Below are 1,153,433 nucleotides of genomic sequence, written 5' to 3'. Positions count from 1 at the left end.
GATCTGTGAAACTATAGACCAGTGAGCCTGGCTTCTAAAAATCAAAATCATAGAACATATAGAAAGACATGGTTTAATGGAACACAGCCAGCATGGATTTACCCAAGGGAAGTCTTGCCTCATAAATCTGCCACATATTTTTGAAGGGATTAATAAACATGTGGATAAAGGTGAACTGGTTGATGTAGTGTATTTGGATTTTCAGAAGGCATTTGACAAATCCCTCATGAGAAGTTTTTAAGAAAACTAAAAAGTCATGGGATAGGAGGCGATGACCTTTCATGGAATGCAAACTGATTAAAAGACAGGAAACAGAGAGTAGGATTAAATGGTCAGTTTTATCAATAGGAAAAGGTAAACAGTGGTGTGCCTCAGGGATCTGATTTGGACTGATGTTTTTCAATATATTTATAAATGATCTGGAAAGGGATATGATGAGTGAGGTGATTAAAATTGAAAACGACACAATATTCAGAGTACATAAATCACATGCAGATTATGATAAATTACAGGAGGACATTATGAGACTGGAAGATTGGGCATCCAAATGGCAGTTAAAATTTAAGGGGACAAGTGCAAGGTGTTGCATATAGGGAAAAATAACCCTTGCTGTAGTTACATGGTGTCAAGTTCCATATTAGAAGCTACCACCTAGGAAAAAGATCTAGGCATCATAGTGGATAATACATTGACAACTTCAACTCAGTGTGCTGCGGTGATCAAAAAAGCAAACAGAATGTTAGGAATTATTAGGAAGGAAATGGTGAATAAAATGGAAAATGTCATAATGCCTCTGTATTGCTCCATGGTGAGACCACACCTAGAGTACTGTATGCAACTGTTGCGCTCACTGCTCTCAGGCCCCAACCGCGAGCAGCCTCACTCACCTCCCAGGGCGGGCTTGATGCCACCAATACTGCCTGCCAGCTGGAAGCCGGCTCCGCTCTCTTTGTGGCAGGAGCCATCACTGCTGACATCCGCTTCGCAGCAGGAGTGCCGCTGCTTCCATATTTGTGGCAGGAACCGCCGCTGCTGCCACCTTCTTCGCGGCCCGAGTGCTACCGGCATTTCCTTCCTTCTTCACAGCTCAAGCCGCCGCTGCTGATGATCTTTGTGGCCCTGGGCTGCCAGCCATGCCGCTGATGCCTTCAGCCATCTTCACAGCAGGGACACCGTCGATACTGCCACGCCTGTCCTGATGCTGGCTTCTCCTTAAGCGTGCTCCTCTCCTGTGAATTTAAAGGGTCCATGGTGGGAAAAACCCTGTGGCCTTTACTGATGATGTCACTGCCTCGTCCTGTCTTCAGTCCTGTAAAAGGGCTCTCTGCCAGTTCCTCGGGGCCTTCACAATGAGTGTTCATGGTCGTCCATGGTGTGTCTTCCTTCAAGGTCTTCCATGGTCATCTCTCTGTTTTGATGGCCTTCATGTTCCTCGTTGGATGTTCCTGATCCTCTTGTTCCTGTTCCAAGATCTGGTTCCATTTTCCTGGTCTCCTTGTTCCTCATTGGAGCTCCTTCATGTTGCTTGTTCCATGTTCCTGGTCTCTCGTTGATTCCTTGTCCAAGTCTTCTGAATCTTGCCTCATCTAATTCTTCAATCAAGTTCCTGATGTCCCAGTCTTTGTTCCAAGGTCAGCCTTCGGGATCCTCCCTCATCCTTCCTCCAGGTGTGCCCACGTCCTGGTCCATGACCAGCCCGCAGGGGGCTGGGCAGGGGGCTTCCTGCACAGGGCCTGTTTCCAAGTCCATCTTCACTGGATCAAGTCCTCGGAGTCCATCCTTGTTTTTAGCATTCCACGTTTCAAGTTCCAAGTCAAGTCTCAAGTTCCTAGTCTTGTTCCTAGTTCTGGGCTTGTGGAGCTTGTCCAGCCAGCGGATCTCCTTGTTCCTCGCTCCAAGCCTTGTTCCTCGTTCGAAGCCTTGTTCGTCATTCCAAGTGATGTCCTGTCTCCTATCCTTATCCGAGTCTCAGTCCTGAGCCTGCCACACTCCCTGCATGGTCTGTGACCAACCTATGGCAGGTTGTATAGGCACGCAGCAGGACAGTGTGGTCTGTGACCTGCCCACAGGGGCTGTGTAGGGTGCACTGTGGTACAGTGTTCAGTTCAGAGTTAACAGTCTGATTAGCAATCTCTTGTTATTTAGGAGAGTTGTGGTGTATCCTTGCACCGGTGGCAGATGATCACGCCCCAGGGGAAGATCCCGAGAGGGACCACCGGTCAGGCTCAGAGTATGGAGACAGACACACATTAGTTCTTTTATTAGACAATATACTGAACCACCAGAGGTGGCAGTAGTGAGCTGGAAAAGCCCGGCTGGGCTGTAGTCCCTCAGATACTGGAACAGTGATCCCTGGAGGCTAGCTGTAGAGAAACTGAAATATAGTGAGTAGGCAGGGTATGCAGAGTTTATGTACTGAACCAGATGGTAACACTCACACAATGTCTCATAGAAGCCCAGGAGCTGGAATCAGCGGCAGATTCCAAGAAGACCAGCCCGGGGACTTGCCGCCCAGGCCGGCCCAGGACACATCACATGGTCTGCCAAGCGCAGCTCCGTCACAGCCGCGCATGGCAGACCATGTGACTAGAGCGACAGGCCCATCAGGGGATGTCCGATCCCCCGATAGGCAAATCCGCCCCTGGCTGGAATGTATAGGCCCTCAAGGAGCGAGTATCTGGTTCCAGGGAAAGCTCTGAGAGAGCGATGGTAACTCACTGATGTAGTTGGCAGTGATGACTTCCAGGTAGAAGAGAGTACCGAGAAAATCTGGGAACGAGGGCCCTCGAGGAGCGAGTACCGGTTCCAGACTGTCACCTGAAAAACAAAGGAGAGAGCGAGGCCCCCGAGGAGCGGGTACCCCTAGAGTCCGAGGAGGCAGAGTAGCTTAAGTAGAGTAACTCTTGCTAACTCAAAGTGTTAGCAAATTCTAAGACCTTATATATCCGTCGCGGGTAATGTCATCTTCGGGGGACACCCCCAAGGTTCGCGCCATCGCTGGTACTTCAGTCGGACCACGCACGCACCCCTAGGCCTCCAGGAAACATGGCGGTTTGCAGCGTCTAGCCGGTCCGGGGATGCCGGAGGACTTCGGCAGACAACACCGCGGCAGCCAATTCCAGCAGACGAAGAGGGAGGCGCCAAGAGGTAAGGAGAGTGGAGAGAGGGCGTCGTGCACTGACGGACACAACATACAGTGCCCCGGGAAGCTAAACTCTTTCCTGAACCTGAGCCTTCATCCAAATTCCAAGTCTCCAGAATCTATGTCCCAAGTTCCAAGAGTCTTCGTCCCGAGTTCCAAGTCTTCATCCAAGTTTTGTCATGTCCTCTCCTCAGCCTTCGCCTGTCCTGACACACAAGCCATTCCCAAGCGGCAGATCCAAAAGGGCTATCGAGTAGCCGGAGGGCTACTCCAGAGAACAGCATTGCATTGTTGGGTCCCACTCTGCACATGCAGGTTCAGCAGAGGCCTGAGTTTGCCTTGTTCCTAGTTCCAAGCTACGTTCCAAGTTCCAAGCCCAGCCCGTACCTGAATACACTTGACTTCCACGGTGTCTACCTTGGAGCCTCGCCCTGACGTTGCACCATGGTTCATGGGCTCACTTTCTCTTAAGCAAGTGACTGCATTCCCCACACTCGCAATAGCAATTCTGGTTGCCGTATCTCAAGAAAGATATAGTTGCACTGGAGAAGGTACAGAGAAGGGTGACCCAAATGATAAAGGGGATGGAACAGCTCCCCTATGAGGAAAGGCTGAAGAGGTTAGGGCTGTTCAGCTTGAAGAAGAGACAGCTGAGAGGGGATATGATAGAGGTCTATAAAATCATGAGTGGACTAGAATGGGTAAATGTAAATTAGTTATTTACTCTTTCGGATAATAGAAGGACAAGGGGGCATTCCATGAAGTTAGCATGTGGCACATTTAAAACTAATCGGAGAATATTCTTTTTCACTCAACGCACAATGAAGCTCTGGAATTTGTTGCCAGAGAATGTGGTTAGGGCAGTTAGTATAGCTGGTTTAAAAAAGGTTTGGATACATTTTTGGAGGAGAAGTCCATTAACTGCTATTAATCAAGTTGACTTAGGGAATAGCCACTGCTATTACTGGCCTCAGTAGAATGGATCTACTTAGTATTAGGCTACTTGCAAGGTACTTGTAACCGGGATGGCCACTTTTGGAAACAGGATGCCTGGCTTGATGGAACCTTGTTCTGGCCTAGTATGGCAACTTCTTATGTTCTTATGTTCTCCTAAAAACTCACCTGTTGGGATCCTCATGCTCTACAACTGGTTCAATATGAAAGTAGGCACATTATACTTATCGGGGCATTCTGGCCTCATTTTCCCTACTGTAAGTTTGTCCCTCCCACTTCCACGACCCCAACTGCCTTCTCTTGGGGGTTTTCTCTAATTTCCTACAATGGGAATTTATTTTATTTTTTCTATACCTTTTTTCAGTTGTTTCTATCTTTTATTCCTGCTAGTCTCTATCTATCTATCCCAGTCCCCAAACTCCCTCCTAACACAATGAGAGCCTTTCACCCAACTTACCCATCAGGAGCTGCTCTGAAATAGCAAAGCTGGCTCAGAAGCCTAGGACAGACCCAGTGAATAGTCAAGGCTGGGGAGTTTTAGCACTGATCAGCAATTTATAACAGGAGCTGACTTTTAAGTCATGCTTGCAATTTGCTGCTTGTATTTTGCCCTCCTCTGAATTAGTTCTAGATTACTTAAATGTTGACCTTCTACTCCTCACAGATTGAAAGAAGGATTTGGTTTTGTTTTTTAAATCATGTACATCTTCTGTTACAAAACTACTGTGAAATACTAACTGAAAGAAGAATACAGCAGAGAGCATCTGCTGGCTTTTTTTTTTTTGTAATACAATTTTTATTGAGTGATCCTCAGACACAATATGAAACTTTGCCGATAACAGACAAGCAAACATAATACAGCAAACGATATTGATGACACAAATCACAGAACCATGAGGAAACACTCCTCAATTTCCCCCTTCCAGATATCTATAACTGTGTCTAAGACATCTCTAGAGCCCCCTAGAGAATACTCATGTCACCAACAAACTAGGAGAGGCTGCACTCTGATACCTCCCCAGTCTGACATATTGAACAACTATAGCGGGCTAGCTCTGCTTAAACAAGAAGGAACAGGAGTCCAGTATGCTTATCCCCAAACCCTCACCCTCTCCAAACCTCCCCATCCCGCTCCCCCCCACCCCCCCCCCCCCCCCCCCCCCCCCCTTCCCCTACCCAAGGCCTGGCTGACAAACCAGTTGAGACATCCATGTATACTAGAGTCCAATCATAACATTGAAGGCATGGGTCTATCACTAACCCAAAAAACAAAAAAAGAACAAACAAACATCAGGCATTGAGGATCAAGCTGCGAGCCCGATGTGGCAAAGTCTGCACATATACCTCCCAGGTCTCCAAGAAAAGTCTTCGGTGCGTTGGCGACAACTTAGAAGTAAAACTGTCCATATACATCATTCGATGAAAATGATTACGCCAAGTCCAATACGATGGTGCAGATATCTCCAACCAATTAAGTAGAATAACTTTTTTCCCCACCAGCCAGGCCTTTTTAATCAGAGTTCTCAATCCCGCTTTTCTTATAACCGACTGCGGAATGCAATCAAAAAGAATCAGCTGCGGGGTAACTTGAAAACGTATTTTCAGGAGGCGTTGTAAGTAATTTACAATTTTCTGCCAGAACTGTTGAACAAGGGGACAAGCCCAGAATGCGTGAGACAAAGTGCCAATTGCAAGGTGACAACGAGGGCATGTCGAATCTGTTATGAGCCGCGCTCTCCACGCAACCTGTGGAGAGACAAAGGCCCTCCGCAGAAACTTGTATTGCATTTCCCGGTAATACATATTTTCACTGGACCTTTTTAAATTCCCCATACATGCAGAGAAGATTGCCACTGTAACCGTGAATACTCCATCTTTGGTCCAACGCTCTACTGAAGTCTCATAGGTACGCTGTGACATACCTCGTTGAAGAGCCCTATAATATGTCGAGAGAGATAATGGCCGCTCCCTTCCCAACTGAAAAAAGGATTCTAACGCCGCTAAATGTGTGGAAGTCTGAGTACCAATCTGCAATGATAATATGTAATGTCGGATTTGTAGATACCCAAAGAACTGGACCCGGGTCAAACCATATATACGTTGTACTGTGGGGAACGGCATTAGTATCCCTTCCGGGTTCACCAAGTGCCCCAAATGAGTGATACCCTTCGAGGCCCATCCCCGCAGACTAACATCTTGGGATCCTGGTAAAAACTCTGGGTTGCCCTGAACTGGGAGAAGGTAAGGGTTACATCGAGGCAGTCCCAACTTCTTTGTAAGGTATTGCCAGGATTTTCGAAACGGGACAACCAGTGGATTCCGAGAGATTGCAGATGGTAGCTCCTTCCCCGGCCCCATCAGTACATAGGTCAACGCGAAGGGGGCCACCAATGTGGATTCAGCCACCAAGTCAATACAAAAGGGGATTCCCAATATCCATTCCCTAACAATCCGGAGGTTGGCCGCCACACAATAAGACTGAAGGTCGGGAACTCCCATTCCCCCTGCTCCCCAACGCAACATAAGCCAGGACAATGGTATGCGCGCCTTTTTCCCCTGCCAAAGAAATGCCCGCATCATCTGTTGAAGGGCGGCCAAATCGTTACGTTTTAGAATAAGAGGTAGGTTCTGCAACACATACAACCATTTAGGTAGTATGATCATCTTAAACAAATTAACTCGCCCCCCTACGGAAAGAGGGAGGCTTTTCCAAAGTTTGAGCTTATCTCTCGTGAGTCTCAGTAATTTTTGGATGTTTAAGTCGTATAACTTAAGTAAATCTAAGGCTATATCAATCCCCAAATATTTTATTACACCGTTCGCCCAGTGCAGTGGGAAAGGGCCCTCCCACTGCTCCTGTATAGACATCGGGAATCCCATGGCCTCTGATTTCTCCCAATTAATGCGAAAACCCGAAATACCACCATAGTCCCTAACCACCTCCAAAAGGGCCGGCAAGGAGTCTCTTGGATTAGTAAGGAATACCAAGAGATCGTCCGCAAACGCGGCATATTTGAAAATCTCCTTTTCCCCCGGCGCCTGAAATAACACCCCTCGGATCGCTCGGAACGTTTGAATAGCCAGTAATAGAGGCTCCAGGGTCAAGAGAAAAAGGAGAGGGGATAAGGGACAGCCCTGTCGGGTACCCCGAAAGACCTGGAATTCAGGGGAAAATTGACCATTCACCATTAACGAGGCAACCGGGCCCGAGTATAGGAGTTGCAAGGCTTGATAGAAAAAACCTCCAAATCCCATGTCTCTCAATAGGGCAAACATAAACCCCCATTCCACCCGGTCGAAAGCCTTCTCTGCATCTAGACTAGCAATGAGGAAGGGAATATTGTGTCTGGTGCAGAGATCCATAGCAATTGTTAGCTTCCGGATATTAGTCAAGGCATAGCGTTTTTTCACAAAGCCTACTTGGCCCGGTTGAATCATCTGTGGCAAAACGGCACTCAATCTATCTGCCATAATTTTCGCCAACAGTTTATGGTCCACATCTAATAAAGAGATAGGGCGATAGGAAGCAGGGTGCAGGGTATCCTTCCCAGGCTTGGGAATTAGAGTGATGTGGGCCCTATTCCCATGCACCGGAAAACTTCCCTTCGAGATTAGTGCTGTAAAAACTAATGGCAACAAGGGGGAGAGGGGCTCTGAAAGACACCTATAAAAGTCTGCACTATATCCATCCGGCCCTGGGGCCTTAAACCTTGGGGAACTCCGAATAACCTGTCGAACCTCATCCTCCGTAATGGGTCAGTTAAGCCCCTCTTGCTGAGCCTGGGTCAGGATAGGGAGGTTTAACGCGGCACTAAATGAGTCCCATTGACTTGAGTCCCAGCCCTCAGCCCGATACAACGCCGCATAATAATCCCGAAAAACTTTTAGGATTTTAGGGGTTTCATGAACTATGTGGCCTTGTGGCGTACGAAGAGCCGTGATATGCCGGGACCCTCTATTAGACTTAACTAAGTTGGCCAGAAGCTTCCCAGATTTGTTACCATATCTATAGAGCCTATGTTGGTGATATAGAATGCTGTGTTTAGCCCTCTGGTGTAGCAGCGAGTTCAAAGCTGATTGAATGGTTCTATAATCACTCTTGGTTACCGATGTGCAAGAACGATTTAGTGCCCCTTTAGCCTGTTGCAATTTCTTTGTCAGGGTCAATAATTGATTATTTAGCACTTTTTTCCGATGTGATATATACGAGATAATATCTCCCCTAAGGACAGCTTTAGCAGTGTTCCAGAACAGTACTGGATCACTGCTATGTTGGGCATTTAGGGTTGCAAAATCTGTCCATCGTTCCAATAAAAAGGTTTGAAACGCTGTGTCCTCTGCCAGATAATAAGGGAAGCGCCAGCCCCTACAGTCACTCACTTGAGGGAGCACTGCCAGATCCACCCAAATTGGGCCATGGTCTGAGACAATAATGTCTCCAATTCCTACTCCTGAAATTTTGGAGAAGGAATGTGTGCTGACTAACCAATAGTCGATACGGGATTGTGTGGAATGAGCTCTGGAGACGTGTAAAGTCCCGCTCAAAAGGGTTTAGAGCTCGCCATGCATCAACCAGGTGCAAACTGTTCAAGGAGCTGTATCCAACCCTTGACCCCGTCTGCCACAGAGTGGCAGAGCTATCTAATTCGGGGTCCTGTAAAGAATTGTAATCTCCCCCCACTACCAGGAATTTGTCCATATATGAAAGTAACATTTTATGTATATTCTGAAAGAAAGGCATTTGCTGAGAATTCGGGGCATACAGGTTGCACAACACCACAGGCATCTGATTAATTGTTACTTCTAAAATAAGAAAGCGACCCTGAGGATCTTTATGTTCAGAAAGAACTTGTAGCGGGAGATTTTTGCGCACCAGGATAGCTACCCCCGCTGACCTCGTGGTGGCGGAGGCATAATACACCGAACCCACCCAAGACTGACATAATTTCAGGTGCTCCACATCTGTAAGATGGGTTTCCTGCAAGAATGCTATGTCCGCAGCCTGTCTCTTCAAGGCCTGTAATACCTTCGACCGTTTGACAGGTGTATTAATACCACATACATTCCAGGATATCAATTTGAGATTACGCATAGCCATTTACCCCATATCACGCCATAGAAAAGTAATTTGAACAATGAGAATTTCCCAACTCCAAGGGAATGATGACCACCCCAGCTCTGGCCATCTCCCTGTGAATGTGATTTCCCCACGCCACATGCCACCAAAATGTTTGAAATCTGTATCATGCCAGCACCTTGTATCTTTCCCTGACCCTCCTCCCCGCTCCATTCCTCCCCCCTTCCCCTTCCCCCCCCCCCCCCCCCTTCCCCTAACTAGACTCCCCAGAAGTCTCATCTACTAATTCCCCACCTAAGAGATCCTGTTAAGACACTCGGGCTCCTCTGCCCCCTCCCCCCTTTCTTCACCCCCCATCCAGCTTGCAGCAACATAACAAGGGATGGGACTCCATAGAAATAGCATAACATAAAAGTTGAACAAATAACAGCTTTTGTTCCCCCCTATAAACAATTTCACAATACAATATTGAAACACCTATAGTATACCAATATCCCATTGCAGCACAAAGTGGAGATCTGTTCACACCGCTCCAGCATGTGCCAGAAACTTGGAAAAAGAGAGAAAAAAAACAGTGAACAGACTTAACTGTCAAATATTAAGTAAGCAAAGGGTGCAGGTCCCCCTGCCCCCATAAGCAATAGATTAGGCAATGCATGCCATGCCGGTAGAAACTTCTCAGCTTAATCTGGCTGCTGCCTGTCCTGTACATTTATCCAGTATCCGACCCAGGGCTGCGTCCGCCCGGTTTCTCCAGCCCCACGATCCAGGGTTCCAATGTAAGCTTTTAAGTCAGCGACCTCACTAAACCATCTGGGTCCTCCAGGTGTACTTACACGGACCTTCGCTGGGTATACTACCACAGCTCTCTGACCCAGAAAACAACTGTGTACACAATGGGGAGAAAGCCCTGCGCTGTGCAGATAGGGCCCCTGAAAAGTCTTGGAAGATCAGAATCTTCTTTCCCTCATACAACAACGCTTTCCCCCGACGGCTGGCCTGCAGGATCGCTACTTTGTGAGCATAATTTAACAGTTTTATTATTACTACTCGTGGTTTTTCTTGCTGAGCCCTTTTCTGCCCCAACCGGTGAGCTCTTTCTATTCTCAGGGGACCGTGCTCAGTGCCCAGAGACAGTTCGCGAATCAACCAGTTTTCTATTTTTTGGGGCAAATCTCGATCCGCAATTTCCTCTGGGAGGCCTACCAGACGTAGATTGGACCTCCTGGACCTGTTTTCAAGGTCTTCAATACGCGCTGTGTGTGTCGGGTGATCTCCGCACGTAGCTCGCTACCTCTGACCGCATGGCCTGGGCGCCATCTTCGCCGTCCGAAACCCGTTGCTCTAGGGCTGAGAATCGCGCTTCATAGCCAGCAAGCGCTGCGGTCACCTCGCCGAGTTGGGACGAAAGTTTTTTAAACTCTGGCTCCAGTGCCTCTACTACCGCGGTGCGAAGATCTGCCCAGCTCGCTGGTGCCGGTAGGTCCGCCATGCTGTGTTCCTCCTCAGAGGCCGAGTCAGTAGGCCTGACTTTTTCTTTTGCCGAATCCTTGTCCCTGCGCGCCGTGCGGGTCGACATCTGGCTACCGTTCCGCTCACCAATAATAGCCGCTGGGATATTGAGAGACTTCCACGCAAAAATGAACAGCAAATAGGGCCGGATGGGGTTAGATTAGAAATCAGGGAGCCCGAGAGGGTCGGCTACATCCGCTCCCTCTCACGTGTCACGTGATCTCCTTCATCTGCTGGCTTTATACTACCTGTGAAAAGAGACAGACATGCAATGCTGGAAAATGCACTGCAGTAAGATGCAGCCCATCTCTCCCAAGACCTAGACACACAGAAAAATAGTGAAACTGCTGTCCCTACCCTCAGGGAGCCTGAACTCCCAGGCAAAATCCGGACCCATATCTTTAAAAGTCACGTCAAAGGGCATTAATGAGGGTATGTACCCTTGGGGAAAATGGATGTGCCTGACATCCTTCTGGGTAGAGATAGAATCATTCAGTCAGAATCAGGCACAGAACTTGTCAAGGATCACCTCCTGTGAATTACCTGCGTCATCCAGAGAAATGGTCTACTGACAGAGATACAATGCAGAGACATCAATTAGTAGCAATACAATTAAGGACAGAATTACAAGCTTATTTGCTGTGAGTCAAGCACATTCATGATATGTTTGCTATGCAAAGGATAAGAATTATTGCAAAGTGCGCATTACAAGGTGCCTGGTGGTGTTAAAGATGTTTGGCTATTGCAAGCAAGATACCATAATAGCAGAATCTCAAGATATCCCTCCAGCTCCTTAACTCACTTTCCCTCGGTCACAGAGAGTTTAGCTCATGAAAGCTAATTGCAAAGGTCCCAAGTTAGTCCAGTAAAAAAAATTTCTGCGTTATCCTTTATTTCAGTGGAAAGGAAGTTCGGACCAAGGCTGCATGGTGTGAAGCTGAAAGGGGGGAGATTTTTCTTCATAAAGAAGGAGGTGGATTTATGGGAACTGCCACCCACTGAAAGTGATGGTTGGCAAAATCAGTACCCGAATTGTAGAAAGCCTGGAATAAGCACAGAGAATTAGCAGAAAGTGATTGATTAGCATCTGCAGTACTGCAACAAGTGTGGAACTCGGACAGATTAGATGGGGCTTAGATGCCATCATTTTCTATGCTAAATCAGTTCTGATCCATGCAAAGGCAAGACTGGACTAGGGGTTTGCAGCTGGTAACAATGCAGGCAGGTAATCCTCGCCTGTGTGAAATAGTGTTGCTAGGTGCCACTCAGATCTCTCTCTCATTATGATCAAAACCCAGCACTGAACCAGCAGTTATTGCTAATCACCCTAGGATCCCCTCCCTCCCTTACAGTTTTGTAACTCAATGACTAATATGCTGGCACTCAGTCAACTATTATGTATCACAATAATAAGTTTACTGTAACAACATGATTTACGGTAAACAGACATCACAGCTTTCTTGTAGTATAAATAAAGCCATTATCATTCTTTAGTGAAAACAAAAATGTGACCCTGAAGAAATGTACTTTATACTTCTCTCTAAAAAAAAAATAAAAAAAAAAAATAAAAAGATCAGTTCCTGGTTGGAATTTCCAGTCAGCTGCCTATCCCAGGCCGTGCACATTTATACGCACTGCTCCACAGTGCACTGCCACACACACTTCCTTCTAAAAAAAAAAAAATAAAGTAAAAGCAGGATTTGTACAGTTAGAGACCTACCAAAAATATTAATTTCCAACTACTGTTTCAGAAGATAAGTCAGAGGTTGCCTGCTGGTCCAGGTATCGAAGAGCAGTCAGCTCACAAGGGAAGCCCCTCTCATGCCTGGGTCAGGGAGCATGGGATAGCAAAAGCAGGAAAAACACAGAGGCTGACATTCTGTCCAGGCCCAGACCCTATGTGCACAGAGCCAAGAGATAACATGGGATCTCTGCCCCATAGTACAACCCCTTCCCCAGACCCCTTTTTCTTTGTTCCAATATGGTTTTATCTGGGCCCTGAGAAATTTGAGCCTCAGCAGGAAATCTGCCACGGAAATTCCCAGGGCTAAGATGGAACCATGAGGAAAGCAGGAGGTAGGGCAGACCCATCGTATAAAACCCAGCTCAGCTCTCCTTCCTAGCCATTTCACTGCTCCTTGAGCAGTAAATGCTTCAGCACTTCGCATTCAGTCCTTAAAATGCTACTCTTTGGAGATCACGTGCTGCGTGACCCTGGAGCTCCAGGTGCCACCCCCCCCCCCCCCTAATATTAGCTATTTGTAATGCTTTGAAGCTTGATTTGTGATTCAGATTTTACTTTTACTTGTTGAAGTGGTTTATGGACAGATCTGCAAAAAAAGGAAATGGTGAAATGACCATTAAATTGCAGAAACAGGAAAAAGAAAAAGCAAACCAGCTGATAATGGACTTTGATAATGGGTGAGATTCTAAAATGCATTTTATGGAATGTAGATGGTCTGGGATCCCATATTAGAAGGAAGAAGATCTTTCAAACACTGCAAAAGCACAAGGTGTCAATAGCCTGCATTCAAGTAACTCACTTGGCAGATAACGAGAGCAAAAACTTGAAAAGAGAATGGGTAGATGGCTGCTATTACTCCCAAGCCCAGGGTAAAAAAAAAAAAGCAGGTATCGCAATATTAATTCATAAATGAGTTTCAAGAATTAAAGGAATTTGTGGATCCAAAAGAACAATAAATATTGGTGATCAATAAAATTAGTGGAAAGGAAGTTAATATAATCTATATGCACCAAATGAATTTGTGCACTCTACAGATATAGTTAACCTCTTAATGGTAAATAAGAAGGGCCATCTAATATTGGCTGGTGACTGCAATTGTGTACATGAACCATCGCTAAATCAACTGTAGCACGAGGACCAAGTTTGGGAACTGGTAAAGGAATTGCATATCTTGGCACTTCTCTACAATTAATAGATGTCTGGAGAGTCTTAAATACTAATGTCAAAGATTTCACACATGTATCCAGAGCTCATAAGACTATGTCCAGAATTGATTGCATTTTATCTTCTCATACATTATTTCCTAAAATTCTGAAGGCTGTGATAGGACCTGCTGAAATTTCTGACCACTCTTTAATATGGATTGATTTCAGGATCAGTGATGGGGGAGGAACCCTAAGATATTGAGGTTCCCAGTTTTTCAGATTATAAACATTTTCATCCCTATTTATAATCTAAATGGAAAGATTTGAAAAATGTAACACAACATAAAGAAACTCCAGCTTTATTTTGGGAAACTAGTAAGGCAGTGAAGCAGGGGGAAATAGCATACATTATTAGAAAAAATAAAAGACTACACAAAAATATTTTGCAATTAGAGGAGCAACTAAAAAAAGGAAAGCAAAAATTGGTGAGCCGAGCAAGCTTAGCAAACAGATTAATATCTTGCAGTTTTATGTGCATTAAACACATGCTTACATCAGAAAGCGCAAGGGAATATACTTTATTCTTCTCATAAACGATTTTGCCATAGCAATAATACTGGTAAACCTTTGGCAAACTTAGAGCTAGATTAATCATTTTGCTATAAATTCCATGAGAATAGTGCCCATGATAAAAAAAAGGGGGGGTGTTAGGGTAATTTCCCAGATTCTGCAATATGTGCTATTTTAGTGCTTTGCAATTTTACCACAACCTGTGCTAAATTTCTCACACCTGTGATATTTTCATGGAGAAAGAGAGAGAGAAAGAGAGAGAGAGAGAGAGACTATAAGGCTGTCATATAAGTAAACTATTTATACCACTGTAAGAGGGGAAACTAGTAACTAGGGGTGAGGTTTTGGTGGAGGTCTAGCTTTTGGGGGGAAGTTTTACATGCACAGTCAAAGATACGAACAGCACAGTAGACATCAGTGAAGATTTTATGAGATTTAGAGTGATGACAGGTACACAAAGATGAGATTTACACATTGTACTCTCGACCTAGCTTGATAGCAGCTAGGTAGAGAGACCTCACCCCAAGTTACTAGTTTCCCCTCTTACAGTAATATAAATAGTTTACTTTAGAACATTAGAACATGCCATACTGGGTCAGAACAGTACGGCCCAGCATCCTGTTTCCAACAGTGGCCAATCCAGGCCATAAGAACCTGGCAAGTACCCAAAAACTAAATCTATTCCATGTTACTGTTGCTAGTAATAGCAGTGGCTACTAAATCAACTTAATTAATACCAGGTAATGGACTTCTCCTCCAAGAACTTATCCAATCCTTTTTTAAACACAGCTACACTAACTGCACTAACTACATCCTCTGGCAACAAATTCCAGAGTTTAATTGTGCGTTGAGTGAAAAAGAACTTTCTCTGATTAGTTTTAAATGTGCCACATGCTAACTTCATGGAGTGCCCCCTAGTCTTTCTATTATCCGAAAGAGTAAATAACCGATTCACATTTACCCGTTCTAGACCTCGCATGATTTTAAACCCCTCTATCATATCCCCCTCAGCCATCTCTTCTCCAAGCTGAAAAGTCCTAACCTCTTTAGTCTTTCCTCATAGGGGAGCTGTTCCATCCCCTTTATCATTTTAGTTGACCTTCTCTGTACCTTCTCCATCGCAACTATATCTTTTTTGAGATGAGGTGACCAGAATTATAAGCAGTATTCAAGGTGCGGTCTCACTATGGAGCGATGCAGAGGCATTATGACATTTTCCGTTTTATTCACTATTCCCTTCCTAATAATTCCCAACATTCTGTTTGCTGTTTTGATTGCCACAGCACACTGAGCTGACGATTTTAAAGTATTATCCACTATGACACCTAGATCTCTTTCTTGGGTGGTAGCTCCTATGGAACCTAACATTGTGTAACTATAGCATGGGTTATTTTTCCCTATGTGCATCACCTTGCACTTATCCACATTAAATTTCATCTGCCATTTCAATGCCCAATTTTCTAATCTCACAAGGTCTTCCTTATAAGAGAGCATTTCAAAGAGTCTCTCTCTCTCTCTCTTAACATGATATTTATTGCAAATCCTGTTTCAGACATAATGCCAGGAAAAAAGGTGTAGTTATTTTCATAAACTCTGCCTAAACTCCTCCTTTTTGACTAAATTTAAAAAATTTGCATACGTATCTCACGATGCTTTATTTATTGCACAGATTATGGCTTATTGTGGGCGTTAGGGCCCTAACACCCATGATAATGCCATAATGCAATTTGATGAATGACCTTCTTAGTATGAGTTTGGCGAGGTAAAATGTTGTTACACCTCACCGCCCGCACGGCCCGGCTCTGCCACTCTTCTGGATCCCTGATCACGTCTTCAGCGAGTCACTCTTCACCCCTGCGCCAGCCAGCCGCTCGTAACTCCCCAGGTCCTGGCCTAAGCAGGCCCTGTGTCTGCTTGGCTTCAGGGTTCCCCTTAGAAGGAGTGGGTGGTGAAACCACCCCCAATCAAAAGACAGTGCAAAGACACAGTTTTCTTCAAAACAGTTTATAAGGCAATTCAAATGTTCTTTGCCTTTACTTCTTCACCCCCCCTCCACCCGTTCTTGGGAACTCAGTGCCTGAACCTCCAGTTCAGTATCCAGGCACTCCCACTCCCTAACCGCTGGTGCTTGACCAGGGTTACTATTAAGTCAAAAACCCTCTTTTAAGCATTTAAACACAACATGCTCTTTAAAGCCCTTCATCCCAACCTTCCTTTAAGGTACCACTTGTAACCCTCTCCCTTCCTGGCTACTCGGTATCCATGGCTGAGCTGGAGGATTCCTCTCCCCCAGAACCTACCTCCAGCACTTCCTCCTCCTGCCCTGAGGAGCTAGCCTTTTCTGGCCATTGCCACCATGCCGGCAAGCCCCCTTCCTCCAACTCCATCAATTCAGCTGTGTCTGTCTCGTTATCCTTTAACTCTGACACCTGTTCCCCTCTTTGCTCTACCCACGGGTCAGGTGGTGGTTCTAAGAACCTGGGAGTTGTAGTTTTCACTGTCTTCTGCAACATCCTCTGCTGTCTGTCTCTGGTATTATCTGACTTCATCCTATGGTGCCGGGGCTGCTCCTGACCTTGGCAGTGCTGCACTGTATCACAATGTGTATTGAGAAATTAAGAGATACTCAAGAAAAATTAGCCTTTAATAGCAGACATATGTGAGATATTGAAAAATGTTATGAAAAATTATACACTGAAGATCAAGTGGGGGGATTTTGAAGAAAAACATTTTCTTACAGGGTTCCCTTTGCCCAGTATCACAGATGATCAATTACTACTTTGTTTAATAGGCCAATACAATTGCAGGAGATAATAAACATCATTAAATCTAGTAAAGTGCAAAGACTCCGGGCCAGATGGCTAAATGCTGATTATTACAAAATTTTATTACATCATATCCGGCCCATTTAGAGAAATTATTTTACAATTACTCTAAAGGAGGGAAATTTTTCCTCCTGTCCAACATTCCCTTCTTTTAGGATTTAGCAGTGTTTGGGTGGATTCTGGGTACTGTGGCAGATGACCACACCCACGGGAGGGGCCCCGTGGGGAGCCACAGTACTGGGCTAGACTCAGACACACAAACACAGAAATTAGATCTTGTATTGTACAGCTTGATGGATACCACCAGAGGTGGCAGTAGTGAGGTAGTCTGGATGTAGCAGTCTTGGGACCCTTGGCAGAGGGGACCCTTCTCACCCCGTTGGTATAAGGAGGATATTCCAGTGTTGGTTTCCCAGCAAGGCAATGCTGTAGATGAGAACAGACTGAGAGTTAGATTACTCACTAGATGGTAGCTGTAGGTAGGCGATTCCACCCAGGCTGAAGTAGATGGTACTGGCACCGAGCGGGAGAGCAGGCCCTTGAGGAGCGAGTACCTGATCCCTGTAAGACACCTGAAATAAGCAGAGGGCCCCCGAGGAGCAGGTACCCAGGTTAGTCAATACCCTGAAGGCAGAGAGAGGAGCTTCCAGTCGAAAAACTGGGACGCTCAATTTTGCCGGCATCCGGTTTCCGAGCCCGTGGCTGTCAGCGGACTCAAGAACCGACGCCGGCAAAATTGAGGTCGCTGTCAAAACCCGCTGACAGAGCCGCCGCTCCGGGCCAAAAGCAGGCGCTAGGGACGCGCTAGTGTCACCTAGCGCCTCCTTTTTGCAACGTTTTCTACCCGCCGGACCTAATTTAAATACTGAACTTTACTGAAACGCCCGGCAATTAGCTAGCACACAATACAGGCTATATATCCGGATGGCGTGACATCACTTGAGGGGGACACCCCTGAAGTTCGCACCAATGCTGGAATTAAAGATGTGGGTAGCACGTGCGCACCCTAGTAGGGTCTTGGGAGGAACATGGCGGGAGGCAGCACCATAGCCGTTCCGGGGACGCCGGAGAGGGCAGGCGGGCAGATGTGGCGTAGCCATTTTCCCAAGGTAAGGCAGGAGGAGCCGTGAACAAGGTGAGGCAAATGGGGTGAAGCCGTCTAAGACCGGACGCAACACCTTCCTCTTATAGGCCGATCTTGTAAATTTTAACCTAAAAATCTTCACCAAAATAATGGCAGATCCGTTAGATTCAGTCCTGCCAAGCATCATATCACCAAGCCAAGTTGGTTTTGTGAATGGAAGATCCGCGGGCACATAAGTGCAAAAATTAATCACAACAATGGCATCATGTATCAACTAAGGGGTTCCTATTTTAGTAGTAGGATTTGACTTGGAAAAGGTCTTTCACTGGGTCTCCTGGAAATACTTATTTTCAGTGTTAAGAAGATTCGGTTTCTCTTTAAATTATTTTCAATCTTTTCTAATCTTTTCAACTGACTGATAGACCACATTGTTTTATCAATTTTCACTGCAATATAGAAAGATTAACTGAGTTTAAATGTGATCAAAATCGGGACATTCTGATTGGATGCTTGCTGGTTTGAACTGATTAGTTGCCTTCCCCTACAATATTTTTAAAAATTATTTAGTCTAGCCTGACCACATTTCTTTAAAAAAAGTAGATAAAAAAAGAAAAAAACATCAGCTGAGATTTGCAGTGTTTCATTCATGGGAAGCTGCTACTATGCGGTGTTATCCCTATGGAGGATGTTTCTTGAAGGTATGTAAAAAGGTTCATAGGGGAATAAATCAGAATTTAATTTTAGGATAATTCAGTAAAGTTTTGAGCTATAATGCCATGTTTTTATTGTCTTTTCAATCATATGCAAAGGGAGCAGCGCAGCGGAAAATTCTGATCTTCCCTGAAGTGGATTAACGACTTTGGAAGCTAAAGGGTAGATTTTCAAACTTACGCGTGCATGTCTATGGGCGCGTGCTACCTGGCATGCACACATGGATGCATGATTTTATAACATACAAAATACCAGGTCAATGCTCGCAAGGGGGGTAGAGTTAAGTAATACATGCAGTGACGCATCGGGCCTTCCCCAATTCCTTCCCAGTCCACATCAATTAAGGAGCGGACTGGGAGGGAACTTCCCAACCCCCTAGCTTAACCTCCCTTCCCCTTCCCCTATCCTGCCCTCCCCCTTTCCCTATCCTAATTGAGCCCTAATTTTTATATTTATACCTGTTGCTCCTGCCAAGGAGTAGGAGCAAGTTGCGCACACCGGCAGGGTGCCGGCCCCGCAATCCCCCGGACCACCCCATTTTCAAGCCCCGGGACTTACACGTGTCCCGGGGTTTACACGCGTGGCCGAGCCATTTGAAAATTGGCCAGCGCGCGTAAGGCCCGGCCACGCACATAAACCCAAGGATTTACGCATGGCAAGATTGAAAATCTACACCAAGGCTGGTCTTCAAATGAGATATGTATAACAGTGCCATATTTTTGCATTTTTAGAAAGAAATTCCTTAATTTTCACCAGGATGTTTAAAATTTAAAAAATGAAAAATTGAGTGTGATATGATTAGAGGTATTTCTGATGATGCACATATACAGAGCAACAATATAGGTGCCATACATGAAATTTTCCAGAACATATGAAAACTGCCTTTTCATCAGTTGGCTCTATCATTACCAAAAAGCTGGGGGGGCTGTAAATACTTAAACAAAAACTGCTGTAATCCTCTATACCACATTTTTAAGGTGTCTCATCATATCTTTGTTGCTGTTTTAGTAAACTGAGAGATTATTGGAGATAGTGCCAATGTTTCCAAAATAGATTGCCATTTTTACTTTATTCTTTGTATTAGTAGGACCTGCAAAACATTTCATTTGAATGGCTGGGGGAAGCCGCTCTGTCTTGTCTAAGAAAGAGTAGTGTAGGTTCAAGCTATGACCTTGGATATTAATGCTAAATGTATTTTTTATGCATTTCTGATGCATTTCATGTTGTATATTTGAGATCACGTGATACACTGACGAGTGAGGATGTGATCTCTCGTCGTGGAGCCTAATACCTCGCTATCTCACCCCCACCCCGTGGCTTGCACCTCCGTTTCTTACATCTCCGGGCCAGTGATTGATTCCCTTACCAGCGTACTGCAATCGCTGCGCTCGATGGCAGCCCGGGCGGGGAAAAAAGCGAAAGATAGGGAGAAGGAGCATGACAAGGCCTGGCAGCCTGATATCCCCCCCCCCACCCCCCCCCCCCCCCCCGGATGACGTGGCGAGTATGGCGGACGTGGGCACATCCTCGCAAAATTATCTGACAGAGCTGACCGCGGCGGTCTTGGCAGCGATCACTTCCGAATTAACAAAAAAATCTCAGAGCAAACTTCAAGAGCTGAATTCGGGCATGGCGGCGATCGACCGCCGATTCTCTGAAGTAGAAGCGCGGGTTTCTGAAAACCAGATGGCCTCCGGGTAGCTCAAACTGACATTGCAGGGTTCAAGACCGCCCTTGAAAAACAGGCCATGAAGATCGACGACCTGGAGAATCACTCGCAGCGAGCTAATATAAGGTTGGTGGGGTTACCGGAGAGCCTCATGGAGCCTACCCTCCCTGACTTCCTCGAGGGCTGGCTCCCCACGGTGCTGACCCTGACGGGAATCGCAGGCCCCCCTCAGGGTGGAAAGAGCCCATCGTCTTGGCCCCAAGCGTGCAGACAATGCGAAGCCCCGGGTGGTGATCGCGAAGGTCTTGAACTACGCCTATAAAGTGGCTATTCTACGCGCACTCCGGCAAGGGCCCAAACCTACCTATGAAAACAGGCCTGTTTTAATCTTTCAAGATTTTTCTGCGACGGTCTCGCAGCAGCGCCAGGTGTTGGCCCCTTACTGCGCCCAGTTGTATGAGAGGGGCATTCACGCGGTTCTGGTTTATCCCGCGAAGATGCGGGTTCAGACCGCGGATGGCACCCGCTGGTTCACCGACACTACGGCGGCCCAACAGTACCTTCAGACACACCCTGCCCCCAGTGATACAGGCACCTGAAACTCTCTATGCCGCAGATGGGAATCGGGATTGCTGACCAGCACTGCCTTCTATGATTCGGGGAGCCCTCCTAGTTACCTCAGGAGGGTATTTCGGTTTTGGTTTGTCATGTGGACCTTCCATGTGGTTTTTCTTAATGCTTCAAACTGCTCTGGTTCACACATTTTGGACTTTCTCTATGGCAATGGGACCCCGACGTCTGGTATGTAGGCTTAAGGTATTTTTTGAGAGAAGAGTGCGGGCCGGGTAGGCCTCTGCCAAATACACTGGTGAAGATATTTTTGCAGTCATTTAACTAGTAACTCTGAGGGGGCGGTTGACCTCCCAACATGCAGCTCAATTAGCTCAGCTTGTGTTGGTTTTTTGTTTGTTTTTTTTTACAAGTTGGACTGTTTTTTATTTTTTTCCCTGTTTCTTTTGTTTTTCACAAATGCTGAGTGCACATGGTTATCTTATTAAGGCTTCAAGTTTTGGCCAGCTGTGTTCTTTCTGATACCTTCTGTTATATGTCAGCCCAGCGCAGGGAAGGAGAAAGAAGGCAACGAGGGGAAAAGGAAGGGGAGAGGGAGAAGGAAAGAAAAAAAAAAGTAAAATATACAAATGATTCCTTCTCTTTCTCCATTTTCAGTAATGTGGGGGGTGGGGTGGGGGGCGAGGGCTGGGCTATGTATCGTAGTGATCTCCACCTGTTATCCTAGGATGGCAGGTGCTGGGGAGTGGTTAAGGTGGGAGCTGGGAGTGGGGGAGATGGGAGGGGGGAGGGGGGATGTCAGGTTGGGGAAAGGGGGAGAGATCCCATTTTGAGTTTTCTGTTCCTATGCAGTGTTCCGTTGTGTTATCCCGCTTTGTCACACTGGGATGGGGGGGTCCAGCTGGGAGACCCCCTCCCTTGTGAAAAGTCATTCTTTGTTTTTGTACCATCATGGCATATGCTCCCTAATGAGTAGTTGAAATGCTTATCTTTTCTCTTGGAACGTTGGAGGAATCAATTCCCCGATTAAACGATATAAGATTCTGCAGGCCTTAAACAAGAAATCCGCTGATATTGCTTTCCTACAGGAAACCCATCTCTCCGATTTGGAGCATGGGAACCTGGGTCAGCGCTGGGTCGGCTCCATCTATTTCTCTTCTGCCAGCACTAAATCGGCTGGGGTGGCCATTCTGATTCAAAAATCATTTCCCATAAAGATTTTGAAAGAATTTAAAGACCCGAAAGGTAGATATATAATCTTGGTGGCTGAATACAATCAGGCGCCCCTTATTCTGTGCAATATTTATGCCCCGAATGTGTACCAAGCTTCCTTTTTTCAAAGGCTACACAACTTGCTTCTTCCTTTCATTGATGACATGGTGATTGTGGGGGGAGACCTTAATTGCAGTAAAGGATCCCACATGTGATTGGTCCTCCTCGGCTAAGGTGCAGGGAAGCCAAGCAAGGGTATTTATCTCTTAGAGACCACCCTCCATCTCACGGATGCCTGGCGCACGCTACACTCACTTGAGCGGGAGTTCACACATACCTCCAGGGCCCATGCGACTCATGCTCAGCTTGATTATTTCCTCATAAGCACTAACAGTTTTTTCAAGATATTAGCTGCTGGGATTGATGATGTGGTGATTTCGGGACCATGCACCCATTTGCTAGAGTTGTCTAACCCCTTATTGAAAATACTCTTTCAGTGGAAATACCCATATTTTCTGGCGGAAGATGAAGCCTTCAAAAAATCTTTGAGAGAAAGGTGGGCTACCTTTGACCTATTCAATGCACAACATAGGGATGACCCTGTCCTGTTTTTGAATGCAGCCAAGGTAGTACTTAGGGGGGATATACTGTCCTATGTGGCCCATAGGAGGAAATCCTTGGATAAGCAACTCCTCACTCTGGGTGCCCAACTTCAGAGAGCCAAGTGAGACTTATTACGCTGCCATTCCACTCAGCATAGGGAACGATTTATGACGCTGCAAACAGCTATCAATGCTTTGATTCATCAGCGCACCAAGAAAAGCCTTCTGTATATAAGTTTAAATTGTTTCACTTGGGCAAAAATCTGGTAAATTGCTAGCCCGTTTAATTAAATCAGCCCGTGGGCCCTGCCATATTCACGTTAAGAACGAGCAGCAGCAGTTGGTTACAAATACCGAAGGTATCATGCGTGCCTTTCAGGTTTACTATTCTAAGCTTTACCAAACTGAGGGATGGGATGCTTCCCAATGGGAGGCTTTCGGGAATAAGTTTCAGCTCCCCTCGTTGTCGCTGGAGTTTAGTCACTATTTAAATGAGCCCATTTCCGAAGAGGAAGTAACCCCGGGTTATACACACTATGCACAAATTAAAAGCGCCAGGCCCTGATGGTTTCAGCTTGGAATTTTACAAATGTCTGGTGGGGGCCACTTTCCACACTCCTCCCCTCAGTTTATAATTCCTTAATTAGTCAAGGGATGTTACCTACAGGGGGGAATCAGGCCTATGTGACTATTCTTCCCAAACCCAGAAAAGATCCATTACTGCCAGCCTCGTACCATCCCATCTCATTGCTCAATGTTGATCATAAAATATTAGCCAAGATCCTGGCTGACCGCTTAGGCAATTCTTACCTTTTCTGATCCAACCAGGCCAAGTAGGCTTTGTTAAACACAGGTATGCTATCCGGAACATCCGGCAGGTAGCCATAGCTATGGCTGTGTGCAATCGGATAGAAGATCCCTATTTGGTGGTCAGTCTGGACGCAGAGAAGGCTTTCAACAGAGTGGAATGGGGTTATATGTTTCATGTTTTACAGTTAATGGGGTTCAGTGGTCTCTTTTATCAAGCTATTGAACTTTTATATAGCAACCGCGATGCTCGCATAAGAATAAATGGGGGGCTGAACGATTCCTTTGTGGTAGAACGAGGGACTCGATAAGGCTGCCCTTTTTCCCCGTTATTCTTTTTATTGACCTTGGAACCCCTTTTGTTAGCCATTTAAGCCACTAGCGCCATTCGGGGCATTCAATTTCACTGGGGAGAGCAAAAAGAGATTTTCAAATACGCGGCTTTTGCAGATAATGTGCTGCTGTTTCTCACATCCCCCATCGGTCATTGCAAGCCCTTCTCGCTCTTTTTCAAGTTTATGAGGTGCTCTCAGGTTTGTGCATTAATTGGGATAAGTCTGAGGCGCTAGCCTTCCCAGACACACTCCGAGAGCAATGGGGGGAGCCCTTCCCCTTGCAATGGGCCCGCAACTCTATTAAATATTTGGGAATTTACCTCACAACTGATGTGAAGGACATTTATACTCTTAATATTCCCCCCCTGCTACAAGCTACCCAGACCAAATTGAGACTTTGGCGGGATCTTCCGCTTTCTGTGAGCGGCCGGATCAACCTGTTTAATATGGTGATTTTGCCCAAGTGGCTTTACAGCTTTCAAAACTTCCCGCTGCTGTTAAACTCCCGGGACCTCGCCCGCATTGATAAACTATTGCGCCTGTTTATTTGGAAAGGAAAGAAAGCCAGAATGCCGTTGAAATGGCTAAAGTTTCCATGGGCCAAGGGGGGCATGGGGATACCAGCACTTCATCTTTATGGGATGGCTGCCAATCTTCGTTTGATCAGACGATGGATTCTGGGGAAGTCTCCCTTCATTAACATTTTGGCAGAAAACACTTTGACTTCTCCCGTGGCCCTGAGCTATGCTCTTATGAGCCCAAGGACGAGGGTCCCCCCCCCCCCCCCCCACTAGCGAGCCACCCACTTATTCGGCCACTCTGGAAAACATGGGCCCATCTTACCACCTTGTTGGGGATTCTGGGGATATGTTCCTATTTACTTCCCATCAGGGGGAATTTGGATTTTTCCCCTGGATCCACCTCTGTCTGTTTTCAGATTTGGCGACGAAAAGGTATTGTGTATCTGGGACATGTATTGGATGCTGCTGGCTCCATCCTCCCATTTGTTGAATTGCAGGAGATCTATGGGCTATTGGGGACTCACGTGTTTGGATATTTGCAGCTTCACCACTATATTAAGTTGTTGGGTACCCCCGCCAAACAGTTGGCTGCGTTTAAGGCCCTAGATGAGTTTTTTCAATTTGACCATTCAAAGGCGCCCACTCTGTCAATGTACTACCAAAGGTTGGCACGGGGTCTCCCCACAGACTCCTACCAAGTGGCAGTGGAATGCTGGAATAAGGATGGGGCCATTATATTGACCCGACCCATTTTTTCCTTTAGTATATGCTGTGTGATTCCGATCACTGGGCATATGTATTTTCAAGAAATGCATCTTAAATTTCTGTGTCGGGCATATATCTCACCCCATATTGCCTATCGTGCTGGTCTGGCCCCCACGGCCACCTGCCTACGTTGCCGGGGATCAGTGGGGAATATGTCACATGTTTTTTGGGTTTGCCCCCTCATCCAGAGTTATTGGCAGCGGATTGTGAGATATATGACCTCCCTGGCTGGAGTGCAGCTACCAAGGTCTCCGTATCTATGTTTGTTTCATTGTATTACCCATCACTCGGTGCCTGAAGAGGGCCGGCGCATTCTGCTTAAAAAAGCAGGCCTGGTGGGCAAAAAAGTCATCCTGCTGCACTGGCAAGATGCGGAGTCACCTTCATTTTGGGCGTGAAGGTCACATTTTCATCAGTTAATGCAAATGGAACATCTGCTATCCAGAAACTCACCGAAACACAGGCATACCTTCCTGCGGACGTGGGAACCTTATCTACAATCTCTATCGCACAGAGCCAGGAGTACGATACTCAATGGTTGAGGACATTTGACTTGGGGATAACCTGATGGGATTTCGAGACTGATCTCTCAGGGTGGGGGGGCGGGAGGGGGGTGGAATTTGCAGGGAATGGCACAGCGGCCACTGATATGATTTTTGATATGTATGCGGAGCCTGGAGGGGCACAGAAACAATGCACCTCGGGCTCCGGCTCTTACAATTGGCAGTTGTGCCATGGGGAGGTTGGGAATAGTGATGTTTTATTATGAAAACGAAGTGATAGCATGGTTGATTTCTTGGGTTTACTTGCCTTGCCTGCACCTTTTTGTTTCAGTTTCTATGTTTCAATGTATTGAGGATACTTTTGTGCAGTTCACTTTACGCATCACTTAATAAAATATTTTGAACATTCATGTTGTATATTTTATTTTTTATGTGTTTTTTATGATATATTGCTATTTATTGTATTTCCGTGTTTTGTTAACCACTTGGGTTGGACTATGTCTAAGGGAGACAGTATACAAATATAAAACAACATAACATACAAGTGAACATTAGTACATAAATGTTGAGATAGGAAGTTTATCAAAGAGGTTCTGAATTGATTTAAGACTTTTATCAGTGTCTGGCTTTGTTACAACTGATCGGCCAAATACGGCCATAGTACTTTGCTTATTAGGGGTTGTCACACCAGCCTTTTTGAAAGTTACACCACTGCAGTTTAGGGTTATAAATGTTTCTGCATGCAAGTTATCCCAGGTTATCTCATTTTTACCTCAGGCAACCCCAGGATAGTATGTCTTGACAACTTTGAACTACACTATACAGGATAGATAGGACAATGAGGAATGGGTTATCCCTCTATCTTACTAAATACAGGTATCATCAGTATTTTTAAACCTTAGAAGAGAGGGGAGACAGGGGAGATATGATAGAGACATTAATTTACCTAAAAGATAATAATACACAAAATGCAAACCTGTTTCAAGGGAAAAGATGTTCTACAACAAGGGGACATGATATGAAGGTCTGAGGGGGTAGATTGAAGAGCAACATCAGGAAATATTTTTTCATAGAAAGGATTGTGAAAGCACGGAGCTTCCTCCTGGACTGGATATTAGTTAGGTTTGTGATTAGGTTTGGGTGCTGAAGGGAACTAACTAGGGATCTTTTCTGCTCTTCCACTTAAGATAGTAGAATACAAAGGAGAAAGACAATAAGACTGTACTGATATGGAGAAATCATATAGATGGTTACACTCTGTGGCAGGCAGCTGGAATGTATCCTAAGCAGTGTGGACAGGATAACTGGGCAGACTGGAAGGGCTGGATACTCTTTTTGGGCTGTCATTTACTATATTCCTATGTTACTCCATGGCCTGAAACACAGAGCAAAATTAAAGAAACATTTTATAAAACTGAACAGCTATACCACAGAGACATGCTCATACCAAAACCAAATATCAATGGGCTGGGATGAGATTGGCTCTACCTGCTGGGATGAGCCCTGCAGGTTTTCACCGCCTGCAAGCAGACCCAGACAAAGCAGAGCTTCACCGACACCTATACCAGCCCTCGTTCCCCTTGGATGGAGCCTTTGGGTGTTAGGATCAGAAGGACTTAGGCAAAGATCTCTGGAGATAGGTAGGGTCATGGTCCAAGGGAAGGCTATGGTCAGAGGTAGGCAGATTAGAAATAGCAAGATACCAGGCAAGAGTCGAACCAGGTATTCATCTGAAGGGGAGGAAGAGGGATGGATAGGGCTGAGGTAGGCTGGGCAAGTAAGGCAGGAGCAGGCTGGGCAAACAAAAACAGAAAGCAACATGCACTATAAGACATAGCTGGACCTGTTGCTGAGGCAGGGTGCAATGGGAGGAGGGGGGCTGCCCTTATATAGGATGCAGATTGGTGATGTCATCAGTATGAGCCGGCAGGGAGATATCCCATTTTTAACCACTGAAAGCATCCAATATGAATCATAATAGCCAAGAAGTATGCTGAGCAGTATACTGACAGGCCAAAACACTGATACAGCTAAAGAAAAGATGGGAACTTTAAACCAAAACTGAAAGATACTTATCAAGATCTGCCTGTTTGTAAGCTCCTATGTAAATAAATCCAAGGCAAAGGGACAATGCAGCAACTTGTTACGACTGTCCCTGCCCAATGTCTCCACTCCGCCCTCCTTACCTCTCTGGCGACTCCTCCCGCAGTTGATGGATGTTTGGCTGCCATGGCGTCTGCCTGCCGGCGTCCCCGGCGTCCCCGGTCCGGCTTGGGCACTGCCTCCCGCCATGCTGTCCAGCTGCCTTAGGGCATGCGCACCGCATGGCCCTGCTTCAAATACTTTCTTTGGCGTGAACCTCAGGGGCATCCCCCTGTGATGATGTCACGCATCCCGGATACAAAAAGCCTTCACTACTGCTAGCTAATCGAGTTAGCAAAGGTATTCGTACAGGAACTCCTTACGGATCGGATTCGCTCTCCGTACCTAGCTACTCTGCCTTTCCATTATTTGGACTTTCTCTATTTGGGGTATCCTCTCCTCGGGGGCCTCTCTCTTCTCTTTCAGGTCGCTGTCTGGAACCGGTACTCGCTCCTCGAGGGCCCATGTTCCCGGACTCGCTGCCTGGACTTCACTTCTCTCTGGACGATACCGCTGCCTATACCATCAATTAGTTAGCATCTACTTCTCTCAGAGCTGTTCCCTGGAACGAGGTACTCGCTCCTCGAGGACCTGCCTCTATTCCAGCTCCTGTGTTTCCACCAAGAGAAACTGCTGTGTGAGTACTCAACCAACGAGGCTCTATTCCAGAACAGCCATTGTGGGATCACTGTTCCAGAGCCCTGAGGGACTACAAGCCCAGCCAGGCTTCATCTCTGCTCACTACTGCCACCTCTGGTGGCTCCTCAATACTGTTAATAAAGATCTATCTGTGTTGTGTGTCCTAAGCTGAGCCTGACCTGTGGCCCCTCATGGGACTTCCCCCCGTGGGCGTGGTCAGCAGCCACAGTGTCCAAAAGTCCACCCAAAACCTTACAAACAATAATACAACTTAAGCTCATAAGCAGAAATCACAGACCAGCCAAGAGAAGTCCAGAGGTCAGAGGGACCCCCACCCTTGGACAAAGGGAGAGCATTCTGAAACAGAGAAAATGCTGATGTTGTCATACAGCTTGGCATACAGCCTTGGTCCAGATTAGGCAGGACCCCCCCCCCCGTCCCCAAAGAAAAGGGGAGGGGGAAAGACCTACAATGCGGCAAAGACCCTCCACCCACTACATGATTATGCACAAGTTTATGCATATTTATCAGCTGGAAAGTATAAGATGGGGCAAATGAGAAGAAAGGGAGCAGATCCGAAGCAGCACAGCACACCCTGCTATCGAGGTAGGAGAAAACTAGATGTGGCCAGGAGACCGGAGAGAGGAGATGCCCTGCCTAGGGTTGGATGGTGGCATGGAGTCTGAGGCAGTGAGGAGCCGAGAGCTACCCGACAGCTCTGCCAGTATCAACCCGGACCCGGTGTATAATTTTTACAAAATGTTTTTTACATATAGGTGACCCTCTATATACCACCTTGGCACTGTTGATAACAACAATTCTATATACCAATTTCTTCTTTCTAAAAAAATTTTTTAGAGAGCAGGAGATGGTTTCATATATTTTATAACACCATCCAGGTGTCAATGTTATTTCTTTTAATCATTAACACACCTTCCGCCTCCAATAGTTTATTTAAATTTTTATGTTAAATGCCAAGCTGGGTTACAGAGCGTAAACCCTTTATTTTTAATCACTGTTTATGTTCCATTGTTTAAAAAAAATTTTTTACTGTGTCTAGCACTTTTTTATTTTAATAAGCCGTCCCGGGACCAACTGCAAAGTACTTAGCTTTCTAGCGAATGTCTTTTTTTCTCCCGACTCGCGCAAGTTTCGACATTTGCAAGTTGCTGTCTTCCTCAGGGTATATTTGTTCCTTAATGAATGATTTTCTTTGTAAAACTGGTATCCAATTTCTCCGGTGCTCAATAGAGCCTCCGCTCCTCTCTACCATTCCCGGCGGCGTCTGTCTTATTTCCGGTTTCCTGTTCGATTTTTAATCCCACCTCTTGGATACTAAGTCGACCTATCAACTGTTTCTAAATCAGAGAAAACCAATCCAATTGGTCATTTAGTCCTGTTGGTTGTTCTGTATGGAGCTTAAAAATCCATGACTGTTCTCGATGGTTTAACACTGATTGCCCCCCACCATTGTCCACTACATTATCAATAATGGTCCACTTCAATTGTTCATATGTGTGCTGTTTATCAATACAATGTTGAACAATTGGGGCTGTGATAGTTGCATTGTTAATTCTAGACCGGTGTTCCGCTATTCTCAATTTGACTGCTCTCTTTGTGCGTCCCACATACACCTTCGGACAGTCACAAACTAATACATATATCACTGCCTTCGTTGTGCAATCCGTGTTTGATTTCCTATATATTTTATACCCAGTCACCGGATCCGTCCAAGTGTCCCCCTCTATGGTATTTTCACACACTGTGCATTTACCGCACTTTTTGTGATAACATTCTGTTTTATTCACATTCCTCTTTAAACGTGAATGGATCACTTGGTCTTTAATGTTTCTCCCTCTACTTGTTGTAATGAGGGGTATGTCTTGTAATCCACTATGCAATGCTACTATGTGCCAATTTTTCTTGATGGATTCGGCAATAATCGTGGTGGAGGTACTTTGTGGTAGTACACATACCATCCTCTTCTGTTCTTTAGCAGGTTTGTATTGCAATAGAGAATCTCTATCGCTGTATCGAGCTCTCTTATAAGCCTTCCGGATGACTTTTTTTGGGTAACCTCTCTCCATAAATTTTTTGCTGAGGATCTCCGCCTGCTTTTTAAATTCTTCCATGGTAGCACAAATACGGCGAATACGAAAAAATTGAGACACGGGTAATCCCCGTTTAAATCCCATTGGGTGATAACTCTCGTATCGTAACAAGTTATTTCTGTCAGTTAATTTTCTATTAACTGTAGTGTGAATAATTTCACACTACAGTTTGTGCTACTTGTGTGTGTAAATTTCAAATTTTCATCCTGTGCATTAATCCATTGCACGAATGTGCTTAATTGTTGCTCTGTTCCACGCCATATAAAAAATATGTCGTCTATAAACCTGCACCAGTTGTTAATCAACTTCCACCACTCCGATGTATATATCTTGGTGTGCTCAAAATTGGCAACATATAGATTGGCTACTGCCGGTGCTAAAGATGACCCCATGGGTATTCCGTGCTCTTGGTGATACGTTTTGTCTTTAAAGACAAAATAATTGTTAAACAACACCAATTCAGTGAGTTGTAATAGAAAATGAGTAGGTATTCTATTACTTATATCATTATCCATTATCTCCCTTTTCACTACTTCAAATGCTGCCTGTTGGGGTATTTGTGTATACAAAGACTGTATGTCCATAGTAACTAATAAAGTGGTATCTTTTGTTACTTCCACATTTTTCAGTATATTCAAAAAATGTATCGTATCTTTTACATATGAGGGTTTGCTCTGTACCAACTGTTGTAGATGTTTATCCACAAACACTTTGGGGGGTTCCAAAATTGTTCCATTCAAAGACACAATTGGTCTATACGGGGGGTTTTTTATGTCTTTATGAACCTTTGGAACTGCATAGATCAATGGAATTCTTGGTTCCTGTTGTATCAAATACGTCTTTTCTTTAGTTGTCAAATAGCTGGCTTGATCTACAATCTCTTCCATGTGTTTTTTCAACAATAAGGTTGGATCTTCCTCCAATACCTTATAATATTTTATTTCAGCCAAATGATCTAAAACAGCCTGCTCATAAGATTGACGATCTATTAATACAATTGCTCCCCCCTTGTCAGCAGGTTTAATTACTAACTCTTCCATATCCCCCAATGTCTTCAATGCTTGCCTTCGCTCTTTTGTAATATTCTGTGGCACCCATTTTTTCCGTTACTCACAAGTTGCGGGGACTTTCCCACCATGGTCTCTTTAAAAGGCTCGACATCGGGAGGGCACGTGCCTAAGGGAAGCATTAGGAAGCAGGAGCTGGCAGCGTCCTGTGCATGGCACCTGGCAGACTCCCGCTGGGGAAGAGCTGGTGGCGTCCTGCCATACCAGAGAGAGCAGCAGCTGGCCCGACCTTGGAGATGAGAATGGCGGCTCGTGCACTGAATGTAACAGTATCCCCTCCTTAAGCCCCCCCACCGAGGCTTTGGGATTTCTTGGGTACCGCTGATGGAAGTCTTTTAGGAGGTTAGGATCCGATATGTTGGATGATGGCTCCCATGAATTTTCCCCTGGCCATAGTTCTTCTAGGAGATCAGGTACTCAATGTTCCTGCCTCTCCGGCAGAAGTCCAAAACTTCTTGGACTTCATATACCATGTCTTCTTCTGAAACAATCTCCTGGAGTTCGGACGGCACTCTGGGGGGCCAGGACAGAAGGAACTTACAAACCACCTCCTCGACGTCTTCTTAAACAGGCTGCTCAATAGTACAATCAATTATCGCACTATTAATCCTGTCCATTTAGAGACTTTCTTTTGGACAAATCAGAGTGATTTGTGATGTCAGCTGAGGCTAAGTGAGTTATAAATCAAGATATGCTTGGGCAATGCTCTAATACTAATATTTCCCCCCCCCCCCCCTTGCTTTCTTTTTTATTGTCTCCCTTATTATGAAGACTTGCGATATATTATAATGTTTATTTCCTTTGCTATCATGTATTGTTTTTCATTAGAATTAATTTTTTCTTTGGTTTTAAATACATGTACATGATTTAAAATCTAATAAAAATAAAGTAAAAAAAAAAAAAAGTTCCCACTATTAGTTGTGTGAAAATGAATAAGGTAGTAGGTACCTTTCAATTCCTGGGCTTCATGTAATGGTTAATGTAGCAATGGTTACATGGAATGGACTTGGTTTTTGGGTACTTGCCAGGTTCTTGTGGCCTGGATTGGCCACTGTTGGAAACAGGATGCTGGGCTTGATGGACCCTTGGTCTGACCCAGTATGGCATTGTCTTATGTTCTTTTGTTCTTATGTATGGAGTCTGAAAGTAACTCCTATCATATAATTTCTTTCATTGCCTGACTAATCTTTAGAGATGGCAGCAGCAATCAGAAGTGTTGCCCCATTTCTGCAGCTGGCCTTCCAGAAGCATTACAAGGACACCCAGAAGATAAACATGTGGGTCTTTTTCCTCACCAAGAGCTTTTTAAAACGTTTTTACTCTTTTGACTTTAGACATTCCAAAACATGGCGGCTCTACTTGCTGAGTTCTATAGTTACAACATTGTATTTATTGTGTACACATAGGGGTACTGAGCTAATGTGAGATAAGCATACATAAATAGTGTTTGTATGTAAACTGATACATTTTCTGATGGGGGGTTTGCTTTGGGTTTTTTGTTTTTTTTTAGGAAAATGAAGGCACAGATCCTCCTCTGCATGCTCCAAATATTTTTTTTACCAATGACAATCTTCTTCTTTTTTTTTTTTGCCAAATATCTCATGAATATCTTTTGCCATGACAGTTATTTTCCACTAATCACTCTCAAGAAGACAAAAGAGTTTAAGAGAATTGAATCCAGTGGAATTAATTTATCCTCTTTTCAGATATAATGCCATTCAAGCTATATTTTTGATGTTTACTCTCAAGGAAAGAAGTTTCCCCATTAATGAATCACAAAAACACCTACCCCAGCCTCATAATTAGTGAGAATAACACATTTATTTAAAGGTGTCCAAATGCATTTTCTATATGGAAGTGGAGCCAAGGTGAGGTTTGTGTTGGTGCTAGGGTGACCACTGATGCATCCCCAGAATAGAGGACATCCCCTTGGTAAAAGCCATAGCAAACATTGGCATATTGAAAAGACTGATCTTCATCAACCTCCCTCTCCTCACTGGCAGTCAGATCAGTGGCAGAAACAATAGGCTAGCATCATGGGGGCACAATAATCATGCCCTCTGAGAATCTGCAGCTGCTTCTCCTCCTCTCCTACGCTTTCTGATTACAAAAGAAGTGTGCACCATGGGGGGAAGATCAGCCAAGGGGACAGAGACCAAAACTCACCATGTGGCCTATCACTACTCTGCCCATAGTACTGTGTCCCAAGAATCTGAGAGGAACCTAAAAGAGAGTAAGAGGAGAGAGATATGAACCTAGGAGGAGATGATAGAAATTAATCCAAGGAGGAAGGCAGCCAGGGAGGATAACATAGGAAATACGCTAAGGGAAAGAAGAGGAAAGAGAAAAAGGAATCCAAGGCAAGGGAAGTTGAAGAAGGCCCTGGCACATAGAAAGAATGAGGATGAGGGGAAATAGATAAAAACTGAATGTTACAGCTCCAGCTGCTGTGCAGGCTCCCCTCCACCAGGGGACCCCAGCAAGTTCTGCTCAGGACTGTTTCTACCAGTGTGTCCCTGGTCTCATACCTCAGGGGACCTCTAAGAGCACACTCTCCAGGTTGACCAAGATCCTACTCCCTGCCTGCACCACATCCAGACTCCAGCCCTACTTAACCCTGTCTGTCCCTTGCCTCAATACTTTTGCATCTAATCTCCTTTGGCTTCCTGCCTTAGCCACTTTTACCTTGCGGCCTTCTCAGGTCTAGCCTTGCTTTGCCTCGTGGCTTCCGGACCTTCTGATCCCAACTTTGCCTTGTTTTTTCTCGTGGCCTCCAGGCCTTCTGATCCCAGCTCTGCCTTTCCTTGTCTAGTGGCCCTCTGGGCCCCTCTGACCCTCTCCCTTGCCTTATGGCCATTCGGTCTTCTGTTCCCAGCCTTGCAGCCTAAAGGCCTTCCTGTGCTTACCTTGTTCTGTGGCCTACCTAGGCCTCCCTGTCTTGCCCCTTGGAGCTAACCTGTATTGCTGCCTTCGGGCTTTCATGTTAAATGTTCTGTGTTGTCCTTGTCTTGCCCTGTCTTGTCTTGTTCTTGTCTGTCCCAGTCCCAGCCTGTGTTCCACTGTTCTTAAATTCCACTCTTACCAGCATTCTGTTCCTGAGTTCCAGTCTTTCCTGTACTTTGTTCCAGAATTCCAGCCTTATCTCCAAACCATTCCAGTCCAAGCCCTGGTTCCAGCATTATCTGCACTCTGCTCCAGTCCAAGCTTTGACTCCAGTCTTACCTGCACTCCATTCCAGCCAAGTCCTGTTCCAGCCAATCCCTGCTCCAGCCTCGCCCACCAACCTACACCACTCTGGAGGTGGTGTCTCCCATGCTCTGCCTGAACCAGAGCCACAACATTGAAGATGGAGAAGAATTTAAGGATGACGGGTGATGTAGAGGTACCTGAGAAAAATGTTTCTCACTATTGGACTACTCTATTCGGGGTACCCGCTCCTCGGGGGCCTCTCTCTCTTCTCTTTCAGGTCATTATCTGGAACCGGTACTCACTCCTCGAGGGCCCATGTACCTGGACTAGCTACCTGGACTTCTCTTCTGCCTGGAAGACACCGTTGCCTATACCATCAGTGAGTTACCATCTACTTCTCTCAGAGCTGTTCCCTGGAACCAGGTACTCGCTCCTCGAGGGCCTGCCTTTACTTCAGCTCCTGTGCTCCATACCGAGAGACCGCTGTGTGAGTACTATACCAACGAGGCTCTATTCCTGAACCCTGCATATATTGCTTGTGCTCACGATTTCAGTTTCTCTCCACTACAGCACAGCCATTGAGGGATCGCTGTTCCAGAGCCTGAGGGACTACAAGCCCAGCCGGGCTACATTTCTACTCATTACTGCCACCTCTGGTGGTTCCTCAATCCTGTTTAATAAAAGATCTAACTGTGTGTGTGTCCTAAAGCTGAGCCTGACCTGTGGCCCCTCACGGGACTTCCCCCTGTGGGCGTGGTCAGCAGCCTCAGAGTCCAGGGTTCCACCCAAATCCTTACAAACAATAACAGCCATGTTGGAAGCATGCGTTTCCAGTATAGCTGCTTGATGATGGCAGAAGCACCGGACTCAGGTCACAGTAGGCTGCTACCATGATCCTGGCTTAAAATTGAAGGAGAATAAAGTACAGGGAGGGTAAGAAGGTAAGAGCTGGGGGGGAGGGAGAGGTGGGGGGCCTGGGAGCTTACAAAATGTTTTAAATTTTGACAGGATCTGGGAGCAGGAGAGGAGGGGAAGAGACCGGGACTGGCCTCACTGCATACATTTTGGAAGCTATTAGATGCAGGGTGAGCTGGGGAGGGGGCTCCAGCCTTGGCCCAGCAGCAGGGCTGAGCTTTTGAACCTTGAGTTAGGAGGAGAGAAGGGGGACATGTTAGGCCAGTATTTATTTATTTATTTATTTTTGGTTTTTATATACCGGAAGTTCCTGTATACAATGCATATCACTCCGGTTCACATTTAACAGAGATAACTATCGCCGGGAAGGCGGTTTACAAGGAACATATCGTATATAATAAACGGATAATCTAAAATAAAGTACAATCAATTATGAAACAACTAAGATCAACTTAGAACACAACTTGGAACATATAACTGAAGTAATATAAGCAATATGGACATTACATTATTGTTGTAAGACAAGGGTGGTTGTTGTTCTTCTTGCTTTAGCTCTCTGGGAAAGCTTGACGGAAGAGCCAAGTCTTGAGTTTCACTTTAAAAGTAGTGTGGCATGGTTCAAGGCGGAGGTCCGGTGGTAGGGAGTTCCAGAGGGACGGGCCCGCTGTGGATAGAGCACGTTTCCTCAGGGTAGATTTTGCAGGTTGGGTGGTCATTCTGTTCTGGTATGCCCATCTGGTTGGTTTTTTAGAAGAGTGTAGTTGAAGCTGGAAGGTTAAGTTGAGGGGAGAGATGTTGTGTATGGCCTTATGAATCATCATGCAGGTTTTGAACTGAATCCTGTATTTGATGGGAAGCCAATGGAGATGCTGGAGGATCGGGGTGATATGGTCCCTTTTTTTGGCATTGGTAAGGATCCTTGCAGTGGCATTCAGTACCATCTGGAGTGGTTTGGTGGTGTATGCGGGAAGGCCCTGCAGGAGTGAATTGCAGTAATCTAATTTGATAAATCTAAGTAGACCAATATAGATTGATTTAGATTAGATTAATAGATTGATTAGATTAGATTAATAGATAGATAGATAGATAGATAGATAGATTATTTAAGCCTCATTTTCTTTTGAATATAGCTTGTTAAGATTAAAGTTATCTGGGATAAGTTTAGACCTGCTCTCGGGCATGTCTAGATTTAGGCAAATAAATTATCCAGTTAACTGGACTACTGCAATACTATGTTGGGTAGGGTTGACTGAAAGATCTATTCATAGGTTGTAAGTGGTCCAGAATATGGTTTTTGGTTGTTTGAGGAAGGTAAGTGCAGGCCCTCTGCCACATCAGTTACATTGGCTCCCAGTGAGAGTTAGCAAATTAAGTTTACTATTATGATGCTGATTTTCAAGGCAATGAAAGGTAGGGGGAGCAGGTTACTTGAGCCCGATGCTGAATAGGTATATTCCACCCAGAAAGCTCAGGTTGGAAAAATAAAATTTGTTACAAGTGCCTTCATGGACAGAAGTAGGTAAGTTGAGGAATCGCAGGAGAATGCTCTCTGTGATTGGGGTGAAATTATGGAATTCTGCTCCTAAGGAGGTTTATCAAGGAAATGATTACTTGGTTCTCAGGAAGAAAGTGAAAACATGGCTTTTTAAGTAAGGAGGAAAAATTGGAAAACGAAAGAGGTGGGAAGTGTAGGCAATAATGGGCTTCAGGACTGCAGTTCTATTTTGGGATGGTTGAATTAAAAATGAATTGTTACAGGGAAGTTTTACATTTTAAATTGTATTTATGCATTTGAAATGATGTAGTTTCAATTGTTTTTGTTGTGAACCACCTTGTTCAGCTTTGTAAGCAAGGTTTGTGCCATATATAAATAATACATGAAATGAAACTCCTAATACTGGAGTTAACCAGATAAATTATTTGCCTAACTCTGCCTCACCCCAGTAGGCAACCAACATGACTCTTTCTTAGTTGGATAAATCATAGCTGGATAAAGACTTTTCTTTAGATAAGAAAAGTGAATATTCAAAACTATTCATTTAGATGGATAGCTCACAAGCTATTTGTCTAACTGGTGAACACTGACCTCCAGAATGCTAACCCTGATGTCTACATGAGATAGACAAATGGACTGAGTAGCCATTGAGTCTTCCTTATCTGAGGATTGTATACCATATCATTTTGTATTATAACTGATGACTAAACTATGTATTTTGTATGTCATTCTATGTCATTTGTTATGGTTATTGATGTTTGGGTGGATCTTTGGACACTGTGGCAGTTGACCACGCCCAAGGGGGGCAGTCCCGTGAGGGACCCCAGTGTCAGGGTAGACTCTGGACACACAAACACAGATTTGAATCTTTTATTAAACAGTTTTGGAAGCCACCAGAGGTGGTAGTAGTGAGTAGTGGATGTTGAGCCCGGCTGGGCAGGTCTCACACAGAACGCTGGAACAGCGAGTCCTCTGCTAGGCAGTGCTGTAGTGGAAAGAGAATGAGAGATATGAGTACACAATAAGAAGCATTCAGAGTCCCAGGTAGAATTAGGTGAAGCTCCGAGACAGGGAGAGCAGGCCCTCAAGGAGCAAGTACCTAATCCCTTAGAGCTGAGAGACTCAGTTGAATTGTGCTCACGTAGCAGTAACAGAGATTCCACTAGACAAGCGGTCTGGCACCGGAACAGAGGGCAGGCCCTTGAGGAGCGAGTACCTGGTTCCAGTGAAGCAGTACTGTGGAATAGATGGTAATTGTACTCACAGATGGAAACTGTTAGTGAAGTCTTCCAAGTAGAAAGGTTTGACGATGCAGGCAGCGACTCATGGAACATGGGCCGCTCCGGGGACCCCGGAGAGGACGGCAAACAGACGCCGCGGCAGCCAGTAGTCCGAGGTGAGCGGGAGGAGCCGCAAGTAGTGAGAGGTAGGCGGGCTGAAGCCGTCGAAGACTGACGGTTGCAACAGTACCCACTTCAAAGGGCGGACTCCAACTCTTGTACCAGATCTTGGTTTTTTAGGATGCATCTGGTGAAACTGAAGAAGCATCTCTTTATCCAGGATATTAGCCATCGGCTCCCAAGAATTTTCTTCGGGGCCGTAACCTTCCCAAGACAGAAGGTATTCCCAAGTTTTGCCACGTCTTCTTACATCTAGAATAGCTTCAACCTTATATTCAAGGTTATCTTCTGTGTTGATGGAAGTTGATTCAGGAGACTTGGATGAGAACTCACTGAGAATGAGTGGTTTCAGTAGTAAAACGTGGAATGTGTTATGGATTTTCACTTCCAGACAGTAGCTTCAGACTGTAAGTAATGTTGCCAAGACATCGGAGGATTGGAAACGGTCCAATGTAGCGAGGAGCAAATCGAGTGGAGGGTAACTTTAGTCTCAGATGCTTAGTTGATAGCCAGACTTTGTCACCAGGTTGAAACACAGGCGCTTTAGAATGGTGAGTGTCATAGGACCTCTTTGCTTGATCACCTACTTTAATTAGCATATCTTTAGTCTGAGTCCATAATTGATGGATATCATCAGCAGTGGATTGAGCTGCTGGGGATGACACTGAGAGCTTCAGTGGAAGTGGCGGTGAAGGTAAACATCCATATACCACTTCAAATGGAGTTCATCCTGTGGATGATGCTGGATGTGAATTAACGGTGAATTCAGCCCATGGTAACAGCTCGGCCCAGTTATTCTGACGGCAACTCACATAGGCCCGAATGAACTGTTTTAGGGTCCAATTCATCCTTTCAGTTTGGCCATTAGATTGTGGATGATAAGCAGATGTATAATCCAGAGAGATGTCAAATAGCTTGCACAAAGCCTTCCAGAATTTTGCCATGAATTGAGATCTTCTATCTGAGACTATGTGCTTTGGTAGGTCATGAAGGCAAAAGATGTGTGCGATGAAGAGCTTCGCAAGCTCCAAGGCTGAGGATAAGCCAGGCAGCTCCACGAAATGAGCCATATTGCTGAAACGGTCAACCTTCACCCAGATAGTATTCATTCCTCCAGAAAGAGGTAGATCAACTACAAAGTCAGTAGCGATGTCAGTCCATGGCTGTTCTGGAACTGGCAGTGGTTGTAGCAATCCCCAAGGCTGACCAGAAGTAGGCTTATGTTTGGCACAGTTGAGCATGATGCTACATAGGAGTAAATATCTTCCTTGATAGTAGGCCACCAATAGTACTTCTGTAATTTCAGCAGGCTACCGCGTTGACCAGGATGGCCAGCCAATTTGGAATCATGAGCCCAGTATAGAAGTTTCTTTCTGAGGTTCTTAGGCACAATTGTTTTACCGGCAGGCACAGAATGGGTAGCCGCCAAGATGACTTTCTTCGGGTTGATGATGTGCTGAGGTTCTTCAGGAACATCTTCAGAGAGGAAAGAGCGTGACAGGGCAACAGCTCTGGTATTCTTCTCTCCGGGGCAATATTTGAGCACAAAGTCAAAGCGATTAAAAAACAAGGACCATCTGGCTTGTCTGTGGTTAAGACATTGCGCATGACGGAGATACTCTAGATTCTTGTGGTCCGAGAATACGGTAATTTGATGTTAGGCGCCTTTGAGCCAAGGCCGCCATTCCTCAAATGCCAGTTTAATAGCCAGGAGTTCTTCATCTCCGATCCCATAGTTCTTCGCTGCAGGAAAAAAGTGTCGCGAGAAAACGGAGCAGGGATGTAAGGCTTTAGAATCTCCAGTTTGGCTTAACACGGCCCCTACTCCAACATCTGAAGTGTCAAACTCCACGAAGAAGGGTTTATTGGGGTCCTGGTAACACAGACATGGCTCAGTTGAAAAGGCATTCTTTAATTTCTCGAACGCGGAAATGGCCTCTGCAGAGCATTTAGAAGCATTGGCCCCTTTCCGTGTCATTGCAGTTAAGGGCACTTTCAAAGAAGAATAGTTCTTTATAAAGCTTCTATAGTAATTTGTGAACCTCAAAAATCATCTCAGGGCCTTCAGACTGGTAGGTTGAGACCAATTTTTGATACTCTCTAATTTATGGGGATCCATCTGGAAGCCTTGTATCGAGACAATATAGCCAAGAAAAGGCACAGGCTCTTTATGAAATTCGCAAGTTGACAATTTGGCGTAGAGGCAATGTTCTCGAAGTCTCAGTAATACTTATTTGACATCTGCTAGATGAGTAGACATATCCTGTGAGAATATCAAGATGTCATCTAGGTAAACAACGACACTTTTGTACAGAAGGTCCCGCAGAATGTCATTCATCATGTTCTGAAACACAGCGGGAGTGTTGCACAGGCCGAAGGGCATTATCAAATATTCGAAATGGCCATCTTGAATGTTGAAAGCTGTTTTCCACTTGTCGCCATCGCGGATGCGAACCAAGTTATAGGCTCCCTTTAGGTCAAGTTTTGAGAATATCTTGGCTCCTTGAAGTCAATCAAACAGCTCTGAGATCAAAGGTAAGGGGTATCGGTCTTTAATCGTGATCTCGTTCAGACCTCGATAGTCGATACAAGGACACAGAGTGCCGTCCTTCTTCCCCATGAAGAAGAAGTCTGTGCCCGCAGGAGACTTAGACGGTGCAATGAAACCTTTTTGCAGGTTTTCCTCAAAGTACTTGGACATGGCCTTGTTCTCTACCACTGACAGCGGGTAGACACGTCCCTTAGGAGGTTCAGCATTAGGTTTCAATCTTCTTGTGCAGTCATAAGATCTATGTGGCGGAAGGATGTCAGCAGCTTCTTTGGAAAAAACATCATGAAATGATGCATACTGAGGCGGCAGTCCTGGCATCACTGGCGTTGTAGGCATGCAGAGAATAGGAGAGACCTCCTTTAGGCATTTGCCATGACATTCTGGGCCCCAACGGGAGAGTTCCAACGTAGCCCAGTTGAATTGCGGCATGTGCAGCTGCAACCAGGGTAACCCCAGAACGATAGGGTGCATGGCCTTCTCTAACACAAAGAAGGAAATTGACTCTGTATGGATGGCTCCGGTGCAGAGGGATACCAGTTCGGTACAATAGGTAACATCACCCGGTAACGGCTCTCCATGTATTGATGATAAGAGTAGTGGAGTCTTCAAAGTGGTGAGGGGAATCCTCAAATGTTCCACTAATCGTCGTAGAATAAAATTACCTCCTGCCCCTGAGTCCATGAGGGCAAGGGTCTGGAATTCCAGATCAGAGAGACAGGGAGAGAGAGCGGAGGAGAGGACGCAGTAAGGCCTAAGAAAAGTCCTCCCGCAGGACTTAGACCCATCCATTTTCCGGACATATGGGGCATCTCAGCCCAGGGTTCATATTCTTACTTAAACATAACAACAAAAACATCAGATACAATCATGTAATAAAACAAATATCAATGTATTCTTTTATGAATACTCTTTCCAAAATCGCAGAGTATAACATAACTACAATTAAACAGCAATAATCATAAGAACATGCAAAAACAATATATTCAAATTCTGGTGTTCCCTCAATAACAGCAAAATAAATTCCCTCCACTGCCAAACACTTTGTAAAATAACACAAAATCCCTACAAAAATAAATAAATAAATAAAGCACTAGAACCTTGCCATATCATACCATACCAGTAACTGTCACAATTCAAACAGCAGCAACCTTATTTATGAAAAGCCAGCAAGGCAAGCATTACACCAGACCCTAGGACAGTAATACATCACCTACTGGGCAAACAAGAAGCTGGACTGCTACAAATCCCTATAAAGAAACTACACATTAGCCAAAATATATACCTCTGTCACACATCCACAACAAAGAAAGACCCCTACCTAATACAGAATAAGAGACTACAAATTAGAAATGGAAGCATGAAGATAAGACTAAAATGGAAAGTCCTATAAATTAGTTTCTGTGAACAGTAGAATAATGAAGAAAGAAGAAAAATATAAATTTATGATATGCACATTCCCAAAGATAGTATATTCCAATCAATGAAAGTAAATTTTTTTTTACCTTTGTTGTCTAATCTTATTTTTTCTAATCAGTTTATTTATTGTTTATTTATTTAACCTTTTTATATACCAAAACTTTCGTTATTTATTTATTTATTTATTTATTTAAGGTTTTTATATACCGGCAATCATGAGCACATATCTTGCTGGTTTACATGAAACGGGAGTGCATTAAATACATCAACTAGAACTGTGGTGATCGAAGGAGCAGTTACAAATAACAAGGGTAGCAGAACTTGGATAAGAAGGAAGAGATAGGAAAGAATAAACGATTAAACGGTATATAAATAAATTAAATGCTATGTATAGATGGCATGATTAATGGCTGAATATTTTGAAGTCCTTGGTTTGAGTCCGTGACTTGTGACATTAGATTGTGTCTGGGAAAGCTTGTTACTTCAAGCCAGTTTACATGCTTCTTATAATACATAGGAAATAAAACAATCTGTAAACAATTAAAACAATTGGTTGGTGCCCAAATTGACACTTATTAAACATTACCCAAACTAAACATATTCAAAGAACGGAATAACACTCTATCAAATACATGTTACAATAATATTCATCTCAATAAACCATTTACCTATAACAAATTTCAAACATTGTCATAGACTAATTTCATGGTTAAAATATACTTAAAATAAAACAAATTAAAATAATCATAAAATAATGCAAACATAAAATTAGTAAGTAAGTGAATGGGGAGAGGAATTATACTGTAAAATTTAGCCAATTTGTGCATAAGCCTGTTGAAACAACAAAGTCTTCAAGGCTTTTTTGAATGCACTTACATTAGTCTCCAGTCTAATATCTAGAGGGAGAGCATTCCAGTGAGCTGGTCCTGCCAAGGAAAGAGCTCTTTCTCTGACTGTTTACTGACTATTTACTTAACAATTTTTATATACCTCAGTCTACAATTGCAGTTGGTCCCATTCTCTTTTTTCCCCTTGTCTGTCTTTTCCTAATTCCTTTTTCAGAGGTTCTTTTATTATTTCTATTTCTTCTCTCTCCTCCTGTCTTCTTTCCTTCCTCCCTGATACAGAGACACTCAGGTTCTCTTTCACATACACAGGCTCTCTCTTACCCAGGCTCCCATTCTCGCATGCTCTTTCTCACACTCGCACAGACTCCCACTCCCATACACTCTCTCTTACCCAGGCTCCCACTCCCAATCACACACAGGCTCTCAGTCTTACTCACATGTAAGTTTCCACTCCCACATGCTTTCTCTGTCATACACACACGGGGTTTAGACTCCCATGCTCTCTCACATACACACACAAATACACAGGAATCTCATTCCCCTGCTCTTTTTCATACATACGTGTACACATACACACAGGCTTCTCACTCCCATGTTTTTTCATACATATACATACACACACACATACACACTTCTCACTCCCATGCTCTTTCTCATACATACACACACACATATACATACACAGGCTTTTCACTCCTATGCTGTCTCTCATACATACACACAGTGCCTCTCCCTTTCATGTTACGCCCCTCACTTCTGATCCAAAGCGACTCCAGCAGCATGTTGTTCCAAGGACCCAGGATAGAACTTCCTGTAACTGGACTCCTCTTAATAGGTCCCCTAGCCAGGACTTTCTGTAGCACTGACTGATCACATCACATCCTCCATGAGTATATAAGTATGTCCTTTGCAAGCAGCCAGCGCCTTATCAACAGGTCCCCTGGCATTCTTGTGTCCCAGTGTGTGGTGTTAGTTGTCTTTGTACTTTGTCTGTTTCTGTCTTGTTTCCTTGTCTCCTTGGTTGCCTTGTACCTTGCCCACCCGGTCCTGGTTTCCTGACCCTGCCTGTGCACTCCTTTTTTGTCTCATTAGTCCTGGTTATCTTGTTTGTCTTGTCTGCTCTGTTCATCTTGAATTGATTCCCTGGATTCTGACCTCGGCCTGGCTCCTGACCTTTCCTATCTGCTGCCTGCCCTGACCTCTGGCTTGGTATCTGTTCTGCTGTCTGCTGCCTGCCACACACCGTGCTTGGATTGGACACTCAATCTGGATAGCCCCAGGGAGCCATCTAAGTCCTGCCAGCCGCCAGAACCCAAGGGCTCAACCTGCAGTGGAGATGGCTGGTATAGGCAAAGCTCCAGTTGGTCCTGCCTATGGGCTTCTCTGCAGGCTGCCAGTGTGGGCCTAGCAGGTTTGCTCGTTAGGCTGCATCAACCACACTGCAGTCACAAAGGTCCACTTTCTCCGTCAGCATTACACCTATATCCTGGCCTCCTTGCTGCAATGTCTCTTCTTGGGCCTCTGTATTGGTCCTGTAACTGGGCCTCTCTTCTCTGGTCACGCAGGATGAGCTCTGTGGTGATCCTGTAACTGGGCCTCTCTTCTCAGGCACTACGCAACTCTGATTGCGATTGGGTGGACCTGAGCACAAAGTGGGTGGACCATGGCCCATCTATGCCTATCATGTAAAAATAAGCCACCAAAGGTTACCCATATGATATACTCAAAAAAAGGGGGGGGAAACCAAATCAAGTTCCAAATCAAGAACTTAGATCTAGCTAACAGACATTTTTGATGGTTGCATCTACCCAGGAGACACATCTAGCCTGGATGAGAGCTAGGGTTTTTCAATGATAATGTCAAAGTGTAAACGGTCTATCTATGGCTCCAGAAGAAAGTAAAAACATGTATAACCCCCTACTTTTGTGTTAGGGCTGAATTGGTGCAGGGGACACATGCAGTCCTGGGACTAAGTCCCAGTTCTCGGACACCAATCCTTTCAACCCCAGGGCATGGATTCTCTCGATGGCAGGGGGAGAAGGTTTAACCTCCTAGGCCCAAAGTATGCAGGGGAACGGGGCCCACTTTCAGTCTCTTCACTCTCTAACAGTTAGTACTCATTAGCTCACAGGGATGGAGCCTTCCTTCAGGATAAAAAAAAAAAAAGGCAGGACATTGGAGGTGGTGTTCAAATAAAATTTACTGTAACCAAAAATAAACTTTACAGTCCAATTCATAAAAAGCAGTCTATTCATTTTCCATAAATAACACACAAAATAAATCACAGCGCCTACTGATGTTCTCTGAGCCAGTAATCCCTATGGAATAGGGACTCACACTCCTGGGTGACTAAAAGTGGACTCCTGGCAAAAAGATCAGATCTTGATCTCTCTGATAGTCCCCAAACTCTGGACCTTGAAAGGCAAAACTCTCAAACTTCCCAAAATTGCAACAAAACTGTATCGCCCAAAAAACGTCTTTTGTCCAGGTGGATGCAGAAGCCACACCACTTCCGCTGGGCATAGGGCAAGCAATGCACTCAGACTCTCTTTCCCTCAGGCAGGGGGGGTTTCCCTCCTGAAACTGGGAGCAAGTTCGAACTCAGCATCAAGAAACAACTCTTTCTTCCAAAACGTCAACCTCTCCAACAAAAACCTCCTTTCCCTTTTCTTCTCCAGGCCAAGGAGCCAAGCCAGGGATCACTGCCAAAACATTGCTAACTTCTACTCAACTCCAACACCCTCTCTAAACCCTTTGCTTTCTGCAAATGCCCAGCCACAATATATAGGGCCAAGTTGACCAATCCCAGCTTTGGGAGACGGACATTTTTAGGGAAGGTCTATACATCTGCAAGTAAAAAAGGGAAAAAAACCACTGGTAAGGGATCGGAGTATCCCTTCCACGTGGCTATTCTCAAAGATGTGATTTATTTATTTAAAACATTTTTATACCAATATTCTGTATTTGATCATTTCGGTTTACAATAAAAATGTAAAAATAAGAAAATACAATCAGAATAAAAACAAGAAAATATAAAAACTAAGAAAATACAATCAAGATTTGGTGTATATGTTTGCTTTGGGTCGATCCTTTAGGAAGTCTGAGCAGGGGACCAGTTGAGATGGGGAATCCTGCCTTGGGAGTCCTTATCCTCACTTTTTATTTCTCACCATTATCTGCTGCTCTGGGAGGACTTCCTGTCATGCAGTGTTGTGATGGATGCAGTTGAGGGCTGGTACAGAAATAGGTGCTGCCTTGAAATAATGGACCGGACCCAAGCTTGGTTGGCAATTGAGGGTTTGGTCATTCTTCTAATATGTATTGCCTGTCCTTTGTTTTGTGTCTTGTTTTTTTCTATTTGAAGTGGCTGAAAGGATCAAATAAAATAAAATGAATAAATATGAATAAATGATATGAATTGTTTGGCTTTGTACACCACTTAGGATAGCTGGTTCTCAGCTGTAATGGTGGTTGGATAATAAGTATATTTAAATGAAATCAAATTAAAATACAGTATGAGATCTTAGGTGAATATTTACCAGACTGATAGGGAACTTGGCAGCAAATAGAGCCTATGAAACCACATCTGACATCCACTACAATATGCTCCTATCATGGCATGCTGTGCAGTGCTGTTTGAAGCAGGACCCCACTGCCTAATGCTACTGAATAACTGATGAAAAGATGAGAATAAATTTTCCTGTGCATTTCTGCTCCCCTAGTACTTTTCCCAAGCAATTAAGTAGGAAAGTCTGTTTTCAGCAACTGCTGTGCAAAGTGTATGCATCCCCACCCCCACCAGCACCACTGCCTTGGGAGAACCCAAACTCATTAGATCTTAGAAACTAAACAGGATTGGATCTGCTTAGTACCTCAAAGAGGGACTTCCAGGGAAGACCAAGTGTGGTGAGCTGCAAAAGGCTACAGCAAGTACTATCCTTATCCTGCCAAGCATGTCATGATCTTCATGGTGGGGCTATAACTGGCCAGGTCTTAAAAGGCCTTACCACCACCGATCTGTCTGGCAGGTAACCTCTCAGCATTGCTTGGATGGTTGATGCTGCTCAGGTTAGAACAGCACAGTTTGAAATGCTGATGACCTAGCCCACTAGAGCCAGCAGCAGAAGAACAGAAAGTTTGCTTTTTAAGCTATAAAAAAATACTACTACAAGGTGACAAATGAGGCTTATACGTTATATAAAGCAAACAATGGAAATACATAGCGTAAGATTCCTTTTTGATCAAAAAACTTTACCAGCCCTGGTTCATTTAGGCTCACAGTGGCCAGTTTCAGGAAGTCTGCAGGTTCAAATGCGGTCTGCTCTAATGATTTACTATGTATATGACATTGTCTGTTAAAACCATTGACTGCTACAGCAGCAATAGTTCAAAAGCCGGTCAAGAGCTGACAAAATGATATCAAACTTCCTTTTTCTGGCGTGTCTTGGAATAATTTCCAAAAATAAACACAGCCTGCCCCTGCTATCCTCATCCTGTAAGAAATGCTATTGACACATCAAAAGAGGATGTCTACCCCTTGGGCAATCACTTTCAATTATAAGATTTGATTATAGTCATTATTATAGACTAGAACTATAAATTCACCCAAAGGTACTCGGCTAAAGGAGTCATTGCATTTTCAGCTGTGGTTCAGTGCCTCTATTTCCTTCCCCTCCGATACAGAGCATATCGCATTTCTATATACCTAATGATAAATATTAAGTGTGGTGATGAATAAGCGACAATAACAAAGAGAAAGTAAGAAGATAGATACTGTACATCTGCTGAACTTTCAACTCAAGGGCCTGATCTCATTGGTCTAAGTCAAGCCAAATGTCCACAAACAGGAAAACCTAGAGTCCTATTGATTGACAGCGCTCATTAAATTTTAAACTAATGTTCTGTGCCCAGTAGGAAGTTATTCCCAAACCCTCTAATGCACTTCATCTCAAGACTGCCCTTCTTAATTTGCAATTGAACAAAAAAAAAAAAAAAAGAAAACATTAAACACCCATATTCAGCCTATGCTTACCCCATGCTTTTTTCAACACATGGGATGAGCACAGCGAATCCTTATCTGCAAAAAGCTGAAAAGTAGAAGAATTAGCAGTTGGGTCTGTCTGTCTGGGCACAAGTGGACCTTCCCATGCATGATAAAGTTCAATGTATAGGCTTCTAAGTCTCTAAGCGCTGAGACGTTCATTTGAGGGTTAATAATAAATTTGCACAAATAAGGGTGCAATAGGTCCAATCAGTCAACTTTACAAAAATATACAGTGGCTTACAAAAAGTGTTCACATCCTTGTATATTTTTTCACATTTTGCCTGTCAATCAGTAATTATCATCCAAGGAAAGGTAGTGGGATTGCAAAGGGACAGCCAAGAAACTACTTACATATTTATCTGTGCATGAGCATCAACAGCAATCATTACAAATTTGGATTTTTGTTCCGCTGGAGTTGTTTTCTTCTGTGTTTTACACATGGACTGGGTTTAATGTGTGGGCATGCTCAAAAAATAGACAGCAAATTTTGGCTAGGAACTCTATTATACAGAAAACGGTGACACAGACTTTAGGAAAACTAAAGGGGCATGTATAAAGTTTTTGTGATAGTATAAAAGCTTATGTGGGTGTACCCTATCCATTAGTGCAGCACTACTGTAAGAATGCAAATATAACGATCTCCACAATAGTTAACTAGACATTGCAAGTCTTCATAAATGCATCACTAGCAGGTAGCTGGGGTTCATCATAGGAAAAATGTATAACTAACATTGTACAAATCCTTTTCCTTTGCCAGTACCCTGAGTGAATTCTGTGGGAAAAAAATTACAATTCTGCACACAATGAGGCTAATTTTAAAACGAGTGTGCATGCGCCCATACACGTGCATATCGGCATGAGTGCTGGAATTTTAAATCATGCATGCACTTGCACGAGTATGATTTAAAATGCTCCTAATTTTGAGAGGTTACTCAAGCAAGCCTACTTCATGTATCTTCCATAGGACTTTGTTGGCTTTAGCGTGCACATGTAGGCAGATTTTAAAACATGCTCGCGCGAGGGACGCTCCCAGGTTTTCCAATTAGTCCACCAGTTTGCCCAGTCAATACTGAGGTCTTCAAGACCCCTCTAGTTCTTCATCCTGCACGCCCCCCAGTTGATCTGGACCCCTCATCCTGTCCTGTAAACCCTAAAATGTGAGATCTACAGGCTTGCTCCTCATCAGGAGCAGCAGTAAAGTTACACAGTTAACAGGCTGATGCGCACTGCGATCTTCGGTTTTAAAATGTTGGCCTGCCCCCGAATGCCCATGCCCTGCTCCTTTTCTACCTCCTTCTTTTTGATATGCACACGGGTATATAAGCACGTAAATCATGGATTTTAAAATCCGCCTTGCTTGCACACAGCCAACATGCTCACATATGTGGGTATTTTTGAGTGTGCACTGCTTTTAAAATCATCCTCAAAATTTTTCAAATTTGCAGATGTTATTTGTTTAAATAACATAATATAATCACTTTCTTTGAGTGATAATTAATTTATAAAGCAACACAAAGCAAGTTATTACTCAACCCCTCACCTTTGACCTCCCCACAACTCTATCTTTCCCCCTAGCCTTCTCTCTTTCTGCCCCGAGGCTCAAACCTGCCCCCCCTCCCTCCATTTCAGGCTGTAACCCCTCTCCCCCTCAGTTATTTTGCTCTCCGTACCCCACAGTTGGAGCGGTGATGCTACTTCAGTGCTGGAAGTTATGGCAGGGAATTCAGGAGGCAGTTGGGGAAGACACGGGCTGTCTGACACAGCACTAGTATTTAATGCAATACCACTACAAAATACAAGTACACATGCAGCACAAACATAATAGATGCACACTATAAGTCACACACAGAGAAAACATAAAAATGCAGTCACAAATAAAAACATAAAACACCAAATTATCAGGTGAGTACTGTAAAATAATATCCCAAGAGTAGGGTTTCTACTAAATTCACAATGAATTTTGCAGCTTTCAAACTTAGAATATGTACAGGACCCTCCATATATCAAGACCCTGGTTTGCCTTTGCAAACTTTGTCAATAACATTGTCCTTTTAACAGACTGTTTAGCAAAGTCAATACATTTCTCTACTCTTTGGTAATGAAAAAGCAAATGTTTGTTGTAGTAAATGTACTTCCTCAAATTCTATACATAGTACTTTGTTTGTTTAATCTCAACAGTCATCAGCAGGAGAAATCTGGAGTCGAAGTTTCCATTAGTGCTTTGATATCTTGTTCTTTCTGCCTTTTTTATTAATCTCTACACTATACTTGTACGAAAAAAAGATAACATCCAAGTGTAAACATACATGCACCAATCCAAGTTTTATGAGCCACATATCGTGGACCATGAAGCCCTTGGCTAGTACATTATCTCACAATCATTCAAATGGATCATAATCACAGACTGCATTATTTGGATCTCAGTCTCAAGCATAGATTAATAAAGGCCCGTTTCGCAATGTCTTAAAGTGCGGGTATCAGATTCAAAGGATGAACCAAGTGTCAAACCCGGGCTTCTAACCTGCTCTTTGGGAATACAAGGATATCATCCATCGCTGGGTGCACGCACACAATCCCACTCCAGCATGTTTTCCTGTCCTATCCATTGCAATTTTGGTTTTCAGTTCCTCTTAGCTTAAACTCACTCTCCGCCATCCCAAGCAGATGCCAGCCACTCCCAGGCTGTTGTCTCTGCTCTTTGGTGGGAAATAAAATAACCCACATGGATTGCATTTTCAGCTTTACGTGTGTTATTTCCCAAACGTGTATGGGCACCTTAGTACCTGCAGCAAGTTTCAAAAGCAAAAGTGCAGATATACTTCCTCTGACAATTAGTGCAAAGTCCACAAGTAAAAAGTATCTATTGATTTATTACCCATGAAGACAGTTTGAAAATTGTCTCCGATTTCTATAATATAAAAAGGATTTTAAATAAAGTGTCCCAAGTATGTTTACATTTCATTACATCACAGAATGAGCTCTTCCATTTCTCTTTTAATCAGTCTCACTGTCCCTCAAAGTTTCTACATCTTTCTCAAACAAAGATCTTAACTTGTTCCCATGCTTATTACCAGTGTGGGTTACTTCAGCGGAGACATCTGATCCAGGGACATTGACACAGAGCACAGACTGCTGCATTTCTATCTCATAGAAATCTCAGGAAATTCTGCACCTTCTCAAGCTCACTCAAAAAAAACTCTGGCTCTTTCCTACAACTGATCAGTCATAGCCTGAACTAAACCACATGGAGTCATACCAATATTTTAGTTAGGACTTCTGATTCTAGGGATTTATAAAATGCAAATTTAAGGATTTATTTTTCAGGCAATTAGGGGTTTTTGGTGGCTATGAAAAAAAGGTGTTTATCTGCATTTTTCACAGCACAAATTAAACATTTTGGCACATTTTTAAGTGGATAAATCAATTTATCTTAAACATTTTATGTACTGTGTTCTGCAGTGTGTGTATGTGGATAAAATGGGAGTAACAGGGTGTGTGTGTGTTTGTGACTAGTGGACAAAGCCATGGGGCCTGATGAGGTTCATCCCAGGATACTGAGGGAGCGCAGAGATGTGCTGGCGGATCCGCTGCGTGACCTATTCAATGGATTCCTAGAAACGGGAGTGGTGCCAAGTGATTGGAGAAGAGAGGTGGTGGTCCCGCTTCACAAGCGGGACACCACCGCTTGTGAAGAGGAGTAGAGAGGAGGCCGGAAACTACAGAGCGGTTAGCCTCACCTCAGTGATGGGAAAAGTAATGGAGTCGCTGCTGAAAGAAAGAATAGTGAACTATCTACAGTCAGAAGAATTGCTGGACCAGAGGCAGCATGGATTCACCAGGGGAAGGTCCTGTCAGACAAATTTGATTGACTTTTTTGATTTGGTGACTAGGGAATTGGATCGAGGAAGAGCGCTCGATGTCATCTACTTGGATTTCAGCAAAGTTTTTGATACAGTCCCGCACAGGAAGCTTGTGAATAAAATGAGAAGCTTAGGAGTGAGTGCCAAGGTGGTGGCCTGGATTGCAAACTGGTTGACAGACAGAAGACAATATGTGATAGTAAATGGAACTTACTCTGAAGAGAGAGCGGTGTTAAATGGAGTGCCGCAAGGATCGATGTTGGGACCGGTCCTGTTCAATATCTTTGTGAGCGACATTGCGGATGGGATAGAAGGTAAGGTTTGTCTTTTTGCGGATGATACTAAGATCTGCAACAGAGTGGACATGCTGCAAGGAGTGGAGAGAATGAGACGGGATTTAAGGAAACTGGAAGAGTGGTCGAAGATATGGCAGCTGAGATTCAATGCCAAGAAGTGCAGAGTCATGCATATGGGGTGTGGAAATCCGAAAGAACCGTATTTGATGGGGGGTGAAGGGCTGATGTGCACGGAGCAGGAGAGAGACCTTGGGGTGATAGTGTCTAACGATCTGAAGTCGGTGAAACATTGTGACAAGGCAATAGCTAAAGCCAGAAGAATGCTGGGCTGCAAAGAGAGAGATATCAAGTAAGAGAAAGGAAGTGATGATCCCCTTGTATAGGGCCTTGGTGAGGCCTCACCTGGAATACTGTGTTCAGTTCTGGAGACCGTATATCCAAAGGGACAGAGACAGGATGGAGGCGGTCCAGAGAAAGGCGACCAAAAAGGTGGATGGTCTTCATTAAATGACTTATGAGGAGAGACTGAAGAACCTAAATATGTTTACCCTGGAGGAGAGAAAGAGCAGGGGTGATATGATACAGACTTTCAGATACTTGAAATGTTTTAAAGATCCATGGTCAACAACAAACCTTTTCCGTTAGAAAAAAATCAGTAGAACTAGGGGTCACGATTTGAAACTCCAGGGAGGAAGACTCAGAACCAATGTCAGTAAGTATTTCTTCATGGAGAGGGTGGTGGATGCCTGGAATTCCCTTCCGGAGGAAGTGGTGAAGACTAAAACCGTGAAAGATTTCAAAAAGGCATGGGATAAACACTGTGGATCTATAAAGGCTAGAGGATGGGAATGAAGAGAGGAGCCATGGGGGTGGCTTGCTGGAATGGTGGCTACTACCTGGTGATTACTACCCTTACTCAATAAGCCTTCACACGGTTAATGCAACTCCAACATTGCTCTCTGCTTCAACGGCAAGGGGAAATGTGGAAAAAAGGTTTTGCATTCAGACAACAACCAACAAGGACTGAACTACACAGTGAGTAAACAAATAAGCGTGGGGGTAGCTTGCTTATTGCAGCGGTTACTACCCTAAACCAATTAAGCCTGATACTTCACTTTGAATGCATAAACAGCGTTGTTCTCTGCTTCAACGGCAGGGGGAAATGTGGAAAAGAGGATTTACATTCCAGCAACATCCAACAAGGCATTGATATGTACAGTCTGGTTAAACAATCATCGGAGTAACTTGCTTCATGCAGCAGTTACTACCCTTAACCATTAAGCCTTATGCTTCATCTTGGATGTAACTCCAAAATTACTCTCTGCATCAATGGCAGGGGGTGGCAGGAAACTCGAATCAAACAATTACCAACAAGGGCCCTGAACTTGGAGGTCAGTGAAACAGATAAGTATGGGAAAGTAAGTGTGGGAGCTTGCTGGGCAGACTGGATGGGCCGTTTGGTCTTTTTCTGCTGTCATTTCTATCTTTCTATGTTTCTATAGATGGGGATGGAGGTAAGGATGGGAGGTGGTAGACAGTGGCAGGGTATGTGTCCTGCCCTTGGAGTTCATTCTCTAGTTTGAATTCCTAGACAGACAGCTAAACCTTGCCTTCCCAACTTCCAAATATCAGAGACTCAATTTTTAATGCCAAACAATTTTTATTAGATTGAAAATAAACAGTTTCAACACTCACAGTGACTTCCAAGGTGAAAGAATAGCTGTACAGACAGCAGCTTACTAGCTGTTATGAGTTCTGGAGCTCACCAATAAAATGCACTGCAGCTTATGGTAGAAGTTGTAGCTACTAGCAATTAAGGCAAAATAGCTGTGTACGAGAAATAGATGTTGACAGTAAGGTGAAAGGATGATGGCTTTCTAGGAGCTTGAAGAGGATGAAGGACAGCTGTTAATTGTTACGCATGCCATCCACGGCAGACCCGTGGCACGGCCCCCTCACCTCTCTACAGTGATACCATCTCTTGGATCCTCCTTGCTGGTGGCGGTAGGCCGTTAGCTCTGTCCTCGGCCCTCGCCCGGTGCCTCTGGCCTATCTGCAGTCTCTGGCATTCGTGGTCCAGTCACCATGTCCATTGCTTCTCGTCAGGCCTCTCGGCGTGGCTTGCAGAGAGACGTTGCTACTCGGCGCCATGCCCCTCCCTAGGCGAGCGCGCACGCATCGCCAACGTTTAAGTAGGAACTGAGGCGGGAACCTAGCCACGGCCCCAGATGATAACATCAGTGGAGCATCAGTATTTAAGCGCAGGCTCCACTCCCTAGCTATGCCTTTGCAACAGGTCTTCTCGCTGGTCAAGTACTCGTTGCCATTCTAGAGATTCACCTCACTCCTGTGTTCCTGTTCCTCATAGGGATGTGAATCGTTTTTTGATGATTTAAAATATCGTCCGATATATTTTAAATCGTCAAAAATCGTTAGAAGCGTGATACAATAGGAATTCCCCCGATTTATCGTCAAAAATCGTAAATCGGGGGAAGGGGGAGGGCGGAAAAACTGGCACACTAAAACAACCCTAAAACCCACCCCAACCCTTTAAAATAAATCCCCCACCCTCCTGAACCCCCCCAAAATGCCTTAAATTACCTCCGGTGTGATCTTTTACTCTCGGGCCTGCGGTGCGTTGTAGAAATGGCGCCGGCGCTACCTTTGCCCTGTCATATGACAGGTCAAAGGTAGCGCCGGTGCCATTTTGTTTTTTGTCCCCCGACGTCAGGAGCGTAGGAGATCGCTCCCGGACCCCCGCTGGACCCCCAGGGACTTTTGGCCAGCTTGGGGGGGCTTCCTGACCCCCACAAGACTTGCCAAAAGTCCAGCGGGGGTCCGGGAGCGACCTCCTGCACTCAAATCGTTTTGCCGTACAAAATGACACTGGCCGTACGGCAACACGATTCGACTGCAGGAGGTCGTTCCGGACACCCGCTGGACTTTTGGCAAGTCTTGTGGGGGTCAGGAGGCCCCCCCAAGCTGGCCAAAAGTCCCTGGGGGTCCAGCGGGGGTCCGGGAATGACCTCCTGCAGTCAAATCGTGTTGCCGTACGGCCGGCGCCATTTTGCGCAAAATGGCGCCAGCCGTACGGCAAAACGATTCGCGTGCAGGAGGTCGCTCCCGGACCCCCGCTGGACTTTTGGCAAGTCTTGTGGGGGTCAGGAGGCCCCCCCAAGCTGGCCAAAAGTCCCTGGGGGTCTAGCGGGGGTCCGGGAGCAATCTCCTACGCTCCTGACGTCGGGGGACAAAAAACAAAATGGCGCCGGCGCTACCTTTGCCCTGTCATATGACAGGGCAAAGGTAGCGCCGGCGCCATTTCTACAACGCACCGCAGGCCCGAGAGTAAAAGATCACACCGGGACCCCCGCTCTGGACCCCAGGTAATTTAAGGCATTTTGGGGGGATTCGGGAGGGTGGGGGATTTATTTTAAAGGGTCGGGGTGGGTTTTAGGGATGTTTTAGTGTGCCGGTTTTCCCGCCCTCCCCAGATTTACGATTTACACGATATTTACAAAAACAAAACCGCGACGATCCGATTCCCTCCCCCCCCCAGCCGAAATCGATCGTTAAGACGATCGATCACACGATTCACATCTCTAGTTCCTCGTGATCCTGGTTCCTGTCTCCTTGTACCTTCGTTCCTGTCTTACTCCATCCCTTGGATTGCCTACAAGGACTTTGACTGCTTCACCTGACCACGCCATTGACTCTTTCCAAGCCCGGACACCTGCTTCACCTGACCACGCCATTGACTCTCTCCAAGCCCAGTCCTCTGCTTCGCCTGACTACGCCATTGACCCTCTCCAGATCCAGACTTCTACTTCACCTGACTACGCAGTTGCTTATCTCCAGACCCAGACCTCTGCTTTGCCTGACCGCTGTTGCCTATCTCCAGACCCAGACCTCTGCATCGCTTGACTACGCTTGACTATCTCCGTGATCAGACCTTAGCCTTGCTTGCCGCCAGCCCTGACTCAAGCTTGTTCCTCGACACCTCTCCAGCTTACTTCCTGGACTTGGTCTATTCAGGCTTCAGCCTGCTCTTGCTCGGGCGGCCCCTGTCTGCCTCCGTTCCTTTGGTGCCCAAGTCTCCAGGATACTACCTTGTCCAGTGTAAGACTGTACTATCTCTCACCTGCTGCCTCTGGGCAGAACCCTATCTCTATATTGACTACATACAGAGGCCCACCTAAATCCAGCCAGCCCCGGCACCCAAAGGAGGAGATTGACAACAGATTGATAACTCCTCCCTCTCCTGGAGGAGATTTATAACAGGAAGGGAGCTCCCGAGCAGCCAGCAAATCTTTTAACTGCGAGGAGAGACCATCCTATTGCATCCGACCGCTCTGCCTTACCTCTTTTTCTCCTCTTTCACTCTCCTTGGGCAAGATGGCTGCCTCTGGAGCCGAGGGTCTCGGTGTTTCCAAACGAGCATGGGCATCCCAGTCTGCCATGCTCACTCCCGTGGCCTCCAAGGGTGCGAGCGCGCACCTCTCTGACGCTCAAATACACGTCATGGCGGGAACCTCGGGGGCAGCCCCACCACATGACGTCAGTACCTCCGGGTATAACTAGCCTCCGCTTCCGCTACCACCTTGAGTTAGCAAGGACTTCGGTTTAGCTACTCTGACAGCTCTAAGCTGCACGTTTAGACGCTGCTATCTTTCCAAGGGCCTCGCTCCAGCAGAAGCTCTAGACACTTGTTCCTCGGGGGTCTCTCGCTTCCAACTTCCCATCGGGGTCCTCACTAACTAAAGACAACCGCTCCTTGGGGGTCTTTCTCTCTCTCTACCTTTCAGGGTATCGGACTATCGGGTACTCGCTGCTCGAGGGCCTACCAGCCATCATATCCTGCACCACGAACCTTCGGGCCCAGCTTTCTACCATCAGGAAGATGCCTTCATTCCGTGAGTACCTCTACGATTCGGTGCTCCAGCTCCACCCACCAGCCGCGGCATTACCCTTACTGCGGGCTCCCGCCTATCGTGGCCATCTGGGTGAGACTACACTACTGAGCCTGTTGAAAGTACTGGCACATTGTGGATCAGTGCCTTGCCTTCTTGCTTCACCATCTACCTACAGCAGTACAATAAAGACTCTATCCCTACTATGTCTGCTATCTGAGTTCAGCCTATCGCAGTGGTTCCCCACAGGGCCCCTCCCCGTGGGCGGTGTCATCTCCAATGTGACCAAGGGTCCACAATGCTACAAAACAACACATCCAAGTAGATAGCTTGAAGGCAGTCCTCCTGCCAAGCGAGCTCAGTAGCCAAAGTCCAAAACTCTATTGTATTATCAAAAATACTTTGTTGTCCTTGATGAAGATGTAGTAGACTGGTGCTTGCTACAGCAAGCTGCCCTGGATCATCAAAGGTCCATTTGAATATAGCCACAAATCGAGCCAGTTCTCTTAGCAAGGAATCCGAGCGTTCTCACAGGGGGGACAGGCCAGGGCCTTCCCTTCGAGGCGAGTCAAGATAAATGTGACTTTAGTCAGATCATCCTGGAAGACAGAAAGCTGTAGAGCAAATTGCATATAGCACTAGTTTATAAACCCTTTGCAGAACTTGGAGTCACCAATGAAACGTGGAGGTGCTGGAAGTGCCAGTAAGGCACGTGGTGCCGACAGGGGTAGCTGTAGAGGAGGAGAAGCCAAGGTAGAAGCTGAATCCTGGTTCAAAGCATTGAACCGGGTATGAAGACGCCCAATGGAGGCAGCCAGAGTCTCCAAGAACTGCTGCTGTTCTTGCACCTTGGAAGCCAAGTCAGCAATGACCTGGGAGGCACCCGGCTCCACCAAATCCATGGCCTTTGCAACCTGTTGCATAGGGGGTGGATCCTTGGGCTGAGGTGAGATTGGCGCAACCCATAGGCAAGGGCCCACGGGTCCCCACCATCAGCAGGCGGAGTGGGCTGAAGCTGGATGCCACTGGAGCTTCACCTATACCAGCCCACATTCCCCTAGGGTTGAGCCTTCGGGTGCCAGGGCCAGCAGGACTTAGGCAGGCCTCTAGGTTAGGTATCAGTAGTAGCTGGTTCAGCCCAGAGACAGCAGCCAGTAGGAGGCGTGATCCTATCCCGAACAGGATGCGAAACGGAAACCCAAGCACTAGGGAACAGGAGGATAGTGAAGGTGCCTGAACACAGGAAGGCCGAAGCCTTAATAGTCAGTGTCCAGAGGATAGGGACAGAGACATCTCTGTCAAACTTGAGTGGAAGCGGGCGGCACTTGGAAGGTGTAGCAAGCAACATGGAACTCTGGACACAAGGGAGTCTGAGGCAAAGTCGTGCGTAGCAAAGTTCAAGGCACGGGGAAGGCAGACGGGGTCAGGTGTAGCAATGGTCAAGGCATGGAGAAAGCAGGCATGGTCAGGCGTAGCAATGGTCGGGCTTGGAGAAGGCAGGTGTGGTCAGGCGTAGGAGAGGTCAGGCTTGGAGAAGGCAGGTAGGCCAGTCAAGCGAAGCAGTGGTCAGGCTTGGAGAAGGCAGGTAGGCGAAGTCAAGTGAAGCAGTGGTCAGGCTTGGAGAAGGCTGGTAGGAGAAGTCAGGCGAAGCAGTGGTCGAATCCAGGAAGTCAATCAGACACAAGACAAGATGAACAATGGAACAGGAACCAGGAACCGGGAACTTGGAGAATCAGGAATATGAACAAACAGGTATTGTAGCAATGAATACTCGGAAACCAGGAACAGGAGACCAAGGAGACCTGTTGCAAAGGCAATGGTGAGGAGCACGGCCTAAGTATTTATGTGCTGAAGGATCTGACGTCAGCATCCAGGTCTGCGGCCAGGTTCCTGCCGTAGGCCCTTTAAATCATTCACTGATGCGCGCGCCTAGGGAGGGGTGCGGCGCTGCTGGAGGCATCTCTCCGCGAAGACCACCAAGAGGCCCGAGGAGTAGAGGCATTCTGGCTGGAGGTCCCGGGAAGAGGAGCTGGGCCGGAAGTGCTGGCGGGAGTCCGAGGTTGAGACCGGCGGCCCACTGCCACCAGCGACGAGGAGCTGAAGACTGAAGCTTGTGCAGAGAGGTGAGAGGGCCGCACCACGGGGCTGCTGCGGGTGGCGAGCGTAACATGATGTCAAGGCTGTTGGAAATCAAGGCATAGTCAAGATCAGGCAACGGTTCAGATCAGAGACAGAAGATCAAACCAGAGGGAATGAAAGCTGGATAGGAACACAGCATAGCAGGACAGGAGAGGCAAGGCAGGACTAGAACACTGCAATTAATACTTCAAGCAGGAACATGGTAGGGGACCTATTGCTGAGGCATTGGATATGAGCACTTAATCCACAACAGAGATTCCACACCAAGTGAACACTTCAACACTATAGTGGTGAGTATCCCTGCTTGTCACGCAGGAGAGGGATTAATTCAAAACTTTCCTAAGCTAAGTACAGCACATTTATTTCTGACGGTTTGCATGAACATTCAGTAGTATGTTTGTACAGAGAGAAGAAGATGGAAATAAATTAATAATAACTAATGGATTAAAAAGTGATATCCACTGAAATTTAATTCCTAAAGATTTTTTTAAAAAAGAACATAATTTGTTAAAATAAAATAAAAAATGGAGGTTGGAGGATGTGTTTATGATTAAAGAGTTAAAGGCACCAAGGGGGTTGCCGTATACATTGTATGAAACCATTCCCATCTCCTACAAAAAATTTTTATTAAATTAAAAAATTCAATAAAAATCGAATTGATTTTCAGTGAACATCCAATTTAAATATTACCACCAAGTATTTGTTGTAGTATTGGATATGAGCAGGCATGGCACTTAAGTACCCCGAGCAGGTAACAACATAAGGGGGAGGCACCGCAGGGATTTCCAGCCGAGACCCGTTAAATCTAGCAAAAGTGTGTGTTACACGTTCCGTCTGCAGCAGACCCATGGCGTGGCCCCCTCACCTTCTCACACAGACTCCAGCTCCTGGTTCCTCTTCACTAGCAGCGGTGAGCTGCCAGCTCCGACCTCGGGCTGTCCCCTATGCCTCTGGTTCTTCCTTGGTCCCCAGTACTGCAGCTCAAGATGCCATTGCTCGTCGGGCCTCTCCACATGGTCCGCAGAGAGACACCACTACCTGCACTGCGCCTCTCCCTAGGCACGCACACGCACATCTCTGATCCTTATGAAGGGCCCGCGGCGGGAACCTGGCCGCGGCCCCGGATGATGACGTCAAACTCTTCAGTGTATTTAAGCTCAGGCCTTGCTCCATAGTGTTGCCTTTGCAACAGGTCTCTTCGCTATCTGAGTACTCGTTGCTGCTAGAGAATCCTCTCTAATCTACAATCCTGACCTCCATTGTTCCCGGTTCCTGTCTTCTTCGTTCCTGCTCTGTCTATGTATTGGACTGACTCTACAGATATCGACTCTGCTTTGTTTGACTAAGCTTCAGCCTATCTCCAGACCCAGACCTCCGCTATGCCTGACTACTGCTATTGACTTCTCCGTGATCAGACCATTGCTTTGATTGACTAACGCTATTGACTTTCTCCGAGATCTGAACTCAGCATTGCTTGCCACGACCTCCGCTTTGCTGCCAGCCCTGATCCAAGCCTGTCATTGATGCCTCCTTTCGCCTGCTCCCTGAACGTGGACTTATTAGGCTCTGGCCTATCTTTGCTCGAGCGCCCTCAGCTAATCTCAGTTCCATTGGCGCCCAAGTTCCAGTACCGAACCCAGTTCAGGATAGGACTATGCCACCTAGAGGCTGCTGTCTCTGGGCTGAACCAATCTATCTTGTTAACCAACCTCAAGGCCCACCTAAGTCCTGCCAGCTCCGGCACCCAAAGGCTCAACCCACGGAGAACGAGGGCTGGTATAGGTGAAGCTCCAGCAGCCTCTACCTTCAGCTCACTCCACCTGCCGATGGTGGGGATTCATAGGTCCTCACCTATGGGTTGCATCAACCCCACCTTGGCCCAAAGGACCACCTCCAACGCAACAGTGTGCACATGCATTCCTAGGAATGCACACGGCAGGGCCTGGAAGACCTGGGGACAAGCAGTAATGTGGGGCTCCAGGGCTGTGTGACTGGGACACTGAGCAGGGTAGGAGAATGTAAGGAGACACCGACTGCGATGTGGCTGCTGCAGCTAGAGGAACAATACAGAGATATAAAGCTAGGCCAGCTAGCTGTAAAACATGCACTGGAGCAGGGCTAGACTGGCTTCAGAAACTGCAGTAGTTTTCGAAGAGACCCAAGTAGAGACAGATTTAATCAAGAGGGGTTCAAAGAGAACAGCTGTGGAAAATGCTCAAGCTACCTTTCTTGGAGTTAATTCAGATCTCGTTATAGACTGGCTGGAAGCAGTTGGTTGGGCAGGAATCACGAAGGCTGAACCAACAATACCAGAATAGGTAGGACTCACAAGCACAGAGCTGGAAGCAGCTGACAAATCAGGGGCCCCCAAAGCTGGACTGGAAACTGCTAACAGTGACAGAGAGATATGTGCAGCAGCAAAACTGGATTCTGAAGCCGGATTCAAATTTGCAGGTATTGCTTTCTTAATAGCCTGACTAGCCTTGACTGAGGCTGGAATAACCATAGGTTTAGCAGAAGTTAGAGCAGAAACAGATTTAGGTGGCAAGGCTTTCAAACTGATTATAGTGGAGATAGAAATACTGGGCAGGACGTCTACAAAAGATTTTGTAACATACGGATCCTTCTTTAAAATACGGAAGATCTGTACGGTGTTCATCATCATCATAGATAATCAAAAGGATGTTCCTTCTGTGGTTAATTTCTATCACGTTGTCAAAGACACCATACACAATCATATTTCACCGTGTGTGGAAAAGCCCTCAGATTACTGGTTTTAATCAAAGAGTAGTGGTCCGTGCACTCTTGGTCAGGTGATAGGTCAAAGGCCAGTAAGGTATAACCTTGGTAAAACTCGATACAATCAATCAAGAGAGCACTGTCTTTTAAATGTTTACCCATCACTTGAACCAGCTGCATGTATTCTCTGACACAACAGCCATTATCGAAATCCGGTTGGAGAGGTTTCCCAGGGACTTGCTCACCATCCACATACAGTACAGCAAAGTTAATATCGTAATGTTTAAAATTGAAGGGGTTTTTAGAATAATTACCACTGAAAGAGTCATTATCCACAAAGCCCAATACGATAATTTTGGGTAGCTGTCCCAAAAAGAGGTTTTCCTGGTTAGTCACACGGGCGCCAGCCGGTATGCTAAAGACTTTCAGACCGACACGGTCCACGGCGTACTTGACATTAGCTCTCAGCAGTGGTTCTGCATGCCCCAAGTGCACTCCCGGGGACACTTTCACTCTCCTTACAAAGAGGGCTGCAGATTTATGAGCAGCTTTTCTTGAAAAAACAGATCGCTATGTAAATGTCCCAGAAGCTCTACTTTATGGCTAACTGCTGTATAAAAAGCTTTCTGTAAAACCGGTATTACGGGACCCCACGTCGCTCACTTCATGGTTTCCGGCTGTGTCTTTATAAAACAGACGGCTTGTAAACTGTGTTTTGAGAGGGCCTTCACCATAATTGAGAAGCAGTTCTATGAGGGCTCTGTAAGGGTAACAGTTGTTGCTCTGACTAATAAGTCTGTCTCCGAGAGTAACATCCAGCTGGCTAAAAATAGAGGCTATTGGATAGTTCACGAGAGCTACTTTGGCCCCTGCATCAAGATCGGACCCATCTTCTTTCACAATTTTACAGGTCAGGTACAGCAATGTGTTGTTCAAATCCAGGTAATCCTCGCCATGTCCGGCTATATAAAAATCTAAAGGGGCTGTTTCTGACAAGGCAGATAATGGCGGAATCTCCACATAAACACTTTTTTCTATGCTGGTTTGTGTGGGGGCCAGTTGAAACAGATCCAATTCTGATTTCAAGCATTCTTCAGACCCCTGATGTACAAAAGCCATTGTTTTTTAGAATATATCTTGCTTCTTGGTGGAGAGGTTTCTCTTCTTACCCTTGCGGTTAGTCTTTTGAGACTTGACACGTTTGGTCTCCTTTGTTTTAAAAGGTTCAGGAGGCCCCTGTTGATTGGTTCTCTTTCTTTTAACAGCTCTTCTAATAACCACTAATCCTGACCCCTCCTGCTCTGTGTTATTGTTCATTTTATGCAAAACCGCCGTTGTGACACACCCCATAACATCTTTGGCGATGTTTTTTGCTGCACTTTTCACATGATGTTTAACAATCTCAAAACCCCTTCTCAAAAGAGGTATTGCTTTTCTAAAGAGACTATGAAATACACCGCCTATCCCTGCCCCATACATGACCGAAGCGCCGTAATACCCTGAAAGGCCGTGACCAGCCTGTGCTGCATAGTAATTTCTGTATGCACCAGGGTCCCTATAGTCTTTAACCACAACCATTTTAAAAAATAGTTTTCCAGGGTCGCAGGTGTAGCTTAAGGATCACTTTCCCATAGCGAAATGAGACGTGTTGGTTCTGGTCTGTCTTTATTTCAAATGTTATGGTGTCTATGTGCTGCTTGTTCACAGGAACATAATGCGGTTTATCATAAGTGAAGGTGATAAACTCGTCCTTACCAGCTTTAGCGGGAACACAGCGAAGTAGCTGCACAAAAAGGTCTCCCACCAGCTGATGCTCTACAATATCTGTGTACAGGTATAGGGTATTAAACCCTCCTGTGATATCTGTTGGAAATAGCGAGCGCTTCATATTCGCTTTAGCTTCTAGCCCCAAAATGGTCGCTAAGTCACCCCCTGCGGAAATTACTGCATTGTCCTCTGACTTTAATTTAATTCTTCGGATATTGGGGTCATAAATGATTCATGGTGGCATGGGCTTGAGGAGACTGTTCATGTCGTGGTTCATTTGGTCTGCCAGGTTTTGAATGGTTGCATAATACCCTCTTCGTACAACAAAGTGCTGCTCCGTGCTTCCTTCACCCATGGTAACAACATACTTATGGTCTTCTTTAATATTATCCCATGTGTTCGGGTACTGTATTTCCACCAGCCCCACTTCCCACGGACCCTGTAGGTCCAAAGGCCTAGCTAATTGTGTGGTAAAATTAGAGCTGGTGTTTTGTGGAAATATTCTCACAGAAGCGTTACTAGGCAGTGTTATGTAAAACCCTCCTTCATTCTTTTTTTTCCCTTTTTATGATACAAGGCCTTTTCAAATCAAATGTCTTGAATTTCTGATGCTTTTATCCAACTGTTAAATTTTTCAGGCCAGCTCACCATTTCACGAAGCACTGCTTGTTCTTACCTCTCCCTTTTACCTTTAGAACCTTATCAACATGGTATATTCTGTCCTGTTGAGGGGTGACTTTCTGTAATTCTTCAGGATAAAAAGAACCTTGAATGGCTTCCTCACCATAATCTTGTATCTTGTACACTGTTTTCTGACCCCTGTTTAAGACGTCAGTTACTATAAATATCTCATCTGTCCATGTTTGTTCATAACCTTTTTCAAATTTCCCTTTAGTTTTTAACAATCTAACATGATCCCCCTTTTTAAAAAAAAGGCTTAGCAGGTTCATGTTTGTTGTTATTGCCATAGATTACTTTCCAGAACCGCAGAGAGTTTGAGGCTGATACATCGATGGGGCGGGCCTGTATTGTTCTGTGAAAACTGCAGTTATAACTGTTCACAAAATGCCTGAAGCACGTCTTCATATTGAAAAGTGTTGCGCATTGTAAAGTATCGCCACATTTTGGATTTTAAAGTCTTGTTAAATCTCTCCACAACTGCTGTCTTAACATCATTATTGGTCACAAAATGATGAATGCCTCTGTATTTTAACAAACTCTTCACAGAGCTATTTAAAAACTCTTTACCTCTATCTATTTGTATTTTGTTAGGAACACGGCCTTCTTTAAATATATTTTCAAATGCCTCGGCCACTTCACGACCTGTTTTTGTTTTTAGGCTCACAGCCCATGCATATTTTGACAAAACATCTATCACCGTCAAAATGTATTTGTAGCCTCTATTATAACCAGACAAGGTGATCAGGTCAACCAGATCTGCTTGCCATTGCATATCCACATCAGACACTATGGTTTTATTTCTTTTAAAATGTGTCCTAGCAGGTTTGTGTAGCGAATAAGCATCTTGCTCTGTAAGCCAATCAATCACCTGTTTCTTGGTCACAGCCGGAGTACATGTTTTAACAGTCTGAAAAAGAGGCTTTATATCAGCAAAGCTACCTACAGCGCCTGGGTCATAATAAATTTTCTTTAAAATTCGTTGGTGCATGCTTGTTTTATATGGCTGTAAACATAGAGGTCTGTTTTTTAAAAGAAATATCTTTGCGGACCCACACCCAACACCCTGCTATTATCCTCTGCTCAGATTTCACTCTGCCAGGATAGGGGTGGGTGGGGGTTGGGGCATTCGTATCTACAGTGAGGGGAGGAGGGAAGGGGGGAGATTCTCTCTGTCTCTGTGTACAGAATGAGAGAAAACTTCCTGCCACCTCACCGCTAGTAAGTTTTAAAACAGAGGGGCTGTTGTGATGTCATACCTGTGAAATCATATGTAGTGTGGCTTGGGGTGGGGTGTGGGCAGGGCCACCAGTAACATCATAGGGGGATAGTTTGGGGACGGGGCATGGGAGGGGCCTCTCCATTCACTTCTATTGGGGAGGAGCATGGGCATGGTCTGGGCGGAGCTAGGGGCAGGGGCAAGGGTGGGAGGGGTGTGCCAGGGGCAGTATGGGCAGGGTTGATGGCAAGAGGGGCATGGCAATGCCCCCATTCACTTCTATGGGGAGTGGGTGGGGAATGGGTGGGGCTTAGACTGGAAGTGAGCGCTGATTGGCTGCTGTCAATCAGTTTGATTGATCGTGTACCCATAGACTACTGAGGCTATCACCATGTGAACACTACTGAGTACTTTATGTCCTTCATAAAGTTCACAAAGTGGTCCCTGGTCTCTGGTTTCCTTTCCAGAGTCCAATGAGAGTCATGAGAGGGCCTGCTTTTTGTTGTTGAGAAGTTGATGTCTAGATGTTTTGAATGGGAGGGAAGCCATCCAACTGTTTGATTCATTTTTTAAAGAATTATTTGTCCATTAACTTCAGGAACTCCTCATTCTCTATTTGTCTTCAACCCTCATAATTTGGAATACTGCATTTCCTAGATGGTCCTTCCAATCATTTGGTATGAGGGTTTCAATGAGAATGATGGTTTCATCACACTTTATGGACAGATACCTCTCTGACAGAGAAATGGTTTAGACATGGCTTGAACAAGGAAGTGTGCCTGTCCTCTAGTGCATTAGTGGTGAAGATGTTGACACCGCAGTTTATGCCTTTTGTCAATACAAACAGCTCCTACTATCACCCATCCTAGGTTGAGACGATGAGCATAGGGGGCACTGTGTGGACCATTGTGCAGCTAACAAACATTGTATAGCTCTAGGACATCTGTGCCAAGAAAAAGCAGAATTTGAGCTTCAGGTTACAAAGGTGGGAGACATTTAGCTATAGGTCTTAGATGGGGATGATGTCACGCTACATCTGGCATAGGAATTTTTCGCCTATTATTCGATAACTCATTGCATTCCATGAATGTGGAAAGTGGTAATCTGATGCTGCCATCTATGGCTTCTCTCACAAATCCCTTTGCTCTTTTCCCTGTTCTCTCTACTTCTCCTGAATATGTTTTCACGATGATACTAAGTAGGAGGAAACATAGAAAAGCATTTTTTTTTGTTTTTAAGTTGAGCCCTTGATGTATGGTAAGACTTTATGCCTACTCCAGGGAAGGTATAAAATGTTATGGGTTAAAAAGTGTACCTTGGGTATTTTTTGCATTGCAGGGTAATAGCTAATAGCCTCATCTACATGGCACTATTAGATACACCTTTATTTGGACACGCATTTTGGATGCACTGATACCCTTATTGGATGAGCATCCAAAATGCATGTCCAATTGCTCATTAAGCTGGGCGACCTTTATTGCAATGGCCTGAAAGAGTGTTGCATTCAGAAAATCAGAGCTTGTTATGTATACCAACTATTAAAGATTATAGACATCAACAAATTAGGGCCAGGGCATTCTCTTATTTAGCACCAACTGCATGGAATGCTCATACTCCAAATTTAAGGAAAGAGACTAATGAAAAAACGTTCAGGAAATGCATTAAGGCATTGCATTTCCAAGAGGCATTTGGAAGTGGTTGAGTGATGTTGTAGTTTTTGCAGTTTTATATGTATGTTTGATAGTCTGTGATTTTGTGGTTTTATAGTACTGTTATTTTATAATTTTATGTATGTGACTAGTGTAAACCATTCTGAACACATTATTTGTATGGGCGTTTGCAGTCTACAAGATTTTTAAATAAACAAATACCATAGCTAGGCAGGTACAAAATTAGATTATAAGCCCTGTGGGGATAGGGAAATAACTATAGTACCAGAATGTAATCCGCTTTGATGTATACTTTGAAGTGCAGAAAAGCTGAACACAAAAAAATCTCAATCTAAATCTAAATCTTGGAGCAGACCTGTCATGGCACTTGCCACAGGCTTCAGTGCATTTGGGTGTGACTTCAGGTATCACTGTCTCTGATACACTGTTCTCCCTACTATGCTTCAAAATGGAAGAAGGAGCATTCTGGGAGTTTATGTATGTAGCATCTGAGTGGAAGTCTGTGATATATCAGTCACTGCTATACTCTGCACACTTAGGGGCGGATTTTAAAAGGCGCGCGAATAGCCTACTTTTGTTTGCGCTCCAGGCGCAAACAAAAGTACGCTGGATTTTAGTAGATACGCGCGGAGCCGCGCGTATCTGCTAAAAACCTGGATCGGCGCGCGCAAGGCTATCGATTTTGTATAGCCGGCGCGCGCCGAGCCGCGCAGCCTACCCCCGTTCCCTCCAAGGCCGCTCCGAAATCGGAGCGGCCTTGGAGGGAATCCTCTAACGCCCTCCCCTCACCTTCCCCTCCCTTCCTCTACCTAACCCACCCCCCCGGCCCTGTCTACACCCCCCCTTACCTTTCTCCGGGGATTTACACCTCCCGGAGGGAGAAGTAAATCCCCGTGCGCGAGCGGGCCTCCTGCGCGCCGGGCCGCGACCTGGGGGCGGGTATGGAGGGCGTGGCCATGCCCCCGGACCGCCCCGGGCCGTAGCCACGCCCCCGTACCCGCCCCCAAAACGCTGCCGACACGCCCCCGAAACGCCGCGACGACCGGGCCCGCCCCCGACACGCCCCCCTCGGAGAACCCCGGGACTTACGCGACTCCCGGGGCTCTGCGCGCGCCGGGAGGCCTATGTAAAATAGGCTTCCCGGCGCGCAGGGCCCTGCTCGCGTAAATCTGCCCAAAACCGGGCGGATTTACGCGAGCAGGGCTCTGAAAATCCGCCCCTTAATGACTGCCTTATAGTCTTTAGACATGTGGATTATTGAAGAGCAGCATCTGTAGCAGATTCCATACTCTTTAAGCATGATTTTGTGCTCAGTTAGTGTCTATTCCCTAAGGGGCGGATTTTCAGAGCCCTGCTCGCGTAAATCCGCCCAAAACCGGGCGGATTTACGCGAGCAGGGCCCTGCGCGCCGGGAAGCCTATTTTACATAGGCCTCCCGGCGCGCGCAGAGCCCCGGGACTCGCGTAAGTCCCGGGGTTCTCCGAGGGGGGCGTGTCGGGGGCGGGCCCGGTCGTCGCGGCGTTTCGGGGGCGTGTCAGCAGCGTTTTGGGGGCGGCTACGGGGGTGGCTACGGCCCGGGGCGGTCCGGGGGCGTGGCCGCGCCCTCCGTACCCGCCCCCAGGTCGCGGCCCGGCGCGCAGGAGGCCCGCTGGCGCACGGGGATTTACGCCTCCCTCTGGGAAGCGTAAATCCCCCGACAAAGGTAAGGGGGGGGTTTAGACAGGGCCGGGCGGGTGGGTTAGGTAGGGGAAGGGAGGGGAAGGTGAGGGGAGGGCAAAGGAAAGTTCCCTCCGAGGCCGCTCCGATTTCGGAGCGGCCTCGGAGGGAACGGGGGTAGGCTGCGCGGCTCGGCGCGTGCCGGCTATACAAAATCCATAGCCTTGCGCGCGCCGATCCAGGTTTTTAGCAGATATGCGCGGCTCCGCGCGTATCTACTAAAATCCAGCGTACTTTTGTTTGCGCCTGGAGCGCAAACAAAAGTAGGCTATTCGCGCGCCTTTTAAAATCCGCCCCTAAAAGCACAGCATTTCTTTAGAGGGTGAGGTTTGTTGTGTATAGCGCATTGTCTGTCTGGGTCTTCTACCCACTTGTTTGTTGTGGAGAGGGAAGCTGGAGGTACAGACGTAGTGGGTGACACCTTTGTTTTGTGTACAGATATGGGTTTTTCCATGTCATCACATCTTTTAGTTGATCTTCCATCTCAAGGATGGTTTGCACTGGTGATATCTGAGATGTCATCTGGTGTGCCAAACTTGAAACTTGGATCATTTCTTGTCACTGATTGATCCAGAATAAACCTGGAGAAAACTGTAAATGGAGGAAAGGCAACATTATTCTATACTTTATATCTAGAGTCTAGGGAAACCCATGTTTCCTGCAGGCTGTGCAGCAGTTTTTGCACAATTGGCTTCAATCTACGAGAAGTGTCTAGGAAACTGAGGCCTCACAGATATGGATCAGCTTTGGCCACTTCCACTTCTAAGAGCAAATCTCCAAGTTCTTGGAGTTTCTGATTTGTTTCTGTTTGATATTCTTGGGAAGATCTCAATTCTTAGGAGAAGAGCATCTTCGATTACTTCAGGACTGCCATAGTACTGTTCAATTCTTCTCCACATCGTCACTATGCCTGCTGAAGGATTGTCTATGTGCCCTGACCTTAACCTCTTCACACATTCTGAGGACTCACTCCCCAACCATTTCACTGACAAGTCCATTTCTTTGCTTATAGTGACATTCAGATCTTTGATGATCCTTTTGGATGTAGACCTTCATGACCTGTAATTCTCAGGATGGTCATTAATCTTCATGAGCCTTGAGTTGATAAGCTCATGGTAGGCCATGTACTTGGCCAGATCTGATCTGTCTGATACATCTGTTTTCAGATGATGAAGTGCTTGCGGGATGCTGTTGTGTGGCATGTCATTGGATTTCTTTCTCACTTCATCAGTTCTAGACACTGACGTAGTGTGAGATTGATCATGTGCATACGGTTCCTGTGGAGGTCGTGTTGCATATGTTCTTGCAAATTACACACTCTAGCGTTGCTTTGGTTCCAATCCATATAGTGTACTAAGGTGTGGGCCTGAAGCAGGATGTCTCTTTGCACATATGTACCTGGATCATGAGCCGGTTTTAGTACATCTGTTAGCGTGCGAGCGTGTGGATCTCTGTGGTGGTGATTAACATCCTTGGTAGAGTGTTCATTGAGCTGGTCTCTGTTAGTGCAGATTCTACTTCATGGATAGGTTGAGTCATCTCAATATGTGTTATTTCCTTTGGCTGTGGGTGTGAGAATGAATCACCATGCTCAGAGACAAATGTTAAAGACATAGTTTATGGCTCGCTGAACAGGGTCCTCTGGAAAAAAGAACTGATCAATCTGGATCTCTCTGCTTTCTTGTGCCACAGCAGCTTCAAGGCTCTTAGCTTGGTCTTCTGCAGTAGCAGCTTTCCTCTCTTGATGCAGCATTTCTAGTTCAGCATCTAGTTCGACTTTCCTGCGCATGGCTGCTGCTGCTGCGGGAACAATGGCGGCTTTCTGCTCTTCTGTCTCCAGCTCAGCTTTCTTGCATGCAGCTGTAGTGGCGGATTTCTGTTCCTCTGCCTCCAACTTCTCTCTCTTGTGTGTAGCAGCTTCAGTGGTGGTAGAAGCTGCTGTACATTCTTCTTCCTTGTTCTGTCTTTAGCTAACTTTACAGTGGCCTCTTGTTTACTGAAGGAAGCATGTGCTCATATAGCTTGTGCTTCAGTGCCTGCCCTGACAGAGACCACACTTACTGAGGACAGATTTGAGCAGACTGATTTCAGTAACTTTGAAGACCTAGCAGAGTGTTTGGAAGGGCTGGAATGCTGGGATACGGTTTCTTTCAAGTTCTCAGTTTTTTTGCTGTGCTTGAGTAATAATGCTTTTCACTAGATTGTCAAGTTCTAGATCAATGTCTTCACACAGATCTCTTTCGTCAATACTCTCTTAAGCATTCATTCTTTTAGGAAATGCAAGGTATCTGTTTATCTGCATTTGATAACATTTATAACTGCACTTGACTTGGTTTATAGCTTGTTGAATCTCTTCTATACTGGAAGCGCAAACAAGTTTATGTGTATCAAACTGGGACTCTTCCCACCTTCTGTTTATCTTCTTTTGGTAACCAGCCTTTTCAAATTTATAGCTCTCAAATGCTTTATTTGTAAACATATGTTTTCGCTTACAGGCAGTAGTTGTGACAACTGACAGGGCAGACTTATTTGCATTTTCACTGAGCATGTTACCTATTGGACCAGATCTTCCATGCCTTGAGACAACAGTAAACTGTATCAGTATCAAATTACAGCTCTGAGCACTTCAGCACTCTTCATTAAGGCTACTGATGTGATCACTGATGCTCCCAGGCTAAGTAATGGACTTGCAAAGCAGACAGATTTTTGGGGGAGACAAGATAAACAGGACCAGAACACGGAAGGGTAAGGCAGGAACAGGGTGAAAACAAAGAGGCAGGAATGAGGTAATAGGCACTCAGTGAGGGCAGGGCAAACTGGAACAGGAGAGCTAGTCAAGGCAGAGCAGAAGCAAGGCTAGGCAACACAGGACAAGCAGGAATACAGTATGGCAAGGTTGGAGCAAAGAGAGACAAGATAGGAACAGGGTAAAACATGTAGGTAGGAACAATAATATACCTGGACTTGACCAACATTACTCAAATAATGATTTATTTATGAAATTGTAACCGAACTTTATTGGCACCTGTTAGAATGTACGATATCCTACATTTACTTACCTTAGTCTATGTGCCTATTTGTAAACCGTTGCGATGGTATATAACTTAGCGAGGGTATAGAAAAGTTTTTAAATAAAGAAATAAATAAAGTATGTATACTACAAGGGAAGAGTACAACAGGAACAGAGTTAAAAAGGCAAGACAGACAGGCTAACAGACCAGGGGAAGGCCTGGACTGACAGAGACAAGACAGGGGACAGAGAGAAAGGCAGAGTATTACCCAAGCAAGCTAGGTCACTGGGAGACCAAGACCCACTGGAACAGAAGGGCTGAAGGGTGGCCCACAGGAACACAACAGGGAACAAGGGAAACACATAAATAGGAACAAGACAGAATAATACAAGAAGGCTAAACCAAGCCATACTGGGGACACGGACAAGGCAGAACCACATAGAAGGGCTAGACCACTGGAAGCCCTAGATCCAAGGCAAGAAGGGCCACCAGGAGACCCACAGGGAAGAGAGGGTCCACTGGGAGGCCCACAAGGATCAGAAAGACTAACACACAACAAGATCAGAACTAAATAAGACAAGAAGGCCTGAGCAGGCTATAATGGAACAAGTACAAGGCAAGATAACACAAGAGCCAGGAACAGGGCACGGTATATACAAACACAGGAAATAAACAAAGAGGCCTAAACAGGCCACACAGCAAGGCAAGGTGAGAAGGCTACTAAGGCCACACCGGAAACAAGGCAAGGCAAGAAGGCCACAAGGGACACGCAGAAAGAAGGAGAGAAGGCCACTAAGGCCACACAGGAAACAAGCAAGGCAAGAAGGCCACAAGGGCCACAAAGAAACAAAGCAAGGCAAGAAGGCCACAAAGGCCACACAGCAACAAGGCAAGGTTGGTCAAAGCAAGGAGCAGAAGTGACTTGATGATGAGGCCCCGAGTAATCTGTGAAAGAGGTTCTTATAGGACTGGAGTTGCTGAGTCATATAGCCTTTAAAGCTGTGGATAGAGCAAGGCAGAGCGTGGCCCAGTAAGAGCCCCTGCTGGTGGGTGTGTATATGCCTAGCAATCAGAAATTATTTATTTATTTTTAATTTTTATATACCGAAATTCCTGTATGAGATACAAATCAATCCAGTTTACAAAGAACGGAAAAAAATTGCCCTGGTCTTACATACCCGACCAAGGCTTTTTACATGGAACAGTAAACAGTGAGTCTCCGCTATACAGAATAACGAGATAAACAGTGAATCAGAATATAAACAAATTGATAATAAATACAAATTAAAACAGTTAATAATTAATAATAATAATTACAAGTAACAGTGGCTTGCCAGATGGAATAACATGAAACATTGGCTTACCAGAGGATAAGCATGAAACAGATGGAGGGAGGGGGGCAGAAGGGGTTAAACTGAGAGCATTAAATGGGCAGAATTACTAGTTAGAGGTCTCAAGGTGCGAAAGAAGGGGCGAGGAAGGTGAGAGGGAAGGATCTCGTCAATAGAAATGGAGTTAAGAAGCTTAAGATTAAGGTATCAGGTCATGACAACTTAATTACATTATGTAATAGGGAACGCTTGTCTAAATAGCCAGGTTTTTAGCTTTTTTTTAAACTCTGGTAGGCTAGGTTCGAGGCGTAGGTCTGGGGGGAGAGCATTCCATTGGTGAGGTCCTGCGGTTGAAAGTGCTCTCTTCCTTAATAATGTTTTTGCAGGGGGGGCATACAATGTGTCTTTGTAAGCGCTTCTGATGGGTCTTGAAGATGTGTGGGGTCGAAGTTGTGTCCTTAACGTGATGGGCGCGATGTTCTGTATCGCTTTATGAATAATAGTGAGCGCTTTGAATAAAATCCTGTGTTTGACGGGTAGCCAGTGTAGGCTGCGGAGAATGGGCGTGATATGGTCTCTTTTACTGGTGTTTGTAAGGATTCTGGCGGCGGCATTCTGAACCATCTGTAGGGGTTTGATGCTGTTGGTGGGGAGTCCGATAGGATAGAATTGCAGTAGTCGAGTTTTGATAAGATGATAGCTTGTAAAACTAGGCGAAAGTCATTAAAGTGAAGGAGCGGTTTTAACTTTTTTAGGACTTGTAATTTGTAGAAGCAGTCCTTAGTGGTGGTATTTATAAATTTTTTTAAGTTTAGTTGATTGTCCAGCCATGTTCCTAGATCCCTGACGTCAATTGTTATGTTACAGCACTAAACTTTCAAAAGGGAAATTTTGATAAAATGAGAAAAATAGTTTTAAAAAATTGAAAGGTGTAGCTACAAAGGTAAAAAATGTGCAATAGGTGTGGATATTGTTTAAAAATCCCATCTTAGAAGCACAGTCCACAGGCTGTATAGAAAAAGGAATATCTAGTAAGAAAAGGAAAGTGATAATCCCCTTGTACAGGTCCTTGGTGAGACCTCACCTGGTGTACTGTGCTCAGTTCTGGAGACCGTATCTCAAAGGAGATAGAGACAGGATAGAGGCGGACCAGAGAAGGGCGACCAAAATGGTGGGTGGTCTCCATCAAATGACTTGAAGGAGAGATTGAAGAATCTGAATATGTATGCCCTGGAGGAGAGGAGGAGCAGGGGTGATATGATACGGAGCTTCAGATACTTGAAAGGTTTTAATGATCCATGATCGTCAACAACCCTTTCCTATTGGAAACAATTTAGTAGAACTAGGGGTCATGATTTGAAACTCCAGGGAGGAAGACTTAGAACCAATGTCAGGAAATATTTCTTAACAGAGAGGGTGGTGGATGCCTGGAATGCCCTTCTGGAGGAAGTGGTGAAGACTTAAACAGTGAAGGATTTCAAAGGGGGTATGGGATAAACACTGTGGATCCCTAAAGGCTAGAGGATGGGAATAAATAAAAAAGCTTGGGGGTAATATGCACGGAGATGCAGTTACTACCCTTAACAGAAATATGGGGGTAATCTGCATGGAGCGGCAGTTACTACCTTGGGAAGCTTGCTGGGCAGACTAGATGGACCATTTTGGTCTTTTTCTGCCGTCATTACTATGTTACTATGTATTGCTCGCATTAAGAAAGGTAGAAGGAAGGTCAAATGATTGCCAGCATGACTAAAAAGTGAGGTGAAAGAGGTTATTTTAGCCAAAAGATATTCATTCAAAAATTGGAAGAAGGATTCATCAAAACAAAATAGGATTAAGCATAAGCATTGGCATGTTAAATATAAGACATTGATAAGACAGGCTAAGAGAGAATTTGAAAAGAAATTGCCGTAGAGGCAAAAACTCACAATAAAAACTTTAAAAAATATATCTGAAGCAGAAAGCCTACGAGGGAGTCAGTTGGACCATTAGATGATCGACGGGTTAAAGGGGCACTTAGGGAAGATTAGGCTATCGTGGAAAGATTAAACAATTTCTTTGCTTCGGTGTTTACTGAAGAGGATGTTGGGGAGATACCCGTTCCGGAGATGGTTTTCAAGAGTGATGATTCAGATGAACTGAACCAAATAATGGTAAACCTGGAAGATGTGGTAGGCCAGATTGACAAACTGAAGAGTAGTAAATCACTGGAACAGATGGCTTACACCCCATGGTTGTGAGAGAACTAAAAAATGAAATTTCAGATCTATTTCAATTAAATTGTAACCTGTCATTAAAATCATCCATTGAACCTGAAGATTGGAAGATGACTAATGTAATCCCGATATTTTAAAAAGGACCTTTGCCCTTACCATGCGACAGGGGCTATCGGTGCCATTGGCCGGCCCCTGTTACATGGTAGGAGCAATGGATGGCCCGCACCATTTTTAAGATGGTGCCGGCCATCCATTGCTCCTACCATGTGACAGAGGCCAGCCAATGGCATCGATAGCTCCTGTCACATGGTAAGCGCAAAGGGCCACGGCGCCATTTTGTTTACTGGCAGCTGACGGCCCGAGAGTGAGAGATCGCTCCCTGGACCACCACTGGACCACCAATGGACTTTGGGCAAGTTTTGGGGGGTCGGGAGGGTGGGGGATTGTAAACAATGTAAAAATAGAAATAGCAGACACAGTACGGAACCTGGGGGTGATAGTAGACAGGGAACAATTTTAAACAACATAAATCATTAAAAGTAAGAGAGGGTTATTCAAAATTAATGTTACTAAAAAATCTGAAACTATTACTACCATTCTCAAATTTTAGAACAATATTACAATCACTAATATTTACAAGTACGGACTACTGCAACTCTCTCCTACTTGGTCTACCTAAATCAGTTATCAGACCACTGCAGATATACAGAATACAGCAGCCAGAATATTAACAGGCACTAAAAGAAGAGATCACCCCAGAACTGGCCGATCTGCACTGGCTTCCAGTTGAACATATAATTCAGTACAAAATTCTTTGCACTATTCATAAAATACTATGTGAGGAAAATGTAGAATGGCTAAATACAACAATCCGAATTCATGCTCCTCAAAGAAATTTCCGATCCGCAAATAAAGCCCTCTTACCAATACCTTCGTTGAAATCTGCACGGCTTACACAAGTAAAAGACAGAGCAATATCATTAGCAGGCCCGACATTGTGGAATTTGATGCCACAGGAATTAAGAGTACTTACAGAGCACAAACGCTTTAAAACAGATCTCAAAACCTGGTTGTTTAAACAGGCATTTGCCCCAGAGAACAAAGACACACAGAGCTCACCTACAAGTTTTATACTTTTACCTTAGTTACTTGTTTTTATTTTTTTACTAGTTTTACTTTTTGTAATTGTACTTTCTCTTAAAGATTTTATTTCATATTATGGGTATATAAGATTTAATACTTTTTATTATTGAACTAATTAAGGATTTTAGGGACTATCAATGTGATGTTCTTAACGTTTTGATTATTGTGATAAGTGTATTATCATTATTTTGTAAAATCGTATTTTAAGTTCGATGTTACTGGCACTTTATCAACATTTTTATTTCTTTTACACCGCTGTTATATTATGTGCCTTTTTGTAAACTGTTGTGAAGGAATTGCTCTAAACGACGGTATAGATAATTCACTAAATACATAAATAAATAAATCATCAAAATGGCACCAATGGCCCTTTGCCCTTACCATGTGACAGGGGCTATCGATGCCATTGGTTGGCCCCTGTCACATGGTAGGAGCAATGGATGGCCCGCGCCTTTTTTTAAGTAAGTCTTGGGGGGGGTCTGGCAAGTCTGGGGGGTTCGGGAAGGTGGGGGATTGCAATTAATTAAATTTGAAGGGTTGGGGGTTTTTTTTAAATCTGAAGGGTTGGGGTGGGTTTCGGGCATCATTTCAGGGGGGCAGATGAAATAAAATCAGCCCGAACCACAGGAAAACAAAATTTCCCACGGCGGGCCGTTAATGAAGGCTGAACCAAAAGGTTCGGCCGAATCACATCTCTAGTTTTCATAGTGGAAAAAGGTAAACAGTAGAGTGTCTCAGGTATCTATACTTGGACCAGTGCTTTTTAATATATTTATAAATGATCTGAAAAGGGGTACGATGAGTGAGGAGATCAAATTTGCAGATAACACAAAATTATGCAGAGTAGTTAAATCTCAAGAGGATTGTGATGAATTGTGGGAGGACCATATGAGACTGGAAGATTGGGCTTCCAAATGGAAGATGAACTTTAACGTGGACAAGTGCAAAGTGATGCATATAGGGAAAAATAACCCTTGCTGTAGTTACACAATGTTAGGTTCTATCTTAGGAGTTACCACCCAGGAAAGAGATCTAGGTATCATAGTGAATAAAACATTGAAATCGTCGGCTCAGTGTGCTGTGGCAATCAAAAAAGCAAACAATGATAGGAATTATTAAGAAGGGAATGGCAAATAAAACCATGGATGTCATAATGTCTCTGTATCGCTCCATGGTGAGACCGCATCTTAAATACTGTGTGCAATTCTGGTCACCGCATCTCAAAACAGATATAGTTGCACTAGAGAAAGTGCAGAGAAGGGCGATCAAAATAAGTGGCATGGAATGGCTGCCGTATGAGATAAGGCTAAGGAAGTTAGGGCTGTTCAGTTTGAAGAAGAGATGACTGAGGGGAATATGATAGTTAATGTAAATCTGTTATTTAGTCTCTCAGATAATAGAAGGACAGGGTACACTCCATGAAGTTAGCAAGTAGCTCATTTAAAACAAATCAAAGAAATTCTTTTTCACTCAGCGCATAGTTAAGCTCTGGAATTCATTGCCAGAGGATGTGGTTACAGCAGTTAGTGTAACTGGGTTTAAAAAAGATTTGGATAATTTCCTAGAGGAAAAAGCCATAAACTGCTATTAATTAATACGCAATAGTAGTTTATTTAATGTTTGGGAACTTGCCAGGTACTTGTGACTTGGATTGGCCACTGTTGGGAACAGGATACTGGGCGGGATAGACTCTTGGTCTGACCCAGTCTGGCAATTCTTATGTTCTTATGTAGACTTATAACTCCCTTAATTCTTCAACACCCTTTCACTGCCCTTTCCTAGGAGTTCCCTCTCTAGTTTCAATTCCTAGATAATCAGCTAAACCTTGTTTTCCCAACATCCAAACATCAGAGACTCAGTTCTTAATGCCAAACAATGTTTATTAGAATGAAGAGAAGCAATGTCAACACTCACAGTGACTTGCAAGGTGAGAAGAGGAGATGTACAGACAGCAGCCTGCTAGCTGTTATGAGTTCTGGAGCTCAGCAATCAGATGAAGACCACTGCAGCTTGTGGTAGAAGTCGTGGCTACTTGCAATTAAGGCAGACTATCAGATTAATGGAAATAGATGTCAACAGTAAGGTGAAAGGTTGATGGCTTTCTAGGAGCTTGAAGATGATGAAGGACAGCTGTTATCTATCTAGTAAGAGCCTGCTTCGAACTGAAACCACAGTAGGAAGTTACACAATACCAGATTGGTTTGAGTCAAACCAATAGGAAGAGGAGAGAGAACACAGATAGAGAGAGAGTGACAGCAACAGGAACAGATCCAATCAGATTCTAGCAACATTCAAACAATATCCAGTAAGAAAAAGGAACTCTACAATATTCAAAGAATTTGAACTAACAACATCACAAAATGTCACCAAGTGACAGCATAATAAGAAAACATACATACATATACATTTAAATATACTGCGAAGACAAAACAGTGTGTGTGTGTGGCTGGAAGTGGTAGCAGAATGTGTGTGAGTGTGGCTGGAAGGGATGGCAGGATGTGTGGCTTCAAGGTTGGGTTAGGGATGTGTGTGAGTGTCTGAGTGGTCCCTCCCCACTTCACGTCCCCGCGTTACTCCTCTCCATTGCACTCCGTTCTCCCTTCCACTCCCCTGTCTCCTCCTCTTCCCTTCTGATTGCTGCTCCCCGTGCGTGCCGCTGGTGCTCCTCAGGACAGCAGGCCTTGGGCTCCCTTTAGGCCCGATGCTCTCATAGCACCCACTTTCTTGCACCGGCAGGGTTAAGGCTCCCTGCCGCTCCGCTCCTGTGATGTTATCTGGCCGCTGCTCACAGCAGTTAGATGACATCATCGGAGCACCTTGAGGTAAGCCTATTTTCAGGTTATTTCGGTTAAAACCCCCCAAAAAAAATGTTTGCCCATCAGGGGTATTTTTTCAGGGTTTTTTCAATTTTAACTGACAATTAGATGTCCTAATTATAGTTTGCCAAAGGGCAACATGTACAATTCATGCAATTTTTTTAAAACCTTAAGATGTGTAATCTTTGTAGCATCATTATCAACGGGGGGGGGCTTTTTTTCTTCCTACCTGAAAGAAACTTAGGAGAGAAGAATGGAATGGAGTATCCCCCACTCCCCGGTCAAATTTCACCCATTCCTTGAGGATACTTGGTGCACTCCTGCCTCCATCATGTGCTTGAGCCACACCAGCCCTAAAAAAAAAAAGAAGATTTAGCCCTACAGCAGCTGAGCAACAGGATCAGCCCTTGTCCTGCATGTCAGTAAATCTGTTTACTGTGTGACTCATAGGTCCAAAAACAGATTACATTGCACATGTGTTTGCTTGTCTCGCCCTTGTATTCTTGGTCTGAACTGCTACTTTGTCCTTACTCCATATGTGTAAGATGCATTCTTGCTTGAGGAATACGTTTAGTAGTCCAGAGAGTTGGCTTTTGCAAACATTTGCAGCCACCATAAACAGTGAGCTAAGCTAACAAGGCACTTCCTTTTCTTTACTTTTCTGTTACTGTAGTCACAGTGCAGTGTACTCATTTGCCCTCTGCTCTGACAATTTTCTGCACGAGGATGCCAAGTGAACTCGGTTGGGTTTTTCTTAAAAGTCAACAAATACTCTATATAGGAGGTAGGTCTGGTTTGTAATATATTCAGAATTCAACAGGAAATCAGTAAGCTGATGCATAAGTATATGGAGATTCATATTCAGCACAATTTGTCCTGCTAAGTTCAGACTTAGCAGGACCAACAATGGCGTTTGAATATCTGACCATGCTTGACAGCAGTTATCTTTTAAAAAGTTAGCTGGATGAGTCAGGTGACAGAAGCAGCTATGCAGCTAATTTAGGCCTGGATGTATGCACTAAATATCGCATGTGATAGAAAAAGGGGCATGTTAGAGAGGGAGAGAGAGAGAGAGCCTAGCCATAATGTGAAGATTTGATGACCCTCGGAGTGAGGAAACTCACTCAAAGATGAGATTTGTTCAATGTTCTCTCAACCTCACAAGAGAGCACTGTTCTGTTCGTACGTCTCACTTTGAATATCAAAGTGGCCCCCTAACTCCTACACTAATACCTAAATCTCACCTCGAGTTACTAGGTGGGCCTCCCATAGAGATATACCTATCTAGTGTTGGGGCATTATGGCTAGTCTCTCTCTCTCTCTCTCTCTCTCTCTCTCTCTCTCTCTCTCTCTCTCTCTCTCTCTCTCTCACTGTTGCGGCTCCAGTCGGTTGCACACCTCACAACCAGACCCTTACCTCCTCTTCCCCGCGGGACACCACCAGAGCCACCAGATCCACTGGGCCCATCACAGCAAGACACCGTCAGACACTGCTGACCCTGCCCCCTGGACTCGTGCACACACACGGAGGGCTCCTCTTTTAAAAGTTGCCGTTCGTCTGCCTGCCTGATCCTGCTCGTCTGTTCCTGTTCACCTGCCTGCCTGCCCGATCCTGCTCGTCTGTTCCTGTTCGTCTGCCTGCCCGATCCAGCCCACCTGTCCTACCTCCCTGCCTGTCTGCCTGCCTGTTTCAGCCGCCTGCCCTGAACCTGGTCTGTTTGCTCGTCTACGCCTTCAGCCGCCTGCCCAGAATCTGGTCTGTCTACCTGTCTACGTCATCTGCCGCCCTCCTAAGTCCCAGCGGCCCGGGTCCCTACAGGCTCCTCCTGGGGGGACCGCGGGCTTCCAGGGCGAAGCCTCCTAAGTCCCAGCGGCCCGGGTCCCTACAGGCTCCTCCTGGGGGGACCGCGGGCTTCCAGGGCGAAGCCTCCATAGGATCTCCGGGAGAGGCTACAGACTTCCAGGGCTAGAGCTAACCTCCTGCAGCAGCGGTATCGCCTACCGACCTACATCATCTAGCGGGGATCTACGTCAGTACCTCTCCACTGTTCGGACCAAGGATCCACCTCCTGACTCCCAACACTCACATTTGAAAACATATCACACTACTGAAAAAGGTGTAGCTAAAATCAGCATTAAAGCCATGCAATAGGGCTTTGCAAAACAGTAAGCCCACCCCTAACTCCTCCTCTTTTTCGGATTTGCATCGCACCATACATTATGGTGCTATCGCATGCGTTAAAGGTGCTTAATGCATGCGAAAATACCTTATAGCATTTTGATAAATGACCCTAATAGCCAGATAAATGTCAATAGTGTAATCCGGCTAATAGCTGGATTACTTTAGGACTGCATCAAAGCAGTCCTAAAGTAGGCTAGAAATACTTGTCTGGTTAACTTTGAAATAAGCATGGTTGCTCAGCAGCAGGAGGTGATGTTTATGTTGAAGGGGGATAAATGAGCCCACATAATGGGATTTTCAAAAGTATGCAATGCTGTTTTACCTTTCTTTCCTTCCCCCCACAGCATGCAAATAGCAAGTGCAAACTATGAGTGTCCTTTAGATGCATGTACTTTATTCACCAGCTTGATTTCAAAGAGAAGCTACCTGGGTATTTTCCTTTTGAAAAGTAGTTATAAATACAAGCGGTAAAAGTAATCACGTACTTTGCAGCCACACAAGCCACCAAAAATTAACCCCCCCCCCCCCCCCTATTAGCAGCATCTCACTCCCAACAAATTCCATTAAAAAAACTCTCCTTGGGCTTCTCCCTTCTGTTGCAGAGGATGTGGTGAAGGGGAAGCAGTGTTGCAGGTCTGGAGGTCTTGGTCCAAGCATCTTGTCTTTGGACCAGGACAAACTAAAGGAAATCACAGACAGGGAGCACCCATAAGTCTTATGACTTTTCTTGCTGGGCCTCCTGGTAGAGAATTATTATTATTATTTATTAGTCACCTGGTGCCAGGCTCTAGGCGGCATATAGATTATACATTCATAATGTGAATTTAAAAACAAACAAACTAAAATAACCGTAGACATCAGATGAATTCCAGCAACAAATTAAAACTGCATAACATTCCTTAATCCTTATGAATATGCTTGTTGAAAGAGGTATGACTTTAACATAGCCTTAAATGTTTTCACACAAGTAATAAGGCGTAAATTAACTGACAGGGAATTCCAAAATATTTGTGAGTCACCGAAAAAGCCTTGTCCCAGGTCTCAGTCAGATGTGCCATGTGCATTGTTAGAATAACAAGAACACTTCTCTGAAAAGAGCGCAATGCTGGAGAAGTGTTATACAGATGAAGCATTGCATTTGCAATGGTAGGGAATCAAGAGTCACAAGTTTATGGACTAAAACTGCCATTTGTTTTTTTCTATGTGAAATATATTTTATTGAGTAATAACCAAACAAGGTATGTATGAACGAAAGCAGCATATAAACAGAGAGAAAAAAAGGAAACACTCAAGAATGTACAAAATGCTGAGTGGAAAATCTATCACTCCTTTCAGAATAAACAATCAGTTAAAAAATTGCCATTTTATATTTCATCCGATAAGCTACATGCAATCAGTGCAGATCAGCTAATACCAGAGAAGTATGATCACAAATACCAGGGAAATATGGAAATCAGGTGAGCAATGGCACTTTGGAGAACATGAAGTTCTTTTCTGCTTTTTTTCAAATTTAAGAATACTTTATTGATATGCTATGTAAGTACAATATGTCAAAAAACATAAATAGTAACATTCTATGCAAAAGTTAAAAATGCAGGGGCGGATTTTCAAAGGGTTGCGCGTGTAAGTTATGCACGTAACCCCGAGAATCCGCTCCTGCACGCGCCGAGCCTAGTTTGCATAGTCCCGGCGACGCGCACAAGTTGACTTAGAAAATAGCCACTGCTATTACTAGCAATGGTAACATGGAATAGACTTAGTTTTTGGGTACTTGCCAGGTACTTGTAGCCTGGATTGGCCACTGTTGGAAACAGGATGCTGGGCTTGATGGACCCTTGGTCTGACCCAGTATGGCATGTTTTTATGTATACCCTGGAAGAGTGGAGGTGCAGGGGAGATATAATACAGACCTTCAGATACCTGAAAGGTTTTAATGATGCACAATTGACAATCCTTTGCTGTTGGAAAGAAATCAGTAGAACTAGGGGGTCACAAAATGAAATTCCAGGGAGGAAGATTCAGAATCAATATCAGGAAATATTTCTTCATGGAGATGGTGGTGTATACCTGGAATGCCCTTCCGGAGGAGGTGGTGAAGATAAAAACAGTGAAAGAATTCAAAGGGGAATGGGATAAAGGCTAGAGGATAGAGGATAGAAATGAAGAAAAGTGTGCTTGGGGGTAACTTGTCTTCATACTGTTGATGCAACTCCATTATTGCTGTCTGCCTCAACGGCAGGGGGAAAAGAGGGAAAGGGTAATTAGATTTAGGCAGCAACCAACAAAGACCCCAACTTTTATGGTCTGGAGAAACAAGCATGGGGATAACTTGCTGATGCAGCTGTTACTAACCTTAACCAATAAGTCTGATGTTTTGATGCCACTCCAACATTGCTCTCTGCTTCAATTGCAAGAGGTAATAGGGAATTGGATTCAGATAGCAACCAACAAGGGTCCTGGCTTTTACGGTTTGGGAAACTGATAAGTATGGGGGGTAACCTGCACAAAACAGCAGATACTACCATAAGCTTACTGGGCAGACCGGATGGTCTGGACCAAATGGTTCTTTTCTGTCGTCATTTCTATGTTTCTATGTTAAACAGAGATTTGCCAAAGAGGCAATGAATGGTGTAGTAATATCTCTAATTGACTTCAAAAGTTGAACACACATACTGTCCTCTAAATAATCTTTTTTTACTTATCTAAATCAATGGATTGGGAATCAACAGGAGAAAAAAAACAATGCACATTTTTTACTGTATGTCATCTGCTAAATCTAATATTGAAAATAAATCATCCTGATGTAAACGTGTGAGATCTAACTGGCATCTCTCCAGAAATGTTTCTTCCAGACATCTGGCAAGAAAATGAAGGGAATGTAAAGCATTGTGGTCAAGGAAAATCTCACTCACTGCCTTTCATTACCTTATTTTAAAGGTGAGAGTTATAGGGGAGCTTGAACTGGAGAGGGTAGTGGCAAACAAATTGCATAGGCCAAGTTTTGAAAGTAAAACGGGATGCCTTGTGCTTATGGCAGATTTCTTTCTCTGTCCTTCTTGAGCATGAAGTGGAATGCTTCAGTACTGCTTGGGCAGAGTTTTCTACTTTGGTTGTCTCCATGGCAATTATTACAAAAAAAACAGTATCTTTGACAGGTGTCTGGAGGACTAGCTGAGACCTGTTTAGAGATATGATCAAATACTATCACAGTAAATAATTAGCCAGACTCTCCAGCAGTTTTTATGAGGCTATTAGTAGCCTAATTACCATGGTGGTGTTGACATGTTCAAAGAAAAACAGATGGATTCTCATATCCGGCTGTGCTCCTGCATAGGGATCATGGACTAGGTGCATTGCCGACTGAATTTACATCCAGTCTGCCAAAGACTATGTGACCCTTACCCAAAACCACCATGCAAAAGTATTCTATAAATTATTATCATTTTCACCCCCATTCTGGCCTTACTCCTGTTTTGGGAGGAATTAGAAAAATATCTGCTAAATTCCTACAGGATTGGGTAACTCACAGCACAGACTTAATATCATATAGTGACAATGAAAACTGCTTGGTATTTCTAAATATGCTCTAATTTTTTTAAATCCTGGAAATTAATCAACATTAGTTTTCAAGGTAGATTGAAGCTGTGGTACCAATAACCTTGGAGTGCAAATTGCACAGCTGTAGCAGCTGATCCAGGAAGGCTTGGGGAATAAAACGTTTTTGTGTTGTTGGGTTTTTTGGCCCACCAGTTTCCTCGTGTTCCTTTGGGCCTCCAGCTCAATTGGGAAGAGCTTCTGTTGGGCTGTGAGGCCATGAACCTTCATTTTCAACTACACAGGGATTTTTCCTTGTTTTATATCCCTTCCAAATGTACTTGGTTCAGCCATTACATCAACAGTCCTCAGCCAACTAGACCTAGCTAACATGAAGCCTACATTTGGCCACTAGGTGTTGTCCTTGAGCAATGACTGAGGCTCCCCTTCTCCCAGGGGCTAGAATGAACCACTGTCTCTGCAGCATTTCCAGCACTGGATAAGACTGCATGACATCGTGCAGAGATAACACACACACACGGTTTTGCATTTTTCAAAACCACGCATGTCGTTTTAGCGGAAAGCAACAGGTGCAGATTTCTGCGGGTACTTTTTTCCTTGGACAAATTTTCCATTTTCTTTCCCTGCTCTCATTAGAAAAATACACCTGTGTGTTTTTTGGGCTGTAAGGTCAATATCTTTTTTGGACTGATGCTGTTTTCGAGAGACCTGTGATCTGAGGGTATGCCACTTCTAGGGGGCGAGAGAAGAAAACGTCTTGTCACTCATGAAGTGGTACTACATAATCGATCACAGGGATGAGGGTTTTGAAAATGACTATGGGGGGGGGGGGGTCAGGAGTGGGTGGAATGGGGCTTCATCTGAGATTTGTTTATGGTTGTATGTGGTTAGTGCATGGGGTATGCATGTGAATGAAATTCAGGATGTGTGCCTTGATGCAGTGAATAGACCAATGCGGATCTTGCACTCTCATTTACTTTTGAAAATTGAAATTATTACTAAATTTGGATCCTTAAAGTCACCAGTATTTGGGGGGGGGAGGGGGGGTCTTGAAAGACCCCTCCACTATACAAGTTATGAAGCTGCAATTGGTAAGAGGAATGTATGGCTACGGCTGGTGTAAGTATATGTTCTCTTAACATCAATGGAATGCACTCCCTGATTAAAAGAAAAGAAGTCTTGATGGAACTTAAGGAAAGGAAAGTGCAGGTGGCATTTTTTTTACAGGATACACACTTGGAGGATGAGAAGCACATTAAACTCAAGAGAGAATGGGTGGGTCATTTCTGTTTCTCCTCATATTCCTCTAGTCAAAGAGGGGTGGAAATTTTATTTCACATGAATGTTCCCTTTGAATTAGAAAAGATGTCTGACAATGAGGGACATTATGCTACCTTAGCTGGTATTCTTTTTGGTGTCAAGGTGGTCCTATTTAGTATATAGGCGCCCAATAAATACTCTCACAAATTCTTTTCCCTGTTAATTTCTAAATTGCTTGGCTGGAAAGAGTATGTTCTCATGGTTGGAGGGGACTTTAATATCACTAACAATCCCCTGGTGGATTGTCAACCTGCTAAAACTCCCCATAAAAATCAGAATGATATAGGTGTTGGGTTTCTCTTTTATACATGGTTGGCACTTCCTCCATATGGAGGACAAAGAATTATCTTTTTACTCACATGTACATAATGTTTATACAAAAACTGATCATATTTTAATAACTGAGCAATGGTATAGCAGAGTGTGTTCCTGTAATACGTATGAGGTACCCTTTTCAGATCAATCTTTAATTATCTCATCATTATCATTTGTTGGTCAAGGGGGTCATAGACCTACTTGGAAAATGTCTGCTTTGCTATATCATGACAAGGAGTTTGCAGAACTTTTGCGAATGCAGTGAGCTGATTACAAGCCAATAATAATACTCCGGATGTTAATGCACTTGTATTTTGGAATGCTGTGACAGCTGTTTTGAGAGGCCAAATCATTGCATATCAAAGTAGATAAAGGAAAGAACATTTAAAAAAGCAGTTGGAGCTTACAAAAAAAATTGAAAATCTGAAAAGTGTGCATGTGTAGCAATTGACAAATGATCTTAAACAACAATTGGTAGAGGCTCTCAGGGAACTTGATATCATGCTTGAGGCTAAAGCAAGAAACAAACTACTTTATTTCCATTACAAGTTGTTTCAGTGGGAAAATAATTCTGGTAAATTTCCGGCCAACTTGATATGATCATCTTGATCCAAATGTTTTGTATCACATGTATTTTATCAAAATAGAGAACATAAGGGCACTAAAATATTCTAGCGGTGTTTGAACGATTTTTTCACAACTTATATGCTAAAGGGGACATCTCTTTAGAAAATCAACAACACTTTTTTCAAGAGGTGGAGTTCCCATTGCTCTCGCTGGAAAACAAATTGAGCTTAGAAGCTCCTATACATGAACTTGAGCTATGGGGAGTTATTAAAAAATTAAAACTGGGGACATCACCTGATCCAGATGGTTTTGGGCCAGAGTTCTACAAAATCTTAGGTGATTGCATTATCCCAGTCTTGAAGGCCATGTTTAAAGAAGCTCAGGAACAGGAACAGGGACATCTGGATATGGGGCAAATCCTAGCAATGGCGGTTTTAATTCCAAAATCTGGTAAAGATCCAGAGAGTCATGAATCATATAAGCCCATATCTATCTTTGTTGAATCAGGATGCTAAGATTCTATCAGCAGTATTGGCTCAGATGATTAACCAAGTGATGTCATCTTTGGTCTAGGAAGATCAGACTGTGTTTATCAATGGGAGACTTTCTTCCACTAACTTGCTAAAGGCATTTACTGTACTTTCTCATAGTAAACAATTATATGTGGGGATAGCCTGTTGGTCAATCTTAACACTGAAAAGGCATGCGACAAGGTTGAGTGGTCTTTTATATGGTGAACATAAGAAATTTCTATACTGGGTCAGACCAAGGGCCCATCAAGCACAGCATCCTGTTTCCAACAGTGGCCAATCTGGGCTACAAGTACCTGGCAAGTACCCCAAAAACTAAGTATACCCCATGATACTGAAGCTAGTAATAGCAGTGGCTATTTTCTAAGTCAGCTTGATTAATAACAGGTAATGGACTTCTCCTCCAAGAACTTATCCAAAACTTTCTTAAACCCAGCTACATTAACTGCACTAACCACATCCCTTGGCAACAAATTCCAGAGTTTAATTGTGCATTGAGTGAAAAATAATTTTCTCCGATTAGTTTTAAATGTGCTACATGCTAACTTCATGGAGTGCCCCCTAGTCCTTCTATTATCTGAAAGAGTAAATAACCGATTCACATCTGCCCCTTCTAGACCTCTCATGATTTTAAATACCTCTATAATATCCCCCCTTTATAAAATGGGTTCAAGTACTCTAATATTGCCCTCTGGCACAAATAATGATTAAAGGTGCAGTCTCTCAGGCCTTTCCTCTTGAGTGGGGAATGAGGCAAGGCTGTCCCTTGTCACCCTTGTTGTACATCTTAGTGATTGAACCTTTGGCTATTAAATTGCATAATATGGCTATTTTTAGGGATATTCCATTTAGACAAAAACTGATAAAGTTGAATATGTTTGCTGATGATATGCTGCTTTTTATAGAAAATCCCTCACACAGTGTTTTTTACCTCCCTGATTATATTAATCTTTATGGCACATTTTCAGGGCTGAAGATCAATTATGATAAATCGGTGGCTTTTCCTTTAGATGTGATGCTTAAGAATAGGTGGAGAGGAGAGTTTCTGTTGAAATGGAGTCCTGAGGCTATGAAGAATTTGGGTATCTGGCTATCAAATACTGCTGCAGATATGTATCAGCATAATATCATGGAAGTGCTATATAAAGCTTAAAAATCTCTAGTTAAATGGAAAATGCTCCCTCTAACTTTGTTAGGGCGGAGTGCAGTGATTAAAATGGTCATACTGCCTAGGATACTTTATTACCTACAAATGATGTCTATATGGGTGAGATGTGAAGAGACCCAAATGTATCATTCAATATCTAATTTTTTATGGTGCAGCAAACCTGCTCGAATTAAACTGAATACGTTGATGTAGGACAAAAAAACAGAGGTTTGGATATTCCGGACCTCAGTGTATATAATATAGCAGTTTTGCTGAGCTAAAGGACTGAGGACTGGGTCTCGCAACATGACAAGTATTACAGGGAAGATTTAATGGCAGAAGGTGTGCAACCCTACAAAACGGTGAACCTCATTCATTATTCTAGTGTATCTATCCGAGCTATGTACCTTGGCATGTCCTGGGTCTCAGTCTTTGCTAAGGCATGGTGGAGAGAAAGGAGTCATAGATCATGGGATTTCTCCCCTTTTTTATTTTTTTACTGGGAATAAGGATTTACAATTGAATTTGAATTGTCTATTTTTCAATTATGGGAACGTAAAGGCTTGTTTTGTACTGAACAATTAGTGGATCTAGAGGCTCATTACTTTTTTCAGCAAATACAAGAGCAGTGGGAACTGCCTGCTAATCATTTATTTGCTTACTTATAAATTAGACATTACCTTGTGAAAATTGGAGGGAATACTATAGAAAATGTTGCTTTCTGATGAGGATGAGACTTTTTGAGACTACAAAAAAATTGGGTTTCTACTCTTAAATTGGTAGAGCAATAAACTGCTTACATGGGATATTAGGTGGAGGTTGATGACCTTGTTTGGGATTTTTTCTAAAGTTTACCAGCAGTACTTGTTATCTGCAAACTTGAGGGAAATACAATTTAAATGTTTACGTCATATATATATATATATTGCCAGAACTAGGGGAGTTTTGGTGCAGTTATGGGAGTCTGATATATGTTTTAAGTGTAATTTGCTACCTGGGGATTTCTGTCATATATTCACAGAATGTCATAAGTTACAGGTCTTTTGGAAAAAATGTATTTATTTATTTATCTATTTATTTATCTATTTATTTATTTAAGAACTTTTAATATACCGACATTCGTAGAACACATCATGCCGGTTTACAAAAATGTTTGCATCTTGCTAGAAAAAGGTTAGGGGGTGCTGTTTCATGGAGTGGTATAGTTTTGTATCTCTATCTATTTGGTAAGGAGCTCAAACTGCTTAGTGGAAGACAAAAATTCTTAGCCACTTCGCTCACAATGGCAAAGAAAGAGGAATTGGCTTGCTGGCATAAGGAAAATCTACCTTCTTTTGAAGTATGGAAAGCGGCAATGAAGCACCATGCCTCCTGTGAACTGTTGAGACATAAGAACATGTCTGACAAAAAAAAAAAGTCTTATGGCAACTAAGAGTATATTTTGAGTTGTGAGAATCTGTATTAAAAGCGAATTAGGTCAGCAATTAAACCTATCTGTTGAGAAGCGTAGTGGAATGTTGTGTGTGGTATATTTGGGGTTTTTTTATGTGGAGTGAATGGGTATGAGTGGGATAAGTTAAGGGAGAAAAAAAAACTATTGGCTGAATGGTATAACTATATTTCTCTTCAGAACTTATTGGACGTCTGCTCAATATTCAAGGTTGTAACTTGTTTTGCCAGTATATGTACTGTTGTATTGCTATTCACTAATAAAAATGATATACAAAAAAAAAAAAAGAAGTTATCGCAACCTACCATGACTCCACTTTTCTCCAGAACCAATATGATTGCTGGAGCCTTGCACTATGATCCTTATTCAATAAAGATTTTTCCATAGGCATAGGGGGAGGAAATATCCTTTTAGTAAAAGGCCCTACATTTGTACATAAGAACATAAGAACATAAGAACATGCCATACTGGGTCAGACCAAGGGTCCATCAAGTCCAGTATCCTATTTCCAATCCAAGTCACAAGTACTTGCCAAGTACCCAAACATTAAGTAGATCTTAAGTACCCAAACATTAAGTGATTTATAACAGTTTATGGACTTCTCCTCTAGGACCTTATCTAAACCTTTTTTTAAACTATGCGCTGAGTGAAAAAGAATTTTCTTTGATTTGTTTTAAATGAGCTACTTGCTAACTTCATGGAGTGCCCCCCTACTCCTTCTATTATCTGGAAGAGTAAATAACTGATTTACATTAACTTGTTCAAGTCCTTTCATGATTTTGCAGACCTCTATCATATTTTTTTTTATATACTGACATTTGATCTCAATTGAGATATCACACTGGTTTACATTCAGGTACTGTAGGTATTTCTCTATCCCCAGAGGGCTTACAATCTAAGCTTTTGTACCTAAGTCAATGTAGGGTAAAGCAACTTGCCCAAGGTCACAAGGAGCGACAGCAGGGCTTGAACCTTGGTTTTCTGGTTCATAGTCCACTGCTCTAACCACTAGGCTATTCCTCCTCCCTTGTATCATATCCACCCTCAGTCATCTCTTCTCCAAACTGAACAGTCCTAACTTCCTTAGCCTTTCCTCATAGGGCACAACAAATAAAAGGATTAAAATAAATCCCATATCAAATAAAAGCAGCTCCTTTGAAGAGAGAAATATCTTAGAAATAAGAAAATAAAACAATGTATTGAAAAATACTGGTATATATGCATTTCTATAATTCTCCCTGCTCCCTAACCATCCCCTGGGATCAAGAACAGTGGGCAAAGAGGAAGTGATGTCACTCCTCATGAAAGCTGCTTGAAATCTTGCTTCCTAAAACGGCGGGCTAAATTGCTCTAAATCGAAACCTTAGAGCCTAAAATTCTAACCAGCTGAAATAAGATTTAAAAGTTCAATAGATGTCGACAAAACGGAAAACTGTGGATTTCCGAACTTATTCTTACTCGAAAACCGATAGCGGCCCAGAGACAGACATTGACAAAATGGTTACAGACGAAATGACTGAAGCCTCGGGAGACTCAATCATTGAGCCACTTTGCTTGGGACCTGACTTGCCAACAAGATCTGAACTACAAGAATGCTTTGGAGAGTTAAGTGATATTAAAGCCTACAAGCAGGAGGTTTCAACTTTAATTACAGAAATACGAAAGGAGATGGCGGAGTTGGGTCGCAGGGCCGACGAGTCTGATATACGCCTAGATATGCAAGTGGAAGCATGGCAATCCTTTCAGAAAGAACTTTCTGAATTACAACAGGGCTTCGTATCGCTCTCAGATAAATTTGAAGATTTAGAAAACCAAAGTCGTAGACGCAACCTGCGATTTCGGGGCACACCCGAAACTGAAGAATTTACTGACTGCAACTCGGTGGTGGAGAAGATCTGTAGGCACATCCTCGGGAGGAGGACAATTCAACGGAACAGCCTGAATGGTGCATAACCCAAGAGAGAGCACATAGATCATTGTGACCAAAAGTTGCTAACATACCCAGAGATATAGTGGTCTGTTTCCACTCATTTGCTCAAAAGGAGAAAATTCTTGTTGCCTCTAGGAAACATTGGTCATGGAGTTGGAAAGACAACGATACAGCAGTTTACGCTGACTTATCTGCTGCGACACTTCAGAAGAGGCAAGACTTTAAGAGCATTACCACTGCTTTAAGCACTGAAAACGTACGTTATAGGTGGCTCTTCCCCTTCGGTCTCTGGTTCTCCATGTGAGGCACCTCATACCAGATCAAATCAGTTGACAAAGCCACTGGGATCTTAAAGGAGGCAGGTATAGAGTTGCAGTGACCCAGCTTTCAACTAAGGCCACGACCACCATTCGGGAGGAGCCGCCCCCTGGCAATGTGTCATGAAGGGAGGCCTGAGGCTACAATGAAACCCAGAGGGAACAGCAAAAGCGCCCGAGACCATTTGAACTGGAAGGACCTGTTCTGTCTTTGATATAACGTATAAGCTCTTTATGCTTAGCACATATTTCTCGACATTTGAAGGTTTATCTAGCTGGTTTTGCTAACATTTTGTTGATGTCACTAGCTGGCTCGAAGACAGTTTTGCTAATGTTTTACTGTAACAATTTAATATAAAAAGAATATGCCCGAATAAGGGGGTTAGATATTCTGCACTATTACTTCCTCCATTGGATCTTAGAGAAATGTGGTTAATTTCTCCTAATGTTAGGGAAGGATTGAGGGGGGAGGGTACATTAATAAATCACTGAGTTATAATTTGCAATTTTTGCTCTTTGGGGTTTATGACTGGGTGTTTAATAATGTGGTGGGAAATGTTATGGATGCTAAACATAGTTTTTTCATTGGAAACTCAGGAAAATTGCCCCAGAGAGATGCTGAGCCCTTATGCATATTTACCAGGATTCTCGTAAGAGACTTTTTTCTTTATTGTATGAACAGATGGCTGAGTTTAAGTTTCTCTCATTGAATGTAAAGGGCCTTAATTCTCTTCGGAAGAGAAGGTTGCTCTATAAAGAAATAGACAGAATGCAGGCTGAAGTGTTTCTACAAGAAACACACTTAATGAAAAGATATGAGGGTCTGATGCGATCTGATAAGTTCCCGCACCAGTTCTGAGCCCCCTGCACTCAAGTAGCCAAATATGCTGGAGTGGGAATTCTATTGCATAAAGATTTCCATTGTGAGTTTGATGCTTCCCATCCGGATCCACGTGGTCGTTATCTGGTATTAATTTTGAAAGTGAGGGGAGAGACTTTTACTTTTCTCAACATGTACAGTCCACCTCTCAGAAGGAGTCCTTCTATGAGACATTTCATTTAACACCACAGACCAAAATAGAAGGGAACCTGGCTATAGGGGGAGATTTCAATTTGACTATTAACCCCCTAATTGATAATTCTTTAGGGCATAGCTCAGACCCTAGATTAGCAAGGGAGGCTCTTAAAAGACTAATGGTAAAAGAGGCTGTGATGGATGTTTGGAGATCCAGATATCCTAAATTGTGTAACTATACATTTTCCCCAATCCTCATAATAGTTATTCCCACATTGACATGTTTATGATTAGCAATGGGGCTTTTAAATTATGTAACGGCCACAAATATAGAGCCACTATTGTGGTCAGACCATGCTCTAGTGTGGTTTGCACTTACATTCCAGAACTACGACAGAGCCCAACGGTTCTGGAAGCTTAATGATTCATTGCTAGAGGACAAAACATTTACCAATCAAGTAGGCGAAGAGATCAGGGAATATCTTAGTCTGAACAATACCTGGGAAATTAACCCTATTGTAGTTTGAGACTGTCTAAAGGTGGTTATTCGAGGGAAACTGATAGCTAGGGCATCTTATCTAAAGAAAATTCAGGAACGAGATCACTCCAGTCTTTTAGCTCAAATTAAAAAGTTAAAAACGTTGCATAAAGCTTCATGCTCCCTCAAAATACTCTGACAATTGCTTGATGCTCGTAATCAGGTAGCAAACCTATAAGCAGCAGTGATAGCACACCAACTTGAAATAGCCCAACATAAATTTTTCAAAGGGAGTAATAAAGCTGGGAAACTTTTGGCAAACACCTTAAAGAAAAGACAGGCCCAAACCACTGTGGCCAAAATCAAGGACCAAGATAGTTCCATTCTAACAGATAATAAGTCTATCCATGAGCGATTCCTACAGTTTTATTCAATTCTATACAGTGCGGCCACAGATATTAATATCAAGAAGATAGATAGGTATCTGGGCGATGTAAACATGCCTGTACTGTCTGCATCACAACAAACTCTTTTGGATAAAGATATATCCAATGTAGAAATCTTAGCTGCAATAAAATCTCTCAAACCTGGCAAATCCTCTGGACTGGATGGCTTCATCTCTAGATTTTATCAGATTTTTGCCCCGCAGCTAATCCCCATACTGGGTAAATTTTTCAACTCCCTCCATATGGGTGTTCCTTACTTCCATTTGCAAACACTGCAGGCATAACGGTGTTGGCCAAACCGGGGAGGGATCCATCGGTGTGCGGATCTTATCACCTATCTTTGCTTAACATAGACTTAAAATTGCTAGCTAAGATATTAGCGACTAGATTGAATGGTTTTATTGCACAGATTGTTCACCCAGTTCAGGCATGCTTTATACCGGGCCGTATGGCAGCAGATAATATCCACAAGATCATGGACATTGGACTCACCTACAACAAGGCACCTCTAACTTCGACTCATTGTGCAGGAACGCCAATAGAACTATCAGATTGCTATTTAAAATATATATAATGTTAAATAAGGTGCCCTCCTCGAAAGCTTCTCATATAAAGGCTTGGGAAGAGGACCTGCATAAGGTTTTCTCTCAAAATGAATGGGAAGAGATTTACAGTTATATGGGCAGGGGGTCTTATCTCAGCATCCCTTAAAGAAAATAGCTTTAAAGTTCTATACCGTTGGCATCTATACCCTCTCAGAATGCATAAGATATCTCCCGCATACCCTAATACATGCTGGAGAGGTTGCTCTGAGATCGGTTCCCTCTTCCACATATAGTGGGAGTATGCATCTATAAAGATTTTATGGAAGGCCATAAATGATTGGCTTGGAGAGATACTACACACACCCATTCATGCATTACCTCAACATGCCTTGCTGAGTGTCTCTCTTATTAAGGGAGCTGACATGTAAATAGTCTAGCCAGATATATATTCACTGCCACTAGAAGTGAAATCACACAGAAATACCTACTCTTTTAGATGTCCAGCAAAAGGTTAGGTAAATATACATGCTTTCTGAGATATCTGCTTATAAAAACAAATCCCTACATAGGTTTGATAAAGTCTGGATGGTTTATAAGGATTGGAAGATGAGTACACTAAGGGCTGATAACTAGATCGCCTAGGTGACCTTTTGTGTTAGAAAATTATTTGCTTATATTTGGCTACATCATTTTGTTTGGATTCCCCATAATTATGAAGAGCAAGGGGCGGGGGAAGGGTTAAGGGTAGGAGAGGCATGTTTTTTTTTTTTAAAACTTAGCATTCTGATTATTATGTTAATAATATTCATGTACCTATGTGTTGAAAGGGTAACTGGTTAGCATTGAATGTTGTTATTAGTTTATGATGAAAAGAAGAGTTTACCCTTGTAGTAATATTCATTATGGTGAATGATTTACATGGCTGAGATTATTTTATTGGTACATGCATGTGAAATGTGTAAGAAAAATTTTAATTACAAAAAAAAAAAAAAGAACAGTAGGAAAAATGCAGGCTGAAATGGTCAATGAGAAAGTAGGGAGAAGAAACCCACAAATCCTGAGTGCTCAGGAACCTAAAGTTTTCTTTCTTATTTTCTATAATCTTTTCTCTTAATGTAAGAAGTTCTCGACTTAAGGTGATTTGAATTATGATTCTGCTTTACATTTTTAAATTGACACCTATTATCCAACTTACAACATTTGATTCAACATTAAGATGTCTGAGCATCTTCAGCAGGCACACATTGGTGTGCTGATGACAGAAAGCTTCACAAGGTGACATCAGTGGGAAGAGTGCCAGGGAATTCCTTTGCTCAGAACAGTGTCACTGCAATATCTTGTAGGCATGCCTTGGCACTTTCTACTTCAGACAATGCCATCAAGCTAGGGTGAGAGAACATTGTAGAAATCTCATCTTTGTGAGACTTTCCTCACTCCAAATGATGTCATATCTTCTTCACTGAGGTGTACTGTGCTGTTTGTACATCTCACTCTGCATGTCAACCTGGCCCCAAAATCCTAAACCACCACCAAAACCTCATCACGAGTTATTAACTGGCCCTCCTATAGTGATATAAATAGTTGACTACTATGAAGGCCTACCTAGAGGTGCTCTCTCTCTCTCTATACCTACCCCACTTCACTCCACTCCCTCTCCCCTCTCCCTCCCCAAGCCCAGAAATGCCCAAAATGAAATTTGCAATCTTTATCACAAATTGCATTATGGCTGTTTTGGGCATATCGCACAGCTCAACGCTAGGAAAAAAGGTGTAGTTATTTCCAATGTTAAAAATGTGTGATAGTGTAATGCACACTATCACACAGTGCGATAATGCCCCTCATTTTCATTAATCCCGCACAAACCCCTCCCTGATCCTGCCCCTTTCAAAAATTTGCATTCGCACCATGCGGTTACACGATTACCATGTGCGATGTGCCGTTATCACGTGCGTCAACACTATAACGCATTTTGATGAGTAACCCTGTAAGTTTGTCTTTAATTGGTAGTATAGATGCCAAATTAGATGTTTCACATTTCAGCCTGATGGGTGTATCTTCAGATAAGAAGAAAATTGAAGAATGGTGAAGATACAGTCCCTTGGAGCATTAATAATTCTAGAATTGTGTGTTTTATGTGGCTTTGATTATGTGTTGTAAGACTGCTGAGGGTGTACAAGTTTCACAATTTCTGAGAGCAAGATGGCCAGTTCTGCAAGCCAGTGAAGGTGAGAGCTGGCAGGATGTTTCAGGTTTGTATGGTTGTATGAATGAGTGTGTGATGATTTGTTTTTATAATGAGCAATACTGATAGTGGATATGGGAGACTATTTTATATCACCTTTTATTGTTGGGAGAGATGGGCAGTCGAGGCTGGGCACCTTCTTGTTTTTCTTATGGTGGCTAACTTGAGGATAGTATCCCTTAATGTAGATGGCATTCGCTTCCCCAATAAAAAGAAGATATTGAATCTATTTAAGAAAGCTAAATCCCATATAGCTTTTCTGTTACGGGCCCAGGCTGTGCCCCGGTCCCTCCACCTACCTCGGGGCCGGCCCGGCCCACACGAACTCCTCTTCGGCCGTCTAGGCCCGACCAGGCTCCTGCCGCGGCTCTCCCTTCGCAAGGGAGACGCCTCCGACCCGACACGCTTGGCCCCGCCCCCTAGGCGCACGCTGCAGGGGCTTGAACTTTAAAGGGGCCAGTGTGGGAGAAGGGAAAAGACGCCCTCGGATGATGTCAGACGCTACAGGGTATTTAAACCCTGCAGCTTGGCCTAAACCTCGCCTTGCTATGAGGTTCACTCTCATTTGAGTCTCTAGTTGCGTTTCCTGGTTCCTGTTTGTCTTCGGCTTCTGACTCCTGACCCTGCTTCGTCCATCGACTCCGGCTTCAGCTTCCATCTCTGGTTTGTCTTCGGCTTCTGACTTCTGGCTCCTGACCTTGCTTCGTCCATTGACTCCAGCTTCAGCTTCCGCTCCTGGTTTGTCTTTGGCAACTGACTTCTGGCTTCCGACCTTGGTTCATCCCTGGACTCCAGCTTCAACCCTCTTCTCTTCTTCAGGTATCCTGCGTTTCACTCGCCTGGAGGTTTTCGCCTGTCCCAGCGGCTCGGATCCTCAGGTGCTCCTCCCGGGGGAACCGCAGGCTTCTGAGAGTGAAGTCTCTCCTGATCCTCGACCGCAGAGGATCACACCTAAGTCCAAGAGGCCCGGATCCCCACGGGCTCCTCCTGAGGGGATCTCTGGCTACCAGTGGTGAAGCCTTCTCAGGAATACCTCTCCTCCGCCGCCTCCCGGCTGCGACCTCCACTGTGGGCAGCCTGCAGTGCAACACCATCTGTCTCAGCCGGCCCAAGGGTCCACCGCCCTAACATTTTCTACAGGAAACACACTTAAATGACAGGAACATAAGAAACTCAACCATGACTGGGTGGATCAGTGTCATTATGCCTCCTATTCTAGAAGACAGTGTGGTGTTGCTGTCTTAATACATAAAAATTGCCCCTTTACTTTGGAAAGGAAAACAGTGGATAAAAAAGGATATTTTTAATTCTCATAGGTTCTATCGCCAACTTTAAACTGATTTTATGCAATATATATGCTCCCACTGTCTTTCTTTACTCAAACTTTCTTTTCTAAAATTGTTGTACAATTTGGACAATTTCTATACTATCAATTGACAGTAAGTGGAGATTTTAATTTACTCATCTGCCCCAAATTAGATTTTAAACCAATCTGTACCAAATGCCTGCAGAGAACAACTGAAGGCACACATTTTTTAATGGAAGAATTGCAATTGCTGGAAGTGAGGCGTAAATTGAAATTTCACTTACTATTCCAAAGTTCATAATTCAAATTCATGAATAGATTATTTCTTAATTTCCTCAACTTTGTTTCCTAAATTATGCTTAGCATCTATTGACACATATACTCCTATTATATGAGAAATTCCTATTTGATCCTCCATACCCTCTTCTTTTCAATGGCACCTTCACTCAGCTTTGTAGTATGATAAAGAATTTCATGATTTCTTAATCATAAGTGGAAGGAATACATAGAATTCAATAACATCAATAATATATCCAAAGAGATTTTCTGGAATGCTGGGAAAGCAGTGCTTCATGGCCACATTATCGCATTCATTGCACATAAAAATAAGATAAGAGATAAAGTGATATTATGCCTTCATGAAAATTTGAAATCTCTGAATATACAACATATTCAAACATTACAGTCTGATATCATGCAAAAAATTAGTGGGATTAGGAAATCTGTGAATCAATTATTATACCAAAGAGAGATACAACGCATAATGCAATTTAAAAGTATCATGTTTAGTCAAGGAAACAAAGCAGGTAAACTATTAACATGTATGGGCAAAAATATTAAACCTAAACACTATGGGGTAGATTTTCAGAGGGTTACGCGCGTACGTTACGCGTGTAAATCCCGATAACCTACCCCAAACCCCCCCTGCGCGCGCCGAGCCTATCTTGCATAGGCTTCCGGCACGCGCAAAGCTCCGGGACATGCGTAAGTCCTGGGGCTTTCCGGGGGGGGGCGTGTCGGGGGGCGTGTCGCGGCTGGCGCGTCATCCAGGGGCAGGGCCCGTGGGCATGGTTCTGGCCCAGGGGCATTCCGGGGGCATGGCCGCGGCCTCCGGACCAGCCCCCAGACTGGAACATGGCACGCCAGCAGCCAGCCCGGAGCGCGCAAGTTACGCCTGCCTCGAGCAGGAGTAACTTTCACGACAAAGGTAGGGGGGGGTGTAGATAGGGCCGGGGGGATGGGTTAGGTAGGGGAAGGTGGGGGGGAGGCCGAAGGAAAGTTCCCTCCCAGCCTCAGAGGGAACGGAGGCAGGCTGCGCGGCTCGGCGCGCGCAGGCTGCCAATTTTGGGCAGCCTTGCCGCGCCGACCCCAGATTTTACTGGCTACGCTCATATCTATTGAAATCCCGTGTACTCTTGTTCGCGCCTGGTGCGCAAACAAAAGTACGCGTGTGCGCAACTTTATAAAATCTAGCCCTATATAACATCTTTAACAGATAAGCAGGTAATTTGCATACTTTCACTGAAGGTGTTAACTGAAATCATGTTGGAACATTTCCAGTCTCTATTCTGGGAATCCTGGTGGGGAGGAGGAATGAGATCAATTTTTCAATGATCTTAGTTTGCCTCGTATTTCCAAATTACAAGAACAAATGCTGGGTAAATCTATCTCCATTTCTGAAATTCCTTCTACCATAAATGTATTACCATTAGACAAAGCACCGGAAGTAGATGGTTAGGGGCTGAATTTTATAAAATTTTGTAAGAAGAGATTGCAGACCCACTACTTCAAAGGTATAATCATTGCAGGCTGGTAGTTTCCCATCTAACATGTATCATGCACAGATAATAGTTTTCCCAAAGCCTGGTAAAGATTTAAACATACCAGGTTTGTATAGGTCAATATCATTGATAAATGTTGATCTTAAAATTTTAACCTCCATTTTAGTCAAATATCTCAACCCAATAGTGCCAGTTTTGATAGCAGATGATCAAACTGGGTTCATCAAAGAAAGTCATGGGGTGATGAATGTTCGCAAACTATTGGAAATTATTGGCTCTGGGGAATCCTGTAATCCACAAAGACTTATCATTAGTTTACTTTAGACACTGAAAAATCCTTTGACAGTGTTCAGTGGCCCTATATGTTTTGACTTTTGCAGAAATATGGTATCCCGGATTCTTTTGTCAAGTGGGTGCCCTTAGGGGTAGATTTTAAAACCTACTCGCAGGTGTACATTATTTATTTATTTATTTATTTAGAGCTTTACTATACTGGCATTCATGATACAATCACATCATGCTCGTTTACAGTTAACAAGGGGTGTAAAACGGCTTGAACATTTAACAAGTGAAGAGGAGCAAAAAAGTTACAATAAAACAAGGCTGCTAGAACTGGGGGAAGAAGAAGACAAAGCTAGAGTAACTTAACAGTAAGATGAGCAATTATTTACATAGTGCTGAGGGTCTCTCAATAGTTGTTGTGGTGCTTCAGTTAGGTTCGGGAAAGGCTTGTTTAAACAACCAAGTCTTAAGCCTTTTTCTAAATGTTAGTAAGCATGGTTCCTGTCTGAGATCAGGGGGAATGGCATTCCATATAGATGGTCCCGCTGTAGAGAAGGCCTGGTCTCTGAATGCTAGATGATGTGTAGATTTAGTTTGGGGGACATGCAGTGATCCTCTGTAAGCTTCACTGATGGGTCTGGATGAGGTATGTGGTTTGAGCGGGATTTGAAGATTAAGAGGGGCTTGGTTATGGATGGATTTGTGGATGATGGTGATGGACTTGTAAAGAATTCTGAAATGTATTGGCAGCCAGTGTTTGTCAGGATTCTGGCTGTCGCGTTTTGGAGCATCTGAAGAGGTTTGATGGAGGAAGGGAGACCTAGCAAGATAGAGTTACAATAGTCTATCTTGGAGAAAATTACGGCTTGGAGGACAATTCTGAAGTCTTGAAAGTGAAGGAGTGGTTTAATTCTTTTCAGTACCTGCAGTTTGTAAAAGCAGTCCTTGGTAGTGTGGTTGATGAAAGATTTTAAGTTGAGGGCGGTTGTCAATTAATACTCCTAGGTCTCTTACTTGGGTGATGAATACATGTGTGTGCGCTACCCGGCACTCGCACATAGATGCCCGATTTTATAACATGCACGCGCAGGTGCATGCATGTTATAAAATCGGGGGTTGGTGCGCACAAGGGGATGCACATTAGTGCAACTTGCATGCGCCGACGCCCGCAGCCTTCCCCCATTCCCTCCCAGGCTGCTCCAATTTAGGATCAGCCTGGGAGGGAACTTCCCTTCCCCCTAATCTAACCTTTCTACCCCTTCCCCTAACCCCCCCAAAAACATTATCTTACCTTTTGCGCTTGCTTGAAGCAGACGCAGGTTGTGCGCGCTGGCACCCTGCCGGCACGCGATCCCTTTCCAGAAGCCTTGGGTCTTAGACGCATCCCGGGGCTATAGGCCCGGCGCGCATAGGGCTTTGAAAATCTGGCCCATATTGTATACTTTGCCCAAAGCAAATTTATTGTTTAATGGTGAATTATCAAAACCAATTTTTCTTAAATGGTGGTACATGTCAAGGTTGCCCTTTATCACCACTGCTATATATTCTAACAGTGGAACCTCTTGCTCATAAAATAAGAATGATTCCACAGATACAGGGTTTATTCTAGGAATTAGAGAATACAAGATATGTTTGTTTGCAGATGACAAGCTTCTATTTCTCCGAAACACCACATGCTCTCTTGTCAAGTGTTTTATTTTTAATTAAACAATTTGGCACATTTACTGGACTAAAAATCAATTTTACCAAATCAGAAGCAATGCCTATTTTGAATTCTACCAAATATAATTGGCAGGGGGGTTTCCCTTTAGGTTAGGCAGTGGGCCAATTCAAATATTTATGTGTGTGGATACCTCGAGATTCATCTAGGCTTTATGATCTTAACATCACTAAATTAATTCAATCCATGAAAGAACAGTTGTGGGTTTGGAAAGATTTACCCATTTCACTGGCCGGTGTGCATTTTTCAAAATGTCTCTTTTACCCAAATGACTTTACCAACTTCAGAAGCTTCCTGTTTGGATAAAAGCAAATGATATTGTTCATCTACGCTCATTGGTTACACATTTTATTTGGCATGGTAAACATCCAAAATTAGTTATTTCAAGTTGATGAGATCTAAAAAATTGGGGGGTCTAAAACTTTCCCCACTTCTGATTTTACAGTGTTGCATGCCAACTGCGATATAGGTGGGAATGGTGTAAGCAGCAAAACAAATGTGAGGTCCCACATTTAATTGGGGTATTGTTTCTCCCTGCTTAACGGTGAATGTGCTACACACAACTGATAAATTACTACCATAGAAGATTAGAAAGCATGTTTTAATTAGACCTGTGATTTTGGCATGGAGATTTATGTGTAAGTGGAAAGAAGATAATCCCTACGCCACAAACCTTATAGAATTAGTAAGGAATCCTAAATCCCTCCCAAGCATGCAAAATTCAACCTTTAAAATGTGGAGGCAGAAAGGCCTGATTGCCATTGACAATTTTTATTGCAAAAAAACAAGGTAATATTCTTTCCTTTGAACAACTGTGCCCTCAACATGGTTTAACAGCACGTCAGGTCAGGCATTATTTGCCAACTATACAGTCACAGGCGCCTAAGTTGTTTGCACAAGACTCATTTGTGGCAATTGTTAAACAAATTAAAAAATGTAACAATATATTATCTTTTTGGTACAATCTGCATTTCCAAAATGAAATTTCATCTATGTTCTCTTATTTAGCAAACTCTTGGACAGCAGATTGAGGTATTAATATTACAGAGAAGAAACTGGTTAAGTGCTTTGAAATAGCATTTAAAACACCGGTTAATGCTAAGCTCCAAAAATTACAGTTTTAAGATACTACATAGAACATATATAGATACAACTAGAACATATAAAATGAAAATCTTAGATTCTGATGTTTGTGTTAAATGCAGCATACATAGAGGTACATATATCATAAACTTGTCCTCTATCATCGCTGTTCATGTTTTAGGAAGTTGTGCTTAATTTTATTGAAAAAGTTATTCATCATAAACCACATTTTTGTGAGGAATTTCTATTATTAGATTATTTAAAATGGTTCCCTGATGCTTCTAAACATCATTAAAAATGTAAATGCATTCTAGTTCTGTTGGCAAAAGCATGCATTGTATCTGATTGGATTCATCCACAAAGTCCCTCAAACTGGATGTGGTATCAAAAACTTGCAGATTGGATGCAGGTTGAAAGATTGGACACGCTCTTCCTGAACAGGGCAAAGCATGTAACCTATTTAAATCTGTGAATGGCTACTTTTGATTTATTACCTGTTTTGCTACAAAATTCTTTGACGATGGGGGGGATTTTCCTCAAATTGGTGAATACCTTATAAATCCTGTAGGTGTTCTTTTTTTCCTATTAATTTTATGATGCCCCATATCACCAAGATGATTGCTACAGCTATTAAGATGTAGTAGTTGATATTGCTTGGATTATGATATAGTGTCTATGATGTGTGAATGGATGTATGAATGTGTATGAAAGTGATGTCTAGTTGTCTAAGCCAAGGTTTCAATATATAAAATAAACATATGAGTATATTGTACAATGGAATGACTCCATGGTTTTTCATATTTGATGTTCTGCATTACACAATGTTAATTTGTGGATTTTGGATTGTTGATGATTGATCTTCATATTTTATTTTTGTACCAATATGCTATTGTATAATCCCTATGGGGCGGATTTTAAATGCCCTGCGCGCGTAAATCTGGCCGGATTTACGCGCACAGGGCCCTTGCGCGCCGGCGCGCCTATTTTGCATAGGCCACCGGCGCACGCAGAGCCCCGGGACGCGCATAAGTCCCGGGGCTTTCTAAAAGGGGCGTGTCGGGGGCATGTCTAAAATGACGCGGCGTTTGGGGGGAGTGACGCGGCGTTGCGGGGGCGGGCCAGGGGGCGTGGCGCTGGCCCGGGGGCGTGGTCGAGGCCTCTGGACCAGCCCCTGGGTTGGGTGATGGCGCGCCAGCAGCCTGCTGGCGCGCGCAGATTTACGTCTCCTTTTAGCAGGCGTAAATCATGCAACAAAGGTAAGGGGGGGGTTTAGATAGGGCCGGGGGGATGGGTTAGGTAGGGGAAGGAAGGGGAAGGTGGTGGGAGGGCGAAGGAAAGTTCCCTCCGAGGCCGCTCCGAAATCGGAGCGGCCTCGGAGGGAACAGGCAGCGCACGCTGGGCTCGGCGCATGCAGGTTGCACAAATGTGCACCCCCTTGCGCGCGCCGACCCCGGATTTTATAAGATAGGCGCGGCTACACGCGTATCTTATAAAATCCAGCTTACTTTTATTCGCGCCTGGTGCGCGAACAAAAGTACGTGCTCGCGTATGTTTTTAAGATCTACCCCTATGTGAATAAAGTATTTTTAAAAATTTCTCTATGCCTTTTACAGCTAAATGTTGCTAAATTCTGGGTTATTTTGGTGAATATAGAGTATTGGGCCCTGGTGGTGAAACCAATCCCTCATTTATGACATTGTTGTTATTGGACAATTGGTTTTGATTTACAACGTTTTGACTTAAGACACCGTTTTCAGGAACTAATTGTGTCTTAAGTCTGAGAACTTCCTGCAATATTATTTATTTATTTAATGACAGTTGTGTATCGCTGTACTGTTTAAATATTTCCCAAAGTGATCTGAGCAATGCTAACCATCCAAACAGCTTCTTCTGAAATGGATGATCTGGCAGCAGGTTTCTGACAATGAGGGCAGATACACGCGTGGCCCTGGGCCTTTGAAAACACCTGCAGTGTGTGTGTGGCCAGGCACGTGCACATCTTCCGGTATACGCACATATAGGCCTTTTAAAATCGGGCTACAAATCCATAACTGTGTGATCCTGTGTTTAATACTACATATGCACCAAGCTAGAAGTTTTTAGTAACCTACATAAGCACATTAATGTTAAAATCAAACTGCCTAATTTGTTCCTAACAATCAGGTTTAATTTACACACCTAATTTATTATTTTACATTGTTACTGTACTATGATGGCACACGAGTAATTTGTAATCTATACCACCCATATTTCCCTTTATCGTGCCCTTCTGTAAACCATTGTGATGGTATTTAACTTAACGACGGCATAGAAAATTTTTTAAATAAATAAAATAAATATGTATCTATGCAGCATTTATTTCTAGTGCAATAGGCTCTATAGCCTTTGTAAACAAGAGTGGAAACAAAGACCAAACCTAATATACATTTTTTGCTTGGCTGCACATTTTACTTAGTGAATCACGTGGGAAATACTAATAGGGCCATCAACATGCATTTGCTGAATAAGGGGTAAAGCTAACGCGTCGAAAATGCGCATCCAAACACGGGTTAACAGTGTGCTCTGCCGGAGCGCACTGTACTGTATCAGCCTGCTAGTGAATTGAGGGTGAAGATGGAAGATCAGCTTATGTTGGTTGTGTCCAACATTAGTTACCATGCTTCGGAAGGACAGTTTGGTATTGCTCCTTTGTATGCAAATCATTAGACCTCAACTTCAACATCTGTAATCGGACTATTGTGGTGTTCCAAACTCGCTTCAAATGTTAATTTAAATGTGGTGTGATGTTGCCAAGCTCTTTATTAACTACAATTGAGCATGTTCCGAGAGAGCTAAATTTTTCTGAGCAAAAAGAATAATTGAGTGCTAGACTAAGGCCACTGATACTACTTCACTTTAACTATACTCTCTTTTATTTTTTTACAGTGTCCTTTTGTGTAACTGCTTGCTGAGTGTACCTGAGTAAGGTCCATTATGAGTAGGGGAGGGGGTTTGGGGATATAGATGGGGAAGGGGAAAAGTTATTGGAATGATGTTTCATTCTGTTATTTATCTTATACTCGCTATAAACTTTATAAATAAAGATTGAAAAAAAAATAAAAAGTTTACTTAATTGTTTCTTTTAAGGGGTGGAAGATATCAGTCATTTAGTCTGGTAACTCTTTGCATATTGTACTTTTCTTTGGATATGAAGTGTGCAGAGTTTATCACTTCAGGTTGATTGCAACTATGTTATTTGCTAAACTCAATAAACAAATTTGATTAAAAGATGTTTACTTAAAGTTTGGAAAGTAAGATCCTGGCCAACATGATGAAAATCAAAAAGAGAAACATAAAAATATGATGATAGAAAAAAAACATATGGCCCATCTAGTCTGTCCATCCAACCAATGAATTTAACATTAAGATTATATGGACTGAGTTATGAATGTCTTGAACTGACCAATGAATGTATAGACCCATGTTGTGCAGTATTCCTCTTTCAAGTATCGAACTGAATCATGAATGTATTGATCTGACCCCATGAATGTATAGACCCATATTATGAATGTCTCATCAAACTATTGAAAAGCCATGATCTATGAATGCCTCTTGTGAACCGTTGTGGACTTTATTAGGAATGAAGGTATATAAAATGCTTAAATAAATAAATTGATAATTCCCATCATCTCCTTAGAGATCCCCTATATTTATCCCATGCTTTCTTGAATTCAGATGGTGTTAATGTCTCCCCTACCTCTACTGGGAGGCTATTCCATGTATCCCCCACCCTCTCTGTAAAGAAATATTTCCTAAGGTTACTCCTGAGTCCCCATTTCAACCTCATTGCATGACCCCTCGTTCTAGAGCCTCTTTTCTGTTGAAAGAGGCTCACCTCCTGGGCATGGAAACCTTTAAGATATTTGAATGCTTCCATCATATTTCCTCTATCTCACCTTTCCTCCAGGGTGTACATGTTTAGATCTTTAAGTCTATCCCCGTATGCTTCAGAACAAAGACCATTTTAGTAGTCCCCCTCTAAATTGACTCCATCCTGTTTATATCCTTTTGAAAATGCGATCCCAAAACTCTGCACAGTATTACAAGTGAGGTCTCACCAAGGACCTATATCGGGGCAGTATCACCTCCCTTTTTCTACTGTCCATTCCTCTCCCTATATAGCCAAACATCATTCTTGCTTTTACCATCGCTTTATCCACCTGTTTGGCCACCTTAAGATCATCAGATAGAATTACCCCCAGATCCCACTCTTCCTTTATATTCTTCTGAGCACAATCTCCAGTACTGTACCTTTCCCTTGGGTATTTACACCCTAAGGGGCGGATTTTCAGACTCCGCGAATAGGCCTACTTTTGTTTGCGCTCCAGGCGCAAACAAAAGTACGCTGGATTTTAGTAGATACGCGCGGAGCCGCGCGTATCTGCTAAAAACCTGGATCGGCGCGCGCAAGGCTATCGATTTTGTATAGCCGGCGCGCGCCGAGCCACGCAGCCTACCCCCGTTCCCTCCAAGGCCGCTCCGAAATCAGAGCGGCCTTGGAGGGAATCCTCTAACGCCCTCCCCTCACCTTCCCCTCCCTTCCTCTACCTAACCCACCCGCCCAGCCCTGTCTAAAACCCCCCCCCCTTACCTTTCTCCGGGGATTTACGCCTCCCGGAGGGAGAAGTAAATCCCCGCGCGCGAGCGGGCCTCCTGCGCGCCGGGCCGCGACCTGGGGGCGGGTACGGAGGGCACGGCCACGCCCCCGGACCGCCCCGGGCCGTAGCCACGCCCCGTACCCGCCCCCCAAAACGCTGCCGACACGCCCCCGAAACGCCACGATGGCCGGGCCCGCCCCCGACACGCCCCCGACACGCCCCCCTCGGAGAACCCCGGGACTTACGCGAGTCCCGGGGCTCTGCGCGCGCTGGTAGGCCTATGTAAAATAGGCTCACCGGCGCGCAGGGCCCTGCTCGCCTAAATCCGCCCGGTTTTGGGCGGATTTAGGCGAGCAGGGCTCTGAAAATCCGCCCCTAAATGCATTACTCTGCACTTTTTAGCATTAAATCTTAACTGCTAGATCTTAGACCATTCCTCAAGCTTTGCTAGATCCCTGCTCATGTTTTCCACACCTTCCTGGCTGTCCACCCTGTAACAGATTTTGGTATCATCAGCAAAAATACATACCTTCCTCAACAATTCTTCAGTTATGTCACTCACAAAAATGTTGGAAAGTACCAATCCAAGGACCAATCCCTGAGGCATACCACTAGTAAAATCTCCCTCCTCAGTGAAAACTCCATTTACTTTTATCTCAGTCAGTAATTCTAGGTTCCATACCAAGGGCACTCAATTTATTTATAAGTCTTCTGTGTGGAACCATGTCAAAGGCCTTGCTGAAGTGCTCTCTGTTGTATGCCCAAGCCATGGCAGCGCCGCTACTGGGCCCACCCACCTCTGGTGCCCGGCTTCTGGACCTGGCCCTTCCTCACTGGTGGCGGTGGGCAGCCGCCACCAGTTCTGCACCCCTGCTGCCTCCTCGGGCGCTCCCAGTTGCTCCGTGGACCCCTCCAGCTCCCGGCGGGTCTCCCCACATGTGCCGCGGGGAGACACTGCCATCCAGTGTCCTGCTTCCTCCTAGGCGTGCGCGTCCCATCAGCCTTTAAAGGGGCCACAGCAGGAAACTAACCCACGGCCCCAGATGATGATATCATCGGGTCCCGCTATTTAAGGCAGGGCCCGCTACTCACTCCTTGCCTTGGCAAGAGGTCTCCACGCTAGTTGTGTGCTCTGTTCCTGTTCCTGACTTCGTTCCTGGTTCCTACCTAGCCTCTGCTTTGGAGTGATTACTGGCTTTGACCCTTACTTCGTTGGACCACGCTCAGGACTGATTTCTGGTTTTGACCCTTGCTCTGCTCTATCTTGCCTAGCGCTGCCACCTGCCCTGACTTCAGCCTGTTCATGACCTTGCCTCTGGTATCTCTTCGGACTTGGCCTTGTTTGGCTTCAGCCTTCTACTGCCCGGGCGTCACCTATCCCTGCACTCTGGTCCGTCTTTGCCACCCGGGCTTCTGGACTCCTGCCTCATCCGGACCTGTCTAAGTCCCTCTGATACCTCTGCTGGTCCCTGGCTGCCTACTTCAAACATCCACTGGGATTCATCTGATGGAGGCCTGCCTAAGACCAGCCGGCCCCAGCACCCAAGGGCTCAGCCTGTGGGGTACAAGGGCCGGTATTGGCGAAGCTTCAGTCGGTCTCCATCTCCCGGTCTACTCCACCTCCCGACAGTGGGGACCCGTGGGGCTTGTCCTAAGGGTAGCATCAACCCCACCTAGGGCCAAGGATCCACCACCAGTTCAATATTCTCCCTTGATCCAACTCTCTGATCACTCAATCAAAGAAATTGATCAGATTAGTCTAACAATATTTACCTCTGGTAAAACCATGCTGCCTCGGATCTTGCAATCCTTTGGATTCCAAAACTTGTACTATCCTCTGGTATTTAACTTAACGATGGTATAGAAAATTTTTTAAATAAATAAATAAAAATCCTCTGTTTTAGCAGCAATTCCTTTAGTTTGCTTACCACAGAGATCAAACTAACCACTCTATGGTTCCCAGCCTCCTCCTTACTTCCATTCTTATGAACAGGAACTACATCCACCCTTTTCCAGTCCTCCAGGACTATTTCAGACTCTAAAGAAGCATTGAAAAGGTCAGCCAGCAGAGCTCCAGGACATCTCTAAGTTCCCTTAATACCCTTGGATGTATCCCATCTGACACCATTGCCTTATCTACTTTAAGTTTAGTTAGCACCTCAATGACACACTTTCCTGAAAACTGATAGAGGTTTACCTCACTTCCAATCTTATTTGTGTTTGTTTTATGTGCTCCAGGCCCTTCCAAAGTGAACACCAAACAGAAATATTTGTTAAGTAATTTTGCCTTTTCCTCATCGTCTCTACATATTTCTCCTCTTCACCTTTGAATCTCACAATGCTACTTTTGCACTTCCTTCTATCACTAATATATCTAAAAAACAGTCCTGTCCCCCCGTTTAACCGATTTTGCTATTTTTCTTCTATTTGAACCTTTGTATTCCTGACTACTTTCCCAGTTTCTCTTAATTTTTCCAGATATTGTTGCCTGTCTTCTTCTTTCTCTGATCTATTGTAGTTCATGAATGCTAAGCTTTTCTCCCTTATCTTTCAGCTACTTCTTTAGAAAACCATAATGGTCTCTTTTCCTCTTCCCTTTATTTACATTCCTAGCAAAAATATTACTTGCCCTTATGATATCTCCTTTTATTTTAGCCCACTTCCCTTCTTCTTCCTCTAGATTTTACCATTGAGGTAACTCCTTGAGGTACTCCCCCATTTTAAGAAAATCAGAATAACAAACACAAGAGTCTCTTTATCCATGATGCATCTTCAAGTTGTTCTTCCTATTGCAGAGGGCTTCCCAAACCTTTCCTAGGGACCCCACAGCCAGTCAGGTTTTCAGGATATCTACAATAAATATGCTTGAGATAAATTTGCATATATGGAGGGTTCATTATATGCAAATTTATCTCATGCATATTCATTATGGATATCCTGAAAACCGAATAGCTATGGGGTCCCCAGGACAGGTTTGGGAAGCCCTGCTATAGCAACTGAACCAGTGATTAACTCAAAAAATATATTCCCTCTGGAGGGAAGGGTAGTCCTCTGAAACAACCAGCATTAACCAGGTGCTGGTGAAAATGGAAAATTATTTTTGTAGAAAAACAGATAACTGCAAAACTTTTCTCAAAAAGCATCAATTATTCCTAGGTCATCTCCTCTTCTGAATTCTGTGTTAAGTTCGTGGACCCTTGGGCCGATCGGAGCCTGAAGAGGAGCTGCTGTAGGTGTTTGCAGCAGCGACCCCGACCGGGCGGCGGAGAGGAGAGACTAGTGGCTGGCCGAAGGTGGAACTCTGGGAGCCCTATGCGACCAAGAGCTCTGGCGAGGGCAGAGGTGATGAAAGCGCTGGCACTGTGTCGAGGAAACCTTCGCCCTGGAAGCCGATCCTCCCCCGAGAGGAGCTCGTAGGAGTTCGGCCGCTGGGACTTAGGAGATTCACCCTGGAAGCCGGAGTCCCCCCAGGAGGAGCCCGTAGGGACCCGGCCGCTGGGACTTAGGAGGGCCCGCGGGGGCCTGGTCAGCTGTGGTCCAAGGTTGAGTGCCGAAGGGTCGTTGCTCGCCAGTCCAGAGTCAGGAACCAAAGGATCGCTGTCAGCCAGTCCGAGGTCAGGAGCCAGAGAATCAACGCAAGCCAGTCCGGGGTCAGAAGCCAGGGGGTCAACGAAAGCCGGTCCGGGGTCAGAAGCCAGAAGATACCAAATACCAGTCCGGGGTCAGGAGCCAAGAAGATACGTCAGCCAATCCGAGTCCGAAGCCCAAAGGAGACAAGACAGTCCAAACGCAGCAACAGAAGGCAGGAACAAGCCTGGGAACCTTGTTGCAAGGCCAAGACTAGGCCCAGCTGCAGGGTTTAAGTACCCTGCAGCGTCTGACATCACCAGGAGGCGTCCCCGAATATTCCCGCGCTGGTCCCTTTAAATATAGACCCGGGACGCGCGCGCGCGTCTAAGGGGCGGGGCTTATCGCCGCGAGACGCCGGCTGCTCCGGCGCGGCAAGGAGGCAGCAGGGGAAGCGTCTGCAGGCCCGGGCGAGGTGGGGAGACGCCGGGCCCGCGGCGGCCGAGGTCCCCGGAGGCCCGGGGCGCGCGGGGCCCGAGCGGAGCGCCGACGAGGTAGGGGAAGATTCCGGGGGCAGCCCGGAATCGCAACAGTACCCCCCCTCCTACGCCCCCTCCCGGGGGGCCGCGGCCTGTCAGGATGTGCCAAGTGAAATTGACGAAGGAGATCCTTATCCAGGATGTGGGCGGAGGGCTCCCACGAGTTCTCCTCAGGGCCATAACCCTCCCACGACAGGAGGTATTCCCACCGACGCCGGCGGAAGCGGACATCCAGCACCTCCTTAACCGTGTACGTGGCCCCAGGATCAGCAGTGACCGCCGCAGGCCTCGGCGGCAGAGGATGAAAGCGGGAGAGGACCACTGGCTTCAGGAGGGAGACATGGAAGACGTCATGTATGCGAAGGGTAGAGGGGAGGCGTAGACGGTAGGAAACCGCGCCAATACGTTCAGCCACCTGGAAGGGACCTATATAGCGAGGGGCTAGCCGCATGGACGGGAGCCGGAGCTGAATGTTCCTAGTACTGAGCCATACTCTGGAACCGGGCAGAAACACAGGAGCAGGTCGCCGGGACTGGTCTGCATAGGCCTTGAAGCGTGCGGCAGTGCGGCGGAGCCTCTCTTGCGTGGAGAGCCAAAGCTGCTGAATCTGACTGGCCGTCAGCTGCGCCGCTGGTGATGGCGTAGAACAGGGTAGTGGTAGTGGTGGCTTGGGAACCCTTCCATACACGATCTTGAAGGGAGACTGTTGCGTGGCGGAGTGTCGATGACGGTTGTACGAGAACTCCGCCCAGGGAAGGAGAGCAGCCCAGTTGTCCTGCTGGTCTTTTACAAAGGCTCGAAGGAACGCTTTCAGGGTTCGGTTTGTGCGTTCCACCTACCGTTGCCCTGGGGATGGAACGCCGTGGTCAAATCTAGTTGAACCCCAAATTTCTGACAGAGCGCCCGCCAGTACTTCGCCGTAAATTGGGGTCCACGGTCCGAGGCGATGTGTAACGGTAAACCATGCAGGCGGAAGATGTGTCGGACAAATAGCTCTGTTAACTCCGGGGCTGTGGGTAACTTGGTTAGAGGCACAAAATGGGCCATCTTCGAAAAGCGGTCAATGGTGACCCAAACTACCGTCTTCCCCTGGGACGGCGGCAGCTCAACCACAAAGTCCGTGGAGATATGGGTCCAGGGTTCCGTAGGAATCGGGAGGGGTTGAAGGAGACCCCAGGGACGGCCTGGTAACGGTTTTTGCTGAGCGCACGTGGGGCACGACTGGACGTACAGGCGGACGTCCTCCTTTACTCTTGGCCACCAATAGAACTCGGTCAGGAGTTCCAGGGTCCGAGCGATTCCAGGATGGCCTGCTGTCAAGGAGTCGTGTGCCCAAGCTAGTACCTTTTTCCTCGAGCGGAGAGGAACCACCGTGCTGCCCACGGGTGCTAGACCGGTGGCAGCCAACTGGACCTTTGCAGGATCTAGGATATACTGAGGGGGCTCAGTTGAGTCTTCTATTTCTGTAGTTCGTGAGAGGGCATCCGCCCTAATATTCTTGGCCGCCGGTCGGTACCGAAGAGAGAAATCGAACCGGCTAAAAAAGAGTGACCAGCGTGCCTGTCTGGGGTTGAGCCTTTGTGCTTGGGATAAGTACGCCAGGTTCTTGTGGTCGGTATACACCACGATTGGGTGTTGAGCCCCCTCCAACCACTGGCGCCACTCCTCGAAGGCCAGCTTAATGGCCAGTAGTTCTTTGTCCCCAATACCATAGTTCCTTTCTGCAGGCGAGAATTTCCGGGAGAAAAAAGAACATGGCCGGGCTTTTCCCTCTCTGGAAATCTGGGAGAGGACAGCCCCCACGGCCACACTGGAGGCATCCACTTCTACCACGAACGGGCGTGTGGGGTCTGGATGTCGGAGACAAGTGTCCTGAAGAAAGGCTTCCTTTAGGGCTTGAAAGGCCTGTATGGCGGTTGGATTCCAGTCTCGGGCATCCGCGCCCTTGCGTGTGAGGGCCATAAGGGGGGCCACCAAGGAGGAATACTGCGGGATGAAGTGGCGGTAAAAGTTAGCGAAACCTAAGAAGCGCTGGAGCGCCTTTACTCCTACGGGCTGGGACCAGTTCCGGATCGCTGCTACTTTATCAGGGTCCATGCGGAAGCCAGACGAGGAGATGATGTACCCTAGGAAGGGCAAGGATTCCTTCTCAAACTGGCATTTCTCCAGCTTAGCGTACAGCCGGTTCTCCCGTAATCTTAGCAGCACCTGGCGTACGTGTTGGCGATGTTCTTCCAGGTTTTGGGAGAAAATCAGGACATCGTCCAGGTAGACAATTACGGAGGTGTATAACAGATCGCGCAACACCTCATTCATTAGATTCTGAAACACGGCCGGGGCGTTGCAGAGGCCAAATGGCATGACGAGATACTCGTAATGGCCGTCCCTGGTGTTAAAGGCGGTCTTCCACTCGTCTCCCGGTCGAATCCGTACGAGATTGTACGCCCCTCTAAGGTCCAATTTGGTAAAGATGCGGGCCCCCTGCAAGCGATCCAGGAGCTCTGGAATGAGGGGCAACGGGTAGCGGTCTCGTCGGGTGATCTGATTTAAGCCCCGGTAGTCTATACAGGGCCGGAGAGACCCATCCTTTTTTGCTACAAAGAAGAAGCCGGCCCCGGCCGGGGACTTCGATGGTCGTATGAATCCTCGGTCTAGGTTCTCCTTGATGTACGCTGACATGGCCTTGGTTTCAGGCAAGGACAGGGGATAAACTCTCCCACGAGGAGGTGTGGTACCTGGCAGCAGATCAATTGCGCAGTCAAAAGGACGATGTTCCGGTAACAATTCCGCCTTTTCCTTAGAGAAGACGTCTTTGAAGACCTGGTACGGCGATGGTACCGTCAGCGGAGCGGTAAGAAGTGGAAGCGTCTGAAGCGGACAAGCAGGGAGGCAACTGTGGAAGCAGGCGGGTCCCCAGGACGAGATCTGAAGCGTGTGCCAGTCGATTACCGGCGAATGTTTTCTTAGCCAGGGCAGTCCGAGGATGAGCGGGTGAATGGATCTCTCTAAGATGAGGAATGAGATCTCCTCCGTATGGAGGAGGCCGACCTGTAGCCGGAGGGGACTCGTGCGAGTGGTAATGACCCCCGGAAGGGGAACCCCTTGGATTGATGATACTCGCAACGGGGGTTCCTGAGGCACGACTTTAAGGTGAAATTGTTGCACCAGGTCCCGGAGAATAAAGTTCCCTCCAGAGCCAGAGTCTAGTAGAGCCAGGGTGTCGAGCCCTCCTCCCGGGAGAGAGAGTTTAGCGGGAACTGTGAATGGGGAGTCTGGAGAGATACTGCCTAGAGTCACCTCCCCCCTTGGCTCTAGGTTCTGGCGTTTCCCGGACGCTCAGTGCAACGAGCCAGAAAATGCCCCTTACCACCGCAGTAGAGGCAAAGTCCCTGTGAACGTCGATATCTTCGTTCCTCGGCCGAAAGTGGACCCCGTCCCAACTGCATGGGTTCTTCGGGCGGAGGGGCAGCCGCCGTGGACGGTGAGGCCCGAATCCGAGGAGGCGTGGTTCGACGGGCGGACGACCCCTGGGTGAACCTTCGTTCTCGGAACCGACGCTGAATACGCCGGTCCACGCGTCCAGCCAACTCGATGAGTTCCTGTAAATCGTCCGGAAGGTCCCGGGCCGCAAGTTCATCCTGGAGCCGAGGAGAGAGACCCTCCAGGAAAATCCCCTGCAAACTATCTTCGCCCCAGGCCAACTCGGTGGCCAGAGTCTGGAATTCCATCGCAAATTCTTCTAGGGGGCGATTACCCTGCTTCAACTGAAGAAGCTCTGAGGCAGCGGTGGAGGCCCGGGATGGCTCGTCAAAAATCCTCCGAAATGCTTTGACAAACTGCACGAGACTATTCAAGCGGGAGTCTTGGCGCTCCCACAGGGAGGAAGCCCAAGTCAAAGGTTTCCCATCCAGAAGGGAAATGATGTAGGTCGTTTTTGCCCGATCCGTGGTGAATTGCGCCGGTAGGAGGTCAAAACGAATGTAACACTGATTAAGGAATCCCCGACACGCCTTCGGATTCCCCGAGTACCTCGGGGGTGCTGGCATCTGTACCGGAACGGGGAAAGCCGGGTTGGCCTGAGACGTGGAGGCTGCGGGGTGAGCTGCGGAGGCCCCATCCACGCGATCCGCCAGTCGTTGTACGGCAGACATCAATGTATCCAGGCAGGACTGCTGTTGCTGCAGTTTCTGGGCTATGCCCGGAATGGCCTTTAGACCGGCAAGGTCCGCCGGGTCCATGGCCTTGCAATCTCTTAAGTTCGTGGACCCTTGGGCCGATCGGAGCCTGAAGAGGAGCTGCTGTAGGTGTTTGCAGCAGCGACCCCGACCGGGCGGCGGAGAGGAGAGACTAGTGGCTGGCCGAAGGTGGAACTCTGGGAGCCCTATGCGACCAAGAGCTCTGGCGAGGGCAGAGGTGATGAAAGCGCTGGCACTGTGTCGAGGAAACCTTCGCCCTGGAAGCCGATCCTCCCCCGAGAGGAGCTCGTAGGAGTTCGGCCGCTGGGACTTAGGAGATTCACCCTGGAAGCCGGAGTCCCCCCAGGAGGAGCCCGTAGAGACCCGGCCGCTGGGACTTAGGAGGGCCCCGCGGGGGCCTGGTCAGCTGTGGTCCAAGGTTGAGTGCCGAAGGGTCGTTGCTCGCCAGTCCAGAGTCAGGAACCAAAGGATCGCTGTCAGCCAGTCCGAGGTCAGGAGCCAGAGAATCAACGCAAGCCAGTCCGGGGTCAGAAGCCAGGGGGTCAACGAAAGCCGGTCCGGGGTCAGAAGCCAGAAGATACCAAATACCAGTCTGGGGTCAGGAGCCAAGAAGATACGTCAGCCAATCCGAGTCCGAAGCCCAAAGGAGACAAGACAGTCCAAACGCAGCAACAGAAGGCAGGAACAAGCCTGGGAACCTTGTTGCAAGGCCAAGACTAGGCCCAGCTGCAGGGTTTAAGTACCCTGCAGCGTCTGACATCACCAGGAGGCGTCCCCGAATATTCCCGCGCTGGTCCCTTTAAATATAGACCCGGGACGCGCGCGCGCACGTCTAAGGGGCGGGGCTTATCGCCGCGAGACGCCGGCTGCTCCGGCGCGGCAAGGAGGCAGCAGGGGAAGCGTCTGCAGGCCCGGGCGAGGTGGGGAGACGCCGGGCCCGCGGCGGCCGAGGTCCCCGGAGGCCCAGGGCGCGCGGGGCCCGAGCGGAGCGCCGACGAGGTAGGGGAAGATTCCGGGGGCAGCCCGGAATCGCAACATTCTGGGTCCAAAGGCAAGTAAAACCTCAAGATACAGCTCTTCAAGAGTGGGGGATATGCCCTTCTTTCAGCAACTGATCCAAAGTCCAAAATTAGCCAAAATTCTGCAATCCTCAAATTCTTCCAAAATTGTTCTCTTCAAAATGCCTCACTCTTCAATTCCCCAGCAACTTCTGGGTCAGTCCACTGAGAAGCAGCAAAGACCCTCTGGTCAGTCCTCTTAGCAAGAGGCAAAGCCCCTCCAACTTGGTCAGTCCACCAGGGAGTGGAAAGTAGGGATGTGAATCGTTTTTGAACGATTAAAATTATCATCAGATAATTTTAAAATCGTCCTAAATCATCAGAGTGCACGATACAATACAAATGCCCCCGATTTATCGTCATAAATCATCCTAAATCGTTAAATAGGGCACGGGAATTATTTGGGGGAGGGCGGGAAAACCGGCACACCAAAACAACCCCTAAACCCACCCCGACCCTTTAAAACCAATTCCTTACCCTCCCCCACCCTCCCGAACCCCCCCAAAATGTTAAATTACCTGGTGGTCCAATGGGAGGGGGGTCCCGGCGTGATCTCCCGCTCTCGGGCCATCGGCGCAATTTTGGCTGCCACTAATTAAAATGGTGCCGATGGCCCGATAAAAAAAAACCCCACCCGACCCTTTAAATTGACCCCCCCAAAACCTTTTAACATTACCTGGTGGTCCAGGGGGGCCTCGGGGGACGATTTCCCGTTCCCAGGCATCAGCTGCGCTAAAAAAAAATGGCGCCGATGCCCCTTTGCCCTTACCATGTGACAGGGTATCCGTGCCATTGGCCAGCTCCTGTCACATGGTAGGATCACTGGATGGCCGGCGCCATCTTTAAAGATTGTCAAATGGTAAGGGCAAAGGGGCATCGGCGCCATTTTATTTTAGCGCAGCTGATGCCTGGGAACGGGAAATCGTCCCCCGAGGCCCCCCTGGACCACCAGGTAATGTTAAAAGGTTTTGGGGGGGTCGATTTAAAGGGTCGGGTGGGGGTTTTTTTTAGCGATGAGGGCCTCCCTAAAAAAAACAATTAGCGATGTGAATTGGAATCGGAAACGATTCCAATTCACATATCTTAATGATCAGATTTTCCCCCCCCAGCTGAATCTGATCGTTAAGACGATCTGGCACACGATTCACATCTCTAGCGGAAAGACCTCTTGATCAATCTTAACGGAAGGGCAGAAAGAAAGACCATCACTTTGCAGTATCTCATAATTATTTTGACTCTGAGCATGCTTAAGGGGCAGTTTATACCCTGGAGACACATCCACAAAACGATGGGGTAAAAACAAGGCGAGGACCCCAAAAATGCAAAACCCTTAGATGCTGAAACAGGGCAAAACTTTGTGGCAGGCAAGGCCTGCTGCATAGGGAATTGTTATTTACCATTTCAAGCAACACTGGGACTAGGGGTCACTCCATTAAAGTAGCCACTGGCAAATTTAAAACAATTCATAGGAAGTATTATATCACTCAGTGCCCAATCAAGGTATGGAATCTGTTGCTGGAGGACATGGTCAAGGCAATTAACATAGTTGGGTTCAAAAGATGAATGAACAAGTTCATAACCAGTTATTAGCCAGGTAGACATGGGAAAGCCGGCACTTATCCTTCGGAGTGAAATATAAGAAATAGATAAACTGTTGGGGATCTGATGGGTACTTGTGACCCTGACTGGCCACTGTTGGATACAGAATCTTAGGCTCGCAGGACCTTGATCTGTTAGCATTTCATTGTCTCTTCATTTTGGCCAAGCAGACAGTACCCCCACCGCTGTACTTTTTTCCATCACACAGGGAATTTCTATCCATAGAGATTCCACAGTGAATTGTAAACAGGATTTTTCTCCTTTTTGACATAATGCTATCATTAACATATAGTGCTACACTTCTACCTATTTAATCTGGCCTATCATTTCAAAATAATTTGTACCCTGGTATTATTACAGGGTACATTGGTTATCCTCCTTTCACCAGGGTTCTGAGATGCCTATTATGTCTACAGCTTCATTCCATGTCCTACATTTCTCTCTCCAATCTTATTTTTTTAGACAGTCATTTGCATACAGACAATTCAAAATATAGGCTTAATAGCTTGCAGCAAGACATTAAAAAAGGCACTTAAAACTTACCTATTTAAAATTGCGTTTAAAGATAGAAATAAGAACATTACAATTTTTAGCTATTTTTTATTCTAATATTTTTACTATTGTATTTAACTTTTATCTCGTTTATTTTATTGCTTTATTTTTTTTTACTTCCTCCTGTCTTTATGATTTCATGTTTTATATGATTTCTGATTTGTATGTCAATTTGTACTCCACTATGAACTATAGAATATGAGGAATATAAAAGTTTTAAAATACAATAAAAAATATTTATTTAGTTATTCACTGTCTGTCTAGTAGTTGAAATGGGTAGTTTGGAATCATCTCTGTCTGCTCTTTATTTAAATGCACAAGACTACTTCCGTCTTTATCATAACCTATTAGGATATTCTAACTTCCCCATTCTGCACTTCTAAGCCACTGTTGATTTTCCACCATGACCTAGTTTCAAAACTACAATATCGCCTAATGGGTGAAAGCGCCGGTTACATAAAAAACCTTTCACTGTTAAGAATTGTCTTCCAGGACTAAGACTGGAAGTAATGGGCCTACTATTCAATATTAGAACTAACTACACCAGTCAGAACAGTTTAAGTTTGATTTTTCTCTGCAAAATATTGAAAAGACATTGTTTGAAGACTATACACTTGATGGTAAAGCATGGTGCTTGAGCCGCTGTTTGTATCTAGTTGTTATTGAACTAATCTTAGGGTAGATAAGTCCTTGGGAACAAACAGCTTGTAGGATGTCTTGATTCACGTGCAGAGCTTTGAATCACAATGTATCCACCAATATTTATTTGTTTTTAAGTATTTGTTATTTTACCTTTTCATAAAGGTAGGACCAAGGCAGATTGTATGAAGTAATAAGGCACTGAGTACATTATTGGTGGATCAGTGCAGATATGTTATATAGCTATAAGGTAGATAGCAAGTAAACAGATAAGAAGTGGAATACATTAGATAGGAATAAAGTAAGTAGGCGCATTAGGTATAAATTATTCATGAAGTATATAGTTAAGAAATAAGTTAAACATCAGTTGGATTGAGGTAGCCTGTAATTTGGTGAACCTTGTAGGATTCATGGTCAGAGAGACTTCTGGTGGGCAGGTTCAACAGGGAGAGCCTCTGCTTTGGAGTCGAATAGAAGGCATGACTAAACAGCCAAGCTTTGATTTTTTTTTTTTTTTTTGGAAGATGAGGTCAAAAGTTTTCAAGCGTAGCAGAGCAGCTGAATGTGTAAAGTCTAGCTACCATGCTCTGTGAAAGCTGGAAACGTCCAGGGTTGTACCGGGTGATGCCATAGAATAGACTCGAGAGTTACAGCAGGGCGCGGAGTTGCAGCTTCCTTCACCACCCCCTCAATCCTCATGGAAAGAGCCCTCGTAGAACCCACTCAGGGACCCCTGGAAGCCGCCAGACAACATGTGATTTCCAAAACAAACTGACATCGGTCTTGCAAAAACATGTGTTGAGAAAACGGGATGTATCGATTCATGGCTGAAATGTGGAAATAGCCTCCCAAAATGTGTTGCTTCACTCTGTAACTTGGCTATGTGGTAAATCTGACTGAGGGCACAGGGAGAAGGTGTTTATAAATAGTGTGGCACTGGGCTGCAAGCACAAGAGACGCAGAAGGGAATAAAAGTGAAAATTTATGCTCAGCTGTGGTTGCCCAAGTCTGTCATGTTTGTTGCTGTTTACATGGTTCCTTCTTAATGACTGTGGTTATTGTGGTTGGACATGGGCAAAAATAAAGATATTTTTAGCTTTGGTTCTGTACAAAGAGAGGCTTATCAGATTGTACCATTGTCTGTGTATACTGCAGTTTCTGTCTTTGTGTGTGGTTTTCTCCCTTATAACTTTGAAACGGATGGAACTAGCTCCACCAAACTTGGTGGGCAGCCTTGCCCTTGGGGTGGAGAGCATTAGATTTCCGCACTTTTGAAAGTTGGAGAGTACTGTTGGGGGGCAGAGGAGAGGTAGAAAGTTTGGAATTTTGTCACAGAAATGTGCTAGGACTAGAACTGAGGCTAAATAGATTGTTGTTCCTTGTATCACTGTAAAGAAATAGCTATTAATTTTAAGAATTTATTACAGAATGTTTACCAGGAGAGTCAGTCACCTGACCTGCAACACATGTAGTCCCTTCAAATAGCTCTGCAGTGCTGCCCACTAGGAGGCACTGCACATTATAGAAGTGCACTGATAGACTGGGGAGATAGCAAATACTGACCAGAAGCATTTCCATAAAGCCCTCTTTCCTGCAGCTCATCTAAAAAAAGATATAGTTGCGATGGAGAAGGTACAGAGAAGGGCAACCAAAATGATAAAAGGAATGGAACAATTCCCCTATGAGGAAAGGCTGAGGAGGTTGGGTCTGTTCAGCTTGGAGAAGAGACGGCTGAGGGGGGATATGATAGAGGTCTTTAAGATCATGAGAGGTCTTGAACGAGTAGATATGAATCAGTTATTTACACTTTTGGCTAATAGAAGGACTAGGGGGCTCTCCATGAAGTCAGCAAGTAGCACATTTAAGACTAATCAGAGAAAATTCTTTTTCACTCAACGCACAATTAAGCTCTGGAATTTGTTGCCAGAGGAAATAGTTAATGAAGTTAATGTAGCTCGGTTCAAAAAAGGTTTGGATAAGTTCTTGGAGGGGAAGTCCATTAATGGCTATTAATCAAGTCAGACTTAGGGAATAGCCACTGCTATTAATTGCATCAGTAGCATGGGATCTTCTTGTGTTTGGGTAATTGCCAGGTTCTTGTAGCCTGGTTTGGCCCCTGTTGGAAACAGGGTGCTGGGCTTGATGGACCCTTGGTCTGACCCAGCAGGGCAATTTCTTATGTTCTTATGGAGAATATCTCTGGAGGGACCTCCTCCTCCTCACCCCATTAAAATATTTTGTGTAGCAATTTCTGTGGAAAGTTGGAGTTCTTAGATATTGTTCATATAGCCAATGTGTGCTAGAAAGCAGAATTATACTTAGCAATTCCCTGTGCTAAATTGTGTTTGCTCTCTCTCTTTTTTTTTCCAGCTTGAACAGGGGCCTGCAGTCATCATAAACTTAGTCTGGGGATAATGTAAGGACCAAAAGGCTCTGGCTGGTCTTGAACCAGTAGATGACTGAGATGGGAGAGTTCTACCCACAAGCCACTGTGTGGCTCTGATAAAGTGAAGCCGAGCAATCTGGAAGGGACACACAGGAGGTGTGAGGAAAGACATTGCATCCCTGTTCCTGAGGAGCCAGACTGATCTTCATGGATAATGAAAAGGATTGCTGGGAACACTGGTTTGTTCCCAGAAATTTGAGGGCTGTTGAGCTACGAATGGATGAGCCTGGTGAGAGAGCTGTGAACTCTTGATAGTTTAAGTGATTTGTCCATGTATTTGGACTGATGCTCTGGAAGATTTGAGCCTGGACAGAACCTGATACGAGTACTTCAAACAGGACACTGAAACTGAAACCTTAGAGCCTGATTTTCAAATGCTCTTAATGTGTGGTAAATGGCTTTTGAAAATTGCTACAATATTATGTTAAATTTAAATGCATAACTCCTTTGAAAATTCACCTGAAAGTACAGGTACCCCACTTTATGCACATAAGAGGCTCTTGGAAAATAGCCCTGGCCTGTATGGATGTAAAACTATGTGTGGATCATGATTTCACACGTACTTTTATGTACAAACTAAATAAATGTTATGCGAGTAGGGGGGTGGAGTCGGGATGGGATTGGGACTTACATGTATACTTTCTAAAAGTATGCATGTAAATCCACATGAACAAAATTACGCCTGCTTGAGAGTGTGTGTAACCCTGAGCGTGGAGTCCACACCTGTGAATTTTCAATGCAAATTTATGCGCATAAATCCACTTTGAAAATGCTGGCTAAAGTTTGCAGGTAAAAGCGCCCACAGACTTTAGTCTGTGCGGGTTGTTTGAAAATGGCCCTCTTTGTGTTTAGACCTGCAGTCTGTAAGATGGTATGAGAGACTCCTGAGGAAACAAAAAAATTCATGGGAGAGGCGTCAAAGTCATATTGTGGATTGGGAACTGGTTAAAAGGCAGGAAGCAGAAGGTAGGACTAAATGCTGAGTTTTCCAAGCGGAGAAAGGTCATTAGTGGTCTGTACTGGGACCTGCGCAGTTTAACATATTCATAAATGATCTGCAAAAAGGGACAACGAGTGAGGTGATCAGATTTTCAGATGACACGAAATCAGTCAAAGTGGTCAAAACTCAAGCTGACTGTGAAGAATTATGGAAAGATTATGGAAGTCATATTATGGAACTGGGGAACTGGGAATCTAAATGAGAGATGAAATTTAACATGGATGAATGCAAAATGATGCAGACGGGGACAAAAATCCAAACTGTGGGTACACGCAGTGCTGGGTTCTGTACTGGGAGATACCACTCAACAAATGGACCTTGGAGTCGTTGTGGACAGTACATTGAAATCCTCAGCTCAGAGTGTAGCAGCAGCAGCCAAATGAAAAGCAAACTGACTGCTAGCAATTATTCAGAAGGGAATTAAACAGGGAATATCATGATTTACTGCTACATTCATCGAGTACTGTGTGTGGTTCTGGTGGCCGCATCTCAAAACACGATATAGAAGAGCTAGAAAAGGCACAAAGAAGATTGACAAAAATTTAATTGAGGAGATGGAGCGACTTCCTTATGAAGAAAGCCTTAACATTTTGGGCTCTTTAGCTTGGAGAAGAGGCGACTGAAAGGAGACATGATAAATGTTTACAGAATCAAGAGTGATAAGGACCAAGTTGATAAGGAATGATTATTTACTCCTTCCTATAATACTAGGACTAGGGGGCACTCCATGAGATTAACAAGTAGTAGATTTTAAACAAATTCTAGAAAGTATTTTTTTCAGCCAGCGCATATTTAGACTACGCAATTTGCTGCCAGAAAATTGATCAAGGCTAGTAACATAGCTGAGACAAAGGTCTGGATACGTTTCTAGAGGAGAGGTCCATTAACCATTATTTAGCAGGATAACCTTATGTATCGCCTCCTCCCACTTCTGGGAGTGAGCAGCATGAAATTAGCTTTCTTCTGTGGGATCTGACGGGTATTTCCAAGTGACCTGGAGTGGCCACTCTCAGAGACAGGATGCCGAGCTTGATGGACCAATCTCTGAGACATTATTGGCATATCTTATAGCTCCCATTCTTTACAAAGCCAAGCTTGAACTCTACAAACATAAGGCTTACAGTTGTAGGGGCTCCAGACCCAACCAATACCAAGGAGGCAACTGGCCCAGTTGGATATCAGCAAGGAGTCTATGTGGATGTGCTGCTGACCCAGTGTTGAAGGAGGGCCTTGAGGGGTACAATGGCCAGAAGGATAATTATATTGTGTTATCTATGACAGCCCCCCACCCCCGAGTATATTCTTTTGCATGTGTCTCATTTTCTGGCATGGTGCCCTCTGCAGGTTGTCTGTGTCCATTTAGTGTGCTGGTGTTACAGGTGTTATTTTTGTGATTTTTTTTCTTGTGTGCATCACATTCCATCTTTGCTGTCTTTACAAACTTATGTCACATGATCCGCTCCAATTATGTATTTGTTCTGTCTACATTTGTAATTAATTTGGATTACCCAATATTTGTTTTATTATATCTTAGGCATGTCTTTTTGTTGACCAGTGAGAATTTACCCATGTAAGCAGGCTTTTGAAAATTGCTACAATACAGACTATTGAATTGTCCATAGGTTTTATTCACATTAATTGCATATCAGGATATATATTTTTAAACAAATAAAATTATGCGTGACCGTTTCCATCCCTTTCTTTAGCACCATTTCCTCTTGTCCTTTAACATCATTTGTTCAGAGCAGACAGACCACACATCTCATTCTTCAAAGAGCTTGACTCCTCCAGTTCAGGTTTTACACCAGCAGCTCAAGGGCTACATCTAGCCCATGGTAGGCTTGTGTTCAGCCCACAGTAACAACATGGACTGGAAGGGGTGCTGCAGCTGTAGGCTAGATGGAAGCTTCTGCTGGAACTTGGAAGGGACCCTTCTCCCCTTCTGCCACACATATATACACACCTCAGCCAAACTCCATGGGTACACCTCCCCACCATCTGCTCCTTTTATCCCTTTCAGAAATACTAGTTTTCCAGTGGGAGGAAAGTTAGAGGAGTGTTCAGAGCGCCTTTAACTCCAGGAGGGCGTTCACCTCTCAACAGAGGGATCCAGCAGCTTCAACCATGGAGTCTCCATCAAGGGCTATTTCTTTTGTGAAATTTTTGTAGTAAATCTTTTATTTTTTTTGTATAATTATACTATATGGTGACCTTTAATTGTCTTTGAGGTTATGTATGGGGTACACCAAATAAGACTGTGCACAAATTATTCAGAGCGTCATGTGTGTCTTGAAGTGCATGTGAGAGTGTGTTATGTATATACTATCAGTAGGACTAGTGTTAGAGTGTATAGAACAGTCTGTGGTTATAACAAAGTGCTTAGGATGCTTTGAATAATCATGTGTGTCTTGATATGCATAAGGTTTAGGGATTTCTTTGAGGCATACTAATTGCAAGGCTGTGTTTGATCATGATTGCAAAGTGGGTGTGTGCAAGAGCCTGCATGTGTGCATATAAAAGTGAATTTTCAAAAGTTGCATGCATAAAACTTAGCAGTTCTGCATGTAAAATAGCATATATGCTATTTTAGAAACCTCACAGGTTGATTTTAAAAGCATTGCCTGTGCAAAAGTGTCCACAAACATGCATATGTGGGCCGCATGCAAACACAGGTTTTAAAAAGCCACAAATTATGCATAAATGTACCCATGTGCGCGTGAGGAGTAAGGAGGTGGAAAAGGGGCGGAGCATGACCATTCCGGGGTGAGGGTCAATACTTACATGCCCGAAAACTTTAGCACGCGTATGCAAGATATCCACGAAACTTTACTGCTGCTCCTGATGGGGAGCAAGTCTGTAGACCTCGAGTTTTAGGACTTACAGAAGAGGGTGAACTGGGTGGCATGCAGGATGAAGAACCGGAAAAACTGGTGGACTAATTGAAAAAATGGGAAAGTGGCTCGTGCAAGAATGTTTTAAAATCCACATATATACGCGCGTAAAAGCTGAGAAAGTCTTATGGAAGACATGCCCGTAAGCTGTGCTCAAGTAACCTCTTAAAATTAGGAGAATACTTATGCACATTTCGTATATTTCAAAACATATGCGCCCAACTGCATGCACGGCTAAAGATTCCAGTGAATCTTCTCTTGCGTGTCAATACGTGAGTGTATGGCAGATGTGTGCTCGTTTTAAATTACCATTGTTACGCATAAATCAGGGTCCATAAGTAAATTTGTTCAAGTAGAAAATGGGCGGGCCAGGAGCAGTCTGGGGCTGGGCCAACATTTACATTAGTTGCTATTTTATAAACAATTAATGCATGCAAATTTGTCAGTTAACTCCTGCTCAAAATCTGGAGAAAGTGATCGTAATCATCTTAAAAGTGAAATAGTAACCGGGTGGAGGTCTGCGTAAAATGGGAAGACTTCAGGCTGAAGAGTCCTGAGTGTTTCAATGACTTACGGATGGACTGGGCAAACTGGCTGACTAATTGTTAAAACTGGTAATTTCAGTGCCCACGCAATGTTAGAAAATCTCCCGACTTACTCATGTAAAAGCCAACATATGGGGGGTAAATATGTTTAATTTATGCATGTTAAATCTACTCGTCGATCACGTTAAAATCAGATGTAAAAATCCATAGGTATACTAGTTGCACACACTTATCTAGCTAAATTCTGACATATCCAGCTAAGCAGCGGCATTTTTGTACTTATCCAGATAAATTCTGAATTATCCGGCTAAGTAGCAGCACTTATCTAGACAAGTTCCAATTTATCCAGCCAAACAGCAGCAAAGCTGCTACTTAGCCAGATAAGTCTTAAAACACTACTTAGCCAGCCAAGTCAGATAGCTAGATAAGTCTAAAAAGTGCTACTTATACAGCTATCTGATTTTCCAGATAAGTAAAGCTTTGAAGACTTTACTGCTACTTAGGTAGATACCTCAGAATTTATTCAGATAAGTAGAAAAAAAGTATTTGCACAATCTTTTCATGCACATACATGTTCCTGGGTACATTTATGCATATTTATGTTTAACAATTTTTATTGCTTTTCAAACATAACATGTAAATTAATATAACAAGCTGGGCACCGGGTTCCTTCAGTGCCCAACATTGGGGAGCAAAACAAGTGTTGCGGTCTCCACCGCTTCCCCTCTGTCTGCTGTGCTTGGTGCTCACCTCCAATGGGGGGAACGCCGCTCCCGCGGCTCCGCTAGGCCTTCAGGGCGTCCGCCATTGCCAGATCATCTCGCTGCTGCCACGCGCGCGCGCAAGGACGCACACATTATGGATGCACGGCCGCCGGAAGTCTGGCCCCGCCTGGGTTAACAACGCCACGCCCCAAGCTTGATTTAACCAGCGTTCGCCTGCCTTCTCATTGGCTTGCAACGAGGGTCGCTACTGTTGGTAGTTCTTAGTTGCGCTTCTTCTGTTCTGCATTCCGGTTGACCTCAGCTAGTTCCCGACTCCGCTTCTGCCTGCCGCCCACCATTGACCTCAGCTTGTTCCCGACTCCGCTTCTGCCTGCCGCCCGCCATTGACTTCAGCTTGTTCCCGACTCCGCTTCTGCCTGCCGCCCGCCATTGACCTCAGCTTGTTCCCGACTCCGCTCCTGCCTGCCGCCCGCCATTGACCTCAGCTTGTGCCCGACTCCGCTCCTGCCTGCCGCCCGCCATTGACCTCAGCTTGTTCCCGACTCCGCTTCTGCCTGCCGCCCGCCATTGACCTCAGCTTGTTCCTGACTCCGCTTCTGCCTGCCGCCCGCCATTGACCTCAGCTTGTTCCTGACTCCGCTTCTGCCTGCCGCCCGCCATTGACCTCAGCTTGTGCCCGACTCCGCTCCTGCTTGCCGCCAGCCTCCGACCTTTGCCTGTTCCTGAGACTGCTTCTACTGGCTGCCAGCCTGACTTGGGTTCGTCTCTGTTCCTACTCACCACCCGTTCCAGCTCTATTGCACGCTACAGACTCCAGTCCTGCCTTCAACTGGTCACAGTCCACTATACGCTACAGACTCTGTTCCTGTTATCTATCTGCTCCGCTCCACGGCATACTACAGACCCCGGGCCTGCTCGCAGACTGCTTCTTTTCAGCAAGCTAGAGACTCTATCTGACCGCCCTGCTCTCGCCGGGCCTTCCTGCTCCCTGTTTACTGGACTCTGTGGTTTACTCCTTGCCCAGGCCTTCTTTCTATAGAGACTGTTACTGTGCTCCTAAGTCCCAAGGTTCTAGGACCCTACGGGCTCCTCCTGGGGGGTTCCTGGTTCCCGGGTGAAGACCTTTGCCTGTGGCTCCGCCTCCCGACCTACTCTGCCTTCAGGGTAGTTCGTCTCAAGGGTTCACACCAGGACTGCAGCTTCCCAGACTGCAACAGTTTGCAAGGCCATGGACTCGGCGGAGTCTCCCAGTCTGCAGGCTATCCCTGGGATGGCGCAGCGCCTTCAGCAGCAGCAACATCGTATTGATACTCTCGCTGCCACTGTGGACCAATTGGTCTCTCGTCTAGAAGCTTCTACTCGTCAAGGGCCTTCTGTACCAGTCACTGTTCCTAATACACAGTTGCCAGCTCCTAGCAGGTACGCTGGGGACAGTAAGTCCTGCCGTGGGTTCTTGAACCAGTGTCAAGTACGGTTCACTCTGTTACTATCCCAGTTTCCCACAGAAGCAGCTAAAGTGGCCTATATTTTTTCTTTGTTGGATGGCAAGGTGCTTGAATGGGCTTCACCCTTGTGGGAGCTCTCCGTTCCTCTGCTACAGAATCTTCAGGAATTCCTTCTTCAGTTTCGCCTGGCCTTTGATGATCCTGCACGCCAGTCCACGGCGGCTTCAGAACTCCTGCACCTCCGACAGGGCACGCGTCCGGTAGCGGAGTACATTATCAACTTTCGAACCCTGGCCATGGAACTGGCTTGGCAGGATGATTGCTTAAAAGGGATCTTTCTTGAAGGCTTGGCTGGTCGGATTAAAGATGAACTGGCAGGACGGGAGATTCCTGAGGAGTTGAATGACTTAATGGACATTGCGGGCAAGGTTGACCGCCGTCTTCAACAGCGGGACAGGGAGACTCGGTCGGCTAATAGGAGTCAGCCGCGCCTACACGTCTCCTCCAGGTCTCCTCTGCAAAGGGCTTCCCCTGCTGCCAGCTCTGCTTCTGAACCTATGCAGCTGGGCAGGTCGCCACTTACTCCGGAAGAGAGGAGCCGTCGGCGCTCCTTAGGCCTCTGCCTATATTGTGGAGGTAAAGGACATTTCCTGTCATCGTGCCTAGGTTATACCGAGGAGCTACACCTAGGCGCTACCGGATCTGCTCCTCTCTGCACTCTTCCTGTAACCCTCAAATACCCCGGTGGGGAGATCCAGATTCGGGCCTTTGTCGATTCTGGGGCTGAGGGGAACTTTATTGTGGCCGAGCTGGTGACACAACTAGGCCTGCCTACGGAACCGAGGAATCCTCCTCTATGCATCTCTTCGATCCGAGGGACCTTGCTGCCTGGAGTTATCTCTCGCTCCACGAGACCAGTGACTTTGCAAACAGGTCTATTTCACTCCGAGGAGATTTCTCTACTCATCCTGGAACGAGCCGTGCATCCACTGGTGCTGGGACTTCCGTGGCTTCGTCAGCACTCTCCCGTCATCAGATGGGATGACTTCCAGCTGGTCAGCTGGGGTTCTGCCTGCTTTGACCGATGTTTACATCTTCCTCGTCCTCCCAACTCTCTGCATCTCTGTTCCTCGCACCTCCTGCCAGAGGCCTACCAAAGTTTCCAAGATGTCTTCTCCAAGGAAATGGCGGAGATCCTTCCAGAACACAGACCATTTGACTGTCCCATTGATTTGGTTCCCGGTACCACACCGCCTCGTGGGCGTGTATATCCTCTCTCATTGCCAGAGACTAAGGCAATGTCCCAGTACATCTCCGAGAACCTAGCCAAGGGATTTATTCGTCCATCCCGGTCACCGGCAGGTGCTGGATTCTTTTTCGTGGGTAAAAAGGATGGTTCGCTACGACCGTGTATTGACTATCGCGGTCTCAACGCCATTACCAAGCGGGACCGCTATCCACTCCCGCTTATCCCGGAACTTCTGGATCGTCTCCAAGGGGCTCGCATGTTTACTAAGTTGGACCTCAGAGGGGCCTATAACCTCGGCCGTATCCGCCCAGGGGACGAGTGGAAGACGGCATTCAACACATGTGATGGGCATTACGAGTACCTCGTGATGCCCTTTGGGCTTTGTAATGCCCCCGCCGTCTTCCAGCACCTCATGAACGAGGTGCTTCGAGAGATGCTCCATTCCCACGTAATAGTCTACTTGGATGATGTCCTCATATATTCCAAAGACATAGACTCTCACCGCCAGCATGTTTGCCAGGTTCTCCAGGCCCTCCGGGCCAATCATCTATATGCCAAGCTTGAGAAATGCGTTTTTGAAGCCGAATCTCTACCTTTCCTGGGATATATTATCTCAGCAGCTGGCTTTTGTATGGACCCAGAAAAGGTAGCCGCCATCACAAAATGGCCCCAGTCCACGGGTCTCAAAGCCCTCCAGCGCTTCCTGGGCTTTGCAAACTTTTATCGACATTTTATCCCACGTTACTCTCACCGTGTGGCTCCTCTTACAGCCTTGACCCGTAAAGGAGCAGATGTTAAACACTGGCCGGATGATGCAGTTGCAGCTTTCTCTGATCTCAAGGAGGCCTTCCTCTCAGATGTTTGTCTCCGACACCCGGACCCCTCACGACCGTTCATCGTGGAGGTTGATGCCTCCAGTATCGCAGTGGGAGCGGTCCTCAGCCAGCACTCAGATGCTGGACAACTCCTTCCTTGCTCGTACTTCTCCCGGAAGTTCTCAGCCGCTGAAAGTAATTATTCCATTGGAGATAAGGAGTTGCTGGCGATAAAACTCGCCTTCGAAGAATGGAGACAGTGGCTCAAAGGCTCCTTACACACCACCACTGTTTACACGGATCATAAAAATTTAGAATTTCTGACCCAGGCTCAACGACTGAACCCCCGCCAAGCCCGTTGGGCCTTGTTCTTCAGTCGATTTGACTTTGTTGTACAATACCGTCCTGCTGCTAAAAATCTCCGGGCAGACGCCCTGTCTCGCACCTCTTGTACCGAAGAAGACATTGAGCCACCTCAATTCATCTTGGACCCCGCTAAGGTTCGTCTCTCTGCGATGACCATCCTCTCACAAGACCGGACGGTGCTCTCGCGCCGGGACCGCTTGACTGCATTACGTTGGGCCCACGACTCCTTGATCGGAGGACACGCTGGACGAGAAAGGACCCTGGAGCTTGTTAACCGGTATTACTGGTGGCCCAACATCCGGCGGGATGTCACCTCTTATGTAGCTTCTTGCCCAACCTGTGCTCGCCAGAAACCCAATTCTGGCTCCCCATGTGGTCTCCTGCACCCGCTTCCGGTTCCCACTGAACCATGGACCCATATAGCTACAGACTTCATAGTTGACTTGCCTCCATCCAAGGGACATACGGTCGTCTGGGTCACGGTTGACCGTTTCTCAAAAATGGTCCATCTTGTTCCTCTGCCTAAGCTTCCCTCTGCACCCGAGTTGGCCCACCTGTTCGCCCAACATGTGTTCAGGCTTCATGGCCTCCCTCAGGATATCATCTCGGACAGAGGTTCGCAGTTTGTGGCCCGCTACTGGAGAACCCTCTGTAAATGCTTCCGGGTAAAGCTCAGTTTCTCCACAGCCTTTCATCCTCAAACCAACGGACAGACCGAGAGGATGAATAGGACCCTAAAAGCATACCTCCGGGCCTTCATTAATGAGAGGCAAGACAATTGGTCAGAGCTCTTGCCCTGGGCCGAATTCGCATATAACAACCAGGTCCATGCTGCCACGGGCAAGTCTCCTTTCCATCTGGTATATGGTAAGCCGTTATGACCACCGCTCCCGCTAGAGGCTCCCAGTGCCTCACCTGCTGTTCAAGTAACGGCCCAGCAACTCCAGACTTTGTGGCACATGACACGAAAACAACTTCTCCGTGCGGCCGCGAGGGCTAAGCAGACGGCTGATCATCATCGCCGACCAGCTCCCACATTCCAGCCGGGGGATAGAGTCTGGCTAAGTACAAAGAATCTGCACCTTCGACTTCCCTCTCGAAGATTTGCCCCGAAGTACTGTGGTCAGTTTCGAGTCGCTGAACGAGTGGGATTGGTATCATATCGGCTTCGGCTACCCTCTTCTTTCAGAGTACACAACGTGTTTCACGCCTCACTGCTCAAGCCTGTGGCCCTCTCCCGGTATCACCGTACGCCTCCGGATCCTGCGGCCCCAACCATTGACGATGATCCGACATACCAAGTACGGGACGTCCTGGACATTCGATTTCACAACCGCAGATGGGAGTATCTACTGGCCTGGGAGGGTTGTGGTGATGAAGATAACACCTGGGAGCCTAGCCGTAATATTCTGGACAAAGATCTCTTTCATCAGTTCCACCGGGACCATCCAGAAAAACCGGGTCCGCTCAAAAGGGGCCGTAAAGGGGGGGTACTGTTGCGGTCTCCACCGCTTCCCCTCTGTCTGCTGTGCTTGGTGCTCACCTCCAATGGGGGGAACGCTACTCCCGCGGCTCCGCTAGGCCTTCAGGGCGTCCGCCATTGCCAGATCATCTCGTTGCTGCCGCGCGCGCAAGGATGCGCATTATGGACGCACGGCCGCCGGAAGTCTGGCCCCGCCTGGGTTAACAACGCCACGCCCCAAGCCTGATTTAACCAGCGTTCGCCTGCCTTCTCATTGCCTTGCAACGAGGGTCGCTACTGTTGGTAGTTCTTAGTTGCGCTTCTTCTGTTCTGCATTCCGGTTGACCTCAGCTTGTTCCTGACTCCGCTTCTGCCTGCCGCCCGCCATTGACCTCAGCTTGTGCCCGACTCCGCTCCTGCTTGCCGCCAGCCTCCGACCTTTGCCTGTTCCTGAGACTGCTTCTACTGGCTGCCAGCCTGACTCGGGTTCATCTCCGTTCCTACTCACCACCCGTTCCAGCTCTATTGCACGCTAGACTCCAGTCCTGCCTTCAACTGGTCACAGTCCACTATACGCTACAGACTCTGTTCCTGTTATCTATCTGCTCCGCTCCACGGCATACTACAGACCCCGGGCCTGCTCGCAGACTGCTTCTTTTCAGCAAGCTAGAGACTCTATCTGACCGCCCCGCTCTTGCCGGGCCTTCCTGCTCCCTGTTTACTGGACTCTGTGGTTTACTCCTTGCCCAGGCCTTCTTTCTATAGAGACTGTTACTGTGCTCCTAAGTCCCAAGGTTCTAGGACCCTACGGGCTCCTCCTGGGGGGTTCCAGGTTCCCGGGTGAAGACCTTTGCCTGTGGCTCCGCCTCCCGACCTACTCTGCCTTCAGGGTAGTTCGTCTCAAGGGTTCACACCAGGACTGCAGCTTCCCAGACTGCAACAACAAGATCACAAATTAAATATTCCAAACAGCAATCGATCACCCACCCCCACTCCCCCACCCCCCCAGACCTAAGGAAATCATACTGTGATGGGGCATAATTCACATCCATTTGAAGTCCATGGAGAGAAGAGAGTGCACATCAGTCATTTAAGATCCAACTACGTGCTCTATGTGGTAAAGCCTGAATGTTAGGGTCCCAAATCTGCAGAAACTTGCGGCAGTGTCTAGGAGATGTGCAAGCCGTCAGCTGTTCCATCTGCATCAGACGGTGTAAGTGATTTCTCCAGGCCCAGAAGGAGGGCACCGTCGCCTCTCTCCAGTGAAGGAGTATCAATTTCTTTCCTACAAAACAAGCTTGCATAAACAGCATACAAGGTCCCATTTCCAGAATACGTAAAAAGGGATAAATTCAAAGAGTAGCAAAAGGGGAGAGGCTTGCAATGAAATACCCAGCAAACCAGCCAAATAAGATACAATGCGCCTCCAGAACTGTTGAATAAAAGAACAGCTCCAAAACAAGTGAGAGAGAGTGCCCGTTGCCCGATTACACTTCCCAAATGTTGCCACTGGCACCAAGGTAGAATGAAATGCCACCTGTGAAGAAACACAAGCTCTCCAGAGAAATTTGTATTGCATTTCTCGATAATAAGATCATGAGAGGTCTTGAGCGAGAAGATGTGACTCGGTTATTTTCACTTTCAAATAATAGAAGGTCTAGGGGGCATTCCATGAAGTTAGCAAATAGCACATTTAAGACTAATCGGATAAAATTCTTTTTCACTCAATGCACATATGGACCCAGAGAAGATCGCCGCCATCAAGAATTGGCCTCAGCCTGTGGGAGTCAAAGCACTTCAGCGGTTTCCTCGGTTTTGCCAATTTCTACCGGCAATTTATCCCACACTATTCCCAGATGGTGGCCCAGCTGACGGCCCTCACCAGAAAGGGGGCCGTCGCTAGGAACTGCCCGGCAACGGCCCTACGAGCCTTTCAGGAACTGAAGATCGCTTTCCTCCAGGACACATGTCTCCGGCACCCAGACCCTCTACGCCAGTTCATCGTGGAGGTTGATGCCTCCGACATGGCCGTCGGGGCCGTCCTAAGCCAATTGTCCAATGGAGGTAAATTCCTGCCATGCTCCTACTTTTCACGTAAATTCTCGCCCGCAGAGAGGAACTACAGCATAGGGGATAAAGAGTTGCTGGCCATCAAACTAGCATTCGAAGAATGGTGCCAGTGGCTGGAAGGGGCCCAGCACCCAGTGATCAGGTATATGGACCACAAGAACTTAGAATGCCTATGCCACGCCCAGCGCCTTAACCCCCAGCAAGCCCAGTGGTCTCTCTTCTTTAGCTGCTTCGACTTCCTTCTCCGCTACCGGCCCACAGACAAGAACATCCGGGCGGACACCCTTTCCCGCACAACTGAGACTGAGGACACCTCTAATCCACCACAGTACATCCTTGACCCGGCCAAAGTGCTCCTCGTGGCCTCCAACGTAATCCCGATGGGGAAGACAGTGGTGCCACTCTGACTTTGAAAAAAGGTCCTCTCTTGGGCCCACGACTCCCTGACCGCTGGTCACCCGAGAGTAGCTAGAACCCAGGAGTTACTCTCTGAGTTCTACTGGTGGCCTCAGTTTAAGAAGGACGTCAGTCTCTACGTCAGCTCCTGCCCGACCTGGGCCCAACAGAAGACTCCCACCGGCTGTCCCTGGGGTCTTCTTCAGCCTCTGCCTGTCCCCACTGAACCGTGGACCCACTTATCCACAGATTTTATCGTAGATTTACCCGCTTCAGAAGGGAAAACAGTGATCTGGGTTACGATAGACAGGTTCTCTAAGATGGCTCACTTTGTGACCCTCGCTAAACTGCCCTCAGCACCTGAACTGGCGAACCTGTTTACTCATATCTTTCGCCTTCTTAGGCTCCCTCTACACATCGCCTCAGACAGGGGCTCCCAATTCACGGCGAAGTATTGGAAGGCGCTCTGTAAAAAGTTTGGGGTCCACCTAGACTTCACGACCGCCTTCCATCCCCAAGCTAACGGCCAAGTGGAACACACGAACTGGATATTGAAGACGTTCCTCCGGTCCTTCGTAGGAGACCTGCAAAATGATTGAGTGGCCCTACTCCCGTGGGCGGAGTTCTCTTACAACCACCACAAGCATTCCACCACCAGTAAATCTCCCTTTTACACTGTATATGGGAGACGTCTTCGGCCTCCTTTGCCATTGCCTTTGGAAGTGCCGTCTCTAGCCGTACAGATCACAGCCCGACAGTTGCGCCAGGTCTGGAAATCCACTCGGGAGAGACTTCTGCGCACTGCACTTATTGCGAAAAAATTTGCGGACCGCCTGCGACAACCAGCTCCAGTGTTTCTTCCCAGGGAGAAGGTGTGGCTAAGCACCAAACACCTCCGCTTGTGGCTTCCTTCAATGCGTCTGGCTCCAAAGTACATTAGCCCGTTCGCTATCAAGGAAAGGGTAGGGGCAGTTTCCTACTGCCTCCGTCTCTCGCCTACGCTCAGGGTACACAACGTCTTCCACGTTTCCCTGTTGAAGCCATTGGTTCTCTCTCCCTTCCATAGGAAGTCGCCTGCACTCCTGAGGCACAAGAAGATGATGTCTATCAGGTCAAAGAAGTACTGGATGTGCGGTTTTGCCTCAGATGCTGGGAGTACCTCCTCTCGTGGGAAGGCTATGGACCCGAAGAGAATTCCTGGGAGCCAGCCGCTAATATCTTGGACAAGGGCCTTCTTCATCAGTTCCATGTGGAAATTCAGGCTAAGCCCAGACCCCACGGGAAGGGGGCGTAGGAGGGGGGGTACTGTTACGGGACCAAGCCGTGTCCCGGTCCCTCCTCCTACCTCGGGGCCGGTCCCTGTGACCGTGTAGGCCCGATCAGCCTCCTGCTGCGGCTCTCACTGCGCGAGGGAGATGCCGCCAAACCAACATGCTTGGCCCCACCCCCTAGGCACGCGTGTGCCCGGGGGCTAAAGCTTTAAAGGGGCCAGCGTGGGAAATCTTGGTGGATGCCCTCGGATGACGTCAGACGCTGCAGGGTATTTAAACCCTGCAGCTGGGCCTAAACCTCGCCTTGCAACGAGGTTCACTCAGTCCCCTGAGTTGCTAGTTGCTGCTTTAGATCTTGGATCATCTCTTCTACTTCTGGCTTCCGACCCGGCTTCGTCCTTTGACTTCGTCTTCGCTTCTGCCCCTGGTTTTGGTTTGGACTTCTGACTTCTAGCTTCTGACCTGGCTCCGTCCAACGACTCTGTTTCCAGCTTCCGCCCCTGGCTTTGGCTTCAGACCTCTGACTTCTGGCTTCTGACCCGGCTTCGTTCTTGGACTCCGACTTCTGCCTCCTCCACCTCCTCAGGTATCCAGTTCTTGCTGGCCCAGGGGATTCTCCTAAGTCCCAGCGGCTCGGGCTCTCACGGGCTCCTCCCGGGGGAGCCATGGGCTTCCGAGGGTGAAGACTCTTCCAGCCTCCTGGGTCCTGCCGTCCTCATCAACCATCTCTTTGGCCGCTTCCTGGATCCTTGGTCACATAGGGTCCCACCTACGTCCAAGAGGTCTGGGTCCCTACAGGCTTCTCCTGGGGGGACCTCGGACTTCCAGTGGTGAAGTGTTCTCCGGAGAGACTCTTCAGCACCACCTCCCGGCTGTGACGCTCGCTGTGGATCCCCACAGTGCAACATCTGCAGTCTCAGCCGGCCCAAGGGTCCACGACCATAACAATTTTTTGGCTGCACACCTCTAACCTATAGATGCCAGGACTCATCCCTCCAGCTCAGGAAACAAACACTGGTAGGCCATTCACCATACACTCCTCCAGGATATGCCGCAGCGGTTATACCACCAGGCAGGCAGAATCGCAGGTACAAGGAAGAAAACAACGCCCCCTTCAGTGCCACTCTTTAAACTGGGGAGGGCACCCGAGGGCCTCATTGCTGGTGACCAGCGAACTAGTTCCAGTCAAACTCCAACCAGCTCGACAACATCCAAGGAGCCACTGTAGATGTTACCAGCAGCAGGCTGCCCTCTTAAAAAAAAAAACAAACAAAAAAACATAAAAAAGGTTTAGGAACCAAATTTGAGAAACATCTTTTAAAGAAGTTCACACAGCCCTATTTACAGCTCTCTTCAAGGGCTCAAATGAGGCTTCCATAAGGTCCTTCAATACTAGGTTCAGATCTTATGAAGGTACCAGTGGCCTTAATGATGGGCAATTGTGCTTTGCTCCCCTAATGAAGCACATTACATTGGGATGTGATGCTAGGGAACTTCCTCTGACCTCTCCCCTATAACATCATATGGTGGCTGCATATAATCTCAGTGAATTTAGCACTAAATTTTGTCTAGTCCATGTTGGAGAAATTGCAGAATTGTGGCTAACTGTGCTTTAAATAATGATACGCTCTTCTGTCTACACCACGTTTCACAGATTCTCCATATCCTGTCGTAAGCCAGGGAAGTGGACTTCTTCCTTGCTGTAAGCAAGATCATTTACCTGCTCTGAATATCCTCATTTGCACAAGAGCCAAGCATTAAGAAAAAATGATGCAGGATTCTCCATTGTTATCAGACCTTGGTGCATTAACCCCCCTGTTCTGGGTAAACCTTAGCAGTTCTCCCTTCTTGAGCCTGACCAGGTCTGCTTACCACAGTCACCTCACCCAGTCTGGGGTCATTAAAATGACTTTGCCAGGATGACCTGCAATCCTGCTACTCTTCCTACCATTGGCCATAGTAGGAACTAATATAGGAAACCACATCTGTGTCAAAGTGTCTAGCCCACTGGACTCTACTTCCTGTCTTCGGCTGATGAATTCCTTTGCTTTGGTGTTCTTATGAGTCACCATTAGATCCTAATGGGTACAGCATCATCTGTCCACTATTTGGTTGAAGGCCTCCCTGGCTAGTTCTCATTCTTCTGAGTCTAGCGTCTGACAACTCAAAAAATCTGCCTGCACGTTTTCAGGTCGCACTATGTGCACTGCCAAGAGATCCTAGACATATGTTTCTACCCATTCATTAACAACTTCACTTATTTGGCTATCTGAGGGCTCCTGACACCTCCTTTTCTATTCATATAGGCTACTGTTGTGGCATTATCAGAAAATATCTTGACTGCCTTCCCCCCTATCATTGGGAGAAACCTTATCAGTGGTAATCTGATGGCTTTGGTCTCCAGGTGATTTATCAGCCACTCCATCTCCATCAGGCCCATAGTCCCTGTGCTACCTTGTCTCTTGCAATGCATGCCCCATCCTGTCCTGCTTTCATCCTTCATTACCATGACCCAATCCAGGGGTTCCAAGCTGAACCCTACATCCAATTTGATTTTGTCTAACTTCCATGCCAGGCTCCTCCTGGCTTGTTGTGTGATGAGAAGAGTGGCCTTGAATCCTTGACTCTATGATGGCCATCTCAACAGGAGGGTCTTGTCTAAGGGGTGCATATGAGCCCTCACCCCTTCTGTAAGGGGTGCATATGGAACCATCTCTCTGACACTGCTATAGATCTCCTCACCTGCAAATATGACCAGGCACAAGGAGCCATTAATGCCAGCATTCTCCTCACCTTTGTCTGAAGTTTGCTGATTCTCTCAATTGTCATGAATACTCTCCCTGTCCTTGCTCAAATATACCAATTATTAGGAGAGGGCTGTAGATGGCTTTTTTCCTTGTTCACCACCTAGCCTAAGCCTTTCAGCACCTGTAAGACTCTCTGAGTTGCCTGGCAATTTTCCTGGAAGGACTCGGCCCTGATCAACAAATCCTCCAGGTATAGGTGCACCTGAATACCTTCCCTGTGGAGAAAGACTACCACTACCATCATCACCTTTGTGAACATTCGTGGTGCTGTGGCTAGCCTATATGGTTAAACCTTGAACTGGCAATGCTTTCCTAACACTGCAAAATGCAGAAACCTCTATGTACTTCTTGTTGGGGATGTGGAGATATGCCTTGGATAGATCCAGAGATGACAGGAACTCTCCTTTTCTTACTGCTGCAATCACTGACTTCAATGTTTCCTTGCAGAAATGTGCCACCCTTGGTGACTAGTTGACTATCTTCAGATCGAAAATGGATCAAAATGTTCCCTCTTTCTTTGGGACAAAAAAATAAATGGACTATCTGCCTTTTTCTATTTCCAGTGCCAGGACTGGTATCATGGATTCCAATTGGAGTAAGCAATTTATTGTTGTTTGAATGGCCTCCTTAATTTCTTGGGATCTGCACAGGGACATGATAAAGCTGTCTGAAATTGCTCGACTCAAAGGTATATTCTTACCAAATGATCTCCAAGACCCATTGGTCTTTTTTAATAGGGGCCCATTCATACATAGAAACATAGAAAATGACAGCAGAAAAGGACCAAATGGTCTATCCAATTTGCCCAACAAGCTTATGGTAGTATCTGCTGTGCCATACAGGTCACCCCCTACTTAGTTTTCCAAACCGTCATAGTCAGGGCCCTTGTTGGTTGCTGTCTGAGTTCAATTCCCTGTTACCTCTTGCCATTGAAGCAGAGAGCAATGTTGAAGTTGCATCAAAAGTAATCAGGGTCCTTGTTGGTTGCTGTCTGAGTCCAATTCCTCATAGTACTGTCACAAGTGTCACCCTACTGGCAGGAGAGAGGTGTGACTCCCTGAATGGACATTGCGAACCCCTGGATCCCATAGGACCCAGAGATCTGATCTTCTTTCTCAAAATGGCTGTCCCCTATTGAATGGTTTTAACTTATGGCTACTCTGGAGCCTGCCTAACTTGTACTGCCTGATATCCCTTAGGCAATTTCTGGAAAAGCTTCCTCTGGCAGTGCCCCAAGACCTATCTTTTGGGAGCCTCTGGGTTTTGATTCCCCTTAGTATTTTACCAGCTTTTACAACTCTTCCTAAATCAGCAGGTACTGTTTGAAAGGCAACTTATGGAATTAGGCTTTGGAGGCTGAGTCTGCTGACCTATTTCTTAGCCACAACAGGCATCTGATTATAACAGCCATAGCCATCTGTTTGGGAGAAGTCCTAATAAAATCATATAAGATATCTTCTAGGAAAGCTACCCCTGATTCTAGGCGGGCAACTTCCCTACTACTGGCCTGAGATCCTTCTATTTCTGTCTCCACCTGGGGTCTTAGTGATCTCACCATGTAGCCTCCACAGTCACCTGTAACAACAGGTTGGCCAACCAGAATACCTTCTTCAGCAAGAACTCTACTTTATTTTATTTATTTATTTATTTTATTTAAAATTTTTATATACCGGCATTCATGTTGCAAACACATCATGCCGGTTTACATATAACAGGGGTGTACAGTAAACAATTCAATAACCTATTTGTGTAGAAGGAAGCAGTTACAAATAACAAGGTAATAGAACTGGGAGGAGAGAAGAAAAGAAAGAGAATAACATTAGGTATAGGTATTTACATTAGTAATAACATTTTTACATGTGGAAGTGGTAGAATCTGGCTGAATAGAATTAATCGGTGTCCGGGAAAGCTTTTTTAAACAGCCAGGTCTTAAGTCTCTTCCTGAAGGTTGGGAGGCTGGGCTCCTGTCTAAGGTCCGGTGGGATGGAGTTCCATAGAAGGGGGCCGGCTGTTGAAAAGGCCCGATCTCTCAAGGTAATGTGTTTGGTAGTTTTGGCTGGGGGCACTTGAAGAGATCCTCTGAGTGTGTCTCTTGTTGGTCTGGAGGAGTTATAAATTTGGAATGGGACTTGTAAGTCGAGTGGGGTGTGTTGATGGATGGTTTTGTATATTATGGAAAGAGATTTGTAGAGGATTCTAAAGTGAACAGGCAACCAGTGGAGATCTTTTAGGATTGGAGATATATGGTCCCTCCTCCTGGAGTTTGTCAGTAATCTTGCCGCAGCGTTTTGTAACATCTGGAGGGGTCTAGTATAGGAGGAAGGTAGGCCCAGAAGGATAGAGTTACAGTAATCGATCTTAGAAAAAATGATAGCTTGTAGAATGGTTCTGAAGTCCTGAGTGTGGAAGAGTGGTCTAATTCTTTTCAGAACTTGGAGTTTGTGGAAACAGTCCTTGGTGGTTCTGTTGATGTAAGCTTTAAGGTTCATCCGGTTATCAATTAATACTCCTAGATCTCTCACCTGTGTAGTAGTTGGGATAGTTGGAGGATTAGAGATGGCATTATTATCTGGGGAGATGAGAAGCAGTTCTGTTTTAGAGGAGTTTAAAACTAGGTTTAGGTTAGCCAGGAGATGTTTAATTTCGAAGAGACAGTTTTCCCAGTGAACCAATGTTTTTGTGTAAGATTCTTTAATGGGTATCACGATCTGGATGTCGTCGGCGTAGAGGAAATGTTTGAGGTTAAGGTTGGAGAGGAGTTGGCAGATAGGTAAAAGATAAATGTTAAAGAGTGTAGGTGACAGTGAGGAGCCCTGGGGGACACCTATGGATGCGTCCATTCGTGAAGATTCTTTGTTCTGTATCTTAACCTTGAAGCCTCTGTTGGAGAGAAAAGATTTAAACCATGAGAGAGCTGTGCCTGAGATACCTATAGAAGCCAGAATGGAAGTGAGAATGGAATGATTGACCGTATCAAAGGCGGCTGATAGGTCCAGTAGAATTAAGAGGAAGGATTGGCCTTTGTCAAGGCCCATTAATATGAAGTCAGACATGGAGATGAGGAGGGATTCTGTGTTCAGTGACTTGCGAAATCCGTATTGTGATTGGAATAGGATTTTGTTTTCTTCTATGTATTCGGAGAGTTGAGTATTGACAACTTTTTCTAGAATCTTGGCTATGAATGGGAGATTGGCGATAGGACGGAAGTTGTTGGGGTCTTTAGGATCCAAGTTGGGTTTCTTGAGTAGAGGTTTGATGGAGGCCAATTTGAGGTCGTCAGGATATAGTCCTTGGGAGAGTGAGCAGTTTATGATGTCCGACAAGGTTTTAGCGATGGAGTCAGGGATGGCCAGGAGCAGTTTGGTGGGGATAGTATCCAAAGGATGGGAGGAAGGTTTCATTCTTCTTATAAGAGTTTGTATCTCTAAGATAGAGATGGGTTCAAGTGTTTCCAGACCAATGTTGTTGAGGGATGATTGTTGAAGAGACTGGTAAAGAGCAGGGTCGGTGGGATTAGAAGGCAGATGAGTTAGAAGGCTGTTGACTTTGTTGTGAAAATGAAGAGCAAGTTCTTCAGCTTTGGGTTGTGCTAGGTCGTTGGGAATCTCCTGTGGGATGATTTGGGTGAGATTGGAGACATAGGCGAAGAGGGCTTTTGCGTCGAAGATTAAGTGGTGAATCTTGGATGCATAGTAGTCCCTTTTGGATTTAGAGGTAGTTGACTTGTATTGATGGAGGGTGGCTTTGTAGATGGATCGTGTATTGGTGCTTGGGGATTTGCGCCAGTCGCTCTCTTTCTGTCTTAGATTTTGTTTTAGCTTTCTTAGTTCTTCCGTGAACCATGGTTGTCTTTTGGAGGCGTTTGGGAGTGATTTTTTGGTTGCTAGCGGACATAGCTTGTCGGCTATGGAATCTGTGATGGCTTTCCAAGAGCGGAGAGCTGTGTTCGGGTTTGAGAGATCAATGGATGGAAGTTGAGAGGCTAGGTGGGAGCTGAGGTCTTCTGTAGAGCAGGATCTTCTGTATGGGAAAGATGGTGAGGGCCCTTTGGAGGTGGAGGGTTTGTTCAATGAGAATGCGGTTGAGATAAGTGAGTGATCAGACCAAGGGACCTTCTTGCTTTTGAGGCGTGAAGAATGTTTGATGCCTGGGTTAATAAAGATAAGATCCAGCGTGTGGCCTGCTTTGTGTGTGGGTTTGGTAACTAGTTGTTTGAAACCCAGGGCTGAGAGGGCAGAGAGAAAGGATTCACAGCTGGATGATGGGGATAGGATTGTCCACATGCAGATTAAAATCTCCTAGGATAATTGCTGGAGCGTCCAGTTTGATGAGGGTTGTGATTTCCTCTACTAAGGGGGAGGGGTCTGTCTCAAGGAGGCCCGGAGGGGCGTAGACGAGTAGGATTTGTAGTTGTTCCGAGGTGAAGAGACCCATTTCTAGTTTAGAGTCTGAGTTGTATGGGTGCTGGATGAACCCGAGGTCTTTTTTTGATGCAAATAGGAGTCCTCCTCCTCTTTTTTTCAGTCGGGGGATGGAGAAGATGTCGTAGTTTGATGTGGGAAGTTGGTTTATAATTGCTGTGTCCGTGGGTTTGAGCCATGTTTCTGTTATAGCACATATATCTGGTTTGGTATCAAGGAGATAGTCGTTGAGGATTAGAGATTTCTTGGACAGAGATTGTGCATTGAATAGTGAAAGTGAGAATACAGTGAGGCCTAAGAGTTGGGTGATGGGTGTTATCAAAATTGGGGTGAATGATTTAAGGTTTCGGTGTAGCGCCTGTCGTTTGTGTTGTAGTATGAATGATCTGTTCGGTTTTCCTATTGCTGACAGGCTGTGTTGTAAAATAGGTATTGGGAAGGTGGGGAACATTTTAGCGTGTAGTGCTTGTGTTGTAGTGGTGCTGCGTTAGTGCTGTTGATGGACCGAGGGGCGAAGGCAGTCTTTGTGAGTCTTTTGTTTTAATGTAGAGTGCTGAGAGGTAGTTGTTTTGCTGTTGCTTGAGTGTTGTTTGCTCAGGATGGTTGCTTGTTCAGGATGGTTGCTTGCTGAATGCTTGCAGGATGGTTGTTAGCTGAATGCTTGCAGGATGGTTGTTAGCTGAATGCTTGCAGGATGGTTGCTTGCTGAATGCTTGCAGGATGTTTGTTTGTTTGCTGAGCACTTGTTGAATGCTTGCAGGATGGATGCTTGTTGAGAGCTTGCTGAGATGACACTGGCTGGGTGCAGTATGGTGCTTGTTGGGAGAGAGCTGGAAGAACGTGAAGCAGGATGGATGCTGGCTTACTTATGAGGGTTCACATTGGTTTCAATATAACCAATTAGGTTACTTGCTGTTAGGAGGATAATGGATGAACCAGCTATTATCATAGTCATGTGAGACGTTGGTGGACACCATCAAACATTTAGAGGAAGGATCCCTCACTATGGGAAGGGACTTTTTGTTTAGCCTGGTGTTGCTTGGGCTGGTCCTCCGGGGGTTTCACTGTTCATTCCGAGGACGCCGTGCGGTGGTACTGCTTAGAGATGTCCGAGGGTGCAGGGTGCCACATCTATGTCCTTCTGGGCTGTCTGCAGGGGCTGCTCGAAGGGGCGCTCAAAGGGGCAGGCCCCTTTGTCGCGCTCCTTCGGCGCGTGACGCTTGACCAGGTTAGATTTTTATAGATGACTCTTTTTTGTGTCGCTCAAAAGTGATGTCATCAATATGGGTCTTAGCATCCAGCACAGAGATTTAAAAGCGGAGTCGTTAGAAGCAGGGCAGTCTTCCAGCTGGGGGAGGGGTCAACAGCCACGAGGTGGAGGAGGAGGAGGGGGTCCAATGGAGGGCTGGGTGCAGGAAACAGCTCAATCCAAGCCCTGGATCCTGGCTTGCAGAGCAGAGAAGAAAAGAAAGGCAAGTACCTGTACGGAGATTTAAAAGCACATTCGTTAGAAGCAGGGCAGTCTTCCAGCTGGGGGAGGGGTCAACAGCCACGAGGTGGAGGAGGAGGAGGGGGTCCAATGGAGGGCTGGGTGCAGGAAACAGCTCAATCCAAGCCCTGGATCCTGGCTTGCAGAGCAGAGAAGAAAAGAAAGGCAAGTACCTGTACGGAGATTTAAAAGCACATTCGTTAGAAGCAGGGCAGTCTTCCAGCTGGGGGAGGGGTCAACAGCCACGAGGTGGAGGAGGAGGAGGGGGTCCAATGGAGGGCTGGGTGCAGGAAACAGCTCAATCCAAGCCCTGGATCCTGGCTTGCAGAGCAGAGAAGAAAAGAAAGGCAAGTACCTGTACGGAGATTTAAAAGCACATTCGTTAGAAGCAGGGCAGTCTTCCAGCTGGGGGAGGGGTCAACAGCCACGAGGTGGAGGAGGAGGAGGGGGTCCAATGGAGGGCTGGGTGCAGGAAACAGCTCAATCCAAGCCCTGGATCCTGGCTTGCAGAGCAGAGAAGAAAAGAAAGGCAAGTACCTGTACGGAGATTTAAAAGCACATTCGTTAGAAGCAGGGCAGTCTTCCAGCTGGGGGAGGGGTCAACAGCCACGAGGTGGAGGAGGAGGAGGGGGTCCAATGGAGGGCTGGGTGCAGGAAACAGCTCAATCCAAGCCCTGGATCCTGGCTTGCAGAGCAGAGAAGAAAAGAAGGCAAGTACCTGTACGGAGATTTAAAAGCACATTCGTTAGAAGCAGGGCAGTCTTCCAGCTGGGGGAGGGGTCAACAGCCACGAGGTGGAGGAGGAGGAGGGGGTCCAATGGAGGGCTGGGTGCAGGAAACAGCTCAATCCAAGCCCTGGATCCTGGCTTGCAGAGCAGAGAAGAAAAGAAAGGCAAGTACCTGTACGGAGATTTAAAAGCACATTCGTTAGAAGCAGGGCAGTCTTCCAGCTGGGGGAGGGGTCAACAGCCACGAGGTGGAGGAGGAGGAGGGGGCCCAATGGAGGGCTGGGTGCAGGAAACAGCTCAATCCAAGCCCTGGATCCTGGCTTGCAGAGCAGAGAAGAAAAGAAAGGCAAGTACCTGTACGGAGATTTAAAAGCACATTCGTTAGAAGCAGGGCAGTCTTCCAGCTGGGGGAGGGGTCAACAGCCACGAGGTGGAGGAGGAGGAGGGGGTCCAATGGAGGGCTGGGTGCAGGAAACAGCTCAATCCTCTGTCCTGGGGGTCCTTCAATGCTGAACCTCCTTCTACTAGGATGATAGTTTTTCATGTGATGGTTGCCACCATGGTATCCACTTCAGGCATTTGGAACAAACCTTCCTTTTCATCCCACTGCACCAGTACAGTCCTTAAAGCTAATCCAGGTTATCCCACTCGGCCCTAAACATATCCTGGATAGCTGGGTGTACTGGGAACACTCTTGCCTCCTTCTTTATGCCTGCTAGTATTCTCTGGGACCCCCTTCCTTTAGTTGATCCCCAGTTAGCCTCAAGGATTGTGTAACCCTTAAAATGAGGGCTCCTAGCTCCTCCTTCCTGAACATCTAACAGCTGGATCTTCTCCCACTGATGAAATCTGTTCCCCTTCTCCTCCTCCTCCTCCCAGGAATCTCACTGCACTGCCCTTTCCTCCCTGTGGTCCCCCTTGAATGGATAGAGAAGGCAATGACCCAGCTGGGGGAGTGTCCAGCCTGAGCTTCTTCAACAGTGGGTCCTTGTTCTTTGATAGCAATATGTTGAAGAAACCTCCTGCCTTTTCCTCTGATTTCCTTCTCCTGCCTGCCTTCATCTCGCAATATGCCTGGTGCATGATGTACATAATAGCACAAACTCGGGCGACAACTCCAACCCCCCTAGTCCCTCTAGGAATCTGGGGCTCCTGCTCTTTCTGAGATCAGTGTGAGAAAACTCCAACGCAGTGAAAGAGTGACAAGACCATGGTGCAGCTGTGTTCCCCGAAATGAAAAGTGCCAGGAACATAGCTGCTGTGTTCATGTGTGGCTCCAACACTGCTGTCTGGTAGGCCTTCTCCTCGACTGCCTATCTCTTCTCTGGTTTCCCCCTGGGGCTCTGTGCAGAGTCAGGTTCTGTGCAGAAATAAATATATTTGAATCTGAGGGCTCTGGGAAGTGAATAAAGGTACATATGTGTCGAGTCAGTACAAGGGTATTATGCATCCTAGGCAGCTATCAGTCTTGCACCCCTTCCACTTACTTACTGGCTGCAGAGCTTGTGCTCCTCAGTTGCCAGCAGAGACACCATTGACAGGAGAAGTAGCAATCATAGAGAATTCATTAATACCTTCCACTTTAGCCATGAACTGGCTCACTGAGCATTATTTACCTATACACAATATATTACTCAATAAGGAACAGTAGCTTGGGATCTATTTAATGTTTGGGTAAGATAAGAACATAAGAAATGCCATACTGGGTCAGACCAAGGGTCCATCAAGCCCAGTATCCTGTTTCCTACAGTGGCCAATCCAAGTCTCATGTACCTGGCAAGTACCCAAACATTAGATAGATCAAAAGCTACTATTGCTTATTAATTACCGTAATAGCAGTTTATAGATTTAACCTCTAGGAACTTATCCAAACCTTTTTTAAACCCAGTAACAATAACTGCTGAAACCACATCCCCTGGCAATGAATTCCAGAGCTTAACTATGCACTGAGTGAAAAAGAATTTTCTTCGATTTGTTTTAAATAAGCTACTTGCTAACTTCATGGAGTATCCCCTGGTCCTTCTATTATCTGAGAGAGTAAGTTGCCTCCTCGTTCATCTTTCTTAAGAACTTCCAGCATCATACATTTTAGATTTTTCAAACAGATGCCCCTTCTCTACACAATGTTGTACAAGTGGTGCTTCCAATTTCACACATCTCAAAGCACTTTTGTGCTCAATGAGACGGATCTTCAATTTCCTCATTGTTTTTCCCATGTACAATAGTTCACACGAACACCAGATGACATAAACAAGAACACTTGTTGTGCAGGAAGTTCTTGTAACGGGAACATAATTTTTCAACTTGGCTATTGATATTTGGACATTTGAATGAGCAACAACGCCTCTTGTAGGGCCAGGGGCGGGTCCTAGCTCCACGGCACACCCTGATTGAAGGAACTACTTAAAGAAGTTCCTACCTGCACTTCCTTGCCTTGGCAATCAGGTCGGCACTGCATGGTGTGCTAGATTGTCACTGTGTCCTAAGTCTTGTTCCAGTCTTGTTCCAGGATCCTACAGTTCCACCTTTGTTCCTGCATCCTACTGTTCCAGGGTCCCTCTGTTCCTGCGTCTGCTGTTTGTCTAACAGGTAGTACCCTTGGACTGTCTCTCTGGTACTGACCTCGGACTGTTCCTTGACCTTTCTGTCTGCTGCCTGCATCCTGACCTCTGCTTGCCTTGTGACCTCGTCTGATCTCCGGAACCTGACCTCTGCCTCGTTGACTACTCCTCGGACTGACCCTCTGATTCTGACCTCTGCCTGATTGACCATTTCTCCTGATTCTGGATCTGTCCCTTGCTTTGTCATCGCCTATGCTGTTCTGGTCCTCCTTGCTCCATCTGACCTACAGTCTCAAGTCCGACTGCACTCCCTTGCTGTCCGTGGTTACACCTGTCTACTACCTCTCCAGGAGACCCTGCAAGGCCCACCTAAGTCCAAGCGACCCGGGTTCATACGGGCTCCACCCAGGGGGACCATGGGTTTCCAGTGGTGAAGCTCATCCAAGCCTCTGTCTCCTCCAGTGCTCTGCCCCCTGGGGGCAGGTGCTTCCTGGTCCCTACCAGGGAGCCGTTCTCCACTGCTCCAGGACAAGGGTCCACCCCTGAGCACAACACAGTATCCTGTTTCCAACAGTGGCCAATCCAAGTCACAAGTATCTGACAAATACCCAAACATTAAATAAATCTCAAACTACTATTGCTTATTAATTAATAGCAGTTTATGGCTTTTTCCTCTAGGAACTTATCCAAACTTTTTTTAAACCCAGTTATACTAACTGCTGTAACCACATCCTCTGGCAATGAATTCCAGAGCTTAACTATGCACTGATTGAAAAATAATTTTCTTTGATTTGGTTTAAATGAGCTACTTACTAACTTCATGGAGTGCCCCCTAGTCCTTCTATTATCTGAGAGAGTAAATAACCGATTTACATTAACTTGTTCAAGTCCTTTCATGATTTTGTAGACCTCTATCATATCCCCCCTCAGTCATCTCTTCTCCAAATTGAACAGCCCAAACTTCTTTAGCCTTTCCTCATAGGGCAGCCGTTCTATGCCCCTTATCATTTTTGTCGCCCTTCTCTGCACTTTCTCCAGTGCAAAAATATTTTTTTTGGAATGCGGCAACCAGAATTGCAAACAGTATTCAAGATGCGTACTCACCATGGAGCGATACAGAGGCATTATGACATTCGCTGTTTTATTCTCCAGTCCCTTCTGATAATTCCTAACATTCTGTTTGTTTTTTTGATCGTCACAGCACACTGAGCCGATGATTTCAATATAGTCAACAATTTCAAGGGAGGCAAGGACATAGCAGAGAGATTAAATGAATTGTTTGCTTTTGTCTTTACTATGGACGATGTAAGGCAGATACACATGCCAGAAGTGATATTTAAAGGTGATGATTTGGAGGAACTGAAACAAATCTCAGTGAACCTGGAAAATGAAGTAGGGCAAACTGACAAACTTAAAGAATAGCAAATCACCTGGACCAGATGGTATACATCATAAAGTGCTGAAAGAACTAAAAAATGAAATTACAGATCTATTAGTAATCTGTAAACTATCATTAAAATCAGTTATAGTAACTATAGATTGGAGGGTGGTCAAATCATGTGTGTTTTTAAAAGGGTTCGGGGGGGTTCCAAGAGCTACACACTGGTGAACCTGAAATCAGAGCTGGTAAAAATAGTCAAAACTATTATAAAGAACAAAATTACTGACCATATAGCTAGTCGTAGTTTAATGGGACAAAGCCAACATAGATTTAGCCAAGGAAAGTCTTGCCTCACCAATCTGCTACATTTTTGAAGGCACGAATAAACATGTGGATAAAGGTAAACCAGTATCTGGATTTTCAGAATGCATTGGACAAAGCACCTCATAAAAAAATCTTGAGTAAATTAAAAGTCATGTGATAGGAGGCAATGATCTATTGTAGATTGAGAACTGGTTAAAAGACAGAAAACAGAAGTAAGGATAACTGGTCAATTTTCTCAATGGAGAAAGGAGAATAATGGCGTGCCCCAGGGAACTCCTGGGAATACTGCTTTTTAACATATTTATACATAACCTAGAGATGGAAACAATGAGTGAGGTGATCAAATTTGTTAAGGATACAAAATTATTCAAAATTGTTAATTCAAAAAGTATTGTGAGAAATTGCAAGAAGACCTTGTGAGACTTGGAGACTGGCCATCCAAATGAGATTTAATATTGACATGTGCAAAGTGATACACATAGGGAAGCACAACCCAAATTATAGCTCTACAATGCAAGACTCCACATTGGGAATCAACCCCCAGGAAAAGGATCTAGGTGTCATTGTGGATAACATATTGAAATCCTCTTCTCAGTGTGTGGTGGCGGCCAAGAAAGCACATGGGGCCGATGTAATAAAACCCACGGCAAAACAGGCACTAGTTATGAGTGCGAGTTTTGATCACCACGTGTGGCTGAGGATACTGGTTCCGCGGGATGTAAATACAAAATTATGCAAATGATTTGCATGCAGAAATTTGCGCACATATGGAAAAATGCACGTACCTAAGTGCGGTAAAGGCCTATGTAATAAGTGGCCGCTTCTGCACTCAAAACCCAAGCCAATAATCCACGCATAAAATCGAGTGAGTGAACGGGTCTCCCTATTAAGTGAAAGTATGACCCTGGAAAGTATTTTTAATGTTTCAAATGACTGTGCTACAGAAAACATGGAAAATGTTTTCATGGATGCTAATTCACATTGACATGGCAGTGAGATAGGTGCCCAGTTGGGCACCAATCTGGATGCTTGGTTGCCAACATAGGCACTCAGCCGGGAGTGAATATGGATGCTCTGGCACCCAGAAAGACACCTATCAAATGTTGCCGCTCAGGCGCTGAGCTAGGCGCTTAGTTGGTCACTATACGATCGGGTACCCAGAAAGGTGCCTAGCTAATCTTGCCACTCAGATGCTGAACTCAGTGCTAACTTAGTTGTGAATCTATATGATTGGACACCCAAGAAAGGTGCCTAGCTAATTACCAATCTTGCAGCTCAGGCGCTGAACTAGGCACTCAGCTGGTCACAAATCTGGTCACTCAGAAGTTGAGAAAAGCACCTAGGGAAGCACCTACCCTAAGCTGGCCATTTCAACGCCCAGAAAAGCGCCTAGCTAAGCTGGCCACTCGGACACCAAGATAGGCACTCAGCTAGGTGGTTTTCAGGATGCTTGGATGCCAAAATAGCCCCCCGAGTCGGCGCTGACACCTAACTCATGTCCTGACCATGGCGGTAAAAACCCCGCCTTAAAAAACCCACACTAGCATTAGCACATCTCCCTGCATTGCCTATGATTAGCTAATCGCCTCCTTTGCATGCTGTTAGCATGCATTTGTGCAGGAAATTCCACAGATCTGTAAGCACGTTTCTACATGCTTTTTTTCCTTGCGCACAAAACCCTTATTACATCCCTGTATAGGGCTTTGCACAGGAAAAATGCACATACAAGTGCACACAAATCCGTGATGGCTTCAGCGCACCTTATAATCGTCCCCCATAGAATGCTAGGAATTATTAGGAAAGGAATGGAGAATAAAACAAAGAATATCATAATGACTCTGTATCACTCCATGGTACAACCTTGAGCATTGTGTGCAATTTTGGTCACCATAACTCAACAAAGCTATAACAGAATTAGAAACGATACAGAAAAGGGTGTCCAAAATGATAAAAGGAATGGAATGTGTCCCCTATGAGGGAACATAAGAACATAAGAAATTGCCATGCTGGGTCAGACCAAGGGTCCATCAAGCCCAGCATCCTGTTTCCAACAGAGGCCAAACCAGGCCACAAGAACCTGGCAATTATCCAAACACTAAGAAGATCCCATGCTACTGATGCAATTAATAGCAGTGGCTATTCCCTAAGTAAACTTGATTAATAGCCATTAATGGACTTCTCCTCCAAGAACTTATCCAAACCTTTTTTGAACCCAGCTACACTAACCGCACTAACCCATCCTCTGGCAACAAATTCCAGAGCTTTATTGTTCGTTGAGTGAAAAAGAATTTTCTCCGATTAGTCTTAAATGTGCTACTTGCTAACTCATGGAATGCCCCCTAGTCCTTCTATTATTCGAAAGTGTAAATAACCGATTCACATCTACTCGTTCAAGACCTCTCATGATCTTAAAGACCTCTATCATATCACCCCTCAGCCGTCTCTTCTCCAAGCTGAACAGCCCTAACTTCTTCAGCCTTTCCTCATAGGGGAGCTGTTCCATCCCCTTTATCATTTTGGTTGCCCTTCTCTGTACCTTCTACATCGCAACTATATCTTTTTTGAGATGCGGCGACCAGAATTGTACACAGTATTCAAGGTGTGGTCTCAACATGGAGCCATTCCCTTCTAATAATTCCTAACATTCTGTTTGCTTTTTTGACTGCTGCAGCACACTGAGCCGACGATTTTAAAGTATTATCCACTATGATGCCTAGATCTTTTTCCTGGGTGGTAGCTCCTAATATGGAATCTAACATCATGTAACTACAGCAAGGGTTATTTTTCCCTATATGCAACACCTTGCACTTGTCCACATTAAATTTCATCTGCCATTTGGATGCCAAATCTTCCAGTCTTGCAAGGGCCTCCTGTAATAAATCACAAGCAGAATGTGATACAACTACTTTGAATAATTTTGTATCATCTGCAAATTTGATAACCTCGCTCATCGTATTCCTTTCCAGATCATTTATATATATATATTGAAAAGCACCGGTCCAAGTACAGATCCCTGAGGCACTCCACTGTTTACCCTTTTCCACTGAGAAAATTGACCATTTAATCCTACTCTCTGTTTCCTCTCTTTTAACCAGTTTGTAATCCACGAAAGGACATCGCCTCCTATCCCATGACTTTTTAGTTTTCATAGAAGCCTCTCATGAGGGACTTTGTCAAATGCCTTCTGAAAATCCAAATACACTATATCTACCGGTTCACCCTTATCCACATGTTTATTAACCCCTTCAAAAAATATGAAGCAGGTTTGTTAGGCAAGACTTCCCTTGGGTAAATCCGTATTGACTGTGTTCCATTAAATCATGTCTTTCTATATGCTCTACGATTTTGATCTTGAGAATAGTTTCCACTATTTTTCCCAGCACTGAAGTTAGCTCACTGGTCTATAGTTACCCGGATAGCCTCTGGAGCCTTTTTTAAATATTGGGGTTACATTGGCCACCCTCCAGTCTTCAGGTACAATGGATGATTTTAATGATAGGTTACAAATTTTAACTAATAGATCAGAAATTTCATTTTTTAGTTCCTTCAGTACCCTAGGATGCATACCATCCGGTCCAGGTGATTTGCTACTCTTTCATCTGGCCTACTACATCTTCCAGGTTCACAGTGATTTCATTCAGTTCGTCTGACTCATCACCCCTGAAAACCATCTCCAGAACTGGTATCTCCCCAACATCCTCATTAGTAAACACGGAAGCAAAGACTTCATTTAGTCTTTCTTCCCTAAGAGCCCCTTTAACCCCTCGGTCATCTAATGGTCCAACTGACTCCCTCACAGGTTTCTTGCTTTGGATATATTTTTAAAAGTTTTTATTATGAGTTTTTGTCTCTATGGCCAACTTCATTTCAAATTCTCTCTTCGCCTGTCTTATCAATGTTTTACACTTAACTTGACAATGCTTATGTTTTATCCTATTTTCTTCAGATGGATCCTTCTTCCAATTTTTGAAGGATTTTTTTTGGCTAAAATAGCCTCTTTCACCTCACCTTTTAACCATGACGGTAATCGTTTTGCCTTCTTTCCACCTTTAATGCGTGCAATACATATGAACTGCGCCTCTAGGATTGTATTTTTAAACAATGTCCAAGCCTGTTGAACACTTTTAACCTTTGCAGCTGCACCTTTCAGTTTTTTTCTAACTATTTTCCTCATTTTATCAAAGTTTCCCTTTTGAAAGTTTAGTTTTAGAGCTGCAGATTTACTTATTGTTCCCCTTCCAGTTATTAGTTTAAATTTGATCATGTTATGATCACTGTTGCCAAGTGGCCCCACCACCGTTACCTCTCTCAACAAACCCTGCATTCCACTAAGAATTAGATCTAAAATAGCTCCCTCTCTTATTGGTTCCTGAACCAATTGCTCCATGAAGCAATCATTTATTACATCCAGGAACTTTATGTCTCTAGCAAGTCCTGATGTTACATTTACCCAGTCAATATTGGGGTAATTGAAATCTAACTCAAAAAAGGAGAGTCAAAAGGTCAACCACAAAAACCAAATATACACACAAGTTTGCTTTACAGGTAGCTTTATTTCATTTTGTGCAAAATTTAAAATTAAAACATTTTTTTTTAATTTCAACCACCATCAATAGATTAATCCATTATTTCAAATCCTTCCACCTGGGTACCACCAGGGCCCAAAGATCCGGCTATAAAAGTGTTTTATCAATTGGTGTCAAAAGATATTTCTTCTTTGTCTCCTTCCACTACAAAACCCCCTTTTTTCAATTTGTCACGTCGAGAAAAAATGGCTCTTCAAGAATTACAGTCTACCAGAGACCTGATTATCAAGCAGGCAGACAAAGAGGGCAAAATTGTTCTGCAAGATCGAATTGCTTATGAGACAGAAATACATAGACAACTAAATGACACTCGTTTTTACAGACATCTGGATTCAGATCCAACCACAGACATACAACAAAGGATTAGTCATCTAGTTAAAGATGCTGCTAAATCGGGGTTTCTAACGGTGAAAGAAGTCAACTTTTTGATTAAGACTCATTCACGGATGCCAGTCTTCTATACATTACCTAAGATACATAAGGATATAAATCATCCTCCCGGACGCCCGATTGTATCTAGTTGCAGGTCTCTTTTAGAACCACTTTCTCGTTTCATTGATTGCTTTTTAGCACCCTTTATCCCGCAGATGTCATCCTTTGTCAAAGGCTCATCTGATATGATTGTCTTTTTGGAAAATTTACAGATTGACACGACTAATTTAAGAATGGCTACCCTGGATGTTGAAGCCCTATACACTTCTATTCCCCAGGATGAAGCAGCACAGATTCCTTACACTTATTTTGAAAGACGCCAGAGGCCACATCGGATTCCCAGTGAATTTCTTTTTCAATTATTACAAATAGCTCTCAAGAATAATTTTTTTGCATTTAACCAAGTTTTTTACCAACAGATTTGTGGGACGGCTATGGGGGCCACCATGGCCCCAGACCTAGCTAATCTTTACATGAATTCGTTTGAAGAACAGTGGCTCACCTGTCGTCCTTTCAAAGATCATCTTGTAGTTTGGAAACGGTATATTGATGATGTCTTTATTTTATGGAGAGGTGACGAGGATATTTTTGATTCCTTTTTGGCTTGGTTGAATTCATGCAATCCCCATCTCAAATTTACTGCAAATTTACAACGTGAATCCATTGCTTTTTTGGACATAAGAATTATGATGCTTGATGGAAGTTTTGTAGTACCCTTATTTCGAAAATCAGTAAGTTCTAATACCTACTTACATTTTTCTAGTGCACATCCTAGAAATTTTAAATTGAATCTACCTGTAAGTCAATTCATCAGACTACATCATTTATGCACAACTGTGGCTGATTATGAAATTCAGTCTCAACTCCTCCGCGACCGTTTTTTGACTCGTGGATACCCACGATCAAGTATAAGAAAAGCTTATCTACGAGCTAAATTTTCTCAGCGTGAGTGGTTTTTTCTACCACGTCCCATGGATGATACATCTCGGCATACCTGTGTCCTTCCCTTTTCTTCTGATGTGCCCATGATCTGCCGGTCAATTTTAAAATATTGGCATGTGTTACAGACACACAATATTTTTAAGATGCCTCCACGTATCACATATTCTCGTGCTTCCAATTTAAAAATTTTTTTAGTGAGGTCTGATTGTTCATTTTTTTCAGCATCAGACACCCCATTGATTGAATCACACCATCCATGTAATAATTGTTCTGTTTGTTCTTCATCAATGTCTATCAAAGAACATTTCAACACCAAGTCTGGTTATAAAATCTTTTTGAAATATAATACCTCATGTACTTCTACTATGGTTGTCTACTTGATCTTATGCCCATGTGAACTTATGTATATTGGAAAGACAAAATGGCTGTTGAAAACAAGGATGATCGAACATCGTTCCAATATAAAGCATGCTCGGATGGATGAACCTTTGGTGGCTCATTGCATTGAAAATAAACATCTCTTTGATGATTTACAATTTTGTGCCATTGATCATTTATCGCCGCACTGGCGCGATGGTGATTGGGAAAGACTGCTATTACAGTCAGAGCAACGGTGGATCTATAGACTGGACACGGTTGCACCTGCCAGTCTAAATACAGAACTGGATTTACATGTTTTCCTGGGTTGAACATTTTCTGAGATATTCTTTTCATTTTTCAGAAAGGCGACTTTCATGCTATGTTCCGCATTTGATGACGTCAAGTGGGAGTTGCGAATTTAAAGAGATGCGAGCCTCGGCTTCAGTTCCTCCTTCATTTCCACGCTGTGATGTTTGAGACATATGGTCCTCTTTAAATGGTAGCCTTTGCGAACTTCAAAGATAAGTATCTTTTCATCTTCTCATTTAGAGCATTTTTTAAAGTCTCTTTTGTGTCATTTATAGGATAAAGACTCTGTGTCTTTTTTTAAGCGAAACACTGGCCGTGTTGGGCCGTATCATACTTGGATTTAAAGAGTCTATTCCTTAACACTTGCTTTGGATGGAGGACTATTTTTTAAGAAGATACAAAAAAATACATATAAAAAATGTTTTTGAATGCATTAAAGTATGATGAAGGTGAATGATTAGAAGACTGGTTAGTGTCTTGTTTGAAGTCACACAACGTCAGGCTTGCTGACACCTTCTTAGGCTAATAATATATCATTTTGGGTTCCACATTTTTGTGTGTATATTTGGGTAATTGAAATCTCCCATTATTATTGCACTACCAAATTGGTTAGCTTCCCTGATTTCTCTTAGCATTTCATCATCTGTCTGACCATTTTGTCCAGGTGGACGGTAGTATACTCCTCTCACTATACTCTTACCCAACACACATGAGATTTCTACCCATATAGATTCTACTGAGCATTTAGTCTCTTGTATGATCTTAATCCTGTTGGATTCTATACCCTCCTGGACATAAAGTGCCACACCCCCGCAAGTTGATCCTCCCTATCATTGCGATATAATTTGTACCCTGATATAGCACTGTCCCATTGGTTATCCTCCTTCCACCAAGTTTCTGTGATGCCAATTATGTCAATCTCATCATTTGCTGCTATACACTCTAACTCTCCCATCTTACATCTTAGACTTCTGGCATTGGCATACAGACATTTGAAAGTGTGTTTTTTGTTTGTTTTAACAACCTGCTTTTCAGTTCTTTGGGATAATTCGGAAATCATTAGCTTTGGTGATTTTTTTCATATAGGCATATGGGCTATGTTTGCTTTTAATGGAACCTCTCTGTTGGGATGCCCTAACTCTCCTGTTTCATTAGTATCCTTCAAGGATACATTTCTCCGAACCATGCACTGCTGAGTGACTGTCAGCTTTCCCCCTTGTTCTAGTTTAAAAGCTGCTCTATCTCCTTTTTTAAAGTTAGTGCCAGCAGCTTGGTTCAGGTAAGGTGGAGCCCATCCTTTCGGAAAAGTCTCCCCTTTCCCCAAATGTTTCCCCAGTTCTTAAAAAGCTGAATCCCTCTTCCCTGCACCATCGTCTCATCCATGCATTGAAACTCTGGAGCTCTGCCTGCCTCTGGGGACCTGCACATGGAACAGGAAGCATTTCAGAGAATGCTACCCTGGAGGTTCTGGATTTCAGCTTCCTACCTAAAATCCTAAATTTGGCTTCCAGAACCTCTCTCCCACATTTTCCTATGTCGTTGGTGCCCACATGTACCACGACAGCCGACTCCTCCCCAGCACTGTCTATAATCCTATCTAGGAAGGCTAAAGAAGATGGGGCTCTTCATCTTGGAGACGAGCTGGATGAGGGAGATATGATAGAGGCCTATAAAATAATGAGTGGAGTGAAAAAGGTAAATGTGAATCATAAGAACATAAGAAATTGCCATGCTGGGTCAGACCAATGGTTCATCAAGCCCAGCATCCTGTTTCCAACAGAGGCCAAACTAGGCCAGAAGAACCTGGCAAGTACCCAAACATCAAAAAGATACCATGCTACTGATGCAATTAATTATTCACTAACCAACCTCTTTCCCTTTGTAAAAATATTCTCCAACACCCACTGTACAAGGGAAACCCTTGCTTGGTGGTTTTGTGCGGTGGCTATGTTTGAGGACAACCACTTTGTAGTTGTCCCTTTTTATAGCCCTGTGTATTGCTCTTTATTATTCACTTTGTGCATCCATTTTTCTCATCGCCCTCTGTCCTATTCACCCGGTAAATTCCAAGGCCTAGGCTCCATTGGGGGAATGACCCTAGGCTCGACTTCTCCGGTTCCCCCGCTCACACTGCCTGTGACCCTCTCTCTGGGAGAATGCGAATTCTCCACGCTAGCCTTGGTGGACTCTGGGGCTAGAGGAAACTTTATCATGCGGGACATTGTGGAACAGTTGTCATCCCTACTCGTCTGTGCCCTAGACCCTTGCCCCCTCTTCCATCCGCTGAGATCCTCTTCCAGGTAGGATTACACACATTACGATCCCTCTAGAGTGCCGCATCAAATCTAGTTACTCGGAATATCTCGCTCTTTATGTAATTCCGAAGGCCATCCACCCTGTTGTTCTCGGTATATCTTGGCTCCAGCAGCATAACCCCCAGTTCGACTGGGCTTCCTTCCAGTTGACTGAATGGGGATCCACTTGCCAAAAATCCTGTCTGAAAGGGAATTCCTGCTTCCCTTGCTGCTTTAACACCCCGCTCTTGGAAGGACTGCCTCCTCAGAACAGCCAATTCGCCGATGTTTTTTCTAAGAAGGCTGCTGACACTCTGCCACAGCACAGAACTTCGACTGCACCATCAACTTGATCCCCAATTCTACACCTCCTCATGGGAGGGTGTACCTGCTATCTATCCCGGAGACCTGAGCCATGTCGGATTATATCCAAGAGAACCTCCAGAAGGGGTTTATCAGACAGTTCACCTCTCCAGCCGGGGCTGGTTTCTTCATCGACGGGAAAAAGGACGGGACCTTGCGCCCTTGTATTGACTTCCATGGTCTGAATGCCATCACCATCAAGGACCGGTACCCACTTCCGCTGATATCCGAACTCTTTGACCGTCTTCAAGAGGCTAGGGTATTTTCCAAGCTGGATCTCCGAGGGGCCTATAACCTGATCTGAATACAACATGGCAATGAATGGAAGATGACCTTTAACATACGGGATGGCCATCATCAATATCTAGTCATGCCGTTCGGCCTTACCAATGCACCCGCAGTCTTTCAGAACCTAATGAATGAGGTATTCCGGGACCTCATTTATGAGTGTATGGTTGTCTCCCTCGACGATATTCTGATTTATTCCAGCAATTTGAGTACCCATCGCCAACATGTCTCTCAGGTCCTCCAATGTTTGAGGGAGCATCATCTGTATGCGAAACTGGAAAAATGCATTTTTTAAAAGGAGTCCCTGCCCTTCCTTGAGTACAATATTTCCAGTCAAGGCTTCCAGATGGATCTGGCTAAGTTAAGGTGTATTCAAGAATGGCCTCAACCTAGCGGGCTGCGAGCTCTTCAACACTTCCTCGGCTTTGCAAATTATTATCGCGGCTTCATCCAAGATTTCTCCAAACTAGCTGCACCCCTCACGGCTCTGACCCGCAAGGGATCTAATGTTAAGACATGGCCCGTTGAAGCAGAAGTGGCCTTCCATTCCCTCAAGAGGTCCTTCCTGCAGAAACCTTGCCTCAGGCACCCAGACCCTTGACTTCCGTTCACTGTGTAGGTGGATGCCTCCTCCGAGGGAGTAGGTGGTGTTCTTAGTCAACACAATTCGGTGGGGAGGGGGACTACACCCCTGTTCCTTCTTTTCAAAGAAATTCTCCCCGGTGGAGCGAAACTATTCTATTGGGGTCAAGGAGCTACTAGCCATCAAGCTTGCGTTTGAAGAATGGCGTCAGTGGCTGGAGGGGGCCCAGCACCATATTTCTGTGTACACGGACCATAAGAATCTTGTAACCTGCAACAAGCTCAACAACTGAACCCCCACCAAGTTCGGTGGGCCCTCTTTTTCACCCGTTTCAATTTCGAACTCCATTACCGACCCGCCAGTAAAAACATAAGAGCAGATGCTCTCTCCCTTTCCTTCTCCTCTGAAGATCAAGAGGAATCTGTTCAAACCATTCTAGACCCAGCCTGCATCATCCTCTCAGTCACCAAGAGGCACCTCCGGGCAAGACAGTAGTCCCTAAGAGACTCCGCAGCAAGGTTTTAGTCTGGGCACATGACTCCCATTTCGTCGGCCATCCTGGTCGGGCAAGAACTCAGAACCTTCTTCAACAATTCTACTGGTGGCCAGAGATTGGCAAGGATATCCATGTATATGTCGACTCTTGCCCCACCTGTGCCCAACAAAAAACCCCGTTGGGGAAACCCTGGGGCTTACTGAAACCATTACCGGCTCCCACGGAACCTTGGACCCACATCTCCATGGATTTCATAGTGGACCTCCCTGCCTCTGAGGACTACACAGTGATCTGGGCGGTGGTCAACTGCTTTTCTAAAATGGCGCACTTCACGCCCTTACCCTGTCTTCCAGCTGCTCCTCAACTGGCCCAGTTATTCACACAACACATTTTCCGTCTCCACGGCTTGCCACAGCATATCGACTCTGACCGAGGCTCCCAGTTTACTGCCAAATACTGGCAGTATCTCTGCAAAACATTTAGTATCTCCTTAGACTTTACTACCGTCTACCACCCGCAAGTCAACGGTCAGGCTGAGAGAACTAACCACACCTTGAAGCAATTTCTGAGATCGTACGTCAACACTCGTCAAGACAACTGGGCCTTTCTCTTTCCCTGGGCTGAGTTTTCGCATAACTCTTATTTCTATACTGCTACAGGGGCGTCCCCCTTTCAAATTGTTTATTGAAAACAACCCATCCCTCCCCTGCCCCTTCCACTGTCCGTTCCATTACCTGCAGTACAATTGACAGCGGCAAAACTCAAGGGTCTATGGATTCACACTCAGCAGATGCTTCGGGAGGCGACTCAGTCAGCTAAAAGATTTGAGGATTTTCATCGACGACCGGCTCCCCAATTTTGACAGGGAGAAAGGGTGTGACTTAACACCTGGTACATCCATCTAAGGGTACCATCCATGCGCCTGGCTCCACGCTATATTGGTCCCTTCACAATACTCCAGCAACTTGGTCCTGTGACTTATCAACTCTGCTTGCCTACCTCCCTGAAGATACATAATTCTTTCCATGTCTCCATGCTAAAACCGCTGGTTCTCTCCTGGTCTTCTCGTAAAATTCCTGAAGTCCCACAGTTGACTGCCAAAGATGAGACCACATATCAAGTTTGAGAGGTTCTTGACGTGAGAAGACGGGGGTCGCAAATGGGAATACCTCCTAGCCTGGGGGGGGGGGGGGGGTTCGGCCCTGAAGAAAACTCATGGGAACCCTCACTAATATTCTCGACAAGGATCTTATTAAATGATTCCATACTGACCATCCCGGGAAGCCCAGACTTTCAAGGGGGAGGCCTAAAGGGGGGGGGAACTATTTAGGCCGCCGGTCACGGCTTCCCGTGCCCGGTTGCCCCCTCCTACCGGCACAGCGTGGCATCCACCCACTCCAGGTTGCCTGCAGCAGCGGCCAGCCACTCTCAGGGCACTTCTTCACGCTCCCCTCTCCCAGTGCGCCGGCAGGTCCATTTGCCCAAGCCTCTCCAACGTACTGCCATTCCCGGCACAGGCCCTACCTCCTCTGGGCCTTCCTAGGCGTGCGTGCGTTCCTGTCCAGAATTTAAAGGGACCACGGCAGGAAATTGCTGTGGCCCCTCCTCTTTGCCCTGCCCAGCCTTTTTCTACTTAAGGCAAGGTCTGGCTCTCCGACCTTGCCTTGGCTTCTGCTTAGGTCATGTTTCCTGTTCCTCTGCGGAGGATCGTGCCATAGTCTGTGTTCCTGTTCATCGACCTTCCGGATTACGACCCTCGCTTCACTTCCCGACTACGAGATCTGCCGCCTGCCCTGACTTTCGCCTGGAAACCCGACTACGAGATCTTCCACCTGCCCTGACTTATACCTGGAAACCCGATTACGAGATCTGCCGCCTGCCCTGACTTACGCTTGGAAATCCAACTATGAGATCTGCCGCCTGCCCTGACTTATGAATGGAAACCCAACTACGAGATCTGCCGCCTGACCTGCCCTATGCCTGGCCTTCTTAGACGAGTGCTGCTGCCTGTCCAGCTCCTGGACTCTTTCCTGAATTTCTTCCAGCCTCGTTTCCACATAAGTCCAGCCGGCCCCAGTACCCAAGGGCTCAACCTGAAGGGAACGAGGGCTGGTAGTGATGAAGCTCCAGCGGGGTCTCTGCTCCAGCCCGGCCCCACCTTCCAACGGTGGAGACCTGTGGAGGTTTCCTCCACAGGTTGTGTCAACTCCACCTCAGGAAGGGGTCCATCTGCCTAGCCGCAACAGGCACATTCCCAGTTTTCCCAATTAGTCCACCAGACCCATCTGATTCTGCATGCCACCCAATTGACCCGTACCCCTCACCCTGTCCTATAAGCCCTAAAACGCAAGATCTACAGACTTGCTCCTCATCAAGAGCAACAGTAAAGTTACGCAGATATCTAGCGTACATGCACTGTAGTTTTTGGTTTTAAAAAAATAGAGTTACGTACGTGTTGGCTTTGACCCCAGTTCACCCAGGTCCTGCCCATGTCCTGCCTTTTCTGCTCCCTTATTTCTCACGCGTGCACAGGTACATATGCATGTAATTTGTGGCTTGTTAAAATCCACGTTGCCCATTTGTGGGCTTAAATATGCGTGTATGTGAGCATTTTTGTGTGAGCAATGTTTTTAAAATCTACCTGTTAGGTTCTTAAGTTCTTGTGAGAAATCTTCCTTAAACTACTCTCTTGAAGGAACATCCCCCTTCAATATCTTTTCTGTATATGAACCAGCTGTTGACATTCCTTCTAAAACTTCCCTCCCCTCTGCTTCATAGAATTATGCAGCTTGAAAGGAATGGAATAAACTGAAATGACTGTCTTTTAGAGTTTAATGGGTTTAGCTTGCAGTCAAAAAGGCAAGAACACTTTTTCATTATTTGTTTAAGATTGTAAATTTGAAAACTTCAATAAAAACAAAGAGAAAATTTCAAATTCTAAATCATAGCATGTCAATGAAAGTGTTTTAATGCCAATGAACTGTTCACCATGCATTCTAATGTGTGTGTCCATTACTAAATTGCATTCAGTCTAATCCAAGGCCAGAGCAGTACCTAGTCTACCATCCATGGTGCTATTAATGAAGATGATATAGAGATCCCAAATCTGGTCAAATTTATACCCTTGGTGACAGAAAATGGGACCAGCTAGTTTCCAATGTATTATCCAAAAAATGAACTAACTGTATAAAGTAGCAAGTCATACAGGCATTAATATTTAAAAACCAATCTTTATTTTGCTATGGTCATGAATTTAGAAAACGATTTTTAATATAGAGACAGAAACCTCAGAACTGGTAAACCTTGTTGTTTTTTACAATGGTTTTTTGAAACCAGTAAACTCAATCATAGGTTTCTATGTGTCTCTCTTTTTTATATTTTTCATAAAAATGGTTTCACTTGTAATTTTCATTAATTTTAATTAGCGTTGTTTTCTCAATATTTAGTGAAACTTGGTATATTATGTTTGGAGTGAACTTCCCATATAGTTGAACTAATTTGTACTACAGTTGTTAACACGGCAAAATTTTTTTCTTTTGCTTCCTGATTTCTAGCATAATCGGCTTGTGTGCCACTGGTTAACTTCAATGTATATTTTTTATAACCAAACGCTTGAAACAAGTGTGTGCTTAGAATCGCCGCCAACGTCAACGTTTCGCATGTTGCTTCTTCAGGGCGGATTGATACTGTCTGTGGCTTATAAGCCTGCGTGTTATAAGCCACAGACAGTATCAATCCGCCCTGAAGAAGCAACATGCGAAACATTGACGTTGGCGGCGATTCTAAGCACACACTTGTTTCAAGCGTTTAAAGAAACCGCAACAAGTTTGAAAGATAAGTGCAATACTGTGGCGGGGATTAGAAGCACAGACTTGTCTAAAACATACAAGATTGTAACAAGTCTTTAAATCCAGTGCTACATTGTTCAAGGCAAAGTAACAAGTCTTTAAATTCAGTGTTACATCGTTTAAGGCAAAGAATTATAAGAGTCATTTTGCCTTTCCAATTTCGGGCTTTATACTCAAGCCGATAAGGACATTGCTTTTAAGAATTCATGTCGTGAGCAAGTAGAGAAACTTCCCAGTTGAGAAACTCAGGTTATAAAAAATATACATTGAAGTTAACCAGTGGCACACAAGCCGATTATGCTAGAAATCAGCAAGCAAAAGAAAAAAATTTTGCCGTGTTAACAACTGTAGTACAAATTAGTTCAACTATATGGGAAGTTCACTCCAAACATAATATACCAAGTTTCACTAAATATTGAGAAAACAACGCTAATTAAGATTAATGAAAATTACAAGTGAAACCATTTTTATGAAAAATATAAAAAAGAGAGACACATAGAAACCTATGATTGAGTTTACTGGTTTCAAAAAACCATTGTAAAAAACAACAAGGTTTACCAGTTCTGAGGTTTCTGTCTCTATATTAAAAATCATCTTCTAAATTCATGACCATAGCAAAATAAAGATTGGTTTTTAAATATTTTTATTTTTATTTATTTATTTAAGGTTTTTTTATACCGGCATTCATGAACTCGTTCACATCATGTCGGTTTACAGATAACAGGGGTGCGAATAATACAACCAAACATAAATAACGTGATGAATAACGTGATGATATTAATGATGATATTAATGATGATATTAATTAATACAACCAAACATAAATAACGTGATGAATAACGTGATGATATTAATGCCTGTATGACTTGCTACAAATTTATACCCTTACCATCTGGCTTTATGTATGACCTTTTGCATGTGTGAGACAGATATAACATCAGAGATCAATTCTTTCCTAAAGGAAAGATGAATTTCCTTATTTTGAAGGCAATTTTTCTTTAAGCCAATAAGTAAATCTAATAAGAATGAGTTATATAAGATTCGCTTCAAGTCCTAAGTATATACCAACAGACAGATTAGAGAGGATGCCCCGATCACCCTATCAACAGTATCATTAATCACACCCATCACATCCTGCCAAAATTTGCCAATGTTTTCACAATCCCCAGGCCATATGAAATAAAATACCAGAAACTCGTATTGTGAACTCTCTGGGGCAGGGAAATATCCTACTATATCTGAAATGTAATTTACCTTGAGCTTATGTTTGGAAAGGAGAGAAAACGTGCTTAAAATCCAGAGAGCCAACCACATTCATTGCACAGAAGTCACTCCAAGAAGCCCATCTCAAACAAACTGTGGGAGAATTTATAGCATAGTAATCTCAGAGGGGAGCTTATGGCTATTGTCTGTGTATCTGAAATAGTCTTTTTCGATAGTTCCTCTGATATTTGTGGGATATCCACATGTCATTTTGCCCTGATGTCCAGCAGAGGTTGTGACTTCATCATAAAATATGATTATCAGCTTTGTGCTATTCTGTTTAATAGAAGAGTGGAGCAGCCTGATTTTAGACTCTGATTTCCAAAAACAGGTACGACAACATGTCAAATCTATAGACATTTGGAAAAAAAAAAAATTAACAAGTGAGCCAGATTCCTCTTTAAGTTCCTGGAAACTTTTAACTTCCTCTTCCTTATACAACAGACTGGCACTAACAATGTTGCTCTGACAACAAACTTTTGAGAGTTTCATTTTAATTAAAAATAGATAAAAATTTTCAATGAGGAAGAAAATTGTAATGTAATTTGTAGAGAATTTAAGAAATCATAGGTTCAGCTAAATAAACACTCGTCTCCTTTTCTCCATCCTGAAAGCATTTCCCCCTAAACAGTACTATGGCCTAATCAGAACTCTAAACTTAATGACCCTAAGGCAAGGTTGGACATTTCTAATCACCACCCTGAGGTGCCACGGACAGAACACACAGCAATGTTGTTCACAGACTAGGAATAATGATTTATTGCCACTCGGAAAAACAGTCCTATCCCATAACTCACTCGGAAATCAAAGAAGCAAATATAATAAAATATATGAGTAAAGCAGTCCAAACACTCTTGCTAAACATTAAACCTTCGTTACCATGGCTGCAGAGTCCACAACCATCCCTTTTATTTAGGGAGCCAGCTTCCCTGTTTTATGTTTCAAAATATTTAACCATTTTCTTTCACATTTCTGCTCCTAAATGTTTCTTTTTAATACCTTAACCTGATTCTCATCCCATAAACACAGTGCTGCACTAACCAGTTTTTTCTGAGATTGGGCCTTCTGCACCCCGGGGTTGCCGAGTCTGCATGCATGCTATGGGGACAGTGCTTACAGCCCCTTTGGGGGGGAGGGGTGGAAGGGATTCATGATCCTGGTGACTGGATTTAGAGCCCATGTTTCAGGGTTCCAGAAGGAGCTTAATCTCAGATCATCACTCCAATGATCAGGCTATGAACAGGAGGAGGGCAGGCAGCCTATTAAAAAAAGGGTAAAGATCCCCAGCTAGTTGTGAATGAAGGCTCATGGCATCAGATTCCAGCCCTCTTCACCAAGAGCCACCCGACGTTTCAGAAGTGTGTAATATCTATCCAGACCTGCCACAAGCTTGCTCTGTAACTGCATCATCACCGATGGGCCTGAGGAGGAAGATAAGAAGTGACCATCTCCACAAGTTATTGCTATGTTCAAAAATGTAAATGTTTTCTGTAACAGACATAGAATTGGCCATTTTTCTTAATTTTAATGTACCCGACAGTGCGATATTGCTTGCTATTACAAAATTATCACTATTTCTACAATAAATTGTTTAAACTTTAGATAAAATTTTCCTGACCTGACCTGAGGTCTGTTACTGTCCCATCACAAGGTTAAAGAAACTTGTCTAGGATTATTTGGGTTGTGAATACCCAACCCCCACCTATAAATGCTGCAAACATGTTAGAGAGGCATAACCCTGGCACATTGCAAAATCTGACATCCCCCCCCCCCCCAATTAGACACCACACCATTTATTATTATTCCATTTCAAACTTTTATTAACCCACGTATATTAACAACCAAAATTAGGTAATGAGGCAACATTAACTCGTTAATTCTAGCCTTAACACTAAACCTTCTACCAATGGCAAAATTAGGCCACAGCTTTGAATATTTAGCGTAATGCTGAGGAGTCTTTACTGTGTAACCATATTGTTATCTTTATCGCCATTATTCGCTTTGTAGCCCCAGCATCAAACTATGCCAGGCAAGATGTCTGGGACATGGAACAGCTGCACTATGCTGCACCCACCATTTATTTATCACATCCCTACTCTGGCCGCACTCCTAGCCTGGGTCCTTTATTCTTATTTATTTTCTCACATCTTCTCCTGTCTACTGTTAATTTTGGTCTGGGTATTCGGGGCTATTTGAATCAAGCAAAAACTAATGCCCATTACCAGCTCAAGTGCCCACAATCTAATGGCACCTGAGCGCCCCTCCATTTTATCGTCTTCTTTTTTGGTTGGTGAGTTACTAACATTGGAGGGGGCCAGTGATCCCTCCCCCCCCCCCACACACACACCTTAAGTTATTGACCTAAGACCATTTTGATGGTCAACTACATTTCAGATTGAAAATGTCCACTGACTCTTGCATCCACACAGCATGTCCCAATTCAATTTCAAAGCCACTTCTGCAGAAGCTAGTAAAGATGTGAACATACTACCTCACTGTATTGCTCTGGTCCCAATACTGTATGAGAAAGAGCCATTTCCAGTCTCCTGTGTTAGCTCCTAATGCATACTGGGCCGGATTTTCAGAGCCCTGCTCGCGTAAATCCGCCCAAAACCGGGCGGATTTACGCGAGCAGGGCCCTGCGCGCCGGGAAGCCTATTTTACATAGGCCTCCCGGCGCGCGCAGAGCCCCGGGACTCGCGTAAGTCCTGGGGTTCTCCGTAGGGGCCTGTCGGGGGCATGTCGGGGGGCGGGCCCGGTCGTCGCGGCGTTTCGGGGGCGTGTCGGCAGCGTTTTGGGGGCGTGTCGGCAGCGTTTTGGGGGCCGTAGCCATGCCCTGGGGGCGTGGCTGCGGCCCGGGGCAGTCCGGGGGCGTGGCCATGCCCTCCGTACCCGCCCCCAGGTCGCGGCCCGGCGCGCAGGAGGCCCGCTCACGCGCGGGGATTTACTTCTCCCTCCGGGAGGCGTAAATCCCCGGAGAAAGGTAAGGGTGGGGTGTAGACAGGGCCGGGGGGGTGGGTTAGGTAGAGGAAGGGAGGGGAAGGTGAGGGGAGGGCGTTAGAGGATTCCCTCCAAGGCCGCTCCGATTTCGGAGCGGCCTTGGAGGGAACGGGGGTAGGCTGCGCGGCTCGGCGCGCGCCGGCTATACAAAATCGATAGCCTTGCGCGCGCCGATCCAGGTTTTTAGCAGATACGCGCGGCTCCGCGCGTATCTACTAAAATCCAGCGTACTTTTGTTTGCGCCTGGAGCGCAAACAAAAGTAGGCTATTCGCGCGCCTTTTAAAATCCGCCCCACTATGAGCTTTCCCAATTTTTAATATTCCTGAATATCACAAAACTGAGAGGGGCTGAATCAATATAATGCACTCAGCCTAGCACACAGCTTGATGTGCTGTTGGATACGCGTTTTGGATGATCTAGAAAAAATCCCGATGCAGTAATGGGATTAGCACGTGCAAAATACATACCCAAAGAAGCACGTAGCTAATAACGCTTACCACATGTAAATGCCATGTAGATGAGGCTATTAGCTATTACCCCCGATGCAAAAAATTACCTTGCGTCCAACGCGCATTTTTTTAAATTCTTTATTTATGAGATTTTGAAATACAAACAAAAAAAGTTTTTTTTACAGAAATCCGTGGATTAACACTATCATTCTTAATAAACATAATATGTTAACCACTTCCCAGAAAAAATATTGTAAAAATCAGGGGAAGTAGATGAAATTTAAAGAGAGAATCATTAGGAAAAAAAATTTACAAGAGTAAGGCTATAGCACAATTACCCAACATTTCTTTTTACATGCTTAACGGAGAAGATGTAGCCGGTTTCTTAGACTCCAGAAACACTTTTAACTGCTCAGGTGAGAAGAATATAAAACACTCATCCCCTAATTAGACATTTACAGGGAAATCTGAGTGTAAAGGAAAAACCTAATGCAATAGTATCTTGGTGGAGGGTTAAAAACCCTCTATGTCGTGCTTGAGTAGTTGAGGCTAAATCCAAGTATATCTTAATAGGAGACTCTAGGTAATTAATCGGATATTTCCTGAAATAACTTTTCATCACTTGATTTATGTCAGCAGTGGTAATAAAGGAAATTAACAATGTTCCTCTGTCTATGACTTCCATTGCGGAATTTTCTAGAAAATTAGATAAATCATTTTGAACATTTATAGCTATTCTAGAGGATGTAGATTTAGGAAGGAAAAAGCAGGTATTTATTGAAGGTAAATTGTCCAAAGTAAAACCCCAAACCTCCTGGAAACATTTCTTCAGTGTGGACTAGGGAATCTCTTCAACCACTATGGGAAATTTGAGAAATTGTAAGTTGAGATGTCTAGCATTATTTTCTAGACATTCTATATGTCTTGCCAAAACGTCTCTGTCTTTGACTGTTGCAACTTTAAATTCTTGAGTTCCCTTTTCTTTTTCTTCTATTCCGGAAATTTTGGCTGACAATGAATTAACCTGCGATTGAATTTCCACTGATGTTTGTTGGCATTTGAAAACAGAGTGATCTAGTTTTGTATTTAAAGTATTTAATGTTGCCACAAACCCGGCCACAAGGTCCCACAAAGCACCTGAAGTCACCACCTCGGGGTGAGCCGGGATCTTGAAAGGCTCAGTGCCGCTAGAAACCCCCGATGTAGTCAGCAGGTTCCCCACAATAGGGTTTTCACTCGGCACCCCAGCCTCTAACCCGGTACCTGATGAACCCACATTGGTCAACTCCACCGGGGAGACCGCCATAGATGTAGCTAGATCCAGCGTTGCCGCGGTCAGCGTTGTTCCCTCTGCGTTTGACCTGTAAATGAAGTCGTTGCCCGACGCTCCGGATGTGATCAGCACGCTTGCCCTTTGTGACAGTGGTTGTCTGAGTTTTGGGCTCAGAGACGCCTCCCTCTGCTGGCATGGACAACTCTCTCAAATCGCCCCGCACATCAGGCTCCTCAGTTCTCGGGGTATATGCTGGTGAGGCCATAAAACGAGTGATTTCTAGCTGCTGTATGGGAGATGGGAGAGGAGCAGAAGGATACACCCGCACCTTTCCTTTTCTCTTAGGAGCCACTTCAATGAAGGAAACACAATTTTCCGAGAGCAGGCTGGAGCCAATCGCACTCACGACCTCAATGTGCCGCCACAACGTGCACTTTTTAACAAGGAAAATTTTAGGCCTGACCTGGAGCAAGCATAAAGTCTTATCATACATCAAGAGCTCAGCTTAAGAACAAAAAATACTGCTTTTCTGTGGTTCCTCACGATACTAAGTAGGAGGAATCGCAGAAAGCAGCACAATGCAAAATTAAAAAGGCTTGCTTGAAAAAAAAAAAATTTGAGTGCACATATACACCTACAATATACACACTCCAGGCCATGTATATTATATGTGTGTATATTGTGCCAGTCAATTAGCTGCTATGGGATAAAATGGATGCTTGTATTGAGTGTCCATTTTCCTACCCTGCACACAGCCATCTCCTGGGTGCCCAATACCAAGGACGTGCTAGGGATGTACAATTTCCCCTAGCGCGTCCTTTTTAACACAGCAGTTCATTAGCATATTGTATCGTGCACCCAAGAGAAGTGGATGGGGACATGTTAGGAAATAGGCGTTCAATACGAGCACCTGTTTTTAGCACGTTTATATTACATCAGCCTCAGAATTGCTTAATCTCAACCCTTTTGTTTTCACAAGTGCTGACTTCCTGCTAGTCCAGCTTTTCTGATAGAAAACAATAGCTAGCACTATAAATGAAACCATCCTTGAATTAATCTGTTAACTCATTGAAAGACTGTTGGAATAATAAATTAAATTAATCTCCTCCAGAAAATTGTTGAAGTACACATTTTCTTACATTGCTCTTTAAGTTATAATTTAACATCAAAGTAACCTCTACAAGTTTAGTAAAATTTAATTTAACTAATATGTTCTTGTACAGTATGCTCCTGCCATTTAAGTTAATTCCTTGAAGGATACAACTTGTAGGCAAGTTTAGTAAAAATTAAATATATCTTATTCTAACTATATAAATTCTGCATGAGGACACTCATATAATGTTAAGATAGTTATATATCTGTCTATATACCCATATATATATATTTATAACCTCTCTCCCTCTTCCCAACTCCCTAACTACAAACCGCCTGGTGCTTGGTATAATCAGATTCTTACAGCAACCCCTAACTAGTGAATTTGCTACTAGTAAATTATTTTATAGAAAGGTACAGTTTGTTATTGCTGGGGAGCTCATCCATCTGCCTATATTCCTATATCTAAAATAGCTTTTTATACAATGCACTATAGATTACCTGCTTTACTGCTCCTGACGAATGGCCAACACACAGACCATACTTAATTTCTCTGCTCCTGCAGTCCATCTGATCTCTGGGCCGGGGGGGGGGGGCCCTTTGAGCTACCACCCAGAAGATTTCAATCACTAGGTTGCAACCCTGCTGCATCCTGCATCTCTCTCATCCTCCTCCTCCATTATGCTGCCTAGTGAATCTGTTGTGAATGCGCAAATATAACTGTAGGGAGATATCCCATGTTTTACCACTGAAAGTACCAAATATGAATCATAATAGCCAAAGAATTATGCAGACCAGTCTACCAACAGGCCAAAAACACTGTCACAGCTAAAGAAAAGAAACTTTTGCCAGATGAGAACTTTAAACAAGCACGGAAGGATATTTATCAAGATCTGCCTGTTTGTAAGAGCATGTGTAAATAAAACTTAGGCAGAGGGACAATGCAGCCACTTAAGCAGGAGTCACGGACTGTCCAAGGAAACTCCAAAGGTCAGAAGGACCCCCACCCTTGGATAAAGGGGGAGCACTCTGAAATGGAGCCAATGCTGACGCTGGCATACAGCTTGGCATATGTGGCAGGACCCCCCCCCCACCAAAGAAATGGGGAGGGGGGAAAAACCTGCAATCTGGCAAAGACCCTCCACCCACCACATGATTATGCATGAGCTTATGCATATTTATCATCTGGAAAGTATAAGACAGAGGGCAAATAAGGAAAAGTGAGGGAGCAGACCCGAAGCAATCCAGCACCCACTGCTATCGAGGAGGGAGAAGACTAGGGGTGACCAGGAGACCAGAGAGAGGAGATGCCCTGCTGGGGTCAGATGGACACGCAGTCTGAGGCAGTGAGGAGCAGAGAGTAGCCCGCCAGCTCTGCCAGTACCAGACCCAGAATCAAGCCTCTTTCTCTGCCCACATTCTCCTGACCTCCAGCCAGAGACTGCTTTAGATATGAACAGAGGGATATCGCCTGAAGTTGGGACTAGGGGTAAGTAAGTTAGCCAGAAGTATTTATATATTAAGCAGGCTAAGGTTTATGGCATGTTTGAAACCACCCATGGCACAGAAGTTCCTTTAGGGTAAACTGATCCTTAGTGGCCAGGATTTAGAGACAGGAATTGTTGTTATCTTCTAAATGCTAAATCCTTCCAAATCTGATAAATAAAAGTCTAATTCTGAGGAGAACACATTGTCTTTTTCCTGAACTTAGGATAGTGAAGTGAAGTATTCTGTAGCAGACACTTTTTAACTTACTTACAGTCTGGAGGTTCCACTGAGATAAGAAACGCCATGCCCATCCTCAGAGATGATGTCAGATGTGCAATTAAATTTAATAGAATTAGAAGATGAAGTGCTAGTGAAGATTTCACAGGTTTTCACTAAGAAAGAAGATGTGTAATTCCAGATCTTTAAGGTACGTGAGAATTTAAAAGAAACATACCTACCAATAGGAAATGTTACAAATTTCTACCTGACCACATTGCAATTTTTTATTAGTGAATCTAAATTAACCCTTAATACATTATCTGAATATGCTACCACTTTGCACTTATGAAGAGAATTACTGCAAAAAGATAACTCCCATTTACAGGCACTAGATCAAGTGTTAGAAAAAGATATTAGTCAGCTAAGGATAGAAATTGATATTATTGAAAAATGCTCGCTGCAAGAAAGGGATCGTAAATTAATGGCAGCACAGAATCAAGAACTAACAATGAAAATACAAGCCTTAGAAAAACAAATCACTAAAGTTCAGTCCACAGACCCTCGTTTAGATAAATTACCTGCATACCTAGAAAAAATCCAGGAACTGTAGAAAAAGATCAGAGAGCAAGATGAGGGGGATTCAAGCAAAGTTGCAGATCAGGTTCAGGAATTAGAGTTAGCTATTAAAGCTCAGCAAGAAGGGTCAGAAAAAAAGATTAAATCATTGAAAAACCAACTAACAGACCTACAACTGAAATTAGCTGTGACTTATAGCCAAAATATTGATTTAAAAAAGTGGAACAAGAAGTTCACTCAGTTGGAATTTTCAGGTCTCTGAAAGAGAACGAAGAATCCGAGGGCTTGAACTACAAAGCCTGTCTCTTCGGGAGACACACCTTCCTGAAACTAAATTAATAAAAGCTGAAAACAAAACACTAACTTAACAACTTGCAGAGGTTCAAATGCTTGTTAGATTACAGGAAGATAAGCAGCTCTCTGCAGATAAGCAAAGTAAGCAAAATACAGCTCAGCTTTGCCAGCTACATGAAGCAAATTTAAATTTAGAAAAGGAGAAACAGGAATTGTTACTTAATTTAAATGAATCCAGGTATCAGCTCCAGCTGTCCTAAAGTATGATCTAGTTACTGAAAGAAAGAACAGCAGAAGATCCCAATACCATCCAAGAGCCCCTGATCCCACACCTCCCCCTAAGGATCAGTGGGGGTGGAAAGAGGAATGCACAACACAGAGCCACAGACAGCCTTTTTCCCAAGTCAGGGAGAAATTATCAGAACCACAGGAAAAGCTTAAGGCATGGGACAAAGCAGAGGGGTTAGCTTCTAAATATAGCCGTAATCTCTTGCCAGTACAAAGGCAAGAGACACACACATTTGCCTCCCCCTATACAGCCTGGGATGGGAAGAGGGAGCTGCCTCTCATATCCTCCCAGAAGTGGGGCTGGAATCAGAAGCCAATACGCTGACCAGCTAACCAGCAGCCAACACTAGGGGGAGATTCAAACCTCACTAAACAAATTAAGCTCTTCTGGTCACTAATCGCTTATTTTTGGGAAAATTCTGGCCCAGATATTTTGCAGAACTTAACAAGGTTGCATGAATTGTTTTCAGGTAGTAAGTGCCCATTCTGAAAAAGACCAGGTGGCCCTACTCCCATGGAGTTTCAGTGAAGCAGCTAGACCAACGGTTCTCAACCAGTGTGTCACCAAGCACCAGGAGGTGTGTTGCGGCTCCCGGTGTTCCACTACCCCACTTATGCTTGCCTTCTCCCTAGGGGTGGGGCTGAAGAATGGAGAGATGCTGCACGCCACCGCTGGAGGCCAGGCCGGCGGGGCCGAAGAATGAAGAGAGGCGGCTGAAGAGTGGAGAGACCTGCGCACCGCTGCCGGCGGGGCCGAAGAATGAAGAGATGCTGTGCGCAGCTGCCGGCGGCTGAAGAGTGGAGAGACCTGCACGCCGCCGCCAGCAGGGCCGAAGAATGAAGAGATGCTGTGCGCCGCTGCCGGCGGCTGAAGAGTGGAGAGACCTGCGCACTGCTGCCGGCGGGGCCGAAGAACAAAGAGACGCTGTGCGCTGCTACCGGCGGCTGAAGAGTGGAGAGAGGGAGGTGACTGGGGAGTGTATGAGTGACAGAGACTGATCAGGGAGGTGACTGGTGTGTGTGTGTGTGAGACAAAGACTGGTCAGGGAGTTGACTGGTGTGTGTGTGTGTGAGGAAGAGATACTAGTTAGGGAAGTTACTAGTCTGTGTGAGACAGAGACTGGTTGTGAGTGGTTGTGGGCCTTAAGGAAGAGGACTGTGAGGACAGAGCTTCAGCAGCCACTGCTGCTTCTGGTGAGTGCTATTGGCCTGGAAGGGAAAGGAGTAGGAGAGTTGCTGGAGAGGGTAAGTAAAACAGCTTTTTAAGTTCATTTTTCTTGATTGACTGCCATTTTAATTATTGGGTATTATGTGATGTGTCTGCTGTTTTGAAATATTTTATTGATATTTAGACAATTTTTAATAATTTTTATGAGCTTTTAATTGTTGGATGTTATTCTGTTCATCAGCTGTTTTGTAACATTTATTAGTATAGTTTTACAATTATTTCTAATGGGTATCTATAGCAGCTTGGCTTGCTCTGTTTTCCCAATAGGAGGTGTATTAGTGTTTAGGGCCTGGTTAAATATTTGTAGTGGTAAATTACTGTCTTTTCATAAGGAGGGGTATTGTGCTTGCCAGTAAAGAGAGTTTGTTTTGCTTTTACTGAGATGTCATCAGATCCAGAATATCTTTTTTTGTATGGTGAGCTGTACGGATAATGCCCTAGTTCTGCTCTGCACCCATTTCTGGGGGTCGACGAAGTTCCTGAGGATGCAGAATGTATATTTACATTTTGATCCATGACGGTCACATGTTCAGTGTGTCACGCACGTGAGAACCATCTGTCAAGTGTGTCCCGGCCGAAAAAAGGTTGAGAACCACTGAGCTAGACAATACATAGCTAGCATCCCCACTGAGGTAAAAGAGTCCTTAGACACATTTGAGTTTGCCCTCAAAGAGCACTTTGGGACTTGTGCTAACAACATTTTAGTGTGGCAGGCCACCTACAATCTAAGATGTGGCCCTGAAGAAAGTCCCCGAGCTTTTAGCTACCACTTAAAGCAGACTTTCTTTTATGGGGAGCCCTGTGCCACCGAAGCAGACAAGATTGCACTCTGAAACCTCTTTTTTGAGGCTCTTCCCCCTACTTTGCAAACTCCCGATTATCTCCACAGGAAGGTGCCCTTAAGTTTCCTTGTAGAGGAAGAAGAAAAGTTATATGTCATTTGTCACAAAAGAAAGTCTGCCCCTAGGGAGCAAAAGACAGATAAGAAGAAGGAGAGGAACCAAGTGTCCACCATGAGTCAAAGTCCAGAGATACGCTTTGAAACTAATTCCCTATCTTCTTATCCTAAGTCTGTCAGGCCCTAGATTCGTCCTTCCCAGGAGCAATCTGGTAGCCCAGCAGCTAATCGAGAAAAAGGCACAAGAGATTCACAGCCACCCAAAAGGAGTTGTAACTGGGGGTGGCAGCAAAAATACAACCAGAGACCTTCTGTGGAGAACCAGCTGGCCGAGCTGACAGCCGTCATCCAAAAGTTCATTGACCAAAACTACACTGTGCCTGCTATGCCTGAGAAAGCTCCCCAGAAAAAAGAGAAAAAGTCTGAGGAATCTAAGATTGGCACCGGGCCTAGCACACCAAAAGAGGGCTCCAGGACCTCCAGGTCCTCCCCTAGCATGCAATGACTAACTGATCCTGTTTTTCCTCCCCAGGTTTCTATCATAAGTACCTGGGAGCCTTCCCTTTTCGAACTCAGAGATGCCCATACCTCTACAGTACCAGATGACATTCAGCCGCAGAAGAGTCCTGCGCCCCTTCTGGATGTGGGCTTTGTCAGGAAGCATAAGTATTTCCTAGGGAAATTGAAGCCTCAGGGATTCTGCTACAAGAAAGTGTAGGGGTAGCCTAGTAGTTAGAATAGTGGGTTATGAACCATGAGAGTCCCACTGTAGGTCCTTGTGACATTGGGCAAGTCACTTTACCCTCCATTGCCTCAGGTACAAACTTAATCTGCTTTGAAGTACTTAAAAAAAGTGTGAAAAGCGGAATATAAAAATCTAAATAAATAAATGATTGCCATTAGAATACAAGATGTGTTCAACTGGGAGGGGCTCCTAGATATGGGTTCAGAGGTTTGACAAGAGTAGTCCTGTGCAAAGTGAACCTAGGGGCCTATGGAGGAATGCCTGAGGAAGTCAGAGGTAAGAGATAGCTCACCCTTCAGATAGGGAGGATGAAAGTGAAGCACCCAGTTCTAATCACCAAGACCCCTGGTGAGGAATTCCTAATTGGGAATGAACGCCTCATGAGACTGTCCCCCATCCTTGATTATGTAAATGAGGTCAGGTACCCTCTCCCATATGGAAGAGTGGCTCAAAGGGGGAAGGAGGCCCATAGTTCCTGCTCCATAGAGCTGAAAGAGACTAGTCTCAGAATAAATTTCCAGAGATCAGCAGGTCCCTCCCTAATAGTACCTTAGTACACACATCCCAAAGAAGGGAAGATGATAACGACAATGTTATCCTCTTGAAAAAGGAGGCCATACTCAACATTGTCCTAGATACTGACCGGATGGAGATTTGCCTCAACCAAAACCCACCTTCAGCTGACCAGAGTTGAGCAGACTCAGGAGGTAAGTCCACCGGTAACCAAAAATGCACACCTGGTACATCCCAGGAAGCTGACCGACATACATCGGAGTGGAGATGCCATTTCCGTGTATGTCCAGCTAGCAGACATACAAAACATACAGGCATCCCTGATGCTCAGTAGTGAGGACTCCTTCATCAGTGAGTCCCTCTTCCACAAGTTGAAAGGTAAAATAGAACTGAATGCAGTAAAACACAATAACACTTTGGTAGAGATACCCGGACGTGAAACTAAATTGCAAGTGGAAGCATGTAACTTAGAGCTGAAGTTAGGTAGCAAAACCGTCAAACACAACTTCTCTATAATTAGAGGTTTAGATTCACTGATGTACTTGGGTTCAAAATGTCTCATCAGACTGGGAGCCTATGTCGACCTAGTGAATGATGTTGTCTGGAGCAGACTGGAAAGTGATCCAGTAAGTAGCCCAGACATTCCCAAATCACTTCGGTCTGGCCAGACAGTCCAACAGGTATGAGAAGTGATGAACACTGAGAAAGCCCACATCCCTAACAGTGTACAAAATTATCCCCTCAAAATCAGAATAGCCAAAGGTCAACAAATGTTAGACAAGAACACTAGATTTTTAGAATCGGGGTTGTCTATGGGAGCCACACCTTGTATGGATGTGTCGGACACAGTACTGAGCCTGTTAGTGATGAATACCAGCCCAAGCTGAATTGCACTGAGAGATGAAGAACCCCTAGGTTCCCTGATTGATGAATTCTTCTCTGACTTACAGATAAACCTGCCAGTCATAGGAAAAATAACTGGGAACACTGAGGTGAACTCTGGAGAAGATCCCCCTGAACATTTGCAAAACACTTTTGCCTTTGCCCAAAAGAATTTGGAGACAAATGTCAGAGGTAGAAAAGCCTATTATGATTTAAGAGCTTCCTCTAAAGAGTATAAAATTGGAGACACGGTCTTTTACCGTAATTACAGTAAAAACAAAGCCAAAGAAAGCTAATTTTTGCCTAACTGGAAAGGACCTTTTGTAATTGTGAATAAAGTTTCACCAATCGTGTATCTTATTCGAATCAAGCCAAATCCGGATGGTGAAGATGTCCCTTAAATGGGTCCACATTAATCAGCTCAGACCTTGTCACCCTCGTAAATTTGTGGATCAAAATGCTGTGTCCGGTGACACTGACATTAACAATAAAGCAGAAGAGTAGTTCTCTACTGTGGTCGCCTGAGGGCGATCATCCTAGTGCTGCTGATGACAGGAGCAGAAGCTGCCACGCTGGTTGAGCCTGGTCCCTCCTCTGGCATCGTGATGCGAGACACCCCTGGCTTTCTCATCACACAGTCCCAGATTGTCACCCAGAAAGTCTTTGTGTCACTGGACCCCCCAACATGGGATCCAGAAACATTTTAACCTCACTAGCATGCATTTGCCTGCAAGTAAAGCTCAGTTCACATATCATCTGAAATATGCTACCCAGAACGTTCAGAACATTCTTAGCCAATTGGACAAAATTATGATCCAGCCCGTTAGAAAAGACTTAGACTGACCCAAAAGGTTTATTGGACTAATTGCTGGATCCATTATCTTTTCTGTCCTGGGTTACCTCTTTGGTGCACCCATGTCCATTGCAAATGAAGTTTCTGTAAAAAATTTGCAGAACACTGTTAAAGATTTACAGGACAATATGAAAAAGTATCTCTAAACAGATACGACACCAACAAGAACAGTTAACTTCTCAAGGTAAAGCACTAAGTAACACTGTTACCTTGGTTAACCTACATTCTCAAGCAATTGAGCATAACCGAGAGGACATTACCACCATTAAAACCGTGCTGAGCGTGGACTACACTTTTCTCCAGCCCATTCAAGCAATCACCAATGATTTGTTTAGAGAGCTGGACAACAGCATGAGTAACTTAATGAAAGGACAGATTCCAACCTATTTAGTCTCTCCAGATGTCATTACAGATGCTTTTGCTAAAATTACCAGAAGTAACATAGAGCCTATCCAGGTCCAGATTGCTTATCATATGGGTAATGCTATACCTCTGTATATGAATACCAAATTAATCAGGGGAATAATACAATATATGTATAATATGATGTGTGTTTCCACAATATCTTTTTATTTTTTTCACATCTTTTTATTATACTTCTTATAAAACACTTATAAAATATTCACAAAATATTTTGAATCAATTATAATGCACCACAACACACAACACAAAGCCCATCACATTCCCCACATCATGTTAATAACATACATACATACATTCCATACCACATACTATTCATACACCACCATTCCATTTAAAACTTCCATATTGAATCAACAGGGAATATTACATTAAAAAAGATTAAGGAAAAACTCTTTCCAACCTAAATATGCTCTCAAACACTACAATAAGCTGTTTTTCTATACTCCCATATATTCTCAATACCAAATGGAATCCGTTTTGGCTATACTCTAGGGATGTGAATCGTGTCCTCGATCGTCTTAACGATCGATTTCGGCTGGGAGGGGGAGGGAATCGTATTGTTGCCGTTTGGGGGGGTAAAATATCGTGAAAAATCGTGAAAAATCGTTAAAAAATCGAAAAATCGAAAAACCGGCACATTAAAACCCCCTAAAACCCACCCCCGACCCTTTAAATTAAATCCCCCACCCCCAAATAACTTAAATAACCTGCGGGTCCAGCGGCGGTCCGGAACGGCAGCGGTCCGGAACGGGCTCCTGCTCCTGCATCTTGTCGTCTTCGGCCGGCGCCATTTTCCAAAATGGCGCCGAAAAATGGCGGCGGCCATAGACGAAAAAGATTGGACGGCAGGAGGTCCTTCCGGACCCCCGCTGGACTTTTGGCAAGTCTCGTGGGGGTCAGGAGGCCCCCCACAATCTGGCCAAAAGTTCCTGGAGGTCCAGCGGGGGTCAGGGAGCGATTTCCCGCCGCGAATCGTTTTCGTACGGAAAATGGCGCCGGCAGGAGATCGACTGCAGGAGGTCGTTCAGCGAGGCGCCGGAACCCTCGCTGAACGACCTCCTGCAGTCGATCTCCTGCCGGCGCCATTTTCCGTACGAAAACGATTCGCGGCGGGAAATCGCTCCCTGACCCCCGCTGGACCTCCAGGAACTTTTGGCCAGCTTGTGGGGGCCCTCCTGACCCCCACGAGACTTGCCAAAAGTCCAGCGGGGGTCCGGAAGGACCTCCTGCCGTCCAATCTTTTTCGTCTATGGCCGCCGCCATTTTTCGGCGCCATTTTGGAAAATGGCGCCGGCCGAAGACGACAAGATGCAGGAGCCCATTCCGGACCGCTGCCGTTCCGGACCGCCGCTGGACCCGCAGGTTATTTAAGTTATTTGGGGGGGGGTTCGGGAGGGTGGGGGATTTAATTTAAAGGGTCGGGGGTGGGTTTTAGGGGGTTTTAGTGTGCCGGCTCACGATTCTAACGATTTATAACGATAAATCGTTAAAATCTGTATTGTATTGTGTTCCATAACGGTTTAAGACGATATTAAAATTATCGGACGATAATTTTAATCGTCCTAAAACGATTCACATCCCTACTATACTCCCATGTTCTCAGATACCAAAAGAGTCCGTTTTAACTATACTCCCGATGAGGACCCTCGTTTCACCCAGGTGGGCTTCTTCAGGGGAACAATTTCAAAACTACTCCTTCGACAGATGTCTTCATGGATACAAGATAAGTTACTTCATAACTCTTCTTCCAACAATGTCCATAATTCGAAAATGCTTCCCGCACATCATAAAGAGAAGAAAGCCAAACTTCCTGTATAATGCTCTTCAAAGCTTCTCAATCGAAGTTCAACAAATCTACAAAATATAGAAAAAAAGACAGACCTATATGAGAACATGTGCGATTCAGCCTGGATTATTTGCAGATGGTTGATGGCCATCACCGGCATCAGGCCTTCCTCACAATCACAATGTTTCAGGCGAGCGGTGGCATCGGGGACACCATGTGGACTAGATGCAATAGCCACTGCTATTACTAGTACAGTAGCATGGAATAGACTTAGTTTTTGGGTACATGCCAGGTTCTTATGGCCTGGATTGGCCACTGTTGGAAACAGGATGCTGGGCTTGATGGACCCTTGGTCTGACCCAGTATGGCATGTTCTTATGTTCTTAATAGTTCATCATCATCTCACAATGCCCACGGAGCTACGGAACATTGGTCGGGTAATCCATGACATGGCATGGCATGGCAACAGGTGTTAGACTCCAGCCCCTTCCCAGACTCCTCAGCGCAGACGTTCACCATGCGGCAGGGAGCTACCATCGGATGCTCTGACATGTGAGATACTAGGACCCAGCGAAGAGACGCTTAGGGCATGCATGTGCATCAGTGTGCACGATTCAGCACAGTTTGGCAAGAGAGTCGGGTACCCACCCCGAAAATAATGACACATGCTCAAGAATACTTAGCCTGCCTGGACTTGGATTCATTGTCTCAGCAAGAAGGTCTTCTGGTTCTTGCTTCTCCTGGTTCCATTCTTCTGTCTTGCTCAAGCCTTCCAGCCTGGTTCCCGGCTTCAGCCTGGTTCCTGTCTTCGGCATCAGCCTGGTTCCTGCTTTCAACTTCTGCCTGGGGGGGCACTCCATGAAGTTAGCATGGGGCACATTTAAAACTAATCGGAGAAAGTTCTTTTTTACTCAATGCACAATTAAACTCTGGAATTTGTTGCCAGAGGATGTGGTTAGTGCAGTTTGTACAGCTGTGTTTAAAAAAGGATTGGATAAGTTCTTGGAGGAGAAGTCCATTACCTGCTATTAAGTTCACTTAGAGAATAGCCACTGCCATTAGCAATGGTAACATGGAATAGACTTAGTTTTTGGGTACTTGCCAGGTTCTTATGGCCTGGATTGGCCACTGTTGGAAACAGGATGCTGGGCTTGATGGACCCTTGGCCTGACCCAGTATGGCATGTTCTTATGTTCTTATTCTGTCTTCGCCTGTGGCTCCGATGCAGTCTTCAGCTCCGTTTCAGTCTCAGCCTTATCTTAAGTCATCAGCCTTGTCTCAAGTCGTCAGACTCATCCTTGCCTGGCTTCAGCCACAGCCTGGTCTTTGTATCGACATTTGGACTCAGTCATAGTCTGCACCCATGCCAAGACTCACTCACTCACCGCTGGTGTGAGTCTCAGGACGCTACCTGCAAGGCTGTGTCACAGCAAGAAGGGCACATGCATACGCAGTTCCTTACAGTTTGGTGAAGCCATGAGCTTGATAAACATCCCCGAGACAGCCAACTCTGCCTTGATCACCCAGATGCAGGAGCAAAAATCAGAACTGATTGGTCTCCTGCACCAGTTCATACAACAGGCCCAGCAGCAACTCAATCAAGTAAAAGACTTATTACGGACCTTGCCATAGCATTTAGACATAATACAAGTTCAACATTCAACTTCAATCTCAGTTCCAGTTCTGGCGAACCCTACACCGGCACCTATCTGGACTGGTGAGTCCTTGATTCAACTACTGCCACCTCCAAGGTTTGGGGATGATCCTAAAGCATGCAGAGGATTCTTTAACGTGTGCAAAATGCAATTTGAATTACAGCCAGCTCAGATCTTGTCAAGATCACTTATATATTTTCCCTGTTGGACAGTCCAGCTCTTGCTTGGGCCTCTCCCTTGTGGGAACAAGATTGGACAATTTCATTCAGCAATTCCGTCTGATCTTTGATCAGCCTGGGCATATCACGTCCGCTGCCACAGAGCTCCTTCATATTAGTCAGGGCAATTGTTCTGTTGCTGAATATGCAGTAGAATTCCATACCTTAACTTCTGAACTCGGGGTGAAGATAGCCAAATCGCCATATTTTTGGCTGGGATTATCTGAGAGAATCAAAGATGAACTTACAGCATGGGACCTTCCTCCATCCCTCGAAGTACTCCTTGCCTTGGCTATTCATATTGACCTGAGATTCCAGGAACAGGCTTGTGAAAAGAAGAACTCTCAGCAGACCCTGCTTATGGTTCCCAGACCTCCAAATCTTTCGCAACCCATCCTGGAACCACCAAAGATGGCTGCCCTCAAAGAACCCATGCAATTAGGCAATACCCGACTTTTGCTTGATGAGAAACAAAGACGAAGATCGCAAAATCTTTACCTCTACTGTGCACATAAAATCATTTTGTCCATCAGTTTTCCTTGAGACTGAAAAACTCTGTAAAGAGAAGTCTCGTCTGGAAGGCAGCCTTGCACATCCTGCTTCCTCTCTGCTACTAATGGTTCCGGTGTGTCTTACCTATGGAAAGCTCTCAGTTCAGAACGAAGCTTTAGTAGATTCTGGAGCCAGGGACAACTTTATTAAAAAATCACTGCTACATCAATGTAGTTGCCCTACTACCAGCTTTGCTTAACCATTCCCTGTGTCATTTCATCCATCTATGGAGAATCCCTTCCTGGTCATGTGACTACAGCTTCCTCACCCATCATGATGCAGGGTTTCTGTCTCTTCTACTGTGGGTACCTGTTTACGAAATAACTCCCACTTAGCACAGGATAAGGCATCTGCAACCGCTGGGATATGGTGTGCTTGAACAGTGGTATTGAATGCATAAGATAACAAGCACCACCTCTCTTAGCAGTTTGGCTATACATGGCCACCTAGCATATTAATGATTCAGCACATGCACCACCGCCTGATTGCCACACCAAAATATGATCTGCTTGTTCTGCAGCTTACTCTTCCAAAGCACTAATGCCATCAGTACGGGGAATAATCTGAGGAACGCAACATTTCGTGTCAATCCAGCCTCCACTCATTTGTCTGGCCAAGTGGACCATGTACCTTGGCAATAAATTCTGAAACCCCATTCTCTCGAGGCATCAGAGTATATGTCCAGATCCCGACTGGAAAGTGGGAGCTCTTGCCATACTGATAGATCATTGAAGTTGGCCAGGAAGGATACCAAAATGGCGATGTCTTGGCAATATCCTAACAAAGTTATGAGGCCTGTGTACACTCGAAATTGCTGCAGCCAGTCTCCTCAGGAAAATCCTCCCCATCAGAATCACTCTGCAGGTGAAATTCAAGCTGCCCATGATGGATTGTAATCTATGGAGTGTAAGCTTTTTGACACTCAAGGCTTGCTTTAACATGTCCTGCAACTTAGCTACTTTGTCCTCCAGCAATCGGGATATCATCTTTTCTGGGTCAAGCTCAATGCCCAAAAAACGGATACAGATGGAAGGACCCTCGGTCTTTTCATGTGCCAGAGGAACACCAAAGTCGGTGGTCATAGACTGGAAATCATGAAGAATACGTTTAGGATAGGAGGTCATCCAAGTAATGTATGATATTGTCCAGACCAGATCGTTGTGCAGTTGCTCAGTGCAGGAAGGAACTAAAAAGTTTGAAGTAGGCACAAGGCACCGAACACCCCATTGGCATAGATTTGTTGAAATAAAATTGATCCCAGAACTGAAAACCCAATACTGGGAAACTATCTAAGAAAACTGGCAGCAATCAGAATGCAGATTTGATGTCTATCTTAGCCATCAAGGCGTCCTGTCTGCATCTCCTCAGCAAGGCTATGGTGCTATCAAAAGATGCATATTGTTTCATGCATTCTTCTGGAGGTAAATAATCATTTACAGATGCTCCCTTGGGGTATGATAGGCTTTGCATGAGCCTGAATTTACCAGTGGTGACAAGATCATCTCAGTAAAGGGGGGAGTATTAAAAGGCTCCGCTATCCACCCCATAGTCAACTTGCCAACCAGTTTTTGCTGCACAATGTCTGCATGTCATACAGAGGATGGGGCATTGCTTGGTGTAGCAACCCCAGATGCCCCTGGAATGGAATGTGGAAACCTTCTTGGATATCACGCGTGAGGTGAAGGGCCTCACTGCGCTTAGGATAATGATCCAGCTAAGGAGACATTGATGCCAGAATTATAGCGGACAGGGCCTTGTTGAAGCCGTGATACTCAATAGGCCTTCATGAAACTCCCTTCTACTATCTTCTTGGTGCACTTGTTCGCTGGGTGTGAAGAAAAGAAGATTGAACATTCATTCTTGAATCTGCAATCCTGGAAGTTGCATGAGGATTTGTTGTACCGCCAGCACACATTATTTGGCAATTGAAGGGGTGCAGGGGCCTGCGCTGGCGCTGTGAAGAATTTCCGGAAGGACCAATTGCATGCACTTGGATTGCTTGCTTTGTTAGTCATTTGTTTTAGCCACAAGCTGACATCGTGTCCCCAGAACATGAATCATTTATCATAATTTAGCCATGCTCAACCATAATCCTTGTAAGCTTCAAGGATGGTGTCCACGTAGCTCAACATGGGACCGTACTGAGATGGTCATCTTGTCCTAAAATCGTCATCATCCTTAAGAATGACTGTACCCAGTTAAATACCGTATTTTCCGGCGTATAAGACGACTTTTTAACCCAATAAAATCTTCTCAAAAGTCGGGGGTCGTCTTATACGCCGGGTATCGTCTTATAGGGCACACCTGCTCTCTTACCAGTTTCTCTCAATCACACACACATGCTCTCAATCAAATGCATTCTCTCACTTACACACAGGCTGGCTGTCTCTCTCTCTCTCTCACTTCCACTTCCACCCCCCCCCCCCCCCCGAGCACAAATAGTAGCTGCAGCAGCTTCCTCCTCCAGCCCCCGCAGGCCAAGAAAGAAGAAACCCATCGGCCGCGGGAGGCTCATGCTGCTGTCTCCTTTCCCGATTACCAGCTCTTTCGACTGCTCGGGGCCGTTCCTGCTATCGCCGCTGCAATTTTTTCATTCGGCACGGCTTTCTCCTTCCCGCGCACCGCACTGCCGTTGCCGCTGGGCTATCAGCACGTTCAAGCCCAGCGGGAACGGCAGCGGTGCAAAAAAAAAAAAAAAAACCTGTGGCATCCGCGGCTGCCCTTTTCTTCTTCCCGCCCCCCCCCCCCCCTTTGAACCGGAACAGGAAGTGATGCGCGGGAAGAAAGAGCCGTGCCGCATGAAAAAAATTGCAGCGGCGACAGCAGGAACGGCCCCGAGCAGTCAAAGGAGCTGGTAATCGGGAAAGGAGACAGCAGCATGAGCCTCCCGCGGCCGATGGGTTTCTTCTTTCTTGGCCTGCGGGGGCTGGAGGAGGAAGCTGCTGCAGCTACTATTTGTGCTCGGGGGGGGGGAGTGGAAGTGAGAGAGAGAGAGAGAGAGAGAGAGAAGCAGCCAGCCTGTGTGTAAGTGAGAGAATGCATTTGATTGAGAGCATGTGTGTGATTGAGAGAAACTGGTCAGCGAGCTCGTGTGTGAGAGACAATGAAAGTGACTGCTCAGAGAGATGACTGATGTGTATGTGAGTGTGAGAGAGAGAAAAAGCATGGAAGTGAGAAATCTGGGTATGTGAGAAAGCATGGGAGTAAGAAGCCTGATTATGTGAGAGAGAGCATGGGAGCGGGAGGGCTGGCTGTGTGTGTGTGTGTGCGCGTGCATGAGAGAGAGACTGGTTGATAAGGTGACGGTGTGTGTGAGAGAAAGAGACTGGTGTGTGTGAATGTGAGAGAAAGAATGTGATTCAGGGAATGAGAAGCCTGTGCACGTGGAGAGTGAGCATGGAAATGAGAGAGAGACTGGTGTGTGTGTGTGAGACAGAGAAAGTGATTATGAGAGTGAGAAGCCCGTATATGTACGGTAAGCAGACACGGGAGTGGGAAGCCTGTGTGTGTGTATGGCATGAGAGAAACTGTTCAGGAAGGTGTCTGGTGTGTGTGTCAAAGACTGTTTGGGAAATGATTGGTGTGTGAGAGACAGAAACTGGTCATGGGGGCATGACTGGTATGGTGTGTGTGTGTGAGAGACATGGGCCCTAAGGAAGCGGAAGAGGAATAGGAGAGCTGCTGGAGGGGGTAAGGAAAGGTGGCTTTTTAAGTTTATTTTTCTTGATTGACTGCCATTTTAATTATTTAATATTATGTGATGTGTCTGCTTTTTTGAAATATTTTATTGGTGTTTGGAGAATGTTTAATAGTTTTTATGAGTTTTTAATTGTTGGATGTTATTCTGTTCATAGCTGTTTTGAAACATTTATTCTGCTTATTAGTATAGTTTTACAATTATTTATGTGTGGGGATCTATAGCTGCTTGCTAGTTCTGTTTTCCTAATAAGAGGTATATTGGTTTTTAGGGCCTGATATACGGTATTTGTAGTGTTGCCTTTTCATAGATAGGGTTGCTCCTGTTTGAGTGTAAAATTATTTTTTTTCTTAAAAATATGTATAAAAAAGGGGGGGGGGGGGGTCGTCTTATACGCCCAGTCGTCTTATACGCCGGAACATACGGTATGTTTCTTGGGACTTTCTTGTCTGTAGCATATGCAACATCTGTGTCCTTTGATCACTGGCGCAGACACTCCCTCCCATGCAGGATGTGTCACCACCCATTCCCACTGTTAACTTATTCACTGCTGTGACAGTGCTAGTTGCGGCAGTGCTCATCCCTTAAGTAGTGACCCTGACGGGTGAATTTTGCATCTCCGTGTGCATGTGCCTCAGAAGGTAAGGGTGAAGTGACTACCTCCGACGTCTCCCTGATAATGTTGCGCGATTTGAGTAGCACCGTGGCGGTGCATGTCAAGGTCTCGCCGATACAACTGTTGATGTGTGCGGCTGTTACATTAGATGGGAGTTGTGGTCCCTGTGGTTGCATGAGCCAGCACCTTCTTGGGTATGGGGGAACATGGTACATGCCTGGGAAATTAGAGTGAAAAGGAATACCCTACTGAGATCCATTCTCTTATTCGACATTGTTGCCTCAAGTGTTAAATTTAACTTTAATATGAGAAATTTGCCAGTTCATAATATAAGAATATGTGAAGCTTATCAGTGAATATCATACAGCAGATTGAGCCATACAGTGTAGAATGGAGTTCCAATGGGACCATTTCAGGTGGGTTTAGGAGGGAAGGGAAAGGGAGAGAGATTTGTAAGAAAACAATCACTGTCATATTTGCAATATTTGGCCTGTGTTGGTAGACGGATATGTTTCATGTATATGTTCTATGGCCATAGATTGTATGTTTAAACTTTAACAAAGAATTTATGAGAAAAAAAAAGGACCTTCCCCAATTAGCTTCCTGGTGGCCTAACACCTGTTTGTTATGGTCAGACATTTTCCTGCGCCCCAAATGGGCAGATCTGAAGCTCTGTAGGAAAGGTCGAAAAAAGGCCGCCAGATTGGCATGTGGACTCAAAGGTTGGGTAGACGGCACATTATGCACAGTTGGGCAGATGTTTAATGTGATGGCATGTATCGGCCTAACAGAATACACCTGTCTGATATTGCATATGTCATCTTCAACAGTCCTTGGAGGGTCTGTTTTGGAGTGCCAACCCCTGAGGAGGTTTAGCAGGGGACACAAGGCAAAGAAACCACTGCAACAGATTATTGACTCTGGTGGTATTACCCCTAGTTCAAGACACCCTAGTTGCCAGGTTTCAGTGTTATTCGGTTGAGTGCACTGGCGGTCTCTAGTTGCCGGGTTTCAGTGTTATTCGGTTGAGTGCACTGGTCTCCAATTTGGAAATCAGTTGAACCAGTCCTAGTTAACCAAGTTAATCAAGTTATTAAAGCACACATATATCCACAATTGCTTTCCGATGAGAATACTGAAGAGGTAAGCTTCCTGCACGGGTATATGTAGGCTGATGTCAGCTTGAAATCTGACTCCGTCTCCCATCTGCTATCAGGAGTACACTATACCCATTGGTCCTGAGCCCATCTGCTACACGCTAGGAAACACACAGATGCGCGCCTTGGTCGGCTTTCTAAAATTCGAAGTTACATGCACAAGTCTTAGCCCTGCCCCAGAACACTCAATCCCCGCCCCTTTATTCTTGACGTGCGCATGAGTATTGTATGCGAGTACTTCGCGGATTCTTAAAACTTGTGTTGCTCGCGCGTGGGCCACATACACATGTATGTGGACAATTTTGCGCGTGAGCAACGCTTTTAAAATCTACCTCTAAGTGTCTAGCTAGACTGAACAAGAAGGCAAGAGACACAGAGATACACACAGTAAAAGCAAAGGAGAGTGAGGGGACAAAGCGACAGTGTTAAAGGACTCAGACAAACTTGAGGAACACCGAGGAAGAAAGGAACATATACAAAAGAAATTCTTGCCTTTATCCGCTGCAAGGAAATACACCGGAACACCTGTGAAGTGGAGCATAAGAAAAGAATCATACACTTTTAAACCAACATCTGCTTTATATTCATATTATTTCAATTGGAACAAACTTTCCTATCAGAGATAAAGATATATATATACATATACTTATCTGATGAGTGTTTTAGCAGGTACCGGTACCAGACAGGGAATAAGAATCCTAGGAGGAAAAGAGATAGAGGAAAACATTATCAACTGGACAAACTGGTGGACTACGTAACTGGAAAAACTTGTAAAACAGTACTTTCTGCTTTGTATGATATTTTCAAAAGTTCACAAGAATTTAATTGCTGATGTACACTATTTGCTTAGGGGTAGATTTTTAAATTTATGCGCGAGCATAGATTTGTTCGCGCAACCTGGCGCGAACAAATCTACGCCCGATTTTATAACGTGTGTGTGCTGCCGCGCGCATGTTATAAAATCCAGGGTCGGCGCGCGCAGGGGGGTGCACAATTGTGCAACCTGCGCGCGCTGAGCCGAGCAGCCTGCCTCCGTTCCCTCCAAGGCTGTTCTGAAATCGGAGTGGCCTCGGAGGGAACTTTCCTTCCACCTCCCCCCACCTTCCCCTCCCTTCCCCTATCTAACCCACCCCCCCAGCCCTACCTAAATCCCCCCCTACCTTTGTTGTACAAGTTACGCCTGCCCGAGGCAGGTGTAACTTGTGACGCCGGCTCGCCATCCCTCGGCAAGGCCGCTGTGCCGGAGGACTCAGGACCGCCCCCGGCCCTCCCCTGAACTGTCACCACGTCCCGGACCCGCCCCCTGACCCCAGACTGCCGCCACGCCCCAGACAGGCCCCCTTTCCGCCCCTTTTACGAAGCAACAGGACTTGCACGCGTCCCGGGGCTTGCACACGCCGCCGAGCCTATGCAAGATAGGCTCAGCACGCGCAGGGGCGGAACCGCTATTTCTCTAACATCCTCATTAGTAAACATGGAAGCAAAGAATTAATTTAGCTTTCCATGATGGCCTTATCTTCCCTAAGAGCCCCTTTAACCTCTCAACCATCTAACATTTGAACCAACTACCTCACAGGTTTTCTGCTTCAGATATATTTTTTTAAGTTTCTATTATGAGTTTTTGCTCTCCGGCCAACTTCATTTCAAAATCTTTCTTAGCCTGTCTTATCAACTTAATGAACAAAATTGTTAAATAAACTGTTTTCTTTAATTTAATGTTGAATTTATCTGAGCATTATACGTTTAATGACCCTGTCTTCGCTCTCTACCCTTGAGAGACTAAACATAAGAATATAAGAAATTGCCATACTGGGTCAGACTGAGGGTCCATCAAGCCTACCATCCTGTTTCCAACAGTGGCCAATCCAGGTTAAAAGTACCTGGCAAGTAACCAAACATTAAATACATCTCATGCTACTGAAAAGCAAGAGGTAAAGAGGTAAAGCCAGTAAAAGCAGTGGCTATTCCCTAAGTTAACTTGATTCATAGCAGTTTATGGACTTCTCCTTCAGTAACTTATCCAAACCTTTTTCAAACCCAGCTACACTAACTGCCCTAAACATATTCTCTGGCAACAAATTCCAGAGGTTAATTGTGCATTAAGTGAAAAACAATTTTCTCTGAATGATTTTAAATATGCTACTTGCTAACTTCATGGAGTGCCCCTTAGTTCTTCTATTATCTGGATGAGTAAATAACAGATTCATATGGAGGGGTGGGAATTGGGTGGGGAGTAAATGTTTAAAAATTTGTTAGGATGTCAGAAATTTAGATATGTGATTTTCTGCATTCATGTATTGTATTAGTTTCTGATATCCTCAATAAAAATGTTTTGGAAAATAACTGATTCACATTCACATGTTCAAATCCGCTCATGATTTTATAGAGCTCTATCATATCCCCCCTCAGCCGTCTCTTCTCCAAGCTGAACAGCCTTATCCTTTTTAGCCTTTCCTCATAGAGGAGCTGTTCCATCCCCTTTATCATTTTGGTCGCCCTTCTCTGTACCTTCATCATCGCAACTATATCTTTCTTGAGATGTGGCAACCAGAACTGCATACAGTACTCCAGGTGTGGTCTCACCATGGAGTGATCCAGAGGAATTATGACATTCTCCATTTTATTCACCATTCCCTTCCTAATAATTCCTAACATTCTGTTTGCTTTTCTGACTGCTGCAGCACACTAAACCAATCATTTCAATGTATTATCCATTATGACGCCTAGATCTTTTTCCTGGATGGTAACTCCTAATATGGAACCTAACATCATGTAACTACAGCATGGGTTATTTTTCCCTATATGCTTCACCATGCACTTCTCCACATTAAATTTCATCTGCCATTTGGATGCCCAATTTTCCAGTCTTTCAAGATCCTCCTGCAATTTCTCACAATCTGCATGTGATTTAACTACTCTGAATAATTTTGTATCATCTGCAAATTTGATCACCTCACTCATTGTTCCCATTTCCAGATCATTTATAAATATATTAAAAAGCACAGGTCCAAGTATATATCCCTGAGGCACTCCACTGTTTACATTTTTCCACTGAGAAAACAGACCATTTAATCCTACTTTCTATTTCCTGTCTCTTAACCAGTTTGCAATGCACGAAAGGACATCGCCTCCTATCACAGGACTTTTTAGTTTTCTAAGAAGCCTCTCATGAGGGACTTGTCAAATGATTTCTGAAAATCTAAATATACTACATCTCCAGTTCACCTTTATCCACATATTTATTAACCCCTTCAAAAAAATGTAGCAAATTTTTGAGGCAAGACTTCCCTTGGATAAATCCATGCTGGCTGTGTTCTATTAAACCATGTCTTTCTAAAAGTTCTGTGATTTTGTTCTTTAGAATAGTTTCCAGTATTTTCCTGGCACTTAAATCAGATTCACTAGTCTATAGTTTCCTAGATCAACACTGGAGCCCTTTTTAACTATCTGTGTTACATTAGCCACCCTCCAGTCTTCAGGTACAATGGATGATTTTAATGATAGGTTACACATTTTTTTTAGTAGATCTGAAATTTCATTTTTTAATTTCTTCAGAGCCCTGTGGTATATACTATCCAATCCAGGTGATTTGCTACTCTTTAGTTTGTCAAGCTGGCCTACTATGTCTTTATTTATTTATTTTAAAGTATTTATATACCGCCTTTACAAATGAGATTTAATCAAAATGGTTTACAAAGATATTAAAAATAAAATGATATACATAAACAAAATAGAAATATAATATTTAAAAAACTGTATAATATCTAAAAAATAATAATAAAAATAAAGAATAACTACAACAAATTTAAAAAATATAATTAAATCAAAATCAAGTGCCATCGGTACCTTCCAGGTTCACCATGATTTGATTCGGTTCATCCTAATTATCACCCTTGAAAACCATCTCGGGAACTGCTATTTCTCTAACATCCTCTTTAGTAAACATGGAAGCAAAGAATTAATTTAGCTTTCCATGATGGCTTTATCTTCCTTAAGAGCCCCTTTAACCTCTCAACCATCTAACATTTGAACCAACTACCTCACAGGTTTTCTGCTTCAGATATATTTTTTAAAGTTTTTATTATGAGTTTTTGCTCTCCGGCCAACTTCATTTCAAAATCTTTCTTAGCCTATCTTATCAATGTTTTACATTTAACTTGACAATGCTTATGCTTTTTCCCATTTTCTTCAGATGGATCCTTCTTCCAGTTTTTAAAGGAAGATCTTTTGGCTAAAATAGCCTCTTTCACCTCACCTTTTAACTATACCAGCAATCATTTGGCCTTCCACCTTTCTTAATGCATGGAATACATCTGTACTGCGCTTCTAAGATGATATTTTTTAACAATGTCCATGCCTGCTGTACACTTGTAACCTTTGCAGCTGCATCTTTCCGTTTCTTCCTAACTATTTTTCTCAAAGTTTCCCTTTTGAAAGTTTAGTGCTAGAGCCATCGATTTACTTATTGTCCCCCTTCCAGTCACTAATTCAAATTTGATCATTATGATCACTATTGCCAAGCGGCCCCACCACTGTTATCTCTTTCACCAAATCCTGATCTAAAATAGTTTCCTCTCTCATCAGTTCCTGAACCAATTGCCCCATAAAGCTTCATTTATTCCATCCAGGAACTTTATCTCTCTAACAAGTCCTGATGTTACGTTTATCCAGTCAATATTAGGGTAATTGTAATCTTTCAATACTACTGTTCTGCTAAATTGGTTAGCTTCCCTGATTTCTCTTAACATTTTATCGTCCAACTCACCATTTTGTCCAGTGGACGGTAGTATACTCCTAACACTATACTCTTATCCAACACACATGGGATTTCTACCCATAAAGTTTCTACTGAGCATTTAATCTCTTGTACAATCTTTATCCTATTGGACTCTATGCCCTCTTGGACATAAAGCGCCACCCCCTCCCCACCAAGTTGATTCTCCCTATCATTGCAATAAGAACATAAGAACATGCCATACTGGGTCAGACCAAGGATCCATCAAGCCAGCATCCTGTTTCCAACAGTGGCCAATCCAGGCCATAAGAACCTGGCAAGTACCCTGGTATACCCTGGTATAGCACTGTCCCATTGGTTATCCTCCTTCCATCAGCTCTCTGAAATGCCAATTATCTCTCTCATCATTCACTCTAACTCTCCCATCTTACGTCTTAGACTTCTGGCATTGGCATACAGACATTTCAAAGTATGTTTTTTTGTTTGTATTAACAACTTGCTTTTCAGTTGATAGGGATAATTCAGAATTCTTTAGCTCAGTTGATTCTTTACTTATAGGCACATGGACTGCTTTTGCTTTTATTGGAACCTCTCTGTTGGGATGCCCTAACTCTCCTGCTTCATTAGTATCCTTTGAAGATACCTCTCTCTGAACCATGCATTGCTGAGTGGCTGTCAGTTTTCCCCCTTGTTCTAGTTTAAAAGCTGCTCCACTCTTAACCAGAGTCCAACCAGCAGCCTGGTTGGACTCTGGTTAAGGTGGAGTTCCTTACAGAACTGAATCCTTCTTCCCTGCACAATCGTTTCATCCACACATTGAGACTCTGGAGCTCTGCCTGCCTCTGGGGACCTGCACATGTAACAGGAAGTATTTCAGAGAAATCCTGGAGGTTCTGGATTTCAGCTTTCTACCTAAAATCCTAAATTTGGCTTCCAGAACCTCCCTTCCACATTTTTCTATGTATGCCCACCCACTGGTTGGATGGATCTCAGTCTCCTTCGTTCCTATTACTGAAAGACCCAAAAGGAAGGAGGGCAAATGTTCCTCTGATAGCCCCTCTTTTGTGGATCTAGTGGCTCTCAGAGTAACATCAGAAACCCCATATTCTAACAGCCACCTTAGCGGGAGAGCCACTGCCAAAAAAGTAGTGGGATACAGAAACACATGCAACCTATTCACAGTTCTCTGTTCCTGCAGGCCACTTAACCTCTGGGCCAATGGGTAGTGCTCTGTGCCATCACTCTGCCACTTTTTATCACTATGCTGTGTCCCCGCTGCATCCTGCATCTCTCTCTGGTCCCCCGCCATTCCGCTGCATCGTGAACTTATCCAATCCTTTAAAAAAGGATTGGATAAGTTCTTGGAGGAGAAGTCCATTACCTGCTATTAAGTTCACTTAGGGGTAGATTTTAAAAAGCATTTACTCGAGCAAAACTGATTTTTGCTCGAGTAAATACACTTTACTCAAGTAAGTGGGCTTTTCAAAATTGCTACAATATATGCCATTGAATTGTCCATAGGATTTACTCAAGTAAGTGCACTTTACTCGAGTAAATAGCTTTTGAAAATTGCTACGATAGTATGTCACATTTACATGCGTAACTCCTTTGAAAATGACCCCCTTAGAGAATAGCCACTGCCATTAGCAATGGTAACATGGAATAGACTTTTTTTGGGTACTTGCCAGGTTCTTATGGCCTGGATTGGCCACTGTTGGAAACAGGATGCTGGGCTTGATGGACCCTTGGTATGACCCAGTATGGCATTTTCTTATGTTCTCATTTGAATCTAATGTGTGTGTTTGCGCGCGCAAACACACTTGACATAGTCACATTCTCTGTTCTTGCAGTCCATTTGATTTCTGAGCTGATGGGGGTCCTCTACGGCGTCTATGCCACCTTATTTATAACCATGCTACTCCTCGTCTGTCTCTCTCAGGTTCCTTGTCGCTCCTCATCTGCCCGCATCTCCTTCTGGTTGCTCTGCATCTGAATCTCTCCCGTGTCTGTAGCTGCTTCTCTGTCTGCATCTCTGTGTGATCCCACGCTGCTCTGTGTCTGTCTAGATCTCTCTCAGGTCCCTTGTCACTCCTCCTCTGTCTGTATCTCCATCTGAATCTCTCTCCTTGTCCCTGCCACTCCTGTCTGTCTGTCTGCATCTCTATATTGTCCCTCAATACTCTATTAGTCTGGATCTTTCTCAGGTCCTTCGCCATCCTGTGCCACTCCTTCTGATCACTCTCTCCCCCCTCCGGTCCCACGCTGCTCAGAGACTCTGCTTCTTCTTTATTCCCATCACAGACTTTACCGCTCCACAGGCTCTAATGCCATGTAGTGAAACTGTTAGGGGGCAACTGAAAACACACTCTGTCCAGTTTATACTGCGCTGCTGTAGTTCCATACATTCATGTGCTACATATACAATCACCTTCCTCCAGGTACTTTCAGTTTGTTTCTTAATGAGGATTACTATATAGGCCACTCCATGCACCTGATATCTAGCTGCAATGCATCTGCTGCATTGTGGACCAACCTCCTCTCTTTATTTTCTTGTTTTGAATCAGGGTGGCACCCTGTCCTTGGGATCTCCATATTGTTACTGTACTGGGATTGCTCCTCCTGTTCACATCAGCTGTCCCCGTCCTTCTGCCCTGTCACTGCATGGCTGGCCTCCCCTTGCCTGCTCTCTTTCATCCCCTTTTCACATCTGCCTCCATACCTGCCCTGAACAACTGGCTTTTGCCATGCAAATTCTCCATTCCCCATCTCCATTCTGTACCTGTTCCTTCTGAATCTTTTCCACTACAAGGGTCCCAATGGTTAGAAGTTGCGACCCTTCCTAACTACACTGCGAACTGGGGAGGGGGGGCGGTAGATGCTGAATAAATTGTTCTGGCCACCCAGACGGTATAACGAGACTGCCGAGACTTAAGACAGCAAAACTATTTGGGGAAAGGAGAAAACTGGAACCTTCGTTGACTGCTACCTTTTAAATGAGCAACCCCCTAAAATAAACTAAAATAAAAGATGTTGCACTGAAACAACTACAGCATCTTTTTTGGTTGGTGCTATAAAAAGCATGATAACTCTCAAAGACTCCAATTTCCTTCCAGACCCAGCTAGCTACTGGCACTCTACAGGACAGTTTCCCTCATCTGCACGGTCCCTGAAACAGGATATTTAAGAAAAGCAGCGAGCACCCGAACGTGCTTGCGCGTACAGTACTGGCACGGTCGCTGCGGCTGTGTTGCGAGGGAGCTTGTGCTGCAGTATTTACGGTAAGGTAGACAGGCACTGTCCACCCCCTGTGTTTGTGTGTCAGGTGATCTGCCCGGGACTGAACGCTAGCTGGCTGGAGAAAATGCAAAATGTCACGTTGGGAATCCGTCGGGAGCCTTCACTCACTCTTTCTACCTAATTTTGGACTCAAATCCTGTTTCTGGAATTACAGGGCGACGATGAGGCGCTAAATTAAGGCGCCGATTTGCAGCGATCTAAATATAGACCCGCGTTCTGCCTAATTTGATTATCTGCTGCCGCACATCCCTAGGGCGAGCTTGGATTTCTCGGCAGGGCTGTTTCCGCTCCGGCGCGCGCGGGATCCTGCTCCCCCGCCCCGCCACCCCCACCACCCCCCTCCTCACCCTTCCCCTCGGCGTGCATTTTAACTATGGGACTGTGCTACAGCCTGCGGCCGCGGCTCTTCGGTGACCCCAGCGGCTCCCTCTCCAACGCCACCCCCTCGGACTCGGAGCAGCAGCTGCCCGAGCTGACCGTGCCGCTGCGGGCGGGGGATCTGCGCCAGCAGCAGCAGCAGCAGCAGCACCACCACCATCAGCCGCAGCCCGGGGGCCCGCTCCGGCGAGGAGGAGGCGGCAGCGGCGGGGAGGGAGCGGATGGGCTGCGGCTGCTGCAGAACGGCGGCGGCAAGGGAGCGGAGGGCGACAAGCAGCTGCAGCTGCTGCACAAGCACGGCCGCCAGAAACCGCCGCCGCCCTCCCCTCCGCCGCCGCCGCCCAAGAACTGGGACAAGCTGCGGGTGGAAGAGCGGGAGGCCGAGCGGGAGGCCAAGAAAGTCAGCAAGAGCATCGACCGGGCGCTGAAGGAGCAGAAGCGCGAGTACAAGCAGACCCACCGGCTGCTCTTACTGGGTACGTGACGTCCGCCGCTGCGGCTGCTCGCCCTGCCCTTCCTTTGCCCGGTGCTGGTGTTTGACTTGTTCTCGTTATTATCGTGTAACGTTTTATGTGGAAGGTGCTGGCGCCCTTGCATGTATGCGCGCCGCCGGCCGGCTGCGGCGAGACCTGGCTGCTGCTGCTGCGGGGGTGGTGGGGGCGCTGCGCTCGCGCGGGTGGTCCGGGAGCCGCCGACGGAGGAGGGTGAAGAAGGCGGGCTCCTGCCAGCAGCAGAGCCGGAGGCGGGAACTGCCGGTGACTACCTGAGGCACGCCAGGAATTTGGAAGAAGGGTGTAAATGATGTGGGGAGGAGAGCCCACCCCAGTTTTGGTCTGGGCCCGTATCCTCTGCCCCTTTGGGGGGAGGGGGCTGGGTTTGTTTTATGGAGTCGGGAGATTGTTGGGGGGGGGGGGTAGGTTGAGAGAGAGGAAGAAAAGCTCTCCGGGGGTTCAAGCAGTAATTGATAATTTAGCAGCACGGGCCTCCGCGGGGATACCTGTGGCAGCTCATTAAGGCTGCTCATTTGTGCTGGGAAAACGCAGCCCGGGCTGTCGTGCGGTAAGGCAGAGAGCTGGGCGGCTTTAATTTCTTATTATGATTTCTACAGCCTTCTCTAGCGCCATAAGGCGGCTTCCGGCCGGCTCGGTGCTGGCAGTTTGCGACCCTGCCTTGTATAATCGCACTCTGTACAGACTAAGCCTTTGTTCCCTTGCTGTAAAAAAAACAAACAAACCCCAAAACAAAAACCCGAAACGAACAAAAAATAGAGACGTGCATACAATGACGACGCAGCAGCTGGGGGTCCTGGCAGTGCCCTTATTACTTGAGATCTAAAAATAAACCCCAGGCTTTTTTTTTTTTTTATTGTTGTCTGAAAGTTTAGAACAGAGCGCAGCAGTGCTTCTAATAGCTGGGAAATGGGAAAAAATCCAACCTCGTGCGCCTATGACAGCGCGCGCCTGCATGAAATCTACAGAGCTGTCTCTTTCTGTTCCTTTTCTTTTTTTGGAGATAACCTCTCATCACTGACTCTGATTTCTTAGAAATCAGAATGAATGGTGAAAATGGATTCTTCCTGGTCAGATCTCTGCTTTAGCGTGAGAGAATCCCCCCCCGCCCGCTGCTGGGCACGTTTTGGTTGCCAGCAAGATGGCACAGGAGAGGTGCTGGCTTCAGACATTCCCTAAGGGGCAGATCCCAAACTTTGTGGATCCACATTGGACCACTACTAAGAAATGCATACTTGCACCAAACATGCAGATAGGTTCTGTTTTTCCTTCACCTGGTGTAAATGTATTAAGTGTTACAGTTTATAATCTGTGTGTTCTGAAGAGAGGTACTATAACTATATATATTTTTTTTTTTTTACGATTTAGTTATTTTTTTAAACAGCTTCATTTACACCTGAAAGCTACTAACGGTCATCTTTCCCAGCTGAATTAAGCAGCAGTTTCAGTAGTGTAAATCAAGATATACATTTGTGCATTGTTTTGAGCAGGTGCTCTTCACTTATGGAATGCAGTCTTATTTTCTGTAGCTTAAAGTGGATCCTCAATTATTTTTTCCCCCTTCCTAATACGAATTACATTGTGAATTAAGATTATGAAAGAGTTAGAAAAAAATCTTTAATTGCATGTGGTTTTATTTTGTTTATGTTTCCATATAACTGCCCACCCCCCAGTGGGGGGGGGGGAGGCCAGTTTAGTTAGGACCGTCAGTGTGCAAACAACCAACCAGCTGAACAACTTGGGCACATAATTGGATAGGTAATTTTTTTTCTCATCCTTGGATATTTATGCCATCTTGAAAGTGTGTTCTGCTCTGCCCTGCTCTGCCCTGTCAGGATTTAGTCCTGTTCATAATTTTTGGCACACCATTGAGTTTCACGGGACAGAGGCTTGCATGCACACTGTTTAAAGTTGCTGATGGGCTGCAGTATAATACACAGTTCTGCTGTCGTATTGGAGAATGTCTTTTTTAAAAAGAAAAAAAAGCTTGTTTGCTTTTTCTTTTACATTAATCTATATTATGAATGTGCATAGGAATTACCTATTAATCCAATAAGAGTAACTCTTTTTAATTAGATTTTATGGTGATTTTGATAAAAGTATATTTTTATGCTATCTTAACTCTGAGTTGTACTTGTCTTTTTTTTTGTTTCGTTCTGTATTTATTTTTTTGGAGGAGAGGATGAGTACATATGTCATTATTTTGAGCTGCTTTTTCTGCTTGTCAGTTTCCTATTAGCTGAACTCTGCTATTGCTTGCTACCTGAGCACTTTTACAATTCCATGACAATCAAACTTTCCTCTTGACCCTTGATAGCCATTTCTGATCCTTAAGACAGGGTTGTTTTTAGGTCTATCTCGAATAGTCATGGGACAATTGTAAATAATGATCATGGTTTAAATACTAATTTATTGGATAATTTTAATAAGGAGATGCCTATAAAACATTTTGGGAAGTCTGTACTCTAATATTTACCCCATGCTGCATTCTAGTGTTGCCCTTTGAATATTTTTGCATCCTCCCCTCCTCACCAATAGTGAATTTGAATTTTTAGCTCACCTTTCCAATTAATGCTGGAGGTGGTTTGCTGCATTGTTAGTATTCAGATACAAAAAGATAACTGACTAAGGGACTTGTTTACTGAAAGGTTTCTCCTACTTTGTCTATAGGAAAAATGCTTAATAAATAGGACTCTTGAGTGAGTACCTGAAGCAATAGGTGATATTTTTTGTGACCTTGGGCATATCTGTCCGTGGGTCAAGTGGGATATGCGTGAATTCATTTTCCTGGTTCTTGAACCTCTAGGCAACTTCATTACCTCTTCTAAATCAGCAGTTTTGTATTGGAACTTGTTTTATTTTTCTGCAAATCTTTTTAGAATTGCATTAGAAAATAACATTTTATAGTAAATTGCAGTGCAGTTTTAGTAAGTTGTGATTTATTTTAAAGGACTAACCAAAAAGGTGTAGTAGTTGGTAGTATAGGAGCTTTGCAGACCACATGGGTTACTTCTTTAGATGCAGCATAGAATCTGTATGACAGTCTTGAAAGCGTCAGTATTTGGGAGAAAAACATAAAACTTGACACATGGCACTGGCCTGGGCCTCATGGGAGTAGTCAACAACACTGACTGGGACTGCCCCTTGCCTCCCCAGAAAAGGGGCTACAAAGGGAGGGAGGGGGGGAGTGACAAACAATAAAAAGAGCACAAAAAAATCAAATATTAGATTAAAAAAATACAAAAACACTGAAATGAAAACAGGAACAAAAAAACGAAAATAAGAAAACAAAATCCCCAAAATAGGTGGAATAAAATCATCTGCAAAATCTCCTTTCTCCAACAAACAAAAAAAATAGCAAAAAAAGTGAAAAGGAAAATACTTTTTTTGCCCTGGCTTTTCAAAAATTTGGCTGGTCACTTTCTTAAATATTTCTCTGCCCCCCCCCTCCCCCTCCATGTACTATTACAACAACAAAAAATGTCACAACCTACTAAGACCCCAGTATTTTCCAGGACTGATACAGTTTTCAGAACCGCATTCTAATTAATGCCATAATTTTATGGCTAAATATGCAGTGTGGTTGCCACAATCTAGAGAGCGAGGCCCCCAGGCCCACACTGACAGCTGGCGGAAGTGCCCCGGGACGGGACTGGTTAGGAGCCTAACCTATACCCATCCCTTTCCCTGCAGGTTGAGCCCTTGGGTTTCGGGGACCCTCAGGACTTAGGTGATGGTCCCACAGGGCAAGGAATGAGTGTCTGGGGTTGAGCTGAGAGAAATATCAGGGACAAGCCGGAGGTCAGCACAGGCAGCAAGCAACGTAAACTCTTCGGCCTGCCACTGACCAGGCAGTAGTCAGTGGCAGGCCGAAGAGTGGTCCAAGTCCAGGCAGAGGTTAATTCCAGAAAGTCCAAGGCTATGGCAGGAGAAACAGTAAAAGGCAGGGCAGGCTGGATGAGGCAAACTGGATACAGGAATGCAGGGCAATGCACTTTGCTAGGCAGGGAACCCATTGCTGAGGCACTGGCTAGGAGTGCGACTGGGGTTTAAATACCTTGAGTGCTGCAAATGGCTCTGCTTTTTTGGATTTCCACAAAGAATGTGCATGAACTCTATTTGCATGCGTTCGATCAAAGAACCAACAGAATTTTGCATAGTATTTTTGTTTTAGAAACCTGACCTGTTCGGGCTTTGTATGACTTAGACCTGTACCTGATTTTGTTTTATTCCTATCTGCTTTCCTACCCATTTCTGGGTGTCCAAGGTTAGGCAATCGCATCATGTCATGGTTCATGTCATTTTTTTTTTTAGTTTTTACTTTCTTGACAAAATACTGCACAGGATTTTCTTCTGCAGCCCACAGTACTTGATCTTCTCTAGTAGTCCCCTACCCAGGTATCAACCACAGCTGATCCTGCTTACCGTCTGAGTTGGTGCTCATTGAACAAAGACCCTTTAATCTAGTTTAGCTGTGATGAGAAATTCTATGTGCAGCCGAGTTGATGAGATCTTTTGTGATTATTTATTTAAATTGTTTCCTTTCTGATTTTTTTGTTTTGTTTTGTATTTTGATATATTTTGCTTGGCTCTGTTTTCCAAGGAGACTCTCACAGAAACGTTTGTTCCTTCTTCTTTCCTCTATTTTTCAGGCTCCTGCCTTATATGTGACTTTGTTTTTTTTTTTTTTGTATTCAGCCTTTTTCTCCAGATTTGGCTTATTGTAGTAGCTTTCTTGTTTAGAAATCAGAGAGGGGGGGGGGGCCACATAATTGGTTGGTTGTCCTGAAGCTAGCCAGAAGGGAGATGAGGGGGCCTGAGGGGGTGGGTAGGTGGGTGAAGAGCAGATTCAAAGGCACGTTGGGGGAAAAGGACAACAGGACAGCCATTAAGAAAAGGTAACAGCAGGGGTCCTAAGGTCACCCTGAAGGGGGCAGGGGAGGGCATGTAAATTCAGTAACAGCCAAGGAGTGAGCCTGCAGCAGTAATGGCTGGAGAATGAGCGGGAAATCAACTTGGACAGGATGCCAAGCGGGCTCCAGAAAGAATGCGTGCAGTACTCTAAACTGCCTCTCACTTCCATACAGAATCCAAAAAGCGAGAAAAGTAAGGGAAGCACCGTTGTATCTGCCTGATACATAGAAACAGAATGTAGCCTCTGCAGTAAACGGTCAACCCAGGCCCTACCGGTCACGACATTCCTTCCTCCGGCTTCCGGTTTCTTCAGTTCTATCAGGCTTCTCTGACCTTCTGGTTTTGCAGCCTGCTATTTACGCCTCCTTTGCTGCCTTCAGCGAGATTCGGGTCCCCTTCACCTTGCTTGCTCCCAGGCCCCCCCCCCCCCCCCCCCCCCTTCCATCCTGCAGGCTCTCCATCCCAATGTCCTCTGACTCATGACTTTGGGCCTCTGTCGCCATGCCTTCCTCCCCGTGGCCTCAAGTTTGTTGGCTTCTCCTCTGCCATCTCCGTGTGACTGCCCTCCATGGTGGCCATTTTCTGTCTTCCAGCGGTGGCCATCTTGTCAGAGCTCTGGCCATGTTGGGTTTTCTGTAGTGGTGGTCATCTAGTGATCGGCTCCCGTGCAGCAACATCTAAACACCCTCTTCCTCGTGGACTATGGTTGCTGCCTGCTTGTTGCTAGGGTCATAGAGGTTTTTGGATCAATGTCCCCGCCACTCCCCCCCCCCCCCCCCCCCGCAACCCCCATGTCTTCTGCTCTCCTTCTTCTTTCTCCTCCAAGTGTACCCCTTTCGGTTGTTTCAGCCCCAGCAGCTTAAGAAGCACCAGACCCCCAATGCAGCAGAAAACTATGCCACTATAGCAGCGGACAGTCAAGAGTTGTGTTAAAAAAAAAAAAAAAAGCCAAACCATCTTCCAGAAAAAAGCATGGGAAGGGGAAGTCTGCAGGGATACCTTTCGTATGGGAATGTACATACCTGACCAACAGATTCAGGCAATAGCAGTGCACCCAACTCCTCCAGTTCTTCGTCTATCTACCGCGACCTACGATTACAGCAGGTCACAACATCTCCAACTGGCAGCAGGTACAGTCACTCATCGATAGCAAGCACTTATGCAGTGACAACCGATCAGGAGGACATGTTGCGATTACTCACTGGACAAATAAAAGCTGCCGCAGCTGTTCAGAACAGAATGGGTGCTACAGCTGCTATCTGGACTGCAGCAAAATGACACTGCCCTATCCAGTGACAGCTTGCAGCGTCTGCGGGAGATTGCCTGAGATTCATGTCTCACAGCCTACAGCGGCCATGACTATTCTGACATGCTTGCAAGCACTGCACGAACCCATGCAGTGCACGTGCAAGAGCTCTGCGCTGCATTGCGCCTAAATCCTGATGATGACACTCACGCTTTGATGTTTATGCTGAGCAAGTTAATGAAGATGTGGAAGGAGCAGCAGGCTCCCACCGCAGTCGGTAAACCAAGCAGGTTTGTGGGCATTAGCGGTGACACCACAGCAAGTAGGTCAGGTAATGTCTGGATTGCAGACATGCATTGTCAAAAGATACTAACAAAGCTACTCTGATCTTAACTGGAGATAAAGCCAGGGAAGCGAAGGGTGAGGGGCAGGGCTACAGACATGGTGGTAACAGTGCTTAATGACAAGGGGGCGCCTACATGTAATGACAAGGCTGCACAAATGCTTAATGCTACAGAGTAGGGATGTACTGTTGGCTCTCTGACAGTGCATATCTTGGAGGCATTAAAGTAGAAAAATACACCATAATGAGTATGTTGACATTTTTGAGTTGTTGTGAAAGCATGGGGAGTTAGTGGAGACAAAATGCCACAAGGCATGCAAGTTAGTTCAAAAGGACAAACCTATAGTTGTTAAGAGTATCGTAAATTGGTTTACTGCTTTCAGGAATCTTTCCAGCATTATTGGGGGGAGAAAAAAACACCAGAGAAATGTTGTCCTGTGTTAAAGTATCAGGATGTGATTTGCGGGGCATACTGCACATGTGAGGGTACAGCGTGGCTTGAATATGATTTTATTTATTTATTTGTTTGTTTTTCTATACCGATGTTCATCGAACATATCACACCGGTTACCGTTCAGGAGATGCATAGCAAGCAGGACATTTGGAATGGAATAGGAAGGACATTTGTGGTGGTTCAAAATTTCTTCTTAAAGACAAACAAGAGGCAGTTCCTGGGTTGTCTGTCAATGCCTTACCAGCCCAGTGTGTTTTATTGCATTAATCAGGCAAGGACGATGACTGCTTTTTCACCCTCACCCTAAAGCCTTCCCAAGTCAGAAAGCCAGTGAAAGGGGGGGAGGGAAGCAAACCTTCAGAGCAGGCTCTTTAACAGTGACTACTGCAGATATGGTATTACATGCAAATTTAAATATGCATGCTTTATCTGCGGGGGGTGGGACACCCACGGAGTAATTTGCACGGGCAACAGCAGTAACGGCCAAGAGAATTCTGTTTTTGTTCAGGGCTCACGTTCCAATCCACTTACCAAATTAAAACAACTACTAGCAAATTATCAGTCTGATCTAGTACAGTGGCTTTAGTGTGGGCTCCTTGAGTGCTTTCATATCCCCTGTTAAGGGTCCAAATGACTCCACTGTGGCACATAATCTTGGAGCAGAAAAAGTCATCGGTGAGGTTATGTCGCCCACAGTCAGTAAGGCATGTACATCGGGCAGGGCTATAGGACCATTTGATGAGATACCTCTTCCTTACTTAAGGGTTTCCCTTTTGGGGGAGTGGTGCCCAAAAAAGAACCAGGAGAATTCAGGAAGGTCCATTGCCTGTAGTTCCTGGAGGGTGGCACTCGTTAATGATTTTCTGGACCCCGATCTCAGCTCTGTTCCGGGTGTATCCTTTGAACCACCCCTTAGACGTTACAAAGACCTGGGGGGGGGGGGATGGGCATGGCTGGTGAAGACCCACACAGAGTCTGCTTTTCGGCCGCTTCTCATTCACCCTAATAGTTTTTCATTTGTTGAGCTTTCAGTTTCAGGGGCAGTGCTATTTTGATAAGTCTCCCGCTTCCAACTGCCCATTTCTCCTGCTCTTATTTTGAGAAATTCAGCAATTTTGGGCAGTGGAACAGGACATTGGCAAAGGAAAAATCATACACTTTTTGGACAACTTAATTTATGGGTTCTCGAGACACAACAGTATGGGTTAGATTTAAAAAAAAAACAAAACCGCTGCTATTTTATAACACGCGTACATTGGTGCATGCGTGTTATAAAATACAATGACCGTGCGCATATGCGCGGCGAATTTTAACATCCACGCTCACATGTGCGGGCAGGTGGCTTACTCCAGCCGGGGGGGGGGATTTTAAAAGACTATGTGTGGTGATGCGACTAGGGCTTCCCCACTTCCAATTAAGGAGCGGACTGGGAGGGAACTTCCCCCTTTCCCTACCTCCTTTTTTTTTTTTTTTTTTTTTTTGTTTTCGGAACTTCATCTGAATAGATGAAGTTAGTGCCACCTGCTGGCCGGCTGATGGCGCGCGCTTCCCTGGGACAGGACCTAATGGCCGCTGTCCCGGCTGGCCTCCATCTCGCCCCGTTCAGATCCCGCCCCCTGGCCCACCCCTTTGATTGAGCCCGGCACATCTGCGCGTATCGGGAGATACATGCGTGGCCAGGCCGTCTTTAAAATGCGCTCAGCGTGCGCAAGGCCCAGCCATGCACGTATCTACCAATTTTTTGTGTGCTGGGCTTTTTTTTTTTTTACCTTTATTTATTCATTTTACAATTTTACATAAAGTTATCCTTTCATTAATAAGATATAATCCTATTACTGTAGATAAACTATATCAATTAACGAAATAATTAAGTATTGAGCTTAATCAAGAAAAAATACAGTATTTATAATATCTGAAAGGAATAAAACTTAACCAAATTAAATAGAAAAACCTGAGAAGGTGATCAACGTTATACAGGAGTAATAACATAATTTCAATAAGGAATGGGCATTAACATAGTATTCACAGTGATACTTTTTAAATCAGACCTTCCTCCTATTAGCCTTGGGTAGTTGGTATGGCAGACTTATGGGCCTCAACAAACTCACGCAGTTGATCAACTTGAAAGAAAACAAATATCTCTTCTCCTTTTTTTATAATACAACGCGAAGGATACCTTAACGAAAAGGAAAATCCTAAAGAAATTACACTCTGCCGTAGAGATAAAAATTCTTTTCTATGATATTGCGTAATTGGTGCCATATCAGGATATATTTTTATCTCTTGGTCACAAAAATTTACAGGAAACTTCCTAAAATAATTTTTCATTACTAGTGTTACATCATGAGTAGAGATAAGATACTAAGAGAACTTTTCGCTCTGTCACCTCAAAATTTGATGATTCAAGAAAACTCGTTAGACTAGATGGAATTTCTACATTCACATTATCGTTTCTCGCCATTGCCCTATTTGAAAGAAATCTACATGAATTTATTGAAGGCATGTTTTGATCATTGAAACCCAGGCATATGGACAAGAACCTTTTCAAAGTTGTATATGGAGTTTCTCCCATTATTTTGGGGAATTGTAAAATCCTTAAATTTAGTTGTCTTAAACCATTTTCTAATATCTCAAAACGTTTAGAGGTAGAAAGTTGCTCTTTAATTATCACAGAATTCACCGTAGTATTAGTTTGTACTCTCTTCTCAATTTCTAATAGTTTGTTTGTTAAAGTTGCTTCCTGTTCCTGAAGTCCCAAAATCTTCCCTTGAATATTATAATTAAGGGAGTCCACCTTTTTTTCAAGCCGGTTTATAGAGGACCTTTGGTCGGCTATAAGATCCCAAATAGCTTCAAGGGTTATCATCTCTGGCCTTGATATCCCCGGTGTCGACTCACCCTGAGTTGCCAAGCTCCCGTTGTTCTCTTCGGCCTCCAAGACCTGGACTTCCCCCGCCGGCGTGGTATCTGTCGAGGAAAAGGGCCTCTCTCCACCAGATTCTTGATCTACCTGCTGATGAGCCGGCACATCAAGCTTCTTTGCTCCGGGGTCTCCCCCCTCAATCTCGGCGCTCCGGCCACGTCATCCAGATGCGCCAGAGCAGATTCCTCGAGTTGGTCACGTTGCACCGGAGGCGCGCGAAGGTCTGGGCTGAGGGACGCCTCCTCCAGCGACGCAACTTGCTCTCCTGCCGCAGTGCTCGCAATGGGTTCCTCTGTTCCCTCCGAATTCACCGCTTGGGTCAGGAAACGGACTATATCTAGCTGACTGGGACCTGTAAGGGTTCTGAGGGGAAAACCCTCACCTTTCCCTTCCTCTTAGAAGAGTGTGCTGGGCTTTTTAAAATTTGGGCATTTGTGAATAGGCGCTAAAGGCCTTTATCCGAAAAAACCTGAAGGTCTGGCACAGGTTCTTTCATTTCTAGGGATAAAGATTGACATTTTCTAAGAATGGAGATCTGCCTCCCAAAGAACAAATTAGAAGCAATGTATGTGGCCATTAACAGCACTGTGTCACATAAAAGAAGCTGCTGTCTTTCTCAGATCACCATAATAACTTTGCGTTGTAAAATCATGCCAGTAGTAGGCCTTTTAACAGGAGGCTAGTTCAGGCTACCGCAGGAATTAAGGAAGATCCACCATTTCAACTGGGTTAATCGGAGGCTTGAAAAATGATTTGCAAGTATGGGAGACATTTTTATCTATGTGTAATGGGGAAAACTATGTGGAGAGATCCAACAGTATCCAGCACTGAATTGCAGCTTTTCACAGACACAGCCAGTAGAAAGGGATTTGGGGTGTATGCTGACAATTGGATTGCTGAACCGTGGCCTGAAGAATGGCGGGGATCAGATATTCAGTGGGACTTTACCTTCCTTGTTTCTAATTGTAATAGCTATCCACATGTGGGAACAGCAGTTTCATAACAAAAGGTGGTTTTCTTGTCAGACGACCTCTCTGTGCTGCGAGCTATAAATTCCTTCAGTGTACACTATATACGGGCCTTGCGGCTCCTGCAGGAATTTGTGTTAGTCTGCTTGTGAATTGACCTAGTTTTCAAAGCAAAACATGTTCCAGGTACCAACGATGGCATTGCCAATGCACGGTCGCGTTGTCTGTGGCCTCGTTTTAGCATTCTGGCGCCTGACGCGGAACACCCGGATCCCGCCTTGGATTTGGGAAGTGGGTTTCCAGGAGTGGCAGCACTACTGAGAACATCCCTTGTGGATAGCACATGGACGGGCCACCTAAAGCAATGGAAACTGTTTCATGATTTCTGCTCCCCTACATCAGTTAACAGACAGGATTACAGAATTTTTAATGCACCTCGAAGAAAATGGTGTCGCTAGATCTCAAATGGAATTGCATCTGTCAGGAATAGGATTTTTTTGCTAAACTCTGGGGAAATAATTGCATTAATGTGTTCTTACTTAAAAAATGAAGTCTGCCTCAAACAGGAGCCCACTGGGGGGAATAGAAGAAAGTCTCTAACCCACTATTTTGAAGGCTCTAGTGGAAATGCTACCATTGTTCTTATTGGATGCCTTTGAAGTTTAAAATTTGGGTGGCCACATTTTCACTTATGTGTTTTTGGTGCCTTTAGAATTAGCAAATTAATCCCCATTATTAAAGCAGCGAATGGCAATTCAGGCCTGGTGGTGGCCAATATCTGGGTTGGTCCCGATTTATAGTACATTGTTGATAATATATTGAAATCTGCTCAGCGTGCAGCAGCAGCCAAGAAAGCAGTAGAATGCTAGGAATTATTAGGAAAGGAATGGAGAATAAAACAGATTATTATAATGTCTCTGTATCACTCCATGGTGTATGACCTCTTCTTGAGTATTTTGCGTACTTCTGGTCACCACATCTCAAAAAAGATATAGTAGAATTAGAAAAGGTGCAGAGAAGGGCAACCAAAATAGCAGGGATGGAATGATCTCCCTATGAGGAAAGGCTAAAGAGGTTAGGACTCTTCAGCTTGGAGAAGAGACGGCTGAGAGGGGACATGATAGAAGTCTTTATAAAATGAGTGGAATTGAACAAGTAAACTAATAAGTTTACTCTTCAAAAAGTGCAAAGACTAGGGGGCACACAATGGAAGTTAAAGGGTAATAATAATTATTATTATTAGTTATCTGTGAACCGATACGATGTGCAAACGGTTGTCTGTATATAAAAGTTTCTAAATAAATAAATAATACATTTAAAACTAAGAAAATATTTTTTTTTCTCATCACATAATTAAGCTCTGGAATTTGTTGTCAGAGGATGTGGTGAAAGCTGTTAGTATAGCTGCATTTAAAAACAGTTTGGATAAGTTCCTGGAGGAAAAGTTCATAAACCATTATTAAAGTGTAGATATCTACTGCTTATTCTTGAAATAAGCAGCTTGAATCTATCTACCCCTTGGGATCCTGTCAGGTACCTATGACCTGGATTGGCCACTGTTGGAGATAGGATACTGGGCTTGATGGACCCTTGGTCTGACCCAGTATGGCAAGCTTTATGTTCTTACGTAGGTATTGATTCAGAGGACAAAAACCAACCAGCATGTTGTAGCCAAGTGGATCCATTTACATCCAGCCAATGTTATGTATGATATGCCCTGTTCAGGCAGCCAGGGAGTACTTAACATGGCAGGCCCCAAGGTGTGGCCCCTTCCCCAACATTTAAATGGGTCAGTACTATCTAGACTTCAGTTTTAGACCTTTTCACAAAATTCTCTAACATCTATTAGAGAAGATCCTACTACCTTTTTAGAATTGGGGCTGCATCATTCGCTAACAGTTTAGGGTTAAATGAGATGCAAATCAAGGAAACAGATGAAGTTTTAGGAGGTATACCTCATTATACAAAATGTGGAATGTTAATGCTAACTATGTTCTTTCACTATAGATGCAGTCCCAACATCTGCAAAGGTTTTATGGATTCTGGGTTCCTCATTCATATACTAGGCTCATGTTAGAGCTAAATCTAAAAGCATGGAGAACAGATGGGATTAACTCATAACAAAACCATGGCTTTCAGGTTAGGTTTAAGGGGAAAGAAATGGGACCAATTTATACTCAAGATCCTGTAGCATGCTAGAAGTTTACTACAGCCAGACATTTTGATCATTCGTTTGGGTAGTAACTAATTGGGCCAAGTCAAAAGTATTGATTTTATCATTGCCATTAAAAGAGACCTCATTTTTTATCAAGTCACTGTGGTCGGCCACAGTTTTGGTCTGGTCCCACATTTATTCCTTGGCGGATATGGAAAGGTGCAATGTTCATCAAAGAAGTGCAAAAGAGCAGGAAGAAGCTGAATAAAGAAGCGTGTTCATTCGTCAAGGCACTGGGAGGTCACAAGATTACCTATTGAGGAGATTGCGTTAAGTGCTCAGGTCTGTATAGGTCAGATGGTATCCACTTAATGAACATGGACATGTTGAACCTTTTTGCTGCAAACAGCCAGAGAAATGCTAATGGAATAAGGGAATTTTGGGGGGGGGGGGAAGGCAGGACTAGTAAAGGTTTACTGGTCCCTCCTAAGGTGGGACCTCACTGGCATAAAAGGGAAATATGCTGGTTCTGGAGGTAGTACTTAGGTGCCAGTGAGCAAAGGGGTGTCTGGGGCCATTGGTTGGCAGATTACAATAACTTTCTGAGACCATAGCAAGGGTGATTTGGGGAAGATAATAAAAGGACACGTGGTCCCCAGACAGGGCTGGCGGAAGCACTAGGCAATCTAGGCCTGGACCTAGGGAGCCAACCATTAGAGGGCGTGAGTCACATGGGGCCACGATCATTGGGCCATGGGCAGCGCCCAATCTGTTTGTGGCCCATAACACTGAGAATAAGGTAGGAGTCGGGGGGCCACAACTGTGGGGGGAGATGGGGCGGGCGCAAGGCAGAAAGTACCTAGGGCGCCTAATCCCCTCATACTGGCCCTGTCTTCAGACCATGGTAGGAATGGTCTAGGGAGGCTTAAAAGGAGACCTGGTTATTTGTTTACCCAAGCTTGGCAGAGGTGACTTGGGGCAGGCTGCAAGGGCGGCCATTGAAAAGTGAGGCAGTGGTGCACACAGTGTGGAGTGGCTGTTGCCGTAGGCCCGGCCCAGCTGCATGCACAGAGTGAAACGTGGCTGGCTTACCAAGTTTCATGGATCAGAGATGAAGGGCAGTCATCTTCCTAGGTTATTGGTTAGTAATTGGGTTTGGGTTAACTGTTTTATTAGTAGTCACCATAGCTCCCATAGGCCAGTTACGGGTGGTGGTGAGGCCAGTGGTTCTGTTAGGTAACTGTTGTACTTGATGGTGTTTACATGTGTGTATCTGTCTTTATTTATTTATCGAGTTTTATATACCGTCATTCAGTTTCACCATCATAACGATTTACAAAAATACAAAGGTTACAAGGTTAAGGAGGATAGCAAGGGTTTCAAAAAGGTTAAAATCTTGTTAACATAGGGATATCATATAGAAGTTAGTTGTTCAGTTTTTACATTTCAATTCTTTGTTATAATACATCGTTGTGTTGAGTTTCATTTTTCTTCAGGTTAGATTGGAGGGGGTTGGCGTTGTGGTGATCATTGGGTGAGTTGGTATGCTTTGGTGAACATCCATGTTTTTAGATCTTTTTTTGAAGGTTTTTAGGTTTTCTTGAGTTCTGAGTTCGGTTGGGAGGGAGTTCCAGAGTTTTGGGCTACCTAGGGAGATTGCTCTCTTTTGGGTTGAGGTGAGTTGTTTGGAACGAGTAGGTTGTGTCTTTAGGAGTCCTTTATTTGCTGATCTGATGTTTCTGTTTGGGGTATGTAGTCTTATGGAGGAGCTTAGCCAATTTTCATGTTTTTCATATATAATTTTATGTAGAATGGTGTTGAAGAGAGGCAATGGCTGTTTATATCCATTCAATAAAGGTTCTATTTATTTATTTATTTATTTATTTATTTATTTATTTATGGGTTTTTATATACCGCGGCTCGTTAGTAAACATCACCTCTGTTTACAATGAACATAAATTAGCAACAAGCTTTACAATCCAACATAATTAAATAGAGATACATCGCTGATAACATTAAATTATAATATAATTCAAATAAACTAAATTGACAGGGGGCGTAAAGAGCCGGAGTATCAAATTAATGGTACATTATTAACAGTACAGATCTTACAAGGTCAGAATTAGATGATAGCTAAATAACAATATTAATAATATTGCAAGTAAATATGTCGCCAAAGTGTGTTTAGTGTTATTAAATAATAGATAGATTGGAATGGGAAGATAAAATTATATAAAAGTCATATTATATATTTTTACAGAAGGGACAGGATCAATTATTAAAATGTTTTGAATGTGTCATTTAAGGAAGGGGCAGGAATGGAGGGGTGGTGGTTGTGGAAAGACAGCTACCAAAGTTGTGGATTGCCTCACGTAAGTTCTTCTGACTTTTTTCTTTCACCCTCTCCCACTTCCTCCGGAATGTTCAAGTCCTCTTGTCTCCCCGACTGCTCTCATGTCATTCTGTTCCTTAGGCAGGCTTCTTGTCAAAATCCATGCTGTAATTGAACTGTTTTATACCTACAAGTGTCTCTTGGTTTCTGCCCTTCCGTATTAGTTAGCCTCTGTCCTCTGCTGTGCGTTTGCATGTTCTCTCCATGCACAGTTCCTGGAATGCTCTGCAGGTCCCATTCTAGGGGGGACCGCGCACTATCAATTGCTGGCCCCAAACATTGGAATGCTCTACCCACTAATCTCTGCCTAGAACCCTGCCCCCTCAAATTCAGGAAAATGCTCAAGACCTGGCTCTTCCACCAGGCTTACCCTGACTAGACTCATGCAATTCACCATATCACCATTTTGCCTCACCAGCTTATCATCAATCTCTGCCCACTAGTTACCTGTGATCATGCTATGTTATTATGTTAACATGTTACCTTTCTAGTTGATTCTTTCAGGCTCTCATATACAGCCTACGCTAACTGCAACACTGTTGTTGCTTAAGTTCCACTTGTTGTCCCACCTCACCCGCTCCCTGTTCTTTGTATTTACCATCTGAAGTTTTAATGTAAACCGACATGATGTACCTACTAATGTCGGTATAGAAAAACTGTTAAATAAAATACTAAACCAGTGCTATCTTCCTTTTGCCACCTTCTATCTCTTTGCATATTTTTATTGGGATCTCTTACCACCAGATGTCTATAAGGCCGCCTCCCTAGAAACGTTTTGGTCCAGATGCAATATAGTTTTGTGGTTTTTTTTGTTTATTTTTAATGGGTTACTCAAATGGCTAATTTGTTTCCTTTATCTGAACTTATTTTACATTTGACTCTTTATCATCTTAAATTTGTCAGGTGCCTGAGGTAGAGTGCCATGTGAATCAAATATGTATTTGTAGGTACAATATTGTGCATGGAGTAGTGTGGTGGTGTTAATCACTTCTACATATATAAAATGGAATATAAGATGTGCCATGCTGGGTCCAACGAACTTGGCATTCTGTCTCTTGACAATAGCCAATCAGGATCTCCAGGACGTATCTGGTAAAGGTTAACACACAACTTTTTTTTTTTTTTTTTATATTGAATTTGATTCGGATTTAATTACCTACAGTAGGTAGGTCTCTGCCCTAGTGTAGGATACTTTTCTGTATGATGGTGTTTCATGTATTTTAAGTTAGATATCACCTACAACTTGTGAGTAGAATTTTTCATGAAAGCTTAACTTGAATAAAATATAAATGTGATCTGTATAAGAAAATGATTAGCTTCTGAGATTTACAAGTGTGGGAAGATTGTTCAAATATACAAGTTAAAATGGATCTGTCCTGTAGTAACCAGGACTCAGAATGTCTCAGTGGGGTTGAGATGAAGCTGAAAGATCTAATCACTTTCCAGGGTCTTGGACTTTTTTCTGTAAATGTTTTCTCTAGAGAGTACAGTTTGTGTGTTTTATGCATGCAATAACAAATAATTAATGGATGTTAACTTTATAATAATGTTGACCTGGAAAATTTAATTTTCAGGGATTTAACGAAAGCTCTAGTGTGAGAGCAGAGGTTTATAATCCATCCAGAGTATTAATTAAAATAGGAGAGGTTATTGTTACTCAGATTTGAATAATTTTGTATGATGGACATGTGGAATTAGGTAGGTAGGTAGGTAGGTGCCAGTGACAGTGGGTCTCAGATGAAGGTGGACTTGGCCATGCTTGACGGCATATGTATCCATCCATTCATTCATTCACTCATTGCATCTTTGTGCAAAAATAAACAAAACAGACTTACATTACCTATTCTTAGTGAATCTTAGTGTAGGAAATGTATTAGCAAGCTTCAACAGATGCCTGGTAGAAATAGAGGCCAGTTTTTGATGGCGTTTAGTGGAGGGGAAAGGGGTGACTTGCCTGTCTTTCCCAGGGATTTTGAGGGTGACTAATGTTTTTAATATAATATGAAGTGGTGAAAAGGTGTGTGTAATGAGCTGTTTTTAAATTTTAAACCCTATGCTTCAAATCTGTTACGTAGACCTCTTTCATTTGATTTTACTGTGTAATTCTCCCAGGCCTAGAATGAACATTATCAGTGGCAATGCATAGATTTTCCCAGACCTGTACTGGGATGAAACTGGTGGCAGGAAGGTCTGCTACCTATTATGGCTGACCCAGAGTATTGAGGCATGTAGTTTTAAACTGTACATCTTTCATTGGTGAGAGAATAATTTGTCCTGTTCATTACAGTTCTGCTGTTTTGACTTGACTTGTACTCCATTTTATTTTATTTTTTTTGTCACTGTGCTAACTTACATCTGCTTTTAATGACAGCACAGACTTTTGACATTGCTAGATCTTATCCATTAAAGTTTACTGCTATCAAGTGATGTCATCAAGTTTGTGATAGTTTCCTCTGTATACTTACTATAAAAGAGAGAGGCCTGGTTGGTTTGTCAGACTTTTGTGTAAAAAAAAATAAAAAATTATTATTTGACTAGGATATATTACACTGAAAAGTAATGGGTAACCTGAGAGCATTATTCTAGAGAAATTGACTTTGCATGGTCAGCACAATAATATTTTCTAATACAGTACCTGAAAGAGGCTTTTCTGCTCAGGGTGAGAGGGGACAAAGTGTTGATTTACTTTCTATTACTGGTAAACTTTCTATTAAATTATTAAAAAAAAAAGAAGAAAAAATGGTTAGAAATTGCTAGCATATCATAGAGTCAAAACAAGAGAGGCTATGTCTGGCCAAGTTTGATCCTTGAAACAAGTCTTCCACTCGCTAGATTGGCTGAGAATGTTGCAGCGACAACATTCACAGCCCTCAGAGTGTTTTTTGGGTGAATGTGGGGAGAATTATGGTTATTGCCCAATGAGGATACCTAGTTACTGAATTCAGTGGCCATGACTGCAGCACTACCACTGAGCCAGCAGAAACGGCACTAACCATACTAGATCTCAGTTTTCTTGACGCTCGTGGCATGTTGGTGGTGCAAAATTCTATGTGTTGCTCCTAGACAGCAGTTGTTTTTTTTTCTCCTGATGTAGTATACTTTTTTTTTTTTTTTTTAATTTGACCAATATAAGAATCTATAAGTGATGCTGATAATGCACTTGTCCTTTCCAGACCATGCAGATCCTTTCTTTATATGTCAACTGTAGCCCTAGCGGAGGCGGGGTCTGAATGAGCTGGGAGCTGAAAGGATAAGGAGGAAGCTGCTGCCCCACCACCAAAAAAAAAATAAAAAATGCAGTTATTCAAGGACAAGTACTATAACAAAGTAAAAGAGCTGTTGGCCAGTTGTATAATAGTCCTGCCTGACTGAACAGTAAGGGTGTTTTTGTTCAAATTAAAAAAAAAACAACAAAAAAAACCCCCAGACAGTTCTCCAACAATTTTACCTTAATTATGGGGATCCTACTGCAGCTTAAGATGCACATTTTGGGTTTACAGCTGTCCATGCTGTCTTTGTCCCCTACTTCCCACGAGGCTGGCAGGATAAGCCAGCATCATTACTAGCTGGTACAAATATGGGTTCCAGTAGTAACAGAATCCTTATATGCAAGGGGAGATTGTTGGAGAATCACTTGGGTCTAAACAGGGCAGGGGAATCTTTTTAAAATCTTTAAAAAGATTTAAAATCTTTTTAAAAAAAGGAAAGGAAAGCCTTCCCAGACTACAGCTGAACTTTAACTCACCTTGAATCGAAAAGCAGATCTTAACATTACTTGGTAAACGATAACTTTCAAACACCATAACTTTACAATCACCATTAACTGGCAAATTTGTTATCTATGTTAAGTTCCTATTGTCTTTGCTCTGCCACAAGTTTTGTTTTCCCCATCGCCTCTTCATTGCTCCAAGTTTTTGTGTTATCCCTGTTTTATTGTAACTGCAACTATTTCTCTCAGCACTTGTTAATGTTCTTATTTATTTATATCTCCTGTTGCACCCCTAGTTAATTGTAAACCGGCATGATGCGATTCCTATCGCGAATGCCGGTATAGAAAAACTTAAAATAAATAAATAAAAATGAAGAACAGCATTGTCAATCATGAGCCTTCTGGATGCTACATTAACCATCCCCAGGGTTTGGGGGGGGGGGGTTTCTCCACCAAGAGTTCATGAGTCAGGTAGCCCCTACCTGGGGTGGAAACATTTTAAATACCAGTTGCTTGAAATTTTGGCCAACACGTGCCTGCCAGGTGGTTAGAAAAGCAAACTAAGAATCCCCAAAGCCAGAGTTCAAATTCCACTTCTTCCACAGATGCTCCTGGTGGCCTTAGTCAAGTTGTGTTACTCTACATTATCTTGGGTACAAACTTAGATCATAAGCCCTCTGGGGCAAAGAAGTACTTACTGGACCCGAATGTAACTCACCTTAGAAAAGTGAGTAATTAAATCTAAAATCCAAATCCACTGTCCCAGGGCTGAGAGAAGCAGTCATAAGAACGTAATATATGCTATACTGGGTCAGACCAAGGTTCCATCAAGTTCCACCCTACTCCATCACCTAACTGTGAAACTCTCCTCACTGCTCTCACAGCGCTAGGCTTCACTCAAATAGTTAATAAACCCACCCACAAAGCCGGCCACACGTTAGACCTGATCTTCGTTAACGCTGCAATCAAGTCAGTTTCTACACCTAATTGCACAAAGGTCCCGTGGTCAGATCACTATCTCATAACTACTTCATTCTCTATAAAAGATACCAACCCGGCTTGCATTCCTTTGCCCTCCTTCAAATACAGGAAAACTTGCTCCCCCGAAGACCTTAATAATCACCTATCTCCACTACTCCACCAACTGGACCTTACTGATCCGAACGCAGCACTTCGATCATGGAACACAATCACCGAAACTATAGCCAACAAGCTATGCCCGCTTATTACAAAAAAACCACACCAGAATTCCTCCAAAAGACAGCCATGGTTCTCAGCAGAATTAAGAAAGCTCAAACTCCAACTAAGACAAAATGAGGCTAAATGGCGCAAAAACCCAGGAACCATCACCCTTTCAATCTACAAATCATCTCTGCATCAATACAAATCAAGCACCCTAAGATCCAAGAGGGACTACTACGCCTCGAAGACACACGACCTTATTTTCGATGCCAAAGCCCTCTTCAGCTATGTAGCCAACCTCACACAAGTAAACCAACCTGAGATTACACATGACCAAGCTCAATCAAAAGCAGAAGAACTAGCTCTTTTCTTCAACAACAAAATCAATACTCTCCTATCGCAGCTCCCCACGAACCCCACTGTTCCATTAACTACTCCTCAACCCTCAAGCAACTACACTCGGTTAGAAGAACTTGACACAATTTCATCCGCTGAGATCCAAGGAATTCTTAGGAAAATGAAACCATCCTCTCATCCCTCGGATCACATCCCAACCAAACTACTACTAGCAATTCCAGAATCTATCTCCAAATCCCTGGCAGACATCATAAATTGCTCCCTCACACAAGGACTCTACCCGGACAACCTCAAACTTGCCTCACTCAAACCCCTTCTCAAAAAACCAAATCTCGACCCAAACGATCCTAACAATTTCAGACCGATAGCTAACCTCCCATTCATAGCCAAGATAATGGAAAAATTGGTAAACTCACAACTCTCAAACCACATTGAAGACAACAACCTTCTATTTCCATCACAATACGGATTCCGTAAAACCTTAAGCACGGAAGCCCTCCTCATCTCTATGACTGACCACATCATCCTAGGATTAGACAAAGGACAAGCCTTCCTTCTGATACTACTCGACCTCTCGTCTGCATTTGATACGGTCAATCACTCCCTTCTCATCAACCAATTATCAGCCATAGGTATTTCAGGCACTGCCCTATCATGGTTCAGAACCTTCCTCAGCAACAGAGGTTATAAGGTCAAGATTCATAATAAAGAATCCTCTCTACACCCCGCAGCCGTAGGAGTCCCTCAGGGCTCATCCCTGTCTCCTACCTTGTTTAACATTTATCTGTTACCCTTATGTAAACTTCTCACTGACCTCAATCTCAAACATTTTCTCTACGCTGACGATATTCAGATTCTGATCCCCATCGAAGAATCGCTCGCAAAAACAATGTTGCACTGGGAATCCTGCCTCCAAAACATCAAACAACTTCTTACAAGTCTCAACCTGATACTAAATTCATCAAAAACGGAACTTCTACTCATCACTCCAGAAAACAGCTCCATCACATACTCATCCTACCGTACCAAGCACTACACAAGTGAGAGATCTAGGAGTTCAAATTGACAATCACCTAAATCTGAAAGCTAACATCAACAAAACCACCAGAGACTGCTTTTACAAGCTCCAAGTGCTGAAAAGAATACGACCTCTCTTCCACACACATGACTTCAGAACGATCCTACAATCAATCATTTTCGCAAAGCTGGACTATTGCAACACCATCATGCTTGGTCTCCCTTCATCACACACCAAACCATTACAAATGGTACAAAATGCCTCCGCCCGTATACTCACCAACACCAGGAGAAGAGAACACATAACACCTATCTTGATGGACCTCCATTGGCTGCCCATCCACTTCAGAATAATCTACAAGGCCATTCTCACCATTTTCAAAAACATCCATCAATTAGCCCCAATCGATCTCCATATTCCCCTCCGATTACACCATTCCACAAGACCGACAAGAGATGCTTACAAAGGATCACTTCAAGTACCTCCAGCCAAGACTACCAGACACATCACGCTTAGAGATCGGGCATTCTCCACAGCCGGTCCAACATTATGGAACTCCATTCCCCCGGATCTTAGAATGGAACCCAACATCTCAACATTCAAGATAAGACTCAAAACGTGGCTGTTCACGCAGGCCTTTCCTAACTCCAACCCCATCTAATCTCCCTTCACACAACAAGCTCCGCTAGTATTAGCGTTAATAGCCACCTTTCAAAATGTTATTTATACTTATATTTTACTATCTAATCTTCATTTCCCTTCTCATTCCAAGTTATTGTTTTCCCTTGTTTTATGTAACTGCTTTTCTGCACTTTTGTTAAATGGTAAAGTTTCACCCCTGTTTCTTGTGAACCAGCATGATGGGACCACCGTCTTGAATGTTGGTATATAAAAAACTTAAATAAATAAAATAAAAAAATAAGTCCAGAATCCTGTCTCCAACAGTGGCAATTTTGGTCAAAAATACCTGGCAAGTACTCAAAATTTAAATAATTCCCATACTACTAATGGCAACAAACAGTGGCTATTCCCTATTGATTAATAGCAGTTTATGGACTTCTCCAGGAACTTTTATAAACCTTTTTTAAACCTAGCTACACTAGCTGCCTTAACCACATCCTCTGGCAATACATTCCAGAGCTTAATTGTGCATTGATTGAAATAATTTTCTCCAATTTGTTTTAAATGTGCTATTTGCTAACTTCATAGTATGTCGCCTAGTCCTTGTATTATCTGAAAGAGTAAATAATCATTTCACATTTACCTGTTCAAGTCCTTTCATGATTTTGTAGACCTCTTATATCCCCCCTCAGCCGTCTCTTCTCCAGGATGAACAGCTCTAAACTCTTTAGCCTTTCCTCATAGGGGAGCTGTTCCATGCCCTTTATCATTTTGGTCTCCATTCTCTGTACTTTCTCCAGAGATGCGGCAACCAGAATGGCACATAGTATTCAAGATGTGGTCTAACCATTGAGTGATAGAGGCATTATGACATCCTTTGTTTTATTTGCCATTCCCTTCCTAATAATTCCTAACATTGTTTGCTTTTTTGAGCGCCATAACTCACTGAACTATTTCAATGTAATATCAACTGTGACGCCCAGATCTTTTTCCTGGGTGGTAACTCCTAAAATGGAACTTAATAACTCATGCTGTAGCTACAGGATGTTTTTCCCTATCTGCATTACCTTGCACTTATCCCCATTACATTTTTTCTGCCATATGGATGCCCAATCGTTTAGTCTTATAATATATAAATCCTGAGACACATAAGGAGTGGGTTGAAAAGCTCAGAGAGACCTCATAGTTCGGTGCTCAAAGGCTAAGCTAATGTAAGCTTTTAGTAGCACACGTTTTTCTTTTTAATCATAGGTCTCAATGGGCTATTTGTAGAGGGCACTTCCCGATGTGAAGCTGCCCCAATGTACTTAAAGTCTCTATATGTACTTCAAAATCGGGTAATGCCACCACTAAAAGCTATGCCCGAAAAAATTACTTAACTTGCAAATTTATGTCCGTCGACAAGCCTTGAAGTGATGATGGCAAAATGGTGTAATCCGACGTTATTCCGACACGACGTGTTTCAGAGGGAACCTCCTTCTTCAGGGGGTCGGGTACCACTATTGCCGGCTTTATCGCTGTCCAGAGGTACTTCACATTGCTGCGGATAAGTGCATACATGATCCCACTTAAATTAAGATGATGGCATGGAGATAAGAAGGCCAAGCGATTGACTACGTTTCAGCATCGTTGGAAGTTAGTAATACGTGGGGACCAGGTATTTATTTCAGCATAAAATCCATGTTGGTTTTTCATCATACACTGTATACTGTTTCATTTACAGAGCCGCATCGAGACGCCTTTGGCGCCGCCATATAAATAACAACTTTTGCACTTTTGCACTTATAAGTTGATATCAACGACTTCCTGTTCTTTGTGGATTCTTTATTTTGGGCAAACATTTAGTCTTGCAGGGTGGTCCTGCAATTTATCACAATCTGCTTGTGATTTAACTACTCTGAACAATTTTGTATCATCTGCAAATTTGATCTCCTCATTTGTCGTACCTCCTTCCAGATCATTTATAAATATATTAAAAAGCACTGGTCACAGTACAGATCCCTGAGGCACTCCACTGTTTACCTTTTTCCACTGTGAAAATGGACCATTTAATCTTACTTTCTGTTGTCTTTTAATCAGTTTGTAATCCAAAAAAGGACATTGCCTCCTTTTCCATGACTTTTTTAGTTTTCTTAGAAGCCTCTCATGAGGGACTTTGTCAAACGCCTACTGAAAATCCAAATACACCAAATCTACTGGTTTACCTTTATCCATATGCTTATTTACCCCTTCAAAAAAACATTGCAGATTTTTGAGGTAAGGCTTCCCTTGGGTAAATCTATGCTGGCTGTGTCCCATTAGATCACATCTGTCTGTGTTGTGTGATTTTAATCTTTATAATAGTTTCCATGATTTTTCCTGAAGTCTTTATAGTTTTCCAGATCACCTCTGGACTCCTCTTTATATATCGGGCTTACATTGTCTACCTTCCAGTATTCAGATACAGTGGATGATTTTAATGAAAGGTTACAAATTACTTGAAGTAGGTCTGAAATCTAATTTTTGAGTTTTCAGAACCCTGGGATGTATACCATCTGGTCTAGGTGATTTGCTACTCTTCAGTTTGTCAATCCTGACATACTACATCTTCCAGGAAAAGATTTGTTGAATGTGCATCATTTAAAACCTTTCAGGTATCTGAAGGTCTGTATCATATCTCAGATACCTGAAATATTTTAATGATGCACATTCGAAAAACCTTTTCTGTTGGAAAGAAATCAGTAGAACTAGGGAACATGAAATAAAACTCCAGGGAGAACAACTCGGAATCAACGTCAGGAAATATTTCTTCATGAAAAAGGGTGGTGGATTGCCCTTCCGGAGGAGATGGTAAAGACAAAAACAGTGAGAGAATTCAAAGGGGTATGGAATAAATGCTCTGGATCCCTAAAGGCTAGAGGATGGAAATGAAAAAAAGAAAGCATGGGGTAACTTGCTGTTGTGCTGGTTACTACCCTTAACCAATAAGCCTTCATACTGTTGATGCAACTCCATCATGGCTCTTTGCTTCAAAGGCAGTGGGGAAAGGGGAATTGGATTCGAACAGCAACCAATTTTACATTGTGGGGAAACAAGTATGGGGGTAACTTGCTTTTGCGGCGATTACTACGGTCACACTGATTCCTTTGCAGGCTTCCTGCTTTGGATATATTTTAAAAAATGTTTGAGTTTTTCCTCTACGGCCAACTTCTTTTCAAATTCTCTTTTAGCCTGTCTTATCAGATATTTTATGTTTAACTTGCCAATGCTTATGTTTTTCTCTAATTTCTTCAGATGGATCCTTTTTCCAGTTTTTTGAAGGGAGATCTTTTAGCTAAAATAGCCTTTTTTACCTTACTGGCAATCATTTGGCTTCCTTCTACCTTTCTTAATGCCTGGAATAGATCTAGACTGCACTTATAAGATTGTTTAAAAAAATACTATGTTCACGCTTGTTGTACATTCTTAACCTTTTGCAGCTGAACCATTCAGTTTTTTTTCTCATTTTATCAAAGTTTAATGCTAGAGCCGTGGATTTACTTATTGTTCCCCTGCCAGTCATTAATTAAAATTCGATCATTATGATCACTATTGTCAAGTGGCTCCACCACCATTACTTCTCTCACCAAATTCTGCACTCTACTAAGAAGTAGATCTAAAATAGCTCCCTCTCTTGTTGGTTCCTGAACCAATTGCTCCATAAAACTGTCATTTATTCCAGCCAGGAACTTTATCTTTCTAGCATTTCCTGATTTTTACATTTACCCAGTCAATATTGTGGAAATTGGTAATGCAATAATAGATTTCAATTTAGTTAGCTTCCTTAATTTCTGTTAGCATTTCGTTATCCATCTCATCATTTTGGCATCGTGGATGGTAGGAGTATATGATCGCTATACTCTTTCCCCGAAACACATAGGATTTGTCCCTATAAAGATTCTATTGTGTATTTAGTCTCTTGTAGGATCCTTATCCTGCTGACTCTATGCCATCCTGAACATAAAGCGCTCTTCCCTCTCATGATATAATTTGTACCCTGGAATAGCACTGGCCCATCAGTTATCCTCCTTCCACCATGTCTCTGAGATGCCATTTATGTCTGTCTCATCATTCTCTGCTATACACTCTAACTTTCCCATTTTACTTCTTGGACTTCTGGCATTGGCGTACAGACATTTCAAAGTGTGCCTTTTGTTTGTATTAACAGCCTGCTTTTCAGTTGACAGGGATCATTTGGAATCTTTTAGCTCAGGTGATTCTTTATTTATAGGCACATGGACTACTTTTTGCTTTTATGGGAACCTCTTCTTTGGGATGCTCTAACTCTCCTGCTCCTCCTTCAAAGATACCACCCTCTGAATCATGTGCTGCTGAGTGACTGTCAGCTTTTCCCTTAGAACAGTTTTTAAACTAGATCAATCTCCTTTTTTCCCCCCCCAAACTGTTTTTTTCCTTAGGGATTTAAAAAACATTAACACAATCAAACCAGACAACGGTAAGAGTATACAGAAAAGTATCTATGAAAGAACCCCCTCCAACCAGTCATCCTTTCCCTTTTCCCCCCTTCTTCCCCTCCCAATACTCATTGTACATGGTCATGGCGCTTAATAAACAGTTCAAAAAAAAGAACTCCAAAATGGGATAGGTTTAAGATTAGAGTGCAAACAACATTCTCTGTCATTGGAGATATACACTCTAAAAAAGCAGGCCAGATCCTGAGCATATTAGCTCTTTTCTTAGGAGAGCTAGTTCAGGCCGAAAGCTATTCATGTGAGCCTAGATGTGTCATTTTTCTAAACCAGTGCTCTCTATCAGGCCCTTGAGGCCCCACCCAACCCGCAAGGATCACTTTCTCTTACCCACCAATCCAGCGTTCATAATAAATGCCAGAGTTTCAGCTCCCAAGCCAGTGTTCAGCAAAATCAAAGGTTAGGGTCAGACAGTAAATTTGCCTTTAAGACAATTGTGCACTGTCTGCTAACGCCCTCACAAAATGCTGAAATTACTGGACAATCCCGAAAGCAGTGATAATAGGTACCTACAGCTTCAGGGCATTTTGAACACAACATGGACCTGCCCATCTTAGCTTGAAATGCTCTCAAGGGGGTGATATATATCTGCCACAAAAATGTTATTGGGTTTCTCACAAAAGTACATTGTCCGCAATATCATTTATGCTTATAAATGGATTCTTGAAATCAGCGAAAGAAAGGCGAAAAGCAGGCCAGTCCATCCATTTCCTATATAAACTCGAAAGAGAATCTACCCTATCCAAAGATATCAACATCCTAGAAAATAGGGCTATTGAGGGACATTTGTTTTTTTTCCTAGTAATAACATCTTCTGTAATTTTTTGGAGGAAGTAGTCTCTTGGAAGGTAGGGAGCCTACTTTGGACAAAATGACATAACTGCAGATAAGCAAAAAAAATCAAGTCTTAGAGAGAAGATTGGTGGTGTAGGTTTTGAATACTAAAAAGAAGACCCGCTGCTGACTCAAAAAGCTGATAGATGTGAGTACACTGCCGGTACCACCTTTTTTTTTTTTTTTTTTTTTTTTTTTTTTTTGTAACTTATTTTTATTGAGTTTTACAGGTAGAGAACCAAAGGGTACAGATTACACACCATGAGACACCATAAGAAATTGCAGATGACATAAAGTAACAAAGCATACATGATGTAGAAGAAAAATCAGCAGTGTACACCTTGGCAATCCTATTAAACAATCTCTACATTATAAACCATATTAACACACTAACAAATCCCAACCATTCCCTAATGTCCCACCCCCCTTTTTTCATTCCTTCCCCCCCCCCCCTTTTAGACCAGTGTGAGTGTGGTGTCAGAGTACTGAGACAGCATAGCAAACCCCTACAAGAGAGAGTCAGCTACAGACAGCTACATACTGGATTGTGAGTCATCCCTATCTATGGTACAGAAGGCTCGCATAACCACTCCCACATTTGGGTTTTAATCAGGGTAGTATGTTGGGTCGTAGATAAAGCTCCAACGGTTTCCAAATATTACTCATACATTTCTGTTTGTGTTCAGCAGCCTCTTGGGCACAGGTATATTCTAAAGTGAACAACTTGATCAAGGACCGAAACCAGATGTCATGTGTGGGAGACTCGGCAGAAATCCAGCAGGCTAAGATGGCCTTTTTACCAGTTAGACTGACTCTGCGAATGAGCTGTAGTTCATATTTCCCCAAACCCACAAATGGAGTCTGAATGACCCCAAATAACCAGAGTATGGGATCAAATGGGAGATCCAAGGCAAGTAACGAGCTGCACGTGTCAATCAGTTCCCTCCAAAACAAGGAGATGGCACTACACTCCCAGAAGTGATGTGTATACGTGCCCTTTTTTGCATTACACTTGGGGCAGTTAGCGGAGGCCGTGATATGGGCTAGGAAAGCCCTGTCCGTCGCCATATAGTACCGTCTCAGAAATTTGAATTGGATCTCCCTATACAGTACACTCTCAGACCACTCTGTAATCACTTCAAAGCAGGATAAAAACTCCTGACTAGTTAAAGTAAAATCAGGCCACTTCAGCCATTGTTGCCAAGTACCAACTACAGCATCGGACTGAAGATGCAGCAGTAATGCTTGATTCAATGCTGCTATCGTGGATTTCTGCGTCTTATGGATGGAGAGTACCTTTTGAACAACCCGAAACTGCGGGTTAATTAGTGAGGACATCTTATGCGTATAACAAAAATCTCTCAATTGCCTGTAAGCAAAATGATCTTGGGGTACTAGGTCAAATAACTGTTGTAGTTCTGAGAAGGAATAAAACTGGCTCCCATCAGGTGAATAGCACTGGTATAACCAGGTTAAGCCCCTTTCTTTCCATCTATGGAAGACGGATACAGTCATCGCTGGTGGGAATAATGGGTTACCACAGATAGTTAACAGAGGAGTAAGTGCTGAAGAAAACTTTGCCTGAGCACACAGGTATGCCCAGGCCTTCCGGCTGGCCCCAATCAATGGTTGCGTGAGAAGCCCCGCTGGCAGCTGGGTTCTAGGAATCTGAAGCAGGGGATTTAAGGATTGTTGATTCCACCAAGAACAAAGGAGTGCAAGGGGAGTGTAATGAGACGTATTACCCAGAATATCTTTCACGTGTCTGAGAGTACAAGCCAAATTGTATCTGCGTAGGTTGGGACAGCCCAGACCCCCTTTTTTTGGAGGTTGTGTTAGGGTTATTAGCGATAGGCGGGCTTTACGTCCATTCCAAATGAATTTCCGAAAAAGGGCGTTTGCCCCCCTGCAATCCCTCCCCGTCAGCCAAATTGGGGTCATTTGTAGAATATAAAGCCACCGGGGGAGGATCATCATTTTAATTAATTGGATTCTACCAGAGATAGATAAGGGCAGACCTTGCCACTTCTTCAATAATAAAGACGTTCTCTCTAAGAGGGGCTCCACGTTCAATCTATGAAATTCACGCACTTCGGATGGTATCTGGATGCCTAGATATTTCATTGCAGTGGTCACCCATTTGAGAGGAAAAAGACCTTGCCACTGAGATTTCACTCTACCCCCCACATCTAAAGCCTCTGATTTATCCTTGTTAATACGTAGTCCTGCGAATTCCCCATATTGTTCCAGGATACCTAGCAGGGGGTTTAAAGACCGCTGGGGGTCGGTGAGATAAATTAAAATATCGTCAGCAAAGGCGGCAATGGAGAATATGTGATGGCCTGTGCCATAGCCCTGTATGGCTGGCGAGCTCGCTATTTTCCTGAGTAGAGGGTCAATAGCTAAAATGTACAAGAGGGGGGAAAGGGGACAACCCTGCCGCACTCCCCTACGGATAAGTACCTCTCCCGATTTACAACCATTGGCCGTTATGTGTGATTTAGGTTGTGCGTATAACATATGTAGATACGCCAGAAAATTCCCCTCGAAGCCATAGCGTCCTAAGACAGAGAATAGGTATGGCCAAGATACTCGGTCAAAAGCTTTTTCCGAGTCTAGGCCAATCACTAAAGCTGGGGAAGCTTGTGAAAGGGAAGAGCTCATAGCGGATAACAATTTGAGAATATGTGTACAGGCTGGTCTATTTTTAACAAATCCCACCTGATGTACCGAAATTAGTTGCGGGAGTATCACGTTTAGTCTGGTGGCTAAAAGTTTGGCAAGGAGTTTTAAATCACAATTCAGTAGTGATATAGGACGATAAGAGGCTGGGTATAACGGGTCCTTGCCCGGTTTGGGGAGAACAGTAATATATGCCGTATTAAAGAGTGGTGGGAACGCCCCTTTAGTGACCGCATCGTTGAAAAAATCAGTCAAGTGATTGGCAATGCTATGTTGCAATATCTTATAAAAGTCGAACGAAAAGCCATCTGGACCTGGTGCCTTCCCCAGTTTGCTAGTGGAAATAGCAGCCAGGACCTCCAAGGGTAGGATAGGTCTATTGAGGAACGATAGCTGAGTTTTAGTAAGCGTAGGTAGCGTAAGATTTGCAAAAAACGCCTCCTCTTCTATCCTTCCCCCTCCTATGTCATCTGTGTATAGTTGTTCATAGAACTTACGGAACACCTCACAGATCTCCTTTCTTGAAGAGACCGTAGTCCCTGTCATGGTACACATGCTGGGTATGAAGGTCTTTCCCCTATGGGCCCGTACTAAATTAGCTAGGTGTTTCCCCGCCTTATTACCATATCGGAAAAAATTCCGATCGGCAACTTGAAAAGCCCGTTGTGCCCTCTGGTGTAAAACACCGTTCAGATCCCGCAAGACCGCAAAATACTCCCGTTGGGAGCTGGGGGAAGGGCAGGAAATAAATTTCTGTTTTAGTGTACCCAATTTGGCTTCTAGTTCCAAAATGTTTTTATTAAGCTTCCTCTTTCTAGCTGCTACAAAGGAGATGATTTCACCTCTGAGAACGGCTTTAGCCGTTTCCCAAAACAATTGCGGGTTTGAGGTATGCTGGTGATTGAGATTAGCAAAGTCCTCCCATTTGGTTTGCAAAAACACTTTGAAAGACAAATCAGAACGTAGGAAACCAGGGAATCTCCACAGCCTGTCCCCATTAGCCCTATCATGGAAATGTATGTCTACCCAAATCAGCGCATGATCAGACACCCCCTGCGGCCCAATCGCGGCTTCAGAGATCAGATGTAGCCCGTCCCTTGGTGTCAAAATATAATCAATACGGGATAGAGAGGTATGCACCCTAGAGATGTGTGTAAAATCTTTCTCTGTGGGATGTAGCGTCCGCCATGTATCCAGGAGTGAAAACTCAGAACATAAAAATGGGACCCCCTTTCCACCCCTATTTGGGAGTAATGAGCCTGCAGGCGTCTTATCCATGCTGGGATCCGCAGGTAAGTTAAAATCCCCTGCTACAATTAAGTAACCCTTGGTATGCTCGACTAATTGTTCCAATACAAAAATGAAAAAAGAGTGAGAGTAGGCATTAGGCGCATAGAGGTTACAGATAGAGACCTCTTGTCCATTTAGATGACCAGACACCAAAAGAAATCTACCCTCCTCATCTCGTACTGTGTTAGAGGCAATGAAAGAGACAGTTTTGTTTACTAAAATGGCTACCCCACCTTTTTTCCCCTTTGCCTGATTGTAATAACAGTCTCCCACCCAATCTCTTTTGAGTTTACCACTCTCGATTGCAGAAAGATGGGTTTCCTGCAAACAGGCTATAGTTGGTTTATGGGATTTAAGCTGTTTGAGGATTTTATATCTTTTAACCGGCGATCCTAGGCCATTTACATTCCAAGAGATAACTCGTGTACTATCAGCCATCAGAAAAAGGAGTACAAAACATAATGAAAGTTAAAAGTTGTGACATGAAGACCAGTAATCTGACTCTCCATTCTTGTCTTAAGAGAGACAAAATGAATTCCCCACAAACCCCTTTCCATATGAGAAGCACCCAGTAAAGAACCATACCCAAACTCATGCCCCCACATTTACTCCTACCCTGTCTCATACCACTACAGTGAAATTCGCACGTTCTAGTAGTCCCGGAGTATCCCAAGTAGTCAACACTCACACCTTCCCCTTCCCTCCTTCCCTCCCCATTACTCCCACTATACTACCCCACCCCACAAACCCTAACTGCAACCAAAACCAAACATTACCAAACTCGATAGGCTCTGCCCCGACCCCCACTGTTAGGATCGAAGCCAGCCTCCCAGTTAACTCCCCGTAAAAAGGGGAAGAGATCACGTCAGCATGTGCTCAAGTGCCCCGCTCCTGCTCCCCTCCCCAGAAACATGAGAAGAGAAAGAACCAGCAGATCTCACTGAAAAGAAAAGCATGGTTGTCCTGCAGCAATGTGAAACAACAGTACATGTGTACGGGCTGCTCCGTGTTGCTGATGTAAAGTCTTGGGGCTCTTTCCTCCTAGCAAACGACCAAGAATAAGCCCCATAGGCGATGACATTGCCCGCTGATTGTCCAGTCCTTCTCAGGGAACCCAAGATCCCTACGATAGTCGCAGTTACTCTGCAGCGGGAAGAAGCTTGCCGTCTAAAACATAGGTATCACAGCAAAATATTTAGCCCCTCTGGGCAAACCGAAAGAAAAAGTACCTGGTGTTCAGTATATCAAAACTTTGTAGCTGCAGGGTGTCAGACAATCACCGCCGAAAACGGGTGCCTCCAGCAGATCGAAAGAGACTCGCCTCCTCGTGGCCAAAATGGCCGCCAATCTTTGCCAATCAGATATTAAGCGCCGTCTTCATAAACTTCTGAGCATCTTCCGGAGATTCAAAAAAGGAAATTTGATTGTCGTGCCAGACTTTCAGTCGGGCTGGAAACTGCAAGGCAAAGCGAATTTGCTTTTCGAAGAGTGTCGTACAGATAGGGGAGAAACTCCGTCGCAGCCCAGAGACCCTTGCAGAATAGTCCTGGAACAGTCGAATTTTCCGTCCATCATGCATCAAATCCGTGACTTTTCGGTAGGCTTGAAGGAGAATTTGCTTATGGGCAAAGTTCAATACCTTAAAAATAACCATCCTCGGTCTAGTTTCCCCCTCCTTTCGCTGGCCTAAGCGATGCGCTCTTTCCACCCGAAAGGTATTAAGCAGCTCCGGCACATGCAAAGCTTCCGGCAGCCAGCTCTCCAAAAAGGTTCCCAGGCTACTTTCAGCCAGGGATTCAGATAAGCCCATCACCCGAATGTTGGATCTTCGGGCACGATTCTCTAGATCTTCCAATTTAGTGGCGTGCGCATCCACCAATTTTTCCAGGGCCATGATTTTGCCCGTGAGCGCTAAAGTATCATCCTCAACAAGGTTAACCCTGCCCTCCAATCTGTCCAACCGCGGGTTTAATTCATCAAGTATCGCTTTCACATCCGCGATCTGTGTAGAAATTGCGCCCAACTTAGAATCTAGAGCTTCCATAAGGATAGCCTTGAAGTTTTCAGTCAGATCTGGATCAGGGCCTTTCTGCCCCGCGGACATGGGAGCTGCCGCCATCTTAGGATCCCCAGCACTTGCCTTATCTTTTTCTCTTCTCCCTGACCTGATCGGCATTACCGTAGGCGAGCGGTTCATGTAGGTGGTAATCGACATGTAAGAGATCAGCGCTGAATATTGTGCGGTTTAGGGAGGGTTTTCGTGCCGTATAACTAGCAGATTAATAGAAAAACGGAACGAGGCACCCGGAGCTCTCCTGCACACGTCCACCCTCGCTCACCACATCACGTGATCTCCGGTACCACCTTTTAAAAGTCCGATTCCCTCATACCAGGCTGGAAGATTCCATTATCAACGCTAGTTATGAGGGATGTCAACTGGCATGTGTGGTGATCCAATCTACACATCTGTAGCCAAGTTTTCCGGCAGGTACTAAAAAGCAAGTGAGAATGTAAGTGGGAAGGGACAGATTTGGTCTCAAGCTGGAGCAGAAAGTTTAAAGAAGGAACTGCATACCAATCTAGAAGATGCTCATATGGTGTAAACTGAGAAGTAGCGAACAACACATCTCCCAGATAGCATAGATTGCAGGCCAAATTGTATAGAAGTAAGTTTGGACAACCTAAGCCACCCCCATCCAGAGGCTGCATCGGCAGTCATGGGTATCCTGGCCTTTTTCTCACGCCATAGAAAAAGTCTGAGAGCGTGATTGAATGCCTTTAGGTATTGTTTGGATAGCAAAAGAGGTACCATCTGAAGAACGTAAAGCCACTTGGGTAGAATAACCATTTTGAGAAGGTGTATCCATTAAACATAAAGGTAAGATTCTCCACCGCTCAAGAGAGTCAGTCATGCCAATGAGAAGGGGGTTGTATGTTTGTCTTGTAAATGGTATCCGTAGCAATTGGTATTTTTATGCCTAGATATTTCATTTCTTTTGTTACTCATTTCAGAGGGAAAGTACCTGGCCCCTGGTGCCTAACATTATTACTAACATCAATGGCTTCTGATTTGTCTTTATTAATCTTTAGGCCTGCGAACTGCCCAAACTGAGTCCAAAGTTTGAGCAGCACCAGTGAAGATTGGATAGGCTGGGTTAGAAAAATGAGTACATTGTCTGCAAGTGCTGCAGTTTTAAACCCCCGAGTGGATCCTTCAAAACCCTTAATAGCTGGGTCTTGCTCAATTTTTCATAAGTGAGGATAGAAAATAGAGCAGAGGCGAGAGAGGACACTCCTGATGTACTCCTCATTGTAGCATAATATCTCCTGACAAAGACCTATTAAGGATGATGTGAGAGACTGGGCTATCATAAAGCAAAGAGATATACCAAAGAAAATCCCGCCAAAAACCATAACTGTGGAGAACTGAAAAGAGATAAAGCCAGGAAACCTGGTTGAACACCTTCTCTGAATCGAACCCAATAGCTAAAGCAGGGTTCCCCGAGATTGACAAAGTTTCATGGCTGTAAGGAGTTTGATAATGAGAGTTGGCCTGCCTTCCTTTAATGAAGCCAACTTGCTTAGCAGAGATTAACAAGGGTAAAAGAAGGTTTAAGCTTATCCGCAAGAACGTTTGCTAGAATTTTCAAATCGCAATTCAATAGAGAAATTGGGCGTAGGAAGAAGTAAATCCTTACCCGGTTTCGGTTACACGATGATGTAATCTTTATTAAAGTCCCCTGGAAAAAAATCTTTTACAGCCCATTTAAATAAAAATTGGTTAATGGTACAAGCAGCTGCGATTGTAAAATCTTATAAAAATTGTATAAAAAAAACCATCCGGTCCTGGGGATTTACCCAATTTGACAGAGTTGATAGCCTGCAAGAACTCATAAGTTTGAATCAGCTGATTAAGAAACTCCAGCTGAGAGTCCGAATGTTTTTTGGAGTGGAAGATTATCAAAAAAGGTCTCTTCCTTGTCAGGCTCTGTCAGAGGATCTGCCTTATCCAATGACTCATAAAATATCTTAAAGATCTCACAAATATCTGATTTTTGAGATACCAGATTCCCGTGATGACCCGTCATACTGTTTACAAAAGACTTTTCTTTAGCAGTGCATACTAAATTAGCCATGAGCTTCCTGGCTTTGTTTCCAAATTAAAAAAAATTATGATCTGCTACCTGCATTGAGCGCTGAGCCCGTGTCTGAAGTAGAGCATTAAGCCTACTTAGAATAATATAGTAAACAACCCTATGCCTGTCAGAGGGGTCTCGTGCCAGATCTTCCTTAGCCATCTTTAATTGAGCTTCCAATTGTAATATTTTCCCATTCAGATGTTTGTTTCTAGAAATTAAATAAGAGAGAATTTCCCCCCTAAGTACCACCTTGCCAATTTCCCAAAATTATTGAGGAGTGGCAACTTTTGTGGTTTGCAAAAGCCAGCCACTTATCTCTAAGGAATTTTTGAAAATCTGCATCGTCTTTTCAGTAGTTGGGGGGGGAATTGCTGAATACTTTCCCTCGAGCCACTGTTCCCAGAAGAAACAACTATTGAGACTGGCGAGTGAACACATGAACCCACCTACTCCCTTTTGAGCTTCCCACTCTCTATAGCCGATAAATACATTTCTTTTAAGCAAGCAATAGATGCATGTGACCTTTTCTAATGTTGTAGAACCTTTTTCCTCTTAATGGGAGAGCCTAAACTGTTAACATTCCATGAAATTAATTTATTCATGTTACCCCCACAACTGTAGATTACCCAAAGCCACTTATATATCTCATGGGTGCAATAGAAGGCCCCCAGCCCAGCCTCCCACTGCCCAGAAAGAGAACCCAGATATATCAGATACATGGGCCACTAAAGAAGAAAACAGAGCACCATGCATCCTCCCAAATCTCATCCCACCTCTGTCCCCCCAGGCCCTTTCCCCACAGGTACAGCACCAAAGAAGCAGACAAAGTAATCCCCAAAATCCTTTCCTTTCCAACCCCTGCACCCCAGTCTAGATTTCTCTCCTCACAAAACGAGGGAAAGGAGTCATGTTTAGATGTGGACGGGTGCCACACACTCAAAATAGGCTTTTGGGGGCAGGCAATCCCTTGTCTACACAAAAAGAACAGAAAAACAAATGCCCCACCAGTGCCTCTAAATTTAATGAAATTGTAAAGGAAAAAAAAGAAAGAAAAGTCCCCAATCCATGGACATCTTTAGAAAGACTGAAAACCCACTCCGGTTGGGCCAGTGCATATCCAGAAACTTCGAAGAAGTAACTCCAAGTAAGGGTCTGATGCAATTCATACCAGCAGAGATCTCCTGAACATAAATCCCCATCTTCTGGCTTGCAGCTCCCAGGACTCAGCACGGGTATATGACTTAGAAGGAGCATCAGAAGGAGAGTCCGGGGCAAGCTGGTCCTTTACCAGCTGATCAGGACATAACATCCAGTGTTGTATCAAAGAAGCTGTGAAAATAGATTCCAAACTTAAACTGAGTATTATACCTCATTTAGGTAGGGCATCCGAAATTTTTGTGCTGTCGCTGATGCATCGAAAAACTTTGATTGCCCCTCATGCCAGACTTTGTCAGGCTGGATACTGCAGCGAAAATGTAGCCTGTTTATTGAATAGTGAGGAGCAAATCGGCAAGAAACGATTGGAGCGCTGACACACGGGTCGAATAATCCTGAAAAATGCAGATTTGCTGGGAGTTGTAAAGCACTTCTGATTTCTTGCCATATGCATGCCATTATCGCTTGCTTGTGAGCAAAATTCAAAATCTTTGCAATAACCCGTTACCTTGTGACCGAATCCTTTCTGGTCCCAATGCGATGAGCTTGTTCTATACATAGCTGGGAGCCAAGACATCAGAAAATCTCCCAAGTTTCTGTCCTTGATGGACTCTGGAAACCCCAAGAAGCGCAGATCGAGTTTTTTGACGCTCTCGGTCAGAGTTTTCTCCTGTGCCACCATCTTTGCCAAAACTGCCAATGAATTGTCCTCCAGGTCTAGTTTGGTAAATGCAGCTTTTCACTCCAACAACTGAAAAGAGATCCCCGCCAACTTCTCATCTAATACTGCTGCTTTAATTTCAGCGACTGTGACAGCTGGTTGCCCTGTTTCACTTTGTGTCTTGCTCCCTGCCTCTATTTTAGCCTCTGGGCCCCAAGCTTTTTCTTTCGCTTTTTTCCCACTCTTGGTGGCCATCGACTAAAGGATCGTTGCATAAAATGCACGATTGAAATGTACTCTAACCCGATCTAGTGAAAAACTGGTGGAGGTTTGATTTGTAATAGCTGAAATTTTTTTTTTTTTTTTTTAATGGATGGTGAGTGTGGCACCTGGAGCCCCTAGGGAAACATCCAACCTGGCTCACCACATCACGTGAGTCGTGTCCCCCCCCCCCCCCCCCTCCCCCAAATCTCCTTTAGAACATAAGAACATGCCATACAGGGTCAGACCAAGAGTCCATCAAGCCCAGCATCCTGTTTCCAACAGAGGCCAATCCAGGCCATAAGAACCTGGCAAGTACCCAAAAACTAAGTCTATCCCATGTTACCATTGCTAGCAATAGCAGTGGCTATTTTCTAAGTCAACTTGATTAATTGCAGGTGATGGACTTCTACAAGAACTTATCCAAACCTTTTTTAAACCCAGCTACACTAACTGCACTAACCACATCCCCTGTCAACAAATTCCAGAGTTTAATTGTGCATTGAGTGAAAAATAATTTTCTCAGATTAGTTTTAAATGTTAGTATGAACAGCCTGGTTCCACCCTGGTGAAGGTAGAGCCGGTCCCTTCAGAAAGACTCCTCCTTCCTTAAAAGATTCCCCAGTTCCTTACAAAACTGAATCCCTCTTCCTTGTACCATTGTCTCATCCATGCATTGCCTCCGGAGCCCTACTTGCCTCTTGGGACCTGCTTGCGGAACAGGGAGAATTTCAGAGAATGCTATCCAGGAGGTTCTGGATTTCAGCTTTCTATCTAAGATCCTAACTTTGGCTTCCAGAACCTCCTTCCCATATTTTCCTATGTCGTTGGTGCCCACATGTACCACCCCAGCACTGTTTAAAATCTTATCTAGGTGATGTGTAAGGTCTGTCACCTTCATACCAGGCACACATGTTACCAAGCGATCCTCGCAGCCACCCAGATATCTACATTCATAATAATCTAATCGCCAACTATGACGGTCGACTTAACCCTTCCAACCTGGGCAGTAGCCCCGGAAGATGCATCCTTGGTGTGAGAGGACAATGTATCGCCTCTAGAGCAGGTCCTTGCTACAGGATCACCTAATGCTGCACTAGGTTGATGCTGGGGAAGGTCCGAAAAAGCAGATCGGGAACCAGTACAACGTAGCCAAGGCAAACAGAACAAAAGCAAGACCATATACCTTGGAAAGAAGCCTTTTATTTAAATTATCAGATAAAACTCCCGACTTCGACAGAGTTTCGCCCAAATGGCTGCATCAGGGGCTCAATTCCTCTTTTTCTTTTGTGTTTATTGTTACACAGTTTATCTTGTGTGTAACAATACGTCAAAGATGAGCAGTCTTTGACGCATTGTTACACATAAGATAAACTGTGTAACAATAATAATAATCAGGTAAAAAAAAATCATACATTTGTCATTCAATGCAGAAGACTGGAAGGCCCCCCTCTTGCTGCTGGATTGCTGCCTTCATCTTAATTTTGTTGAGTTCTTAGTTTAGGTTGCTAAGGGAGTATGCATGTGTAAATAAGAGTCCTTTTAAATGTATTGGTATAGTCACTATTATTCAGGTAGAAACCTTCAGTGGGATAATTAAACTTTTGATAAGACCAGGGGCAAGCCTGTCTTTTAGATAAAAAGGATGATTGATTTTTCAATGTGAAAGTGTCTCCTGCAATCTAAATGCAAGGACGAGCTTGGGGTGGGAGGAAGGGAAAGACAAACATACACAAACTATAAGCTTTTTCCTACCTTTTGGCTAGTTTTTTTTTATTTTTATTTTTTTTAACAAACACACACTAAAGAATAAACCCCAATAGTTTACTTCTCCCCAAAACTTTTTAAATTCTAAAATTTCCTAAATCAATACTTACCAATCCGGTTCAGCCACCAGCAAAACGATCCTCTCCTCTCTGTGCTCCCACCGGATAGATCAAGAGCTGTAAGAAAGAGGAGAGGGTGGGAGGGAAGGAGGAAGGATTCAGCCTTTTTCACATGAAGATTCACTTTGCAATTTTTTCTCATTTAGGGAGCTACAGTGAGAAATTTTTGCCAAGATACTCATTAATTTACATCACCAAAAATGTGCAGTTTTATTAATAAGCTTACTTTTTTTTGTTAACATATGGAACACCATTTCGGTGTTTTCAATGAGATAACATAGGGGTGAGCAAAACTTTCAAACCATGGACTCCTTTCCAGTCATACGGTTGGTTAGGGTATCCTGTAATCCTGGCCTGGTATCACTCTTGCCAACCAATCAGCTCTTGAACCAGTTTCCAAGTACTAGGCACCTACACTGCCAGCCAGTAGCTCAGAGTCCTAGTTTAGCTTCTCTTCTAGCTGCTGTAAGAAGCAAATACAGAGATAGAGGCCACACCCACCCACATGTGTACAGTGATATAGCAAGGGTCTCCAGCCCCTGTGATGGGGCATCACATTTGTGATGCCCCATCCCCCTTTACCACCACCGCCGCCATCCTCCTTTAGAAATGCTTAAGGTCACAGAAGCAGCAGACATTTCAAATAACCTCTTCTCACCTTCTGTCTGCATGTGGCTGAAAAAATATACAGAAAGAGGCCCACGGGTGCCTGCCTTCCACTGCTACCACCAGCCCAAAAACATGATCTGACCAGGGACAAATCAGACAAGCATCAGAGCCTGAGAATTATTCTTATTAACCTTTCTGTATCCTGTTGTTTTAATTACTGTTAGCACTTATTTTTTTTTCTTTCTTTCTCCCATTTTAACAACTTTATGAAAGGAGGAGAGGAGGAAAAAAAGGGAGGAGGTCAGGGTTAGAAATATATTTAGAAAATTTAGTTACTAGGGAAATATTTTTCCTTAATTTTTTTTTCTCACTTCTTGTGATATTTTGCTCTTATTTTTTTTTAGTTTATTTATATTTGTATTCTTTTCCTTTCTTATTTTAGTTTTCTGAATTTTATTTATACATTATAACAAACTTCAGTGTGATTTAGAAATGTAAAACAATTTAACACAACAAATGCACAAAACATAAAACAAAACAAATTATACTATAATAAACTCAAATTACAAAAATTAAAATCAGAACGGTATAGGAATCTCTTGCTGGTCAGTCTCTCAAAAGATGCCAAAAAGTAAGCTCATCAATATGCCACAGACAAAAAGCCAGGCCAAAGGATCCTCAATAGTTATAAGCTCTAGAGGCATAGCATTCCAGAGTTTGGGTGCGAGCAGCATGTCTGTGCATGCACCACACATAGCAATGCTCATCTAGAGCAGAGGGACAGGCCACTGTAGCTGATGCAGAAGATGGCTCAGGCAGTGCAGGGCCAGGGCCAGTGTAATCAGCATTACAGCAGTGTGTGTATGTGTGTGTGGCAGGAGAGGGTGCTTGTGGGAGACAGCAGTGGAAAGGCTTCTGGGGTTTCACAGACCCTCCACCAATGGCAAGAAGATGAGGCCAGAGGGGGGAAAGGGGGGAGCAGGGGGTGGGCATGAGTTTGAGGTTAGATGGGAGGGAATAGGAGAAGAGGGTGTGAGTTAGAAGAAGGAACATAGAGGTGGAAAGGGGAGCTTGTGTGTGACCCACATAGCATTCCATCCCCCACATGCACCCACCACCCCTCTCCTACACTACTGCCTCGGGGGAAAGTGTAAGCACACAACCCAACCTCAGCATACCCAATACCACCTGCACACCCACCTCTATCCCTCCTTACACATACACACACCCTACCACAATCATCCCTCTCCACATCACTGTCTCCTACACACACAGGGGGGAGGGGAGCGTGCAAAGGGGAATGAGTACACATTCATCCCAATACCAAGTCTCTGTCCCTCAGCATACATTCCCCCCCCTCCCCCACCACTTGTTTACTCCACTGCCACCCCCACATACATAGGGAGAAGGGAGCGGTACAAAGTGAATGTCCCATCACCTCTGCACCGCATGTTCCCCTCACCTACCCCCCCTCCTCTCCCACTTGAAGGCCTATTGACCCACACCACCAGGCCTTCCCCCCTGAACTCCCACCCCCACCCCCCACAGGGCAAATACGTGGCACTCGCACATGCTGGTTTTGGAGTCATAAAATGCACTCTTTGAAGTTGCATGCAAGCAACTTTAAACTCCTCATTTTTGGAGGTTTCCTTAAAATTCAGGCACACTCAGTCTAAGGGGGGGGGGGGAGGAGAGGGCAGGGTCAGGAATTTTATAGCTTTCTCCTCAGTCAGTCGCCCCCATCCAGTCATTCCTTGCATTTTCCACATAAGCAGGAACATGGAATCCTGAACAGAGAGCTAACTAGGGGTTGTATCCCTGCTTGCGCCGCTCGCCAACCCCACTAATGAGCTCTCTATATAGATTTAACTATATATAGAGAGAGATATCTATGTCATTTTAAAGACTAAACTTACTTAGGATAACCGATAAGAACCTCTTTGCAGAAGTGAATCCTAGATAATACTGCACAAATTGTCTTCTAGTCCTTAGGAAGGAGAAAGGGCCATATCTGCTAGATACATTGTAGATGGAAATAATCAGTCTTATTAATTCTGGTTATATGAGCCTACATAGAAAGACTAGTCAAGCTATATTCTAAGATATTTTACTAAATGACAAACTGTGGCCATTTAAGTGGATGGAAAACTCGGGGTCAGGATCTATAAGTCCCAATCACCATATTTTAAATTTTTTTTTTTTTTAGCTGCCAAATTTTAGGCACTCAAGTGACTTGGCTTCCAGGATTTTTTGAATTGTGGAGGGGGTAGAAGGAGGTAATAGGAAGGTGGGGATGGAGGGGGGGGGGGGTAGGGTAGTGGGAGGACATAGGGAAGTAGGAAGAGGTAGAACAAGGGGGAAGTGCTAGGGGGAGAGTGCAGGAGGAAAATACTGCACCCCTACCTTTCAAGGGCCCTCTAGCTCCAATCTCTGCAGTTCCCCAAATGCTCAGTGATCACCAATATACCCTTTTCTGTAAGAAGCTCGCATACAAAAGAAATAGGACACCCCCAACTTAACCCACTTTCCCCCCAAAAGCTTTCTTAGGCCAGATGCCAATCGGTGAATCCTTGACCTTGGCCTCTTTTTTTTGTTTTTTTGTTGTTTGTTCTGCCTCTAATGGGAGGGGCAGGCTTGCAGTGATTACTGCTTTTCCTTCAGCATTGGGGGGGGGGGGGCGGTGGTGCTTTGCCATGATTGTACTCTCGTCTACTCCCTAGGTGGGGAGGGGGGCAGCCTGCTTTGCCTCCGGTTGGGGGGGGGGGGGGTTGCATTTTGCCATGATTGCTGCTCTTCATCTTGCCTCCTTCCTTGCTGTGATCATGCACTCTTGCCAGGGGGGGGAGAGGTGTGCTTGCTGCATTTAGCCCTGCTCTTAAAAATTCCTTCACTTGTATATGGAAACTTGCGAGTTGTTTCTGCTAATCTTGTGCATTGAGAGAACCAACCTATGACTTAAAAAAAAAAAATGCTTGTGCATGCTGACATCTAATTGTTCTTTTTCACTGGCTGATCAGCCACAGCAGAAACATTTGGCAGGCCATATTCTGGCTTGCAAACCATAGGATGAACAGATCTGTTGTAGATGGCCTCAATTCAACCACCCCAACCTATAGCAAAAGTACCACATTTTCCCTCTTATCTGTGACCCTGCAAATCACTAACGAAATTTCAAAAGTAAAAAAAAAAAAAAGTGATATCCCTCTCCCCACAGGCAAATAATGCTACAAAAAATTTGATCCCAAAGTTACACAGACAGACCTGCTGTATAAACTTATTAGCCTCTCTGTTCTATTGAACCAAGACTGTACAGAGTAAACGATCCAAAACTCTCCAAAAGGAAGGTGAAATAAACAAAACAGAGCAATAAAGTAAAACAAAAAAAAAATCATATCAGGAGACTGTGTTTTCCCCCCTCTAGTTTGAAAAGGTTTAGTTGTATGACTTCCCCCCCCTCCCCCAAATATTTTTCCACTCTTTGCCCTAACACCTTGAGTAGACAATAGACTTGTTCTTTATATTGCCACGATAGCTGCTCTTGATGAGATCGTGTGATGCCTTTAGTTCACCACCTTTGCCGAAACTGCTCTGTATATAGTATACAGAACTCCTTCCAAACTTGGGAACAAGAAGTCTTGTGTTGTTTTGCCAAGAATTAAAAAAAAATAAAATAAAAACAAACAAACCCAGCAACAAACGCAATGTGATGTATAATATCAAAACGAAATGTAGTCTGGAAGGTCTTACCAATTAGGGGTGATTATCAGAGACAGAATATAAGAAAACCTGTTAGGTATTTGTTCAGCTAAAAATATTAAGGGTGTGGGTTTACTGATTATTTTTAAAACTCGGTAGTCTTATCAGTCTCAAAACAGGGTATGGATTTAATTCACCAACCAGAAAGCCATTGTTTTTACATGATCACTTTTTAATTATTTTTTTCCATTTGCACCTATAATTTTGTGAAGAGGGTGCATTTTTATTGGTTGATAAACCAAACATAACCTGTAGGGGGGTAACTTTGTAATGGCCCACATAAGAGAGGCAGCAAATGTGCGCAGAAGCCGAATTTCAGAACGAATCTAGGCGTGTGTTTTCTATGAAAATCATCCCTCCGAATCTACCTGCACCCAGTTGCACCTGCTAGTTTCTGCACAGGAGGTTTTTGTGAAAAATGACATGCATGCTTTTGAAAATCCTAAAGCATGTACAGTTGTCCAAAGTAACCCTCCCTCCAGAAAATGGCTCTGCTCAGCCGAGTAAAGTTAAGCTCATATAGGAGAGAGGTGTGCCATTTTTACCGGCAATACAGGCCATTCGTTTGCGTAAAGCACTGAAAAATACCTTATTTCTTATCCTACTGCTAGACCAGTCTTCACTATTGGCTATTCTCATTCCATTTCCGGTGGAGACAGAGACCACACTTCCTCAAACTTATGTGTGCCGTAGATTGAATCCAGTAGTTCTCTGGCTCCAGCAGTGGTGGATCGACATTCAATGTCTCCCGACCTTAGTAGCCCGGCGCTTGGAACTACAGAACTTTCTCCTGTGGCATTGGTAGTCTTCTCCTTGAGTCCTTCAGGCAATGCTCCCAGTTCCTACGGGGCTTCTGGTGCAGGGGCTCTTGTAGGGGGTTCTCCCCTCCCTGCAGGTAGCCCAGGAACCTTGGCAGCCCTCCTACTCCTCTGCGCTCCCCCCCTCCCGGGGGGAGGGGGCAGGAGAGAGCAATAGCGAAGCACAGGAGCAGGAAGAAATGACCCGGCATCACGGGGATTAGCACAGCACTGACAGGACTGTTTGAAAGCAAGAAAAGGTAAGCATTAGTGGCGGTCATGTTGGAGGACATATTAAGCAGGAATGTGCTACAAGAGCTCACGTGAGGTAAATTTAAAAAAAAAAAAATAGTATTGCCTGTGTAAATCACAGCTCTTTGGCAAAATGCTTACAGGCAGAAGGTGCTTGGAATGTGGGTCTAAAAGGATTACCACTGTTGCCGGATCTCTCTGTCCCATCTGTGATGCAAATCCTGGGAAGCAGGACCCAGTAGCTCAGACTCCCTCCCCTCTAAAGGAGCAAATAAAATTATCAAATCTCCAGGGGGAGAGGTTGTGTAAAAAAAAAAAAAAAAAGTCTGATTATTGAGGCAGAAGATAGCCTTCTGAGAGATCTGATAGGTCCAAGCTCTCCTCCCAGAACATCCCCTGGGATATAAGGCAGCCTCCCAAGGCTGTGGGAAAAATTTCAGGCCTCTCGCATGGAAGTTTTTCCACAGAGTTTGGCCTCTTGATACACTGTTAAACACTTGTCGCCAAGGGGGTACAGATAGTGGTCATCTCTTATTTTAGAAGCCCAATAAAAGGCAAGCATATAGCAATGCACACAGATATGAAGTGCTCCTGGAAAGGAGTAAAGCGCATTAGCCACTCTTTCACCCCCTGGTTCCTTTATGGGATCTTAATTTAGTCCTTAGAGCACTAACACAACCAACTTTTGAGCCCTTGAGGTGGGCCTCTATTTAGGACCTGTCTCTTAAGGCTGCATTTCTAGTGGCAGTGTGTTCAGCAAGGCGAATCTCCGTACTTCGGGCTTTTTCTTGTAGAGATCCTTTCATGGTTTATCTCAGCATGTTGCCATGCCTGTTCCCTCCTTCCTACCACAAGTAGTATCTGTGTTTCATTTGAATCAGACTTTTACCTTACCAGTATTTGGAAAAGACGGGTCAGGAAAGGAAGGTTCGGAACTACACTACCTGATTGTCTGGTGAACTTTAAGATACCTGAAGAATACAAATACCTTTAGAAAGTCGGACAGACTCTTCATTCTGTTTGCTGGCCCATGGAAGGGAGAAGCAGCCTCCAAAGCAACTATAATAAGGTGGATCAAAGAAGCCTACCTGTTCTGCCAGGGCTATGGGCACGCCTGGGCAGAAGTGTCGAAACGTCTCCCTGGAGGACATTTGCAGGGCTGCCACTTGGTCATCTTTGCACTCTTTTACAAGGCACTATAGACTAGACATGTTAGCTAATGCGAACGTGTCTTTCGGAGCCCGGGTATTGAAAGCAGCACTCGCAGTCTCCCACCCATCAGATGAAGAGCATTGTTATGTCCCAATAGTGAAGTCTGGGGTAGTAGTAAGAACATAAGAAATTGCCATGCTGGGTCAGACCAAGAGTCCATCAAGCCCAGCATCCTGTTTCCAACAAAGGCCGAACCTGGCAATTACCCAAACACTAAGACGATCCCATGCTACTGATGCAATTAATAGCCGTGGCTATTCCTTAAGTAAACTTGATTAATAGCCGTTAATGGACTTCTCCTCCAAGAACTTATCCAAACCTTTTTTGAACCCAGCTACACTAACCACATCCTCTGGCAACAAATTTCAGAGCTTAATTGTGCGTTGAGTGAAATAATTTTCTCCGATTAGTCTTAAATGTGCTACTTGATAACTTCATGGAATGCCCCCTAGTCCTTCTATTATTCAAAAGTGTAAATAACCAATTCACATCTACTCGTTCAAGACCTCTCATGATCTTAAAGACCTCTATCATATCCCCCTTAGCCATCTCTCTTCTCCAAGCTGAACAGTCCTAACCTCTTCAGCCTTTCCTCATAGGGGAGCTGTTCTATTCCCTTTATCATTTTGGTTGCCTTTCTCTATACCTTCTTCATCGCAACTATATCTTTTTTTTGAGATGCAGCGACCAGAATTGTACACAGTATTCAAGGTACAGTCTCACCATGGAGCAATATAGAGGCATTATGACATTTTCCGTTTTATTAACCATTCCCTTCCTAATAATTCCTAACATTCTGCTTGCTTGTTTGACTGCCGCAGCACACCGAACAGACGATTTTAAAGTATTATCCACTATGATGCCTAGATCTTTTTCCTAGGTGGTAGCTCCTAATATGGAACCTAATATCGTGTAACTACTCAAGGGTTATTTTTCCCTATATGCAACACCTTGTACTTGTCCACATTAAATTTCATCTGCCATTTGGATGCCCAATCTTCCAGTCTTGCAAGGTCCTCCTGTAATGTATCACAATCCGCTTGTGATTTAACTACTCTGAATAATTTTGTATCGTCTGCAAATTTGATAACCTCACTCATCGTATTCCTTTCCAGATCATTTATATATATTGAAAAGCATCAGTGCAAGTACAGATCCCTGAGGCACTCCACTGTTTACCCTTTTCCACTGAGAAAATTGACCATTTAATCCTACTCTGTTTCCTGTCTTTTAACCGTTTGTAATCCACGAAAGAACATCGCCTCCTATCCCATGACTTTTTAGTTTTCTTAGAAGCCTCTCATGAGGATAACGACTACTGCTAGACCAGTCTAGTTCCCATCTGACAGGCCAAGCAGGATAGGTAGGACCAAAAGCTGCTTTATTTCTTTTTGTCTTTCTTTAAAAAAAAAAAATAATAATAATTTGTGGGTGTTTTATCATAACTCTAGTTAAACTCGTCCAGGAGAAATCATGAGTCAGTTTGGGGAGTTGAGTAAGGCCTCTCCTCTCACGTCAATTTGTTTATTTCTTTGTTCTGAGCCTGCAGTCTCCAAAGCAGGCAGGGATCAGCTCTGGCATTAGGCTACTGGATTCCATCTACAGCCACACCCCTCTTGTAGTGGACCTGAAGGCACACGCAAATTTGAGGAGGTGTCGTCTCTGTCTCCACTGAAAACAGAAAGAGAATACCCAATAGAGAAGACTGTTCTAGCAGTTGTCGAGGAAAGAAAATTATCAGGCAAGAATAATTTTACATTCTAGTTACAAGAGAATATTTTTTTATACTGTGTATTTGGGACATTATTATTATTTTATTTCCTTTGCTACCTAGGAAGACACACCATAACCAGGGACTGAAAAATTGCCTCTCTCAGAAATATAAAAACCCTCAGATTATAACGCAAGCAGCTGTCACAGTTCTCTGAAATTTTTGTAGCTGCTACTGTCTTGTTTTTTTTTTGGGTTTTTTTTTAAGCCATCTTCAGCTTTGATCAGAACTAAAAAATGCAAAACTGCAGAAGAAAAGAAATGTTGCATTATCAGGAAGGAAGAGGAAGAATGCCAAATGCTTACAACTTCTTTAGTATCCCTTTGCAGCTATTTTAAATATTTCAGTTAATTTTTTTTTTTAATTAATTTTATTGTAACCCCTGTTTTACTGACTAGTAGGGCTTAGGGGCTCACTTGCTTCATGCTGTGACCTATGCACCCAGGTTCTTTCCTAATGGGAGGGGAGGAGTGGCAAGCTAGCTTTTCAAGGCCCATAGGCTGTTTTGGAAGTCGTCCTCTACCTTCCGGTAAAAAAATAATCACACTGCACAGAGTCAGTTATTGTCCAAAAATCCCCTAACTTTACTAGGATACTTGGTGCAGACAAATCTTATTGCGGTGAATTCACTTGGATCAGCGACATCCATATGAAAAATAAAGTCCAGAAACAGTCTTTACCCCGCTAGGGGTTTCTTCCTCCACTACCTACTGTTTATAAAGCACTCTTTTTGGAGATGGGAGCCTTCCTGGGTTCCCCTTTTTTTTTGGTGGTACCTGTCCTTTGGTGCTCAGATCTCGGCGGTCCAGTAACTGTAGTGGAACACGCTCCTCCTGAATGGAGGAGCTTCTGCTAATTCTTCTAAAGAGCAGCTCTGAAAGTCTGGCAGTTCATGCTCTGATCCCAACTGGAAATCCATCCTGCAAACCTTAAGGTAACTCTCTTCAGTGAAGAGCAAGCAGTATGGGACTAACTCCTCTTTCTTTCTTCTTCACCTCCGATGGGTCGCTCAAACTCAAGATCCTCCTTAGACCCCCAAGAAATCTTCTTTCCCCTACCAGTCCCAATAGCCTGCTCTGTCTCTTCTCTTCCCCCCCCCCCCCCTTTCATCCCCAGCAAACTTCTCTCTCGTCCCACTGGCCACCTCCACCCTACCGACTGCATTGGACAGGCTCCGGAAATGGTTTCTCATCTTCCACTCTCCTGGGGGCATCAACCGCGTAATCACTTTCGGGTTCTGACTTAATTAAAAAAAAATAAAATATTGAGTGGCACTCTAGCTTCTGTGGAGCAGATAGGAGTCCTCTCTATATCCATATTATGGCAAAAGAAGAGCTATGTAAGCAAAACCGTATCCATCTCTCTTCCATGTTTTAAAACAGAGAGAGAGAGAGGAGGAAGAGACACATATGGACCCTTCCCCAATGGAGCAGCTTTCTAGTGATTTTTTTTTTTTTTTTTTTAAATTAACGGACTTGCTTATATCACAGGAGCCATCAGCTTTTATCTGGATGTGGTTATCTATAGCAGCGCTTCTCAACCGGTGTGTCGCGACACACTAGTGTGTCGTCAAACACCGCCAGGTGTGTCGCGTCTCCCGGTGTCCCACTGCCCCATTGTACTTTCCTTCTCCCTTTTTCCAGCCCCCGCGGTCCAATTGAAAGCTTCCTTTCTTCCTACCCCCACTGCCCAATGGGAAGCCTCCTTCATTTTGCCTTCCCCCGCGCAGGCCAATCGGAAGCCTCCTCCCTGCCACCTGCCAGTGGTAGTAGGAAGAAGGGAGGAAGCCTTTGATTGGCCGGTGAGGCAGGCATGGCACTGTCCGGGAGTGGGGTGGGAGGAATAGCAGTGTAGGACCCCGACGAAGCAAGGCCGCTACGGGAGCCCATCCCCGTAACGGTGAAGAGAAAACCCGACCCCAACGGTGCAAGGCCGCTACGGGAGCCCAGCCCCGTAGCGGTGAAGAGGAAACCCAACCCCGACGGTGCAAGGCCGCTACGGGAGCCCAGCCCCGTAGCGGTGAAGAGAAAACCCAACCCCGACGGTGCAAGGCCGCTACGGGAGCCCAGCCCCGTAGCGGTGAAGAGAAAACCCAACCCCGACGGTGCAAGGCCGCTACGGGAGCCCAGCCCCGTAGCGGTGAAGAGAAACCCAACCCCGACGGTGCAAGGCCGCTACGGGAGCCCAGCCCCGTAGCGGTGAAGAGGAAAACCCGACCCCTAGCGACGAAGAGGAAACCCGACCTCTGACTGAGGCGCCCATCCCCGTGGCGCCGAAAAAAGAAGGCCCGCCGGATTAAAGCCACGGCGGAACCGGAGCCTATCCCTGCAATGAAGGAAGAAGTTATTTTTGGTGAGAGCTGGTGTGTCTGTGTGTGAATGGGGGCCTGGGTGAGAGCTTGTGTCTCTGGGTGTGAATGGGTGCCTGGGTGAGAGCTTGTGTCTATGGGTGTGATTGGATGCCTGGGTGAGAGCTTGTGTCTGAGGGTGTGAATGAATGCCTGGGTGAGAGCTTGTGTCTGAGGGTGTGAATGGGTGCCTGGGTGAGAGCTTGTGTCTATGGGTGTGATTGGATGCCTGGGTGAGAGCTTGTGTCTGAGGGTGTGAATGAATGCCTGGGTGAGAGCTTGTGTCTGTGGGTGTGAATGGGTGCCTGGGTGAGAGCTTGTGTCTGTGGGTGTGAATGGGTGCCTGGGTGAGAGCTTGTGTCTGAGGGTGTGAATGGGTGCCTGGGTGAGAGCTTGTGTCTATGGGTGTGAATGAATGCCTGGGTGAGAGCTTGTGTCTGTGGGTGTGAATGGATGCCTGGGTGAAAGCTTGTGTCTGTGGGTGTGAATGGATGTCTGGGTGAAAGCTTGTGTCTGTGGGTGTGAATGGATGTCTGGGTGAGAGCTTGTGTCTGTGGGTGTGAATGGATGTCTGGGTGAAAGCTTGTGTCTGTGGGTGTGAATGGATGTCTGGGTGAGAGCTTGTGTCTGAGGGTGTGAATGGGTGCCTGGGGGAGAGCTTGTGTCGGAGGGTGTGAATGGGTACTTGGGGGAGAGCTTGTGTCTGTGGGTGTGAATGGGTACCTGGGTGAGAGCTTGTGTCATTGGGTGTGAATGGGTGCTTGGGTGAGAGCTTGTGTGTAGGGGTGTGAATGGAAGCCTGGGTGAGAGCTGGTGTGAATGGGTGTAAGAGCTTTTGTGTGTGATTGAGAGCTTGTATATAAGAGAACATGAGTGTGATTGAGAGAGCGAGACTGGTCAGGGAGGTGATGTGTTTCTGTGTGAGAGAGAGAAACTGGTCAGGAAGATGACTGGTGTGAAAGAGACCGAGACTGGTCGTGGGGTCTATTTGGGGGTGTGTGTGTGTGTGACTGGTTGTGGGTGCTAAGGAAGAAGATTGAGGACAGAGCTTCAGCAGCCCTTGCTGCTTCTGGTTAGTGCTATTGGCCTGGAAGGGAAAGGAGTAGGAGAGTTGCTGGAGAAGGTAAGTAAAGGTGGCTTTTTAAATTTATTTTTCTTGATTGACTGCCATTTTAATTATTGGGTATTATGCGATGTCTGCTGTTTTGAAATATTTTATTGATATTTGGACATGTTTTAATAATTTTTATGAGTATTTAATTGAATATTATTCTGTTCAGCAGCTGCTTTGTAACATTTTTGTTATAACTTTACAATGATTTCTGTGTGGGGCTCTGTAGCAGCTTGGCTTATTCTGTTTTCCCAATAGGAAATGTTTTAGTGTTTAGGGCCTGGTTTAATAGTTGTATTTCTTAGATAGGGTTGTTACTGTTTGCATGTGTTCCGTAATACAGGTGTAACTTTGTGCAGGTTAGTTTGTGTGCATTATTGCAAATCCTGAGTCTGTTAGGTGCTATATTTCTCTTTCCATTTCTCCAGGTTCGCACTGTATGCAGAGTGGCTTTTTTGGTTTTCCGTTCCAGTTTCTGTCTCCATATTTATAATTTGTGTTTTTTCTGTACTTGGTGAAGGTCAGTTCTGGGTGTGTGACCAAAGTGAGGTGTTTTACTAGCATGTAGGCATTTGTATCAATCTTATTTGATGTGTTTTCTCAATAGGATATGCATTAGTGGTAAATTACTGTCTTTTCATAAGGAAGGCTATTGTGCCTGGTAGTAAAGGGAGTTTGTTTTGCTTTTACTGAGATGTCATCAGAACCAGAATATCTTTTTTTGTATGGTGAGTTGTACGGGTTATGCCCTAGATCTGCTCTGCACTCATTGCTGAGGGTTGAGGGGAGTCCTGTGGATGCAGAGTGCATGTTTACACTTAGCCCCGTGATGGTCACATGTTCAGTGTGTCACGCATATGAGAACCATTTGTCAGGTGTGTCCCGGCCAAAAAAAAGGTTGAGAACCACTGATCTATAGAACTATAGATATAATAAGAGACATGCATGTACAGATTGCGGTCCAGCTGCTACTGGTTTTGTTCCTCCAGTTGTTACTCATGAGTTTCTCCCGCCATCTCCATGGCTCCTCTGGTACTAGAGGATAAAGTCTAAATTGCATGCACATCTTATCTACAGCTTATTTTGTCAGTAACATTTCCTTGGGCTTCAGTCACAGTTGTGCATAGAGAAGTCTCTTCTTTAAGCCCCTTTGCCTCTCCTCCTGTTGCCCTCTCCTTCACTCTTTCCAGTCTCCGGTATCTCTTAAGATAGGCAGGGACTCCTCTCCCTCTCCCTCTCGCTCTCTCGTTCTGCGGCATGACCAGACCTCCAGCTTCCTCATATGGTAAGGTGAAGCACACTCCGGGTCTCATGCTGTGACTATGAAAGGAAGAGGCATAGATGACCACTCAGGCTACACGTGTGCTCGGAAAGGAGTTTCTACACACTTGCAGCCAATATCTGTGTCTTTCATGTCTGTGAGGTGCTGAGAGCAGAGCCCAAGCATCGATTTGGTCTTGAACATCAGGTAGTGAAGACTTTTTTTTTTTTTTAACTGTATCAGGTCTAAAGGCACACTAATGTACCATGGCACACTGGTTGGGAAGCGCTGCTGTCAAGAAAGCCTAAAAACAATCAGCTTTCACAGATGAAAGATGACATCTCTGAGAAGAGCAAGGTGGCAGTCCTTTGGGGGAATATATTTTTTTTTAATTTTTTCCCCCCAGGTCAAGTGATCAGGATACTAAAAAGGGAACTTCAAAACTGTGCAAGATTTAAAATGATCAAACACTTTGAAACGCAGAGGACCCGGACCTTCTCCTCTTGTTGCTGTAAATCTTTTCTCAAGTTTCTTTCTACTCCTCGCCCCCTACCCACCATGAACACAGAGGCATCCTCTGGCTTTGTTTTTAAGCAGTAAATAGTTCTAAATACCATCACGCACCACTGTAATTCACCTTTTAATGTACATTTACAGATGTGGGCAACATCAACCTGAGCGCATTCTGCAGTGACCTGATGAAGAAAGAGCTCTCTGAAGCTAATCACAAATGTTAAGTTAAGCCTTCTACAAAAAGATGACTTACAACAGGTCTACTTTTTTGTTTTTTTCTTAATTTTCTTTTTTTTTAAATTTGCACTCTCAGCTTGTCCTCTCTCAGCTAGTAGAAATAAACTTTTGTTTGGTTGTACACAAGTCTGCATTTATGGGACGCTTTTCGAAGGTCATTGCTTGGATACAAAGTCACCTGGTACTATGAAGTGTCACGAAAGGCAAAATATAAATAAAACATATTATTCCTTTTAGTCCCAGCCTTTTAGCACCAGTTCTCAAGGGGAAAGTATGAGTATGCTTCCCCTTTTGCAAATTGCCCCAGCAAAATGTAGCTGTAGAGATTTGTGCTTGTCTTGGTTGCAAGTACTTCTGCCACCCCCCACCTTTCAAAACAATGTCTACAGATGTGAAAATGCAATCTGCACGTGTTTTGTTCACTTGGGTAAAAGTATGAATGCTGTTGATCCCTCTGCGTGGACTTTTTACCTAGGTAAGGGATGGGCAATGTTCAAACAGCCGGTTCCCTCTGGCAAATACGTATTTCCCTGGGTAACTGACTTCTGAAAATTACTCTCTGGAGGTTTATTTTTAAACGACCTCAGTCTAAATTCCATGGCAAGCAACCATGGGAAGGTGCACCAGTTTTCAAAGTGGATTTAATGCAGATTAAGTCTGCTGTTTAAAAATTATCCCAAATTACACCTGTACAGAAAATATGGGTGGAAAATGTATGCCCCTAGATCTGAAAATGCAAAAGTCTGCATGTTAAGTGCAAAGTCTGCTTCTCAGAAACTCATCTGCTCAATTCGGATAAATTTGCACACGAATGGGCGGAAATTCATCCACCTCTCCAGCAGAAGGTTCTGAGACTTAACCATCTTTGTGCCCTGATTGCAGAAGAATGAAACGTGGGAGGCTGCGTACTGGCTGGCTGGCGCTTCTTCTGGATGAAACATAGACCACGTGGGGCAGATCTGGTTTCCAGCCACTTCTGCTAAAATGTCTCTCTCCTCCCTATCCCCCACTACTTCCTGGCGAGGGATTATAAAGCACTATGATGTACCTAGCATTTTTATTGTGTATTTATATCTTGTCTGATTGCTTGTCTTAAGACTAGTGATTTTGTGGCAGGATAGCAAATTTCCTGACACATTGCATATTTTCTTGAAGCCTTTCATTTTCATTTTTCTTCTAGCATACAGAATATGTTGATGGAACCAGACTCTTGTAGAAGTGAAAAACTGTAGGCTTGCAAAGGTTATTTAAGGGGCACATGACATGTCCCAAATTCTTTTTTTAGTCTGTCTGACAGAAACAGAGTAAAGTTAAAAAAAAAAAAAAAAAAAGTTAGTGATTTAACTTTTTTTTTTTTCCCCCCATGGAATAATTTAATAGATTTGATTTAGTTCTAGCTAGTCAGAAATATATAAAATTATCCTAATAAAAATTATTGCCTACAACTTTATCGTACCTTTTGATTTTTACACATCCAAATGCACTAATGTAGCAATAGCAATACTTTATTGGTGTCACCGTGGTAAATGTTAAAAGGAATGGAACCTGCATGGAGAATGCTACCTTTTTTTTTTTTTTTTTATTTGGCTACTAGATGTTAACGGTCATGAGCTTGAGGAGTTTCTGAGGCTCCATCCCCCCACCCCCAGGGCAATACAGAAAGGACCTTTTACTGTCCAAGAAATATGTGATGCACAGTTGCACAATAAACAGGCTGATGCAATATCAGTGCACGTTAAAGGGGCGCTCATGATTGAGCGCCCACTCCCTTATCGCTCGCCGATCCACCTCCACGGGGCGCCAAATGCAAATGGGCTGCTGCAGTAACAAGGAGGTATGGGGGGAAAATGTGCACCCCCTAGCGCCTCCTCGACAGCGGGCACACAGGAGAGGTGGCCTTCAGCCGGTTAGGAAAAGGGATGCTCGGTTGTAAAGCGTCCCTTTTTCCTAACCTGTGCACAGCCATAGGTTTGGAAAATGGACGTTCATTAATTGAGCATCCCTTTTCCTAATCTGACTGCCGGCATCCTTTTTTGGGGGGGGGGGGGGCATTCTAATTTTTTAGCTCCTCCGACTTAATATCGCCACGATATTAAGTCGGAGGAAGTACAGAAAAGCAGTATTTTCTGCTTTTCTGTACACTTTTTGGGCTTCTCCAAAATTAATCCCGGCTCGGGGCAGGTGTTAATGTTGGCGAGTAAAAATGTATGCATCGGGCGCACTTTTTTTGTTTTTTGCATCGGGGGGGGGGGGGAAATGGATAATAGCCTTATCAAGGTACATTTGCATGTGATGAGCGCTATTCCTACACATGTGATTGGACGCATCTTTTGGATGCGTTAATCACTGTTGTGCATCGGGGGTTTTGCAATCGCAGGTTGATCCGTGGGCTGCAGCCAGCGCACGGCATTGCATTGGCCAGAAAGTGAGAGAAATGATAATGATGTGATTGATCACTTCAGCATTTAGCTGGTAATTCCATTTTCTCATGTATGTTTTTGCAATATTAGAGCAGTGCTCCACTCCTGCTACAGTGTGCACATTTGTTCCCCACCCCAGTGGAGAATGCGTTCACGGGTGTACGGTATGGCTGATGAGTTTTTTATTTTTTAAGTTGTAAGGTTTTTTTTTTTTTGTTTTGCTTTGTTTTGTTTTTTTTATTTTAATTGCATTTGATAGAACGTTGAATCAAATAAAAACAATGCTTACTACAAAGCAAGGAGACTGGTGCAGTAGAGGCTAATTGTCATAATTGGCTTTTGCCAAAATATTTTTAATTTTTTAGGAGAGGAAAAAACTATGCAGGAATATATATATTTTTTTTTTCCCAGGCAAAGCTGAAATGTGGCCGTGTGAAGGAAAGCATTTGTGAAACATGCCGTGGCTCTAATGATGGGATGGAAAGGAAATTCAAGGCACAAAAGAAAGTTTGTCCCTTTTAGTTGTGAGAGGGCTTTGGGTGTTGGGCTCTGCATGAAATATTTCTTATAAAAAGGGCCGAAGGAGGAAATAACGTCACTCCCTTGTACTCCCGTAATTTAGCAGCGTCAGCCTGGGTAAGCAGCTCACCTTTCCCTTGCACAACGTATGTGGGATAAGGAAAATAACTACATCCTCCCCTCAGTTATCTTAATTTTGAATTTCAAATGAATATAAATATCTAGCAGCAGATTGTAAGGGAGGACACGGTCCATGTTTCCGGTTGGGAAGACTGAAACCATTATTAGAACCACACGATTACAGAACAGTTCTTCAAAAGCTTTATTATTTGCCAATATTGATTATTGCAACGCTTTGTTATTAGGATTACCACAATCTGCCATTAGACCTTTACAGGGACTTCAAAATGCCGCGGCCAGAATTCTGACCCGAAAAAAGAAGTGCGATCACATCGCGCCTATGCTAATTTCACTACGTTGGCTACCGATTACTTATCGAATACAGTATAAAACAGCTTGCATAATACACAGTATAATTTATGGTGAGAGAACAGAATGGCTGAATACAGCAATACGGCTGCACCTTCCGCAAAAAAATTTGAGTTCGGCCAATAAAGGACTTTTAACAATCCCTACAATTAAAATCTGCACGTCTCGGCCAAGTAAGGGAGAGAGCACTGTCAATAGCAGGACCAAAACTGTGGAATTACTCTTCCATTCTAACTACGGCTGCAACAGGATAAAAAGAAGTTTAAGACAGAACTTAAAACCTGGCTATTCAATTCTGCATACATGGAACATGAGAAATAGGCATGCATACAGACATAATATCTACTGCTTTCAGCTCCTGTCTTATTGTTTGCTAATGTTATTTATATGCTCTTATTACTTTTAAAGTATTTAATTTTCTTATGTTTATGAATAGCAATCTTAGCTTTTTATCCTTTTAATTCTGCTTTAACAGCTAATGTGCATTTTTGTACTTTCTTAATACTTTTATTATTTTAGCTGATAATACTATTTTATGGTATGATTGTAATTTCTTTGCTTTTATTAAAGTGTTAACCGTTGTGAAGGCTATGCCGAGACGACGGTATAAATAACAATAAAAACCATAAACCAAAGAACTGCTCTGATATCCTCAAGCTCCATATAAAGGCATGTCTGCTGTGAGAGAGGATAAATATTTATTAATGCATCACAATGAAACCCCCACCATTTCTCTCTTGCCGTGTAAACTTCCAGTGGTTTGAGAGAGAGTGCTAGGACTGATGTATGCATGGGTGGAGGCACGCTGCATCCAACATAAGTACTGCATCGTCCCAGAAATCGCAGCGGCATCAACAAATCGGGGCGCGGGGGCTGGCAGACTGCAAAGGAGGGGATGGTCCACGGACCAGTGCATATGAGAGGGGGGAGAGACTGCACGGGTCAGACATGGGGGTGGGATGGGTGAGAGTGCTGGGTGCAAGCATAATTCTTGCTTGTTGAAGTTTCAGCAGGCGTCGGCCAGTATTATTCAAGGTGTCATATACTTTGAGGGTGGTAGTGCCTGGTGTTCCCGGACTGTGTGCCTTTTCAAGGAATATGGAACTACAGTTTGGTGACTGCTGAGATGGAGTTGCTGGGGGGGAGGGGGGGGGATGTGTTCGGGGACTGTTCTTCTTTCAGCACCATTTTAAATGTATTTTTATTTAAGGGTACCCAAACAGTGTTGTATTCTTGAAAGACACTTCAAGAACAGAAGAATTGTTTTTGTTCCCTGAACACATTACTCTTGCCCTATACTTAGTGGGGTGGTTTCCAGAAGTCTCTGGAAGCTTCTGGCAGAGAATGGGCTTGCCCGGTATCTCGGTGGCTGCTTGGTGCACTGCCGCTGCCTGGAGAGCAAGATCCGTTCCCCAAGCCTGGCTTCTCCTCCTGCAGCCGGCGAGGGCTGGGCAATGCTGTGGTGGCTTTCACATGGCTTTGCAACCATGACCCACTACTGTCCAGGCCGAAGGTTGCAGGCATTCACAGCAGGGTTTGAGAGGGAGCTGTCTCTGTGACTGAGCACACCAAGATGGGAAGGGAGAAGATTAAAAAAACAAACAAACAAATAAATAAATAAATAAATAAAGGTGGGAGAGCAGAACCCAGCTAAACTGAGAGTGAAGGCTTATGCCACCATATCCTCAAGAATTGATTCTGGAAGCCCAAAGGAGGAGAAGGAAACAGTTGGACAAAACCTTAAAAAAAAAAAAAAAAAAAAAAGCTGCAAAAAGGCGCTAGTGAGGTTTAATTCGGAGCGGTGCATCGTTGAAAACTGCAGTGTTGGGTGGGCGATGGTCTTGAAACAGCATTCCATCTGGGACCACTGTTTGTGGAAGTACAGTACTTGGCCTGTAGGTTGCTGCTTGCACAGTTCCACGCCTCAGCATGCTGAAACAGGACCTTTTTTTGTGCCTTTTTGCCTACTAGCTTCCTGCTGTTGCTCCGCATTAGACATCTGGCTTGGTGAGTCCTCTGGGGGTGCAGGTGCCCCTCATGAATCAAAGCTGGCTTTCCCATGGTGGGGGTGGGGGTGGGGGGGAGCGGGAGGGAGGGCTGTTGATGAGCCAGTCCCCTACGGCTTGTTTTTTTAAGATTAAAAAGAAAAGAACATGTGAAAATGACTCTTCAAAACTTGGGCTGTTGCTGCTTCAAATGCTGCATTTTGAATAGCACCTTCCTGCATGCTCCGTTTTTCCTTACACGCTTCATTAAAGTGTGCAAGATTTATTTTTTTTCCAATATTTCTGTATTCCTTCCCTTTTGATGGGTCTTTCTTCCTTCTCCCATTCCCCGCTGCAGTTTTTGTTTTTAGAATAGACATTGCGGGGGGGGGGGAGGGGGTGTCAAACAACAATTACTGTAATAGGGAGGAGAACATTTAAGAAAGTATGAGGATTTTATGCTTGTATTTCTTTAAAAAAAAAAACCTTTAGGGGTGGGAGTGATGTATTAATTAGGAATAACCTTTAGTTTTTTCTTTTAGGCTTCAAACATTTTAATACTGCAACCGCTAAGAACTTTTTCTCTACTTAATGGGTAAAGGCAAGAAAAGCCAAAGAGCAGGAGCAATAAATAGAATATTTGAAAACATTTTGTTACCGAATCATTTTTTGGCACTTTTATTAAACGCTTACTTGGTTTAGATACTTTATATGTGCCTTTCTGTAAACCGTTGTGATGGTAAATAACTTAACGACGGTATATAAAATATTTTAAATAAATAAAAGGAGAGAGACCCTGAACTAGATTTGTCTATTTAAGGTTGTTAACTGAAGTTAGGAGTGTTTTGTGTTTTTTTTTCTTTCACAAAACGTTTTATTATGTGGCTGACTTGTGGCACATGACTAGAGTTGTCCAGATGTTTAGAGTATAGACACATTTAATGAAATTCTTTAAAAGGAAACCTGTGTTTTTTTTTTCCCTAACATGTAGATCTCACTGACATCCCACTCTTCCAGCAAACATAACTCAAGTCAAAGTCTCAGTTCATGTAGCCGGATGCTTTTAAGTGGATAAAAAAAAAAGCATTTGATTTGCCCCCTGTGTGTGTTGGCTTTTCAGAAAGCAATTTCACCAGCTATCTAATGTGAAAACAAGAAGCTCAGCGCAGAGCTAATGGAGTTAAGCCCTTTTTTTCTGGGATATGTGCACATCCTGGGTGTAGACATGGATGGGAAAAGAAAACCCAAATCCCCCACCCCTCGTGGTATCCTCTGTGGACCCTCCTGACGTGCACCTGCAAGCCATCTGGAGCCTCATCTGTCAACAGGCACCACATGAAAAACACAAATGCAAACCATTCGGGCTGGCATTCATAGAAGTTACAGAATTTTGCCCAACTCGTAATTAGCATACTCTTAAAGTTAGTGGTTGCAGAACTGTTCAGGTAAAAATATATTTAAAATCGGTAATCATATCCTGCCTATGTAAAATATATACCTGAAGAGGTGCATCGTTGAAACGCCAGACACCGTGTGTGGGTGTTCCCTGGGCAACTGATGTGCTAGAGTGACTTGCAGAAAACAAATTATTTGGAGTTTGAAGAAAAAAAAAAAAAAAAAGTCCCCCATTTAGGTCTTTCCACCCAACCTTCCTAATCTTTCTGTCCCAGAATGCTTGGGATTTTCTGTCAGGGACGTTGCTCTGGTTTTGCAGTTCTTTACTGCATTCTGAAAATATTGGCCCTTTATTCAATAAAGATTTTTTTATTATTATTTTTTTTTTTGTAATGCTTATTGTGGGCAAGAATCTGGAAATGGGAACAGTAGCCCGGAGTGATGAGTGAACGCTGTCTTTATTCCAGCTGATCTAGTTTTCATTGTAACCTGCAGCGTGAATGCCTGATGTAAGGAATAGCTGGACACAGCTGCTCATATTTTGTCTTATTTTGGTAAAGTTTTCATACAGCTTTTCTGGTATAAACACTGGGGCGGCCGGCCCATCTAGAGGACATCTGCAAACGTTGGTGTAGATGTTGCCTCTCTGGAGATGCCTGGATTTCCTTCTGGTTGGCAAGATGGCTAAATTAAGCATCCAATGACGGAGCGAACATTCCTTTTCTGAATGTAAAATTGTTCTTCCTTGAAAGAGAATGTTGTCTGAAGCGAGGTTTTATTGTCTTATTTTTTTTTAAATCCATCCCTATTAATAGCACTGCAATGGAATTAATTATAAACATCGATGCAGTGTTAACTGAGCTACAGTTTGGAACAATTGCACTATTTAAATCTTGTTAACATTGCCTTTCTCTAAACAATAAGGAGGGCAGAAAACATGACACGTTTGGATGAAGGGTGTTGGGTTTCAGAGAGGTTGGCAGAACAAGATTAGACAATGTTCTGTTAAGTGTGCTGGTGGAATGGTGCTTTTTCTAACAAAAGCGCCAAAGTCAGAAAGGTTGAGATCAGGGCTATGCAGTGAGCCAGAATCCTGCGTGGTTTTTGCTTGGTCATTGTATTCACATCATCAGCCAATAAGTAGGTGAGTTGAGATCAGGGCTATGCAGTGAGCCAGAATCCTGCGTGGTTTTTGCTTGGTCATTGTATTCACATCATCAGCCAATAAGTAGGTGAGTTGAGATCAGGGCTATGCAGTGAGCCAGAATCCTGCGTGGTTTTTGCTTGGTCATTGTATTCACATCATCAGCCAATAAGTAGGTGAGTTGAGATCAGGGCTATGCAGTGAGCCAGAATCCTGCGTGGTTTTTGCTTGGTCATTGTATTCACATCATCAGCCAATAAGTAGGTGAGTTGAGATCAGGGCTATGCAGTGAGCCAGAATCCTGCGTGGTTTTTGCTTGGTCATTGTATTCACATCATCAGCCAAATAAGTAGGTGAAATGCAGGTTAGAATATTTTCCCTGAGGAGTTCGACATGGTGTTGGAATTAGGCCTAGGGAGCTGAGTTCTGATGCCAGGTGGAAACTGAGTGAGTCTGGAACGGTTTCACCTGCTGACACCATGAGCAGATGGAAAGGGGAAACCCCCGCCTTTATCCCTCCCCCCGAGGTATAATGTAGCCCTCTGCTTTCTGAGATGAGGACAGTATCTGAAGTCAAGAAAGCATGGGATAAACGTAGGATTTCTCTGAGAGTAGGGGGAATGTGTGTGGCTGGGCTGTCTAGACAGGCTGTATATTCTTTTTCTGCTGTCATGTTTTCTGATTTTTGACCCATGCAAGAGGAGGTGTTCTGTCTTTGCAGCATATTTGAAAATATGTATATATGTTTCCTTGTTATCCTGTAACTCTATCATCTTATGGATATTGCACATTTTGGGGTTTCTACTTGTTGTAGAGCTCTGTCTTTTGAATGATTCTGATCTTATTGTATCTTTCCTGCTTTCCTTTGTTTTTCTGTCTGCTTTCTCTTGCCTGTTCTCATTGGTCCCTTGCCACTAGGAATTCCTGGGACGATTTGCTTCCTGTGATTTTTCTTCAGTTGGAACTGGGCTCTCTGCAGGATAGCAGCTCCTCCTGACACATGTTTCAAGCTACACAGAAGCATTGCTTTTCACTAATCACAAACTACAGCTTCTGTCTCAGTTCCAGTTGTTTTCCTTCGGACTGCTGAGCTTCCAGACAGAGCTTTTCACAGCTGTGACAGTCTCTGTGCGGCTACTCTTGATGACTTCTCATTTTGTGATTGTTGAACTGTTCATCATTGCAGTGATGTTTGGTATTCAAGGACTGCGTTTTTCTCTGCTATTTGAAGCAAGGAACAAGGTTTAACGGACTGTCTAGGCACTCAAGCTAACAGGTCGAGAGCTGAGGACAGTACAGGAGGTGTTCTTCTGGTTGCGGGGCTTGTCGATGAAAAATGCCACCTCTGGCATTTCTAAAATCTGAGTCTGGAGCTGCGAGCCATTTCCTTGCACCACTAGCCTGTTGCGAGTATTATCTGCTGTGGAAGTTGAGCTGTATGCTGCTTACACTGCAGGGGTGATTTTTGTCAGGGTCTATACCTTCTGCTGACACCCAACCCGAGCCCCCTTGCAGTGGTTAGTTGATTGTCGAATGAAGGGGCTCAGAATACATCCTGAGTTCTGGGTGGGTCAGGAACTGTCAGGTGGATAGATGAAAACCCAGTAAATCAACATGTGGTTAGTCAAACTGGTAGTGACATTGGAGACTGTAATATAGCAGGGCTTCCCAAACCTGTCCTGGGGACCCCACAGCCAGTTGGGATTTCAAGATATCCACAGTGAATAAGCATGAGAAACATTTGCATATACTGAGACTCTATTGTAATCAAATGTATCTCATGCATATTCATTCTGGATATCCTGAAAACCCGACTGGCTGTGGGGTCCCCAGGAGAGGTTTGGGAAGCCCTGGCTTAAAGGTGGTTCTTCATTACAATCAAGGTGGACACTTAGAGGAAATCGCTAGAGCATTATGGGAAGGGAGTAGGCCAGCTGAAAGGTGCTGGAGCTGCAGGCCTTCAGCATGGTCTTGATTAGAGACAAGCTGTATAATTGCAAGATGGAAATTCTGGAATATTGGAATAGGTGGCTCAGTCTGCGCTTTGTAAATTTTCCCAAGTCTCTCTTTTGGTGCCTGCAGCTGATCTGCTGATATGGTGCTTTCGGTAGGTGTTACAAGCAATAAAAAAGCTTTTATTGCTTGAGGTCTAGAAAATCATGAAAGGATTTGAACAGGAATAGGAGGTCTGTTCACGGCATGGAAAATGGGAGCACAGAGAGAAAGCGAGGAGTTATCCATGTGCAGTGAGGAGCGGAGGGAGAAGGAGCTGGGGCAGGCAGCCAGTGTGCCTTATCCTAAGACAGCCGAGAATGGAGAGACCAGACCTACTCTACACGCAACAACAGAGGTAAGACTGGGACTGAAGCCCAAGGAAATGTTACTGAAGGATGTGCTGAAGATATGCATAATCTACAAGTGCCATTTATACCAGAGGAGCCATGGAGATGGTGGGAGAAATTCACGGTCATCAACTGGAGGAGCAAAACCAGCAGCAGCTGGTCTGCATGCTGTATATGTGTGTCTGTAGCTACATCTATAGTTTTATAAGATAACCACATCTGCTTAAAACTGGTGGAGTGGGGGAGCCTCCTGTTGCGACATGGGCACCTCAGTTAATTAAAAAAAAAAAATAAATCACTAGAAAGCTGCTCCTCTGTGAGGAGACCATGTGTTAAAATTTGGAAGAGAGATCAAGGTTTTCAGTACTTTCCTAGTGCCTTTTTTTGTCCATATGCGACCTGTTTGTGTCCTACTTAATAAAATATTCTCGACTTTTTTTCTCTCTATTTTAAAGGTTCTTGAATTGTCAAATGTTAAATCCTCATAAATAAAATAATATTTGTCCTTCTTTCAATGCTTTATCCACTCTTCAGATTGCAAGTTGCAACAGGGGCTTGACTACTGTAATTCTCTTTATATAGGTCTCCCAGATAACACACTTCACTCACTTCAACTGATCCAAAACGCAGCAGCACGTATCTTAACAAACTCTTCCATAAAAAATCACATCACTCTGATACTTCAATCATTACATTGGCTACCAATTAAATACAGAATACAATTCAAGATCCTGTCCATTATACACTCTCTCATCTACACTCCTAATTCAGTTACCTTATGTTCCATTCTCCGGATTTACAAACCCACCAGACATCTAAGATCACTGGACAAAAACCTCTTAGACATCCCATCACCACGACAGGCCCATCTTGACATCACCAGAAAAAGATCATTCTCTGTCATTGGACCAATCTTATGGAACGCATTACCAGACTCTTTAAGATCCATATCCAACTCCAAACACTTCAAAAAATCTCTAAAAACACATTTATTTCAATCTGCTTTCCATATATCACACACTAAATAACATAACTACTTCTCCATCACACAGGGCACAACATTATTATATATTGATTTATTTTTTATGTAAACTATTCATTGTTTTAGATTTTTATTTTTATTATATATTTTTGTAATTTTGAGCTTTTATAATTTGATAATCTTTATGTTCTTTTAAATTTAAATCTTTATTTACATTTGTTTTATTTAGTTATGTAAACAGTTTTGATTAAACACGGTTTGTAAAGACGGTATACAAACACTTTTAAATAAAATAAAATAAATAAACAGGAATGGTTCTGTAGGACATCTGATGGTTAAGGCTTCCATCAGGAATACTGCTCGTGAACTGGGATTGTGACTGCCCGCTGCCTCCACTTGCCCCTCGAGAGTGGTGCAGGGCGCCGCCCTGGAGGCCAGAGCTGACAAGAATATGGTGCTGTTGTGCTGTGCAGGCTCAAGCCCCTGCGGCAGCCCAGTGCCCGCCCTCCCCCCTCCCCCCCCCCCCCCCCCCCTGCACGCAGTAGCACAGAGCAGTACCACACACAGAGATGCTGATCAGCTGGGAGAGGGGGAAGCAGCAGTGAAATGGGAGTGTGCGGTGTGCAAGTCTCTTTCTTTCTTTCTTTTTTTTCTCCTTATAATTTTCACAGGTTGTGGAATCCAGTATTTCTGTTCACCTTCATGCCAGCCGTGCATGTCACTGAGTTCACTTGCTGTTGATAACGCCTACGCGCAACTTGCTTGCGTTCACGAGGATAGTCCAACTGCTAGTAACACTGCATAGCGTTGCCTTCATTTGTGCAAGTCAGGAGGATAACCTGTGTATGGTGCACCTTAGTAAAAAAAAAATGCATTGCTCAGTTAAACAGCGTAAAAACCATAACTTGTCTTTTTAAACCTGGTGAGAAACTTTTCGGCAAGTTTTTTTTAGTTCCTTTTCTAGGATTTTGTGATGCGTTCTTGTAGTTTTCAATCAATCTGTGATCGTCTCATGGGGAGGTAACGGGGGCTGCCATGGTACTCTCTCCAGCTCTGGATTTCATGTGTTGAGATTTGTGACGCACTGTACGTTTCACGGTGCTTAGAACTGAGTAAGCCAAACATGTATTATAGAGGAAGCAGAGGTGTTAAAGTAACTGGTATATGTCACTAGTAATTTGTAATCTGATGACTTCAAATTTTGCCAAAAATGCTCCCCTTGCAGAAGGCTATTACTAACCTATACCCAATACAATTCCTTTTTTAGTTACAAAAATAATGCAGTTTTGTTAACATTTTGGGAACATTTAAACCTTTTTTGTGCAAAAGAAAAAGATGTGTGCGTATAGGACAAGGAGTAACAAGCACAAAAAAAAAAGGCCTGAATTAGCACAGGTTTGAAACTTATAAGCAGTAGCACTAATCAAGGCTTTAACCTTGCACATCTGTCACACATTCATAGTTCAGTCATCTTAAATATTTTTAAGATACGTCTCATGTGAGAGTACATTTCACGTTCACGCACCTCATGTTTGGCTCAGAAAAGCTGCATATTTTGGCTTCAAGCTCTTAAAAATGTAAATGTAAATATCAATGGGAGAATGGGTTGGTAGAGGGTGTGATTGTCTGGGGATGGGTGGATGACAGAAGCCTTTTTTTTTTTTTTTTTTTTAAACTAGCTAAAAAGTTGACTTGCGGATTGAGGATAAAATCACTAAAATATAGCAAAACAGATATCACAGATCCTGCCACAATCCTTATCCTCTTCCAATATAATTTCAGAGCTTATCCAATTCGAAATCATAAACAAGAGTCAGACTTGTATAGAATGAGGGATCGTAGCAGGATCTCTGGCATCGTGCGATTCTTGCTATATTTTAGTGATTGTAGCCTCAATCCCTAAATCGACTCCCACCTACTTAGAGGGGGGGGGGGGGGGGGAGTGCTTCTCCCTTAGCCTCCATCCTCATCACCTCCCTACAGATTTGTCTAGAGATCCCCTAGGGATGGTCCCTAGACGGCCCTTGTTTATTACATGAGAAATGTTTTTTTTCTAGGGGATGGGAGTGAGAGCGGGGTGTGCCATGGGCTAGCACCCCTGTGGAATTGACTGGAGTGGTCATTTCCTGTCTGATCAAAGGCAAGCAGTTAGCAGTCTTAAGTATTAAAAAGTGTTTGGTTTTGGGGTTTTTTCCCCCTTTGATTCCCTGCTTTTTGGTGGGCTAGGCCTCACGACCTAGGGGTTAGGAAGGAGGCAGTCAACCTCTGGTCCACAACCTGCCTGGAGAGCTTGCCTCAGTTTTTAAGTGTGTTGAGGATTTTCGGTCCTTTTTTCTTTTTTGGGGTGTGGTTTTTGTCTTTTTTTTTTTTTTTTTTTTGTTTTTTTTAACCACCTAGGTCTCCTGTTCTTTCTAGAGGAGGGGAAACCCCCCTGCCTCTGGGAAGAATTAGGATGAAAGAAATGTGTGTTTTTTTTCTTTTTAATCTCATTCATGGTGGATGAACAATTTACTTTTTTTTTTTTTTTTTGTGAAGATTTTTATTTTTTTGTTTCGGGAGAGACTTTCTACTGCTCTTCCTGTCCCAAGAGTTAGGGAAAAGAAAAGAGTATATTTTTCACTGCTGCTGGACCTTTCTACCTAAAAATCCCAAGTTACCATCTGAAGAGGAGAACTGGGAGCAAGTTCTTGTTTTTGTTTATCTGGAGGCCCCCCCTGGAGTGCCTGCCCTCGGAGAAAAGGAAATGATTGGGAATCTGGAGAATCTGAAGTACACCTGGACCTCCGGTTTTGTAGGGAAAGAAATTCCAGTTTATCTAGGAGACCCTGGCCTACCTGGGATACTTCCCTTTCCTGGAGAGAGAGACCACACCCCAGTACTACTTTCACGGATCGAGGTGCGGTTTTAGAATAACTTTTGGGTTATAGATGCAACCAGAATCAAGTGTGTATAGTGTCAGTTAATGCTACTGCAGATCTTACACAGTAATTCAGTTGGAACACCCAAGATTAAATTCTTGTGCTACTTCATCTCCTTTTTATATGTTTTGTGTTAAAGCAATCTTAAGATTAGTTTGTAATAGGTTGCTTTCTAGACGAAGAAATCAACAAACTGCAACTGATAACTTTTTCCAAAAGTGGTGTTAACGGCCCCGGATGGAAATGACAGCGTTAAAACAGAAGTTCAGCTGAGCTAAGGAATAAGGTGGAGGGTGGGGCCCAGCAGCTCTATCACCCGATGCTTTTAGTGAGGTCAAGAGCACAGAAGGGACTCCAAAGTGTGTGTCCTCCAGTTCCTCCCGCATCTGTCATCCTGCTGCCAGGTGTGCATGTGGCCTTTTCGGACAGCTCGGTCGATGCCACTTCCACCGTCTGTGGATTTTCTTTCTGATTCTGTTGCATCCTGGGGAGTGTTGAGGGGAGGGCAGATGGTGGTAGGAAAGAGGGCTGGTGGTTTGATTTTGTGTGTGTGTGTGGCACTGTGTGCAGTCAGAATGGCCAAAGAATAGACGCAGGCTAGGCTCTGGTTGATTTATGCATGATGAACCTTTATTAATTCAGAACAGAAAACAAATCGTGTAACTCTCCTCAGCTTATAAACAAAAGTAGCAATGTCTCAACTTAGTCCTTCAGGCTGGGTTTCCTAAGGTTCCTCCTGAATCCGTGGGGCCTCCTGTTCCCTCTTGGGCCTGGCTAAATATACCGCTTCCCAGGATCCTCCTCCCTGACCAGGATCTTCTGTTGTCTGTGCTTAAGGTGGTCTGGACCAGGTCTCTGGATCCAGTCCTTTAAGGTACTCTGAGGCTTTCTGGAGTATACCCCCTTTACAATGTGCTTGAGTTTTCTGTGATGATTATTCCTGCTCAGTCTTGGTTGGGCAGGCTGCTTCCTGGGAAGATACCAACACTAAATGTACTGAATCCTGTAACAGGGCGAGGGGAGGGAATTCACTGGAAACGAAATGCTGCCAGAAACGCTGTTCTCAGCAGGCTGCCTTATCTGCTGCAGCTGGGAATTTCCAAGGCTTTGTGGCTAACTTGCCAGTTCAGGAGCGACTCAGTGATTTGTGTACATACAGCTCTTTAGTTAAGCGTATCTGTTGCAAACTGTTGACTTGCTTCTCCTTACTTACCTGCAAGTCAGTACTTGTTTTGTTATTTTCAGACCATTCCTCCTTGCCCTTGGAAACAGATTTGAGGGGGGAAAAAGGGAAGTATGCGCACACGCACACACATACACATTTGATTGATTTGTGGTAAAACATGTGAAAAAAAAATCCACAAGTTTGAAATTTGTGAGCAGTAGCATCAACTTTGGGTTAATTCAGCTGCCAAGGCTGCTGCCCCCAATTTCAGGCTCGGTCTAATCCAGCCTTGTGTTTGCATGGAGGCAGTGCCTGTGCGTTTCCTCTTCTGGTAACACCGGGAGAGCGCCCCAGGGCCTGTCCTCGGTTGGTCGGTTCGGTTTGCTGTGGAGAGCATCTGTACCGACAGCGTCTCTACTGTGCGGACAAAAGACTCATTTTCGGCTTCTCGGAAGAGGTTTTCCATGTAAATAGAGTAGGGTGGAGTGGTTTCCATTTACTTCACTTGGATATGTGGCATTAAAGGTCAGTAAGTTGTGGGCGATTAGTTTTGGTTTTCTTTTTATATCGGCCTGACTTATTACATTTTGTGACAGGCTTTCAAGAGCTGCGCTGCCTTCATCAGTTAAAAGCCGAATGGGGGGGGGGGGGGGTTAATGGGAAGAACGAGGTTGCCTGAAAATAAAAGTAAACCGCAGGGTTGCATTTCAGTGGCGGTGTAAAGGAAAAGCGCGGGAGGTGGGAAGGGAGGAAGATGGGATGAGGACACGTTTTTGACAGACGGAGAGACATGGGCTAGTACTGGCCTTCTAACAACTTTCTTTAGAGACGTCTGATCATTTTAATTTCAGATGTCTTGTGTTCTTGGATACTTCTGACGGCTCCCCTCCGTTGGTATCCTGATCTTAACCTTTTATCTCTGCCAGCCATCTCTGCCACAAACCCTGAGAACTCCCTGCTTAGCATGGCCAAGGCAGCTGTAAGCCAGAATTCCGACCAGCCTTGCTCTGAACCCCCCCTGAACACGCGTCCACGTGAACAACACTCTGGAAAGAGAGTGCGGGCTTCAACAGCCATGTGAACCTTTGCCATATAACACTACTGCGTAACCTTTTTTTTAAGTGTTTTGCAAGTGCTAAAAGACAGTCATCTAGCACAATTTTAGGTATGGAAAGTTTTTTGGTTTTTTTTAGTTTTAGAAACTCGTGTTGTTAGGTTTTTACAGTCAGCATGCTGTGCAGTGCTTGGTGTATTATTTATTTATTTAACATTTTTTTATACCGGGATTCATGTAAAATTTTACATATCGTCGCGGTTTACATTGTAACTGAAAAACAGGCATGTGAGAATGCAATTACATAGAACAGGGCATAAAACTTGGATCAGCATACATGGGGAAAAACTTGGAACATAATAAAGGGTGTATCCATCTGTGCATGCATTGGGCATACTGTGGGATCCAGCAAGAGGTGGTCTCGATTGCGGCCTGGTAGGAGAAGGCGGAGCTTACCGGCCCGGTGGAACTCATCCCGCTAGACCGAAGCCTGCATCATGCCGCTGAGGTAGCCTGGTGGAGTCCATCCTGCCGGGCTGAAGACCGCTCCTTCGATTGGTGAACCCTTCCACCTGTCAGCTAGAAGGAAGAGGAGAGCGGCGATGCCTTGGGCTGTGTCCTCCTCGCCCTGCAGTATGATATCTTGCGCAGTTCAAAGTGCTCGTCAGACGCCGGGTGGCAGAGGAAGAGGATGTGATTTTAGGTACCACCACCACCACCACTCTCCTCCTGCTGGCCCAGATCAGCAGTGGTGAGAGAGAGAGACAGACCGTCAAGGAGTGGAGAGATGTGAGGACAATCCGGGAGGGTGGGGGGTGATGAAGATGAGGAACAGCTGGAGGGGAGGGTGAAAGGGTTCCTGAGGCTCAGCTGGAAGAGGCTGTAAGGGAGGGCCTGAGGGTGGTGAGAGGAAGAATGATTAGAGCATATGCGTGTGAGGGGGATTGACTTGGGGTTAAGAGGAGGATTTACTGTGAGGAACAGCTAGAGGACACGTGTGATGTGTGAGACAGGGATTGTCGGGTGCTGGTGGGATCGGGGGAGAGAGATCATGTAAAGAATGATTTTGGAAAATTTGTGAACTCCCATTGGAGTACACTTTTCCAGTCGTAACCTTAACCCTGTCATTTTCCTTTTTTTTATAATGTCTGGACATTTAGTTGCTGACAAAATAAAAACATTTTTTTCCCTTCTTTTCTTGCAGCAAACTGCTTATGGGTCCTGCCAGTCTGTGATATGTAGTTTTATCTCAGATACAGAGCTGTTCTCATCAAACTTGCTACCAAGTCTTTTCAGCAATTCTCCTCTCCCCCCCCAATACTAAGACAGTATAACCTGTAAACGTATTGTGTAGTCAGCAGTAGTATTGTGCAGCTACCACAAAGGGTTTTGAATTACATTTTTTTCTGAGCGAAAATAAAATTTGCATTAGTTTTACAGTGAATCAAGAATATCTCTATCCATTACTTTTCGTTATCTCATTTTTGAGCTATTCTTGTTGTTTCATGTCAACAAAAGATGAGCCATGTTCTAGGGGTAACCAAATCCCTGGTATAAGCATATGAGCTGATTTATACTGCCAGATTAGGTTGTGTTTATAAACTGACGGGGGTGCTGGCCTGGGAGCATGGGTATGAAAATTCGACAGTCTGATTGGTCGCGATTCTTGGCATTGGGTGGGCAGGAATAGTCTGTCACTGTAGACAAAGAAAACGTGCGGAATAACAGTTTTGGGATGTACAACAGCGTCGGACAGTTCCTGTTCGTTACTGACTAATTGGGAATCTGGGCACTGGTTTCATCTCTGCCCCTGAAGAGCTGATGTACAATGCTCCTCTTTAGTCACCATTTCTGCTTAATTGGCCGGGCCATTATCATGCAGCACAGGGCATACTTTTTTTTTTTTTTTTTCTTCTTCTGTAAAAACAAACCTATGCTTTTAAAAGCTAAACAGAGGATCAGGTTTTGTTTTTGAAACTCTCAAACTAAATGAACGTAGTCGAGAGCACTAACCTTGGGATACAGTATGCTGATGGAGTTCCTTAAGGGGTTTTGCAAAATGTGAGTTTGAAGTGTACCGGCTGTCGCCACAGTGCATACATTTCACTTGTGAAAGGACGCCACGTTCCTTCGTGTTCTTGCCAAGCGAAGCTTTTAATTAAGGGCCAACTCCAGCCAAGAGGAGTAACTGGGCCTTGTTCAAGCCATTAAGTGCTTTGGTGGTCTCTTAAGGGAGGTGGGGGGGGGGGGGGAGTGAGATAATGGGAAATAGTGCAGGAGGTACTAGCAGGCATCATGTATGGTTTGTTTCTCAAATCGCCCTTCTACAGTAATTAAGCAGCTGCATGCAGGTATCTTCTATATTGGAAGACCAAAGTTGCTGTCGTCCTGCAGTGCTTCAAACAGTTGGATTTTCATGATCGCTATAGTAGGTTTGGAAGAAGTAGATTTGAATACTGTTAGTTTGCATGTGCCCCTGGAAATCCTGTCTTCCAGTTGATGATCTCTGGGCTGGTGATTTTTGTTCCACCCTAACTTTAAAGAAAACCTGGGTTCTACAAAGTGACAAGTGTGCGTCTGTGTGACCCTATCCTGGGATTAAAGGCATGAAAATTCAGTCCTTTTTTGGCTAAGATCGTATGAGGTCTGAGTGTGAACTGAGGATGGTCCATTCTTAGCCTTTTTGGGATAAGTACAGAGGACACCAAATTGCAAAGAAGTAAAGGGAAACACCCAGAGATCAGCTGGGATCTAGGTTTAGGAGGCAGATTGTCTGGGCCTTATGATGCTTTATCCATTCTCATGTTCTGTGTGTTTTGGCTGAGGTTGAGAACCTGTACAGTTTGGGGGAAGGGGGGTTATGCTTTGATATTTGGTTCTCACTGAGGACATGATTACCATGCGACCACTGCCAGAGCCAGGAAGATTAACGCTCCTGTTGAATATAAAAATTCTGCCAGTCTGAGCTGCATCTTTTTCTTTTAATGCGTTTAGTGTGGCAATTCGTTTCAGTCTCACAAACTTGAAATCTAAATTGGTTTCATGTTAATAAACTAATCTCCTAATTTTCAAGTGTCTTATTTAGCCTCCCACCACCCACGCCATTAAACATTAAGCACTTCTGTGTTTAACTGTGTTTTCACTATTTTAGGCCTATCAAGCCAAATAGGTTATTCTGTGATGAGAATTTCAGAAGGAATATGGTGGCTGGTGAGGACCACTAGGTCCCTTTACTCTGCTCAGTTTATTTCCTGGTGCAATGCCTGTAAACCTCAGTTGATTTATAGCTTTCCCCTGACTTCTTAAAATGAGGGATCCTGTGTGCTCCCAGGCTTTCTGGGACTCTGTTAACTATTTTTGCTTCCATCACGTTCCCCTGGAAGGTCGTTCCATGCATTAACTGCATTTGCCTGGGTCGTACCAGCACGAAGGAGAGCAGTAGCAGTGCCACCAGAAGAAAAAGGAGTCCTGCTGGCTGCGTGGGCCTGAAGGAGGAGGCTGTTGAGCGTGAAGAAAATGAGTGAATGTGTATAAGTGAGAATAAATGAGTTTGGGTCTGTGAATGAGAGAGAGAGCATGGAAGTGTGTTGTGAACATCTGAGTGTGTGTGTGTGTAAATCACAGTGAGAGGAGAAAGAGAGGGTTTTTTTTTTTGTGTGCAACACCTCTCCACCCCACAAATCCGCAACAGTCTTGGGGTGCTTGAAGGTCAGAGGTTCCCCGGTATGTGCACAGAGGAGGAGAGAGGCAGGTGAGTGGGAGACACAGAGTCTGGATTGAGGCATGGGGCTGAAAGGAGGAGAGAGTAAAGAAACACAAAAAGGATGAAAAATAGACTAAAAAAACCCCAGAAAATCTTTGAGAATTTTTTTCCTCTTTACTCAACTTTTTTTTTTTTTTTATTTGTGCTCAAGTTTTCAAAGTGCGTTTTTCAGCCCTGAATTGAAATCTTGTAAAAATACAGTAGAAGTGTATTCTTGAGCATTTTGTGATTGACTGCAGCAGACCTCATGCTCAGAGAAATGCCAAATACTGAAGTCTAACACTGACAGTGTTGCTCTTCTGAATTATTTGGCCTACAAGACCCTGCTTCTAGCTCTTCTCAGTAAATGTGATGCAGCTGGCACCCGAATTGTCTTAAACAGGTCAGTTAACTTGTATGCTTGACTGTTCCTTTGGTAGTAAGTCTATGAAAAGAGGAAAATACCAAGACCAGAACTAAACAGCCTCAGAAGAACAAATGATCCCATTAATGCAGACCAGCAGGTAGCAAGTGTATCTGTAAGAACTAGAAAATCCCTTTACTTTGTTATAAGGTTTATCCTAAATGCAGGAACTGTTGACTGGAATTAAAAAAAAAAAAAAGTAAATATTTCCAGTTATTTTTCTAGTGCAGCCAAGATCTGTAGGTTAACCTAACGATAGTGCTGAGTGCTTTCATGCGAGAGACTGGGGCTCCATGCCCGGACCTGGAACCTGCTCATTGGGGCTGGGTATGCGGTGGAGGCAGTGATCACAGGCTCTCTGGAAGTGGGGGCGGCGATCCAAGCCATTTTGCACGGCACTGTCACCTTGGTATTTGGTGTGCACGTGTGCCCGATCCGGCACCTTAGCTCCAGTTCAGGGGGTTCCAGCGAGGGCAGCAATCAGGTCGGGTTTCCTGCACAACCAAGCCATGCAAATGAGCTTTGTTCTTTGACCCATTATGTATGCAAATACATCTGCTAAATATTCATTATGGATGTGCTGAAAAACAAAACTCTCTCACTGAGAAATCTTTTCTTTGGTTGAGGCAGGGGCTGATTTTTACTGGAAGCCCAAAAGAAGGAAGCTGCTGGGTCAGGAAAACAACACCTGTGCAACGTATTATTCTAGTAAAAGCGCATAGAGAAATTTGTAGTGTTCGTGCATGCTAAGCTCCATCTTGTGACCAAAATAATAAGTAAAGGAAATCTGCGGGGGGGGGGGGGGGGAGAAGCATTAATGATTTGATTAAAATTAAGGTGCAGCTGTGTGTGTGTGTGTTTTTTTTTTCCCTTGGTTATTTCAAGCATGACTCAAAGTGCGTCGTTCGTGTACAAGTCGCTCCCATCAGCTGAAGACTTGGAAAGCACTGCATGATGGATCAGGTGAAAACCAAGATGTGCCGCATCGTAGGAGGGTTACTGCAGAAACTGCAAGCCGCGGCCAGGTGATGTCATCGGAGCAGGGTGATGGGAAGTCCAAGCCCTGCTGGTGCAAAAAAACCCAAAAAACCCCAAACCTCAAATAGAGGCGTCGTGAGGACATTGTGCCAATAGGGGAATCTGAGGACTGTGGGAGCAGCAGGGCCAGAAGGTGAGCCTAAGCCCTGCTGCCCCAAGGCAGGACAGGCTGGCAAGGAGCTGAAGCTTTGCCGGCAGAAGAAGAAGAAGCAGGCAGGAGGAGCCGGCCGCCAGGGAGTCTAACGCCCTGCTGGCCAGAGTGGGAGTGCGAGCAGCGTGAGTGGGGCAGGGGGAGGGGATGGAGAAGAGTAATGGGGAGAGTGAATCCATGGCGAAGGGAGGGGGTTATGCCTACACACAGCCCTCCACTAACACCAAAGCTACAGGCATACCCCTGCCACCCTCGTCAGTCTGCACCCTCACCTGCATCCCCCTCCAGTCACATACACACATCTTATCATCCCCACTCTAGCCGCATACACCGCATAGCACAGTATGTAAAAGTTTTTTAAGATAAATTGACTTGTACCTTATTAAATTGAATCCACCAAAAAGTGCAAAAAATTAAGTTGTCATGAAAACACCAATAAACACCTATGTTTGATATTCCTCCAAAATCTAATTGCCTGAAAAACCAGCCCCTAGAATCAGAAGCCCTATTTATAAGAACTGGAAAGTAAGAATGATAAGGCCTGGAACAGCCTGCCAGTGGACGTGGTGGAGGGCAGGACCATAACAGAATTTGGACACACGCGGGTCATATTCAAGATCCATTCCTTTCTGAACACACTACTCTCTCATCACCTCCCGCTTAGTCTGCTCCTCACATGTCTCTTAGTGAGCCATCTCTTTGTACTACAATCCATATAAAATTCAGCTGTATGACTTATCTTTTGCCAATGTTGCCATACCCATATAACCTGTCTTTTTAAGTCACTATATTGGCTCCCTATCCGTTTTTGCATGCACTGCAAGCTCCTCTTACTCACCTGCAAGAGCCATCACTCTGCAGCTTCATACTACTTCTCCTCTCTCTCTCTCTACACCCCTCTTGGATTCAGTCACTCCTTATCTGTGCCTTTCTCCTCCACTGCTATTTCCTGACTCTGTGCTTTCCACCTGGCTGTGCCATGTGCTTGAAATAGACTTCCTGAGCTGGTGCATCCTGCTCTCTCTTTCTTGCTTTATTTAAATCCTTTTTGAGGCTGCTTTTAAATCTTAACCCCCTGATGGTTCTGCTCACAGTCTCATTAATTTTTAGCCGTTTTCTTAATACATGAAATTCCCAAAGTCTCTCTTGCCCTGTACGTTTGTCTTGATTAGGTTGGAGGCTGCACTGTCTCTTGTATGTTTTTATGTGGTGCTACAGAAGTGAGAGGTCTGCAGGTCAGCTGTCTCTGTAGCAACCCCTGACATTGGGAACCAGTTACTTCAAAGTCTAAGAGCATTACAATGTACAAAACCTTTATTAAAAAACAAAACAAACCCCCCCCCCCCCCCCCCAGTTGAACACCATCTTGTTTGAACTAGTTTATTAGCATGCTTCAATGTTTCATCCTTTAGGTTTATTTGAGATCTCCCTCCTGTTCTATGTATTTTAAGGATTTTATATTTTATCATTTTATTGCCTTGTTGCATTTTAATTGTGTTATGTTTCATTGTTAGCCACCTAGGGCCTTGCGTGTGGGTGGCTTATAAATAAATAAAATAGAACTAGGTGAAAGGTATGGAGGGAGGGAGCTGGTGTTTGATTTAAGCATCATAATGTCTGTGCTTATCTATCCAGAGTGGTAGAGAGCTAGAAGGGAAGGCAACTGGGTGGACTGAATGTGCCAGCTGGTCCTGAACTGCTAGCATTTACGATGAATTGGGCCCCTGCAGTTACATGGGACGGTGGCAGTGGATGTTGGAAGAATCGGAAGCTGCTTCTCTGTGAGAGAAGCCCAGCGCCGACTATCTAAAATTTTAAAAATTCGTGCCGAACCCATCTTACCGTGTCTGTGGATCCAAAATGTTCACGTGGTGCAGGTCCTCGGGCACTCCTGCCCCACCTGCCAGTATTTGAAAACAGCACCAGCTGGCCCTCTGGCCAGCACCTTTACCTTCATAATGGTGACTCCTAATACAGAATTAAGCATTGTCTACTTTGTAGTTGGGATTATTTTTCCCAGTGTTATTCTTGGGGGAATTCCCCTCCAGCACAGCTGCGTAAAATTTGCGCAGAATTTGGCAGGACCCGGTGTGTCGCTAGCGGAGGCTGTCCCGGCATGCTTGGGCCTGCTTCATTTTCGCTGTGAGCAGGATGGCCTCCATTCGTGGCATGCCAGGGCCTGTTCCATCTTCGCCGAGAGTGTAGGCAACCCCTCTCACGGCGAAGGTGGAGCAGGCCCTGGTGAGAGTGTGTGTAAGACTGCGAGCCTGGGGGGGGGTGAGAGAGCATGGGTGTGAGAGGGAGCTTATGTGAGGAGATTGTGAAGGAGCGTGTATGTGTGTGAAAAAGGGAATGTATGTATTTGAGGGTGCTTGTTTGTGAGGGAGAGAGAGAGCCTGTGTGATGGGATGTGCATGTGTGAGAGAGAGAGAGAGAGGGGGGGAGCCTATGTGTAGGTGGGTGAGCGAGAGAGGGAGCCAGTGTGCAGGGGTCTCTGAAAGAGAGACATAGGTAGCCTGTGTGAAAGTGTATACGTGAGAGATAAAGGGAGCCTGTATGAGGGTATATATGTATGAGAGAGAGGAGACGACTGTACGAAGGGGTGGGTATGTGTGTGCATATGAGAGAGAGACAGAGGAAGCCTGAGTGAGGGGCAGTACTGAGAGAGGGGTCAAACTCTGGGAGTGGAGATAGAGTGAAAGGAGTTGAGCCTAGAGGGGGAGGGGAAAGAGAGTGGCAGGTGGAGGATTTGGAGCCTGAGAAGGCAAATTGAAAGGAGAATGGCCAGGGGAGTATAGAGAGAGGTTGTAAGAGACTTAACAGTGACGTTCTAGGGAAATTCTGCTCAAAAGAATTAAAACTCTGCATCTTTCAGTAAAACCTTTTTCTGTATTATATTTTAAATTACTTACTGTTGTGTATATTGTGTTATTTTGACCAGTATAAAGTGTGCAGAATTTTGCAGAATTTTAAGGGTTTTTTTTGTATAGAATTTCCCCTAGGCGTACCATGTGCATTACTTTACACTTTTCTCCACATTAAATTTCATCTGCCAGTCAGCTTCCCATTCTTACAAAGGTCCTTTTGAAGTTTCTCGCAAGCCACTGCAATTTGATCCCTCGTCATTCCCGTTTCTAGATCATTTATGAATGTATTAAGGCAACCCAGGTCCCAATATCACTTCCTGAGACACTCCACTAACGACCTTCTTCCATTTGGAAACTTGCCTGTTTAGTCGTCCTGTTTCCTGTCTTTTAGCCAGTTCCCAATCCACAGTAAGACGCTGCTGCCTATCCCCAGCATGTGGAATTTTCTTGCATGTATTTCCTTTGCAATTTGACCGCCAGTGGGGTCTCCAGGACAGGTTTGGGAGAAATATTACATCGGTGTGTGTCGCTTCATGCTGGGAAGTGAGGCTAAAGCTGAAAGGTAGTGTAGTTAGCAGGCTGATGCCACCCTGGATCATGTTTGTTTCTACATGCTGGGCTAGAGGTGACCAAAAAGACTAAACCCATAGAATTATGTTGCCACAGGTTGCCTGCTTGGCCTTACCCCCAACCCACTGACAGTTCTCTGGCATGGACCGCTCGGGGACAGGTGCTTGCACTAAAACTCCTTTATTTCATGTTTCAGCAACATTCCAGCTTTCTAAATTCCTTTCCTGAGACAGCAGGATCACCCCTGACTGGTACGTTACAAGGAAGGTATGCCAGCCACTCTCCTAGGGTCTTACAGCGCTAATGTCCCCCATAGTACCCTTTGCTGAAGCGTTCCCCAAACAGCGGCTGTAAGGCTCTCTGTGTCTGGATCCAGTGAGGCCGCTTTCCCTCTGGACTCCCCGTCTGCTTCTGTATCTTCCCTTTCTCTCCCAAACTGCAGTCAGAGCTTAAGAGATTTAGGATGCCCTAAATGAGAACCCGGGATGCAGCCGTCTCACAGAGTGCACCCGTTCAGTAAGCCCTACACGCCATATTAGTTTTATGAGCCTTCAGGCACAGTGACGCAACCAAGGTTTCTCCCAAAACCCTGATCTCCCCCTCCGCAGGCTGGGTTCATGGTCTCTCCACCTTCAAAGGCCTCTGCCAATTGGATGGGCTCAGCAGTGTCTATACACTTCAGTCTTTATTAATAAACTTTTGCTTTGAATTGGGTTAAGACTGAAGTTGCACTCTGGCTACATCCTGTGTTCTCATTTAGGGCATCTAAATCTATTGTTTATGCCCTAGCAGCATCACAGATTATTGTAATGCCCTTTATGTGGGTGTTTTGACCAAGTATGCACACAAAATATTGCAGCCAGAGCAGTAACCAACACCTCCTGTTATACACGTTCAAATGTGCTATTTCAGCAGCTACATTGGCTCCCTTTTGAAGGCAAGGATCACTTTTAAGCTCCTGACTATAACTTTTCAGGTCTTGCGAGGGCTTGGCTCATCTTGCTTAGCAAGAAGCTGGGAATGGTATTTGCCTGGTTGTCCTCTGTGATCCAGTTAAGGTACTACTGTGTTGAAGGTCCCTTTTCAGCGAGAGATGTGGTTGATGCATTGTAGATCTTGGACTTTCTTAGTTAAAACCTCGGTAACTTGGAATAATATTCCATTAAACATCCGAATGGAGACTAATAACCTTGTATTTAAAAATAAGGTGAAACCTTGGATGTTGATTGAGCTGTCCTCCTTACTTCTCTATGATCTGGCCTAGGAGGTCTGGTCAGTTTTGCTTTTATGCCAGAGGATGTGGTTAGTGCAGTTAGTATAGCTGGGTTCAAAAAAGGTTTGGATAAGTTCTTGGAGGAGAAGTCCATTACCTGCTATTAATCAAGTTTACTTAGGGAGTAGTCACTGCTATTAATTGCATCAGTAGCATGGGATCTTCTTAGTTTTTGGGTACTTGCCAGGTTCTTATGGCCTGGATTGGCCACTGTTGGAAACAGGATGCTGGGCTTGATGGACCCTTGGTCTGACCCAGCATGGCATGTTCTTATGTTCTTAGGCCACTTTATGATGCATCATTATTTGTTTTTTTTTGTTAAATGTTAATTTTATGAGTGCATTATTTTCTAACCTGCTTAGATAGGGCTATAAATATTTTAAAAAACTTTATCAATGTTTGTTGCTATTTGTTTGTATCTGATGTTATGTTTAGTGTGATCTGTGTAGAATGACTTGTTTTGATATAAGTAGAATATTAAAACTTCTTGTTGTGCATACGTGGTATGTGAGAAGAGGAAGAGAAGATAGTCCTACAAATGGATTGGGAGAATTGGCAACTGATTTGGTTACTTTATTATGATCCAGTGCTCCCCTAGGATAGAATTTGGAGTTTTAGTGAGATGAGAGGGTTCTTGATCATGAATAGATTGATTTATAGTTGTTTTGGAGTTCTCCAGAAACCATTTTGTACCATCACTTTAGTTCAGATTGCATGGCAGAAAAGTTCCAGTCTTTATCAAGCATCTACCACTGGTATACCCAAAGCAGCAATTTCTCCATCCCTGGAGCTATAAATGATGATCATAAAACCAGATTTATACATTTGGGCACTACCTTTCACCCAGACATTTTAAAACGGCTTTCACAATTGATGCGTTAAGACAAAAAAAGAGATCCCTAAATTTGAATTTGTGAAATACAGCATGTGCCAGACTGTACTCCGGGTTAAGACTGTATAGTTTTGTCAGTTCTCTGTTTAAAAATTACAGCTATCTTGGCAGGGGCAGTTTGGTAAGTAAGCCTCAAGGCTTAATTATAATAAATTGGATTGTGCATAACTCCTTTTTCTCCAGATATTACAATGGGCTTTATTTGGCCAAATTAATTTTGGCTTCTGGAGCCTGAGTAGCAGGAAATATTCAGGATCATTTCTACAAAGCAACTGTTGTAAAGAGATGTTTTGAGCAAAAGGGGAGTGTGGCTTTGAGAGAGAGGCTTTGGGGATATGTGGCGGGTTACGGAGCCCAGCCCGGAGCACAGAGATTAAGGGGCAGTTGGGCCCACCAGGAGAGCAGAGGGTGCATCCAAGAAGAAAGCGAAAGACAGAAGGGGATGAATGTCATTTACAGACAGAAGCTTTGTGGCTATGCGTGTGCTTATAACTTTGATTTAAGAACTGCGGTTGCCGCAGCGGCCCTCTGCACGGTTTCTTCACCGACCTCATGCAGAGGATTACTCTTAAAAGCTTGTCCCAGATGTATTGAGTTCGTCCAATTAAAAAGGTATCACCGGCAATTTTTGACCCTTAATGCCACGCAGTTTTGATATATTAATCACCTTTACTCCAGCTTCTCAATGCAGTGTTATGTAGTTCTGAGGAACCAGGAGTCGTGGAGACAGGTGTGGCCGACTTGGACGAGGTTTAGGCAAAAGAAAAACCCTGGGAAAGTTAAAGTGGCAACTGATGCAGGAGCTTGCCAGCAAGGGTTTGCCAGGGAGGTAAAAAAAAAAAAAAAATCAGAGAAGTTCGGGTCGGGCAATGAGAGTCCATAATAAGCCTCAAGCCACCATTTCCAGAAGGAGCCTGGGGAGCCCACAGCTTTGGCTGGGGCTAGAGAGTGGAGGGCTATAACTTGTAAAGGGAATTGTAAGCTGTTGTGTGGAGCTTTCTGCCTGCCTGTTTGTAAATGCCTAATGTTTGTATATGAAATCCTACAGTTTAAGGAAAAAAAAGAAACTGTGGGAGGCATCGGAGCTGGAAGGAAAACTAAAAAAAAAACAAACCAAAAAAACCCCAAACCTTTTTTTCTGAAAATGTAGTTGCTTGGGTGTTTTGACATTAGCTGGCAATCATCCAGGTCAGGGCACAAATCATGTGATAACCTGAGAAGGATATTCGAGGCGTACGGAAGAAGAATCACCAACATCTGTTGGTCTACACTTGGACCTGCTTGCAAACATTGATTCACTCAAATATGCTTTTTGTTCACCTCTGGGAGCCCTCAAACCTGAACAGAATTACTTCTGTGTGTACTCCAGGCCCCAGCATTGCTGCAGTCACTCAGCTTCAATTTACCTACCGGGGGAGTGAATTTGACATTTTTATAACTTAAAAACAAATTTTTTTTAAGCCTTTTTGAAAATTAGGAAAAAGAGCTCAAACAAACTCTTTTTTTTTTTCTTTTATTCTTTTACACACTCCTTGTTCTATCATACCTCGGCCTTGCACTCCATGCCCATTCTACATGCATGCAAACCCTTTTCACCTATTCTTTTATTATCTAATCCAGCGATTCTCAACCGGTGTGTCGCGACAGACAAGTGTGTTGCCATGCACCAGCAGTTGTGTCGCGTCGTACCCACAGCTGGCGGGGCCAAAGACCTGAAGACCGGCGCTGCTGGCCGCCGCCAGAGACCAAGCTGGAGGGGCCGAAGACCACCGCTGCTGGCTGCTGCCGAAGACCGGCGCTGCTGGCTGCTGCCGAAGACCAGGTTGGCAGGGCCAAAGATGGGAGCCGCTGTCGCCCAAGAACCAAGCTGGCGGGGCTGAAGACGAGATGTTCAGCTGGGGGCCTGTGTGTGTGTATTTGAGATCGGAAGGTTGCTTCTGTGTGTGCGGGCAGGGTATGTGTGTGCGCGAGAGAGAGTTGGAGTGTGTTTCTGACTGGCTATGGTTGTGAGAGAGAGAGAGGGGGCATGTGTGTGATTGAGAGAGATTGGTCAGAGAGGTGGCGTGTGTGAGAGAGAGAGAGACTAGTCAGGGAGATGATTGTGTGAGAGACAGAAACTGGTCCTGAGGGTTTGACTGAGATGTGTGTGTGAAAGAGAGAAAAGACTGGTTGTGGCCCCTAAGGAAGAGCACCGTGAGGACAACTTCAGCAACTACTGCTGCTTCTGATGTGGCCTCCAAGGGAAAGGAGTAGGAGAACTCCTGGAGAATGTAAGTAAAGGTGACTTTTTAAGTTCATTTTTCTTGATTGACTGCCATTTTACTTATTGGGTATTATGTGATGTGACTGCTGTTTTGAAATATTTTATTGGTTTGGAGAGTTTTTAATTGTTAGATGTTGTTCTGTTCATCAGCTGTTTTGAAACATTTATTCATATAATTTTTACAATTATTTCTGTATGGGAATCTATAACAGCTTGGCTTGTTCTGTTTTTCTAATTGGAGGTGTATTAGTGTTTAGGGCCTGGTTTAATATTTTTAGTGTTGCCTTTTCATAGATAGGGTTGTTATGTGTTCCATAATGCAGGTGTAACTTTGTGCCGATTAGTTTCTATGCATTATTGCAGATCCTGGGACTGTGTTAGGTGCTATATTTCTGTTTCCATTTCTCCAGTTTTGTTCTGCATGCAGAGTGGATTTTTTTGGTTTCCATTCCAGTTTGTCTCCATATTTGTAATTTGTGGTCTTTCTGTACTTGGTGAAGGTCGATCTTGTGTGTATGACCAAGGTGAGGTATTTAATTAGCATGTAGGCTAGTAAATATACCTTACCTTATTTGTTGTGTTGTCTCAATAGAACATGATTGGTGGTGAACTGCTGTCTTTTTATAAGTAGGGCTATTGCGCCTGGTAATAAAGGGAGTTTGTGTTGCTGTTATTGAGATAATAACAGATTATCTTTTTTTGTATGGTGAGTTGTACGGGGAATGTTCTAGTTCTGCTTTATACCCATTACTGAGGGTCGGGGGTGCGGTTAGCCTTGTGACTGTCATGTGTTCAGAGTGTCATGCATGTGGGAACTATCAGGTGTGTCCCAACAGAATAAAGGTTGAGAACCACTGCTGTAATCTATCACGCAGCATGCATCCGTGTCAGTGGATCCCCAGGAGTGTAGAGAGATAACAGGACACATACTGTTGTCTTGTAGCACTGCTACACTAGTAAACAATGAATAAAGCACTCTATGCAATTAATTTTCTATTGCATAAATTACTGTACACATGAACATGTCTATGCAGCTATATAACCTGCTATGTATTCATACTGAGTCTACCAGTAGTCTTCATTATTCAGCAAATGGCTGGGACTTGCCCATACCCCACGAGAACTATAAATGTGGCACTTTTAACTGAAGCAGTGTGGTAATTTGAAGTAGAAGCATGCAACAAAAAAAACCAAACCAACACACATTTTTAGCTTCATTACAATATGCAGGACCCACACAATCCCATTTCAGCTATGAAGAGCCCCTCTACTGGCATCACTGCCATTTGGAACTGGGCGAGTTAAGGGAATAAGCTGAAATGGGATAGTGAGGGTCTTTCTTATTGTAATGATGCTAAAAACGAGGCGCCCGACTCGGAATAGGGTTTGTTCTGAAAGCTCGTATAAAAGGGACTCGTTTGCTTTCCTTAGGATATGCAGGACATACGAGCCACATTTATTATCATAGGACGTGATAAGTTTTATTTGACAAAGTCATGGAATAGTTTTCTGCCAGAAACTTTTCCAAGTGCCCAAATATCTGTTGAAGGCAGTTGGGTTGCTGCAGAGTGGGCAATCATGTTAGACCAATGCTGCAGAAACTACGCTGGTTGCTGGTAGAGCAGCGCATAAAATGTTAAAATATTATTGACCTTCAAAGTCATAAAAAACGAAGGTCCATCATATATCTATCTATGGCTTTAAGTAAACGCTCATTGCACTCAGTATGGCGAGCCATCAATCAGTTTCTAACAGCAAAGGACGTACGTCATGTGGAAACACAAGCGCGGGCCTTTTCAGTGATAGCCCCGGAGTTACGGAATGCTTTTCCATGTCAGGATGTGAAAACTTTACAGAAGCAACTGAAGGTCCACCTGTTTAGGGAGGCATTTTATATGAAGGGAAATGGTTGCTAACCGCTGAAAAGCGAATTCTACTTTATTTCATTTGAATGCTACTTTGTATTGGCTTAGTGAATATTGTTATGTTTAAATTTTGTTAAAAGCTGATGTTTTATGTGTTAACTGTACACCGCTTAGCACAATAGATTTTGTGATTAGGGGTTTATAAATTCTAAAAATAAGTAAAATAGAGTGCCGCATTTGGGCGAAACACATCTTACGCGGGATAATACTTCACATTAAGATTGCATGAAAGCAGAGCAAGGGGAGACAGAGCTGTCTTGTCGTTTTTATTACTTGGGTAATTGTAGATGAGACCCAGGCGGAAACGGTGGCTTTAAGCCATGGTTATGCAGCGACTCGGCGAGAGATGAGAAGTCGTGAACTCCTGTCTCCGGTACAACTGCTGCTTCTTGGTTTTAGTGCTGTGAACATCAGACCTGCAGCTTCATCCTGTAGCCAGTCCTAATTGATCTGCATTAAATGTCTTCAGAGAGATTTTTACTAAAACCTACAGCTATATATATATATATATTTTTTTTTTTGGGTCATCGTTTAGTTTGCAAACCCTCGTAAAGACACTCGGCTGCGGAGGCTTTGGTCCTGTGATGTTTAGGGGTGTTTGCTGCCCCCTCCTCTATAAGGCTCCTCCGGAGTAGCTGTCCCAGAGCGCTGTGGGTTCTGCGGTTTTTTTTTTTTTCACAGCCCTTCCTGGCAATCTATAAATAAACCACTCGTATAAAATGTGAAACCCATATTCTTATTGGGTTGCCTTTTACTGGTTCCCTTTTCTGCCTTGGCAAAATGGAAATGTGTGGTGCATGGGGCACATTTCCAGAGAGCGTGAGCACTTCTTGCATGTCTTAAATAAATAAATTCATGGCTGAAATGTGCTACTCGAGAGACTTTTGTTTTCTAAAATGAAGGGAAAAGGTATCAGGTTTTGAGTTAGCTGAAATACGGGCAGTAACTATCCTCTATCGATGGCTGATGAAGTTACGTTTTTCTTAAAAATTCTCAATTTTAAGAAATACAGTAATTCTGGGCATCCATATATCCCTCTTCCTAGTCAAACTATATTGAGAAGGGGGGATCTGGCGTGAGTGTAAAAACCCTGTAGCTTGATTTTGATTGGTAGGTTTTGCTTTGTGGCCCTGCTTCTGGATTCTGCTGGTGCATTTGCTTTTCAGGGTTCAGGTGGGGGAAAGAGGCACCCACTGTGCCTGTATTGAATTGTGAGGGGTAGGCACAGTACACAACCAGTTCATTTCTCTTCAGCAGCTCTTTGACTACACTGTAAGGCGACCCGCTAGGTAGGAATGACCTCGTCAGCTGGGCCTCCTGTGTGAAGGCTGTGCCTGAACTGGTAGTCTTTATGTGAGTAACGTGGAGCTCAGAGTATTTGGCGCCCTAGGCGAACCTTCAGTCATGCACCCCTCGCTCCCAATTTACCTACTGGTGGCAGCTCCAGCATGGCTTTCCCTTCTTTGGCAGTATTGGCTTTCCCACTCTGGGCCTTATGCTGGCGGTATTTTGCTGCCCCCAAAATCTTGGTGCTCTAGGCGACCGCCTGGTTTGCCTAATGGACGAACTGGGCCTGGTGGAGTTGCTTGTCTACATCCAGTCTTTTCCACGCTGTTTGCAAGTAGGGGGGACCAAGCTGCTGTAAAACCCTTCCCTCTCTGTTCTTAGCTCCACCCTTGTAATACAGAAGGTGCAAAACCATGGTCCTTGAGGGCCACATATAGATCTGGTGTTCAGGATAACCAAGCTATGCAAATGAACCTGGTTCTCTCAGCTCAAACCGTGCAAATATGGCAGCTGAATTTACACAGTGGATATCCTGAGCACCAGAGCTGTTTTCAGCTCTCGAGGACCAGAGCGGGTGCCGCTCTGGAGAAATGTTGTTAAATTCTTTCAGGCTATATTTGCACGTAAATCTTTTATAGTAAAGGCCTGGTGGTGGCAGCACATGACAAAGAAAAACTTATAAAAAGTTTCCAGTAGAGTTTTGTAGTATCTAAATGAAAGACGTGCCTGCCGGTTTACTTTTATTTAGCAAGCTCTGAAACTCTGATGTCTGAGTTAACAGACACCAGTTTTATAACACTTGACTTCACTGCAATGTGTAAAGAAACTAAAAGGCTGAGGCACTAGAGAGAGCCAGATTTCACAATATCTGCTTTGTGCGTTAAAATGGCAACTTGAGTGTGCAAGTTGTGCTTAGGGGCACAGGTTTTCCTTATTATACGTGAAGCAGTCTTTTTGAAATATTCTGACTTTGCAGTAGTAAACTTCAATGCGTAAGCTTACACTTGTGAAATTTCATGCAAATCAAAGTTAATGAGCTGCTGCAATGCAGATTCTTGAAAAATAGCTCATTTTCTATATTCTCAGTGCCAAAATAAGTGCAAAAAGGCCTTCGCAAGCCATTTTTCACAATTAAGATATAGCTGAGATGTAGTTGTTTATTTTTTTTAATGATCCACTAACCGGCACCCTGGATGAAAACTGAAATGTGTGCCACCCCCACTCCACCCCAATGAAAAATAAAAGTATTACTTTATTTAAAAAAATATATTCAAGGTAAACATCTTCAACAGAAAACAAAGCATGGCAACCTTAACTGATCTTTTATCCGTCCTGCCTCCACTCCTCTCTCTTTCTGCCCCAACTCCACCCAGTGCTCGGCTGATTCTACTTCACCACAGAGCTCAACGGCAGCAGTTTGCACCATGCCCCTACGGGGGCAAAGCAGCAGCTTCATCCCGACCCCCCAACCACTGCCGGCTGCAGAATTCTCCCTCCCTCCCAGCAGATTGATCACGCCAACCCCTACCTGATGCCCAAGTCTCGCCCTGTTGGCAGCTCCCTTAGTCCGCTCTCTTGCATCAGCTTGGCCACGGTGACTCCCGAGTCTCGTGTTGTTTGTGCAGGGTGTGTCGCTTCCCGGCTCAAGTCAAGGGCTTCCCTTTTGGCTCTGGTGGTGACTCCCGTGCAGGCCACGAGCCCACCATGCTTTCCTGAGGCTCAAATGCTCCTTTGCGTGCTGGCCGTGTTGGCGGTGCAGAATAGCCCCTCTGCTTTTTGGCCCGCGCCTCCCGCGTCTTTCAGGAAGGGCCTGCGTTCTGCGCCTGTGTGGTGGCTCTAGCCCCCTTGGAGGCTGCCGGCTGAGGTCATAACTTTTTAGAAGAAGTGATCACGAGGAGGTGGTGCCTGTGGGAGCAGCCCCCCCCCCCCCCCACGCCACTTCGGGCCTTGTGCGGCTGCACAGGTCGCACACCCCAAAAGCCAGTCCTGCAGGTGCAGGGCTGTCTACAGGGTTTATTTTGCATAGGAGTCCCAGTAGGAAACTTACAAGCAGAATATCGCGTCTTCTGCATGAAATCTGGCACACTTTAATATATCGGCCTCTTCGGGAGAGCTGCGTTTTGTAAATGCCTTTATAATCTGTTCGCTGCTGTCATTTTTGTAGTTTGAACAGAGCCTAGAGGAAAGTGGTCCCTAACACGTTTTTTAAATCTGGGAAATAGTAAATAGGGCTGAGGTTGGCGAGTTAGCAGTGAGGAGGAAGCCCGTGATGTTTGGAGCCATGCCCCCTCCCTCTCCTCTCTTGCTCCTTCCTTGAGAAGGTGCTGCTTTGAAGCTTGCAAGGGATTTTAAATTTGTCTGGTCACAAACGCGATTTGGGGGCCGATGAGAAACTTGATACATTCATAGACTGAATTTTCCATTTGTTTCAGAATACATTGCCATCTGTAAAATTAAAAAAGAATCAGCTATATTTCAAGTACTACACAGATTCATTTACAAAATTTGAGTGTGTTTAGATTTGCTGGGAATTATTTTATTCATTGGTTTACAAGGTATATTCAGCTAAAACTCCCTTTCATGCCAGTTTTGACTAGGTCTGAGAACACTGGATATTTATCTGTAATTGTGCTATAATAATTGCTTTTATTATAATATATTCAGCTGGCGCGGCGGCTCAGGTGGAAAGTGCTACGCACTGCCATGTGGAGGATCCCCAAACTGGGTCTTCTGATTCGCGGGTTGGCTGGGCCTGGGGATGCTATTTAGGTAGTTGCAGCCTTGTTGGGGCGTGGGGCGCGATGCCATGGTTCTTGCTCAAGGAGGATATCTGGTGTCCGGATTCAAGGTCCGTGATTGCAGGGTTAGGAGGAGCCCCGGTGCATGGTCTCCCCAGCCCAGGGCCATCCTTGCAGTGACCAGACTAGGTATGTTTGCAGCAGGAGGGGGTTATAAAACTGGAAGAAAAATCCCTGGATAGTTGCAAAGAGTCCTGGTGCCAAGTCCCAGCCCTGGTTCCAGCTGAGCTGGAGATACAAAGGAGCAGGAGGAAACTGGTTGAAACCCCCCCTTTAAACCAGTAATACTTATAACACTGATGTAGGCAGTGATGGGCATGTTGAACAGATGTAATTCACTCCAGGAGTATATTGAATAATTAGCATATGTTAAGCAGGTGCAATGACTTGCTAGAGAGAAGGATGTAGGCGGTTGCTGGAATGATCACTGTGGAAGTGGTGAGGTTAGTTCTAGTTAATGGAATGCAGATCTGCCAAGTCTCATGCAATTGGAGGTCTCGTGCAGTGAACCCTTCCTCCTACGCATTGCAGCCAATGGCCGAAGACGTGAAGAGGAGCCAGGGATCAAGATTAAAGCCCAATGACAGGATTTGTTAGGTGGGGGTGGGGGGGTGGGGCAGTTATCAAGGAGAATAATAAAGGTTTAAGTGGAAGGGAGGAGCAGAGCAGTAAAGGGGAGAAATGACCGAGGGCAAGCGTGCACATGCTCTGAAGAATACCTTTGGGAGGGTGGACTTCATGTTGCATGGAGACCTTTCCAGTCTTGTTTGCTTAGGGGATTACAGAATCACCATCATTGGATACATTTAAATTAGGGGCCCTCATGTGATTGTTTCAAAAAGGGGTCCTAGTCCTGGGGGGGGGTCACCTCGAAAGAGTTGGGAGCAGCTACAAGTGGGCCTCCTCCTTTGCTGCTTGGGCAGAATTTACATCACCAATTACAATTGAAATAAAACCGAAGAAACACAAATATTTGATGTCGCTCCTTTCATTGGCAAAGTAATAGGTTGTCTTTTTTTTCCCCCAAATTTAGCACCTGAAAAGAATCTCACTTTTTGGCCTTTAGTCTCATTCATTAGGATGGATCGCCCTCGGTGTCTCGGGGAGTTATGATGAATAAGTGAGTTCAGGTGGAATGCGAATGTGGAGCTGGAAAAACAGTGCTCTTTCTTTACTTGGGGAGGGAGGAGTAAATTCCAGGGAGAAGAGAGGGCAAGGGAAAAAGATTTGGAAGCGAAGATGAACTCTGTATACAATTGTGGTAGGGAAGCTGTGCTAAGTGTGGGACAGAGGAGGCGACGTAACAGGGAAAGAGGACTGAGGTGAGGAGGACTGAAGCATGCAAGTCCTTGGTAAAGAGGAGAGCTTCAGATTTAATGATAAGGAAGAGAGACCTGTTTATGAGAGAGGAAAGAGATTATTCCTGCATTTTGGAATGGTGTGGGGAGGACAGAGACGTTTTAGCAGTCAGTTTGAGAGAGAAGGCATGGGGATGGGATTTTGGCTTTGAAGGCGCTAGGATGGAGGAAGCAGCAACATGTGGGAAGACAAATTGTGTCCTGGTCTTTGACAGAGGGGGAGGGCAGGAGAAAATGAGAAAATCCAGTTTTTTTGAGATGGGGGAAGGGGCTTCCAAAACAAAATAGCAGAAGCTGTCAGAAATATAGGCTTGGATGGATGGTGAAAGGTCAAGGTATCGGAGTTGTAGGGTGCTCATCTGCATCGTGGAAGTATTTGAACTAAATAGAATTGAATGATGTTGCTTAGGGAGTTTAAAGGCAACCTGGAGGGGGCCAACTCAGTCCTCCAGAGCCACAAGCAAACCTGGTTTTCGGGATATCCACAATGAATATGCATGAGATAGGTTTGCTCATTTTATGCAAATCCATCCGTTGCATGCATATTCTGAAAACCAGACCTGTTTGTGGCTCTTGAAGACTAGAGTTGGCCATCCTTGCCCTAGTGAACTCCAGTAGAAAAAGTGTAAATGGGAAGGAGGATGACCCAGCAAGGAAGACAGCAATAAGTGAATTTCCAAAAGGGTTTTACATGTAAAAATAGTATGTACATGTGTATATGCTGTTTCATAAACCTTGAGCGTATGGAGTATGGCATGTACATTTTACTGGGGGGGGGGGGATATGGTCGAGGGGTGTTATGCGATGGGGTTTAGTAGTCCGCATGTAAGTAGCTATTTTATGAGGTATGTTTGCTTACATTTACCAAACGTTTCTGAACATTTTTACACCTGCTCGTTGACTGATGCAAGTGGAACTGGACTTGTCTATTAACTGCAGTTTTTGGTTGGGAGGTCTGGATGAACTGGTGGGGGTTCGAAGTGCTAGAGGGTCTAGTTGAACTGGAGAAGGACTGGGTGATCTAGTGGAGGTATTAGCAAAATGGTGAGTCTAAGTACGCGCGCCAATAAATATTTTCAGAACAGTATACGTGCGTCCTTGATAAAATACCTGTCTTCATGTTTAAATCGGGTTTATTAGGTGGACATCCTATATAGTTTTACACACAAATATACCTGCACACATTTATAAAATAGGTAAAGAACGTAAATGTTTTCTGGCATAGAAAATATGTTTACTACAACATACATGCATAATTTTGGGGCACAAATATGCAGTATTTTTTAAACTGGGCAGCAGCTGCCACAAAGTTTATAAAATAATTACTTACATTTCTGTGCGCCCACTTATACACTCGCAAATTGCGTATCACAGACAAAGCAAAGAATTCATTTTTCTGTTATGGTGTTGTGTTCCGTGAGTGCCCCTTTTATCCCTTGGTCATCTAGTCGTCTAACTAACTCCCTCACAAGCTTCTTAGTTCAAATCTATCTATGTAACTAGCTAGCTATCTGGTGGGTAGGTAAGGGATTCTGATCAGAAATCAATACTGTATGTATTAAATTCAGTTGGGAGTGTATGTAAGAAGCAATTGCATGCCATTCATGAGATTCAAAAACACAAGAGACTCCAGAATAACCAACCGAATGTTGACTTTCTGTTATAAATCCCAAATCTAAACAGTGAGAAAGCAGGTAAGGTTCTCTTTGCGTTTGTGGTGAAAGGAGATTCAGTAAACAGACTTGGCAGTGTTAGGAGAATGTAACTGAAGGAAGCTTTTAATCCTTAAACTCTGACATGGGGCCTGCTATTATGGTGTAAGCCAGAGCATATCCCAAAAACTGATCAGGCTAGGGAATACCAATGGCTGGATGAAAAGAGGGCAGAAAGACATTTTTACTTGTTCAGAAGTTTCAGACTGAGGAGATTGAGACAAAGTAACAGTTTTCTGTGATGCTTGATCATTAATTTCTTTTCTTTCTTTTTAAATTAAAGATAGCATTTTGTCTTTGAGCACCAGGCAGCGTGCCAGAATTAAGTGAAAATTAAGGGGCACCTCTGTTTTTCTTAGTTCAGCATGCACCAGTTCCGCTCTCGAGGGCCATAAACCGGTCTGGATCTTCAGAGGGATAGCCGTGTTAGTCTGGGATAGCAAGAATGGCAGCAGGTGGGTAGCACATTTTATAGTCTTAACCAATTTACTGCGGCATGAGCTTTCAAAGACAAAGTCCACGGCGTCAGATGCCTCAATAAATTTGGTTAGTTTATAAGGTGCCACCCACTTCATATCATATAAACTGATCTGATATTCAGGAGAATCAAAATATGAAAATAAACTACAAATAGAAGCCAGTATAGGCAGACCTTCCTGCTCCCAACCCCAATGAGTGTTAATTGTAGATATCTTGAAAACGGGACCTTATTGAGAGAGACCATATGAAAATCGGAGTTGGACACTCCTGACCTGAGTCGTCGTCTTCTTTTTTTTTTTTTTCTAAAGCTGGGTCTTTTTGGAACCTGTAACTAACCTAAACCTCTCCATTGCAGACCTTTCAAGCTGATACCAGCCTAACCTGCTACTTCAGAAATATATTGGAACAGTCCCACGGTTTATTTTAAGTTCAGAGATGGTGAGCACCAATCTAAGGCCTGCGGCAGAGAGATCTGGTTCCCAACTCAGGCCCAATGAATGTTTGTGACGTGCAGGGCCGGTGCAAGGTTATTAGGCGCCCTAGGTGAAAGTCCTGAATGAATTGTATTATGATTATTGTAAACCTCCCATTCCAAAACAGTACTAATTACCAGCGCTCAAACAATAATAACTCTACCTGTGAAAAAGCAACACGTCAAATATTACACCGGGCCCTAAAACACCAATATACCTCCTATTAGGAAAATAGAACAAACCAGGTTTCTATAGATCAGAAACTACAAGATAGCAAAAACCTCACTTTAGTCATGCATGCAGAACACAGACAGATCTTCACCAAGTACTGAACAAAGACATCATAAACTATAAATAGAAACACGTAGACAAAAACTGAACTCGAAACCACAAGAAACCAGACTCTTTATGCAGTGCAGCAACAGAAAAACAGAAAGATTCTTCATTAAACAAACAATATCAGGAAATATAATTTATCCATAGAGTAAAACCCTACTAATAAAAAGAATAAATATTTCATAACAGCTGGCGAATAGAACAGCATTCAGTAATTAAAAGTTACACAAGTTTTATAGTTATACTATTTAAAAACAAACACATCATACAGCACCCAATAATTAAAATTAATAAAGATTAAAAAAAAAAAAATGCCCTGCTGTCCATACCTGGAATCTTTTGAATTCCAGATGCCCTAAGATTGTTGTGGATTAGCAAGGGGAGAGGAGAGGAGTTGTTGCTAATAAGCTTTATTCTCCCATCCTCTCTCTCCCTCTCATCCTCTCTCTCTCTCCCTCTCATCCTCTCTTACTCTCTTTATCCTCTCTCCCTCTATTCTCTCTCTCTTTATCCTCTCACTCTATTCTCTCTCTTTATCCTCTCTCTATCACTCTCTTTATTCTCTCTCTCTTTATCCTCTCTCTATCACTCTATTCTCTCTGTCTTTATCCTCTCTCACTCTATTCTCTCTCTCTTTATCCTCTCTTTATCCTCTCTCACTCTATTCTCTCTTTATCCTCTCTCTGTCCCTCTCTTTATTCTCTCTTATTTATATATATATATATATATATATATATATATACACACATGCTTGCTCTCTCATACATGCCATCATAAATGCGCACGCACACACAGATCCACTTTCTCCTTCACTGCTCCTCCCCTGGCAGCATAAGACCAAAGCCATCACCTCGTCCTTCAGCTCCCGCAGCCCAGGGTGCTCTTCCTCTTTTCTTCAGGCCTGCGGAGGCGGACGCTGGACTGGGGGTTGATGTTACGGCTTCATGAGTGGGCAGGGCCACGCCGCTCAGCTGATGCGGCTCTTCCTGCTCTTCATTGCAGTGCGACCTGGGCCGGTACCACTGCTTCTTGTGGCGAGGATGCGCTCTTCTTCCCCCTACGTTGGCAATGGCCTGGCCTCTCCTTCTTCCTGACTGCGCAGGACTGCGCCATGGCACGTTCTCTTCCAGCCCTGTGGGCAGGAAGAAGGAGAAACCGTGCCAATGCCGCCACTGGACCAGTGGCGCCCTAGGCCCTTGTATGCCATGGCGCTAGCTGAACCCCCAGATGAATTTTCCAGATGGAATTTTACTTTGAGGACAACTTCCACCTTCTGCTTTTACAATTCAAGTAATTTGTGTTTGCCAGACAGCCTTCCAAAAACCAAGGAAATACGAAATAATCCACCCCATCATTTAAAGGCTTTGTTCCTTGTGCACAGGAACCGCCTGTATGAGAATAGTTTGGCGTTCTCATGGGACGGTTTCCTTTTGAACTGCTTCCTACCATCTCATTGAATGCAAGGTATCTAGCAGCATGAAAACCAGAACGGATGACTTATTTATTTTTTTTATTTAAGTGCCCAGAAAAAGGAAAAAGAGGGATATGGAAAGGGTCGTTCAAGTTTTATTTTTAACTGCTCCAGTACTGAGGTTTCCTGGCAGGCTGTGGATTCCGAACATTCAAAGTGTTGTGTATTTTTTTTTTTTTTGTGATTAATGTCCTTCAGTTCTTTATTCTTCGGAAGTCTGGATTTTAGCAAATGAAAGGTAAAGATTAGTTATTTAGGTCTGGGTGTCAGCTGCAGATACTCAGTAGCACTGACAGCTTACATAACATCTTCAGTCCAGAAACTACATTCACTGCTGTTTTTAGTTATTGAAACCAGCACTGATAACCAAATATGCAATTTCCTGTCTGCTGTAAAAATTTGGCCTTGGTAGACTTGACACAAGATGTTTAATAAATCAGTGAAGCATGGAGATAATACTGAGTCCAAAGTACATTTAAAACAGTTTGACAGTGCTGTTTTGGCATAGCCCCAGGTTTGCTACCTGGTACCGTTGTGGGCAATCCAGATTCAGAAGCAGATCTTATATTTGTAAGCCCCGAGGCTTGGAGCTGAGGGACTGACTTGTCAGTGGGCCCTGGGGATATTGTACCTTGATGCAAGTTCTCTCTGGATGTATTTGCTTAATGGAATAAAAAGATCTGCATCTAAGCAAATAGATTAAAGAGAAGGATAGCAAAACAATATTCTGGTGGCAGAATGGTGTTGCCATAGTTTGTGCTATCATGGTACGTCTGTCTTATTTCCCAGTTTTCATGGAGTTGCTGTTTGTCCAAAAATAGTTGCTGGATTTTGGGGGGTTTTTTCCCCCTCCGAAAATTAGCAGAAAGGATCTTGGTGCCAATTTTGGCTAATTTTCAGAAATTTGTTTTATTGGACCAAGGGGGAGGTGGAGGGTAGGGAAGGTAAAGCATTCAGCGTCAGACTTGTGGCCCAGCCATAGCAGGAAGAATTAACACCCATCTTGGCCTTCTCTGGTTAGAAAGATGACCGCGTCAACGTTAATGCTCATAGCATTACTGTATGACTATGGAAATTGATGTGGACATTTAAAGATACATACAAAAGAGATAATTCCCTATGATATCATTCTACAGTTGTATGAAATGTAGCTGCTTGAGATTTGTTTTTTTCCATTTCGAAATTAAATACATCTGTGAATGCAAGAACCTTCTGCAGCGGAGGCCAGGAAAGAGACATCAAGGGACTTGGTGGTGGTGGTGGTGGGCAGGAACCTTGGTGGGGGGAGGGGTGCATAGGGTGAGCAGGTGAGACCACAACATAAAGATGTAGTAGTGAAGTGGCATGGAGAGAAGAGGCAGATGCAGGTTGGACACATGAAAACGAATAGGTTTATCCTCTTAGTATTGACGGAACCATGAATTCTGGTATATTAGGCCAGCTATTGGCAGCTCAAGGCAAGTTCCATTCAAGTACAGTAGGTCCCCAAAGGGCTTACGATCTAAGTTTGATTGGTTTTCATTTCTAAAAGCCTGGTTTCTTTACGTAACTTTTGGAGGGCCTACGGAGGCAAAACGGGCATTTTGCGTGATCACCCTGACTGGATTTTCACCACCTGCCCTTGGTTTATTCAGAATCTCAGCTAAAATTTGTGAATGACTTGTCCAGCTGTGTTTCACTGAATGCTGCCTGACTGGCCTTTCACTGGCCTGACGTGGACCCAGAATACTCTGAGAAGATTAATCCTCATGACCAAGGTCAGTGCTGTTACCTAGACTAAAATGGGGATTGTTGTAGCCTAAAAATAATTTTTAGTTCACTTTAGGTAGGGTGAATGAGCAGTCAGCAGTCAAGTGCTCATTGAATCAATTAGCATGTCTGGTTGGTTTCCATCTTAAAGCCAAAAGAACACTTACACATTGCCGATGGTTTAGGAAGCACTTTGAAAAAAACAAAAGAACCGAGGTACTTCTTGGAAGACCAAAGTAGAACTTTCTTGTTTTATTTATAGATTTTATATTTGGAAAAACTGACATTTTTCTTTCTTTGGGCATGTGAGCACATTTAGTTCAGACAGGCAGCCGATTTCACTTTACTCTCTTTCCCTGAGAGAGATTAACTCCTGCCATCCGTATACAGATTCCTGCAACTGGACCTCTCCCCCCTTCTAGCAGGCAGCTGGCTCCCTTGGTACTTTTAAAAACTGGATACAGCCTGTGTTTCCAAAGGATTTTATTCCAGGTCATCTGGAATTATATAAATACAAAGAAAACAGTTCCCTGCTAGTGAGATTGGGCCTTCATCATAAAGCAGACTGTACAAAATAGAGGAAGGGATTGGGGATCAACACAAATTTTAAGCCCCCCTAAGTGCAAGGCACCGCAAAGTAATTTCCAGTTTTGATGAAACCGTTAAAATATTAGAACTCCCATTGTATTCACTTACAAAGATTTTTTTTTTTAATTGCTGTTGCACTTGCTGCAAAAAAACAAAAGGAATTTGGTTTTATATAGCCCGTAGGCATAAACAGTATCATCATAGGTGTCGAGGCAAGTACCTGAATGGTATTGCATATGAAAAATGTATATACTGATTACATCGTACATTGATTTCGGTTCAGGATCACTAACTGAATCTGTTTTCAGCCTTGGAAATCTGTTCAACGAAAGGGAAAAAAATATATATTCTTTTATATAACAGTTATAAATTATAACCAGTGGACAAGATGAAAAATATAAAGCAGATGTCCCAGATGGCAATTACATTACCAGTTCAAAGAAAGGCAGAAATCTGAATATTTAAACTTAGGAAAAATAGTGCTGTATTCATCATCTGGTTGAGCCCTGTGGTATCCGGAATCTACCGAGTTCACTTTAAGAGCACCTTTGCATAGTGCCCCAAAGCAAACGGCTACTTTCCTTAACTTTTCAGTACATGAAATATTGATTTTTGGATAGACAAATGCTCTATACATCTACGGGAGGTTAGAATCCTTACTTCTTAAGGAAGCGTGTAAAGGATCAGCTCTCCATCCTGTCTTGTGGGTCAGAATTTCATGATATCCATGATGAATATGCATGAGATATATTTGCAAACAATACTCGGGCTGAGCACCTAAGTTTAGGTTCCTAATTTCTTTAGGCTCCTAAAAAGTGGATGGCTACAGAGGGGAGGAAAACAATGTTAGGAGATTAGCACTGATTTTCAGAATTAGGCACCCAATTTAGGAGCCTAAATCTAGGCAAATAAATAGCAGGCCTATAATTTAGGGACCTAACTATTAGGCTCCTAATTTTATGAGAATTTTCAACCTAAAACTTAGGGACTGTACATAATAATTTAGAGGCGTAAAATTAAGGAGCTCAGCTTCTTTTGAATATCGGCTCCAAGATATATTTTCCTGCACATCCGCCACTGTTTTTTACTCCACTTTGAGGAACACCAGGGTAGTCAAGCAAAAATATTGTCTGAAGGAATAAAAATTTTCAAAAAGGCCATTCCTTCACATCCTGCAGGCCAGTCTAGACTAATGGGGATTTCCCTCCTCCTTCCAGCAGATGGAGGCAGAGGACCACTTCTTCATCTTCACACTGCTTCTCTATATAATGCGGTCTAGTCAGAAGAGGCGTTGGTAGTCCTCTGCCTCCAGCAGATGGTAGGCAGATAGTCTGGCAGAGAACAAACTCTTGAGGCTCCATCCTATTTTTTTTTTTTTTTTTAACTGCCCAAGAAGTGGGAAGAGTTCCTCCCTGGTAGGCCGGGGCCAAGTCGGGGGATCAAGTATAGGGGACAGCAGATGGTCTCTGACCTTCCTGTCCCCAGGGCAATCAGGGGTCTGCCTCTGTAATTTCCAGCACATGGAGTAATTCGATGGCAGACTTGGCCCATGCTTCCCCCCTCCCTCTCGAAGACCAGGTATGGAGTGTGGGTGGTCCAGGGCATGGCGCATACCAAGTATCGCTGGCTCCTTTTGCAGAACCTGCAATGGGGAAAAAAGACAGCGCATCCCACAAAAGGAAGGGAAGTGTTTGTCATAGCCCCATGGACCAATCCCTACCTGTACCGCTGGCACAAGGACCCGTGGGAGCAACAGACCTGCAAAGAATTTCCCTATATGGGAGCCATTGCAGGAAGGCCGAAGGTCCCCAGGCTCGGAAGGGTCGAGAAGCCCAGCGTTTTCAGTGCAGTTTATTAAGAAGATGCACAAGGCCTATTTAGAGCTAAAGGGGCAGCAGAGTCATCGGCCCCAGGGCCCTGGGGGCAGAAAACAAAGCCCCTCCATAAAGAAAGCACGTTGGGGAATGTCTCCCTGGTGCCATGAGTTCAGTCCTCTAGGGGAAGGAAACTTTTCCTCAGTGGAATTGGACGAGGAAGAAGAGAGTGAACTGCATTCACAGACTGAAGACTCAGCAGTTAGGCTGTTTAGACAGCAGGAAATGAGTGCTCTTATTTCTAAAGTCTCTAAGGCTTTGCAGTTGGAGGAGGGGTAGTTGAAGGAGGATATGCCCAAAGGTAACTCTATTCTTATAGGCATCAAGAAGCCAGCAAAAGCGTTTGTGCTGCACACTGCCATTCAGGATATGATGGCAGTAGAGTGGGTGTTTAAAAAACAAAAATTAGAACCATTGAAAAGCTGTATCCCCTGCAAGGAAGAGAAATTCTTTATAAAATCTCCACAGTTCTTGTAGAAGGGGGTTCAGCTCTCAAGGATCCGCAGGATCGTAAGCTGGACACATCTACAAAAAGATCCTTTTTCCATTTAGAAATGTATACATCTGTGAATGCAAGAACCTTCTGCAGAGTAGGCTAGAAAGAGCCATCGAGGGACAGGCAAATAGGACAGAAGGGGAGAAGTGGTGAAGATCTGGCCAAAATGGTAAAGGAGTATGGAAAATCAAAGCTGCGGAGAATGTCTGTCTGAAGACAGGAAGCCCGTAGCCAGATGTCCTGGCTCAAAAGCTTGACTAAATGATGTCAGACAATATAGGCCAGGAAGAGAAGGGCTTCAGAAGGCTAAGTCTTCTGGGAGGCCTCAGTTGTTTCTAGGCAGTAGGCAGAGAATATGAGAAGTAAGTTCAGAGGGGCGCCTTCAGGTAAAAGGATCTTCTGACAATTACAGAAGCCACTCCTCGATGCCACCGGTGGGAGGCTGCCTGCAAAAGTTCTACGAGGAGTGGACCCATATCACAGGCGACAAATGAGTACTAGAGGTGGTTCGCCAAGGTTACATATTGGAACTGAAGGATCCAATATGCAAAGGTTATGTCAAAGGTTATGTCCGATCCCATTTCAGAGGCTCAGAGAAAAAAAGAGGTCTGGAAGATGGCACACAGGTTATTCCACTTAGGTGCAATTGTGCCTGTACCAAAGCAAGAGTGAGGAAGAAGAACATATTAGATATATTTTATTGTTCCAAAGAAGAAAGCGATGTCAACCAGTACTGGACCTAAAAGGAGTAAAGTTCCGAAATATACCCCATTTTCGCATGGAGACACTGAGGACAGTAATTGCTGCAGTGTGCAAAGGGTAATATCTGTCCTCATTGGACCTCACAGAAAAATACCTGCATATACCAATCAGGCAAAGCCATCAACAGTTTCTGCGATTCACGATAGAAGAGTGCCATTTTCAGTTCAAGGTACTACTATTTGGGCTTGCAACTGGCCTGAGAACTTTTACAAAGGTGATGGTGGTGGTAGCGGCATTCCTCCACAAGGAAGGAATTTTGTGTTCACCCATACTTAAACAATTGGCTGATATGAGCCAACTCTTCCAGGAGGGGGGTGCAAGCAACTCAGAGGGTATTACAAATATTATAGGACCTAGGCTGGATAGTGAACCAAGCCAAAAGCTTGGAGAAAGGGGTAAACCTAAATATTCCCCAGTGGAGAACAAAATCCACTTATGCCAGCAGAAAAGGATGGGGTGCACATTGCGAATCACACATAGCACAAGGCCATTGACCATCTTGTCTCCTACTGGAGACAAGATGGTCAATAAATGCTCTGGAAATAAAAGTGATTGGCTGGTGTTAGTGGAATTTCAGGGACTACTCCAAGGAAAAGCAGTAAGGATTTTTTCAGGCAATGCCACAGCAGTGGCAAACATCAACAAGCAAAGAGGTACAAGGAGCAAGCAGGCCCAAAAAGAAGCTTAGTTGTTGATTCATTGGGCAGAGAAGCACCTGCAAGGCATTTCCCTTATAGCAGGAACAGACAATGTTCAAGCAGATTTCTTAAGTTGTCAAGAGCTGGACCCAGGGCAATGGAATGGGAGCTGGCGGACTTTGTCTTTAATCAGATAGTAGTCAGATGGGGGATGTCCCAGTTGGGACTTTATTGCAACCCACAAAGATGCAAAGGCAGAGCAGTATGTCAGCAGGTCAAGAAGCAGCCTAGCCAAGGAAATAGATTCATTGATGCAGACCTGGGCGCAAGGGGTGCTATTGTACATATTCCCGCCATGGCCAATGGTGGCCAGAGTGGTCAGGAAGATTGCCAGCCATTCAGGGAACGTAGCATTGGTGGCCCTGGATTGGCCAAGACTTCCTTGGTATGTAGATTTTCTCAGGTGCAGCATAGTGGAACCAATAAAATTCAGTCCGATCATAGGTCTGCTTCATCAGGGCCCAGTGTACATGGAGGACCCAAGTCCCTTCTCATTTATGGCCTGGCTTTTGAGAGGCAGAGATTGCAGAAGAAATGGTACTCAAGACAAGTAATCTCAACCTGATTAGAAACACAGAAAACTTCCACCTCTCGAGCATATAAAAGAGTTTGGAAATGCTTCAAAGACTGGTGTGAACAGTGAGGTACCAATCCAAAGAGGTAGAAGTGCCAATAATCTTGCATTTCCTGCAGGAGGCCTAGAGAAAGGCCTAGCAGTAAATTCTTTGAAAGTACAGGTAGCAGCTATTGCCTGTTTCACAAGCCAAGTAAAGGTGTCTATAGGCGCACAGGCAGACAAAGTAGGTTTTTTAAAGGGAGCAAATTAAGTACGCCCTCCTTGGAGAAATCAGGGGCTATCTTGGAACCTAAACCTGGTGCTGAGAGCACTGATGCAGCCACCCTTTGAGACAGTCAACGGGCATCAGTAAAGGATCTCACACTGAAAACGGTGTTTCTGATAGCAATCTGTTTAGCTAGAAGAATCTCTGAGCTACAAGCCCTATCATCTGGGGACTTGTATTTGTTGGTTGGTTGTTTGTTTGTTTGTTTATTTATTTATTTATTTAAAATCTTTCTTATACCATCGTTAAGCGGGTGCCATCACAATGGTTCACAATAAGGCACAAAAACTATATGTTGTATAAAGTGTCTGGAATTCTAACTCTTAAACATGTGCCATTAAAGTACTGTAACATAATTTCACAATAAAATATTATTTGGTGGATGTTATAAGTCATGTCCAGTTTCCTCTTACTCAGCTATAAGATATAGTACTACTTAACTCTAGTTCTTTGTTGTTTGAAAATAAAAGGAAGGATTTAGAATATGAAAAATGAGAAGCACACGCTTTAAGAAAAAAGGTGTGTGAGTGGGAGTTTGACTGATCACAACCAACATTTCCCTGGGTTCTCCTCTTAGTTCTCTTTGTTGTATGCTTGCTTAAATAGCCAGGTTTTTAAACTTTTCTTGAAGGTTTTGATGTTACTATGCAGTCTGATTTCTAAAGGCATATTGTTCCATATTGGGGGTCCTGCTAGGGATAGGGCCCTATCCCTTACCTGGGTTAGTCTGGCCGTCTTGACTGAGGGAATAGTTAGTAGTGCTTTATTTGCTGACCTCAGATTTCTGTGGGGGGTATGTACACAGAGGACTGTGTTCAGCCACTCTGCTTTTTTGTCGTATATTAATTTATGTATGGTGCATAAAGTCTTGTATTGTATTTTTTGTTCAATGGGTAACCAATGTAGTTCTATTAAGGTTTCGGTGATATGGTCTCTTTTACTTTTTCCAGTTAAAATTCTTGCTGCTGTGTTTTGTAGTATCTGTAGTGGTCTTATTGTGGTGTATGGTAGGCCCAGTAGTAGGGCATTACAGTAGTCAGTACTGGAAAAAATTAAGGCTTGTAAGACTGAGCGGAAGTTGGCAGGTGTTAGTAATGGTTTTATTCTTCTCAGAGTCATAAGTTTGGCGTATCCTTCTCTTACTTTTTGAGATATATGCTGTTTCATACTTAGTTCTGAATCGATTATCACTCCCAGGTTCTGTACTTTCTCTGCTAGTTGTATTTTTTGGTTGTTTTTGAGTGTAATCAGGTTCTGAATGATCGCTATGTTTTTGCATTCTAGATGTAAGAATTCAGTTTTCTCTATATTGATCACTAGTTCCATTTGGTTTAGAAGTTGTTTTATTATATCTAGGTACATGTTGACTAAGTTCACAATCAGATCGGTTCCCTTGTTCTTACTCATGGTAGCATTGTGATTCCATATTAATGAAGAAGTGGTGCTGCCAGGTTTAAGGAAGAAGGGGGGAGTGGACAGGAAGGCAACCATGAAAGGACTTGATGTAAGAAGGATCCTTGGGTATCTGGAAGCCAGCAACCATTTTAGAAAGTCAGATACGTTGTTTGTGCTATATGCCGGGCCATGTAAAAGGGAGGTACCATTAAAGGCCTCTATTGCAAGATGGATTAAGGAAGCAATAGCTTCAGCGTATATTTATTTATTTTATTTATTTTTAATTTTTATATACCGGAATTCCTGTATACAATACAAATCAGTCCGGTTTACATTAAACAATAAGATACCCTGGATGGGATGTTCCACCCTGGGCTTATTACAAGAAACATAGAACCATAATAGTTAACAATTGATATTAAACAGAGCGTGTGTTCAACTTTTTACAATGAACTTTAGTAGCAACAACCGGGCTACAAAACATTATACCAGAATATAATATTATACCAGAATATAATGAAAGGATCTGAAGGATCTGAGAGTCAGGAGGAGGAGCTTAGTTACACTCTGGTAATTGGAAAGCCTGCCTAAAGAGCCAGGTTTTTAACCTTTTCTTGAACTCTGGTAGACTGGGTTCGAGGCGTAGGTCTGGTGGGAGATCATTCCATTGATGGGGTCCCGCAGATGAGAGTGCTCTTTTTCTTAGTGTTGATTTAACTGGAGCTGCGACTAGTGTGCCTTTGTAGGCATTTCTGATGGGTCTGGAGGATAAATGTGGACGAAGTGGAGTTAGTAGAGATAAAGGTGCGATATTATTAATGGCTTTATGAATTATTGTTAAGGTTTTATATAGGATTCTCTGTTTGATGGGTAGCCAGTGGAGACTGCTCAAGATGGGGGTGATATGGTCTCTTCTATTCGTGTTAGTTAAGATTCTGGCTGCGGCATTTTGTACCATCTGTAGGGGTCTGATGCTGTTGTAGGGGAGGCCAAGTAGGATTGAGTTGCAGTAATCTAGTTTAGAAAAAATAATGGATTGTAGGACGAGGCGGAAGTCATTAAAGTGAAGGAGTGGTTTTAGTTTCTTTAGAACTTGAAGTTTAAAGAAGCAGTCCTTGGTGGTTGTATTTATGAATTTTTTCAGGTTAAGTTGGGTGTCGAACCATGCTCCTAGATTCCTGACGTCTGTAGAGAGATTCTTGTTTAAAGATGTGGAATGTGCAAGGCTAGGTGTAGCTTGTGCCATGCTTGTTATGTGGGTGTTTGGGTTATGTGAAATAAGAAGCATCTCTGTTTTGCTGGAGTTTAGAATCAGGTTCAGGTTGGAAAGTAGTTGTTTAATTGGTTGTAGACAGTTTTCCCAGAAGGTGAAGGTTTTTTGGATTGATTCTGTGATGGGGATGAGGATCTGGATGTCATCTGCATAGAGGTAATGAGTGAGCTTGAGATGTGAAAGCAGATGGCAGAGGGGGAGGAGGTAAATGTTGAACAGGGTGGGAGAGAGGGATGAACCTTGTGGAACGCCTTGGTCTGATAGGATGGGGTCAGATTCCTTGTTGTTTATTCTGACCTTGTAAAACCTGTTTGATAGGAATGACTTGAACCAACTTAGGGCTGTGCCTTTTATTCCTATGTTTGATAGTTGGTCTAGGAGTTGTGAGTGATTTACCGTGTCAAACGCTGAGGATAAGTCTAAGAGAACCAATAAGAATGACTGTTTTTTCTCAAGGTTCAAAAGTATTGTGTCTGTGAGAGAAAGCAACAGGGACTCTGTGCTTAGTGATTTACGAAAACCGTATTGTGCAGGGGAAAGAATGTTGTGTTCCTCGAGATAATCGGAAAGTTGTTTATTTACAGCTTTTTCCATCAATTTGGAGATCAGTGGCAGGTTTGCAATGGGTCTGAAGTTAGATGGGTCCGTGGGTGAAGCAGTAGGTTTTTTCAGTAGTGGTTTGAGGATTGCTAGTTTTAACTGGTTAGGAACTGTGCCTAGGGCTAAGGAGGTATTAATGATATCCGCAATGGGTTTAGCAACTGTGCTTCGGATGGCAGTGAGTAAATTAGTAGGAAGTGGGTCTGAGGGATGTGCAGAAGGTTTAATTTTTTTAAGTAAGTTTTCGATCTCCATGGCGGATGTGGGCTCGAGTGACTCTAGACTAGCATTCTGGGAGAGTTGATATGTGCTTGGAGGTGTTGGTAGAGTGTGATGGGTTGTAATAGAGCGAATAAGGTTGGAGATTTTTGTCTTGAAGTAGGTGGCTAATTCGTTGGCCTTGCTGAGTGCTTGTTGGTCTGGAATGGATGGGGGCGTAGGTTTGGTGAGGGAAGCGACATAAGAGAATAGAGCTTTAGAGTCAAAGATGAAATTATGAATTCTTTTTGCGTAGAAGTCCTTCTTTGTTTTGTGAATGGCGTTTCTGTAGGTGTTAAGTGTAGCTTTGTAGTCCAGTTTAGAGGTGGATGAGGGATTGTTTCTCCAGTTTTGTTCTTTGTTACGTAGTTTTTGTTTTAGGGCTTTGAGATCTGGGGTGAACCACGGTTTTCTGTTGTCTCTTGCTGGTTGGATTAATTTTGAGGAGGTTGGGCAGAGTTGATCTGCTATTTTGTTTGTGAGTTTGATCCATGAGGTGGTGGCTGTGTTAGCGTCTGAAAGGTCTAGTTGTTTGAGGTCTTTGGAGCATTGTTCATTGAGTATGTCCAGTGGGCATGGTTTCCTGAAATGAATGGTGGTTTTGGAGATGTTTGGAGGAGTTGTGTTTTTCATTTTGAGGGATGTATCGATGATTTGGTGATCTGACCAGGGGACTGGTGTGCAGGTGGGATTGGAATGGATGGAAAAGCTGTCGTTGATAAATATGAGGTCTAATGTATGACCTGCTTTATGTGTGGGCCCGCTGATTATTTGTGAGAAACCAAGGTGACCAAGGGAGGTAAGTAGGATTTCACAGTTAGAGGATTGAGGGATGGAGTCTACATGTATGTTGAAGTCTCCCAGTATGATGGTTGGCTTGTCTGAATTGCAGTGTTTGGCTATAATTTCTATTAAAGGGGAGGGGTTAGCCTCTAGAGTTCCTGGTGTGGCGTAGATGAGAAATATTTGTAGATGTTGAGATTTGAATATGGAGCATTCAAGTTTTGAGGTGGAGTATGATTGTTGTAGGGTAATGCCCAGTTGTTTTTTTGCAGCAAGTAGAGTTCCTCCTCCTTTTTTTTTTTCCTGGTCTAGGTATTGAGAAGATGTCGAAGTATTGTGTAGGTAGTTGATTTGTTAATGATATATCCGTTGGTTTTAACCAGGTTTCTGTTATTGCACATATGTCTGGGTTGTTGTCAATGAGGTAATCATTGAGTAGGTGCATTTTTTTGGAGAGTGACTGAGCATTAAATAAGGTTAAAGTGAATAACGAGAGGCCTAGCAGTTGTGTTAAGGGAGATGTCATGATGGAGATGAGTCTTTGTTGTCTGGGTATCTGGATGGGGTCTGGTAGATTGTTGTTTCTGGGTTTTCTCTTGATTGTGGGGATATGGAGGCAGTGCATTTTTTGTATGTTGTATATATGGTGTAATGAAGAGGGGTAGGTCTGTAACAGAGTATGTTCTGAGTGGGAGGTCTTATCCGTTGGGAAGGGAGGTCACTCTGGCTGCACTCGGGCCGCACGAAGGGGCTCACAAAGGGGCAGGCCCCTTTGTGAGCCCCTTCGTATGTGCTCAAAGGGAAGAAAATGTGTGCTCAAAGGGAAGAAAATGCTAGAGGGGCTCAAAGCACACTCCATCAGAGTCCAAGAGGAGTCATGGACAGCATCTGGGGCAGTTTCACCACTAGATAACTGCAAAGTAGCTACTTGATCCTCATTGCATTCCTTCACTAAACAATATAGGTCAAAGTTGCAGGAACAGAAGGATATAGCGTTCACCAGAGGGGTGAAGTAGGCAGCCCTGGGTCACTCCTGCTTGGAATGAGTACTGCTCAGGAACATTCCCATTGCTTTGGACTGGTCTGCAGGACGTGAAGGAAGGTGAAGTTGGTTCTTACCTGCTAGCTTCCTTTCCTTTAGTCCTGACAGACCAGTCCAGAACCCGCCCTAAGAGGAATTTTTATGTCTCTTTGCTTCATTTAGTGTAAGTATAAAGGATAAGAAGATATCTGAGCTAGGTGTTAGGAAGGTAAATACTCCCTATGCTGTAGAAACCCGAGGAAGGAGAAGAGCGACATTGAGGCTCAAATTCTTTATTTTGTCTTCGTTCTCTCAATACATTTCTTTTTTGCCAGACCTTAAACACAATGAAAATAAAGTGTTTAACAGTCACGCTGGGGAAATAACAGAGGGAAACAAAGTAGTATCCAGGAAAAGAAAGATACACCATTACATATGCTTAGCCAGAAAGAATGCACACTCCGATTGGCCAATAGACTAGTGATACCTCCTCCGAGGCGGCATGAAGAGAAAGAAGTTATTCTCTGTCTTCATCTGTTGGTAAGAGGGAAAACCCAGTTGGTCTGGACTGGCTTGTCAGGACTAAAGGAAAGGAAATTAGTAGGTAAGAACCTATTTCATCATTTAGGAGCCTAACTCCAAAAATTAGGAGCCTAAACTCTTTGAAAATTGGCCTCCTTATACATATTTATTATGAATATTCTGATAACCAGACCAAATGGTAGGTTTGGGATCTACTGGTATTTCTTCAGTTTTTACAGTTAGGGATCAGGCCTGTAAGCTCCTACATTCAGGGAAACCAATTTCACCAGGAATAGGTCTCTCTTCTAGGTTTACTTGGCTATCCTCCAAGAGGCAAAGAAGTCGTCTTCTCCTCTGTTACAATACAGGAAGTCTTAGACTTAAAATGTTTCAAGTTACAATTCAGAGTTACAATATTTCTATATTGACATCCATTATCCAACTTACAACATTTGTTTTTACGTTTAGAAACCCAAGCTTTTCTCAACGAGCTCACTTTGGTGCTGATGAACATGATTCCTGGTGAGGTGACATCAGTAGGAAGAGTGCAGTGTCCTGTAGGCATGTCTTCAGACAAATTAAATGCTTTATGCTTTTTATAGTAACAAAATTCTGGGTTATTTTGGTGAAAATAAGGTATTTGCCCCTGGTGCTAGAACCAGTCCCTATTTATAACATTGTTCATATGGGACAATCTGTTTCTTTTTACATGGTTTAAATTTACAACTGAAAGCCATGTGTTTTAAGTGTGCGGATTTCTTCTAACTTTATTAATCTTCTCTTATTTTATCCAGTTGAAGTGGTGTGCTCATTTTGCTTAACTAGCCAAGGGTGAGCTAAAATAACATAGTAAAGACGATTTGACCCATACAGTCTTGCCAGTTAACATGGTCCACACTATTAAGGATATATCTCAACTGCCAGCAGTAGATGCTTGTAGGTTGTCATTCCTTATTCAAGTCAGTTTATGTTGTCTTTGTTCTCTACCACTCTGGATAAATGTACATAAAAGGTCCCAAATGTAATCCAACAGCCAGACCCTCCCATCCTCTGTGACTTAGCACCAAGCTTTCTAATAATCTAAACTACTACGAAAACTAGCCTTTCTGGATAGTACCCGGCCCCATCAACCTGCTGACCTCGACCTGGTTAGTTTCTGCAGGATTAAAGGCTGCTGGTCCTCTTCTTCCTGCCCCATGGCCTACAGTGTCACTAATTAATTCCTCCTTTATCCATGCCTTGATTTTGTCTTATCAGATCTACTCTTGTATTAGCTCTTCAGGGACTGAAGGATGGATTGTTTGCAGTACTGCAACCTCCTAATTCTGCTCCTGCCATTGTTCTCTGTATCTGTTCTAAGCATGCTTGAATCCTTTCTGTTTTAGTTGCCACTGGCTGTAGCCTGTTTCAAGTATCTACATCCTCTTGGTGTGAAGAATTATTTTCCCAAGTTTCCTCCAACACTTCCTCCCTGCAACTTCAGATCACAACTCCTTGTCTTTGAATTTCCTTTTCTATATAAAAATTCACCTTCCTGTGCTTTACTGAAGCCTGTCAAATATTTGACTATTTCTATTATGTTCCCCCGTTCCCTTCCTTCCCCCAACAGTTGTCTTAAGCTTCTCGTTTTAGGGTTTGTACTCTTTTGAATAGCTGCCATCTTGTCTCCATAGAAAGATACAACATCCAGAACTGGATTTTGGTTTTTAGATTTAATTACTTGGCTTTCCAAATCCAAGCTCAAGGCAAGGTACACTAAGATACAGTGGGTAGTTCCTGCCCTGGAGAGCTTACATCTAAGGGGTCTATTTAATAATGGTTTATTCCCATTTTGTGTCAGGGGAAAATGCTTAGTAAATATGGGCCCAAGTTTGTATCTGAGGCAGTGGAGGGCAGCAAAACTTGCTCAAGATCTCAATGGAAGAAGCAGTACCACTAGGCCACTCCAGCTGGGCCACTGCACACTTGAGCTGAAGATTTCAAAGTATTGTCCACAGTGACCTCAAGATTATTTTCCTGGGTGGTGATGTCTAGTACGGAAGCAAGCATCATGTAACTATTTTGGATTATTCTTTCCTATATGCATCACTTTGCACTTGGCCAAATTAAATTTCATCCCCCATTTAGATGCCCAATCCTCAAGGCTCACAAGATCCTCTTGCAATTCCTCACATTGTAATTTAACTACTTTGAATACATTTTGTGTCATCTGCTAATTTGAAAACCCTCACTTATCACTCCAGGTCATTTGTAAATATTAAAAAGCACTGGTCCCATGTCAGTTTGGACTAAGCAGATTGAGATTGCACTTATTGAAACATTGATGTACAAGCTGAACTTTAAAAATTGTAATGTGTAACAAGATCTGGAAATAACACTGGGGCAAAGTGAATAAGCTGTAGAAGGTAGGGGATGATCATGCTGACTATGTATGATTTATTGCTTCCTGTTTCCCTATTGTTATTGGTTTGAGATGGGAGGGGCTGTCATGCTGCTTATTTGGGGTGGATGTCCTCGTAAGAGTGATTTACTTTTCTGTGTACACAACTATGTTGCCTTCTCACCTTGTGTGTCATGTCTCATCGTGTTAAATAAAAAGTTTAAAACAAAATTTAAAAAGCACTGATCCAAGCATAGATTTCCTGGGGCACTCCACTATTTACCTTTCTCCATTGATAGATATGATTATTCAGTCCTACACCGTTTCCATAAGGTGAAATTAGTTATTACCTAACAATTTCCTATCCTTGAGTCCAGTCAGCCCAGTCCAGATGAATGGGCCATTCTCACTGACCAGCAGACGGAAATGGAGGGTCTCGGACACCACCCCTCACGTGCCTCCACGCCAGTCCCAGCCTGCCAGCACTACCTATAACCAGCTAACTTCAGAAACTTAAGACTCATATTATATACCAAATATATTTTCTAATCAAAATTGTTTGGTTTTTTTTGTTTTTTTTTTTAACCAAAGGGTTGTAAAACTGACCACAAAAATAAACGGGAACAATTGGAAAAAACATATACAAGATTGTAAGACACTCACCTGCCCATTGCAACACCATTGTTTGTGTTTCATGTGTGTGTTTTTCTTTGTTGTACTGTGTGTGTATTTTATTGTAACCTGCCTTGAACATATTATGCATGAGTGCAGAATTTATTTTTTTTTTAAATAAACACCAACGAGCACATCATGAGTTCCTGCGCCACTATTAGAAAACGTATCAGAGTTTGGAAGGGAAAGGGGGGGGGGGGGGGGTCCCTACACAGTAACTACACCTAGCAAAATACCTCATCTTGATCACACATGCAGAGTACAGACAAGCCCTCACCAAATATAGAATAGAGAGACCATAAAGTACAAATAGAAACTTGCAAACGCTGTACTGGAAACCACCGTGAGCCAGAATTTTAAATACTCGTATAGAAATGGGAAATATGGGGAAAAAAAGGGCAGTATCTGGAAAGCTATGTACACAAATGCTCCTAGTATCGGGAATAAAGTCCCAGATCTAGAGGCAGTCATGGAAGAAGCTGATCTAGATAATAGTAGCTGTCTCGGAGACCTGGCACACAGAAAACCATGTCTGGGATACAATCTATTCAGCAAGGAAGGGAGGGGGCGTGGCATTCTACATAAAGAACAATATTAAAGCAACAGCATTGCTGGGTTTATGAGGTAAAGAGGCGGCACTCTGAGTTAATCTGGAAAGAAGGAATTGATCATCTGTTTGTACTGGTGTAATATACAGAGAGAGGAGATGGATTGAGATTGAATGGAGGATATTCACAGGATTACTGTGAAAGGGGAGGTTCTAAATGCTAGTGGATTTTAGTTTGCCAGATGTTGAGTGGGACATTCCAGCTGACGTATTTTCTCGAAGGAGGGGGATCCTGGATTCTCTGCAAGGAGAACCATTGTGTCAACTGGTAACGAAATCCACACGGGGAGGGGGCAATACCGGACCTGGTGCTTACCAACGGGGGCAGTACTTCTGATGATGTGGGGGATGATCATCTGGGAACCAGTGACCACCGGATGGTGTGGCTCAGTATCAGGACACAAGAGATGAAGGTTCATTCTAAGGCGAGGGTCCTAGACTTTGGGAAAACTAACTTTCTTAACATGGGGTGAGAACCTCAAGGAGTTGTTAGCTGGATGGGGAAATCTAGGGGAAAATAGAAGGGCAGTGGGCAAAACTGAGAGGAGATATGAGGGCAACTAATCTTTCTGTAAGGAATGTAAATAAAATAAAAAAGAGGCAGTTATGGTTTTCTAAGAAAAGATAAGGGAGAAAAAGATAGCATTCATAAAGCACAAGCGAAGGCAGACAGAAGATGACAGGAGACAATACCTGGAAAAATGAAGAGATGCTGCTTAAGTAGTCAGGAATGCAAACATTCAAAGAGAAGAAAAAAATACAGTAAATACGGACTTTTTTTTTTGTTAAAAGATATGCTAGTGGTAGAAGGAAGTACAAAAGTGGCATTGTGAGACTCAGAGGTGAAGAGAAGGAATATAGAGAGGCTGATGAGGAAAAAGCAAAATTGCTTAACAGATATTTCTGTTCAGTGTGGAAGGACCCGGAGCAGATCACATAAAATGAACACAAATAAGATTAGAAGTGAGGTAAACCCCAAATCGATTTTTGGAACTGTGTGTGTGTGAGGAGCTAACTAAACATAAAGTAGATGAAGCGAAGGGACTGGATGGGATAATCCGAGAGTACTAACGGAATGTAGAGATGTCCTGGCAGCTCCGGTCCTGACCTTTTCAATGCTTCTTGGGAGTCTGGAGTAGTTCCGGAGGATTGGAAAAGGGCGGATGTGGTTCCTATTCATACAAGTAGAAGTAAAAAAGAAGCTGGGAACTATAGATTTGTTAGTCTGACCTCTGCGGTGAGCAAACGAATAAAATTGCTGCTAAAGCAGAAGATAATGCAATTTTTGGAATCCAGTGAATCGCAAGTTCCAAGGCAGCATGAGATAAATCTTGTCAGATGACTCTGATTAATTTCTTTGGTTGACCCAGAGAGTTGGATCGAGGGATAGCGCTAGACACGGTACACGTGGATTTCAGCATGGCCTTTGACACGGTTTCACACAGAAGACTTATAAATAAATTGAGCGCCTTTGGTATGGAACATAGAGTGCCTGACTGGGTTAGAAATTGCTGAGTGGGAGGCGAAAAATACTAAAGGTCAATGGGAGCTTTCTCTGAGGAGGGAGGGTGTTACTAGTTGTGTGCCTCAGAGGATCGCTCCTTGGTCCTTTTCTTTTCAACATTTTTGTGAGCGACATAACAAGATTGTCGCGAAAGGTTTGACTTTTTGCCGATTGATACCTAAATCTCTAAGGGGGGGGGGGGGGGTGGACTGTCGGGAAGGGTGTGGAAAACATGAGGCGGCATCTAGTGAAGCTTGAGGAATGGTCTGAGGCCCGGTACTAAAAAATGCAGAAATCCAAAAGTCCAAGGGAAAGGTACAGTATTGGAAGTGAAATTCTTCTAAGCATTGTATCTGATGATCTTAAGGTGGCCAAACAGCTAGATAAAGCGATGGTAAAAGCCAGAAAGATGCTAAGCTGCATAGGGTGAAGAATAGTCAGCAGAAAAAGGGAGGTAATATTGCCCCTATATAGGTCCCCAGTGAGACCTTATTTGGTATACTATGTACAGTTTTGGAGAGCACACCTTCAAAAAGTCAGTGGTTTTTGTTCTAAAGCATATGGGGATAGACTTAAAGATCTAAACATGTACAACCTGGAAGAAAAGCAAGATGATAGAAAGATGATAAAAACGTTCAAATATATTAAAGAAGGTGAGCCTCTTTCAGCAGAAAGGAGGCTCTAGAACAGTGGTTCTCAACCCTGTCCTGGGGACCCCACCAGCCAGTCGGGTTTTCAGGATATCCACAATGAATATGCATGAGAGAAAATTTGCATGTTATGGAGGCAGTGCATGCAAATTTTGTCTCATGCATATTCATTTTGGATATCTTGAAAACCCGACTGGCTGGGGGGGTCCCCAGGACAGGGTTGAGAACCACTGCTCTAGAACAAGGTTGAATGGGGGTTGAATGGAGTTTACCCCCATTCAACAATGATGTTGAATGGGGGTAAACTCAGGAGTAATCTTAGGAAATATTTCTTTACAGAGAGGGTGGTGGATGTGTGGAACAGCTTCCCAGTGAAGATGGAGGAGCGAAAAAACCCCCCAGTATCTTTATTCAAGAAAGCATGGGATAAATACAGGGGATCTCTGAGGGAATATTGGGAATTATAGAGCTAAATTAGTTGGATGGATGGACAGACTAGATGGGCCATACAATGTTTCTATGCAGTGCAACAGTGGAAAAACAAACATCACCATGTCTCATAAAACAAACAATAAAACAAAAAATTGATATCATAATAATAAAACCATACTAATAAAAAATAAAATTATTTAAAAACAGTTGTAGAATAGTACACCCAATAATTAAAAACTCATATAAAAGTTTTCTAGATGTCAATAAAATATTTCAAAATAGTAAATGCCTCAGATAACACTAATAAGGATTAATAAACATTCCTTGCTCTCCATTCCTGGGAACTTTTGATTTTCAGATGCCCTGGATTAGCAGGGGGAGAAGAGTATATGTGTGGGGTGGGGGTGGCGGGTGTTGTTGCACACATCAACCCCATTGCACACAGACTGTCTCACATGCTCTCTCTGTCTCTCTCTCCCACGTGCTCACTCACACCTACGCATGCACTTTCACTTGTTTCTCCTTCTGGAAATACAAGGGGCAGCAACAGCCTTCTCCTTCAGTCCCCATGGTCCATCAGACTCTTCCACATTTTCCAGCTGCTGGGCTGAGCTCTGGCTCCTGACTGGGGAGGGATAGGAAGGCCCTGTGTGATTTTACACTTTATAGCATTTAAACTAATTTCCCAAACCCTTCACCATGCTTCCAGTTTTTTCAAATCCTCTTTCAGTTTTTCACCTCCTTGGTTACAGATTTTCTAGCTGCAAGTGAGCATATTTTTCTTGTTCCTCAGCAACATCGCTGTTGAAGATGTGTTTAAAAAAAATAAGTAAATAAATAAAAACTGGTCTCGGCACTAAGCCCTGGGACCCACTGGTCAGGGTTTATGAAAATCCACTCACCTGAAACAGATTAATTTTCAAGGCTGGCAAGAGTCTGGGGAGCTGGAGGTGGCACCATCTTTGGCATCGATCAGTAGGCCCAGGAAGGAGGAAGAATCCTTGCCCTAATGGGAGCGGTTAGCATGTTCTTGAGCTCATAGGGTGTACACTGTTGGGTCCCTTGACCTTATCCTCTCCTGTTTGTGGCAGTACTTCAGGTAAGACAATAGTGATGTAGATGATGGCAGAGAAAAACCCCCAACTAGCCCATCCAGTCTGCCCATTTATTCCTGTCTAGTCTGACAAGGATTATCCCAGCTACCAGTCATAGGGTGAGGAGCAGTTGTAAGATATTGCTCCTTATTCAAGACAGTTTTGGCCATCTTCCTTTTTTCTCCACCCTCTTGGGTAGATTGAGCATGCAAGATCCCTTATTTAGGTTATACATAGCGCCCCTCTCTTCCCATGTCCAGCCACAAAGCTTTGTAATCATGTAAACAGGTACCAGTACTAGCTGGGCTATTGCCCACACTTCTGGCCGCCTAGATTTCTGTGAGCTTTCTAGATGGTATCCTGCCAGCAGCAACCTGCTTCGCCGCCTGCCAGACAGACCCAGCTATGTGGTGGTCTGAATTTCCGCTGGGGTCCCTCAGATTTCATATTACTCATTTTGTCATTCTTTCTGGGAGCTCCAAATATGAATTGCACTTTACTTCCCCTCTCTACAATTTTTGGTTTTGGATCGTGTCACATTTATCACTGCTGTTTCTCACCTCGGCTCCATTGCCATTCTCCTTTTGTGAATACCAAGTAAAAGAACGTAGTTAAGACTTCTGCTTTTTGATGGTCTTCTTTGCAAAACTCATGTTCTGCTTTTCCTCCTTTTTATTTTCTTCTCTTAAATATCTAAAGAAGGTTTTATCGCTTCCTTTTATTGAAATCACTTCACAGTATCTGAATGTGTGTTCTGTGATTTTTGGAAATAGATTGCAAAAATCTCTGTTTATGTATTACTAATGTATTGTTTTTTGTTAATCATATTTATCACTCCTTATTGTTATAGTTTAATTCTGCCCTATCTTTCATCTTCCATGTTTTACGCTCCCTGTTTTAATGTAACTTTTCATTTCTACCTAGATGTTAACTGGTTCCCCCCTGTTCTATTGTAAACCGGTACGATAAGACCTGGTCTTGAGTATCGGTATAGTAAAAGAAGTTAAATAAAATAAATAAAAAAATAAAAACAAAAAAAGATCCCAAGGATTCCCTAAATATATCAATGAAGAGGTCCATATTCAGCCACTATGTGACTCTGCTAGTCAGCCAGATAAACTTATCTGCCTAAGTAGTGCTGTATATTCAGCAGCACAGTACTCTGTCTACTCTGGGCTCACATTCACTTCTGTCCAGCTCCTTGCATGCTGCCTGGGAGAGGAGAGGGCTGAGATTTTGGGAACTGGCCAGTAAAGACATCGGGGGCACAGCCTTGTGTGCTTTTGCCCTTAAGTAAAAGCAGCTTTGCTGATGACGCCCCCTTGGGGGGGGGGCTCGACACCTGGGGCAGCCGCCTCCCTCATTTGTCCATCCCCCCCCCACACCTAGTCCCGGCTATGCATCCAAGCCTTCTCCACTTCTTAGCTGATGATGCAGTAGGGTAGGCTCCAGTCCACGTCTGGTATGCTGAAGTCAGCTACAAGCAGGACCTTCCCTTTGCACATCATCCAGATGTGATACCTCCTTCCCCTGTGCTGGAGTTCTGTATAACACGCCTGCATACATTGGATTTCTCTCAGTTTTTTTCATGGCAAGCAGCAGAAACTCGGCTTCTCTCTGCTCTCCGTGTACTCCACTGGCTACTGTTGTGTTCCTAATGTGAAGAGCTGTTCCTCCTCCTCCTCCTTTTCCCTCTATTTATACTCTCTCTCTCTCTCCTGAAGAGATTATAGCCAAGGGTGATCCCATCCCAATCCACCAAGACTCTGTGATTGCAGCTCTGTTCAAGTCTTTTGAGCATTTTCACATGACTCTCCCTTCCTCCCTATATTTCTTTTTCTTCTCTTATTTTCTTTTAACAATGTCTGTGGCTGTCTTTCTTCTACTTCTGTTTTCTTTATCCTGTAGATTGTTGTCTGATTTGGGGGGGGTGGTGGTATTGCTTTTTTTGTTTTTCTTTTTGCTTGGCCTTCCAATCTTGGCTGTCTTTTGGGTGCGCAGGGCAAACAAAAAAATTAACAAACCGGAGATTTAAAAAAAATGTTTTAAACCACATTTACTTATAGCAGTACCTCCCCCCACCTTGCAGGCCTAACAGTTGTATCCAGCGTCTTTGGGGGCTTCTGGTTCTGTTGGAACTGGGAGTGGGATTCGTCACTGCGAGTCTTCATTCACAATTTCCTGGGGTTGTTTTATATCTCTTTCGAACTCGCCGCGCCCAGTTCTTAGTTGAGGCCGTGAACAAGAGCTCTTTCTGGAACCTTGCACTCAAATCCGTCCCACTAAATCCCATTGCCTGAATCCATCCCCTAAGCACGCCTGTTGCTTGATGAGTGAGCCTTCCTCCCCTGGGGCACTGTGAACACTGCATCCCCAGGGGCGGGAACCCAGGGATCTCCAGGTGCCAAGGCACAGCCCATCAGCAGTACTTCTTGGCCTTCAGGCCGTTCTTCGCCTTTCGTGCATGCTTGGTACGTTTTTAAATTTAACCTTTTGTGAAGCTGTGAAGGCTTTGCTTAGGAGAGTGGAGAGAGATGTTGCGCCGAGGGAATGTAGGTTAGGAAAAACGTTTTGGTTTTATAATACTGACTTCATCATTCTGTTTGCACCTGTACAAGAGAAACGTCCTGCTTCACGTTGGCATCAAGAACCGTGTTTACACAGGGTTACACTCTTCACTTCTAAGGCTGAGTGGAAACAAAGGCTGCTGTCATTTTCTCACCATAAACACCTTAACTGGGACAGAGGCAAAAGGGGAGGTGGGAACTTCCTGCACAGCATGTGAGTCCTGCACCATTTCTCTGTCATCAGGAAGTGTCAGCCTGGGGATTTCCCCGTTCCTGCTGTGTGTGTCCCTGTATGTAAACCACAAAGCTATCCTTTGTTAGTAAATTGCAGTTTTTATTTTGTTGGAACTGGGATTTTCCCCCTCCATAAAACAAAAAAACAAAACAAACTTGATATTGCAGTATGTAAGTGTGTAAGCCTGTTGTCATTATCATATTGTAAAATACTGCCTAGTATTCCCAGGCTCGATTATACGCTTCCTGGTTATATCCTGTGTCATAAAGTATTCAGATTGCCCTTTGACTGCAAATGCAATATAACTTGTAAGTCTGACCCTTACTATTTTCACCATTGGGCTACCAAAACATTAGATGGACATTAAATGTTTCTTGTAGGGGGGGAGGGGAGAATAATCTCCTAGGCTCTGGGCATTGATCCTTTCACAAACAATAATAATCACTCTGGACTCCAGGATGGGGTTCTACATAACTTTACTGCCAGATGATTTTAAAGTGGAATATATAACTGTTTAACAAGTCCTTTTTTCAGTACAGTCCATTATACAGACTCGTTCCTGGCTAAGTATGTGACTCTGTAGTTTCTTCCTTAATGTACTCCTGAACCAGATTCCCTCCCAGATGAGGGCAGTTTTAAAGCTTCCTCTTCTGGGATCTCCGCACTGGTGGGTGGTGTATCAAATTAAATTCCCAAGTTACAATATTTTTAGGTATTCAAGTCTCTGGTTCCTTTCATTCTTTGTTGTACCTGAAGCATGCCATCCCAACTCCTTCCCCGATCTGCTACCGGTGGGGTGGCCACTCTTCTTCTTCTTTACTCCTGACTCCTCCTTTTCTCCTCTCAGGCACTGGATAGTCCAGTCCTCCTTTCATACTTCTGCTGGAGTAGAGAGGTCCAGGAGAAAAAGTAGTTGTACAAGACCAGTCAACCAAATCCAAAATAAAAGAAGGGTGGGTTGAAAACTTCCTTCAATTTACTCCCAAAATATGGAAAATAAGTTCCTCCAAAATAAATAAATAAAACGATACAGCTCCTTATCCTTTTCCCATAATCTAGCCACCAGTGTATAGGGTCTAGGGGTTCTTCTTCCAAAAACGAAATCAGAAGGAAAGGAAACAGGAACTAAAAAACAATTTCTGCTTCTTCCAAAACCAAACTCAAAATCCACACTCTCACTAGCAGCCAACATGGGGGAGCTGAAGGATAGGTTGTGTGCTCCTCTAATCCTTGCACTGCCTACCTGATCTTTGCAAGAAATAAAACTTAGTAGGGAGCTTGCCTGCCACCAGTCTAATTCTCTGGATCAAATTCATCTGACGTGAACTCCTTCTAGCAAAATTGTGCAGCCTGGGATCTTGCAATCCAGTGGATTCAGGATACTTCACTGTCCTTTCATTCCAAAGAGTCTCCTCCATTAACTTTCCTTCTACCAGAGTCAGAGTAGCCCATCCTCCTCCTTGCCACTTTTATGAAGAGGGACATCATCTGCCCCTATCCAGTTGCATGGGACCACTCCCATCTCCAAAGATCTCTTGAATTAGGTCCTTCAGCAGGCCTCCCTCCCAGAGCCTCTCTGACTTCCCTCAATAATTCTGTCTGTCCTTAAGGCTTGGTCTACATTCAGGTTTCTAGGTCTTCACAAATGTTCTGTTCTGTAAACGGTGTGGCATTTGCCCTACTTCCATACATGTTCTTGCCATTAATCAGCAATCCTTCAGTCCCTTCTTCAGTGAATTCTGGAGAATTTGTTTAGCATTTCTGCTTTTTCCCCCCCCCCCCCCACCCCCAGTAATTTCCCCTCATCTACTCTCATTTTTATAATCCTACCTCTGGCCTTTCTCCCATTGACAAACCTATCACTTAGCTTGCCCTCTTTAGCTATCTCTTTTTCTATACATGACTTTGCCATCCCGACCACTTTTCTTGCCTCCTTCAGCTTTACCATATATTCTTCCCTGTGTTCCTCTTTCTGAAATCTCTTGCATGTTTTAAATGCTATTCTTTTTCCCTTATCTTCTCAGTTACCTCCTTTTTTTATAACCATATCTATCTATGTCTTCTTACTTTTGTTACTTTCCTAACATAAGTGTTGCTCCTTCTAGTCTAGCCCACTACATCTTCCCTCTCCATTTCTTTAAGATATCCCCCCCCCTTTTTTTTTTTTTTTTTAACTAAAGTTGATATGTTTGAAATCCTCAACTTTGAACTTTGTGTGACTTGTCTTCAGTTTGGCAGTCATATCACTGATGCTCAGGTGGGCACGTTCCTGAACATTAGACATGCTTTCTCTTTTTATAAGTACTAGGTTCAGTATTACCCCTTCCCTTATGGTTTCAGTTACCCTTTTGCCCGAGTAAAGCCCCTGGAAAGTAATCCAGTATCTCTCTAATTCTGATTCTACCGATGGTACACTCCAGTGCACATCCAGCAGCAAGTTAAAATCTCACCAACCACCTCTCTCCCTTAATCCCACTTGCTGGTTGTTTTTTCAGACATATCTTTGCCAATTCATCCACTTGATTTGGAGGTCTGAAGATCACACTGGTGTGCATGCAAGTGCCGTCTCCCCTTTCCAAGAGGGACTACAATATTTCTTCCCTTCTCCTTTCCCCTTGCCCCGTGCATTTTGGTTGCTTTCATATTTTTTTACATAAAAAGCTAGAACTCTCTTCCTTTTTTATTTTTTTAAGCTAACTCTATCCTTTATAAAATGCTTATAGCCCAGTGTGACAATATCCAATTCATGAGATTAATTGAACCATGTCTTCATGATAGCAGCAGTATCGAAGTCTCTCTCTTCCCTTAGATCTTGTGGTTATGGAATTCTATTGCCAGGCTATGAGCTGGAATGCTATGAGCATTTGTGCTCATAACCTTCCAGCTATTTCTCCTTGTTTTTTCTACACACTGTTTAGCCTCATGCTGTGTAGCTTCACTTCTGTGTGTTTCTCCATAGAGCAGTGAATTTGTATTGATTTCACTTATGGAGCCTTTATTTTAACCTGTTTGACCTTTAAAGTGGTATTTTGGGTTGGAATTTGCTCAACTGGATGAAGGTTGAGCCAAGGCCAATAAAAGCAGGCCTAGCTTGAGAGGTGTATATATATATACCTACTCCTGGGATACATCCTCTGGAACTTCTGCTCATCTGGGCTTGTTTTGGCAATAATCAAGTTCTGCAGTTCTTCTCCAGTGTTTCTGCTCTGCATCCAAATCTTCAGTCTTATTCCAGTGCTCCTGGTATACAATATACAGTAACATCAACTTTAAATTCTCAAATTGCAAAAAGTTACATAAATGCCAAATACTAAAATATCATACTAACATATTGTACAATTTAAAGTTGATATGTGTGTTTCACATTTTGCTTCTCTAGGAATGTGTAAAAGAGTTCATTCAAGGCATGATGATTTATGATCAATGAGAAGATTGGTAGCAATAAGGCTTATGAAGATACTGGTTTAATGGTGGGATACTTAGAAGACTGGGAAGGTTGGTAATTCTTGCTGTTGGTTGGTGACGTTGGTAGTTTTTCACATATGCTAGATTAACAATGTGTTACTGTTTTATAGGAATGTTGCCTTTTGAGGAAGCCCAGTTGGGTGAAACGAGGGTCCCTTGTTGGGGAAAATAGTCACCATGGGCATTGAAACTGTATTTCAATAGACAAGAAGATTAGCATGGAAGGAGGTTACAATATAGAGCCAACATTGGAGAGTCGACATTGGAGAGCTGATGGAGTGTTACATCTGGATTTTTTTCAGTACATTTTAGTTCTGTTGTTGGATTACTTAAAATACTTTAGCATCTGATACATTTTAAATGTGATATTTGTGTCACTTTGCGTTTTATGATTGTAGGGAGGTTTTATGTTGGTGTATGAATGGGAGGTAATAAGTTTACTGAATGAATGAGGTTTGTTTTTTGTTTTTTTTTAGACGTATGGGTAATGAGGGTTGGGGTATTATTGTGATGAACATAGGTGTCCCATCATATATTGATGAGTTACACGGATAATGTGATGATAAAAGATTGAATTTATATCATATTTGTGCGACATTATATTTTGCTAATGTATATGTAATGAAGTGAGATATTAAAGATTGTAATATAATTTATAATTATTGTAAACATTGATACCCTCTCAATTAATATTAGAGACACACTATGCTGAACCAGTGAGACCTTCCAAGGACATGTCTAACTACCTGGCAACTGGAGGGTGAATGTCCCCTGGCCTTTCTGTGCCTCTGCTTCCTGTGGCTCTTTTACAGCTTCCCAGCCTCTGCCTTTTAAGGTCACAGTTTCCCTCACCTCCTACTTGCCCCTCCTGGAGCCTCAGGGTTGGTTTGTCCAAGCATTCTTGATGAAAGCATCTGAGTAGGTTATCAACATAAGATCTAATTTACTAGAGAATGCAGTTGTCCTTTGATCTACCTTGAATCCAGAATCTGCTTGCTGATGAATTATTGTCCCTCCACCCCATACTAGCTGCAGGGGAAGTGTCCATTTGCCAGAGAATACGTTTTCCCTGCTTGACTTTAACAGAGCCTTGTGAAAAACTGGGTGACTGGAAGCTTGGTGGCAGTTGTTCCCTGAAGATCACTAGATTTATCTGTTTCTGGGTGATGAAAGGCCCCATGAATCTCTGTTCGAGCTTGTTTGTGGGTCATATTGTTCAAATGTGACTCGTTGAGACCCACATTTTATCTCCTCCTACAGTCTAGGGGGAGGGGGAGTCTTCGTTGTCATCTGTGTACATGTATCTTTTCACATTCTTTGGCCATTTCTAAGGTTTGTGGGACTTGAGAATGTACCTCGCGCATATTCTTGGTCCGCAGCTGCCCTAGACTTTGTCATCTTTCAGATTGAAACTGAGGATGAAACCCATTGTTGGCAAAGAAGGGCAATTTTTTTTCCCTTTGAGGAGTGTTTGGTTTTGTTATATGCAAATTTTTTAATCGGAAGCAACTGGACCCAGTCGTTCTGGTGATTAATTATAAAAACATCAAAAATACTGCTTCTGTGTTGGATTTACATGGCCAATCTGTTCATTTGTTTACAGATGATACACTGATAAATGGATGTGAATGTCCAGTAGTCTGGTTATTTCTCTGCAAAGTCATGCTGTAAATTGGATACCATGATCAGAGAGATGTAATGGCAAACCATGGATTTGTACCACCTCTCTTTTCAACGTGGTCTGCATTTTCCCATGTTGAGGGCAGGCTCTCTGCTGCAGTAAAGTGGCCCATCTTTCAGAACGAGTCTGCTGCCATCAGGATCATGGATCTTCCTTGAGATAGGGGTAGCTCTGTGGTGATATTCATTCCATGGCCTGGACAGTACTGGTAATGGCATTATGAGTCCTTGTGGTCTTTCCTGTGGCATCTTGGTTCTTGTACATGCTTCACAGAATGTTACATATGCCCTGACCCCCCAGCCTGGCCGCCAGAAATCACGGCTTACCAGCCCTTTTGTTCTGCACATGCCAGGGTATCCTGCTAGCTGGGAGTTGTGGTACATTCATAACACTTGTAGATGTAAGTCCCTTCTCTAACTTATAGAGGCAATCCCCTTCCTTGCCAGCTCATCTCATCATCTTTGCCAAATTCTGTTTGTCTGTTCCCAGTCTTTCGCAAATGTTCCGTGGTCATTTTTCCTTAATTTGTTTTGTGTTCTGCTTTCTAGCGACTATCATAAAGTTCTCGGCTCAAATTATAGTTCTTAGTGCTTCTTATCCAGTATCGCTTCCCCTGGGATACAGCATCTACGTTGTTGTTCTGGGACCATGGCCAATAAGTCAATATAACATTGAACTGAGAGGAAAAACAATGTGGAAAAAAGGATTTGCATCCACAAAAAAGCAGGGGAGTAGCTTGCTTGTTACGGCGGTTATTACCCCACACCAAATAAGCCTGATACGTCTTTCAATGCATATCCAGCATAGCTCTCTGCTTCAGTGGCAGAGGAATGAAGAAAAGATGATTTATATTCAGACAACTACCAACAAAGACTGAATTACATAGTCTGGGTAAAACAAATAAGCATGGGTGTAGCTTGCTTGTTATGGCAGTTACTACCCCAAATCAAGCCTGATACTTCACTTGGAATACATATCCAGCGCAGCTCACTGCTTCAACGGCAGGGGGAATGACGAAAAGAGGATTTATATTCAAACAACCAACAAGGACTGAATTGCACAGGCTGGGTAAACAAGCGTGGGAGTAGCTTGCTTATTGCAGAGATTACTACCCCGAACCAATTAGCTACTGTGTTTCCCCGAAAATAAGACCTAGTAGAGGTTTTGCTGAATTTCTAAATATAAGACCTCCCCCGAAAGTAAGACCTAGCAAAGTTTTTATTTGGGAGCATGCCCGTCGCACAGAACACCAGAGCATGCAGCTGTGATTCTTTTTACCCTGCAGGATTCACAGTTAGTTGTCATCACAAACCAGCATAACCAGACAACTATTCAGAATATAATAAATGTTCATTTTTTTGTTCAACAATATATGTGAATTCTTCTTCATGGAAAAATAAGACATCCCCTGAAAATAAGGCCTAGTGCATCTTTGGTAGCAAAAATTAATATAAGACACTGTCTTATTTTCGGAGAAACAGGGTAGATACTCACTTAGATGTAGCTCCAGCACTGCTATCTACATCGATGGCGGGGGTGGAAGGGAAATAGAACCAAAAAGTTACTTAAAAAGGAACAAAAGCAATATGTAAGTATGAAAAAATAAGTGTGAAAGCGTATTTGGCAGGCTGGATGGAGGTTTGGTTGTCTTCTGCTGTCATTTCTATGTTTCTATGTTTATTTAGTATTCATATTTTGGATGGTCTTTGGAAATTCTAGGTTCTTGTGATCTATGAATATTTGGATTTGGAGCCATACCCCCCCCCCGAAGATGACAGAATTTCCCAAATACTGTTTGTATTGCTAGCAGTTCTTTTTCTTAAATGTGTTGCTGCTTCTCTGGTGCTGTTAACTTGTGGGAGTAGAAGGCGCATGGGTGGAGCATATTCCCTGGTGCCTTTCTCTGGAACAGAATGGCCACTATTGACTATCTTGATGTATCTGCCTTTAGACATTTGAATGTGTGTTGTGCAGAGTTCCATTTGAATGGGATTCCCTTCTTCATAACTTCATTTAGGGGGGGGCTGTCAACTTGGAGGCAGATCCTTTGCTGCATTGTCAAGACATTCACAAATGCCAAGAATCATTGCACCCCTTTCAAGTCCCCTTAAGATTGCCATTCCATTGCTACTGAAAACTTATGTGTCCATGTGTAAGTCTTCTTGTTATTTTTTGTAGCCTAGGAATTCTATGGATTTAGATAACCTCATTTCTCTAGTTTTGTGAATAGCTTTATGTCTTAGGCAACCTAGAAATTGACATACTCATTGGTTATGGTCTGCTGGATTATCTGAGAATATCAGAATGTCAACTAAATAGGCAGTTATCTATTGGTTCAACATATTTCAGAACAGTTCATTTACATTTGGAATAGAGCTGAAATATTCCTTGAAATGGCCACATCAGGTATGGAATGCTGTTTTCTGTTCATCTCCTCCCGGATGCAAACTAGGTTATAAGATCCCCTAAGATCTAACTTGGGGAAGCTCTAGATGGCCTGCAGATGCTCCAAGAGCTCATTAATAAGAGGGAAATGGCATTTGCAATAAAATCTGAAGAAGGTGTTCATCAGCCTTTTGAGTTCCCCAGCAGGAGCCCTGATATTTGTACCAAAGAGAGACTGTTTTCTCCAACCATGTTTGGACCACTGGGCCCTTAAAGCAGTCACAATCCATAAGTGCTCCCTCCCACTCATTAATAAGATCAGGGCTCCTGCTTGGGAGGTCGAAGGTCTGATGAATGCTTTCAGATTTTCTTGCCAAAATTCACATATAGTGCCTTTAGCTCCGGTTTGGACAGGGAGTAAAGTCTTCTGAATCTGTTTCGCTGCTGATTGCAAATCTGTTGGACAATCGTAAAACTCTGAGGGGGTAGAAGGTCTGTGACCATCTTGTGAAACACATTCTGAAAATCGGAGTGTTTTTCAGTTAACTCCTACTTAAGCATTGGTTACTGTATAACACCTGAATACCTGCAAGCTCTCTTCTGGCTCCTCCTATTATAAATTTGGAAAAAGATTCTGTCGGCCAGAGCAGAGGTGAAAACCATCTGACGCATATTCCACTGAATGGTTGTATCTTGGTGTTCTAGCCATGGTAATCCCAGGATGATTGCAGTGCATGGAATGTAGATGAGATCCAAACATATCATCTCTTAGTGATTGTGAATTGTCATTATCATTAGCTCCGTCATTTGAGTCACTGGGTCTGATAAGGGGGCACCATCAATAGTCTCTACTGCCATGCTTATCCCCTTCTTTTGTAATGGAACCCTGTGTTGATAGGCAAACGTGAATGCCATGAAACACACTGAGGCTCCTGAATCAATCATGGTGAGAGCTTGCAATTCCTCCTCCTTCCATGACAGCTGGATTGAAATTCTGGGTTTGAGTTCCCAGTAACGTGTTTGGTCCGAGAGGGCTTTTATCTGTGCTTTTCCTGCATTCCTTCTTTCTACTGGAATTGGAATGATCTCTTTCCACCCTTGGGGTGCTATGATGAGTTTTCTTATCTATTGAGCCCAGTTGACTCATTGGTGCCCCCTGAGTCCACAAGAGCGGTGAAAGCTTTCTCAATTGCATTTCTCCTTTTCCTCTACTGACAGCCAACACCTCATGCCATCAATAATCACAGGCTTATCTAGGGGTTGTTGGCTACTGGAGGACAATGCACTTCTTTCAGGACCAGGGTCGTCTTGCTCTTTCTCCTGATTCTGTTACTGTCAAGTATCTGTCATTCAGACACATTAAGTACTTTTATTAAGTACTTCAAAGTGTCAGGCATCCTGGCTGGCTGTTCCATCCCATCCCTGCCTCTGATTTTAGGGTAGTATGAGCTGTCAGGGTATATCTGGTGGTTAGTGAATAGTAAGTTAGGAAGAGGCGTACCTGAGAAAGATGGATGGCCAGATGAAGATTTGAGACAAGGCTGATAAACCTAGACCAGAGGTGTCTAGTCATGCAGCTCTAACACTAGAGTTAGGCGCAGGGTCAGAAGCCATGGGGAAAGGTGCTGGATGGGGAGCAGGAACATTGGAGCAGGATTTTGCAGAGCTGGATGTAGCTCAGGAACGAGGCAAAATGAGCAGAGATTATGGAGGACATATCCCAGGGGTCTGTGACATCAGGAAAGTTGTACCTTTTTGCTCTTCTTGTATACTTTCAACAATCTGGGCATGCCCTGAGCTGAACCAATAGTACTGTCTATGTGGCTATTGGAGGATAAATATCCCCAGGCCTTTCCCTGCCTCTGTATCTCCTGTGACTCCTGCGGCTTCCTAGCTTCTGCCTTCTAGGTTTACTGGTTCAAGCCCCATTGATTCTAACAGCTATTTTCTCCTTGTACATATGTCTCAACACTTTGTCTATCTTCTTTTCCTCTGCCACTTTTTATCTGGTATGTTGTATCATGCTTTTTCTCATCAGCCATTACAGTCCAATTATAATACAATTTACTTTGGCAATCCAGCTCAAAGTGCTTACGCCTTCCATTAGCTTTTAGTGCTTTTTTCCTCCTTGGGTCGATCCTTATGGCTTTACATGACGGTCTTCCAGGCTGATTGCTGAAACATGGGAAACTGAGCTTTGTATTTTGGTGAAGCAATCCCTGCCATATCCGTGATAGGCAAATAATGTACCAATGAAAACAGTTTTTATATATATATATATATATATATATATATATATATACACACACACACACACACCCCTACACACACCTTTTATGAGTAACTGGTGTTCTCCTCTGTTCTAACAGTCAGGCCGATACAGTAAAGCGCAGCCGCGGTTACCCTGCTTCTAACCCGCTTCTAACTCACAATTTGGCCGCGTAAGTCCAGCCCGCTATTCACTAGCCCTTTAAACTCATCCTTACCGCTTCTTTAAATCAACGGGTAACCCTTTCCGCCCGCGGCATGTATATGAGATGTAAACGCTCCGATTAGCTATTCCCTCCCATACAGTAATGTGCGCCCCGACTATCGCCTTTTTAACCTGCAGTTTTGCCGCGTGTTTAACCTGCTAACTTACCGCCTACCCCTACCCCTGCGTTAGTGTGGAGCGTCAGGTCAGAGAGACGAAATTTCATGGGCAAACGACCCCCTCACCCCCCGGGACCCTTACCCTGGCGTTAGTGTGGTGTGACAGCAATAGGCAGGCTCCGGTCAAAATCCCCCCCCTCCCGAAGCAAGGCGCAGGGCGAAAATCGGCTCGTCATGTCATTAAAACAAAAGTAAATAAAGTGTAATAAAAGTAAACTTACTGCATGTGAATTTTCTTTGAACAGTCCTCTCTCCCCTCCTCCCGAGGCGCGCATTGCGGCTCCTCTGCCTCCCGGGGGCAGCCGGTGGCGAAAGCGTGCGGGTGAAAGCGTATGAATGCACGCCCGTACGCGGCGGGAGCCGGCGGGCGTGCATTCATTCACTCACCTTCGCCGGCGGGCGTGCATTCATCCAGGCGGAGGGAGCCGGCGGCGAAAGCGGCTTCCAGCAGCCCCCGCAGGCTAAGGTGAATGAATGCGCGCCTGTGCGTGCAATTTGGTCGCTCAAGGCGTGATGTCACGACGTTTGGCGTCACAGCGTGTGACGTCGGCGTTCGCTAATGCACTGCCTTGAGCGCCCAAATTGCATTCATTCACCTTCGCTGGCGGGGGCTGCTGGAAGCCGCTTTGGCTCCCCTGCCCCCACCGGCGAAGGTGAATGAATGTGCGCCTGTGTATGCAATTTGGGCACTCAAGGCAGTACATTAGCGAACGCCGACGTCACACGCCGTGACGCCAAACGTCGTGACATCACGCCTTGAGCGACCAAATTGCACGCATAGGCGCGCATTCATTCACCGCCTGGATGAATGCACGCCCGCCGGCGAAGGTGAGTGAATGAATGCACGCCCGCCAGCTCCCGCCGCGTACGGGCGTGCATTCATTCACTTTCGCCCGTACGCTTTCGCCCGCCGCTTTTGCTGCCGGCTGCCCCCGGGAGGCAGGGGAGCCGCAGTACGCGCCTCGGGAGGAGAGAGAGAGAGGACTGTTCAAAGAAAATTCACATGCAGTAAGTTTACTTTTATTACTCTTATTACACTTTATTCACTTTTGTTTTAATTTTCGCGCTGCCTTGCTTCCGGAGGGGGGAGGGGAGAGGACTCGCAATCCCCCCTGGTACCTGTCATTTCAAACGTCATTTGAAATGACAGGTTCCAACGCACCCAGGATACTGTATAGGCGCTGTATAGCGCTCTATACAGTAAAATGGATTGCGTGGGCCTAACGCTTTTTGGACGCGGCTTGCATTTGCAAGCTATTTAAATACAGTATCGAGCGGTAGGTGATCCGAACTGTGCGTGCGGCAAACGCGGGTGCGCCCGGCCGTAACGCACCTCTTCCTACCACTTCTTACTGTATCGGCCTGAGTGTCTCTTGTGTTTTTTTTTCTTTTTTTGTCTTCAAATTCTTCTTCACCTCAGTAATGGTCCATGCTTATTTGGTTTGGTATCTACTCACAGGAGTATCATAGGAATGCACATCACACCGATGTTTGCTGTGCATTCCTGGCTCATTTTCACGCACACCCACGTTTGTCCAGGCCTAATTTGCTTGCACGTGCTGTATCTCCTGAAGTATTTTTCCCTATCAAAGGGCGCACAGTGTTAGAAAAACATTTACCTGACCTAGGGAACTTTAATGTAGCCAAAAACAGTTTTCTACTTTCTTGTGCTGCTGCTTTCAAATGTAAGAAAACCAGAATGAGACCCCTAAAGCACACTGTGCACTAAAGACCAGTTAATAAGGGAGGCCAGTGGAAGGGTTGAGGAGAAATTGTGTATATAACTGATTAAATGTGGTTTAATTGCATGTGAGCAATCAGAGAAATTCCTCTTTGAAGGAGGAATCAAGCACAAAAAAGACAAGGCTGGATGTGTTGAAACTCTTGAGATGGGTATACAGTACTGTCTTCATACAGACCAGACAAAATGTAGCGCTGTATGCCTTTGCGCAGGGGTGGGCAAACCTGGCCTAATAACTTCTTTCCTTTTTTTCATGGCCCACCTGCTTAATGCCTGTGCCCCATTTTCTCGGCCAGCACCTTGAAGCGACACAGTTTTGTCAGTGGCCCGATGTCACATACTTCACGGGGGCCTATGATGATGGACGTGACAGACAGTGGCATGGCTTGCAGTCTTCTTGCAGCAGCTCCGAGGGAGGTGTGAGGCAGGAAAAGGGCCGGTAACTGCTACAGCAGTAGTGCAGAGAGGAGCAGGGCCCAACTGCCCCAGCTCTAGGAGGCAGAGCCACCAGGCCAAGAGGATCCTGCAGTGTAGTGAGGGCAATCCCGTGAGAGAGCTGCTGTAAGTGGGAAGGGTCCTGAAAAGTAGCATTCTCCTGACAAAAAAAAAAAAAGGCACTCTATTTTCTTTTAAAATAGAAAAATAAAAACATAAGAATTGCCATTTTTGGTTAGACCAAGTTCTGTTTCTCTAGATTAAAAACATTCTTAACAGATCATAATGCCACAGAGGCATTCACGGAGCGGGATGCCAGTGGCCAGTAGTTGGTGTTCCACCTTCACGGAGCGGAAGGATGGAGGGCTGCTATTTCCAAAAAAAATAAAACAAAACAAAAAATAAAAACAGGGGTGGGTAAGAGTATGGGGCAAGGGGGTGGCCTGCTTGTTACGGCGGTTGCTACCCCTAATTGAGCTGGATGTCACTTGGATGCAGATACGGCGCTGCTCTCTAAATTGGGTGGAGGGGAATTAGGGCTGGAGGGTACTGGAAGCCAATAATAACAGGTGGGAGAGAGAAAAAGGGGGGAAAAAATGGATAAAGTGCATAGCTTGCTGGGCAGATTTGATGGGCCGTTTGGTCTTCTTCTGCCGTCCTTTCTATGTTTCTATGTAATCTTTCTACTTTTCATGTATTAGGCTATTCCATTCCCTTTAAGTAAACTGTCTGGAACCTTGGGATTCCCTTTTGACTCTTCCCTGTTTTTTAAGCCACAGTTACAACTCCTTGGCGGAGTATTTTAAATCTTAGTTATTGAGCCATATCAAATTTATTCTCAATCCAAAGGATTTTCATACTATCCTACAGGCCTATGTTTTGAGCTAGTAATTCATTCCCTCCGCCTCCCCCTACCTAACCCCCCCCCCCCCGCCCTATCTAAACCCCCCCTACCTCTTGTTCTACAAGTTACGCCTGCCCGAAGCAGGCGTAACTTGCGCGCGCCGGGCCGGCCGCCGGCGCGCGATTCCCAGGCCCAGGAGCTGTTTCGGAGGCATCAGCCATGCCCCCAAAACGCCCCCGGCCCGGAACCACGCCCACGGTCCAGCCCCCAAATGACTCGCCGCCGCGACACGCCCCCCCCCCCCTAGGAAAGCCCCGGGACTTACTACTCAACATAGGCTCGGCTCATGCAGGGGGTACTTCGGCCAGGTTTTTGGGGGGTACGCATGTACCCCTTTGAAAATCTGGCCCTTTGTGCGTAGGTTATAAAATACTCTTCATGCGTGCATGTCTGCAGCTGTATGCTTATATCATATGCGCGCCACTTTACTACAGCTCCTCGTTGGTCCATATATAGAGTATCAGACCGAGCTCTATAAAGAGTCAGTCTCTCTATCTCTATTTCTATCCTCATAGAAAAGTGGCGCGCGCATGTTACACGCCGGCTGAGGAAAATTTGGAGTTGCGCGTTAGTGCTGGCCCCGCCTCTGGGACGCCCATGCCCTGCCCATTTTCCGCCTAGTTTTTCTGGGCGCGCCCTCCCCAGCTATTTAAAGTTCGCGTAGCTCCCATGCGACCCACTTAACGCACGTATGTGGCCATTTTTGTGCCCTTTTAAAAGCTACCTTTAAATGATGTTCAAAAATCCTTTTTGCTATGTGTGAAGGGCTGCAGATTGTAAACATTCTTAACTTTCTGTGTTCAAAAGAAAACCAGGCTTCTGTCCACAACAGCTGGGGTTGGGAGTTTGCCTTCACAGATGTAGGTGGTGACTTTTTTCAGGAGCTAAAATCACCAGACAGTGCCTCTATATTTTGCTGCTAGCTTGTAACAATTATTTTTAGGTTTTGTGCTATCCTGGTTGTCACCAGAGAGCTGCCTTGATGTGTTTCCCACACAAGCACCAAATGTTGATAGGAATGGCGGTTTGATCAGATTACCTGTAAAATAGACATAGACGCTTATTACAGCTGTTTAATTAGTAAAATTAATTTTATTTTTCTTCCATGTACAATGAATGACATAGTGTGGATAGATATTAGCTTTGCTGATTGCACATGGAACAGAATTCTTTCAGAATTAAGCATTTCGGCTATCGGGTTCCATCCAGCTTGCCTTAGCATCTACCTCTGTGCTGCATTGATCGGCTATAAGGGTGCAAGGAGTCGGGAGCATGGTACAGCGATGGTGTTGACAGCGTCGTGCAGAGCGCAGCAGTGATGTGCAAGTCATTGGCTAGTACCTACCTGGCAAAAATTGTGTGACTCTTTTAAGTTATCCCGGAGCCTTGTGAGAAATTCCTCTTAACAATCTGGCACACAGGTCTTTTTCGACAGCAATAGTTTGTTAGGCCACTGTATTTTTTTGTGTTCATATATTTTTATTGCATTCACGATATTTATTTTTATAAGATTTCCATTTAGTGACCATAATATTAACTCGTCTGTAAGGATTACTGCTACCAAACTCTGCAACGTGTTTTATCTAATGATGCAATAAAAAAAAAGAAAAAAAAGAAATGTCCGCGGTTAAAGTTACCTGGCACGTTTTGAAAGTCATTTGTGCCTGGAAACGGGCTTCTCTGAAAACTGCACACGGCCTCTCTGCGCATGAAAACTCCGCGCGGGGCTTCTCGTGCAAATAGGCGCGGTGTCCCGCGGGCGGGCGGGGCGGGGGAGAAGGCAGCCTTTTCTGAAATTGCAGGAGAACGCACCTGAGTCTGTGTTTGTGCTGTCCCAGGCAAGCACCCGCGCAAACAGCAGACACAAGACACTGAGGGGTAGATTTTCAGAGCCCTGCTTGCCTAAATCCGCCCAAAACCGGGCGGATTTAGGCGAGCAGGGCCCTGCGCGCCGGGAAGCCTATTGGGGTAGATTTTCAGAGCCCTGCTCGCCTAAATCCGCCCAAAACCGGGCGGATTTAGGCGAGCAGGGCCCTGCGCGCCGGGAAGCCTATTTTACATAGGCCTCCCGGCGCGCGCAGAGCCCCGGGACTCGCGTAAGTCCCGGGGTTCTCGGAGGGGGGCGTGTCGGGGGCGTGTCGGGGGCGGGCCCGGTCGACGCGGCGTTTCGGGGGCGTGTCGGCCGCGTTTTGGGGGCGGGTACGGGGCGTGGCTACGGCCCGGGGGCGTGGCCGCGCCCTCCGTACCCGCCCCCAGGTCGCGGCCCGGCGCGCAGCAGGCCCGCTGGCGCGCGGGGATTTACGTCTCCCTCCGGGAGGCGTAAATCCCCCGACAAAGGTAAGGGGGGGGGTGTAGACAGGGCCGGGCGGGTGGGTTAGGTAGGGGAAGGGAGGGGAAGGTGAGGGGAGGGCAAAGGAAAGTTCCCTCCAAGGCCGCTCCGATTTCGGAGCGGCCTTGGAGGGAACGGGGGGAGGTAGCGCGGCTCGGCGCGCGCAGGCTATACAAAATCGATAGCCTTGCGCGCGCCGATCCAGGATTTTAGTGGATACGCGCGGCTCCGCGCGTATCTACTAAAATCCAGCGTACTTTTGTTTGCGCCTGGAGCGCAAACAAAAGTAGGCTGTTCGCGCTCATCTGAAAATCTACCCCATTTTACATAGGCCTCCCGGCGCGCGCAGAGCCCCGGGACTCGCGTAAGTCCCGGGGTTCTCGGAGGGGGGCGTGTCGGGGGCGTGTCGGGGGGCGGGCCCGGTCGTCGCGGCGTTCCGGGGGCGTGTCGGCAGCGTTTTGGGGGCGGGTACGGGGCGTGGCTACGGCCCGGGGGCGTGGCCGCGCCCTCCGTACCCGCCCCCAGGTCGCGGCCCGGCGCGCAGCAGGCCCGCTGGCGCGCGGGGATTTACGTCTCCCTCCGGGAGGCGTAAATCCCCCGACAAAGGTAAGGGGGGGGTGTAGACAGGGCCGGGCGGGTGGGTTAGGTAGGGGAAGGGAGGGGAAGGTGAGGGGAGGGCAAAGGAAAGTTCCCTCCAAGGCCGCTCCGATTTCGGAGCGGCCTTGGAGGGAACGGGGGGAGGTAGCGCGGCTCGGCGCGCGCAGGCTATACAAAATCGATAGCCTTGCGCGCGCCGATCCAGGATTTTAGTGGATACGCGCGGCTCCGCGCGTATCTACTAAAATCCAGCGTACTTTTGTTTGCGCCTGGAGCGCAAACAAAAGTAGGCTGTTCGCGCTCGTCTGAAAATCTACCCCTGAGTGCACTCTTTCCCAGCCTGTGTTCAAAGGGAACCTTCTTCCTTTTGAAGACGGGCGTAACTTGCACAGGGAAGAAGTAGCCGTGGACTTCATGTTTCGGCACACAGTTTGAGTCCTCCCTATAATGATCTGCAGCTTCCCAGATTTCCTGATTTAAGTGTTTAGATTGCAACAACTTCATGTTTGTACATCAAACATATTATATTCCACCAAATATTTCTAATAATTTGAAATGAAAGCTTACACTGGATATTCGGGATAGCCTTACTCCTCTCCAGAATTTCCTTACTGTTACTGAAATGTAGCACATGTGAGGATGTGCCTGTTTCTATATAGGAAAAACCAAAATGCTGTTTCCTGAGCATTGGATTGGAAGATATTTACTGGTGTACAGACTGTCTTAGGACTATGAGCAAGGCTCACGGAGATTAGAAACCCTCGATGCCTGGTGCAAATAATGGGGTAGATTTTCAGAGCCCTGCTCGCCTAAATCCGCCCAAAACCGGGCGGATTTAGGCGAGCAGGGCCCTGCGCGCCGGGAAGCCTATTTTACATAGGCCTCCCGGCGCGCGCAGAGCCCCGGGACTCGCGTACGTCCCGGGGTTTTCGGAGGGGGGCGTGTCGGGGGGGCGGGCCCGGTCGACGCGGCGTTTCGGGGGCGTGTCGGCCGCGTTTTGGGGGCGGGTACGGGGCGTGGCTACGGCCCGGGGGCGTGGCCGCGCCCTCCGTACCCGCCCCCAGGTCGCGGCCCGGCGCGCAGCAGGCCCGCTGGCGCACGGGGATTACGTCTCCCTCCGGGAGGCGTAAATCCCCCGACAACGGTAAGGGGGGGGGTGTAGACAGGGCCGGGTGGGTGGGTTAGGTAGGGGAAGGGAGGGTAAGGTGAGGGGAGGGCAAAGGAAAGTTCCCTCCGAGGCCGCTCCGATTTCGGAGCGGCCTTGGAGGGAACGGGGGGAGGCAGCGCGGCTCGGCGCGCGCAGGCTATACAAAGGGGTAGATTTTAAGAGGCGCGCGAACAGCCTACTTTTGCTTGCGCATCAGACTCAAGCAAAAGTACGCTGGATTTTAGTAGATACGCGCGGAGGCGCGCGTATCCACTAAAATCCTGGATCGGCGCGCGCAAGGCTATCGATTTTGTATAGCCTGCGCGCGCCGAGCCGCGCTGCCTCCCCCCGTTCCCTCCAAGGCCGCTCCGAAATCGGAGCGGCCTCGGAGGGAACTTTCCTTTGCCCTCCCCTCACCTTACCCTCCCTTCCCCTACCTAACCCACCCACCCGGCCCTGTCTACACCCCCCCCCCCTTACCTTTGTCGGGGGATTTACGCCTCCCGGAGGGAGACGTAAATCCCCGCGCGCCAGCGGGCCTGCTGCGCGCCGGGCTGCGACCTGGGGGCGGGTACGGAGGGCGCGGCCACGCCCCCGGGCCGTGGCCACGCCCCATACCCGCCCCCAAAACGCTGCCGACACGCCCCCGCAACGCCGCGCGCTCCGGCCCCGCCCCCCGACACGCCCCCCCTCCGAGAACCCCGGGACGTACGCGAGTCCCGGGGCTCTGCGCGCGCCGGGAGGCCTATGTAAAATAGGCTTCCCGGCGCGCAGGGCCCTGCTCGCGTAAATCCGCCCGGTTTTGGGCGGATTTACGCGAGCAGGGCTCTGAAAATCCGCCCCTAAATCGATAGCCTTGCGCGCGCCGATCCCGGATTTTAGTGGATACGCGCGGCTCCGCGCGTATCTACTAAAATCCAGCGTACTTTTGCTTGAGTCTGATGCGCAAGCAAAAGTAGGCTGTTCGCGCGCCTCTTAAAATCTACCCCAATGATTTTTTGGAGCAGGTTCCATGTAGTCCTCAAAGTCCTTTCTTTACACTTTTTCTTCCTCTTGGCAGCCCCTAGAAAGAACATTTATAGAAACACTGATAAAACCTTGAAGCCACTTGAGAAGATGCTAGCAACTGACCACATTTTAAAATTGTCTGGTACGTCCTGCAATAACGGGATATCTGGTTTTCCCTGCTAATTCAGAATGCTTCAGCTGGAGCCATTCAGATCTTTCAGAGCTGGCTAAGTAAAAGTTTCATACTTACGAATTTTCAAAGAAAGGTCCAATTTCTGAAATGCTCTACAAGTCGATATTAAATGTTCCTTAACATGTTTTGTAGAACCTTGCCTAGAAGATGACAAGGGGAAGAGTAAAGGATGGTTCTCTGCCACCTCAAATCATTGAGGTTGAGCATTCATTTTTTCTCATATTGAAATTATTTTGTAAATCATTTTGGTAAATCACTCCCAAGTATTTTATCTGCCCTTATTCTTGTTGAAATAAGCAAGGAATAAGGTTACATTCTGCATTCCAGTAAAAATTATTTTGCAAAAAAAAAAAAAAAGCAAGGAATTAAAATTCCTTTAATATTCATTTTACAAAGGTTGAAAGCTTCCAGTTTGGAGCAGTTAATTTTGAAACCTGTTCTATAAACAAGGCAATGGTGTCTTCCTAATTTAGAAATGGAAAACTCTAACTTGGATTAATATACCCACATAATTGGATAATTTACATTCAATGTTTTTAACATTGAATGCTTTAGATTGTGTAATAGCAATTGCTAAAAGTTTTAATGCTAAATTAAATTGAAATGGAAAAAAAACATCCTTGCCTACAACGTCTGCTTGGACCATAGGATTCTAAAAGAATATCATTCACCAATGACCTTGCTCTCAGTGCTCCTGTACAGCATTCTCATCATTTATTGTGAAAAATCATACCAATCTAAAACCTGAAATAGATTCCCATTCCACCTCACTGAAAGTCTTCACAGGATGTAATAATAATCTTAAATCTAGAACATTCACCTCTTTAGCTTTATGCAGAAGATTACAAATTGGCCTTGTATTATCTATGGAGTAGCATTATCTGTGGAGTAGCAACACTTTCAAGAACCTGACTGATCCATGTGAATTAATTCTCCCACGGCTTTGGATTAATATTGTAGCATATGTTTTATGGTCCTTGTAAATCGTTCAGATAGGTCTGTAAAATTTGAGGAAGCAGTGGATTTCCACCTGGCTTCTCCACACTGTAATGACAGCCTTGGTAAAGGGACCCTTGGCTTTATTTGTAAAATGAAGCCTTGAAACAAATAGATTGCAGGTCATTTCATGAAGGAAGGATACTGTCACAAAGACTTGACTGAGCTTTTCAATGAGGTGACAAAAGTAGTCGATCAGGGAGGCACAGTAGATGTTGCCTATCTGTGCAAACAAGCTGTACATTCATGGGTGTAGGATAGAAAGCTGTAAATTGGGAGGAGTTGTTTGAGTGACAAAATGCAGAGAATGGTGGTCAATAGACGCTAATCTGTTGAAGGTAATGTAACTAGTGGAGTACCCCATAGCTTGGTGTTAGGATGGATGCCTCTTCATTAGTGACTTTGCAGAGAGATTTAAGGGAGAGCAAGATTGGATGCTGAACCAGCAAGACAAGCGTGAATCCTCCTGCCAGCTTGGCTATGGGGGTCATGTGGACTGAGTTTGGGGTATTCAGAGGGAGTGCAGTTGTGGAGTCAGGGGAAGGGGAATCTCATCCTGCATGGTTTATTTTTAATGGTTTATGTTGTGCTAAGAGGGAGGGGGCAGGAAGGATTGTGGTTGAGGCCAATTTTAAAAAAATGCCAGGAAGGAGGCAGATAGATCTGGCAAGATCAGCATGCAAGTGGATGTATTATTAGTGATTGGGTAGTAGAACAGATTCAGGTCCGTAGCCTTTCCTAACCGTGTAAAATGTTGTTTTCGTTGAGGTGGTCAAGGAGTTGGAGATAAGCTACTTTTTCTATTAGCTTAGACAGGAAGGGGAGGCTAGAGACTAGGCAATAATTGTCTAATATTTTTTTTTATGACCCAAGTTTCTTCAGAATCTGTTTGTTTGCACTTTTGAGTGAGTGAGGGAAGGTGCTTTGAGATAAGATGGCATTTCCAATAGTTGTCAGCCAGGGGGTTAAGCCTTGCTTTAGGATTGTGGAAAATCCCTTACAGAAAAACCTTGTGGGATTTCCCTGGGAGGCTCCTTGGCCTGGCTTTGTACACGTCTGTCTGTACCAATTTAAAAGTTAGTAAAAGAGAAATTTGTAATTATCTGATCATATGCAGACAGATACAACGGGATACTGACAACCCAGAATATGAGAGCTCAGTGGTACAGAAAAAATTCACACTTTATAAATGATTTTAGAAAATTGATAAAAAGCAATCAACAAATTGACTGTTAGTATATCATACTCTTTGGGTATTCATTGATATTGAATGAATTCCAAGAACTTTTACCTAATTCGTGTAACTCATACCTATGCATAAGCTTACATGTTGCTTATGTGATAACTGTTAGCTTTATGTGGTAATGCTTTGGCTACAAAAGGATGTATATATTTAATTATTCTTCCTAGCAAGCTGCAACTTTGTCATTTTCTGTTCTCTCACCTTTAGCTGTTTCTATAGCTGGGCCTAAAAAGTGCAGTCAGTCTTTATGATGGCTTCTTAGCATAGCGTAAGCGAGGACCTCAAGCCAGAGTTCCTGAAATTTCCGACAGTTTGCAGTTGGATCTAAATGGAATGGGATCTAGGAGATTGACTGACCGATCCTTTGGAGGATCTTAGCTGATTCTTGTGGGGTGACCTTCCTGAAGTCAGTCAGTGGGAATAGTTTGCCTGAGGTTTGGTAGGTGGTAGCATCTTTATTCAGGAGATGCAGGGCCATGATCGGTGAAACTGAGGAGGGAAGAGCATCTAGGGAAGATCTGGATTTCTGTCTGTGAAGAACTGAGCAAAGTCTTCTGCTGAAAGCTCATCAGTGGCAGTGGTGGGTGTTTGAGCTTCAAGTTCAAAGAGTATACTCAGATCTGCCTTTTACTCCTCTTCCTCTGTCTTATGCACAGTCTTGTCTTTTTTTTTTTTTTTGCTGCTCAGAATGGTGCAGAGCCCTGGGATTTTCTTCTCAGCCGTTCCTGTCTTTACTCACATTTCTTTTCGCCCTTTTATGCTGTCTCCCCCTCCATTATTCTCTCTCTTCCTCGTTCCCCTCCCCCTTTCATTTTTGAGCTGTACATAAGTGTTGTACTGCTCTGGTGCTATAGATCAAACAGCACAGGGCCACGGTGGATGGAAGGGGAGACTGAAATACTTCATTCAGGCACTCTTGCTCTTGCCACCTCCTTGTGGCCCGTTGACTCTGAGCCCTCCTACTGGTAACCATTAAACACTGGGGGGAGTGGGGAGCACAGTGCACTAGAGAAGTGCTTTTCATCTGCCCTGTGACCTGGCCACTCACCAAACTTCAATTCCAAGTCACCATTTCGTGAGCTGGTGACTAGGCATCTTGCACGCTGAAAAATGGTAATGGATTTGCTCTTAGCAATTTGAATAAGTGGAATATGTTTTGCCTGGGAATCGTTAGTGGATGCCCATGTTAATAATTCTGCTGCTTGGCAAAGCTAGACATGGTAGCTCCAGTTGCCAAATCTAGCTTCATTTGATGTCTCTTCAAACTTTAGGGCCTATTTATTAAAGTGCAATAATGTGTTACAGCACCTTGGTAGGAAATAGACCCCATTAATCTCAGTGGGACCTGTTACAAACAACGCAGGTCACCGCCTGGTAGCGTGTTACTGAGTTTTCATAAATAGGGCCCCTTTACTTTTGTTGTAGTGAATCCTACCTAATAAACGAAGCTTGACCGACGTGCCGCAAATGCGCAGTAGAGAGCAGCTCTACCGCGCATGCGAGCACATCGGTCACAGTGTGCCTCTTGAAAATAAAAATGGCGCTGTAGGAGCGGCGGCCCGAAGACCCGGAGTGGCAGGAGCGGCGGCGGCGGCACCGGCCCAAAGACCCGGAGCGGCGGCGGCACCGGCCCGAAGACCCGGAGCGGCGGCCCGAAGACCCGGAGCGGCAGGAGCGGCGGCCCGAAGACCCGGAGCGGCGGGAGCGGCGGCCCGAAGACCCGGAGTGGCGGGAGCGGCAGCGGCGCCCGAAGAGCGGCGGCGGCACCGGCCCGAAGACCCGGGCAGGAGCGGCGGCCGCAGTGGCCCGAAGACCCGGAGCGGCGGCGGCACCGGCCCGAAGACCCGGGCAGGAGCGGCGGCCCGAAGACCCGGAGCGGCGGCGGCGGCGGCATGCGCGCGAGGGAGGGAAGTCTGTCCCTCCCTCGCGCGCATGCCGCCGCCGCTCCGCGTCTTCGGGCCGCCGCCGCTCTGGGTCTTCGGCGGAGATCGACTGAGGGGAGGGAGGAGTGACTGAGGGGAGGAGGGAGGGGGGAGGGAGGAGTGACTCAGGGGAGGGGGGAGAGGGGAGTGACTGAGGGGAGGGAGGGGGGACTGAGGGGAGGAGGGAGGGGGGAGGGAGGAGTGACTCAGGGGAGGGGGGAGAGGGGAGTGACTGAGGGGAGGGAGGAGTGACTGAGGGGAGGGAGGAGGGAGGAGTGACTGAGGGGAGGGGGGAGGGAGAAGGGGGGGAGTGACTGAGGGGAGTGACTGGGGAGGGGGAGATAGGAGTGACTGAGGGGAGGAGGGGGGAGTGACTGAGGGAGGGAGGAGGGGGGAGTGACTGAGGGGAGGAGGGGGGGAGTGACTGAGGGGAGTGACTGGGGGAGGGGGAGATAGGAGTGACTGAGGGAGGGAGGAGGGGGGAGTGACTGAGGGGAGGAGGGAGGGAGAGAGAGGAGTGACTGAGGGGAGAGAGTGGGGGAGGTGGGAGGGAGAATGAGGGGGAAGGAAATGATCCAAAAAAAATGTTAATGTAGCCCGTTTTAACGGGCTTAACGGCTTGTGTTTACACAAGCAAAGCCGTTTTACCAAGGTAAAAGAGAAGTAAGAGAAGTGCCAGTTGAAATGCCAGTGACTAGAAGGATAAGGCGGTGTTTCCCAGCCCCCTCCTGGAGGCACACCCAACCAGCCATGCTGTCCACACTGAATATTCATCCATTAGAGACCCCGCGTATGCAAATCTAGCTCTCGCATATTCATTGTGGCACCTGACTGGTTAGGTGTGCCTCCAGGAAAGGGCTGGGAAACGCAGTTGTAAGGCATTCAAAAACTCAGCGACTTCAAATGAATTGCTAGATCCATGAATCTGGACTGTTTGAAACACAAACTTAAATGCAAAAAAATATTGTAGTGTATATGGCTTCTTGGAGTAAGTAGCCCTGACTTTGAGCACTGTCACGTGTTGGCTTTTTTTTTTTTTTTTTAGTTTACCTTCCCTACAAGCACATTCATTTAGTAGCCTAATCAATAAAGTAAATAAAATAACAAAACTTGTTTCGCTATGGTCACTTGTACTGCGGCTTATTAGGTTTATGTAACTTTTCTACCCTGGGAATGCCGGACACTCCTTTCACTGCGCTTCTCCCCCTGCTGCTCTCTCACCTTGGACACCGTTCTTTCATTTGCTCAGGAGAGGTCAGATGTGCAGGGTGCAGTGACCTGAGCAAAGCAAAAAAAAAAAAGCAGTTCTCTGTCTTTCCCCACCCTGAGATCAGCCAATCTGGACTAAGCACAAGCTCTCCTCTGCTTCTCTTTCTAGGAAAATAGGAAACAATCTGCTAGCATCAGCAATGTAAATGTAAATATCTGGCGCCATCTGGCTTTTACTTTTTGAAGGTCTGCACATCCACCATTTATTACCTGGAAAGACCATAAGAAATTGCCATGCTGGGTCAGACCAAGGGCCCATCAAGCCCAGTATCCTGTTTCCAGCAGAGGCCAAACAGGCCACAAGAACCGGCAATTACCCAAACACTAAGAAGATCCCATGCTACTGATGCCAGTAATAGCAGTGGCTATTCCCTAACAGGCCGATACAGTAAGGAGCGGTAGGAAGAACTGCGTTAGTGCCGGGCACACCCACGATTGCCGCACGCACAGTCTGGATCAGATACCGCTCAATACTGTATTTAAATAGCTTGCAAATGCAAGCCGCGTCCAAGAAGCGTCCTTGAAGCGTTAGGCTCGCGCAACCCATTTTACTGTATAGAGCGCTATACAGAGCCTATACAGTATCCTGGGTGCGCTGGTACCTGTCATTTGAAATGACAGGCACCGGGAAGTGGATCCCAACTTTAACCAAAGAAAACCTAAAAACCCAAAATCCCCTCCTCCCGAAGCGACCCGACATGCAAAATATGCAAAACCTAAAAACCTAAAATCCCCTCCTCCCGAAGCGACCCGACCATCTTAAACCATCCTTTATCCTTGTTTTGTTTTTTTTCGGCCTGGCAGCTGCCTCCTGCTCCTCTGAGCCTCCAGCCCAGTTGGAACCAGCCTTCACTGGACTACTGTGCCATGTGTTTTCATTTGCAACCTCCTGTGGGGGTTTTTTGTTTTGTTTTGTTTTGTTTTTTTTTACATTATTTTGCATCCTCTTTCCAAATCAGGCCCGCCATTGCACCAACTGGCCCTGGCCAGGGACAACAAACTAAGGTTTACGCTGGAACCTGGCGAGGGTAAACCTCAGATCTGGCCACAAGATGTCGCCTCTGAGCAGTGGCGGAGACTCCCTCCCCTCCCCCAGGCTCTGAGGATGCTGCTTCTGCAAGATCCCCCAACCCCTGCAGGCTGAGGAGCAGAAGTCAGGGCCCAGGAAGTGAATCCAGATTTTCCACGTGGCAGTGCACAGCACTTTCTACTCTTACCTCCATCCTCTCCCCCCCCCCCCCCCACCCCACACACCCCCCCATGATTATATTTATCACTAATTAAGGAAAATCTGCTATTTCTAAATTCAGCAGACTCTGCCAGAAGGCCAGCTAGACTCTTTTCTCTGCCCCAGTCTTTCCACAGCACTAAAACAAATCACAGATATTTCAACATTTTAGGAAACACATAAAAGCCTTTTTATTTCATGAGGCTTATCCCATGTTAGCTGTTTAATGGAGTTCCTATACATTTCACTTTTATTAATTAGGATATTTAGTTTTAGAGCAGAAATTTTTAGAATTTAGAACATAAGATATGTCATACTGGGTCAGATCAAGGGTCCATCAAGCTCAGTATCCTGTCTCCCAACAGTGGCCAGTCCAAGTCATAAGTACCTGGCAAGAACCCAAATATTAAATGGATCCCGTGCTACTAATGCTGGCAAAAATCAGTGACTATTCCCTATTGATTAATAGCAGTTTATGGACTTCTCCTCCAGGAACTTATCCAACCCTTTTTAGTACTTCCTCTGGCAAGGCATTCCAGAGTTTAAACATGCATTGAGTGAAAGAATTTTCTCCAATTTGTTTTAAATGTGCTACTTGCTTACTTCATGGAGTGCCCCCTAGTCCCTGTATTATCCGGAAGAGTAAATAACCGATTTAGATTTACTCGTTCAAGTCCTTTCATGATTTTGTAATCCTCAGCTTTCTCATCTCTAAGCTGAACAGCCCTAACCTCTTTAGTCTTTCCTCATAGAGGAGCCATTCCATGCCCTTTTTCATTTTGGTCGCCCTTCTCTGTACCTTCTCCAGTGCAACTATATCTTTTTTGAGATGTGGTAACCAGAATTGCACACAGTATTCTTATGCTGTGTTGACTTTATTGTGTATATTTAATGGATGTATTGACTTTTTTATTTCGATGTTATATGTATTAATTTGTAATCTGCCTTGTACATATGTTTGCTGAAGGCAGAACAGAAATGCATGAAATAAATATACTTGCTGGCGAGTGGGTACAGTGACTTACTCTTGAATTTCAAATCTTTAATATTTTTCATCCTGAAGTATTTTCTGTTTAAATTGGGAGAACCCAACAAAGTTCTGAACCTAATTAGTCAATAAGTATTTCAGTAGCAAAGAGTTTTTTTCTTCTTCTATGCTTTTTGGCTTAGTAATTTCCTCTTCTCGTTATACATCTATTTCATTTGGAATGCAGACTGGAATCTGGCACTGCGAACCTTCACTTGCAATTTCCTATGGTATTTTATCCCTATTTTCATAACCTCCCCTACCCACCAAACAGTGCAGCACTGATCCTCAGCCAGGGACTCATGCAGGTATGCACCTTTTGGAGGCTGAGTCATGGTTAGTTGGTTTTATTTGATGAGTTGTCTTTCTTATAAAAAAGAATCAAGGCAATGTACAATGAAATGTAAAACATGTACATAAATAAGTATATAACAATAAATTAAAACTAGTAAAAGATAAATCAAATAACATAGTAAAAAGAAATTAAATTTGACAATAAATCAAATAAATGAAATAAAGTTAAAGGTCAGATAAGAAGAGCTATAATAAAAAAAAAGGTCCCTAATTGGCAACAGTCGAATAAGATACAGAACAATAGTTACCAAACTTATAAATCAGTGGCCACATTTTAAGGCTCTTTTTGAAAATCTCTCTTGAGTCATAGTTTCAGTGCGAGGGAGTTCCATATATTGGGGGCTAGATAAGAGAAATCTGTTTCCCTAGTGTCTTAATCTAATTTCGTTCCCTGAAGGGATTCTTAGAAGATCTAAGCACCTGATTAGGCAGATATGGAATCAAATTTGAAAGGTATGGGAGATGATCCTCCGTGAAAGGCTTTGAGTGTTAAGCAACCAATTTTAAACTGTATTCAATATGAAATGGGTAACCAATGCCAGCTGGATTAATTGTGGGGTACGTGGTCAAATTTACTTTCCTTAAAGATAAGCTTGGCTGCTGTATTTTGTACAAGTTGAAGTTTATGAAGCTGTGATGAAGAAATATGAGAATTTTAAAACCATTTAAGTCTTAAAAATGGTTTTAGACAACAAATAAGATGTAAAAAGAAATGAGCCTGCTGTACTAAAGCAGATTATCTGAGGCGAAAACCTGAGTGCTGGGTCAAACCCGAATCCCACAGTGGTTACGACCAATTTTAAGGGAACAGTCCAGCCAGATATCACTGGAGCTTGAAGAATCGGAGTGACTACATTTCTATCAAACCAAATAGTCTCTGACTTATTAGAGTTTATCTTTAACTTGAGGGAATTAAGTCAATTTGCCACTCTAGGCAAATAATAATTATTAAACTCTGTTATGTAGTCTGGAGATTTTAAGCCAATGCCGGCCACAATTTGAATGTCGTCTGCATGAAAATGGCATCCAAAGCCAAGGCTCTGCATTATTGTGGCCAGGCAGAGCCAAGTAAATGTTAAATAAGATAGGGACAACACCAGTGAGGGCTGATGTACATTAAACGAAGCGATCTGTAAGAAAAGACTTGAGCCAGTGAAGTGGGGCGCCACGTACCCTAATATCAGTGAGATGGTGTATTAACAATTCACGATCAAGTACTCATTTAATAATTATGCCTGGGGAAATTCGCAAGAAATGTACAGATTTTGCACTCAATATTTTACATTTCTGCAAAATTCTGCAGACTTTATTTACTCAGATAAAACAAAATAATCACTGTCTTTGAGTAATTGTTAACTTATCTCTATTGCATTTTAAATTTCTATTCCAAGATACCGGGTTTTTATTTTTTTGTGCAGATTTTTTTTTTTTTTTACCATTGTAAGCCCTGGCTGCTCCAGATTGCTTTCCCGTCCCTCAGGCTCAGTGACTCCCTCCTTAGCTATTTCCCCTCATGGTTTGAATGCCTTTCCCGATTTTTGTTTGCTGGGTGTCGCTGTTGAGCAGTGAGTGCTTGAGAGCTTTCTGCTCTCCCCAGAGCTGTGAATGCTGCTTCTGCAATGTCCTCAGCCCCAGCTGGACTGAGGAACCAAGGCCTGGTCTGGAAATCAAGCCCAGGTCTTCTGCATGGCAAGACACAGCGTTGATCAATAAAAAAAAAAGTAAAATGTGCATCACATAAACTTTAAAGAAAATTAAAAGGTCTGAATTATTGTCTGCTTTTATACCACCATCCAGTGATATAGCTTTCTACAAACACATACACACACACACACACACAAGTCTTTAATTGTATCTTTGTGCAGTGGATAAAAACTCACACTGTGAAAGCTGTTTTCTATGAGTCTTTCTTTTTATCTGGTCACCCAGACAGATGTAAGCTCAGGTATTCTTCCCTCCTGGAGGAGCACCCCTTTCCTGTCCTGTTCTCCCCCCTCACCCCAGAAGCCAGGCTGTTTTAAGTTAAAGCTTACATTTACTGTATTTGACCCGTTTATAAGTTGAGGATTTTTTTTGACTCTTGAGGGGGTTCTTATTCAATGGCATTTAAGCCAGATAATTTATCAGTTATCCAGCTAAAAGCCAACTTTTGAATATTTCCACCACCTATTGGGCTTAATTGTAGCCACTTAACTCATTATCTGGCTAAAATAATTCCAGATAATGTAGGGGTTTTCCAGTGCAGAGTTAAATTAGCCGAATAAGTCATCCACTTAACGCCAGTGTTCAGGGTTAGCCTGATAACCTATCTGGCTATCTCTGGTTGTGCCAGAGAGCTGTCCTAAAGTTAGCTGGGAAAAGATAGTCGGGCATATTTAGTCGTGCAGCTGTGTCATTGAATATCCTGCCAAAGTTAGCCGAATACGTTTATTCGGCTAACTTTGCTGGCCGGGCAATGGCTGAAAATTGACTCCTGAATGGTTTACAGTTGCAGCCAAGTCTCTCTTGCCGCTATGCTCCCTGCCTGGCAGATTCTCCTTGGAGTCTTCCCAAAGACCATAGATGAGCCCGTTTGCCCTGAGCCCCACTGCCAGGGTCTCCCAATACAGTGTTGGCGGCGCTTCTTTCTATGCAGGTCATGGCTCTGGTGGGGTCCGGCTGCAGCACAGTAAGCCTTGAAGAAAGAGAGCAGCTGTGTCAAGCACTCGTTTCCTGCTGCCGCTCTCTGCATGGTCCCAGAGTCCCAGGGCCTCTCTGAGGCTTCACCCACTATGGTCTGACATGCTGATTTTGGGAAAGAGAAGATGGGGGAGATATGCATGGGGGGAGTGGGACCAGCAGTTGCAATTGATAAGACTGGTAATTTTCAGTGCGTCAGTCTTGGTGTAAAGTGTTCTGTATCTTTGCTTTGTGTTTTGGGGATCCCACAAGGATTTGTGGTGTTCTTGACATCATTTCACATATATGTGCAACTGTTAACTGAGGTGTGTGAGACAAGTTATAAGTTATTAGTTATTACTATGGTTATAGTTACTTCTATACTAATAGTTATGTACCTTTTCTTGTCATGTTATGCAACCAAATTGCTCCATGTAACTGTTACTCGTTATTATTTAACTAAACTGTTCCATGAAAACCGATACGATGTGCAAACGGTAATCGGTATATAAAAACCTTGAAATAAATCAAATAAATAAATAAATAAGTGCAGGCTATCTTGTTCAGTTTTTCCCGCCTTTAGGAGCTGATCCTAACAATACTATTTTCATCTTAAACAGGTGTTTACAAGTTTTAGTAACTGGATGGACACTAACAAAGTATTAACCCAAACAAGACTGAAGCATTCCGGGTTAGCAGGCAACAGTCCCAGATGTTAGTTTAAAGTTAGAAGTGGGGGAAGAATTCAAAACTGTTTGGGGTTGATTTTAGAAATGTGACAGATGAAATTTAATGTGGACAAGTGCAAGATGATGCACATAGGGAAAAATAACCCTTGCTGTAGTTACACAATGTTAGGTTCCATGTTAGGAGCTACCACCCAGGAAAGAGATCTAGGCATCATAGTGGATAATACTTTAAAATCGTCTGTTCGGTGTGCTGTGACAATCAAAAAAGCAAACAGAATGTTAGAATTATTAGGAAGAGATTGGCGAATAAAACAGTGGATGTCATAATGCCTCTGTATCACCTCATGGTGAGACCGCACCTTGAATACTGTATGCAGTTTTGGTTGCCACCTCTCAAAAAAAAGATATAGTTGCACTGTAGAAGGTATGGAGAAGGGTGACTAAAATGATAAAGGGGATAGAATGGCTCCCTATGAGGAAAGGCTGAAGAGGTTAGGGCTGTTCAGCTTGAAAAAGAGATGGCTGAAGGGGGGGATAAGAGAGAGGTCTGTAAAATCATGACAGGACTAGAACGGGAAAATGTGAATCAGTTGTTTACTCTTTCAGATAATAGAAGGACTAGGGGACACTTCATAAAGTTAGCAAGTAGCACAATTAAAAAGAATTTTCTCTGATTAGTTTTCACTCAACGCACAAACTCTGGAATGTGTTGCCAGAGGATGTGGTTAGTGCAGTTACTGTAGTTGAGTTTAAAAAACAGTTTGGATAAGTTCTTGGAGGAGAAGTCCATTAACTGCTATTAATTAAGTTGACTTAGAAACTAGCCACCGCTATTACTAGCAACAGTAGCATGGAATAGACTTAGTTTTTGGGTACTTGCCAGGTTCTTATGGCCTGGATTGGCCACTGTTGGAACAGGATGCTGGACTTGATGGACCCTTGTTCTGACCCAGTATGGCAACTTCTTATGTTCTTTTGTCACCATATTTTTACAGGCTTCTCATCGTAAGATGGTGCTCCATGCACCCATACTAACTTGAAAAGATTACTGTCATACTTTATTCACTGATTTACTGGGTAAGTCCATATGCTAGATGCAGATGCTTCAAAATGCAGCAGCCAGGATAGTTTCAAGTTGCTCCTTTAGGGATCGTATCCATTTCTATTTTCAGGAGCTGCGCTCCCTGTTACTTAGTGCATTAGGTTTAAAGTAATGTTGTCAACTTTAATGTTTATTTATTGTAAACTTGCCTTAGGCAGTACCAAAATGGGAAACCACTGAATGGGGATGCCCTGTTATATCATAAAGATTGCTTATCATTTTATGTTCTCAGTCCAACCCTGTGCACAGCAAAGGAGGCAAGACTATGTATATCATCGCCTAAAGATGCAAGGTTCGAAACTAGAAAGACCAACAGTACATCACGATCTTGCCAGTTTTGCCCCTTCTTCGATTCAGATTGATAATTCAAGTTTACCAATTTCTCCTACTGTAAAAAGTCTTTGTGTTCAGATTGACATCACTTTGGCATTCAATGCTCAAAGTAATTATTTGTACTGGGTTCTTTAAGCAGCGCATATTACGAAACTTTTTCCCGTCTGCTGAATTTAGGTTTGTCGTCCAGGCATTAATATTGCCATCTTTAGACTTTTGTAGTGTCTTGTATATTGGTTTGACAGCATCGTCAATTAAGGCATTACAGTTAGGACAGAATGCCGCAGGTAGATTAATATCTCGCTGTTTCAAGCGTGAACATATTTCACCAGTATTGATGCCATTGCACTGACGCCCAGCTCATGAGAGAATTCGCTATAAAGTAGTCATGTTGACACATGGGGGGGCCGATGTAATTTTTTTTTCAGTGTGCATGGCAAAAGCAGGTGGCTGCACGGTGTATATAAGATCAGAGGAGTATGTTAATGAGATACACACAGAAAATCCATGCAGAAACAAGTACATGCGTCATGCATGTAAAACCACGCGCTCAAGGCCCTATGTAGCAATCCGCGCAGAAAACCCGCCGGTGTGTGGAGACCCGCAGTTGATGATTATCGGGGTGAAAGCCTTTCCCTTTCTGGGATTGGTACTGAAGGTGGGACGCCTCGGGCCCTTCCCGAAACTACCTTAGCGTGTTCTCTCTCTGCCCTTCTGCCATGCTGTAAGGCTTCTGCCGCTGTTCGGTTGACCCGCAAAATGTATCATGGCATTAGCAAAAAAGTGAAGGTAATCCATGATTACACTAGAGCTGCACGGACACACATCCACACCCTCACACCAGTGCCAGCAATGAGAAAAATGGTCTGTCTGACAGGTGCTTTAACTTAACTCCTGTCCTGACCCAGGTGCTAAAAAAAACCTGCGCATAAACCCTCCCCCCCTCCCCCCCCCCCCCCCCCCACTAACCGTCCTCCCTGCTAGCTCGGCTCCCTGCGTAGCCCGTGAATGGATAATTGCCTCCTTTACATGTCATTTGCATACACTTGCGCAAAACCTGCCATAGGTTTTTAGTGCAGGTTTGTGCATGCATTTTTCCCATGCTGAACATGTTATTACACGTGCATGTAAAGTCAATGTGGGATGACTTGTGCAGAAACCCGCAACAGGTTGAGAGCGGCTTATTACATCGGCCCCATAATCTGTTAACTTCTAGTGCCTTCCCATGGACTAAGACCCCCCTGCAAACATATAATCCCTCTCACACTCTGCAGTCGTGAGAGAAGTGACTGCTTGCGATTCCATCAGTCCATTCTGCGAGGCTAAGACGAGAGAACATGATAAAGGGGATGGAACTGCTCCCCTATGAGGAAAGGCTATAGAGGTTAGGGCTGTTCAGCTTGGAGAAGAGATGGCTGAGGGGGGATATGATAGAGGTCTTTAAGATCATGAGAAGTCTTGAACGAGAAGATGTGAATCGGTTATTTACACTTTCGAATAATAGAAGGACTAGGGGGCATTCCATGAAGTTAGCAAGTAGCACATATAAAACTAATTGGAGAAAATTCTTTTTCACTCAATGCACAATAAAGCTCTGGAATTTGTTGCCAGAGGATTTGGTTAGTGCAGTTAGTGTAGCTGGGTTCAAAAAAGGTTTGGATAAGTTCTTGGAGGAGAAGTCAGTTAACTGCTATTAATCAAGTTTACTTAGGGAATAGCCACTGCTATTAATTGCATCAGTAGCATGGGATCTTCTTAGTGTTTGGGTAATTGCCAGGTTCTTGTGGCCTGGTTTGGCATTTGTTGGAAACAGGATGCTGGGCTTGATGGACCCTTGGTCTGACCAGCATGGCTATTTCTTATGTTTTCTACTGCAGCACCATCTGTCTGAAACTCCTTCCCACTTGATCTACAACTTAACGTTCTGCCCCAAGTCTTTATTTTTAGCTTTTTTTTTTTTTATTGGGCCAGATTTTAAAAGCTATACACGCGCCGGGCCTATTTTAAAAAGGCCCGGCGACACATGTAAAGTCCCGACGCATGTAAGTCCCGGGGCTTTAGTAAAGGGGCGGTGTGAGGCCAGGGCCAGAGGCCTTCCACACAGCGGCCATTGCTGCTGTGTCGGAGGATTGCGTGCCGGCAGCGTGCCAGCGCGCGCAACTTGCGCCTGCCCGGAGGCAGACACAAATGGTAAGACAAAGGTCTGGGGGAGAAAGGTTAGGCGAAGGGGTGGGAAGGTTAGTTTGGGGAAAGGAAAGTTCCCTCGCAGGCCGCTCCAATTTCGGAGCGGCCTGGGAGGGAACGGGAAGGCAGCATGGCTCGGTGCGCGCAAGGTATTGCGAATAAACAATATAAAATGGAACAGTATCTTGTAAATAAACAATGTACAGTCTTGCAAAATATACAATACAACAATATACAGTCTTGCAATGTGATTCTTGTATGTGATTTATATTTTGACTTTTGCATTTGTGGTTTGCATTATTAGCATGTGTACTTTGATTACTATGATCACGTTTTCCCCTTTGATTACTGATGTAGAAAGGCAGATTTAAGTGAATAAAGAAGGCTGTGGCGCTGCGATGGAATAGGTGACTCAAATTTTTTAATTTCTCTATTGGCCCGAATATAAGGAGGCTCTCTCATATTTGGTGCCAGCTTGTACAGTTCTGGTCATATGCTTAGAGTTGGAGTTGTTCTGGTTTTCAGCATCTTAACTCCTAATTTGTGATTTTCTTTACTATTTTCTTGCCCTCTGGTAAATTGTTGCCTAAATGTCATATTGTTGGAAAACACACTGGGCCCGATATTGAAAAAGCTTGTTCATCGCTATTTAGATGGATAAACGGGACTGATGCAGTTAGGTAGCAGCTGCTGAATATGTGCCTATGCTCGGCACCCGCTGCTTAGCCATATAAGACCCTTATATAGCTAAAAGTTACGTGCACAAAAAAGTAGGCATTTACTGGGCAGAGTGAGTTAGCCATATAACTATCAATATTCAGAGTTAACTGCGTAATTATATGCTTTTGTTTAGACATGCCACAGAGCATGTTTGGACAATGTTTGGACCTGCCACAGAGCAGGTCCAAACATAGCTGGGTACACTTATTTGGCTAAGTGCGTATATATTTGCTTATATACAGCGGCTTCGCTATGCTGCTGAATGTACTTCATAGCGCTAACCGGCTAAGTTACTTACACGGTCAGCTTTGAATATTGACCCCCATTGCTGGGAAGCATTTTCCATAATTTATTTTATGTTCTGATTTCATTGTGTGCCCCAGATTTTGCCAGTTCTTATCAGATTGAATAATACAGTGTGGTTTATTCTGTCTGTCATTTTAGAAAACTAAAGACTGGTACATAATCCACTTTGCAGCCAAATAATTGTCTCTGCAGCCAAATTGAAGGTATTTGCTAGAACCAGCTTTCTCATAAATTTCAGTCTGAAAGGGATAGAGAGAACATAATGCTGCAGCATTACTGCAGTTTTCTTTCAAGACAGAGGCAGTGAATGCTCTGTTGACTTTGTATTATGAAACTTTTCTGGACTGCATCTATAAATCTGGGTTTGTTTGGGGTTTTTTTTTGATCTGGAATTGTGCGTGACCTCCTTTTGGGTCTTCAGCTCAATGGCAATCAGGGCTGGGATCTAGCACCATGAATTTTCATTTGCAACTACCTAGGGATTTTGTTTTACCCTATTTTATATCTCCCCCCATCATCTGCCCTGATACATCTAGTCTGGTTATTGCAGCATCTGTCCTGGGGCGGGGCCATGTACCAAAGCTCCATTCTTAAACCTACAATTATAAGGAAAGGCTAAAGAGGTTGGGGCTATTCAGCTTGGAGAAGAGGCAGCTGAGGGGGGATATGATAGAGGTCTTTAAGATCATGAGAGGACTAGAATGGATAAATGTGAATGGTTATTTACTCTTTTGGATAATAGAAGGACTAGGGGGCACTCCATGAAGTTAGCATGTAGCACATTTAAAACAAATCAGAGAAAATTCTTTTTCACTCAGTGCACAGCTAAGCTCTAGAATTCATTGCCAGAGGATGTGGTTAAGGCAGTTAGCATAGCTGGGTTTAAAAAAAGGTGTGGACAAATTCTTGGAGGAGAAGTCCACAAATTGCTATTAATCAAATTGACATAGGGAGTAACCACTGCTTATTACTGACATTGGTAGCATGGGATTTATTTGCTGTTTGGGTGCTTGCCAGGTACTTGTATCCGGGGTTGGCCACTGTTGGAGACAGGATGCTGGGCTTGACGTCCCCTCTATCTGACCCAGTATAGCAACTTCTTTTGTTCTTATGGGCCATGAATCCAACCATTAGATACAATGATCATGATGTCTTGTCCCTGCCCTCCCCTTGGAGCTGTAAATACAGCATTTGCAGCTTCTTCAGCCAACCCAGAGAGTGGAAGACCTGACTCAGGGATTGAATTGGGACCCCCTTGCTTGGCAGAGCACAGCAGTACCACTGGGCTGACCCCTGTTCTTTTAACACATTTTCAAAAAAATCAGAAAGAGTCAGTTACAACTCCAATCTCAAACTGGGCTGTATGCATTGTACTATAAGGGTCTTAATCTGTCTAAAAATAATAGTTTGGTCAGGTTTCATGGCATCCATGAATATTCAGAGTAGCGTAATAGTATTGGATCCAATCCTACAGGCAAACGTTCATTTTTTTTATCATTATTATTTTGGCATTTATAAAGTACCCTTAACATGAGCAGCCAGAACTATCCAGCCTTTTTCTCGCATACCCTTCTTTTCAAAAACATGCGTCATAATCTCATGACAAATCAATACAGATACATAAATTGGATATCAATATTTATTAACACTTACAGACATGTGACAGTACCGAAGTTAGCCAAACAATACCAAAATACCACTGCCCCAGCACCTGTGTAGCCCATCCGTCATATCCGAGCAAAGCAGGCTATTCTTCAGCCCATCATTTGCCAGAGTGCTGCCATTATTGACTGGATCATCTCAGTAGATGTGATTTACCCCCAGTCACACTAATGCCACAGTCGTCTGATGCGACAGCTCCTAGCTCTCATCTTCCAGTGCAAAGGTGCCCAATTGTACCAGCATCTCATGAGCGTCTCCCAGCCCGGCATGGTGGATTCACATTGCCCTGAACGAGTAATGACTTGTGTATTCTGGCACCCTGTGCCACCTGAAGCTATGGTATTAAATATAAGCACAAATTTATAGGTATGGATCAAATGAGAAAAGGGTGGGTGGGAGGTGTACTCATCGCAGCAGGGACAAAAAAGGATGGGGGTGCACTGCATGTTTCCCTCCCCCTTTTTTTTTTTTTTAAATCCCACACAGCCAACCATCCAACTAGCAGTGCAGAATTTCCTGCTTCATGGAAGGAACTGCACAAAGTCCATGAGTTGCGTTTGTCCCACTTAAAATGCTCCCGCCTCCCCTGAAACCACCCTTTCAGGTGAGGAGGTGATCAAAGGTTTGGGCCAAATATCTGTAGCAACCAGGACCTTGTCCTGGCCTCCTTCCCTAAACTAGGATGTTTCTCAGCAGATTGTATTTCTGTTGTGGAAAGGCAAACAACCTGAAAAAAAGTCTCTAGGGAAGGCAGCCTTCAACTTCAGACATTTCTTAAAGTACTAAATAAAGGGGACTTGCTGGGCTATTAATGCATCTTTTGCACTGACTTTTGGTGTGGTCGTGAATGGGGAGCGTTACCTTGCCTTATCTTTTTTTTTTTTTTTTTTTAAATCTGTCCTGCATTGCACAATTTGATGAATAAACTGTTCACACAACATTGGCTACAGGCTTTTTTCTGAAGTATTCTGGTTGGTTTCTTATTTATATATGACACTTTATAAATGCATATATGTACTTCCCTAATACTGACTATTTGTTTTTCTCGCTATGATATGTGGGTGAAGACATCCGACTGCGCTGAATGGATCCTTCCCTCTAGCTCAGTAGAGCTTATTTACCCTATTGAGTATGTATGGAAGTTCTCATGGTTTACTACGTATGAACCTCCTCAGTGACTTTTTGACCTCTCTTCTAAATGTTTTTTTTTTCTTTTTTTCTGGTTAAGAAGATTCCAATGTCACCTTAACATGTCTTCTATCTGGATCCTAGACCTACCAGGCTCCAAGAGGACCCATTTCATCTTCTAAGTGCCACACTGATTACTCTGGATCTGATTTGTTCCATTCTGTCCATACACTTTGAGAATGGCTCCCCCATGGAGTCCCCTAGAGGTGTTTCAGGAGGACAAACTGACTCTGGTGTCCAAGGAGCTCTTCCCCCACACGAATTCAAAAGTTTCAGCATTCCATTGACCAGATCACTGAGTTAGTCAAGGGATTCTTTTCCTTTCTGATAGACGTTCACGGGAGGGAACATTAGTCATTCCTCACCTGGCTGATGACTTCTAACACTTGCCTGCAGAAGCTTTGATGAGGGGGCTTCATGAATGTGCTTGCTCCAGAACATCCTTCCTTCCCTGTTGGTGATGCAGCTGGTCCAGCCTTGGAAGACGACTCAGGAGATGTGGTCAAGACATGACTTATCACCCCCACCATAGTCTTCCAGTGACTTTCTTATGATTCGGATGGCGAAGGTTCCACCTTCTAACCCCCCTTAGAATGCTCCTTGCCAACCAAGGACCTAATTTATGCCAATTTCTTGGTCAAAATGGGCAACGTGCTTGTGGTCAACGTATGTCAGCTCATGATCCCAGGACAGAGGTCTTCAGAATCCTGAAGAGCCTAGAAGCTCCAGCAGAACCGTTGACAATCCCCGTTCACAAGATTCTTTGGGATCTGTACTCAGGATGTTGGAGACTCCTTTATCATGCCTGCTGACCACGTATAAGCTTGATCATAAATATAAGAGTCCAGCAGACCCTGAGATTTGATGAGGTTCAACTCGCCCATCAGTCTGTGGTGATCGAATCTGCATTGAGAGTGGGCCAAGAAGACCTACCTCTCTTTCAGTTCCCTTCCGGGCAAGGACCTAAGGTTTCTAGATAACTTTGGGAAGAAGGTGTTTTACAGCTCGATGCTGAATGTGTGCATCATGGCACATCAGCGGTACATGGTCCAATACCTTCATGATTGTGTGGATAAGCTGAAGCCCTTAATTCTTTTGTCTAAAGGGAAGCACGAGTCTTATTGTCAGTTTCTCCTGGACACAGCGGAATGTCAGCATCACTTACTCCACTCAGTATACAAATCCTTTGACACCTGGGCATGTTCATTGGTTGCTGCCATTGCAGCCTGATGCATGGCTTGGCTTTGAGCTAGCGGCCTCAAGAAAGGACATCCATGAGAAGCTGGCTAGTGTTCCCTGTCTTGGCGATAACCTATTGTCGTCAAAGCAGGGATACAGTCACGCAAATCAAAGAGCAGCATGTGGCAATCCAGTCCTTTCCCAATGCATCAGACCAGCCACTATTACTGAAATGTTACGCCTTCTGGACTTTCTGGCCACTCTGCCTTTTCAACATCTTCCAGTGAGAAGTTGCCTGCAGGAATATAGACAGCCAAAGCAACAACCATAGGCCCATCATAAACTGGGCCTAAGTTTGATGGTCCTGCAGCCTCAAGTCACAGAAGCCCAATCTGGGATAGAATCCTGTTGCTCTTGTCCAAATGGCAGGAGGTCACCTTGGACAACTGGGTCCTCAAAGTGGTGTGGTATGGCTACCTCTTGTGTTTTTCCTGTCCTGTGCTGTTGGCATCCATTCTTACAATCTGGATTCATCTCATGCACCTCAGCTACGCCTTCAGTCATGGGCTGTCGAACTAGTCCTGACACAGAAGCATGGTGAAGGGGTTCCTTTCCTGATACTTCCTTATCCTGAAGAAATTGGGAGGTCTGAGACCTATCCTGGATTTGAGGAAGCTGAATGAGTGCATTCTGACTCTGTATGGGAAGTCGTCTTCTGTTCTTATGTTCTAAGATGCAGTAAATTAGCACATTGACATGAGACTTGCTAGTGTCCCCATGTTTTATCTATGCCTATACACACTCAAAACAACCAACATGCTGTATAATTATGATAGATACATTGAGAATATGATCCATTGTGTTCAGGTACCTTTTGATTACACTTTTCTGGCTGTTTTATGTTTTCAGGAATAAAACTATGAAACCCATACGTAGTCAGTGATGTACTGGGATGAAAATGGCAGTGCTATGCATTTATATGGTCTTTAAGATTTCATCAAGTCCAACTATTGTATTTGTATATATTTTTTAAATCATTTTTATTTGGGACAAGTAGTTGAAGGCGGATTACAATTTAAAACACAAACAGAGAAGAACATAAATCGTAAAGTTGAAAAACATGAAATCAGTAAAACTAAACATGTCTGTTTCAATCTCCAAGAGCTTGAATAAAATGAAATGCTTTAAGCTGCTTCCTACAAGCTCGGTAATCATCAATTTCATGAAAGCAATGGGTACAGCTGTTTCTAGAGGAATGCAAAAAACCCCAAAAAACTACATACTTGCATATGTATATGGCTGGATTAATGACTGCCATTGGCACATGTGCTGGGGGTCCTTGGGTGAAGGGGGAAGCAGGTGTATCCTAGACAGAAGAAAATCAAGGTCAGCATAGTCAGCTGCTTAGAGTGACTAAATCTGTGCCACCTCCTCACCATGCCTTCATTCTTCCTCTTGCCCACAGCTTGATCCACTTCTCCCTTCACTCTAGCACAAAGCACCTTCATTTCTCTTTCTCTTCCACCACCTTCGTCAGTGCCCTAATTTACCTCCGCTCTTATTCTGGCAAAGTCTTCCAATGCCACTCTGTCTGCAGAGAGTCTATTCCTGTTTACAGTTGAATGGTGCTCCGTCGACTTTGCCACTGGCTTCTGGTTTGAGAAGGAAGTGAAGGCACCTACATGTTGAAGGGGTGAGGGGAGGCTAATAAGGCTCATGTTTAATCACACTTCCCCCTTTACAAAGCATGAAATAATTGTTCTCTATTCAACTTTCTGTCAATAGCAATAACATGCCTCTTCAAACAAGAGGATAAATAATATTTGAGTACATTTATTGTAGGGCCTCAGTGGGATCCTACAAAGAGCGTAGAGTAGAGGAATGTCCCACCTTTGTCACAGCACCTCCACTAGAAGCTGCTGTATTGGTTTGTTCTTGCTTACATAAAAACAAGTAAACCCCTGTGTCTGTGCAGATTCTTAGTTTGGCTTTAGAGAGAGGAGTGTTTACGCTGAAAAAAAATTAAAAGAACTGAAATGAAAGAGGAGTCTTAGAAAGTACAAAGAGTAATTTTCCACTCATGCCCAGTAGTTAAGTTAATGCTAAAAAAAACTTTTGAGTAGCTTATTTTAAGTGGACTTTTGTTCAGGAGGAAGCTTTTATCCATCCTTCCTGCCCACCAAGAGAGCCATAAAAAGAGAAATTTTCTCAGTCAACTTGGTATCCCTTAGCCCAAGAGATTTCACTTGCCCTTGTGGCAATATTGGAGAAGGGGGGAACGCATACTCAACCAGTGTCCAGCAAAGGTACAGGAGACAGAACAAAGGAAAAGTGGCAGCCATAAGGTGTTCAGGCACTATGCATACCCATCTGGAGGAACCAAATTTGTAAAATAGACGAGAAGTTGGAGAATTCAAGATCAAGCTTTTGCATCACAGGTAGTTGAACAGGAAGATTCTCATATTCCACAAAGTTTACCTAGGGAGGCTTCATATTCTAGCCAAGGATAAAGAAGGCACCCTGAAGTATAGATCGAGGGATCACAGAAACACAGATTCCCAGACTATTCCCAGATATACATGTATCTAAAAGAGACATGTATAAAGTGCTGTATTTCATGTTTGAACTACTTCTGCAGTAAGGTTCTGTTGGAATACCAGCTTTACATGTAGCTTATTTATTGGTACTTATTAAAGTACTTCAGAACAGTTGTCCAAGCCGTAATATTCTCCAAGATAGATTATTGCAACTCTATCTTGCTAGGTCTCCCGTCCTCATCCATCAAACCCCTTCAGATGCTCCAGAATGTGGCAGCCAGAATCCTGACAAATTCCAGAAGAAGAGACCACATCTCCCCTATTCTCAGAAATTTACACTGGCTACCAATACACTTCAGAATTCTTCACAAGTCCATCACCATCATCCATAAAACCATCCATTCCCAAGCCCCTCTTAACCTCCAAATCCCCCTCAGACTACACACTTCATTCAGACCCATCAGAGAAGCCTACAGAGGCTCCCTGCTTGTTCCACCAACCAAATCTATGCACCATCTAGCTTTTAGAGGTCGGCCCTTTTCTACAGCGGGACCTTCTCTATGGAACACCCTACCCCCTGATCTCAGACAGGAACCATGTTTATTAACATTCAGAAAAAGGCTTAAGACTTGATTATTTAAACAAGCCTTTCCTGAGTCTAACTGAGTCACCACAACAACAACATCTATTAAGATAACTATTAAGAGATGTTTTAGCACAATGTAAATAATTTACTGTAAAATTACTGTAAAGTTACTCTTACTCCTGTTTCCTTCCTCCCCCAGTTCCAGCAACCCTGTTTTATTGTAACTTTTTTGTTCCTTTCCACCTGTTAAATGCTTATGGTTATCTCACCCCCTGTTACCTGTAAACCGGCATGATATGATTGTATCATGAATGCCGGTATAGAAAAGCTTTAAATAAATAAAGAGAGAGAGAGACAACCTAACCCCTAGGACCTAGGAGGTTTATTCTTCCCACCTAAGGAGGATCCTCCAGCTGAGACAACTGAGAAAGATAGCAGAAATTTAACTCCAGTATTGTGGTACCCCAAGACTCAGAGGAGAACCCGAGAATGGGGTAATCACTTTTATTATCTGGATTTATTACCTGACATTTCTCATAAGAAATTCAGCCAAGGCGATGTACAACAGTTTAAATAAACACAACTACTTAAGATATTATAGCAGTATAACAAAAGTCTAAATCTAAAATAAGTAGATAATAAAGGTCTAAACTCAAATAAATAGACAGCAGTTCAGTAAATAAATTAGGTTATAGCAGCAAACTTAATGTACTCTGATAGTGCCAGGGGGACTTGGAAGTTAGCCAGTCAATGATACTGACCACTAAAGGCCTGGCAGGAAAGCTTGAGTTTGGTGAAGGAGTTCTGGGAGAGAATTTGAGGACAGGTGCTGCTATTGAGAAGGTACATAGATCGATATCTGGTGTTTTGATTTCTTTTATCGACAGTGTGATTATGGAAGTTCTGATAGAGGATCTTGGAGGTCTGACAATTGTGTTGGGGGATATCCTGTCTTTCAGGTTGCTAGATCAGTTTCCTGTCATGGCCTTGAAGACCAGAGTTGAGGTTTTGAATTTTAAGTTTTGCAGGAAATAGGTCTAAATAAATCATAGAATTGTTCTGAACAATGTTCTGCAATTTCCTAGTGATCCTGGTCAAGTATGCTATAGATAACCTACAGGTTCCACTTGACCTGTTATAAATCTAGATTGGTTAAGAGTACGTTTTTGTGTTTCAAGGCAATAGACTCTGTCAGAGCTTTCAATTGTTACTGCTATGTTACACAAGAGGATTCTTCTAATACTGCACCATCAAAAATCTCAAGAAAACCTTAAAAGTGACAGAAGCTAGAATCCATCTTCCTAGTCTGATGCAATGCACAAAATGAGACACTTTTGTGGATTAAATGGCTCAAAAGAACTGTCAACAGCATTAGTCTTTGACCTTTAGGTCAACTGTCCAAATCAGGTCAGGTTAATAGAGACTGTTAGATGGACTGTGTACTTGTTTGAAATCACTGTTACCTACTGGCTACTTCTGTATGCCCCAGATTATTGCCCACAAGCAACCAAATGGAAGGATCTTAGATCATAATTCATGCAACAGAAAATATGGGGTGTGTATCACTTTAACACAGCTCTACAGAACAGAAAGAAACTTAAAACAAGCCCCAACCATCTGAGGGTCTTAAACAACATAGAGATATGTGAACAGTTGGTGATACCTCATTTCTTTCTTCGTTACAGAAATTTGTACAAGGTCATGACAACATGTGTTATGTGAATTACAGTTTACTGAAGTCTTAAGTAAAATTGGCTAAAGTCGGCTGAGGACCACAGGCACTGCAATCTGTGTCAGGGCAGCTTTAAGAATACTTGATGATCACAATGTGCTCTGACCTCTGAGGCTTTAACCGAACTGATGTGAACTGGCCTGTTTCACCTGTGGGCAGGCCCGGATTTAGGCATAGGCAGCCTAGGGCAACATATTTTGAAGGCACCAATTATCAAGGCCAAAGAGGAGCCTTCTGCTTGCTTTACAGCCATGTTCAGGCAACGCTTCAAAGGGGCTTTCTGTCTATGAGCGCCAAAGTCTTAAATCTGGCCCTGCCTATGGGGAAACTAGGGTAAAAACAGGAATTCTAGGCACCGTGGTATATGAAAAGCATGAGCAGAAATTTGAATGAAATTGGATAACAGGTTCAAAATTTATTAGAGGAGACAGACACACACTGCGATCTTATAATGCCAATTTTCCTGTAGGAAGCTAGGTTATAAATAACATTTCCTGCTCGTGTAGGCAGCGTGGATAATTTGACTGAGCCTCTTAAAAACTTTATGCTCACTCAGATTTCAGTCTTATTTGCTTCAAGAGTTACATGGCAGTGTATGACAGCCTTCTCTATCAATTGGTTTTCTTTAGCTATGCCATATTGTCTTGGGTTGGGCTTCTTTTTATGCTGCTTAAAAATCGTTTATATTGCCCTTGCTTGAGACCTGTGACCAACCATAAATCCTGGTCTGAACTTTATCCAGGGAAAGCCGTCTAGACCATCCTACAGCTGACATAGCTTTCCAGGATGACTCTATTAAGTCTGTAATGTTAAACAAGAGATTTAAATATGTTTAGATATAGATGATGACTTTTGACGCTTGATTGTTCTGTAGCAGTGTGGTGGTTGATGGTTAGAAGTAGGAATTGGGACTGGGCTGCGTTGTCATGTGGAAGTTCTCATTTCGATTTCCAGTTTGTGTCTTGCACTCCCTGGGTTTGGCTGAGGGATTCTGTGGAGGCAGTGTTCACAGCCCCTCCTGGTGGGGAGGGATCATGCTCATTGCTCAAGGGTGACACCTAGTGGCCAGATGCAAGGCCTATGTTTGCAGACTTCCGCAAGGAGCCATGGTGCATGGTCACCATCTGAGGACTGCCACCGCAATGAGCAGGCTTGATACGTTGCAGGAAATTATAAAATAGGAGAAAAAGGTTCCCAGGTAGTTCTGAATGAAGGCTCGAGGCACCAGATGCCGGCCTTAGTCCTAACTGAGCTGGAAGTACAAAGCAGGAGAAAATGGCAATGTCCAAAAAATATCAGGAAGTGATAAATAGGGAGCTAGGAGGGTAAACATTGCTGATTTTGTTGTGCATGTGTGCAAGAGGCACAAAACTCTTAGACATCCTTGCATTTCGTGTTTGACAATTTCACGCCTGCAAGTATATTTTTCTGTGACATTAGTGCAGAAAAATGTTGAAAGTTATTTTGTTTAGATTCATATTTGATCTTTTTTACTTCTTTTCAATTATTTTTCAGACTTGGAAGATTTTGCTTCTTCAATTTATAGTGACAAGGTTATGTGTGCTGTTACGAAAGTACACGCATTCTGTAAGTAAGGTTATCAGATGACTACAAGTTGTCAGGGACAAACTGAATTAGTCCTTGTCCCTAAATACTCAGCCCGTTATATGCACGGACTTGTATGCTACTTTAAGGGAAATTTAAAACAGATATCTTACTAAACCTTCCATGCAATTAGACAAAAACCAGGCCTGGACGCTGATGACCTAGAGCATTCTGTTAAAATTAAACATGATGTAGAATCAAGGAATACATTTTCAAGGATCTAACTGCCTGACTTGAGGAGGTAGGTGTTTGGATTGACCCCATTTGATAATTTACCAGGGTTGGGCAGCTCAATTTTAACCACTGTAAATGTGGCAGCCCTAGGAGATTTTGTTGAGAGGGAAGGTTTCTCAGCAGCTAGTGTTGATTTACACATTTTCAATTGAATCTAGTGTAGCCAGGTCCCTGTTTGGATTGGTAGCTGCAGTGCTAATCTCGGGGAGCTACATTTGGCGGGGTTCGACAAGCAGCGGGGGAAACACAAACTTCCAGGGCCCTAGGCATATTTGAGGAAAACGCCATTCCTCCAAGCCTCTGTACTCTGGGGTACCACTTAGATGTAGGGGTGACCATAGAAACCACGGCGGGGGGAAGCAAACCCAAGTGCTGGCATCCAGTGGCCATCCATTCACTATCTGGTCTCCACTGGTAGTAAGGAAGAAGGCAGAGTCCACTTTGGTGTTCAAAGTAAAAGTTTACTTGTAGAAAAATAAAGTCAGACAGCATGGAAACTTCAAACAGCATAAAAATCATAAGGGTCAAAAACCGTGGTTTCTGTTGTCTCTTTCACCACAATCCAGGCTTAACACTCCCTTCTCGTTGGAGGGTAGGGCACCCGGGCAGCTCCAGCATAAACTGGGCAGAAATAGAAATGCCAGGACCCCAAAATGGAGTCTACATTTATCTCCGTCTCTCTAATCTCTTCACCCTTGCTTTTTTTTTTTTTTTTTTGCATTGCAGCTTGGGCAGAAAGATCCAGCGACTCAGCCCTTCTGAATACAGTGGTGGGGGGAGCCCTTCCTTCCAGATTGGTCAGTTGAAAATCCCCCAAATCATCTTCAAATCCAACGCAGACTCCTCCTCTTAAACAACTGGTTTGAGATCCAGAGGGAATCTCTCTTAGCTCCTCTCACTTCTTTAGCTGCCTTCCTTCTTCGTCTTCTCTCGCTTCTCCAGGCCTGAGGGGGGGCCTAGACAGGGATCTCCACCAAAACGCCAACACCTTCTCTCTCTTCCAGTATCGCCAGCCCCTCTGAGTCTGAGCATTGCTCACAGGGCAATTTTATACCCCTGAGCCACAACCCACAGAAAGCTGGGGATGAAGCAAGGGAAAGATTAACAAAGGCAAAAAAATCAGTCCCACTGCCCATAGCTAGAACAATTCTGTGGGTTAAACTAGTGACTTGTCAAAGCCCCCATCACACTAGCAATAGGTTAGCAGCTGAGTTTCAGGCCGTCCATTGCAGTGTGCAGATTTGGGCTCCTGTGTTAGCCTGCTAGTGCTGGAAATCAGCTGGACCTATGGAACTCTTATTTCTTAAATGTTATCACTTTGGGGGGGCAAAATAAAAGTCCCATAGCATTTTGAAAGCACACTTATTAACATAACCTGGAGTCCTGTGAGCCCATATAGCCTTTTCAGCCACAAGATATGGGGGACAGTCAAACCCCAAAACAGACCTAAAAAGTGACTGGATTAGTTTGTTTCTAAAATGTTGTCCTGTTAGGTATTTGTCGCTGATTTCCCAGTTCACAGTACCATCAAAGCTTAATTTAATTGCTACAAATGATGTAGCCTCCGTTCTTGAAAAACGGGTGGGGTCCAAACAGAACTCTGCATGGAATCCAGCCGTGCCCTCACCTGAATAAGGTTTCCCATAAGGGGTTAACACCTAGAATTCCAAGCAAACTTGTGCTTCTGGTTCCATGAATGGCTTCACTTTTTTTTTGTGGGTAGCTTACAGGGTCAGGATGTATTTAGAGTTCATCGTAATTCCAGATTTGTTATGAGTGCTTAGAAGCAAATTACCCTTTTGCTGGAAACAAAACCTTGGTTTTCTGCCTCTAATTAATTACTAATCTTCTCTGAATCCTATGCTACCTCTGTTCTCAGAAATTTTCTGCATATTATCTGCATATGACCGGTATCCCAGTTATATGCAGATGATAGACAGTTTTTTTTTTCCTTGTATTATCATCTTGGGATGAAACGTTTGGAAATGGTTCTGTCTGTCAGCAGTTAGACATTGGCTAGCACGTAACTTGTTGGCCTTGAGCAACAGAAAGACAGAAGTCATGGCTCGTCAGTGCTCAGACATATTGACGGTGCCTCTCTGATTTTTGTTTGAGAACATTTCTAGCCTTAGGGGTAGATTTTAAAAGAAGCGCGATCAGCCTACTTTTGCTTGCGCATCAGACTCAAGCAAAAGTACGCTGGATTTTAGTAGATACGCGCGGAGCCGCGCGTATCCACTAAAATCCTGGATCGGCGCGCGCAAGGCTATCGATTTTGTATAGCCTGCGCGCGCCGAGCCGCGCTGCCTCCCCCCGTTCCCTCCAAGGCCGCTCCGAAATCGGAGCGGCCTTGGAGGGAACTTTCCTTTGCCCTCCCCTCACCTTACCCTCCCTTCCCCTACCTAACCCACCCGCCCGGCCCTGTCTACACCCCCCGCTTACCTTTGTCGGGGATTTACGCCTCCCGGAGGGAGACGTAAATCCCCGCGCGCCAGCGGGCCTGCTGCGCGCCGGGCCGCGACCTGGGGGCGGGTACGGAGGGCGCGGCCACGCCCCCGGGCCGTAGCCACGCCCCGTACCCGCCCCCAAAACGCTGCCGACACGCCCCCGGAACGCCGCGACGACCGGGCCCGCCCCCGACACGCCCCCCTCCGAGAACCCCGGGACTTACGCGAGTCCCGGGGCTCTGCGCGCGCCGGGAGGCCTATGTAAAATAGGCTTCCCGGCGCGCAGGGCCCTGCTCGCCTAAATCCGCCCGGTTTTGGGCGGATTTAGGCGAGCAGGGCTCTGAAAATCTACCCCTTATGGTAGTCCATGTTAAAAGTCTGGGGGCAACTTTAGACTCTAATTTGTGTATGTTTGCACAGATTGGGGCAACTGTTCGCTTGGGGTATTTCAAATGTTAGTTAGTTAAACCTTTAAATTGTTGCTGAATAGTCATGACTTTGACTCAACAGTGCAAGCCTTACTACTCACTACTCTGGACTACTGTAATGCTTTGCTGCTGGGTGCTCCTGTGACTCATTAATGAGCACTGCAGAACTCTACTGCCTGCTTAATATGCGGACAAGGGAAGCGGGAGCATATTTTCCCTGTGCTAAAGGATCTACATTGGCTCCCAGTTAGGGAGAGGATCCAATTTAAGATTGCCTTGCTAATTCATAAACTATTGAAAATTGACTCTCTCCCATGGATTAACCAAATGCATGTCTACAACCCTCCGAGAATATTGCATTCGTAGTAGAGAGGACCACTTGTTATTCCCTCTGTTTGGCATGTGCATCTTGTGGATACTTGAGAGCAGGAATTCTTGGTTGCTGGATCAGTTATCTTGAATTCTCTGCTTTGGAGTTATGCATGATACTTGAATGCACCAAATCCTTCAAAAAATTATTGATGACTTATTTGTTCATCTTGCAGTTTAGGGGTTAAGATGTGGACAATGGCTTGTTAATGATCACTATTCTTTTCTGTTTTGAGGCTATATTTTGTATGATTTCAGACTGTATTGTTTTTTATTTATGTTTTATTGTTAAACTACTGAGAGCACTGAATCGGCGGCATATAAATTCTGAAAATAAATTATCACTTCTCATTTAGTGTTTGAAAACCTTGAAAGATATCAACAATAGCCTCATGATGACCTTCCTGATTCTGGGAAGCCAAGTCATATTTTTGACGTCTTGGGGAAAAAAACAAGTTACATGTATTTTTTTTTCCTTTTGCACATAAGTATGGGATGGTTTGCCTCATTAGTACACTCAAAGAAGGAGAAGCAAGAAAAGAGGAGGAAACTGTACAGGAAGAGGGTAGATCTTAGATACAATGGACTCTGCCTCAATAGTAACTACTTCTGATTTCTTCTCTGCCATAGATTGAAGGGGATAATGTTGCAGTCATTTCCAGGGGGTGAGTGGGAATGTTTTCCTATTTCTGACCTGACAAAACTGTGCCATACCTGGAGTATGGAGGGAGGCAATGGCGTACTATGTCTTAGATGTCATTAAGCAACTATACTGCTAGAGAGTCAAGGAAGTGGAGCTACATGTCTGAAGAAACTATCAGTCATTGGAATAGCCCTCAAATAATGAATCACTAGCGTCCCTGAAAAACAGTCTGTGTTCCAGACTTTCTTCCCCGGCTGATGACTACCCTGAACCTGAAGATCGTATTTCTCATGAAAGTTCATCCAGAAGTGATGGGGAGGAGTTGGAAGTGCCAGCAGCCAAGATACGAAGTCCTCCAGTGGTAGGGTGGAATAGGAGCATCTCATGGCCAGCATGGCAGAGGCAGGCCTAGAGCTTCACTGTCCAGGGAACAGCACCCGTTACCTGCTGACAACGTCCTGGATGCTTCCACCATGAAAGGCAGAAATGGCAAGTGGTGGCAAAAAGCTCCACAGTAGGCGTACAGCAAAATGGCAGCCAACGACCTTATCCTTGAATGAGACGGGCCATCACAAACCAGCTGGAGTGAACAGTATTTCAGAAAAGTTCATGCTATTTATATCTGACACAATTTTTGTCAATAAGTGTGAGAGAAACAGGGAGGTAGAACATAAGTTTAAACAGTGGAATGAGAGTCATCCTGATAACATTACAACATAGAAGCAGCTGGATAATACCGAACTGAAGGCAGACATATAGGTCTCCTCACTTCGAGTGGTTTGTTCGAAGCTGAGCTGCAGAGTAACTCAGATGCTGGATAACACCTTCTGTTCGCCTAACTGGCAGGCAGTGACGTCTGTCAAATTCAGAGCTTCTTGGGATTATCTGTATCACTAACTCCTTCTCTTTTCAAGTATTTTTTCTTCTGTGTTTGTCACTTTGGCAGGCATTGCCTTCATGTCTTCCATGTTAAGGAGAGAGAATGCGTGAGAATTGTGGCGGACCATTGGTGGTTTCTCCCGCAGGCTCATTCTGTTGTTCTGTCACTTCTCAACTATTGAAAATTTGCAGCCTGGGACAGATTTGGCAAACACTGAAAGCTCAAGTTACTCCTCCTTGGGCAAGAACTGTAGGGTGAGAAGACAGATACAGAGGCAGCGTGGGACTCACAGCTGCCACCAGCAAGAAATAAAAAATACAACGCAGTGGAGATGCTGGAGCCGAAGGAGTGCATTTACCTGAAATCTCTGGGAGGGGGGGCAACATATTGATGACTAGCTATAGCCCAAGGTGTTTTCATGGTTCAACAGAGACTTTAAATTTTATACAGGGGTCAGAGATCGTATAGCAAAGCCAAGGACTATTATACTAAAAAAAAAAAAAAAAGCTCTACTAGTGAAATTTATAAATTTTTAATATTGTAGTAAGAGATTTATTTATGTATTTGACTCATTTTGCTATTTAATAAATTGTATTCTTTGAAAAAATAATCCTATCTGTACCAGCTTCTCAAGTCTGATTGACAGGAAATATCAAAACCTGAAGCATACAGATGTTGCAGTGTTCTGTAAAATCTTTGTCCATTGCATTCCTGTTTCCTCAGTAGGGCCCTCATGGGGGTGAACCCTTCTAAGAAATTCCAATGCTGGTTCTGTAGTTTAATTCCATTTGTGTTTCGAAGGCTTCATTAGAATGCACTGGAACTCTCTTTAAATTTTTACATAAGCTGAAAGATCAGAGATCTCTCGAGCCCAGCCCTCTTCTGGCTAGCAAGGAACGAACTCCTGAACAAACCAAGAAATTGAATGCGCATTCAAAAGCTTTCTAAATTGTGGTCCTACTGTCCCTCCTGATAATAGAAAGACTAGGGGGCACTCCATGAAGTTAGCATGGGGCACATTTAAAACTAATTGGAGAAAGTTCTTTTTTACTCAATGCACAATTAAACTCTGGAATTTGTTGCCAGAGGATGTGGTTAGTGCAGTTAGTATAGCTGTGTTTAAAAAAGGATTGGATAAGTTATTGGAGGAGAAGTCCATTACCTGCTATTAATTAAGTTGACTTAGAAAATAGCCTCTGCTATTACTAGCAACAGTAACATGGAATAGACTTAGTTTTTGGGTACTTGCCAGGTTCTTATGGCCTGGATTGGCCACTGTTGGAAACAGGAATCCTGGGCTTGGTGGACCCTTGGTCTGACCCAGTATGGCATTTTATTATGGGGTGAAACGTGACCGTGTCAGGGGACATTAACCTACTAAAGGTTGACCATTTTTATCCAAGATTGTCGAGTTTCTACCGACTAATAAAAAATTTCCTTTGAAGGCGATGAAATCTATTTTCCCCTAATCTGAGAACATACCCTCTTTTTTTATTTGCTATTGCTGGAATATAACGATAACCTGCAAAAGCCTTAAGGGCTCAATTGATATTTTTATGGTGTATTTATTTTGATTCCATTGATATTTCACATTTTCCTCATCTATGGTACAAATCTGATTCCTTAAAAAAAAATTCAATTCAATCTTCCTTCAAAATGTGCAAACTGGGTTATTTGCAATATAAAAAAGACAATATTTCAGTATGTTCAAAGCATGATGTTCCCTTTATATGCAGAAATGTGATTTTCTGTAATAGCCAGCAGCTATCATGTTTGCACATAGGTTTACCCAGACCACACAGAGATGTTCCTGGGGTGAGGTTTTCACTTTTTCTGAATATTTTCGATTTTAAAAAGTATAAATGTAAGTTTACACAGGAAATGTACATGCTCTGGTTAGCAGGTGTAACTTATGCAAATAATTTTGGTGGGATAACTTTCAAAGCGAACATACGTCCATTTGCTTTGAAATTTGATGCAACTTAAGCACACATTTTCCATGTTAGCCTCAAGGATAAAAAAAAATGACCCTCCTTGTGCAATAAGTTTTGTCTGCCGCTATCTGGCTTTGCACACTCATTTCTGGCTTATCAACTAATAAACTCTTCTGGACTTTTTCCTGGTTGGTGTTGGTAAGTATTGTGCAAAGTAGCAGAAGGAATCTGCTGATAAGTTGTCCATGTTCCTGAAGTGTCTGTCCTTCTGTAAAATCAGTGTGATCAGTGGGTGTAAGCTGCAAAAATGGCAGTTACTGTTTTATTCCTTTCTCTAAATCAGTGGTTCACAAATTTTAACTCAGAAGCATGCAGCCATTTGGGTTTTTAAGTTCTCCATGCCGAATGTGTGTGAGATATGTTTGTATGTACTGGATCTTCAATACAATCAGTGACAATAGTCCCTGCACAGTTTCCTAGGGAACTCCAATTGTTACCATCCTCCAGTTAGCTTGTCATTTAATTATGACTCCCCTAGAGCTTCCCATTATCCACCCACAAATGTCCTCTCTAAACTTTCTGTACTAATTTCCATTGCCTTTCATATGCTACCACCCTCTGGGCTGGTGCAAGGGTATTAAGCATCCTAGGCGAAACTTTTGTCTTGTGCCCCTCTGGCCCTGATTCTCTGTCCCCTCCCAGCCCACCCACACAAGTAAGAATTATGCATTTATAACTGAATTTTACATGAAAAAGAACAAAGTATAGTTTTCTGAGATAAAAATATCAAGTGCAGCAGTGCACGTAAATATAATATACATATATGTCAACAAGAAAACCCTGCTAAAAGGAAAAAAAGACACTTGAAATCCATATGGTATTAGGCCTATGTAATGGCTATTGGATGTAGGCTTGGCACTCAAAGCCATGAGTAAAATGAATTACAATTACAATATAGTAAACCTCCCATACTAAAACAGCACTAACTGTCAGCCTTCCTATGAAAAGGCATTGCTGTAAATATTACACCAGGCCTATAGCACCAATACTCCTATTAGAAAACAGAACAAGCAAACTTCTATAGAACCCTACACAAAACTACACACTAGCAGAATACCTCAAGTTTGATTACACATGCAGAACACAAACAAATTCTCACCAAATACAGAATAAAGAGCCTATAAAGTAAAATTTAAAAATGTACAGACAAAAACTGAACAGGAAACCACAGTACTGGACTCTGAATGTAACGCAACAATGTAAAAACAGAAACATTGCTGTTCTTCATGAAATATCATACAAAATCAAGGAATATAAAACAATAGTAAAACCATACTAATAAAAGGAATATTTGAAAATAGCTGGAAAATGATGACATCTGATAATTAAAAATTCATAAAAATTACAAAAAAATGTTCCAACTCCAAAAAAATATTTAAAAAACAGCACACACATCAAGTAACACACAATGATTAAAACTAACAAGGATATAAAATGAACCACTCACCATCCCTGGGAACCTTTTGATTTTCAAATACCCTGAGATTGCACATGGGGTGTGGATTGTTGCACACAAACTTTCTCATTTCTCTCTCATATACACATATACATATACATGCAAACAGACTCTCCCACACATACATGCCCGCTCACTTATGAATACACACACATACACTCTTGCTCTCACACCTTTCTTCCTCAACTACACACACACCTTTGTTCACTCAGGCTCCCTTTCTCTCTCTCTTTCACTCACACACACACAAATGTTCCTTGCCTCATTCTCACACACAGGCTCCCTCTGGAAAATTAGATGACTGGGACAACTACAGACCTATCTCAAACTTACTTTTCACCTCAAAAGCAATAGAAAAAGCAGTTTTATCTCAATGAAAATCACCTGGATGACAACAATATTCTATTCCCAAACCAATTTAGATTTAGAAAAAAAACGTTTTAACTGAAACTCTGCTCATATCCCTAACAAACAACATACTAAAAGGTTTTGATCATAATGAATCATATTTACTGGTTCTACTAGACTTAAGAGCATCATTTGACATTGTGGACCATCATCTACTATGCCAACAACTAAAAAAAAATTGGAACTGGTAATAAACATTGACAAAACTGAATTCTTACACCTTGAACGTAAAAACACACACCACACACAACCAACATTCACAATCAAAAATATTCAAACCACGGAGTTAGCAATAAAAGTTAGGAATCTAGGAGTAATAACTGACCCTGAGCTAAACATGAAACAACACATCTCACAGAAAATAAAAGAAGGTTACGCGAAACTAATGATCCTGAGAAGACTAAAACCTCTACTAACGATTAACAATTTCCGCACAGTTCTACAAGCAATGATATTCGCAAGCACAGATTATTGTAACTCCCTGCTTTTAGGACTACCTCAATCTACTATTCGGCCTCTGCAAATATTGCAAAATTCCGCTGCCAGAATTTTGTCTGGCAAAAAAAAGAGTGACCACATTACAGGAACACTTGCCGAATTACATTGGCTTCCAATTGAACAACGAATACAATATAAGGCACTTTGTATAATACATAAACTAATCCACGATGAAAAAGCCAACTGGCTTAACACGGCACTGCGCGTACATGTACCACAAAGAAACCTGAGATCTGCAAATAAAGCTCTACTAACTGTCCCCTCTGTCAAATCAGCACATCTCACACAAGTAAGGGAAAGAGCACTGTCACCGGCTGGTCCCGTACTATGGAACACCATGCCACTCAATAAGACTACAGAGAAATCTGAAAATATTCAAAACTAATCTGAAAACCTGGCTTTTCAAACAAGCATTCTTTAAAGATAAAGAGGAGAAAAATAGTTGATAGATAAGGATGCACCAAACTAGAAATTGTTATTAGTAACCTACAAAAGCATAATAATGTTAGGAACAAATTAGGTGGTTTGATTTTAACAATCAGGATTAACTTACACACTTAGTTCATTATTTTAAATTGTTACTGTACTATGATGGCACATGAGTAAGTTGTAATCTATACCACCCATATTTCTCTTTATCGTGCCCTTCTGTAAACCGTTGTGATGGTTATTTAACTTAACGACGGTATAGAAACGTTTTTAAATAAATAAAAGTTCACAAATGGTTTTCCTCCTTCCTTAAGAATAGAACTTTTCATGTAAAATTAAAACAACCAAATATCAAACATATTTGCAATAGACATGGAAGTTCCACAAGGCTCAGCACTCTCAGCAAGTCTATTCAACATCTGCCTCCTACCAATATGCACTCTCTTAGACAATCTGAACATGAAATTTTTCATATATGCTGATGATATTCAATTTTACATTCCATTCGATAAACCTTTGAAAGAAGTACAGCAACCTTAACAACATACATGAGATCTATTCAACGAGAACTTTCTCTTCTAAAACTTAACAATAAAACTGAAATAATCTGGCTAAGAATAGACAGCATAAATCTCAAACAACCTACCCTTAACCTTGGAATAGCCAACATTACACCCTCAGATGAAGTCCGTGACCTTGGGATATATATAGATGAAAATAGCAACATGAAAAAACATATAAGTAAAATAATGAAAACTGGGTATTCTAAACTCAGAATCTTACACAGTCTAAAACCTTTACTTACCTTCCAAATTTCTGCCCAGTCCTACAAACGTTAATATTTTCGAACCTGGACTATTGTAACTCACTTCTGTTGTGCCTTGCCGCTAGCACAATTAAACCACTACAACTTCTCCAAAATGCTTCAGCAAGACTCCTTATAGGAACTAGAAAATTTGATCATATTATCCCTTCATTAATCGACCTTCACTGTCTTCCAATAAAGTTCAGAATCCATTACAAAGTTTTATCCCTCATCTTTAATATCATTAACAACAATGATCCACCTCCTCCAGGAATAACAATAAAAAGCTATAGCCCTCAAAGAGATCTCAGATCTCAAAGCAAAAATCTCCTTACAATTCCTTCAAATCTGAACACTCATCTAACACAAGAGAACGAATGTTCACAATAGCAGGACCCAAACTATGGAACATCTACCCGGATCAATAAGACTGTTAACAGAAAAAAAGAAATTCAAACAAGAACTTAAAACCTGGCTCTTCAGAAAAGCCTATGAACTAATGTAAAGAGATTTCAAATAAGCCACTTAATGAACATAATTATTTCAGAAGTATTACCTCTTCTCAGCACATCACATAATATTTGACTAAAAACGATTCCAAACTGAAACAGGTAAGTATCAATATTAAATTAACTTTGAATGTTTTAATTAACGAGTAGTATTAAAATAGATACCATTTCTTTAAATAAGAACCTGTTACTATAATATTATAAAATGTAATAGAATGCAATTTATATAAACCGTTGTGATCTTCTGTTGGAACAACGGTATATGAAAAGCATAAATAAATAAATATACACATACTTCCAATTGCTCACAGGAAAGCTTTTACAAAATTCAGATAAATGGCATCCGTCGTGTTTCCCAACTTAAGTTAGCATTCTTATAAAACCCAAGGCATTTGATCTAGCAGGACCTGAGTATATGTCAGTTGAGGCTAAGTATTCCCCCTTCCACTCTCTTCCCTGAAAGTTTGTTGTCATCTCTTCTATGATCGATTCTAATATGTACCATGAAATTGATTTTCAACTAACTGGTTATAGTTGCCTAGATCTGATTTCTATCTGTTCTTGAATATTGGAACTACATAACTTAGGTACTCGAGACCAGTCGTTCAGGCATCCACTCAGCTTCACTCCCCCTCCTCGTACAAATCAGACAAAACAACTGTATGGCATAATAATTAAAGGCCGCAGTTTATTAAACCTAACCCGAGCCAATTTAACATAAATCCAAATTAACTCCCCCACCACCACCTCCTCTGCCGCATGCCGTTCTTCGCTTAGCACCGCGGCCCGATGATAAGCTAGCGTGGAGCCCCCCCCAATCGCTTACCCCGCCACGTCTCCAGCGAGGGTAAACTTACGGCCTGAGCATCGGCCCCCCCTTGCTCTTTAGGCCTTCCCGTGTAGCAGCCCCAAACTACACGAGCATTTCAAATTCCAACAATACAATACTAACTATGGCTTGGGTTTCCGCCTACTGCGACAACGACAATAACTGTGCAATGAGACCCATTCCAGCCGCTTCAAGGGAGGGAGGGAGGGAAGCAAAACCATCCGCTTGCTACCGCTGCCGGATTTCCAACTGCCTACTCCCCGCTAGCTCTCCTTCTTTCTTTCCTTCCTACCCAATGACAGTGCAGCATTTTAAATCGCTGCACTGCCATTGGCCCCTTCCTTCCCGCCGCTCCGAATCTCCCCCCTATGCCCCACCCACCCCTGCCTCGTTGCCTTGCCGACCGCTCGATCCCAAGTTAAGAGCGGCGCCCCAGGACAAGCCCGGTTCGCCTCCACTTAGAATATAAGACTTCGCTTATTGGGTCAGACCAAACGTCCATCAGGCCCACTATTCTGTTTCCAGCAATGGCCAATCAAGATCACAAGTACATGTAAGGATCACAAGAGGTAGGTAGATTCCATGCTGCTTATACCAGGGATGAGCAGTGGATTTCTGCAACTTCACCTTAATGGTTTATGGACTTTTCATCAGGAATTTGTCCAAACCTTTTTCAAATGCAGTTATACTAATAGCTTTCATCACATTCTCTAACAATGAATTCCAGAGCTTAATTATGCATTGAGTAAAAAAAATAATTCTCTTACTAGTTTTAAATGTATCACCAAGTAACTTCATTCTGTGTCCCCTAGTCTTTGTACTGTTTGAAAGAGTAAACAACCGATTAACGTTTACTTGTTCTACTCCACTCTATCATATCTCCCCTCATTCATCTCTTCTCAAAGCTGAAGAATCCTAACCTCTTTAGTCTTTCCTCATAGGGGGATCATTCCATCCCCTTATCAGTTTGCTTGCTCTTCTTTGTACCTTTTCTAATCCTGCTATATCTTTTCTGAAATGTGGTGACCAGAAAGGCACACAATACTCAAAAAGAGGCCACACCATGGAGCAGTATAGAGGCATTATGATGTTCTCTGTTTTATTCTCCATTTCTTTTCTAATAATCCCTAGCATTCTGTTCCTTTCCTGATAATCCCTAGCATTCTATTCCTTTCCTTATAATCCCTAGCATTCTGTTCCTTTCCTTATAATCCCTAGCATTCTATTCCTTTCCTTATAATCCCTAGCATTCTGTTCCTTTCCTTATAATCCCTAGCATTCTATTTGCTTTCTTGGCTGCAGCTGCACACTGAGCAGAAGATTTCAATGTATTATCAGAAATGATACCTAGATCCTTTTCCAGAATGGTGACTCCTAATGTGGAACCTTGCACTTGTCCACATTAATTTTCATTTGCTATTTGCATGCCTAGTCTCCCAATTTTGCAGGATCCGCTTGCAATTTCTCACAATCCTCTTGTGATTTAACAACTTTGAATACTTTTGTGTCATTGGCAAATTTGATGACCTCATTCGTTCCCATTTCCAGGTCATTTATGAATATATTAAAAAGCATCTGTCCCAGAACAGATCCCTGGGGCGCTCCACTAGCCACCTTTCTCCATTGGGAAAATTTACCATTTAGCCCTACTCTCTGTTTTCTATCTTTTAATCAGCTCCCAATCCAAAATAGGACACTACCCCCTACCTCGTGACTTTTTAATTTCCTAAGAAGTCTCTCATGAAGGACTTTGTCAAATGCTTTCTTATAGCTCATTAGCCATGAATCTTTTTTTTATGTAAATGAATGTGTTTGGGCATTATTGAAGCCTCAGTAGATCCAATCATTTAATCACATTGAACCCCACCTTCCTGTACTCTCCTCCTACAGAGTTCAGATGCTTGCACAGTACGCCTGACTGTTTTCTCTGTTGTATTTACTAAGACTCTCAATTGTTATCATCGGCAAATGCTGAAATGTCCTTTGAAACCCCTCTGCAAGCCATTGATAAATCGACTAAAAGATCAACTATCAGACCTCTCTGCTTAAACCACTGCAATCTTTAACCAATTCTTTCTGTATAAATTGGTAGTGAAGTAGATGAGTGAAGATGGTTTTTTTTTTTTGTTTAGCTTTGCTGGTATCTGGAGTGTGTACATGACACTATTTCTAGACATTGTTTTCTTCTTTTTTTATGTTCTTTCATGTATCATTTTCTGTATTTTGGATGCAGGTTCTAATTACTGAATGCATATCTATAATATATAATGTTAGTTAAAATCTAAAATAGTAATATTCACTTATTTATTTACTAAATTTTATACCCTCTACAAATCCAGTACAGGATTAATCAATGCAATCATAAAATCAAGCTTCCAATATTTTCTTTAATCTACATTTATCTTACATTTCTAAAGGTGCTTCTTGTATAGTTAGCTGTAATTGATTCTTAGAAGAGCGCCTTCATACATTTTCTTCCACAGGAGACACAGGGAGTAGATGACCTGTCTATGGTAAGGATAGGAGGCGATGTCCTTTTGTGGATTACAAACTGGTTAAAAGACAGGAAACAGAGAGTAGGATTAAATGGTCAATTTTCTCAGTGGAAAGGGGTAAACGGTGGAGAGCCTCAGGGATCTGTACTTGGACCGGTGCCTTTCAATATATATATAAATGATCTGGAAAGGAATACAACGCGTGAGGTTATCAAATTTGCGGATGATACAAAATTATTCAGAGTAGTTAAATCACAAGCGGATTGTGATACATTACAGGAGGACCTTGCAAGACTGGAAGATTGAGCATCCAAATGGCAAATGAAATTTAATGTGGACAAGGTGTTGCATATAGGGAAAAATAACCCTTGCTGTAGTTACACGATGTTAGGTTCCATATTAGGAGCTACCTCCCAGGAAAAAGATCTAGGCATCATAGTGGATAATACTTTAAAATCGTTGGCTCAGTGTGCTGCAGCAGTCAGAAAAGCAAACAGAATGTTAGGAATTATTACGAAGGGAATGGTTAATAGAACGGAAAATGTCATAATGCCTCTATATCGCTCCATGGTGAGACCACACCTTGAATACTGTGTACAATTCTGGTTGCAGCATTTCAAAAAAGATATAGTTGCGATGGAGAAGGTACAGAGAAGGGCGACCAAAATGATAAAGGGGATGGAACAGCTCCCCTATGAGGAAAGGCTGAAGAGGTTAGGGCTGTTCAGCTTGGAGAAGAGACGGCTGAGGGGGGATATGATAGAGGTCTTTAAAATCATGAGAGATCTTGAACGAGTAGATGTGAATCGATTATTTACACTTTTGAATAATAGAAGGACTAGGGGGCATTCCATGAAGTTAGCAAGTAGCACATTAAGACTAGACTAATCGGAGAAAATTCTTTTTCACTCAACGCACATTAAAACTCTGGAATTTGTTGCCAGAGGATGTGATTAGTGCAGTTAGTGGAGCTGGGTTCAAAAAAGGTTTGGAGAAGTGCTTGGAGAAGTCCATTAATGGCTATTAATCAAGTTTACTTAGGGAATAGCCACTGCTATTAATTGCATCAGTAGCATGGGATCTTCTTAGTGTTTGGGTAATTGCCAGGTTCTTGTGGCCTGGTTTGGCCTCTGTTGGAAACAGGATGCTGGGCTTGATGGACCCTTGGTCTGACCCAGCATGGAAATTTCTTATGTTCTTATTTTTTAAGGAAAATCCATGCCCTTCCCTGCCTCTATCCACCACTGCCACTACCACCCACTGCGAAAACCTGAAAATTACATTTCTACTAAAAATGCAGACTCCAAAAGGAAAATATAAAAGCCTGTGTTATGCACCAGTATTGTTTCCATCTAAAAGTAAGACCAGTAGGGGCATAACATGTCTTATTTTCATAAATTTGTCATCACCTGTGCCATTTGGTGATGCACAGTAAAACCAGATTGTTAAATTGATGAAAGACAAAAAGATTTGACAGAAGCCTTGGGCCTTCAGCTTCGCTTCTGCCTTAAGTAAAGTGACTTGGTCATATTAATTTCGTCATTCTCGGTTACAAGACTCACGGGGTAAGATAGTTGTCAGCTGCTAACGGGGGCCATTCTAGAAGCTTCTTGTAGGAGACCGATGAGGATAAAAGTTGGTCATCTGGGCTGGGGTCCTTGACCTCGTTTTTCCAGTTGTAGAAGGAGGGGGAGTAGAGAGAACAGAGAGTTTGTAGTTTGCAGTATTTGCCAGATCTTTGTCTGTGGCTTGCTACCTGCCTTGTCAGTAAAATTGGTCCTTGGCTTAGAGCGATGTTTTCCCAACCTTTTCAAGCCCAAGGTTCGCCTACATTTACAAAAATGGTAATTGGGTCCCCAGCCTCCATGAGGCAGGCAAGTGCGCACATGGAGAGGACTCGTATGGCAAAAGAAGAGCTGGGGAAGCACTGAGAACCTCATCGGTCTCCCTTCCAAATTTTAAGACAGAGGGGGGGGTCCCTCAGAATGGAACAGCTTTACAGTGATTTTTCAAATTAACTGAAATGCCTATGTCACAGCAGGAGGCTCTGATTTAGTTTAGATTAGGTTATTTATAGCCTTGATGCACCGCTACTTCAATTTGGTATCAAAGCGGTTTACAAAATAATAAATACATAAATACAGTTGAAAACATAATAAAACATGCTTCATTATCATAGCTATAAAACATACTAAATACTATGCGCTCCATAAAACCTATCTAAATAAAACTAACTTAAAAATCTTAATGGATAATTTCATCTTTAAAATTGTACTGTGTAATCCTCTAAAATATCACTAAAAGCCTGACTGAAAAGCCAAATTTCCTTACACCACCAGCTTTAAGCAGATGTTCTCTACTATATACCGATATCTATATATAGTTATGTAGATACGTATAGATTTTTTTTTTCTACAAAAGATGCCGGTACTCAAATGCAGGGCCATTCTTGGAGAGGTAACTCTGCCCCCTGGCAGCATTGCAAATATTACGCTGCTCCCTAGAGCACCAATACACTTCTTACTGGGAAAATAGAACAAGTTGGACTGCTACAGATCCTTAACACAGAACTCCATGCTAGCAGAATACCCCTCACCTCTGTCACACATTCAGAACAAGGTCAGACCCTCCCCTCATACAGAATAAGGATCCACAAGAGAAATAGAAATGTACACACCAAAACTGAACTGGAAATCTCAAAAAGCCAAACTCTGTATGGAGTGCAACACTGGTTTCTTCCTGTACCAGGCAAAATACAAAGAAATCTGAGGTGCTGCACATTCACATTCCAAAAGCTGCCGCTTTTGAAAAACAAAAATTGAAAAAATGTTTTTCTCTGAAGACAAACAGGATGCTAGTCCTCACACATAGGTGACATCATCAGATGGTGCCCCGATGCGGTAAACTTATGCCAAAGTTCCACTGAGCATGCCCAACATGCCCTTAACCACGTGTCCACATGGGATCCCTCTTCAGTCTCGTCTTTTCTGCGGAGCTATAATATGATTGAGCTCACTTTGGCTGTTTTTATCCTTGTGGAAAACTTTTTCTGTGTGCTTTTTAACAGTTTTTTCTTCTCAATTCCATTGCCGAGTCCCTCTCGATGCTTCCCATAGTATCTCTAGTCAGGGTTTTTGGTGTTTCGGGTAAGTTTCCTTTCATGGTCAATTCCCCCCCCGTGGTAGTGGTGCCTTAGTGCCCACCGGCCATAGACGCCCACTGCCATCCCTTTCGACTTTGCGGCCCTTTAGTTTCACCCCCTCATGGTCACGTCTGGTTTTCGCAGATGCCTCCAGTGCCCGAGGACTATGTCTCACTGATCCTCATGAGGTATGTATCCTCTGCCTGGGGGCACCGCATGATGTGCTCAGATGATCCCGAAGGGATGTCTACTTTGACTCAACAAGATGGATCAATCTTCGGGTTGAGGAAGTCTGAGCCATCTGCATCGATGGACCTTGGAGCTGCATCGATAGACACTGTGCCATCGACATAGGCGGGCAGTCTGTGCCATCAGCAGATAGGGGCACCGGAGACCAACCATTGTCAGTCTCTCCTCTGGGCCGAGGATACTGGGTATATCGTCTTTGGCTTCAGCAGTGGAGAAAGGCTGGCACTGGCTCTTGCTGCGATACCCCCAAAGTGATCCCGTGGCGAGGAGAGACCATCTATTGGTGCTGGGTGTCTGCAATGGTCTCCTGGTGCCAGTCACCGATCCGCCTCACGGGTCAGAAGATCTGGCCACCCATCCTTCCATCGGCAACGTTTGAGGAGGAGCTGGAGCGTGAAGTCCAGCTGGCGGTGGATCGAACGCTGCAGGGCCTCAGGCCTGTGGCACCGAAGGCACCGAAATCATTGCTGCCCGTTATCCTACCATTGCTGGAGAAGCTCAGTGGGCTCATCAGTGAATTACTAATCCAGCTAGCGCTGATGCCTGGGATGGCAGCGGTGTCCGGTGGAGCACAGAGGCCTCTTCCTACTGATACGGTAGCTGTTGCTAGTTCCTCCGAGGAGGAAGCTCCACAGAGGCATGTAGTCCCTTGTCCAGTCCTACTGGTGCCTGCACCTTTGGACAAAGTCCTCTTTTTGTGTTGGGGAGCAGCCTGTAGCTATGGATTCACCCGTGTGTGAGGACTACCATCCTGCTTGTCCTCTGAGAAAGCAGAGAAGCTTGCATGTAACAGGTGTTCTCCGAGGACAGCAGGATGTTAGTCCTCATGAAATCCACCTGCCACCCTTGGAGTTGGGTTTCTCATATTTTTTTTATTTTAATCGTAATTATTTGTTACAAGCCTGAAGATGGACCCTGTATGGATGAGTGATAAAGGGCATCCTGGGCATGCTCAGTGTGCTTAATCAAAATTCTACAAACTGACATACGTTTTTTCCGCATCGGGGCTCCATCCGATGTCACCCATGTGTGATGATTAACATCCTGCTGTCCTCGGAGAACACCGATTACAGGTAAGCAACTCTGCTTTCACACTCTGGACATTTTAGACTCTAATATAACACCCCCCCCCCACTTAAAATGATTGTTGCAATTGGCAGCCCAATATAAGATCTCAAACCACCCACAAGAACAGGGGGACGACATCCCCAGCATAAGACTCCTACCCCTGCATACAGAACGATGACTGTGAGGATTCAGTGACCCCATCAGAACACCTTCCCCTATCCAGCAATGATGACGGAGGCCCAGTGGCTGAAACCTAACCCTGCCCCACTCACATTTCTTTGCCCGCTCTCTCTTGCCCTCCCCTCAGTCCCCTCTTTCCTATGGACCCAGGATCACTTCTCCATTTAGGCAGCAGCGTAATCTCTCTGTCTCTCCTCCCCAGTCCTCCCATCTGGCAGGCAGAATCCCCTCTCTCCTCAGGGCCCAGCATCCTCCTGAGGAGTAAGTCTGGTGCCCGAGGAAAGAGGGGATTCCATCATCATCATCAACATCGCTCTTCTGTCCCTCTCTTTCGCCAATACTGGATTCTGGGGAAAAAGAAAGAAGGATCAGCCTGCCTGCTGGGATTGGGGGGGTGGCAGGAAGGTAAGGGAAGTAGAGGTCCCCTCTGTGTCTCTACTCCCCCCAGGCAGGCTGAATCCTCTTTCTCTTTCCCCCAGGGACCATCATTCCCCACCTCTTCTTTCCCCCAAGTTCAAATTTCCTCTTCCTACTCCGGGAAAGAGGATTTTCTCTCCCATGGCTGCTGCACAAGCTCGGTTTCCCGATGTGAAGAGAGGGCCAGCGCCAAGGGACTGGACTCTCAGTGCGGGGACAGCATGCAGATGCAGTGAGACAGCTCCGCGTCTCCTCCGTCCTCCCCGGGCCGGCGCTAATTGGCTGCTGGGAAATGCTTCCGCTACGTTCTTTGCATGTTCACACCGATGTGCCTCAACAAGAGAGACTACAAGTGATAGGGGAGGAGACGGTGCAGCAATAGGCTGCACATTTTATAGGATATTTGGGCACCGGCGGGGCATTCAGACTAGCAGTGAAAAAGATGCCAGTACTCAGTACAGGCTCGCACCACCCAAAAAGAAGCCCTGGATCTAGTGAGAAAGACGAACGTGCATATGCATAGCATGCTGCTGGTTTTGTTCCTCCAGTTATTACCCTTGGATTTCTCTCGCCATCTCTATGCCTCTTCTGTACTGGAAGATTAAATTGAATGGCATTAATGGGTTATCCACAGCTTCAGCACATTTTTCAGGAACACTTCCTTGGGATTCAATGCCAGTTTGACCCCCTTTGTTGTGCACAGAGGAGTTTTGTCTTTGGACCCCTTCGTCTCTCTCTTCCTGCTGCTCTCTCCATTCTCAGCTGTCGTTCAAGATAGGGGCATCACTCGCCTGCTCCACACTGCCTGGAGACTCCTGCTCCTTTCCAATCCTTGACTGAACACCACACATGGATGACTTCTCTCTCTCTCTCTCTCCCTGTGCTCTGGTTTCATGCCATGAACAGACCTCCCACTCCCTAACTTCAGCTCCCTCTGTATGCAAGACAAAGCAGAAATCACAAATCTGCTACATTTTTTTGAAGGGGTGGATAAAGGTGAGCCGGTAGATGTGGTGTATTTGGATTTTCAGAAGGCATTCAACAGAGTCCCGCATGAGAGGCTTCTAGGAAAAGTAAAAAGTCATGGGATAGGTGGCGATGTCCTTTTGTAGATTGCAAACTGGCTAAAAGACAGGAAGCAGAGTAGGATTAAATAATCAGTTTTCACAGTGGAAAAAGGTAAACAGTGGAGTGCCTCAGGGATCTGTACTTGGACCGGTGCTTTTCAATATATTTATAAATGATCTGGAAAGGGATACGATGAGTGAGGTGATCAAATTTGCAAATGACATAAAATTATTCAGAGTAGTTAAACCACAAGTGGATTGTGGTAAATTGCAGGAGGACCTTGTGAGACTTGAAGATTGGGCATCTATATGGCAGATGAAATATAATGTAGACGAGTGCAAGGGAAAAATAACCCATGCTGTAGCTACATGACGTTAGGTTCTGTTTTTGGAATTACCATCCAGGAAAAAGAACTGGGTGTCAGTTGATACTACATATAAATTGTTGGTTTAGTGTGCTGTGGTGGTCAAAAAAGCAAACAGGAATTATTAGGAAGGGAATGGTAAATAAAATGGAGGATGTCCTATTGCCTCAAGGATAGACCGCAGCTTGAATACTGTGGGCATTTCTGGTCATTGCATCTCAAAAAAGATATAATTGCACTGGAGAAAGTGCAGAAAAGAGCGACCAAAATAAGGGGCATAGAATGGCTTCCCTATGAGGAGAGGCTAAAGAGGTTAGGGCTGTTCAGCTTGGGGAAGAGACGGCTGAGGGGGAATATGATAGAGGTCTTTAAGATCATGAGAGGACTTGAACAGGTTCATGTAAATCAGTTATTTACTCTCTCAGATAATTTCATGGAGTGCCCTACCTTAGTCCTTCTACGGTATTAACAAGTAGCTCATTTAAAACAAATCGGATAAAATTATTTTTCACTCGGTGCATTGTTAAGCTCTGGAATTCATTGCCAGAGGATGTGGTTATGGCAGTTAATGTAACTGGGTTTAAAAACGGTTTGGATAAGTTCCTAGAAGAGAAGTCCACAAACTGCTATTAATCAATAAGGAATAGTAGCTTGGAGTCTATTTAATCTTTGGGTACTTGCCAGGTTCTTGTGGCCTGGTTTGGCCTCTGTTGGAAACAGGATGCTGGGCTTGATGGACCCTTGGTCTGACCCAGTCTGACATATCTTATGTTTTTATTGCTTTTACGTTAGGCACTGCTGGCTGGACCCAATTCACATGGCCATGCGCATCGTTCATCCACCTGGGCTAAAGCCACCTATAAGAGAAAAGCACCTCTTTCATTCTGCTCTGCAGTGCAAAGGGATATATCATGCAGCGAGTGAGAGACGGAGGAGATGTCATGCAGACAGAACTTCACACTGTTGGTGCCCGAACATTTGACACCTGCCACTTGCTTTTCCTGTCCTTTGGTATAAAGGTGCTCATTAATAGGAAAATATGTGGCAGCCTGCAGTCTTAGAGTGGAAAAGAAATTTGCTATGGCAGACTTTTAGCTTTTATAGTGCGGTCCTTGTGGATGCACTGCAGAATATAAAAATGTAGGGGTCATGTATTGGCAGTCACAAGCAGGAGAAGCAACAGCCCCTCCCTATTTAAAAAAAAGACTGTTTATAAAGCTGTTTGGTTTTATTGAAATTATTGTCCTATGTCTTGTTAGGAACAGCAGGGGCATGTCAGCATGACTGATGTATCTGAATGTGGGAGTATGGGTGACTGTGTATAGTGTAGATTCAGGTAGTGCATGTAGATGAGGGAGGATGAGGTATGAATAGAAAGGAGGGGCACATTTGGTTACTGACCCTTTTATGATGCTTGTGTAGTAGATAAGATCTGGCATAGTATTAAAAAAAAAAAAAAAAAAAAAAGGTGCTGGCCTGGTCTGGTGGCTCGGGAACAAGTGCTCTGCACAGAAATAAAACCCAGGTTTTATTCCTGGTTCTGGCTTTTTCTTTCCAAGCAGCCTGTGACTGAAAATATTGTGGAGGCAGAGTTCACAAACCCCTAGTGAGGAGAGAAATGTGGCTGTTGCACAGTGGTGCCACCTACTGGCCAGATGCCCACATTGCATGAATACTAGGTTCCAGAGGGAATCACATCAATGGTCACTTGACCAAAACTATTACTGCAATGGCTGGGCTAGGCTATAAAAGCAGATGAAATAAATCAGGTAATTGCAAATGAAGGCACATAGAACTGTAACCCCATAGAGGCTGAGTTTGAGTGGATGGGAAGAAACTTCTGGGTCAAAAATATAATTAAGTGGGGGTGGGGGCAAGCAGAGTGTCACAGTCTCTGGTAGAGAAAGCTGTACCATCTTTGTCCTGACGCTTCTTTCATATTCCGTGGCATGGCTTCCACGAAGAAACCCCCCCCCCCAAATGACAGATTTCCTCCCATAAAAGCTCATAGGGCTCTGAGTGTCAAAGTTATTCCTGTCCTGAAAAGGGAGCGCATATATTTAGCGTGGAGGGGCTTATAGCGAATAAGAGCCATGATAGTGCGAAGGGGGTAACAAACAACCTGAGGGGCAGGTTCAGGAGCAGCATGGGGAGGCTTTAGCACCCGGCAGGGCATTTCTGGTCCTTAGGGGTTTGCAGGAGATCCCTAATGAATTTGCACAAGAGAGATTTGCATGCACTCTGCCCCAGTTGTGTGCAAATCTATTTCATGCATCTTCATTAGGGATCTCCTGAAAATCCAATTGGTTTGTGGCCCTCAAGGATTGGAATTGCCCACTCCTGCTCTAGCATACATTAGCTCTACCTCCAGTGCATCACATTTTTCTTTTTTCAAAATATGCCAAACTGATGTTCACCTGCCACGAATAAATCCTTCTATGACAGTTTCATATTCAACAAACCCTGTATATCTGGCAGCAGCATTTTCTAGGCGAGGCCCAAAATAGGGGTAATTGACTTCTTAGTACTCTACTCTTATTTACAACATGCACGCCAACTTTCTTATCTAGTCTGTAGGTTTTGTTCCTTTACTCTGTCTCTCTCTAATAAATTCACACAATGAATAGCACTTTGCATGTTTTACATGCATGCAAATCCTTTTATTTATATATATATATTTTTTTTTCTTTATTTAGGTGTTTTATATACTGTCATTCCAAAAGAAGATCACAACAGTTTACAAAAGCAGCATTCACATTTTAGGTCGGCATATCATCAAAGCATGTTAGATTATTAAAATAGTCACTCCGTTGTCTTAGTTCTCTTTACATCTCTGAATGACTATCGCTGTTTCATCAGCCAATAACCATGTAATTTTCTGGCATTTGTTATTTTACGTTAGAATGTACGCAATTTTGAAAAGCCATGTTTTCATCTCATGGTTGAAGCTCTTTCTTTCAGTAATCAGTCGTAACGACTCAGGTAGAGAGTTCCACAGCTTGGGGCCTGCTATACAAAACATTCGTTCACTTATTTGTGTCAGATGAGTACTCAGCGGTGTAGACCTTTGTTTTGTGATCTTAGTGTTCGCTGTGGTGTGTATGGTTGGAGAGTCACACCTAATAAGCAGGAGTTTCTGTCATTGATTATGTTGAAAATTGGTGTTAATACTTTGTAGTGGATTCTTGATTGTAGTGGCAGCCAGTGTAGATCTATCAGTGTGCTGTGGTCAGTTTTCCTTGTCCCCAATAGAAGTCTTGCTGATGCATTTTGTAGAAGCTGTAATGGTTTTAATAGGCCTGAAGGTAGTCCTAGTAATAGTGAGTTGCAATAATCTATATTTGAGAATATTAGTGTTTGTAGAACAGTTCGGAAATCTTGGAATGTTTGTAAAGGTTTTAACCTATGTAGGATTCGCAGCATGGAGTAACCTGTTTTAATTAATTTGTTTATGTGCATTTTCATGGTAATGTTTTCATCGATCTGTATTCCTAGATCCTGTAATTGTTCGAAGGGAGTAATGTGAAAAATACCCAAGTCTCGGGATGGCGGTTTCACTATAGCATTGTTTCTCCTTAACCACACGATTTCAGGGGGTTTTTTTGTGTTTAGTGTTAGTTTAAGCTGAGATGGCTTTTGCTGTATTGCCTTCATGTATGTTGAGAATGTCGATGATGTATTTTCAATTGATTTACATATAAACACACACCTTTTAATGCCTCAAACAATATAGCACAACATGAAATCTATGGAACGGTATATTTCCAGGATTGTAGAGAGATCAAAACACATCCACATTACTGCCATATAATACTGAGCCACGAAATCAAGCGCAACTCTCATACATTGTTCATTACACTGGATAGTACTATTACATGCAGTATTATTTCTATTATAATATTTACTGTGCAGAAAACTTACCCACCCCCCTTACAGCAAATACACAAGAGTTCTGTGTATAAAAACTCAAATTCAAATCTTCCCTGTGGTGCTTTCCGGTTGGCTGAAGCAATGGTGTGGGGGTTGGGTGGCTGAATTGTTCAGTGCTTCCCTGACTCTTCCAAAGCCCCACTACAGTAACATCTTGCAAACGTGCAGAAAAATCACCAGAATCTGCCACATCATGCACGTAGTGCAGATAGCACTGTTGTGGACTTTGGAGGTATTTACCATTCAGCAGCTGATCTGGTGTCCCATGCACGAAATGGATACAGCAATCGCACATGAAATCGTGGTTACCATTTATAATCGTGGCCACAAGTCAAGTTGATCATGTTTAGTATTGTCTTGCATTGTTTTTGTCAAGTTATTTGATGTTGTATTAATGTATCATTTTTATATGTGGTTTAACTGGAAGCTGCTTAGGACCTTGGATAACACAGCCTACAACTTTTTTGTAAATCTTGAGTGGATGTTGCGGAATGCAAATGCATTAAATAAATGCAAATAAATAAATGATTTGATGGTTGCAGCCAGACCCAGGCAAGCAGCCCATTGCAACAATTGCTACAGCAGAAATAGGCATGCTGACCGCAGTCCAAAAAATGATGCTGGCCTCTTGTGAGATGGGCTGTCCTTCAGTTTCCAGCAGAGCTGGCAATCCTGAGTCCAGTATTGAAGAGATACGATAGCCCTTTTGCATCAGCTGACCTGGTCTGTCCAGTATTATTCTGAAAAAAAGAAACCCAAGGAAAAAGCTGTCAGGCTGAAAGCACTTTATTTAACAGGTACTACTACTAGACTGCGAACGGGGCTGTGAAGTAAGAAGATACTTCGACATGCCGTGCTGTGTTGCAGTTGTATGCCACCTTTCTCAAACAAAATATTCAAAATGTGCAACTGACTTTTAATCTAACATCACCTATGATAACAGAAAGAAACGAAAATACAAGGAGGAGAAGAAGAGCCCTGCAAGGTATATCCTGGCTACACCCAGAGGAGAGGCCTTTGACCCCTAATGATTAATTTCAGCTTCCAGCTCTGTAATCAGGCAATGATAAAATATGCAGAGGCCCCCACAGGCAACCACAAGGGCAACATTGTAGAGGAATTAAAAAGCCCATATGTAATTCACATAGATGACAGTGTAAAGGATTTCTAGAAAGGGCCAACACTCTGAAAAGCCCTGAACCTGTGACATAACTTTGTACCCACTTGCTCTGTGTGGGGCGGTTTTGTGCTTCGTGCTCGCATGTATGGCTCTGTGAGTGATTTGCCCATCACTGTTGCGGGAGGCATGGAAGACTCGAGCCTCAATTCCTTGAATGCAACAGTAGATCTGGAAGTGTCCATGCTCCTCTCAGGCGGTGAGAAGAAACATAAGCTCACAGCAGTCAGGGATCTATGTCCGGATATGCCCGTTCCGGTCTGAATCTGAGATGACGACTATACCAGACACTGCCCAGAGAGTGCAATATTACACAAACATTTTATACCTATAGTATCCGAATGTAATTCACTTTGATGTACACTTCGACGTGCCGAAAAGCGGAATATAAAGATCTAAATAAATTATTCAGTACCCCCCCCCCCCCATCCAACGCTTCAGTTCCAAAACGGCACTGTCGTTGGGGCATTGAAGTGTTGGATGTGAGTTTTCTAGTACCATTTTTTGGAATGCCTTGTAAATTCTTCATCTTGGTAATGCCTTCTGCTGTCTGCTGCCCCCATGGTTGTGGGTTTTTTTATTTTTTTGTTTTTTTCCAGAAGGCTGCACCTACCTAAAGTGACTGTGTGTGCTAGCACTGGAGAGCCATAGCTTTGTTTTACCTCCTTTTGGATGGTATAGTTGCCTACTTTCCCCCTGTTGCTTCAGTTATGCCTGTCCTGAGGATGAGTAGCGAGACACCTTACTTCTTCAGTGTGCAAAGAGCCCTAGGACGATCCTGTGTCTAAGCCCCCTGCTAGCTTGCCCCTCCTGCCAACCCCCCATACTCTCCAAGTTTACTAGCACTCAAAGCTATTGGTGGTGAATGCCATCTCGTCCTGATGATTTGCTATCTGTTAGTTTCAAACTCTCCCGTGACCTCAGTCCGAATCAGTTTTTCAGCTTTGTCCCCTGAAAAGAGCGACTCCAGTCTGGAAATTCTTGTGCATTCTCTGTAGTATAGACCGATGTCGAGAATTAATTTAACTTCTTTGCTGTGATCTTACCTTTTCTTAAATGCCTCATGTCATGGCCCCAGCGGGACTCTGCAGACTTATTCCTTCTGCTGTATTTAAACAACAACAAAAGATTGAGCTTGGCTAACGGGTACTGCGGGGGGGCAGGGGACATCTCAGAGTCAGCGTTCACAGCCCTTGAGGGGAGGAAGTCCCTGTCATTTGGCGACACCTAGGGGCTGGAATGAGGGCCCAGGGTTTTTCTTCAGTTGTATTAAAAATAAATAAATAAATAAACAAAACCTAGGCTGGCTCAGCGGCTGAATGGCAATGCTGCACACTGCTGTGCTGAGGACTGGGTTCAGTGCCTGGGTCAGGTCTTTTCTTCTCTGGGCTGACTAGGACTGGGGACGCTAGAGGGTGTGCACCGAGTAGGTCATCAGTGAGTGGCTGGATTTAGGGCCTGTAATTGCCCCAGAAGAAGGCATGGGCCCTGGCTGAGGACTGTTCCTGCAATGATTGCTTTAAAGGGAGCTAGAAGGGAGGTTAGCATGAGGAGGAGGGGGGGGGGGAAATACACGGGTAGATGTGAATGCTTATGATGCCAGATCCCAGCCCCGGTTCATATTAAGCTATGCAGGCTTATTTTTGAATGGTGAAGTTATTTTTAATTGGTGTTATACAGTAGGTGCATTCTGAAAAGTTTGGTTGGGATTTAAGTACAAAAAAAAAAGAGCTACATGTGTCACTCTGCTCTATGAGTTCCAGGTGGATTTTCTGCAAATAAACTTAGGTGACTTGGTTTCACAGACACACACACACACACACACTCACTCACACACTCTCTCACACACTCTCTCACACACACACTCTCACACATACACACTCTCTCTCACACACACACACACACACACACCCTCTCACACTCATTCTGCACCTTAAAAGAGTTGTTTTGGGGAGGAGAGACGTGTATTAAAGATGTATGTGCATAACATGTATTTTTAAAACGCTATCTGCAGAAACAATGTGCTGTTTATGTGCAGAACTTTTCAGTTCATTCTGAAAGGGGGGAAATTACAAACCATGTTTTTTTTTAGGGGGTAGGAGGAGCCGAGGAAGGAGTAGTCAGTGCAGTACTTTCCTCCTCCTCCTTTTGGCTTCTAGCTCAGTTGGAACCAGGGCTGGGAGTCAGATCCATGAAAGCCCCCGTTTGGAAAACCGTTGGAGACATTTTTTTTTTACTCATATATATCTCCCTCCCAACTCACTCAGTCCCAGTCATGGCAGAAATGGTCCTCAGCTGGGGGCCACTCGCCAGGGGGTTCCTTCCAGAACCCTGCAACCAGGGATCCTAAATCCGGCCACTAGGTGTCACCATTACACAGTCACTGGGACGCCCTCCCTCCAGGGGCTGTGAACACTGCCTCCCCAGCATCCCAGGCCCCAACCTGCCTGTGGAGCAGAGTCCTGGCCCAGTAATCAATCCCAGGTCCCTGTGTACGTATTTGTAGTCTTAAAAGTTAACTTATGTGTGTATCAGATGTTTGAAAATCAGGTTGATTTCAGGCGTGTATGAAATTACGCATGCGCAATTGGAAATTTGTCTCTTGCTTTGAGAGGCAAATGTTTTGGAACAGCTTCCAAGCTGTCTAGAATCATCGTATCTTCCAAGCTGTACTTTTAAATTTATTTCCAACTCACTTCCTCCTTTTTTATTTAGTAGTCTCCTCTTTTTAAAGTTAAATTATTTTTCTAATAAAATGTTTTGGCTTGTTTTCTCCAGCAAGAATGTTAAATCTGACTCCGTTTATGGCCAGTGTTAGAGTGATTTGTTTATAGGTTACCTCGTGAAGTAAGCCCTGTGTTCTGGAACCCAAACAGTTCTGGATTTAGTTCTAGCTAGAACTAATTGTTCTAAGTTTGTTCATGTTACAAAACTAGAATAACGTCACTGGTAGCTCTGCCATCTTCTGGGTTTGCTTGACCGGACTACAGGTTTGCCTCAGTTACTGGAGGATTATGTTTCATGGCTTGCTTGGTAAACATGGTCAGAAGCCTGGAGCACAATTTGGTGTTTTTCAGCCACTGAATTGCATCCCACTCACAAGAAAAGCTGTAAACGCAAGGGGTAAGCGTCCAGGAAAGGGAAAATTGGAGAAGGATTGAGCAGTCAGAAAAAGGAACAAAAGAAAAAGAGCAGGATGACAAGTGATTTCTCTTTTACATTCCCCGTAGATTGTAAGGGGGACCTGGCTGCAAACTAGTTGGTTTTTTTCGGTCACAGTGGGTAGATTAACAGGTTGCAACTGGACTGGTTAAGAGAGAAGCCAAGATGAGGATTGCTTCCCTGAGCTCCATAATGGGGCGGGACTGTTTACACATTTATCAGCACCCCACGCTCAGAGATAGACAATCGGGAAATAAAAAAAAAAATGCCTGATGCACTTTAAAGCCATTTCCAGCCCTCCCACAGTGTTGCATATGAGTGATTCAACAGGCCAAGCCCAGTCTGAAACCATTGACCAGTGTGTTACCCAACTATCAGGCCGATACAGTACAGTGCGCTCCGACGGAGCACACTGTTAACCGGCATTTGGACGCGCGTTTTCAACGCGCTAGCTTTACCCCTTATTCAGTAAGGGGTAATAGCGTGTTGAAAATGCACGTCCACCCCCCCCCCCCCCGAGACTAATAGCGCCATCAACATGCAAATGCATGTTGATGGCCATATTAGTCATTCCCGCACGATACAGTAAGTTAAATGTGCAGCCAAGCCGCACATTTTACTTTAAGAAATTAGCGCCTACCCAAAGGTAGGCGTTAATTTCTGCTGGCGCCGGGGAAGTGCACAGAAAAGCAGTAAAAACTGCTTTTTTGTGCACCCTCCGACTTAATATCATGGCGATATTAAGTCGGAAGCCCCAAAAGTTAAAAAAAAAGTAAAAAAAAAAAAAAAAATGTAAAATGGGCTCGCGGGCTGTCAGCGGGTTTGAGAACCGACACCGGCAAAATTGAGCGTCGGCTGTCAAACTCGCTGACAGCCGCCACTCCTGTCCAAAAAGAGGCGCTAGGGCCGCGCTAGTGTCCCTAGCGCCTCTTTTTACCGCGGACCTAATTTAAATAAATTAATTTACTGTATCACGCGCACAGGAGAGTGTCCTGCTCGCCCGCGATTTTTACCGTATCGGCTCGTATGGCAGTTTGCTGCAACATGTGAATTCGGTGACCTACCCAATGAACTCATTCACGATCACATAGTACTTGGGGCCAAAGATGCAGATGCCAGGGTAAGAATGCTAAGAGAAGCCCGCATTAGCTTGCAGTGAGCTATTGACGAGCAGAAGTAGGGAGGTTGATAATCTGTAACTGAGAAAAACCAGTGCATGTGACAGCAGAGACAGAAATGGTGAACATAGCAGCAAAGAGACAGCTGCCAACAAAAGAGCATAGGGCACCCTCCAGAGAAGGGGAGACACCCCGTACTGTGGGAGCAATCACTCACAAGATAGGGAGCAGTGCTCAGTGTTTGCGGAGATATGCCAAAAGAAAGATAATCGTCTTGCAAAAGTCTGTAAATAGAAATCAGAATAGTGACAAGGTCCACATGATGGAAGATGCAGAAAATGGCACTTTTGATGCTTTCACGACTATATAACATATAGGTAAGGTGAGCACACAGAAGCATGATGGTTTGTGCCAGGTAAGGAAGTCTTGTGCCAGGATGCGGTTCAACATGCAGACTAATGGCATATAGAGACTTGCTGCAAGATAGCACAACATGGAAATCCCCAGTTGCAGAAAAGTAAAGCCAAGCTAAAATGGTATGATGACTCCCCACTGCCTTCAGGACAATGTACTATCAGCCGCACCTACAAAAGCAAGAATTACTGACTTTGCTTGTGGGGACAAGCTGTATGCAATACAGTACACCCAATTCCAACTCCGGAGAGTCCTCTGACCTATGAGAAGGTCATGCCCAGTTATGAGGACTTATTCCAGGGACTCTATGTCTACCAGATGAGCATTGTCTGGAGGGGGATCCTTCATGAACCACGAAAAGGCCCAGCCCCACTAAAAGCAGAGCTGAAAGAACACATAAGCTGGTTAGAAAAGCTGGGAGCGCTGAAGAAAGTTATTGACCCCACTGAACAGATGAAAGGCATGGCTGTAGTCAAGAAACTAGGAAAGCTTAGAATCTGCATTGATCCCAAAGTCTTAAATTGATCACTGAAGTGCTCAAGCTATTTGATGCCCATCAGAGAAGAGATCTTGCCAAACCTGGACAAAGCCAAGGTGTTTTTTGGCCTGAACACCAAAGATGGGTTCTGGCAAGTGAAGTGAAGTTAGATGAACAAAGCAGTTACTTTATAACTTTATGGGCTCCTTTCGGACAACACCTGTGGCTTCAGATGCCCATCAGAATTGCCACTACATGTAAGGAATACCCACGCAGACAGCACAGAGCCATGGAAGGACAGCCATGAGTAAAGGTGATTGCAGATGACATGCTGGTATATGGCTGTGGGGACAGAATGACAAAAGCAATGCCAGAGCATGACTGAGAGATGATAGGTCTATTACAAAGAGCGAGATAACAAAATCTGGAGCTGAATATGAAAAAGCTTCAGATGTCATGATGTAAACCATTGTGATCTTCATTTGGAACGACAGGATATAAAATGGCTAAATAAATATGACTTTCAGCAGTTCTGTATTTGGGACATATCCTGATGGCCGAGAGCATTGCCCATAGCCAGAAAAGGTGCATGCAATCTTGGAGATGCTGAAACCAGAGAACTAGGCTTTCTCGTTGTGGGGGTTCATGAATTATGTTGCAAAACTACTGCCTCATTTGTCAGATGTGTGCAAGCTGCTCCGGAGACTGACTGACAAGAGAACATCTGGCCATGGAAGTGGATCAAGTAAAAACTTGTCTTACAGCATCCAGTTCGTACATACTATGACATCAGTGAAGAAGTCGTAGTGCAGTGCAAGGCATCTGAAAAAAAAAGTCCTGAGAGCAACTTGGCTGCAAAATGGTCAGCCAGTCACTTACATCGAGGTTGCCTTCACCACAGAACAGAGAGATGCACAGATATAGAAGGGGTGCCTAGCCATAGTATTTACATGTGAGAGATTTGACCAATACTTATATGGTTAACCTGTGGTCTATGTGGAGTCTGACCACAAACCACTAGAGAACATTTTCAAGAAATCTCTGCTTAGTGCCCCTGAACATCTGCAGCATATAATGTTATGGCTATAAAAGTACATCTTGGCAGTAACTTACAAGAAAGACTCTGGATGTGCATTGCTGATCTCCTGCCCTGAGCAGCACAGCCTCAAAGGTAGAAACACCAGACTATAAGATCTTCTCCATCAGAGCTGAGGAAACATTCTACGCAGGGCTTGAGCACATTAACCTTGCTGAATTTCTTTGAGTGCAGATTAATGTCTGAAGCAAATACGGAGATGCAGTGCTGAATGGCCAGATCTGAAAGACAACATTCCTGTCAGCATCTGAGATTACTGGGCTTACAGAGATGAGAAGACTAGAGAATAGTGGTCTTTACAAAGACCACAAAGTCATCATACCCAAGATGAACAGGCCAGAAATGATGGAAAGAATCCATGTTAAGCATCCTGGAGTGGAGGCCTGTTCTGGCCACACTTGAGAGCACAGAGGTAAAAGATGTAGTGCAGGATTGTGACACTTGCAATGAATATCTGTATAACCAGGTCTAAGGAACGTCTCACGACTCCCACGCTACCGACCCTTCCATGGAGAAAGCTATGCATGGACTTATCTTCATTGCCAGGCTAAGACTCTCTGGTGATGGTTTACTATTACCCTGATTTTTGGGAGGTAGATCCAATTGCAGGCATTACCTCTTAAGACCAAAATAGAATGTTGCAAGGCACAGTTCCGTCACCAGGCCTGACTCTGTCACAATGGATAACAGCCCACAATTTGTAAGTTTGGAATTGTTTGTTTACCAGTGACTGAGAATTTGAAAATATTACCTCATCACCATATAAGCAGTCTGAGAAGGCAGAATCAGCAATTAAGAGAACTAAGCCCAAGTGTGACAATAAAGATACTTGGAAAGCTGTATTAGACAAGAGAAATAGGCTTATAAAATCATTAATAGTAGCCCTGTTCAACGACTGTTGTCCAGATGAACACAGATGATGTTCCCAATGACCAAAAAGCTTCTGCTTCCCAGAGTGCTTGACAAAATCACATAGCAAAGCCACAGTCTGCTGTGATCGCAGAGCCAAAGAACTTTCAGATCTAGGCATTGGGCAAGCATTGCTCATGTAGCCATTACTTTCAGCAAAAGAAGGAGGAAAGTGGAGATTTGGGACTTGCTTGCAGAAGGTGGTACTTTGCTCATTACATGGTGGAGGGGGATAGACATTTGTACCAGTAAAATGGAAGATTCATGGTAATATAGCATAGTAACACAGTAGTCTTGGCAGAAAAGGACCAAACTGTCCATACAGTCTGCCCAGCAAGCTAAGGTAGTAACTGCCACTCTGTACAGTTATGATACCCATAAAAATTTCAGCTAGTAACATTTTTTTCCTGGGTAATGAACTTTCTTGAAATTTCATACAGTGTTGCTTGACGTGCTTTACTTACGGACTTGACCGTAGAAGCAGTCCTGTACTTTTCCCCTTATGTCTGCGTATGAGTATCCCAGACCGTAGAAGTCGGGGACCTCTTGGTTGTTGTCTGAATCCAATTCTCCTTTCCCCCTGCCATTGACTCGGGGAACAATGTTTCAATTGCATTTAAAGCATCAAGGCTTATTGGTTAGGGGTACCAAAGAAGCATACGCAACTTCATAGGAAAGGGTGGGAAATTGACACTTCGTAGTTCCATATTCCATACCATCTAGATCATCATCAGCAAGCCTTTTAACATGCACAAGGAGGACTAATTTTCTCAAACCTAGACTACTATAACTCATTATTACTCGGTCTTCCAGCATGTCTATTAAAAAAAATAGCAATTATTACAAAATGCCTCAGCAAGACTTTTCTTAGGAACTGGAAAATGTGATCACATTACACCCTTGCTGATCTCTCTGCACTGGCTGCCAGTACAAACCCGAATACAGTTTAAGGTATTAACACTAATCAAAAAATCATTCATTCCAGTAACTCCCGTCTGATAGGCATACATACCTCAGCAAACACGAAGATCTCAAAATAAAGGACTATTGACTGTTCCCACAATATGGAGCATACACCTGACGCATGTAAGAGATCGTGTGTTTTCCATAGCAGGTCCAAAGCTATGGAACTCCCTACCTGAGATGTTACAGTTAATACAAGACAGAGATTTAAATGTGTGCTAAAAACATGGCTATTCAAAAATGCATATAACCTAACTTAAAACATCTGAATGTTGAAAGAAACAACAATAAGAAGGTCAAAAGATACTAACTGAAGCATGAAGAGAATGAACGAATAGATACAACGTAATGACTAAAATGTGAAATCCATTATATTATTTTATTTTATTCTATTTTAATTTTCTTTATCCCCTCAACCATGTCTTAAACCTTGAGTCAAATGTATCTGAACAATTTGATTGATAGATGTCAATGCCTGTTTATGAAAACTACCTCCGTTACCCGTCATTCTTGTTGATTTATAGCTATGAATGTTACTTTTGTAAACTGTTGTCATCTTTTACATGGAACAACGGTATATAAAATAAATATATAAATAGTGCTTCATCTGGGTCTAAGAATATCCCACGAGAAAGTCCTCATCTGTTGAGGAGCCAAAGGACATAGAACTTGCGGAGGATGTGGTGGAGGATCTGGGACGTGGTGAAGCCAATGCTTCAGCTTTTTGATGCAGCGGCACAAGGAAGAGGGAAAATACCAGGGGGAGCATTCTCTGGCCATCAGTCCTTCCCAGTCTCTGCACATCACAGTAGCTCCATCCTGTGTTAGAGACATCATCAGTTGGTGGACCATCCCCATAAGCTTTTCCTTGTGGGGATGGTCCGAGCTGCACTGGAAGGCTAGAAGAGGATGAGGTGAACAAGAGATTGTCGGGCACAACACTGTGATGGAGGCTGCAGTAATGCATTGGGCACTAATTTTCGACGGCAACGATGGCGATGGGTTTTCGTCAGTGCCCTGACTGTCCTAGGACAATGTCTATCACAGACCCTCACCAGGTTTGTGTGATTTGTCTGGGCTCTGTAGGTATGCACTGTCTTTCTGACACCTCTTAGTGCTGTATTCCTGTATACCCATAAGCTATGGAACATTCTTAACTGTTCCTTAGAGCATGGCACAGTCCCTAATTTTCTCAAACAAGCAGTAGTGAAACCGCTTCTCAAAAAACCCAATCTTGACCCCTCCACCCTATCTAATTACAGACCTGTCTCCAATCTACCCCTCCTAGCTAAAGTTCTGGAAAAACTAGTTAAGTCACGCCTATCCGATCATCTGGAACAGTACAATATTCTCCCATCCACCCAACACAGCTTCAGGAAGCATTTAAGTACTGAAACCCTACTGCTCTCCCTACACGATACACTCATCAGAGGAACCGACTCAGGATCCTCTTACCTGATTGCCATGCTTGACATCTCTGCTGCATTTGATACAATCAATCACGATGTCCTCCTCAACATCTTAAGGAGTATCGGGATTACTGGCAATGCCCTCGCCTGGATTCAATCGTACCTCCAAAATCGCTTCTTTACTGTTTTAGTGGATAACAATGAATCTGACCCCATCAGTCTCCCACAAGGTGTGCCTCAAGGGTCCTCCCTCTCTTCTACCCTCTTTAATATATACATGCTGCCCCTTACCACGCTTCTCACTAACCTTCACATCAAGCATTTCATATATGCTGACGATGTGCAACTCATTTTCCCTTTCTCTGACTCTCTACAAACTGCTCCACAAAACTGGGAATCCTGTCTCTCCTCCATCAACCAACTCCTCAATGACATGCATCTAGCTCTAAATCCCAACAAGACTGAACTATTAATCATATCCAACAGGCATCCACTCCCAGACATTCCACTTTCATACTCATCCACTACTTTCCCCCCACACACTCGCAACTTAGGTGTCCTTATTGATAATCATCTTACTTTTAAACCATTCATTAAATCCATCATAAAGGAATGCTATTTTGTTACAAACGATAAAAAAAACTTAGACCCCTGCTACACTTCTCTGATTTCCGCACAGTTCTCCAGTCTATCATTTTGTCTAAAATAGACTATTGTAACGCACTCTTCCTCGGCATCCCTGCAATACATACTAAGCCGTTACAACTCTTGCAAAACGCCGCCGCTAGGATATTGTCAAACTCAAAAAAAAGAGACCATATCACTCCCACACTCATAGAACTACATTGGCTCCCAATACACTCACGAATTCTTTATAAAGCACTCTCCATCATCCACAAAAGTCTGTTAAACAACAACCTCAACTGGATCAACCCCCCCCTCCTCCCCCGCACCTCCAACAGACCCACCCGCCCAGCCCTCCAAGGAACCCTTCGTGCCCAACCCATCAAATCTTTCAAACTCTCCTCCACTATAAGCAGAGCTTTTTCACTCGCCGGCCCCACTTTATGGAACTCCCTACCCCATGATATACGCCTAGAGACACACACACCCAATTTCAAAAAAAAGCTGAAAACCTGGCTCTTCCGGCAAGCCTACTCCATGTCACCTCCCGCTACATAGAATTCCTCTTTAATTTCTACTCTTCGATCTCTGACTAGGAATGCCTTATCGATTTATGACTAAGAATGCCTGCTGATTTTGTACTTTGTACTCTCCTATTTATGTATATAGTTGATGGTATCCATTTAATTATTTGGAATCCTACCTCGCCTAATCAGTATTTTTACCCTCCCCCTGTTTAATGTATTCTTTTGGTTACATGTAAGGGCCCTGCCCAAAAGTTATTTATATTCTGCTGTTATATGTAAGGGCTCCGCCCAAAAGTTTTTGTTTTTTGTGAACCGATGCGATGTGCGAACGGATATCGGTATAAAAGAGACTTTAAATAAATAAATAAATAATAAAAATACCAGTGTTAGATACAGAATGCAAAGGACCCTGCCTACGTGCTGGAATGCAGCCAGCTTACGTGCTGGAATGCAACCAGCCAACACCCCAGACCCATTAGCTGATTGGTCCGATACATTCTCAAATGAAATGCACTGCACTTATCTAAGAATAACACTTTGAATGTACTCTGATTGGTCAGTATGAAAGGTATAAAAGATTATGCACCTCACTAGAACTTTGGGGTGGCTGGGTGATTGTACAGTTGTATGGACCTGTCGCCCCCCAGAACAAACTATTTCCTCGTGCTTTGTTCTGTTCCTTGTCCCTATCCCTTTGTCTTTGTCTTTCCCTAATAAAGTCTCAAGTTATCTATTGCAGCTGTACTTTCTTTAGAATAAACATTTGGTAGCAGGGAGAGGATGGTTTAATGGGTTTTTTGTCTGCAGCTGTACTTTGACTCTCCTGACTGATTGGACCAGGTATTTGACTTTTTCCCGGCTCAGTGGACACATGTACCAACTGTGCCCAAATGACCCCTAAGGGACGTTGGGCTAGGTTAGAGAAAATGGCTTTGTTATTTCATACAAAACAGTGACCACCATCTCAGGCCTCCACGTCGTCGACACAGTCACCAGCCAAGTCGCGTCATCAGTCGGGCACCGATAACTTTAGGTCGATGTCCTCTGTGCCGGCCACGGGTGAGGCCGAGCATCGAGAGAAGCATCGGCGTAGGCATCGAAAATACGCACTGAAAATATGCACCGTCTGAGCCAGGTGCACCAGTGGCCTCGTCTTCAAAGTCCCGTGCTGAGGAGCCCCCAACCTCCTCTGAGCTGGGTACACCGAGGCGATCCCCGCCTTCTGTGGGTGCAGCAGCCGAGACTCCACATGGACCGTGGACCCTTCGACAATGCCATCCCAGGCTCCTACTCCGGAACTGGTATTAACAACACCAGCGTTCCGTGAGGAATTGAACCGGATGGTTCAAGAGGCAGTGGTGCAGGCCCTCCATGGATTTCCAACACTGCCGATGCCGGTTCCAGTGACAACTCCAAAACCGATGCCACCGATGTTTGCTCCGATCCTCGACAGACTGGATGTCCTCATCGGTGCTCTGCCATCGGCACTGGGGAAAAAAAATGATATCGCTCTGTCCATCGATGCCCATCCATCTCTCCTCGGACGAGGAGGGTCCTTTGATGCCGGACCCAGTTCCAGGGCCTTCTGGAGCATTTCCATCGAGGCGTCCACTGAGGTCACAGACTCATTTTGTGCCCCTTTGTCCTTTGCTGATGCCACTGGTGCCGACACAGATACCTTTGGTGCCCCCACCGATACCTTCGGTGCCCCGACATCCTCCAGCCGGAGAAGGTCCTTTATTGCCATCTGGGCCACCATTGGGTGCTGGGGATCAACCTTAACAACCTTGGTCCGAGGACTCTTCAGATTCCCAGGACACTGGTGATATCCCGTCTGAACCTTCACCACCTGAAGAAAGACGCAGTGCTTAGGTTGTATAATCCTGATCGGACACGGAGGCCTTCATAATTTATTTATTTTTATTTATTTTATTTAAGTTTTTTTTATATACCAACATTCAGGACGATAGTCCCATCATGCTGGTTCACAAGAAACAGGGGTGCAATAATAATAAAACTTTACAATTTGAACAATAGTGCAGAAAAGCAGTTACATATAACAAGGAAATCAATAACTTGGAGTGAGAAGGAAAATGAAGATCAGATAATTATATATATGTATAAATAGCATTGAATAAATAACATTTATTAACGTTATTACTAGCGAAGCGTGTTGATTGATGGGAGTTAAATAATGTTGGAGTTAGGAAATGCCTGCGTGAACAGCCACGTCTTGAGTTTTTTCTTGAATGTTGAGATGCTGGGTTCCATTCTAAGATCCGGGGGAATGGAGTTACATAAAGTTGGACCGGCTGTGGAGAATGCCCGATCTCTAAGCGTGATGTGTCTGGTAGTTTTGGCTGGAGGTACTTGAAGTGATCCTTTGTAAGCATCTCTTGTCGGTCTTGTTGAATGGTGTAATCGGAGGGGGATATGGAGATCGATTGGAGCTAATTGATGGATGTTTTTGAAAATGGTGAGAATGGCCTTGTAGATTATTCTGAAGTGTATGGGCAGCCAATGAAGGTCCATCAGGATAGGGGTTATGTGTTCTCTTCTCCTGGTGTTAGTGAGTATACGGGCGGAGGCATTTTGGACCATTTGCAATGGTTTGGTGTGTGATGAGGGGAGACCAAGCATGATGGTGTTACAATAGTCCAGCTTTGCGAAAATGATTGATTGTAGAATTGTTCTAAAGTCATGTGTGTGGAAGAGAGGTCGTATTCTTTTCAGCACTTGGCGCTTATAAAAGCAGTCTCTGGTGGTTTTGTTGATGTTGGCTTTCAGTTTTAGGTGATTGTCAATTAGAACTCCTAGGTCTCTTACTTGTGTAGTATTTGGTACGGTAGGATGGGTGAGTGTGAGGGAGCTGTTTTCTGGTGTGATGAGTAGAAGTTCCGTTTTTGATGAATTTAGTATCAGGTTGAGACTTGTGAGAAGCTGTTTGATATTTTGGAGGCAGGTTTCCCAGTGAGACAGTGTTTTTGCGAGTGACTCTTCGATGGGGATCAAGACCTGGATATCGTCTGCATAGAGGAAGTGTTTGAGATTGAGGTCGGTGAGAAGTTTACATAAGGGTAACAGATAAATGTTGAACAAGGTAGGAGACAGGGATGAGCCCTGAGGGACTCCTACTGACGCGGGGTGAAGAGAGGATTCTTTATTATGAATCTTAACCTTATATCCTCTGTTGCTGAGGAAGGTTCTGAACCATGATAGGGCAGTGCCTGAGATACCTATGGCTGTTAGTTGGTTGATGAGAAGGGAGTGATTGACCGTATCAAATGCAGACGAAAGGTCGAGTAGTATCAGAAGGAAGGCTTGTCCTTTGTCTAAGCCTAGGATGATGTGGTCAGTCATAGAGATGAGGAGGGCTTCTGTGCTTAAGGTTTTACGGAATCCGTATTGTGATGGGAATAGAAGGTTATTATCTTCAATGTAGTTTGAGAGTCGTGAGTTTACCAATTTTTCCATTATCTTGGCTATGAATGGGAGGTTGGCTATCGGTCTAAAGTTGTTAGAATCGTTTGGGTCGAGATTTGGTTTTTTGAGAAGGGGTTTGAGTGAGGCAAGTTTGAGGTTGTCAGGGTAGAATCCTTGTGTAAGGGAGCAATTTATGATATCTGCCAAGGTTTTGGAGATAGATTCTGGAATTGATAGTAGTAGTTTGGCTGGGATGTGATCTGAAGGGTGAGAGGAAGGTTTCATTTTCCTAAGAATTCCTTGGATCTCAATGGATGAAGTTGTGTCAAGTTCTTCTAACCGAGTATAGTTGATTGAGGGTTGAGGAGTGGTTAGTGGAACAGTGGGGTTCGTGGGGAGCTGTGATAGAAGAGTATTGATTTTGTTGCTGAAGAATAGAGCTAATTCTTCCGCTTTCGATTGAGCTTGGTCATGAGCAATCTCTGGTTGGTTTAATTGTGTGAGGTTGGCTACATAGCTGAAGAGGGCTTTGGCATCGAATACAAGGTTGTGTATCTTCCAGGTTGTGTATCATCCAGACTCACCTGCAAGCTACAAACACTCCTCCATCCTCACATGCAAGCTACAAACACTCATCCATTCTCACATGCAAGCTACAAACACTCATCCATTCTCACCGGCAAGCTTCCAGCATCCATCCAGCCTCACCTGCAAGCTTCCAGCATCCATACAGCCTTACCTGCAAATTTACAGCAGTCATCCAGCCTCACCTACAAGCTTCTAGCACTCTTCATAACCCACCTGCAAGCTTCAAGTACTCATACACCATCCCCTGCAAGCCTCTAGCTTTCATCAAACCTGCACATACAAGCCTCCAACTTTCACATAGCCCCTCCTTCTTAATCCTTCTAACCTCGCAACATAGTCCCTACAAATGGCCCCATTTTTCACAATTCCAATTCTTCAACATTATACACCACCTAAAAGAATTTCTTTCCGACATGCCCAACAACACAACCTTAAATCCCTCTCTTCAATTTTGATCACTCCTTCCACGCAACTTCTAGGCCTCACCCTTTTCTCTTTAAGCCTTTTCAATGCTCAATCTCTAACGAAGAAGTCTGTAATCTTAAATGACTACCTCACCGACGTGAAACCGGAGATATGTGCAATCACTGAAACTTGGTTAAAACCATCAGACACAGCAATAATTAATCAACTACCTACAGAGGCTTACGACTTCTTCTCGCTTCCTCATCATAAAAAAAAGGGAGGAGGTATTCTTTTAGCAACTAAAAAGGACCTCAGATTCTCTCTACATCAATCCAATTCCAATTCAAAACTTGAATTCGGCTTCTTCACCTCAGACAAGCTCCAAATCCTTCTCGTATATGCTCCCCCAGGACTCTTGGAATCAGATGCTTCACCACTGGTCGAACTAACCTCCTCCCTCATCAACTTTGACTCGCCAGCTATCATTCTAGGTGATTTCAACATGCACGTTGATAACCCTACCCTATCACCTAACTGTGAAACACTACTCACAGCCTTCACAGCGCTAGGCTTCACTCAATTAGTTAACAAACCTACCCACAAAGCCGGCCACACGCTAGACCTGATCTTCGTTAACGCTGCAATCAAGCCCGCATCTATCCCAAATTGCACTAAGGTCCCGTGGTCAGATCACTACCTCATAACAACTTCATTCTCTATAAAAGATACCAACCCAGCTTGCACTCCTTCGCCCTCCTTCAATTACAGGAAAACTTGCTCCCCAGAAGACCTTAACAATCACCTTTCACCACTACTCCACCAACTGGACCTTACAGATCCGAACGCAGCGCTTCGATCATGGAATACAATCACCGAAACTATAGCTAACAAGCTATGCCCCCCTATTACAAAAAAACCACACCAGAATTCCTCCAAAAGACAGCCATGGTTCTCTTCAGAACTAAGAAAGCTCAAACTCCAACTAAGACAAAATGAGGCTAAATGGCGCAAAAACCCAGGAACCAACACCCTTTCAATCTACAAATCATCTCTGCATCAATACAAATCAAGCACCTTAAGATCCAAGAGGGACTACTACGCCTCGAAGATAAAGAGGCCTTCTGGACATTCCATCCATCCGTTGGGTGAAATTAGTAGAAACTTGCAAAAGAATGATTTCAGTCACAGGTCCAACTATATGGAACTCATCGCTTGTAGCGCTACGGTCATCTATCTCTACTAAGGAGATGAAAAAGCTTAGAAGACTCACCTGTTTGAACTGGCTTCTAAATCTTAGGCTCCTGTCTTCTTGCTTGCTGACTCTGGAGGTAATCTTCAAAGGAGTTACGTGTGTGAAGGTATCATACTATCATAGCAATTTTCACAAGCTATTTAGTTGACTAAAGTGCACATATGTGAGTAAATCCTATGGACAATTCAATGGCATATATTGTAGCAATTTTCAAGAGCCCACCTTCTCAAGTAAAGTGCATATAAGTTGCATCATCTGGGCATCTTCTCCCACACAGAGTATTTTCTCTGAATGTAGATCCCTATTGGGTCTCTACCCAAAAGGATTAGCCCATCAGTGTAGGGAGAGGGAAGTAGGTTATTTGTGTTTCAGCTCCCCCATGTGGGCTGCTGTATTGTTTGTAGCCTTCTGTTATGTAAAGCAGGTGTGGATTTTTAGTTAAGCTTTTGAGAAGGCAGGAATGTTTTGTTTCATTTTCTGTTTCCTTTTCTTTATTTAATTTGAGAAAGAGGAACCTTAAGACCCTATCTGTTAGGGTCTGAGTTTAAAAGAGAATGACTGTGTTCCCTTTTTGGTGAAGAGGTTCACTTTATATTGTTGAAGTTCTTTTGAAGGAAGTTTTATCCGCTCTTCTGTCCATTGTTTTGGATTTTTGAGACCTTGGGTGTATTTTGGTTTGCCATCTGAATTCCCCTTGCCAGAGGAATTCAGCCCTCACCTTTTGCAGAAGTGTTAAGGTGACTGGGATTGTGTGCCTGAAGAGGACACTTGCAGTATTACAGATATTCTGGAGAGAAATTAGGGGGTGCCATCCAAGTACCAAGAGGAAATGGAAGAGATTGGAGAAGCTATAAGAAGTCTGCCTAAGACATCTTGACTAAGATATGACAAACTGGGAATTGGAAGGATATCATCTAGCTCACTCAGTATCACATTCACGTTTCGGAGGAAGCTTCAAAACGGCCCTCAGTTTGGGAAGGGATCTGGATTTGAAATTCAGCTATTTGAAAGACTAACAGTCACAGATTTACCCAAATGTGAAGTAATTTTGTGTAAAAGACTGTGTGAAGATTGGACTTGTAGCATCAATTTGTAATTCATTCTTATTGAATTATAGGTAAAGTTATGTTGGAGCCCCATCATAGCCTCCATTGCGATTTTTACTGAAGAGGAGTAATGGACTGCTACAACACCCAGGGTCTTCGAGAGGAATGTCCCCCTCCCCCCCCCATAGGTAATCCTGGAAGGAGTTATGTTTTATTGAAAATAATGGGGCTTGGAAAACAAATGAAACCCCGATCTATGAGGAGTGCCTGGGCTTCCATGGGAGAGTATCAGCCCAGGGGGCTTACATAGGAAACACGGAACAGGTGTGGCAGAAAAGACCAAGTCCTGCCAAAGGCAGAGGCAGTGCATTATATGTGAGATCAGGTTTCAGTCATCTGAAGCTGGCTTACCTCTACCTCCTGCAGTTTGGGACAAAGAGTGGAGCTTTTGTATTTTCCAGTGGTTCAGTGGATCTATGAGATTCCCGAAAAGGACAGTTCTGTTGTATAAAAAAAACCCCAAAAGCTACCATTTGGAAAGATGTGAAAGTTCCCTAAGAAGAAGAGAATCTCCAGTGGGTCCTTTTGAGGCTTCAAGGTCAAAAGGATCATTGAGTCCTCAGCATTCTCTTTTCATGTGATTTTCCTGAGGTATCCGATGAGGAATTGTTTTTGCATTCTGTGCTTGTGTTATTCAATGAACACGGCATGAATACTTTGGTAAGAAATGTGGCAGTGGCCTTCAGTTTACATACTGGAGAGCCAAACATAAATAGATCTAAGGGAGCCCCTCTTAAGCACAGAGGTGATACAAGTGCTATTGATCCATCTGGTTATTGAAGGACCTGATTAAAAAGCCATGACACATCTGAACAGTCTGCCTGAGGGACAAGGTAGACTTATGGATTCTGCTATTGAGGTATTGCTCACAAGCCCATGGTTCTTATTTATTTATTTATTTATTTATTTATTTATTTAATTAATTAATTAATTAATATACCGACATTAGTGTACAACATCATACCGGTTTACATTGGAAAATACAAAAAACAGAAGCGGGGACGGGGAAGAGGGAGACAAATAGATTTAAGGCAAGGCAGAGTGGAAAATATAACACAACTAACAAAGAAATACGTTAGGGTATAAGGAGAAAAAACTTTATACCAAGGTATATACAATATATTATACGATAACGAATCAACTTATATACAATATAATATGCAAGTTTGAAGGTCGAGGCTCATGTCAAAATCTTGTAGAGTTCTTGTAGAGGGGAAAGCTGCCCAGAGTGATACCCCAGAGAAGAGGGTTGGAAATGGTCTGACTAGGATGCTTCAGTTCACTGTGCATTCAGCGTTGGGAGCCCCTGCCCAGCTCCACTGTTCTAGCTGCTGGCTTGTCTTTTTTTTTTTCTTCAGCGAGAGGGGCCGGGGGAATCTCTCTATCCCTGTTGATCCCATCTCCAGCTCCTCTTGCTGTTCTGTAAAGTTTTTAGATTGTCCTTGCATGAAGATTTGTTTGTGTAACTTTCCGCACGTGGAGATGAAAAATTACACAGATGAGCAAATTGTTGGGTGCATAAAATGTTCTTACAATACTTGCTGTAAGAATGTCTGTCTAAAAATAGACCAATATGGTTCTCCAGAGAGGTAGCAGAAATAGTAAGAGCAAAGCACTAGAGCTTAAAAAGTACAAAAAATACAGGCAGGACAGGAGCAACTATCAGGAAAATTAAAGGGAGATAAGGAGGGCAGTTGGATGAGCAAATGGCCAAACTGAAGGCAAAATTGCACAGTTGATAAAAGGGGAGGTAAAACCTTCTCTAGATATATAAGGAAGAGAGAAAATACCAATAAAGATAAAAGTAGAAAGTGAGGGTTAACAAGACGGGGGATTGACAGAAATATTGTTTTAAGCAAGTCCTTTTGCTCGCTGTTTACATAGGAAGAGGAAGTTGATGTGCCCAAGGCAGAGTACAGAGGCATAAATAATTATGAAATGATCACAGACTTATTTTGCTGAGAAGGAAATAGGTGAAGTAGTCATGCAAATGAGAGTAAATAAAGCAATGGGACATGGAGTACACCCCAGAATAATGGGAGAACTGAGAGTATTCAGTGCAGCTCTGTTCAGTTTGTCCTTGGAGATCAGAGAGGTTTCATGAGATTGGAGCAGAGCCAAATCGGTCCCTGCTCCGTGGAGCTTACAATCTAGTCACGGCAAAGAAGACTCTTCTTTTCTGCCTTCTTGTCCTCACTATTGTGAAGTGGGGCCACCAAGCAACCCTACCACCAGTCAATGGCTCAAAGCCCCCGATTTGTTCCTCTTCAAGTTGCTAAGCTCACCCATGCACAGCAAGGGAAACATACCTCCAACCCTGCCCTTTAGGTACTGGGTAGGTGGGACAAACCATTCCCTACAGCACCTCCCTCTGAGGTTGGCCCGGTGGTTTAAGCCCTGCCCAGAAGAGGCGGCTAGGCTAGGAGCTGGTGAGGTCATTTTGAGTTGGCTTTGCTAAAGGATTCTAGTGAGGAGACCTAGGCAGTACAGCCCTTGCCTGTGTAGGGTCTGCCTCTGAACTGAGAGAAGAGCTTTTGATTTTCCTGAACTGGTAACATCACTCTCCCCTGGGGAGAGATCACCACCAGCAAATCCCACCAAGAAGTTCCTGCAGACCTCTGGAGATCAGACCCCAACCGAAGGGGTTGGAGTAGGGTGGTCTCCCTCGAGGCAAGGAGTTCTTCAGGAAGATGTTGCGGCTAAGAATAACAGCTTGGAAGCCGGGCAAGTCTCCAACCGAGCGGATGATGTGGGACCTGTCGTGAGTAAAATGGGACTTTTAACATCTCAGTTTAAGCCATTAGTGAGAATGTATAATGAAAATTTGATGAAGAAAAAAGAGATAATATTGCTCTTGTGTAGGTTGCTAGAGAGTACTGTTCTCAGTTGTGGAGACTATACCTTTCTAAATACTTAGGATGGAAGCCGTTCACAGAATGATTTGAAAAAATGGTATATTTGGCCTACAGCCCTAACCCTGTACAAATGATGGCAGTCAATGTAATAAAGAAATTGAGAAAGTCTACAGTATGCTTGGATGCATAAGTAGAGGTAGCATCAGCAAGGTAAAGGCGGCAATATTGCCCTTGTATTGTTGACCTGTGAGTATTGGTTCATTTCGGGAGACCATTCTCAGAACATTGAGAGGATGGAAGCAGTGCAGAGAGCGAGGCTACCAAAATGGTACAGGGCCTGCAACACAAAACCTATACACAGAGGCAAAAGGAACTCAGACTGTATTAGCTGGAAAACAGAAGGAAAAGGGGCTATGTCATAGAAATATTCCAGTGTTTATAATGCATTAAAGTACAGTAAGGAGGCATTTTCCATAAGAGAAAAATTTCAGCTAGAATGATTCATGATGTGAAGTTGGAGGAAGAAAATCTCAAAGGAAACAGGAAGAAAAAGTTCTTTACTACAAGAGTGGTAGATGCCTGGAATAGTCTACCAGCAGAAAGAGCAATGCAAAGCTATGATAGAATTTAAGCATGTTTGGGATAAATAAGCCCACAGTGCTAAGGGCAGGTGTCTGTGTGTGTGTGTGTCTGTGTCTGTGTCTGTGTCTGTGTGTGTCCAGGAGTAGTAGGTAGAAAACATAGGAGGACAGACCTGGGTGGTAGACTAGTTATTGAACCCTTGGAACATTAAAATGTGTCAGCCTTTTTCTGTTGTGTTTTTTTTTTCTTTTGTATTTTTAGTGCGTGCTACTGACAGCATGCACTGAAAGCTAGCCTCCAGCCTTCCCCCTTTCCTGTCCACCCTGTGTCAACTTAACCTGTGCTTAAACATTTAATAAATCCCCCTTCTGCCTGGTTCTCCTGCATCCCAACTCCTCTGGTACCCCTCCTTAACGTATCCCCATCTTGTGGACCAAATGGAGCAGAAGCAATCCCTAGTTGCTCTTGCTTTGCAAAATGCCATTCTCCAAAATGGCCCTGGCCTTAGGTCAGCTGGCGCCATTTTGAAGTACTACTCCAGTGGGGCAGGAGCAAGTGGGGATTGCCCCTTCCTCATTTGGACCCTGAGGTTGGGATGAATTAAGGAAGGAGCCTGAGTGGATGGGAGGGATCCAGGAGAAGCTGGGAAGGGGTCTTTTTAAAAGATTTCAGGGGTGAGGATGGGACAGGAAGAAATGTTGTTTCTTTCTTTAGTTTACAAAACAAAAGCACATAGAAGTGAAGAAGAAAAAGCCAATGTATAACTCCATCAAACTTTCAAGAAGAGGAGGCAAAGTTAACCAACATCAAACTGCAGCATCTCTTTAACATTTGTAGATATAATCAAGGGGTGGTATCCAGTTTCCTAACAAGGACTTGAGGCTGATATCCTTCTAGTAGTCGGGCTTTTACAGTTGATAGCTGGGAGATAATCTTAGCATGTGTGGGAAAGGTAAGAAAAGTTAATGGCTATTGTCTAGAACAGTGATGGTGCAGTGGCATCTAGGAGACAATATTGAGCAGGCTGGCTGGGCCAGATATTCCTTATCCCCCTATAAAATGTGGGGTGAGTGGTGATATATTATATCATAGAACACATTACACAATCTTGTACAAGCAAAACACAGTTTACTAAATATGGTAAATAATTGGTAGAAAATTATATAATCAGCAAAGACAATATCAAAAGTAAATATCAGTAATAAGTACACAACATCATAAGAAGCATTACATATATTAAGACAAATACTTATTATAATAAAAAAAAATCTTTCTATTTTTTTTTTTTACAAAGAATACTTCCCTTATAAGTCTCCTTTCTACGAGCCAATGTATTTTGTGAAATGGAAGACTGTACGATGCCAGGAACTCCACAAACTAGTTGTTTGCTTTTTGTTTATGGCTCATTGAAAGAGCATTGTTACATGTAGCTTCTCTTATGTCTCATTTTATGGCTTTAGGCCAGTGTCTGCAATATACATATTGATCCACATTTATCAATTATTTGTGATTTTTTGTTCCATCACTAACCCCACCTTTGCATACAGTGTCTTCTGGGAAGCTAATTACTAGCTGCCTAAAATAATCTTAATACACTGCCACTATCTATTACATTACTCAGCATTTTTGCATGCTGTGCCCCAGTTGCTGAATATGTGCATAGTTATCCTTGTCTCCCAGGCAGAAAAGTTCACTGGTGTCAATGGTCTACAAAGAAATTGCAGGGGTCTTGGGATACTGAAGTCTGTTCTAAACATGAAGATGCTGAACCTTGTACAGTTCTGCATTCAGTGCATTCAGGATGGAATCCCATTTGTTCCCTGGTTGATGTTGTCCAAATTTTCATATGCTACCAGTGGTTTCTCTGCTTTACCTTGGGTGAACTGAATTACAAGTACAGGGCATTGCCATTTGACCTTGACTCAGTCCTCAGGCTATTCCCCAAGGTTTCCCGCCCCTGGATGACATCCTTACTAGGCAGCATCTGTAAGAAAACATCTCCAAGAAAATGATCTCTCTGTTGCAGGAGCATGACTGGATTACGAGTTGGAATAAAGGTTCTCTGGGACCATCTCAAGATGTACTTACTTAGGGTCTAGATTCTGTATCAGCTGAGAACTGGTCAGGTTTCAAGAGAATAGAATCTCCCTGATTATTCTGAAGGTGCTGGATTTCAACAGGTTGGAAGTGGCATCTGCTAAACTCTGAGGATCCTGGGACTTATGATCTTGACCACAGAGATGGTTTTCTTTCCTGGACTAGGTTGTACATAAGAACCCTACCATGTTGGTTAAAACAGTATTTCCCAATCTTTTCAAGCCCAAGGCACATCTATATAAACATAAATGTTGTGTGGAAACCAGTCTCCATGGAGCAGGCATTGCAGACATAGAGAGGATTCATATGGCAAAAAGAAGAGCTATAGAAGCATTGAAAGCCCCACCTGTTCTTTTTCCATATTTTTAAGAAAAGGGAGAGAGGGGAAGATTTGCACATGAATTCATCACAATGAACCTGTAGGAGCCTACAAGATCATCTCCTTCTATATATAAGTGCAGGAGAAGGGAGAAGTCATAGTTACCTTGGCTGCTGCATGTGGCTTCCAGAGCTCCTCCATTGCTCAGAGTGAGACACATCCAGTTCTCGGTGGTGACTGTAGTTTCTGTGAGTTACCGAGACCACAGCTTAGGTATTGGTCTGGATCTGAGCATCAGGCAGTGGTGACTTTTCCATGGCACACCTGATCAAGTCTGAAGGCACACCAGCATGCCATGGCACACTGGTTGGGAAACACATGATTTAAAACATAGGTGGTTTTCTCCAAGACTAGATCTCCTGTTCTAGCTGGCTATGAATCAGGAAATTAAGGGTTTTCTAAATTGGTGGTTGTCAGGGAGAATGTGGACGTAGGCAGGACCCTGGAGGTTTCTTAGTGGGTGCAGATTATCAAACTTGAGGTTGAGAGCTACTCTTCTGCATTTGGTGGCTCATGGACTCTGGTTGATCCCCAACAGACAAGTCACTGTAAATGAGCTTCTTGGAAATGAATAACTATATTCCTGATCTTGAAGAACATCCAAGACCAGAGTCATCACAAGTCTGCAAAAATATGGTTGGTCAATGTGATAACTTACCTGAGCAAGGCATAGCAATTTGATTTGAGAAGTGTGCAGGCTGCTAACAAGGAGGCCATTTAACTGTCTATATTATAGGGCACTTGCATGAGCAAATAGACTGGTGAAGCTTAATAACTCTCATCCTGAGGAAATGGTAATTCAAGTCAAAGATTTTAAACCTAATTTGTTACAAAGAGGCATGCCCATCCTGGATCACATGGCATAATTTCTCAACATGAAGCTTCAGGGGATGATCTTTCTTGTGTCTCTGCACGAGGCTTCACTTTGTCCTGGTGGGGAGCATGAGCCTCCAATCATGTTAGCCATAAGACTGTACACAAGTACTGGCACCAAGGCAAACGCTGGAGCTGTCAGCCTACAGTCCGCAAAGGTTGCGGGGAGCGACACCATGGTGTCTACGGCTTTGTTAGGTACAGTGCCTAAGGTGCTAAGGGAAGTGTCTATCTCGGTCCCAGCTGTTCTCCTGCAGCAATGGTCTTAGAGCTGTGTTTATAGGAGAATCCATTACAGCAGGGAAGGAGACTTTGGTGAGTTTCTCCTTTGGGACCTAAGTTAAGGATACATGTGGAACAGCAACAGCAGGAGCTTCCAGATTTGTTTTACCCACCCCTAAGATTATAAACAATAATGAAGGAAGGCAGTAAGTTTTCTCTCTAGCTATATTGCACATTTGACTGTTAATATTCCAGACTCCTTGTCAAAATCTGTGTCTCTGGGAGGGGAAAAAAAAAAGTTTGTTTTGGAACAGAAAGTGGCCTATTCAAGGCACACATAGCCCCTTGATTAAGAACTCTGTGGTCTTAAACAAGAAGCCAGAGAGGCTTAGAAAATACAGTTAGCAAGAGGCGTTTACATTTTGTCAGCTTCCCCAGATTGTCAGTCCTAACTCCTGGGGATATGCTTAAGAGATTCTTTGTTGAAATCCTTAAGATTCTGAAAGAAGTGCCTATTCCAATCTCTAAAGCAGGGGTGGGCAATTCCAGTCCTCGAGGGCCACAAACCTGTCGAGGTTTTAGGATATCCTAATGAATATGCATGACATAGATTTGCATACAACTGAGGCAGAGTGCATGCAAATCTCTCTCATGCATATTCATTAGGGATATCCTGAAAACCAGACTGGTAGGTGGCCCTCGAGGACCGGAACTGCCCACCCCAGCTCTAAAGCATAGTAGCTGCCACCCACTAGGAAGAAAGTGGGAGAAGATAGAGGTGGCCAGAATCCCAGCTATCCTTTGATAGTCTTGATTGTTAACAGTAACTCACTTTGAACTCCAGAGCTGGAAAAGCATATCATAAATAAACCATGATGATGATGATCTTATTGCTGTCTTGGAGACGTTGCATCAAACTCCACTGTGATTATTATATTTATCTTAGAACCAGGCTGAGAATGGATTTTGAAACTTTATTCCCCTCATATCAATGCATTGTTTCTTAATTTGAAAATCTGAAGCTTTACCCGATATGTGCTAGAGGCGTTCAGAAAGAAGAAAGCTTTTCTTGGAATTAAGAGATAATGGCCCAGTTCTGTGGACACTTTTTTTTTCACAGATTCCCTTGTAAATATTTAATATATTTATTATAATTTTTGTCCTGCTTCAGTTATCTAATTTTTTGACAGATAAACTTGAATATTGCCTTCTTGCTTTTCCAGTTTACAGCTTGATGTTCAGTAAGAGCCTGATTTTAAAAAGCATTTACATGCTTAAAATTGGGTTTTACACATGTAAATGCACTTTATCTGTGTAAGTGGGCTTTTAAAAATTGCTATAATACATGCCATTGACTTATCCATAGGATTTACTCGCATAAGTGCATTTTATATGACTTTTGAAAATTGCTACATATTTAAATCCTTTTGAAAATTACCCTCTATGCTTTTTGATTATTTATGTTCACAAATTTCCAGATTCCGGATTTAATTAGTTGCCTTTTCATGGTGAATCATAGTACAGTAGTTATTCCCAATCGGCTTACAATCTAAGGGCTTCATTTACTAGTATTTTACCCATAGACACTGAATGGGAGAAAAGCCTTGGTAAATCAGGCCCTAAGTCTGTACCTGAGGCAGTGGAGGGAGAAGTGACTTGCCCAAGGTCACAAGGAGCAGCAGCAGGATTTGATCTCTGGTTTCTTTGGTTCACAGCCCACTGCTCTAACCATTAGGCTACTTCTCTTCTCCAGTGCTTTCTTTAGTTAATTTTTTTTTTTTCCTCCCGTCTTTGGACTTGAGAGGACATTTATTTAATGAGATATTTCCTTTGTATTATTATTTTATATTGGAAATATGTTTTAAAATAATGTCATTCGTTAATGAGAAATTAAAACAAAACTTGTAGCCTGAAGTTGCGCACCCCATGCTTTAAATGAATGTGGGGCAGTCATCGAATACATCATAATCCTTCCTTGATAGGGAGGAAGGCTTGTCTTTTGTTTATTGCTGCGATAAAATAAAAACTTTATAGAGATATGAAAATATAGATAAGATGGGAAAGGTCACAGATTTATAGACTGATAATTTTTTATAGTAGGAATAAGATGAGTTCTTAGGAGTAATGGTTATGTCCTGCGGGCACCACTAGCTCATAGCCAGTCCAAGAATGCAGGGCTCCTACTGCAGAATTTGGATCACTCCCCTTAAAGGGACAGCATCAGAGCCCCATCTGCACCGCTGCGCTGGAAAAGGAATGGGTGATGATGGTGGTTTGTAAGTGTGCAGCAGCAGCAGAAAGTTTGACCTATCCCTATCCTTCCGCACAGGTTTTGGTTGAGCTGCTGCATACCTGTGGCTTCACTTCACATCTCTTGGCTGCTACTGCACATCAGATGAGCACAGGTGTGTGCAGCTCTAAACCTTTTTCAATTTTTCATTTAATATTTTTTTTTGGGGGGGGGGGGGCGGAAGAGGATGTTTAAAATTAAGAAAACTACAGCCAGATTCGGAAGACATTCAAAACATAGCTGATAATCAATTATTCTTTCTCAGCTCAGAATAGGAGGAAGGAGAGCATTAGCTCTTGAAAGCTAGTCAAGAAGTGTCTGCAGTCCAATAAAAAGGTATCACCTGATATATTTTTTATTGTTTTTTTCTATTTGTATTTGTTTACCTTTGTTTCTGAACAATGAGAGAGTAATTGGAGGGACTTCCGATGATGCCTGCGTACTGAGAAGTCACACTTGGAAGAGCTCTGCGAGGGCCCTACTTCATTTCGTCAATTTTTTTGTCCCCTACTGAACTTATTTTCGCCATTGCGTAAGACTTTTTACCTTTATAAGCCAAAACAGTGGTCTGTCATTTGGAATGTCTGTGAAATCAGCGAGACAGGCAAAAGAAAAAGAGAAGGGAAAAAGTGAAGCCCTTGCAAGGCAATATAGTGGCCGAACTTGAGGGAGGAATTTCCAGCTTGAAAGATGGATCTGGTATACACAATATTTCAAAGCTGGTATCAGAAATCTTGGAGGATCTTCTCTGTAAATTGCTATCCTCTCTAGATGAGATCAAGGAGGGTATACAGAAGCCCTCCGAATCCTTAGCATATAGGAGCTAGTTGCCGACCAACTTATGCAGATAACTGCTCTCCAAAACGATAACGTTGCTTTACACGACAGAATTGAATACCAAGAGAACAGAGCACGACGCAATAATTTATGGGTCATGGGTTTGCTAAAACAGGTGAAAGATGGTGAACTTACAAATTTTTCCAAGTTTGGCTGCCCAAGACCCTGGGGTTTGTCTATGGAAAATGAGCCCATAGTAGTGAAACTTGTAATTCACATTGGCCCGGTGAGAGAAAATACACAATGAGCAAGACTGGTCATAGTGCGCATGCTTAATTTTATTTATTCATTTATTTATTTAAACATTCTTATATACCGCTTATACAATTGGTTAATTGATCTATGTGGTTTACAGTTTGAACATACATAAAATTCAAAATAAAAACAATAGAATAAAAACAAGACATCGGTAATTAATGCAAACATTTAAAAAAAAAAAAAAAAGAAGAGGATTCTCAAATATGAGGGTCAGAAGTTGATCCTATTTAATGACGGCGCCAATTTGTTCGGAACTCTACTGGTGGGGCATTCGGTTTTCTTTTCTGTTTCCAGCTACGATAAAAGTATTCAACAGACATGATAGTAATGTTGAAAACAAAAGATCAAGTGCATACTTGGGCACTTTGATGATGGATATTGTCTGTGTTTCTTTGGGGGTTTTTTTCCTTTTCTCTGTTCACAGACTCTCTTCCACTCTCTGTTCACCGACTCTCTTTTATTTTGAGTCTTAAGTTTCACTGGTAAGAAATGGCACTGTTAATAGAGAGTCTGTATCAACCGCTGTGGGGTCTGAAGAGACTATGCAGCTCAGTCGGAGAAGACTACTGACATTTTGAAGTTTGTTAAAAAGACGCTCCTCAGCGGTCTTACCACAGGAAGATGGATATCGTCTTATAAAGGTTGGATAATGTTTGACTCCATGTTTCAATATTCGGGAGAAATCGGGAGAGTTTAGTTCATCACTTTTCAGCCAGTTCCAAAGCTGCAAAGTTTCTGCAGCTTTTCACTTTGCTTTTGAATTGATCATTTATCTTTTAACTCTCAGACTGTTAAACATTCCCTGAAACTTTGATATTTTGAAGTATACCGTTATATTTTACTCCTTGATATTAGAGTCGTCTTACTTTAAGAAAAGCACTGAATAGCTAAAATTCTACACCAGCTTGATACAGGGACCTGATGATTCTCTTTACAAGTGCATTGCAACAGCTGTCTTTGGGGACTTTGTGTCACCCTCATCGGATGCATCTACTGCAGCAGAGGAAGAATCAGGAAGGAGATGCAGACCCTTGGAGATCTTTTTGTCTGGTTCCTTTTCATGTTTCTTTGCCTTTGTTCTATTTGGTTGGTATGTGTGTATGGTGTGCATGGGGTATGTGTGGGGATTCAGCTTTCATCTCAAAAATTGTGAAGTAATTACTGATCATATTGAACTCATACTATTTGTTTCTGGCATTTTTCTTTTGCTCCTTGGGCTGCCTATGATGAAGATTGGGTAGGGTGTTTATATTGGTTGACACTACCTTATTTTTGTCTTTATTGCTGATGGTTTTGCTGTTGAGTTTCTTAATTTTTTCCCCCTATAATCCCAAAAAATGGATTCTTTAAGAACGTAGATGGAGTCCATTCTCCTATCAAATGAAAAAAGGTTCTCAGTTTTTCAAAAAATCAGCTTCTCAAATAGTTTTTTTTAAAAAATGTTGTATACTATTTTTATTAACGGCACAGAACAAAGTGAACTGAGCAAACAAAGCAAACAATCGCAAGTTTTCCAATATTACAGCAATTGCTCATTCAATCGAATTGTCCAATAGGAAGCATAACAGCTCGCATTAGACAGCATATCCCACTAGCCTGGCTAGTGGGACAATAGAAAATAAATAAGAACAACATAAAGAATTAGCAGATTGCAAAGTACCCCCCCCTCCCTCCCCCCAGGACATTTGGATTAACAATTTTCCAGTCTTACAAGTTCTTCCTGCAATTTATCACAATCTGCTTGTGATTTAACTACTCTGAACAATTTTGTATCATCTGCAAATTTGATTATCTCACTCGTCGTATTTCTTTCTGGGCCCTTGTAAAGCATTGCCTGTAGTAAGGGGTGGATAACGAGATTCCCAGGTCCCTATTCCATCCGGATACCTGAGTATTCCAAATAGGAGTAGATTGATATTTGCCCAAAAGCTTATACCAGAAAGAGAGTCGATGGCGAGTCGGATCATCCATGTCCAAGTAGTCGGAGAGGAATTCCCAAGCATGGTCATGTGGGTCCAGTAGAACTAATGATTGTATATATATTTATTTATTTTGGATTAACAAGAAACACACTTGACACTGAAGGAACATCAAAATGTAAAAGAGATTGGGTGGGGCAAATAGCCTCTGCTTCTTTTTCAGCTTGACAAAGTGTGTGTGTGTGTGTGTGTGGGGGGGGGGGGGGGGGGGTTCTTGATTTTAATACATAAGGACTTACCTTTTCAGTTGGACAAATGGTTGCTAAGTGTTTGCTACAGGATCCTTATATAATAGGAAATATTTACTAGGAATATTTATGCTCCTAATGTTTATAGTCATGCCTTCTTCTCAGAAATAGTGACAGTTACTTGTCAATTTTCAGATCATGCTTTCATATTAGGAGGGGACTTTAATGTAGTGATGGATCCAACTTTGGATGCAAAGCTTTCTAGGGTACAACATTTAGTGGGTAAAGGAATGGGGATCTCATTTTTACTTATAGAATTACAGTTAATGGATATTTGTCGAGTCTTAAACCCAGAGGCTGTTGATGGTGCATACTCTAGGATTGATTATATTCTATTGTCTGGTTTTTTGTTTTGTTTTTTTAATTTCCTAAGGTCACATCAGCTAAGACTGGGTCATTGATTCTCTCAGATCATGCCTCCATTACTGTGGACATGGCTATATCTCCTAGGGTCACACCCACCCCCCCCCCCCCCTACCAGATGGTGCTTCCCTTTTCATTTATATCAAGATGTTAAATTCAAATTTTTTCTAGAAGCGAAAATGCACCAATACCTAAAGGAGAATTCTACAGATATATCTCTGCTGACCCTATGGGAGGTGGGTAAGGTGGTTTTAAGAGGAGAAATTATTTCCTACCAGAGTCACCTGAATAAAGAAAGATACACGCTCATTTTAAAACTTAACCCAACTGCTTTCCATTGCTAACTTTAGTAAGCATCAAGAACCAGTTAAGTCACGTGTTATTTCAGAGCCCACAGTGCTCCTTGCAATGGACTAAAGTGAAACCATTTCAGCATGCAAACAAAGCCAATAAAATGATGATGAGATTACTCAAATCTACCCAGTCTAGGCATATTGTGACCCGAATATGTAGTAATACAGTGGCCAATGTGACAGGCACAGAGGGAATATTACAGATCTTTGTGGAAGTTTGTAATAAAGCTTTTGACAGTGTTTATCATCACTATCTCAAGCTCATATAACTATCCTTAATAAACCAATTAGTCTATTTGAAATAGATTTTGTAATAACTCAATTGAAATTGGGGAAATCACCAGGTTTAGATGGTTACAGCCCTGAGTTTGAAAAAATTGTAAGGCCAAACATTACAACCCCCTTGTTGAAACATTATAACTATTCTTTGGAAATAGTCGCATTTCCTGACATTGCTAATCGAGTGTTAATCACAGTTTTTCCAAAGAAGGGGAAAGACTTAATGAAACCTGAAAGTTATAGGCCCATTTCACTTATAAATGTAGACCTTAAGCCTTTAGCCTCTTTTTAGGCTAGGTGGCTTAGGGGGTCATTTTCTATAGCTTTCGCACGCGATAGCTAGATCGGGGCAGAGTCGGGACGGAATCGTCACCGGAAGGGGAGGAGTCGGGGCGGCACCCGGGCAGACGCGGCGAAGACACCGCTGACTGCAAAAAGGTAAGGCCCCCTTATCGCCGCTAGTAATGCGCCCAATAGCACCACCTTTCATGGTGGTGCTATTGGTTTGCGAAAGCTGGCAGCGATAACACTGTGGTGGTGCAATCGCTGCCGGCTTTAGCAGGCCCGCCCCCCCAGTACTGTGCGATTCACTAAGGCCTGCGATTTTAGAAAATCCAGGCCTTAGTTTGGTTGTTCCTGATTTAGTAGTTTCAGATCAGGTTGGTTTTGTGAGGGGTAGACAAGGTGCTTGCAACATTCAAAAATTATTACATGCTTTGTGGCTTTCGGCATCTGGGGGACATAGATAATATGATTGTTATCCTAGATGCTGAAAAGGTATTTGATAAAGTCCGATGACAATATCTTTTTTGGGTTCTAGAATGGTACAGGTTTGAGGAAGATTTTCTAGGCTGGTTTAAATAACTTTATGCTAACCCTAGTTCCTGTGTGACTGTGAATAGTCTGATTTCATCCCCTTTTCGTTTGCAAGGTGGGACAAGATTATCCCTTATCACCCCTTCTATATGTTCTTTCAGTTGAACCACTGGCTGTTAAACTGCATGCCTACAGGGAATTTCACGGTATATTTTTTTGAAGATGTAGAATAAAAATATATATATATGTTCGCTGATGATGTTTTACTTTTTGTCTCGAATCTGATTGTTTCTTTGCCAACTATTGTGAAGGTGATTCATGAGTTTGGTATTTTCGCAAGTTTATCCATTAATTATTCTAAATCAGAAGCGCTGCCTCTCTCTCCCTCTAGCCCAAACTCTTGGCCAGGGGAACTTCCCTTACGGAAGGGTAATTCTAGGTTTATATATTTGGGTTTAAAATGTTCCTCTGATTATTGGGAGGTGTATAGGTTGAAGATAACACCGGTGCTTGATTCCATTCAGGCAACGCTGCGGTCCTGGATAGAACTTCCCTTAATATTTGGAAGAGCAACACTTTTCAAAATGGTTCTTTTCCCAAAGTCGTTGTACAAACGTCATATATTACCATGCTGGCTTTGAATGACTATTGTAAAGCGATTACAATCCTTAGTTCTAGGCTTTTTTTTATGGCAGAACAAAGCTAGACGCATCAGTTATTCTACATTACAGCAAGATTGCAAAACAGGGGGTCTAAACTTGCCAGATTTTCGTTTTTATAACTTTGCTTGTAAATTTTGTTTTGCCAGAGAATGGGAAATTAACCAGGACCAGTTCTGTATGCCAGGTCTGATTGACTCAGTTTTGTCTCCTCGGTCTCCGTGGGCCACTTTGTATTCACCAAACTCAGATATTCCCATGAAAGTGCGAGCATAGACTTTGTTTCAATGTCTTCGTATTGCTTGGAAGTTTTTAAATTCATGGTGGGGATCCAATTATAAAATCTCTGGCTATTTACCATTTGTTAGGAAACCTGGATTTGAACTGGGAATGCAGGCTGGAGTATTTTTAACCTGGAGCAATAATCTGCTTACAAATATTTCAGACTTTTTCTCTAAAGCCGATAATTATATTTTCTCTTTTGAACAACTTCCTGGAAGATATAAATTGCCCACTTCAAATTTTTATGCTTATTTATAAGCTCGACATATTTCTTTGTTACATCAGAAACCAAATCTTTTTGAAGCTACATCAGTACACTCGCTGTGTTTGGGGGTTGGCAAAAGTCGTAATAATTTCTAACTGGTACAAATTAAGACTGGAGAAATCACCTAGGAGTTCAGTGACCAAATTAGCTAATCAGTGGTCTGTTGAATAAGCTAACCAGTGAACAGTTAAGTAAAATTCTTAAAGATCTGAATAAGGTGATGGCCAATCCTAAACTGCAGGAACTACAATTCCGTATTTTTCATAGAAGCTATTTCACTGCGGCAAAACTTTATCAGATGAGTTTTTCCTCTGCTCAATACATGAAATGTGCAATCTCCCGAGCCAGTTTGATTCATAGTTTCCTGTTATGTCCTAGATTATATTCTTTTGGGTCAGCAGTACTGGAAAAGATTACCATGATCACTGATAATCGGCCACCATTCCAGCATTATTGCTAGATGATGTCACTTGGGCTATATACCTACCTCAGGGGAAGGAAAAATGTTCTCAAATTGCACTGTTGCTGGCTAAACGGGTGATATTGCAATACTGGGTAAATGCCCAATCACCCCCTATTCTAGTATGGATCAACCAAATGAGAGAATAGAAATCCATTGAAGATTTAAATGCAAAATTGGTATATATAAGGTGTTGAATGCACAATATGTATTAGCCTGGGAATAATTCATGGAACTTATGACTTTATAAATGATAGAAATGCTCGGTCAAGCTGTACATTGCTGAAGAAGTATGAAAGGTGTGTGTATGATTGTCTCTTGTATTGTTTGCTGTTAAAAGCAATTTCTGTCTGTTAATTTACAAAATAATAGTAATGCACGGTAGAACTGTTATTTTTCATGTGATGAATATTTTGTATCCTGTCCTTGTGCATTACTGTAATAAAGATATTAAAAAAAAAAGTAATTGGAAACTTCAGGAAAATAGGCTACCACCTACAGCCCAGCTTCCCCAGCTTGTCCTGGTGACCCCACAGCCAGTCGTGTTCTCAGGATATCCTCACTGAATATGCACGAGAGGAATTTGTGTACATTGGGTCTCTGATGCACGGCCGGTTCCACTCACACATTCACTGTGGATATCCTAAGAGCACGACTGCCTGTGGGGGTCACCAGGACGGGTCTGGGGAAGCCCTGCAGCACAGTAATATGGAAAAATCAGCTTTGGCCTTTAAGGTGTGCGCCATGCAGTTGGCCGTGAATCACAGATTGTGTGTGTGCCCTAGGTGAAGCAATTCAGTCTCTGTCTAACCCTCATTTTATAAGAGCGATGCAAAAGCATCCAGTGCCAAATACCAAGTATGCTGCATTGAAGCACATATTTATTATTTTCAGAAAGTATTTATCATGCAGTGGTGTAAGGGAGTGAATCCCAGTGCAATAAGGATCCGATTCACTAAGCTTTTATTTATGTATTTATTTTACCCACAGCCCCAGAATGGGGAAAACAAGCTTTAGGCCTTCAGTGCGCTATTTAAAAAGCATTCAGGGCTGCTGCCCATGCCATAAACAGCGTTAGCTGTGCTGGTTAGAGAGGGGTGAGGAAACACGTCGTCCCGTCGTCCCCCCCCCCAAGAACAGATTGAACATTTTTTCCTCAGAGTTGAGGAACTGTTTTGTAAATGTCACACAGCAGTGGGGAATTTGAGGCAAACCTCTCCCCCCCTCCAATTGTCTTTTCTAAGTCACATTATTTAAATTGTGGGGGGAAATTTGCCCTCCCCTTGCAGCTCATAGTCATACCATATGCAAGCCAAAGGCACCTGGAATTCCAGTGGTAAAGCAGCGCCGACTCCCTTGGCTTCGCAAATTATGCTGACAGTGTTTTGAGGCCGGTGTTAAGCCGTTCTAAACGAGCCCCCTTGGGGGGGGGGGGGGGTTTATGTGGCTGAGGCTCGCCACACTGCGGTGCAGCACGGTCTACGGCCGTGCACGGGAGGGGCTATTTGGCAAATATTTCTCTGGGAAGAGAATAGCTCTTCTTGGCAAGGTTATCCAAGCTTAAAGTTGTGCAGTTCACGCCCCTCTCCCCTGCCCCCTCTTAATCTTGGGGTCTGAATGGGCAGGATAGAATGTCCTGGCCAGAGTTAATTTGGTGAGCCCTATTTGCTAAGCTTTTCTGTCATTGACACAGAACAGGGGGGGGGGGGGAAAGAAAAAACCCTTTAGTAAATCAAGTCCTGTGTTCTATATGCATGAAGCTATACCTGTATGGATACCACCATATTCAGATTACACATCAGGTGTCTTTCTCCAATGCAGTCTTCAAAAATTCAGCGACGGGCCTTATCTACAACGTCCCGATGACCGTGTGCGACACCTCTTCTCAGGTCACTGCATTGGCTTTCTGTCCGCTTCTCCATGTAGATCAAGCTTCTCTCACTTGTTGTTAACCACGTTCCCTCTGCGGGTTCTCATTAACCATCTTCTCTCTTTTTCTCCCTCCACCCTTCCTCTTGAGCTGCATTCACTCGGCAAGTCCCTCTTACCTGTCCCCTTCTCCTCTGCCACTAAATCCAGACTCCATCGTTCCCCCAGGTGCTGTCTGCCTGAAACAAACTTCCTGAGTCCTTGCATCAGGCTCCCTCTCTGGCCATATTAAAATCCAGTTTAAAAACTCACTTTTTTGGAAGCTGCTTTGAAATCTTAAATAATTCTGTACAACAGTAGTTCTCAAGCCTGTCCTTGGGGTACACCTAGCTAGTCAGATTTTCAGGCTATCCACGATGAACAGGCATGGCATAGATTTGCAGGCACTGCCTCCGTTGTGTGCAAAACTATTTCATGTATATCAGCAGGGATAGCCTGAAAGCCTGAGAGGTTGGGTGTGTCCTGAGGACAGGGTTGAGAACCCTTGCACTACAATCAATAGACCTTTCACAGGCTTGTCATGTATGTTTGTCTGGACTAGACTGTAAATTCCATGCAGAAGGAACTGTTCCTTATGTGTATTTTGTTACAGTGCTGCCTATGACTAGTAGTGCTTTAGAAATTATAAATAGTAATAGAATTAGGGGGAAAACCTGTGGATTTGCTAGTTAGAACATTTCTAGCAACCTTTTGATTTCATTTCAGGCACTGGATCCTCTTATTTTCTTCTTTATAAGTATCAGTACCAGTTATAAGGCTCATGGTATCACTCTGTCTCTCGCTTGCTGCTTTTTTTTTCTTTGTTTTATAGTCTTTTTGTTTAAGAAGCATGTGATTTTTTTTTTATGTTGCACAGATTTTGGAATAAAAAGTGCAGCTAAAAAAAAAAAAAAAAAAGGAGGCAAGGCCATAATGAAACTCCCCTCCCTCGCCTACAGAGTTACACTATTTATATCCCTCAGCTAAGCATCACCACCGTGGCCCCTTCTCTCCTCCCAACACACGCCTATTTGCTTCAGACTCATAAAGAGTTAAATGCAAATGAGAACTAAGAGGGTATTAATTTTTGTTTGATTTTTTGTTAGCTGCAAAATGATTTATAAAAATTTTTTTTAGTGAGTAACAAAGCAGGAGCGCATTGGGCTGGAGCCATTAGTATATATCTTGCTTTTGTGTGCTCCCAATAATGTACTTGTGCTGTAATTTTTTTTTTTAATCCTTTCTACCCCACCTTCTTCAGGCTCTCCTGCTGTTTGGGTCCTATGTGTGTTAACAGAGTTAAAGGGGAAATTAAAAATGGATCTACAGTTTTTGCTCCCGTGAGAAGTTTTTTTCCCCCTATGTTGATAAGTTTTATTACTCCCCCACAGCATTCATGGAAGCAGCCGGAGGTGGTGGGGACCCCCTTCACATGCATTAAGCACAATTTTTTTTTCATGTAGCAATGGTGGCGGGGGTAGCTGCTGAATTACTTTCTTGTCCAAGGTCAGAAGCGACAGTAATGGGATTTGAACGCTAGCTTTGGTGGTCCTTAACTAGCTGCTCTAACCTGTAGGCTGCTCCTCTAGGCTGGTAGGCAGGCAGCTATTTAAGAATAGGGACAAAAGGTTAAATTGGCACAGGTTTTTGAAGTATGGGAGGAGTGGCACACCAAGCAAGGCTTCAATTCCTCTTTCAAACCGTTTGTACTAAGCACAGTCCAGTCACCTTCCAAAATCCAATTGCTCTAGTTTTGTCTTACGGCCACAACGCTGCCGTTTGGGAGAGGGGGGGGGGGGGGTTATAAGCGAGACGGAAGACTGCCGTGTTATTAACGGTATGGTTTTACAGACTACACCTAGCATGGAAGTCAAATATCGCTCGAGCGATTGAAGAGGAGGATGATAATTGTAGGTAGAGAGAGGATGGGAGTAGCACAAACGGCTCACCAAGATTAGAGCCTTGAGCACCGAGCCTCTGCTTGCTCCCAGGTTGCAAGCGTGTACTGATTCAACCTTTAGGTCGGTGTGGTTTTTCTGTAATATTTATGAAACGACTCGCCTGCTCTGTGCTTTCACGTGCTCATCTGAGCCGCTTGGCTCCTTCCCGGCCCCCCTCCCCCTGCCCCTGCATTTTGAGCAGAGAAAAGCCATGCGCCTTGCTGGAGGTGATACGGGGGGGTGGGGGAGGGGGAGCGCCAGGGTTTCACCGCAGCCCCGGGCCAGCTTTCTGTGCCCTTAAAATAAAGAGCAATCACGAGAAAATGCAAGTCCGAGCAGGGGGAGGGCGCTTTGCGGTGCGGCGGGAGAAGTCTTTTTCCGCTGTTCGTGCAGAGAGGCGGTGCAGAGCTCAGAGAGAGAGAGAGAGAGAGAGAGAGAAGTGGGGGCGCGTTGAGTTGAAAGAGGAAGGCAGCTCGGAGAGCCGGAGCGAGAAGCAGCCGTGAGCTCCGCGCCCGCCGTGGTGGGAGGGAGACGGAGATCAGCCCCCCCGAGCCTTGGCATTGCTGGCAGACTTCAAGGGAGGGAAGGAGTCCTCGCACTTGTGTAACCGGAGCAGTCTTGTGTGACATTTTTCAGTTTGAGGGGACGGAGAGAGGAAGGGAGAGGTGTGCACGTCAAAGAGGCAGGGTGAAAGAGAGAGAGAGAGAGAGAAAAAAAAGGGAAGATTACAGTACCATCTGTTTTTTTTTTTTTTAAGTTTTGGTTATTTCCTGGTCTTGCAGAAAGAGGCAGTGCTGAGTTGAGAAGACAAAAATAGACAGAAATTTACAGAGGAATATAGGGATTGTGTATGTGGGGAGGGAGAGAGGAGAGCAGCATTAGGCTGGTTTCCAGGAGGAGCCCTTCTCTCTCTCTCTCCATTGTGTGTTATTTATAGACATTTGTACAGATTTTCCCCCCTTCTGAAACATTACCTTGCCGCGGTCGTTGCTGTCATCTGGAACCAGAAAAAGCCGAACGGATTGATCAAGAGGAGGAAGGCGACGGAGCGACTATTTTTAGCGGCGGTCTGACCGTTGCGGGACTATAAATACACACATATATTGTATATAATTTATCTGGATATATTTTTTTAAATATTTTTTTATTAGAGAGAGGGATAACGGGAGAGGGGGGGTGGGGGGAAATCCGAATATAGATTTTTTTTTTTTTTTACATTTTTATTTATTTTTTTTGCTTGAACTGAAATCACTGGAAGGAAAATGGGTTGTTTAGGCAACAGCAAGACGGAGGATCAGCGCATCGATGAAAAAGCGCAACGAGAGGCCAACAAAAAGATCGAGAAGCAGCTGCAGAAGGAGCGGCTGGCGTACAAAGCCACGCACCGCCTGCTGCTCCTCGGTGAGCCCCGGGCCGCGGGATCCCCGGCGGCGGCGCGCGCGCGCGTGCCGGCGGCTTCTCTCCTCGCTCCGTGCAACCGGAGAGGGCCGGGCTCTGCAGCCGGGGGTGGGGGTCCGGCCGAGGCGGCGGGGCGCTGCTGCTGTGGAGGAGGCGGGCGGGAAGGATTCGCCGCTGCTGCAATAAACCCGAGCCCCTCTCTCCATGTGCTGTATTTTTTATTTTATTTTTTTGTATTATTTCACAGGGGCTGGCGAGTCGGGAAAAAGCACCATTGTCAAACAGATGAGGATCCTGCACGTCAACGGATTTAATTCAGAGTAAGAATTTGCTGCTGCCTTGCTATTGTGTGCTTTCTACCCTGATAGACGTGTGTGTGTGTGTGTATATGTGTATCTATATATAATATACATTTTAATTGTGCATATTTGGGGGTTGGTCTTCTTGCAACCCCCCCATGCCACCTTGCATTTATTTCTCATTGACTTCAGCGTTCGAGGTTTGTCACTGACTAAACCAAAAAAAAAGATAAAAGTGTTAGAAAGGAAATGGTAAGGTTGCACATTATTCTCTCGTGTTTATTTTTGTTCCGGCCCCTCTACTGTTATTTTCTACTGTTGCTGCTGCAGCGCTTGGCAGGCCCCTGTATAGCAACAACATGGCGACTCGACTTTTTACGTAGCAAGTGACTGGTGCTGAAGATCTCTCGCTCGGTCTCTCTCCATGTGCCTTAATAAATCTGCCCGCACACTATACGTGCAGTCTGGGTGCCCTTGGTACCCCTGCTGCCCGTTTGGATAAGAGGGCTGAGCTCAGAGATCCAGGGGGCTGCAGCCTTACCAAGATGCCATAAAGAGTTAGGCAGGAGTGATAACGGATCAGCAGTAAAGGGGCTGCCGGAGGCATGGGCCAGGGTGCCTGTAGCTGGCCAGCATCTGGTCAGGATCATTGTGTCTTGTGCTTGGGATACAGAGCGCAGCCAATCTGGGTATTTGCCGCAGGCTGTCTGGGACAGCCGCGTGCAGGAGCAGATTACTGGGGCAAAACCTGGCACCCTGATCTGGCTTGTTTCCTGCATAGAAGGAGGGGGAAAAAAAAAGGAAGTGATGGTAGGGCAGAAAAATGCAGCATCCTGTTCTTAGCATGGTCCATACGTTAGAAATGTGGGGTATTAACCTCTCCAGGGGTAAGAAATCACATTGTTAATTCTTTCTGTCTCAATGCAGAGAAAAGAAACAGAAAATTCTGGACATTCGGAAAAATGTTAAAGATGCGATTGTGGTAAGAAATGCATTTTTCCTCTTTGATGTGCCAGTATGATTTAAAAATGCCAAGTCTTATGCATTGTGTGCTTTCTAGGATTTTCTGTGTATAGAAACAGACATCCCATTTTAATCAGATATCTGGTATTGATTTTGCATTTTGTTATTACTTGGATTACTGACTGCATTTGATTTGACTTTGGGATTGTTTGGTTTTTTTTTTCTGTTCAATTTTAGACTATAGCTTCAGCGATGGGCACTTTAATACCCCCGGTTCCATTGGCCAATCCAGACAACCAGTTCCGACTGGACTACATCAAGAGTATAGGACCTCTTTCTGATTTTGACTATACGCAGGTAGGATCTGGGTTTAATGTCACAGCTGTGTTTTTTGTTTTTTGTTTTATTTGTTGTTGGGTTTTTTTTTTAAACCACAGAGATTGTACGCTGCCAGTTTGGAACCCCTTTTCTTAAAAAAGCGGAAAGAAAGGTCTTGTATTGAAGGTGCTTCTTGGAACACATTTTTTTGCTGCAGGAAATCCTCTGACACTGAAGAGTCAGAGTGCACCTGTTTCAGCGTTATTTGGAAATATGTTACTGCTTTTTTTAAAATTTTTTTTATAAAGAAATCTCCATTGACTGCGTGGACGATGATTTAAAAAGTTGTTGAGATTTGGTTTGCACTTTTCAGTACTTAGAATTCTTAATATTGTGCGAGATCTGTTTTCTAGCAGAAAGTGAGGGCCTAGCAGGTAGATCTGGACCGCTCGCAGTTACAAATTTGTTCCAGGATTGGTTTGGTTGCTTTATTTCATGTTCAAGTGTGAGAAAAGCTCTCTTGTTGCAGCCAGGATGCAGGTGTAGGTGAATGTGATCCATTTGTATTTATTCTGTTTGGAGCATCCTGGCACATTTATTGAGAAACCCTAGAAATAAATGGTGGAGATGTAGTTGGATGTTGAATCTCTACTTTATGCACTGTAGCCTGAATTGAGGCAAAAAGGTCAGAGTTTGGAGCTCCATTTGCTTGTGGACCCTATCCATGTGTTTACATTATGACTCTCTAGCTTTTGTAATTTTTAGTCACTGTTTAGGGACGGGTAGGTGGTGCATTCTGTAACTCCCGTTACAGAACAAGTTTCCTTGAAGTGATGAATATTACTGAAGTCTTTATCATGTTAAGTGCTTTCCATCAGCAAAGTGCTTATCACTGAGTAAACCAATTGGTTGCATGAGTTCTTTGGTTTTGTTTCAGGTTTGTGAGGTTCTTTAAAACTTTAAAAAGAGAGTTTCTTGGTTGCATGAAGGATTGCAAGAAAAGTACAAGCGAATGCCCAGTTTTTCCTGTCATTTTTCATGTCTTGTCAGAGGTTGGTGGCTTTCACATAATACTTACTAGTGAAATGTGCAGAACATGGGGATATAGCAGAAGTTGTCATATCCCAGCATTACACTAGCTTGTGTGTGTGTGTGTGTGTGTGTGTGTGTAGTAAACGCACAATAGTTTTCTAGAAAATGGATTGTCTCTTGATTGAGTGCTATTTGTGAAACTCTGCAGATAAAGCTATAAAGCCCGCTGCTAATATTGCAGAAAAGCAATCAGTGGATTCATTGCGCCTACAGCTTGTTTGAGTGAGTGACACTTTGTTTAACGTTCTTTCGGTTTTAATACCTTAATTCATAAGAGTGCTGGTCACGGTTATAAGAGCAAAGTTTGTTTGTATCCTGTATTTACATTGAAACCAAGCACAGAGACCCACAATAAATAATAACTGTAATTATGTTAAAAACTCTCACATTTAAGGTAAAATCAATATTTCAGTTCCAGTAAACACCAATATTTTGCATTAAGGTAAAAACAAAACCATAAGCACGAGAGTCCATTGCACTATCAATGGTCCTGCTTTGCAAATTCACTGGAATCCTTAATGGCTATAGTAGCATTAAAATATTTTCAAAGCTTTTTAAAGCCGTTGCCTTCTAAAACCAGAAACAGCATCTCTTCCTTAACTGAATACATTGAGAAAGATGAAAAGGAAGTGAGAGTGGCCAGCTAAGTATTTTCATGTCTGAGATCTTGTTTCTGGAAAAGATGAATTGTGAATAATCCTGAATTCACAGGTTGTGGCCCTTGGTATTTGGTAAGTAGCCATTTAGTGTGGCAAGCTTCCTGGCTGTTAATACTATACAATGTTGGGAAGCAGAATGAAAGGGATGGGGGAGGCCTTTTTCTTTCCTGTTCCCTGAACTGACTGTCGTTCCCAGATGTGCGAGTTTTCTTTTTGGTAAATGTCCCTCTTTGAGAGTCAAAGCCAAAATAATTGGAATATGTCGTACAGTTGGACCTTAACATGGGGACTTGCTCGTTCAGAAAGCTTCCCCGTTTCCTGGTTTTGCCCAGGTGTGGGATGCGCTCACCTGTGGCGTGCATGTTCCCCCTCTGCGGAGGAAGCAGACTGGCTTTGTGTATGGGCTCACATAAAAAAAATGTGTTTGGCTCATTGACGTGGAACATTATATTTTGGCTGGTTTCAGCAAATGTCTTTCTTTGCGGTGTTGATTTGAATCTTGTCTTTTGAAAATGTTGTCCAAATGTGAAATTGTGCTAGGGAAATAGTCCAGCTGTATTTTCTCAAAAGTCCTACTCTTCTATTATAGGTTGAGCTAAGAATGTACTTTACGTTTAAAGGAGGACTACAAAGTTTAAATTCTGCAGTTCTTGTATTCAAATTTCTCAAAACTGAAGAAAATTTAACATTATTGTAATTTTGGATTTTTCTCTTCTAATCTGTAGAAGCACAGGTTGTGTTTCTTTTGGAATACATCTTTTTGAAATGTCTGTTTTTCTACTTAACTTGGAAATTAAAACTGGCTCAACATTTCCCCTCACCATTTTTAAGAAAACTCCGTCCACCCTTTCAACTGCAAGCTGCTAATTTCATTAGCGTGAAAATGATTCTGATTTGGTGCCCTTGCCTGTGGTTTGCAGTGTAATACCGTGTCTTAGAATTGCTTCTTTTGTCCCAGTCCTGTGGTCTGTAAGAAATTATAAGGCATCTTACTGATTGATGCCTGGATGATATCACAGTCTGTTCTGTTTTCAAATTGTAGTTTGGATATACCACAAGACTAAATGTTTTTGGGAAAATGGCAAAAAAAAATTACATTTCTTCAAAAAATAACGTGGGGGGTTAACCTTTGTGCATGAAGTTAGACGTTCATAGATGATGAAGAATGATTGAATTATTTTTGCAGTCTCTGGTTTATTTCCACAAAGTAATTTTAAAGGCAGAAGATTTTGCCTCCTTTTCCAGTGATCGGCGGCTGTGTGACATTCTTTGATGTGAATGGCAGAAACATTGCATAGTGTGTTTTAATTACAGCTGTCCACAAACCGCAAAGGTGTGTTTCTTTTGTGCGATGTTTATATTTGTTTGCAAAATTAAATACATTTAACTAGCAATTGTGAGCGTCATTTCGGTGAATGTGGCTTTTTGCATTAAAAAGTTTGACTTGAAATCAGTTATTTCTGTGAAAGTTGTTTTTTTGGAGGTCTTTGGGAAAGGTAGGAAAAGAGAGGAATTTTGAAAAGATTCTCAAACCAAATATATAGATTCAATCTAGATTGTGTATGTTCCCAAAATAGGGTTGGTTATGTTTTGGTGTTTGCATGTCCAATCCATGTGTGTAAGTTGATATAGTAGCATAGTACTGTATATATATTATGAGTAAAGTGAGGTGTTGGACAGGGTAAACATCGACTAAAAAGACCATTGAATAAAAAACATAATATCCAGGTGAAGTTCCTATTATCCACCTTCTTCACTTTACCTGTTTATATGCGTGCATGTATGTGTGTGTATATGCACGTTTATGTATATTCTTTTTGTAGAGTGTTGATTACTATTTGTTAAATAAATATAAAGGAATTGACTTGTGCTGTTTTTGATCCTGTACCGTTGTTGTGTTTCTGCACTTTGTGCAGCAGAGTGAACAGATTAAGGGGCCTTTGTACTAATAGGTGCTAGGGTTAACAGCCGTATTAAATGTGCATTAAGGGTGTTGGCTAACATCCAGGTACAAGGCGCCATGCACCATTTACATGCACATTAAGCCAGTGGTAACACTAGCATGCATGCAGTTGATCAGATTTAAAAGAATATACACTGAAATTACCTCATTATGTATTACTGCTGGATGTGTTACTACCCAAGAGGCTTAATATATCCTGTTGGTGTTGCAAAAGTTAAGTGCCCCTCAGAAGGTAAACAGTTATTCTGAGCGTCCTTAGCAGACTGTTATCTCAGGCCCCTGGATCCGAAATCGACGACCCTGCCCACTCTATCCCCCTCTGAGTAGGTAAGGGTCTCGAGGCCCAGCCAGGCCCCCAGAGTCCCCACCTCCTCCCCCGCCCCAAGAGACCAAACTCACCTGCCTAAAGTCTTCACAATCTTCACTGGCTGGAGCAAGCTGGTTTCTCTCCTGCCAACCATGGCATCAAAATGGTGTTTCTGACTCTCTCACTGACTTGAGTGCCTCATGCGGGCCAAAGTGTCAGCAGCACCATTTTTATTGTGATGCTGAGGCTGACAGGAGGGGAAATTGGCTTCCAGTTGTCGGATAAGATTTTGCAGGGAAGGGAGTGGGGTGCTAGCCAAACCTATGGGTCTTTGCCCGGGGGAAGGGATTGAGGTGGGGTCATCTGGATCTGGAGGGCTTTGGCTGCATTTGAGGGGCAGCGAAAGGTAGGGATCTAGGCTTGTTCTGAGGCCTGATTTGTCTCTGGGGGGTAAAATGAGAAGGATGGTGGGGACGCCGTGGAGGCTCCTATCTGAGGCTAGCCTGGGCGCAGGGGAGGTTCAAATGGGCATGGAGAATAAGCTGCTTAATGCGGCATCGTTTCCTGGGCTGTGCTCTCTTTAACCTGGCCATGGTAGTGGCGCCTTGTTCTGCAGCTCATTAGCTTGGTTCCTAGAGCATTAGCGCTGCAGGTTCCACTGGTGTTAGAACGGGCAGGCAGTGCGGGGTTACCATGCGAGTTAAGATCATCAGGAGTTGCCTTAATGGGTCCATCAAGCCCAGCATCCTGTTTTCAGCAGTGGCCAATCAAGGTTATAAGTACCCAAACACTAAGTAGATCCCATGCTACTGATGCCGGTAATAAGCAGTGGCTGTTCCCTAAGTCAACTTAATTAATGGCAGTTTATGGTCTTCTCCCCCTGGAACTTATCAAAACCTTTATTTAAACCCAGCCACACTGACTGCTTTAACCACATCTTCTGGCAATGAATTCCAGGGCTTAATTATGCATTGAATGAAAAATAATTTTCTCTGATTTATTTTAAATGTGCTACTTGCTAACTTCATGGAGAGTCCCCTAGTCCTTGAATTATCTGACAGAGTAAATAAAGTTGCTTCCCGAGAAGGATTTTTAAGCAGTCCCATGCATTTTATGCATATGGTCTCACATAAAATAGTATGTTAATTCATTGATGTGAAACAGTACATTTTGGCTGATTTCAGCAAATTTCTTTCTTTGCAGTGTCGATTTGAATTTTGTCTATCGAAATTCCATACATAGTAACATAGTAATGACAGCAGAAAAGGACCAAATGGTCCATCCAGTTTGCCCAAATGTCCAGTTGTCTGTACAAATGTGAAATTGTACTCTTGTTCTACAAAAAAGGTCCAGCTAGCTGTATTAGAGAGGCTGTATTTTCTCAAAATTCGTACCCTGCAGTTATAAGATGAAGTAAGAATGTAGTTTAGATTTGAGGGAGGACTACAAAGTTTAAACTGCAGGAGCTGCACAATATACAAAATACTGGATATTTCTGCTCTGAAAGTATGCAAGTATGTTTCGGTACGTGTATAGCTTTCCAGTACAGGAAACAACCTATTTTTTTCTACCCTGTGTGAAATAATTGTGATACTGCACAAACAAACCCCAAGAATTAAACGCAGAGGCGGGTATTTTATAAGCATGCAAGTATAGTGTTTAGAAAATACTTGCATGAGTTCTCGGAATCACCAGTTTGCCAAAGCTCCAGCAGTTCACCCAGTCCTTCTCCAGTTCATCTAGACCTTCTAGCACTTCATCCTGAATTCCCATCAGTTTTCTCAGACCTCCCACCCAAAAACTGCAGATCCCAGACAAGTCCAGTTTTCACTTGCACATGTCAATTAGCAGGTGCAAAAGTGTACGTATAAATTCTCTTAAAATTGTGCACACAGGACCAGATTTTCAAAAGGTTACGCGCGCGCCGGGCCTAAAGCCCCGGGACGCGTGTAAGTCCCGGGGCTTTGCTAAAGGGGCGGGGTCAGGCTCCCGGCAAAGTGGCCATATTTGCTGCTGTGCCGGGGATTGCGCCCCGACAGGCGCAAAAGGTAAAATAAAGGTCGGGGAGAGGAGGGGGGGAAGGTTAGGGGAAGGGGTGGGAAGGTCAGGTTAGGGGGAAGGCAGCGCTGCTCGGCGCGCGCATGTTATAAAATCGGGTGTACATGTGCGCGCGCCAGGTGCCTGAAAGCCCATGCAGAGTCTTGTGAGAGCAGCAAGCACTGCACTTTTTTTTTTTTTTTAAATAATCTAAACTTTATTGAATTTCTTCAAAGCAATACAGGAATATTTAAGAAAATAAATATATAGGTTATTCATCACCCACTGGTGATAAATATCTCCACATCAAATACAAAGACCATAATCAAATCCACATTAAGAGTGCAGGGGAGTCTGATTTAGGAAAATAAAAGAGAAGATAATATTACTCCCTTTAAGGAACAGAACTGGAGGAGAGCATAGGGCACATTATTTAACCTTCAGCTATACCCACCAACACATAGAACCCCCATAATCTTTCAACCCTTATCAGAGATCAGTGCTTCTAGATGTAATGGGTCATAAAACACAAACTTATTACTCTGTAAAGAAACTAAGCATTTACATGGAAATGTAAGAAAAAAGGTGGCACGATTAACAGCACCTTCTCTTTTAAGGAAAAAAAAATGCTTCCTTCTTTTTGTGTTTCTTGTGAAACATCAGGAAATACCTTTTTGTTTTATTGTCACAAAAGGAAAAATCCTTATTCAAACAATATTTCCGGAAGACAATATCTCTGTCCTTTTTTTTTTTTGTGTGTGTGTAATAACCTTTATTGGAATTTTTCAGCATAACAACAACGGAGGTACTCTCTCTGGACTTCCAGTAGTTAACCGAAAACAAGTGTGTATACAATTGAAATTTTAACAGTTCCAGTACCAAAAACATTAGCCAGTCCTTAAAAACTGAAATACTTAATCCATTCTTGTCATCATTTAGCATCTTGAGGTGAAACAACATATGGAGCCAGAAAGTGGCTCGCAAAATAACTTGTTAGCTGATATTAAACTTGTAGTAACTCATAGTATCATATAGCCCCCTCCCCCCCTCTTGTTTTGCAAAATATAAAACTTACTAAAAAGTGTCAGGAAGTGATTTGTGGCACACCAGGGTGTGCGAGATCCTAAGTCTAAGGTCTTACCCAAAAATTGAGGATTAGGCAAGGGAACCTGGAACGCAAGGTGAAATATAATCCGTCAAACTCCTCCAGACCGCCTGGGTTTTAATGAAGTTCTTTCGTGTGTCCCCCTTTAGCTGATAAATATTCAAAAGTCAAAAGCTTCACCATGTGTCTAAACCACTGTATGGCTTGTGGGCTATCTGGGCCCATCCAGTTAGCCAGAATTACCTTTGTACACATTAAACTTGCCCTTTTCAGGAAAAGGCCTTCAGCTGAGGACATTTTGGGGGGGATGTGGGGATGTTATACCAAGCAACCAGAAAAGTGGGTCTCTGGGAAGCTGGATCTTCAGCATAGCTGCGCAGTTTCGAGCTATCTGCCACCAGAAAGTTTGGATTTTAAGACATGCCCAAAAAACATGCAAGTAATCCTCAGTCTCTGTCCTGCATATCGGGGAAGCAGACAATCTAGCTAGAGATGCTTGATCCGGGGGCAAACGAAAGAACCATAGACATTTTAGTTGGGACTCTCTAAGGTCGCTGTTCTTCGTCAGCATTGGTATATCACCGAAAGCTGCAGTGAGAGTAGAGAACTGGAGGGATGAAACAACTCTTAAACGCCATTTGTTATAAAGAAACTGCAGGCAGTCCTCACAATAGAAGGTGTGCATTGTGTATTATTATTGAGAAAAATAATTTTTAGACGTGAAAAGATGAAAACTCTGAAAAGTGTGGTTCCAGAGCCGTAACAAAATGTCTAATTTGGAAGATAGGCGTAGAAATCTTGTTGTGGGATGTCCTTTTTTTCTCTAAGCTGAAAAAGACAATTAAGGCGGCCCTGGTAGGTACTAAATCTGGAGGATTCCGGGAAGGTTGATAACACCCAGACGCTGATAGTAATCCATCCACATTTCCTCTTTGCCTAGGTAGGATCGTACATTTTTGTAACAGATGGGATTTGATCCTCTGAGAAACCCAGAATTTCCTTTCAATATTTTAATTCAATGCGATTTAAAAAAAAAAAAAAAAAAAAAAGTAAGGTTTCTGAATTTTCCTATCACAAGATTATTATCGCCTGTTGAGGCACTGCCTTTCTTGCACGGAGAGCCCACGGGTGCAGGATGAAGATGGCGGCAGCTGCTCCTCCTCCTCCTTTCATGTGCGATCAACTCTGGCGCTTTCGTCTCTCGCTAACTCGCAGACCAAATTCTGCACACAGAGAGGTAAATTCTGCGCTGGGGGGGGGACGGACACACAGTTCTGTAGAAATTCAGCATTGCGCAGATTTCCCCCTAGAGTGAGAAAATAGCAACTACTGTGCGTGCATCTGAACCCCGCCCGGAACATCCCCCGGTCTGCCCCCCCCAGTAAAATGTAAGAATGAAACAAAAAATACACACTATCGTTTATAAAATAGCATATCCACGCATACGTGCTACTTACACCCATGCACGCTATCTTTACAGGCGGAACCTCTTTGAAAATTCACTCCATAAGAGTTCAGTTTTTGCTTAAATGAAAACTTCTGTCAGTGCAAGCCTCAGCTGCTTTAAGGTTCAGCAGAGCCCTGAACTCTGAGGTCACGGAAGCACGCGAAGCGGACTCCGGCTAAGGTGACAGTGAAAGTAGGAAGTTGGTTGTGGCGTCACTGTGTTGTCTCATGTATCTGCCGATTTTTTTTTTTATTATTATTTTTGTTGTAGGTCCCAGCGAGGAGGCACTCGCTTGTTTGCCGAGGAAGCGACGGTAGTGGTCGGGGAGGTTTGGTGCTTCTCGTGTGGGCGGCTACACTGAGCGTCTCTTTGGTTTTGTAAAGGAAGCTTTGTGAGCGCAGGTTTCTGGGATGAAAAGGCTGGGCCAGGTTTTATTGGTGCCCTTTGGCTTAAAAACAGTTTTAGTGGCCGCACGAAACACTTTCTCACAACTATTTTACAGAGCTGATCTATGGCTTTCCGTATCTCATGGAGGATGTATTGGATTTACCCTTCCAGACTGAAGGGAAAGTCATTTAAAAGCACATAGTATTAAAGTAGTGCTGCCTTACCTGCTCAGGACCGGAGCCATTTCAAAGCAAGATGTTCACAGATACTTTGGAATTACAAAGCTGTTTTTTCAATATCACCTAATCAGTACAACTTAGAATTATTATAGCAGTCCACTATGTTATGATTTAAAAATATGAATGTGACCTGTAGTCTTCTTAAGCAGCTATTCAGATAAATCAGCTTCGTGACTACTCAGTTCTGCGTTGCGAGCCATTTTACAGCATTGCGAGCCATTTTACAGCGCAGCTCTGACTTGCAGCCTGCTTTCCATCCTGCAAATGTACTGTATACATTGCTGGCCGTGAAGGTGCAGGGTGTACACGGAGCTGAACAGAGGCTGAGAATACGTTACAATTTTGTAATCAGTGACTTGCAAATAGGGTAGTGTGCCCTTTTTTTTTTTTTCCCCCCAAGTTTTAATGTTTGCTTGGTCAAACCGAAATGAGAACGTTAGGAAGCGGGGAGGGGAGCCTGGGAAAACACAGCTTTGTTTGCTACCCCGTCTTATTAATACTTGACCTATGCCACCTGAGTCAGGAGGAAGCGGTTTTCGTATTGGGCCAGCAAAGGGTATTGCGCAACAGCCTGCAAAGAATCCCGAGCGGAAAGAAGAGAGCTTTGCAACTCATTCTCCTTTTTTTTTTTTTTATAACATGGGGATGTGTCATAAGTTTTGCAAGCAATGAAAATCCTAGGAGATTAAAAAACATTAAGTTGATGCTTACGTTGCAGGACTAAAATCGACCTGCTCGGGTTCCTGCTTTCCTTTCAGCTTTCTGGGCACAAAGCCCGTTTTGAAATACCCCACCTTCTCTCGCCTTTGAACGGTAAAGAGAGATTTTTGGGATACAAATTGGGAGGTCAGGGTGGAGTACAAAGAAGAGGAATGGGGGCAGCATTTCCTAGATGAATAAGCTGCCATACTTACATGCAAGCCAACAATTAATTGATAGTCAAGACAGGAGTGCAATGTTTGGTGATGTCCTGTCCCCAATGCCAGCTACATTTCTGTGCACAGAATTGGCACACAAGTGTCATTTGATCGGCATACTGGTTCTCGGATGGTCCACGTAGCTGATCCAAGCAAACAAAATGTGGATAACTTGCACATTGTTAGTGTCAGTTAAGTGGCAAGTACAATTTTGACATTTTCTTAGTATTCCTATCCCTCACTGCGGTATAGCTAGTGCTCGTCAGTATCATGTGTTTGACAGCACATTAAAATATTGTGCATCAAACCCATGATTCAGGCATCAGGGAATCCAGATTTGCATTCTGTGTTGATGGGGCAGCTGGATTTGGATGCACCGCAGAGGCGGTGTTCGCAACCCTAGGGCTGTGCCTCCACTGCTCAACAAGTAGCATTCTGGAGGAGAAAAGCCCTCTCCAGTATGGGGTCCTGTTCTGTCTGCGAGAAAAGTTCAGGAAAATTGCAACCGACCTTGCAACAAAAGCAATTGTGGCTTATCTAGAGAGAGAGAGCGAGAGAGACTGTAAAACAGCTTTACTTTCTAAAAAGGCATTAGAACGTAAGAGCTGCCTTGCTGAGTCAGACACAAAGCCCAGTGAGCCCAGCATCCTGTGTCTGAGAGTGGCCAATGGAGGGGCACAGGTACCTGGCAGATCCCAAAGAGTGCCTCCGTGGGTGGTGGCTTTCCCAAGCCTGTAATAGTGGTAGACTTTTTTTTCCTCAAGGTAATTGGTCCAAACCCCTTTTAAATCCAGTTATGCTAGATTCTTTGACCACATCCTGCAGCAACAATTCCCACAGCTTGATTGTACATTGAGTGAAAGAAATAGTTTTTGTTTGAAGTCTGTCACCAGTTCGTTTCCTGGTGTCTCCTAGCCTTAGTACTACTTTGAAAAACAAATCGCCCGTACCTTATCTACTAGTCCAGCCCACCCTCCTCTTGGTCGCCTCTTCTCCAAACTGAAGAGCCCTAGCTTGTTGAGCTTGGTTTATCATTTTTATTGCCCTTCTCTGCAGCTTTTCTAGCTCTGCTGTATCATTTCTCGAGGTGGGATTACCAGCACTGCACGTGACACTCGAGGTGCGGTCACTCTGTGAATCAATGCAGAGGCATTGGGATGTTCACAGTTTTAGTCTTCATTTTTTTTTTCTGAAGAATCCATATTGTGCTATGTGATATTTTGGTCACTGCTGCAGACTAAGTTGGGGGATTTCAACATATTATCCACACAGTGCCTCCAATATCCTTTTCCTTGGTGATAATATCTTTATATGGAAGCCAGCATTCTGCACCTAGAGTTATAACTTTAGGCGAATGTATTCAGCTGGAAGGTTTACCCTCTGAATATCTAGGACAAGTTATCCAGCTAACTGTGGTGGAATAACTTGTCAGTTCACTGACAAAATTTGCTTTCGACTGTCGGCGCTGTGAATGCCTGGCTCTGTCCTTTACTTTCTGTACTGCATGCCAAGCTGCCTGTTTTTATGGCATTTATAGGTAACCCTAGATTCGGGGACTACTTTAAGATTCACAAAAGATGTGGGGGCTGAGTCACATACACGGTCACAGCCCACTCTCTTCAAGCCTGTTCAGTGGATTCTTTGTCGGCGGAGGAGGATACCCTCCAGGGCCCAAGGCGTTAAGTGTGACTTATCACCAGGTGCATTTACAAGAACCAGAGGGACACTCTGACTGGTGTTCCCACATAAAATCTTTACTGAAGCACTTGCACAATAAAAGGGATGGGACACGGAATAGGTGGGTAAATCCACAAGCCAGAAATAAGTATGGTCCCTTCTCTCTGTTACTTGGGGGTCCCCTTTATTTCTTTCTGAAATGTAGGACCCCCACCAGCTATTCCAGCTGGAATTTAGGGGACTGTCTGGACCCTGCGCCACCAGACTCTCGCTTCAGTTCAGAGGTTTTTGCAGACGGTACTTGAATAATGCTGTAGCTCTGGCAGGATTATTTCCTTGGCTTCTCTTTCTCTTTCTTGCACTGTTCGGATCCCTCCTTGACTTCCTGGTGTGTACCTGTTGGGTAGAGACTGTGTGAGTAAGCACCCCGTGGGTGCTGCTTTGTCTTCTCTCTCCTGCTGCCTCGGTTTCCGCTGGATACTGGATAAGCATCCTCGCCTTCTCTCAGGTTTTTGCTGTGTGGGCGCTAACTGGCTCGGGCTGAGTCAATCAGATGGGAAATAAACATGTTCCCAAACAAACAAACAAAAAAAAAGGTAAAAGGGAAGGAGGAAAAGTTTCCTTTCAGCTGAAGATCCAAACTAAAGAACCTTCTGTGACCTCAAAAGGTAAAATCGATTAGAAAGTCTCTTAAATCTCCATAAATCCGTATCCCACTGAATTTGGGCCTTGGGTTTCTCCAGGAACAAGGGAACCGGAAAAAAAAAAAGCCCTTCTCTCCCTCAGACCTTCAACTTAAGAATCCACAACTCCTCTCGCGGTCTCTGTCTTTTATATAGACCCAGGAAGCAACCATGGCAGCGGCCTCGCATTGGGGTGCTGTGGCGGAGATGGTACATTCCTCCCTCCTTCACCAAATGCATGGCTTATCCACAAGGCCATACCTTAGTAGAGATCCCAGTGGGGCCCTACACGTCTTTCATGGTTTTCCAGCTCTAATTTAGCATTTATTTTTTTACATGCATTTCTGTTTCTTTTTCCACAGTTAATTTTTTTTTTCTTCAAAATCTTATTTTTTGTGAGTTTCCATAACTGGAATATATCCCCAGAAGAGGTATGGCATTGGTGGCGGCAGTTCAAAGTTTCCCGTGGCTGCCCTGCTCGTGTGCCTCAGCCCTACCTAGGAGGGCCCACCTCCAAGCATGAGAGGGTCAAGCCGCCTCCGTACCTTTGCAGTCTTTGGCCTCTCTGTTGAGACTGCCAATAATAATAATAATACCCATTAGTGTTCAGTTTTGATGGGGTGGGTTTATGATGTGGGTACCTGCCCACTGTGAACTGGAGTGAGACTATCACCTTTTTTTTAGGTTTCAGCCGGCTTGAACTGAATTTGAAGCAGTGTCCTAAAGGTGGAAATATTTGAAACATAGGAGCATATACTGTATAATAGATGACTGCAGATCAGGAATAATTGGCCCATCCAGTCTGCACATTTGTCCCTGTTTACACTGCTGTAGGGAAGGCGATCTCCTATTTGCCAGATGTTCAGGCTTGACCTCCTGCTGAATATTATTTTTTTTATCCACACCGGCTTTGTTGTTTCCCTTCTTTGGTGCTCCACACTTTTGGAGTGGTGAACTTACAAGTTTGTGTACTTAAACCATTGCCCTCAATATCTATCCCAAGCATATTGGCACTTTTGTCATAGTTTAGTTTTCCACCTTCTTTGCTGATAGGTTATGCCAGGCATCTACCACCTTTTCAGTAAAAAAAAAAAAAAAAAAAAAAAAGTATTTTTGCATATTTCCTCTGACCAGCTTCACATCATGACTCTCTATATTCAAATTTTGTTTTCTGTGGAAAATTCCTTTAATATTTGAGTGTTGCTATCATCTTCCCCCATGTCCCTTCCTTCCTTCCTCCAGCTAGTGCACGTCGAGCTCCTTTTGCCTCTCTGTATAGGTTTTGTGTTGCAGGCCCTTCTCTGCACTGCTTCCATCCTCTCAGTGTCCTTACCCAGGTAAGCCTCCGGAACTGAAAACAGTACTCGAGGTGCGGTCTCACAAATAAACTGTGCCAGGGCAGCATTACCTCCTTTCTCCTGCTAAGGATATTGCTGCTTGTGCATCCAGGCATACTGTTGGCTTTCTCGATTGCTTTATTGCATTGACTGGCAACCTTCACGTCATCTTAGGTCCCTTTCCTGTTTAACAGTTTCCATATTTTCTCCTTCTGATTAGTAAGTGACTAATGGATTTTTGTGCTTTAGGTGCATGATTTTTACTGTTTTGCACCGAAGTACAGTTTCTAAACCTTTGACCGTTCTTACAAGCCCTCGTTCATTTTTTTCCACCCCTCCCACCGTGTCTGCCTTGTTACAGATTTTTCTGTCATCTGCAAACCTAAATATTTTCTCTCAAGTCCCTCGGCAATTAAGATATTATTAAAAAATAAAAAAAACCTGGCCCTTATACTGAATTATCCCCACTGGCCACTTTACCTTCACCGGAGTGGATTCCACTCTGCCAGTTCCTCGCCCAGTTAACAGCTTTCTGTCCTACCCTTATATTGGCAGATTTGCTCGCCAGTCTTCTAGAGATGTAACAGGTGTAAAGTTTTACCAGGGTCCAGATGGGCAACATCCACAGCACTTCCCTCATTCGCGACTGAAAAACTCAAATCGGGTTTGGGGGACAGGATCTTCCCTTTGCGAAACTTCATATTGTTTGGTGACCTGTGACCTGCTACCTTTTCTTTAGTTTGGTGGTTTCCTTGCTTTGCCTGCTACCAAAGTTAGACGGATAGTGATGTAATTCCCTGCCGTTCCCCTTTCTTGTGGAACAGGAACTACGTCTGATCTTCTCCAGCGCCCTGGAACCTCTCCCCACCCCCTCTCCACAGGCAAGCGTGCGGGCACTTCCCTGGGCTTTTTAATTGTCCTGACGTGTAGTTCACCCCATTCCACGGCTTTATCTGCCCTCAGCTGCGCAAGTACTTGAAGTACTCCCTCCTCGGGGATTGTGATCCTTCCACTGCCGTTTGATTTCCTGCATTGGTCGCGTTGCCTTCCTCCTCTTGTCGATCCAGAGCAAGACGGCTTGTTCAGGATTTCTGCCGCCTCGCTCCATTCCATCCCTTTTCTTCCCTTTTTTTTTTTCTAAACCGAATTTTTTTTCTCCCTCCTCCTTTTATTGATTGCCCAGTTTTCTCCACTTTCCTGCCTCCCTTTGCCTCTCCTGATAACGTTGCATGCCTAATTCCTATAGAATTTCCTCAGCCATGTCAGTAAAGTTCAGTTCAGACGCGAGTGCTTTTTGTTCCGCTGCCTTGAGCACTGGATTTATAAATGTAGGTAAGAAAATAAATAATATTCAACCCTAATCACCACTAGACCCTAAATTTTCCCTTACCATGAGGTCAATGCTGTTGTCTCCATTTGTTAATGGGGCTGACTCTAGGGGTTGTGGGTAATTGTCAAGTGAGGCCCTTCCCCGGAGGTTTAAGAGCAGAGGAGGGGCATAGGTGTGTCATCCATTCCCCTCTCTCCCCACCTCAGACACGGGCCAGTAGCTCGCCACCAGCTCGGAAGTGTCTGCCAGGTTGCCACCGCAAATGGCCACACTGGAGGTGGGGGGGGGGGGGGGGTAGAGAGAGAGAGAGGGAGAGGAAGTGGCAGCAGGGGCACTGTAGCTAGCTCCTGCCGCATCTGGTCTGTTCCACCAGAAAGCTGAATGTCAGTGCAGGGTCCCCTGGCGTGCGAGGTAGTTTACCCCTTCTAAGGGTGGCGCTGTTTGTCAGCACCAGATCCATTGCAGCTTCCCCTTAAGTAGGCTTTTCCACTAGTTGACGGGGGAATGCTCTTTTAGGGCATCCAGGACTTCTCCACTTCCGGTACACTCAAGGTCACCTAAAGCCAGGGCTTCCCGTTTCCACGCCACCCTGATGGTGTGCCTCATCATGTCTGAATCCATCTCTCTTCTCTGTGATGGAGGTCGTATCTTACCTTCGTGTACACATACATTTATAGCAGGTTTTTCAAGGGGAACCCCACAGCCACTTCAGCTTCTCTGTGCTCTCCCTTTATTTCAGAAGCTACCATTGTGTCCCAGCTAGAGTTACCCCTATCCCCTCTCCGCCCCGTGCCCACTGCCCCTCAGGCCACCAACCCCTTTCTCTGCGCCATCTTTTCTGGAGAGATTATTCCTCGGGATAGCCACAGTCCCCTAATTTCCATTGCTGAGACTCTGATTGTCACTTATATGCAAGCCTGCCTCTTCCATGGTGGCCCCCACATCTGGGACACTGTTAACACGACTGAGCAACTTGCACCTGAGACTCTGCAAGATGACGCTCTGCCTCCCTTTTTCCTTCCTTCCCTTTTGTCCTAATTTTCCATTAACTTTCTATCAGCTATCTCTCCTCTGCTTCTCATTGCTTCCGCAGATTTTTATTTTTATTCCATGGTTGCTTTTGGGCTTCCATCCCTTCAAGGCTTCTCTTGTTTATCTCTGTTTTTGCTTGTGTGAGTTAGAAGTTATTGTTTTATTAAATATGGACTCTTAATTGTTTTTATAAACTTTCCTTTTTTTTTTTTTAACTCTTTGAAGGTATGTTTCTAAACAAAAGTTCATATACTTTTGAAACAGAAGGGCAATCATATATTTTTGTTTATCTTGTTCTATTTTTTCACTGCATGCTGTCAGTCATTGACCCCCTGCTGAGTCCTCCTGTTGGTCACTCAGTTGCTGATCACAGCCCAAACCATTCATGTTGGCACAGTGGGGATGGCAGGAGAATATACTATGCTTGTGACAGTACGGGTAGCTCTCTTTTATATTTGAGTATGTGATCACCCTTAACTTGTGGCCTGGTCTGGCCTCTGTTGGAAACAGGATGCTGGGCTTGATGGACCCTTGGTCTGACCCAGCATGGCAATTTCTTATGTTCAGTTGCTGTCATTCTTGCATTTAGGGCTGTTTTATATTTCCTTTTTCTTTCAGGAAGATGCTATGTTATGGATAGAAATGAAAATCCAAAACTTCATTTACACCTTTATCTGTGGAAAAAAAATCACCGTGGGAGTGTTGACTGTTCAGTATTGAATTGGTGCTACAGAGCACTGCAGTTCGTGATATCAGAGATTTACGGTGTTTAGAAAAGTGTAACAATTATGGGGGTCACTATTCAGCGCATTTGTCCAGTTAAGGTTAGGACTTGACGGACAAACAGGATTCCAAATCTCCTGCATGCTGAGCCACCTCTGGGATATCTGGCTATGGAGTTAGGCAGATAAGGTAGCTGGGTAGCCTGAAGGCGTTCAGGAGGCAGAGTTAAATAAGTTGATAAGTTAGCCGCGTAACTTTACGATTGCCTGAAAGTGGTGCACTGCTGACCATCCAGTATAAGTTAGCTGGATGAGCCTATCTGGCTAATTTATCTGCTCTCCACCTGGCTGAGTATTGGCCTCTGTGTACCTAAGAACAGCATGTGATTTGTTCATTCTGTGCTTGACGTCATTTTTGACACCACGCACGACAGGAACCAATAAAGTCCGGTGTGTGCCAGGTAATTATTCCAAACACAGCTGCGGATTTGCCAAGACTTCTGCATTTTGCTGAAGGGTAAATCACTTATGAATAATCTCCTGTAAAAAAAAAAAAAAAAGAAAAAAAGAAACATCATTTGATCAGTCAGTTTGGTTGGCACTGTGGTAACTGACTGCAGGTGTAGGAGCCCTCCTAGATCCTGCACCAGGAGGACTTTTAAGTAAGTGTTTCCCAACTACTGTGCCTTCAGATCTCATCCAGATGGGCCACAGAAAAGTCACCACTGCCTGATGCTCAGATCCAGTCCAGCACCTCATAGTAACAAGAGGCACTAGTTATGTCTCTTAAATATGTAGGTGCTCCTCTCTGGGAACGTATGTAACGGTGCTTGCTTCTTCCTAGCTATAGCATAGCCCCGGAGTGGGGTGATTAATGAGCAGCATGCAGCACACAGGTAGCTGGACCCCTGTTGTGCGGCACACTCACTGCACACTGCACCTCCTAATCTTGTTCCCCCCCCTCCTCGACTTTTTTTTTTTTTTTTGAGATCTTCCAGCCTCTGTCCTATTCTGGCTGAGTGAGATGGGGAGAGCGTGCACAGACCGCTCCCTTCTCCTGCTCTTGCATATAGAGGGAGCTGGTCCATCACACCGGGTTCCTGTGTCTTCACCCCATCTCTCCTTTTATTTTAAAATTTGAGAGAGAGAGACTAGTGGGGCTTTTAGTGCTTCCTTTGACCCTACAAGTTCTCTCCATGTCTGCACTGCTCGCTTCCTGGAGGTTGGTTTGCCACGTGTTTTTTTTGTTAAAGTAAGTGTGCCTTGGGCTTGAAAAGTTTGGGAAACACTGCGTCCTAGTAAACGTACCCTGGTGATATCCTATAAACCAGCCAAATATTATAAGTCAGGTAAAACAGCATCATTGATCTTGCAGGAAAACAGTTTTTGGCAAGGACATGGTGGTGTGATGAAAATCTCACTCTTGTCTTGCCAATTGCTCTCTGTTGGTAGCTCTGTGGCTGCTTGAAGGGTGCGAGGAACTTGTAAGGGAACAGCTTAAAACATTTTTGAAAGATGGCAGCAGTACCATTTTTAATTGACACAGGGCTGATGTTACTTATTGACATATACTCTGCTGAAATATTGCCCGGTACGGTTTTCTCTTGAATTGCCACTTGCCTGTGCAAGAAAGTAAAGTGATGTGTAACAAGCAGATATGTAAACACTTCATGACAGCTAGCTTCCTTCTGTGGTACAGGAATTTGCATGTGTCTAATCAATGGCAGAGCAGCCTTCAAACTCCTTGGTGACATCGCCGTGTGCTCTGACCTCCCGAGATTACAACTGAACTGAAGTGAACCAGCCTGACCCGTTTCCTTACAGGGGCAAAAACTGGGATGGTGCGTGCGGGGAAAGGAGCCTCAGGCTGATAGGCCCGCAATTTTCTTCTAATATTTCAGGGAGCGTGGGGGGATGCTATGCCCCACATCAGTTTTTAGTTTTTTAGCGGACTGGGAAGTGAAGGATCAGGGCTGCAAGGATTTTTTTGTCATTTCTTTTTCATCCGTTGAATGTAGCCCGTTTAAGGCCAAAGAATCTGGGTGCATGTAGCCAGATAACTTTAGGCTTGCTCTGAACACAGACAGATTCATCAGATTAAACACAGTCTGTGAGCACTGATATTCACTGCCATCCGCTTAAATTTAAGCCCCACCCCACAAATGCATCTTGTTTTTTATCTGTTTAACTGGATAATGAATTACCCAGCTCAAGCTTATCAGACAGCAGGGGGGTACACATTGAAACCCCAAGGTTTCTACGGCTAAGTCCCAAAATTAGCCAGACATATTGACTTCAGAGTTAGGGGGCGAACAAATACAATTTTTTTCCCCCCAATTCCAGCTCTTGAACAAGCTGCATAAAGTTGTCCATGAGAAAAGCAAGGAGTTTGTAGGTTATCGCCTCTTCTACCTTTCCGGCTGCTGGTGACGCTGCTTGCCGCCTTCTTTATCTAAGCAGATTTCGGCTGCTTGGGAAGCTGCCATTCTATTTGCAGTTGATATTCTTCTGCCCATTGGGGTTCTTCGTTTCAGTGGCAGTTTTTACAAATCCAAAAAATGGCCTTTTTATTATTAAAAAAAACCAAACCAACCCCCCCCCCCCCAAAGGTTGCTATCTTAAACTATTCCAAACAAAACACAATTTTTTGGTTTGTTTGTTTGCAAGGCACGCTAGATTCTGCAAGAATATCATAATATAACGTTCATTTAAATGTAAAGGTCTCTGTTTGAAGCCTCTGGCTCAGAGCAGATTGGACATTTTGGGTCAAAAAATTAGTCCATGACTTCTGGACAAAAAAGGTGTTCCCTGCCAAGTTTGGTTGCAAACACATTTTTGCAAATATATATATATATATATGTTCATAGGTATTTCTGTTTCTCAGCTTCCTTAGCTACATCAGATCCTTTAAATGTGTCTCCTTTCTGTGCTTGCCATGAATAGTAAAGTACCCTGTTGTGACACGGGCTGTCCATTTTGCCTTGCAGGGGGGAAGTGAGCGACTGATTTGGGCTCTCCCTTCTCTTCCTGACCCCAGAGTGAGCTGCAGTGCAGGAGATTTCAGGTTTAACACCCCCCCCCCCCCCCCCCCCCCCGAGTCTGACTTCTAATCCTTGGGCCGGAAGGGAAATGTGGAAAGAGCACTCACGGGCCAGCAGGGAGGAAAGGGGAATCCCTATCACCACCCAGCAGTGACCCAGTAACTTGGTCAGGCTCGTGCTGGGCTCCGAGGGAAGCTGTGGCCTGTGGCAGTGATGCTTGGGTTTAGACACAGGAAGGGGTTAAAAACGGGGAAAAGGCTCCCGTCATTTTGAAGGGAGGCTGACTGTGCCATAGCCTCTGTAGAGCCCCAGATCTGATTGAACCGGAAGCCCAAAGAAGCAGCTACCAACCCCCAACTAAAAAAAAAAAAGTATAATGCAGAAAATACAGATAAACATACAATGTAATCAAAGCATCAGGAAGGAAAATGGAGGCAAAATGTGTTTGCATATTGAACTGCTCCTGCAGGAAGAAAAATGAAAAGAGAAGAATACTGTATTCACAAAAAGAAGTTACAGTGGGAGAGAGAAAAGAAATCTCCAAGTCTATGCGTCTGTAACCGTAACCTTCGGCTTGTGCGAGCGGAACTGATGCAAAATATGAAACTTATTTGGTGACAGCTAACTGCTCACCCCTACACTGCATCCCATGCCGTTTTGGCAGATGCGCCATATTGAACGCGTACTTTGGTTACAGTCAAAGCAATGTGACAGAAAACCTCTGGAGAGCGCAGCCCCCAAGATGTTACTTCTCATGCTCTGCACAAAACAGCCATCGTTTCTTCCTCAGGATTGCCTCGGTAGTTCTTTTATGTAGCATTTAATGACCTTTTGGCTGAGGGACCCCGTAAGGCTTTCTTTTTTCCCAGCCCTGTAATTCCAAAACAAAACAAAGGCCAGTTGTTATTGTTTATCTTAAAGCTCCTGGATGCGGCCTAGCATGCCGTGCTGAGAATCGTGCTTTCTGAGTGGCTTGAGCCCAACGAGCTGTTTACGATAGCGGTTCCTTGTGTCCCCGGCTAGGACTTCTCAAAGTAAACAAGAACGTACATTCTGGCTGGACAAAACAATTTTAATGGTAAAGAGTTTTTAGCTTTGCTCTAATTTACAAACTATTACTAAAGACATCCAGGATCAGGCATTTTCCTGTTGGAGATAACCAGGTGGCTTATGTCCTCTTGGCTTTTGCCCGAGCGCTACTCTCTGCCCAGCAGAGTAGTAGCCGCCAGGAAATGGCCTCCAATTTGGTGGTCAATATTTAATTCCTGGCTGTGGTGCATTAAAACCAGTGAGTGTTTGTTGTGAATCAACAAAGTGAAAATGAGAGATTAGGAATTAAGTTTGATCCTGCTTATTCCTTTGCTTTGGCAAATGTGAAGCCATATATGCTGTCAATGGTAAAACCATTTTACCATCTTAGCCTTTACTTGAAATAGAAACAGAAAATATACTGGTGAAGTAAGGACCACAAAACCCATCTACATGTTTGAGAACTCTCCAGATTTGACCTGGAGAGTGCAGAATTCCAAAGGAATGGCCGGGTCTCCAGGCAAAACCCAGGAAACAGAGAGTAGGATTAAATGGTCAATTTTCTCAGTGGAAAAGGGTAAACGGTGGAGAGCCTCAGGGATCTGTACTTGGACCGGTGCTTTTCAATATATATATAAATGATCTGGAAAGGAATACGACGAGTGAGGTTATCAAATTTGCGGATGATACAAAATTATTCAGAGTAGTTAAATCACAAGCGGATTGTGATACATTACAGGAGGACCTTGCAAGACTGGAAGATTGGGCATCCAAATGACAGATGAAATTTAATGTGAACAAGTGCAAGGTGTTGCATATAGGGAAAAATAATCCTTGCTGTAGTTACACGATGTTAGGTTCCATATTAGGAGCTACCACCCAGGAAAAAGATCTAGGCATCATAGTGGATAATACTTTTAAAATCGTTGGCTCAGTGTGCTACAGCAGTCAAAAAAAGCAAACAGAATGTTAGGAATTATTAGGAAGGGAATGGTTAATAAAACAGAAAATGTCATAATGCCTCTATATTGCTCCATGGTGAGACCGTACCTGGAATACTGTGTACAATTCTGGTCGCCACATCTCAAAAAAGATATAGTTGCGATGGAGAAGGTACAGAGAAGGGCGACCAAAATGATAAAGGGGATGGAACAGCTCCCCTATGAGGAAAGGCTGAAGAGGTTAGGACTGTTCAGCTTGGAGAAGAGACGGCTGAGGGGGGATATGATAGAGGTCTTTAAGATCATGAGAGGTCTTGAACGAGTAGATGTGAATCGATTATTTACACTTTCGAATAATAGAATGACTGGAGGGCATTCCATGAAGTTAGCAAGTAGCACATTTAAGACTAATTGGAGAAAATTCTTTTTCACTCAACGCACAATAAAGCTCTGGAATTTGTTGCCAGAGGATGTGGTTAGTGCAGTTAGTGTAGCTGGGTTCAAAAAAGGTTTGGATACGTTCTTGGAGGAGAAGTCCATTAACGGCTATTAATCAAATTTACTTAGGGAATAGCCACTGCTATTAATTGCATTAGTAACATGGGATCTTCTTAGTGTTTGGGTAATTGCCAGGTTCTTATGGCCTGGTTTGGCCTCTGTTGGAAACAGGATGCTGGGCTTGATGGACCCTTGGTCTGACCCAGCATGGCAATTTCTTATGTTCTTATGAATGCATAGCTAAGACACCCATGCAGGTCTCGGAAGTGGAAGTTACCAGAGCTCACGCGGGCAGTCTGATTAAGAGGATTCAGCATGCAGCTGAAAGGTGAGGAGAAGTCCCGTTGGCCGCAAGTTGCATAGGCCCACATGGCCAGATGTAGTAGCAGTGATTGCATCGGCCAGCAGAAGGAGCAGGGGAAGCGTCGGCCTGTGTGGCGGGTAGAAAGAGGGGGTCATGCAGGCCCAAAGGAGGAAGCAGATTCTGCTGGTGGGTTAAGGGGCTGGGGGAGAAAGAGAGAAACCGTAAGTGGGCTTGTGTGCGAGTGTGAGTGTATGTGGGAATGGGGGTTGAGCGAGCGACAGTGTGCAGGTGGCTAATGAGAGGAATGAAAGAGAATATGCGAGTGTGTTAGTGTGTGTTATGAGCGAGGAGAAAATTAGTGTTCCTCTTTTCTTCTCCACAAACCCCCCCCCCCCCCCACTGCCCACACACACACACACACACACACTAATTCACACTATTCTTATTCACACTATTCTTAGGGTGGCTGGTAATCAAAGGTTCCCAGCTGTGCCCATCTGGTCTACCTTTTTCTAATAGTACCAGGGAGCCTACCTGAATGTGGGCACTATTCTCACATTATTATACATAATCCCATGCTTTTTGGACTTTTGTTACAGTTATCACCTCTGTCACCTTTTAGTCACCAGCCTTTTTGAGAAGAAAAATTTCCTTTATGATTCTCTACCCATTTTTATATCATGACCTCTTGTTCTGGGCCTTCCTTTCCCTTGAAAAAGATTTGGTTCTTGTCCATTATTAGTAAATTTGAGGTACTGTATTTGAATGTCTGTCTTTTCTTCTAGGGTGTACATATCTTGGGTTTGTAGGTGTATTGGCCAGGCTCTGCACCATTTTGGTAACCCTTGTCTGCATTGCCTCTAATCTGTCTATATATCCACAGTACTCCAGACGATGTTGCACTCTACTTTATTACCCCATTATTTTTTTAGTAAGCTCTCTCCTAGCATTCTTTTGGTTGTTACCACTGCCCTGGTGCACTGTGTTTCTTCCTAGCTTTCTGGGATCCCATCCCTTCCCTTGCCAATTATATGATACAATGTCCATTATGCTCTTTTATTGAGTGGATAAATGGCCCAGCCATACAAGCATGAACTTTATGCAAACTTAACATTAATCTTTTATAAGAGTGGCCTACACTCCCAGCGGAAAAGATTTTGTGCTGTTACCCCGCCCCGGCTTGCTGCTGCTATCCCAGTGAGACAGCAGCCCCCCAACCTTCTGCTCCGTGAAGGTGGTACCCACTGGCATCCCGCTCCGTGAATGCCGCCATGGCTGCTGCCACTCCGTGCAGTGCGCTGCCGCCTCACCAACCCCTGGCCGTCCTTGCGTGGCCATGCTTATTTATTTATGCCAGGCCTCCATTTGGCCACTGCCAGACCGGCCACCATCTCGGTCTGTGCCATGCATTGCATAGATCCATCCCCCTCTGCCAATTAATAGGCTAACAGCATCCCCGCTTCATGCGTCCCCCATGGTGCCGTGTGGTGCCCAGATCCTCCCCCACCCCCAAAACACCAAAGCATCCCCCCTATGCACCGGTGAGGGCCCTGCCACTGTTAGCTTAAGGCTGTGACAAAGTCCCACCCCCAACCCATGGCTTGTAGCGCTGTGGGGTGGTGGGAGGGTTGCTCTCTCTCTCTCTCGCCCTCAGTCAGCTAATGTACTACCACTCCCTCACCTGCCCGGTATTGTTTCAGAGCCCGTGCAGGCTCTCCCTTCCTCATTGGCCCCTGGCTTCGTTTCACCTCCCTTCCTCATTGGCTTCTGGCTTCATTTCACCTCCCTTCCTCATTGGCTTCTGGCTTCATTTCACCTCCCTTCCTCATTGGCCCCTGGCTTCGTTTCACCTCCCTTCCTCATTGGCTTCTGGCTTCGTTTCACCTCCCTTCCTCATTGGCCCCTGGCTTCGTTTCACCTCCCTTCCTCATTGGCTTCTGGCTTCATTTCACCTCCCTTCCTCATTGGCTTCTGGCTTCATTTCACCTCCCTTCCTCATTGGCCCCTGGCTTCGTTTCACCTCCCTTCCTCATTGGCCCCTGGCTTCGTTTCACCTCCCTTCCTCATTGGCCCCTGGCTTCATTTCACCTCCCTTCCTCATTGGCTTCTGGCTTCATTTCACCTCCCTTCCTCATTGGCCCCTGGCTTCGTTTCACCTCCCTTCCTCATTGGCTTCTGGCTTCGTTTCACCTCCCTTCCTCATTGGCCCCTGGCTTCGTTTCACCTCCCTTCCTCATTGGCTTCTGGCTTCATTTCACCTCCCTTCCTCATTGGCTTCTGGCTTCATTTCACCTCCCTTCCTCATTGGCCCCTGGCTTCGTTTCACCTCCCTTCCTCATTGGCCCCTGGCTTCGTTTCACCTCCCTTCCTCATTGGCCCCTGGCTTCATTTCACCTCCCTTCCTCATTGGCTTCTGGCTTCGTTTCACCTCCCTTCCTCATTGGCTTCTGGCTTCGTTTCACCTCCCTTCCTCATTGGCCCCTGGCTTCGTTTCACCTCCCTTCCTCATTGGCTCCTGGCTTCATTTCACCTCCCTTCCTCATTGGCTCCTGGCTTCGTTTCAGATGGGCCAGGGAGCCCTATTGGCCGCATGCTCTCCCCCCCCCCCCCCCCCCCCCCCCCCCCCCAGCTGGCTGCAGCAGGCCTGCCCAGTTATGAGGCCCCTGCCTGAATCAGCTGGGCCTGCTCTGTGTTGGTCGGTGCCCCCCATTAAGTACTTCTCCCTTGGATTTCTCAGCTCCACATTCATGGGTCTATATTCCTGGGAATGCTGATGGCAGGCAGCTTGCCGCCACTAACATTGCCCTTAAAACATGCAGTGTAAGTCCCTTTATTGACCTCCATCAATAAAGGCAGGCCAGGTACCGAAGACTGCAACTGGAGCTCTCAGGGCAGCTCTATCCAGTGCACTCCTACTAACAGTTTGGGTTGTTTATGTTTTTTTTTTTTTTTTTTACAAACCTTTATTTGCGCTGTTTGAAGAAAATTGGGGAATGGTGCCGAGCCAGATTTGAAACACCTTACAGGAGAGAAAAACATGTTGGTGTGTGTGTGTGTGTTTTCTTATGTTGTTGCGTTTGCCCTGCAAGACAAAGCCGATGTCTTGTTCAGGTCACATTCCCGATAAGTAATCTCCCATAGCGGCATCAATCAGCGGTGCAGGGAGCACGGCGATTAGACCCCCAGCGACCGACCGGGTAGTGAGGCTGGAGGGGCTGAGGAAACCGCGCTGTTTGCAGAGAAGAGCGCTTCCGCTCCTTCTTCCGGGGTTATTTTTGTTGTTGTTGTTGTTGTTGTTTCCGCTCTCTTTCTCCAACTCAGCAAGAGCTTCTCTCCTGCTGCTGCCAGCTGCAGGGAGCGTGCACATTTAGGGGCATTCAGGTGCTAGAAAAACAGCCTGTTAGTTGCTTGCCTTTCCCCCACTAGCTGAAATCACCGGGAGAAACTGTTTTGAACTTTGTAGCGTGCTCTCTCTCGGGGGAGGGGTGAGACCACAAGCAACGCAAGTTTGTGTTATTTTGGTTTCATTCGGAAACTTAAATTGATGTAGCACATGTGGCCCATCTTGGGAAAGAGGGCGGTGTGCTAGCACAAAAACCAGCGGAGTGAGAAGAGCTTTTTCCAGGTTCCGTCGTCCTTGTGCCTTTTTGCTTTCCTCTGCTCAGCTTTGATTAGAGACAAGGAAAGATCTTTGGGTCACACCCATTTGGAAAATAAACAGTAATTTGTTGGCCCGGAAAACCAGAGGAGGTCAGATGCCCTGAGGTCAGCATTGACTAAGCTGGGGAGCGGGGCAAGTTTACGCAGATATATTCAGCCAAACGAACCCAGAGCCACAGTCCGCCGGAATATATCCAGCTAAAGTTATCCGGATAAACATTAGGCCCGCCCCCCGGACTTAAGCAGATACTTTTTATCTGGATGTCTCTGAATAACTGCGAAAGGCCAGCCCCACCCTCAGAGTGCCCCTGCACTGCCTCTTTCTTATCCACCTGAATTGAAATGGAGACGTTTTTGCAACCAAAGATTTGTTTTGGTAACTTTCAGGGTTATCCGGGACACAACTTTGGACGCTGTGTTTTCAGCCGGGCACTAATACACTGTACAAGGGGGAGGAAGAAAGCGCATCGTCCCCCTGATCAGACAGAGAGTGCGCAGCGGTGGGGCCGCCTCCCAGGACCGCGCTGTCAGTTTGCCTTCCTTTAAGAAACTACAGAAGAAGAAGCAAAATGATTTCTGAAATGCATAAATAAAAGGCTATTACCGTGTTTACGTTTAAAATGTGAACAGAGGAAATGTAATGGTGTCCAGAAATGAGAGGCTTTTAGCTGTCTGCCTGGCCCTCGCCCAGCTGTTCCGCGGGCTGGACAGTTGGACAGAAAAGAACGACCTGCTTGCTTGGGTCACGACAGCTGATGACCCCTGGTCAGAACATAAATCACCCAGAAAAGAGCTTCAGAGAAAAACATGATTTCTTCCCCCACCACCCAAACACTAAACCTCTTGCCTGGCTCATGATAAACTGTCCCGCATTCCTCATAATTCTTAAGATGTGACGGGGATAAAATGTAAATGGTTAATGATTAGTGGCTGTTAAAGTCACACATTCAATAAGCGAGACGACATGTTAACAGAGTACCATTGAGTCCCCACTCCCCCTTTTTTTTTTTTAGCCAAAAAAAAACAATTGACCATAGGAGTCTTATCAGTGTTAAATTCACTTTCCTTAAAAGTGCTGTCGGCCTTTCTTTCATTCGTCCGACTCCCTGTCAGTAAAATCATTACCGTGTTGCGTGCTGCATAGTGACTGCTTTGTTTACAAGTGTTTACCGAGAGTAGCTGCGAGGCACTGCAATTCTTTTTTTCTTTATGCTGGTATTATTTTCCCCTGCTAGTAAGAGAGCAAGGCTTTGGGCCAGCACAGGATACATCTGGGGACCAGGCACCTTACAACTCACACCAGAGGGACAGCTCCAGCCTACACTTACAGTGCAAACACAGCCACAACAGTGTGGTAAACACCACTTGAGAAGTTGTTGATGATTTTACTGGCAGAATACTGTCCGGGGAAAAGCTGCAAATTTACAGCAGCAATTGCACTTGCCACTAAAAATCAGATTGTGGCCCAAATCCATGTGTGTGTGTGTATATATAATATGTATTACGACATTAATTGGACATTTTGGATGGGTTTAAAGACTGAGATACTTAGATTTGTTGGGTCAGCATTTTCAATAGGTTCAAAATAAAATATTTTTTTTAACTTTTTGTGTAAAATAGTTTTTGTACTAGTATTAGAAATCTTGTTTTGTTGTGCAACTGTTGCTTTTATACATTTAAATGTAGATGGTTGCAAAGATGGTTGTGAATGTGTGAGTTGAGCTCAAGGGTATGTGTATGGTAATAGTATGGATTTTCTGTAATAATTTGCTATAAACAAGTTTTTCTGGTTCTGAATATTTGCCTCAATGTCTAGCTATGATAAATCTATGTGCTAACTAAATGATCCTTAGCGGTATTATTTTTAAGTATGTACTTATGGTTGATTTCTTAAGATTGTTTTCATACCCAGTACATATTTATTTATGCCAGTATTGCATTTACTGTATAGTTATATATGTATGCATATATTTTTCTAATTGACTTTCTTGTTAAGAAAATAAATGAATTGTCTCTTTTTTAAAGGTTACTACTTTCTAAAACTAGATAGGTTTCCTGTAGTTGTTTCCATTATTGTTAACTTGAATGTTAGGAATTATTAGGAAAGGAATGGAGAATAAAACACAAAGACACAATGTCTCTGTAGCATTCTATGGTGAGACCATACCTTGAATACTGTGTGCAGTTCCGGTCACCGCCTCTCATTAAAGATATAGCTGAACTGGAAAAAGCACAGAGAAAGGTGACCAAAATAATAAAGGGGGATGGAACAGCTCCCCTATGAGGAAAGGCTGAAGAGATTAGGGCTGTTCAGCTTGGGGAAGAGACGGCTGGGGGGGGGGGGGGGGGGTATGATAGAGGTCTATAGAATCATGAAGGAATAGTTTGGGTAAATGTGACTTGGTTATTTACTCTTTCAAATAATACAAAAACTAAGGGATACTCCATGAAGTTAGTAAGTACATTTAAAACAAATCCAAGAAAATTATTTTTCACTCAATGCCCAATTAAGTGCTGCAATTCATTGCTAGAGAATGTGGTAAAAGCAGCTTGCATAGCTGGGTTTAAAAAAAAAGGCTTGGAAAAGTTCTTGGAGGAGAAGTCCATGAACTGTTATTAACCAGACAGATTTGGGAAAAGCCACTCTTTATCCCTGGGCGTTAGCAGCATGGAATCTATCTGCTGTTTAGGATCTTGCCTGGTACTTGCGACCTGGATTGGTCACTGTGGGAAACAGAATATTGGACTTGATGGACCCTTGGTCTGACCCAATATGGTGACTCTTATGTTGTTATGTAAAGCTACCCTGCTTCACCCACTATTTCCCAAACATGTCTTGTTTTCGGGATATCCATAATGAATATTCATGAAATATATTTATAGTAACATAGTAAATGACAGCAAATAAAGACCAAAATGGCCTGTCCAGTCTGCCCAGCAAGGTGCTTAGGATTGTAACTGCCGCTCCGTGCAGATTGCCCGCTTATAGTAAAGTTACCACAGATTACCCCAGTGTTTTATTTCCACCCTCTTGCCATGAGGGATTCTCTGAGGTCTGTGAATGAGGCTAATATCATATTTTTAAAATCCTGAAAACTAGATCTATGGAAGTCGGGCTTTTAGAGTGTAGTTGTGAGCCCCTGCCTTGCTTATAGGGCAGCTAGTGAAGGAACGTGGAGACTTATTCAGAAGGGCAACTCGGATTCTAATAATGCTGTTTGTGGCCCTTATTTTTGGTTATTGACTTGAGTGTGCAAAAGAAATCTGTGAAGGAGGTCATATACTCCTTCAAGTGGTATCAGACCCTTCAGGCCCAACACTAAAACATCATTGTTCTTTCACCTTTCTGACATTACCACAATATAGGTTTAAAATCAGTCTTGAGTAGGTTGACTTGCAGTGATGGGCCTTGTCCAGTAACCCAGTCCCTGGGACACACCCACCCAGTCTGGTTTTCAGACTACCACGATGAATATGCATGAGATAGATTTGCATGCACTGCCTCCATTGTAGTCACATCTATCTCATGCATGTGTACGGTGGATATCTTGAAAAAGGACTTGAGTCAAGAGCGACTGCTGTAAGTCATTGGATATTTCTGGTAAGTTGTACTCCATAGGCCTTGCGCTCCCTATCTTATCTGCCATCACATTCTGTGTTAATGTGAATACATGCCATCAGCACGTGAGGGTGTGGAGGAAGGTCAGGGGTGAGTTTTCTGGCTTTGACGCCGTGCGAGGGATTTCTTCACGTTCCTGAGCAGTCGGGGCTGAAGGGTACTCGCTACGGGGGGGGGCGGAACGCAGTAGACCAGCCCACTGCTAGCTTTGCTCTCAAACTTGTCTCTTTCCTCCTAAGGCGGAGGTCCCCAAACTCATTCCTCCAGGACCGCAGCTCATTCAAGTTTTAAGAATTTTCACAGTGAATAGGCGTGAAATTTATTTGCATGGGCAGCCTACATTGTTTTCAGATGGTTCTCATGCTGCAGCCCTGGAGGAGACTTTGGGGGTCCTCCCTGCTCTGAGGTGTAATCCTTTCAGATCATTTTCTCCTGGTCCTGGATAAGGAAAAATCAGGGCCACCCTTCATCCTGTTTTGCAGCTTTTGGTAGCTGGAGAGGTTGCAGCAGCAAACCTAGGCTTTTTAGAGCAGAGATTCTCACACAGCTAAGCACCACTGGTGTGGATGGTCATTTATTTGAGTTTGCTTACAGGTTGGTTAGAGAGGGTTGAGAGGCCCTGGAACACAATTTTAAATTAGTGTGGTTTTTTGTTTTTTTTTAGAAAAAATCTGGGTCAGATCTGTCTGTCAGAACCCCGCAGCTGCACTTCCCAGTCAAGTTTGTGTTACTTGGGGCTGTAAAAGAAGGGTCTTCAGCCTCTAGTATTTCTGCTGCCAGCTAGATACATTGCTGTGCTATTGAAGCATGCAGGAGACCTCACAAGGTCCTTCTTATTTCATTAGAGGACATTCCGCACGAGCAGTGTCTGCATTTTGTTCGGGGAAAATCTCTTTCTGATAGAGAAAATCTGAAATCTTCATGAAACAAGGGAGAAATAAAACTAATAGTTCACGCATATCCAGCATAGCTCTCTGCTTCAACGGCAGGGGAGAAGAAAAACAACCAATAAGGGCTGAATAACATAGTCTGAATTAGTTAGTCTTCGTAAACAAATAAACATGGGTGTAGCTTGCTTATTGCGGTGGTTACTACCCCTAACTAATCAAGCTTGATATTTCACTCGGATGCAGCTCCATCACTGCTCTCTACATTAATGGTGGGGGTGGAAGGGAAATAGAACCAAAGGTTACTAAGAGCCAAGAGAAACAGATAAGTATGAGAAAAAAAGAAGTGTGAAGCTTTCTGGGCAGACTAGATGGGCCGATTGGTCTTCTTCTGCCGTCATTTCTATGTTTCTATATAACACACTACAGATGGGACATGGGAACCTTGGCAGTAGCAGACAGTCAGCTCCTCCCTGTGAGATCCCGCCCGGGTTGTCCTGTTGCTTCTGACTGTTAGAGAGGATGATAGCCTGGGAATTTCCCTGACTGGCTGTTTCCTTTTGGTGGCTCTGACAGTCAGGACTGGCCCGCCCCATTTTTTCTTCTGACATAGATATTGTACATCTATACTTCAAATGTGTAATAGAATGTGTGTTAAGAGTGTTACAGCTTCATATAAATGATTGATTGGCCAAGTGAAAGAAATGCAAAACGTTTCTTGTCAATGCAGAAAAAACATATGAAAGCAGGCAAATGTGAGTACTGATTGCTGCAATGTTTGAGCCTTTCTAGCTATCCTGAGATGGCAAAGGAAGTGCTGCGTATACTGAAAGGAAGGGCTGTGCCTGTTGAGGAAGAGGAGGGGGAGATATTCTGATACCTTTTGAGGGGGAGAAACTCAGAGTCCTTTTGAGGGAAAGCGCCCTCTAGTGGTGGGCTGCTTTTATATTGCATGAACAGGGACTACCGATATCTTGGGATTTGTCCACTGCTTTTTTTTTTTTTTTTTTTTTGTATATAAATCAGGTGGTTTTTTTTTTTAAAACTGTTAGAGTTTTACAAGAAATAGTTTTGAGGGGTTTTACTTTCCAACAGCCTTTGCCCACCACTTTCTCAAAGACACCTCCCCTCGTCCCTTCCTCCACTATTCATTCCGTCTTCTTACCCCTAGCTCCAACTCCTGTGATGATTTTTGCATGAATAATGTCCGTGATAAGGGAAAAGGGGAGTGGCTATGATAATTTGAGTTACTGCGCCATATTAGTGCTTTGCATAGGTACTTTATTACACGTTGCGTTAAAGTTATCGCACCCCATGATATTTGTTCTTTTGCAAAGTGCCCAGACAGGCATTTCTCAATTTTGGGCTGGAGAGAGAGACTGACTGACTCTTTAGAAGGCTCTCATAGTAGTCAACTCTTTATACCACTATAGGAGGGCCAGCTAGTAACTCGAGGTGAGCTTTTGGTGGTAGTCTAGGGTTTTGGGGCCAGTTTTACATGCACAGTGATACGTACGAACAGCACAGTACACATCAGTGAAGATTTGGCATGATTTGGAGTGAGGAAAGTCTCAGAAAGATGAGATTTCTACAGTGTTCTCTCACCCTAGCTTGATAGTTCCCTGGTAGAGTCCATAAAACTTAGGCGAGAGAAAGAAATCTCATCTTTCTGAGACTTTCCTCACTCCAAATCATGCCAAATCTTCACTGATGTGTACTGTGCTGTTCGTACGTATCACTGTGCATGTAAAACTGGCCCCAAAACCCTAGACCACCACCAAAACCTCACCTCGAGTTACTAGCTGGCCCTCCTATAGTGGTATAAAGAGTTGACTACTATGAATGCCATCCCAGAGGCTGGCTGGCTTTCTCTCTCTCTCTCTCTACACTCCACTCCACTCCTTCTATCCCCTCTCCCTCCTCCCTACCTGCAAATGCCCAAAACAAAATTTGCGATATTTATCACAAATTCCACTTTTGACATATTGCAGTTTCACGCCAGGAAAAAAGGTATAGTTATTTCCGGTGTTAAAAATATGCAATAGTGCCCCTCATTTTCATTGATCCTGCCCCCAACCCCTCCCCAATCCTGCCCCTTTGAATACATTCCCAAAATTTGCATTTGTGTTGCTTATTGTGATAAATATCACAATCGTTATGGCGTTATCGCGGGCATTAGGGCCCTAATGCCCGCGATAACGCCATAATGCATTTTGATAAATGACCCTGTTAGTTTGTTGAACAAACCTAATACCTCCAGATTTGGCATGTGATGTAGAATGTAGCTGCATTTCTGTTTTAGTTTTATATTCTGAGGTGTCCCAAGCAAGAGTGTCATATGAAACCTGACTTCTACCTCCCTCCCCCCAAAAGATAAAAAAACAGCAGTCCCCGAGACTGTACTGAGTGTCAAGTTGTTTCCAGCAGAAAAAGTTACTTTCTTGTTGATCGATGCATTGGATTTCTCTCCTTTCCCCTTTGTAATGTTGAATTCTTTTTCTGTAATCCACATGCTTTACTCACATTGGTGGGGCTGGGTTGGGGAAGGCCAGTTTTAATTGACTTTTCCCAGAACTGCTTTCTTTTGCCTTGAGGAAGCCAGGTTGGTGTGTGTTTGGGCAGGGGCGGGCAGTGCTGGCCTTGGTTGCATGGTGTGACCGTGCAGGGAGGAGTCCCGTCAGTCACTGGGGCTGCATTCCAGGTCAGGCCGTGACTGAGCATCTCCGCAGGCGCTTCCGCTTGTGTCAGGGCACGAGCATTCCTCCTCCTTGCAGGATGCCACAAAGAGGCAGTTCTGCTGTCCTCTAAACCAGAAAAACTGAAGTGAGCACAAACTGCTAAAGCAGCTGACAGACAGGGCCATACTGTCAAGGGAAGTTAAGTCTCACTGATTCAGTTAGACCATGTGCTATCTGATTTATAGTGCACATTTCTTTAAATCCATTGCTTGCCCTGTTTTATGCAGGAGCATGTCACAAAAAAAAAAAAAAAAAGAAAAGAGCTGGGGGGAGGGGGTTGAAAAAGAAAATTAACTCCTAATGTCGACAGCTGTTGCAATTGGTCTTAGTTCAGTTCTTGATAAAATTGTACGTGATTGAGTATAGTGATTCTGTGATCGAGAGCACTGCTTTGTCTGTGGTGAACACTGAGCCTGCGGTAAATGTCAGTTTATGCCTACAACACAAAGTTTTGAAGTAACCATGAGCAACAGGGAGGGCATTCCCTGGCAGTGAGGAAGACCCTTGAACTTACTAAGGCATTAATAATAGGGAATGCCCATCCCTGAAGGGCCTTACCTCTGCCATGAAAGATTATTTTACCTTGAAGCTGGCCTGATGACCATTTGGCATGCTTTAGAAGCTGATAGGCTGCTGAGGTGGGCAGAATATTGGGTGTCAGCCAATCGGAAGGCAGAATTTTCCATTGCAGCATTCCGGAGCCCTCCCCCACGAGGTGCAAAGCGAGTTGTGTTTATAAAATTTATACTCGTACATATACATGTGTGTGTGTATCTGTTAGATTTACAGCGTGTCCAGCTTGTGAAGAACACTCTAAGCGGGTGCAGACAAATAAATATATATACTGTATGTATATTACATACATGTGTATAAAGCCGTGACAGCAGAATGGTTAGCTGTACAGAAATTGACAGTATGTTACCTGGGTGATTACGTTCTATAGTGAAAGGCTCTGCTCGGGGTTAGTTAGCTAAGCCAGAATTCAGTGCAAGGCAGACTGCGTGCACTGAGATCAGAGGAGTATCCGCACAGCCCCTCACAATGTCATCCGTAGATGGCAGATTGGGTGCCAGGATAGGTTTGAGTGAAAGCAAAGCGTTCTATTCAGAAGCTGAGTGCTGAGTACGGTTCTTTGGTGGAATGTGTAGAAACAGAGGTCAATAAACAGAAGAATATAAGGTGCTACCCTGTTATTGGGCCAGCTTAAAACATTCCTTAACTAACTTTCCACATCTTATATATATATATTTTTTTTTTGTTTTGTTTACTGACCTTTTTTTTTTCCCCCTGTGCATTCACGTTTACAAACACGGCAGCCACACTGCTGCTTACTTACATGAAAGGGAATTGTTCCTCTCTAATTAGATCAAATGTGTAATTGTAAGCTTTAGGTACTTTTCCTTATGTGGCTTTGGTATCAGGGCTTATAATAAGCCTTTAACTGCTTTGCTCCTGAATTTACCAGTGAGGCCCAAACTTTAACAGACCTCTGGCCTTAGAATTCCTGAACAGGGCCCCAGCAAAGGAGCTCCTCTGCAAGCAGGTGACTGCCTCTCCGTAAAACCCCAGACCAAATAATCCTTTCTGTTTAATAACCTTAAGTGATAATGTGCTGACTATTTCTATTCAGTTTGTCACAGCAGTGCCAAGGAGAAACTGAAGGCAGTGGTCTGATGCTTCAGGGCCTATAATTAATACCTTCAAGGTTGGACTGGCTGAGGAAGGGATGTGCATGTATGCAGGTGGCAATATGATTTGATTTTAGTTGCACATTAGCTTGGAAGGGGAGCCCTTGCTAGGAATGCAGATTTATACTCAATGGACATAAACTGAGTATTAACCAAAAATAGAAGTTTGATCTCTGGCACCTAGAGGCAGTTTTCAAAGTGTGTGCAGGATGGTGCCAAAATATCTTCATTTTAGACCTAAATTGGAATTTTACATGTTAAGAAAAAAAAAAAAGAGAAGGCAAAAGAAATCAAGTATCCAAACCCCTCAGTGATTAAAATGTTGTTCAGAGTTCTGGAAAACCGAAAATGTGTCTGCATGTGGAATTTTGCTTTGTTTGGGAAGGGGGGGTTGTGGGAAATGTAAGCAAAGTAGAATGGAGCTTTCTTTTGTTGCACGGTCTCTACCTCAGATTGTTTCACTGTAGCTCTGCATGAAATTTTGCATCCATTTCTTTAATATTGGAAGGTATTTATAGAGCTCCTTCCCACCGTGGAGAAGGTAAGGTCCGTGGGGACGAGAGCACGTTTCATCAGTTTCTTGCATAATAGCCTCCTGGGGTGTTGGTGCCTCGCTTGACCTTGTTATTAGAGTAAACATATTTATGTAAAGTTCACACAAACAGAAAAATAGTTATTAGCAGGTGATTTCAGATGTCTTACAAAATCTAAATTGAGTTAAGGAAAAAACTTGGACTTTCTGTGTGTTCATTAAGTGAGCAAACTATTTGTTTAAACTAAAACATACAGAGTAAAATAAAATAACATTAAACAAGCCACTTTTAGAAGACAAAAACAAGTATGCAATCTTTTTCTTTTCTTTTTTTTTTCCAAAGAAACCACCGAGTTGGACATTACAGGGGTCGTATTCAAAGGGCTTTGTCCTTTGACAAAGCTAAGTTGGAATTCAGATGGACAAGACCCCCAGGGCTTTGACTTTTCCAGCCAAGTTAGCTTGATAACTCGAGGACTGCATCAGAGCAGTCTTAGTCTATGAACCTGGATAACTTTATCCTTAACTGGCTATGTTCAGAATATTAACAAAAAAAGTCTTCCAGGCCTTTCCACTCTCCCAAAATACTTTAAAATATATGTGAGCAGAGCACCCTCTTCCCCCCCCCCATCAAACTTTAAATATAAAGATGTGGAACATAGCGATCTGAGGCTGGAGACCTTTCCTCCCCTGAGCCCCCCACCCTGTTGGAAGTGGCCGGAGGTGCAGTAAGACTGAATCGACTTGCAGCTCAGGCTTGGGTGAGTCGCCAGGATGAGGTAGAGGTTTTGGGTGGGGAGGGGAGGGGAGGGGAAGATGGAAGGATGTGGTGGCAGGAGAGGGATCATGGCCTTTTATTTAAATATCGTAGAGGGAGGGAGGGGGGTGGCAGGCCTCGGGTTGCTATGGCCCACTTCTTATTTTAATTTGGGAGCTTGGGGTGGAGATCGGGCAGCATGCCCACACATAGATGAAAGTATTTTGTTGGATAGGCAGGTGGGGGATCAGTCCTGCAGGTCAGAAAGGGATTATTATTATTATTTATTTTTTTTTAGTTACCTGGCTATGTTATGAATATAATCTGGTAGGGTTAGACTTATCTGGGTAAACTCACAGGCCGATGCAGAAAACTCAAACTGTGTGCTGAAGCACAGTTTCCTAATGCACAAGCCACTTTATTTTTTGAACTCCTGATCTTCAGGCCGATATAGAAAAAATGCGCGGGAGAGACGGCGAGCACCTGCTCTCCCGGCGCGCGCACAGGCCGCTCTCCTGGGCGTGCGATTCTGGAGGGTGGCCTATGCAAATTAGGGCTCGCGGTAAAAAGAGGTGCTAGGGACACTAGCGCGTCCCTAGCGCCTCCTTTTTGACAGGAGTGGCGGCTGTCAGTGGGTTTGACAGCTGACGCTCAATTTTGCCGGCGTCGATTCTCAAACCCGCTGACAGCCATGTGTTCGGAAAACAGACGCCAGCATAATTGAGCATCCGTCTTCCGACCTGCGGGCCACGGGCCGATTTTAAATTTTTTATTTTTTTTTTATTTTTGGGGCCTCGGACTTAATATTGCCATGATATTAAGTTGGAGGGCGTACAGAAAAGCAGTTTTTTCTGCTTTTCTGTGCACTTCCCCGGCGCCGGCAGAAATAAACGCCAGTCTTTGGGCAGGTGTTAATTTTTGAAAGTAAACTGTGCGGCTTTGCTGCACGTTTTGCTTTCTGGATCGCGCGGGAATAACTAATAGGGCCATCAGCATGCATTTGTATGTTTCGGGGGGGGGGGGGGGTTGGTCACGCGTTTTCGATGCGCTAAAGCTAGCGCGTCAAACGCGCGCCCAAACCTGGGCTAACAGTGTGCTTCACCAGAGCGCACTGTACTGTGTCGGCCCAATAGTTAGGTAATGCCGCGATAATGCATCAGGAGTTAAACAAGTGCGCAGAGCGAGTTACAGCACAGGCTGAACGCACACTTTAACTTGGAGAGGAAGGGAAGCCAGTGACAGAGGTGCATTGAAATGGGGAGAGCTGCAGCACCCGAGCTCTGGAGCTGTGGTTCCTGCCTTTTAAAAAAAAAACAAACCAAAACAAACCAAACAAACTTGCATGCCTCTGTCTGCTGCTCTCCCTGGTTCACTCCCTCCCTGCTCGGACGGGAGATGGTGCAACCATCTGATCGATGGCTGCTCCTTGACTGTCTCTTTGATTCAAGGGAACAGGAGGAGAGCATTCACACCGGGGAAGGTAAAGAAAGAGGGGGAAAAACCTTTGAGGGCTGAGTTCCTTCCCCCGGGTGCCACATGGCTGAGTGTCAGCAAACCAGGCTGGAAACTTTACCTCTGACAGAAGAGCTAAGAAAACCTGAGATAAGCCCCAGTGCCCCTCTCTGCATTGGGGGTAATGGTGAATGCTTTCATTTGCATGGGATCTTCACGTAAGGGCGCTAAGCAGGGCGTACGGCTTTACATGCACATTTTGTGCTCAAAACTCTTTGGTGGTAAGGTTTACACACAACCATGAGTAAAACCGTGCGTTCTGCTGACCGCACCTTGTTGCGTTGGCCTACGAATAATTTACCTTTCCATGAAATCACAACGTGGACAGACAGACCAGGGCAAAGGCTGTCGACATCAGCAGTCAGCACATCGCACATGCATATGGGGAAGGAGGTGGCTTACTGCAGGGCTTTCTCCCCTAATCTGAGGGGGCTTTGGAGCCGCTGGTTTTTTATATGCGGAAAGGGTTTGTATCCTAAAGGGCACAGAGTCTTAGCCAGAAAGGTTAATTATGGATGCTTTGAATCTGGCGCTGAAGGGACTCGAGAGAGTAACCGTAATTGCACTTTCAGGTTCTGTAATAATCTGCATTTCAGTGCCATCCGGACAATGGTGTATATTTTTCCCTTTGATTTATTTATAACGTGCCCTTCCAAGGGATGAAAGGTCTGCGTGGGGGGGGGAGGGGTGGATAGATGACCAAAAAAAAATAACACCTGTCAGGATGCAGTCAGTGCAAAGAGGGTAGAAACCGAGGATAGCAAAGAGAAAGGAGATAGCCCAGAGCAGCAGTAAGGAACCTGCAGAGGCCCGGGGGCATTTTCCGCTCTAGAACGCAGTCCCTTCTCGCTCCACACCAGCCGACCAGGTCAGTCCTCCCTGCGGCACGCAGGGAGGACTGACCTGGTCGGCTGGTGTGGAGGTGCGGCGAGCATGCTCTCTTCACGTGTGCACCGCGGGCCTGTCTCCCGTACAGAAGAGGGGAAGGACCGGGGGATCTTCCGGCTAACCGTGTTTTATAAGTAAAAAGTGCATTAGGGCATTAAAAAAAAAAAAAAAAAAATCAGGGACTGGATATAACCATGAATTGGGTAATTTCATTTACTCTGTGCTAGAAAGCTATTATGAAAGGGGTCTCTCTCCTTTTTTTTTTTTTTTTTTTTTTATTTTGCTCCACAGCTTTCTCCTGCTCCTTTGGTTTTTCAATTCAGTCTGATCCAAGACTAAGATCTGGCACCGGGAGCCTTCATTCTCAACGACCTGGGGAATTTGTTTTCCTTTATTTTATATTCTGTCCCATCTTAACGTTTAGTCCAAATCCTCATCTTGGAGCCACGAGCCCAGGTTTCTTCTGGCACCCTGAAATCACGGGCCCTGAATTAGCATCCCCCGTCCTGGGAAGCAGGAAACCTGAGCAAGGACTGATACCCAGGTCCTTTCACAAGGATGAGAAAACGTGCGAGAAATATCTTGTTAAGTCTGTCCCTGTCATGGATTGTCTTCTTTTGTTGGAGTGGGATTCCTCCTCGCTGTACAGTCTGTCCCTGTCTTGGATTGTCTTCTTTTGTTGGAGTGGGATTCCTCCTCGCTATACAGTCTGTCCCTATTTGGATTGTCTTCTTTTGTTGGAGTGGGATTCCTCCTCGCTATACAGTCTGTCCCTGTCTTGGATTGTCTTCTTTTGTTGGAGTGGGATTGCTCCTCGCTATACAGTCTGTCCCTGTCTTGGATTGTCTTCTTTTGTTGGCGTGGGATTCCTCCTCGCTATACAGTCTGTCCCTGTTTTGGATTGTCTTCTTTTGTTGGAGTGGGATTCCTCCTCGCTATACAGTCTGTCCCTGTCTTGGATTGTCTTCTTTTGTTGGAGTGGGATTCCTCCTCGCTATACAGTCTGTCCCTATTTGGATTGTCTTCTTTTGTTGGAGTGGGATTTCTCCTCGCTATACAGTCTGTCCCTGTCTTGGATTGTCTTCTTTTGTTGGAATGGGATTCCTCCTCACTATACAGTCTGTCCCTATCTTGGATTGTCTTCTTTTGTTGGAGTGGGATTGCTCCTCGCTATACATGTTTGAGGGATTTGGTGTAGCAGCATTATCTGAATCCTCAGAAGCGACAGCTTGCTGTCTCCGGTGACCCACTCTTGCCTTCCCCAGTTGTAACCTGCCACAACCCTGCCTACTGACGCCTATGAAAGGGGATCCTAGGTGCCGAGGATTATTGCTCAGTTACCTCCTCCGACACACACCAACGCGTTTCCTCCCCCTTCCCCGGCTGGAGAATACGGAGCATGACTCTCCAAAGACCCCCCCTTGTGCAGCTCTAGTATCGGCCACTGCTGCGTACGCCACCACTGCACGGCAGCTGGGACTCTGGCCCAGTGAGCAGGTAATGGGGGGGGGTCTCCCACATAGCAGTGCGCACAGCATTGCCGACGAACGGTCGGGCCATTTCAAGAGCTGCATAAAAGGGAGCCATGTCTGAAACTGACTTTTGATTGCTGTCTTCAGAGATTCAAATGCTTGCTAAAATATTTCATTGAGCCCCCAGCGATTTGAGAGCCTCTGCCTGATGGCGGCACCGGACTGTGCACGGTCGCTGAGCTCCAGGGAAGCAGCAGTTTTACCCCCATCCTGTGTGAGAGAGAAACCTGACTCTGAGCTGTGCTGCTGGGGCAGCTGCAGGTCCATTAGGAGCTCCTACAAACTTGCTTTAGTTGCTTGAATCATTTAGAGTTTGCAGGCTTTGAAGTACTTGAGATTTCTATCCCGGCTCTTGCTGCGGTGAGGAGCGTTTGAGCCCTTGCTTTTTTTTTGCATGGAGGACTAGTTGGAATATTATGTGTACAGAGTAACCAGCAAAATCCCCCCCTCATGAGACAGAGGACTAAACAGGGATCTGCATATGCAGTGCAATCACCTCCCCCCCCACCCCAAAAACGTCCTCCTAAGTTGAAGGAAACATCAAGCAAACAAAACATTTGTTTGTGCACAAATGGGATGCTGTGAAAAGGCAGCCATCTTTGTTTTTTTTCATATAAAGCGATCAACTTGGCCATATCAACGGAGGGCTCCTGTAAAGAAGAAAAGGGGGGTCACCTAGGAGGAATTTCTATCACCCGATGACATTTTTGCCAGAACCGTGAGGCCCTGGGACAGCTCAAAGTCTGGGGCTCTTTTGTTGTGTTTTGTAAATTTAAGTTTCTAAAAATTACTTTAAAATATTGGGAAGGAAACCAAATATGCAAGCCCTGTGGATTTTTGACTGGCATACATTTTTCTTCCACTTGCTAAGCAGATCTAAGTGTATGCAGTATCCCTTTCCAAGGTTTTAATCCTTAACCTCATTCCATTGCTAAAATAATAAATAATTACTAGTAATCCATTTTTTTTTTTTATCAGATTAACAATCGCTTTCTCTGTTTCCTTAGTAACAAAGCACTATTGTGCCTAAAATGTAACATTGTTTAAACAGTATTGATTGTGCTCACTAGAAGTCCTTTCGTGTTTGAGGGTTATTCTGAGTTGCCTGTTCTGATTTGTTGAAGCTAAGCCCAAAGGCAATGAACTCACAATTTGTTTAATGAAAAAAAAACAAAAAAAGTTGCACACAGAAAACTGGCCTTTGTACCTGAAAGTTTCCATGGGATCACTTAAAAATGCATGTTTTGTTTTCTTTTATCTCAGAAACACGCGAGGCATACAGGAGGTCTGAGGAAATTAATCTGGGTCCTTGTTGATGGCCACTTTTAAAGCAGTGATGGAAACCAACACAAGCAAGGGGGGAAATGGGTGCACGCCACTAGATGTTGGCTGTGGTTTGACTGGGAGTCCCCAAAGTAATAAAGTTGGCTTGCAGAGGCCCTCCCTCTCTCCCTGTAATCCCATTGAGGCGTTGCATCCAACTGTGAGCCACAGGGCTGCAAGGACAGGAATCCTAGGCACCTGAGTCATGCATTGTAGCCCATGTCAGGCAAGGTCTCTTACTACTGGCAGATATCCCCAGTGAACTGTGTCACGGCCAGTAAGAATGGCGAGTTAAGGTTGCTGTCGCAGATCCCATCTGTAATCCAGATATTCTCCTGGGGGAGGAGGGGGTTTATCAGGTCACAATCTTGACTCTTGTAGTCGGGGGAGTAAATGTTAATACAATTCATTTAGTCCCGGATTTGATTGTCTTGCAAATCCCCTGCCTGCAGAAGCATCCTCAGATTAAGGAAATTGTGGTTCTGAATTCTGGTGCTTTCGGCCTACCTCTGGTCAAAATTTGATATATCAATCAGCGTCTGTTTAGAGCCAATGTAATTCCATGTACAAATTATCCCTAACAACTGAAAAGCAGGTTGTTAATACGAACAAAATACACACTTTGAAATGACTGTATGCCAATGCCAGAAGTCTAAGAAGTAAGATGGGAGAGTTAGAGTGTATAGCAGCAAATGATGAGATTGGCATAACAGAGACTTGGTGGAAGGAGGATAACCAATGAGACAGTGCTATATCAGGGTACAAATTATATCGCAATGATAGGGAGGATCAACTTGGTGGGGGTGTGGCACTTTATGTCCAGAAGGGTATAGAATCCAACAGGATAAAGATCATACAAGAGACTAAATGCTCAGTAGAATCTATATGGGTAGAAATCCCATGTGTGTTGGGTAAGAGTATAGTGATAGGAGTATACTATCGTCCACCTGGACAAAATGGTTAGACAGATGATGAAATGCTAAGAGAAATCAGGGAAGCTAACTAATTTGGCAGTGCAATAATAATGGGAGATTTCAATTACCCCGCAAAAGCATGAAGCAGAGGTATCTTGCACAACAATCAAATCAACAAATCCAGCGTGCAAGGAACAGTGACAAAGTTCATCAAAGAATTTATAATAGATTTTTTATTGAGCCAATGTATAAACTATCATTCATGGCAACTCCATGTACCTTCAAGAATGCAAGTGCAAGAGTCCCCCGACACGGTCCGTGTTTCGCGGTAGCTGCATTGGGAGGGACCCACGGATTAATTTCATCTATAACATAAAAAGACCAATAAACGATGGACCTTATGAATGTGGCCATTAAAACTTAGACAAAATACAAGAAAACATACCTTATGTGTTAATCCTGGAGCGCATCGGCTCGTACAACAGGATTAACAGGATTAACACATAAGGTATGTTTTCTTGTATTTTGTCTAGGTTTTAATGGCCACATTCATAAGGTCCATCGTTTATTGGTCTTTTTATGTTATAGATGAAATTAATCCGTGGGTCCCTCCCGATGCAGCTACCGCGAAACACGGACCGTGTCGGGGGACTCTTGCACTTGCATTCTTGAAGGTACATGGAGTTGCCATGAATGATAGTTTATACATTGGCTCAATAAAAAATCTATTATAAATTCTTTGATGGACTTTGTCACTGTTCCTTGCACGCTGGATTTGTAGATTTCAATTACCCCAATATTGACTGGGTAAATGTAACATCAGGACTTGCTAGAGCAGCGCTTCTCAACCAGTGTGTCGCCAAGCACCGGCTGGTGTGTCGCGTGCTCCCAGTCTCTCCCGCTGCTCTTCCTTCCCTGCTGCCGTTGCCGCCGGGCTATCAGCACGTTCAAGCCCAGCGGGATCAGCAGCGGCGCTAGAAGAAGGTCTGTAACCGTGGCTGGCCTTTTTTTCTTCCCGCGCCCTCCCCCCCCCCCCCCCCCCGTGACCCGGAACAGGAAGTGATACGCAGTGCGCGGGAAGGAGAAAGAGCCGGCCCGTGTTGCGTGGAAAAGTAGCAGCGGCAGCAGCAGCGGCCCCCGAGCAATCGAAGCAGCCGGTAATCGGGAAAGGAGACAGCATCATGAGCCTCCTGTGGCCGATGGGATTCTTCTTTCTTGGCCTGCGGGGGCTGGAGGAGCAGGCTGCTGCAGCTACCATTTGTGCTTGGTGGGGGGGGGGGGGGGGGAGTGGAAGTGAGTGAGAGAGAGAGAGAGAAGCAGCCAGCCAGCCTGTGTGTAAGTGAGAGAATGTATTTGATTGAGAGCATGTGTGTGATTGAGAGAAACTGGTCAGAGAGCTGATATGTGTGTGTGTGTGTGTGTGTGTATATGTGAGAGACAATGAAAGTGACTGCTCAGGGAGGTGACTGGTGTGTGTGTGTGTATGAGTGAGAGAGAGAGAGAAAAAGCATGGAAGTGAGAAATCTGGGTATGTGAGAAAGCATGGGCGTAAGAAGCTTGGTGTGTGTGTGTGTGAGTGAGAAAGAGAGAGAAAAAGCATGGAAGTGAGAAATCTGGGTATGTGAGAAAGCATGGGCGTAAGAAGCCTGGTGTGTGTGTGTGTGTGTGTGTGTGTGTGTAAGAAAGCATGGAAGTGAGAAGTCTGATTATGTGAGAGAGAGCATGGGAGAGGGAAGCCTGTGTATGTGTGTGCATGCATGAGAGAGAGACTGGTTGGTAAGATGACAGTGTGTGTGAGAGAAAGAGACTGGTGTGTGTGAATGTGAGAGAAAGAATGTGATTCATGGAATGATAAGCCTGTGAACCTGGAGAGCGAGCATGGAAATGAGGGACTGGTATGTGTGTGTGTGTAACAGAGAAAGTGATTATGGGAATGAGAAGCCTGTGCATGTGAAGAGAGTGAGCATGGGAGTGAGAAACCTGGGTGTGTGTGAGACACAGCATGGGAGGGAGAAACCTGTATATGTAAGACAGAACATGGAAGTGGGAAGCCTGTGTGTGTGTGTGAATGCATGAGAGAGGTCAGGTGACTGGTGTGGTTTGTGTGTGTGTACATGTGTGTGAGAGAGAGAGAGAGAGAAAGTGATTATGGGAATGAGATACCTGTGCATGTGAAGAGTGAGCATGAGAGTGAGAAACCTGGGTGTGTGTGAGACACAGCATGGGAGTGAGAAGCCTGTATATCTGAAAGAGAACATGGGAGTGGGAAGCCTCTGTGTGTGTGTGTGTGTGTGTCTGTGTGTGTGTGTGTGTGTGTGTATGCATGAGAGAGATCAGGTGACTGGTATGTGTTTTTTTGTGTGTGTGTGAGAGAAAGAAAGTGATTATGGGAATGAAAAGCCTGTGCATCTGGAGAGAACAAGCATGGGAGTGAGAGACTGGTGAGTGTATGTGAGACAGAGAAAGTGATTATGAGAGTGAAAAGCCCGTATATGTAAGTAGAACATGGGAGTGGGAAGCCTGTGTGTGTATATGGCATGAGAGAAACTGTTCAGGAAGGTGACTGGTGTGTTTGCCAAAGACTGTTTGGGAGATGATTGGTGTGTGAGAGACAGAAACTGGTCATGGGGGCATGCATGACTGGTATGGTGTTTGTATGAGAGACATGGGCCCTAAGGAAGAGGACCATGAATATAGAGCTTAGCCTCTACTGCTGCTTCTGCTGTGTGCTGCGGCCTGCATGGAAGAGGAGTAGGAGAGTTGCTGGAGGGGGTAAGTAAAGGTGGCTTTTTAAGTTTATTTTTCTTGATTGACTGCCATTTTGATTATTTAATATTATGTGATGTGTCTGCTTTTTTTGAAATATTTTATTGGTGTTTGGAGAATTTGTAATTTTTATGAGTTTTTAATTGTTGGATGTTATTCTGTTCATAGCTGTTTTGAAACATTTATTCTGCTTATTAGTATAGTTTTACAATTATTTCTGTGTGTGGATCTATAGCTGCTTGCTAGTTCTGTTTTCCTAATAAGAGGTGTATTGGTTTTTAGGGCCTGACTTAATATTTGAAGTGGTGCCTTTTCATAGATAGGGTTGCTCCTGTTTGAGTGTATTCCATAATACAGGTGTAACTGTGTGTGGATTAGTTTATGTGCATTACTACAGATCCTGGGAGTATGTTAGGTCGGTTCTGAGTCTGTTACCGAGATATTTTATTAGCATGTAAGCATTTGTATCAGTCTTATTTGTTGTGTTTTCTCAAGAGGACATGCATTGGTGGTAAACTGCTGTCTTTTCATAAGTAGGGCTATTGAGCCTGGAAGTAGAAGGAGTTTGAGTTGCTGTTACTGACATGACACCAGAACCAGAATATCTTTTTTGTAGGGTGAATTGTATGGGGAATGTCGTAATTCTGCTTTACATCCATTATTATGGGTCAGGGGGGTTCCCGTGGATGCAAACTGTACTTTTACATCTAGCCCCGTGACGATCATGGGTCAGGGTGTCATGCATGTGAGAACCATCTGTCAGGTGTGTCTCGGCAGAAAAAAGGTTGAGAACCACTGTGCTAGAGACATAAAGTTCCTGGATGTAATAAATGACTGCTTCATGGAAAAATTGGTTCAGAAACCAACAAGAGAGGGAGCATTTTTAGATTTAATCCTTAGTGGAACACAGGATTTGGTGAGAGAGGTAACGGTGGTGGGGCCACTTGGCAATAGTGATCATAACACAATCAAATTTAAACTAATAACTGGAAGGGGGACAATAAGTAAATCTACAGCTCTAACACTAAACTTTCAAAAGGGAAACTTTGATAAAATGAGGAAAATAGAAAAAAACTGAAAGAGTGAGCTGCAAAGGTTTAAAGTATTCAAAAGGCATGGACATTGTTTAACAATACAATCCTAGAAGCGCAGTCCAGATGTATTCCACGCATTAAGAAAGGTGGAAGGAAGGCAAAATGATTACCATCATGGTTAAAAGGCGAGGTGAAAGAGGCTATTTTAGCCAAAAAAACATCCTTCAAAAATTGGAAGAAGGATCCATCTGAAGAAAATAGGATAACACATAAACATTGTCAAGTTAAGTGTAAAGCATTGATAAGACAAGCGAAGAGAGAATTTGAAATGAAGTTGGCCATAGAGGCAAAAACTCATAATAAAAACTTTTTAAAATATATTCGAAGCAAGAAACCTGTGAGGGAGTCGGTTGGACCATTAGATGACCGAGGGGTTAAAGGGGCTCTTAGGGAAGATAAGGCCATTGCAGAAAGACTAAATGAATTCTTTGCTTCCGTGTTTACTAATGAGGATATTGGGGAGATACCAGTTTCGGAGATGGTTTTCAAGGGTGATGAGTCAGACGAACTGAACCAAATCACTGTGAACCGGGAAGATGTAGTAGGCAAGATTAACAAACTAAAGAGTAGCAAATCACCTGGACCGGATGGTATGCATCCTAGGGTACTGAAGGAACTCAAAAATAAAATTTCTGATCTATTAGTTAAAATTTGTAACGAATCATTGAAATCATCCATTGTACCTGAAGACTGGAGGGTGGCCATTGTAACCCCAATATTTAAAAAGGGCTCCAGGGGCGATCAGGGTAACTATAGACCAGTGAGCCTGACTTCAGTGCCAGGAAAAATAGTGGAAACTATTCTAAAGATCAAAATCGTAGAGCATATAGAAAGACATGGTTTAATGGAACACAGTCAACATGGATTTACCCAAGGGAAGTCTTTCCTAACAAATCTGCTTCATTTTTGTGGATAACGTGGATAAAGGTGAACCAGTAGATGTAGTGTATTTGGATTTTCAGAAGGCGTTTGACAAAATCCCTCATGAGAGGCTTCTAAGAAAACTAAAAAGTCATGGGATAGGTGGCAATGTCCTTTCGTTGATTACAAACTGGTTAAAAGACAGGAAACAGAGAGTAGGATTAAATGGTCAGTTTTCTCAGTGGAAAAGCGTAAACAGTGGAATGCCTCAGGGATCTGTACTTGGACCGGTGCTTTTCAATATATATATAAATGATCTGGAAAGGAATACGACGAGTGAGGTTATCAAATTTGCAGACGATACAAAATTATTCAGAGTAGTTAAATCACAAGCGGATTGTGATACTTTGCAGGAGGACCTTGCAAGACTGGAAGATTGGGCATCCAAATGGCAGATGAAATTTAATGTGGACAAGAGCAAGGTGTTACATATAGGGAAAAATAACCCTTGTTGTAGTTACACGATGTTAGGTTCCATATTAGAATTTACCACCCAGGAAAAAGATCTAGGCATCATAGTGGATAATACTTTAAAATCGTCGGCTCAGTGTGCTGCAGCAGTCAGAAAAGCAAACAAAATGTTAGGAACTATTAGGAAGAGAATGGTTAATAAAACGGAAAATGTCATAATGCCTCTGTATTGCTCCATGATGAGACCGCACATTGAATATTGTGTACAATTCTGGTCGCCGCATCTCAAAAAAGATATAGTTGCAATGGAGAATGTACAGAGAAGGGCAACCAAAATGATAAAGGGGATTGAACAGCTCCCCTATGCGGAAAGGCTGAAGAGGTTAGGGCTGTTCAGCTTGGAGAAGAGACAGCTGAGGGGGGATATGATAGAGGTCTTTAAGATCATGAGAGGTCTTGAACGAATAGATGTGAATTGGTTATTTACACTTTCGGATAATAGAAGGACTAGGGGGCATTCCTTGAGGTTAGCAAGTAGCACATTTAAGACTAATCAGAGAAAATTCTTCTTCACTCAATGCACAATAAAGCTCTAGAAATTGTTGCCAGAGGATGTGGTTAGTGCAGTTAGTGTAGCTGGGTTCAAAAAAGGTTTGGATATGTTTTTGGAGGAGAAGTCAATTAACTGCTATTAATCAAGTTTACTTAGGGAATAGCCACTGCTATTAATTGCATAAGTGGCATGGGATCTTCTTAGTGTTTGGGTAATTGCCAGGTTCTTGTGGCCTGGTTTGGCCTCTGTTGGAGACAGGATGCTGGGCTTGATGGACCCTTGGTCTGACCCAGCATGGCAATTTCTTATGTTCTTATGTCATCTTTTATTCTTGCAGCCATGGGATGATGTAGAATTGGAAACCTTACTGAGAGGGTTGTATGTGTTGCTTGGCTTTGTGACCCAGTGAGTTTAAAACTGTTTGGAAACTAGTCTCAGGTGATATGCAGACGTATTCGATAAGGTCTGGTGACTGTTCATTTTTATGGAGTACATTGGGGTTCATGATTCAGTGAACTTCTCTCTCTGTACTGTGTATGGTTTTACTGGGATGCAGCCACCATTTTTAGTGATAAATGAATTTTATCCTGTTTGTCTGCAGTGAAGGTTTGCAGGGGCTAAACCTGGACCCTTTTGCTTTAAAACCTCGAGTACTGATTTTATGCTTTTCATATAAGCGCTTCAGATATGTCAAGAACATACAGTTTTTATTGACAGAGACGACAAGTCTCGTATTTGATTTTGTTGCAGTCCCCTCTTCTCAAGGGGTGTACTCCCCCATAAACCTTAAATCTAGCCTCTGATATCTTTCTGAGCATGCAGTGTGTGTTTGTCTTTCCTTGAATGCACTACCTGCAGCCAGCGCTTGCTGATTCCTAGAAGCTGGTAAGTTCATGCATTCGCGGGAGAGGGGAAACCATTCTTCTGCATCAAGTCTCAGAAATGTGCACAAGCAGCCATGAAGGGCTCAAAAGAGAGCAAACTAGCACTACAGCAGAGAGGGATTAACGCTTCCAGGCAGCAAGCAGAACTGAGGGGCAAAGCCACGGCCCACGGTGATGCTGCTTGTTTACATTCTTACAAAACTTAGTGCTGGGGGGACGACTGAGTGTTAGAGACTATGGATAAGAACTTGTATGCTCATTAGCCCAGGATGACAGAGAAGCAAAGAGGAAGATGACAAAAAAAACAACCCGATTTAGGTAAGAAACGATATCCTACAAGTGACCCAGCTTCTATGGCTGACTCCTGGGATATATCCTTAGCAGTGTGGACTGGAGTAACTGGGCAGGCTGGATGGTCGTCTTCTGCTGTCATCTACTGTATTATGCTGTTGCTCTGTACTTGCGCAGCAGGAATTATAAACAGCAGCGAGTAGAAACTGTGCAGCACGTTTAAAGGGACAGAAAGAATAAAATGTTTTCTCACTACACCTGCAACTCTGGCTCCCCTCCCCCCCCCCCCCCCTTCCATCTGTGTTCTGTCTCCTCTTCTTCACTCCCTTTTTCCTCCTTTGATTTGTTGTTTTATTCTCTTGTAATTCTTATCTTTATTTTACCTTGGTTTACTACTTCCTCCTTCATGGTTCACATAACCCTCATCTATTCACCTACTCCCTTCTTTCTCTCACTCCCTTGCATCTATTTTCCGTGTGCCCTTTTTTCCTCTTCTGTTTCTCTTCCCCCCTCATGTTGTCTTCCCTTATCACTGCATCCTTCCTCTTTCCCTGGGCTGAGGCAGCAGGCCTAGCAGTTTGGTGAGAAAGGGGTGGGCTTTCCCTGCTTTCTGTTCTTCTCTTCCTGCAGAGCCATCTGCCCGTCATTAACCCCTTTCAGGACAAGAAAAGACAATACAATAGGCTCACTGACAAACGTATTTGGGGTGGACCGGAAAGGGGTTAATGCTCCATAGCCCGGAAAATGTCAAATTTTCAAGGCAGTGCCCTCTTCCTGCCACTAGATGGCAGAGGTGGGAGGAAAAAGGTTGCTTAGCGACTAATGCTGTGCCAACCTATTGTAGTGGCCCGCAAAAAAATTGGGTCTGCCTCTCTTTATTTGCAATGTGACACCTGGGAAATTGTTCTCAGGTCAAGGCCGAAACGTATTTTGTAGGAAAGGCACATGTACGGAAGAGGTAAGAATCACATATGATGGATCAGGGACGGGTTCTCAGCGCAATTCTTTGAGGGCCACAAACAGGCCTAGTTTTCATAATAACCGGGCTATGCAATTTAGCCTGATTCTTGTAGACCAAAAATATGTAAATATGTCTGAATTCTCATTCTGAATATCCTGAAAACCCGACTCAAATGTGGCCCTCAAGGAGCTGGGCTGAGAACCCTTGTTCTAGATGAAACCACTCACTGGGGTATGAATTTCTTAGTACCATTGTTGCTGTGTGTAAGGTAGGATTAGATATGAGTATACTGCCAAAGAAAGTTGGATTCACCAGGTGAATATATAAATATTTTGCCTAGAAAAAAAAATTAAATGGCTCCTTGCCTCCCTCCCATACTCTCTTGTATATAGTACTTTATCTTCGTTCTCCCTCTCTTATTTCCTACTCCCAGTTAAGGCATCCTTGTTATAATGTAACTTTATGCTCCTTCAAATTGTCTCTTGTTGATTGGTTGGTTATAGTTACTGCTTAGTTTGATGTAAACCGAGTTGATTTGATTTGTATCAAGAAAGTCGGTATATAAAAGCCTTTAATAAATAAATAAATAATAAATGTGTTCAGTGGAAAAAAAAAATAATGAAAGTGGTTGCTGATTGTGGATTTTTGTTTTTGATAGGGGATTTTGGTGTCTGAAGTTTTTTGTTTTTTTTGTATGCAACATCATAAAGCAATGGCAGCTACCTGTTGTATGAACGCCTTGCCTTTCTTCCAGCTGAAGCTTGTTGCGTGCATCGTCTGTTAACTCAACTTTTGCTGCCTTCCATTTGAGTTACGGCCTAATTAAAGGTCACTGTTGTGCACATTTCCATAACACACGGTAAGACCATGGAGAGATATGAGCTTTAATTTGAGCATTTGATTAAACAAGATGATATACAAGATGATATATTTCCCAGTGGGCAAGTTTGTTATTCAAAACAAGGCCTTTAGAGAAGGCAGGTTGCCTCAGTTGATGGCAGTTCCTTTGGATACCGGAGAACTTTGTTACAGTATGTACGCTGGCACCATAAAATGCATTGCAGGTCATGGAGAGGGTGGGAGTGCTGTAATTATCTGTACAAAAAAAAAAAAAAGACTGTCAGAATTTGAAGTAAACCTGGCAAATTTTCTTTTGCAAGCGGTGAACAAGAGAAAGAAAATGTTATGGGTGTTACTGTGCTCTTTGTGGCCTGCTTACGTAATCTGTGATATTCTGAACCTTGCGAGTCCCCCTAAGAAGAAGGAAAGAAAAATCACCCATCAACCTAAAATATATTAAAAAAAAAAAAAAAAAAAAGCCGCCCTGAGTAAAGAGATGTGGTGGGGCTGTTTTGGAGGGTGAGGTTTGGCCCCCTTAGGTTCTCCTTCTTCCAGCTTAATCAGAACCAGCGCTAGGATTCTGGCACCATGACCCTGCATTCACAACTACTGGGGGGATTTTTGCCCCTGTTTTAATAGACTCTGCCCCCCACTGTTCCTTTTCTGCTGACCTCGCCGGTGGTTCCCCAGGTCGGGAGCCCATGCATCAGCCAACCTGGGATAGAAAAGGCCTCATCTGAGAACTGAACTGGGGAGCCTCCACATACCAGCGCGCAGCCAACCTGGGTCTGTTTATTTCCCAAAATAAATATTTATATGTATTTAAATTTGTAAAAAAAAAATAAAAATCTACATACATCACACACATCCTCCCTCCCATGTCATAAGATGGGATAAAGGCACAACTCAGCCCAAAAAATCAGATAAGAGCAGTTAAATAAGCTCGTCCGTCTAGCATATTCCTCGTTTTATGTGCATGTATTTGTGTGTGTGTGTATACTCAAAACAAACTCCAACAAGTAGAGACACCCAAAATGTGCAATTTCACAAGTCAGTCTTAAGTAAACGCTTTTAAATTGCTTAAAGTGAAACCACAGACCTCATCCCCCATACACGGCACCTAGCACTGATAACTGGGCATTTCAAAAGGGCTGCTGTTTCCAGACTCCTCTGATGCTGCCACATTGACAGGAGTCTGCTAGTGAAAGTCCCCCTGAGGCAAAAGTGCAAACGTTGGGAGTTTGTGAAACATTTGAACATTGAGTCATTGTGCAAGCTCTGAGCCAGCATGAGAGTCTTCAGCGAAACACATAAACACCAGGCTGTCCTTTGCAAGTACAGAGCTGATGCCAGACTGGTGTGAGGACCTAGTTTGGGACTAAATTTGCAGTGGAGTTTAAGACTGGGGGGGCCTTGCATGCAGATGAAAGTGTACATTATGAACCCTCACTCTCTTGTGAAAGCACAACTTCATTTTGAGCACAAGTGCTAGTCACCATTTAACAGGTTTTGGAAACAGTTTGCAGACCCATGATTATACTGAAAACAGCCGCACTTTTGAAACATCCAGTTAAGAACATGAGAAAATGCCATACTGGGTCAGACCAAGGGTCCATCAAGCCCAGCATCCTGTTTCCAAACAGGATGTTACTAGTGCTACTTGCTGTGTATGGGGATGAGGTCTGTGGTTTCACTTTAAGCAATTTAAAAGCGTTTACTTAGGACTGACTTGTGAAATTATATGTATTTATAAACATATGTGTGTGTGTGTATATGTACGTATGTATATATATAATATATATATATTCACACACATGCTTTTGCCCAAAAAACCCGTTGGGCATGAGGGGGAGAGAGCATTGGCTGGCTGCGAGTGGCTTTTTGTGTGACAGTATACAGAGCCTTCTGTGGGTTTGGTGCCAGGACGTGCAGAGTGCAGGGCATTTATTTGATTAGTCTTTCGCATGCAGCAGGGAAGTGAAATGTCTGTTTGGAGGCTACATCTTGCCATATCCTGCTGTTTAAATACAGATCTTCTGCCCAGGCTTCTGGCTGAGTGAACTCTTTTTTTTTTTTTTTTTTTTTTTGCAGAAAATAAAAAACATATTAAACAGAGGTGGAAAAATATGTAGAAAACTTAGGTGCCAGCAGAAATATTTGGGAGCCAGGGGAAAATATACATTTTTTTCCCTTTATAACTTAACATTTGTTTTATTCTGTTTACTTTTGGGATTTTGTGTATTTATTTATTTATTTATTGTGCCGGTATTCGTGGATACATCATATTGGTATTCTGATTCAGTTTTTTTTCCTTTTGGATTATGCTGTTTTATGAGTTTTATTCAGAGTAGTTAAATCACAGGCAGACTGTGATACATTACAGGAGGACCTTGCAAGGCTGGAAGATTGGGCATCCAAATGGCAGATGAAATTTAATGTGGACAAGTGCAAGGTGATGCACATAGGGAAAAATAACCCTTGCTGTAGTTACACGATGTTAGGTTCCATGTTAGGAGCTACCACCCAGGAAAAAGATCTAGGCATCATAGTGGATAATACTTTAAAATTGTCGGCTCAGTGTGCTGCAGCAGTCAAAAAAGCAAATAGAATGTTAGGAATTATTAGGAAGGGGATGGTTAATAGAACGGAAAATGTCATAATGCCTCTGTATCGCTCCATGGTGAGACCGCACCTTGAATACTGTGTACAATTCTGGTTGCCGCATCTCAAAAAAGATATAATTGCGATGGAGAAGGTACAGAGAAGGGCAACCAAAATGATAAAGGGGATGGAACAGCTCCCCTATGAGGAAAGGCTGAAGAGGTTAGGGCTGTTCAGCTTGGAGAAGAGACGGCTGAGGGGGGATATGATAGAGGTCTTTAAGATCATGAGAGGTCTTGAACGAGTAGATGTGACTCGGTTATTTACACTTTCGAATAATAGAAGGACTAGGGGGCATTCCATGAAGTTAGCAAGTAACACATTTAAGACTAATCGGAGAAAATTCTTTTTCACTCAACGCACAATAAAGCTCTGGAATTTGTTGCCAGAGGATGTGGTTAGTGCAGTTAGTGTAGCTGGGTTCAAAAAAGGTTTGGATAAGTTCTTGGAGGAGAAGTCCATTAATGGCTATTAATCAATTATACTTAGGGAATAGCCACTGCTATTAATTGCATCAGTAGCATGGGTTCTTCTTAGTGTTTGGGTAATTGCCAGGTTCTTGTGGCCTGGTTTTGGCCTCTGTTGGAAAGAGGATGCTGGGCTTGATGGACCCTTGGTCTGACCCAGCATGGCAAGTTCTTATGTTCTTAATTTACGCTGTTTGCTTTTTTTGAGCGAGGGAGACTTTTGGAATTTTCGCTTAGTGGGTTGTTTGTTTTTTTTTTTTCTTTTTTGGTAATCAATGCTCCCCTTCCACCAGTAATGTTTTCTTTCTGGCCCTCCCTTAGCTGCTCCCTCCATTTCAGTTTCTTGCCCATATCCCTTCCTTTCCCCACCCAGCCTGCTTGCTGTAAACGTCTGGTACTGGGTTTGGTGCTTGTGGGGCCAGGTGTTGCATTAGTTTCAGTGGTTGATGAGTGCTGAAAGGATTTTTCTTGACTATTTTTTCTATCAACTCAGAACTCCCTGGGCAAGCGCATCTATCGCTTGTAAAATTTCAGTTATTTATTTATTTTATTTATTTATTTATGAACTTTTAATATACCGATATTCGTGGGACACATCATACCGGTTCACAATAAACTCATGGAGAAAAGGAAATAGAAATTACAAATAACCGGGAAAGGGGAAGGGGAGCAGAGGAGGAAAAGGGAGAGAGGGGGGGTAGGGAGAATGCTAGAGCCTAAGGGGCGTGAAAAACAAGAGTAGGAGAGAAAGGAGAAAGGTGGATAGGAACTGAGATAAGTCTTAACAATATTCTTAGTGGAAAAACAGCATTAACGATATCCTTACATTTTATAGATTGTATAATTTACCTTTTCTTGTGGGGAGGAGTGGAGGGCGTGGGGTGGCGGTGTGGCAGGGGGTAGGTGGGTTAGGTTTGGTTAGAGTCGGGGTAGGCCTGCAGGAAGAGCCATGTTTTGATGCCTTTTCTGAAGTTGAGTAGGGAGGGTTCGAGGCGGAGAGAGGTGGGGAGTGAGTTCCATAGGGAGGGTCCTGCTATGGTGAAAGCTCTATCTCTGGTGGAGGTGAGATGCGCAGTTTTGAGCGGTGGGGTGTGGAGGGTGCCAGCTAAGGTGGCTCTGGATGGGCGATTGGATGCACAGAAGAGTGGCATTTCCTTGAGCCAGGCGGGGTTGTCGCTATAGAGTGCATTGTGAAGAACAGTGAGGGTTTTGTATTTTATGCGGTAGGGGATGGGGAGCCAATGCAAATCCTTTAGGACTGGGGTGATATGTTCTCTTTTTCGGGTGTCTGGGATTATTCTTGCCATGGAGTTTTGCAGGATTTGTAAGGGCTTAGTGGTAGAGTGTGGGAGGCCTATGAGGAGGGAGTTGCAGTAGTCTAGTTTTGATAGGATGGTGGACTGCAAAACTAGACGGAAATCTTTGGCGTGGAGGAGGGGTTTTATTTTTTTGAGAATTTGTAGTTTGAAGAATCCTCCTTTTAGAAGAGATTTGATGTGGGGTTTGAAGTTAAGATGTTGGTCTAATGTTACACCTAGATCTCTTACGGATGGTACCAGGGGGAGGGAGTGTGGCAGGGGGTGGGGACGTTGGATGAGGTTTGAGATGTGAGTTCAGGATTGTTAGATATGAGGAGAATTTCTGTTTTGGTTGTGTTGAGTGCGAGCTGGAGGTTGGTTAAGAGGACGTTGATGGAGGCTAAGCAGGAGAGCTGGTAAGAAGTGGTTGGCTTTGGCACATGAAATTCGGACTCTGAATTAGTATAACCGTGGTGATTTTCTATAGCAAATTCACTTTTCATGAATTTGCTGCAGTTTGGGGCTCTGGAGAGTGGGGAAAGGTGCCACACACACACAGGGCTGGCTTAACCAGTAGCGATCAATCACTTAGGGCAGCGATCCTCAACCTGGGCGACATGACACATCGCTGCGTCACAGAGCACAGACAGATGCCCTGCTGCCCAGTCCCCTTCTCTCCCCCTCCTCCACTGGGCTACATGCAGTGTTTTTTATTTATTTCTTTATTTTTTCTTGTATTTTAATTTTATGATTATTTAAATGTGCAAACCTTGTGTTTTGCTCTGTTTACTGATTTTGTTCTTTGCTTTTGGCGATTGCTTCAGTCTGTAAAGTGATTCACAAATGCTGATAAATAAAATGCCGACAGCCCGGGTGGAACCCAGCAACAGAGCCAGTGGCAGCACTAGGCGGCTGCCTAGCACGCTACGTGTCTGAGGGTGGGGGTTGGCAATGGCATCATGGCCTCTCCTTCTCCTTGCCTGAATGGCCCAAAAGAGGAAGTGGTTTAGGGATGGGCCATGCCATTATCAGAAATAGGAAGAAGGAGGAGCAGCATTGGTTCCGAGCCTGCACAGGGTCTAATTGAAAAGCAGGAGGAACAGCATGGGCTGGGAGTAGGAAGAGGAGCAACTGGTGGTCAGGAGCAGGAGTCAGGGTATATATATGAGAGAGAGAGGAGGAGGTTTGCGAGCAACAATGTCCCTCCTGTCCTTCAGCAAATCCAGGACAATCTTAGAAAATCTGGAAATCAGAAATACTCAGAAATGGTTACATTAAATTAGTTTTAATTATTGGCTGTTTGAGGTGTCTACTGTTTTGAAAAATTTAGAACATTTTTATATGAGTTTATAATTGTATTATTGGATGTTATTCTATTCATTAGCTGTTTGAATTATGTGTTTTTTTAATAATTATGGTTGTACCACTATTGATTTTATATTTCTTGATTTTGTTGTTTGCTGTTTTATGAGGAGTGTGTTTGCGTTTTTCCATTGTTGCATTGCATACAGAGTCTGTCTGTCTTGCTCTGGTTTCCAGTTCAGTTTTTGTCTGCACGTTTCTATTTATTTTTTATGGTCTCCTTAACCTTTGTCAGTGTTCTACATGTGTGACTGAGATGAGGTATTCTACTAGCGTGCAGGTTCTGAGTAACGATATGTAGCCATTTGGCTTTTTCTGTTTCCCTAACATGAGGTATATTGGTGTTTTAGGGTCTTATATAATATTTGCAGTATTGACTTTTCATAGGTAGGGTTGTTGCTGTTTGAGTTCTGGCAGTTAGTGCTCTTTTGGTTTGGGAGGTTTTTTATCTTGTCATTGACATTTTTGTACAAGCTGCGATCTCTGTCCCTCACAAGTACACCCTAACTCCGCTGACCTTTTTTCTTCTGCTGTCACTTCTGGGCAGGGGAAGACAGATTCAAGTTATCGCTGGCCCAGAAGAGAAGGAGAATTGCCATTTCCTGCTGGGCTCAGGCAGGATGGAGGGCAGGTTTTTGGGTCCTTGCCAGGTTCTTGTGGCCTGGTTTGGCCTCTGTTGGAAACAGGATGCTGGGCTTCATGGACCCTTGGTCTGACCCAGCATGTCATGTTCTTAAGAGCTGTGCGCTGCCAGGCCCAGCGGGGAAGAAAGGAAGTCTGCCAGCGCAAGGCTGGTGCAAGATTATTAGGCGCCCCAGGCAAACCATACAGCCTTGCCCCCCTCCCCCAACCTCAGTCGTACCCTTCCCCCCCCCCCCCACACATAATTAAAAATGTTATGTTTATAATAATAAATTTTACATGAAAAAGGACATTCAAAGTACAGCTTTTTTGGTAAAAAAAATATTTACAACATATAGGGAGGATAACTTTCAAATAAACGTGCGCAGTGACATATGCACGTATATGGCCGTGAGCAGACATATGCAAATATTTTATAACACGCACATATGATACGCATTTTAGAAAACGTGTATCTCTATTTTGCAACATATTTGTGTACATAGGCTTGTGCGCAAATACATGCACTGAACTGAAACCACATATATCAATATATTGAATGTGTCTACTTTTCCTACCTATTTTAAAAATGTACACGCATATGCACAGAAGTAAAGTAGGACTTACTCGTACATGTGCAAGTTGGCCGGTTTTAAAACATGCATGTGTAAATGAAATTAACCAGTTTATCAATTAGTCCACCAGTTTGTCCAGTCCTCCAGGACATTGAGACCTTCCTGGTTCTTCAGCCTGAACTTCCTCCAGTTCAGCCACACCTCCTAATAACCAACAAACAATAGAAACAACCTCCAGCTCAGTCTCTCTCTCACACCCTCTTTCAGTTTCACTTTTATGCAGTCTTGCGTTCTTTCTCTCATGTTCTGTCAGTCTCAGTCTCTGTCCCGGACGCTGCTTCCCTGCCAGAAAAGTCCCAGCTCCCTCCAGTGAGCCAGACTCAAAACATTGACATCGCAGCAAGCCAGACTCTATGCAGTGCAACAATGGAAAAACAGAAATAGCACCATTCTTCGGAAAACCGCAAACAAAATCAAGAAATATAATAATAAAGCCAGACGAATAAAAAGAGTAAATATTTCAGTAAAGCTGACGAGCAGAACATCAAATAATTAAACTCATAAAATTTAAAAAATGTTCCTAAACACCAATAAAATATTCAAAACAGTAGACATCAGTCAGCAGCCAATAATTAAAACTAGTAAGGATAAACAAAATCCCCCCACTCTCCACACCTAGGGGCTTTTGATTTCCTGTCATCCTGAAATTACCCTGGGGGAGAGGAGGCACACAGATGTTCTTCTCTTTCACTCATATACACACATGTTCATTCTCTCACAAACACGCTCATTCACACACTCCCTCTCTGACATACATGCTCTCATAGACAGTACCATGCTCCCTCCCTTATTCACACACACATACACACACCCTCACTCACTCATATATCTGCTCATTTGCTCATTCACACACTCCCTCTCTGACATACATGCTCTCATAGACCGTACCATGCTCCCTCCCTTATTCACACCCACACACACACTCCCTCTCTGACATACATGCTCTCATAGACAGTACCAGGCTCCCTCCCTTATTCACACACACACACTCATATATCTGCTCATTTGCTCATTCACACACTCCCTCTCTGACATACATGCTTTCATAGACAGTACCATGCTCCCTCCCTTATTCACACACACACACACACACACACTCATATATCTGGCTCATTTGCTCATTCACACACTCCCTCTCTGACATACATGCTCTCATAGACAGTACCAGGCTCCCTCCCTTATTCACACACACATACACACACACTCACTCACTCATATATCTGCTCATTTGCTCATTCACACACTCCCTCTCTGACATACATGCTCTCATAGACCGTACCATGCTCCCTCCCTTATTCACACCCACACACACACTCCCTCTCTGACATACATGCTCTCATAGACAGTACCATGCTCCCTCCCTTATTCACATACACACTCCCTCTCTGACATACATGCTCTCATAGACAGTACCATGCTCCCTCCCTTATTCACACACACACTGCCTCTCTGACATACATGCTCTCATAGACAGTACCATGCTCCCTCCCTTATTCACACACACACACACACCCTCACTCACTCATATATCTGCTTATTTGCTCATTCACACACTCCCTCTCTGACATACATGCTCTCATAGACAGTACCATGCTCCCTCCCTTATTCACACACACACACACCCTCACTCACTCATATATCTGCTCATTTGTCATTCACACACTCCCTCTCTGACATACATGCTCTCATAGACAGTACCATGCTCCCTCCCTTATTCACACACACATACACACACCCTCACTCACTCATATATCTGCTCATTTGCTCATTCACACACTCCCTCTCTGACATACATGCTCTCATAGACAGTACCAGGCTCCCTCCCTTATTCACACACACACACACTCACTCATATATCTGCTCATTTGCTCATTCACACACTCCCTCTCTGACATACATGCTTTCATAGACAGTACCATGCTCCCTCCCTTATTCACACACACACACACACACTCATATATCTGCTCATTTGCTCATTCACACACTCCCTCTCTGACATACATGCTCTCATAGACAGTACCAGGCTCCCTCCCTTATTCACACACACATACACACACACTCACTCACTCATATATTTGCTCATTCACACACTCCCTCTCTGACATACATGCTCTCATAGACAGTACCATGCTCCCTCCCTTATTCACACACACACACACACACACACACACATATATCTGCTCATTTGCTCATTCACACACTCCCTCTCTGACATACATGCTCTCATAGACAGTACCATGCTCCCTCCCTTATTCACACACACACACACACACACCCTCACTCACTCATATATATGCTTATTTGCTCATTCACACACTCCCTCTCTGACATACATGCTCTCATAGACAGTACCATGCTCCCTCCCTTATTCACACCCACACACACACTCCCTCTCTGACATACATGCTCTCATAGACAGTACCATGCTCCCTGCCTTATTCACACACACACTCCCTCTCTGACATACATGCTCTCATAGACAGTACCATGCTCCCTCCCTTATTCACACACACACACACACACACACTCATATATCTGCTCATTTGCTCATTCACACACTTCCTCTCTGACATACATGCTCTCATAGACAGTACCATGCTCCCTCCCTTATTCACACCCACACACACACTCCCTCTCTGACATACATGCTCTCATAGACAGTACCATGCTCCCTCCCTTATTCACCACACACTGCCTCTCTGACATACATGCTCTCATAGACAGTACCAGGCTCCCTCCCTTATTCACACACACACTCACTCATATATCTGCTCATTTGTCATTCACACACTCCCTCTCTGACATACATGCTCTCATAGACAGTACAATGCTCCCTCCCTTATTCACACACACACACACACACCCTCACTCACTCATGTATCTGCTCATTTGTCATTCACACACTCCCTCTCTGACAAACATGCTCTCATAGACAGTACCATGCTCCCTCCCTTATTCACACACACACACACACACACTCACTCATATATCTGCTCATTTGCTCATTCACACACTCCCTCTCTGACATACATGCTCTCATAGACAGTACCATGCTCCCTCCCTTATTCACACACACACTCACTCACTCATATATATGCTTATTTGCTCATTCACACACTCCCTCTCTGACATACATGCTCTCATAGACAGTACCATGCTCCCTCCCTTATTCACACACACACACACACACACTCATATATCTGCTCATTTGCTCATTCACACAGTCCCTCTCTGACATACATGCTCTCATAGACAGTACCATTCTCCCTCCCTTATTCACACACACACACACACACACACACACACACACACTCACTCACTCATATATATGCTCATTTGCTCATTCACACACTCCCTCTCTGACATACATGCTCTCATAGTCAGTACCAGGCTCCCTCCCTTATTCACACACACACACCCTCACTTACTCATATATCTGCTTATTTGCTCATTCACACACTCCCTCTCTGACATACATGCTCTCATAGACAGTACCATGCTCCCTCCCTTATTCACACACACACACACACACCCTCACTCACTCATATATCTGCTCATTTGCTCATTCACACACTCCCTCTCTGACATACATGCTCTCATAGACAGTACCATGCTCCCTCCCTTATTCACACACACACACACACACACCCTCACTCACTCATATATCTGCTTATTTGCTCATTCACACACTCCCTCTCTGACATACATGCGCTCATAGACAGTACCAGGCTCCCTCCCTTATTCACACACACACACTCACACACACTCACTCATATATCTGCTCATTTGCTCATTCACATGCCTCTCTTTTGTTGTAGTACTTACAGCCCCCATTACAGAGAACCACACTCTCTCTCACTTGAGGCCTCTCTCTTTCTTTCTGCAGTTCCCGGAGGAATGGGCTCTGCTGGCGTCTCTCCCTTTCTTTTCTTCAGCCATTGGCAGGATGGGCTACGCTAGTGGCCAACCGGGATCTCCCCCTCTCCTTTCTTTGGCTTACTGGCAAGATGGGCCCCTGCCATCAGCCCTATCGGTGCCTCTCTCTCTCTCCTTTCCTTTGCCACTGGCAAGTTAGACTCATCCTGTGTCCCATTGGGGTCTCTCTCTCTTCTTTCTTCAGTTCCTGACAGGATGGGCTCTGCCTGCAGCTCTCATCATCCCCCACCCCGGGTCTGCTGCCGTGTGCAGTTGCATGGTTTGTACACCTGGGTAACACCAGGGCCTGTGGGCACATCTGGGAATCCTCACTGGCCGGAGGGGTGATGTCTCTTGAGCCGCACCCTTAGTGACCTGCAGGGGAGAGAGAGAGAGACCCCAGTGGGCCACAGGCTGAATCCATCTTCCGGTGAAATAATTCATAAATAGCATTATGCTCAGATTCAGGGATAGATGGAAAAACCTTGAATCTTAGCAAGATGCTAATTTGATATTTAAGAATTGTTTCACCAGAGAGGCTACTTCAGAACAGAAATGATGATGATAATGATTATTGTTAACAACCTGCAGTTGCTAAATTCACAACACAAATTAAACTATAAGATGGCCACTGTTTTCTGGAGAAATTTGGAAGTGGCATTCTGGAAACTCTCATTTTTAGGTTTCAGATAATTGTGGCAGAAAGAGTAACAAGCTCAGAAGAGTGGAACGTGTGTACTATGACCCCCAGGAGAGGAGCGAGACTTGGTCTGCTCAGTGCGGGAGCCGAATCTCGTGCGCTCTAGTTACACTGGCAACTATTTTTAAACTCTCACTGATAAAAATAGATTAAACCTGAAAGTACAAGAACGAATCACATGTAAGCTAACCATGAGACATGTATTCAATGGACATTACCGTATTTCCACGCATATAACCCGCGGGTAATGTGCGTTTTTACCTACCCCGCATGCCCCCCGCGGGGTATAAACGTGGGCGGGTTATCCAGAAAAAATTTTACAACCAATAAAGTTTCCCGACTCTGAATAGGCTGCAGCTGAGAGGAGTCCGTCCTATCCCTGCGCCCGGCCGCTTCCTGATTGGTCGCGTGTTAAATCTAGGCCGCAGGCGGGTGGGCGCTTGTTCCAGGCGGCGGCGGCGGGGGCGGGTGGACGCGCGTTAGTTCGAGACGGCCGGCGGGTGGTCGCGTGTTAAATCTAGGCCGGGTCGCACAGGCGCGCATTCATTCACTGCCGGTGGGGGCAGCCCCCACCGGCAGTGAATGAATGCGCGCCGAAAGCAGCTTGTTCCAGGCGGCGGTGGCGGGTGGACGCGCGTTAGTTCGAGGCGGGTGGTCGCGTGTTAAATCTAGGCCGGGTCGCTCAAGGCAATCTAGGCCGGGTCGCTCAAGGCAGTCACATGCCGTGACGTCACGGCATGTGACTGCCTTGAGCATCGAATCGCAGGGGTCGCATTCATTCACTGCCGGTGGGGGCTGGGGCAGCCCCCACCGGCAGTGAATGAATTCATTCATCCAGGCGGAGGAGCCGGCTGCTTTCAGCTGCCGCTGCCGGCTGCTTTCGGCGCTCAAGGCAGTAGCGGCGAAAGCAGCCGGCTCCTCCGCCTGGATGAATGAATGCGACCCCTGCGATTCGATGCTCAAGGCAGTCACATGCCGTGACGTCACGGCATGTGACTGCCTTGAGCGACCCGGCCTAGATTGCCTTGAGCGACCCGGCCTAGATTTAACACGCGACCACCCGCCTCGAACTAACGCGCGTCCACCCGCCACCGCCGCCTGGAACAAGCTGCTTTCGGCGCGCATTCATTCACTGCCGGTGGGGGCTGCCCCCACCGGCAGTGAATGAATGCGCGCCTGTGCGACCCGGCCTAGATTTAACACGCGACCACCCGCCGGCCGTCTCGAACTAACGCGCGTCCACCCGCCCCCGCCGCCGCCGCCTGGAACAAGCGCCCACCCGCCCGCGGCCTAGATTTAACACGCGACCACCCGGCTCCCGCCGCCCGCCTGGACCCACGCGGCCCTCCGACAGGTATTTAAAATTTTATTTTTTTTTTGAATTGCGGGTTATATGAGGAGGCGGGGTATATTAAAACTTTTTTTCATAAATCTTGAAAACCTGCGGGTTATGTGTGTGGGCGGGTTATATACGTGGGCGGGTTATTGTCGTGGAAATACGGTATATGACCTGATTCAAATAGATATTTTATGGAATTATATGTTACCGGTTATCTATTGGCACCTCTGTTAAGTACTAACATTTGTTTTGCCTATTTGTGCCTGCCTGTAAATCGTTATGATGGTAAATAACTTAATGACGGTATAGAAAAGATTGTAAGTAAATAAATAAAAAGTGATGTGCCGCTCCATACGGAGGACTTTTTTTAATTTGCCAGCAAAGCCCAAATTGTTCAACATGGAAGAGGTTGGAAATGCCAGCTTGAAGAATTGAAACTGTTCTTATCTGCCACACTTCTGGGAGCCTCTCCCCTTTCCCAGAATTTCAGATCATGGAAAGGGCCAGACATGTACCATAAGTACCAGCAAACTCCTGGAGGGATAGTGCAGAGAGGACCTCCTCACCTCAACCCAGCCTTCTCGCTGATTTGAAATGGCCTGTCTGGGCTTTCCCTCGAGCAGGGTAGAGACCCCCCGGTCCATAGAATGAAAAGCTTAAGGACCAAGGGACCTTCACATGACGCTGAAAGGAATATGAGAAAATAGTTTTTCATGGAGAGGGTGGTGTACAGCTGGAGCAGGCTTCCAGTCAAGGAACTAGGAATCAAAACAGCGGGATAGACACCACGGGATTTTAGCGAAAGGAAGGAGGGAGAAGAGTAGAGATCTCGTAAACCAGAAAAGGTCCACGTGATCCGCCCAGGCAGATGCGAATGGGCAGGCTGGGTGGGTCAAGAGGTCCTTTGCTGACAACATTTTCTGTGCTGGGGTAGATGAGTATTTGAAACACTGCTGCTAAGATATTTCTAACCAGATGAAAGAAGCAGCAGTATGAATAAGTGAGCAAGACGCATATCCCCCTCTCAGGGAAGTAAAAATGCAGAGAACAGCAATGGAACAATTTAATAAAAGTTAGCAATAAACTTGTCCTGTAAAAGATAAGCAAATTAATTTGCATACATCTTTGCATACCATTGAAGTGGGTTTTTTTCTTTTATGCAAAGCAACACACAAAGGGCCAAAGTGTAAGACCTTTTATATAGCCCAAATCATTATATTCTTGGAAAATAATCTAAAACAATACACCCAATGTGAAAATGTGCTTTCCAACAAGTATCAAGGAGAAAACAGATCCTGGGAGCAGAATCCACCACATGCATTGCTACTTTCAAAAACCAGTGAGTTAGAGCATCTGTAAGTACAAGGTGTTGGCTGCAATTGCATTAAACATCTTCAGATCTCAGAAAACAGAGCCTTTAAAAAAAAATAAAAAAAAAAATTGATGTGCCTCGAAAGGTACTTCTCAGCATCCCAGGGTTCAGCCCTGGATAATAGGGCAAATGGCACCCCCATCCCTTCCCCCGCCACCTTTTGAAATATGCATAACTGAGAGAAAATAAGAAATGTTTACTTAGACTAAACTTGACTTTATTAGCTTTTATCTCAGCAGATTGCCTCTGAGCGAGTGAGAGACTGAGAGTTTTAGCAATGTCATATCCTTCCCATCCCCACCTCCGCCACTCCCATACTTCCGTCCAGGTGTTTACCGTTTGGAGGCTAATGAAGTGCAGCGTGTTTGGGACTGCTTACACAGATACATTCACAGTATATAGTATCCCATCCGTATAATCTATCAGCTTTGTCTAAAAATCATAGCAAACACAGAAACCAAGTTCTTTAGAGCCCCCTACTCAGAGACCCCCCTCACGAACCCTGGTTACCTCACTTCTCCCGACCACTCAGCCGCTTTTTCCTTGAAGGGACCCTCCCAAAAGCCAGCTCTGGGAAGATGGCGAGGTAAGGCGGCCAGCGGAAGCACAAGCCATGGGAGTTAGGCGCGCGATTGGAGGCCACAGGCAGCGAGGCACATGCACATAGTAAGCTCAGAAGCTCTCATTGGCTATCAACATTTCACCAGCTTTGCGGCCGCTGCGTGGGTCTCTCCTCTATTGCTGCAGGCAGGGGGGGGATGCTGGTGGCGCCGAGGGCAACCCCTCTGCTCACAGTGCCCCCGGGTGACAGCCCCACCTCGCCCACCCCAAACACCGGCTCTGCCAGGGTATAATCCCATGAAAGCTGACCAGGAGAACTGCAAGACAGCTGGTGCCAGAAGGGAAGTTAAGTTTACCCCCAAACCTGGGCAAGGCAGCAAAATTCCCCTACCACAAGGAACTTACATTGACGTTGTCTTTAAAAATATACTTAAGAATTTCACATAAGAGCTTTAAAAAGCTTGCCTTCTTTAAGATTACATTTTACAAAAGGGCAATATTTCAGGAAACAGTGTCTCTGGGAGAGGAATGAATAAGTCGTTCTCTAGATCATCCAGACATCAGATCTGGCGGTCTGACAGGCTGGTTGTGGTTTGTCCACCTCCCCTCTGTCCTCTCCTTTTCATCTTCATCATATATACAGCTATCACCACCAGTCCTCTCCTATGACTCTGGCGGGAGGCAGCTGCAGCAAGCGTGTAACATAGGCCTAGATTTCTCCATTTGTAATGGGTTCCTCGATTCTGGAGGTGGCCACCCGGAAGTCTTTGTTTTAAAACGTAGCCAAAAATCTCAAAAGGGCTCGGGAAGAAAAATTACAAGCGAAAGGAAAATCCACAAGATAAGATCGTTTGGTGTTTTTTTTGAACAATGTGAGCATCTCACTTGTAGCATCTATATACACGAGTTTAAAAATGCAGTTAAAATAAAGGCAGGAAAACACACACATAACCTCTGCAGGAAAATATAGAGCAGACCACTAGATACAGGAGGGTTCAAACAGCCTGGGCATTTGCTGAATGGATAAAAAGGAGTTTCCAGAAAAAATAGGGGGTTTACTGAAAGGAGCCATTCTTTTTCAGTAATAGCCAACTTTTAAAACAAAGACAACACCACAATTCAGAGTTATTTTAGAGGAGGGTAAAAATGTTGTGGCTGCATACTTCCAGATTTGTCAGACGTTGGCAACCCTGCCCCCTGCCTTTATCTGCATCTGCCCCCTAAAGATGTAGGCATGTATATGTATGATGAACTCCCTTCGCCCTACTCTTGCCCTTCTCACTCACCCCCTTCCTTTCCTTTCCTTCCCTTCATTCTCACTCTCAACCCCTTTTCCCTCCCCTCACTCCCTTGTTCACTTTTCCATTCACTCTGCTCACTCTCCCCATTTCCCTTCCCACCCCTTTCACTCACTTTCTTCTCACTCTTTGCCCCACTCCCCTCCTAGTCCTTCCCTCTCACTCCCATCCATTTCCTTCACTCCCACACCCACCTCATGCATCTATTTGAACTTCTGCTGGGGAGGAGGCTAGGGCCTGGCGTCCCTGGTAGCGGCGCTCCTTAGTGGCGTGGGGTTAGCCGGTTCCACTTCTGCTGGTGGGGGTCTGGCCTCCCCACCAGCACCTCACGTCAGTGGTACAGGTCAGCCACCAACTCTTCTGCAAATGGGACTGGGAAATCCTGCCAGCTTTTCTGTCACTGCCGGGGGTGTGTGGGGGGGGGGGGGGCGCAGGGAGAGAGAGAAAACAAACTTTCTTCCATGGGATGGATCCGCCCATAGGAAGAAAATGCATGGTGTGTTGGAAAAATTAGGTTATTGGGCTGGGTCTGGCCCTCGGGCCATAGTTTGAGGAATCCCTGCTATGGAAAATGTTATCTTCTGATAATTTATTAAAGCCTGCTAGATAATTTAATGTTTGTATCTTCTCTTCTTTCTTGTAGAGCGCACTTCTTTAGCTCCTTCAGTTTCTGTGTGTTTGGCTTGTAGAGCAGTTCATCCATCAATGTGGAAGGCCCTCCGTCGAATTGCCTCTATCTTGTCCTTTTCTGGATGTGGTCTCCAGAACCGAACACTGGTGTCTCACCAGAGGCCTGTAAAGTAATATTACTTCCCTCCTCCTACTAATGATGCCCCTCTTTATGTACCCACGAATATTGGGAGCGTTCCCAACCGCACTTGACTTACCTTGAGGTCATCAGAGATGATGACACCCCCCATATCTCTATCCTGTTTGGTGACTGCTAGTTCTTCACTTCCAGAAAGGCGTTTGGCTCTTGGATTTCTGCATTCAAAATTTGCTTTTTTTTTTTTTTTTTTTTTAATTAAAGAGTAGTTGTCATACCTTTGACCATTTTCCCTATACTTTACAGTCCTCTTTCCTCTTATTTACTCCCTCCGTCATGTCTAGTCTTTTGCAAATCTTCATGCCATCTGTAAACTAGCATTCTTTCTCTTCTAACCCTTCTCTAATAGGCATTTTGTTCCTTTTGCCACTGGCATTTCCATTTTCTAAAGTTTCCATTTCCAAGTTAGGCAATACATGTAGAATCCATCTCATTATTTTGTAGCACATGTCTGGAACTCCCCATTTTAGTCGTCTATCAAAAAGCAATAAAAAAAAAAAAGTGTGCACAATTCAGGCAAACGTGCGCATAAAGTTTTAGGAGTAGGGTCCGAGATGTCTCTTGTATAAACTTAAAGTGGTAAAATGAAGGCCTGGTGTTCCATTTTTCTTCCCATGGCAAATATGGGATGACCGTAGTTGTCTTATTGTGCCTACATCATAAAACTAAGAAAATTCTAGTGGCGAATTTTATCTAATGCGGGCACTTGTTTTAGTAACTTCCCTGCACCCTAGTTATTGGAGAGGCAAGGTGGTGGTGATTGTGTTTGTGCAGCAAGTTTTGAATGTTGTGTTTCTCTGCTGCAAAAAGGTTTTACAAGCCAGGAGTCATGTACTGTGGCAGATGTTAGACTCATGCCCCAAAGCCAGAGAAAGAAAGGCCTAGGAAAACAGAGGAGCCTTAAGCTGAGGAAAGTTAAGCAGTTTGACTCAGATGGCGTAGAGTTATATGTAGCAAAAATGGATTGTGACTATAGGAATCAAGTTCCAGTCTGCTGTGGTGCTATATATGGTATCATGTTTTACATGGTGTTACCAGTGTGCATGGTGCTTAATAGAATAATTGAAATAATTTCAGAACTCCTGCCTCAAAAAGCTGTCTGTGAGCACAGTGGGGTTCATTTGCTGTGTGACTGAGCAAACAACTTAATATTAGGTGAATCAATGCAGGTATTCCAGGTTTGCAGTCCTTTGCCCTATTCTCTATACCAGGGTTTCCCAACCTTTATAAATCCCTAGGCACACCTATATCAATGAAAATGCTATGTGACGCACCAGCATTCACAGAGCAGGCAGTGCGGACATGGAGTGGACCCATATGGCCAAAAGAAAAGCTAGGGAAGCACTGAAAGTTTCACTAAGCCTTTCTTACAAATTTTAAAACAAAGGAAGAAGTGCAGAGACACAATGAGCCCATCACAATGGACTAGCTCCCACTATACACAAGTACAATATAAAGGAGCAGTGTGGTGCGGATAGTTGGCTAAGTTAGTTACCTTTTGCTATTTCCAACACTCAGAGTTAGTCACATCTAGTGTTCGGTGCACACTCTCCCCAGATTTATCAGTGTCCTGTTTGCCCTTAATCTGCTTACATGAGAATTATTTTTATCCCTGCAATTACTTTCTGCTTCTTTTATAATTTCATCTCAATCAGATCAAGGTTGTGACACCATTAACCTTTGTTGTAACTACCTGGGGACTTTTCCCCTATTTATGTTCCCACCCAGTTTCACTTAGTCCAGATATTGCAGTGACTGTCCTTGACCAGAAACTATGAACACAGGTTTCATTCGGAGGCCCTGAATATGCTCACTAGAAAGTCCATATTCCGTAAACCAATGAACAGATAAGCTAGCCAGATAACTTGCCTGGGGTATTCAGTGTAGTGCTGCTCATTAATGGGCCGATACAGTGGACGCACGTTTTTGACGCGCTAGCGTTACCCCTTATTCATTAAGGGGCCGAAAACACGCGTCCAATCCCCCGAACCTAATAGCACCCGCAACATGCAAATGGATGTTGATGGCCCTATTAGGTACGATATTAAGTCGGAGGTCCCGAAAGTTTCCAAAAGTAAAAAAAAAAAAAAAAAATTGGAAGTCGGGTCGAAAACCGGACGCTTAATTTTGCCAGCGTCCGTTTCCGAGCCCGTGGCTGTCAGCGGGCTCGAGAACAGACGCCGGCAAAATTGAGCGTCGGCTGTCAAACCCGCTGACAGCCGCCGCTCCGGTCCAAAAGGAGGCCAAAAGGAGGCGCTAGGGACGCGCTAGTGTCCCTAGCGCCTCCTTTTGCCTGTTTTTACCACCGGGCCTCATTTGAATAGAGAATTGCACGCACAGGAGAGTGGCCTGTGCGCGCGCCGGGAGAGCAGGCGTTCGCCCGCTCTCCCGCAGACTTTACTATATCAGCCCATAAGTGTTGTGTTGAATATACTGTGATAAAATCCTACTTTCTTTTCTTCCTGTTAAACCAGTCCTTACATATGGGATTTTTCCTCCCCTTCTCAGTTGACAGAGACAGAGGACACACCTCTTTCATGGGCTGACTCTGGACTAAAAGAAAGGTGTGGCCCTAGGCATATGCCAGTAGTCTCTGTCTCCTGCAACTGCAGACACGTGAGGACTGGTTGTGCAAACTCCTGGAGCCTAGATTAGGCCCCGGCCTGGTGAAGTCCTTTTGTGCTACTGAAATGACAGTCTTTCAGGACTGATTTTCCCAGGGGAAGCTTTTCTCCCAGATAATCCCTAGTTGAATTCCCTTGTACTTCATCCCAGTACTTCTAGAGGTTTGTGGACTCCCCAGGGAAGGAGTTCTCTACTTCCCTAGGTGGAAAAAAGGGGCTATTTATAGGTACTAAGGATCCTCAAAGCTCCCATGCCCACATTCTCTCTGTCCCTCCTGCCTGTCCTTCCCTTCCTTGATATGTGAAACAAATAAGTTAATAAAAAAAAAAAAAAAGCATGAAGAGGTAGAGAAGAATACAGCTTACAGTGGATGAATCAAGGCAGGCTCTGGAGAGGGTAAGTACTCCAGTGCAGAGAGGGAGAAACGCTGCGTGGGCCTGTGGCGTTTTTCCTTTCATCTTCCCTCCTAGGGTTCAGGAGGGCCCATGTGCTCCACTGCGGGTTCTCAAAAAGAAAGGATTAGCACTGCAAGAGAGCTAGTCCACAGCAGCAGCTGCAGCAGAAGCACTATGAAAGCCTGAAAACTCCAGGGGAAAAGTCACAGAAGCTAGCAGCCCCACCAAAGCCATGCACAAGGACAGGATATGTGCAGGCTGTGGAGCAGAGCTGGTCCCCAGTGTGGCTGGATCCTTCTGCCCCATTTGCGAGGGCGAACCCAATCCAGCTTCTCAGGGAAAAGAAGACTCCCCTCCACCTTCAGCTAGGTTAAAGTAATCGATTTGATGAATCATTGATCAAGCCATCCCAACCGATAATAGTAGAGGGAAGAAGCTTCCCTTAGTCATAAGAACATAAGAAAATGCCATACTGGGTCAGACCAAGGGTCCATCAAGCCCAGCATCCTGTTTCCAACAGTGGCCAATCCAGGCCATAAGAACCTGGCAAGTACCCAAAAACTAAGTCTATTCCATGTAACCATTGCTAATGGCAGTGGCTATTCTCTAAGTGAACTTAATAGCAGGTAATGGACTTCTCCTCCAAGAACTTATCCAATCCTTTTTTAAACACAGCTATACTAACTGCACGAACCACATTCTCTGGCAACAAATTCCAGAGTTTAATTGTGCGTTGAGTAAAAAAGAACTTTCTCCGATTAGTTTTAAATGTACCCCATGCTAACTTCATGGAGTGCCCCCTAGTCTTTCTACTATCCGAACGAGTAAATAACCGATTCACATCTACCCGTTCTAGACCTCTCATGATTTTAAACACCTCTATCATATCCCCCCTCAGTCGTCTCTTCTCCAAGCTGAAAAGTCCTAACCTCTTTAGTCTTTCCTCATAGGGGAGTTGTTCCATTCCCCTTATCATTTTGGTAGCCCTTCTCTGTACCTTCTCCATCGCAATTATATCTTTTTTGAGATGCGGCGACCAGAATTGCACACAGTATTCAAGGTGCGGTCTCACCTTACTCTTACTCTTATATTATGGCAGGGAGAAGCCCAGATCCCAAAATACTCAGCATGGGAATGCTGGCCCCATGGGAACTGCAGCCAACTGGAGCCTTGCAGGGAGCATTCTCTCCAGAGTTTGTGATTTTGATGCACCAAGCATTCTTACTCTGCAAAGACTGGGGGCACTTCCCTTCCCAGGTGCCCCAGGATACAGCCACTCTGTGAAGGGATTTGTATTCAAGAGAGCAAGAGAGGCCTCTGAGATCTCTCTCTCTCTCTCTCTCGTCGCTTCTCTACCATAGAAGCAAAGGTTGCCTCCTGGTCAGGGGGACGAGTTTGATCATGATACCCCAGGTGGTTCCAGGAGGAAGGAGAATGCTCCTCGGATGACAAGGAGTCTTCAGTAGTCAGGCTATTTAGAAAAGAGGAGCTAACAGCCCTTATTTAAAAAGTGTTCATGCTAAGGATAGCGGAACCCAGCCTGAAGGTCATGGCTGAAGTGGACCCCATCCTTCAGGGGATAAGGAGGCCTTCAAGGGTGCTCCCGTTTCACAATGCCTTAAAGTGAATGGAGTTGATGGAATGGAATAACTCTCAAGGGGGACTCAAAAGGGCTAGAGTTAGAGTTATGATCGAGGTATATATACACCCTGGTCCTAGAGGAAAGAAATCTTTTTCTTAGGCTTTCCTGCATAGATGCCCTTGTTTCAACAGTAACATGAGAGAGAGCAATCCCCATAGAAGGGGGAACATCCCTGAAGGATCCTCAGAATAGGAAGATTTAGTCCATTCTGAAACAGTCCTTCTCCACAAATTCCATGGCCTTAAAATCATCTATTATTGGAGGTATGTGGTCCAAGCGCCGCTCACGTTGAGGAGTTAATATGCAAAAATAAAGAATTTATGTGCTTTCTGACGGAGGATCTGTGGTACGGAGATAACAAAAGTTTCCCATGGCCCCTGAAGCAGGCAGATTACTGCCGAAACATGGCCAGTGTCGGGCAAGCAGAGTCAGACCCATGAGTAGCGGCAGCAATTGAGCAATTAAAAGATAAGTTAATCTTTTACAAAAGATAATAAATGGTGGGTCGTACCGGGAGAACAGAAGCACATAGTTTTAAAGAGGATTTGCAAAATTGAAAAACAAAAAAAGAAAATTGTTTGTTAAGAAAATTAAAGAATAAAACACGGGAGCTATCTCAATGGGCCAGCTAAAATAAGTGGCTGATCCATTGATAGCAACCGCACATAAACCACACATCAAGAGGTTTCCTTGATCTTTTGGAGGTTGCAGAATTGTTGCATTAAGGAAATTAAGTTGGTTGTTGAATAATGCACTGAGCCCCAGCAACTCCCAGAAGACACCGAATCAGCATGGCTAGAGTCAGCCATAGCAGTTTTGGCAGATGCCATATACGATTTGATCAGGATGACCTCTTGGGCTTTGGCCTCTGGGGTAGCAGCCAGAAGGCTTCTATAGCTGGGTAATTGGAAGGCAGATTCTGCATTCAAAATGCACCTTTGCAAATGACCCTTTAATGGAGGTTTATTCTTTAAGGAAAACCTAGAGAAGTGGTCAAAGAATTGGGAGAGACCAATCCCCAAAGATTGCCAGAGAACAGGACCTGGCTGGGAACGCAAGGACTCAGACTCCAGTGCTTCTGGGACCTGTGCTGATACAAGCCAGTTAGGTGCACCCACCATGCACTTCACAAACTAAGATCCATTTCTTTCAAGGAGCCAGAAGGACTAAGGTGGAGCCCTTTGTAGCAGCAAGTAGGAGTTACCCAATCCAGTGATATGCAGTGGGTCTATTTGACCAGTAGGCAGCCACCTTTTATAGTAATATCCAGAGTGGACCCAAATTACATTGGGCCAATGGATACTGGATGTTGTTTAAAGGGGGTACACCCCTGAATGCATGAGGCTGGTCCTAAAGGTCTTTAAGATTTCTCCCTGTGCTTTTCAAATCAAAAGAGAAGGTAGTAGGGTATACCCATGTGAAGCTGTAGCACCTTCAGGCTATAGTCCCATTGCCACCTCAGGAAAGGGGTCAGGATATCTATTCAAGTTAATTTTGTGGTCTCAAAAAATGATGGGTCCTTCCATCCTATATTGGACATAAAGAGAGTCACCAGATGCCTCCGTATACTCCATTTCTGGATGGATCCTCTCCGCTCAGTTATGGCACCGAAAGAAAAAGAGTTTCTGGCCTCTCTGGATCTGGCAGAGGCATATTTTCATAATCCAATTCAAGTTTCCCATCGTATCCTACTACGGTTCTGTGTAATGGTTCAGCATTTTCAATTCCAGGCACTACCTTTTGCCTGGCAATAGCCTCCAGAACCTTTACCAAGGTCATGGTGATAGTAGCAGCAGCTCTTTGCAATCAGGGTATAATGTATACCCCTATCTGGGCAGTTGGCTCAAATCTGCCCACGAAAACCACCAGGCCTCAGAGGCTGTGGTCCACTTCCTGCAGTAGTGGGGCTGAGTTATAAACTATGTAAAGAGCACCTAGTAACTTCCCAGTCCCTGGAGTTTTTGGGTGCCCTCTTCAACACAAGAAAGGTGTGGTCACCCTGTCCCCAAGCATGGTCTACAGGCTAATCGATCAAGTGTTAGCCTTTCATGCTCAGGAAGCACCCAAGATACGGGACTATCTTTAACTGCTGGGATTTATGTCAGCATCACTGGACTTGGTCCCATGGTCCAGGGCGTACATGCACCCTCTGCCGCAATGTCTGCTATCACACTGGTTCCACTGCATCTCAGAACTGCCAACTTTAACTACACATACCACACACCATAAGAAGGAGCTGGATTGGTGGTTAAAACTTTCCAAACTACAGAAGGGTGTAAGCCTAGAGTCTCCCAGCTGGATTGTGGTAACCACAGATTCCAGTTTACTGGGATGGGGAGCTCATTGCCAGGGCCAAATAATACATGGGCCCTGGACAGTGGAAGAAGTTAACGAGAAGGTCCATCAAGCTGGCGTTGTAACGTTTCCTCTCCCTGATAAAAGGGCAAGCGGTCAGAATCATGTCAGATAACGCCACAGCAATGGCATATGTGAACAAGCAAGGAGGCATCCGCAGTGCCACACTGGTGCCTGCAGTGGCCCAACTATGTGAATGGGCAAAAGAAAATGTACTCCTCCTATCAGCAGCTACATAATAGGGAAGGAGAATCTGCAAGCTGACTTTCTCAACAGAAGGCAGGCTAAACCTAGGGGAATAGGAGTTGAGCCGAGAGGCTTCCAAATGGCAGTGAACTAAAGGAGTCACCAGGTGAGTGCCAAAGCCGACATATACCTGAACCGCTGGTGGGATAGATGCCCTCCTATGTCCATGGCGAAAACACAGTCCTCTCTGTCTTTCCACCCTGGGCCCTTGATGGCAGAGAGATAGAAAGGATAGACAACCATCCATTGTTGGTCCTTCTGGTAGCCCTGGATTGGCCCAGGAGGACTTGGTACACAGACTTAGTAAGGATATTGAGTGGGAGACCCCTAAGATTGCCTAAGAAACACAGCTTGCTGTGTCAAGGACCAATTCCAATGGAGGACCCTTGAAAGTATACACCTGCGCAAAAGGGGATATTACCCTGCAGTAATATCAACGACACGTAAGACCTTTTCCTCTCTAGCATACAACAGAATCTGGCAAATTTTTGAAGGGCTCTGCTGTGACCATCAGGTCTCCTCAAGGAGATCAGATATCTTGCAAATACTAAACTTTCTGCAGGTCAGCCTGAACAAAGGCTTAGCCCATAATTCCTAAAGTACAGGCAGCATCTATACCTTGCCATTGGAACTGGATCAAAAACATCCAGTTGGCAGCTGAAAGGGGTAAAGCGTCTTCCAATCTGCCTTCAGATCAATATTCCCACAATGGAATCTCAATATAGTCTTGAGAGCCTTAGCGAAGTCTCCCTGTGAGCCAATAAAACAGGCATCCCTGAAGGACCTGTCTTTGAATGCAACCTTTCTAGTAGCTATCTGTTCCACCAAGTACATCTCAGAACTACAGGCCCTCTCATGTAGAGATCCTTACTTGATGTACAGACTTAGTCACCCTGTAGCTGGTGCCATTCTTTTTGCCCAAGATGATGTCTGTGTTTCACTTAAATCAGTCGATTTTGCTCCCTGCTTTTCGAAATAGCGAGTATCAGGGAAAAAATAGCAGCTTGCAACAGCTGGATGTATGTCGGATATTCCTGAGATACCTAAAAGTGACAAACACCTTCAGAAATTCAAACAGGATGTTTGTATTGTTTGCCGGTTCCTGGAAAAGGAAAGCAGCCTCTAAGGCTACTCTTGACTTAGATGGATCAAATCAGCAATAGCTCCAGCCTGCCCTTTTCTTGGATAGGCAAGTGTTGGCTGTGATCTGTGTACTTTCCACAGGCATCGTCATGGGCAGAGACCTCTTCAGCCTCTCTGGAAGAAATCTGTAAGGCAGACACATAGTCATCCCTGCATTCCTTTCTGAGATATTATAGGTTGGATGTGCAAGTCCCTCTGGGGATAGGGAAATATCCACGGAATCTAAAATGTATTCCACTCATTTTACAGGGGATCCAAGATGGCGTCGCTATTTACTTGTGGTCTGAAAACTTATTTTCTTCTTCAAAAATGCCGCACTGGGTCCGGAAAAGAAGAGCTAAAGAGAGGGAATCGATAGAGAACCCTCTGGGAACCCCGAAATCTGGACCGATGGATGCCCATGTGGTGTTTGGACTTACCAAACCGGGAGGATGTCCGCAGGAGTCTACTCAGGAGAGCTCTGGAACAGCGGAACCGCTCCAGGACTTGGAGACATCGATGTCCCCGGTAATTAGAATGCCGCCAGAAATCCCCGCAGAGATCAGAGAGGCTCATCGGGAGTCGACTCCGACGCAATCCGATGATGTCACCAACCCAGGAAGAGCGAGGGGAGAGCTAACAGCAGACACCACGGTGGAGCCCGAGGCTATCGGAGGATCTTGGCGGATCTCAGCAGGAGGAGAGAAGTTAACATCGAGGGATACTAATGTGGAGAAGCCAGAAAGGGAACAGCGAAGAAATCTCATACCACTGGTGAGACTCTCTGATATAACTTTGGGAACCATCTGAGAGACTCTAGTAGTTCTAAACGAAAATATTTTTCTTCAGTTAAACCCTGTCGTAACTAAATTGGAGGACTTGGATAAACAAGTTAAAGTCTTACAAGAAGAAAAAGTTAAACAACAACGTGTAATTGAGTCGGTACAACAGAACATAGGGAATTTAAAAGATTTGTATTTAAATGTGACTAAAGAAAATCAATTGTTGGAGAAAAGACTTGAGAATATGGAAAATCAAGCACGAGGGAAAACTTTGAGATTGATTAATTTTCCTAGAGTCCCCCTGGTCTCGGCAAGAGATATGTGGGTGAAATATGTACAAGAAATATTGAAGTTTTCTGATCAGATAATGCCTCCGTTAACAAAAAATTTATTATGTGTCCCTTGAAAGCAAAATCTGCTGAAGGCCAGGAATTCCAAGTACTCTTTCCTCTAAACGTATCTGAGATACTTGAAACATCAGATACACATCTGACTCAACCTGCAACATTAATTGTTTCTTTCCTGTTGGATTCAGATAGGGATTTAGTGATGAAAATGTATTTTAGAAATATGAAAGAATTGTTCCTTCAGATGAAAGTGCAAATTTTCCCCGATGTAGCGAAGAAAACACAGGAAAGAAGGAAGCAATTTTTGTTAATGAGGCCTCAGGTATTAAATATGGGAGCAAAATTGACGCTAAAATTCCCGTGTAAGTGTTATATAAGGTACCAGAAAGTTAATTATATATTTTATATTCCATCTCAACTGTTAAAATTTATATCAGATAGAGTGACTCCCAGTACAGAAATAATTGGCCCAGATGTACCTTCACCTCAGTAAACTGAGTAGTTCTACATATGCAAGTTGTAAGTCTAACTACTATTTTCTTTGTTGTTAATGTTATAGTATGATTTAAAGCTCTCATGAGTATTGGATCTCTCTATATTGAGGACTATGGTAATGCAGCCAATGTTTATGTTACAATATGTATTGTGTTTTATTATAAATTAATACTTGTGGTATGGCTGCTATTTTTTCTGTTCAGTCAAGATTATATATTGATTGTTAAATGTAATAATTTCAATAAATAAAAAATGTAAAAAAAAATGTAATCCACTTTAAAGTACCGAAAAGTGGAATATAAATAAAAAATAATAATTAAAAAAAAAAAAAGCCAAGGTAGTTGCTGCCTTTGTGAGAGGAATAGAAAGTAGAAAGACTAGGGGGTACTCCATGAAGTTAGCATGGGGCACATTTAAAACTAATCGGATAAAGTTCTTTTTTACTCAACGCACAATTCAACTCTGGAATTTGTTGCCAGAGGATGTGGTTAGTGCAGTTAGTATAGCGGTGTTTAAAAAAGGATTGGATAAGTTCTTGGAGGAGAAGTCCATTACCTGCTATTAAGTTTACTTAGAGAATAGCCACTGCCATTAGCAATGGTTACATGGAATAGACTTAGTTTTTGGGTAATTGTCAGGTTCTTATGGCCTGGATTGGCCTCTGTTGGAAACAGGATGCTGGACTTGATGGACCCTTGGTCTGACCCAGTATGGCATTTCCTTATGTTCTTATGTTCTTAATACTTAAAACAGCCTTTTCATCTTCCCTCCCTGACAAGACAAGCTTGAGGAATTCCCATGTGTAAGAACTGGTCTAGCAGGAAGAAAACGAAGGTGAAATTTTTCTTACCTGATAATTTTATTTCCTTGTGTCCTGCTAGACCAGTTCAGGACCCACCCAGGTATACAGGGCTAGTAAAATAACACTTCCATAAGACATCCTCTTTCGCTCTCACCTCTTCCTTGTGGACCCTGGACTAGATTAACATGTTTGTTACTAGGAGTTTTGTTTTTGTCACAGTGCTCTGGCAGAAGCCTCCTGTCAACTGCCTGCACCTCCTTTATTGCCCTGAGTTAGGCCATGGAAGAGGTGTGTGTCATTTGTCTTCCTTAGCTGAGGGGAGGAGAAATCCCTTGTGTAATGACTGATCTAGCAGGATTCCAGGCAAGAAAATTATCAGGTAAGAATAATTTCACCTTAGCCACATGGCTAAAGGTAGCTGGATAACTCTGAATTTTGGATTTATCTGGTTAACTTAACTCCGCACTGAAGTGCCCCAGGATGCCTTCAACTTATCCAGATAAGTTTTATCCACCCAAGTCCTTAGTTAAATATACCTGGATAAATCGGAGGTGTTGAGAGCAACGGGAAATTCAGCAAGCCGAATTCGGGTGGCTTAAGTCCCTCACTTACGGGCCGATACAGTAAAAATCGCGGGAGAGCGGGCGATACAGTAAATTAATTTATTTAAATTAGGGTCCGTGGCAAAAAGAGGCGCTAGGGACAGGAGCGGCGGCTGTCAGCGAGTTTGACAGCCGACGCTCAATTTTGCCAGCATCGGTTCTCAGACACGCTGACAGCCACGGGTTCGGAAACCGGATGCCGGCAAAATTGAGCATCTGGTTTTTAAGCCGTGGGCCTATTTAAAATTTTTTTTTTTATTTTTAACTTTTGGGGCCTCCGACTTAATATCGCCATGAGGGTGCACAGAAAAGCAGTTTTTACTGCTTTTCTGTGCACTTCCCCGGCGCCGGCAGAAATTAACACCTACCTTTGGGTAGGCGCTAATTTCTTAAAGTAAAATGTGCTGCTTGGCTGCACATTTTACTTACTGTATCGTGCGGGAATACCTAATAGGGCCATCAACATGCATTTGCATGTTGCGGGCGCTATTAGGTTCGGGGGGGAGGGGGGTTGGATGCACGTTTTCGACGCACTATTACCCCTTACTGAATAAGGGGTAAAGCTAGCGCGTCAAAAACGCACGTCCAATCACGGGTTAACAGTGCGCTCCACCGGAGCACACTGTACTGTATCGGCCTGTGTGTCGGGCAAAGCTCTTTGAATATGAACTGCCAGGTGTCTCCATTGAATGAATATTGCAGCTTCCTTTCCTGCCTAAAACTGGTCAGAGACTGTGAGCTCAGGTTGCCAGGTAGAACTTCCGTTCACTACTGGCTAGAACCAATTTCAAAGTGTAGAGCCAAAGGTGGAAGTCTCTGTATTTACAATGCCTATCCAGTAAATAATCCACGGGGACATTGTTGGCATTTTGCTAAGTAACAAAGAGAAACAGTATAAAGCATACACCAATTTGGAAATTTGATTTATGATTCACTGCTAATTGTTTTATATTTGATGAGCAGTTAACATATTTTCTGCTAATTGAAGCCAGATTTAACGTGGAACACTCCCAAAATTAGCATAGTAAATTTCTGTGTGAATGTACATATGACATCAAAATGAAAATCAGCAAATGGTGAGCCTTCTGTAAAGTCCAGTTGGTTCAGATCCAAAGCAACTAAAATCATCTATAAATAAATAAATAAAACCTAACCTCGGTGCTATGTGCCAAGAGTTCACTTTGGTCTATGATAGTCATGAATTTTATGTTGTGTATTTCATCTTAAGCATTGTTTGCTTAAAGTCTTGCATTGTTTTTGTTTATGTTTTTACTGTAAGCTGCTTAAGCCCTTGGATAATTGGCATAATCATTTTAAAGATAAATATATAGTGCATTTGAGGTGTTACAGTGATGGCAAGCTCGTAGGATGCAGATAAATGGTTGAATTAGCACCAGGTTGAAATTTGTGCGCGATAGTGCCGGTGATCAAGGCTTCAGCCTGAGTGGAATATTCACGCTGTTCTTATAAACACGCATCATTTTGTCACCTTTCATAAACACTTGTATATTCGGTCACCTCTCTTCATGCTGCTCTGTCTTACATTGAGTCAATCAGCAGCCTGTGCTCTGTATGCAGCCCTGGTTTATGTTCTGTATTATCTCCCAGCCTGTGCCTGACCCCAGCTCCCAGTCCATGTCTGCACCGGGACGTTCTGCCGGAGATAAGTCCTACTGGCCCACCAGAACCCAAGGGCTCAACCCGTGGGGGAAGGGGGTTGGTTAGGCAGATGTCCAGCTGTGGTCCAGGCCTGCACTGCTTCTGCGGGGGGGGGGGGGGGGGGCTCCCCGACTCCGGCTCCGGCTTGCTGCCCCCTGACACTCCCTTTTACATGTATCTGTCTGTCCAGCATACTTCTCCACTAAGCAAGTCTGATGGAGGGAGTTTCTCCAGTATGTCAGAGAAGGTGGTTCATCACTTGACATTTCTTTGTCAATAAAAGGGCCTTCCTAGCCCAGAGTTTAGAACCCTTTTCCCCCCTCTAAGTAGAGCAAAGGTATTAAAACGGCAGCACGTTTCAGTATTAATGTAAGCAGGAGTATTGGTAAGAAAGTGTCATCCCTTTCCGAAATCCTCTTGCCCCGAACGGTTTCAGGAAAACGGAACTTGTGACAGGAAAGTGATCGGTACAGCTGCTGCTTTTAGACTGACGGCCTGGATCTGGGCTTTCCAAACCTATCCTGGGGATCCCACAGCCAGTCAGGCGTTCAGGCTATCCACAATGAATATGCATGAGATACGTTTGTATATACTGAGTCTCCATGGTCTGCAAATTCACGTCCTGCATATTCATTGTGAGGTCCCCAGGACAGGTTTCGGATGCAGCTCCTGGTCCCCCTGGTCCTGAAATGTGGATTCCAAACTTTGTCTCACCCATCCTGCCTCCTGAACAGGAGCAGGCATGTGACAGCCTAGCACTTTTCAGCAGTGACGCTCCAGCCGAAGAGAGCGAATTTTCTGAAACTATAAAAGAGCAGGAATCCAGTCGCAGGAAAACATCTTTTGCTTTGAAAATGTTCGTGCCGGTACCTATCCCGTTTGGACGGGTTCAAATGGTCGGCGGCAGTGTTTCTCAGGCCAGGGGGAGGTTATGTGTAAAGGAAAAGTATTGTTAGCGACTCCAGGTAAGAACATTTTGCCTTGTTTCAGAAGATAGATCTTGTGCCTTACTGAGATAACTGTTTGGGCCCCCAAAGCTTCGTTACTGCTGTTCATTCTCCCTCTAATTGCAGTTTGTGAATGTGGGGATTCTAGCAGAGTAGATGAAATGGTGCTTCCAGGAATGCCTCGCTTACATCCGTCACTCTATAACCCCCCTTTCCAGTAGCGCCAAGGATAAAGCAATTGACTGCAATTCCGTGTCAGGCTGACTCGGGAAGGGGGTAGCAAAACTTTGTGCAGTAAAGCTATGCCAAGCATTTCTAAAAAAAAATCATTATTTTGTTGTCTTTTACCAGTGGTAACTTGTGGCAGGATGGCTTGCTGTTTATATACTTTTTCGCGGGAAGAGGAGGGAATGGGTGCCACATGGTCTAAAACCCTACTGCCAGTTTTATTCTGTGTTAGGCGATCAATAAATTTTAATAAATGAAAAAACAATATTTATTTTTCTTTACATTAATAGCGGTGTCTGAACCAATAGGCCACTTTGACACAAGTTGTATATTGTATATACATATTTATTTTTTTAACTTATAATTTATTCAGTCATATCATAAATCAGATCAAGATTAATATGCTACTACAGAAGAAGGATTTTATTGAATTTACATAGGTAAAACATAAAAAAAGAGAGGGACGTCCCCTCCAGTTGCTTCCTTTGAAAGTGAACATGGCAATGCTTTCAGCTTTTATACACAAGGTTTTGTTACCCCTGGAGCTGAATGTATCGTAGCAGAGTGTGCACTCTTTCGTATTCCAGTTCAAGTGGCATCGTGAGTGACCAGACTTTGCACAGAAAGGCTGCCTTCGCCTGTCCTAGGCAGAAGAAATATTCCCTCATAGCGGTTCAGGTCAGAGATCTCCAGAGACTCGAGCTTCAGCTCAGGGGCTTATTTTATTTATTATTTATTTTATTTATTAATTTTTATATACCGAAGCTTCATGAGAACATATCACATTAGTTTACATTAGTTAACAAATATTCATTTAAAAATATTTGCATTTCCAAAATTAAATGAAGAGAAGTAAATACAAAGTTTCATAATAAACTAATAAAAACAAATAAAATAGTAAAATAATAAATCATAAAATTTAAACAGTTAAAGAAGCAGAACAGTAAGAGCAGAGATAGTACAATTAACTATTTATATTAAAGGGGGTATGTAATCTTTACATTAAAACTCTTGGAAGGCTTGTGGGAGCAAGTCCCTGCCCTAAAGTTGTAGATTTGCCTCCTCCAGGGGGGAGTCCCTTTGGGGATCTGATGGGGAAGAAGAGGTGTCAATTTGCTCCAAGTTCCTCTCAGAAGCTTCCCCTTTGGAGTAGCGGAGGTCTTCTCTCCGGTCGTCGTCGTCATTCTTGGGGTTGTGCCTCCGCGTACCACAGTGGTTGGGCGAGGAAGAGGATTCCACAAGGATTTCTTCTGACCCTTTACTGGACTTGTCCCAGCAACATACATCTCCCTCAGAAGACCTCTGCTAATCAGGTTTCCTGAATAAGCTGTCAAAAATGCCTTCCACCAGGATCAGGAAGGAGGTAGACCCGAGAGCAGATATCTTCGGGCTGCTTCAATTTCTCCTGTGAGGATCTGTGAGCAGTGTTCTCCTCCCACCAGCAGGGGCCCTCAGTGGACCAATGTTTCCTGCTGCTCAGTCCTCCAAACCCTATAGCTTGGAGGTGTTGCTGGCAGCCTTATTCCCTGCCCTGCCACAGGATATAAATCTGCCCCTTGATGAGTTCCAGTGCATCCGTTTGGAGTTCCCAGTGTTCCTGGTTGTGGCCCTTCTTACTCTTATTTTTGTCTTTCCTTGTCCCTGCTTTGTGTGTTCTGCTCTTGTTTTGGTTCTTGTTTGTACTGGCCCAGTTCTGTTGCCTTTACTGTCCTGACTGTTTCTGTTCTTGTTTTGTATCTTGTTCTGTTTAGTCTGTATTTGGCCCAAGGTTGCAGCCTTCTGGTCTTGTTCTTCTTTGTATTACCTTGTTTGTTTTTTATCTCGTTGAGGCCTCAGTGTGTGGCCCTCTGGTATTGTAATGTTTTGTCTGTTTTTCTGTCTGTCCTGTGGATACCCTTTTGCCTCTCTGTTCCTGTAGTCCTACCCTGCTCTTTTGGGCGTTCTTTGTCATCTGCACCGCCTGCTAAGTCCTGTCAGCCGCAACCAGAGAGGGAGATGACCGGTACAGGCAGAAGATCCTAGTGCTAGGCCAGTCCTGGTTTTGGTCCAGCCTACTCCTGCTCTGGGGGTTATCACCATCTCATCTTCAGCTTCTGGTAGACACTGCATCAATTCCAATACAGAGAACGCAATTCAGACATGAGTGATACTTTGAACCACAAGCTCACAGGAAACCTTCCATGTTCCCAGTGGAATGTAGACGTGCTTCAAGCCAGAGTTATCAGACCGTTGGGTCTCCAATATATTTTTAGCTCTTCTAAGCTTAATGCTATCAGGTCCTCTCCAATGGAGGAGACACCTCATGGTTAGAGCAGCAGGCTGAGACCCAGGGAAGCCAGAGTTCAAATCCTGCTGCAGCTACTTGTGACCTTGTCAAGTCACTTCATGTTCCATTGCCTTAGGGTACAAACTTAGAGGTAGATTTTCAAAGCAGCGCGCGGGCGAACATGTAAGTGCGCTACCCCGGCGCACACACATGTACGCCTGATTTTATAACTTTCACGCACAAGTTATAAAATCAGGGGTCGGCACGCGCAAGGGGGTACACAATTGTGCCCCAAGCCGCACTGCCTTCCCCCATTCCCTTCCCACCCCCTCCCCCTAACCTTTCACCCCTAGCCCTACTCTAACCCCCCCAAAATTGATATCTAACCTTTTGCGCCTGCCTGGAGGCAGGCGCAGGTTGTGCACGCCAGCAGCCTGCCGGCATGCGATCCTCCGACACAGTTGCAAATGGCCGCTGTGTCGGAGGCCTCTGGCCCCGCCCCCACCTCCTTCCCGCCCCTTTAGTAAAGCCCCGGGACTTACACGCATCCCGGGGCTTTATGCACGTCGCTGGGCCTTTTGAAAATAGGCCCGGCGTGCGTAAGCCCGGTTACGCGCATAATCTCTTGAAAATCCGGCCCACAGATTGTAACCTTTTGGGGACAAAGAAATACCTATTGTAACTTGCCTTGAGCTATTGTTTCCAATAAATAAATAACTAATTAAAGACTTGGTCAGATGATATCCGACAGTTGGGTGGAAATGGCACTTGTGCAGGAAATTCTAATGTGCTAGATTTTTTATTATGTTTATGACTTTTTAGTTTACATTTTAGTTATATTTTATTATGTATTTTGCTTATCTTTGCATTAAGTTTTGTATGTATTATCTTTATGAATGTTTTCTTGTATATTGCTTAGACCTTTTTTAGTGTTAAGTGATTCATAAGTCCTAATAAATGTAAATGTAAAACCCTCAGAAGGAAGGATTAAGTTAGATTTGTTCAGCAGGAAAACAGTCAGCTTTAATCTGTCTACTGCGCTTTTTGGCTTTCACTGGAGGTATGCCATCATTTTTTAACATAGAATTACTGAAATCTTAGGAATTCATGTAGAAGTCATTTTTCTTCTCGTGAGAAGCCTGCTTCTTGGATTTACAAACTTGCCTGTTACCTGAAAGATGTAACAACCAGCAGAAAATCATAAAATATTTGGACCCTTATTCACTGGTGGTGTGATTTCACAAAATATTATTGTTGAATTCCTCTAAAAGTGGAGCCTTATGGTTAAAAAATGGTTAGTGTGAGCCTAAAATCAGCAGTATGGCCACGGGAGCATAGAAGGATCTAAATAATGATCTGCTGGTGTGAGGTGTTCAAGACTCTTTCAAATACTGCCGCAGAGTAGATTTTAGACTTTAGCATCTTTGGAAGGATTAGGTACCTAGTGGCATTCTTCTCCTGGTAGATGTGAATCTATCAGCTCATAGTTAAGAAAGTGGTTGGGTTGGTGCTGAGTAGTGGATAGTAGATCTTCATTAAGCACAAATCCTGCTCTCTATCAATCTTACAGACAGGCCGATTCAGTAAAGTCCGCGGGAGAGCGGGCAAACGCCCACTCTCCCGGCGCGCGCACAGGCCACTCACCTGTGCGCGCGATACAGTATTCAAAGAGGCCCGGCGGTAGAAACGGGCAAAAGGAGGGCAGCGGCTGTCAGCAGGTTTGACAGCAGACGCTCAATTTTGCCGGCATCTGTTCTCGAGCTCGCTGACAGCCACGGGCTCGGAAACCGGACGCCGGAAAAATTGAGCGTCCGGTTTTCGACCCGACAGCCGCCGGCTGACTTCAAATTTTTTTTTCTTTTTTTTAAACTTTTTTTACTCTTCGGGACCTCGGACTTAATATCGCCATGATATTAAGTCGGAGGGTGCACAGAAAAGCAGTTTTTACTGCTTTTCTGTGCACTTTCCCGGTGCTGAAAGAAATTAGCGCCTACCTTTGGGTAGGCATTAATTTCTGAAAGTAAAATGTGCGGTTTGGCTGCACATTTTACTTTCTGAATCACTCGCGGATACCTAATAGCACCCTCAACATGCATTTGCATGTTGAGGGTGCTATTAGGTTCGGCGAGTTGGACGCGCGTTTTCCGCCCCTTACTGAATAAGTACAGTACAGTGCGCTCCGTTGGAGCGCACTGTACTGTATCAGCCTGAGAGTAAGTGAGTGGCCTGATGTACAATGAGCTATCAGATGATCACTGCTGAACAGGTTAGGGTAGCAGGAGAGTTGCAATGAAAAGACAGCCCCATTGCACTTTTTGATTCCCCCCCCCCCCCCCCTGTCATTAGATTATCTGAACTCTGACCAGACAGCAGGAATTTAGTTGATGAGTAATTGTGATCACTTTGGAAAGAATGTACCTCTCTAGTAAGCTTACTACTCATAAGAGTGCTGCACCAGTATGCCCGGGCCACCCTGGAGAGGAAAGCGCATACTGCATTAAGCACCCCTGTGCAGATAGTGTTCCACTTTACCGCTCCCCAGGAATTCCCAAAGCTGCTAATGTTCCAGTCTCCAGCGTTCAGGGACTGCAAGGCAGTCTTCAGCAGGCAAAGCGCGGTGATGCCTGCCCACATGGCAGCATTAGTGCCCAGCCAGTCCCAGCCTTGAGAAATCAGCAATATTACTACATAGAAAAGGCCAACAGATTTCTCCACAAGTCTTAGGACGCTGTAGCAATGCAGACTGTTAAACACATCGTGTAAACAATGGATCGAATGGTAACCTCCAGTGACCAGAGGCCAGGATACCTTTTGATACATTGTAAAAAAATAAATAAATAAATAAATAAATAAAATCTTATAAGTGCAGTTTAAAAAAAAAATGCTACAAGAAATATCCCGGACCTCTGAAGTTTCATGGAATTTTGAAAACAAATATCCTAAAAAAGGTGGATATTTCAACCATGTACATGAAGGTCCCTTATGAATAGAATGTGTTTAATAGCGTGCATTGGTACAGCATCGTAACACTCGTGGAGAAAATCTCTTGTCATTTTCTAATTAGCGTTACCACCCATGTAGGGCAAATCACAGAACATCTCTAAATTTAATCTTGCGTTCCCTCTTTCCTGGCACAGAAATAATTGCTGTCTTCTTTCAGTTCAGGAGTTGGTTGCAGATCCTGTTTTTTTTTTTTTTTTTTTGCCGGGGGGGGGGGGGGGGGATGCCATCCTGTGGTTGTCTTCTGCCAGTGTCTCTCCAGCATATCCCACTGCTGTTCTCTCTACCTGCTTCTGAGCCTTTAGCTTTATGCAGCCACAGGAGTTATGCCAGGATAGTAGGAGTAGGAGATGTTCCTCTTGGGGGCCTTCAGTTGCTGTTTCACAAAAAAAAAAAAACCAACCCAAAACCACACACACACATACATACATTATCCAGAGTGTGATCCTGTACTTACTCTGGAGCTGCTCTGGAGGGTTTTCCAGTGCTTCTCAAAGCCAGCCAGCAGGCTGCCAGACCAGCACCCTTTGACTTTTGAGTGCTCGTGAAGCACTTTTGAAGATGCTTGGAAACATTTCTGGATAAATACAACTGTAAACACCATAGCTGGAAGCACCTACTGTTTTCTAAGTATGCTGCTTCCGAAGAAACAAGCCTCTCCTTCTATACATAATAGAGATGTGCATTCATTTGAAATGAATTAGACAATTTCAGCGAATTTGTCTAATTCATCACGGTTCGGGAGCACCCAAGAACGAAAGAAATGTTTCCGAAATTTCGGAAAAATTCGTATTTCGTGTTAGTGTACGCTAACCATGAACAAAAACAAAACCCTGAACCACGGAAAAAAACGAAATTACCGACGGGGGACCCGAACCAAACCACAAACCGAAACCCTACCCTCCCCCTCCCCCCAAAACACATCTCTAAATCTGTTTGTTGTGTAGTGGAGGAAGAGCCCAGTGGGTAGAGCAGCAGTCTGACAGTCAGGATTCTAATCCCACTGCTGCTCCTTGTGACCTTGGGCAAGTCACTTCACCTTCCATTGCCTCAGGTACAGACTTAGGGCCTGATTTACCAAGGCTTTTCTCCCATTCTATGTCTGTGGGTAAAATGCTTAATAAATGAGGGCCTTAGATTATAAACCCTCTGGAGACAGGGAGTACCTACCTTATTTGAATGTAACCGCTTTGAAGCGGTTGACCAGTCACAAAAAGCAGAATACAAATCAACTCAAAAATGTTATTTTATTTTGAGATTTGGTGTTATAGCTTCTCCAGCTTCTTATAGTATACTGTCTAATAATTTTCCATCAGCTTAGTTCTGGCACGGAACTTTGATCTCGAAGATTCTAGAACTTTCAAACAAGCGCTACTGAGCATGTGCAGCTGTAGTCATCACCCTGCCTCCTAGGCAGAGCCCCTCGGTCTCTTTTTTTTTTTTTCCCACGGAGCTGTGTGGTTGTGGGAGCCGTGTGCCTCACTGTATTCAGCTTTGCTCTCTCCTCACAGTTTTTGTGATTTTTTTTTTTTGTAGAGCTGCAGCTGCTTTTCTTTCCTTTACCTTATGGTAGTTTTATTTCTTTTCCTTTTTCTCCTTTCCTCTGCCAGCTGCATGGCAGGCCTTAGTTGCTGTGCAGTCTGGCAGAGTCTCTTTTATCCCTTAAAAAGAAAATAATAATAATAATAATATTGCACCGGCAGTTTAATATCTGTGTCCTCTCCTTGCTCTGTTTTTCTACCTTTGTCGGGTGCTGGCAGGACTGACTGAATGCAGTCCGTGGGTGATCCGTGTAGGCCGCTGAGCCTGGGGACTCGCCTGAATTCTACCCAAGCAGGAGTTCCATGTCGTTTCACCAATTGATCGACATTGATGGAGGTTTAGACAGTGCAGAGATCGAGGCCCACACTGTTCCTTGGGGGAGGGGGAGAGCTCATCTTCCCCACATTCAGCTTCTGACTGGTGGTCGCTCTTGATTCCCCGTGGGATCTGAGAGCCAATCGAGCGGTAGCGCTCTCCTTAGGTCGCCCTAAGGCACAGCAGGTCTATTTCACGAGGTAGCTTTTCCAGAGTAGCTCCCTGGTGAAGATTAGGGATTTCTCCCTCCAGATCTCACCTTTGATACCTGCTGAGCTCAATGGACGTTAAGGACCACTACTGCTAGTCATTCTCGCCTGCGTGACCCTACCTCAGTGAGGAGGGTTCTAATCCATCTAGTTGGCGAGCATGCCTTTCAGCCTATCGCCATATCCATCGCTGAGGGAGTTGGGAGATGAGGGGCCCCACAAGAGGTGCTGCTTTTTGGTCGCAGTGGCTTGCAAGCTATTCTTCCCCTTTTTAGGGATAACCTTGTCTGCGAATGGGGGGGGGGGGGGGTGTCGTGGTTCAGGCAACGATTGCTCCATTACTGGACTGCGTGCTTCTTTGGGGGAAGTAAATACTGTCATGGCTGAGGTATTAATACCTAAGCCAGGCTCGGGGCAATCTGTTCCGAGATGGCCCTTGCCTTGCCCTGGTGCCCTTAAGGTTCCAGACTGGTGAAGAAATCCTCGTTTGACAGGGGTTTGCACTTGCGGCACCTCAGCTTCCTGTCTCTTAGTGGAGTGTTTCTGGATTTCTTCCCTGTGGAATTCGTTCTCAGTTTCAGCTGTTCCAAGCAGGTTTAAGGGCTCTACCTCGGTGGGTAACTCCCTACTGGAATCAGCAGGAAGTTATTCACTTGGGGTTGAGATATACAGTCTTGACAGCTTATGCTTACCCCTGCTGTCCAGTGGTCAGCCTCTTCCTGTTCTTTGCTTCGTCCGTCCGACTTCCAATTAGAATTTTGGAGGGAGGGGGAGAAAAGCTAAGACATTTGTGGTACATCTTAGTGTATAACTGCAGGGAAATATACACCATTTTCCCCTATATTTTCACCAAACTCTGGCCAATACTGCCTTTTGCTTTTCTCACTTCACTAGGTTTCCCAAAGTGCCTTCCTGCTCACCTGAACTATCCTGTACACAGGAGGGATAGCCCTGCCCTTGATGGGGTTCAGTGTGGGTGAGCTTCAGGCCTAATGTATCTCCCTGCTTGGGGGTTTGGGCTAACGATCCCATTCAGGGATTGCCTTTCTTCCCCTGAAACTCTTGATGCTGTCCTGTGCGGTCAGCTATATCTGGTACTTTGGCACATAGGGTTAGTCACAAATCCTGTTATTATTGCCAATTATTCTTCCAAGCTTTGCTTGGGTTTTCTGCCCATTATGGCCAAACATGGGCACATTTCTGCAGAGACGTTCTGTCCTTCGGATGTCAGTGGACCGCAGTTTCTTTCTAGGGAGTTCTCAAGCCCCAGTTGTTTTTTTTTTTGTTTTCTTGTAACATCAAAGAAAACTGTGCGTTTCTTCATCCCAGGGTCCTTCCCTTGGTTACATCGCTGGACTTTTTCCTGTATCCAGGAGGTTCTAGACCTACTGTCATTGTCATGGTTTCCTGATCTGAAACCCTGCTTGTAATGTTTTCCGTGATGCAGAGAATGTTTCTTGCTGGCATTTGCATAACTCCCCTGCCTCAGGCGCCCCTATGGATTTCTCATTGTAGAACCCAAATCTTTTTCCCACCTAAACCCCTTGTGGGTTGGCTTTCTCCCAGGCAAAGGGGAGAGAGGTGGTGCTTTCAGCACGGTGTGGTTTCCCACTTTGTCCTGCTCAGACAGCCTATAGCTTGGTATTCACCCATATCTGACGACTATCGCCCTGCTTATCCTCGGAAAAAGCAGAGTTGCTTACTTGTAACAGGTGTTCTCCGAGGATAGCAGGATGTTAGTCCTCTCGAAACCCACCCGCCTGCCCTGGGGGTTGGTTTCTCCGTGTATTAGTTATATTAAGGACTGAAGGGCTCTGCCTAGCGGGAAGGGTGATAACTATAGCTGCACGTGCTCAGTAGGGCATGTTTGAAAGTTCTAGAATCTTTGAGATCAAAGTTCCGTGCCAGGCTCCATTCATTGATGTCATCCATGTGTGATGACTGACATCCTGCTGTGCTCAGAGAACACCTGTTACAGGTAAGCAACTCTGCTTTTAACAATGTATGGTATTTAGCATATAAAGCAGCTGCCATGTAAAACATAATTTTACAGATGTGTCAGCGTTCGGTTCATGAGTAATACATTACATTTTAGCTTGCAGTTGAGGTAATGTTTTGGACATCATCTTGGGTTTTTATATCAGTTGAATCATTTCAACTCCTACCTAGAGTATCAGATGAGTGATCTTTGTAGTAGGATCCTTTATTTTTTATTTATTTAGATTTTTATATTACGCTTTTCAGCATTTCAAAGTGTACATCAGAGGTTTATGACAAATGTAGATGTTAGCAGAAAAGGACCTCTTGATCCACCCGGTCTCCCCATTTGTGCCTGCTTGTTGTGCTGTGACAGGTCTCACTCCTTCTCTAATCTTCCCCCTCCCCCTTCGGTCACTCCGGTTCCTTTCTGTCTGTCCCATCCATGCTTGAATTCTGCCATTACTCATGCTATAGTGAAGTTTTGAGGTTTTGTGAGTATCAGGAATGTGGGCCAACAGTGAGGTCCATATTCAAAGGCGTTTGTCTAGATAACTAAAACCCCGAGATTTCAGTATCCAACTCCTAGAACCGGATAACTTTTATCCATCTAAGTCATTACCCACTTAGATTAGAGGCATTCCTGGAGCATTCCGAAGCAGAGCTAATTTAGCCAAATAACTTATCCGGCTAACTCCATTATTCAGAGTTAGCCGAAGATGTAATCTGACTAAGTCTGAACATGCCTCAGAGCAGGGTTAAAATAATTTGGGGAACATGTACTCAAATAACTTTACCTTAACCAGCTATATATATATATATATATATCACTACACTGGCTCCCAATAAAATTCAGGATAGAGTACAAAATACTATCCATATTACACAAAAAAATATATGGACAACAAACAAACTGGCTAAGTATCTCTATAAAACTACACTCCCCAAACAGAAACCTCCACTCAGCTTTCAAAGGTCTATTAAAGATTCCACCTGCTCGTTCCAAACAACTTACCTCAACTCGGAAGAGAGCCATATCCCTAGGAAGTCCCAAACTCTGGAACACCCTCCCAACCGAACTTAGAACCACAGCAAAATTGAAAAACCTTCAAAAAAGAACTAAAAACCTGGATGTTTACCAAAGCCTACCAACTCACCCAATGACTCTCAGATATTACTGCACTCCTACTGGCCCTATACAAACATGCGGAACCAGTGCAAGCACGTAATACAAAAATAACTGAAACCGCATGGTTTGAAATACGATCTACGTTTATAAAGCCTACAGTATTTATGTCGACAATCACATGAATCTTTGGTAACTCTGTTAAACACCGAAACTTTCTAAACCATTGTGATGGCAAAACCGAACGACGGTATATAAAACTCGATAGATAAATAAAATAAATATATATATATACACACACACAGAGGTAGATCTTAAAACAGTACGCGCGTGGGCTGCGTGTATCTTATAAAATCCGGGGTCGGCGTGCGCAAGGCTGCGCAAAATCAGCAGCCTGCACACGCCGAGCCGCGCAGCCTGCCTCCATTCCCTCCCGCATCCCTCCACCTTCCCCTCCCTATCCCACCCCCAGCCCTGCCTAATCCCCCCCCCCCCTACCTTTGTTGTGCAAGTTGCGTAACTTGCCCGCGCTGCCTCGGCATCCCCCGGCACAGGCCGCAGTGCCGGGGGACTCGGGACCCGCCCGCCCCCGAACCATCGCCACGCCCCCTCCCGCCCCTTTTACGAAGCCCTGGGACTTGTGCGTGCCGGCGGCCTATGCAAAATAGGCCGCCGGCGCGAGCAGGGCTTTTAAAATCTAGCCCACAGTATATATATATGTGTATAGCCAGTTATGTGGCAGGAAAAATAAACGAAAAACAAATCCTAGTGTGTTTATCAGCCTGATTTCTGACCCTCCCCCACCCCAACTATATAAGTGATACTACTGTAATATGTAGTATGTCAGGCATTGCATCCAATCCCCTCTTCCTCTCAAGCTCCCCAAAAGATTGTAAAAGGTTTCAGGCCTATTGGTGTGTGGAGTCACCCCAACCCTCCCCCCTCACTATTTCTAAAAAAAACCCCAAACCCTCTTATATTCAAACATAGGTTAAAGTTATCCAGGTAAAATTACTTCAGCAAGAGACCTCTGCTGCTGAATATTCGGTTATATAGTTATCCAGATAACCCAGATTAGTTAGCCCCTCTTTGGTTTACTGAATGGGGACCTCAACCTATAAGTTCTCAATGATTCTTTTTTTGTTTTTTTTATCTGGGTGGTGGGAAGAAGTGGGAAGGTTGGTTGTTTTTGCTTTTACTGTGAACCTTTTCAGGGAGAGAGGTGCCAGTTGATAGCTGTGTGGCTGTAGTTTCAAAGTGAATTTACAAAGCCTCTTGTAATGTGCTAATCTAATCCTCATCGTCCACAACTCCCCACCCCCACCTTTCTTTCTTACCCTGCCTGCTTAAAAGGGTTTCTGAAACAGCTCCCTCCCTTCTTGTGATGAATTTGAGCAACCGGAGGACTAAGCAGTAGAGAAGTAGAAATTATATAGGTTATTTTTCCAGGGGCACAGTTATATTTGTGATGCGGATATGTCTGTAATGCACAGCGGTCTACAGTGTACAACCTTTACTCCGAAATTACAAAGTTGTTTGAAAAGCAAGCACTGAAGCCGACGCCGTTGCCATTTTTTATTATTATTATGTATGGAAGTAGCCACTAGCCCAAATGATATGGATTGCAGCTCTGAGAGCTCATGTCCTTTTTTTTTTTTTTTCTTTTTCGTAAGCCTAGGCCAGTTAGCAGGTGGAAAACTACAGCTGTTATCCACCCAAGCAATGGAAACCATCTTCCACGGCACAGTGAGCAGACAGCCAGCCTTGACCCCAGCAATGCCGGCTGACTCCTCCCCGCCGTACACCGAACATGCCTCCTTCCAGAGGTTTTAGGGTAAATAAGGAAGGACGGGGAAGAGGAACGGCAGGGAATGCTGGGTGAGGCCGTGCCGCGTGCTCAGGGTAGGCGGAGCTAGGAGGGGGGAGGGGGAGGACTGAAGACACATTTTCTGCGTTTGCCGTTCAGTTCTCAGGATGACAGCGGGAGCAAAAGTGGAAAACAATATGCATTTTCTAACTCAGGGTTCTTGTGTGCCTTTATTGTCATTTTCGTGCCCTGTAAAAATAGGAACTGTGGATTTATGCCGTGGTTCTTCCTTTGTAGCCGCGGGAAAGGAGTGATGTGCCTTATTGATTGGTCATTTTGACAACCAGCTTGAATCCTGGGGGGGAGGGGGGAATGGTAAAAAAAAAATGAAAATGGACCACTTTAACTTAGAAGGGCTTTCTCGTGAGAGCTTTGTCGTTAGGCTGTAATCGCACTGAAGAATACTTTCAGGTGTAGCTCGCGCCCATGGCGGCCGTGCAGGATCAGGTGCTGAGCTCCGCGCGCCGCTAAACGCGCGGCTGGACATGCTAGACATGTGCCTAGTGCAATATCGGTATTACCGAGTCCATACCGGCGAGTAGCTAATAGTGTTCATCACATGCGAATGCCATGTTGATGAGCTAGTACCCCCAATGTGTTAAAAAAATAAATAAAATGCACATTTTAACCCCCAAAATTGAACACCAGCCCAGAGCTGGTGTTAAGTTTAGACGCACCCCAATCCATGCTCAGAAAAGCAAAATAAATGCAGCTTTTCTGTGGTTCCTCCTGCTCGGTGTAGTCGCGATACTAAGCAGGAGGGACCACCGAAAACTGCAACATGAAATGAAAAAAAAAGTCTTGACAGTGGTCAGGTTAGGATATGGGAAGCACAATTTCCGAGCGTCCATTTCCCTAACCTGTGGCTGTGCATGGATTAGGAAAATGTACGCTCGGAAAATTGAGCGCACATTTTTTTTTTTTTGCTCTGCTCCTTGGTAACATGAATCCGCACATGTTCTGGAACTTATGAGGCATAGTACCAAGCGGCTGGCCAGGTGCGAAATAAACAGCCTGGTAGTTTATGCCATGCGCATTTTTTTAATGACTGTACAATACTGATAAAGAATAGTATTTGTAATTTACAAACATTCACTTGACTTTTTGTGATTTTTCCTCCAAGAAATTACTATAGACCGAGGGTGGCCAACTCTGATCCTCGGGAGCCACAAACAGGCCTTGGTTTCAAGATATCCACTATAAATATGCATGAAATAGATTTGCATGCACTGCCACTATTTGAATGCAAATCTATCTCATGTATATTCATTGTGGATATCCTGAAAACCTGGCCTGTTTGTGGTTCTTGAGGACTGGAGTTGGCCACCCCTGCTGTAGACAATAAACTTATAGCACCAGGTTTTGCAGTCTTCGGAGCAAGTGTATTAAAGTGCACTAATGCTTGCACAAATTTTAAGAATAGGCAATAAAATTACTGTTGGCACACACATATGCTAGGTTTATGCATGTTAATGGCTGGTTTTAACATGTGTAAATTAGCTTTTATTATTTATAGTGCAAAACTAATGCTAAACAGCCCATTCCCTGTTTGTAGTGAAAAACACATGTTCAAACTGCTTCACTGACCCATTAACACGCAAAAAAATACCAATACAGCAGGGAGGTTAGTTAACTTTTCATAATAAAATCAGCATCCGTGCACTTACTTTAACGCACATAAATGACACAAAACGTATTAACATGGCCATTAGCACAAACTAAGTAATGCACATTAACGGCTGATGTTAACACACTAGTGCATTGGCCCCTTTGTGTGCAGCAGGATCAGAAGTGATATTAATTTAGTCAATTGTATTTGTGTTTTTTAAAATGTTGTACACTGCCCAGAGCTATTTTAAGATGGGAGGAATAAAATATATGTTATAAAATAAATACTAATAGCCAATGATATAAGACTGTCGGCTACACACATTCTGTTATTGACTGAGCAAAGCCAGATAATATTTGCTAATATGCTCTGTCTTTCATGCTCTCGCACGCAGGGACAGGCAGGCATAGGCACACACAAGCTTTCGTAAGTGCACAGAAGCATGCACATGCAAGCTTGTACAAGCACGCACAAAAGCTTGTGCAAGCGTGCATAAGCGCACACAAGCTCACACACACACACACTCAGGCACAGGCAAACACACATGGGCTGACACAGGCTGAGGCCCTCACACAGAGACACAGACCTATGCAGACACAGGCGCCCACACAGACAGGAAGAGGCATAGGCACAAGACGCACACACAAAGGCTGTTATAGACCAGACTACCTGAGCAACGCCAAGTACTTTTCGCTAGTATTTGACACGGTGCCTGTTAGGAGCTTAAATGTCACAGAAGCTGATGGCATTTTATAGGCTAAAGGATTTATTGAGGCATGAGCTTTAGAGGGCAAGAGTTCACTTTATCAACAAAAGCTCATGCCTCAATAAATCTATTAATCTATAACAGGCCAACTTCAGTGTCTCAAGAGCCACAAACAGGTTTGATTTTAAGGAGCTCCATAATGAATATGCATGAGATAGAGATTTGCACGCCTTGCCTCCATTGTATGCAAATCTGTCTCTTACATATGCATTATGGACCTGCTGAAAACCCAGCCTGTGTTTGTGCCTCTTGAGGACCAGAGTTGGCCACTGCCGGTCTGTAAGGTGCCAACAGCCTCTGTGTTGCTTTTGCTACTACAGACTAACCTGGCTACCCCTCTGGATGTTTTATCACAGCAGTTTGTTGTAGAAGGTTAAGAACACAGGAATACAGAGAAAGATTAGCAGGTGGATTGAAAATCTGTCAGTTGGCTGTAAACAGAGAGTGATTGTAAGCGGAGAGGTACCTCACCGAATTGATGTAACAAGTATTATGATACGTGTGCTTGTATTGGAGCCATTTGTTTATAAACGACTTGGGAATGGATATCGAAGTTATCTGAACATGGATGCAAAAACGAAGTGTTGTAGCCAGCAGTGAGGAGGTCGTGAAAAAGGGCTGCCGGTTGACCCGCATGTCCTGGCAGCACAAGCAATGAGATAGCAGATGACCTTCAGCGAACGTTTCGAGGCTCGTCTGCCTCCTGACGAGACTTCAGTCAAATCCAAACACCCCGGGCTGCCTACGATATCACTAAATCCACTTCTTTTCCAAAACTTTCTCTGCCTTCCCACCATTCAGGTTCCTCTCTCGCATTCCTTTATGACCTGAAGCCTAGAACATCAGGCCTGGTTCCTTTGTATGTAAAAAAAATAAAATAAAATAAAAACTGAAAACAAAGGAAGAGACATGGCAGAAAAAGTAAGTGCTGAATGTTTTTTGTTTCAGGTTTTTGCCTATTAAAATAAAACCCACTGCAGGCCGAGGCACATTTAGGAAATATTGAAAGCCTGATTCTTTCTCCTTAGGCACTGGTCAGAGGACTGAGAGAGAGAGAGAAGCTGTTGCTATATGGGATGCACGGCTGCCACCAACAAGAGGAGATCGTTACAGTTTGTACCAGCGCTAAACTGACAAACTGTTAAGCACTTAAAATAGAAAGACGTTTCACTGCACCTGACGCTTCCAAAGGACAGCGCAGTGACATTGTGAAATTTCCTGACAATACAAAGCCTTTATGGACTCAGGAGGTGATAATCCTTGGAAAGAGAGAGAGAGAGTTTTAGTGGCTGATCCGGGACGCCAGCCTCTTCTTCTGACCGACTGTCTGAAGGTGTGCCGTTCCCTTTCTCCTGACACTTGAGAACCTTTCTCAAGTTCATTTAGAAGGGGGTAGACCCAAGGGATGGGATAGGAAATGTATTTTTAAGCAGGTAATTGAAAGTTTTGCAGTTGTCGCTTCCTGAAATCTATAAAAGTCAAATCTGCTTTTATTTCAGGATTTTAGAGCAGTTAAGGGATTGCTCCTTGTGTGTGATGTTTAAGCCACTGCCTCGGGTACCATCTTAGGCTGTAAGCCCCCTTTACTCCTCAGGTTCCTCTCCCCCTCCCACGTCTATCTGCAAGCTCTTCTCCCTCCTTTCAGGTTCCTCTCCTGATCTCCCTTCCTTCCCTTCTTTCAGGTTTCCCTTCCTCCCTCTCTTCCTCTTTCAGAGCAAAATGTGCCTGAGGGCTATGAGTGTTTGTGGCCCAGTGGTACGCTGCTTATGACTTTTGGGCAAGTACAAGCTTTCCTGGCTGTGAGTCCCACGGGCCTGGGTGATGAGTGCCTGGCCTGCTTATATTGTGAATCTGTTTGCACTATGTCTGCATTGCTGAATGTTTTCTCATATTCTGAGTGCTGCTGCTGCTGCTCTGTTTTGCAGAGCTGAAGTGCGGGATAGGGAGAATTACTGCTTCACTTGCAGCTCATGCTGTGTGAGATCTTGGAACTGGAGGAGCTGGACGGGAAGACAGAGGAAATTCCTGGCAACCCCCCATCCAGTCTGGGAGCGTTGGCAGCCCTAACGTAACATTGCCTGAGATTGCCTCAGAACTCATCAGAACTTCCCATGTTTCTCAATGCTTTTGCTGGAGAATGCCGTCCCAGCCGCTCAGGACTCAAGGATTTGTGAGCCTGGTCATCGGCTTTATTTGTTGTGCTGCAATTGCTTTGATGGACTAGACGTCTGCATCCTTTTTTTTTTTCTTCACTCTGCATCAGCTAAAAGGGGCAATATGGGTAGCTGTTTTGACTTCCAAAACTCAAGGTTGTGCTGTGTAAATGGAGGAGAGTTTTAGGGGGTTTAGATTGTCGACTTTATTAAGGAGATGCTTAAAAGGATATCTACACTTTTTAATTCACGAGGAGGGGGGGGGGGTTTATCCTCCACACGTTCCTCTCCGCAGGCCATGCTCATGCAGCTCAGGGGAGACTCATGCTCACTGTCACTTGGTTGGCTGGCGGGGGGCTGCCGCAGTAGTGGCAGGCGTCTTCCCTCCCTGTCTGATGGCTTGGGGGAGGGGGGCGAAGCGGCTGACCCCATACAGAAGTAGTTTTAAAAGTAAATTCTCTTTCTTCTTGGCTAGGTAGTGCTCATAAGATAAGTGTATACTATCCAGATTCCAGTGGGAGCCCTGTGAGGAGCAGGTTACAGTAGTCTGAGCGGGAGATGGTGAGAGAGTGAATGAGGGCTCTGATAGTGTGCAGACAGGAAGGGACGGATTTTGGTGATTTTAGAGAGAGAGAAATGGCGTATTTTAGCAGTGTCTTGGATACGTATGGATAAGGAGAGAGAAAAGTCAAAGGGGACTGCAGGGTTATGGTCTGAGGGGACTGAGAGGATGATAGTGTTTATACACAGAAAGAGGGAAAGAAGAAAGAGGGGGACTTGGGGTAAAAATAAGGAGCTCTGTCTTAGCCATGTCAGTTCCAAAAAAAAAAAAAACCAAACCGGAGGCATGAAACTATTCATGGATTGAAAATCCTTAAATTCCTTTGCCTTCTCAATAAAGTTTGAAATGGAATTCCTGAAGTCTGTCCTGGTGACCCTGTGTACAGTGGATCTTACGCTTTACTGGGCTATGAAGGAAACGTATGTATGGAATTCTAGCGCACCTTAGCCACATTTTGCACAGAAGGGAGAGCACTGCACTTGCTTTTGGTTTGGTCTCTTGCTCCAGAGTTGGCTTACTTTTTTTTTTAATGAAGGATATGATAACAATTGCCCTGTATCTAAAGACAGTTTTTAAAAGCCAGGTCAATAGAAAAGGTCAGGAAAGGCTTTATCTGTCACTCAGGATCTTTCCTCAATGCCAATAGTAAATAAAGAAAAGACTCTCTTCAGTCCAATTAGGTCATGTCTTGTCTCGGAGTTGCAGTATCCACTAAGCTTCGTAACAGCCAATTCAGAAAGGGTAAAAATAAAATGTAGAAAAATTAATAGCTATCCCATCTGTGATTCATGTTTCTGGGAGGTGAGTAATGACTCCAGCTGGGCTAAATTGGGTTCCTTCCGTGGACTTTTTTTTTTTCCCCAGTAGGAGGCCTCTTCAGGCCCTTGGCATCCAACCTCTGAATCCAGCTGGCAGAAATCGGGTGGTGGACAGGTAGGGCGAATATTGAGTCTAGAAAGGTTTCTGCTGGGGTCAGAATCCTTGGTGAAGTGGTTTCTTTTGATGCTGATGGTTTCCATGATTGACACTGTTTTTACCCATGTTACTGCTGTAACATCTTATGACATTTCTCTAATCATTTTCTGTACCTGTCAAAAGGAAAGGACTTCCTTCCTGCACCTTCAAATTATTTGTAAATCAATGTGATATGTAAATAGAATACTGGTATATAAAAACAAACAAATAAATAAATAATTAGATAATTTATCTGATTTGTGATCTGCCTTTTGTGGCACTTCATAGTGGATTACAATCGGGTACTGTAGGTATTTCCTTATCCCTTAGTAAATCAGGTCCTAAGTCTGTACTTGAGGCAATGGTGAGTGAAGTGACTTGCCTAAGGTCACAAGGAATAGCAGTGGGATTTGAATCCTGGCTTCCCTGCTTTGCGGCCTGCTGCTGTAACCATTAGGCTACACCACGCCAGGCTGTTCCTACTATTCTGTCGCCGCCTTCTTTCCCAGGCTTTTCACTTTGAAGAATCAGAATCCGCGTTAGGTCGCAGTCAAGTCTTTAAAAAGTGAGATTTCTCACCTGATGATCCTTTACCATGACTTTAGGTCCCTACCACAGACATTCCCCCCCCCCCCCCCAGGTTTAATCTAGGCACGTAATAAAGTTAATGCAAAAATGCCTGTACAGTGAAGTTTCCTGCTATGGGGAGCGTTAACTTTGGAAAAGAATGAGAGCTAGTGACCTCCTAGCCATTCTGGAGTGTCTTTTGAGTTTGTTTGAAGTCTCTTTTTGGTAGAAGGGGGAATAGAAGGTGTTAACCAGTATCTGGGTCTGTGATATCAAATCACTGGAAGAGTTGCTCAATTGGAAAATCTCTTTTTAATGCACCTTGGCAGTGGTAACAAATTTGAGTACATTGTGTATGAGATGTTAGGGAATAGTGAATATAATTTTATTTTGCACAGTTCCTCTAAATGAGGTCTCAATGGGCTTTATAGTTTAATGTTTTAGAAGCATACATGCAATAAACTTCCATTTATTATTAGACTTGCCATTAACTAAGGATCATGATTACCATTGTTTATTGTATTTGCTTTTATCTTGTTGGTATTTTTTTGATATATATCATGTCTATGTTATTTCAATTTCCCTGTAAAGCCTGTTGCTGAATTATTGTTTATTGTAAACCGAGGTGATGTTTTTAACGTGCCGCGGTATATAAAAAATCACTAAATAAATAAACTCTATGTTGGAGGGCCTGATATGACAGCTGTGAAAGAGGATAGAGGAGAAAGAGCTATCTATCTATAATGTGTCCTTAGATATTTGAGGTGGCGTCTGTCAGAGACCAATGGTGGAGGGCATTTTGCATATGGCGCCTAGTGTTGGCGCAGGCTGGATGGCGGCCTAGGAGTTGGCCTCTTTTCCATGTGAATGGAAGATGATGAAAGGAAATTGGCAGCACAGGTTGGTTAGACCAGCAGACAGGAGCTCCCAGTGGGCTGACGGACAGATCAAACAGCCATGAAGGCTGCATCGGCCCGTGTAGGCCACAGGAAGGATGCAGCAGTAGGAGCGGGGAAACGGGACAGAGGCAGAGCGCTGGGCTGGGTAGGGGAGAGGAAAGAGTACCGAAGTCAAGCCCGGGAGGGGGAAGATGAGAGAGTCCCGGGGTTGGGCTGGGAAGAGGGAGGAGATAAAACTGAGATTAGGCTGTGGGGGGAGGGGGGGGGGGATTGATAGTGCCAGGGTCTGGCTGGGGAGAGAAAAGATGGGATGAGAGAGAGAGCTGGCCTCTGGCTGGGGAGAGGGGAGGGAAAAATATCCTATGTTGAATGGTCAATGGGTAACAGCCAGTATTGTTAATATTAATATCCGGTAACAGGTGAGTAAATTAAAGCACATGGAAATAAGCTGATTTGGTGAAGGTCGTACAGAATATGGCCTGCACTGTAGTCCTTACAAAGGACAGCTGGAATCTTGTAAGGGGAAAGAAACAAAATTATTTCCAGAGCGCTTTTTCTCTCTTTCGGTTCCTTTTCTCGTTTCCTCCACTTTAGTTGCACTACATCCCTAATGAACAGAGCTCTTCTTTCGGTAGTGGCACACGATTCAGCCTTTTCACCAGACATGGCCGATGACCCTGACAGAGTTGCTCCTATTTTTTTGTGGCACGTTTCTCATGCTGTTTCACTTACAATAAGAACATAAGAAATTGCCATACTGGATCAGACCAAGGGTCCAACAAGCCCAGTATCCTGTTTCCAACAGTGGCCAATCCAGGCCACAAGAACCTGGCAAGTACCCAAACACTAAGTGAGGAGGACCCTATGTATAGACCAAAAAAAAAAGGTCATAGAAAATGGAAGACCAGAAAAGAGGAGATGACATTCGTGGTTGATATTGTGAATCAACTGCTGTCATTTCACCTCTTTGGGTCCGAGCGAGAGTTCAGACAGCCTCAGAATTCTGGGGGAATCTTGTAACATCGCGCGTAAGTTACACCAATTTACAAAGAGGACATGCGCACGTAAATCCGCTTTGAAACTTATCCCAGCAAAACTAGGCGCACACGGTTACATTTGCTCTTCTTTTGAAAATGAAAAAGTCCCAGTGGGGAGTACCAGTCCCCTCCCCCCACCGCCCTGCAACGAGCCTCCCCTGTGGTTTAAAAGTTCGTCCATACGTTGTTTATGCCTGAAAGTTTACGCACGTATCGATCGCCCAGATTTCTGAAGGGCCGTTTCTGCGGGTAAAACACTACTTTACCTGCAGAAGTCCCTTTGAAAATGACCCTGTCTGTGTGCAAGAACGTGGCAGAGCAGGTGCTAGGATAGCTGCGGCAAGTCATTTCTTCCAGAAGGGTTTATTTGGAAAAAAATTGCCAGTGATTTTGCTTTGGGCGATTTTTAATCAGTAAAGCAATTCATAAATAGTGTTAGATAAATAAATAATAAATATAGCCAAGATAGCTAATATTTTTCCTTTGTGTGTGTGTGGGGGGGGGGGGGGGGGAGAGAGCAGAGTGAGCTCAAGGCATAAGCAAAATGGGCATTCACCTAGGGTGGCAGTTCCCGAGGGGCGGCGCACCGTGCCTTGAACTGCATCCGCCTGAGTTGGGATGCCAGCCCCTCCTCCACCGTCGTGAAACCAGATGAGCATGCTTTGAAGTGTGACTCTCCTTGTGGCTGCAGTGCGCTACTCCCAGCACCAGTGCCAGCCTAACTCCTCCCGTCACCACCGCTTGTTCCCCGACACCCTTATGGGACCCCACAGCCAGAGCGAGTGGCAAGAAGGCTACAGAAGCGGCATTGGAAAGGAGAAAGAGGGTAAGAAAAGGCCGTGGTGGAGAGGAAACCCAGGGCTGCAAGTCCAGGAGACCTATTTCTGGCACAGGATGGGGTTACGATATCACAGACGGGGGAGGGGGCACATGAAGTCAGAGTAACAGCGCAGGTGGGAGGGCGCTACAGGGAAGGGACATCGCAGAGGAGAGGTGCAGGATGGAAAGGAGAAAATCACCAGGAAACACAGAGAGAAGGGAAGAGAAGGGCAAAGGAGAAGTGACCAGGGAGAAAAGAAACAGATTTGACTGGGAAAAGCAGACCACTTTGGGAGGAGTTGGGGGTGAGACAGTCCCTGGGGCAAAGTGGGAAAACCCTGCCTAGTTGTGGACAGGTAGGGAGACAGAGTTGGGCAGGATTGTGAAGGAGGAGGTGGAGACAAGCTTGGGAAAGAGGAGGGGGAAAGACCCGAGGAGAGGTTAGATATGCACTGGGGAAGGAGAAAACAATTTTAGGGAGGGTGAGGACAGAAAGGAGGCAGGTTTTTGTAGAGAGAGAGAGAAACTTGGAAAAAGCCAGAGAAACAGGAAAGTGAATGCAAATGAGATGACAGGCAAGATCAAAAGGAAGGAACAAACTGGTAGGAAAAAAGCCAGCAAGAGACAGAGATACGAGAGAGAGAATTAAATAAACGGTCAAAGCAAGAGCCAGAGGCAGAGACATTAAAGCTGCTAAAAGTGACTGTGTTTCTGATTCTGTCACTAGAGCGGCCAGCTTTCAAATGCTGTTTAGAAAGTAGAAAGTATCTGAAAAGCTCATGCAATGTTTTGGATTGGATGATCTTTTCTTTTGCAGGATAGAGTGAAAAGATAGTCTCTTCTTACCAAACCAAGAGGTTTGTCCTTCCAGCAGACAGGAAAGCTGGTCACATTGTGTCATTGATTATGGGATTTTGTAGTGTACGTGCTTTCTAGATTGCAGGAAAGTCCTTATTTTGAGGTTAAAGGTTCTAAATCTTTGCAGGGACTCCCATGTACACTGTTGTTGGTGTTTTCTCTCTCCTCGGGCTGGTCCTGTGCCTTCGCCGGTGCTCTTTTGCACTGCGGTACGATAGCGCACTGCTGGCATTCTCCTGCATAAGTGCATGCTGACAAATTATGTGCCTATAAAAATATTGTTCTACAGAGTGGTTTGATTGCAAATCAATCATTGTTAAACAGTTGATCGTTTATCAGTTTGTTGTGAAATCCTAGACTCTTCTAAGTGTGAAATTTAGCAGAAATGTGCTCAGATTAGCTAACTGCAGAGCTTCTGGAGTCCTTGGCAGCCCCCATACTCTCCAGCCTTAACTTTTTCCCCCTCTCAGTTTTAATGATAACACCACAAATACAGAGTGCTGATGCCAGACGGGAGAATCCTTCTCTTGCCCTGCCTGCAGGCCACGCCATCATAAAGAGGAGGGAAGTAGTGCTGTAGAAATTGATTTATATTCCACTTTTCAGGGTTTGTAACCTGAGAGCCTGCTTTCCTAAGGCTTTGCTCTCATTCCGCGTCTAGAGGGAATAGGCTTAGTAAATGTGGCCACAGGTGTGTACCTGAGGCCAAGTAGCATCAGTGTGCCTTGAACCCTGGCTGGCTCACAGCCCGCTGCTCTAACCACTAGGGCTACTCCTCCACTCCATACCCCCTGGTACTGGAGAGAAAGACGGGGAAGAACCCATGAGACAGGTCCAGATGGAGGTGGGGATGGGATCAGAGAAGAGGGAGGGTGGCAGAAAGAGGATCTTATGGAATGGGAGTGCAGGTAGCTCAGGGAACTGATAGTGAAAGGAGGAGCCAGGCACACAGCATGAGGATGATGATGCCATGTCCCAGTCGGGGAGGGTAAGGAACAGCGAAATTCCATTTTTACCTGAGCTCCTGAGCGCGCCCTGGCAGGCAGCATCGCTTAGTCTGTGTGTTCGCATGTGTGTTTGCATGGAGGGAGGTCACTTACTGAGGTCTCCATGTAATGAGGAGCGAGTGAAAAATGTTTTCTTTACTCACACGATAAAAAAAAAGAGTTAATTCCCGATGCAGTAAGCTAATGCAAAAAAAAAAAAAAAAAGCACTCTAACTCAAAATTTTCCACAAAACACAATTTTGGGCACAAACCATGTCCTGCCACCCGGGGGCTCAGGGTCTTCACCACCGCCTTTAGTGGTCCTCTCCTCCCAGCCTTGTCTGCTTCCTAATGCTGCTTGTTGCCTCTCACAGGCGCAGGCCCCTTTGGATGTGTCGGGGAGCTAAGAGGCTGGATGAGATGGAGATAGGATCAGTGCCTCTGGACTCATTTTCTGGGAGGAGAAGGGTAAGATGAGGACCAAGTGGAAGGGAGCAGGAGTGAGTGACGGGCATAGGGAGGACAGGAGTAAATGAAGTACACAGGATGGGGTGGGGGGGAGGGAAGAGTGTGTGTGTGTGTTTGTAAGTAAGGAGTCCAGGATGTGGGGGAGGGAAGGAGCTATTGAAATAAACGTGTGCAACTCTCCTCCCGCCAGAGGGAGGGGGCAGCCCTCTAAGGCAAATAACACCATCAAGAATTCTCCCGGCAGCCAGCTTCTGTATATGGAAGGGAGACGGCTGCGTGTGTATGTGATCTGTACATGGAACGACAGTATATACAATGTCTAAATAAATAAATGAATAAAATAAATGTGGAGAGAGAGAAAGAGACTACTGGGAGAATGTGGAGGGGGGGAACTTGGTGGCAGACGAAGAAATACATTGGCTTGGCCATCCCAGTGGCTCAGCAGCACTGTCAGAAGGCCCAGGTTGAGTTCCTGGGGCTTGGCTGCCGGCGCTCATCGGGCTTAGCTGAGGAAGCTGCAGAGGGGAGGGAGTCTGAGCTCGTGCAGAACAGTGACATCTAGTGGCCAGACTCAGGATGCGTGCTCACCGGGTTCCAGAGCGAGCCGTGCTCTCTGGGCCCCTGGCAATAGCTAGGTGGAGGGTTTCATGTTAAAGGAAATACCCTGGTAAATTATGAATGAATGATCATGGCGTTGTAGCCCAGCAGAGCTCAGTTTCAACTGAGCTGAAATCTCAGTGAAACAGAAGGAATCTGCCAGACCAACACCAAAAAGAAACACTTCGGCTTTTGCAGAGCATCTCCTGCCTCATGTTTTAAGTTTCCTTAGACCGTGTTGTCCAGTTTTATTGTTAACCGCTTAGCTCTTGCAGGTTGTTTCCTCAGATTCGGATTTCCAGCACCATATTATTAATCTGACAAAAAAAAAAAAACATATTATAACGCAGGTGGTGAGATTCACTAGTTTTAGTGCCTTGTGAAGGAAATCCAGCTGCACCAGCAATAACAATAAGTTTGGAAGAAGAAAGACAGCGTGGTGTTTCCCCCCCCCCCCCCCCAACCGGTTCTACAAGCCATCATCCAAATTCAAAAATACGATGGTCGCGTACACAGATATATATGCAAAAAAAGCTATTCCCTTATTAGTCTAAACAAACATGCTGCTGTTATAGCCCCCAAAGCTGAGCTTTTGCTAGAGAAGTCTATTTCTGGACTGAGTCATCGGCGTGTTTGTTTAGACTAAGAAATGAAGAGGTTTTCAGGAACATTTGTGCATGTGACCGATTGATTTTTTTTGTGTGAATAAGACGGTGTGCCATGCGCAGTTCCCTAGAGGAAGAATTCAGCAGGATATCTTCATTCTCTCGCGGCCTGTGACTTTGACAGAACCTGCTAGGTTTGTGGCCGAGTGTGTGTCCAGCTTAGGTCGATGTTATTAGGGGATTCAGATGTGTTCCGTGAATACCATGCAGTGCTTGATCGCTGCAAACGATTACGTGAATGTGGAGAACATTGTGTGCCCAGGAGGCTGCGGTCCAACTCTTTAGCTGCCGCTGGGGGTTTTTTTTTTTTGCAGGGGGGAGGGGATGGTTGGCCTCCACACTTTCCTCCTGCTTCTTTTTTTGTGTTTCCATCTCAGGCAGAATAGGCCTCTGTTAGACTATGCCACCATGAGCCTTCATTCACAACTATGGTTTATTTGTAATTTATTTTTAGTAACCATGAACCAGCTAGGCAATTGCAACGACAATCCTTCGTCTGCATGGTGCATCTTGAATTTAGCACAGGCAGTGCAGCTGAGCAGTGGAGGAGACTCTTCCCCTCCCAGGGACTGGTAATCACTGCTTCTGTAGCACGCCCTGTAGCACTAGTCTGGCCTAGCCTGAAGAGTCCTGGCCCGAGTATTGAACATGGGTTTTCTGCTTGATAGTGCATAGCACTGCTGCCGAGCCATCCAGTTGGTCCTCACCTGGCTGCTTTGGAAGAGCTCAGGAGCATTTAAGCATTCGCTTGAGGTTTTTTAGAGATTGTTTCATATATAAAGAGGAGATAAATTAGCATAAGTTTGAAATTTAATGAGCAGTTGCACCAGTCATCAATGCTTCAACCCCAGCTACTCTCCATTCCTGCATCTTTCACATGATGGCTTCATGAAAGGTTGTTGAGCAAGCAACACCTTTTCAGTTACTCCCTATAGTTGGCAGATACTCAAACACTACCTTACGATCAGGTGATTTTGTCATATGTATTTTTATTTACATCTAACTATAATAAAGAGGAAAGTTGCTCTGTGCCTAAGATCGTCGATATGCACCTTTATTTATTCAAATATTTATCCTCTGCCCATATCAAACAAGTCATGCTAGGCGAATTACAAAACATAAAATAAATGACAGTACACTTTATATAAAAACAAATTTAACATAGAAACAGTATACCAACAGCTGAATGTCACGCGGCACTTAACATTAACTGCTCTGTCCAAAAGCCTCTTGGGAAAGAGAGGCTTGGAGATGCTTTCTAAAAATAACAATATCATCCATTTTCTTCACTACATCTGGAAGAGTATTCCAGGCTGCAGGACCTGCTAGGGAAAAAAGCACGACATCTTGTAGCAGGTAAGTGAGCCACGTTAACAGAGGGACTCACTAATAACAAACAACCCAATGAGCACAGTTCTCTGCAAGGCGTATAATATTGTAAAAAATCATTTTAGAGACTCTGGGCCATCATCTTTCAGCATTTTAAAAACTTAAATTTTACATGCTGCTTTACAGACAGCCGATATAGTTTTTGTAATGATGGAGCAGTATGATCATGGTGCGCTTTCCCCGTGATTAATCGAGCCTACGAATTATTGAAGGATCTGCATAACTTTAAGACTTGAAACTGGCAACCCAACAATCACGTGAGTTGCAATAATCAGATGTTAAAATGTAGGCTTGCAGGACATTTGTCTGTCCCCTCCCTCCCTCCCTGTACTCTCCAGCTCCGCCCCTCTGTCTCTCTGTATGGAACTTGAGTCCACCCCGGAAGAGAAACATTGGTGACAGTGGATGGTGCATTTAATCTCTCCCACTGGTCTGCCCACCCTGGAAGAGACAGATTAGTGGCAGTGGACAAAGCAATCTGCCCTCTGGCCTGTCCTCCCTCCTCCCCTGCTAGTGAAGCCCTTTGGACCACGTGGTTCAAAGCACAATGCTCGGGCCGTGGCAGGAAAGGAGGGAGGATGTGCTGGAGACTGCAAGGCCGCCGTCCTCTCATCTTCATCCTCTTTGGCCGACAGGAGCCGGTGAGTGAGGGTTGGGGGGGGGGAGGAGGAGCAGTACAAGAGTGAATCGAGGATTGGGGAGCAGGAATAAATGAACTGGGGAAGTGGGGTAGTGAGTGAGTGAACAGGGGATAGAGGGGAGAATGAACTGGGGTAAGTGAGGGGTTTGTGGAGAGGAGGGAGGGAGTGAGTAAGGAGTTTGGGAGGGGGAGTAAACCAGGGTGAGTGAGGGGTTCATTCATGGTGGAGAGCCGAGGTGAGTGAGGACTTCATGGGGACAGGGAACTGGGGTGAGTAAGTGGATTTGGTGGGAGGAGGAAGTGAAAGAGGGAGAGTGATTGGGGAGGGAAGTTAGTGAACTGGGGATGGTGGGGGGAGTGAACCAGGTTAAGTGAGGGATTCAAGGGGTGGGGGAATGAGGGGTTTGTGGGGGAAATGAACCAAGGTGAGTGACTGGTTTGGGATGAGGGATTAAACTTGGGTGAGTAAGGGATTTATGGGGAACTGGGGAGAGGGAACCAGGGTGAATGGGGAGATCAGGTGGGGGGAGGAAGTGAAAGTAGGAGAGTGAGGTGATCAAAGGGGCGATAAGGAACAGATGGGATGGGGGGGGTTGTGATTCTACTATCATGCAACTCATTTACGCACTTCCTACACTTCAAAGTATTCCCTGTTCTGGGACGGGATCTGATTTTTATCCGATTTTATATATCTTTTTTTTCTTTTAGCACTAAGCAAATATCGGAGACAAGCCCTTACCCAGGGTGCACTTTTTTGGCAGAAGGCACACAGTGGCGGCTCTGCTAGGACATTGTTAGCTTGTACGTTGGTAAACAGTGTCCCCAGAGTGCAGCCTCTCGCCCTATGTAGTTTTCTTTTGTCAACAAAAAAGCACCTGTGGCCTCAAACAGCCCCAGAGGTGTATTGATTTTGTTACTGAGATGTTATTGTGCCATAGCCAGGGTAACCTATTGGATTAAAAAAATGTCCCATGAGTTCTAGCAAAAACTTCTGATCCAGAGAAGCATTAGATGCTCGCCTCTCCTTCTTTCCATACAGAGAGAACCTGATAACATTCTCCAGTTAACATCCATATAAATGTTAATGTTGGTTTAGAACCTAGGGGTGATGTTGGGGAGCAGTGGAGTTTACAGCAACTGAACATATTGGTATACCTGGAGGAAAGGGTGATACTAAGGCAGGAATGGAAGGACTGGTCCAAAACAAAATGCACAACCAGTTCACCATAGAGCAGCATGAGTGTGTGTGGGTTTTTTTTTTAAAAATATATATTCTGATTTATGGCCCTTCAAAGATTACATTCAGGTACTGTGTGTATTTCGCTGTTACTACAGGCTTTTCTCCCATTTTGGGTCTTAACCCTTAGTGAATCCGGCACTAAGTTTGTACCAGAGGCTACGGATAGTAAAGTGACTTGCCCACGGTGACAAGGAGTGGCAGTGGGGTATGAACCCTGGTTCATACCCCACTGCTCTAACCACTAGGCTGCTACTCCTCTCCACATGCATGAGCCCCCAAGCCCAAAGAAGGACACAAACAAAGATTTTATTTTATTTATTACTTTAAAATGTTTGTGTACTGCCTATACAATGGGTTTTAGGTCTAAGAGATTTACACAACAAAAAAATTTATAATTAATTATAAAATTAAAAAGAGAGAAAAAAGTCACATATTTAGAGAGAAAATTTAAACAGATAAAAATTAAAAGAATAAAAACATACTTAAGAGACATGGAAGAGTAAAATTGTTAAAAGGTTAGTGATTTATCTTACTAAATGCTAAGGTACATAAGTGGGTTTTGAGCTCTTTTTTAAATATATTAATGGAGGGAATAAGGCGGATGTTTTGTGGAAGTGAATTCCATAATGTGGGGCCTGAGACTGAAAAAGCTCAATTACAAGAGATGTCTAGTTTTGCTGCTTTAACTGTAGGGATTTCAAGAAGACATCTGTTGACTGAACGAAGTTGACGTGGTGGTTGATTCTAAGAAATGAATATAGCCAGATGGATGAAGGGTTGTAAATAAGATTGTGTATTATGGTCAGAACATTATATTGAATACTGTATTGAATGGGTAGCTAGTGGAGAGATTGCAAAATTGGGTAATGTGAGCTTTGTGTGAGGTTTTGGTGAGTAAACGTGCTGAGGAATTTTGAACTAATTGAAGAGGTCGAATGGAGGAGTTAGGAAGACTGAGATATAAAGAGTTGCAGTAATTTATTTTATTTATTTATTTATTTAATGTGTTTTGTATATCGTCATTCGGTTTCGCCATCAGAACGGTTTACAGAAACATGCAACAAATTGTAACATTATCATCACATAGTCATATCATGTGGTGTAGGTTAGTAGCATCCGCTAGATTCTTGCGCATCAAGTTATTACATACTGCAAGTTGTTACATACTGCAGAGTGTTACATACTGTAAAGTGACACATACTGCAAAGTGTTACAAACTGCAAGTTATATCCTACTGCAAAGATATTTCCTACACCCTGTTACATACTGTAAGTTTTTCTTATTGCCAAAGTTTTTCTTATTGCCAAAGTTTTTCTTATTGCCAAAGTATTTCCTATACATTCATATTACTTAGCTGGGGATGTATCTTTTTTATGTTGTTGGGTTGCATGTTTGATGTGTCTACTGGCTGATTGAGTGAGTTTGAGTAGGCTCTCATGAACAGCCAGGTTTTTAAGTCTTTTTTGAACATTTTTATGTTTGGTTGAGTTCTTATTCCAATTGGTAAAGCGTTCCATAGTTTGGGGCAGGCGATGGATATGGCTCTCTCACATGTTGTGTTTAATCTTGTGATTCTTGCGTGAGGTAGCTTGAGGAGGCCTAGATCGTAAATTCTGTCTTGGATTGTGTGTTACTATGTGTAATGTAGCGGCTGAAACTTTTGAACTGCTTGTTAAAAAAAAAGTTTCTTGACATTATCATTTGTAAAACAAAGAGAGAGGTAGAATCGTATTTTCAAGCAATGGAATGAGAGCAATCCTACCAGTTTCAAAATGTGGAGGCCCCTTGACATCAAGGAATTATAGGTATTCATTGGTCTACTGCTTTTGGCAGTACTTGGAGGGAATGTGGGCTGCATCCTCTGGGCACCCCTGCTTCAGACCAACAATGACCCTGGAGATTTTATGGAGCCACAAGGTACTTGAGGTGTGACAACAAGGAAAAGACAGAGACGCCTAGAGCCTCAGAAACATTGGCTGCCTTTTGAGACATATGAAATATGTTAAGGGGCTTCCACCATGGAAGAGCAGCTTGTTGGCTTCAGAGGTCAATGTCCATTCAAGCAGTGTGTCCTCTTTAAAATAGGTAAATATAGTTTGAAAGTATGGTGGTGTTCGGGGGGGGGGGGGGGGGGGGGGCTGTCGGCAAGCAGGGCAATTGCCTTAGGTCCTGGGATTACAAGGGGTCCTATTAACAAAACTGAGTGATGTCATTGTGGTAGAATTTCAGGGCACCTGGCACTGGATGGGCCCACTTCATAATTTCTGCATTACGACCCAGTATGTCTGGATAACATATCTTGTGAAGGGAGAAATTCCTAGGTAGGAAGCCTGGCCTACAGCAGGAGTGGAGGTGTAGCCTAGTGGTTAGATCAGCAGGTTAAGCACCAGAGAGGGTTTGAATCCTGCTTCTGTCACTGATGTTACTTGTGAGCTTGGGCAAGTCACTTTACCCTATATTGGCTCAGATACAACTTAGACTATAAGTCCTCTTGGGCAGGAATATTTATTTATTAAAAATTTTATATACCAGGAGATCATGTGGTGCAGTGCAAGAAAGAGGATGTGAATTCCCTCTCGGCTCTCCTTCTGCCTCAATCTTTCCCCATCTAACCGTTTGTTCTTCATCTACACCACTTCGGAGCTTATAGTTACCGGCATTCCAGAGAATGCTAGACCCAAATATGGCAGACGAGGCCGAGCTAAAAAATATCTCACTGGCTTCGTGGGCGACAGTGGTAGTGGAATTAAAATCGGCGGTGGTTACTGCCTTGGAGCCTGAACTGCGACACATTTTCGATAAATTGGAAGAGGTTTCAGCAGCCATGATCAGCTCTGACCGGTGTTTTGCCGAAGCGGAATAGCGCATATATGACAATTAAGATGGCCTGCTGGCGGCTCGTGCAGAAATCTTCACCTTGCAATCCACGATCAAGAGGCAAGCCGACAAGATGGACGATCTGCAAAATTACTCTCAGAGAGACAACTTCAGATTTCTCGGCTTGCCCAAATCGTTGGTGGAACCTGACCTGCAATCTTTTTTGGAATATTGGCTCTCTTCCAAATTGGACATGTCGACGAAACATGGGAAACTACGGATTGTGAGGGCCCATCGTTTAGGCCCTAAATGGCTAGCACTGAGAAGCTATGCGTAGTTATTGCTAAACTACTTAACTTTACACACAAGTCCAAAATCTTTTAAGCTCTTCGATTGGGGAAGCTCCTATGATACGAAACAAATAGATCCTTGTTTTTCAGGATTATTCCGCTGAGCTCTCTGCCCAACGATGGGCCTTCATACCCCTTTGTACTCAGTTATTCGCCATGGGGCATCAAGCGGTGCTGATATATCCGGCGAAGCTACGGGTGTTGTCGGCTGCAGGAGTCCGCTGGTTTACAAAGGTCTCGGATGTGCAAGCCTTTATTGCTGAGCTGTCGGCAACGCATTCTCCACTTCTCTCATCATTGGCAGCTGTGCCCTGAAATCGGATCCCCTGGAAGGCTATTTGTTAACCTTTTCTTCAACCATTTTTAATACAGTCTATGGATGTCGGGGCTGGAGGGAAATGGTTTGGGTTTGCTTTGTACCTATAGGGGGTAATTTTCAAAGGAGTTACGTGCATAAATGTAACTACTATTGTAGCAATTTTCAAAAGCCATTTACTCATGTAAAGTGCACTTATGCGAGTAAATCCTATGGACGATTCAATGGCATATATTGTAGCAATTTTCAAAAGCCCACTTACTCGAGTAAAGTGCATTTACATGCGTAAAACCCAGTTTTACGCATGTAAATGCTTTTTAAAATCAGACTCATAGTGTTTACTGAATTTTTGCCTCTGGTGGTATTTAACATTGACAGTGCAGTTTTTGTTGTTGGATGGGGGGTCTCAGGGGGGGAGGTAGAGCTGAAACACAAACACTGAGCTCCTTTGTTAAATGATAGGGGTTATGCCAGTGTTGGAGGGGATTGGTGGGGGTGGGGAGGGGGGCTGTGAATGTTTCCTTTCTATTGAATGACTTTTCTGAGTTAACCCATACAGTTCTTAGTTTAGTTGTACTAAGTCCTATTCTAGCACAAGACTGCCAGAGCTTTAGGTGGAGACTTATGCTGGGAGGGTCTCCTGCCCTTAATGTTGCAAATTGTTGCTTTTTCCTCCATTTATGGGGCAAATTTGGCTGAATGAAAGTACCAGGTGTTAAATTAGTATCATGGAATGTAGGAGGGATAAATTTGGCGATTAAGAGAACTACAATTCTCAAGGCATGAAAAAAAATAGTCTGCTGCTTTTGCCCTATTACAAGAAACGCATCTGAGTGACTCTAAACATGTTAAGGTGAAACGTGCTTGGGTGGGGGAGGTTGATTTTGCTTCAACTTCCACGAGGTCCACAAGTGTCACCACCTTGATCCATAAAAATATTTTGCTAACCATTTAGAAAGTAATCAAGGATCCTGAAGGCAGATTTTTGATATTGCTCACTCTTTTTGACAATAAACCATTAGTATTTTGTAATGTTTACGCTCCCAATGCTTACGATCATTCCTTTTTCCGTAAGTTGTACAAACTTCTTCCCTGTGTGGATCAAGGTTTGATCCTGGGTGGGAATTTTAATCTGGTCCGGGACCCCAGTTTAGACAGATCCCATATGGTAAAGGCTAACAAAAATAGTCAAGGAAAAGGGATACTTTTTTTGGAAAAAATGTTATATGTGGTTGATGCGTAGCGGATCCTTCATCCTTCTGAAAAAGATTTTACCCATTTGTCCAGAGCTCATTCCACCTATTCTAGATTAGATTATATTCTCATACGACACAAGATTTTCTTCTTTTTCAGGAATATTTAAGATCCAAAAGGAAGGACTTTGAGACTCATAATGGGGTACACTCGGAGGACCCAATTCTTTTTTGGTATACAGAGAAAGCTGTATTGAGAGGGGACATTATTTCCTATGTGGCCCATAGGAAAAGAGCTCTGGACAAACAGTTGTTATTACTGGAATCCCAGTTGCAACAGGCTAAGCGTAGGATACTACACCCCAACCTGGAGAAAATTACATAACTACCCAGGTAGCGTTGAATTCTTTAACTTATCAGCGCATCACCAAAAGCATATTGTATTATCAATTTAAACTTTATCAGTATAGTAATAAATCTGGGAAATTTATGGCTAATCTAATTAAAACTAATAGAGAGTCTAAATACATCTCCGCTTTGAGAACAGAAAAGGGCCATACAATGAATTCCACTCGAGAGATCCTTCAGAGGTTTCAGAACTTTTATGCCCAATTATATTCTTCTGAAGGCCGGGACGCAGAAAAATGTAAACTATTTTGTGAGAAGGCGAAGATTCCCACCTTTACTGCAGACCAATTGTTATGGTTGAACAGACCTATTTCCAGGGAAGAGGTACTTGCAGGTATTCAGCAAGCCAAACGTTTCAAGGCCCCAGATCCTGATGGTTATAGTTTTGAATTTTTAAAGATCCTCATAGATCAACTTTCCGGTCCTTTGTGTTCCATTTTTAATGTTTTAATTGGAAGGGGACAGTTTCCTGCACACTCCAACTTAGCGCATATTGTCGTCTTACCCAAGCCGGGAAAGGATCCTCTTGAGCCATCATCATATAGGCCAATCTCCCTGTTAAACTATGACCAAAAGCTTTTTTCAAAAATTTTGGCGGATCACCTGGTGGCGCTGCTTCCCAAAATTATATGTCCTGGTCAAGTTGGATTTGTTCGCAGGCTCTCCACCTTGGCGAATGTGTGTTCCCTACTAACAGCTATAGATCTTTGTCAATGAGCCAAAGAACCTTTTTTGGTGGTCAACTTTGATGCTGAAATGGCTTTCGACAGGGTGGCATGGGAATATTTATTTTTCATCCTGAACCGGATGGAGTTGAATGGTCTTTTTTTTAAATCAGTACGCTTATTGTATTCCCAACCTGAGGCTAAGATTGTGGCGAATGGTATGCATTCGGAAGTATTTGCTATAGCCAGGGGAGCTAGGCAGGGCTGCCCATTATCTCCTCTTTTATTTTCATTGTCGTTGGAACCATTATTGGCCTTTATTCAAAATTTCTGCGCAGGTAAAAGCAAAACTTCTGGGGACCCAGGAATTTAAGTATGCAGCCTTCACAGATGACATTCTGACTTTCCTTATGGATCCCATTCCCTCTCTCACTGGGCATATTCAAGGACCTTGGGATGTTCTCAGGCTTAAAACTGAACATGGATAAATATGAAGCTCTAGCGTACCCTGCCATTTCAGCGGCTCGATGGAATAAGGAGGGGGTGTTTCAGGTACAACCACGAGTCCTGCAGCATAATTTTAAACATTTATCTGAGATACCTGTTAATATGTATTATCGAGAAATGCAATACAAGCTTATCCAACGAGCCTATGTGACATGACACTTAGCCTTCAAAGCCAAATTGCTCAATACAAATATTTGTATAAAATGCAAGCATTATGTTAGCCATATGTCTCATGCTTTTTGGAATTGTTCCTTAATTCAGAGATTTTGGGGAAAGGTGGTATCCTCCTTGGAACGTTTGATGGATGTGTCCATTTCGTTAACCTCACCGGTCCTGCTTTTTGATATTTTTCTAGCATTGTCAGTTCAGGGAACTGGCAACTGTATGTTGGTGCGGAAAGCCAGTGCAGTGGGAGAAAAACTGATTTCATTATATTGGAGGGATACTGAGGCCCCTTCTTTTTGGCATTGGAGGAATCTTTTTCATAAAATGATGTTGATGGATAATTTTTCATTCCGTCACTCCTTCAAAAGCCAGAAGTATTTTATGTTGACAAGGGGACCTTATATTCATTATCTCTCTCATAGATCACGGAGCCTAGTATTAAATGGGTAGTTTATTAAGTTTGGTGTGAATGAGGCTAGATCCTCTTGGGGGGGGGGGGGGGGGGAGTAAGACTAATGTATTGTTCTGTTTCCTTCTTGTTTTTTGTAACTTGCTTTTTGGGATAATGATTGTCATCTGTATTGCTTGGTATGCGTAAGAGTCCCAGGTGTGCAGAGTGTGTTGTCCTTGTATCTTTTTGTCAATAAAAGTGTTGAACAATAAAATTTTATATACCACTCAAATCATCCAAGGCTATCAAGGAGCTTTATAAGGATTAATACATGCATAATTAAAACATATAATACAAACATCACCTATACATTATTAAATGTATCCTATCACAAAATCCCACCTGAATTGTAACTCACCTTGAGCTCAGATTTGGAAAAGGTAAGTAATAAAATCCAAATATGTTCCAATGTGCTGCCACAATTGTTGAACTTGTGGGCCCATAATGGAAGAAGTGTGGTGAGGGACAATTTTTTCACATGTATAGAAGTGGCAGAAGCTTTGCTAACAGAAGGCTTAACTTACATTGGCATCCTTAGATGCAATAAGCTCCACTCCACCCCAGAAAGTTATTGTCATCAGTCTTTGATTTTGACAAAAAATATACATTGTTTCCATATGTTCCTAGAAAGGCAAGCTGTACTTTTCTATTACACATCATGACATGGGTTTTTTTGGGGAGAAAAGGGAAATTAGATGTCACATGTTACAATACCAAAAGAAAGCAGGGGGTGATAATCTCAATCTACTTGACAAGTATTGCCCATGCAGGGGGAAAGTTACGGGTGCTGTCCTTTATTTAATGTGTTAGACATTGCCACCATCACCAGCTGTTTTGTGGGTCAACAACCATCCTGAATGGAAGCCAAAACCTCCAAGTCTGAGAAGGCGTCTATTCCTGGTAAGCTTTGGAAAGGACCTGATCGATTCTAATGTAAGGGAAACCAGAGCATCAGATCAGCTGGACCTGCTCTGGGTTATATTCTCTAGTCCAGTGGTTCTCAACCTTTTTTCGGCCAAGACACATCTGGTTCTCACATACGTGTCACACTGAACATCTGACCTTCATGGGGCTAAATGTAAACATACACTCTGCATCCACGGGAACCCCCTTGACCTCCAACAATGGATGCAGAGCAGAACTAGGGCATTACCCATAGAACTCACCATGCAAAAAAAGATATTCTGGTTCTGATGACATCTCAGTTAAAAGCAAAACAAACTTCCTTTACTGGCAGGCACAATAGCCTTTCTTATGAAAAGACAGTAATTTACCATTAATGCAAGTTCTATTGAGAAAACGCAGCAAATAAAATTAATACAAATGCCTACATGCTAGTAAAATACATCACCTCGATCACACAAAACCGACCTTCACCAAGTACAGAAAGACAACAAATTATAAATATGGAGACAAACTGGAATGGAAACCCAAAAAAGCCACTCTGCATGCAGTGCAAACCTGGAGAAATAGAAAGAGAAATATAGCACATAACATAGTTCCAGGATCTGCAATATTGCACACAAACCAACCTGCACAGTTACACGCTCAAAAGGTAATAACCCTATCCATGAAAAGGCAACACTACAAACATTAAACCAGACCCTAAACATTAATACACCTCCTATTAGGAAAACAGAACAATCCAAGCTGCTATAGATCCCCACACAGAAATAATTGTACTAATAAATGTTTCAAAACAGCTGATGAACAGAATAACACCCAACAATTAAAAACTAATATCAATAAAATATTTCAAAATAGCGGACACATCACATACTACCCAATAATTAAAATGTCAGTCAATAAAGAAAAATAAACTTAAAAAGCCACCTTTACTTACCCTCTCCAGCAACTCTCCTACTCCTTTCCCTTGTAGGACAATAGCACACACGAGAAGCAGCAGTGGCTACTGAAGCTCTGTCCTCACAGTCCTCTTCCTTAGGGCCCACAACCTGTCACTCACACACAGTCTCTGTCTGACACAGACCAGTAACCTCCCTAACCAGTCTCTCTTCCTCACACACACACACACCAGTCACCTCCCTGGCCAGTCTCTGTATCTCACACGCACACACCAGTCACCTCCTTGACCAGTTTCTTTATCTCACAATCACACACCAGTCATCTCCCTGACCAGTCTGTCTCACACACACACACACATAAGAACATAAGAACATAAGAAAATGCCATACTGGGTCAGACCAAGGGTCCATCAAGCCCAGCATCCTGTTTCCAACAGTGGCCAATCCAGGCCATAAGAACCTGGCAAGTACCCAAAAACTTAGTCTATTCCATGTAACCATTGCTAATGGCAGTGGCTATTCTCTAAGTGAACTTAATAGCAGGTAATGGACTTCTCCTCCAAGAACTTATCCAATCCTTTTTTAAACACAGCTATACTAACTGCACTAACCACATCTTCTGACAACAAATTCCAGAGTTTAATTGTGCGTTGAGTGAAAAAGAACTTTCTCCAATTAGTTTTAAATGTGCCACATGCTAACGTCATAGAGTACACCCTAGTCTTTCTGTTATCCGAAAGAGTAAAAAAAAACGATTCACATCTACCTGTTCAAGACCTCTCATGATTTTAAACACCTCTATCATATCCCCCCTCAGCTGTCTCTTCTCCAAGCTGAAAAGTCCTAACCTCTTTAGCCTTTCCTCATAGGGGAGCTGTTCCATTCCCTTTATCATTTTGGTCACCCTTTTCTACCTTCTCCATCGCAATTATATCTTTTTTGAGATGCGGCGACCAGAATTGTAAACAGTATTCAAGGTGCGGTCTCACCATGGAGCGATACAGAGGCATTATGACATTTTCCGTTTTATTCACCATTCCCTTTCTAATAATTCCCAACATTCTGTTTGCTTTTTTGACTGCCGCAGCACACTGAACCAACAATTTCAATGTGTTATCCACTATGACGCCTAGATCTCTTTCTTGGGTAGTAGCACCTAATATGGAACCTAACATTGTGTAACTATAGCATGGGTTATTTTTCCCTATATGCATCACCTTGCACTTGTCCACATTAAATTTCATCTGCCATTTTGATGCCCAATTTTCCAACCTCACAAGGTCTTCCTGCAATTTATCACAATCTGCTTGTGATTTAACTACTCTGAACAATTTTGTATCATCTGCAAATTTGATTACCTCACTTGTCGTATTTCTTTCCAAATCATTTATAAATATATTGAAAAGTAAGGGTCCCAATACAGATCCCTGAGGCACTCCACTGCCCACTCCCTTCCACTGAGAAAATTGTCCATTTAATCCTACTCTCTGTTTCCTGTCTTTTAGCCAGTTTGTAATCCACTAATGGACATCGCCACCTATTCCATGACTTTTTATTTTTCCTAGAAGCCTCTCATGAGGAACTTTGTCAAATGCCTTCTGAAAATCCAAGTACACTACATCTACAGGTTCACCTTTATCCACAAGTTTATTAACTCCTTCAAAAAAGTGAAGCAGATTTGTGAGGCAAGACTTGCCTTGGGTAAAGCCATGCTGACTTTGTTACATTAAATCATGTCTTTCTATATGTTCTGTGATTTTGATGTTTAGAATACTTTCCACTAATTTTCCTGGCACTGAAGTCAGGCTAACCGGTCTGTAGTTTCCCGGATTGCCCCTGGAGTCCTTTTTAAATATGGGGGTTATATTGGCTATCCTCCAGTCTTCATGTACAATGGATGATTTTAATGACAGGTTACAAATATTTACTAATAGGTCTGAAATTTCATTTTTTAGTTCCTTCAGAACCCTGGGGTGTATACCATCCGGTCCAGGTGATTTACTACTCTTATGTTTGTCAATCAGGTTTACCACATCTTCTAGGTTCACCGTGATTTGGTTCAGTCCATATGAATCATTACCCATGAAAACCTTCTCCAGTACGGGTACCTCCCCAACATCCTCTTCAGTAAACACCGAAGAAAAGAAATCATTTAATCTTTCCGCGATGGCCTTATCTTCTCTAAGTGCCTCTTTAACCCCTCAATCATCTAACGGTCCAACTGACTCCCTCACAGGCTTTCTGCTTTGGATATATTTAAAAAAGATTTTACTGTGAGTTTTTGCCTCTACAGCCAACTTCTTTTCAAATTCTCTCTTAGCCTGTGCTATCAATGTCTTACATTTAATTTGCCAACGTTTATGCATTATCCTATTTTCTTCTGTTGGATCCTTCTTCCAATTTTTGAATGAAGATCTTTTGGCTAAAATAGCTTCTTTCACCTCCCCTTTTAACCATGCCAGTAATCGTTTTGCCTTCTTTCCACCTTTCTTAATGTGTGGAATACATCTGGATTGTGCTTCTAGGATGGTATTTTTTAACAATGACCACGCCTCTTGCACACTTTTTACTTTTGTAGCTGCTCCTTTCCGTTTTTTTCTAACTATTTTTCTCATTTTATCAAAGTTTCCCTTTTGAATGTTTAGCACGAGAGCTGTGGATTTGCTTACTGTCCCCCTTCCAGTCATTAAATCAAATTTGATCATATTATGATCACTATTGCCAAGCGGCCCCACCACCGTTACCTCTCTCACCAAATCCTGTTCTCCACTGAAAATTAGATCTAAAATTGCTCCCTCTCTCGTCAGTTCCTGAACCAATTGCTCCATAAAGCTATCATTTATTCCATCCAGGAACTTTATCTCTCTAGCGTGTCCCGATGATACATTTACCCAGTCAATATTGGGGTAATTGAAGTCTCCCATTATTACCGCACTACCAATTTGGTTAGCTTCCCTAATTTCTCTTAGCATTTCACTATCAGTCTCACCATCTTGACCAGGTGGATGGTAGTATACCCCTATCACTATAGTCTTCCCCGACACACAAGGGATTTCTACCCATAAAGATTCAATTGTGCATTTAGTCTCTCACATGCACACACCAGTCACCACCTTGACCAGTCTCTGTCTCTCTCACACACACATGCACACACACACCTACACACACCAGTCACTGCCCTGACCAGTCTCTCTTCCTCATTCACCAGTCATCTCCCTGACCAGTCTGTCTCTCACACACCCACCAGTTACCTCCCTGACCAGTCTCTGTCTCTCTCTCACAGAAACACATTACCTCCGCATAAGTTATGCGTGTAACCCTTTTAAAAGCCCCCTGTGCGCGCCGAGCCTATTTTGCATAGGCTCGGCGGCGCACGCAAGCCCTGGGACGTGCGTAAGTCCTGGGGCTTCGCAGGGGGGGGGGGGCATGTCAGGTGGCCGGCGCGATTTTTGGGGCGTTCCGGGGGGCGTGGTGCCGGCCCGGGGGCGTGGTCTAGGCCTCCGGACCAGCCCCCGGGTTGGGTGATGGTGCGCCAGCAGCCCGCTGGCGCACGCAAAGTTACATCTGCCTCCAGCCAGCGTAACTTTGCCAACAAAGGTAGGGGGAAGGGTTAGATAGGGCCGGGGGAGTGGGCTAGGGAGGGGAAGGTGCCGGGGGGTAGAAGGAAAGTTCCCTCCGAGGCTGCTCCGATTTCGGAGCGGCCTTGGAGGGAACGGGCAGCGTGCGCAGGGCTCGGCGCGCACAAGTTGCACAAATGTGCACCCCCTTGCGCGCGCCGACCCCGGATTTTATAAGATACGCGAGGCTATGCGCATATCTTATAAAATCCGGCGTACTTTTGTTCGCGCGCGCGTAGATTTAGAAAATCTACCCCAGTGTTTGTTGTTTCAAATTGAAAATAATGATAAGAGCTTTATAAGGGTCAGAACTGCTGTTCGTTACTCAGTAGGCAAAAGGAAGGGGAGGGAGCAAACATCTACTCAAAAGAAATATTTTACATCCTGTAAAAGATTGTTTTAAAGGCTTGAGCAAACCTCATTTACTGTATCCAGGGAGAAGTAATTTGTCCTGAGTTTAGCACCCCCAATCACAGTTGGCTGTGTGTTATGAAACGCATTGACTTCTGCCCCCACAAACCTGCATTTACTTGGTGTCAGTTCACTACCCCAAAATGCACTGGGATTTGGCTTGGGGTAGTGAATACACCCCAGATACAATTTGTGTATGATTTTTTTTTTCCCTAAAACTGGTCCAGGCTTAACACAAGGTTGTTTTATTTTCCAGAACTCTCCTTCCATGCTGCCTCATCTGCAAAAAAAAAAAAAACAAAACAAAAAAAAAAACCCCCCAAAAAGAAATAATTTGGCAGCCCTGGGCTTGCATTTTCCGGTTAGAGTCAATTTATTTGTGCAGCAGCTCAGAGAATCAGTTTAGAGCAAAAGAAGTGCCATGCTGGGTCAGACCAGCAACCTGTCTCACACTTCATTCATGCAGAATTGCAGTAACCCTGCGGGTCACAGAGAAAGCTGTGACGCCTTTTACCAGGCCAGCATCGGAATAATCAAAGTGGTTAGCCCTGCTCTTTCAGTCAGCACCTGGCAGATGACTGAAGTTCATATAAAGACACGACTGAGAGGGTAAGAACCGGAAAGCTGGGCTTCTGTCTTGGAGCTTGGGGTAGCCCCGGTGGCTTGGCTTGCCAGACGGCAGCAAGCAGCATCTGCTTCTGAACTTGAAATCTAGCACCTGGCTGCCTTTTCCAGTTTAGTCAGAAATGACTAAAGATGTGTGTTGATGGAGGCTTTTCATGTTAACCACAAACTAGAATCCCAAAGCATAATTTTTTTTTTAACTGTTCACATTTTTTTTTTTTTAATTTAAGATTTATTGAAATTTCAAAATAATTACAAGTGCAGTATCTTGAGAACAGGAAACGGATGGATGACTATCCATACATGAAAAAGTTAACAAAAGAAAAAAAAAAACCCCAAGAAAAAAATGACTTAATAGTACATCGTTACTTAGCCCACTATGAGAGAGAGAGTATGTAAAAGAAAAACACATGAATAAAAGGTTGTCAATTCAAACCAGGATTCAAGCACATCTCTTTTTTCTTTTATTAAGACAAATCCCTCCCTCTTCTGCAGTCACAGGCAACTGAACATGTAATCGTGTTTCATGGTCTTGCATTGAACGTGTTTACCTTAGCATGTCGTGTCTGATTGTAGTGGAAAAACCGTACCGTTCCTTTGAATTTGTTTTAAGCGCAGGCTTATTCCCTGTCTCATGCCACTAGAAATACACGCGCTAATGAAGCGTGCACTAATTGTGTGCAAAGGGACCGTCAGTGTTGTCGTACAAACTAGAAGCGCTCAGGACACAAACAAAGTTCACAAATCAATCACTGACATCACAACAGGGCAATTTTGGTTTGTTTTTTTCTTGGGGGTTTTCCCCCTCCCCAGCTCATTTTACAATACATTTCATAATGTGCCTTGAAATAGCATTCTGTGCCAAATCTGAAGCTGCTGGTTACTTTAAGATGAAGAGGCATGGGCCGGCTTATCCCACAGGGAGGAGTGAAATTCCCGGCTCGGGCCTTCCGCTCTCCGGCTGGTCTGGGGATGCTGGCTCGGGCCTGTGGAGAGGTGGGGGGGGGGGGGGGGGGGAGGAGTTGGTGTCTTGGCAATGACGGGACTACAGTTAGTTGGGAGGGGAAACAAAAAAATAGGGGAACACTCTCATGGTGCCGGGTCACAGCCTTCATGCTGGTTGGGATGGAAGTATAAAGGGGCAGAGGACACTGCCGGATCCAGCTTCCCTCCCCTCCCAAAAATACAGAACAATGAAAGAATGACTCATGATATGCAACTAAGTGTGCATAGTCAACAGCTGCTTGGCGTACCTGCCTATCCTCTTGGAATGGGAGTTTGCTAAAAAAAAAAAAAAAAAAAGTAGTGGAATCCTTTTTTAAGATTGCTTTATTTTTTCTTTGCAGTGCTTAAAGCAAATTCCTATTCCTGGACCTGTGGGGAATGAGGATTGCCTATAAAAGGGGGGGACAACCATATAGCTCCATGTCCAAACTGAGCCAGTCCTGGTTTTCACGTGGCATGTTGGGAGGTATAGTCCTATGTTAAGGAAATCAATGGGGAGGTAAAACTAGGACTAGCCGGCTTGCCCCCCGCCTCCCCAGACGTGGAGCTGTATGGGTCTCCATAAATATAAATCTGGCTCCCTAGAACGACAGCAATCCCCATCTCTTGGCGAGAAAAATGCAGGCTGCTTCTTCTTGGTGGTATTTACTTTTGCAAAGAGCTGCTGCTGCTGCAGTTTTCATGCAGCAAGCCTGTCCTCTGAGCCCTGGCACGGATTTGGAAGAATAACAAAAGGAAGTTGGAAGAAGCCCACTTGAGGAGGAGCAAGGCACGTGCATGGAAGCATTTCATGGGAAGAAACCTTCAGAGGGCAGAGCGGCCTGCAGGTTACAACAGCAGGGGCCCGGAAAATAACTCTGTAGTCACGTGAAAAAAGTCTGTATTGAATTCTTACCCTATCAAGAATTTTTGTTATTTAGAAAGATAAATGATTGTGATTTTAGCCATGAAATCTTGTGTCGGAGACTACAGTGATACTATGGGAAGCCAATATTCAGCGCTACTTAGCTGGCTAAGTGTCACTATCTGAATATTAGATCACGCTTAGCTGGCTAACTGTTTATCCATCTCAATTATTATTAACTGGATAAGTGAGGGGCAGGACAGGGGCGTTCCAAGCAGCGCTACCTTAGAGCCAGATTCATTAAAGCTTTTCTCTCATTTTGTGTCTATGGGTAAAGCCCTTAGTGAATCAGGTACTTAAGCTGCGTAAGTCTAGGACAGCTGTTTGGATAAACCTATCTAAGTTAACTATAAGATAGCTGAGCCTATTTCAGTGGCACAGTCACACTGCTAAAGATTTCAGCTGATACATTTATTCAGCTAACTTGTTCAGCCAGATAGCGGCTACATATGGGCGAGATTGATAGTTGACTGGAGTTTGTTGCCCTTCCAAAAACAATGTTTACTTTCATAGTGAGAGTTTTTAGAGCTGCACGTTATCTTTACAATGAAGTATAAGATTAAAATGGATGCCCGTTCAAAAATTGCTCTGAAGGAGATGGTGCTGTTTGGAAGACAGAAAAAACTCCTCCCTCATTAGTCAGAACCTAGGCAAGGAATCATTCATATTAATTATCAAATGGCGTGTGGGGGAAAATGAATCCGACTAGCAGTTTAACCTAAGCAGCGATGCAGCTGCCTTTCAAAAGCTTGTTGACATAACAGTGAACAGAAATGCAGCAGAATAAGCTTATATTTATGAAGTTGGTATTGAAATAAAAGCCATTCAGATGCCATAAAAGTCTTGAGTTGTGGGCATGGAAGCGGCACTGTCTGATGCTGGGAGTGAGCTCCATTACTGCACTGCTTGGAAGCTGTTGGCTCAGCCTGAACAGGTTTGGCCACAACCCACAACTGCTCCTTGTCCCTTGTTCATTTTTTTTGTATGATCAAGGCATCCCTGCAGCCAAATCTGTTGTCTTTGAGCCAGCGTATGAATCTGGACCATGCCCAGAGCAGGGATGAGATGGCTCTGGCTATCGCAGAATTCAGGTGTCCCGTGTGTCGGAGTGTGAGTCGCTCTTCCCCGGTATTTCGTATTTAACAAAAACGTGTGTGTCTTTTTTTTGGCTGCTAGGTTTCATACAGTATGCAATAAATGCTGGTTCCTTGGCAGTAATTGGCTTTTGCTCAGGGTCCAGTTCATGCCAAGGGCCGAGAGGGGGAAGCGCGGCGACGGGGGAGAAGAGTTGCTTGTGATTTCGGTGTGGACGGAGGAGGAGGCAGCGCACCTGTGCTGTGCCGTGCGGCCCGTGCGCATCTGTTAAAAACGTAAGTGGGCTGTTGCTGGCGGAGCCCCTGCACGACACGGTTTTCCATAGAAAATTGTGACGTCTGCGTCTGGGGGTCCTAAAGCCTCCGAAAAATCCTTATACTTAATCATCACATTCCTGCCCCCTTACCCGATTTTTGCATCATCCTTGGCAAGGGGGAAGGGGAGGGGGAAAGACAGAGACTCCACCCCTTACGCCCTAAAAACCCACCATGGGCCTATAGGGTTGCAGGCTGTTGTTTAGGGCTGTGACCTGGGGTCATCATTTTCTTGCTCAGCTCTTCAGTTTTTATTTATCATTTATTCTGGTTACAGATACGTTAATGGCCTCGGTGGCCAGCCTACTAAGTGTAGTATGAGCATTAGGGCAGGGGAGTAAGGGGAGATTGCCTCTAACTCCTGTGCTATGTACCAACCCCCATACGGGACTCCGTCACACGTCTCGCTCTAGTTGCCATGTAGCAGGCAGTACTGAGGCTTAGCCCCACCCCCCCGGTTTTTATTCCCCATTTTTGTGAGCTAATTGACAGATGTGTGCTGTGTTCATAGGACTTTGCCGCAATCGGGAACTCGCTGCCAGGCGAGTTATGGCAAGCGTTTGCCATTGTGCTACAAGCAGACGTAAGGGAGGAAAGAGACTCCCAGTCAGGTGGGGGAATTATTATTGCAAAAACTTGCGTGCCAGCCCCAAATTTTAAAAGCCAGTGCAAAAAAAAAAAAAGTTTTTATAGCTTTTCTTTTTCTTTTTTTTTACTCTGTTTTAACTTCTTTGCCCCTCCCCCCCGGCCTCTCCGCTTCGGAGACCAGAGGCAAGGGCGATGGTGGGTCCTCTCCCGCCTGCCCGCTGATGACAGCTGCTGTCCCACCCAGGTCCGACTCCTTTCCCGGCTGGGTCCTCTCCCTACTGGCACCGGACGGACGATTACCTGGCCCCTTATCTCTCCCGCTCAGCAGTGTGGCGGCTGCTATTTCATCTGAGTCCAGTCCTCTCGTGTGCAGGTCCCAGTGTTAGCTTCTGTGACTCAGGCCCGGCTCCTCTCTCTCTCCTGGTGGTGCCGGGCACGGAGGCGGGTGACAGGCACCAAGTTTTAGGTGCCCGGACGATCTGTCACCTGGGAATTCTTTTGCGTTTGATTCCAGGACATGCACACCAGGAAGTTTGCTCAAAAATGGTCTGGCAGAAGAAAAAGCCCAATATTTACAGAGATGTCTGAATGCAGCTGCAAAGCCTGGGGTCACATGCTGTTTCCTGGGGCTTTGCTTTAGTGGCAGCCCTTCTGCGAGAGAGGAGAGTTGAGATGGTCTAGGCAAGATTCTCTGCGGTAGCTTTTATTTTGAGCGCAGGGGATGTATTGTACTGCCCTGTTTTGAAATGCTGATTTTATTGTATTTGATTAGTTTTTTGTTATATTGTTAGCCGCACTGAGTCATCTTCTGAGAACGGCAGGGTGCAGATATAAATTGTATTGTATTGCCAGTTGAAAATCACTGTCCCGATATTCAGATTCAACCTCCCTAAGGTTTTCAGGAGTATAGGACGTGGAAATAATTAAAACCACAAAGTTGAAAAACATACAGCTAAATGCATATACTTTGATGATTAGCTCATTAAGAAAACCCAACTGTGGTTCTTACATAGGGAGAATGAATAATGTAACCAGTTTCAGCCATTATAATTTGTGAAGTTTGATGGTTATGACTCAGATTAACTTTGCTATTCAAGCCTCATTCTAAAATGTTCTGTAGTTTTAATTGAAAAAAATAAAATAAAAAACAAGAAAAAAAATAGCCTTATGTATCTGCACTTCCCTGCAAGTTAGAAAGCATCAGAGTAGATCTTTTCCCAAATTGAACTAGTTTTGTAATTCTTACTGAAACAGAGAGCAGTCATTTTTAAGTGCTTTTATGAGGACTCGGTGCTTGCTCATAGATGGTTCTCCAGAGCAGGTGTGTGAGATACTTTTTAAGCCAAATGTCAATTTATAGTCATTCAGTCCGATGCAATATCATGTGTGTAAAAAACGTGACTCCAAAGTGGATGCATGTTTTTTTGAATGCGCGCATCCACCTGTCCTGGGCACTCGATGCAATACGCAAATGAGTTGCTGTGCTAAAAGGGACGCACAATGGATAATTTGTGCATCCCTGGCGCTCTTCCATCGGGCGCCCAGGAGAAGTGACTGTGCATCCACAACCCCGATCAGAGCTCCCTCCCCATCCCCTGGCAGGGCTGTTCCCGATTGGTCCTTTTCACTGACAATTGTCAGCGAAAGGACCAATCCCCTTTCAGGACAGCCTTCTGAAAGGAGGATTGATCCTTTCACTGACATGTGACAGTGAATGGACCAATCGGCAGTAAATAAATTAATATTAAGTGCCCTGTGTGTGCAGGTTACCAAAACGGACGCTCCATTCATGAGAGTTCATTTTATCCCACAGCAGCTAACTTACTGGCACAATACAAATGCACAATATACAAGGCCCTGAGCGTGTATATTGTGGGCATATGTTGTACGCCCCCCAATTTTTTTTTTTTTTTTGGCGTGGTCTTTTTTTTGGCATGATGCTGCTTTCTTGGTTCATCCTACTTAGTATGGCGACGATACTAAGTAGGAGGAACCACAGAAAAACAGGGGGTTTTTTGAGCCATTGACTCGCGGGAAGACTTTATGCCTGCTCTGGGCAGACGTAAACTTTGACAAGTTAAAAAGTGCGCCTCAGGTGCACAGGGATTTTTTGCATCCCAGGGTAATAACCTCATCTACCTGCATTTTACACATCATGAGCACTGTTAGCTACGTGCGAGTCTGGACACGTGTTTTGGATGCGCTGTTCCCCTTATTGCATCGGAGATTAGGGACACGTCCAAAATGTGTGTCCAAGCACTTGTTAACCTGTGCGCTAGGCTCAGCGCACAGTATTGCATCAGCCTGACTGAGCACAAAGAGAGTCCAATATGTGGACTTTCAGGCCATTTTTTTTTTTTTACACAGTTTGTGTTAAAACAAGGATGGCCACCAACTGGTCAGGTTTTCAGGATATCCGTAATTTCTTCATCAAAAAGCAGGCATGAATTAGCCATAGCATATATGTATTATCATCTGACCGTGCTAACATGGGCCCAGCTCTCAGATCTTAGTAAAGGTTTTACTTTAGCATGCTCAGGAGTTCCTGGGCATGCGTGCAACTTCGTGAGACACTTAGTCTTTTTTCGAATTACCTCTAATTTTATGAAGTTTAGGAAGTTAATTAAGGCCTGTTTTTATAACCAGGTCCTTGAAGTCTAGTAAGGATATTAATGGATATTTTTTTATTACTTTGATTTTTTATTTCAATTCATTATGCTTTTAATTGTTTATTTTTGACTATATTTTTATAGATTTTTGCTGGTAATGCTATTGTATTGTATCTATTTTATTATATTGTACACCCTTTGGAAAATTCTTTTTGAAAATCAGTTTAGTAAAAATAAGTATTACGATTATATGGACATGTGTCCCATCTCTCTTCAATTTTTATACTTTTGGCCTCACATATCTTGTTGCATCATTCTGCTTTTGCTGCTTCCTCAGCATTCCCCAACAGAAATTTTCAGTTCTATAAAAAAAAAAAAGTATGAAAAAGCCGAAGGCCAAGAAGACCGCAGTCAGCAGTTTTAAGGCCTGCTTTTCTGAGTGCTGTATGTCAATCACAGATCCACATTCTTTCTGCTGTCGCTGCTTGGGCCTGGATCACGACTCCACCAAATGCAGCAGCTGTGGTCGGATGTCCCTGAGCTTGTAGCAGTACCATGCCTGGAAGATGGAGGAGGTCCTGTGGAAGGCACTAGGTGGGTAAGAGCCCAAAGCCTCGGCTTGAGGTGAGCAGCTCCTTTTTCCAGGAGCCAAAGTATCATCACACTTTTGGCACAAGAGATCAAGGCAGGATTCTTCTCCCCTTGTTCCTGCAAAACATGGGAAGGCTTCCCCCCTCCTACCCCACCCTGCAGCACCAGTTCCCAAATCCATCATTGGTCAGGGGTTCGGATTAGTGCAAAAGTCGGTGGTGCTGGTGCGGGCACTAAGAAGAGCACCTAAGCAAAGCGAGGGATCCCTCTTCCGGATCATCTCCCCTCAGTGATAAAGAGAAAGTCAGTGCCATCAATCAGTGCAAGGCTCCAATGGGGTGGGCCCTGCGTTGATGCTGAGGCAGGAGATAGCCTTAGTGGTGCAGGTGCCATCATTTTTCATGGTGTGAAGACTCCCATGGCGCCAAGCTATCTGTTTCACCTGGACCTGATGCTGACTGGGGTGCCATCTGCATCATCAGCATGGAGCGTGCATTCTAAGATGCAGTCAACCAAGGCACCTTCAGTTTTGTTGGAGCAGAGCACCGCAGTGCATAAGCACAAGAGTCCCGAGGCTGGGGAGAGCAGGGCTGTGGTGCAGAAGGCACCAGCAATGAAACACAGCTCCATTCAGTAGGCAACCTGCGGAGTGGCAGATGTTGCTGCCCTGGCACCAAGCCTCCTCTTCAGCAAGTTAGCTGTCCTTCGTGAAGGTATGCAACATGCCATCGACCACGGGGTGCTGCACTGTGGTAGGCGTCCTGTACCTCACAGTCCTGGGCCCAGTGCTATGTCCTGCAACCTGCTGGGGCCTCCCAGCATGGCTCCCGGCATCCTGCCCCCCTGCTGCATCCTGCCATTCAGAGTAAAGCCCATAGAGCCAGCACCCAGGATTTCCTGTGGCATGGACTGATGACATCAGCACTGCTCTAACTTTAAAGGAAGCTCACTCCTCTGGGCAGGTGGCTGAGCAAAAGATACCGATTCTTTGTTCCTCTACTTCTGGCTATTCCTGATTCAGATTACCCATTGAGACCTGGCCTGGTTCCTGACCTTGCTTCTCTCTGCTGCCTGCCCTGGTCCTTGCTGGTCTCCTGCTTCTGAACAGACTCCGCCTGCCTCAATCTTATCTGCCTGACCATGTCTCTGCTTCACAATTCTGTACCATGCCTTGGCCCTGTCAATTGGCGGTCTGTCTCAGGGTCCATTCCTCCTAGCCCGTGACAAAATAAGTCTCTCCTCCAATTTCAGCGCAGAGGTTCCGTCAGCCAATGGGAGTCCAGCTCTCAGACCTGGTGAAGCATTTGTTTTTCTCCTTCAGCGCTGAAGATTGGAGAGGGAGTTTAGAATCTCTTCTGTCTAAGATGAAGAAATTTTTCTGTCATAGTGGGGCTTTCCAAAGTCCCCCAGAGGTGCCTTTCCTCAGGGTCTTCCAAATTGGAAATAAGTCCCCACCCTTAAATGATAGGTTCACCTCCTCCAGGGGTGTCCTATCGTGAATTGGAAGGGGGAAAAGTGGAGTTAGTTCATTCTGTGTTCCTGATAGACATTTCTCCCTCAGACCAAAGGAAGTCCTCTCCTCAGTCATCCTCATCATAATCAGGATCATGGTTCAGTATACCACTGTGGTCAGGGGAGTAGGAAGATTCCTTAAAGAATCCTTCAGATCCCTTGCTGAACTTGCCTCAGCATACTACATCTCTGTAGGATCTCTGCTATTCCAGGTTTTTTGATAACCTGGCTAAGATGCTGTCCATTAATGTCATGAAGGAATAAAGCCCAAAAGCAGATGTCTTAAGGCTTCTTCACTTTCAGTGGACTCTGTAGCTATTCCGGTGCACAAACTTCTCAAGGACCTGTAGATGAAAACATGGCAGGCACCGACATCATGCCTTCTGGTGACCCAAAAACCTCACCTGAAATATAGAATCCCAGGCTTTTGAGTAGTCCAGCTGCCATGCCACTCTGTGTTGGTGGAGTTGCTATTGAAATGTGTTAAGCACACGCATGACCAATCTTAACACACCTATGGTCTTCCAAAAATACATGCTTAATGCTCAGATTTCACTTTACCAACTGTATGTGGCACGAAAATGTGCAAAAGCTGAAGGCAGACTTCCTTAAAGCAGTGAAAGACGTGGAGGAATGTGAGAATCATCTGATCTGCTCTACATACAAAGCTTATGAATCTGCATCCAGGATTTTGGCCACTTCTATAGGAGCTCGAAGGCTTGCATAGTTGCAAGCAAGTGGCCTTCGTGAAGATGTCACGATAATCTAGCAGATTTACCTTATACAGGGGACAGCTTGTTCAGCAACAAGGTACAGGAGGCATTAGCTCTATTTAAGGAGAATCAATCTACCCTAATCAATCTACCCTAGTATTATCAGTGGTCGCAGGAGACCAGCCAGCTCCAGCTTGACCCCTGTAATTTTCCTACAATTGTATGTTCTTCCAAAGAATCCCTTCCACTCTTTCCAACATCACTGAGCTTTTCACACTCTTTAGCAGCAAAGGTAGGCACTAATTTCTCCGGGCACCGGGAAAGTGCACAGAAAAGCAGTAAAACCTGCTTTTCTGTGCACCCTCCGACTTAATGTCATGGTGATATTAAGTCGGAGGTCCCGAAAGTTTAAAAAAGTAAAAAAAAAAAAAAAGAATTTGAAATAGGCTCGCGGGTTGAAAACCGGACGCTCAATTTTGCCGGCGTCCGGTTTCCGAACCCGTGGCTGTCAGCGGGCTCGAAACCGACACCAGCAAAATTGAGCATCGGCTGTCAAACTTGCTGACAGCCGCCGCTCCTTTCCAAAAAGAGGTGCTAGGAACGCACTAGTGTCCCTAGCGCCTCTTTTTACCGCTGGGCCTAATTTAAATACATTTATTTATTGAATTGCGCACACAGGAGAGTGGCCTGTGCGCGCGCCGGGAGAGCGGGCGCTCACCCGCTCTCCCGCGTTTTTTACTGTATCGGCCCGACAGTTGGAAGAAAAATGTCATAGGTTAAATTGTTCAGTGATAAATAAAAAAAAACCCAAAAAACCACAATTTTATTCTACTGTGGTCACCAGAAGATTCACTAAAACTGGTGGCAGATTTCTCTACACACAGAAGTGAAGAAGTAATATAGTGGCTAGGCTGGTCTTCCCACTACAGTCCCACACAGAAATAAGGGTCGAAAAACAAGCTGTAGATAGCTGATCCCTTTTTATTGGTCTAACCTAATATGTTTGTGACAAGCTTTCCAGAGCTACACTCCTTGCATCAGTTCAGTGCAGAGCGAGCCAAGGCCGATTTTGCCAGAATAGACAAATAATTTTTTTTGGCTGGATTGCAGCAAGGAGTGTTTTGTTTTAAAAGTCATAAATAGATGTAGTGAAAGGATGTGGTGGGGGAAGCTGAGCCTGGGCTGGATATGCTTGGTTGCTCTTCCAGCCCTTTCAGTTGTTTGCTTTAATGTGTGAAGAATTGTGAGGTGCGTGAGAGCAGCCAAGGAAGACATTAGACATCAGAATTTTCAGTGACAAGGAAGCTGCTCTGATCCAGGAGAAAAGAAGAGTCGTTTTTGCATCTTATCCAGTAGATTTGCCTTCTGTTCACCAGTTCATGTACCCATGGTTTACATTATAATCTCTTGATTCTGGTAGCACAAATTCCAGCTGGTTCCTGAGGGCTTGGTACTTGCTAATAATTCATGGTGGCTGGGGCAGTTCCTTAGAATTTACCAGTTTTATAAGCAAATTGGAGCCTCTGATATCTGCATAACTCTCCAGGGGCACTGAAAATTCAGCTTGGATCTAGCAAACTGCTTTTAAGGAAACAGATTCTTAGGTATTTTAATTGTTATTTTGATTCTGCTACTGTAATTCCTTCCTTTACTTCCTAATGCTTTCATTATCCTTTCTCTTACTGATTCTAGCACTCTCTAACCTTTTACCGACAACAAATCAACCCGAACATTAATCCCAATGTTCCTTTTTTTTTTTTTTTTTTTACCACACCCACATCTCCTGCCATCCTCACGTCTGCCCCGTCCACTGCTCTGCCACTTCAGCATTTTTTTTCCCTCTCAACCTGCCATCACTACTCTGCCCAAGACATCTCATACTAAACACAACTACCACGTGCCACATCTCTAGCCCATTATTTTTTCCTGCTCCCCTCAACTGGACATTAGTCTCAACTCTGGCCCTTCCTTCAAGGCTACTCTCCAACCAGCCAGCACACTTCAGTCCGTCATCCTTCCAACCTACTCTCTGTCATCCAACTATGTAGCACATTTAAGACTAATCGGAGAAAATTATTTTTCACTCAACGCACAATAAAGCTCTGGAATTTGTTGCCAGAGGATGTGGTTAGTGCAGTTAGTGTAGCTGGGTTCAAAAAAGGTTTGGATAAGTTCTTGGAGGAGAAGTCCATTAATGGCTATTAATCAAGTTTACTTAGGGAATGGCCTCTGCTATTACTGATATCAGTGGCATGGGATCTTCTTGGTGTTTGGGTAATTGCCAGGTTCTTGTGGCCTGGTTTTGGCCTCTGTTGGAAACAGGATGCTGGGCTTCATGGACCCTTGGCCTGACCCAGCATGGCAATTTCTTATGTTCTTATCCTCCTTCCCCTCTCTTCTCTTCCTTTTCACATGTTCCCTTTGGAATGCTTGCTCTGTTTCCAAGAAGCTTGCTTAAATCCATGATCTCGTCCTCTTTCATTCTCTTCTTTCATTCTCTTCATTCATTTCTTTCATTTTCATTCTTCATTCATTTCTTCTTTCATTCTCTTCATTCATTTCTTCTTCATTTCATTCTCTTCTTTCATTCTCTTTTTTGCCTTAATGGAGACCCGGCTTTCCCCTGAGGACTCTGCTTCAGTTGCCGCACGGTTTCCATGGAGATTATCTCTTCTCTCTCATAGGAAAGTTCTCAATAGGCTATGGCTGTGGTGTTGAACTACTTCTTTCCCCCTTCTGCAGGCTTCTTCCTTTAAGGTCTACTCCATCTGCCTGTTTATCCTAACTACCTCTCTGGGTATCTTTTATCTATAGGCCCACTGATAAGTACCTCCATTTTGTTACTCGCTGACTTTGACTCCTGGCTTCCCTTCTTCCTTGAACAATCTTTCCTTTCCTTCATCCTTGGGAACTTTAATTGCTATGCAGAGGAGCCCGTATCTCAAAAGGGACAGAGACAGGATGGAGGATGTCCAGAGAAGGGCAGCAAAAATGGTGGTGGTGGTGGTGGGGGGGGTCTCCATCAAATGACTTATGAGGAGAGGTTGAAGGACTTAAAATATGTATACTCTGGAGGAGAGGAGGTACAGGGGAGATATGATACAGACCTTCAGATACCTGAAAGCTTTTAATGATGCACAATCGACAAACCTTTTCTGTTGGAAAAAAATCAGTAGAACTAGGAGTCATATAATGAAATTCCAGAGAGGACGACTCAGAAGCAATGTCAGGAAGTATTTCTTCACAGAGGGGGTGGTGGATGCCTGGAATGCCCTTTCGGAGGAGGTGGTGAAGACAAAAACAGTGAAAGATTTCAAAGAGGCATGGGATAAACACTGAGCATCCCTAAAGGCTAGAGGATGGAAATGAAAAAAAGAGTGCATGGGGGAACTTGCTGATGTGGCGGTTACTACCCTTAACTAATAAACCTTCAAACTGTTGATGCAACTCTATTATTGCTCTCTGCTTCAACAGCAAGAGGTAATGAGGATTTGAACTGAGGCAGCACACAAAAAGGCCCTGACTTTGAAGTCTGGGAAACTAAGTATGGGGGTGACCTGTATGCACGGCAGCTGCTTCCATAAGCTTGCTGGGCAGACTAGATGGACCATTTGGTCCTTTTCTGCCATCATTTCTATGTTTCCATGACCCTTATGGCTCATGACTCTTTGCCTTAATCTCCTCATTTGACCTCCAACTAGGCTCTGTTTCCTCAGTTACCAACAGCACCATTGCCTTGATGTTGTCCTTTCTTCTAACTGCTCTCAAGCTTCTCCACTACTGTTCTTCCTTGATCTGACCATTGTCTCATATCCTTTACATTTGACCACACTCCTTCTCAGTCTTGTTCCTAATTCTATTAGGTACTTCCAGGATACTGACCCCGTGTCTTGTCCTCTAGTGTCTCCTCTCCCCTCTTCTCCACAGCCTTTCAACAGTCTTTTGATGAAGTATTCTCTTCATACTGTAGAATAGTCTCCTGTGCTTTGGACATACTTGCATTGCTTTTCTCCCGTACTGTGAAAAAAAAACAAAAAACCAACAACTCTGTCTCATTTCTGTGGTTCACTTCTTAGTTTTCTGTACCTGCTCTGCAGGGCATCCCTGGCTTAAATTCTGTTCTCATGCCAAGTTCATACATTTCAAATTCATACTCACCTATATCCAGTTTGCTATTGAACTTGCCAAGAAAGCCTACTCCCTGCTGTCTTTTTACCATGCTTACCTTCCTCCTCAAATTGCCTCTCACCTCCCCTTTTTCTTCTTCACTCTCTGCACAGGTTATGTCTGACTTCTTTCATAACATGGTTCTCAAGATTACTCTTGAGTTCTCCACCAGGTCTCCAATACTTCCCCATGACATTCCTTTCCCTTTCCCTTTCTCTTAACACTTGTCATTTTCACCTCCTGTTCTGAAATGGCAGAGCAGAAAATTGCCCATCTTCTGTCCTCCAAACTACTTGTTCCTCCGACTCCATTCCCATTCAGTCAGTTCTATCTCCCCTATTGTTATCCCCTCTTCTTTCGCATCCTCGTCTGTCACTTTCTACTACCACTTTCAAACATGTGGTTATCACACTACTCCTCCAGAAATGTTCATTGAACTGTTCTTACCCTGGTAATTATGGTCCTGTCTCCCTCTTGCCCTTGACATCCAAACTACTTGAACTGGCCATTTCCATTGCATCAACATTTTTTTGCGTCTTGAGACATTCTCAGTCCACTCCAAATCTGAATTTTACGCTCTACGTTCCATTGACACAGGCCTTACCAAGGTCTCCAGTGACATCCTCAAGCCCCAGGGACTTTACTTGATCCTTATCTTCCCTGACCTATCTGCTCTTTTGAACACCATTTGCTCCTTAACACCATGTCCTCACTTGAACTTCCAGATTCAGTGCTATCTTGGTTTTTCTTCTTATCTCTCTCAGCGTATTTTCAGTCAATCCTCTTCCACCGCTATCCCATTATCTTTTGAGTTGTCTCACAACTCTATATTGGGTTCTATCCCTTCACCCTTTCACTTGGTAATCTAATATTATCCCGTTGCTTGCAATACCTTCATTATGCTGCCCTACTCCCAGATCTATCCCCTCAGTACCAGAACTTATAACAAGAATCTAATTCCCCAGATCTTATCCTGCTTATCTGACATTGCCATCTGGCTGTCCATAACTTGACACGGTCAAAAGAGATTTTTCCTCACTTAAAGCTGCTCCCCCACCCACTGGCTTTTTTGATGATTATTGATAACACTACTGTCCTCATAGTTCCCTTGACCAGCAACTGCAGGAAACTCGGAGACTTCTCTGCGCACATCCACAACGTTGCTAATAATAGTGGCATCTCTGTCTCTATAACGTCACCAAAATCTGTCCCTTCCTCTCTGAATACAATACCACAACCTTTATTCGATCTCTCGTCACTTCCCGCTTGAACCTACTGCAATGTGCACCTCCCAGATCTTCTGCTGAACCATTGCACTCTATTTCTGTTTATCCTCCTCAAATCCCTGTATTTGCTTCCTATTTGCTTCCACACAAAATTCAAACATCTTGTACTCGCCTACAAGTACCTTTACGCTGCTGTGCCTCATTACCTCTCCTTTCTTATCTTCCCCATTTACTACATATGATTAATAAAAAAATAACAATGCATTTTAGTGAATAGCCATGAGCTACTATGAAATTGTGAATGCTTTTCATTTAATTGCACAGCTTTATTTAGAGCATTTCTGGAAGAATATATTTGGAATTTCTTTGCTCCAGGGTTGGAATCACTGGGTCCCACCTCCTCACGACTAGGAGGCCTTAAATATCCCTAACTTTTCCCTGTCTCCTTTTCCCCTCTCCCAAGAAAGTCACCCTGAAACAGTATAAAGCTTCCAAAACAATTTGCAATCTCAGTATAAAGCAACCAAACAAGGAAGTTTCCGGAAAAAACCTAAATGAAATCTAACGTAAATGCAATAAAATAGGGAAGAGTGAGAACATTGCTGAGTTTAGCTTTTTATTGGTCTACACTTTTCCTGGAGCCCTGCTGATAATTACTCCTGGGGCAATTTCCATTTTCTATGCAGAATTTGGAGCAGGCCCCGGCGTGCCATGAACGGAGTCCATCCCACTCATGGCAAAGATTGTGCAGGCCCTGGTGTGCTGCAAGCGGAGTCTATCCTGCTCGTGGCGAAGATGGAGCAAGCCTGTATGTAGAACAGTGTATGTGTGTGTAAGTAAGACTGTAAGCTTTTGTGTAGGGGAGGGGAGTGAGAGAGAGAGAGCATGTGTAACAGTGCCTGTGTACGTGTGCCAGAGAGAGGGGAGCCTATGTAAGGAAATTGTGAAGGAGTGTGTATGTATGTGAGAGATTGGGAGCTGGTGTGTGTAAAAAAAAGGGATTGTGTGGGAGTGAGGGTGCTTGTTTGTTTGTGAGAATGGGAGCCTGTGTGAGGGGATGTGTGTGTGTAAGAAAGAGAGCCTGTTGAATGGATGTATGTGTGTGTGCGTGTGTGTGACAGAGAGAGAGAGAGCCTGTTTGTAAGAGGGGGACTGTGTGAGAGAGAGAGGGAGCCAGTTTGCAGGGGTATATGAGAGAGAGACAAAGGTATCCTGTGTAGATGTGTGTGCAAGAGAGAGGGAGCTTGTGTGAGAGGATGTGTGTTCGTTAGAGAGGGAGCTTGTATCCTGTGTAGATGTGTGTGCAAGAGAGAGGGAGCTTGTGTGAGAGGATGTGTGTTCGTTAGAGAGGGAGCTTGTGTGAGGGTGTGTGTGTGCGAGAGAGAGAGCCTGTATTGGGGGGGGGGGGGGGGGGGTATGTGCTCCAGAGAGAGAGAGCCTGTGTGTGTGTGTGAGAGAGAGAGGGATAGAGAGACCCTGTGTGAAGGGCAGTACTGAGAGAGGGGTCAAACTTTGAGAGTGGAGATAAAGTGAAAGGGATTTGAGCCTAGAGGGGGAGGGGAGAGATAGTGGTGGGTGGAAGAGTTAGGGCCTGAGAGGGCAAAGTGAAAGGAGACTGACCAGGGGAGTAGGGAGAGAGGGTGGAAGGGACACTCTTTCAGTGAACCTCCAGGGAAATTCTGCTCAAATTATTTAAAACTGCATCTTTAATTAATAATTTTTCTGTATTACATTTTAAATTACTTACTTAAAGATTGTCAATTATATTGTGTTATTTTGACCAATATAAAGTATGCAGAATTTTACAGAATTTTAGGTTTTTGTGCACAAAAGTTTAAATATTTGTGTGCAGAATTTAAACATTTTTTTGCACAGAATTCCCCCAGGAGTAGATAATTCAGGAGTGCATTCACTGGCCCTGTCATGCCATGGTATGTCCAGTTTCCCTTATTTTGTCTTTTCCTGCCACAATGACAGAATATGATACCAGCTTAAACGCTCCACTCTCAGGACATCAGGACAAACGCTTGAAATTTTCTGGCAGTTTTGTACTGCAAGGTGAGGAGATGGACGGTTCAGCCTGTAGAAATGCAGGCCAAGAAAACAAGAGAGACATTTGGGTCCCAGAAAGACCGTGAGGTCTGCAAGTCTGACCACAGTAGCCCATGCCATGATAACTTCTTGGCTGTGCCACGCTCTACGACAGCCTTCACCGACTTGGCTACTCCAGAACATTGCAGCTCGCCTGCTAGAAGGGTGCAGGAAGCACAAACACATTATTTCATTATTGTTATTTTATTTTATTCGCTTTACAATACACATTACACTTAATCTAAAATTTCACTGGCTTCCAGTGCTTTACAGGGTCACATTTAACACCCTATAATTTAATATTCAAAGCCTTAAAGGGAAACGACACAGACTATCTGAAGAGCAAACCACCTTTGCCACACACTGACCAGACTTGTAAGGGCATCCCAAGGAGCTTCCATAGTTAACCCCCCTCACCAAAGGAAATAAACCGCTCCGATACTTGGCATAGGGCCTTCTCGGGAACTGCGCCAAAATGAAAGCTACCTTGTTTTCAGGAAACGGGTGACAACTTGGCCTTTTAACCAAGTACTGCATTCCACTTTGAGTGAGAGTTTATTTTAAAAAAGGTAATGAATCGTAACAAATAAAGAAAATTAAATTTATATTAGTCATTTTTCTTTTGAGGGGAATGATTTCTCCTTCCTTCTCTCACATACTTGTAGCCGAACCTCATCTTGTGTGATTATCACTTATTTATCCCATTCCGCTTAACAAACCAAGGGCATAATATCAGTGGTAAGAACAGCAGTAAAAGCAAGGTACAAATTTAATCTAGCATGTAGTTAGGAGTGCTTTTTAATCTTAGAGCCAATTTACAGCTTCTGAATATAAAAACTTCCTGTTGCGAGCGCATTTTGCCGGCAAGAAAACCTTCTCAAGAGTTCTTTTCTGCTAAAGAGCGCGCTTCTAAGTGCTGAGAGACGTTATAAGCTTTTAATTAACCAGGCCAGCATTGCTTCAGACCTGTAAAACCTGGAACGCCATCTCCAAATCCCCATAACCCCCTCCTGAACTCCCCATTCCTCGCTGTCTACCATTGAGCAAGTTCATGTAAATCCCCTGTGCTCCGACTTGGATTACAGGGCATTATTAGGTAATAGAAAATTGTCAGCCAGGCAGCTGCCTCTTGTCTCCAGATTTCCACACACTTTTTTTTTGTTTGCCGGCACATGCCCGCCCCGGCATCCTAATGTCACGGGTCAGGCATTTAGGCCTGCAGCCATCCTTTTGAGTGCAGATAAGACCCCTCTCTCCAGCTTCTCCGTGGGAGGCTCATCTGTGACTCCTGGTTCACAGCTGCTCGGTTCAGTGATTAGTTCTTTATACCACCACCCGAGGCCTTGGGATTTTGTCTCGTAGCTGACAGTGCCCCCTTGCTGTCGGCTCGTGCAGTAATCAGCCAAAGCTTGGGGAGATGGGGGTGCAGGTTGGCTGACATCGCACGGCAGCTTGAAGTGGTCAGATCAGAATCTCCTGTGTTGAAGGGCCTGTGGACTGGGTTTCAAAATCCTACTTTAGGTAGAAACCACATTCTAGCACAAACACATTATTTCATTATTGTTATTTTATTTTATTCGCTTTACAATACACATTACACTTAATCTAAAATTTCACTGGCTTCCAGTGCTTTACAGGGTCACATTTAACACCCTATAATTTAATATTCAAAGCCTTAAAGGGAAACGACACAGACTATCTGAAGAGCAAACCACCTTTGCCACACACTGACCAGACTTGTAAGGGCATCCCAAGGAGCTTCCATAGTTAACCCCCCTCACCAAAGGAAATAAACCACTCCGATACTGGCATAGGGCTTTCTCGGGAACTGCGCCAAAATGAAAGCTACCTTGTTTTCAGGAAACGGGTGACAACTTGGCCTTTTAACCAAGTACTGCATTCCACTTTGAGTGAGAGTTTATTTTAAAAAAGGTAATGAATCGTAACAAATAAAGAAAATTAAATTTATATTAGTCATTTTTCTTTTGAGGGGAATGATTTCTCCTTCCTTCTCTCACATACTTGTAGCCGAACCTCATCTTGTGTGATTATCACTTATTTATCCCATTCCGCTTAACAAACCAAGGGCATAATATCAGTGGTAAAAACAGCAGTAAAAGCACTCTTTTTTTTTTTTTTTTTTTGGCCCTGACATTTTCCTCCTTTGCCCCTCCAGGTCAATTGAAACCATCCTGTACTGGGCTACTGCACTATACTATAAGCCTTCATTTACAACGACCTGGGAGATTTCCCCTTATTTTATAACTGTACCCCTTACCCCCGGCCCCCCCCCCGTTGCAATGATAGTCCATGAGCCACAGACCTCAGCCTCTTCTGGATTGGCCACTGTTGGAAACAGGATGCTGGGCTTGATGGACCCTTGGTCTGACCCAGTATGGCATGTTCTTATGTTCTTAACGTGCACCCTGACTCTGGGGTGCAAGTGTCACATCCTGCAGTGAGTGAAACTCTCGCCGGCCCCCCAGGGACTGTGAATACTACCTCTGTTGTATCCCTGGCTAGCCAGAGGAAAAAATAAATACAGCTGGTTTAGGGACCTTGACCCCAGGTCTTCTGCATGGCGCAGGGCTGCCACTGAGCCATCAAGCTAGGCAGAATTTTCTTTCATCAGGATCTTCAAAGCCAACCTCAATTTTTTACCACCCCCCCCCCCTAAAGAAAAAGAGTAAATGACCCATGCAGCCTCCTAAGAGTGGACCCAGAGAGATAGATAGTTAAAATCCCCAAAACATATAACCATCGGGGAAGAACGGTCATTTCAAGTAAGTGAATGCTGCCCATCAAGGTCAGAGGCAGATGCTGCCATGCAAGGCAGTGAGTTCTCAGTTTTCTCATGCAATTTGGAGATATTTATAGATTAAAGAGTGGAGAGATCCCTGGGAAGCCAAATGCCCAAATATTTTATTTGGTTCCCAGCCCATTTAAGAGGGAAACTACACTCCCCCCCCCCCCCCCAAGACATTAATATTCCAAGAACCAATTGCCATAGCTTAGGATTTATCAAGATTCAGCTTGAATACCTGCAGAGATTGGACAGGGTCAGAGATTTGTATCAGTAAATCATCTGCAAAGGCTGCCAATTTGAAAGTGGCGTTCCCAATATCTATCCCTTGAGCATCCGCAGAGGAAGTTAGAACTCTCAAGAGAGGATCCAAAGATAGAACAAAAAGCAGCGGGGATAGGGGGCATCCTTGGCACGTCCCCCTGAATAATGTAAATTCTCTAGAGAACTCCCCGTTATCCAGACTGGCAGCCTGTGGACTACAGTAAAAAGTAGTGAGACAGGAGATAAACTGGCCATGGAATCCATATTCTCTCAATGCCTCAAAAAGAAACATCCAATTCATCCTATCAAATGCTTTTTCCACATCGAAGCTAACTAATAAAGAATGTAAACATTTTTTAAGAGAGAAGTCCATGGAAGCCAGTACTCGGCTAACATTCACCACTGCCTGCCTGCCTGCCCTTGACAAATCCCATCTGTACAGGTAATATTAACTTGGGCAAAAAGGATGACAGGCGGTCCGCCAAAATCTTTGCCAAAAGTTTTATATCACAGTTCAAAAGTGAGATCGGCCTGTATGCACTAGGTAGAGTGGGATCTCGCCCCGGCTTCGGAAGAACAAGAATTATAGTAGCTTTATTAGCACTCCATTCTGGAAGTGGGGAGTCAGAAAGATTTTCAAAAAGCTTACTTGAAGGCAAACAAACATTGTCAAACAGGATCTTGTAAAATTCATTAGGTAGGCCGTCTGGGCCAGGAGATTTACAAAGAGCTGATGACTTAATAGCTAGCAACAATTCTGGGAGTGTAATCGGGGCATTCAGATGTCGGAGATCTTCCTCCGACACACAAGGCAAAGCAGCCTTGGCTAAGTAACCCTGAATGGAAGAAATTTTGCAGGGTTCAGAACTGTATAAGTCCTGATAGTATCTATGAAAGATTTCACCAATATCTTTGGAGGAGTGTTTTACCTGACCGGTGTGGTCTTGTAAATCTAAAATGTGAGTTTACCTTCTCAGGTGCTGACATAGCCAAAAGTTTCCCTGCCTTGTTACCATGCTGAAAAAGTCTATATACATAGTAAAGTAAACTTTTATTAGTTTTCTGATGGATAAGCTCATTTAAGGCACACTGGGTTGTGTAAAACTGGGTGTGATTCGGAGCAAAGGGGTCTTGACAGTAATGCCTCTTTGCCAACTGGAGTTGTTTTTCTAACTGCAGAATGCCATTAGCTAGCTCCCGGTTCTTTTTAGCCATATAAGCTACGACCTCACCACGCAGCACTGCTTTCGTGGCTTCCCAGTAAAGAACAGGGTGGACTATTGCTCCTTATTAAAATGGGCATGTTCCCTCCATCTGTCCCACAGGTAAATGTGAAAAGTGGTATCATAATAGAGATGAGGAGGCAACTTTCACCTCTGATTGGCCGCTAGGGGAGAGGTTCCCACAATATCAAACCACACAAGTGCGTGATCTGAAACGGCCAGAGGGCCAATCTCAGAGCCCACCTCCTTTGAAAAATAAGCCTTACTTACTAGAAAGTAATCCAGACGTGATTTTGAGCCATGAGCCCTGGACCCTTGGGTATAATCTTCCTCCAAAAGATGAAGGACTCTCCATACATCCTAGCAAGTCCAGGTCATTGCATAGACAAGGAAGGCCATGAGTAAGATCAGCACAGGAAGGAGATCTAGCTGGTTGCCTGTGTCAATAGCACTGTCAAACACCATATTGAAATCTTCCCCTCCCCCCCAAAAAAAATAATGGGTAAATGTGAGCACAGTAAGAGAATATTAAATATTTTAGTAAAAAAAAGGACTGAGTATAAACATTACCTAACACAGTCTGTTTTCCGAAAAGCTCCATCACCAAAAAAAAGATAACCTGCCCTCTGGATCCAGAGCCGAGTGCCGCGCAGTAAACGCCAGGGATTTATGAAAAACTATGGCAGCCCCTGCCCTGCGGTGGTTAGAGGAGGCAGAGAAAACCTTACTGTTTCTGACGTTCAGCTTTCCATATTTTTGGTACGTTGGCATAACTGTGTTAGTGATACAGCGGCATTGTACCATACAGCATGGTAAAGGAGGATATATTTATTTTATTATTTTTATATACCGACATTCGATCTCAATTGAGATATTGCACCGGTTTACATTCAGGTACTGTAGGTATTTCTCTATCCCCAGAGGGCTTACAATCTAAGTTTTTGTACCTGAGGCAAAGGAGGGTAAAGTGACTTGCCCAAGGTCACAAGGAGCGACAGCAGGACTCAAACCCTGGTCTCCTGGTTCATAGCCCACTGCTCTAACCTCTAGGCTATTTCTCCTCCCCCAAATATAGTGCAACAGCGAAACTAAAAAAAAAAAAAAAAATTCAGCATGTTTTAATACTTGATTTGTCTTAAGGTATTTATCAGCAAATCTCTCTCGGAGGAATTCTCCTATGCTGGTATTGTTGAGGAAAGTGTGCCTGCTATCTCTCCTTGAATTGTAGGAAAAAAGAGTTTACTATTTATTACAGCAGTGTACGTTCTTAGGGTGGGGAACCGAAACCACCAGGAGGTAGATATTCAGAACCCAGCCGGCTAGGGAATAAACTTAGCTGGCTGACTTATCCGGGATTTTCAGCAGTGCAGCTTGAATGTACCTGGATAACTTTTGAGTTAGTTGGATAAGTTTATCTGCTAACTTTAGACCTGCTCAGGAGCAGGTCTAATTTATCTGGCACATTTTGCAAAGTTAGCCGGATAAGGAGCTCCTCCCAGTTATGTTCCCGTACTTAGCTGGCTAAGTAGATATCCAGCTCAGTGGCAGCTGCTGAATGTGGCTGGATATTCAGACACTGCCACTGAGCCGGATAACGCAGAATTTATCCAGCTAAGTGGCATGGAATATTGACCTCTGGAATTCCAAAAACTGATGGATTTTACTCCCAGGTGCTGCTGTTGGTATCTGCCAGTTTGCCTCCGCGATGATCCCTCTAGAACAGGACTTATGGATAAGAGGATGCAGTCTTCGGCATCTTTGCTGAAACACCACTTGATCCCAGTTATTTGGTGGCTTTTAGTGATGCAGACTCCTGCCCACTGGGAGTTTGGCTGAAGACACTAAGCATGTTTAACGTAGGCCACCAAGTAGCTGTCAGTTGGTAAATGACTTTCAGCCACTAGCACATTTTATTCTCTGGTTGTTCACTAAGGAGCTTCCAGCTGTAGCCCCCTCAGCCAGCGTGTGCATCCTGGGAAGCTTCAGACTCGGCACTGTGAAGCAGACACATCTCATTTTTATTCTTTTCCTGTTCCCATGCAGACCAAAGGTCATGTGGCCTTCTATCTGGTAGATGTTGCTAGTAGAGTGGATTTGGGTATTTCAACCTTTCCAGGGACTGTCAACATTGAATCAGCATCTTTTCTAGCCCTGGACAAGCCAGCAAGTGCAAGAGCCCGAACAGGAGATCAGACTTGGACCTCCACTATGGCAGTGTGTTTGCTACCAGTGAACTATGGCGTCGTGGCTTAGGAAACAGCCAAGAGGAATAAGGAGGCAGGCTCGGGTTGTTTTCTTGGGAGCAAAGTTATTTACAGTGAGAAAACAAAACAGAAAGCAAATGCAGCTCACCTTGCAGAGTTGGTAGCATTCAGACATTGCACACAGCAGGTCTTTGCATAAACTGGGCTCCTGCTTGCTCCTGGGGCCTCTCTGACCCTTCTAAGGCCCTAAGTTCTTATACGCTGGTGACTGGCTTCTCCCTTCTCCCAGGATTCCTTGTGGGTCTGGATCTTAAGGAGGACCAGGCGAGACAGCTGTGCCCGGTCCCTGAAGGCAGTGGTCCCCAACCCTGTCCTGGGGGCCCACCAGCCAGTCAGGTTTCCAGGATATCCACAATGAATATGCATGAGAGAAAATTTGCATGTTAAGGAGGCAGTGCATGCACATTTTCTCTCATGCATATTCATTGTGGATATCCTGAAAACCCGACTGGCTGGTGGGCCCCCAGGACAGGGTTGGGGACCACTGCCTTAAGGTAGTCTGAGGGAGTTTCCTATAGGCTCCCTCACAGAACCATGCCGTCAGGGAAGTCTGCTTTAGCATATGGTGTTGATAAAGTAGTTTGTTAGCCCATAGTTTCTCCGTTATTAAGATAGCAAGTTAGAGGATTCAGATAATTGTTATGGGTAGTGTGAGTGGTTGAAGAAAGGAAACAGAAGTTTAATTTTAGCAGTTCCCATAATCTTAAGTGAGTAGCTACTGTATGTAATATAATAGCCTTTTTTTTTTCTTTTATTGACTTACGTAATTACACTTGGCCATAAAATATATTTCGTTCTTTGGCCCTCTTTTCATGTAAGTGCAGAATTTCCTGCAGTCTTTCCAAGAGAAGTAAATGGGTTTCAAGGCCTGGATTTCTCCTGCCATCAGACTCTCACTCCTAATAGCATCTGTACGAATCACCATATTCTTTTTCTTTTATGCCTGCTGTGAAATAACTGAAACATGGATTATTTTTTCCTAAACTGGTGTGTCAGGATTTATAATTAAAGATGGTTAGGAGAGGCGGGTGGAGGAGTAACTGGTGTGTTATACTCCTGTACAGGGGCAGCTCTATAATTAGGCAGGATGAGGTGGTCATCTCAGGTGGCAAACTTTTGGGGGTGGCAGAAATTGTCCCCGCCCCCCCTCCCCCCGCAGTGGCTGCCTAAGTGGGCTGTTTAAATTCTAACGCCAGAGGGTTTCCTACCCAGCAGGAAGATCCACGGCGGCGTGGAAGAATGGCACAGGCAGCTTTTCCGCTTCCCTCAAACAATATAAGACCCCACTGTGAGGAAGAATTGATGCTGGCTGGGTTCCCAATCCCTGTCAGCAAGAAGAAGGCCTCACGGCGGCGGCGGCTGGCATGAAGAATGGCGCCTCAGAATGTCATGCTGGCGGCAAGAAGACTCGTGCGGTGACCTGCGAGTAGGAGGATACATAAAAAAGGAGGGGAAAGGTAGGGGGTGCGAGTGAGGTTACAGAAAGGATGTGACTGAGAAGGAAGGGAAGGGGAGTGAATGAGAGGGAAGAAGGGGAGAGTGAGTGTATGAGGTAAAGTGAGTGAGTGAGAGGTAACAGAAGAGGTTTGAATGGAGAGAATGAAAGGGGAGGGGGGTATGAGAGAGGAGTGGAGGGAGAGAGATGGTGCGTGTGTGAGAGAGAGGTGTGTGTGTGTGTGAGAGAGAGAGAAGGGTGTGTGTGAGAAAGAGAGGGTGTGTGTGTGTGTGTGTGTGTGTGAGAGAGAGAGAGAGGGTGTGTGTGTGTGTATGTGTGTGAGAGATGAGAGAGAAGAAAGTTTGTGCTCCACCTTCTTCCCACTCTGATCCACAGCAGTCTCAGAGGGACTGGAAATCAGTAGTCCCCAGGAATGTTTTTTTATCCTTACTTTGATGATGGTGTGTTACTTGATGTGTCTGCTGTTTTGAAATATTCTTTTATTAGTAAGGTTTACTGTTATGAATATTTTATATTTCTTGATTTTGTTTATGAGGAATGTTTGTTTCTGTTTTTCCATTGTTGCCCTGCATGGAGAGTCTGGTTTGTGGTTTCCAGTTTTTGGCTGCATGTTTCTATTTATGCTTTATGGTCTCTTTATTTTGCGTAACTGAGGCTAGCGTGTACTTTCTGTGTAGGGATCTATAGCAGCCCGGCTTGTTCTGTTTTCCTCATAGGAGGTGTATTGGTATTTTAGGGCCTGGCCTACTGTAATATTTGCAGTGTTGCCTTTTCTTAGGTAGGGCTGCCACTTACTGCTGCTTTGGCATGGGAGGTTTACTCATGGCTTTCTGAGGGCCAAGCCCACACCCAACTTGCTTTACAATAGGCCTAATACCGTATGGTTCAGGTGCCTGTTTTGCAGGTTTTTCTGGATGGTACCACAGCATTATATGTAAATATAATATACTGTACATATTGTTGTAAGTGATGTTTTATCTCTAAGACTATATTTTGCATGACATTTTTCATGTAAATTCTTCCTTTCTGGGTCAGGGAATTAGTATGAAATTGCAAAATAAATATATAATTTTCGATTACATGTGAGGAGAGCCAGGGGAGGGGGAAGTTGACTCAAGACCGTAACGTTCACCATGGGCACCTATTACCCTTGCAGAGGCCTGAGAAAGTACACCCCACACAGACCCCCACCATTCACCCATCTCCCAGATCCCTGGTGGCAGATGCTGGGGAATGGTGGGAGGGTTCCCAGGAGTCTGGCAGGGTAGTCAGCTTCCTAGGAATTGTATCACTGATTCTCTCTCTCTGCCACTTCTCTGGGGACCCTGACCTCTGCGTCTCCCTCTCCCCAGCATTGGCTTCCTCAATGATATGACCTTTGCTGTGGTTTTCGCTTCAGGCAGCAGATGGCTTTGAGCTGCCCCTGCTCCTGTAATTGGGGACTAATTGCTTCAGATGTGATGCGAGAATGCAGACGTACATATTTAAACCTAAAATTGACATCCTGAAGATTTGTAGTCATCATAATGGATGAAAAGTATAACTAGAGGATGTCAGTGTCACTATGAATACATCAGAATGTTTCTGTAATACCACCCCCTATACTCCACCCCACCTTCCAAAACCCACCCCGATTCAAAGTGCCCCTCTACAGTGGTACATATATAGAGAGGGTCAGACTGACTCTATACTGAGGCGCGCTCTCGCTCTTCTCACCCCCCACCCCCAATGTATTAATCAGTGCGCGAAGCGAAAAGTAGTGCCAGAAATTGCCTGTGCGATGCGGGATCAGGGTAATTAACCTAACCATGCCTCTTTTCTATCGCAGGCACTATTTCCGCTCTATTTATAGCATTTTGATAAATCTGGCCTAAGTTAGGCAGATAAGTACAGAACATAAGATTATGCCATACTGGGTCAGACCAAGAGTCCATCAAGCCCAGTATCCTGTTTCCAACAGTGACCAAACCAGGTTACAAGAACCTGACAGGATGCCAAGGGGTAGATTGATTTCAAACTGCTTATCCCAGGGAATAAAGCAATGGATTTCTGCAACTCCACCTTAATAATGGTTTAAGCACTTTTCCTTCAGGAAGTCGTCCAAACCGTTTTTAAATGCAGCTACACTAATAGCTTTCACCACATCCTCTGGCAACCAATTCTAGAGCTTAATTATGCGTTTCTCTTATTAGTTTTAAATGTATTACTTAGTAACTTCATTGTGTGTCCCCTGGTCTTTTGTTCTTTTTGAAAGAGCAAACAACTGATTAACGTTTCTTGTCCCACTCCATCATTATTTTATAGACCTCTATCCTATCCCCCCTCAGCCGTCTCTTCTCCAGGCTGAAGAGTCCAAACCTCTTCAGCCTTTCCTCATAGGGGAATCGTTCCACCCCCGTTACCATTTTGGTTGCCCTTCTCTGTCCCTTTTCTAATTCTGCTACATCTGTTTCTGCCCCCATCCTACCCACCGCTTAACTAGTGTCCCCAGCCAAATGCAGCCATGTATTCAGACACCGTCTCTGGGCCAGATAAGTTGGAAATTATCCAGTTAAGTGGCACTAAATATCAAGCCCACCGTGTCATTCTGAGTGTAGTGGGAGAGTTTCTGCATCCTGTTTCTGTTTTTCTGTCTCAGACCAGCAGTAAGAATGTGTAAGAAAAGGAATTGCTACTTACATTACCTTGTGGCTTGACTGAGCACAGGCTGAAAGTGTAGGGGGTAATTTTCAAACTGTTCTTATTGGGTTAAAGTTTATGGGAACTTTTTGTCTGCAGATTTTGCACCGATTTTCAAAGAAACAGCACGTGTATACTGTAACCTTAAAACTCACTGCTGGTGCAAAGTCCCGTGGACATTTGCTTCTGCTCTTGGCGCAGACACTTATTTTAATGGAAAACGACTCCCGTAGTTTTGAAAATGCAATCTGTGCACGCACTTTTCTCCCCTCCCACTGCTGGGCATTCCTCTTCCCCGTGTGGCTAAAGGTATGCACGATAGGGGACACAGGGTCACATTTTAGCCGCATTGAGGGATGGCAGAGTTCAGACGGCCGATGTATGTACCTAAATAACAACAATTCACCTGCATAAACAGCTTTGGAAATTGCCCTCATGATGCAGTGTTGTGGCACTGTGTCCCCTTAGCAGAGAAGTTTTAATTAAAAAAAAAAAAGTATGTCTTAGTGGATGTAATATTTGTGAAACCTGCTGAATTTGCCACTTTTCACAGAGATGACGCCCCGCCCTTTCCAATACCTTGTCAGTTGAACAAATTCCTTTTAATACTGCTGGAGTTCCCTGATATACCCTGCTCGCTCTGAAAGGGGTAGTGGGAGCACAAGGTGGACTCGGTGGCCTCCTAGAGCTCCACATCAAAGGTATGGGGGCATCCACCTGGTGTTTCTATCAGCCCTGCTCAAATGTGGTCTTCTTGCAGCAGATTAACACTCTGTTGACGCTTCTAGTGGCAGGACCATGGAGAGTGTAGCACCTCCTCCTCACCTGCACAGGCACGGAAAAGGAAGTGATGTCATGTGGGCCCATGCTAGCAGGAAGAGGGAGCAAGAGCAGCATTGCTATCAGCACCAGGGCTAAAAGACAGAAAAGGACTCCGGAGGCAAGGCAGCTTTGGCCGGGTGCCCAAGGAGAGGCACAGGAGCGACATTTACCCTGCAAGTAGGAGAGAGAAAAGGCATCTCAATGGCCATGTGAGCCCAAGGAGGAGGCTGCAGCCACTTGCATGTTCTGGAGTGGTAGAAGAGTGACTGAGAGAGTTTGTGTGTGTGAATGAGAGTGAGAGAGAGAGCATTTGTGTGTGAGTGAGTATGTGAGATAGAGAGGAGAAAGTTGGCACAAAACTGTCCTTTTCTACACATCCATAACAATCTCAGGGTGATTGGAAATTAAAAGTTTGCAGGTATGGTGAGCAGAGGATTTTTTTTTATCCTTATTAATTTTAATTATTGGCTATTATTTGATGTGTCTGCAGTTTTGAAATATTTGTTGGTGTTTTGGAAATTTTTTAAAATGTGTATGTTTTTAATTGGTTATTCTATTTGTCAGCCGTTTTGAAATATATAATGTTTTTATGAGTATTGTTTTACTATTAATGATTTATATTGCTTGATTTTATTGCTTGATATTTTATGAGGAATGGTAATTATTCTATTTTTCCATTGTTGCACTGCATACAAGAGAATGGCTTGTTACAGTATTTAGTTTACTTTTTGTCTACACATTTCTATTTATATTTTATGGTCACTTTATTCTGTATGTATGTGTGTATGTATTAAGTCTGTTTTATTTATGTTTTAATTTATTATAAGTCTTAACTTTGGATAGTTTCTGATATAGGTGGAAAATTAGTTATTTAAATAACTAAATATTTGGTGAGGGTTTGTCTGTGTTTTGTGTGTGTGACTGAGGTGTGAGGTATCCCGCTAGCGTATAGTTTCTTTATAGGGATCTATAGCAATGTGGCTTGTTCTGTTTTTCTTATAGGAAGTGAATTAGTGTTTAGGGCCTGGTGTATTTGCAGTGTTGACTTTTCATGTGTAGGGTTTTTACTGTTTGAGTCTGGTAGTTAATGCTTTTTCAGTATGGGAGGTTATTCAGTTTACTCATGGCTTTGTGAGGGCCAAACCACATGCAACGTGTTACAATAATATACTTTACATGAAAAAAGACATTCTGAGGTAAAAATATCATTTACCACATGTATATTGTTTTTTCATGCACTGTTCTAGTGCCAACCAGAAGGCACATGGAACCCATATGACATTAGGCCTAGTGTAAATGTGTAATTTTGAATTGTGTGGGTGGAGGATTGGGGTGGGGGGGGGAGAAGAGGAGATGCAAGGCTGTAAGGTTCACCTAGGACCCCTAATACCCTGCAAACAATTAGTAAAAAAAAAAATAGTTTGTTGTTATAGAAACATAGAAATGACGGCAGAAGAAGACCAAACGGCCCATCCAGTCTGCCCAGCAAGCTTCACACATTTTTTCTCATACTTATCTGTTTCTCTTAGCTCTTTGGTTCTATTTCCCTTCCACCCCCACCATTAATGTAGAGAGCAGTGATGGAGCTGCATCCAAGTGAAATATCAAGCTTGATTAGTTAGGGGTAGTAGGGGAAGTAACCGCCGCAATAAGCAAGCTACACTCATGCTTATTTGTTTTACCCAGACTATGTTATTCAGCCCTTATTGGTTGTTTTTCTTCTCCCCTGCCGTTGAAGCAGGGAGCTGTGCTGGATATGCGTGTAGTATCAGTTTTTCTTCTCCCCTGCCGTTGAAGCAGAGAGCTATGCTGGATGCAACTGAAAGATGAGCATTGTATACAGAGGTGTTCAGGCGCGGACCCATTCTTTCAGCCCAGGTTTGCAGGCAGCGTTTTTAGAAGCTGCCTGTCGTGCATTTCCAGGGCTCCCTAGCAGGGAACGAGGCTCCTGAGAGCTGCCTTACCCTCTCCTGGTGTCCTGGAGTACTGACGCTCTTTGACATCAGTGAGGGCTGCTGTTTACAAGCCCTTCATGATCAGCCATGTGACAGGTGTGAGTTATATCTAGTGCAGGTCATCTGATTTCCTGGAACTAGTAGTTATTATGTAAAGGAAAACAAACAAAAACGAGAAAGGATAAAGGGTGATGAGAGAGAATGGGCGATGTGGAGGGAAGAGAGAGGAAAGCTGATTTATTTTCAGGACCCATATATATATATATATATATATATATATATATTTTTTTTTTTTTTTTTTGTTTCTCCTCTCTTGGACTGGCAGCTGGTTAAGGCCTTAGATGACAGCTATGCTGGCTGCATCCAGACTGTTGATTTGGTTTATCACAATGTTTCACTAATTAGCAAGGTAATTGCATGATTATTGCACGTCTAGAAGTTACAGCAGAAAAATACCCCCTGCTGGGGGGGTGCAGGGGAGGTTAGCTGCTCCCTGGGGTCGCCGTCTAATGAAGATGGCACTAGAGCAGGTGTACGTGGAGGCTCTTGAGCGTTATCATTAAACAGGCCCTTCGGGTGCTAGGGGAGCCTGTTCTGAAATGACTCTAATGATTCCTGTGCTATTTGCTCGCGTGCTAATGAACCTTTCAGTGAAAGTGCCGCTGGAAAAATTAAAAGGGATCCGGTGGCTGTGGTTTAGCCTTAAACGGCAGCCCGTTGTGTTCACATCTGCCGGCCTTCAGGAATCTTTGTGTATCCACAGCGGGGGGGGGGGGGGAAGGTTAGAGATGGAGGAAGCAGAGGTTATGGTAGGATGTTGGGTGGTGGAAAGGTTGGGTTGGTGCAGTCATGAGGGATACCCCCTTTTCTTCTACACAAGGGACTTGACTGTCGAGAGACCAGGCTTGTTTATGGGAAAGAAGAACGGGTCCCGTGTGGAGAAGAAAGAGAAGGGGCCTTCATGGTAAAACAATTCAGTGAGCATAGGAAGCCAGATGTTTAGGACAGTGCCTGGCTGAGTTTGGTGGCAGTGGGGATTGTTAGAAAGCTTGGGTGCTACTACATGGAGAGAGGCCTGGAAGTTGGGTCAAGTGTTGGTCTGGAAGAGTGAAAGAGAAGGGTTATAAGGCCTGAGACGGCCTGGCAGGGTTAGGTGGTGGAAGCCGGTATTTTATCAGATTCTGGGCATGCTCGGGACTGATGTGGAGGTCAGGAATAGGAAAAGGGGTGGAAACAGGGGATTGGTGTTGGGTTGTACATGGGTGCTGTATGCTTACTTACTCAAAGTGGAAGTGTTTCAGCTGGGTAGGCTGGATTGGAAGGTTTGGTCTTTTTCTGCTGTCATTTGCTGTGATAAAAAAATATTGATTCAAAAAATATAACCGACATTAGCTTTACCTCGAAGAAAATGTCTTTGTGTGGTGCAGAAGAGCTCTGCATGCGCGAGTGCCTGAATACGTATGGGTGCAGGCGGCTGGCCTGATGGCAGTGCTGGGTGTTTGGTTGCCATGCAGGTGACCTGCACTTGATTCCTGGGTCACGCCTTCAGCTCCCCAGGCTGGTCGGGGCTGGAAATGCTGGGGGGGGGAGGAGTCCCAACCATTGCACAACGGTGACACGCAGTTCCCGCATGGTGCGTGGCCCCCCCTGAGGACCTAGGCAGTGACTGGGAGGGGATCTAGAATAGAGGGGAAATCCCCAGGTGAGGTTGCTTGGGCAAACAAAGGTACTAGAGATATATATTTAGCCCCTATTAGGTGTCAGTCTCACCTTTCTCTGCTTAGAAGGAAAAACAAACTTGCACGTTACAAACTTACATGACAGTGATTTACGCCTTCTCAGAGTGAAACATGGAAATGCAGAATACGATGGCAGAGAAAGCTTCATGTACAGCTTCACCTAGCCTACCCAGTTTACTTTCTGAAATAATGTTCCAGGCGCCCGTTGATCTCTGCCTTTCCCGTCACTTCTTCTTAACTAATTAGGATCCTCTGTGCCTATCCCATGTATTCTTGAATTCTGATACTGTTTTTGGAAGGAAGGGCTGTTCCATGTATCCCCCCCCCCCCCCCCCCCGTCCTCCTTTGAGCATATCCCAAACTCTTGCTCAAAAGCTTCGTTTTCTCTTCAAAGTATTGCTTCTTGCACATTACTTGTACATTTGGAGGTGTTTGACGGTCTCTTTCACATCCCCGCTATTGCTCCTCCCCTCCAGGATGCACAAGTGTAGGTCCTTAAGTCTCATTTGTCCCAGACCTTCATCACTTTGCTGGTCCTCTTCCGGACTGTCTGTATCCTTTTGGGGATGTCGTCTCCAGACCTGGCCGCAGTACTCTAGATCACGTCTCACCAATTTTCGGGGCAGAGGTATTAGCAACTTTTTTGGTTTTCCTTCCTATTGTCTGGGTCTTTCTGCGTGTCCCCTGGCATTCCTCTGGTTCTGACCGCTGCTTCATCACACTGTTTCACTGCCTTCAGGTCGTAAGATATGAACAGCTCGAGGTCTCTCTCCTGCCGGGGGAACTTCAGTTATCTCATCCCTCCATCACCTATCGAGAAGCAGACCTCAAGGTAGCAAAATAAGTGCGACAAGGCAGTGGCCAGAGTCCTTCTTTACGTTTTATTTTTTTAGAAATATCCAAGACGCTGTTACTTTTTTTTTTTTTTAATGTCTTTTTTTTTTTTTCTTGACATTCCTTGATGGGATGGAGTCTGATCGGTGCTTCTGGGGGAGGAGCGTGGGTCTGTGCTGCATTCTCCAGTTTGCTCAGGCTGGCAACGGGCTCGACGGCGGTCGGTGCTCACCATCTCACGTCGTCCCATTTTACTTGTTAATGGAACATTGTAAGCCAAAATAAAAACATGACGGTGCATGATAGCATTTAATAACCTTTCCCTTATTCACGTGCGTAATGACTCAGAAGAACCGTCCAGGGCAGTTGTCAAGTCCACGTGGTAGGAATTCATTCAGCTCTTCCGCTGCTGCTGCGTGGCAAATCAGGTTTTAAGCAAATTGGGGTTTCTTTGTAGATTAGGGGGTAACACACACTGAGCTGATTACCTCGGGGGAAAAGAGTTGGTTCACAGCTGTGTAAGGCAGGGGCAGGCTGCAGAGATACTAATTTGCTTCTGTGCTATGGAGATGTTGCCTTTGTTTGGCTGTCTGGTTGGCTTAGAAATGGTAAATTAGATATCTAAGTCATGTTCTGTTTCCATACCGGCAGCAAGGAGCTGGGCAGTGCACACTGGATCGCTGAAAAACCATTCAAGGCAGCCCCCAGTTCTCTTTTAGTGCTGAATCCAGGCCTAAACGTGGGCCTGCCTAGGTGACAGGTTAGAAGAGCGGCGCGCCTCCTTTATTGGAAAGTTAAGAGTCTTTCAGCCTCCGGCTTATACTGGCCAGCTGCAGGGCACAGGTAAGCTTGTGGAAAAAATAAGGAGTGCTCAAAAAACAATGTTGTGTGTAGGGAGGAGGGGAAGATGGAAATGCCATAAATGTAAGCACAAATACCCTTGCCAGAGTTCTCTGCTGTAGGTCTTGCTCCACCTTCCTCACTCACCCAAAGGCAGGCATTAAGTTTCTGTACACCCTCTGACTTAGTATCATAGCGATATTAAGTCGGAGGCCCCAAAAGTAGGAAAAAAATTAAAAATCTGCCCGCGGCTCGGAAGACGGACGCTCAATTTAGCCGGCGTCCGTTTTCCGAACCCCATGGCTGTCAGCAGGTTTGAGAACTGACGCCGGAAAAATTGAGTGTCGGCTGAAATGCATATGCTCACTTCAATTCAATTCACATTGCCATTCGTTTTAAAACAAATGTGTATCCCTGCTGTCTAGTGAGGGGGAGGGAGGGGGGCATTGATCATGAGTGAGGGAAGGGGAGTTCACATTTCACAGATAGCAAAGTTTCAAGTTAATGAATGTTAAGGAGTGAACAGAATGACAGAAACATTTATTCAACATAAAACTTTGAGGGTAATTTTCAAAATCATTTACACACTTAAAATTGGATTTTCCATGTGTTAATGCACTTTACCCATGTAAGTGGGCTTTTGAAAATTGCTACAATACATGCCATTGAATTGTCCAAGCGCAAATGGCTTTTGAAAATTGCTATGATGGTGTGACATGTACACATGTGAATCCTTTTAAAATGACCCTTTAAGTGTATATTTTACTTGCATCTTACACCAATGGAGATTTCAAACAGAATGCTAAAACAACTCCTGTCTTTTTATTTTGACTTATAGCCAACGGAAATAATTCCAAACCTCTTACATTTGGAATTTGTTTAGGAGCAATAACAAAATCCCAGCACCTACCGCAAAACTGAAAAAAAAAAAAAAGATTTCAAAAGTCATATCTGAAGATTGGGGGCTTTCTAAAAATCTCATTTTGTTGTTGTGGGATAATATAATTTGTACGCTGGCATCTTGCTTTTCTAGTTTGTACTTCTTGGCCAGCTGCTTTGAATAGAGGTCTCTGTTTAGAAGTTTCCAATGTCTTTCATTCAACCAGCAGACCATAGACAACTTCTTTCCACTGAAGTTAAAGATATAAGGTATTTAATTTCCATATTTAATGTATCAGGATTACCAGCTTCATTGTGAGACACGGGACAGAGAAATTTATTTTCTGTCATAGGCTAACCTTCACTAATAAGGTTGTAAAAACAAACCAAGCAGAAAAAAAACTCTGTATAATGCTTCCTGGAAGTTTACGCAATAGCTGCTCAATTGGTGTGTTTATATTAAGTCGCTTGAGCCCGCGGAGCTAGTGGTCATGCATGTAGCCGATGTTTGTATGGTCCTTGAGCCCAGAGATTGCCCATGTGCGGGTGGAAGAGCAGAGGTCCGGTCTGCTCCTGCACATGCCAGGGCTTGCTGTGTGCTGCCATCGGGGCAGTGCGGATACCTAGCCTAGCTGCTTGCTCCATGCCACCATAAAATATTATAAGTAGATGGTTCAGCCCGGGCTGGTGCTAGGTTTTTTTGCTGCCCTGGGCGAACTATTACTTTTTTGCCCCCCCCCCCCCCCCCCCCATTTCATTCAGTCTCTGTCCTGGGCCCACCATCAAAAGCTCAGCTCCCTCTAGCCATGCAACCTTTAAAAAAAATGACACTTCCTCCAACCCCTGGGTCTTCAGCCCCTCCCCCAGAGCCCCCTCTCCAGTGCAAGGGTAATAGGTGCCCCAGGTGAATCTAATAGCCTTACACCCCACCCTCTCCAGACACACACACACACACACACACACACACAGAGTTAAGAGTTAGGCATTTGTTGTGACATTTTACATGAAAAAGATCAAAGTGCAGTATTCTAAGGTAAAAATATCTCTTACATTATATTTACATACGCTGCTGTAGTGCCAACCAGAAATCCCAGCAAAAAGGACGCTTGGAACTTATATGGTGCTGGGAGTGTGCTTGGCCCTCAGAAAGCCACGAGTAAACTGAATTACAATATAATAAACCTCCCATACCAAAACAGCACTAACTGCCTGCATTCAAACGGTATCAAAGCCACCTATGAAAGAGAATACTGCAAATATTATACCAGGCCCCAAAGCACCAGTATATTTCCTATTAGGAGAATGCAAGTAGACAAATAGAAGATTGAATAATTAAAAACTCATAAACAATATTTTTACATTTCCCAAACACCAATAAAATATTTCAGAACAAACAACACCTGAAAAATAAAATTAAGAATGTAAAAAATTCATGTGCTCCACACCTGGGAACTTTTGGTTTCAAGTTGCCCTGAGATTTGTCATGGATTAATGGGAGTGGGGTGCACAGACTTTCTCCTTTCTTACATATATATATACATACACACACACACACATGCTCCCTCGCTTTCACACACCCAGATGTCTCTAACTCTCCTTTGGTTGGGATATGCCAGTAGCCATGGCCCCTCCACTTTGGCTGCTGGCAGGTTGTGATCCGCAAGCAGCCCCATACTCTCACACACCCCATATCAGGCTCCCATGTTCTCATATACACACACACACACACGCTTCCCAGCAGGCTCCCATGGTTTTACACACACATGCACACGTCCAGGCAGACTCCCATACTCTTGCGCACACACACACATCCTGGCAGGTTGTGATCCGCAAGCAGCCCCATACTCTCCCACACCCCATATCAGGCTCCCATGTTCTCATATACACACACACACACACCCTTCCCGGCATGCTCCCATGGTTTTACACACACATGCACACGTCCAGGCAGACTCCCATACTCTTGCGCCCACACACATCCTGGCAGGCTCTCACACCCTAATCCAAGGAGGCTCCCGTGTTCTCACACACCCCTCCCCCCAGGCAGGCTCCCATGCTGTCAAACACACATCGGCAAGCTCCCATGCTTTTACACACACTCACACACCCCCCCCCCCCTCCCTGGCAGGCTTCCATGCTCTCTCACACACCCTCAGGCAGACTCCCATACTCTTTCTCTCACACACATATATCCCAGGCAGGTTCTAATGCTGTCACATAGACACACTCCCCAGACAGGCTCCAGTGTTCTCTCTCTCACAGACACATACACACCCACACACAATCCAGGCAGATTCTCATCCTCTCTCACACACACAGACTCAGAACCCAGGCAGGCACCCATTTTCTCTTTCACACATCCCCCCAGGCAGGTTTCCTCTTTTTGCTGGCAGCCCCACCGGAGCCTGTCTTACTCTGCCACTGGTCTGCTGCTCATGCCTCCTTGATAAAAATACAGGAACCCGTCTGGCTGCTCCTCCGCCTGTGCTGGCCCAGCAGGATTCAGAACTTGTGAAGCCAGCACTTCCTCTATCCTGATCTCGTGCATCACAAGGTCAGCAGAGAGGAAGTGTTTACCTGGCAATTTATTTATTTATTTATTTATTTTTAAATATTGCGGGGCCAGCGCAGGAGCAGCAGAATGGGCTCCTCCCTCTTCTTCTGCTCCCATTTGGGTCATGCACGGGCCTCTTCTTTCTTTCTTCCTGTCTTGGGCCCCTTCCTCATTTTCATTGCTGCCGCTACTGCCTCCCCTGGATGTTCCTCCCTGTGCGAGTGCACGGGTTTGCACACCTGCTAGCGCCAGGCAGGCCTTCAGCTCTTCCCAGCAGTTGTGCCTGCCGCTTCTCAAGGGAATTCCCAAGCAGAGACCCAGCCCTCCATTTCTTTATTTGGCCTGAAGTTTCTTACTGCTCCTTGCTGGGATCCAGTATCGCGAGCATTCGTGTATAACTACCCAGGTATTTCCCCCCCTATTTTGTATATCCTCTTAGCTCACTTACCCCAGTCACTACAGCAACAGGCCTTGGTTTGGGGGGGGGGGGGGGAGGCACACACCAGGTCCCCTTTCAGAACCTTGTAATCAGGGACCCTAAATCTGGCCACTTGGCCAGATTTAGGGTCCCTGATTTAGGATTTAGGAATTCCTCCCCCCAACGCCCCTGCAGCATCAGGAGCCCTATCCGGCCTAGGAAGCAAAAAAAGCCTGACCCGAGAATTGAACCCAGATCCTCCACCATTGGACTGGCCCGAGCCCTAGATTCTTCAGTCATTCCATAGATTTAACATGGATACTGGATTTATAAAACAAAGGTGGTCCAGCACATGTTTTAACTAGAAGGGAGGAGGTGGACGTCCGTGATTCTAAAACTCCTCGCTGGTTCCCTAAAAATTATTTTCCTGCTATCTGATTTTCTTTTCTCAAGATTGCAGTTCTGGAACTTAATTATGACCCAAAAGGTTCTGAGGCTATTTATAATGTCCACTATATTCAGATGACATGGTTCAGTATCTCTGCCCCAAGATTGCATGCCATTATGTTTTCAGTCCAGGGAGATTAAGTGGGTTTTTCCTGGTTTACTTAATATAGTGGGATCTCTGACCTGAAGCGGTCAAGCTTTGTGCTGCAACCCCATGCCTTGCTGACAGACAAGAAACACAAGTATGTAAGCCAGTCATGGTACGGGAAGAATGGCAGGAGCCAGCAATTTACTAGGATGAAGCCTACATTCTTGTCAAAAGTTAGAAGGGCAAATACATGACCAAGAACAGTTATTCATTGTGCTTACTGGAACATAACCTCAAACCAAAAGAAGTTGGTCATGATGCAGAGCAAATAATACCGACAGCATGCACTTGCATGATGAGATGACCAGTGAGTATTGATTATGAGACATTAGGAGCAAAGGGGCTTGATACTGTTATCTGGCAGTAATTACTAATAGATTGCAGGTAGTCCAGAAAAAAAATTTTTTTATGCCAGTTGAGAGTCAAGGAGTCCGCAGCCAACACCCAGCATCTAGAGACCGGTTTCAAGCTGTAAGTGTGAAATTTCTCCAGCTGGCAAAAGAGAAGAAAATGATTCTCCCTTGAGTATACATTAAAATAAAACAGTGTATCTGCTAAGAGCTTTTCTTCCTTTACTCATGCCCACATTTCTAAGTGCTGGAGTTGAAGCCCTGCTGAAATGCTAAGAATGTATCAGTTGGGTGTGATAAAAGAATTCAGGACGATGCTGTTAAGTCCAGATCGTCTCTCTCGTGCTTGCTGTTGGAGGCTGTTTTGTTGTAGGATAAATCAAGATGCAGAACTCCTTTTTGCTGTTTTGAATGGAAGATATAATATGAAAGACGTAAATGGGCTTGTTATTTTGTTTAGAAAATTGACCTTTTTTTTTTTTTTTTTTTTTTTAATCAGCTGGGTAGTGATGAGGTTCAGCAGGTCCTTATTGAATGGGAAACTGTGTTGCTGGTCGCAGTACAGCTGTGGTGGCCTTAAACTAAACTTATAAAGCACAATTCTGAATGCTCTTTTAATATTCTGCTCTTCATATGTGTCGGTCTCCTCTGTCGCCAGATATTTGCCCTTGGACTTTGTTAGATGCCTTCACCTTGGACTGAAGACGTCTGCCACCTCTCTGTAGAGCCCTCTGCCACCTACGATTGTTGCTTAAAGAGCATGTTTTAAGTTTATAACGTGTTACCTAATTTTATTATATTATATTATGCATCGCTTTGATCTACTGGCATAAGAAATGTGATAAATCAGGAAATAAACTAAACTGAACCACAGCACTGTATGACAGGAACTAAAGCGAGTGCACATGTCCTTCTGCATGGAGCAAATGTTCCGGGATTGAGCACAGAAAGGTTTAATAGCATGCTGGACGGCACACAGCAGAGCAGCAAGGGATTAAACCTGGGTCTTCCAGCTTCTCAGCTTCTGCCTGCCTAGTTCCGCTTCTGGGCCACCTCGCCCCCTGCTGGCCAGTCTGTACCGGAAGAGTCCCTCAGTCCCTGTCAACCTCTTCCAGGAACCTGTAAGATTTTCTTGGCAGCGGGTGCGAACGGCTCCCCAGGAACCCAACAAATTCGATGGCAGCAGGTTTGTGGTGACTGGATAACTGTCCGTCTAGCAAGAGGATGAAAAGAAAACAAGTGTCAAATAAAAGACACACGAGCTAACAGCATGGGGAGGCTGGGTTAAAACCACTGATGCCAACCAATTTCCTAGAAAGTAACCAGTTTGATGTCGGCAGGTTGGTGGTCGCCCAGTGCCGACCAGCAAGGTCATTAAGTTCAGGGGGGCTGGCCAAAGAGTCTCCACTAGTTTTGGTACCTGCAGTGGGTTAGAAGGCTCGATGTTGGAGTAAATATGGGAACTTATAAGCTCGTCTACCCAGGATGGTAGAGAATCAAAGAGGAAGACCAGAAAAGCTGGCTTGGCTAAGGAAGATATCCAACAATAAGGGTGAAATGGCTTTTACATTTGTAAGTAACGCACAGAATGCCTGTGTCAATTACTAAAGTGTTTATTACAAAATATTAAAATATTTTACATTCACATTACATAATATACCCTGAAAATTCATATATTGCATATCAGCAACACTTAAATCACAATCCGATGGAGCGCACTGTTAGCCTGCTCTTGGATGCGCGTTTTCCCTTACCCCTTATTCAGTAAGGGGAGGAAAACGCGCGTCCAACCCGCGGCACCTAATAACGCCCTCAACATGCAAATGCATGTTGATGGCCCTATTAGGTATGCGCGCAGGATACAGAAAGTAAAATGTGCAGCCAAGCCGCACATTTTACTTTCAGAAATTAGCGCCGACCCAAAGGTTGGCGCTAATTTCTTCCGGCGCCGGGAAAGTGCACAGAAAAGCAGTAAAAACTGCTTTTCTGTGCACCCTCCGACTTAATATCATAGCGATATTAAATCGGAGGTCCCAAAAAGTTAAAAAAAAAATAATTTTTTTTTAATTCGGCCCGCGGCTGTTGGGCCGAAAACCGGATGCTCAATTTTGCCGGCGTCCGGTTTCCGAGCCTGTGGCTGTCAGCGGGCTCGAGAACAGACGCCAGCAAAATTGAGCGTCGGCTGTCAAACCCGCTGACAGCTGCCGCTCCTGTCAAAAAGGAGGCGCTAGGGAAGCGCTAGTGTCCCTAGCGCCTCCTTTTCCCCGTTTTTACCGCGTCATCTAATTTAAATACAGAATCGCGCGCACCGGCGAAGGGCCGTTCGTCCGCTCTCCCGCGGACTTTACTGTATCGGCCCGATTATTAGTACATTGTATCCATAATATAAAACATATATTGAAACAACATGTCACTTATAAAGCCTCAAACAATATGTGTGTGTTGAGACAATGTTTCATTCATGGAACCACAGACAATATAACAATTGTAAGTTCACATCAGTATTAAATACCACAATTTCAAAACAATGATTTTCCCATATGTTTTATATTATGCAATATATAATTTTTCAGGGTATATTTTGTATTGTACATTTAAAATGTTTTAATATTTTGCAATAAACGCTTTAATAACTGACATGGGTATTTTATGTGTTACTAAGGAAGATATCCTACAAGTAGCCAGACTTCTATGGATGCAGCTGGAATATATCCTTAGCAGTGAAACTGAGCAGACTGGATTTATAAGTTGGTCTTTATCTGTCATGATTTACTGTATTACTGTGTTTGTTCGGCTTTGGTCAGAAATCTTCTATCCCTCTGGTCAGGTAGGCCAGACAAATCTTTAACAAAGGATATTTTCTTTTGTTTACATTTTTAGCTTTGATACAGTCTTCTAATTAGTTAATTTTCTATTATAGGCTGTTGAACTGCAGCGGCTTGCTTGGTACATATATAATTTTTGAGGATCCAGTTTTCATATGGCCACTTCTAATATTTTTCATTTGTAGCCAAAGCTCATGTGCATTATGGATCGTTATTGTCAGCTAAACAATACGGAAAATGGAAAAGATCTAGCGAGATTGCAGGTACAAAGGGCAGAAACAGATTAACAGTCTTGATGGGATTTATCAGGAAAAGAAAAATGAAAAATCTAAGAAGAGAGAAATACAGAAAATGTCTTCTAAGCTTGAGGGAAAGACATTTGAATAACTTTCTTGGCTGTGCCTCTAGAAGGCAGTCCTGCCATCTGAGCCAAAGTTGTCGAACATTTGATTCCCTTGGGTCAGTGGTGAATGGATACTCGAGTCTGTCTGTAACCATTGACCTTCTTTGCTCTGCCCTTTGTCCTCTGCACTACCATTTGTTGCACTTCACACACTCCCCCACTTTTTCATAAAACTACGCTGGCTTCTGTTTCCATTTTGGATTCAGTTTTAAGTGCTCCCTTGAGCCTCTACTCCTCCGTGGGTTCACATCTTGCATACGTCACTCCACCCAGATTGCTCTCAGATTCTCCTGCATGTGGTCTCATCGGGGAGGGGGGTGTGGGCGGGGGGTGTCAGTTTCTGGATCCTCTGATATGGATTGAGTCCCCTTTTTTTTTTTCCCAGCCAATATTTACAACTTCCCTCTGCTTTGATTTCTTAAGAAACAAATCTACGACTTTTTTCTGTTCTTCCTCCTCCTTGCCTTCCTAACAGTCTTCAGTAGATTTCATGTCACCTGATGCTTCATTGCAGCTTGGACATTACATTCCTGTAGAACTCCCTAATTCTTGTGGTACTACACAGCAACATGTACAATGTGCAGTGTTTTAAAGCACCAGGTAAATACTCAAGAATTGCCAGTCCCAGTACAATCTCATGAGGCCCATATTACAAAGGTTTGTCCTGCTAACTTCAGGACTTAATCGGACAAACCATGCGATTTCAACTGCCCACTGTACCAACTGCTGCAGATTTATCCAGGCAAGTTCCACGTGAATAAAATTTACCCAGATAAATCAGAGGCAGTCTGGAGGCACTCCAGAGCAGGGATAACTTGACTGGATCTGGGTAAGCTATCCAGGAAAGTCTGTTCATGCCGGAGAGCAGTCCTAAAGTCATGTGGATAACTTGAACTTTAGCTGGGTATATTCAGTGGAACACATGTATGTGGAATTCCACCTCAGGATATTTTTTTGGGGGGGGGGGGGGGGGGGGAGGGGGAGAGGAAGAAGGTTGAGGGGAAGGGTTTATAAATAAGCATAGATAAAAATGAGACCAAATGTGGAATCACCACACAGCTCTCAGCTGGAAACAACTCAGGCTTGCATTCTGAATGACATAACCTGAGTCTCTTTCAAGAACTCTTATTTATTGATTGATTTATTTAAAAAATTTGTAGATTGCTAATCTGCAAATCTTAGCGGATAACAGCAAACACACGTAATAAAATTGGTGAAATACAAACAATCAAAAAAACAATCAACAAAATATCTAAAAGTACAGAATGCAAATATTGTGATTCTGCTTATTATTATGCAGCCTCCCAACCACCAGAGGCCCTTACTCTCTTACTCTCTCTCCAGTCATAGCCACCATGATTCAGTAGGGTCCAGACTATTTAACCCTGTCCCGATTATGCACAGATCCTTGTAATTGAGTCTACTCGGCTCCTGGCTTGGCCCCATTTCTCTGAATGCCTTGTGGCTTTCCCACGCCTTCTGCTATAGCCCTGCCCTGTGGCCTCTTTGGCTTTCAGCTTAGTTCTGCGGGCTTCTCAGGCCTTTTGCTTAAGTGACCTTCAGGTCTTCTGTGCATGGCCTCCAGGCCTTCACTGTTATCTGTCTGGTCTAGTCTCTGTCTTGCCTGTGTGTTGTCCTGTCTGGTCCTGTATCTAGCCATTTTCCTAACCTCAGTCTTGTTGCAGCTTCCAGTCCTGCCTGACCTCAGCTTTCAGGCCTGCCCAGCCTCAGTCCCCAAGACTGGATACTGACCTATCAGTATCCAGTCTTGCCCAGTCTCAGTCTCCAGGCCTGTCTGGCCTCAGCTTCCAGTCCTGCAGCCCAACACCAGCCCCTGTCTAAGACCTGCCGGCCGCCAGAACCCAAGGAGCGATGACTAGTATAGGCCGAAGATTCCCTGGCTCAGTTCTGTCTTGCCCTGTCGCCCTGGACTGTTTCCATGGGGGTTCCCCTGCCTGGCTGGGTCCTCAACCTCAACAACAAACACATTTAACATTATAAAAAAATTACAAAGGTAGATCCAAAGCAATAGGTAAAGCAGCGTAGAACCCTCAATAAATCTGTAATGAATGTACCAAACAGAAGACACAGCACTTAGTGCCCAGACCATGCCAGTTCCTAGCCCTCACTGACCTGGGAAAGCTTGGGAGAAAAGAGCTGCTTCCGAAAACAAAGCAGGTCATTTTCTGATCTGATTGTCATGGGTAATTCATTCCATATGCTTGGACCTGCTATACCAAAGAGTGGTTAATCATACTTGTTTTGAGGTAGGGATATCCATTAATGGCTGACAGGAAGAATGCAGTTGATGACCTGTAATGTATTGTTAAATAGAAGATTGAAAACTGAGCAGCAAAAGTCCATGTAGAGCTTTAAAGACCATGGCTAGACCTTTAAATTTCAGTCACCAGACAACTGGGAGCCAGTTTAAGCTTTCAAGGATCAGGGAAATGTGATTGCGTGGAGAGGAACCAGAAGTCAATCTAGCTGCAGGATTCTGAATTAATTGCAGAGTACAAAGATGGGAGTCAGGCAGACCTAAAAACAAGCTGTTGCATTAGTCGAGTGACAGCTAATATACTTTGTTGATTAGAGAGAGGTATAACCAGTAAGAAAAGAGAGGTGACAATGCCCTTGTTCAGGTTCTTGGCGAGGCCTCACCTGGAGTACTGCATTCAGTACTGGTGCCCTTATCTCAAGAAGGGATAAGGTCAGGATGGAGGCAGTCCAGGGAAGAAGAGTGACCAAAATGGTGAGGGTTCAGCATTGGAAGACATGTGAAGAGAGGCTGAAGGATCTGAATGTGTACATCCTGGAAGAGAGGAGGTGCAGGGGGAGATATGATACAGACCTTCAGATATTTAAAAGGTTTTAATGAAGGACAATCTTCAAACCTTTTCTGTTGGAAAGAAATCAATAGAACTAGGAGTCATGAAATGAAACTTCAGGGACGATGACTCAAAACCAATGTCAGGAAAAATTTCTTCACGAAGAGGGTGATGAATGCCCTTCCAGAAGAGGTGGTGAAGACAATAGCAATGAAAGAATTCAAAGGGGCATGGGATAAACACTGTGGATCTCTAAAGGCTAGAGGATGGAAATAAAGAAAAGTGCATAGAGAGAGGTAACTAGGGGTAACTTGCTACTGTGGCAATTGCTACCCTTAACAATTAAGCCTTGATACTGTTGATGCAACTCCATCAGTGCTCTCTGCTTCAATAGCAGTGAGAAAAGGGGAATTGGATTCATTCAGCAACCAATGAGGGCCCCAACGTTTACAGTTTGGGGAACAAATAAACGTGGAGGAAACTAGCTGATGCTGCGCTTACTACCCTTAATCACTAAGCCTGATACTTTTGATGCAATTCTAACATTGCTTTCTGCTTTTACGGCAACGGTTAAGGGAAATCAGATTCAAACAGCATACAAGAGCCCTGACTTTTAAGGTCTGATAAACTGGGGAGGGGGTAACCTGCACAGTGTAGCAGATACTGGCATAAGCTTGCTGGGCAGGCTGCGTGAGTCATTTAAGAACATAAGAAATTGCCATGCTGGGTCAGACCAAGGGTCCATGAAGCCCAGCATTTCTATGTATGTTTCTATGTTTAGGTTGAGATGTCTGAGTCTTAAACAAATGATGAAAGGCAAATCAAAGAACCCGTATCCCCACCACCATCAAAAAAGATCATTTCATTTGCATAGGACAAGAGCAGGTGTGGTTTTAACCAAAGGGGAAAGACAATGTTCTGTAGATGAATAGTAGTCAGCTTTTGAAGGCTGATTATTTATTTTTATTTAGGTTTTTTATATTCTGCTTTTCGGCACTTCAGAGCGGATTACATTCAGGTACTATAGGTATCATCTAATTTTGTACTTGAGGCAACAGAGGGCAAAGTGACTTGCCCAAGGTCACAAGGAGCGACAGTGGGATTTTAATCCTGGTTTCCCTGGGTCGTAGCCCACTGCTCTAACCACTAGGCTACTCCTCCACTCCGCTACTGCTCTTCTCGGGCTGAGGCAGTAAGGTACATCTGGCCGAGCGCACAGTTTTACTCACGGTTGAGCGCATGATTCATGAGCTCAATAAGTAGCCTGTGCAGCAACATCCTAACAGGCGCATATCGGATAGCACTTCAAAGCATGTAAATTACATGCAAATGAAGACGTTAACTATCACCATTCGATGCAAGAAAGTGCACCCAAAGGCTGGGCACCCAATGCACATTTTTTTAACGCGGGGAAATTAACTCCATCTCTGGAGGTGGAGTAAAGTTAACTCACAGTCAAGAGCTCATAGAACATAAAAACAATTTGTCCTCTATGTTGCGATAAATGTGTCCTTCTCCTTAGTATCATCCTTTCTGAATTTACCGCTTCTTCAATTTCCCTGATCAAGTCAATGTATTATGTATATTTTACAGCAAATAATATATATTTTACTTTCTCTTGTTTTCTTGTTACTAATAAGCGTTGATTTAAAAAATGCATCTTAGCAAACCTGAAGGAAATGTATAGCATGAGGACCTTTTCCTTCAGGCACATTTTTTTTAAACCATTTTAAAACACATTTTTTAAACCAGCACTTATTAAATTAGCTACAAGACACCAAGATGAAGAAAAATATATATTATTTGCTATAAAATATATGTTAGGAACACGGCTCGCAGGATGGCCCCGCAAACTGCTGCATTTACCTCAGTGCCACCGAGAGCAGTCCAGGATGCTTTCAAAACACTCCTGAGGCTGGGACGCCATCATCTCCTCAAAGCCGCCGAGCATGGCCCCACGTGCCGCTGTGTTGCTCCTGTCCCGGAGCCTCCTTATGCGCACGCGTATGCCTGCTTTATATGGGCCCCATGGTGGGAAACTCTGAGCAGCACCCTCCAATGACGTCAGACCGACCGGTCTGTTTAAACAAGGGCCTCGCAGATTTTCCTCCCCTCAGCACTGGGTCTCCTGTCTAGCAGTATGCGTTGCTTGCTTGTTCCTGGTTCCTGTTCTCCTGCGTTCCTGAATACAGCTTTGCCTCATCCAGCCCCATCTTCTCCGGCTCCTCGTAGAGCCCACCTTGTCCAGCCTCATCCTGTCTGTCTTGTTCAGTGTCCTCTGTGTGTCTTCATCTACCCTTGGCCTGACTCTCTTCTTGGACCTGACCACGATTGCTAGCCACCTGCCCCGACCTTGGCCTGTCTCTGACTCATTATTCTGCTGCTTGTCCTGATTCCAGTGTGCCTTTCGACCCTAGTTCTCTTCACTGCCCTAGGGATCCACCAAAGTCGTGCCGGCCACCAGAACCCAAGGGCGCAACTTGCGGGGGAGGCAGCTGGTATAGGTGAAACTCCAGACTGTCCCGCTACAGGGCGTGTTCGCTAGCTGCCGGTGTAGGCCTTGTGTGTTCACCCTCGAGGCTGCGTCAACTGCATGCAAGCACAAAGGACTCACACACCCACTACCCTTTACAATATATATATATTTTGGCTTGATCAGAAAAACTGGAGAAGTGGTAAATGAAGACTTCATCTCCCTGCACCCTTTATATAACCTGCAGGCTCCCAGCAGCATTTTCCAGCATTAAAATTAGCAAACCTATAAACTTCAGCAATATAACCTAAAAGAAGTGCACTTTTGTTAGGAATACACAATTTAGTGTTCTACGTGCCTGATGCAATAAATGTTTGAGCGCCAGAAATGCATATTTCTCCCTCAACTTGCCTTTTTTTTTTTTTTTTTGAAACGCCACTCCAATTTCATTCTCATTTCAATACTGCATCGGCCACACAGGGGATGTGGATGCGTTCGCATTAGGAAAATGGGGCGCTCATATTGTGCACCTGTTTTTTGGGGCACATCTTATTGCATCTGTTAGTTCCTTGTCTCTTGCCCCTAAGAGATACAGCATTAGTTGACTTGATGGTGCAATTTTAGAGGGGGTGATAGAGGTAGTAACATAAGAGATGAGGGCAGATAAAGACCAGTTGGCCCATCTAGTCTGCTCAGTTGCTCTAGTCTACACTGTTGTAGCCAAGGATATATCCCAACTATAAGCCATACAAACTTGACCACATGCCAGATATCACTCTTTATCTAGCTGTTCTAGGTAGATGAAAATAAGTTCTAATACCTAAACCAACACCCCTCCTCTCCGCTAGTCCCCAGGGTCTTATCCAACCTCTCAACCTTTGTTTTTTTATCACTGCCTTCTACATGTGCCTCAAGCTTGCTTAAATTCTGTGACAGATCCAGATTCAGGGGAGTAACATCAAGTTTCCAGACTCCATGAACGGGAAGCTCAAGGAAGCAGAACACGCAGCCACTATCCTGTGAGAAGGGCTGCTTTCTGCATATTGCTGCTGAGCACCTCCCAGTAGTGTGTTTAGCATGCTGCATACTCAGAGGTATTGCAGCAGCTGTGTGCATAGAGGACAGGTCCGAATATCATAGGTATGATACGCCATACAAACACACAAACTAGTAAATGGACTGGGCCACCCCTGTCTTGTTTGCATTGTACCTGGTGGGAAGGGAAGGAAAGAATGGTAAATGTGGAAATCTCTGGACAGTAATTGTGTTGATTGCAGTGACCATAAGACTGGATGAGGCTGAGTCATAGGGGGGGGCATTATTTCTAATTTTATCAAACTAACTATGTTTTGAAGAATCTCATTTCCTCTTTGACACCACCAACTATCTCTCTTTTTTCTTTAATGTTCTCATCTTCTGCACAAAAAGTGTCTGCCCAACCCAAATTTTTCATTCTCAGTCTGTAATCTTTTCATATACATTGCTTTGATTACTATGTTACAAAAAGTGATTTATCAAATGTATTAAACATTAGATTTGTGGTATATTTTAAAACAACCACTAATTTTTTTTTTCTGATTCCTACCTCACTCTGCTTTGTATTTAGACAAATCTTTCACTGCATTAAATTCCCTGGACTTTACATGTTGTTTAGACTCCAGCAGGGAATTGGCCCTGGTTTCTCTGATTTTATGTCTACTAGCTGAAATGGCCCATCAGAAATGACACCCATGCCCTTACTGTACCACCCTCCACACTCTCTCCATCCCAGACAGTCACTCTCCCATAATCTCACGCACACTCATTCTCACACATACTCTGTTTCTATGTTTCTCCCATTTTCCCTTTAGTGTGTACCGGTTTGCTTCAGCTTGCACAGTGTTCGTTTTGCCCTGATGTGGTGAAATAAGCTTTTTAAAACATTTATAAACAACCTGGAAACGAGAACAAAAAGTGAGGTATTCAGATTTGCCAATGAAACAAAATTATTCAAAGTTGTTAAATCACAAGAGGATTGTGAGAAATTGCAAGAAGACATTACAAAAACAGGAGACTGGGCATGTAAGTGGCAAATGCAATTTAATGTGGACAAGTGCAAAGTGATGCACTTAGGGAAGAGTAACCCAAATTATAGCTACACCATGCAAGATTCCACATTAGGAGTCACAATTCAGGAAAAGGATCTAGATGTCATCACATACATTGAAATCATCTGCTCAGTGTGCAGCAGCAGCCAAGAAAGCAAATTGAATGCTAGGGATTATTAGGAAAGGAAGGGAGAATAAAACAGAGAATATCATAATGCCTCTGTATCACTCCATGTTGCGACCTCATCTTGAGTATTCTGGCCACCACATCTCAAGAGGGATGTAACAAAATTAGAAAAGGTACAGAGAAGGGTGACCAAGATGATGAAGAGGATGGAGCAATTCCCCTATGAAGAAAGGCTAAAGAGGTTAGGACTTTTTAGCTTGGAGAAGAGACGGCTGAGGGGAGAATATGATAGAGGTCTATAAAATAATGAGTGCAATGGAACAAGTAAACGTTAATCAGTTGTTTACTCTTTCAAAAAGTACAAAGATCAGGGGACACACAATGAAGTTACTAGGTGTTATATTTAAAACTAATAAGAAAAAATATTTTTTTACTCACTGCATAATTAAGCTCTGGAATTAGTTGCCAGAGGATGTGGTGAAAGCTATTAGTGTAGTTGCGTTAAAAAAGGTTTGGACAAGTTCCTGAAGGAAAAGTGCATTAACCATTATTAAGGCAGAGTTGTTGAAATCCCCTGCTTATTATCTGCTCCTTGGGATCTTGCCAGGTACTTGTGACCTGGATTGGCCACTGTTTAAAACAGGATACTGGGCTTAAAGAACCTTTGGTCTGACCCAGTATGGCAAATCTTATGTTCTTTTGTGCAATGGTGTATTAGTTTCATTAAGAGCACTCCATTTGCTTCCAGGACCCACAGGAAATAAGTTAATTAGGAAAAACTTTAAATCCCAATTTCTCTGTAAATATCCATTGCCAAGGTCCCAGTTTGAGCATGAAATTGTGAGTTCAGCTCAAGGACCACAAATCCATAAACAGAGGCCCATCAAACTCCCAGCAAATAGGTGATTTTGAGCAAGACTGACAAAGTGACCAACCACATGATGCTAGCTAAATATATATATATATATATATATATATAAAGGCTTAAAATCTTCTTGCTGCCACATAATGAAAATCCAAGGGAAGAATGGACTAATGATCTTAATGAACCGGCATCCTATGTAGACTGTTCTGATGTATATTTATTTTAGAACATTTCCACATGGCCTCCCCGACCCTAATAGGCATGAAAGTGTCGAAATAAGATCTAGCCAAGTCAATCAATAAGACCTAATCAAATAATATAGCCAAGTCATACCTACCATCCCCTCCTCTTTCCTCCTATGTTGTGGGCCTGCCATCATGAGCAGTGCTGCTCCTGCACCCTTTTGCCTCGTGCTCAGTTCCTGCGCATGCCCCACTGTAGGTTGGTAGGGGAGGAAATGCTGGAAAACATCACAGGCTTGCAGCTGCGTTTTTGAAATTAGAGAGAAAACCAGTTTGAACTGATTGTTAACTTTTGCTAAAACCCACAAATATAATCGGTGAAAATTGGTTTAAACTTAAAGCAAAGGAACCTGTCAATACCCGGGGCCTCTTCCCCCTTCTCGTTACCAAGTTTTGCAATAATCCCTACAGCCACCAAGGTTAGTAATGTTGTGGGGGTGGGGGGGGGAAAGGGATCCAGCTTCCCACGCTCATTGAAGTTTGGATTTTAACCAATGCTCCCCCCCAGCCTTCTTGGAAGCCCAGTGCTGTTCTACCACTGCTGTTTATGGTTGTAGCCGCCACCCCATTTATTTTTACCCCACTGCTTTCTTGGATGCCCGAGGCAATCATGCTGCTGCTAGTTAGGGTTGTAACCACCCTTCGGTGTAAATGGCTCCAGTGCATGCTTGGAAGCACAAAGCAGTCGTATCAGTGCTGTTATGGATTGAACTGCTGTCCCATACAGGTTACCAAGTGCTTTACCAGCCTCTTGTCTTCAGAGAGCTTCAGTAACGATTCTGTCGGACTTTTTTTGAATTCTATTACGATTAATGTCTCTACCTCCTCCTGTTCCAGAAGGGCCTTCCAGACATCCACCTCCATCTCCATCAAACACTAGTTTCCTGAAAGTGTTCCTGAGTCTACCCCCCCTTGCAGCTTCTCATCATGACCCCTAGTTCTGCAACTTCCTTTCCACTGAAAAGTGCATACTTCTTGCGCATTAATACCATTCAGGTATTTAAACATCTGTTTCATGTGCCCCTATCTCTCCGCTCTTGTAGGGTATACATGTAGAGGTCATGTCATAGGGCATTTGGTACAAACCCCACACCATTTCGGTTGCCTTTTTCATACAATAGTGTTTTTTGTTTTTTTTATGTCAAGCTTCAATATAAGAAGCCCAGGAAGAAAAGAAAACCCGACATGTATGTGAATATTCTAGCACTTTCTTATGAAAATGACCTATGAAGAATAACCTGAACCACATCAGGACCTGGTAATTTTCAATAGAATAATGTGCAGAACCATGGTGGACCATCCCACCAAGTTTGGACCTGATGATAGCACAAGTTATTGCACCTCTTGACAGATGGATGGATGGATCAGACCAGACTTGAAGCATTTTTCCACCCTGAGTTGAAAAACACTAATAAAAAAAAAAAATGTCTACCACACCAGTTAGTTTTACATGGTGTATTTTTTTCCACATGAACAAATGGTGAAAATAAGCAGAGGAAAAAAGTGCTACAGCGGAGAGTACCTAAAGGTCGAGCCTGTTTCCATTTGCTATATAAACATCTCCCACTGCCTTTACGTGGTTGAGAACAATTACTCTCTCAGTGGCCCTAGTAGCGTCAGAGCTTAGCCTAAGGCCCTAGATTGTGCCAGTCTTGGCTGACAGAACTAGTAAAAAGGTGTTAATGTGTGCTGGTTCCCAGGATAGCCACTTGCACTTAAGGTTGGAAGAAGAGAGATGGTGGTGGCAAAAGAAAAACTTGATGACAGGATCCTAGTGTGGCGCTTGGTACTATGGACAGTACCATCTGTGGACAATAATTCTTTTTATTCAATAAAAGCCTTCAGTGACGGCAAATCAAAACAGTAATTGAAGAAGTAAAACCACCAGGCATTTTAGCTGTTGTAAAACAAATTTTCTGCTCTGTGCAATCCCTTTTTAAATATCTTTAGTTTGGGAGCGGTTCTTTTTCTTTGGATCTTGAGTGTGGCCTCTAAGGTCATGCGTACATCTGAGCCTGCAGACACAATGCTGCTTCTCATCTCTAGTGGCACCAACTCCAGACTGCAGCAGCAACTCAACATGAAGACACATCAGCATGTGGACTTCAGTGGCCCTCGTGCGCGGACAGCCCCTGCGGTGCCCCACCCCTCACACAGGTTTTCCTAGAAGCTCGTGCGTGAAGAGGAGGTGGGGAACCACAGGGTCCATAAGCACATGAAGGCTGCAGAAAGCTGAGTTTCTGCTGTGATCTGGAGCTGAGGCCCGAGACTAGGAGAGGAGGGATGCCCTGAGAAGAGGATTTGACAGGAAGAATAGTCTGCCCCTCTCTGCAGGGAGGGTAATTCATCCTCCCACTATTGCCCTGTCCTAATTACCTGGAGCCATTTGCTAACCTTAATACCAAACTATGGCCTAGAGTAATCAAAATGTGATAAATTTTGCATGGACAACACCCACAATGTGTGGGAGAGAGAGATAGACCCTTTATAAGGCTCTCATAGTAGTCAACTATTTAAATCACTATAGGAGGGCCAGCTAGTAACTCGAGGTGAGCTTTTGGTGGTGGTCTAGGGTTTGGGGGCCAGTTTTACATGCACAGTGAGACGTACGAACAGCTGAGTACATATCACACAAAGATGAGATTTCTACTATGTTCTCTCACCCTAGCTTGAGCTTGTCCGTACATCTCCCTGTGCATGCAAAACCCTAGACCACCACCAAAGCCCCACCTCGAGTTAATAGATGACCCTTCTATAGTGGTATATACAGATGACAATTATATACGGCACCCCAGAGGCGCTCTCTCTCTCTCACACAGCTTAATGCCAGGAAAAAAGGTGTAGTTATTTCCAGCATTGTAAACGTGCATTACGCTATTGCACACTGCATTAATGCCCCTCATTTTCTTAGATCCCGCCCCCAACTCCTCCCCTTTGAATAAATTTTGAAAATGTGTATTCACGTCGCGTGTTGCAATAAATATCACATTCGTTAGGGCCCTAATGCCCGCGATAACGGCCTAACGCATTTTGATGAATGACTCTTTATATCAAGGATGGCCAACTCCAGCCCTCATGAGCCACAAACACGCCCGATTTTCAGGAAATCCATAATATGCATGAGATAGATTTGCATACATTGGAGGCAGTGTATGTAAATCTATCTCTTGCATATTCATTGTGGGTTTCCCGAAAACCTGGTCTGTTTGTGGCTCTTGAGGACCAGAGTTGGTCACCCCTGCTCTATACTTTACAAGTGTTAAGAGTATTTCTTCTATCACTAAGGATGTTTAAGGGTGAAATCCACTTCAAGAATAAAGTGACGGCTACACAGCTATTATCTTTGCTTTATTTTTATTATCTTATATTTCTTGGATTTGAGACTTAGATATTCCTACTTATTTGTAGATCGATGTGCATGGAATTATTTTTTCCTTTTAATTTTTTTTTTTTTTGAATGATTTAATTCATATTTCATTTGCTGTTTGCTTAGCACAGAGTATTTCTTGGATTTTCTGGTCAAATAGCAGCAGTAAAATTTTTTTTTTTTAAAGAGTATTCATTTATAAATTCATGGCAACAAAGTTTTTCTTCTTGTGCTCTGAAGCAGTTTGGGAAATGTTTTTTCTGGTTAAGAACCAAATGAGTAATCTGATATTCGAAGTAGCTAGAACTCAGCTCCTACCTGGCATTGAGCCTCTTGGTTAATTTAGAGACCAGGAGGATAGTTGTCAAACAGCCTGCATGAAAGCTGGCGAAAACGCATGCAAGTCGCACCAGTTTTCAAATCAGATTTACACCCATAAGTTCACTTTGAAAATGATCCCACCAAAAGTGCCTGCACAAGCTATTTGGTGGGCCCAAAGTTTTCCTGGAAGGTTGTACGGACAGGGGTGAATATTTTGGAAGCTTGCAGGTAGATCCAGAATCCTCCTCTGCCCCACCCCCGGGAGTGGGCTCAAGTTTATCTGCAGGTCAGGTGGACAGTTTCATAAAAGGCCACTTAAGCGCGCTGTTGTTATGGTTGGTTGAAAGTGGACCAAAAGGCCCATCAAGTCCAACCTTCCAGGGTGCTCCTGGGGAAGACGAATAAACAGCAGGCATCTCTAACCGATTTTCCAACCAAGAAAGCATTTTTTTTCCAACCCTAAATATAGTGATTGGCTCAGAATTGTGGGATTATTGCTGGCCCCTCATTTCCAGGGATACCATGGTGCCCACCAATATCTTTTTCTTCCAAAACTGAATCGGTTTTGTGTTGTAGCCATCACCCTTGTGCTGGGAAACTGTTTCATGATTTTACCATTCTTTTAGCATTCAGTGGGATAAGCAGTGCCAGACCTTTGAAAGGAACTGCAGTTCACGTCTGTGCTGCAGGGGGGGGGGGGGGGGTTTGGCCATTTCCAGATGTTTGTGAAATTTGCTGTTGAATTCACATAGGTTGCTATTGATTCTTGGAAGATTTAAAAGGTCTGGCACAGTATTTGCTTGCCACAAATTCAGTACGTAGAGCAGATCTGGTACTTTTCTGGAAGGCTGCTAAGGTGGTTTTTAGGGGGAAATGATAATTTCCTACACAGCAGCGCAATGTAAGATACACAAATGAAAAACGATTGAATTCAGGGAGGAGAAGGGAAGGTCTTTTTAAAAACTTGTCACATTGGCGTCTAAAGACACGAGAGCACGTAAAAGCAGTTTAGCCAGCATTAGATCAAGTGTTGGCAGATCATAGCCAAGGAAACCTTGGTCTTAAAGATATAATGAACAAAAAAGGAGGCAAATCAACCAGAACCTTGGCTAATATGATTAAATACAAGAGAAAACAGAATTTGGGTCCTTGTACACATTAACCAGAAAAAAAACAAGGCGTGAGATCAAATAATACCACAAAGGATCACAATGGGGGGGGACCATTTATTAGAAATATCAGAAGAGCATCATTTGAAGGTTTTATCAAGGGCATCCTAATTTCATAAGCAACTGACTCAGTTCAATTTTTTTTCTATTAAAAGAAATCTCTTATTTCAAATATATGCCAAAACCTATTAGAAAAAAAAAATGCTTCACCATATGGAAACCCGACAGTGGCTGTGTTTTGGCATCTTCCATGTCTGCCTCTGGAGAAAATCCTCTGTCGAGATGCATCAAACAAAAGTGAAGTAAAATCCAGCCATACACCACCTTTCACGCCTGCATAAACATTGGGGCTGGAGTATCTCCGTGCTACGTGCCCATGTGCCGGAAGGGACATGTGCCGGGCTCCATGTCTGAAGGCTTAACATTTAGACTGCCAGGTATCAGGCTTACAAAGAAGAATAACAAAGCTCAGAATCACAGGACAAGATGCATCCAATCATTTTTCGCCATGGGCCGGTTGAACCTATTCATAAAACTACTGCCCAGTGATGTGTTCCTGCAGAAATGAAAGGCTCGTTGCTTTGCACCAATCGGTCAGGTCAGGCACCTCAGCTCAGCCGGAGTCTGGCCAAAAGAAAAGCTGCCTGCCTTTTAACTGTATGTAAAAATGGGGGTTTCACATGTATAGAATAGATTTAAGGGTCAGTATTTGATATTTTTAAATCCTCAAAAGTATTGGTCTGACGTTCATAATCTGCTCTCCTTTGAAATCATTCTTTCGGTCGCTCAGATCGTCCATTCTTTCATTCGTTTCACGTGGCATCACAATTCATTATCTTTGCCCAGTGGCATTCACCGAATAAAAGCCAACATTGGTTAGAGGTGGAAGGAAGTGGAAGGAACATAACATCATAAATCATAAAAAAAAAAACAAAACAAAAGTTGGTCCATCTAATCTGCCCAGTCCTGTGCTTCCTTGTGTAGAGGAGCAAAGGGAAAGTGATTTGCCAAGGAACTTCTGTGGATTATGTAGTGTTTTAGCCACAGAAATGGCCCTTCAGAAAACTGCACAATTACTCACACAAAAGAGAGGCGTTCTGGGGTGGAATCTGGGCAGGGCAGGGCCGGGACTTGCGCGCAGTACTTTTGGGTTTTAAAAAGTATAGGTGTAAATTATCTTGGCAAACCTCTATATGCCAGGCAGCAGGTGATTGTGTGCGCATAGTTTTACCGGGGTAGTTTTCCAAACAGATGTGCGCGTAAGTCTGCTTTGAAAATTGATGTAATTTATGCGCATACTTAGCAGCTGACTTGTGTTACAGAACTACCGCCGTAAATGTCCATGCTTACACTGCCACCAGCTCTCCCCTGCCTCCCCCCTCCCTATGTCTCTTACTCAACCTCTCAACCCTGTTTCTACGCCTGCCCTCCGGGTGTGCTCAGCTTCTGTCACCTTTGGCCTCCCATCATCTCCGCTGGTATACTATTTCTTTTGATTCTTAAAAAAAAAACAACAAAAAACAATGCTTAATCCAACAGCAAAGCCCTCTCCCATGTGTTTCCCTCAAGTTTTGTAACAATTAACTGGGCCACCAAAATGTGTAAGTGGTCCAAAAACATCCAGCCTCCTCCTGCACACTGATGTTTTGGTTTTAACCTTGGCCACTCCATGCAGGTTACTCCAGCCTCCTTGTAACCAGCACTCCATCTATAAGATCCTGGATAGGTCATGACTTACGCTTGTTCATCTTAAAGCGATATATCCAAAACAAGGTGGTGACTGATGGAGGAGATGCAGGGGAAGAGGTACTTCAGCTCACACAGTGATTCAGGGCTTCTAGAAGGCAGCGAAGGAATAGATTGATGCTTTGGCTGACAATCCTATGGTTTGTATTCTAGGCTTGACCCCCCTTGGATGAGAAAAGGCATGCTCACCCCATCCTGGTATATAAACTTAACAGTAGCAAGGAGGAAGACATTATTAGCAAAACATAAACTTGATTTTCATTGTAGAGATGGGGGGGAGGAAAGAGAAAGGTGGAAGTTGGTACTTTATATGCTAATTAGAGACCTTCTGAGATCCTTTTGATTATATAGGCTTAATTATCTCTTCTTAGTGATGTTGGATTAACACTGCCTAGCGTATTGTACCCTGGTGCCTTTTGTAGTGCACTCTGTTTATTTGTTGATTAAAATTCAATTAAAAAGTAAAAGGACAATTTTGAAAGGTAAATGGCGCTTTCCCAGGTAAAATTAGCCTAAACTGGAAATTGCCCTGCTCTGCCCAGATAAAATGACCTGCGGGCTTTCCACCATCTCCCACCTAGCCGAGATGCGGCCCCGTGTGTGGCTTTAGGTTGTGGGAGTGGGGGGAGGCAGATAAACGGCGCACGTACCATCTTCAAATGCGCGCACGCTACTTTGCCCTCATTCGGCCACCTGTAGGTACGAAGTGCATGTGAACGTTTAGCGCAGGTACCTTGCGGCTGCTCATTTTCAAAGTAGAAATAAATATAACATGTTTCATTTCCTTTTGAAAAGTCACTGCAGCATAGGCAGACTAAACATTGCCTTGCGTGTGGCAAACGATGCGGGCTATTCAAAATGACATCCTAAAGAAAACATTTGCGATATTCGTTTGTTTTTTTTTTTTTTTGCTACTAATATTTAATAATTTCAAAGATGCTGCAAGGTGTACACGGGACCGTACAAAGTCAGTCCCTGCGCCACAGAGCTTACATTCTAGTCAAAAAAAAAAACCACGCATGACCAAACCAAGAGCCTGTGGGAAGTGTATTTATTGTAGGTGGAAGGGTTTAGGATTTAAAAGCAGCTTCAAAAGAGTGAGTTTTTAAAACTGGATTTGAATGTGTCCAGAATGGGAACCTGGCACTCCAAATTAGGAAGTCTGTTCCGGGCATATTGGCACAGCAGAGTGGCAGGGCTGGATTTAGGGTTTGGGCGCCCATAGAGGCAGCATTGGGAGGGTGGGAGCACCGGGAGATGAGTTAGTGAGTGAGGTCTCTCTTATCTCCCCTCCCCTCCAGAGTGCCATAGCAGTGCCCCTTGGCACAGTTAACCCTCCTCTTTGCCCTTCAGAATGTGGCACCCCAGGCAGTCGCCTGTGCTAAGAGCTCGCTAGCAGAACCAGCAAGTCCGTAACCCTCCGTGGTCCGAAGGGGTGTGGGAATGTGGTTCACCGTAAGCCGTGTCAGTGAGGGAGGGGGGGGGGGGGGTTGTAAGAGTGCTTCCAGCAGGTTTTTCCAAGAAACGAGCTGATTGTGTAACCATTTTCAGTCGCCTGTTAATATGCCTTGACACCGGTCCACTGTTGTAACGCGCATGACTCGATATTCTTCTGTAAAGTCTGAATTATTTTTATTCTTATCTAGTTTATAAGTAAAAAAAAAAAAAAAAAATTTATATTGGTGTTTTCTGCCTTGCGGTACTGCGGCATCCGGTGTTTTATCCCATGCGGGCCTGGATTCTTGGTGAGGGCGTTTGATACTCTGTCTTGGATCAACATGAAAATGATCAGAAGAAAGGGACTTGGCTGGTCTGAAATCCCTTCCCCCTGGTGCCTCTGGAGAGCTCTCCTGTTGATCTAATGCAGCGTTCCCACGCCCTACAAAGAATCCAGTGCCCTCCAGGTCCCGCTGAGCAGGTCACCAGGAAACTCTGCAGACCACCTCTCTTTTTATGTACCACGCGTAATTATTTTGCATTAGACATGGCACGGTGAAAGCATCTTGTTAATAATCCGGGTTAGAAAAACTCGGTGGTGATGTTTTACCATTTGCATTTATAACTAATCACACGTTTTCTGTGAAAATGATTCAGGGAAACAGACTGCATCGTGTGTAAAGTTATTTAGGTGACCTGACCATGTACTGAGAGGCTGCTGAGGATAAGGCAACACTTCAGTCCTTTCTCTGTAATCCAAAACTCTTACCCTTGAGGTTTATACGTACTCTAACTAATTATATCTCTTATTTATGGGGGTTTTTTTTCCAAGCAGCACTTAACACTACTTAATGGGACTTTTCCTGGCCTTGGGTACACAAAAGCCATTTTGTTTAAGTTAAAGTTCCTTAATTGCCTTGGTGGAATACCTCGGGATAGGAACAGCTGCTCACACTTGGGGTTTTGTGTGTTTATCACAAAAAATGGATCCTTTTTAGAAGTACGTTTTCTAGATTTTTTTTTTTTCACATAAATTAATTTCTTTAACATCTGGAGAAAAGTAGTCTCTTAACTCACTGCACCTCACAGTCTGTCAAGTATTCTTTTTTGAACATTATACAGCATTTGAAAAACTGATGGGAGTTAAGCTACAGGTGGTTCCCTTTAGGTTTCCGTCTGTTTCCGTCAGTATTCAGCAAGCTGGTGAGTGAGCGGGAAGGCTACCTGGATAACTGTAACCGGATATTCAGTTTATACCTGTTGCAAAGTTATCCGGATAACCCTCTCTGAATATCAGTGCTCAGCAGCTAAACGTTCACCATGCTCCTGAAACACCTCTGTCACTCCCTCTTTACCCAGACAAATCCTTGGAATATTGAGGTCTGTGAGCCTCTGGAGAGCTACATCAGGATATCAGGGGACCCTCGCCCCTTTAGCACATCTGGGAGGGGATCCACCGAACGCTGCTGCTGTCTTGTCTGTTTGTACCTTCGAGCTATTTCAGTATCACCGTTCGCCGAACACTTTTCTGGGCCTCTTGAAGGTGAATGTTAGAAAATACTTTAATAATGGCTCTAGCAAAAGCAGGTTTTCAGCAAACAAAAGAGGTTGGGCCTGTTTTGAAAACAGACATTTGAAAAGCACATGAGGAGAAGCCCCCATAGACTCTCCCTTAATGCCCTCAGACATGATCACAAACACCTAGTCATTCAAATATATACATGCCTCGTGTTTTTGTTTTTTTGTTTCCTATGGCAGCCTTCAGACACAAATATATTTACCCCTGCATGAGGCTGGCATAAGTCCAGGCTGGAGCGCTGAAGAGCTCCCAGTATTTACTCCGGGAGCTATTTTGATACATTTAGATTTTTTATTTTTTTTTTATGCTGGGGAAAAAAAAATTAGGAAAAACTAACCCACATCCTTGAGGCTTGAAGAATGTCCAAAACAGTTTAGAGCAGACTTAAACGCTTGATTCAACAAGAATACCTTTAACTAAGTAGAGCCTGTACTGAGCCAATAGCATCTCCTCTATTATGAGGTCTCGCCCCTATGCTAAGTCATCCTGGAGAGGGCATAGTTTTAACAGTCCTATTGGCTTTTATGATCTGCCAAGCAATGTTTTGTCGTAGGCTGCTAACCATTGTCTGTTTCCGTCTTGCTCGGTAAATCTGCATGTACCGCCTCCACAGCATGCACGTTTTATCTCCTGCATTATTCTTTGTGGCTATCCTGAAAACCCGACTGGCTGGGGGGGGTCCTCCAGGACAGGTTTGGGAACCTCTGGTTTACAGTACCTGAATGTAATCCACTTTGAAGTGCCTGAACAGCGGAATCTAAATCAAATAAATGCATAAATAAGTAAATAAATGAGAGAGCACTTTCAGTGCAGGTTCCTTTCTTGTACCATGGGGGGCGGGGGAGGTTGAGCACCGGGTACCAGAGGACTCTCTGCATGTCCTCCTGCGGATACACTGCCGAAAGCTGCACACAATAGACCTTCTCTCTGAATGCACGCTCTTGCTACATACATGCACGAGAGGAATCCTTGCCTTCACGTATTATTTTCCTTAGTTGATTTGATTTGTTGAATTTCTTTAGGTCTTGATTCACGAAGGCTTTTCCTTCATTCAGGGATCACTCAACGCGCATGTTTGCTCGCATTTTTATGTGCATTTAATGAGGGTTTTAGCAAGCACAAATGGGAGTACAAATGTAAAGCAACACTCCTCCATGTAACTCCCTTGTTAGCCAGGGCATTTGCTATTACTCCCCGTCTGTAGGGATGATGTGCATTAAAAGCCCTGAAGGCCTCATGCTGGAAACGTAACACCTGGTCCAGAGGCGGAGTTAAGATAACTCACATTTCTGGAGCTAATCTTAGTCTATGGTGTTATGCCACTATGGTGGGAGACCTAGCGTTCCCATGGGGGGGGGGAGGTAGCGGCATCTGGACTCCGGGCTCCCATGTCCAGGGTGGACCACCGCAACTGGGAATCCCAGGTCCGGGACCATGCTGTCACAGCACCAGAGGCTTAACGGCCACCCTGTAAATGTGAATTAACTTCTGCATCAGAGATGGAATAAACCTTACATTTTCAAGCCTTAAAAAATCCCCAAACAGGCTAAGGCCAAGGACTCCTGAGCCAAAAAGACTCTCAGTCCCAGGAACCCAGACTCAAAGAGAAAGGGTTGTTGATATGCATCTGCCTATCGTTATGTAAGCTCTTCCCCGCAAGCACTGTCTGTAGTAGAACTGACACCATTGTGCAGTCTTCCTGTATATACACAACTGTTTATCAGTCACCTGGTGCTTCTCATTTCTCAGTGCATAAGACCTGGGAGGACAGCCCCTGCCTGCAGAGCTGTTGACCAGGCAGGAGCAGTGTGACAGAGAGATGGCAGACCTTGCACACATGGAAATGTGGTGAATCTGGGGAAGCATGATGGAACATGACACCTTGTGTATGCAAGTTGTCTGTGCAGTGCGCACTGCACAACGGAGACAATTCCGCTGTGAAAGCGTGCCCGTCCCAAAGCACTTAAGAAACGATAGTTGCACAACAGCACAGTCGTAATAGTTCTTGTACTATAAATGCCTGCTTAAAAAAAAGACGCCTTTTCAGTTTTATGTGCACAGGTCATGTTTGTATTCCCAGCTCATGTTTATGTGCACAGTTCTATGGTAGCTTGCTTTTTTTAATACTGTAGTCGTTTGTATGCCTTTAGCTTACTGCATGGGGCATTAACTTATTTAAGGCACACAAATAAAGAAAAAGTGTGCTAAAATTTGATGTACATTTTTTCCTCATGTTTTATTACCTTGGCTCCTCTGTGTCTAAACAAACCATATAGTACATAGGAACTTGCCATACTGGGTCAGACCAAGGGTCCATCAAGCCCAGCATCCTGTTTCCAACAGTGGCCAATCCAGCAGTAAAAACTGCTTTTCTGTGCACCTTCCCGGTGCCCGGAGAAATTAGCGCCTACTTTTGGGTAGGCGCTAATTTCTTAAAGTAAAATGTGAGGCTTGGCTGCACATTTTACTTACTGAATCGCGCAGGAATATCTAATAGGGCCATCAACATGCATTTGCATGTTGAGGGCGCTATTAGGTTCGGGGGGGGGGGGGGGGGGTCGACACGCGTTTTGGACGCGCTATTACCCCTTACTGAACAGTGAATAAGGGGTAAAGCTAGCGCATCAAAAATGCGCGTCCAAATGCCGAACTGTATCGGCCTGTAAGTGAATCAGACCCTTGATTTATTTTATTTTTTGTGCACCCACCCACTCTAGACTGCGTGGCCAGAAGACCTCTGAGGCCAGAGGGAATGCAGCTCTGAGATTTATGATAGATACCTCTCTGCCGGCTGCCGTTTTCCCTTCCTCCTTTGTCGTCTCTGCCATGCCCCAGACCCCCCCCCCTGCTAACACAAATGTGAGTCTCCTCTTCCCAGTCCTGAGCTGCAGGGCTGTGGCCTCACAGGTGGCTGGTTGACTTGTGTGCTCTCCTCTTTCTCCATTGCATGTGGGGCTGTGCTAGGAGGAGAGTCTCTCAGCCGGAGCTACGGGGAGTCACCATCACCCCCTATGCACAGTTCTGGACCCCTCAGCCCCTCTGTTGCACTCGTGTCTCTTCTATGCAGAATTGTCAACCCGGTCAGTTTTTCTTCAGGGCACTTCAGGAGAATGAGGACAGCCAGCGTCATGAGAAAAGATCAGACTTCTTGTACTGACTCAAGAAATAAACTTCTGGAGTCCAAATTCCTGTGGCCCTGTTCACTAGTGTTTGGGAAGAATGAGATAGTGGGAGCTCTGCTGCTGGCTTTTGCACACGCCTTGGCTGTGCCTACTGCTCCCTTCTTATGGTGACAGCAAGGGAAAGTCCTTGAAAATAACAAAATCGTTTTCATTTGATCTTATTCCACTGTCACCTTTTCTATGTGCTGAGTAAATTAAATGTCTCAGTTTCACACCGTTTGGGGGGGAGGAGATTGGTGATTTGGACAAAAGACGTCTTATATTTTTCTCCTTGTCGGGTGTACGGCACGGGACTCCCCCCCCCCCCCCCCCCCCCCCCCCGCGCGTTTTGAGGAGGATCACCTGGGATTCACAGTGATAACAGGACTGTTTAGGGAGCAGCTTTCTTGAAAACTGTAACCACCATTAACATCCCTTCCTAAGGAAGTGAGATAATCAAATTTGCAGATGATACAAAATTGTTCAGAGTAGTTAAATCACAAGCAGATTGTGATAAATTGCAGGAAGACCTTGTGAGGCTGGAAAATTGGGCATCAAAATGGCAGATGAAATTTAATGTGGATAAGTGCAAGGTGATGCATATAGGGAAAAATAACCCTTGCTGTAGTTACACAATGTTGGGTTCCATATTAGGAGCTACCACCCAAGAAAGAGATCTAGGCGTCATAGTGGATAACACACTGAAATCGTCGGTGCAGTGTGCTGCGGCAGTCAAAAAAGCAAACAGAATGTTGGGAATTATTAGAAAAGGAATGATGAATAAAACAGAAAATGTCATAATGCCTCTGTATCACTCCATGGTGAGACCACACCTTGAATACTGTGTACAATTCTGGTCGCCGCATCTCAAAAAAGATATAATTGCGATGGAGAAGGTGCAGAGAAGGGCAACCAAAATGATAAAAGGGGATGGAACAGCTCCCCTATGAGGAAAGACTAAACAGGCTAGGGCTGTTCAGCTAGGAGAAGAGATGGCTGAGGGGGGATATGATAGAGGTGTTTAAAATCATGAGAGGTCTAGAACAGGTAGATGTGAATCTGTTATTTACTCTTTCGGATAATAGAAGGACTAGGGGGCATTCCATGAAGTTAGCATGTGGCACATTTAAAACTAATCTGAAAAAGTTCTTTTTCACTCAACGCACAATTAAACTCTGGAATTTGTTGCCAGAGGATGTGGTTAGTGCAGTTAGTATAGCTGTGTTTAAAAAAGGATTGGATAAGTTCTTGGAGGAGAAGTCCATTACCTGCTATTAATTGAGTTGACTTAGAAAATAGCCACTACCATTACTAGCAATGGTAACATGGGATAGACTTAGTTTTTGGGTACTTGCCAGGTTCTTATGGCCTGGATTGGCCACTGTTGGAAACAGGATGCTGGGCTTGATGGACCTTTGGTCTGACCCAGTATGGCATGTTCTTATGTTCTTAACTACAGTTACTCCTGGGGGAATTCTGCACAAAAAAAATTAAAATTCTGCGCACAAAAACTGAAAATTCTGCAAAATTCTGCAAATTTTATATTGGTCACAATAACACAATTTACATGACAGTCTTTAAGTAACTACATTTTAAATTAATACAGAAAAAGGTTATTACTTAAAGTTGCAGAATTTTAAATATTTTGAGCAGAATTTCCCTAGAAATTCACTGGAAGAGTGTCCCTTACACATACAGGCTCCCTCGCTCTCTCACACACACAACACATCCCTTCATACAGGGCGCTCTCTCTTGCATACACACCCACACAAGCTCCCTTTCTCTCACACATACATCCTCACACAGGCTACCTGTGTCTCTCTCTCACGCAGCCCTTCACACAGCCTCTGTCTCACACATATTTATTTTATTTATTTAATGAATTTTATATACCGGCGTTAGTGGGGACATCACACCGGTTCACATGTTAACAAACAGATCAGAAATTACATTATAACAGGAGAAAGTAACTTGGAAAGTAACATACACAATCCCTTCACACAGGCCAGCACCCTCACATACACACAATCCCTTTTTCATGCACACGAGCTCCCAATCTCTCACACACTCCTTCACAATCTCCTCATATAGGCTCCCTCTCTGAAACCCACACTCAAGCATCCCTCCACTCCCCCTCTTACCAAGCAAACTGTCTCTCACCCTCCCCCACACCCCCTCTCCTCTCTCACACGCACATTCTCTCTTACCGGCATCCCCCTCCCCTCATATAGGCTCCCCCTCTCTGAAACCCACACTCAAGCATCCCCCCACCCACCCTCTTACCTCCCATGCTCTCTCTCACCCTCCCCTCTCTAACACACATTCTCTCTCACCATCATGTCGCGGGACGCACTCCGTTTGCGGCGAAGATGAAGGCCCAGCACGCCATTTGCGGCGAAAAGGGAAGGCCCCTGTGTGCCACGGCCTTCATCTTCACCGCAAATGGAGCGTGGCACACGGTGCCTCCCATTTTCGCTGCGAACGGCACGCCGGGCCTTCATCTTCGCCGCAAACGCAGCATGTGCCGCGGGATGCGCGCTGTTTGCGGCATACCGGGGTCTCCTCTGCTATTTTCTGTGCAGAATTTGGCAATTCATTTGGCAATTCTGCAGTAGCATAGAATTCCCCCAGGAGTGTACAGTGAGGAAAAGAGGGATCCTTATGGGTTTGTCTGTGTTTTCTCAATTATAGGGTGTGGTAACTTGGGCGATAGTGGCTTGGAAACAGCCAGAAAGAATAAGGAGGCAGACTCTGGCTGTTTCCCTTTTGTGCAATTTATTTACAGTTGAACCAAGCAAAAACAAACAGTGCAGCTCACCTTAACTTCAGGTTACGCACAATCTTTAGAGGTATCAGCTCCTTTAACGTAGCAGGTCTTAGCGTAGGGTGGTTTCCTGCCCTGCTCCCCAGGGCCTGTTTAAACCTCCCAGGCCCCCAGCTCTTAAACTCTGGTAAGGGGCTCCTGCTGCCTTCACCCAGGATTTAAGGAAGACTGGGTGAGACAATTGTGCCCGGCCCTTTAAGGTAGGCTGAGGGAGTTTTCTATATACTCCCTCACCCAGGGGTGAAATCACAGACCAAGAGGTCAGACAAAAACGCATCCAAGGAGCTGTGATAAGCAGGCTGAGATTCAAAATAATTAATAATTCAGTGTTTCCGATACAGACCGTGTTTCGCAGAAACTTCATCTGGTGGGACAAACATCTAAAATAGATAATTCAACAGAGGACAAATCAAAGAAAGCACCATGGAAGACCTCATATATGTCAAAAAAAAAAATTTAAATCAAGGTAGAAAAAAATGACCAAACATTAAAGAGGAGGACATGACATCCATATAGATTAATGGCATCCATATGCAATACATCGCCAGTCATGGTTTATCTTTAATTATTTGACTAATCTTTATGGTTTCATTGATTTTTATTTTTTTTTGAGTGCTAGCTCATTATCACATGAACTCTTTTAGGTACTGTTAGAGCTAGTTTTTAAAAAGGTTTAACCGGCTAACTTCTGGATGTGGCAGTTAAACCTCTTCTTATAAACGTTTACCCCATTCACTGGCTAAACGTAACCCACTTTAGTTCACAAGGCGACCAGATTTTAGCTGGTCAGCAAAGAGCATTCCTGCTGGGAAGGGCGTATGACTTGCCAGGCTAGCCCTCGTTTTCGGCACCAACTGCTTAAGCTTAGATGAGCGGCCCCAGCCGCAAAAACAGCAGGCCTGGATCTAGCTGCTCAGATTCTCTGCTGAAAATGTGTCTAAAGCTGGCTGGCTAAAATTAGCCCAGCACCGTATCCGCTCAGCTGCTCTTTGACAATGAACTGCCTGGCTGATTCGCACTGTCAAACTGTCGCCTTCCAGATCTTCATGAGAGTACAGCAGGCACAGCCACAGGCCCAGAGGGGAAAGAGAGGCTAAATCGGACCAGAAGGAAGAAGGAAAGCACGCCAGGAATCCCACTGACCCCCCCTCCTCTCTGCCTGCTGCACGTGTTGGCAGAAATTCTGCTGCCTGTGATCCTTATTTCTGTAATACGACTATCAAACTTCCCTCTGACCTTCAGGCTGCATCGGCCAGCCTCTTGCATAACAACTGCAGCTAACTTGGACCTGATTTCTGAAAGCGTTCCCCCACTCCCCTACTCCCTTGAATGGGTTTGAAATGCAAATGGGAGAGAATTTCAGATTTACCTGAGAGAGGCAAAGAGAAATCAACATTGACACTTCCCACCTGGTTCCTTTTGTCTTGAAAAGTGCTGTAATCCGTATTCAAGAGAGAAAAAAAGAACAAAACTCGCTCGCTTTCTCTCTTTATATATATATATACACAAAATACAATAATTTAAATAATATAAAAGATGTATATATATCATATGACAGATTATATCTTTAGGCTAGAAGCATGAAGGATAGATGCAATGAAACATGACTGACAATGTGTTGATTATTACCAGACATTAGGTGATATATTCTGCATCATCTGTTGTTTGTTTTTTAGTAAGTAGTTGAACTTGTACTAGAGCATCTCGTGGGTGTGTGTTAATCCTGTTCCTAAAATTATGCATATTAATTTTGTAAACCTTTATGATCTTGATATGGAACGACGGTATATAAACTAAATCTAAACAAACAAATAAATATCTAACATTTGTACTTATTTTTATTATGGGACCTGCTTTGTCCAAAAAACGATTACATTTGAACCTGAGAAATTAAAATAAAACAGTAGAAATTTGAGGACCCTCAAGGGGCAAAGGTAGATTTCAAAGCAGAATAAAGCTGGTGGGGTCTGTTTGCAGAACCTTAACTCTGTTTAATTCTGTTATGAGATTACTGCTACTCAAAACTGTTCCCACCTTTGTAGTGTGAAGCTACCAAGGATGTGCTTGTAAGCTAATATTCTAATATGCTGTCACCCACTTTGAGCGAATCTCCTTTTCAGAAAGGTGAGATATACATGCAAGTAATAAACAAACAGAAACAAAGCCCTGGTTCAGGTCCCTTTGAAATCTGGCATCCTGAAACTTTGACCTGAATCTGAGTGTACCCTTTTAGAGAGGAGAGCCAGGGAGGAATATAGAGATGTTCAGATATCTCAGAGATATAAGTAATGCAGGAGAAACCAGTAGAAAGGATATGGATGCATGGAGTAACCAAGTGGTTAGAGCAGCAGGTTGAGGGTTCAAATCCTGCTTCTCTCACTGCTGCTCCTTGTGACCTTGGGCAAGTCACTTCACCTTCCATTGCCTCAGGTACAGACTTAGGGCCTGATTTACCAAGGCTTTTCTCCCATTCTTTGTCTGTGGGTAAAATGCTTAATGAATGAGGCTCTCTGGGGTAGGGACCTCTCATCCCTATCTGAAATGTAACTCGCCTTGAGCTTGGGTTTGGAATGTTGAATAGATTGAGCCCAAACTCCAAATGCAGAGGAGACAGAAAAAAATAACAGGATTCAAGAGGGCAGGGGATAAACATGGCAAATCCTTAGTTGTGAAGATGTGACAGTGAAGCCAGAGCTCAGCCAGGGCCAACAATGAGGAGCTTCTGGGATAGATGTGCCCTCATTGTCTCTGCTTCTGTGATCTTAGAAGCCCTGCATGAGCTGTGCGCCCAGCTGACCAGTTACTTATCTGTCGTATGTAACATGACTTGTGTGTATCGGGCTCTTCCAGCTACTATCTCCTCTTCACCCCCAAACACTTTTTTTTTTTTTGTGCTTATCAGAAAAAAAAAAAAACATTCCTTAAGGACCTAGTCAAACCCTGCCAGTTGGAAAGTGTCGCCCTCGAAAGGAGATCCATAGGTCGGAAGAGGCCCAATGGATTCTTTTGATTTGGGCCTTTTCTGACAACGAAGGCGGGGGTAAAGGTTTTGCAGGAGTCGTGGCGGCGTGCAAGATGTGATGCCGCTTGTTCTCGTCACGCAGCGGCTGAAGTCAAGCCCCGCTGCGGGTCTGCAGGGCTCTCGTTCAGGACTTGCCTGTGGCTAGGAGTTCTCTAATGTGGTCGAGTTCCTTCGCCTTGGGGCCCCCTCCCCTCTCCCTCGGAAGCAGAGCCGTCCTGACTAGACAAGTGTGCTGTGCCCGGGAGAAAGTCATCTGGTCTCAATGTGGGTCTCTCTTCTTTTCAGGAATTCTTCGAACACGCACAGAAGCTCTGGGATGATGAAGGCGTGAAGGCGTGCTACGAGAGGTCCAACGAGTACCAGCTGATTGACTGCGCACAGTAGTAAGTGTTTCATGCTTTTCTCAAAGTTCACATCCCTTGAGCGCTGCAGTTTTGGGAGCTGGTCAGAGATCTAGGGGGCATCAGCAGCAGTGGTTTAGGAATGGCAGCACAGCGGTGTGTGTTGCCACCGGGCACGTGGCACTGTTGGCCCTCAAGGGTTAGCTGTTTTGAACCGTCAGGTAGCTGGCAGATATGGGACAAACTGCAGTTTTGACGCTGCAAGTTTCGGTCTCATGCATGGTAGTATTTCCTTCTCTGCTCTTGTCTAATACGGTCTGGAAGCAGAACAAAGCGACGGCTTGTTTCATGAAACGCGTACGGCGTGGCTCTTGAGATTGATGCAGTGTTAGCAGCTACGTGTCCAGCCTGTGTTTTGCAGAGTCCGCATTTATTGGGAATAATGCCCGAGCGAAGAATTTCGCTGCCTGCAAGGCAGAGCCTCTGAGGAGCAGACTGTGTGAGCCAAGGTCTGCCTGTGCGGGTTGGAGAGGGCTGGGAGCCGCGCTTGCAGAGGGCAGCCTTCCCGAGCGATGTTTCTCCTAGGAGGGAGAAGGCTGGCGGAGCCACGTCTGGTGGCCCAGATCTCGCAGAGCCCAAAGTATCTCTGCCTGTTATTATCTGCAACTCTTATAGGAATGAAAGGAAATGCACTGGTTAGCAGAACAAGACCAGAACAGGCACGTTGCGGTGGCTTGCTGCTGTTTTTGGTTTCTTTTCTTTTGCCTTCTTTACATCAGCAGATCCAAGGTCTGAGTTCACACAGATATCTGTTTGGATTTTTTTTTTTTTTGTAATGCATTAGTATTTAAATAACAGAAAACGAAGAAAGCTGTGGGGGTCTGAAAGGATTAGTTTAATGACATGCAAGCGAGTGAGGAGGGCGAGGAGGTGCACTTGATAGTTGCAGGTGTGGGTGTCCCTTTACCTGTTTGCAGGGTAAGCTGGAAGAATCAGGAAGAGACCTCCCGTGGTGTCAGCAGGGGCAGGTCGGTGTTGCCCTTGAAACAGCCCTTCCTTTGGTGATTTTTCACCCCACTGTGTACCAGAAGAGGCCGAGCGAAACCTCCCTGCCCCCCTCTACCCTCCCCCCACCAGAGCCAGGAAACCCCAAAGTTCCCTGATCTGCGGATGAGCTCAGGAGAGGGAGGGTGCGCCGCCACTAGCAGCACCGACGATGCCAGGGATAAGTGAAGGAGGTCCTGGGAAATTCACTTCGATGGCAGAAAAAGAGTTTGGGAACCACTGTTTCATACTGTGTGTTCTGGGTTACAGCGTTCTCATGACCTGGATGCTATTGAAGATTCAGGATCAAACCGGTTAGGTTGTTTTGGTTTGGTTTGGGGGGGGGGGGGTTTAATTTATATTTCTGTATTTTTCTTTCTCTGCCTCATTTGAAATCATAGCTAGCCTCTGCTTCTATAATTTCAGTCCGTGGCTCTCTCAGCCCTCGTGGTGTCGCATTAGACCGTGGCTGGCTGAGTTTAGGTGCACATCACGCTTTTCTCCCTGCAGGTGCACTGATGGGACTCGCAGTGGGAGGATGAGCTTGGTGGTGCTTCTTAAACTCTCTCCCTTCCCCCTCCCCAGGACTCAGTTTGGGGGTTTGAACCCTGCGATAAAGTGGTGTCCCAACAGGTAGCAGGAGGCAGAGGATGAGGATGCATCCCGAGGCAACACCTCTCCCTTTCTGTTGACAGGGGAGGGGGGAGAATGTGCAGTGTTGGGGGGGGGGGGGGGGGAGAAAGGAGCAGGTGAAAATGGATGTGGAAGAGTCAGGAAGGTGAAAATTGGTAGGGGCAGGAGGGGTGAGAGTTGGCATGGGAAGAACAGCCGGGCCGATTCAGTAAAGTCCGCGGGAGAGCGCGCACAAGCCACTCTCTTGTGCACGCGATTCAGTATGCTAATTAGGCCCGGCAGTAAAACCAGGTAAAAAGAGGCGCTAGGGACACTAGCGCGTCCCTAGCGTCTCCTTTTGGACCGGAGCGGCGGCTGTCAGCGGGTTTGACAGCCGACACTCAATTTTGCCGGCGTCGGTTCTCGAGCCCGCTGACAGCCAAGGGCTCGGAAACCGGACGTCGGCAAAATTGAGCGTCCGGTTTTCGACCAGACAGCCGCCGGCCGACTTCAAATTTTTTTTTTTTACTTTTGGAAAGTTTTGGGACCTCTGACTTAATATCTCCATGATATTAAGTCGGAGGGTGCACAGAAAAGCAGTTTTTAATGCTTTTCTGTGCACTTTCCCGGTGCCCGAAGAAATTAGCGCCTACCTTTTGGGTAGGCGCTAATTTCTGAAAGCAAAATGTGCTGTTTTCTGAATCACGCGGGAATACCTAATAGGGCCGTCAACATGCATTTGCATGATGCGGGCGCTATTAGGTTCGGGGGATTGGACGCGCGTTTTCGGCCCCTTACTGAATAAGGGGTAAGGGAAAACGCGGAGCACACTGTACTGTATCAGCCCGAGAGAGGGGATTAGGGGCAGGTGGGGTGCTTGTGTAAGAAAAAAGTGTGTGTGTGTGGGGGTGGGGGGGGGGTGTTAGAGATTAGCGCTCGATGTGTTTGCAGGAAAGAAAGAGGGAGAGTTGATGCTAGGCAGGAAGGGAGGGCATGTGAGAGAGAATCTGCCATCTCCTACTGCCCCATTTCCTTCCATCATCCTGGATCCCCCACTTCTTGCTCTCAAGGTCCCAGATCAGTCCTCGTTCCCCATCTCTAATCCTCCTTCCCTCTTTCTCCCCCACACCCACTTTGATCCTTCTTCCCCCGTATCCCCTTTCCTCCCCATCCCCATGCTAATCCTTTCCCTGCACCGGTCACCAAGACCCTTTACCCAGACCCTGGAAGAGTCAGTAAGCTACCTTTTTTTAATTTTTTAAGGTAAAATAAAAATTGCATTAATAAATGGTCAGAGATGTACAGCAGAATTTCAGAAACTTTCCCACAAAATGTTCTAACTTTTATCACAGAATCTCCCCGTGAGCTGCTGCCTGAAACTTGGGGAGAGGAAAGGGGCTTTGGAGGATACTGGTATAAGTGAGTGAGTAAGTGTAACAGTCAGCCGCCAAAGCTCGTCTCTGCTAGAGCAAGGTTTGTTTGCGGGAGTTTTTCCAGTGCATGGTGGGAGCAGCAGCACAGTTTGCTCATCCACTGCTGAATCGTGAGGGGCAGCGCCAAGGCTGGCAGTGGCCACTTAAGAGGGCCCTGGGTAAGACCGCGCAGGGTATTTGACCTTTGTCGGCTGTTGAGAGTTTGGCAGAGATCGCATTCGCATCTGCCTCTTATCCCCCCACCCCCCATCGCATTATAAGCCCAGCGGCTTCTCCCTCTGTTCTCCCCCAGCAGACTGGGCTCCGCCTTGTGGGTGACGTGACCGGGTTGATGACGCTCGGCTCTTCTCCGCGGTAGTGAGACGGCCTCGCGCCTTGCCTTACTGCCGCGGATGGCGGGAGCGTCCGGAAGCTGCCCGTGGCCACGGTGCCTGCACTCTCGCAGGATGCCTGAGTCGCTATCTCCCCTAATGACTCCAGCGGCACAGACCTCCCTACCCTGTACCCTTTAGTTTCTCTGGATCTACATTGTCTCTTCCATAAACCCAAATAGGTGAGGGCGGGCTGACAAGCGGAAGGATAATATTTTTTCATTCCAGTCAGTCATCGACAGCTGTGATTTTATTGCTTAATTTGCTCCCAGGCTGATATTGCTCTCACGCCAGAACAAGCTGGATCAGTTCATGTACTTGACCGTGTGAAAACATTTTCTGTTCTCCGGTATTCACCAGCCACGGTTCCATCCCCTTAATTTTATCCTGATGAAGGAAAAAAACAAGAGAGGCTCAAACAAGGCAAAGCGTAAACTGAAATTGATCTAGATGTTTTAATCGGAAATTATCCCCTGGGTTGTAACTTAATTTGACCATAAAAAAAAAAAACAGAAAAAAAAGATGCTAAGTTTCAGCATTTCAGCTCATAGTTTTCAATATGATTTACCTTTGTAACTTGGTCGATGTGCAGATTGCCCGCCGCAGCACACGTGAAGAGAGGCGTCCCCAGTGGGCTTTTAGGTGGCGGGAGTAGCGCATATTTTCTGCTAGCAAATCTTCCAAGCGAAACGCTCTTTGAGAGTTATCTAGATAACGTCTTATGGTGAAAACCCTTGCTATTCAAAAACTTCTCCCATCATTTATTTTTTTTAATTAAACTTTTGGGGGGATCGTTTCTACCTAGTCGAGTCGAGAAAAAAAACAATCAGCTAGGTTGGATCTATTTCTAGGTCTGGAGGGGTGTGTAGGAGTAAAAGGGCAGTGGCCTAAGCCTTTTAAAAAGGAGAAATTAACTTCCGGTTTACAGGTTCTGCAAAGCTGGGGGTGGGAGCGCTTGGCCGCCCGCTGTTCCCTTTCTAGCGGGCGAACAAGGCTCTTCTGTTGAATGCCGAACCCCGGATCATGGCAAACAAAAAAAAAAAAGGACCTGTTGGTTAAAAAATGTACCTTCATTGTTTGAGGATCTGTTGCACCAGCAGGCAGCAAAACTTTAGCTGAGCCACAAGTAAGGCTTGTGTGAACTTCTTTAAAAGAGGTTTCTCAAATTCGGTTCCTAAACCTTTTTTTATGGTTTGTTTTTTTTAAAGAGGGCAGCCAGCTGCTGGTAACATCTGCAGTGGTTCCTTGGATGTTGTTGAGCTGGTTGGAGTTTGACTGGAGCTGGTTCGCTGGTCACCAGCAATGAGGCCCTCTGGGGCCCTCTCCAGTTTAAAAAGCAGCACTGAAGGGGACGTTGTTTCCTTCCTTGTACTGCGTTTCTGCCTGCCTGGTGGAATAATTGCTGCAGCATATCCTGGAGGAATGTATGGTGAATGGCCTACCAGTTGGGCCGATTCAGTAAAAGTCGCGGGAGAGCGGGCGAACAGGCCACTCTCCTGTGCACGCGATTCTGTATTCAAGTTAGGGCCCGCGGCAAAAAGAGGCACTAGGGACACTAGCGCGTCCCTAGCGCCTCTCTTTGGACAGGAGTGGTGGCTGTCAGCGGGTTTGACAGCCAACGCTCAATTTTGCCGGCGTCTGTTCTCAAACCCGCTGACAGCCACGGGTTCGGAAACCGTTCGCCGGCAAAATTGAGCGTTGGCTGTCAAACCCGCTGACAGCCACCGCTCCTGTCCAAAGAGAGGCGCTAGGGATGCGCTAGTGTCCCTAGTGCCTCTTTTTGCCGCGGGCCCTAACTTGAATACAGAATCGCGTGCACAGGAGAGTGGCCTGTTCGCCCGCTCTCCCGCGACTTTTACTGAATCAGCCCAACTGGTAGGCCATTCACCATACATTCCTCCAGGATATGCTGCAGCGATTATACCACCAGGCAGGCAGAAACGCAGGTACAAGGAAGGAAACAACGTCCCCTTCAGTGCTGCTTTTTAAACTGGAGAGGGCCCCAGAGGGCCTCATTGCTGGTGACCAGCGAACCAGCTCCAGTCAAACTCCAACCAGCTCAACAACATCCAAGGAACCACTGCAGATGTTACCAGCAGCTGGCTGCCCTCTTTAAAAAAAACAAACCATAAAAAAAGGTTTAGGAACCGAATTTGAGAAACCTCTTTTAAAGAAGTTCACACAAGCCTTACTTGTGGCTCAGCTAAAGTTTTGCTGCCTGCTGGTGCAACGCCTACCTTTGGGTAGGCGCTAATTTCTGAAAGTAAAATGTGCGGCTTGGCTGTACATTTTGCTTTCTGAATTGTGTGGGATTGTGTGTTTGCATGTTGCGGGCGCTATTAGGTTCGGGTGGGGGGGGGGGGGGGGTTGGACGTGCGTTTTCGATGCGCTATTACCCCTTACTGAATAAGGGGTAATAGCGCACACCTCTAACTTATAGCTGCCAGGAGTCCTGGCAGCTATAAGTTAGAGGTGTGCAGCCAAAAAATGTGTGTTTTGTTTTTAATCATTTTTTTAAATCTTGTTTTGTCGTTTTGTTTTAATACGTGTTATTTTTTAATGCACATTAAGATTTTTTTTAGTGCATATTTAAAACATGTTAACATGCGCTCAAAGGCTTTTCATGTGTGTTATCTATTTTAACATGCAATACAACATTTATCACATGCTACACAAAATTTATCCCACACTAAATAAAGGGAAACAAAAGAGACAGCCACACATCCCTACCGTAGGTGTAGCATAAACAGAGAATTGGGATTGTGGCTATTCATAAGCAGTTAGTTCTGCAACACCTCTGTGCTTTCAGGCTGAAAGAGAGAGTGCCAGCGATAGTTCACAGCTTTTTATGAGCTAACTTTACGCTGTGCTGTGAAAAGCTCTCCACAGAATCGGCATCTCTGTTTTGATGTCGAGGTTCCTCTGTTTTCATGGAGGGGGAGGGCTGCTGCTCCATTCATACTTGTTTATGTCATGGAATATTGAATTTTTTTGTTTGCTTTTGGTAAACGCCATGTAACGCAAGAGGGCTCTGTTCTTTGTTGCTTTGTATGCTTCTGTGTTTGCTGCTGCTTTTGTCTTTTATTTTTTTTTGCCATCTCTGGTATGGTGAGGTGAAAAGAAACAGGAGAACGCGCCTGAACTTAATGTTGAATTTACAGCCAAGTTCTGCGCCCTTTAATAAGCTGTCATGCATCTTCCTTGTCCAGCTAGTAAAATCAGGTGCCATATTTTGTGTCTTTGTGCGTGATATGCCCCAAGTCCCTTGTCATTAGATTGTAAGCTCTATTGAGCAGAGGCTGTGTTTTTTGTGTGTTTGTACAGTACTGTGTACGTTGTCTAGCACTATAGAAATGTTAAGTAGTAGTAGTAACACGAGCGTCAAATGCACATGTTCACACTGCACTGCATGGTTTTAGTTCTATTCAAATGTTTCTCTTTTATTTCCCTTTTGTCGGTCTTAGTTCTCTCCTGGGACCAGTCCGGCACAAGCTTCTCTTTACTGGCTGAGGGCTGGATAGCAAAGTCTCCTTTGAGTCTGCAGTGACCGTTCTCTTCCCTGGAGAAGAAGTGTCTAAGGGGGTTAGAGCACTAGGCTGAGAACCAGGAAAACCAGGGCTCTCAAATCCCACTCTCCTCACTGATCGCCTTGTGACCTTAGGCACGTCACTTCATCTCCTATTGCCTCAGGTACCCATTTAGATTGTAAGCTCCTTGGAAAAGGAACTTACTGAAGCTGAATTTGAATGATGCTTTAAAGCCATCCCGAGCATCATTTGGAAAGGGGGACTAAAAATTAAAAAAAAATGATTTAAGTATAACTGCATCACTTGCAAGAAGGACAGGGGAGATCCTTGCACGGCTGCCGCGATGCCGCAGGATGCACTCGGGCTGGTTTGGAAATAAAATAGCCATGTAGCAGAAGTCCCTTCCCCTCCAATCCTCTCTCAAGGTTACTGAAAGCTTAGGTGCAAGAGTTTTAATTTGGGTTTTCGAGTTTGTGACATTCCGCCCCTTTCATGCCATTAGTGTCTGCACTCGTGGGCTGAATGGCCAGGAAGCCACCCCACATCCACTGTTGGGTTAGCAGTAGGGTTTCAGATTAGTGTGTGTGTGTGACATGACCTTTTGGGTTTTTGTTGTTGAAACATTTTTTTTTTTTTGGTTAGAAGATCTATCATTTTGGGGGTGGAAAGCAGAAAATCTCCAATCGTGGTGGAGTAACTTAGTCAAGAAGGGAAGTAAGCAGGATTCGATTCAAATTTTGGAAGTTTAAAATATTTCCCTGCATTCACATTTGGAAGTATATTCAGGATTTTGTAGGCAAAGATAATTGAGCCCAGATTTAAAAAAAAGAGAGAGAGAATATGTTTGGAACTCTGATCCACTTTAGTGGAAGCAAAATATTGACCAAAGGAAGTTAAGCAGTAGAGGGCTCATTTCTTTCTTGCTGCCTTGGCCTGCCAATCTTTCTGACGGGTGAAGTGGATAGTTTGTGAGTTTTGGATGATGGTGAGAACTACTGAGGAAGGTGGGACGCCTTGCTCAGCATCGGCCCCAGAAGTGGTTCTCCTTGCTTTCCTTCATGTCCCAGCCATTCACAGCCTGTAGTTGCCTGGAGCAGTTCTGGTTTGTTTGGGGGTTTTTTTCCTTCAGGTGAAGAGGTTTCGCGATCAGCACCAGCATTTCTGTAAATTGTCTAAAATGCTTTGATGCGTGCTCTGCTTTTCTAGTGTTTTCAAGAAATGGGGAGATTTAAGCATGCACCCAGCGAATCCTCTTGCTTTCTTGTTCACCCTGCTGTCCGTTTGCATGTGCCAATTTAATAAAAAAAAAAAAAAAAAGGCGATAGATTGCTGGCTCCAAGCAGACATCATGATCAAAGGAAAAAAAAACAAGAATATAGTCGTTGCCTGTTGGTTGAAGCCTCACACCAGCTTTAGAAAGCAGATCAAGTAAAACAATTGTGGGCTTCAAGTAGGGTGACCCGTGTGGAGAGCTGCACTAAAAGGAGCAGACCAAGTATCAGGCCGATACAGTAAGGTGCGGTAGAAAGAGGTGCGTTAGTGCCGGGCGCACCCACATTTGCCGCACGCACAGTCTGGATCAGATACCGCTCAATACTGTATTTAAATGGCATGCAAATGCAAGCCGCGTCCATGAAGCGCAATCCATTTTAATGTATAGAGCGCTATACAGAGCCTATACAGTATCCTGGGTGCGCTGGTACCTGTCATTTCAAATGACATTTGAAATGACAGGTACCAGGAAGTGGATCCCAACTTTAAGCAAAAGAAAACCTAAAATCCGACGCACCGGGAAAGCCACTCTTCAGATCGCGACTAATCCCAGCCCCCGCTCACCTGCCCTGGCCGCGTCCGCGTCCATGGGTGCCGGTGTCCGGGGCAGCCCCAGTCCTCTCTCCCATCCTCCCGGGGGCAGCCGGCGGCGAGAGCAGCCCGGGGCGGATCGCGAGGTGGCTTCCAGCAGCCCTCGCTGGCGATGGTGAATGGGCGCACGCCGTGACCTCAGACGTCCAGCTGGGCGCTCAGGTCACGGCGTGCGTTCATGCACCCTTGCCGGTGGGGGCTGCTGGAAGCCGCCTTGCGATCCGCCCCGGGTTGCTCTCGCTCTCGCCGCCGGCTGCCCCCGGGAGGATGGGAGAGAGGACTGGGGCTGCCCCGGAGACCGGCACCCATGGACGAGGCCAGGGCAGGTGAGCGGGGGCTGGGGGATGGGATTAGTCGCGATCTGAAGAGTGGCTTTCCCGGCGCGTTGGATTTTAGGTTGGGCAGGCAAGAGTTAGGTTATGCTTGGAAACAACAGGTCCTTCCTTCCTGCTCCGGAGCTGTCAGCGCGCCCGCATGGGAGACCGGCACCATGGACGCGACCAGGGCAGGTGAGCGGGGGCTGAGGGAAAGTTTGCCCGATCCTGCCTCTTGTCCCGGGGGTGAGGGGGTTGTTTGCCCGTGAAATTTCGTCTCTCTGACCTGACGCTCCACACTAACGCAGGGGTAAGGGTAGGCGGTAAATTAGCAGGTTAAACATTCGGCAAAACTGCAGGTTAAAAAAGCAAAAATCGGGGCACACGTTACTGTATGGGAGGGAATAGCTAATCCGATCGTTTACATCTCATATACATGCTGCGGGCGGAAAGGGTTTCCCGTTGATTTAAAGAAGCAGTAAGGATGGGTTAAAAGGGATAGTGAATCGCGGGTTGGACTTACGTGGCCAAATTGTGAGTAGAAAGCGGGTTAGAAGCAGGGTAACCGCGGCCGCACTTTACTGTATCGGCCTGTAAGTGAGAAGAGAAAAGAGCAGCTCGCTCATGAGGGAGAAAGTAATGGCGGAGTCCTAGCCCATAAATAGCCAAGGCACCATTTTGAGGTGTGGATCTCAAGTTGGCCCGTTCAAGAGACAGGGTATTACTGTGCCAGCTCCTGTTTTTGTTATATTCCTGAGGTAAGGACCCTTGGGCTTCTAGAGATGAAGCCTTTGAATGTACCAATGGAAAGGATGCTTTTTTTCTCGTTTTGTTTTGGGGTTTTTTTTTAAGTTGGGAGAAAGAAGTTTTTCCAGCCTTCTTCCCTTTCTGGGTTGTACTTTGAAGCTATTTTTCTTTTTTGCCATCTACCTGAGCATCTTACAGCCCGATTTTAAAAGGGCCACGTGCGTAAGAAACCAGAGCTTACGTGCGTGGCTGGCCGTGCACATTTTAGAACAGGCCCGGCCACGTGATTCTCCATTCATTCCTGGGGAGACAGAGAAATGAGGAGTACAGAGGACCCATCCAGTGTTAATCACGATCATATCACCAGGATATCAACAGGGAAGTAAGGGGAAGGAGCAAGACCTATGTTCTGAACCGCTGGACTAAAGGTACACCTTACGGGCCTTTAAAATGTAGCATCTAAATTGGATCAGATTAGGAGAGAGCTCCAAAACTACCTTTTCAGTTGGTAAGAATCACAAAAGTAGTACAAATCCGAGACATGAAAGAAAAGATAGATTAAGCATTACAGCGTCACAGATTTAGTGAAGAACGAAAACTTGTAAAATAGTAACTCAGTGACCAAAATGGTCCATCTAGTCTGCCCAGCAAGTTTTTAAATTTCATTTCATTTTAATTTTTAAGCATAGTAGCAACTGCCGCTCCATGCAGGCTACCCCCAAGCCTTCTGTAAATGGAGTGGATGGCATGAGGAGTTGTAAATAGTCATTTTCACTATTCCATCATCAATTTTCAGTGAAATTAAGATGTTTACAACATCGTCAAAGAAAAGAAGGTGGAAGGAGTTCATTCACAAAGTGAATAAACAAGATTTCCTTCTACGCAGACTTTTCCTAACTGGAAAATGATCACTCTGCTATACGCCGGGCCCAGGACTGAAAAGCCTTTGTTGTCATCACAGAAGGCTATTTGTGTAACAACAGGAAGCGGGCCTTTTGCAAACATCACAAAACAAAAACCTGCGTTATTTCATCTTTAGTTATTGTTAGCGCTGAACTTCATAAGAGCAGCAACCAGCCGGCGTTCAGCAGCTGATCAGCTAAGTCCCACACCCCCCCCCCCCCACCCCTAAAGCTCAATCGATACGACCTACATTTAATGCCGAGCCAGGCATCAGCGCAGAGAGGCTCTGCCGAAATCTGCCTGAACGTTCGTTCCTGCCTGAAAGACAGTCACAAGGGATGGTATGTGAAACCTTGCTGTTCACCAAGCCACGGCGTAAAGACGCGTGGTGTTCCTCCACCGTCCCCAGAAAGCTGCTTGTCTGCCCTAATGTAGGCCCATCTACATTGGTTGGAAGAAGTCTGTTAGAGAGAGAGAGAGAAGCATTGGTAAAATGTTTTCTTGTTTGAGAGGTGTACGTCAGAATTTTAAGCCTTGTTGCAGACCTGCCATTTACAGGGAAAGCAAAGGTTGGGGGGGGGGGGGGGGAAGAGAAACTAAAGAGCAGGCCACAGCTCCGTTTCATTCACCTAAAAAAGCCCAGTGGCTCACAGAGCAAATGGACAGCTGTGGCTCATTTGTCTAGGAATGCAACAGTTTGATAGCAGAATGACAGGCCCCCCCCCCCCCCCTGGTTCTGAAACAGTGCTCTAAGCAGCTCCACAGCACAGGGGAGCCATCGAATGGCCAGATAGACATAGCAGATGTAGCCCCCTGGGCTGAGGACATCCCCCAAGGAGTCCCAGAGTCACCTTTCATTTCAAGGCCTTAAGCTTCACAAATCTCCCATGCAGTTCTTAAGTCGCGCTCTTGAGTTCCCCGTCAAGGGATCACTCTGTTGTAGTAGTGGACCCTTAAACTGCGGCAGGATTGGCTCTACTTGCAGAGAGGGAGCCCTGCAGAGGTTCCCACCATCGACAAGCGGACCCAGGCGAAGCAGGCACCCGTCGGGACCCTCACCCGCACCAGCCCTCGTTCCCCACGGGTTGAGCCTTTGAGTGCCGGAGCTGGCAGGACTTCGGTGGGGACTCTGCTGATAGCAGGAGAGGTCCGTAGCAAGCTGAGTCGTAGATGAGCAGTAGTCGGACATGTCTGAGGTCTAGGCAAGGGTCAAACCAGATATCTGTCCGAAAGGACGAAGGAAGGATGGATAGGCAGGGCAGGTGGGCGAGAAGAAGAGCAAGCAGGCAACATGGAAGAAGATAAGCAGGACAAGAACTGATGACAAGCTGGACTGGAACTGAAGACAAGACACTGAGAAGCAACACGCACTAGGAGGCGTAGCTGGACCTGTTGCTGAGGCGGTGAAGAGCTAGCAAAGGCCTTTTATAGGCTTAAGCATGTAATGTCATCATTAGGCACCGTCAGGACTTTCCCGCTGCTGGCCCTTTCAATAAGGTCAGGCACGCGTGCGGGTGCAGGAGCCAGCGGCGCCCTGCCACATTGAAATAATGGCGGTGTCCTGCTGAGTCAGAGGCACTAGACCGCGTCGGCCTGCGAGGGGCAACCCGGCCAAGGCGGTGAGTGCGACTGTTCGCAGCGACAGCCCACGGATCGCCAAATGTAACGCACTCCAAGGCTCTCAGCGCTGTTTAGACAGCCTATGAATTTCAGCTGAAAACTGTAAGTGGTTTCCAACCTTGAGTACTGTAAAGTCTATGCACCATGCATGGATTCTTACTTTTGCAATGAGGATGGAGTAAAGTTTAGTAACTGGATATTGAACATGAGCAACAGACTAACTGGAACAGATCAGTGACTGACATTTAGTGCTCTAGACTGCCAGGGAAGAGATGGAAGCTCAGTCAGGGGCAGAAGAAACTCGCATGGCTCCTTGTGGAGGAGGTGTGGGGTAAGAGAGCCCTGTACTGTTGGTACAATGTGACCACTGATAACCATAAAACCGATTTGGCTATGAATTTTCATTAGCAGTTACCAAAACAAGCTTCAGAGGTACAGTGGCTGAATCTAATGTCCACTTATGACATTTGTCCATCAGTTTGGCTGCATGACTGCCAGGCTTTGCATGGGATTTCTGCCCCTCTGAAATCTCCCAAAGGGCAGCAACAGAAGAAGCTTCCAGAAGCGTTGCATGCTTCTCTCCTGGTCTCAGGAAGCTGCAGCTGTGTTTTCACCATTTGGGGGAAAATGTTAACGTGACGTTCCTTTGATAAGGCTTAGGGGTAGATGTTTAAGATGCACGCACATTTCCTGGCGTGCACACATGGCCGCGCCAATTTTATAACATGCGCGCCCATGTTATAAAATCCGAGGGCCGTGCGCACATGCACGCCAGATTTTATAATCATGCGCAGGGGGGGGGGCCCTAATTTTTAAAAAGTACACGCAGCAACGAGATTGGGCTTCTCCCAGTTGTCTGACCCCTTGCCCAACCTTCCTTCCCCTTCCCCTCTCCTCTCCGCCCCCTAAATCTTAACCTACCTTACCTTTTTTTTTTTTGTAAGTTGCTTCTCTGAAGGAGCAGAAGCAACTTGTGCGTGCCGGCCGAGTGCTGGTGCGCACTTCCCCGGCACAGCAGCAAATGGCCGCCTCCAGATCCGCCCCTCCCCTCCCCTCCCCTCAAGAGCCCTGGAGCCGGGAGAAACACCTGGGAGCCTTCTTCCATGATGGCAGGAGCTGTTGGAGTGAAGCTAGTTGTGACTGTAGGTGTGCCTCAGACAATCACTTTGGAAGACAAAACTAGGCTTGCATTTTTACTGCCAGCTGTAGAGACCCTTCAGACAAATCCATAGTGGATTTTAAATCACAGACTAAGGCCCAGCAAGAAACTTTTTAAGGCCACTGTGTCTTGGCTTGAATTCCTGGAAACTCAGAGGAAAAGGGGGGGTGAAGGATTTGAATACATTTGTTACTGTCTTGGAGAAATCTGGAAAATGCTGTTAGGAAAAAATACTTTTGAGATTTATGAATGTTTCCTTGTCCACCCACTGTAGCATCAGTGACAGTGTTTCAGCATGTTCTCGGTGAGGTGTTAGAATTGCCAGGGAAGCCCTGCCTTCTGCTGTTAAAGCATTTTATCTGCTATCCTTTAAAGGGGCAGCCAGAGGTCAGAGAGCAGGCCATTTGACTTTTGATAGTTTAAATCTGACACGTTTCTAGGGAACTCCACTAGAGGATGAGGTTATACCAGCAGCACAGTTAGTGACATACACTTTTGAATCTGAAAGAAGGGACCCCTTCAGATTTTTCTCCAGGAAAAAGGGGTGTGTTATTTTGGGGCCTTCACACATGGGTATTCCTGAATGTAAGCAGGGGATCGCTTCCTGCAGATGTTTTGTAAAATACTAGGGAACAGCCAAGTTTGTAGATCTGGAATGGCCGTGGCCTTCATGAAAAGCAGATTAACTTTTCAGCCTTCCCTGCCTTCCTCAGCCCTGGAGTCCTCATTCTTGTGTCCCTGAATTAGTACAACTAGGAGTCATGCTGTTAAATAATAATCTTTCCACTCGCTATGTTAGATTGCTGTTCATGCTGTGACTTTCTTTTTTATCTTATGCTTACCTATGTAAAGTGTCGTATCTTTCTTTCTCACACTTTTGTTTAACATTTTATGTTCTTAGTTGTAGTTATGTTAATACATCATTGTGTGCATTGATTCTGTGCTGAGAACACTGTTTATTGTTTATGGTTTTTTAACGATTGTTTCATGATCCCTGCTTGGTGCACCATGTAAGCGGGCAAGAAATGAAATGAAACCTATGTGCTAGAGTCCCTACCCCCTCTCAGCTCGCTTCTTTGCTTTGAGAGCAATATGGTTAATATAATAATCTTTTTTTTTTCTTGCATGGATAGTTTTCTGGCTTACCTGTTTTCATCAGTTAAGCTTTCTATACAAGCTTTTTTTTTTTCTCTTTTATTGTTTTTATATGAAATTATAGCTAGAACATTTTTTAAAAGCTTGCGTGTTTTGAAATCTCACCTCTAATGTAAGGCTTTAAATTTCCTGCCACTTCTGCTAGGAAAATCTTGAGGAAGCAAAACCTCATGCAAAATGCAGTTTGGGACTTGTGCCCAGTCCTGACAGTGTCATTGAGGTTCTGCTGTGCAGGGGTTATGGTTTTTTAAATTTTAATTTTATCCCAAATGTAAATATGAGTCATAATGATAGTCAGCTTAGGCCCTAAGGTATGTTGGCATTTCGATCATGACTTTAGTAACTCTGGAGGAGAGGAAGAGCGGTACACAGGAGCAACGTAAATGACAGGCTTAGCTTTCTTCACCCTGTAATTTTTAGACTGTAAAGAAGGTCCCATTTATTTTCCAATATTTTCCATCAGTGAATGGACATTTGACACTTGGTTTAATTTTAGGCCTGTCCAGCAGTCATCCCACACTGGAAGGCAGTGATTTGTATATTTTATTGCATAGCATTTATATAATGGCTTTGCAGAGAAACACAGCTCCACTTCAGAATCCAAATGAGTACTCTTAGCGTCTACAGACTAGAGCAGGGGAGATGAGGTGCTGCACCCCAGGGGAAAGGAGGGACTCGGGGAGATGTGGCTTTATTTATTTTAAGAAAGCTTTGGTGGGGCCCAGAAATGCTTGGCATCATGTTTGTGGTTAGCTTGAGGCTTGAAAAAGTATGTGTAGATTCCCGGATGAAGGCCCTGGGCCATTAGACGTGAGAGGGGAGAGGAGCAGAGAGAGAGAGAGCACATCCTCCATCGGCTCCAGTGGAAAAAAGTGACCAGCAGAAGCAGCTGCCAGAAGAGACTTTGTTGGGTCCTGGGCTAGCAAGTGATGCAGGGGTATGAGGAGCTAATGATGTGATGAGAGGGGCAGGGGGGAAGCAAGTGAAAAGGAGGAGCAGATGGAAAAGGGAAGCTCAGAAGAAGCTTGAGGGATTGCGAGTCTTAGCTTCCAAAAAATTGGCCCATCTCTGGCAAAGAAATCGCAAAGAATCTGGTCTCTCATTTATTGTATGTATATGTCGTTATAGCCCACCTTGAGCAATTTGTTCTGGAGAGGCGGTATATACAGTACATTGAATTGAGCAGAGTCTTTCTTCAGTGGTGAAATGTATGGCAAAAGGTTTTCATGGTTTCATTTGACTTTCCACAAGCTATTTTTTTCCACTACAGATGTACTGAGAAATAATATCTGATTTTCAAATTTGCTAGGATAATGAGGCCACTTAAGCTATCATGATGTAGTAGCATTTTAAGCTTACCAACTTTCATTTTTCAAAAATGTAGATTTTATCCATTTTAAAACTTTGTGTGGTAACTAGTAGATGATGACAGATCATATTCAATTGGCCTACCCAGTCTGCCTTGTTGTTCCCTTCTGTGCTTTTCAAGCTAAGGATGTATTCCAGCTGTCAACTAGATAAGCTTGTCCTCCTGCAGGATATCATTCTTTATCTGAGTAAGTTCTATTGCTTTCTGTCCTTGGTCTTCTATCATTCTGAGTAGATGAGCATACAACATACCCCTAGCTCTTTTATCCAGCCTCTCCAGCCTTAGCCCTGTTCTAACCACTGCTATTTCTGTCCCATGCATGTTTAAATGCTGCCACGTTATTGGCCTCCTTCACCTCTGCTGGTAGATTATTCTTGGCATCTACCATCCTCTCAGTAAAGAAGTATTGCCTCTGATTCTGCCTCCATCATATTATGAAGACCGTCTCGTCATAGAATTTCTCTTTTTATGGAAGATTGCACCTACTTGCATTTTATTGAACTCTGCTAAATATTTGTATGTTTTTATTCTATCACTGTCTCTTCTTTCTTTCATAAAAACTAGTTTCAGGAAAACACAGTCTGTATTATTTATATTGCATAACATTTACAAAATAGTCCCCATGTCTTTCCTCCCCTCACCAAAAAAGAGAGTAGCCTAAGCCTTCTTTTGAGGTCAAGTGAGATAAGTAATTCTCCATGACAAAGCAGGACAATAGTCAGAGACAGAAGTGGAGTGACATGATCCAACAGCACCAAGGCTGATAGCTCTCTCAGCTCAGAAAGATCAAGAAAGTTATTCTGAGCATGTGTGGAAGTTCCTGCTAGAGATGTGAATCGGAACTGAAATCCGAACCGATTCTGGTTCCGATTCACATCTCTAGTTCCTGCACATCCACTGCCATATAAGTCTCTATTAGTCTTTTTTTTTCTTCTGTTCATGAGAAAAGACATGCTTTACTCTCTTTCTTTAAGTTGCCCCTGGTTTTTTTCTAAGTAAGCTTTTTTCATTTTCTAAGTGTTCTATTATTAATTTTTTTTCAGTCACTAGTCTCCTCTGAAAAAAAGAATTTTTTTTAGTAATTTTAGTTTAATTTAACTTCTCAGATTTTCATAACTTCAGATGCCAAACTCACTTTCGAAAGGTGTCCTCACTTCTCCTACAAAATGACCTTTAAAGATCATCACAACTGATGATGCTGATGTTTAGGCTCATCCCATCATGTTGTTAATTGTGCTTCCTGTTGTCAAATGTCTACAAGGGCCATTAAATCTAAAAGCTACAACTGAAAGAATTCGTAAATTTTCTACAACCCTCTGATTCAACAAAAATAAAGTCATCTTCTTCTGAGGGAGTAGTGCCTAACTCAGATAGTGTAGAGTCCTCTCAAATTGCTTGCCATAACTTGGATAAGTCTTGGCACAGGTACCATTTTCACTCTGCAAAAGAGGAAGAGAAAATGCACTTTTTGATGCCAAAAACTTTGGCTTCAAGTACAAATCATTGGCAAAGAAGGAAGCACTATTGGTGCCATCACTTTATGGTATAAGTCACTGGTGCCATCAACAAGCAAAGCTACTATATCATTGTCTATACTATCAACTTCTCAGTACCAATTAGAAAATATTGGTGCCGACCAACAAACTAAGTTCAGTTATGCTAAATCTACTTTCAGATACTTCCAGAATCTGATGTTCCTTCCATTGGGATTCCTTCTTCCAAACAAGAGCATCATCCTTCTATAATAAAAATGTGACTTGACTTTATCAAAAACCGTTTCTCTAATATACCAGATTTTCCACTTCTTCCATCCAGCTTAGACCCAGTGTCACACATGCTGGAGTCTTTGGTGCCAAAAATCTGCATCTCAGTTGTCTATACCTCCATATGAATCTAGGCAAGAAATTTTACCAACTAAATCACAATTTAAATCTCACAGCTCACCTTCTTCTAAGGATAGAACAATCTCTGAGGAACGATCTAGTGCTATCTGATTCTGAAGAGGAAGCTCAGTCATTGTGTAATTCCATTCTGATGATGAGGAATCCACCAGACTACCTTCTTTCCCCTCTCCTCAACCTCTCAGAGATACATCACCTGACATATATCCTGACGTCATTCAAAAAAATGGTAAAGATACTAATTGTTTTACAGGAGGAAACTGGATCAAGGGAAGATATCTTTGGTATAGTAAAGTACATTCAAGCCCCTGAACAGATGGTAGCTGTACGAGGACATAGAGTACATCAAGAGCTACAAACCAGAATGTGGCAGGGACCCTTGACTACATACCAGTAGCTAGAAAACTAGACTTCACACACAAGGGCCAGCCATGTCCCGTACATGAAAAGGTAGAACTCGCTTATGAATCTGTAGTTATGAAAATGGCAAAAAAGTCCACAACACATTATAGCACCTCTTTGGTGCTATAAGAGATGCCATACGGGGTCAGACCAAGGGTCCATCAAGTCCAGTATCCTGTTCCAACAGTGGCCATTGCAAGTCACTAGTACCTAGCAAGTATCCAAACATGAAATAGATCTCAAGCTACTAATGCTGGCAACAAGCAGTGGCTATTCTTTATTGATTAATAGCAGCTTATGGACTTCTCCTCCAGGAGCTTATCCAAACCTTTTTTAAAACCCCCCTAGTTCTTGTATTTTAAACCCAGTTCTTTTTTTAAACCCCCTAGAACTTGTATTATCTGAAAGAGTAAATAACTAATTCACATTTACCCATTCAAGGCCTTTCATGATTTTATAAACCTCTATCATATCCCCCCTCTGCCGTTTCTTCTCCAAGCTGAACAGCTCTAACCTCTTTAGCCTTTCCTCATAGGGGAGTCGTTTCATGTCCTTTATCATTTTGATCACCTTTCTCTGTACTTTTTTCAGTGCAACTATATCTTTTTTTAGATTCGGTGACTAGAATTGTACACAATATTCAAGGTGCGATCTCACAATGGAGCGATACAGACGCATTATGACATTCTCCATTTTGCCATTCCCTTCCTAATAATTCCTGACATTGTTTGCTTTTTTGACCACCGCAGCATACTGAGCCGACAATTTCAATGAAATATCAACTATGACACCCAGATCTTTTTCCTGGGTGGTAACTCTTAATATGGAACCTAACATCATATAACTACAGCATAGGTTATTTTTCCCTATATGCATTACTTTGCACTTGTCCACATTATATTTCATCTGCCATATGGACACCCAATCTTCAAGTCTCAAGGTCCTCCTGCAATTTATCACAGTCTACTTGTGATATCACTATTCTGAATAATTTTGTCTCATCTGCAAATTTGATCACCTCACTCATTGTATCTCTTTCCAGATCATTAATAAATATATTAAACAATACCGGTCCGACTGCAGATCCCTGAGGCATTCCACTGTTTACCTTTTTCCACTGTGAAAACATACCATTTAATCCTACTCTCTGATTCCTGTCTTAACCAGTTTGCAATCCACAAAAGGACTACTATAAGTCATAGAGCAGGCTGGATTATTTTCTTTGCTCTCCATCACTTATTCCAAGGATCAGTCATGTTAGTATTTTATCTGATTACCACCTCATTCTTTTGCAGATTAATTTGCCTTGTCAGACCTCACCTCCTATCCCATAACTTTTTAGTTTTCGTAGAAGCCTCTCATGAGGGACTTTGTCAAATGTCTTTGAAAATCCAAATACACCACATCTACTGGTTCACCTTTGTCCACATCTTTATTCACCCTTCAAAAATAAATGTAGCAGATTTGTGAGGCAAGACTTCCCTTGGGTAGATCCCTGCTGGCTGTGTCTCATTAAATCATGTCTATATGTTCTGTGATTGTATTCTTTATAATAGTTTCCACAATTTTTCCCAGCACTGAAGTCAGGCTCATCGGTCTATAGATTCCCAGATCATCTCTGGAGCACTTTTTAAATATGGGGTTATATTTGCCACCTTCCAGTCTTCAGGTACAATGAAGGATTTTAATGATAGCTACATATTAATTTTATCTGGTACACTGAATGTATGAAGTCCTTAAAGCAGTTAAAAGTTATGATCCAACAACTCCCTTCAGATACAATAGATCATAAGAACATGCCATACTGGGTCAGACCAAGGGTCCATCGAGCCCAGCATCCTGTTTCCAACAGTGGCCAATCCAGACCACAAGAACCTGGCAAGTACCCAAAACTAAGTCTATCCCATGCTACTGTTGCTAATAATAGCAGTGGCTATTCTCTAAGTCAACTGGAGCCCTTTTAAATATTGGCATTACATTAGCCACCCTCCAGTCTTCAGGTACAATGGATGATTTTAATGATAAGTTACACATTTTTACTAATACCTTCTTCTAAAACCTTGGCAATTTGTAATTAGATCTAGGTTAGCATGGCTGAGAGTTTCGGGTCTTCAAGAAGATGTTCATGAAAAACTTGCAGATGTTACATGAAAAGGAGAATTTCTTTGGAGAAAAAGGTAAAGAGACAGTAGATCTTATTAAATATCACAGCTCCACTCTACTTACCCTCCAGATAAGCTCACCCTCAACACTATAGTAGAAAATACTATTTCTAAAGAAGAAGATACCAAGCCTATTACTTTCAAAGAAATATAACATGCCAGCAAAAACATCAGCAGGAGCAGTCCAGGCTGCATCCTAGAGAGAGGGGTCAATCTAAGCCACTCCAGCAGTCTCATCAAAAATCTAATCCTACTTTTTGATTACAACACCACAAATATAGACTAGTTGGATTTAAACAGCCTTCCAATGGGAGGAATGATATGACATTTCAACCCCCTGGGGTCGCTAATAACCAGACTGTTGTATGTTGAAGATTGTACAAAGTGGGTATTATTTGAATTTCAAGAACTATTTCCCAAACAGACCATCAAAGAATCACTCCATGATGTTGTAGTAATTTCAACTCCTTCAACAAGATCTGACAGTTTTCATTGAAATGAATGCAGTAGAATCAGTTCCAATAATATAAAGGAACACAGGGTTTTATCTAAATATTTCCTCATTCCAAAGAAACAGGTGGTCTTCTCCCAATTTTGGACCTCAAGGGTGTGAACAAACATCTCAAGATAGAGAAGTTCAAAATGAACTTGCTGTCTTATTATCCTACCTCATTTAGTGGTCAACAACTGGCTGATTACTCTAGATCTCAAGGATGCCTATGCATGTATCCTGATTCACAGGAATCACAAGAAATTTCTATGTTTCGACTTAGCCAATGAACATTATCAGTATTGCATCCTCCCCTTTGGCCTCTCTGAAGCTCCCAGGATGTTTACAAAATGTCTTGCAGTGGTTGCTGCTCATCTTAAGAAAGACCAATATGTTTTGTTTTCCATACTTGGATGACTGTGGCTGGATATGAGCCACTCTTCAAAAAGCTCAGTCCTTCACACTTTATATGAAGAATACTTTACAAACATTTCATCATCAATTTTCAAAAATCCAACTTAGAGCCAACTCATAGGACAAACCTTATAGAATCCTGCCTAGATATAACACAAGGAAGGCATTTTTACCTCATCAGAGGTCAGACAAATGACCAAGATAATTATAACTCTATTAACAACAAAACAGGTTTCTGCCCACTTTTTCATGAAAATGCTGGGACAATGACAGCAACAGTCCATGATACCCTTTTTACTCATCGCGATATGAAACAACCAGAATGGCACCTAAAAGCTCAGTGGAACCATTGGAAGTAATTTTCAAAGGAGTTGCACGTGTAAATGTAACATACTATTGTAGCAATTTTCAAAAGCCCATTTATGCATTTACTGGTGAGTTTTCAAAGGAGTTATGCATATAAATGTAATATATTATCTTAGCAAACAAATTCAATGGCAGATATTGAAGCAATTTTCAAAAGTCCACTTACATGAGTAAAGTGCATTTATACCTGTAAAACTCAGTTTAAGCGTGTAAATGCTTTTGAAAATTATCCCAATATATACAATTACTTTCCCACAAAGGGATCATATCAACAGTCTCACCCAGTCCCTAAATTGGTTCAAGGGCCAGCCCTTTCACCAACCTCATTTTCATATTACAATAACCAAAGATACCTCAAATCGGAGATAGCACATCTAAACAACCAGTGCTCTCAAGGAGCTTGGTCTGCCAAGGAAAATGTATTCCACATAAATCACCTAGAGTTAAGAGCAATCTTCAATGCTTTAATGGTATTCAGTCCTTGGCTAAAAGAAAAAGTGGTGTTAATCCAAACAGACAAGCAAATAGCAATGTTCTACATCAACAAGCAAGAAGGAACAGCTGTTTCATTCTGTCACGAGGTGTGCAAGGTCTGGAAATGGGCATTTTCCCAAGGAATCTACCTGATGGTTGCATTTTTTTTGGAAACCAGATAGCAGAAAAGCTAAGTTGACAACTTCAACCACTCAGTCACTCGATGATTGAATAGCGTGGGAATGCTTTCACCTTTGGGGCATTCCCCAAATAGACTTCATTGCAATGCCAGTAAACAACAAAGTTCCCATCTTACTGCTCCAGGAGACCAACAAGGAACGTCTGGCAACAAATGCCTTCTCTATGCATTCCTTTCCATTCCTCTAATTGCCAAGACAATTCAGAAGTTAAGAAAAGACAAAGGTTTGATTTTTGATAGCTCCCTTTTGATCTTATCAAATTTGGTTTCTATGACTTCAACATCTAGCTGTTCAGCAGCATGTAAGACTAAAAATATTCCCAGCCTTGATGTAACTCAATGTAGTAGGAATTTTCTCCATTCTAACTTATAGTCTCTAGTTCTGACTGCATATATGTTGAAAGACAATTTGTTTCTTCTATGCAGTTGCCTACAGAAGTAACTAAGGTTCTTTTGGTGTCATGGAAGTTCTCTACCAGGAAACTTTACAATTTTAAATGGAAGAGGTTCTCCATCTGGTGTTCTCAAATAAATCAAGACCCTTTTAACTGTCTTAATGCTCTCTTACTTCAGTACCTTTTAAAATCATTTAACCGAGGTCTAAAGATTACCTCTGTCAGGGGTCACCTCAGTGTAATAGCAGGGTACCACACTGGATCAAAAGAAATTCTTATCTCACAGCAACCTATAATTGCAAGATTCATGAAGGACCTAAATCATCTTAATCCTTCAGATATCCCCTTGCTTCTTGGGATCTGAATATAGTCCTCACTGTACTCATGAAATCACCATGTGAGACCCTAGCAACAGCGGAATTAAAATTCCATGCTTGGAAAGTTCTTTTTTTAATAGCAGTAACTTCTGCCTGCAGAATAATGAATTACAAGCAATAGTTTCTTATTCTCCTTATACTCAGATCTTCAATAATAAAATAGTCTTAACAATAAAATCTAAATATCCAAATTGGAGAGAAGCAAATTGGTCTGACAATTTCATCTAGATCAATCCATTGTCTTGCCGATGTTTTTCCAAGACCACAAGAGCAAACAGGTTCTTCATACTTTGGATGCAGAAGAGCTTTGTTATTTTATTTGGAGAAAATAGTCTCATAGAAAGTCTTCACAACTTTTCACCTCCTTCGACCTCATCAAACAGGTGTATTCGGCTACAAAATAAAATCTGTCCACCTGGATTTCAGATTGCATTTCTTATTACTATACTCAATCAGGACAGCAACTTCAAAATAAAATAAAAGCCCATCATGTCAGAGCTACAGGAGCTTTCTTAGCTCATCTTTGCTCTTTGTCCATAGAATATATCTGCAAGGCTGCCGCATGGTCTTCCATCCACACCTCCACAAATCATTACTGCCTAGAGCAGAGAGTCCCAGACCGGTCCGGTTTTCAGGATATCCACAATGAATCTGCATGAGATAAAATTTGCATACTATGGAGGCAGTGCATGCAGATTTATTGTGGATATCCTGAAAACCTGACTGGCCAGGGGTGCTCAAGGACAGATTTCGGAACCTCTGTCCTAGAGAATGTCTTGCGTCAATATAGCAGTTTTGGGCAAGCAGGGCTCAAAAGCCTGTTAAATGAATCCCTTCAGCTCTCCCTTCAATCAGTAGCATTACCATGGGTTGCATGTTTCTTGCTGGATAAACAACAGACATTCACATGCAGCCATCAGCTTGGAAGTCCCCAATCATGTTGCTGATTATTGTCCTACTTGTCCATGGAGAAAGCAAAGTTGTTTACCTGTAACAGGTTCTCTTCATAGGAAGCAAGACAACTCTTGTCACACAATCCCACCTACCTCTCCATAGAGTTGAAGATTAGCTTGGGATAAAACTAAGAAGACTGCATGGGAACCCCCACACATGCTCTTTCAGGCGATGCAATACCAAGCGCAAAATAACGTGCGTCCAAAGTGGGTGCATGTTTTTTCAACATGTGCACTTCCCTGGGCGCCCGATGCAGTAGGCAAATGAGCTGCTGGGTTAAAAAGGACGCACTAGGGATAAATTGTGCGTCCCTAGCAATCCATGGCATCGGATGCCTAGGAGATGTGGCTGTGTGCCGGTTAGGAAAATGGATGCTCAACAGCCATGGGTTAGGAAAGTGGACACTGAGGAAATGATGTCATCAGAGTGAATAGACGTGATCGAGCTCCTCTGTCGAGCAACATAATCAGAGTTGTATCTCAGGCATCCGCGAGTTCTAAGCGGCGATATCTTACAGCTTTTGATATTGGACAGCAATTATGTCCTTTAAGAAAAAAATCCATCGATTTCAGTAAGTTTTCTTATTCAAAATCTGACGAAGGCCGCAAGACTTGAGTCTGACAATATGACAGCCAAGGAAGAGGCTGAGGTCATAGGCCCCGATGCATTCTCCGTGATTCCGGGGGCAGATCTAGCCTCGCGTGAGGAATTTCGCAGCTGGTTCCGAGACCTGCGACAAGAGATTCAAAATCATAAGCAGGAAATTACTACTCTAATAACTGAAGAAAAGGATGAAATATTGGATCTAGGCCGACGAATTGATGAGACTGACATCAGGGTAGATACACAAGGAGAAGAGTTGAAATGTCTCTGAAATGAACAGGCTGTCACCAGAACCGAATGTGAGTCCCTTACTGAAAAACTAGAGGATCTATAGAAAACAGGTCTTGCTGATATAATTTGCACTTCCGAGGCTTATCTGAGTCACTGGACTATGTTAACTGCTCGGAAGTTGTCGCTAAGATCTGCCACAACTTATTCTTTACTGGTAACACATCTGGTGATTGCTGTCTATAAAGATAGAATGTGCACACCATTCCCTGGGCCTAAAATCGTTAATAAATCAAGAGACATTATCGCATGCTTTTTTTCTTTTGTGGTAAAAGAACAAATTTTCCATGCATCTCGAAAGCAAACCTCATGGCAGTGGGAGGGGCATAAGTTGGCCTATTTTGCAGACATCTCTCCTATTACTCTGAAAAAATGCTTAGACCTCTGAGAGATCACGAGTATTCTCTGGAAGGAGAACATAAGATACAGATTTATTTATTTATTACTTTTATATACCGACATTCGATCTGAGATATCACATCGGTTTACATTCAGGTACTGTAGGTATTTCCCTATCCCCAGAGGGCTTACAATCTAAGTTTTTTTGTACCTGATGGTTCCATCCGTTTGGTCTGAGGTTTGTCTTAAGTGGTACTTCACACCAAGCGAAAACACAAGAAGAAGCTGCGGCGATTCTGTGAGTTGCGGGTTTCACCATCTCTAATCCGCGAGCTATTTCTAAAACAGCAAGTCAACAACGGGATGACGTTGCCATGCTGGCAGTGAGTATCGAAAGGGGGCCGGCGGCTGAGATGAAGCTCCGATGGATCACCTTCTTCTGAGGATGCTACTTGAGCAGTTGAAAGATATTCAGAGGTTATCCTTTCCAGAGGAGACATTAAAGGTCGAGGCACAGACTTTCTGGACTAAACAGGAAAGCAAGTGTCATTTTCTGTCTCAGATTTTAAGGAATTACTATACTTCATAGGAAAGACCATTTTTGTGCTTATTTACTCTTTGCTTTGCTAATTTCAATGCCTGAAATGCAGTAATTATGTTAATGTTTAAACTGCTGTTTTTTTTCACATTGGTTGCTTGTTATGGTTGATGGGGAAGCTGATGGCTTCTCATAATTATTCCTCCTCTGGATTTGTTTGATTTTTGGTCTCCTGTCCGCAGTTTTTGATGGGGAGGAGGGATTCTATCGACGCTTCTCTCCAATTTGGATATTTAGATACCTTGTTTTGTTGGGTCCTGCTTTGGCTGGTTGGTTAATATTTTTTATTTTTTTTGGAAGGGAGACTAGTTGGGAATGGTTTTGCTCACGGTGGCTTTACCCGCATAAAAAAGGGGTTTTGCTGTTTTGTATCTGGGAATATGATTGTGCTGTACAGTATAATTTTGTTCGGATGCGGTTGTATATCAGTCTCATGTAATTGTTTAACATGTCCTCCTTTAAAGTGGTTTCCTTGAATGTCAAGGGTTTAAACATTTTTAAAAAGCACAAACTTCTATATAACGAGTTGGATGGACTCCAAGCTGCAATACTGTTTTTGTAGGAAACGCATCTTAAACGCAGATATGAAGCCTTAATGGGTTGAATAAATTTCCATACATGGACTGCCAGCTCTCATTTAGCAAAATATACAGGGGTAGGTATTATGATAAGTAAGGATGTAATGTTTGAATTAAAATCACAATTCTCAGATCCGGGAGGGAGGTTTATTCTTATCAATATACTTGTAGGAGGGGAACACTTTTCTTTGGTTAGTATATATGCACTAAACTCACAACAAGGATGTTTTTTTGATACTCTCAGGTTCACTATTCAGGAAAAAGCTGAAAGGGTCATTGATAATTGGAGGTGACTTCAGTCTTACTTTGAATCCTGTCCTAGATAACTCCTCTCAGCGTAGCTCAGAGCCTCGATACCCCAGGGTGGCCCTGAAATGGTTAATTTCCCAGGGAGATTTGATAGACATAAGGCGGTCTAGGTATCCTAAATCCTAGAATTACACTTTTTATTCATGTCCACACCAATCATATTCCCACATAGATTTCTTTTTGGTTGATAAAGGGGGGTCATTAATAGGATTATTAAGACTGAAATAGAACCAGTGACATGGTCAGATCATGCTCCAGTGTGGTTTCTAATCTCCCTTTTCAATTATGATCCAGACCAGCATTACTGGAGATTAAATGATTCTATATTAGATGATGATGTTGTTGTCCAAGCTTAGAGCTGAACTCCAAGATTATTTGGCACTCAGTGAAATTGGTGAAGTAACCCCGAATGTATTATGGGATTGCTTAAAAGCTGTGGCACATGGACATCTTATTTCTAGAGCTTCTCGTCTAAAGAAAATAAGAGAAGCGGAATGAATGAAGTTGCGGGTTGGGAAGAAATATTTCAATGGCTTGAGAGTATTTTTACATATCCGATTTCAATTTTTCCCCAAAACATATTGCTTAATGTACCTATTTCTCATGATGACATATATAAAAGTTCATTGATAAATTATTTCTGCATTGCTGCTAGATGTGATATTGCCAAGTGTTGGTGAGATCCGAAAACTCCTCGGGTATGTGATACTAAGGCTAGACTTGAAAAAATATATATTTTAAGTAAGATTACAGCAGCTAACAATAAGTCTTTGCATAAATGTGAGCAGGTTTGGTGCCCTTATGATCTGTGGAGACAATCCTTAGCTGATACTCAATAATTGTTTCTCTTATTGGTTAGTACCAATTATGATCAATGACCAATAATTGATGATTTGTTAACCCAGTGTGCTAGAATGAAATTAGTATCTCTGTATTGGAGGGGAGGGGGGACAGATTAATGGGTTGAGGTTTTACAGTCCTTGCCCATTTGTTTCCGACAGATATATCAGAATACCTTACAGATCTGTTATGAGTTTTGTTGTGAGAGCATAGAGGGGAGGGATTCTGTTTCCCCACTTATTATAATCTTCTTAAATAGAGTAGACCCATGATTCTACACTGGATTATGCTAAATTGTTTTGGATAAGATATTTTGTTTTGTTCTGATTATAGCAGTGGAACTCTGCTGTGTTTGTATTTGTATATTGGAACCTCAATAAAGCTTTAAATTAAAAAAAAAAAAGGAAAACGGACACTAACCTGACCGACAAGATTTTTTTTCATGCTGCTTCCTGTGGTTCCTTCTACTTAGTATTGGGAGGATACTAAGTAGGGGAACCCACAGAAAAGAGGTATTTTTGACTTTTTTTTGTGGCAGTTTGGAGCACATGAAGACTTAATGCCAGCTCCAGGCTGGTATTAAGTTTTGCATGCTAAAGCATGCGTGTTGGGCGTAGAGTTATTGTTTGCATCGGGGTAATAGATAATAGCCTCATCTACATGGCATTTTCATGTGGTGGATGCTATTAGCTACTCGCTGGTTTGGACTTGTGTTTTGGACGCGCTAATCTCATTATTGCATGGAGAGTTATTGTAGCGCATCCAAAACACATGTCCAACCCCGCAGCAAGCTGTGCGCTAGGCTAAGCGCACTGTATTACATCGGTCTGTTTGTGAGCCTTGAGACAGCTGTCAGACTCGGCACCACTGGATGACATTATCTTACTTGTGTGATTGATTTGTCTTGCTGTCTGTAGAGAATGCCTGTCACAGGTAAGCAACTTGACTTTCCTTGCCCCCGCATCACTGATGTGGCTCCGTTGGCCCTGGTCAACACTTGCTTTTTTCAGTATCAGGCTAAGGAAAGGTTAAAACATCCAGTACGGAAAGGGTATATTAAGGCAATTTCTGGTCTTTACACGTGTCGCCTACTGGTGGCCTGACATCGCTGGGAATGATCCAGGAAGTGCAAACGAAGGCCAGTTAGAGCTGCCCAATCTGGGTTTCGGCATCTTTGAAGAAGAAAGAGAGATGGTGAAAGGTGCCATCACCTCCCCACATCCTGGCAAGATACAGTGCTTGCAGAGCCCTCCAAGAGCAGAGAGAGAGAGAGGGAGCCAGCCTCTTTTACAGCATCAAGTTCTCTCTCCCCAGCCCTGGATACTTTCTGCTTTTCAGCACTTTTGCTCTCCGTCACATTAAGTAGTGAAAACATTTTTATTTAATGTGCACCGCACATCCCCCCCCCCTACCCCCCAAAAAAACAACAGTTTTATCCCATGTATGCTAATAAGTTGCTAATTAGTACTTAAAGCAGCAATTTAGCATCTATGGGCAGGGTGTCAGCTCTTTTGAGCCACTTTGCAACAGGGTGCATAATGCTATTGTGAATGGGATTAAAGGGAATAAAAGAGTAAAGGGTGCCCAGCCTGAACCATAGAAACAAGTAAGCCACTCCCTTCAGTGGAAAATCGTGTGATATTTCCTGGTGTGAAAGCTTCAGTATTTAAATAAGGAGCAGTCTAGATTTTATGCAGCCCCCTATTCTTCCTACTTCCTTTTTTTAGGCTCAGAATACTGTGATCATGACAGAAGTAGGCCAATGCAATACCGGCGCGCGTTAAATGGCTCTTAATGCATGCCGATCCACCTCTCCCGGGTGCCCGATTTAATTTTTAAATTGGCTGCCACAGTAAAAAGGAGGGGCTATGGAAATTTTTGCAACCGTAGCACCTCCTCAGCATCGGGCACCCACAATGGGGTAGGAAAATGGATGCTTATTAATTGAGCGTCCCTTTTCCTAACCTGACTGTCAGCACACTTTATTTGGGGGGGGGGGGGGGGGTGTTCGCCTTTTTCGGTTCCTCCGACTTAATATTGCCACGATATAGGGGAAATAGCTAATAGCCTCATGAACATGAATTTACATGTGATGAGCGCTATTAGCTATGCGCTCGGTTGGATGCGCGTTTCGGACACACTAAACCTTGTTTTGCATCGGGGGTTATGGACGCACATCCAGTCCCGTGTTGAGCCGTGCACTGCGGTTAGGGCACGGTGTTGCATGCGCGTGAAGGTGTTTCGTCCTGCTGTAGAGAGCTCAGCGTGTTCAGATCCGTAGCAACAACAGAAAAAGAAATGAACCATGGAACAGAAAACATTGTGCGTTTCCTCCTTGATTGACGCCCCTCCACTAAACTTGCCAAGCTTTCAGACCGTCGAAAGTGGGAGCAAGCCAAACACTGTTGGAAATCCATTGTACTTGTGATGTATACAGAGAGGGAGATGACCGGAGATAGAGTAGGGTCTGGATTGAGGATGGCGGCTGTTGGGCAGACTGGGTGTTCCCTTATCTGTTGACAGCTACTGTGTTCCCATGTTAATTAGGTTAAACCACAAGAGCCCTCCCGTGTATGTGAAACTTCTCAGCCTCAACCACAGGTGGACTTACAGCTGGCCTTCTAGAAATCTCTGAATCATACAGAGGAGAGCCATAGCTTTAAAAGTTAGCATCTCAGGAATTTCCCAAGTATAATTTGGGTTTCCCCCGGTCCTAGATGTTGTGTGACCTCTACCAAGGCCCATGGAAGTGCCTCTCATGCCTCGCTCTGCTTTCTGATCAGACTTGGCAGTAAGGGGGGAAGGGCAAGGGCGGCTGGAAACCATCAGGAAGAAAAGGCACGCTGTTACAGAGGTTAGGGATTTTCTCCTCTGAAGAAGGGCGTAAATGGTACAGTAACGCTGAATACCTGAGCAGCTCCGTGGAAATCGCTTTCCGTACTTTATGCTGAGTTACGTGGTAGCAAAGGGGGAGAGCTGTGCTTCTTTTAAAGGAAAAGAGCGGATGTTTCTATTTTCTATTTTACATTTCTACTGCTGCGGTCCCATGGAAGCTTACTCTCTGAAATCTTGGCTCCCAACGCAAAATGCCTGCTTTGAAGCACCTGTCATTTGTAACACTAACACTCTCATCCGAAGTCAGCAAAAGGAAAGGTAGTTTCACTGCCCTTAATTAAATGAACGCTATATTTAGCTGCTTTCATACAAGGAAATTCCACATATTAAAAAAACCAAACATATATATGATTTCCATGTAATTGCCCAGCACAGCAGATCCCTTTGTGTAAGGGCAGTGCTTTTGTTTTCCTTAATCCTGCTTGGCAGATGTCAATTCTGTATCTGTGACCCAAACTTAAGCTCTTCTTAGGATCGTCCCGGGAAGTCAGAAGAGAAATTGAAATGCCGGGGAAAAAGCTGCATCAGTCCTGGGCATCAAAAAGGAGGCCTCATGCTTCAGTTCCTCAAAAATGAATTCAATTCTGTTGAGAAGAAAATGCCATTCTCTTGTGCCTTTTTCATGCTCCTTTATTTTAAAATTGTAAAAGTTGGTCCTGAACACGTTTGCAGAAAGTGACAGCATTAACAAGTTCAGAAGAGAGTCTTGTTTTATTTTACCTTACCTTTGTGGGAACTTTGCTTTATTCGTTTTTAGAATAGAATTCTGGAGGGGAAATTAATATTTTTGGGCAGCCCAGATGGGTCCTTACGTTACTAAACTAACTGTCTCAAGGCTCAGAAAGAACATGTGTGGGGAGTTCCCATGCAGTCTTCTTAGTTATATCCCAAGCTAATCTTCAACTCTATGGGGGAGGTAGGTGGGATTGTGAAGCAGATGTGACCTGCTTTCTGTGGAGAGAACCTGTTAAACAGGTAAGCTACTTTGCTTTCTCCATGGACAAGCAGGACAATAATCAGCCACATGAATGGGGACTTCCAAGCTGATGGCTGCATGTGGAATGTCTGTTGTTTATCTGGCAAGAAACGGGCAACCCATGGTAATGCTAGGGATTCATTTAACAGGCTTTTGAGCACTACTTGCCCAAAACTACTGTATCTCCGCATCTCTGTATGCTTCAGGGGAAACTGTTCCAGTGCATGAGCCACCGTGCAGTCTTGCATTACAACTTCCCATATGGAGTGCCTTAAGGTATATACTGCCATATGGGAAACCTAGCTTCAGTTTCCAAGGCCGATTTCTGCGTCTCAGGCTGGCCAGGGCTGGGGAGGCAGCCGTCACAGCCCCTTCCATACCCCCTCCCCAGCGAAGGGAGACACTCTTGACTATTGCACAATGGCAGCACCGCGCAGCCAGACACAGGATGCGTACAAGCCAGGATCGAGAGGGCGTTGCATTATGTAGCTCCTGGCTGTGCAGGAGAGGTGTTAAAAAATTGGGTCATCCTGGTTGGGAGAGACCAGTTCCGGAGATGATTTTCAAGGGTGATGAGTCAGACGAACTGAACCAAATGACTGTGAATCTGGAAGATGTAGTAGACCAGATTGACAAACTAAAGAGTAGCAAATAACTTGGACCAGATGGTATGCATCCTCGGTACTGAAGGAACTCAAAAATGAGATTTCTGATCTATTAGTTAAAATGTATAACCTATCATTAAAATCATCCATTGTACCTGAAGACTGGAGGGTGGCCAATATAACCCCAATATTTAAAAATGGCTCCAGGGGTGATCCTGGTAACTATAGACCAGTGAGCCTGACTTCAGTGCCGGGAAAAATAGTGGAAACTATTCTCAAGATCAAAATCGTAGAGCATATAGAAAGACATGGTTTAATGGGACACAGTCAACATGGATTTGCCTAACAAATCTTCATTTTTTTGAAGGGGTTAATAAAACGTGGATAAAGGTGAATTGGTAGATGTAGTGTATTTGGATTTTCAGAAGGTGTTTGACAAAGTCCCTCATGAGAGGCTTCTACGAAAACTAAAAAGTCATGGTTAAAAGACAGGAAACAGAGTAGGATTAAACGGTCAATTTTCCCAGTGGAGTGCCTCAGGGATCTGTACTTGGACTGGTGCTTTTCAATATATATATATATATATATATATATATATATATATATATATATATATATATATATATATATATATATATATATATATATATAAATGATCTGGAAAGGAATACAATGAGTGAGGTTATCAAATTTGCAGACGATACAAAATTATTCAGAGTAGTTAAATCACAAGTGGATTGTGATACATTGCAGGAGGACCTTGCAAGACTGGAAGATTGGGCATCCAAATGGCAGTTGAAATTTAATGTGGACAAGTGCAAGGTGTTGCATATAGGGAAAAATAACCCTTGCTATAGTAACACGATATTAGGTTCCATATTAGGAGCTACTACCCATAGTGGATAATACTTTAAAATTGTCGGCTCAGTGTGCTGCAGCAGTCAAAAAAACAAACAGAATGTTAGGAATTATTAGGAAGGGAATGGTTAATAAAATGGAAAATGTCATAATGCCTCTTTATCACTCCCAAGGTGAGACCGCACCTTGAATACTGTGTACAGTTCTGGTCGTTGCATCTCAAAAAATATAGAGTTGCGATGGAGAAGGTACAGAGAAGGGCAACCAAAATGATAAAGGGGATGGAACAGCTCCCCTATGAGAAAAGGCTGAAGAGGTTAGGGCTGTTCAGCTTGGAGAAGAGACAGCTGAGGGGGTATATGTTAGTGGTCTTTAAGATCATGAGAGGTCTTGAAGGAGTAGATGTGAATTGGTTATTTACACTTTCGAATAATAGAAGGACTAGGGGGCACTCCATGAAGTTAACAAGTAGCACATTTAAGACTAATCGGAGAAAATTCTTTTTCACTCAATGCACAATTAAGCTCTGGACTTTGTTGCCAGAGGATGTGGTTAGTGCAGTTAGTGGAGCTGGGTTCAAAAAAGGTTTGGATAAGTTCTTGGAGGTGAAGTCCATTAACGGCTATTAATCAAGTTTACTTAGGGAATAGCCACTGCTATTAATTGCATCAGTAGCATGGGATCTTCTTAGTGTTTGGGTAATTGTCAGGTTCTTATGGCCTGGTTTGGCCTCTGATGGAAACAGGATGCTGGGCTTGATGGACCCTTGGTCTAACCCAGCATGGCAATTTCTTATGTTCTTATGGTTAGTTACAAAGAAGGATCCATAATGCCATTGCCCAGCAGAAGCTTTTTTAATGAAGCTGGAAACAAAAAACAGCTCCCCCCCCCCCCAGCTATCAGAGCAGCCCTGTAGCTCAGGCTGTGGTGCTCTGACCTTCGGTGCTGCAGCTCAGTAGACTCGGCTGCCCTGTCGGTGTTTTGCTGGTTTGAAATATACAAGGCAGCTCCGTCACTTCTTTGCAGGACACTCCTTGGATGCCCTTTGTGCAGCCAGAGGTGAGCCATGGCAAGAAGACCACGGGTGGATTGGTTTTAATGATTTTTTTTGTTGTTGTTTTTACACCTGTTGAAGAACTTCTAACAGAAGCAGGAAGATCCATGGGCCTGCCAGGTCTGAAGCATGGATTTTTTTATTTGGAAATGCAAATATAAATTAACTTTTTGAGTCAGCCAAGGTGCTATTTTTGGTTGCGCTGGAGCTTATAGTGCCCAGCCTGCTCTGCCATGCGCATCTGTGCTCAGTAGTGTCTTTTTCCTTTGGGTGGATAATATCTGCTTTAAAAAAAACCAAACCTTTTTTTCCCCCCGGTGCTCTTACTTTGGCTGCGCCTGCTGTTACTGTAACTCATACCTGGAGTATCAAAGCTTCCGATGACAAAAGGGTTGCGACTATGCTCACATATACTTTGATCTCTACTGGCTGTGGGGGTCGGAAACCTAGGAATAAGGCCTTCAAAGTGATACTTTGGTCCAGGAAAGGATTAAGGCTTTAAGGCATTTTGATAAAGAAGCCTCTGTTTGTTTTTTAACTGCTGATCCTACACAGAAATTGATAACTTGTGTGCAAGCATAGAATGGTGAGGCACGGGAGGTGGGCGTGAGAGGTGCTGACCCGCTCCTGTGCGTGAATCAGAGCCCGTGCAGAACTACCGAACATAGCAAGAACGCTGCCTGTGCGAGGGGTAACTCCTGAGGCAGCGCCGCCTCAACAGGCTGAGCCGGAGTAACCCAGTGAATGGCCAAAAGGCCCAGCCTAGCAGCAGCTTCATGCTCATTTACCCAGAGCAGATTAACCTCCGGCCTTATCGCATTTATGGATTTATAGCCCTGTCTTTTTAAAAGGAAGTATTGGAACTATTTTGTGGCAAATCCAGAACTGGATCAGCCTTTCAGGGTTCACCTGGGCCTTTCAGGGTTCACCCCAGCAAACCCCTGCATTAATTGTGGTCCTAACCAAAAACTAAACTGCTCCCTGGTCCTTCTCACCCTCTGACATATTCTCTTCCTCTCTCCCTTTGTTTTCTTCCTTCTCGTTTATCTTTCCTCAGCTTTTGTTTCTCTCTTCCTTTACTTTGACTTTTTTTTTTTTTTTTTAATCTTCTTTCTTCCCTCATGGTCAGCTCTGGTGCTGCTCAGTTATTCCCAGCTTTCTCTCCTTTGCCTGCGGACCCCACAGAGAGGGCTTCCTCTCTCTCTCTCTCTCCTGGCCCACAGCCTGCTCAGGACCCCCAGGCAGGAAGCGAGAGGGCTCCCAGCCCTGCAGCTCTCAGCACTTTCACTTCCTGCCAGGCCTGGAAAATCTCTGCCTCAGCTCACCCATGCCCCGCCATCCACCAGAGCAAAGATTTTTTTAGAAGTATATTTGAAAACAATGGTAATACGGTATTAATGTATTTCTTGCAAAGAATCTTTTGTGCTACAGCAGAGAATCCAGGCTAGGGATAAGTCTCGTGGATGAGAGGTGGAGTGGTGGACATTGATTCACAAAGGAAGAAGCAGGGAAGGGTCCTGGGAGATAGGGCTGAAAAAATATACATTGAATTTGGATTTAACTATTCACATTTTCCAAATCCAAGCTCAAGGCGAATTTCAGTTCAGGTACTAAGTGTCATTTGCCTACCCAAGAGGACTCACCCACGAAGAGGAGGGTGATAGGACTTGACCAAGGTCATAAGGCACAGGCCCGTTAGTGGGGGAAAAGCAGAATGAGAAACCCTGGCTTCGCTTGTTCTCAACCTGCTGCTGCTCTACCACTAGGCTACTCCTCCAGGGAGCAACCTGGCTAGCAAACAGAACAAAAACACGGAAGGTTCCAGACTCTGAGGAAGCTTCCTTTCCAGCCAGGGCTCACAGTCTGCTAACAATGGCTCCCAGCACATCCCCCCCCCCCCCCCCCCCCCATATCACACACACCCTTCCACCACCACAAGAAAGCATGGAAAAGAAAAGTGATGCACACAACTACAGTAAGTAGCACTCCAGTCAGGAGAATAACCACATTTTAAATTACAATTAAAAACTGTTCTGACCACTTCATCTACAGTGAGAAAAGAAATAAAACAAGTTAGAGGGTGCATTTACCATGGCACGCCCTGGCGGTGTCGGCAGGCATTTCAGGCAGCGGGAGCACCAACTCCAGCAACAGCGGTGACATGAACACCCCCTCTCCAGCAGCAGCATAGACTCTCCCTGCTCCTGGCACTCTTCCTGTCTGCAGAGTAACACCACACATGCGCACAGACACATGCCTACGGATGGACGGACAGGCAGGCGGATGCGGATGCACCTTCCCCCCAAGGTGAAAAATATATGAATGCCAAGGAGGTCCGAGTGAAAACAAGACAAAAAAAAAAACCCAGCAAACGGGGAGAGTTTCCTGTTCACGGAGTCTGTTATGCTTTTCAAAATCTGCAGCAGTATTCCAAGGAGCTCTCCTCCAGATCTTCCCCAGATTTCATGAAATGTAGGCAAAGCGGGCAGTCAGCCCCAGAAGTCTTTGCCTGTAAATCTAAGACAAGAGAGAGTAGTAGCTGAGCTCTAAAGAGTTATTTGAGTCACTGGCATTCTGTCACGGGACATGTGGTCCTTTGTTGATAACTTGTGATGGAGGAAAATGACGTCATAGGTAGAGATGGTGGTTGATAGTTTCTAAATATAGCGTTAAATGATAGTTATGTGCAAAGGGAATGCTCTCGCACTAAAAGAAGCAAAAGTGAGGAGGGTTGGAGCCCAGCGTGCCCACTTCAGTTTAACTTAGGGTCAGATTTGTGGACTGCAGTGGACACAGTAACAAACCTTGGGCCTCATTTACGAAGCATTTTTCCCATAGACACAGATTGGGAGAAAACCCTTAGTAAACCAGGGCCCTTTATTTGACAAAGCTGCTTTTTTTTTTTTTCCCCATAAACGCAGCCTGGGAAAGTCTTTATTGAATCAGGCCAGCATGCAGGTCTTTCTTTAAGGGGAGAAGAGGCGACGTGAGATGTCCAATGGCTTAAAAAAAAAGATGTTGCATGAAACATTTGCTATCCAAAAGCCAAGCAGGAGATAAACCAGCACTCCAAGATAAATCCACACGAAAGAAGGGAGGTGCAGGAAAAGTACGCAGTGCAGTAGTTATTTTGCATGAAAGAAATTCTTCGTTATTTCTTATAGACTCAGTATGGCTGCTCCAAAGCTCAACACAGTGTGCACAGGTTTTCAATTGGGTCCCCCGACACGGACCCGTGTTTCGCCCAAGGCTGCGTCGGGAGGGACTCTTATCGTGTATTATTTTCACCACTTTAATTGAAACAAATAAAATGCTTGTAACATACAGACTGTATGCACACAATTTAATATAACTGTAAATATCGCCGAGACACGTACCTTCACAAGAAGTAATTTATTTATGTTTCAATTAAAGCGGTGAAAATAATACAAAATAAGAGTCCCCCCCGACGCAGCCTTGGGCGAAACACGGGTCCGTGTCGGGGGGCCCAGTTGAAAACCTGTGCACACTGTGTTGAGCTTTGGAGCAGCGCCATACTGAGTCTATAAGAAATAAAGGAGAATTTCTTTCATGCAAAATAACTACTGCACTGCATACTTTTCCTGCACCTCCCTTCTTTTGTGTGCACGAAACATTAGCCCATGATTCTGTGTACTAACGGAGAACACAAGTACAGCTGTGAAACCAATGCCTGTGCTCCGCCGCATGCCGGAAACGAGGGGTGAAATCCAATTTCACACCCAAGTGCCTATTACGAAGACAGATTGTGCTGTGTGCGTAATGCTAGGGAGTGCAGCGTGTGGTTTGTGGCTGCTCTCCTCACTCTTGTAGGGGATAAGATTCATGGCTCACTGGACGTTCTGCCTCCTCCTAGTGAACATCAGAAACGCGCAGTGAGCATGAAAACCATGCACCGCCCTGCAGGCCGTGTACATATTTTTATTTCCATCTATATGCTCAAGGCAGGAGGACAGCCGTGTTCCCCCTTCCCAGGATGGCAGTGCACCTCTCGGGGTCCCGGGAAGGAGAAGAGGCAGGTTACTGTGGTTCGGCTGTTACTGTTCAGAGCTCAGCGTTCAGAGCATGGCACGCTGATATGTCAACCCCTGCTAAAATTAAAAAAAAACCCACCCTCACCAGCTTGTAGATGGCTTTTTTTATGGGCTGGCCATCCTTGTTTATTTTGGTCTGTGACACCTTCAGCCACCAAAATAGGTGGAGGTTATTAAGTACCTGACACCTGCAGATAGATTTATTCTCACATCTGTTGCATATACACTCCGAAGCCTTGATTTGTCATGATTTTGTTTCTGCATGTATTGTTAGCAGTTAATAGCAGGGCGGGGTTTGGAAAGCAAGTCTGGCGCATGGGAGAAACTGGACAAAGCCACTTCCTTTGGGAGAGGTCTCGGAGGGGTGGGGGCCCAGCTCGCAGGTCTAGGGATTTGATAACTATGACTTCAGCGCATGGCTCTGCAAAGAGATGCGTTGGGGCTTTTTTGTTTTTTTTAATGTATTCTCTTAGTTGCAAAGGATCACAGCAGTTAAAGGGGAACATCCCCAAACTTCCTCCCAGTCTTGGAAGGCAAACAGTGCAGTGGCTCCATAATAACTGAGGTGACACAGCACTCCCTCCTTCTGCACTTTTATTATTATCAGTATTATTACTTCTTCAGTTTGGTTGACCGCCTTTTGATACGGTCTTATCAAAGCGGTTTGCAATAAAATCCAATAAATTGTAATCATTCAGTGATTTTGCACTCAGGAAAAAGTCTCAGGTGCTTTCTGTCTTCCCCAATTTTGTTCACTGGTAGCAGATCAAAGGCACGTTTTTCCCACACGCCTCTGAAATGGATACCAGTATGTGATGGGGCAGGATAAATGATGTCTTCTAATTACTGGCTTGGGTTTTGAAGGTGTTCCAAGATCCTGAACTTTTGGACTAAGGCAGTGCTTTGAGATGTGAGTTTCTACCCAGTACTGGAAATGGGATTCTCAGCTCCCTCCTCTCCCTCAGTCGTTATCCCACTCTCCATCTATCATTTGCTCTTTCCTGTCTTTGCTCTATCATCTGTTCACTTTCCCCATTCTCACTTTGCCGTTCCTGTGTTCCCAGGTAGTTCCTTCTGTTTCCTTTCTCCCTCAACTGGTTTCATCTCCCCTTTCACGTTCCTCTCCTTTCTTCTTCCCTCTATCTTCCTCTTGCTCTTTCCTTCTCCCTTCCTTTTTAAAGCTCCTTCTCCCACTCCCTATTCCATTTTCTCTCTCTCCCCACCTCATTTTTTTTACATTTTCCAGATTCTTTCTCTCACTTCTAGCCACAGAAGTCAGAGCAGCAGCACCTAGAGACAGGGAGCACAGTGAACACATGCTGCTGATCCTGCAGCTGCTCTTCCTGCCACTCGCTGGGCTTGAGTTTCCTGTCTGAACAGAAAATGTGCCCTGGCATAGGAAGAGCAGCCCTAGGCAGGGCAGTGGGAACGACGTTTTAGTTGAGTTGTGGGAGCAACCAAGCTCTGCCCATTCTCTGTCCCCTGCTTCCACTTCCAATTTCTACCTTTAGGTTCACAGTTAATGTCATTCTTTATTCTTTGCCTAAATAATAAAGTATAATTATTCAATCCCAAACCAACCAAATAAAATGCCTGATGCTAGAAAACTAGACCTAATGCTAGAAGAGAAAATGACAAAAATAGCATTACTAATAGAAATGTCAGTACTAAGTGCCTATTCGGTACTATCAGGCCGATGCAATACAGTGCACTCAGCTGAGCGCACTGGTTTACCCGTGGTTGGACGTGCGTTTTGGACGCATGTCCACAGCCGCTTATGTTATAAGGGGATTAGTGTGTCCACAACACGCGTCAAACACACAGCGAAACTAATAGTGCTCATCACATGCAAATGTATGTTGATGAGCTTATTAGCTATGCTCCCCAGAGGCAAAAAAAAAAAAAGTTGCACATTATTATGCTCAGAAATTAACGCCTACCCAGAGCAGGCGTTAATTTCTGAGCAGCCCAAAAAGTTGTACAGAAAAGCAGAAATTACTGTTTTTCTGTACATCTTCCGACTTAATATCATGGCGATTTTAAGTTGGAGGAATGAAAAGTTTAAAAGATTTAAAAAAAAAAAAAAAAAAGAGTGCTGGTGGTCAGGTTAGTGAAATGGATGCTCATTTAACGAGCATCCGTTTTCCAAATCCATGGCTGTGCGTTGGTTAGGAAAACGGACGCCAATAAATTCATTGTCCATTTTCTCAACCCGCTGACAGCCGACTTCTCCTGGGCAACCTAGCGCCTCCTTAGCAGCATGACCCCTAATTTAAATATTGCATTGTGCCCCCAGGGAGGTGCCTGGACGCGTTAGGAAAGCAGGCGCTGAACACTGAGTGCCCGCTTTCGGTGCACTTTTATTGCATCGGCACCTATGTGTGTAGAGGGAGAAGATCATCAAGTACCAAGAGATCAAGCAAATGTGGCCTAAAGTTACCGAAACAGTTCTAATTGTTTGGGCACCACTCACCTGATTAAAAACTTTCTAGTTCACCTCAATATGTTGTCTATATATATTACACTGTACAAGCTTCAGAAAGAAGCAGTTTGGCACAATGCAAGTATTAAGAGCATTAGAGGTAAATTTCAGAGACTGAGATTATACTTAATGTAATCGGGCTTGTGAGATTCATTCTTTGTATGTGCACGATAAACCCAATCTAAATCCTGTACCTCCATGAATCTCCCCCTCCCCCCTCCAACACACACACACACTCACTGGCCTCTAACAATGGGGGCAGAGTTAGATATTTCCCCCTATACTTCACCATACAAAAACATTCAGGTGTCATATAAGTAACAGAAACACAAAATTCCTCCACTACCAGCCACATTCAGGCTAATGCAATATCAGCCCACGGCTCAGTTGGCAATTAGACGCACGTCTATAACCCCCGATGCAAAACGGGGGTTTAGCGCGTCAAACCGAGCGCGTAGCTGATAGCTCTCATCCCATGTAAATTCATGTTGAGGAGGCTATTAGCTATCTCTCCCCCCCCCCCCCCCCCCCCCCGATTCAAAAACAGAAATGTGTGCCCGACGTAGAAGTGGGAATTGTGGAGAAACAGAAACAAAAATGTTTCCTCCTGTTCTGAGCAATAAACGGAGATAGAAGAGATTCCCATATTCCAAACACTATAAACAAAAATAAAATTATTTTTTCCTGCTTTTGTTGTCTGGACATTTTGGGCCCGAACATAGTACCTACCCCCCACAAGAGCAACAGGAACTCAGCTGCCCCAGCGTAACCCGTACCAAGAGAAGAAGACTGACCAGGCTCAGCTGCCCCAGGGTAACCCGTACCAAGAGAAGAAGACTGACCAGGCTCAGCAGCCCCAGCGTAACCCGTACCAAGAGAAGAAGACTGACCAGGCTCAGCTGCCCCAGCGTAACCCGTACCAAGAGAAGAAGACTGACCAGGCTCAGCTGCCCCAGCGTAACCCGTACCAAGAGAAGAAGACTGACCAGGCTCAGCTGCCCCAGCGTAACCCGTACCAAGAGAAGAAGACTGACCAGGCTCAGCAGCCCCAGCGTAACCCGTACAAAGAGAAGAAGACTGACCAGGCTCAGCTGCCCCAGCGTAACCCGTACCAAGAGAAGAAGACTGACCAGGCTCAGCGGCCCCAGCGTAACCCGTACCAAGAGAAGAAGACTGACCAGGCTCAGCTGCCCCAGCGTAACCCGTACCAAGAGAAGAAGACTGACCAGGCTCAGCTGCCCCAGCGTAACCCGTACCAAGAGAAGAAGACTGACCAGGCTCAGCTGCCCCAGCGTAACCCGTACCAAGAGAAGAAGACTGACCAGGCTCAGCTGCCCCAGCGTAACCCGTACCAAGAGAAGAAGACTGACCAGGCTCAGCAGCCCCAGCGTAACCCGTACAAAGAGAAGAAGACTGACCAGGCTCAGCAGCCCCAGCGTAACCCGTACAAAGAGAAGAAGACTGACCAGGCTCAGCAGCCCCAGTGTAACCCGTACAAAGAGAAGAAGACTGACCAGGCTCAGCAGCCCCAGCGTAACCCGTACCAAGAGAAGAAGACTGACCAGGCTCAGCAGCCCCAGTGTAACCCGTACCAAGAGAAGAAGATTGACCTGGCTCAGCAGCCCCAGCGTAACCCGTACAAAGAGAAGAAGACTGACCAGGCTCAGCAGCCCCAGCGTAACCCGTACAAAGAGAAGAAGACTGACCAGGCTCAGCAGCCCCAGCGTAACCCGTACCAAGAGAAGAAGATTGACCTGGCTCAGCAGCCCCAGCGTAACCCGTACAAAGAGAAGAAGACTGACCAGGCTCAGCAGCCCCAGCGTAACCCGTACAAAGAGAAGAAGACTGACCAGGCTCAGCAGCCCCAGCGTAACCCGTACAAAGAGAAGAAGACTGACCAGGCTCAGCTGCCCCAGCGTAACCCGTACCAAGAGAAGAAGACTGACCAGGCTCAGCAGCCCCAGTGTAACCCGTACCAAGAGAAGAAGATTGACCTGGCTCAGCAGCCCCAGCGTAACCCGTACAAAGAGAAGAAGACTGACCAGGCTCAGCAGCCCCAGCGTAACCCGTACAAAGAGAAGAAGACTGACCAGGCTCAGCAGCCCCAGCGTAACCCGTACCAAGAGAAGAAGATTGACCTGGCTCAGCAGCCCCAGCGTAACCCGTACAAAGAGAAGAAGACTGACCAGGCTCAGCAGCCCCAGCGTAACCCGTACAAAGAGAAGAAGACTGACCAGGCTCAGCAGCCCCAGCGTAACCCGTACCAAGAGAAGAAGACTGACCAGGCTCAGCAGCCCCAGCGTAACCCGTACCAAGAGAAGAAGACTGACCAGGCTCAGCAGCCCCAGCGTAACCCGTACAAAGAGAAGAAGACTGACCAGGCTCAGCTGCCCCAGCGTAACCCGTACCAAGAGAAGAAGACTGACCAGGCTCAGCTGCCCCAGCGTAACCCGTACCAAGAGAAGAAGACTGACCAGGCTCAGCAGCCCCAGTGTAACCCGTACAAAGAGAAGAAGACTGACCAGGCTCAGCAGCCCCAGCGTAACCCGTACCAAGAGAAGAAGACTGACCAGGCTCAGCTGCCCCAGCGTAACCCGTACAAAGAGAAGAAGACTGACCAGGCTCAGCAGCCCCAGGGTAACCCGTACAAAGAGAAGAAGACTGACCAGGCTCAGCAGCCCCAGCGTAACCCGTACAAAGAGAAGAAGACTGACCAGGCTCAGCAGCCCCAGCGTAACCCGTACAAAGAGAAGAAGACTGACCAGGCTCAGCTGCCCCAGCGTAACCCGTACAAAGAGAAGAAGACTGACCTGGCTCAGCAGCCCCAGCGTAACCCGTACAAAGAGAAGAAGACTGACCAGGCTCAGCTGCCCCAGCGTAACCCGTACAAAGAGAAGAAGACTGACCAGGCTCAGCAGCCCCAGCGTAACCCGTACCAAGAGAAGAAGACTGACCAGGCTCAGCAGCCCCAGCGTAACCCGTACCAAGAGAAGAAGACTGACCAGGCTCAGCAGCCCCAGTATAAGCCTTTGGCTCAAAAGCATTTATCCATCCTTCCTCCCCATGGATCTCCACCTTCTGCATTTGGGTGAGAGGGATTAACAGCATATGATGGCCCGTGGGGAGGAGGGCTAGATCAAGACTTTTGAGCCAAAAGCCTTGATCCATTCTCTCTCCCCCACCATATGCTGGTGTTCTCACCCAAGCCTCGATGCAGTGTTCCCACCCCCTTTACCACCATATGCTTCCCCAGCCCCATCAGTTTCTCTCTTCTCTTCCCCCCCTCCCTAGCCCCATCAGTCCCCCACAGGATTCTCTCTTCCTCTCCTACACCAGTCCCATATCTAGGGACCTTCATTTGTTGTTTTTATTGTTCTTTATTTTTTACTGGGAATTTATCAAGGTTTATTATGACAAGAACAAAAACAGGGAGAAAATCAGTTGGAAAAAAATGACTCATTATTTTTCTACGTATATATCTGAGTTTAATTTGGTAGACAGAAGCCAGGACAATTAAAAAAAAAAAAAAAAGATTAAGCAAATTCTTCTACCCATCCACTCGGTAGCATCCCCATTCACTGCCTAGCATGTCCCACTCTCCCCCCCTCAGCACTGCAACACATTTCGTCCTTCTTGGTGGTGGCTCCAGGCTTGTCCTCGCTCCCTCAGCAGCATGCTAACGTCTGCTTTGGTGCAGAGCCAAGGAGCCTGCTGGGAAATGCTTCTGGTGGACAGGGCCTGTGCCAAATGCATTCATGGCTGCTTGGGGGCTGAGTTGTTAGGACTTGAAACGGGGTATTGGGCGGTAGTGAAGGGTGAGGGGGACTTGAAATGCAGCCTGTGCTTTGGCCCACACTGGTCCCACTGGTTTCCGGTAGTGGCTGGAGGTTTTGAAACGCTGCAACTGGAGCAACTTTTTAATCAGTTTAAACTGATTGTCACCTTTGGGGAAAAAATCCAGGACTTTATGGTTGAAAATTCGTGTAAATTGAAATGAAGGACCCTGCCCTATCTCAACACCAAGTTTTGTAATGATCCAGGCAGCTATCAAAAGGAGTGAGACTAATCTGGCTGCCTCATGTTGGTCGATCCAACCCCATCCTTCTCGGAAACCTGTCTCTACGTTGTAACCATGGCCGCTCTAGGCAGTTAATGCCAGCTTTCTTGGAAGTCTTTACTTAGTCACATCTCTGTTGTTAGGGTTGTAATCTGAGATGTTCCTTGCAAGTTAGCCCAGCCAGAATGAAGACCTTTTGCAGCCGTCCCACCACTCTCTGCCGGTTGGCATGCATTCGCTCTCTTTGACCCTCAGAAGTTTAATATGACTGAGCAAACCCTCACGCTCTCTCCCTCATTTCTTGTACCCCACACCACTGCGCTGTGTGTCAGACCCAAACGTGTTTAATTTCTGTCACGGTTTTGCTTGCCATTGTCTCTACTAGTAGGCATCTCTAAGTATCTACCACCCTCTCAGTTAAGAAGTATTTTCTCTTAGTTTTCTTCTCCTTGTCCTTGAATTTCCTTTTCTGTGAAAAATTGCACCTTTCTTTTACTTGATTGAGGTATTGATCGCTGTTTGAATGTTTCTGTCACATCCCTCCTCTCCTTTTCCTTCAGCAAGTCCATTTTGAGTGTCTTAAACTTCTCTTTTTAGGCTTTGTTTGTGCTGGGGCCTTGTATCATTTTGATAACCCTTTTCTGAACCACTTCCATCCTCTCAATGTCCTTATGACGTTGCAGTCTCCACAACTGAACACAGTATTCAGAGGGACCGATGCAGTAAAGAGCGCCCAGCCTAGCACAAGGGTCTGCGCGCGGTTGGCGCGTGTTTTGGAGGTGCTAGACTAGTACCCAAAGGAGATTAATGTGCTCAAAGCGCGTGACCGATAGCGCCCATCACATGTAAAGTCCATGCAGATGAGGCTGTTATTCCCCCCCCCCCCCCCTCGATGCAGGAAATCACAGGGCGCCAGACGCACACTTTTTAACGCCGCAAATTTAACTCCAGCCCTGGAGGTGGCTGGCGTAAAGTCAATTTGCGGGTCAAGGGCTCATGAAAAATAAAAACATATGGTCCTCTGTGTGTCCTACTTAGTATCATTTTAACACCTAAATTAATTGCTTGCGGTGTTGAAAAATAAATGTTTATTGGCTTGATTAAAAAAAAATAAATTCTTATGACTGCACACTTTAAACATCCATAGGAAGGGGCACTTAGCTATGGGCATCTTCAGAAACCTCAGCAAAATAACAAAGAAATCAGTGTGAAGAGGCAGGATAAAAACAGATGCTCATAGTGAGCGCACAGTGCAATTGTGGCACCCCGATGCAGTTGAGCGCTATGGACGCACAATTCTTCCCTTGCGTGCCCTTTTTCGCTCAGCCCCTCGTGCATCAGATGCCCAGGGAATGTGTCTGCGTGCGCGTTAGAAAAACGGGCACCCAGTATGAGCATGCATCTTATTGCATCGGAGGGGTCTCATTAGTGACCTATATAAGGGCAATATTACCTCCTTTTTCCTGGTTATTCAGATGTTTCTATGTTTTGTTACTCACCTTGTTACCTTTTTAATTAAAAGAGGAGTAATTAACATGATTAAATAACTGCGCATACAGTTAGCTTTGTCCGTAATTTAATTACATTGGCTACCTTGAGGTCTTCTGAGATGACTCTCATTCTTTTTTGATAGTTTCCAGTTCCTTTCTTTCTATGCGGTTAATAGGTTTAACTTTTTAAGTCCCAAATGCATGATTTAATACTTTATTATAGTATTGAAGTTTATTTTCCAAACCCTTGACTAGTCTTCTCAATATTTCAAGTCCCCTTTATCTGTTTTATAAAAGCCAGGAAATGTTATAATAATGGTATATTGCTGCCTTAAAGGTACTTGTTTATTTTCATGACCACCTTGTTGAGGTATGAGATCCACTTTGCCTAAAGTAAAAACCAGAGGCATCGTTTAAAAGATCAACGTGAACAGGTACCTTGATTTTTTTCTTTCTCTGTTGTTTAAATGGAGTGGAACATTCTAGCAAATCGAACTTGTTATTGAAGCTGCTTTGAAAGCAACAGACATAGTTCATTGGGATACTATTTGGTGTCTTGAGCGTTTTTGGAAAGACCAGTTACAAATGTGATAAATTATACAATTTAAATACAGCAATTGGTAGAAATATTTGAGACACATGCACATATAAGAATGCTTTTAATACACCAGAAAAACTATATGTATTCCTTGTTTCAGCCTTTGTTGAAGCTAAAGCCTTCAGCCTTTATTGAAGAGGATATTGGGGAGATATCTACATCGATAATGATCTTGAAGGGTGATGATTCAGAGGAACTAAAGCAAGTAACTGTGAAGCTGAGAGATATAATAGAACAACTTGACAAATTAAAGATTAACAAATCACCAGTCCCAGATGGTATTTACCCCAGAGTTCTAAAATACCTCCAATATGAATTTGTTATGAGAAATCTGTAAACTGTCATTAAAATCGGCTACTGTGCCTGAATACTGGAGGATGGCCAATGTAACGCCAATTTTCAAAAAGAACTCTAGGGATGATCTGGTGAGCTTGATGTTGGTGCTGGCACAATATTAGAAACTGTTATTAAGAACAGAATTACTGGTCATATGGACAGACATGACTTAATGAGGAAGAACCAATACTGATTCAGCAAAGGACAGTCTCTTGTCTTATCAATCTATTAGAATTTGAAGGTATAAATAAACATATAGATAAGGGATTGCTGGTTGATATTGTGTATCTGAATTTTGAAAAGGCATTTGACAATGTCCCTCTCCAGCGACTCCTCAGAAAATTAAGTGATGGGTTAGGAGGCCATGATCTACTGTGAGTTGGTAACTGGTTAAAAGTTAGGAAACAGAGAATAGGACTAAATGATCAGTTTTCTCAGTGGAGAGAGGTGAATAGCGGAGTGCCCTAGGTATATGTACTGGGACTGATGATTGTAACATTTGTGCTCTCTTCTGCAGCATATATACTAAAATTGGAACAATGTTTAATATTTGCTTAAATTATCTGGAAAACTGAGGTCAAATTTGCAGATGGCACAAAATTATTAATATGAGTGAACTTTGAGGAACTACAGAAGGATCTTACCAGTCTGGGGAACTAGGCATCTAAGTGGCAGATGAAGTTTAATGTGGAAAATTGCAAGCTGATGCACATAGGGAAAAATTATCCTAACTATAGTTACACAATACTGGATTCCATATTAGGAATCGCTATCCAGGAAAAGGAATTTGGATGATACGTTGATATCTTCAACTGAGTGTGCAGCAGCAGTCAAAAAAGCAAATAGAATGTTGAAAAGGCATGGAAAATAAAGCAGAGAGTATCATAATGTCTTTGTATCAGTCCATGGTGCGACCGCATCGTGAGTACTGTGTGCAGTTCTGGTTTCCCCATCTCAAAAAAGATATAGCTGAACTAGAAAAGGTGCAGAGAAGGCAACAAAAAATGAATAAAGGTGATGGACTGGCTCCCTTATGAAGAAAAGCTAAGCAGGTTACGGTTCTTCAGCGTGGAGAGAGGGTTTATGATGGAGGTTTATAAAATCTTGAGTGGGGTAGAACAGGCAAATAGGGAATAATTATTTACCCTTTCAAATGGTACTAAGACTGGCAAACACTCCATGAAACTGACAAGTAGCAAATTTCAAATAGATGAGAGCAAGTATTTTTTCATTCTGTGCACAATTCAAGCTGTGAAATTAGTTGCTGGAGGATGTGGTCAGGGCATGTAGCATAGCTGATTTAAAAGAGGTTTGGACAAGTTCCTGGAGGAAAAGTCTATATAAATACAGGTTAACCATGCTTCCCAATGCGTGCAGACATATCTAATGACGTTTGTGGATAGCCCGGAATCCAGAACCGTTTGTGGCTGTCAAGAAACAGAATTGCACAAGCCTGGCCTAGAGCTGTGGTCCTTATTGTCCTTTTCATCACTTTATATGTACTGATTGATCAACAGATGAGGAGAGATGCGGAGAAAGGTGGGCCAGAAGACTATAGGCCAAACACGATATTGCCTGCTCTCTAAATAGGCAGATATCATGATGATAAGTGGAAGCCAAGAGCGATGCAGTTCACTCCTGAAATAACTCCAGTACAGATAAGAACTTAATATGTGTCATGTCGGGTCAGATTGCAGTTCCATCAAGTTCCGCATTCTGTATGACAGTGGCCCATCCAAGTCACTAGGACAGAGGAGGCCAACTCTGGTTTTTGAGGTCCACAAACAGGGAAGGTTTTCAGGATGGCCACAGTGGACATGCATGCTCTGCCTCCACTGTATGCAAATCTATCTCATGCATATTCATGGTGGTTATCTTGAAAACCTGCCCTGTTTGCGGCGCTGGAGGACTGGAGTTGGCAGCCCCAGCACTATGAAGTACTGGCAGATTCCAAAGAGTAGATTAATTCCTTGTTGCTCACTTCCACAGATAAATGGTAGTTTTACCAAGTCTATCTAACTAATAAGTGTATTTATTATCTTGAAACCCAGACCATTTTGCCACTCGTGAGGACTGGGGGTTTTCATCCCTCTGCTGTAAGTTTTATGTGACTATTTATAAATAGATGGCAGTGACATTCTGTAGTTAATGGAAAAGGTTGCCGTTCACTCCTCAGCTAACTCCGATGATGATCTGTGATTGGTCGCAGCTGCTGAATATGAAAGAAATAGTGAGAAACCTGGAGGACAATACTGTGAAAAAAACAAAACAAAACGGGTAAATGACTATGCCCCATGCCCCAGAACAGAGAAAAATGAACCTGGCATCTCCATCCACCCTGCGCTCTGATAATATGCATGTTGTACAGCCTTGTATGCTTTAAGTGCACAGGGTCGCTAGCCAGAATGGCAAAAAGGAAAAGTGCTGCAGCGTTGGCATTGCTGTGTGCTGCCATGTGGCAGGACTTGAGTTTGAATTCTGTGACAGATCTCGCTTCCCGATTCAGCCAGGGCTGGGGGATGTTGCAGACGCAGTGCCCAGAGCTTCCGGTGGGGGAAGGAGTCCCGGTCGCCACACAGCAGCGACACCCGGTGCTGGACTTAGAGATTGCAGCCTCCCAGAAGAGGCCCTGGTGCATGGGTCCCATTGTGATGAGTGACAGTATCTCTGGGTGATTGTGAATAAAGAAGTCATGGTGCCGGATCCAAGCTCTGGTCCCGATGGAGAAGGAGGAAACTGCCAGGCCCAAAACAGTGGCGGTGTTGTAAAAACAGCAGCTTTAATGCAAATAGTATCTTTAAGTGCAAGGAAAGACTGCCATCTGCAGCAGCGAGTGGGCAGCAGGTGACTGCTGTGCCTGCGGGCTGCACTGTAACATAAGGCGAGGGGAAGGAGGAAGGAGCACCCAGAGAAGCCACCAGGAAGTCAGGGGCTTGCTGGCGATCACGCAGTGCGCACACAGCACTCACTGGATCCCAGCACGGCTTTCCAAGCATGAGTGAACATTTGTGCTGTGTCGCTTTGGAATAAAAAAAAAAAAAAAGATACAGCCGATAATTTAGAATGTTAAAACACTACTTGTATGACGGCCGAACGGAAATGTTGTTAATCTTATGTACTGTATTTGCTTACTCAGGTTTCAAAACAGGATATAACAGATGATGGCAACACTAGATAAAATGATGCAACTCCCCTCCCAAAACGAGAAACCACAGGACTGCATTGCCCAGGTGCCAGTGCCTGGTGATGAAAGCAGAGGAAAGCCAGCAGTCGTTTGTCACTTACCCACTGGCAGGGGGGGGCCCCTTCTCCTCCCTGAGCTTCTATAAACTAGATGTGGGCCAAGGCAAACTGCTGCTATTTTTAGACTCAGCAGCAGCAGCAGCACTGCAGAGCAGAAACTGGCTGAGGGTCACGTGTGTCAGACTGAATCAAAGGGAGTATCCCAGCAATGTGCAGTAAACAAAGGAAGGTCAGCACCCGAAAGCCACCTCTAGGTGTCCCAGGACCCCACCAAACAGGGCTTGGGAGGTGGGGGCATCAGCTTCCGGTTTGTTTGGGGGTTTTATTTTTGTTGTTGGTGAAATCTGCAGTATGGTTTTTTTTTTCTGTTCCACAGCGCATGCTTGCTTGCCATCTCTCCCCGGTTCTCTTCTGTCTTAGCAGTGGCCACTGGTCGGCATGATTGATACATAGATTTAATGGAGAATGTTTTTTTTTTTTTGGAGAGGTCATATTTGTTTATTTCCCCCCCCCCCTCCCCCCATAACACACCCACACAATATGGAGGTAAATTTCAAAAGGATTTACACGCTTAAAACTCGGTTTTGCATGTGAAAATGCTCTTTAACCATATAAGTGGGCTTTTGAAAATTGCTACAATATATGCCGTTGAATTGTCCAAAGATTGTACACGTGTAAGTGCACTTTACGCATGTAGATGGCTTTTTACGGTTACAGTAGTATGTTACATTTACACGTGTAACTCCTTTAAAAATCAACTCCTATAGTTGTAAAATCATGTTTTAGGTTTGACTATAACAAAACAGCGTCGCCTTTTCTCTCCCCAAATAAAAGGGACCAATCCTATCTTGCTTATCATTTGATATCCAGTGCCGAAAAGTCAGTCTCGATGACATCTGCCACCTTGTATATCTGCATGATGCGGATTCAGCAGCATGGCTATGCCAGTTCGGCCTTCGGTTTAGTTACTGCTTTGGCTGTGGCGTTGCCAGGAGGGGTGGGGGGGAAGGCGCCCTGTTGCATCAGAGTGTTGCCTATTAGCAGAAGAGGTTTTCATCAGACGAGCTGGAGCTCGGGGTCCCTCTGGGCTGGAGAGGTGGAAGCAGCGGCCTCCAGGGACGTGTGTGCTGAGCACGTTTTGCTCCCTTCCAGAGAAGCCACCAGGGAGAGGAGAGGATTGAGGGCAGGACCCCCCCCCGTGCCGGCTGAGAGTCGGCCCGTCCTTGCACCCTGGGCCTGCGAGGCATCTCCGTAGCAAACCACCAAAAAGCCCCACAGGCATTCATGCGCGTGGTAACCGGGGTCAGGGGGTGGAGCCAGCCAAGGGCTGCAGCATGGACGCCTCTGGCCTAGGGATTTTGTGTGTGGGGAAGGGGAGAGGGCAGAGGAGGTGTAACTTTAAAGCAGCCCCTGCCACCAAGACAAGAGGGGCTTCCTTTTTATTATTTTGCATCGTTAGAGATTATACTCGTGGCTTATTGCCATTTGATTTCATTCATGATGTAGCAGGTGTTTTCTGCTTTGCACGTGCAGTCGGGTTGCGTTTCTGCAGTCCTTTTTTTGCTACTTCCACAGCCTTTGGAGTTGCGCCGTAAGCGTCTCTTTTAATGCCTTTGCCCCTTGCCTGTGGAAGGAGCCTGAAAGCTTGCGGCTCCAAACGTTCATTAACCTTATAAAGGTGTCCTCTCTCTACCCAGCCACCCTCTTAGGTTTTCTGCTAATTGTGCCCAGCCTATTAGCGATTGTAACTTAATTGCTGTTTCTCCTGTTGCTGTAAATACGCAGCTGCACATGCACTCCAGAAGTTGTGAGATAATGAGGTGTCACTTCTTGCCACACAAATGTTTGAAAACAAATTAAGATTCAGCCTTGAAGTTTACAGCTTAATGGGCTCAGTGCAGCTCTGTGGAGTTCCTTGTTTGTGTGATCTCCATTAAGGGTGCTTTGCTTTTTGAAGTGGGGTGGGGAAGGGCTATACTATTCACAGATGGTCAGTCATAGTCCTGACTCTTGAAATGTACTGAGTTAAAAGATTTTGTATTTGATTACACTGGCGGGTCACGCTTTTCTGGGGGTTTTGGTTTTTTTTTGTTTTGGTTTGTTTTGGGGTTTTTTTTAAATGTAATTGTACAAGAGATGTAACCATCACTCTCTGTTTGCATTGTTCACACTTTCCAAGTGTGTGATGTCAATTGCAAATAAAAGGATTTTAGAGCTTAACAAAAACCGATCTAAGGCATGCATGGAAGGTTTGGCGTTCCCTCTTTCTGTGGAGATTTACTCACTGTAAGAAAGTGTGCCAGTGCAAGAGGCTGGGCTCTTACATTATTATATGAAAAGGGATGCTTAACAAGGACATAATGCACCCTTAATTATATATGTTTGGCATATGTTACGGACCACAAGTTTGTAATACAAAGGTGTTTTTGGAGGCATGTATTGCTTTCTACCATGCGGTCTGGTCTTTGACAGTTTCTAGTTGGAAGGCAAGATAGGGCTGCAGAACATTTCCTGTGCATTGCCAGCATGTGACGAGGAAACCAATCTGAATGTAAGAGCCCAGCCATGTTTTTATGCAGCCAGCAAGCCTTTGGGGCGGTCTTGCCACTGTCATGCTAAAAACCAAGGGAATCGTGTACATACGGCGGCAGTTGGCCAGTTAGGACTCAGAAACAGGACTGTCGTGATGTCGGAGTGCAGAAAATACAACGCGCGTGCAGTCCTTAAAAATAATCCCAGCTCCATGTTTATACTGGTTCCCTAACATGGTAGGCATTTTAACAGTTGTGACTGTTTCAAGGGGACCTTGGCATCACATAGTCCAAAGCCGGATCCAAACTATGAAGCTAAATTCCTTAAAATAAATTTGTGAAAAAGGTGAAAATGTCCAAAAAAAAAAACCAAAACCCCAAAACCATCTCTGTTGGGCCAAACCGGTGGCTTGATGGCAGCACTGCCATACCGAAGAGTCTCTACTTCAATTCCTGACTTAGCTCTTCCACACTCTGCATGAGCTGGGGGTGCTACGAAGGCAGCGTTTACAGCCCCTGAGGGGCAAGGTGTTCTGGTCATTATTAGGGGCGACCTCTGCTGGTTGGATTTAGCGCCCATGGTACAGGGTTCTAGAAGGAGCTCTGGTGCATGGCTCCCAACCTTGGAACTGTTGCTGCAGTGAGCGGACGAGGAACAGTCTTATGAAAGAGGGGCAAGGGTCTCTGGATAGTTGTGCATGAAGGTTCATGGTTCCAGAATCCCTGCCCTGGTTCCGACGGAACTGGACTTACAAGGAGAAAAGCGGGATTACTGACTAAAGTGATAAACATCATGACAATCTAGCCTTGTCATTTTGACTTCTTTTGGAAGTGATTATTAGCCCTTCAGTCTTAACTATTCTCACTGTTATGGGGAGTGAGGGGCTCCATTGCTGATCTTTATCAGTGCCAGTTGAACTGATGCACATAAAATATAAATATGCCACAAGCATCTAGCAAGTGGCATTGGGAAAGGAGATTTTTTAAAGCAGGCGGTGGAACCCATGACGAAAAGTATAGTAGGGCAGAGGAAGAGAAAGAGGTATGATATGGCATTTGTTGCTAGAAGGCAGGCAGTCTTTGTTCATTCTGACATGCACGCACTAGTGGCACTTCCCAAACCTATTCAGGTTTCTCACCAGTCTTCTTTAGAGCATCCACTAGAGAACGAAAAGGGCATTGCTCAAAATAGCTATAAGGTCCAGAAAAGTAACCTTTGTAGGCTATTAAATACTGTAAATAGTTTGGGAGAGTGTGTTCAGTTGATGATATTGGAAAGAAGGTTGAACTTGTAGGTATGTTAGCATATATCCCAATATATATGTCTGTGTGTGTGTAAAAGCAGCCTCAAAATGGGTGGGGGTGGGGGGTTAGACTAGATTTGAATAAGACAAGAGAGGGAGCATGACGCCCCAGCTCAGGAAGTCTGCTCCAAGCATACTGTTAGGTTTCTGCCCTCCAGATACTCACAGATATGGCGTGGAGCTGGGGGACACTCAGACTAGGCCTAGGACAGGCTGGAGATAGGAGTCCAGCAGGGTACACACAGGAATAGTAGTAGGCTTGAGAAGCAAGCTGCAATGCTAACCAAAAACTAGAATTGGGAACAGCTTACACAGAGGCAGGCTTAATTCGGAAGCTGGCTTTGCAGGGCCAGAAGATGGAGTCAGAAACAGATTCACAATGAAGCAGCTTTGAAAAAAAAGCTGGACTTAGAGGCTAGAAATTGAAAATCAGAGTAACTTGCACTTCCAAAAGTAGTAGTTTCTGTAGCAAAAGGAATTGGACTCAAGTAAGTTGCACTTCCAAAAATAGCAGATCATCTTCGACTCTTCTCTCGTCTTCTGTGCACACATTCAAAGCACTACTAAAATGTCATTCTTTTTTCTAAATTATCACCAAAATCCATCTCTTACTTTCTGAACACACTACCAGAACCCTTATCCACTCTCTCATCACCTCCTGTTTAGACAATGTTGACCTGTGACTCTCTTTACTCCATCTATCCAAAAATCAGCTGTGCAACTTCTCTTTTGTTACATCCATATAATCCCTTTTCTCAATGCATTACTTTGGCTCCCTATTCATTCCCGCATGGAGTTCAAGCTCTTCTTACTCACCTACAAGAACCTTCACTTTGAAGCTCCTTACTGCTTCTCTTCCTAAACCCTTGCTCATAAACTCCACTCATCAGAGAAGTCACTCCTATCTGTATCCTTCTTCTCTTCCACTAATTCCTGATTGTGTGCTTTCCACCTGGCTGCACCATATGCGTCAGGACAAGACTTGAACCAATGTTGGCTCTGAAGCTCAGGATTGGAGTCTTAGCCTCTAGACCAGCCAAGCTCCTGAAGCAAGCAGAAGTGGCAAGAGAGAAGTCTGGTTCAGAGAGTTCTGGAGGCCACATCTTTGGGCATCAGGGATTGACTGGGGCTCAGCTAAAAAGGGTTGCTGGAAAGCAGGAAGCTGTTTGCAGCAACCCAAAGACTCTCCTGCCTTTTGCTACAGAACTCAAAATTATCGGCTGAGGGAACTGGGAGGCTGATAGTGCTATCTACAGAAATAGAGAGTGGGGAAGTGGATTTTGGGGAGAAAGATAAGGAGTTCTGCCTTGGCCCTGTTGAGTTTAGGGTGGTAATGGGACATCCAGATAGTAATGTCAGACAAGTAGACTGAGATCTGGGACTGGCTTCTTGTTGACAATTCTGGTATAGAGAGGTAGATCTGGGAATCATCAGTGTAGAGATGGTATTGAAAGCCATGGTAGATCAGAGCACCAAGGGTGTCTTGAGGCACACCAGTTTATAGTGAGACAGCAGAAGAGGAGGATCTACCAGATGACACAATAAAAGTTAGATGGGAGAAGCAAGAAGAGAGCCAAGGCAGGATGGAATCCCAAAATCCAAGTGAGGACAGAGTACGAAGGAGTAAGTGGTGTTCAGCAATGTCTAAAGCAGCAGAGAGGTCTAAGAGGACAAGGATTAAGGCCTTTGGTTTTAGCCATAAACAGGTCATTGGCGACTTTGGCAAGGGCTGCTTCTTTGGGATGTAAAGGGTGAAAACCAGACTGGAGTAGATCAAGAATGGCTTGAGATAAAAGAAAGTCAAGACAGTGGCTGTGAACATTATGTATGAGTAGTTTAGATGTGAAAGGGAGGAGGGAGATGGGATGATAACTAGCAGAGCAGGTAGAGTCCATTGAGGGGTTTTTGAGGAGTGGTGTGACCTTGGCATTTTTGAAGGAAGTAAGGATAGTTGCAGTAGAAAGTGATAGATTGAGGATGTGACAGAGAAAAGGGAAAATAGAGCTGAGGGGTTGGGTGAGAATGGGGTCAGAAAAACAAGTAGTGAGTTTGGAGGAGGAGAGAAGATGGGCAGTTTCCTCCACCTCGATTTCACAAAAAGAGGAGAGAGAGAGGAAGAGGAGAGGAATAAAGTAGGGGAGGGGAAGGGAGAGGTGACCTGATTGAGAATGCGGGACAAATTTTGTAAACCTTGTCACAGAGGTAGTTAGCCATAGTCTGGGCAGAGAGTGGAGAGGGGATGGGAGGTGAATGCAGTTTGAGGAGGGAACTGAGTGTGGTAAAAGATGGTGAAGGTTGGAAGAAAGAGACATAGGTTTTGCTTGACAAGTGCAGTAGCAAACTGGAAAGAGATCAGCATGAAATTGAAATGTTTTTGGCGCAGGCACAGGATTTTAGCCAATGACGCTATGCAGAGCAAGCACAGGGATGCAGGAAGCAAATTCTGGGATGAGCCAAGGCTGGGATTTGGAGAGCCTAACAGAGCGGCTAAGATGAGGTGCAAAATGTCTAGAGTAGAGGAGAATATATATTGTAAGAGGAAACTGCTTCATCAACTGATTCAGACAAACTAGTGTAGGAGAGGAGAAATAGGGCAGTAATCACAGGAAGGATTCAAGGGTCCATAGCCTGGAGAGGAAGAGGCTGTTAGAATTGTTTGCCAGTGTTAGAATTGTTTGTGCTGTAGAAAACTAAACTTTGATTCTCTGCGTTAGTAAAAGATAATATTTCATACCAGTGTTTGAACTGTGAGGTGGCAAAGGTCACTTATTCTGAGAAGGTGAGAGCTCTGAACCCGGACAATTAATTACCAGTTTGATTCCCACCCTCCCACACACCCCATCTCTCATTTTTTGATATGTAGCTTATCACCCCCACTAGGAGGAAAGTCTTCAAAATTAGTCAATTAGTCACTTAAAATGGCATTCAGCTAACCCTAATTTTAGTCCTAATAGTGGTCATTCACTAACTAATATTAACCACCTAGTTACCAAATGTAAAAGCCCTAATCATATTAACCCTTAAATTGAGACATATCTGCTCCTTAATCAGCCTTTAAGACTTTTATCAACTCTAAAAATTAAGATGCAGAAAGAAGCACAACAGCAAGATGGGGGCCGCATATTTATTTATTTATTTTTTATTTAACATTTTTCTATACTGAACTTCATGACAGGCGTCATATCAGGCCGGTTTACATCAAACTTAGGGGTTAACTTAGTAAAAAAAAAACGTATAACAAGAAGGCCGAAGCGCAGATACAAATAACAGGGAAAATGAACTTGGAGGCTAGAGTAGCCAGGAAATAAAGGACAGAGTAAAAAACTGGAGAATGAACATGGAAGAATTAGCAATTACTGAATTTGTTCATTTAGTCAGTTGAGCTAAATCAAAGCACTGTTGCGATGTTATGATTGAGGGAAGGCTTGGACAAAAAGCCAAGTCTTGAGTTTTTTCCGGAAGGTAATCAGGCAGGGTTCCAGTCTTAGATCAGTCGGCAGGTTGTTCCAGATGAAGGGGCCAGCTGTGGAAAGTGCTCGTTCTCTCGTGGAGGTTAGACCTGTTGGTAAGAGCTTGTGTGTGTGCACCCGGTTCAAAGAGCTCCTGGCTCTCAGATAACAAGTCCAGTCTCTAGAGGCCAGAGTGGCAGACCTGGAGGAGCTGAGGCTAAAAGAGAGGAGACCTTCAGGGACATGGTAGGGTAGTTCCAAACTCTAGTCTAGTAGCTCTTGTGCTGCTTTGGAGGAGCAAGCTCCCTTGGCATGAAACCATCACTAAGTGATCCTGTAGCTAGGACCTGCCCTCCAGGCAATGCTTTACCCTCTCGAACCAAGTACGTGTCTGCAGGGGTCCATGCCCAGGAGGGAAGGATTAGGATAACTATTGTAGTGAATGATTCTATCATTAGGAAAGTAGAGAGCTGGATGGCAGGTGGACGTGAGGATCATTTGGTAGCTTGCCTAACTGGTGCGAGGATAGCAGATCTTGCACTCCACCTAAATAGAATTTTAGAGTGCACTGGAGATGAACTGGCTGGCATGGTACATGTGGGCACCAAATTTAGGCTGTTAGGTAGAAAGTTTAAATGCAGAACCTCAAGCGTTGAATTCTTGGAATTGCTTATCCTTCCACACGCAGGACCCCAGAAGCAGGTCGACCTCCAGAGTCTCGGTGCATGAATGAGACAGTGGTACAGGAAAGAGGATTTTAGATTTGTGAGGAACTGGGGAACATTCTGGGGAAGAGGGAGCCAAGGGGTAAAAGAGGTGGTCAGGGAAGACAAGGAAATAACAGAAAAGCTAAATATATTCTTTTCTCTCTGTCTTTATTGAGAAAAATGTTGGGGGTCATACCCATATCAGAAATATTTTTTGATGGTGATGACACTGAGCGACTAGATGTAATTACTGTAAAATTGGAGGACATGATAATTCAGATTGACAGATAAGAAATCACTGGGACTGGATGGTATTCACCCCACAGTACTGAAGGAACCCAAAACTGATTTGCAACCTATCATCTAAAACAGCATGGGTACCAGAGGCCTAGAGGGTGTGATGCCAATTTTTAAAAAAAGAGGTGATCTGGGAAGCTAGAGACCAGTGAGCCTGATGTCTGTGCCAGGCAGAATGGTTGCAACTATTCTTAAAAAGTAAATTACCGAGCACGTGATTAGACCTGGTTTAATAGGGCAGAGTCAGCATAGGCTTTGCAAAGGGAAGTCTTGCCTTACCAGTTTTCTTGATTTTGAGGGTGTAAATAAGCATGCAGACAAAGGTGAGCCAGTTGATGCAGTGCATTTGAATTTTCAGAAGGCATTTGACAAAGTCCCTCATGAGAGACTCCTCAGGAAATTGGGAATCATGGTATCGGAGGCAGTGTCCTATTGTGGATTGGTAACTGGATAAAAGGCAAGAAGCAGAGAATAGGCCAAAATGATCAGTTTCCTGAATGGAGAAATGTTGTTAGTGGAGTGCCCCAGAGGTCTGTATTGGGACTTGTGCTGTTTAGCATATTCAAGAATGATCTGGAGAAAGGAACGACCAGATTTCTAGACGATACAAAATTGTTTCAATTCGTTAAAACGGCAGCGGATTATGAAGAACTGCAGAAGCACCTATGAGACTAGGAAACCTGGCTTCTAAATGGCAGATGCAATTTAATGTGGAGAAGTGCAAAGTAATTCACGTAGGGAAAAATAACCCCTGCTACAAGTACTCGATGCTGGGTTCCATTTTAGGAGTCATCTCCCAGGAAAAGGACCTCAGAGTTCTTGTGGACAATACCTTGAAATCTTCAGCTCAGTGTGTGATGACAGTCAAAAGGGCAAATTGAATTTTAGGAATTATTTAGAAAGGAATAGAAAATAAAATTGAGAATATCATAATGCCCTTGTATAGATCCAAGTATTGTGTGCAGTTCTGGTTATCCCATCTCAACAACGACATAGCAGTTATAGAAAAAGTACAGATAAAGGGGATGAAAAAGCTCCCTTATGTAGAAAATCTAAACAGATTAAGGCTCTCTTAACCTGGAAAAGAATCAACTGAGAGGGGATATGATTGAGATGTATAAAATCATGAGGGGGATGGAATGGGTAAATAGAGAATGGTTATTTACCCTTTCAAACGACCATAGGACCAGCGTCCCTCCATGACACTAGCAACCGGCAGATTTAAAACAAATCATAAGAAGTATTTTTTCACTTTAGCGTACAATCAAGCCAGAGGATGTGGCCAAGGCAACTTACATAGTGGAGTTCCAAAAGAGGATTGGACAGGCTCCTGAAGAAAAAGTCCATAAACAGTTATTAGCCAGGCAGACTTAGGAAAGCCAGTGTGTATCCATGAAAGCGTGATTCAAGAAATAGACCAACTGTTGGGGATCTGATGGGTACTTGTGACCTGGGTTGGCCACTGTCGGAGACAGAATGCTGAGCTCTGAGGGACTTGGTCTGATCCAGCATGGCATTTCTTAGGTTCATATGTGGGGGAAGGTGATTTAGTGTGAAAGTTATCAAATGAACAAATGAGAGGGGAAGGACTGAGGTGGAGAAGTCTGAGAGAGAGCAATTAGAAGAAAGGACTAGGTCACTCTAGTGGCCATGCTTGTGAGTAGGGTCTGTAGAGCAGAGTTGGAGGCCAGGTGAGGAGACAAAGGTAAGGAGTATTGAGGAATAAGAGTCAGAGGGGTCATCAGTGTGAAGCTTAAAGGCCCCAAGAATGAGGAAAGGGGCAGATAATTCAAGGAAAAAAAGAAAGCCAGGAGTCAAAGGCATTCATAAAGGAGTAGGGGGGGATTTATCAGGCTGTCAATATATGACAGCAGCCTGGAGATGCAACGGGGTGAACAGGTGGATGGCGTGGGCCTCAAAAGAAGAAAATGAGTGGTGTTGAGGTGGAAAAAAGGGGTTGAAACTTCCAAGAGGGGGAGAGTTAGCAGTCCGACACCATCATCGCAGCCTATTGCGCAAGGTGTATTGGAGAAAAGATAAGAGCAGCAACTGAAACAGAGTCCTCAGGGGAGGAAAGGCAGTCCCAGTCAAGGCAAGAAGATGAAGAGTATGAGAGATAAAGAGGTCATGAATGTAGGCAAGCTTCTTGGAAATAAAGCGGGCATTCCACAGGGAACATGCGAAAGGGAGAGATGGCATAATTACACTGGCATTTTAAAATCCCCACATAGCGGAGCAGGCAACGTTTGCAGTCCATAAGCCTTTTTCTTTATAAAAAAATTACATATTACAATGGTAGACATCATTCAAAAAAGTATTGATTTCTACAGTACAATGGGATCTATTCATTAAGACACGCACTAACATTTTAGTTTTTGCATATGTGAATTAAAATTTAACTGTCCACACTAAAACATCAATTACAGTGCGATTCACCAAGATTTTGTGCATGTAATTAAAGTAATAGCCTGAGAAGTGCTGTGAACGCTGTTAGCATGCACGCTGATCCTTCAAGCTACAGCTTCCGCGCACTCCTAGCCTCTGCGTACCGAACGGCACGAGACGTGGGCAGAAGTAGCTGGTACACACTAAACCGAGCATCGGGGTTTACTTTTTGGGGCGCGGGATGGAACACTGTCCCGGCACTTCTCTTCAGACGTAAGAGGCAGCGTATTCTGCAGGGAAGAGGAGGAGAGCGGTAAGGGGTCACGCCTGGCGCAGACAGTAGGAAACCGTCACTCCGCTCCCTAAACTTGCCCGTTCCCTCCTGTCCCATAGAAGCAGACACTGAAGAGCAAAAGACCAGGTGCAAAAGAGGCTGGATTAGCCCCAGTTTGAAACTTATGAGCAGCAGCGCCAGATGTCAAGGCTTCAACCCTGACCTCTCTTTGTGTCCGTTACCCAGGGCTTAATTTCTGGCACAACAACTCCGGAATGGCCTTCTGTCACCTTTTTCCCAGTACTCAAGGAGGCGGAGTGGAGCTGGCGGTGCAAATAAGTTCTGGCTTGGCTGCAGTAAAGAACTTGAGAGCTGGTGAGGGGGCCCAGATCATTTCTGGTCCCTGAGATGGAAGCAGAGCAGTGTGTGTTGAAGCTGCTTTTACCCTAAGATGGAAGCAGTCACGTTGGCCTTGATTTTTATGCAGTTTGCTGGCACAATTAGGGAGCCATGAGGGAGAACAGTCCAAAGGGCAGAGAGACAGGAAATGAAGGGCCTGTTATTTATTTATTTATTTAAGAACTTTTACTATACCGACATTCGTAGGACACATCACGCCGGTTTACAATTAACTGAAGCAGGTAGAAATTACAATGAACATGGGGGGGGGGGGGGCGGAGAAGGGGGATGAGGAGGGTAAGGGGTAAAGACAGCTGGAAATATAGAGGCAGGCGAGCGAGAAGTGACAGGAATTAACAATGATAAACGGTAAAAAAAAACCCAACAGATAATTAACTATTAGTACCACTGCTTCTGTTGCCACTGGGTGTGTTCGTATACAGGCGTGTGAGCGCCGAGGAGAGAGTTTCACACCCAGCCCCGGTCCCTTCCCCCACCCCCTGACACAAGTCACACCTGGTGGCCCTTCTCCTTCACACAAGGCCGTTACCCGCTTCCCCCAGCTCCGCCTCCTCCTCGCCCCCATCCCACCTGCTCCACAGTTCCACTTCCTTTTTGTCTGCAGATTAAGCCCTGCTGAATATGCACAGTCCTCCTTTCCTCCCGGCTGGAAACCTGTATCAAAACAAGGCCCGACACACACAGGCTTGATTATATAATCAATGAGGAGGACAGATGTGCGAGAACATCTGGAGCCCAAGAAAGGAGATGAAAGAAGAGAAGAGACTTCCAAGAGAAGTAAAAACCAGATCACAAGCCCTCGCCTCCGATGTCTGCCAAGAAGGTGCCTTGGCCAGCCCCAGAACATTCATCCAGCTGTTGTTAGGGAAGGAAATGTACTAGCACTGAATCAGAAGAACACCGGCATCTAACCCCCCCTCCCCCCCTTACAAGCATCCTGTAGAATAAAGGCAGCAATGGCACATGGACGGCTGCTCAGGCTGAAGCCTCAGAATGCCTGCAGGTTGTCTTCAGATAGACGAGGCCAAAGCAGACACCGACAAAGCAAGTTCAGCGTGACCAACCGCACCGCCCCACGCCCCGTCCCCCGCGGCTGCTCTCCTCTCAGCTGGGTCCACTCTGTTCGTCCGACACAACGCGCGACCGTCTCGGAGGGCCCTGGACCAGGATTGGAAAGGCCGGAAAGAGGCCCTTCAGCTTTGGGTAGGAAGAGGCTGCTCGATTACCATCCCTCCTGTTTCTCCCCATACACCTTCTGTGAGGGACATCACGGCCCAGCTCCTGCAGCCTTGTCTTTGCTTCTCCACCTGTCTTTGCAGGTGGTTTGTGCTATCTGAGACCGTGCAGGACATGGAACACGCACAGTGCAATGTTTCTGCATAATCATTTCCTTCCGCTGGAGCTTGTGGGATGGGCCTTCCTTAGCAATATCATTGCGCCTTATACACTGGGCAGAGTGTAGCAGTGCTTGAAATATATTTGCGATTGGTGCACATTTGCTTTGAAAATGCATTTTCTTGTGACTTTTTTTTTTTTTTTTTGGAAGTGCTCGTGCATGTGTTGGTTTCTTTCTCTCTCTCTCACTCCCTCCCCCGTCTCTCACCATCTTGTGCTTTATACCTTCTGCAGTGTTTCCTGTTCTGAAAGCCCCATTTCCTCCATCAGTATCCTACAATGCAACCCGTTAGCTGAGCTCCTGAAATAGCAAGTGAGCTAAAAGGGTCCCACCTTTGCCAAAGCAGGGGCTAAGTTTTTAAGCCCTAGCAGGTGCACGTTAAATAGCATATGGAGGAGAGCACATCATGCTACTTCTGCTTGCTTGCTAAACCCTAATATTCATCTGGCATTTGTTCACTAACGTGCATTTGGTGAACGGTTTAGCATGTGTCGCACACTATTCATTCTGTGTGCCAAACTTTACTGCATAGGCCCCAATGTGTGTGAGCAGCAACCAGCCTGTAGCATGAGGTCACATTGTTAGGGGCAAACTTTCGGCAGTGTGAAAGCCATGAGCACATACGGTTTTCATCTGGGGGGTTTTGTTTGGGGGGGGGGGTTCGAGGGGAGTGGTGGGGTGATTTCATCCATACTTTTTTCTGAGTGTGCTATAATGCAGCCTTCAAGTATTATGTTCTTGCATTGCATTTAGGGAGTAATTTCCAAAAGCATTTATGCGCGTAAAATGGATTTTTGAAATTACTCTGGGGGTTGTAAGCATAAAAGTACGTGCAGACGTAATTCTGTGTGCATTTGTTCCCAGGGAGCCGGTTGGGGTGGGGAAATGATTTGCACACATAGGGGCGGATTTTAAAAGCCCTGCTCGCGTAAATCCTCCCGGATTTACGCGAGCAGGGCCTTGCGCGCCGGCGTGCCTATTTTCCATAGGCCTGCCGGCACGCACAGAGCCCCGGGACTCGCGTAAGTCCCGGGTTTTTGTGTCGGGGGCGGGGCCGATCGACGCTGTGTTTTGGGGGCGGGACACGGCGTTTCAGGGGCGGGCCTGGGGGTGTGGTTTCGGCCCGGGGCGGTCCGGGGGCGTGGCTGCGCCCTCCGGAACCGCCCCCGGGTTGCGTCTCGGCGCGCGGGGATTTACTTCTCCCTCCGGGAGGCGTAAATCCCCGGACAACGGTAGGGGGGGGTTTAGATAGGGCCGGGGGGGTGGGTTAGATAGAGGAAGGGAGGGGAAGGTGAGGGGAGGGCGAAGGTGAGGGCAGGCTGCACGGCTCGGCGCGCGCCGGCTGCACAAAATCGGCAGCCTTGCGCGCGCCGATCCTGGATTTTAGCAGATACGCGCGGCTACGCGCGTATCTGCTAAAATCCAGCGTACTTTTGTTTGCGACTGGTGCGCCAACAAAAGTACGCAAACGCGCATTTTTTGTAAATCTACCCCATACTGCTGATTTTGGAAATGTTAAACGTGGATGTTTGCATCCGCTGTCTAGCAGGTAGAAATGTGCATGCCTGCGCCCGGTCCCACTCATTTTCAGAACAGACTTACATGCACGAGCCTGCTTTGAAAACTAGGGTTGAAGTCTGCATGCACTTTCTGCACGCAGACTTCAGACCTGCACAAGCTGTTCTAAAATGACTCGCTCAGTGCCCTTCATTTTCAGTTTAAACTGATGTTTATCCAGAAAGAATTCCCGGGTTTCATGAGAACTGTTGTTCGGTTTTTTCCTGGTGTTTATCCTAATTTTATAATACATGAGGCAGAATTTGTGACTGACCCAGGTTCCCCTCCCCACCACCAGTAAGTACCAAGTTGTCCACCCAACTGCTCCAGTACAATGCTGAGTCTTCGTTTCCCCCATCCCCCAAACCACTCCCTCAGCAATGCTTCATACTTCTGGCCATCTAAATAAACCCTGATATTTAGCCGGAGAAATTATTTTGCATGTGCTATATTGCTTTAAGATCTCTATATTGAAAATTGATTAAATAAAAAAAATAATAATAATGAATGACCTTGAAAGATAAGGAGTTCTGCCATCCAGCAGCATTTTTGGATAGATTGTAGACAGAGTGTCAATTATTTTCTTCTGTAAACAGAACAATTTTGGAAACAATCAATGATATTACTCTGGATTACTCAAGGAGATGCAGAAGTGCCATTTTACCTGTTCTCACCAGTAGCAACCTGAAGTGTAAACTTTCCCTGTCATTATTTGCACTGATTTTCTCCCAGTTTTATTAGTTAAATAAACACTGACAAATGTGCATAAAAAGTGAAACAAGTTCAAAAGGCATGCCACAGGCCTTGCAGGGAGACCCGTTTCCCACCACTCACTCGCCCACACTTCCTCTACCTCCCCTCCACCCCTCCTGCCAAAAGATGAGTGACACCAATCACCAACTTCACCTCTGTTCCCCTCCAATATCAAACCATCAACAGCTCATCATCAGGGAAACTCCCTAATGTGTGGTTGGTTATGTGCGGTAGCTATCTATGAGGCTGACCACTTTGTGATCCCCTCTTTTAATGGCTGCCAACTTTATTCTTCAAAATCTTATTTTTATTTATTTTTATTATTATTTTTTGCAACCGTGTACTTCTTGTTCAGCAATGAGCCGTGCATTTCTTTTCATTTCAAATAAATGTCCTCCCCTGGCGGTCAGCTCGACCCGATGCAGCGTTCCCGCTCCCTTTTGTGAATACTTATCGGTTCTGACCGAACTCCTGCGTCTCTGCATCGCCTTGCATCACCCGCTTTTTGGGCTAATTCACTGCCATCTAGATTTCTTCTCTCTCTTTTTTTTTTATTCAGGTTACTTCTCTGGGCTTTATTCCTGTACGTCCGTATTTTCCCAAGACCCATTCTAGCTTCCTTTCCTCGGCTCCAAGCCCTGAGCTTTTTTCAAACCTCATTTGTTTCCCTTGGTCAGCTCGGTCACCCTTGCTTTCCACTCTGCCCCTTACCGTTTCTGGCCTTCCACAGAATGAACGTTCACATCCGGCGTGCAAACAGATCAGCAGAGGAGCAGCACTTTCTGCATTGGCCCTCTCCACACTGTAACCAGGGAACACCGTGTTTGGAATGTATTTGCGGTTTTTCGGTGGTGCTGTGAAACCAAAGCAGTTAATTTAACCCTTTTTTGTGTTAGATGCTGTTTAGATTAACTACAAGCTTTGTTAAGAATGGGTTTTTTATGTGCACATAATTAAATCACTGTCTACAGGCTTAGATTTTTACTACAGAATTCCCAGAATTCTTTCTTTGTTTTAGAAAGAAAAAAAAGATTTTCTGTCATTTTTGGAGCTATGGCATGACTGAATGCATAGCATTCTGCGCTGCTGCAGGAAACTTAACAAATACAAAAACCTAAGATTACCTTTTCTACTCTTCCTTTGACCTGGATTTGCAGGTGATGTGTTTTTTAAATCACATCTGAGCCAGCAGGAGAGCACAGCTTGCGAAAGCTATCTTAAAGGAATTGTACTGTAGCCAGGGCTGTCTGTAGAGTATGAGAGGTGCTATTGGGTCCTTCTCCAGATAGGGAAGTTTACTCTTCAGTCCTACTGGTGAGAACAGGTAAAATGGCACTTCTGCATCTCCTTGAGTAATCCAGAGTAATATACATTGATTGTTTCCAAAATTGTTCTGTTTACAGAAGAAAATAATTTACAGTCTGTCTACAATCCATCCAAAAATGCTGCTGGATGGCAGAACTCCTTATCTTTCAAGTTCATTAATTATTATTTTTTTATTTAATCAATTTTCAATACAGAGAACTTAAAGAAGTGTATAGCACATGCAAAATAATTAAATAAAAATACAGACATTTACATTCTAAGAATAATTCCTTCAAAGATATAGGTGTACAAGACCACAAAATATCTCAAATTCATGCTTCCTGTAGCTCACCAGTGCCTACCTCTGCAGACTCCAGATAGTTATCCAGAATTCTGTTTTTCTAGAATGGAGCAGCCTCCAATGGCTCCGACTCGCCCAGTTAAATCAGTAGGATTCCTCTAGGCTATCCATAGCTTGCTATGGGATTTTCTCCTCACAGTCTCTCCCAGCCCAGCATCACTAGGGGAAGATCATGGATTTCTGCTCCCAGATGACAACAGCCAAGGATCTTGTTCCTGCTTTCCGTGTTACTCAAGCCAGAAGCAAAGGCTGAAAGCACTCCATTTGGTTTTTCCCAAGCATGAGAGTTCCAACGGTTTGGCTTACCCTTACTGTCTGGAGATGTGTGGCTCTCACTCCGCTCTCAACTACATCCTGGAGGCTCTCTGCTCTTCCCTCTAAAGGCACAACTCATGCACAGGTGTGCTGGACTTTACCACATTACCATCTGTACACTACGGAGACTGTGGGCCTTGCACTATATTTTGGGCAGCCAGCAGGTATTCAGTAATCTGAGAAACTGACTAATGAACCCTTTGCTTGTCATATTCTTTTGCATATTTTTTTCTCTTGTTTACTGCCCCATCTTCTTCCCACCAGACTTTCACTGCTTTGCATCAGGAAATATCCAAGGTGTCGTTAACTGTACTTCCCTGGTATCTCAACCTAGGATAAAAAGATTTTAAGGCAGCAAAACCGCAAAAAAAAAGAGGGTTACAGAGTGGCCACCTTCTTGGACCTTGGATTGTGCACTGAATACTTTTATGGGGCCATGGGATCATCCCCTCTTTATTTTTTGATCATTAAGAATGCCTTTTTTTTGTAGCAGCTTACTCAAATGGGGAAAATAAAAGCCTTGGTTCTTTCCTCTTCTGTAGTTCTTTCCAGACAAAGCTGTTCTCTAAATACTTCACGTTTTGTTTGAAAAGTTCATTGTTTTGTCCCATATTAACCAAGAGATTATTCTTGCTGCTTAAGACCTGATTCATCAAGGTCTTTTCCCATAAACCCAGCCTGGGAGAAAGGCCTTTGTGTAACAGGCTCTTTAGTGAGGACCTTAACGCAGGGAAAGACAGTTATGGTCGCCTTGCCAGTCATACCTTGGTGTACCCACTTTGCACAAGTGACTTCAGGGGTATTATGGAGCTAGGCCTGGGGAGAGTGCCAAGTTAAGGGAGGGTAGGGGGATACGTAGAGAAATGGAGGGACAATTCAGAATCAGGTAGTGGGGGGAAAATGAGCAGGGCAAAGGGGAAAGCAGTACGGACAAATAATGGTTATTTGTGGAAGAAGTGTATGGAGAAAGAGCTATATGGAAGGAAGGAATAAATTGGGAAAGATTTGTGAGAACGTAGAGGAGAGACCCCCCAGGCAAGCACAGCCAAAGGGAGAGGGTTTCAAGTGCACATACAGAGATGGCAGAAGGCCCTTTGAGAATATTCTGAAGTATCCCAGAACTTTCTTTGGACTTGCACAGGATCACCACGGAGAGCATGCGCACTCGGAACTCAGCACTTTCTTGCTTTTTTTGTGCATTTACACGGCAACCACGATGTTTTTCTTATCATAGTTCTTGTGAGATCATTTTTCTAGGTTTCTTTCTTTCTTTTTTGTTTTCAAAGCTCTGCTGGCAATGAACTTGTAGTCTGCGGTAAACCCCTTCCCGACTCAGGCTGTGAGATCACACATTTCAAAAGGAATGCAACTGGGCAGACTAGACGGGATCTTCCAGTGCTAATCAGCTGTCAGAATTTTGCCTTTCTGTGTGTTTTCCTCTGCCTGGAGTAATGGAGTGAGACGGGTTTATCCTGGCCCACCAGTCTATAACAGAGTAAATGACCGCAGATAAAAGACCAAAGTGGCCTGTCCAGTCTGCCCAGCAAGGTGTTTAAGGCTGTAACTGCCGCTCGGTGCAGGTTACCCCAGTGCTTCGTTTGCCTCCTCTGGATATCCCATGCCCTTTTGAATGTTGTGACCATTCTTGTATTCACCCTCTGCTCTGGGAGACAGGCCAGGCTCCACCGCCCTTTGTGTGAAAAAAGTATGTCACAGGCAGTGAGAACAAATTTGTCCTTCCACCCCACTCATGATTTTATAAACTTCTATCCTGTTTCCTCTCAGCTGTCCTCTTTTCCAAGCTGAAGGGGCCTAGCCTGTGCAGCCTCTCATCATAGGAGAGATGTTCCATCCCCTTTATCATTTTTGTCCCTTTGCTAGTTTCGCTATGGATGTTTTGTGCTGGGGCGACCACAACTGCACACAGTACTCAAGGTGCAGTCGCACCATGGCTTGATATAGAAGCAATATGATATTTTTCATTTTATTCTTCATTTCTTTTCAGATCATTCCTAACATTCTATTTGCTTTTTGATTGCCGAGGATTTCAGTGTATGGTCTGCAAGGATTCCAAGGTCCTTTTCCTGGGTAATGATTCCCAATACAGAACCCAGCATCGTGCACCTGTAGTTGGGATTATTTTTCCAAATGTGCATCACTTTGCACTTTTCCGCCTAAAATTTCATCTCCCGTTCAGATGCCCAGTCTCCTAGTGTCGCAAGATCCTTCTACAGTTCCTCACAATCGACTCCTATTCTAACAGCTTTGAATACTTTTCATATCATTTGCAAATCTGAACATCTCACCCCTTCTCCAGATCATTTATGAATATGTTAAACAGCAGAGGTCCAAGAACTGATCGATCCCTGTGGTACTCCACTAATGACCTTTCTCTGTTTGCTGACTATTTAGTCCTACCCTCTGTATCCTGTCTTTTAACCAGCTCCCAATCCACACTAGCTTACTGCCTCCTATCCCATGACTTTGTAATTTCCTGAGAAGTCTCTCATGGGGGACTTTGTCAAATGCCTTCTGAAAATCCAAATACACTATATCAAGTGATTCACTCTTATCTACGTATTTGTTTACACCTTCCAAGAAATCTAGTAAATTGCCCGTGATTTTGTTTTTAAGAATGGCTTCTACCATTTTGCCCTGCACCGCCATCTGGGTCACCAGTCTCGAGTGTCCTGAATCACCCCAGAGCCCTTTTTTAAAAATTGGCATCACATTGACCACCTTCCTGTCTTCAGGGGTCATGAACTTCTCTAGATGTATTGTTGCGGTGTGGCTGCCCTGATCCAGGAGAGCCAAAAAAGGCCAATTTTAAGTTTCTCAGAAATGCCAATGGATTCTATTTTAGGGTGCCAATTTGCTTTTAAAACCTGATTCTACTTTCGAGCCTTCCTTGGAGAAACATTTAACATTGAGAACATCTCACAAGCAGTTGAACTGATGTTTCTGTCATTGGGCAGGATGAGTGGGACTGGCAGTTCAACTCTCACCTACCAGGTCTCAGGAAAATAGTATTTGATAAGATGGCCAGAAAGAGAACATTGTGACTCAACACTGAGTGGGGGGTTATAACCACAGTTATGGTAGCATTACCGCGCTACCAAAATAAGCGTGTTTGTGTATATGTGTGTGTGTGTGTAAACTCCATACAGGCATGCAGACTGTATATGTATCTAGCTATAGTTGCTAGACATAGATATTTTATCTCTAATCCTCCTTTGGTTCCCAGATTAAGCTTCTAGTTTGGTCAACTCAGCCATTTGTCCTTTCCAGGTAGATAAAATGAGTATTGGCTACAATTAGGTGATAATTGCGTAGCATGCTTGTAAAGTGCTTTGAGGCCTAAGGGTATTAAATGATATATAAATCCATTATTATTATTATATATGTATGATGATATTCTGCTTAATGAGTAGTATATTAGATGAGGCCACCTCATCTCGTGAGCATAATTACATATAATCATTTATGTAATTATACTCGCCAGAGGAGGCGGCATTTTGACTCACAGGTGGCATGCTCACGAGTGAGTCTTGATTAGCATTGCAAGAACATGTCAAGCTTCATTTTCTTACCACATTTGCAGACATAACCTGTGGGTTGGGTTTTTTTTTGTGTTTTGTTTTTTTTTTTTTGTTTCATGTCATGCCAAACATTTAAGATTAACTCCACACAGCTACACAAGACAGACGATGTTCCCCAGATTTATCATAGTCCATCTCGGAGAACTGTGCTCGTACAATCCCAGTCGTGGGTCCACCCATTTTGAGTATAGCTACATTTTAAATTGGGGATGGGAAAAACAGTTGTAATTGAATGAATGAAAATTATAGTTGAAACCAATGTCCAGACTACAGAGGGATGATATGTCTATTTATTTTTTTTTTTAGAACAAAACATGTTTATGCAGGTTTATCTCCGAATGAAACGGATGCCTGTGAGGTAGGCTCTCTGCTGAGCGGGGTCAGTTTGGGATTCTGCAGGCGGATGCTCACTAGAGAGTTGCATCATCTGCGGTAGTGTGTAAATTAGAGAGCTCTTTAGTGGGTGGAAGCATTGTTTGCTCGTATTGTCAGAAAAGCCAGCTCTTTAAAAAAAAAAAAAGAAAGAAACAGGTAGCTGCCGAAGTAGGACCACAGGAAATGTCTTAAATACTGTTTCTCGAAGAACAGTGCATACCAGATACCAGATTTGTAAAATCTTTCAATGTGTTTAGCAGGTATAAATAAAATAGAGATTTGGTGAGCGCCTTCCCTTTGTTGCTCGCATAGACCTACGGTGGCTGGCTGTGAAACGTGGTCCTGCCACCGTGGTCTGGGGTGAGCAAGACTTGGCTCCCAGTGATATAAAGATAATCTCTTTGATGAGCCTAGGGCAGCATTGCAGGTCTGGAAGTCATTATTAGAGGTATCCTCTTGCTGTTTGTTGAGTTGCTTCTCCCCCATATCACCACCTCCCCTCCACACACAAATGCCCCGAGCTGCCCGTTCAACTGCCGGGTGGCCTTGTTAAAGCTTTGGACACTGCGGCTCTTGAGCAGTGAGAGTGGAAGACAGTCTCGGGGGGGGGGGGGTGTAATTCCTGGGGCTGGATTCTCCAGCTCCTGGGAGACCACAGACGTTAGTTGCCAGGTGACCTCGGCTACAGGAAGCAGGTCCCCTGATCCTTCATTTCTCTTTCTGCTGTGCCCCGGCCGAGGGTGTCTCACTTGGTCATTCTAACCGGAAAATTCAGAGCCCTTGCACCGAAATTCAGAGCGCAACTGGGCACAGGCAACCCAGATGTCTTTTTTTTTTTTTTCTTTTCATTTCTGTTCCTTTGCACTTGCAGCTCAATCACAACCAAGCCTGGATTCCAGTGCCAGGAGCTTTCCTTCATATAACAGCCCAGGGATTTTTCTCCTTTTGTATTACTACCCCACCCCCCCAGCCTTCGCTTTCCTATTCGGGTCATTACAGTGACAGTCCTGGGCCAGGGGCCGTGCACCATTAGGCAAACTAGGCGGTCGCCTAGAGCTCCACAATTTTGGGGGGGGGGCAGCAAAATCCCACCGGCATGAGGCAATACTGCCAAAAACAAAAAAGGGAGCGCTGTGCCAGAGCTGCCACCAGTAGGCAAGTTGGAGGTTGGGAGTGCATGACTACAGGTTTACCCCGGGCGCCAAATACTCTGGCACCGGCCCTGCCTGCACCGGGGCGCCTTCGGGAACCCTGCAGTCGTGACCCCCAATTCCAGCCACGACCCTGAAGCAATTACCAGGACTCCACCCCCAGGGGCTGTGAATGCTGCCAACCCACAAAGCAAACTGGAGACCCTCCCTGCATGGCAGGGGCCAGCCTTTCATTACCAGTGAGAGATCTTATGGCAAAAGGAAAGGAAAGAGGATATCTTTGACTATTCAGTTACCAATTAAACAAAATGAAGAATCCTCTTTTTGTTTCAATTTTTATTTCATTTGCATTAGGGATATTTAAAGCTTTTAAAAGCTCCTCCCCCCTCAGTTACCATTTCACATCACATAGATATATATAGAGAATGAGAGAGAGAGTTACAGGAACGCATTTTCCCTGTCCTGGAGTGACCCCAGAGTGCCAGGTCAGGAGGCACAGGCTCTCTTGTTAAACCCCTGTTCTAAAACCATTGTAGGAATTGCAGTCCTACTTGTCCACCCCCATTAGCATGCAAAGAACTGTCTCTAATCGCTGGATGCCCGTGCGCACCTTTGTCAGCTCGGGCTGGGTCCTTGTGTCAAGGGAAAGGGATAGACTGGGCACGTAAGGAGCAGCATCTGGGCGTGTGACGAGCGGCAGGCGGGAGGCGGCGGGATTAGAAGGCATCGAGCAGGGAAAGGAGCGGGGCTTGTGACAGGAGCATGAGATTTCTAAGAAACTGAATTGGCAGCTTGCTTAGTCGTGAGCGAAACGACGGCGAGTAGGTGCTGGTGCGGGGGTGGAGGGGAGCAGCAGCAGCGTGGCGTGGGAGGAGCGGGGAGGGCTACCGTCTGTGGGCCCGGAGCCGTGCTGGTGCCAGGGAGAGCCAGCGGCTGCCACCGTTGCCAGGGAAACCAGGATGCCGCCTCGAGTCAGTCATGCGGGGGAACCCTGAGGGGAAAAAAGAGAGAGAGGGGGCCTGGGCGCATCGCAGCAGCGTGCGCTTTGGGGGGGGGCCGGGGGTTACGGGTGCGCCCGTGGTCCCTGGTCCGATTTGCCTTAGGCAGCTAGGGAAAGAGGGCTGTGGCCGAGAGCAACTTTTTAAGGGCAGTGAATGTGATTCCCAGGCAGCGCCAGCAGACGGCCTGTGTGTGTGTGGCAGGGGGAATGCTTGGTTCTGCACGCAGTGAGTGCCTGTCTGAAGCAAAAAGTCAAGAGGGGAAGGTGCAGAGAGCTTGTTCGGCCCTTGGGAGATTTTATCGTCTTACCTATATATGCTGTGTTTTGTAATGTCTGTGGATTATAGGGGCCAATATTCGGCCGCAGAACAGCTCGTTAAGTTAGCCGGATGTAGCTATCTGGCTAACTTTTAACAGGGATGTTCAGCAGGACAGCCGGGCCGCTGAATATAGATGACTTTAGGACAGCCCTACGGCACAGTCAGAGTTAGCCGCATAACTTATGTGGCTAACTCTGGCCCGCCCCCGGACTGCCCCCAATTAATGCGGCTAGTATTTTTAGACGGATAGCTTTTCAGTTATCCGTGTAAATGACTTCTGAATATCGGGCTCGTAATGGTTTATGTCATAGTGTTATCTGTTCAGAATGACCGTGTACGCCAGGCAGAATCGAAATCTTTTAAATAAAATAAAATCAAGGATTCTGGTTGAAGGTTGAAGCCCAAAACTGCTCCCCCCGCCCCACACCCCCACACACGCAAAAAAGGAAAGGTCTGTTGTTAGGATAATTGTTGTTGTGCCATAGCTGTCCTGCCTCTGGCACACTCACTCTCTCTCCCTCTGTGATATAGGGGCAGCAGTTTGTGGGCAGGGCATAACTACTGTCATTGCTTTGTTCCTGTGCCACCTGAAATTTCTAACTTCCATCACGTCTTGGGAAGCGTAGATCAGATTGACGGCTCCGAGCACGGCGAAACACTATTCAGTGGAACCACAGAATGAAACCTCAAAAGGTGGAAAATGGAAACCTAGAGCTGGGATCCCGCTGATTAAGACACAAGTGCTGTTTTGTGTGCGTCAAGGCCATGATAATGGAGCTGGGGCTGGCATGGGCTTTCCCTAGGCAGGGTTTCATTCTGAAGTGATTGTAAGGTTCTGCTGCCTCTTCTGTATTTGTACAAAATGGCTCACACATGTGTACTTATGCATGATCATTTTTATAATAATAATAATATGGATTTATATAGCATCTCTCACCCATATTGGATTCCACCTTGCTTTACAGTTCAATGCTACAAAAAAGGTGCATGCACATATGTTATACGCCTGGTAACCTGGCACAAACATGGGTGAATTAGAGACTTGTGAGCGGTAGCGCCAGTTGTCAGGTCTTCAGCCCTGACCTCTGACCATTCGTGCATCCCACATGCAATGATAATGCAGTTATCTTTTCGGTGAAACACTGCAAAAGTATGATGCCCCGGCTTTGCCAAGGGGCAGAGGGCAGGAAAGTAAAGAAATAATGTGCCAGAGATGCGAGGGAGTTTGCAGACTGCTGGCTTACCTATATTGAGCTTGGTTTTCAAAGCCAAATCCTGTTTTAGGTTCATAGGTGGTGCACTGAACATCAGTTAGGGGGTTGTGCGTGTGCAGACACGCGTGAAACCCCATTTCGCATGCCCCATTTACGCACAGTAGCAAAACACATTTGCGGAGAGAGTGTGTGTGTGTGTGGGGGGGTGAAGTCGAAACGGGGATAGCAATCATGCGCATACTTTCAATTTGCAAAAGTATATGTGTAAATGTACATGCTGAAGGTTACACCTGGTTGGGAGAAGGTTGAGATTGCTCCCTGCTAGCCACTGGGCTTCTAAGTTGCAAGCCAGATGTTTCAGCAACATGGTTCTGCAGTGCAAGAACACAGCTAGCAATGGTTATTGACAATAATTAATTAGAATATTCAAATAAAGGTGCTGCACCCAACATAGAGATTAGTCGGGGTGCTCCAGTCAAGCAGGCATCTCAGAAAGGCCAAACGTTACCTCTGCATATGACTAGGGCTCTTCCAGCTCTTAAGTGCAGGTAGTTGTTGTGACTGTCCGAAAACAGAACGAGCCAAGCTGCTATTGATCCTACACAGAAACCACACAGTAGCAGAATCCCTCATCTTGGTTATACATGCAGAACACAGACAGACCCTCACCAGATCAGAAATAAAGGGACCATAAAGTATAAATAAAAATGCGCAGACAAAAACTAAACTGGAAACCGCAACAAGCCAGACCCTGTATGCAGTGAAACAATGGAAAAACAGAAATATCACCGTTTCTCATAAAACATCAAACAATGAAATCAAGAAATATAAATCATCAATAATGGACTCTCTGCCAACTCACTGAAAGCTCTTCAATTAATACAAAACTCTTCAGCTAGGATATTAACAGGCAAAGGTTTACGCAAACACATATCTCCCTCCCTCTACTCTCTTCATTGGCTCCTAATAGCGTGGCAAATTAAGTTATTAGGTTTTAAGATTTTATATTCTAATGTCTCTCCTTGAGCTCAGGCGCTTTTAAAGTTTTACGTTACCCCTCGTACCTTATGCTCAGCTATTCGCTGTCTGTTGGGGGTCCCTTCTTTCAGAACGGTTCATTTATCTGAAGCACGCCATCGTGCCTTCCCTGTTATTAGGCCTTTACTGTGGAACGAGCTTCCTGATTACAATAAATCTTTAACTTGTGTTTCCACCTTTAAAATGGGCAGTGACTTGAAAAAGCTTTCCAAATTTAGTAATAAAATCACCAATTTGTATGAACTGATTTGATGATGTTTACAGATAGCAGTTTGAAGATTGTATGATTTGTTTGCATTGATGTTTGCATTTGTGGATGGCGGACTCTGATTGCATACTTGATCATTTTAGTTTTTGCTTGAAGATGTTCACTTTTATGAAGACCATTTTTAGGATATCAGTTCTTTGTTTTAATGAACTTTTTATGAATGTATCATTTGTTTGAACTTACGGATATGTGCGGAATACAAGTCTTAAACAAATAAATAAATAAATAAATAGTAAAACCATACTAACAGAAAGAATAAATATTTCAAAACAGCTGATGAATCCATCCAATAATTAAAAACTCATGCAAAAATGTTTTTTTTAAATTTCCCAAACACCAATGAAACATTTTAAAACAGCAAACACACCAGGTAATACCCAATAATTAAAACCAATAAAATTTAAAAATCCCCAGTTTTCTATACTTGTGAACTTTTAATTTCTAGTCATTCTGAAATTGTTGTGAATTAGTGAGATTTGTGGAAGGGGGGGTAGGTACACAGACTTTCTCCTCTCTCACATGCACTGACGCGCACACACACACACACACACACACACACACCCTCTCTGACCCACCCATGCTCCATCACATACACTGAATGACACACACACGCTCCTTCATGCATGCTGACACACAGTCTCTCTGATATATACACACACTCTTTGACACACACAGCTCCCTCACACATGTTCTCATGCTCACTTACCCTCACACACACATGTTCTCATGCTCACATATGCACACACACACACACATGTTCACGCATGCTTTCACTCGCGCTCACTAACCCACTCCCACTGTCTTTCACACCTCTTCTGTCACCTCTGAAAATATATATATGTATAAAAATATGTTTTTACTTACCTAGTAGTCAATGGGGATTCAGGTAGGGCAACCTGCTGATGGTCCTGGAGTTGTCCGTTGGTGTGGGAAGAGTTAGGCGGAAAGGCTCTGATGCAGATATGGGGGGGGAGTTATTATTTTTTGCCGCAGCCCCAACACAAGGGGGGGGGGGGCCAGCACAGAGATCGGTAAGAGGCCTTCAGCAGGTGGTGAAGGAGCCACAGGAGTTCTGCTGGCTGCTTCCCGCCGTCAGAGACAGAGGTAGAAGAGATGTGAGGGAAGATGGCAAGAGCTTTTCCCCCTGCTGTGATGATATGGGGAGGTGGGGGAGTAGTTCTGCATCGGCTGAGGCCACAGGAAAAATAAAATAAAACAGAAGTGCCGGCCCATGGATCCTCAGCTGCAGGGAAAACAAGAAAACAAAAATGAATGGAGAGCCTCAGGTGAGGCTCCTATCCTGCAAGAGCAGCTTCTGGAGGGGCCTGGTGTTGATCGCAGGGGCTTTGCAGGTATGGGGCGGCTGCAATCAACACCAAGCACATGACTGGCCAGACCAACCCATCGTGGTATGCCCAAGGCCCCAATTGGCCAATCTGCTGCTGGTGGCAGGGATTTATTAACATACTGACGTTTTTGTAGGTTGAACCAATTGAAACAGGTAGTGTTGTACTCTGCTTTAGATCAGTGGTTGCAACCCTGTCCTGGTAACCCCCCAGCCAGTCGGGTTTTTAGGATATCCACAATGAATATGGACGAGAGAAAATGTGCATGTTATGGGGGCAGTGCATGCAAATTTTCTCTCATGCATATTCATTGTGGATATCCTGAAAACCCGACGGGGGGGGGGGGGTGTCCCCAGGACAGGGTTGGGAACCACTGCTTTAGATGCTATCTAGAGGGAGGACCTGTGGGGCCTCCAGAGTTCATGTACACAAGCTTTTTTTTTTTTTTTGTGGTCCTTTGTCGAGGTATTGCAGTCTCCCGAAACTCCAGCTTCCTCCAGGATCAATGGCAGCTGCTAGAACTCTGAGCTTTACCTACTGAAAAGTGAAGCCGCCAGGTCTGAAAATCGCCTCGTCAGCTCAACAAAGGCTCTTTGGCAGCAAGCCATTAACTTTTGTCATGCTGCTAGCTTAATGTCACTGGGCTTGATAGTTGAGGACCTTGCGTTAGTCTCTGAGACGCTCGCCATGCCACTGACACGTTCTTTTGAGGATCTCCCCCAAACTGCCCCCTAATTGGCTGTCCTTGGTCTTGGAATCTTGAGCACTGTGCTGGAATTGGCAGGCGGTGTCCCAGTGGGCCCTCGCTGGCCAATCAGATGGGGCTGACCTCACAGAGGAAGCATGAGAGTCCGCCCTCATAGCAGAAGTAAGACCTGCCAGTCGTACTGTACATAGTGTAAACCGAATACTTCGGATTATAGAAGAGTTTAGGAAACATCTCCCCTTATTCCTAATCGGGGGGGAAAACAATCTTTCTCAAAAGGTATATCCTGAGTACTGTGTTTTTATATAAAAATGTGCACACGTACTTGGATAACTTTTCATTAAACCTCGAAGATGTATTCTTAGCATGCATGCAGCTGAAAACTAGTAAGCAGAATCTAGGAGGCCGCTTGGATAGTGTGTTACAGTTGTGTCCAAATTTTGTTACCTTTTCAAAGGGAAGGCTTTAGGAAAATTGGACAGGATCCTTAAAAGAACAGGATTTGAAATGGGGCTCTGTTTAATGCAACTGTGAATCTATTTATACTCTACAGTCAGATATAGAGCAGGTACTTGTTTAATTATGTTTATGTAATCAGAATTTTTTTTTTTGCTAAGGTATCCATTTGAACTGTTATTTTTGGAACACTGTAGCTCTGTGTGTGTGCACGCACGTGTCTGCATGGCCGGGTGCGTGTGTAGCTTTTGCAGCCCCAGCGCTGAATTTTTTTTTTTCTGGATCTGTCATGTGAGCCAGCGCTGTCCTTGGAAACTCCCCCGTGCTGATTTGTAGTCCATGGCAGACTAGTCTATGAATGCTAAACTCTCAGACACTCATCCAACAGCTGTTTTAAAAAAGAAACTCTCATTTCCCATTTATTTTTAGAAAGTAGTTAAAAAAAAACAAAACAAAACAGGAAAAAAAATCCTTGAACAATTAGGAGTGTAAGTGTATTTTAGATATTTGTGCAGGGCATGTGATATACATTTATTGTAATCCCACTTGGCTTTCACTCTCTATTTCAAGCCAAACTCTGCTCTACCAATATTGGTATCTCTTAAGTTTGAAGAAACTGCTTTTCTTTGCACGTGGAGCACAGGTGCAGGTTTAGATGGGATCTTGACACAGTTAGTACAATAAGAAATATCGAGGGCTTGGGACCCCATTATGCAGAAGGAAGGAAACTTTCAGCAGTGAAAGATAAACACAGTAGGCAGTAGAGAAACTCCCTTTTATATTTTGTGATGTGTAACCAGGACCCTTTACCTAGATATTCATAAAGGAAAGCAGGGCTCTGGAAGCAGTCTGAAGCAAGGAAAAGCTTGCGATATTTTGCATGATCTCTTTCATACCAGTGTTTCCCAAAGCCTTTCACAACTGCATATCCATATGAGAGACACGGTAAAGTATACAGTTTGTCTTTGCTCTTTGAATGGCTCGGGTGGGAAGTCAGGCAGTGAAGGGCAGTGGGGCCAGGGCGTTGCATGGGAGGACAGGGATTGTTATTTAATAGGGTGCAGCCGGGGCTGTATCAGGCGTTGGGACAGGAATTATCGCAGCATGACCTCAGCTTTCTACTGTTTAGTGCTTGAGTGATGATGTTCAGTTTAAGGCTATAAGTACCAAGTACAATGACCACTTTTTATTGCTTAGTTTTTGAGTAATGATGTTGATGTAAAGAGCATTGTTTGTTTATCATCTGTTAGTACTGTTTTCTGTTTGATTTTCTGTATGGTTTTATTTTGGAATCTGCCTTGATCTAGCGGAATACACATTTTAATAAATTCTAACTTAGGCAAGTCTGTCAGACAAGGAGCGTGAAGAGTACCAATAAAAGACATTTAAAGGAGCAGAACCTGAAAGAATATTTGAATGGATAGTGTATATCGGAACAATGGCTCTTTTTTTTTGTCCCACAATGGTTTCCATTCAATGCTTGTCTGGGAGGTTACTTAAATGATATTCTTTGTAAAAGTATATAACAAAGGTTTGTTTCTTCAAAGGGCAAGCATCATTCAGCTTCACCCCACTACAATTATAATCCTCTGAGCTTTTGCTTTGCTCTAGTCAAACACCAGTGCCCTGCGTCACACTGACAAATTTGTCTGTGAATGGTATCTACGCACCCCACATCATCTCCTGTCTTAATCTGAATTGAGTTCCTGGTTTTTTATCACCTCTTAAGAACAAAAGAATGTGCCATACTGGGTCAGACCAAGGGTCCATCAAGCCCAGCATCCTGTATCCAACAGTGGCCAATCCAGGCCATAAAAACCTGGCAAGTTCCCAAAAACTAAGTCTATTCCATGTTACTGCTGCTAGTAATAGCAGGGGCTATTTTCTAAGTCAGCTTAATTAATAGCAGGTAATGGACTTCTCCAAGAACTTATCCAATCCTTTTTTGAACCCAGCTACACTAACTGCACTAACCACATCCTCTGGCAACAAATTCCAGAGTTTAATTGTGCGCTGAGTGAAAAAGAATTTTCTCCAATTAGTTTTAAATGTGCCACATGCTAACTTCATGGAGTGCCCCCTAGTCTTTCTATTATCTGAAAGAGTAAATAACAGATTCACATCTACCCGTTCTAGACCTCTCATGATTTTAAACACCTCTATCATATCCCCCCCTCAGTCGTCTCTTCTCCAAGCTGAAAAGTCCTAACCTCTTTAATCTATAGCTCATAGCCTCTCCTAGGAGGCAACATTTCATGTGTTTATCTACTCATGGGTATTTATTTTACTGAATTAGAAACTTTCATTTTATTAAACGTTGTTCTTATGTTTGGCTGAGTCTTTCAGAATGACTGTCGAGTTAGTCTTTATTGTTCCGTATGGTTCCATTTCTGAAAGGGAAGCTGGGGCTTGTGAGCTCAAATCCAAGATTTTGGATGTTTCTGAGCAAATTCCCTTATCGTCCTGCATTTAATATATATAATGGCAATATTACCGTTATTTCTACTCCTCCTCTCTCCTTTAGAAGCAAACATGCACTCCAGGGCATCAAGAACGTGCTGCCAGGCCATCTGCCCTAGAAGAGTATGCGTGCACGAGTCCAAAGTATTAAATTGTGCAGAGCCTCTGGATCCCGTGTTTTAATTAAAAACAAACTATTTCAAGAAAACATGGGATAAATGCTGGGGGCTCTCTGAGGCAGTGATGGGAAATGTAAGGCTAGATAAATTGGATGGATGGGCAGGCTAGGTGGGCCATATGGTCTTTTTCGGCTGTTATGTTTCTATGAACTGTGAATCCAAATTATCCTCACTGGTTTCACTTGCGAATGAGAGCTATAAAGTCAACGAGATGACAAGTGGCTGGTGTTGTGCAAAGGCCAGTGAGTGTAAGCTGTCTGGCTCAGGATTATGTGCTTGCTCCATCACTCCTAGGTTGTGTGCGCTTACGTTTATGTTAAAATCACCTTAGAATCTTTTCGCTTGCAACTTGGTGTAGGTGCACGACTTTATCGCCCCGCTCACCGCCTCATCTCACTGTAACTCTCCCAGTGGTTTGTAAGGCTGCCCTGACCAAGGAAAGAACAGCCCACAATTCACAATCCCATTTAGCTGTAAGCCGAAAGTATTTTTGAAAAAAGTCCTTTTATAGCCATCTGGAAAAATCAAGGAAACCAAGTTTTTCATTTTCTAAAAGTGACTCGGTATTTTTGTGAGACGTCAAAAAAGAAAAAGGAGGACATCTGCGAGGGAAGGCGAGGCCGGAGAGCAGGTAGGGTTGGACGGCTTCTGAGTAAGGTACTGAACATCGGTCCCACTTCCTTACTTTATGAGCCAAGCCTTAAACTTAACTAAATAAAGTGTGGGATGAAGGAGGGGTTTCCACAAAACATAGCAGCGCCTGCTTCAGAAGTACCAGTCTTGACTTGTCACACAGGCACCCGTAATAAGTATCATTATTAATATTACTCTTATTTATTCAGTTTGATTTAACCACTTTGATATGATGTCATCAAAGCGGCTTACAATAAAATCCAAAAAATTATTTAAAAAACGTAAACACAAGTAAAATACGTTACATAAAAACCCAGCACAATTAAAATATACAGTTTACAAGCTATTGCCACAATATAAACCAGTATAGTTTAAAAGTTATATCCGCTTGATTGGCCTGAGATGTGAAGTGTTTCCTGACATATTTCTGCCTCTAGGGCAGATTTTGAATGAACAGGGCCCAGCATTTTTAAGGTTATGGTGCTGAAAAATGTGCTTTTTTTTTTTAGTCTTTTTGGGGGTAATTTTATAACAGGCCACATAAATTTTCAGGCTGTTATGCACTCGAGCTACACCAGTTTTCAATGTGCACTTCTGCACGTAAGTTCAGGTTGAAAGTTTTCCCATCAAACCTACATGCACACGATTGCACCTGCTATTTGGTGCACGTAGTTTTATACGTAACTTTCAACCTCCACCCTTTGGAGCCCAGTTTACAATACTTTGCGTAAGTCGCCAAATCCACACACTCGCTACTCAATTTATAAAATTGTACAGATACATTTTACATGCATAATAATTGTTCTATGTGTGCATAAGAAGCCAGAGTTATACCCAGAAGCAGGTAGTTTATTAAAAAAAAAAAAATGTTAGTACGCCCTTTCTGAAAATACTACTGACTAAAGATAAGTGCAGTTTCAGTTCCCATGACTCAGTTAGCAGGTGTATAAGGGGATGGATGAGTTTGTACGTGTACTGCATGCAAAATAGCAACTTGCACGGATGCTTCTGAACCCCGTCCCTGCAATGTTCCAAACTGCTTTTTTTTCTCCACTTGTTAAAATTTACAAGCGACACTGCAAATATGCCATGTACTCTCCATGTATCCAAAATAGCACCTACGTGTACACCCCATACTTACTTTCGTACTTGCTGATTTTATGTACAGACACCTTTTGAAAACGAACCCCATGTGTGACAGTGTACACATATACAGCCCAAATTCTGAACCTATCCATAATATGACATTTGTGTGAGTAAGACAATCACTTTTAAACAGCCGCGAGAGCATACATGTACACACGTGAATGGACGCGGCCATTTTATAGCATATGTGCGTTTGATATAAAATTTCCTAGCATGTAGACAGATGGACTCAGGGCCAGTGGGTTATGCTCCCTTGCTAGCAGATAAAGATGGAGTAAGCTGACATCACAGTATATATACTCCTGCAGTGACCCCAGCCTGCCAGTATTCTCCGTCTCCAGCAGATGCTGGAAGTGCATCTCCCTTTGGGGCTTGCTTTTGATTTTGGAAGGAGAATTTCAAATTAAGAAAGAAATGCATGTAAATATAATGCAGATGTTGTAAGTGATGGGATACATATTCAAAAAGCACTCTGTCGCCCAAAAACTAATGTAAGACCCTCTATTTACGAGTAAGACAATTAAAAGTAGCTTCTCGTTTCCCATAGAGGTCTAATTTGCTTTAATAGATCATGCAAATTTGCTAAATTTTTTGAATTTTCTTTAAAAGAAACCATACGAAAATTATAGGGAAAATTCCCAATTAGATACCGCAAAGTTGAAAAGGAATACTTATCCAAAATAATCAAGTCCCATAAGTCCCGACATGGCCATGTTTCGGACGATTGTCCTGCTTCAGGGGAAATCACGGGTCGTCTTTCAAGTAACGTGGATGCGGCGAATTCACTGCGAAACTTCTTTTCTTGCGGGCTCTCCTTTAACCCGCAGCATTTGAGGGTTAAGCTCCTTTAACCCGCAGCTCAAATGCTGCGGGTTAAAGGAGAGCCCGCAAGAAAAGAAGTTTCGCAGTGAATTCGCCGCATCCACGTTACTTGAAAGACGACCCGTGATTTCCCCTGAAGCAGGACAATCGTCCGAAACATGGCCATGTCGGGACTTATGGGACTTGATTATTTTGGATAAGTATTCCTTTTCAACTTTGCGGTATCTAATTGGGAATTTTCCCTATAATTTTCGTATGGTTTCTTTTAAAGAAAATTCAAAAAATTTAGCAAATTTGCATGATCTATTAAAGCAAATTAGACCTCTATGGGAAACGAGAAGCTACTTTTAATTGTCTTACTCGTAAATAGAGGGTCTTACATTAGTTTCTGGGCGACAGAGTGCTTTCTAAAATTAGACCAATACATTTATTGCTTTGTCATTTGTTTACATTTGTGGTGTATTGGAGTACACTGTGTGTTTGTGGGTATTTTTGTGTGATACATATTCAAAAGCCATTTAGACAAATAACGGGAAAGTTATCTGTCTAAATGGCTTAGCTGCATATTTAAAAGGCTTATCCAGCTAAATTCCAGCCAGATAAGTCATGGGCGTTCCTGGGATGGGAGGCAGGTGTTCCAGGGAGGAGCAGAGATAGCCAGTTAAATTAATGCGCCATAGTTAGGAGACTACCACATATCCGGCTAACTTTAACTTATCCAGGTATATTCAGCAGCATGGTTACATCCCTGAATATCCCAGTTAAGTTAGCCGGATATGTGTATCCGGCTATCTTAACCAGCCGCTCAGCGGCTGAATCTTTACCCTGATATTTTTAGCTCAGAATGGCTTTTTTCCTGTAAAATCTGAATAATCTGTAATTGTGTGTGGGGAGGGTGATTGGAAGGGGGGTGACACCTAGTGGTTGGATTGGGGGCCCATGACTGCAGGGTTCTGAAGGGAGCCCCGGTTCATGGCCTCCCAGCCCAGGACTGACACTGCACTGACTGGAGTAAAGAAAGCCCAGGACTGACACTGCAATGACTGGAGTAAAGAAAGCCCAGGACTGACACCGCAGTGACTGGAGTAAAGAAAGCCCAGGACTGACACTGCAATGACTGGAGTAAAGAAAGCCCAGGACTGACACCGCAGTGACTGGAGTAAAGAAAGCCCAGGACTGACACTGCAGTGACTGGAGTAAAGAAAGCCCAGGACTGACACTGCAATGACTGGAGTAAAGAAAGCCCAGGACTGACACTGCAATGACTGGAGTAAAGAAAGCCCAGGACTGACACCGCAGTGACTGGAGTAAAGAAAGCCCAGGACTGACACCGCAGTGACTGGAGTAAAGAAAGCCCAGGACTGACACTGCAATGACTGGAGTAAAGAAAGCCCAGGACTGACACTGCAATGACTGGAGTAAAGAAAGCCCAGGACTGACACTGCAATGACTGGAGTAAAGAAAGCCCAGGACTGACACCGCAGTGACTGGAGTAAAGAAAGCCCAGGACTGACACTGCAATGACTGGAGTAAAGAAAGCCCAGGACTGACACCGCAGTGACTGGAGTAAAGAAAGCCCAGGACTGACACTGCAGTGACTGGAGTAAAGAAAGCCCAGGACTGACACTGCAGTGACTGGAGTAAAGAAAGCCCAGGACTGACACTGCACTGACTGGAGTAAAGAAAGCCCAGGACTGACACTGCACTGACTGGAGTAAAGAAAGCCCAGGACTGACACTGCACTGACTGGAGTAAAGAAAGCTGAGCCGGGAAGAAAAGATCCCCCAGGAGTCGTGAATTGGAGGCTCCTGGCACCAGGATCTCTCTACTGGTTCTGATTGAGTTGGAAGCCCAAAGGAGCCGGAGGAAACTGCCGGGTGAAAATAAAACTCAAAGCCCCCTCCATCTGACAGTCTCCCAGCTCGTGGTGCCGTGTGTTGTGCTCAGGATGAGGGCTCACTTTTTCCCTTGGCCATAGGTGCCACACGGACTGGCTACAGCTCTGCATGGATCACCCTTCTTTATATCCAGGTGCTGAAATCAACCACACTGACAAGTCCCTCCTTTTCAATTTACATGCCCAAGCCAGCATGAACAGTTGACTCCCCCTCCCCCCACCCCCAGTGTGCAGTTTATCAAATGTTCATGCTAACCCTTAACTCTGTGCATGCGTAGTGCTCCTATAGTACCGACTGCTTAAAAGCTGCATGTATCTGGGAGAGATCTCTGCTTCAGACAGGAGAGCTGACGGAGCTCCCTAGAAACAGAGGGTGTGATGGCACACAAGGACTCGAAGGCCCACCCAGTCTGCCCAGAAATGCCATAGACCCCCAGCTGATCTCTGGCTTTCCCTTTTACCACCTCTAAAAGCAAATGAGCCACTGCTCTGATCCTCAGCAGCTCACTCACACGCACGCTGGCATTACAGTACCTGGTGCACGCCAGCCTGCTGCGTTCATGGGGCTTGTACTTCGCATTCTGCTGGGACAACCAGGATTGCATATGCTAGAATACATTCCATAAATTCCCTCTGCCTCCGGGGCGACGTGGATTATTTTGTGATTGCAAATGTGCGCTGAAAAAAAAATGTTACAGTACATGTCGAACAGTCGGTAAGAATCATTCCACGGTGTCTCTATCCTTTTCTTCAGCCAGCCCCCACCCCTCCCCCCCCCCCCCCAAAAAACCAAACTTTTGGATGCAATTCGTGCCATGTCTGAGCATGGTCTTTTACACTGGAATTGAGAAAAATAAGCAATAGCGACATCCAGCGATTCAACCGGAAGAGAAAATGTTGCAACGTGTGGATCGATGTCGCTGGCCTTGGTTAAATCGGTTTCTAGAAAGAAAGAAAACCAGAAGTCAGCAGCGTTATCTTCCAGGCACAGGGCTTTGTGTTCACTGTGTTCTAGCAACACGGAGGCTTTTCTTTTAGGCATCCTTGTAGGAAGTCGAGTTAAGAATGCCCGATGCGGAGATCGTGTCTGTCCTACTAGGATCTTCCATGTGGCATGGTAGTTGCAGTGGCTGACAGGCGTACAAGAATACCACTCCCACACCTCAGTCCTCGTGCTGTGAGTGTACCTCTTCTGCTCGTTTATTTATCCACCTTATATTGAAAGCGAGCAGGGCGGGGTGGGTAGCAAGTCTGCTTCAAGGCTGCACTGTAGGCCTGGGTCTAAGGCTTTGCACACCATTCACGGGCTCTGATGTAATAAAGTGTGCTCAGCCTGCACGCTTGTTAGCATGCGGTTGTGTGCACGTTTTTGTACATATAACTTTACTCCCAATGTAACAGAAAAATATGCACACAGACATGAGTAAAGCTGCACATGCAAATTATCCATGTTAGTCAAGGCATTTGCTATTACTCCCCAATGCAGAGAGGGGTGCGTAGGCTTAACCCAGGTTTCCTCTAGACCTTATCCCCAGCAGCAGCTCTGGCCTCCCTCCTCTGGTGCAGCTCCACGGGTGACTCCCGAGTTTGGCAGCGGATCGAGTCTCCCTCCTCCACCAATAACGTCCTTCCTTCTGTGATGTTGGACATGAGGCCATGGTTGCAGCATCCATGTGCATCCTGCATCTGCACTTTTACATGCTGCTTGTTCGGTCCAGGCCCAATTCCTGTGCAGGCCCCATGGTCGATTTTCTGAGGGAGGAGATGCTAGAAAGCTTCGCAGGCGTGCAGCTATATTTTTGTGAACTTATTTTCACCTGTGCAAAAGCCCAGAAAGTTAGCAGTGAAATTTGGTTTAAACCGAAAACAAAATACCCTATAAAAGAATCGAAAAGATTTGCTCATAAAAGTTGTGAGCATAAAATGAGTTGGGGGTACAAAAGTTATGATCCTAACTCATTTTTGAAACTTATATTCCACCTTTTGTGACCCTTTAAAGCAAATTACACTCCGGTACTGTAGTAAGAATGCATCTGACGAGGTGTCTCTTTACTCTTTAATAAATGAGTGAGTCTACAGCAGACTAACCCAGCTATCCCTCTGAAGATTTTTTCAGGCACTCTAAGTATTTCCCTCTTCCCACAGGGCTCACAGTCTAAGGGCCTGGATTTACTAAGGCTTTTAGTCCATTCTGTGTCGACAGGAAACATGCTCAGTAAACGAGTCCCTAAATTTGTACCTGAGAGTGAAGCCACATGCCCAGAGTCACAAGGGGCAGTAGCAGAATTTGAACCCTGGCATCTGGTTCTCTAACCACTAGGGCACGCATGACTTGGAGGAGCAGAAATCGTTTTCTTCCCACAATAAGATGCAGATGTGCCCACATTGTGTTTTGTGCACATACAGCATGTTTTTTGGCGAGCTAAACATGTATTTGTTTTCACATTTTCAGGTTCGTATGCTTTTTTTTTTTTTTTTTTTTTTTAAACTCCTGCTGCTTTAACATATCATTTAGCTTTAAGACTTAATTCTATGTTTGAAGCATGAGTAAAGAAAATTTGCACCGAAGTTCAGCACACATTTTTCACTCCCATATTATTCCATCGGGGCCACGTGGAAGGTGCACACTGAAAGCCAGATTACATGATCTAATTATGGCTTTTAGTGGCAGACTACAGGATTGCAGCCTTGAGCCCGGGTTCTTGTTTTAGTCATTTGGCTACAAATAATTGAAGCGGTGATAGGATATCTTGTGTGTTCTGATTGCGTTTTGAGATGATGGTGATTGGTTTTTGTGCGTTGCGGTGCATCAGCAACTACAGCAAAGGAAGGGTAGACGTACAGCAAAATAAAACACGAATGAACCTTCACTGTGGAGCTGTTTGTTCCAAAGTAGTTGGTCATATTCAGCAGAATCAACCTGGCCAGGTGCACTAGTTACAGGTTGTACTTACTGTTAACTACAGTTTGCTTTGCTAAAAGTCCATCATTCTGCTTTTTATGGCTGTGGGTGGATACCTTTTTAGAGCTGGGGGTTCTCATTTACTACTGTGGCAGGGTATTCGGAGGAAGGGGTGAGAGAAGTGACATCGTCATAGAGGTGAGAGACCTGCTCCATCCACAGCCACAGACACTTGTCATTGAAGGCCCCAATTTGTTAAGCACAATTTTTCCCCCATTCTTTCTCTATGCGGAGAAAAAAAAAAGCTTAGTAAATCAAGCCTTTACTATGTTGTGTGTGGAAATGTCCTGCCTTATCACCTGCACCCCCAGTCCTGCAGAGAGGAGATGGTGTCTCGCGCTTGAGCCATTGTGAAGAGTAGAAATTGGGTAAAAGGAAAGCAAAAAGGGACAAACACAGGCCTGTTTGTAAAATAAGACGCGCTGATTTGAAAGTGTGACTGGAAGATGAAACTGTGGAGCAAGTTTGTCCCAGTGTCAGATAACCTGTCAAGCAATGCCAGCCTGGCCCTATCTCCCCTTCAAGTACATTGCTGTGTAAATGTAAGTGACAGTTTTAGTGCTGTGTGTAATTGATTCTCAGAAGGACTCCTGGCTTTTAGTTCTTCTAATTATGTTACTGTTAAGATTTTCTGATCCTTTTCATTTCTTTGAAAGGTTTCGTTGTATTTTTATTTAGATGAGGTGTCACAGGGGCAAGAATTTTGCCCCAGGTTGTGTGGTGTTTCCCACACTTTTGAAGCTAAACATGGATGTATTCTCCCTCTAAAGCAGTCTTTCAGTGCTAAGGAAATTGAGCAGTAAGGCCAGTTGTACCGTGTTACAGAGAGGGGTTTTCTAAGGAGCTCAGGTTGAGAGTGGACGGAGGAGTCAGCTCTGATAATGTGTGCCTTGTAATCTCCTAAGAGTCTAGCCGCTTAATACCGAAACACTAATTGTGACAAAATGGTGCCATTTTCCAGTGATACAGCAGTATCTAAACTGGCTTAGACTGTGGAGAGAAGATCAGATTGTCAGTCGTTCAGTTCACTTTATTCCTACTGACACTGGGGCTTTCATCACATTGCCACCTTTATAATTCATCTCTTGTGCAATGTCAAAGCCAGTCATGAAGCTTGATTGCCATCTTAAATGATGGCTCCTTTCAGGAGGAAGGTTGTTGCCGGTGTTGTGTAAGCCTGTGTGCACCGAAGGTGTTGGCAGTGAGCTTATGAGAGAGATTCCGCTCTCAGGCTTCCGAGGCGTTAGGTGCCTCACGTCTCTGTTTGAATTTTAGGCTTGCCAGACCTGACCAGGGAAAATGTGCTGAAGCAGGTGTCTGAGACCTAGAGAGGACTAGGGAAATGGCAGACCCTGTCATTTCCCTTTCAGGATCTTTTTTTTTTCCCTTTACATTTTAAAGTAAAATAATAAATAGAATTTAAAAATAATATAGGGGTGTCCCTATTCAGTAAAGCCCGAGAGCTAAGTTACCAAATAACTTCAGCTGAATATTCAAAGTGACAAGCCTCCCTCTAAATATGCTCAGCTGAAGTTATCTGGCTACATTTACCTGGATGACTTTACCTTATCTGGCTCTGTTCAGCATTTAGCCAGTTAAAGTAAAAATAATAATTTCAAAAAAGCTGACAAGCAAGGCGATCCCCCTCACTCCAAAATAAGTTCAATAATGTCAAGGCCTAGTGCCAGATTCCCTCCTCACCCCAGACTCCCAAATTAATTAAAAACATGCGGTGGACCAGAGTGGCTTGAGATCCCCCCTCCCCCAAGATACTTAAATTTTAATCAGGCTACAGGCCCTCAAACCCTCCCTGGAACCCCCATACTCCCAAGGCCAGCCGGCGTGGTACAGTTGTATTGCTCTGGCCGCACCCACGGTTACTGTGATACCAACACTGATAGTGTACACCAGTGCTTCCCAAACCTGTTTCTTTCACGACACATCAAGTACAGAATTTAGGGGTCACCCTGCTTGATGGCTTTTTTTTTTTATCATCATCATTATTATTATTATTTTAAATTAACCGGTTTTATGCTGAACGTAGCCAGTTAAGGATAAAGTTATCCGAGTACTGTTACCCAGATAGGTTTAGGGCTGCTCTAAATAATGCACTAAATATTGGCATTATCCAGCTAATTCACCCAGATGAGTTTAACTCACCCCAGAATGCCCCCTGAGCATCCATAAATTATCCAGATAAAATTTATCTGGTTAATCACTTAAGAGAGAAATTTTGAAAAGGATTTTCGCCCTTAAAACTGGGTTTTACATGTGTGAATGTATTTTACACACGCAAGGGGGCTCTTGAAAATTGCTACAATAATATATGCTACTTTTACACATGTAAATCCTTTTGAAAATTAGCCCCCTAAGCTGGATAACTTGGAGAACGTTCAGATTGGTGGAAATTTAAAGCCCTGGGGTTTGTATGATTAAGTTCCAATTTATCCAGACAAACCCCTTTGAATACGGACCTGATAGATATTTCATCCTCTCTTAATATTTACCGTATGTAGTCACTGGTATTTCGTTAGCTTGCACTTGCAAGACAAAAAGTCACAATTGGTGATCGTGCCCATAAAGCCAGCAGGGTTCATTGGATCACAAGCAATGATAACCCAGGAAATCAGGGTAAAAATGACGGCGTCCACAGTTTTCAGCTATTGTTGTTTCCAGTCATAGTAACATAGTTAATGTCGACAGAGAATGACCAACATGGTCCATGGAAGTTGCTTAGGGTAGTAATTGCTGCTTCCTGCAGGTTACTCCCATGCAGAAATGTAAATTGTGGGTTTAACAGAGGTTACTTCATTTCTTCATGTCTATTCTCTAGTTCTTAGAGTACGTCGCATGCCCTTGTGAATTATACGACTGTTCTTGTCATTACCACCACTTCCAGGAGGGCGTTCCATGCATTCACCACCCTTTCAGTTAAGAAATATTTCCTGGAATTGTTCCTGAGCCTTTGTGACTCCTAGTTTTACAACTTCCTTTCGTACGAACATAAGAATTGCCATGCTGGGTCAAACCAAGATCCAGCAAGCCCAGCATCCTGTCTCTGACAAGTGGCCAATCCAGGTTACAACTGCCTGACAGATCCCACGAAGTAGATCTAATTCCTGTTAACTCGCGCCCAGCGATAGCAATAGCTTCTTCAAGTCTACCTGGCAAATAATGTGTTATGGACTTTTCTGCTAGGAACTTGTCCAAACCTCTTTTAAACCCCATTGTGCTAGTCGCCTTGATCACATCCTCTGGCAGCAATTCCACAGCTTGATAGCACACTGAGTGAAAAAGTATTTTCTACAATTTGGTTTAAATCTGCTGGTTCTTAGTTTCATTTACTCAGTCCACCCCATTCATCATTTTATAAACTATCATGTCCCCTCTCAGCCATCTCTTTTCAAAGCTGAAGAGTCATAATCTGCGTAGCCTCTCATCATAGGATAGATGTTCCACCCCCTCTATCATTTTTTTCACCCTTCTCTGCACCTTTTCTAAATCCACTATTTCTTTCTTGAGATGGGGCGACCAGAGCTGCGCACAGTACTCAAAATGCAGTGCACCACTGCTTGATACAGAGGCAATATGATATTTTCCATTTTATTCTCCATTACTTTTTGGATCATTCCTAACATTGTTTCCTTTTTTAGACCACCACCACACATTGAGCCAAGGATTTCAACATAGGCACAGTTAAGTCTCTCTATAAATCTCAGATAGAGAAAGCCAAAACAATCATTTTTTGTATCTCAAATCCAGACTAGTGGTAACAATCCTAAAATTTTGTTTGGGATTGTTCAAAATCTAACATCTGCTTGTAATGTATCCTCTTGTCCACTAGTCAATAACCCCTATGCTATCAAGGGCAATGAGTTTATGGAATTTTTAAGTATGAAAATAGAGAAGAAAACAGATGAATTTATCAAGGTGGCTCACTGGTTTGAACCTCTTCCAGATAACCTTCCTGTGAAATGGGCTTCATTTAACAAAATTTGTGAATTTGATGTTATTACGATTCTCCTAGGACAAGCAGGATGGTAGTCCTCACACATGGGTGACATCATCGGATGGAGCCCAGCACAGAAAACTTATGTCAAAGTTTCTGGAACTTTGACTGAGCATACTGAGCATGCCCAGCACACCCTACACCACACATCCACGCAGGGTCCCTCTTCAGTCTCTTTTTTTTCCATGGAGCTTTCACTTCGTGGTAGAGTGAGCTTGTGCTTTTCCTTAAGAAATTGCCTTTAGAAACTTTTTCACTGTCCTTTTCGGGTTTTCTCATGATTTCATCATGACAGCAGTGCCTCGGTGCCCGCCAGCATTGACCACCTGCCATCACCATCTCTCATTTTTCCCCTTCTTTTTTGTTTGTCATAGCCTCATCCGGTTTCCATCGGTATCCCCAGTGTCCGAGGACCATGTCCATCACGGACCCCCATGAAAAGTGTGTCCTCTGTCTGGGGGCATCACACAACATCCGGGGTTGCCGCATGTGCTCCCAGATGACCCTCAAGGGATGTCACGCTTGGCTCAACAAGATGGAAAAACTCTTCAGGTTGAGAAAGTTTGAGTCATAAGCATCAGCGGCATCTGCACCGATGGACCAGGGAGCCATACCGATGGACACCGAGCCATCGGCATCAGCAGGGCTGCCAGTTCCGTTGATGCTGTCGGTGGAGACCAGCCTCTGTTGGTCGCTGCCAGGCCAAGGACGTTGCATTCGTCGTCATCGACCTCGGCACTGGGGAAAGACTGGTTCGAGCACCTAGGGAAGCCAAGGAAGCATCGGTGAGAAGTGCCCATTCTCCATCGATGCCAGGGGTCACAACGGTCTCCACTGGTCCTGATGCCAGTCACCAATCCACCTTGTGGATCCAGGGAAGATTTGGCCTCCCCTCCTGCCTCCCAGTCAATTTTGGCATCATCAACTTTCGAGGAGGAGCTGAAGCATAGGGTCCAGGTGGCAGTGCTTGTCGGTCCCCTTTTGTGTTGGGGAACAGCCTGTAGCTAGGGACTCACCCATGTGTGAGGACTACCATCTTGCTTGTCCTAGGAGAACAACACACAGGGATCTACTAATTCTCTATTGCTAAAAACTCTATTCAAACACAGAGAATCAATTATGCAAACAATTTTAACTTAACATTTATAAACTTTATTATATCCTGAAATATAACATCCTATCTAAACAATTAAAAACTATCTAATCAAAACACCCACTTACACATTCATCCCACTTAAAAGCATGTAGCAGGTGTGGAGAGTGGACACCTTTTCATATTAAGTCCCTGAGGAAGCCCCAGGTGTGGGGTGAAACAAAGATCTTTTGTCGGACCGGGAGGAATACGATGGCCCTTCATGATGAATATTAAAAGAGGATGTTGAATTGTGATATCCGGATACAGTTTCAGATTGATTCATATGTGACAAATTTGTTATATATAAGGGCTCTTTGATATCAACTGTTATAAGATATTTAAATTAAATGTAATTACAACTATATATATAACAAAACACAGTATTTAATTATAAAGTGTATTGATGATCACGATGTTTACAGATGCTACATGCTTTTAAGTGGGATGAATGTGTGAGTGGGTGTTTTGATTAGATAGTTTTTAATTGTTTAGATAGGATGTTATATTTCAGGATATAATAAAGTTTATAAATGTTGTTAAGTTAAAATTGTTTGCATAATTGATTCTCTGTGTTTGAGTAGAGTCCTAGGAGAAAGCAGAGTTGCTTAACTGTAACAGGTGTTCTCCTAGGACAGCAGGATGTTAGTCCTCATGAAACCCACCCGCCACCCTGCGGAGTTGGGTTTCTCCTATTTTCTATTTTAAGTTTTATCGTAATTCTATGTTACGAGACTGAAGAGGGACCCCGCGTGGAAACATGGAATAGGACACGCTGGACATGCTCATTATGCTCAGTCAAAGTTCCAGAAACTTTGACATAAGTTTTCTGTGTCGGGCTTCATCCGATGATGTCACCCACATGTGAGGACTAACATCCTGCTGTCCTAAGAGAACACCTTTTACGGGTAAGCAACTCTGCTTTATCTCATCTATCAATCCTTCCTATTGTCTGCTTAATCCATATAGTTTTGGCCTTCTGAAAGCCATTAGAAATACTATTGCTTCATTTTTAACATCTTTGGTCAATTATTCACTTACTGAGGAATACTTCCCTGATTCAGTAAAACAAGCTTCATTGCGACTGTTATTGAAGAAACCTAATCTAGATCCAGCTGAGTTGTCAACTACCGGCCAACTTCATCTTCAGGTTTTGTCAATAAGCATTTAAGCATTATTGAATCTTAGTGACAGCTGGCCAAATTCATTGAGGATCATGAGATCCTCAACCAACTCTGGTTCGGATTTAGACACTCATTAAGAGAAATCTTGCTGCTCTCCCTTTATGATTGTATTAGAGAGGGCTTGAATCATGTCCAGGCTATGTTCTGATCATGGTGGGCATTTCCTCAGTCTTCGACACACTCAACCATAAGATTATTTTATACCAGTTGAGAGAGACAGGTATATCAGGCACTGTTTGGAAATGATTCCAGTTTTATTTATATGACCGACAACAAGAAGCAAAAATTGGCGAAACCAATTCTGACTAGTTCCCTATGCACACGGGTGTCCCACAAGGCTCAGCATTTAATATCAACTACTATTTAATATCTATTTGGCATCCATCTGTTAACTGTTGGCCTCTCTCTGTGAGGAATATCGTATCTATGCCGACGATGTACAGTTTTATTTATTTATTTAAAACATTTTTATATACTGCATTCCACTCATTCCCTGATGGGACCACTGCGATCAATTTGCTGCATTTGGCCATTATCAAGCGAAGGCTTATACATAATATTGCGCTAAATTTGTCAAAGTCAGAAATTGTGATTCAGTTCCACCAGCTGTAAGAATTGAAAGTGCTGAGTTGCCAATCGCTTCACAGGCCCAGAGCCTAGGAGTGATAATTGACTCCAAACTATCTTGTATTCCCCAGATAAAAGCAACTGTGAGATCTGGCTTCTACAAACTGCGTTTTCTGCGAGGACGTAAACCATTTTTACAGCACAGAGATTTCCATTCTGTGGTACAGGCTTTTCTAATGATGACATTCGATTTATTTATTTATTTAACAGTTATATACATCATATCGGTTTACAAGTAACATAACAGAGGAATTGCATGGAACAGAGAGTAGGAAATTTGGAGGGGGGATTTAACGGTTATAAGACAACTTCAAGAGTAATGACGGTTATTAGATATTTGCAATAGTAAAGTAAAACGGAATATAACGTAGGTAATAAAGGCATTAAAAGGAGAAGACTATGCATACAGGGAATAAGGGGAAAGAAAAAAAATATATAAGGCTAGAAAAATATGTAAGGAATGAGTTATTTATACAGCTGGAATAATATGTACAGAATGGGTTATATATTAAGAGGAAAAGGGGAGAAGAAGTTATATATACAGGGGAAAGGAGTTGCGGTGGTGGTTGAGGTAGAAAAGGTGGTGGGGGACTGTTAAGGCATTAGAGTTGATATTAATTGTCGTGAGGGAGAGGGAATGAGGAGAATCTAAAGAAGTATTAGACTGTGAGGAGGTGCGTAGGGGAATGTAAGGAGGTTAAAGAGCATGAGAGAGCAGGGGTTCGAGAAGCAGTGGGGGGGTTTCAAGGGGTATTTCAGGTGGGGGGGGAAGAGGGTCGTGTTGAGGGTGGATTTATTGGGGAAAGGCCTTCTTGAAGAGCCAGGTCTTAAGTTTTGTTTTTTTAAATTTCTGAGTGGATTACTGTAACTCTCTTCCAGCCTCAATGACAAAGCCACTACAGTTACTGCAAAATGCCACAGGCTGTCTCATCCCTGGTCACAGCAAAAGAGATGATATATTTCCAGTACTGTTTGACCTCCACTAAGCTCCCAATCCATTGGAGGGTCAAATATAAAATCTCTATGTTAATACATTACTTCATTTCCCTGGACAAACACTATGTTGCAGATATATAAGCCTACTGGGTCACTTTGCTTTTCTCAGAGGGCTTTGCTGGTTGCCCCTTCTGTTTGACAGGCACGGCTTCCTGACACTAGAGAATGTGCATGCTCGGTTGCAGCATCCACATTCTGGAATTCTCTTCCACAGGAGCTCAGGCTGATGGGATGTTCAGAGGTATTTAAGATCTCTTTGAAACCATTCCTATTTAGGCAAGCTTTTTGCTAATCTAATTGATGGGTTGTGCAGCGCCATGAATTTGTTTTTTATCTCTGATTTGTGTGCTTTTAGAATTAGGTGGTAATATGTATGTTTTATTGTAAGCCGCTATGGACCCTGGCATTGATGGTATATAAATATAAATAAATAAATACATACATTGTTCATGGCTCCTTTTCCTGGGTAGTGACTCCCAGTTGAGAACCCGGCTTTGTGCATCTACAGTTGGGATTATTTTTCCATATGTGCATCATTTTGCACTTTTTCACATTCAATTTCATCTGCCATTCAGTTCCCAATCTTCTGGTCTCACAAGGTCCTTCTGCAGTTCCTCGTAATCCGCTGCCATTTTAACAGATTTGAATAATTTGTGTCATCTGCTAATTTGATCACCTCACTCATCGTTCCCTTTTCCAGATCAATTATGAATATGTTAATCAGCACAGGTCCCAGGGCCGATCCCTGTGGAATTATTTATTTATTTAAAAAATTTTGTATACCGTCATTCGTAAAAATACATCAAAACGGTTAACAGAAAGGTCACATAGAACACGAGGTATACATTAAAAATTATAAATACAGTAAAATTCTTACATTAAAAAGGAAGGGAGACAATCTTTTTAAAAAAACAGAATAGGCATAAAGACAAGCTTCAGATCTTAATATGGTATTATTATTAGTCTTGTTTGAAAAGCAAGGTCTTCAAAGCTTTTTAAAACTTTTTAAGCTCATTTTCGAGTCTTAGTTCGGCTGGCAAGGTGTTCCAGAGCATGGGTCCTGCAGTGGAGATAATTCTTTCACGTACTAATATAAGATGGGCAGTATTTACGGATGGAATCTGGAGTCCTTTATTCGCAGATCTTAAAGTTCTGTGAGGGGTATGTAATCGAATAGTAAAATTCAGCCAGTCGTTTTTCTGGCCGAAAATTGCTTTCCACTAACAACCTTTCTTAATTTGGAAAAATGACCGTTTAGTCCTGTCCTCTGTTTCCAGCCTTGTAACCAGTTACCGATCCACAGCTGAACCCTGCTTCCTGTCCCATGTCTTTGTCATTTCCTAAGGAGTATCTCATGGGAAACTTTATCAGATCCTTTCTGAAAGTCCAAATATGCTATATTAGCCAGCTTACTTTTATGTACTTGTTTAACTACACCGTCTAAAAATTCTAAAAATGTTGGTAAGATAAGACTTCCCCTTGCTGAAACCGTGTTGATTCTTCCCCATTAAGCCCTGTCTATTTATATGGCCACTGATTTTGTTTTTAAAAATGCCTTCTACCATTTTGCCTGTCAACGTCGTCAGCTTGACCAGTCTGTAGTTTCCCAGATCACATCGATGTCACATTGGTCACCTTCAGGAATTGTGACTGTTTTTAAACGAAAGGTTACAGATTACCAGTAACAGGTTAGCAGTTTCATGTTTTAGTTCATGTAGAACTCTAAGGTGGGTGTCATCCGGTCCCAGTGTTTTGTTAGTTTGTCAGTCTGATTTATTACATCCTCCATTGTCGCAGATAATTTGTTTTAGTTGCTCAGGATCTGTACCATTAAAGAATGTTTCAGGTTGGGTATGTTCCCAATATTCTCCTGGATAAAGACCGAGGCAAAGAATTCATTCAGTTTTTCTGCTATTTCTTTGTCTTCCTTGAGCACCCCTTTTGCCCCTAAGTCGTCTAGCAGCCCCAACTTACTCCTTCACAGACTTTTTTGCTTCAACTATACTTGAAAAAGTTTTTATTATTAATTTTTGCTCACTTAAAAGCTTTTTCTCAAAGACTCTCTTGGCCTATCTAGCCACTGTTCTGTAATCTAACTTGCCAGTGCTTATACTCATGCCTATTTCCATCCTTTGGTTTAGCTTTCCATTTTTTGAACGATGTTCTTTTAGCTTTAACTGTCTCTTTTACCTCACCATTAAACAAAGCTAGCAGTCATTTGGGCTTCCTTCTACCTTTTTTAATGTATGGAATACATTTTATCTGGGCTTCAAAATGATATTTTTAAACAATGTCCACGACTCGTGCAGACTTTTAACCCTTCCAATTATGTCAAATTTGATTGCATTATGATCGCTATTACTTAGTGGCCCCACCAGAATATCCCCTTGCATTCCACTGAGGACTAGATCTAAAGTAACTGTCCCTCTCATGGGTTCTAGGATCATCTACTCCATGAAGCAGTCATTTATGGCATCTAGAAACGTAACCTCTCTAACATGTCCTGATGAGATATTAACCCAGTTCATTGGAAAAGGTTTGATTTTTGTACATCATTAATTCCTTTCAGGTATTTGAATGTCTGTGTCATATCTCTCCTGTCTCTCCTCTCCTCCAGCGTGCCCGTACTCAAGTCATTCAGTTTCCTCTCATAAAGTCTTCCGGAACAGACCTCACACCATTTTGGTGGCCTTCCTCTGGACTGCTCTCATCCTATCCCTATCCCTTTTTGTGTTGCAAATCTTAGCATCATCCATCGGAAGACAAACTTTACCGTCTAATCCCTCCTCAGTATCGCTCACAAAGATAATGCACAGAACTGCTCCCAGAACCGATCACTCTTCTCTTCAGAGCAGGTTTCATTTACCATTCCTCGCTGATGTCTGTCACTCAGCCCATTTGTAATCCATTCCGTTGCCTTGGGACACACTCCCAGTCAGCTCTTAGCAAGGTAAAATTAACTGATCTATAGTTTCCTTTCCTGTTTATATCTTTCCCCTCTTCAACTGATTTGTAATATGTTTCCAGTTCCTTGCCCATAACTTCCATCTCTGCTGACTTTGGCAAATTCTCTGGTTCCTTCTCTTCTTTTTTTTTCCCCCCCTCTGTTCCTCTTTCAGCATTGCTAAAGTGCAGTCCACATCAGCAACAAACCCGCGAGAGACTGATGGTGGTGTTCTGGAAAGAGGTTCACTTTTATACCAACCTCGGGCTGCATGGAGCACCTCGATTTTTTTTTTTAAGAACCTTTGGCTATTCTTTTTGCCATTTTCAAGACTGGTGGATGGTTTCTCGCCTTTAGAGACCTGTGACATCATCCTGGTGGCCTCTTGGAGAGAAGCTTGGGCCGTTTGTTCAGGAGAGCACGTTTCAGTCTCTGATACGTAATTCTCATATTCTGTGCAGTGTCCAACTGGGGTGCAGGCTTTTACTGTAAACCCCAGCAACTCTGGAAAACTTGGAACAGCATCTGCTGAAATGAACTACAAGCCAAAAAAATGCTTTGAAACTGAATCTCTAGCTGCATTTCTTTTTCTTTTTTTTTTGCGCCAAGAAATCCACCTTGAATTTCTGGCAAATCAGTTCTAGAAGTTTTTTTTTCCTTTGGAAGTGACAAGAAAGCTATGATGTACATCAGCACAGTGTGTACAGTGAGCACTATTGCTGGCAGTCCAGACAGAGCAAACAGCAGTCTGGGATAGCCCTGTCATCCTAGGTAGTAACTCAGTACTGGTGCTTTATCCTTCAGAGAAGGGTGATGGGCACAGCAAGCTAAACGCACTCGTGCTTCTGTCAGTCTGCTCTACTTGCCTGTCTGGCGGAAACTTGATGGCTCACTTTTGACATTGGAAGCAAACCAATTTGATGTGTTAGAAGAACAGATGAGTTAGACGGCAGAGCCTGTGCCATTCTCAGAAGCCTGCAGGGAACTCTTTCATGCTGTACACTATAGGCTTTGCCTAAAAGAGCCTCTTAAAGGGTGCAATCCAGATTATTTCACAGAGAATTTGAAAGCTGCTTGTTATTCTCCCTTAATAAATGGAATTCTTGGGCCCCCAAAGTGCCAGGAGCCTGGCTGATGGCTGTGAAGGGCAAGGGCTGCGGAGAACAGCCTTCGTGGTCTCTGCTGCCTCTGAGCAACACATTGGGGGCGGTCGGGTGGACTTGCAGGCCGATGCAATACAATGCGCTCTTTAACCCCTGGCTGGACGCGGGTTGGGGATGCACGTCCACAGTTCTATAAAGGGATTTGCACGGCCAACCCCCATGAAACTCATAGCGCTCATCACATGCAAATGCACGTTGATAGGCTGTAAGTCATTCTCTCCCCCAATTCAAACGCGCACATGTTTCCTCTCCAGAATTAACGCCTGCCCCGGAGCGGGCGTTAAATTTTGGAGGAGCCCAAAAAGGGTTCAGAAAAGCAGAAAATACTGCTTTTCTGTACTCCCTCCGACTTACTATGGTGGCGATATTAAGTGGTGGCAACAAAAAGGACATCCTTAGGAAAAAAAAAACATTAAAATAAACGTGCCGGCGGTCAGGTTAGGAAAAGGGACGCTCGGTTAACGAGCGTCCATTTTCCTAACCTGGTGGCCGTGCGGCCGGTTAGGAGAAACGGATGCTGGTGAAATTGAGCGTCTGCTTTCCTAACCCGCTGACAGCCAGCTCTCCCAGGCACCCGCTGCCGAGGAGGCGCTGGGGTGCACAGTTTCCCCTAGCGCCTCCTTTTTACCGTGGCACCCCATTTAAATATTGCATCGGGCGCCCCGGGGAGGTGGATCGGCGCGCGTTGGGAGAGCAGGCGCTCAGGCAGGAACGCCCCGTGTTCCCCCCCGTGCCGTTTTGCATCTTGTCTGTTGGTGAATAAATCCGGACGTCCTGCCGCACTCCCGGACTGAAAAGTGACCCGGGTACCGCCTAGCAAAAAGATAAATATTTTCTTAGTTCAGAGAAAACCAGCCAGGTATTTGGGTTCGGCTACGGTAATGCAGTCAGGCTTACACACGTTTAATGTTACAAGCTTTTGGGGCGTCCGACATCCCCCCATCTCTAAAAGCAGAGATTTTCTATGGGCAAACCGGTGTTTTGGCCTCTGAAATAGGGACATGCTGAGTGCACAAATGCACTCTTGGAACCGACATACGAGAACGTTTAACACCCCAGGACCGTGTTCTTCGTACGTTTAAACTGTGGTAAGTGCGGAACGTGCACTTCTACAGGACTGTGGTTGTTTGTCTTCTCTCACATTTTGTTGCCTGCCCCAGGGGGAGCCTTTTGAAAACTAAGAGCTTTATCCCATGGAGACTTTGGGGGGGGGCGTTACACATATTTTACTGTTAAGATGTACTTCTAACAAGTTAATTCCTCTGGGCTCATGAAAGAGCTGGGCTCCAGTGTATTGCATCAAATCAGGTGACAATTTTCTTTTCTTTTTTTTTTTTTTACGCACACCTTGCAGAAGACAAAAACCTGCTTTCTACAGGTGTTTGACGGTGGGGACATTGGTGAAGCGCAGTGTGATGGCTTGGCAGATACTGCCCTCTGCAGGCCATTTCCTGCTGCACAAATCCATGCTTTGTCTTCTCTTCTGCAAGCTTTCTTCCCCTCAGAACGAACTTTGGAGCAATCCAAAAAAAAAAAAATCATATTAAACTGGAAAAGATGCGACACATCTCGGACAGTTTTCAATCAGTTGCTGTCGACTTTTTCAAGAGCCCGTCACACACTGCAGTCCAGTTTGTTTCAACCGATTGTTTTTTGCCGTATCCGTGAAGCCAAAAAACCAGGTCACGTGTCCCAACCTCAAGAATCCAGAATCATCCTGTCTCACTAAATTGCTAGCGTGGCCTTCCAAATAACTGGTCAGAGAAGTAAAGCTGATGTCAAGCTGGTATCAGAGCATGCTGCGCGTCTTACTAATTCGGCAAGCAGGGAGAGATTGCATAAACTGAGCCCCTCCAGAGCCCCAGAACAATGCAGAGCACTGACCAAGACTGACAAACTGCAAGGTTGTCAGCATTCAAAAGGAGCTTCAATGGTGGAGAACAAGCACCAGACGCCACACTTTTAACAGCCCTTTAGCCCAACATTTGGATGTGGATAATTGTGTGCCACTGCTGCAAGCCTTGTGTGACTGAAGTGTACACAGGGTCACGTTTACTGAAGGGAATTTGCCCTTGTGTGGGTGACAGTGGCATTTGGGACCACACAGTGCTCGCTTCGCCTGCACTCCAGTGAAGGTATTCAGTTTCTAGTTCAGATCTAAATTACCTTTGCTGCTGATGTTTTCTAAGGTGCATTTAGTACATGTGCGGTGGCGTCTGGTCACCCAGGCTGGGAGTTGAACCAGGTACATTTTGGTGCAGGTGCTTGTTGCACTTTAGGTTCAGCTATGACTAAAGTTGCTCTGATTTGGTTCCAGTTCAGTGAACAGTTTGATATATAAACAAACCAGCTTAGTTCCGATTCACGTGAGATAATGTAAATATAAGATGCATTATGATGATCATTTGCAGAGTAAGGCAGTGCAAGCTAACCGGTCTAAATCTATTGCAACTAGTGTCAGCTATAAGTATTGTGAAGCATGCATGAAACAAACTCCAAAAAAGCAAGATGAATCATAAAAAAGACAATACAATCATAAAAAATTCACATAAACTCTAGTTTTGCATGCACAATATTTATCAGGACAAAAAGATGCATCAGAAGAGCATTCCAGGGTGGGGCTTAACTTTACCCAGTGTGTGCAAGATATTCAGTGCTGTGCAGACAAAGTTAATGCATATGTCTGGTTGAAAAAATATCATTCCTAATTTTAACCAGATAAAGTCATATGTATAAATTAAATGCTCTAAGAGTTTACTCTAAGAATTTACAGTCGGGCTGATACAGAAAAACCCGGGGGAGAGCCAGCGAGCGGCCGCTTTCCCAGCATGCGTCCAAGCCTCTCTTCCTGGGTGCGGGATTCAGGAAAAAAAATGTAAATGAGGGCCCACGGTAAAAGGAGACGTTAGGCACACTAGCGCATCCCTAGCGCCTCCTTTTTGACAGACGCGGCGGCTGTCAGCAGGTTTGACAGCCGACGCTCAATTTTACCGGTGTCGGTTCCCAAACCCGCTGCCAGCCATGGGTTCGGAAAATGGATGCCGGCAAAATGGAGCGTCTGTTTTCCAACCCGCAGGCCGCGGGCAGATTTCTTTTTTTTTAATTTTTGGGGCCTCCGACTTAATATCGCTATGAAAATCATTTTTTTTCTGCTTTTCTGAACACTTTCCCAGTGCCGGCCGAAATTAACTCCTGCCTTTGCCAGGCGTTACTTTCTGTATCGCGTAGGAATGACTATTAGGCTCATCAACATGCATTTGCATGTTGCGGGCGCTATTAGTTTTGGGGGGGGGGGGAGGGTTGGGCGTGCGTTTTCCATGCGCTATTACCCCTTACTGTATAAGGGGTAAAAATAACGCAAACGCGTGGCCAAACGGGGGCTAACAGTGCGCTCATCCTGAGCGCACTTTACTGCATCGGCCCCGTATGATAGGATTCAAACAGATCACTCATTGCATGGTATCATTTCACAGCTCAGCATTGTTTTTCTGCCAGCATTGCTGCATCCTTTACACAACATGAGCTCTGTAAACATTTCCAGTGCAATTGCTGTCTTAGTCTGTTTGTAAAAGAACTTGTTTTATCGGTGTACAGCAAGCTTGTATCAGTCTACACAGTGCAGTCCCTGCTGGAAAGTGCATTAGGAGGCTTTTTGGAGTACGCTGGCATCCTGCAAAGTTGAACCCCACTCGAGCGGAACTCGCTCTCTCTCTCTCTCTCGCTCTCTAAAGTCTGAAACATAAGAATTTCTTTGCTGGGTCAGACCGAGGGGTCCTCAAGCCCAGGATCCAGTTTCTCACAGTGGCCAATCCAAATCACAAGTACGTGGCAAGATCCCAAAAAAGTAAAGAGATCCCATGCTGCTATCATACAATAACTAGTGGCTATTCCCTAACAGGTAGATTTTTAAAAAATACGAGCACACCATGGGGTAGATTTTAAAAAAGAGCGCGATCGCGTACTTTTGTTCGCGCAGCAGGCGCAAACAAAAGTACGCTGGATTTTATAAGATACGTGCACAGCCGCGCGTATCTTATAAAATCCTGGATCGGCGCGCGCAAGGCTGCCGATTTTGGGCAGCCTGCGCGCGCCAAGCCGCACAGCCTGCCTCCATTCCCTCCGAGGCCGCTCCAAAATCGGAGCGGCCTCGGAGGCTAGTCCGGAGGCCTCGACCACGCCCCCGAGCCGGCACCATGCCCCTGGTCCCGCCCCAGGTCCCACCCACGAAACGCCACATCCCGCCCACGAAACGCCGTGTCATTCGGCCCCCGCCCCCGACACGCCCCCTTAAAAAAAACCCCGGGACTTACGCGCGTCCCGGGGCTCTGCGCGCGCCGACGGCCTATGCAAAATAGGCGCACCAGCGCGCGAGGGCCCTGCTCGCATAAGTCCGGGCGGATTTACGCGAGCAGGGCATTTAAAATCCGCCCGCATGTGTATTGCTACCCGGCACATGCACAATTTTATAACGTGCATGCACCAGTGCGCACATGTTATAAAATCTGGGCTGGCACGTGGGGGGGGGGGGGTAGTTTTGCCCAGTTTGCGCGTGGTGACGAGATCGGGCCTCCCCCAGTTCCTTCCCAGTCCGCTCCAATCAAGGAGCGGACTGGGAAGGAACTTTCCTACCCCCTACCTACTCTCCCTCCCTCTTCCCTGACCCCTTTGAAGGCCTTAGATTTTTGGTTTTTTCTTGTTTTCGAACTTAAGCCAGCTCCTGTACCGGCAGCCTCCAGCTCTGCCCGTCCCCCGGACCGCCCCTCGGAAGAGGCCTGGCTCTTGTGCGTATAAGGGGGTTATGCGCGCAGCCAGGCCTCTTCTAAAATGCACGCAAGGCCCGGCCGTGCGCGTAACCCCCATTTTCCCCGCACGCAGGGGATTAAAAATCAGGCCTTAAGTCTACTTGGTTAATTACAGTTTGTGTATTTCTCCTCCAGAAACTTGTCTCAACCTTTTTTAAACCCAGCTATGCTAACTGCCTTAATCAAATCTTCTGTCAATAAATTACAGAGCTTAATTGTGCATTGAGTGAAAGAGAATTTTCTCCGATTTATTTTGAATGTGCTACGCATTAACTTCATGGAATGTCCCCTAGACTTTGTATTTTTTGAAGGCATAAATAAGTGATTTACATTTGACTGTTCTATTCCATGCATGATTTTATATCCCCTTTCAGCTGTAACTTCTGCAAACCGAACAGCCTAAATCTCTTCATAGGGGAGCCAATCCATCCCCTCTATCATTTTGGTCACCCTTCTCTGTACCTTTTCCAATGCAATGCCATCGTTTTTTGAGATGTGGTGACCAGAACTGCACATGGTACTTTAGGTGCGGCCTCACCATGGAGTAATATGGAGGCATTATGACATTCTCTGTTTTAGTCTCCATTTCTTTACTAATAATTCCTAATATTCTATTTGCCTTCTTGACTGCTGTTGCACACTGAGTCGAGGATTTCAAAGTATTGTCCACTATGATGCTCAGATCTTTTTCCTGGGTGGTAACTCCTAATATGGAATCTAACATTTTATAACTGCAGTGTGGGTGACTTTTCCCCGTGTGTATCACTTTGCACTTGTCCACATTTAAATTTATCTGCCACTTAAAAGCACAGCCGTCCAGTCTCACAAAGTCTTCCTGAAATTTTTCACAATCCGCTTGTGATTTTAAAATGCGGAATAATGTTGTGTTGTCTGCAGATTTGATCACCTCGCTTGTCCCCCTTTCCAGGACATTTATAAGTATCTGAAAAAGTACCAGTCCCAGTACAAATCCCCATTACCTTTTTCTACAAGAAAACTGACCATTTAGTCCTATTCTCTTGTTTCCTTCTTTAAGTAGTTTGGAATCCACAAAAGGACATCACCTCCTACCCCATGACTTTTTAATTTTCTTAGGAGTCTCTCATGGGGAACTTTGTCAAACACCTTCTGAAAATCAAAAAACATTACATCTACCAGCTTGCTTTTATCCACGTTTATTAATCCCTCCAAAAAAATGTAGCAGATTTATGAGGCAAGACTTCCCTTGGGTAAATCCATGCTGACTGTTCCATTAAACCATGTCTTTCTATATGCTCTGTGATTTTATTCTTTAGAATAGTTTCCATGAGATTTTCCAGCACTGAAATCAGGTTCTCTCCTCCATAGTTTCCCAGATCACCCTGGCTGTAGTGACAGAGGGCAGGATAACAGAAAACAATCTACTACCAACGCATGCATGAATATAGAAACGCCATCCTTCACACCAAACATGAATACTACGTCAAAAAAATACATGGCTTACAACACAATCCCAAGGCCCTTTTCTCTATGGTAGCTGAACTTACCTCTCCCTCCCACACACAACAACCTGCTAATTCTTCAAAAAATCGCTGCAACGAATTAGCACAATTCTTTAAAAATAAAGTCGCCTCCATCACAACACAATTCTCTAATAATAACTTAAATATCTGCCTTCCGACTCTTAGCTCTTCAGTCTCCCTCTCCTCGTTCGACTCCTCCTCCTCCCTTGAAGTAGAAAACATCCTAAAAAAAATGAAACCCTCATCGCATCCCTCTGAAACTATTCCGTCGAAACTCCTGCTTTCCATACCCAAGGTGATTGCCAAACCTCTATCGAATATTCTCAACTGCTCCCTAGAACATGGCACAGTCCCAAATTTCCTAAAACAAGCAGTAGTGAAACCACTACTTAAAAAACCCAATCTCGACCCCGCCACCTTATCTAACTACAGACCTGTCTCCAACCTCCCCTTCCTAGCTAAAATCCTCGAAAAACTAGTCAACTCTCGCCTCTCTGATCACCTTGAACTAAACAATATCTTCCCACCCACACAACATGGTTTCAGGAAGCATCTTAGTACTGAAACTTTACTGCTCTCCCTTCATGATACACTCATCAGAGGTATAGACTCAGGTTCCTCTTATCTGATTGCCATGCTTGACATCTCGGCTGCATTCGACACAGTCAATCACGATGTCCTCCTCAACATCCTCAGGAGTATTGGGATCTCTGGCAATGCCCTCTCCTGGATACAATCATATATCCAAAATCGCTTCTTTACTGTCTTTGTGGATAATAACGAATCTGACCCTATCAGTCTGCCCCAGGGTGTTCCCCAAGGTTCCTCCCTCTCCTCTACCCTTTTCAATATATACATGCTTCCTCTCACCACTCTGCTCACTAACCTGCACATCAAGCATTTCATTTATGCTGACGATGTGCAAATCATCTTCCCTTTTTCTGACTCACTCCAAACTGCCATACACAACTGGGAATCCTGCCTTTCCTCCATCACCCAACTTCTTAATGACATGCACCTAGCTCTAAATCCCAACAAGACTGAACTTTTAATCATATCTAACAAGCAACCACTTCCAGACATTCCACTTACACACTCATCCTCCTCTTTCCCCACACACGTTCGCAATTTAGGTGTACTCATTGATAATCACCTCACTTTTAAATCATTCATTAACTCTATCATTAAGGAATGTTATTATAAGCTACAAACGATAAAAAAACTCAGACCTCTTCTTCATTTCACGGATTTCCGCACTGTACTTCAGTATATTATTCTATCCAAAATAGACTAATGTAACGCACTCCTCCTTGGCATCCCAGCCTCACACACCAAGCCTCTACAACTTTTACAAAATGCCGCTGCTCGTATACTGTCAAACACCAAAAAGAAGGACCATATCACTCCCATACTCATCAATCTCCACTGGCTCCCAATACACTCCCGAATTCTTTATAAGGCACTCTCCATCATCCACAAAAGTCTGCTAAACTCCAACCTCAATTGGATCAACCCCCCACTCATCCCTCGGACTTCCAACAGACCCACCCGCACAGCTCTACAAGGAACTCTACGTTCTCAATCCATCAAAGCTTTCAAACTCTCCTCCACCATAAGCAGAGCTTTCTCTCTAGCCAGCCCCACTATTTGGAACTCCTTGCCTCATGATATCCGTATGGAGACATATACACCCACTTTCAAAAAAAAACTAAAAACCTGGCTCTTCCAGCAAGCCTACCCCACGTCACCCCCCATTACATAAACTTCATCTGAAATGGATAACTCCAATCCACAAATTTGAACTCGGCCTGAATACGGATTACGATATGTCTCTGAGTTTGGTACATTGAACTGACGGAACTTTTATGTTTATAGTTATTTATATATATATATAGTTATATATATATATAGTTTATATATATATATATATATATAGTTTATATATATATATAGTTTATAGTCTGTAAATCAATGATATTTCTTCCCCTCCCGTGTTTTGTTTTCCCTGGTTTTGTTAAGGGCTACGCCCCAAAGTTAATTGTATATATCTGTTCTTTGTAAGGGCTCCGCCCAAAAGTTCTTGTTATCTGTGAACCGATGCGATGTGCGAATGGACATCGGTATAGAAGAGACGTTAAATAAATAAATAAATAAATAAATAAGAAACAAAGATGTTGGAAAAAATATAATGAAAGACAAAAAAAAGAATTGAAATAAGGGAAAGAAATGCCAAAAAAAAAAAAAAAGAATTATTCAGTTACACACAGAAGGTGGAAAATTATTGTATTTCTTAGTGGAAAATGTTTGATAGTAAAAATGTTTCAGTCAGCATGACGTCTGGGGGTAAATCTGCTGCTGCATTTGTCAGACCTTGTCACAGAATCCGCCCATGAGCTGAGAAGGGGGGCACGTTGATGCTGATAACATAGGATGGGACGGGGGTAGTGTGATGCCAGCACGATGCATTGTGAGAGTCTGCACACAGTGTCTGACTGTTTGTTTTACTTTCAGCTTTCTAGAGAGAATCGACCATGTCCGGCAGAACGATTACACACCCACAGATCAGGTGAGTAAAACCAAAGAGTGATGAAGAGGAGACAGAAACCAACTCCATTAAAACTGTGTCAGAAACTCTATCGCAGTGGAAACCTATCAAGCAAATGGAGCTCCACACGCTGCTCTTTATTTTATTTATTTTTTAATATTGGAACATAAGAACATAGGACTTGGCATACTGGGTCAGACCAAAGCTCCACTGAGCCCAGTATCCTGTTTCCAACACTGGCCCATGCAGGTCACAAGTCTCTGGCAGGATCCCAAGGGGTGGACAGATTCCAAGCTGCTTATCCCAGGGAACAAAGCAGTGGATTTCTGCAACTCCACCTTAATAACGGATAATGGACTTTTCCTTCAGGAACTTGTCCAAACCTTTTTTTAAACACAGCTACACTAATAACTTTCACCACATCCTCTGGCAACTAATTGTAGAGTTCAATTTTGTTTTGAGTAAAAAACAAATGAAAAAAATATTTTCTTGTATTAGTTTTAAATGTTTAGCAACTTCATTGTATGTCCCCTGTTCTTTATAGTTTTCAAAAGAGTAAACAACTGATTAATGTTTACTCGTTCCATTCCACTCATTATTTTATAAACCTCTGTCATATCTCTCCTTAGCCATTTCTTCTCCAGGCTGAAGAGTCCTAACCTTTTTAGCCTTTCTTTATAGGGGAATTGTTCCATCCCCTTTATCATTTGATTGCCCTTCTCTCTATTCCTTTCCTTATAATTCCTAGCATTCTGTTCCTTTCCTGATAATCCCTAGCATTGTATTCCTTTCCTCATAATCCCTAGCATTCTGTTCCTTTCCTTATAATCCCTATCATTCTATTCCTTTCCTGATAATCCCTAGCATTCTATTCCTTTCCTGATAATCCCTAGCATTCTGTTCCTTTCCTGATAATCCCTAGCATTGTATTCCTTTCCTCATAATCCCTAGCATTCTGTTCCTTTCCTTATAATCCCTATCATTCTATTCCTTTCCTGATAATCCCTAGCATTCTGTTCCTTTCCTGATAATCCCTAGCAAAAAATTTCAAGATGCAGAAGCAAAAGAAGTATTGCGCAATATTAACTAGCGCGATGTGAAACAATATTGAAGGTCTTTTCCATCAGTCCCCTGATGTAGTTTTCAAAACATGGCCAGTGTCAGGGCGTTTTGTTAGATTCTCAGAAGGTCTTCAAAGATAGTTTTAATTGCATAAAAAACATTTTTAAAAAGTGTTCTTTCAAAATACTGTTACACCTAAGCTGATGATTACTTAGAAGGCAAAGAAGGCAAGATTTGCCGGTAGTGCCTATTATGACTGGCTTATAGCACACTTGATGTCATTGATTTTGAGAGAGGGGTTTCTCTTCATTAAGGTTTATGGGTATATCTCTTACATCTTCCTCAGTGAATACCAAAGCAAAGAATTTTTAGTCTCTCTGCTATGGCTTTGTCATCCCTAAATGACCCTTTTACCCCTTGATCACCTAATGGGCCAGCTGACTCCCTCGCAAGCTTTTTACCTCGAATGTATCTGAAAAAGCTTTTATTATGAGTTTTTGCTTCCATGGCGAGCTTCTTTTCAAATTCCCTCTTTGCCTTCCTTATCAGTGCGTTGTATCTGACTTGCGAGTGCTTATGCTGTTTGTTTTCTTCATTAGGATCTCTTTTCCATTTCTTCAAAGATATTGTTTTAGATGTTTAGCCTCTCTCACCTCCCCTTTTAAGCATGCCAGTAGTGGTTTAGCCTTCCTTCCACCTTTTCTAATGCATGGAATACATCTGGTCTGGGCTTTCAGAAGGAAGGAATTTGTTTCTCTCTCCAAGATACGAACACCGCCAATAGTGCTATCCAGTCATGACAGAGCAATACTAATACGACCAGAATGTTTTCTGTTGGGGTAAGCCACTGCTTTAATTCCTCCCCCGAGGCACGACTTCAGCTCTGGGTCTTCTCAGAATGATTTACCCGATGATTTATGCTCTATGTGACCTGACGATTTTTAGAAAGTTGTTAAAAGCCTTTCTTTTCAGAGTGGCTTTCGAATGACCTGGAATTGTGTGTGTACTTTATTTTGTTCGTTTTGACTTAGAGTATATTGTTTTTAGCTGTTTTGTGTCATCAAGCGTCTTCTTCACGCGCAGAACAGCGACGTCCGACGCTCCAACTCAGCCAACACTTCGTAAGCTTGTTCCCCGCTGCAGAACTCTCCCATGTAGCATCACTGCTTAGAGAGACTCGGTGACAGCTTGAGTGGTTGCTGTTAATCTGCAAAGAGCTCAACCCCCCAGTAATATATATACCTTGCTTTGCTAGGCCTAGTTCAAGGCTTTTATCTCGGGTTTAAACCCTTAAGTCTCCAGGCACAGTTCAAGGCTTTTATCTCGGGTTTAAACCCTTAAATCTAGTGCCTGTGGGCTTGGTTTAGGGACAACCAAGCCCTACTGCCTCCAGCCACCATGGCTTGTAGGAGGGAACAATTCAATACTGCGTCTTGCCCACCCACAGCAGTTTCCTTAGGTTCTAACCTGTTCAGTGTCCAGGTCTCCTTCAGGGGGTTTCCACCAGTCTTCTCCTTCCTCCATCAGTATAGGCTTCAGGTCTGGACTCTCCAGCAAGCCCAGCTCCATGTCTCCCTCTGCCTTTAGTACTCCTTCTTCCTGTTCCCGTCCAGCCCCCTTCGTGAAGGCCACCTCCCCGGCTCCTCCCAGTCCACCTGGAAGTTCCCGCCCTCTTGATGAGATGCAGGCTGTGCAGTCCCTCCCTCTCGGTTCACCTCTCCTCCCCCTCTCTTTCAGTACCTTTCAGAGCAGGATCTCCTCCCCCCTAACCTGGGGTTCCTTCGGTTTCGAGGGTTCCACCCAGGTTTCCAGCCCCAGCCTTCCCCAGGGAATATAATAACCAACACATTTGTTATCCGCTTAGCATAATTTTATTAACAGAAATGTGTTAAAGACGCATGTTTAATAATAGCCTTCCACCCGCCAGCAGAGGCCACCTCCTGAGGTCAGCACGGTGCACCTGGACCTGCCCAGCCTAACGGATGGGCGATCCGACCCCACATCCCCTGCACTTGTAGGTTGCAGGCTAAGCTCTGTGGCTGACTCTGACTTTTGAGAGTTTGGCAAGCTAAATCCTACATGTATATTTTCTTGAGATTTTATTTGAACATCGCTTCATTTTAGTTACCCAAGATGTAAACATTCGCAAACTGCTTTTTTGCACGGATACCGTTCAAGAGCCTGAAGGCTTGGCACTGCTGGCAACCTTCCTCTAGACTGTCCAGGAGCAGATTAGTGCATGGGGGTGAAGGAACAGCCAGGATGAGGAGGAGAGGAGAGTTTGCTCGCACCAAGAGTAGGAGGGCATGGAAATAACTTGATAGCACTTCCATGGGTAAGGGAATTAGTAAAACCATTTACCCGGGTAAATACCGATTCATGCACGTAGACTGGCTGTTGGGAAACCTCCCCCTTCAATATGGCTGCAGACTCTCGTGATGTCCCAGAATATGCGGGGAGGCGTTCCCTGGGGAGGGTTTTGGGCAGGATCGAAGGTTGTAGTTTTCACTCTGCGCGCATAATTTTCCACAGAAAAATCCACCCGCGCAAGAAGCGAGTGCAAAACACCTGCAAGCTTTGAAGGGAAAGGACGGACGTGCAGAGCAGACAGTCTGAAAATGCCCCCTCCCCGTGAATGCCGTGTGTCGCTAGAGTCCCTAGGGGAAGTGCACTTTACTAAGCAGATCTTTTGTTAAACCAATACTCTTTGTTCTCTTTTCATACTGCTGTCCTTTGAGCCTTTCATTGCAAGCCGGCAGCATTGTGGCACGTTGTGAAATCTCCAGAGAGGCCAACGCTTGATGAAGCCAGAAAACTGAGTTGACCTTTAAAGAGAGTCCCCGGGGAGGATGGAGGAAGCTTGCACTGCCGCTGCTGCCGCTGCTGCCCTTCCTTCCAGGGCTGTCAAAGGGGCACCTTAAGATGAGCACAAAAAATCAGTGGGACAGTTTAGAAGGGGGAGGCAGAGGCATTAGATGCTTCTCTGGCCCTGCTGCCATCATATTTAACAGCTCCTGTACCCTCTGCTGCCCTCACATGAGTTTGGGTAGCTCAGTCCCTCCTCTGCTGGGCAGTGCATCATGCCAAATGCAAGGTCAAGCACTGACCACTCAAACTGAAATATATGGAAGCAATTGTTTTAAGGCGTTTGTTTTTATGATGTCCATTCTTTGTTCAATGAACTTTTTATGAATGTGCCATTTGTTAACTGCCTGGAACATGCGGAATGTAAGTTTTTAGAATAAATAAATAAGTAAACAAACGTTGTTCTTTGAAACAAAGAGCTAAGCATGCAGTGGTTTGTATGTTCTTTAAAATCTAGTCACTAAAACTTTTTAAATGATCTCTTCACTTTACCTTCTGACTGTTTCAGGATCTTCTAAGATGCAGAGTTTTGACATCTGGAATTTTCGAAACGCGATTTCAAGTAGACAAAGTAAATTTTCAGTAAGTATATCCGTGCCGTCTTAACCTGCATGCTGTTCTTGCTAGGACCTTTCTTCTGTGGCGAGGAGTACTTTAGCTGGGGAGAGAGCAGCAGTCCTCTCACACACGGCACGGGAGGGCAGACGAGAGCAGCCTTTTCCACTCCCGGCAGCGCACATCTGTAGTGAAAGGACAGAGTGGCAGCAGTTTACACAGTGAAATCACGACCCTTGCATTTTATCATGATATCACTGGCCGGAGATTCAGTCAGCCTTCATCTTACACCTTATGTGTAAGGAGTGGATGAAAATTTGAAATCAACGTGACCCTTTCACTTGTTTGAAATATATCCATGCTGGAGCTCTTTACTACTTTTACTCGGTTAATAATTTCTCAGCAAGTATCCCAGCTGTTTTTTGCCCAGATGTATAAGGTACACACATAGAGAGAGAGATATAGATATATATTTTTATGTGTATATGGTTAATTGAGGAACTGAGCCTCCAGACACAAGAGAGCCGTATACTCTATATACGGCTCTCTTGTGTCTGGAGGCTCAGTTCGTGTCTGGAGGCTCTGCCGTTCGTGTCTGGAGGCTCTGCCGTTCGTGTCTGGAGGCTCTGCCGTTCGTGTCTGGAGGCTCTGCCGTTCTTGTGTAGAACGGCAGAGCTGATCAGAGGGTCTCCATGGTGACCTTGGTTCAGCTCAGTCAGGAACCGATAAGGCCGCTCCAGAGAACACTATTTCCACAGTTAGGAAGGAAAACAAAATACCAGCTTTTCACTTACATAGGTCTCTCGGTCCTTCACTGAAAAATGAATATCTTTCTTTCTCTTTATACATATTTTCTTTTATTTATTTACTGTTTGTTCTCTGTCCTGCAGACATTTCACCTAGTGCCAGTGTGTACTGCAGCGAGGATTTATGAAATGTTCCCCATTTTGAATGCTTTAGTGTGCTAAACTGTCCCGCGGAGTAGCAGTGTATAATGTCTATACAAATAGTGTGTCTCTTTTAAGGGACCTACCTTATCTTAGCTTTTGACTTTCCGGCTTCTTTACCTCCAACAAAAATTAAACAAAAGGCATCTTCCACCTGAACTAGGCCACTGAGTGAGTTCCATAGGAAGGAGGAAAGGGAAGAGCTCCCTGAAGGGGGTGGGTGAGAGGGAGGAGCAGTGCTGAGCACTTCTTGGGGCACTACTCCACTCATGCACAAATAATTTTAGATTTCAACTCTGAAAGAATAATCCTGCGGTGAGTGCTGCACTCCGACAAGTGTTAAGGCTTGGCCACCATTCCCAGCTCAAGGGATTGCTCCTTGGGCCAAATGTACTCCCGAAGTGCCATTCAGGGGACCTGGGATGGAGGTGGAAGGGCTAAGCCAAGCATCACACCTGTGGTGCCACCTAGTGGGCAGACAGAGTAGCACTGGTGTGCTGAAGTATCCTTCCAGAGGGGGGCCAAACATTGACGATGAATGTGCATGCATTTATGACCTAGTGATAGACACACAGATCTGCTAGGAACTATTTCCTTAGATGAATATTCAGTTTCTTGCATAAACTGCTCTTTAAGTGTAGAATAGCACCATAACCCTGTGTTTAACATACTGTGACTCTTTCACAGCATGTTTGATGTAGGTGGACAGAGAGATGAAAGAAGGAAATGGATCCAGTGCTTTAATGGTGAGTTAATGAATACCATACCTCTTTAGCAAACTTAATATACTGGTTCTAGCTTTCCCTGCATGTGGTAACACTGTGTACCCTCCTGGTTAGTCCAAATAGTGCCGTTCTGCAAGATAGTGATAGTCTCACTAAAAGTACACATAAGCTGGGGGAAATAATAATAATATCAAAAGTGTTTTTCAGCTCCGCTTTAAAGAGCAAAACTGGTACACAGTGGTTTGCTACGCATCAGTGAGACCAAAATGCTTTCCTGGTATGGAATCCTAACACTCGGTGCAGGGGAAGAAAGCAGAGAGGCCATTGTCAGGATGTGAATAATGCAGGGCCTGCATGGCAGTATTTGGAAGTTGGGTTTTGTAGGGCATTGCTCAAAGCATTAACTGAACATCTTAAACAAGCCTCCACATACGACACCCTTTTGCCATGACATAGCACAAGTTCTGATCTCCATGCTGGTCATTTTTAGACCCCCAGAAGGCTGGTAGATACATTATGTGTTCCCTGATACTCATTTCATATATCTACACCTATCATTAAAAGCTTTGCTAGGTTTTCCTTACAGCTGACTGCAAGGCACTTGTCCATATGCCAGTTTTTACTCGTCAGCCTCCCCTACACACACAAACACACACACACTCTCCCCCTCATAACCTGATACATTTATATTAGTTGTGTTTTATCGAGGTGTTTGAAAGTGTGTTGCCATGCTTGGCTGATACTGGAGCACTGTGGCAGACCACTGAGCTGTGAGCAGGAGTGAGGCCACAGGCTGCGCAGCGCCTTCCCAGCACTGCAGTCTGCGTGGTCCGGCTGTGCAGCTCTTACAGCTTCTAACCCCCCCCCCCCCCCTTTCCTCCTGTCAGGCCTTCTTCCCTCTGATGCTAGCTTTCTCTTTCTGATAGTTTTGATGTTAGTTTTTATTTCCTTCTCCCTTTCCTCATAATTTCCCAGCACAGCAGCTGGATCCCTGGTAAAACATAGTCTGGGATGCTTCTTCCTGACGTGTGCAGAGCCCTGACGGGAACACCCCCCCCCCCGATGCTCTCAGAACGTGTGCAGGAATCAGTTGGACTTTAGTATTAAAACAGCTGGGAAAATTATTTGCGTTCAAAAGGGTCTTATTCCGATGGGGTTCTTTGCAGGCTTATTGAAGCACACTGAGACTCATCTGGTGACGATGCCGTATCTCTGCTTTAGACACCAGAAAAGCTTGTGTGCAGCATCAGCTTTGGACCAATCTCGTGTCTGCCCCATACAGGGCATCACAGCCTGCCAGGAATCTTATTTAGAGTGGGGAAGAGAGAGGAGCTGGGAAAGCTAAGGAAGTGTAGAGCAATTGAGTCCAGCCAGCAGGAGAAAGTGACAGAATTTGTGTGACGGAGGGAAGGTGGGGGCAAAGCTTGAGTCAAGGGCCACTGCTTGACTCAAGCGAAAGCTGCTCCACGCCAAGGAAGGAGGGGCCAGCTCTTAGAAGTTTCTTTCAAAATAGACCATAGTGAGAAAGCGGGGAGGCAGAACATGAGATGTGCTGCTGAGAACTGAGAAACTCGAGTCCATTGCAGGCGTTCATTTGTTAATGCTTCTTCCCATCCAGATGTTACTGCTATAATCTTTGTTGTGGCCTGTAGTAGTTACAACATGGTAATAAGAGAAGACAACAACACGAACAGGCTACGAGAATCTCTGGACCTCTTTAAAAGTATCTGGAACAACAGGTAAAGGATGCAAATGCATGATTGTACGTAGTAGATCACCGTCAGGGCTGGGGGTTGCAAGCTGAAGACCATAACGTCCGCACATGAAAAGTTCCTCGGTGCAGCCTTCTCATCCTGCCCGCCTCACACACCTCACACACCTCTAGTCTGCACTAGCTGGCCTTTTATATTTCACACCTAACGCACCATTAAAGGGGGGGCCAACCACACGTTATTTAATTTTTTTATGAGAAAGTATTAGGGAAGATGAGCGCTGTGGTCACCTAAACCCGCAGGAGATTTTGTAAGCCTCGGCCCTCCTCTTTAACATTTTTAATGTGGTGCTGCATTAGTGAGCATTTTGTCTTTTGATGGCAGCGGCAAAGTGCCTGGAGCCCTCTCAGTGCCGCCGCAGTGCCATCAGAAGCTAGTTCCCCCCACCGCTGCAACGCTATTTTCAACATTTGTTTTCAAAAGAACAGAATTTCTTTTTAAAATGGAGATTGTTTCAAAAGTCACGGCCTGTTAGGTTAACCCTCAGTACTGCAGAAGCTCGGGCCTCCAATCTTTTCCCTCGGCCCAAGCATTTTTTTTCCTTCTGCTTTTGCGCTTTCAGCTCAATCAGAATTAGCCTCCACAGGGCAGCGGTGTCGTGAACATTAATTTGCAGTGACCGGGGGGGACGGGACTGTCTTCATTTATTGATGACCCTCTCTTCCCTTCTGCCGAGCCCAGCCGTCACAGCGCCCGCATGCACCCGGAGACTGGCCCTCGTGTTAGCGCTGTGCAATAGCTGGAGCCTCCTCCCTCCCCTCCCCGGGGGATGTGAGCACTGCTTCCCCAGCCAGCCCAAGGAGCAGAATCAAACCCCTGAGCCAGCACTACAATTAAACAATCGGGCCAGCCCCCCCCCCCCCCTTCCCCTACAGTAATGTTCTTACTGACACCTGTGGGGAAGAGCAACGAAGCTGCGTGGAACGTACGGACCAAACCCACAGCAGCTGCCGCCTGCTCCATTCCTGTCCCACTGCCCACCAGCTATCACTCATGCTGCAGTATCTCTTACAAGGCCGGTCATGCTGGAGGAATTCAGTTTTTATATTCTGCTTCTCAGTGCTACAAACTGGATTACATTCAGGTCCCGTAGAAATGTCCCCTATCGCCAGAGGGCTTATAATCTGGGTTTATACCTGAGGCAACAGAGGGTAAAAGTGATTTGCCCAAGGTCACAGTGAGTGGCAGTGGGATTTGAACCCTGGTTCATAGCCCGCTGCTTTAACCTAGTGATTGCCGGTACGACTTCATAAGATAAGTGGCCAAATATTTTGAAAACTCCAAAACAAAAGTGCTTCTTCACCACTAGTGATTGATGGTTTGGGATGAGAATAAAGAGACAGTTTTCTCTGTTTCAAGTGTCAGTACTTGCTTTTGCCACTTGGTGGCGCCAAATACATTTTCAGTATTCCCTGGAATGCCCTTTTGAATAGATTCAATGGTATCAGTCCCAGAATTTCTAAAAAAAAAATCACCTGGGGTTAATTCATCAAATCAAACCCAGCATCCAAACCTGGACATATTTTCACCAGTTGTGTAATAATTATTGATTGTTCCAGGTTGCTCCAGGGGACTGAAGAACAGACCAGCCTATATGTACACTCACTGTCCATCAAAATGTATTTACTAGACCCAGAATACCTTTAGAGAAATCCATATTATCCCTCAGCCTTTCCATAGAACTCTTATGGAGGTCAGAAATGTCCTTTCTGATCTGAGCTGTTTTTTTTACCTCTCGGACTCCAGAAGGCTGTCTTTGCTGAATCACAGTACCACGGGGTTAACCTGCTGAGCTGTGTGATGAATTCACATTATGCAGCTTTCCAGCTCTAGTAGTAAAGCAGTAAGCCACACAGTCTGCTGGGGCACACATGCAGACATATAGATATATCCTTGATAAAGCCAACCCAAATGAGCAACTGAAGGTACCGTATGGGCTTAAATCTCCCAAAGTGCTATGGATTTATTGCTGGTTTGAGTCCTTCCGTCTTTGCATGTCTTTAAATTTTAAGAAATGAATCAATCCATAGTGAGACTGCACCTTGAGTACTGTGTGCAATTCTGGTCACCTCATCTCAAAAAAGATATAATTGCACTAAAAAAGGTGCAGAGAAGGATAACCAAAATGATAAAGGGAATGGAATGACTCCCCATTGAGGAAAGGCTAAAGAGGTTAGGACTTTTCAGCTTGGAGAAGAGACGGCTGAAGGGGGATATGATGTAGGTCTACAAAATCAGGAGTGGAAAAGAATGGGTAAATGTGAATCAGTTATTTACACTTTCAGAAAATACAAAGACTAGAGGACACTCTATTAAATTAACAAGTAACACATTTAAAATAAATAGGCAGAAATTCTTTTTCACTCAATACACAATTAAGCTCTAGAATTCATGGCCGGAGGAAGTGGTTAAGGCAGTTAGCATGGCTTAGTTTAAAAAAGGTTTGGAGAACTTCCTGCAGAAGAAGAACACAAACTGTTATTAACTAAGCTGATTTGTTGAAAGCCTAGCCTTATTACTGAGCATTAGTAGCATGGGATCTATTTACTGTTGAGTTCTTACCAGGTATTTATGACCTGGATTGGCTACTGTTGGAAACAGGATGGTGGGCTTTATGGACCCTCGGTCTAACTCAGTATGGCAATTCCTTATAGTCTTAAGGGACAAAATTAAAATTATTAGAGACCTTCCTCTTTAAGGTTTCAATTTTAAGATTCATATATGCATCGATAAAATTTCAAGAATGTAGAAATTCAAAGACAGAATGAAAAGGTGATGTTAATTGTTCTTAAAACACTATCATTGTGAGTTGCCAGGGTTTCTAGCTTTCTCTAGGGGAATAGCTACTTGTAGGACCTCAGCAGGTTGCTTATGCAGGGGGCTTCAGGAGGTACAGAATCATACAGCCTGTACTGGATCTATCCATGATGCTGGGATTAGCCTCACTTCTCTTGGGACAAGTGCCAGGAGACAAAAACAGTATCTGTATTCCAGAAAGCATGGGGATAAATACAGGGAATCTCTAAGGAAGTGATGGGAACTAAAATGATAAATGAATTAGAAGGATGGGCAGACTAGCTGGGCCATACGGTCTTTTTCTGCCATCATGTTTCTAGGTTTAATGCTCACAGAAGAGAAGATCTTGGATTACCATTATATCTGAAGAGGGTGCTTAAGCAGTCTAGTGCACCATCTCCACACCATGCTGGGACATTGGTTCAGCATTAGCTGAGAGGAAGAGCCACCAGCTCTCCATACTGCAGCAGCTAGTGATCCTGGCAGGTTTTCAGCCAAGACCCTCTCTCCTAAGATTCTGAAGGATCAGAAGCCCAAATCAAAGGCAATTGTGAACTCTTTGCACCCTGCATCTATTCAGTTTATTAAAGTAAAAAACATTCTCTCTCTCTCTCTGTTCATCACAGGTGGTTACGAACCATTTCTATCATCTTGTTCTTGAACAAGCAAGACATGTTGGCTGAAAAGGTTTTGGCAGGGAAGTCTAAAATAGAAGACTATTTTCCAGAATTTGTGCGTTACACTGTACCTGACGATGGTAAGATTGGATAATTGTTTTCTCGGGAGTATTGTAAAAAGGTCTCAGTTTCCTTGGGTATTTAAAAAATAAAAGTGATCTGGAGATATTCAGTGACTACAGCACCTGCATTCACAATTTGCTTTAAAAATGTCTCTGGAGGAATGTCATTCAGCTTGGAATTGTGGTACGGATGGGGTTTGTGGCTTTTCAGGTTGATCTCTGCTCTGGCTAGCAGAATATATTATCAGTCATATCTCCACTGTTATTCTCTGGAACCATCAGATATCATTCAAAACTGGAACAGGTGGAGCCTACCGAGCATACTCAACCTGTAATGTCAGCATGAAGCCAAAAAACCTGGCCATGCATCAAGGAAAATCAGGACTTTCTTCTGCCTCTTAAAAGGATTTAGTGTCATGCAAATCCCTAAAAAGACACAAAGCAGGACTTTTCTGCTCACAAAACACAAAGAAAACACCATTTGCCTTTATAATATTTTTTTTATTGTTAAATATTTATTCATAACGTTTATGTATTATGTTTGGATGGATTGTTTTAAAATAAGGGTTTAAAAGGCGCCTTATATTTGCAGTCATACTCTTGTCTGCTGAGGATGTTCTGTCTTGTCTCCCGATTCCTGCAGCTGGTCTCAGATACACATGATCACTGCTGCGCCATTCGCAAGAATAGCAGTAAATACATTCCCTTTCAGCACATGCACGCCTTTCACAGACCCTTACCTTCGAACAACCCATTCTTCCATGCTGATACCCAACAGTGACCGTTCCACCCGCCCGCCAAGGCAGGCAGCATCTAACTCATCCCTCAGCACAAAACTCACACCCCATCTTTAGCAGGCAGCCCAATGGGCAGTTTCTTCTCTTCTCTCTTCTGCCAGAAGGGCCTGAGCCTTTTCATGTAATAGCTCAGGCCCAAACTAGAGGGAAGAGAGAATAGTGGGAGGGCAGGAACAAGAAGAGATGAGTGCCTGGGAGACAACTACTCTCAAAAGAAGGGGAGTAGAGAGAAGGGGCCCAACGTGAAAGAAAGGCTAGAGAAAGGGAGAAGGAAAGAACATAGCTGTGCAGGTGTGGGGTGAGGCATGAGGGAAGGAAGGGAAGCCCAGAGAGATACCGGCCTCATGCCCTCCGCTGCGATGGACCCAGAGAAGGTCATTCCCCAGGAAGGCGCAGTGCACGTCGCATTCCAGCGTGTTCCACTGTAAGCTGGAAACATAGGAAGGGTTAAAACTATGCACTGAAATTCACTGCACACTGTCTTAATGCGCAGACTGAAAATGTTTTACCCCCCCCCCCCCCCGATGCAGAAAGTTAATTGTATGCTAATATGTCGGAAGTTAACCCAGTGAGCTGACTGGAAAATGTGTGCACGGAGCACAGACTGAATGCACATTTTAAACTCACGGAGTGGGGAAGTCTCTCATATGTGATTTATGCGCCAAAAATATGATTTATGTGCACAAAAATGCTTTTTGGTGCAGAAAGCACTTTTTGCACGCCAGAAGCATGCTTTGTGTGTGCAAAGTGTGTTTTCTGCACATAAATCCCGATTGCAGGTCCCAGCGCTGGGCCCTGCAGCTTCTGCCCGTGGACTGATGCAAGCGCTGGAAACTTGACTCCACCTCTGACCAGGAGTAAAATTTCTTGCGCTAGGAAACCCTGAGTTAAGCCAATGCACCTCTCTGCATTGGGAGCAATAGTTAGTGCCTGCATTTGTGTGGGAATTGCATGCGAGGGCGCTAAGCAGGACGCACAGTTTTACACAAAATTCCAAAATCCTTACCGCATTGGGAGTAACATTTGTGCACAAAAATGTGCGTCCACCTGAGAGTAAAACTGTGCGCTCTTCTGAGCGAGGAAGGCTGCAGTAGATGAATAAGAAGGTAAACAAAAATGCAATGCAATCTGTGAGAATGATAAATTATCCCAATAAATGTGTGCAACATTATGGGGCGGATTTTCAGAGCCCTGCTCGCGTAAATCCGCCCAAAACCGGGCGGATTTACGCGAGCAGGGCCCTGCGTGCCGGTGAGCCTATTTTACATAGGCTCACCGGCGCGCGCAGAACCCCGGGACTCGCGTAAGTCCCGGGGTTTTCGGAGTGGGCGTGTCGGGAGGCATGTCGGGGGCGGGGCCGGAGAGCGCGGCGTTGCGGGGGCGTGTCAGCAGCGTTTTGGGGGCGGGTACGGGGGCGTGGCTACGGCCCGGGGGCGTGGCCGCGCCCTCCGTACCCGCCCCCAGGTCGCGGCCCGGCGCGCAGGAGGCCCGCTGGCGCGCGGGGATTTACGCCTCCCTCCGGGAGGCGTAAATCCCCCGACAAAGGTAGGATGGGGGTTTAGACAGGGCCGGGCGGGTGGGTTAGGGAGGGGAAGGTGAGGGGAGGGCAAAGGAAAGTTCCCTTCTAGGCCGCTCCGATTTCGGAGCGGCCTAGGAGGGAACGGGGGTAGGCTGCGCGGCTCGGCGCGCGCAGGCTATACGAAATCGATAGCCTTGCGCGCGCCGATCCAGGATTTTAGCCGATACGCGCGACTACGCGCGTATCTACTAAAATCCAGCGTACTTTTGTTTGCGCCTGGAGCGCAAACAAAAGTAGGCTGTTCGCGCTCATCTGAAAATCTACCCCTATGTGCTCATGATGGCCGCAAGACAAACTTTTTTTTTTTTTTTTTTTTTTAAAGACTCAAAATGAAGATCTCTGCGCTCTGGGGGTGTGGAAGGAGGAACAAACTCAGGCCACACTGCTATTACACAGATTTCCTGACATATTGTATTTGTTTTCTTTTTCACTGTGCAGCAACACCAGATGCAGGAGAAGATCCCAAAGTAACAAGGGCCAAGTTCTTTATCCGTGATGAATTCTTAGTAAGTGAGAACGATTCCTCATGGGATGCCAATAATTTGGAGTAATCAGGCAGCCCAGCTGTGGGAGGGAGGCTCTGGGCTAGGAGAGGTGCTGCCCCTTGGGTTCCTCTTAGAGATGCAGTATGACCGAGGTGCTCCGCTCCGATGACTGCAGTTCCAATGCGGGTGGCCGTTGAGTTCAAATTTTCTTGCATCGGGCCAAAAGGTGCGCGACACCTGCAACGGGCGTCACGCCGACCAAAGCCATCACGGTCTCCTTGCCCGACAGCCTGGGCCTTCTTTGTCCGTTGCCTTTACACGATCCTCGTTCTCCTGTTGCAGCTTTGGCTCAGTTTTACTGTGTGCAGGCCCTGGTGCAGGAGGAGCAAAGGCCTTTTCCGTCTGCCTTGAACACAGTGGTCAAAGGAAATGTTCTAGATCTGTCAGAGGCCAGTTCCAGCACCTTGCTCAGCCAACAGGCGTCATTCAACTGAATTGTTTAGTCCAATTGGCCAATTCAAGTCCTTGGGCAAATAAAATCCAAATGTGGATACATAAGAGAACCGCCACTTGCAGGATCAAGCCTGTGTTGATATATGCACAATGTAAATATGCCAGAGGACAATAGGCTAAATCTCAAGCCCACCAATTATTTTAATTTATTGTGTATACAAAAACATTTCTAAATTTATACAATACAGTCATGTGTGAGGTGTCTATACATTTAGAGTGAATTCTAAAATATGATCAATACAATTCATTGATCCACAATCATACTCCATATGGAGTATGATTGTGGAGTGACTGTATTGTATAAATTTAGAAATGTTTTTGTATACACAATAAATTAAAATAATTGGTGGGCTTGAGATTTAGCCTATTGTCCTCTGGCATATTTACATTATCGTATAATAGACAGAGGTATTGCACGTATATTTGTACTTGATATATGCATAGGCAGAGAAGATGTGCGCTGCGGCATTTTGTCGCTAATAGAATTCCTTAACAGGGCTGTAAATAAGGCATCTATTTAGAAACCTACCTCAAACCTAATTTCCATGGGAACACAACTGTAAAGGGAGCTTTTATCATAAATTATTTTCAATTTACTACTTTGAGTAGTTTTACAGTTTCAGATCCAGTGTTAGTAGAGGTCTTTCAATCAACCCAACTCGGACTTGAAGAAAAATTACTTTAAAGTAAATTAAAAAAAAAACAAAAAACTTTTTCCATATAAATGGAAGCAGGTAACAAGAGAAAATGTCCCCTTCCCAGAGCAGCTGTTATCATAGACTTATGTGACATAGAGTAGCTTCCCATTAGGTCCTGTAAGCAGGTTACAGGCGCAGAGCCCTCAGAATAAGGAACCCTAATTATAAAGAAAGTTTATGCTGCTTCCAGAAAAAGCATCATACTGTGTGTTAGCTCTGTCTATCCACGGATAATGTATCAGTGGTGCGGTGGCTAACGGCGTGAGCTATGAGCTGAGGATGGTCCCTTGGCCTTTTAGTTACCTGTGTACAGAATGGTTGGGGAAGGGATTAACGTCCTGCCACCTGACCCCGATTGGGGACCTGATGATGATGATGATGACCATTGCCAAAGCAGGAGGGTTAAAATAGGGTATTTAAAAAAAAAAAAATCAAATCGAAAGGGGCGTGTAACCTTAGGGAGGGTTAAAAACCACTACTTCTCAAGTTTCTTTTTACATTTTAAATTTGTTCTTTTACAGAGGATAAGTACAGCAAGTGGGGACGGCCGGCACTACTGCTACCCACACTTTACTTGTGCAGTGGACACAGAAAACATTCGCAGGGTTTTCAACGACTGTCGAGACATCATTCAGAGAATGCACCTTCGCCAGTATGAACTCTTGTGATGGCCATCACCCCGGAAGCCTGTGCTTTTAAATTCTCTTCGTCCCGTTCCCCACCTCAGCCGCTCTCTCTCTCTCTCTCTCTTTAGCTAATCCCCCACACAGGGTGGAAGAAGCCCATAGGAAGTACTTGTCAGTCTTTCTTTGATTTTCTTTTTTTTTTTTGTCCCGTTTTGTTTTTTTATTTTGGTTTGCAGCCCGACTCCTGTGCTTTCTGCTTTATCTTATTTATGTGTGCTTTATTTTGATATGCCACTTCTATGTCATTCCACTAAGCCTTCGGCTACCTCTGTCTCCGTAGTTTTGGAATGAACAGTAACCCGCTTGTTTTTATCTTTGCTTTTCCCAGCGGGTTATGGTTCGTGTAGTCTTGGACCTGGCCATCAAATGGCAGTGCGTTCAGACCTATCCCTGTGTGGGGGGTTGTTTGGGTTTTTTTTCCTTTTTTTTTTTTTTTTTAACATGACACTGAAGAGTACTTGATGGGAGAGAAAAAAAATAAAAGAATAATGCACTTTGTATCAGGTTATTAAAAAAAAATACTGATGAGGAAGTATACACACAATGTAGCAACACCACAATATTTATTACTCTGTCACACTTTTTAAGCAATTGCTGAGTTGCAGGTCAACGGATAGAACGCGACCTCCTCTTTTAAGCTGTTCCTAGAGCAGGAAGTAGAGTAGACGACAAGAGGCATGGTGAAAAGATAAGCAATTTTGTTTTCACCCCTGGGGTTTTGTGGCTAAATGTTTCTGCACACCTCAGGCGTTTGAACTGCAGCTGCTTTCAGCCTATGGCGTCTCACCAGAGAAGAAAAAAATATCCTCCCACCCTCACTAATGTTATTTTGATCTGTCCACAAATGACCCTTTTTAGTATAGGTCATTCTTGGACATTAGTCCTCTCTATATAAATATATATATATATATAATTTTTTTTGGGGGGGGGGGGGAGGAAGGGGATATTTTGGTTTGTTTGTTTTAACTGCTGGTTTATTATATTGTACAGACTGTAAAATGTAATATTATTTTGTACAACTTTATTGAAAAAAAATACTTGTAGAAGATCTTTGTGCCTTGATTATGGCTGTACCTGTAAAATGAGCTAAGATGTAAGTATGTTTTTGACTGCGCTGTACAGCTTGATGTCAACCTTACCTGCAGCAGTGACTGGAGGTAGGGACTTTATCTGTAGACTTTAGGAGTTTTTTTTCCTGGTTTTATAGATATATATATATATAAATAAATATATATATATATATATAATTCTTAGTTTAAAAAGTATAAATTATGCAAATTAACCACTTACCTTTACACGTAGGGCCCTCCAGTGACCAGCTGTTGCAGTAACACGCCTTTCTTTTTGTCTTTTTATTTTTCTTTTTTGGGTCACACACAGCTTTAAAACCTCTGAATCCATTCAGCTGTCCAAATTTGCAACCTGGTGGTGTTTCCGGAGGAACCAAGGATTGATTTTGATCTTTTTTTTGTTTGTTTGTTTGTTTGGAAACTTGTGTATTTAGTAATTCTTGGGTCCTTTGTAGCCCTTCAAAAGTGCACATGTGGATGTGTAAGGGACCCTTCAGACTAAGACGCTCTCTCCGTCTTTATTACTAACAGCGGCTTTCCTTGTGCAAGCAATTAGCAAGAAAGAGAAAACACAACAAAACAACAACAAAAAAAAGGTATAAAAACCTTGTCTGGCCTAAAAGAATTACAAGATGGCATTTTTATTTCTCTTTTAATAAAGAGATGCATTAGAAAATTGTTTTATTTTAAATATCATAGAAATGAGATGTGTGAATATTTCTCAGACTTGAATAATTTATGCAAATGAAATTCTGAAAACACATTGTGGTACAGTACAAAATATATATATATAGACAGAAACAAAGCAAGAGCTGCTGGAGCAATAAGGCATGCCCTTTATAGTATCTACTACACTCACTGCTTTAGATTTTATACCTAGCTCTTTTATGTCTCTGTGGCTAAATACTTTTTCCTGTGTTCACGATAACCTGTACAAGTGTTGGGGGGGAAAGTGATACCTGCAATAACAGAAGTTCAAGGAAGCCTTAGAAATAATTACTTCCCACAGACTTGGTTCCATTCTTTACTCCTAAGCTGAAAAGGTTTACCAGGTGGGCTGAGGGAGGGCACTAATTAACATTTGGGCTGTTCTAGGATCTCTTGTTCTGATTCATTATTATAACATTTTTAATGCAGGCCTTTTCTTTACAAACCTGGCCCCCTGCTGCCTGCAGTTAAATAATGGACTAGGAGGTTGAGGACAATATAGCTCTCGCCTTTCATTTTGCGGGTGAAGGAAGACTAGGATGGAGAGATGACCTGGAGCCTCATAACAGTTTCAAAATGAGGGGTTTCTTATTTTCATAATTTGTTTTGCCTTGAGGAGAGCCTAGGAGGGTTGTGAAACAAGTACTGTAATAGTTTTATACTGGGTTCTGCCCTGCTCTGTTGTGATGTACAGTCCCTTAATGCTGCTCTCTCCAGCCAAACGTTAGAGAGCTTTCACCTTATAATAGCGAGCGAGAGAATGGAAGATGGGGTGGGAGGACAAACTTAGGTTAGTTTTTATGTTCAAATGTTTATTTCTGATTTAGAAGTTCCATCATACCATATCTAATTGAAGAAACATTAGTAAATAATTTAAATGGGCATAAAAAAAAATAATCTGCACAATGACAATTTTTAGAACATTCAGAATGTTATGCAGTCAGAAAAGCCTCTAAACAAATTTTATAGACTAACTCTAGACAAATAGAGCCCAAGTGCTACACCTTAGAAATCAATATCCAAGCCTGTGTTAGAGATCGGCAAGGTCAGCTCCTGTAAAAATGCTAAAATTGAAATCTCTGAAGCTGATGGAAGCATGGCAAGCTATCCCAGCCCCCTACTAGAACACAGCCAGGCATGCAAGATGGGAGGAGGAGGCTGTAGGTTGTGCTGAATAAATGCTACTGTAGGATTTTCTAGTACAAACAAATGACAAGGCTATAAGTAAATTTTAAAAAGTTCTCTCCTTAATTTTTAGGAGTCACATATTGTACAGGTGCCGCCTTTAATAAAATACATTTGTTAAAAATGTGCTGGTCTATTCTAGCAAGCAAAATAATCCGATTCAATGTAGAATATTGGTTTTATTTGTGCAACAGGAAATCTTGTTTTCATGCTGTAGTCTTCAGAGCCAGCCTCCTCTTCCCCCATTAGGGGCTTCCCTCGGTACAGAGAAGGTTAACAATCCATTGAAGCTCCTTCACAGGCTCCATTTTTCTTCCATGTTCACCTGTTTCCCCAGGTTGGTGTCTTGCTCCCCCATACACAATGCATAGCCCCAGCTTTCACATTTGCTTATGTTTACTGATGTGCTGAGATAAGGGTAAGGGTGGGATTAGACAGTGAGCCACCATCAGCACCACCAGCAAGGCCCCTGCTATAATGTAGATGGAAATCACCGTATTCTCCACTGGCAGGAAACACTTCGAGAGGGAGAAACTTGTCGTGGTTAAGCTGGCCTAGGGAGTGCAAAAAAAAAAAAAAAAAGGTTTCAGGAAACCACTGCATTCAGAAAGAACAGCAAAACATTCAGTTCATTATTTTAATATGCTCTGTTTCTTTACTAAGAGCCAGGCATAGGTGGCTGCTGCTGACGGAAGGGTTTGAAGCATTGGGGACAGCTTTTAGAGCATTGCTTGCTACAGCACACCAAAGCCCCATCGTAAATGGCTATGGACCTACTGGCCCACAGGGAAGAGACAGGAAGAGTAGCCACTCAGCTTAAAGTCTGTGCCACCCTTGTAACTGGCAGAAGGTTGCCACGGCTATGAAGGGACTAGGAAAACAAGATATTTTTTATAGGATCAGTGAAGCAAGCACCAGGACCCTTCCATGGAGACAGGACGTTACGTGGAGGGCAATGGTAGCAGGTGGGAGGAACAAAACAATAGCCAGTGAGCCCTGCTGTTCATGGATTGAATACATGTGCAGACGCGAGCGTCACTGGGCTTCTTGCCACGCACGGCAATGGTAACTAACGTTTGTTAAACACCATAAGCAGAAACACAGGGTGCAGTTCACTCAATGTAGGCAGGGGTTAGAGCAGTGCATCTCAGGACCAGGCCTCATGGCCCCCAGCTAGGGCTGGTGTTTTCTGTACAACCCTACTCAATATTCATGATACATATTTCCATTCAGAGGCAAACCCCCTATTCTAATTGCCCTATAAACCAGACCAAGGCCATGTAAAGCAGCCGTGAGAGCTCCTAAGATAACTTACCCATGCTGCTTTCTGTCTGCAAACAGTTCAGTTCCCTGATTCAGATTCCTCATTCCCTGGTTTCAGCATAGAATCCATGAACACAGGAAAGTGTGCCATGAGTATTTCAGCACCAACACGGCCGCGAGTGCAGTGGTAGGGAAAGTGAAATTAGATTCTACCAGTAGACACAGACCGTGAAGCCTCCTCTAAACATATTTTACAAAATTTGGTTCATCTGTTTGTTTTTTTGTTTTGTTTTTTTAAGTATTTTTATTCAAAGTTTCAGCTCAGTGCTCACCATCGCGCAAAAAAACTAACTTAAGTAAAGGGAGTGAGCCAGATTTGTAAACCTGTTAAAATGCAAGAGAACCTTTCCAGATTAGGGCCAGGAGCTAGAGTGTACTTTATTGTGCTACAGAACTTGCTTTGGGACAGACTGCTCAGTAAGCCGTGAAAAGCAACCACAGCAGGACTGAGGAAGGCAGGAGGCTGTAATAGGCCACAGGAGAAAAGTGGGAGTCAGCTGCACTCCTGGAGGTGGTTTATGGCAAGGTGTAGAAAACCAGACACGCTGAACACACAGCAGTCCAAAGGAAAACCGCTATGAAGGAAGACAGCAACTTAGTTTACTTGTCCTTAGTAATTTAAAAAAAAAAAAATCATAAATGATTAAATTGTCTTTTTTAAAAAAGGTAGTTCTACTATAACATATCATGTAGTGTATTATTACCTACGTGGACTTTAAGATATTTTTTAATAAATAATCTTATGCATATTATAATAAAATTTACCATGATGAAACTAGGATTGTTTCTGTTCCTCCAGCTGAAGGATGGGACGCTGATCTCTGGGACCATCCTGTTGTGCAGAACTTCACAGGCACTGTGTGTATGACCACTCAGAATTAATCTGGGATGCAGCCACCATAGTAACTTGTTTAGGAGGAGAGCACACAGAATGGAATATCAAAAACATGCGGTACACATCTTTAAACAATTTTATTTTGCCCTGCAACACCTCCCCCTTGGTCATTTTCATGTTCAGAGTTGCTTGCCTCAGCACAAGTCTCGTAAAAGTTCACTGCAGTAGCAACACAAGGGGCACAGTAACTGCACAGATCAGCTAAATTGAAACCATTGAGTTATAGACCTATTTCTTCTTGTGTTGTAAAATACAAACTGTCCAACTAATATTCACCAAGGAATCTCACCACTGGAGCCAGCAAGAATGGGCAATATGATCCTGCAAGTAGTGAGGCTTCTACCCCATGACTCTTCCTAGCTCAACTTTCCATCCTTCTCTCCTTTCTCTGGAGATTAATCACTGTTCTGCATTATCTCCTCCTCCTCTTCCCACTGAAGACCAATGAAATCTAGCGTTAAACAGCTGCATCCTTGTGGAACTAGGCTGTCTCTCTTGCTACGGTTGCCAGTTGCAAACCAAGTCAGGTCTGTCCTGGCAAGCTGATCCAGTTTTGGATTTTCCTTACTACATGTATAGACTTGTAATAATTTAATCTAGGGAAAGCAGGACAATCCAGTCTGTCCGGATTGACCATGATCTGGTGCCCCAACATTACTGGTCTCCAACGAGTGAAGCTGCACTGTCAGCTTTCTTATTATATACAGGCGAAGGTTTGCAGAGCAGCAGAAACTATGATACTTGTGATATTAGATTCCCACGAAGCTGCTGGTAAAGCTAAGACTGGTGAGTGTAGTGATGCTCCCGGAAGCCTGCTGACAGCGGAACTCAGCTCCACATGGCAGCAGGTTGGATTCCAGCTTGGCCAGATCGATGACAACAAATGATTTGATTTTCTCAATCAGAGTCTTTTGCTACAAATGATGGAATCCTTCCACTGAGGGGGTGAAAGAGGGATAACCTTACAAGGAGATGTTCTAATTGTAAGCTTTAGGTAGCTAGCAGTGCTTCTCGACAAGCTGGCCGCCGTTACTGAAGGGGTCTGTTCCCACCGTTGGATTAAAACCAGATATTTTTCTGTGCTGGCAGGCAGCTGAAGCCTACTGTGACTCTGTGTGGTTAAGATGATCCCAGGTAACCCATACTGCTTTTTTTTTTTTGGGTGGGGGGGGGGGGGGGGACGACAGCCTGGATTTTGATATGTGTGTTTCGAAAATAAAATTGTTAGCCTTCATGGGATACATTTTCTTAGGCAATTCACTAGTTGAAAATGTTTCAACCTAATGGCAAGCAGCATCCAGCTTGCAATGTCCATAATCATCTCGCTGGTGTATTTGGAGTGTGTTAATTGGCCACAATTGTGCCATCCATCCTAGTGGCTTCCATCCCAGTACTTGAACCTAATCACCAATGCCCTTAGAGTTACCCAAGGCAAGCTTTTCTTGTCTTAATCCTTCCATGGTTGACTAGCTGACTTAAGACCTGCACCTGGGTCAGAATCTTGTACCTTTTCACACTAATCCTGTATGCTGCAAGGTGGTTATATAGAGTTACTTAAGAAGTCTACCAATAAGATCCTGCTAAACGAATGTTACCATAGACTTTGGGAAGTACTTGCAAAAGGAGGAAAAACCTATTCATTCCCTTTTAAGCACTGTTTGTTTTTTTAAGGGACAGGATTCTTCATATTTAAGATCATTTAAAAAAAAAAATCAGAGATGTAAAATGGTTCATGGACAGAAGAAACTTTACTCTATTGTACAGAAATGGCCATTCTAGTGGAAGGAGCCTCAGCTTTAAAAAAACAAAACATTGTGAAATTAATGGGCTGCTTTGCAAATGGTGATCTGTGCAGCAGGCCCTTCAAAGGCAATGATCTAGTGGGTTATAGTAAGTAGGAGGTGAAAGGGGATGGAAGGGGAGCAGTAACAGTCGAATTGCTCCTGCCAGATCCCAATTCCATCCTGTATGTTAAGCTACAGTGGTAAACACATTCTTCATATATTTCCCTGTCAACCAGGGAAATATATAAAGCCACCAGAATAGTAGTAAAACATGGGTTATGGTTAACACCACAGTTGCTGATCTCTATTCCTAGGTTCATCTCATACAGTTGCCATTTAAGGGAAATAAGTTTTTTGGCTACTTGCTCAAAAAGATTTGATCAAAGGCAAAAACATTTCCTTCCAATGGAAAATCCAGTGAGGCAGATGGGTCTTCATTGCTTTCAATATCCAACACCCTTCAGAGGGAAGTCATCGAGAAGGGTATCAGCGATAATGTTTTCTCCAAGGACAAGCAGGATAGTGGTCCTCACAGATGGGTAACATCATTAGATGGAGCATGATGCAGAAAACTTATGTCAACGTTTCTAGAAACTAACTAGGCACGCTGACATGCCCTATACTACACGTCCACATACTATGCATCTTTTTCCGTGAAGCTGTGAGCCTCGTGGTTTTTCTGCTGTCAATCTCCTCCAGTCTGAGGATGCCAGATTTGTTAGCCTTGGCACCAGGGGAGGACCAGGCCGAGCATCGAGGGAAGCCTAAGAAGCATTGGCACCAGTCCCCGTCACACAATGCCAGGCACAGGGATGCACCAGCTTTTGTCGTGATGCCCCCAAAGCGACCCCTTGGCAAGGACTGCTCATCATCCATCGATGCCCAGGGTCTGCGATGATCTCCACCGGTCCTGGTGCCAGTCACCAATCCCCCTCACAGGTCCAAGGAAGATCTAGCCACCCCTCCTTCCAGTTGGTGTTGGCATCAGCAACATTCAAGGAGGAGCTGAAGTATCAATGCCAAATGGCATTGGGTGAGGGTGCTGCAGGGCTTCAGTCCTGTGGCACCAGTGCCACCCATCCTTGTATCGCTTCTGGAGAAGTTCAGCGTGCTTATTGGTGCATTACCAACCGAGCTGGCACAGAGGCCTCCTCCTACTGCTACAGTGGTCATTGCTGGTTCCTCCAAGGAGGAAGCTCCACCGAGGCTGGCAGAGATGCCGAGGCCTGTAGTCCCCATCCAGTTCCATCATTGCCTGACCTCTGGACATAGGCCGAGCATCTAGGGCCGCATTGCCTGTGGCAAACAGTGAAGATGAGCTCTCTATGACCCCTGGGGGAGGATGATCAAATAGAGTCCTCCAACGAGGACTCAGATTGTCTCCCCTCAGGCTCTTCTCCTCCAGATGAGCGAAGGAAGCCTTTACCTGAGGACTTGAACTTTGAAGGGTTTGTGAGGGTGATGGCAGAGGCCATCCCATTCCCACATTTGACTGAAGAGGATACCAAGTACAAAATGCTTGAGATCCTCCTATTCATGGAGCCTTCTAAGGAGATTGTGGTGGTGGTCCCGATGCAGGAGATCCTTAAGGTGTTGCTACTGAGGATTTGGGAACACCCCCTTCACAGTACCTCCCGTTAATAAGAAGGCAGACGAGGTTTATCTCATCCAGAATACTGCAGGATTCGATAAGCTGCCTCATCAATCAATGATGGTCGACTCTGCCCTTGAGGGCCAAGCACTTTCTTACCCATTCCTTGGTGCCCCCGGGAAAGGACCACAGCGCAATGGATGCACGTGGGAGGAAGGTGTTCCAAGGTGCCATTCTTACTGCCTGCATCACTTCCTACCAGCTCTACATGAACCAATACTCATGGGACATTGGAAGCAGGTGCAGGAGATGGCTGAGCAGCTTCCTCAGCAGCAAGACACCCTCATGTTGCTAGTGCACAAGGGTCTGGTGTGCAGGAAACACGATATCCATGTGTCCTATGATGTTTCGAGATGATACTGAGGTTCTCTGCAGCGGGAATTGGTGCTCGCAGAATGGCATAGGTGCGGGCCTCGCATCTCCGCCCAGAGGGATAGGAATGACGCACTGACATGCTGCGTACTAGAGAGAATCTCTTCAGAGATAGGGTGAGAGATGCTGTGGCCCAATTCCGGGACCATCATGAAACCCTCCAACAACTCTCTACCAGTACTCCAGAACTGTCCTCCTCCAGGAGGCTGTCAAGGCAAAGGCCAAGAAAGTCTTTCACCAAAGGAAGTACTATCCTCTACCTCCTCGATCCCATAGACACCATCAGAGCTTCTATGGCTCTCCCAGGCAGCAGAGAGTTCCCAAGCCCCAGCCAGCTCCTCAGTCAACTCTGGAGATGGGATTTTGACTGGGCTGTAGGGAGTGTAAGCCAGTTGCCCATACCTGGGACAGTGGACCCTCCCTTTGGGAGCAGGATGCAATTCTTTGCAAACCCAGTGACCCAGTGTAACCTCAGACCAGTGGGTTTTGTCATCTGCACGCCAAGGGTACCAATTAAATCTATTGGGGATCCTGCCAAATTGCCCTAAGTGCCTGGGGGCTAGTAGTGCATCAAGAGGTACTATGAACAGAGCTCTCCTCCCTCTTAACGGCCAGAGGGGTTGAGCCCGTACCACCAAAACAGGGTGGGGATTCTACTCCAGGTACTTCCTGATTCCAAACAGAACAGGAGGACTCCGTCCCATTCTAGACCTGAGGGCCTTGAACAAGTTTCTAAAAAAATAAAATTTCAAGATGGTTTCCTTGGGCACCTTGATCCCCCTTTTGCAAAAAGGGGACTGGCTAAGCTCCTTCGACCTAAAGGATGCATACACCCATACCGAGGTCTTCCCCGGTCACAGGAAGTATCCAATTTGTGATGGGAAAACAATTCCAGTACCGGGTGTTGCCATTTGGGCTCTCGTCCACCCCACAGATCTTCACAAAATGCCTGGCCATGGTGTCAGTGAACCTCCGCAGACAGAGTGCATGTTTTCCCATATCTGGATAATTGGCTGGTCAAGAGTACATTTTAAGCAGGGGCCACCAGGTCCCATGTGCTTGACCACTCAGGTGTTAGAGTCACTAGGGTTCATTCTAAACTACCCAAAGTCCCATTTCAGTCCATCACCTAAACTGGACATCATCGGAGCCCTGCTAGACATGGCTTAACCAAGGCCTTTCTGCTGGGCCAGAGAGCTATTGCCTTGGCGACCATTGTGGCAGAAGTTCAACAGAGCCAGCTGGTATCAGCCTGGCAAATGTTGAGGCTGTTGTGCCACATGGCCGCAACCATCCATGTCACACCCTTGGCACACTTACACAGGCACAGAGCCCAATGGACCCTAAAGGCACAGTGGCACCAAACCACTTAGAGCTTCCAGGATTGCATCTGAGACACCATGCCTCTCAGGGATACCTTGTCCTGGGGGCGGGTACTTTTCCAGTCTGGATCAGGGGATTTCCTTTTAGAATCTCTCTATTTAAATTGTGCTAACCACAGATGCATCCATCTGGGGTGGGGGGAGGGAAGCATATGTGGATGGGCTCAGTACCCAGGGTCTGTGGTCCACTCAGGAACGTTCCCGTCAAATCAACTTCCTGGAGCTCCGGGCGATCAGGTATGCACTATGGGCTTTCAGAGGTTGACAGTTCAACAAAGTTGCCCTTGATCCAGACCAACAACCCACTGGCCATGTGGTATGTCATCAAGCAGGGAGGCACAAGATTGTACCTCCTGTGTCACGAAGCAATCCAGATCTGGTCGTGGATCCTGTCTCATGGGATGGTGCTCAGTGCCATGAACCTGTCCAGGATGGAGAGTGGTAGGGGACAGGCTGAGTCGAGCCATCAAATCCTATGAGTGGTCCCTGGACCAGGGAGAAGCGAATCAGATATTCTGCCTCTGGTGGAGCCCCGACATAGATCTGTTCGCATCCCCCTCCACCAGGAAGGTAAGAATATAAGAATATGCCATACTGGGTCAGACCAAGGGTCCATCAAGCCCAGCATCCTGTTTCCAACCGTAGCCAATCCAGGCCATAAGAACCCAAAAACTAAGTCTAGTTCATGTTACCATTGCTAATAATAGCGGTGATTATTATATAAGTCAAATTAATTAATAGCAGGTAATGGACTTCTCGTCCAAGAACTTATCCAATCCTTTTTTAAAGGTACCTCAGTTCTGCTTCCTGTCCAGGTCAGATAGCAAACTAGCCTCAGATATCCTTGCCATTGGCAAGGGTCTTCTGTACACATATCTTCCTGTAGGGAGATATCCCATGTTTTACCACTGACAGCACCAAATATGAATCATAATAGCCAAAGTAGTATGCGGACCAGTATACTGACAGGCCAAAATAGTGTCACAGCTAAAAAAAAAAAAAAAGAAACTTTGCCCAGATGAGAACTTTAAACCATCAGTGAAGGATACTTATCAAAATCTGCCTGTTTGGAAGAACCTGTATGAATAAACCAAGGCAGAGAGACAATGCAGCAACTTTAGCTCCTAAGCAGGAGGCACGGACTGGCCAAAGAAGGCCAGAGAACAGAAGGACCCCCAACCTTGGATGAAGGAGGAGCATTCTGAAACGGAGACAATACGAACTCTGGTATACAGCTTGGCATACTGATTTGGCAGGCCCCCCCCCCACGAAAAAAGAGGAGGGGGAAAGAGACCTGTAATGCGGCAAAGACCCATCTCCCACTACATGATTATGCAGGAGCTTATGCATATTTATCAGATGAAAAGTATAAGCCAGGAGCAGAGAGGAGAAACAGAAGGCCCGATGCAGCCCAACACCCCCTGCTATGGAGGAGGGAGAAGACTGTGGCCAGGAGACCAGGGAGAGGAGATGTCCTGCTTAGGATCGGACAGTGACATGGAGTCTGAGAGGATGAAGGGCTGAGAGCAGCCCAGCAGCTCTGCTAGTACCAGATCCAGAAGCAAGCCTTCTCCCCTGCCCACATTCTCCAGACCTCCAGCCACTGTCTGCATCAGAGGTGAACAGAGGGATATCGCCTGAAGCTGGGACCAGGGGTAAGAGAGTTAGCCATAAGTATTAATATATAAAGCAGGCTAAGGTTTATGGCATGGAAAAGAGACAACAGAGGGGATATGATAGAGGTCTACAAAATCATAAAAGGACTTGAACAAGTTTATTTATTTATTTATTTAACAGTTTTATATACCGACCTTCATAGTAAATAACCATATCGGATCGGTTTACAATTAACAAGAATAAAAAACTGGGGTAACTATTCAAGTAAACGAAAGATAAACAGTAAGTAGGAATGAGTCAAAGTTACAATCAACAGGGAAGAGAACTTGGAAGCTTGCAACAAGCTGGAAAGAAGATAAGGTAGGAAATAAATATGAAGTGATGCCATAGGGCGTATGGGTTAAAGCTTAATGGTGCTTTAACCTGGGAGAGTCAGAGTCCATTCGTGAGTATAATCATCATAACAGGTAAGCGTGAAGGACAACTAGTGATTGTCTGGTGGGTCGGTGAAGGCTTGGTGAAAGAGCCAGGTTTTAAGTCTTTTTCTAAAAGTTAACAGGCAAGGCTCCACTCTGAGACTTGAAGGGATGCTATTCCAGATAGATGGGCCAGCTATCGAAAAAGCTCTGTCTTTGGTCATCGAGAGGCGTGAAGCTTTAGTAGGGGGAAATTTCAGGGTGCCTTTGAGAGTATCTCTAGTTGGTCTGTTAGAGGAGTGGAGTTTGAATGGGATTTCCAGGTCGAGTTGAAGATGATGATGGATAGTTTTATGAATTACGGTGATTGATTTGTATAGAATTCTGAAATTAACTGGTAACCAGTGTAGGTTCCTGAGGATGGGAGAGATGTGTTCGCTGCAGCTGGTACTGGTCAGCAATCTCGCAGCCGCATTTTGTAACATCTGCAGTGGTTTGGTAGTGGATTTGGGAAGGCCTAGGAAAAGGGCACTGCAGTAGTCTATTTTGGCGAACAGTAGCGCTTGGAGGATTGTCCTGAAGTCGTGGAAGAATAAGAGTGGTTTAAGTCGTTTTAGAATCTGTAATCTGAAGAAACAGTCTTTGGAGGTTGTGTTGACCATTTTCTTAAGGTTTAGACGATTGTCTAGTATTACCCCAAGGTCTCTAACCTGCTTGCAAGTAATGTGAGAGATGTGTGGAGATGGTGGGGAGATATTGATTTCGTTTGAGGATATGTGGAGCAGCTCTGTCTTGGAGGCATTAAGAACCAGGTTTAAACTGTTGAGTAGATTAGTGATGGATAGAAGGCAGTTGTTCCAATGGGTGAGCGCTTTTGAGATTGATTCTGTTATCGGTATTAGAATCTGCACGTCGTCTGCGTACAGATAGTGAATTAGGTTGAGGTCTGTTAACAATTGGCAGAGGGGGAGGAGGTAAATATTAAAGAGGGTAGGAGATAAGGAGGAACCCTGAGGTACGCCAAGAGTTGATTTAGTTAGGGGTGACTCTTTATTGTTGATTTTGACTTTGAAAGTCCTATTGCTGAGGAAGGACTTGAACCAGTTGTGGGCTGATCCGGAGATGCCAATGTCTGTTAGGCGATCCAGCAGGATGGTATGGTTGACGGTGTCAAATGCCGCCGAGATGTCTAACAGGACCAACAGAAAGGAGTGTCCTTTGTCCAACCCCATGATAATATGGTCAGTAAGTGAAATGAGAAGGGTTTCCGTGTTGCGTGATTTACGGAACCCATATTGCGATGGGAATAGGATCTTGTTAAGTTAATATAAAGCCGTTATTTATTCTCTCAGATAACAGAAGGACCAGGGGGCACTCCATGAAGTTAGCAAGTAGCTCATTTGAAACAAATTGAAGAAAATTCTTTTTCACTCAGCACATAGTTAAGCTCTGGAATTCACTGCCAGAGGATGTGGTTATAGCAGTTAGTATAACTGGGTTTAAAAAAGGTTTGGATAAGTTCCTAGAGGAAAAATCCATAAACTGCTATTAATTAATACGCAATAGTAGTTTGTGATTTATTTAATGTTTGGGTACTTGCCAGGTACTTGTGACTTGGATTAGCCACTGCTGGAAACAGGATACTGGGCTTGATGGATCCTTGGTCTGACCCAGTATGGCATATCTTATGTTGAAACTATCCATGGCACAGAAGTTTATTTAGGATAAACTGGTGCTTAGTGGCCAGGATGTTAGAGACAGGAAGTGTTATCTTCTAAATGCTAAATCCTGCCAAATCTGATAAAAGTCTAATTCTGAGGAGAACACGTCTTTTCCTGAACTTAGGATTGCAAAGTAAAGTTGGAGGGGAATTGGAAGTGTCTCTGCACCCCTAAACTTACTTACATTCCGATGCCCTTAGTGATAAAGACTTTCTTGAAGCTTCATGAGGACAGAGAGACTATGATCCTCATCGCTCCTCACTGGCCGAGACAGGTCTGGTTTCCACATCAATGGGAGTTGTCCATCCAGAAACCAATCAGTCTTGGGACTTCCTCAGATCTCATCATGCAAGATCAGTGCAGGTTCCGGAATCCCAGCCTCCAAGCCTTGTCACTGGATGTTGAGAGGTTAATTGTGCAGCCACTTGATCTTTGAGGATGTGTTTCAGGTCCTGGTGACTTCTAAAAAGACTTCCACCATAAAGTCCTATGGACTGAAATGGAGGAGGTTTTCCATGCAGTGTGAACAGAAAGACCTAGCTCTTTTCTCCTGTCCCACATAAAAACTGCTTGGCTTAAAACACACTCCATCAGCATTCATCTTAGTGCAACATGGTATAGATGGTACACCCATCTCTGTACAAACGATTCATGCGGAGCCTGCTCCAATTAAATCCTCCCCTAGGCCTCCTGCTGTGTCTTGGGACCTCAACATGGTGCTAGCTGATGAAAGCTCCCTTTGAGCAGATGCACACCTGTGACCTAAAAGTACCTGACTTGGAAGGTCATATTTTTGGTAGCAGTCACTTCAGGACACAGGGTAAGCAAGCTTCAGGCCTTAGTGACTTATCCATTTGACACTACATTTTATCATAACAGGGTGGTCTTGCATATGCACCCTAAGTTCCTGCTAGGGTGGTGATGGATTTCCATCTTAACTAGTCAATCACCCTGCCAATTTTCTTTCCCATGCGCCATTCGCACCAAGGCAAACAAGCACTGCCTAGTTTGGACTGCAAGCGAGCCTTAGCCTTCTATCCGGAGTAGACAGGAGCCCATAGGACAGTCCACCCAACTTTTTGTTTCTTTTGATAAGAATAGGTTGGGCGTTGCCATTGCCAAACAGATAATATCCAGTTGGCTAGCTCAGTATCAGAACACCTATGAGGAGAGTTTGAAGGATATGAATATTTAAAAGCTGGAAGAGAGAAGGTGCAGGGGTGATATGATACAGACCTTCAGCTACTTAAAAGATTTTAATGTGCAAACGTCAAATCTTTTCTGTTAGAAAGAAATCAGTAGAACTAGGGGTTACAAAACGAAACTCCGAGGATGCCTCAGAACCAACCTCAGAAAATATTTCTTCATGGAGAGGATAGTGGATGCCTGGAATGCCCTTCCAGAGGAGGTGAAAACAAAAACAGTGAAAGAATTCAAAAGGGCATGGGATAAATACTTTGGAACCCTAAAGGATGGAAATGAATAAAAGAGTGCATGCAGTAACGTCATGGTGTGCAAGTTATTACCCTTAAGCCTCGATATTGTTGCTGCAACTCCATCATTGCTCTCTGCTTCAACAGCAGGGGAATTGGATTCGTTCAGCAAGTGAGGGCCCTGACTTTTATGGTGTGGGGAAACAAGTATAGGGGTAACTTACTGATGCAGTAAGTCAATGGGAGTTGTCCATCCAGAAAGCAATCAGTCTTGGGACTTCCTCAGATCTCGTCATGCAAGATCAGTGCAGGTTCCGCAATCCCAACCTCCAAGCCTTGTCACTGGATGTTGAGAGGTTAATTGTGCAGTAAGTTACCCCTTAAACAAGACTGTTACTGTGAATCAACTCAAACATTGCTCTCCGCTTCAACAGCAAGGCATAACTGGGAATTGAATTCAACAGCAATCAACGAGGGCTAGTGTGGGAAACTGATAAGCACCGGGGGAGGGGAAGAGACGGGGAACGGGATTCAAAGAGCAACCAACGAGGGCCCTGACTTTTATGGTCTGGGAAACATAAGCATGGGGAAACCTATAAGGAACAGACTTACTGGGTAGACTGGATGGACCATTTGGTCCTTTTCTGTTGTCATTTCTATGTTATGCCAAGGCAGGACTTCGTCATGGGGTTCATATCAAGGCTGATTCTATCAGAGCCATTGCAGCGTTGGCTTACTTTCAAGCCGTTCCCATGGAGATCTGCAAGGCTGATATGTGGAGTTCTCTCCACCCTTCACTCCCATTACTATCTGAATAGGAATGGCAGATGTGATAGTAAGTTCGGTCAGTCTGTCCTTCGGCATGGCTGAGTGTAGAACCCAACTCTCCCTGCCTAGAGCCAATTGTTTGGGTTCAGGCTCTCTCCCTCTCTGTTACCAACAGCACCAGTGTTGTGCCCATTGGCACATGGTTAGGAGTCTGTTGGTCCCCTTTTGTATTGGGGAGTAGCCTGTAGCTAGGGATTCACCCATGTGTAAGGACTACCAACCTGCTTGTCCTCTGAGAAAGCACAGTTGCTTATCTGTAATAGGTGTTCTCAGAGGACAGCAGGATGTTAGTCCTCACAAAACCTGCCACGACCCTGGGGAGTTGGATTTCTCCTATTTTTTTTAATTTTATTGTAATTCTATGTTATAAGACTGATGAGGGACCCTGTGTGGACATGTGGTATAAGGCATGCACACTGTGCTTAGACAAAATTTCTAGAAACTTTGAAATTAGTTTTCTGCATCAGGGCTCCATCTGATGATGTCACCTATGTGCGAGGACTAACATCCTGCTGTCCTCTGAGAAAACCTGTTTCAAGTAGGCAACTCTCCTATTTACAGGGACCTTTCAGCACAAAGCCAGGAGTCGGAACAGTTTCAGATCTTACACTGACTAGTTTAAACAAGATGAAATGAGGAGAGGGTGAAAGACAGATGCTGGTTTAATTGGGTTGTCACCCCAAGCAACGCACACAGTAAATGGAGAAATACACAACAGGTGGAAATGCCACAAAGGACAGGGAGAAATGAAGACTCTCAGAGGGACAACATGGAAAAGAGCACTAACTGGAAGGCTATGCTCATAACCAGGCTAATGAAATATAATGCTAGGGTCCTGATTAATAAGCTTTTTCCCTCAAACACAGAATGGAAAAAATCCTCAGGGACAGGCCGATACAGTAACGGTAGGAAGAGGTGCGTTAGCCGCACACACAGTTCGGATCACCTACCGCTTGATACTGTATTGAAATAGCATGCAAATGCAAGCCGCGTCGAAGAAGCGTTAGGCCCGCGCAACCCATTTTACTGTGTAGTAGTAGTAGTAGTAGTAGTAGTAGTAGTACCACCACCTCTCTGTAGCCATTCCTCTGTCAGGCTTCAAGCTATGCAAAGTTTTTGAAGTAGCTCTTTATATTTCCCACTGTATTTGTTCTTTTCTCAATTGTTTTTCCATATTTGCTGGTCTGATTCTTTAAAAAGTTATTTCTCTTGTTTTGCAAATTTTGTTGCTGCTTTCTCCAGGTGTGCTTATGGATTCTTATTCATTTCTTCTGTTCATCAAAACGCTTGCCCAAGTTTAAGGATGGAAACTAATTCTGGCTCTTCACTGTTAAGAATGCCAGGAGGCCTATGATGATAGCTTTATATATGTAATCTATTTCTATAAGACCCATACCACCTTCAGCTTTTGGGATGTACAACCCTAGCATGTTTAGCAGTGAATGATGACAGACTTAATTGGCATCTCAGAGACGGAGACAGTAAGCAAATCCATGGCTCTTGTGCTAAACTTTCAAAAGGGAAACTTTGATAAAATGAGAAAAATAGAAAAAAACTGAAAGGAGCAGCTTCAAAAGGTAAAAAGTGTGCAAGAGCTGAGGTCATTGTTAAAAAATACCACCCTAGAAGCACAGTCCAGATGTATTCCACACATTAAGGAAGATGGAAAGGCGGCAAAACGATTACAGACATGGTTAAAAGGGGAGGTGAAAAAAGCTATTTTAGCTAAAAGATCATTCAAAAATTGGAAGAAGGATCCAATGGAAGAAAACAGGATAATGCATAAGCGTTGGCAAGTTAAATGTAAGACATTGACAAGACAGGCTAAGAGAGAATTTGAAAAGAAGTTGGCCGTAGAGCCAAAAACTCACAGTAAAAACTTTAAAAAATATATCTGAAGCAGAAAGCCTGTGAGGGAGTCAGTTGGACCGTTAAATGATCGAGGGGTTAAAGGAGCACTTAGAAAAGATAAGGCATTCGCAGAAAGATTAAATGATTTCTTTGCTTCGGTGTTTACTGAAGAGGATGCTGGGGAGGTACCTGTACTGGAGAAGGTTTTCATGGGTAATGATTCAGATGGACTGAATCAAATCACGGTGAACCTAGAAGATGTGGTAGGCCTGATTGACAAACTCAAGAGTAGTAAATCACCTGGACCGGATGGTATATACCCCAGAGTTCTGAAGGAACTAAAAAATGAAATTTCAGACCTATTAGTAAAAATTTGTAACCTATCATTAAAATCATCCATTGTACCTGAAGACTAGAGGATGGTTAATGTAACCCCAATATTTAAAAAGGGCTCCAGGGGCGATCTGGGAAACTATAGACCGGTTAGCCTGACTTCAGTGCCAGGAAAAATAGTGGAATGTGTTCTAAATATCAAAATCACAGAACATATAGAAAGACATGGTTTAATGGAACAAAGTCAGCATGGCTTTACCCAAGGCAAGTCTTGCCTCACAAATCTTCACTTTTTTGAAGGAGTTAATAAACATGTGGATAAAGGTGAACCGGTATATATAGTGTACTTGGATTTTCAGAAGGCTTTTGACAAAGTTCCTCATGAGAGGCTTCTAGGAAAAGTAAAAAAAAGTCATGGGATAGGTGGTGATGTCCTTTCATGGATTACAAACTGGCTAAGACAGGAAACAGAGAGTAGGATTAAATGGACAATTTTCTCAGTGGAAGGGAGTGGGCAGTGGAGTGCCTCAGGGATCTGTATTGGGACCCTTACTTTTCAATATATTTATAAATGATCTGGAAATAAATACAAGTGAGATAATCAAATTTGCAGATGATACAAAATTGTTCAGAGTAGTTAAATCACAAACAGATTGTGATAAATTGTAGGAAGACCTTGTGAGACTGGAAAATTGGGCATACAAATGGCAGATGAAATATAATGTGGATAAGTACAAGGTGATGCATATAGGGAAAAATAACCCATGCTATAATTACACAATGTTGGGTTCCATATTAGGTGCTACAACCCAAGAAAGAGATCTAGGTGTCATAGTGGATAACACATTGAAATCATCTGTTCAGTGTGCTGCGGCAGTCAAAAATGAAACAGAAGTTGAGAATTATTAGAAAGGGAATGGTTAATAGAACGGAAAATGTCATAATGCCTCTGTATCGCTCCATGGTGAGACCGCACCTTGAATACTGTGTACAATTCTGGTCGCCGCATCTCAAAAAAGATATAGTTGCGATGGAGAAGGTACAGAGAAGGGAGACCAAAATGCTAAGGGGAATGGAACTGCTCCCCTATGAAGAAAGGCTGAAGAGGTTAGGGCTGTTCAGCTTGGAGAAGAGACGGCTGAGGGGGGATATGATAGAGGTGTTTAAAATCAGGAGAGGTCTAGAAAAGGTAGATGTGAATCAGTTATTTACTCTTTCAGATAATAGAAAGACTAGGGGGCACTCCATGAAGTTAGCACGGGGCACATTTTAAAACTAATCTGAGAAAGTTCTTTTTCACTCAACGCACAATTAAACTCTGGAATTTGTTGCCAGAGGATGTGGTTAGTGCAGTTAGTGTAGCTGGGTTTAAAAAAGGCTTGGATAAGTTCTTGGAAGAGAAGTCCATTACCTGCTATAAATTAAGTTGACTTAGAAAATAGCCTCTGCTATTACTAGCAACAGTAACATGGAATAGACTTAGTTTTTGGGTACTTGCCAGGTTCTTATGGCCTGGATTGGCCCCTGTTGGAAATAGGATGCTGGGCTTGATGGACCCTTGGTCTGACCCAGTATGGCATGTTCTTATGTTCCCTTTTATCTTCATGGGGTCACCCAGCAGAAGTTAGTCCTTTTAATTTTTCCATTAGCTTCTGCAGTCTGTTTCTTGCTGCAGTGGGTCCATGAACAGGTTCACTATGGCCTTTAATTGCACCAGGCTGTTGTCTTCACCTGAAGAGGTCTGCACTATCACTACCACCATCATTAGCCCTAGAGCTGCAGCTAAGGGTGGGCACTTTTATATCCTGGATGACATGTGGCCAGTATGAATTTTCTTTACCCTTCCTTTCATACTTCAGTAGTAGTAGTAGTAGTAGTAATAGCCGCCTTGCTGAGATTTGGACTAGATGTGACACATGAAGATACTCAGCAAGATTCAGCAAGAGAAATGTACTCTTATTCTAGTTGTTCTCTCTCCTTCAGAACTCAGTAAAATAAAAAGGGCTATAAATGTACACTTCATTGGCAAGAGTGGAGCAGTAGCTGGATCTCAGCCCGCTGGTTAGAGCAGCAGGCTGAGAACCAGCAAAGCCAGGGTTCAAATCCCACTGATACTCCTTGTGACACTAGGTAAGTCACTTCACCTTCCATGCCTTAAGCTTACAGTACCTAAATGTAACTCACCTTGAGCTAACAACAAAAAGGCTAAAAATAACCATTATTAAGGTTGGATAACAGCATGGAATCTGTCTACCTTTTGGGATCCTGCCAGGTTCTTATGGCCTGGATTGGCCACTGTTGGAAACAGGATGCTGGGCTTGTTGGACCCTTGGTCTGACCCAGTATGGCAGGTTCTTATGTTCTAAGCGGAAACCACTTACCCCATGGGAACAATGTTTTCACCCAAATAACCCAGAATTTAGTAATATATAGTACTGTAAAAAGCAGTGACATCTTAAAGCATTACATTTATTGTCTGAAGGTGAAAGTACCAAGCCATGCCTCCACTGAACTGACAATATTTTGAGGAGAGGAAGAGGGTCTTTGGTTCTCTTCCTACCGACATCACCTCGCCAGGCCTCCTGGTCATCAGATTATTGCGATGCCTGTTGAGAAATGCTTTGGGGGTCTTAAAGTTGAAGCAAGTGCTGTAAGTTGGATAATGGCTGTCAGGTTAGAAATGCTGTAACCTAAAATGTCTTAATTCAAGATTTCCTGTACATCATAGTAACTCAAAAGTTCATTTTCACTTTAGTTATAATTTTTTTCTTCAAAATAATTTTTATTCTCGGTTATGTGCACATCAAGATAACTGCTTTTTTGTTTACCGTTTCATAAATACTTTCCTTTCTATATTTCATATTTCTACTTTTCTTTAGTTTTCTCCCACTTCCTACCTTCTCTCATCCTGCCATCTCATTTGAACCTGTCCCTGCCCTTCCCAAAGTTGCCTCTTCTACTCTCTTCTGTCTCTGCTTCCCCAGTCGACCATTTCTCTTCCTCCTCGCTATCTAATCTGCTTCCTCCTTTAGCTTATCTTTTCCTTCCCCTCCAATCTTTTTTTTTTGGGGGGGGGGAAGAGGGCAAATGAGGATGGATACCCATTTCTTCCTGCTCCTTTGGGCTTCCAGCTCAGTCAGAACCAAGTCCTGGGATCCTGGTTCTATGAAAGGAATTACCTACTGGCTCCAGATTTTCAGGATAAGCTGATTCCATCCTGGTTTTACCCCACTGCATGTAGTCTTTCTCTGCTAATGAAATACAATAGGGAAACCAGAATTACAAGTCCCTGCATGCAATTTAATAAAATCGGGACTGGGGCAACCCATCCTAAAACTCTGGAGCCAGTTGGTAATCCTAGCAGTGAGCCTGCATTCGCAACTACCTGGTGATTTCCTCCCTTTTTCTTTAATCCCATACACCTCTCTTGGCCCAATCATCAGACCCCAGCAATCATGGGCCCTAAATCTGGCCACTAGGTGTTGTCGTTGCACGATGACTATGACCACCTCCCATCCAAGGGTTGTGGGCAATGTCTCTGCAGCATCCCTAGCCCCAACCAACATGGGAAGTGGAAGACCTGACCCAGCCATACCCTTGGTCTCTCCACAAGGTACGGTGCAACACCTGGTACTGGGGCACTAGGCTAACATAGTAAAAGGCAAATAAAGACCAAAGTCCCAGCTAGTCTGCCCAACAGCAATTTTATGCACATTTACCCACAGTAGATCAAATTCCAACATGGAATCCAATCCCCAATCCCACTGAATCCCCTTTAAGGTTGTAGCTGCTGCTCAGTGCAGTTTCTCCAGGTTTTGTTTTGTTTTTTTCACTTAAGTACTCTGAAAATTATCTGCCTTCCTCCCTCACCCAAAAAAATGGGCAAAGAGTTATGTGCTTAAAAATTCGCATATGCATGCATAAGTAGCCTGTACTCATGCAATCACTATTTTATAGACGTTGAAAGAATATGCACACTCTACATTTCATGCACACACATTCACACATAAAGAGAGGCAGTCTAGGGGCGGATTGGGGTATATGCACTCAAGTTGCTATTTAAAAGACATGCATACATTTGGCAAATTGCGTAATTTTACACCTGCTAATTATCTGGCATAATTGATATCAGACTTGTTTATTGTGTAGTACTGGCTGAGTGGGAGTTCTTTGTGAAGTGGATGGAGTTTAGGCTGAAGAACCAGGAGGATCTCAATGACTTGCAGAAGGGTAAGCTAATTGAGTAATTAGTAAACTGGTTAATTTCAATTATGGTAATACACACTCGAGACTCCTATCCACCCCTATACTAATTAATCCAAAATCAACACATAAGGGTAGTATATTAATCAATATTGATTATATTTGTTACATTACAATCCTTTAATAAATTATTCAAATACTGTTACATCCATAATTAGCAATAACATTGACATTTAATTACATGTACATATGTAGATCCAATTCATTAAGACACCCTCATTGTGCATACCCTCCCCTATTGCACTTATACTAATATCCCCTAAAATATCTCACATTCATCCTTCACATACATTCATCTAAGCCCTTCACAGGGCAGTGTTAAAATCAATAGTATTTAATTAATTTAATTTGTATTTTGTCTAACCAGTTATTCTTTCCTATCTCTTCCTTCTTCTCCAAGTTCTGTGACCCTTGTTAATTATAACTGTTTCCTTCGATCACCACAGTTTTAGTTTGATGTATTTAATGCACCCCGTTTCATGTAAACCAGCAAGATATGTCCTCATGATTGCCGGTATATAAAAACCTTAAATAAATAAATAAATAAATACCCTCCCCTCAATATAAATATTTTCACTCTCCCCTTAATATTTTACATGTATTAACACTTCCACAAACCAAGATATGTTCATACATTATCATGGTATTATCACATCATTATCATGACTGTGATAATACCAATATATGATAAAATAGTGGGTTATGATAATATCAAGATAAAATATTGTGGGTTGGTATACCCCAATATATAAAAAATGTATGAATAACATATCTTGGTTTGTGGAAGTGTTAATACATGTAAAATATTAAGGGGAGAGTGATAATATTTATATTGAGGGGAGGGTATTGATTTTAACACTGCCCTGTGAAGGGCTTAGATGAATGTATATGAAGGATGAATGTGAGATATTTTAGGGGATATTAGTATAAGTGCAATAGGGGAGGGTATGCACAATGAAGGTGTCTTAATGAATTGGATCTACATATGTACATGTAATTAAATGTCAATGTTATTGCTAATTATGGATGTAACAGTATTTGAATAATTTATTAAAGGATTGTAATGTAACAAATATAATAATCAATACTGATTAATATACTACCCTTGTGTGTTGATTTTGGATTAATTTCAATTATGCACACATTTTAAAATACACAGACTTGCACATATAGATTGGGTTTTACGTAAGTCTTACTTTGTTTTTGTACATAAAATATACGTACGTACATTTTTAAAACAGGTAGGAAAAGTCCATGTTTTCAATGCATTGCATGTAAGCATCCATAAGAAGTTATGTTATGAGGTAAAGATGCGCATATTTTATGATATACGCAGGTTATAAAATACGATCATAGATCCACAGGCATATATGCTGCCCCAAGTGGTGGTTTGAAAGTTATCCAGATAATGTGTAAAATATGCTTTCTGACAAAGTGGTACTACAGTGAAACGAATGCAGATGGAGAATCCAAAAACTATATCTGAACAAGAGAGAGGAGAGGCAGCACCTCTCGTGCAGCAGCAGTGCGAGGTCACATTCCAGACTTAAAAGCGTGAAGGAACTGGCACTGTTTTTACAGTACATTTGTTCACTCTCGCAATGGGCATAATCACAAAATGAACTTGGGCAATTTTCTCATCTGTCCTCATATTTTACATTTGTAAAGACAGGTACCCTCAGCCCCCCCCCCCCCCAACTCCCAAGGTAAAACATTTAGCAGTCACCCTTGCCTTACAGAATGCTGCATCCATCTCACCAGATTCTCTGTGCTAAAATTCTAGTGCAGACATTTCTGTAGTTGGGTATGCACACCACAGCTGTTGCTTCCTGAGGATCCTGAAACTAGTAATTAGGATTCATGCAGCCTCTTTATTCAAAGGGGAGTCCCAATCTGCTGGGCCAATATGGGGAGCACGAGGATCATGTGAAATATGTCAATGTGCTATTCAGTTGTGTTACAGGAAAGTCACATTTTTTTTTACATGCCATAAACTAATTCCCTGATAGTAGGGGAGAGGGGTGGTCATCTCGTGGCCCAAAACTCTACCTTGCTCTACTTAGAAACATGGTGGCAGAAAAAGAACCTCCAGTCTTAGACTTATCAGTTCAATCCTGCAGAAATGCAATTACAGCCAGCTCTAGAGAGGGTGGCATGGCAAATAAATGTTTGATGATCAGGTGGCAAGAAGAGAAGGAATAACATTATCATCCAATTACAGTTGGATCAAGCAGTGGCATAGGGCAATGACAAGTGTCTTGTTCAGGATCATGCAGTGGCATGGGGGAATCCTGAATTTGGATCCCAGCACTACTTCAATATACATCCAGAGCCACACATACACTTTTACACTCTCTCTCCCCTCTCCCTAATCCTGACTCCAGTACTCTCCCCTTTCCCAGTACTTTCCCCCTGCCATTCTCACCTCTCTCCCAACCGTAGTATTCTACCTCTTGTCTTCCCCCAGCCCAGTATGCTCCTTTTTCCGGACTCCAATGCTCTCCCCTCATAGGCAGATCCCACCAGCCTCTATCCGGCTTCTCCAATTCCAGTATTCTCCCCTTTCCAGGCCAACTCAGGCAATCTTCCCCACTAACCTAACTCGATCCTATACCTACCCCTTTTCCCACACTCCCTGAGGCTGGGGGGCTTTCTCCAGCCTGTGTGGGCCTCTGGCCATCTCTGTCTCCATCTTCATTCGCTCATGGGGGTTGCCCAGCTGTATCTTTTTAGGGCTGTGTGGTGCTGGCATAATTCCTGTGTTTTGTGGCCGGGAGAGGAGGCATTGCCCTCCTCAAACTATACCCATGTACATAGCTGACTGGGCTCCATCCCACCACTGAACAGCATGCTGCAGCATCAGTGCCAGTACCGTGAGTGAGTTTTGGCCAGTGGTGGGAAGATTTCTAGCCTCCCCTCAAGCCATCCAGGGAGGGAGAAAGAAAGCGAGCACTGGGAGTGCATGGTCCTCTTGCACTGCCCACTTCATTATGGATAGTAACTGCATGAGGAGCCAGTGGTGCAATGGGGGCCATGGCACCCACGGTAGTGGTAACTCTAGGCCGTACTGGTCATAGGGTTGCTATGGCTCCACGTGCACTGCCTCATCATGCATACTCTGACTAGCCGCCATTAGCAATTCCTGAATAGTTTGTGAAATTTCATTTTTGGATTCACTTTTGTTCTACCTCAGCTTTTTTTTTTTTAAGGTACAGTTTGAAACTACCACAAATGTGCCTCACCTTACATCAGTAAGAACAATTAGAGTTGTGTCAGTACTGCCTTCACACAGATGTCTCAGAAAAAGCATTACAGCTGATAGTTCTTTTACATTGAAAAATGACACAAAAAAAAATACAGCCTATCTAGTCTGCCCATCCACACCAACTATTCATCTTTACAATCCCTACTGCTCCCTCAGAAATCCTCTGCTTTCTTAAATTTGGAGACTGTCCTTGCCTCAACTACCCTCTCTGTATAGAAATATTTCCTTAGATTACTCCTAAGTCTACTCCCTTTCACCCTCATCACATGAGCCCTCGCTCTAAAGCCTCCTTTCTTTTGAAAGAGGCCTGTCTCATGTGCATTTATTCCCTGGAGGTACTTAGATGTCTATCATACCTCCCTTATCTTGCCTTTCCTCGCTACACTTCCTGGTCCCCCGCTGACCCAGCTGATCCCCTTCCCAAGCGAAATAGGTCCTCCTCTGCCCAGGCTTAAAATGCTGTCAGCCCGGGCGGAACACGGCAGGACAGCTGGAGTCAACGGCACCGACATGCTCTCTTCTTCCCACGCCCCGGAAGAGGAAGTGGTGAGCAGCAGGTGTGTGCGCGGGAAGAAGAGGCCATGCTTGTGCGGGCAGCATCGGCCCGAAGGATGAGCAGCACAGCTCAGATTAAAATGAGGAACAACATCAACCCTCACGGCCGATGGGACTCCTTTCTCCAAGAGGGCTGAAAATGAAGGAGGCTGCTGCTGCCTTTAGGATTGGGAGGAGGCTGCTGCTGCTAGTTCGGGGGGGGGGGGGGGCGGGGGGGGAGAGAGTGAGTGAATGAGCAAGCATCTGTGTTCGAGATCGTGTGTGTGTGTGTTCGAGATCGTGTGTGTGTGTGTGTGAGAGATCGTGTGTGTGTGTGAGAGAGAGATAGCATGTATGTGAATGATTGAGAGCCTGTATAGGTGAAAGAGTATGTATGTGATTGAGAGCTGGTTTAGGTGAGGGAGCATGTGAGTATATGATTGAGAGCCTGTGTGTAAATGCTAAACAGTATTATTTTTATTGTTAAGAATGACACAAGGAAAAGATACATATTGCATAAACTGTAAACATCCCATATCAAAACAGCACCAATTTCCAGCACTTAACAGTAACCACCTTACCTAAGAAAAGGCAACACTGAAAATATTACACCAGGCCTTAAGACACCAATACATCTCCTATTAGGAAAACAGACCAAGCTAGGCTGCTATACAGCCCTACACAGAAACCACACACCAGCAGAAAACCTCACCTGAATCACATGTGCTGACCCTCACCTAACAAAGAATAAAGAGACCAAAACGCATAACTAGAAGCGTACAGACAAAAACTGAAATGGAAACTGCAACAAACCAGGGTCTCTGTATGCAGTGTAACAAAGGAAAAAGAGAAACATCACCAGTCCTTATAAAACAAATCAAGAAATATAAAATCAATAGCAGCAAAACCATACTAACAAAAAGAACAGATTTCAAAACAGCTGATGAATGGAATATCCAATAATTAAAAGCTCATAAAAAATTTCTAGATACCAATAAAATATTTCAAAATAGCAGACACAAAGACCGAGTAATGAGAAATAATGATACAAAATTTTTTTTGCTCTGCATATCTGGGAACGTTTGATATCCAGGTGCCCTGAGATTGTTCTGAATTAGCAGAAGGAGAGATGGTTTGCTTACAACTTTCTCCCCTCTCTCTCTCACACTGGCTCTCAATCGCTCACATATACACATGCTTTTTCTCTCTCACATATAGGCTCTTAATTACACATTTACACACATGCTGTCTGTCTTTTCACGCTTACACACACAGGCTTTCAATCACACACATACATGCTGTCTTATTCTCTCACACACAGATTCTCATTCACATACTTACACACATGCTGGCCCCATCACCTTATCTACTTTATGTTTAGTCAGCTCCTCATTAGTACACTTTTCTGAAAATTGATTTTGAGGTTTACCTCACTTCCAATTTTATTTGTTTTATATGATCCTGCTTCTGGCCCTTCCACCGTGAACACCAAACAGAAATATTTAAGACAGTCCATGTTTTCCTCGTCAGCCTCTACATATTCCTTCCCCTTCACCTCTCAGTCTCACAATGTCACTTTTGCACTTCCCCCCTATTGTTAACATATCTAAAAATAAGTCTTCTTCTCCCGTTTTACTGTATTTGCTACTTTTTCTTCCATTTGCATCTCTGACAACTTTCCCAGATTCTCAGCTTTTCCACATATTATTGCGCCTCTCTTCCTCTTTCTGTGATCTCTTGTAGTTTATCATCACTGACCTTTTCAGCTAATTCTTTAGAAAATCACAGCGGTCTTTTTTCCCCTCTTTCCTTTGACTTTCCTGACAAAAAGGTTAGCTGCCCATATCTCATCATCTTTCAGGTTTCGCCCACTGCTCTTCTACCTACCCTAGATTTTCCCATCCAGCTTTGAGTTAACAACTCCTTTTGTCATTTTAACAAAGTTAGTTTTCCTGAAGTCTGTGGCTTTGTCATTGAATGAACCTCATCACTTGTGCTCTAATACCGAACCACGCCATCCGGCAATCGCTGGATCCCAGAGGATCGTCCATTACAACATCAGAAACGCTGTCTCCACTGGTGAGCACCAGGTCCAGTATCATCCCTCCATCCCCGCTGTGGTTTCTTTTACCACTTGACAATACAGTTCTCCCTGCTTCTCATTATGAAAAGCACAGAGAAGAATCTTTATTTTTGTTTTTGCTTAGGCAGAGCAGACGTGCAAGGAATACTGAGCAAACCTTCTGTGAGGCCTCCTGAGAAAGGACATCATATTTCTCCTTGAACAGGACCTCCTTCTCTTCCGGAGTAGCTGAATCCTCCCCGGTGCATTCAGAGTCACTCTCTCGATAGAGAGGGTAATGCTAAACAGGATTTAAAACATTAACAAGGTATTTACTTATTTTAGATTTGGCCAACGCCTTTTCATTGGTAGCTCAATACAAGTTACATTCAGGCACAATAGGTATTTCCTTGTCCTCAGACGGCTTACAATCTAAGGAGGTAATTTTCAAAATGATTTACATGCTTATATTAATGTTGGTTCAATAAACATTGATTTAAAAAGAAAAAACAAACTTGGGTTTTACATGTGTAAACGCATTTTGTGTGTGTGATATGCAATTTAATTGTCAATAGGTTTTATGCATGCAATTACATTTTAAGCACGTAAATTGGCTTTTGAAAATTGCTACAACATATGCCATTTAATTGTCAATAGGCTTTATGTGCACAAATGCACTTTTGAAAATTGCTGTGATAGTCTGTTACATTTATGCGCTTAATTCCTTTCAAAATTACCTCCTAAGTTTGTACCTAAGGCAATGAAGGGTGAAGTGTTTTGCCTTAGATCACAAGTAGCAGCAGCAGGATTTGAACTCTGGCTTCCTCAGTTCTCAGCTTCTGATCTAACCATGAGGATACTCCTCTAAGACAGCATGAGTACAGAACCGTTGCCCTTAAACATTACATACCATCCACATAAATTTCTCCTACCTCCCTCACCTGTAGGAGGATTGGTGCTGATGCAGGAATCTGTTCAACATTACTGCACTCTGTGCTGAGACGGTTCTGGCCACTCTGCAAAAATCAAGACAGAACATTTAGTCCCTCCTCTCTCTGATCTTGAGGCACATTCCATAGGTCAAAAAAAAGAGTCCATGAGAAAGCAAGGAATGAAGTCTGTAAGCAGCTAGAATTGGAGGGTCGAGAGGAAAGGCCATATGGTAATCCAAACCCTGGAGAAAATGGAGAAATTTAGACTAACCTGTTAATTTCTTTTCCTTTCATCCTGCTACACTGGTCCAGCAGATGGAGGCAAAGTACCAAGTCTCTCTCTGTAACATCATCAGTACTAATATGTGGTGCAGAACAGTTAAAGCCAGTATTCACATGACAGATGACAAATTATAGACATAACATCAATAGACTGCATCATTTTGGGAAAAGCCAAGATGGCGGCATGCTAGAGGACATCTTTGCCTGCTGAACCTTCTCTCTCCTTTCCTTTTTGCTTGCTATTTATGAAAATGCCTTCCAAAACACAATGGAAGGGTACATTTATCTTCCTGAAACCTCTTACCCTTTGGGACAGCAGCTGATAATATCATGCACATCCCTGTCCAGATGCCAGCCACAGCGAGGGAGCACTGAGGTCATCTGTGTAGGAAGCATCCTTGAGCCCTCTTGATCAGCCACTGCTGCCTGCACAGAGGTGCGGCTCAGTTTGCAGCCCCATAGCGCCTTGCAGTGACGCTAGCCACATTGGAAGGGGCTAGTGCAATGTCAGTGTCGGTGAAATAACCGTGCTGCCAGAAGATCATGAGGGAGAGAGCTTGGATGGTCCCCTGTCTCTCCCGTCAAGCTCTTTGGACTCTGGAAGTGTAGGATCAGTTGTGGGAAAAAGCTTTCTTTGGATTTGCCCTGGGAAAATCAGCCTTCTTCTCTTGGTGAGCTCTTTGTAGCTCCATTAAGGCCAGTGGTTGTGACATTGGACTTGCTATGGGAATTTTAGGTTTCGAGAAGCCCCTGAGCACTTGGTTCTTCCAAAATTGATACTTTGGGGCCAATGTAATAAGACCAACAGTGAAATCAGCACTTTTTTCAGTGCATATTTCTTTTAGTGCGCATGGCAAAAGAAGGCACCTCCAGGGGATGATATAAAGGGACAGCATGCAATTGAGATACGTGCAGAAAATCTGCACAAAACAAATATCCACACAGATCTGTGCGCCACAATGCATACTGAAGGCCCTATGCAATAAACTGCGCATAAACCCGCATTAATGCGGTTACCCATTATTGATTCTCAGTTGAAAGCCTTCCCCTTTCATAAGACTGTACTGAATTAGTGGTCCAGGAGTGGGACCGAGAGTGGATAAAGCAACGTCAAACCCCTTCATGATCCATCACCAACCGTGTGGGAGCTATAATGGCAGATGCCGGTTAGCAGGGAAATGCAGCAGAGATTTGGATGGGGCTATAAAAGGCACAAGGCTTACATCTCCCTCAGAGCCTCCTCTTACCCACTCAGGTATGAGACTGTCATCCAGATGCAGCTGGCCTCTGTGTCGGGAGTTATCTGCCCAAGGGTGCAGCAGCAACTACATGTTTCAAAATATAGTGACATGTGAGGTAGACGTGAAGCTGGGGTTAGCATTAGGCATTTCTGATATGTGCCTGTTCCTTTTCTTCTGGCTTTTGCTAATTCTTCGACCTCCAGACAGACGCTTAAACTTAACTCCTGCCCTGACCCAGGCACTAAAACACCTGCTTAAAAAAACCTGCACTAATACCAGCGCGGCTCTCTGCATTGCCCATAAATAGGTAATTGCCTCCTTTGCATGGCATTAACGTGGACTCATGCTAAACCAGTTGCAGCTTTTTGAGAGGGTTTGTGCGTATGTTTTTTCTGCGCTAACTGCGTTATTACATATATACATATGATTAGCAAGGGAAAATGTGCATAATAATCAGGAACAAAAACCCTCAGCAGGTTTACCGCAGTTTATTACATTGGACTCTTTGTCTTCTAAGTTTGAGCAGATGGTTTTTTTTTTTTTTTAATTATGATGGTCAAGTCTCTGTTTTAAATACTAAGGGCTGGATTTTCAAAAGGTTACGCGCGCCTATTTTAAAAAGGCCCGGCGACGCACACAAGTCCTGGGCTTTAAAAAGGGGCGGTCCGGGGGCGGGAGCCAGAGGCCTCCGACAGAGCGCCCAATGCTGCTGTGTTGGAGGATCGCCTGCCGGCCCGCACTTGCAGAGGCAGATGCAAAAGGTAAGAAAGGACAGGGGAGGGTAGAGGAAGGGGTGGGAAGGTCAGGTTAGGGGGAACGGGGGAAGGCAGCGCGGCTCAGCACGCGCAAGGTGCACGACTGTGCTCCCCCTTGCGCGCGCCGACCCCGGATTTTATAACATGCGCACGCATGTTATAAAATTGGGCGTACATGTGCGCGTGCAGCTTCTCCTGAAATTAAAGAGCATTATACCTTGTTGGTTTCCACTATTTTTTCCTCAAGATTTGGGCAGCGTAATGCGAAAGTACTTCAGGAATTTATCTTCTCCATTTTACTGCCGGATTGTGCAGATTTTCCCTAATCTTGCACGTGTGACTCCAGATGGAAGAAAGAGCTTTCTTGCTTTTAGACAAGAGGCTATTCCTTTAGGTTGTTCCTTCATACTTTGTTATCCGTGTAAAGACATCATTAAGTACAATAATAATTGTTTCATCTTTTTTTCTCCTGAACAACTAAAAGTATGTTTGGACTCCAGAAGACCTTTAATATCTTCTCCAGTGTCTAATTAATTATTATGGGCATTATTTAATTATGCATTATTGAAACATGCTATGCTAGTTTCTATGAAGATTTCCTGGATATTCTTTGACTCCTTACCATGTTACTGTAAGATTCAGTAATGGTTGCTTTTATTTTCTTTGGTTATCTGCTATATTTTATGCTATATTCTCTTATATTACCATATACAAATGGTCCATGTATTTCCTAACAAATTTAAATTCTTTTGCTATGTATGTAAAATTTCATAAATAAAAAGTAAAAAAAAAAACACCACCAATATTAATCTTCTAACATACCAATAAAGTAAAAAAAGAATGTTAGAAAATCCTCTAGTTAAAAATACCTCTTCTACCTCAAAAATGAAATAAAATAAACTTTAAACTAATTTAGGGAAGACTGAACAACATTTTTGCAAATATACCTTATAAAGTTTATTTCCAAAATCATCATATATTCATTACAACAAAGAAACTCTTCAAAATCACTAGGACCTTAACATCCCGGGAGGGTTATGGACTGGTGTAGCATAGCAAGACAAAAGGAAAGGAAATTAACAGATAAGTCTAAATTTCTCCTTCCTTGCATCTATTACACCAGTCCACACAAGTAAGAATTACCAAAGCTCAACTAATTTGGGAAGGAAGAAGTTATGGCCATTCTAACACCACCTGCTCCAAAAGCAGCATCCTCCTTAGCATGAACATCTAATCTATAATGCTTAGTAAAAGTGCAATAAAGAAGATCTCATAGCCACTTTACAAATATCCTCTGGATGCTTGGCTATTGCTTCCGACCAAGAAGAATGTGTTCGAAGGACCTCATGAGCCCATCAACACTTTAGCTAGGTGGATTAAAGAGATGATTGTTTCACCTTATATGTTAAAGTAGCTTTAAAGGCTGCCTCACCTTTGCATAATCCTCCATACAAAACAACTTGTCTGACTTATGAAAAGAATTTGTGACTTCTAGACATCTAAGAAGAATTCAATGATTATCTAATAACCTTAAAGACTTGCTGATGCCCTGACACCCTTCCTTAGAAAAGGATAACAGAGAAATAGTTGGATTTAGGTGAAAACCTAAAACTAGTTTTCCCAAAAATAATGGGACTCAAACAGTAACAGGGTCTGTGCTCTATATGTGTGACTGAAGAGAAGTATTGTTGTATATAGGTTCTGTGTTAGGATTGTAGTAGTCCAGCTTATTCTGTTTTTCCACTAGAAGGTGTATTGGTGTTTTAAGCTCTGGTGGAATATTTGCAGTGTTGCCTTTTTATGCAGGGTGGTTGTTTGAGTTCTGGGAGTTTATGCTATGTTGATATAGCAGGTTTGCTACATAGTTTGAGTGACTTTTTGCAGGGTTTGGAGTTATTTCACAAAGTTCCTGTTCGACTAAGTTTAAAGTCTAATTTTAATATAACTTTATTCATTTTTTTATAATTTTTTAAATTAAGTTTTAAAAAACTATCCCAAGAAAAATATAGAACTACAGTCACACACACCAGTAAAGAAGTAAAAGAAAAACCAGAAATATCTAGAAGTGAGAATTAATCACAAACCACATCGGGGAGAGTCATCAACAAAGAAAAAAACAAGAAAAAAATTAGCCATTCTTAAACAATTGGACCAATATTATTACCCTGAATGTTTAATGCCACCACCATGTACAATCACCTTGTTAATCAGGAAATTATACAGTTGAACCACATCATAGAAAACATATCTGTTACCCTGATATTTAAGCATATCTACAACCTTCTGTTTTCTTGCTAAAAATAATTTATAGCGGAGCTGATGTCCTTAGTTACATCAGGAAAAATAGAGATTTTTTTGGTCATAGAACACACATTAAGCTAAAAAAAGCTTCAATACCAATTGTTTATCAGATTCCTTAGAGAACTCCACCAAAAGAGTTGTTCTATCCTCTATAGTAGCCCATCTAAACTCCTACTCACCATCCCGAACATCATAGCAAAGCCCTTAGCAGAGATCATCAATCGCTCGCTAACCCAAGGCCTAGTACCAGACACACTGAAACTAGCCACCCTCAAACCTCTCCTCAAAAAACCCAACTTGAACCCTGCAGACCCGGCTAATTTTCGCCCCATCGCTAACCTACCATTTGTAGCCAAACTTATGGAGAGGATAGTCAAACAGTTATCTGAATACCTAGAAGATCACAAGATCCTCACAACAGCCCAATTCGGATTCCGCAAATCCCTTAGTACGGAATCCCTCCTAACCTCTCTAACTGACAGAGTCCTCGCAGGTCTGGAGAAAAAGACCCCATACCTCCTGATTCTTCTCGACCTATCAGCTGCGTTTGATACCGTAAAACACTCTTATCTTAATAGATCGGCTCTCAGACATAGGCATCTCAGGATCAGCCCTGGGATGGTTCAGATCTTTCCTTCATAATAGGATATTCAAGGTCAGAATCAGCAACAAGGATTCCCTCCCGGTCAAGTCCACTTTCGGAGTTCCTCAAGGATCCTCCTCTCCCCTACCCTTTTTAACATCTATCTTCTCCCCTTATGTCACCTACTCTCAAGTCTTAAGGTCACACACTTCATATACGCAGACGATGTCCAGATTCTGCTGCCAATCACTGACTCCATCTCCAGCACCATCAACTTCTGGAACAATTGTCTACAGTCCATAAACTCACTCCTCTCTAGCCTTAACCTAGTACTTAATACGTCAAAAACGGAACTTTTGCTAATCACTCCAGATGAGAACCTTCAGCCTACCAACAACCTAACCACACCTCCAATGATCAATTCCACTCAAGTAAGAGACCTTGGGGTTACCTTAGACAATAGGCTGAACCTCAAAGAATTTGTCAAGAACACAACGAAAGAATGCTATTACAAACTACACATTCTGAAAAAGTTGAAACCTCTCCTACATTTTCAGGACTTTAGAACAGTCCTCCAAACAATTCTATTTTCTAAAATCGATTACTGCAACTCTCTGCTTATAGGCCTTCCAGCCATCACCACCAAACCTCTACAAATGTTGCAGAACTCCGCTGCCAGGATTCTTACTAACACCAGCAGAGGTGAACACATAACACCCATACTAAAAAACTTACACTGGCTCCCTATCAGATCCAGAATCATTTTCAAAGTGCTAACTATAACACACAAGACCATCCATTCCCAAACATCACTTGATCTAAGCTGTCCACTGCGTCCACATGCATCATCAAGACCAATCAGAACCAGTTACTTAGGCACCTTACACGTACCTTCAGCCAAGTCCTCACTCAAGAAACGTGCATTCTCGACTGCCAGCCCCCTCCATTGGAATGCCCTCCCCACGGACATTCATCTTGAAACCTGTACTCGAACATTCAAAAAGAAACTCAAAACCTGGCTCTTTACAAAAGCCTTCACTTAAAGTTTTCGCTCAGAGACACGTCCCAGAACTAGACTCATTCACGCATTTCATAATCACGTTAACCAGATGTCTGATGCCGCATCTCTTAATTGTATTTCTTGGTCTCATATTCCCAATCGTTAAATTTACAGCATGCTACACCAATACCTTTTAAGTCAGATGTAACCTCAGCTTTGAAGTCTACAAACCTTGAAGATGTAACCGTTAGTTCTTGTAGATTTAAACATTATTCTGAAGATGTAAACTTAGATTTTGAAGACTAATCTGTAAGCATTTGTATTCATTGTAAGAATTTGTATTTATTATTTAGCTATTTACATTGATCTGTTACCACTTGGTCCTGTTCTCTCCTTTACCTCAAGTTCTAAGTTCCTACAAAGTTAGCCTTGTTATTTTATACCCACTTGTTTGATGTAATTTTCCAATATTGGTTCTGTGTAAACCGAAGTGGTATGTACTAGTACATGAACTCCGGTATATAAAAGCCTTTAAATAAATAAATAAATATAGAAAAATCTGAATTCTCCAACAAACCTGTCAAATCAAAAGGATCTTCTTTAGGGGCACTTGCCACCGTCTCATAAGAAAAAGTAATATGCTTTAATAATTGAAGGAGTAGTCTTTTTAGAAACACCAAGATGGTTTTGAAAAAAATCCCCCAAGCATCTCCAAAGGAGAAACAACTGAACATCTAGGGAACGTCAACATCCTTAAATTACGTCTTCTGACGTAATTACCAAGATTTTCTAATCTTCTCTGTAAATTAGCATTTTTCTCAGTAACAGGTGAAATCCTATCCTTTAAGACAGTCAGTTTCTCAGCATGTGCCTATATTTTTTGAGATTGATCATTAAGTAAACACAGACATGTTCCCCATTGAGTTCATCATAGAGTCAAACGTGGATGATAGGATAGTTTCCAACTTCATGACGACAACCCACAAGAGAGCCAGCTATATTGTAGCAGGCTTTTCCAGATGACTCAAAGGAGTAGAGGAACCCAAAAGGCACAACTGAGTTACCTCACTTTGGGCAATGGGAGCAGAAATTTCAGAACCTGCAACCTTGTCCAGCAAATCCAGTTGACTTGAGGTCCTAACCCTGGGGGGGGGGGGGGTGTGTGGAGAGATAGGTCAACCCCTGAATCAGAAGGTCCAAGCTCAACAGCACCCGGAACACCTTGGGCTAGTGAATTGTAAAACCGCTAAAGTGGGCTGAAATACAGAGGAGAGAGAAGGACTAGGTGGAAAGTTCCTCACACAGCCTTTCATCTTTTTACCCATGGAAGAGATTTTTATCAAGAAACAGTATTGTAAGTTCACTGCAAAAGCATGCAAAGGAGTGAGCCCCTTTGGCATGCGGCTTCAGCACGACAGCAGCGGCATGTTGCTGCACGCTGTGCTTTAAGGCACCAGTAAATGACGTCATCAAGGGTTCTCCCCTCTTCCAGTGGCTCAGGTGTCTTCAGCGGTGGCAGGGGTCACAGGATGGAATACTGTGCAGGGAACAACTAGCATACTCTCCCACCTCAATTGCTGCACGCCGCACTTTAAGGCACCGTAGATGTTGCCACCAAGGGCTTTCCCCTCTCCCAGCAGCTCAGGTGTCTTCAGCGGTAGCAGCAGGCACTGGATGGAACGACGTGCAGGGAGATGACCAGCACACTTTAACCAATATAACTTTATTCTTTACTTTTCCTGTCTTTATATCCCTTCAGATAAAGACTCCAGAACTAAACACAGTACTCCAAATGAGGCCTCACCAAGGACCTGCACAAGGGCATTATCACCTCCTTTTTCTTACTGGTTATTCCTCTCTGTATGCAGCCCAGCATTATTCTGGCTTTAGCTATCACCTTATTTTGCCATCTTCAGATCTCCAGACACTATTACCCCAAGATTTCACTCCTGGTCCGTGTACATCAGTCTTGCATCTCCCAAAACATACAGCTCTTTTGGATTCCACACCTCAGATGCATGAGACTGTACTTCTTAGCATTGAATTCCAGCTGCCAAATCTTCGACCACTCTTCCGGCTTTCTTAAATCTCTTTTCATTCTCTCCACTCCTTCAGGTGTGTCCACTCTATTACAGATCTTAGTATGATCTGCAATAGGCACATTTTACCTTCTATCCCTTCCGTAATGTCACTCACAGATATTGAATAGAACCAGTCCCAGCACCGATCCCTGTGGCACTCCACTTAACATGGTTCTCTCTTCAGGAGTAGGTTCCATTTACCATTACATTCTCTCTCATATCAGTCAACCCGTTTTTAATCCTTGCCACCACCTTAGCACTCACTCCCCAAGCTTCTTGTTTTATTCATAAGCCTCATATGTGGGACCATATCAAAAGCTTTGCTGAAATCCAAGTAGATCACATCTAGTGCTCTTCCTTGATCCAATTCTCTAGTCACCCAATCAAAAAAATCAATCAGATTTGTCTGACAGGACCTTCCTCTGGTGAATCCATGCTGCCTCCGGTCTAGCAACCCACCAGATTGTAGGTAGTTCACTATCCTTTCCTTCAGCGGAAACTTCATTAATTTTCACACCACTGAGGTGAGGCTAATCTGCCTATAGTTTCCAGCCTCCTCTCTGCTACCACTCTTGTGAAGCAGGACCAGCACCGTTCTTCTCCAATTCCATGGTACCACTCCTGTTTCCAGGGATGTATTGAACAGATCCCACCAGCACATCTCTGAGCTCTCTCAGTATCCTGGGGTATATCTCATCCAGCCCCAAAGCCTTTTCTACTTTATTTGCCTAGCTCCTCCCATACATTCTCTTCTGTAAAGAGAGTTTTGTCTACTCCATCCCCATCTATGATCTTGTTAATCAGCAACGAGCCTTCTCCAGGGTCTTCTTTAGTGAATACCAAACAAATATTTGTCTAATATTTCTGCCATTTCTTCATTACTCTCCACACATTGCTCCTTGTCACCTTTCAGTTTCACTACACCACATCTGACCTCCCTTCTTTCACTGATATATCTGAAAAATGTTTTGTCTCCTCACTTTACATCTTTGGCCATCCTTTCTTCTGCTTGACCTTTTGTTTTCCTTAATTCTTTCTTTATCTCCCTCAGTTTTAACAGATATTTTTCCCTGTGTTCCTTTTTTTTGGGATCCTTTATACTTCTTGAATGTGTTCTTTTTGCCTTTATTTTTTCAGTCACTTCCTTAAAGAACCAGATCGGTTTCCTTTTTCTTCTTACTCTTCTTTACTTTCCTAACATATAGATTTGTTGCCTTTGTAATAGCTCCTTTTAATTTAGCCCACTGTTTTTCAACCTCATCCACTTTCACTCAGTCTTCCAGTTCTTCCTCCAGATACGTCTCCATTTTGACAAAGTCTATTTTTGAAATTCAAAACTTGAATCTGTGTGTTTTCTCGGTATCTTATTTGCAAAATCAAATCATACCATCTGATGATCACTGGTGCTCAAGTGAACTCCTACCTGAACATTAGAGACATTATCATTAGTAAGCACTAGATCGAGTATCACACCCTCTTTCGTGGGTTCCATTACCATTTATTTGAACAAAGCCCCTTAAAGGGCATCCACTCTCTCTCTACTTCTCGTAGATTTTGCAGAAGGGATACTCCAATTCACACAGGCAGATTAAAATCTCCAGTGCGCAACACTTTGCCCTTCTTTCCTAACTTTTGGATGTGTTCTATGAGTTCTCTGTCCAGTTCTTCTGAGTCAGTGGCCTGTAGATCACCCCAATAAAAATGAAAGTACCATCTTCTTTTCTTTAGGATGTTCCACTGTGTTTCTTCTCTACCCCACATCCCTTGCAATTCGATTGCTTGGATATTGTTTTTGACATAAAGAGCTACTCCTCCCCTTTTCTGGCCTCTCTGCCCTTTCTTAGCAAGTTATAGCCTGGGATGGCCATATCCCAATCATGAGAATCGGTGAACCATGTCTCCGTAACCACAATAATGTCCAAGTCCGCTTCCAACATTAGAGCCTGCAAGCCCAGGATTTTGTTACCCAGACTATGAGCATTTTTAGTTATAGCTTTCCAGCTGCTCTTCCTAGTCAACTTTTCTACATTTTTGAACTGATTGATTTTGTTACTTTTTCTTCCCTCTTCCTGTTTTGCTTGGGAGTGACATGCCAAGTTCCCTGGCCACCTCCTGCCACCCCGGTTCCTTAGTTTAAATGCCTGATAATGTATGATCTAAATTTTTCACTTAGCATCCTCTTTCCTGCCATTGATAAATGTAACATTTAATTCAAAAAGAGGATAGCATATATCTTTTAATCATTTATTAATACAAAACTTCATTAGATAATTTCAAAAAATGTGTCCAATTTAAAACAACACACACATCCCTACACACTCATACCTTAAAAATATACATTTCAAGGAAGGTACACATAAAAACCCCTTTAATACCCGTAATAACTTGATACAAAACCATTATACCCTGTGGGAAAAACCCACTTACAGTCTATCTATACACATTTATCTACGACGAACAAACTCCTCAAGTGTCTCCTTCCTTCTTGGCGCTATATTTGAATTTATGTCTGGCTTGTCTCGATGGGGGTTGATAACATCGAGACAAGCCAGACATAAATTCAAATATAGCGCCAAGAAGGAAGGAGACACTTGAGGAGTTTGTTCGTCGTAGATAAATGTGTATAGATAGACTGTAAGTGGGTTTTTCCCACAGGGTATAATGGTTTTTGTATCAAGTTATTACGGGTATTAAAGGGGTTTTTATGTGTACCTTCCTTGAAATGTATATTTTTAAGGTATGAGTGTGTAGGGATGTGTGTGTTGTTTTAAATTGGACACATTTTTTGAAATTATCTAATGAAGTTTTGTATTAATAAATGATTAAAAGATATATGCTATCCTCTTTTTGAATTAAATGATATAGTACTTATAGAGGAGTTAGTTCTATTCACCCAGTGTATATACATTGATAAATGTAAGCCATTATCATCATATAATCTTTTATTGCTCATTACACCGCCCCAGCATCCAATGTATCCAAATCTTTTACACCAGGTTTTGAGCCAGGCACTGAAGTTATCTATATGACATGACCTTTTATTTCCCTTTCCATGAACAAGTAATACGTTTGAAAAGGCAATAGTCTTTGCCATGTGTCTAATCTTTTTCCCTAGATATTGGAAATCTTTCTGTACTTTATGGGTATCATTTCTAGCAAGATCATTGGCCCCAGATGGATTATAACATTGATATCAGACTTCTTACTTTCTTCTATAATTGTGCTGACCACCTTGTTTGTATTTCTGCTAGCTGAGGATCCTGGAAAGCATTTAAACCATTGTGTCCCCATCATAATGAGTTCCTAAATTGATTCCTTTGATTGAATCTCCCAGCAGAAGCAGCTTTCATTTGGGTATTTAATCATGTTGAAGGGTTTCTGGGTGCACTGTATGACTACTTCCCTTTGAGGTATTTCATATTCTGTTATTTGGACGTCTTCATTTTCCAATGCAGAAAATGCATTATGTAAGGGTATCAGTGGGGAGAGGTGGTGTCTCTTCATCGCAGGCCTTATTCTGCCAGAGCCTAATGTAATCCAATTTTTCCTGGGATTCTAAATCCTGGATGTCCGGCTTCTCTATGGAAGTGGTGATGGATACTCAGGTTGCTTCAAAGTTGGGGAAACTGGGTATCTCAGAGTCTCAGGTCTAGTTCTACCAGAGCCCATTGTAAACCAATTATACCTGGGTTTCTGAATCGTCTGTGGGAGTGCAAAGAGAGATTCTGGATGCTGGAAGAAAGAGGAGGTTATTCGAAATTTGGACAATTTCTCTTTCAGGTGAATTAGCTCCTTATTCATGGCACACAGCTAAAAGCAAATTGGACAATCCTTAATTCTCTAGATGATAGGCCTTGGGACATAAGCACCACAATTGTTGCACTGAATAAAGGACATTTTGCTAATAGTGACTAATAAACAAGTTGTGAGATTGGTATTCTGGTCCTATATGATTCACTAATCTGAGGCCTTGGAAGAACTATTCAAGAAGAAAAAAAACTCTAAGGGTGGGAGTGAGAAGGGAAGGTGGAAGAAGACAAACAGAAAGATGATAGCAATATATATTGGTAAAAGTAAAGAAAGTTATATTAAAATTAGACTTTAAAATTAGCCAAGCAGGAACAGGTAAGATGTTGGGAGACATATACAGGATGCTGCAAAGTAGGGGAGGTTATTTGAATCTTGTATAATATCTACTTCAGGTGATCTATCTACAATCCAATGGGTTACAGGATACGAGACACAACATGGTTTTATCAGAGGAGGTCCTGTCAAATAAATCTGATTGTTTGTTTGTTTTTTATTGAGTGACTAGAGAATTGGATCAAGGAACTGCACTCAATGTAGTTTACTTAGATTTCAGCATGGCTTTTGATACAGTCCTGAATAGGAGGCTCATGAATAAAATGAGAAGCCTAGGAATGGGTCCCAAGGTGGTGGAATAAATTACAAATTGGCTGACTGACAGACGTCAGCGAATAGTGGTAAATGGAACCTACTGTGAAAAAAGAAAAGTGATAAGTAGAGGTCCTCAAGGATCAGGTTCAGTATCTTTGTGAGCAATATTGTGGAGGGATTAGGAGGTAAAATGTATCTTTTTGCAGATGACACTGACATCTGCAACAGAGTGGATACACCTGAAGGAGTATAGAATAAGTGACCTAGGAAAGCTCGAGGAATGGTCAAAGGTTTGGGCGATTTTTGAACACGTCTCTGCTTAATAAACATTTGGAAAAAGATCAGGCATCTATTGTTTGTGTTTATCCTTACGGCTATCATAGATCGCCTACCTCTTTGTTTTCTTAGAATAAGTGACCTAGGAAAGCTCGAGGAATGGTCAAAGGTTTGGCAGTTGGGATTCAATGCCAAGAAGTGAAGAGTCATGCATTTGAGCTATAGCAATCCAGAGAAGTTGTACATGATGAGAGGCGAAAGACTGATGTGCAGGGAATAGAAGAGAGACCGCTGGTCGATAGTGTCTAATGATCTGAAGGCAGCAAAGGAAAGTGACAAGGCAATGCTAAGGCCAGAAGTACACTGGGCTGCATCGACAGAGGTATAACCAGTAGGAAAAGGGAAGCGATAATGCTGTTCAGTTCCTTGGAGTATTTTGTTCAGTTCTGGAAACTACAAAATGGAAGTGTCCAGAGAAAGGCAACCAAAATTGTGTGGGGGTCTGTATGGAGAACCATATTAGACAGAAAGACCTAAATATGTATACCCTGGAAGAGAGGAGAGAGAGGGGAGATATGCTACAGATTTTCAAATACTTGAATTAATGATGCGCAAAAATTAAATCTTTTCCAATGGAAAGGAAATTGTAAAACTAGGGTTAAGATATGAAACTCCAAGGGGGAAGACTCGGGAACAATGTCAAGAAATATTTCTATATGGAAAGTTTGGTGGATGCACGGAATTTCCTCCCAGAAGAGGTAAAGACCAGAACAATAATGAAATCAAAAGGGCCTGGGACAATTATTTGGGCGTAAAGAGCCAATGAAGAAAATGGAGAAATTACTTACCTGATAATTTCATTTTCCTTAGTGTAAACAGATGGACTCACGGCCAGTGGCTTTATGCTCCCCTGCCAGCAGATGGAGAAGGAGCAAGCTGACGTCACAGTATATATAACTCCTGCAGAAACCCCAGCCTGCCAGTATTCTCTTCAAAAGCAACTGTGAACAGACTAGCAAAAAACTTGATTAAAAAACAGGCAACCATAACTATACTCAACAATAAACACTGAACTTACGTAAGATGCTAGGTTCCCCAATCTAGGGACTGGATGAACACTTACCAGTAATCCCTTGGGACCCCTAACCCCAGAGGAGGACTATTGACACACTCATGCGGTAGCCGAGGGCAGGAAACTGAGTCCATCTGTCTACACTAAGGAAAACAAAATTATGAGGTAAGTAATTTCTCCATTTCCTAGTGTGTAGACAGATGGACTCAGGACCAGTGGGTCCAGCCCACGGTCCAGCGAATATCACACGTTAAAGGCTGCGTCCTTCTGGGCCTGTACATCCGGATGATAAAACCCGGAAAAAGCGTGTAAGGAGGACCATGTCATAGCCTAGCAAATATCAACAGGAGACAACAAACTAACCTCCACCCAAACTAACCATGACACTGCTTAAGCCCTAGTGGAATGAGCCCAAACCTGAGTAGGCAATGGCTTTTCCGCATCCATATACACTGCTGTAACCACTTCCTTAATCCAGTGAGCTATGGTAGCCCATGAAGCCAAAGCGCCCTGCTTACACTTATTATGGAGCACAAATAGGCAATTCGTCTTTCAAAAAGGTTCAGAAACCTCCAGATACTGCACGACTATTCTCTTGATATCCAAGGAGCACAAGAAGCGATACTCCTCCGCATCCCTGACCTTATCCAGGGACGGCAAGGAGATGGATTGATCCAAATAAGTCAGACACCACCTTGGGCAAGAAGGATGGAACGGTATGCAGCTGTAACACTCCTGGAGCCACCCAAAGGCACGGTTCCCGGCAAGAAAAGGCCTGCAGCTCAGAAATTCAACGCACAGTACATATAGCTACCAGGAACACTATCTTCAAGGTCAACAACTGCAAGAAAAAGCTACGCAATGGTGGGAACGTAGGGCCCACCAAAAAAATCCAGCACCAAGTTAAGACTCCAAAAAGGAACCAGTAACTGCAAGGGAGATCAAGATGTTTCATACTCTTCAAAAAACAGACCACATCAGGGTGAGGCAACAAGGAGCCACCATTCAACCGGCCTCAAACAGGCAAGAGCTGCAACCTGCATCTTCAAGAAATTAAGAGCCAAACCTTTATTCAACCCATCCTGCAATAAATCCAGAATGAGTGAGATCTTAACTGAACGAGGAAGAACACTGCACTCCTCACACCAGGCCTCAAAAACTCTCCAAACCTGTACATAAGCTAAAGAAGTAGAGAACTTGCGAGCGTGGAATAAGGTGGCAGTCGCCACAGAGGAATAACCATGCTTCAACAGGCGAGCCGTCTCAAGGGCTAAACTATAAGACAAAACAGAGTAGGATCCTCGTGGAGAACCGGTCCCTACTGTAACAGATCCATGTGCAGTGGAAGATGAAGGGGGATTTCCAAAAGGAGTCTTCGCAAATCTGTATACCACAGATGCCTGGGCCAGTCCGGAAGACCCCCAGCAATCCACAATCAGCTGAAACGCCTCAGCTGCCAACACCCATTCTTCATGGTTCCAGACTCTCCCTGCTTAGAAAGTCTGCTCTTACATTCTTTTCCTGCAATGTGAGAGGCCGAGATCATCTGCAGATGACCTTCTGCCCATTTCATAAGCTGGCCTATTTCCTACGACACTTGCCGGCTCTTGGTTCCTTCATGACGATTGATGTAGGCCACCATCATCGTGTTGTCAGACATCATGCGGACTGCGTGACCCCGCAGCCCGTGACTGAACTGCACGCATGCCAGCTATACCACCCAGGCTTCCAGGTGATTAATGTTCCAGCAGGACTCTTTGGCAGTCCAACACCCTTGGGGCCATGAGCTCCAGACAGTGAGACCCCAACCTTGGAGACTCACATCTGTCGGGAGACCCAATCAGGTCAGAGAGGATAAGGAAACTCCCTTTCTCAGATGATCCTCCTGCAACTACCACTGGAGGGGGGGAAATATTTCCATCAGCAAGTGGAGCCAAACTGCATAGTCCTGAGTTTGCAGGTTCCATCGATACAGTAGAGAGTGCTGAAGACGACGCATATGCGCCCTCGCCCATGGCATCACTTCCAGGGTCACCACCAGACTGAGCACATATAGGTAGGACCACACTGTCGGGAGTATGGCGTTCAGCAACTTGAGACATCAATTTCTGAATCTGAACTTCCAGTAGGAAAACTCCTATCGGACCCCCAGATATTCCAACAACTGGGATGGCTGAAGATTGCTCTTGGCCAGGTTCACCATCCAACTAAGCTCCTGCAATAAGGAAATCACCTTGTGTGTCATCAGGCGGCTCTCTTCCTGAGACTTGGCTCAAACCAGCCAGTCGTCCAAATACGGGTGCACCAGGATCCCTTCTCTTCGCAAGGCCGCTGCTACCAACACCATAACCTGGGAAATGTTCTAGAAGCAGTGGTTAAAACCAAAGGGCAGTGCCCGAAACTGATAATGGCACCCCAACACTGCAAAGTGGAGATAACATTGGTGTTCCAATCGGATGGGAGTATGAAGGTAAGCCTCTGATAGATCCAGGTAGGTCACAAATTGCACCAAATGTACCACCATCATCACAGAGTGTAAGGTTTCCATGCAAAATGAGTCACCTTCAAATGAAGGTTGACCTTCTTGAGATCCAGGATGGTATGAAAGGAGCCCTCCTTCTTGGGCACAACAAAATAAATAGGAATATCACCCCATACTTTGAGACATGGGCACCAGAACCAGAGCTCTCAGCCTGAGGAGCCTTTGAAGGGTGAACTCCACTGCCTGCTTCTTCTGCGGGGAGTGTCAAGGGGACTACATGAACACGTCCCGAGGAATACTGTGAAATTCCAGGACATATCTTTCTCATATCACCTCCAGGACCCACTGATCCGCTGTGATCTCGACCCTCCTCTGATGAGAGAGAAAGACATCCCCCTAACCTCTTATTCATGAAGGTGGGTCAGCAAACCTTCATGGGGAAGCTCAGGAAGGTCCAACTGGGCCCACTCCTCTCTTCAGCTGTTGGGGCCGAAAAGTCTGAGACCTACTGAAAAGCCAAGTCCACTGAAAGGTTGACCCTCTGCAGGGACAAAACTGCTTGGAATCCCGGAGACAACCCCTCATATCAAAGGGGCACTGTAACTGCTTCTTATCTTCTGGCAACCAAGGAAATGGAGATTCACCCCACTTGCTGACTAGTTTTTCCAACTCGCTCCCAAATTAGAGCGAGCCTTTAAAGGGCATCTTGGTAAGATTTGCCTTGGAGGCGGTGTCTGCTGACCAATTGCACAGCCAGAGTTGACGCCTGACCGTTATCATCGAAGTCACTCCTCTGGCCGAGGAACAGACCAAATCACAGCCTGTATCTGTGCCACTAAGATGCAACATGAAATGATCTGCCACGTCATTGCCACTGCCTCAAAGGCTTACTTAAAAATAGCCTCAATCAGTCTATCATGCACATCCTTCAAGGTCACTCCTCACTCTATGGGGATAGTCATCCACTTAGAGACAGCACATACCATGCATCCACTTTGGGGGAAAAACGCAAATGCTCTCCCCACAGCCGGATCCAGAGGGTACAGGCCATCCAATGTCCAACCCCCTTTGAAATTTGCTCTGGAGCATCCCATTTCAGATCAATCAATTCCTGAATGGCATCCATCACAGGGAAAAAACAAGAGGCTTTACACGCAAGGAAACCAAAATAGGATTCTTCTTCAGTTCTGCCATGGCATCTGAACCAGGACACCCAGCTGTTTCAAAGTCTAGGAAATCAGGGCCAGCAGTTCATCTCTATGAAAGAAACGCAACACTGTTCGATACAGTTCCAGACCTGGAGGAATTTCCCCATCTTCCAGGAAACCAGGGTCCACCACATTATCAGTGCCATCCGGATTCCTGTCGGGAACACCTGCAGGGAACCAAGGCGAAATCTGGTGCTTTGGCATCAGATTGGAAAAGGGAGGAGCCACCAGCTGAGAGTCCAACCTGATAGGAATGGATGAAGCGGACGACTGCGCCTAAAGAAAGGTCTGTAAGCCCTGAAAAAAATTCCACCCACGAAAAAGCAGCCAGATCCAGACCAAGCCCAGAAAGAACTGCAGCTGGTCCCAGAGAACTGCTCTTGCCTGCAGAGGAGTCAGTCAAGGGAGAACCAAAGTCTGGCGTCTCTCCAGTCAAGGCCATAACCAACCCATCATCAGAATGGGAGGAGCCAGGCTTAGCAAAATCCGAGTAAGACAACTGTCCCTGAGCAGCTAGGTTAGAAGCTAGGTCAGACTGAGAAGCCCTAATAAGAAAGGCAATACAAATAGGAAGACACTTAGGCTTCTTGTTTACCGGTAACATTGCAGCGGTAAATGTGCATCTGAACAGCTCAAACTCAAAAGTTTGTGCACACAAAACTGAAGAAGTGCCATAGAAGTAAGCGTGACAAGGCGCATGCACAACTTGTGCGCCAAGTCCCCAAGCGTGGAAAAGTTCAAAAAGTTGTGCGTGTAAAAGGTGTGCCCAAAAAACGAGGGCACAATGCGAGTGCAGAGCAGATATACCGCAAATATCGACGACCTGTAGAGGGCAGCAGAGCGCGCAAAAAAACACCATCGCGGCCTACCACATGGTGTGCAAGAAAAAAAGCCTAAGTGCGGAGCCTAGTCCACCGGGGCCACTCAGCCTGCAAGGCTACCCAGTTCCCCAACCCCAACATTAGCGGGAATGAACATCGGGATGGCGCACCAAGCACAGAGACAGGAAGAAGTCATAAAAACCCCTTTTAACTGTCTCTGTTTAAAAGGTAAAACATTTTTTTTTAATCCTTACCTGAGCTCAGTGTTTACCAGCTGAGTACAGAGACGGTCTCCAGCTGGGGGGGGAAGAGGACACCTGCCGTCACCACCACGCTCGGCCTCCTGCACCAGCTACCTTTTAGCTGTAAAACCAGCTACCAGACCAAGGCACACCAATGAGGGACCACGGAAAGCACCTTAGGAATTCTCAACTGGGGGAGGGACCTTTTGGTATCATCGCAGAATTTCAAATTTCTCCTTCAAAAAAAAAACACCACAAAACATAGGGATATGCACATCCACCATCTGCTGGAGACGGAGAATACTGGCAGGCTGGGGTCACTGCAGGAGTACATATACTGTGATGTCAGCTTGCTCCGTCTCCATCTGCTGGCAGGGGAGCATAACCCACTGGTCCTGAGTCCATCTGTCTACAAGCTAGGAAAACATGTTAAACTCTCAATCTTTCTATGCTGTGGATCTTTGAGAATGCCCTTCCATTGGTATTGTACTTTTTCTCGTAACTGCTGTAACCATGGTACTACCTGTGACATTTGAAACGTAAGGCACCCTACAGCAGAGCATACAATTTTGAGAAAGACACTACTTTTCCAAGTCTAGTATTTGGAGACTCCTATTCTGAAAGTGTCATCTCCTCTATTTCTGAATAAAGAGGAAATGCTTTACATGATTTATAAATTCCTTTAATAGGGTCCCAGTCCAAAGTCTCTTCTACCTTGTCATCTGACATTCTCAAAGAAGAAATCACTTGAATTATCAGGGCCGCCAGTTCCTCCTCCTGCAATGAGCTACTGCTACTTCTATCAAAATGCTCCTCTAATTCTATCAAAGGAGGAACTGCATACTGAGAAGACATAGCTCCAACCACATCTTGAAACAATTTTGAACTCTTAAAAGACTGATGAATTAAAATAGGAAACTCCTTTCCAGAAGAATTAACAGGCCTAACTCTTTCACGAGGCCGCTGTATGGCACAAAATGCCTGGTGAAGGAAATTAAAAATTCTGGGGTAAACTCTTCCATAGAATACATTTTTGGAATTTGCTTTGCATCTGTTGAAGAAACCCCTTCTGGTGCCAAATCCAGAGGCTCCATATTAAAGCTTGGAAGCGGTTGTGATCAGCCTGCAACAGTGTGAGCCAAATTCAAAATTACAGTTGTACCTGACAAAATGGCCACCTCCAACGCCTTCAACTGCCTTCAGTTCTGGGTTTGAAATGTTGGTCAGTCCTGTGGTCAAAGAAGAGGACCCTGTCCCAGGTGCTGCACTGGAAGGTACAAGTGACTTTAAAAATTCCCCTAAGCTATATGCACTCCAGAGATACACAATACAAAGGCCATCGCTAGAGCCTAAGGATCGCCTGCAACCACAGGACACAGATCAATGGCCCTGTTATGACATTTCTTAAACTAACAAAAAAAATGCACTTTCCCATCTTTAAACTCAAATAAATCAGGCTGACCGAAAGTGAAGAGCCCACCCACCCTCCTCTCCCCACAAGCAGACAAACTCACCAATGGTAGTTCTGCTCAACAAGAATTTTCTCTCCGTAGCTTACCACGAAATCCTTAGTAACACTTTTTAATGTTATTTAAACGGAGAAAGAAGAAATGAGGTAAAGAAGGTTAGATTAAAAGTTCTGAAAGGATCTTCTTCTTTATCACTAAGTTCTTACACCAGGCTCAACCAAGTCCCTTCTATGGTTGGGAGCTATCACAACAGGGCTTGCAAACCAGAAAGAAAAAGAAATCTGTTACCTTGCTCACTGACTGCTGGGAAAGAAACAGTAAAAGCTGTCACGAGAACCCCCGAAAGGGTAGGAAATCCCAGCATCAATATCCTGCTGCACCACCACACTAAATCCTATCATCTGTTGGGAGTAGAAGACACTGGCTTTAACTGTTCTGCACCACACGTAAATAGTGAGGATGTCACAGAGAAAGTCTTGGTACTCTGCCGCCATCTGCTGGTCGGGAGAAATAACCCACTTGTCTGGACCTGTGTAAGCAGGATGAAAAGGAACTGCCTTTTTATCAAAGGAATGGAAAGTAAAATAAAATAAATCCAGAAAATTTGGAGGTCATGCTCCTTGTACAGGAAACATTACGCAGATTTCTAATGCATGGACACATCATAAAATGTGCAATTTTTTTTTTTTTTACAAGTTTTAGAGGCTGAGACAGAAGTGAGGGAGGAGAGGAATTAGTATTTGTGCAAAGTAATTAAGAGTGTGATAAATGACCTGGAATCCTACCTTTCTGGAGCAATTCAGTGTATGAGACAGCTGGATGAGCATTTTTTCAGCTGCCTTACAGATAGCACATCCATCCCCTTCCAAGGCAATACTGTTCACCAGCACAAAACTGGAAAGGGAAAAAGTCCAGGGTATTTCAATGAAGCTGAGATATACGATACCAGCATTTGGTCAAGAAGCCATCATATAAACCAAAATAATATAATACTTTTTTATCCTGGTAAGATCTCAAACTTTACACATTTAACTCTTGAGATGTATCTTCATGTGGTATTTGCTTTAAGAGCAGAAAAGCAAGTTTTCCTTCTCTGACCTCTTACATAGCATATCAGGGTGAGAGTTCATTTGCTGGCAACATCACTGAACCTATCACCTGAAGAGACTTTTTGTCACTACAATACTGCGATCTAAGCAGAAATGAACTGAATAAAAAAATGTTTTTCCCTTCATCAAACAGGAACATTCTGCTAAAGGAACAGTGTAGACATGTCCGAAGAGTCTCCACTCCCTATGCTCCTGTCCCTAGACTGGCCATCTAGTAAGAGAGCAACAAAATCTAAGACTTTTACTTTTAACTATCAGCAGAGAATCTAGACCTGTATACATGCATGAATTAGGGAATTTTGTGATTAAACAGTAAATAGTCATCTCCATTTTAAGGACTGTATTATTTTTAATAAAATTACATATTTATTAAAATGATTTTAAATCAGACAGAAAAATGTGCAGAAAAATTCAAAGTCCACACATGATTTGAAATGAAGAAAATTATTATTTTAAAACGGCAAACTCCACAGTGTTATACAATGCAAGGGTTCAAGAAGGGGTCCCCCGACACGGACCCGTGTTTCGCCGCGAGGCTGCGTCGGGAGGGACAAGACAGTGTGTTAATTTTTCTGTAATAGTTTTCACGGACAGCATCTCCCCCAGTGACCCCTTCTTGAACCCTTGCATCGTGTAACACTGTGGAGTTTGCCGTTTTAAAATAATAATTTTCTTCATTTCAAATCATGTGTGGACTTTGAATTTTTCTGCACATTTTTTTGTCTGATTTGATTGATTGCATGCAATAGCGCTCCTTCTTTGCCTTTTAAAATGATTTTAAATACATTGGCTTGGAAGTTTTACTGCAAGTTGAAAATGGTCAGCAGTTTCTCTATTGCATAGAAGGATTTTTTTTCTTGTAGCATTTTTATGGTCAACTTAAAGCTCCCAGGTGCACAGAGTGTCAAGTCAGAGCATACAGTACATAGTCATAGGTGTGCTCTACTTCTTGCTTATTTAGGAACAATCAAAATTTGTGTTGGAAATATTTTGGCATCTTTGCCTTTCCAAGACTCATCTGTAGGGCCCATAATTTGTAGTAAGTTCTTTGCAAACCTTCTGGGTGAGAGAGAAAATGATCAGACATTTGATCACTAAGAGGGTAACTTTCAAATATACATGCGGGCGTCCTTGTGCGTCCAAGTTCCCGGCACACGCATACGGATGCACCAATTTTATATCAGCGCACAAATGCTGACTTGCGTGGGGGGAGGGGCAGGATTTTACTACATGCGCTCAGCGACGGACTAGGCCTTTTTCCAGCTCCCTCCCAGTACACTGGGAAACACCTATAGTACCTGAATGTAATCCCGCTTTGATGTACACTTTGAAGTGCTGAAAAGTGGAATCTAAAAATCTAAATTAAAAAAATAAATAAATCTAAAAATCTAAATAAACTTCCTAAACCTCCTACCTACCTAACCTGCCGCCTTTTTCCCCTATCCACCCCGACCCCTAAAACCCCGCTAACTTTTTTTGTTTTAACACTTACCTGCTTTCCAGAGCAGTAGCAGGTTGTGCCTGCCGGTCGACTGCTGGTGCATGCTTCAGTAGGACAGTGCCTAATGGCACATCCTGGCCCACCCATGACCCACCCCTTTTCGACAAATCCTCTCTTCTGCGCGTACCGGGAGATACGCGTGTGGCTGCGGTCGTTCGAAAATACCCGCAGTGCACGTGCTTCCCGGCCACGTGCGTATCTCCCAGTTTTCAGGCGCGTAGGACTTTTAAAATTAGGACTTAAGTTATTTAGTTTCAGACCTGGGCTGAAGCTCTCCCCAGCACCGTGGGGAGATCATTATTGCAGATGTTCAAGAGGACAGGACTGAGGCTACATCCCTGTTATACTCCATGCTCGTGCCTGTAACTGTCTGCAAATTGGGTTTTTTTCAGCTTACAGGGATGATTAGGGGACCATCAAACTGACAGCTTGTCCTGTGCACCAGAATCCCTTGTTATTACCCTGGTAATATGCATAACAATGGCCCAGCAAGCAAGCATACCACTGCTGCATACAGAAATGGTAGGGGGCTGTGATACGGGCATAACATAGGGAAATGTGATGTCTGCTTCCATACCAAAGTACTTTTGCCTAGAAACACTACTAGGAGAGTCCCATAATTAAAATGTATGTTTTGGAGTTTTTTAAATTAACAAGCCATGGAACCTACCACCAACTTCTGCCTGCTGGGAGACTCTTTTGAGCCTCCGTGGCTTGCCAAATTAAAATCCCTGAAAAGCAGAAACCCCATCCATAAAGTTGATTGCTGACTGTGCACACATTGCAGACTCCATGGCATACTGTGAACAGACCTGCCTCTGGGAAGCAGCAGGAGTGTTAATAAGAGACTATAGTTTTTACCCAAATAAGGAAGCCAGGATGCACTCTCCTGAGCTCTCCATTTCCATCATCTTGGAAGGAGAAGGAAAGGCCCTGGTTGGTGAAAGACATTTTAAATTCAGCACTCTCTCAGACCACTTGCAACTGTGAGGAAATAAAAACTAGGAAAGAGGCACAAAAGCACCTCAAAATTAAAATAAATAAATAAATAAATAAATAAAATGAAGGACTTCAACTCCCTTGAGTTTTGCACTGATCTCTTTGTCTTCGACCTGTACCTGAAGCAAACCAGCATTTCACTTTCAGTGAAGAGGGAAGGAAAGAAAATAAGCATGCATTATAGAAGCCCTCTCACAGGTAAAGAAAGAGCTCACTTGACTTACTTTACCCCTTTCCGGGATATTATCTTTGCAGAGCTGAAGTTGAAAACCTTTTCAAATCGATGTAACTTCTGAAGGTTTGTCCTGTTTCAAAGGAAAGAAAATAAAATGCAGATGTATTACTCGGGTGCTTGAACCATACCCTTCTCAAAAGACCAATAGTCACAATGAAGTTTGACAAGCTTGTCTTGACAACATAATTTAGTAAAACAAAACAAATCTAATCTCATAAAGAGGTGACTTTTTTTTTTTTGAAGAGGAATTTAGCTGGCTAAGTAAAGACTTAACCCACTGACAGTTTCTGTTACAGAGTGGGAGCCCTTGGGCTGTGGCATGGTTGATGCAGCTTAGTAGGGGAACACTACTAGGCTCACACTGACAGCAGGTGGACATGCTCAGGGATAAGAGCTGGGCTTCAACTTTCCACGTGGATTGGGCCCTTTGGTGCTGGGAGCCAGCAGGAATTAGACTGTCCCAAGGTGAGCGGTCAGGTGTCGAGGACTGAGCCAAGGTCAGAGCAGACAGTGAACAAGCAGTGTTCGGATTCAGGCAGAGGTTGGGGCAGGTGGAGATCAAGTGGAGTCAGAATCCAAGCCGGAGTCAGAGTCTGGGAATCAGAGAAGAATTAGACAAGGAAGACCAGGATAAACACAAACAAGACAGGCCAGACGTGGACTGGAAAGGAGTAGGGCATGGAAGGGAAGTCAGGGAGGAAGGAGCAGGACTGGAGGCAGGCAGAAATGCAAGGGTGGGCAAGACGAGACAAGGAACAGGAAGCAGAATGGCAACAGTTGCCACAGACAAGAAGCAGGCAGGAGGACCCGTTGCGAAGGCACTGGCTGCGGGCACAGTGAGGGTTTAAATGCCCCGCCACCATCATCAAAAGGTGCTGTTCCCCAGATTTCCGCCTTGGGATCTTTTTAACAAGAGTTCACAGCGTGCATATGTGCCTAGGGCCAGCATCGGGTATGAGGAAAGATGGAAGTGTCCTGGGGTGAGGTGCAGCTGGTCACAGGACCATCCCGCAATCGGCCAAACCAGCCAGTACCCCTTTCTAAGCCCCCTCTCTCCTCAGACCTCTAGCCTTAGGCTTATGAGGAAAGAGGTGATGGAATTCCATCATGAGGCGAGGGACTTGGACGTATGAAGCAGGCTTCCAAATGTTTTCTTTGGGGCCTTTTGGAGATAAGCTAATATAGTTTTCCCTTGGTAATCTGGAATCCAAAATGGACTGTACCTCGCACTCCATATCTGCTTCTATGATTGCTCGGTTGAGTTTCGGAACTGAACGAGATGGCCACGATAGAAGCAATGGTTGCAACAGGGAGACATGGAAGACATTATGAATCCTGAGCTGGAGGCAGGCGAAGTTGATAGCTGACTGGTCCTATTTGGCAGTCAACTGGATAAAGTCCTATGAATCTTGGGGAGAACTTTATGGATGGCATCTTCAGGCGGAGGTTTCGTGTACTGAGCCACACTCTGTCTCCAGGCTTGTAGTGCGGTGCTGAGTGACTTCATCAGCCTGATTTTTTGTAAATCTCCATGGCAGAGAGACTAGGTGTTTGATTTTCTGCCAAAACTTCCCCAGATCTTGAGCTAAGGAGTTGGCCCTGGGGCACGGAATAGGCAGAGGTATCGAGAGTGGTGTTCTTAATGTGATGCCATAAGGGAAATAAAATGGAGAAGACACTATAAACTACATGGTTATTATGGCAGAACTCTGTCCAAGGGAGTAAAGAGGCCAAGTCGTCCTGCCAGTCATTAACGTATGCTCTCAGGAAAGTCTTGAGACTTTGGTTCGTCCATTCTATCTGGCCATTGGTTTGTGGATGGTAGGCGGATGAAAAATCAAGAGAGTCCTTGAATTTGTGACACAGGTTCCTCCAGAATTTGGCTGTGAACTTGATTCCTCGATTAGAAAGCACAAGCTCCGGAAGGCCGTGCAGATGGAAGGCATGAAGAAAGAAAAGGCAGACAACTCTGGGGCAGATGACAACCCAACGAGGGCACAAAGTGGGCTATTTTCGAGAAATGTATTTCTTTATTTGAAACTTTTTTATACTGACATTCGTTTGCATATCACATCGGTTTACATGGAACAGGAAGTAAAATAACATTGATAATATATGGGGAAAGGAAAGCAAAATCTCAAATCCATAACAGGGGATTACAAAAATTAAAACAAGGTTAATAAATAAACAGTGTGTAAATGCAATGGTGAGAGGAAAAAGACCAGTAGCAGGAAGGAAGGAATGAAGAATAAGATTTGATTAGGAAGATTGTATAATGTACTGAGGAGAGGACAATGAAGGGGGGAAGGGATTATGTAAAGGCCAGTTTGAAAAGTTAGAGAAATGATCCACTTTCGCCCAAATCATCATACAGCCGTTGAAGACAGGAAGGTTTGTGATGAAGCACTTGGCCATGTGGGTCCATGGTTTGGTGGGGATTGGCAATGGCTGTAACAGCCCCTACAGATGGCTTATTGGCTGCACAACTGGGGCAAGACTTGACGTAGCATCAGACATCTTGGGAAACGTAGGGCCACCAGTAGTGACGTAAAATAATTCCAGGGTCTTCTTGGCACCTGGGTGACTGGCTGGGGGGGGAGGGGTTATGTGCCCATTGAAAAACCTTCTCTCAAAGGTGCCGAGGGACCACAGTCTTCCTGACAGCAGCAAAGATTGCTGCTGCAGCCATATTACATGCTGGATCAATGATGTTACGGGGTGATTCTGGGACATTAGAGACTTCAAAAGACCGGGAGAGAGCATCCGCGCACCTGTTCTTTTCCACAGGATGAGTTCAAAGTGATTAAAAAATAAAGACTATCTGGTCTGCCGGGGATTTAACCTCTGCATTTGCTAAAGGTATTGAAGATTTTTGTGGTCCATGTAAATAATGACTGGATGAGAAGCTCCTTAGATAGAAACATAAAAACATAGAAAAGATGGCAAGAAAAGGACCAAATGATCCATCCAGTCTGCCAAGCAAGCTTACGGTAGTTATCTGCCATGCAGTGTAGGTTACCCCCATGCTTGTCAGTTTCACAGACTGTAAAAGTCAGTTCCCTTATTGGTTGCTGTCTGAATCTAATTCCCCTTTACCCCCTGCCATTGAAGCAGAGACCAACATTGGTGTTTTATCAAAAGTATCAGGCTTATTGGTTAAGGGTAGTAACAGCCACATCAGCAAGTTACCCCCATGCTTATTTGTTCCCCAGACCACAAAGATCTGGGCCCTCATTGGTTTCTGAGTGAAGCAGACAGCAATGTTGGAGATACTGCCACTCTTCTAAGGCAAGTTTTATGGCTAGGAGTTCTCTGTTGCCAATGGTATAGTTTTGCTCCATTTGTGAGTATTTATTTGAAAAGAAGAAACAAGACATAAGCATCCTGTTGTTATTGTGCTGAGAAAGGACAGCCACCACTCTGACAGCAGATGCATCTACTTCCACAGTATAAGGTTTTTGAGGATCCAGGTGTCAGTCATTTATTATTTATTTATAACTTTTATATACCGAGGTTCAATTAACAGGATTAATTATCACTTCGGTTTACATTACAACCAGCAAAAACAACCGTGACAAAGTCTTGTCTTACATTGAACAAGGTAGAAAAACCTGGATAACATAACTTGGGTGAAAGCAGGTATAGGAACATGGGTAAACATAACTTGGGTGAAAGCAGGGAACTTACATTGGGGAGGACTATGATAACCTCATAAGGGAGAAAGTAAGCTAATGATGCAGACTAAAACCATGGCGGAAAGGAGTGGTTATGAGAAAGCTTGGTCAAACAACAAAGTCTTAAGTCTCTTCTTGAAGGTGATTGGACATTGTTCACCGAGAAAGGCTGCCTTGAGCCATGCAAAGGCTAGAATCTCCGGTTCTGACCAATTCTTGGTGTCTGCCCACTTCTTTGTAAGTGAGGTGAGAGGTGCCTCCAGGGTGAAGTAGTTACCTATAAACTGCCAGTAGTAGTCTGTGAAGCCCAGGAACCTCTGAAGAGCCTTAAGACCCATTGGTTGGGGCCAGTCCTGTATCACTTTTAGTTTTTCAGGATCCATGCGGAGGCCATCTTGCGAGACAATATACCTTAAGAAGGATAATTCCTTCTGCTTGAATAGACACCAATCTAGTTTAGTGTACAGTTGGTTTTTGCCGAGTCTCTGAAGCACCATTCTTGTCTGAGCTTAATGCTGAGGAAGCGACAGAGAAAATAAGAATGTCATCCAAATAGACTAGCACACAAGACTGGAGGAGATCCCTTAAAATCTCATTTATCATGTGCTGGAACATGGCTTGAGCACTGCAAAGGTCGACTGGCTTTACTAAATACTCATAGTTGCTGTCCCGTGTACTGAAAGCAGTCTTCCGTTTGTCTCCCTCCTGAACGTGGATACAGTTGTAGGCACCCCAGAAATCCAGCTTGGTAAAATCTTTGCTCCCCACAGGCTGTCAAACAGCTCTGATATGAAGGGCAATGGGTGCTGATTTTTACATGTAATGGTGTAATCTATACAAGGACAGAGAAATATATCCTTCTTCCCCATGAAGAAAAAACCCCGCTCTGCTATATGACTTGGATAACTTGCTTAGTGCTCAGTCATTCTCCTAAGTGACTGGCTTGTTTTAGTATACTTTTTGCAAATAATACACCTGCATGCTTAGATCTTACACTTACATTGGAATTAATTTTGCATCTCTGTAAATAATTTGCTGTCAGTTAATCTCTCTTTTCTTCTTCTTCCTCCGCTCCCAGTTATGTACTTCCCTGTTTTATTGTAACTGCAATTCCGTGAACCACGCACTTGTTATAGTTGCTCGAGTTCTCTGAATATTGCACACCCTGTTAAATGTAAACCGGTTTCATGTGATACCTGTCATGAAAGCCGGTATAGAAAAATAGTAAATAAAAGTAGTTAGGTCTTATTTTCCTTTAGGGAATTTGGGTTGTTTCTGTTGTATTACTCCAACTCCTCTCACTCATAACCCTACCACTTGCTGCCACCCAGGACAACAAAAAGACCAGATTTTCAGCACTAACTGGCAAGTTTAGGTGCACAGGTTTGAGCGACCAAAATCTGAGTTTGTACCAACAAGATTTAGGGTGATTTTCAGCTGAAAATTAGCTTAACTTTAGCCAGCCAAAATTTGCTTGGCTGAGTCAGGCCATGAGGCATTTTTTTTTTTTTTAAACTGATCTCCTCTCCCCACAATCCAAGGAAATAAGAGCAATTTAACCAATGCATGCGTTCATGAGGAAGGATGTAGTGAACTGAGAAAAGAGGTTACCCAGTCATGACGACATCGAAGGAAGATAAGTTGTGCAGCCGAATTTTGAATAGACTACAGTAGAGAAAGATGATTCAGTGAGAGGCCTGCAGAGAGCGATTTGCAGTTGTCTAAGCAGAAGGTGAAGAGAGAATGGATGAGTATTTTGGTAGCATGCTGAAAAAGCAGGAGGCTGATTTTATCAATGTTATAAATGGCATGCTTTAGCAGATTCTGTGTGTACAGAAGGAGAGAGAGAGGGGCAAAGATACAAAGATTACGGGCTGAGGGAACAGAGGATGCCAGACAGAGGGAAGAGGGGAAGCAGATTTGGCAGGGGAGGACAGAAAATTCCATTTTGACCATGTTAATTTTTAAAGTGGTTGCGGGACACAAAGGCGGCAATGTCAGACAAACAGGCTGAGATTTAGGACTGGATTCGTCAAGAAATTTCTGATATAGAAAGGTAGAGCTGGGGCACATTAGCATAAAAGTGGTACTGAAAGAAATAGGAGATCAGAGCGCCAAAAACAAAAAGTGTAGAGAGAAAAGAGAAAAGGACCTAGGACATAGCCTTGAGGCACACTGCCCAGCTATGGTGGAGAAAGAGCCACCAGGGGATACAGTAAAAGTACAATGAGAGAGGTATGAAGAAAACCAGGACAGAGCAGAGTCCTGAAATCCAATGGAGTACAATGTATCAAGGAGCAGATGGTGATCAATAGGGTCAAAAGCAGCAGGTGGGCCAAGAAGAATAAATATTGAGTAAAGGTTCTAGGCTTTGGCCATGAATAAGTCACTGGAGACTGACATGAGAAGTTTCTATGGAATGTAGACAGCAAGTGTCAGACTGGAGCAGCTCTAGAATGGCTGGAGACAAAAAAAAAAGTCAAGACAAATGAATAGCACACGCTCAAACACTTTAGATTTGAAAGGGAAAAAAAGATGAGATGAAAGCTCACAGAGCAGGAAGAATCCAGTTAATCTTTTTTTTTTTTTGGGGGGGGGGGGGGGGGGGAGTGGTGCGAGTACAATATGCTTGAAAGAAGAGAGGACAGTTGTAGTGGCAAATGATCAACTGAATATGTGACAAATGGATAGGATGATGGAACTGAGGGGTGGGAATGGGGTCAGAAAAACAAGCAGTGAGTTTGAAGGAGGAGTTTACAAAAGACAAGTCAGACTGCATTTTTCTGTGGCGATCCTAGCCTTTGGAACAGTTTGCTGTGTGAAAACAAATAACTTATTTCAGCAGTCCTTTCATTCGTTTTTCGACTGTCCTTACATCTTGAGCGGGTTTGGCTATAGAGGATGTATTCTAAAGACTGAGATTTTTCTTTTTTCAGTGGGTAAATTTATCATTTAGAGATCATATTTGCATGCCAGTTTGATTATTTGACTTCTTTTAATCAACTTTGGTGCCAATTATTTTCAAAGCCATTTACCCAACACACAAAACGTGTAAATGGCTTTTCTAAAATTAACCTGTGCTCAGTGTGTGTAGAAGTTTAACTCAGTTTTGCATGGACTTTTACACGTGCATTGAGAAAAGGCATTTCCAGGGGGAAGAGCTGAGGCAGAGTTGGCATTTAGACACATACTTTATTTTAAAAAGTATATGGGGAATTTTCATCCGGTCTGCCCAGCAAACTTATGGTAGTATCTGTGTGCCGTGTAGGTTACCCCTATGCTTATCAGTTTCAAAGGGGTTCTATGCATATATGCTATTTTATAAACGTCAAGAGTTTGCGAGGCTAGGAGCGTTCCAGGGCGGGCTTCAAAAGTATGCACAGTAGTTGCTATTTTGTAAGAGGTATACATATATACGTTACCAATCCTGTTTGTACAGTTTTACATTTACTAATTGACTTGGGCAACTGAACTCAGACTTGCCTGTCGCTTGCAGTTTTTAGGTGGGAGATACTGGGTGAACTGGTGGGGGGTTCCGGGAGAACTCATGGGAGGTGTCAGTAAACTGGTGATGCCAAAGTAGGCATGCAAGTATTTTCAAAGTGGTCTAGGCACGCACTTTACAAAATACCTGCCTCCGCATTTAATTCTGGGCATTTAGTTGCTCAGTGTCACAATTCATCCCTAAAATATATGCCCAAATGTTTATAAATGCATAGAAAAAGTACCTGTTTTCGTGTACTGGAAGATGTTCCCATATACTGACACATGCATGCATACTTTTAGCGCAGAAACGTGGTATTTTATAAACTGTGTAGATTCCACCACACACACGGTTTATAAGATCTTAGTATTAATCTCTACGTGTCCACTTATACATGCAAATGCCATTTTTTTTTTTTTATTTATTTATTTTTTTTTTAAGGAGGAATCGCTTCTGCCATTAGTATAGGAGGCGATTTCTTAATTTTTGGCATGCCAAAGCTATGATTTTGCCATTCTTTACTTTTGGCACAGACAATCTTCGGCACCATGGGTATTGTATACAAATGGGACTTTTTTTTTTTATCTTCACTGTAAAATATCGCACCGATGATTCAGCTCAGCAATGTGATGGCAATAACTTCTTGGTACGGTGATGTTTTTCAGCACCGTGTTTACTCTGCATTGAAGTGTCTTTTCGTAACTTTGACGAGGTCTCTTCAACAAGGGATTTTTTCAGTGCCAGCTTTTCTGGGAAAGTACTTTTTAGAACGTTGGGGGGGGGGGGGGGGGGGGAGTGAGTGGGTCTTTGAGCATGACCTTCTTGTTTGAGAGCTCGTATTTTCTCTCATCTCCCTATAGGTGCAAGCTTGGGTTGACATTTTTCCCACATGACCTGCAACTTATGTCATAATCCAGACCCAGGAACCTCAAACAGAGGTCATGTAGGTCGTTGCTCACCATTTTATGGTAGCATTTCTCAAAAAGGTTTAAATAGTCTCTTCCCTGATTTTTCCAACATCTTTGTGAGGAGAAAAAAAAAAGTGAAAATTGAAAGAAAATGTCTATAAACTATTTAATCAAAAAGTTTTGCAGGCTGTAGGATATTCTGATAATTGGTGAAATATGGATTACAGTCATTTGTATGTGTGGGAGTGTATAGAAGGCGTGAATGTGGATGTTGTAAGGGCAAGGAGTAAGGAAGGAGGGAGGAGATTGGGGGAAATGTTGCATCGGGCGGCCGTGGAGCCCGCGACTGGCCTTCCTCACCTGGTGCCGCATCGCCACCGCGGGGGCGGGCCCTGGCTCTCTGGTGGAGGGGAGGGGTGCCTCCGGTGCTACTGGCATGCCTCGGGGCATGACAGAGACACCGCCACCATCTGCTTCTCACCCTGCGATTCTCTAGGCGCATGCACGCGCCTTCCTAGTTAGTTTAAAGGGCCCGCAGCAGGTAAGGGCTGCCGGGCCTTCCGCTGTCATCAGTGGTCTGGGATTATTTAAGGCAAGTTCAGAGCTTACCTTGGCAACAGATCTCCATGCTTCTTGTCGTGTGTTTTGTTGCTGTTTGTTCCAGTTCCTGTTCCAGTACCTTCAACCCTTTGGACAGATCTCCCTGGCTTTGACCTTTGCTCGGACCCAACCTGGTCTCCAGCCGCCTGCCCTGACCCTCGCTTGGACATGGCCTTGTCCTAGGCTCCTGCCTGACTTGCAGTCCAGACTTGATCCTGTCTCCAACTGCATTGCCTCTGCTCCAGTCGGTCTGGACTTTGAATCCATCCTTCCCTTTGAATCCTTCGTCTCCACTGCTTCCTGGCACCCCTGCCTTGGATACTCTCTTCGGGATCAACCACACAGAGGCCTACCTAAATCCACCTGGCCCTGGGTACCCAAGGGCTCAACCTGCGGGGAACAAGGGCTGGTATTGGCGAAGCTCCAGTTGGCCTTGCCTCCCGATGGTGGGGACCCGTGGGTGTTTCCCCCATGGGTGGCGCCAACACCACCTCGGACCAAGGATCCACCTCCGCAACAGGAAATATCTTAAAACTGTAAGACATATGGGTACCCCAATCAAAAGGAAAAAAGTACTAGCATACCTCAAGAGGCTGAATGTCGCTGTGGCCTGCATCCAAGAAACTCACCTCACCCAGGTAGAAAGTAAAAAGCTGCAAAGGGACTGGGTGGGCACTTGTGTCTATGCAGAGGCAAAAAGACGTAAAGCAGGGGTGGCGATCTTAGTGAACAAAAATGCAAATTTTCAGATCTCAAAATCTATTGCAGACCCAGAGGGACGATACCTGATAGTGTTGGGGACCTGGGAAAAAAAACAAATAACACTATGCAATATCTATGCCCCCAATGTTTACCACCATGGGTTTTTTGAGAATATACATAACTTGCTACAGACGCACGCTCAGGGCACGCTGTACATAGCGGGAGATTTCAACTGTGTACATGACCCCACCCTAGATAAGAGCACATCCTCACCGCCATCGCCCGGGGGAGGTAGACGGGGGATAGATTACCTGTGTCATCACCTCGACGTATGGAGAACCCTTCATCCAAATGAAAGAGACTATACCCATATCTCGAGAGCCCATAATACTTTATCACGGATTGATTATATCTTGGTCTCCCAGCGGGAGTTTTTCACTATTTCAAAAGCACAGATAGAACCACTAGCAATATCCGATCACGCACCCATCTCGCTACAGATAACCACTGCTGGCCCTCAGATACAGCAACGCATATGGCGCTTCCCATATTTTTTGAAGGACGATCCTCAATTCCAAACATTCCTTAAAGATAGGTGGAAGGATTACTCGCAAAATAATCAACACCACCTCACTAACATTCACCTTTTCTGGGATACCGCTAAAGCAGTACTAAGGGGTGAGATCATCTTGTTTGTTCACGCACGAAACGCACGCATAAACCGATCAATCCTCGAGCTTGAAACTGCACTGGGAAAGGCCAAAAAGGGGTTAATTCAGCAAAACTCAAAAGAACACCGGCATACCTATTATAGCATACTGGGACAATTGAACACCTTACTAGACACTAGGGCACAGGCATACCTGTGGAAAGGACAAACATCTCTCTTTAAATTTGGCAATAAGCCTAGCCGTCTTCTGGCGAATCTCACCAAGCCTCAGAGGAAAAAGTCTTTCATACCATCCCTTATCTCCGACTCTGGGAAACACGTATATAGCGAGCCCGAGATTTGTGAACTATTTAAACGGTATTAGAGCTCACTATACACCGCCGAGGCTCCAGAAGACGGGGTTGCGGAAACTCAGTTTTTTAAAGACCTCAAGATACCCATGATCTCGGCCTCCCAACGGGATTTTTTGAATCGCCCACTTCAAACTTTTGAAATCACGCAGGTCATCTCAGCCGCCCAGCCGGGAAAATCACCGGGCCCGGATGGGTTCTCCTACGATTTCTATAAAATCCTAACTTCTTATCTGTGTGAGCACTTAAAAAATTACTATACCGAAGGCCTGAATAACGGAAAATTCCCTTCCGCTTTTAATGCGGCGCACATTATAGTTCTTCCTAAACCCGGGAAGGACCCGACATGCACGACCTCATACAGACCTATTTCGCTACTAAATTGCGATCTAAAGATATTGGCCAAGGTCTTGGCGGAGAGACTAAAGGTTCTTCTTCCAACGTTTCTTTCACCTCAGAAGACGGGTTTTGTGAAGGGGCGTAAACCAGCCTCGACCATAGTTAAAATTCTCACGGCCATGACCATTTGCCAAAGCCAAAACATCCCAGCCATTGTCATAGGGTTTGATTCAGAAAAAGCCTTTGACCGCATAGCATGGCCCTATCTTTTTTCCGTTCTCTCTAGGTTTGGGTTGAGAGGCGAGTTTCTGCAATATCTATCCTTACTCTACACGACACCTACCTCTTATATGCTAGTAAATGGACACTTGTCGGAGGGTATTACCATCCAAAGAGGAGTGCGCCAGGGCTGCCCTTTATCCCCTCTGCTATATATATTAGCCCTGGATCCCCTATTGCGGAAAATAGATAGTAGTCCATGGGTGAAGGGTTTTGGAGGTCCAAACCACATCTTTAAAATCGCGGGGTTTGCGGACGACCTACTAGTATACCTAACCCAACCCTCGCTGTCTTTACCAACGGTTCTTGAGTTTTTAGACCAATATGGCTACTTTGCAGGCCTAAAAATTAACTATACAAAATCAGAGGCATTAGATGTTCTTGGTATACTACAGGCAAAATGGGGCACAGCTTTTCCTCTCAGATGGGCGGACAAAGAGCTTAGATATCTGGGATTGCGTATCCCTTTAAAGGTTTCACACTTTTACGCGGCTAACATAAAACCGTTGATGGACAGCACCTTGGCCTCTTTTCAAGAATGGAGGGACCTACCCTTATCGTTAGTGGGGAGAATACATCTATTTAAAATGGTCCTCATACCAAAATGGCTCTATATTCTCCAACTGGCCCCACTGTGGATCTCCAAAAGGGATCACAGAACAATATCCCGGGTGTTAACCGCTTTTCTCTGGCGAGGAAAGCGAGCACGGATCGATATTACGACCCTGATGACTCCGGCAGAAAGGGGGGGACTAGGGTGCCCACACCTGATGCAGTACAATCTAGCTTGCTCCATACGACACATCAGAGACTGGCTGTGTGGAACATCCCTGGTCACCCCTTATGCGTATCTATTGGAGTGGTACGGAGTCCAATCTTTGAACCCTCTAATACTAATCCCAACACCATCGTTGCCCCATCATGTCAAACCGCAGATCCTGTTGTGGACGTGCAGAAAGGCCTGGCGGATGCTGTGCGAAATGGGGCAAATGCCCCATCTCATTGCTCCATTCCTTACTATTAGGGGACACGATTTATTCAAACCGGGGAAATCTGGGGGCAGTTTCCAGCGGTGGTACGGTCAAGGGCTCACATATTTTTCGGACCTAATTGACGGAAAAACGGGGGCCATATACTCTTTCCAAACCATCCAACAGAGATATAATTTACCAGAGTCCGATCTCTTTGCATATCTTCAAGCCTCTCATTTTTTAAAGGCTAGGCTGCAACAGCAGGAAACTACCCCACCCAGTACAAAGCTGAGGGAATTACTGTACACAGGGAAACGCACTAAACCATCAGTATCCTTTTTCTATAAAGAAATAGTAGAGTATGTAGATATACACCCACTACACAAGTTATACTCCCGTTGGCAGACATGGCCTTTATTTTCACTAACTTACGCGGACTTTGAAAAATGTTTTACTGACATGAAGTTGATTATGGAGAATGTATGCATGCAAGAGACGCAGTACAGATTTCTTTGGATGAGTTATATTACCCCGTCCCGGGCATACCAGATGAAGATCGTACACACGCCAAAATGTCCAAAATGTGTATGTAGTGATGGTCATTATTTCCACTGTTTTTGGGAGTGTGGAGGGGTTTCGGGCTTTTGGAAACGTATAAGCCGCACGTGTTCTGTCATCCTGAGGAGAACTATACCACCGAACCCGAATTTGTGGTTATTTGGGATGGCGGATTCGACGTATCCAAACCTCACTATTTCTGAACAATTATTTGTTATGCGAGCGGGTTTGGTGGGGAAACAAGTCATCCTTAAAAATTGGATCCACGCGGACATCCCGAACCACGAAGCTTGGTTTAGAAGGATGGTCCTCCTGTGCTCCATGGAGCACGCCCTGCTTACACCACATACCCCAAAGAGATCTGTACAAATAAAATCTATCTGGGCCGGTTGTACAGCGTACCTAGCCCCCAGGGTGGGGCGGACGACAACTCCATGAACTCCACGGATCCTTATGTTTTTGGGTTTTTTTTTTCAAAAAAGACAGGAAATAGAGGAACACCCATGGAAAGGTCCGAAACTGTTTATAACATTAAGAAACTGGAGAACCGGTTATGTAAGCCATATTCTTTTCACCTGACAAGTATGGGGTTTTTTTTTCTCTTTTTTTTCACTTGCCCCTTTTCTCTTATCTTGAACTCCCTACACTTCTTTGATGGACTATAAGGGGGGGGAAAGGGGGGGGTTTCTGGGTTTTTTGTGTTCTTTTTATGGTTTTCTCTGACAATTTTCTCTGGATATGATGTATGTGGCAATAAAACCTTTGTTGTAAAAATTTGAAAATTCAATAAAGATATTTACAAAAAAAAACAAAAAAACTGTAAGACATAGTAACTCAAGACTTCTAGTTGGACATTCTGTTTTTTATGCGAAGAATGTGTTTTTTTGAGAATCAGTGCATTCATATGGCTATACTCTCCATTGTCTATGTTGCAAAGCATTTGTATACCTTCAGTTTCATGTACTGAGTTGTTGTGACAAAAATCTATAAAGAAAAAAAAATTTCAACTACTGAAAACTGATGAAAGAAAGAAAAAAAATGTGGCAAGTGGAGAAAGCTCATAAATTCTGACCGTTTACAAAGCAGACAAAAGCAGACTGAGGAAAGTACTTGGTGGTGGTGCAGGAATGTCCACACGTGCTCAAAGGGTTTTTGTGCCTTTCCGAGCTTGGAAAGAGCAGGTTCTGACTTGGTGCCATCAAGTGATATCATGCATTCATGTGGCTGTATTGTTATTGTTCGTGCTTGGAAAAAAAAGCTGACACTGCCCCTGTGTAAATCTCTGCTGAGACCTCATTTGGAGTACTGTGTACAATTCTGGAGATTGCACCTTCTAAAGGATATAAACCAAATAGAATCAGTCCAGAAGGCAGCTACTAAAACGCAAATGGTCTTCATAATAAAGTATATGGGGGTGGACTCACAAATCTAAATATGTATACCCTAGAGGAAAGAAAAGATAGAATAAAGATATTTAAATACCTCAAAAGAATAAATGTACAAGAAGTACAACCCTTTCAATGGAAAGGAGGCTCTGGAAGGAAGGGGTCGGGGGGATTCAGAAGCAATTTAAAGAAAACTCTCTTTACAAAAAGGAAAGGTGGAGGCATGAAACAACCTCCCTGTGGAGGTGGTGGAGACAAGGACAGCATCAGAATTCAAAAGTACATGGATCTAGCACAAGAGATCTCTGAGGGATACATAGGGGCTATAAAGCTGAGCAGGAGATGTGGCTGGGCTGACTGATTGGGCCATAAGGTCTTAATTTTCTGTCATGTTCTATTCTTCTATGCAAAATCTCCTGGAGCAATGTACCTTATACTTGTTGCCATCTCAAAACAAAATATTTATCCTTTGCCTTCTACAAAAATGGTAGTCACCAGACGCTGATAAATTCAGGACAGGAGACTGCAATCTTCGTAGAAAGGAACCCCCGCTCAGCTAAAAGGTCACCCAAATCTGATCTGTATCCTCCACAATCCTCACATCCCCTCGGATGCAGCTTTCAGTAGCATATGCCCAGTTTTCAAGTTGGGAATGCTGGAGACTTACTAGAGTCTGAAATGTCTTGGAGCGTCATTAACATTTTCACATGATCTGGTCGATCTCTCAAACTTCTCTTCACCTCAGAAATGTTTAAGAATAAAAAAGTTTTCAACAGCACACCTACGATTTGTGATAAAAAATTGTGAAACTGGAGTTATGCAGAAATTACCACATGCCCCAAGTACTGTGCTGGGCCACATGGACTGGGTGTCCTGCTCATGGAGTTTAAATTGTACAACTGTGCTATACCTTGACATGTTTTAGGAAGGGTACCACAGAATCCTCCAAAATGGTGCTCATTTGCTGGTCTTGAATTCAGCCCTGCTGAAATACTTACTCATAGTGAAAGCCAATGTCATGGTTGCCGACGAGCACTATTAGCTCAGTGTGGTATGGATGCCGGAACATCTTATGAAACCTCTCAACATCCTCCTCCCACGCCTAGGGAAACAGTTCAAACACAGTACAGTTGTAGTCAAATACATTTTTGATCAGCTGTTTGATCAGTAGAGAGTGAGAATACTTAAAAGAATAAAACCTTTAAGGAGGTTTGTTTAACAGCACATTTCTGCAATTTGCACATTACAAAACATGAGCGCAGAAGCGTGAGCTCAGATTCTGGTGCTGATCTCTGTGCCAGCCTTTGTGCTGAGGTCTCATCTCCTTTCTCCAAATACAGCCGGTTTATTTTTTCTGTATAAAAGCTGGACACTTCTTATTATGGCCATACTACTGTTTTTAAGCAGTCTCCCATGGGTAATTGCAATCCTGTTTTTAAAATGCTCCTCCTCCTATGATCACTGTGTAACCTGTATGCTCCACTTGCATTTCTGAACACATGGATAACAGCTAGAGAAGTAAAGGGAAATAAATTCAATTTCAGGAAGGAATACACGGATCGTGAAAAATGGTAATTTTGATGCATGCAAGTTTAACACTGTTCTTAAATATCAAAATACTCAGTATATTTTTCTTAAAATCAATAGTATATCTTCAGAAGGAAACTACAATAGTTCTGAATATCCTTAAAAGATGCTTGTGTTTCAGTAGAGTTAGTGGAAAAATGGTCATGGCAGTCTTACTTTTACCACTGCCATCACCAAGGCCCCAAGCTGTCTTTCTCCCTCCTCCTATCATCAGCGTCCATTTCTCCTTCCTTCATTGCTCTCTCTTCTCATTCCTCTGTAGATTTACTCACATCTTTCAGCTCTATCATTTTACTTATTTTGGATTCAGCGCACACCTTATCATTGGTCACCAACCTCTCCACTCCATTTTCCTCTCTTTATTTATCGAGTTTTATATACCGTTGTTCGGTTTCGCCATCGCAACGGTTTACAAAGTTTTGATGTTTAACAAAGTGTTCAAAAATTAATGTGATTGTTAACATAGTTATTGAAGGCGTTATAAACATGGTTCAGTTGTCAAAACTGTGCAGGTTATATTATGTGTTTGCATTGGTTCTACATGTATATATGGGTCAGTAGGGAGGGAAAATATAACAGAGTCATTGGGTGTTTTGGTAGGCTTTGGTGAACATCCCAGTTTTTAGTTCTTTTTTTGAAGGTTTTAAAAATTTTGCTGTGTTCTCAGTTCGGTTTGGAGGGTGTTCCAGAGTTCGGGACTTCCTAGGGATATGGCTTTCTTCCAAGTTGTGGTAAGTTGCTTGGGGCGAGCAAGTGGAATTTTTAATAGACCTTTGTTAGCTGAATGGAGATTTCGGTTTGGTGAGTGAGTTTTATGGATGCACTTAGCCAGTTAGTTTGTTTTTCATATATTATTTTGTGTATTATGGATAGTATTTTGTAGTCTATCCTGTATTTTATTGGGAGCCAGTGTAGTGATATGAGAGTTGGAGTAATGTGATTGTATTTTTTAGATCCTGTGAGTATTCTGGCGGCTGTATTTTGAAGGATTTGGAGTGGTCAGATGTGGTGAGAAGTAAGTTTAATAGCAGGGAGTTGCAGTAATCCAGGTTGGAGAAGATGTTCTGAAGTCATTGGGGGGAAAGGAAAAGTTTTAGATGTTGTAGGGTTAGGAGTTTGTGATATCAATCTTTGATTTTTGCAGTGATGTGGTTCTTGAAGGATAGTTCCTTGTCAATTATGACTCCTAGGTTGCGGGCATGGGTGATGGGGGAGATTGCCGTCTTTTGGTTCACTATGTTGAGTGGTGGTAAGTGCAGAGGGTTGTTTTTTCTATCCAGCATGATTATTTCTGTCTTATCAATGTTTAGGATGAGTCTCATGTTGGTTAGTAGTTTCTTTATTTTGGTGAGGTAATTTGCTGGGTTTTTTGTAGGTATCTTCCAGAGTGTTGTGTATTGGGATAAGTATTTGGATGTCATTGGCATATATGAAGTGGGTCAATTTAAGGTTTGAGAGGAATTGGCATATCAGGAGAAGATAAATGTTGAAGAGTGTCGCAAATAGTGCGGAGCCTTGGGGAACTCCGGTGTCAAGGTTGACACACACCTGGTAGGTCCTTTGTGATAGGATGAGAACCATTGTAGGGTTTTTTTCATTTGCACCAATTTCAAACAGATGGTCAATCAATATTGAATGGGAAGAAAGACTGATACTTCTCGCATATCCAGCATAGCTGTCTGCTTCAACGGCAGGGGGAATGAAGAAAAGTGGATCTATATACAGACAACCAACAAGGACTGAATTACATAGTCTGGGTAAACAAATAAGCATGGGTGTAGCTTGCTTATTGCGGCGGTTACTACCCCTAACTAAATAAGCTAGATATTTCACTTAAATGCAGCTCCAACACAGATCTCTCTACATTAATGGTGGGGGTGGAAGGGAAATAGAACCAAAAGGTTACTAAGAGCCAAGAGTAACAGATAAGTATGAGAAAAGAAAAAGTGCGAAACTTGCTGGGCAGACTGGATGGGCTGTTTGGTCTTCTTCTGCCGTCATTTCTATGTTTACCATGTCGAAGGCTGCTGATAGGTCTAGTAGGACTAGAAGGTAGCTGTGGCCGTTGTCGAAACCTTTGAGCACGGTGTCGTTTAATGATAAGAGTAGCGTTTCTGTGTTCAGTTTTCTGAAACCAAATTGCGTAGGGAATAGGATGTTATTTCTTTCTAGGTGGTCGGATAGTTGGGAGTGGACGATTTTTTCAATAATTTTGGCAATGAATGGTAGGTTTGATATGGGTCAGTAGTTTAGTGGGTTGTCTGGGTCTAGGTTGTTCTTTTTCAGGATGGGTTTGATAATTGCTGATTTTAGGCAGTCAGGGTAGTTTCCTTCTCTGAGGGATAATTTCATTTTGGGCTCATTTTTCTGATGATAGATTGGATTTCCAGTGAGGAGGCTGTGCGAAGTTGGACCAGCTTAGTGTTTGTTTAGGTTGAATTTTAGTGTTGCCCTTGAGGTTGTTAATAATTAGGTTTTTTTATTTTTTCATTAAAGAATTCAGCAAAGTCGTTGCTTGTAATCTTAGAAAGTGGCATGTTCTGGTTGTTGGGGGGTTTGGTTAGGTTTTGTACAATGGTGAATAGTGTCCTGGGGTTGTGTTGGAATTTATTAATTTTGTTTGTGTAGAATTCTTTTTTTGCATTTTGGATTAGATTTTTGTAGTGTGCTAAGTATGACTGGTAGGCTGTAAGGAGTGGGGGTGTTTTGTTCTTGTGCCATGCTTTCTGTTTTCTTCGGAGTTCTCATTTGGCTGACCTCATGCTGTCATTATACTATTGGTTCTGGTGTTTTGGGTTTTTTATAGTTTTATTAATAGTAGGGTTTATCTTGTCTGCGATGGCTTTGGTGATGTCGAGCCAGGAATTTGTGGCGTTTTCAGAGTTAGATAGGTCTATGTTTGTTAGTACTAGTTGTATGTGATCCTGGAGCATCTCAATATTAAAAGGTGGGCGGTAGGAGATAGATATGGGTAGGTTTTTTTTCTGTTGTCAGTTTGCAGTTGGAGGTCAGATATGACTGAATTAGAGAGTGGTCCAACCAGGGGATTTTTGTAATATTTGTGTGGTTTGTGGACCATAGGTCAGTGTTAATGAAGATGAGGTCAAGTGTGTGACTTGCATTATGAGGTGGGCCGGTAATGATTTGTTTTATGCCTAGTGTTGATAGTGCGTCTGTTATTGTCGCACATGTGGTAGATAGGGGTAGGGTGTCCATGTGGATGTTGAAGTCACCTAAAATGATAATGGGTTTGTTAACGGTTAGTTTGGTCATGAAGAATTCTATCAGGGGGGAGCAGTTCCAATCTAGTGAACCGGGGAGAAAATATACTAAGCAGATTTGTAGAGTCGAATAGTGCTATTTCTAGGGGGGTGGAGATGTTTGTTGGGAGTAGTTTCATCTGAAGGTTCTTTTTGATGATTAGCATTAGGCCTCCGCCTTTCTTTTTTGGTCTGGGGATTGAGAACGCTTGGTAGGTCTGGTTGTTGATTTGGTTTATTAAGACCGAGTCAGTGCTTTTTATCCATGTTTCCGTGATTGCTATGAAATCTGGTTTGTCGTCAAGTAAGTCGATTAGGATGGGTATTTTCTTTACAATAGATTGTGCGTTGAAGATGAAAATGCTATGTAGCTGCTGTAGAGTTTCGTGTTGTTGCAAGTGATGTTTGCGTGGTGATACTCACATCTTTTCTTAGGTTTTCTTCTTATATCCTTTGGTGGGGTAACCATGACTTGAGCCTTTTTGTTATTGTTGGGGCCATGGTGGACTGGTGTCTGATGGTTTGCCGTTCCAGTCCTTTTGCTCCCATCCATATCTTCATTTCCCTGCCACCTGCATCTTACCCTCCTTCCTCAGTTATCTACTCTTCCCATCCTCTATGCAGGCCTCTCCTTTCCCTGCACCTGCCCTCGCTGCTTCCCCCCACTCAGGTATCTAGAGTGACAGCAGCCCATCCATCTGACGCCAACCGCTGTATACCATCTGTGCAGGCACGGTAAACATTTTCAAAACTCACAGATTGCCATGTCCTGGCTGCTGATCTCGTGCATTGTGAACTCGACGTCCCAGTATGTTTCAGAAAACAGGACCAAGGCTCAAGACTTAACTAAACGCATTTATTCACCGTCACCCACGGAAGATTCACCACCCCCTCTCTCCACTCAGCCCAAACTCATCAATCTCCTCACTCCTTGAGCCCCCCCCCCCCCCAGCTGGATCTGATGCCATAACTGTACCCCTCGCAAGTTCGATCTGAGCACACACAGCCCTCACCCATCCTGACTCGAGCAATCTTCTCCTCCTTCCTCTGTTGCCCTCCAGTCTGACGGGTTTGCTTGGCTCATGGACCAGCAACCCCTCTTTCAGGCCAGCTGTGCTTGTGCTGCTCTCTGGTGCCATGGAATATCTCCCCTCCCCACATTCAGTTACACACTTCAATGGGTTGCATGTGTGAACCCACTGATCATCAATAGATTCCACACCCAAGCATATTACATATATAAATGCTGTGCAGCTGACAAGTCAGGGTAGTTTCTCTCTTGCTCTCTTAGTCTGACTGTTCGTGGAGACTGAATGTTTGAACTACAGCAGCTTGACAATGCCGTACCCATAACCTGGGGTAGAGCATAAGCAGAACTGAATTATTATGAAGGACGGGCAAATCGTGCTCAGGACTGCTAGGAAGTCTCACTCAAGGACATTACGATCAGCAGCTAAGAAGTGCTGGCCCAGGAGTTTTGAAAATGCTCACTGTTCGACAAAGGATTGTGGTTGCTGTGTTAATCCACTTGGATATGCAGAACAAGCAAGTTGTAGGCTAGACCTTTTTTACTGGACTGTGGTTACGGGGCCAGTCATGGCTTAGGAAACAGCCAAGAAGAATAAGGAGGCAGACTCTGGCTGTTTCCTTAAGTGCAAATTTGTTTACAGTGCAAAAACTGCTCACCTTGCAGTGCTGGGTACAAGCTCAAACATAACTAGTCGTCACATACACTAGCTTCCTGCCTCTGCCCAGGGTCTGTCTAATTCTTCTGGGACCTGATTCATAGTACGGTGAGGATCTCTCTCAAGGTGGCTTGAGGGAGTTTCCTGCATGTATACTCCCTCTCAAGCACCAATACATCTGTGACTAGATCTTACCTTCATTAGGTCAGTGAAGAAAGAGCAGAGTTTCACTTAGTTTAAATAGTACACCGTCATCTAGGGCAGGGGCCCCTAAATTATAGCCCACAGAGCAACATTTTCCAGACTGCCAAACTTTCCCTGCCCATGGCTGAAGCAAGGTTTATTTTTTTGCTTACATAGTGGTAGTAAAAAGATTTAAATGCTGTTGGGGTTCCCAACCCCTGCCAGCATAAGAAGTTCCATGTGGTGGCATGGCAGGGTGCCAAGGCTGAGGAGTTGCTACAGCTGTTGAAAGTCACAAGAGCACTGGGATACGGCAGTGGGGACAGACGCCCCGGTGCTCAACAAGCCAGAGGGGAGACAGACCCACTGGGGCAGTGAGATCCCGCAACAGGATCAACCAGACCCAGCAAGGTGGACCAGGGCCCCAATGTGTTTGGAGCCAATGAGGCAGAGCCAGAACCCAGTGCTAGACCGCCTGGGCCCAGCATGAGGAAGCAGAGCCCCGAAGCTCCAGCGCCATGACCCAGAGGAGAGGGGAAGGAGGAATCCTGAGCTCCCTTTGCTGGTGGGGCAGATGAACTCCTTCCCACCCAAGGGCTGGGAAGCTGCAGCAGCCTGTGAGGGTGTGTTAGAGCAGGGTCTCAGAAACTGCCGACAGCAAGTCCAGACACTGAGCACCTTGGAGGGGGCAGCTGCACAAGTCCCAGAAGCCAGAGTATCCTCAGCTTGAAACGGAGGTCATAACCCGCAGTACCACGCAGCCTCCAGAGCCTGAACATGCTCCCAAGTCACTCAAACTTGCCTGCACGCCAAAGCCCATCCAGAGCTGAGCAGCACTGGCCAGGAGCCTGAATTATCTCAGCCAACCTCCAGCAGTTTCCACAGCAGCACCGTGGGGATGGTCTGGGTTCAGACCAAGAGACTAGGAACACTCAGCTTATACCCTGACAAGGCTTACCTTAATACTCCTCTTTCTCACTCACACACACAAAACAGGAACAGACAAGGGGGATCTGCTACAAATAACACTAATTGGTTGATTGAAATAATAGCAACTACTACGCAGAATAGCTAAATATACTAACGTTACAGAGCATATGTTCCTAATTGCTGCTGAAAACAAGGGCTCACGAGATCTGCCTGTCCTGCCATCTGTGTTAATTGCTTCCCTTACAGCTTTATTCACCTTTATATAGTTTATGAGAAATAAAACAGAAGAAATCCAACACTAGAAGCTTAAAGAGAGAACGAGCAAGCTGCCAGAGGCAGGAAGGGGGCTTCCTCCTCTTTTCATGATGGGGGAACTTATTTACAGCTCCCAGAGTTCTTGTTTTACAGGTTTCTTTTTCTTACCAGAGTTTACCTAATAGGGGGTCAGGTGGGTGGCCTTTGTGTTACTGCTGTTTGGGGAATATGCCAGCAGAAAGTAATTATGTGGGGGATTAGATGTCAGGGATAGTTCTCTGCATGCCTGCACATGTGTAAATTAAGTTAACCGGCTCTGAGTGGGTCAGGTTTTCAGAATTTCCACAATGAATAGGCAGGACATATATTTACGTACAATAAAGATGCATATTCAGTGTGGATATCCTGAAAACCAGATTTGTTTGGAGCACTTAAGGCCTACCAATGCGAGAGGAGACATTGCTCAGGAGCCAAGCACAGGAAAGGGTTGAGTAAGAGGGGCTGAACTCTCGCTGAAACACGAGACAGACTAGAAACAAAAAAAAAGAAGAATCTTGGGAATCAGAAGTACAAGACAGCGAGTAAACTAGTTCTATCCATACAACTATTTTCAGAATAATTTCTCAGAAAATTAAATCAGAATTTACCACTGCATAAAACTCCAGATGCTTTACAACACAGTAAACAAATGACGACAGTTTTGGTCTTTTTTTTTGCTGGTGCCATTTTGAAATTTCAATAAGAAACTGAAGATAATTTTTTTTATATACAATTTAAATTCATCAAGACGCAAACTATATAGTGTGATTTGGTTTCTTCACAGATACAGCTTCAATCAGAATCTGTTCTAAATATATGGTTCTCCATGTGTTTAACAGTTTTGAGAATGTATCATAGCAGCCCATGAACCATTTTACATACACGTATTTTGGGCTGAATTTTCAAAGCAATTTAGGCACATAGATCCAGGCTATATGCACGGAAATGGCTGTACTAAAATAACCCTGAACTCCGAGCATGCAGACGTCTGTTCATAACCTAGTTTTGTGCATACTTTTACACAAACTGCAGAGAGGTGTTCTGAGGGGCAGAGCTGTTACTTACATCCATACTTTCTGATTTAAAAAGTATATGCCTAAATTACACAACACATATTACACCTTCTGAAAAACAGGTGTAACATGGTAAGCTGCAAGATGTGCATGTACTCAGCCAATTACCCAAATACTTTCAAATCTAATGTATGTGTTTAAATTTGCTTTCAACATCCTTGGTAAGCTCCCCATAAACAATGTGCATGCAAAGTTTGCCACTATCTGGGCTGTTTGAAAATTAACCTCATATGTCTGTTCATTTTTGCAAAATAGATTTTCATATAATTTTGTGAATCTGATTTCCTCATAATAGTCCCAAGCAAAAATCTTTATTTGTATATACATATAAAAATATGTGGATATCCTGAAAACCAGACTAGTTTGGAGCCCTTTTAGGCCTAGAGTTGCCTACCAATGCAAGACGAAACACTATCCAGGAGCCAAGTATACATACACACTCACACACCATATTGCTATTCAAGTACATTTATTATTCCCTTGTTTTAGCCGCTCAGAATTTTAGCTGATGTGGCATATACATTTTTTTAAATAAATATTTTCCCATTTTGCCTTCAATTCCAAATTTCCAGGAAATTAACATAAGATTTGTCATACTGGATCAGACCAAGATCTATCGAGCCCAGCATTTTGTCTTTGACAGTGGCCATTCCAGGTCACAAGTACCTGACAGATCCCATAAAGTGCTTTTCAATGAGAGAGAGAGAGAGAGAGAGAGAGAGATAAATAAATAAATGATCTGGAAAGGAATAAGACGAGTGAGGTTATCAAATTTGCAGATGATACAAAATTATTCAGAGTAGTTAAATCACAAGCAGACTGTGATACATTACAGGAAGACCTTGGAAGACTGGAAGATTGGGCATCCAAATGGCAGATGAAATTTAATGTGGACAAGTGCAAGGTGTTTCATATAGGGAAAAATAACCCTTGCTGTAGTTACACAATGTTAGGTTCCATATTAGGAGCTACCACCCAGGAAAAAGATCTAGGCATCATAGTGGATAATACTTTAAAATCGTCGGCTCAGTGTGTTGCAGCAGTCAAAAAAGCAAATAGAATGTTGGGAATTATTAGGAAGGGAATGGTTAATAAAACGGAAAATGTCATAATGCCTCTATATCGCTCCATGGTGAGACCGCACCTTGAATACTGTGTACAATTCTGGTCGCCGCATCTCAAAAAAGATATAGTTGCGATAGAGAAGAGCAACCAAAATGATAAAGGGGATGGAACAGCTCCCCTATGAGGAAAGGCTGAAGAGGTTAGGGCTGTTCAGTTTGGAGAAGAGATGGCTGAGGGGGGATATGACAGAGGTCTTTAAGATCATGAGAGGTCTTGAAAGAGTAGATGTGACTCGGTTATTTACACTTTCAAATAATAGAAGGACTAAGGGGCATTCCATGAAGTTAGCAAGTAGCACATTTAAGACTAATCAGAGAAAATTCTTTTTCACTCAACGCACAATAAAGCTCTGGAATTTGTTGCCAGAGGATGTGGTTAGTGTAGCTGGGTTCAAAAAAGGTTTGGATAAGTTCATGGAGAAGTCCATTAATGGCTATTAATCAAGTTTACTTAGGGAATAGCCACTGCTATTAATTGCATCAGTAGCATGGGATCTTCTTAGTGTTTGGGTAATTGCCAGGTTCTTGTGGCCTGGTTTGTACTCTGTTGGAAACAGGATGCTGGGCTTGATGGACCCTTGGTCTGACCCAGCATGGCAATTTCTTATGTTCTAATTCCTGTTACTCACGTCCAGGAATAGCTTTCTTCAGTCTACCTGGCTAATAACGCATTATGGACTTTTTCCTCCAGGAACTTGTCTAAACCTGTTTTAAATCCCACTATGTTAGTCACCTTGATCACATCCTCTGGCAACAGATTCCACAGCTTGATAATGCGCAGAGTTAAGAAGTACTTTCTACAATCTGTTTTGAATCTGTTTGTTGTTAGTTTCATCGAGTGTCTCATTATTTTAGTATTATCTGAAAGGGTAACTAACCATCCTTTATTTACCCATTCTACCCCCACTCATAATTTTATAAACTTCTATCATGTCCCCTCTTAGCTGTCTCTTTTCCAAGCTGAAGAGCCTTACTTTACATGCTTCTCATCATAGTAGAAGTTTCATCTCCTTTATCATTATTTGCCCTCCTCTGCACCTTTTCTAGTTCCACTATGTCTGTCTTGAGACGAGGCAACCAAAACTGCATACAAAGCTCAATGTGCGGACACATCATGACTTGATACAGAGACAATATGATATTTTTTCCATATATTCTCAATTCCTATTCAGATCATTTCTAACATTCGATTTGCTTTTATGACTGCCATTGCACACTGAGCTGAGGATTTCAACATATAGTCCACAAGGATGGCAACTCAGTACAGAACCCAGAATCTTGAACCTGTATAGTTGGGATTATTTTTCCCAAGGTGTACTAGACTTCCAAAATCTAGGGAAGAAGGTTAAACATATGGCAAAGACCACTGCCTTTTGGAAGCATTACCTTTTCATGGAAAGGAGAAGGAAAAGCTCTGCCATATGGAAAACTTCAGCTTCTTTCTAAAAACAAGGTATAAAGAAAGCGTTTTTGGATACATTGGAGGCTAGAGCTTTACATGAAACAGCAAGAGGTTTTATGGGAAGGATGGCAGGGAAGAGGATACTAAGCGAAAATTCAGATCATGCATAAGCAGGCATTTAAACTAGAGGGCAGGGGGTGAGCAATGAAATTGCCATGTCACCCCCAAGCAATACAGGAATTGGGAGGAGAAAAACAACAAAAATCAATCAGCTCAAAAGAGTAGAAAAGATGTCTAGGAAGAGCAGCAAACCGAAGGAAAAAAGTTGGAAAGCTATGACCACAAATGCTCGGGAGTCTGGGCAATAAAATCCCAGACCTGCAAGCCTTAATGACAGAAGTGGACTTGTTCATAGTTGCTGGTCCACAGAGTCTCATGACTGGAATATTGTTAACCCGGGCTATAACTTATTAAGGAAGAACTGAGAGGACAGAAAAGAGGGAAGTGTAGCTCTTAATGAAAAAAAATAATATCCAAGCAATTGAAATACAAGGGATGTGAGATAGGGAAGCAGTGTTATGGGCTGTCTTAAAAACAAACAGTGCTTCCATTGACATTGGTGTGGTCTATAGGCCCCCAACTCAGACAGAAGAGATGACAGAGATCTGGTCAAAGACATCCAAAAGGTGAGAAAGAAGGGAAACGTGTTGCTTGTTGGACATTTTAATTTGCGGTTGTGGACTGGAGTATCCCTTATGTGGAATCTACTAGAAGTAGAAAGATAACGGATGCCCTTCAAGTGACTCTACTCAAAAAAATGGTAATGGAGCCCACGAGGGAGGGTATGATATTTGACCCAGTGTTCACAAATGGGGATAATGTCTCTAATGCAGGGGTCAGGAACCTTTTTGGCTGAGAGAGCCATAAACGCCAAATATTTTAAAATGTAATTCCGTGAGAGCCATACAATATGTTTAAAACTAAATACAAGTAAATGTGTGCATTTTATGTAAGATCACACTTTTAAAGTACCATAAGTCTCTGAAAATATTACACCAGGCCTTAAGACACCAATACATCTCCTATTAGGAAAACGGACCAAGTCAGGCTGCTATAGAGTCCTACACAGAAACTACACGCCAGCAGAAAACCTCACCTGAATCACGTGCTGTCCCTCACCTAACATAGAATAAAGAGACCAAAACGCAGAACAAGAAGCATGCAGAAAAAACTGAATTGGAAACTGCAACAAGCCAGAGTCTCTGTATGCAGTGTAACAAAGGAAAAAAGAAACATCACCCATCCTTATAAAACAAATCAAGAAATATAAAATCATGAGCAGTAAAACTGTACTAACAAAAAGAACATATTTCGAAACAGCTGATGGGTGAAATATCCAACAATTAAAAACTCATATAAAACATTTCCAGATACCAACAAAATATTTCAAAATAGCAGACACAAAGACCCAGTAATGAAAAATAATAAGGATACAAAAATTTTTTTGCTCTGCATACCTGGGAACGTTTGATATCCAGGTGTCCTGAGATTGTTCTGAATTAGCAGGAGGCGGGGTGGTTTGCTTGGAACTTTCTCCTCTCTCAGTCACATACCAGCGCTCTCACACTGGCTCTCAATGACACACCTATACACACATGCTCTCAGTACTCACATATACACATGTTTTTTCTCTCTCACTTATATAGGCTCTTAATTATGCATTTACACACATGCTGTCTATCTTTTCACGCTTACACACAGACACACAGGCTTTCAATCACATAAATACATGCTGTCTTTTTCTCTCACACACAGACTCATTTACATGCTTACAAACATGTCCTCTCTTTCTCTCATTTACACACAGGCTCTCAATCACATACTCACATGCTCCCTCACCTAAATCAGCTCTCAATCACACACAGACACACATGGTCTCTCTCTCTCATTTAAACACAGGCTCTTAATCATACATACACATGATTTCTCTCACACACAAAAGGATCTCAATCATACACACATACTCTTTCACACAAACAGGTTTTCAATCACAAACTTACACATACAGGTTCCCAATCGTAAACTTACATTCATGCTTTCTCTCTCACAGGCAGGCTCTCAATCACAGACATACTCTCTTTCACATATACAGGCTCTCAATCATTCACATACATGCAATCTCTCTCTCACACACACACACCCACTCACTCACACAGGCCCCCCCCCCCCCGCGGCCCGGAAGAGGAAGTGGAGCGTATCAGGTGCCTGCGCGGCAAGAAGAGGCCACGCTAGTGCGCTCGGCATCGGCCCGAAGAAAAGAAGACTGCAGCGCGGCTCGGAGGAAAATGAAGAGCTTCAACCGCGGCCGATGGGACTTCGCCTCCGCGAGGGCTGAAAATGAAGAGGTTAGCGTTGGGAGGAGGCTGCTGCTGCCGCGAGTTCCCGGGGTGGGGGAGAGAGAGAGTGAATGAGCGAGCAAACACACATGCTTGCTCGCTCATTCACTCTCTCTCACCCCCACCCCGGGAACTCGCGGCAGCAGCAGCCTCCTCCCAACGCTAACCTCTTCATTTTCAGCCCAGGCGGAGTCCCATCGGCCGCGGTTGTAGCTCTTCATTTTCCTCCGAGCCGCGCTGCAGTCTTCTTTTCTTCGGGCCGATGCCGAGCGCACTAGCGTGGCCTCTTCTTGCCGCGCAGACACCTGATACGCTCCACTTCCTCTTCCGGGCCGCGGGGGGGGGGGGGGGGTGCGGGAAGAAGAGACCACACTAGCGTGGTCTCTTCTTCCCGCGCACGCACCCGATGCTCACCACTTCCTCTTCCGAGCCGTGGGGGGGGGCAGGAAAAAGAGAGCACGCCGGTGCCGCTGACTCCAGCTGTCCTGCCGCGTTCCGCCCGGGCTGACAGCATTTTAAGCCCGGGCGGAGGAGGACCGGGGAGCAGCTGGGCCAGCGGGGAAATTGTGGCGACACTTGTCTGCGAGCCAGATGCAGCCCTCAAAAGAGCCATATCTGGCTCGCGAGCCATGGGTTCCCGACCCCTGCTCTAATGTATGGGTAGGTGCCCACCTGAGCATCAGTGATCATCAGATGGTATGGTTTGATATTGCAAATAAGGTATTTTAAAAATAGACTTTTGTCAAAATGGGGATGCTCTTGGAGGAAAAACTAGAAGACTGGGAGACAATGGGTAAGATGGAACAACAGTGGACCAAATTAAAAGGAGCTATTGCAAATATAACAAATCTATATATTAGAAAAGCAAACAAGAGGAAAAAGAAACCAATCTGGTTCTCAAAGGAAGTGGTGGAAAAAAAGGCAAAAAGAACAGCATTCAAGATGTATAAAGAATCCCAAAAAGAGGAACTCAGGGAAGAATAACTGGTGAAATGAAGAGACAAAGAAATAAATCAGGAAAGCTAAAAAGTCAAGCAGAGCAAAAACTTTTTCAGATATATCAGAGAAAGAAGGGAAGCCCAAAGAGTGAAATTGAAGGGTGATGAGGAGCTATGTGTAGAAAGAGATGAAGAAATGGCAGAAATATTAAACAATTACTTCAGTTCAGTGTTCCCTAAAGATGACCCTGGAGGAGGACTGTTGCTGGCTGACAAGACCATAGATGGGGTTGCAGTAGACTAAACTATTTATGGAAGAGAATATATGGGAAGAACTAGGTAAACAAAGTGGACAAGGCCATGGGGTTGGATGAGGTACATCCCAGGATACTGAGGGAGCTCAGAGATATGCTGGCAGGTCCACTGAAAGACCTGACCAATAGATCCCGGAAACAGAAGTGGTGCCGCAAAACTGGAGAAAAGTGGTTGTGGTCCCACTTCACAAGAGTGAAAGCAGAGAGGAGGCTGGAAACTACAGGCCAGTTAGTTTTCCCACCACTGAGGTTAGGCTAATAAGAGTTTACTATTCTTTCCTTCAGCAGCATCTATTTACTGTCAGGTAGGTTGTTGGACTCGAGGCAGCATGGATTCACCAGGGAAAAGTCCTGTCAAATAAATCTAATAGATTTTTTTTTATTGGATTACTAGAGAATTGGAGAAAGGAAGAGCACTCTATGTGATCTACTTAGATTTCAACAAAGCCTTTGATACGCTTCCGCATAGAAGGCTTGTGAATAAAATGAGAAGCTTGGGAGTGAGTGCAAAGGTGGTGGCATGGATTACAAACTGGTTGACTGAAAGGAGATAATGTGTAATGGTAAATGGAACCTACTCTGAAGACAGAATCATGTTAAATGAAGTGCCACAGGGGGTCACATGATGCAGTGAGCGGAGGACGACGTTCTGTGCCGAGCTCCGGGTGTCCTGCTCTCATTCTCACCCTTACTAAGCTGATTCAGAGCAGATTTTTCTTTACCATCTGCAAGATACCTTTGCTTTTATGTCGATTGTGCCATTTATGCAATGCTCACCTTCTGGGATGCCAGTCAGACCCGGTAAAAAAAGATAAAGAGAAGGAAAAACCTAAGCCTACAGACTCCAAGATGGCGGCATCAACACCACCCGCTGGGGAGAAAGATTTCTGACACTCTTGTGCATGACATAAAAACCGCGATTTTGGAAGCACTGGATGTTAAGCTATCAGGAATCTCGTTACAACTCATGGAGATGAAATCCACACTATCTGAACTTAACCCGCGATTCGAGCAACTTGAAGGCCGGCTATTACTGCTTGAAGATGATTCGTTATCCGCGACTGCAAAGCTGGTATCGCTGGAGAAAAAGGTTGCCAAACATTCTGATAAACTAGACGACTGAGATAGATCGCACCACTCGAACCTTCGATTTTTAGGCTTGCCAGAATCCCTCGCAGATAAGAATCTGGGGTCTTTCCTGGAAACTTGGCTGCCAGAGACACTGAACCTCCCCAAGCTATCTTCATCTCTGCGCATTGAAAGGGCCCACTGTTTGGACCTGTGAAAGGAGCATGACCAGCGCCAGAGGCTCATGGTGGTGAAAATATTAAACTTCGCCCATAAACAACTTATACTACATGCGTACAGCAAACACCTGGATCTGACTTATAATTCTCAGCTGATACGGATTTTCCAAGATTACTCAACGAGGTTAGCCGCTCAACGACAAGGTTTTTCCACTCTACACTCCACATTGTTTAAAAAGCAAATTAAATTTTCACTGCAATTTCCGGCCTGCCTGAAAGTGTGGCATGAAAACGCCCCCAATTTTTTGATTCTGTGGAAGAGGCCCAAAAATTTGTGGATGGACTAAATCGTTGACTGGGCTCGCCACACGGTTCCTCAGGTTATAAATAAAGGGTCAGTAGGCATTGATGGCAGCCCCTCCACCTCAGCAATAGAGGGATTCTTCTGGACAGTCGTTATAAAAATGCAGATAATCTACTCTTCTGGAAGAAAAGAAAGAAGGAAGAGAAAAAAAGGAATGAGGAAAAAAAAACTCAAGTTCATAAATATTTGTTATCCGGTATAGTACCTTTCCGTTTTTTCAATCGGCAAATTTTTTTTTTTTTTTGGACTTTGATAGGTCCTGACCTATAGGAACTTTTACCTTTCAGGAAAGTACATATGCCATATGTGTGTGCAAGAGATTTTCTCTTGTAACTTATGTACATTTGCAGATTCCCTTAAGTTCCTGCTGGACAATGTTGACTGACTATAACTTTTAGGCCTCTCAACACCCTTCATGGTTTTTTTTCCCCATTTTGTTTGTCTAAGACAGCTCAATCAGGGGCTTTTATCCATTCATACACATGGGTTCCTAATTTCTATTCCTTCATGAGGTATTTTATTTTACAATGTTTTCCTCTTTATACTGCGATGAGCAGCCCCAAGACTGGTTATTTCTCTTTATTTATGGGGGTATGACACCCTGCTCACATCACATGACCCTTATCCCCTACATGTATGGGGACAGATGATGTTTGGAAAGATAGGAGGAGGGAAGGGGGGGGGGGGGAGAGAAGTATCACAAGAGGTTTTTTTTTCCATTATGTGTTTTGTATTGTTTAAGGGGTTTGGTACCTTATAAGTTATATGTTCTGGCATTCAATCAAGCTGATTATCCTACAGACTCCTTTGTATTATCTCAGAGTAGCACTATATCCGTCTGGCCATGCTTTTAAGGGGGAAGCTTTCTCTCTCTCTCTCTTATATATGGGACTGCTGGGCTAGCTGAGGGCCTTGCAGTTTCACATCATTGCCTGTTTGCTCTCTTTCTTGTTACAATCTCATCTAATGTGGAATGTTAAGTAATCCTACAAGGTTAAACCTCATGGAATGTAAACGATCTGGGCTCCCCAATTAAATGGAAAAAAAATCCTGCTCCAGCTCAAGTACAAACCTCTATTGCTTGTTTGCAAGAAACCCACCTATCTACTTCAGAAAATTTAAAGCTGATAAGGGAATGGGTTGGTGCCTGTTACTATACAACAGCTAAGGGTAAAAAAAAGCGGGGGTGGCTATATTGTTCAATAAAGCAGTATCCTTTCAGGTTGCAAACACTTTTCATAATGACAATGGTAGATTTCTACTTATTACAGGATGTCTCAATGGGAAGGAAGTTTCTATTTTAGCATATATGCTCCTAATTCTTATTCTGATGAGTTTTTTTGCATATGTCCTTACCCAGTTAGTCCAACATGCTCGAGGCTTCCTAATAGTAGCAGGTGATTTTAATGTCCTGCATGATCCATGCTTGGATAAATGTCCATCAGGATTGCCAAACTCCTATCGAAGTGACAGAAATAGGATTTCTTAGAACCGAATATAGGTTATTGGTCATTTGGCGCACCCTCCTCCGGAGGAAAGAGATTACACCCACATTTCAAGCGCTCATGCGTCTCTTTCCCGAATTGATTATATATTAGCCCCCAAAGATAATTTTTCCTGTCAGAGTGGTAATTGGCCCCCAAGTCATTTCTGATCATGCTATCATCTGGACAGACCTACAGTTTTCGACTCCAGATCTTGAGGAAAGATTTTGGAGATTCCCAAGCTTTCTACACACAGACAATGACTTTCAAACCTTTCTCCAGAAGCACTGGGAAGAATTTTCTGAGAATAATCAACAACATATGGTAACACCTCAGCTCTTCTGGGAAACAGGAAGAGCAGTCATAAGGGGAGAAATTATTTCTTTCCTGGCCACGCACAAACTCAGAATGAATAAAACAATTTTGCAGTTGGAAGCCCAATTAAAAATCACTAAACAAACACTCATTGTCCATCCCACCAAAGATACTCGTAACTATCACTATCTTGAGGGATCTAAACTCACTTCTACAACAAAGGGCACAGAAGTCCCTTCACGTTTCTGAACACAACTTTTTCCGCTTTGGAAACAAAGCAGGCAAATTATTAGCTAATATGGTCAGATCCTACAAGGGGAAAACCTTTATTCCTCATATGAAAACAACCCAGGGCCTTCACACTGGAATTCTCCATTTGGAGAGTATAACCTTCTTGGTGATCGAAAGGGCTGTTCACCCTATCGCCTTAGGATTCCCCTGGCTGCAATTCAACTGGGAGTCACTACAGTTATCCAAGTGGGGACCCCAGTGCCATGATTCCTACCTCACGCAGGTCTAGCCTCTACCTGAGGTATTATTGGCCGCTACCCGCCCAGGCTTACCACTTCAGTATGCAGATTTTGCTGACGTATTCTCTAAGACCAAGGCCAAAAGACTACCTCCCTATCATCCATACGACTGTGTCATCAACCTTCAACCAGGTACCACTCCTCCGTGTGGGAGGACCTATCCATTATCTATGCCTGACACTGCGGCTATGTCTCAGTACGTCAAAGAAAATTCAGAACAAGGTTTCATCAGACCATTAAACACACCAGCAGCAGTGGGGTTCTTCTTTTTTTGAAAAAGGACAGGTCACTCCGGCCTTGCATTGATTATCGGGGCCTGAATGCAATAACTAAAAACTCCACTAATTACAGAACTTTGATAGATTACAAGGAGCCCAGATCTTCACTAAACTGGATCTCCAGGGGGCCTATAATCTAATCCACATAAAATCCAGAGATGAGTGGACGGCCATTACGAGTATCTAGTAATGCCTTTCGGTCTCTGTAATGCCCCCACAGTATTTCAGAATCTTATGAATGACGTGTTTCGAGATCTCCTATACCGCTGTGTGGTCATCTACCTCGATGATATCCTTGTCTTCCCTTGAGATCTCCGCTCCCATGTCTGTACTGTACTTCAACATCTGCGAGAGAATAAACTAAACACTAAATTGGAGAAATGTCAGTTTGAAGCTGAGAGTTTGCCATTCCTTGGATATATAGTCTCCAGTATGGACCCTGAAAAGGTCCGCAGCATTCAAGAATGGCCTCAACCCATTGGACTTCGTGCCCTACAGAATTTAAGGTTTGCAGATTACTATCAACATTTTATATCAATTTACTCCAGGATTGCAGCTCCTCTCATGGCTCTCACTAAGAAGGAAGCCAATACAAGCGTTTGGCCTCCAGAAGCGGTTAAGGCATTTACTAATTTGAAAGACGCCTTTCTTCGGAAGCCTTGTTTACATCATCCAGATCCTTCTCGCACCTTTATTCTTGAGGTCGATGCTTCTGATTTTAGTGTTGGGGCCGTCCTGAGTCAACACTCTAACTCTGGGTCCCTTCACCCATGCTCCTCCTATTCACACAAATTCACTCCCGCTGAGCACAACTATAGTATTAGAGACAAAGAATTCTTAGCCATAAAATTGGCGCTGGAAGAATGGCAGCAGTAGTTGGAGGGAACTCAACACCAGATTACTATATATATGGATCTTAAAAATTTGGGGCATCTTCAACAAGCGCAACGTTTAAACGCCCGGCAGGCTCAGTGGTCCTTGTTTTTTACATGCTTCAATTTTGAAATGAGATACCGACCTGCTTCTAAGAATCTCTGAGCTGATGCACTATCTTGATCATTTCAGGAGGGTGGCACCTCTAAGGATCCCCAACCCATCATCGATCCAGCCCGAACTCTTTTAGCATCCCCCCTGACCACCCCCCCCCCCCCCCCCGGGAAGATGGTCATTTCTCGTCGCCTTAGTTTTAAAGTGCTTAAATGGGCTCATGATTCCCAGATTGCCAGGCATCCAGGGCAAGCCTGAACCTTTACCCTGCTTTAACATTACTACTGATAGCCCTGTATGCAGCGTGATGTAAAAGCTTATGTGGAATTGTGCCCCACCTGCACTCAACAGAAACCCCCAATGGAATGATCTTGGGGGCTACAACCATTACTGGCCCTGAAGGAACTGTAGATACACCTATCCACCGACTTTGTGGTGGATCTCCCACATTCTAATGGCAACACTTATCTGGGTGGTCATCGACCACTTTTCTAAAATGGCACACTTCATTCCTCTGCCTGGACTTCCCTTCTGCACCGGAGCTAGCCCGTGTGTTCGTTACCCATATCTTGTGTTTACATGGGCTACCTAGACTCATCTCAGATCAAGGGACAAAGTTCACTGCCAAGTACTGGCACTCCTTATGTCAAAAGTTTAAGATCACGCTAGACTTCACTATGGTATATCATCCTCAGGCCAATGGGCAGGTAGAGAGGACTAATCGGACATTAAAAACTTTCCTCAGAGCTTATACCAATAAACGTCAAAATGACTGGGCTACTCTTATACCGCGGGCTGAATTCTCACATAATTCCCATGTTAGCTCCGCCACGGGGGCCTCATCTTTCCAGATCATATATGGAAGATAGCCCTTACCGCCACTCCCTATACCCTTAACTGTGCCTTCTCCCGCAGCCCAGCTAACTGCTCAAGAGCTTCAGGATTTAGGGATCAAGACGGACGGCATGCTACAAAAAGCTGCTTATAGAGCAAAGAAAACGCAGACAGACACCATCAACCAGCGCCTCAGTTTAAACCTGGGGATAAGGTGTGGTTGAGCACCCGGCACTTTCGACTTAGTCTACCTTCAATGCAGTTAGCTCCGAGATATACTGGTCCATTTCCTATTATCCGACAGACTGGACCGGTGACATACCAGCTAAGCTTACCTGCCTTCATGAGTATTCATAATGTCTTCCATATCTCTCTCCTCAAATCACTAGAACTCACGTAGCCCTCTCGGAAGATACCCAAACCTCCGGACATCTCGGTCGAAGACCAAATCTACCAAGTCACGGAAGTACTCTATGTACGTCGGAGAAATAGGAATATCTACTTTCCTGGGAAGGTTTTGGCCTGGAAGAAAATAAGTGGGAGCCTGCCTCAAATATCCATGATAAAAATCTTTTGAAGACTTTTCACACTTCACATCCCAAGAAATCAAGACCCCGTGGGGGGGGGGGGGGCTTAAGGGGAGGAGGAATGTTGCATCCGCGCAGCCACAACCTTGTCCCACAGCTGGCCACCCTCACCGTCCCTGGAGATGCGGCCAACCGCCGTGAAGTCTTCCCATACCGAGTCACTGTACTGGCAGTGTGCTTAGGTGCACATGTGGATCTGCCTTCTTTATAGGACCCACAGTTGGAAAACGGCCCTGATGCCTCCCCGTGACATCAGGAAGCAGGCCCTATTTCAGGCCCGCACTTCCCTTCCTTGATGCCTCTGCAACAGGTCCTCCTTGTCCCTGCTGTTTGGCCTTCTCGTTTGTTTCGTGATCTACTCGCTGCCTGCCTTGACCTCGGACTGTTATCTGGACTTTCTGCTCGCTGACTGTCCTGTTCTCAGATTGCTTCTGGATATTTTCTGCTCGCTGCCGGCCCTGACCTCAGCTTGTTCACTTGGCTCAGTGCCTGCCCCTATCTCGGATTATTTGCTGGACTCTCTGCTGGCTGCCTGCCCTGTTCTTGGATTGTTCACTGGACTCTGTACCTGCTCCGATCTCGGATTGTTCACTGGACTCGGCGGCTGTCCCAATCTCGGACTGTTCGCTGGACTCTCTGCTGGCTGCCTGCCCTGTTCTCGGATTGTTCACTGGACTCGGCGCCTGCACCAATCTCGGATTGTTCACTGGACTCTGCTCGCTGCCTGCCCTGCTCTCGGACCATGTTCTGGACTTGTGGTTCTATCGAGGACCATCTCCCGCCTGCCTCCGCGGAACTGGATCTGGAAAATTTCAGAAGGCTTCTCCTACGACCAGTACTGCCAGTTGACGGTGAGGACCTACCAGGGCCACCCCTGTGGGTAGTAACAACTGCCCTCGGCACAGGGGTCCACAAGCACAACAGCCAAATGGTTACTGGCATGGAAAAAAAACTGAGGTGAAGAGGCTATTTTATCAAAATAAAAATCCTTCAAAAATTGGAAAAAAGGATCTGAAGAAAATAGGAAAAAGCATAAGCATTGTCCTGAACATAGGAAGGGCAGGCAAGAAATGCTTTAAAATACCACCCCCCTCCCTAACTAATACCCAAACACCTCCACCTTCTTCCCCCGTCCTACCCTCCCCCAACCCCTCCCTGACCTCCCACCCCTCCCCTCTCCCTACCACCCCTATGGCATCCCATCCTCCTTCACCCCCCCTCCCGCCCTCTCCTCCTTGTCTCTTGTTCTTCAATTTTTGCTACACAGCCCTCTATCCAGCCCGCCTCAGCTGATTCCCCCTAGCCCCCCCCACCCTATCTCAGCTCCCTGCTAGAGTGCCCCAGTGACTGTTGTCACCAACCTGTTTACCAAGTTATTTAAGTTATATAAGATGTTATATTCATATTTGTATAAGTTACCAATTGGTCACCACTATGTATAAGTTGTTTATCCTGTAAACCGGAGTGAAGGCATCCCGCTATACTTCGGTATAAAAAAGCCTCGAAATAAATAAATAAATAAATAAATAAATAAATAAATAAATAAAATAAATGTAAAACAATGATAAGACAAGCTAAGGGGAAATTTGAAATAAAGTTGGCCGTAGGGCCAAACACTCATAATAAAAACTTTTAAAAATTTATTCAAAGTAGGAAGCCTGCAAGGAAGTCTGTTGGACTGTTAGATGACCAAGCGGTTAAGGGGCTCTTAGGGAATATAAGGCCATTGCAGAAAGACCCAAAAAAACAAAGCGGTAGCCGATCCAGTGAGCTGTATAACAGTGACGACAATAGGAATCGGATGATGACAAGCCCTTTATTAAAATGCCCGACTCTGGCCGAGTTTCGCTCCCTTGCACAGAGCTGCCTCAGGGGCAATTTATTTTACCAGGACTTGATTTGGTCAATGTGGAAAATGTCGTATTGATTATGCCTTCAGTGCAGATGAATTCCCACTCAAACACATAGACTTTCTCTTATCAGCATAGTATTGCTACGTGATAGCAGCTTTGAAGTCAAAAACGTTCTGTACATAACAAATTCAAATAGACGAGCCGTCTTTCAGCTAGCTTGACTAGCTGAAAGACGGCTCGTCTATTTGAATTAAATGGTCAATTTTCACAGTGGAAAAAAGGTGAACAGTTGAGTGCCTCAGGGATCTGTGCTTGGACTGGGGCTTTTCAATATATTTATAAATAGTCTGGAAAAGAATACGAAAAGTGAAGTGCATAACCCACTGGTTTTGGATTCACCTGTCTGTACACTAAGAAATAAAATACTTCAGTTCAGTGTTCACTAAGGAAGACCCTGGAGAAGGACCATTGCTGGCTGACAAGACCGTAGATGGGGGTGGAGTAGACGAAACTCCATTTGCAGAAGAGAATTTATGGGAAGAGCTAGAAAACCGAAAGTGGACAAGGCCATGGGGCCGGTTAAGGTACATCCCAGGATACCGAAGAAGCTCAGAGACATGCTGGCAGGTCCACTGAAAGACTTGTTCAATAGATCCCTGGAAATAGGAGTGGTGCTGCGAAACTGGAGAAAAGTGGCAGTGTACCCGCTTCACAAGAATGGAAGCAGAGAGGCGGCTGGGCTTTGAAGATCACCACATTAGCAGTAAAGCTGCCTACATCAGATCGTAACACTTATCAGGGTAGTAGAACATGAATTAAAAACACAGACGTTAGCCTTCATCTGACCTAAAATAGCAACACACTCAGAAGTTACGGCAAGCAAGAATATATTGTGACATCTGGCTAAGTATTATGCTGTGGTTGTGTTGATCCATAAATATAATTTACAAAAAAAGAAAAGTAAAGTAACACTGGACCCTTTGCATCTATGATACTGTAAATTTGGATTGGTCGATGATGGTCAAACACTATGCTAATCAGTGGATCAATGCTCCCAGATGAGCAGAATTGTGGTCTAAGTAAGGCTGAGGATGAATCCAGAAAATCAGTCCAAGATTAAGACAAAGATTCAGAGGTAAAACACAAGAATAGAGAAGGAAGCAGGACAGAGCAGGAACAAACGAGAACACAGAGCAAACTAGGCAATAGAGATACAAAAACACAAACTAATGAGATTGGATACACGTTGTGCTGGCAGAAAGCTTAGCCATTCAGGGCTGGCTCCTGCTAATCCCAATGAGTTGACAACAGGTGCAGATCCCAGCCATGTTCAGACAGGGGCAGTGACCATAATGGATAGCTTACTGTGACAATCTTCATGCTGAGAAGTCATAAGATGCTGGTTCATGGCTGGTTGGGCCTAAGGAGCAGCTCCTGAAACCCTAGATGCTGGTTTATCAGAATGAGTGTGATGGAAGGCTCAAACCAAATCTGTGGCATGAACATATCTAGACCGAATCCCATGTGTTCTCTTTAGGGCTATAATATTCCCAGTCCACTAGGTAGTGCAGTGTCCCATGAATTGTTTCAGAAGGCACTGCAACTGTAAATTCAGCATACCCCACGTATCATTATTGGAGGCTGGTGGGGAACTTGAATTGGAAACAGATTGGCATGGCAACCCTTAAGCAGCGAAACATGGAAAACCAGATAGATAAATTAGAATGGTTGAAAATTTTTTATTTTTATTTTGTTTTGTTTTTAGCCTGGCAGTTTCCGCCTGCTCCTCTGGTCCTCCAGCTCTCTCAGAAGTGGCCTCTGTTGAGCAATAGCAACATAAGCATTCGTTTCCAACTACCCAAGGTTTTACCCTATTTTTATAACCTTCCCTAACCCGTCAATTACAGTGACAGCCTTTGCCAGGACTAACGGACTACAATTCCCTCCAGAACCTGGACACAAACTCTAGTTCCAGCCACTAGGCATCACCAGTGGGCAAGGGTTCGGCCTCCTTCCCCTTAGCCTAAGGGCTGTTAACAACACTGCCTCCACAGCATTTCCAGCTCCAGTTGATCTGGGGAGCAAAAGCACAGGACCTACCACTGAGCGAATGAGTTGGCACTGGGATAGAAGGAGACTAATTATAAGCTGAAGGCCAGGGTGTTATCTTGTGTGATAATAGTAAAAAAAAAAAAAGTCCAGAAACATTAATTTGACAGATACTGTTCCGACTTCAAGTGTTCTGTTCATTGTTAAGCCAATTCAACCATTCTAAGGGTCACAGTATCTCAATGGTGCTCACTGGCCTATTTTTTTCTAATGATTTTCTCAATTATACCAAGACATTTGATAAGGTTAGCGTGAATTACCTGCACATAGGTAAAACATATGGTTGCAAGGGTAATGACAGGTTGTGGAATGTAGGATGCAAGTGATTGTGGAAAACAATTAGCAAAGAACAGAATGTGTGTACAGTGAATGACACCATATGGAAACTCCACTGACAGCAACAGTGAAACCCATTTGTCTTGTTGATAGTTACAAAAAGATGGTTCCAAGATTTGGTTTACACATTCTGTCTGTCTGTTGCTATTTGTTCTAAGGCAGACTCCATGGCAGTGATGCCAAGCAAAAGACCTCAGCTTGGTATTGGCCTCATACTTCTCAGATGACCAGCCCTGGAAGAAATAATGCCAAAGGCTGCTCCCTTTAAGACAACCGCCCAGTGACAGCTTAAAAAGATGTGGTAGAGGGGGGCAGGGTCGCCATAGAATCTCTGTCAAAGGTGTGCATCAGGCTCTCATCCTAGCAGTAAGGGGTCGAGGGGGGGGGGTTATGCCATTCCAGATTGTGAGGAATGGCACTGAAAAAAGCTGCATAGCAAGTGAAAAGCCAGGCATTCAAAATAGTCAACATAGAATAAAAATGTAAGCATTAAATTACAAATGATAAATCAAAACGTTAAACAATAAATCATCAGGTCCAGATGAAACTTCCTTATTGGAATCAAAATATCATTCTAATATGACTTAAATACATATTTGATTTTGTGACTATCTGAATGAAGTGCCTTACTTGCTTGTACACAATATGGCTGTTTACAGTTCACAGTCTGTAAAGCTGGCTGCACTCAGTATTTACAAAGCATTTTGATCTATTGATATCTTTCTATGGGCTCTCCTTTGGCATTCTGCATCATTTGAATAAACTTGCTTACAGTTATTTGGCATTTTCGGGTAAATGACAAAGCTGAAATGGCTTGAGCCAGAAAAGGAAGAGTACAGTGGGGGTAGTGTACCCAATAAATGCATAAGAGAGAAAGGGGCTGCAGGTGAAGGCTGGGGATAAGGGGAGGAGACCGAACAAAAACAGCTATTTAGTAAGCTGTATTTCTTTTGAAAGTATAAACTTGTTTTATTCTACCTATAAGTAATATTGAATGTTTACCTTGGACGAGCTCCACTTTCCTTCATCAAACACATCTCCTAAAATGAAGACAATGTCTGGCTGCAGTAGCCAAAGTGCACTCTGAAAGGATCTCTCCATCTGCCATTCCCTAGGGAAACAGGAAAAAAGGACAGTTAACCGTATCCGTGTATTTATATAGAAATAAGCACAAAATGCATGCAGAGATGTGGCTTCAGGAATGCTTTCCAACAAAGATTCCTAAAAGGGGGTAATGGGATTTTTACATTTTGTGCCTCAACATGGTTTTTCCACTCGTTGCAACATATTCAAACCTTTGCGTCCTAACTACAAGGAAAATAAAAATCTGCTGGAAGAGAGACTGAGCTATGTGCACTCTGTAAGGGACTGGGGGGGGGGGGCGCAGGGAGTGAGCACGTGGGAGGAAGTGGGCAATGGGGAAGTGTAAAGGAAGGGACATGTGAGGAGTTGAAGGGCGTATAGGACAGTTGTGGGTATGCATGCAGGAAGAGAGTGTAGGGGGTGTGTGTGCGAGGTGTGGGTCTGGATGTGAGCACGAGGAGAGAGTTTCCATGTGTGTAGGGATTGTATGCATGTGGGCTGGGTGTCAAGATGGGTTGTGTGGCTGTTGGGGGGGGAAGTTGTGGCCTGGAAGGTGCATTGCAGCACCATCTTTCACTAATTGCTTCCTTTTTTTTTCCCCCCCTTGTCTAACTCTCTCACTCTGGACACACTGGGTCAACCTGCTGGGGGAAGGGGATGACTTTTGGAATGTAGTTGTCAATATATTTTGCAGCCTCCCAGAGTAAAAATTGTTTTGGAAGGATCCATTCTCTGAAAATACTCTCAAATGTTTTTGGATTTTGAACTTGTTTGATATATTTAAATTTTCTTCCGCAGTGTGCCAATTTTGATTACTTTCCAGCCATTCCTTGGACAGTTATTTGACTGCAGACAGACACAAACAGACCTCTTATATGCTTTCCAAAACTCTGTATGCTGGAAAATCCAAACACATGCATATCAATTCCGTAACTCTTCATTCAGTCGGGGACACACGCACACACTCACACTACCATTCTCTCTGTTTCTAGGTGCTCCCTCCATAAAACCACTGGAAAAAGTGACAGCAGAAAATTTTCACTCACAGCAAAAGATTAACCTTTACCTTTGGAGCTTATCAGCCCTAGAGGGGAGGGGAGGGGAAAAGTTACCTAGCAACCTAGGTCAGTTAATCACTTCTTGAATGACTTCCTTCCCCTGTGCCTTTCATTCCTCTCAAGCTTCTGCTTCCTGTTAAGCTCTCTTCTTACAAATGAAATCTAGTTTTAGGAAGAATATAATGGGGAGACGTTCTCCATTGTCAAGTCATGACAATGATTCCAAATGGATCCATCTCTCTAGTTCAATAACGTTTGAATACCAAACATGCACGAGATTTCCAGAATGCGCTCTGTCTCATGAGCCCCTCTTTATTTTATCTAAGTTTCTGTACACTTTCTTTTCACTTCTTTTGTCCTTTTTCTGAAATTTTACTCAAGTCGACTTGCTGCCTCTGCAGTCCCTCAACAGCACTTTTCAGTGTTACTAAAAAAAGCAAATACAAACAAAAAAATCCTGAATAACTTGAGATGTTTGGCTCCAAGGTGGTCACCTCCCGAGGCTGTGTTTGTGGCCACAAGATGTCCGTCACCAATGGCCACGACATCTATTACAGATGACTTAGCTAATTGTTATAACAGTGGTCGGATATCGCAGAGATCCCAGAAGAACAGGGCCTGGAAAACAGAGGAACTTCATTAGCTGGTGAAAAGTTAGAGCCATTTCTCCTCATGGAATGGGGCCTCTTTGGGTTCCCTTTTAGCCGAGTCAAGCAGGAGGTCTTCAAGTAAAGCTCCTCCAACTGCGGTGCTGGATTCCAGATCTGTAGTAGAAGAAAATTATTACTTACCTGCTAATTTTCGTTCCTGTAGTACCATGGATCAGTCCAGACAGTGGGTTATGTCCCCAATCCAGCAGATGGAGTCAGCACAAGCTTTGAGGGGGCGTATCCATATATACTACTACCCCCTCTGCAGGAGTTCAGTATCGAGTATATCAAAGCCCGAGTAGAAACCCCGAAGGATCAAGTTTGTGAAAACAGATAATGAAAACAATTGTAACCGCAACAAGTAACTGCAAACATCCTACCAACTTGTAGGGAGCTGTGAAAAACAGCAAAAAGGAAACGACTGTGAAGACACAGAGCACTGTGAACAGGAAATAGCGCAGAGCTGAGCAGGATCAAGAACCCAAACGCGGTGGGCGTCTGGACTGATCCATGGTACTACAGGAACGAAAATTAGCAGGTAAGTAATAATTTTCTTTTCCCTGTACGTACCTGGATCAGTCCAGACAGTGGGATGTACCCAAGCTTCCCTAAACCGGGTGGGGTCCTGCGAGGCCTGCTCGGAGAACCTGCTCGCCAAAGTGTCCAGAGACCGAAGAGGCGAGGTGCAGACGATAGTGCCTCGAGAACGTGTGTAACGATTTCCAGGTGGCTGCCCTACAAATTTCCTGCGAGGATACCGAGCGAAACCTCCGCCCAGGAAGCCGCCTGAGAACGTGTAGAATGCGCTACGATTCCGGGTGGGGGAGTCCGACCCGCCCCAATGTAGGAAGCAGCAATGCCGGCCTTCAGCCATCTGGCAATGGTAGCCTTCGAGGCCTGAGACCCCTTCTTAGGACCGGCCCAGAGTACGAAGAGAAGGTCAGAGGTCCGGAACTCATTTGTAGCCTCCAGATAGAGGCGCAGAGTGCTCTTGACATTCAAGAGACGGAGAGACTTCGGCTCTGAGGAAGAGAAGGACAGCAACTCCACCGTCTGGTTCACATGGAATGCAGAAACCACCTTCGGAAGGAAGGAGGGAACGGTGCGAAGCGAAACTCCAGAGTCGGAGAAACGGAGATAGGGCTCTCTACACGACAGAGCCTGCAGCTCCAAGATGCGTCGAGCGGAACAGATGGTCACAAGAAATACAGTCTTGAGAGTGAGATCCTTTATCGTTGCGCTGCGCAGCGGCTCGAACGGTGGTCCCGACAGGGAGCAAAGCACAAGGTTAAGACTCCAGGAGGGACAAGGGTCCCGTAACGGAGGACGCATATGCTTGACACCCTTGAGAAAACGAGCAATGTCAGGGTGCTGTAGAAGAGAGCCCCCATCGCTCAACAGCGAACCAAGGGCGGCCACCTGAACCCGTAGTGAATTATAGGTGAGCCCTTTTTCCACCCCCGCCTGTAGAAACTGAAGGATCTGAGGTACAGAAGCCTTAGCGGGTCTCGTGGCCTGGCTGGTACACCACAGCTCGAACATAGGCCGCCGACGTCGATGTCTTTCGTGCCCGCAATAGCGTGGATACTACCGCCTCCGGGTAGCCCCGACGCCGGAGGCGGCGCCTCTCAAAAGCCAGGCCGCAAGACAGAAGAGTTCTGCCTGCTCGAAAAATACCGGGCCCTGATGTAGGAGCTGGGGGAGGTGCCCCAGCCTGATTGGCCCGTCGATCACCAGCTGTAGCAGGTCCGCAAACCAGGGTCGCCTGGGCCATTCTGGGGTGACGAAAACCACGGTCCCCTGATGGCTTTCTATTCTGCGGAGCATCCTGCCCACCAGGGGCCATGGTGGAAAAGAAAGATATGGCGGCCACGGGAGGACCAGGGCATCCACTCCCTCCGCGCTCTCTCCGGCGACTGAAGAAGCGTGGAGCCTTGGCGTTGAGAGCGGACGCCATCAGATCCAAGTGGGGGGGCCCCCCACTGATGGACGAGAAGTTGCATTGCTTTGTCGGAGAGAGACCACTCTCCGGGTCCAGCAGTTGACGACTGAGGAAGTCCGCCTGGACGTTGTCCACACCGGCGACGTGCGAGGCCGCTAGCCGGACGAGATGACGCTCCGCCCATTGCATCAGCAGCGCCGCCTCGAGCGCGACCTGCGGGCTGCGCGTGCCTCCTTGTCGGTTGATGTAGACCACGGTGGTAGCGTTGTCCGATAGGATTCTGACTTCTCGGTTCCGAAGAAGCGGGAGGAAATGTCGCAGAGCTAGCCGGACCGCTCTGGTTTCCAGACGGTTGATTGACCACTTCGCCTCCACCGTGGACCACGTCCCCTGCGTGGCGCTTCGATCGCAGACTGCACCCCAGCCTGCTAGACTGGCATAGGTGGTCACCACCACCCAATTTGGCAGATCGAGGGACATGCCACGGGCCAGGTTCGGCGGATCCAACCACCAGCCCAGACTGTCCCTGGCATTCTGTGGGGAGCGGGAGAATCATCTGATAGTCCTGCAATACTGGTTTCCAACGGGAGAAGAGCGCCCACTGTAAGGTCCTGAGGTGCGCGAAAGCCCAAGGTACAAGGTCGATGGTGGACCCCATCACTCCCAGGAGTTGCAGGTAGTCCCAGGAGGTGGGCTCTGGTAACGCAGAGAACCGTCGTGTGTGATCCCGCAAGGATTGAGCTTTGTCCTGGCGCAGAAAAAACTTTGCCCAGTAGGGTGTCGAAAGTTGCCCCCAAAAAAAAAACCCAAGCGTTGCGAGGGCATGAGGGAGCTCTTGGAGAAGTTCACTACCCATCCCAGGGAATGTAGAAACCGTACTACTCGAGTCACCGCTGAGCGTCCATGATCGAATGACTTCGCCCGGAGGAGCCAATCGTCCAGATAAGGATGAACCAGGATGCCCTCCTTCCGGAGAGCTGCCGCCACAACTACCATGATCTTGGTGAAGGTGTGCAGCGCCGGCGCCAATCCAAACGCGAGAGCCGTGAACTGAAAATGCTGGTCCAGAATTTTGAAACGAAGGAAACTGTGGTGGTCCGGGCGGATGGGAATGTGCAGGTAGGCCTCCGTTAAGTCCAGGGAGGCGAGGAACTCCCCCCGATGCACTGCCGCAATCACTGACCGGAGCGTTTCCATGCGGAACCGAACGACTCGAAGGGATTTGTTGACTTCCTTGAGGACTAGGATAGGCCGGAAGGAACCGTCCTTCTTTGGTACGACGAAATAGATGGAATAGTGGCCCGAGCCCACCTCTCCGAAGGGCACGGGCGCAATAGCGCCAATCTCCCGGAGTCTGTCCAGAGTCAGCTGCACCGCTCCTCTCTTGAGGTCCGAGCCACAGGGGGAAAAGATGAACCTTCCCTGCGGGGGGCGGACAAATTCCAATGCGTAGCCGTGTTTTATGGTATCCAGAACCCACTGGTCCGAGGTGATCCGTGCCCACTCTGCTTAGAAATACGTTAGTCGGTCCCCAATCCTGGGGACAGGGGAGTGGGCGAGACTGGCATCATTGTGAAGACTTGGTATAGGGGTTCCCGGTTCCGGGAGTAGTGCGTGCGGGTCGATGCCCGCGGAAGGCGCGCAACCAGGGCTGAGACCTGGGGGCGGATGGCCGGGAGCCCGTCTGTCTGTAGCCCCTGTAGCGCCGTTGCGCTCTGGCTCTGGTCCGAGAAGAAGAAAACGCTCTGGATGGTCGAAACCTATCCTCCGGCAGCCGATGAACAGCGTTCTCCCCCAGGGACTTGATGATCTGGTCCAAATCCTCCCCGAAGAGGAACTTGCCCCTGAAGGGAAGAGAGCCCAGACTGGACTTAGAGGACGTATCAGACGCCCAATTGAGTAGCCACAGTAGTCGTCGTGCTGCCACTACCGAAACCATGGATCTTGTGAGGACCCGAAAAAGGTCGTACGAGGCGTCCGCCCCATACGCCACTGCGGCTTCTAGCCGATCTGCCTGGGCAGCCTCATCGGACGGCAGGTTCTGAGACGTGAGGAGTTGTTGCACCCAAAGGAGACTAGCCCGCTGGGCAAGCGAACTGCACATCACCACCCGCATACCCAGAGCGGAGACCTCGAAAACCCGCTTAAGGAAAACTTCCAACTTACGATCCTGTGTGTCCCGCAACGCCGCACCTCCCGTCACTGGGATAGTCGTCCTCTTCGTGACCGCCGACACTGCGGAGTCCACCTTTGGGACCTTGATGAGGTCCAGAAAATCTTCGGGGAGCGGGTACAGCTTTTCCATAGCCTGGCTGCTCTTCAGGGAGGCCTCCGGGGTGTCCCATTCCCTGGTGAGAAGTTGTAAAAACGAGTCATGAATGGGAAAAGCCCGAGCCCTCGGCCGGAGTGCCGCCAGGACAGGATCTCCCTTCCTTGAAGAAGTGATGACAGCGGGAGCTACTGGGGCAGGCGGGTCTGGTGGCGGATCCAAATCTAATTCTTGGATGATCTGCGGGATGAGGTCGTCCAGCTCTTCCCTCTGGAAGAGGCGTAGGGTACGCGGATCATCCCCCTCCTGTGTGCCGTCCCCTTGTCCCCCCGTCCGGGAGGTCAAGTCCATGTCCCGCTGGGTCTGGCACCGCCCCCACTGCCGCGGGCGTGGATCGGACCCGGGTAGGAAGGCGGGAGGCCCCCACTCCCGGAGGGTCGGGGGGGGCCGGCGTCGAGGGCGACATCCGAGGGATCTTAGGAGGGGGGGGGTCCCACAGGTGCTTCCAGCCCCTGCAGATAAGCGGTATGCATGAGCAGGATAAACTCCGGAGAGAACCCCGGCCTGCTCGGGTGCGCTTCGGGGGCGGCGTGGTTCCTGCTCCCTGGCTCTGGGTGCTTGGTTCCTGCACCAAAATCGGGGGAACACCCCCACTGGTAGAGTCCTCCAGGGATCCGTTCTCCCTCGTGGCCTCCAGGGATCCGTTCCCCCTCGTGGCCTGCGCCTCAGGGCGCTCAGAATGTAAAATGGCCGCTGTTCCCGCCAAAAATGGCGGAGTGGCCGGCCCGCACCGCCCGGGCAAAAAGAGAAATCAGTCAGGGACTGTGAGGTACCTTCCCCCCCGGGAAGGCATCGTGCACAGATGCCCTCCCGGGAAATCCGGGACCCCGGGTCTCCGCAGGCCGCACAGCGGGACGGCCGCGGCATCGGGATCGCTGCAGGAGAAAAGAAAAAGCCACGGGGGGGGGGGGGGGCCACGCGCACAAAGGCGCCGCTGCGGGGGGGGCCCGGTCGGCCCGCACTGCCCGCTGTCTGAAAATAGAGGAGGGTGCCGCGGGGGGGCCTTCCTGGCCACACGACCCGCCCCAGACATCTTTCCCTAAATGGCTCAGCAGCCCATGAGGAGCTGTAAAATGGCCGCGGGTGAGGGAGTAAAGAGCGAAGAGGCCGGCTCCACCGGCTTTCGCGGGCACCGGGGGCTGAGCTGTAAAGGAAAAAAACTACAAAGGAAAAACAAACTTACCCCTGGCTGCAACAAGAAATAAACAGCAAGGCCGCAGAGAAGAGACAAGGAAGATAAGCCACTCCCCAGGAGTTGAAAGAACTCTGCCTTTTTTTTTTTTTTAAACTTAATACAAACTTGATACAAACTTGATCCACAGAAAAAGACAACAACAAGCCATAATCAGCAAGAAAGTGAAGGAAAAGGAGGGGAAGCCTGATTCCCCTACTCGCATCTGCTGGAGTCAGAAGATACTGAACTCCTGCAGAGGGGGTAGTAGTATATATGGATACGCCCCCTCAAAGCTTGTGCTGACTCCATCTGCTGGATTGGGGACATAACCCACTGTCTGGACTGATCCAGGTACGTACAGGGAACTTAGGGATTAAGCAAGTCTGAGAAGCATTGAGCACAGGAGTCAGCAAGTTCTTCAGCACACCCAGCATCCCCCTCTTCACGTGCAGAAAAAAAATGAAGCGTCATTCATTGGAGCCAGCAGTAAATCAACACCAAAGTAGAAGTCCTCAAAGTGTGAACTGTTGATGAATCACTGAGCCTCAGAGTTGCATCAGACCTTGGAGAAACGATCCCCAGCCCTATCAGCATACAACACACGCGTGGCAAAATCAGGGTTTGTGGGACCAGGTGACACTCCTTACCATTATAATCCTCTTTGTTGGCCCCCTTATCTTCATCTCGCCTCCTCAATCCAGACGCCAGACCTTCTGGAACTCCTCCTCTTCCACCTACCCATGGGCTCCTTTTGGAGACTTCAGACCCAATATGCTCCATTGTGCCTCTGGTATCTATGAGGCCACTAGTACAGTTAATTCAGGAGGGTGTCTTTTCTTGGAGTCCAGTATGCGTTTCTCAGGAGAATTACCTTATACTGGTTTCACAAGAGGATCTCTCTTTCTCAACTCCAGGTCAAAGGACAGAACAGTCCATAGATCAAGTGGCTGAATTGGTGAAGACTTTCTTTACCTCATTGGTAGCCAGTGACAAGGAAGACCCCCTTCAACCTCTTGACTAGAATGTCAGATTTGTTACAAGGAGGATTCCCTGGTGAAAACTCCCTGCAAACAACTGGAGTCCGTGTACTTAAAGTTTCTTACTTGGAAAATAGTGTTTCTAGTTACTAATCACTTTAGCTAGGGGAATCAGCAAGCATTGGTTCATTACTCTCCATACCTACAGGTTTTCCACTACAAGACGGTGCTCTGCACTCACCCTAAGTTTCTGCCAAAAGTGTTTTCTATTTATCGTTTGAACTGAGCCATTGTTTTGCCCGCGTTCTTTCCAAGACTTCATGTGCTTAAAGGGGAGATAGCCCTCCAAAGGGCCTCAGCCTATTATCTGAAGAAAACACAGCCTCATTGTCAGGCTTAACTTTTCATTTCCTAATTGATTGGGAATAGCTGTTGCCAACTGCATTTTGTCCAATTGGCTAGCAGATTGTTATGACTCATTGCTATGCTCTGGCTGGCCACCAGGTCCTAGACTCTGTCAAGGCTCATCAAGTAAAAGCCATGGCCACCTCAGTGGCTCACCTAAGAGTCATGTCATAGTAACATAGTAAACGGTGGCAGATAAAGACCAAAATGGTCCATCTAGTCTGCCCAGGAATTTTTATTTATTTTAAACAATTTTTAAGGGTAGTAGCAACTGCTGCTCCATGTAGGCCATCACCAAGCAGAAATGTGCACTTTAGCTATAATAGTAAAGTTACCCCATTAGTTCATTTCCATTCTCAAGCCAGTAGGGATCCTATGAATTTGTTCCATGCCCTTTTGAATTCCATTACTGTTCTTGTCGTCTGGGAGGGCATTCCATACATCCAGCACCCTTTCTGTGAAGAAATATCACGACATTGTTTCTGAGTCTTTTCCCCCTTGGAGTTTCATATTGTAACCATTAGTTTTAAATTGTACAATATTTGATGTTTGTGCATAATTAATTCCTTTCAGGTATTTGAATGTCTGTATCATATCTCCCCCAGGATCTTCTCTCTTCCAGGGTATATGTATTAAGTTTTTTCAATCCTAACTCACATGGCTTTCCATACAGGTCTCACACCATTTTGGTTGCTTTGCTCTTTTTCGCTTCCATTAACTCCTACTTTTTTTTTTTTTTTTTTTAATTTTTATTTAACATGATCAGGACAACAGACATGAGCATTCAATATAGCAGTAACATCAAGAGTAAGGCAACTGGCATACAAAACATGCAGATTAACAAACAAGGTTTATGCAACTCTATAGCCCATCCGTTAGAGAAGGGCGAGTTAGTGAACATAATTATCACCACCCCATCATAAAACTAAGAGAAAGAGAAAAAAAACAAAAACCCGCTACTTTTTACAAGCTGAACAATTAACAATAGCATTTTTGGAAAACAACCCCACGGAATTCTTTTTGGCAAAGTAAAATAATTGAGTTAGCAACTTTAGAATGTATTACATTTGCTCTGAAAAGTAACCCTGAAGTATATGATAATATATGGGGGAAATTTTGGAAATGACAAAAACTCTTACACATTTGTCATGCCCTTATTCTTTTTGAGATGGGATCTCCAGAACTGAACATAGTATTTCAGGTGAGACTTCACCAGGGATCTGTATAGTGGCAATCATCACTATCCTTTTTCCTTGCTAGACTTTCAATGTAGCCCAGAATCCCTCTGACCTTAGCCACCTTCAGGTCATGAGACACTCTCACCCTGAGGTCTCTCTCCCAGCTCGCGCACATCATTCTGTCTGTCTTTCTCCCCCCCCCCCCCCCCCCCCCCCCCCCCGCCAAACACATACAACTCCTTCAGAATGCTGCACCTCAAATACACGACTCTGCACTTCTTGGCAGCAAATCCCAAATCTTCAACCACATCTCTAGTTTTTTTGTTTTTTTTTTAATGTTTAAACAATTTTTATTGGGTTTTACAATAATAGTACATATAACAACACCCTGAAGTGAGAGGAGCTCTGATCTCACCCCAGAACAGTATCACCAATAAACCCCCCCCCCCCTTTTTTTTAATAGAAGTGAGTAATACTTTTGTACTGCAAAATAACTCCCCCCCCCCAGTCAGGCCCCATCCGTTACAGAGAGATAAAGAGAAGTGAAAAATTAATCATTGACAACGAGACTGCGAGCTCGAGGGGTCAAATACTGCAGGTACGGCTGCCATATATTTCCAGAAATCGCTTACGAAGCTGGGGTGTCCTCCGAGCCTCCAGGCTCCCCATGGTCATCATGTAGTGCAGACTGTTCTGCCAGGACCAAAAGGAAGGGGGCTCAGCTGACTGCCACACCGAAAGAATAATCTTTTTCCCCACTAAACAGGCCTTGTGAAGAAACAGGCGCGAGCCAGGGTCCCGAATCCGAATCGGGGAGATACAGCCAAAAAGCAACAACATTGGGGTAATTGGAAAGGCCATGTCTCTAGTTTTTCTAGGTCATTTCTCATTCTCTCTACTCCTTCAGGTGTGTCCACACTGTTACAAATCTTAATGTCATCTGCAAAAAGACAAATCTTACCTTCTGATCTCTCCCCAATCTCTCTCTCACAAAGGAACTCCATTTATCACTCTTCTTTCTCCAGAATTCATTCCATTTACCACTACTCACTGACTTGTCAGTCAGCCAATTTATAATCCAATACACTACCTTGGGACCCACTCCCAGGCTTCTCATTTTATTTATGAGCCTTGCTGAAATACAAGTAAACCACATTGCAAGTTCTTCCTTCGAACAATTCTCTAGTCACCCAATCAAAAAAAAAAAAATCAAATTCATTTGACAGGACCTTCCTTTGGTAAAATCATGTTGCCTCAGAAACCCATTGGATTGCAGATAGGTCATTATCCGTTCCTTTAGCAGTTTCTCCATTAATTTTCCCACCACTGAGTTAGGCTAACTGGCTTCTAGCTTTCAGCCTCCTCCTTGCTACCACTTTTGTGAGGCAGGACCATATCCTCCCTACTCCCGTCCTGCAGCACCACTGCAGGACAGCACTTTTTCTGAGCTCCCTCAGTTTCCTGGGATGCATCTCATCCTGCTTCATGGTTTTGTCCACTTTCATGTTCCACCAAAACACTTTTCTGTAAATGAACATGTATCCACCCTGCTCTCATCTGTACTCTTCCCAACCAGCAATGGTCCATCTCCAATGTCTTCCTCAGTGAAAAGTAAACTGAAGTATTTGTTTAATATTTCTATTTGTTCATCTTTCTCTGCCCCTTGTTCCTTGTCTTTTCAACCTTACAGTGACACCTCTGGTCTCCCTCCTTTCTCTGATATATCTGAAAAAAAAAATGGTTTTGTCACTGCGCTTCACCTCTTTGGCGATCTTTTTTCCTACCCAAGTTTGCGCCATCCTGATTTCTTTTCTCATCTCTTTCAGCTTCACCAGATAGTCTTCCCTGTGTGCCTCTTTTTATGTTCCTTTACACTTTTTGAATGCCAAGCTTTTTGCCTTTATTTTCTCAGCCAACATCTTGGAGAACCATAATCAGTTCCCTTTTTTCTTATTTTTCTTTACATTTTTTTACATAAAGATTTGTTGTCTTTGTAATAGCTCCTTTTAATTTGGCCCACTGTTGTTCCATTTCACCCATCTCCTCCCAGCCTTCTATCTCTTTCTCAAGGCACATTGCCATTTTACCAAAGTGTGTGTTTAAAACCCAGGCCCGCTCTTTTTCCTCCTCAGGTGGAGGGGGAGGCTCCTGAGGCGGGTTTTAGCAGCGTTGCAGTCGAGTCATGGCTACCTATGGCGGCCTCCTCTGCTGCGGATCAGTCCAAGTTGTTCCCTGCTGTTGTGCCGGGTGTCTCTTTGCCTGCCTCCAGGTTTTTGTGTGGGTTGTGCTGCTGATGTTGGGCAAACGGGGCCGGGTAGTGTGCAGCCCGAGTGGGAGGGATTGCGGTGCAGTGGCGACTTTGCATCCGGATACTGAGACCATGATGGGAGATGGCTGGGCTGTTTTTCCTGGCGCTGGGTTTTCTGTGGATTAGGGAATGGGGGCTGGTGTTCAGACTGTGAAGGGTTTTTGGGATAATTTGGGCCAGTATTTTCCGGGGGAGGGTCCTGCAGTGCCTTAGTCAGGGTTGTGTTTCCAGGGGAGGTTGCCTTCTCCGGTTGAGGGTAGCCCTTCTTATTGGCTGTCCGGTTTTAACAATGGAGTTCCATTTGGCCCCCCTGGGTCAGGGAGCGTGGCGGTCCTCCCCCAGCTATTCTTTGGGCTGGGGTTCTTTTCCTGATGCTTCGAGGGCGGCTAGTGGGGGTTTGGGGTCGACAGGGCTGTTTGGTCGTGCTGTTTCGGCAGCTTCTGTTTCTAATACAGGCTCATGTTTTGCATGAATCTGCGAATGGTCCGGGTCCCTCACATGACGAAGGATGGAGAAATGATCCTGTGTCTGCGGCGACCAATGTTACTTGTCCTTTGATCCAGACTACAAGAGGCAGAACCGAGCTCTGCGCGACAAGGCGAGGTGATGACTGGTATTTCATCTGGGGTGGGTGCAAGTTCAACTCAGCCTGCCTCTGTGCCTAACGCTGTGAGTTCGTCAGAGGGTGGGGCAGTCGAGGGCGAGTCTCCTGCCGTTATAGATAAATCAGGTGATTCTTTGAGGATTAAGAGGTGTGATGAATCTAAGCGTAGGAAGAGGCGTGATAGGTCGAGTTCTTCTGATTCCTTGTAGTCTTCCTCATCAAGCTCCTCGCATGCTTTGGTGTTTCTTCAGCTGCTGGTGTAGGATCAGGAGAAAGAGAGGTTCATAGAGGGGTGCCAGTGCTGGTAACTTTCTTTTAATTGTGTGAGGATGTGTGGAGCGATTTCCTGGGACTCAGAAAAAGATGGCGCGTAACATTCTTAATTAGATCCAGTCCTTTTTGCATTTGGCTAGTATTGTAGGACATGACAATAATCCGCAGTATGGGCCTTTGTTGGCTTATGCTGAAGCTATTCTGGCTGCTAGCAGGGAGTACGACAGGTGGTCTTGGCTCAATTATGACAAAAGTTTTTGTGACTGCATGGAAGAGAACAAGTTTATGGTCTTGGGGCATGCATGATGTCAGTTTGTGGCTAACACAGATGAATAGCAAGGTCCTTTCCTCTTCGGCAGGTAATATGGGTGGGGTAGCTAGTTGGTTGGGTGGGCACCCCTTCTGAGCTGGTCCTGCGCCAGTTGGAGCGGGTCAAACCAACAGCAGTCCACTTGATATTTGCTGACACTTCAATCGCTCCACTTGTAACTTCCCGGATTGCAAATTCCAGCATGTGTGCTCTGGTTGCGGAGCCGGACACAAGGTTTCCAAGTGGCTCAATCGGTCAGTTGATGGAGCCGCGGGGGGAGCCAAAGCGAAAGGTGTCTCAAAGAGAGTCCTTTGAGCAGGTTTCTATTCCGGTGTGGGTGGCTGCATTGTTGCCTTGGTGGTTGGAGGTTTACCCAAAGGTGGAGGTTGTACTTCTTTTGCTTCGCGGGTTCAAGTATAATTTCTGGATCCATTTTGCGGGACTGGTTGGTGTGGGAGGTGAAGAAAATTGTCCTTCAGTACGGAAAATGGTGACTGTGGTTCTGGACAAGTTGTAGGGTGAAACTGGGTTGGGAAGAATTGCGTTGCTTTTGTGGAACCACCATTTCAGCGGATGGTTTTGTCACCTTTGGCAGTGGTCCCAAAAAAAGAAGCTTGAGAAATTTTGGTTGATACATAATTTTTTAATTCCCCCGGCGTAGCTCCGTGAATGATTTTATCCCGCGAGAGCTTTGCGTCATGCGATATGCTTTTGATTCGGAAGTTCAGATGGTTCAGCTTAGTGATCAGGGCGTCTTGATGGCTAAGGTGGATATCGAGTCTGCTTTTCGGCTTTTACCAGCGCATCCGGAGAGTCTTCCGCTGTCAGGTTTTCGCTTCAATGACTTTTTATTTTGACAAAAGTATACCTATGGGGTGTTCTACTGCATTTGAATACTTTGTGGCGTTCAGTACCTTTGTTTACTGGGTACTTGAAGAGTAGTCTGAGCCTTCAAACATTGTTCATTATTTAGATTAATATTTTTTTATTTGTGGGCCAGGCGGGTTCAAGTGCTTGTGTCGACGTGCTGCGATGCTTTCAGGAGATTTCTGCCAATTTCGGTATGCCTATCCGGAGGGAAAGATGGAGGAGCCTTGCACTCACTTAGTTTTTCTGGGGATTGAGTTAGATTCGATGGATAGGATTTCACGGCTGCCCTCCAAGAAGGTAGAAGGTCTGAAGGGGATGGTTGGGAGGGCCCTACTTTGTAAAAAAAATTGACCTTGCAACAGATACAATCCTTGATGGGTAGTTTGAATTTTGCCTGTCAGGTTATTCCCATGGGGAGGGTATTTCTGCGCAGATTTTCGTTCGCAATGTCTGGTGTTAGGAAGAGCGATCATCATATTCAGATTAGGATTTGTAATGGATTTGCATGTTTGGGTTCGGTTCTTGGCAGACTTTAATGGTTCTTTGCTCTCGCAATCTAGCTCTGTATCAAACCATGACTTTATTTATTTATTTATAATTTTTATATACCGAAGTTCTTGTAGGGACTACAAATCACTCCGGTTTACATAAAACGAAGAACTGCTCAACAGAGAGCGGAGCTTTACATGGAACCGTAGAACATATGGAACAGTATAACTGGTTGACAATTTAACTTGGAGCTATAAAACGGATACTGCAGGTTCTCTTGGCTTTGGTGCTTGTTGTCAGGGCTCCTAGTGCATGGGCTCATGGCCAGAAGAGTGGAAATTAGCTGGTACAACTAAAACCATTACCTTTTTGAAACTGTTTCCAATAGTGGTTGCAGTATTTCTGGTGCATTAACCTAAGCGTGGTTGAGGTTATCAATAAGAGATGCAAAATGTCTAATGGTTTCCAATTTGTTGCAAGAGTTTATCCTTCATTGCATGGAGTTGAATGTGACTGCTTGGGCTCGTCATGTTCCGGGGGTAACTAACGTTCTGGATGATTCTCCTTCTTGTTGCAAATGGGCCCTGCTTCAGAAGCTTGCTCCGGAGGCGGATCCAGCAGAGCTTCAGCACCTCCTTTCCTATGGAAATTTGATTCCTGGAAGCAAGGAAGCTGGTCTGAGCATCCTTAGCCCCTTCTACGTGGACGGGTTATGTGAAAGGAGCTGACAAGGTGGTGTCTTTTCTTGCAATTTTGGGTTGGAGGTGGAGCCCTGTTCAGGATATTTTCTTGTTGCGGTTTATTGATAAAGCGAAGGCTGAAGGAGCTTTGAAGGCTGTGGTTTCTAGGCAGCTATTGGGGTTTTCCTTTTTTATGCGTGTTCATGGTTGGGGGTTTTCTGATGGGTCGCTTCTTGGTCCGTCGTTTGTTGCTGGGTTGGTCCAGAGGTGTGGTGAGCGGGCTGGATGGGCTATTGCCCATTACGCATGACATTTTGCTCTGGTTATGGGACGTGATGTCAGGTATTTGGGTGTCACAGCATGAATGCTGTTTCGCTTGGTGTTTGTACTTGCGGTTTTTATTTATTTATTTATTCATTTTAGAGCTTTTCACATTAGTGAGCTTGTGGCCAAGGCTACAAAAGAGGCAGACTCCTCTGGTCTGCTAGCCCAGCATATCTTGTGCAGTGATTCTATTATCCTTTATGTCTCTAGGTCTAAAACTGACCAAGGGGGTAAGGGTGTGTCGGTGGTTCTTTGAGCTGTTCCAGGTTTGTGTACTTGAACAGTTGCCAAATCTGTTACTTTTAGTCTGATTTGGCCTACAGGTGGCTCTAGATTTGTAGTTCATTCTGACCTTCATCCATTGACCAAGTACCAGTTCGAGATGGTGTTGCGTTCAGGGCTATCTGCACTTGGTTTGGATGCGAGTCAGTTCGGAACTCATTCCTGCTCGGCAGCCTGCTCGGGGTTTGTCCGGTGGTGTGATTCAGAGGATTAGACAGTGGAAGCCCGATGCCTTTGAAGGATATGTGCGTCCAGGACCTTTATGATGTGTTTGTCATTACTCTTTGCAGGTCCTGCATGCTGGGGATGTACTACATGGATCATTGGACATCCGCACATCGTGTGGGCATATAAGCATGCATGTGGGCGTCCTTACAGGGTCTCAGCACAGTGCAATTGTCCATTGGTTGGAGCATAGGGGGATGCGTTGGGATGAATTGATCCCATTTGCGTCGTGGGCTTCAGTGTTACGGTCAGCTGCATGTGTTAATATGTTTGGGGGGGATAATGATTGGAGTAAGATATTGGGGGTGAAGATTCATCAGCATGGACAGGAAGGATTTAGTGTCCATTTCTGTGCTGTTACCTGCTGCTGTAATTTGCTAGTCTGACATGATTCCAAGGCCTGCTGAGATGGACAAGAGAATGTGGTGGCACAGCCAGACAAAGGCCAATCAGCAGATTGGTTCTTGGCTGGGTTTATTGGGAGGGGGGGGGGGGCGTGTCTCCTTATCAGACATGAGGCATGGTATTTGGATTGGGGTTTGTTCCCGGATGATGGGGTACATTTGTCCTTTATTGGCTTGGATTTGTTTCTGAATACATTGCAGGTGGTCTTGGAGGATTTGCTTTGTTAGGGATCATGGCCACAGCTTTGGGGGGGGGGTCACAGGATAGTTCCCACCTGTGCCCGAGCTGCGTTTCCCGAGCCGGTTGGGGTTCAGCTTGGTGCTGAATGGTTGCCTGACTTGACGGTGGTCAGGTCTAAATCTTCAGTGGGAACAACTGGGTTGCAGTTGCCCCGAGTGCAGCTCCTTGCTGGGCTGGGATGGGGGTTTGCATGCACAGCTCCTTGCTGGGTGGCGGCAAGGGTCATGGGAGCGGCCATAGTGCAATGCCAAAAACTGACAGGTCAGGTGGCCTGGTGGCAATTACCTTGCTGGTTGGTGGCAGATGTCCACTGTAGGTTAGTTATTTCTTGCTTCTGTTGGGACTCAGGCATCTGGTTAGTAAAATAAAGCAGGGGCCTATTTGATCTCACACTGGTGTCTGTGTACTGATATTTGTAAAAGGGCAGGTACTGGGAGAGGTGTATGTCCTGGCTACCCATATTATTTCTCTACAGTGCTAGCACACTTGTTACCAAATGCAGTAATGTGGTTAATGAACTTTAAACCTGTATGCATTCGCTTAGTCCCCCCTCCCCAGACAACCTGAGAAACCTCTCAACTAGGTTTCCTTCAATTTTCTAAAGTTTTGAGAATCCCACAGCAACCACACTGACACACCTCCTCCCTCCCATGGGTCCCACCCTCCCTACTTCAAAGTTCTGACTCACTCCTTATGTGCTCTGTTGCCTAGCAACACCACAACCCCGCCCCCCCAGATTATAGCAACATTCAGTTCCCTTTAAAGGGACTGTACACGCCCACCAATTTTGGCACAATCTAGCGTTTAACCCCCTGCTTACATTTTTTTAATGTAACGTTTTGATGCCTTCCTTTTCTTGTTTCTGGAGTTGATTATACGAGCTGATACCCACCAAAAAACAAAGCAGAATTCCGAATATGTTAAAAGAAGTACAGTTAGGTTAGTAAAGGGTAATGTAAAGATGTGTTTGCTCAGAACGTGTGTGTTTTATATACGGATGGATATGTAGCCGAGGCTCTGGGTGGTCTTGCTGGAGGCTGTGCACTTAGCAGCAGGCGGTGAGTGGGTATCACGGTCATGGTGTGTTTGTGTGTGTGCTGGGCTACAGAAGGTCAGTGTGAACAGCTGGGGGCTGGGGGTTATTGTGAATCTGCAAAAAAAAAAAAAAAAAATAGTTGTGGATGAATGGTGAAGTACAGAGCATTTGTCAGTATCTGCGAGAGGTTGTGGGTAAAGAACCTCGGTGGGGGTATGGAGGGTTGTAAGCGTGGCAAATGTATAATTGTGTGTGGGAAAGGGGGGGTGAGGAAGGGGGCGAGCCTCCATGCATGCGTGTGCACGAGCGGTTGTTGATCTAGAAAAGTGAATAAGAATGGGTAGGCGAGGTGGGTTTGGAGGCCCAGGGAGAAAGAGGAGTTTATAGGGTTAGGGCGCATGCTTGGAAAAGCAGATCACAGGGTAGAGCGCACACAATACTTACTCCACCAGGCACCCACTCTAATCTCCCCATTCAACCTGAGCCAGAGCTGGCTCAGTTATCAATCGTTTTGTGCGCATGCCACCCGATAGCAGCTTTCTTCTCGTGGAAAACCTTCTTCCACTGCAGCCAGGGAGTGGAGGGATGTCATCCAACTTTTGCCCAGGGCCCCCCCCCCCCGAGAGAAATGGTGCTGCTGACACTAACTAGGGGCAAGTTTGAAAGAGGGGCCATTTGAAGGGAGGGATCAGCTGCAGGACAGGCTTGAGAGTTTAATCAGCTGGAGAGAGACTGGAGAATGACAAAAGATCAACTGGGAGATGTAAGAAAAGTGTTAGAGGGGAGGAGGTAAGAGAGGAGATGGAGGGTGAGGGTGAGGATGATAATCAATTGGCAGTTATAAAAAATGTCTTGGTGGTGAGAGAGGATATGAAAAGGACTGGAGAGGGTGGGGAGGGGAGGGGCTGGGAAGCTGAAAGAAACTTGGGGATGTAAGATGAGATCAGCTGGAAGAGATGGAGTTTGAGAGAGAGGGGATCAGCTGGAGTGCAGAAAGGGTGAGAGTAGAGCGATTGTTGGAGGTAAAGCACACCCCACTGCTTTGTTTTCTTCATCCTCTGGGATCATGTGAATTTTCAAGGGCTAAAATGTGGTCACACTGACTAAAGGTTTGGGAAGCTGTCAGGCTCCAAGGAGTGAACTCTTAGGACCACTGTCAGATTAGCACAACCAAGCCAGGGCAAGCCCAGACTTGGCTCAAATTGGTGGTAGCTGACTTGCCACAGGTAGAGCCGGGGCTTGGGAAAAGGGCAGGGCAGGTGGAGATCAAGCAGAGTCGAGGAGCAGGCGGAGATCAAGCAAAGTCAAGGCTGTCCAAGACAGTAACAGAAGAACAGACCGAGGAAAGGCTGACTGGGAGGCAAGGCAAGAGAACAAGACAGGATAGAAAGGCAGGGCTAAGCAGGAACAAGACAAGGCAAGACAGGACCACCACCACCACCACCAACTGAGAACACTGGACAACCTGCTACTGCAGCACTGGCTGGTTACAGAGGATTTCCTTTTATACCTAATCAGCACCACAGGAAGTCCTGGCTGTATGACTATAAAAAGGGCTCAGGAGTGCAGGAAGTTCTGGACAGGGCCCTTGGATGCAGCATGGTGTGCGAGGCTATGCTGGAAGTTCTTGGAAGCAAAGGGTGTTACAGAAGTCCTGCAAAAAATTCAGAGTGAGCAGAAAAACACATTCTCCTACAAGCTACTGGGGAAAGACATATGCATTGTAATGTCAACATAGTCGCTGAATTTCCCTCTAGACTTCATTACATCATAATCACTTTTACCTTCCCTCTCCAGCTTCATCAAGCCTCCTCATCAGGGAATATACGAGCTCACATACTAACAGTAGTCAGGAATTTTTGTACAAGTTCTGGTTTCATTTCATTGATAATTGTTCTGAATGTTGTCTTTTTTCCCTATTGTTTTGCTCTCCCTCAATGGTCTGTCACTTCCCACTTTCTCCCCAGACAAAATAGAGGACCTTTAGTAGCCTGAAGGATAGATACCTCCTCCAAAGCACTAGCTAGACTAGCCCTGACAAAAGGAAGGATCCAAATCTGGATCTCCCTGCAATATTGTGTACAGGGCTGGCACATTAATAAAGAAAAATTTAGAAATCTTTAAGAAAAAAAAAAACTTTCTTCTGTGATAAATAACACTATATGAAAAACATCTTTCAAATATCCTGAGAAAAGTTGAATTCCAATACAATAGTTTTTTTGTGATTATACTGATTTTTTTCCCAAATTAAATCAAACGCACCTAACACTGATTCATTTTAATCCTAGCTGCTTCCATCCTTAATCTGCCAGAGAATTCCTGGGTCATTTGAAAATAAATTACCCTGACTCTCTAACAAGCGACAGCATACACAACTGAAACTCCCTTTCCATGGGACTCGCTTGTGACAAGTTACCAGAGACAATCAACAGCCGCAGCACAACATGCTCCAATTTAAAAATTCATCTAGGTACTCTCCATCATGAAGTTCTCGCATCCTTTCTGAAGTGACAGGGCTCATCTCTCTTCTAGAACACGACAATGATCATCCTCCATGGGACCTTAATACTACTATTGCGAAGTTTGTACAGTTCCTTGCACTGATGCCACACCAGGTTAGCCCTTCCATTCCTAAGGAACTATCACATTTCAGGAAAGTAAGCCCCCAGGGAACACTGTCAGATTGGTACAGCTTACTTAGTGCAGACATGGCCTAGGCCCGACAGGCGGCCACTGTGTCGCATGAACCCAGGCAGAGACAGCAAGGTGGCTAAGGTGAGGGCAGGAAGAAAGCGAGGCAAATCAAAGGGCCGGGCCGGATCAGCAACACAGTGTGGGTAACAAGGACAAAGGCAGGAAGAGCAAGCACAGGAGCCAGGACAGGCGAGGGGGTCAGTAGCAGAGGAAGACAGGTAAACAACGAGGACGGAAGCAGAGATAGGAGCAGGCAGGTAGACAGGATCAGCAGTGACACCACCACCTTAGCAGAAGAATCCCAGAAGGACCTGTTGCTGAGGCAGTGGCTAGATGCACTGAGTTTCTTGACATCATCACTGCCTGGAGATATAATCAGCCAGCACCACAGGAAGTCCCAGGTGCAGGACCTATAAAGCTGAAGGGTTGCAGTCTGCCTCTTTGTCAGAGATACTGGATACAGCATGGTGCAGAGAGTTATGCTAGAGGGCACCACTGGGGAGGTATGGAGCATTACAAGACGTCTGCACACTGTCTCAATGTACATTCCTTCAGTTCTCAGCGGAGCAGGCAGCACAGTCTGTGCTGGAATCCGGTGCCATGAGTCTGCAATTGTAATTAGCTGGGGATTCTTTCGCCTATTTTATATCTCCCCCCTCCCCAACATACATAATCTAGTCACTGAAGTGACAGTCCTAGGTCGAGGCCCTTACACCAAGGCTCCTTCTCGAATCCTGCAATCACGGGTCCCGAATCCAGCCTCCAGATGTCCCCCTTAAGTAATGGCCTCTCCAGGGGGCTGTGAACACTACAACCCACAGCATCCCCAACCCCAGCTAACCAGGACAGTAGAAGACCCAAACTGAGGATCAAAGCAGGAACCTTCCACACAGCATTGCACACTACTTGCCATCTGAGCCACTTGGCACTACCATGTATTTCTACATGGCATGTGACCCATTTGAAGAAAGAATCGATGTGGGGTGGAAAACTTACATTATCTCCGGCTAATTCTTATGGGGATTATGTCACTCCCCCACATCCCCAAAGGTCTGAGACTGCACTAGGCACTTTTACTACTGTAAGAGGATATTCGCTCACTACTCTTTGTGCTTTGAAAGACTCCAAAATGAATTCATGATGTCCAAAAAAAGAGATATTCAGAGTATGCAGGAGGTAGATCCCATTGTAGGGCTTGGTTCTGCTACTCCTCTCCCACAAAGTTATTTACCCACCTTGATCTCTAGCTTTTATTCATCTCCCCAAGGCCTTCATCCTATATTTACTCTGTTTAGAACAGAAGTCCAGGTAAGCTTTCCTTTTAACCAAGGTGCTCCTATTTCCTTTCCTGCCACAGAGTCAATGGGGTCCAAAGTAGATATAAGTGTAGGATTTGAGCCATGGTCCCTTCTTGGACCTTTGGGTGAGACCAAGAACCTGTATAATATGGGGGAGTTAACAGTCTGCATCACACAAAAGTTATTTTGAGGGGAAAAAAACCCTCCCCTTTTTAATTGATACCATTGAAAAGTCTACCCTTTTTATTTAGTATTTATTTGTGCAACAAAATTATAAGTATGCTTAATGTGTTTCTAGTGCCCTTGAATCACTTTCTGATTCAAGAGGGAAAGCTCGTTGTCACCTTTTCTTATTTGCTTATTTTTAGACAAGTAAATTAAAGAGTATTAAGTAAAGGTGGGTCATCCTCATAGTAAATAGAGAGAGTTTTTGCAGGATTTTCTTGTTCTGCAGAATGCCATTTACAAACATCCTGTCGGCCTCCCAGAACAGGGGTGGGCAAACTATAGCCCACAGGCCAGAATCCATCTGTCACTACCATTTTTGTGGCTTGCCTATTTCCCAAGCTCCATTATCTCCAGCCCGACACCTTCCACAGCCCAATGTCACACAACAGCCTTTGATATCAGGCCAGCAGGAAGAGGGGAAGTCAGCCATCACGCTGCAGAAGAAAATGCAGGGTTGTTGAAGGGTAAGGGAGGGAGGAAGAAAGCTTAACAGTAGAGGGGGAGGTATCCTGGAGTCAGAGTGCTGCTACATTTCAGGCTAACCTGAACTCCAAGGAGAGTACTCCAACCCTGTCTCCCCATCAGGATCCCCCTTCTTGACCCCCTGCTGCAGGTGAAATCTACAAATATGGCCCCACATAAAAAAAAAATATGCCCACCAGTAAAGTTCAGGAAAAAAGTTGTTGTGATTCTTGCTTAGATCAGCCAAAAGGTGTGTCCCATTACTGGTCAAACTAGTCTCTGCGGTGACACAGCAGTAAGAGGCAACTTCAGAATACTATGCATACTGATTGATCATCTTGTAATAAACAAACACATGCAAAAAAATAAATAAATAAATAAAAGTAATAAAATTCAAAAAGGTAAATGTTCAGACTGGATTCAGCATGACATACTGTGAAATTTGTACTATTAAATAAAAATAGTACCAAGTGTCTGCAGAGTATCAAGAAAAATCGAAATACTAAAACAGACATTTCCAGATATTTCATTTTTCAGTTTAGTATCTGAATACCTAGTACAAGCACTTCAAATGCCTAGACCTTTGTTCTAGATACTGAAGAAAGCTTTCTAGAAACTAGAATGGTTATTTCAATTTCTTCTGGAACAGTTGCTCTTTCTAGGCGAAAGAGTTCTAGGCTCCAGTACCCAGACTCCTGCTCAGAGTTCTAAAATGGTTCTTAAATACAGAGTACCCAAGAGCAATGCTGTAAGCCAAATTCGTTAGGCATGCTTCATTCCATAACTGTTTCCGCTTCAGTCTAGTTTATGCTTAGCCTTTGTCTGTTCTTACCTCCTAAGTTTGTCAAACCAGTGTCCTGTAATTTTTCCAAGCAGGTGGGTGTCCGATAAAAACATGGCCTTCAAGACGGAGCTGCTCTCTTTGCGGTCCTCCTGGGCTGCAAGTTGCACTTCTGGCCAACTACACTGTGCTATTACGGCGTAGTACACCAGAAATTCACAGAAGGCAAAGACAGAGAACACGGCACAAACAAGCTTTAGAAGAAAAAATACTCTCTTCTTAAAACGGTGACTCTTCAAAATGCCAAACTGGAATCTTTGCTCAGCCATGCGTTAGCCGGCCAGCGCAATGAAAGGCTTAGGTGGGAATTTAAAAGCCCGAGGTCCCCGAACCATACAGTTCAAGCCTTCAGTCTGAAGTTCCAAATGGTTTCAGTTCCACGCAGAATCCCTGCAGAGAAGTAAGGAAAAACTGGGGTTTGTTGTTTTATTCCTATAACAATATTATCTTTTAAAGCCAAGTTGCAAAACAAGTTTGTAAGGAATCAAATAATCCAAAACAAAAATCCTTAGTGTCTAATTTTGATCAATAAAATCCCTAAAAAGTCCAATTTTTCTACATCCACCCATACACATAGGGAGCAGAACGCTGGCTTCTTGGGTCTGAGCAGGTCCACCCCCGCTGCTCCGAGCCTTCAATCTCACACATCAAGAGAAGCCGCACGGTTATGCCAGGCATTGAACGGGTGCATAGAGCAAATCTCATTCTTCTTGCACATGGAGGAAGGGGGGTCCTGAACCGTTCAGCCTCCGTGGAGAAACTGCAGCCAAAGCGCACGCCGCCTTCGCAGCGGATGAATTCGGTCGGCGCCGAATAACGGTCCCCGGGGGGGGGGAGGGAGGGGTTTCCTGACAGAGCGTCACAACGATAACGAGAGACGCGCACACCCCGGCGAGGGAGCCAGGGAAGGAGAGGAGAGGAAGCGGAGAGGCGGGAATCCCCTGGCGGGGACCAAGGGGGATAGGTGGACCCGGCTGAGGGGGGCGGGCGCTGTGCCGTAGGAGGCGCGGGGATTTGCTGAGGAAGCGGGAGGGTGGCGCTCGAGCCCTAGGCGGATAAGGGACATCGTTTGGTCGCGGAGGAGACGGGAGCAGGTGTTGGCCGGGAGCGCGCGCTTTGTAGTCCAGTTTGCCGGAGCTTGTCGGAGAGTTCCTGCACAAGGTGCTTTCGGGTCGCCCTAGGGCGGTGATTCCCAAACCTTTGTTGTGGCGTGGCAAACCAACACCTTCACTATCATCACGACTCTCTTCTTTTCCTCCCGGCATCATCATAAGAACAGAAGACTTGCTATACTAGGTCAGGCCAACACCTTCCCTCTTCTCTACGCCCTTGTTATAATCGTCCTCCCTTGCCTTCCCCCCCTAGCACCCTCACCCGCGAGCTTGACTTCAATGCTGGGGAAAATCGTGGAAAGAATTCTAAAACAAAATCACAGAACAGACAGATAGACATGATTTAATGGGAGATAGCCATCATGGATTTACCCAAGGGAAGTGTTGCCTCACAAATCTGCTTCCTTTTTTTTTTTTTTGAAGCGGTTAAACATGTGGATAAAGGTGAGCCAGTAAATTAGTGTGTTTGGATTTTTAGAAGGCATTTGACAAAGTCCCCCCCCCCCCTCAGACTCCTAAGAAAATTAAAAAGTCATGGGGTAGGAGACTGTCTTTTTGTGGATTGCAAATTGGTTACAAGACAGGAAACAGAGTAGGATTAAATAAACAGTTTTCTCAGTGGAGAAAGATAAACAGTGGAGTTCCTCAGGGATCTGTACTTGGACCAGTGCTTTATAACATTTATAGATGATCTGGAAAGGGGAACGTGTAAGGTAAATCATTTGCAAATGACAAAATTATTTAGTTGTTAATTACAAGCAAATTCTGATAAATTGCAGGAGGACTTTGGATGTCTGGGCATCTAAATGGCAGATGAAATTTAAGGTGGACAAGTGCAAAGGGATGAACATAGGGAAAAGTAACCCACCTTTCCATTACACAAAGTTGGGTTCCGTATTAGGAGTTACTATCCAGGAAAAAGATCTACACATCATAATGAGCAATACATTGAAATTGCAGCAGTCAAAAAAGCAAACAATGTTAGGAATTATTAACAAAGGAATAGTCAATAAAACAATGTCATAATTCCTCTATAATTCCATGATAAGACTGTACCTTGAGTACTGTGTGCAATACTGGTTGTCACATCTCAAAAATGATAAAGTTGCACTAAAAAAGGTACAAAGAAGGGCAACCAAAATGATAGCCATCTCTTCTCCAAGCTGAACAGCCCTGAGGGGGCATATGATAAAGTCTATAAAAACATGAGAGGACTACAACAGATAAATATGAATAGGTTACATGCTCTTTGTCACACACACACATATGCATGCACACTCTCTTTCACTCAGTCATGCCAGGCTTCTGTTCTTCCAGCTGCCAGCAACATGAGCTCTACAGACAGCCTACTGGCCTTTTCTGTTCCTTGGGCCACTGGTCCTGCTGGCTGGAAGCAGCCAGACACAGCTGCTTCCTTCCACTTCTGGCTGCATAGACCCTAGAACTAGAAACCAGAATGGAGTCCCCATCCCAACCAGTCTTGAGTCAGCAGACAGGAGAAAACTGGCTTTTAAATAAGCTGTTTTTTTAGTCTGACAACCAGTTAGCAATCATAAGTACTATGCTGCATCAGATTGCATCAGGCAGGGATATGGGTTACTGAGATGGCCATTTTTTGGGGGTGGCACTTGCCACCCCATAACAACACTTATGGCGAGGGGAAAATAGAAGCAGGGACATAGCCAAAACTGAGTTTTTGGGCCCAAGGTTAATATGAGTGAGCACTATGGCCATCCTCTGCCATGCTCCCATCCCTTACCCCAGGGCTTCCTAAACTGTTAGCCAACCTGATCCATTTTAGCACTTCAAAATTCACATGACCCCTAGAGGATGACCAGACTAAATTAGCAGGGGTACAGTCCCCCTCCAATCACCCCACTCTCATTCTCCTCACAGTCCAACTGATCTCTTTCAACTTTTACCCTCTTGTCATCACTTGTGGCTCACAGGACTGCTGTGTGAGCTGTTGTACTCCCCATTGGTCCCACCAGCTTCTTCGTGCAGCAGGGAAGCTGCTGACAGCTGATCCCACCCAAAGCATTCCAGCCTGCTGACACTGCCATGATCCTGGCCCTCCCTTCAGGATAGTTCTCTGTGGCACTCTTGAATGAGGTCAGCCAACTTCCTCCACTTAAGAATTTCTCAGACACCCTCCAAATGCCTTGGCAACAGGGCCCTGAGTGATCTTCTCAATAGGTGTTTCTAGTCTGTGTCTCACTCCTGCTTGCTCATTTATTTAGATTTTTATATTCTGCTTTTCACACTTTTTTCAGCACTTCAAAGTGGATTACATTCAGATACTGTAGGTAATTCCCTGACTAAGTTTGTACCTGAGGCAATGGAGGGCAAAGTGACTTGCCCAAGGTTGAACAGTGGGACTTGAACTGCTGCTCTAACCACTAGGTTACTCCTCCACTCCAAATCCTTGTTGATTGTTCTCTACCTTTCTTGCTTGTATCTTTTCCATGACTTGTTCTTCCCTTGCTCTGCCTAGCTGTTGAGTCTTTTGTTGCCCTGCTTGTCTTGTCCCACTGTCTGTCCATTATAGTCTCTTCTGTCTGTCTGTCTGTCTGTCTGTCTGTCCTTGACTTGCTTACCTGGCTTCTGACCTTGGCTTGGACTTGGACCGCGCTGGATCGCTGCCTGGACCTGACCCATTGTTTAGACCAGTGGTTCTCAACCTTTTTTCGGCCGGGCCACACCTGACAGATGGTTCTCACATGCGTGACACACTGAACATGTGACAGTCATGGGGCTATATGTAAACATACACTTTGCATCCACAGGAATCCGCTTGACCTCCAACAATGGATGCAGAGCAGAACTAGGGCATTACCCATAGAACTCACCATGCAAAAAAAAAAGATGTTCTGATGACATCTCAGTAAAAGCAAAACAAACTCCCTTTACTACCAGGCACAATAGCCCTCCTTATGAAAAGGCAATAATTTACCACTAATGCATATCCTATTGAGAAAACACAACAAATAAGATTTATACAATTGCCTACATGCTAGTAAAATACCTCATCTCAGTCACACACACAGAACTGACCTTCACCAAGTACAGAAAGACCACACATTATAAATATGGAGTCAAACTGGAATGGAAAACAAAAAAAAAGCCACTCTGCATGCAGTGCAAACCTGAAGAAATGGAAAGAGAAATATAGCACCTAACAGTCCCAGGATCTGCAATAATGCACAGAAATTAATCTGCACAAAGTTACACCTGCATTATGGAACACATAACCACCCTATATATGAAAAGGCAACACTAAAAATATTAAATCAGATCCTAAACCCTAATACACCTCCTATTAGGAAAACAGAACAAGCCAAGCTACTATAGATCCCCACACAGAAATAATTGTAAAACTCAGCAAATCCTTAAAAAACATATGCTCCATTGTTCCAGTTTTGAACTCTGGCGGAAAGAGCAGGAGATCGGGTCAACTCAGGACCTCGGGACTACGGTGTGACTTTCGTCCACAATTTGTGGTTATTCTTTATTTCCAAACATAACCATGCATACTATACCTAGCGGGTACAATGCCTATTGTTTATTGTGTCTTGTCTACTGCTTATTGTTTGTTCTTGCTTTTGTTTCTTGTCCATACCATACTGTATGTTTACAGTTGGTTTACTCCATGCTTATTGCATTCTGCATATATATGTCTTTTACGCTGCACTACCCTTCACGTTCGAACAGATGCTTCTTGATGTCTTCTTCTCTTTATTGATATCCCGGATCCTGGTTCAGTGGGAGAGAGGGGGGAGCGGGAGGGATTCTAGCTTACACCATGGAAATAAGAGATTGTGCACTGTGATGCATTGTTTGATTATTACATATGTATACATAATTTGTTTGTAATGATAACATTATATGTGACTGTTATGTCTTGCACACGGATGCTTGTTATATATGCAAAAATTATAAATAAATAAAAAAAGAAATTTGTAAAACTATATTAATAAATGTTTCAAAACAGCTGATGAATAGAATAAAGTCAAACAATTAAAACTCATAAAAATTATTAAAAATTGTCCAAATATCAATAAAATATTTCAAAACAGCAGACACATCACATAAAGGAAAATTAGGTTCTTACCTGATAATTTTCGTTCCTGTAGTACCAAGGATCAGTCCAGACTGCTGGACTATGCCTCCCCTCCAGCAGATGGAGTCAGAGAGAAAACTGAAAGCACCCCCTAGATATACTGGTGTGCCACCTGCCATCCTTCAGTATAATTGATATCAAAGCAGAAGAAATGGATCATCCTTCTGCCAAAAATAGCCAAAAATTAACTATGGCCACTGGCTAGATCAAGTAGTAAAACTCTGCAAAAGTAAGCATTAACATCGCTCAAACACTACTGAGCCAACCAAGCAAACAAAGCCAAAAGGCAACGAAATGAATAATCACTTACCGTATCAAGTTATCGATACCTGAAAGAGTGGAAAAGATACTGTTACGAGCGGACTCTCCTGAAACACCATTACTGGGCGGGCGTCTGGACTGATCCTTGGTACTACAGCAACGAAAATTATCAGGTAAGAACCTAATTTTCCTTTCCCTGTACGAACCAGGATCAGTCCAGACTGCTGGGATGTACCCTAGCTGACTTAAATGGGGTGGGACCCCGAGAGTCCCGCTCGAAGTACGCTGCTTCCAAAGGAAATAGGTGACGGCCCTCGAACATCAACCCGATAATGTCGAGCGAAAGTATGCAACGACTTCCAAGTGGCCGCCCTGCAAATCTCTTGGCTCGAAACCAGGTGACTTTCTGCCCACGAAGTCGCTTGAGAACGGAGAGAATGGGCCTTGAGCCCCTCAGGAACAGCCTTACCGCCACCAATGTACATGGCAGCGATCGAGCCCTTCAACCAATGGGCAATAGTTACTTTGGACGCCTGAAGCCCCTTCCTGGGGCCATGCCACAAGACAAACAGATGATCAGACCGTCGAAAATCATTGGTAACTTCTAAATATCGCATGAGCACTCGACGAACATCCAAACGTCTCAAATCTGACCCTTGAGAAGACTGTAGTTCTGTCGCCGAGAAGGAAGGCAATTCCACCGTCTGATTTACATGAAAGGCCGATACCACCTTAGGTAAGAAAGAAGGTACCGTACACAACGACACACCTGAGTCCGAAATACGCAAGAACGGTTCTCTGCATGAAAGAGCTTGCAACTCAGAGACCCTACGAGCGGACGCGATCGCCACGAGAAACACAATCTTGAGAGTTAAATCCTTTAAGGAGGCCCGCCTGAGAGGTTCAAAAGGGGCCGCATTGAGGCCTTTGAGAACCAAGTTCAAATTCCAAGACGGGCAAGGAGGCCGCAGTGGAGGACGCAAGTTCCGAACACCACGTAAAAAGCATGCTACGTCTGGGTGACAGGCGAGAGAGGACCCTTCAACCTTTCCTCTCAAACACCCCAGAGCTGCTACCTGAACCCTCAGAGAACTGTAAGCCAAACCCTTCTTCAAGCCGTCCTGCAAAAACGTAAGGATTTGAGCTACAGAAGCCCGGCAAGGCGCAATCTTCGAGACACCGCACCAGGAGTCAAACACCTTCCACACTCTAGCATAAGTAAGCGTAGTAGAGGGCCTCCGTGCCCGAAGCAGTGTGGAAATGACAGGCTCAGAATAACCCTTTTCCCTTAATTGTCTCCTTTCATAAGCCAAGCCACCAGACAAAAGCGATCCGCCAGATCTAAAAATACCGGCCTTTGCCGAAGGAGGTTCGGAAGATGACTGAGACGTAAAGGCCCGTCCGTCGCAAGATGAACCAGATCCGCGAACCATGGTCTTCTTGGCCACTCCGGGGCCACTAAAATCACCAGACCATGATGCGATTCTATGCGTCTTAACACCTTGCCGATCAGAGGCCATGGAGGAAATACATAGAGGAGGACGTGACGAGGCCATGGAAGCACGAGTGCATCCACTCCTTCCGACCCGTGCTCTCGCCTTCGGCTGAAGAAACATCTTTGCATTGTGCCGAGTCGCCATCAGGTCTAGGTGCAGAATGCCCCATCGTAGGGTGATGAGACTCATTGCCTCGGCCGAGAGCTCCCACTCTCCGGGGTCCAAGTGTTGTCGGCTGAGATAATCCGCCTGAACGTTGTCTACGCCTGCAATGTGGGTGGCCGAGATGCGGGACAGATAACGCTCCGCCCAGGTCATCAACAACGCTGCTTCGGTCGCCACCGGTCAACTTCTTGTACCGCCCTGGCTCGACCGCATACCAGGGGCAGAAGGTGGCGCAAGGCTAGACGTACCGCTCTGGTCTCCAGACGGTTGATGGACCAAGAGGCCTGGCGAGGGGACCACGTTCCCTGTACCGCTCTTGATTGACAGACCGCTCCCCAGCCCGTTAGACTGGCATCCGTCGTCACTACCACCCACTGAGAAGGATCGAGATCTACCCCCTGCAAGAGGTGGTCCGGGATCAACCACCAAGCTAGACTGGACCGAGCCGGTTCCATCAGCGGCAACTGAGCACCGTAATCCCCGGTTTTCTGGTCCCAGCGAGAAAGAAGAGCGGTTTGCAAAGGACGCATATGCGCAAAAGCCCACGGCACCATTTCCAGAGTAGAAACCGTATGTCCAATGACCTGCAAATAATCCCATGCCGTAGGTAAGGGGAGATCCAGTAGGTTCTGTACCTGAAGCATCAGGTTCTCCAGTCTCTGCTGAGTCAGGTATACCTTGCCCACCAAGGTATCGAAACGTGCTCCCAAAAATTCCAAACACTGACTCGGAACCAGCTGGCTCTTTGCAAAGTTGACTACCCAACCTAGCGACTGCAGTTGCTGAACCACCACCTGGACTGCTCGCTTGCACGAGTCCTCCGACTTCGCCCGGATAAGCCAATCGTCGAGGTAGGGATGCACCAATACTCCCTGACGGCGCAGGAAGGCTGCGACTACGATGAGAACCTTGGTAAACACTCTCGGAGCTGTGGCTAACCCGAACGGGAGGGCGCAAAACTGAAAGTGTTCCCCGAGCACCATGAACCTCAGGTACCTCTGGTGGCGCTCCCTGATCCCAATGTGAAGATACGCCTCGGCCAGATCCAAAGAAGCCAAAAATTCTCCCCTGTGGACGGCCGCAATAACAGATCGAAGAGTTTCCATGCGAAAACGGGGAACGCACAAGGCCCTGTTTACTCTCTTCAAATCCAAAATTGGCCGGAACGTACCTTCCTTCTTTGGAACCAGGAAGTAAATGGAATACCGACCTGTTCTGGTCTCGTCCGGCGGAACGGGCACCACTTCCCCCAGGGATCGTAACCGGGCCACGGTTTGGCCTATTACCAGTTGCTTTTCTGGAGGACCGCAAGGAGATATCATAAAAAGATCCCGGAGGGGCCGAGCAAAATCCAACTCGTAACCGTGACACACCACGTCGAGGACCCACTGGTCTGAAGTGATCTTGACCCATTCCTCCCAAAACTGGGATAACCGGCCTCCGATGCGTGGGAAGGAGGAATGGGCCCGCGCGCCTTCATTGCGCAGGTTTGCCTGTGGCCAAACCCTGCGAGGAACCCATTCGTTGTGGTCGTCTGCCTCGAAAGGAAGGAGTCCAAGACTGAGACCTGGGGCCCTGCTGCCTTTGGGGAAAAGATCCACCCCTTCCCGTGCGAAACCGGCGTTGCCCTCGAAATCGGGACCACGTGTTTCCGAAAGACCACAATTGTCGGGGCTTGTCCTCCGGCAACTTATACACCTTATTCTCTCCCAAGTCTTTGATGAGTTGATCCAACTCCTCACCAAACAACAACTTCCCCTTAAAGGGAAAAGAAGCTAGTCGCGACTTAGAAGAGGCATCTGCCGACCAACGACGGAGCCACAATAGTCGTCTGGCCGCAACAGCCGAGGACATAGTGCGGGCCGAGGTCCTTAGCAAATCATACAGGGCATCCGCTGTATAAGCAACCGCCGCTTCCACACAATTGGCCTGCTCCGCCTCTTCCGGCGGGAGTTCTTGGGTGGTTAGTAATTGTTGCACCCAGCGCAGTGTGGCCCTCTGGACCATACTGCTACAAGCCGCAGCCCGGACTCCTAAAGCCGCTATCTCAAAAATGCGCTTTAATAGGACCTCTAACTTCCGGTCCTGGAGATCTTTCAAGGCTACCCCTCCCGTGACGGGAATGGTAGTATGCTTAACCACCGCAGTGACTGCCGAGTCCACCGAAGGGACCTTAAAAATCTCTAACGAATCCGAGGGCAGAGGATAATTTATTCATTGCCCTGCTAACGCGCAGGGATGCCTCTGGAACCTCCCATTCCTTAGATACGATCTGTAATACCTTAGAGTGCAAGGGAAAGGTTTGTGGGGGGGCTCTCGGACCCGCCATAGCTACGTCCCCAGTGGAAGTATCCGTGTCCTGCTGCGGCGCTGGGATCTCCAGCTCCTTCAAACATGAAGAATCAAATAGTTCAGCTCGTCCCTGCCAAACAGGCGTAAAACCAGGGGGTCGTCCCCTTCGAGAGACCCCTGAGCGTCGGAGATGTCGGCCCCTGCCCCATCCGATGAGATCCGGGAACCCCGGATCGTCGGCACCCCCAAGGGAACACCCTTGGGGGTGCCGACAATCGGGAGACCAGGAAAAGCTCCTGATTTGCCCGGAGCTTCAGCCTTTTCCTGGTCTCCCGATTTGTCCTGCAGCGAGGACACCTTAGGCACTTTTAGAGGGGGGGGTTCGTCTGGCTCCCAGCCTGCTTCTGCCCCCAAAAAAGCCTGGTGCATCAACAGCACAAACTTGGAGGAGAAAGGCACCTTCCTTTTAATTGATCCCCCCACGGGACGCACCGGAGGGGGGGGGCTCTTGGGGCATCAAATTCGGAGCCACTATGAGGACTCAAAGCCGGCGGTGAAAGCGGAGGAAAATCCTCCTCCTCAGAGGCAGAATCAACATGCTGCCTCGTGGACAAGATGGCCGCCGGCTCCACCTCACTGGGAGGCGGGGCCGACGATCGCGGCGCCGACAGCTTCCTCAGCCGCGCCAAGGAGGACGGATCCGCGCCGCTGCGGGCTGTGCTCGGCCCCAGGGAGGGTCCCTCGCCCCCGGGAATGCAGCGGGAGCAGAGATCCTCCCGGGAGAGTAGCGCCCCGCCCTACCGCAGGCCGTGCAGGCCGAAGAACGCGGCATCGAGGAGGCAGAAGAAAAGTGCGCCAAAAATAGGAGCCCTGTGCAAGCGCCTCTAACGCCGGGTGAAAACCTCCACCCCCTCCGGAGTCCCTGGTCAGGCTAATTACCAGCGCGGCAGGCTAGGGCTGGAAATGGATCACTGCCTGCTACCAACAGGGCTTATGTGTCCTGCATCCACTTTTTATTCACTCTCTTTCTTTTTTTTCCAAGGAAAGCCCTCTTCAGATCAAAGTCTGGAATCACTGTACTTCTGGGGGGGGGGGGGGGGGGGAGGGTGACCGGCCCCACCGGTAAACTTTCCCCCAAGACCAAAAGGGACACTAATCCGGGTAAAACAATGAGAGCCAAGCTCTCAGTGCCTGCCTGTACGCTGCGCTAGCAAAACCAACAAACAACTGCTACAAAAATATCAACTTTTTTTTTTTTTTTACACTAAGCAAGGAAGAGAATAAAACCAGTTGATCTAGCCAGCACAGTTATAAAAATCATAAAGAACACCTGAAAGATTGTTTTAGTCAGAACAGACAGGACCGCAGGTTATGCCTCTCAATCTGCTGGAGTCAGAGGAAATACTGAAGGATGGCAGGTGGCACACCAGTATATCTAGGGGGTGCTTTCAGTTTTCTCTCTGACTCCATCTGCTGGAGGGGAGGCATAACCCAGCAGTCTGGACTGATCCTGGTACGTACAGGGAATACTCAATTAAAATGGCAGTCAATCAAGAAAAATACACTTAAAATGCCACCTTTACTTACACTCTCCAGCAACTCTCCTACTCCTTTCCCTTGAAAGCACATACCAGGAGCAGCAGCAGCTGCTGAAGCTCTGTCCTCACGTTCCTCTTCTTTAGGGCTCACAAGTCACTCACACACACACCCCAATTAAACCCTACAACCAGTCTCTGTCTCACACAGACCCCAGTCAACTCCCTGCCCAGTCTCCGTCTCTCACACATAACCTAGTCACTTCCCTGCCAAGTCTCTCTCTCTCTCTCACACACACACACACCCCCCCCAGTCACCTCCCTGCCCTGTCTCTCTCACACACACCCTTCACCTCCCTGCCCAGTCTCTTTCACACACACACCCCAGTCACCTCCTGCCCAGTCTGTCTCTCACACACACCCCAGTCACCTCCCTGCCCAGACTCTGTCTCACACACACACCCCAGTCACCTCCCTGCCCAGACTCTGTCTCACACACACAGCCCAGTCACCTCTCTGCCCAGTCTCTGTCTCTCACACACACTTTGCCTAGAGCTCCAATGCTTTGTTCCCCTTTAATTTCGCAGTGGCAGATTTCCCAAGGCTGCCTCTGCCTTCTCAGCCACACTGAAGCAGCAAACATTTATTTTAGAAAAATATGCCACAACACTCAAGCCTTTCTTCTGACTGTTGGGATATCCCTTGGCTCCTGCGGCCCCCCATCTGCCTGCTTTTACGGCCTCTGGGAGCTCCAATTGCCCCATCTGTAATCAGCATGGCTGAGTGCCACTTTTACTTTAATCGCGGCTTTGCTGCGAGAATAATATGACTAAAGTGGGGAGAAAACAATAATCTCTCATCTCTTTTCCGCAGGTGGGTTTCCTGAATAAAGGCAATCGAGGCCTTCAGAGAGAGCTGTTCCTTGAACAGCATATTCCTTTTATAGGGAGAATTTAGACCTTTAACATTTAACGAAACAAACTTAATAGAAGCCATGAGTAGACCATTTGAGCACACAACCTTTGTGGCAGACAAGAACTCCTAAACCGGGGTGCATAATACCTTCGGATCATTAAAGCAATTATCCAATGCATAATATACACCTTCTACTTAGCCTATAGCATCCCTCCCCCTCCCCTTAACCCCCCCCCCCTTGAATCCCTCCCTTACCCTCCCCATCATACCATGTCCACCACCACCACAGTGGTGTCTTTCCAGGAGGATGGACGCGCACCCGCTTCCCCTCCAGTCCCCGGCCACCACCTATAGAATAAATCACATCATAAAATCCATCCACAGTCTTTATATTCATCTGTAAGACTCAATTAACCATTCTCCTTCATGTAAAGGCCACAGCCTTATGGATATTCGCCATGCAAGTGTTCATTTCAGGTGTCTTCCTCCGTCACCGGGTGTTCAAGAGATCTGTGGCGTAGACAAGATCCATTTAATAGATGTCTGGAGAGACAAACATTACTCAGAACAGGATTATACTTTCCATTCTATACCCAATTATGTATATTTGAGAATTTACTTCTTCCTTTTTGATCACTCCCTGGTATTGCTAACTAAGGAGGCAGGGATAGGGAACATTTCCTGGTCAGATCATGCCCCAATATGGTGGGAAATGAGGAGTGCTCCGTTGAGTGAGGGGCTGCCCTATTGGAAATTAAATGACTCCCTTCTAAAGGATAAAGACATAGAGGCACAAATGCGCTTGGCAATCCTGGAGTACATTCAACTTAACAAAACTCCAGAGGTGAATCCGGTTGTACTCGGACTGCATGAAAGCGGTACTCAGAGGACGATTGATTTCTATAGCCTCTCATAAAAAGAAGGTTAAGGATAGCTTAAAACAACAGCTTGCCATCCATTTGTGACAAGCTGAACTACTTCATAAACAGAAGCACTCCCAACGAGTACTCCAGGAATTAAGAGATATCTGCTATAAGATGAGGGCGATAGAGATGGAAGTCTTGGTATATAAAATGGACCTACTTGAACATACACACTATGAGCATGGTAATAAAGCCAGCAGGCTGTTAGCGCACACATTAAAGATGAAAATGCTGCAATCACAAATAACAAAAATCAAAGACGAAAGGGGAATAATGGTGGAAGAGGAGGACAAAATTAGGAGCAGATTTAACCAAATTTATGCTTCGTTGTATAGTAGGGATATCAATATTCTGGACTCCAGTATTGATCCTTTTTTGGCAAATGTTCTTTTACCTGTTTAGATAAAGAAGCTGCTCAAAAGCTAGGAGATCAGATTACAACGGCGAAGTGTTGGCAGCAATAGGGGAACTGAAAACAGGAAAGGCCCCGGGCCTAGACAGCTTTGCTGCTTTGTTTTATAAGAAGTTTAAAGAAGTGTTAGCAGGCCCATTGGTGGAAATGTTTAACCACCTCAGATCCGATGGTTCTCTGTTAGCAGCTTCTAACATTCGGGCCGATACAGTACAGTGCGCTCCGATGGAGCGCACTGTTAACCCACCATTGGACGCGCGTTTTTCCTTACCCCTTATTCAGTAAGGGGCCGAAAACGTGCGTCCAATCCCCCGAACCTAATAGCGCCCCCAACATGCAAATGCATGTTGATGGCCCTATTAGGTATTCCCGCGCGATTCAGAAAACAAAATGTGCAGCCAAGTCGCACATTTTGCTTTCAGAAATTAGCGCCTACCCAAAGGTAGGCGCTAATTTCTTTGGGCACCGGGAAAGTGCACAGAAAAGCAGTAAAAACTGCTTTTCTGTGCACCCTACGACTTAATATCATGGCGATATTAAGTCGGAGGTCCCGAAACTTTCCAAAAGTAAAAAAAAAAAAAAGAAAATTTGAAGTCGGACCGCGGCTGTCGGGTTGAAAACCGGACGCTCAATTTTGCCGGTGTCCGGTTTCCTCTCATGGGCTGTCAGTGGGCTCGAGAACCAACGCCGGCAAAATTGAGCGTCAGCTGTCATACCCGCTGACAGCCACTGCTCTGGTCCAAAAGGAGGCGCTAGGGACGCACTAGTGTCTCTAGCGCCTCCTTTTACCTGGTTTTACCGTCAGGCCTAATTAGCATACTGAATCGCGCGCAGAGGAGAGTGGCCTGTGCGCGCGCCGGGAGAGCAGGCGTTTGCCCGCTCTCCCGCGGACTTTACTGAATCAGTCCGACTATGGGCATTACTATTCTCCCCAAACCGGGAAAAGATGTGACCAAATGCAGTTCATACAGACCTATATCTCTTATAAACATTTACTTGAAATTGCAAGTTAAGATCCTGGCCAAACATTTAAGTTTTGTTATTACAATGCTGGTCCATGAGGATCAAGGGGATTTTATGCCTGGACGGATGCCAGGTGATAATGTCTGTAAGATTATTAACCTCACACACTACGCTAAACACACGAAGACATCTTCAGTCTTATTCGGTGTAGATGCCGAGAAGGCGTTTGACCATGTGCATTGGTCTTTTCTTTTTCAAGTAATGGGGAAAATGGGGCTTGGAGAATATTTTTGCAATTGGGTCACGGTATTATATAAGAAACCACGGGCTTGTATTAAGATTAATGGGGAGTATTCCAAAACTTTTGAGGTGCAGCATGGTATAAGACAAGGCTGCCCATTGTCACCACCGCTATTTGTGATTTATATTGAACCACTGGCCGAAAGGATTAGATGACAATCGGATATTAAAGGAATCTCCATGGAGGGGAAACAATACAAAATATCCCTATATGCTGATATTTTGTTTACATTGACCGAGCCAGCTTCCTCCCTAAGCGTAGTGGTGCAGGAGCTTGAAGTATATGGAAAAGTATCAGGATTTAAAATTAATATAGATAAGTCAGAGTTGCTTCCCATTTATTTAGCGGGGGACGAACTGGGTAGTCTTTAAAGGAGGTTTCCCTTCCAATGGGCTCGATTGGCCATGAAATATCTGGGAGTTATGGTGGGGGCAGATTACGCTAAATTGCTCCAAATTAAATTATGGACCACTGATTAGGAAATTAGAACAAGACCTGGCACGCTGGGATAGGTTAACTATATCTTGGCTTGGGCGGATTGCAGTGGTCAAAATATCCTTAATCCCAAAGATAGAATATCTATTCCAAACCCTGCCGTGTAATGTCCCAGTGGGATATTTGCAACATCTGCAAAGGAAGATCTTTTCTTTCATCTGGAAAGGTTGGCCACCCCGCATTTCCAGAATGGTATTATTCCAACCAAAATTAAATGGAAGCTTGGGGGTACCTAATATTTTCAAATATCACGCGGTTGCTCACTTAAAGGCCATGGTCGACTTCCACAATAGGAGATTTGGATCTTGACCGAGATTCCAAGGCTCTGTTTCAGAGTACTGTACTAGATAAGCGTACCAGGGTTGTCTCGGCCATGCAGGAGCTATGAGTATCATTTGTGATCGGTCTTGAATAGTTTCTAAACTGTCTTTGATATGAGAGGAATTGGTGTAAATGCATAAAGAAGGCCCTGCAACCATGACATCAGAAAAGCATCCTGTCTGTACCTGATGGGGCTGGGATGTACTGAGCAGAATTGTCGAACTTTTCGATTTTGTTCTGTTGCGAAAAGGTCTATCCAAGGGTGACCCCGACTGGAGGAATATTTTGTTTGTATCTGCTTGGTTCAGTGACCATTTGTGGGGGTGAAATATTCTGCTGAGGCAGTCGGCTAATGTATTGGCTACACCTGGTAAATAAGTTGCCTTCAACATTATTGAATTTTGGAGAGCCCACTCCCATATCCAGATGGCTTCCCTGCATAAAGACCAGGAACCTGACCCTACTTGTTTGTTTAAGTAGATTGTCCGTGTGTATGTTTGACCTCTCAAAAGATGTATGAAAACTTTTATTTTATTATTTATTTATTTTAAAAGTTTTTGTATACCGCAAAATAGCCAGGATCTGGCCGTCTAGGCGGTTTACAGGAAACATACATAATTTAAAATATCTAACAAAATCAAACAAATGATGTTCATTAAAATAAAACACAATCAAAACAAAGTTAACATAACATGCGGTATAGTCTAACACTGCAATTCATAATGATATAATGAAAAAACCATCCAAAAATGATATCAGTAATAGAACAAGACAATTAAAACACGGTTTAAAGCTGGGCATTCTATGATATTACCTTAAGCCAGAAAACATAGTGTAAAATAAAACAGTACTAGAATTGTATTAAATTAATGTTCGAGAGAATAAACAGATATTATCTCTTATTGGATTATTTTATAATTGCAAAAGTCAATTATTCAGATTGTAAGCGCATTTATAAAGATAAGTCTTTAACAATTTTTTGAATTCTTGTTTATTATGTGATAATCTAATATAGTCAGGTATTGAATTCCAAAGTCATGGTCCAGCCACTGAAAAGGCTCTTTCTTGAGTTATATTCAGTCTTGCATTTCTTACTGAAGGTACTTCTAAAATACATTTATCCAAGGATTGCAATTGTCTGGATGGTTTATAAATTCTGAGCAGCGAGCATAACCATACTGAATTTTCATTATATAATAAACCATGAATTATTGTTAAAATTTGGTAAGAAATCCTATATGGTATTGGAAGCCAGTGAAGTTGTTGTAAAGATGGTGATATGTGATCTCTTCGTGTCAGGTTATATAGTATACGTGCAGTAGAGTTTTGGATCAATTGCAATCCTCATGGTTCTAAGCTCCAAAAGGTTGATTTGATATAATCTTTCAACTTGTGTCCATAGTCCTTGCGTTTTGTAATGCAGTAGGTGCACTCCCCAACCTTGTGTTGAGGCATCTATTGTTAGGATTAAGTCTTGAACTGGGTCTTGAAGAGGAGATCCCACTGTTAGATCATTTGTATTTAACCAACAGTTGATTTCCTTTGCCATGGATTTCGTGATTGTTATCGCTGTCTACATGGGCATCAGGAACTGAATCCACTGTGCTTTCAATCCCCATTGAAGATGACACATATGGAGTTGGGTATGGGGAATTTCATTAATTGCTGCTGCTAAGTGTCCCAGAAAAATTCGAATTTGGTGGGCAGTTGATTTTGTTGTTGATAGTAGGTCCGTAGCAAGGTGAAGCAATCAATTTATTCTTTCTTGCCTAATTCTAATGTGTCATTAGTATCCTTTGAAGATACCTCTCTCTGAACCATGCGCTGCTGAGCGACTGTCGGCTTTCCCCTTTGTTCTAGTTTAAAAGCTGCTCTATCTCCTTTTTAAAGGTTACTGCTAGCAGTCTGGTTCCACCCTGGTTAAGGTGGAGCCCATCCCTTTGGAAGAGACTCCCCCTTCCCCAAAAGGTTCCCCAGTTCCTTACAAAATTGACTATTTAAAAATACAAACAGTCTAACTTCTGTTTATTTGCTGCCTTACTGACTATTAAAAGCACAAACACACTAAATAATATTCCCCAATAGTTAACTTCGCCCCAATACTTTTAAAAAAGAATTTTTCCCAAGCAAAACTTACTGATTCCTTTCAGGCACCAGCAAGGTGATCCTATCTTCTCGGTGCTCCCACTGGATTGTGGGTTACTGAGCTCTTCCCTTGCAATATATATTGTACTTCTAAGGTAAATTAGTGCAAAACAATCCCTTTGGAGATTTACACTACAGTTAGTTGTCCTGAGTGACTCACTACTGTTCTGATTAACAAATGATGGTACTTAAATCAATCACACAACTTTACCACCTTTCCAAGGTGAGTAACTGAACTGAACATTTCAACCTTTTTACTTAGGAATTGTTGTGTCCGTCGCTGTCCGACGTCTCTGCTCCGCCCACCTTACCTTGTTGGCGACTCCCTTCGGGGTTGATGGAAGGCTAGCTGCTGCGGCATCTCCAGGCCGTCCTCCTCCGGCGTTCCCAGACCGGCTCGACACTGCAAGCCGCCATGTTGACCAGATGCCTAAGGGCGCGCGCGGCCCGACTATGTACCAGCATTGGCGCAAACCTCAGGGGCATCCCCCTGAGATGATGTCACCAGCTCCAGATATTTAAGGTCTCAGTTTTCGCTAACAAGATGAGATAGCAAGGGTTCGCTTCCTCCTGGTCACTGCGGATGGGATTTATTCTCCGTGACCCTAGCTACTCTGCCTCCTTGGACTTCACTAGAGGTACCCGCTCCTCGGGGGCCTCGCTTTCTCTTTTTCTTTGCAGGTCACTGTCCGGAACCGGTACTCGCTCCTCGAGGGCCCACGTCCTGGACTTGCTCCTGAATACCACTTCTGCTAAGAAGTCATCGCTGCTTAAAACATTGTGAGTTTCCATCTATCTCTCAGAGCTTTCCCTGGGTCCAGGTACTCGCTCCTCAAGAGCCTAATGTATACCATCTCCTGGGCTGCCTTAAGAGACTATTGTGTGAGTGTTACCATTAAGGACTTGTTTCAGAACTCTGCATATACTGCCTACTCACTGTCTTAGTTTCTCTACAGCTCAGCCACCCTGTGATCGCTGTTCCATTACCTGAGGGACTACAGCCCAGCCAGGTGCTTCCAGCTCACTACTGCCACCTCTGGTGGTTTACCATATTGTCTAATAAAAGAACTAGTGTGTGTCTGTCTTCTACACTAAGCCTGACCAGTGGTCCCTCTCGGGATTGCCCCCGAGGGCGTGGTCACCTGCAATGGTCCAAGGATCCACCCACAACTATTCTATATAACTACAGATTGCTAAATACCAACTTTAACAACAGAGCTTTGACAACAGATTGCTATCTCCTCACAGAGATCACAGCAGGTATACACTGCTTCTAGCTTATTTCTAGCTTCTGGCTACCTTTTTTTTTTTTTTTTAATATACAAACACTAACTTCTGCTTTACTGACTGACTATTTAAAAATACAGTCTAACTTCTGTTTATTCACTGCCTTACTATTAAAAGCACAAACACACTAAATAATATTCCCCAATAGTTAACTTCGCCCCAATACTTTTAAAAAAGAACATTTCTCAAGCAAAACTTACTGAATCCTTTCAGCCACCAGCAAGGTGATTCTCTCCTCTCAGTGCTCCCACTGGAGCACTGAGAGGAGTTAGGTTTTGAAGATGCCACCAATCAATATGCATGAGATATATTTGCATGCACACTATCTCAACTTTTTCTTATACATATTCATTAGAGATATCCTAAAAACTCAACCAGCTGGTGGCCCTCGAGGACCAAAATTGCCCAGCCCTGCCTTAAAGAGTAGGGAACAACACTTTCACATTTCAACAGAAAGCCAAAAAATAAAATTGGAAACTAAAAAACATACTAGAACACCAGCGAGAAGCAAGTGGCTAATAGGTTGGATGCTTGTGAAGTACTTGGTTTGAGAAGGGTTCCTGAGGAAAGAATCATAGGCAGTCATTGAGGCTGGACTTCAAACCATTTGAACCCAGATGGTACCAATAATCAAGTAGATACAAAAAAAAAAAAAATCTCAAGACCAACTAAGTTTATTAGAGCCTGAGGAGAGTTCAGCTAATGTAAATTGGCAGAGGAAACTGTCTAGACATGCAGCAAGCCTAAGGTTTGGAAAGCCTGACATAGCTAAGAAGGCCTAGGAAGAATCTGCTCTACCTGTTCCAGAAGCGACTATGCCCAGACAGTAATATATCATAAATAATTATAGAAATCCTGGTGCTGGACTGATTTCTCTGGGGTTTGCTGCCTTTGTTACGGAGTAGGTTGCCCAGGAAGACCCAAAATATGGACTTTGTGGCAGCCTGGAACTTAACAAACCTTCCCTGCTGGAGTGCTACTAGATACTTCAACAGACTTAGAACCTAAGAGCTCGTAACTAAAGAGTCTGTTAAAACTGTTTAGGGGAAGATGGACATGGAAGGATCAAGGATTTATGTCCTCTAGCATTGCCAAAATACATGTACAGTGTGACAACACACAATTGTCTGCTGAAATTAAGTTTTGTCACTGAGTAGTTCTTAATAATTTAGCATGCATAGCAACTGTGTAATTTAAACACAACTGTACTGAAGTTCCATCAATATCTCACATGCTGATCCGTGGTGGTTTTCAGTGATTATCATTCAAATTTATTCTGCATAAAATTACTTTGTCTAATATGTTACCTTGATACAGACTCTTGATAGTTGAAACATACATATGGTAGGTTTAGTCTCTGCAGCCTGGAAGTTTCTTTCTGCCCTTTTTGATCTCCTGGTCAGTCAAAACCAGCTTCCTTTGGGCTGTGGTGCCATACGCCTTTATTGACAGCTACCCAGGTTTTTTTTTCCTAATTCATAACCTGTTCCAACTCACTTAGTCTAGTCATTGTACCAATGGTCTTCGGCCAGGGGCCACACACTGCTGCTCCCACCAGAGTGCAATTAACATGGATCCTGTCCACTAGGTGTTGCAGTTGAGTGATTTACAAAGGCTCCCCTTCTTTCAGGAACTGTACATGCTGCTTCCACAGCCTCTCTGCCCCAGCCAACCCAAAAAGCAGAAGCCTGGCCCAGGAATCAGATCAGGTGGTTCACATAGCAGCACTGCCACCAAGGTAGCCTATCTTTACAGTTTTGATGTGTTATGTTTGTTTTGTTCTTTATTTCATAATTCCCTTTTTGTGAGAAACATGATTTGCTCTTTTTTACTCCACACTTACATGGTGTATCACAGATATGTGGGTTTAAACATGATAATGATTTTGGTTGCCTTTCTCTGGACCGGGTCTATCTTCTCTGTGTCGTTTCTGAGGTATGGCTTCCAGAACTGAACACAGAATTTCAGATGAGGTCTCACAAAAGACCTGCACAGAAGCTGGGCCTTAATGAATACAAATTATTTCCATATGTACAGAATTTGAATATAGGCCCATGAGTGCCTTTTGTTTTCCTGGCTTTGGATGTGCCCTGTTTACTAGTTCTCTTGTTAAGATTCTTTTATTAAAACCTTAATTTTAAATTACCATGTTATCCATTGTATAAGTCACTTTTTTTCCCCCTAAATCTTTGTCAGTGCGTCTTACAGAACCGTATGACTTATGTGCTTTTTTTTTTTTTTTTTTTTTTATTGAGTATAACATTTAAAACAAATGATATAATCAAGAATTCCAAAGAAAACAAGAATCTCCACATACATCATAACACATATTTAAGGTTATCTAGCCCACATCAAGGGGGAATGTTAGAACAGGTAAGCTGATACATTTCTATTTTACAATCCTTTCCTAATCAACTTACGTATTTACTGAAGGCTTATCCCTTATAAAACGCTCTAAGTGCATTGGATCAAGAAATACAAATTTGTTATTTTGATACATTATCTGGCACTTACAGGGGAATTTTAAAAAGAAACTAGCCCCAATATCTAAAACTGATTGTTTATATGACAAGAATTGCTTCCGTCGTGCTTGTGTAGCACGAGAGACGTCAGGAAAAGCAAAATTGCTTACCTTGTAATAGGTGTCCCAGGACAGCAGGATGTAGTCCTCACATATGGGTGACGTCACTAACGGAGCCCTAGTGCGGGAAAACTTTCTGTCAAAGTTTCTAGAAACGTTTGACTGGCCCAGTGAGGCCACTGAGCATGCCCAGCATGCCATGATATTCTCTGCCACAGGTGTCTCTCTTCAGTCTCTTATGTAGCAATGAGCTTTAGCAAAAATAAAATAATAAAAGGTATGAGACCCAATTCCGCGGGGTGGCGGGTGGGTTCTGTGAGGACTACATCCTGCTGTCCTGGGATAACACCTATTACAAGGTAAGCAATTTTGCTTTATCCCAGGATAAGCAGGATGCTAGTCCTCACATATGGGTGATTAGCAAGCTATAGGCTGAGTCATTTTGTAGTGAATAACTACTGAAGCATTGTTGTTGAAATGAGTCAGCCGAAGATCACAGCAGGTTGGATGTAGAAGGAGTTGGGGTTAAACTGGAAACAAGTTCTTTAAGACAGATTGTCCATAGGTTGAATCTTGTCGTCCTTGTTTATCCAAACAGTAATGAGCTGCAAAGGTGTGAAGAGAACTCCATGTTGCTGCTTTACATATGTCAAGAATTGGCACTGAACAATAGTGTGCTACTGAAGTTGACATTGCTCTTACTGAATGTGCTTTTACTCGCCCTTGGAGAGGAAGGCCTGCCTTTTCATAACAAAATTGTATGCAGTCTGCTAGCCAGTTGGATAGAGTATGTTTACCCACTGCTTTACCTGGTTTGTTTGGGTCATAGGAAACAAAGAGTTGATTGGATTTCCTGTGGACTGCAGTGCGCTTTAAGTTGAAAGATAGAGCACGCTTGCAATCCAAGGTATGTAAGGCCCTTTCTCCTTGATGAGAATGAGGCCTTGGAAAGAATGTCGGTAAAACAATGGATTAGTTCAAGTGAAATTCCATAACTACCTTGGGAAGGAATTTTGGATGTGTACGGAATACCACTCTGTCATGTAGAAAATTTGTATAGGGTGAGTATGTGACAAGTGCTTGTAACTCGCTAACCCGTCTAGCTGATGTAATGGCTATGAGGAAGATAGTCTTCCATGTGAGAAATTTTAGATCACAGGAATCTATGGGTTCGAAAGGAGAATGCATGAGCCTTGATAAAACCATATTTAGATCCCATTGTGTGACTGGAGGTCTAATTGGTGGTTTAAGTTGAGTTAAACCCCTCATAAATCTATTGACAAGAGGTTGTGTAGAGATTGGTGCACCTGCTATCTTGTTATGGTAAGCAGAAATTGCACTTAAATGTACCCGTACAGATGAAGTCTGGAGACCAGAGTCTGAAAGATGGTACAAGTAGTCTAGTAAAGAAGTTGTAGGGCAAGTGAAAGGATCGATGTTGTTTTGCTTGCACCACAAAGTAAATCTCTTCCATTTGGAAGCGTAGTTCTTTCATGTTGAAGGTTTACGTGAAGCTATAAGCACTTGAGATATATGGGTTGAAAGATTGAGTGGTTGTAATATCAAGCTTTCAACATCCATGCTGTCAGGGATAGGGATTGAAGGTTGGGATGGCGCAACCGACCCTGATCCTGAGTTATGAGAGTGGGAGCTACTCCCAGACGAATCGGCTCCCTCACTGAGAGGTCTAGAAGTGTGGGAAACAATACTTGTCGAGGCCAATTCGGGGCTATGAGTATCATGGACCCTTTGTCCTGTTGTAGTTTCACTAAAGTTTTGGTTATGAGCGGTATTGGAGGATACGCGTATAGTAGGCCTGAGTTCCAAGGGCGAGCAAAGGCGTCCTTGGTTGGTTGGTTCTTCTGTTTTTGTAAAGAACAGAATTTGTGCACTTTGTGATTCAGGTGAGATGCAAAAAGGTCTATTGTCGGTTGACCCCAACATTGGAAGATCCTGGTCGCTACCGAGGGATCTAGAGACCATTCGTGTGGTTGGAATTGACGACTGAGTCAGTCCGCCAGTACATTTTGAATGCCCGCCAGATAAGTGGCCCGGAGAAACATTGAGTGTGTTAGGGCCCAGGCCCAAATCTGTGCAGCTTCTTGACAAAGGAGATACGAGCCCGTGCCTCCCTGTTTGTTGATGTACCAAATGGGAACTGTGTTGTCCATTTGTATCAGTACAGTCTTGTGTGAAAGGCAGTCCTTGAATGCATGGAGCGCATAACGTATAGCTCGAAGTTCCAGGAAGTTTATTTGAAACATTGCTGCGCTTTTTGTCCCAGTACCTTGGGTTTGGAGATTGTTTATGTGAGCTCCCCAACCCAACGTGGATGCATCTGTGGTTAAAGTTATCTGTGGAACTGGTTGCTGGAAGGGTAGGCCCTTGCACAAATTGTTCTTGTTCGCCCACCAAAGTAGAGAAGAACGTAGTTGGTGGGTTATTTGAATTGGAGAATGCAGTGGTTAGACGGCTTGAATCCATTGTGACCTTAAAGTCCATTGAGTTACTCTCATGGCTAGTCGTGCCATAGGAGTGACATGAACCGTGGAAGCCATGTGGCCTAATAAAGTTAGAAACTGATTAGCTGTCGCTTGATTCTTTGAGTAAATGGACTTTGCTAGAAGGGAAAGTGTCTCTGCTCGATTGTCGGGTAGAAAAGCCCTTGATAGGGTTGTGTTCAAGTCTGCTCCTATGAATTGAAGTAGGTGAGACGGAGTAAGGTGGGATTTTTGATAGTTGATGAGAAAACCCATGGAGTGAAGGAGAGCAATCGTCCGATTTAGAGATGTTAAGAACTCCCTGTTGAGAATGACTTCTGATGAGCCAGTCGTCCAGATATGGGAATACGTGGACACTTTCCTTGTGTAGGTGTGCTGCTAATACTGCTAGACATTTTGTAAATACTCTGGGAGTGGAGACTAGTCCGAATGGTAGTACTCTGTATTGGAAATGTTGATGGCCTACCATGAAGCGCAGGTACTTGCGATGAGGAGGGAATACTGGAATATGAGCGTAAGTGTCTTGAAGATCCAGAGAACAAAGCCAATCTCCTGTTTGCAGAAGAGGGAGCATGGTGCCTAGAGAAACCATCCTGAACTTTTCTTTCTTCAGAAATTTGTTGAGATTTCTGAGGTCTAGAATGGGACATAGGCCTCCAGTTTTCTTTGGAATGAGGAAATATCTGGAATAGAATCCTCTGCCCTGCTGTGTCTGGGGCACTGGTTGAATGGCCCTGGCTCTCAGAAGGTTGGATAATTCTATTTGTAATTGAATTAGTTGAGAATTTTGTTGTGGGCAGGAAGTTGGTGGAGATTCTGGAGGAATTGAGAGGAAATTTAGTTTGTAGCCTCGAGACACTATGGAGAGTACCCATTGGTCTGACGTTATATTTGTCCAATTTGAGTGGAAATAGAATATTCTGCCCCCTACTGGCAGGTCTGGTCGGGGGGTCAGGAGGTGGGTCTGTTCTCTGGTTTGATCTTAAAAAACCCGCTGCTGGACCAGTTTGTGGAGGAGGTTGAGTGTGGGTTGTTCTGGGCTGTCTAGATTGTGAACGTTGAGTAGGCCTAGAAGGCCTAGTTCCAGCAGGTTGGGCGTAGTACCTCCTTGGTATGTAATAAAAACGCCTAGGGTCCCTTCGAGGAAGGCGCCGAGAGGACTGTGTTGATGTCTCCTGTGGTAGTTGGGACAATTGTTGTAAGGTCTCTGTGTGATCCTTGAGCTGTTGAACAGCATCCTGGACCTTTTCTCCGAACAAATTGTCTCCGAGACATGGTAAATCTACCAGCTTTTCCTGTTCCTCAGGCCTGCGGTCTGAGGCTTTTAACCATGCCCACCTGCGTGCCGTGATTCCTGCTGCTGCTGTTCTTGAGGCAGTGTCAAAATTATCATAAGCAGCCCTTACCTCATGCTTCCCTGCTTCCTGGCCTTTGGTGACTGTGGCCTGTGCTGCTTCCTGAAATTGTGCAGGTAGAGAATTTGTGAATTCCTCCATATGTTTCCAGAGATCTCTCTGATACTGTGTCATGTACAGCTGATAGGCAGAGATTCTGGAAGATAGGAGTGCACCCTGGTAAATATTCCTGCCAAAGGAGTTGAGGAAGCGATGATCTTTCCCTGGAGGAGTCGAGGAGTGTGGACGGACACGCTTTGATTTTTTCTGAGCAGATTCTACTACCACAGACTGGTGTGGTAGTTGTGTTTTTTGAAATCCTGGTGCTGGTTGCACTAGGTAGGTTGTGTCCACACGTTTGTTCACTGCAGATACAGTACATGGGTGCTCCCAAATCCGGTGCTGCAGATCCAGGAGCACATCATGGATGGGAATCGCCAATACTTGTTTGGGCAGGTCCACAAACTGCAGAACTTCTAATGTGTGTTGCCTAGAATCCTGTTCTGATGAAAGCTTGAAAGGTATTGTGTCCGCCATGTCTTGAATAAAACTGGAAAAAGATAAGTCCTCTGGTGGGGACCTTTTTCTTGATTCTGGAGGCGAGGGGTCTGACAAAGTCCTCAGTAGAGGTGTTTGTCCCTTGATCATCCCAAGAGTCCTCATCATCATCTTTGTAGGGAGTCTTTGGGGTTGACCTGGGTGGATGGTGAATACCTGATGGTCCAGGTAATGGGTCATCGATGTAAATTGGTGGAGGAACTTGATCCGTGGGTTTTTGTGGAATTGTATCGATGACTTTGTGATATTTTTGTAGGAGACGTTGGATTAGAGCTAGATCTTGAGGCTCAGTCTCCTCTGTCGATGGTTGCATCGATGAAATAATAGGTGGCATCGATGCAAGTGTGGATACTGGTCTCCTCGGCGTCGACACTGTCGATGGCGGTAACATTGTCATCGGCACCGATGAATTGGATGGGATCTGTGCATAGATCGAAGTCGATGCCGTAATAATTCTGGGCGTCGACATCGATTCTCCTCCTCTCGTCGGTGTCAAGATCAACCCCGGCATCAGTGGTACCACCGGCATCGGCAGACTTGCCGGCATCAATGCTGTAAGCATCGGCATCGACATACACGTCGGTACTGAAAGTTGGTCCCTCAAAGCCTGTGAAACCGCTTGTCGGATTAGATCGGACAATTCCGGCCACACAACGAATGGAGTCAGAGCGGTTGTGGGTGGTGGCGGAGGCTGAGACATGAGATCCTGTGCAGTGCCCTGTGGAGGATCTGAAATGGGTACCTGTATCGGAGTAGGCTGAGGCGTTGAAAGCTCCGTTGTTTCCTGATGCTTAAGCCACTTCGCCATCGATCCTTCCTGGGAAGCAGAGTCTGACATCGAGGGGCTTCGATGTCGGTGTTGATGTTTAGACTTGGTTTTATCGATGGATTTTGTCGATGTCGAAAAAGATGAAGGAGACGAACGATCCCCCGATGGTCCCGGGCGAGGTGTTTTAAGAATCAACCACTTAGTCGCTCCAGCCGGAGACGACTTCGATGACTGTGAGGGGGATGGTATCAGTTGCAGGATAAACAGATGTTCCATCTTTTCCAGCCTGGCCTTCCGGCCTTTCGGCGTCATCTCCGCGCATTGTGGACAATTATTTACTTCATGTTTATCACCAAGACATAATACACATTCAGTGTGTGGGTCGGTGATCGACATCTTTCTGGCACAAACAGGGCATTTTTTAAATCCTGTTGCCATTTTTCTTCTTTTTCTCGATCGACAGCCGTCGATGAGATTATGAGGAGAAAATTTTTTTTACTAATAAGTAAAAATGAGACTGGGGTACTTACCGGCCAGTAAGAAAAAAGAACCCGAGAGATTTTGAGAGAGAGAATATCAATAGTTTGACTTATAAGTCAAAATTTTAGTGAATCTTAACGGCTCCTGTCCCGCAATGCTGGCAGCAGCGCGGAAAAACGAAGACTGAAGAGAGACACCTGTGGCAGAGAATATCATGGCATGCTGGGCATGCTCAGTGGCCTCACTGGGCCAGTCAAAAGTTTCTAGAAACTTTGACAGAAAGTTTTCCCGCACTAGGGCTCCGTTAGTGACATCACCCATATGTGAGGACTAGCATCCTGCTTGTCCTGGGATAAGACCTGTATCTTCTGTCCACAAAAATTCTGATCTTTATATTGGAAATACTTTAAGAAGAACAGGTCTTTTTCTTGTCTTAAGGAAAAAGATATTAACAAAGTTGCCCTAGAATTTATATTGTCCATGGAGTCGTCTAAAAAAGTAGAGACCCCTGGACTTTCCATAATATCTATTCCACCTTCCTGAGCCATTAATGTTCTTCCTTTTGGTATGTAATACAATTTAGAGAGTCTAGGGATTTGTGCAGAATCAAAGGACAAAATCCCTATTACATATTTTTTATATAATTCAAATGCAGAAATTAATCTAGATATAGGGAAATTTAACAATCGAAGATTACATGATCGTAACTCATTTTCAAGTAATTCAATTCTATTATGCAGTATGAGATTGTCCTTTATAGATGATGCACTTTTTTTTTAATGGCCTCTCTCTCTCTCATTGGAGCCCTGGAAGGAGAAATGCAGGTGCATCTTATATAAAGGTTTGACTTCTGTACTAACTTTATCTAAAAATGGCTGTTTATAGAGGGGCGCGACTTATACAATGGTGCGACATACACTGGAAAATACAAGTCTAAAGGCTACATAATCTGCTGAATTGTATAAAATTATCACAATGATGGCTATATAGTCTAGTGATCAGAATAATAAAGTTGTAACACCTGGAGATACAGGCTGGAATTTCACCTTCACCAATTGTTAGAACCTCCCTGTACTCGCTTCTGGATTGTAAATCCACAAGGGAATAGACTTGTAGCCAACTGAGTTACTTTATAACAGTGTTTTGTACAGAAACACCTCCTTCACCATGAATTGTTTGTGGTAATCTTTATGTATATAGAAGTATTGGTGTACAATAAATCAGTGATATGCTACAAACAAAAAAAACCAAGATTTATTTAAAAATGTTTTTGCAAACTAACAAGTTCAGTGTACAGAATGAATAAATATTTTAATATATAAAGTTAAAATAACAAACTTATGAAAATATTCCATTATTAAAGTTGCTATCTGATAGTCACCTATCAATAAAAAATTCTGATCTGGTACAGCTTATAATGTCCAAAAGTTAAACAATCGTCATGTGACAGGAACCTCCCTGTTTAGGGAGAAGTTTGTAAATGGAAGCCCAAACTTTGTACTGATTTGTTGCAAGCATTTCTCATATTGATCATTTAATTTCACTGATTCTTGAAGAGCAAACTTCAAGTCTTCTATTTCATCAAAAAATCCCTTAAAAAAAGAAAAAGAAAGTTGAAGAAAGAATGCAATTTCTTCTCTCCAGTTATCTCATAAAAAGTGAAATGTACATAAAACAGAGTTGCTTACCTGTAACAGGTGTTCTCCAAGGACAGCAGGATGTTAGTCCTCACACATGGGTGACATCATCATATGGAGCCAGGCACGGAACTTTGATCTCAAAGAATGTAGAACTTTCAAACATGCCATATTGAGCATGTGCAGATATAGTCATCACCCTGTCCCCCTAATCAGAGTCCCTCAGTCTCAGGGGAGGCGGGTGGATTTCGTGAGGACTAACATCCTGCTGTCCTCAGAGAACACCTGTTACAGGTAAGCAACTCTGCTTTCTCCAAGGACAAGCAGGATGGTAGTCCTCACACATGGGTGAATCCCTAGCTATAGGCTGTCCGAGCAGGACAAAGCGGGAAACCATACAGTGCAGAAGCACTACCTGTCTCCTTTTTGCCTGTGAAGCAGCCGACCCACAAGGGGTCCAGGCTTGAGAAGAGTTGAGTTCTACAAAGAAAAACCATAGAAATGACTGAGACACAAAACTCTCAAGCTTAGCAGAGGAGCCTAAGGCAGAGGAGTGATGCAAGTACGAGCAGAAGCATACTCCACATCATGGAAAACATTACAAACAGGGTTTCAGATCCGTAAGCCCTGACGACAGTAGGTCTAGAATATCCTGGGTACAGGAAAAAGCCTAGAGATGTAAACAAGAGAATGACTCTTGGATGAAGACCGCACAGTTTTCTAAAGTGTTAGAAGACAACTGAAAACCCAGCTGGGGCCCCGAGAACTCCCCAGAAAGAAACTGCGGTCCACTGACATCCATAGGACAAAATGTCTGTGTAGGAGTGTGCCTATGTGTAACTGATGGGCACAATGGACAGAAAAGCCCAAGCAACCCTTGGAGAATAATCAGCAACAACGGCAGGGCCTGAGACAGACCCTATGTGCCGAAGCACCAAACCTAGCTGATATGTTGGACGGGGTCAATACATTAAGGAGATGAACGACAACCTCTCGATAAGATCGCTAACCTAGCTCCCGAGCAGGGAGGGACGTAAGACCTGAAGCTCACCCACAGTGCATCCTATCAAGGGCAGGGCTATTCACCCTGTCTAGAGGATTGGTCAGGTAAGCAGGAAGGCACCTTGGGCAACCTAGTGAAGAGAGAAAAGCTATGGGAAGTATTGGCCAGAGCCTGGCAAAATATAGGGAGAACATAGTGTATCTTTCCCTGCAGTGGTTCTCAACCTTTTTTCTATCAGGACACACCTGAGAAATGACACTTACATGTGTGACACACTAAACACATGACCATCATGGGACTAAATATAAACATATACTGTGCATCCACAGAATCTCCTGCTTCCTAACAACAAGTGCAGAGCAAAACTAAGACATTTCCCTGTACAATTCACCATACTAAAAAGATGTTCTGATTCTGGTGTCATCTCAATAACAGCATCACAAATTCAATCTACTATTAGGTGCCCTGTAAAATACAAAACTTGGGAACAAACAAACAAACAAACCACAGTCTGTACATGTTTATCAAACCTGCCATATTGAATCAGCACTGATTTCAAGAAATGAAACAATAGTCCTGCCCATGAAAAGGCAGCAGGTCACCACCAGTGCAATATCATATTGAGAAAATACAACAACTAAGACTGATACAAATCCCTACATACTATATCTCAGTCACACACATACAGAATAGAGACAGACCTACCTTCATCTAATATAGAATAAAATACCACAACTTACAAATGCAGAAAGAAAAACTGGAATGGAAACACCAAGATCTTCTGTATGCTGTGCAAAACTGGAGAACTAGAAACAGAAATATATTTCCTCCTACACTAAGCAAAGTTCAAAGATAGAAGAAATGCATATTGTCAAAACTGACATATACCCCATCCCTCCTCTCCATGCCCCCATCATCCCTCACTTCTCCCAATTACTCAAATGTCCCTTCACATGGTCATATCCCTGTCCAACAATTCTGACACGCCCCACCCCTGCATGCTCTTCCCTGTGCCACCTATCTCCCCTGCTCAACTCTCCCTGCCCTTCCCTCTCCCCTTCCTTATCTAGCATACCCCTGACAACCTCTTTCCCACCCCTTCCTGCTCAGCATCCCCTGACCTCCCCTCTCCCCAACCTAGCAGGCCCACCTCCATCTCTCCTCCCTGCTCAGCAGCCCCAGTCCCTCCTTTCTCCACCTCTCCCTACCCAGCAACCCCAACCTCCTCTATCCCACCCCGCAGACTCCTGAAACCCTATTTCCCAAGGCCATTCTGCCCAGCCCATTTCTCCCTCCTCCTGGCTCCCAGCCAGCATAAAGCCTTCAATCCAATCCAGAGACTCCCTCCCACTTTGCCAGCAGCAGATGAGGGCAAGAAGCATTGAGGAGAGGAAGAAGATGAGGCAGCAGCAGTGGAAGTCAGCAGTTGATCTATAGAGCACGCACCTCTCTCCCTTATGTCCAGGCTCTATGGGGCGAAGAGAGCATCAGCCTCACTGCCAAGCCAGGCAGAGGAAGATAAAGTTCGTGTCCTGCTGGGCCCATATGAACAGGCATTGGTGATATCTCGCTCTGATCTGGGTGAAAGAGAAGGGAATAACCTCCCACTGGGCCAGAAAGAGAAGGAAGCAAAAGCAGCTTCCTGTCATACCCAATAAAGGTGAAATCAGCCTACTCCTGTCCAGACTGATAAGGAAAGAGCAGCCTTCTGCTGGGTCTGTGACACACCTTCTGTGATCTCGCGACACACCTGTTGAGAACCACTGCACTAAGATATATCACGAATGCCTTAGCTTTTCCTCCCCTCTTGCCAACATTCGAACTGGAAGTCAAAGGGAGCGAGAACACAAAGAGGCAGACCACTAGACTGTCAGGGTAAGCACAAGTCCCTAGGTTGTATATCCCAACCCCAAGCAAATAACTCACTACCGATTCCAGTAGGGAGTTACCCACCAAGATAAAGCCCTCAGCCTGCTTGGAACAGCAGAAACTGAGAGTGAATTCCCCAGGGAAGAAATCCAGAAATACTCCACTAAAAGCCTGCTGCAAGTGCAAACCTCTGTCAAACAGGATTTCTTCATCGGCCTGGAAACCCTAAGGCAGGGCTTCCCAAACCTTTAGCCAAACAACCAAAACAAATCAGTAAGGATGCAGTCCCCCTCCAATGGTCACTCCACCCTCCCTGCACTCTCCCTGCACCCTCCCTGCACTCCACCCTCCCTGCACTCCAGCTGATTCTGCCTCTCAACCTCCACCCTCACCAGTCGAGCTATTCTCTTAATCTCCACCCCTTCCAGAGGGCTTTAACCTCCTCTCCTCCAGCAGAACCCCTTTTTCAACCTCAGCCCCTCTTACATCTCCTAGCTTCTTTCACCTCCCCAGCCCATCTCCTCTCACCCTCTCCAGCCATTTTCATATTCCCCTAGCTGCTTCCCTCTCACCCCCAAGTCCTTTTTAACCACCTGGGAGCTACTCTGGAAAGACTCCCTCTCTCTTGCCCTATCTCCCATTCCCTCCTCAATCTCATCTCCCATCCTCTCTCTCAAATCTCCCAGCCTCATTTCCAGTCCTTCTCTCATATCCTAACTCCTCTTCTCCGGTTGATCTTCTGATATTCCTCTTCTCTCATCCTCCATAGCTAATCCCTCTCTAGCTGACTGAACCCTCAAATCCCTCCTGCATCTGATCCATCCCTTCAAGCAGCCCCTTCTCCAAACAGCCTCCCTGCCAGGATCAGCAGCAACATTTTCCTTTGGCCCTGGACCTCAGTTGGATGACAACTGATGGGATAAGAGGGCAGGCAGCTGAAAGGGGTAACATTTTTCTTTTGGGTAAGTTCAGTGGTTATGCTATGTGGAAAGAGAGGAGCAGTGGCAGTTTCCACTGGCCTATGCACACTCAATCCTCCCTCATGGCTGCTCCCAAGCCCAATGGTGATCTGCAGGTGGCAGCAGCATTAGTAATGAAAATCAGCAAAAGGCCTAAGCAGTACAAGTTTACAGGCTTTGAACCCTCCTCGAGCAGGCCTTTCCCATTACCATGGAAACTCATGGGAGGGTGGGATCACTACAGGGCCTGTTAGTGTGTGCTGGCTCACAGGCCTCATGCTAACTTCCACTATTAATGTTGCTGGCACCTGAAAAGCACTGCTGTTTGAGGAACCTTTGACCCCAGCTGAAGGTTTTGAGACCCCATTTGGGGTTCCGACCCATAGTTTGGGAAGCCCTGCCCTAAAGGTACCAGGGAAGGGCCAGGGTGATCTTGGAACAGACTGCCAAGCACCTGGCTTAGGTATTAATACCTCAGCCATGCTTGCAAATATTTCCCCCAAGGAAGCGTGCGGTCTAGTAATGGAACAATCATTGCATGAACCAGGTTATCTCTAAAAAGAGGAAGTAATAGCTTGCAAGCCACTGCAACCAAGAGCAGCACCTCTGTTGCGGGAATCCTCATCCCCCAACTCCCTCAGCCATGGATATGGTGATAGATTGAAAGGCATACTCGCCAATTAGATGAACTAGAATCCTGCTCACTGAGGTAGAGTCCCGCAGGCAATAATGACTGGCCATACTGGCCCATTGAGCTCAGCAGGTATCAAGGTGACTCCTGAATGGGAGAAAACCCTTAAGATTCACCTGGGAGCTACTCTGGAAAGATTCCCTCACAAAATAAACCTGCTGTGCCTTAGAACGACCTAAGGAGAGCACTAGAGTTCGACCAGGTTTCAGAGCTCATGAGGAACAGAGAGTAAACACTAATCAGAAGCAGAGCATCCCTTCCCTGGGAATGGAGAACGAGGGACCCCTCTTGTAGGGATGGACAATCGGGTATCCAGAGAGGATCCCTTAATGGTTGCCCTGGAAACCAGCAAAATCTTCCCTTCCTGAAGGGGAGGAGTAATGGGAATCGGGGCCTCCTGATCCCAAAAAACCTTACACTCTCCAATTGAGAGTTGAGTTACAATCACTGATCCTGAGGTTCAGAAGCAACCAATCCACCACTGACAGCTATCCTCAGAAGGAGTAGCACCACCTCAGTAATCAATGGAGGAGCCCCAGCAAAAACGATCCAACAATCGCCTTTGCTGTTCCCTGGCCCTGGCCTCCCAAGAGATGCACAGATGGCTTCCAGTTCAGAAATAAACAAGCCAAGGACGGAGCCTCAGGGGCTTTCCCACAAAAGGGGACTTGTGACTTGGGAAGGGTCGAAAGACATATTCCTCTTCTGAGGGAGGAAAGGACTCCAGACACTACCCTCCTGGTGTCTACGCCCCTTAGGGTTTGATTAGGAACGCAGTCCTAATGTAGCTGTGGTGCATAACCTGTTGTGTTCGCCACAAGGAAAACACACACAGACGCGCCAATACAGTAGAGGGGAACTGAAAAATAGAGCCCTCTGCTGTGAAAACACGCTGACCAGTACTCATACAGTGGTATCCACTTGCTGGAGTAGGTGGCTATGCGCTGCCAAAAGGCAAATAACAGAGTGTGTGAGGACGCCTTCTCTGCCAGTGCTCCGTAGCACTTTGCGGTGCAGAACTGAAGAGGTGGCTGAGACCATGACGTGACGATGGCAGAACCCTGGCTTGGCCGAAAACTGCACAGACAGGAAGAATGCTGCTTGCCATCGCCCGAGGCTTCTGAGTAGATGCCTTCCATACTCGACCGCGCATGCTGTGCTCCACTGTCAAAGTAACTCACAGTGGAGTGAACCAGGAACAGTGTGATGACGATGGCCCCAGTACCACTGGTGCACTGGACATGGCCTGGTAGTGGATGTTGTTCTATGCCATCGTCCTCCCCTCCAAGTACCTAATGCTCCAAGAAGCTAAACATACCCTTGAAACTGTGTCAGGAATGGCTTACCTTTGTTTCCCTCATGGAACTACAGCAGTGAAGTCCATGGCGGCCGACAGTGCCCATGGAGCCCTGTGGTTATGTCCCACGGCATCCAATCACATCTACTGGTGCTCACAGTGGTGACTGTGCCCATAGGGCCCATAGTGCTACCTTACTTACAAATGAAGGGTCACATCAAGGGCACCAAACAATACGGCACCCAGGGCTTCAATGGCGCTTGACCAAATCAGGATCAGTTCGACTGTATATAGCACCATCCCCGGCGCCATAGGCACCCACGGACATTAACTACCCTGTGGCACAAATAGAGCCCCTGGTACCCGAAGGCATCAATGGACCGACGGTACCAAGGATGCCAGGGGCACCTGCAGGCAGAGGCTCTGCAGCTCCAACATGGCTCATCGATGCCCAAAGGAACCAATGACTGCCAGCACCATCGATTGTTCCCCTCAGCTCACCTATTTGTCCAAGGGCATCAATGCAGCGAACACTATGGCATTTCTAGCCAGTGGCTACGGCTGACGATCACCTCGCTAGTACACAAATCCAGGCGGGGCCTCCAAAGCCCTCTGATCCCAACGAGTCAGGGCCCCTGAGATCTTTGGCATCCATAGTACCCAACAGCTGTAGCCCATAATGGGATAGCATGTTGCTCCTCAGAGCCCCATTGGTACATTGCCAAGGAGCCTTGAAGGCACCAGACCACTGCACCTGGATGCCTTGGTGTACCAGGGTACCTTGAGTAGATGGCAACCTTGCCGCTCAATCTGTCCAAGGCTGAAATCCCTGTCGCCCGCGGGCTTCAGTGGCACTCGAAGGTTCTCAAGAGCCCTGACGGACGATGCCTCAAGGATGACCAGGGCACTCAATGGCAATCACAGCGCCTCGATGGTGTCGATATAGTAGTGAGCGGCAACGAAAGGCATCGGTTGCCTATGCGCCCAATGGCCTCTATGGCGGTCCCATATCCCAATGACATTGAATCCACCAATGGTAATGGGGCAGCTCCATATCACGAACACGCACCTCAACGGCATAGAGAGCTGCCTCAGCATCGAAGCCACGTACCTCGATAGCATCGAGCATGGCCACGCACACACCTTGATGGAATCGAGGGCACAACAGGCATCGATAGCACTATGGCATCAATGGCACAGAGGCCTCAAGAGAAAAAAGGAGAAACTACCACAAGGTAAAAGAAAGAAAACAGCTGCAGCTCTAGTAAAATCACTTACAAAGACTGTGAGGTAGAGAGCAAAGCTGAATACAGTGAGCACACAGCTCCCGCGACTACATGGCTCTGTAGAAAAAAAGACTGAGGGACTCTGCCTGGGGGGGGAGGGGCAGGCAGAGTAATGACTACAGTTGCACATGCTCAGTAGGGCATGTTTGAAAGTTCTAGATCTTTTGAGATCAAAGTTCCGTGCAGGGCTCCATCTGATGAGGTCATCCTGCTTGTACTCGGAGGAAGGATCAATGCCGGATATACTGAAAGGGGCAATTATTAAACCAATTATAAAGAAAAAAATAATGATCCCCTTATCCTGAGCAACTACATACCAGTTTCAAATCTACCATTAATTGCAAAATTAATAGAAAAAAACTGTACAAAATCAACTGGCTGAACATTTGGATAACAATAATATACTGTACCCATCGCAGCATTACTTCCGTAAACATTACAGCACAGAGACATTGCTGCTCTCACTGACAGACAATATTCTGAGAGGATTTGATATGGAAAACATTACATTCTGGTGATGCTAGACCTGCCATCAGCTTTTGACATAGTAAATCATGATATACTTTTAAAAAGACTAGAAGAAATAAGACTACATATCAAAACAATCAACTGGTTCAGATCATATCTAAGTAACAGATTTTTTCAAGAACAGATCAAAAACGTAATGTCAGAGAAAATAAATCTTCAAACTGGAGTACCACAGGGATCAGCTTTGTCCGCAACACTCTTTAACATCTACCTGCTTCCTTTATGCCATCTACTGGCAGGCCTGGGACTCACACATTACATATATACTGATGACATTCAGCTAATCCTACCCATTGACGACACAATTGAAAAAACATTAAACCTAGCTAACATGTACTAGACATTATCAAACAGCTATTAAACCAAATGGAGCTAGTTATTAACATTGAAAAAACTGAATTTCTACATTTAGAACGAAAAAATATTGAGGTCACTCAAACTCCAATAATGCTTAAAAATAACCAGAAAGTAGAATTAGCAGAGAAGGTACGGAACCTCGGAGTGATAATTGACATGGAACTCAGCCTTAAACAACACATATCACTAAAAGTAAAGGAAGGATACGCTAAACTCATGGTTCTCAGGAAACTAAAACCCTTACTAACACCTACAAACTTTTGAACAGTTCTACAAGCACTAATATTCGCAAGCACCGATTACTGCAATGCCCTGTTTCTAGGATTACCATACACAACGTTAAGACCACTCCAAATATTACAAAACACTGCCGCAAGAATACTGACTGGTAAACTGAAACTCTAGCAGAATTACAATGGTTACCCATAGACACAGAGTACAATACAAAACACTATGCACAATACATAAATTAATTCATGACGAAAAAGCAGAGTGGCTGAACACAGCACTGCGTGTACATGTCCCACATAGAAACCTGAGATCAGCTAACAAAGCCCTCCTAACAGTCCCTTTTGTTAGGACAGCAAGACTGACCCAAGTTAGAGAATGGGCATTATCCTTAGCAGGACCTATACTATGGAACACCATGCCCCTAGAGATTAGACTACAAAGAGACTTCAAACTTTTTTTAAAAAAGTTTAAAAACCTGGCTTTTTAAACAAGCATTTTACAAAGAGAACAGAGAACAGAAGAGTAAATAAAGCAGGCAGTAGAACATCAGCACACAACACTTATCTCAATATGTCCGTATTTTGTTATTTTATTTCACTGCTAACATAAGAGAAAATATTCAGTTCATAAGAATTATACTTGTAAATAAAATTGATACATGTATAAAAGGACAAGATTTGTCACATTCATCAAATAGTATTTATTATGAAATTATGTAACTGGACCTTAATGGCAGTTTTTATAGAACATATTACCCTATACATTTACCAACATTACTTTATATGTCTTTCTGTAAACCGTTGTGATGGTATATAACTTAATGACGGTATATACAAATTTTTTAATGAATAAATAAATAAATAAATTTAGGTTTGCCAATTGGCTCCATTTCTGTTGGTCAAAATGATCTAGTCCTTGTTTTATCCTACTGCTTATGTGGATCTGTGAAATCAAATCTATTACTATTGCTTATGTCTATGGTGATGTACAGATATGCAAATAAGACAGTCCCTGAACCATAGAGTTTACAAAGAGGTCAGGTGCTTTCAAAAAATGTATTTAAGTAAACATGTCCTCACTATAGAGGGAGGCTCGCTAGGGACATGTAACCTGATCCCAGTCCTGGGTCTATCCTGAGCAGGGAGAAGAAAGTCTTCAGGGCCCTTAGGGAACAGGACTTTAGGCACTCGAATACAACTTGTCACTCATGAGCTGGTAATCCAATAAAAAGTTTACTAATTCAAAATATGGGGTACAGCGGACTGCTGAAGATTCCCAGAATAATAGCCTCCTTCTACTACAGAATGACCAGAATACACCTGGCTAGACCATTATTGTTTTCTATACTGATGTCTGAACATACCAGGTTGATCAAGAACAAAGGGTAAGAACAGAAAAAAATTAAAAGTGTTTCTTACATATATATCACACAGCATATCCTAAAACAGTTACCTTGTCGAGGCCAGCTAGCTCATTCTTAAGCATTCTCCTTTCTTTGTAAAGCTTCTCCTTCTCTTTCTTCAACTTTTCAATCACCAGCAAAAAATCTACAAAACAAAATGAGTTGACCCTTGACAACATGAACATCGGGCTGATTTTATTTTGGTGTTCCTTTCTAGCTGCAGATGGGTCCCCTATACACATTACCCACCATCCTCATCCATGGCAATAAGTCCTTCAACTATTATGCAGCTGAAGAAAAGGGGAAGGGTTTTCACTTAAACCTCCAGACTGCATAAAAATGGCATTACATTTGTCCTCTTTGCAATGGTATTGCTAATGGTACATTAGTATATATATATTTTTAGCATTCTGATTTGGTTGGAGAACTGAGGACAATGGGAGTTTTTATTTCATTAATTATAGGCAAGAGGGTCATTTAGAGAGTTACGTTATATGTAATAGGTAGTATTTAACCTTGCTTTGAAAATCGGTTTAGTGTGCGATACATGTTTTATTTTATTTTTATTTATTTAGATTTATATTTAGATTCCACTTTTCACACTTTTTTCAGTGCTTCAAAGTGGATTACATTCAGGTACTGTAGGTATATTATGTTTTGTTTTAACTGTGATGGTGTAGGGGTATTAGTATAAGTTTCTGTGCAAATGACAGCATTAGAAGTGGTGCATAGAACAATGAAGCAAGATTTGGGGGCTTTTTTCTCTCATTAAGAATGTATATGGAAATCAAGATGGGTTTTCAATGGAACTACATTTCTTTGAATTGCTGGTTCTCTGAATTCTGGGAAGGTTAGAGTATAGGATATGAATCCTAATGACTCCACAGAATTACACAAATAGGCCAGCAGGTGCTATAAATGAAGGAGAGGGTCAGGCAAAGACAGATTTGACATTGGAGAGGAGAGACTTAGGAGCCCAGGAAAGTAGGCATCTCAGCTAATCTTGATATCAAGGAGGACTTAGACGAAGAGACTGACTGGGCGGAGGAGAAATTAGCGGGTTTTTTGGTGAGGGGGGGGGGGGGGTCCATGGATGGATCTTCCTCCTGCTGTAAGCTGGCTAAATAGGACTTGTGCATAAGAAGCACAAACTCCGCGGAGAAACAAGACTTAGACTTCCCTGGGGGGAGGGGTAGGAGGGGGAGGTAGGGAAAGGTCAGGCACCCTCTCCGGGGCATGAGGGGGGCTCAAATCCGGAGGAGAAACTAAAAAAATTGGGTTCACCTTCCTCCTGCACATCCGATTCTGTATTTGAGCCTGCTTCCAAGATGGCTGCGGTTTTCCGGGCCGGGAACGGCCTGGCCACGCAGCGGGGAACTTGCCCCCGGGTCGCTGTGGGCGAGGGGATCGATGAGGGACCCTCCCCATTCGGTAGGCACCCTAAACAGAGGCCTCCGCCGGAAAAACGTGTGGCAGACTCTCCACATGCTTTACAGGTGCTGGAACGGGGCATCAGTGCTGAAGAAAAATAAATTGCTAAAAAAGTAAAAACAGCTGAACTGTGCAGGGCTGAAGTCGGTCAGTGGAGGCAGCGACTAAACTCTGCACGCTGCCGGAGCTGTCCACAGTTCTTAAAAAGTAACAAATACAAGTAACAAATACAGCCCTGCTTGTACCCTTTTTTTTTTTTTTTTTTTAACTGCTCAGCTAAGCCAGGGGAAACACACTCCCTGAGAGGGTACTGTTTTACAGTGGGCAGCTAGATAATGGGGGAGGGACTGGACCACCAGTATCACCCCAGATGGTCACCGGGAAAAAGGGGCCTAGGATGGGCAAGCCCCCCCCTTAGGCTCCCAGCAGAGCGGAGAGACCGAACTGTCTCTGTGAGGGAAAAAAAAGGGAGAAAACGTTCAAAGTCCTTTTTTTTTTTTTTTAAACAAGAATTTAATACTTACTTGATCCAGACCAAAAGTAAAGGAAATCCCCTCAGGGAAACTAAGGGAAGAAGAAGGGGAACCGTAGGTTCAGCTGCCTGCACCTGCTGGAGACAGGCAAGTACTGAAGTGATGTAGAGTAGGCTCTGTCCTGATATAGGATACCCTCACAGTTTTGGTCTGTCTCCACGGTCTGGACTGATCCGGGTATGTACAGGGAACCTCAGTTTTGCTCTCTGCCGCCATCTGCTGGTAGGGATGCATAACCCATTGGTCTGGACTGATTTGGGTATGTTTAGGAAACGTCAGATAAACCATGTAAAGCTAAAATCCCCTACAGATGAGCTACAGAAGCCATGGCCCCATCAAAATCTGGCCTTTCCTACAGAATTTCTGTGGGAGATCTAGGTCCAGTGCAGGCAGGCAGCAGCTGTTCAATCAGCAAGAGGAGGAGAGCAGCAGTGTGATGACCGGTTCTCCACCTCTGCTGTTCTAGGTACCAACTGCTGCTTTGAACCACACAGGAATATGTACAGACACATGGTACAAAGCAGGAGTCAGGCCAGGAGGCAGAGGACGATGACATGGCCCGAGGCACCAACACTCTCCTTCTCCTGGTGCTGATCAGCATGAGGAGCAGGGCAGAAGATTGGGAGAGAGAGATGGGGTGGGAAAGGAGGGGTGAGGGAGGCAGACAGGTGGTGGGCAAAAGGAGAGAGAGAGAGGGAGGGGGCAGAGCTTGGTTGGCTTGGGGATCCCTAACCAAAAAGGCATTCATAAGAACATAAGAAATTGCCATGCTGGGTCAGACCAAGGGTCCATCAAGCCCAGCATCCTGTTTCCAGCACAGGCCAAACCAGGCCACAAGAACCTGGCAATTACCCAAACACTAAGAAGATCCCATGCTACTGATGCAATTAATAGCAGTGACTATTCCCTAAGTATAATTGATTAATACCAGTTAATGGACTTCTCCTCCAAGAACTTATCCAAACCTTTTTGAACCCAGCTATACTAACTGCACTAACCACATCCTCTGGCAACAAATTCCAGAGTTTAATTGTGCGATGAGTGAAAAAGAATTTTCTCCGATTAGTCTTAAATGTGCCCCATGCTAACTTCATGGAGTGCCCCCTAGTCCTTCTATTATTCAAAAGTGTAAATAACCGATTCACATCTACTCGTTCAAGACCTCTCATGATCTGCCCTTGAAGCTCTGTATACTTAAATTAATACATACTTGCCAGTTCCCAAACTTAAGGAAAACACACTCACTAGCAGAAAGCATCAGCACTGCAGGAGTTTCAGACAGATGACAAAAATATTACCTGACTGATTGCCACAACAGGTTATCCTTTTCTTACTCTTGCTCCTCTGCGGTGATGTCTTTCTTTCTGGGGTCGGAGTCCTACCTTTCAAAATCATATGAGTACGGTTGGACACATTTTTGCATTCGAGCTGTTGGATTTTTTGATTGGCTTCTTGAAGCTGATGCTCCAGTTCATGAACTTTAACCTGGCATTAAACAGAAAAAGTAAAGCAACTTAATGCACAGTCTAGAACTACACTTTCAAATCTGGTATGCACCATTTTATTGCAAGCTCTTAAACCACACACCATGTTGAACAGAAATGCTACTCACAGTAAGGGAAGCAATTGTCTCACTTTGCACCTTATTTCTTTTGATTTCATTGTTATAGCGTTTCTGCAGATTGTTATACATCTCTAGTATCCTAGTAAATAAAATTTAAAAAGATGTTTAAGCATCACAGTCCAGGCACAGTTCTTGATTACCAGCATTCTTTGAAGCCTGAGCACTTTTCAGGCTGTGTTAATAACCCTGTAGCCAAGTAGTGCTATAAACCTGGGACTAAAAGAAGTCAATAAGCAGCATCCAAAGCCAATTTTTGATCCTGTTGATCCTTCTTTGTTTCTCTGGAGCACTAAGTTAAGGGAAGAGTATGCATTCTCCCTTTGCTCCCCTTGTGCTCAAGCTCAGATGCAGGCTGGCAGAAAAGAAGGCTGGATAATTAAAGTCTGATGGAATTGTTTTCCTTTTTAATTACACTCTAGAACTTTGGTTTGTGCAGGATAAAAATCCTGGTAAATAAACAAATACAGCAACATTCCTCTTTGCCAGTCTAAAAGTCAGCTATGCTGAGTTACTGCTGTACAGATGCATATTGCACCAACATACAGAACTGTAACCTTCAATGCAGCAAACTTACAGCTAGAAGGCAAAATAGCTTTTACTGTTGTTCATCAGCCCGAAGACTTCTAAAACAGCATTTCAGCAGTGCTGAACAGATGACCTGGTGTAATCCCCCACCATCCTTCAGGCACAACTAAGGTTAACTGTATGATACCCTTTAAAAGGAGAAAATAACTTTACAAATATATAGAGATTCTAACTCCCTGTTTTTGTCAGCATTATTTCTTACACAACTGTCTTCATTTCCTCCCATAAGTCATAACTGTTTGGTTTGGTGCCTCTCCCCTCCTGTGCTGAAATGTGGTAGCAATGATTCTGCAATGTTCCAGCTGGTTGCAGGATGTCCTAGCAATCAACCTCACCTATCCCATGCACCACCAAGGCCGCGAGATGCCAACAAGTTCTCTGAGCGGCTGAACTGTCGCCATTACCCACTGGGCCTGGTGCCCCACGCCCTCTCTAGGCACATGCACGCACCTCTTTCAGAATTAAAGGCCCTGGGGCAGGAAAGTCCTGCTGGTGCACCTCGGATGATGTCAGCACGACTGGGTATTTAAACCCCAGCTGCACTTCAGCCCAGTGCCTCAGCAACAGGTCCCCTGCATTGCCTACAGACGGGCCGATACAGTACAGTGCGCTTGATTGGACACGCGTTTTCGATGCGCTAGCGTTACCCCTTATTCAGTACGGGGTCAAAAACGCGCATCCAACCCCCTCGAACCTAATAGCGCCCGCAACATGCAAATGCATGTTGATGGCCCTATTAGGTATTCCCGCGCGATACAAGTAAGTAAAATGTGCAGCCAAGCCGCACATTTTACTTTAAGAAATTAGCGCCTACCCAAAAGGTAGGCGTTAATTTCTGCCGGTGCCGGGGAAGTGCACAGAAAAGCAGTAAAAACTGCTTTTCTGTGCACCCTCCGACTTAATATCATGGCGATATTAAGTCAGAGGTCCCGAAGGGAAAAAAAAGCAAAAAAAAAAAAAGTAAAAAAAAATTCAAAGTAGGCCTGCGGCTTGAAAACCGGATGCCGGCATCCAGTTTCTGAACCCGTGGCCATCAGCGGGCTCGACAGCCGACGCCGGCAAAATTGAGCGTCGGCTGTCAAACCCGCTGACAGCCGCCGCTCCTGTCCCTAAAGAGGCGCTAGGGACGCGCTAGTGTCCCTAGTGCCTCTTTTTACCTGTTTCTACCGTCGGACCTAATTTGCATACTGCATCGCGTGCACAGGAGAGTGGCCTGTGTGCGCGCCGGGAGAGCGGGCGTTTGCCTGCTCTCCCGTGGACTTTACTGTATCGGCCCGAGAGTGAGTTGCTTTCATATAGTCTCCTTGGTTGCCTGCCTGGTGCTTTCTCCTGCCTTGCTCTGTACCTCCTTGCTGCCTTGCCCTGTCTTGTCTCCTTGCCTCCCTGGTCACCCCTGCCTCACCTCTTCCTTGGTCTGAGTCTCTGTGTCTTGGTCCCCCTAGTCCTTGTCTTTTGCTTGCCTGATCCAGACCACACTCTTGCCTGCTGCCTTGTCCTGACCTCTGCCTTGGATCTCAATGACTCCATGCGCTGCCTGCCCTGACCCATTGCTTGGATCCTGTTACTGTCTGATCGCTGCTAGCCCTGACCTCTGCTCATACATGGACTCTCTCTCACTGCCTGTTTTAAGGAATATTTGCCTAAGTCCTACTAGCCCCTGGAACCCAAGGGATCAACCTGCAGGGAACAGAGCTGGTATAAGTGAAGCTCCAGCTCAGTCCCAGTAGGGTGTGTCTGTCGGCATGGGCCTAGTAGGTTCACCACAGCCCAAGGGCACACAACTGTGACAGTTTCATATTGTAAATAATGTATAATGACCAAAAGAAGCACTTACTTTCCACTTCCATTTTCACTTGTGCCTTTCAGCTCATTGATGCCACCTCCTTTTCTGTGCCACAGTTGGGATTCTGTTTGTACCTGTGCACTTCAGGAGACAAACACAAATTACTTGCTAATGTCATCTTCTCCTCGTGCTCACCTGCCCCTGTACAAATGTGCATAAAATAAACAATACAACTAAAAAAAGACTAAAGGAGCACTTTTTGAGCTTATTATTTACAAAAAATATTTTGGCTTCTTTCCCACAATAAGTGGAATAATGCACATACAAGTCCCAAAAGAGATCTGCAGAACTATTAGGAGTAAAACATAAATCAGACAAACACTTGTGACAATTAATTACTTATTAATAGTAACTGATTGCACGTAACAGTTTCTATCACTAAAACAAATATAATTATACTTTTTCTTTCGATAAGCAGGTTGAATTAGCCATTACACGTGGGTGACGTCATCTGGCAACACTGAACAAAGTTGTTCTCTGCAAACTAGTACAGCTTTGAGCTCTACTGAGCATGTGCGGGAATTCCCTTGAGAGCATTGCTTCGTGAGGCTCCTCAATCATTTTTTGTCCAAGCACTGTACAGATGTGTTTTCTGTCTAACATTTTTTTTTCTCTAAATTCCTTTTATTTCATATTTTACCTCCGTTTTCTTCAGTTTTTGTTGCTTCGCTGCCTTGGCAACCCCACAAAAGCATTTTCCAGTGAGATTAAAAAAAAAAACAAAACAAAAAAAGAAGAGATATCATTGTGCTTTTCTCTTTGACTGGCCTTGACTTAGTGAGATATCGTAGAGAAAGTAACCAACCATGAGCAGGTTTAAGCAGTGCATTTGCGTTAAGGTCATGTCCAACATTGTTGGCATGCACTTGATCAGTAAAACTGCTATGCGTGTGGACAGCTGTCCCCGCATTGTCAATGCTCCAGGATGTACTACATTGAGGAGCTGCATAAATCTCTGAAGAATCGCAGCATATCCTCCTTTCATAGTGCAGACTCAACTGCCTCGTGGGGTAAAGAATGGAGCGGCAGCTCTTCTAACCCCTCCCCAGTCGGCACAGGCTGAGACTGCACTTCAGTTTGGGCGGTCACCCTGCGTCAAAAAAAGTGCCACCAATCGCTTGAGCCTGCATCAAAGATTCTGTGGCAAACAGGGGTTTTGCATGCTTTGTGGTTTGTTGTTCTGCCCTGTGACACTTTTTCCCCAGAGAGTTCATTTCCTCTGTACTTGTCTGCAGGTGGTAGTTAACCTCTGCAGTGTAGTTCTAGCAAAGGCTTTGGATGCTGCCTTGATTCAGAATGAGGCTTGGACAGTATACATTTCCCAGCACCCCAGAGGAAATGTAAGACAAACATCCTGCCGTGCCACGGGCCAGAAAACTATTACTATTCAGAATGCCATTGGTCAGGGAGTGATTGTAAGTATTTTGTGCATGTTTGCAAGCACAAAGACCCCCACTTTGGGCTTCTTGACCTCCTACAAATCCTTGATACCCCATCAGAATCAGTGGAATTATCTGTCCATGCTATTCTTAGTGCCTTGCAGATAAGAATATGGGAAACGCCTTTTCTGCTGTACCAAAAAAATTGGAACTGAAAAACAGGGTTCAACAGTCTCCAGGATTTGGTGTTGTACAATTGCCACTTAATTCAGTAGTAGTTGAATCCACAATGAAGAAACAAAAATGATGCAGATACATTCCAATTCACCACCAGGAAGAGACTACAGGTTCTTGGACCAGTTTAGCAAAAAGGTATTTCAAGCTTCCATGTTGTCTGCACAAATTACTATTCATCAATTTTACATGGTGCAATATATCCATGACTGCCTGCAAAAGTTGAAGCCGTTCCTTCAGCCTGAGGCAAGGTCTGTCAGCTACCCTCAGCTATTTTTGAATGTGGAGGAAGGTACGGTACTTGCCACCTCCTATGGTTGGTATACAAAGTGTTCGACTCAGTTTCTAGAACCTCTGCATCATCCTTTGGAGCATGTCATATGATATGACTTAGGCCCAGCAGAATTAGGGAGGACATGCTTGAAAAACAAGTGGACCTCCCCTATCTCAGAGATAACTTGTTTGGAGAAAATCTTAGGGAGACCATGGTGCAGAAAGGATCAAAATGTGGCGGTACAATCCCTCTCAATGGGACTCAAGCAGCCACCCACACCACAACAGCCTTTCTACCACTATAAGAAGCTTTTTTTTCATAGTCGCTCTTTCTGAGCATACCAACATTACTGTCCACAACCTTTTCCAGTGTAACATCAGCAGCCTCTCTTGGCCAGGACCAAAGAGAACACAGTCAGCAGAAAACAGCTTAACCAGCCCGTCATAAACCAGGACCCAGTTTTTTATCCCATCCCTCAATCTATACCCCTCTGTTCTGGTTGAGGGCAAAATCCAGTTTTTTGTGAAAAGTGGTGCCTTATCACCAAGGACCCTTGGGTCCTTCAAACAGTGCACACTAGGTACTTCTTGAGTTTCTCTTGACTACCATTTCTCCTGCATTTAGTTTAGTTTATTTCTTGATTAATCACAACTTATTGCTCTCATAAATCAGAGCGATGTACAATAAAAGATTTAAAACTGTCATTCTAACCAAAATAAAAATAAAAATATTTATAAAACAAAATAAAACAGTAAAACCAAACCAAATTTGTTCTGTACTTCAATCGGATCCGTCACACCTTCAGCAACTAAGTCTGGAAGTTCAGACACTCTTACAGCAGCAGGCAATAGAACCTCTGCCTGTGTCACAACATGTACAAGGGATTTACTTCATCATCCCCAAGAAATCAGGTGGCTTGCAACCGATTCTGGATCTGAGGCATCAGATCAAGCACCTTCTTTGAGTGAAATTCAAAATGAACTCCCTCAGCATGATTCTTCCCTACATTCAGAAAAGCAAATGGATGAATGTGTTTTACTTCAAGGATGCTTACTTGCACATACCCATCCGCTGTTCATAACACAGTAACATAACATAGCAATGTTGGCAGAAAAGGACTGAATGGTCCATCCTGTCTGTCCAACAAGCTTCTTATGGTAGTATCTGCAGTGCCATGCAGGTTACCCCCATATTTCTCTTAAGGGTAGCATATTGGCACTATCTTTACTTAAAGGTGAATTCTACCCATTATCAATACAGGATGCTCCCATTCTGCATCTCAGCTGCCCCAAGAGTCTTCATCAAATGCCTGACAATTGTAGCAGCATATCTGTGACATCAGGGGATTCAAATCTTCCCCTATCTGGATGACTGGTAAATCACGGCACGCTCTTGGGAACCAGTGATCAACTCTCTGCACAAGACAATCTCCTTGCTTCAGAGTTTAGGTTTTCTCATCAGCTTCAAGAATTTTCTCTATACTCATAAAGGACTTCAACTTATCCTGCTTGTTCATCTGTTTTTTTAGAATTAGGAAAACAATAAATATAAATAACTAATTAGCAATGAAAAAATAAGATTAAATAAATTGCCTTGCCATGGTGAGTCAGTTCAAGATCCATTGAGACTAGCATCCCATCTCCAATTGTGGTCAACTCTGCTTAGTTCTTCCAAGCAAATTTGGTGCTTGTCCAGAGGCTGAAATTTATAAGAGTGTTATACTCTCTTTGATTCACAAATTGCTCTCTTCTCAGCAATCCACAGTGAGATCTCTTCTACTCATGCTGGGACACATGACAGTGATCGTTCATATAGTCTCTAAAACTCACATGCATATTCAGTGCTTTCAATGGGGCTTACATTCCCAATGGGATCAACTAATACAGTCCCTCTCCAGCGTGATCCAAATTTCCCAGGAGATGGCTCAGGATTTCAGGTGGTGGCTACAACCTCATGTCCTTCGAGAGGGCGTGTCTCTTTGTCAGCTTCTGTACAAACTGATATTAACAATGGAGGCCTCAATAAAGGGGCGAGGAGTTCACCTCAGCTCTTGTCAAACCCAGGGCACTTGGTCTCCCGAGGAAAGCAGAGTTGCTTACCTGTAACAGGTGTTCTCACAGGACACTAGGATGTTAGTCCTCACATATGGGTGACATCATCAGGATGGAGCCCAATCACAGAACACTTTTGTCAAAGTTTCTAGAACTTTGACTGGCATCTACTGGGCATGCCCAGCAATGCACTGACCCTGCATCCAGCAGGGGTCCCCCTTCAGTCTCGTATTATAGTAAAAGTATGTGCGAAACATAAAATAAGAAACGTAAACGAACCCAGCTCCGCAGGGTGGCGGGTGGGTTTCGTGAAGACTAACATCCTGCTGTCCTGTGAGAACACCTGTTACAGGTAAGCAACTCTGCTTTCTCACAGGACAAGCAGGATGGTAGTCCTCACATATGGCTGAGGATGCCTGAGCAAAGCACCAAATACACCCAAAGACATGCAACAGGCACAACAACAGGGATGGAATTTGGTTAGGAAAGCATCCTGAACCCTGAAGGTGGAAGGATGTTGGGAAGTTAAGCTGAAAACAGGTTGCGTAGAATAGACTGGCCAAAGATGGAATCCTGTCTGCCAGCCTTATCTAAGCGAAAGTATGGAGGGAACTCCAGGTAGCAGCCTTACAAATATCAGCAAGCGGCACTGAACGGAGGTCCGCTACTGATGTTGCCATGGCCCTGACAGAGTGTGCTTTTACACGGTCCTGCTTGCTGGTAGCAAAAAGAAATGCATTCCGCCAACCAGGAGGAGAGGGTCTGCTTTCCCACAGGATTTCCCAATTTGGTGATATCAAAAGAAACAAACAATTGAATGGATTTCCTGTGGGCCAACATGTGGTCCAGATAGAAAGCTAGAGCATGTTTTCAGTCCAAGGAATGCAGAGCCTGTTCTCCTGGGTTCAAATGGGGACTGGGAAAAAAGGTAGGTAGGATAATTGATTGGTTAATATGAAATTACGACACTACCTTTGGCAAAAATTTAGGGTGAGTGCGGTAAGATGCGATGCGAGATATGAGCATTGAGCCATGGAAGACACGCCTGCCAAAAGCATCCAGGGATTTTTGTTCCTTCCCTGGGGGTATGGAGGAATGAGGTTTTGAACGTCGTGCCTTCTTCTGGGCTGATTCAACAACCACAGATTGATGATCCAACTGTGATTTTTGGAATCCCGAAGCTGACTGCACCAGATAGGTGGCATCTGTCTTGTGGTTGACCGGTGGGACCGAACATGGGTGTTCCCAGTTTCTCTTCAGGAGATCGAGCAGGAATTCATGAATGGGTATGGACATGATTTCCTTAGGGGCATCTAGAAATTGGAGTACTTCCAGCATCTTATGCCTAGAGTCCTCTTCCATCTGAAGCTGAAAAGGAATGGTTTCAGAAATTTCCTTGATGAAATTAATAAAAGACAGATCTTCTGGTGGAGAGCATAGTCTTTCATCTGGGGGAGAGGGCTCTGATGGTAGATCATCCGAATCCTGGGACGAATCATCGGTCCAAGGATTGTAGGGCTGATCTCCAGCACCTAGTGGGTCTCCAGCAGGGAGAAATGGTGCTAATCCTAAAGGACCAGGCCAAGGCATCGACAGCATCGGAGGAGGCATGGACGGCATTGATGGAGGAACCAAAGGGACCGGTGATATCGATGGACGAGACAGTGGTAAAATTCTAGATGGTGGAATGGGTAACGGTGTTTCCTCATCATCCGATAACGGAATCGGTGTGGAAGGTACTGGACCCACCAGTGCTCGTGGTTCCATCAGAGGCAGGGCACCGATCAATGCATCCAATCTACCCAGTAGTGGTGCGAGCACTAAGGGAATCAGATCAGTGACCGGTTCGGGGACTGGTACCGGCGTCGAAGGAGGTTGGAAGCCCTGAAGTGCTTTACCGATGGCCTCTTGGATCATCCGATCCAATTCCTCGCAGAAGCCTGGGGCATGGAAACCCGGCACCGGAGTAGGAGACAGCACTGGCGTAGCCAGAGGGTCCACTGGTGAAGGTGGAATCACAGATCCCGGCACCACTGAAGGTGGGGAACGCCTCGGTGACCCGGTCACAGAAGAGGATGGGGCCTTTTCTGGACGGGGCTTCTTTGTCGGTGACTCTGTTGACGTCGACGCCGAGGACATACCTGGATCGACGGACTGAGCCTTCCGATGGCGGTGTCGATGCTTTTCACAATGTTCTCCTCGGTCCTTTTCTTGAGAAGGCAAGGAGGCAATCGACACCTTTGCAATCATCGACGCCGGTCGAACAGCAGTGGTGTCCCAGTGCTGGCGAGAAGTCAATGGCACCGGCTCGGACGATGTCGAAGCTATCAATGGAGTCGGGGTTTTTAACTGAAAGAGAAAGTCCATCTTCTCTAAACAAGCCTTACGACACCCATAAAAACATTTTAATTAAACTCACCCTGCCAGTCACCATTCCAAAAATTTGTTCTTTAGGGACTTTAATAGAGGAAGAACATTTAAATCATAGATCTCGGCAAGGACTGTTGATATCTGCACTCTCAAATAATGAAAAGAATCCCCGGCCCACCTGAGAGGAAACTTCTCACCCCATTCCACCTGATAATGGACCAAAGAGGCCAGTGCCTCAGATTTGTTCACATTTAATTTAAAGCCAGAAAAGTAGCAGAATAGAGCAAATTCTGCCATCAAAGCAGTCAACGACTCCACTGGATTACTAAGGTGCACAAGCAGATCATCCACAAAAGCTGCAATCTTAAACGTTTTGGCACCTACCAGAAGTATTTATTTATTTATACCGTTACCTCTCTCACCAAATCCTGCGATCCACTAAGAATTAAATCTAAAATAGCTCCCTCTCTTGTTGGTTCCTGAACCAATTGCTCCATGAAGCAGTCATTTATTACATCCAGGAACTTTATGTCTCTAGCAAGTCCTGATGTTATATTTACCCAGTCAATATTGGGGTAATTGAAATCTAATCAAAAAATGTGGAACCCAAAGTTGTTTGAAATAGTAGCCTAAGAAGGTGTCAGCAAGCCTGACGTTGTGTGACTTTATCAAAAAGACACCAACCGGTCTTCTCAATCATTCACCTACATCATACTTTAATACCTCAAAAAATTATTTTTTATACTTTTTTTCTTATTTTTTTAAAATAGTCCTCCATCCATGACATTTAAGATGACAGCAGGTTGTTTTTAATATCCAACACGGCCAGTGTTTCGCTTATTCAGCTTCCTCAGGGGCATATCAAGAACATTTAACAAGAGTCAGTAACCCATTTTGACGGGTCAAGATGTCTCGACCATCTTATCAGGAGAAAAAATAAGAAAAAAAAGTATAAAAAATAATTTTTTTTGATGTATTAAAGTATGATGAAGGTGAATGATTGAGAAGACCGGTTGGTGGTCTTTTGATAAAGTCACACAACATCAGGCTTGCTGACACTTTCTTAGGCTACTATTTCAAACAACTTTGGGTTCCACATTTTTTGATTTGATTTTCTGTTGTGGTGAACCGACACTCTTTTTGTGTAAGTAGTAATTGAAATCTCCCATTATTATTGCACTGCCAAATTGGTTAGCTTCCCTGATTTCTCTTAGCATTTCATCATCTGTCTGACCATTTTGTCCAGGTGGACGGTAGTATACTCCTATCACTATATTCTTACCCAACTCACATGGGATTTCTACCCAGATAGATTCTACTGAGCATTTAGCTCCTGTATGATCTTTATCCTGTTGGACTCTATACCCTCCTAGACATAAAGTGCCACACCCCCACCAAGCTGATCCTCCCTATCATTGCGATATAATTTGTACCCTGATATAGCACTGTCCCATTGGTTATCCTCCTTCCACCAAGTCTCTGTGATGCCAATTATGTCAATCTCATCATTTGCTGCTATACACTCTAACTCTCCCATCTTACTTCTTAGACTTCTGGCATTGGCATACAGACATTTCAAAGTGTGTTTTTTGTTTGTATTAACAACCTACTTTTCAGTTGTTAGGGACAATTCGGAAATCATTAGCTTTGGTGAGTTTTTACATATAGGCACATGGACTATGTTTGCTTTTAATGAAACCTCTCTGTTGGGATGCCCTAACTCTCCTGTTTCATTTGTATCCTTCAAGGATACATTTCTCCGAACCATGCACTGCTGAGTGACTGTCTGCTTTCCCCCCTTGTTCAAGTTTAAAAACTGCTCTATCTCCTTTTTGAAAGTTAGTGCCAGCAGCTTGGTTCCACTCTGGTTAAGGTGGAGCTCATCCTTTCGGAAAAGTCTCCCCTTTCCCCAAAAGTTTCCCCAGTTCCTTACAAAGCTGAATCCCTCTCCCTGCACCATCGTCTCATCCATGCATTGAAACTCTGGAGTTCTGCCTGCCTCTGGGGACCTGCACGTGGAACAGGAGGCATTTCAGAGAATGCCACCCTGGAGGTTCTGGATTTCAGCTTCCTAAATTTGGTTTCCAGAACCTCTCTCCCACATTTTCCTATGTCGTTGGTGCCCACATGTACCATGACAGCCGGCTTCTCCCCAGCACTGTCTATAATCCTATCTAGGTGACACGTGAGGTCTGCCACCTTCGCACCAGGCAGGCAAGTTACCAGGTGGTCCTCATGTCCACCAGCCACCCTGCTATCTACATTTCTAATAATCGAATCACCAACTATGATGGCCAGCCTAACCCTTCCCTCCTGGGCAGTAGCCCTGGGAGACATGTCCACAGTGTGCGAGGACAATAAATCACCTGGAGAGCGGGTCCTTGCTACAGGATCACTTCCTGCTACACCAGGGTGAAGTTCTCCGACTGGGAGACCTTTCTGATCCAAGGCAGCACTGGAGATGCCAGACTGGATTTGGGACTTGGCTACCATGTCCCTGAAGGTCTCATCAATGTACCTCTCTGTCTGCCTCAGCTCCTCCAAGTTTGCTACTCTAGCCTCCAGAGATCGGACTCGTTCCCTGAGAGCCAGTAGCTCTTTGCACCAAGTGCACACATACAATCTCTCACCGGTGGGTAAAAAATCATACATGTGACACTCAATGCAAAAGACTGGAAAGCCCCCCTCTTGCTGCTGGACTGATGCCTTCATCTTAGTTTTATTGATTTCCTAGTTAAGTTTAGGAACTGCGCAAAATACTCAAGATTCAGACACCATAATCTATACAAAGGCATTATTTATTTGATTTATAGTCCGCTTTTCAGCACTTCAAAGTAGATTACATTCAGGTACCATAGGTATTTATGATAGTCTCAGTTTTGTTCTCTATTCCTTTACAAGTAATTCCTAACATTCTATTTGACTTTTTGACCCCTGCCGTACAGAGAGACGAAGATTGCAAAGTATTGTCTACAAGTACTCCAAGGTCCTTTTTCTGGGTGGTGACTCCTAATATGGAACCCAGCAACATGTATCTGTAGTTGGGATTATTTTTCTCTACATGCATTATTTTGTATTTGTCCACATTAAACAGTTTTTGCCATTTAGAAGCCTGGTCTCCTAGTCTCACAAGGTCCTTATGCAGTTCTTCACAATCTGCTGCTGTTTTAGTGACACAAAACAAATTTTGTGTTATCTGCAAATTTGGTCATCGCACTCATCGTTACTTTCTCCAGATCATTTATGAACATGTTAAACAGCAAAGGTCCAAATGCACACCTCTGGGGTATTCCACTAATGACCTTTCTCCATTTGGGAAAACTGACCATTTAGTCCTACCCTCTGCTTCTCAACTTTTTACAGTTACCAATCCACAATAGGACACTGCCTCCCATCCCATAATCTCCCAATTTCCTGAGGAGTCTCTCATGAGGGACTTTGTCATATGCCTTCTGAAAATCCAAATCATTAAAAGAAAAACAAAAATCAATCAGGTGAATTTCAAAGGAGTTACTCGTGTAAAAGCAAGTTTGCTTACCGTAAACGGTGTTTCCGTAGATAGCAGGATGAATTAGCCATGCTGTCATGGGAACTGTCCATCAGGCCCGGGAGGCGGAGCTTCACTAGTGTTGTCAGAACTTTGCTCTGAGACTGCGTGTGGTTTCCCGCGCTGGAAAACGACTCTCCTCAGCGTGGTTGTGTAGAGAAAGTCGACTTCGAAGTCGACAAAGTATCTGCGAAGACGAAGTATCTGCAGCAAATGCCTGTAGAAGGGAACACCCAAGTTTGGCATCGTTTGTTGTTTGTTGATCTAAGCAGTAATGAGCTGTAAAGTATGAAGGGAAGCCCAAGTGGCCGCTTTATAGATGTCTAATGGAGGAACATGTTTGAGGTGAACTAGAGAGGCAGCCACCACTCGTGTTTGATGCGCCGTGGGGAGTGTAGCCAACGCTGCTCGTCGCTTATCGTAACAAAACTGAATGCATTGAGTGATCCAACTAGATATGGTTTGTTGTGCCACTGGAAGGCCCGGTACATTTGGGTTAAAGGAAACAAAAAGTTGCGATGGTCTTATAGTTGAATGAGTTCTCTGCTTATAACAAGCCAATGCTCATTTGCAGTCCAACGTGTGCAGGAGCTTTTCTCTTTCTGTGGAATGAGGTTTTGGGTAGAACGTTGGTAGTTCAATAGATTGATTGAGGTGGAACAAAGAGACCACCTTTGGAAGAAAGGAAGGATGCGGTCGCAACAGCACTTTGTGGTGGTAGAATTGGAGATACGGGCTATAGTGTACCAGTGCCTGTAGCTCACTGACTTGACGAGCTGACGTAATGGCTGACGTAATGGCAGTTAAGAAGACTACCTTCCACGTGAGGTACTTGATGTGAGCAGTATCTAAGGGTTCAAACGGTGAGTGCATTAGTTGCTCCAGAATCAAGTTAAGGTTCCAAGGAACTGGAGGTTTAGAAGTCAGAGGGCGAAGATGTGTAAGGCCCCGCAGGAAACGTGACACCATTGGGTGTAGGGAAATCGGCTGTCCATCATGCGGTCTGTGGAAGGCAGCAATTGCACTTAGATGAACTCGGACGGAGGCCGTGGCCAGGCCCGATTGGTATAAGGTATGAAGATAATCCAGGAGGCGTGTCGGAGGACATGACAACGGGTCTAGTCGCTCGGAGGCACACCATAACGCATATCATTTCCATTTAAATTGATAATTACGGCGTGTAGACAGTTTTCGTGATGCCAGTATCACCTCCTGAATTGTGAGGGAGAGTCCCTGTTCTGAGGGAAGGACCTGTTCAACCTCCAAGCTGTGAGATGCAGAGAGGCGTGGAGGGGGTGAAGTAGGGCACCTTGTTCTTGTGAAAGAAGATCTGCACAAAGTGGCAATCGAAACGGTGGTTCTGTGGACAACTGGAGGAGATATGTGTACCACGGCTGACGAAACCACGCTGGCGCTATTAGTATGAGCTGCGTTGCATCTAACATGCATTTCTGTAGCGTGCGTGTGATCAGCGGGATGGGAGGAAAAGCGTACATCAGCGGTTCTGTCCATGGTAGGAGGAACGCGTCTTGAGCTCGACGTAGTGGGCTGGGCCACACGGAACAGAAACGGGTCACTTTCCTGTTGTGTTCTGTAGCTAACAGGTTGATTGTCAGTCGTCCCCATCTGTTGAAGATTAATTCCGCCACTTCCGGGTGAAGAGCCCACTCGTGTGGGTGGAACACTCGACTCAATTTGTCTGCTCGAGTATTGGCGATTCCTGGGATATAGGTGGCCTGCAGGTGAATGGAATGGTCGCAGGCCCATGTCCAGATGCTGAGGGCTTCTTTGCATAGGATCCAGGACCCCGAGCCCCCTTGCTTGTTGATGTAAAACATGGTCACCTGGTTGTCCGTGTAGACCATGACTCTGTGACCTTGAAGGTATGGAAGAAAGGTGCGTAATGCATAATGTATCGCCCTGAGTTCCAGGAGATTGATTTGGAAGCTTTGTTCGTGCTTTGACCATAGCCCTTGTGTTTGAAAGTGATCAAGGTGAGCCCCCCAGCCTTTGCGTGAGGCGTCCGTGGTCAGGACTACATCGTGAGGAAGGAGGGTGAAAGGTGCTCCTCTCGTCAAGGTTCGTCTCTTTAGCCACCATTCGAGTTCTGAGGCCATGGCTTTTGTTAGCAAGACCTTCCAATTGAGTGGTTGCGTGTGCTGTTTCCACTGTCACTTGAGGTTCCATTGTAGCATTCGCATGTGTAGGCGCGTGTGCGCGACTGCATGGATGGAGGCTGCCATATGTCCAAGAGCAATCAGGACTTGCCGGGCTGATGGGGCATGTGTCGCCTGTAAGCGGCGGAAAATGTGGCGCATGGTTTGTCTTCTGTCCTGTGGAAGGAAGACTCTGTGTTTCGTAGTGTCCAGTAGGGCTCCAATGAACTGGAGCACCTGCGTGGGTTGGAGGTGTGATTTTTGGTAGTTGACGATCAGACCCAGACGATTGAGGCACTGTATCGTGTCTTAGAGGTGTTGGTGAAGGGTATTGGGGTTGGACGCTACTAGTAACCAATCATCCAGGTAGGGGAAAAGGATGATCCCCCTCTGCCGGAGGTATGCCACCACCACTGCCATGCACTTGGTGAACACTCTGGATGCTGTTGATAGTCCAAAGGGAAGGACTTTGTATTGAAAGTGCCAGCCGCTGACTTGGAAAGAAAGGTATCGCCAAGAAGAAGGGTGCTTTGGAATATGAGTATAGGCATCCTTGAGGTCTATGCTGCACATCCATGAATTGTGATGGATTAGGGGCAAGATGGATTTGAGAGATATCATCTTGAATTTTTCCTTGATGATGAATTTGTTGAGGTCCCGGAGGTCCAGAATCGGGTGGAGGTCCCCGGATTTCTTTGGAATTAGGAAATATGGGGAGTAAAATCCTTTGTTCTGTAAGGGTTGTGGAAGGAGACGAATCGCTTTTTGTTGTAACAAGGCAGTCACTTCCTCCTCTAGCCGAGCTGGGTTGGATCAGGTTCCCCCGATCGACAGTTGAGGAAGGGGCGGAAGTTTGTGGAATGGAATTTGGTACCCCCGATGTACCACTTCCAGGACCCATTGGTACGAGGTGATGGATTCCCATTGTTGAAGATGGGGTGTAATGCCTCCTGCGAATACCTTTAGTGATGGTGGCATAGGTAGCTCTAAAAAGACTGATTGGGCTTGTTAGAGGATAGCTGTTGTTGGTTTTGCGGGCAAGGTCATCCACATCTATTTTGGTTTTGAGTGGGCGGTTGGCGTGGGGTTGGCTGGTATGGTTGTGGACGATAGGATGCATAGGGTCGGAATGCTCTTCGTTGGAATGGTTGTCTTCGATATGGGGCATAGTACCTCCGTGAAGCGACATAAGAGTGGGGTGCAGTGAGTGACTGTACCGCTACTGACTGTTCTTTGAGTTGAGCCACCGTTTCCTGCAATTTTGAGCCAAATAAATTGTCGCCCCAGCAGGGGAGGTTGGCCAATTTATCGTGGACATCCTCACGTATAGAGCTGGCCCTGAGCCACGCCATTCTGCGCACCGCGATCGCACTGGCTGATACCCTAGAGGCCATTTCGAAGCCTTCATAGATGGTACGGAGTAAATGTCTGATAGCCTCTTCCATGTCCTGTAATAGGTTGGAGTCATGGAGGGGCTGGGGGTCGTCCTTGAGGTGTTGCATGCATTTGAACAGGTATTGAACCAAATAAAATTGGTGATGGTTAATCCGTGCACCGAGCATGGAAGCTTGGTAGGCTCGTTTGGCAAACTCATCTAAGGTGCGAAGATCCTTCCCTGGGGGTGACGCGGAGTGCAGTTTGGTCTTCTTCGCTTTCCCCATTGCGGACTCTATGACGAGAGACGCGTGTGGAAGTTGAGGATTTGTGTAGTACGGGGATTTTTGCATCTTGTATTTCAATTCAATCTTCCGGGACACCGGTGGTAAGGTGAAAGGGGTATCCCAAGATTTCTCGAGGACTGAGTCCAAGATTGTGTGCGGCAGCAAGGCTGTAGGTTCAACTGGAAGATCAAAGATTTTTAAGAGATCCAGTGTGTCCAATCTCGGGTCCGGGACCTTTTGAATAGAGAGGTTGAGGACCTTTCCTATCTTCTCCAAAAATTTTCGATATGTCAGATCCTCCGGCGGAGAGTAGGGCTCTGCCGGGCCTTCTGCCGGATCTGAATGATACCCCGTGGATGAGTCAGGGGAAGTATCCTGAAACTCTGGAAGGACATTGGGAGGTGGGTCCTGCTGCGGGGGTGCCACCGGAGTCGGATCTGGTGGCAGTGCGGGAAGTGAAGGCGATCTTGGCTGTGTAGGTGAGGAGTGTACTGAGGGTTGTGGGGAACCCGCTCCGCTAGAAGGATTAGAGGTCGGCATGTGGAAAGACGTTTGCATGACTTCGAAGAATCCAGACAGCGCCAGGGAAAGATTCACAAACGCATCCTTTGTCTGCAGAGGCACGGTCGGTTTCTGGGCTGTGGCCGGTGATCTCACCGGTACCGCTGCTAAGAGGATATCCACATCTCGCCTGTTACTCGGAGAACGAGGAGTACGAGTCTCATCCGGCAATCGACGTTTTTTGGACAGTGGCTCTTGCAAGGAACTGCTGTCTGATCGTCGATGCGAAGCCAATGATAAATCTGAGTAGACTCTACCTGAGGAGGAAGAGGATGATGGAAACTGTGACGACAGTGTCTGGGCCCCTTCCCCTTCAGAGGCTGAAAAAGCCGTCGAAAACAGTTGACCCCTCGTCTCCGCTATGTGTCTACGTTTGTGGGGGCGAGATTATGTCTTGTCCTTAGTTCGTTGTCCCTGTAATTACGTTGTCTGCGTGTGTGGCACTCGTGGTGTTAAGGTGGGCTCCAGTGATGGTGCCCCGTCCCTGTGCAACAACGAGGTATGGGAGGAGGGACCTATAGATAGCTGGTCAGCTCCCTTGCGTAGTTGATTCGAATGCGCAGTCGACATGTGTTTCTTGTGTGTCGAAGCGTGCTCCATGCGCACTGTCGGCGCAGGCACCATCTTCAACGCATGCGCCCTATGTTGTTTCATAGGTTCACTTGCTCTCTTTCTCTTCGGCGCCACGTCGTGCTCCGTCCTCGTATGAGTCGGGTTTGGCGCTTCCGGCGTCGAGCCCCGCTTTTGCGCCGCGTCACCTCGATCGAGCCTTGCGCCCTTGTTCCCTGCGTCGCGTGTTTCCACGACGCTCGGCGCTTCTGGACATGGAAAGGTTCGGGACCGCGACGCTGTCGATGCCTCCTGGACGCAATGTTGCGATCGGCTCGGGTCGTGTCCTGGACGCTCTTCGGCCTTGCGCCGTTTCCTCTGCTCACGGTCCGACCTCGCAGACGCGGGTTCAACCGACACCGCTTGATGCTTCGGTGGGGGTGTCGGCGCAGCCGGTCCCGGGGAGGAGCTGGCCTCTGAGGGGGGCGCGTACAACCCCCCCTCGGCCTGTTTTTAATGTTTAAACGATTTTTATTGAGTTTCCAATACAAAGTACAACACTGAGGAGAGTGGAATCTGATCTCTCCTCAGACCAAAAATACAATACTTCACAACTGTACAGAACAACCCCCCCCCCCACCTCCTATCCACACAGAGTGACATATACCACCATCCCATTATTCAATTGCTTACCTACAAAGTTAATCATTCACTACAAGACTTTGTGCTCTATGGGAGATTGATTGCAGATAGGCCTGCCACACCGACAGAAAGCGACGTCTGCCTCGTGCTGATGCATGAGAAGCCAAAGATTCCATAGTCATCATTGCATGGAATAAATTCCTCCAGGTCCAATACGACGGAGGTTCTGTCGACCGCCAGACTGAGAGTATCACCCTTTTCCCCACTAAGCAGGCTTTTTGTAATAGAAGGCGTGACCCCGGGTCCCGTATCCTAATGGGCGATATGCAACCAAATAACATCCAGTAAGGGGTAACTGGGAATGCTACATCTAATATTGTCGCCAGATAATCTGCCACTTTGCGCCAGAAGCGTTGTATCCCTGGGCAAGTCCAAAAAGCATGGGACAACGTCCCCAGCTTGTCATGGCATCTGGAGCAGTTCGCTGATGATGTTATAGTTAATTGGGAGGCCACTTGAGGGGAAATATATGCCCTACTTAGAAATTTAAATTGCAACTCCCTGTAATACATATTAGAGGAGATCTTGGAGATTCGCCCAAATCCCACGCTCAAAATATCCTGGGTGATAGTGAAGTCGCCATCCCTCGCCCAACGGGTGACCAATTTGGGGTATATATCCACATCCAGCCCTTTTTTCAGGCGTTGGTAATACTGAGATAGGGAAGGTGTCTTATTTTCTGCAAACCGGAAAAGCTCATCCAGCCTCCGATACTCCAAGGGATCACTATAAGAAGCTGGTAGCGCACGTAAATAGTGGACAATTTGCACATATGGGAAGGCTTGCGTGATCCCGAACCCATAAAGGGCCTGAAAATCCTTGAATGAAAGTATTTCTCCCATGGTTGTCCACATGTGCCCCATATGCGTGATACCTCTCTCTGTCCACACCCTAAAAGATGAGGATTGAGACCCCGGGGTAAAATCAGGGTTTCCCACCACCGGGAAAAAATAGGCACAGGATGTCAGCAGCTTTAAAAGTCGCATCAGCTGCCTCCATGTTAGCCTAAGTGGGCACACCAACTTTGTTGTCTTTATAAACGAGGGGATTGCCGGCGACACAGATTGTACCGCATAAGCCGGCGCAATGGGGTTCATCAAAGCAGCATCCGCATAGAACGGGGCATGAGCAGAGGAACCTAGCAGCCAATCCCTAACAAGCCTCAGATTCCAAGCCATGTTGAATAAAGCCAAATCCGGCACGCCCAGCCCGCCCCTTCCCCACCTAGATTTCAACCAGGATAATGGCAGACGTGCTTTCCCTCCCCTCCATAGAAATCTCCCCAGCGCTCCTTCCAAGTGCTGTAAGTCCTTCCGTCGTATGAGAATTGGCAAATTTTGAAGGAGATAAAGCCACCTAGGCAATATCATCATTTTAAATAGATTTATCCTGCCAAGCAGAGACAGCGGTAATTTGGTCCATGTCGCTAACTGTGCAATGGTAGCCTGCAATCTCTGTGGGACATTAGTCTGATAAACACGGTCAGGATCCGCAGGAAGATTAATACCCAAATATGATAAATTATCTTGGGCCCATTGTAAAGGAAAATCCCCTTGCCACTGTGCGGGGAGTGTGTTGGGGTAAGCCAAGACCAAGGATTTAGACTCATTTAAACGTAATCCGGAGAAACGGCCAAATTCCCCAATCGTATCCAATAATACCGGCAATGATCGTCGGGGTTCTGTTATGAAGACCAGCAGGTTGTCTGCAAAAGCCACCCCCTTAAAAATTCGCGGGCCCAATCTCACTCCCCAGATATTCCTGTTTTGGTGTATTGCTAACATGAGCGGCTCCAATTGTAATATAAACAGTAGTGGGGACAACGGGCATCCCTGTCTTGTACCCCTAGCGACCACAAATGGGCTGGACAGCCCACTATTGGCCCAAATCACCGCCCTGGGGTCCATATATAATAGACTAATGGCCTGAAGGTAAAATCCCTCAAACCCCATTCTCCGTAGTATGTAAAACAAGTATTTCCACTCTATTCTATCAAAGGCTTTTTCGGCATCGAAACTTATTACTAGGTGTGACTGTTCTAACTGCCTACAAATGGTTTGAGCTATCAATACTCTACGTATGTTGGCTAAAGCATACCTCTGCCGAATAAAACCCACTTGGTGATCCCCTACCAACATGGGCAACAAAGGAGCCAAGCGTTCTGCCAGGATTTTCGCCAGTATTTTATGATCTAGATTTAGTAAAGAGATCGGGCGGTACGATTCCGGTCTCAAGGGATCTTTGTTTGGTTTAGGTATCAAAGTAATGAAAGCCAGATTTTCGTGTGGGGAGAAAGATCCTCGCTCTATCAGTTCTGTATAATTTGCCACCAGCGGTTCCGCTATCTGATCTACCACCCCTTTAAAAAATTCTGCAGTGTAGCCATCAGGTCCAGGTGCCTTTAGACTTGGTAGGCCTCTGATAATCTGAACTACCTCTTCTTTCTGTATGGGCTGATTTAGCCGCTCCCTTTGTTGTAGAGTCAGTGTGGAAATTGGCAAATCATTACAAAACCTGTCCCTCGTCTCCTCTGACCCCCCCTCCGAGGTATAGAGAGCCGAATAAAACTCTCTAAATCTTTCCAAAATACCATCAGTATCTTGAATCACCTGGGAGGATGTCGTTCTTAGCGCCGGGATAAACCTCTTAGACCGTGCCGCCCGAATCATATTTGCCATCATTCGCCCTGTTTTATTGCTATATTGATGTAACTGAAATTGGTAATAAACAAAGCTTTTCTTCATCCGTTGATGTATCAGGGAATTAAGTGCAAACTGTATCGAGCGATATGCGGCCCGCGCTTCCTCCCCCCCCCCCCCCCCCCCGCTATTAAGCGAATTCTAGCTCCGCGCATCTGATTATTCAACGATATTATACGACGATCCAAAACTCGTTTACGGTGTGAGACGTAGGAGATTATCTCCCCCCTAAGGACTGCCTTGGCCGTGGACCAAAACAAGGCCGGTTGAGCCATGTGTAATTTATTGTGGGATTCATATTCTGTCCATTTAGCGCGCAAGAAGTTCCGAAATTTCGTGTCATTGGTCAAAAAGTAGGGATATCTCCAGATACGCGCTGGTGAATAGCCTTTATTGAATTGCAAATCAACCCAAACAGGTGCGTGATCTGAAATTACTATATTTCCAATCTTTGCATCTGTGACGAAAGAAAAGGCATGATCACTAATTAAAAAATAATCAATCTTGGAGTGAGAGGCATGAGTTCGGGACAGGTGTGTAAAGTCCCGTTCCGTAGGATTAAGCACTCGCCATACATCCAACAAATGAAATGCTTGTTCTAATAACTGGGGTCCTCTGCCCACTCCCCGCTCCCATATGCGCGATGCTGAAGAATCCAGATCAGCGTCTCGTATGGTATTAAAATCCCCCCCAATCAACAAAATCTCATTGATATAAGGAAGTAAATGGGAGTAGATACTACGATAGAATAGTGGGCTATAAGTATTGGGGGCATATATATTGCATAAAACCACTGTCTTACCATAAATCTCCGAGATCAGAATAATATAGCGGCCTTGAGGATCCGCTATTTCCTTGCTAATTTTTATGGGAAGTGTCTTGTGAATCAATATGGCGACACCTGCCGACCTCGATGACCCCACGGCAAAACGAGCCTCCCCAACCCAATCCCGTCGTAATTTAGCATGCTTTTCCACAGAAAGATGAGTCTCCTGCAGATAAGCTATCTTAGTCTCCTTTTTTTTTAGTTGAGAGATTATTTTAGAGCGTTTAATTGGCGAATTTATTCCACACACATTCCAAGAAACCAACCTAATGGGATTACTCATAGCATAAACCGAAGGAAGTCTTTGTCGATGAGAATACCAAAACCCAATGGAAAGAGCCCCCCCCAGCTAGAGCTCCCCCCAGAGAAAACTTTCCACAGTTCCATGACACCATGCAGGCAGAAGCAGTGATTTAGTAGAACAGCAGCATTGCCTTCACTCTGTGCGATTACCCCCCACCTTCCCCCCCCAACCCCATCATTCGTCTTAACCATGTTCCCCAACCAAACCTTTGTCCCCCCAGTTCCACCCCCCGCCCACCTCCCAAGTCCCCTTGACTCATCCCCCAACCACATACTTTCTTCCCTTGTTCCCTCGCTCCCATAAGGGGAGACCTGAGATCACGTATAGATGTGTCCCTAACTTCGCCCCACCAAACATCAGATAACCATACAACTAATGGGAACTAACCGTCTCCCCACCTTCCCCATAAAGTAAGCTGTTGAAAAAAAAAAACGTAAGCGAGTGGCACGCTCTGTATTACTATTAAAAAAACAAAAAACAAAAGAGAGAGGAAGTCTTACAGGCACACTCTGCTCCCCTATGTGGTGCCTCTAAAAACAAGGCCCAGAGGCGCTATCACTTGTTCTCTGTGGTTCCACTAGAAACAATTCTAGCTAACTATTCTTGTACTTGTATTAAGTTACCAGTAATAGAAAACAATCTAAATAAAATGTGTATGAGAGATAACAGACAATCAGTACCACCCTTCAAGTTATGAGAATTCCCCACAGCCCAACCCATTTTTATGAGAAATCTTGTAATATAGCGTGTACACCATATAAAAATGTCAGTAAGGAACTCTGGCTGCACCATCTGCTGGATCTGCGAAGGGTCCTGCTGCAGCGTTTCACTCTGTGTTCACACCCCTCTGTTCAATTCCAGCGGATCTAAGCCCCCAGCGTCCACAAGAGTGACCTCTCTCACAGCCGACCCGAACTCAAAATGTTAGAACAGACCCTGGGGCCTTGCGCAAGTGTGATGATCAGTCTTGAGATTAAAACATCCCGCCAGAAAGTTATCATAACATAGTCAAGTTATAGCCCAAGTACTGGTCAAAGGTCCAGGGAGTCTCCAGTCATTCAAAGGGAAATTCCAAAGAAAAAAAAAATTAAGAAATATCTGAAATGTCCCGCCGGGTGCTGTGCTCTTAGGAATCCAATGCTGGCAGCTAACCCTGTTTCTGGGAGAATTCTAATACCTCCCACTGGAGACTTGTAAATCCAAATATCTGTATTCTCTAAGCGAGTACCACCATCTTCTCCCACTCTCAGAGTTAAGGCACCCAGGTTCTGATACAGTCACTCCCTGCATCCCACTGCTGCCCTACATCAGTACGTTTTATTGTAAAAATAAAGAAGAGAGAAAAAAAAACTGCAGAGTATTAAGTAAGCAATGAGTCCATGAAACGTTTTGCAGAGTCCACTGTAGTGAAAGTTTGAACCGATTCCTGGGCCCAGATCCGTAAACGTGCCGGGAAGAGTAGTGCAAATTTAGTTCCCTGCTTATGCAACTTGGAGCAGAGAGGTGAAAAAGCACGCCTTGCCTCAGATACAGCCGCTGAAAAATCTTGAAAAATCCTGATGGTGTGTTCCTTATAGCGCAGGTCTCTTTGTTTTCGGGATGCCCTCCAAAGCTCTGCTTTATGTGCGGAGTTTAAAATCTTTGCTATTACCAGTCTGGGCCTTCCCCCCCACCGAGGTTCTTGCTCCCAGCCTGTGAGCACGCTCCACAGTCAGCTTCCCCCGCAGATGAAGCAAGGCAAGCACCTCTGGGAGCCAGGATTCTAATAGAGCACACAGAGACTGCTCCTCTATTTCCTCTGGAAAGCCCAAAAATCTTAAGTTATCTCGACGAGCCCTATTTTCCAGCTCTTCTACCTTGGCCTGCAGGGCCTGTATGCTCTTATTCTGACACGTGTGTGCCCCACAGACTCTTCCAGCTCGGAGATCCTGGTCTCTGCATTCTCCAGCCTAGGAGGGATCGCTGCTAGTGAGTCTCTCACCTCCCCCAGCTGCGAGGTAAGCAGCATCAACTTTTCATCCAAAGCTTCTCGGATAGCTAATTTTATTTCTTCGATCGTTAGCTGTGAGTGGGGGGAGGGAGACTCACCGTTCGTCACGGCTGCCATCTTGTCCTCAGAGACCAGCTCTTTCTCTTTTCCCTTTTTCACGCTCCGTGCTGTCATCGAGGACCGCGGCTGTCCCCGAGTTGAAATCACTGACATGCACTCTGTCCCCTGCACGTTTTTAGTGCTTTTTCAATTCGTTTTTCCCCACGGATTGTACGCGATTGGTGGGGCAAAGCTGGAGCCTGGAAGAAATGCTGCCTTCCGGCTACCACATCACATGACCTCTCCCCCTCAGCCTGTTTTTAAGGCCTCCATCTTCTCGGCTCGTTGTCTTCTGGCTCTTGGGGACATCCGTCCGCAGGAGAGACAAGACTGCATCAGGTGGTCTGGGCCCAGACACCGATGGCAGCAATCGTGACTGTCGGTGATCGACATCACCTTACCACATTTACATGGATTGAATCCCGATGGTCGGGGACCCTCTTTCCGGTCGCGGTCCGCCATTTCGTGAAGAATCGCTGTTTTTCTCTACTTTCTCTAAGTTAACTGAGGAGGTCTGAGGCTCCGCGTGCGATCCCGCACACGGAAAAATAGACTGAGGAGAGTCGTTTTCCAGCGCGGGAAACCACGCGCAGCCTCAGAGCAAAGCTCTGACATCACTAGTGAAGCTCCGCCTCCCGGGCCTGATGGACAGTTCCCATGACAGCATGGCTAATTCAGCCCTGCTATCGACGGGAAAATATAACTACTATCGTAGCAATTTTCAAAAGCCTACTTACACAGGTTAAATACATTTACACATGTAAACCCATTTTTAAGTGCCTAAATGCTTTTGAAAATCAGGCCCTTTATTTAGAAATATCTCTAAATAAAACTCCTATAATTTTCTAAATGTATTAATTCATTGATCTCTTCCTTCCCAATATTCTCACCACATCCTCTCCAGAGCTGAGACTGTGACAACTACAAAATTGTCCAGTAGCTGCTAGCCGGAGATCCTCAAATTCATGGATATGAACCTGACAGCTTTCAGCAATAGGTAAAAACAGTGATTTTCAAAAAAAAGGTAGTAAGTTGGGCTAGTGACAGCTTCCACCAGCAATTGCCACAGTTCAGAAAGGTTCCAGGTCCCTGACCTGGCAGAATATCAGCACTGGGAAAGAGAAAGAGGCTCAGTATGACTCGCTCTGCGGGAGGGCTCGTCCTTACTCTCTGCGCATGACGTACTCCCTCATTAGCTGCTGCAGTTGCTCCCGAATCTGAGCCAGCTCAGCCTCCAGCTGCTCATTCTTCCAGCGCATCTTCTTCAGCTTCCGAAGCAGCAGTTCATTCTCCTCACTTAACTGAAAACAAGAAAAGACAACAACAACAAAAAGAAAATCAGTACATGCAGGTAACCTTACGTTTTGGATAATGTATGCTTTCACAGAACAATCACTTCAGACACAATACATTACAAAATAAAAATAAAAGAAACCCAAACACAAGAAAATCCTTTAATACAGCCTGCTGGAAATGTGAGTAAAACGTAAATCTGCTGCCACAATCATCAGTCTGTTACAACTGGACATTTCACGTTAGGAAGAACCCTGTATTTTACCTGGTTGCTAGAAAGAGCATTAGGAATCATAATGCCTGCTACAGAAAATCATTTACAGTAATTCCACAGCTAAAAGCTGACTCTCTTGAAACGCAAAATGTTTATTCTTTTTAATCTTTTTTATTGAGACAAACACACAATACTGAACACTGCTTGTGATCCAACAGCATAACTCAGGAATGTGAAATACATTCTAATACAACCTTATAGAACATTCAAACCCAATCTTGTGCTTTATCATTTTTACTTGATATATAGCAAAAGATTTCCCTCCTAACCCCCCTCCCCACCCGAATCTTACAACCCTAAAATTCACTTATTCTAACATTCACAACCAAACCCCATTCATACCAAACACCCTGGGCTATAAGAAATGGACTATGATTTATAATTACGGCATGGTCGAAGCCTTCCTCTATTAGCCAACTGCTAATTTAATTTCCTTTTCTTCTGATGATAAAGATTCATAAAAGCATTTCCATATTGTTAAATATTCAGCAGAGACTGAGCACGTCAAGAAACATGTCATAACGCTCCCTTTACATAAAAGCAATCATTTGTTCCTTCCAGTATAAGAAAGAAGGAGAATATTCACTGATCCAGTTTTTCAAAATGCATTTAACACCACTAACAGGGAAACAGAAATAAAAATATACTGACTCTTAGTCATGGTTCAATGGCCTGCAATGGATCTATCCCTCCCACTAGTAATGTCTCCCCCTGAAATAGTAATATGATATTAGTGCAACTTTTAATAGCTGTCATCACCTTCTCCCAAAAAGAGTAGTTTCTATGGCACAATAGAAAAAGATGAATGAATGACCCGGTTTCCAATTTACATTTATGGCTTTCATCTGTCTCTACCATTCCCATCTTGTAAAAATGTATTCTATCTGCTTGAAAATGATGTAGAATTTTGTATTGCATTTCCTTAATATGCACCACTACAGGCTACTTTTGAGCCTCCCAAAAGATTTTTCCCAAACTTTCTGCTGTTACTTCTCCTCTGCTATTACTGGCATCAGTAGCATGGGATCTTCTTAGTGTTTGGGTACTTGCCAGGTTCTTGTGGCCTGGTTTGGCCTCTGTTGGAAACAAGACGCTGGGCTTGATGGACCCTTGGTCTGAACCAGCATGGCAATTTCTTATGTTCTTAAGTCAGAAGAAGCACAAGCGGTAACCAGATTCAATAATCTTGAGAGCTCTGTGATCTTTGATCTTATGTTGTGTATATCTGCAGAGCGAGAGACAGCTCTAGCAGACATGTGTATGCACAGAACTGCAGCTGTGGTGCTCTTGATCTATAACAGAAAAAGAAACATTACCAGCGAGGAAATTTGACAACCAGATAAGAGATTCATGATGCCAAAACCACAGTAGCCTGGTAGGGATGAAACTCAGACAGAAGAGAGAGAACCTATGGGAACAGGAAAAGATACTAATGTTGGGGCAATAATACCACCTTTGGCAGAAAGGAAGGAACCGTCCTCAAGGAGACCCTGGAATCCAAAATCCTCAAAAAAGACTCTTTACAGAATAAGGCCTGAAGCTCCGAGATCCTCCAAGCAGAACAAATGGCCACCAAGAAAACCACCTTCTAATTGAGATCTTTCATAGTAGCACTTTTAAGAAGTTCAAACGGCGCCACACATAAGGAGGAAGCAAATGTTTCACCCTCCCTGGAGAAAAAACACACCACATCCGGATGCACAGCTAGAGATGCTACCTGCATCTTGCCCGGAAGGCAGCCCGAAGCCGCCACCTAAACCCTGAGGGAGTTAAAGGACAAACCCTTCACCAATTCTCTTTGCAGGAAAGTAAGAATATGCGCTATGGAAGCACGCATAGAGAGAACCCCCTGCTCCGTGCACCAATCCTCAAACACTTGCCATACCCTCACATATGCCAAAGAGGTGGAAGTCTTTCTAGCCTATAAAAGAGTAGCAATAACATCCTCATCATATCCTTTTTCTCTTAAACACTTCCTCTCAAAAGCCAAGCCGCAAGATAGAAGCGAGCCACCTGATCAGAAAATATGGGGCCTTGACGTAGAAGCCTTGGCAGTGAGATAACTGCAATGGACAATCCACCGCTAAATTGACTAGGTCTGCAAACTAAGGTTGTCTTGGTCACTCCAGTGCAAACAGAATCACCTCTCCCGGATGGATCTCTGTACGCCGCAAGATCTTGCCCACCAGAGGCCACGGTGGTGTTGCGTTCATGTCTCTTCTCGCCTTCGCTCCACCCTCTCTACCTTTGTGGCGACTCCTTTTGGCTCTGACGGACAGATGCTGCCGTGGCTTCTCCTCGCCGCTTCTCCCCGGAATCCCGGGCTGGCCTGACGCTGTGGATCCACCATGTTCCTGATGATGTAAGGGTGCGCGCGCTCCAGAGTTTGTACCGGCAAGGGCGCGAACCTCAGGGGCGTTCCCCCGTGGTGACGTCATCCACTTCCAACTTAAAAGGTCTTCGTTTGCTACTTCGAATCGAGTTAGCAAGGAGGAAACTTCTCTACTGCTCTGCCTCCACAAACTTACCAAGGGGTACCCGCTCCTCGGGGGCCCCGCTCTCTCTTCTTGATTTCAGACTGCTAAGACTGGATCCGGTACTCACTCCTCGAGGGCCTACGTCCCTGAATGCTCAAAAGACTCCTTACTGCCTGGAAGCGATCGCAGACGTGAAACACTGTGAGTTCTATTACAGATAGGATCCGGTACTCGCTCCACGAGGGCCTATGTTCCTAATCTCTGAAGACTCCCTTCTGTCTAAGACGATATCGCAGGTACGAAGATCGTGAGTTACTATTGCAGATAGGAACCAGTACTCGCTCCACGAAGGTCCATGTTCCTAAAACCCTTCACAGACTCTCTTCTATCTCAGAAGCTATCGCATACCTATATCTGGTACATTACTATTTCATGTTGCAGATAGGAACCGGTATTCACTCCACGAGGGCCCATGTTCCTAAAACCCTTCACAGACTCTCTTCTATCTCAGAAGCTATCGCATACCTATATCTGGTACATTACTATTATAGATTGCAGATAGGAACCGGTACTCGCTCCACGAGGGCCTATGTTCCTAAAACTCTCCAAAGACTTTCTTCTATTCCAAAAGCCATCTCATACACAGATATTGTGAGTTCTTATTCCAGACTGCATATAGGAACCAGTACTCGCCTACGGCTCCTGTTCCTGAATATACTGAAGACTCTCTGTTGCATAGAACCCATTACAGATATCTACAATTGTGAGGGTATCATCTACTACTGGTTATGTATTCTGCATACCCTGTCTACTCACTACCTATAGTCTCCCTTTACAGCTCAGCAACCCAGAGATCGCAGTTCCAGTATCTGAGAAACTTCAGCCCTGCCGGGCACATCAACTCACTACTGCCACCTCTGGTGGTTCTACTTCCTGTCTAATAAAAAACTATCTGTGTTTGTCTCCAAACTCCAGCCTAGCCAGTGGTCCCTCTCAGGATATCCTCCTGGGGGCGCTGTCATCTGCCATCGGCCCAAGGATTCACCAATTTCCACTAAGTGTTTATTCCTTACACTACTAGAGCGGTATCATACAGACTGCCACACTGTGGGAGCCAACCCACAACAGATCATTGACCCCGCCTACGGAGTATTACAGATTGCTAGCTCCTCCCCTTGAGGGAGCAGCATTGATCAGATTACTCACTCCTCCCCTCTGGAGGAGGTGATCCATAACAGATTGCTAACTCCGCCCCCCTGGCAGCATGATCACTAACAGGTGGAAACACATACAGGAGAATGTTACTTGGCCAAGGTAGAACTAAGGCATCGACACCTTCTGCTCCTCACTCCCTTCTTCGTCTGAAGAACCAAGGGGCCTTGATATTCTGGTACATTGCCATTAGATCCATGTGTGGTCTGCCCCATCTGAAACTGATGAGGCACATCACCTCTTCCAACAGCTCCCATTCTCCAGGATCCAGCTGTTGTCGGCTGAGAACGTCTTCTTGCGCATTGCCCATGCCTGCTATGTGAGAGGCTGCTAACAGTGCCAGATGCTGCTCCGTCCAGCTGATCTCCTGGGCTTCCTGAGCCACCGCCCGACTCCTGGTGCCACCCTGTCAATTGATGTAATCCACCGTCATCACATTGTCTGACAAGATTCTCACTGGCTTCACCCTCAACAGAGGCAAAAATGCATGCAATGCCAAATGCACCTCTGGTTTCTAAACGGTCGATGGAAGTTTTTCTAGCCTACTGATGACCACTGACCCTGAATAAACTGAGCTTGACCCACCGCTCCCCACCTGGAGACATTGGCATTGGTGGTAACAATCATCTAGTCCAGTACCCCCAAGTCCACCCCTATTCTCAACTTGTCCTGAACAAGCCACCACGACAGACTGTACCTGGCTAACTCCGTAAGGGGAAGTGGCAGTTGAAACTGCTCTGACAAGAAACTCCAGGGAGGAAGACTCAGAACCAATGTCAGGAAGTATTTCTTCACGGAGAGGGTGATGGATGCCTGGAACGCCCTTCCGGAGGACGTGAACACCAAAACTGTGAAGAACTTCAAAGGGGTGTGGGATAAATACTGTGGATCCATAAAGTCTAGACTCTAGAGGATGTGAATGAAGAGAAGAGGTATGGGGGAGGCTTGCGGGAATGACAGCTACTACCTGGAGATTAATACCCTTATTCAATAAACATTCCCACTGTCAATGTGACTCCAGCATTGCTCTATGCTTCAACGGCAAGAGGAAATGTGGTAAAAAGGATTTGCATTGACAAAAAAACGGGGAGTAGCTTGCTTGTTGCGGCGGTTACTACCCCAAACCAAATAAGTCTGATACTTCACTTTCAATGCATATCCAGCATAGCTCTCTGCTTCAACAGCAGGGGGGAAGAGGAAAAGAGGATTTATATTCAGGCAACAACCAACAAGGACTGAATTACATAGTCTGGGTAAACAAATACTTATGGGTGTAGCTTGCTTGTTACGGCAGTTACTACCCCGAATCAATTAAGCCTGATACTTCACTTGGAACACATATCCAGCGCAACTCACTGCTTCAACGGCAGGAGGGAATAAAGAAAAGAGGAATTATATTCAGACAACAGCCAACAAGGACTGAATGGCATAGGCTGGGTAAACAAATAAGCATGGGAGTATCTTGCTTATTGCAGCAGTTACTACCCCTAACCAATTAAGCTAGATACTTCACTTATATGCAGCTCCAGCACTGCTCTCTACATCAGTGGCAGGGGTGGAAGGTAACTAGAACCAAAAAGTTACTAATAAGGGCCAAGAGTAACAGATAAGTATGAAAACAAAAAGTGTGAAAGCTTGCTGGGCAGACTGGATGGGCCGTTTGGTCTTCTTCTGCCGTCATTTCTATAAGAACATAAGAAATTGCCATGCTGGGTCAGACCAAGGGTCCATCAAGCCCAGCATCCTGTTTCCAACTGAGGCCAAACCAGGCTACAAGAACCTGGCAATTACCCAAACACTAAGAAGATCCCATGCTACTGATGCAATTAATAGCAGTGGCTATTCCCTAAGTAAACTTGATTAATAACCGTTAATGGACTTCTCCTCCAAGAATTTATCCAAACCTTTTTTGAACCCAGCTACACTAACTGCACTAACCACATCCTCTGGCAACAAATTCCAGAGCTTTATTGTGCGTTGAGTGAAAAAGAATTTTCTCCGATTAGTCTTAAATGTGCTACTTGCTAACTTCCTGGAATGCCCTCTGGTCCTTCTGTTATTTGAAAGTGTAAATAACCAAGTCACACCTACTCGTTCAAGACCTCTCATGATCTTAAAGACATCTATCATATCCCCCCTCAGCCGTCTCTTCTCCAAGCTGAATAGCCCTAACCTCTTCAACCTTTCCTCATAGGGGAGCTGTTCCATCCCCTTTATCATTTTGGTTGCCCTTTTCTGTACCTTCTCCATCGCAACTATATCTTTTTTGAGATGCAGCGACCAGAATTGTACACAGTATTCAAGATGTGGTCTCACCATGGAGTGAAACAGAGGCATTATGACATTTTCCATTTTATTAACCCTTCCCTTCCTAATAATTCCTAACATTCTGTTTGCTCTTTTGACTGCTGCAGCACACTGAGCCGACGATTTTAAAGTATTATCCACTATGATGCCTAGATCTTTTTCTTGGGTGGTAGCTCCTAATATGGAACCTAACATCGTGTAACTACAGCAAGGGTTATTTTTCCCTATATGCAACACCTTGCACTTGTCCACATTAAATTTCATCTGCCATTTGGATGCCCAATCATCCAGTCTTGCAAGGTCCTCCTGTAATGTATCACAGTCCGCTTGTGATTTAACTACTCTGAATAATTTTGAATCATCCGCAAATTTAATAACCTCACTTGTCGTATTCCTTTCCAAATCATTTATATATATATTGAAAAGCACCGGTCCAAGTACAGATCCCTAGAGCACTCCACTGTTTACCCTTTTCCACTGAGAAAATTGACCATTTAATCCTACTCTCTGTTTCCTGTCTTTTAACCAGTTTGTAATCCATGAAAGGACTTCGCCTCCTATCCCATGACTTCTTAGTTTTCATAGAAGCCTCTCATGAGGGACTTTGTCAAACGCCTTCTGAAAATCCAAATACACTACATCTACCAGTTCACCTTTATCCATATGTTTATTAACCCCTTCAAAAAAATGAAGATTTGTTAGGCAAGACTTCCCTTGGGTAAATCCATGTTGACTGTGTTCCATTAAACCATGTCTTTCTATATGCTCTACGATTTTGATCTTGAGAATAGTTTCCACTATTTTTCCTGGCACTGAAGTCAGGCTCACTGGTCTATTGTTACCCGGATCGCCCCTGGAGCCTTTTTTAAATATTGGGGTTACACTGGCCACCCTCCAGTCTTCAGGTACAATGGATGATTTTAATGAAAGGTTACAAAGTGTGACTAATAGTTCAGAAATTTCATTTTTTCGTTCCTTCAGTACCCTAGGATGCATACCATCCGGTCCAGGTGATTTGCTACTCTTTAGTTTGTCAATCTGGCCTACTACATCTTCCAGGTTCACAGTGATTTTGTTCAATTCATCTGACTCATCACCCCTGAAAACCATCTCTGGAACTGGTATCTGCCCAACATCCTCATTAGTAAACATGGAAGCAAAGAATTAATTTAGTCTTTCTGCAATGGCCTTATCTTCCCTAAGAGCCCCTTTAACCCCTTGGTCATCTAATGGTCCAACTGACTCCCTCACAGGTTTCTTGCTTCGGATATATTTAAAAAAGTTTTTATTATGAGTTTTTGCCTCTATGGCCAACTTCATTTCAAATTCTCTCTTCGCCTGTCTTATCAATGTTTTACACTTAACTTGACAATGCTTATGTTTTATTCTATTTTCTTCAGATAGATCCTTCTTCCAGTTTTTGAAGGATTTTTTTTGGCTAAAATAGCCTCTTTCACCTCACCTTTTAACCATGATGGTAATCATTTTGCCTTCTTTCCACCTTTCTTTATGTGTGGAATATATATGTACTGCGCCTCTAGGATTGTATTTTTAAACAATGTCCAAGCCTGTTGAACACTTAACATTTACAGCTGCACCTTTCGGGTTTTTTCTATTTTCCTCATTTTATCAAAGTTTCCCTTTTGAAAGTTTAGTGTTAGAGCTGCAGATTTACTTATTGTCCCCCTTCAGTTATTAGTTTAAATTTGATCATGTTATGATCATTGTTGCCAAGTGGCCCCACCACTGTTACCTCCCACATCAAATCCTGCGTTCCACTAAGAATTAAATCTAAAATAGCTCCCTCTCTTGTTGGTTTCTGAACCAATTGCTCCATGAAGCAGTCATTTATTACATCCAGGAACTTTATGTCTCTAGCAAGTCGTGATGCTACATTTACCCAGTCAGTATTAGGGTAATTGAAATCTCCCATTATTATTGCACTGCCAAATTGGTTTGCTTCCCTGATTTCTTAGCATTTCATCGTCTGTCTGACCAATTTGTCCAGGTGGACGGTAGTATACTCCTATCACTATACTCTTACCCAACACACATGGGATTTCTACCCATATAGATTCTACTGAGCATTTAGTCTCTTGTATGATCTTTATCCTGTTGGACTCTATACCCTCCTGGACATAAAGTGCCACACCCCCACCAAGTTGATCCTCCCTATCATTGCAATATAATATGTACTCTGATATAGCACTGTCCCATTGGTTATCCTCCTTCCACCAAGTCTCTGTGATGCCAATTATGTCACTCATCATTTGCTGCTATACACTCTAACTCTCCCATCTTACTTCTATGTTTCTATGGATCCTAGCAGGAAAGCAACTATGACTGTAGAGGACGCATATGAGCAAACGCCCATGGAACCAACTCCATGGTGGAAGCCATAGAACCCAGAACCTGCAAGTAATCCCAGACCCTGGGCACCTGCTTCTCCAATAATCCACTGGCTTGCGTCTGCAACTTGGATATGCACTCCTTGGTGAGGAAAAACCTTCCCCACCTTGGTACTGAAACGCACCCCCAGAAAATCTAAGTCCTGGGAAGGGGAAAGATGACTCTTGGACAGATTGACTATCTACCCCAGAGATCTCAGGTGCTGAAGCACTAAGTCCACTGCCTGCCAGCAAATGAGTTCCAACTTCGCCTGAATCACCCAGTCGTCCAGATATGGGTGAACCAAGATGCCGTCCTCCTGAGAGCCGCCGCCACCACAACCATTACCTTGGTGAAGGTCCTGAGAGCCGTCGCCAGACTGAACAGATGGGCGCATAACTGAAAATGTTGTCCTAGGACCATAAACCGCAGATATCTTTGATGGTCGGGCCTGATTCCTATGTGTAAATACACTTCAGTCAAATCCAGGGAAGCTAGGAACTCCCCTTTGTGCACTGCCGCAATTACCAAACGTATGGTTTCCATCTGAAACCGAGGAGTTTTGAGAGCCACGTTCAACTTGTTCAGGTCCAAAATTGTTTGGAACGTTCCCTCCTTTTTGGGAATGACGAAATAAATGGAATTGTGGCCCTTTCTTTGTTTCCGCAGGGATATGGGAACAATAGCTCTCAGCATCCGAAGCCAACTGTTGGTTTGCTGCATCACAAGCCTTTTTCCCCTTGTAAGAGCAGGGGCAGACCATGAACAAATCTCTTAGCGGACAAGCAAATTCTAAAGCATAACTGTGCCTTATTATGCTTAGAACCCACTGGTCCGACATGATCTTGGCCCATTCCTTGTAAAAAAAAGAGTCAACCGACTCTCTATGACCAGAACAGAGGAGAGGACTGACCTCATTTCATTGGGCAGATTTGGCTCCACCACCGGCCTGGGTAGCACCTTCTCTACTTGGACTTTGCCCGCAAAAGGACTGGTTCTAGGACGACTGCCTTCCCGAGGACTGCCTCTGGACACCACCTGAAGTCCTGTTAGCCCGAAAGCGCTTATTCCCTCTGAAACGAGAGCGGGTAGGGAAGGACCCTTTCCCTTCAGGCAATTTATAGCCTTTATTCTCCCCAAGAAATTTGATCTTCTCCTCCAAGTCTTAGCCAAAGAGCAGCTTCTCTTTAAAAGGTAATGTCCCCAGCTGAGACTTGGATGAAACATCTGCCGACCAGTTCCTCAACCAGAGGGGTCTCCTGGCCGAAACCACTGACATCATTGCCCTAGAAGTCCTAATGAGGTCAAATAATGCACTGGCTCCATAGGCCACCACAGTCTCCAAATGCTCCACCTGCTTAGCCTCCTCTTCAGACATGATCTTGTCCACCTGCAACTGCTGCATCCAGCGGAGACCTGCCCTTAGCATAAAACTACTGCACACCTCAGCACCTATTCCTAGGGCAGAGATCTAAAAAATCTTCTGGAGGTGGACTTCCAGCTTCCTGTCCCAGAGATCCTTTAGCGCTGCCACACCAGCCACAGGAATGGTCGTTTTCTTAGTAACAGCCAAAACTGAGGCATCCACCTTCGGCACCTTCAGAAGCACCAGGGTTTCTTCAGGCAAGGGATATAATTTGTCCATCACCCTGCCAACCTTCAACCCAGTCTCAGCAGTATCCCATTCCCTGAATACCAACTTCTTGACCGACTTATGGAAAGGAAAGGCTTTCGCTGGATCCCGTAGGCCATCCATGACCGGGTCTACATCTTCATGATCTGACTCCTCTTGTGGAACCTTTATCCCCAAATTCTTCCAGAACATGGGGTATCAAGGGACTCAACTCCTCTTTATGGAATAACCGAACCACCTTCAGATCATCACCCTCTGTTTCACTCAGCATCTCCTCCAGGATCCTGGTCCACCATTGCTGGATCTGCATCCGGCGGGTCCTGTGCCTTCTCATCCACAGAAACCTCCAAGATATCCTGTTCAGTGCATGACAGTGTGGGCGTCCCTGGGACTCGCCAGACCCTCATGGTCCCCGCAGCCCGAGGAGGCGTAGCCTTCTTCACTAGCTGTGGATGCCCCGATGGCCCTTGATCAGCTCTACCCCACCCCGCGGCTTTTTTTGGCCATGTATGCCCTGTGTAACAGCAGGACAAAATCAGTAGAAAAATGGGAGGAGTCATCCGAAGCTTCCCCCAGGTGGTCCTCCTCATCTTCAGCCTGGACCTCCTTAGCCCACTGGCCTCCCCCAGAGGTCCCATCAGCTGGGGAAAGAGGAGGAGGGAAATCCTCCTTCCCATCTGCGGCGCGTGAAGCAACCATAAATGAGGACAAAATGACCGCTGTTCCCGCGCTTACCAGGAAGGGGTTCCTCCACCACCTGCAGCGCATAAGAGAGTCTACCATGCTCGCACTGCCCGCCTGCTGCTACGAGCCCTCTCCCCCGGACACCAGGAGTATCAGCCTTCGCAGCAGAGACACACACGCATGCGTCCCCACAGATCACGCAGCTCAAGCCACGCAGCATCGCACCGAAGTACCAGTCACGTGACTACAAACAGCTGCACTCACAGAGTCGCTGGAGGATCGGGAGAAACAGAGAGCCGCTCAAATCTCTCAGAAGAGAAGAATTCACTGTCAGCCTTTATAGTCTCTTTGTTTCTCTTTATATAAATATATTTTGTTAAAACTTTAACAAGGCTGACAATCCCCAGACAAGCAAGAAAAAACTACTTTTCAGCTCAAACGAAGACTGGCCACAGGCTCTGTCCATCCTCCGGAGGGCGAGGGAATTGGGACCCCCATCTGTACAACCCTGGCGGCAATCAAGGACTAAGCATAAAAAGGGTCCTCCAACCCCCTCTGTAAGGGAAACTGCAGAATCAGCTGCAGCACTGACATTCGGCCCAGAGACCTGACCATCCATCCTTGAGTCTGGAATGCATAGTTTAGACTGGGACTGTTGGCATAGATCTGATTCTAGGATAGTGAGTAATCCTGTCCCACATAAACACAGATTAATTTGGCACACACACTTGTTTACATTAGGCTATAAAAGACAAACAGCTATGGCTGAAAAACGAGAGAGAAACCTGCTCTTCCTTTGCAGAAATGCAAAGTGATGTTTTTCCTTTGTAGACGCAGGTTTCTTGATCTCCCATTTCTGTTATAGTTTAATTCTGTCCTATCTTCCGACATCCATGTTTTTACTCTCCCTGTTTTAATGTAACTTCTCATTTCTACTTATACGTTAAATGGTTTCCCCATGTTTTAATGTAAACCGGCACGATAAGACCTGGTCTTGAGTGTCGGTATAGTAAAAGAAGTTAAATAAATAAATAAATAAAATAAATAAATAGACGTACAAAGTGACAGGACCTCTTTCGCCTGTGATATGCTCTCTCCTTGCCAGGCTGATGATTAAAAGGGTGTTGTGAGTATTGGCAGAAATACAGTGCACGGATAGAGATGTATATGCTTAGCAATATTTTTAATGCTTAGAACTGTATATCTTAATGCTTAGAATTGTTAAGATTGTATATCACTAAACATATTATTTTACTTTTACCTTATTCTCGCTTACCTCATTCCTTACACCCTCCTTGTCTGCCTCAAAAACCAGGGGGGGTGGCCCACCAGGACTTGGCAACCCCCTGGGAGGCAATCTACAAAAATCCAAGTTCTTTTATTTTTTTTTAAGGTAGTCTCAGACTGCAGGTTTTGCACTTCCACCATCTGCTGAAGACAGAGAAATACTGAGGGACTGTAGGTGGCACCACCAGTTATGTGGCAGTGAAACTTTCTCTATCTCCATCTGCTGGAAGGGAGACAAAACGCAGGAGCCTGGATTGATCTGGGTAGTACAGGGAGCACGGAATACAGCAGTGTACAAACACATAAAATAGTCTCTGGTGTAAGAGACAGAGGGAGCGCTGGAACAATTTTTGTTGGCCAGTCTGGGAAGGGAAGGGAGAGGGAGGGGGAGGGGGGGGGGTCGTTTCAGGATACCAGATTTATTTATTTTTTTAACTCTGTGACAGAAACCTCAAGCCCAGGAACGTCTCCCACATCTCCAGCACCCACTACCAGAAGTCACTTGGAGCTTCCAGGACAGGTGTGCTGCTACCCGCCGGCCCGCACTCTCTCCTCAGCACCACAGGCCCGAAGGCGAAGCAATGTCTCTTCCCACTCCCGTGCCCTCAAGAGCAATGGTGTGTTCCAGACTCATTCACTCACCCTCAAGCAGTCGTGCACGGAGGGCAGGTCCATCACGCCTGAGGCAGGAGGGGGAAAAAGGATCGGCGTAACCTATGCCCTGGATATAGGGAGAATAATCAAAGAACGGCCACTACTCGCTTCCAGTCTTGTAATCACCATCACCAGCCCCGCCCCCCCCTTCCCAGCCAAAGCACCGGCTGTTGTGAGAAGGGCGGAGCGGGACGGGTTGGGCACGCGCACTTCCGCAGCACGGCGTCAGGTTGACGTGCGGCGCGTGCCCGCCCGCCCGCTAGCGCGGCGTCAGGTTGACGTGCGGCGCGTGCCCGCCCGCCCGCTAGCGCAGGTTTCGCGCGGGAAGTGCAGCGGTAGCTGCTGACGCGCTACCAAACAATCGCTAACGTCTCCCAGCAATGGCCCGGACACGCCTAACCTAGCATCCGGTGCAGGGACTTCCAGGCCCCTCTCGCCTCCGTGCCATTTCTTCTTCTTGTTCCCTCCCCCTTGGCTTGCTCCCAGTCCTGCCGAGCCTCTTTCCCGCCCCCCCCCCCTCATCTCATCTCCGGTGCTGGCTGTGTGTGTGTGTGTTGGTGAGGTTACCTATGTTAAGAGGCAGCGACGTGGTGCAGCGTTGTGAGGGGTAACTCCCTCTAGCCCAGAGGGGAGCGATGGAGGACCCTTGGCAGCAGTGCATGGACGCCGCCGTGCAGCTGGTGCTCCGGGCTGGCCAGGTCAGTCACTGCTTGTATTTAAAAAAAAGACAGGCGTCGAGAAGCACCTTTATAGACCAACTAGTTTATGGAAGCACGAGCTTTCGTGGACAGAGTCCATCCACTTCATCAGATGCACGTATTTAGCTGCTTTTTTTTTCCCCTCACCCCCGCATTATATAGTGCTGTTTTCTTAGGGCACAGACAAGTTCCAGTATACAGCGGGCGGCAGAGGCAGTTTTGCATGGATTGTCGTCTAGCGCTATGCAGATAATGCTGGTAAGAACTGCTTGTGATCCCTGCGTGGGCTGCACAGCTCCCGGCCCAGCCGTCCCTCCGGCCATGCTTCTGGCGGAGCCGCCCTGAGCGGTGAAAATGCGCTCGTGTCGCCTGCGGCAAAGCAGGCAAAAATTCTAGATTCTGTCCACTTAAACCGCTGGCGCTTCCTCTTCAAAAATTAAACTATAAACCCGTCGTCCTCAGCTGGTGGGACGTTCGGCTTCTTTGCTCTTCTGACCTGCCAGTGCGGGAATTAAAAAAAAAAAAAAAAAGTCTGTATGAAGTATTTTAATACGCAGAGAGAGCGATGATTCAGGACGGTTACGTGAATTCTTGCCCACCACCTCCTAGCGCTCCCGAGATAATTCTGTGCAAATAGGTTGTGTCCGGGTCGTGGTTAACGGGACCTGAATTCGACTGTTATTGTTTCATCGCTGAAGTGGCAGGAGTATGAATGCGTTGTTGGCCTGTTGGCTGCTTCGATGTCTGTGGTGGTGTTCAGTAAGCAGCTGTTTTCAGCAGTCTATACATTCTGGCTACTTAGAGGGATTAAAAAAAATTGGTTGGGAGGGGGAATATTTATACTGTGTTCCCAAACTAACCTGCGGAAGAACGAATTGACCTGTTGGACTGCAAGTTCTTTGACAGATGGCTAATTATAGGGGTGACTTTCAAAAGGATTTACTGCATAAATCAACTTTTGTAAATTGGGGAGTTGTGCAGGACTAAGAATATTCCAAAACATGCTTTCACACGTGCTTTTCCCAGCACCCGCAGTGGGTGTTTGGTAGAATTGGGGCAGGGAAACTGGTTACATGCATACTTTTTGATTTGGAGTACATGCATAAACGTGGATAAAGGTAAATCAGTTGATATAGCATATCTGGATTTCCAGAACGCATTTGACAAAGTCCCTTATGAGCAATGACTTAGGAATTAAAGTCATGGGATAGGGGACAGTATCCTGTTGTAGATAGGCAACTGTTTAAAAGATAGGAAATGAGAAAAAAGGCATCCAGAATGTGTGTTAAGGGGAATAAGAGGTGGGAAGGTCACATTACAAATTATTGACTGCAAGGAGGGCTGAGTGGTGGGGCAGGGGGTGTCCCTCTTGGAGCTCCTGGACATGACGACAAAACCCCCAGCACTTGCTGCAGGCATTTCAGTATACACAATCATTTTTACACCCGTGGAGCCCCTTCAATCAAACCTAATAAAATCAGCAAGACCTTCAACCCTTGAGGTACAAGATGTTTTCCTAGTTAGTACACTACCTCACCTTTGTCACAAATGCAGAACGCAGGCAGACTTTCACCAAATATTTATTTATTTATTTATTTATTTATTTAAAATAATTTATATACCGGAGGTTCCTGTATAATATACATATCACCCCGGTTCACAAAGAACAGTAACTATCGCTACAAATAGCGGTTTACATAGAACAGAATAAAAGAAGTTTTACATTGAACAAAAACTAAGTAACAAGTTTTTACATTGAAGTCAGCATGTGTAAATTTCTGATTAACAAAGGAAGAAAAAAAATAGATCTGAATAACTCGTTGTGGGCTTGAAAAGACTTTTCTTCGTGTTCTTGGCTCTAGGGGAAAGCTTGTTTGAAAAGCCAAGTCTTAAGTTTCCCTTTAAATGTAGAGTGGCATGGTTCCAAACGAAGGTCTGGAGGGAGCGAGTTCCAAAGTGAAGGGCCCGCTGTGGATAATGCACGTTTCCTCAGAACGGATTTCGCAGGTTGTGTGATTAGTCTGTTCTGATAGGCGCTTCTGGTTGGTTTCACAGATGTGTGTAATTGAATTTGGAATGTTAGGTTGAGAGGTGCGATGTTGTGTAAGGCCTTATGTATCATCATTAAAGACTTGAACTGGATCCTGTATTTAATTGGAAGCCAGTGGAGATGGTGGAGAATTGGGGTGATATGATCTCTCTTTTTGGCATTTGATAGAATTCTTGCAGAGGCGTTTAGGACCATCTGAAGTGGTTTGATGGTGCATGCTGGAAGGCCTAGGAGGAGAGAGTTACAGTAATCCAGCTTTGGGAGTATGATGGCTTGTAAAACCATGCGGAAGTCTCTGTATAGGAGGAGAGGTTTATGAATAAAAAGGCTTTAAAGTATAAATAGATGCAGACAAAACTAAACTGGAAACCTCTAAAAGCCAGACTCATATGCAGTGCAATAATGCAAAAACAGAAATATCACTATTCCTCATAAAACAGTCAAGAAATATAAATCAATCATAACAGCGAGTACACCGTACTAATAATCTAAGAATCTAAGAATCTTTCAAAATAGATGAAGAATAGAACACAGTGTTTCCCAAAAATCAATTAAATATTCCAAAACAAACTATAATTAAAACTAAGGATAAAAAAATGTTCTCTCTCCATACACACAAACTTTTGATTTCCAGTTACCCTGAGATTGGATTTGTGGAAGGGAAGTGGAAAGAAACATAGAAATGACGGCAGAAGAAGACCAAACGGTCCATCCAGTCTGCCCAGTAAGCTTTCACGCTTATTTTTTCACACTTATCTGCTTCTCTTGTCCCTTTTAAGTAACTGTTTGGTTCTGTTTCCCTTCCACCTCCGCCATTGATGTAAATAGCAGCACTGGAGCTGCATCTAAGTGAAGTATCTAGCTAATTGGTTTGGGGGTAGTAACTGCCATAATAAGCAAGCTACTCCCACGCTTGTTTACACAGCCTGTGCAATTCAGTCCTTGTTGGTTCTTTGAATATAAATCCTCTTTTCTTCATTCCCACTGCCATTGAAGCATGAGCTGCGCTGCATATGTATTCCAAGTGAAATATCAGGCTTGATTCTGGGTAGTAACCGCTGTAACAAGCAAGCTACTCCCCAGCTTTTTTGTGGATGCAAATCTTTTTTTTCCACACTTCCTCTTGCCGTTGAAGCATAGAGCAGTGTTGAAGTCGCATTAACCGTATGTTTATTGAATAAGGATATTAATCTCTAGGTAGTAGCCGTCGTTCCCGCAAACCCCATGCCTCTTCTCTTCATCCACAACCTCTAGACTTTATGGATCCACAGTATTTATCCCATGCCCCTTTGAAATCCTTCACCGTTTTGGTCTTCAACACTTCCACTGGAAGGGCGTTCCAGGCATCCACCACCCTCTCCGTGAAGAAATTCTTCCTGACATTGGTTCTGAGTCTTCCTCCCTGGAGTTTTAAATCGTGACCCCTGGTTCTGCTGATTTTTTTGCAGTGGAAAAGGTTTGTCGTTGTCTTTGGATCATTAAAACCTTTCAATTATCTCAAAGTCTGTATCATATCACCCCTGCTCCTCCTTTCCTCCAGGGTGTACATATTTAGATTTTTTAATCTCATAAGTCATTTGATGAAGGCCATCCATCTTTTTGGTTGCCCTTCTCTGGACTGCCTCCATCCTGTCTCTGTCCCTTTGGAGATACGGTCTCCAGAACTGAACACAGTACTCCAGGTGAGGCCTCACCAAGGACCTGTACAAGGGGATAATCACTTCCCTTTTCTTACTCTATATTCCTCTCTCTATGCAGCCCAGCATTCTTCTGGCTTTAGCTATCGCCTTGTCACATTGTTTCACCGACTTCAGATCATTAGACACTATCACCCCAAGGTCCCTCTCCTGCTCCGTGCACATCAGCCCTTCTCCCCCCATCGAATAAAGTTCTTTCGGATTTCCACACCCCAGGAAAAGTAAAAAGTCATGGGATAGGTGGCGATGTCCTTTCGTGGATTGCAAACTGGCTAAAAGACAGGAAACAGAGAGTAGGATTAAATGGACAATTTTCTCAGTGGAAGGGAGTGGACAGTGGAGTGCCTCAGGGATCTGTATTGGGACCCTTACTTTTCAATATATTTATAAATGATCTGGAAAGAAATACGACGAGTGAGATAATCAAATTTGCAGATGACACAAAATTGTTCAGAGTAGTTAAATCACAAGCAGATTGTGATAAATTGCAGGAAGTCCTTGTGAGACTGGAAAATTGGGCATCCAAATGGCAGATGAAATTTAATGTGGATAAGTGCAAGGTGATGCATATAGGGAAAAATAACCCATGCTATAATTACACAATGTTGGGTTCCATATTAGGTGCTACAACCCAAGAAAGAGATCTAGGTGTCATAGTGGATAACACATTGAAATCGTCGGTTCAGTGTGCTGCGGCAGTCAAAAAAGCAAACAGAATGTTGGGAATTATTAGAAAGGGAATGGTGAATAAAACGGAAAATGTCATAATGCCTCTGTATCGCTCCATGGTGAGACCGCACCTTGAATACTGTGTACAGTTCTGGTCGCCGCATCTCAAAAAAGATATAATTGCGATGGAGAAGGTACAGAGAAGGGCTACCAAAATGATAAGGGGAATGGAACAGCTTCCCTACGAGGAAAGACTAAAGAGGTTAGGACTTTTCAGCTTGGAGAAGAGACGACTGAGAGGGGATATGATAGAGGTGTTTAAAATCATGAGAGGTCTAGAACGGGTAGATGTGAATCGGTTATTTACTCTTTCGGATAGTAGAAAGACTAGGGGGCACTCCATGAAGTTAGCATGGGGCACATTTAGAACTAATCGGAGAAAGTTCTTTTTTACTCAACGCACAATTAAACTCTGGAATTTGTTACTAGGGGATGTGGTCAGTGCAGTTAGTATAGCTGTGTTTAAAAAAGGATTGGATAAGTTCTTGGAGGAGAAGTCCATTACCTGTTATTAAGTTCACTTAGAGAATAGCCACTGCCATTAGCAATGGTTACATGGAATAGACTTAGTTTTTGGGTACTTGCCAGGTTCTTATGACCTAGATTGGCCACTGTTGGAAACAGGATGCTGGGCTTGATGGCCCCTTGGTCTGACCCAGTATGGCATTTTCTTATGTTCTTATGTTCTTATGCATGACTCTGCACTTCTTGGCATTGAATCTCAGCTGCCATATCTTCGACCACTCTTCCAGTTTCCTTAAATCCTGTCTCATTCTCTCCACTCCTTCCGGCGTGTACGCTCTGTTGCAGATTTTAGTGTCATCTGCAAAAAGACAAACCTTACCTTCTATCCCGTCCGCAATGTCGCTCACAAAGATATTGAACCGGACCGGTCCCAACACTGATCCTTGTGGCACTCAGCTCAACACTGCTCTCTCTTCAGAGTAAGTTCCATTTACCATCACACATTGTCTTCTGTCCGTCAACCAGTTTGCAATCCAGGCCACCACCTCGGCACTCACTCCCTAAGCTTCTCATTTTATTCACCAGTCTCCTGTGCGGAACCGTATCAAAAGCTTTGCTGAAGTCCAAGTAGATGACATCGAGCGCCCTTCCTTGATCCAATTCCTTGGTTACCCAGTCAAAAAAAGTCAATCAGATTTGTCTGACAGGATCTTCCCCTGGTGAAGCCATGCTGCCTCTGGTCCAGCAATTCTTCCGACTGTAGATAGTTCACTATTCTTTCTTTCAACAGCGACTCCATTACTTTTCCCACCACCGAGGTGGTGGTGGTAGTACCAGCCTCTTCTCTGTTTCCACCCTTGTGAAGCGGGACCACCACCGTTCTTCTCCAATCACTCGGCACCACTCCCGTTTCTAGGGATCTATTGAACAGGTCACACAGCGGACCCGCTAGAACATCTCTGAGCTCCCTCAGTATCCTGGGATGAACCTCATCAGGCCCCATGGCTTTGTCCACTTTGTTTCCCCAGCTCTTCCCATACATTCTCTACTGTAAATGGAGTTACAACTACTCCATTCCCTTCCGGTTTCTTGTTAACTAGCGATGGTCCTTCTCCAGGGTCCTCTTTAGTGAACACAGAACTGAAGTATTCGTTTAATATTTCTGCCATTTCTTTGTGTCTCTCCACACATTGATCCTTTTTGCCTTTCAATTTCACTATACCACTTTGAACTTTTCTCCTTTCACTGATGTATCTGAAATGTTTTGTCACCTCTCTTTACCTCTTTGTCAATCCTTTCTTCCATGACTTTTTCTCGTCTTGATTACTTTATTTGTCTCCCTCAGTTCTACCAGATATTTTTCTTTGTGCTCCTCCCTTTGGGATCCTTTTATATTTCTTGAACACTGTTCTTTTAGCTTTTATTTTGTCAGCCACCTCCTTTGAGAACCAGATAGGTTTCATTTTTCTTTTGCTTTTCTTTACTTTTCTAACGTATAGATTAGTTGCCATGGTAATTGCTCCTTTTAGTTTGGTCCACTTTTGTTCCACATCTCTCTTGTTCACCTAGCGTACTAGTTCTTCCTCCAGGTACTTCCCCATTTCATCAAAGGCTGTGTTTTTGAACTTCAAAACTTGGGTCCGTGTGCTTTTTCGTATCCTTTTGCGATATTAAACCATACCGTTTGATCACTGGTGCAGAGGTGGGCGCCCACCTAGGCATCAGAGACATTATCTCAATTTGTGAGCACTAAATCGAGTATAGCTCCCTCTCTCATGGGTTCCATTACCATTTGTTTGAACAAAGCTTCTTGCAGAGCATCCACTATTTCTCTACTATTGTTAGATTCTGCAGATGGGATTCTCCAGTCTAAATCTAGCAAATTAAAGTCTCCATCGATCTCTTCTCCCTTCTTTCCCATCTTTTGGATTTCTTCAACCAGATCTCTGTCGAGCTCTTCTTTTTTGTTTGGAGGCCTGTAAACCACTCCAATAAAAATGGATGTCCCATCTTTTTTTTAGGTTGGCCCATAAAGCTGCTTCATTGCCCCTTCTTCCTTGCAGCTCAGATGCTTGGATATTATCTCTTGATATAAAGAGCCACTCCTCCCTCTTTCCTATCCTGTCTGTCCTTCCTTAACAAGTTATAGCCCGGTATTGCCATATCCCAATAGTAAGATTCCGTGAACCACGTCTCCATGACAGCAACAATGTCCAAGTCTGCCTCCACAATTAGGGCTTGCAGATCTGGGATTTTATTGCCCAAACTACGAGCATTTGTGCTCATAGCTTTCCAACACTTGTGAATCCTTCTGCCTTCTCATTCTCTCTTCCACATCCTCCCCTTCCCTCTCTTTCACCTTTGTTGTTGATCCCCTAATTCACCCCATTCCCTTCCCTCTGTCAGGCAGTCACCCTCCCACTCAATCTTCTCGCTTCCACTCACCCTCTTCTCTTGCATCTCATTAACCCCACTCTCCTTCCCACCCTCTCATGTGTTCTTCTTCCCTCTCCCTTTCTTCTCAGTCTCACCCCCCCCCCACTCCCTTTCCTCTGTTAGGCTCTTCTTTCTCCTCTCAGGCACCCCTCACCCCTTCCCAACCCACCCTTCCTGCTGGGATTCTGTTGTCGTCTTCCTGCCGGCTGGGTGCTGGAAGCCAGCTGGCAGGTCAGCTTAGAGTCCACCACGCTGTAGGGCCTCATCTTTCTGACAGTGTGTGAGCCCCGCCAGCATGTGATGCTGCAGGGCCTGCTCTTGCTGGTGAGGGGTGGGAACTTCGCCAGCAAGTCATGCCAGAGTACCAGTCCTCTTCCTGCAGGCGGGGGTGGGAACCCCGCCAGCGCATAATTTCATTCGCTGCAAGGGAGCCTGGTCCTCTTCCTGCGTTTTTCAGGGCCCATCACACAGGCCGCATATAATATAAATTTGAAGTTGATAGGCGAGCTGGAAGAAAGCTGATAATGGGCCATAGTTTGCCCACCCTAGGTCTAAATGGTAAATATTCCCAATGGAGAAAGATTAATAGTGCCCCAGGGATCTGTTCTGGAACCACTGCTTTTTAATATATTTATAAATGACCTGAAAATGGGATCGATTGAGGTGATCAGATTTATTGATGACACAAAATTATTCAAAGTTATTAAATCACAAGAGGATTGTGAGAAATTGCAAGAGACCTTGCAGAACTGGGAGACTGGGCATGCATATGGCCAATGAAATTTAATGTGGAGAAGTGCAAAGTGATGCATTTAGGAAAGAGTAACCCAAAAAAATAGCTATACCATGCAAGGAGTCACCGTTCGGGGAAAAGGATCTAGGCACCATCATTGATATGTTGAAATGTTCTGCTCAGTGTGCATAGCGGCCAAGAAAGCAAATAGAATACTAGGGATTATTAGGAAAGGAATGGAGAGTGAAACAGAGAATATCATAATGCCTCTGTATTGCTCCATGGTGCATCCTCATCTTTAGTATTGTATGCAGTTCTGGTCACCACATCTCAAACAAGATATAGCAGAATTAGAAAAGATATAGAGAAGGGCAACCAAAATGATAAAGGGGATGGAACAATTTCCCCTATAAGGAAAAGCTAAAGAGGTTGACTCTTCAGACTGGCGAAGAGATGGCTGAGGGGAGATATGATAGAGGTCTATAAAATGAGTGGAGTGAATGAGTAAATGTTTGTTTACTCTTTCAAAGAATACAAGGACTAGGGGACACAATGAAATTACTAGATGATACATTTAAAATGAGAGAATATTTTTTTTACTCTACGCATAATTTAAGTTTTGTAATTCATTGCCAGAGGATGTGGTGAAAGCTATTAGTGTAATTGCATTTGGAAAAGGTTTAGACAAGTTCCTGGAGCAAAAGTCCATAAACCATTAAGGTTGCGTTTCAGAAATCCGCAACTTATCGCTGGGACAAGCAGCATGGAATCTAATTACCCCTTGAGATCATGCCAGGTACTTATGACCTGGATTGGCCACTGTTGGAAACAGAAAACTAGGCTTGATGGTGTCTATAATTTCTGGACTCAAAGCCAGGGCAACAAGAACACTCAAACTCAGTACAATAGTACAAATTGAAATTTATTTGGCTTTACCAAGTGTTCCTGTGAGATGCGATATGCCCTCTATCTGTAATAACTAGCATCTCAATGAATATATGACATGCCCTGACTTGTATAATCAAAATACAGCACTACCGAAGTTTCCAGAATGAATGACGTGACTGCCCAAAGACTTCTTTACAAAGATACATTATGCTGTTGTCATGACAATCTATCATGTATAGGAAATGCTTGTGAGGACCTCCCTCAACTGAGAATTCTTCTAACCCTGTTCATCCTCCCACCATAAAAGTTCCTTTATCAACCTGGCTTTGATGCACTTTGTTCCTTTTGTTCTTCTTTGTTGTGTAAACAGATAGCAGTCTGGGTCTTGAATAGGAGCTAGGCCTGAATTCCGTCGGTTGGCACCAGGATTTAATTAAAGCTGTAACCTCAAAGGCATCTTCTTTTTACCTGGTTCCTGTGCGTTGAAATAGGCATCTGCAAGACAAAAGTCTGCATCCTGGTTTCCTGCAAAACAAGTTTCCCTGTATTGTGGTGCAGATATTGTCATTGATGCCTTCCTGGCCTGTAATTATAGAGCCTGCCAGTAGGTCGATCTCAGGGATATTCTGCAAGTCATGCTTAGAAAGGCACTCAGAGTTCATTCACCTCTGACAGGCCACAGTACAGCAGAGGCGTCTGGGTATTTTTCCTCTTAATATTGTGTATCTGATCAATCATAGTCTTCAATGGACCTTTGGTCTGACCCAGTATGGCAAATCTTATGTGCATGCAGAAAGTGAGGCCGCCTGGGGAGCAGGTATAAAATTTCTGGCATATATTTACATACATAACCTGAACAAACCAGCGCTTTTTAAAGCGGACATGTATGCATATAAGGTCACTTTGAACATTCTGGTTGAAGTGTATGGTGTACTCTTTGTACGCACAAACTTTAGCTTAACACTGACTGTTGAACATTACTCTCTCTAAGACTTGGGAGGGAATATGTACCTATGAACTGGTTGATCTACATAGGTCTCTTTTTTTTTTTTTTTTTTTAAACCAACAAACCGTCGGTAGTCATTGTTAGATTGCCATAACAGACATCAAGAAGACAATTACTCCATTAATACAAGATAGTAGTTCCTCTTATTTCACTCTGTGATTTTGGGCACTTATCCTTTGCCCATAATCTAATATGCTGTTCAAACTTTGCACTTTACAAATGTAAACTGCTGGCCACAATAATTATAAATACTCAAGTTTGGGAGTGTATACACTGTGGAAGAGAGTGGCTGCCGGCCTTCATTAATATAATTCAGGCTGCAAGGTCTTGTATACTAGAAACATAGGTTGATAACATGTACAAACAGGTTTATTTTTATCTGGGAGCTAGAACTAATTCTTCAGCAAGCCTAGCAGAAATATATTGCAATATCTTTCCTTTTGTTGCAAGAAATTGCAAGCTATTTAGAGGTGTTTTTGGTGGTGGAAATTTTCTACCTTGGAATGATTTGGAACTCTGGGCCAGTCCAGGACCAGTTCTTTCTCGCCAGCAGGAGTAATTCCTGGTTTTTTGTTTGCTATATCAGTGCTAAGAAGTGGTCACTAAGTCATGTGCAAGAAACCTCCCCATACACGGAATACATACATTTTGTAAAGGCTAAAAGGAATTGTCCTTGTTCTTTGAAGCTGCACAGTGCTAAAGAAAGGAGCAGGTTACTGTCCAAAAATTTGTAAATTTTCAATTAAAATATTTTCTCTGTGACTTTTGGGGCTTGCCTATGAATGTCACACACTCAATTGTGCCTTAACACATTCCCCTCTTTCCCTGCCCTATGTAATCAAAAGCTGCTTTGAAATGACATATTTGAATGAGTCCTACAAACCTGGTCAACATTTCAACTTAGTTGATTTTTTGAATTAGGTTGGAATGTTTTTTTTCAGTTTATTAAATGTTCTGTGTAATTTTCAAAGGTAACAGGAATAAAAGGGATTGGGGCTTTTTTTGGATGTGGCTTTTTTTTTTGCTTGTGATCCACACTGCTAAGGATATATCCAAGCTGCCAACCATAGAAACTTGACCACTTGTAGGATACAACTATATCTAAACCAGTTTTTGTCATCTTCCTCATTGGTTCTCTTCCATCTTAGGGGGTCATGCATGAAGGCGCATTATCGCATATGAAAAACGCTGTAGCGCACAGTGCAAATGCAAATCTTTGGGGTGGGCGGGATCAGGGAGGAGTATTTGGCAGGAATTAGTAAAATTAGGGGCTATATCGCACGGTTTTAATGCCGAAAATAACTACCGGTACTCCTTTTTCCATGGCATTAAGCTGTGTGATATGTGCGAAATGTCCATGATAGATTTTTGGAATTGCATTTTGGCCATTTTCTGGGCTTGGGGGGAGGAGGGAGAGTGGAGTAGAGAGAAAGCACCTGTGGGGAGAGCCACCTGATACCTCAAGGTGAGGTGTTAGTAGTGGTTTAGGCTTTAGGGGCCAATCTCACATGTAGAGTTAGACATACGAACAGCACAGTACACCTTGGTGAAGATATGTCATTTGGAGTGAGGAAACATAGAAACATAGAAATGACGGCAGAAGAAGACCAAATGGCCCATCCAGTTTGCCCAGTAAGCTACACACTTCATCCTTTTTTTCCTCTCCCACCTGTTACTATTGGCTTCCAGTTCCCTCCAGCCCTAATTCCCCTCCACCCCACCACCAATTTAGAGAGCAGCGCCGTATCTGCATACAAGTGAACGTCCAGCTCAATTAGGGGTAGCAACCGCTGTAACAAGCAGGCCACACCCTTACCCCATACTCTTACCCACCCCTGTTTTTATTTTTTTTGTTTGTTTTTTTGGGGTTTTTTTGTTTGTTTGTTTTTTTTTTGGAGATAGCAGCCCTCCATCCTTCCGCTCCGTGAAGGTGGAACACCAACTACTGGCCACTGGCATCCCGCTCCGTGAATGCCTCTGTGGCTACTGCCGCTCCGTGCAGTGTTTGAATGCCTCTGTGGCTACTGCCGCTCCGTGCAGTGTTTGAATGCCTCCTCTTTATTCACGCCCTCCAGACTTTATGGATCCACAGTGTTTATCCCATGCCCTTTTGAAGTCGTTCACAGTTTTAGACTTCACCACTTCCTCCGGAAAAAAGATGAAATTTGGTACCATGTTGTTTTTTCTTTCTCCCTCTCTACAATTTCGCATATTTAATCTGATATCCTCCCCTCCCCCCATGCCTTATCACTAAGCTTAGAAATAATCAAAACTACTGTTCAAATATCTGACCACCTAGGTCCCTGTGGCCTTGCTGGACAATATACAGCCATTACCGACCTGCTGGCATCCACCCAGTTGGTTTCTGAAGAGGAAAGGTAGTTGTAGCTTGCAGGTTCCAAGCTGGCAATCTATTGGCCTTCCCTGATACTATGTCTAGCTTTCTCTATCAGCCCTTTGTTTTCCCCTTATCACCTCTTCTCTCCCCGCCCCCAGCCTCTGCTTTGTGAAGGGCACATGGTTTGCAATACTGCAACCTCTCAACAGTGTTCTATCATTGTCCTGTCATTGTCCTCTGTATCTGGCACTAGTATAGGAATCACTTTTCTACAGCAGAAGAGTAGCGTGGATTACAGTGCTGTGTCTAGACAACCCACTCCGAAGGGTAGATGGAATGATGAGATGTATCTATGGGGAAAATATGCTGATCTTCTGTTTGCATTGCTGTTGGTTTGTATTTTTATTTTTAACTGGATGACTTTGGAAGAGATGAGTGTAATATAAAGCCCTTCTACAGATATGTTGCTTGTTACCAAACGTTTTTCCTTTCTGTGTAAAATTCCCTATACTCAGAATAGCACAATGAGGCAATATTTGTTTGCCATCAAAGATTAGGTTTTTTTTTGGGTTTTTTTTTTATCGTGGTTACAAAAGTGTCTTCAAAAATTGCAACACTAAGTAAATAAATACATGACAAACCAGAGTCTATAGGAAGTACATTTATTGTAGAGAAATGTTTAGGATTAAAAGCAGCCACAAAAAGGTGAGTTAGTAGACTGGATTTGATTATGGCCAGAGAGGAAGCATGACGCACGACTCGGGAAGGAAAGCGTGGAGTTACGAGCTGGCAATGGAGAAGGGCACAGATAAAAGTGACTTGCTTGATGAACAGAGTTCAAGGAAAGGTGTAGGAGAAGAAAATATAGGTAATAGTCACTGATACATGAGTTGAATCTGGAAACATTTCTACAACACTGTTCACATCAATATATAATAAGGCTCCAAGAATGTACTCCTCTGTCATTCTAATGAAAACATGGGCTCCCTTTCTCATTGTCACAAGTCAGTGATGTGGTATGCAGCAGAATTCACAGATTCATGGAAATCTGACAGGAACCATCACATAAATACTGAAGCCACCATCTCATTTCATGTAAACTAGCTTAGCTGGATTTGAACGATGGCCTACAGGTAAAAGGCTTTATAATACCATCACATCACCTAAGCTATCCAGTCCCTTCTTTGTAGCACAAACAGAGACTTCCAAATACAATCCAGCTAAAAGACAAAAAATGTCTGCAATATGTCCAGAGCAGACATCGAATCCCCACCCCTACCGAGCTTAACCAGTTGTATAGAAATGAGAAATTACTACTTACCTGATAACCTGTCTTCGAGGAAAAAAAAATTAATCTACGACCAGGTTAATCAAGTACTCAGTCAACAGGAAACACTAAGCTCAGACAAAGAAGGTAAACATCACTAACCTAGGGACTAAAACTGACACATACCAGTTATCCCCAGACACACAGCCACTCAAGAGGACCATAGAACCACAAACCGGCAGCCAAGGGCGGGAAGGTTGATTAACCTGTCTTCACTAGAGAAAAGGAAATTATCAGGTAAGTGGTAATTTCTCATTTCTCAGCATTCAGACAGGTTAATCCACAATCAATGGGATGTACCAGAGCTACTCCTGAAAAGGGCAGAAGGCTGCCCGCAGTCCAGTCCAACACCTCACACACAGAGGCTGTGTCGTTCCCGGGCCTGTACATCCAGGCGGTAATACCTGGAAAAGGTGTGTAAGGAGGAGCATGTCATCCGGATGGGCCGATAAAGGTCTGCCATTCACCTGTCCCTTGAAAAGGGTCAAGAGCTGCCACCTGCATCTTCAAGAATTTAAGGGCCAAGCCCTTAAGTGACCCATCCTATAAGAATTCCAAAATGAGTGGGATCTTAACTGAACAAGGAAGCAAGCCTTGTTCCTCACATACTCTTTTCATTAATCTCTTTACAAGATAATTTTTCTCTTTTTCATATATAACAAGAGAAGAGAAATTTTGCAAAAAGACCAATGATTAGAAAACATTACGGGTATTTAACTCACTTGTAGTGACATTCACTTTGTCACAAAAAATTATATATAAGTGGCTTTCATTACCCTAAATTGTATGAAGTCTTATAATTGGCAATTGATTATTTCCTTTGGTATATATGGCTTTTTTTGTAATTAATAGGTTATTCCAGGCATCTACCACCCTCTCAATAAGGTGAAATTTATAGTTACCCGTTAATTTCCTTTTCTTTAGTCCTAGCAGACTAGTCATAGGTAGGTTGTGCCCCCTGGCCAGCAGATGGCGGCAGAGACAAAAGTAAGAGGGAGTGAAGTCAGCTATAAAAAGCCTGGTGCTGCCTCAGCTCCTTAGTATGTAATGCCGAAGCTAGAAAACCAACCAGGAGCCATTGTTCTGATTTCCACAATTGCCATTATAACAAGAACCTACTACCATCACCAATGTCTCCTTGGATACTAACACTAGAATCCAAATACCAATTCCAAGTTCGCAATCAGGCCAACTATATTCCACATGATCTTGCTGTTTGCTCTTCTGAGTGTAAGGTTCCCTGGAACTGCAAAGAGAGAAGAAGAAAAAAAAGACATTACGCCACAGTTTCCTTAGCCAAACCACAAAGGTCAGGGACTGAGGATGTCCTCTGCTTCCCTTTCCCTGGGCTGCATTTCTCTGCTGGAAGAAAAGCCCTCTTCTTGCTAAATTTTATCCATGTCTACTTACATCTATAGAAATGTATGTGTATATATAGGTCCATTCACTCCCCCCTTTATTTTTACAATTGTTTTCTTGGGTGGGTCCTGGACAAGCCTGCTAGGACTAAGGGAAAGGAAATTAAGCGGTAAGTATAAATTTCACCTTCCTTTTAGTCCTGCAGACTAGTCCAAACAGGTGGGATGTACCAGTTCCTAACCCGGGTGGAATTTACTTAAGCCTACTTCCAGGATTCTTGTATTAGATACCATTTTGTTTTTTTCTTCCTTTAAAAGTATTAACCTCTAATATTCTGTCAGTATATAATGAGATGCCCTTGAGGCTACTCTACAGATTTCTCCTAGCATCACTGGTCTGCCCATTGCAGAGGACACTGCCTGGCTTTTGCTAAGTGTTCTTTTAGGATCCAAATCTTGGCTTTGCTTTTAGTATGCACACTGCTGTAAATTGCTTCCTTAATCCATTACGCACTTGCTACCTTTCAAGTCACTTCTTTCTTGCAGGCCTCTGTGAGTGCAGGCTTGGTCCACATGCTTACTGTGTTATGTTGTGAGGATCGCTGCTGAAACTAAAGTATGTAGTGAGGGGTCAGGAGTGATGGCGTTTTTCTTTTTCTTTCTTTAAGAGCAAATTACAGGGGCTCAGATGGAGGGCTACATCTATCAAGCAGTACTATAGACATGGTTAGTAGTAGCAGCATCAGTGGTATGGCTAGCGGCTTCCCTCTCAGATTCATGTCTTACTGTACCAATGTTAATCAGAAAGTTCAGGTCCTGCTAACAAGATCAGATTTCTGGTTTGTCATCAGTAACACCAACACTGCCCAGTGAGCCTGGGCTGTGCAGACCTGGAGTTACAAGTCAGGGAGAAGCTGAGGTCAGAGAGAGAGAAAGAAAGAGAAAACCCTGTTCTGAGAGGATCAGGGAACCAAAGATGGGATATTTCATGTATTATTTATTTCATTATTTGAAGTAATTGCTACTGAAATGAACTCAGTTCTGCCAACTCTCCTCCCCTTCCTCCCTCCATCAGTCTCAAATGGTCTCTCCCACCTGCTAATGAGGTCATAATGACAGCAGGAGGCTTATAAAAGGCAGAGCTGCCTGGGCTCAGTGGCATTTCACAGGAGGGCAGCAAGCAGTGAGCATCTCTGCTGGCTCTGGCTCTCAGGAGACTGAAGGACCTGAAGATTCTAGAATGGAACTCAAGCAACAGAACCAAGGTGAAGCGCGAGAGCTATGAGGTCATGATGACAGCAGGAGGCTTATAAAAGGCAGAGCTGCCTGGGCTCAGTGGCATTTCACAGGAGGGCAGCAAGCAGTGAGCATCTCTGTTGGCTCTGGCTCTCAGGAGACTGAAGGACCTGAAGATTCTGGAACTGAACTCAAGCAACAGAACCAAGGTGAAGTGCGAGAGCTATGAGGTAAGGGATGAGGAGTAGGTTTAGGCCACGGGGAGACCCGTGGCCTCATTCTTTTAAGGCCCCCCCTCCCCCCTTCCCTTGCTTTTTTATTATTTGGTCTCTGGTGCCCTCACTAGAGGGTGCCAGAGGACAGAATTCCCCTCTGTTTTATTTCTCCCCTTTTTTTTTTAAGGAGGCAGGGTGGCCTTTGGCTGCCCTGCCCCCTTCCCCAGTGTTAAAATAGGCTCCTCCCCCTCCTCCCTCCATCAGTCTCAAATGGAATCCCACCTGCTAATGAGGTCATGATGACAGCAGGAGGCTTATAAAAGGCAGAGCTGCCTGGGCTCAGTGGCATTTCACAGGAGGGCAGCAAGCAGTGAGCATCTCTGCTGGCTCTGGCTCTGGCTCTCAGGAGACTGAAGGACCTGAAGATTCTGGAACTGAACTCTAGCAACAGAACCAAGGTGAGATTATTGCAACATAGAACTCCTACCTGCATACCTCACCTTAACCTTTCTGCAATCTTCCATTTATTTTCCACCATGCTATCCTCCCCAATCCCCCTGCCCCGCTCAGAAGATGGATTAGGTCCCTCCTCACCCTTTTTTCTTCCCCCCACGCTCGCCGTCGAGGGGAACGACAGAGGCTCAAGACTGGAGAGCGGCATCAGGTGCGGCAGGAATGTGCATCCCCCTTCCCTGACTATGTGGAAGAGAAAGAGACCAAGATTAGGGGGCACCGGGTGCAGTAGTTCACACCTGTGCCTCCACAGGTAAGTTGACCGCAGGTGAGTGGGTATTGGGCCACAAAATGATCTGTTTTTTGTTTTGAGGCCCCCCCCTTCCCTTCCTTTTATTTACTGTTGGTTTCCGGTGCCCTCGCTAGAGGGTGCCGGAGACGAGAAGTTGCTGGCTCAGCCTCTCAGGTGACTGAAGGTCCTGAAGATTCTGGAACTGAACTCAAGCAACAGAACCAAGGTGAGATTATTACAACATAGAACTCCAACCTGCATACCTCACCTTACCTTTTCCCACCTTACCTTTTCTGCTATCTCCCCACCATACTATCCTCCCCAATCCCCCCTCCTCCAACCTTTCTCACATCTTCCTTCTACCCTCACACCTTCCTTCTTCCCTGTCCTTTTACTCTCACCCTTCTCCCCCACACCTTCATTCACTACTCCCCTTCCCCTCCCTCTTTCCTACAGCTTTCTTTCACTCCTATCCCTTTGCCCTTCCTTTTCCATTCCCCTACCCCTTTCCACTCCTTTTATTCCCTCCTCCTCTTCAATTCCTCCACCTTGCCCTTTTTCCCCTCTTCCCCATCTCCCTCTCCACTCATCTGCCCCTTCTCTGTCCCCTATCCATCTTCCCCTTTCTCTTCTCTTTCCAACTCTGCCCCCATTCTCCCCTCCCCTCCCTTCTCTTCTTACCTCTGCTCTCCCCTTCTCTCCTCTACTGCTCGCTCCCACCCCTCTCTGCTCCTTGTCTCTGCTACAATCTCACTCTTCCCTCTCCCTTGCCCAGTCTCCTCTACTCCACATCCATCTCTTCCCCCTGTCCTCTTCTGCTCCCCCCTTTTCCTCTCCTTTCCCTCCCCAGCCCCTCTCCCACTCTGGCCTCCTTCCTCCTCCTCTTCCCCAGACCTCACCAGCAATCTCCCCACTCCTCTCCACCTTCCCTATCTCCCATCATCCTCTTCCTCTACCCCATCCCTACCTCTTTCAACCTCTCTGCTCTACCTTTCCCTATCTCTCCCCCTCTCAAGACCAGTCTCCTCCCCCTCATCTCCCCCCTCTTTCCCACATCCTCTCCTTTACCCCTCCCCTCTTCCATCTCTTACCCATTTCTATCCCCTTTCCCCTTCCTCTCCTGTACATCCCCCTTCCTCCCCTTCATCTCCTCACCCTCTCTAAACCTTTTCTCCACACTCTCTCTCCCCCACCTCCCACCTCTCCCCATGGCTTCCAAATGCCCTCCCTCGTGTCTCATCTCCCCTATCTGCTCTCCCCATATCCTCCAAAATCTCTCCTCTTCCTCATCTCTCTCCATCTCTCACCCCTGCCCCCTCACCAACATCTTTCATGCAATATCTCTTCCCATCTCCAACATTCCCCATTTCTTCCTCCCCCATCTACCCAATATATCTGCATCTATCCCCCTCCCCCATATCTCCTCCTCAAAATATCCTCCATTTCTCCTCCCAACATCTTCCCTCCACACACACATCTGGTGGAAGGAATAGAAGGTAAAGTCTATCTATGTGCGGATGATACTAAGATCTGCAACAGAGTTGACATGTCTGAAGGAGTACATAGAATGAAAAGTGATTTAAAAAAAAAAACCTTGGTCAAAGATTTGGTAGCTGGGATTCAATACTAAGAAGTGCACAGTCATACATCTGGGATGTGGCAAACCAAAAGACCTTTATGTGATGGGTGGTGAAAGACTAATGTGAAGGACTGGGAGAGGGACCTTGGTGTGAGATAGTGTCTGATCTGAAGATGGCGAAGCAATGAGACAAGGCACTAGCTAAAGCCAGAAGAATGCTGAGCTACATAGAGAAATAACCAGTAAGAGAAAAAGAGGTGATAATGTCCTTGGTAAGGCCTCACCTGGAGTACTCTGTTCAATATCATATCATAAAAAGGATAAAGTCAGGATAGAGACGGTCCAAAGAACAGTAACCAAAATGGTGAGGAGTTAGCATTGGAAGACTTGTGAGGAGAAGCTAAAGGATCTGAATATGTACACCCTGGAAGAAAGGAGGTGCAGGGGAGATATAATACAGATCTTCAGATATCTGAAAGGTTTTAATGATGCACAGTCATCAAAAACTCCAGGAAAGACAACTCAACCAATGTCAGGAAATATTTATTCACGGAGAGGGTGGTGAATACCTGAAATGCCCTTCCAGAAGAGGATAAAAAACGTTCTCTCTCCATACCTACAAACTTTTGATTTCCAGTTACCCTGAGATTGGATTTGTGGAAGGGAGGTGGGAAGAAACATAGAAATGAAGGCAGAAGAAGACCAAACGGTCCATCCAGTCTGCCCAGTAAGCTTTCACATTTATTTTTTCATACTTATCTGTTTCCCTTCCACCTCCGCCATCGATGTAGATAGCAGTGATTGAGCTGCATCTAAGTGAAGTATCTAGCTAATTGGTTGGGGTAGTAACCGCCGTAATAAGCAAGCTCCTCCCACGCTTGTTTACCCAGACTATGTAATTCAGTCCTTGTTGGTAATTGATTATAAATCATCTTTTCTTCATTGCCCCTGCCATTGAAGCAGAGCTATGCTGGATATGCATTGAAAGTGAAGTATCAGGCTTATTTGGTTTGGGGTAGTAACTGCCGTAACAAGCAAGCTACTCCCCTGCTTTTTTGTGGATGCAAATCCTTTTTTCCACATTTCCTCTTGCCGTTGAAGCATAGAGCAATGTTGGAGTCACATTAACCATGTGTATGTTTATTGAATAAGGATATTAATCTCTAGGTAGTAGCCGTCATTCTCGCAAGCCCCATGCCTCTTCTCTTTATTCACATCCTCTAGACTTTATGGATCCACAGTATTTATCCCACACCCCTTTGAAATCCTTCACAGTTTTGGTCTTACCACTTCCTCTGGAAGGGCGTTCCAGGTATCCACCACCCTCTCCGTGAAGAAATTCTTCCTGACATTGGTTCTGAGTCTTCCTCCCTGGAGTTTTAAATCGTTACCCCTGGTTCTGCTGATTTTTTTTGCAGCGGAAAAAGTTTGTCATTGTTTTTGGATCATTAAAACCTTTCAAGTATCTGAAAGTCTGTATCATATCACCCCTGCTCCTCCTTTCCTCCAGGGTGTACATATTTAGATTTTTTAATCTCTCCTCATAAGTCATTTGATGAAGACCATCCATCTTTTTGGTCGCTCTTCTCTGGACTGCCTCCATCCTGTCTCTGTCCCTTCGGAGATACGGTCTCCAGAACTGAACACAGTACTCCAGGTGAGGCCTCACCAAGGACCTGTACAAGGGGATAATCACTTCCCTTTTCTTACTCGATATTTCTCTCTCTATGCAGCCCAGCATTCTTCTGGCTTTAGCAATCACCTTGTCCCCCCGACTTCAGATCATTAGACACTCACCTCCCACATCACCGACTTCAGATCATTAGACACTATCACCTCAAGGTGTCTCTCCTGCTCCGTGCACATCAGCCCTTCTCCCCCCATTGAATACAGTTCTTTCAGATTTCCACACCCCATATGCATGACTCTGCACTTCTTGGCATTGAATCTCAGCTGCCATATCTTCGACCACTCTTCCAGTTTCCTTAAATCCCGTCTCATTCTCTCCACTCCTTCCGGCATGTCAACTCTGTTGCAGATCTTAGTATCATCCGCACATAGACAAACTTTACCTTCTATCCCTTCCATCAGATGTGTGTGTGGAGGGAAGATGTTGGGAGGAGAGGGAGGATATTTTGAAGAGGAGGAGAGATGGGGGAAGGGGAGTTGCAGATATATTGGGTAGATGGGGGAGGGAGAAATGGGGAATGTTGGCGATGAGGGAGATGGGAAGATGTCAGTGAGGGGGAGATGTTGGATGAAAGATGTTGGTGAGGGGGCAGGGGTGAGAGATGAAGAAAGATGGGGAAAATATGGGGGAGATGAGGAAGAGGAGAGATTTTGGAGGATATGGGGAGAGCAGATAGGGGAGATGAGACACATGGGAGGGCATTTGGGAGCCGTGGGAGATGGGAGGGCATTTGGGAGCCGTGGGAAATGGGGGATGTGATGGGGGGAGAGAGAATGGAGAAAAGGTTTAGAGGGGGTGAGGAGATGAAGGGGAGGGAGGGGGGATGTGCAGGAGGTGGGGGAGAGGAAGGGGATAGAAATAGGTAACATGGAAGAGGGGAGGGGTAATGGGGAGATGAGAGGAAGAATGAGGAGATGGGTCATGAGTAAGAGAGATAGGGAAAGGTAGAGGGGTGATGAGGGTAAGAGCATAGAGGTTGAAAGGAGGGGGTGATGAGGGAGGAGGTAGGTATGGGGTAGAGGGGAGAGGGTTAGGGGGATGAGGTTGATAGGGAAGATGGGTCAGTATGGTTGGGGAGGGGTTAAGGGGGAGAGGGGAGATTGCTGGTGAGGTCTGGGGAAGAGGAGGAAGAAGGCAAGAGTGGGAGGGGAGAGAGGCTGGGGATAGATGGAAGAGGGGAGATTGGAGTGAGGGGAAAGGAGAGGAAAATAGGGGGAGCAGAAGATAGAAGAGGACAGGGGAGATATGGGGGAGGTGGAGGATGGGGGAGGAGTGGGAGCGAGGGAAAGAGGTGGATGGGGAGGAGAGGAGCGAGATTGTAGCAGAGACAAGGGGCAGAGTAGCAGAGAGGGGTGGGAGCAAGCAGTAGGGGAGAGGGGGATAGGAATAGGTGTGAGGAGAGAAGGGAGGGAGAATGGGAGCAGAGTTGGAAAGAGAAGAGGAAGGGGGAGAAGGGGGAGGGGAAATGGGGAGTTCAGAGAGGATGGGGGGAGATGAGTGGAGAGGGAGATGGGGAGGAGTGATGGCAGACGGGGTACACACCCCCACTCCCTTCCCTCTGGATCCCCTCAACCCACTCACTTCATTCTTTATAGATAGATATATACAGTGGACCCTTGACTTATGAACTCAATTGGTTCCAGAGGGCTGGTTGTAACTCAAGTTGGTTGTAAGTCAAGACTATTTTTTCCAGAGGAAATAATGGAAAAACCCATAATGTGTTCCAGACCTCCCAAAAGCACCCCTTACCTAACCATTTCTATAATAAAAAATGGTTGTATGAAGTCTGTAATTACCAGAAACACCTACACTTCCCTAGTGTACTCACCACAAAGTTATAAAATGTGCTTAGCCTACCAGAAACAATTCAAGTTGATTTTTCATTTATCTATTTATTTAAAAGTTAACATCTTTGGTTTGCAGGAAGGGAAGAGGGGGGAGGACGACGAAATGGAAGGTGGTTATTGTTCAGAAGGAGAGTCCCATTCCATTAGAAAATCTGGAATCTGGCTCTTTGGTGTCCTTTCTCTACTTGGGGGGGGTCTGTAGCCCAATAGGCCCTGCTTCTGGCTCACTTGATCTCAACCTTTTCGCAACTAAAAACTGGTCTAAGGTTGTCTGTTTCTGTCTTTTCTTGAACATTATTCTGTAGTATGACATGACATTATCATTAAGCAAGTGAATGCAACGATTGGCTTTTCTTCTGTCTGGGTGGGTCTTCTCTACAAATGTTTGTAGCTCTGTCCATTTTTTCAGGATTTCCTTAATTCCAGAAGAGGAAATTTGCTGCACTGATTGTTGCTCCTCTTCCGCCTCTTCAGAAAGCTCCTTGGCTGCCATTCTCTGTTGCTCAGCCAGACATTGCTGAAGTTCCTCTGAGTGTTCCTCCACCAGTTTGTCAACATCAGCACTGTCTACCTGCAAGCCTATGGACTCTGCTATAGTGACAATGTCATTAACCACAGGGTCAGTTGCAGGCTCAGGCTCCTCTCCTTCGAAGTCTCGCTCTTCTATAATTTTAGGCCACACTTTCTTCCAGGCAGATCTCAATGTCCTTTGAGAGACATTGGCCCAGGATTTCTCTATTAACCCCACACGTGAAAGGATGCTGTAATGTTCCTTCCAGAATTCTTTAAGGATTAAATCCGTATTTGAAATCATCTGGAAGCACTTCTGGAACAGTTCCTTGGTGTATAGCTTCTTAAAGTTAGCTATGACCTGCTGGTCCATAAGCTGCAGTAGAGGAGTTGTGTTAGGTGGGAGGAATTCTACTGTGAGCCATGGGAATTCTTCAGCCAACTCGTCTTCCAAGTCTTGTGGGTGGGCAGGAGCATTGTCCATGATGAGGAGAGCCTTGAGTAGTAATCCTTTGTCCTCAAGATATTTCTGTACAGTAGGACAGAAGGCCTCCCTGATCCACTCAAGAAAAAGGTCTCTTGTTACCCAGGCTTTTCTGTTAGATCACCACATGACACGCCTAACCTATTCTTCATGACATTCTGTTTTCTGAATACTCTAGGGGTCTCACAGTGATAAACCGAGAGGCTTTATCTTGAGATCACCACTCACATTGGCACATAGCAATAAGGTTAGCCTATCCTTCATTGGCTTGTGGCCTGACATTTTCTTCTCTTCCTGGGTAATGTATGTTCTCTTGGGCATTTTCTTCCAGAAAAGTCCAGTTTCATCACAATTGAAAACTTTCTGACAGGAAAAGCCATTTCTCTGTGTCATTGTTTCGAAGTGGGGTATGTAATTTTCAGCAGCCTTTTTATCAGAACTGGCAGCTTCGCCATGCCTTGCTATGCCACGAACCCCTTACTGGCATGAAATATTTCACCATTTTCACTTGTTGATGGCTTATCCTTTACAATATCTGCATTTATAGCCCTAGCTTTTTCACAAATTAGACACTCAAGCAATCACATGCCATCTGCCTTTCGTTTATCCACACTAGCAATAGGCTTTCTACCTCTTCTATCACTGTTGATCTTGACTTACTAATTTTAGTGACACCTCTAACCACATTAACTTCCTTGTACAAATCTTTTCTTTGTAAGATTGTCGAAATGGTGGATTTTGACATGCTGTATATGAGAGCCAGATCGGTCACTCGAACGCCACTCTCAAATTTCTGCACAATTTCCTTCTTTTCGATTGTGATTGCTTTCTTTATCTTTGGGACCATTTTGAACACTTCTTTGATAAAAGTGCTGTTCTACAGGGAGAAGAAATGGAAAAAAAAAAAGAAATCTAACCAAAACAAACACCAACCCCAGACACTCTTTTTTCCCCCTCCCAACCACTTCTGAGCACATCTACTGTACCTTGCCAGCTAAGTGATGTCCCCCGATGCTGTTGTTTGCTGCAATGCCGTGCCAGGTCTGCCCACGAACGCCTGAGATGAACAGGTCCCATTTAGTAGCAGCAGCAACACTAGATAGCCAATCTCTGTAGAAGTCCCGCCTTCCAAGACCAAAAAAATGCAATAGGCAGTAACAAAGGGCCATACACAACCAATCCATGGAAAAAAAAAATGGCACGCACGTGCACGGTTCGTAACTCGAAATTTGGTCGTAACTCAAAACCAAAAATTATGGTCGTAACTCGAATTTTGTTTGTAACTTAAAACCTGAAAAGTTGGTCGTAACCCAAGTTGGTCGTAACTCTAGCCGGTCGTAACTCAAGGGGCCCATTGTGCACAAATATTTGGGAGCTCTGGGTGATCACTGCAGTATCTTTGCATGTGTGCAGAATGACGTTTGCCCAGAGCTGCTGCAGACATCAAGAAGAGAGGCCACGCCAGAGAGGGTGACCGTGCCCGGGCTGCTGGGTTCTCATTGCCTTAGTGCAGAAGTGTTAAAATGAGCAGCCTTGCTCTAGTCTAGGGTGTGTTCTACTACTTAGTTATTTAGGGAAAATGTGACATTTATGTTGGAGATCTTTTTAGTTCAGTTCTGCCAGGCTCCAGGTCACAGGTACCTATGAAGGGTCAGTTTGGTGTGCTTTTTGAAACGCATGATGCAAGGAGAAATCACAAGGGAGTCAAACAGATACCTAGGGGCTGGTTTTGAAAAAAATACCCCGGGCTGATATTTTCCTGCAATCCGCCCCTGGTGTTGGGTTTGGCCGGCCGCTCTTATTTCTTACCCAGAGCCGCAGGAGGCCCACTGACGCTGCAGCTGGATCCTGGGTTTGTGCTTCACATGGAAATAATTTACCTCCGCCGGCGGTCAGGTGTGATAAGAGGGAATGCATCTCCCCCCAGGCCCTGGTGCCTCCGCCGAATATAATAACTAATCTTGATGTTATTACTTTAGGAGGGGGCGGGACCTGCGGCGCAGGGGATCCTTAACATGAGTGTGGGGGCCAGACGTGCTGGGGGGGGGGAGAGATGAGTGTAGGGGCCAGACGTGCTGGGGGGGGGGAGCTATGAGTGTGTGGGCCAGAAGTGTCCTGGGACAGGAGGGAGCTATGAGTGTGTGGGGGCCAGACGTGTGCTGGGGGGGGGAAGGGAGATAGCGTGTGGGTGCCAGACGTGTGCTGGGGGCAGAGGGAGAGAGCGTGTGGGGGCCAGACGTGTGCTGGGGGGGGAGGGAGATATGAGTGTGTGGACTGTTTTGGAAGCTGCTGTTAACATTTTTTTTTTTTTTTTTTTTTTTAAATAGTCCCGTCTGCGGAATCTTGGAATATTATATATTTTTAATATAAATGAAAGGTTTTCATGAGAGGTTGTGTCGTGAAACATTTTATTTATGTATATATTTAAGGAAACATACATAAATTGTGGAAATACATTTCGTTCATTTAACCTTTAACCTCTGGTTTGCTAGTAGACTGAATTATGTGTCATGAAATTGTTTGTCTAAAAAGTGTCACCAACATGAAAAGTTTGGAAAGCTCTGTTATAGGCAATGAAGTGTTTAATCGGACTTAAATTCTAGCTCATGTTGCATGATGTATTGGGTGGATATAGTTATATACCAATTTCTTCCTTCTGGCTTTTTTTCAATTTATATGTTATGCATTTTTAGGATGGGCTTAATCTGGTGGTCTATTTTATTTTGGGTGCCCAGTGTATAGTTGTGCTCCATAAGTTTACATACCCCTGGCAGAATTTGTAAGAATTTGAACATTTTAAGAAATAAGTGATCAGACAAAACACATTTGTTGTTTTTAATGTTTCAAATTTAACTATTATGCATCACAGAATAGCAGAATCATTAAACCAAAGCAATAAAAGAAATAATAAAATGGTCGTGTTCAAAAATTAGCAACTTAAGAGAAATGCAATTTAAAACTAAGCTCATATCTTTTTGACCTTTGACCTCATCGTAGCATATCAGCATATTTTGTCGTGTAGTGTGTATTCACAGTACAGTAATAGCTTCATAGGGGCAAACATTTTTTAAGTACCCAACAGAAGGGAAAGTAGTCATGCACAACACGAAAGGAAGGAAACCATTGGTTTAGAGGCCTCTGTTGTACAGCAAATAGTAAATTCTGTTTGGTTTTAACAAAACATTTATCTGCTTATATCTTTTTACTGTCCTGGCTTTTGGCCACCAAAATAAACACTGATACTTACACTGGAAAAATGAATAAATTATTTGTTTCCTTCCATTTTTATTTTTGAGGCCAATGCTGATAGACTCCCAGGGGAAAAAAAAACAAAAATGAAGGTTCTATATAAAAGCACCTAATTGGAGAAAAAAGTGGATTGTGGGGCTGAACCAAGATGGCCGCCGAGAAGGGACATGGTGGAGATGCTCTCGCTGCAGTTTACCTTGATTTGCTATTTTCTTCCTTGAAAATTTACTTCAGAATGCCTCACACAAAGAAGAAAGCAAAATTGCGAGGGTTGACTTCCAGCTCTCCTCCTTTGGACCCTTTACAACCCTGCATTGAGGGATTTTTCACCAGTGATGTGGTTCAGACACCAAGAGATGCGGTCGCTGGAGGAATGGAGCTACAGCGAGCACCCTGACCCTGGATACCACGCTTAGCCCCGGCAAGCCGAACAGACCAGCCCCTCCCCGCTACAAGGGTATCGGGAGTCCGACGACGGCAGAGATATCCCCGGAGGAGAGAGAGGGAATTTCTGGGTAGTTGCAAAGGCAGATATCCTCGGGGGAGAACAGGGAGCCATAGGCTCCGGGTGGGGCGAGTCCTCTGAGGAAAGAGGACAGAATCGATCTAGGCCCCTCCGAATTGGTAAGAACTACTGTGTCCTCTATAACAATTGACCAAGGTACGAGGCTGGGAGCAGGCAGTAGTGTGGGATTGGGGAAGGCCTCTCCTAATACTCTGGGATCTGCACTAAGCCGAAGTGCCCAGAATCAATGACCATGGAAGGCTTGTGGATTTTGTTAGTCTATTGAAAGTTCTTTATCCGCATTAACTCAAGCGATAGTTGAAACCAAAAATCAAGTTTTGGTCAATACTAATTTAATTACAACATATAATCTAAAGCTAGAAGATATGGGCCAACGAATTTCAGCAGTGGAAAATGTCCAACAGAATTTGGTTAAAACTGAGTTAATTCACAATAAAAGATTGGAAAACGTGGAAAATGCCCTGAGAGCACATAATTTGAGAATCTTAAATTTTCCAGTGGTTAATCTAGTCTCTCCCTTGGAACTTTTCAAGAGGTATATTCAACAAGTATTAAAAATCCCTGAGGCTGCAATGCCAGTTGTAACAAAAATCTATTACCTTTTACAGTCTATACAAGAAAATCAAGCAGCCCGAGGGGGGTGGGGGTAGTACAGCCATCTGTATCTTTGGATATTTCAAGGATCTTGGAGTTATCCCAGGAAGAGGAGATTATACAAAGAAGATCTCTACTATTTATTTTAGATTTTTATATTCCGCTTTTTGCACTTTTTTTCAGCACTTCAAAGTGGTTTACATTCAAGTACTACATTCAGGTACTAGTAGGTATTTCCTTATCCTACTATCTTCTCATCTCACACTCTTAACCTCGGAACCATCATCGATAATCACCTTTCCCTAAAACCATTCATAAACTCAATTCTCAAGGACTGCTATTTTAAACTGCACACAATTAAAAAAAACTTAGACCCCCTACTACATGGCTCCGATTTCCGCACGGTACTCCAAGCTATTATTTTCTCCAAATTAGACTACTGTAACGCTCTGTTACTTGGCCTCCCCTCATCGATTATCAAACCTCTACAACTCCTGCAGAATGCCTCTGCCCGCATCCTTTCATACTCCAAAAAGAGGGACCACATCACCCCCATCCTAAAAGAGTTACATTGGCTACCAGTCACTTCAAGAATACAATACAAAGTTTTCTCCCTCATTCATAAATCTATTGTAAATGAAAACAAGCTCTGGATCAATCCCCCCTTCCTTCCTCATGTCTCAACAAGACCCATTCGGACTATCCTTCAAGGAACGTTGCATCTACCCTCCCTGAAATTCATCAAACTTACCTCTACTACTGAAAGAGCGTTAACTTTGGCCAGCCCTATCCCTCTGGAACTCTATGCTGCACGAACTCCGCACTGAATCCTTTACACCCAAGTTAAAAAAAAATTTAAAAACTTGGCTGTTTCAGCAGGCCTTCACCTAAACTCCTCAACACCTCTGCTATTGTCAATAGACTTCCCTCTGCTTCCTAAGTGCCCATTTCCAACCTGTTTCAGTTGTTCACCCATTAGTTTATTCTTCCCCTCTCCAGATCTTAAATCTTACTCTTTAATCACTTGTCTAATTAATTCTCTCCCCCTTGAACCCCTTGCTAATTACTCACAATGTAAATATGCTATTCTTACTTATATAAACTGTATATATATTTATTATCTTCCTGGTTTAAATGCTGAACCAAAGTTAGCACTTGGTGTTTCATTTTATTTTGTTTTTCTGTGTTTATTCTGTTTATCACCATTTATTTTGTTTATCACTGTTTTATGTAAAGGATACGCCCTCCTTGTGGCCTTCCATTTTGTTCTATGTAAACCGGTACGATGTGTAAACGGCTTTCCCTGTACGTACCTGGATCAGTCCAGACAGTGGGTTATGTCCCCAATCCAGCAGATGGAGTCAGCACAAGCTTTGAGGGGGCGTATCCATATATACTACTACCCCCTCTGCAGGAGTTCAGTATCTTCTGACTCCAGCAGATGCGAGTAGGGGAATCGGGCTTCCCCTCCTTTTCCTTTTTCTTCACTTTCTTGCTTGATTATGGCTTGTTGTTGTCTTTTTTTGTGGATCAAGTTTGTATCAAGTTTGTATTAAGTTTAAAAAAAAAAAAATAAGGCAGAGTTCTTTCAACTTCTGGGGAGTGGCTTATCTTCCTTGTCTCTTCTCTGCGGCCTTGCTGTTTATTTCTCGTTGCAGCCAGGGGTAAGTTTGTTTTTCCTTTGTATTTTTTTCCTTCACAGCTCAGCACCCGGTGCCCGTGAAGCCGGCCTCTTCGCTCTTTACTCCCTCACCCGCGGCCATTTTACAGCTCCTCATGGGCTGCTGAGCCATTTAGGGAAAGATGTCTGGGGCGGGTCGTGTGGCCAGGAAGGCCCCCCCCTCTATTTTCGGACAGCGGGCAGTGCAGGCCGACCGGGCCCCCCCGAAGCGGCGCTTTTGTGCGCGTGGCCCCCCCTTGGCTTTTTCTTTTCTCCTACAGCGATCCCGATGCCGCGGCCGTCCCGCTGTGCGGCCTGCGGAGACCCGGGGTCCCGGATTTCCCGGGAGGGCATCTGTGCACGATGCCTTCCCGGGGGGGAAGGTACCTCACAGTCCCTGACTGATTTCTCTTTTTTGCCCGGGCGGCGCGGGCCGGCCACTCCGCCATTTTTGGCGGGAACGGCGGCCATTTTACATTCTGAGCGCCCTGAGGCGCAGGCCACGGGGGGGAACAGATCCCTGGAGGCCACGAGGGAGAACGGATCCCTGGAGGACTCTACCAGCGGGGGTGTTCCCCCGATTTTGGTGCAGGAACCAAGCACCCAGAGCCAGGGAGCAGGAACCACGCCGCCCCCGAAGCGCACCCGAGCAGGCCGGGGTTCTCTCCGGAGTTTATCCTGCTCATGCATACCGCTTATCTGCAGGGGCTGGAAGCACCTGTGGGACCCCCCCCTCCTAAGATCCCTCGGATGTCGCCCACGACGCCGGCCCCCCCCTCCGAGAGTGGGGGCCTCCCGCCTTCCTACCCGGGTCCGATCCACGCCCGCGGCAGTGGGGGCGGTGCCAGACCCAGCGGGACATGGACTTGACCTCCCGGACGGGGGACAAGGGGACGGCACGCAGGAGGGGGATGATCCGCGTACCCTACGCCTCTTCCAGAGGGAAGAGCTGGACGACCTCATCCCGCAGATCATCCAAGAATTAGATTTGGACCCGCCACCAGACCCGCCTGCCCCAGTAGCTCCCGCTGTCGTCACTTCTTCAAGGAAGGGAGATCCTGTCCTGGCGGCACTCCGGCCGAGGGCTCGGGCTTTTCCCATTCATGACTCGTTTTTACAACTTCTCACCAGGGAATGGGACACCCCGGAGGCCTCCCTGAAGAGCAGCCGGGCTATGGAAAAGCTGTACCCGCTCCCCGAAGATTTCTGGACCTCATCAAGGTCCCAAAGGTGGACTCCGCAGTGTCGGCGGTCACGAAGAGGACGACTATCCCAGTGACGGGAGGTGCGGCGTTGCGGAACACACAGGATCGTAAGTTGGAAGTTTTCCTTAAGCGGGTTTTCGAGGTCTCACTCCTCACGTCTCAGAACCTGCCGTCCGATGAGGCTGCCCAGGCAGATCGGCTAGAAGCCGCAGTGGCGTATGGGGCGGATGCCTCGTACGACCTTTTTCGGGTCCTCGCAAGATCCATGGTTTCGGTAGTGGCAGCACGACGACTACTGTGGCTACGCAATTGGGCGGCTGATACGTCCTCTAAGTCGAGTCTGGGCTCTCTTCCCTTCAGGGGCAAGTTCCTCTTCGGGGAGGATTTGGACCAGATCATCAAGTCCCTGGGGGAGAACGCTGTTCATCGGCTGCCGGAGGATAGGTTTCGACCATCCAGAGCATTTTCTTCTTCTCGGACCAGAGCCAGAGCGCAACGGCGCTACAGGGGATACAGACAGGCGGGCTCCCGGTCATCCGCCCCCAGGTCTCAGCCCTGGTTGCGCTCCTTTCGCGGGCGTCGGCCCGCACGCACTACTCCCGGAACCGGGAACCCCTATACCAAGTCTTCACAATGATGCCAGTCTCGCCCACTCCCCTGTCCCCAGGATTGGGGACCGACTAACGTATTTCTACGCGGAGTGGGCACGGATCACCTCTGACCAGTGGGTCCTGGATACCATAAAACACGGCTACGCATTGGAATTTGTCCGCCCCCCACAGGGAAGGTTCATCTTTTCCCCCTGTGGCTCGGACCTCAAGAGAGGAGCGGTGCTGCTGACTCTGGACAGACTCCGGGAGATAGGCGCTATTGCGCCCGTGCCCTTCGGAGAGGTGGGCTCGGGCCACTATTCCATCTATTTCGTCGTACCAAAGAAGGACGGTTCCTTCCGGCCTATCCTAGACCTCAAGGAAGTCAACAAATCCCTTCGAGTCGTTCGGTTCCGCATGGAAACGCTCCGGTCAGTGATTGCGGCGGTGCATCGGGGGGAGTTCCTCTCCTCCCTGGACTTAACGGAGGCCTACCTGCACATTCCCATCCGCCCGGACCACCACCGTTTCCTTCGTTTCAAAAATCTGGACCAGCATTTTCAGTTCACGGCTCTCCCGTTCGGATTGGCGACGGCGCCGCGCACCTTCACCAAGATCATGGTAGTCGTGGCGGCAGCTCTCCGGAAGGAGGGCATCCTGGTTCATCCTTATCTGGACGATTGGCTCCTCCGGGCGAAGTCATTCGATCATGGACGCTCAGCGGTGACTCGAGTAGTACGGTTTCTACATTCCCTGGGATGGGTAGTGAACTTCTCCAAGAGCTCCCTCATGCCCTCGCAACGCTTGGGTTTTTTTGGGGGCGACCTTCGACACCCTACTGGGCAAAGTTTTTCTGCGCCAGGACAAAGCTCAATCCTTGCGGGATCACACACGACGGTTCTCTGCGTTACCAGAGCCCACCTCCTGGGACTACCTGCAACTCCTGGGAGTGATGGGGTCCACCATCGACCTTGTACCTTGGGCTTTCGCGCACATCAGGACCTTACAGTGGGCGCTCCTCTCCCGTTGGAAACCAGTATCGCAGGACTACCAGATGATTCTCCCGCTCCCGCAGAATGCCAGGGACAGTCTGGGCTGGTGGTTGGATCCGCCGAACCTGGCCCGTGGCGTGTCCCTCGATCTGCCAAATTGGGTGGTGGTGACCACCGATGCCAGTCTAGCAGGCTGGGGTGCAGTCTGCGATCGAAGCGCCACGCAGGGGACGTGGTCCACGGTGGAGGCGAAGTGGTCAATCAACCGTCTGGAAACCAGAGCGGTCCGGCTAGCTCTGCGACATTTCCTCCCGCTTCTTCGGAACCGGGAAGTCAGAATCCTATCAGACAACGCTACCACCGTGGCCTACATCAGCCGACAAGGAGGCACGCGCAGCCCGCAGGTCGCGCTCGAGGCGGCGCTGCTGATGCAATGGGCAGAGCGTCATCTCGTCCGGCTAGCGGCCTCGCACATCGCCGGTGTGGACAACGTCCAGGCGGACTTCCTCAGTCGTCAACTGCTGGACCCCGGAGAGTGGTCTCTCTCCGACAAAGCGATGCAACTTCTCGTCCATCGGTGGGGGGCCCCCCACTTGGATCTGATGGCGTCCGCTCTCAACGCCAAGGCTCCACGCTTCTTCAGTCGCCGGAGAGAGCGCGGCGCAGAGGGAGTGGATGCCCTGGTCCTCCCATGGCCGCCACATCTTCTGCTCTATGCTTTTCCACCATGGCCCCTGGTGGGCAGGATGCTCCGCAGAATAGAAAGCCATCAGGGGACCGTGGTTTTCGTCGCCCCGGAATGGCCCAGGCAACCCTGGTTTGCGGACCTGCTACAGCTGGTGATCGACGGGCCAATCAGGCTGGGGCACCTCCCCCAGCTCCTACATCAGGGCCCGGTATTTTTCTAGCAGGCAGAACTCTTCTGTCTTGCGGCCTGGCTTTTGTGAGGCGCCGCCTCCGGTGTCGGGGCTACCCGGAGGCGGAAGTATCCATGCTATTGCGGGCACGAAAGACATCGACGTCGGCGGCCTATGTTCGAGCTGTGGTGTACCAGCCAGGCCACGAGACCCGCTAAGGCTTCTGTACCTCAGATCCTTCAGTTTCTACAGGCGGGGATGGAAAAAGGGCTCGCCTATAATTCACTACGGGTTCAGGTGGCCGCCCTTGGTTCGCTGTTGAGCGATGGGGGCTCTCTTCTACAGTATCCTGACATTGCTCGTTTTCTCAAGGGTGTCAAGCATATGCGTCCTCCGTTACGGGACCCTTGTCCCTCCTGGAGTCTTAACCTTATGCTTCGCTCCCTGTCGGGACCACCGTTCGAGCCGCTGCGCAGCGCAACGATAAAGGATCTCACTCTCAAGACTGTATTTCTTGTGGCCATCTGTTCCGCTCGACGCATCTCGGAGCTGCAGGCTCTGTCGTGTAGAGAGCCCTATCTCCGTTTCTCCGACTCTGGAGTTTCGCTTCGCACCGTTCCCTCCTTCCTTCCGAAGGTGGTTTCTGCATTCCATGTGAACCAGACGGTGGAGTTGCCGTCCTTCTCTTCCTCAGAGCCGAAGTCTCTCCGTCTCTTGAATGTCAAGCGCACTCTGCGCCTCTATCTGGAGGCTACAAATGAGTTCCGGACCTCTGACCATCTCTTCGTACTCTGGGCCGGTCCTAAGAAGGGGTCTCAGGCCTCGAAGACTACCATTGCCAGATGGCTGAAGGCCGGCATTGCTGCTTCCTACATTGGGTCGGGTCGGACTTCCCCACCCGGAATCGTAGCGCATTCTACACGTTCTCAGGCGGCTTCCTGGGCGGAGGTTCGCTCGGTATCCTCGCAGGAAACTTGTAGGGCAGCCACCTGGAAATCGTTACACACATTCTCGAGGCACTATCGTCTGCACTTCGCCTCTTCAGTCTCTGGACACTTTGGCGAGCAGGTTCTCCGAGCAGGCCTCGCAGGACCCCACCCGATTTAGGGAAGCTTGGGTACATCCCACTGTCTGGACTGATCCAGGTACGTACAGGGAAAAGAAAATTATTACTTACCTGCTAATTTTCGTTCCTGTAGTACCATGGATCAGTCCAGACGCCCACTGCGTTTGGGTTCTTGATCCTGCTCAGCTCTGCGCTACTTCTTGCTCACAGTGTTCTATGTCTTCACAGTCGTTTCTTTTCGCTGTTTTCACAGCTCCCTTCAAGTTGGTAGGATGTTTGCAGTTACTTGTTGCGGTTACAATTGTTTTCATTATCTGTTTCCACAAACTTGATCCTTCGGGGGTTTCTACTCTGGCTTTGATATACTCGATACTGAACTCCTGCAGAGGGGGTAGTAGTATATATGGATACGCCCCCTCAAAGCTTGTGCTGACTCCATCTGCTGGATTGGGGACATAACCCACTGTCTGGACTGATCCATGGTACTACAGGAACGAAAATTAGCAGGTAAGTAATAATTTTCTTATCTGTATATAAAAAATGTTAAAATAAATAAATCCCCTGAGGGCTTACAATCTAACAGGCCGATACAGTACAGTGCGCTCCGACTGAGCGTACTGTTAGCCGGCATTTGGACGCGCTAGCTTTTCCCCTTATTCAGTAAGGGGGTCCAACCGCCCCCCCCCCCCCGAACCTAATAGCGCCCGCAACATGCAAATGCATGTTGATGGCCCTATTAGGCCCTATTAGGTATTCCCGCGCTAATTTCTCCGGGCACCAGGAAAGTGCACAGAAAAGCAGTAAAAACTTAATATCATGGTTAAGTCGGAGGTCCCAAAAGTTTAAAAAAGTAAAAAAAATAAATAAATTTAAAATGGGCCCGAGGCTGGTGGGTCGAAAACCGGACGCTCAATTTTGCCGGCGTCCGGTTTCCGAACCCGTGGCTATCAGTGGGCTTGAGAACTGACGCCGGCGGCTGTCAAACCCGCTGACAGCTGCCGGGCCCATAAGTTTGTACCTGAAGCAATGTAGGGTAAAGTGACTTGCCCAAGGTCACAAGGAGTGACAGTGGGACTTGAACCTTGGTCTCTTGGTTCATAGCCTGCTGCTCTAACCACTAGGCTACTCCTCCACTACTAGTATCATTTGCTTTCCTGATGGATCATAACAATATTTTGAAACAATTTTTTCGCAACAGGCAGTCACTTTTTTGTGGCCAGAAACTTTGGATATTTCCTGATTTGATAAAAGTTACACAGACCAGGAGGAAAAATGTCTTGTCCATGAGACCTGAAGTTTTACAAATGGGAGCCAAATTTGATTGGCGCTACCCCTGTAAGTGCTGTGTCACTTATCAGAATACTAAATTCGCCTTCTTTGAAATTAACCAGCTCAGAGATTTTTTGGATGGTCATCTCCAAAGAGTGCCCATCGCTGGTTCAACATAAAGATAAAAAACCACATACCCTCTCGGTGTCATTACTGAATTGTAAAGCAATAGTTTTTCTTTAATTTTCGCTTGTAATATGTTCAGCCTCCTCACCAAATTACTTATATTGAGGTACATGGTTTAAATGCGCTGTTAACCAAACTGAAATTACATATTAATATTGCAAAAAGTTATTATAATATCTATGTACCGAGATTGCTAAAAACTTCTTCTTATAAGAAATGTAAGTTATGAAAATAGAAAATTAAAAGAAAAGAAAAAAGATTGTGAAACTAGCAATATTTAGAAAAGTGAATTCTGTACAAGCTACAGTGTGATACTGTCTGTAGAATGTACTCGCCAGTGGTCCAGTCAAGACCCAGTAATGTCTGTACGATAGACTGGCAGAAGAGGCTGTCCTACAAAATCAAGCCATCATTTAAAATGTGTGTAGATAGGCAGCTAATTAGCTACCCAACAAAACTAAAATGTATTTCTTTATTGCTGCTCATATTCTTTTAACCCGCATTAAAAATATAACTTCCGCATGGCAGTGTTTTGGCAACTTGGTGATCTGCTTGCTGTTTGTACACTTTCCCCCTGTGGATAAGTTTGCCTCTTTTTTTTTTTTTAAACTGGCAGTGTTTCCTCATCCACTGCCTTTCATGCTTAACATCCTGAAATAGATAAGATCAACATGATAGACAAATTGCAAAGTGTTGGAAAATCACACACAGTGGGGAGGGGCGCCTCGGGGTCAACTTTTTCTTTTGAAATGACATAAAACAGGATCTGTTCTAAATTAGGCCTCTTACCAAAAAAAGAGAGAACCCACAAGAGAATAAAGTGTCTTCATTGTGCTGTGTTTAGAAACTGAAGGGAGATGAACAGTCTCAACAAGAAAAATAAAATGCTACTGTGCTTTTGCCTTATGATTAAGGAGCTGAAGCACTACGAGGAAGGCAGCAGCTCTCCTACTCTTGCCATGCTAAGGGACCAATGCAGTTGGATGGCGGGTTGTATAGATTCAACCTAATCCCCTTATGCAATAAGGGGATTAGTGCCTCCAACGCACATCCAATGCGGAGCAAAACTAATAGCGCTCATCACATGCAAATGCATGTGAATGAGGCAGTAAGCTATTCACTCTTAATGCAAAAAAAAAAAAGTGTGCATCTAAGTTGCACAACTTTGTGCCCAGAAATTGACACCTGCCTGGAGCAGGTGTTAATTGCTGAGGGCTCCCACAAGTTAAATAGAAAAGCTGAAAAAATCACTTTTCTGTAAATTCTCCTACTTAATATCGTTGCGATATTAAGTAAAAGGAAGAAATCTTTAAATAACTTAAAAGCGCCATCGGTCGGGTTCAGGAAACGGACACTCAGTTAACAAGCGTTCATTTCCTGAACCTCTGGCTGTGCTCCGATTAGGAAAATCGACACCAATAAATTTGGCATCTGTTTTCCTAGCTGGCAGACAGCTGATCACTCGCGGGCTCCTGTTCTCAAGGAGGCACTAGGGGCATGCAAGTAACCTTAGCGCCTCCTTGATAACGTGACCCCTAATTTTAAATATTGCATGGCGCCCCCAGGAGGTACATTCAGGACCCGCTTTCAGCGCACATATATTGCATCGGTCCCTAAGTTTGCTCTAGTGCAATGGTATTTTCACCTCCAGCCCTCAAGGGTCGGGGTTTCTGGATATCCCTAAAGAAGATGCATATTAAAGAGTTGCATAGAATCGAGGCAGTTTGTGGCCCTTGGGGACTGGAAGTGAATACTGTTGCTTTAGTGCCTCCTTTCACTTATTCACTCCCAGCTCTCAAGGGCTGCCAACAGGTCAGGTTTTCAGAATATCTCAAATGTCTATGCATGACAGACTTGCATGCGCCTGCTTCCACTGTATATTGATCAATCTTCTGCATATTCATTAGAGGTATTCCGCAATCCTGATTGGTTGGCAGCTCTTAAGGGCTGGGAGTGAATACCACTGACAGAGAAGGAGCGAGGCCAGGAAATTGCAATCACTCTTAAAAAGCTGCACATGATGTGCTGAAAAGGAAGCACACCCTAGGTCCCTCACTCTACTGGGTACTAAGCAAAAAGGAGGAAGCTTTGCCCACGGTGAGGAAAAAAAACCCCTGTGTGAACCTCAGTGCATAAATGTCATAGGTGATCTCCCAGAGTTTGTTTACGAGATTTGCTATCCTACACTACTTTTGTTGAAGAGAAAAATGCTTCCTAGGTGGATTCAGACATGCACCTTAAATGGAGTGAAGTTTCTCTGGGTTTGTCTTAGAGAAGCAGAATGAGAATGGAATGGGATTTTAGATCCTAAAATTTGGTTGGAGTTTGGGTCTCTCCTGAGATTTACAGTTTTGCTGGATTAGTAAAAAAATGTGGGCATCAACTAATATTTTTTAGGAACCAATGAAAACATTATTTCCCAAAAGATAACTTTTTGTATTTGGCCTTTTTGTTTCCTATCTTTGGTGGGGAGTGTAGGTTGGGGGGGGGGGGGGCATTTCTTTGCTGTTCTTTCTCCCCCCTACTCTTCTCTTCACTTCTGTGTGGCAGTGGGGTGCAGCCCTGGGACTTCTCCGGAGTGGGTTACATTTCATGTGGGGTAATTTCTCCTCTTAGCTGTTTTTAGGGGTCTGGGACATAGCTTGGAGAGTTTTAAAATAGATACATTGGTAAAATATGTAATATTTTGTATTTCTTTAGATCCTGTAGCAAGATAGCCCTTTAGAAAGAGATGCACTATTGCACATTGTTCTATCACCAATCATTCCTTTTAGTTTGGAAAATGCTTTCGTACTAAACATATAGCCCAATTCTGGAGAAAAGGACTGGATTGTTGCATAATTTTGTCATTGAATGTATGAAAACTGGTGCAAAACCAACTGCTGCAGTCGCCCATTTGACAGTTTGTCCCATCCTGATAGGATGATGCACTTCTTTTAAAGAGTGGCACAGAGCAGACTGTGAAGAACAGATGGAGTAATGCTCACTTGAGAGAGCCTAACTGCATACTATGTGACTAGGGACCTTCATTTTTAGGAATTTCAATATTATAGCAAAAAAAAGGAAAAGTAATTGTTCCACTGTTCGTTATAGCATAAAAACCGAAAACTAAGGACCCCTATGTGTGACTTATGTGAACAGTGTAATTTCTTAGTACCTAAATAAGAAATTGAATCCACGCATATATGTGACTAACACTGGAGCCACCTCTTAGGATGACTCAAAATTATTCATGCAGGCCTGCTTTGCTGGTAATATATCATTACTTATGAAGGCGTGCAAGAAATGGCTGCTCTTGTGATAATCTGAGTGCCTGCATCCTACAGTCCCATTTCTTTCTGAGTAGAAATGGTGTTGCTATCTTTTAGTTTCTGCCTCAAAACTATTGTTTGGCATCCTCATAGGGGAAGCATTTAAGAATTTTTTTTTTTTCTTACTGAAACTCTGAATAGAGTGAGTCAGCAAAGTTGATGGGTAGAGATGATCTGCTTTTAGATTAGTGAATGTGTATTGAAGGAAGCTTGCAGGACAACTAAAGTTCCTTCCCCAAGTAATGTCTACTTGGATTATGGAGGATGTTGCACTGAACGGAATGTGATTAAAACGAGGACTGCGGTTCTTAAGGTAGCGGAAATATGAATAAATATGTGCACTCTTTTCTCTCTCCCCAGATTGTTAGGAAAGCTCTTGCGGAAGAAAAACGTGTGTCGACAAAAACGACTGTAGTAGATCTGGTGACTGAAACGGACCAATTTGTTGAGGAATTACTTATCTCGTCTCTGAAGGAGAAGTTCCCCTCACACAAGTAAGTACCTCTGCCTGGGAAGAAAGCCACCCCTAGTCCTCTAGCAGTGGTGGTGCCTCACCCCAGCCCCGGTTCTCATCAACCAGTCTGGATCTCCGCAAGGAGTTCTTAAAAGATATTTGTATGCATTTTGGTCTGTGCACCAGGTTCATATTTGTTCACTTTTTTTAACCTGCTTAATTCCATGGTGGTGCACAAAGCGGGAGAGAGTAATCAAATCAACAAACGAATACATCAGATCTATAGTCCAAAGCACTACAAAACAGGCCAGTCCCACAGCAACATGAATAAAAGACATATAGATCTGAGAAGCAGACTTGTTGGGGAGCGAGGAGGACTGGGGCTGGAAAGCACTGTGTGATACGCAATAAACTAAAGGAAGGGTCTGAAATGCCGGAAAGCCTGAACCCTCCTCTTGCCACGTCCATTTCCTTAACACTGCAGCCAAACCTGTTCTGTCCCCCACTAACCCGGTGTCCTCATACCCCCACCTGGACATGAGCGCCGCCAGCAATCTCTCTGGACTGCTTCGGAGCAGATAGCCGTAAAGAATTGAGGTGCAGAAACCCCACACACACCTTCAAGCTTGTATCGTTTAGAGTAATCCTCTATTTGATAGGTGAAAACCAGTAGCATTGTCAGAAAGTACATTTTTGTCAGAGGAATATCAGTCGCTGTCTTTTTCTAAATATTTTTAGAGGGCAATTTTCCAACAGCCTGCATATGAAGTCTGTGGGTACGTGGCCCAAATTTCCACAGCGTGCACATAAATCTGCTTTGGAAATGGAACCGAACCAGTGCCAACATGCGGGCACACCATTCCGCCCACTCAGAAGCGGGTACGCGTAGATTTCATGCGCGTACTTCTGAAAAGTGAAAGCACGTGTGCAAATCCTGTCCCTGCCTCCAACGCCGCACCCCGAACACCTCTTTGTTGTAATGCATGGAAAAGTGTGTGCACGCCCTCCCCCCCAACCAGGTAATATCAAGCATAGAGCTGGGGTTTGTGAGTAAAAGCTCTTGCAAAAGAAGCCTTTAAGATCCAGGTTTACAGTCACAAGGAAAATGTAGGCCAAAAAATGAAAAGTAAATGTAAAAAAAGATAATGGAGACAGAAGTTAAAATATCCAGGAGAAGGATGGAAAGGTTCCAAGCATGGTCCTGACCTAAACACTTCAGAGCCCCTCTCCTCAAAGAGACTTTTCCGCACTGGTTCCTGGGGTAGGGAGCCCAGCGCCACCCAGCTCCTCTCACTGCTTCCCAGACAATCATCTCTTTTTGCCTTTAGCTCCTAAAAATTCCAGAGTCTGAAAATCTTCTAGCCAGTATTCTCTTAGTGATCAGATAGGTTGGACAGAGAGAGATTTTGATGCGGGTCTCTAGTATAAGAGGTAGAGGTTTTGTAGCACTGATGGAGTGTGGGTTATTTTTTTTTCCATGTCTGTAGTATTGCTGAATTGATGTTCTATGCCTCTCTTTAAGCATGTTGTCTTTTGCTAGTAGCTATTTAAGGAGAAGAAGCAGATATTTTTATGAGAAGAGGTAAACAAGCTTTATAAGAAGGTATAAAAAGGTAAATGTGGCACAGTAGCCCAATCTAGTTACATCGCTATTCAAACACCAGTGTGTTTCAAATCTTTTGTCAATGGCCTCAAAATCTATTACTGTTTAAAGTTGTGCTGAAGAAAGTACTTGGGGGAAATTAGCTTGTTTTGGGTTTTTTTGCCCTCATAGTTTTATTCCCACTCCTTGTAGGCTACCGGCTAGAATCCAACACATTATCCTTCGTTCATAACCAGGGGGATATTTTTAGCCCTCCCACCTTACTTAGCCTAGTTATTGCAGAGAGAGCCCCTCAGCCAGGGACCACACTCTCGGGCTCCTGCAGGAACTTTGCAGTCATAGACCTGAAGTCTGATGCTAGCGTGTGTAATTCTCCCAAAGCTGCCTCAGCAGCACATCTAGGCAGACCAGGGAGCAAAGATCTGGCATGGGACCTGAACCCAGGTCCTGTACATGGAACAGCATAGCGTTGACACTCATATAAAATCCTCCCATTTTTCAGCTACTTCCAGTAGTGATGTCTAGTAATGTAAATTGAATTTTTCCCTGTTATGAATAGTACAGGGCTTCCCAGAACTGCCCTGCTGACCCATGGCCAATCGAGTTTCAGTATAATCCCACAATAAATATGCAAGAGAGAAAATCGCATACGTTGGCGAGCCAGCATATGGAAATTTTTTCATGGACAACCTGAAACCCGACTGGCTGTGGGTTCAACAAGACAGGTTTGGGAAAACTGCTAGGTCTCTGAAGGATAGCTAGAATGTCATCCCTTTTAAAATGCTATATCCAGCTACTCTGTATTTTTTATGATGGATTTCTTAACAAGAAGCACAGAACTCCAACTAAAATAGACTACCCCTTGCAGACTGGAGGTATGAAGAAACTTGTCAAGGATAGTCAGTTTTCACGTTCTACCCTTAATGTGTCATATCCAAATTATTATGAAAAAAAAAAGATTTTAACCAGTAAACTGAGCAGAACTAAAGTCACACACTTACAAAATGACTTATTTCCTAGCGTGTAGCCAGATGGACTCAGGACCAGTGGGTTATGTGCTCTTCTGCTAGCAGATGGGAGACTGAGTCAGATTTCAAAGCTGACGTCACCCTAGATATACTCCTGCAGTGACCTCAGCTCCTCAGTATCTCTCAGTCTCCTAGCAGATGTGGACACTATCCCACACACTAGCACAGTGTTAAGAAATTACAAAGAAGAAAAATTTTACCTTAAAGAGGATTGAGCCCCGCTCTCCTGCAGTGATACTTAAGGGTCCCTCCCCCAGTTGAGAATTCCTGAGGTGATCTCAGATATCCCTCAGAGGTACGTCTTGGTCTGGTAGCCGGCTCCCGGGGTGGACTTAGCCCCTAGAGCGGCTGAAAGGCAGCGGGTGCACAACAGAGTGTAGTGGTGAAGGTAAAGCCCTCTCCCCCTGCAGCTGGAGACCATTCCTGCACGCGACGGTAAGCGCCGAGGCCAGGTAAGCAGGAAACCTTAACTTAAGGTCTCCGGGGCTCAGTGTTGTACTGACTCCGTTTCTTCATCCAGCTAGGTAGAAGGGAGCACCGATCGGGTTGAGCAGCCTTGATTGGGCTAGGCCAGGGGTCAGGAACCTTTTTGGCTGAGAGAGCCATAAACGCCACATATTTTAAAATGTAATTCCATGAGAGCCATACAATATGTTTAAAACGAAATACAAGTAAATGTGTGCATTTTATGTAAGATCACACTTTTAAAGTACAATAAGTCTCTGAAAATATTACACCAGGCCTTAAGACACCAATACATCTCCTATTAGGAAAACGGACCAAGTCAGGCTGCTATAGAGTCCTACACAGAAACTACACGCCAGCAGAAAACCTCACCTGAATCACGTGCTGTCCCTCACCTAACATAGAATAAAGAGACCAAAACGCATAACTAGGAGCATGCAGAAAAAACTGAATTGGAAACTGCAACAAGCCAGAGTCTCTGTATGCAGTGTAACAAAGGAAAAAAGAAACATCACCCATCCTTATAAAACAAATCAAGACATATAAAATCATCAGCATTAAAACTGTACTAACAAAAAGAACATATTTCGAAACAGCTGATGAGTGGAATATCCAATAATTAAAAACTCATATAAACATTTCCAGATACCAACAAAATATTTCAAAATAGCAGACACAAAGACCCAGTAATGAAAAATAATAAGGATACAAACATTTTTTTGCTCTGCATACCTGGGAACGTTTGATATCCAGGTGTCCTGAGATTGTTCTGAATTAGCAGGAGGCAGGGTGGTTTGCTTGGAACTTTCTCCTCTCTCAGTCACATACCAGCGCTCTCTCTCACACTGGCTCTCAATGACACACCTATACACACATGCTCTCAGTACTCACATATACACATGTTTTTTCTCTCTCACTTATATAGGCTCTTAATTACACATTTACACACATGCTGTCTATCTTTTCACGCTTACACACACACACAGGCTTTCAATCACATAAATACATGCTGTCTTTTTCTCTCACACACAGACTCTCATTCACATGCTTACAAACATGTCCTCTCTTTCTCTCATTTACACACAGGCTCTCAATCACATACTCACATGCTCCATCACCTAAACCAGCTCTCAATCACACACAGACACACATGATCTCTCTCTTACTTATACACACAGGCTCTTAATCATACATACACATGATTTCTCTCACACACAAAGGATCTCAATCATACACACATACTCTTTCACACAAACAGGTTTTCAATCACAAACTTACACATACAGGTTCCCAATGGTAAACTTACATTCATGCTCTCTCTCTCTCACAGGCAGGCTCTCAATCACAGACATACTCTCTTTCACATGTACAGGCTCTCAATCATTCACATACATGCAATCTCACACACACACACAGGCCCCCCCCCCCCCCGCGGCCCGGAAGAGGAAGTGGAGAGCATCGGGTGCCTGCGCGGCAAGAAGAGGCCACACTAGTGCGCTCGGCATCGGCCCGAAGAAAAGAAGACTGCAGCGTGGCTCGGAGGAAAATGAAGAGGTTCAACCGCGGCCGATGGGACTCCGCCTCCGCGAGGGCTGAAAATGAAGGAGGTTAGCGTTGGGAGGAGGCTGCTGCTGCTGCGAGTTCCCGGGGTGGGGGAGAGAGAGAGTGAATGAGCGAGCAAGCATGCTTGCTCTTCATTTTCAGCCCTCGCGGAGGCGGAGTCCCATCAGCCGCGGTTGAAGCTCTTCATTTTCCTCCGAGCCGCGCTGCAGTCTTCTTTTCTTCAGGGCCGACGCCGAGCGCACTAGCGTGGCCTCTTCTTGCCGCGCAGGCACCCGATGCTCACCACTTCCTCTTCCGAGCCGCGGGGGGGGGGGGGGGGCAGGAAGAAGAGAGCACGCCGGTGCCGCTGACTCCAGCTGTCCTGTCGCATTCCGCCCGGGCTGACAGCATTTTAAGCCCGGGCGGAGGAGGACCGGGGAGCAGCTGGGTCAGCGGGAAAGTGTGGCGACACTTGTCTGCGAGCCAGATGCAGCCCTCAAAAGAGCCATATCTGGCTCGCGAGCCATGGGTTCCCGACCCCTGGGCTAGGCCCTGGTCCGGTGCAGGGGTCCAGACATGTGGAGTCCCTCGGGCGCCATCTTACGCACGGTGGGCGTTGGCGCCATCTTCCCTTCTCAGCCGTCGGTACGCGCGGGGCAGGCCAGACAGTCAATGCGTCCGACTTGTGCGTCTCTAACTTAGATGCGCGCACAGCCGCTCACATAACCGCACGCACATCTACACGCACTACCGCGCTCAAAATCCACGCACGCATAGTGCTCATGCGCATAACTGCGCATAACATTAACTGTGTACCTATATACAGAGGCAATGGCACCAGCGTCCAAGAAGCCCAGAAGGCACTCTCTTTGTACAGCCTGCCACATCAGAGCCACGCAGCCTGAACTGGAGTCCTGCCTATATCAGCATTGCGAAGAAGCCCAGGGGGGACCAAAGCCTGGTCTTTTACTATCTGAGGATGGGTCCAGAATCACTACATACGATAGCACCCTGGATCTATGCAACTCCGAAATGGCTTCTCCTCAAGAGGGGCACTTCAGGGGCCCCTACTCTGACTCCCCCTGGGACTGGCATGGACCCAGGGACCTTCTGGTTAGAATTTTTCCAGGGGCTGCAAGCCTTCGTTGAGACCCAATCAACCCCGGCTGTGAACAGAGTTCAACCCCTGCCAGAAGCACAAGATCTTCCTGGCCTTGCTCGGATGCCTCGAGACATGCCTTGCCCTAACCAAGAATTTCCCTGACAGGAACCCGAACACCTCTGATGAAAATGGTGGCTCTCTGGAGGAAGGAGAAATCCCTCCAGGCCTGGAACCATACAAAATCATGCTTCGCTTCTTCCACAGGGATGAATTACCAGCCCTTGTTTCCCAGACTCTGAAGACTCTGGATATCCCAGGCACTGGACCCTATGGCGGAACCAAAGAAGAACCCCATCTTGGTATCCCTTTGTAAGGCCTCATGCTACTTCCCTATGATGGAAGCCATCCAGGAACTGATTGACCTGGAGTGGGACAACCCCGGAGGCCAGTTTTAAAGGAGGCCTTGTACCCTCTGGAACCAGCGACCAAGGAATGCCTGCGTTTCGCAAAAGTGGACGCCATGATCTGTGCCGTCTCAAAGCGAACAACCATTCCCGTTGAGGGAGGGGCTGCATTGAAGGATGATCAGGATAGACGATTAGAATCCATTCTTAAGCAGGCCTTCAACGCAACAGCAATGACACTGCAGATTGCCTCCTGCTGCGCACTGATGGCACGTTCCTGCTTGCTCCTCTCGAGAGAGAGGCAAATAACTCCGGAATGCATACCGGTGAGATGATTGAATCTGCAGCAGCCTTCCTGACGGACGCAAGCTCAGATGTGGTGCGCACTTCAGCCAGAGGAGTAGTCTCGGTAGTAGCAGCCAGAAGACAGTTATGGTTACGGAATTGGTCTGCTCATGTGACCTCTAAAGCAAACCTCACAAGAATGCCCTTTAAAGGATCCTTCTTATTTGGAAGCGAATTGGAGAAGCTAGCCTGCAAGTGGGGCGAATCTCCAGTGCCTCGGCTACTGGAGGACAGGAGTAAAAGATCCCATCGCCCCTCCCCCAGAAAAACTAGGGGCAGAGGCTCTCAATGCTTTCATCCCTACAGGAACTCACAGTTCCAGGCACACCCCGTCCCTCAGGACGGTCCCAGTCCTTTCGGAACCGACAAACCAAGAGAGGAACAGGCCCGGGGGCAAGCTCCAGCCATGCTCCCCAATGAGAATGGGCCAACCCATCCACAGGAAGTGGAAATAGGGGGTCGACTTTCCCTCTTCTACCAACAATGGGTCGAGATCACATCTGAGAAATGAGTACTAACCATCATTCGTGAAGGCTACTCTTTGGAGTTCTGCAGCATCCCTTGAGATAAATTTATGATATCCCCCTGCCACTCCCACACCAAGAGACTGGCAATGGAAACCACTCTGACAAGACTACTCAGTCTAAAGGCTATAACTCCGGTTCCTATGCCGCAACAAAATACGGGGCGTTATTCCATCTATTTTATCATCCCCCAAGAAAGAAGTATCATTCTGTCCCATTTTGGATCTCAAGAATGTCAACAGTCATCTGCGGATATTACACTTCTGCATGGAGACGCTCCGATCCGTAATAATGGCAGTACAACCAGGAGAGTTCCTAACGTCCCTGGACCTACGAAGCCTATTTTCACATTCCAGTCCATCAAGATCACCAGCGTTTTCTATGCTTTCCGGTACTAGGACATCATTACCAGTTCCGAGTGCTACCATTTGGATTAGCAACTGCCCCCAGAACATTCTCCAAAATTATGGTGGTCGTGGCAGCAACTCTGAGGAAGGAAGGGATCTTGGTACACCCTTACCTGGACGACTGGCTGATCAGGGCGAAGTCTTCGGAAGAGAGCCGACAGGTGACCAGCAGAGTGAAGAAACCTACTGCAGGAACTCGGTTGGTCATGAACACAGTCAAGAGCAGTCTACAGCCCTCTCAGTCTCTAGAGTACCTGGGGGCCTGTTTTGACACCAAACAGAACAAGGTCTTCCTCCCTCCCCCAAGGAGGAGGAAGCTGATGAAACAATTACGATGATTGACTAGTACACGCCCCAAGGTATGGGACTAGCTTCAAGTCCTTGGGCTCATGGCATCAACCCTGGAAATCATTCCGTGGTCAAGGGCTCACATGCCACCTCTCCAGTACTCCTTACTGTCACGCTGGAACCCACTGTCCCAGGACTACTCAATTCGCCTCCAACTACCAGCAGAGGTCCGTTCTCAGCTTCAATGGAGGCTACAGGAAGACCACCTGAGCAGGGGAGAAAGCCTATCCCCACCGAACTGATCGTGCTCACCACGGATGCGAGCCTACAAGGGTGGGGAGCCCACTGTCAGGAACTGACGGCCCAGGGACAATGGAACAAGGAAGAGGCGGGATGGAACATAAACCGCCTGGAAGCTCAAGCAGTGTACCTACGATTCAGTCTCAGGCTCCAAGGGCAAGCAATCTGAGTAATGTCGGACAACAGTTGCCTACATCAACAGCCGCCTACATCAACAGCCAGGGAGGAACCAGAAGCCAGCAGGTGTCTCTGGAAATAGATCCGCTCATAGCATGGGCGGCGGTAAACCTACAAGGGATCTCTGCCTCCCACATCGCAGGGAAAGACAACGTCTCAGCAGACTTCCTCAGCAGAGAAAGCCTGGACCCAGGGGAATGGACACTGTCGAACAGAGCATTCCAACTGAAAGGAAATCGCTGAGGTCTCCCAACCATGGACCTTCTGGCCATCTCTCCGAATGCCCGAGTCCCCAGGTTCTTCAGCCGAAGACAAGAGCCGCACTCCCAAGGGATCGACGCCCTCGTATAGACCTGGCCAGAGGAGGACTTACTTGTACGCCTTCCCCCCCTTGGCCACTACTGGGCAAGATCATCCGCAAGAAAGAACACCACCGTGGACTAGTTCTACTGGTGGCCCCGGTTTGGGCAAGACGCCCATGGTACGCAGACATGCAAAGACTCCTTGCAGGGAGCCCTCTGTGCCTACCTCCACACAGGGACCTTCTCCAGCAGGGCCCAATTCTTCACGACGATCTGTCTCTATTCTCTCTTACTGTCTGATCTTTGAGAGGACTCGCCTGAAGAAGCGCGGATACTCGAAGGCCATGATCGACACCCTGCTCCACTCACGGACATTCTCAACATCTCTAGCATATGTACAGATCTGGAGAATATTCGAAGCATGGTGCGAGGACCGCGGTGTATCCCCACAGATGGCCAAGATTCCCATGATTCTAGAATTTCTACAGGACGGTATGAAGGAAAGGGTTGTGTCTCAACTCCCTCAAGGTTTAAGTAGCAGCCCTCTCCTGCTTCAGAGCCGACGTGAGCGGAATCAGTCTATCAGCGTATCCAGACTTGGCCTGTTTCCTTAAAGGGGTGAAGCAACTTCGACCACCCTGAAAGTGGCCGGTGCCCCTATGGAACCTCAATTTGGTATTAGACTTTCTAGCAGGGGGGGGGGGGCGGCGGTGACGTCACTGACAGAGATGGCAGCCTGAACCGGAGCTCCTGGGAGCCTAAATATAGCTAATACATAAAGCGCTGTCCATCCTCCTTCAACTGATGCCGAATTGCATGCAGAAATTCCCTGAACAACAACAATCATGACATCCAAAAGAAAGGGAGCTGATCTTAGTCATTACTCCTATACAAAAGAAGATGGAGACAGAGAAGGCCTAGAGAAGCATGGCGAGCCTAAGATGGTGGACTCTCTGGGTGCAGATGGTGAACATTCATCAGAAGAAGAGCTAAATTCACAAACCCTGATGCCCACCAGGGAAGAGTTCTGAGGTTGGTACAGTGATATTCGCTGAGATTTAAAGACCAACAAGCGGGAAATGCTGGAGAAAATAGAGGAGCTCAAAGAATAAATGGCGGAGATAGGCTGACGGGTCAATGATTGTGACACCAGGTTGGACATTCAGTCAGAAAAAATAAACAAAATACAAGTGGATTGAAAAAGACGAAGCAAATGTACTACTTAAACTTGAAGATCTTGAGAACCGCAATCGTAGGTGTAACCTGTGCATCTGCGGGGGTTCCCGAGACGGACGCTTATCGAGACTGCCATGCGGTGGTCAAGACCATATGCAACTTTTTTCTGCACCAAAATATGGCAGGAGACATGCCAGAAGGGGAACAATTAATTGAAATCGAAAGAGCACATCGCACCATGGGGGCCGCGGCTGAACAATCAGCCGAGAGATATTATAGTGTGTTTCTTGAGATACTCGCTGAAAGAAAAAATCCTAAGCATAGCAAGGAAACAGCAGTCCTGGAAATGGGAGGAACAACTTATCTCAGTATTCACTGACCTTGCCCCAGCGACACTTAAACGCCGGTTCGTATATAAAGAAATTACCACAATACTGAGAAAAGCGGAGGTCCGATACAGGTGGCTGTACCCAGTGGGACTTTTTATAACAATTGAAGGCCCAACATCTAAAGCAAGCAACCTGGCGATGGCCATATTGGACGCCGCAGGTCTTCACACCAGAACACAAGCACCAACCACGACTCGGGAGAGCTCTGACACTCCGAAATGGCAGTAGATCAAGAAAGGCGGGCGGCGATTGCACTGAAACAACAGAGATCAGACTCATCTTACCATGGACGTCCGGGCTGAAAGGCTCACATATGGCTACAACTCATACTCAGCTTCTTATCTTGGTAATGATTCACAGGGGAAACCAAGAGAAACTGCAAAATTAGGAAGTTTATAAGGGCATATTGTTAAATATTTCTGCATCTATTTTTGCTTTTTTGATCTCTAATGTTTATAGAAAGCTTTTATCTTTTGCTGGGAAGTTGGGGGAGGAGGGTCAAAAATTGAGACAGCAACCAGGGCTCAGGGAGAACTGTGTACTGTGTCTGGGGAATTCACTGATCCTCACTACGTTTGTAAGTAGGCCATGATGACATGGTTTCTGCTTGGGGAACTCAGGGGTGGGTGGGAAGGAGGGGAAATGCTAAGGGGAGGGGGAGGGAAGTTTCAGGGATGGTATATGATGTTATGCATAGGGTCTGCTAGAGGGGAAAGTATTGTTTGTGCTTTGGCTACAAGGTCAGGCTGCCCTTGGCTAGGGAATGCCAATCATTGCAGCATACTCACTATCGGCTCGATACAGTAAGGCCGCGGTAAAAACAGTGCGGCAGTGTCAGGCGCACCCTTCCTCCCCGCACGCACAGTTCTCCTGACCTAACGCCTGATTCTCTCTTCTAATCGCATGCAAATGCATGCCGCGGCTGTGAAGCGTTAGGGAAGGGTTATGCCCGCGCAACCCATTTTACTGTATAGGCACTGTAACAGCGCCTATACAGTAACCTGGGTGCGCTGGTACCTGTCATTTCAAATGTCATTTGAAATGACAGACACCAGGAAGTGTAAAAAAGTTTAAAAAGTGTAAAAAAACAAAAAACCTGTGTGTTATATAAAAAAATAAAAAAATTTTAAATACCTGTCGGAGGGCCGTGGGTCCAGGCGGCCGGTGGGCGGCGGGCAGCCATCAGCGGCATCCGGTAGTCCCTTCTACCAAAATCGCACGGGCGGGTCGGCAGCGGGGGGGGGCAGCAGGATCCGGGAGCGGCGGGTAGGCAGCAGCGGGGGCCGGGGGGGCAGCGGCAGCAGGATCCAGGGGCGGCAGCAAGATCCGGGAGCGAGTAGCGGCAGCGTGTTCGATCGGGCAGGCAGGTAGGTGGCAAAAAAAAGATGGCCGCCTGCACGGGAAAAGCGTGCAATTGGCCGCTGAAGACGTGACGTCACGACGTTTGGCGTCTCGGGGTGTGACGTCACGTCTTCAGCGGCCAATTGCAGCTTTCCCCCGTGCAGGCGGCCATCTTTTTTTCCCACCTACCTGCCCGATCGAACACGCTGCCGCTACTCGCCCCCCGGATCTCGCTGCCACTGCCGCCCCTGGATCCTGCTGCCGCTGCCCCCCGGACCCTGCTGCTGCCTACCCGCCGCTCCCGGATCCTGCTGCCGCCCCCCCCCCACTGCCGACCCGCCCGTGCGATTTTGGCGCTCATCCAGGCAGGGGGAGCCGGAGGTCGTTCGCCGTCGGCTCCCTCTGCCTGGATGAATGCCCGTGCGAAATCGGGAGGAAGGGAGAAGGGACTACCGGATGCCGCTGATGGCTGCCCACCGGCCGCCTGGACCCACGGCCCTCCGACAGGTATTTAAAATTGTTTTATTTTTTTATATAACACACAGGTTTTTTGTTTTTTACACTTTTTACACTTTTTACACTTACCGTAGCAGGCCCGAGCCTTGCTACTTTTTCGTTTGTTTTTTTTTTTTTGCTTCGGGAGGAGGAGACCGGACGGGACCAGGGCGGGTAAGCAATGTTTTTACACTACACTACACTACACTAACTCCTACTAGGGGGAGGCGGTAAACTAGCAGGTTAAGGCCGCGGCAGAACAGCGGGTTACGGAGGAGATAATATCAGCGCCCGTTACAGTATCGCAGGGGAATAGCTAATTCCTTCATTATACAGCTTTTTCGTTCATTTACATGCTGGGTGCGGAAAGGGTTTAGGAAGCGCTAAGGACGCGAGAAACTGGAGACTGTATCGCTGGATGGCCTTACTCGTCTGTATTGTGCGCTCCCAGCACGTTACAGACGGGGAATCTTTAACTCAACGTTACTGTATCGACCTGACTATTAGTACTTAGCTCACTAATTTATACAAACTCACATCATGTCTCTTAACATATTATCTCTTAATTTAAAAGGCCTTAATATACCACGCAAAAGGCAATTGTTAAAACAGGAAATCTCTGCTCATAAAGCTGCTATCATTTGCTTACAGGAAACGCATTTAAAACGGCGATACGAGCATTTACTCGCGTGGCCTGATTGGGCCTATAGTTTCTTCTCCGCAGCACGTAAAAACAGCAAGTATACAGATGTGTGCATACTTTTTAAAAAGGGGCATGATTATAAAATTAAAAGCTATGTAGAGCTGGTTATTTGCTGGTTAAATTTGAGTGTCAGGGGGCACTTTATACATTATTAAACATTTATGCTCCGAATTCTGATCAAAAATTATTGCTTTATCAACTACTAACCAGAGAGAGCGAAGGCAATCTGATTATCACAGGAGACTTCAATCTATCTATGAATCCACAGCTTGATAATTCTGGCGGGAGTAATATTAACACAGGTGCCCCTAGGAAACAATTATTTACACTTATCAAAAAATGGAACCTAGTAGATGTGTGGAGACAGAGAAATCCCCAGACAAGGAACTTCACCTTTTTTTCTGCTCCACATCAGTCATATTCTCGCATAGACTATTTCCTTGTGGTCAAAGTGATAATAAGGGTAAAAAAGACCAGCATACACACTATCACCTGGTCAGACCACGCATCCATCGACTTAGATAAAGATGATTTGAATATGGGGGGAGGTTTTCATCCTTGGAAATTAAATGATTCTCTCATACAAAACGAGGAATTTTGTAAGTCCTTACATAATTCTGTTTCAAACTATCTGACTTCCAATGAAGGTACCCCCGCCCTGGTGTGGGAGTGTATGAAAGCAGTAGTGAGAGGCCACTTAATTGCTAGGGGGGCCAGGGCTAAACACAACCGTCTGAGAGCCAGGGAGAAGTTGACGAGGGATATTGCAACTTTAGCAGCCAGACACAAACAAACACTATCAAAGCAAATATATGCGCAAATGCAAATTTTACGACAAGAGTTACAAGAGATGGCGGACAAAGAGATAACTGCTAAATTAGCTCTGATCACACAAGAAAAATGTAAGTGGGGAAACCGCTCTGGTAGGTTACTTGCTAGATATTTAAGACAAAAAGTACTACAAAATCAGATCACAGGGATCAGGGATTTAGACGGAAACCTGCTGTCTTCCCTTCCAGATATACGGCATAGATTCCAACAATTTTATAGGACATTATACAAAGCGAACTCTTCCATATCCCAAGAACAGATAACTCAATATATTGATGAAATTGATCTCCCAGTACTCACTGAGGAGGATAAAGTGACTCTTGACAAAGAAATCACCTCTCTGGAGGTTTCTCAGGCAATTAAGGATCACAAAGCTCCAGGTTGATGGGTTCATTTCACAATATTATAAAAAAAATGACAACCGCCCTGGTACCTCCTTTGAACACACTGTTTAATTCATTGCGGACAGGGAGTCAATTAAGACCAGAGACCAATGTTGCTGGTATTACCATTTTAGGTAAACCGGGCCGAGACCTCTCACAGTGTGGGTCTTATAGACCCATCTCACTTATTGATATCGACCTTAAATTGTTAGAAAAATATTGGCGTCCTGCCTACATTTGATCCTGCCACGCCTGGTCCATACAAATCAAGCAGGTTTTAGTCCCAGACGAATGGCCGCTGATAACACTTGGAAAATTATTGATTTAATTTGGTGGGCTAAAGAGAGATCAATTCCAACAGTTCTCTTGTCCGTGGATGCAGAAAAAGCCTTTGACATGGTGCATTGGCCGTTTTTGTTTCACACCATGAGGGCGATGAATTTTGGTCCCCACTTCCTTAATTGGTTGCAGCAATTATATGCCACGCCCAGAGCGAGAGTAAAGGTCAATGGGACATACTCGGAGGCTTTCCCAATAGCCTAGAGGAACGAGGCAGGGCTGCCCACTGTCCCCACTACTTTTTGCGCTATTTCTAGAACCACTGGCAATAAAAGTAAGGGTGAATAAACTAATCAGAGGCATAGACATTGGTAAGCAGGAATACAAAATGTCTGTTCGCTGACGATATCCTCTTCACCCTGACTAGCCCCACTAGTTCCTTACATAAGACCCTGGAAGAACTATGGGAATTTGGGAGCGTCTCTGGATTCACGTTAAATGTGGACAAATCCAAATTGTTAAATGTATCTACCCCCAAAACAGAGCTGAACTTATTGAAATCATCCTTTTCTTTTAGATGGGCAAATAAAAATATTAAATACCTTGGGGTTTATATCGGTGATGATACCACAGAGCTATATAAACTAAATTATCCCCCCCCCCCCATTCAGAAAATCATTAGAGATCTGGATAGATGGTCAGACCTGCATTTGGCGTGGTTCAGTCGAATATCATCAGTAAAGATGAATGTGCTTCCCCGGTTGGGATACTTATTTCATTCACTTCCAAGTTGACATCCCTACAGCTATCCTCAAGTGATGGCAGCAGTGGATTTTCTCCTATATATGGAAAAAAGGACTCCCAAGGATAGCATGAGCGATAATGTACAGGCCTAAATTGAGAGGCAGGCTGGGAGTACCGAACCTATGGTGGTACCTAGTTGCTGCTCAACTTCGAGCGATATTCGATTGGAATAGACATACAGAGCAGAAGCAGTGGGCGATCATAGAGCAAACTATAATAGGGGAGGCGCCACTCCGATCATTGACCTGGCAATCCAAAAACACCTGGTTGCCAATGCCCACCATACCAATGGTGACTAAAACTACACTATGTCTTTGGGAGAAATGGAAGTCATGAATTCTGGGGATTAGGAGATATTTTTACAGCTCGCACATACGAACTAATACTCGATTCATGGTGGGAAGACAATCTTTACATTTTAAAGTTTGGGAGGAGAAAGGCCTTAGGACTATAGGGACAATTGTGGGACCGGGAGGGGGGGGGGTCACTTCTTTCTTTTCCCAAACTCACCGACAGATACTATTTGCACTCGAACGATGTTTTCCCATATTTACAGTTACGCCACTTTTTCCAAGCGAAAAAAGTAGGCACTGATCTGGCCCAAGGCAAGATTCAGGTGGAAAATTGGTGTGATCAAGCAGATAAACTAAAGGGGGCAATTTCCCAGGTCTATAATTTTCTTAATAAAAGATCCTTTGGAAAAGCCAGCATATATGAAAGCTTAGGAAGTAGATTTGGGAAAAACACTCTCGGAAGAAATGTGGGATTCTATTTTTCTACATACTAAAAAGAGCTCAGCTTAATCTGCCTTGGCAGAGAACAGCTATAAGATTTTGCTACGATGGTACTATACACTGGAACGCTTACATAAATTCAACTCCTCTTAAGATTCTAGATATTGGAAGGGATGTGGCCAACTGGGCTCATTCTTCCACATGTGGTGGATTTGCCCTAAGGTAGTAACATTCTGTCAGTATATTTCACAACTTATACAATCTCCGGTGAAAAGGTTTCCTTAGCACCTGAAAATGCATTGTTGATCATACCCTTAGAAATACCATCTGGCAAGTTAAAACTTGCTCATCTTATCCTTCTGGAAGCACGTAGAGAGATGGCTTTTGTCTGGAGAACTGATCACCTACCCACTAAGGAGAGCATTAGACTTCAGTTATCTCGATTGGGATCTGTTCATAAAGCGATAGCTTTTACTAAAACACATAACCAAAATACCCAGAAAGCATTACAACCATTACATGATTGGTTGGTACAGACTACTAATAGCTGAGAACGGAAAGAGGACGAACCATGAATACCATTTTTTATATACGAGTCAGCCTTTGTACTTTCTCTCATATGCTATTAAACATGTGAACTATAGCTATAGCTTTATAGAAAGATGACATGAAACTTCAGGGGGAAGGGAGGGGGAATGGGTTGGCTAGTAAACCATGGGGGATAAAGAAAAAATTGTCAGACTTCTTTCATGAAAATATTGATTTATTCTTGTTTATCTACATGTTAATATTGTATATTGTGACACTGTTTATCTTGTGTTGACATCAATAAACATTAAAAAAAAAAAAGACTTTCTAGCGGGAGCTTCCTTTAGACCAATGCGCAGTCTCACTACGCTTCTTAATATTGAAGATGGTATTTCTGACGGCAAGATGTTCTGCCCGGCGCATCTCCAAGCTGCAGGCACTATCGTGTCTGGAACCGTTCCTTAGGTTCACTCTTGGAACGATACAGCTTCGCACCGTCCCCTCCTTTCTACCGAAAGTGGTCTCAGAGTTTCATTTGAACCAAGCCATCTCCCTACCATCTCTGGAGGAACATAAGGACTCTGAAGACTACCGCCTCCTGATGAGATACCTGGAACAATCAGAACAGGTGCTGTGTTTGTCCTCCACAGCGGGAAGAATCAAGGCGAAGCGGCCTCACGAGCGACCATAGCTCGCTGGATCAAGGAAGTAATCAAGGCAGCCTACATAGAAGCAGGAAAGCCCTTGCCCCCCTACAGGTTAAGGCTCATTCTACTAGGGCCCAGGCAGTATCCTGGGCAGAAGCCAAACTGCTGTCGCCCGCCGAGATCTGTCGAGCGGCGACATGGTCCTCCCTACACACCACCTCCAGGTTCTACCGCCAGGCCCGAAGGACGCAGCCTGCGCGAGGGCAGTACTAAGTTGGGCCATGGGCAGCCTCCCACCCTGTCCAGGAGTAGCTTTTGTACATCCCACTGGCTACACACTAGGAAATGGAGAAATTACTTACCTGATAATTTTGTTTCCTTAGTGTAGACAGATGGACTCAGCATGATGCCCCAGAAAAGGAGGACCTTGGAAAGCGAACCTCAAGATTAAACAAATACGGGTAAGCCGTTGTCTAGCCTAGTTCAAGACACCTGCGGTTAGTCTGGTGTCAGTGTTAACTTGGTTGAGTGCACTGGTGGTCTCCAGTTTTTGAAATCAATTGAATCAGTTAATCAAGTTGTTTAAGCAAGATATATATCCACAAAGCTTTTCGAGGAGGATGCTGAGGTCACTGCAGGGGTATATCTAGGGTGATGTCAGCTTTGAAATCTGATTCCGTCTCCCATCTGCTAGCAGAAGAGCACATAACCCACTGGTCCTGAGTCCATCTGTCTACACTAAGGAAAACAAAATTATCAGGTAAGTAATTTCTCCATTGGAGGGACATTGTAAATGCAGATCTTCCCCCTTGTATTGGTTCAGAAATCCAAGATGGAAGGTGATCTAACCCAGCAATGTCCGAAGCTGAACCAGGGTGTACTGAATGCCCTCTGCCCTGTGTTAAAGGAAGCAGAAAAGTTCCTTTAGCCTTTATTTTTCTTGTTCCCTATTTTCCTTCCTCTGCAGTCTGTCGCTTCTTCCATCCCAGATGGTATGTCTGGGTAGCATATGGGACCCTCAGCAGACTGAGGGGCACCTCTTCCAAGGTGACACCCCAGCAATGCTCACTGGCCACAAACAGGTAATCCCAGTAGTGGCAGCCATCTTCCCAGGCTGAGGACACCAACTCTGCAGCATGCCAACATTGAGTATTTCACAGGGCCAAGCCCAGGGCCTTTTTTGTATATTTTTGGAGGTGGAGGGGGTTGTTCACTATCTTTTATTTTGTTTTGTTTTTTAAACTTTGCTTTTATTTCACACCAATTTTAGGTTTATTGGAGAAGAGTCTACCTCTGCTGGGTCAAAATGCATTTTGACAGACTGCCCCACCTGGATCATTGACCCCATTGATGGCACTTGTAATTTTGTACACAGGTAAATGTAATGGGGCCCTTTTTTGTTAATTCTGTTCCTGAAGCAGATTTTGAAATACAAGATTGCATATTTTTTTTTTCTGGATTAATCCACCAATAAACTTAAAGTGCAAGAATAATTGTGCATGTTAGTATGTTTCAGAAGTCTCCAGACTTTTCAAGGAAAGGGCTACATAAGACATTTCAAAACACCAAGAGGGCTGGGGTGAGATGGGGGTCAACCTCCCCCCCCCCCCCCCCCCCCCCCAATTCTCCCTTAAGAGTCTTAAGTTTGCTGAGCGGGATTGGGGAGCACATGTCTGTCCCTTTCAAGGACTTAAAATGCTTGGGGAGAGGCAAATAGTAATAGTTTTGCCCAAGACATTCTAGATTTCTCCAGAAGTTGGTATGCCTCTGGAACTCTGCCCTGCTTTCCAGATATATGTGATGGGCACATGTCTCCCGTCCCTCGTACTCCCTCTGCTCTCTTTTCCCCTTCATCTCTCTCCTCCCTTTTACTCCGCATCATTTCCCTTTTTTCATCTTCCTTCCTTCTCACCCCCACCCTTGTCCCTCTTCCCTTATTTTGCCCTATGCCATCCTGGCTTCTGTACAGGAGGTAGGGCTTGAAAGCAGAGCAGACCAGAGACCGACTCCTCTCATTAACATTCAGCTGCAACTGGTCCCTTCCCAGAGATGGGTTCTCACAACTGGCCCTGTCTGGGTTGGAGGAGAGGTTTGCAGGGCTGGTAGAGAGTTAGGAAAAGTCTCTGGCTGTGATGCAGGGTACAGTGCACCATGTGCAGTACAGGTCTTGCTTCCCTCTCACCTCCTGCAATCACCCTCACTCGTAGACCTGTTGAAGTGCATGTCCACAGACCCTTGGTTGTACTGCTTCCATAGGTTTTTGCAGCCTAAATTCATGACTTCATTTTTTTTTTGCATTAAATCTTAGCTGCCAGACTCTAGTCCAGTGATGGCGAACTCCAATCCTCGAGTGCCACAAACAGGCCAGGTTTTCAGGATATCCACAATGAATATGCAGGAGAAAGATTTGCATCTTTCTCCTGCATATTCATGGCACTCGAGGACTGGCGTTCGCCATCACTGCTCTAGACCATTCCTTAAGCTTTGCTAGAATTTTCCTCCTGTTTTCCACACCCTGTTGCAGATTTTGGTGTGATCTGCAAAAAGACAAGCCTTTCCAGATAGTTTTTCCACAATATCACTTACAAAAATGTTGACAAGAACTGGTCCAAGACTTAATACAAGAGGGTTTTTTTTTTAAATTTGTTCACTGTAAACATTTACAAGTTACTGCACTGCTGTGAGGCCTTGGGGAGCTTCCCTTTCATAACACTTCAGTGCAGCACTGGCTGACATCTATGCCAGGGCCCCCTGCTGTTCTTGCATTCCTTCCTGTTTTCAGCCTGTGACTCAGTAAGAAAGACATTTGAAATGTTATGCTGTGGGGTTCAGTGGGCTAGCACTTCTGTTTTAAACCACTTCCTTTTAAATGTTGGGGTTTTTTGTTTTTTCTTTTGGTAGGTTGCAGTTTTCTGGAGGCTTTCTCTTTTTATGTAGGGGTGTGAAATACTGATACTAATAAGGGGGTAAAAGTGAGATGTTTTCCTTGAATCTCAACATTGGTGTCTGAGGTGAACCCCACATGCACCTTCTATATGAAATTACAGTAGATATCTTTAAATGCATAATACTGAGTTTCTTTTTTAATTTCTAGGTTTCCACTAGTGGCAGTTAGCATTGGATTTGCTGTTAACCAAGAGGTATAGAAAGTGTTCTGTAAGTTGGTACTCTGAGATCTGTCTAGGTATCTCATAAGTTGATTGGTTGGGGGGAAGGGGAGGGGGCTCAGTATACGATGTCTGACCTTTAATTTCTTTTGCAGTGTTGTCTTGTTGTTATCACACTTGCAGGGGTTAAGACTACACACATTGTTTAAGCCATATATATATCCTTTTGATTCCCCAGCTCAGCTCCTGCTCCTTGAGCTGGCTGGGGATGGAGGGTCTGCTGCAGAGGCTATGTTCACAATCCTCCTCTCCACCTTCCGATTGCTCCCAGTAGGAGAGTTTCAATAATCAAGTAACAGCAAATTTCCACCGCTCAGAATTGGGCTGCAAACTGAAAGCATACACTGTTCCATTTATATTGAGGCTGAACCACGAGGCATAGATTGGATGCAGTGTTCCAAAGTGGACAGTGCTCATTTTTGGTGGAGAAATCTGTGACAGAGACCTATGTTTCTCTGGTGATCACCAGGTCACAATTAATAAAACTCTTACAACACTTCAATATCTTGTGTACCATCCAGGAGGAAGCTCTTTGGCAAGAGTGTAAAGAAGGGTAAAATTATTATTATTTTTTTTTTTTTTTTTTGCTGAGATTCATTTGGCCCAGGCTACAGATGAGTCCATGAAGAATCCGGATACACAATTGCTCATCATGCAGTGAAGCAGACTGACACTGCCTCTTCCTCCTGTTTAGCTTGAGTTTGACACTACTGCCTTTCTCCTTCAGTCACACAAGCCATGACTGCTTCAACTGCTGCTGCTGGTGGCATTGAAAGAGCTGAATGTATGCGTTCACGGAGCTACATTTGGCTCATGAAATGCCAGTTGTTCTCCCCTACTTTAGAAGAAGGGGATATGATAGAGGCATTCAAATACCTCAAAGTAATAAATACATAAGAAGCAAACTTTCAGTGAAAAGGAAATTCTAACACGAGGTCATGATATTTTTTTTTTTTCAAAGTGGATGGACTCAGGATTAACATTAGAAAATAGGTTTTAAGAGAGAGGGTGATAGGATGGATGGAACAGCCTCCCAGTGGAAGAAGTAGAGGCTAAGAGAAACAATTCAAGAAAGCATCGGATAACTACAGATGATTCTTAGTTCAAAAAAAGTGAATGGAAAGCCAGAAATCAACAGGGGTCTATGGCAGTACAAAAGAAAACAAATCCCTTTGTGTACCCCATCTCAGATGCTTTCTGCAAAGGGGTGAGTAAAAAAAAACAACCCAAACAAATGAAGCAAGCAGATGACATTTATGTGGTGGTTCTTTTCTGCCATCATTTTCTGGCCTGGATTCAATAAAGCCGCAATATTTTATCGGGGGGGGGGCTCGCAATATTTTGCTCTTCCCCGACAAAATATCGTGGCAGTATTGCCTTGTTTTATCTCTCAGTACAAGTCCTCGACAAAACGGAGCAGGAAGAATTAATTCAATCTTGAGTCAAAGTACCACATAGTTTTCTTTTAGCTGGTCTGGTATTTGGCAATTGCACGTACAAAGCGGCCCTCTTAAAGGTAGATGGCAGAAAGATGAAGACTAATTTTAAAACAAAACAATGAGTCAGTTTTGATAGTACTTGTGGTTTCTGACTGGCTTCAGTACTTTCCAGTGACTACTGACTGATTAATGGTGGCTTTTCCTACTGTATGCTGTGAATAGCATTTTTTCCAGACCCTGATAAAACACAATTTCTCTTCTAAATATTTGCTTTACAACAGTAGATAGCTGGGGTTTTTTGTTTTTTTTCTGAAGTTAGCTTTTCAAAGGACCAAAAAGATTTTGGGTGAATAGAGCAGAAGGGTCTTGAAGTGTCAGAGCTACATTTTACATTGTATAGTGCTATTGAAAAATAAAGTAATGCTAACGCCAAGCAACGTCCACCCTGCCCTAAAGATTGAACAATTTCAGCCAAACTGAGCACGCATCTCCAACATAGCAGCTTACAGCTCTTTCTGATCCCTAAAGCTTTTTTTTTTTTTTTTACATACAGGGAGGGGTAAAGGTCTTAACAGCCCGCAGAACTTGTACACGTAGGTTCGCTTTTGAAAACTATCTTCACAAAACTCCCTACACAAGTTGCACCTAATTTGTGTGAGAAACTTTTCTGAAAAAGGGTGCATGCATGCTTTTCAAAATTAGAAAAGTGTGTGTGTGAACATTAACCCTGCGTAGACTCTGCTCTCCTGAACCCAGGATCACGTCTGCTCAGTGTGAATAAAAGTATACGCTAAACATTTCATACATCCTTTTACATGTACAAACTCTGAGGTTACAATCTAGTCAAGAGGCAAAACACGCAACAACAAAATGAATAAAGGTCTTTGAATTAAACAGCAATGCCATGTCTGAGAAGAATTAAAATAGATGGTTATAGATGGGATTAAATTGAGGATATTTGATTTATGGAACATGTCAGGAGTCTGTAAGTATTTAAAGGAAAACTCATTGTATTGTGAGCCTGCACTTGTCCTTTTAGATTACAGAATAAGTCAGTTTATCATCTCTGTTTTATCTTGAATTTTAGATTTTTGTGAGCGGGGCGCGTTCCACTGATGAAAGTGCCATGCATTGGTTCCAAGCAGTGCATGGCAACCCATGTTTGATTCTGTGATGAGACTCTGACTAATAGCAGTACTTAGCAGCAGATTTTATAAATGTGGTACCAGATTTATTTATTCATTCACTTCATTAATTCCACATATTTTCTAGTTGCTAAATGTAGACACTGCTGCAAGTTTTGGCATAATTGGTCTTTTTTTTTTTTTTTGTCAAAACTCAAGGCAGCTCATTTTTCATCTGAACAAGAGCACCTGTCTAACTGAATAGTACATTTAAAAACTGAATCCAGCTCATGTTTTCCATAAGATTTCCTGACAGCCCCTAAGGGAATGTTGCGCAAAATATACATTAGGGGGTCTCCTTATCGGGAGTGACGTTTTTCTATCTTATGTCTAGGTCATTGGGCAAAAAGGCCCTCTTGAGCTGTGGACGTATACTGAAGGTGACTGAATTACATTGATTACAAAGGATTATGTCATTTCATGAGCTAGACTTGGTGTGGCATGATGCTTGAAGTCATGAATGACTACTTTAAACAAGTGGTGCTATTTTCAGGTAGTGTTAAGTGGATGGCATTGGCAGCTACATGATCTATGGTAGCATGGCCACCTCTGGACTACCCATCCATGATTCAGCCCTGCCTCAAAGGCACCACTAGCTTAGGAGGCTTGAACATGGCTCATCTTCTGTGCTCATTTACCCTTTGGTCCCTGCTGAGACTGCCCAACAAGGTACAGATTGTGCAGGTTGGGTTCTTGATACTCTTTAAATTGTTTTCAAGTAATGCAAGCACTTGATTGTATGAACCATTCTGAGACCATTAATCCAGCAGCTGAATTTTTACCATCCCCTATTCTTTGCAGTAATGATGTGCTTTCTAGTCTGTAATAGCTATTGTATCCCTGATGCAATATCTGAATTTCATTAATCCTTTTTTTTTTTCTTTCTCCCCTAAAATTCTTAAAGCTTGAATTTGGTGTGATTTACCACTGTACTGAAGAACGGTTATACACTGGTAGAAAAGGTCAAGGGGCATTTTGTAATGGACAAAGGCTACAGGTATCAAAAGTGACAGGTTGGTTTAGATTTTGGTAGAAATATAAAAGGAATATTTTAATTTTTCGAAAATGACATTTGACAGTTGGCCTCTGTCTTACTCAGTATGTGACATTTATTTATTCATATGTTTGAGGGTTTTTTGACTTGTACTGTGTCTTTACTGTCTGTTCCTAATCTACCATACATGCTCTCTTTTCCTATGAAAATTATATTTAAGTCTGAAGTTGAGCTGGTTAAGGGATGCAAATGAAAAGTAGGATTCCATCCATGGCCTTGTGACACTGGTAATGAACCACAAGTTATGCAGCACCTTCTAAGATACCAATTCCTTGGATGTATGGACTATTCGAGCCATTATATGTCCCAAATTGGTGGCAAAGAGCATGGTACTGGGTGACAATATGACATGAGCAGGCATGAAGGAGAGATTCAAAGGAACAAATTGTTTGGAAGCCTCCATTTTTAAATATGGCTTGCAACATTTTTTACGGCCTTTGCCCTGGAATGTCAGATGCCCATTTTCAGCTGCCAGTCTGGTGTTCTGCCCCCTCATTTGTTAGCATCTGTACCCTTTTTGCCAGCTTCTTAGCCAGGTGCTTTATTTCCAGCTGCTAGGGCATGCTGCTGGGCTCTTCCAGTGTGTACTTGAATGAGCAGTGCCACACGGTAGCGGACTAACATTTTACAATTATCTGTTTAGAAAACATAAATTTATAATCATTGACTTGCCTTCTCTTGTATTTTATTTGCGTTTTGATTTTGACGTGCAGCATGAGGAAGACTATTTTCCCAGAAAATGGTAACCTGATCCATTTCTTCCATTAAAGCATCTCTGAATTATCCATATACAAGAGAAGACAGAAGGGGACCCAGAAAGAGCAATTTGAAAATTATGAAAGTGTTAATTGGTTATAAAAGTCAGATATTGCCCCTTTAACATATTGATATTTCTTTAGCAAGATATGCTATCAGTAACTACCCAATGATGTTCATTAATCAGATCAGCAAGAAATAATCTATTTGTTCTAAACTGGATGGCAACATGCCTGTCAAGACATAGTGACTCTTGTACATTTCTCCACATTCCCCTTGGAAATTCACCAGCACTTGTTTTTTGTACTGATACTGAATGTGTATTCCAAAGTTTCCTACAGTTAGCAAGTTCAGATCTTCTTGTGTCCCTCCCCATAACATGACCTTGTGTCATGGTGCAACTCTGGCTGTAGAGCAACTTGTCACCTAATCAAACACCGGTCATCGTTATAAGGCCACTCTTTTTTTCTTACTGATTCTTCTAGAGTTTTCTTTAAGTAGGAAGTTACATATTTCAGCAGGAAATCTAGTTGATTAAAACAGCATTTTGCTAATCTCCAGAGATATTTTAGTAAGACTAGTATACTTTATAATAGGTGATATTAACACCCATAAATTAAATGAGTCCTACAACAAATATGGAATAATTTGTTTGCTTTTTGCATAAATTGTTCCACCCCTTGAAAACTGTTGTAGTATATCTTATTTCTTATATTTACTTCCTGGCTTATGTGATTTGCAGCAAAGTTCACAGTAGTAAAATGGTCTTAATCAAACCCCCCCCCCCCCCCCCCCCCCCCAGAATATTCAGTTTGTTTTTTTGGGGTTTTGTTTTTTTTACACTGTTTTAAAACCAGATAAGAGTCAGTTTTCCAAAGGTTTAGTTGGTTAACTTGATGAATTAGCTGGTTAAACCTCTCTTTTTAGAAGTGCTTCCCCATTGACCAACTACATTGATCTGCTTTAAATTCACAAGAAAAGCCCATTTAGCCAGGCCAGAAAGGGGCATCCCCAGGGCAGGCTTGCTGCTTAGCCAGTGAGCCTGGTAGTGCTGAAAATCGGTTGTAAGCTAACCAGTCAACCCCAGTCACACAAATAGCAGGCCTAAAAGTAGCTGGGCAAATATTTCTGTTCCAGATTTAGAAGATAATTTTCAACCGAAAATGTAGCTGGTTATTTTCAGCCAAAAATTCCCCCAAAAGATACTTGACAAAATTTAACCAGTTAATAGCATATTATTGACCTTATTAGACACATGCATAGTTCTAGACAGGAGTCCTTCTGAATATACAGCAGTGCCTTCAAAAATTTAGGTAATTTTAGAACCTTACTGAAATTACTTTTTTCTCATTCTGTGCCTATGGAAAATACTTCTTTATTGATTAGTTCCCTTAAGTGATTGAACATGACCCTTAAGAGCTGTTTTTCCCTCCTCCAGGAGAGATTGGTGCTGTAAGGTTCCTGAACACTTATCCTGCTTAATTACTCCTGCCATTATGACTGAGAAGTAGTAGCACTGCTGCATTGGTTCTTAGTAGAAATCCTTGCAGCAATTGCATTGATGGAAAATGGTGGTTTTCTGATCTGGTTTTCAGGGTAAATCATGATCTGTAAGTTAAGCTATTAAAATAAAGGAAACTTAGCTCATGAATATTCAGTGAGGATATCCTGTAAACCAGATCTGTCTGGAATTGAGAATCATTGGTATCTAGCATGAAAATGGTACAAACAAGTGAGTACATTTTAAGGAAAAAGACTTTGAAAAACAGTGCATACCTTTTTTTTTTTGCTGGCCAATGCCCCCTGCTCCCCCACCCCCCCAAAAAAAAATAATCTTGCATCTAAGAAATAAAGTAAGGGCCAGGCCAGTCAGTGGTATTGCTACAAATTGCCATGCAGAGGAACTGGGATTTGATTTCTATCTCAGGTCTTCAGCTTCCTAGGCTGGCCAAGGTTGGAGATGTCAATGCCCACAGCTCCTGGGGAGAGAATGTCTGTCATCATGCAACGGTGATACCCAGTGACCTGATTTAGGACCCCCTGATTTAGAGATCTCCATAAAAAGTCCTTGTGTAGCTGCTGACCAAGGGCTATCACTGCAATAACTGGGTTAAAATAGGGGGGGAAATCCCCAGGTAGTTGTGAATGAAGGTTCATGGTGCCAGCCGTAGTTCCAACTGAGCTGAGAACCCAACAGCAAAACTGGGGTTCCCCAACAAAAAGATGAGGGCAGAAATGAAAAACCAATGTATGAAACACAGAGATTGAGCAACAGAGTCCAAAATCTCAAATAGGTTGATATTTTGAAAACATTAGCTAGCACTTCTGTAATACAGTGAACAGCTGGTAGGCCTTAAAATTATCTTAAGTTGCCTGCTAATGTCAACAAAGTCCGTGAAAGGAAAATACTATTGTGGGAAGAGCAGAACATTCCTTTTGTTAAGTGCATGGCTACTTGTTTGTTGGACATGTTTTCAGGCAGTTCAGGTTAGGTACATGTGCACTGAGTGAGACACTTTCTGGGGTGTTACAGAATAGCAGGCAGATTTCCCCTCTCAGGTTGATCCCACCCATTACTGATAACCTGGCATAATTGTACAGGTATCTAATCATTTTTTGGGGAAGGGTGCAGCTCCACATGTTGGCAGGAGGTTAGCATCTCTCTGGTGGGCTTCTGGCATCACAGTTCAGGTAAGCCTTACTGGCACCTGCCCATATCCTACATCCAGTTGTATGTTACTGCTTACATAGGTCACATTGTTCACAGAGATTAACTTGCTACTGGTATCCTTGATACCAGAGATGAATGGCAACTGACTTGAATTGGGTTTTTTTTTTCCTTTACATTGTAGATATCTCTAACGCTTTAGTTTTAACAGAAATTGGTACCAAACGTGATCCTGCTACTTTGAAATTGTTCTTCAGTAACATGGAGAAGATACTCAAGTTCCAAGCTCATGGGTAAGATGATTTCTGCTCTAGTAGCACTGTATGACAAAAAATACCAGTGGGGGATGACTGGTAATCTAAACACATCTGAAATGAAGCATGTCTGGTATGAGCTATATTTAAATATCAGTTCTTCCCTCTGTGTGTTTGTAGTTTAATATCTTTCTTCTGTCTAAAGGGTCCGTATCATAGGAAGCTCGACATTGGCCTTGTGCTATGTGGCCTCTGGTGCTGCGGATGCGTATTACCAGTTTGGTTTACACTGCTGGGACTTGGCAGCAGCTACTGTCATAATCAGAGAAGCAGGGGGGACTGTGATAGATACTTCAGGTATGTTCGGATAGGTGACAATTTTATGTCAGAGGGGGAAAAAAATCCCTGTATTTAATTGCCTTATTTTCATGTGCTCTTGAGGAAATTTTGTAAGATTACTCTATCCTGTACTCTTGAAGGTGAGGCAGGAGTGCAGATTTTGGGTTGTCCATAGGAGGGTTTGGTTTATTGTGGAATTTTCTGTTTGTGTTGTGATGGGGAGTTTTTTGACCTGTATTTTCTGTCTTCTCTTTTATGGCTACTGTCATACAACTTCATGAAGTCATTGTCAAGAGGTGTGTGTGTTAATCTGGCCAAACTGTCCCCAAAAACATGAAACTTCTTTTTTTCCCTGCATTTTTGGTGATCTTTGCTGGACTCAGAATCCCAGGTCTCTGTAGGCCAGAATATGGCTACTAAACAAACAGAAAACTTACTTTTTATTTGAAACTCTTACAAAGCAGTGGGATCATGAAATTGACTCTTTCCCTGTACGTACCCGGATCAGTCCAGACTGTGGGTTGAGCGTCCTTTCCAGCAGGTGGAGACAGACTAAAACTGAAAGGATATCCTATATGAGGACAGAGCCTATCCAGTATTTGTCTGTCTCCAGCAGGTGCAGCACATCTCCCTTCGGTCTCCTGATCTAGGCTAGTCAGCCTTCTTTTTCCTCCTTCCTTCTGGGATCAAGCAAGTACTTATTCCTTAGGGATTGTGGGGTTTTTTCTTCCTGTTAAAATAAAATTAAAAGGTTAGTCAGGAAGTTGTAGAATTTTTCTTCAGGAGTCTGCTCCGTCTCCTGGCTCTTGCCGGACTCGGGGGGGGGCTTTGCCCCTTGTGCAGTGCTTAGCCTGAGTCTGTAGCCGCTTCCAGGTGTGGGGACCGAGTCTGGTAGTCCAGTTCTTGTCTCCCCCCCCTCTGGCTGCCGAAGGGTCTTAGATTGAGCACAGCAGCGTAAATTTATTTAAAAAAAACAAACAAAACAGAGGCACAGAAACAGGTTTAAGTTTAAAAGTATTTCCAGTACTTTTATTACTTACCTACAGCAGCAGACCAATATTCTTTATCTTTGTTCCCCACCTGGGCTTGAACCGGCAGCCAGACAGGCAAGAGTCAGCAGGTTTCCCCCCTGCTTCACTCCGGGCCTCCAGGCTGTCAATCAAATTTTTTTCTCTGCAGCTTTTTTTCTACAGTGCGGCTCTTTGCCACGGCAGGCAGCCTGCCTCTCCTCTGCCTCCCTGCCGGGTGGGGGAGGTCCCTCCTCAGCAGGGCAAGCAAATTTAGCCCGGGGATTGACTCCCCAGAGCTTGGCCAGGCCGTTCCCAGGTCAGGAAAGCCCGGGAACGGCAGCCATGTTGGATTTTTTATCGGCTCCGTTTTCAGAGCTCCCTGGGGCTGAGGGGCCGATTTTTTAGCAGCTACCCCCCGATTTCAGCCCCGGGCCCCCCAGGATGAGTTTTCTGGCTCCCTCCCCCTCCCCCACCCAGGACTTCCAGGGCTCGTTTTTTATCTGAATTTGCCCTCCTGCGTAGATCTTATTTAGCTAGCCTGCAGGAGGAGGAAGGTCCCCCCCTTGCGCCCCCCCCCGCCCCCCCCGGCAAAAAATGTTCCCGCACCGTTGACGGTTAGACCGGCTGCGGAGCCCCCGGGGTCCCTTGGGGCACGGGTGGTCCCGGGGGTGCCCAGCCTCCCGGTGGATCCGGTACCCCCGGATCCTGCCGCCAATCCGGATGCGGAGGATACCCTTCCACCCCTGGAGGGGGACGACCCCAGGGTCTTACGGACACCCTTACAGCCTCTTTGCCCAAGGATATGGACCCGGTCCTGGCGGGAATCAGGGATCCAGCAAGCGCCTTCTCCTTTCATCTCACGCACAAGTTGTTACGCCTGTGGGAATGGAACGCTCCTGAGGCGGGACTCCGGGCGGGCCGTGCACTGGACAAGCTCCCCCTCCCAGAGGTATCCTTAGATTTTAAACAAAAACAAAAAAAACCAATAATCCCTCCGTGGACTACTTATGCGGTCACAATACAGGAGATTTTTCCCGGCTTTTAAAGCCACCCAGGTCCGCATGCTCGAGGCACATGTGAAGCGCATTTTTGATGTCCTGGCGCTGGGGATGCATGCGGTTATTTGCAGCAGTCTCATGCTGCGGGCAGGTCTCAGGTGGGTTCAACAGTTGCTCTGCACCTGGGACCTCCCGTGGGCAGAGGCTGTGAATACGACCTTCTCCGTGTCCAGGCAAAGACGATGGCTTCGGCGATGTCCGCCAAACGGCTCCTCTGGTTGCGCCATTGGTCGGCCTCTAAAGCCCGGTTGGGCACGTTGCTGTTCAAAGGTAAGCTGCTCTTTGGCAAGGACCTTGAGAAACTATGGATTCCTTAGGGGAAAGTAAGGTCCATAAGCTTCCGGAGGACTGACCGAAACCATCCCGTTCCTTTACACTCTCTCGTCCACGTTTTCGGGGCCAGAGACGGTATGCCCCACGCGGGCAGGGTGACTCCTCAGGGGGGTTTTTCTTTCTTGATCGCAGTCTTGGTCGCAGCCTTCTCATGGGCGCCGTCCCTTTCGCGAGGGCCAGCCCACGCGCTCCATCCTTACGCCTGCCACACAATGAAGTTCACTTGACTCATTCCTCGGTCCCCTTCCTAGGCGGTCGCCTTTCCCTGTTTTTCGTGGAATGCGTCAAAACCATGTCGGACAGTGGGTCCTCGACGTTCTCTGAGACGGGTACGCCTGCGCTTTGCTCGAGATTTTCGGGATCTTTTTCTATTTTCCTCGCGCGGTCTGTCCCAGCGGCAAGCGGTGGAGCAGACCCCCGCCAGGCTCCTGTGTCTGGGCGCGGTAGTGCCGATTCCAGACAGCGAACTTGCCGCAGACCAGTATTCTATTTACTTCGTCGTTCCCTAACAGGACGGGTCTTCGTCCGATCTTAGACCTCAAGAGTCAACCGGGCTCTCAAGATTCCGCTTTTCCGCATGGAAACTCTGCGAGCGGTCCTCGCCTCACTCGATTTGACAGAGGCGTATTTCCATATTCCGATTCATCGCGGCTACCGTAGTCTCTTTGCGTTCACATCCTCCACCGGGACTTCCAGTTCAGGGCGCTTCCCTTTGGTCTTGCGACGGCACCTCGCATCTTCACCAAAGTCATGTTGGTGGTGGCAGCAGCTCTCCGCCGGGAAGGAATCCTTGTTCACCCCTAACTGGACGTCTGGCTCGTCAGGGCCAAGGCGGAGGCTCTTTGCCAGCAGGCGGTGGGTCGCGTGTTAGCGCTTCTCTCGGGTGGATACCGAATTTCTCCAAGAGCAACCTTCAGCCCTCCCAGGAGTTAGAGTTCCTGGGAGCCCACTTCGACACCCGGGTGGGCAAGGTCGTCTTGCTTCGCGCGCAGTCTCTCAAGTTGATCGGCCAGTTTCAGAGTCTGATCTTGCTGCCTTCTCCGACGGCTTGTGACTACCTGCAGGTCTCGGGCTCCTTGGCTTCTACCATCGCCCTAGTCCCTTGGGCTTTTGCTCATATGCGACCGTTTCAGAAAGCTTTGCTGTCCGTTGGCAGCCAGTGGCAGAACAGTTTCACACAGTCCTCCCGTTTTTGGGCTCTACTATCGCCGACTTGCAGTTGTGGCTTTCCCTTCCTCATTTGCTACAGGGAATGCCTCCCCAAGTCCCTCAGTGGACGATAGTAACCATGGACGCCAGTCTCTTGGGCTGGGGTGCGGTCTGCCTCTCCCAGTACGCCTAGGGAATCTGGCCAGCAACTCAGTCTCGCTGGCACATCATTCGGTTGGAGGCTCGGGCGGTGTTCCTAGCTCTTCTGGAGTTTCTCCCCCTCATCCGCGGCAAGGTGGTATGGATCTTGTCAGACAACTCCACTACCGTGGCTTACATCAGTCGCCAAGGAGGCGCCCACAGTCCGCTGGTGGCCCTGGAAAACAGCCATCTCTTCGCCTGGGCAGAGCGACATCTACAGTGCCCAGCGGCCTCCCACATTGCAGGCAAGGGGAATGTTCAGGCCGATTTTGTCAGTCGCTCAATCCCGGGGAATGGGAACTCTCTGACGCAGCCATGAATCTCATCTTCGACAGGTGGTCCCGTCCCCCCCCCACCTAGGCCTCATGGCGACCCTTCGCGATGCCAAGGCAAATTGGTTCTTCCGCCGCTGGAGGGAACACGGCTCAGAGGGCATAGATGCTCTGGCTCTCCCTTGGCCAGCGGACGTCCTTCTGTATGTCCTTCTGTATTTTAAAAAATAAATAAATTGTCCTCATTTCTTCTGCACAAGGATTTCACATGGAAGGCCATCTGGCACGTGAGCAGACATTATAAATGGCCAATCTAATTAATTTTCAGCAGATCTGTATATTGGTTGAGCTCCCTACTCATCCCATGTATACGACCTATAATACATTAATGAGATCTGTAATCCTCCTTTGCTTTCCAGCTGTTATATCAAGTGCCCACAAAACACCTGTCTATAAAAGACTCCCAGGAACAGCATCCTAGAGAAGATTCAGTGGCCTTTTTCAGAAAGGACTCCCTTCCCCCCCCCCCCCCCACCCCCCATCTATGAAAAAAAATACAGAATAAGATGTAATGTTGTATGAAAAAAAAAAGTAGTTTACTATTTGCACATCTGGTTCACCGGATGTTCCCTGTCCTTCGCCTATCCCCTCATTAATGTGGTTTTTTTTTTCCTTTCCTTTACAGGAGGACCACTGGACCTCATGTCCTGCAGAGTGGTTGCAGCAGGCACCAAGGAGTTAGCAATGCTCATAGCTCAGGAATTACAGACCATCCAATACGGCAGGGATGATGAGAACTGAAGAAAAGGAAAACGTTCTTTAGAGCACTGAAATAAATCCTCTGCTTGCTATTTCAGAACAGAGTGGCTGGTTCAAAAATGTATTATCTAGTGGGGAAACACTTTTTAATGACCTGATGAAATGCTAGAGCCATTGACTAGCACATTGTGTTAGAAGAAATGTTTTTAAACTCCCTAAAGCCTCTGGTCCTTTTTTAAGTAGTATTGAATGGATGTGGCATGATCATATGCAGCAAATTACTTTTCATGTTTAAAAAAAAAAAAAAAAAGTTTCACATTTTTGGGGGATTTAAAATCCAAAGTCTTCTGTGACATATGCAATTAAAACTGAAACAGCATTTCTTCTTCAAAATGCAGATCTCAGGAATTGGGTTTTAGAAATGTATGTTGGTAGGGGCAAATAGGAAAATGTACTCACAGTACTTTAGCATGGCTTGAAACTGTGACCTTAAAGCAACAAGACACTGAATTCCTCACACGAGTTTTGGGAAACCTTTGGAAGTTCACAGTAATTCAGAAGAGGCACAGGTGAAAACTGGTGTAGCAGTCCATAGAGAATGTTTTTGCCAAAACTGAGCCTAGCATAGGTATATTAAGGGCCTGGTGTAGTAACATGTTCAAAAGTCTCATCAGTAGGTAAATCTCCTAATAGGCCTGGGAATCCCTGTAGATGAATGTTTCCTGGTCAGAAGTTTCTTTTTAGGATTGGAAAGAACAGTGAGTTGAGAACAGAGTTTGATAGTGCTGTCCCTGAATGTTAAATGATATATGTGAGCCACACTTTTATCACTATATTGTGCAAAAGCACACTTTTCTTTTAGGGCTGAGCTTTCACGCAGTTATAAGATCTTCTTTTATATGATAAGGTATTGAGGTAGTCCTAAATGGAAAATTACTGCTCTGCTCTAGTCCCTAGTGGCCTGATAAGCACCAAGTTTGCCAATCAAACCCATGGAAGTGCAACCATAGAAACATAGACATGATGGCAGAAAAGATGCAGTGGTCCATCCGGTCTGCCCAGCAAGCTTCCCATGGTAGTATCTGCCATGCACGTAGTTACCCCCCATGTATCAGTCAGTGCTGTTTGACATGCTATGCTTAAGGATTTGGTCGTAGAAGCAGTCCTGTGTGTTTGGTTTTTCCTTAATGTCTGCACATCAGTACTCCAGATTGTGTGTTAAAAAAAAAAGTCTTGGGTTGTTTTGGCTGTCCCTGAATCCAAATTTCTCTTTCTCTTTACCTCTTGCCACCACTCCTTTGAAGCAGAGAACAATATTGCAGTTGCATCAAAAGCATCAAGACTTATTTGTTAAGGGTAGTAACTGCTGCTCTGTTCAGGTTACTCCCATGCTTATCAGTTTCCCAAACCATAAAAGTCTGAGCCCTCATTGGTTGTCTTAATCCAATTTCCCTTTTCCCTAGTAAATCATCAGCCCATCTATCCCTCCTAGACATTGCCTTGCTTTTAGTTTGTGGAATCATGTAAAACCAGTACCACTAAATGTATGCTTACAGAAAGCATCTGTAGCCAGGCAGTGAGAACAACATGCACGTATTTTGTTTAAGCTCATCTTACAGTTTTTCTAAATTCTTCCCACCAGTTATTTTCTAATGAGCATCTATGAAATGTCTCATTGTGAAAATAAGACACACCATTAAAACCCACCCTAGATAACTTATAGTCCCTTCTCCATCAGCATCATGGCTTATCTTTCTGTCACTTAACAAGAAATTGGTGGCAACTCACTAAAATACTATCCAATACATAGAGCAGGACATATCCTTGATCTTCTCTTTCCAAATCTCCTTATCCATTCAGACCCCCCTACATGCACATCCATCCCCTGGTCTGACCACTTCCTCATCAGAACTAACTGCTCCATAACATTGCCCACGACCCCCGCAAACACAAAAAACACCATTTTCTTCAGAAAAGCATGCAAAAAGGATGACCTAATCTTAGCACTTTCTAATGCTCTAGACAGTTTAGATACGACTGATTCTCACTCTGCCCTGTCTTCCTGAAATCATCTCACCAACACTGTTGCCAATAAAATCTGCCCATTGCAATTCAAAGAACTAAAATCCCCACACAATTCAGAAAAACCATGGTACACACAAGAACTAAAAACCATGAAATACAACCTTAGAAAATAAGAAAGGTGTTGGTGTAAAGATCCATTGCCCTCACAGCTCTCAACATAGTACCGTGAGAAATTAAACAAAACTAAACGGGATTTCTATGCCCGTAGAATCCACCATTTACAATTCAAGGCCCGAGCCCTTTTCGAATGGTACAGCCTTAACTAAACCACTACCTAACACTATCCCTGATGAACAAGCCAAAACCAAATGTGAAGAACTTGCACTATTCTTCCATGACAAAATCACTAATCTACTGACACGCTTCCCACCTACCCCAGCAACCACCAGAACCCTCCCAGAAAACCACTCCACGGAACTGAACTCGTTTGAAATCACCACCGCTTCTGAAATCGAATCCATCTTAAGGAAAATGAGACCTTCCTCACACCCTGCAGACAATATCCCCAGCAAAATCCTCCTATCCATCCCTAATACAATAGCCCAACCGATTGCTGACATTATAAACAGTTCCATCACACTCGGCACAATACTGAATGCTCTTAAACAAGCAATAGTTAAACCCTTATTAAAGAAACCCAAACTCGACCCAACAGAACTCTCCAACTATCGTCCCATTTCCAACATTCCCTTCGTTGCAAAAGTACTAGAAAAAATAGTTAATCGACAGCTAACCGACTACCTGGTCAAACATCATATCCTATCCCCATCCCAATTTGAATTCCGTAAATATTACAGCACGGAAACCCCCTCCTCCTTTCCCTAACAGACTACCTTGTTAAAGGCCACTCATACATTCTGGCCCTACTAGATCTATCCTCGGCCTTTGACACCATTAATCATAATATCCTTCTACAACGCCTCAATGAAATTGGTATTTCTCGAGTCCCCCTCAAATGGTTCAAATCATACCTTAGCAAAAGACAATACAAAGTCAAAATAGGAAACTGAATCCAAACAGTCTTCCTGATGCAAGGTGTCCCACAAGGCTCTGCATTGTCATCCACACTGTTCAATATATACCTACTACCACTCTGTCACCACCTTTCTGAACTTGGTTTGCTGCATTTTATATATCCAGACGATGTGCAAATACTCATACCTGTCACTGACGCCCTTTCCAATGCCATTAAAACATGGGAATCCGCCCTCCTTGCAATCAGCAATCTACTCACCAACATCAATCTAGCACTGAACTCATAACTGTCTCTACCCAAAACTTCCCTTCTAGTCTCCCCACACTCGATACACCCCCACACACATTCTCTTTCCCACAACAGGTACGTGACCTAGGCGTCTCACTCGACCACCAAATGAATCTAAAAAAAATTTATTAACTCTACCCTTAAAGCCTGCTCTTCAAACTTCACACCCTAAAGAAACTAAAACCCCTTCTCCACATCAACAATTTCTGTACTGTTCTCCAAGCCATCCTGTTTAAGACTGATTACTGCAACTCCCTACTTCTAGGCCTACCTAAAAATGCTATCCTTCCACTCCAAATGCTGCCACCCGCATCCTCACTAACATGCAGAAAGGAACATATCTCCCCTGTTCTCAAGGAACTTCACTGGCTCCCTATCGCATCTCGAATAATATACAAGACGCTCACTATCATTCATAATGCTCTACATAATCCTGATATGCAATGGTTCAATGACTTCCCTACTATTTCTCACCACCACAAGACCAACCAGAAACCTGTACCTAGCAACATTACACACTCCATCACCCAAACTCACTAACCTCTCCACCACCAAAAATCCGCACTTTCCATTGCAGGGCCCGCTATATGGAATTCTATGCCTATAGAACTTTGCCAAGAACTCTGTCCAAATAAATTTAAACGGAACCTAAAGACCTGGCTATTCAAGCAGGCATACACCTGAGCATGTTTTCTAACCTTCCTCATAAGTCTTCTCCCTCCATAACCACCCCCTCCCCCCCCCCCCCCCCGCTCATTTTGAAAACTCCTACTTTGTTTAGACTAAAACCTTTTACCCTGTAAATTCTCTTATATTGTATATACAAAAACCTGTTGTCCCTGTAAATAGCTTTTTTTTCCTTGTTTGCAAACATCGTGCCGAACCATTGTTCTAATCCCTGTTCTAAATCCCGTGTTACTCAATGTTCTAAATTTTTTGCATTTCTCTGTAAAGCCTTCCCGGCTGCATTCATGTTTAATGTAAACCGATGTGATGTTACAAACTAACATCGGTAAATAAGAAATGCTAAATAAAAGATGGCCATATGCCCATTAAGCCTGAGAGGAGGTATGCCAGAAATTCAGTGCTGACTAGCAACATAAGATTTTGACAAACAGTTTTTGGTAGTAGGTGGCTTGAGATGGCTTTCTGCTGCTTTTGAGTGAGTAAAATACATTTTAAGAATAAAAATGCAAGTGTTATTCTAGGACAAGCAGAATGGTAGTCCTCGCATATAGGTGACATCAGAGGGAGCCCAGCATGGAAAACTTGTCATAATTTCTGGAACTTTGACTGTGCACATTGAGCATGCCCTATACCACACATCCATGCAGGATCCCTCTTCAGTCTCTTATTTTCCGCGGAGCTTTCGCCTCACTGTTAAGTGAGCTTTTGGCTTTTCTACAAAAAATTGCCTTGGTAAACTTTCACAGAGTATTTTTTGGATTATCATGTGTTTCATTGACATCGGGTCCCTCTCAGTTCCCTCCTTTAGACTCCTCAGTTAGGTTTTTCGGTGGTTCGGTAAGTTTATTTTCACTTCTGTTCCCCCCCCCCCCCTCCCATGGTGGCAGTGCCCTGGTGCCCGCCAGCTTCGACCGCCCGCCATCACCGTTCTCATTTTTTCCTTCTTTGTTCTGGCCTTGCCTGGCTTCTGTCAATGCCCCCAGTGTCCGAGAACCATGTCCATCATGGACCCCTACAAAGTGTCTCCCCTCTGGGGCCATTGCATGATGTGTGGGTTTGCCGCATGTGCACCCAGATGACCCCCTAAGGGATGTCGCTCTCGACTCAATAAGATGGAAAACTCTTCGGATTGAGGAAATCCAAGCCATCAACATCAGCGGGGCCATCGGGTTCGTCAATGCTACCAGCAGATAAGGGCGCCAGGGACAGGCCCCATCGGTCTCTTCCAGGTCGAGGACTTTGGGTTCATATTCATCGACCTCAGCACTGGGAAAAGACCGGGCCGAGCACAGAGGGAAGCATTGGCATCAGTCACCTTTGATGCACGGTGCTAGGCTTGGAAAAGCACCGGTTCATGCTGTGTTGCCCCCATAGCAACCTCATGGAAAGGAGAGTCCATCCTCCATCAATGCCGGGGGTCCATAATGGTCTCTGCCGATCCACCTCAGGGATCTAAGGAAGATCTGGCCACCCCTTCTGCCTCCCAGTCAGTATTGGCATCGACATTTTTTGTTGAGTTGGAGCTCCAGAGTCCAGCTGGTGCTGGAGTAGGAGCTGCAGGACTTTGAACCAGTAGTATGAGTGGAGCCGATGCCCACACTTTCTTTGCTGGAATGGCTCAATGTGCTCATCGGTGTGTTACTGATCCAATTGGCATCTGTTCCTATTAGGCCATCGATGCCTGGTGGGGCACAAATACATCCCCCACCCGATACAGTGCTTGTTACTGGTTCCTCGGGGGAGGAAGCTCCATAGAGGCTGGGAGGGACACTGAGGACTGCAGCCCCCTGTCCAGCTTTGCCGGTGCCACTGGTGCCCATGTCTCTGGATGAAAGCCGAGCAGCTAGGGCCCCAATCCTCTGTGGATTACAGTGAGGAAGATGCTCCATATGACCCCTGGGGGGATGACACTGCAGAATCCTCTTCTAAAGAATAGGAGCATCTCCCTTCAGAGCAGTCTCCTCCAGAGGAACAAAAGTAGTCTCCACTAGAGGACTTGATATTTGCAGGTTTTGTGCAGGTGATAGCCGGGGCCATCCCTTTTCAATTGATGACTGAGGAGGTTGCCAGGCACAAGATATTGGAAATCCTCTAGTTTGTGGAGGCTCCTAAGTAGTTGCTGCTGAGGATCTGGGAACACCCCCTCACGGTACCTCTCGTAAACAGAAAGGCGGATGGGGTTTACCTCATCCAGCAGGCTACTGAATTCAAGAAGCATCAGCTGTCATACCAATCGGTGGTGGTCAAATCTGTTCTCAAGAGGGCCAAGTGCTCTTGGATCCATGCCTTGGCACCCCGGGGAAGGACCACGAGCAGTGGATGCTCTTGTGAGGAAAGTATTCTAGGGGGCCATGGTCATGGCCCACATTGCTTATTACCACCTCTACATGAGCCAGTACTCGCGCAACCTCTGAAAGTAAGTGCAGGAGACAGTCGCACAGCTGCCTCAACAGCAGCAAGACACCTTATCACTAGTGCATCAGGGCTTGGAGTGTGGAAAACATGAGGTTCGTTCAACCTATGATGTTTTCGAGATGGCATCAAAAGTCTCTGCAGTGGGAATTAGCGCTCGCAGAATAGCATGTTTGCGGGCCTTAGATCTCCAACTGGAGGTATAGGAAAAATGTGCTGACATGCCATGTACAGGAGTAATCTCTCCGGAGATAAGGTGAGGGACGCAATGGCCCAGTTGCAGGATCAACATGCAACTGCCAGCACTTCGGCCCTGCCCTCCTCAGCCAGGAGGTCTGTGAGGCAGAGTCAGAGGAAATACTATCCTCCAGCCCCTTTCTCCCACGGCCATCCCAGGCAGCAGAGAACTCCCAAGCCTCAGCCAAATCCCAGGATGAGGTTTAGATTGGATCGTAGGGAGCATGAGCCAGCCACCTGTTCTTTTAGCTCTCCATTTTAAGCAACAAACCTACCTTGCACAAGACAAAAAACATGAAATGAAGACCATTCTCTGAACTGCTGCATGCTGAATATGAGATGCTGCAGTTATAAAAAGCCATCACTTGTGAAAATGGAAAGGAGAAGGGAAGCCATGACATTTTAATTTAGATTGCTGGATTTTTTTTAAACTTGTCTTTCTTTTTAAGTCATGAAAGAGATAGGAAAATTGGTTCCTACATGCTAATTTTCATTCCTGTAGTTCCACGGATCAGTCCAGACTCCTGACTTTATGCATCTGTGCCAGCAAATGGAGACAGAGAGATTTCAATGACACTGCATGAAAAACCCTGGTGCCACCTGCAGTTCCTCAGTATTGATATGTATCCAAGCCGAAAAAACGCATTTGCGAGAACTTGTAAACTTGTTACACTTAGGAAACATGAATATAAATCTTCATGACAATAAAAAGTAAAGACAAGTGCCGACTGACAAATCTCCTGCGGTGACACCAACGTAGCTTCCACCCACAAGGCTGCTTACAATAGAGTAGAATGAACTCTCAAACCTTCAGGCACCTGCTGTCCCTTGAGAATATAGACTGACCCAATAGCCTGCTTGAGCCACCTAGCAATGGTAGTCTTGGAAACCTGGGTACCACATTTCGCGCCATTCCACAAAACAAACAGGCAATCGGATTTCCAGAAGTCATTGGTCAACTCGAGATATCTTAGTAAGGCCCTCCGGACGTCCAAACATCTGAGTTCTCGTGCATGAGGAGAAGAAGCATCCAAATCTGGAAAGGCTGGAAGTTCCACAGTTTGATTAACATGAAAAGCAGAGACCACCTTTGGAAGGAAAGATGGAACCGTCCGCAAGGAGTCGTCCGACTCTGAGATCTGTAGAAACGGATCCCGAGAAGATAAGGCTTGCAACTCAGAAATCCTTCTTGCCGAACAAATGGCTACCAGGAAGGCAACCTTTAAGGTCAAATCCTTAAGAGATGCCCTGCGAAGAGGCTCAGAAGGTGGCTCGCACAAATCTCAAAGGACCAGATTAAGATTCCAAGATAGGCAGACCCTCCATGCCGGGGGGTGCAAATTCTTAACCCCTCAAAGGAACCGAACGACATCCAGATGCGAGGACAAAGTTCTCCCGTCAATCTTGCCCCACAAGGAAGCCAGAGCCGCTATCTGAACTTGGAGGGAGTTGAACGCCAAGCCTTTACTCAAGCCATCCTGGAAGAAGGAAAAAATCTGAGACATCAAAGCACATAAGGCCGGGACCCCTTTGGCCACACACCAAGCTTCAAAAACCCTCTAGACTCAGAAGTAAGACAACTAGGTAGACTTGCGCCTAGTGTGTAGCAGGGTAGTAATCACCAGTTCAGGATAACCCGTGCACCTCAAATGCCGCCTCCTCAAAAGCCAAGCCGCTATACAGAAGCGATCGGCCTGATTGAAAAATATAGGACCCTAATGGAGCAGACGAGGAAGGTGACTGAACCGTATGGAACCATCTACCGCCAAGTTGACCAGATCCGCGAACCACGGATAAAGTGGCCACTCCGGGGCTACCACTACCACCTCCCCCAGGTGTGTCTCTATTCTGTGCAAGATCTTTCCCACTAGGGGTCACGGTGGAAACACATACAGAAGAACCCCCTGAGGCCAAGGAAGCACGAGAGCGTCGACACCCCCCCCCCCCCCCCCGCGCCATAATCCTGTCTGCGGCTGACAAAGTGCGGTGCCTTTGCATTGTGGTGAGAAGCCATCAGATCCACATGTGGGTAACCCCATTCTCGCGAATGAGGTCCATCGTAGACTCCGCCAACTCCCATTTGCCTGGGTCTAGAAGACTGCGACTTAGAAAATCCTCCTGGATGTTCTCTCTGCCTGCGATATGAGAGGCTGCTATCTGGGATAAATGAGCTTTTGCCCAGAGAATTAATTCCTGGGCCACCATCTTGTTCTTGGTTCCGCCCTGCCGATTGATGTAAGCCACGGTTGTCACATTGACAAGATTCTGACTGAGCGAACCTGAACCATTGGCAGGAAGGCCATCAAGGCTAATCGTACTGCCCTAGTTTCCAAGCGATTGATAGACTAGGAGCGCTCCTCAGCTGACTGACGCTGGCAAACTGCCCTCCAACCAGAGAGACTGGCATCGGAAGTGATAACCATCCAATCCGGTACATCTAAGACCCCTACGAAGAAGGTGAAATGCTTGAAGCCACCAAGAGAGACTCTTTCGCGTCGGAGCATCGAGGGATACAGGTTGATGAAAGACTTCCGATAGTGGATTCCATTGTGACAACAGCCTCCTGCAATGTTCTCGTGCGCAAAAGCCCCAGGAACCAATTTGAGGGTGGAAGCCATGGATCCCAGGCCCTGGGAACCTGCAACACCAACAAACAGCAAACCTGCGCTTGCAGTCAGCACGGTCTCCTCTGTCAGGAACACCTTGCCTCATGTCGAACCGGGCTCCCAAATAATCGAATCTCTGTGACGGGCTGAGGTGGCTCTTGGTGAAATTCACCACCCAGCCTAGAGATTGCAGAAGCTGCATAACCTTCTGGACCGCCACCCAACAACTGTCTTCTGACTTCACCCTTATGAGTCAATCGTCCAGATAAGGATGTACCAAAACTCCCTCGCACCACAAGGCCGCCACTACTACTATCATGATTTTGGTGAAGGTCCGGGGTGCCGTGGCAAGGCCAAAAGGAAGGGCCTGACACTGGAAATGCTGATTCAGAATCATAAACCTCAGGTAGCGCTGATGGTCCTGATGAAAGGGGATATGAAGATACGCCTCTGTCAGATCCAATGAAGCCAGAAACTCCTGACCGAACCACCGCAATGACCGACCCCAGGGTTTCCTTGCAAAATCTCAGGACTTTCAGCACTGCATTTACCTGTTTCAGTTCGAGAATGGGATGGAAGATGCCCTCCTTCTTTAGGACCACAAAATATATGGAATACCGACCGGTGCCCCTTTCCGCTGGGGGAACCGGCACCATGGTTCCCAAAGCACACAACCTGTCCAAGGAGTCCCGAACCGCCCGCTGTTTGTCCAATGAACCGCAGGGCGAGACCAAAAAAAGGTCGTGGGTGGGAGAACAAAATCTAAAGCATAACCTTCTCTGATGACCAACAGAACCCACTGATCCTGAGTAAGATTGGCCCACTCCCTGTAAAACAAAAAACGAGCCGTCCCCCTAAAAGGGAACGTCTGAGTGGGCCAGCCTCGCCTCATTGGGAGGACTTCACTCCTAGTACTCTTCCTGCGGTGGGGGCTCTAAAGGGTCGACGAGTTCCTAGAAAAGGCTGCGCCCAGGCCTGACCTCGACTAGCAAACTGTTTCTGGGAGGCTACCGCTACACCCCTGGTATGACTAGGTCTTATGCCTTCCTGAAACCGAAATGGAAAGGACTGCTTGGACATGGGCCTATCCTCTGGCAACTTGTGAACCTTACTGTCCCCCAACTGTTTTATCAATTGTTTGAGATCCCCACCAAACAGGAAACAGCCCTTAAAAGGTAGAGAACTCAACTGGGATTTAGAGGAAACATCTGCAGATCAATGACGCAACCACAGAAACTTCTAAGTAAAGACTGCAGAGGTCATAGTCATACAAAGCATCTGCCACATTTGCCACAAATGCCTCAAGTGTTCAGTGCGATCGTCCCTGCTGAGGCTAGCTTGACCGCTCTGCAACTGCTGTTCCCAATGCAACCTCGCCCGTTGCATGTAGCTGGAGCAAATAGCTGCCCGAAGGGATAAGGCAGAAACCTCAAAACTCCGCTTCACCTCCAGCTTACAGTCCTGTACATCTTTTAACGCTGCGGCCCCCGCCACTGGAATAGTCATTTTCTTGGTGACTGCCACGTCCACTTTCGGTATCACGAAAAGCTCCAAAGTCTGCTCGGGTAAAGGATAGTTTTGCCATAGCTCAATTCGCCTGCAAACCAGTATCAGGAGAAGCCCACTCCTGATCCATCATTCTTTGTACGGATCTGTGATAGGGAAAAGCCGTCCAGAACCGGGTCCGCCCCACCCAGATCCAAATCCGACGAAGGAGGTTTCAACTTGAGCTCCCCTTTGGACACTGGCAAACCAGTTACGTTGTCCCCTGACCCCGGATCGCCTGCACCTGGATCATCTGTAACCTGATCAGGAGCCACTGTCCCCAACAAGGGGAGCCCAGAATTCCCAGGAGACTCTGAGGGCCTTCCGGACTCCTCCATGCCCCATTCTAGCATGGGGGCCCCAACAGCCGGTGAACCCCGGGAACCACTCTACTCCGTAAATGGGCCATGTCAGAAAGAGAAGCCTGAGCCACTGGGGACCGAGGGGGGAGGAGAAGGGGCCCATCGCCCCATACTGGAAGTCCCAACCACTCTGCTGTGCCAAGAAGGCCCGGTGGAGCAACAATATAAACTCGGAAGAAAAACTGCAAGGAGTCAACCCCTTAGGCCCCTCCTCCCCTGACGGAGCAAAATTGAGAGGCTGTGCCTCATCCCTGCTCCCCTGCCCCCCTACAAGGCCCGGGTGCACTGGGAATAGAGGCAGGGGGAGTTCTCCATGTCCCGTCCCCCCTCCATAGCGCTGCTGAAACAGTTGAGGGACCCAAGATGCCCTTCGTTACCGCACCAGCTGAAGAGAAAGGTGCGACGAGGAAACCTTGTCACCGGCGGCAGGAACACCAGTGCCAGCCGCGGATCCAAAACGCCGACGTTTTGCAGGGGGGGAGGCAGAGGAGGCGAGCAGGGACCGTGCCACAGGCACAGCAGGCCCAGCCTTGAACCATGTGCATGTGGGTAAAAAGAAAGTTGCAAAAAACCACAGACTTGCTCCCCTCCAAAACGCCGGCCCAACCCTGAAAATGGGCACTCGTACACACCCAAGAGACTTACCGCTCAGCTTCAGCTGCTCTGTCCCGAAACCGGCACTGATCGTCTTTTTTTTTTTACTGTAAAACAAAAGAATAGGGCCTCTGCTCACCTAAGGCCGAGGGGAGCTGTCCAGCATCAGCTTGGTCTGAACACAGGAGAGAGAACCCTCCCTAGGTGGCCTCATGAAGGGGAGGGACCTGGACCACCAGATTTGCACCCCACAGATGAGAGCCAGATCGAGCATACACAAAGGTCACTGTCCTCAACCGAACAGGGAGGGTTCCCCCAAGGAACCCATCCCTTGGGGGAAGAGCCTCCTTAGAAAAGGAAAAAAAAAGAGAAAACCACCAGAAACTGCAGGTGAATGGACCAGCCACCACCTGCTGGAGACAAATACTGAGAAACTGCAGGTGGCACCAGGGTTTTTCAAGCAGTGTCAGTGAAATCTTTCTCTGTCTCCATCTGCTGGCACAGATGCATAAACCCAGGAGTCTGGACTGATCCGGGTATGTAGCGGGAACGAGGATTCCATAGTCATGATCCCTTTTGTATGGTGCCTCTGAGCAGCGGTGAACAGTCTAGAGGGACTGTTCTCTCACAGGGTTCGTATGGCTGTTGTATTGATTAATGTTCTATTCAGGTGGTGTAGTGGCAGTGTATTTTAAAAGCAGACTTCTGTAGTTAAGTTTATTATAATGCATTAATTTAAAAAAATGTAACAACTTGAGTGTTGGGTAGTTCTTTGCTGTAATAGGCACTGACTAGATAAGAGGTGTGCTCTGTTGGAAAACATTCTGGAACTGAAGATTTATCATACACAAATGGCACTATGCCAAGATTTCCACTACAGTGAAGTCTAGACATTGTCAGGTGTGGTAGCAGTTGAAAAAATTCAAGAATAAGTGCTCCATGGGAAGGAAGCCTCGCTGTGGCTGACAGTATGCAATTTGGTATATGTAGCAGTGAGAGTTTAGTTTGTAGCAGGGCAGTGGATTCCATTTTTGGTTGGGAGTAGCAGCAACTGAACCAAGCTCTGCCTCTACTTCCACACTTAGCTCCCACTCTGAATTTCTTACTTTACATTTACAGTTAATGTAATTCTTTCCAATTCTTCTTTGCATGAAGTCGAGTATAGTTCATTTCTAGCCTATCCACTAATAAGCTTGATGTTAGGAAACCAGACAGTGTGGTAAAGAAAGAAAATGACTATTTGCATTACTGAGAGAAGTATGAGTTTGAAGCAGCTATACCGTCCTATGTATAGAGAAAGATCATTAAGTAGCAAGAGTGGTAAGTAGAGACCAAGACACTGTGGTCTACAGCACTAGTCCTAATTCTTTAGGCATCACTCACCTGATTTTAAAATAAACTTCCATGCTCACCTCACTATGTTGAATGTATGTATTAAACTGTACAGCCTTCAGAAAGAAGCAGTTTGACACAAACAATGGCCAAGAGCACTACTGCTAAATTTGAGATCATACTTAATGTAATCAGGCTTGCAAGATTTATTCTTATTGTATGTGCAAGACAAACCCAACCTAAATCCTGTATCTCCAAGTCTGTGAATATTGTCTGCATTTACATACATCCTTCACTATCCATACATAAAATATTTAAATTGTGGTGTCAGTTAAGTAACAGTAACAAACTAGTGTGTTGAGATCTGTAGTCGTATGCATTGGGTTAAGAACAGAAAGGCAATACCAAGTCAGAGCAAAGGGCCATCAAACCCAGTATCTTGGCTCCTACGATGGCCAAACCAGGGTACAAGTATCCAGTAGGAATACTAAAGAATAGGTCCCACCCTACTTGTTCATAACCAGAGAGAAGTAGTGGTTTATGGACTCCTGTTTTCCCAATAGGAGGTGTATGGGTGTTCTAGGGGGACAATGTAATAACTGCAGTGCCCATGTAGGGGTAGAAGTGTTGCTGTTGGAATCTCAGTAGTATTACTAGGCTAGGGCAGGCTTGCTACAGCTATACTGAATTTTGTTTTTGGCAGGATTTTGGAATATTTCACTTTTTAACTTGATCTACTGCCTAATATAAAATTTCAAAGCAGTTAGGCATGGTAGTGTAGTCACACTTGCAAAACAGATTTTCAGCGAATAAATTAGTTGACCAAAAACTACAAATGTGAAGACAAAAGCCAAGAAGCAAGACTATGAATTACAAAACTGGAAAACTAGAAACAAATGCATTTCCTCTTCCCTTCCTGCTTGCAGGGAGTTTGGGGAAGGGAGGAGGGTATATGTTGGAGCTGCCAAGCTCCCATCATAGTTCATAGGGTGTTTTAACACACTCCCACCACCCACAAGAACAGGGCCTTGGTGGCCTCACTATACTATGTCTCCCGATACGATACTGTTCCCCTAGCCCAGCACCAGCAGTTGGGTCCAGTCTAAATATTCTCCAATTTCCCCTCCCTCTCCCCTGGGCACAAGAGCAAGCTAGCTTCCAGCCTGACTTCCCACAGCCAAACTCACACCCCTCCACTCCAGCAAACTGGCTTTGAAGCGCTGCCCGCATAGTAGGGGGCTCTGCAATATCTTGTGCCGGTCTTGCAAGACGCGCAGCTCAGCGGAATATAGGCACCCATCTGATTCTTTGAGTTTCAGCCATGTTGAGTGCCTGTATTCTTGTGCTGATACGCAGGTCTTGCAAAACTACTGCAAAAATACAGAGAGCCACGCAGCAACAGTTTTGGAATGGGCTAAGGCCCAAGTGGCCCACCCTCTTCCCCCACCTATGATTTGTACAGTGTCTGCATAATTACTAATTAAAGCTGTTAAAGCTTACGGTATTTTAAAAAAAAGTATATATTTAAAATGCTTTTATTCCACATATCCCCAAACTGGTCCTACTAAGATTATAACTATACTTACAATCAATGTTTGCTCCAAGGAGTGACTAGGTGTGTGCGAGCAACAATTTTTTTTAAACCAACACTTGTTGAGTGCCAGTATTAGCATTGCATTTCTGTATATAGTACAAAGAAAAATTCGAGCGACCATATAAAACTTGAGTGATGTTCTGAAATGTATAAGAAAATGCTCAAGTGCTCATCTTAGAGGGATTTATACTTACAATAGTGGTGGATAAGCTGATGTAACTCCTGGAGAGCCCTTATGTACTGTATGTAAGTATAGTAGGCAGTTAGCAGAATAAAATCATTAAGATAATGCAACACAACCTTAGCAGCCTGGAAATAACCACCAGAACAATATTTAAAAAATATTTACATTTTTCATAACCTTTAACTGGGGGCCTGGCCTTCATGCTCTAGTGGTGACTACTCAGTTGGCTTAGTGCTAGCCATTCTGCTGCATATTTCATTAAATGCTTTGTTGCTTCTTCAAGTTGAAAGCCAGTTTGGCTGCATTGAGAGAGGGATCCTTTCATCTCCGGCTGACTGCTTCAACTTTGGCTCAGGGTGTTAGTAACTGTTACCATCTGAAAGCAGCTTGGTGGTTTCAGTTCATTTCCCCTAGGACAGGTATTGGTTATGTTGACAGTCTCAATAGAGGTACAGATAATGACCTGGACCTGAATACATAAGAACACAAGGTTTGCCATACTGGGTCAGACCAAGGTCCATCAAGCCCAGTATCCTGTTTCCATCAATGGCCAATCCAGGTCACAGGGACCTGGCAGAATCCCAAAAGGTTGCTAGATTGCATGCTGCCTATGTGAGAGATAAACAATGGCTTTTCCCAACTCTCCCTTTAATAATGGTTTATGGACTTTTCTTTCAGGAACTTGGCAAACCTTTAATCCCAGCTATACTAACAGCTTTTACCATGTCCTCCAGCAATGAATTACAGAGTTTAATTATTATGCATTGAGTTAAAAAATAAGTCTCCTATGTGTTAAATTTATCACCTAGTAATTTTATTGAATGTCCCCTAGTCTTTGTACTTTTTGAAAGAGCAAACAATAGATTTGCATTTACCTGTTCCATTCACTGCGGTCTCTTCTCCAAGTTGAAAAGCACTAAACTCTTCAGCCTTTCTTCACAGGGGGGAATCATTCCATTCCCTTTATCATTTTTATCACCTTTCTCTGTAATTTTTCTAATTCTTTTTTTTTTTGTTTCGTTTTTTAAAGTCTGACCAAAATTGTACACAATACATAAGGTGTGGTCCCATCAAAGTGCAATACAGAGAGGCATTATTCTCCATGCCTTTCCTATTAACTCCTAGTATTCTATTAGTTTTCTTGGCTGCTGCCACAAACTAAGCAGATGATTTCATCATATCCATGATGATGCCTAGATCCTTTTTGTGGGTGTTACTCCCAATGTGGAACCTTGCATTGTGTAGCTATAATTTGCGTTACTTTTCTGTACATGCATCACTTTGCACTTATCCACAGTAAATAATCTGCCATTTGGCTGTCCAGTCTCCCAATCTTACAAGGTCCTCTTGCAATTTCTCACAATCCTCTTGTGCTTTAACAACTTTGAATTTTGAATAATTTAGTATCATCAGCAAATTTGATCAGCTCCCTCATAATTCCTAACTCTAGGTCAATTATAAATGTTAAAAGGTCTGGTCCCTGCATAGCAGCATGTGGGGGGGGGGGATGGGATGGGATATGTGCTACTTCTACTGTCAATGCGGCGCCAACTCTGAGTTAGTGGAAGACTTTAGTTTTCAGCACTACCATTCTAGTATCTTGCCCAAACATGCATGTTGCTAACATTTTAAATCTGAAAAGTTTCCTTTTCTGGGTTTCATTTCATTGGTGAAGTAATATAAAGTATTTTGAAGTTTTAGAAAACTCCTCTAACTTAGATCCATACAAGTGGGACTGTCCATCTTGTAAAAGAAGGGTACTATATAAAGTTAAGGAGTTGCTCTGCTATAATTTATATGCTCTTTATATATGTAAATTATTGAAAGTCATGTGAAGTAGTGGAGCTACAGTGTAAGGGCTTTTATTCGAAAAACAAGAGGAAAAATGTACGTTAAAGTTAAAAATGGGGAGGAGAGGCTGACTCCAAGGCAGGACCATGGGCTTTATTCCTGGTCTCTGGTTCAGCCAGGACTGTGGATACCATGGAGGCTGTGTTCAGAAGCCCTGGGGCAAAGGTACAGTTAGTGTACAGTAGCAGCTCCTGATGAACTGATTTGAAATGCATGATAGCTAAGTTTCAGAAGGAGCCATGGGTTGTTACTGCTCCCCCCCCCCCCCCCCCCCCCCCCCCCCCCCCCGCACTCATGATAATGATTGGGCTAAGTTTTAGAAAGCTGCTAAAGTCTCATTTGTTTACCCTAGTCTTCCTTGATTGATGTGATTCCCTTCCACCTCTTACCTTTCAGGCTTCCAGTAGATTTTGCTCCTTAATTGCTAGTGCTGCTTAATATTAAGTTTTTGTCCAATTTTATTTTGTATGTTTTTTGTACACTGCTGTGCTTTGTTGATCAGCAGAATAGAAGTTTATATAAATAAATAGATGTGATTGAAGGTTCAGTGTACCCTCACCCAACAGGGACTGGTTCTGACAGAGCTGGAACCCTAAAGCAGCATAAGGAAATGGCTAGGCCCCGAAACAATGGAAATAAGATCTAGGAATAACCACAACAAAGGGATGAAAAGAGCCAAGAAACTAGCAATTATGACAATTTAAGAAAAAATAGTAGTACTGCTGCTTTCCAGTTACAGAAGAAATGTTCATTCTTTATCAAAGGTGAGGGAAAAAAATAAGTACTTCCATTATGGACTTGACAGAGCAGATTATGGCTTAGAGGGCAAATCTCTGTTCTGTTCCTACGCAGACTGCTGATGAGCAAGTCTTTATCTCTGTACGCTGAGATTGTAAGCTTTTTATAGCAGGGATATCTTCACCAAATGAACCCTCCCATGCAGCAGGCTTGGCCAAATTTTATTTATTTATTTTTAAACAGAGCCACCTTATTGGTGTGCATCTACACCGGGGGGGCTGGGGAATGTTTTCCTTGGAACTCCTTGAACAGGGCACAGGTACCCCCTGGAGCTTCTTGAAGGTGGGAGGGGTTATACAGGCAAGAATAGCCCCATGGCATGAGAGCACCAAAGCAGCATCAACAGGCAAAATTACCTCATGTTGCAGTGAACTAAATACTTTAACACTGCACTACAAAGACACTGGAGCCACCAAAAAAAAGATCAGAGTCAGATGCTGGTGCTGATACCAGCATTGGAACTGAGTGAACTCACTCTGCCTCAAATTCAAATTTAAAAAAAAAAAAGTCACTGGGGAAAGGACAGCTTAAATTTGCTTCTGCCCCACCCAAAGGAACATTTTGGTATACAGCAAGATAAGGAAAGCAGTCCTGGACAGCAGCAGTAGCAATTGAAGCACCTTAATGTAATGCCATCTTGCCTCATCCCTTCTCTATTTTAAAGAAAAACTGGGTGAAGTTATTTTTTTTTTGTCAAGAAAATGCCACTTTTCAGGATCCCTCCCTTTACAGTGGTGCTGTCATGGAATTACCTTCATTTTGCTGTAGGATCCTCTTGGTGTGGTGGCTCTGCTGCCGAGGGCTGGGGTAGATGGGACCCCACTCCTCCCTGCAGTACTGCTGCCACCACCCTGCTCCTGCCTCCTATCCAGTGCTGTTGCAGGAGGAGAACTGCGAGTGGGTACCACTGCTGGCTGTGGATACCGCCACCATGTTAATGTCATCAACAAAGGTATGTGTTGTCAGGCCTTTGATGTTTCAAGGTGCCAGTAGATGAGATAATGGGGAGATGCAGTAGGCTAGCATGTTGTGTAAAAAAAAAAAAAAAATACATACATACATACTATTGGGGGTGGGTTTGACTTGCAAGCCACAGTTTGCACTCTCCTGCTGTACAGTACACTATACAATGCAGCATGATAGTGAACAGTACTATACCCTGCAAATTTCACAAACAATCCATTTTACATATGCCTGTATGTGTTGTGATTCCATCAGAATAAAGGCATTTATGCTGTAGATTTTTAAACTCACTTTTCAGCAATGGAAAATTATATAACTCAGGTTGTATGCTTTGTGGAACAGGAAACTACTTCAGCTGTTGTAGTGCTATGATGTGCATTTCATGTTCCCTATTAACTAGTATTGACTTACTGTGCATGCTGTTGCTACTGTAGAAAAATAAAATTGGTACATGTGGTACAAGGGTTTTATGAGCACTATTATTTCTTGTTTTAGTGTGGATCTTGTGTTTTCCCAAGAGAATGCGCAGTTGACCTAGCCTGTAGGTGGTATTTGACCCTTTACAACACTGAGGCTTGGGCTGCTTGCTGGACTCAGAGGGGAGGCTTAGAGAGCATATATCCTACTAAGATACTAACATCCTGCAGTGCTCTTGCTCAGAAAGACTCATGTCCCTTAGACATAGCTTACAAAGAACTAGTACAGAAATTGTTGGAATGCTCCAGGCTTGGCTGGCAGTGCAGCAAAACGGATCGATGCTAAGGCCCTGATCCAGCTGGTGTAAACACTCACCTGTCACTACCTAAGTACACTGAAAATGGGCAGAGGGTGACTGCTGAAGTTGGTGGTGCATCTGAGAATTTGGTACTGCCATGTGGCCAAATCTGAGCAGCCTCCCCAGTAAGACATCAATAAGGGCCAGGCTGAAAATCTCTCCTTTGATATACTAACACATGAAATTGAGCCGGCCTTTGCTGATAATGATGTTAGACTGGGTGAGGTAGGTCAGAGCATTGGCAGCCCAAAGCAGAAGCAGTGCTTTATTTTATCAGTAACTGATGCCAGCAGTTAGGAACAGCTCATGGCAATCTGCTGCCTGCGGGAAGGGGAAAGATAGATTGAGATGCAGACTGTCCCTGCTAAGTTACTCAAAAAGATGGCCTACAACAACTCGCTATGCAAAAGAAAATTCAGATTCTGGTGTCACCTCAGTAACAGCCACACCAATACCTTTCACTGTCAAAAACATTTTGAAGTAACACCTGGAAACTTGATTTTCAGGAGTCAGGTGGTTAGATATGAGGGGAAAGACATGTTTTCTGCTCGCTCCAGGACCCCATTCCGTTAACCAATGATAAAAGCAACCTTCATGACTTTTTTTTTTTTTAAGCTTACCGGCTACATGCGCACGTGTGAGACGGGGCACAATTGGTCTGAACAAAAAATACCATGTTTCGGGGAGTCCTAATGTCCACCAACGTTGTGCAAAAAGAAAAAGCATAGGCAGACAGCTGCAAGATGGCTGAGGATAACAGCGGCCCGACTTCACCAACCGTGCCAGACTTTAATATAAATGAGGTAGCTAATGCGGTAGGTTTGGCGCTGGCGGGAAGATTTGTAAAAATAGACTCCCGAATTGATGACAAGGAAGCGCATATCTGAGCTGGAATCAAATGTTTCTGGCCTAGATGATCGAGCCCGAGCAGATAAACAAAAAACCCACCCCGACCCCCAAAACTAATCCCTTTGCTTCCCCCCCCCCCCCAAAAAAAAAACATTTTACAGGTACCTGGTGGTCCAGTGGGGGTCCCGGGAGCGATCTCCCGCTCTCGGGCCGTCAGCTGCCACTAAAAAATGGCGCCGATGGCCTTTGCCCTTACCATGTGACAGGGTATCCGTGCCATTGGCCAGCCCCTGTCGCATGGAGGGAGCACTGGATGGCCGGCGCCATCTTTAAAAATGGTGTGGACCATCCAGTGCGCCTACCATGTGACAGGGGCCGGCCAATGGCAAGGATACCCTGTCACATGTAAGGGCAAAGGGCCATCGGCGCCATTTTGATTAGTGGCAGCCGACGGCCCGGGAGTGGGAGATCGCTCCCGAGACCCCCACTGGACCAACAGGTACCTGTAAAATGTTTTTGGGGGGGGGGGTCGGGAGGGTGGGGGAAGCAAAGGGATTAGTTTTAAAGGGTCGGGGTGGGTTTAGGGGTTATTTTTGTGTGCCGTTTTTCCCGCCCTCCCCCAAAATGATAAGAGAACCCCCACGATCAATATTATGGGGGTTTCCTATCGTTTCTGGTGAGCCCCCGATTTCTGACGATTTTGAAAATATCGATGATATTTTCAATCGTCCAAAGCCCGATTCACATCCCTAATGAACTGTGTGGGCAATAACAAGTCAGCTCCAAACAATCATTCTGACAGCCAAGGAACTGCCTGGTAGGTAGACTCACAATCAAATCATTCTTGTACACATGCAAACCTCGCAGCCCAGTAGTAGCATCATCAATCAGACAACCTCATTTCACTTTGCCCCTTGGGCCTACACAAAGTGGTCAAATTAATACATGCCACTCCGTTATGCCAAATAAAATTACCTAATTGGTCATGCAAAGAAGTGAAAACTGCTTTTGAAATAGAGCAAGAGACATGCTGAAACAAATACAGAAACTGAGGGAGAACCGACATCTTAAGTTTATTCTGCCAGACCAATAAATAAATAAATCGTTCCAGTCTCGCAAATCCTTGTGGATAGAAGACAAAACAGGGGTGAACTTGAGTTTAAACTCCTTAAAATTACTGGAAATCCTAATTCCCAGGGTAAATCTTCCCACCACTTGCTTAAAGTTCTACAAGGCCCAGGATCAGAGGGAAAAGCTTAGATTTGTCTTAGGGAGGACCCCAAACTCCTCCGGAAGCTGGCGCAAACAGGAAGATGATTTCTCCAACTTTGTCAAGAAATCAAATCATCCGCATATAGCAAAATCTTATGTTCAACCCCCTCAACCTTAAACGCTTTAATCCCAGTTGAAACCTGAACAGATTAAGCAAGAAGCTCAAAAGCTAAATCAAAGAAGAAGGGACAGGGGACAGCTCTGTCTTGACTCCTTGTGAAATCAGAAAGGGTGCAAACATATATTGATGATAATAAATGCCTTAGGGGAGTCATATAGGGCCTGTATCCATTTATTAAATTCTTCCAGGAACCCAGATCTCTCAAGAACCTAAACAGAAAGGGCCATTGAACCCTAGCAAAAGCTTTGTAGGCATCCAGAGCTAGGATTACCCCCCTGCAATTTATGCATTTTGATAGTTATGAATAGCATTAAACAATCATCTAGTGTTGTAAACAGACCACTGTCCTTTAGTGAAACTGACTTTTAGAGACGGTTACAAAACTAGTCTGATTGGGATGAACAAGTAGGGGCATAATCCTGTCTAAATGCAGTTGAAGCACCTTCGCAAGGATTTTAAGGTCCGAATTGATAAGTGAGATAGGCAAGTATTATTCAATATCTATCTCATCCCCTGCCTTTTTATGGATAAGAATAATGTAAGCATCTGTGGTCAGAGCTCCTCCTAAGTAATTAAATAAATCAGTGAGCATGGGCAACAAATGAGGACAGCATTTCTTAAAGAAGTCTACATGATAGCCTTCGGAGCCAGGACTCTTTCCTGAAAGCAGACTGTTAGCGGCCTGCTGAATTTCAAGAATCACAAATGGAGTTTTAAGGCTTTCAATCATCTCTGAAGGAACAACATGAAGCTTAATATTACTAAGGAAAGTATCTGTGGATCTGAGGTGCTCTGTGGAATGTCAACTATAAAGAGTATCATAGTAGCCTTTGATCAGGGCCTCCAAAGCTTTAAAAATCAGAAACAAAGCTACCGCTAGAGGTCTGAAGTATACGAATAAAGGTGCAAGGCTGTCATTTCCACACAGCTCTAGCCAAAAGCGTACCTATTTTGTTACCATGTTCATAACACTGTTACTTGGCATCCCTCAAGGCCTTTTCTACCCCCTCAACCTGGAGCACATGGAGGCAATCTCTGGGTGAAAGTAACTTACAATATATCTTGATAGAGCATGTACATTTGTGCTCAATCTCCCAAGTGGTTATCTCTGTCACTAAATTAATCCATTCAGCCTCATGAACTTTTTCTTAAGACTTGCAAAGCTAATCATTTTTCCCTGCAGTACCATTTTAAGGGTTCTCCAGCATAGGAAGGGATCATAATCCATAGAACCATTGTATCAAAATCACCAATAGCTTCTTGAATCAAATCCATAAAAGCCTCCCTACCCTGAAGAGGCATGTTTAATTATAACTGGGTGGTAATCTGATAACTGACAAGAAGTAATTTCATTATATGAAATAGACTTAAGAAACTCTGCAGAACATAAGAAAAAAATCAATACAGCTAAAAGAGTTGTGCCTAAGTGAAAAAAAAGGTATAATCTCTAAAAGGAGGATAACTCGCCTCAAGATATCATATAAGTTATGCATGCTGAGCAAGGTTTCAAGAGACCCAGAGGGTTTATGTTGCGTCCGCAGAGCCGAGCAGCCGAATCTTTGGGCCTAACAAGAATTCCAGTCTCCCCCCCATAATAAAGGGAATGCTGTGAAAATCAACCAGGACACTAGCTAAATTTGCATAAAAAGAGGTGGAATCATTATTAGGGCCATATACGTTAACCAACATAAATTCCTGAGAAAATAAATGTCAGTGCAGTATTATATAACGACCTTCTGCATCTATTTTGGTGCTCACGATTTGCAATGGGAGATGTTTGTGAATCAGCACATGCACACCCCTACTCTGTGAGGAGTGTGATGCCGCCACTACTGATCCCACCAAATCCTTTTCCATTTTTCATGTTCAATGCTAGAAAGGTATGTCTCTTGAAGGCGTGCAATCTGGGCCTTAGATTGTTTGATAAATTGCAACATGTGCTTTCTCTTAATCAGGTGAGAAAGCCCCCTGATTTTGAATTTTAACCTGGTTGGCCATGGTCAAAATAACTTAAATAAACAGTGCTGAACTCTACCAGGAATGCCTAGTCTGTGTAATCCCAGTGCCCCCATCCTGTGGTAAGTAAAAGAGCTCTTAAACATACAGTGCTCCAATGTGCAGCCATGAATTTTAAACTTTGTCTCCACCCCCCACCGAAACTTGAAGTAAAAAAAACAAACAAACCCCAAAACCCAGTCACTACTGTGAACTAATAAAACAAATAAGCACAGAACTATGTGATGAACCAGGTTGAAGAACACACCTGGCAAGCCAGTAATCCTAAATCCCTGGATCAACTACCGCACCACACTTCCTTCAAATTGACAACCACAGCATCCAACTCAAAAACGCAACAAAAGACCTTGGAATCTGGATTGACAGCGACCTCAACCTAAAAAAGAACATCGCCATGAAAACGAAAGAAGGCTTTCTGAAACTCCACCTCCTGAAACACTTGAAACCACTTATCCACCAGCAAGATTTCCGCACAGTTCTGCAATCTCTAATCTTCAACAGCCTTGACTATTGCAACTCCCTGATGATCGGCCTCCCAAAATCCACCATAAAGCCACTCCAAATGCTGCAAAACGCCGCTGCAAGAATTCTAACTGGCAAGAAAAAATCAGATCATATCACTCCCGCCCTGAAAAGCCTACACTGGCTTCCCATAGCACAAAGGATTGAATTTGAAACGCTAACAACTGTCCACAACTCAATCTACAATGCAGCCAACCCCGCCCTAATTGACATAATCCACCTTCACAAAGCACAACGGACCACCAGAACAGAAGGCAAAATGACCCTAGACATACCTTCCCCCAGCATAGCCAAACTAACAGCCACGAGGAACAGAGCATTCTCCGTCGCAGGACCCAAATTATGGAACACCCTTCCCCATTACTTAAGATCACTCAATGACAGTAAATCTTTCAAAAAAGAACTCAAAACCTGGTATTTCAACCTAACCTTCCGCGACGGAGTTGGCTAAGCCATCCACATCCCTCTTCCCACCTCTTCCCCCTCTTCCCCCCTCCCTTCCTTCTACCACCCCCCCTCCCTAACTAATACCCAAACACCTCCACCTACTTCCCCCGTCCTACCCTCCCCCAACCCCTCCCTGACCTCCCACCCCTCCCCTCTCCCTACCACCCCTATGGCATCCCATCCTCCTTCATCCCCCTCCCGCCCTCTCCTCCTTGTCTCTTGTTCTTCAATTTTTGCTACACAGCCCTCTATCCAGCCCGCCTCAGCTGATTCCCCCTGACCCCCCCCCACCCTATCTCAGCTCCCTGCTAGAGTGCCCCAGTGACTGTTTTTGTCACCAATCTGTTTACCAAGTTATTTAAGTTATATAAGATGTTATATTCGTATTTGTATAAGTTACCAATTGGCCACCACTATGTATAAGTTGTTTATCCTGTAAACCGGAGTGAAGGCATCCCGCTATACTTCGGTATAAAAAAGCCTCGAAATAAATAAATAAATAAATGTGAGAACTACACCCCAGTCACAGAGAATTCTTGGCAAGAACCCTCTGAGTGGGACCTCAGTCATGAATTCCTTAGCAGGTAGGAAACCCAGACAATCGCCCCCATCCCCAATTTGCAGCCCCAACCCCCATCCCAAAACAAGAACAAACTCACTCAACCCCATCCCCACTACCCCGCCCCAATTACTCAAACCCAGCCCCCTCAAAATCCACTGACCTCTCTCCAGATGCAGAAGATAAAGTAAATGCAATAACAAAAAAAGGGGGAAAAAACCCCACAGGCATTGAGAAGCAGCGAAAAGACAAAAGCTAAGGATGGCAGTCCTGTAAACTTGCATCTCATAAAGTATATGCATGCCAACAGAACTCCAATTTCCAGGATCCACAGCCAGATGTACATCTGAAGGAAAATAAAATGCTGAAATGAGGTGCAGATCAAACAGGTTGTAGAAAACAGACCAGGCCTATACCTGATGTCCATCACATCAAGTATGCACAGCCGGCCCGCCACCACACAGATGAAATACACAGCAGGAAGGAAAAGATGCAAGCCACACACAATGCAAGAAAAGAAAACTAAACACATCACAAGAGAGAGCAAAAGAGAAAAGACTCCCCTTAGAGCGCCGTGGCCAGCTCAAGCAAATAAATAAAGCACCCTTCCCCACTCTCTCACCTTCCACAGCCAATCCTCATCCCAACTCCTCTCCATCTGATTGCCCCCCCCTTCTGAAATTCCTCAAATCCCTACTGCATTTGATCCCTCCCTCTAAACATCCACTTGGCCAGGGACAACAGTAACATTTTCCTTTGGGTCCGAGCCAACGGTGGATGACAACCCATGCTGTAGTTACACAATGTTATGTAGCAGTAATGAAGAGGCATCAGACAGCTTTCATGGCAGGAGGGAAGAGAGAAGGCAAAGAGGGTTTGCCCTCACGAGCCTCTTCCTTTTATTGTACATTCATACAAAGGCAGATGATGTGTCATTACATGATTGGCTACTTTCCCATAGCAACAGAAGAGTCATTACACCATTGGCTTTGGCTCAGGGGGTGTGCACGGATCATATCATTGGCTGCTGAAATCTATACCTCCTGACTTTGTCCTGCCTCTGACTAGGGAAAACCCAGCCCCTCCCCCAGGAATTCAGGGCCAACAGGTATCCTTTCCCAGGCAGAGACTTAAGCACAAGTGATGCTTTTTTATTCAGGCAAATGTCAGGGAGAAGGGAAGTTAGTGTTTAAACCTGATGAAATGGCTTGCTGGCAAGCGCATATTTCCCACATCTCACCCTTTCTGTTTTTGTTTAGGAAGCTCAATAAAGCTTTAGACCCTTACTGAAATCTGTTATGTCTTGGTATGGGCTGGAAATAGGGGAAGAGGGATTATGGAGAGAAGAAAGCTATAATTCGACGTGGTGTGCCAGCTGTCGATGAGCTTCTGAATCTCCATATCACCCAGAGCTGGTGCAGGTGGTGTGCCAACGCTGCAGGGCTCAAGATTCCCTATTAGGCATCTTACAAGACATCTTTATATCTGGGCTGAGAGCAAGGTTTCAATATGGATATGAAGGTTGGGTATGCACTGAATACAGCATCACAGGCAAATAATTAAGATAATTACAGTAATTATAATAGAAATCACCCTTTTGAGACCAGAAATATCAGGGAGTCAGGACCATAGCCAGTCCCATGGAGAAGTTGGTATTCTGTCTGAAAGTGGTGCATCAGCAACCATGGTTTCTATCTGCTCTGTGGTATGTGTGAGGTTTGCTTTATAGTCTGATATGTATACACAGCAATGAGATCCAATTAATGCACAAACACCACCCTTTAAGGCTAACATGGTTTGTAAGGTATAGCTGTTCTGTAATGCTACTTCTCTAATCTGAGAAACTTCTGTTGTGAGTAGTTTTAATGCATGGACTGTCTGATTAAATATGGCAGTCGTCCAGTTAGCTAGGACGTGTAAGTCTCTGTAATTCATATCTGTCCCCATTGGGGGAAACAGGCTTCTAGCTATCTGAGTTTCTGTATACTTTTCTATGGGATTATTTATCGCCTCCCTTTTGTTACGGAGCCTTGCTTTGGGTAAATTTTTGACTGCATAGTATGAGGGGAGGATGAAGCCTAAAGTGCATCTGTACATATATGCTCTATGCCCACATAACATCCATATGTTTCCTAACAGATTAGTGGACATGTCATTGGTTATCATTTGGGCTATATAACTACAAAAAGTAAATCCTTCATCCCCTCTATACTTTCTGTACCTGCTTGGGTCTCCCACTGCACATCCTGAAATCTGCCAATTGCATACATATGTGGTATAATTATGTAAGTGTTCAGTGATTTATACAAATGTTTCAGTTACAATATGGAAATTTCCCACCTGAATTCCCTTCCCCTGTATCATAGTCCCAACAAAGAGCGGCAGTCTCTTGAATACGGCTACCAATGTGTAGTATGGTATTATTAACTGGAGAGTTAATGAAAACCTCTCTGTAAAGGATAATGAATCCATACTGTAAGGTTAAATGGTACAGCATGCATCAGTAGTTCTCCGCAGGCTTGGGTTGGCATGTGTGTGCAGATCCAACAGTCTGTTCGATTCAACAGGTGTGAAAAGTTCTGTCAGAGTTCTTGTTCTGAAATCGCCATAGCTGGAGAAATAAGGCAAAGGATGAGGATGCAGAACACAATTGTTAATGAGTTGGCATTCAGGCAAGAAAAAGCGGCTAATAAGTTCTCTGGAGTTTTCTCAAGGCCTTGCTGTTCTAAGAGTTGTGCAGATTGGTTGGATAGGGCCTTGATCTGTCCCCAGGTCATGTGGTGCTGCTTTTTGCAAGGAGTCCGGTCTCTGTCCTTCTGAGGGCTGTGGAGGCTCAGGGAGAAGTTGGGGATCGGGTCCTGTAGACCTGGACACCTTTCCATCGTTCCACGGCTTGATACCTGTGGAAGCAAGCAGAGAAACATATCCTCGTTCCCCATTTTAAGGGAACGGGACCGTACCAGACATTAAATATTCTATACAAAACTGATGGCTGTGGGTGACTAACCCTAGTCCCATAATGATTACTCATGGCTGTGGTCTTAAATTTGATATGTTTGGATGATTTAAAGTGATTTAAAACAATACTTTGTTCTTGTTCAGCCAGTCCTTCTTAGGGGGAAATCCAGGGGCAATTATCCCTCCTTTTTGTTTTTGTTTTCAAGAGCTCTTAAGGGTATGATTGGCTCTCTCCACAATGGCTTGCCCTGTGGTGTTGTAGGGGATGCCAAATAAGTATTTAATGTTCAATTATTGACAAAATTCATGCAAAGGAATGGCTGCAGTAAGCAGAGCCATTTTTAGTTTTCAGAACGTAACCCCATTATCAAGAAAGTTTTTATGCAGTGATCAATTTTCATTCAGTAAAATAGCAATAAATGTAAATTAATCGTTTAAAGGAAAAGTCATTTGCTGTAAGCTGAATCAAATGACAAGTATATTAGACATTACATTAAACATATGTTACACAAGACTGACATATATTCATTCATCTTGCAAATATTAATTTACACAAAAGTGACACATATTCATCCATCCTGCAAATATTTCTTGCATCAAGACAGACAACAGATAACACATAATATGAGCTAAAAATCTTATCAAAAAGTTATCAAAAACAAAATTAGATCAAGGGTCAAAAGTCAAAAGTCAAAAGGCGTTTGGAAAAATGTTAAAATAAACTGCAAAGTGTCCATCTTCACATCTCTTCATGGCAGGAAGGCTGTAAATCTGGAAAATATTAAAAACTGGCATACAGCAAAAAATTACTAAGGTAAGGATTAAAGTGAAGTTCTTACTTTTTTAACCTTGAAGAAATCAATTCTATTATTCAATTTAATAAAATCAATTTGGATTTGCAAGAAAAGGTTTGGGAGGGATTGCTTTAGATGTAGCAACCTCTGTCAGTAAAAATTTTAAGGTTCAGAATTCTGTAAAAATTTTGTGAAAAAGAAAATAAAACTGAAGTGTCCTTAATACAGAAGGTCTGTAGGCCTGAAAAATAAAAACTATTATACAACAGAATTATTAAAACAATAATATAATATAACTTGTAGAATAACATAGCGCCTCCTAGTGGAGACACCATCATTACTTTATAGATTGCAACTATTGTGCCAGGTTGCAATCCATAATACTCTGAGCTTACTTTCAAGGTGGAATATCAGAATAGAATTTCTTCTTATAATTATTAGAATAGGAAATTAAACACGCTGTTTGCTCTGCTCTGTCTGCTGCACGCTAAAGTGACTGTAACTACTATTAATCTGTCTGAGTTATAACATATATAAACTAGAGAGAGAAACTGCAGTACTAAGTCCAGTTTTTTTTTCTTTTCAAAAGTTCTCCCTCCCTCCCCCATGAGTGGCTAGCAAGAGTTACAGAAAAGGGGGGGAGGAGCAGTGTTTCTCAAAAGAAAAGAACTGCACCCAAGGAATTAATCCTTCAGTCAATAGAAACTTAAAGATAGCTTTGTTTAACAATAGATACCATCAACCACAGACAATGGCTGGCTGATTCTTTGCAGACAGACACCACTTCAATTCACTTTAGGGAGAAAATACTCTCAAAGTATGCAGATTTTTTGTAACTGAATTCAAATAGAAACTACTCCTTAAGCATGCAGTCACTCTGCAACTGAACATCGAAGACCAGGAGAAACCATTTTTTCCAAATTTGTACTGTTTGTAGAGAGAAACCATTTTTTCCAAATTTGTACTGTTTGTTAATAGAAACCATTTTTTCCCAAATCTGTACTGTTTGTAAAGAGAAACCATTTTTTTTTTCATAGTGATATTTTCTTTGCTTGTAACGCAGGAGTCTAATTAAATCCTTTTTTTCATATTGATATTTTCTTTGCTTGTAACGCAGGAGTGCAGCTGCTTGGCCCAAGGTCTTACACGCTGATTTCTTTGAAGACCTGGGGGCATAGCCACTGCACATGGCATTTGCTGCCACACCTAGTTCTTTGTTTCTTTCTGTAATGGGAAAGGCTTGAATCCCTTTCAATAATTCCTCCCTTGTGAGATTTCCATGTTCTAGGTGGAATCCCATGCTGACCGCTGCACATAAATTGTTACCGGGAGCAGTGGTTTGAGATAGTAATTTACCTGCACAAATTGATGATGCAGAATTAATGACTGTCTCAGGCAATGGCAAATGAATGTTCAGGGAGTGGTTAGTGGGGGAAGGGGTTTGCAGGCAAGATGGAGGAAGGCTAGTTTTTCTGACCTCAGTGTTTTCTATTTCCTGGGGTCTTTTCTCTGAGGTGGACGCAGAGGAAGCCACAAGAGCCATGTGAGTGTGTGTCCCCAGATGTTCTATTTCATTTTCTGTCCCCCTTTGTTCATGGTTCTTTTCTGGGATGGGGAAGGCTTGAAGTCCTTCCAACAAATCTTTTTCTGTAAAGTTTTCTTTCTGCAGTTTCTGCTGAAATTCAATGCTAATCACCCCACCCAGGCCAGGTGGTGGCTCTATTGTTCTCAAGGGTTGCTTTTCTAAAGAAATGGGGAAGGTGTGAATTGCTTGTGCTTTGGGTGTAGGTATGAGGAGCTGAGGATACAAAGAATTTGCTGTCTCTGAGGAAGACTGAGAAGATGGGGGAAGGGTATGTCTGCCTGCTTCTAAAAGCACATGGTTTGAAACTGCTGTTTTTAAACCTTTTTTTTCTACCATGTGTTCAATGGCTTCTGTACATTTTTGCCAGATTAATCTTAGCTTTATGGGAGCTCTGGGAGCCGTATGAAGATAATTGCCGATTGAGATCCATTCCTGGGTATTTAGAGTTCCAGACTCCATCGAATACCAAGGGCAATGGCAAGCTATTTCACTTATTAATTTTTCTAAGTCCCCCAGGCTGACTTGCGCTATTTTTCTTCTGGTGATGAAATAATGATTATTGATGATTTGCTGCAGCTTCCTGGCATGTAGCCTCTGCTGTATAGTCAAATCATTGCCCATGCTTACGAGTGTGGGGAACAAACTTGCTAAAAAATACTTAAATATACTAAAAAGTACTTTAATATACTTACGATTAGCAGATCTGTTGAACGGTACGTACCTTTAAGCTATGACCAGCCGAAATAAGCATGGGGTTTATCATCACGTCGGGGTCACCAGATGTAGCAGTAATGAAGAGGCATCAGACAGCTTTCATGGCAGGCAGGAAGAGAGAAGGCAAAGAGGCAAAGAGGGTTTGCCCTCACGAGCCTCTTCCTTTTATTGTACATTCATACAAAGGCAGATGATGTGTCATTACATGATTGGCTACTTTCCCATAGCAACAGAAGAGTCATTACACCATTGGCTTTGGCTCAGGGGGTGTGCACGGATCATATCATTGGCTGCTGAAATCTATACCTCCTGACTTTGTCCTGCCTCTGACTAGGGAAAACCCAGCCCCTCCCCCAGGAATTCAGGGCCAACAGGTATCCTTTCCCAGGCAGAGACTTAAGCACAAGTGATGCTTTTTTATTCAGGCAAATGTCAGGGAGAAGGGAAGTTAGTGTTTAAACCTGATGAAATGGCTTGCTGGCAAGCGCATATTTCCCACAATGTTATGTTCCATATTAGGAGCTACTGCCCAGGAAAGAGATCTAGGCATCATAGTGGATAATACTTTGAAATTGTTGGCTCAGTGTGCTGTGGCAATCAAACAAGCAAACAATGTTAGGAAATATTAGGAAGGGAATGGTGAATAAAACAGAGGATGTCACAATGCCTCTGTATCGCTCCATGGTGAGACCGCACCTCGAATACTGTGTACAATTCTGGTCTCCACATCTCAAGAAAGATATAGTTGCGATGGAGAAGGTACAGAGAAGGGCGACCAAAATGATAAACGGGATGGAACAGCTCCCCTATGAGGAAAGACTAAAGAGGATAGGGCTGTTCAGCTTGGAGAAGAGGCAGCTGAGGGGGGATATGATAGAGGTCTTTAAAATCATGAGAGGTCTAGAACGGGTAAATGTAAATCGGTTATTTACTCTTTCAGATAATAGAAGGACTAGGGTGCACTTTCATGAAGTTAGCATGTAAGCACATTTAAAACTAATCGGAGAAAATTCTTTTTCACTCAACGCACAATTAAACTCTGGAATTTGTTGCCAGGGGATGTGGTTAGTGCATTTAGTATAGCTGAGTTTAAAAAAGGATTGGATAAGTTTTTGGAGGAGATCATTACCTGTTATTAAGAACATAAGAACATAAGAAATTGCCTACTACATCTTCCAGGTTCACAGTGATTTTGTTCTGTTCATCTGACTCATCACCCCTGAAAACCATCTCCGGAACTGGTATCTCCCCAACATCCTCATTAGGGAATAGCCACTGCTATTACTAGCATCAGTAGTGTGAGATATACTTAGTTTTGGGGTGCTTGCCACATACCTATAGCCAGGATTGGCCACGGTTGGAAACAGGATGCTGGGCTTGATGGACCCTTGGTCTGACCCAGTACGGCAATTTCTTATGTAAGTGGTGGTGGGAAGAGAAGACAGGCTGGTGACAGCATCCACATTTTTTCTTTTTGGTAAGTTCAGTGATGGGTGAGGATAGAGGAGTGGTGGAAATCTCCACTTGCCTGTATACACTCAGCTTCTCTTCCCTTCAAGGATGGTTCCGAGCCAGTGTGATCCATAAGCAGTGGCAGCAGCATTGGCAATGAAAATTAGCATGAAGCCTCTGAGCCAAGCAAACTCATAGGTCCCACAGTGGCCCTGATCCATCCTTATGCAGGGCTGTTTTCACGGAAATTCATGTGAGTGCCTGCTGGCTAACAGGTTCCATGCTGACTTCCATTACTAATAAAATTTTGCTGCTGCTGGCACCAGAAGAGTGCTGCTGTTTGTGACACTTGTGATCCCATTTGTGAAGCCCTGCCCTAATGTTTCTCTCTCACCAGCTGTCTTCTCTAAACTCTTATCCTCTCTTTGGCCCTTACACCAAAGATGAGATGAGAGCAAAGAATTGCTATGCACAATGTGCTCAGGAGATAAGTCTGCAAGTGACTGGCATGTAAAAGATATTCTGTGCTTTTGAAGAAAAAGCCTTCATACCTCAGACAGGTACTGCACATGTGGTAGATACCCCAACCTCTACCTGGTTGTCTGAGACAATAGAATCCACACTTCAGTCTTTTCAGATTGCTGATTTCAGTGAAGGTGTCATTAGGGATGTTAGCACTGTGGCTATAGCCTCATCTCTTAACAGGGCTGAAGGAAATTTTGGTTCAGACCAATAGTCTTTTTTATTTTTTGATTGGCGTTTTCTTTGGACTTCCAGCTCTATAAGCCTTCATTTTATCTATAATGGAGTTTTCTCCCATGCTTAATCCTTTTTCCTAATCTTGGCATTTGCGGGTGCACTTTTGTGACTGTCACAGACTGTGGCCCTCTGGAACTTGGTATGTTAAACCAGTTAGCAGGGATTTCTTCTGAATGATAAATGGGGACTCCCTCCCAGGGGCTGTAGACACTGACTACACAGCATTACCAACCCAACGTGGGAATCAAACTTGTCTCCTGCATGCCGGTACACACTGAGGTCGTTAGCTGGCCCAAGTGGTGCATTTTCTTTCGACCACCTGCAAATTTTTGGAAACACAGTTATTGTATTCCTTCTCAATCTGTTGGAAGCAGGGGTGAGCTACACATAGTCCAGATATGTGGACTGTGTAATCTCTAGCTCTATGTACCCAGAAACCGTACATCAAATAATCAATGTGCCCCGCCTTTACTGTACAGATCACAGCAAGTCATGTTCCAGAACATGTTCCTTCACAGATACTCTGAATTTCTGAACTCTTACAAGAAATTTGTAAGAGATAATTGTGATTATATGTCTGCATTTAGTTAAATTTCCAAAGCTCATTTCTATTGGTAAAATATAGATGATATCTTTTTAATGGACCCAGTTAATCTGTTTGTTGACCTTTATTTGTAGGTATCCAAGTTAACTATAACAAGTATACTATTTGACTTCACTAAAATAAAATACTTTGTATTACATAAACCATGTTCATTTTATTTCATTGCTTTTTTTTTAATGAAATTCTTGTGAAAGGTAAAATGTATTTTGGTTGAAGGGCAGTGATGCCAAGAAAACAGTGTGACATACAACTGAAGCGATGGCTATGTGTACCAATACTTTATTGCTGGTGCGAACACAGGACTGAAAAACTGCAACATCCTTTCAATAATTAGAAACAGATTAATGTCACCACCTGCTATAAAAATCTGCTGAACCATCTGGACAGAAAACCAAAACCCAAGTGCTTGCCCGCGTCTTATTTCCACAAAGAGCTACAGTGTCCACTCTTCTAATACCCACCCATGGCAGCAAAGACCTCCTGGATTTTTCTTGCCTAAAAAGACAGTGTGCAACAGTTTTATCAGCAAATTAATTAACTGCTCCTCCTTTGAGTGAATCAGACCATTCAGTGTAGTGATGGCTGAAGAGGGGCTTCCCGCCCCCTTCTAATTTGTTTTAATCTAGGATCATGTGAATTTTCAGGGGCTAAAATGGGGTCACACTGACTAAAAGTTTGGAAAGCCCTACATTAGGAAGTATCTACTACTTCCCTTTTGGCTTATTTGCAATATTTTTTTACTATATTTTATTTGGCTTTTCAAATAAATTGTACAATTATACTATCGCATATGAAAGTACCAGGCTACCAGGAGTGGTCTTTATGGGCTCTGTGGATGTGGCACTCCACTCCATTATTCAAGAAGAAATCTGTTGCTTATCACCTGTGTTGTCTATTAATCAACCAGTTTCTAACTCAATTTTCCATATGCAGGATGCTCACATTGTTTATGAGCTTCTGATGTCAATGCTTTATTGGAATTTTGGGAGCAGTTCCTCCAGTACTCTTCCCTGATCTAATTCCTCTGAAACAGGGATTCCACTCTGCATGCTCCTGCAGTGGCCAACATCAATGCTGTAGGTAGTTTATTATCAATACGGCCATAGCCATTGGCAACAGTGCAGGAAGGGCACTACGAGGCTGCTGTGGGGGCCAGTGATGTAGAAGGAGCACATGCTCATCATCAAATCAACCATTATGCTCTAGGACAGTAATTCTCTCTGTGCTGCTATGGCTCATGATCCTCTGCCTCCCACTCCACATCATGAAATGTGTCCCTTTTCCACCCAGGGCTCACTCAGGGCACCACTGTGTTGAAGGAAGGGGTTCCCACTGGTAGAAGGATAAGCACATAAACACAGGTGCAGTGTCTCATACAAACAGGAATCACGTGCACAGTGTAGATATGCTACAGAAAGAGGCTGCTGCCACCAAGGAAGAGCTGTGTCCACACTGCCACCACCTCCGAGGAGACAGCGGTATCCAAACCTGGAGGACTGGATGCTGTTGCTGCCAAAGAGAGGGATCTGTCACTACTGCTGGGCAGTCTAAGAAAGCAAAAGGGGGATCTTGGTGGTGGCCAAGGATAGATGGGACACAGGAGGATGTTACAGGTGGGGGCCAGAGTGAGGGATGTTGCTGGTGGCCAGGGGTGTGGTGGAAGAGGATAGACTGGCATGATGGTGATGACTGAGGAGAGAAAGAAAGGGGAATATGCTGGCAGTCAGTTGAGACAAAGTGGGAGATGGTGGTGGTGGCCTGGGGTGGGAGGAAAACAGAGAGAGGGATGTTGGTGACAGCTGGTGGAGAGACAACAGACAGGGATATATTGGTGGTGATGGCAGCTGGTGGGAGGGAATGTTGGTGGTGGCTGGAGATGAGGGAACAGAAGGGACATTGATGGTGGCTGATAGGGGGGGGGGGGGGGGGGGGGGGGGGGGGGGGGGTAGAGCTCAGAGAAGAAGTTTGTGGTGGCAGGAGGAAGTGAGGACAGACAGGGGGAATATTTGTGGTGGCCGATTGTGAGGGGCCAGAGAGGGGGGGTGGTGGTAGTGGTGGTTAAGGGGGGAGAGGGATGTAGGGAAGTGATTCTGGAGTAGGGTTGGCTCAGCACAGTACCTGGAACATTTGGAAAGTGTATCTACCTCACCACTCAAATTACACCTATGCTTCAATGCCTCGGGACTCGCAGAGCCACAATGCCATGTTCAGGCTTCTCGTTCCCATGGCAACAGCAGGCCACCAGCATTAGCACAAAAACTGAGTCCCGCTTTACCCCAAGAATTCCATTATTTTCTGCGCCCCCAGTCCCGCACTAACGCTTCGGGCCTTCCATCCCCTACCAGCCTCGCCAGCTGTCCCTCTCCAACAGCGTTCCGGCCGCACCGTGGGCATATTCACAGTATGACAATACAGTTATAACATATAAAAAAAAAAAAACTACTATTGCTTGAAATAAAAATGGCTAAATACTTCTTATTGCCCTCAAGTTATGTTTATCTGAGCCTAACGTTATTTCTAAACATAAATCTTCCATGCGCTCCAGAGCCAGCCGTACCAAAACACAAGATAGCTGTAGCAGTCCTCACAAGGCGCATGCGCAACTTTATGAGTCACCGCGAGAGCGGAAATAGTCGTTGATCTGCGAAGGTTCTCACCCGCAGGTGGCCTGTGAATTCTGTGTTACTGCGCATGCGCGGTGCATAGCAGCGCCCCGCCTCCCCCCCCCCCCCGGGTCCTGCCCAGCTTTCCACAGTGTCGGGAGCTGAATGCGAAAGAAGTCGTTGGTCGGTGTTGGTGGTGGTAGTGCGGTGAAAAACCCGCTGCAGACAAAAAAAAAAAAAAAAACCCCCGCCTGTAATTAAAAAAAAAGTGAGTTGTGCGGGAAGGCTGTTTACTTGGAATACAGGTGAAAGGGGAGGCAGGGGCTGCGGGACATGGCTGGTGCCCGGGAAAACGGCGGCGCGCTGTCGCCTAGAACCCTGCTCCGGTGAGTGTGCGCGGGGCGCCGGGGCTCGGGGTAACGCCGTGCGCGGGGACAGGCGTGACTAGCGAGGGGATGCACTGCAGGAGCTTCTCTAACGAGTTGGCGGTCATTGCCTTATCCAGTACTCCAGGAGTCACTTGCCATGATAGATACCTATAAAGCGATATTATGAAAAATGTTTTCTGGAGTGCTCAGTTGCCAGTTTGTGTGTATGAAAAGAATAATGGAAAAGGATTCGGAGCGAGGAAGGGGAAAATAAATTATTTTAACACATACATAGACACACATATCTATCTATCTATATCTTACTTTGTAGACAAAAGTCATTTCACTTCCAGCTATATAGGAGATGAGCAAGGCAGAATGGGATACCTCACAATCCTCCAGACTGTGAAGCAGCGGGCAGTTGTGAACTCCCTCTCTCCCCCCCCCCCCAAACACGCATTCTTGCTTACATACATAGCAAACACATTCGTCATCTTAGTGATCCTCCATCCTCAGCCATTCATTACTTAATGAGCAATGATCGGCAAAGGATGTCTGTGGAGAAGAATGAGTACTGTGGAAGCTGGGGCTTGAAGCATCAATGGAGTAAGGAAGAGGAGGAGGGGAAAGAGAATGGGGCCTTTCTAATCTTTTCCTCCTCTCTGCCCTGGTGATCCTGGGCTTCTATTCCCAGGTCTGCTGCCCCCTCCCCCCCCCCCTTCCAATTAATCCTCCAATGGACCTTGTTCCCTCCTACCCCCAAGTGATTCTAGGGATGCCAAGTCTCACCCCAGTCTCTGATAATCCTTGAGCCTTTCCCCTGGAAAATTACCCTCTCCAGCAACTCACCTTTTCTCCCTCCTTAACTAGTAAGGCATAGGCCTTACTGATTAAGGAATCCGCTGGCACTTCTCTGTCTTTGGGGGTGGGGGAGCAGACCAGTATGTACCACCTACTGTCCTGAGCCAGCTTGGACTGTAGGGGTAGAGATCTAAAATTCAGAAGCATGACCTGGTCGTTGCCTCCTCTGAGGAAAAAGGGAACAGCACTACATGTTGTCCTTATCTCCTTTTATTCCATAACCTAATTGCCTCACTCAAACTGTCTCTCCCCATCCCCTTCCCCATAGCTTTGATCATCTCACTCACACCTCAGGCCCTCCAGTCCTCTCATTCATACCCTGCAGCACCTTCAGTCCCCTCACTTGCTCTCTCCCCTTCCTCTACACAACCTCCAGGCCCTCCAGTCAGCTCACTCATTCTTTTATGCTCCCATATCTAACATTGCCTTGGTCTCTTCTCCCTCAGATTTCCTTACTCTTTCTTCCCCCATGTTCCCTCAATCATACCCATAACGCTCCTCATCTCTCCTTTTCCTCCTTTTGATCACTAACTCTCTCCCATCCTCTCTCTCTTTCACCCGCTTCCAGGGGTAGAGCTGACAGGGCTGAAGAAGCCAGCGTGATAAACAGCATGGGAGGGGCCAGTAAACCCACATTCTATTAGGGTCAGAAGCCATGGGGCCATCTTCCTTGGTTGGTGTCCCTCGCAGCCTCCTCAATTGTGCTGGGAAATTGCACAATAATCAAGGCCTTGTGGCTGCTCCCTCTTCAACCCCTCAGGATAAGCAACTCCAACACTCTCTGCTTCCTGCTTGGGGGACAGAAATGAGTCATGCTGCTACTGGCTGTACTCTGTTTCTGCAGGGGAGTCAGAACTGGTTTGCAATTTCAGCTCTATTCTGTTTCCTTGGGTCCCAGAAAAAAAGTGGCAGAATACTGTTCCGCATCGTTCCACCATAAAAAGAGCTCTAGGTAACACAGACAAGGGATTGAATTATTTTAACACAAGTTTGAAACTTGCAGGCAATAGTGCTATTTATCAAGGCCATGGTTGAAGCCTTGACAACTGGCACTATTGCCAGTTTCACATTTATGTTAATTCAACTTCTTTTTATGTCTGCTCTTTGCTCCTCTACTATTAGTTAACATTTTTATAGCACTACAAGACATACACAGTGCTGTAGTGTCTGCTTCAGGATCACCCCCTCCCTTTCTTTTCCCTATTGAATAGGAGAGATGTGGAGGTTCAGTTATGAAGCAGATGGTGAAGATGGACTGAGACCTCAGGAAGAATAAGAGCCCTAGGATGATGACCTACAAGGGTCAAATTTCTAGGGATGCTGGAACTGAGCCCAAAATCAAAAGGGACTTTGGTATGATGGCCAGCAGTGGCTGTTCTTCCTTCACAGAAAAAAAACCAAGAAAACCCAATTCCATTTGAGCCTGCTCACTGGTGTTTTGTACCAATAGGAGCATAAAACTTGTAAAGAAAATAAAAAGGAAGGAAGCAGAACCGGTATTGTTCTTGCTACAGCTACTGCAATTCTCCAGCACCTTGGAGAAGGCTAGTTTCAGGCCCTTCCCTGTCCAGACAGAGAAGGGAAGGAAGTGCCTATTATGCCAGGAGCCAGCAGCAGAGCTCCATCACAGGTTCCTTCTGCAGGAACTGTGATGGCCTAGAGCATACAGTGACCCTGGTGTTGCAGAAGGCAGCTGAGGTAAGGACCTCTGTGGCATCAAGGGGGACAAGCTAAGGGTGAGGCAGGAGCCCCAAACTGGGAAGCCATCCATTGTTCTGGGAGGCTGGGTGGTTGAGACTCTCCTGTGGGAATGCTCAGAAAGTGAGATCTTCTCAATGGAGTTTGTACTACTGATGCACAAAGCACACTGTGAGCTGAAGAGAGGGCAAAAGCAGGTCCCCAGCAGGGAGGCTATTTCCTAGAGAAAGCCAGCCTTAAATTTTAAGAAACCACAGTTCAATCCAGAGAAGGACCTCTTCCCTAAGCATGAAGTGCAGTCTGTTACGTGATTAAAGGAAGTCTCAAGAGTCAGGGAAGAATTGGATAGCACAGAGGTAGCATCTGAGGAGGAAGAGGGCACAGCCTTAAAGTTGTTTAGGAAGGAAGAGTTAGGGACACTCCTAGGGTAATGCCTTCCTTGAGACACTCAGAGAAGCAGGAGGTGGATACAGCCCCTCAGGGGAGCCCATCCTTTCAAGAATTAAGAAAACCCCTAAGTCCTTTCACTTCCAGCTATATAGGAGATGAGCAAGGCAGAATGGGATACCTCACAATCCTCAGAAGTAGAATGGCTATGCCCCATCTCTTTCCAACTCAGCAAGCAGAGGTAGATTATCTGTTCCGTATTCCAAAGTTGGATGTACCAGTGTTGGCTGTTACGTAGAGAATGATGATCTTAGTGGAGCGGGGTACAGCCCTGAGGGACCCCCAGGACAGGAAGATTGAATCACTCTTGAAAAGATTATTTGAGATAGCCAGCCTGTGTCTCCAGGCAGTGATCTGTGGAGGGTATGTGATCATCTTTGTCTGGTGGGCCCAGCAGTGCCAGCCAGATGTGGAGAAAGCTGCTTCCCTAAGTGAAGAATTTTGGCTAAGTTCAAGTCTGCATCAGCTTTCTTGGTGGACACCTCCTATAATTTAAATAGGGCTTCAGCCAGAGAGTTGGGCAACATATTCTGCTTCTAAAACCCAACTGAGCAGGCTTCCCTTTAAGTGTCAGTGGTATGGGGAAGACTTGGAAAAACTAGTGAAGGACCTAGGTGAGTCCAGGCCACAGAGACTGCCAGAAGAGAGAGACAGGGGAGCATCAAGAGAGTCCCATGCTCACTTTAGGAAATTTAGGAATTACAGACCAAGTTAGTATGGCACACTCCAAAAAGGAAGGTTACAGGCACCAACACAGTTATTTCAGGGGTGGAATCACCTAGGACTCCATTTGGACTAGAAACTCAAAATGAAGCTACTAAGGTCCATGCCTTATCCCCTACCAGTTGGTGGCTGCCTGACTGTTTTTTGAAAAGGTAACCTGGATCACCAAGGACAGATGATTTCTAGAGATTGTGCATCAGGGATATGCTCTCGATTTGGCTGCCCCTATTTCAGAAGCTTATGCCAAGTTTCCATGCAGGCCAAGCTCCAAGAGGCCCACTGTTCAGATGACAATAGAGCAGGAGTGGCCCACTAATCTTCAAGAGCTACAACAGGCTAGGTTTTCAGGATATCCATAATGAATATGCATGAGATAAATTTGAATGCATGGCCGCAATTGTATGCAAATATCTCATGCATATTCATTGTGGATATTTATTTATTTATTTTATTTAAAAGAATTTATATACCACTTTATAAATTAGTTTTTTGTCAAAGTGGTTTACATTGGAGAAAATACTAAAATAAAAGAATAAAAAGAAAAAGGTAATTAATAAATAAAATTAAAAGTACATAAAATTACTTAATAGCTGGAACGAATTCCAGCTAGAAATAAACACGTGTTTACTAAAGTAAATAAAAATAAAACTGTTGCCGTGGAACTTTACTAATAATATGGGAGGAAGGGAAGAGGGTAGAGAAGTGACAAAATGAGTCCGAAAGCTAGGGAACAGATGGGAGACGAAAGGAAGGGAGGGGAAACGAAATGAAAATGAGACGGGAAGTATGATGGTGGCTGTAAATGAAGTAGTGGAGAAGACTTTATGTTTGTTCTGGAGTAAGTGTTTTAAATGCTAATTGAAAAAGATGGGTTTTGAGTGATTTTTTGAAATGGGAAGGATTTGAAATTGAACGAAGAGGGTTGGGAAGGGAATTCCATAAAATGGGTCCAGCTACCGAGAAAGCTCGTTTTCGGGTGACTTCTAGCCTTGCTAATTTAGGAGAGGGGATATCTAGAAGATTTTGTGTAAGAGAACGTAGATGACGGGTAGGTTTGTAGATCCGCAATGATGAGCAAAGCCAGATGGAGGTTGGGTTATGGATCAGGCCATGTATAATAGACAGAATTTTAAATTGTATCCTAAATTTTACTGGGAGCCAATGTAACGATTGAAGGATTGGGGTGATATGGCAGTGTAGAGGGGTCCTGGTTAATATTCGGGCGGCACTATTTTGAATCAATTGAAGGGAATGTAGAGAGGAATCAGGTAGTCCTAGATAGAGTGCATTGCAATAATCTAATCCAGAAAATACTAGTGATTGAAGAATGGTTCTATAGTCACGGTAAAAGAGTAATGGTCGAAGATGTTTTAATAGTCGTAGTTTATAGAAGGATTTTTTGAGGATATCCTTAAAACCAAGCCTGTTTGTTGTATGCAAATATCTTATGCATATTCATTTTGGATATCCTTAAAACTAGGCCTGTTTGTGGCTCTTGAGGGCCTGAGTTGGCCACCCCTGCAATAGAGCAACTGCTCCAGCTGAAAGTTGTAGTGCCAGTTCCTCAAGAGAAATCAAAACAGAGAGATTTTCCATCTACTTTGGGGTCCTAAAGAAAGAAGTCACCTTTCACCCACTGCTGAACTTAAAATTTGTCAACAGGTACACATACCACATTTTTGAATGGAAACTCTAAAATCAGTAATGTTGGCATACTGCATTCCTTAACATCTGTGGATCTACCTAAGGCATACCTGTGTATTCCCATCAGAGTGGAACACCTGACGTTTCTAAGATTTGTGATATTGGTTGGTAGTAACTGCGGCCTTCCAGTGCAAGGAGAGAATATTGGTCCATCCTGTTTGGATGATTGTCTAATCAGAGCCAAGTGTATGCAGGAAAGCATTCAGTTTACACTCAAGAATTTAGCAGCTCTTTGAATCACTAGATTGTGTCCTAAACTGAGGAAAGAGCCATCTACAGCCCTCTCAATCCTTAGTGTATCTGGGAGCTAGATTTTACACTGATAGAGAGAAAAGTGTTCATGACACCAGTCAGTCACCAACCTTCAGACATAGGTGAGAGAACTGTTGGCAGCCAGATCACCCAGAGTAAGATTGTACCTTCAAGTACTAGGATCAGTCGTGGTTGCCATAGAACTGATACCCTGGATAAGGGTCCATATGTGCCCTCTGTAAAGGGCTCTTCTGTCCCAGTGATCTCCTCAGGCATAAGGCTATGAGGAGATTCTCCTCGTATTGGGGAAACCTGAAACAGTCTAAGTTGATGTCTAACTGAGGTCAGTCTTATGAAGGGAGCTGCTGTGTAAGTTTACCTGTCCTTTATTTATACATACAAACTTCTATTCATCTGATCTGCAGATCTTGGCAGAGTACAAAATACATATAAAATAAAATTGGACTAACAATAACAAACAATTACTTAATACTGAACAGCAATAGTAAATAAGGAGCAAAAGTTACCGGAAACCTGAAAGGTAGGAGACGGGAGGAGTCACATCAGTCAAGGAAGGCCAGGGTAAACAGAAGAGATTTTAGCAGCTTCCTAAAATGAAGCAGGTCCTTTTCTGCTCTGATTTCTAGCAGGAGACTAATACATTGGGCTGGGCCCGCAATAGAAAAACTGCAATTCTGAGACTCAGATAGCCATAGCAAGCTTCCAAAGATACCCATTCCTCACAAACAGTAAATCCAGTGTATGACCCTGTTTATGGGTGGGAAAATGAATCAGCTGAGACCACCCCAAAGACTCATTTACCAGAGTAGTTTGTATTGGCACAGGTTGACCTACACCAGGGGTAGGCAACTCTAGACCTGGACTGCCACAAACCAGAGCTGTAGCTATGCAATTTGACACCTATGGCCTAGTGAAAACTTCACCCTCACCCACTACACAACATGACACCATGAATTGGAAACCTCTGTTAAAGTAAGTTTTGTTTTGTTTTTTTTAATTTAAAAAATCTTTTAGTTCTAATCTGCAATAGAAACAGGTGTGACCCTTAGATCTGTATGAATGTGATCTTTAACTTCTGCCAGAACTGACCCTTAACCTCTACCCAATTGATTAGTAATCTCCAGCTTATTAAGCAATAATGGTTGAAAAAGTGTGTACCTTTAAACCATGATGATGCCACCCATGCTCATTGAATGTAAAGAGTGAGACACATAGAGGGATTTCATTTTATTGCAGATTTTCAGTTTAAGCTTATCAACATTATTATCCACTATTCTGAATAACACTTTTTAATGTGAAAATTTTTTTAAAAGCCATTTAGTAGAAATATACAAACATTTTAAAAATAAGCCATTTCAAATGTCAAAGAAATGGGGTTTTTTTTTGGCAAATGATTAAATTGAAAGCCAAATGTGCCTGATAAGTCTTTATCAGTGAAATTATTATCATCCATGAACATGCCTTTTTTACTTTTATTGCATTATAGGATTTTTTATTAAACTAGTTGGTTTCTAGATCTCATTAATAAAGCAAATTCCCTCCACTCTAGACACATTGTGATGTACCACAAAATCCTGCCAAAAACACAAACAGCCTTTATAACAAACTGCTATACTGTAACAAGATTAACACTAAGAACTTGCACAGAAATCACCCTTTCTAAGAAAAACAACACTGCAGACAAGCCCTAGAACATCCATACACCACCTACTGGAAAAAAGAACAAGCTGGATTGCTACACATACTTAAACGGAAACTAAATGGTTGCAAAAATCCTTCTCTTCTGTCACACATGTAGAATGTGGATAGATCCTCACCAAATACAGAATAATGGACCAAAATAAAAAAATAGAAATGTGCAAACAAAAACTGAACTGGAAACCCCAAGAAGCATACCTGGGAACTTTTGAATTCTAGTCACCCTCCTGTGGACTAATTGGGGGGGAGGGGGGGGGAGAAGACCCTAACATTCTTCCCAGGACGGACCCCAGCATCCTCCAGGACCAGCCCCAGCAGTAACATTCTTCTCTTCAGAACCCCGCCCCAGCACTCCTTATCATATAATCCCATCATATCTCTCCACAATTCTTACGCCTTGCCTCAACCGTTTTCCTCCAGCATCTGCCCCCTGCCACCTCTTCTCTTTGTGTCTACAGTAGCACCTTCACCACCTGTTAAAGAACATGTTAGTCTGCATACGGTGGGCTGGCAGTACAGTACGAAGGTGCTCTTCCTATAGTTAGTCTATGGCCAAGGCCAAATTGGCCATAGGCTTGCTATGGTTCTGCCATAAACAGGTTAGATTTTCAGGATATCCACAATGAATATGTATGAGTTAGATTTGCATGCAGTGCCTCCGTGGTATGCAAACATATCATGCATATTTATTATTGATATCCCAAAACCAGACCTGTTTTTGACACTCCTGGACCAGAATTACCTACACCTGACCTACACAAACCCTAGAGTGTGGATTTTCCATTCCATCACTTGATGATGTAATGGAGGAATCTAATTTGAATAAACACTGTTTCATGATATTATGGAATGCAACAAAAATTTAATTGTATTTGCTGGGTGAAGGCATTCGTTTTAAAAGCCAAAATGCAGTGCTTCAGCGAAGTTCATAATTGGTCCATTGGGACCAAAGAATTTCCAAAAACTGTTTCCTATAACCGCAGCAGTACAGCAGTTATTTGTACATCAACAGATATTGTTTATACTGCTGTGCTGGGAGATACCAAAGATTAATTCTCTAAGGTATGGTCTCCAGACATTTTATTGGTTATCCGCTTTATTATTTGTGCTGGTGTTTAAGGTACAAGTCTATTAACCAACTGTTCTTATACAAGATTCATAATAACAATATTGTATTAATTTGTTTCAGAACTATGACATTGGCAAGTTCATCATTAACCAGGCGGGTTCTGTTTCCTCCGCTTTCCCCTCCTCCACGCCCATTTCGAGTGTCTAACCGTGACAGAAGCAGTCGGAAAGGAGTTGTAGCAGGCACCTTGAAGGAGCTCATTGACAAGGTGCCAGATCTTGGGGAGAGGAAGGGAGCAACATTGCCATTATCAAAGGCCAACCAAAAACTGTTAGTTATAGATACTGCCCTTGCAGTAGGTGTTGCCATGAGATGGGCAGTTATTTCACAAGGGAATTAATACTACCAATTGCATCTATAGCTCTATTTGATGTATGCTGTGAAGTACAAAAATACATAAGAGACAGTCCCTCTTACAATCAAATCAAGACAAACATACAGAGCAAAAAAGACTTTAGGAACTTAATTTATTAAGAAAATGGTTAAAATCAATGAGGCTGTGAGTGGGATATTCGGGGTTAAGATTTAAAATAAGCTTAAATAGGTTGAATTTTAGGCTGAATAAGGCCAGAGAAGGGAGCAGGACTCATCAACTCAGGAAGATGATTCCAAGCTTACGGTATAATAAGGTGAAAAACATGGAGTCAGGAGCCGGTGATGACTTGCCGATGAGTTGAGTTCACCATGAGGGATGTGAGGAGCTATAGAGTGGATGCACTTGTGGGTGGGTAAGAGATGCTTGATCTGTGTTAAAAATGGATAGTGACTTGAGAAGAGGAGTTATATGGGTGTGACAACATTGACAAAAATGTTGAGCAACTGAATTTTGGATAGATTCTAGTGGAGAGAGATGGTTCACTGGGAGATCTGTCAGGAGCAAGTTGCAGTAATCTAAGTATGAAGTGATGAGAGAGTGGATAAGGGTTCTGGTAGTGTGTTTAGAAAGGAAGGGACAGATTTTGGTAATGTTGCAGAGAAAGAAATGGCACATTTTTAGCAGTGCTTTGGATATGTATACAGAAGGAGAGAGATGACACCCAAAGTTATGGGCAGAAGGGACTGGGAATAGTGTTATCCATAGAAATAGAGAGAGAGGAAAGGGGGGAAGTGGTTTTGGGGGGAAAGATGAAGAGTTTTGTCTTGACCGTGTTGAGTTAAGGTGGTGGTGGGACATCCAGGCAGTAATGATAGACAAGTAGGCAGAGATTTAGGAATGGATTCCTGATGAAATTTCTGTTATCCCAGGACAAGCAGGATGCTAGTCCTCACATATGGGTGACATCAGTAATGGAGCCCTATGTACGGAAAACTTCTGTAAAAGTTTCTATGAAACTTTTGACTGGCACCAGAGTGCCTACTGAGCATGCCCAGCATGCTATGATATTCCCTGCCACAGGGGTCTCCCTTTAGTCTTCTTTTTTCCGCGAAGCAGTTAGCCTTGCGGTTCTTAGGAGTCCTGTGGGATTTTCCACAATATTTTCCTTACGGAAAACTCAGAAAAACTTAGCCGCATAGGGTCTCCCTTCAGTAGTTATCGGGGTAAGTTTTTCGTTTGATTCATGGTTCCGTTCCGTTCCGTTTTTCATAATACTTTTTGTACCTGAGTCAAGGCTGTTGACGGCTGTCCGGCCACAAAATGGCTACAGGATTCAAAAAATGCCCAAAATGCTCAAGAAATATGTCGATCACAGACCCTCATCAGGACTGTGTCCTCTGCCTTGGAAAAGGCCATGACGTAAGAAATTGTCCCCTTTGCGCTACGATGACCTCGAAAGGTCGTCGTCTTAGGCTCGACAAGATGGAACAATTGTTTAAAATACAGCTAGTTACTGTTCCATCTACTTCCACACAATCGTCTCCGGCTGGGTCGATTAGGAAGGTCGTCCTGAAGAAACGACAGTCTGGGGAATCAGGAGACGCTCCATTCTCCTCCCCCTCTCCATCGTCTAGAGCGTCCACATCGAGCAGCGAAAAAGGGCGCGAAAAAGATAAACATCGCCATCGGCATCGCAGGCCGCATACAGCAACCACCGCCCCGATACCCGGCGAGCCATCGACGGAGGACGGGGCACCGATTAAGAAAGCCCGGCTCCAAAGTAAGGCTTCCGAGCCACCGACAGGCCAACCCTCGCTGATTCCGGCGGAAGGAATCGTACCTCCTCAGGGCCCTGAGGTCGTACTACTATCGCCGCCACCGCCTCCCCCCATGGGTGCTCTGTTCACATCATCCATGCGGGCGGAACTTGACAGTTACATACGTCAAGCGGTTAAGGATGCCTTTATCGAGGCGATGCCACGGCCTTCCACTCCGGTTCTGCCATCGACACCGGTCATAGGAGGAACTCCGGTCCCATCACCGATACCTTCAATACCGATGCCGAGGAAATCACCGCTCTCCTTGATGGCGCCGATTCCATCACCGGTTCTACCTAGGCCGCAACCACCAGTTCCAGCACTGCCGATTCCCCGGTTACCATCGATTCCACCACGGCCATCGACCCCGATGGCACCGTCGATGCCTACTCAAGATTCCATTTTTCAACCCTTGATGGATAAGCTGGACTCACTGATCCATTGCTTCTCATCTTTACCACAACCTATAGATGTGGATGAGAATCAAGAGCCATTACCAGGTCCCTCGGGTGTCATGCCACCCCTTAGACCTCAGACTCCACTATCTGAAATTCCAGCTAAGCCTACTAGGCCGGTGGAGCACCCTCTGGATGATAGTGACCAAGAATTCTCCTCGGATGAAGATCTCCTGTCTGAGCCTTCTCCGCCAGAAGATAGAAGAAAATCACCACCAGAGGACCTGTCTTTTTCCAACTTTATTAAAGAGATGTCTCAGACAATTCCCTTCTCCCTCATTTCTGAGGTAGACAGCAGGCAAAAAACCTTGGAGGTGCTTCAATTCGTGGATCCTCCCAAGGAAATTCTTGCTATTCCTGTTCACGAAGTATTACAAGAACTGATGTACAGGATATGGGAACACCCTGGGTCGGTGGCAGCTGTTAATAAGCGGGCGGATGCCACTTATCTAGTGCAACCCATTCCGGGGTTCCAAAAAACTCAACTACCGCACCAATCAGTGGTGGTTGAGTCGGCCCAAAAGAAGGCCAAAAGATTAAAGCAACACGCCTCTATACCTCCTGGAAAGGATAACAGGTTCTTGGACAATCTTGGCCGGAAGATCTTCCAAGCTGCTATGCTGGTATCTAGGATAAATTCATACCAGCTTTTTATGAATCAATACCAGCGTGACCTATGGAAGCAAGTTGAATCCCTGTCTCATCAGTTACCTGACCATCTTCAGGAAGGATTTCAAAACCTCGTACATAAAGGCCTAGAGGCAGGAAAACACGAGGTTCGGGCCACGTATGATTCATTTGAGACAGCCTCCAGATTGTCTGCATCTGGAATAACAGCTAGAAGATGGGCCTGGCTTAAATCTTCAGAGCTGAGACCAGAGGTACAGGAGCGCTTGGCGGACCTGCCTTGTTTAGGGGAAAACCTCTTTGGCGATAAAGTCAAGGAGGCGGTGGCAACCATCAAGGACCACACAGAAACCCTCAAACAGCTGTCTCAGCTGCCACAAGAGGTACATCAACCTTCAAGGAGGCCTCCAAGAAGGGAACAAAGAAAGCCATATTACCGCCCTAGGTGGTATTATCCACCAGCAGCCAGGCCCAGACAACAAAGGCCTGCTCAACGATCTCAGCCTCGCCAAAGAACTGTTAGGCCTCAGCAGCCTCCGCCTGCGGCGTCCACTTCCGGATTTTGAAGTACAACCAGAGGGCATGAGTCATTCCCGAAATCCTTATCCACAAGTACCGGTCGGAGGCCGAGTTGCTCACCATCTTCAAACTTGGACCTCCATCACTACAGACCAATGGGTACTCTCAATCATAACTCAAGGGTACCACTTGGACTTCCTCACTGTGCCAAGAGACAATCCCCCTACTCCGTCTTGGACAGTATCTCATCATTACACAATCCTGCAAGCAGAATTATCCACCCTCCTGACTGCCAGGGCCATCGAAAGAGTTCCCAGGCCTCAGTGGGGCAGAGGATTCTACTCCCGATATTTCCTCATTCCAAAGAAAACCGGGGGCCTACGTCCTATCCTGGACCTCAGAAATCTCAACAAATTTTTAAAGAAGGAAAAATTCAGGATGGTGTCCTTAGGCACCATGCTACCTCTTCTTCAAAAAGGAGATTGGCTCTGCTCTCTTGGTCTTCAAGACGCTTACGCTCACATTCCCATTTTCCCTCCTCATCGACAGTACCTGCGATTTCTGGTTCAAGGTCAACATTTCCAATACAGAGTGCTACCATTCGGCCTTGCATCAGCACCTCGGGTATTCACAAAATGTCTAGCAGTAGCGGTGGCACATCTTCACAAGCAAAAAGTGCATGTGTTCCCCTACTTGGACGATTGGCTCATCAAGAGTCATACACAGAGCGGAGCTGTCACTTCTCTCCATCTCACAATAAGATTGCTTCACTCCTTGGGATTTCTCATCAATTACGACAAATCCCATCTCACACCATCTCACCAGTTGCAGTTCATAGGTGCAGATCTCAACACCATCACAGCAAAGGCCTTTCTTCCAAAAGACCGGGCTCAAACGCTCGTTCTCCTGGCACACTCTATTCGCAATCAATATACAGTTACAGCTCATCAGTGCCTCATCCTACTCGGACACATGGCCTCAACAGTTCACGTCACTCCCATGGCCAGACTGACCATGCGACTAATGCAATGGACACTCAAATCTCAATGGATTCAAGCCACTCAGCCACTGTCCACTCACATTCAGATCTGAAGTTTTCCCTTCTCTGGTGGACATCACCGATCAACTTGCTCAAGGGCCTACCTTTCCAGCAGCCAATTCCACAAGTGACTTTAACTACAGATGCGTCCACCTTGGGATGGGGAGCGCACATTGCTCATTTGAAAACACAGGGCAAGTGGACAAAGCAAGAAGCCTCCTTTCAGATAAATTTCCTGGAGCTTCGAGCTATACGCTATGCTCTATATGCATTCAAGGACTGCCTTTCACACAAGACTGTTCTGATCCAAACGGACAACACAGTAGCCATGTGGTACATCAACAAGCAGGGTGGTACGGGCTCGTACCTCCTTTGTCAGGAAGCAGCTCAAATATGGGACTGGGCCCTAGCACACTCAATTCTACTACGGGCCACCTACCTAGCAGGCATCCACAACACAGTAGCAGATCGCCTCAGTCGTCACTTCCAACCACACGAGTGGTCTCTAGACCCGACCCTGGCAGCCAGGATATTCCAACGCTGGGGTCAACCATCATTAGATCTCTTTGCGTCCCATCTGAACTACAAAGTGAGCAATTACTGCTCTCTCCTCTCGCAGCAGAACAGCTTACCAAGAGACGCGTTTGCCCGCCATTGGAATTCAGGCCTGTTATACGCGTATCCACCAATACCGCTCATAACCAAAACACTAGTGAAGCTGCAACAGGACAAGGGGACCATGATACTCATAGCCCCATATTGGCCTCGACAAGTATGGTTTCCCACACTGCTAGATCTCTCAGTCAGGGATCCAATTCGCCTGGGAGTAGCTCCCAATCTCATAACTCAGGAACAGGGTCAGCTGCGCCATCCCAACCTTCAATCCCTGTCCCTGACAGCATGGATGTTGAAAGCTTGATCTTACAACCACTCAACCTTCCAACCACTATATCTCAAGTACTTATAGCTTCACGTAAACCTTCCACTAGGAAAAATTATTCCTACAAATGGAAAAGGTTTACATTGTGGTGCACTAACAAAGATTTAGATCCTTTCACTTTACTAGATTACCTTTACCATCTCTCAGACTCTGGTCTTAAGACGTCATCGGTAAGGGTTCACTTAAGTGCAATCTCAGCTTATCATAACAGGCTAGGAGATGCACCTGTCTCCACACAGCCTCTCGTCAGTAAATTCATGAGAGGCCTAACTCACATTAAACCTCCAGTTCATTCCCCAAGCATTCAATGGGACCTGAATGTAGTCTTAACCAGGCTTATGCGTTCTCCCTTTGAACCCATAAATACCTGTGACCTTAAATTCCTTACTTGGAAAACGGTATTTCTCATAGCCATTACATCAGCTAGAAGGGTCAGTGAACTGCAGGCACTAGTAACTTACGAACCCTTCACGAAGTTCCTTCATGACAGAGTAGTCCTCCGTACACATCCAAAATTCCTTCCTAAGGTTGTCACGGAATTTCATTTAAACCAAACAATAGTTTTACCTACATTCTTTCCTAGGCCTCACTCTCACCAGGGAGAGAGAGCCTTACACACTTTGGACTGTAAACGTGCGTTATCTTTCTATTTAAACCGCACTACAGCCCAAAGAAAATCAAATCAGCTGTTTGTGTCCTATGATCCAAACAAACCAGGTAAAGCAGTGGGTAAGCATACTCTGTCAAACTGGCTAGCAGATTGCATACAATTTTGTTATGAAAAAGCAGGCCTTACTCTCCAAGGGCGAGTAAAAGCACACTCAGTCAGAGCAATGTCAACCTCAGTAGCACACCTTCGCTCTGTACCTATTCTGGACATTTGTAAAGCAGCAACATGGAGTTCTCTTCACACCTTTGCAGCTCACTACTGTCTAGACAAAGAGGGAAGACAAGATTCAGCATATGGACAACCCGTCTTAAAGAACTTGTTTCCAGTGTAATCCCAACTCCTTCTACATCCAACCTGCTGTGATTTCGGCTGATTCATTTCGACAACAATACTTCACTGTTGCCTCACCTCAAAATGACTCAGCCTCTAGCTTGCTAATCACCCATATGTGAGGACTAGCATCCTGCTTGTCCTGGGATAAAGCAAAATTGCTTACCTTGTAATAGGTGTTATCCCAGGACAGCAGGATGTAGTCCTCACGAAACCCACCCGCCACCCCGCGGAGTTGGGTCCGATACGTTTTATTATTTTAATTTTGGCTAACGCTATTTGCTACAAACAAAGACTAAAGGGAGACCCCTGTGGCAGGGAATATCATAGCATGCTGGGCATGCTCAGTAGGCACTCTGGTGCCAGTCAAAAGTTTCATAGAAACTTTTACAGAAGTTTTCCGTACATAGGGCTCCATTACTGATGTCACCCATATGTGAGGACTACATCCTGCTGTCCTGGGATAACACCTATTACAAGGTAAGCAATTTTGCTTTATAGAGAAGTAGATCTGGGAATCATCAGCATGGTGATGGGAGGAAATCAGAGCACCAAGGGACTAAACATAGAGAACAGAAAAGGGCCCAGAACAGAGCCCTGAGGCACACCAATTGATTGTAGCATGGTGATAAAGGAGGATCCACAAGAGCACACCCTAAAAGTGTGGTGGGAGAGGTAAAACTAGAGCCAAGATAGGACGGTGTTCTGAAATCCAAGTGAGGACAGAATATCAAGGAATAGTTGAAAATCAATAGTGTCAAATGCAGCAAAAAGGTCAAAAAGGATAAGGATTGAAGGCCTTTGGTTTTAGCCATAAACAAGTCATTGGAGACTTTGTGAAGGGCTGATTCTGTGAAATGTATAGAACAAAACCCAAACTAGAATGGATTGAGATGAAAAAGTCAAGACAGCAGAAAATGGCGCATTCAAGTAGTTTTGATGTGAAAGGGAGGAGGAAGATGAGACAATAGTTAGCAGGGCAAGTAGGGTCCAGTGAGGGGTTTTGTGTGTGTGGTGACTGCACATTTGAAGGCAACTGGATCAGTTGCATTGGAAAGTGATAAATTGATGATGTGACAGATGTGACGACTGCAAAGTAAATAGAGCTGAGAAACTGGGTGGGAATGGGATCAGAAGAACAAGTAGCTTTGGAGTAAGAAAAGATGGATAGTTTCCTCCACTGATTTCAGAAAATGAGAGAGTGTCAAGGGCCAGAGAAAGGGGAGAGAAATGGAGGGGAGAGGTAGTGGTGACCTGATTGAGAACTTGAGACTAATTTTGTGAACCTTGGCATGGAAGTAGTCAGCCATAGTCTGGGCAGAGTGAACTGAACAATGTGTGAAAGGCAAAGGCAGTTTATAAGAAAGTAACTGGAGATTATTACAGTTCTATATTACAGGAAGCTCTTGGGGCTTGGAGCATAGCACATTCCCTCAACTTAAGGGCACCTTGTTTTGTGCTGGCCTGAAGTCGGCAGGCAAATATTGCTGGTATTTCTGCCACTGTGGTGCACTAGGAGCCTTGGCCAGTTTGAACCTCCTGCATAGCAATATGCAGTAGCCTATTGAGCTGCCCCAGAACTCAGAATTTAAAAGTTTTCCTACCCCTATGCTGATGTCTTTGAACTACACCAAACTGTGTCAGGAAGCACTGGTAACTGTAGACAAAAGACTTAGGATGCTGGAAGGGATGGCTATTTTTAACTTCATGTGCTTCTACAAACCTTGTGAAATCATGTCTAGTGGTTAACCTGCTGAAATGTGAGTAGTTGTCTTCTGAGCTCAGCCATGCAGTAGACAGGGAGAACTGATGAACAAGGGCAGGGACACAAGCTGCTATTCCCAACACATTTCATGCTGATGGGTTACAAAACATACAGGAACATTTGTGTGACCTATATATATTTAAGAAAGGCACCTGAGCTTTTTCAGAGATACTAAGCACATGCTATTAAAGCCGAAATGATGTCTGTTTCTGCAGGTTTGCTGGAATAATGTTAATTATGAGATCTTGGGTATGCTTTCTCAGTGCATTGTGGTAGGGTATGAGATATGCTTTCTCAGTGTGTTTCTTCAGTGTAAATTTCATGTTGCTGTTGCCAAGTCTGTCCATCCATACCCGTGTATCATGGGCCTTCTCTATGGACAGATTTGCTTGAAATTTGGTAGGCAAGCATCTTACTGAGGTACTAGTACTCCTGCCAGATTTCAGCCAAACGATCCAGGGGAGGGCAATCAATGGATGTGCTGGAAAAATGGGACCATCCCTGAACTGGCAGAATTGGATGGGATTTGGCGTGTAAGACACAAGCAGACCAGGAAACATACCTGCCGTGTGTTGGACTAGAAGCAGATACTTGTCTAATCTGTTTCCAGTATGGAAAACCCTAAAATATTTTACTTAGTTGCTGCAGGTTCGTACTTATGTATCATGCCCTTTTTGTAATCGCTAAATGCATACTACAGTTTGTTTGAGACTGCATATGTGTCTCTGTATAATTCTTTTTGCAGGCCATCAATACCCTGGTGATCACAGCGGGGCTAGTTACTCTAGTGCTGGAGGAAGATGGCACTGTGGTGGATACCGAGGAATTCTTTCAGTCCCTGGAATCTAATACACACTTCCTGCTCCTAGAAGAGGGACAAAAGTGGACTCAAGTAAATTGTTTAATATTTTTATCATTATATTACAGAAAGACTGTTTACATTTTCCAGAAAGACAGGGCTTTGAAAAGGCCAGTAGTGCCAGGCATTGGAGTATTGTTTACTTAAGAATAGAACTGAGCAAAGGTTTGACTGTGGTGACATTTTGCTGGAAATAGATAATTGGCCCTTTTGAATCCTGTGAGTGTGCTATGATTACTTCTGATATCCAGGCTACCTGACCTTGGCTATTGTTACCCTTGACTTGGAAGGGCATTGGTGTGGATTTGTACCTTCCAGGATAGCTAATCAACTCAAATAATAATCCTTCCAGGCCATGTAAGTCTGTCCCAGGTAGAGCTTTCCTGCAAGCAAGCCATTCTAGGATTTCATGATCAGACTTTATTAGTACACCTTTTAACAGAAAGCACAAGTTCACTTGGGTTCACACTTGCTGGTCTACTTAAGTTAAATTCAAAATGCAACTCTCAGTTAAATCTGGTCCACAGAGCTCAGCCCTCAAATTGCCAGGAACACTTCCTAGCAACCCAGCATCTCTTTAGAAACCCTTAGGATTGATCTGGTCCTTAGTGATGGGTTTAAAATACCAGCAGAGTCTAAGGCTTGCTCACTTGCAATTTGATCAGAGCTATTCCATAGTTTAAGGGCAGAGTTTCAACTTTCCCCAATATCAATTCACCAGTTCAAGGCTGCCCTAATAGTCTGCTCTTAGAGCGCTTCACACACAGGCCAATCCAATGTGAACACGGAAAGAATGTGCGTCCATTCTGGGCGCCTGCTGTTTCAATTCGCGCCCAGCTACCTCTCCTGGGCGCATGATCGAGTATTCTAATGACACAAATGACAACCAGAAAAGAGCATCCATAATACTACCCATTTTATTGTATCGGACATCCATACAGTATCGCACATGCAGCTTGTAGAAGAGCTGAAGATCCATCAAAAGGGCGTACATCTGTCAGGTTAATTTGCAATTTATTTGCAATTTATTTCCAATCTATTCATTTTTAAATTTATCATTGCTCCCCCAACGTGACGACATGCCGTGTGTCATAATCCTGCCTGGGAGGTATATAAATCACTGCTGGGAGTACGACTGTCCTTTTGTATTCAGTTCAAATTGGATCTATATTATATATAGACTGGTGTGAACTGGTGCCTGGCATTCATATTGGATATCAATATCGCAGGAATATCGAGACCAAGATCAACATCGGCATTGCTTCATTTTAAACAGATAAGAGATATTTATGTGAAGAAAGAAGAAGGACGTCCGTGATTTGTACTCAGTTGCCCTGCTCCTTTCCTGGATGCTCATGACTTGGGCGGTCAGAATCAGGGACATCCAAGAAAGAAGCAGGATGTCCATGATATGTACTCAGCCGCCCTGTTCCTTTCCTAGATGTCCAACACGTGGTCACCTATTACTGACCTGTAGTCTGTCGCCCAGGTTCTGCTCCTTCCACTAACTGCATGTATTGGTATCTGTTTATGCTGTCCCTATGCCCTCCTTTGTTCTTACCATTAACTGTATGTATCTGTATCTGTTAATGCTAGCCATGTGGCCAGCTTCTCTTTCCTTTCATTAACTGCATTTTTTGGCATCTGTTCTTGCTGTCCATGTGCCCTGCTTATTTGTTCTTGCCATTAACTGCATGTATTGGTATCTCTGAATGCTAGCCATGTGGCCTACTTCTTTCTTCTTCTGTTACTTATTAGTGGAAAGTTATATTGATAGTTGATATTCTGACATATTATCTTGAATTGAAATGATTGTTTATTAATAACGGACATATGCACTGTTTTTATTTGCATTCACAGTCCCAACAAGCAGAGACAGCTTGACATGGCTGCAAAACAAACCTTTTCTCAGGAGGTGAGAGAGGCTAGAGATCTGGAAGAGCAGGCAGGCCCTAGCGGTTGCCAAGTGCCCAAGAAGCGAACATGTGATACTGTGCCGCACCATGTGCGATAACTACAAATTTCTCTTCAGATCAAAAGTTTCTGCTTCTACGAAGAAACAGATTTAGGAGAGGATCGCGCTGGATGTCAACTCCCTGTCGGTAAAGCACAGGGATGTCAAACAAATCCAGTACCTGTGGCGTGACACTAGCAGGGAGGTCAAAGAAAAGGCTGCCAAAACTGAGGCATCAGCACACAGGACTGGTGGGGGGCCACCATGTGATATTGTTTTCACCCCCGTCAGAGCTAGTCCTGAGTACTGTGCGCCCAGAGATCGTGGCTGGTATGATTGCACTGAACGGGGCCGACACAGGAGCTAGTGAAGGTATGAATTTTGAAAGTGCCATCTTGTTTGCATTGCATGTTTTTCTTTAGGGCTCTTGGGTGGGCAACAGTTGAGAACTACATAAAGAACTTCAACTTGTGTTTCTCCATCTTTTTCCACAGATCAAGGAGTTGACAGTAATGTAGCGGATGTCATGGAGGAAGAGACACAATCCCTTCCCATGCTGGAATTCGTCTTTCCTTTGTCAAACGAGGTGTTCCCCAACCAAATAGTCCAGGATAACGATACCGAGGCCCCTGTCACACTCAACCTGATGGAGGTTATATCTGAAACCCAGGAAACTGAGCCATCAGCGGCCCCAGCCCTGGACGAGGCAGTAGTAGCATGTGACCTGGAAGAGGCTTTGTTTGGCATCAGTGAGCTGAGTGAACACTTCATGTCTGAAATGCTGTCACAACAAGTTAGTACACAAGGAAGTCAAGGAAATATGCAATGAGATCAAAGAGGCAGTGGCTACTCAGTCCAGCTTGATGAGTGATCTGATCAGTGCTCTCTGAGATATAGCCAGTGCTTTGCGTTCTGTGAAACACCCATGAGTATTAGCTGAATAAAAGTATTTGTTCAGTGTAAGCAATGAATTATGTTTCCTATTTATGGGCTCTTGTTTTGACAAAGTTCAAGCCTCTGCATAACCACTGTAATGGCTAATTGGATCACAGTAGGGGTGGGGATCCCAGCCCTGAACTGTGTACACTAGGCTAAAGGGAACAGATGGTGGGCATGGGAGCCCGTCTGGGGCTCCGTTTTTTATTTTTTGGTCCATTTTTTTGTCGTCATGACCTTTTACATGCTACACTGAAACATCCTACAAAACCCACTTCAATAAAAATCTAGTCCAGGAAATTAGTAACCAACATAACATGATTTTTAAACCATGCAAATATGAGATATCTGATCATATGGCACAACCCCCACTTCCCCATCCTCAATCTCTTCTATTCACTCAGCCGCGCCCCCCCCCCCCCCCCCCACTGCCCCTTGGTATCATTGCAGTCTCCCACCCTTCTTTCCCCACCATCATTGTCATACCTCTCCCCTGGTATCATCATCTTCTTCCCTATCCCCACCACCACCACTGGCATCTGTGGCATCACCTTCCCTCAACCAATAGTGCATCTCTCTCCCTTGTCTGCTTTATACACAGGACAACCGCCAACGTTAAAATTCCAGGCAAAATGTATTTACAATGGAAGGAGGGTCAGGGATGAAGAGGGGGAGACAGGGGATAAGGTCCATGGGGGCCGAGAAGGATCATCACCGACAGGGAGATGGTGGACAGCTTGGTGGAGCCCGGGCCATGGCCACCAGTGATTGAGCGGCTGCCATAGATTGCAGCAAATCAATCATTTCCTTCCGGCCACGCCATAGGTCTGCCAAACTGGCCACCATCTGGATCACCAGTCCCTCCAGGGCATCCAAACTGCAGGTCAACTGGACCTGGAGAGAGACAGCACAGCATCCAGGTGCACCTGGATGGGAGAGGCCTGCCTTCTGTGGCCCTTTCCCGGATGTTGTGCCAGCCTCCAGGAACTGGTGACCTGCTGCTGCCTCTGGCGTGAGCCGATCCTAGTCTGATGATGACCTCCTCTGGGGAGGGGCATTTCCATCTGCACCTCGGCGGGTGGTTAAGGAGGTAGTGATGGAGGTAGTGGCGGCACCTCACCATATTCCTCCTATTCCTCCTCCGAATTTGCTGAAGGTATCTGAAAGGAGAAATATCAAAGCGTTACTAAGATTCAATGTGGGGAAAGGGTCCTGAAGAGCAGGCTGGAGGAAGTTATTTGTCAAGATTTATCAATTGTACACAGTTGATATAGGCCGGCACTATTCAGGCAAACCTTTAATAGCCGTGAATGATTATTATTTATAATTTACATTGTTAAAGACATATAGACCGCAAGCTTCCTACAATATAGTTTTCTGTGCACTTTATATGACCATTAAATTATATTCATTTTTTGTCTTGTGTTTCCTGCTTTGATGTGAAACCAGCAACACATATCTTTCTGCAGCCCAGGCTGGGCATGTAGTGCCTGGAGGTATTCTCGGTCCTCCCATTGGAGCCTCCAGGACTCCTTCAAAACCTCCATCTGGTGGGCACCAAAACAAATAAAACATTCAACAATGCATGAAACTGATGTGTGGCCTGCAGTTTACCCGGTTCATTAATTCACCCTGTGGGTTTTACCAAAAAAGGATTAGCAATGAACAAATGTGATACAATTGGTCTGTGCTAGGAAGCTTGATTTCCCACACTATTATTATTTGCCCTCTTGAACAATTTTGAAGTTCCTGCTGCAAAAGAACAACTTCCTGTAGCAAAAGTTCTTAAACCACAATTGGCCATATTGACATCCAAAAATCTGCAGGGAGCCTCGAGGAATGGACTCTATTATCATTTTGCCCACCTTCCAATTTACCTGTCTGGAGAAGGAAGTCTGGGCATTAAAGCTCACCCTGAGCACCAGCCAGGCCTCATTCGCCCGATCCTGGTCCCACCGGCTCCCTGGGCGAAAAAGACGGTGCCTCTTATCAGCTATGACTAGCTCCTCAAGGAGCCTGACGTCCCCTTCTTTAGAATTGGGGAGCCTCCAGATTGGCATCTTATATCCTCAGTTCCCGAAGGCACTGCACAAAATGAATGTCTGGGCATGGCCAGAGGGGAAGGACATCTACGATCGTGCACGCAAAACACCTCTTCCGTGTGGATATTCATTAGCTGTGTCTGAACCCTAAATGGACACCCAAATCTTGGATTTGGGCCCCTTGGAAACCAAGACATTGGCCTTTCCAAGGCTTCCATGCTTTGGGTGGCCTTGAGTGTCCATTATCAAGGGGGCGTGGTCCCTTCATGAACACCCAAAGCATGGACACTTGGAAAGGCCTGGGCCTTGGGCATCCATTATCTAGGCTGCACAGGCAAGACGTCCATGCTTTGGGCATCCGTGAAGGGTCCACGTGCCCTAGACAACAGACACTCAAGGTTGCCCAAAGCATGGATGCCTTGGAAAGGCCAAGGGCTTAGGCTTCCATTGTCTAGGGCGCACCTACTCTTCACGGATGCCCAAAGCATGGATGTCCATATGACGTTGATAACGGATGCCCATTCTAGACGTCTGAAGGGCCCATAATGGATGGCCAAGGCTATGGCCTTTCCAAGGTGTCCATGATGTCCCACCACACATTACAGGTTCTCAAGCAACGTGCTAGGAGAGAAATGCCAATGCAGGGAATTTGTGAAAGGGTAAGTGGATGCACACCTGCAATGGATGGGAGTTGCTGAAAGTGTCAGGTTGACACATGGCAGTAGCTGGTACAAGGAGAGAGGAATGTAAATGACAATATGTATCACAGGCACCTTATTCCAGAGAACAGAGTCTGTTAAAGAAATTCAAAAAATGTTCTGGCACTTTTTGAGGAAAAGCATATATAATGTATTGGAGTACAGGTACACCTGTTGCCCTCCAATTACAGCTCCTGAAATAACACAAAACAGGATTTAGTTCCCTGTACGTACCCGGATCAGTCCAGACTCCTGGGTTTTGCCTCCCCTCCAGCAGATGGAGACAGAGAAATTTTGATGGACTCTGCCATAAATACCAGGATGCCACCTACAGTCCGTCAGTATTACTCTGTCTCCAGCAGCTGGCGGATGCAAAACCTACAGACTGTAAAGTGATTTAGGGTTGGCATTAGGTTTAGTTCTAGCATAGATAGTTTTCTTGAGGATTTTATTTCCAGTGTTTAAAAAAAAAAAAAAAAATTCAGAGAAGGAGACAGTCTTCTGCCTCCCAGAGGGTTGTAGGGTCCTGAGGGGACCATCCCCTCTGGTTTTCGAGGCCGCTGATGTACCGGGTTGAGAACCCAATTTCCAGCCACTCACTGTACTGGGGGTGATACAGGGGAGCCTGGCTCACTCCCCCCAGTAGGATCGGGACCTGGAGGCTCTGCAGCAAGTAAACAAAAAAAAAAAAAGTCTCTTTTTTTCTGGTTGCCATTTTGTGGGCTCTCTTTGCCATCCGTTCCCTTCAGGCTTCCTTCGCACTATTTCGCAGCGCCATTTTCGGGTGGTGCTGCAAGAAAGTTTGGGGGTTGGAGTTGTCAGTCATGCTGAGGAGAGCCGCGTGTAAGGTGTGCAGCGCCACACGAGCCCGGATTTCTTCAGAAGGCCTTTGTGCCTCTCCGGCAGAGAGGGAGCCTCCGCGACCCTACCGAGGGTCGTCATGCGGGTGCAGACTGTCTCCGGAGCGTTCGGGACCCTGCCGGCCCCGAATTTCGGCCCGTTCCCGCTGAGCACGGGAATGGGTGCCATCTTGGATGTGCTTGCGTCAGCGAGCGCGTCAGTGTCTGCAGCGGTGGGGGAAAGGAATCTCCCGCCACAATTATCCCCATAAACGTTAGCCCCTGAGGGGTTGATTCAGGGGTGCTTGGCCCTCATGGTGTAGGGGAGGTTCCGGTAGGAGATGCTGCGGATTCTTCCTCTGATTCGTCATTTAATTCTGACTTTGTGCTTCTAATGCACAAAGCTTTTAAAGCCAGACGGTCAGGAAAAAAGAGGGGAAGAGAGGCCATGGGATTTTCGGACCCTACGGCCCAGCCACACAAGAAGGCAAAGCATGTGGAGGAGACGGTACGCCCACAGGGGCAGAGACCTCTGCGGTTTGAGGCCCCTCAGGAGGTCTCGTCTACTTCTTCGGATTCTGAGGATCCGGAGGATCTGCAGTTACCTTCCCAGCCTCCGAGGGGGGTCGAAGGGGAGACGGATCCCCCACGCAAGGAGGTCTGCGCGGAGCTAATGGAATGGATGGCGATGATCCTAAAGTCATCAGGCTTTTTCGCTGAGATGAGTTAGGCCCTCTCATCCCTGTCATATTACAAGAACTGGGTATTGAGACCCCCCAGGCAGAATCTCGGCTGGGGCCTACGGACCCGGTTATGTTGGGCTTGTAGGGGCTGCCTTCCTCCTTTCCATTTCATTTTTCAGCTTCGGACTTACTCTTTCGGGAGTGGGATACCCCGGATTTGGGGCTGAAGGTAGCCAAAGCAATGGATAAGCTGTATCCTCTGCCGGAGGAGGCCTTGGAACTTCTCAGACTTCCCAAAGTGGATTCGGCAGTTTCGGCAGTCACAAAAAAGACCACCATTCCGGTTACTGGTGCGACGGCCCTTAAGGACTTGCAGGATCGAAAACTGGAAATTCAGCTCAAGAAACGTTTCGAAGTCTCAGCACTTGGGGTCCGTGCGGCAATGTGTAGCAATTTTGCCTTGCGGGCAGGTCTTCGCTGGGTTCAACAGTTATTAGCCAACGAGAGGCATTGTCGGAGGAAGAAGCCCTCCAGGCGGGGCATCTGGAGGCAGTCCTTGCAAATAGTGCAAATGCTTTCCATGATTTACTCCGCATTTCAGCCAGGTCCATGGTTTCCGCTGTGTCGGCTCGCCATCTGTTATGGTTGCAAAACTGGGCAGCAGACGTTTCTTCCAAGTCTCAGTTGGGATCTCTTCCCTTTAAGGCAAACTGCTCTTTGGCAAGGAGCTGGAAGACCTGATTCAGTCCCTCGGTGAGAATAAGGTACACCGTTTGCCTGAGGACAGACCGAAGTCTAGAGGATCGTTTGGGTCTGTTTTGTGGGGATCGAAAGCCTTGGACATCCCATCCACCTGCTTCCTCCTTTCGACAAAACGCTAACAGACAGCAGTCTTAGTCCCAATCCTTTCGAGGGCGGCGTTTTGGTAGACCCGGTAATACCCAGACCGCCCCGGGGGGGGGGGGCAAGCCTTCGCAATGATGGGCGGCTGGCCCGCTCCTCGGTGCCAGTGGTCAGAGGCAGACTGTCTCTGTTTTACGAGGAGTGGGTCAGACTCACATCGGACCAGTGGGTCCTTTCAGTGATAAGACACGGTTACGGGTTAGATTTTGCACTGCGGCCCCACCATCAGTTTCTTGTTTCTCCCTTCGGGTACGCCACCAAGCAACAGGCAGTCAAGGGAGACTCTTCAGCGCCTTCTAGAACTAGGGGCAATTACTCCCATTCCTCCGGCAGAATTGCGGCAAGGTCGCTACTCATTTACTTCGTGGTTCCCAAGAAGGAGGGAACCTTCCGGCCCATTCTCAGTTTAAAGAAGGTCAACAGATGTCTCTGGATTCCCCGGTTTCGAATGGAGACATTGCGGTCAGTGATTGCTTCTGTGCGGCAGGGGGAATTTTTAGCATCCCTGGATCTGACAGAGGCGTATCTGCACATCGGGATCAGGGCCGATCATCAGACGTTTCTACGGTTCTCCATTCTGGGGCAACATTACCAGTTTCAGGCTCTGCCTTTCAGTCTGGCCACCACTTCCAGAATGTTTACCAAAATCATGGTGGTAGCTGATTAGCTGCGCAGGGAAGGATTTTTGGTGCATCCATATCTGGACGAGTGGCTGATTCCGGCGAAGTCAGAAGTCCTTTGCCAGGAGGCGATCAACAGGGTACTTCAGCTCCTGCATGCCCTTGGATGGGTTGTCAACCTGTCCAAGAGTCACCTGGTTCCCTCCCAGTCTCTGGAGCTTTTGGGAGCTTTGTTCGACACTCATCTAGGCAGATCTTTTCTCACGGCATACCGCATTACCAAATTGCAAGGACAGGTGAGAGCATTTTTGTTCAAATGCCCACTGACTGTCTGGGATTACTTACAGGTTCTGGGATCTATGCCTTCGACCCTGGAGCTTGTCCCTTGGGCCTTCGCCCACATGCGGCCTTTGCAATCAGCTTTACTTTCTTGTTGGAGTCCAGTTTCCGAGCAATTCCACCTGCAGTTACCTTTACCGGACACAGCATGAGCCAGTTTCGACTAGTGGCTCCTTTTGGGAAACCTGAGCCGTGGTGTTCCTCTGATTGATTGTCCCGGAATGGACGGTCATGACTCTGGACGCCAGCCTCTCTGGATGGGGAGCGGTTTGCCTGTGCCAGTCAGTGCAGGGGCAGTGGTTCCAGGAGGAGTTCCAATGGTCCATCAACCACCTGGAAACCAGGGTAGTTCACCTGGCATTGCGGGCCTTTCTCCCACTTATCAAGGGGAAATCAGTCCAGGTTCTTTCCGACAACACAGCCACGGTGGCCTACATCAATCGCCAGGGCAGAACCAAGAGTCGGCTGGTGGCGTTGGAAGCTCGACTGCTGATCAGCTGGGCGGAGCAATACCTGGTCAGTATTGCAGCATCCCACATTGCGCGGGTCGACAATGTTCACACGGACTTTCTCAGTCAACATCGTCTCGATCCCAGCGAGTGGGAGCTGGCCGGGGAAGCCTTTCAACTCCTTTGAGACAGATGGGGCACACCCTGCATAGATCTAATGGTGACATTCCGGAACTCCAAGGCTCCGCGCTTCTTTGCTCACCACAGAGAACCGGGGGCAGAAAGTGTAGATGCTCTGGCACTTCCATGGCCAACAAATGTATTACTGTATGTCTTCCCACCTTGGCCCCTAATCGGAAAGGTGCTCCGGAGAATAGAGCTTCACCCGTCTGAAGTGATCCTAGTGGCTCCCGAGTGGCCGCGGCGCCCATGGTTTGCGGATCTAGTCAATCTTGCGGTACAAGGTCCTCTGCGGTTCCCGGATGTCCCAAACCACCTTCATCAAGGACCTGTATGTTTCAACCAGGTTGATCGCTTTTGTCTAGCAGCATGGCTTTTGAGAGGCAGCGGTTGAAGAGCAAAGGTTATTCAGATGCGGTAGTCTCTATGTTATTGCAGTCGCGTAAGTCTTCCACGTCCCTGTCTTATGTTCGTCTACGGAAGGTGTTTGAGATGTGGTGCGTAGATAGGGGGATTCTGCCTACTCGAGCATCCATGCCGGAGATTTTGGGCTTTCTTCAAGCTGGTTTGGTGAAGGGACTGTCATGTAGCTCCTTGAGGGTACAGGTCGCAGCGCTTGGTTGTTTACGCGGTGCCGTTCAGGGAGTCCCATTAGCAACACGCCCGGATGTGTCTCGTTTCCTTTGTGGAGCAAAGCATCTACGGCCTCCGATGTCCCATCCTTGCCCATCGTTGAATCTAAATTTAGTGCTTTCGGCCTTGTGTTCTGCACTGTTTGAACCATTGAAGAGAACAACATTGAAGGATCTCACGTTGAAAGTGGTGTTCTTGGTGGCAATCTCCTCTGCTCGGCGAGTTTCTGAACTTCAAGCTTTGTCGTGCAGAGAGCTATTCCTGAGGATTTCGGATTCGGGGATATCCTTGCTGATGGTTCCTTCCTTCCGAAGGCCGTCTCTTCTTTTCATTTTAATCAATTGGTGGAGCTTCCTTCATTTTCGGATTTGGACCGTTCTGATCCTCTTGCTCGAGACTTACGGAAACTGGATGTCCGTAGGGCGTTGCTGCGTTATCTTGAGGTTACCAATAGTTTTCGGGTGTCAGATCATCTCTTTGTGCTCTGGAGTGGTCCTAAACGAGGTAATTTGGCATCCAAGACCACTATCGCCCGATGGTTGAAGGAGGCTATCAATTCGGCTTACTTGCTGAAGGGCAGGTCCTTGCCTCAGGGGCTTCGAGCGCATTCTACTCGTACTCAGGCTGCATCATGGGTGGAATGTCAGCATTTCGCCACAGGAGATTTGCTGAGCGGCTACCTGGAAATTGTTACATACGTTTGCTAGGCACTACCGCCTGGATGTCCAGGACCCAGGTGCAGGAGGATTTGGAGCAGGTGTGCTGAGAGCAGGCCTCTCCGGATCCCAGCCCAGGTAAGAGAGCTCTGGTACATCCCAGGAGTCTGGATTGATCCAGGTACGTACAGGGAAAGGAAAATTGGTTCTTACCTGATAATTTTTGTTCCTGTAGTTCCACGGATCAGTCCAGAGTCCTGCCCAATTGCAGTGCGCAGAGAGTCCGCTCATTCAGCTGTTCTTAAATTTAATCGGCAGATCTTTGTTTACCGTGTCTCATGGGTTCTGTTCCCTCTTGGGGGTTACTGAGTCAGTTTAAGTTGTTAGGCTACTGTATATAGTTCGTTTGGTTTCGTACCATTCTGCTTTGTGACTGAGCAATACTGACTGACTGTAGGTGGCATCCTGGTATTTATGGCAGAGTCCATCAAAATTTCTCTGTCTCCATCTGCTGGAGGGGAGGCAAAACCCAGGAGTCTGGACTGATCTGTGGTACTACAGGAACGAAAATTATCAGGTAAGAACCAATTTTCCTATTTTACACCCCAGTGATGGGATTTGTTGAGAGGCTGAGGGGGTGGTGAAAGCATTAGGAATAGGTGGGAAATTGTGTGATGTATGCCCACACTTGCGAGGCTAAGATGACAGGACAGACTCTAATCACGATATGCAATGAATCAACTGTTACAATAAGAAAAATATAAAAAGATTTTGCATAGGTATTTTGTTGAATCTAGACTGGATCGATATCCTGACAAGGGAACAAGGGTTATAGGTCTAATTGATAACTTACACAAGAAATAATTGGCAATGATCCTTCGGTGAACATCATAGCCCCTAGCTGTGTTGTCCACCTCTGCTGCTGGTTCGAGAGGTGGATCTGGCGGCAAGTATTTTGCGACATCCGCATCCAAGCCAAAGCACAAACAAATGTTTTGTAGGCTTAAATAATGCTTGCTACCTTTTCCGCACTGTACTACAGGGCTTCACCGGAGCAAGTCAAACATCTGAATCTGCCTTAGAGCGGCCCTTCGGCACACTCAATCACATTTCTTGTATTGGCATGCGCCTCATAGCATATTTCAGCCGCAGTGCACAGGAACTCAAGTGGAGTTAGCAACCACGGCTTACAGCTATAGCCACCATCACCCGTAAAAGATGTAACCAAGATTGCATCAAACTCTAGAGAGACAACACCAAGCACATGTACAGCTCCAGATCGCATATAAATATACATATACTCATTTTTTACCCCACCCCTAACACTACAGTCATTAACGAAATACTTTCAGAAGTTAACACAACACATCACATGCCATTAATCCCACCTGGCTTTCTAGGACCACGGGCCATAGCAAATGTTACTTACTGAGCAGCCAGCCATCACTTTATCTCCCCTGGGGGAAATGGGTTCCAAGCGATGAATGTGCAAGAAGGCAGCTGCCAGGAAACCTTACCACTACATTAAGGATTCAAAGTTGCGTATCACATACAACTTGCACATTCACGAATAGAATTGCTTGCGGTTATGGAACGAACCCTCCTCTTCCGACTTTGGGGTCAATGCAATATGGGTGCAGTCTATCGCATCCAACATATTCGGCATCCCAGAAATTGCCATGGACCCACGGTGGATCTCCTGAAGTTACACTGGATCATCAGGAAACTCAATATACTTCATCTGTTTAATCATTGCCTTCAAGACCTGTGCGAAATGCTGCAAGATCGAGGACTGAGTCATTCCCGCAACAATACCAACCGGAATTTGAAAACGTCCTGTGGCAAAAAAATGTAAAGTGCACAGAAGTTTTGTCAACCCAGGGACAGCATGGTTGCAATAGGCCACGGGTTGAAGGTCACTGTGCAGGTCTTCATAAAGAGTTACAATTGCCCGTGAGCTGAGCAACCCAAGGAGAGTTGTCCATGGGCAAATGATTCGTTGCTAGCATGGTCTACAGATAGCTGTGACGTGTATCAAAAACAAAAGAACATAAGACATACCAAACTGGGTTTGACCAAGGGTCCATCAAGTACAGCTTTAGCCTATCAAGTCACAAGTATTTTGCAATTCAGGATAGCATATATGTAAGAATAGCTACTGTCCACTAATCCATGGAAAGATAAAGGAACAGGCCATAGCCAGCATAAATTGATTGGATGTTCATGTACAGGCCCGTTGCATCTCTTCATGGACGTCTAGGATTTGAATTTGCCCTTCGGCATCCATTGTGGGTCCTTCAGACTTCTGGAATGGGCGTCCATAATCTACATTGCATGGATGCCTTGGAAAGGTCGAGCCTTTGGGTGTCCATTGTGCACCCTTAAGGCGTTCAGAATGGGTGTCCATAAACTGTTGCATGGAAACCTTGGAAAGTCCAAGGCTTTGGGCATCCGTTATGAGCTTGCTTTTTTTTTTTTTTTTAACTACAGAAGTCCTTAACAGACTCCCAATTCTTTAATGAGCTATTTGCTCTTCTGTTCTTGTACTGGGTTCTTGTACATTGGGTTCTTTGGTCTTTTGTTCGTCTGAGCAATCGCTCTCCGCTTGGCATTTCTTTTTCTTGCTTTCATACACAAGAGAAAGGTCAGCAGGACAAAAAAGTGCAGAAAATCCATTTGATGTAGTAGGAATCACACAAAAGCTTTCCCGATACATCCACTAGCAATAGCGCCACCACACTAATGCCTGGGACTGGGTAGGAGCTAAATTTTACACGTAAAAAAGCTCATTATGGATGCACTAGTTTTGGGCACTAGCTAATCCTAGTCATTAACATGTAATTTACATGGGATCTGCGCTATTGCTTATGCACTGGTTAGCATGCATATTATGGACACGCTGATGCATATATTGGATAGGTCGTCCATCTAGCACATCGAAAATGTGCATCCAAACTGCATAGAATGGTGCGCTGGCCAGAGCACCTGATATTGGATTGGCCTGTGTGAGAATAGGACAACAGATAACACGACCCATCACAGATTTAAACCAGCTTTTCTATTGACAAGGAACCACAATACGGAGTGCATGAATAAGGCTGCCATTTTTGGAAGGTATGCCCATATTTTGCAGCTGATGAGATTTTTTTTTTTTGTTCTTTTATCCAATTTCTTTCTCACTTACTGGTGATCTGCTGTTGTGACAGCTGAGCCAAAGATCTCCCTTGGCATATGGCTAGAACAGTAAGATTCCACCCTGGGTCTAACCTGCCAGTGTTATCTGGAATCCAGTTGGGACACCTTAAATGTACTTTTATCTTCACCTGAGAGCCTGAGTACATCTCACTTGCCAGGTGTTCAAGCCTTACAACTCTCCAAAAATAGACCTGAATCTCTACCTCTTATGCCTTAGCACTGCTGCCATTCTGCTGACAAGATAACAGACTCCAATGAGGATTCTGTGGCTGCAGTACCTTTCATTGGACCAAGCTAAGGAGTTTGTCAGAGAAGATGATCATGTGCTTTTGAAACCATACAAGTCCCTTCTTTAGATGTACCCAACTAAAACACTTGCCATATTATTAATTTAAAAAAAAAAAGAGAAAATTCACAATTGGAAGGCAAATACACCATTGTTGAATATGGAAGATATACAGTTTCTGCTCCATGCAGTCAGGATTTTGAGTATAGCTGTAAAATATTGTCAGTGACCACTAGAGGTCACCCTATAGCTATAAACCTTTCCAAAATATGCTGTATGTAGCATGACATGGGGAATCAATATGCAGTTTTATTCCCTACATCTTGCACCACATTCGTAAAAGCAATGATTTCAAAATCTGAATGTTTGCAGTTTTAGTATAAACAAACTACAGAACTTTTGATCTTACTTCAGTAGTGGGCAAAGCTATGGAAACTCTACTGAAAGGAAGGATAGTGCTTGAAGTGAATAGATTACAGGACCCTAGACCAGTTTTGATTCACAAGGGGGAGTTCTGAAATAGGTTGGGGTTTTTTTGTATAATCGTATACTATATTCTGATTAGTATTATAACTTGTATGTGTAGTCCTTACAGTAAAATATTAGCCCTTTTTCTTTTTGAGTGACTTTCTGGTCTTTTTCATTATCAATTCTGATTGAACATTTTGGCATTATCACCACCCTTACAGCTAATTCCCTTCACAAAACTGCAACACCTGTCCCCCCCCCCCCCTCCCCCATTCCTAAAGTTGACTGCCTTTTAGCACCCAAGGTTAACGCTCAGAACCTTGGTCTCCTTCCCTCTTAAGGTCATTTAGGTCTGTTTCTGTGCACTCAGCACCAACATCAAAACTTAACACTAAAAATCAATGCTAAGACAATTACACAACACCACTTAACACCAGCCACATGACCTTTCCCCTCAGCCTATTGGTGTGGTTGTGGAACAGATTATAAATTTGAATAAAGTAATATGATTGCATATTAGTTCACTTAGATACATAAGTAATGGTGCAACAAATAAGATTTTAAAGGTATCACCTACAACTTATTTGACCTTTATTACTACATTATAAATTTGGAATTGAGGGTGAAACTAGAGAGCCAGATGCCATTTCCCAGTATGAGAAGGGCAGGAGATGAGTAGGCAGAGCCCATGATTTAAAAAAAATTGGGACCTAGGGCAGAAACTAAGCAGTAGGGACAGTCATTCTCCCAGGACAAGCAGGATGATAGTTCTCACGTATGGGTGACATCACTGGACGGAGCCCTATCATGGAAAACTTTTCTTTGACTGGCACACTGAGATGCCCAGCATGCCATGATCCCTGTGTCCACAGGGGTCTCCCTTCAGTCTCCTTTTTTTTTGTGATGCAGTTAGCCTCGTGTTTAGGAGCTCTGTGAGATTTTTCTTACAACTTTTCCTCATGGAAACACTTGAAGTTTTATTTCACAAATAATTTCCTACACGGGTCTCCCTTCGCATACATTTCATCGACGCTCAGTGAGTACTATGCCCTGTTTTTCGGTCTGTTCTGAGCCTCCACGGACCCCTTATCTAACCCTGGATCCTCGAGAGGCGATGAGACCTAAGGTAAGGACGTGTCTGAAACTATCCCTTTCGATCTGGTCACTAAAAAGGACCAGAATTTTCGGGAGGTTCTAGATCGTAATATCTTTCAATATTGGTGTCACATATTGCAATTTACCAGCTATGTTTGACACAATACCAAGAGAATTTCTCTGCTATCCACATGAAATTCAAGCAACATGTGATTGCTTCAAAACCTCCTTCCGTTGCCAGCAACAGGACTCTGTACTAGATGGTAACCTGGCTTATGGCCTCTGATTTATGACCCGAAGTCCAAGATACACTAGCTGATCTGCCATGCACCGCAGATAATCTCTTCATGCATAAGCTCTAGCAGACTGTGACTCATTTGCAAGACCACCGCGAGACCCTACAATTGCTCTCTACGTTTCTTGCAAATCCTCCCTCCTCGGCTAGAAAACCAGTGAAGAGGGATGCTAGAAGGACCTTTTGCCGCTCCTGTGTGAGACCAACGCATATCCAGATCACATCATCTCCGCCAGTTTGGCAGGCTCCTGGATTTTCTACCTTGCCAGAGAACAGAACGGTCCACCCCACTGAGGACCAGGGCTCAGGACACCGTTCCCCGGACACAACAAGACAGAGGTTTTTAATCCCGCTATCTCCTACTTTCAAAAAAAATAGGCGGCCTCCGCCCATCCTGGACCTCAGAAATCTCAATTTCTTAGAAAGAAAAGTTGTGTCTCTCAGCACCATGCTTCCCTTACTACAACAAGGGGGTTGCCTCCATTCTCTGGACTTTCTAAATGCTTCATAGTGAGTCAATAACATTTTCAATACCAAGTTCTGCCATTCGATCTAGTTTTGACAACTTGTGTTTTTCACCAAATACCTAGCAGTGACTGCCGATCACTACAAAGAATAACAGCATTCACGAGTTTCCTTTCCTGGACAACTGCCTAATAAGGAGTCAATCCAAACAAGGAGCTCTAAATTCTCTAAGACTCACTATAAATCTAGAGCAGATCTGGGCACTACAGTCGCAACGGCCTTCCTGCCCAACAACCGCGCAGACATCCTATCAAATTATCCAGATCTCTGTGCGCATGCAACATCAAATCTTTCACTGCTGGGCCACATGATTCCACGATCCACGTCACTCCTATGGCCAGACTAGCCATAAGAAGAACTCAGTGGATTTTAAAATTTCAGTGGCTCTAAGCCATTCCACCGCTTTCGTCCCTGCTCCATATCACCGATCCAATACCAAATCTTCAGATGATTTGGCCACGGTCGCATCCAACTTGGGTTGGAGAACTCTTATCAATACCCTCCAAACCCAAAATGTATCGACTCCGCGCCATAAAAAGTCTCAGATTAACTTCCTGGAGCTTCAAGCCATGCAATATGCCCTTTATGCCTTCAAACACTGCCTCTCACACAAAACTTTGTGGATACAGACAGACAATATAGTAGCAATGTGGTACTCTAACAATCAGGGACGCACAGGCTCTTATCTGCTCTGCCAGGAAGCCGCAAGTTCTGGGCCTGGACCTTTGCACACTCCATGCATCTCTGGGCCACTTATCTAACAGTCATACCGAGCATACTAACAGACCGTCTCAATCGATGTCGCCATCCCCACAAGTGGTCTCTGAGTCCATGTGTAGCGAGCAAAATCTTCTAGCACTGAGGTCAACCAACCTTTGACCTCTTGCGTCCGAATCGAACCACAGAGTGGACAGATTCTGCTCCCTACCCAGGCATACAAATGCGTTAGCCATGAGTGCCTTTGCTCGCCCCTGCAACAAAGGCCTCCTTTAGGCGTCTCTTCCGATACCGCTCATAACCAAAACTCTCGTAAAGCTACAACAGGACAGGTTTTCAATGATTCTCATAACCCTGTACTGGCCTTGACAAGTATGCTTCCCCGTACTTCTCCACCTATCACTCCAGGAACCAATTCGCCTCAACCTCATAACACAGGCTCACTGGTACTCTCAGGTACTTGTAGCTTCATGAAAACTTTCCTCACGTAAATCTTACCATTCAAAATGGGCAAGATTTACCAAATAACATGCACAAAAAGGTATTGGCCCCTTTTTTCCTGCCCCACTCCATCTCTATTGGGCTCTGGGATACCTTTTGGATTCTGGTCCCCAGACATCCTCCGCAAGGGCACACCTCACTTCCATCTCCGAGTGCCACCTGTTCACGGCTAAACCCCCTATGAGTCGGCTTATCATGGGTTTTCTACGACTTAAGCCTCCTCTATGATCACCATTACGGAATGGGGCCTAAAAGTAGTGCTTGAAATTCTCAGGCATTCCCCGTTCGAGCCTTTGCATTCCTATAACATTAAATTTCTAACATGGAAAATTCTTTTCCTCGTAGCCATCATCTCTGCTAAAAGGGTTAGTGAGTTACAAGCCCTTGTTGCATTTTCACCCAACACTAGGTTCTTCCGTGACCAACTGGTCCTCCATACGCACCCTAAATTTCTTCTTAAGGTGGATACAGCCTCTCACCTTAGTCTATAGTCTGCCCACTCTTTCCCAAGGCCTCACTCTCACCAGAGTGAGAAGGTGTTGGACACCTTGGACTGTAAGCGTGCACTTGCATTCTACCTAGACTGCACTGCAGTCCATAGGAAATCCACCCAACTCTTTCCTTCTTTAACATAGACAAGCTATGAGTTCCAGTGGGCAAACAAACTCTCTCCAAGTTGCTAGCAGACTGTATCCAATTCTGCTATGAGAAAGCAGACCTTCCTCTCCAGGGGTGAGTGAAGGCACATTTTGTAAGGGTCATGGCAACATCGTACCACACTGTCATTCAGTACCAATTGCCGACATCTGCTAGGCTGCGACATGGAGCTCTCTTCACACATTCGCAGCCCTCTAGCTCTTAGATAAGGAAGTCCGTCTAGACTCTGCCTTTGGTTAATCTGTCTTGCAGAGCTTTGTTCCAGTATACTCCCCAACTCCTTCCACAACCACCTGCTGTGATTTCAGACTGCCTCATCATTGCCAATAGCACCCCAATTATTGTGCCTGCTGCACGAGTTGTCTGCTATTGGCCTGTTGTAATATGAGTCAGCCTGTAGCTTGCTAATCACCCATATGTGAGGACTACCATCCTGCTTGTCCTGGGAGAAAACAGAGTTGCTTACCTGTAGCAGGTGTTCTCCCAGGACAGCAGGATGTAGTCCTCACGAAACCCACCCACCACCCCATGGACTTGGGTCCGCTTACGTTTTGTTATTTTATTTTTCGCTCGCACTTTTTTGCTACAAACGAGACTGAAGGGGAGACCCCTATGGACAAAGGGATCATGGAATGCTGGGCGTGTTCAGTGTGCCAGTCAAAGCTTTCTAGAAACTTTGACAGAAAAGTTTTCTGTGATAGGGCTCTATCCAGTGACGTCACCCATATGTGAAGACTACATCATGCTGTCCTGGGAGAACACCTGTTTTAGGTAAGCAACTCTGCTTTGCCAAATGCCCTGAAACTGTCTCAGTCATGTCATATTTAGCTTTGCAAAGGAGGCCTCTTGTGGTACTGAGACCCTGGGCAATTTCCCTGCTTGTGCTGCCCCACCCTCCTTAACTAGTTCTAGAGCAAGCTTTGCTATGCCAACAGCATTGCTCTTTCACTTTTTAAACTCAGCAAACAGGGAGGGCAGCAATGCTTTTTGCTGTGCTGAGCTTTGCTCTGTGGTGTTGCAATATGTCCCTTCCAAATCTGTGTAGTGCTTATTCTGAATTCTATCAACATAGAAATGGCCACAGTTTTATTGCTCTACAATATCTGTTCTGCTTGTTTGACCTTTTGCTTCTTAACAGTATTTTGATCCTTCTGATTTACTGGTTTCTGACAAGACTGCAGAGACCTTTGGGTATCTGGTGAACCAAGTGTAGTGCTACAGCTTGTGCTTCCTGCAGTATATTGTTTGGAGATCCTTTTTTGTACTGAAAGCACTGTGTGAGACATGCCCCTGATATTTGCAGCCCTAACGTTTCTCTCTTTGGCAGTTAACTGCAAATGTGGTTTACCCTTGCATGTTCAGAGAGGAGTCCTGCCTCTGCAACACAGAGAGATCACAGTTACACTTCTCTCTCAACCCTTAATAATGCAGAATTGCATCACAGCATCACGGACTGAATGTTCCCTAAATGTAATTTTTAGAATATCCCAAACATTTTTATTTAAGCACTTAAGTATTTAAATGTTATGTTAATTGGCAGAAAATAAATCTTTAGATGGAGGATACAGATTGGGTTAATACCTGTCACTCGGGTTCAGATCTTAGTTTAAGGTCCACGTAAAACTACAGCATGGCTCTCTCCAGCATGCTTAGTCCTACATTTTTCTCAGACACCAGAATTCCCTCTGATGTGCATGTGTTTTGAGTCATTCCTGTTTCCTGGTATCTTCTTTGCAATAGTACTGCAGTATATGGTATAATGTTTGACAGGACTGGCCTTATCTCTGATGGCACCCTGTGAGGTCATGGAGGGGGTGACCTCCTTCCCCAACCCCTGTAACACAGATATCTGAACAGTGGTTGGGGGGAGGGCTCCCCTTGGCGTGCTGCAACAATGCCCCTTTGAAGCAGTTGCAGCATCCTTACCATTGAATTGTAATGCTCCCCTTTGGTTGCTCACTCCTAAGGCCATCTTCCTATCACTAGTGCAATTGTTTTACAAGAAATCCCTCCTTTTTTTCTCCCATCCGCCTTCAAGGAAGGACATCGGTGGTCAGCTGGACACCGGCGAGAGAAAATAGGAATAGCGAAAATTACCCTTGACTTATACAAGCTGAATCCGAAGGATTTTATCGGATGCCTGAATGTGAAAGCTACTTTTTATGACAAATATTCTGTGTCCTACAACATCAAGTTCATGGGAGCAAGGCGCGTACTACGGTGAGTGTACATGTAAAATAATAAACAAGCTGAAACTGTTAGGGCTGAGAGAACCATTGTTTCATCAGTTAATTAAAAGTTGCTGTACCAAATGTCTTTCCCACTCTCCTGCCACATATGCACCTCTTTTTAATTCAGATTGAAGCAAGTTTGGATGAATGTTGCTTGATCAGTATTCTGTTTTTCTGACACTTGTGGTTACAGTGATCTAAAGGGCTTGCCCTCCTGGGATGTTTGTATGTTTCTGTGCTCAGAAAGCCTTATTTTCGTGCATAAAACATTTTATGCATGCACAAAGAATGTTTTCTGTGCATAAAATACTGAGTATAAGCCCCAGCACTGGAACTGTAGATTCTGGCCATAGACTAACTTTAGCTGTGGAAACTTTACTTCACCTCAGACTAGGAGTAAAATTTCCAGCGCTAAGAAAATGTGAGTTAAGCCCCCGCATCTCTCTGCTTTGGGGAGTAATAGTTAATTCCTTCAGTAGCATGGGATTTCCATAAGTGGGCGCTAACTTAAATGCACGTTGTTATACTCACATTTTTTGTATGCAGAGCTCCTTGCCTCATTGGAGTAAAGTTGGCATACAAAAAAATGTGTGCACAACTGAGGGTTAAACTGTGCACGCTGAGTGCATTTTATTGCATCGGCCTGCTGATTTGCATATATGACTTGGGGCTGTATAAAGCTCTTAATACAGCCCCAAGTCAAGTTTTTTTGGATCCCAGAGTGCAAGCCTGTTATAGGATTTTGGCCACAAGATAGGGGAGGGATTTGGGAAGCAATGTTTTGGAAGACAGAATGAAGTGGTATTTTGTGAGACTGAAAGAGTTAACCGGTAATGTGGCACTGAGAGAAACTCAATATAAATTTCTATGCAGGATGTATAGTTTTCAGGATAGGGCTTATAATGCCAAGATAGGTTCAGTCACATGTATTTAAATACGCCAGAGAATATGGGACTTTAATACACTTGTTTTGGTCTGTCCTGAGGTGCAATTGTTTTGGTCACATGAGTTTTATGAATAGAATTTTAGCCCAGAACCTCAAGCTGTCAGTTGAGACAGTTCTGTTTACTGAAATTAAAATTTTGGGAATTTAAAAGCAAACTGGGGATGATATTTGAGGAAAGCACTTTTGATGGGGAAGAAAATAATTTTGAAGGCCTGGAAGGATACTTATTTTTTGTATTCTGCTTTTTCAAGCACTTCAAAGTAGATTACATTCTGGTACAGTAGGTATTTCCCTGTTCCCAGAGGTCACACAGTCTGTCTGTACCTGAAGCAATGACTTTCCCAAGGTCACAAGGAGCAGCAGCAAGATTTGAACCCTGGCTGCCCTTGTGTACCTTCATATTTGCAGTGGCGAAACCTACTATGCAATATTATGCAAAAAGAGAATATAATGAGTCGTGGTGATTTTGCACAGGGAAGAGCCTTATTGGCTATTTGGGAACCTTATATTCAAAATCTAGCTTGGTGAGCCCAAAGTGAGATTCTTAATACATTGAAAATATAAGGAGAGCAACGGCTGAGTGGCTGTGTGACAAAGGACTCCCTACAGAAGCAACAGCTTTGGAGATGTAAGCTGGGAGCAGGGCTGCGACAGCCACCGGCAAGGAACGATCCCTGCTCCCCCCCCCCTCCCCAGCAGAGGGAGGAGCAGAAAGAGAGAGAGCCCGGGCTGGGCTGAGGAGCAGCCCTTGAACCTCCCATGGCCAACCCACCTCTACCATCTATCTAAACCTGGAACAAAGAGGGAGAGCAACGCCCCGCTGAGTGGCTGTGTGTGAAAGGACTCCTAACAGAAGCAACAGCTCCAGAGAGGTAAGCTGGGAGCAGGGCTGCAACAGAAACTGTCCCTGCAAGCAGGGAGCCACCGGCAAGGAACGATCCCTGATCCCCCCCCCCCCCCTCCCCTCAGCAGAGGGAGGAGCTGAGAGAGCTGCGCTGGGCTGAGGAGCAGCCCTCGAACCTCCCACTGCCAGCCCACCATCTCCGTCTACATAACCTCAGCTGCAACACTGAAGGCTCTTGCGCCGAAAGGCACATGCCCTCGAAGTGCAAATGAAGGAGCGCAACAATTGATCTATTGTGTAGATCAATAGTGCATTAAGCATCCTTACCACAAACATGACACTATATTATCCCATTGAGACTATCCTTGGCAAAGGTCTTTATGGGGAAATTAAAAGAATCCCAAGAAGAAAACTATCAGAGATTACTAACCTAGTATGTCCCCCAACAAGTAACAACTCTCCATTTATATCATCCTGCTTAATGTTCACCATGCTTCTGCTAAATGCTCAATTGTTAACAAAATAAATCCCACTGATAAACGACTTGCTAGAAGATTTAAAACCATCCTTAGCCTGCAAAACTGAAACCTGGCTTACTGACAAAGATAATGTCCTCATAAACCAAATTTCTCATCCTAAGTATGTTATGTTTCATCTTCCCAGACCAAACATAAAGGTGGTGGTTTACCAATAATCAGCAAAAAAGACGTGAAACTCATACCCTACAAAATAGAAATTATTCCCCCATATGAAGTGACCATTATGAAATCCCACAACTTAAACATAGGTCTGGGCTACTGTCCTCCTGGATCGCTACAAAAGACTGCTCTCTGTTGATCGAACTATTCACCAAAGTATTTCCATCCCCAAACTTCATCCTAATAGTTGGAGACTTTAATATTCATGTAGATAAAATCCCCAGAACAGCAGCCTGTGAAACATTTCTGGAACACACAAAAAAAAGAACTTATCTCAATTTTCACTTGTTGAAAAATATCCACCAAAAAGGAAGTATCTGCTGAAATAGCATTCAAATGAGAAATGCCACTCACCAAAAATATTAAATGAATTTTTAAGTGTATAGCCGCATCATCAAGCCTGACAGCGTGCTCCCTGTGTATTCAAAGCGGGGGCCGCCCGGTCTTCTAATCATCTGCGGTCACAGTTTTTTCTATTTTGCTCTTTTTTTTATCTAATTTTCTTTTGCATATATTCTTGCATGTCTGGTTACTGTCTTCAATTCTCTAATCCATCATTTCTTGTGTATATAGTCACTGTTTTGCAATTCTCAAATCAGCTCGACAACCGGCTGATGTTTCGCAGAAAAGACTGCTTCATCAGGAGCTGCAGTACGTGAAAATCTATTTACTTAATATTCTCATTCAAATTTCTTCCTATATGGAGAAAAGAACAATGTCAAATAACGTCTTGTAACTATACTTGTATTACTTATCTGGGGTTGGCATAGAATCAAACCTTCTAGCAGGACGACCATCGTCTCGAAGCCTGTTTAGACAGAAGGAACAGAGACCATCTTTGCGTCAGACGTCAGCTTATAACCAAGCCACATCCAATCACAGTAAAGGAACGTCATTGCTCATTATGACGCAACCAGATATTCTTCACAAAATACATTCAATTCAAGCTCAGCATTCAGACCTCTGGGATGTAAGGTGTCTAAAAAATGTATCCATCTTTGTTCACCCTGAATTAATTTCTTATTCATGTCTCCTCCACGCCAGTGTGGTAAAACTTGTTCTAAAACACAAAATCGTAATTCATTAAATGCATGTCCTTTCTCAAGGCAATGGGTGACTATAGGTGCATTTAAACGCTGTGTGGCTAAGCTGGAGCGATGTTCAATCACTCTTGTTTGCAATTGCTGTGTGGTTTTTCCCACATAGGTCATTTCACACGGACATTGAATGATGTATACTACTCCCATTGATTTGCATGTAGTATGTTGCTTCAGCTTAATTAGAATTTGTGGATTTTTAAATTTAATCTGAGTAGTCACAAGCATATTTACACAAACTGAACAAGCCCCGCAGGCTCCATGTGAACCAACACTTTGTTTCAATGGGTAAACTGTTGAATCTGAATGTACCAGCTGATCCTTTAAACTTGAGGCTTTCATATATGTAAATCTTGGTCTTAACTTTATGATGAATTTGAGTTAAGACCTACCCCAAATAGTCCCTCGCACTTACATTCCTTGCTGCATTAATGCTTGACCCGGAGCCTATGTATATAGTTAGGCTACTCAGTTCTTACTTTGTTTACCAGGTTTTTGCCACTTGTTACATCTTTTATATTATTTCCCTATTTATTGCACTTGTTTTTGCACTTGTTTGCTCTTGTATGCTAGCTCCATTCTTTCGCTCATGTTCCTTCTGGTCCCATACCCTGCACCTTTTTATTGTAATTTCAACCTGCAGTTCTTATGTAAACCGGTGTGATGTAGCTACTAATACCGGTATAAAAATGCTATAAATAAATGCCACTTCAACATTTGAATTCTGGGACCAAACTGTAAACGATATTGCTGATAATCTCAGTCCCGTCCAGACTAAAACTTTCAACATAGGAAAGTTATCCCCCAAACATACGAAACCTTGGTACAATGAAGAAGTAAAACGCGCCAAACAGCTCCTTAGAAAATCTGAGAAACAATTGTAATAAATGACAATCAGATGAATTTCTAGAAAAAATATAAACTCGCCTAAGAAAATACCGATCTTTGACCAATAAAAACCATAATGCCAAACAGATGAATGGAGCTATGTTCAACTCTAAACCACTCTTCGATGTAGTAAAACACCTAGTTAAGGACCTGTCTTCCACAATCCACAGAAACTACAACTTCTCAATAGATTGCTGCAATGAATACGCCATCTCCTTAATAGACAAAATTGACAACTTAAAAGCTCAATTCCCCACCTGCCCTGCAGCAAAAGCAACCAGTAACCCAAAAGACACAATAAAGTGATCCACATTCAAAAGAGTCACAAATCTTGAAATAACCCAAATAATCACAAAGATTAAACCTGCCATACATCCAACAGACTCTATTCCTTCTAGTACCTTGAAACAAATTCATGGTGTTATCACCCCTACAGTCCTGACATTAATTAATCACTCTCTCAGAGAAGGAATTGTTCCACAGGGGCTAAAACACGCAGTAATAAAATCTATCCCTAAAGACAAATCCGGAAGAATTGATGACTGGGACAACTACTGCCCAATATCAAACTTGCCTTTTCTCGCCAAGATTCTGGAGAAAGCAGTATCAACCCAGCTTGAAAATCATCTGGAAGATCAGAGTTTACTCCATCCAAACCAATAAGGTTTCAGGACAACGTTTAAGTGAGACTCTACTACTCTCTCTAATTGACTCGATCTTAAGAGGGTTTGATGCAGATGGATCATTTTTTGGTGCTAATCGATCTAAAAGCTGCCTTTGACACAGTTGACCATTCCCAACTAAGCCATCAACTGAGCAACATTGGTATCGATGGCTGTGTCCTCAAATGGTTCTCCTCATTCCTATCAAAAAGATCTTTCCAAGTAAAACTGGGTAATTCCATATCTGACACTTTCCAGTCTGAAACTGGCGTTCCCTAAGGCTCGGCTCTATCAGCAACTCTTTTCAACATTTATGTGCTCCCTCTATGCAAACTTCTTACAGACCTTGGAAACACATTCTTCCTGTATGCTGATGACATACAGTTCTACATTCTATTCTCCAAATCTCTAGAATACACTGAATCAACTGTCAACCCATATAAAAGCTATTCAGCAGGAGCTAAAACATCTAAAACTGACACTAAACCCTAAAAAAACCCAAAATTTATCTGGTTAAGAAGAAACTCCCCAGTCTTCAAACCACCAGCTGTTGACCTCTGTAATTTTTAAAATTACGTCCTCTGACCAAGTACGGGATCTAGGCATATAACTGATGAGAACCTCCCGATGGAGAAACACATCAATAAGGTAATCTCATCTGGCTACTACGAGTTAAGGATTCTACAATGTCTGAAGCCTTTGCTAACCTTCGAAGACTTCCAGACTATTGCAAACCTTAATTTTCTCAAACCTAGACTATTGCAACTCCCTATTTCTAGGTCTGCCCAAATTCCTCTTAAAACCATTACATATATTGCAAATGCATCTGCAAGACTCTTTCTAGGAGCCAAAAAATGTGATCACATTTGTTCAGCATTAATCTCATTACACTGGTTACCAGTTCACTTCTGAATTCAATTTAAAGTATTAAATTTAATATTTAACATCATTCACTCAAATAACACTGATATGATTGGCATATCATTACAACCTTACAATCCCCAACGATCATTAACATCCCAAAATATAAGGGTTTACTGTCTGTCCCCAACATATGAAGCACACACTTGACACAGATAAGAAACTGTGCCTTTTCCATTGCTGGACCAAATCTGTGGAACTCCCTACCTGGAAGGCTATGACTGATCCCAGCAAAAAAAATTTAAAAAGCTAAAAACATGGCTCTTCAAAAACGCATACAACCTAACCTATCTCAATTAGAAGAAAGGAATCTCTAAATTGACACTTAATGAACTTAACAATTATATTCTCAAATAATTCCCACTCAGATACATTCAACCTAAAGTGAAGAAGGATTATTTATGCATACTCTTTGTCATGAATTATGCCTTTTACTCACCATGTCATCTACTATTCCTCTTTCAAGTATTGACTGTTATGAATGTATTGAACGGACCCATGTCATGTATTTTCCGCTTTCAAGTATCGACCTGAGTCATGAATGTATTGATTTGACCCTATGAATGTATAGATCCATATTATGAATGTCTCATCAAACTATTGAAAAGCCATGATCTATGAATGTCTCTTGTGAACCGTTGTGATCTTTATTAGGAATGACGGTATATAAAATGTTTAAATATAAGTTGGAGTGAGTGTGGAGGCATTTGTTGCGCCATTATCTCTGGATAGAAGGAGGGAAGGGGGAGCAGGATAATGATTGGAAGTTCATTAATGGTTTGTTTGAATTGTATTGAGAATTTTAAGTTTTGTTCTTTATTAATAGTTTAATATGATCAGATGTGTTAATGACCGGTAGGGGACTATAAGTAAACCTACATCTCTAGCACTAAACTTTCAGAAAGGAAACTTTTTGATAAAATGAAGAAGATAGAAAAAAACTGAAAGGTACAGCTACAAAGGTTGAGTGTACAACAGGTGTGGATATTGTTTAAAAATACCATCTTAGAAGTGCAGTCCAGATGTATGCCATACATTAAGAAAGGTGGAAGAAGGTCAAACGATTGCTGGCTTAGTTAAAAGGCGAAGAGAAAGACTATTTTAGTCAAAAAACAAAACAAAAAAAAAAAAAAAAACCACCTTCAAAAATTGGAAGAAGGATCCATCTGAAGAAAAGAAAACCATAGGCATTAGCAAATTTAAATGTAAAATATTGATAAGATATGCTACAAGAGAATATGAATAAAAGCTGGCTGTGGAGGCAAAAACTCATAAATTTATTTTTTTTTAAAATATATTCGAAGCAGGAAGCCTGCAAGGGAGTCTGTCAGTCCGTTAGATGATCAAGGGATTAAAGGGGCAGTTAGAAAAGATAAGGCCATCGCAGAAAGACTAAATGAATTCTTTGCTTTGGTGTTTACAAATGAAGATGTTGGGAAGATACCAGTTTTAAAGATGGTATTCAAAGGTGATGAATCAAATCAACTGAACCAAATCACGGTGAACCTGGAAGATGTAGTAGGCCAGATTGACAAACTGAAGAGCAGCAAATCGCCTGTACCAAAAGGTATACACCCCACGGTTCTGAAAGAACTCAAACATAAATTTCATATCTATTACTAGTAATTTGTAAACTATCATTGAAATCATCCATTGTACTTGAAAACTAGAAGGTGGCCAATGTAAATCCTATATTTAAAAGGGGCTCCAGGGGTGATCCAGGAAACTATAGACCGGTAAACCTGACCAGTGCCAGGAAAAATCATGGAAACTATTCTAAAGAACAAAATCACAGAAAATATAGATAGACATTTAATAGGATATAGCCAGCATGGATTTGCCTCACAAATTTGCTACATATTTTTGAGAGCATAAATAAACATTTGATAAAGGTGAGCCAGTTGATAATGTATATCTGGATTTCCAGAAAGCATTTGATGGTGTCCCTCATAAAAGATTTCTTGGGATCGGGACAATATCCTAATGTGGATTGCCAATTGGTTAAAAGAAAATAGAGAGTAGGGCTGAATGGAACATTTTCCCAATGGAAAAAGGTGAATAGTGGAGTGCCCAGGGATCTGTTCTGGGACCACTGCTTTTTAATAAATTTATAAATGACCTGAAAATGGGAACAACAAGTAAGATGATCAAATTTGCAGATGACACAAAATTATTCAAAGTTGTTAAATAAAAGGATTGTGAGAAATTGCAAGAGGACATTGCAAAACTGGGAGACTGGGCATGCAAATGGAAAATGAAATTTAATGTGGATAATTGCAAAGTGATGCACTTGGGGAAGAGTAACCCAAATTATAGCTACATAATGCAATGTTCCACATTAGGAGTCGCCACTCAGGAAAAGGTTCTAGGTGTCATCGTTAAAAATACATTGAAACGCTAAGTGTGCAGCAGCAGTTAAGAAAGCAAATAGAATGCTAGAGATTATTAGAAAAGGAATGGAGACAAATAGAATATCATAATGCCTTTATATAGCTCCATGGTGAGACCTCATTTTGAGTATTGGCTAAATCCATTCTGATCATCCTATTTCAAGAAAGATATAGCAGAATTAGAAAAGGTACAGAGAAGGGCAAACGATGATAAAGGGGATGGAACAAGTCCCCTGTGAAGAAAGGCTAAAGAGGTTAGGATTACAGCTGGAGAAGAGACAGCTGAGGGGAGATATGATAGAGGTCTATAAAATAATGAGTTGGAATGGAATGAATAAATGTTAATCCGTTGTTTACTTTTTCAAAAAAGAGAAAGACAAGGGGGAACATAATAAGAGAAAATATTTTTTACTTAATGCATAATTAAGTTCTGGAATTCGTTGCCAGAGGATGTGGTGAAAGTTATTAGTGTAGTTGTGTATAAAAAAAGGTTGGGACAAGTTCCTGGAGGAAAAGTCCATTAACCGTTATTAAGGTAGACTTATGGAAATCCACTGCTTATTCATAGGATAAGCAGCTTGGAAACTATCTACCCCTTGGGATCCTGCCAGGTACTTTGGACCTGGCTTGGCCACTGTTGGAAACAGGATACTGTGCTTGATGGACCCTTGGTCTGACCCAGTATGGCAAGTCTTATGTTCTTATGACCTTTTAGGGTTTGTTGTTTTTTTTTTTGGGGGGGGGGGGGGGGGGGGGTTAGAACAGTCTAGTTCAGTAATTAAGGAAAAAGCTGCCTTCCCTGCATAATAAGTTTGATCCTGAGGATTTATTACTGGCATGGATGCCCCCATACCAACCCTTAAATCTGATACTGGGCGACATCTGGCAGTAAGCCAAAAACAAGAAAACTTCAATGACACCATACATAAGGCCTGGAAATGGTAGAGCGAAAATACACAATATGACCCTAAGATTTCTCCTTTGTTTGCATTTGGGGGTAATATTGATTTTCCTTCTTGTTTCAAGAGCCTTTGTTTCAATTTTGGGGAAAAACAGGTTTATATTGTGTGGACCAATTAATTCATCCTGAGTTAAAATAATATACTATTTTCAACAGGTGAAGAAACAATATCCCAATCACGCACCTTTTTTGCATATTTACAAACGTGTCATTATTGCTTGATTTTGATTGGGGGGCACTTGGGCAAGATTACTTTAACAGAGGAAGACGAAATATTTTGGAAACTATTCCTAAATTCAACAAGATTGGAATTTGGCAGACTTTGCTTAAGAAATGTTATCCTAGAGCACTTATCTACATTGGCTGTGTTATGTAGCACAGATTTGGATATTGATTTGGAAGAGGTTGATATACAGTATCTCGGGCCTTTTCTTCTCTATATGCCCTCTTATCACCTGCAATCTAAGTTTATCAGGTTTAAAATTATTCATCTGATTTGTGTCCCAAATGTAATTGTCAAACTAGAACATTGTCGCATGTTTACAAGATCAGAAAAATGAGTCCAAAAAGCGTGACTGCAAACAGTATAATACCAAAACAAAAATAGCATTCAAAGCAAAATAAGATCAATTACAATGAATAAATTAAGTAAATTGTGACTGTGACACTTTACTATGAGTTTCTGAAGGACCTTCATACACACGTACCTGCTTATTGTTTATGCAGGCAGTACCCGAGTCATATTTAATCTTTGGAGCTAAGATGACTTCATTTTTTGGAAGATACAAGTGCTCTGTTGAAAAGAGGCAGCAGCAGTGAATGTTGTGTTATGTTGCACCCGACATAATGTCATGTTTCAAATGGTGGATTGCATAAAGGGTGAACATATCAGTGTCGGCGTCTCTCTGTACAGAAACTAATTTAAAAGATTTAATATAATACGTTTACATGATGTCATAAACTTCAATCACTTTGGAGACAAATATTTGTTTATATGGAGGGCATTTTGAGATGTCATCATTTGGTCAGAGAAAATAGTATACTACATTTATTTGACAAATTTGGTTCTACCAATGGGGTGGGGAAAGCTTTTGTGTGACATAAGAACATAAGAAAATGCATTACTGGGTCAGACCAAGGGTCCATCAAGCCTAGCATCCTGTTTCCAACAGTGGCCAATCCAGGCCATAAGAACCTAGCAAGTACCCAAAAGCGAAGTCTATTCCATGTTACCATTGCTAATGGCAGTGGCTATTCTCTAAGTGAACTTAATAGCAGGTAATGGACTTCTCTAAGAACTTATCCAATCCTTTTTTAAACACAGCTATACTAACTGCACTAACCACATCCTCTGGCAACAAATTCCAGAGTTTAATTGTGCGTTGAGTAAAAAAGAACTTTCTCCGATTAGTTTTAAATGTGCCCCATGCTAACTTCATGGAGTGCCCCCTAGTCTTTCTACCATCCGAAAGAGTAAATAACTGATTCACATCTACCGTTCTAGGCTTCTCATGATTTTAAACATCTCTATCATATCCCCCCTCAGCCGTCTCTTCTCCAAGCTGAAAAGTCCTAACCTCTTTAGTCTTTCCTCATAGGGGAGCTGTTCCATTCCCCTTATCATTTTGGTAGCCCTTTTCTGTACCTTCTCCATCGCAATTATATCTTTTTTGAGATGCGGCGACCAGAATTGTACACAGTATTCAAGGTGCGGTCTCACCATGGAGCGATACAGAGGCATTATGACATTTTCCGTTTTATTCACCATTCCCTTTCTAATAATTCCCAACATTCTGTTTGCTTTTTTGACTGCCGCAGCACACTGAACCGACAATTTCAATGTGTTATCCACTATGACGCCTAGATCTCTTTCTTGGGTTGTAGCACCTAATATGGAACCCAACATTGTGTAATTATAGCATGGGTTATTTTTCCCTATATGCATCACCTTGCACTTATCCACATTAGATTTCATCTGCCATTTGGATGCCCAATTTTCCAGTCTCACAAGGTCTTCCTGCAATTTATCACAATCTGCTTGTGATTTAACTACTCTGAACAATTTTGTGTCATCTGCAAATTTGATTATCTCACTCGTCGTATTTCTTTCCAGATCATTTATAAATATATTGAAAAGTAAGGGTCCCAATACAGATCCCTGAGGCACTCCACTGTCCACTCCCTTCCACTGAGAAAATTGTCCATTTAATCCTACTCTCTGTTTCCTGTCTTTTAGCCAGTTTGCAATCCACGAAAGGACATCGCCACCTATCCCATGACTTTTTACTTTTTCTAGAAGCCTTTCATGAGGAACTTTGTCAAACGCCTTCTGAAAATCCAAGTATACTACATCTACCGGTTCACCTTTATCCACATGTTTTATTAACTCCTTCAAAAAAGGGGAAGCAGATTTGTGAGGCAAGACTTGCCCTGGGTAAAGCCATGCTGACTTTGTTCCATTAAACCATGTCTTTCTATATGTTCTGTGATTTTGATGTTTAGAACACTTTCCACTATTTTTCCTGGCACTGAAGTCAGGCTAACCGCTCTGTAGTTTCCCGGATCGCCCCTGGAGCCCTTTTTAAATATTGGGGTTACATTTGCTATCCTCCAGTCTTCAGGTACAATGGATGATTTTAATGATTGGTTACAAATTTTTATTAATAGGTCTGAAATTTCGTTTTTTAGTTCCTTCAGAACTCTGGGGTGTATACCATCCGGTCCAGGTGATTTACTACTTTTCAGTTTGTCAATCAGGCATACCACATCTTCTAGGTTGACCGTGATTTGATTCAGTCCATCTGAATTATTACCCATGAAAACCTTCTCCATTACGGGAACCTCCCCAACATCCTCTTCAGTAAACACCGAAGCAAAGAAATCATTTAATCTTTCTGCGATGGCCTTATCTTCTCTAAGTACCCCTTTAACCCCTCAATAATCTAACGGTCCAACTGACTCCCTCACAGGCTTTCTGCTTCGGATATATTTTAAAAAGTTTTTACTGTGAGGTTTTTGCTTCTGCAGCCAACTTATTTTCAAATTCTCTCTTAGCCTGCCTTATCAATGTCTGTCATTTAACTTACCAACGTTTATGCTTTATCCTATTTTCTTCTGTTGGATCCTTCTTCCAATTTTTGAATGAAGATCTTTTGGCTAAAATAGCTTCTTTCACCTCCCCTTTTAACCATGCCGGTAATCGTTTTGCCTTCTTTCCACCTTTCTTAATGTGTAAAATACATCTGGACTGTGCTTCTAGAATGGTATTTTTTAACAATGACCACGCCTCTTGGACATTTTTTACTTTTGTAGCTGCTCCTTTCAGTTTTTTTTCTAACAATTTTTCTTATTTTATCAAAGTTTCCCTTTTGAAAGTTTAGCACGAGAGTCTTGGATTTGCACACTGTTCCTCTTCCAGTCATTAAATCAAATTTGATCATATTATGATCACTATTGCCAAGCGGCCCCACCACAGTTACCTCTCTCACCAAGTCCTGTGTGTTTCTCTTACACTGGCTAAGAAACTTATTTTAATGTGCAGGAATACTGATGAGTTACGCACTTTTCGGCACTGGAAGGAGCTAATGTTACAGCATGTATCTTTGAAGTTGCTGAGACAGAGATTTTGTACACCAAAACATTTTGTTTTGTTACAAGGATATTTTCATTTGTGGGAAATTATATATAGAAATGGTTGAATTGAAGATTTCTAGAGGGAAATATTGTTTTGTGTTCTTTCTCTTTTTTGATTGTTGGTCCATTGGGGCATCCACATTTGCGTGTATATTGGTTGATATGTGTGGTGTGATTGAGGAATGGGGGGGGGGGGGCGGGGGCTTAATAGGCTATTGTGAGTCTCATGGAAATGGAGTTACACAATGCTTTTGCTCTTGTATTTTAATTCTGGAATTTGATGACTGCAACACACTCTTATGCCATGGTTCTCACTATAATAAAGATATTGGTAAAGGAGCGAGCTACCCTCCTATTAACGTATGTCCAAGAATTGGATAAGCAATGGACATTAAGATTGTTTTTTCAGCTTAAAGATTCTCATTTTGGAGGCCAGAAAATCTCATCATTTGCTGAAGTTAGAGAAATGAAACAGCTAGGAAATTATTTTTGTTAAAAAAGAATATATATATATATGCTATGGGAGACACTTTCTTACTAAAATTTCCATGCAAGTGTAAAGTGAAGTTTCAGGGATTTAGATACATGTTTTTGACCTAATTCAACTTGAAAGTTTCCCGGCCAAAAGGACTATTCCAGTTACTACTGGTAGTGCCTGGTATCACATGATACATGGATCAGGCCTTAATATTATTGTTATTCCTATATTGTTGTCTTGCTATACTCTGCCTCTAATGTGGTCTAAATAGCAGTGATCTAATTATGTTTTGGTTTTCTTTTGTAAATATATTACATGGTAATGATGGCATAAAAAGACCAAATAGTCCATCTAGTCTGCCCAGTAAGTTTCTTATGGTAGCAACTGCCATTCCGTACAGTATACCCCTGTGTTTGTTAAGGGTAGTAACTGTCCCTCCATGCAGGTTAACAGTCAAAACCAAGCAACAGTCAAACCCATAACAAAATTACTGCTAGCAACATTTTTACAGGGTGAGCAGCCTTCCTCATAATTCATATAATGCTACTGCTTGAACATGCTTTGCTTTTAGACCTGGCCATAGAAGCAGTTCTGCGCTTTTTCCCTAAAATCTGCAAATCTGTACCCTGACCATAAAAGTCAGTGCCCATACTAGTGTGTATTATGTAGTTGGACTTCTGTGATTTTCTTTAATCAAGGATCTCTTGAGTGTATAATGTTTGAAATGAATTAAGAGAATATAAATAACAGAAAAAAAGGAAGCAAATTTAAGAAGGTTTATTGCCTGAATATAGCTAAGTTGGTGGAGTGTGTCCCAAATTATAGTGGAGAAATTAAAAACTTTTTTCCTCTGCACTCAGGCAGGCCAATCCATATCAGTGGGTTATGCACTCCTACCAGCAGATGGAGACGGAATAAATCTGACTCACTGACATCACTAACATAGAGCCCTGCCCTGACATCTGCTAGTATTCTCTGTCTCTAGCAGATGGTGTACATGCATCTCCCTATTTACTTGTGGTTAAATAAATAAATAAATAAAAAGAGGATTATAAAGAGAAGAAAAATAGGAGAAGATATATTCAGACACACCGCTTGAGCACCTGAGGGGACACCCGTTTGATCCCTCCCTCAGTTGAATGATTTAAATCTGGGAGCCTGACCTAGCTTAGACTTAAAGCTTTTTTATTTATTTTTTTTTTTTTTTAAGCAATGATGAGGGAATGTTCAGAGGCGAATTCTTGTGCCCTCTCCCCCTATAGCCAGTGACCCAATTGTGCTCTCAGCCAGGGAGAGCTGAGCTCAGGTTAAAAAAAAAAAAAGTAGGGAAGTTTTAGTCCCCTCTTTTTTTCCCTTACCGGGACCTCCTTCCCTTGGCATTTGTTCCTCAGTGTCTCTTACCCCCTCTTCCCTCTCATTTCTGTCGAGAGTTACTATAGAGTGGAGGTGACTTGGACTCGGTGGGTTGAGCAGCATTTGGGATAGACCCCGCTCCTCTGGCCTGGTTCTGTCAGCTGTGTGGTAGGTTGTGGTAGCAATGTTTTTGTTACATGTGTAGGTGTGTGCACACATTCTCACTGCACGGCGTAGGTCCTTCTGCACATAAGGCCGTGGCCTAGATTTGAGCGTGTATTTATGCATGCGAGTACTTGTGCATGTAAGACCGCGGCCTAGATTGGAGTGCATTTTTGCGCCTAGGGGGTATTTGTGCATATAGCTCATAGCCCAGTTTTGGGCGTGTATTTATGCATGTACAACTAAGCTTGGTTGGTGTGTGCATAGGAGGCCACCTAAAGCTGAGTGCAGGTAAGCTATGGTGCTGGGGACACAAAAGTCTAAGAGCCTTGCTATCTGTGAGGCTTACCATATAAGGGCAATCCAGCCATCGCTCTCTTTAAGCCTGTGTCAGCTCTGTTTAGATGCTCGAGGCAATTTGGCTGCTACAGATTTTGGCGATGTTGGAACATCTCCTCCGACTATGGCAACTCCAGAGGAGAATGGAGTGGAAGGCGACAAGGTAGATGGGTCCCCTCCCTTTTTGTTTCCGATGACAGAGGCATCTCCAAGGTAAGGGTCAGAGAGTATCAAGTTTGGGTCTATGGGCCCCGGTATGGATGCATTCTCCTTCTCTTGGGTAGAATTTCTAGGGCCTGCAGAATTTTCTGCAGGGGCTCCTAGCAGAGGCAAACCAACCTTCTAAAAGGGGTTCACATGCTTGGGGCTCCCACTTGTCAGCTACTGTGGGCAAGCATTGCTGGGAGGCGATCCCTGGAGATGTTCAGGGGGATATGGATCATGATACATTGGATAACTCTGGGGACTTGGCTTTCTCTTCTAGAAGATGGAGAAATTCTACCTGATTTAGAGCCACATCGGTCTCTACTCCTCTTTTTTTTTTTTTTTTTTTTTTTTTTACAGAGATGAGTTGCAGAGTCTGTTGACTCAGACCCTGAAGATACTCTATGTGGATGGGGGTGAGGCTATGGACTTACAAAAGAAAGATCCCATAATGGTCCCCTTACACAAAGTGACCTGTTTCTTTCTTTCCCCTCCTGGATCCAATTTGAGTTAATTGATCTTGATTGGAGCACCCTGAAGGCCAGTTTTAAGGAGGGGGCATGCTTTAGCGGGTTTGTACCCCTTAGATCCGAAGGCAAGGGATCAGTTGCGATTCTCAAAGGTGGATGCCTTGGTATGCGCTGTAACCAAGCAAACCATCATTCTAGTGGAAGGAGGGGTAGCTTTAAAAAGATGCTCAGGATAGAAGGCTTGAAGCTATCCTTAAGCTATCCTTTATGGCCATGGCAATGAATTTGCAAATTGCTTCTTGCTGCTGTCTGGTGGCTCGGGATAGTTTGCGTCTCTCTCAAGAGACCTAAAGAGCAGTGTCTGTTGGCAGATCGGTGATGGAACTGGGGGCTGCATTCTCAGCTGATGTGGGCTGTGACTTGGTGTGGATGTCTGCTAGCAGGGTGACTTCTATGATAGCAGCTAGACACCAGTTGTGACTGTGAAATTGGTCAGCAGATGCTATTTCCAAGTCTAGTCTCATAAGATTACCCTTTGAGTTCTCTTTTATTTACCAGTGAGTTGGAGAAGATGGCGAATAGCTGGGGGAATCCAAGGTTCCTCGATTGCTGGAGAAGAATGTGGTGATGCGTCCTTTTAGGGTGAGGGGTCACTCCAGGGATTCCCATTTGTTTTTTCCTTACAGAAGAGCAACTACTCAAAGGATTCGTCCATTCAGAAGATCTCAGTCCTTTTGACCTAAGAAGCCTCATATAGAATTCAGGCTCCATGGCTGAAGCACTTCGATCTTCACAATGGAGGTGTGGGGACTCACCTACAGGATCAGGAGATGGATGCCTGCATATCTTGCTTTTATCAAAGGTAAGCCCAAATTATGACAGACTAGTGGGTTCTGTAAGTGGAAATGGATGGCTATGCTCTAGAATTTCTTCAAATTCCTCCAGATGCCTTTATAGTCTCTTCATGCAACTCTGTTGAAGAGAGTGACAGTGGAGACTACATTAAGAAGGCTGTTGAATTTGAAGGCCGTAGTTCCTATTCCCAGATTGCAAAAAATACAGGGTGCTATTCCATTTATTTTGTCGTTCCCAAGAAAGAAGAGTGGTCTTTTCTGCCCATCCTGGATCTGAAAGGGGTCAATCAACATTTGCGTGTGACTCATTTCAGAAAGGAAATTCTACACTCCATCATAATGGCAGTACAAGCAGGGGAATTTCTCAAGTCTTTTGACTTGACAGAGGCCTATCTACATATTCCCATTTTGCCTGGAACAGCAATGTTTTCTATGCTTCGCCGTTCTGGGATGTCATTAGCAATTTCAGGCCCTGCCCTTCAGGCTGGTTACAGGGCCTAGGACCTTCTCCAAGGTCATGGTGGTGGTAGCAGCGTCTCTACGCAAGGAGAGCATTCTGGTTCATCCATATCTGAATGACTGGTTGATTCAGGCCAAAAATGCAGAAGAGAGTCACTTGGCATCTCGCAAGGTGATCTCCTTGCTCCAGGAGCTAAGGCTGAGTGGTGAACTTGGCCAAGAGCAGATTACAGCCATCTCAGATGCTAGAGTATCTCGGTGTGCGATTTGATATGGAGCAGGGCAGAGAGTTGTATTCAGAAATTAATTACTTAATCTCAGGCCCAGAGAAGGACTATTCACCTGACTGTATGGTTTTATTTGCAAGTAGATGGCAGCCACATTGGATGTAGTCCCCTGGACAAGGATGCACATATGGCTCCTTTAGTGTACATTGTTGCTCCAGTGGAATCCACAGTCCCAAGAATACACAGTGAGACTCCACTTACCATTGGAGGTGAGCATCCAATAGAAGTGGTGGTTGCAAGTGGATCTTCTCAGGAAGGGGATTTCCTTGGAGACACCGAATTGGTTTGTGTTCACGACAGATGCGAGCCTTCTGGATTGGGGGGCTTACTGTCAAGAGTCACTGGAATGCCAAGGACTAGCAGTGGGCCATCAATTGATTGGAAGCGGGTGTAGTTCGACTGGCATGTATGTGGATCACTGAGTGACTGAAGCTTGAGTGGTAAGGATAATGACGGACAATGCTACGATGATAGCTTACATCAATTATCAAGGTGAAACCAGACGCCAACAGGGGTCACTGGAGATAGATGTGCTCATGGTGTGGGTGGAACAGCATCTCCAAGATATATTCGCCTCCCACATTGTCGAGAAGGGCAATGTAAGGGCCAACTTCCTCAACAGGCAGGTCTTGGACATAGGAGAGTGGAAGTTGGTAGACGAAGCATTTCAACTCATAGTGAAGCGCTGAGGTCGCCCGTACTTGGATTTACTGGCAATGCAAAGGTACCATGGTTCTTCAGATGCAGAAGGGATCCAAGAGCACTGGGCATTTATGCTCATGTTCAGGTTTGTCCGTGGAGTGAGTATTGCAGGCCTTCCCGCCATGGCCAATGATAGGCCATGGCGGGAAGGCCTATCATTTTTTTGGCGAGGCACAGAATTCTTCAAGGTTGGCGAACATTATTGAAGAGATTCCCCTGAAGAAGGATTTACATCTGAAACACGAATTGTTTTTGTGGGATTGATTCAAAATGCTTGGAGATTCACCAACATTCGTATGGAAGTCTATGATGGACCCGCCTCAAGTTAATCTGGTATTTTTATAAGATTACATTCAGGTCCTTTCTATAGGAAAGGTAAACTTTCACCCCCACGGTTGTCTTTTGAATTTTTTAGGGATTTACAATCTTCATTTACAAAAAAATTTCTTTAAAAAAAAGTATTGTCTGAGTGGAGGCGGTAGGGGTTGATGATTATACTCCAGTCATGCATTGGTACAGAGTTGCCTACATTATATATGAAACTTCCACCTCTCCACAATAAGATTTTTTAAGTTTTTCATCATTTTTGAAAAAGCTTTTTTTGAAAGTTTGCTTCACAGAGTGTAGGGCAATCAAGCAAAGTTTTGAAGTTTTTTGAATACATATATAAATCTTAGAGAAGTCACAGCGAAACACAATTTGGTAGCGACATAGCAGCTAGATGTTGCTTTTGATTTTTTTTTTTTTCAATGATAGGCAGGGTCATTTGAAAGATTGCAAGTCAGACTAAAACTGTACTTCTGGTGGCAATGGATTGGCCCCGGAGGCTGAGGTTTGCCGATCTTCAGAGGCTACTGGTGGACAGTCCTCTCAGACAACCATTCAGGAAGGATCTATTGCATCAGGTGCCCATACTGCACGACAACCAGGTCAATTTTGTCTTACAGTTTGGCCCTTGAAAAGTCTCGGTTGCTGAAGCATGGTGGTTAGTCCACAGTGATTTACACTTTGTTCTGGGCCAGGAAATTTTCTACATCTCTAGCTTATGTTAGAGTTTGGAGAGTATTTGAGAGATACTGTGAAGAGCGAGGTTCTCATCTGCTCAAAATTGAAATTCCACTGATATTGGAATGTTTGCTGGAGGTCTTGATTAAATTTTGGCCCTTAACACTCTGAAGGTGCAGGTAGCAGCTCTCGCTTGCTATAGGGGGCGAGTCAATGGTGCAATCTTGTCTTCCCATCCTGATGTATCCAGGTTTTTGAAGGGAATTAAGCATCTACTTCCAGTCTTGCGGTTTCCAGTGCCTCTTTGGGACCATTATCTGGTCTTGCATCTTTTGGCGGGTCCTACATTTTGGCCACTGCATTGTCTCTCTTTGCGGCTGCTCACCTTGAAAACATTTTTCCCTTGATAATATGTTCAGCATGACGGGTCTTTGAGTTATAAGCTCTTTTTTGCCATGAGCCATTTCTACGAATGACTCCGGGGGCAGTACAGTTTAGGACTGTTCCTTCCTTTTTGCCGAAAGTGGTTTTGGAGTTTCATTTGAATCAGTCTCTTTCCCTGCCCACACCAGACAGGGATAGAGATGAACGTGATTATCATCTGTTGCATGCCTTGGATGTCAGCAGTATCTGGTGCAGTTCTTGAAGGTTATTCGCTCTTTCAGGAAGTCTGTTCGTGCTCTATGGTGGAGATAAACAAATTGAACCCGCGACACAGGCAACTATAGCTCATTGTAGTAGTTCATGTAGTTTCACTAACCCACCTCCACATGCGACTCCTACAGTGAAGGTTCTGCTTCCAATGGGACCAGTTTACCCTTGACAACTTCAGTGAATATCTCACAAGAAATGAAACAGGAACTTTGTTGATGGCTTCAAACCCTTCACCCTTCAAGAAGAGGGGCATAGGCCTCTTCCAAACTCAGGGGACTTGGTTATTAATAGACAATTTCAGATCAAACTCCTAGAACTTTGAGCAATCAGATGGCAAGCACTAAGATTATTTTTACACATCTCCAGGGGAAGAGTGTTCTCATTTAAATCAACAACTGAAGGGCCATGTTCTACAAGAACAAACAAAGTGGCACAGGGTCATGGACTCACAGCCCAGAGGTGATAAAGATATGGGAATGAGCACACAAACACATCGCTGTCCTGCAAGCAACCTACCATCTAGGGGTTTCCAACATATTAGCAGGTCACCTCAGCAGAGTGTTACCCACATGAATGGTCCCTGCAACAATCAGCTGCTGGCAGACTATTCAGTCTAAGGGGTCTTCCAGCAATCAACTTACACTTTGAAGTGCTAAAAAGTGGAATATAAAAATCTAAATAAATAAAATATTCACATCAGAAGAAAACAGAAAAGTGGAAAGATTTTGCTCCATTTTTCTCAGCAAGCTCAGGTCCACTCAGGATGCTTTTCTGCTCAGCCAGAATGCAGATGTTGTGTACATTTTTCCACAAATTCCACTGATAGCCAGGATGGTATAAAAAGTACTCAAGGAACAGGCCTATTTGTCTGGGTCATGCTAGAGTAATAAGAATCAAATTTGGTTTGCGTACTTGGTACAGCTGTCCAGCACCCCTCCAATCCATCTCAGGGCAAATCCATCCTTATTAATGCAAGAGCAGGGATATCTATATAATGTAAATCTTTCCTCCCTCAACCTGGCAGCATGAATGTTGAATGCTCACTGATCGCCCATTTTTCCTTATCTAAAGATGTTGAGGATATAGAAGTATCTGCCAGGAAGCCATCTACCAGAAGAGTTTATGAATTTAAAAGGAAAGTATTCTAATCTTGGTGTCAACAGACTTCCTTGGACCCATTTGCTTGCAAACCAAAGCACTACTAAGTACTTTTTCTCTTTCTTCCTCAAGGCCTCAGTACCTCATCAATGAGAGTACATCTCAATGCCATAGCAGCCTACCATTTTCAAACTGAGGGTAGGCCAATCTCCACTCATTTATTCGTATCCAATTTCATGAAAGGCTTATGGTATTATTAAACTTCCAGTTGTCAAATCACCTGTTCTATGGGACTTGAATGTGGATCAGGCATAACTAATGAAGCCGCAGTTTGAGCATTTGGAATTGGCTTTTCTCAAATTTCTCACATGGAAAGTATTATTCCTAGTCGCAATGACATCAGTCAAAAGAGTCGGTGAATAATTCATTACTCTCCTTATATGCAGTTCTTTTCAATAGAGTAGTGTTGTGCATATGTCCAAGGTTTCTACCAAAAGTGATATCAGCTTTTCATATTAATTAAGCCATCATCTTACCAAGACCACATACACATGAAAGTGAAAATGTCCTTCATTCCTTAGATTGTAAAAAAAAAAAAAGTTTTGTCTTACTAAAGGAAAATCTCGGCCACATCTTCAGGCCTCACAGCTATTTACAATCCTAACCAACTAGCATAGCAGTAGCCAAATAAACATTGGCTAGCAGATTGTGTTGCACATTGTTATACCCTAGCAGGCATCCAGATCAGACTCCATCAAGGCTGATCAGGTAAGAACCATGTACACATCAGGGGCTCATCTGAGAGCAGTACTAATTGAAGACACCTGCAAAGCTGTGACTTGGTCCTCTGTGCACACTTTCCCATCCCATTACTGTCTGGACAATCTTTCAAAGAGTGACAGTAAATTGGGACAAGCAGTTTTGCATAGTCTGTTCACTCTGTGGTCTACTCTATATGGTGGGGTCCAGTTTGCTTCTTCAATAATTGCTCTGCTGCAGCCATCAGCTTGGGACTACCCATATAACATGGCAGATTCAGTCCTGCTTGTTGATGGAAAAAGTAAGTTAGCTTTCCATAAATGTTCTCTGTAGACAGCAGGATAAATTAGCCATGCTAAATCCCTGCCTGCCTCCCTTACGGGCCGATAAAGTACAGTGCGCTCCGCGACATTTACTGTATCGGCCCGTTAGTCTACTTAGTTAGACTTAGCTCTGAAATCAACTGAAGTGGCTCACAAGACAATACCCACACAGGAATTCCCACATGTGCTCGGTAGAGTAAAAGCTCTATGAGTTAAGAGAGATGGATCCATTCGGTGCCGACAGATGACATTGCCCATGTGTTATAGCTAATTAATTCATCCTACTGTCTATGGAGAACACTGTTTTCAGTAAGCTAACTTGCTATTATTTTCCTGGTTTTCTTTCCATTTTATATTTTACCATCTCCTTCCACCTCTTGCCAGTATTTCTCTCATCTCATTTTGCTCTTCTCTACCATAATTTTTTTGCTCTCCAGCATCTCTTCACTTCTCATCTTGTCTTTCTCACATCCTGCCTTCTCTTTCCCCCGCTTCGCTTTCTCTCACTTCCAATTCCTGCTTGCCTTTCCCATCTCCTCCATCTCACCCCTCTGGCTCTTAACTATTTCTAAGCCCTCTACCTTCCTGTCTTTTATTATCAAACATTCCATCTCTCATTAAGCCACAGTCATCCATCTTTCCCGATCTGTTACCCATTCTCTCTGTCCCTTTTCATCCTCCTTTCTCTCCCAGCAAATAGACCATTTGCCCAGTTTCATTCCTGGTGCATTGATATAGACCTCCATTGCATCTGAAGTGTAAATTTTGGGAATGTGCTTCCTGCAGTTTGGCTGCGATCATGATTTCCTGTACTCAACTGTTTGAAATAATCAGGCTTATCCCAGGGACAACCGATGGCCCAGGCAGTTTGGGATGGCAGGGTTGGCTGCTAGCTAGAGCAGAACCTTCTCAAGGCAACCAGCTGGCCATTGAGCCCCCTGCAACGATGCAGCTGTGTAGAAGCTCGGGAGAGCTCTACAGCAGTAGAATGGAATATTTGTGCCCTACCCTTTAATGGGGCACATTGTTATGCACCGGGCAGTTGCCTGCCCTTTTCAGAAGCCCTACAAATTATTTCAGAGATTTAGTTCAAGCTTTATTTGTAGGTGTATATTTTTTAATTGAAAAAGGGGTGAGGGGGAGCTTAGTAATAAGGAAGCAGTCAAGTAGGCCCCCTGCACTGTGCTCCTTGCCTCCATCATGCAGCTCAACTCCCTGGCTCCAAATAACTTTGCCACCCCCAAGCACCTTCTGACCTGCTGTTTCTCATCGATGTCTGCCAAGCCTCTGAGGCAGTTTTTAACTGTACTTCTGGCATGTGTTGTGTATTATAGATCCTTGATGCTGCTGTAGGCAGAACAGTATGAGCATTTGTAGGTTTAAATTTAGCTTGGGCAAGAGGATGATGTCTGTTGGATTCCTTTTTTATTTTTAAATGTAGGATAGGAAAAGGGTACAGGCATGCATTGCTGAATGAAGCAAAGGTGTCTAAGCTGCTTGTATTAGCATCTCCTCAGTTTTAAAGAGAAGACAAAATGTTCAGTTTTTAACAAGAAGCCTTTTGTGACACGAGAATACAAAAGGATTGTTAATGGTATTCTGTGGCAGTTACTCCTCCATCTCTGATCTTCATTCCCTCCCCTTCTGCCTGTAATCCTCAATTCATTCCAAACTGAAACCTATCACATAACCATTCAAACAGCCTCCCCCCCCAAAAAAAAATCCCTGAATCACTGCCGCAGCTAAAGACATGGCTGGCACCCAGCACCTGCTGTCACGCACTGCACAGCTGTTCTCTTTTTTTCCCTGCTGCTCAGGATAAGCGGGGTTGCACCTGGCACTGTGCAGTCAGCCACCACCAGACAATCCACCTCTCAAGAAAGAGTGAGCAAGATTCACCCCCCCCCCCCCAACACCACCACCACCTCCTCTTTGGAACAAACTGAAGTCAGACAATATGCGATAGCATTCAAATTCTGCTCCAGCAAATGCATCTGTAGGCTCCCACCTATGTTATAAAGAAAGGGGAGCACTTTTATCTGTGTGCTGGGGAACTGGAGAGTCTTCCCCCCAAGACAGATTTTCAGCTGTGTAATCGAATGTTTTAAAAGGATGATTGAAAAGACATCACATAAATTATATTTTATCCTTGTGGCTTTAATGTGTATCAGAAATCAAAAGATGCAACTAGAACAATGAGGATTAGAGCTAGCCAGGAGCCTAGTTTCTTTGCAATTTGCTGGACATTTTTATCAGCGCACAGGATCCTTCTTCAAATGTGACAGCAAGGCTAGCCAGCAAGTACTAAGGACATTCAATTTACATTAATAACAAGTTATTTTTATTAAGTACCAAGCCAACTTGTACTTGCCCTGATTCATCTGGGGGTTTTCAGCCACTCCGTGCATGTGAGAACATTCCTTATTGGATTTAGCCCCATAACATGCAAATTCCCTGTCTTCCACATTACTCACTGCACATCAGTGAGGGACGATAGGGGTAACATTTCAGCAAGAGAATGCTGTTCATGTGACTGTACTGAGTAGAAAATATTATTTAATCATTATCCCAAGGGACTTCAGCCAACAAGAACATGGAAAATAAATGTGAGATCTACAGGAAAAGGAGAGCTATAGGCAGAGAAATAGTTAGTTGATCAAGATTGAAATAGAAGCTCAGTTTCAGCATCATGTTCCAGATTTTATTCTCTGAATTCCAAGCCAGAGCAGGCAGCAAGTAAAAAAAAAAAAAAAAAAAAAAAAAAAGCCTTAAACCTCTCAGGAAAAAAAGTTAAAAGTACTACTAATAATGGTATTAAGGAGAATACTTCATGGATGTGGCTTTGCAGATTTACCTTTTGACTTTTTATTTATAATCATTTTAGTTTTACTCTTTGAGAAACCCACTTGAAGGATATGAACAAGAAAATGACAAACATTACACCATATATAGAAATTTCAAAACATCTAAACATTTAAAATCCACTATAAATAGGAGTACCTGCTTGCAACCAAAAACTTATATCAAAAGTGAGGGGAAAAAAAAAGATAGAGAGTAATCTGAAAATGTATCTTTTGTTAATTGAACTTTCTTCCTCTTCCCAACACATACTACAGCCAAGCTTTTTTTTTTTCCTATATGGTTATTTATTTTTAGACTAGAAATCTGTGCTTTAGAATTCAAATGTCTTTCTTTTTATAGCTGCCCTGCTCTCCTGGGAGCAGTCATGTTTTGCATGTGTCACACTTGGTGCAATATATGACTGTATCAAATAAATTCATTGCTCTTTTAAGACATTGCCAACATGTAGTGTTGTGGGTGAGCCTGCAGAAGAGCCAATCAAAAAATGTCAGAATTACTAAGAGCAGGTCTTCAGTATGGTGAGCATTTGGGTCAGCTATGTTGAAATGCTCCTGTAAATGTAAAGTTAACTTTTACATAGAAACATGACAGCAGAAAAAGACCACATGGTCTGCCCATCCATTACAATCCCTCCCACTGTGGTTCTCCCATGCTTTCTGTCCTCCTTTCCTCTGCCTCCAGTGAAAGGCTGTTCCATGCATTCAACAGAAATATTACTTAAATGACTCCTCAGTCTACACCCTTTCACCCCCCTTCCACCTCCTGTGCATTGATACCTTGCAGGTATTGAAATTTCTCTATCACAGGGATGGTCAATTCCAGTCTTTTGAGGACCACTTACCGCTCAGGTTTTCAGGATATTCTTAATGAATATGCGTTAGACATATTTGCATACAGCTGACATGCCATCTCTTGCATATTCATTAGGTCTGTTCTGAAAACGTGACTGGTTGGTGGCCCTTGAGGACTGGGATTGCCTACCCCTGCTCTATCATATGTCCTCATCCTGCCTTTCTTCTAAGATATACAGTGCATTCAGAAAGTATTCAGACCTCTTCACTTTTTCCACATTTTTTTGTTACAGCTTTATTCTAAAATAGTTAATGTGCAGTTTTTCCCTCCTCAATCTACATACAATACCCCATAATAACAAAGTGAAATTAGGTTTTTAGAATTTTGTGCAAATTATTTATTTATTTATTTAAGGGTTTATATACCGGAGGTTCCTGTATAATATACCTATCACCCCGGTTTACAATGAACAGTAACGATCGCTTCAAGTTAGCGGTTTACAATGAACATGGTTCATGGTTCATTGTAACCCCTTTAAGTGCCTTTTGGCAAACTCCAAGCTGGCTGCCGTGTGCCTTGTACTGAGGAGTGGCTTCCCTCTGGCCACTGTACCATAAATGCCTGATTTGTGGAGTGCTGCAGAGATGGTTGTCCATCTCTGAAGCTTTGTCAGAGTGATCGTCGGGTTCTTGGTCACTTCCCTGACCCAAAGCCCTTATCACCCATTTGCTCAATTTGGGTGAGCAGTCAGCTCTAGGAAGAGTCCTGGTGGTTCTGAACTTCTATATATGGGTGTGTGTGTGTGTGTGTGTTGGTTTGATGAATGGATGGTTTTATAATGAGGTGTGGTGATTTGTAATATACAGTATTTTATTATTTGGGGTCCACCTCAGAAAGTTTATACTGATTTTGTATTTTGTTGAATAATAAATGTAGTAAATATAATAAACGTGATTGTAATAGTTATTTGAACCATTGTTGTGGGAATATATGTAAATTATATATTAGACCTCTGTTTATATATATTATTGCTGTTGATTTCAGAGGGAAACATACTCCTTATAATTACCTGATTACGTTCTGAGCTTCTTCCATTTAAGAATGGTGGAGGCCACTGTGTTCTTCAGGACCTTCAATGCTGCAGCAGTTATTTTGTGCCCTTCCCTAAATCTGTCCCTCGAGACAATTCCTTCTACTTCATGGCTTTGATTTTGCTCTAAATCACAACAAATTGGCCCCAAAGCACACAGTGTACTCCAGAAACCTTAAAGTACAAGTACAAAATATCAAAAACGGTTTCACTGGTCAATCTTTTTATCATTACAATTCGCCACAAAAATGTTAATTTAATACAATTAATTTTGTAGGACCAATATGCAAAGAGTCTGTATATCAATCAGACCCACCATGGTAAGGTCACATTATTTTATTATGTATCTCAAATGTTTTTAGTATTTTTGCTTATTTTTTTCTTAAAATTATTCCATACTGCCACGGGAACTTCAATACGAATAGTCTAATATCGACCTATTCCATAGCTAAATACTCCAGACGTCAAAACACAGTAATTTTTAATCCATTAAAAAGGACAAAGTCCCAGTACTTAGCTCATGATAAAGTCCCGACGCGATCGCGTTTCGAACCTCACGGTCCTGCTTCAGGGGAAATCATCAACTCCACGTCTTCTTCAGGGGGATCATCAACTCCACATCTTCCATGGTGGTAGTGTCGGCTACACTGAGGATAGAAGGAATCCTCGTACACCCGTACCTGGACAATTGGCTAATCAGGTGCCTGCAGCCCTCCCAATCCCTAGAATACCTGGGAGTCTGGTTCAACACCCAACAAGACAAGGTCGTCCTTCCCCTTACAAGGAGAAGGAAATTGATGGACCAGTTGATAAAACTGTTGAACGGTGCTTGCCCCATGGTATGGGACTACCTCCAAGTCCTCTGCCTCATGACATCGACTCTAGAAGTCGTCCCATGGGCAAGGGCTCTCATTCGACCACTACAACGTTCCCTACTGTCACGAAAGAACCCGATGTCCCAGGACTACACCGTTCGCCTCCAGTTACCGGCAGATGTACGGATCCAGTTCCTATGGTGGCTACAAGAAGACCATCTGAGCAAGGGAGTAAGGCTATCCCCACCAACCTGGGGATAGCCTTACTCCCTACGAGGGTGAAGAGCCCACTGCCAGGAACTGACGGCCCAGGGGCAATGGGACAAGGAAGAGTCGGGATGGAACATCAACCGACTGGAAGCCTGAGCAATCGGACTAGCCTGCCTGCGATTCAGTCACAGACTCCTGGGAGAATCGATCAGAGTCATGTCGGACAATGCCACAACAGTGGCCTACATCAACCACCAGGGAGGAACCAGAAGCCAGCAGGTGTCCCTGGAAACAGACCCCCTAATGGCATGGGTGGAAGCAAACCTGCAAGGGATCTCAGCCGCCCACATCACGGGAAAAGACATCATCACTGCGGATTACCTCAGCAAAGAAAGTCTGGACCCAAGGGAATGGATGCTGTCGACCACAACGTTCCAGTTGATAATAAACTGCTGGGGAACTCCAGCCATGGATCTTCTGGCAACCCAGTCCAATGCCCAAGCTCCCAACTTCTTCAGCCACAGATGAGACCCACAATCCCAGGGAATCGACGCCCTCATCCAGACCTGGCCACAGGAAGACCTGCTATATGCCTTTCCTCCAAGGCCACTACTGGGCGGGATCATCTGCAAGATAGAACACCACAGGGGGCTAGTACTACTAGTGGCCCCGGATTGGCCAAGAAGGCCGTGGTAAGCAGACATGCAAAGGCTTCTGGAGGGGAGCCCCCTGTCCCTACCTCCACACAGGGATCTGCTCCATCAAGGACTGATCCTCCACGAAGACTCAACTCTATTCTCTCTTATGGTCTGGCCATTGAGAGGACGCGCCTGAAGAAGAGCGGATACTCGGGGGCAGTGATTGACACCTTGCTCCGAGCACGCAAGTTTTCCACATCTCTTACCTACATACGAATATGGAGAATATTCGAAGCCTGGTGTGAAGACTGCGACATACTTCCGTGGACAGTCAAAATCTCCATGATCCTGGAATTTCTGCAGGACGGCTTACAGAAGGGGTTGTCTCTCAACTCCATCAAGGTTCAGGTGCCGCGTTGGCTTGCTTCAGAGCCAAAGTGAACGGCATCAGTCTGTCTTCACACCCAGACATCTCACGCTTCCTGAGAGGTGTCAAACAGATCCGACCACCACTAAAGTGGCCGGTACCCCTATGGAACCTCAATCTAGTACTAGACTTCCTAGCGGGAGCTTCCTTCAGACCTACCCACGGGCTGTGTCTACGGCTTCTAACCTTAAAGATGGCGTTCCTAGTGGCAATATGTTCAGCCCATCACATCTCCGAACTTCAAGCACTATCCTGTTGGGAACTATTCCTCAGATTCATACTGGGATCCATACAGCTATGCACTGTCCCTTCCTTCCTTCCAAAGGTGGTTTCTCATTTCCATTTAAACCAAACCATCTCGCTGCCATCTCCAGATGAGCATAAGGACTCAGAAGACGTTAAGCTGGCGAAGAAGCTGCCTTCTTCGCCAGCTTAACGTCTGCAGACTACTACCGTTTTGATTTGTAACCTGTTACAAGAAATTCGGTATATAAAACTGTTAAATAAATACTAGTCCGATACCTGGAAAGGTCAGAATCTCTATGAAAGGGGAAGCAGCCTCGCGGGCTACCATAGCCCGCTAGATCAAAGAAGTAATCAAGGTGGCCTACGTAGAGGCAGGGAAGCCTCCACCTCTACAAGTCAAAGCCCATTCCACCAGAGCCCAGGCAGTGTCCTGGGCAGAAACCAAGATGCTGTCACCCGCCAAGATCTGTTGGGCGGCAACATGGTCCTCCATTCACATCTTCTGGAGGTTCTACCACCTGGATGCCCAGGCCCGGGAGGACACAGCATTTGCAAGGGCAGTATTAAGTGGGTCACGGGCAGCCTCCCACACGGTTTGGGAGTAGCTTTTGTACATCCCATTGGTCCTGATTCCATCTGCTACACACTAGGAAATGGAGAAATTACTTACCTGATAATTTCTTTTTCCTTAGTGTAAACAGATGGACTCAGTATCCCGCCCACAGCTGCCTCAAAATACGGAAACCTCGGGTGACCATCCCTGAGAGCAAGACAAGCACGGGTAAGCCACGCTTTGACCCTGGTTAAGACACCCATAATTACTGGGTGTCGGCGTTTCTCAGTTGAGTGCATTGGCGGTCTCCAGCTAGAATTCACGTCAACCAGTTCAAGTTAATAAAGTTAACCAAGTTAATCAAGTTATTCAAACACACATATATCCACAATTGCTTTTCGAGGAGAATACTGAGGAGCAGAGCTTCCTGCACGGGTATATGTAATGCTGATGTCAGATTGAAATCTGACTCCATCTCCAACTTATATCAGGAGCACACTATACCCATTGGTCCTGAGTCCATTTGTCTACACTAAGGAAAACGAAATTATCAGGTAAGTAATTTCTCCAATTGTTAGGATTTAACTCCATAGAACAACTCCAGAAAAATATCACATTCCTCTGTGCATCATCAAAAAATCTCCCCCTAACCTTTACTTGCCCCAACACCTGGAGATCTTCTAAGGCCTGCTCAGTGGCAGCTGACTCCATGTCCTCAGGAACACCATTCACCAATGTAACCTGTGACAAGTTAACCCCTTTCACCTCTACACCAATTTTTCAACACCATTACATCCTTAGCACCCATTTTTCCTCAATCTGTCAGCCCCTGTTCACAGTAAGAAAAATCAAAATTAATCAAATTGATCCCAGCGGTGCCTCCAAAAATGTATGTAACGCCCCCTTGACCGCTTATCTTGTGGGGCATTCCTGGTTCTGGGACCGACCTGGCAGGAGCTGCTCTAGAGCAGACTCAGTCGGGCCTCATGTTCTTGCAGCCTGGTGTCTCCACCTGGGGAAGAAGGTGTTTGTGGATGGGATTTCCCTCCCTTCACCCCAAGAAAACAAATGGGACTGTGAACAAGGCTGGCAGTATGTACAAATCACCTGGAACAGATAGTATGCATCCTAGGGTACTGAAGGAACTCAAAAATTAAATTTCTGATCTATTAGTTAAAATTTGTAACCTATCATTAAAATCATCCATTGTACCTGAAGACTGGAGGGTGGCCAGTGTAACCCCAATATTTAAAAAAGGCTCCAGGGGCGATCCGGGTAACTATAGACCAGTGAGCCTGACTTCAGTGCTGGGAAAAATAGTGGAAACTATTCTCAAGAACAAAATTGTAAAGCATATAGAAAGACATGATTTAATGGAACATAGTCAACATGGATTTACCCAAGGGAAGTCTTGCCTAACAAATCTTCATTTTTTTGAAGGGGTTAATAAACATGTGGATAAAGGTGAACCGGTAGATGTAGTGTATTTGGATTTTCAGAAGGCGTTTGACAAAGTCCCTCATGAGAGGCTTCTACGAAAATTAAAAAGTCATGGGATAGGAGGTGATGTCCTTTCGTGGATTACAAGCTGGTTAAAAGAAAGGAAACAGAGAGTAGGATTAAATGGTCAATTTTCTCAGTGGAAAAGGGTAAACAGTGGAGTGCCTCAGGGATCTGTACTTGGACCGGTGCTTTTCAATATATATATAAATGATCTGGACAGGAATACGATGAGTGAGGTTATTAAATTTGCAGATGATACAAAATTATTCAGAGTAGTTAAATCACAAGCAGACTGTGATACATTGCAGGAGGACTTGCAAGACTTGAAGATTGGGCATCCAAATGGCAGATGAAATTTAATGTGGACAAGTGCAAGGTGTTGCATATAGGGAAAAATAACCATTGCTGTAGTTACACAATGTTAGGTTCCATATTAGGAGCTACCACCCAGGAAAAAGATCTAGGTATCATAGTGGATAATACTTTAAAATCGTCAGCTCAGTATGCTGCAGCAGTCAAAAAAGCAAATAGAATGTTAGGAATTATTAGGAAGGGAATGGTTAATAGAACGGAAAATGTCATAATGCCTCTATATCGCTCCATGGTGAGACCACACCTTGAATACTGTGTACAATTCTGGTCGCCGCATCTCAAAAAAGATATAGTTGCGATGGAGAAGGTACAGAGAAGGGCAACCAAAATGATAAAGGGGATGGAACAGCTTCCCTATGAGGAAAGGCTGAAGAGGTTAGGGCTGTTCAGCTTAGAGAAGAGACAGCTGAGGGGGGATATGATAGAGGTCTTTAACATCATGAGAGGTCTTGAACGAGTGGATGTGACTCGGTTATTTTCACTTTCGAATAATAGAAGGACTAGGGGGCATTCCATGAAGTTAGCAAGTAGCACATTTAAGACTAATTGGAGAAAATTCTTTTTCACTCAACGCACAATAAAGCTCTGGAATTTGTTGCCAGAGGATGTGGTTAGTGTAGCTGGGTTCAAAAAGGTTTGGATAAGTTCTTGGAGGAGAAGTCCATTAATGGCTATTAATCAATTTTACTTAGGGAATAGCCACTGCTATTAAATTGCATCAGTAGCATGGGATCTTCTTAGTGTTTGCATAATTGCCAGGTTCTTGTGGTCTGGTTTTGGCCTCTGTTGGAAACAGGATACTGGGCTTGATGGACCCTTGGTCTGACCCAGCATGGCAATTTCTTATGTTCTTATGTTCAGGTTTATTAGACTATGTAAGTATAAACATTTCAACATGACATGTATATCACTAATAGGATGTCAAATAGCACACTTATCTTCTCATGGTTAATAGGCCATACAACTATATACATTTCTACAAGGTAGCAAGAACATTTGATATTTGGTAATTTGGGATTGTTGGCCCCCATAGAATTCCGCCATATAGAATAGAAGGGACCTTTTGAGTTCTCACTTAATCAAGTGTTGTTGTCCTCCCTTTTTTTTTTCCCCAAGTCTCACCCATGTGAAAAAATGCAATTGGGCTGGTGGGCAGTGTTGGCCTGGGGGTTCCATTGTATCTAAACTGCTGCCATCTCCACTGTGCTGTTTCTGCTCCGCTGAAAGGTCCATGCCAAAACTGTGCTCCACGCCCTCCAGGGATACCCGACTCTGCCTCTTGGAATGCTGCTGGGGTCCACACCCTCCTGGAGAATCTGAATGTACCTCTAGACCTTTCGCTGGGGTCTCCTCCCTCCTGGGGGACTGCTTGATTTGCCGCTCAGGTCCCCTTGCTCAAGGGTGACCCATGGTCACCTCCCAAGACACTGGGGTCCCCTTCCTCCTGGAGGACCACTCAATCTGCCGCTGGAGTTCCCTTGCTCAAGTGGGACCCAGGATCCCATCCCAATCTGCCACTGGGATTCCCTTCCTCCTGGGGGACTGCTTAATCTGCTGCTGGGGTCCCTTTCCTCCAGGGGTACCACTTGATCTGCCGCTATTTTTCGATTCTTCTCCCTTGGTAGGAGGGTTTTTCTTGGCTTGGGTTTACAGCTTCACTGGGCTCATGGCTTGGTGAGCATTCAGTGATTCAGGCCCTCCGTAGTCTCAGCTTTTAGTGATTTTAGTTCATCTAAGCTCATGGCCAGCCATACACTATTACCCAGCCTGGATGGGTCACCTTCTCTCAGCCAAAAGGCCAAGACCCAGGCAGGACCATGGAAAAAGAATGTGTGCACACCCTTTCATCCTGCCTGGCCTTTTTCTCTGTTGTCTGAGAAATGGCTACCCAAAGGTCAGTACATTTCTCTCATAAATCCCTCTCATATTCAGAATTCTCCAATGTAGAATATTTCCAGTCATAGTACTATAATTTCGGATTTTGCTATCCTTTGAATTAAAGTGCTATTTCACTGCAAGTAACCAACAGTAGTCCAGGGGCTGTGACATGCAAACCTCCTACCTGAGTTTCTGACTCATCTATTCAATGGTCATTTAAGCACCTTCACAGTAAGGGGTCTGGCAACCTTTTCAATTTGGGTTACCTGGGCTGGTGGTTCATATTACATAGCTCCATTTTCCTCCTTTTTTTTTTTCTCTGCTGCAGTTCACTTAAGTGGTACCATGCTCTTTAACACCTGTCTCCCTTAAGAGGTTAGTTTCAGACAGTTTAGGCAGTTCCATTCTTATAGACTCCCGCAATACCAACAGCCAAGACCTCAGACACAAAACCCACAACAGAGAAACCGGCAAAGTGGTCAAAAGCCCCACCTGCAACAAAAGATGCAACCTCAAAAACAGAATTTTTGAGTCAGGATTGACCATAACAGCTGTTACAGGTTTGGGGGGCAGGATAAGTTACTTTTCCCAAGCCTTGTCCAACATCACAACCTATCAGTGGGTTCTCAACATAGTGTCTCAAGGGTACAAATTGGAATTTTCTCAGTCCCCTTCGACGCCTCGCCTATACCACAAACGATGGAATTATCCCAGATTCACCTACTATGTCAGGAAGTACAGACTCTGCTTCGGCAAGGGACAATTCATGCCCTTCTGCCTCTTATCAACAAAGGGTACTACCCCAGTACTTCCTCATTCCCAAAAAAACGATACTAGACCTTCGTTCTCTCAACAAATTGATCAAGAGACAAAAGTTCAAAATGATATCTCTGAAATCATTCCTACCTTTTCTCCAACCCAATGATTGGATGTGCTCTGTGGACCTAAAGGATGCATACACTCACATCCCCATTCATGGTTCATATTGGTGTTACCTCTGTTTCCAGGTTGGAAATCAACATTACCAATACAAGGTGCTCCTCTTTGGAATCTCTTCTGCCCCAAGGATCTTCACAAAATGTCTAGCAGTAGTTGTGGCCCATTTACGAAAACAGGGAATCAAGATTTTCCCGTATCTCAACAATTGGTTCATAGTGTCTCCAGATCTGCAGTCTCTTCATCAAAACTTACTCCAGACAATCCAAAAGCTGGAAGGTCTGGGGTTTATCATAAATTACAAAAAATATCACCTCGACCCTTGCCAAGTTCTTCAATTTATAGGAGCAAAGATTCACACTCTATTGTGTAGGGCTTTTCTCCCCAAGGACAGAGCACAGACACTACATGTCCTCTACACAACGCTCTGTAGGTCAGACTTTTACAAATTTTCATCATGTTCTAGTATTATTGGGACACATAGCAGCGGCAGTTCATGTAGTCCCTTACACTCATCAACACATGCGACGATTACAATGGGGCTTGAGGTCGCAATGGAATCAGTGCAAACAACTTATAGGTTTTGAATCACAGCCTCTATGCAAAAGGATATTCTGGTGGCTAAGGCCCTCAATAATCGCAATCAGAGCACCTTTCAGATACCCCAGTCACCTGTTAATTCTAACAACTGACACCTCCAAGGACTGGGGAGCCCATCTTCTTCACCAAAAACACAAGGAGTTTGGGACTAGAAAAAAACTCAATCAATTAATCTTTTGGAGTTAAGGGCAATAAATGCCATATGGACAATCAAGTAGCCATGCTCCATATAAACAAGGAAGGACAGTCATTCCAGGACATTGTGCAAGGAAGCTATATGGATAGGGGAATGGGCAGAAGAGAACATGTTCCTTTAGGCGTCTTATCTTCCAGGACTAGCAAACACGGAAGCGGACAGATTCAGCAGGATTTTTCACCCACACAAATGGTCCCTAGATCAGATGGTGGTGGAGCACTTTTTCAAACACTGGAGAACACCATACATAGATCTATTTGCATTGGAACACAACACAAAACTGATCAATTTCTGCTTGATTCTACCCAGCAACCATCAAATATCATAGGAATCTTTTCTGATCCCTTGGTCAAAAGGACTCATGTATGCGTATCCTCCGATTCCGCTAATTTCTCAAACAATACAAAAGTGTGTCTCAGTCAAAGCAAATATGATTCTCATTGCTCCAGCATAGCCATGGCAACCTTGGTACGCCTATCTGGTACAACTCTCTACACAGACCCTAATAAGGCTGGATGACTGTTCTTGCATACTAATCCAGGAGAACGAAACCCTCCTTCATCTGATGCATTCATCCCTGAAACTAACAGCATGGAGAGGCTCTAGACCCCTTTACTAGCTCTACAGCTGACTTACTACAGTACTTACATTCACTTTCTACATCAGGCCTTTCAGTCACATCTATACGGGTACACCTTAGTGCAATAATGTATCATACTTCAAAACAGAATAACTCCATTTCATCACATCCTCTCATATCATGTTTTATAAGGGGTTTATTACACATCCACCCACCAGTAAAGAAACTTTCCTCACTGTGGGATATAAACATTGTCTTGGGAAGGCTAATAGAAGCTCTGTTTGAACCTATGGAATCTGCTTCCTTAAAATACCTCACTTGGAAAGTTCTTTTCCTAGTTGCCAACACCTCCACTAGGAGAGTAAGTGAACTTCAAGCACCAGTGAACTATTCTCCCTATTGCAGTTTCACCATGACAGTCTTACTGTGTACTCACCTGACCTTCCTACTGAAAGTAGTGTTGGTATTCCACTTGAACCAAGCAATCTCACTACTCATTTTCTTCCCAAAACCTCATTCGAATAAAAGGGAAAAATTCCTTCACACATTGGACTGAAAAGAGCTCTCGCTTACTACCTAACTAAGATTAAAACAGTCAGACAAATTTCCCAGCTTTTCATCTTGATTAATCTGAATAATCCAGGAAAAGCAGTATCTAAAAAAACTCTATCCAACTGGATAACCCAATGAATTCATTTTGCTGCACTGCGCACTCTATCGTGCTATCGGATGCAGTTACAGCACAGCAGGTATGAGCGACCGCAGCCTCGTTAGCGCACCTATCTAATGTTCCTATCCAGGACATTTGTAAAGCAGCAACCTGGTCATTCATTCATACCTTCACATCTCACTACTGTTAAGATCAGCAATCAGTGGCAGATAGTGCCTTGGGATCAGCAGATTTACATCACTTCCAAAGAATTTAACAGCTGTCCACCAGGTGCTTGGGTGGCTATTATTATAGTTTTGACAGAGACTAACTTGAAGCAACCCTTAGCTTGGGACTCCGAGGACAGCGTGGCTAAATAAGCCTGCTTAAAGAATGAAAAAAGCAAGTTTTCTTACTGTAAACAGTGTATTCTGTAGATATCAGGATGATTTAGCTATGCTACCTCTCCCATCTCCGTAGACAGACAGTTGTAGTGTTTTTTCTACACTACATTGATCAGCTTTATCAAGAACTGAGGAGACTTGCACAAGATGCATGGGAAGAGCCATGCAGCTACACAAGCGAAAAGCTCTGTGAGCTTGGAAAGACAGGTCCGCTCCGTGATGCTGGATGACATCACCTCGAACAGCATGGCTAAATCATCCTGCTATCTAGGGAAAACACCTACTGTAAGCAAACTTGCTTTTCTCCCCAGAATTTAGAAACAAACCTGCATGTCCACTATCTATGGATAAAAGATCCTACCCTTCTACAAGGAACTTTTTTCAACTTTTTATTTTGAAATCATGCAAAGTAATAGACAAGTAAGAATACAGAGTCATTATCATGAAAAAAATAGACAACTCTAATTGATGATATAAAAATAGTTAATATTAATCAACCCCATAGCAGAACTATGGTGAGTCTTCAGCATCACAATGTTGCCTCCTCCCCTACACTTGATCATAAAGGTCCAGTTTGTCCCGCAAAGCATTAGTAATCTTATCCATCACTACTATGTCTAGCATAGCAGTCTTCCAATATTCTATGCTTGGGTTGGATTTCCAGGAAAATGCAATTGAAAGCCAGGCAGCATGAAGCAGATGGGATGATAATCTTTTCTTTGCAGCAGGATCATCAATGGAACCCCAACAGCCCAGTAAACATAACTGCACAGATAAGGAAATAGCATCAGTAATGAAGTAAATCTGCTTCTCGACAGCAGTTCAGAACTCTTATACCAAAGGACAGACCCACCGCATAGGGACATATGATGCGACCAACCCATACTGCCTCCAACATAAAGGGCTTGCAGAATTAAATTTTGCAAAATACAAAGGAAATCTGTACATTCTATGCAAAAGGCGAAATATCAAATCTTAACTTCTGTTGTAAATTGTTATTTTGGAGAGTGAACACCATAAGGTACCCCCATCATCATCATCTAACTCCAAGGCAAACTTCAAGTTCCATTGAAAAACGAGCGCTTTCCACCGCGGGACCACATCACTGGAACTCTCTCCCACCAGACATACGCCAGGAACATTGTCATCTCACATTCAGAAAAAAACTGAAAACTTGGCTCTTCGCCCAAGCTTATCGCTGAAGAAACCCATGGTACCCGCAAGGACCTCCACCCCCCCGGTAGATGTCCTCTCACAGCTGCATTAAGTATCCGCTATTCTAAAACCGCTCTTGTATATTAACATTGCAATAGAATCTCCATTATGTAAATATGTATTTAAGTTTAACAGCGAAGCAACCGTTCCTTGCTGATCGACTCTTCTATACGTTTAGAATAGAAATTGTTAATCTATCCTTTTCTTCTAACAGCCATGTTCGATCTCCCTGTTTTAATGTAATTTTTTCGCTTCCTATGTTAACTGGTTTCCCCCTTGTTTATTGTAAACCGGTACGATAAGACCTAATCTTGAGCATCGGTATATGAAAAAAACTTAAATAAATAAATTTATTAGCTGAGCATTTGTTCAGAGTTGTAAGTGAGAATGTGCAAAAAGCCATACAAATGGGAAATTAATTTTCCGGAGGGATGTTTAGTCAAAATTCTTTCAAACCTTATCATATCCCATAAAGTACCCTGCTCACCTCTTCCTCGAAACATGTCTCTCTGTACCTGGAGAAATAGATAAGGCGTATAAGATGGAATATCAAATCTCTTTACCAAATCTGAAGGAGGTATAAACATCTTTTTTCCATATTTGCCCAAGAAAACACAGTCCTCAGGCTAGCTACTTCCCCATGTCAGGAGAGAAAGCTGGAGAGAGATGAGGATTATTTAACAGGGGAGAAAATAAGGCATAGCCCTCAACATCCAGTCCTTACAATTTCTGCACCTCATGTCAGATCTTAACAATATGAGAAATTATAGGGCAGCCTCTATGAATCCTATCTAGAACTAAGGAATTAACTGACTCCTATAATAAAGAAGCCAGCGCTTGTCCCTTAATCTGCCATTCCTCTAGGGCCTTCCAGAAACTTGATGAAGTGTCCTCACTTAGGCAACGCCAAGCAAACAAGCAGACAAATTAAAAATGAATTTGGAACATTGTCCAGGGGCTATTGTAATGTACAGAGTTTAATACGAGGGGTTTTCTATCTCCAAAGAAAAGAGAAAAACCATCCCATTTACAGCTGAAAAAACATGCTGAAAAAGCAGACAGGAAAGATTCTGAAATAGGTAAAGTAGGCTCGGTATGACTACCATTTTTACAGGGTCAACCCTTCTAATCAAGAACAATGGAAAAGGGGCCCATTTCCCCAGATCAGGTTACCGCTTTTTAAGAATATCAGAATAATTGATCTTGAAAAGAGCCATAGTTAGCTGAAACAATAATACTTAAATATGTAAAGGAAGCCTTCGTTAAGGAAAAGGGACTAAGACGTACAGCAAGACCATGCCATTTTCTCAATGGGTAAAACACCGGTTTTAAATAATTAATTGGGTAACCTAAGAGGCAGTTATATTGACAAAGGAGAGAAAGTGACACGAGGGCAGTTTTATTAACTTGAGTAAGAAACAAAAGCATATCATCTGTATAAAGAGCAATCTTTCAATGTTCCTTCCTGATCTGAAACCCCTGTATCCAAGGAACATGTCAAACTTATAAGCCAGCTTCTACTGCTATATCAAAAAGGAGGGGGAACAGAGAACATACCTGCCTTTTCTCACAGGACAAGCAGGATGGTTGTCCTCACAAATGGGTGACATCGAGGATGGAGCCCACCACGGAAAACTTCTGTCAAAGTTTAAACAGAACTTTGACTGGCCCCTACTGGACATGCCCAGCAAGGCACTGACCCTGCAGCCAGCAGGGGTCTCCCAGTCTTCTTTTTTCCGCGCAGCAGTTGCCACGCGGTGAAAGGAGCTCTCTAACCACGTTCCTGACAGGAATTTGGAAGTTAATTTCCTAAGAAAATTTGCCCCTCAGGGGTCTCCCTTCGACAAATTTTTAGTCATCTTACGGAACCCGGTAAGTTTTTGCCTTTTTCCATCGACTACCGTCGAATTTGGCCCTTGAGGCCTGTTGGCACTTACCGATCCCCAGCCTAAATTTTGGCTTCAGGCCATGGCAACGGGGTTCCGCCGTTGTCCGGATTGTACCCGGACTATGTCCATCACAGACCCCCACAGGGTTTGTGTGATGTGTTTGGGTAGTGAGCATGATGTCCTGACTTGCACCAAATGTGCCTTAATGACACCCAAGGGTCGCAAAGCCAGGATGGAGAAGATGGGGCTCCTCTTCCATGCACCCACCCCAACGCCATCGATAGCATCGACGTCATCGGAACCGGCACCGTCGAAGTTGTACCATCATCGTCAACCCTCCGGTGACCGTCCGCCATCGATCGCTTCTCGGCCGTCGACTCCCGTCCCTTCCCCGGATGGGCGAGGGGATCGGAAGGAAAAGCACCGCTATCGACGGCACAAATCTCGGCCTGTCGAGGATCCACAGCCATCGACCTCTGCTCAAGCCGAGCCACCGACAAAGAAGCCGCGAACAGACCGGACACCCTCCACGTCTTGTTCGCAGGCATCGAGGAAACCCTCACCCTCCCGGGGTGCGGGGGCCGTGATCCCACCGGCTACGGTGGTCCCTCCGGCCCTGCCTCAGCCTCCCTCTCCCGTCGAGCCGGGTATGGTTACCCCTGGTCTCCGGGCAGAACTGGACCGGCTGGTCCAGGAGGCCATCGAGAAAGCGATGAAGAAATTGCAACCTCCATCGGCACCGTCTCCGGCACCGGTTCCAGTGCCGCCCCCGGCACCGACACCGGCACCGGCTTCGCCACCGAGGAGGGAACCGACCACCGAGCCGTTGATACAAGCGCTAGCACCGCTACTGAGCCGCATGGAGGCGCTCATGACGGCCCTTCCATCGGTGATTCCAGTGCCATCGACAACACCACCGTCTCCGACTGGATTTTCATCGGCAGGAGAAACACCGTTCCGGATTCCCCCTTCCGGGGTGGTTCCATCGGTGCCTTCTGGTATATCTCCACCGATATATCCTTCGGTTCCATCCATTCCACGCCAGGCACCGATTCCATCGACAGCACCGAAGCCATCGATGCCATTTCTGGTTCCACCTATGGCACCGATTCCACCTCGGTTTCCATCGATGCCTTTAGAGCCTCAGCCAGGTCCATCAGGGTTACAAACCCCACTTGATCCCTACGATACCTGGGGTGATGATGATGATACATCTTCTGACACGGATTTGCCTTTGCCTCCATCTCCTACAGAGAGTAGAAAAAGATCTCCTCCTGAGGATCTATCTTTCATTAACTTTGTGAAAGAGATGTCAGAAGTTGTACCTTTTCAACTACAATCTGAAACTGATGACAGACACCAGATGATGGAACTCCTTCAATTTCTGGATGCTCCAAAAATCATCGCTTCCATCCCTATACACCAGGTGTTTTTGGATCTGCTCAAGAAAAACTGGGAATCTCCTTCATCAGTGTCCCCAGTTAACAAAAAAGCTGACTCCACCTACCTTGTTCAGTCAGCACCAGGTTTCCAAAAACCTCAACTGGATCATCGCTCTGTTGTGGTTGAGTCCGCGCAGAAGAAGGCCAAGCGTCTTAAGCCACACTCTTCTACCCCACCTACCAGGGACAACAAGTTCCTAGATAGTGTTGGACGGAAAGTCTATCATGGAGCTATGTTGATTTCACGCATAGCTTCATATCAACTTTATATGACTCAGTACAACAGAGCCATCCTTAAGCAGATGCAAGACTATGCTGACACGTTACCAGACCAATACCAACCGCAGCTTCAAGCCCTTCTTCACAAGGGATTTGAGGCAGGGAAGCACGAGATTAGGACTGCCTACGACATATTCGATGCTTCCACAAAAGTTTCAGCCACAGCCATCTCAGCCAGACGTTGGGCTTGGTTAAAATCATCCAACCTTCGCCCAGAGGTTCAGGATCGTCTTGCTGATTTACCCTGCTTAGGCGATAATTTGTTTGGAGAGCAAATTCAGCAGATTGTGGCGGAGTTGAAAGACCACCATGAGACGTTGAAACAACTCTCATCTGTCCCACCTGAGCTGACCTCCAAGCAACCGCAAAAGAAAGACTCTAAGAAGTCATTCTTTCGACCACGCCGTTATTACCCTCCATCGGCCAGGCCTCGTCCAGCTCGATCCTCTACTAGGCCTCAGCCGCGTCAGCCTAGGAAACAAAGGCCTACTGTAGCCCCTCCTCCTGGGCCTGCGGCTGGCCTTTGACTCCCCTGTAGGGAACACATGCCAAACCCCTCTTCCGGACATCCCTGTAGGAGGTCGACTGTACCATTTTCTACAACCTTGGTTGCAGATCACCTCAGATCAGTGGGTGCTAACAATTATCGCACAGGGTTACCACCTCAACTTCATAACTCTTCCGGCAGACTCCCCGCCTCTTCAAGCGTGGAGTCTATCCACCCATTTGGCTCAATTACAACAGGAAGTATCCCTTCTTCTGCAATCAAATGCTATAGAACCTGTTCCTCCCTCTCAACGAGGCAAGGGATTCTATTCCAGATACTTCCTAATACCAAAGAAATCGGGGGGACTACGTCCCATTTTGGACCTTCGAGCCCTCAACAAATACCTTCAAAAAGAGAAGTTCAAAATGGTAACCCTAGGCGCGCTGCTCCCTCTGCTACAAAGAGGGGATTGGCTGTGCTCTCTCGACCTCAAGGACGCTTATACCCACATTGCGATCACACAATCCCATCGCAAATATCTGCGGTTTCTAGTTGGCCACGACCATTATCAATACCGTGTCCTCCCTTTCGGTCTAGCTTCTGCCCCACGAGTCTTTACCAAATGTCTCGTAGTGGTAGCAGCATTCCTCAGGAAGGAAGGTGTCCACGTCTACCCATACCTGGACGATTGGCTAAACAGGGCCTCCACCCAACAGATAGCTCAATCCTCCCTAAAATTGACAATTCAAACACTCCTTTCCTTAGGGTTTCTCGTCAATTACGAGAAATCTTGCTTAGTCCCGTCTCAAACCTTATCCTTCATTGGGGCAGACTTGGACACCTTACAGGCAAAGGCTTACCTTCCTCTTCAGAGGGTCCACACCCTAATGTCCCTGGCTCGCCAGCTCCAGTCTCAGAACACTGCCACGGCTCGCCAGTTCCTCATTCTCCTAGGGCACATGGCATCCTCGGTTCAAGTCACTCCCATGACCCGACTAGCCATGAGAGTAACACAATGGACTCTACGACACCAATGGATTCAAGCTTTTCAGCCTCTGTCCTCCATAGTCACAGTCACACAAGCGCTGCGCCTATCCTTAACCTGGTGGACGACTCAGGTCAACCTCCTTCAGGGCTTACCCTTTCTTCCACCGGATCCGCAAGTAATCCTAACCACCGACGCTTCTCACATCGGTTGGGGAGCCCATGTGGACGACTTTCAAACCCAAGGGTTATGGTCCAAAGAGGAAGCCGAACACCAGATCAATTTCCTGGAACTTCGAGCAATCCGCTATGCGCTCCGCACTTTCAAAGATCATCTCTTTCATCAGATAATCTTAATCCAGACGGACAACCAAGTGGCCATGTGGTACATAAACAAGCAGGGAGGCACAGGCTCCTTCCTTCTGTGTCAGGAAGCTGCGCAGATCTGGGCGGAAGCCCTCTCCCACTCCATGTACCTCAGGGCCACTTACCTGCCGGGAGTAGACAATGTATTGGCAGACCAGCTGAGCCGTGTCTTCCAACCGCACGAGTGGTCACTCGATCCTCTGGTAGCGACCTCTCTGTTTCACAAGTGGGGTTCTCCCCGCATAGACCTCTTTGCGTCCCCTCAGAACCACAAAGTGGACGATTACTGCTCTCTCATTCGGAGCCAGCACTCTCGGCCGAGGGATGCATTCTCCCTCAAGTGGACAACCGGTCTGCTCTATGCATTCCCTCCACTTCCTCTTGTGTCAAAGACTCTCGTGAAGCTACGCCAGGACGGAGGAACCATGATCCTGATAGCACCTTACTGGCCACGCCAAGTATGGTTTCCAATACTCCAGGATCTCTCCATCCGCAGGCACATTCCTCTGGGAAAGGACCCGCATCTGCTCACTCAAAACGACGGATGCCTCCTCCATCCCAACCTCCAAGCCTTGTCCCTGACGGCATGGATGTTGAAAGGTTAGTCCTTCAGCCTTTCAACCTTTCAGATTCCGTTTCTCGGGTCCTGATAGCTTCACGAAAGCCTTCCACAAGAAAGTCTTACTCATACAAATGGAAAAGGTACACATCATGGTGCACTTCTCAGTCCCTTGATCCCCTTTCCTGTCCAATCTCCAAATTCTTGGACTATTTATGGCATCCCTCTGAATCAGGTCTTAAAACCTCTTCTATCAGAATGCATGTCAGTGCGGTAGCCGCCTTCCATAAAGGTGTACAGGGTGTCCCTATTTCAGTACAACCCCTAGTAACACGTTTTCTTAAAGGCTTGCTCCATCTGAAGCCACCCTTACGTCCTCCGGCCCCATCTTGGGACCTTAACCTGGTTCTTGGTCGTCTAATGAAACCTCCTTTCGAACCTCTGCACTCCTGTGAGTTAAAGTATCTCACATGGAAAGTGTTATTCCTTTTGGCTATCACTTCAGCTCGCAGGGTTAGTGAATTGCAGGCCCTAGTTACCTATCCGCCTTACACTAAGCTCCTGCAGGACCGGGCGGTACTCCGCACTCACCCTAAATTTTTACCTAAGGTAGTTTCTGAGTTTCATATTAATCAATCCATCATACTACCTATCTTTTTTCCCAGGCCCCACTCCAACTCCGGGGAACAGACTCTGCATACCCTAGACTGCAAACGAGCTCTAGCTTTTTATCTAGACCGTACAGTTGCTCACAGGAAGAGCACTCAATTATTTGTCTCTTTTCATCCTAACAAGTTAGGACATCCTGTGGGTAAGCAGGCTCTTTCCTCCTGGTTGGCGGACTGCATTTCTTTTTGCTATCAGCAAGCTGGCATTCCCTTTCAAGACCGTGTGAAAGCACACTCTGTGAGGGCCATGGCGACGTCAGTGGCACACCTTCGATCGGTGCCGCTTCCTGACATCTGCAGGGCTGCAACCTGGAGTTCTCTCCATACCTTTGCAGCCCACTATTGTTTGGACAAAGCTGGAAGACAGGACTCCATCTTCGGCCAATCTGTCTTGCGTAACCTTTTTCCAACGTGATGTACCAACACCCTTCCACCTTCCCGGTAGGGTGCGGATGCCCTTTACCAAATTCCACCCCAGTTGTAGTGCCTGTTGCACGTCATTGGGTGCATTTGGTGCGAGTCAGGACATCCTCAGCTCGGTACTCACCCATTTGTGAGGACAACCATCCTGCTTGTCCTGTGAGAAAGCAAATGTTGCTTACCTGATGTAACAGGTGTTCTCACAGGACAGCAGGATGTTAGTCCTCACGAAACCCGCCCGCCACCCCGCGGTGTTGGGTTTGTTTTGTTTTTCCTTTTTAGGCACTGCCTGTAGCTTTGAAAATCAGACTGAAGGGAGACCCCTGCTGGCTGCAGGGTCAGTGCCTTGCTGGGCATGCCCAGTAGGGGCCAGTCAAAGTTCTGTTTAAACTTTGACAGAAGTTTTCCGTGGTGGGCTCCATCCTCGATGTCACCCATTTGTGAGGACTAACATCCTGCTGTCCTGTGAGAACACCTGTTACATCAGGTAAGCAACTTTTGCTATCCCCCTGGCTATTGCAAAAGCATCAGACACCCAACCATTGACCCAAATCTACCCTGAAGGTTGCAAATAAAATGCCTTGATTCCAGCCAAAAATATATCTAGAAAACCCATCTGGCACAGTCCCGCAAACATAAAGGACCATGCATTCAAAGAGAAGACAAGACCAGGAATCCCATACTTCCTTGTTAAATGTTAGAGATGTCTAGTGTTATTGATTGATTGAGCAGCCTTTAATAACCTGCTCCAAGCAAAGCTGAAGTATTAAAAAAAAATGTTTTAATATCAGCATTGATAAGGGATATAGGCCAATGTGCACTACACTGCAAAGGGTCCTTCCCCCCTTTTTATAAATCATTATGAACAAGGTGTCAAGTAAATGACTAGAGGCAGGGACCAACGTACCCAAATAATTAAATCTCTTAAAAAAGAAAAATCCATCTAAAATTGCTTATAAGAATCCAGAAGGAACCCATCCAGTCCAGGACTCTTTCACAGTCAAAGATTTTAAAGGCTTGCATAATCTCCAACTCAGTAGTTGGTGCAGCCAAGAACTGTTGCATATCAGGAAACAAACATGAAAGCTGTACAGTATTTAAAAAGCACTCCACTTCCTCACTATATGCCCCTCCTGGATCTGCATATAAGGATTAAAAATGAGTCCTAAAAATATCTAACATTTGCAGTGGATGGGATAGAACAGCACCAGTACTGACCCTAATTGCAAAAATGACTGAGGTCCTCCTGCCTCCTTATTTAATTTATTTAAAATCTTTTCTATACGGTCATTAAGATAGATACCGTCACAATGGTTTACAGTAAGGCACATAAATTAATGTTGCTAAATGTATCAATTTATATCAATTAAACAGGTGCCATAATGGTTCGGTAACATAGTTTTATAATAAATATTATTTGCTAAATGTGATAAATCATGTCCATTTCTATCTGTATCAGTTTTGAATACAAGAATAGATTTATAATTGTATCTTATCCTTTAGCGGTGAGTGAAAAATAAAAATAAAATACACACATATTGATTAAGGTGATGTGTGTGAATGTTCTACTGTCCGCATCCTACACTTCCCTTCCTTATGATTTAAGTAACCTAGCTATAAGAATTCCTGGCTTATTGATGTCCTCATAAAGTTTGTATCTAGAGTACTGCATACATATTTTTATCTGGGTGCTCTGTGGAGCATGCAATTCATCCCTTAATAGCATCAGTTTTTTGTGTATCTTCAGAGAAAACCCTCCCTGTTTGTTTTGCCTCCAGTTTTTTTAAGCAAAGTATAAGCTCCTTCTGCCTCAATAATCTTTGCTTGTTAAGACAAAAACGATAATATGCCCCTGTAGGACTGTCTTTAAGGTCTCCCACCTCAGCAATTAGTCTCCTGAATGGTACAGCTAAATTCTTTGTACAAGGAACTCTTTTTATATCTCCATAGGAGCCAACTATTACTGGACCAAGTTTGAACTCATTTTTAGCACCTTTCTAATCCTTTGCCAATTTTTGGGCTGTTTTGGTTGTTGATGGGTTGTTTTTTTTCTCTGGGAGGGGCCGACGCGGTAACACGTGCGATAAAATGGGTGCTTGTATTGAGCACCTGCTCTCCGAACGTGTGCACAGTCGCGTCTCCTGGCACCCGATGCACTATGTAAATGCTGCATGAGAGAGAATGTACTGGGGAGTGAGAGGGGACACAGACTTGCCATCTGCAGCGTTTCAGTCTTACCTGTTCATGGCGGGAACCAAGAGGCCAAGAACATCGGTGCTTGTTGGGAATTCCTGGTGTGGCAAGAGTGGTGTCATTTCCGGAGGTTTCCCTATTTAGCATCCAGTGCAGCAGCGTGCCCCTAGGAACCAAAACACTGCTCATTCTTTTTTTTTTTTTTTGAGTTCCTGTAACCAGTATAGGTAAAAAGCGTAAGGGGCTTGTCAGGACTATCTCAACTGCCCCTGCTTTCCCCCCCCCCCCCCTTCATTAGCCCAACTGACCATGGACTCCTTTTCTGTTTTGAGGCCTCAACCTGGCAATTTGGAGCAAGGCATTTTGGACCCTGCTAATGTGGAGTCAGTTGTCTCCCTAAGACCAAGAGGACTTTCCCCCACCTCAGGCTAAATAACTCTTCCTGCTCTGGGATAGGAGGAGAAGCAGGGATAGGAACCTCTTCTCCTCTGTCTCTCCTCCTCGTAGGCAGTTCCCAATGGCTGGAGCTTCAGCTACACTAAACTCCTCAAGTAAAAGTTTTGATGATTCAATTTAAGCCCGAAGTGGTTACATTTCAAGTGATCTGGTCCTCCATTTCGAAAATGGAGCATTCCCTTTCTGCCAGAATGGATTCTGTGCTGACTAATTGGGAAACTATATCATCAGAGGTCAATAATCGTTCTGATGCGATTAAAGGGTTAGCTGATAAAGTTTGGACTTTAGAAGAAAAATGTATTGCTTTGCAAAATTTGACTGCTGCTTTAGTGAAGGATAATACGATTCTGCATTCTAAAATAGAAAATGTATCTAATTATTCTTAGAGGTTGAATCTTGGTTTTATAAATTTTCCTAAATGCCCTCTTATATCGCCTAACAAAATGCTAAAAAAAAAATGTTCTGGATTTCTTAAAGCTTTCTCAAGAATCATTGCCTAAAAATGAGGAGGTTTTTTGTTTGCCTGATCAAAGACAGGTCTCTACGAATGAAGGTGGTTTAGACATTAACCCCGTTGTTGTCTGGAATCTTGACCCTAACTGCTTTTTTTGGAACAATCTCAAAATGAGTTACTTGAAGTGGCAACTCTTGTGGTTACCTTCTTTCAAGAATCAGACAAGCTTTAACCTTAGGTCTGTTTTTTTTCTGAGAGTGAAGCTTTGCTTATGGGGAAAAGAATAGCTATATTTCCTGATGTAACTAGAGAACGCAGTCTAAAAGAAACCTATTTCTTGCATTAAAATCTAGAGTAGTCACCATTAAAGCTCAGTTTCTATTAAATTGCATTAGATTATAAGGAGTCAAGTATATTTTCTATGAACCTGTGCAATTATAAAATTTTCTGTAAAACAGAGAAATACCTGAACCTATCATTTCTGGGCAAGTCCATTAAGTATTGCCTCTTTTCCTGTTTTTTTTTCTTTTCTAGTTATAAAGATTCGCTCTCCTCTTTAGTGGACTAAGTAATGTCAATGTATACAGGTTGTATGTTATATGTTTTTCTTGTATTTTTATTTGTGACGTGTTCTTTGATCAAGAATTTCTTGATTGTTGTATGTTGAAAATAGCAATAAAGAAATGACAATTTAAAAAAAAAAAAAAATCACTAGAGATGAATGTGTCCCTAGCACTCAAATTCCGCGGGTGCTTAAGATACGTGGCTGTGAGCCCAGAATTGCAATGGGCACTCAATACGAGCATCCGTTTTATCCCACTTCAGTTGATTTCATCCAGTATACATGCCTGGAACGTGTATATTGCTGGTGTATATTGTGCGTCCAAAAATGTTTTTTGGGGGTTTTTTTTAGATCAGGTCGTTACATTATTCCTTTAATCTTGAACACTGCAATCAGATCTAAGTATCGCAACAATACTTAGGAGGAGCCACACAGAACAGTATTTTTGCATTTTTCATGAGCCCTTGCCTGGCAAAATGACTTAACTCCAGCTCCTGAGCTAGAGTTAAATTTGCCGTGTTAAAAAGGGTGTGTTGGGTGCCCAGCGATTTACTGCATCAGGGGGTAATAGCTGATATCCTCATCTACATGAAATTTACATGTGATGAGTGCTATTGGCTATAGAGTTGTTTGGGTGCACATTTTGAATGCGCAAGGGTGCTAGTCTGGGGTGTCCAAAATGCACATCCAACATTGCGTAAATCTGTACGCTAGGCTGGGTACAATTTATTGCATCGGCCTGTAAATGTTTTAGTATTTTGGGTCCCAATGGAGTAGGGGGAAGTTTGGAGGTATATCCTTATTCTATTGCCAATATATTCTACAACTTTGACAGCCTCTTAAATTGTACTTGGTCTGCTTGTTGCTCGTCTTTTAGAGAGTGGTATAATTTAATCTGAACTCCCTGCCTATGTTAAATGTGGATTTGAAGGTATTTAGGGTTGATTTTGAAGGGTTCATCTTGGGCATTAATGGGATATTGAGAGTTTTACTGGTTGGTTTTTTTTATTTAATTATAGCTATCTTAAATCATTTCTGACATGTGCTATGATACTTTTTTTTTTTTCTAACTTCCTTTTTCTGAAAGGAAATGGAGGGAATTAATGGGGGAGTCTCTCTGTTGGCAACTTGTCTTGCTCAGCTTGAATATCCTTTTTTATGTTTAAACTGTTTATTAAATATAATTTGAATATAAAAGACTTGATAGTAGTTTCTTATGCATACCAAGCCAAGAAAAGTTAGTCATTTTCTTTAATATATGAACTGTCTCCTCAGCTCTCTTCATCCTCCCAAACATAAATCAAATATCCTTTTTTCATTTATTTCATGATACTGTGCCAAAATATTTGCTGTTTTGTCAAATCTCTAGTATATCTCGCTTCTTTTTCTTTACTGGAGTTGCTAATTTGCCAAAACCCCAGCACGTCCTGTTTGCCCTCCTGAAAGTTGAAATGAATTGCTAATTTTTTCTCCCTTCCTTCACCCCCAGGAAGTTGCTGCGGATCCTTGCCCACCTTGCGCAACTGGCGGGACAGTGTCTGCTCCATGGTAGCTCGTTCGTGCTGCAGTGGACGGATGAATATGAGAAGAACACATTTTCTAAACCGCATACCACTAGCTCGCACTACAGAGCATAGTTTTAACGACCTAGGCATATTTCAAGTAGCCTCTGTTGGTTTTAAATACTCTGTAGTATATTATTCTCAGAGACACTTGAAATGTTCTTAAAAGGTGCAAGTATATAGTGCAGTGGAACAGGAGCTATTTTCTTTTGTCACTTGATTATTGAAAAATAATGCTCGTAATTTATAAAGTGACTTATGATGCATCATGTATTTGTTTTGTTTCATAAATCACACTTTTTAAAGTGTTTACATTGTAAGATAATGCAATGCCGTCTATATGTATCTATGCAACAACTGGAGTCATTTGTTTATTTTTTATGTAGCAATGATAGATTCTCCTGAAAATATTGCAATGTTCATTTATTGACTTCCCCCACCCCCCCCCCCCCCATCTTTTTGTCTTACGCTCTGTTCTCTTTTCTCCTGTCTAGATATTTATTTCCTTAATGTGTGTGTCTAATTTATGAAAGTTGGTGTGTGCCTGTAATTGAATGACAGGAATTACCTAGCCTGAGGTTTTTTGGATTGGTTTTTTTTTAACACAATTTTGCTATTTCCCTACCTTCCTTTTTCTCTCCCTTCACAGTTAACTTTATTTTTTTCTGTATGGGAGTAGCACTAAATGAGGTGAAAAATAAAAATAGAATATTCTTGACTCAAGTAGCCTATTGTTGGCATCCTCCATTCCCCTGTGGGGGACCTGAATCCTGCTTTCAGATCTTTCCTGTTTGTTGATCCAGCCAGGGCATGCAGGAAGGCACTAGCTGCTGTTGCAGTTATAATCACTGCTTGATCCAAATGCAATTATCCCTAGAGGAGTTACTTTGGATCTACACCCCACAGAAGAGACTGCTTTTGCAATATCTTTTGTTTGAGATGTGAACTTGGAAGAGCAGGTACAAATCTTGTGTCTGTGGCACTGTCCTGGGGCTGGTCCCCAGAGGCCAGATGGGGACTTAACCGTTAATGTCTGTGACAAGAATGCACAAGAGCGGACTCTCCATGGTGATGAGAGATCCCAAAGTTGGGGTGTCTCTTTCCATGTACTGCCTGTAATCACTAAACGCAGTCTCTAGATGCAGTGTGGTTAGGGCTGCTTTCACAGTAGCAGATAGACAGTATCTGTTTCCTATCTTGTCAATGGTTACATTGTGTACAGCTAGCTTTGTATTGCCACAATGTGTACATATAAACAGAGAAAGAGGAAGGAAGGTTGTGACCACATAAACATGTTTCTCACATGCTGTGCTGATGAATTCTGGCTGGGAGTGGTCATAATCTGACATGGATTCCTTGCTTTGTAAAGGGAATGTTCACCAATATTGTGTCAGGCTGCCTGGTGGAGGGATGGGGGTGTGATAATGTTGTGTAATACTGAACACACAAGCAATGCATTATAAGGTGTGGTGGTGCATGCTTTTTATTACAGTGTGTGTAGCTCTGCACTTGGGCCTCTCATCTAGTAAAAAAAACAAAATGCATTCCTATTCTAGAGAGAGTATCACTTAATTGGCTGTATAGATTTGATTAGCTTAGCTCATATATGGTGAGAAGAAAAGACTTTTTTGTTAAACTGTTTTTTTGCTTTTCCAACCCAATAGTTTAATGTCAACTAGATTCTTTATTTATTTATTTATTTTAACATGCAGCTTGAACAAACGTTTCATTCTGTAAAGCCCCTTTTTTTGCTGAGTGATCCTGGATAACCAAAAATGCTGAATCTTTCCCCGAAGTTATTTTGCAGTAGAAGGCTATTAAATGGGGTTGCTGTTTAGTTAACTAAAGAGAAAAATGTAACTAAGGCTGCTGACTTGGCTAATACCACTGTAACCTGGATCATCCAAGCACCTAGATTAAACAGAGTTTCCATAAAGATGCATGAAAGCTAGATTTGAGTCTCAGGAATGCAAATATTACTAGAAAACATATCTGTACTGATCAAAGGTTTATTTCTGTAAATATGAACAAAAAACATCTGCTTGCTTAATTCTCAGCTCTTCTATATGAAGTCACTAACACACACTTTTTTTTTCTTTTTGACTGGTTGGTTTTAGTTCAGTCAGAATTGCATGCTGCTTCTGACCATAACATGAATGAATATCTGTGTGATACAGGAGTAGGCAATTCCAGTCTGTGAGTGCTGGGGGCCAGTCGGGTTTCCAGGATACCCACACTGCATGTCACTCATACTCAGTGTGGATAACCTGACATCCCGACTAGACTCAAGGACTGGAGTTGTGTACCACGGATGTGATTACATCTGCATTAGACATGACTACAATACAAATGTGCCTGTTTACTTTGAAAACCAGATTCCTTTGTAGCTATAAACAAGGAATTGACCATTCCTGGTACATGGAAATATTTGAAGACCGTTGTACTGTATAAAAAGTAGATACACTCTAAGGCAGTGGTCCTTTTCCTAGGCCCTAGAAAACCCTTGACCATCTGATTTTGAGGATATCCACGATAAATATGCATGAGATATATTTACATATACTAGCTCTGTTGTATGTAAATTTCTCTCATGCATATTCATCGTGGATATCCTCAAAACCAGGGTGAGGACCACTGCCATGAGATTTAAGTACTTTTTATATAATACAATCATTGACCATTCCTGCTGCATGGAAATATTTGCAAAATCCAAGTTTATAGCCACAAAAGAGACTTGCTTTCAGAATAACCAACACAGGCAAATTATTTGTATTGTGGTTATGTATTTGCAGGTGTATCACACAGATATTTTGGAAACTCAACCTGCCTAGTGCTGAAGGCCTAATGGTGGCCATCCCTGTGCCCCACTGTTCTATAAATTTGCACTACTACTGAGTGGGATGGAAACCATCCTTTTAGGGCGTGGAAAAATATGCCAGCTGTCTTCCCTCAGCAGTCTTGTACATTTCTCTCTTCTCGTGGTAGAAAGAAGGATAATTCCTCACCCCTCACCTGTTTGCTGCTATCTATAGCAAGATTTGTTAAAGTGACATGTGCTTCTTCCCACATTTGTTCCCATATCTAAGACACAGCTTTGACATTTAAAAAATAATTAAAGTTTCAATCAACTCCAAGTTCTGCTCCTACATGGATATAATATAGTAGATGTTAGCTAGACCAGATCCTATGTAGTAACAATCTCTCTTTATTAAGACACAATTACAGAGTGATATGTGGGCATTTACTTCTGTTTATGAAAGCTGTTCAGTCTTTGCTCCATTTCAGAAATGCACATTAAAAAGAGTAGTCCTCAAAAAAAAAATTCACTTTTTTTTGTTTTGTTTAATTCTTTAAGCTTCTCCCTTGCAGCCTCTCAGAATCCCTGGACTTTACCATGTTTGAAACACAGCCACAAGTTTCCTCCTATGGATTGCAGTCTGATTGGTTAATGTGTTGTGGTTGATATCATTTTATGACTGGCAGTGATGCATAAACCAGTCTGATTCAATGTGTGCAAAGTAATTTGATGTCTATGGTTGATCCCAAAGTCTATGAAACTGGCTGGGTAAAGGCTTAGAAAACTGCTTATGTAATGCTGGTTATTGATTTCACTGATTATGTAAGAACTTTTCATCAGTTGCGCCTGATTACCTGTTTGTTTGATTGCACTGAACATTAATAAAGTTGTACAACTGAATGTTAGATTATCATGTTATAGAACTGAGGATCTTACATGTAGTCTCTGCTGATATGGAAGAGATGGTAAAGATTTTTCCGATACTCATTCCATTTTTTGACTCATCAGCATGTGATGGATCACATGATCCAGCTTTATAAATGAGCTTCTGTATGGACTGAGAAATCTTGTAATGCAGAACATATATATATATATATATATATATATATATATACACACATGAATGACCTAGCAAATGCACACACCTAGTGTGTGTGCATTTGCTAGGTCATTCATATCGGTGGGATGCGCATACCTTGCCAACTTATAGTACATTTGTAAAACATATAGTACACATGTATTTTCCATAACAGGTTATGCATATACTTTTTTACATGTGTACTGTAAGTCTGAGAGGTATGTGCATACTGCTGAAATGAATGATCTAATGAATGCACATCCCTAAATATACATACACAAAGTTATTGCTTTTGACAGTTATTCAACTTCATGGTAACCTTTTTTAACAATTAACTTGGTCAAGTATGATTTAAAAAAAAAAAAAAGAAGAAGAAAATCTTTATATGCATTGAACTTTATTAAGAGAACATGTTCTCTTATTCAGTGAGTTATAACTAATTTTAGCTTTTTTTATTTATAACATTTATTCAGGTACAAAAGTTACTCCTATACCACAGAAAGGAGTATGGAGGCAGACTATTTGTTGGAGTGCATGTAAAGGAAAGGTTTCTATTTGCAAGGAGGCCCTTGTGCTATAAATCTTTTAGTCTTTTTAAGTAAACATCTGCTGGAAGTGCACAGGATGTGTACGGAGCCAAGAGGTCAATCTTTGTGAAGCAAAGGAACCTTCCAGAGGCCTGGGTCATTTTAGATTTTAGTGTGTGTGTGTGTGTGTGTGTGGGGGGGGGGGGGGGGGCATCCCCATAGGGGCTTAATAGTTATCATAGATAATAAAAAGCCCTGACTCTCTTGAGTCAGGTGCTGCTTCAGTTTGCAATGAAAGGAAGCAGTTGGAGCTGTGATCCTCTCCCAGGCTTTACAGAAGGGAGCAGCAAGAAGAGAGGCAAGGATTTTTCCCTAAAATCCCTAGACGCCTAAGGAAGAAGGAGAGAGGCAAGGATTTTCCCCTAAAATCCCTAGAAGCCTAAGGAAGAGAAGCAAGGGTGCAATAATGCCCAGGACTTACAAGACTGAACTTGTGTCTAACCAGGAAGCCAAACTGGGTCAGTGGGGACTTGCGCTCTGGCTCGGAGGACTGTGAAGTTACATCTGAAGGGTTTCTCCTTGAGCTAGAACAGGGCATTCGAGTGAGTAAACAATCTATCCATAACGGAGGAATGAAGGGAGAGAGGAGCTGAGGTTGCCACAAAGGGCTAAGAGGAGGAAAAGTAAACAAGCTACAGGGAACTTTGTGTGTGCTACTAAGAGGCCAATTTTAAAAGTGGAAGTTGTGTAAAGAGGAGAAAGATTCCCTGGACTGTGTTTTTCTTTTTGAGTTGCATATCTGCCTTCCTTCATCTGACTGTTAGTATGTTTTCCCATGAAGAAACTGAATCAAACTATATTTTCTTTGGAGCACACTTAGAGACTGGAAGTGTCTTATTTACCTGGAGGGTTCTCGGCCTAGTACTGGCCCTGCAGGAAGACCTGCCCCCAGCCCTCAGCCCCAGAGATTTTCTCCCCCACCTTGAGACAGTAACTACAATGCTCCGAAAGGCTGGGAAGGTGTCCCCTGGCGAAATGGGGGGGGGGGGGGGGGGTTTGGGGTTAAAGGAGCTTTCAGTCGAAGTGGATATCTGAAGCAAAGGGAGAAAAAGTGACTTGCCCAAGGTCACAAAGAATATCACTGGAAGAAGCAGGATTCAAACCATGATTTTCCTAGTTTGCAGCTTATTGCTCCAGTTCAGGAGTAGACATCGCTGGTCCTTGAGTGCCACAAACAAGTATGGTTTTCAGGATATTTACAATAATTATATATGAGACTTACATGCACTGCCTTCATTGTATGATAAATATATATTTCTCATGCATATTCATCGCAGACATTCCAAGAACCTGACTTATTTGTGGCACTCGAGGACCAGAGTTGCCTACCCCTGCTCTAGCTACTGGGCCACATTATTTTACTTGCTGCTGATTTCAAGATGCTTTTGGTTTTGTAATGGAGCAAGACTGGTTTGAAAAATGATTGTGTAATGGTTCAGTGCTAGAGTCACTGGCAAGACTACTTAGAAACAGCAGTAACAGTTTTCCTGACTTAAAACAAGATGATTGCAACACCAGCTTGTTGGGGGATCTGATTGATTCTTATTTTTTTCAGTTTTCTTTTTCCTAATTTGTTACTTTTTTTTGGGGGGGGGGGGGCATCCCTAGTTAAATGATTTAACCGTTTGTTTGTAAATTAACGTGGGTTGCCATTTGGAGTTATATTGTGTTAACCATTGATATTAGGATACGATGCATTATACATATGAATTTAGTAGTTTCTTTTTAGCAGTTTCAATATTTTTAAGTTTTATTTTGTTTGCCCTCTAGCCTAGGGTTAAGTGCATTACATTATTTTATTTTTAAAGAAGTTTCAGTATTAGAAAACTCAAGAAAACCTCTTGAATAAAAAGTGAAATTGCAGCAAAAATCAATTTTCACTACAGTAATAACATGAAAAATTTTAAAAATACACGTATTCAGAGTCTTAGCTTGGGGGAGCTAAATCTCAATATGTAAAAATGCTAAAAGAATAGACAAACTAATTATATAGAAGGAAAGGAATGTTTTGCAATTGCTATAATCCAAAAGCACTTAAAGTAGTGTTAGTCAAATCACAGTTATCCAGATGACACAGAAAGCAATACATGTGATATTTTATGTCTCAAAAAGGAAGAAAACTGGTTTACATCACTGAAAACATAACAAGCATCTTGAAACTTGAAAGTCAATTGCAAGTTTACATGGGAAAGAAAGGTGCAGAACGTATTGCTCTAAATTTGGGTAGCCTGGATTAGCTCTCCTCAAAAGAGACGATTTAATTTAAAATACTTTGCCCTGTCATGAAGTGGCTTTTTCTGTCTATTCCACATTACTTAGCAAACTCTTAGTAGGCTTTCAGGCCGATACAGTAAGAATCGCGGGAGAGCAGGTACTACGTGTTGAGTGTCTGCTCTCCCAACATGTGCCCAGCTACCTTTCCTGGACACGCAATTCTTTATTTAAATGAGGGGTCATGCTAATAAGGAGGTGCTAGCGCGTTCCTAGCACCTCCTTATTAGCGTAGAGGTGGCTGTCAGCAGGTTCCAGCAACCAATGCTCAATTTTACTGGCATTGGTTTCTGAACCCGCTGTCAGCCACAGGTTAGGAAAACGGACGCAGGTAAAATTGAGCATCAGTTTTTCTAACCTGCTGACCGGTGGGCAGATTTAAAAAAAAACTTTTTT

General features: G+C 44.5%; 5 protein-coding genes across 14 annotated transcripts; 3 read left to right on the top strand and 2 right to left on the bottom strand.

The window, feature by feature from the left end:
• The first annotated feature begins 199,200 nt into the window (after positions 1 to 199,200).
• GNAL (G protein subunit alpha L) lies at positions 199,201 to 753,312 on the top strand. 2 transcript variants are annotated; one of them, XM_029590979.1, is made up of 12 exons: positions 199,201 to 200,016; positions 428,229 to 428,301; positions 429,208 to 429,262; positions 429,481 to 429,600; positions 623,473 to 623,570; positions 733,476 to 733,530; positions 737,945 to 738,018; positions 739,626 to 739,684; positions 741,282 to 741,402; positions 744,858 to 744,988; positions 747,785 to 747,852; positions 749,564 to 753,312. In XM_029590979.1, the coding sequence occupies exons 1-12, from the start codon at positions 199,536 to 199,538 to the stop codon at positions 749,708 to 749,710; spliced, it is 1,482 nt and encodes a 493-aa protein (XP_029446839.1). In that variant the 5' UTR covers positions 199,201 to 199,535; the 3' UTR covers positions 749,711 to 753,312. The 2 variants fall into 2 exon arrangements, with proteins under 2 accessions (XP_029446839.1, XP_029446840.1); XM_029590980.1 differs by lacking the exon at positions 199,201 to 200,016 and adding an exon at positions 427,802 to 427,984.
• MPPE1 (metallophosphoesterase 1) lies at positions 752,298 to 868,698 on the bottom strand. Its single transcript, XM_029590981.1, has 9 exons — positions 867,795 to 868,698; positions 844,441 to 844,549; positions 818,327 to 818,430; positions 803,398 to 803,478; positions 800,350 to 800,458; positions 779,363 to 779,437; positions 778,600 to 778,722; positions 754,780 to 754,920; positions 752,298 to 753,245 (listed from the first exon to the last, which is right to left on the bottom strand). Exons 1-9 carry the CDS (start codon positions 868,070 to 868,072, stop codon positions 753,072 to 753,074), a joined length of 1,194 nt encoding a protein of 397 aa, XP_029446841.1. The 5' UTR covers positions 868,073 to 868,698; the 3' UTR covers positions 752,298 to 753,071.
• Positions 868,699 to 880,090: 11,392 nt separating this feature from the next.
• Positions 880,091 to 948,410, bottom strand: LOC115085217. Of its 5 annotated transcripts, none has more exons than XM_029590978.1 (7): positions 947,705 to 947,879; positions 934,675 to 934,808; positions 912,097 to 912,186; positions 909,666 to 909,756; positions 909,352 to 909,538; positions 906,140 to 906,234; positions 880,091 to 880,209 (listed from the first exon to the last, which is right to left on the bottom strand). In XM_029590978.1, the coding sequence occupies exons 1-7, from the start codon at positions 947,735 to 947,737 to the stop codon at positions 880,201 to 880,203; spliced, it is 639 nt and encodes a 212-aa protein (XP_029446838.1). In that variant the 5' UTR covers positions 947,738 to 947,879; the 3' UTR covers positions 880,091 to 880,200. The 5 variants fall into 5 exon arrangements, with proteins under 5 accessions (XP_029446838.1, XP_029446837.1, XP_029446834.1 ...); XM_029590977.1 differs by lacking the exons at positions 880,091 to 880,209; positions 947,705 to 947,879 and adding exons at positions 896,062 to 896,421; positions 948,284 to 948,410; XM_029590974.1 differs by lacking the exon at positions 880,091 to 880,209 and adding an exon at positions 896,062 to 896,421.
• Positions 948,283 to 1,021,394, top strand: IMPA2 (inositol monophosphatase 2). 2 transcript variants are annotated; one of them, XM_029590971.1, is made up of 8 exons: positions 948,283 to 948,414; positions 987,613 to 987,746; positions 1,005,774 to 1,005,878; positions 1,007,598 to 1,007,643; positions 1,011,198 to 1,011,306; positions 1,014,956 to 1,015,064; positions 1,015,231 to 1,015,382; positions 1,020,073 to 1,021,391. In XM_029590971.1, exons 1-8 carry the CDS (start codon positions 948,352 to 948,354, stop codon positions 1,020,186 to 1,020,188), a joined length of 834 nt encoding a protein of 277 aa, XP_029446831.1. In that variant the 5' UTR covers positions 948,283 to 948,351; the 3' UTR covers positions 1,020,189 to 1,021,391. The 2 variants fall into 2 exon arrangements, with proteins under 2 accessions (XP_029446831.1, XP_029446832.1); XM_029590972.1 differs by lacking the exon at positions 948,283 to 948,414 and adding an exon at positions 948,530 to 948,672 and having other exon boundaries at positions 1,020,073 to 1,021,394.
• Positions 1,021,395 to 1,056,807: 35,413 nt separating this feature from the next.
• Positions 1,056,808 to 1,150,001, top strand: CIDEA (cell death inducing DFFA like effector a). Of its 4 annotated transcripts, none has more exons than XR_003854759.1 (6): positions 1,056,808 to 1,057,076; positions 1,065,652 to 1,065,799; positions 1,074,815 to 1,074,961; positions 1,095,638 to 1,095,819; positions 1,112,563 to 1,112,738; positions 1,146,232 to 1,146,350. XR_003854759.1 is itself a non-coding variant. In XM_029590969.1 (6 exons), exons 3-6 carry the CDS (start codon positions 1,065,656 to 1,065,658, stop codon positions 1,146,377 to 1,146,379), a joined length of 621 nt encoding a protein of 206 aa, XP_029446829.1. In that variant the 5' UTR covers positions 1,056,808 to 1,056,958; positions 1,059,738 to 1,059,740; positions 1,065,652 to 1,065,655; the 3' UTR covers positions 1,146,380 to 1,150,001. The 4 variants fall into 4 exon arrangements, 3 of the variants coding, with proteins under 3 accessions (XP_029446829.1, XP_029446830.1, XP_029446828.1); XM_029590969.1 differs by lacking the exon at positions 1,112,563 to 1,112,738 and adding an exon at positions 1,059,738 to 1,059,740 and having other exon boundaries at positions 1,056,808 to 1,056,958; positions 1,146,232 to 1,150,001; XM_029590970.1 differs by lacking the exon at positions 1,112,563 to 1,112,738 and having other exon boundaries at positions 1,056,808 to 1,056,958; positions 1,146,232 to 1,150,001.
• Positions 1,150,002 to 1,153,433: the final 3,432 nt, after the last annotated feature.

The sequence above is a fragment of the Rhinatrema bivittatum genome, chromosome 2 (genome assembly GCF_901001135.1).
Source record: "Rhinatrema bivittatum chromosome 2, aRhiBiv1.1, whole genome shotgun sequence".
NCBI classification, from domain to species: Eukaryota; Metazoa; Chordata; class Amphibia; order Gymnophiona; family Rhinatrematidae; genus Rhinatrema; species Rhinatrema bivittatum.
This window is presented reverse-complemented; position numbering and strand designations above follow the sequence as displayed.

What these genes read in the sequence shown, in the direction of transcription:
- IMPA2 (XM_029590971.1), top strand. Translation starts at nt 948,352, where the DNA reads ATGGAGGACCCTTGGCAGCAGTGCATGGACGCCGCCGTGCAGCTGGTG. An exon ending in CTCAAGTTCCAAGCTCATGG is followed by an intron (nt 1,015,065 to 1,015,230) that starts GTAAGATGATTT and finishes TTCTGTCTAAAG; the next exon opens with GGTCCGTATCATAGGAAGCT. An exon ending in GACTGTGATAGATACTTCAG is followed by an intron (nt 1,015,383 to 1,020,072) that starts GTATGTTCGGAT and finishes TTTCCTTTACAG; the next exon opens with GAGGACCACTGGACCTCATG.
- LOC115085217 (XM_029590974.1), bottom strand. Translation starts at nt 947,737, where the DNA reads ATGGACCTGCCCTCCGTGCACGACTGCTTGAGG. An exon ending in CCGTGCACGACTGCTTGAGG is followed by an intron (nt 934,809 to 947,704) that starts GTGAGTGAATGA and finishes TCTTGTTTTCAG; the next exon opens with TTAAGTGAGGAGAATGAACT. An exon ending in CTGTTGTGGCAATCAGTCAG is followed by an intron (nt 906,235 to 909,351) that starts GTAATATTTTTG and finishes TTTGTTTTGTAG; the next exon opens with ATTTTTTGCTGGTGATTGAA.
- MPPE1 (XM_029590981.1), bottom strand. Translation starts at nt 868,072, where the DNA reads ATGGCTGAGCAAAGATTCCAGTTTGGCATTTTGAAGAGTCACCGTTTT. An exon ending in TGGTTTGACAAACTTAGGAG is followed by an intron (nt 844,550 to 867,794) that starts GTAAGAACAGAC and finishes CTGTTTCCCTAG; the next exon opens with GGAATGGCAGATGGAGAGAT. An exon ending in GACATTGGCTTTCACTATGA is followed by an intron (nt 803,479 to 818,326) that starts GTAAGTATTTCA and finishes CCTTTGAAACAG; the next exon opens with GACAAACCTTCAGAAGTTAC.
- CIDEA (XM_029590968.1), top strand. Translation starts at nt 1,057,024, where the DNA reads ATGGCTGGTGCCCGGGAAAACGGCGGCGCGCTGTCGCCTAGAACCCTG. An exon ending in TGAAGGAGCTCATTGACAAG is followed by an intron (nt 1,065,800 to 1,074,814) that starts GTGCCAGATCTT and finishes TTCTTTTTGCAG; the next exon opens with GCCATCAATACCCTGGTGAT. An exon ending in AGGGACAAAAGTGGACTCAA is followed by an intron (nt 1,074,962 to 1,095,637) that starts GTAAATTGTTTA and finishes TCCGCCTTCAAG; the next exon opens with GAAGGACATCGGTGGTCAGC.
- GNAL (XM_029590979.1), top strand. Translation starts at nt 199,536, where the DNA reads ATGGGACTGTGCTACAGCCTGCGGCCGCGGCTCTTCGGTGACCCCAGC. An exon ending in ATTACACACCCACAGATCAG is followed by an intron (nt 733,531 to 737,944) that starts GTGAGTAAAACC and finishes TGACTGTTTCAG; the next exon opens with GATCTTCTAAGATGCAGAGT. An exon ending in GTAGACAAAGTAAATTTTCA is followed by an intron (nt 738,019 to 739,625) that starts GTAAGTATATCC and finishes ACTCTTTCACAG; the next exon opens with CATGTTTGATGTAGGTGGAC.